This window comes from Rhineura floridana, chromosome 8, assembly GCF_030035675.1.
Source record: "Rhineura floridana isolate rRhiFlo1 chromosome 8, rRhiFlo1.hap2, whole genome shotgun sequence".
NCBI lineage: Eukaryota > Metazoa > Chordata > Lepidosauria > Squamata > Rhineuridae > Rhineura > Rhineura floridana.
This window is the reverse complement of record NC_084487.1, coordinates 125,810,183-126,919,230: the sequence shown is the minus strand read 5'-3', so window position 1 is coordinate 126,919,230 and position 1,109,048 is coordinate 125,810,183. Positions and strand designations below refer to the sequence as shown.

The window sequence follows — 1,109,048 nt, the reverse complement described above, 5'->3', positions numbered from 1 at the left end:
GTACAGAGATTACTAGCATGGCACTCAAACACTGGAATTTCCTGGCTACATTTTGTTGTAAACTTTACCAACAGCATTAAGTAGTTCAGCCTCAAATGCAATCACTTCTTTATTCATATCTATAAAATGGATAGTTCCCCCCTACCCCAAACCCAAAGTATAACTGAGTAGCTGTTGTGGAATCCCTCTTGATGTCTAAGTCCTTGCTTCTTGTGATTGCATTCTGGCACTAATTAGAAGTAAGCAATGAACTACTTGATTTTGTATGCTGTAGCTGTGCCTGGCTGAACTACTGCAGGTGGGCCATTAAATGTTTACATTTTCTGTCATGTTTAGAAAACGATGATGACCAAAGCCTTTCCTGAACATATATAAAGCCAATGTGTTAGGGGCAGAAGGCTAATCAAGAAGAGCCTTTTTTCTGACTTATTCATTTAGTAAGTGCAAGGGCTTTATTAGATGAAGACATTCCATTCTCTGCCTGCTATCTGAAGTGGTATAGCTCAGAATCAAATAATCTGACAAAAGCTGCTATAAAATATACTAACAATCTTTATAGATTTTTTAATATAACCCCCCCCCCCCCCACACACACTCAAAACTGGAACATGCAACATGGTGGAATAAAGTATGCTTGCATGTTACAGCAGACAAGGAACTGTTACCAAAAATGGCCTCCCTGTGTTCTCATAACTGGTAGTTTCACATTCCCCTATTGTGCCCCATGTCCTGCATTTTCCTGCCCCTCATTGTAGGTGTTCAGCAATTGAAATGGCATGTTATGGGGCAGAGGAGAGAATAGAACATGGGAAATCTATCTTCAGTGGAGGATCTGCACCTTAAAACCCCTGCCAAATTGATAGTGCCCATTAATGTGAGGATAAAATAGTAGATCTACACTCATGTCCAAACTTCAAGTGCAATCCCTATATGCATCCTTCCTCTAAGGTCAGCCCAACTGTTCAATAGGGATTGATCCTATGTAAGTGTGAAGAAATAGCCTTAAGATATGTAGTTTGGAGGCAGCCTGTTGACTTTAATGCAGGTGCACAGCAAAAGGAATAAAACTCAAGCATTCTTAAAATTTTTTATTGAAGTCTAGATATTAATTTGATTAGTGTTCCTTATTAAACTGATCAGAGATGGCTATAATCTCATTTTAAGGCTGGCAATGTACATGTAAGTTTTCAGCAAGATGGACATTGGTAGTTTTTATTATGCACCCTTTAAAATTTAAATCACCAAAATATTAAAAGGGGAAGAGTTGATGTTACTGTTAAGCTTAAATTTTCTGAATTTTGCAGATTACTGTCATGATTTCTGCTGGAAGAGCTTGGTTACTCTTCTGCCAGCCATTGTCGCTACCTACTACTTCAGGAAGTTAAGGCTTAACCATACACTGGTAAGACCTGCTTTAGTCCTCCTGTGCAAGACTATTTTGTAAGCAGCATAAATAGCTTGATACATAGAAATGTAAAGATACTACAATGTCTATGTAGTTCTACTTTCACTGAAACTAGTGTTCAAACTGTTTTGGGGTGCCCTGGCCTTCCTCAAAATGAGGATTAACAGTATGAATGGGCAACCTTCCCTGGAAGAGAGTCTTTCTCTGCAATACGCAAGTGGAGAACTTTAGCATGTCTTCTAAACCACATTCTCAGTTTATATAGGTGAATGGGGAGTGAAAAATGTTTGGCCAGTGTCCCTTGTGAACACATTTTTTCCAAATCCACAGTAACACCCAGGGCTTCTATGGTAGATACTTAGGCTGTCCAGTAGGACAGGCTCATGCAGTGGTGTGGGTGCTATAAAACAACCCTTTGATTTGAGCAGGGTTTGTCTTGGAAGTATAAATGTTGATAAAGTATTATTGGGCTGTTCTCAGCCTATTGATCCAAAGGCAGCTCTGTATGTAGAATCTGCATTTCAAATAGCTCTGCAACTATATTCAAACAATGTGTAGCTGTACCATAGCTGGGTTGAGGGAGGACTTTAATGTTGCAAAGATGCCCCCCCCATATACACCCTAGAGTTGTTACATTCAGTTGAGAAGTGTGCCTATGTGGGCTGAACTATGTTGTGCTAGGTTTTGAAGGACAGGCTTTGCCCTTGCTTGAAGCAGCTTCCCCACGTTCAATGCTTTACTTTTTTTTCTCTGTAAGAAAACCATTCACTTATTGGCAACAGCAGTGGGCTGGGGGCTAAACCTCTTTCCTATTACTGGTTTGTCTCTTCCCAGCATTAAGGACCATGCCACCTCCTATGAGCATAGCTACAGATGGAGCACTATTTTTTAAAATAATTATTCAGAATGCACATCAGCGTCTATTAGTAGTTCATTTGCAGTGCATACGGGTTCGATTCCCAATCATTTAACAAGAGCAAGTAAAAAAAAAATCTGCCATGGCTGGTCTTATGCTAATCCCTTTTTATTGCTTGTTATTGCATTTATTTGCCACTTTACATAAAAAGATGTCTCAGAGCACTTAACTACATGAAATATGAAACAGCTAAAAATCCATTAACCAGGTTAAAAAACCCCAAAGCCCTGCCCAACTTTAGAATTTTGTGTAAGAACCCCAGAACTGTGGTCACTCTGTTAAAGACTTGTACTCTTTCATGCAGGTTATCTGTGTGTATATAGGTCAGGGGTTGCTGGTGGAAACTGACTCTGCCTCCATTTATCAGGCTACAGTATTTAGGTGATTTTATATTTATTACATTCCTCCTTAGGAGCTCAAGCTGATGTACACAGTCTCCTTTCCCCACCGTGTCCTCACAAGAACCCTGAGAGGTAGGGTCACACTGCGCTTTACGGCTGAGTAATTTGAATCTGGTCTTCCAGGTGCTAGTTGAACACCACACTAGCTTTTTGATGGGAATACTATATACAGCAAGGCCGTGCTAGCATATGGTGGAACATTGGGAACTAGCTTCTCAGGGTCTTTGTACACAGATTCCCCTCTGGCTTCCTCCCCCCACCCCAGCTTTTTGTCTGAGACTAATTGTTGTTGCTGTTGTTAAACAACTCAAAGCCCAAACCCCATGGTGGTGGTACTAGTGGAAATCACCTGGAGATCTACCTTCTGCCCACCCAAGAGTGGGGTCATCCCTCCACTGTCCTGCATTTCTTTGTGTAACAGGGTTGGGCTCTGTGGTCAGGTTACAGCATATAAAATGCAGCGTCAGCTCTATTTTCACATTCTCAATATAAGCAAACAGACTAATTACAGCGCATATAATAGATTAAGATGAAAGTATTTTAGCAGGCAGCATGACCAAAGATTTATCAACAGTTTAGGCAGGTAGGCAAAGACCAAACCACCTGCACAGCTTCCTATTGGAATCACTTTTGCTCTGCAGTCTTATAAATGGAGTTTTACGGGGGAAGTGTAGTTGTAAAACAGGTGGGAAAACCGGCTTGTCCATTGTTGTTGAACTCCGTGGCCAGTAGTCAGGGATGATGGAAGCTACAGTCCAGAAACACCTGGGGGGTCAAAGGTTCCCCACTCCTGCTGCAAATATTGGCACAAAACATGGTTGTAAGCCCATCCTGTGGCTCCTGCTAAGTTTTGCCTAGTTTCTATCAAAATTAGCACTATTAAGGCCCTGTGTGATTCAAAGCTTGGCATTTTAGCCTTTACTTACACCCTTACCAGCAGACAGTGGTCTGCTTTTCTGTTAGATCAATTTTTATGGTCAATACCTTAAATGAATGGTTCATTTGCCACAGGGCCTTATTCATGCCTGTATGTTCTATACTTGCTATGTTTAGGAATATCAAGTGATGACTTGCATTTCTGATTGCAGATCTTCTACCACAACTAGTTTTACTATGCCCTCCTATAAGTAAAACTGCAGTGCTCTTTATTAACATTCACTCTTTAGAGCAACAGGGTCCATTTAAGCACTCTAGCTACACCTGTTGCTTAGCACCGTACTTGGTTTCCATATCTATTTATTTATTTATTTCTAGGAAAGAGAACCTTCAGCAGTTGGTAGGCAGGAAGAAAAAAACCAGGTAATAATGAAAGGTGCCAGAAACTTGTAACCCTGTTACTAGCAAAATGTTAAAGAGTTAGGAACAGAGTGTGTGCATGGGAGGGACTTATCCGTTCTAAGTCTCACTGAAATCCTTTAAAACGGCGATCTGTCAGTGAGGGCTAGGTTACCTTGTGTTAGAGATGGAAGATGGATGCTACCCTCAATTGAAAGTTTCCCCATACCTGTAGTGCTGTGGTTTTTGCCATTTACTGATACTGGAAAAGGGGTACACTGCACAGCACCATTTGGTGATGACAGCAACTTAGAACTAAGCCTACTCTGCTTTGTAGTCTACTTGTGGGATCTGTTTATTGATTTAAAATATGTGAATTCTCATCTTTTCCTGTATGGAAATCAACCTAATTGTATTTCTGGAGACACTCTTCTGTGGCCTCTTAATAGCAGGTAATTTAATTCATATAGGACAGCTTCACTGGTGTACTTCACTAAGTAGTCACAGTGAGATCTCAGTTATCCCTAAAGATTAATAAATAAGCATTCTTGATGGCTATCACATGGGATGGAAACAGTAGCCTTGATAAAGGTTATTTTTGGAAAGCTGCCATTGACAATGAACCAAGTTTTGTGCATGTCTCTGAACTCTACCTCATTTCAACTTCCTTTAGAAGCCCCGTCCCATGAGGGCTGGCCATCCAGCTTCAGGAAGGACAGGTTTCACTTTAACCACAAACATCACCTATCAGTGGATCCATTTTCTTATGTATGGATAGACGGCATTCATTTATGTGAAGATAAAAAGTACACAACGATTCCATGGAAATCAGGCAAATGTTCTTCCTTGGTCCAAGAGCCAAGGAAGAATTCCAGAATGCTAGGAATTTTTTTTTTTTTACACAGCGATATGTTCAAACTGCTAGTCAATATGGAAACACATTTTAATACATTGAACAGGATTAAGCTGAACATTTGCCAATTTTGTGCCTTTTCAAAAAAAGATTTCCAAGAAGATATTTGCTCCAAGAAGAGTTAATAATTAAAAACAAAAAATAACACCATTCAGGTACCGACAGTGAAAACCAGTGCAGACACAATAACCCATACAGCGGGCCAGTTCCAAAAACAATTTCTTAACATTCTTGGCAGTGCCAATCTAGACAGACATCTTAAGAGGTTTCTTAAAAATGTAGTCTGTTGCAATTGGTTCTTGCTTTCTCTTTCCCTATGCAGTTCTAAACATACACATACTAGAGAGAGAACACCATTGTACATAGTGGGAATTACTCCTGAGTAACTTGCATTAGATTGCACTATCAAATTACATTTCTAGAAGGAGTATACGCAACTGACATACTGCCCCACAGAGGCATGACGCCCAGCAACTCAGGACAAGGATGGGTCCACGACCCTCTAAAATTTTGTTGGATTCCCACTTGTCTGCCCCAGTCAGCATTGCCAATGATCAGAGATGGTGGAGTCCAACATCCGGAGGGCTGCTGTAGGAGTTTGCTGCCCAATGTGCGACTTTGAGTCCATAAGGTGCTACAACCACATGAGAACCAAATGTTAGCTTCTTTTATCAATGGAATGCAATCTAGAACTTTGCCACCAATGTCATAGGAACCATTTCCCCCATAGTACTGCCCACACTATTAAGACATTAGTAGCCCATAGTCAAAGCTCATTCACCTTTGAATTTACTACACTTAAAGGCAGCAGTATGCGCATCAGTGGATGAAAGTGAACAGCAGAGTGAAGCTGCTTATACTCGAACCCTTTAAATGATTTTTGTGCACTGGAATGTAATTACAGTGAAAGGCCAAGATAAAGAGACTAATATGACTACTGTGGTCCTCATGCTACACATTCATATGTATGTTCAGTATGATATACGTGTTGCATGGTTTCTGCCTCAGTCAGCTTTGTACTACTTTTTTTTACAGCTATGTAGCTGAACCCTCTGAGCAAGGAAAATGCCCCAAGAACACTTTTGTACACGAGGAAAAACAAAATAATCTTACATAAACCTATGATGAACAAACAGTAGATTCTACTGCCAATAAACGATTCTTTAAAATCTTGTGCTGGGTGCATGCTCATTTGAGAGAACTCACTAGTTCTTAATGTTGCCTTTTTAAAAGGTACAATATGAACCATAGATTCTACTGAAAGCAGTCTCTGCTGTTGACTAATCATAGACCAGCCTAGTATGGACATTATACATCTTGATAATGCTGGAACAACAAGCAATCGATTTTATTACTACATCCAAAGGAACAAAATCCCTGGAGCCAAAAAATTGTGTAACTAGCTCAGCATATACAAGAATTTTAGACTTTGCATTTCTTGACCAGACATCACAAGGCAAATATTTCAAAACTTAAGGGAGAGTTTCAAAAGCATGGGGGTTTGCTATTCAAAAGAAACAAGTAACTAGGCTTCTTGAGCTTTTGGGAGTGCCAAAGTCACTTTTTAGGTTCCAACTTCAAATGAGAGGAAAGCTGAAATGCCACACACGGCAAAGATGAACAACTCCCCAAATAGCAACTACTTCAGTTTACCAAGATTAATAATAAGTGAAGTAATATTTATGAGTTTAAAGAAAAGCAGACCAAGAATTTATTTCAAGGCAATTCAGAATCACGTCTGAAGTTATCAGATTATGGTATGAGCTATATGCACTGGATGCAACAACTTAACTTTCCGTTGTGTGCAGTCCCCAAAAGCCAGGGCCGTGGTAGACACACAGAGGTTTGGCCAAAGCCACCATGCACTTTCAGACTGGAGATCTTGGGTAGGAAGCACCTGCATGATATGGTCCCAACTGGTTGTTTCTCACAGACAATTTCTCTCTCTCTCTCTCTCTCTCTCTCTCTCTCTCTCTCTCTCTCTCTCTCTCTGTCAGAGCCATTTAATGTCCTGGATACAACTCCTATCATCCCTGACCACTGGCCATGCTGGTCAGGGATGATGGGAGTTGGAGTCCAAAATATTTTGGGGAAGACTGCCTTTGTTCCTGATAGAGCATATCAACCCTAGACTGCATGGCATTGGCCTTGTTTTTTGTTTCATGCAACATGAAATTCAGATGACAGGGAGCCCCACACAGCTGCTGTCATGTGGACACAACTATTTTAGACAAGGATATTGGAAGGACATTGCTAAAAAAAGTTAAGATTCTGAAACACACATAATGTTACTCAAGTTTAATGGCCCATTTTTTCCTGACCCCTGGAAATCACCAGATGTGAAATGGAGGGCTAGATAAGCTTCAATGGCCATTATCTAAACTTTTTCACATCTTCAGAGCCTTTAAGGGCAGAAACCTTTTTTTAAAGAATGAAAGCAGCGCATTAGACTGTTGAATTGCATTGCATAGTGTGAACCCCCATTGTAGCCATGCAACACCAGAATGTAGCAGATCACCACTGCACACTGTGGCTAGAGACATGGGGGCTTATCATTTCCCATTAGTAACATTAATATCTTGTAAGATGTATTAATTAAATCTATCTACCACTAAAGGGTGGTTTAACAATTCCACCATTTCTATCCCTCTATATTCCAAGCAATGTGTAAACCCCCCCCCCCCATCAAGAAATTACATTTGCCTTGAAAGGGTCTTACAAGCTGAAATACTTTGGTTACCGAAATGTTCACCACATTCCTCAATGTCAAGGCAACAACACACCTGAGCTTTCTGCAGCATTTTCTGCAAAGGAAGATAGCTAGACCTTTTAACCATCTAGGCCATCATTCAAATAGGAAACAAGTGCCCAAGAGGACTCTCCCAAGAACGCACATCCATTGAACTGCAATTTCCCACTGGCTACATCACTGCACCTCCAGAGGAATGCAAGCAGCCCCAGCCACACATAGCAGATCACATTACAGCTCTGCTCACAGCAGCATTAGCCCATTTCTCAAGTTATGTCACCGAGATACTTAACATACAAAGCTGCCTTTGACCAAGTCAGATCATACTCTACATTTAACTATTCAGACTGGTAGCTTCTAAGGCCTCAGACAGAGAGCTCTGCTATCCATTTTTTAAAAAAAATTGGACAGATGCTAGGGACTGAAAGTGGGTCTTTCTGCATGCAAAGCAGATCGTCTACTACCGATTTATGGCCCTTCTCTATTTGATGTTTAATCAGCTGTATTGGCCCTGCCATCTTTACCAACAAGTCAAAATGGACTGCCTTCAAGTCAATTCCAACTTATGGTGACCCTATGAATAGGGTTTTCATGGTAAGCTGTATTCAGAGGGGGTTTACCATTGCCTTCCTGAGGCTGAGAGGTAGTGACTAGCCCATGGTCACCCAGTGAGCTTCATGGCTGTGTGGGGATTCAAACCCTGGTCTCCCAGGTCGTAGTCCAACACCTTAACCACTACAACACACTGGCTCTCAACAAGTCAAGGCAGGTAGAATTGCAAACATATACAAAACAGAGTTAACATCTCCCATTTGTTTATTCACATTTCCATGGATTTTTGTACATTTCCTCAGAAAGCGCCACAGCTAGCAAATGACATGTGACCAATGCTACAAGGCAAGACCAATACTCATTAATCCTTTCAGATAGTGTCCAATGGGGGAGGGGGGAACAAACCAAAAGGTTGACAGTTAAGTGGAAAGAAAGGTTTGTGTTGATTGTTCAGACAGCTGTTCATTAAGCTTTTAATACATTATTTCCATGCACTGTGAAATATATCAAATGTTACATTTATGGTATACAGTTTAGCAACTTCTGCTAAAAATAAGGTGTTAGACAGAACAATCATCAGATGACATGATGTTGCAAAGGGAGTCAGAGCAAGACCCAATAGTTATTGCTCATTGTATGCAGCTACATATTTTCAGTTGACAAACTACTTGTTGCAGATTGAGCACAAGTAGACACATGTTCTGCCCGCCTCCTCTTCTACTTCATTAAAAAAAAACTATAAAGAATTTGGATGACAAACCTTTTGGAGAATTTGAAAAAGAGAGATAGTCCTTGCCCCAAGCAAGTTGAGGTTTGCCCTAGTTTTTACTGTGGTGGTAAACCTGCACCAGGGCTGAACTGCAAACAGAAACTCACATGAATGAATGCTCTTTTCCACAAAACAATTCCTTCCATGTAGAATACTAGATGTCATGGAAATGGCTAGCCTACATCCATTCTACCCAATATGCATTCAGTCATGCAAACCCCCACCTGCAGTCTAAAGTGATATAGGTCAGACACACTAGGTTACCACCTCAATGAGACCAGGCATTGAATCTTGCTATTCTGAGAAGACTGTGCACCTTCAAAAGAGCAATACCTAGTAAATCAGTAGATGAACCTCTTTAGGCTCTGTACTTCTGTCAAAATGCAAAAGTGATTTTGTAAGTTCAGTTGGAAATCTTGCAAACAGGCAACAGAACAGCAGTCACTTAATCCTACAGAATCCTACAGCAATACTGTCAGACTACAAACACTGTCTCTACAAGGTGACGTGATTAGACTGCAAAATTAAGACAATGCCCCTTCATTATGCAGCACAAATCAACAGACTTGTTTCAATTAAGATTTTTAAATATAATTATTTAAAGCTACATTTTTGTGCAAAAGAAAAATGATTGTCCAGTTTTGTACAGTCTTTTAAACCTGTTTTGAGATTCAGCAAAACCATCACCAAAATGAGATCCAACCTTTCAGCAGGGGTAACATCTGAACCCTATCAAAATGAAGCAGTGCCCTTCTGTCTTAGCAAGTCAGTTTTGATCCCCTTAGCAATTCAAATTGTGATTCCTATAATACTTTACTCAAAGTGATGGGCCAATTACTAAATTAAACTCTTATTTATGATTTAAAATCTACTAGTTTATACATTAAGTTTATATGTCTAAGACAGCCTTACTCAACCAGGCACCCTCCAGAAGTTCTGAACTACAATAAGCTCCATCCATCTTATACTGGCTGGGGCTGTTGGGGGGATGTAGTACAACAATCTGGACGGTACCAGGTTTGGGAAGGCTGATGTAGGTTTTTTTTCAAGGGTACGCATGAAGAAGAGGAGAGCTTGGTAGGCTTTTGATGCACCTTGTTGCAATTCACATAGGCTGGTCAAGGTGCACACAGCACAAAAGATTTTTCCAAAAGTGCAGAAAATCCCAATGAGTTTCTGGAATGCCTTCCTCAGAAGCAATGTAAAACAATCCTATCTTACGCTTGCTCCTAAAAAAAAGTAGCTGACCACTTTCTTGCTACTGCAACCACTTTCAAGCAACACCAGCTCTTGCAAACATTTAATGAGTGTTAAAACTACTAATTCATTCTGCTTTTAAGTTCAAAAAGCAACACGTGCATGCTGGATTTCTTACAGAAACAGCATCACATAAGACACAGCAAAATATACAAGAAAAAATTGCATGTCAATGAATTGCTACATGGTTTCTTATTCTATTTGGTAATTGGAAAATTGTTATACATAGTTGCGCTTTAGGAATCAGACTAGTGCGTAATACACAATATACCTGTAATATTAACAGTCTCTCAATGTAAAAAACATGTTAGAGAAGTGTGTGGGAACTGGCTATCTGCTTTCTAGAAAAAGAGCAGGCTATTTGTCCCCACAGGGTCCAGACACTTGGAGAAAACAGAACTCACTGAGAATTTTTAAGACACTATTTCTCAAAGACAAGAGCATATAGCGTTCCTGAAGCTCTTGGCCATTCAACCTGAGCCTCTAATAGTAAACTGGAATCAATATGCATGTTCTTATTTATAATACTAACATGCAAGTTAGCATTTCCTGAATGATGAAGGGCACAACTCTGTGAAATTTTCATTAGCACAAACTCCACTAATATAAATGGGAACTTATTTATTTCATCAGGACTTGTGTAGGATAACTTCTTACTGGATTGTACCCTAAGATATTTCAATGTCTGGTGGTAGGCTCTTGAAATAATCTTACACTGACTTTTTAGGAGGTTCAGCACTTACACCTGATGCAAAAAGGCACCAATTCAAATTGAAAATGGGTTCTTCTACAGCATCCCAGCTCCTTTCCAGTTTAAGATATTAATATACATTAAAGATTCAGTGTTTCAGAACTTGTGGCAATCAGTATTTTTGGACTGATTTTAGAAGATCCTACTACATTAGTAAGACACCTATTTAAATAGCATAGTATTCAACGTCTGACTGATGATCCCATTGAAAGGACACATGCACACACAAATAATACGGGCACAATTCACAGCTCTCTTGCACAAGCCCCCTTAATGAGGTCTGTACAGAATTTTCAAGCCTGAAAACAGGACTGTGGAAGAGAGCCTATTTAATTATCTGAACACAAGATGCTCAAGGTGTAACAGGATTGGGTTGGAAAAAATATAATCGCGCTACCTTCCTCATCAACTGTTTCTCAAGGGAATGAAGAAATAACAGTGTCAACTTTGGGATCTAAACCTCTCTCTCAGGAGACACAGCCGTATAACTGGCGTACAAGCACCATAAAGGGGCAGTTATTTTCAGAAGAACTCTGCAGATAACTTGCAAACAATTTTCCTGATAAACCCCACCCTCAAATGCGATCTTAAAATTCAGTGTACTCCAGCAGTGGTATTACTCAAAAACAAAATTATACAGTTTGGTTTGAAACACTTGTTCCTCCAACATACTCTGAGCAGCCGTTTCACCTTGAAGAGAGGGATTTATTTCAGTATGATCTTGGATGTAAGGTCAAATTTCTCAAATCTTTCTTCCTGCCACACAATATTCTCCCTACACCATTTCTGGTGTAGTACTTTACACCATTCAAGTGTACATCATTTTTGTTCTGTATAATAAAAATGTTTAATTTTTTGATATCCACGTTTTATTCAAATGTGGTTCATGAATTAGATATTTCAAATTAGAAGGGAGGAAAAATTGACTCTTGTGTTAAGTTAAAGCTTTTATTGGCCATCTTAGTTTCTTTCCCTCATCAAAACTCTTCAGAGTTCCTAAACAGTCCTTAGAATGTTAGAGAAGTGATTTTAAAAGTTACTATAAAGTCAACGGGGGAAATGAGCAGCAGCAGTTTTGCAAGTTTTCCCTGTAAATTTTAATGGGCCAGATTTTAAATCTCCTTCTTCTCCAGTAGGACTCTGTGCAATTCATCTGCATCTTCACTTGTTTTCACTCTTATCAACATAGGAACAGGGACTGTAGCATTCTTTTCATCAATGGGTGGATTTGGAACACAGACAATAAGCACATTGTTTTTCCCTGTTCTTGTGCATGGCATCTTAGGGGGCACCAAAATGTTCAGCAAGATGTTGCCTGCAACAGAATGGGGTTTGGGAAAACAGCAACATGAATACAAAATTTAAACATTTATAAGTATCATGGAGGATATCAAGATACCTTCTCAGAGTTAGATTACTGATCTACCTAGCCAACGACAGTCTATTCTACCTTGCAGTGATTCTGCAAGGTCTCAGGCACAGGGCATTCCCAGCCGTGCTACAAGATATTCTTTTATCTAGAGAGAGCTTGTGCTCTGCTACTGACTTAACCCCTCCCATATTATTCCCTCACTCATTCTATCATCACATAAGCTACCATTCTAAAGAGGGTAAGTCTCCAGTGAAAAGCATTACGTTCAGACTGTTTCCATTTAGCAATTTAAAAAAGAGATACGAATTCTTGAGATCCAGTGGCCAAGTACTACATGATGGAAAAACCAGATTGGCAAGAATGCCCATCAATGCTGGTTTGCATCAAGATTCCAAACATACATCATCTGAGAAGGGCATCCTACTTGGGACACAAATCACGACGACTAAAGAAAGACATGCATGTTGTTTACTTGTGCATAAAATTCTGGGGTGCTGTGAGAGTGGTTATACAACTGAAGGGGTGAAAGCAAAGAAGTATCATCATAAATATCTTCATTATGTGCAGGGATCCAGAAGTCTTCAACTTTGCAGTGACTTGGAAGTTTTCTGAAAACTTTACTAGTTCAAATAAAAAGTTAACATACCTAAATTTGTATCTGCCCGCACTAATAGTTGAATCTTCTGATTTCCTGCAGATTTTAAGTGTAGCGTTCCTACTCCTTTTTCTTTAAATTCACTATCTTTCTTGTAGAAAACTTTGCATCTGAAAAAATAAATATAGGATGCACGTAGAAAGGCTGAAGATATATTTCACACAACATGCATGTAAATGATAAGTTAATAAAAGCCTCCAAATAGCACACAAACAAACTAAACATTGAAACTTTTGTCGGTACTATCCAGACTAATACTCAGTGGTCCTTCCCAAAAAGAAAGTCATTTGACCATGATCAAATTATCTGTTAGAATGCTTTAAAAGCATACTGAAAGTAATGGCCAAGGGGACTTCAGATTTGTTTTGAGAAACAGCAGCCCCCAAGCTGAACAGAAAACTGCCTTTGACCTTTAAAGTCAGCCGTTGATAGAAAAAAAGATCACAGGCCATTAGGTTTGACTAAGCAGTTCTATGTTTCACTCCATTCAAAAATAAGGATCACGTACAATTTGTATCCTCTGGAATTGTCAGTCAAGATAGGAAACTTAGTAGTATGAAGAGGTACACAGTAGCTAAGGCAAGAGCTTTTATTGACTCTGTACTTGTATATACCACAAATTGTGGAAGAATTTTCACTTGCATATACAAGCGAAGAAAAAAACAAAACCCAACTCTTTAAAGTAAGAGCAAAATCACAGTAATATAATCGTATCAAAGAGCTCACTTCTTTGAGTAGAAGGCATCATCTTCCTTTATTTCATTAACTATTACTTTTGGTGGCTCCTCGTCCTCTTCTTCACCCCCTGTAGGAAGAATGCAAACCAGGGCTATGCATGTAGCAAGAAGCTTTACTCTCTCTTTTAATATACATTTCAGATACAAGAAAGATACTACAGTATATACATAACTTCCAACGTATAAAAAATGGGGATATTCAATGTCAGATATAGTGACCAGGTTCACATATGGTAAGCCAAATTATGTGTGAAACGTTTTGTAGGATTACTGCAGCGCTGAAACTTTGTTGAGATCTTGGTAGAAGTAGCTTTACATGCAAGTTTTATGTTTGGCTAAATGGACACATCTTGTGGCTGATTCAATAGTCATCAAATTGTCTTACTGCTAACCAAGACATCCCTGGTACACAAGGAGGAAAATCACGGCTGCTTTATTTATTTATGTTTGATTGATTTATATCTTGCCCTTTCTCCCGGCAGCAGCTCAGGATGGCATCTTCCCTTGCTACTGCCATGCTCCCAGGAGCTAAACCATGGTTTCGCTTAGTATTATGCATGAACCTGGGCTCTTACCCCAAACAATTGTGAGCTAAAACTAAGCTTTGTTCTTGGCTCACCACTTGTGGCTTGTTTGGGGAAAAACAAACCATGAGCCTGGTTTCAGAACCAACACCAAGCCAAGCCTTGGCTTAGTTCCTGGTAGTGTGGCAGCAGCAAGAGGGGGGGAGAAGCAAAGCAGCATGATTTTCTCCCTGTGCACCAGCACACTTGTACATTCACGGTATGCCACAGTTCGGCTTCTTATGATGTGTGAGAGAGGCTAATGTTTAAACAGTAGGTGGATTGTCAGTCTGACAATATTTGGTAGGAATATCGAATATGTTTTTCAATACTTTTCAAACAAGGCACTAGAGAGAAAGTAGTAAAGTTCTAGATGTTAGAATAAATTTTCATCTGCACTGATTAACACTAACGCATTTCCCACCCTAGTTCTACTGCAACTCCTACAATTTACAAGCCTTAAACATTTGTTTAAAATGGCTTATAAGCTTTCTACAACACAATTTTTACTTAATAAAGTCTCAGTACTTTTGATTACATTTATCTACTAGAAAATAACTGTAAAAACCTATCTTTTCTGTTTGCCATAATGTAAAGAACACAACAGATTTTTTAAAGACAGATATAAAGTGCCTTGCAAAAGTAATCAGACCCCTGACCAATGCTCTCATATTATTAAATTATAAATGGTACATCATAATTTTGTTCTGTATGATATTTTATTTTGAAACACTGAAACGTAAAATCAATTATTGTAAGGTGACATTGGTTTTATGATGGGAAATGTTTGTAAGAAACAAAAAACTGAAACATGTTGCTTGCTTAAGTATTCAACCCCTGCTGTAGAAGCTTCCAGTTTACACAGATGAAAGAAACTGCCCTATCGAGGACACAATTATGTTACCATTGGCCTCCACCTGTGAACTATTAAAGTTGCTGTCACATTGTCAGGATAAAACCCCCACTGTTGAAGGATCATTGGTCAGGCCGTGGATCTGAAGGAAAATGAAGGCCAAAGAGCATTCTACAGAAGTGTGAGATAATGTAATACAAATGCATAAATTAGGGAAAGGGTACAAAATAATATTCAAGTGTTTGGATATCCCAGTGAGCACAGGTGGATCAATAATCAGGAAGTGGAAGCTGCATCTCACCACCCAGGCACTGCCAAGAAAAGGCCATCCCTCAAAACTCAGCACTGAAACAAGAAGGAGACTTGTGAGAGAAGCCACAGAGAAGCCAACAATCACTTTGAAGGAGCTACAGAGTTCAGTGGCTGGGAGTGGAGTCATGGTGCACTAGTCAACAATATCAAGAGCTCTGCATAACACTGGCCATACAACTCCCTTGTTACAACAGCTCCACTGGCTGCCAGTCTGTTTCCAGTCACAACTCAAAGTGCTGGTTTTGACCTATAAAGCCCTATACGGCCCAGGTCCAGGCTAGTTGTCAGACTGTATCTCCCTGTATGAGCCTGCCCGGGCCCTGAGATCCTCAGGAGAGGCCCTTCTCTCAGTCCCAACACCCTCGCAAGCGCGATTGGTGGGGACGCGAGATAGGGCCTTTTCGGTGGCTGCTCCAAGGTTCTGGAACTCCCTTCCTAGGGAGGCACAAATAGCCCCCTTCTTGCCATCCTTCCGTCGGCAAGTAAAGACTTTTTTTTATTCCGACAGGCTTTTGAGATAGGTGTTTAGGATTGGGCTTTACAAGGCTTGTTTTATTGTTTTATATTATTATTTGTATTATTTTAAATTGTTTTTTAGTATTTTAAGTGCCTGTTCCATGGTTTTAAGGTTGCGTATAGTTTAATTGTACCTTAATTGTATATTTTTGTATGTTTTTAACTACATGTAGTTTTATTTGTAAGCCGCCCTGAGTTCCAGTCTGGAAAAAGGGCAGGGTAAAAATAAAGTTTCATTCATTCATTCATTCAAGCTGTTATTCAAAAAGTACCATCTGAAAGCACTTCTGGAGTTTGCCAGAAAGCATGAGAGTGCCCCAGCTGTGATGTGGGAAAAGGTTTTGTGGTCCGATGAGACCAAGCTAGAGCTTTTGGACTAAAGGTCAAAGTGCTATGCCTCAAGACACACCACCCCTACAGTGAAGCATGGTGGTGGCAGCATCATACTGTGGGGATGCTTCTCATCAGCAGGGACTGGGCATCTTGTTAAAAATTGAAGAATGGATGGAGCAAAATACAGGGAAATATTGCAAGATAACCTGCTTCAGCCCACTAAAAAACTGAAGCTTGGGAGGAAATTCACTTTTCAGTAGGACAATGTTCCCAAGCACAAGACCAAAGCAACATTGGAGTGGCTCAAGAACAAAAAGGTGCATGTCCTACAGTGGTCCAGTGCTGAGCATTGGTCAGGGGTCTGATTATTTTGCAAGGCACTGTGGACTCCACAATAGCTCTGGTCTCACACTGAGAAAAGGGGTATAATCATGTGATAGGGCAGAGGGGTGCCCTTGTCCCTCCCCCCCCCCGGATCTGTGGACAATAGCAAGATTGTTTAAATGCAAGAGAAACCACAGCAAGGCTTTTAATGATTTCACCTATAAAAAAACTTATGGAAGTTTCGAAGAAGAAAGCAGGGCAGCTTGCTGGTGAAGAGCCAAACTCTGTTCAAAGCCAGTCAGTGCTAAAACAGGAGTGCCTAAGTTTTAGCTAGCCCAGGTAGCCAGTTGTTCTTTGTAGTCATCATTGACACTCCACCCCCGAGTCCTCTGGCATGAGAAGACGATTCTGGCAATACAATCCAGCATAATATCAACAGGAACCTCACCAGATTTCGATGGAAATGTGGATTGAACCCCATTTCTCAACTTCTAAAACAATAAATGTTTACCTTTATCTTCATGGCCTCCACTTTCTGCCTGAGTATCTAACGCTTTGCTGGAAAATGAAGGAACAACCTTGCCCTGGTTTGGATCTTTTCCAAATAAACTTGCACTTCCAGGAGAGAATGAGAAACTAGGCAATGCACCAGAATTCAGACCAGAGCTGTCAACACTCTTGCTAAATGTAAATGAGACAGTTGACATAGACCCTAGTTTTGGTTCTGTTTTCTTTTCCAATTCTGGTTTCTTTCCTGATGTATCCTCAGATTTGTTGCTATTAAAGAAGAACGCTGAACTTTGCTGAAAATTGGGACTTCCAAATGCAGAGGCTGGTTGAGTTCCAGCTGCCTTATTACTGTCACTTTCAGAGCTGCTGTCACTACTGATTCCATGTTGTTCTATCTCAGCTAAATATTTCTCATAGTCTCGGAAGATCGGCGTCAGGTCACAGAGTGGATTGGCATTTACATGTTTTACTATCCAGTCACGCACTGAACAATTTAGAGCAGCTAACTGTTTATGATAAACATCAGGGCTGCATGCTTTGTTCTGAATGAATCCGGAGGACAATGGCTGCTGGCTCTCACCATTTGCTTCCACACTTACGGGCTTTTTCTCAATCACAGTATTATTCACTGCACCACTGGATACCACAGAACCTATCAGAAAGAAGAACATTCTATGAACTTAATCAAGAGCAGCACAGGTACAGACACATCCCCAACACTACAAAATTCCAATTCTTGCTCAAATTGCTTGTAGGCAGTGGAAAAAAACCTGGAACATAAAATTGAAATTATTGTGGAATGTTGTAGCCTTCTCTTACCCCAATTACTTATTTAAAAAGCCAATGAGATATTCGCTATATAATAACTTAACCATACTGACAATGACTGCATACATAAATCTGAACCTGATACTGGAATGCAGTACCTTCGCTCTATTCACTCACTGATATTTGGGGCCAGGTATTGACCTCCACAGTCACCACTGCTGAGGGAACCAGACTGGACAAAAATAGATTATAATAGCAAATACCTTTTAAAAATATATTTCTAAACCATAATAGCTCTCAACATTTCAGTACTGGCATTTCACAATCCTGCTGCCTAAGATCATTTAACTGGAAGTACTGGAGATTGATCCTGAATTACAAGGCATGTGCTTTGCCATGAGCTATGTATTTTATTTAATTTATATACCGCTTAACATGCAAAATCTCAAAGCTGTCTAGCTATGTAGTTTTCCCCTCAATGTAAGAATAGCCAAAGGCCCATCTAGTCCAGCACTCTGTTCTCACTGTGGCCAACCAGATGCCCATGGGAAGTACGCAAGCAGGATCTGAGTGCAACAGAATTCTCCCCACTTGTGATTCCCAGCAACTGGTATTCAAAGGTATACTGCTTACAACAGAACTTATTCTTATTTTCTATGAATCTGTCCAATTCTCTTTTAAAGCCATCCAAGTTGGTGACCATCATACACCTGTATCATGGCCCCTCTTATTTGCTTTCCCCCTAAACTAGAAAACCTCAAATACTGTACCTTTTCATCACAGAAGAGTTGCTCCATCCCCTTGATTGTTTTGATTGCACTTTTCTGAACTTTTTCCAGTTCTGCAATATCCTTTTTGAGGCGAGGTGACAGAACTGCACACAGTATGCCAAGTGTGGTTGCACCATAGATTTGTATAATGGAGTTATATTGGCAATTTTATTTCAAATCCTTTCCAAATGATCTCTAACATGGAATTCACCTTTTTCACAATTTCCACAGACTTGGTTGACATCTTCAATGATCTACTCACAGTGACTCTAAGGTCTCGTTCCTGGTCAGGCACAGCCAGTTCAGTCCCATGAGTGTATATAGGAAATTTGTATTTTTTGCCCCAATGTACATCACTTTACATTTCCTTACGTTGAATTTCATTGGCCATTTTACTGATTATTCCCTTTTGGAGCTCTTCAGTCGTTTTATGTTTTAACCACTCTGAACAATTTGGTATCACCAGCAAACTTGGCTACTTCCCTGCTCACCCCTAACCCTAAATCATTTATGAACAAGATAAAAAGCAGAGGTCCCAAAATTGATCCTTGGGGGACTCTCACTTTCTATATACCTCCACTGGGAGAAATGTCCATTTATTCCAACTCTCGGCTTCCTGATTCTTAACTAGTTACTGATCCACAAAAGGACCTTTCCTCTTATTTGCGACTGCTAAGATTACTCAGAAATCTTTGGTGAGGTACTTTGTCCAAAGCTTTTTTACAGTCTAAGTACACAATGTCAACTGGATTGCCACTATTTACATGCTTGTTGATGTGAGAGCTTCCTGTGACTCATACTTAAACAAGCATTTTGTCTCCCCTTTTCATAATTAAAGACATTTTTACAAGTATCAACTGAAGAGATTTGAAAACCATTTCTACCAAGTACAAATTTACTAGTGAACTTACTAAATGTAGTCTGTGTTTTAGCAGCTGTCTTTAAGTTGGCGAACGATGAACTATTTGAACTGCTACTGCTGCCATTGGATAGTCCTCCTAAAGACTTAGTTCCAGTGCCATTGCCGAAGCCAGAAAATCCACCTCCTCCAGAAGATAAAACGAAACCTTTAAAACCTTTAAAAGCTCCTCCGCTCTCAGACTGAAAGAGAATGTAAATAAGGCATCTCACTTTACAGCTCAGCGCATTCACAGAGTCCCATCTGCATGATTATGTTAATGTACATTCACACAAAATCTTTACCTCCCTTATCCAAGACATATCTTCTAGAGGACATATTATAAGCGGGCTCTCTTAGGACTAGTTTTCACACACATGTTCAGCAAGTGACTAAATGTATGTATGAATAAGACATCACTGGAAAAGTACTACATACTGAATGTTCCAATCACCCAACATCAACTTCAACTTTTCAGTTAAGATACTCCAGACATTTGATGCAGAGTCATTAACTCTTGGGTACGGAAGAAATATATATGTGAACCAGCCCACAGCATGTTGATCCATCAAGACATTAAGTTTCACAGAACACTATCTCAAGGTAAATGCCATCTTACAACTAAAACAAGGCTATGTGGACAAAAGCTGATGGCTCAGAATGCAGATTACTTATTCCTGAGCCAGATGAATGGTTTCCTCACCTCTCCATAGAGACCCATCAATAGTAACACACATAGTAACAAAGCAAAGTTTGGCTTGGTGTGTTGTCTGAACCTGAGTTCGAGTTTAAGCTCTCTCCTTGCTAACAATGAGCTGTAACCAAGGTTTTTCTTTGCTACAGCTTGTGGTTAGTGAGAAGGGAGCTCAACTACAAGTCCAGTTTTAGATGACACTCTAATCCAACATTAGTTTAGCTCAGTGTGGCAGTAAAAAGACCAGGGAGGAGCAAACCGGCTGCAAGCTCCTCTCCAGGAGCCCGTCAATTTGTGAGGTTCCCGTAAGTCAGTTTGGCTTACTGTAACATGAGAATGCTGCCATATGTAATGCACTCAATCAATAACATCACTTTTAAAGGACAAACAGGATGATTACAATATCTGTAACTGTATCAATAAGTGGCTTGTTACTTCTGGTTTTTCAATAAAATAGAATAAATTTGTGAAGATCTGCTTAGAAGACTATGACTCTGAGGTAAGTAAAAGCCGCAGACCGGCAAGTAGTTTAGCATTATTATTTTGTTATTGTTTTAAAAGGAAACCCAATTTTCAAAAAGATTGTGTTGTGTTTGAGCAGTGGAACAAAGCAGGGATGGAGAGATCAACAAACATTTACCAGGGATGCAAAATCCAAGCAAGCACTTAAAAAAATGGGGCATGGCAACCAGGTTGCTGCAGAAGACAAGGAGGAGGTCTGTCACCCTATCTGGCTCCTAGAAAAAAGATGATGAAAGAAATATGAAAAGTATCCCGTTGCTCTTGCCTTCCCCAAACTGTTTTAACATTCTGCTCTCCTTTGGGGCCATTTCAACACTGTGAATTTCCTAGGTGCAAGTCACTTCAAACAGGAAATGTTATCTTGGGTCAAACTACCTTGGCTATTTCAATTATATAGCTGGTTGAACTTCTCCATCCTTATTTATAGCATCTGTTATGTAAGCATTGAGTACCTGTGTATTTTTAGGCAATACAAGTAGTCTGACCAAGAATTAGAGTGCTTATTACAAAATTAGTACACTTATGTACCTCAAACCCCACATTTCTACGTTTTGCCTTCTTAATTGCTCTGTTCTTCAAAACCTCTTCGCTGGCCACTAAGAAAGTTCCCACCTGCAAAAAATGTTAGATTCTTAGAACAAGCAAGGTAAAAGTTTTCTTTTCTTTTTTTTAAGTATTTTGGACAAAACTCAAGTCTTATTATAGCCCTTCACTCCCCACCTAACATCCACCCTGGGAAAACTGTTCCTGAAGGCTCTAGGAATCCAGAACAGGATTCAACATAGTACAAAGGGGCTTTCCACTTGCACACAATCACGTTTCTGGATTCCATTTCATTACAAAGCTCTAATTTCAAAATACAATATGCATTCACTATTAAGGTTCAACATTCTATAGTAAGTAAACAGACAGTGCACATTCAATTTTAATAATTTTACAATAACTACTTCCGAACTGTTTGGGGATATAAGCTTCATCACTTCACTGTTTCAAAAATATTTAGAGTATGCATACACGGCTTTGTCAAGAAACATTTCTAAAGCAGTGCCGACCAACACGTAAAATATTTTTTGTAACAGAAATATTTATGTCAATCTACTTAACAGGTTTCTGTTTGAATATAACATTCAAACCACATTGTGTTTTTTTAATCTTTTTTTCATTTCAACTACTCTGGGCTATTGGGAAATTTTTGAGAAATAATATACCAAGTAAAAGTAGCATGAAACACTTCTTTGCAGTTTACAAAGCAAGTCAAAACATGCATCAAAAACTTTTTCTAGAAAACCCACACCACTGCCTAAGATAACTCACAGACAAAACAGAATGCATTCATGAAGTTATTATGTTACTAATATAACATATGATATAATCCATACCTAGTGAGTCCAAGGCAAAAACCTGCATTGGTTTCAATGGCACTAGATTACACCTATGGTCTCCGGGATGAAATTGAAAGTTTTCCAATCCAATAAAACTAGCAGCTGATCAGCAGGACTAGAAATGATTCTAGTTATTGACATTTTAAATAATTTCAAAAAGTATATTCAAATTGCAAAGTTCTGAAAAGGTTAAATGATGCTTAATCTATACAGCAAACTATTTTGGCTGATCAAATACTTAATTATAGCCATGAGAGAAGCCATTACTGAAAAGCCTAGAACCAGAAAGACCATTTATAATAATAATAATAAAATAAAATTTTATTTTTAGGCCGCCTATCTGGCTGAATAAACAGCCACTCTAGGCGGCATACATAATTAAATTTAAAATACACATATAAATACAATCATAACATATTCAATTTACCCACATCTGTACACTATAGAATTAAAATTAACTAGTGATTCTGTATGCCCGCTGAAACAGCCATGTTTTTAGTCCTTGGCGGAAGCCTACCAAGGAAGGGACATGGCGTAGGTCATATGGCAGAGAGTTCCAGAGGGTGGGGGCCACAACCGAGAATGCCCTCTCTCTGGTCCGCACCAGTCTAGCTGTTCTAAGTGGTGGGACCGAGAGAAGGTCTTGAGAGGCTGATCTCGTCAGGCGGCATACTTGGTGATGCTGGAGGCGCTCCTTTAGATACACTGGACCGAAACCGTGCAGGGCTTTAAAGGTTAACACCAACACCATGAATTGGGCTCGGTAAACAACTGGTAGCCAGTGCAGATCTTCAAGCACTGGGGTGATGTGATCCCGCCGACGGCTATTCTTAATCAACCGTGCCGCCGCATTCTGTACCAGTTGTAATTTCCGGACCGTCTTCAAGGGTAGCCCAGCGTAGAGCGCATTACAGTAGTCTAAGCGAGAGGAGACCAGGGTATGCACCACCCGCAGGAGCAGATGAACCGGAAGATAGGGTCGCAGCCTCTGTATCAGATGTAATTGATACCAAGCTGCCCGGCTCACTGCTGATACCTGAGCCTCCATGGACAGCTGGGAGTCAAGAATGACCCCGAGGCTGCGAACCTGGTCCTTCAGGGGCAAACTAACCCCATTCAGCACCAGGTCAATATCTCCTAATCTTCTCTTGTCTCCCACCAGCAGTACCTCGGTCTTGTCAGGGTTCAGTTTCAGCCTGTTACCTCCCATCCATTCACTTACGGACTCCACGCACTTGGAAATAGTCTCTACAGCCAACTCCGGTGAGGACTTAAATGAGAGATAGAGCTGAGTGTCATCCGCATATTGGTGGCACTGCAGCCCAAATCTCCTGATGATAGCCCCCAGCGGCTTTACATAGATGTTAAATAGCATGGGAGAGAGGATAGAGCCCTGTGGCACACCACAATTAAGAGGCCAAAGGTCTGAAACCTCCTCCCCCAATGCTACTCGTTGGTGCCTATCAGAGAGATAGGATCAGAACCACTTTAGCACAGTGCCCCCAATTCCCATTCTCTCCAGGCGATCCAAAAGGATACCGTGGTCGACGGTATCAAAAGCCGCAGAGAGATCCAGGAGGACGAGGAATGAGTATTCACCCCTATCCAACGCCCTCCTCAAATCATCCACTAGAGCGACCAAGGCTGTTTTAGTTCCATATCCAGTCCTGAAGCCCGATTGGAATGGATCTAAATAATCTGCTTCCTCCAAGTGTGTCTGTAGCTGTTTGGCCACCACGCGTTCGATCACCTTGCCCAAAAATGGTAAATTGGAGACTGGGTGGAAGTTATTCAAATCTTGGGGATCCAGGGAGGGCTTTTTTAAGATGGGCTTTATTACCGCCTCCTTGAGGGCAGATGGCAGTGCCCCCTCTTCCAAGGAGGCATTTACCACCGCCTTGATCCCTCAGTCTCTCTTTACAGCTCACAATGAGCCATGTGGGGCAAGGATCAAACAAACAGGTGGTCGGTCTCACAGTATTATTATTATTATTATTATTATTATTTATTAAATTTATATACCGCCCGACTAGCAATAGCTCTCTGGGCGGTGAACATAAAATAGCTTAAAAATACAATGAATAACAAAATAATACTAAAATACAATCAACAATCCAATACAATAAACATTTTTAAAATTAAATCAGTGTAACTTAAAATGCTTCAGAGAATAGGAAGGTTTTGACCTGGCGCCGGAAGGAGAGCAGAGTCGGCGCCAGGCGTACTTCCTCGGGGAGACTGTTCCATAGTTCGGGGGCCACCACTGAGAAGGCCCTAGATCTTGTCATCACCCTCCGGGCCTCCCTGTGAGTTGGAACCCGGAGGAGGGCCTTCGTAGCAGAACGTAGTGCACGGGCCGGTTCATATCGGAAGAGGCGTTCCGCAAGGTATTGTGGTCCCGCACCGTATAGTAGAGAGCACCTTGTCCATTTCCTCTGAGGGAAGAGGCTGAAACCGATCCCACCGGACCGGATCGCAACTGATCGTCTCTGGCCTGCTTCCTGTATCCACGCCGTACAGAATCGAACTCTTCAGATGATCGATTTTATCAGCAAAATGTTTCGCAAATGCGTCACAGGAGGCTTTAGAGTGCTCCAAGGGTTCCTGCGCAACTGGACCGACCAGGCTTCGGACCACCTGGAACAACATTCTGCAGATGCAATAGAGGCAGCAAAGAAACCCCTCTTTGCTGCCTTTGTTGCCACTTGGTAGGCCGCTATTGCTGCTCTAACCCGTGTCCGATCGTCTTCTGAGCGAGATTTCCGCCACCGGTGTTCTAGTCGTCTCACCTCCTGCCTCAAACCCCACAACTGTGGTGTATACCATGGCGCGGTTTGAGCTCTATTCAGCGGGAGAGGACGTTTCGGGGCCACCCGGTCCATTGCCCCGGAGATCTCCCTGTTCCACTCTGTCACCAGGGTTTCGACCGGGCGGTCTTCAGTCAGCTGCAAATCTCCCAGCGCACTCAGGAATCCTACTGGTTCCATCAGGCATCTGGGGTGGACCATCCTAATAGGTCCCTGTCCCCTGCGGAGGGTGTGCGGCAATAGGAGGTCCATTTTCACCAAATAGTGATCTGACCATGACACGGGGTCTGAAGAAATAATCCCCATTTTCAGAGCACTACCTCCCCCTCCCGAGACAAATACAAGGTCGAGAGCATGACCAGCTACATGGGTGGGCCCAAAATTACTAAGGTGCAGTTCCCAGGAAGTCATGGTTTCCATGAAATCCCGAGGGGCTTCAATGAGAGCCGCCTCGGCATGCAGGTTGAAATCCCCCAAAACCAGAAAAGATACCAAAAAAGGATACCAAACAGTCTTGATTTTCACTACAGAAAACTAAATCTTGACACTACAACTTCTACGCACAGGCAACACAGATGCTGCATATAAAAACTAAAGATACCAGCTATAGGAATGTAATTAATTGTTGCCCATGGATCTATGTGAGTTACAAGGGAGAACCAGCTGTGACCTGGTGTAACCTGTTAAGGCTTTTATATTTAGCCACCCATACATTACCAACATAGTAAAAAAATACAATAATTTATATTTCTGAGATCTTTCTATTGATTTTGTTTGCAACTACTTCAATTTTATTGCTAATAAAAACATCTAGCTTTCTTTACCTCCTCCGTTTCTTCTTCTTGATCCCAGTTCCTGTCAGTCAGCTCCTTCTCCGCCACTCTCTTAGCCATTTTACAGCACTACTGGGTTAAACAAACAAAACTGTAATTAGCTATGCTTCAGATCTTTTTCAAGCAACATACAAAAAGCAGTCTGTATTTACCAGATATTAGACAATAATCCAGTGACTTGTAATTGACAACGAAAGAATTTTTAAAAGCTAAGTTGTATTACCTGCTTTATTATGTCATGCCTTAGGGTCACAGTAAACTAGGTGGCAAAAGAGAGTAATCAGGCAAAAAAGAGTAATCAGATTCCTATAATTGTAAAACATTTAATCCATAAAAAATATATATTTTACGAATATAAAGGTATCATCCAGTTGTCTGTCTGTCTCTTTCTCTGTCAGGCCTACACAGCCACCAACACTTCAATAGAAGAGTCGTACAAGAAATGGCAACTAAATAGTTCATTAAGAGTTTCAGTGTAACTTTAAAATAAATTCAAAGATTCAGCCATTTGGTACTTTTGAAACTAAAGATGGCTGACCAATATGAAAATGAAAACTTCTCAATGTAGGCAAACCACCCACTTTCTGTAGGATTTTGAGGCTGCAGAAGGGATGAAAATAGTCTGGCCAACCTATGGTGCAGGGAGAGATTTGAATATTTTTCATTATTTTTAAAGACTGAATTCTTTATACACACCACATATTTACTTACATCTTCCCCGCTTACCAGATACGAAGGAAATGAAATACCAACTGCTACTAAGATTAAAACCTTCCCACTAAAACAAAGTTTCATAGCATCTTATTGTGGGACAATCTTTGGTGGATTTAAAAGCCCACTTCATCAGCTGCATAAAGATCTCTTACAGACTGCTATTTGAGATTTCATAAACCTTGTTTGTGAAGCCTCAAAAATTGTCCAAGTCTATCAAAGCTTAGGAATTCTATTTTTTTTTACTGGCCCTGCTCCTGGTGCCTCAAGAGCACCCTAACAGTAAGAAGTTGATCAGTTATAAGTTACAGCATATCCTCAGTTGATCAATATGGATATATGGGGGAAAGAATGTCATACAAATGGCTGCAATGGGACTTCCCCTGAATCCCCTTGTGCTCTCCCAATTGCTCTGAAGAGTCCCCCAATCCTCTGCAGAAGATTTTTGGGGAACATGGGGGTCTGAAGGGGGATGGAGAGGAAGCCCCAACTGTGCAAGCAGGAAGTCACAGCTGAGTATCACTATTAACAGTGGCAGGCCACGAAATATTAAATTCAAATATATATAACCATTCACCATTCAAAACAGCAGCAATTGATGGTAACAAAGCTGATTAAGTCTTAAAGAAATAGAATCTAATTTGCTGATTAACCGCTAGTTCAGCAATTTATCAGCAAGTTTGATTCTATTTCTTTAGAGCTTAATCAAGGCCAATATTTTATCTCCCAACACAGCAGCTATACTGGCATAGCAAATCAAGGAAGAATGTGTTATTAACAGTTGTGAATGATCACTGTACCATTTGAGTTCAGCACAGAAGTAGGACAGGCTGCACTTCTTGCATTTCAAGGCACACATGTATCACATCTCTCACTTGCTCTAACTCTCAGTGCCACAATAAATCTTTAAGGTGCCATAGTACTCATTATTTTTGTTGCAACATACTAACATGGCTAATAAGCTATTGACTTTAAAATTGTTGTTTATTACAGATGTTAGCCACTGTGGGAGCTATATACAGAAAGACAGGATATAAATTTAAAAATAAATAACCCACCCACTTACTGGAACTTTCCCCCTCCGTTCCATAGGAGGATGGTTACAAAGGAACCACAGTCATATACCCTGGCTTGATAATTTAGTCTGTACCACCCACTTTTCAAAACATTCAAGCAGCATGAATTCATGTTTACTTATAATAACTCATAATTATAATTCCCTCACTTGCTAAACTATCCCACCACAAACCAGTACTTCCTGATCTATGCCCTAGTCCTTTTGGAATGCCAGTCGATGAAGCTATGTTTGAAAGGAGGCAGGCTGCAGCTCCTCTGTGTAGCTGATGATGTCATAATGCAGCAGCAGCAAAGAGGACAGCATCCTCCAGGTTCTGGGACAGTAGTAAGAGCATATAGAGTTGCATTCACTGACTAAGTCCTATTCAGAGTAGAACCACTGAAATTAATAAACCTAACTTAGTTATGTCTCTTAACTTTAATAGGTCTACTCTGAGTAGGACTAGGGTTGAATACCACCTATAATCTGTTTCCCCAACACCCTTGTAAGATAGGCTGGTACAGAGAGAAAACTGAGAAAAAGCAACTTGCCCGATCCAACACTATAACCATGTCTGAAAAGGGATATGAATTCACGTCTCTAAGATGCAACCAAACATGCTAGCTTTTCCACTACTGTGGTGCACAAGACATAATTTAAACCAGAACTTATTTCCCAAGATCAGGGCTCACATCTGAACAGGTGAAACAGTAATAAAGAAAATAACATCTCTAAACAAGCACAAAGCATATTTTCCCACACTGCTAAGAAAATGTGCCCACTGCACATTCAGGATCAGGAACAAAAGCTCTGAAGTCTGATGGCTGACCGGTCAGCTAGCTTAACATCTAGGACTGTCACCTTTATTACTGGCCTTGCTTCTGTTGCCTCTAATAGCAGCCTAATTTACAGAAATGAAGCAGCTGAAGCATCTACTAGCAACCCTTGCTCTGACAATGTTACTTTTAAAAATCAAATTCCGGTCTTATCTGGAATTTATGAAAAGCAGTTATACTCTACCTACTTTTTAGCATTCTTTAAAAAAACAAGGCCCCACATCAAAATATCACATTCTGGCCTTTGTGACCAACCAAGCACACATACCTTTTAACTCAGGCATCACACATTCATAAGGCAAATTAAGCAGCTCTTATGCAGTACACATACAGATCTTCACATGGGAATGTGCTGTAGGCAGTAAATAAAAACAAACATCAAGACAGGAATACGGAGAGCTGCAAGGATCCACTGTTGTCAGTTTTGAACCGGTTATGCCCGCAGTTTTACCAGGTCTCCAACGCTCAGTTCAGCAGGATAAATTTTATCTGCCACTCAACTCCATTGACTGCTGTTTGTGTGCTTGTGTGTTTAGGTTGCTGGTAAAGGTATAGAAAGCAGTGCCAGACAAAACACATGGCGTCAATTCAAGCCCCGTTTCTTCTCTACGTGCCATAGTAAATAACCCCCGGGAGGCCCGAGTTGCCCCTTCACTTACTGCTCCCTCTTGCCCCCGCGTGCCCGGCTTCTCCTCACCCCCCTCTACATGACAATCGGGTCGAACAGACTCCCGATCTCCGCCACGCACACACACGCCAGCCCTCATGTTTCGTGCTCAGTCCCCGATTTGGATTCTCGCTCTTCTTGAGGCGAGGAAGGAGCGCGGAAACTAAGATGGAGCCGATGACGCTCCCTAGAGCGGCAGTCGGTCTAGGAATCCACACCGGCTCCGTCTTCAAACCGCTTCCTTTCAAACCCCCCAAACCGGAAGAAGCCGAGAGCGCCCGCTCAACGGCAGCAAAGCGGCCGAACTCCCCTCCCCCCATTGTCCCGCCCGCTGCTAGCAAGCACATTGGGCCCAAAGGGAACGGGGCGGGAGGGCCGCTGCCCGGTGCCGGCATTTTCCAGAGCGTGGAGACGGAGCCCTGGAAAAGCCGTCTCTCCCAGCCCCTTCCGCCGCCTGCCAGAGACGTCCCTTCTCCCGCGGATGATTTGCTAAGAGTTACCTGATGGATACAAGCACCTCTTAGTCGCGTCGTTTCCCTCGCGAAGAGGCAGGCAGGCAGACACGGCCGCGCGCGCGCGCTCACAGCGCCGCCACTTCCGCTTCCCGCTCCCTGCCCTCCTGAGGGGAGGCGGAGCTTTTGCCGCTGCCTTCGTTCAGCTGGTCCCGTGCCGCTTCCCTCCCTTCTCCCGCTGCTTCCCTGGCCGAGCGCTTCCCTCACGAATTGTTGCCAGAAAACTGTTGAAGCGGAGGAGCCTGTTCTCTTCCCTCCTTCGTTTAAATTTTAAGTCTTTTAAGAACGACATTCTTTTGGTATTAAAAACATTTTGCTGGGAGTTAAATAAAATAATTTTCAGACAACTATAATTAAAAGCCTTCCGCTTCGTGTTTACTGGGGCGTGTACTCGCAGCTTCTTGGTCAAGCGTGGCGCGGGCTGAAGACTTTTCCGCCCCCAAAAGTCAGCCGGACGTTGGGGGGTGATCGGGAGGGCTCGTCCTAGGGGGCTGAGCCGTCAAGCCGATAAAGAGCACCGCGTGGCGGATAAGCCGGTGAATGTGGAACGGGTTGCGCTACTCTGGAGTGTCCATGACTGAGATTTCCCCGTGTAGCAGAACGCTAAGGGGTTGGGACGGGCCGCATCACCTCACTCTGGAGGTGGGTGAGGGAAATCACTTTTATAATTTGGCCCAATGTTAAACAATAGGTGCAGATAGAAAACCACCGCAACGAGCAAGGGTCTGAGCTAGAACCTTTCTTGTGCTAGTTTTCTATTTAATAGGGCAGTGTTTTACACGGGAAAGCAGCCTCAACCGTGCCACGTCACATCACCTCATTTTGGTTCATGGACAGGGAGTAGCGTACAGTCAAATTCAGAAGTGCAGCGTCCCTTCATAATAGCCACGCTACGCCCCCTCACAGCCACGCCCCTTTCTAAGATTATACAGTAAAATGAGCTTAGTTTGGCTTTCTGTTGAGCTATGAATGCAGGATGACAGTAGGTCTTTTTGAGGTTCAGCTAGAAGAATACAATGGTAGCTTCCAGAAGACTCTTCTTAGTGGTTAGTGAAAACTGGAACTGCCACAGCCTGGGGCTAACTGAGCAGTTCCTGGCATGGCAAGCCTGGAGGGCCAATACACTACACCCCTCCCCCCTAGCTCTCATAGTCCTGAAGATACTTGGGATGAGCCCCCAGCATGGAGGGGTTGTTCTGGTAACAACTTTAATAACAGCACATCCAGCGGAGGGGTTTCATCAACCGCAGTAGAAGAGAGAGGAAGGTGGCTCAAAGCATCAGCATGGGCAATGCTCCTGCCAGGCCGATGTTGCAATGTGTAATCATACGCATTCAGGAAAATGGCCCACCGCAACGTGTGTGGACATAATATTTGAGGTGTCTGCTGGTTAGGGGCAAACAATCCCAATAACGGCTTGTGGTCAGTAGCAATAGTGAATGGTCGACCATAGACATAGTCATGGAATTTTTTTACGCTAGCCACAATAGCCAGGGCCTCCTTATCAATTTGGGCATAATTACGTTCTGTTGAAGACATTGTTCTGGAGTAGAAAGCGATAGGCACCTCACGAGAGTCCTCAAGTTGGTGGCTCAGGACAGCTCCAATACCATATGGAGATACATCGCATGTGAGAATCAAGGGCTTCCATTCATCAAAGTGCACCAAGGCACTGTCAGACGATAACAGATGTTTTACATCACGGAAAGCCTTATCATGTCGGGCTGTCCACTGCCATGCAGCATGCTTGTCAAGAAGGCGATGCAATGGTTCTGCCACTGTAGCCTTATGTTTCAAGAAGGCATGATAGAAATTCAAGAGTCCTAAGAAGGCTTGGAGTTCCTGTTTATTACGGGGCACTGGAGCTTCATGAATTACTTAAATTTTTTCCGGGGTAGACCGAATGCCAGCAGCATCAATCCTGTAGCCAAGGAATTCAATTTGGGAAACAGCAAATACACATTTCTCATGCTTGACCCAAAGACCAGAAACAGCAAAACGGTGCAGTACATCCCACACCCGTGAGGCAAGTTCAGCAATGGAGTTGCCGGCAACCAAGACATCATCAAAATATGGTATGGCACATGGTACTCCTTTGAGAATGTCCTCCATTAAGCTCTGAAAAATTCCAGGGGCCACTGAAACACCAAACTGGAGGCATTTTACTCTGAATGCTCCACGATGAGTGGTGATAGTCTGAGCATCGGCAGTAGCATCATCCACAGACAGTTGCTGATAGGCCTGGGCCAGGTCAAACTGCAAAAACTTTTCCTCATGAAAGTGATGCCAAAAGATGACTCACCACTGGGATTGGATATGGATGCTGATGCAGGGCTTTATTGATAGTGCACTTGTAGTTACCACAAATGCAGATGTCGGCATTTACCTCCAATGGAATGACAATGGATGTCTCCCATATAGGGTGTGTCACTGGCTCCAAGATGCCTTGCTCTATGAGGTGATCAAGTTCAGCATCAATCTTTGCTCACAGTGCAAACGGAACATGACGGGGTTTCATACAGATGGGGGCCACAGTAGGATCCAATAACAACGAAATAGGAGGCCCCTTATATTTCCCAATCATTTAGGATGCTGTCCCATAATGATTCACCAATCTGGTGGACCCCCATGAGAGCAATGCCCAATGGCTCAAACCAGTCTAAGCCAAGGAGACTGGAGCGATGCCCTTGAGCAACCAATAACTGTAAAGTTCCATGGAAAGTTTGATAATGCACCTCAACTTCACAGACACCCTTTATTGGAACCTGATTTTCTTGGTAATCAGTAAGTTTGGAGTGGAAAGGGACAATTTGTAGGCCCCCACAAGGAAATATTTGCTGGTAGGTTTCCGATGAGATGATAGTATAACCTGAGCACAAATCAACTTCCATGGTGCATGGTGCACCTTCCTCACATTGGCAGAGTACTGCAACCCTGGTTTGATGTGGTTAATCACCTCCTCTGGGTTGTCATATGTGGAAAACTTCTGTACAGTGTGTGTGGTACTGCTTTAATAATAATAATAATAATTTAATTTATATGCCGCCTATCTGGCCGATGGCCACTCTAGGCGATGTACAATTTAGTTGCAATAAATGCATCATAATAAAATACACATAAAATACATATAACAATAAAACTATGAAAAGCTTTGTGTCCTTGATGGTGTTTTCCTTTCCACCGCACTTCTGGGGGTGGCTGCTTCCACTTTGGCTTGGCATACTCACTCAATATGGCCAACCTTTTGACAATACCGACACTGTGCACCTCTGAAACGGCAGGCACGCTGTTCATGGTATCCGCCACAGCTATTAGATTTCACTGGACAAACTTGTCTGGATCTCTGAGGTCCTGCAGCACCTACTCTGGTTGATGAGCATTTGCACTGCAGCCTGTGGATCTCTAGAAGTTGTTGATTTGAATCTTTAACCAGCTTGGTTTCTGAACAGGGTGTTTCTTGCCAAGTGCACTTCTCGGGCGCTTGCTGCTGCTGCATCTGTAGCCAGAGCTTCCTCTAATGCAGTCTTGAACATGAGCTGTCCTTTTGCAAACAGACACTTTTACAGGCCCTCATGATGCAACTCACAGACCAGGCGACCATGCAGCATCTCAAGGTTTGGGAAATTGCAGTGTTTCACCATGCATCTAAGTTCAGCAACATATAATGACACACTCTCTGTTGGGCCCTGATTTCGTTTGTAGAAAGTATTATGTTGTGCTATTTCAGACAATTTTGGAGAGAAATGTCCTTGTAAAGCATTCAGCATATCTTCATAAGAAGTATTAGCAGGTTTTGCTGGTGCTATGAGGGCCTGGGCTAGGTCAAAGATGTCCATCCCACAGACACTGAGTAACACAGCACACTTCTTCTCTGACTCTGTAATACCATTTGCTGCCAAGTAAAACTCCAGCCTGGCTGCATAGCTTTACCACTTGCTGGGACATGCAGGGTTAAATTCTTCAAGATGCCCTTGGGTGGCCATATTCCACAAGATACACACTGACCTGGAGTGCTTTGCAATGGTTTCCACAAGGCCCAAGCTGATGTCCTAATCCAGTCTAAGGAGAAATGTTCTCTCCCTTTCAGCCTCGTTCTAATGCTTGAAGGAAACACTCTGTGTGCCTCAGAATCCCACCTTCGTCGCCAGTGAAAAGTATCATGAAGGAAGAGGCCACAGAGAGGATCTAATAATAACAAGAACTTTACTATAACTAATTATATACAGAGAACAAGACCCACAGCATGGTGCTGCTTGTAAGGCAGGCCTGGAAGTGGAACTGCCACAGCCTGGGGCTGACTCAGCAGCTCCTGGTATGGCAAGCCTGGAGGGCCAATACACTACAGCTAGCATGTTCCCTTTTCATGGTGATTGGTCCGTAGGACACTGGAGACACAGGGACCTGCTCCTAAAAAAGTAAGGGGACTATGATCCCCATCACCCCAAACTACTACAAGCAAGGAATTTTAGTTTATTCAGTACACATAGAATAAAGTTGTTGGTGGAAAGTGGTTTTCTTTCTTCATTACTTCAGAGAACATCACCGTGGCTCATTATCAATACGATCCCGCTATCTAGCCCCAACAAAGACTCCAGGAGGTGCATTTTGTACCAACTGAAGTTTGAAAGCCATCTTCATAGGCAGACCCTTGTAAAAAGCATTAGAAGTCAATATGTATATCCCCATGTTTCAGTGTCATACTGTCTCTGAGCATGGTCATTCCATATAGCTGTCATGACTGATAAATATTAATAACCTTATTCTCCCTCAATTTGTCTAATCCCTTTTTAAGGGAAGGCAATGGCCCTCACCACATCTTGTGATGGCAAGTTGCATAAATTAATAACATGAATGTCTATGGAAGATCCAACTTTGTTAGGAAGGGTCATGGCTCATAAATCAGCCAAAGGGGCAGCCCCCCTCACTGCTGATGCTACCTGCTCATCTAACAAGAATAGTGACTCAAGCACTACGCCCAAACTGCAAACCTTCTGATTTGTCTGGATCAAGTTTAAGCTTTTTCTGCCTCATCTTTTATCTGTCCTGACTGAGTATCCTGACAAACAATTTTATTAAATGACCCAGAGAGAAAGAGAGAGAGAGAACTTCAGTTTCTCCATATCATAATAATATTTTAAGCCTCTCGTGTCCCCACCTTGGTCACCTTCATCTAATAAACAAAAGAGCACATTTCCTGTTAGGGGTGTCAATCTAAATTTTTGATTTGTATGAGTCCAGGAGTGTATATTAATGCATGCCAGCAGGAAACTTTACAAATAAGCAACCATCTTTAGCTGTTGCTAGCTGTCATCTTCTGGCCCCTCCCAAGCATTAAAAGTTTTAGGAATGAAAAGTATGCAGTCCTACCATGGAGAGCAATAGGGATGAATGACAGATGCTCTTCTGCTTAAACCTGTCTTTTATAAAATAATGCAATTTTTTTGAAGGACAGTCTAAGAAAAGAAAACAAAGCCTCCAGTCTACATTGTGCTTGCTCTCACATGCAGCATAATCCAAGAGGACACTATTAAATATGTGGACAGTGTATATGCTGATGCTTTCATTTTCAACTGACATGCATTATTAAAGTGTCTCTGTCTGGTAAAGCCACATGATTCTTCTCTCTCTCTCCCCTCAGTTTGTTTGACTGTAAATTGGATGTGAGAAGAAATACATACTGGGTTTGAATGATGAAAGACCTGTATATCTGGTGAACTGTGTGAACAGAACATTGTGAGGCCCACTGCATGCAATTATATTAATATTCTTGCTGAGAAACAATATTTGGGAAAACTTGTAAATAATTTTTAGGTCAACGTTCTTTAAGATGTTCTTTGAGCAAAGGGTGGCACGCATCAGACAAGAACACATATAAACCTTTTGGGATGTAAAGTTATTTTTATCAACTGTGACTGAACATTTCTTTCGTTTGTCCACACCCTAAGCGACTTGACAAGGAGTGAGACTAAATGATCATCAGTAGTGTTCAATAAAGCATCTGACCTCACCTTTCTAATTCTACTTATATGAATATACTGAGAGTTGGGGTACTCATCTTGTCATCACTTTGTTTTGTATATGTTTGCTTATGTTAGCATGCTTTAGTAATTCTCTTCCCACAACATCTAATTACATCACAAGCCAAGCACTTGCACTTAAGCTTTGAATCGAATTGAACTGAATTGGAGCAGAGAATAAGCATGCTTTCAGAGGGGAGGCTTTGTATTGCAAATATGTAGCTCACTTCTGATTTTTCTGTGTGTGCCTTTGGCATGTTACCTTGCTAACTCCTTTTTTTCTCTGTTTGATATTAATAGCTATTTCACCACTTACCATCCACACCAGTGAACACTGCTTGGAGAAATGCATCTGGAGGTTTGGGTTTTTTAAATCTCTTCTCTCAATTATTTCTTACCCACCTTCCACAATCCTTTTCTTATTCTGAGCATGCGCACAGGCATTTTTGTACCTGTGAGCCTGCAACTTTTAAAACAAAACAAAACAAAAAAATCTCAGGAACGTAAGAGCAATATCCATGTCAATTTAATTTTGCTTGTTTTTTTAATACAGTGGTATTGAGCTAGAGTGATATTTACCATACTAAGGCTTGGAAAAGAGTGATAAAGAGGTCTTGAGCAAGACCTCTGTATTTGTTTTTATTTTATTTTTAAGTTTGATGTATTACAAGTTAATCTGAGTAGCTGCAGAGCCTGCTTATCTTTACAACAGAGACCAAACTAAAGCACAAAGTTTATAATGGTCCTAACAAGAAAGGCTAGAAAAGAACAGGGAGAGTCCTTACCCCTTGAGAGCCTCCCTAGCTCAGGAAGAACAGCTAAAAGGAAAGGAAGACCAGCTCAAATCTCTCCCCTTAATTCAAAGCCGGAGGAGCATTCAAAGCTTGATGGAGGCCAATTAAAAATTACACACTTTTTCCCTAACAGCTCACCAAAGCAGGCAAAAGTGGCCCCCATACAGACCTGCCCCACTCCCACTGACTGGTCCTTTTCTGCCAAGGACAATATACAATGGCTTGTGGAGGAAACCCCGGCTTTAAGCCTGGCTGCTGAGATAGCGCGGGCCATTGAGCAAGAAGTAAATGAGAACGCAAGTGCCTGCTGACTTTTATAAATCAGCTTCACCAGGAGTCCAGCAGTCTGTTATTAAGGCACGGTTGGAGGCCGCCCCAACCAGGGCTCCAAGTCAGGATATGCTCCTGGACCCGCGACCTCCCCCAGTGATGCTATTACCACTGGACTCCTTGGCCAATAAGACCGAGGCCACAACTGGACTGCCCAGTACCCCTATGGGATCCCCCAGCCTACCACTTCAACCAGGCCCCGATGAAGAGGTGCCACTACTGACAGGCTGGCTGCCTATGATGGCAATGGAGTTGGAGCACATAAAAAACTTTCTGACTGAAAGCAATCATCTACTGACAATTCTTGTGAAACTTCAGCAGAAGCCTGCCTACCCAGCCCCCCCAGCGGCCACACCTCAGGCGTTGAAACAACTTACTCCATCCTGACTTCCGGGAAGGGTGCCTTCGCTTGTGCCTGCTTTTGAGACGGGCTCCCACCTCAAAAGAAGCTTATTCAGATATAAATCAGTCAGAACATTTTTTTTTTGACTGATGAAATTTCTCCCGGGCAGGGAGAAACGTAGAGATCAACCTCAAAAGCCTGTTTTTGTTGGGAGGACTGGATTTCATTAATTTATGAGAAAAGGTCCAGCCAGCAATGCCGGACGGACTTCCGAACAAGCTCTATCTGATTAATGCGATACATTTATCTTTTCTTCAAAGAGAAAACGGACTAACAGGCAAGCACCCTTCTTTCTATTATTTTTTTTACTTGGTTTAAATTGTTGCAGCAAAAAGAGATTTGTCAAATGAATCAGCTTTAAAGAACTTCTGGGTGAGCTATAACTCTTCTCTGTTATTCACGAAATTAACAGCTTATCTCTGTTTCTATTGCAAAAAGCTGTCCTGGAAGTGCATTCTAAAGATATAAACAGAAGAGGGATTTCTATTCCGAGGAACATTATATTGTCTGGGACTATTCTCTTTTTGGTCTATTTTATTTTGACGAATCTGCTTCTTCACGACGCCACTAACTGTTTTGATGCTGGGAACTAAATTTGTTTTGTATTCTTGAACATAGAGAGATAAGGCAGGCTGCTCTGTTTATACTGTGATGTCATCAAGCCTGGAATATTAACCCAATTGTTGCTGAAATAAGAAGTGGTTCTTCTTTATTTTTGTTTTGTTTTGTTTTCGTGGTTTTAAAAATGGCAATCAAGAAAGTGGCTGAGAATCTGGAAGTAATTATGTTTCAGAAAATAATGGATGAGATTGAGATAACGAAACAAACCCTGCGACAGGGCAGTAAGGAGCTGAAAATTGAACTGAGCAAAATGACGCAGGAGCTTAAAGAAATAGGGGATCCTGTGAGAGAGGAGAATGAGATCAGAGATGAGAAAATAAAAAATAAAGGGAAGATATAAGCCCTGGAGATTGGAACAAATGTGGAATTGGAAAAAGATCTGGAGTTTATGGATATTAGAAATAAAATCTACTGTTTGGAATTTAACGTTATCTCTGAAGAAATTAATGAAGATATTAGAGATAAAGTTATCAATGGCTTGGATAATCTTCTGGACTGAAATGACGTGATGGAGCTTGATATAGAGAAAATCTATGGAATTAACTGCAGCCATGTGACAATGGAAAAACTCTCAAGAGATAAGCCAGTGCATTTTGTAAAAAAGAAGAACAGAGATATGACTTTACAACAATATTTCAGCAACTTATTCAGAATTGATGGCAAGAAAATATTTGGGATAGAGGAAATTCCCATCAGACTCTTATTATATGACTATGGCTATGACAGCAAGATTATTATGGAATACTGATAATGGAAGATTGAAATTACTGGACTTAACAGGACTATTGAAGATGGAAGATGGAATTAATATGGATAATGGAATAATGGCTATTGAAATTATTGGACCTAACAGATTTTGATGAGATGGATTAATCGATATGTTTATTTGGACTATGGTTATGACAATAAGATTATTATTATTATTAACGAGATGGATTAATCGACATGTTTATTTGGAGAAAAATTGATAGATATATTTCTTAAAGAATTGAAACCTCTCTTTGACTTTTTGTGGAAAGAATAAAGTAATGTTTATGAGATTTGATGATTAATTAAGATAACTACTGGAGGAAAGTGATTTTATAATATAATTTAAGAGACAGGATTGTTATATATTGTAGACCTATAACTGATTTGATCTGCGACAAATGGGAAGTCAACATTTTATTTTTTTGTTTAATCATTTTTGTTTTGTTTTGTTTTTTGTCTTTGAATGTTTTATGATTTTGTTTTGTATGTTTTATGAAAATTTGAATAAAAATTATTGAAACAACTTACTCCATCCTTAGCTACAGAAACCAAGCCGGCCACTTTGCAACCTAAGCCTGGCTGAGTAAGGAAAAGGCCAATTGTCATCAAAAAGAAGAGCAAAAATCTCAAAAACCAGAAACCAACACGGGAACAAAATGAATTTTCAGAAATTATTTGATTTGCTGGGTAAGGATCCGCCAGGGGACAGGGAGAAAAGCGAGCCATTGCCTCCCTGTGCTTTGAGAAAGAACGATGCACACATGCAGCGGGAACCACATTTAGATCATTGCCCTGTGGATCCCATTCTAATACCAACGCCTACTCCCCCATTAAGGCTGACGGACCCACAACCTCTTAAGCAAGATCCGTGGCAGGAGGTCTTATGGAAGGAAAATGCTATACAGAAGCCAGAGGCCAGCAATATAAATCTAAGCTGGAATCTAGTCCTGAATCATTGTAAACTAGCTTTTGTCAATTACCCCAAACCCAAGGGGATAGTAGAGCAATTAGCTAGAAAACAACATCTAGTGGAGACATTAAAGGACATCCTCTCGCCGCGACTAAAGATCCAGGATATAGGCTCAGGAGAGTACCTATATTATAATGGCATTAGAGCAAGAGCAGTGGCTACATTTTATTCACCCCAAGTAGTGACCCAAATATTGTCCCAAAAGGAAAAACTGGCTAAATTGGACATTGTTCCTGGGAGGTTCTTTGAAAATAAGGCAGCGCCAGAGTCTTTACTTCCTAATCTCCAGCCTTGCCCAAACTTCTATCAAGATAATAAATATGGATGGCTCATTGACCTGGAGGCACTGGAGGAAAGTCCTAAGAAGGAAAAGTCAGCACCCCAAAAAGAGAACACGATCTCTACATCGCAAACTACTCCCCAATCGGTTGGTGGATCCAGTATCCCATATGTGCAGGAAGAGCAGGCACTCTTACAATCGTTTGGAGCTCTTGCCCTAGAAGATCGCGTTGAAATATTACGCAGACTTGAGCAACTATCAGCACAGCTGACAAAGATCCACAGCCGCTGCCCGGACTTCCAGGGTGGCGAGACAGATACTGCAGAGGAGTGGGATGCGAAATGTGAGCCCACCCGACAATATGAACAACAAGGGAGAGTGCCACTAACTATTTCATCTACCTTGCGGTCTACCACAAACTCCCCGGCAGCGCCACACCGGGACGCCCCAGTTGGCTTTACATGCAATATAGAAGCTTCCCCTGCTTCCCTACTGGTACAGGCGAAGGTAAAGATCTCCAGGTCATGGAATTAGTTCCCTGAAGAGGTGGAGGAGCAGTTAAATCTCCCCACCCGCACACATAATCCATCGAGAGTTGATAGCCGCACTTTGGCCCCTTCCTTAAAGCATCCCCCTCCAAATTGTTGCATATGTTACACTGAGGAACTGGATGAAATTAGTGCTGATTGACAACTACCGCTTTTGTCCTGGAACATCATGGGCTGGCCCAATAAGTCCTTGGATACAGACTTTGATTCTTTTCTCCTCAAATTCAAGATTGTCTGTTTACAAGAGACGTGGCAAACCCAAGCAAACACTCAGCATATTAATGGGTTTAGATTCTTCTCCTCCTCAGCTATCAAGATAAACACCAAAGGTCGTGGCAGTGGGGGCCTTACTACTTTCATCTCCGTAGACCTCCCAGTTGAGATCCACCCCATTGACTTAACCAATGCCCAACACTTCCAGGCACTGAGATTAGAGGGGCCCTATACAGGGACACTCATTATCGTCAACATTCATTTACCTCCTAACCTTGCCAAATCGGTGTGCCCTGGCAGTGTATGGGACCTTCTCACTGACATCTTGTCGCAGTTAGAATGTCGATCCCCTCATGCCAGGTTTATTTTGTGTGGTGATTTCAACGCCAGACTGGGGAGTGTTGGGTTGGATATTGGGGCCTCTACAAACCATGGCCCCAGCCCTCTTGGCGATTGGAGTGATAGAGTGACTGCTGACCTAACAACAAACAAGCAAGGCACTAGACTACTAGAACTTCTCCAATTGTTTCACTTAGAATGTCTGCATGGTTCCCCTTTAGATGCATCCAAAGGGGCGTTCACATATCTAACCTCTAGGGGCGCCAGTGTTATTGATTACATCTTTGTATCTAATGCGTTATATCCAGAAATTACCAACTTCAATCTGATAAATAGAGTTGACAGCGACCACTTTCCCCTGTTAATGGTGTTAAAGTCTCAACATTCCATCCCCAAAGTAGCCCACTCCAGTTTAGAGGGAATTCTGGTAACAGAACGGAGAATTCGTTGGTCTACCTCCATTCAGTCTGTTGTCTCCCGTTTCCTTACTATTGAATTGCCCCACTTTATGAGTTGTGTGGCGGCAGACTCAAAGTCAGATGCATTGAAAGAGTACCAATTAATAGCATCCCTCTTTAAACCTATGGTGACTCAAAGTGGACAATTTGTGGCCTCGTGGCGCTCGAAAAACACCTGGCTTGATCGGGAATGCAAAAGCGCCAAAAAGCAGCTGTCAGACTATGCACGGCGTGCAATTAGAGACCCTGAAAACTTTGAGTGCACCCACTTGGTGGCCTTATGTTCCTCTTATAAGCTTTTGTTGAAAGGGAAAAAGGCCCAGTATGTCAGACACCAATGGCAGCAATTGGTGCATGCGGCCGCAGAGAAAAATGAGCACTTCTTTTGGGAAACAGTGGCTAAGGGGCTGCGCACGATAAGACCCCTCAGCAACAACCAGATTGACGCAGATCTTTGGCTTACCCATTTTAGTAAACTTTACGCATCCTCAAATGCACCTACCAAGGCCCTCCCTCACTCTCTGGAGCTCTCCCTACCTGAGTGGGCCCCAGTTACAGCCCATCAGATTAAAATACTCATATCCACTCTGAAGGCTGGCAAAGCCCCCGGAGAGGACATGCTGCCACCAGAACTCTTTAAAAGCTTCCCTGACTGGTGGGCTTCCATCTTAGCCAGGCTGTTCATGCAACTGAACAAAACTGGCATCTTTCCAGAGGGCTGGAAGCAAAGCATTGTGGTCCCTATATATAAGAAAGGGGACAGACAGGACCCAAACAATTACCGCCCTATCAGCCTCCTGGATATTGCTGCCAAATTATATTCTAAATATCTCCTAATGAAATTGGAAGACTGGGAAACTGCCAACAATGTCATCTTTCCAGAGCAAGCGGGTTTCCGTAAAGGGCAAAGTACTGTAGATCATTGCTTAACCCTTCATTGCAAGGCAATGTATATCAGGCCCTACAAAACACCTATATGCCGCATTTATAGACCTGGCAGCAGCATTCGATTCTATTGATAGGCCCAAGCTATGGGCCAAGCTAGCAAATACTAAAATCGATAGACGTCTCCTATTTCTCATTAGGCAATTATATACTGATAACAGTGTAAGAGTGAGGGTGGGCTCTACGGGCTCACTGACAGACCCCATTGTCTCTAACAAGGGAGTAAAGCAAGGATGCATGCTAGCTCCCTTCCTTTTCAACTTTTACCTAAATGACATAGTCACCGCATTGGAGGGCTCAGAATTTCCCCCCCAACAGTCGGGAATAGGAAAGTCTCGCTACTTCTGTATGCAGACGATATGCTGTTGCTTTCCATCATGCGCAATGGACTAAAGAGATTGCTTGCAAGATGCAGTGCCTTCTGCCAAAAAGAAAGCTTGCAGATCAATTACTCTAAAACCAAAGTTGTGGTTTTTGGCAGAAGGCACCGTAACTTTCTCTGGACAATAGATGGCCATCAAATCGAACAATGCCGCTCCTTCAAATACTTGGGCCTATTTTTTCAGGACACCCTCTCATGGAAAAAACATATTGAATACACTAAAGCGGTTGCCATGAGAACTTGTGGCGCCGTGTTGAGCTTTCATAGGTCAACAGGAGGCAATCTTATCCCCCCGGCCCTGAAAATTTATAACAACAAAGTTGTATTGCAGATCCTCTATGGTGCGCCGGTTTGGGGATGGGAGGGCCCTTTTCTCCATAATCTAGAGGTTGTCCAGAACAGTTTTCTCAAAAAACTATTGCATCTGCCGACAAATATCCCAGCGGCATTACTCCGTGCTGAGCTAGGTATCCTCCCCGTCAGCGCTCATATCCATTGTGCATTGTTAAATTTTTGGGAGCAAACTAAAAACTCCCAATCCAAGATCATTTTAAAATTATGCGAAGAGCTGGCCCGCAGAGATAGGCTCTGGGGAGACAGAGTCTACCCTAGCATAGTGACGGGTAATGGGAGGTATGGCGTTAGGAGGAGAACATGCCAGGTAAGGGGAACTCGCCCCAGACAAGTTGTGTCTGTGCCTTGTTCTGGTTCTCCTCAAGACCACAGAACTGCTGGTTGTTCTATCAGCCAGCCCTTAGATCTCCAGGTGCTGCTTTTGAATGCCAGGTCGGTATATAATAAAACCTCCCTTGTCCATGATTTAATTGTGGATGAGGGTGCCGACCTTGCGTGTATAACCGAGACCTGGGTGGGTGAGCAGGGAGGAATTGCCCTCTCTCAGCTTTGCCCACCTGGGTATACGGTGCAGCACTATGGCAGATCTGAGGGCCGGGGAGGCGGGGTTGCTGTGGTCTATAGGAGTATTTTCTCTCTCACTAGGCATCCTGTCCAGATGACGACTGGTCTAGAGTGCCTCCACCTTGTACTGGGCCAAGGAGACAGACTGGGAATCTTGTTGGTGTACCGCCCACCTTGCTGCCCAACAGCTTCCCTAGCTGAGCTGACAGAGATAGTCTCGGAGGTGTTGTTGAGGTCCCCCAAACTTGTGGTGTTGGGGGATATCAACGTTCATGCCGAGACTGTCTTATCTGGAGTGGCTCAGGACTTCATGGCCTCCATGACAACCATGGGGCTGTCTCAATTTGTTACTGGCCCAACGCATGTGTCGGGTCACACTCTTGATTTGATCTTCGCCACTGGTCATGGAGATGGTGATCTGGAGGTGGGGTATTTTTCATCTACTCCATTGTCATGGACAGATCACCGCCTGCTGAGTTTTAGACTTATGACGACTCTTTCCCTCTGCAAGGGTGGGGGACCTATTAAGTTGGTCCGCTCCCGGAGGCTTATGGATCCTATGGGTTTTCAGAGGGTTCTGGGAGTTTTTCCAGCTGATAGTACTGGCGCTCCTGTCGAGGCCTTGGTCGAACTGTGGAATACAGAGATGGCCCGGGCTATCGACACGATTGCTACCGCGCGCCCTCTTCGATGCAGAGCTCATACAGCTCCGTGGTATACCCCGGAGCTGAGAGTGATGAAGCAAGAGAGAAGGAGGCTGGAGTGCAGATGGAGACGAACTCCAGACAGATGCAATTATGCTTTGGTAAGTGCCTCTACTAAGTCGTACATAAAAGCGGTAAGAGCGGCGAAGAAGTCTTACTTCGCTGCCTCTATCAAGACATCTCTCTGCCGCCCAGCAGAGCTTTTTAGGGTTGTACAAGGACTCTTACATTCTGGTCCTCAAGATACCATTGAAACATCTGAAGCTCGCTGTAACGACATTGCAGGGCACTTCCAAAATAAAATCGCATGCATCCGTAGGGACCTAGACTCTGATGTTACGACAGATGAATCCATTGAAGTGTCCAGAACACGGTCTTGTCTTTCATTATTGGATGAGTTTCAGTTGGTGCAGCTTGAGGAAGTGGACAAGGCGCTTGGAATGGTGCGGGCGACCACGTCTGCTCTAGATCCTTGTCCATCTTGGCTGGTCAAGGCTAGCAGGACTGGTACCACCGGCTGGGCCAAGGAAGTGATAAATGCCTCCTTGAGTGAGGGAGTAGTCTCTAGTAGCCTCAAGGAGGCAGTAGTGAGACCTCTTTTGAAGAAATGCTACCGGTTCCACGCGCAGGACCAGCCAGACAGGCCCAGCTTCGCAGTCTCAATGCGTGGATGAGACGATGGTGTCGGGTGGAAGGGTTCGGATTTGTTAGGCACTGGGGAACATTTTGGGACAAGCCGGGCCTGTACAAAAGGGACGGGCTCCACTTGAACCAGAATGGAACCAGACTGCTGGCACTTAAAATTAAAAAGGTGGCAGAGCAGCTTTTAAACTGACTGAGGAGGGAAACCTGACAGGAGCTGAGAAAGGTCCGGTTCGGAATAAACCTCCCCCCTGGGATAAAAACCAAAGAAATGATGAAATTTTAAAAGGGGTAGGCCTAGAAGTAGGCATTGTGAGAGCAGGGGCACAGGATATACATTCAGAAGAGCAAAATTACCACAGGCCTAACCACAAGTGCCAAAGACACTTGAAGAGAGACAGTGCTTACAAGTGCCTGTACGCTAATGCTAGGAGGCTCCGAACCAAGATGGGAGAACTGGAGTGCTTGGTCTTAGAGGAGAGCATTGATATAGTGAGCATAACCGAGACCTGGTGGAATGGAGAAAACCAGTGGGATACGGTTATCCCTGGATATAAACTATATCGGAAGGACAGGGAAGGACGTATTGGTGGCGGAGTCGCTCTATACGTGAAAGAAGGCATTGAATCCAGCAAGCTCGAAACCCCAAAAGAGGCAGACACCTCCACAGAATCGTTGTGGGTGGTGATACCGTGCCCCAGGAGGGACTTAATACTGGGAACGATCTATCGTCCCCCTGATCAAAATGCTCAGGGAGACCTTGAGATGAGATATGAAATTGAGGAAGCATCCAAACTAGGAAATGTGGTAGTAAGGGGTGACTTCAACTACCCGGACATAGACTGGCTGCATATGTGTTCCAGTCATGACAAAGAAGCAAAGTTTCTAGATATTCTAAATGACTATTCCCTAGATCAGTTGGTCATGGAACCGACCAGAGGGACGGCAGCCCTGGACTTAATCCTTAGTGGGGACCGGGACCTGGTGCGAGATGTAAGTGTTGTTGAACCGATTGGGAGCAATGACCACAGTGCTATTAAATTAAACATACATGTAACTGGCCAATTGCCAAGAAAATCCAACACGGTCACATTTGACTTCAAAAGAGGAAACTTCACAAAAATGAGGGGATTGGTAAAAAGAAAGCTGAAAAACAAACTCCAGAGGGTCACATCACTCGAAAATGCTTGGAAGTTGTTTAAAAACACTATATTAGAAGCTCAACTGGAGTGCATACCGCAGATCAGAAAAGGTACCGCCAGGGCCAAGAAGATGCCAGCATGGTTAACGAGCAAAGTCAAGGAAGCTCTTAGAGGCAAAAAGTCTTCCTTCAGAAAATGGAAGTCTTGTCCGAATGAAGAAAATAAAAAAGAACACAAACTCTGGCGAAAGAAATGCAAGAAAACAATAAGGGATGCTAAAAAAGAATTTGAGGAGCACATTGCTAAGAACATAAAAACCAACAACAAAAAATTCTATAAATATATTCAAAGCAGGAGACCATCTAGGGAGACAATTGGACCCTTGGATGATAAGGGAGTCAAAGGTGTACTAAAGAACGATAAGGAGATTGCAGAGAAGCTAAATGAATTCTTTGCATCTGTCTTCACAGTGGAAGATATAGGGCAGATCCCTGAACCTGAACTAACATTTGCAGGAAGGGATTCTGAGGAACTAAGACAAATAGTGGTAACGAGAGAGGAAGTTCTAAGCTTAATGGACAATATAAAAACTGACAAATCACCGGGCCCGGATGGCATCCACCCGAGAGTTCTCAAAGAACTCAAAGGTGAAATTGCTGATCTGCTAACTAAAATATGTAACTTGTCCCTCGGGTCCTCCTCTGTGCCTGAGGACTGGAAAGTGGCAAATGTAACACCAATCTTCAAAAAGGGATCCAGAGGGGATCCCGGAAATTACAGGCCAGTTAGCTTAACTTCTGTCCCTGGAAAACTGGTGGAAAGTATTATTAAAGCTAGATTAACCAAGCACATAGAAGAACAAGCCTTGCTGAAGCAGAGCCAGCATGGCTTCTGCAAGGGAAAGTCCTGTCTCAGTAACCTATTAGAATTCTTTGAGAGTGTCAACAAGCATATAGATAGAGGTGATCCAGTGGACATAGTGTCCTTAGACTTTCAAAAAGCGTTTGACAAGGTACCTCACCAAAGGCTTCTGAGGAAGCTTAGCAGTCATGGAATAAGAGGAGAGGTCCTCTTGTGGATAAGGAATTGGTTAAGAAGCAGAAAGCAGAGAGTAGGAATCAACGGACAGTTCTCCCAATGGAGGGCTGTAGAAAGTGGAGTCCCTCAGGGATCGGTATTGGGACCTGTACTTTTCAACTTGTTCATTAATGACCTAGAATTAGGAGTGAGCAGTGAAGTGGCCAAGTTTGCTGACGACACTAAATTGTTCAGGGTTGTTAAAACAAAAAGGGATTGCGAAGAGCTCCAAAAAGACCTCTCCAAACTGAGTGAATGGGCAGAAAAATGGCAAATGCAATTCAATATAAACAAGTGTAAAATTATGCATATTGGAGCAAAAAATCTGAATTTCACATATACGCTCATGGGGTCTGAACTGGCGGTGACCGACCAGGAGAGAGACCTTGGGGTTGTAGTGGACAGCACGATGAAAATGTCGACCCAGTGTGCAGCAGCTGTGAAAAAGGCAAATTCCATGCTAGCAATAATTAGGAAAGGTATTGAAAATAAAACAGCCGATATCATAATGCCGTTGTATAAATCTATGGTGCGGCCGCATTTGGAATACTGTGTACATTTCTGGTCGCCTCATCTCAAAAAGGATATGATAGAGTTGGAAAAGGTTCAGAAGAGGGCAACCAGAATGATCAAGGGGATGGAGCGACTCCCTTACGAGGAAAGGTTGCAGCATTTGGGGCTTTTTAGTTTAGAGAAAAGGCGGGTCAGAGGAGACATGATAGAAGTGTATAAAATTATGCATGGCATTGAGAAAGTGGATAGAGAAAAGTTCTTTTCCCTCTCTCATAATACTAGAACTCGTGGACATTCAAAGAAGCTGAATGTTGGAAGATTCAGGACAGACAAAAGGAAGTACTTCTTTACTCAGCGCATAGTTAAACTATGGAATTTGCTCCCACAAGATGCAGTAATGGCCACCAGCTTGGATGGCTTTAAAAGAAGATTAGACAAATTCATGGAGGACAGGGCTATCAATGGCTACTAGCCATGATGGCTGTGCTCTGCCACCCTAGTCAGAGGCAGCATGCTTCTGAAAACCAGTTGCCGGAAGCCTCAGGAAGGGAGAGTGTTCTTGCACTCGGGTCCTGCTTGCGGGCTTCCCCCAGGCACCTGGTTAGCCACTGTGAGAACAGGATGCTGGACTAGATGGGCCACTGGCCTGATCCAGCAGGCTCTTCTTATGTTCTTAAGAAACCTTCCTTAGACCCAGATAACTTTAACAATTATAGACCGGTGGCAAATATCCCCTTTTTGGGCAAGGTTCTGGAGCGGGTGGTTGCCAATCAGCTCCAGGTGCTCTAGGATGAGACCGATTATCTGGATCTGTTTCAATCCGGTTTTAGGCCTGGTTTTGGCACTGAAACAGCCTTGGTCGCCCTGTACGATGACCTCTGTTGGGAGAGGGACAGAGGGAGTGTGACTCTGTTGATTCTCCTTGATCTCTCAGCGGCGTTTGATACCATCGACCATGGTATCCTTCTGGGGAGACTCACGGAGTTGGGAGTTGGAGGCACTGCTTGGCAGTGGTTCCGCTCCTACTTGGCGGATCGTCACCAGAAGGTAGTACTTGGGGAACATTGCTCGACACCTTGGACTCTCCATTGTGGAGTCCCTCAGGGGTCGATTTTGTCCCCCATGCTTTTTAACATCTACATGCAGCCTCTGGGTGCCGTCATCAGGAGTTTTGGAGTGCGTTGCCACCAGTACGCTGATGACACACAGCTCTATTTCTCCTTTTCATCTTCTACAGGTGAGTCTGTGGATGTGCTGAATCATTGCCTGACCGCGATAATGGACTGGATGAGAGCTAATAAACTGAGACTCAATCCAGACAAGACTGAGACACTGTTGGTGAGTGCCTCCCCTGCCCAGATGGTGGATGTTCACCCTGTTCTAGATGGAGTCACACTCCCCTTGAAGGAACAGGTTCGTAGTCTGGGAGTTCTTTTCGATTCTTCCTTGTCTCTTGAGGCGCAAGTGGCCTCGGTGGCAAGGAATGCGTTCTACCACCTTCGGTTGGTAGCCCAGCTACGCCCCTATCTGGACAGGGATGACCTCGCCTCAGTTGTTCATGCTCTGGTAACTTCTAGGCTGGATTACTGTAATGCGCTCTACGTAGGGCTGCCCTTGAAGACAGTTTGGAAGCTTCAGCTAGTGCAAAACGCAGCAGCCAGACTGCTGACGAGGACCAGCCGGTCAGCACATATAACACCTGTTCTGGCCCGTTTGCACTGGCTACCTATTTGTTTCCGAGCCAGATTCAAGGTGCTGGTTTTGACCTATAAAGCCTTACACGGCGTGGGACCGCAATATCTTGTGGAACGCCTCTCCCGCTATGAACCTACCCGGTCACTTCGCTCAGCACCTAAGGCCCTCCTCCGGGTACCAACCCATCGAGAAGCCCGGAGGATAGTTACTCGATCTAGGGCCTTTTCTGTAGTGGCCCCCGAACTGTGGAACAGCCTCCCTGAAGAAGTACGCCTGGCGCCTACGCTTCTATCTTTTCGGCGCCAGGTTAAGACCTGGCTATGCTCCCAGGCATTTTAAGCGTTTATGTTATAATTTAATTTTTTTATTTTTTATTTTTTTCTTTAGTTGCTGCTTGTGTTTATTGTTTGTTGTCTGATTTTATTGTTGATATTTTGTATTTTAACCTTTTTGTACACCGCCCAGAGAGCCACTCGCTATGGGCGGTCTATAAATGAAACAAATAAAAAATAAAAATAAAATAAGATCTCTGGCATATACCATTCATATCACATCTTACCACCTGCTTCAGCTCCGTATGATAGATCAGCCCTCAAAGATTCAATTTTCCTCCACTGTCAATGGTTAGACAGACTGACGATCATCAACTCCAAACCTTTTAGATGGTTTGGAGCTATAAAACAGGACCATCAAAGGGCAAACTATCTGGCCCACCCCATGGCACCCAAGCTTAGGCAAGCACTCACTGCACTACGGTTCCAGTCAATGCCAAATGCGGTCTTGGTGGGCCGGTACAACCAGACCCCGTGGAGCCAGCGTTTATGTATTTGCGGGACAGAGGCAGTGGAGGATCTCACCCACTATCTACTAGACTGTCCTCTATATGCTCATCCACGTGCCAAATTTCTGAGCGAACTGATGAGCTCGGGGAGGTCCGGAAGGTCTCGGCAGGAGCTGGTCGTTTCTCTTTTGGAGGATAAAGATCCGACAATTTCATATAGGGTAGCGCTCTTTGCCTGCGCAGCGCAAAAGATAAGGGCGGCACACATAGCTCAACTCCTGAGTGTAGTATAGCGGGTTTAAATTTTTTAATTATTATCTGTTTATTTTATTAAATCTTTTGCCATATGTTTGAATTTGTGCATACATACATGCATACATACATACATACATACATACATACATACATACATACATACAAGTTAATCTTACTCTGTGGAGATCTTGAGAGAACAGCTGCTCCTAACCAGGTTGTTAAAATTTGAACATGCATTCATCATGTGAAAATTGGTAAAGATAGGCACACTCACATCATTTGAGCTGCCAAATGGCTAGGTTGTGCTCAGGTCAGAAGCGGCATTCGTCACCACAATGTGACAAACCATTGTCCACCAATAAAATAAAATAAAATAAAATGCCTTAACAAGCTTCTACATCAGCAGTGTCTGCAGATATATAATGAATTATTTTCCCATGGTACAGGAAAATGCAAAGAAAATATGGGCTGGCATTTTTATTATGACGTTGTTGTGTAGAATCTGCAAAAAAGTGTGTGCAAGAGCAGCACTAATTGCACAATAGACTACCATCTGAAAGCACCAAGGACATTTTTTAAAAGTTATTTTTATAATTTTAGTTAAATGCACAGAGCAATCCTATAGGTATATGATGTGCGAGACATGCCACTGTGACGTCAGCAGAATGGCTACTTTATCCAATGCATAACAACCAGAAAATGCAGGAACCCCTTCCTCCCCAGCTTAACTAACAAACCCCTCAGATTGAAGTCAATGGGGAGGTAAATTTCTTGTATCAGGTTTGGGCAGGTTTAAAGTCTTACCAATGATGAGAGTGTGTGACCATGGACTGAATAAGTATGCTGCCCACATCCCACTGGTGTTCTATTGGTATCTCTGTCAAGCCGGTGGATGATCAAAAGTTCTACTGATGTAGCAGAGCTTCTGCCAATTCCTCAAGCAGTGCTCAAATACAGAATCGTGTATCCTTAAAAATAACCTAGTTGTAAATGATATTTTTAGTGTACAAGCCTATTAATCTCTTAAATCCATGACCCTCCATTAAATACATTGAGTTTAAACCCACTTTTCTATGTAAAAGCATGAACCAGGGACAAAAATATGTCACTTCCAGGAGGAAGGGAATGATATAAATAAATAAATAAAATTTGAGGTAAATGATTATAAATATGATATAACCAGTCAATGCATAACTATGCAAATTAGGGATATTTAGATTTAGTCAATGAACAGCATAGAAGTTCACTTTCTGTGATATGAAGAAACATAATTCTGCCCTGCCTTGCTATGCATGTTTACTTAATCTTCAAGTAGGTGGTCTTACTTAGTGTTCTTACATGGATATAATGTGAACTTAATAGAAATTATTAATTTAAGTATCGTTCTGGACAGATGTAAATTCTTTATTGTAAATGCATGTGGAGACTGAATTGCATCTCTAGTTGTATAAAGGTTCTGTTTAGTTGTAAATCAATTTTTCCTAATAGCAACCAATTAATTTGCTTGTTGAGGAAATATGTGTATTAGAAAGGCCTCTTTGATTGGTGATCTTTATATCATCTACCCCTGTCATTCACCTAAAAATCTCTTTGGAAATGTAGTGCAATCCTGCACTTGTTTTTCCAGACATAAGCCCTATTGAGTTCAGTAGGACTGACTTCTAAGTAACAGAGCAATCCAACTGCAAGGCAGCCAGTGGGGGGGGGGCGGAGGCAGAGGAGCTGGCAGAAAGCTCCATAGGATCCACCTACTGCTCAGGAGCTGCCGGCCTGGCTAAATGCCGGCTCTGTCGGGAGTAGGGTTGCCAGGTCAGAACCATTCAAAAACCTGAGAAAATGGGGGCGGGCCCTAGTGACGTCATGGGGCGGACCTTAGTGACGTCACGGGGCGGGCCCTAGTGAGGTCATTAAACGTGATACATTGTATCAACCACAGTTGCTACCATTCAAAAAAAATTCTCTGGAGATTAAAATAGAAATCTTACCTAAAATAGGGTGTTCCTAGGTCCATCTGAAGTGACAAGGTCATTCTTTCTCACAAGCTTAGGGTGATGCAAAATGGAAATGGACTGCCTTCAAGTTGATCCCAGATAGGGTCTTCATGGTAAGCAGTATTCAGACAGAGGTGGTTTACTATTGCCTTCCTCTGAGTCTGAGAGGCAGTGACTGGCCCAAGGTCACCCAGTGAGCTTCCTGGCTGTGTGGGGATTCAAACCCTGGTCTCCCAGGTCACAGTTCAACACGTTTAGGGAACATTTAATATAGCTTACTTGCTTCTGGCAAGAAGGGTTTACGTGCCCTCAGGCCAGGCCATTATTGGAAGAAAGGAGCTCAGTGTTGCAGAGATGTTAGATGGGAGCACAGATGGATGACCCTGAAGGCAGCAACTGTAAACATGCTTATTAAGGAACTAAGCCCCATAGAACTCAATAGGAGTTACTTCTGAGTAGATATGGTTGCAGCCGTGTTAAGGACAAGGGAGGGCATTCTAGGCAAAACAGACAAATAATTGGGTGTCAGAACAAATTAAACCAGAACTATCACTAGAAGCTAAAATGATGAAACTGAGGTTATCATACTTTGGACACATCATGAGAAGACGTGATTCACTAGAAAAGACCATAATGCTGGGAAAAACAGAAGGGAGTAGGAAAAGAGGAAGGCCAAACAAGAGATTGGTTGATTCCATAAAGGAAGCCACACACCTGAACTTGAAAGATCTGAACAGGGTGGCTCATGACAGATGCTCTTGGAGGTCGCTGATTCATAGGGTCGCCATAAGTTGAAATCGACTTGAACATAACAACAACTGAGTTACTCACAGAATAAAGAATAAAATGCAGAAGTTAAAAATATGGCAACACAATAGTTAAAAGTACAACAAACAATAAAATGCACCATAAATTTTCCTTCCTAATAGAGGAAAACAAAAACTACTTGCAGCTCAGATGACAGAATATTATACAAACACATAACAAACAATGAGAGTTATTTAAAAAGCCTGGGTGGGCCTCTCTGGGGAGGCTATTCCAAAACAGGGGTGCCACCATTAAGAAGGCCACTCCCTGCCTCACGTCACTTGGCAGGGGCTCAAGGAGCAGGGACTCTGATGGAGAGGCAAACCTGTGGGAGCCCTCCAGATGTCACTGAACTACAACTGGAGCTGATGGGAGTTAATTTTGGGTAAGTATATGGTGTGGTGTACAGAGCCAGTGTGGTGTAGGGGTTATGGTGTTGGGCTACAACCTGGGAGACCAGGGTTCAAATTCTCACACAGCCACAAAGCTCTCTGGGTGACCTTGAGCCAGTCACTGCCTCTCAGCCTCAGAGGGAGCCTCATAGGGGTGGTAAACCCCTATGAATGCCGCTTACCATGAACACCCAATTCATAGGGTAGCCATTAAGTCAAGAGCAACTTGAAGGTAGTCCATGTCCATTTCCATCTGGTGTGGCAGCTGGCCCATGAGGCCAAAGGGGGCCCTCCTCCCTCAGCCTCCCTGCCTGCCCCCTTACTTACAACCAATCAGGAGACAGCTCTGCCTGCCGGGTCTCTGGGTCCATCTACTGTTGATCTTCCTGCCTTCTCCCCTGACAAATCCAATGGGGGAACAGCACTTTATTTCGATTGATATTATATCCCACCCTTCCTCCAAAAGGAGCCACCTTTAAACTGGGACACACACACATCTTCCTTCTGTGCTGGCATGTGCCTCTGGTGCGGGGTGAGCTATCCAGGAAGATTTTGCAATGAAATGGAAGTGAATGAAGAAAACAGGAGAACTATTATGTGTTAGCTTTACAGTTGGGGGTGCAAAGCAGCTCTTGGTCACCCACCAGAAAGGGGCACAGGGTGGCACCTCAGCATGACAAGAGTCACTCACTCACTCTCTCTCTCTCTCACACACACAGAGAGTCAAACAAAAATCAATTTAATTCATACACACAGTGTTGTGCAAAAGGCTGAATGGGGTATATGGCGTGGGATTCGGGCTCCCTCCCTCCCCCCATAGCAGAAAGGCTTCATTTAGTTGCAAACAAATATGTCTAAATTGTTAGAGTAACCAAGTCACAGGCACTCTTACTCAGAGCTCCCCATACTCTCTCTCTCTTTATCTGCCCAAATTCTGGCTCTGGGTTTAAGGAGCTGTCCTGGTGCCCACTTTGTGGGCGTTGGAAGGGTGTGTGGTTTTTAGAAAGAAGAGAGTGGGTGGGTGGCAGTGAAGGATCACCTGCCCTTGCAACTTTCAAATGTGTCTTTTGGATCACAGGGAAATATCTTTCGTAAAACCAGTCTTTCAAAAAACCCTAGCCAGGACACCATCCAACCTCAGGCTCATGCATTCAGCTGGGCTTGCTATCAACCCCCCTTTTACCTAAAGTGAGACCCACTCTTTCTGGGCATTTCTTTCTTCCCATACTGGGAGGCTCCAGAAGGGGGGAGGGCGCTTGGCTCTCTCCAGCCTCTCTCTTTCTCTCTCTTTCTCCAGCATCTCTTTCTCTCTCCAGCCTCTCTCTTTCTCTCTCTCTCTCCAGCATCTCTCTCTTTCTCCAGCATCTCTCTCTTTCTCCAGCATCTCTCTCTTTCTCTCTTTCTCCAGCATCTCTCTCTTTCTCTCTTTCTCCAGCATCTCTCTCTTTCTCCAGCATCTCTCTCTTTCTCTCTTTCTCCAGCATCTCTCTCTCTCTCCAGCATCTTTCTCTCTCCAGCCTCTCTCTTTCTCTCTCTCTCTCCAGCATCTCTCTCTTTCTCCAGTATCTCTCTCTTTCTCCAGCATCTCTCTCTTTCTCCAGCATCTCTCTCTTTCTCCAGCATCTCTCTCTTTCTCCAGCATCTCTCTCTTTCTCTCTCTCTCTCCAGCATCTCTCTCCAGCATCTCTGTCTTTCTCCAGCATCTCTCTCTTTCTCTCTCTCTCTCCAGCATCTCTTTCTCTCTCCAGCATCTCTTTCTCTCTCCAGCCTCTCTCTCTTTCTCTCTCTCTCTCCAGCATCTCTCTCTTTCTCCAGCATCTCTCTCTTTCTCCAGCCTCTCTCTCTTTCTCTCTTTCTCTCCAGCATCTCTCTCCAGCATCTCTGTCTTTCTCCAGCATCTCTCTCTTTCTCTCTCTCCAGCATCTCTTTCTCTCTCCAGCCTCTCTCTCTTTCTCTCTCTCTCTCCAGCATCTCTCTCTTTCTCCAGCATCTCTCTCTTTCTCCAGCATCTCTCTCTTTCTCCAGCATCTCTCTCTTTCTCTCTCTCCAGCATCTCTTTCTCTTTTCAGCCTCTCTCTCTTTCTCTCTCTCTCCAGCATCTCCCTTTCTCCAGCATCTCTCTCTTTCTCCAGCATCTCTCTCTTTCTCCAGCATCTCTCCAGCATCTCTCTCTCTCCAGCATCTCTCTCTTTCTCTCTCTCTCTCCAGCATCTCTCTCTTTCTCTAGCATCTCTCTCTTTCTCCAGCATCTCTCTCTTTCTCTCTCTCTCTCTCCAGCATCTCTCTCTTTCTCCAGCATCTCTCTCTTTCTCCAGTATCTCTCTCTTTCTCCAGCCTCTCTCTTTTTCTCTCTCTCTCTCCAGCCTGCCACCCACAGCAGCAGTGGATGCCGGATGGGGCCAGCTCCTTCTTAGCCCCGAGGACACCCGGCCGCTTCACCCCTCCAGCTGTGGGCGCCACTGGGTGGCAGCGGCCACGATGGCCCCCCCAGCCAGAGATGCTGCGGCCGCCGCTGCGGCTGAGCTCCATCACGGCCACTCCCACCCAGCGGCGCTGACAGCAGGAGGGAGAATGACAGCGCCGCGCTTGCCCGACCGGCCTTTTAAGCAGCGCCCACCTCACACGCCCGGGGCCAGCCCCTCGTTGCCGCTCCCGCCCACCCCTGTCCAAGACAGGCTGCACCTCTGGCCTCGGCCGCAGGGCATCTCTGGGCGCGTGCAGAGTGTCCTGGCCTCGCCGCCTGGGAAGACAGAGCCTGGCCCCGGCGGCACCAGCTCTCCCTGCCTCAATGACAAAGGGCGGGAAGGCGGCCAGCCACACCTGTCACACATGCATGTCAATCACACATGCGTGGCTGAGGGGGCCAATGAAAAGCCGGAGATCATCCAGTTTAAACAAAGTATTGCCGGAGGCCGGAGACGGCCCCCTTTTGCCTGAGACTCCGGCAGAAAACCGGAGACCTGGCAACCCTAGTCGGGAGGCCTCCCGGGAAGTAAGACCTCCCTGTAGGCCTGAATGGGGAAAAAAAAGTTTTATTCCACTGGCTTTTTGGCTGGCTGAGTCTGAAGGGGGATTGGGACCCAGGGGGTAGGGGTCTGAACATGAGCACACGAGAATAATAACAATAACAACAACAACAACAACAACAATAATAATAATAATAATAATAAAACTGATGACATGATCTTCACTGCAGTAAAGTATTCAAACAAATGGTTCATTGACATGTTACAGAGTTTGTTACAGGTAATGAATAACCAGACATTCAGTTTCTCAAAAGCATAACATTTGATTCAATCTTTTTGAATAAGCTTAATTTTCAGTTCAGGCATTGTTTATGGTCCACCATGCATGTATAGTGGAACAACATAATAGAAACAGAAACTGGTTCCATGAAATATATAAAAATTACACTAGTAGATAACATAAAAACAGTCAAAAAGCAATACACTTAATACTGTATTAACCTCCAAAGCTATTCTTTAATTGGGGAAAACACTGCAACTTAGACAATACAATATTTTCACTTTCCTTTTGGCTGTAACATCTAAATATTTGCCTTTGTTGTTATTTTTCCTCCAAACCCTCTCACCAATAATGGGAGTTGTAATATAGTCCACATAAATATTTGTGATTCTGAATTCAGCTGTTATGATATCCCACAGATGTGTTCAAAGTATTTTATATTTTTAAAAATGCTTCAGAGACAGTTATAAACAGAGATAAACTTTGTCCAGCAGTCCTTATTCATCAAACAGTGCAAGCCTATTTCAAGGTATGGTTGATTTCCAAGAGGCTTCACCTCTTTTCTAAAAAGTGCACTCTGATACATAGTGTACGGTGATGCATGCCATAGGCAAACACATCTTGTTTCAGAATGTCTTCATAGGTCAGGAGTTTTAATCATTTCTCAAAGTGCTGGTTTAGCTTTATTTAGAGACCTGGAGTTGCATCCAGCACCATCTTCAGTCTAAATGGGGAATGTAAAGATTATAGCTTTGTCTCTGCAGGGAATCAAGAGGATATAAAGAGGAATAGAAAAGGTAATCCAGAGCTGACACTGGAAGGCACATTCTATTTACATTGAAAAGGTTACTACTCACACTATTTTCATCAGCTATCACACCAGGAGAGCAAAAAATCTTAGGTTACAATAGGTGTTCTCTGACTCAGGGTAAATTATTTCAGCTGCAGTTTTTCCTTGCACTAGTTCAGAAAATAAGAACCTCATTCCAAATAGCCACACTGAGATTTAATAAATGATTCACTAATATGCAAAAAAACCCTTGCGGTTTAAGAACTTATCTATAGCCAAAAGACATAAAACCCTAGATTTTATGACAACTCCTCAAAATGCAGCGTACAAACTTCAAAAGCAATGAATATATCACTTAATCAGTGAGAAAAATAACAATCACAGCATGATAAAATAATATAAGAGCCCTGCTGGATCAGACCAAAAGCCTATCTAGTCCTGGATCCTGTTCTCACAGTGGCCAACCAGATGCCCATGGAAAGCCCGCAAGCATGACATGAGCACAACAGCACTCTCCCCACTTGTGTTTTCTAGGAAAGTATATTCAGAGGCATATTGCCTTTGATCCTGGAGGTAGTATTTTGAAACACAAAAGGCTGCCTTCACCATCATATGACATTGACCAATAAAAAGACTTTGAAATTAATGAAAATAAATTTGACACAGATTTCTAGGATGAATAGTGAGAGAAATATACACTGTAGAAACAGTAGTTAAACAGAAAAGAAGCAAATTAAGAAGAAATCAATGAAAACACAAAAATGTAATTCTCCATCTTTGGGGATGGCAGGTGTTGCCACTACTCACTGCTCAGAGGCACATGTTACCAAATTCTTCCAAGCTACACAGAAAGTGGATTGGACTGTGAAAGACCTACCCAAATTGTGTTTGTATTTTTACAGATTTGTAGGGCAGTGCAATATCTCAGAGAGGAGGCCAGGTCTCCTCCTCCCCTGGTGTGTTCACAATAGCTGCCCAATTTCCCTGCTTTTTAAAGTTGGATAGAAATATCTGTTGGCTATAGGTATGTTCTTAAAGGGCAAGGTGTTTTTTTTGCCTATTAGTGAATTTCTCTCCTAGGAGGTAAGAAATGGGATCCTGTGCAAGTTTGCTGATAATGGATTGATCATTTGCATGCTTATTGAGTTCAACAGGATTTACTCCCCTGCAATCATGCTTAGGATAGGTGAAACTGGACAAGGGGGGATGGGGAGGGGAGGAGGAGAAAGGGGAGGAGGAAGGGCAGAGGGGAGGAGGGGGATGGGAGCAGGTCAGAGGGGAGGGGAGGAGGAGGGCAGGTTTGATCATTTGCATGCTTATTGAGTTCAGTGGGATTTACTCCAGTCCAGTCATGTTAGGATAGGTGAAACTGACCATGGGAGAGAAGGAGAAGAGGGAGAAAGGGAGGGCTGAAGTGGGCAGAGGAGGAGGAAGAAGGAAGAGGGGAGGGGAGGAAGAAGGGAAAAGGAAGGGAGAGGAGAGGGGAAGGAGAGAGGGGGAAGGGAAAGGCAAGTTTGATCATTTGCATGCTTATTGAGTTCAGTGGGATTTACTCCCATGCAATCATGCTTAGACTAGGTAAAAATGACTGAGGGGGAATGGGAGAGGACAGGAGAGGGAAGGAGGAAGGAGAGGGGAGGGGATTGGAAGGGGAAGGAGGGGGAGAGGAGGGCAGGTTTGATCATGTGCATGCTTTTTGAGTTCAATTTACTCCTGGACAATCATGCTCAGGAAAGATGAAACTGACCTGGGGCAGGGGCAGGGAGGGGGAGGATGGGGAAGGGGGAGAGAAGGGGAGGGAGGGGAGGGAGGGAGGGAGGGGAGGAGATTGGTTGGGTGGGCACTACCTTCCCTTTCCAAGAGGAAAACATTGTGAACAGTATCATTCTTTTTCAGGGTTTCCCCCACCTTTTTATTCTACAGCAGGCATGTGTAGTCTCCCACCCAAATTTAAACCAAAGTTGTTTTTATTTTGTACGCCGCCCAGAGTGGCTGGACAGCCAGCCAGATGAGTGACTAATAAATTTAATAAATAAATAAATAAAATAAAAAACCACATCAGACCTTTATTTCACTTTAGACATTCATGGCTTTCCCCCAAAGAATCTTGGGAAATGTATTTTGTGAAGAGTGCTGAGAGTTGCTAGGAGACACCCTATTCTCCTCACAGAGCTACAATCCCCAGAAGAGGGGCTGACTGTTAAACAACTCTGGCCACTGGAGCTCTCTCAGGGGAATAGGAATCTTCTAACAATTCTCAGCACCCTTCACAAGCTACACTTCCCAGGATTCTTTGGGGGAAGCCATGACTGTCTAAAGCAGTGTTCTTTGACCTTGGGTCCCCAGATGTTGCTGGACACTAACTCCCATCATCCCTAGCCACTTAGCCAATGGTCAGGGATGATGGGAGTTGTAGTCCAACAACATCTGGGGACCCAAGGTTGAAGAACACTGGTCTAAAGTGAAATAAAGGTCTGGTGTGGGTGTGGCCACCTGATTAGCTAATCCAAACAGCTGTGAGTCTGGCTTTTAGAAGACTGATAGTTGGTTCTTACTGAGCATGCTTGACGTTATAATAGACTTCAATGTTACATTTCTTAAATTAATTAAAAATCAGTTAAGCATTTTTTTAACTTTTAAACTGAAGAAAATGAAGGTCAGAGTGTGGGGCAAGGTCAGGATCACAGGTACTCTGTGAACATGGCTGATCTTTAATTAATTTCAACAAATTATGAGACCACTGACAGAAAAAAGCCCAACAGGTGTCTGGATTTGTTTCTCTTGTTTTACACTTTGAACACTTGATTCTGTCTGACTGTTTTGTGTATCGGCATGAAAATTTACAGGGTGGTTAAGCAAGCGTTTCTGAGTTCAGGACTATAAGTTTTGTAAGGTTTTGTTTTGCAGTGAACTTATGGGAAGCATCAGAATGGCATGGGGGTATTTTCAATTTAACATTGTGGAATGTGAAAAATCCATGCTGGCTATAGTACACAGCCACTCTTGGGAAAAAAATCTGATATATTTTGAGGGAAGTAGTGATTCAATACAGATTGTATTTTTCTGGAAGTGCTTTTTTAGAAAGCACTTTCCTGGTCAGCTCTTTGTATTGTCAAAATCACCTGCAGTCATAATTATGCTGATTGTCCAATTAAAGGTGAGGTTAAAGGTAAAGAAGGTGCCAAACTGGTTCTGTAGGTCTGAAGCCACTCCTACCACTATAGACTTCTCCACATACACCTACAAAGCAGCTGGCTGTCGGTTATGTCATTTTACCATGATCAACAATAGTTTCCTTAAGAGTTTCACTGAAAATAAGGGGCTAACATTAATGAACATGTGCCTGCAGAGCAGCCTGATGAGCATGAACACTGACCACACATGTGTAGACACTTGCTGTACATGTGAATGGGAAAATGACAGTTCCTAATACAGCTAAGTATAATGGGCTGCACAAATTTGTATTCTTTTCTGAGCGAACTATGTACTTTAGAGACAACTGTAGTCTAAGCTATAATAACAGTTTTTTTCTAGTGATACATTTTTAGACTTACTTCCATGTGGCCTCAGGCCTGGGCTTCACTCTGTAAACACTACTGTATTGTAGTCTAGTTCAAGATGACAAGCAATGTAATGTTTTACACATCTACTCAGAAGCCAGCGCATCTGACTTCAGTGTTCCTTACTTCACAAAGGGTGTATCAAAGATGGCTGCTTAATCTCTGAGCACCTCTCCCCCCCGGAGCGAAAAAACTCTCATTCTTAAAACCTAGCTACCAAACACCACAAATGTAGGTCCAGCTGGCTGCCAGGGGATGATAACTGCCTATCCCAGGACCAAAGAAGGAGCATTGGAAGGATTTTTCTGCCCAATTGAGCTGGATAGCTCTAACCCAACTAAGAGGCCTCTAGCAGACAACATGGCGCCCGGATACCCAAATCGGCGTGAATGTCACATGGAGACGGGGAACAAAGTAACTCCAACTTTAAAGAAGAATTGGCGTCAGAACTCAGAACACTGGAGAAAAAGTTAGAAGGAAGCTGGATGGTGGCAATAAGACCGATAGATGATAAACTGGAAACACTGAACTCCCAGCTGGGGGAAATTGCCACCACGGCCTCAGAAGCAATGGACATGGGTCTAACAAACGCAGAAGACATATTACTTCTAAAACATGAAAATAAAAACCTCAAAAACAGGCTGGAAGGTATGGAAAATCGCAGCCATAAATGGAACCTGAGATTTTGTGGGATTAAAGAAAACGAGGAAGAACATTCACCCTTGCATCTTTCTTTGTGGGATGGCTGGCCTCAACTGTACCAGACTCTGGAATAACAGTGGACAACCTAGAAAGTGCTCACCGTGTACTAGCTACAAAACCCAAAGACTCAGCCCCACCGCGAGACATAATTGTCTGCTTTGCAAGGTATGGAGAAACAGAAGAGCTCCTGGCAAAACTTAAAAAACTTAAAGGCTTACCTTTTGATGGAAAATCAGTGATGGTCCTTCAGCACTTATGTCCTGAAACATTGAGAAATTGTCAGGAACTTCTCCCTATCATGTTTCTGCTGCAAAAGGCAGGCATCTGCTACAGATGGGGCTTCCCATTTTGTTTGATTGTCCCACGGAACGGACAAATACTATCAGCATCCACAATGCAAGAAGTGCTGGCAATTTTACAAACCTGCAACATAGAAAGACCCAATGATCTGAATTTGACATTGGAAGGAGGAGGAGAGGAATATAGCAACCAACATAAAGAAGGAGAATGGCAAAGAAAATGATCAGGAAAAGCAACTTGCAAATGACTCAATGCAGTGGAAGTGAGAAATAATGGGCAAGAAACAGTTAGCACTCAGCAAAGCACATAGGAGCCTCTCAACTAACCCAACAAATTCATTCGCTACCTCAGAAAGAACACTCAATCTTAGAAACACTGATACATTTTCAAGGTGATATAAAATATGTTTGAAAAAGTGTGTGTGTATAGGCAAGAGGACTTAAAGCAATGAATGTATGTACACATACCTATATGTATTTAGGAGCGAATGGAATGGGGGGAAAATATATGTTGGGGGCATCGCCCTCAGTGGTTCTTTCTTCTCTTTTCTCTCATCCTCCCTGAAAATCGGAGACAATCCTCTCCGGGGGTGGGTGGGTAGGTAGCGAGAAGTGTTATTGTTAAAGCTCTCTAATTTAAATTTAAATTGCAATATTATATTCATTTGCGGTTTCGTCCGTAGGAGATAGTGTGATAACACACTGGGCAAAATCCAGAGTCCCACACCAGCTGGTATGGGCACAATCTTAGCAAATTTGCTGGACTGCATTGGGAAGAACCTATATTCATTAGTTAATATATAATTGTTTAGTTATGGTAAAGATAGCTAAGGGAAAAGTTGCGGAGGAAGGGGGTCAGAGGCAATGGCAATGTTTTATAGGAAAGAGAATTCCTTATATTTTAGTTTAAGCATTCATAAGATATCAGTTGTTAAAAGTTTCCTTTCTTTTTTATGGGAGAAAAAATGGGACAAACATAGTAACTTGAAATGTAAAAAATTAGGAAATATAATAAAGAGAAAAAGAATAACTTCTTATATTAGAAAAATGCACCCTGCTGTGACGCTCATACAGGAGGTACGCAAAATCAAAAATAGGGAATCTTCATTGAACCACAGATATGTTGGAGAGAGATATATAGCACCAGGTACTTAAAAAGCAAGAGGAGTGGCCATTATTTTCAAAGCAAACTTCCCCTTTGTCACATAAAAGGTTTGGAGAGACCTGGGGGGGAGGACGTGTTTCCTCTTTATTAAGGGGTTGTTTAATGGGACAAAATATTACACAATTGGTACAATCAATGCACCCAATAAGGGACAAACAAAATTTCTATCAACTCTTTTTAGTAAACTCAAGGTATTTCAAAAAGGACAATTGCTACGATTGAAATGCCTCCTGCCCTGTTTTAATATTGTTGTTCCAGCTGTATTGCTTTTATACTGTTTTTATATTGTATTACTGTAATTTATTATATTGTGTTTTAACGATTTTGTACGTCGCCTAGAGTGGCCATTGGCCAGATAGGCGACACAGAAATTAAATTTATTATTATTTATTATTATTATTATAATAGGAGATGATTTCAGAATTAATCTCAGAGGCATGACTTCCTTTGATCAAAAGAGTAAGAAAGTATCTGGGAAAAGAAACAGTAAACAATCCAGATCTTCTCAGAACAAACAAAATTTTGCAGCCACTCTTAAGAAGCTTAACTTAAAAGGTACCTGGGCTGAATTACACCCACAAGATTACAGTTTCACTTTTTCCCCCAACCACTTCCCAGTCTCACTCCAGCCTAGACAGTATCCTCATTACAGCAGACCTATTTCCATCCCTTATCAATGTAGAAATAGAAGCAATAAGAATCACAGACCATGCCCCAGTTTCAATAACCATTGATAGTATGCAAGCTACCAGGAACTCCTTTGATTGGAAACTGAGCCCCATGTTACTCACCATGTTAACAAGCAGGGAAGAGATTCAAAATGCTTTAAATAATTACTTCAAAGAAAATGACATAGGACGTGACTGGTGGTGCTGCCTAGCAGGGGGATCTAGTAAGATCTGTGCTAGAGCAGAGTGAGAAACCATATAAAGGACGGTCCGGACTGGTGGTATCCCTGGTGGTGCCTAGTGAAAGCCAGTAGCCACAAGCAGGTGGAAACCTGACAGGGAGAACCGGGGAAGGACGTCACAAAGGACTCATCTGGAAAATATAGAGATTCAAGGTATTATTTATTTATTTTTATTTATTTATTAACTTTATTTATACCCTGCCGTTTTTCCAAATTGGAACTCACAGCGGCTTCCAGATAAAAAACAGATACAATTAAAACCTACCAAAGTTAAAAGCATATAATACATAAATAAATAAATATAGACAGATATAATTAAAAAATGAACTCTAATTTAAAATAGCATTAAACTGTTTCTGATAATTAAAAACTATACTCATAAAATCAGAATAATTAAAAAATAAACAAGCAAGAACAATATAACCTCCTTTTGGGCCTATCCTTAGCCGCCTTCGGAATCAAAGGCTTGCTGAAATAAGAAAGTCTTTACCTGTCGACGAAAGGACTGCAGGGAAGAGGCCATTCTTATCTCCTTAGGGAGGGAATTCCAAAGCCTAGAGGCAGCCACCGAAAAGGCCCTATCTCATATCCTCACTAGTTGTACTTGTGCAGATGAAGGTATTGAAAGAAGGGCCTCTCCTGAGGATCTCAGGGCCCAGGCAGGCACATAGAGGGCGATGTGGTCTGACAAATAGCCTGGACCCAAGCCGTGTAGGTATCCCATTGGGAATGTGTCTCCTCACGTCTAAGGCAAATTAAAAAATAATGCAAGATAATAAGAATCCCTTCATAGCCACCCTCCTCAAGTTTTGGGGACAGTGGTCACAACGACTCATACCAAAACCCTCCTCCCTAATCCCTTTATTCTTCCATCAAGATTTTTTCAACAAAAATAGGTACCTATTGTGGCAACAGTGGTGGGAACAGGGGTTATTTCGCCTTAGGGACTATTACCCTAATAAAGTCCTAATAAGAGAAAGAAACTTTAGACAAACGGTAGGCCAAACAGGATTTCAATGGCTTTTTGGACCCAAATTCAAGACTTAAGCAACTTCAAATCTATCAATGTTTGAAAACATAATATTGGCAACACAAAACAGGGAAAGGGGATCTCTTCTAAACTCTATAACATATTTCTAGATACAGGACCAGACCAGTTAATTGGACTCAAACATCAATAGGAAGGAGATTGGTCAATGAAATTTGATGGGAGAGATTGGAAACAACTTTGGACTAAATGTTTGGTGCCTACTTCCTCCCACCAAGTCCTAGAAACAATGCTAAAAATTACACATTGATGGTATGTCACACCACGGCATTTATCATGAGTGAATTGCACCCTCTCCCCCAAGTGTTGGAGGGGATACGACTCAATTGGCACATACAACCATATGTGGTAGGCTTGTGAAAAAGTGAAAGCTTTTTGGGATGCTATATTCAAAGAGATCAAGCAAATAACTTGACATTAATCAAACACCGCAACTCGCCATTCTAAATTTATTTTTAGATGCAAACAAAGATATACAATGTAAGAACCTGATTAGTCTCACAATTGCTAAGCACTGGAAAGATTTAAAAGGTGCCTCAATACAATATTGGTCACAAAAAGTATGGCATATAGCACTTATGGAGAAATTAACTTATGGAGAAACTCCGACAAGCTAGGGGTGAGTTGAAGAAAGAATCCTTTGTAGATTCTTGGTACCCCTTTATATTGCATGTAAGCCAATCAACACAAGGTTGGGCCCCGCCAACACACTATGCAGCCAGTTGGAATGCCTAATCCTAAATTACTACTACAATAAAAAAAAATTATCATTAATTTTTATTCAAATTTTCAAAGACGAAAAAACAAAACAAAACAAAAACAATTAAACAATAAAATAAAATGTCGACTTCCGATTTGTCGCAGATCAGTTATAGGTCTAGAATATATAACAATCCTATCTCTAAAATTATATTATAAAATCACTTTCCTCCAGTAATTATCTTAATTAATCATCAAATCTCATAAACATTATTTTATTCTTTCCACACACAAAAAGTCAAAGAGAGGTTTCAATTTCTTGAAAGATATATCTTTCAATTTTTCTCCAAATAAACATGTCGCTTAATCCATCTAATTCAAATCTGTTAGGCCCAATAATTTCAATAGCCATTCTTCCATTATCTATATTAACTCCATCTTCCATCTTCAATAATCCTGTTAAGTCCAGTAATTTCAGTAGCCATTCTTCCATTATCAATATCCCATAATAATCTTGTTGTCATAGCCATAGTCCAAGTAAACATATCAATTAATCCATCTCGTCAAATCTGTTAAGTCCAATAATTTCCATAACCATTCTTCCATTATCAATATTAATTCCATCTTCCATCTTCAATAGTCCTGTTAAATCCAGTGGTTTCAGTATCCATTCATCCATTATCAGTATCCCATGATGATCTTGCTGTCATAGCCATAGTCATATGACAAGAGTCTGATGGGAATTTCCCCCATCACAAATACGTCTTTGCCATCAATTCTGAATATGTTGTTAAAATATTGTTGTAAAGTCACATCTCTGTTCTGGGTGCATCTCTGCTCTGTCACATATTTGTAGTTAATTCCATAAATTTTTTCCATGTCAGGCCCCATCACATCATTCCAGTCAAGAATTCTGAATATGTTGCTAAAATGTTGCTGCAAAGTCATATCTCTGTTCTTCTTTTTTACAAAATGCACTGGCTCATCTCTTAAGAGTTTCTCCACTGTCACATATCTGTAGCCAACTCCATAGATTTTTTCTATGTCAAACTCCATCACATCATTCCAGTCCAGAAAATTATCCAAGACATTGATAACTTTACCACCAAAATCTTCATTAATTTCTTCAGAGACAACGTTGAATTCCAAACAGTCAACTTTATTTCTAACATCCATAAAATCCAAATCTTTTTCAAATTTCACATTTGTTCCAATCTCCAGGGCTTGTAGCTTCCCTATCCCATCAAACTCCTCTCTCACAGAATCCACTATTTCTTTAAGCTCCTGCGTCATTTTGTTAAGTTCAATTTTCATCTCCTGTCTACCCTGTCTCAGGGTTTGTTTCGTTATCTCAATCTCACCCATTATTTTCTGAAACATAATTTCTTCCATGGTCTCATTCGCTTTCCTGGTTGTCATTCTTAAAACCACAGAGACAAAAATTATTTCAGCCACAATTGGGTTAATATTTCAGGCTTGCTTGTATCAGTGTAGACAATACAGCCTGCCTTATCTGTTCAGGAATACAAAACAAACTTAGTTCCCAACATCAAAACAATTAGTGGCGTCGTGAACAAGCAGATTCGTCAAAATGAAATAGACCAAAAAGAATTCCCCCCCCTCCTCGAAATAGAAATCCCTCTTCCGTTGATATCTTTAGAATGCACCTCCAGGACAGCTTTTTGCAATAAAAACAAAGATAAGCTTTTTTGATTTCTTTCCTCCTTAATTTCGTTAGTGAAAGAGAAAAGCCAAAACTCACCTAAGAGTTCTTCACAGCTGATTCATTGACAAATCTCTTTTTTGCTGCACCAATTTAAGCCAAGTAAAAAAAGAAGATTGAAAGAAGGATGCTTATCTGCCTGTTAGAGTCCGTTTTCTTTAAAGAAAAGATAAACGTGTCGCTATAATCAGCTAGAGCTTGATGAAAGTCCGTCCGGCATTGCAGTTTGAACTTTCTCTCATAAATAAATGAAATCCAGTCCTCCCCACAAAAACAGGCTTTGGGGTTGATCTCTACGTTTCTCCCTGCCCGGGAGAAAATCTTTATCAGTCAAAAAGAACGTTGTGACTGATTTTAGAGCTGAAAAAGCTTCTTCTGAGACGAGAGCTCGCTCAGAGGCAGCACAGGCAAAGCAACCCTTCCCGGAAGTCCTAATAAAAATAAAATTTTTGAATGCCCTATTACTTTTTCTTTCCCCTTAAAAATATCTTATGTAGGTTATTAAATTTTAACTAAAAAATTGTCATTGCTGGGGAGAAGGGAGGGATATGTTCTAGATATTGTTTTAATACTACCAAGCAAAATTAAGGTCCATTCTTACAATTGTATTGTACTGATATATTATTGTTGTTTTTGAGAAATATAAAACCTAATAAAAAGTTTTTTTTAAAAAACAACAACAAAAGGGGAGATGTTGCCCAGCATTATTTCTCGATAGCAGTTTTGCAGAGTTATCCCAGAAGCATAACTGGAGAGCAGCCAGATGTTGTATGGTAATTGCCATGCCCTTTTGTTTGCCCTTCTTCATATTGTCTTCCACTAAACAAGTCCATAATAACCCTTGAGGCAGAATGGTAGCAGCGATGGAAGCAGTGTGGTCAGTCAAGAGCTGTGACATTACAGAGGGTGGGTGGGCAAGCAGTTATAATGGCACAAGAGGTAGGAACCGTCCTCCTTGATTCCCTTGGACATTGTTTTCCTTTGCCATTCTGTCTCAGGATCTTAGGAGTGCTCTTGGGAGAAGCCCCTCCCCCTGGGCGGTACCATCAAGACCCATTTGAGCCTGTAACCAGTTCCTTAAGACAATCAAATGTCGCTCATTGTGGTGAATGTCCCCGATTCCTAGCCTTTTTTTAAAAAAGTGTCTACAAAACCTGTGAGGGATGGCACAAGGGATGCCTCTCTGCTATCTAAATTCTGGGGAGCAAGTTGAATTTGTGTGTACACAAGAAGAGCCTAGGAAGCTGCCTTATATCAAGTCAGACCCCTGGTCCATCTAGTGACTATCCAGCTAGATTCTAGTTCAGTACTGTGAACTGAACAACCAGCAGTGGCTCTCCAGAGTTTCAGTCAGGAGTCTTTCCTGCCCCACCTGCAAACACCTGGGAGCTTCTGTGTGTAACATTTGTGTTCTGTGTCTTATGTGCATTTGAGAAACGTTAGTTGGCAAGCCTGAAGAAACTTTTACGTTTATCATGAAGTAAGGCTAAATTGCGCTATACCTGTAATGTGAGTAGGAACTCAAGTGAATTAGAAGTAATTGTATGGGGGAATCAGTTGGGGGTGGGACCAATATAGGAAAACGAAAGTAGAGTTTTTGGTTATGCAACAACACACTGTGAAGTAAAGTTTGTTCCTTCTAACCAGCATTTGTGGTTCATTTCAAATCTTGCAAATATTACATTACCTATATGCATCTTATACAGGTATAGATAGAGAAACTCCAGCTATGACAATAGCCTGATCCACAACCTTGTTAAAATAACCTATACTGAAGTGATATTTTTACACCTCAGGATCCAGATGGCCGTGGCGTTTTCATAGTATGTGTCCTTCCTTTGATGGATAAAAATGAGATTTTGTTCCAAGCTCATAGTAATTTTGAAAAATCAAATTCCATCTGTTTCTAACTAAAGGAAAGCATTGGGAAACCAAAAAAAGAAACTGTTTCATAAATAACATCTGTTGCCACCTACAAACCAAGGATTATGTTCTTCATTTGCCTAAAATAAAAGTGAACAAAATGGTCAATCTGAGCTTGAAAAGCAAAAGCAACCTTTGATGTCTGCAGCTTTTCATTCAGGAGCAGCTGGAACATTTCAAATGGGAAGCAGGTAGAAACCAGGAGATTTCAAATTGCATCATTAGATTTCACTAAATGCTCATAGTCCATATAATTTTGTTACATTTTCCTGCTCAACCACAAATCCCTACGGGATATTTCACATCAGCAGAAAAGAATATAATTGAATATAAACTTTCACAGATGATTTAGTTATATGCTTGCATAGCAGATTCATGTTTTGGGATGTGTGAATGTAAGGATCCCTCGATCTCCCCTCCAGGGCCGGCTTCAGGCATGCAGGGGCCCTTGGGCATCAGCTTGCCCTGGTCCCCCAGTGGGTGGGTGGGTGTGCGCATGGGTGCGCGGCTCCCCCGTGCCCCCTACCTGTCTAGTCTTTACCATTGCCCTTAATGAAGATGGCGGCTGCATTTTCCCTAAGGGGAATGAAGCCTCAGCCGCCATCTTTGTTGATGGCACACATGCGTGCTACACGTGCACATCTCTGCCATCAACTAAGATGGCGGCAGTGGCTTCAGTACCTTAGGGAAGCTGCAGCCTCCATCTTCATTAAGGGCAATGCTGAAAAGCCAGCTGACAGGTAAGTGGAGGTGGCGTGGGGGGTGCAGATCGTGGAAGGGGAGTGGAGGGCCCCTCAGGGGCCCCTCAGGGGCTCCTGTAGCTCCGGGGCCCTCGGGCCAGTGCCCCACCTGGCCGCCCTTTAGAACTGGCCCTGCTCCCCCCCATTATTCCACTGGGACTTGAAGCCTGAAGGAGGGGGGATGCAAAACCACAACAAAAACTCTTATGCTTTTCCTCAGAATGAGGAATAAAATAGTTTTATAAAAATTGCTACAGTAACACTGCTGCAAAACTCCCGGATCCAAGATTCAAAATGTTTATTACATTACTCCTGCATGTGTCTAAACGAGCAGCACTCTTAGGACCAAACTTGGAGCCTGCCAAGCATATTGCTCCTGTCACATAGTGGAAAGGACTTTGTGCAACTAAGTCTGGGGGTACTCCTGGATCCATCTTTGTAGCCAGAGACCCAGGTGACCTCAGCGGCTAGAGGTCTTTAACCAGCTTCAACTGGTAAGACAGCTGTGACCATTTCTGGACCGGGATAGCCTGACCACAGTTGTCCAGACTGGACCTTCAGGCTGGATTACTGTAATGTGCTCCATGTGGGGCTGCCCTTGAGGTTGGTCTGGAAGCTGCAACTGGTGCAAAATGTGGCAATGCAACTGCTCACTAGGGCAGGGTATTACCAACATGTCACCCCACTGCTGAAAGAATTGCACTAGCTGCTCATTAGCTACTGGGCTATGTTCAAGGTGCTGGTTTGGGTATATAAAGCCCTATACAGCTTGGGACCAGGATACCTGAAATATTATCTTACCCTTATATATCCAATCAATCACTATGCTCTGCAGGTGAGGTGGAATTCACTCCCCTTAAACATTAGACAGGCACTGTCTGTTTTGTCTTTTCAGTACCTATTGAAGACCTTCCTCTTTCAACAAGTCTTTAAAGTAGAGACCTTATCCCAGTCTGCATCTGTTTTGGAATTGTTTTTCGGGTGTTGTAAAAGATGCTTTTTAAAGTAAAATTTGTTTTTCAGATATTTTATAGGTGTTTTTAGTGTTTTATCACTTGATTGCCACCCCAGGCTCCTTCTGGGAAGAAGGGCAGGATAGAAATTTAATAATAAATAAATAATAATGTCCCCACATGTCGGGGAGAGTGTCTGAAAGAAAAAAAGGGCCAAGTATATGTGTGTGTGACAGAGAGAAAGACAGTGAGTGAGTGAGTAAGAGAGGAGCATCACAAATAAGCTAAGTGGGGTGGGGGAGAATCTGTAAAGGACAATCTTGTAGTTTGGGCAACCTGAACTTGGTGTACTGGGAGAGTAGAAGGACATTTGAAGGGTTAATACAACAGAGGTTAAAAGGCAATCCTAGAGAATCTCCTGAACTTGGCCATTCACTCTATACCCATGTTAAGAAGATTTTCTAGGCGTGCCTTTTTATTTCTGTAGTATTAGCCCATTTAATACTATATTTACAGGTTTGGGATTTTTTTTCTAGCAGGCTAGGCTTTGCTCGCTGCCTCCCCACTTGGAACTTGGATCTATTGTATTATTCAGTTGGAGGGTGACAGAGAGAGAGAGAGAGAGAGAGAGAGAGTGCTGTATAAATGACTGCTGTGCTATGAGTAAAATCAATGCTTTTGAAGAGATTTTTTTTTAAAATGCGGTGGTGGGGAAAGCCGCTGATGTTCACATCAAACATGATTGCTCCACAAAGATAGTGAACATGTGGGCTATTGGAATATCTGGTGCCAAATCCAACTTCAGCAGACTTCTCCCCCATCCCTAGTGCCAATTGGAAGAAAAGATGTGAAGTGTAATCTGGATAACATTCATTGGTATTTTTCAGGATATTGCCTGCATTTACCCAGACAGGCATACTATCTGCTTGGTTATTTAGTTATTATGTTCCACATACACTTGCAGGCAGTGGTTGCTTTTCATGTGGCCAACTTCAGCCCATCCATCTGAAAATGAAAACTGCTACAAAATGCAAAAGTGGACATGCACAATGCTATTACTACTTTTGTGCATCAAGGGCATGTAAAAGGCATAATTTAAGTCAGTGGCAGCTGATGCCCCCTGGTCCTAGCAGGTCTGCTAGGAAGACACGAGGATATGGCCGATGAGGTCACAGGGGTGTAACCATTTGTTCTGGTTTTCTTCCCACACTCCTTCCTTTCAGAGATGCTGTGGACACTTGAGGATTGCAGTTGTACAAATATTAAGCACCTAGCGAAACTGAAAAGTGTCTTACTTTGGTTCAGAAGGGATGCCTGCTGTCACAGCTGCTTCTCTGCTGGGAGAAAGATTGTGTGGCCTCCACCTGTTTATATAGCCACGAAAGTGTACAGGAGTAAATCCCGTTGAACTCAAAAAGCATGCAAATGATCAAACCTGCCCTCCCCTCCTCCTCTTCCCTATCCCCCTACCTTTTGCCCCTTCCCTCCCCCTTCCTTCTCCCCTCCCTCCCCCTCTCAATCCCCTTCCAGTCCCCTCCCCCTCCTTCCCCCTCTCCCTCTCCCTCTTTCCCCTCTCTTCCTCCTTCCCTCTCCTGTCCCCTTCCCCTGCTCCTCCCCCATGGTCAGTTTCACCTATCCTAAGCATGATTGCACAGGAGTAAATCGCACTGAACTCAATAAGCATGCAAATGATCAAACCTGCCCTCCTTACCCCCTTCTCCTCCCACCTGCTCCTGTGAAGATAAAAAGACTAGAAAGCACTTTGGCCAATTTTAAATGCTATCACAAAATGTAGGATGATGCAGAAGATGATTCAGATGAGAACTCAGTGTGCAGAGCTTATATGTTGTATAGATGCATCTAAAGTAGAACACAGTGCAGTTTGAGCAAAATAGAAAGAATAGTACCAGCATCTTAAAGACTAACGAATTTATTATGGCATAAGCTTTTTTGGCCCATAGTCCACTTCATCAAGTGTGTCATTCCATATAATCCATGAACATTTATAGAATAGTACATTTGCAAGCTTTTAAAGGTACTTCACTATTGTTTCATTTCTGCTGAAAGCCATGGCTATTTATTTATTAAATTTATATCCCACCCTTCCTCCCAGCAGGAGCCCAGGGCGGCAAACAAAAACACTAAAAACACTCTAAAACATCATAAAAACAGAGTTTAAAATATATTAAAACAAAACATCTTTAAAAACATATTAAAACAAAACATCTTTAAAAACATATTTTTAAAGAAAAACGCTTTAAAAACATCTTAAAAACCAACTCCAACAGACGCAGACTGGGATAAGGTCTCAACTTAAAAGACATGTAGTGGCTGTGCCTTGTTCCGGTCCCTCTCATATCCGCAGGGTTGTTGGTTGTCCTCTCAGCCAACCCTCAGATCTCCAGTTGCTGCTTCTTAATGCCAGATCGGTACAAAATAAAACCTCCCTCATCCATGATTTGATTATGGATGAGGCAGCCGATCTGGCATGCATAACCGAGACCTGGGTAAGCGAGCAGGGTGGAGTTAGTCTCTCCCAGCTCTGCCCACCGGGGTATTTGGTTCAGCATCATGGGAGATCTGAGGGTCGGGAAGGTGGGGTTGCTGTGGTCTATAAGAGTTCCATCTCACTCACCAAGCACTATGTCCATGCAGTTACGGGTCTGGAGTGTTTGCACCTTGTGTTGGGCCAGAGGGACAGACTGGGAATTCTTTTGGTGTACCGCCCACCTTGCTGCCCAATGGCTTCCCTAACTGAGCTGACGGAAGTGGTCTCGGAGGTATTGTTGAGATCCCCCAGACTATTAGTACTGGGGGATGTCAACATCCATGCCGAGGCTTCTTTGTCTGGGGTGGCTCAGGACTTCATGGATGCCATGACAACCATGGGGCTGTCTCAACGTGTTAGTGGCCCAACACATACATCGGGGCATACTCTCGACCTTGTTTTTACTACTGGACATGGGGATAGTAATCTGGATGTGGGGAGTCTTACATCTCTCCCTTTGTCATGGTCAGATCACTGCTTGCTGAAGTTTAGACTTTCAGTGGCCTTTTCCCTCTGCAAGGGTGGGGGACCTATTAAAATGGTCCGCCCCCAGAGACTAATGAATCCTGATGCTTTTCAAAGGGCTCTGGGGGATTTTCCGGCTGATAGGACTGGCGCTCCTGTCGAAGCCCTGGCTAATCTGTGGAATGCAGAGATGACCCGGGCAGTGGACACGGTCGCTCCTGCGCGCCCTCTCCTTTGTAGAGCTCATACAGCTCCTTGGTATACTCCGGAGCTAAGAGCGATGAAGCAAGATACGTGCAACCACTTCGGTACTTGATCCTTGCCCCTCTTGGCTTATAAAAACTAGCAAGGATGGAACAGCTGGCTGGGCCAAGGAAGTGATAAATGCCTCTTTACGAGAGGGAGTGGTCCCTGGCTGTCTGAAAGAAGCGGCGGTGAGACCACTCCTGAAAAAACCTTCCTTGGACCCAGAGGACTTTAACAACTATAGACCAGTAGCGAATGTTCCATTCTTGGGCAAGGTCTTGGAACGAGTGGTTGCTGACCAGCTCCAGGTGCTATTGGATGAAACCGATTATCTAGATCCATTTCAGTCGGGTTTCAGACCTGGTTTTGGCACTGAGATGGCCTTGGTCGCCCTGTGTGATGACCTATATCGGGAGAGAGACAGAGGGAGTGTAACTCTGTTGATTCTCCTTGATCTCTCAGCGGCTTTTGATACCATCGACCATGGTATCCTTCTGGAGAGACTTGCGGAGTTGGGTGTTGGAGGCACTGCTTGGCAGTGGTTCCGCTCCTACTTGGCGGGCCGTCTCCAGAAGATAATACTTGGGGAACATTGCTCGACCCCGTGGGTTCTCCAATATGGGGTCCCGCAGGGTTCGGTCTTGTCTCCCATGCTCTTTAATATCTATATGAAGCCGTTGGGTGCAGTCATCCGGAGTTTTGGAGTGCGTTGTCATCAGTACGCTGATGACACGCAGCTCTACTTCTCCTTTTCATCTTCTTCAGGTGAGGCGGTCGATGTGCTGAACCGTTGTCTGGACGCAACAATGGACTGGATGAGAACTAATAAACTGAGACTCAATCCGGATAAGACTGAGATGCTGCTGGTGGATGGTTTCTCTGGTCAGACGGTGGATACATACCCTGTCCTGGACGGGGTTACACTCCCCCTAAAGGATCAGGTTCATAGTTTGGGAGTCGTTTTAGACTCTTCCCTATCACTCGAGGCCCATGTAGCCTCGGTGGCACGGAATGCATTTTACCAACTTCGGTTGGTAGCCCAGCTACGTCCCTATCTGAGTAAGGAGGACCTTACATCAGTGATTCATGCTCTGGTAACCTCACGTTTGGACTACTGCAACACGCTCTACGTAGGGCTACCTCTGAAGAAGGTTCGGAAGCTACAGCTAGTGCAAAATACGGCGGCCAGACTGCTAACAAGAACTAAGCGGTCTGAGCATATAACACCTGTTCTGGCTCGCCTGCACTGGCTTCCAATATGCTACCGGGCCAGATTCAAAGTGTTGGTATTAACCTATAAAGCCTTATACGGCGCGGGACCACGATACCTCCAGGAACGCCTCTCCCGTTATGAACCGGCTCGTACACTACGGTCTACTACGAAGGCCCTCCTCCGGGTCCCGACCCATAGGGAGGCCCGGAGGGTAGTAACATGATCTAGGGCCTTCTCAGTGGTGGCCCCCGAATTGTGGAATAGTCTCCCCGAGGAGGTACGCCTGGCGCCGACACTATTATCTTTTTGGCGCCAGGTTAAAACCTTTCTCTTCTCTGAGGCATTTTAATCTACGTTATTTATGTAAATGTTGTAATTGGTATTTTAGATGATGTACTTTTATATTTGTTATATTGATCTTGTAATTTTATTATTGTATATGTTTCTATGTTTGCCGCCCAGAGAGCTGTTTGCTAGTCGGGCGGGATATAAGCTGAATAAAATAAAATAAATAATAAATTGTTGAAAGAGGAAGGTTTTCAGTAGGCGCCAAAAAGATAACAGAGATGATGCCTGTTTAATATTTAAGAGAAGGGAATTCCAAAGGGTAGGTGCCACAACACTAAAGATCCGCTTCCTAAGTTGTGCAGAAAGGACCTCCTGATAAGATGGTATCTGCAGGAGGCCCTCACCTGTACAGTGTAGTGATTGACTGCATATATAAGGGGTATGATGATCTTTCAGGTATCTGGTCCCAAGCTGTCTAAGGCTTTGTACACCAAATCCAGACCTTGAACTTAGCTTGGTAGCTAGTGGGCATCCAGTGCAATTCTTTCAGTAGCAGGGTGACATGTTGGCAATACCCTGTCCCACTGAGCAGTCACACAGCCACATTTTGCACCAGCTGCAGCTTGTGGACTAACCTCAAAGGCAGCCCCACATAGATCGCATTACAGTAATCCAGGCTGGCTGTTACCAGTAACATAAACAATAGCGGTCAGGCTATCCCCGTCCAAAAATGGCCGCAGCTGTCTTACCAGCCAAAGCTGGTAAAAGGCACTCTTAGCCACTGAGGTCACCTGGGCCTCTAGCATCAAAGATGGATCCAGGAGCACCCCCAGCCTATGAACCTGCTCTTTCAGAGGGAGTACAACATGATCCAAAGCAGGCAATTAACCAATTGGGGAACCACCAACCCACAATGCCTCCATCTTGCTTGGATTCAGTTTATTGGCCCTCATCCAGCCCACCACTGAATCCAGGCACAGGTCCAGTACTTGCACGGCCTATCTCGATTCAGATGTTACAGAGAAATGGAGCTGGGTATCATCAGCGTACTGCTGACACCTCACCCCAAGTCTCCTGAAGACCACTCCCAAGGGTTTCATATAGATGTTAAACAGCATTGGGACAAGATGGTACCCTGCGGCACCCCATAGCACAGCTGCCAGGGAGCCAAAAGACAATTGCCCAATGGCATTCTCTGAAAATGACCCTGGAGATAGGATTGGAACCACTGTAAAACAGTGCCTCCAATACCCATCTCATCAAGTCGGCCCAGAAGTTTACCATTGACGGTGGTATCAAAAGCCATTGAGAGATCACATAAGAATAACAGGGTTGCACTCCCCCATCCTTCTTCCGATGAAGGTCATCCATCAGGGCAACCAAGGCTGAATCCAGATTGGAATGGTTCAGGATAATCTGTTTCATCCAAGAGTACTTGCAATTGCTGCGCCACAACCCTCTCAATCACCTTACCTAAAAAGGGGGTATTTGCGACCAAGTGGTAGTTGTCACAAACAAATGGATTTCTGGGCAGCTGGAACCACTCTCTCCCTCAATGACACATTGACCACACCCTGGATACACTCAGTCAATACCCCTTTGGCAAGGTTTATTAAGCCAAGAAGGGCAAGGGTCAAGAGGACACATTGCCGAACACATTGTCGCAAGCACCTTGTTCACGTCATCAGGCTGCATCAACTGAAACCAATCCCAAAAAGTTGCAGCAGATGTTGCACTGGACACCTCAAGGGGGACTACAGCAGATGTGGATGGGACATTAAGATTGCTATGGAGACAAGCAACTTTACCTTCGAAGTGCCTTGGAAACAATTCACAGTGGGCTTCCGAAGTGTCTAAAACTCTGTTTCCTGGAGCTGATGTCAACAGACCCCTGACAATAATGAAAAGCTCCACTGAATGGCTACTCCAGGATGCAGTTGAGGCAGAGAAGTAGGCCTTCGCCACCCTCACCGCCACACAGTAGGCACGGTTATGATGTTTTACTCATGCCTGATCAGCCTCATAGCACTTCTTTTGTCATTTGCGCTCTAGCCATTACCCAGCCTGTTTCATTGCCCTTAGTTCACTGGTGTATCAAGGTGCAAACAGGGCTCCACAATGCCAGAGAGGGCACTCAGGGGCAACCGAGTTAAGAGCCTCATACGTCTCATTCCACAGCATGACAAGGGCTTCAACACCGTCACCTGCTCTATCTACTGGGAACTCCCCCAGGGCATTCAGGAAGTGGATTACCTCTTTGACTGAAAGTATGCCAGAGTAATGTACCCAACACTACACAATGAGCCAGTAACAGAGAGGAGGGATTTTAACTTAGATATCCAGATCCTCCTGTGTGTTTGCTTAAAAAAAGAAGACTCTTGCCAATTGGCTTACTGAGAAGGAAAATATGCAGGCAATATTCTACCCAATCAACGCATGAGGCAGCCTAAGGGGTTAACCTGAGCAGGGGGAGACATGATTAAGAATTATAAGCCTCAGAAATAAATGGCCTTAGTATGTGCAGGGTGCACCTTCCTCCCAAAGGAGGAACCTGTTTTTATTTAATAAGATGATTCCACATCAACCTGAAATATAAACTTTTCCAGTCAGCCATGTTGCCAGTCAGCCATATGATACATGGAATCACTCCTATTATTTTACCAAAATGCCAAGAAAAGAAAAGAAAAAAACAGAAGCAAATGGCTCCAGCACCAACAGATAGTAATCACTACAAGGTTAAGGGAATCCAGTCAGTGTTTTATGTTTTCCACTTCAGCAGATCCTAGAGCAGTTCTAGTTCAGACTTTACAAACCAAAAACAAAGCAGGAGCCTAGGCCCTGTGGCAGTTGAAGAGAGAGATTTCTGGAGGGCCTTTCTCATGCTTAATGTGTGTTCTAAATACATTGGATGTCCTTTGTGTGAGGAGTACATCTTACAGTCACTACACACACAATATTGTTCTGCACTCAGTCTCCCCGCATCACATCTGGCAACAGCACTCAGTACACTTACACAATAAATAATTCCAGGTCAAATCAAGCTGTAAGCACCCACCCTTCTTTTTTATATAGTATGCCTGTTTCAGAGCTTTAGCTTTAAACTATCATTCTCAGGATGCATCAACAAGTTGCCAAGGCCTACATTGCTGGCAAAAAAGAAATAGATGTTCCAGCATGCCTTTGAATAAAGCTACTCTCTTCTTCACAATCATCTGTTAATTCCATCAGCTTTTAATGATGGTGAACTACTCCGAACTGGAAAACACATTTTAAAGAATAATGATTTTAAGCCCCCCCCCCCTTATTCCCATCCATTAAAAAGAAATGGTGAAAGTAAAAAATTATTTTACAAAGAAAAAACTAAAAGTGTTTTCAGTGGTGTTCACTTGTAGAAAGAGGCATGCCAATAAAACAAAAATAATAAAACAGTAAGGCTGACCAGGTAGCCAAAGCTTCAAAACATATGTTATGTGGGTGTGGTCTTCAAGGAAACAGCTCTGAGTATGCTCAGAACAGATGTATGATTCAGATAGGGTTGGAAGAGCCTTAGTCCTCCAAGTCAATGTAGATTCTCTGGATTGACTCATGACAACAGGGGGGAGTGCGAACCTGCACAGCTTGGGCTGAAAATCCGGCAGTAGCCATAATAGTCAAATTTCACATGTTTTTTCTGCCCAGACACACATGGGAGGGGCCTCTTTCCCATAGCTGTGCTTTTGGATTAGTATTGAGTGAGTGGTGCAGAGAGCTGATTGGCAGGAAATTGACAGAAATATCTGCTGGAGCCTCTGAAAGTTTGAATGGATCTATAACATATGTGTGGGATAGGAAATATGAGATTTGGGGGAGGTATGGACTTCCAACTGCACAAATTTCCTGGGGCAACTTCAGAACAGAGCTACTTGTGGAAAACCTGCAACTTTTATTTGAGTAGATGAGTGATCCCATTGGGGCCATGAGGCCAGTTATCTTGAACAAAGATTTCTAATCTTTATTAGGTCAGAGCAGAATCCTTCAAAAGATTAGAATATGGATGCATGCCACATGAAGATGTTTAAATGTCCCAGATGTGGGCAACCCCCTCCATTTCAGATCTGCAAACTGAATGTGATGGTTCTGTTAATAAAATACAAAACATTTTATGAAATATATACTTAATATATATTGGGTTGTTTCATGTGTGTATGCCTGCTCTCTTCCAGTAAAAAGGTCCCTCACTGTGTAATAAATCCAGAGAAGTTAGAAGAATCAGCTACCAATGGGTAAAGATATCAAATGTTGCAAACACCACAAATCTTTTGACTATTTATTTAAAATCTGAATCTGCAAACCTAAGGTATAGTTCATTGCTGGTATGTTCTGTGTGAACAATTTCTGAAGCAAATAAGGTGAGAGCACCCATCTCTTTGTTCTTTGACATGCTTGTTGAGAGGGAGGGTGGCAATGGAAAAGAGGAGTGGATTGTCCTAAGAATCTTCTTTGCCCGTAGCTTCTCAGAAGCTCACTGAATATATTGTTGCGCGCCTCCCCAATCTCTGAGCGGTGAGATTTCAGGGGTCCCTGCACTCATCCAGGGTTTGGTTTCCTTTGGGAAGAAGGTCAGCGGAGACTGTGGTGTCTTTATGAAATATGGTTTATTTATTTACACACATTCCAACCTGAGCTTAGGATGGAGGGGTTCAAGGCATCAGCAGTCCAATATCCAGCTTTCCCATCAGTGTTACAGGAGGCACCCCAAAGCCATGGTGCAGAGAGACAGCCTCTCTGCCTGCCTCCAGTTCCCAGCAATTCTTGCTCACAACTGAAAACACAAGCCACTCCTAGCAGCCAGGAGGGGGGGAAGGCTCTTCTGAAGAGTTTCAATGGCAAAAGGGTCTTCTTGGCCCATTCACCAGTTGCTGGGCAACTGATAGACCCATTATCCTACCTGGCCACTCTATTAACGTAACAAAAGAAACTCATCTGACCAGCAGAGTGAGTTCCTCATTTCAAGGCACAGGATTCCAAATCAGAGGCTGGAAGGGGACCCACAGGGATAATCCATTCCAACCCCCAAATTCATAACAATATTAAACACAGTAGGTTGGATCCAGACAGGAAGTTAAGTGCATTTTGGTTGCAATCCTAATCATGGCTACTCAGAAGTAGGAGTGGGGGAGACATTCAATTCAGTTCATATCGAAAGGAAACCCTACCAAATTCACACACTGTGAAAAATTATGCAAATTGAAACACAGCCACCCTTTGAAATTCATACTTCTCAGAATTTGCGAAACAGTTCTCCGACCAGTAATGTGTACAAAAATGCATATATTAGTGAAAATAACATCAAAAAATCTTTATATTAGGGAAAATTGCTTGCAAAAATTTATATATTAGTCAAACTGCATGTAAAAATGTGTTTATCAGGAGAAATTTGCACTAAAATGCTGAAGAATTTTCATGAGTTGCTTTTTATAAAAAAAAATTGCTACAGAAACGTGGAGAACTGAATGAGAGGACCAAAATGGACAGATTTGTCCATCTATGCTCAGAAATAAGGCTTCTTCCCAAGTAAGTGGCGTTAGGATTGTAGCCTTAGGTCCTGGTGAAATCAATGGGACAAGTCATAAATGAGACTTAAGTCAACTAACAGGCTACAGTCCTAACCCTTCATACCTGGGAGTAAACCCCATTGAATTTAATAGGACTTACTTCTGTGTAGACATGATTTGGATTGCACTGGATCCAACCCATTCTCTACCCCACCTAAAAAAAACCATGGCAACAGCATTGTTCTGCTTCTGCTTTGGTTGAGTAGCTGGTATAGCAGCAGTAACTTCTGCCACTGAACAGCCATTATTGTCGTCAATTGGACCTGATAATGTGGTGCAGTGAAAAAACTTTTTTCTTAAAAAGTTTTTAAGACAATGGGTTATGGATGACCTTCTGTTAGTTTTAAGGCTTAATATCTCCATAACAGATAGTGTGTTTTTTCCCTATGGTCTGTATCTCATGTTTGTGTCTTTCATATTAAATTACTTTACTCCTTAAATAGTAAACAAATAAAATACTTGATTGATTCACCCAGCTAGCTGCGAATAAAGTTAACAAATGAAACATTGTTTTCTTTTCATTCTGGAAAAAAATAGCTAAGAATGTACTCTTTTGTGGCCTTGGAAAGAATTAGTAAATAACTTCAAAGTTAAAATTTTGTGTAGTTTATAATTTTCTTCAAGATTTATATATTTTTGGTCCAGATATGATAGCACTAAATAGCATCCGTTACATCTATATCCTATGAGGACTACAAAACATGGCTTTAAAAATTCCCTTAATAAATGTTGACAACTTGAAATGAGCCATCAATTGGAGTATGTGGGTATGTCTGTGGAAGAGATAGAATAATGGCCATAAAGTGCAATGGGCTGCAGTTGACCACATGGAAAGTGAGAAGACAGACCGAAGTGAGGTACAGACAAAGATGTCCATAACTGAGGAAATTTAGCTCTGTCCAACTCTGTTTGGTCCTACTGCTATCATGTCACCTGAAGTTTAAATGACATCTTAAGCTTTGGAAACTGGCATGTACTGTCTGGAACCAGTGTCCCCAGGGATGAGTTTAGATCATGCTAATTTTGGTGGTTGTCCTGTTTTGGTCCTTTGCCATTGAGTGAGTTCATTGCACCCTATTAAGAAATATAGCTTGTTTTGTGATATTGGCAAGTTGCTATCCTCTTGGAGGAGAACCTTGAGTTTCCCCAAGGTCTTCTTGACTCTAGAAAGCTATGCAGTTCCTAGTGTACTGGCTAAAAATAGCTTTTCTGATGGACAAATTCTCAATCTGATACTTCACTTCAGTGGGAAACAAGAAGTACCTAGTTCACAGGAAGCTGCTTTACACCAAGTAATCTGTCTGACTCAGCATTGCCTACATGGACTGGCAGCCCTACGTGGAGATACTGGAATTCAGACCTGGAACTTTCTGCAAAGCAAAACATGTGCTCTACCACTGTTCAAACGTTGCCTCAGCTATAAATTCACTAGGTGTCCCAAGGCAAGCCCCTCTGTCACCCTTAGCTCCCTCTGCATCTGATATATTAACTCTGAGCATTCTAAAGCACTATATGTATCATCACTACTATAAACATGACAGGCTCATGACAATTCCATAGAGTGTGTGTGTGTGTGCATGTGCGCGTGTTCATGCACACATGCGCACACACCCACGTTCTGTCTTTCTCGCTCCCAAGCAAAGTATTAGTAGAAGAACATTAAAGTTACAAATCAAGCCTGAAAACATTTCCCCACATAGCATTAATGGTGCCCATGTGCCTGCATGGCCATTTTCCCCAGTAAGAAATAGCATTCATATTTAAAAAGACAGAATAGCCACTCCACACAATTTAGCACTGAGAACCAGGACTAAAACTGAATTTCCCAGCCTCCTAAGCTGCACTCCTCAGCAGATTTACTCAGGAATAAGCCCCATTGAACACAGTGGGACTTACTTCCAAGTGAACATGCACAGAATTGTGCTGTAAAATCTTTGCTCATTCCCTTTTGCGATAACTAGTCCAACACAGTTCACTTGCCAATAATGTTTAGTGTGTATTTTCCTTAAATAGAACTCCTATATTTTCAGCTCCAGTTGAGTTCTGTATATAGTAAGTACAGTTTAAAAGTGTCAGGAAGTGCAGAGTACTATTTAGAACTACACAAGAGATTTAAGGCAGAATGTAATTACCCAGGTTGGAACCTGGCCATGAGCTATATTTAATACATCTAGTCTTGCAAAAATACTGTGGGATCTTCAAGGAACAGAAAAGGTCAGGACTTTGGTGGCTGCTCTTATCTGAAGGACTACAGCTTCACAATGAATATTGGAATGTGACATAGCCCAGCCCCAGAAATAAATACCTGTTAATCAATTAAGGTTTCTTATGCCAACATTCACTTACTAAAATAGTATATTAAATACAGTGAGAAATCCAGAATATTGCTACAGGGTTTCTTTACCTTTTGATGAGAGACTACTTGATACATATGATGTCTTTGTGATGTTTGTTTCAAATATAAAAGGAGAACATAGTGGAAGCAAATTCTCAGCAGGCAGCACAACTTCCTTAGGGCCAAACTAAACATTCACTAGATATGTTGCTTGTAGCTACATATCTTGTTTGTTCTTTGGAAATTGCAGGCTCATGGGAGGATCCTTAGCGGAATACAGCATGGGTAAGGCTTTTCTCTTTCCCTAGCATGATCAGAACCACCCACCCCCTACAGCTAGGACCCTTACAAAAGAAGTCCCCATTGGCATCACTGGGGATTTCCCTTTAAAGCTTCTTGCTACATGTGGGTATGTTTGGTTCCGAGTGCACTGGAAAGATGCAAGCCGTCTGTTCTGGTCCCACAGGCCCAGGCAGGTCAGTTGTCACAGCACCATGGAGAGCTCCCAGTGAGCGACCAGCTCTGACAAGGATTGGGAGTAAACTGGGCCCTTTGGAACCTCTGCCTCCGTTCCACTTCTCCTAGGCTGTGTCACCTTTTGGAGACCTAGAATCTCTTAAAGGGCCAAGCCTCTGACCTGATGTTTGGCACTTATATGGTCCATGCCTCTCATCTGGTGCTTTTCCTGCACTGTTGGACTGGCAGTGTGCTGTGGGAGACACTTGGCTCTTCACTTTCAGTGGAAGTTGCCTGTGATGGTCCTAACTCCATATCTATAGACCCTGGTGCTGTGGCATCTTGTTCAGAGGGCTTCTGCCTGCCAGCCTCAGGTTTAGCAGTGCACTGATCATCAGCATCAGAACCAGTTTGGCTCCTTAGCTGGTAGCCTCTGACTCATTGTCCTTGTCATGGCTGCCCCCTGGGATCATGACACCTCACCCTGTGCACTGTGTTCCTAGTAAGGATTGCACACCTATAATTTATGAACAACAGCAACAACAAAAAAGATACATAGGTGCACATTACATATCTAGTACACGTCCAGTAAATATCACCAGTCATTAAAGAATATTAACATTTTATCACGTTGCTAACAATTGCCCAATGCTGTGTACAGCAATCAAGATGACAAACCCACAATAATAAGATCAAACATATGCTGTTAATGGTACTGTAACAATTCAGCATATTCAAAAAAAAGCACAGGGTGCTATTGTATTTGGACAGTGCCATTTCAGAATGCAGGCACTGAGGCTGAACGTTTGAATGTTTCCCTCATGCCAAACAACTCCTTATATATGAACACAAGAAGAGTCCTTGTTTTGCCTCTTCTATGACATACTGGTTTTCTATACGCAGCAAGCTGTTATGGGTGAGCATTCAAAAAGGAAATTCCCAAATGCTGCAACAATACAATCCCAGGAGGATTGTCTCATGTGCAGATAAACTAAGAAATTCAACAGTTCTCAAATTCACTGGTGGTCAGGTGATATATATGTGTGCATGTGTGAGAGTGGGCAAAAGCTTGTGTCATCTTTGCAAAGACTAAAAAATGATTAATTTTTAAGATGGCACCAGACTTGTTATTTTTGCTGCAACAGGCTAAACCAGTTTCCCCTCTGGAAATTGTATGAAAAAGGTGATGGTCTCTCAACTTCCTTTTCATCCCCCTCCTTTTGTTTACTGGTTTTAGAGGACCAGGGCCGGCTCTACCATTAGGTAGAGTGAGGCAGCCACCCTGGGCAGTGGATACTGGAGTGGGGGTAGAAGTGGTCTTGAGGTGTTGGAGAATAGAGCTGTGGATGCCACATGACCTGCTGGTGCCTCCAAAGGTAGGCTGCGGCCCTCAGGTGTGGTAGAGAATCATGTTCTATTGCCACTGTTGAAGTATGATTCAATTGCCAGTCTGGTTGGCTTCTCCCTGTGTGTGCGCACGTGCGTGGCATCTTGTCCTTTGCCTCAGGCAGCAAAATGTCTTGGGCTGTCCCTGTAAAGGGCACATATGGCAAATACAGTGCTGTTGCATTGAGTAAATTACCCAAAGTAACCTAAACAATTGCAAGATTGGAACTGAATATTTAGTTGCCGGATAGATGAAGTCAACATTTTCCTGAATATTTGCTTCTTAGTACCGTGAAAACCATACTTCCTTCTTTTGATATAATTCATTCAGTGTAATGTATCCTAAAAAGACTGAAGATGTCAGCCATACACTGAAATATAAATTTATAGATTGGGGTGACTAGGGAAACATAAACTCATAGATTATGGGAAATGTCAGTCTATTGCCATTTGTTTATATCAACAATATTTATACAGTCCATCATCTGATGGTCTTTTTATAGGGAACGCGTTTGTGTAAAACTTCATTGTATATGGTTATTTTACACTAGAGTTAAAGGTGTTCTCTTACAGTAGTGGTTAATTCAAAATATATGCCTCATTTAGGCAGACTGACTGTTTTTGTTGTTATAACCTGCCCTTTCACCCTAAAGTCCCAGGGTGAGTTACAACAATTTAAGACACAACATTCAAAACAGTTGAAAACAAATTACAATCACAAAAGTAGGGTGGGTCCCAAAAATGCACATCAAAGGCCAGGGTAAATAAGCATGTTTTCAGCATTCACTGAAAGCGATATAGTGAAGGTGCCAGACACACCTCTGTGTGGAGGGAGTTCTACAACTTAGGGGCTGCCACAGAGAAGGCCCTCTCCTGGGCACCATCCCACAAGCTTCTGAGGGTAGTGGAAATACCAAGATTCCCCATCTGCTGATCTTAGCACCCAAGAGGGTCTGTAGGGAAGGAGGCAAACTTTCAGATATTATATCTATATATTGTTGACTGTGCTCCCCCCCTTTTTAAAGTGTTTGGGTTTCGTTGTGAATATAGCCAATTCTATCATAATGATTCATTGTCAATCTACCTGGGTCAGTTGTCTTCTTGGATACATTGCTTTTTCCTGGATAGCATTTAAAGCATTTTACTAATAACCTCATTTTGTAGTTTGCATGATATGGTAAAAAGTAGGGGGTAATTTGAAATGGCTAGTATGTAGTTCTGAGTTGTGTTCTCAAGCTTGCCCCCAGACATCTACTGTTGGTGGGCCCCTCCACAAGAAACCCCATACCAGCTGACCTGAAGATAAGCAAGCAAATAGTTCAACTTTGTTAGAGAATCAAAGACTAGAGTCATAATTATGCTTAGACCAACACAGCCCCTATCTGTGCTAGTGGTGTTGCATTGATACCCTACCTCAGACAGTTGTGGAAGAATTGACTTTTTATTCGTAATTTCAAATATTAGGATAATCTCCTTAATGAAATTTGGTTGACCATTTGCAAGGCTAAAAGGTATTATATGTGTGCTAAGTAAAGGAACAGGTGGCCTGATGGTGTAGTGGGGCAGTAGCAGCACTCATCTGACCTTCCAACCGCTGAATCATTGCTGCTTACTGGGAGGGGTGAAGTGGTGGGGAGGTCGGCACAGTGTAAACATCAGCGGAACCAATTTGGCACTTCTGCCGATGTACTTCCACTGCACCAACCTCCGCACCACCTTTACCCCTCCCCTTTCCATTAAGCACCAGTGCCTTACCTATCAGGAGTGCCACCTCTGCACTGCAGTGCCCACTACTCTAGAGCAGCCTTCTTCAACCTTGACCCCCCCTATATTCTTAGAGCACAACTCTCAGAGATGACTGGCGCTGTAGTCCAAGAACATCAAGGGGACCCAAGGCTGAAGAAGACTACTCTAGAGGCATGCCAACCATAGCTACCTAGTAAAGTTTCTTCAAGAGAAGTAATGGATCCATAGCTTCTAAAGGAAGAAAATTAAAATGCAGGATGTAGAAAATAAGTAACCCAATAACAAGGCATAGAATACTTTGTTCTGGTATGGCAAGACCATAATATTTTGAATCAGCTGGAAAGTCCTCATGTAGAGTATGCTACAATAAGCTTATCCAGAGGTTATCAAGCCATTGATTCTATGAATTTTTTCTTGGAACTGAGTTGATACTGTAGGCTGACTTACGCAAATCTATCCCAAATATATCTTTGAGTAAAATGGAAAAATGTGTTGCCCTTCTGATCCTAAACATGGGTGCCAGCATCTGCAGGACTGGGCCATAAAAATGAATGAGAAGGAGAGCACTTATCTTTTAAAAATATTAAAAGGTAGTGTTTGCATTAAGATCCTCCGTTGCACAGAGTGGTAAGCGGCGGTAACACAGCCAAAAGCTCTGCTCACGGCCGGAGTTCGATTCCAACGGAAGGAGGAAGTCAAATCTCCGGTAAAAGGGGTCGAGGTCCACTCAGCCTTCCATCCATCCGTGGTGGGTAAAATGAGTACCCGGCATATGCTGGGGGGTAAAGAAAGGCCGGGGACAAAACTGGCAATCCCACCCCATATATATGGTCTACCTAGTAAATGTCGCAAGACGTCATCCTAAGAGTCGGAAACGACTTGCGCTACAAGTGCAGGGACACCTTTACCTTTAGTGTTTGCATTGTAAGTACGGTGTGAATATTCCAGTTCCAGAAAGGGGCAGTGGAGAGTGATAATTTTCCAAAAATAAAATATATATATTTAAAAATAGGCATTTTTGGTTTTAAAGAAAAGACGCATAGTAGATACTACAGAGTGCTCATACGTGTACTGATTTTGATTTTTTTTTAAAAAAAATGAAGGTTAATATTGCATGCAGGCAAAACTATCCATTGGTTATCCTTGTTATTTAGTTCAGGAAACCAGAAAGATTCCCTTATCAAGATAATGCCACCTCTCTGCATAAAGAAGATGTGTCCTTGAGAGGACTATAGTTTGGGAATTGCTGACTATCGTGTAGACAAGGATGTTTTCAGAATGAAAGCACGCACCGATCCATTTGTAAATCTTCTTGAATATATGAAAGGGTAATCAGGCTGACACAGACAGCTGAGCAATGGCACATCTCATTTGAATTCCCTCTTTCCCTTAGGCCTTGTCTACAAGAAATATGCATACCGTGAACTGTAAAAAAGCAGGAAACATGCTCGAGAACAATGCCCATCTCCATTGGAGTTCTGAATGCATTTGATTTTCTATCTCCTGCTTGTACTTCTAACACTAACTTTTTAATAGCCCCATTCATGAAGCTCTGATATATATCCCAGTTTCCCTTTGTATCATTTTCCTCATTGTTGTTCAGTGATGGTATTTTACACAATAGTAGCCCATATGCTTAATAAGTGAACAGCATAGGTTGGATCTTGCAAGCCTTACTTGCATGTAGTCCTTACTTTCAGTTACCGTATTGATTTTTTTGCCCTATGGTAATTTTCATATCAAATTTGGGGGTCTTATCTTATTAACGCTGGTGTGTTGTCATTTCCATTACCCTAGATCTTATGACAACTCTTCAAAATGCAGCTTACAAAATTCAAAAGCAATGAAAATATCACTCAGTCAGTGAGAACAATAATAATCACAGCATGATAAAATAATATGAGCCCTGCTGGATCAGACCAAAAGCCTATCTAGTCCTGGATCCTGTTCTCACAGTGGTCAACCAGATGCCCATGGAAAGTCCACATTCACAACATGAGCAGAACAGCACTCTCCCCACTTGTGTTTTCCAGGAACATATATTCAGAGGCATATTGCTTTTGATCCTGGAGGTAATATTCACTAATAGGCAAAAAAAATTGTAGTTTAAGAACATATCTATAGCCAACAGATATTTCTATTGAACTTTAAAAAGCAGGGAAATTGGGCAGCTATAGTGAATTCACCAGGGGAGCACGAGACCTGACCTCCTCTCTGAGATATTGTACTGCCCTACAAATTGTAAAAATGCAAACACCATTTGGGTTGGTCTTTCACAGTCCAATCCACTTCCTGTGTAGCTTGGAAGAATGTGGTAACGTGTGCCTTTGAGCTTATGGTGAGTGGTGGCAACACCTGCAATCAGCCCAAATAACAGAAACAAGACATTCACTGTGCTGATCTTGTTGGGAGATCTCTTAGCAAGTTTAATCATCCCCCCGCCCCAAATTGTCATTATTTGGTCTGGGAGAGTCCGAACAGAGAGGCCTGGAGAGTCATGTTTGGCTCTCCTGCCCCAGCCTTGATTAGTGGAAGGGCTAAAGCTTATGCTCCCAGTCCATTTTATAAGGAAGGAACTTTTCCACGGCGATCTAACTGTCCTGTAAATTGCTTGCCTTTCTCTTGAGCTAGCAGCCTGAGTTCAATTGCTCACATCATCCAGACAATTGGATGAACTGTTTGGAAACTACTAACATGCAGTCATTTTTAGTAGGGAGAAGTCAACAGGTCATGACTTCCCCTTTTATTATGCTGCGGTTATTTCCCCTCCATAAAGGTGCTCTTGTCTTTGCTTTTATTTCAACATTTATTAAATAAATCGTTTATTTTCTTTAAAAGCAATGCAAAATGCTACATATAAATTGGACAGTGTGTGTGTGTGTGTGGGCATATCAAACTTGCCTTTAGTCACTGCTGTCTGTAGTAAATAGATGCTTTTGGATGAGGGAGGAGAGAAGAATCTGACAAACCACTCAGGTTGGAGGAAATTCATTAATATATAAAGCTCAGGTTAAGCTTATAGTCAAAAACATGTTAAAAATTATGATGGTAAAGAAAATCAGTGATGAGAAAATCAATTTCCATGTGCCATTCTGCAAAGCCCTTCAGTCAGTTCTCTTCCCTGCACAGAAAGGTGCTGTGGCTAATTTCCAGTATAGTGTGGAACAATGAAAACATTCCCCGTGTTGTGTTGTTTTTCCAAGCATACCCATTCCTTAACTCAAGTGATGACTATGAAGACAAAGTGTTCTGAGACTGTTTACATTTCATTTCTCTTCAGAGGTTGATGGATCCTCTGGCTAACGTGCCAGAGTGAGTGCCCCCTCTGTGGCATATGTTCCCGCTCAGCAAAAATACACCTCCATGAGTTTTCTGCATGTTACCGAGAACTTGAAGAAAGAAGGGGTCTTAGTGTTAGGGGGAAGAGATCAATCCCACCCCTTAGGTGTGCAAATAATGTAGGAGAGGGCTGGTGTTGGTCTCTGCATGAGGAAGAGTGATATACCAGCCCTTCCCATGCTTCTCTGGGGGAGCAAAAGAGTCAGTGACTAGAAGCTAAGCCTAAATTTGTGGGCCAATTACTAAAGCTCAGGTCAAGCTTCCTCATACAAGGTTGTTTTGAAGATAGCATTGACTAGTCCCTCTTTATTACCACCCTCAGAGAAAAAGTAGGTTTAATCTGTAATAAATAAACTCTTTATACTGGTTACATGAGAGAAAGTATATTTAACAGAGTAGAGCACACCAGTTAGGTTGCACCAGTTACACACCACACTAATCAAGCCCAGCTTGTGATAGCCCAGTTGAATCCTAGCTTTCAGTACTATTGTAATTTTAACTTGTGTACAGTTCTAATCCTAAATTCACCTCAGCAAATGTTGCCAAAACTGCCATCTATGAAGTGGCACAGAAATACTTTGGATGTGCCCATCCTCGTATACTAAGTTAAAAAAAATAACGTGGCAACTGACAATGACGTTAGAGATGCATGCAGGAAGGCTATCACTATTTTTTAAAATTAAAGTGAGCAAAAAAGGTTAACATGACAAATCTTTAAGAAATTGCCTCTCTTTTTTCATTTCTGAGTTATTTGAACCCACAATTTTCTTTCACTGGAAATAGGCATTCAGTGAAACTCAAAGCTATTGTGCTACTCTTTTCCTTTCTTTTTTTTAAAAAGAAGCCTTTATGATTCAAATACAGAAAAATGTCAGAAAACGTTGATTTTCTTCCACTTTTTATTTTTGAAAAGCCAGGATCATGCCGTCCTCATTTCATAACTAGAAATACTTGAAATAATATGCACTTCAGAGGGTTGTGGACTGAGCAGCAGTTAAGCTATTATTGTTCACTAAGTTAAATAATAGGCTTTGATGAAAAGCCTCTTCTTTACTGTATTGCCCTTTATTGCTATGCCTACATCTGCCCTGTAGTGTTTCTCTAAGTATACACCATTACTGCTTTTCCCCTCCTGCCTTATGCTACTCCTTAATTAATGTTGCCTGTATGGAAAAAGAACCATCTTTATGCACATCAAGACTGAGTTGCTCGCTTCTTACTTGACCTCACATAACTGTATGCTATCTAGCACAAGAAAAACTAATAAAGAGTCTCTACATCTTTGCGAGTAACATCTAGTAAAAAATATATTTTTTTCCCTAGAGTAGCATTTATGATCCTGCTGGAACTTCCAATTCAGCAATCCACAGATCACCACCATTTTTGTAGCCAATGTACTGAGGCCATGAAAATGACATCCTCTCTTGAATAGGGTTTGCAAAAGATGCATCATCTTGGAAACGTGCAATGTTGGGGCTGCCAAGATAGGTTTATTTTTGATAACTCTCTCTCTGGCACGGCTTACTGAAAAGTCCAAGTGCATGCATGGAATATCAGTTCTCATTCTTAAATATGAGTACCTGTGTTGCCCATTGAGGCCCTCTGGGGCAGGAGTGGAGTTTTACAACCTGTTCTACATTTTGACCAGTTAAACAAAAAGCAAAACAAAAAACTAAAATAGTTGGGAAGAGAATGTAACAAATGTAACATGCAATCACTTTGAGAAGAACACATACCTGTACATAAGCATAATTCATGCATTCCATGACTATGACCCAATTTTGTTTCTTTCCTTAGCATTATTCTGAAATATTATGGACTAATAAGCATGCTTCTTTGCTTGAAAGAAGAGTCCAAAAGGATTATAAAACTGACGGCTTTCAGGGGGAAAAAATAAAGACTACTTGCCATTTTTTTGTAGTGAAGTGCATAAGATGTTTTAGAGCAGCTTGATGTTTTACGCTGAACATTTGTGTGGAAGGATTTGCTATAATATTCTTTCTGAAAGACTAATTCGCATGGCAACTCCTGCAGCAGAAGGTAAAGTACACTGTATGTGTGCTAATTTCTTGAATACAAAATACACTCTTCTTCAAGACCCCATATATTCATGTATGGAGGAGACTTTGGTTATCATTACAGCTGGATAAAGGAAATTAATACTTCTGGGGGAAAATGACACAATCTTGTCAGCTGTGGTAATATAACTGTGAGTTAGGCTTTCTAAGAGGGGAACAAAGCCCTGACCTAGTTGTCCAGGCAGCAGCAGCTCCAGGTTTGAGACGGCTCTAGACAAAGTGCCCTCGAGTTGGCTCCTCCTCCATTGGTAGGCCTGAGTGGCCTCATCTTGTCTGGCAGCAGCAATGGGCAGCAGTAGCGCTCTGTGCAGCATTGCTTCTGAGCAACAGCAGGTGGCCAGGTCTAGCTGCCACTTAATTTCTCTACCATGTCCCCAGCACAGCATCATTCTGGGGCATTGTGGGAAATTTAAATAGTGGCTAAACCCATCCACCCTGCTTGGAGCTCTAGGCTGGGAAGATCATTTTTTTAAAGGCCAGGGTAGGCATCAATAGTGAGCTCTAGTAGGCATGCTGGGTGCTGTCACCAACCCTGCTTCCAGACTGGTTTGTGTACATGCACTTTAGCTGGACCAGTTTGTAGAGTGCTTACACTTGCCAACCACTGCAGGAGAGATGATTGCGAAGGTTGGTAACCTCTTTTTCATATGTGCATGTTTACTTGCCCAAACCAGTCCAGTTTCTATTAATCCATATATACAACTTGCATTATGCCTCTGAGCCAAAAGCTATTCAGTACTATGGACAGCTCATCGGTATACATTCAGGCATTTCCCATGTGTAGTACAGGCATACCCCGCTTTAACATACGCAATGGGACTGGAGCGTGTATTTATTATTTATTTATTTAAAACATTTCTATGCCGCTCTATCTTCCTGGAAAGCTCAGAGCGGCGAACAACTCTATAATAAAAGAACATAGACAAAAATACCTTATAAAAACAAGACATACAACCATAAATACAGACTTATAAGATAAGGTTAAAATAGTAAAACTATATACAGTAAAATAAACAACATCATTACTCCATAGTCTGTCATGGTCAAGAGATTTCCTATTCCTCAGTCCAGGTTAAATGCGAGACGGAAAAGGAACGTCTTGACCTGGCGACGGAATGCCGGAAGCGAGGAGGCCAACCGGACCTCTATTGGCAAGGAATTCCAGAGTCTAGGGGCGATAACAGAGAACGCCCTGTCTCTGGTTCCTGAAAGATGAACTTGTGTGGATGAAGGTATCCTAAGGAACAAATTATCGGAGGACCTGAGAGAACGGGGGGGGGGTTCATAAGAAGACAACCGATCGGACAGATAGACAGGGCCCAGACCGTGAAGGGCTTTAAAGGCCAACACCAGCACCTTGAATTGAGTATGTAAAGTGAAAATGTACTTAAAGTGAAGCAATTATCTATGCATGTACTGCACTGCAATCGCCACTAGATGGCAGCGGCGTCATGTCATTAAGTGTCCGTTATTGCGAAGCACATGTATGTTAAGCGGGGTATGGTGTCGTATGGAGCATGCACGTTATAGCGAGGCGACGTTAATTGAAGTGACGTTAAGCGGGGTATGCCTGTACTGTGTATGCCTGCAGCGGAAAAGTGCTGGATACTATTAAGGGGAATGCTTCATTTTGTGAGAACTCCAGAATTTCACTATATTTTATTTTAAAAACTTTCTATCCAGTGGTTCACCCAAAACCTCCACACTGGTTCACAAATTAAAATAAGCAACTAAGAAAACCATCATTAAAATAATATCAACAAGTTAAAAATAGAGCCAAACAACTGAACAATGAAACAGCACTGCAATATAAAAGTAGCAACAGTACATTAGGGCACAGTGGTAGCTGGTCAAGATCTCAACTAGAAATTCCAAAGATTTTCTGGATTTTTAAAAAAGATAGCACAGGGAATTGGATTCTGGATCGCTCCTGAGAGGCAGTTCCAGAGCATTGTGGCTGTTTCCCATAAGGCCCTGTTCCCAGTGGAAGCCAATCTACCCACACCACAAGATGGAATTTGGAGGTGAGCCTCATCAGAAGATTCAAGGAGGGTTTGTACAGGAGGAACTTTTCCTGAGATAATCAAGTCCCAAGCCACATAGGGCTTTAAAGTCAAGAACAAGGGCCGAAACAAACTGCCAGTTAATGCAAATACATCAAAATAGTCCTCACTTGTTGAGAGGCAGGCCACTACATTATTCATTTGATAACATTACCAAGTACATAGACGACCAAGTCTTGCTGACGGGGAACCAAAATGGCTTCTGCAAGGGTAAGTCCTGTCTCACTAACCTATTACAGTTCTTTGACAGAGTCAACAAGCATATAGATAGAGGTGATCCAGTGGACATTGTGTACTTAGCCTTTAAAAAGTCAAAATACCTCACCAGAGGCTCCTGACTCCTGAGTAAGCTTAGCAGTTGTGGAATAAGAGGAGAGGTCCTCTTGCGGATCAGAAGTTGGTTATTTAACAAGAAAAAGAAGGCAGGAATAAATGTTTTCCCAATTGAGGAATGTAGAAACTGGAGTCCTCCAAGGATAGGTATTGGAAACTGGTTTCCCCCCAATTTCATAAATGAACTAGTGTTAGAGGTAAGCAGTGAGGTAGCCAAGTTTGCTGATGATACCAAATTGTTCAGGGTGGTTAAACATAAAAGGCCTGTGAAGAGTTCCAAATGGAGTGAATGGGAGGTTAAATGGCAAATGCAATTCAATGTAAACAAGTGTAAAGAGATGAAAATTGGGGCAAAAAAACTGGAGGTGACTGACCAGGACAACACCTTAGGTTTGTTATGGATAGCTCAATGAAGATGTCAACCCAGTGCGTGGCAGTTGTGAAAAAGGTGAATTCTATGCTAGGGATCATTAGGAAAGGAACTGAAATAAAATTGCCAATATCATAATGCCATTATACAACTCTTTGGTGCAACCACACTTGGAATTCTGTGTGTAGTTCTGGTCACCTTACCTCAGAAAGGATATTGTAGTTCAGAAAAGGACAACCAAAATGATCAAGGAGATGGAGTAACTCCCCTATAAGGAAAGGTTGCAGCATTTGGGGCTTTTTAGTTGAGAGAAAAGGTGAGCAAGAGGGGACATGATAGAAGTGTACAAAATAATGCATGGTGTGAAGAAAGTGGATAGAGAAAAGTTTTTCTCCTTCTCTCTTAATATTAAATCTTGGGGACATCCATTGAAGCTGATTTATTATTGTTGTTGTTATCAATTAGAGTTATATCATGCCCTTCCTCCCAGTAGGAGCCCAGGGCGGGTGATTCAGGACAGACAAACTGTGGAATTTGCTGCTACAAGAAGTAGTGATGGCCACCAACTTCAATGGCTTCAAAAGAAGGTTAGACAAATTTCTGAAATTGAAGGCTACGGGTACCAACCCTGATGGCTATGTTCTACCTCCAGCATGAATTACAGTGGTTGTGATCAGATCACTTATTCTGTTTTCTTTCCTTTGGAGAAATATATTTGTGGCCTGATGAAAACTAATATCCTCTAGATCAGCCTTTTCCAACCAGTGTGCCTCCAGATGTTGTTGGACCACAACTCCCATCAGCCTCAGCCAGCATTGCCAATGGTCAGGAAAGATAGGAATTGTGGTCCAACAACATCTGGAGGCACACTGGTTGGGAAAGGCTGCTCTAGATTATAGAGCAGCATAATTGTACTTGACCACAGATTCATGCCATGCAAACATATATGTATACATAACCCCAGGACAATATGTACTGTACTCAGAGCTTGGAAAAGTTACTTTTTTGAACTACAACTCCCACCAGCCCCAGCCAGCGCCATGCCAGAATTGTGGCACAACAATTGCAAGTACTCTTGCATTATCTTGACCCATTCCAATCTGGTTCAGGCTCGCTCCTGAAAAAGCCCACCTTGGACCCATTGGTTTGCAACAGCTACCGCCTGGTCGCAAATACCCCTCTTCATCCAAGAGTACTTGCAATTGCTGCTCCACAACCCTCTCAATCACCTTCCCTAAGAAGGGGGTATTTGCGATCAGGTGGTAGTTGTCACAAACCAATGGGTCCAGGATGGACTTTTTTAGGAGAGGTTGGATCACCGCCTCTTTCAGGATGGTTGGAACCACTCCCTCCTGCAGCGAAGCATTGACCACACCCTGGATCCACTTGGCTAATATGAGATGTGAGGAATGTGAGAGCTCTCCACAGTAAAGGTCTGGAATCTGCCAGTTACTGGCAAAAGCCTTGAATGAATTCTGGTGAGCAATGTGACAGTGTCAGTACAGGGGCCAATGGGTACACACAGGAGCTGAGGTGATGGGGTCTTGCTTTGTAGAGGCCTGAGGTTAATGGCCCCAGTTGCACCCCCCGAGGCGGCCATGCAGCTTTGCAGTGTTACCAAGTTGTATGGCTTGTGCAAGACTGCAAAACATCGCAGTGTACCAGGCCTTGCTATGCCCAGGCTTTTCCCCAAGGATGTCTTTGAAAAGGACCCAGAGCAAGCTGCCTCTTTTTGCTGCCCTGCTTTCAGTGCACTCCTGCTCCAGTTCTAGGATCCCAATGAACTCTCTCTGTCATCATCAAAGGATGACTGTCATGGAGTTGTAGGCCTGTATCCTTTATGATGTTCACCACGCAGACAAAATGGCTCCTGCTGCAAGCTCTCCCTGCAGAACTCCAACAGTCCCTCCTCAGCGATCACAAGTTTTACTTCTAATTTTTTTATAGCATTTCCTATCTTTTGGTAAGCATGTTTTATTTTAAAATATCTATTATTTTTATCTTTACAAATAATAAATAAAAGTTATAAATAAAAGAGGTATTCAGCTGGCCACTTACAGCTCATGGCTTATTTCTATTATTATTTATATAGTGTTTATAGTATTTGAAAAGCTAAGTGCTCAGTAATGTTACCTCAAAGTAAAGCTGCGTTCCACTGATTTTTGCCTAGTGCAAATGACATCAAAGTGGAAATTGGAAAAGAGACATACTTCCGTCTTCCGGGAAGGGTGACTTAGCCTGTGCCTGCTTTTGAGACGGGCTCCTGCCTCAAAAGAAGCTTATTCAGATATATCAGTCAGATTTTTTTTTTTTTTGACTGATTAAACTTCTCCCGGGTAGGGAGAAACGAAGAGATTAACCTCAAAGCCTATTTTTGTTGGGACGACCAGATCTCATTAATTTATGGGACGAGGTCCAGCCGACGAAGGTGGGACGGATTTTCAACAACAAGCTCTATCTGATAAAGCGAACGTTCATCTTATCTTCTAAGAGAGAACGCACTAACAGGCAAGCACCCTTCTTTCTATATTTTTCTTTTACTTGACTTAAATTGTTGCTGTTTAAAAGAGATTTGCCAGATTGATCGGTTTTTGACATCTCACTGGGGAGCCATAACTTCTCTCTGCTACTCACTAATTAATAGCTTATCTCTGTTTTTGTTGCAAAAAGCTGTCCTGGATTTGCATTCTAAAGATATATACAGAAGAGGGATTTCTATTCCAGATTTTTATTTTGAAGAATATTATATTGTCTGAGACTACTCTCTTTTTGGTCTATTTTATTTTGACGAATCTGTTTCCTGACGACCGCCATTAATTGTTTCGATCCTGGGAACTGCATTTTGTTTACTTAAGCATGGAGAGATAAGGCTGTCTGCTCTGTTTATACTGTGATGTCACCAAGTTTGGAGTATTAACCCAATTGTTGCTGAAATAAGAAGTGGTTTTCCTATATTTTTCTTTTAAAATGGCAATTAAGAAAGTGGCTGAGAATCTGGAAATAACTATGTTTCAGAAAATAATGGATGAGATTGAGATAACGAAACAAAACCTGCGACAGGGTTGTAAGGAGCTGAAAATTGAATTGAGTAAAATGACGCAGGAGATTAAAGATATAGGGGTCCCTGTGAGAGAGGTGACCCTGGAGATTGGAACAAACGTGGAACAGGAAAAAGATTTGGAGTCTATGGACTTTAGAAACAAAATCTATTGTTTGGAGACACAGGAGATTAAAGACATAGGGGTCCTTGTGAGAGAGGAGACCCTGGAGACTGGAACAGGGGTCCCTGTGAGAGAGGAGACCCTGGAGACTGGAACAGGGGTCCCTGTGAGAGAGGAGATCCCGGAGATTGGAACAAACGTGGAACAGGAACAAGATTTGGAGTCTATGGACTTTAGAAATAAAATCTATTGTTTGGAACTCAATGTTATCTCTGAAGAAATTAATGAAGATTCTAGAGATAAAGTTATCAATGGCATGGATAATCTTCTGGACTGGAATGATGTGATGGAGCCCAATATAGAGAAAATCTATGGAATTAACTGCAGCCATGTGACAATGGAAAAACTTTCAAGAGATGACCCAGTGTATTTTGAAAAAAAGAACAGAGATATGATTTTACAGCAGTATTTCAGCAACCTATTCAGAATGGATGGCAAGAAAATATTTGGGATAGAGGTAATTCCCATCAGACTCTTACTATATGACTATGGCTTTGACAGCAAGATTATTATGGAATACTGATAATGGAAGATTGGATACTGAAATTACTGGACTTAACAAGACTACTGAAGATGGAAGATGGAAAATGGAACTAATAGGGATAATAGAACAATGGCTACTGAAATTACTGAACCTAACAGATTCTGATGTGATGGATTAATTGAAATGTTTATTTTGACTATGGTTATGACAATAAGATTATCATAATTAGTAATGAGATGGATTAATCGATATGCTTATCTGGAAAAAAAAATTGATAGATATATTTCTTAAAGAATTGAAACCTCTCTTTGACTTTTTGTGGAAAGAATAAAGTAATGTTTATGAGATTTGATGATTAAGTAAGATAACTACTGGAGGAAAGTGATTTTATAATATGACTTAAGAGACAGGATTGTTATATATTATAGACTTATAACTGATTTGATCTTTGACAAATGGGAAGTCAATATTTTACTCTTTATTTTTTATTTTTGTTTTTTTTTCTTTTTTTCTTTTTGTTTAACTATTTTTGATTTTGTTTTTTGTCTTTGAATGTTTTATGATTTCGTCTTGTATGTTTTATGAAAATCTGAATAAAAATTATTGAAAAAAAAAAAAAGGAAAAGAGACATACTTTAAAGCTAATTGAAGGAAGATCATTTTTGTAGTTAGTACCCAACCTGTAGAACCTTGAAAAAAAAGGTTAAAGACGCTTGCTTTTTGCCACCCTAGCTCACTGCCGAGAGTACATTAAAAAAACACAGCCACTGACCTCAGCTTGGAACCCCTCTCAGCTCAGCTCTGTGCCTTGGGTGATCACCCAGCTCACCCACCCCCAAGGCCAGCCCTGGGTGTGAGCCAGTGTGGTGTATTAGTTTTATTTATTTATTTAAAATATTGCTAGGTTGTTTTTCTGGACAGTGTCTTTATATTCTTGTTTATACAACAATATAAAATGTATAAATTACTGGTTAGAGTGTTGAACAAGGAACAAGGAGACCCAGGCTCAAATCCTTGAAAACAATGCTCTGATTATTAGAAGCCAACATGGATTTATCAAGAACATATCCTGTCAGACTAATCTCATTTTTGATCGGGTAACCTCCCTGGTAGACTGTGGGAATGCTGTGGGCATAATATAACTTGACTTTAGCAAAGCTTTTGACAAAGTGCCCCATGATATTCTGATTAGTAAGATAAATGTAGGCTGGGGATGGGACAATTATCAGGTGGATCCACAGTTGGCTCCAGAATCATACTCAAAGAGTGCTTATCAATGGTTCCTTCTCAAATTGGGGGGAGGTAACCAGTGGGGTACCACAGGGCTCAGTCCTTCGCCCAGTGCTCTTCAACATTTTTATTAACGACCTGGATGAGGAGGTGCAGGGAATTCTTATCATATTTCCAAAATTGAGACGGATAGTTAATAGACTGGAAGACAGAAACAAAATTCAAAGTGATCTTGATAGGCTGGAGCACAGGGCTGAAAACAACAGAATGGAATTTAATTGGGATAAGTGCAAAGTTCTACACCTAGGAAAAAGAAAACAAGTGCACAGTTATAAGATTGGAAATACTTGGCTCAGCATTACTATATGCGAGAAGGATCTTGGAATTGTTTTTGATCACAAGCTGAATATGAGCCAACAGTGTGATATGCCTGAAAAGAAGGCAACTGCTGTTTTAGGCTGCATTAACAGAAATATAATTTCCAAATTGTGTGAAGTCCTAGTTCCCCTCTATTTGGCACTGGTTAGGCCTCATCTTTAGTACTGCATCCAGTTCTGGACACCACACTTTAAGAGGATGCAGACCAGAGGTATAGTTCTCCAAGGTCTCGGGGAATCTTGGACTAATTAATTTTTTGGGAGCAGGGTCCCAGCAGGGTCCCTATGTCTCCAGCATCCTACAAGCCAATCAGCATGAAAGGAGGGTGTTAGCTACTGAGAAGAGTAACCTAATATGCTTCCTTGTCCCTTCCTGCTGATTGGAGCCAATCAGAGTGACAGGAGGTGAGTCAGCCACTGAGAACCAGAGCTTGGAAGATTACTTTTAAAAATGAGTAAATTACAATTACTGTTACATGGCCCCCAAAAGGAATAAATTACTATTACAATTACGATTGTTCTGAAAGGAATTGATTACTTTACCGTTATTCAAAAGTAATCATTACAATTACACTTAGGTTACTTTAAAAAAACCTAGAGTGCCTACAAGGTGTAGGCTTTGGCTGCTGCACACTAAGTTGCCTAAAACATTAAAAATAAACATACACACAGAGAGGTAGTGGAAAAATTCTTTTTATCCATAAGATAGCAGTGGTGGAGACTATGGCCATACTACTCTGAACACGCCCGATTTCATCTGACCTCAGAAGCTAAGCAGGGTCAAGCCTGGTTAGTACTTGGATGGAAGACTGCCTGGGAGTACCAGGTGCCATAGGCTTAGAGGGAGGCAATGGCAAACCACCTCTGAATACCTCTTACCATGAAAACGCTATGAAGATATCCAAAAGATATCCAAAAGGCAGCGCTACCTACCCACCCTAAGGAGGGGCCCTTCAGGGAGAGGTTGGTGGTGCGTGTGTGTGTCGGGGCCTGGGGCAAGCTGGCGCCCAAGGGCCCCAGCATGCCTGCCGCTGACCCTGGCTCCTTGATCTCAGGAACCATCTTGCAGAATTTGGTTACGATATCTTAAGAGGTGTTCAAATGCATAGCAAACAAACAGTTTTCCAAAACATATAGCAGATTAGTTGGATCATGTTCAAGAGTTTGTTGAAGAGACACCACTGCAGAAATGTGTAATGTGAAGGGTTTTGTTTCGTTGCATTTTTTTTTAAAAAAAAACAAGAGCCTCACAATGTGGGAATACACTATAGGAAAAATAAATTTATACATGATTAGTTTTATTAATGTCACCTCAGAAAATATTCAACAACTTAATTTACAAAACTGAAATTATGTATTTTCTGGTGTTTCAGCCAATCTACATTGTGGATTTATTCCTCATTGATCTAAAATTTTTGAAGGCACTGTGTTGTTATTATGTTATGAAAATGTTCCATTTTAAAAAGCAAAAAAGAAATATTTCGATGGGTTCATGAAAAAAGATCCCAATGCATTTCAGCTTATCAGCTCTTCTTTGTCCAGGGTATATATTAAGCTTGCAAGATTGTACTCTTCTAACTGATTTAGGCTGCAATCCTACACCCACTTACCCTGGGACTAAACCTCATTGAACCAAATGGGACTAACTTTTGAGATGACCCATACAGCATTGCATTCTAATTCATGAAAATATTTTGAGCGAGTATTTATATTATTTAAATATATATTCCACCTCTCTGTAAAAGCCCCCAGGGCAGCTAAGAACAATAAAATATGCACCCCTAAAATACAATCTAAATACTACAAAATAAAAATAAATACATTGTACAGCAGTGATGCCTGGAACTGGCATAGCGATTAGGCCTGATTCACACCCCATGCCATTGCACAATGGCAGTGAAATCATCTCAGGATCCAACAGATCCTGAGCTACCTCAGCTGTTCCCGCTTTCTGCCCAAAGAATGCTGCAATTTGGAGTTTTTTGCTGGCTACCACCAGCAAGGATTCCACCAGCGGCTTGCCTGCCTGCATGTTTTTCATCTAGACGGATGCTGGCTTAGTGGGTGGAGGGAGAGCTTTGCTCATTCCAACACTCACCCACACCCAATGTAAGCAGAGGGGCTGAACTGTTCCGAGCATAGTAGAAACGAGTGCCACCTCACTCATGGGGAACAGCTTCTTCTGAAATGATGTCTGCTATGATAGGTGTGAGCATCATTTAAAAACAAACTATGCTTTCTCTTTGGAATGGTTTTATTTATTTATTTATTTATTTTATTTAATTTATATACCGCCCTAAGCCCGAAGGCTTACTCATATAATGCACGTTTCCTTATTTAATTTAAAGCATTTTTATTCTACTTCCCAGCCAGAAAAAGTGCCCAGAGTGGTACACAAATGTCAGTGATAAAACAGGTTCACAATTGAAAAGACACAAAGAAAAAGGGATTGGGAGGAAGGAGGAAGAATAAAAAAGCAGCTACTATTTCTTAATTGCAGAGTTCTTGTAATGACCAGCTGGAATGGAAAGATTGCAAAGAGAGGATGAGCCAAATGTTGCTGGTCTTTCAACAGAGTGTGCAGAGAGGCCCTGCAGCTTGATGGAATGGGTGATGAAGCTGAGAGATGAGGGAGAAGCCTGTTACAGAACAGAGGGAGAGTCCCTGAAGCCGCATATCAGTCCCTGTCCTATATCAATTTATAAATGTATATTAGCTTATACAGGCTTAATTGACTATCCTAAATATACCTACAAAGGAGTAAGCCCCATTGAGGTTTACTTCTGAGTAAATATTTATTTATTAATTTATTAAATTTATTAGTCGCCCATCTGGCTGGCTGTCCAGCCACTCTGGGTGACGTGCAAAATAAAAACATACAAATACATTAAAATATCAAAAAATCTCAACAATAATAGTAAAATCTAACCCACCCCAAAAGCCTGCCTGAAGAGCCAGGTCTTCAAGGCCCGGTGGAAGCTCATCATAGAGAGGGCATGGCGGAGATCATTTGGGAGGGAATTCCACAAACTGGGGGCCACAGTTGAAAAAGCCCTCAGTTATGCATATAACTGTGTGGTAAGTTTTCTTTAATCAGCTGACAGCCCTCCAGGATACATTCTAAGACAGGGGCAGCTAACCTGTGGAGAGCACCAGGCTGGTGAAAGCTTAGGCATATTTCTTCTGGTGCTATAGAATGAGTAAAACATTTTTTTTTTACCAACACGCCCTAGGCAAGTGTATGCAGACCACTGAACTAAGGCTGGACGAATCTGTCCATTTTTGGTCCCCTCAGTTTCTCACTTTTTCAGTCTTAAATTCAGTTCACCACATTTCTGTGTCACTTTGCTTTAAAAAAAAATCCTTATGAAAATTCATCAGCATTTTAGTGTGCATTTCTTCTACTACAAACATTTTTGTATGCAATTTTGCCTAATACACACATTGTCGAAAGCAAGTTTCCATAATAAAATGCATTTTGCATGTTTCCATTAATATGTGCATTTTATGCACACTTTCCTCTAGTACAAACATTTTTGTGCACACTTATTTTGGTTGAAGAAGTGCATTGCAAAATTTGGAGAACTGCAAATGTTAGTTTGCATATTGTTTCTGGACGTGTAAATTAGAGAAGTTTGCAAACCGAAATGCAAACCAAACCAGATTTCTCCACCATCCCTACACTGAGATTCAAAAGTCTATATGGATCTTATCTGAAGAACAGCTCTAAAATGTTCTTGTCTGAATTAGGCACATGTGCCTTGCCTAATTTTGTGGTGTACTCCTGGCCTCTGCCCTTGTAACAAATAACAAACACATTCTTTCTTCAATGGTGATGATTTCTATTTGGGAAGGACAAGATATGTGACACAACTCTGGTAATAAGGCTGTTCTTTTCTTTTTTAACACCATATTTGTACTGAGCAATTTTTAAATGGTCAATATAGCTATTCCAAAACCTGCCACTAGATGGCCTCATTGAAGCCAAGCTTCCCCCCCCATGATAGAAGCAGCCAATGTTTATTCATCTAACTGCTTGCTTTCTGTGCTGAGCTGTTACTGCCACCTGCTCATTTCAACTAATTAGGACAACCTCAGATAACCTGAAGTGCATAATGAGCTCGAATGGAATATATCATTCCCTTTTTATTACACAAAGCACACTCTGCATCTTTCTCCAGTACAAGTGACATAGATGAGATTTCAGTCCTGAGTGTGCTTATTTTTTTTTATTAGCTGAACAATGAGTTGGATTGAAAAGAGAGGAGATCTTGACATTGTGCTGCTCTTGACATGGCATTAATTAAAATCCAAAGAGCCAATTTTTTGGATATTCAGATAGGGTTACTGAGGTTGGGGATGAGGAAGGAATTCTCTGTATTGTCCGATACAGAAGGGAAATCTTGCTAAAATGCAAGCTCCCCTGAGGGAGCAGTGCTTTTGGGGAACAAATAACAAATAATTCAGCTGTGTCACTTTGATAAAAAAAACCCTGAGAAACTCTGTATTTTTAAAAATAAAGTGTGTGTGTGTGTGTGTGTGTGTGTGTGTGTGTGTGTGTGTGTGTGTGTGTGTGTGTGTGAGAGAGAGAGAGAGAGAGAGAGAGAGAGAGAGAGAGAGAGAGAGTGAGAGTGAGAGAGAGAGAGAGAATGAGTGAGAGTGAGTGAGTGAGTGAGTGAGAGAGAGAGAGAGAGAGAGAGTGAGAGAGTGAGAGTGAGTGAGAGAGAGAGAGAGAGAGAATGAGTGAGAGTGAGTGAGAGAGAGAGAGAGAGAGAGAGAATGAGTGTGTGTGTGAGAGAGAGAGAGTTGGTAAGTCAAATCAATTTATTTATTTATTTATTTCATTAAACTTATAGACCGCCCCATAGCTGAAGCTCTCTGGGCGGTTCACAAGACAAGAAACATCAAAAATACAAGAAACGTGTAACAATATAAACACATTAAAAGTTTAAAATGTTAAAAATTAAAACAATATCAGCGCATACAAACATGTTAAAAAGCCTGGGTGAAGAGATAAGTTTTAACCTGGCGCCGGAAAGATAGTAACGTTGGCTCCAGGCGTATCAAAATGATGCCTCCACCCACACCTCAACGCCAGTTGGTTGCTGAAAAGCAGGGATGGCTGAATCTGTCAGTTTTCCTGAGTTTTTCATTTTTCCAGTCTTAAATTTGGTTCTCCACACTTCTATATCAGTTTGCAATTTTTTTAAAAAAGTCCTCACAAAAATTCATCAACATTTCATTATACATTCCTCTCAATGTGCACATCTTTCAAGCAATTTCCCTCTCATATAATGCTTTTTGTGTGTTATTTTCATGAATATATACATTTTATGCACAATTTCCCTTAATTGACATACTTTTGTTCACATGTTCACTACTGTAGTCCCCAGTGAGGTGTCCAGTGCAACCTCTACTGCAACTTCTTGGGAACGGTTTCAGTTGATGCGGCCTGATGATGTGGACAAGGTGCTTGCGATGATGCGGCCAGCAACGTGTCCTCTCAACCCTTGCTCTTTTTGGCTTATTAAAGCTTGCCAAGGAGGTATGACTGAGTGGATCCAGGGTGTGGTCAACACATGGTTGTGGGAGGGAGTGCTTCCAATCACCCTGAAACACTGAGAAGAATTTTCTTAGGGCTAACACTCTCCTCTTTCATGCTTATTGGTTACTAGGCATTAAAAAGGATCTCCTTTTCAACCCATGGCTGTGACTAACATGAAGGGATCTTGCACTTCTGAATTTACCACTACACTACTGCATATAAGGCCTCTCCCTACAGGGCCTGAGTACAGTCTGTGGGTAGCTGCTGCCTGATCTGTTGCTTCAGCTGCTGCCTGGCCTAGCCAGATGCTACTAGCCACTGAGTGCCTGACTGGGCAGCAACCACTGTTTGCTTTGCTTTTTGAAGTGTGCTAGCTGCTGCATTTCGGTCAGAATGGAAAGTGACTCACCAGTGGTGCTCTGTGACCTGGCTGGCAGGGTGCTCATTGGCCATGGAGGCAAGTGCCAATAGCAGGAGGTTGAGAGCTGAGGCTCTCCATCTGGTGGTGTGGTGGGGAGTCAGGTGACACGGCAGTGGCTTGGACAGGTGGCACTCATGCCACAGCCCCTCTCCCTGTGCGACTTGGGGCAAGTGGCTCATGATGCGGCAATCGTGACATGGTCATCTGACATAAGAAGCATATTTTATGTGCTGTGGCACCTTGACTTTCTGGGAAAGATACAGATATTCCCAAGAGCAAACACAATTTTGCAGATGAGATCTTGCTACATATGAAAAATGAGGCCATGATCCTGCTGAAGTTGAGCACTCAGAGTCTCACTGATCTTACTGGAAGAGATGTAAATATGCAACTTTCCAATGAAGATCTATGTGGTACAAAATAACTTGGACTAGATCATTCCCCCAGTTTTTAGCCTTAATGGTTTCAGAGCAAACTATATAAACAGACTTAAGCCTAATGTAACCCCCCACAAGAATCTTAATGCAAAGTATGTTTCAGTTACAGGAGAGTGTCTGATTCTTGCCATTTGGGATGACTTGTGCAAGTAACCTACGTTAACTGAAACTTACTCTACAAATCACTCAGTAAATATGAATGCAATCATCTTATTTGCCTGTTCCGAATGTAACTTACTACTAATAACAATAAATTAACAGGTTCCCATGTAGGAATATGTAGGAAAAATGTAAGACCACCCTCTGTTAGACCATGTGCACAGTCCAAGTGTACATCACCAAAGCCACGCTTTCAGTCCTGGAGGTGGCTTGCAATTTATTTCAAATAAATTTATTTCAGCCCTTCCTTTATCAAGCAGATTTGCATGTTCATGGGCCAGGATGGTTAGGGGATATTTCCTCATGGAAGCTAAATGCTAGAAACTAGTTGATGGTCTCTTGAGGGTTTCGAAAAGAGCGTTGAGAGTGACTCCCCCCCAGTTAAGGGGAGAGGGGTAATATAAGAGTGTGGGGGCTTGCATGCCAAGGAGCAAAAGAAGCCATTTTGGATCAGCCAGGAACTGAGTTGAAGGCAATAAAAAAAGAGCTGAGGGCCGAACTTCACTGATGGGACCTCATGGGACACAGAGTGCCTCCCTCTGGGGATCTGATGTGAGGTAGCACACCTCCTGGCTCATAGGAATGCATATTGTTTGCAGAGCTTGGAAAAGTTACTTTTTTAAACTACAACTCCCATCAGCCCCAGCCAGCATGGCCACTGGATTGGGCTGATGGGAGTTGTAGTTCAAAAAAAGTAACTGTTCCAAGCTCTGATTGTTTGCCTTCACTTATGATCTCCTGTGTATTTATAAATTAAGCAAATATAATAAAACATCCCTTAAATCACTACTGTGCCCTGCCTCCTCCCAAAAAACCAAACCAGGTAGTGCTGTTCCTGAAATGTCTCACTGCTCCAGGAAGAAGGGACCACACACGTATACCATAAGATGAACCATCAGGATGCCAGACTCATGTGCAGGATGAGGCTTGCTCACCCAGTCTGTCACTGATGTCTCCTGAAACTTCTGGCTTCTGGTAACAGATACAAGAGGCATGTGTGTATGTGTACGTGCGTGTTTTACCGGACTTCCCCAAATCTTCAGATACTCCAGCTACCATTCTTTCTCATGCAGTTCTTGATCATTAGTGTTAAAACAGATCAAAACAAGGCACAAGTAGCTACTTACAACCAATTTTTGTGTATACCTTCTGTGTAGAGCTTTCCAGGGAAATGATAGTCATCATAGAATGACTGGGCTGGAAGACCCCTTGGAGGTCATCTAGTTATGTTTCAATCAAATGGTCAATGTTTCAAGCAAATTGATAAAGGTGTTGTAGTTAAGTTTTATTGGGTCAGCCTGTGGGCACTGCTTTGGGAATAGGATTCAGCACATTGGACAGTTCCTCGGAAGCTTAGACTAAGAACTCGGAGCAACATGCAGCCACCAGCCACTATAGTTGAATAAAAACATGCAAGTCCTGGATCCTACTGACATGTCCATTAAATGTAGGTGTCCAAGTGCAAGAACGAGATGGAATAAAAGTTGCCAAAGATTTAGGCCAGTTCCCCCATTCCCGATCCCACTTCTCTCTGACTCTCAGGAAAGGCTTTTCAGAGGAGGTTGTAGTGGGGAGGGGGACAGGAAACCTTCCTTCCTTCAATTTATTTAAGTTAACTTACCTTAGATAACAGCTGGTATAGCACAGTGGGGAGGAGAGCCTGGCTGGGAGTCCAGAGTCTGTGAGTTCAAGTCCCCACTCGTGTCTCCTGGGTGTCAAGGGCCAGCTAAAAATCACCCCCATAGTGAGTGGCTCAGGGGTTACGTGCCCTGCCACCTGTGCAGCCATGGGCAACCTGCACCCAAGGCGCCCAGTTGCTCCCCAGCTGGCAGTTGCAGAGAAGGAAGGGGCTGGCTTGTGCAGCTGTGGCAAGCTGAGCAGGCCCTAGCCAGCTGGGGAGGACTAGCCTCAGAAGGAGGCAATGGTAACCCCCCTCTGAATACTGCTTACCATGAAATCCCTATTCATAGGGTAGCCATAAGTCAGGATCAACTTGAAGGCAGTCCATTTCCATTTCAAAGTACCTTAGAATCAAAGCCCTAGAATTTACGGAATCATTTTTTCTATCATATATGGCATATTGCTTAAACCTTGTATCTGTGATGACCAATCACAACTTCCATGAATTCTGTGAGACATTAATTAATTTATTTAGAAGAATGTATAAACTACTTAACCAAATAATCCCTAAGTGGTGCACATCGTTATCAATATACAAAGAAAATCAGCAAAATTTGAAAACACATATACATAACTTGTTTACATGTCCAGATTAGTTTGTTGAAACAAAGACGTTTTTAGCAAGCATCTAAAATGAGGTTGGCTGCCTAATGTTAATGGAAACAGTGATCCAACCAACTCACTTATTGCTCATTACTTATAACAAACAATTTAGAAATCCACAAAAGATGGATTAATTGGAAAGCACTTTAGATGCCTAGCAATTCCTTTATTTTTCCATCAGCATTAGCAAATGTAGGACGAACTCTGAATATGTAGGTGGCAATTTGTGAATGTTTCTTTTTAATTCCATATAGAAGGATCTCAGGATGGAACTATAGCTTACAACCTGCCTCTCAAAGCACTCTTTGTCCTTTAACCCAAGCTATGATGTTATTACATTGCAGGTTTCCACATCGCCACAAGTAGCAGGCAATGACGTGGAATGAAGCACAGAATCATGCAGCACAATGATGTCACATCCCTTTTTTCACCTTCCTAGTCATTATGCAAGAGTGAGGAAGGGGGAAATGGGTCTGCTGTTTGTACTGTGTAGTTTTGGCTGAAATCAACCAGAATCATAAGGCAAATAGAATTCACTCTTGAAGGACCATTTGCACCCTGGTGGAAAAACAAAAGAGAGCTTAACAAACAATGCTTCTGCCAGTGGAAAGGAGCCAAGAGAAGCACCTGTTAAAATTCTTGTTAATTGCCTCCTAGCAGGAGCAGGTTCCACACAAGCTGATTGAGAAGACTGCAGCCAAAAAAGGTCATGCTGGAAAACGCTCAACGTTAATTAGGAGATCATCATCCAGACATGAAATGTAAACTTACTTGCAAACCTTCTAATAGCTGGGATCACTGTGCTGATCTTGTGCCTCAACGATGTTCTCACAAAATACATTGATGTGACAGGATTTATTGGCAGGTATTTTTCTATTGCAGATAATCCCCTACATAGTGACCTCTTTCAGAGAGGATTTACTAGTGATTGTGCAAATGACTGCATTTGTATTAAGGAAATACTGCTGTCTGTCTTTTAACCTGTCTCTGTCTTGTTGTTACTGACTCTAACCTGTTGCAACATGGTAAGCAGGAGACATCTGAAGTGTATTCTAGATGAAAGGCTGTAATAAATTAGCTCTGGTGAGAACTACTAATTAGAGAGATTCTGAATAGCCCTGCCCAACATTTTCACTTGAGGCTACAACTGATAACAACAAAAATGATTCTGTATGGCCAATGGATTTCATTCTTTCCACATACTTGGACTTCCAGACAACAACTGCTGCTGAAGTTGCCCTGAGCCTGGAAAGACTCTTGTTCAAAAGTTTTAGTCTGGCCCTCTCATTATTTCATTCTGGCAAGAGGTCTAGCAGCAAATTAGCTTTGTTCTTGATTCAAATCTCAGCTGGTTAGATTTAAACCTAATTTTAGAAAAGACAAAATCAACACGGGAGGTAACATGATGTCAAAAGCTAAGCATCTCACAGTCTTAACACTGGAAAGTATTGATCCAACCATGCATCAAAACATTGATAGAAGGGTTTTTTGACCAGCAGTCAAAGAACAAGCATCATGCTAGTACTAAGCAATATCTAATCTGAATTCTTAGAGGTCTTTGATTCCTGGTTTTTATTTCTGATTATTTTCTGGGGCTTGCCTCACCTTCACCTGAATTACTGTCATAATTACTTCCCAATCTTTTTCTTAGCCCCTTTGTGTTTAACAGCAGTGCAATGCACATAAATTTCACATGTGATGCTGGATTGTATCCAACTCACTTTTACTCAGAGTAAACCTATTCAAATTAATGTACTAAAATAGTCATGTCCATTAATTTTAATTCCCCTCTAGGATGCACACCTTAACGTGGTGAGGGGATTTGAGAGTGTTGAAGAAGCTGAGAGCAATGCTGTTGGGAGTCTAGACCAAGAGGCTTGATTCCTAGCAGAGGTACCCAAGGCAGAATGGTCAAAGCTGAGACACCAGACTAACATGCATCCAGACTCAGAGGAAGACAATGGTAAACCACTTCTGAATACCTTTTATCATGAGAACCCTATGAATAGAATATCCAAAATGCAACATGAGATAGTGCTGGAAGATGAGACCCCCAGGTCAGATGGCACTCAACAAGCTACTGGGGAAAAACAAAGGACAAGTACGAGTAGCGCTGTGACTAATGACGCAGCTGGGTCAAAACCAAAAGAAAGCCCAGAGGCTGATGTACACAGATGCAAAAGGAGAGTCTGGAGTTGTACAACACACACAACAGGAACATGGAATGTGAGAAGCATGAACTAGGGAAAGTTAGAAATTGCCAAGCAGGAAATGGAATGTATCAACATTATAATACTTGGTGTGAGTGAATTAAAAAGGACGGGAATGGGACATTTTCAATCATGCAACTACAATGTCATGGCCCCATCAGAGGACTCATCAGACGAGGATGACTCGGGAGTAACAGCAGCAGACCCAGAAGCAGCAGACCCAGAAGGAGAAATGGAGGAAACTCCTGAGAACGCAGCTTCTTCTCCCCCTCAGCTGCAGAGCACCCCAGACACAGCTGAAGCCCTTCAGCCAGATGCAGACAGTGAACAGGATACTCCCCTTCACCTGCAGAACGTAGACAACAGAAGGTCAGGCAGAAGAGGGGCAGGCCTGTCCACTTAAGGCCAAAACGCTGATGGCTCACACCTGCTGACAAACCTGCTCCTTAAAAGTAAAACCTTGGCTTCAGCTTGTTGCTGACTACAATGTCAGGCGTGACCACTGTGTGTCTTCCTATTCCCTGAACCTTGACTTGGACTGATCTCTCGGCAAACTAGACCCGGACCTTCACTGACATCTCTTCTGGATTTCTGGCTTGGCACGTAAGCTTTGAACGGCCTCTGCCCTTATCTTGCTTCCTCCTTGCTAGCCTGGCAGATTTATAGCCAAGCTGCCGGCTGAGGACTTACGGCCTGGCAATTACCAAGGAATCTCCAGCCCTGCCTGCACCCCCACCGACACTGCTGTCTCAGTGAAGAGCTGACATACAAAATATTTTATGCAGGAAATGAGAAATTAAGAAGAAACAGGGTTGCTTTAGTAGTGAGAAGTGATGTAGCAAAAGCAATTAAGAGCTATAACGCAAGGTCTGAGTGAGTGATATCAATGAGATTAAATGGGAAACCTATCAACATAACCATCATCCAAGTCTATCCTGCAATGGCAAATGCAGAACAAGAGGAATTGGAGAGATTTTATGCAGAAGTACAGGAATAAATTGATCACATACCAAAACAAGATGTGCTGATAATCATTGAGGACTGGAATGCAAAAGTAGGGAATAAAGAAGAACTAGGAACTGTGGGGAAATGGGGCTTAGGCAATAGAAATGAAACAGAAGACTTATTAAATTCTGTGAAGCCAATAATTTGTTTCTTGCAAACACCTTTTTTGAGCAACCAAAAAGATGACTCTACATGTGGACATCACCAAATGGTCAATATAGGAATCAAATTGATTATATAATTGGTAACAGAAGATGGAGAAGTTCCATACTTTCTGCAAAAACAAGAGCAGGAGCAGACTGAGGTACAGATCATGAACTGGTCATATCAAAAATCAGAGTAAAGCTAAAGAAGAAGAACAAAGCAATCATAATGCCAAAATACAATTTAAATTACATCCCCGAAGAATATAAAAATCAAAGGAACAGATTTGAGGCTTTAAACTTAGTTGACAGAGAGCCAGAAGAACTATGAACTGAAGTCAGAGACATTAGAATGCAAAAAGACAATACCTTTAGTTAAAAAGAGAGAAAAACTTCAATGATTCTTAAAATGGTTAAAGAGAGAAGGAAAGCAAAAGCAAAAAGAGAGAGAAACACGGTTAGAGCCCTAAATGCAACAATACAGCGCTTAGTACATAGGGACAAAGAGAACTATTACAATAGTTATTGTATAGAAATAGAAGACAACGAAAAGGGTAGAACAAGAGCCCTATTCCAAAAGATGAAAGGGAAATTTAAACCAAGGATAAGGACGTTGAATAATCAACAGGGGAACACACTGACTGACCGAGATGAAATAAAAGGAAGTTGGAAGCAATACACTGAAGAACTCTATAAAAGAGATGCAAGGATAACAGATTCAATCACGGAGGAACCATATGATGGAGAACCAGAATTTTTAGAATGTGAGATGAAAGCTGCTCTTAAAATACTTACAAGAAACAAATCACCAGGAACAGATGGCATACCAATAGAGTTGCTACAAGCTACTGAGACTGAATCTGTCCAAATTTTGACAAAAATCTGTCAAGAAATATGGAAAATTAAACAATGGCCTACAAACTGGAAGCGTTCAATATACATCCTAATTCCAAAGAATGGAGATCCCAGGGAATACAGTGATTATATCAAACTATTGCCATAATATCCAATACAAGTAAAGTAAAGCAATGCTCAAGATTCTACAACAAAGGCTCTTACCATATATGTAGTGAGAAATGCCAGATGTCCAACCTGGATTCAGAAAGCGAAGAGGCACCAGAGATCATATTGCAAACATATGCTGGATAATGGAATGGACCAAGGAATTTCAGACGGAAATCACCCTGTGCTTTATAGATTACAGCAAAACCTTTGATTGTGTAGATCATGAAAAGCTATGGAATGCTTGAAAAGAAATGGGGGTGCCACAACATCTGATTGTCCTGATGTGTAACCTATACTCTGGACAAGAAGCTACTGTAAGGACAGAATATGGAGAAGCCAATTGGTTCCCAATCGGAAAGGGTATGAGACAGGGGTGTATTTTATAACCCTGCTTGTTTAATCTATATGCAGAACGTATCATACGGAAAACAGGATTGGACCAAGATGGAGGTACAAAAATTGGAGGGAGAAATATATGCAGATAATACCATACTACTAACAGAAAAGGTAATGGTGTCCCCGCACTTATAGTGTGAGTCGTTTCCGACTCTTAGGGTGACGTCTTGCAATGTTTACTAGGCAGACCGTATATATGGGGTGGGATTGCCAGTTCCTTCCCCGGCCTTTCTTGACCCCCCAGCGTACGCCGGGTACTCATTTTACCGACCACGGATGGATGGAACGTGGAGTGGACCTCGACCCCTTTTACCGGAGATTCGACTTCCTCCTTCCATTGGAGTCAAACTCCGGCCGTGAGCAGAGCTTAACAGAAAGTCTACTAACAGAAACCAGTAATAATTTGAAACGAATTCTGATGAAAAGTTAAAGAGGAAATCACAAAAGCAGGACTACAGCTGAACATCAAGGAGACTAAAGTAATGACAACAGAAGATTTATGTAACTTTATAGTTGATAACAAGAACATTGAACTTGTCAAAGATTATCAGTACCTTGGCACAGTCATTAACCAAAATGGAGACAATAGTCAAGAAATCAGAAGAAGGCTAGGGAGGGCAGCTATGAGAAAACTAGAAAAGGTCCTCACATGCAAAGATGTATCACTGAACACTAAAGTCAGGATCATTCAGACAATGGTATTCCAGATCTCTATGTATGGATGTGAAAGTTGGACAGTGAAAAAAGCAGATAAGAGAAAAATCAACTCATTTGAAATGTGGTGTTGGAGGAGAGCTTGCGGACACCATGGACTGCAAAAAAGACAAATAATTGGGTGTTAGAACAATTAAACCAGAACTATCACTGGAAGCTAAAATGATGAAACTGAGGTTATCATACATTGGACACATCATGAGAAGACACGATTCACTAGAAAAGACAATAATGCTGGGAAAAACAGCAGGGAGTAGAAAAAGAGGAAGACCAAACAAGAGATGGATTGATTCCATAAAGGAAGTCACAAACCTGAACTTACAAGGTCTGAACAGGATGGCTCATGACAGATGCTATTGAAGGTTGCTGATTCATAGGGTCGCCATAAGTTGTAATTGACCTGAAGACACGTAACAACATTAATTTTAATACATGTACTAGAGTGTAACTAACGCTGGATGCAACCTGCTGTCTCCATTGTTTTACCTCTGTGTTGGAATAACATTCATCTGTGGTATTTCTGGGTGTCAGAATTGAACCAGTGAAAAGAAGAAAAAGTCAGCAATTCTATTGTGAAGAGAAATATGTGGGCAATTTCTATCATAGCTATCTCAATCAGCTTTTATCTAAGCTATCTCAATCTTCACCACTAAAGAGCCAATTTCAGTATAAAGGGTCTTTTTGGACTTACCATTTATAGTGGAATAGTTGCCGAGGCTTTTTGTTTTTTTGGGGTTTTTTTGCATTCTCCCACATGATGTCATCATTGTTCAGCTAGTATTCTGGAACAATAAACTCAAAAAACTTCTTTTTCTCCTACTACAAACAAATGTGACTTTTGTGAAAGATCAGGAATGGATTCTAAATATTTTCATTTGTGAGGCACGTGTACCAGCATCATCCCAGTTTTGGGGTTGGGGGTTGGTTAGTACATGTGGTTTTGGAACCTTCTGATTCATGCTACTTCCCTCTGGTGTACGCTGTCATTTTGTGAGCTCAGTCCAGCAGAGAAATATGGCAGATAGCAACAGGAGTTCAGGGACAAGCTATAGCGGCCATAGGCTTTCATAGTTCCTCTCTTCTAATGTTTTTTAATTTCCTTAATCCCACAAGATTAGAATTGCAGAATTCTAGGCATTTTACACACACACACATACACACATCATGAAAGGGCTATCCCTGTGTGCGGGCTGGAGGAACACGATGTAAGGGGTGTGACTACAGGCATGGAACTTTTCTCAATTTGGACACAACCCACCATTAGTGTGGATAGGAAAACCCTGCACTCACTCTCTAATAACAGCGACATGTGACTAAACATGCAAATTCTCTCATAAAAACTTGGATCAAAGAACAGTTATACTATTATAAGTGGTATGTGCAGAAAGGCCCAAAATTGCAAGACAAAATTCCTAACACAGAGGATATGGAAAGGAGTCCAATTCATGACGTCTTGCTGGAGTCCAACTCTTCCAGTACAAACTGAAGGATCTAAGAAATGGTGCTATTTAGGCAACTGAGCATGAGAGCTTATTCCAGAGATTGAACTCTACTTCAATCTAAAGATATTTTGAAAGTCAAACTGAAAGCTGGTGGATATATATTAATATCTAGAGCTTCAGGCACACTTAGATGGAAGAGCCTTTGGCACAAGGTAAGATCTATGGTTGCGAAGCAATTATTCTTGCACTCTCTAAACATGCCAGCACTGAGGTCACAACCCTTCACACTAATGCACATGTTTGTAATATATATAAGAGTCTCTGCTGGCTCAGGTTGGACTTCCATCTGAAGTGTGAAGCCATTAAAATGATGTAAGAATTTAAGCTGGAAAAGGACTGTGTACCATCTATCATAGTGATCATAGAGATTTGGGGTTAGGGGTTGGGGGCAAGAGTGTAAAATACCACATAATTAATTGTGGCAGAGAAAGTATAAGGACTCAAGAAATAAATACAAATATGTCTATCAAGAGCTCTCATCATTTGTTGGAGGGCACATGGCACATATTTCAAACTTTTATATTCTTTTGACCACTTTGTAAGTTGCCTTTCTGAGTACATGTTATGGAGAAATCCAAGAGAAGTAACATGGAGTGTCAAGAATGGCAATGGTGACACAATTGGATTTCTGGCTTGTCATGCTGCTAACAGAGCCTTGAAGCAGGAGAGGTCCTTGAGTGAGAAGTCAGTAGTGTTTCTTTGTCACTGGGAGTTGCTATGTGGTGTATTTGAAATCAATGTGCTTAAGGTCAGGTTTGTTATTTTGCCCCAATGGTGAGCAATGGAGTTTTTTTAAAAAATACACAGAAAAAAATTCAGTTAAATATATTATTGCTTCTATATTATTGGGGGGTGGAGTGGAGGGACTGTGTCAATCTTGTAGTGTAGCCAACAGGCAACAACTTGATGAGGAAGTACATCAGAAGATTCATTCAGCCAATTCAATGGTACTGAGATTAGGGTTGCCAGGCTCAGGGCCTGAGACTGATCCTGTATCTTTAGGAGAAGAGGAAGTCAGCCAAGTGCAGGTGTTCTTGCAACACTGTAATGGGAAAAACCGCAAGGTGGAATTCTCCCTTCCCCCTGCACAACTTTTAAAGATACAGAAGACCTCTTGGGTGCCAGGCCTTGGTTGCCAGGTTTCAGCAGGCATTTAAAAATCAGAATAGAAGGTGCCTGCTGAATCTCTATGGGCAGAGCATTCCACAGGACTGGGCTGATGACACTAAAGCCTTGAGTTCTTGTTGTTGTCAGATGAGCCTTGCCAACTCGGGGGATGACCAATGATATTCTGGCAGATTATCTCAGCTATTGAGCTGGGATATAAAGATTCAGGTGGTCCTGGTCCCTAAAGTACCTTGGACCTAAATTGTTCAGGTAAATTAATACAAGGACCTGCTTGGTAGTGGATAGGCAGCTAGTGCAGATGTTTTAACAATGGTGTCACATATTGTCGGCCATGTACCCCCCCATCAGCAGTCTACCTGCTGCATTCTGCACCAGCTGGAGCTTTTGAACCAAGTCCAATGGCAGCCCCACATAGAGCACACTGCAGTAACCCAACCTCAAGGTCACCAATGCATGGACTACAGTGGTCAGCCTATCCCTGTCCAGGACCGTCTGTAGCTGGTGAACCAGACAAAGCTGGTAAAAGGCACTCCTAGCCACAGAGGACATTTGAGCCTCTGTATCCAGAAGTACCCCCAAGCGACGCACCTACTCCTTCAGAGGGAATGCAGCCCCATCCAGAATGGGTAACTTGCCTGTTTCCTGGGCATGACAGCCACCCATCCAAAGAGCCTCCATTTTTCCAAGCACAGTTTATCTGCCTCATCCAGTCCATCGCTAGATTCAGACATTGATCCAGAGCTTTCACAACATATACAGCATTCCCTAAAAAGCATAGCCCAAATTGACGGTTCAGGGCAGCAAAGTGAGGATTTAAATGAAAGACAGAGCTGCGTGTCATCTGCATATTGGTGACACCGCAGCCCAAATCTTCTGATGATAGCCCCCAGTGGCTTTAGATAGATGTTAAACAGCATCGGGGCAAGAATAGAGCCCTGTGTCACCCCACAAGTGAGAGGCCAAGGGTCCGACATCTCATCCCACAATGCCACTCTCTGGTACCTGGCAGAGAGGAAAGAACGGAACCACTGCAATACAGTGCCCCCTATACCTAACCTCTCCAGGTGGTCCAGAAGGATATCATGATCAACTGTATCAAAGGCCGCTGAGAGATCAAGGAGGACAAGGAAGGTGCATTCGCCCCTATCCAACGCCCTCCTCATACCATCCACCAAGGCGACCAAGGCTGTTTTGGTCCCATGTCCAGGTCTAAAGCTTGATTGAAATGGATCTAAATAAGCCATTTCCTCCAAATGCGCTTGTAACTGCTTCGCCACCACTAGCTCAACCGCCTTGCCCAGGAATGGCAGATTCGAGACTGGGTGAAAGTTGTTCAGATCTAGGGGATCCAAAGAGAGCTTTTTAAAAATTGGTTTAATTACTGCCTCCTTGAGGGCTGAAGGCATTACTCCCTCTTCCAGGGATGTATTTACCACTGCCTTGATCCCCTCGCCCAGTCTATCCTTGCAGCTCATAATGAGCCACGACGGGCAGGGATCAAGTGAGCAAGTGGTTGGTTTTAAGGTTGAAAGCATCTTGTCCACCTCATTAGAAGGAAGAAGCTGGAACCGATCCCACATCACTAGGGCACCATTGGCCATCTCTTGCTCACTCACTGCGATAGTGTTACATGGAATGGCATTCTTGATACGATCGATTTTATATGCAAAGTGCTTCGCAAATTCATTACAGGAGGCCTTAACCTGTTCCATCGGTCCCAGAACAACCAGGCCGACCAAAATGTACTGGGTATATTGTACTTTCTAATAATTTCTATCCATTTAGTATGGAAGCTTGGTTCCCCCCCCCTCTTTTTCTTGGTTTCTAAAACCTTGGTGCCGCCCCTTCTTTTTCCTGCACATGCTAATTCAATCTTGCTGAAACTTTGTTTGACTGCTTCTTTTTTTGAACCACCTTTTGCGCCTTAATAGGCAGAGTTGCACAGAAATACTCCAGATATCCTTGCTCATGCAGAGAAACAAGGCATGCCTTTTCTCCAGATTTCATAGTGAAAGTTAAGAGGTGTAGGCATTTAAACAACATGACTAATGGACAGATCTACTTTCCTGGTGTAGAACTGTATACCCTTTGGTATCAGTCATTATTCTACCTGGCTTTAACTGCATATATAGATTGATATGTCCAAGATGGATGAAGCACTTAATTGCAACGAAGGAGGCAGTTAAGAAGACACCTTTTCCACCAATGAGTTTGATAGATAATTTAATTAATGTCATACTTAATGTGACCCCTGTTTCAAGACGGATGAGGAAGAAAAGAAGGCCACAGGTGTAAGAAAAATGATAATCTTTGAAAGTATAGCAAACCTTTTGCTCTGACTTCTATGGCAAGCAGAGCAGACCTGCTTGCCAAAACCAGCAAAAATAAATCAATGGAGTTGATTCCTGACAGACTAAGCCAGGGATAGCCAAGGTGGTGCCCTTCAGATGTAGCTGGCCTACAACGCACCATCATCCCTGGCAATTGGCTGAGGCTAATGATAGGTGGAGTCCAACAACATCTGGAGGGCACCATGTTGGCTACCCTTGGACTAAGCAATGCACTAAGAATTAACTCATATAAGCAATGGCCACGTAACTAGTGTTTTTCCATCTAAATCGACCTTGTCCTCAAATTCTGAATGTCAGTGAAGTGCTGATATTTTTATCTCTATAATGCACATTGTATATAGTGACTAACATATGGCTTGGGATCCAAAGAACACAAGCACCTAGCTCTGCATATGCAGGGAGGGAGGTTGGACTTGTGTTTTCCTAACGTTATCCAGTTCAAGATAATCTTGATTATGTGGTTCAAGATATCTGGAGAGTTGGTGTGGTGTGGTGGTTAGAGTGTTGGACTAGGACCTGGGAGACCAGGGTTCAAATTCCCATTCAGCCAAAAAGCTCACTGGATGGCCTTGGGCCAGTCACCTCTCAGCCTAGCCTACCTCACAGGATTGTTGTGAGGATAAACTGAGGAGGGGAAAAACCGTGTATAGACCATCTTGAGCTCCTTGAAGGAATGGTGGGATAAAATGTAAAACAAACTATATAAATGAAATTAACTCCCTCCTCTTCCCATCCTAGCTTGTAGACAACTTTTTTTTTAACTGAGAAGAGCTTCACAAGCAGATTGACATATAACATGGGAGTCCGCCATAATTCCTTTCAGTTTTAAAAGGGAAAAAAACCCCATGAAAAATAACATTCTCATTCTTCCCTCTTCAACAGTTTGTGTTGGGTGGGAATGAGGCAAGTCCGTAGCTCAGGGGTCGAGCATCTGCTTTGCAGGCACAAACTCCCAGGTTCGATCTCCAGCATCTTCAGGTAGGGCTGGGAATGTCCCCTGTTTGAATCCCTAGAGGGCTGCTAGGTGACAGTGGTGAGCTAGATGGGCCTCTGGTTTAACTCCTATATTCCCACTGTAACCCTGGTTATACCAGTATGAAATGGGCGGAGTGAGATGGCATCGCTGTGCCCGGCTCAGAGTGCACCTGGCTTAGTGCTTGTGTGTGTGAGACAAAGTCTGTGAAAAACTGGCCCAGGCGTTGGGAGGAGTCTACTACATTCTTATTTGTCCAGTTGGGTTTTGCTTCTCGTTTTGTTCTAATACATATTTTGTATTGATTACCACTCTGGGATTGTTTGGCAATAATGAGCAAGTAAGAATAAATAAACAAATTAAAGCCCTTTGCTGATGTGGCATGGCGGGAGGGGACGTCACTGTACAGTGCACAGTTAAACTGTGCTTTGCTGGTCATTGACCGAAATAAACTTAGTTAAACTGTGGGATTTACTTCAACAAGATGTAGAGATGACCACTAACTTGGGCAACTTTAAAACAGTGCTTGCCAAAAAATGCTCCCATCTCCCCTCCCACCCCCTGCCCCAGTAAATGAATGAGAAAATAAATTGCATTCAGAAATTATCAAAGAGGAGAGAAAATATTGGTGAAACCCTGGTGGGCGGGGTACAGGGTTTTTGTTATGCTTAACTTACTTTTGAGGTGGCCAAGGGGTGTTTGTGAGTGTTTTTTCTATCATTCTACAAATCATCTCCCCAGTGGTCTGCACTCTCCAGCCTTACTAGGTGTCTGTGCTTCAGTCAAAGCCCAATGGAAGACTTCATGAGTAGTAGGAGAGGGCTTGGTGGGGCAGAGATGCTTACCTGACCTCCCAGCAGGTGAGTCTCTGCTGCTTACTGGGAGGGAGAGAGGGAGGGGCAAAGTGGTAGGGAGGGTAGTGTAGTGCAAACACACTGACGGGGTTGCCAAATTGGCTCCACTGGTGCGTTTGCACCACACCAAACCCACTGCTGCCTTGCCCCCTCCCAGTAAGCAGCAGCAGGTAAGCATCTCTGCCTCACCATACTATCTGCTACTGATCACGAGGTAACTCCTCCCATGGGGCCTTTTCAAGTCAGGAAGCTTAGGCAATCAAGGAGGCTGCAAAGTGATGGAGAAATGTTTACTGGAAAGCAAAGCGAACAGATTATAAGCTCAAACCCCCTCACCCACAGAAATTATAAATAAATTATAGTGTGCCCTGAGAGAATGAGGAAGCAAAATCAAACCCTCTTTTGCAGCAGAAGAAAACTTTTGAGAAATTGAAGGACAAATTTTGGCACAGCACTATTGGAGATTACACAAATTCATGGACAATAAGGCTAAGAATGGCTGCTAGTCATGATGGCTGTATGCTGTGTTCAGGATCAGAGACAACATACTGGGGAACAACACTGGGAGAGGGCTGTTGTCCTCACGTCCTGTTTGTGAGCTTCCCAGGGACATCTGGTTGGCCATTGTGGTAAGCAGGATGCTGGATTAGAGAAGTGTTTGGGTTGATCTAGCAGGACTCCTCTTATGCTCTCACACACAGTGCTGTTCAGAAATTTCTTTGAATCCTGATATTTATAAATTATCTGAAGAAGTCTCAGCCACAATGAGAGCACTGGAAAGATGTACAACACGGATGCCACAATCAGCTAACATATAACGCACCATACCTTTCACGTTCACCTGTACTTGGAGCTCAGTTTGTTGCTCCCCCATGAAGAAAGAATAAATGGCACAGACGAAAAAGGTCCACCTCTGTGTCATTCTTCACAGAACTCTTGGTTACTTTTTGACTGTTATGTGTGGCCCCTGCACAAAAGCTCAGACGTGGCACTTTGTTTCAGAATAAAGCTGTTCCCATGTGTTGTGTGAAGCTGCGTTATCATTTATTTCTATGCTGCCCTTTGGCCAAAACGATCCTACAGATGGCACACAAAGGAAAATACAAATACAAAATTCAGACAACACAGTAAAGTGGAATTTACTACCAATTTAAAAACAGTGATATCCCAATGACATTTTTAAAACTGAAAGCATAAAGCCCAAACACATCCTTCCCCATGCCTAAAAGCAAAAACTAACCCCCCCCATGCCATAAGAGTGTTATTTAGTTCTGTAAAGGACTCTTGAGCAATGGACCAGGCCAGACAATAACTGGAGCAGAGGTGGCACAAATGTCACATTCTTGATGGGGGCAGCTGTCCAGCAGTGCTTTACAGGATAGTGAACAGCCTGGTTAAAAGGCCAGGGCCAGGCCAGGAAAATCAGAGCCTACAGTAGCCTGCTGTGACAAAGTAAAGCACTGAGAAAGCAAAATTGCTTGCATTCGCTCCAACCTTGAAACAACCATTGATGAATTAGAGTAGAGGCATCCAGAGCACCATTTACTCTTGGTTCTTTAGATCAGTTCCAGTTGCTGAGGCCTGTAGACAGGACACTTGCAGGGACCTAGTCTATCACATGATCTCTTAACCCTTGCCCATCATGGTTAATAAAAACTAGCCAAGAGATAGTGACTGAGTGGGTCCAAGAAGTGGTCAATGCCTTACTGAGAGAGGGGGGTAACACCTCCTTCCCTGAAGGCAGCAGTGGTGAAGCTCTTTCTCAAGGAGCCCTCCCTGGATCCTGAGGTTTAGGTTAACCACCAATCAGTTATAAATGTTCCATTTCTGGGCAAGGTGACTGAGAGGGTGATGCTCATGACCTTCATGAGCAGGGGGTTGGACTCGATGGCCTACAAGGCCCCTTCCAACTCTATGATTCTATGATTCAGGGGTACATGAAGGAAGTTGATTATCTAGACCTATTTCAATCTGGCTTCAGGCCTGGCTTTGGCACTGAAACAGCCTTGGCCCCTCTGATTGATTACCTTTATCAGGACAGGGACACGAGGAGTGCAAACCTCTTGGTTCATGGATCTCTCTATGGCTTTCAATAGCTTTGAGCATATCATTCTCCTGGAGCGACCCTGTGGCTTCGGAGTGGGCACCATATTATGGTGGTGAGTGACTGATACAGATGGTAATACTGGGAGACTTCTGCTCAGGCAATTGTGCTGTGAAGTTCCATCACGTGGCTCCATCTTGTCTCCAGATCACTGTCCGGAGGTGGTGATGGGCTGGTTGCGGAGTCCAATTTCCAGAGAAAATACCCCATCTTCAACGAGCAGGAAAGATGTTTCTGTCATACTGGTAAAACGTAGGATAATTTTCTTTCACTGACTGCAGCTCTAAAAAGTTTATTTATTGGACTTATTTATAGTCTATCCTATGGTCTAGGGTGCAAATATATATTATACATCATATAAGAATCATAAAACCGTAGAAAACACTATAATTTTTTTAAAAAGTTTTGATAATTAGCTGAAAAACAGAAATGTCATTCTGGATGGGATTTTGGATGCTGGATCAGTCATGATCAAATGTCCTTTATGTAGTTATATCGAAAAAGACACCCATAACAGTGTGGAATGAAAGAAATGTGCATGATTCAAACAACATTCTCAGCATATCTTGGTGCTATTCAATGTCACACTATATAAGTGACACAGACTTCCCCTTCCTCGTCTTCCTTCTGCAGCTCTGCCTCCCCTGGTCTGCCAAACCTTAAGAGTAGATGTTGGGAGCACGCAGGGGCTCCAGGAGGGAGGAAAAGAAGGGGAGGTCCTTTGCGCAAGACAGCTGATCATTGAGCAGATACCACTGGATGTCACCCATTATTTATGTATTAGAATAATTTATATCCAGCCTTTCCACTAATGAAAGAAGTGCTCAAGGCAGCTATCAAAATTCATCAAACCGCCATCAACGATTAAACAAAAGAATTAAAACTAAAAAATAAGAATAGCATGGCAGATAAATTAAAACATCACAGTCAGCTTAAAATACCAAGGTTAATTAAAAGCTCACCCGAACAAAATTGTCTCTTGGCAACAGCAGCTAAAAAGTGATTGGAGCAAATGAACCTCCCATGGAAAAAGAGTTCCACAACTGAGGTGTGGCTACAGTAAAGGCCTTCTTATGTGTTAGTGTGCATAGTGTCAACTGTTTTTCCAGAGGTTTCCATGAGTTTGAGATGTAGTTGCACAGCAACTTATTTCTCTCCATAACAGATCGGGGTGGGTGGGGTTATTTTTCATGCAAAATATTGAGTGGCTGCTCACCTGTAATTTAATTTATTATTTTCATGCTCTACACTTAATTTGAAGGGGCTCACTCCCTCTTGCACAATGCTTTTGGGAAAGCTAATAATGACTAGTTGGAAAGCAATATTCATTTACAGTATTTAGAGGTATTCATTTTGCTATCATTAACTTGGCTCTCAAGCCATGAAATGAGTAATTGGGCAGGTGACCCTGCAGAGATGTCTGCAGACCCCCGAATGCAATGTCTTCAGTTATATATGAGGTCAGGCTGTACTGGTGATCTTTGTGATATGGCAAATGTGACTGCCTTTCAGGGAGCAAGCATTCATTAATCTTTTAGTCCACACACTCTGCTTTTTACTCACCCTCGCAAAGTATAATTTTATTGGCTCAAAGTGGTAGAATTCCTTTCCAACTGAGATTAGACAGGCCCCCTTCTTGCCAAACTTCAGGCGCATGACAAAGTCACTCTGTTGGTCCAGCTGGAACTTTAAGGTAATGTTCAGGTTTCTGTTTGGTTTTATGATCGTTTTATTTTGTATGGCTTATTTTCTGCACACTGCCTAGAAATGCAAATGATTAAGTGGTATATAAATACCATAAATAAATAAATAAATGCTAGGACTGTATGAAACAATATTGCCTAACATGTCTTCTAGATACGTTGGCCTCCACTTCCCATCAGCCCCAGCCAGTGTGGTGGGTGACCCAACAGACGCTGCCAAGATGCATTTTGTACTAGCTGCAACTTCCAGATGGTCTTCAGGGTCAGCCCCAAAGAGTGCATTGCAATGAGAGGTTACTAGAGCACCGGACACAGTGGCAAGGCTCCCTGCCCAGGAACAGGTGCAGTTGATGAACCAGCCAGAGCAAAAGCATTCTTAATTGCTTGAATCTCACAGAGCTGCTGAATGAAATGGCTGTTTCGGTATCACCTCTTAATGTCTGTGTTCCAAGAAAACCTATACAGAGGGCACTGAGAACATGCTATATGAAGAGGATGCAAATACCTTTCTTTACTCTAGGACAAGGATGACAAACCTGTGGCCCTCCAGCTGTTCCTGACCTACACCTCCCATCAGTCTTAGGAAGCATGGCCAATGGCCAGGCATGATGAGAGCTGTAGTTCGGCAACAGCTGGAGGGGCAAAAGTTTTCCACCCATGCCTTAGAAGGTTAAGTTACATTCAGAGCCTCCTAGACAATACAAAGAGAGATGACATGGGGAAAGTTGCTAAGAAATTTTTTGGGCCCAACACAATATAAGCCTAATTAGGAAAAAGATTCTTTCACTATTTTATGGTTCCTTAATTTACAACTATAATCCCAGAACATTTTAGATTAACTAAATGGGATTTAAAACCATACTCACATACCCTGAACCTTTGTCATTCATGAGTAATGTAAGAAGGTTGTTAAGCACTGGTGGGTAAAAATGAGTAGTAGGTATTTGAATGTGCTGAACTGTTGGCTGAAAACACTTTTGGCTTTGTTTCTCAGTCACAATGTGCCTTTATCAGCAACGCTCAGAAGAACCACAGGCAGGAAGAACAGTCTGCTCCTTTCATGACTGCTTTCTTGTGCTCTAACCTGCAACCTTGGACACCACTGCTTACATTACATTTGGGGAGAGCAGTGTATGCATTTAAGAATGTAACATGCAATGCTAGAGACCAAGCATTAGTGAAACTGAATGATAATCACATTGCTCAGCTAAGTTGGTGCTCGTAGCTCTCAGAGAAATACCACATATGTTGGCACCCAGTGCTGGCCAGGAGAACAAGAACTAAGGATCAAAACTCTTATCGGATACAATACTCACTGGGCAGACCTGGGCAAGTTACTGACACCTGGCTGAACATACCTTACATTGTTGTAAAGCATAAATGCTGTTCTGTACTCCTTGGCAGAAGGGCTGGATTAAAATATAACAAATTATTTGTTCACAATGCTTGTAAATTAGTGACTATTGACCTGTTACAGTGTAGTGGCTAAAAGATTTAAACAGGAAGCAAGAAGTTCCCAGTTGAAACTTTATCATGAATTTACTTGAAGCCTGAGGCAAGCTATCATCTCATAGCCTTGGTCTCTCCTCTGCAACATGGGGATAAGAATTCTGAACCACTCTAATTCTGAACCAAACTACTCAGATGTTTGCGCAAAAGTGCTATATAAATGGGTGTAAAGTACATGAAAGACTTGATTTTGACTCAATTTTGGTGCTTTGGAAAGTGGTCCAAATTGACTTAGACTTCCTTGGTCATGACCTGCTCTGCCTTGAATGTTAATCTGAGCCTTACTACAGAAAAATCTGACCGTATGTCTCCACATTGACTTACATGGGAAAATGAACACACAGCCATAAAATTTTCACTTTTTGACAAATTGGATTAAATTTGCAGGACTAATAGCCCTTTCTGAGGTGCAGGGGTACTAGGCAGCTTTACAAGTTGACATTTTTTTAAAAAAAGGAGACACCTATAACTTTCATTTCTTGGCTGAATTATTATCATTTTATTATCAAATTTTCTCAATTGCTTTATATTCAAAATAATTTCAGAGGGTTCTACAGAAAATAGGAATCAAATATAACAGAACAGAATTTCAAAACATTGTACAAAGCAGTTTCAGTACCATACAAAGAATACCAAAACAATGTTCAAAATAGAAATAAAATACAATACCACCACCAACAACCCTCAAAACAACATACAATATAGAAATCAAATAAATACAGTATAAAGAAACCTCAAAACAATGTACAGAGCAGAGGTTAAATACAATTCGAAATAAAACAAAATAATGCATCAAACAGACCTCAAAGACAAGACAAAATAAATAAATAAATCTCAAATTGGTGTACAAAATAAAAATAAAATGCGGTGCAAAATATTAATAATCAAATAAAAACCTTTAATATAAAATTCTACTATTAAATCAGTAACACTTACAAAATCCCAACCAATCACTTTGTACAACAAAGACAACTGACCAGTTAACAATTCATACAGACTTGGAATTGAAGTAAAGATATAGTCACTCCCTCCCTGCCTCACACCTGGAATGGGGGGCAGCTCTGTGCCAATAAGACTCTCAGAATGGCAACTGCTGTCACCCCCAGCTATAAGCACCACTGCCCATCCGCCCATCAAATCAACTACTATACTATCCACACCTTCCAAAACAAATAGCAAACAGAGCAGGGAAGGAGTCGTTGGAGAAGAAGAGGAGAGAGAAGGAGAGAGAGAGAAAAAAGAAAAATCCTAGATAGAGAAGGGGAATAGGGAGAAAGTTTTTAAAAAAACACCTCAAAATTAAACTTCTACTGATATGGTGGGGGCAACAGCAGTACCCTTTAAATAAGTCTATGGGCAAGGATGCTTCAAATTGACCACAGTTGGTTTCAGTTCTTCCCCTCCAAGGTTGGCCAAGAAAAGGTAAGTGCCCAGGGCAGCAGGGCTACCAGGGGACGGGTGGGCAGATGGATCGGATAACCTCCCCCCTGCTCCTAAACTCCTCTCTGCCAGGTAGCAGTCCAGTCAGATCCAAGTAGTTGCCCAGAGCTTGGAAAAATTACTTTTTTGAACTACAACTCCCATCAGCCCAATCCAGTGGCCATGCTGGCTGGGGCTGATGGGAGTTGTAGTTCAAAAAAAGTAACTTTTCCAAGCTCTGTAGTTGCTCCTTCTGAAGGGATGAAGCCCTCCAGTTTTCAGACAGATAGGTGTAGGGGTTTGGGGGCAAGGCATTTAACGTTTGGGAGGTGGATTTATTTATCCTCCTGTGAGGTTTGGGGGAATATGCATGAAAATGGCATATGTCATAAAATCAAAAAAGCTGCAGATTTCAAAAAGGTAAGTTAGTAGTAGTAGTTAGGGAGTTGTGATGAATCAAACACAGTTTTGAGGCTTTATTTTTGTTTTCTGCTCAGTTTACCCCAATTGATATGTTTCTTCTACATCCCGACAGCACTGTGCTTGGAACTAAAAAGAATTGCTCTGGTAAAGTTATTCCCTGGCTGGGAGCTAGAGTGGTCAGTCATGGAACTACACCCCCTCCCTTGCTTGCCATTTTCCTTTTATAGAGAGCTTGGAGGGTAAATGAAACCACCCTCTGAAACTCCAAAGGAGATCTGAGGTTTCAGCAGCAGCTCACTTCGCTTTGAGCTGCTTCCTCAAGGAAGCTCTTTTTCGCCTTGGACAAAGCCTGAATCACTCCAAAGGAGCCTGCTTCAGTTCTGGTTTCAGGCTTTGTATGATGCGAATTCTTATTTCTGCTAATAAAATATTATCGTAATAAAATAAAAAAAGTTAACATGAAAATGGAGAAATAAGGTTCCCTGAATTATTTAATAAAAGTAGAACAATTATTAGATCATTCAGGCATATTTCTCCACTTTCATATTAACTTTTTATTTTATTAAAAAAGTAAAAAATAGAGAATAGATTACAAATAGAGAAAAACAAACACAATAATAGATCATCCATGCAGATATGCTTTATACATATTCTATTACCAAAGAAAAACCTACAAAACGCTACATAGATTAATTTTGATAACTTTTTAGAGTAAGAAGACAGATGATAAATGGGAAATTTCTGATAATTTTGCTTAAATATGACAATTTCCTCTGAGGGATATATATTTATAATTTTGCTAATAAGCCAGGAAATCATATGTGCAGCTGAGATTCAACACAGTCCAACAAGTGAAGATAAAATGTAAGGCTGGATGTTACATTAAAAAATTGTATATCCCAATGGTTTGTAAAAAGGCTCAACCTTTCTGTAAATTCATTAAGGGCTTGCCTTTCTCCTTTAGAGGACTTCCAGTTTGTAGCAGTAAAAAGTCTGGCTGCTGGCAAAAGAGCAGTCATCAATTCTAAGTCTTCATCATGAACAATCCCTTTAAATATCTGAACAATATCAACTCGAGTGTTTGGGGGATATTGTAACAGGTAATTTCTTTTTATAACATCTGCAGCTTTTTGCCCAATTGGGAATATGACCAGAATGTATGCAATATATTGACACATGATTCCTGACAACTGATCATCCTGAAGCCTGTGTATTGTCATGATAGCTTGTGCCCCCACTGAGCATGATCCAAAACAAATGAAAAGAAACCCTATAAGCACAAGCCACTCAGTGTGAAAGGGCCCATCCATACCTAACTGCAAAATCCATGTTTTCCATATTCAGTTGGTGGTCTCGAGATCCATAGTGTCCTGTTTGTGGTTGATTTATATTGTGAAAACCTGGTTTTCAAGCATCCATATGTGTGGGGTCTTTTTTGCTCTAAATTACTTTAGCATTGGCTACTCCCCTAAATCCACCCCTTTTCAGTGATTGGTCCATAACGGTTGTTTGCTTTTTGCACCCTTTTTTTGGAAGAGTTCAGAAACTTATATCTTTTTAGAATTCCGACACATGTGCAGGTTTGTGGATGTGCAAAAGAGCAAAATTAATAGATCCCCCCCCCAAGTGCAAGCAAAATAAAACCCTGGGTAGTTACATATAACAAAGTGCATACTAAGAATGGGAGCTGCTGGTTACTCTCAATTTCATTGAATTTGTTGAATTGAAAGGCAAATCCGTTTCCATGTTTGATTGTTTTCCACTATCTCCTGCTGTTACCATTTTGAAAGGGCTTTCCTTCTGCCCAGAGCACCCACCATGCCTCCTCCTCCCAAATTTTATTAGATCTTCCACTGCCAGCCACCCCCCCCTAGGATGCACGCCTTAATGTGGTGAGGGGGTTTGAGAGTGTTGAAGAAGCTGAGAGCAATCCTGTCAGAAGTCTAGACCAAGAGGCTAGACTCCTAGCAGGGGCACCCAAGGCAGAATGGTCAAAGCTGAGACACCAGACTAAGATGTGTCCAGACTCAGAGGAAGGGAATGGTAAACCACCTCTGAATAACTCTTACCATGAAAACAGTATGAACAGAGTATCCAAAATGCAACATGAGATAGTGCTGGAAGATGAGACCCCCAGGTCAGAAGGCACTCAGTGAGCTACCAGGGAAGAACAAAGGAAAGTACAAGTAGCGCTGTGAATAATGATGCAGCTGGGTCAAAGCCGAAAGGAAGCCCAGAGGCTGATGAGCACAGAAGTGAAAGGAGAGTCTGGAGTTGTATGATGCACACAATAGGAACATGGAATGTGAGAAGCATGAACCAGAGAAAGTTAGAAATTGTCAAGCAAGAAATGGAACATATCAACATTACAATACTTGGTGTGAGTGAATTAAATGGACAGGAATGGAACATTTTCAATCAGGCAACTACAAAATATTTTATGCAGGAAATGAGAAATTAAGAAGAAACGGGGTTGCTTTAATAGTGAGAAATGATGTAGCAAAAGCAATTAGGATCTATAAAGCAAGGTCTGAGCGAGTGATATCAATGAGATTAAACGGGAAACCTATTAACATAACCATCATCCAAGTCTATGCTTCAATGGCAAATGCAGAAGAAAAGGAATTGGAGAGATTTTACACAGAAGTACGGGAATAAATTGATCACACACCAAAACAAGATGTGCTGATAATCATGGGGGACTGGAATGCAAAAGTAGGGAATAGAGAAGTAGGAATTGTGGGAAAATGGGGCTTAGGAGATAGAAATGAAACAGGAGAAAGACTTATTGGATTCTGTGAAGCCTATAATTTGTTTCTTGCAAGCACATTTTTTGAGAAACTGAAAAGGTGACTGTACACGTGGACATCACCAAATGGTAAACATAGGAATCAAATTGATTATATAATTGGTAGCAGAAGATGAAGAAGTTCCATATTTCCTGCAAAAACAAGACCAGGAGCAGACTGCGGTACAGATCATGAACTGGTAATATTGAAAATCAAAGTAAAGCTAAAGAAGAACAAAGCAATCATAATGCCAAAATACAATTTAAACAACATTCCAGAAGAATATAAAGATCAAATAAGGAACAGGTTTGAGGCTTTAAACTTAGTTGACAGAGAACCAGAAGCACTATGGACTGAAGTCAGATACATTACCAGGGAAGAATGCAAAAAGACAATACCTTTAGTTAAAAAGAGAGAAAGACCTCAGTGGATGATGGAAGAAACTCTTAAAATGGTTAAAGAGAGAAGGAAAGGAAAAGGAAAAGGAAAGAGAAACAGGGCTAGAACCCTAAATGCAACAATACAGCGACTAGTACGTAGGGACAAAGAGAACTTTTACAATAGTTATTGTATAGAAATAGAAGAGGACAACAGAAAAGGTAGAACAAGAGCCCTATTCCAACAGATTAGAGAAATTAAAGGGAATTTAAACCACGAGTAGGGATGTTGAATAATCAACAGGGGAACACAATGACTGACCGAGATGAAATAAAAAGAAGATGGAAGCAATACACTGAAGAACTCTATAAAAGAGATGCCAGGATGACAGATTCATTCATGGAGGAACCGTATGATGAAGAACCAGAAATTTTAGAATGTGAGTTGAAAGTTGGTCTTAAAATACTTGGAAGAAATAAATCACCAGGAACAGATGGCATACCAGTAGAGTTGCTACAAGCTACTGAGACTGAATGTGTCCAAAAAGTTTACAAAAATTTGTCAACAAATATGGAAAACTAAACAATGGCCCACACACTGGAAGCGTTCAATATACATCCAATTCCAAATGAGGTTATCATACTTTGGACACATAATGAGAAGACATGATTCACTAGAAAAGACAATAATGCTGGGAAAAACAGAATGGAGTAGAAAACAAGGAATGCCAAACAAGAGATGGATTGATTCCATAAAGGAAGCCACAGACCTGAATTTACAAGATCTGAACTGGGTGGTTCACGACAGTTGCTCTTGGAGGTCACTGATTCATAGGGTCGCCATAAGTCGTAATCGACTTGAAGGCACATAACAACAACAACAAGAGAGAGCGAGAGATTGGGCTGCCAGGCTCTTTGGTAGGTTTGGCTCCTCCTCCCATCCCCATCAGGAAAAAAGAGGCATTGCCTGCTGCTGGATCGGCTGCAAGATCAATGCCACATTAAAGTACTAGAACTTGCTTCTCTCCCCCACCTTTCCTCTTATCAGCCCAAGGAAGCTCAGTTGAAAACCTCCTCCTTTTACACTCTGTGTTTTCAATGAATTGTTTGCGTAATATCGCAAAATAGCTTTTAAGTGGAAATACTATTCATTAAACATTTGATTTTATGTTTGATCACAAAATAGTGTTTTTTTAAAAAAGCAACAACAATGTGATACAGTTACAGAAGCCAGAAAGACAAAGTACCCCTGTTCAGTACCAGAAGCAGGAACGAACTATAAGAGGAAGGAGGAGGCGTGGACAGAGGGTGGATCCAACTTCAGTACTGAAAATGCAACTGGCTATTGGGGAGAAGGAGACAGGGGGCTTGGCATAACCATGGACCGCCTGTTGCAGGAAAGTCAGTGGCATTTTGTCCAAGGGCACAGACATTAATGCAACTGATTATCGATACAGGAAGGTATATCGGTTTTTCAGTGGTATTTCTAGCTTGCAATGTCATATGGATGATAGCAAATTAATGAGGACACAAAGCAATAACATTGCAGATTGAAACAGTCATATGGATAGCTCCAAATTTATTTTATTTTATTTTATTTATTTATTAAATTTATATACCGCCCGACTAGCAATAGCTCTCTGGGCGATGAACATAAAACAACATAAAAATACAATAAATAACAAAACAATACTAAAATACAAGCAACAATCCAACACAGTAAACATTTTTAAAATTAAATCAGTATAACTTAAAATGCTTCAGAGCCTTTGCTTTGCTTGTAGTACTCCCTCAACTGAGGCCACCATGATGGGATCTTCATGGAATGAAGTCATCCAGAGCCTACATAATTTAAACATAGAACTTGCAGAGTCAAATTCAGTGCTCAGTAACAAGTCCAGGAATATTTCTTCTGACTTCTCTGGATGGGCAAACTTGCCTCTCACATCAGGTGACTTCATTAGAAGTTCACTGATAACCTCCATGCTAAATGTCAGTGAGACTCATCATAGATGATCTAGTCAGTATACAGTTTTTGGTAACTACATGAGATCATTACTAAAGAATCAAAATGGTAGCAGGACTGTTATGGAAATGTGTCTTAAGTTTTTTCTCCTCCTTACCTCTACATATTTGGCTCTGAGCATTATAGGAACTTGTATAGAACTATGAGTTATTTTAACAGCAGAATTCGTGTGTGCTGGGCATCCATTGTCTCATCTTGAAAGACTGGCTGGTATGTTACATGTGAGGGATCTGAGGTTGAGAGATGGTGCCCTGTCTAAGGTCACCCAGTGAACTGATAACTGAGCAGCAGACATTTGAGCCTGGGATCTTTACAGTTCATAGAACCATCACTTAAAGCTACACTTATTCTCTGGTATGGGACAGAAATAAACTCCAAAATGCCCTTGAACAAACTGGAGTACCCATGACGAGCACTGTGTTGAGCTGCCACACAGAAACTGATAGAGCCCTGCACTCCCAGGGGCAGCAGAGGGGCTGCACCCGCACAGATAGCAATGTTAATTCCATCCCTTCCTTCTGCATCTCCAATAGGAGCATCACAAAGTTTGTTCTCTCCCACTCCCCCTGCACACAGGCTACTCTCAGGAGAGCTTCATATCATGGCCTGTGTGTCCTGTTCTCACCAGGCTTCTGAGGAAGCAAGAGGCTTCCCAGCAACAACACCAACATGGGCAATACCAAGGCAGTATCCAGGGCCAGTCCTAAGTCAAAGTCCAAACAAGCAGAGTCCACAACAAAGGAGCCAGGCAAGAAACAAAGTCACAACACTCCAACGGTCAGGGTTCAAGCAGTCCATGGGCAAAGCAGGGCAAGTCCACTGTAGTCTATGGCCAGATCTTGGGTCAACAGGAGATCAGCAAACAGGCCAGATACAGGACTGCCAAACAGATGTTGATCCAGTATCTCTTCTGGCCTAACACTGGGGGGTTTGAGCCAGAGCTGCTGGAGCCGCATCCCCAACCTCAGCTGACTTCTATTAACCACCTTCAGCCACACCTTTATTATGGAGGAGACATGTACTCTTGAAACCTTGCCTGCAGTCAGGCACTTCTCCAGATGGACCAGGTCTCCAGCTGCCATTTGAGGCAACACGTCTCTCTTGGGCTTGAGACCCATTCAGCCTCAGAGGCCAAAGTTGCCTGACCCTGGGCTGGGTCTAAGGCTGGAGCCTCTTGATCTTCCTCTGATGAGGACTCCCCTGATGAGAACTCCCTCGGCTGGGACCTGATGCCCCTTGGGGGAAGCCCTGGCTGTGATTCTGAGAGCATAGTATTAACTCTTCCAGCTTCTATAGGGTGGCTCCACATGTTACTCTGCACAGGCAATCTGTGCAGGATTGCACCCTTAAACTAGTTTAATAGTAACCCTCTCTTGCCAGGGAACCCAAAAAATATAATTGTGCATGGGATCTCTTAAAGTGAATTCTCAACTCTCGGCCAAACTACCATTCCCAGGATTCTTTGGGTAGGTCCCTGACTGTGAAACTGGGATAAAATAACTACCATAAAAGTTCATAATATAGATAGCTGTGTCATTTTCAAATTGTTCATCAGTTTATATGCCCTTCCGCTCTTGTTAACAGAACTGGGGTCAGATAGCATTCTGGAGAAGCTTGGTTTATTGGTTGCAAAAGTGCCAACACAAGCCAGCGTTGACTGTTTTTGGTACTCTGTGTTGTAAATCAGCCAAAAGAGAGAAAGCACTCACACATACACAAACATTTTTTGCTTCCATCTCTCAAAAATAGCATTCCAAGAAAGAAAAACAAGTGTTTCTATAAGAAGTGAGATGTTTTTCCTCATAAGTGATACATAACACGTATATTTGCTGTTTTTCCCACGTGAACAACAAATAAATGTATTTTGGGTTGTTGTTCTGGATTAGTCCAAAAAGCAGATGGTCAAACTATTCTGAACATTATAAAACTACAGCACAAGTTTAAAGTCTATATAATGCTGTATTTCCATTTATTTCAAAAATGAGTTTATCCAAAATTGCTACCTGAAATTCACCATGAAGTCCTTTAAGTAGAAACTGTATATTAACATATCTGTGTGGCACGTCACATGGCTGCATCACAGTCTTGATCAGGGGTCGGGAACCTTTGCCTCTCCAGATGTTGCTGAACTAATCATTTTAATGCTGTACTGCTTTTAATGGTTTTCAGAGCCGATGCCAGAAGGCCCCGGCAAAGGGCCCCTGCAGCCCAGAGGTGCCCCTGAGGGGCCCTCCTTAGTGTGGAAGGGTAGCGCTCCCGTTCCATGACCCATGGCAGCATTGGCTCCTGACCCTGCTGCAGATTGCAGAGATGGAGCTCCCAGGCACTGCCACCCTAATACAGTCAGTGCCAGTTTCCATAAGCATGCACGCATGCCCCAGCTATCTCTCCCGTCCCTGTGAATGACAAGCACACTGCATACACATGCCAACCATCAACCAACATGGCAGCAGGGGCTTCCCTAAGGGGCTGATGCCCCCACTGCCATCTTGGTTGATGGCAAGCATGTGACTGCAGCATGCAAGTCATTCACAGGGATGGGAGAGGTAGGTGGGACGTGCAGGTGGGCTTATTGAAGCCCACACTGACTGCCTGGGGGTGTTGGGCTATGGCACCATGAACCCAGGGCAGGCTGGTGCCCAAGGGCCCAGTCATGCCTGGTGCCGGCCCTGATTATTTTTGTATTGTTGTACACCTGAAATTTTATGAGACGGTGGTATATAAACACTTTTATAAATTATCTAACTATAGAAGCAAATCTCTGCAGCAATTTGCAAACCCAAACCTAAAAAAGCCCCCAAACACCCCCCCAAGCAGCCACACAAACCCAAACAATATACACACACACAAACAACCAGAAACAAAAAAGCAGACAAAACACACAAACCGCAAATAAAATATGAAAGCAAAAAATGCAGGCAACCCTAACCCCCAAACATCCCAAAAGGCAGATAAAACACCTGTACCCCAAATAAAATGATGATGATAATGAAGGCACTGCTCACACTAACAAACCAAACACACCCCAGTCACTCCCTCCTCCCCCACAAGTATTAGGCAGCAGCAGGGTCTATTCAGGGATGGAGAAGAAATTTGATTCAGTTTGCATTTCAAGCCGAATCTATCATATCTGCACTTTCCAAAACAATACAGGCATACCCCGCTTTAACGTTTGCAATGGGACTGGAGAGTATACTTAAAGCGAAAATAAACTTTAACTGAAGCAATTGTCTTCACTTGTACTGCACGCAATCACCACTAGATGGCAGCGGCGTCATGCCAATAAAGTGTACGTTATTGCGAAGCGCACAAACATTAAGCGGGGTATGGGGACGTATGGAGCATGTACGTTATAGCGAGGCGACATTAAGTGAAGCGACGTTAAGCGGGGTATGCCTGTATAAGAAGCTAAGCACAGTTTTCCTTTGAAATTTGCACTAATTTGAATTTTACAATGTAGTTCACTAACCAATGTTTAAAAAAATGCATGTGCTAGGTTAAAGTGTGCATAAAAATGAATATATGAGTGAAAACAACATAAAAATTCATTATAGGATCAGAAATTGCTTGCAAAATGTGTACATTAATCAAACCTGCCTGCAAAAATGTATTTATTAGGAGAAATGTGCACTAAAATGCTGGAGAATTTTCATGAGGATTTTTTAAAAAATATATCTTAAATTGCTGCAGAAAGATGGAGAACTGAATTTAAGATTGGGAAAATGAGAAACGGAGAAAAAGAAAGAAAATGGACTAGGGATGGAAAAATCTATTCAATTTCAGATAGATCTTTCCATCCCTAATCCAGTTTTTTTGAAGAGTTGTGGATGAAGGAGGGAAGGAAGGCCAGACATTGGCCTCCAGCTACTCTGCCGTCTTTCTTTCTTTTCCTATGAAGAACGCCCTCAGGGTCCAAATGGGGAATGGGAAGGAAGAGGGCTTGACAGCTGGAAGCCTGCACTCCTCTTTCCAGCCAGCCCAGTCAGTATAGAAGGTTAAACAGATGGAGGGAAACTTCCAAAAATCCATTAAAAAGTATGTGTGGGGGTTACCATGGGAGATGCCTGGGGGTACCATGGTCCCAGACCTAGCAAGACCTAGCAAGCCACTTGGATTCAACAGACATACATAAATAACATGGTTATGCTACATTCACTAATTTATACACGATTCGTTAGGTGTCACCCCTGAGCAATCAAAGCACCGTGGGAGAATCATAGAATCAATCATAGAATAGTAGAGTTGGAAGGGGCCTATAAGGCCATGACGTCCAAGCCCCTGCTCAATGCAATAAATAAGTGATGCAACCATTATTATTTTTTTAAAGGCTTTTAGGGAAATATTTTTTAAAATATACAAATCTGATGTTATCTAACAAAACAAATAGTATATGTATAATAAAAGCAGCAAAAAAACAACAGAACTAGCAAAGCTTTTATAAAGAAATGGTTTCTAACTGTCTAGAAGAAAAGGTATAATGGTGATGGTGCCTGGCAGCGTAGCCTAATGAGGCTCATCCATAAATGATTGTGCAGATCATTCTCAGAAGAACCTTTATAGCACATTCATAGGAGGAGAGAAGCAAAAAGTGTGGTGGAGAACTTTTGATGAGATTGGTGGAGGACACTTTTTATTTTTGTAGAAGTCAAGAGGTTTCCTGTTTCAAGGCTTCCCTTGTTCTCTCCCCCCCCCTTTATTTCTTGCTTTTAAAAGTTTCTACTGCTGCCTTCACAGTAGCAGCACTTGTCATTGGCAGGAGCCATTTTCTTATCCACCAATGCCTCTGAGGAAGGATGCTCACGAAGGTGTCTCAACAGAAAAAGGCCTGCTCTGTGCATAGGAGAAAATTAGCTGTGAGGCACATGGAGCACATGAAGATCTTAAGTAACAGGGAGATTCCTTTGGGAGACAATGCAACTGAAATTGTGTTAGGCCTTGGCCACTGATTTTCTTGTCCTCTGTCTTCCATCACTATCCAGAGATTGGCCAGAGGAGTACAACAGACACACCACAGCACAACCATTCCTCTGCTGTGGGTGTTAGAAGTGTACCCGAGCTGTGTTCTCCCAAAGGTTCGGGAATCATAAATCCAATCTGATAGTGCTAGTTATAGATGAAGTGTTTTCATAAAAATGAAAATTTGACATCTTCTCAGTTTTGTAAGTATTCTTTTTCATGACAGTTCATTATGTACTTTATTATTTTACATTTTGTGTAAATATATATATATGCTGAAATATATGCAATTTTGACAGTGCTGACTTTTTGACACTTTGTATTGGCAATGCCCCACTCGCAGCTGACAGGGCTACAATGAATTTTCCAAAGTGTCATTTTTAATTTTCAGACGGTTCTAGTGAAATGACACCGCTCTTTTTAGCTAGCGCTTGTTGGGATTAACTAGCACAGGGAGCCCAAATGGAGAACTGGATCTGTTCACATTATTGAATCCAAACCTGAGCAGCTTATGACAAACCAAGTCCAATGCATCTCTTGCGCCATGTCCACAAAGCTCTTCACAAATCTCGTTTTGCTGCCTGCCTGGGACTGCAATAACAGAGGGATTGGGAACTTTGTGTCAACCTATAGCTGATTGCTGACGGACCGCTTGAAGCTTGATAGGCCTAATCTATGAATTCTAGGCAATGGTCCACATCCGCATTTGCTATGGGCACAGCAAGCAAACGTTGCTTCAGAATTCTAAAAGGAACTTATACATGAATGAGCCAAACCATAGAAAGGTCAAGAGCCATTGCTAAAGTTCTCCATTTTAATTAAAACACAAGAGTTTACTCCAGTTCAGTACACAATAGTTTACTCCATAACTCTGCATCACTTCATAAAGAGGTATTCTTCCATAAGGCTGTTTTGTTGTAAAATACTGGCAACCATTGGCCCCCCAGCATAAGAAGAATATGGCAACCCATCTGTTGCATTTCACAGAAGGACCAGTGGGTGGTCCTGTGTTTGGGCCAGCATCTGCAGCATTAGTAGAGAGAGGGGGCAGCAGGGAGGCTCGGTTAGTGAGCTAAATGGGTCATCCTTGCCTCCTGGCTCCTCCTTTCTGCCAGCCCATGCACTGAGCAAAGGTCAGCTCTTACTACTGACCTCATGTAGAATCTTCATACGCTGGGAGGAGTGAGGTGTTTTGTGTCTGGTGGCTACTGAATGAACAGTGAATAGTATGCTTCCAGTTCTTCCCACTTGGCTTTGGAACCTCCTCACCCCCACAACAGATATAATCATATAATATTATAACCAATATCCCATGCCTTTTTCAGAAATTCAGTTGGGAGTTGTTCCAGATGCATGGACCTATTTTATTTACACCCTGCCTTAACAGTTTGGGATAAATCTGTTCAATTCCTACATAATCTGGTACCACTCTATTATTATTATCGTTATTGTCTTTATTTATACCCCGCCATCCTTCCAAAACTGGAACTCGCGGCGGCTTCCAGATAAAAAACACATATAATTAAAACATACAAAATCTAGATTAAAATAAAATTAAACTAATTCCAATATTAAAACGATTCATACTTATAGCTGCAAAATTATGTGGGGCTGTTGGGACTGTTTCCACTCTGAGGGAACAGCACACCTTTTAAACATTTGATTTGGGTCATTCATGCTCTGCTTAGCATTTTACAAGTTCAAACTACTAAAACACATATGGTTCCTTGCAAAATGAACAAGGAGTAAAAGGTGGTGCAGAGACAGAAAGAAAGAAGCAACCCCCTCCCAAAACTACTGGATGACACGTAGGGATAGGGGTAGTAGGAACAAATGGACAGTTCTCCTAGTGGAGGGCTGTAAAAAGTGGAGCCCCCAAGAATCAGTACTGGGACCTGTGCTTTTGAACTTGTTCATAAATGATCTGGAATTAGGGGTGAGCAGTGAGGTGGCCAAGTTTGCTGATGAGCCCCCAAAGGACCTCTCCAAATGGAGTGAATGGGTCGTAAAATGGGAAATGAAATTCGATGTAAACAAGTGTAAACTAAAGTTATGCATATTGGAAATCTTAATTTCATACATATGCTCATGGGGTCTGAACTGGTCGTGACTGACCACAAACGAGACCTTGGGTTAATAGTGGATAGCTCAACGAAGATGTCGATCCAATGTGTGGCAGCTGTGAAAAAGGCAAATTCCATGCTAGGGATCATTAGGAAAGGTATTGAAATCAAAACTGCCAATATCATAATGCCATTACACAGATCAATGGTGCAGCCACATTTGGAATACTGTGTACAGTTATGGTCACCTCACCTCAAAAAAGATATTGTAGAGTTAGAAAAGGTTCAGAAAAGAGCAACCAGAATGATCAAAGGGATGGAGCGGGTCCCCTACTAGGAAAAGTGCAGCAGTTGGGGCTTACTAGAAAAGGCTAGTAAGAGGTGACATGATTGAAGGGTATAAAATTGTGCACAGCATGGAGAAAGTGGATAGAGAAAAGTTTTTCTCTGTCTCTCATAACACTAGAACTCATGGACATCCAATGAAGCTGAATGTTGGAAGATTCAGGACAGACAAAAGAATGTACTTTTTCACATAGTGCATAGTTGGACTTTGGAGTTCACTCCCAAAAGAGGCAGTGATGGCCACCATCTTAGATGGCTTTTTGTTTCAAAAAACATTTACTGTTAGTGAAGAGTCTATAGAACTGATCTATTTATTTATACTGTCTCTCTCCTGCTCTAACTCCTTAGCGTGTCTGTTGAGTCACTTCCTGTCTGAGGGTGTGTCACTGGCTTTCTTCTCCTGTCTGATTTCCTGACTCTCTCACTTAGTTCCACATATTGTTATATCTTTCCTTTTAAAAATTTTAACAAGCAAATATAACTTTTTTTAAATAACTCCCATTTACACCCCCAAAGTTTAAACATAGTTTTTTAGGTGGTGTAGCCTCTGCACTAGGCAACCTGCCTAAGTTCTGACTTGTTTTGTTAAGGTAGGTGGTGTCCTTCTGGATGGTATCAGTGGTATCCATGGAATGTGGGGACAACTCAGTCAGTCTCCCATTCCCCTGGCAGGGATTCCAAATTGTCCCTCATTTGGAGGTCAAACTGCAAAGTGGCTACTTCCTCCTCCTAAAATTTCTGTTCTTTGAATTTAGTTCCTTATGTCTGCATGTGATGCAGGTTGTTTGCTTCTCAGCAAGTGTCTTTGATTTCTTCTGGAGATTTGATCCTCTGGGGTCACCACCTCACATGACCGTGGATCCACTTGACTTTGGACCTCTGCTTTCTGCCACTCCTTGTTCTGTTACCCTGTCAGTTGTACCCATACTTTCCTGATAATGTGTAAGTCAGGTAGGCATTTGGCTGAGTTACTGTAATAATGAGCTTATCTTGATTTTTGTTCTGCTATATATTTTCAGCTCATCTGTTGTGGCTTTCTAGCTGCACCAAATTCCCTTGCATTGGGAGTAAAGTATTTGTTCTTTGGCCCATAGACTCTGTGCTGGACTCCCATCCAAACACTGTGAACAGAGCTTGGAAGATTACTTTTAAAAAGTAATAAATTACAGTTGCAGTTATTTGGCCCCCCAAAAATAGTAATTACTGTTACAGTTACAATTGTTCTGAAAGTAACTGATTACTTCATTTTTACTCAAAAGTAATTGCTACAATTACATCTTAGTTACTTTTTTTTTTAATTGCCTACAAGGTGCTGGCCTTGGCTGCTGCACATCTAAGTAGCCTAAAACAACATTAAAAATAAGCACACACACACAGAGGGTAGTAGAATAATTTTTTTATCCATACGATTAACAGAATGGCATAATAGAACCTCACATCCCCTCACCCCATCCCCAGCAATGATGATACCCCAACACGCATATTTTTGTATATATATATTGCCTCCAGCTCTTTTCTCCTTCCACTCCTGTCAATTTTTAAACAATTGTTTTCTCCATGCCATCTCGCTCTCCACCTCCTCCCTCGTTGCCTCCTAAGCACCCATAGAGCATGAAGGAAGAACAACGCTGCACAGAAGCCCAATTTGAAGCACACAATTTTTATTCACAAATCAGAGGAGCAGAAGACTTCCCCTGCTCCCCCCCAAGTAATGCGCAAAAGTAATTCTGGAAACATTACAATTACTCCTCAAAAGTAATGAAGTTACTACTCATTCTATTACCAGCAAAATGTAATGAAGTTACCCACTCGTTACTCAAAAAAGTAATAAATTACAAGTAATTCGTTACTTGTAACTAGTTACTTCCAAGCTCTGACTGTGAAGGAGTGTTCCTGTGATCTTAGACAGTTAGATATGGATTTGTCCCAAAATATGCTTTGTAGTCTTGACAGCTGATTCAGCTTTCCCATTGTTTTGGAGATAGGTAGATGATGATGTCTGCTGATCAAATTCCCAGTGTGCCTAGAAGGTCCTAAGTTCTTCAGGCACAAACTCTGGTTAGTTATCTGAGGATAGCACACCAGCTATTCCATACCAGGCAAAGTGGTGTTTTAGCTTTCTGGTAATTGTCTGAGATCATCTATCTCCCAGAAACTGGAACAGTGATCCAGTTACAAGATAGTCCTTCTCTAGTAGGTTGAATAAGCTACCTTTTACTATGGCTGCCTCTTCTTTCTTTCTTTCCTTTCTTTCTTTCTTTCTTTCTTTCTTTCTTTCTTTCTTTCTTTCTTTCTTTCTTTCTTTCTTTCTTTCTTTCTTTCTTTCTTTCTTTCTTTCTTTCTTTCTTTCTTTCTTTCACCAATAGCTCTCAGGGTGCATTACAAAATCTAAAATACATGAATTAAGAAACATTTCCTTCTCAAGAATAGGGTGGGTTGAAAGCATACACCTCAGGAGCCAAAGCTGAAACCTATACAATGATGTTGCCAGATGCACCTCTGTCGAGAGGGAATTCCACAACCAAGGGGCTGCCACAGAAAAAGCTCTCTTCCCAGCCACCATCCCCTCAACTTCTGAGGGTGGTGGAACTACTGAGAAGCCCCCCTCTGCTCATCTGAACACCTGAGAGGGTCTGAAGGGAAGGAGATGATCTCTGAGATATGTGGGGCCTAAGTCATTTAGGGCTTTAAACATGAACGTGAGCAGCTTGACTTGGGCCCAGAAATGAACTGGGAACCAATGCAACTGCTTTAGAGCAGGGCTTATATGAGTTCTAAAAGGAACCCACGCAGTAATCTGGCTGCTGCATTTTGGATCAATTGAAGTTCCTGAGTCATCCTCAAGGGCAGCTCCATATAGAGCACATTGCAATAATTCAGTCAGGAAGTAACACAAGTACTGTTGCCAAGTCATCTCTTTCCAAAAGGGGTCACCAGCTGGAGCTAGAAAAAGGCACTCCTAGCCACCAAGGCCACCTGAGCCTCCAGTGATAATGCTGGATCAAGGAGTACGCCCAAGCTATGAACCTGCTCCTTCCAAGGGGATAGAATCCCATCCAGAACAGGCCATCTTCCCATCTTCTGCATTTGAGAATTGGGAACGCATAACACTCTGTCTTTTCAGGGTTTCACTTATGTGAGTGGAGTGTTTGTTTCTGCTGTTTGTCGCCTAGAGAGTTACAGATCTCACACTCTGCAATATAGTCTTTCAACTGAACATTCATGCCAGGCCAGCATATTAATTCTCTTGCTCTCCTCAGACGGCTCTTGATTCCCATGTATGACTAATGTATCCTTTTCATAATGACCAAGCACATTGTCTCAGGGATGATAGCTTTTTTCCTTTAAAGAGAATTCCATTTTGCACACTGAGCTCCTTCTTTATTGAGAAATAAAGAACTGGTAGCTGATGTTTGTCCTCTGGTCAACTGTCAAGGACAATGCATGTAACTACCTGCAAATCTGTTTCCGAGCTGGGTATTCCTATATTGCTTGTAGGCATGGCCATGAAATGGGTAGATATTGCAGCATATTTATTGATTCTATGCCCTTTTCTACTGAACTGTCTTAGCTCTGAGAGATATTCTCTGCTTCACGTGCCTGCCATTACTAGGTGCTTGCCTGGATGATACTGAATGCACACATCATACTTTTGAAGTCCCATCAACATCCTTTGAAGTCTCTTTGGGGCACTCAGCAATAGCTTCCATACAATGGTTTCCAGTGGCTCATGGTCGGATGGGACATGCACTGTCTTGTCCGTAAGTTGGGCACCTTTCTTTTTGATTTCCATGTTGTTTCCCACAGTATAATGCATTGTATCCTAGGCAGTCTTCCCTGAGTCTGCATGCCATGTTCATAGCAGAGACCTGACTGGCATTGGACCACGTGTGCCTGCACTTCTTGGGTGCCTTCTAGTGTCCTGAGCGGCTCTTTAGAAACTTCTGTGCCAATCTCCAAACAACAAGTCAATGTTAAATCTGGCTCTCACAATGGTATCTCACAGAGACACTGATCTGTGATCCCACTGGTAATTCTGTCTCTGATGAGGGAGTCTGTGATACCCCCAAAATTACAGGTTGCTGCCAAAGTCCTTAATACAGCAACATAAGTATCCAGCCTTTGTTCAGCACTCTGTTGCCTCATAAAGAAATGGTAGTGTTCCATTGTTCCATTTCGTTTAGGCACGCAGAGCTAATCCAGCCCTTTCGATAGCTGTTGCAGAGTGTAAGTAGTGCTAAGCCCAAGAGTTTTGCATCTCTCTTGCACCTTTTCTCCACTCTCTTAATATAATAGCTTTACATTTTGCTCTCCTTCCTCTTCTGTGAAGGCAAGATCTAGATACAGTTCAAATGCCTCTTTCCAGTGCCACCATGCCTGACCCAGATAAGGCACAGTGAAATCCAATGGTGCAGTGTTTTAAGCCTCATTCTGTGATGCAAAACCTCCAGTCCCTCTCTCTCTCTCTGCAACTTTAATACTGCTCCAAAGCAAGTCCTGCGGTTAAATGTCTGACACCATGTTTCAAAAAACATTTACTGTTAACTAAGAGTCTGCACTTATATAAAACTGAAGAATTTATTTATACAAAAGAAACATACTTTCTCCTGCCCTCCTTCTCTCCTGCCCTAACTCTTTGCACGCGTGTGTTGAGCCGCTTCCTGGTTGAGGAAGTGTTCCCTCGATCTGTGTCTTTCCTCTGGGTAACTGCCTTTCTCCTCCTGTCTGATTTCCTGACTCTCTCACTTAGTTCTACATATTGTGACAGCTTTAAAAGAGGATTAGGCAAACTAATGGAAGTTTAGTCTATCGACATCTACTAACCATCATGGCTATGCTCTGACTGCATAATATCACTTGCCAGTAGCCGCAGGAGGAGAGAGTGCTCTTGCACTCAGGTTGTGCTTGCGGGCTTCTCATGGGCATCTGGTCGGCCACTGTGAGAACATGATGCTGGACTAGATGGGCCACTGGCCTGATCCCGCAGCCTCTTCTTATGTGTTTTGTTTCCTTTCCTTTCTTGTGTTGGTGGGTGTTTTGCCTGCTTTTTATTTGGTTTTGTTTGTGTTGGGGATGACATTCCCTGCTTTTTGTTTGCATATGTATGCTCACATTGCCTGCTTTTAATTGCTTATTTTGGGGTATATATTTTTTCTTTTTCAGGGGATATTGTATTTTTGTTTTGCCTGTGTATTGTTTGATTTTGGGGGTTGGGTGGGTGTTTTACCAGTTGAAGCATCACCCATTTTTCTTCTTTTCTTAAATGTTTGTATGTTTTTGATTTGATGCCCATGACAATTTCTTAGATTTCCAAATGTGCACCTGGGCCCAGAGATGCTGGGGCACCCTGTTCTACAGGATTAATGTTGGAAGGATCCTATTTTAAGGTCAGAGGTTGAGCTAAGTGACTGGGTTTTCTTTCAGCAAATCTGCACCCCTGCACTGAAATGAGTGATGTTAATATGCCAACTGCCTACACATAATTTTTTACTTCTATTTCCTTGTCAGGGAGCATTCTTCACTCTGTACAACAGGAAAGAAATATGTCACTAACACATGTTATTATGGAATTGATCTAATCAACTCAGCTACATATGAAATCTAGCAACCCAAGCCACAGTGAAAAAGGGAGCTGTCTGTGCAATGCCAGGAAGCAGGTATTTCAAACAATTCCTCTACTTCAAAAGAGTAATGCCAATTTTTTGTTTCAGTGATTAAGTAAAGACCTGTACTCAAAGTTCTAAGAAATCAGATCATCATTAGAGCCAGATGCTAATGCCACAGTACAGAACTTTAGTATGATCATGACCCATATAGAGATAGATATAGAAATTTTGATGGCTCACTGGTTAGAGGCTTCAAGGTATTTCCTCTTTACTACATTCCCTCTACCCTTTTTGACTGCTGTAGTGGACATGACTTCCACGCAGTTCTAGGCTCTGCCCCACAATTACAATGGCTCAGGGCTGAAGATTCTTCTTGTGTATCTATACTAGGGAGGCATCAAGCAACTGTAACCTTGATACCAGAGCTGCAGGTGCAAAGATGTTCAAAACTCTTCCTTGCTGCTCAAAAGTCATGCCCTTCTTCAAGTATCTGGCTTAATTCCTTGGTCCTCACCATCAACTGAACTGAGGTCTAAGTACATGATGTAAATTACTTCTTCTCACATTGATGTCATTATCTGTTCTTCCCTTCCCCCCCACACCACTATCCAATTTTAGGATCTAAGCTTATCAGGGACTTGCCTTGTTATGTTTTTTTGCATGCCTACATATATACTAATAGTACTGTATGAATTTGTCATCGGCATCATTCTAAACTAGGAATACCCAACGTGGTGCTTTCCAAATCTTGTTGGATGACAATTCCGATTAGCTCCAACCAACATGTAAATGCTCAGGGATGATGAAGTTGTAGTTTGACAACATCTGGAAGGCACCACATTGGCTATTCCTGTTGTAATCCACTGTATAGGGATTATCATGTTTCTGCTTCCACATTGCCTCTGGCTCTCCACTCACAGAACCTGGGACCAAAAATACTGTATTGGGTAAATGATTCCTCAGTCACACACACCAAAGGAAATATTTTTATCTGAATATAAAAATGAAGCACATTTAATTTCAAACTTGGATGAACTATCAATAATTGCAAAAACAACAGCATTCATTCCAAACTGCAAAAACCAGTTACAGTCAAGGATGATTCACATTTCTGATTTTTAAACAAACATGTTACTGTTTTCTGAAATCACTGATCTTATTTTTTACAACAGTGATATAAACATACACAGTGATATTTTCTTGCCTGATTGTAAGAAATACTTTAAGGGTAGATATCTCAAATTATAGCTGGCATTGCTGAAAACTGCATTCATACTTATTGCAGTAAATTACTTCAGGTTTTTAAAGTGGCTGGACTATTTTTCATTTGTAAAAATATGTTGATGATGGGTTTCAAAAAGTAAACATTACAGATATGAAATAGGCATTTAAAACACCAATCTGTGTGACACAATCTGACATATTTAGCCAAACCATTGCTTAATTCAACAAATATAAAACTCAAGTAACAGCAATGATGATATAATCTCTCTCCCTCCCCCACTTGTCTCTATCTCTTATTTACAGGTAGCAGTAATGCAGGATAATTATGCAATCATAATCAAATGTGAAGCAGTTGTTTATTAACGTACTGTGGGAGGGGTGTGTCCAATTTGTGAAGTGGAAAATTGATCAGTCCCAAACCACTCAATTTATCGTAAGCAGGGTATCAAAAAGTTAGCTGAATTTTGCTCAATCAGCAGGACAACACAGGAATGATTTGCGCATCTCTAGAACTTTGTGGGATGTGACTGTTTATATGATTGCTTCCCACATAAACATAACTCTCTCCCAAAGTGTGATAAAAGTGTCAATGAATGACCATGTTTCTGCAACATAAAAGGATCTTTTCTCAATTTTTCTACGATGATGTAACTAGTTCACAGGTAGAACCATGTTTTGACAACATGAATGTAGCAAGTTTCAATAATTAGATCTGCTGAACTTGTGTTAGCAAATGGTCACATTCTGTGTGAGTTTCTCCTTCTCCACAGTTCTATGCAGATCTTTGCATGAACTGATTAAAACAAAACATTACACTGGATGGAAACCATTTAAGTTAATTAATCCTGAAATTATTTGGATGTGAAGGCTTTATTAAAGATTGACTTCCTCCTCTTTCTGATAGTCTACCTCATCTCCTTCCCTAGTTGTAAAATGTAAAATGCTTGAAAATAGCAATAATCAAAACTGTAAGGGGAGGGCATTCAGCCCCTAGTGGTATGTGGGCAAAACTTGAGAGAAAGAAAGAATCCTGAGACAAGTGGAGTCTTCTGCCCACCACTAGCCACGATATGGATGAGTGAAATACTTCTGAACAGAGGATGTTCATCCCAAGTTAATTTTACAAGCTACTGCGTTGTTTTAATGATATTTCCCTGCATGGATATTGCCAGAAATGCTGTCTTCTAATGCCACTGTTGGATCAGTGCTCCCCCCCCCCACAGATGCTTTCATGCAGCTGTAAGCACATAACGGTATCCAAGGATATTTGTACTCACCTGTGGAACAATTGGTCACTTGGGGTAGGGGGCAGAAGGTAGAATAAGTTGAGAACAGGGGCCCAGGACCGTAACGTTTGAGGAACAATGCTTTATAAGCCATGACATAAACACCCTGTTGGCATCTGGAAGGGAACACTTTTTAAATTACATTTTATAACTTATGAAAAATTTATGCAAACATGGTTAATCATAGCTCAGCGACACGGTTAATACATGAGCCAGTACAATGTCCAGTTTGTATGCAGTGGCGAAGTACTGACTTGCTGTGCGAAGGTGGACTTAGAAAGGAAGCATACTTGCTACACAGAGGATGTGCGCAAAGGAGCATGTGCACATGGAGGACAAAGTTAGCAGGGAACTGCAATGATGATTGTAGAGATGGACTCAACTGTTAGTTTTGGGGTCTCTTCATTTTTCATTCCTCACAAACATTAATGAGCGTTTTAATGCACATTTCTCCTAATATGCACATTTTTGCAAACAATGTTTCTTAATCTAATGCATTTTTGTGTGTCATTCTTACAAATGTATGGATTCTATGCACACTTTCCCTTAATATATTCCTTTTTTGTGCACATTTTTTGTTGGCAAACCAAATCGCCAAATTCAGAGAAGTGCAAATTTCAAAGGATCACTGTTTTGGTTTGCGTACTACTTTGGGCAGTGTGGATTAGGTAGGTGCTCATTAAAATACAAATGGAAGTAAATGTCTCCTGCATCCCTAGCGCTTGGGTCCAAGTGCTTGCATAATTACGTAAGAGGAAATAAATTTATAGATCAAAATAATTAATGTTCTGTGTATTTAATCTCCATTTTCTTCAGTGGTAGGTAGGCACACTTTATGAAGAGGCAGAAAATTATGACAGCAATGACAGTATGATCCAGAAACTGGTTGCCTTTAAGAGCCTATCAGAGATGCAATCTTATGGAAGCATACTTGGGATATGAATTCAGAAGCCCCCTTATTTCAGAGTCTGTGGCTGTTGATCCTCTTTTGTGGCACAGCTGGGTTGGCAGGCCATGCAGGGATTTATAGGCATGTTGATGGCTGGTCTTAGAAACAAGCCCTCGGAGAGACTGACAAACAAAGAGACAATGATTCTGCAACCACAGGTGCATGGTCCAGGAGCATCCGAGTTTAATATATGAGTGACATTCCCAGTGAACTGAGACGTAAAGTACAGTTTCAAACTATCAATATTTATACCATGCCAAAGAGCTATTACTCAACTGGCATTACAACTTTGCACTGTGCAGCACGAGTCAGGAAGAGGTAGTGCTTCTGAGGTATCTCTTCCTGCTTAAACAGGTAGATGTACCTTCTTCTGAGGAAAATAGTATTTGTTACTCATCCAAGAGGCCCAAGAGTCATTTGTGCATCTCTTGATTAACTGAAGTTTTTATGTGTTCATTATGACACAATGTTAATGGAAAGTTTCCTCTCTGAAAAATACTAGAGCTATTTTTCTATTAACAGCACAGTGGGTTACCCATAACATGATTTATAAAGTAGTCCTCGTGTGCATGTCTATTCAGAAGTAAACCCTATTGAGTTCAATGAGACATACTTCCAGGTAAGTGGGCATAAAATTGCAGCCCTAATCTTTATCTTTGAGTAAAGCAGTGGGGAAAAAGGGGGTGAAGAGACTTGCAGCATTCTATAGCAGGGGTTCATAATCTGTGGTCCATGGTTTCAGTAGGTCCATGAACTGGGTGCAAAAAAATTAAAATTTATTTATTTATGTATTTATTTATGGGGGTCCATAGCTTTCATCAGATTCTCAAAGGGGTCTGTGACCCAAAAAAAGTTAAGAATCACTAGCCTATAGGAAATAAATATGTAAACAGCCTTGGTAAATTAGCCAAAGTCAGAAGAGGAATACCCAATGTAACACAGGCAACTGAGTGAGAATGCATCAACAGTCATAAGCACAGCACTGTAATTTTTTTTATTTGTGTAGGTCTCTTGGAAATAAGAGTCTCTCCAGCTGAGACAAGCTGCCTTCTCTGCTGATAATTTTGTGTGTAGGTATTTAATTATATCATGAAAAGGAGCAGACTGATAAGCTCTGAGTGTTTAATTTCAAAATAGGAGCATCATGTGCCATGAGGACATCTCCTCACCTGATGTTTGAGACCTGATGTTTGAACCCCTGAGGCTGGAAAGAGGATGAGCCACTGCTTTTCTTTGGCATTATTATTGTTGTTTGTTTAGTTACTTTCTTCAGACAGTTGAACTATTTACGAATGTGTCAAACCCCATTTATTAATATGTCAGAGGTCACCTGGAAAAGGCTTGCTCCAGGTCCCATCTATGAGAGAGAGAGAGAGACAGAGAGAGAGACAGAGACAGACAGACAGACAGACAGACAGACAGAGAGGGAGAGATGTTCTGCCCTCCAGATGTTGCTCAACTGCAACTCCCATCATCGCTCTGACCACTGGCCATGGGTGCTGAAGCTGATGAGTTAGAGTCCATCAACATCTGGAGTGGAGCCAGTACATGTAATGGTTAGGGTTTTGGACTATGACCTGAGAGACCAGGGCTTGAGTCTCCACTTAGCCATGAACCTTACACTGGGTGACCTTGGGCCAGTCACTGTCTCTCAGCCTAACCTACCTCACAGGTTTGTTGTAAAGATAAATGGGGAGGGGAGAGAATCACGTACGTCACCTTGAGCTCAGTAGCGTAGTGGCAAATTGAAAAGTGCAGGATCCCTTCATGATAGTCACACCATGCCCCATCACAGCCATGCCCCCTTTTCCACTTTCTCTCAGCTCTCCCTGTCATCTTCTGAGTCCACATTCCACTACAACAAATGTCCCTAGGAGCCTATAAGCATGAAAGGGGAGGCTGTGTGTTAGTTACTGAGAAGAGTCTTCTCAGTGGCTGACTCATCTCCTTTCACTCTGATTGGCTGTAATCAGAATGAAAGGACAAGGACTCATCTCTTTTTAGTGGTTAACATGCTTCCTTTTCATGCTGATTGGGGCATACACAGGGACCTGGCTGGGGCCCTGCTCCAAAAAAGTTAATGGGTTTGTGACCTCCTGCGACTACACCCCTGCTTGAGCTCCATGGAGGAAAGGTAGAATATAAATGTAAGCAATTAATTAAATAAATCATACTGTCATGTGGGCCAGATGCCTCAGGACAGAAACTGAGTTTGTCACAGCTGTACATAAGGTTTTATAAGGTGATTGAGGGAAATACTCAGTCCTTAGACAGTTGTTAATATTCTATCTTTTCAGCAGACCCAGGTCTTCAAGGTGGTTTCCAATATTAAGCATTATTTATTTATTCATTTATTTATTTATTCATTTATTCATTCCCTGCCTTTTGGCCAAAGGCCCTCAAGGCAGCTTACAAAAACACAAATATAAAAATGCAATATAAAATACATCAATAAAACAATACAATTTACAAAATACAAAAGTACTGTTAACAGCAGTAACAGTTAAAATACTAAGATGACAATAATGCACTTAAACAGCAGTCACATCAAATCAAAAGGAGCAGCATAATAAAATAGACAACTCATTTTAAAAAACAAACAGATAAGGGTAACTGACGACAGGGCAATAGGTCACAAAGGGGGAGGTGTTTTCCTGGCTTTTTAAGTGTGGCCACATTGGGAACAGTTTAAGAAGCTCCATCTTTTCCCATCTTTTAAAGTGTCACTCTGGCGTGAGTTATGTAGAAAATCTTGCAGAGTATATTTAGATGCAAATTGTATTTAGTAATTCCTTTAAAGTCCTGAACCTGTGGGTTAAAAGGAGTTTCAAATGAACCACTTGGAGCTGCAACAACAATAACAACTATTAATTTGGTATGAAATGTTGCATATATTACAGGTTGCATGAACACATCTTGAGCAAAGCTGTTAGTTGACTAAAGGTCAGTGCTTCTACTAAAGGGGGCTGAGGTCTTTTGCGCAGAATGGAATGAAAACATAAAGATGCAAACAAAGAAGAGAACAGAGTCTTCTGAAGACTTATTTCGCAGTATTGACATCAGTTGAACTCAGGTTGAGATCTAAATCATGTAACAAAGTAAAATGTACAAGCTACTGCTGGGAGAGAAATTCGATTCAGTTCACATTTAAAGCCAAATTTATCAAATTCACACTTTCCGAAACAATATGAGAATGGAAATTCGCACTTAACTGTTTTTTGTGATGCTTATTAGCAACCTTGTCCTGGGTAGCGGTATGCTCAGATTGTTTCTTTCTCCATTGACATGTCTGCCAAACAGCCTGCTGGTTTCAATCCTCACTTGGCAGGAGGATGCGACATGCTTTCTTATTCCAGAATTGCATTCTGGCATGCTTGGCAGGTGAAACAGGGAGATTCATGCTGGTGGAACGCTGCTGGCACCACTCCACGGGTGGAGGCCAGCAGGGCTGCATGGAGGCACACCTCTCATCCACTCCAACCCCTCCACCCAAAAGGGAGTTTGGATTGCACCCTACCTCTGCCTATCTTTTCAACCTGAAGACTAATCTCAACTCACCAAGTGGTCTTAGGTATGGCACCTCTCTGAGCTTTATCTCCTCCCCACCTGCAATAAGGGGGATAATAAGACTGATTGATGTGAGGATTGCAAGTAGATATAATGCACATGAAGTGCTGTGAACACTTGAAAGCACTATACACAAAAGTATAAGGATTCTGACGTTTCTGATGTAGGCAATTGGTTTGCACATGGTCAGAACATCAGTCAGGTTTGGAATGGCACGTTGCCTTTATAACTAAATGGAAGAGAAATAAAAGATCTGCTACATGACAAAACTGCCTATTGCAAGCAGCTGTGAGGTGAGGGTTTTTACCTGCAGTAGCAAGAAGAGAGATGCCTCGGTAGTTCCCACAATCTGTTCTATCACCCTTCTTGAAAAGAGTGATAATTATGGCATTCCTAAAGTCTTCCAGGATCTCCTTCTTCATCCAGATTTTTTCGATGAGCTTATGCAATTGTTGTGTAAATTCAGGCCCACCTTCTTTAAAGACTTCAGCAGGAATCCCATCAGGTCCACTAGCTTTGTTATTTTTCATTTGATTAATGGCTTTACTGACTTCATCCAAATTAGGGGATACTGCAAGCTCATCTTGAATAGGACTTAGAAGCTGCTGGTTGCCACCACTTACCTCTTGGTGAATATTGGGAGGCAGGCACATAGTCAACCATTTTTGAAGCAGTTGGATTGGCTTTTCTTGGCTTTCGAAGGAAGCAGTGGCAATGGAATTGCCAAGCAAGCTGGCAACCTTGAACATGCCTTTAGAGTTGGTTATGGCCTAAAAGTGCTCCTGATCTGGCATATTCTCCATATGACTATCAGGTTATGTGACTCCATGGATGGATGTCCAATCTAGAAATAATAATAGTTGTTGTTGTTTTGCTATTATTATTATTAACATTTCTATCCCATCTTTCCTCCACGGAGCTCAAGGTGAAGTACATGGTTTTCCTTCTTTTCCATTTTATCCTCTCAACTACCTTGTGAGGTAGGTTAGGCTGAGATACTGTGACTGGCCCAAGGTCACCTGGAAACTTCGTGGCTGAGTGGGAATTTGAACCCTAGTTCAGCACTCTAACTACTACCCCATGCTCTCAAAAGTTTATTCAGGAACCCTGCGTCCTGCCTGTTTCAAGGAGAGTTCTTCATCAGAGGCAGAATCTACATAATCTTAAGGCCTCTCTCTCTCTCTCTTACATACCCCACCACAGTTGCTTCCTGGTGGTGCTATCCCAGGGTTCCTCCAGAATGTTACTATTTTGTGGGGAGGGATTCAAGTGCATACTGGAACTTTAGAACTGCTGAATGAAAGTGGATTACGTCACTCTGTCACTCTTGCACAACAAACATTTGTCTATTTGCAATTTGGAAAACGATAAGGAAATGCGTTGAACAGAGCGGGATGAACAAATGACTAACAGAAAGATGTATAAACACTCTACAAGCAAATCAGAATGAATGCTCATTGTCACATAAATGCCCCATAAACAAATCAGAAGGAATGCTCAGTAAAGATGGGATATAATCTAACTTCTATGTAAGCAAATCAGGATGAATGCTCAAAAAATAGGTTGTTTAGACTGGTTTAGACCCTCTGTGGCACAGAGTGGTAAGCGGTGGTAACGCAGCTGAAGCTCTGCTCATGGCCGGAGTTCGATTCCAACGGAAGGAGGAAGTCGAATCTCCGGTAAAAGGGGTTGAGGTCCACGCAGCCTTCCATCCATCCGTGGTCGGTAAAATGAGTACCCGGCATATGCTGGGGGGTAAAGAAAGGCCGGGGAAGGAACTGGCAATCCCACCCCATATATACGGTCTGCCATGTAAACGTCGCAAGACGTCACCCTAAGAGTCGGAAACGACTCGCACTATAAGTGCGGGGACACCTTTACCTTTAGACTGGAGGAGTCTTCAGTCAGATGTGGATGAGAATGACAAACTATTTTCCCCCTTCACCCATTTCCCTTTATCCATTTGTACTAATGGGGTACAACGATTATATGGGAAACATATTTTTGGTCCACCTATATAGTTGTGCAAAATTCAATATGCTTAGGGTATGTATACACACAGCCTCTGAAATGCATGTGGGTCATTTCTACCTAGAGTGCCTTTGTACATAGGGCTTTTGCAATTGTACACACCTTCCCGCCCTAATGTTTGTTAAAGCATGCTGCCCATGCCTCCTGTACACACCAGTGGGCTACTTTACCAACTAGAATGTATTGCTCTTCTCTACTTCCCTCCTCTCAATTAGTATTTACATACCCTCCGAGTGCTCCTGGAAATGACATAATGCTCAGCTGCAGCTGTGCATGTACATTTGCACCAACCTTTCTTTGGGTGAGGGTCTTTAGAAAGACAGAATATCAGAAAGAGAAGGGCTCGAAACTGGGGTATTGATATATTCATTTACTGATACACAGTTTGCTCCCTGCTTTTCCATCTCTCAAGCGATATCCTCTAATGTACCATAATTGCTGTAGCTGCTTCTAAGCTGTTCTTGAAGCTTTTCCTCCCACAAATATCAAGAAGATGGAGGATTTCTTGTGTTTTCCGTGTAATGCCTTTGCCCTTTCCATTTACCAATATACCATTGCCTTTCACTGAAAAGCAGCAACCCTCAGCTTTACTGAAAAGGAAAAGGTGCATGGGCATGGAAATGAGAGGGAGTGGCACAGCCCTGCGAAGTCAGGAGGTCTGGCCCAATAAGAGATCATCTGCAGAAGCGCTCTCGGTGTAAGCATTCAGGCAGCAAGTGCTTGAGGAGTGCATTCTTGGGACAAAATGGATTATAGCTGTTCCAGCAAAAAGTACTTTAGATCAATGAACAGGGTGGGACAGGCATGATGGGGGGATTACATTGTGTGTACAGCACCCCCAAGATACGCCTGCATCCTGCACTGAATGCACATTATCAAACAGTGTGTACACAGCCATAGTCTGCAGCTGCATGGGATGAGCACCAAAGGGGATGGGCTCCTGCACAGCCTACTGCTTTATGAAGGGGGCCGAAAGGACTATTCTGTAGTGGATCTTTGAGAGATCTTTGCATGAACAAGGGAATGTTCAGAGGTTGAGACAGCAGGAAGGACTTTAAGAGGGAAAGTTGTTCTCCCACCTTTTAATTCATTTACCCTGTGTCAAAATGAATAAAGTAGATGATCACACGGTACAGTGCTCAAGAACAATAAGGGATAAATAAGTCTGTACTTGAAATGCCTTCGCTTCTGATGGCAGTCAATACTTTCGTCTGTGTGCCTCTAACTCCTTTCTGATGTGTTAATGATAGGCTAGCTATTTCAGTCCTGTGCTTTGCACTTTTGTTCCCACTCACTCAATTTTATGTCCCTGCCATAGTATGATTATTTGTGAGAGGGCGGGGGAGCCCAGGGTGGGAGGAGGGGAGCATTCCAATATCTGTCTCCATTTATTGTCTTGATAATGACTCACTGTCAAATTAGCACTGCAAAAACATTTGACATGACACAGTGGAACAATTTTGGAACAACTCTGATGGGCTGTTTCCACCCAGAAGATTACTTTTATGGCACAATTCAACAATGAAGCCTCAGAGTTTCAGCTAAATGTGCTCTTTGGCATGATGCGGAGGCATTATGGATGCCTTAAATGTTTCATCAGTAGTAGTATTGTTAACATAAAATGCATGGGAAAGCATGTCTGGAGACATCACCAGCTGAAAGTGACAGTTGTGTACTGTAACTGAAGCTCCCTCTAGAAGAATTCTTTATATATCTAGAAGAACTCAAGCATAAAAATAACCTGAGAGAAAAAGAGGGACAGTTGGTTTAGTCGATACAACAAATGTTGCAGTACTGTACCTCCTACACACGGTTTATTAAATTATTTCTTTATCGTGACATTCATATCCTACGGAGCTCAAGGTAGCATACATGGTTCTTACCTTCCATGTTATCCTCACAACAATGCTGTGAGGTAGGTTAGAAGAGAGAGTGACTGACCCAAGGCCACCCAATAAGCTTCATGGATGAGTGGGGACTCCCTGCTCCATGTCCAACACTTTAATTACTATACCACAGGGGATCTACTACGTAATCCACTAAAACAAGATTAGTGTGACTACAATCTGGAGTGAATGAAAATTTGACTGACCTAATCTGATGTGCCATTGGCACACCTTTCTCAGCAGCATAGAATGTGGCCAGTTTAAACTGGATTGTACAAGCAAAATACTTATTTCCTTCATCAAGTAAATGAAACGACAACAACTGCTGTTTTCTCAGGTAAGCAAGTTTTCTCCATCAGTTTTGACTTAGATTGTCTCCTTTTTCTGGATACTGTAGCTCTCTTCTTGCTTCTCACAATCCAAAGCATCTAGACTGAATGCAGTGGTGCCCATTAGAACTGGTAAGGCAGAAGTCAGAGAAGTCAACAGTAGATGGCACCAGAGCCAGCGACAGGCAGAACCAAACAAGGCTGTGAGCACGCTAGTCGCCTACAGCAAAGCATTTCCACTGGCCACCCCTGGAGGGGCAATGGTTTGATCTGCCAATCAGTTGCGAAATCTATTTGAAGCTGAACTTTTAAAAAAAGCACTTGAGCTGATCCCAGCAGGTTTTACAATAAAAAGGGATTGACTAGCATTGTGTGGCCCCATTTTGAGAAGAGAGAGGTAGAGAAGCACTGGAACCAGGAGAACAGTAAGTGTGTCTCTATCCTAATTCTAGTTTTGCCCCCATCCTCCTCTCTGCAGGGTTCTACCATGGTGACACTAAAACTAAGGAAGAGGAAGCTGAGAGCCAGGGCTGCCGCCCCCTGATAAATAAGAAGGCAGACAGGTGGTGGCTGGCTGAAGGCAGGGTGAGGTTGGTAGGGCTGGGCAGTGCTCCATTCATCCTAGTGAACCATCCTTCACTGAATGTGTGTAGAGGAGAGCAGGGTGACAGGAGAAAGCCACAACTCTGCCATGCACATGCTTGCTGTCTGGTCTACAACGTGCCAACACGTGTACAAAGTATACGTGTGTAGGCTTGCATGTGTGGTCTGACCATGTGTATGAGCCTACATATGTATAATTTGCAGATGTGTAGGCATGTTGCAGAGATACAAACAAAAGCTGCCACGATCCTACTCCCCACTACTTGCAGCCTGCCCAATACATGTTGTCTCATGAGAAGAGAGTTTGTTTCAAGTGCTAGGGGGTCCCATATGGAAGACTCTACCTGTGGGACCACCCAAGCACATTAGTCTCTGTGCCACCATAGAAATATGCTGGAGGATGGGCCTGCAGAGATCAGGGCTGCTTTCACACATGGGACTTATTGCGTTAGTTTAACGGATTAAAAATATAGCACTTCTGTCCCGATTTCTAAAATCCCTTTCACACTGCAGTACCTCTTGTGTTAAGGAACAGCAGCTTTTCCAGCCGATATACCGGCATTTTGCACAACAGTCTTTCACACGGCTTGTTTTCGTCCCTCGCCCATGCACACTGTTCCTCACTGTGTAGGAGGTCTAAGATCTCATCCCGTCACCATGGAAGTCCTCTCCCTTTAGGATCTGACTTTTTAAATTGTTTTAGTTGTATCAAGACAGGTGTGTGGGGGGAAAATGTTGCTGCTGTCTGTGCCAATGCCGGAATACTGGTACAGCGTTCATCAGGCAAAAAACACACAACAACCCTGCTTGACTAAAGGGCGGGAACGCACTGCATGCTGGGATGCCTGTCATGTGAGCGGCTGCAGCTAAGTGAAAAACTCCAGCTTTCTTCCGGGTTCCCAGCCTAGCTAATGGATTATTTCTGGTACAATTTATCACGGAAATTTGCGCTAAACTTGCACTGCATTCCACTAGAATTCCGGAGCTAGCTTGTGCATCATGTGAAAGATCAAATATAATGTGCAAATTACCAGGTAAGAAATTGTCAGAATAACAGAATAAAGTGCAGTGTGAAAGCAGCCCAGGTGGCCAATAGGGTTTTTTTTTTTTACTTCTCCTGTCTCTTGCTGGGCAACAGAATGTTCAGGAATAAGCAAAGTTGCTGTTGGACTGTCCATCCCCTCTTGATTGCCTTGTTTGCCTCCAGATCACAAGGCCCGACATACTGCATGCTGAGGATGCAGGCAACTTCTTTCTGTCCCCTTTGCGTGGCAAGCACTAAAACACCCAGCTATAAACCCAGGCCTTTGCCAAGAGGTTATAGGGTTTGCAGACCCATGAAACTGTCTGGAAAGCTCTGCTGAGTAACTTTCCCTCATAAATGAATTTCAGATTAACCTAATTAATAGTTTAGCAACACATAAGGCTTCTCTACAGTAGGGATGGGCAAGAAATTAGATTCAGTTGGCATTTCAAGCCAAATGTATCGAATAAGCATTTCCCAAAACAATATGAAAACCACAACAGGACCATCCTTTGAAATGTGCACTTATCTGAATTTTGCAATGCAATTCACCAACCAAACAATGTTCAGGAAAATGCATGTGTTAGAGGAAAGTGTGCATAAAATGAATATATGAGTGAAATCAACATACAAAAATGCATTATATCACAAGAAATTCCTTGCCAAAAAATGTGTTAATTTAATCAATGCCTACAAAAATGTGTTTATTAGGAGAAATTCCCACTAACATTCTGGAGAATTTTTATGATTTTTGTTTTTAAATTGCAATTGCTGCAGAAATGTGGATTTAAGATTGGAAAAATGAGAAATGGAGAGAACTGAAATTGACCGATCTTTCCTCCCCTCCTTTGCAGTCAGCATTCCCACTAGGCCCAGTCCTAAATGAAACCATACTGAGGCCCATTCTGCTTCTTTTTAGAACAATAATGGTTCCTACCAGAGGGTTTCCTCAGCTAGAATTCTAACCCTAAATGTATGGAGAGCAGGCTTTTAAATACCAGCACTGAACACAGGCCTTCAACTCTTTAGTGACTGTTTTGTCGGCTTGACAGGAGAGAAAGGAGGCATCAGTCTGCTAATTGGTTCCATTTCCCATCACCTAGGTATATGTTCCCCAGTTGTTTGGAATGCCTACTGCCTCTGCTGTGCACATAGTTAACTACCTTTGTGTACATTTGGATTCAGGAAAAAGGACATATAAAACAATCCTGCTACAAGTAGGCTCCTCCAGGGAATAGCTGGTGTAGTAAGAAACTGTGGTCCACTATAGTGAAGGGAGAAGATTTTCCTCAGGAGGCAGAAGTTGCTGGGCATGTGGAAGAGAAACATGGAGACACCAGATGCAAAAGAGGGAAAAAGATCCTTTCTCAATAGAGAAGAACTGTGGCGACAAAAATGCACATGACAACATCAATCATGAAACAGAATTACCAGGTATGATAAAAAAATCCTTCATTACCTTGCTCTCCTCCTTTGCATTTGGAGAGAGAGGGAAGATGGGCATACAGGGTCAGATGTAGATTGTTAGTTGCACTTAGTCCTCATTGAATCAATGGGACTTAGTCACGATGGCTAACTTTTCACATTGATTTCAATGAGACCTATGATCAACCTATTTGGATTCAAGCCAAAGAGTCAAAAAAATAAAATAAAAATGAGTACCATGTGCAGGTCAAGGTTAAAGATTATCTTAGGCCTGAAAAGGTTGAAGAGTACTATTTTAGAAAATGGTGTTTCTGATCCAAACACTGACAAATAGTTAAAACTGCCAGAAGCAAGACATGTTCTTTCAACTGAAACACCTTCCTGTGGCCATAAGGTGGCAGTGGGCATGAAGAGAAATAGCCAAAATGAGGCACCTTTAGGACATTAAATCATAATAATTCCAGTGCAGAAACTGCAGGTAGCAGTCATTCTGATTCATTCCAGCAGAAAGTTCTTACTGTTTCTCTCTCTGTGTATATGTATAAACAGAATGCTGTACATTTTTGTTTTGTCTCTTTCCAGGAGCCCATTACGCAGACTACACTGCAATTGCAAAGCTGAGCAAATCAGGACTTCCCTGTGGATGTATAAATGAGTCAAATGACCTCCAAAATCACGCATCTTAATATAAGGTTGAACACAGTAGCAGATCTCTATGGTGATTAGTGGAGGGAACACTCTAGAACTACAGAAAGCATAGGAACAGGCAAGAGAGAAAAGCAGAAGCCTATTTATTCCAAATATAATTGCATCCAAAAGGCAGCAACAAGGATAAATCCAGACAGCTCCAATATATATATATATATATAAATTGAGGTCCAGATTAAATTCTCACCTTTGAGCCCACCCCATGGGCCAAAAGAGACACTTCTATAGGGAACTAAAATGGGACATGGATCAGATATGCACTTTGCTGTTATTTCACAAACACACACACTCAAAAGAGTTACTTTTCCTGGAATGAGATATTTTGAATGTATGTTTCAAAAGAGACCTTTTCCCAGCCTGTGTCTATGTTGGAATTGCTTTTTAATATGTTTTTAAACCTTCTTTTTTTTAAAAAATAGATGTTTTAAAAGCTTTAAAAATGTTTGTAAAGATGTTTTCTTTTAATATGTTTTTAATAGTTGTTTGGTTTTAATATATTTTAAAGTCTGTTTTATGATGTTAAAGTGTTTTTAGTGCTTTTGTTTGCCACCTTGGGCTTCTACTGGGAGAAAGGGTGGGATATAAATCAAATCAAATAAATAAGTGCCTATGATTTATGATGCCATGTTGACACAATCATCAGCATACTTCAACAAAACTTTGACACAGGAAATCTTAGTACTGAGCTATTTGTCACAGCATCAGTAAGAGTAATCCCATACATTACACACAGACAGAGAGAGAGTTGCAGGGAGTTTGCCTGGAGATGGTGTCTGCCCTTGTAAAAGTTCAGATGCACAGGACCTGAAGCTGCTGTTCCACTAGTGCCTTAACCATCCCCCCCATACACTGTGGCACACACGACTATCCCCTGACCCACCACACATGATCAAATCCTCTCATTGATTCCTTAGTTACTGTGCATGTGCTGTCTTGGCCATTTGTGGGGGGAAATGCTGGAGGTCTACTTTTGACAAAATCTTTCCCTTCATGCAAGGCTGTCCACCATCTTGGAAATGATGTCTTGATACTTTTGCATGTTCCATTTCAATGGAGCTCATGTAAAAGGCATTCTGGGGGGTAGTGCTCTTTTTTTTTTTTTAGTCTAGTAGTTATCTAATCAACTAATATGTTTGCACAAAAGAGAGTGATCATTTATTGTGAGATAATGTGTAAACGAACGGGGGTGGGTGTCTCAGTTTTAAAATGTTTCCTTATATGTCAATAATGTGTTTCATGCTTCATATTAAATTTAAGCTTTCCAGTTAATGTGATGCATTAAAACTCTTTCTAATTGGTATTGCCCTGGGCTTAAAAATAGGGTGTTTGGGAATCATCTTGTGTCTTACAATGGGGTGCATCTGTGTGGCCTGAATCTTCCCCAAATGTGCAATATGTTTTATGTTGTATTCATTTACAGTGCAATCCAATATGTATATATTAAGAAGTAAGCTCCACTGGGTTCAGTGGGACTTACACACTTACCATATCCAGTCCAGCAATCCAATACCCACTCACCTGGAAGTAAGTCCCATTGAACCCAATGGAGCTTACTTCTGAGTAGACATGAACTGGATGTGGTAGTCGTGGTGATGATGATGGTGTCAAATATGCAGTTAGTTGGAGAATATGGTGGTTTGGCCTGGATTGAACTTGGCAAATTTCTGTCTACTACCCTACATACAGAAATCAACCCTGGAATAGGTGGACTCCATTTCTGAATATGTGAAAATGTGCAACACTTTTTCTTTATTTTTTTAAGCCTTTGATGAACCCTCAGGAGTGCAGTTTATTAAGGGTCCTGAGATTGGTTAGGAGACTCCTCTTTCACTCTCAGAGCCACAGTTCTCTGAGTGGTTTAACAATCAATCCATCTTCTCAGGAAACTCTGGGAATTGGAGCTCTAGGAGAATAGGGTCCTCCTAACAACTTTCAGCACCTTTAACAAATGACAGTCCTCAGAATTCTCCGGGGGAAGTCATGACGGTTTAAGTGGTATCATAACGCTCTAAATGTAAAGGGCAGATATGGCCCTAGGGAGCAGTAAAAATAGATAAAATAAATAAATAATTTGTTGGCACGTGCTAAAGAGATAATGTGTAGCAGTGAATGGTATTAAATAAAAGAACTTAGCAAAGGGACCAGTGGTTTTGCTCTATAGTTTCCTCTCAGCTTCTGCTTTGTGCGCTGAGATCTAGAAGCTTGTTTTATAGCTGTAAATGCGATGCCCAATCAGTGTACTTTGCCAGCTCTCGACAGAACAGAATTAAAAGTAAACAAAACCCTAAAAGCCTAACATGATTGTAAGTTTGAAGTAAAAGCTTGATCCAGCACGTCAGTCTTGTCTTAAAGGTTGCACAGCTCTTCTTGAGGCCAGGGAACTAGTTTTTGTGCAGCGACAACTCATACAGCTAGGTGCTGGCTTTTGTGTCTGCTCTTGGTACAAATTAGATAACTCTGGCTCTGATCACTCATCCAGGTGATCAGAGGTGGTAGCTGATAAACGGTGTGTGACATCAATGGAATTAAGTTAAACTGCTGGAGACAAAAGAGCTCTGAAGCCCCTTCCTGGTTGGCAGATCAGAAGATTTAACAGCTTGCGCAGAAATTGCTTTGCTGAAAGAGATTCATTTGCAGTTACACTGATACACGCAGCAGAGAGCTAAAAGTGTCACTCCTTAAATATCCAGTGAGCCTTAATGACTCACTTTTCCATACCCTCAAATATTCCATTTGGTGAAAGAAAAATCCACTATACAGAGACTCCTTTGTATACCAACACTTTTGCATTCCACACAATTGTCATTGCAGACTGTAAGTCCAAACGGACTTATTTTGATTTGCTCCTCACAGCTGAGAAAGGTTAACTTTGTTTCTGACTTAAAGCTTATTTGCTTTTTTCCCCTTTCTGCCCTGCAACCCACACATCATGTACCTGAGAGGTACTTCAGAGCTATTTCTGTATTTCACTGGCAGCTGCTTTCAGCCTCTCACAGTAGAGAGATGATCTCCTTTTTGCAGAGACCTATATTTGGGATTGCTTGGAGGTGAGCCCAGTTACCATATGAAACATCCAAAACCCAAGTTTATGGGAATGGCTTTTCCAGGCATTTTTCGGGCAGTATTAATCCTAGCACCACCAGCAGCCTTTTAGCCGTGGCTGCTGCCGCCACATTGTTCATTTCAGCACAAACTGAATTACTTCAGTCTGCTACAGGTTGCAACTTGTAAGGTGTGGAATAGGCCAGACTCATGGTCTTTGTTTCTAGGAGGGTTGGGGGTGACAATTTGGGAGTGGTGGGGATGGGGGTGGTTAAAAGCCCAGCCACAATTCTATTCAGAGGGCATTTTTATTTTTTATTTTTTTTAAAAGTGTTCATGCTTCTCAGTTTAAAAGCAAATCCCTACGGTGGCTAATAACAACATGAAGAAAACACATTTTTAAATAAAAACAACAGAGTAAGAAATTAAATAGAACAGGATAGCAGATGGAAACAACAGCAACATTTATAAAAGCAGCACATACGACAGCACACAGTATTTGTCCAAAAGGGTTCAGCAAAATGGTTCACTATTCACTAAAAACGGAAAACTTTTAAAAGCTTGTGCAATTTTTTTTTAAAGAAAAGTCTTAACCGAGCATCTAAAACATAAGTTGCAAGGCAAACTTTTTCTGAGGCATGCTAGACTCCACGTTTGGAGGGGCCTTTGGCAAGGCATTCTCCGTGGGCCCCCCCTTGTGGAAGTCTTGTGCTTCACTCTGCTGTTGCAGCTTCTTCTTCCTCATTGCTACCACCTGCTTGCTCGCCAGGCAGACACCACTGAGGAAGCAGACCATGGCACTGACTTCTCCTCCTTTCTCTACTGCTCTGCTATTGTATGACCCAATAGGATTGCAGGTGAAGCGGAGGAGCAGGTCTAGGGGGCTCTTGCCAAAGGGGCTTCTGCTGGAATGTGGACCCTTTGCAGATGCCTGACCATGCCAACCCCAGAGGCCCTTCCCTAAATAGGCCACCACCACTTATAAGTCCCTCTTTCTGGTCACCATTAGGGATGTGCACTGGGGGGGATCACCCCCCTTTGGGACTTAAAATGATGTTTGTAATTTCTTTATTTCATAACAATTTAATTCATATTTTTTCTTTGTCTTTCAGTTTCAAAAACGGCTGGTGGAGGAAACCGCCCCTCCCAGCAGGGGATGGTTTCAGGTGTGTAGCCTTCCCCCATGCAAATCAATGGAGACCGTGAAAATGTGGACGGATGGGGGGGAGAGTTCAGCCCTGTCAAGGACCCTTGGGGCAACAGGATCCCTGCTGGGGGGGGTGGGCTTTCCTCTCCACAAGCCAGTTTTAGAGGTGCAGCTTCTCCCTCCCCTTGTAAGTCATGGGCTATGGGCCAAAGGTGGGTTTTGGAGAGACATTTTAAGGACATTGGAGGGGGAGTGGCATCGTGGATCCAGGTAGAGGGGGCAGTGTGGGAGAAGGAGCTGAGGCATTTGAGGGAGCAGGCTAAAAGGGCTGGAGGAAGTTCAGCTGGAGAAGTGAAGGTCATAAGCAGGGATGCATCGGGCTATAGGAGCAGAGAGGTCAAGACCACAGAGTAGCTTTCACTAACCTAGTGCCCTCCAATTGTTTTAGACTACAATTCCCATCAGACCTGGGCAGCACAGCACCAGATTGGCAAAGGCTGCCACAGAAAGGTTTGTGCTGAATCTGGGAGTGGACAGGAATCCAGTGTAGAGATTGAAGGAGGTGTGTCATGTGGTCAGAGCAACAAACCATGTGAAGTATTTTGGCAACAGAGTTCTGAAAAGAGATCAAGGTGAGACAATAGTAGTTCCAGAGAGGAAAAGGTTGTAGTAGTCAAGATGAGAGATCACCAGGGCATGAATCAGAGTTTTTGTGGATGAGGAAGAGAGAAAGGTTTGCATTTTTTTCAGTGTTGCAAAGGGAGAAATGATATATGCATGTAGACTGCAACATATACACAAAAGAAACCTCAGGGAGCACCTTTTGCCGTATGAACCATCTTGTACATTGAGATAATCAGAGGTCTTGACTGGAGTTCTTTATCTGAGGTTAGGTTGGTAGGAACAAGGGCTTTTTGATGGTGGGCCCCTCATTACAGGGGCCCTTATGGAATGCATGAGGCCTTATGACCTCTAAGAAAATGGTAATGGACTGCCCCGATGAATGTGTTTTTTAATTACAAAGTGTCTGTGTTGCTGTTCTATATACAATCCATGAGTTATACTTTTTAATTACCCCTTCAGTGATATTAATAGTTCTGATATTTTGTAAGCTTCCCCAAGGGCCCTATTAATCCAAGCTGGTAAGGCAGAATTTGCAAAAAGAAGAGTGCCATATTCCATATCCTATACATGGGGCATATGTGATTCTTGCCGAATTGGTCCATGCATGCATTTCCTAACATAGCACTGGCAGCTTAACACCAGACATTTGGAGGGGAACAGAGATACCAGGCCTCTACGACTGTGAGCCTCCCTCCAACAGTTGACTGACGCTGTCACCAGTGGCTACTATATGCTTGGAAGAGTACAAGGGATTACTGTTCCATGCAACAGCATTTGCCCAGGCCATTGCTGTGCGCAAGGATTCATAGATCAGAACACTGATGTATCACATTTACAGAAAGAAAGTGAGGGGCATAGCTTGATAGTAGGGTGAATATTTATTACCAGGTATAGATCCAACCTTCAATCCTTGGCAATTAAAAGGATCATAGACAACAGGGCTGGTCTGAGACTACAGCCAGCTGCTTCTAAGATAATTGATGGTATAAAGCAGCATCTTAAATATCTTAAAAGCACTAGTTCACAGATAATGTTGAATTGCTAAGATAGATCCCCTTTGGTATCAGGATAACCACTCGGAGATGACAAGAAATAGAGAATTCATCAGTGCACTTCATCTGGTGCTTTACATGCCACACAATGGAACTTATCTCTTAATGTCATCATCAATGAAGTAAAATCATAGTACAAAAGTGCTTGTTAGAAGACAAAATGAGTTCCTTTGGCATCTCCCTATAGCTTAGCATCTTATAAATATATACTTCAACTCAAAATAACTGCAGGAGAAAGGAGAAAGAACAGCTTTGTTTCCTGAAGCAGATATGAAGTGTTTGTATTTAATCACACAATATCTCTATTTCTTTTAACAGTGCACTAGCTGAGAAGAGGCTCCTTTGAAACAACTGGATTCTATAAGGGCATTTAAATTGTCAAGAAATGTACAAATGTCTTGATCTAATTGGCCAGTGTGGTACCTTCATAAGTGAAATAAAAGACAATCCACTAACAGGCAAAAAACCTTGCAGTTTAAGAACGTAGCTATAGCCAACAGATATTTCTATCAAAACTTTAAAAAGAAGGGAAGTTGGGCAGCTATAGCACCAGGGGAGCAGGAGACCTGACCTGCTCTCTGAGATATTGGACTGCCCTACAAATTGGTCAAAATGCAAACACCATCTTTCACAGTCCAATCCACGTCCTGTGTAGTTTGGAAGAATTTGGTAACATGTGCCTCTGAGCATATGGTGAGTGGTGACAACACCTGCAATCAGGACTGCAGCTCCAAAGATGGAGAATTACATTTTTTGTATGCTTGTTGGTGTTCCTCTTACTTTGCTTCTTTCCTGTGTTACTAATGTTTCTACAGAGAATCCAATCTAGAAAATTTTATTTCCCTCATTATTCATCCTAGAAATCTGTGTCAAATTTATTTTTATTCATTTCAAAGCCTTTTTATTGGTCAGTTACATATGATGGTGAAGACAGCCTTTTGTGTGTCAAACTGGAGGTTATGGTCTATTTCTATCTTGGGTACATTAAAAGTTGAATCTGAAACTGCAGTTTGAGGTAAAATCAGACTGATTACAATATGTTGCTACTTCAGCAATTACTCTAGCTGTTGGAAAAAAGAGGATGCATGTTTTCAGCCTGCTTCACCACTTCATTTAAGGCAAGGTGGGCACGGTCAATTAAAAACATAGAGCACACCTAGAAATTTGCTAGAATATATTTCACCTCCTGCTGTTTTATCTTGTGCAAACTGAGACACTCCTCATGTCCACTGGAGACTATTCTGCAGAATAGTCAGTGCCATTATTCCACAATTATTTTTGGAGGTTTTTTAGAGTCAATTTTGCAAAGCATTGATGTACTTCACATGTTCACAGAAATAGAAACAAAAGAAAATGATTTCCTATAGGAAACTACACTAAAATTGCAAAGTAAATCAGACATATTTAAAGTGACGATCTGAACTATATCAGCTGTCTTAATATTGCTTCCTCCCTGCTAAAACAAGATCAGCACAGCACACGTCTTCTTTCTATTATTTGGGCTGATTGCAGGTGTTGCCACCACTCACCATATGCTCAGAAGCACATGTTACCAAATTCTTCTAAGCTATACAGCTTATTGGACTGTAAAAGACTAACCCAAATTGTGTTTGCATTTTGACAAATTTGTAGGGCAGTATGATATCTCAGAGAGGAGGTCAGGTCTCCTGCTCCCCTGGTGCATTCACTATAGCTGCCCAATTTCCCTGCTTTTTAAAGTTTGATAGAAATAGCTGTGGGCTATAGGCACGTTCTAAAACTGCAAGGTTTTTTGCCTATTAGTGAATTTCTCTGCTTTTTAATCTGGAAGGTAAGAAATGGGATCCTGTCCAAGTTTGCTGAGAATGGATTGATCATTTGCATGCTTATTTTCAGTGGGATTTACTCCCCTGCAATCATGCTTAGGATAGGTAAAACTGACCACAGGGGATGGGGAGGGGAGGAGGGAGGGGAGAAAGGGCAGAGGGGAGGAGGGGGATGGGAGCAGGCAGGAGGGGGAGGGGAGGAGAAGGGCAGGTTTGATCATTTGCATGCTTATTTTCAGTGCGATTTACTCCCCTGCAATCATGCTTAGGATAGGTAAAACTGACCAGGGGAAGAGGGAAGGAGGGCTGAAATGGGCAGGGGAGGAGGAAGAAGGAAGAGAGTAGGGGAGGTGGAAGGGAGAGGAGAGGGGAAGGAGGGGAAAGGCAGGTCTGATCATTTGCATACTTATTGAGTTCAATGGGATTTACTCCTATGCAATCATGGGGAAGAGGGAAGGGGAAGGGGGAAGGAGTGGATTGGAGAAGGGCAAAGGAAGGGGAAGGGAGGGCAGGTTTGATAATTTGCATGCTTATAGAGTTCAATGGTATTTACTTCTGTGCAATCATGCTCAAGATAGGTAAAACTGACCATGGGGAGGAGGAAGAGGAGGAGAAAGGGGAAGGGGAAGGAGGGGATTGGAAGGGGATGCGGAGGGAGGGGCAAAGGAAGGGGGAGGGAAGGAGCAAGAGGGAGGGGATAGGAGGGAGGAGAAGGGAGGGTGGGTTGGATCATTTGCATACTTTTTGAGTTCAGTCGGATTTCTTTCTGTGCAATCATGTTTGAAAATGGAAATGGACTGCCTTCAACTCAATCCCGACTTATGGCGACCCTATGAATAGGGTTTTCATGGTAAGCGGTATTCAGAGGTGTTTTACCATTGCCTTCCTGTGAGGGTGAGAGGCAGTGACTGGCCCAAGGTCACCCAGTGAGCTTCATGGCTGTGTGGGATTTCGAACTCTGGTTTCTCAGGTCGTAGTCTAATGCTGACCCAGGGGAGGGGGGGAGATTGGGTGGGTGGGTACTGGGTACAGGGGAAGCTCCTTTCATTTCCAAAAAGAAAACATTGTGAACAATATCATTGCTTTTCAGCATTTCCCCCACCGTTTTATTCTACAGCAGGCACATGTAGCCTCCCACCCAAATTTAAACCAAAGCTGTCCCTGGCCACATCCACACCAGGCCTTTATTTCACTTTGGACAGTCATGGCTTGTCTCAAAGTACCCTGGGAAGTGTAGCTAGTGAAGGGTGCTGAGAGTTGCTAGGAGACACCCTGTTTCCCTCACAGACCTTCAGTCAGAGTGGCTGTTAAACCACTCTGGCCCCTGGAGCTCTGTCAGGGGAATAGGAGTCTCCTCTCAGCACCCTTCACAAACTACACTTCCCAGGATTCTTTGGGGGAAGCCATGACTGTCTCAAGTGAAATCAAAGTCTGGTGTGGGTGTGGCCCCCTGATTAGCCAAGTCAAACAGCTGTGGGTCTGGCTTTTAGAACTCTGACAGTTGGTTTTTCCTGAGCATGCCCAACACTATCATTTAGTTCAACGCAAATTTTCTTAAATTAATTAAAAATCAGCCAGGCTTTTTAAAAAACTTTTAAACTGCAGAAGATGAAGGTCAGATTATAGCACAAGGTCAGTAATAGAATTACAGGTATTCTGTGAACATGGCTGATTTTTAATGAATTTCAGCAGATTATGAGAACTCTGACAGACAAAAGTCCAAAGGGGCTCTGGGTTCCCCCCCACCTCTTTTTAAACTTTGAACTCTCTATTCTGTCTGACTGTTTTGTGTATCGCCATGAAAATTGAGAGGGTTGTTAAGCAAGCGTTTCTGAGTTCAGGACTATAAGTTTTGTAAGGTTTTGTTTTGAAATGAGTTTATGGGAAGCATCAGAATGGCATAGGGGATTATTTTTAATTTAACATTGCGCAATGTGAAAAATCCACGCTGGCTATAGTATACAGCCGCTCTCGTGGCTGTATAATGCAATGGTAGGATTCAGAGATCTACAAACCTGCTTAGATGAGCAATTTCAGGATATTTTGCATTGAACGATTGACAACTTATCCATGTGATCTGCAGTGCCATGCTGGTGAGTTGCACTTTGGCTATAGCGGCCCACTGAATAACAGAAGACAGCACAAAAATAGCACCAAGCTTGATATTAGAAAAGGCAGCATTAAGAAACTAGTGGGGGAACATTTCATTTCCCCAGAAGACTCCCACTACTGATTTCAAAGTTGTTATTCTCCTACAAAGGAATTTCAGCTTGCAGAATTTGAACTTAGGCTGTTTCATTTGATTCAGTTGGGGATGACTAATTGCCCCACTAGAGGTGTTAGTTCAGCAATGTTAAAAGGAAGGTGCATTAATCTTAGCATTCCTGAATTGTGAATGGCATGGTGCTTGTCCTGTAAACGTTTAAAGTTCAATTGAATTGTCACAGTCAATGCTTTTTGCATTTCGTGATTGTTAGCCCTGCTGTTTACTACTTTTTCTCTCTCTTCACCCATGTGATTACACAACTGGAATTACACTTCATGCACCTGATAAAGTGGGTCCTAGTCCATAAAAGAGCATGCTATAATAAATGTGTTAATGTTTATGGTGCTACAAGGTGTTTCTGTAACAGACTACTCAGAAGTATATCTTAACGCATTCACTGGGGCTTACTCCTAAGTAGGGATGACGGAGAAACTCAGTTTGGTTCTAGCTCCCCATTAATAGTCACCTCTCATTTCAAGACATTCAGGAGTTTCTATACAACAGACACACCAGATTAATTCAATGGCTATATTCTCTGAAGTCTGCTCACCCTTACCATAGACATCCCTATCCTATTTTATGGTTCACCTATTTCTCTTCCAAATTAATAGGATTAGACATCTGACCATTTAAATTCAATATTCTAGGGGATTATGATATACAAACACCCTCCAAAGTGTGGAATCATGCTAAGATTCAGGACTTCTTTTACCCCTTTTAATAATTATGATCATACATGTATGGATATATAACATTCCCCATTACTCCCTCCATACTTCATTGACAGAGACTCTCCTAGCAGCCAAGCAGGATGGACTGGTGAGTGGGTTTGGGAGAGAAATTCCACCAGTTCACATTTAAATCCAAATTTATGAAATTTGCACTTTCTGAAACAATATGAGACCCGCAATACACTCATCCTTTGAAATTTGTATTTTATCTGAATTTTGCGATGCAATTCTTCAACCAAGCAGTGCCTACAAAAATGCATTATATTAGGAGAACATTCTTGCAAGAAATGTGTACATTGGTCAAATCTGCATACAAAAATGTGTTTATTAGAGAAATTTGCACTAAAATGCTGAAGAATTTTCATGAGGATTTTTTAAAAAAAAACATACACACACAAATTGCTGCGGAACTGAATTTAAGATTGGAAAAATGAGAAACCGAGAGAACTGAAACTGACATATCTTTCCATCCCTATTCTTAGGTAAATGGGTTAGGGTTACAGTTTAACATGGCTCCCCTTCTTGAGATTTTACATTAGACTGATTAGATTACTGTGTCTCCATTCACATGGAGGGGAGAGAGAGAACATCATTCTGCTGATTTAAGAGGTACACTACAAATGGTACTTTGAACATGTCTCCTGCATCCCATGGCCCCATCAAAACTACAGGATCACAAGGGCAAAGATGTTCCTCGGATTTAGGGAAAACCTCAATTAAACAGAGAGAGTATGGCCATTGAACTAAACTGGTGTCTTTGCTAAGTAGAAACTGGTGAATTACTTGAAATGAGAGGCGACTATTAATGGGGAGCTACAACAAAGCAGTCTTGCCCAGTTGTATGGAGCTTTGGTTTAGTTACCCTTCTGAGGTTCAAGTGACAAGGCTAGATGATGGAATTAATTCAGTAGAAGGCCATCAGAACATATTACAATGCTGCCAAGGATTCCTCACAGCATTGATCTGTAAAGTAGTAAAAACAAGAGTGAAAAAGCACAGGGGGCAATAAAGCTCCTTAGCTTTTCTGTTCTGTTGGCTGCTTCACAGATTACAAAAAATCCATCATGGAAGCAATTTCTATGTAGAAAAACCATGCTAGTGCTGCTGGGTGTACATTATCTCATTTGACTCCCATGTAATATTTGCAGCAGTCCTATAGGAACAGATTGGCAGGATTCTGCTGGGTTCTTGATTTGTCAATGGAAGTGGTTGGTCAAAGGCAGAGACCTAACTTGGGGAGCTGCCTGGGATTGTCCCTGCTTAAGCTCAGGCCTCATTTCAGTTTCAGGCACCGAAAGGGGAACAGGGCATGCAATATTGACCCTGCAATTGGCAGGCAGTATGAAGTCTCTGGATTGGCCAGGCCTGAAATATTTGGCCTTTAGCTTGCATGCTCAGGAGAGCAGATGGCTTTAGGGGTGGCACACTAGGCAATCGCCCGGGCGCTCACACTTTAGGGGAGGGAAAATCTTGTGCAAAATCCTGTCTCAGTCTGTCTTGTCTTTAACTCAGCAGCATTGAAAGCAAGCAAGTCCTTCCTTACAAACACAGGCAGAAGGACTTTTCCCCTTAAATCAGGCTCATACATATGAGGAGTACACTAGTTCCTTGGCCAGGAGCTGTCCTTATGCCTTTTTTTCCTCCACATGCTCAGTTGCCCAGTTCACCCAGGACCTCAGGTGGAAGCAGCAGCCATTTTGTTTTTAGTAAGAGGGGAAAGGAGAAGGGATCCACAATTTCACAGGTATTGTTTGACAATAAATCTCACCAGAGTGGAGAGAAAATAGTTCTTCAGCTTTTTCTGCTGGTACTGACTAAAAGCTGAAGGAGGAGGAGATATTTTGTTAAAGTTGTTGACCAAAATAATACAGCCACAAGAGTATACTATAGGCAGCATGTATTTCTGCAACGTTAAATTGAAAATACCCCCATGCCATTCTGCTGCTTCCCATAAGCTCATTTCAAAACAAAACCTTACAAAACTTATAGTCCTGAACTCAGAAACACTTGCTTAACAACCCTCTTAAGTTTTCATGGTAACACACAAAACACTCATAGAGAATCGAGAGTTCAAGGTGTAAAACAAGAGAAAAACAATCCAGACCCTTGTTGGACTTTTTTCTCAGTGGTCTCATAATTTGTTGAAATTAATTAAAAATAAGCCATGTTCACAGAGTACCTGTAATCCTTTTACTGAACTTGCCTCATATTCTGACCTGCATTTTCTGCAGTTTAAAAGTTATAAAAATGCCTGGCTGATTTTTAATTAATTTAAGAAATTTAACACTGGAGTCAATGATAAGCATGGGCATGCTCAGTAAGAACCAACTGTCAGTGTTCTAAAAACCAGACTCACAGCTGTTTGACTTGGCCAATCAGGTGGCCATACCCATGGCACACCTTTATTTTACTTTAGACAGGCATGGCTTCCTCCAAAGAATCCTGGGAAGTGTAGTGTGTGAAGGGTGCTGAGAGTTGTTAGGAGACTCCTATTCCCCTGACAGAGCTCCAGTGGCCAGAGGGGTTTAACAGTCAGCAGCTCTTCTGAGGATTGTACCTCTGTGAGGGGAATAGGGCATCTCTAAAGTGTCTAAAGTGAAATAAAGGTCTGATGTGGATGTGGCCAGTGACAGCTTTGGTTTAAATTTGGCTGGGAGACTACATGTAGAATAAAAAGGTGGGGGAAACCCGAAAAACTTGATACTGTTCACAATGTTTTCCTTTTGGAAAGGAAAGGGGCTTTTCCTCTGCCCAGAGTCCACCCACCCAATCTCCTCCCCTCCCCCTTTCTCCTCCTCCCAAAGGTCAGTTTCACCTATTCTAAGCATGATTGTATAGGAATAAATCCCACTGAACTCAAAAAGCATGCAAATTATCAAACCTGCCCTCCCCTCCTCCTCCCTCCTATCCCCTCCCTTTTGCTCCTTCCTTCCCCCTTCCTTTGCCCCTCCCACCACTCCCCTTCCAATCTCCTCCCACCCCTCCATTCCTCCTTCCCTCTTCTCTCCCCCCCTTCTCCTTCCCCCCCATGGTCAGTTTTACTAAGCATGATTGCACTAGAGTAAATCCCACTGAACTCAGTAAGCATGCAAATAATAAGACCTGCCTTTCCCCCCTCTCCCCTCTCCTTTCCTTCTGCCTCTCCCCCTTCATTCTTCCTCCCCTCCCCTCTTCCTTCTTCTTCGTACCCTGCCCACTCCGGCCCTCTTTCCCTCTTCTCCTCCTCCCCATGTTCAGTTTCACCTATCCTAAGCATGATTACATGGCAATAAATCCCACTGAATTCAATAAGCATGCAAATGATCAATCTGCCCTCCCCCTATCCCCTGCTCCCATCCCCCTCCTCTCCTCTGTTCTTCGGTCACCCCTCCTCCCTCCTCCCCTATCCCCACCCTTCCTTTGCCTCCCCTCCCCATTGGTCAGCTTCACCTATCCTAGGCTTGATTGCAGGGGAGTAAATCCCATTGAACTCAATAAGTATGCAAATGATCAATCCATTCTCAGCAAACTTGGACAGGATCCCATTTCTTACCTCCCGGATTAAAAAGCAGGGAAATTCACTAATAGGCAAAAAAACCTTGTGGTTTAAGAACGTGCCTATAGCCCACAGATATTTCTATCAAACTTTAAAAAGCAGGGAAATTGGGCAGTAGGGAAATTGAATGCACCAGGGGAGCAGGAGACCTGACCTCCTCTCTGAGATATTGGACTGCCCTACAAATTTGTCAAAATGCAAACACAATTTGGGTTGGTTTTTCACAGTCCAATCAACTTCCTGTGTAGCTTGGAAGAATTTGGTAACATGTACCTCTGAGCAAATGGTGAGTGGTGGCAACGCAATCAGCCCAAATAACAGAAACAAGATATGTGTTGTGCTGATCTTATTTTAACAGGGAGGAAGCAACAATATTAAGACATTTGATATAGTTCAGATAGTCACTTTAAATACGTTTGATTTACTTTGCACTTTTAGTGAAGTTTCCTATAGGAAATAATTTTCTTCTGCTATGTGAAGTACAGCAACACTTTGTATAATTTACACTGAAAAAAACTCCAAAAACAATTGTGGAATAATGGCACTGACTGTTCTGCAGAATAGTCTCCAGTGGACATGAAGAGTGTCTCAGTTTGCACAAGATAAAACAGTGGGAGGTTTTTATTATGTTTTATAGCATTTTTAGTGTTTTTGTTTGCCGCTCTGGGCTGCTACTGGGAAGAAGGGCAGGATATAAATTTAATAATAATAAATAACAATAAAAAATAACAAGACAAGATATCAGCAATCCCAATTTATTCTTCTGTTAAATTAAACCACTCTTTTTCAGTTATTGCTTTAACATGCAGGCAGATTTTGCTTAATGCATAAAAGGAGTTAAACCACAAAGACGGTTAAAGCAATGAGATGTCAAGTCTTTAACTAATGGGATTATCCAGTAAAGGACCCTTGAAAAATGGTTTGGCATAAATGATCCACCTTCTGTAAAGATCTTATTGTGGGTCAGCAGTTTAGACAGTGACAATACCCCTTTTAAAAACATGGCACACTACAATTAAAAATTCAGCAAATTGAAAGAGCTTGATATTATAAACTGTTCTAATATATATTCATAAACTTTCCTAAGCCAGCTGTGTGCGATGTTCATTTGGCATGCTTGCAATACGTTTTTATAGATAGATGGACTTATATAGACATGTAATTTTTTAAAAAATCCTGCTTCTCTGTTTTATTTTTAATTAAAATGTGAAGAAATGAAAATATATTTTTTGCTTGCATAGGGAAAAGTTTTTACAATCACCACATTTCTTACAGTATGTAACCGTATAGACCTCTCTGCTAGTACAGGCAGGACCCGTATTGCCATAAAGCGTAACCCATTGAGTATAATGGGGCACATTGTGCGAAAATGCAGCGAAAACGCCACAAAATGCTGCAAAAGTGCAAAAACTGCTTTAAAATGGGGAACTTCCCCTAATTGAAAGCCGCCGCATTAGCGGAATGCCGGAATGTGAAGCGCCGGTAAGCGGGGCCCTACTGTACATCAATTTTTTAAAAAAGAAAAGAATAACAATGTGTTTAAAAAGTATGTATATGAAAAATACATTGGTCTGTGAATGAAAATATATCTCCTTTCCTTCCTCTCCAGTCTGGAAGACCTGTCAAAGTTTATGATGATGGAACTGTGGTTGGTAGTATCTAATCTGTGTTTGACAGTTAGGGTATTTTGTTTTGTTGTGACCTATCTCTGTTGCTGAATATGTACTATTATATTCTGATTGGAATGGTTTTATTTGTTTTTATAACTGTGTATTATATTATTATAACCTGCCCTGGGACTTCACAGTGAACAGCGGGTAAGAAATCATAAAAATAGTTACATATACATATATAGGTATGTACATACATAAAACAACCCAGAGAAAGTTAGTTGTACTTAGATATCAATGGGACTTAAGTTAGTCACAAGTAGGGATGGAAAAGGAATCCATTTTATTTATTTATTTATTTACAATATTTCTATCCCGCCCTTCTACCTTATAATAGGGTACTCAGGGCAGCTTACAAAAATAAATGGATTTATGCACCAGCGATGGGCGAGAATTTCAATTCAGTTTACATTTCAAGCCAAATCAATCACATTCGCAATTTCTGAAACAACATGAGAACCGAGACTCAGCCATCCTTCAACTTCCGCACTTATTCTATGCAGTTTGCCAACCAAGCAATGTTTACAAAAAAGCACATATTAGGGGAAAGTGTGCATAAAAATGGATACATCAGTGAAAACGTGCAAAAATTGATTATATGACAAGAAATGGCTTGCAAAATGTGCACATTAATCAAAACTGTCTACAAAAATGTGTTTATTGGGAGAAATTTGCACTAAAATGCTGGAGAATTTTCATGAGGTTTTTTTTTTAATCTGCAGATTGCTGAAGAAATGTGGATAACAGAATTTAAGACTGGAAAAATGAGAAACAGAGAAAACTGAAATTAACAGATCTTTCCATTCCAGTTTGGCAGTCTTAATGACCCAATTGAGCTTTGCTGGCATCAGACTGGCTCTTCTATTGAGCACTCACTTTTGTGTGAGCCAAATTCTGCATTTTTAAATGCCTGACTAATTAGTTGCAAAATATATGCAATATATATATATATATATATATATATATATATATATGTATAAAAGATTTAAGCTTAATACTGTACTATATTTCTGCAGTATAACATTATATTAATGCATATGTATTTTTATAGAATTATGTGTGTTGTTTTATGTATCTGTTTCTGTGCTGGTTACTTAAGGAAACCTGGAGTGAAATATGTATAACATTCCATATAATTGTTTATATGTTTAGCAGGACAGTGGGCAGGGGACTTTGTTTCTTACTGACATTAAGTAGAGAGACAGGAATTAGAAAAAAGTTGTGCAGATAAGCTTGAAATTTTCAGAAAATTTCATCCCTAATCACAAGTATAACCAGCTATCTTCAGAACAGTGCCTGTGGTCTTAGTGCCTTGTGATCTGCAATTTCAGGTGGATCGTTCCAGTGGTAGATACACCTTTTTCTGTCTTGTTGCTCATTTAAGCTCCCCCTCTTTTTTTTTAAGTGAAGGAGAACAGTGGAGGAGGGAGAGCAAAGAAGAAATATATGAACAGCAACTTCATGGCTGAAAGTTGGAGTTAAAGGTGGGTCTGGGTTTTTAAAACACTCGTAACAAGTGGGAAAAAACCTCCCCTTTCCCAGTCTTCTGATTTTGATTCCCCTTCCCCACGCTTGCTACTTAATAAATATGCATAGCCAAACTAGGCTTTTAATATAATATGTAGTTTGTTCTGATCTGTCAATGGCTCTTTAAGATTTTACCTGGGCTAGGCTTCCGTTTCAACAGATTTGGGTAACACCAGGTTTCAAATTACAGTTCACTAAGAACATTGATTTGGCCACTGAAAAACTCTGTGATCCATCAGATATCCAGCTCCTCTGTTTTCGCTGTAGAGATTTCTCAATAGTGTTATTTTTGATCCAACAATCTCTGCACATGGATTAGTGGGAATTAATCCGTGTGGAGACTGCATGATCAAGAATTAGCAAATATGTGCAAATATTTGAATAGACAGGGGGAAACCCTAGGAAGAATTCAAATTTGCAGTATTGTGAGCTTGCTTTCTTTATGAATAATTTTCCTTGAATATTCAGTGGAGGAAAGCATTAATATTATTCCAACAACAGAATCAATAAAATCTGTTCCTGATTAAATATATATATATATATATATCCTGGAAGTTTCTGTGTGCTTGTCTCACCTAGTACTTATCTTACTATAGAGGCAGACCATGTTTTTTCCAGGAGGTTGATGGTGATATGGTATCATTGGTTCTGGTGTGCATCCTCATTCCTGTCATTTCTCTATTGACCTTGTTCAACCTGGCAGGTTTGTTATGCACAACCTGCCAAAACAACACTGACATGAGTGTTCATACTGCTTTTCCATATGCCAGTGTGTGTGTGTGTGTAGGAGGAGAGCTCTAAGTCTCCTCAGGTGGACAGAACCAGTGCTCAAAGTAGGTTGGGATGGGGTGGGATGGCATTCCATGTCTCTCAGGTGGACATTATTGGTTCTGGCCTAACCATTTCCTTCCTTTCTCCCACTTTGAAACCATCCCACCTCCTCCTTCAAAACATTTCCACGTCCACCCCCTCATACACTTTGGGCACTGCACAGAGCTAACTATGTGATTCTTTGGATCCAAAGTCTGTGCCAATATAAGGCTGAATTCTGCATCCAGTGCCCCATATTCTGTGCTTTTCTACACTCAAGTGGAATTGTTGCTAATCACCCTTTTGCAGCAATCATCTTTTATATTTAAATACAAAATGAGAAACATTTCAATGGCTAACTATATTGTATTAAATTCAGTCTTTGTAATAGATGGAATAATTTGTTTCATTCATATTAGATGACAAGTCACTAGAGATATTTAATAATAATAATAATAATAATAATAATATAGCAATGTTTTTGATCTTATATAGCAACCAGAGGGAAGAAGATGTAGGAGAGAGCAAACAGAAGAAAATGTGTGTTCATATTTTTAAAAATTCAGGAATGTTGTAATAGAATTCCAAAAGAGAAGAAAAGTTGATAAGCAGTTTTAGCTCAAAACCATAATATTCAGTAATGTTTTAAATCTATTTATAAATGTTAAAAACTTTGGAATATATTGACCACAATGCTTTGGCATGAATTCTGTGATGGCTTATGCTACCCTGAGATCCTTCTGGATTAAGAGTGGTTATTATTTTTATTGTTATTATTTCATTTATGAATTGCTTCCTATGAAGTGGTTTCACAACACAATAAAACATATATAAAATCTCCATTTAGAAGGCTAGTTGTCTTCAACAGGCACCTTAAAAGCTACAGAGATGGCATTTGTCTGGTTTATAACAGGAGGTGGGTCCCACAGCGTAGGTGTCACCTCACTAAAGGCCTAATTCTGATATTGTGTGAAAGCACATTCTGATACGATGGTATCTGCAGGATGCCCTCTCCTGTAGAGGGCAGTGATCAGTTGGATATATAAGGGATGAGACTCTATTTTATATATCAGGGTTCCAAGTTGTACAGGGCTTTGTATACAAGTACCAGCATCTTGAATTTAGCCCGGTAGTTAATTGGGAGCCAGAGTAATTCTTTCAACAGCAGCATAGTGTATAGGGTCTATAGTGATCCAGGAACACCCCTAGACTATGCACCTGCTCTTCAGAGGGAGTATGACCCCATCCAAAGCAGGTAATTGACCAATTATCCAGGCTCCCTTATAGCACCTGTCTTGCCAGGATTCAGGCTCCGTTTTTTTGGCCTTCATTCAGATTACCACGAAATCCAGGCACCACCTGCTTGCATGGCCTCAGATGTTCAGAGAAATAGAGCTGGGTATGATCAGTGAACTGATAGCACTTTTCTCCAAATTTTGTAATGATGCTTCTAATGGCTTCATGTAGATCTTAAACGGCATTGGGAATAGGATAGTACTATGTGGCACCCCACAGCACAACTGCCAGGGGACTGAGAGATAATTACCCAATTCTATTCTCTGAAACTGACCCCAGAGATCGGACCAGAACCACTGTAAAACCATGCCCCATATGCCCATCTCATAGAGCTGGTTCAGGAGAATAAAACAGTCAGTGGCAATACAAGTAAGAACAACTGGGTCATACTCTTCCTGTCCTTCTCCCAATAAAAGCCATCCATTTGACCAAGACTGAATCAATCCAATAACCAGGCCTAAACCCAGATTGGAATGGGTCAAGATAATTGGTTTCAAGAGTACTTGCAACTGTTGCATCATAATCCTCTTGACCACCTTCCCCAAAGTGGATGTGACCGGGCGTTGTTGTCATAAGCCAGTGGTTCCAGGGTGGGCTTTTTCAGTAGTGGTCAAATCACCACTTCTTTCAAGATGGCCAGGAATGCTCCCTCTTGCAAGGATGTGTTGATCCCACCCTGGATCCACTCGGTCATACCCCTCCTGGCCTTTAATAAGACAAGATATGCAAGAGGCTAGGGAACATGTGGTTGGCCACATCATCACAAACGCCCTTGTCCATGTCCTCAAGCTGCATGAAACTGGTCCCATGATGTTGCGTAGACATTGCACTGGATATTTCACTGGAAACTGCAGTGTATGTAGATTAGGGCTGTTCACATACCCCCCAATCCAATTTGTGGCTCTGATTTGTAAATACAGATCAGACCCAATACAGTCTGGACAGATTTGGACCCAATCCAACCCAATCCAGATCTGAATCCGGATCACAATCTGGATATAACAAATCTCCAGAAATCCCACTGATTTATACTGCAAAACAGAAACAGCCATAATGTGTTTTGATCTAGAGACATGAAATTTGGAGGCATGGTAGCTGCTGTATAGGGGATTAAACCTGCCAATATAAAGGTGGATAGCTCTGAAGGTTTTCATGGTAGCCAACTTTAAAGTTTAAAATGTTTTAAAATTAAAGCATACATAATTGTTCACACAGGGACATGAAATTTGGTGACATTATATAATAATAATAATAATAATAATAATAATAATAATAAAAGTGTAACCACACAAGCTGGCTGCTTCTTATTCAGGTGGGTAGCTCCAGGAGTTTCATGCTAGCCACCTTTAAAGTTTTTTTTTTTAAGATTTTTTTTAAAACAAGACTGAGTGCTCAATCATGCCATACTCCTGTGTTTCCCCTGTACTTTCATTCAAGATTTCAAAAAAAATTGAGGGTTTTAAAAAATTAGGTTTGCAATACTAAATATGTGTAGGTAGCATCAGTCAGGCACGAGCTGGCAGCACCATGCAGATAATATGCACATAGGGACATGAAATTTGGGGACATGGTAGCGCCTATAGATGGGATTACCTTGGCAAATTTCAGGCGAGTAGCTGCAGGGGTTTTCATACCAGCCACCTTTAAAAGTTGCTTTTTCCAAGATAATTCTTCACTCTGAATGCTAGCTAACAATAACAACAACAAGTGCAACCACACAAGCTGGCTGCTTCTTATTGTTTGCAACTGGAAAATAAATAAATAATACTGAATTCAGAAAGCTGTATCTAAATATAGTTTAATAATAATTCTTAGTGATTAGAATCAAATAAAATAAAATAAAAAACACAAACAATAAACTTTTTAAAAAATGTAAGTAAGGATAGGATTGGGATTGATTTGGAAAGAACATGAAACATACACAAGCTGAACAAATGCCACCCATTTCCCACCAAACATTTCTAAGAGACTAGGGTTGCCATATTCCAGTTCCACAAATCCAGGCAGGCTAATTTGCATATTATGCAAATTATTTGCATACAATTTGCATATTGTGCAAATTAATTGTTGTAAACCAGAGAGCTTCGGCTATGAGGCAATATACAAATGTAATAAATAAATAATATATATTTCTTATATTGCCACTTGGTAAATGGCAATCTGTATCCATCCAAAGTCTATGCACAAGGAAAAAATGGACTGCCTTCAAGTCGATCCCGACTTATGGCTACCCTGCGAATAGTGCTTTCATGGTAAGCGGTATTCAGAGGGGGTTTCCCATTGCCTCCCTCTGAGGCTAGTCCTCCCCAGCTGGCTAGGGCCTGCTCAGCTTGCCACAGCTGCACAAGCCAGCCCCTTCCTTGTCCTCAACTGCCAGCTGGGGGGCAACTGGGCTCCTTGGGACTATGCAGCTTGCCCACGGCTGCACAGGTGGCAGGGCACGTAACCCCTGAGCCACTCACAAGGAAGTTAAAGGGATTTAACACAATCTGCATAATGCTGGACTAGTTTCTTCAAGGCCATGTCAACACCATGGCGAGACCACAGCTTTGAGGTGGTAGGAGGAAGCATTGACAGATATGTGATATTCTTAAATCCATTATGATAAAATATGGGATAACTGGAAACCAGATTCCAGAGGAGTAACCATTGTTAGTGTTTGTGAGCTCGAGCCCACTTCAGCAGATGCATGAAATGTTATCCTAAGTTAACAGGTATTACACATGGGTGAGTAGAGAAAAAATGTAAGCAATAAGGTCAGAAGGAAAGGAAAGGAAAACAATATAGGCTGTGGGTTGTATTCCATGTTAATCATATTCGGAGTAGACTGACTGAAATTCATGGGCATGATTAACTTAGGTCCATTAATTTCAATGGGCCTACCATGAATAGAACTTAGTTGCCTACAACCTTGTGATACTGTCTACCACAGTCTACATTTAGTTGGCCATCTAATGTTGCTGACCGTGTGCCAAAGTGGAAACAAACCATCTTGATTTCATCACGATTAGAATATTCAGCTTTTATAACGGCAGAACGTTGTTTGGCCTCTCCACCTTAACTATAAAGCCACAAGTGGATATTAACAACAAATCACTGGGTTCTATATTTCATTTCCAAAACTTAAAGCTTAATAAGACACAATCACGGATGCCCTTTACAGGATAGTGCTTGTGTTGGGTTGGCTTTTTTGAAGCTTGCATCCAAGCTTCAGTTTAGCTGAATTACAACTTCATACACAAAGAAGAGAGAGAGAGAGAAATACCAGAAAGAAACGGTGTCATCTAGCCAAGGGCAGAGGTGTTAGAAGAGTTATTGAAACATAATATCAGAACATTTTTCCTTAGTACCTAGTTCTTGGCATTGTAGCTGAATAAGTTTTGGTCTTTGAAGCTAAGTTACAGTGAAAATGTATGTCCTTCACCTGTTCTAAGCACCGTGTTAACAGCATTCCTCCCTATGCTGTTTTCTGAATAAATAGCCAAGGTTTGTGCAGAATTTCTGAGTATCCACAGAAAAAGTACACATGTTACTGGGTGCAAAATCCAGATTCTGAAGAATTCCAGCTTTCATTTAAAACAACAACATATCTAGCCCATCTGGCTAAAGCTCTATAGCCATGATGCGGAAACTGTTGCCTTCCAGATGTTGTTGGAATACAACTCCCATCACCCCTAACCATTGGCCAGGCTGGCTGGGGCTGATGGGAGCTGATATTCAAAAACATTGTGCCACAGTTTCCCCATCCCTGTGTACTTTAAAACATAAGATATGGCCACAAAGAACAGTTATTTTAAACAAGAGCTGTGAGGGATTCATTTCAGTGGAAGATGTTTGATATTCCAATCCCTGATCATTCAAAACATACACAAAGGTGGTCAGACCATGGTATTTCCGATCTCTATGTATGGATGTGAAAGTCAGACAGTGAAAAAAGCGGATAGAGAAAAATCAACTCATTTGAAGTGTGGTGTTGGAGAAGAGCTTTGCGGATACCATGGACTGCAAAAAAGACAAATAATTGGGTGTTAGAACAAATTAAACCAGAACTATCACTAGAAGCTAAAATGATGAAACTGAGGTTATCACACTTTGGACACATCATGAGAAGACATGATTCATTAGAAAAGATAATAATGCTGGGAAAAACAGAAGGGAATAGAAAAAGAGGAAGGCCAAACAAGAGATGGACTGATTCCATAAAGGAAGCCACAGACCTGAACTTACAAGATCTGAACAGGGTGGTTCATGAGAGATGCTCTTGGAGGTCACTGATTCATAGGGTTGCCATAAGTCGTAGTCAACTTGAAGGCACATAACAACAACAAAGGAAACCCACATCACACTTTCAGAATATTGAGTAATTGTACTAGCCAAAATAGAAGCAAATCATAAATAATAAGTACAGTTACAGCCCTTAATATCTTAATCTTGATTTCTCAAAAGTCCTGTTTACCTAGATTTGTGAATTTTTCTTGTGCATACGTAATGTCAAGCTCTGTTAAAAATGCTTGTTGTATACCTTTGACCTTCTGATGACACAAATGATTTGGATCTTCTAAATCATAACCACGCCAAATAGTAAGAGACCATCCTTTGGCGTATTCTTGTCCTTTGCCCTTCCTCAAAGAACTCAGGGCACCTTGTTTCCCATTTTGTCCTCATAAAAACCCTTGAGGAAGGCTAGGCTAGGAGAGTGTGACTTGACAAAGACTTTCCAGTGAGATTCAAGGCTGAACAGAGATTTGAACCCATCTCCCCAGTCCCCATCTCACACTCTATCCACTATATTTGTAGACTTCAAATGTGGAGTTCTCTGGATGGTTTCCATACTTTTCCTCCCCTCATCCAGATATTGCAGGTAAAAATGTAACAAAGAATCTAATTAAATCCATTCATGACACATATTCTCAAAATCATATTGGAAAGGAAGGCCTTTGTTATCCAAATGATAAGAATCTTCCTATGTGGCCTTTCTAATATTTTCACAAATGCTCCTCTTTAGGTTTGATTAACAGGTCAAGCCATAACTCTTTCGATTATGAATGAAGCTAAAGTGTCTGGATGGATATAAAATGGACTTTTTACTAAAGGTCTCTTGGTGAGCACTTCTCTGAGTTTTACTCCACTACACACAGGAATTCAGGTTTAAAAGAAGCAAAGAACCAACTGTTTCAAGAACTAAATATAGGATCAGAATTAAACAAATTTATAATTGATCCACAGGTACTTGTTATATTTAAAATGCTGCTGTATGTCTTGATAGCATTTGCTCCCTGAGCAGCAGAGTTTTAATTTACACAAAGCTGACCTGGGCCACTCTGATTTAATAACTCTGATTGCACTAGTGATATCGGACCTTCGTATCAAAATTGTATTTCTTCAAACTCACATTAGCACAATTAAATAGCACCACAAAGATGGAGGTTTTTTTAAAGAACGCTAACAGTAGTAGAAAAGCTGGTGGAGCACAGTAGCAAAGAGGCCCCTAGATTATAAGAAATCATGTAATTCCTTGCCTCTGGCATGAAACCAATAGATGGCCTTCAGCATGCCACTCTCGCTTGGCTTGGCCTTAGCCCTCCATCTATATAATACAGGGATGATAATATAACAAACACCATTAGGCTGCAATCTTATCTACCTCCCAGTGTTGATGGCTGGGGTGTGTGATTTATTTAAATATTTTTGTTAAATTTATATCCCACCCTGACTCCCAAAGGAGCCTGTGTTAGGATCATGCACAGGCCCATCTCCACCAGCCTCCACAGGTTGAGAAGAGTGCCACTCAAGGGGGGGGGGAAGGGGCTTTGCTGCCACAGAAGCCCAACCTTTGCCTGCCCTGGTGGTCCTCCCACTGGTGGTCCTCCCACTGGCAGTAGCTGGTTCAGGGCCCCAAGACAAGGCTTTCTAGAGATAGGGCATAGGTGGATTGGCCATGGATTCGCTGGATCCTATGCTGGTTAAGCCCCCACTCCAATCTAAGCCCACCCCACCTCCTGTCATGACTGACAGGAGCCAGCAGAACCTCAGATGCAACAACACTGCTGTGATCATCTTCAGGCCAGGTTAGGACTGCTCTGTTGTTATAACAAGATAATAAATATAATAATATTATAAATAATAAGATAGTGTGTGCGAACTGCTTCGAATGCTTAAAAGTGCTTTATATATAAATGTGGTGTATTATTTATCGCAGAAGCTATACAGACACCACCGTTGTAAACAGAGGTCTTTCTATTGGATCAAACTATGTACCATGCACAATGTTCTCATATGCCCTAATAGGAGTTCCACAAACAGAATAGAAAAGTTGGCCTATGAGTGTTCTTAGTATTTTTAGGGCCTTAACAATACATGGCACTAATTTAATTGCTTGCGATCACATTGTCATTTTTTGCTTATTTAATTACAAGCACAGGGTGATTTTTATCTAGATCACAGCATGCAGGGTGTGTGTGTTTTGTGCCTTCAAGTTGATTACGACTTATGGCAACCCTATGAATCAGCAACCTCTAATATCATTTGTTATAAACCACCCTGTACAAATCTTGTAAGTTCAGGTCTGTAGCTTCTAATGTTAGTTGTGGTTTAGTTTGTTCCAACATCCAATTATTTGTCTTTTTTGCAGACCATGGTATCCGCAAAGCTCTCCTCCAACACCACATTTCAAATGAGTTGATCTTTCTCTTATCCGCTTTTTTCACTGTCCAACTTTCACATTCATACATAGAGATTGGGAATACCATGGTCTGAATGGTTTCAAATAGTTACTACAGAAGGTACAAGCACATCAGACCACCTTTGTGTATGTTTTGAACAGTCAGAGATTGGAATATCAAACCTCTTCCGTTGAAATGAATCCCCCACAGCTCTTGTTTAAAATAACTGTTCTTTGTGGCCATATCTTCTGTTTTAAAGTACACAGGCATGGGGAAACTGTGGCACAATGTTTCTGAATATCAGCTCCCATCAGCCCCAGCTTTGGTGTTGAGGGGAGATTTAATCCTCCCCTCCCCTACTATGATCCTAGCAAAATCCCCCCATCCCCGCAGTTAGGCTGAGAAGAGGGGAAGGTCCCATGGCCACTGATGGCAGGTGGAGGGGATTTTCCTTGAGAGCATGGTGCGGAAGGGAAGGGTTAAGCACTGCTGTTATGAAAAGAAAAGTAAAAACAAGTGTCATGATGGCAAGTGATACAATTCACCTCACATTTTGTTAGGTTTGGTTGGTTGGTTAAATTTATATCCTGTCTTTCCTCCTAGAAGGAGCCCAGGGGAGGAATATCAGTAGCAGTAGCCAAGATTTTAACAGGAAAAGACAGACACACAATGGAGATGAGGGGTGTTGGAGTTTGCCAATTCACACACTTTTAAGATTGCTAGGATAGGGGAGAAGGAATTTCCATACGCAACTAGTGCCACTCTGAGATATTTTGCTACCTGAAGCAGAGCACAAATGGCAACCCCACCATGCATAGAGACAATACTTTCAAAAAGCCATGCTACTGTATTCAGACACCAGTTCCTGCCTTCATCTATCCCTTGCCCTTGTGATGCTGCTGGAAGCTGGTTCTTTTCATCATCTGCAGGATAATTATCAGTAAACCACGTTCAGAGCATCTCACAACATCAGAAGAGTTTACATAATAAGATGTCACTAACTTTTACACAACATAAAATTTTAATAGTTACATAAATATTAATAGGTTAATAAAACATCTCATATTAATATACAATAAAATTAAAGAATCCACTAATAATTCATAATAAGGCCTAACAATAGAAATACAATAACATATTCCAAATGGCAGCAAAAATAGTACATCTTCTCCAAAACTTATTATTATTATTATTATCATCATCATCATTATTATCATTATTATTATTATTATTGTCTTTATTTATACCCCGCCATTTTTCCAAAACTGGAACTCATGGCGGCTTCCAGATAAAAAATACATATAATTAAAAACATACAAAGTCTACATTAAAATAAGATTAAACTATTTCCAATATTAAAACCATACACACATATAGCTAAAAGAGTTCAAACTAGTTTAAAAATAATATAATAGACATTAGCAATGCAGCACCCTTCACGCCCTATCCTTAACAGCCTTCAATTCCAAAGGCTTGTTGGAATAGGAAGGTCTTTGCTTGTCGGCGGAAGGACTGCAAAGAGGGGGTCATTCTTATCTCCCTAGGAAGGGAATTCCAAAGCCTAGGGGCAGCCACCGAGAAGGCCCTCTCACACGTCCCCACTAGTTGTACTTGAGAAGATGTGGGTATTGAGAGAAGGGCCTCTCCTGAGGATCTCAGGGCCCGGGCAGGCTCATACAGGGAGATACGGTCTGATAAATAGCCTGGACCTAAGCCGTATAGGGCTTTATAGGTCAACACCAGCACTTTGAATTGTGTCCGGAAACAGATTGGCAACCAGTGGAGCTTTTTTAACAGGGGGGTAGTACGGTCCCTGTAACCAGCTCCAGTTAGCATTCTGGCTGCAGCATGTTGTACCAACTGAAGTTTCCGAACAGTCTTCAGAGGCAGCCCCACGTAGAGCACGTTACAGTAATCTAAACAGGATGTAACTAAGGCATGTGTCACCGTGGCCAGATCAGATGGCTCAAGGAACGGGTGCAGTTGGCGCACTAATCTTAACTGTGCAAAAGCACTCCTGGCCACTGCAGAAACCTGGGACTCCAAATTTAACGCTGAGTCCAGGAGCACACCCAAACTGCGAACCTGTGTCTTCAGGGGGAGTGTAACCCCATCCAGCACAGGCTGTATCCCTATTCCCTGATTCACCTTACTAAATGTGGCCCCAAGCAACAGCTTCTAAACAAGACTCCACCCTGATGGCCTCTAGACAACTTGAGCACCAGGAATGCCCCTGCAGCTGGAATCAGCCAGTCAGGGCCCTCTCCTCCCAGGACAGGTGGAAGTCAGCCAGACAGGGAGCAGGGAGCAGGTCCTACAAAAGTCACAGTTAAGTGGTTTCTTCTGCTGCATGACAAGATCAACCCTGCAGGCCAGCAGCCAGAGGTGGACAATCTGTGGCCCTTCAGATGTTGTTGGATTCCTGTTCCCATTAGCCCCAACTAGCATGACCAATGGTCAGGGTTGAGGGGAGTTGTAGTCCAACAACATCTGGAAGGCCATAGATTCCCCATCGCTGCTGTAGGCAGTCTAGAACTTTGCTATGCTTGTAGAATGCAGGTTGGACTTAATTTTGCATCAGAACCAAGAAAAAGCCACGGCAGTAGCAGCAACAGGGCACATATTTTATTCACAAGATGATTTAGCCTCTTTTTTTGCTGTTGTAGGGAGAGGGGGGGCTCTACAAGTTTGAAGAAAAAGCCCAGGTCATGGCAAAAGACTATATCCTTTAAACAAAGCTGTGTTCGTCACTGAAGGTTTGCTATGAAAGCCTTTTCTCCTTTGATGTTTGCGGAAAGGGTGAGGGAATAGGTAAGACTTGTAACAATGGAGAAAAAAATGTTTAAAACCAAGATTCTGTATAAAGAATCGGTGGTGAAAGGGCCTTTTTATCAGTGTGATATGTGACTGTTCTGGAAAAATAAATTGGAAAGATAGTTACTTTAAAAAAAACCTTTGGTGCTGGTTTTTGTCAAGCAGTGCTTCATCTGTATTTTTCACAAGCTATGAATCCAGCTTGCCGAACATGAAGTTAATTTTTGCGTATTTTAGCAGGTTTTATTGAATTAATATGTAACAGGACAAACACTGATCTTATTTACACTGGTGGAGTAATCCCATCGTAGTTCCATCAAAGTAATCAGATTTGTAGCCAATGAATGCCTGGAAATAGTTTGCTATCTCAGAGGGGATAAAAAGGGGAATCAAAAATCTATTTTATTTTCCATTTTGTCTTTTCAATTTATTATCTTGAGGGATCGCATATCACTCCGATAGAAGACTTTTTGAAAATTATCTCTTAAAGTCAATACAACACATTTCTGGGAGTAAGCAAATGGGAAGAAGCCTTGTGTTGGGCAGGGAGAGAGAAGAATCCTGGCCTCGTTAGAGTGGGGCATCACCCCCACCTTCTGTCTCACAACTGCGGTGCTCAAACTCCTGTTTTAATGGTCCTGTAGTAGGACCAAGTTCAGAGTAATAGTTTAGGTACATTGTCATCTCTAGAAGTAAACCGGGATAATTAAATTCTAAATGGTGAATTAATAGATGTACATTTTGGCAGAGGGTTTAAAAATATTTTATGAAGAATGACAAATGGTGTTACTTTTTGCAGTCAAAACTAGGAAAAAAATCTGTTTACATACAGACGGCCCCTAGTTCAATCCTTGGAATTTCCAGGTGGGGCTAGGCAAGATTCCGTGTCTGAAATGCTGGACAGCTCCTGCCGGTCAGTGTAGACAGTACTGAGTTAAATGGACTCAGTATAAGGCAGCTTTCAATGTTCTTATGACCCTACACCACCACTGTCAGTTTCAATGCATACATCAAATTTGACCTTTCATCTTCATTTCAGCTTACAGTATTTACTTGTCCCATAGAACTCAAAGGAAGTCATGCTGGTGGTTGGCTTTAGCATGTCTGTGTGCATATTTGTATACAGGCATACCCTGCTTAATGTTGCTTCACTTAACGTTGCCTCGCTATAACGTACATGCTCCATACATCCCCATACCCCGCTTAACGTTTGTGTGCTTCACAATAACGTACACTTTATTGGCATGACGCCGCTGCCATCTAGTGGTGATTGCGTGCAGTACAAGGAAGACAATTGCTTCACTTAAAGTAGATTTTCACTTAAAGTATACTCTCCGGTCCCATTGCGAATGTTAAAGCGGGGTATGCCTGTACACAGATAAATAAACCCTTGCATTAAGTGTGCTGTACAGTAATTAGTAATATGTAAGTAAGCTCTTTTCTGACAAATGTGTGTGTTTGATTTATTGTGCCATGAGTGAAAGAATGACATTGGGTCACGCTCAGAACATAAAAAAGGCTCCTGTACATTTTAAGAAAAGCATGGACAGCAGGATTTCATCAGATTACCCAGCACAATACTGAAGTGATCAGAGAAGTACCACCTGTGGGAAACTCCCATCAGAGCAGTTCTTAATGGCACTGAAGCCTTTGTACATCTGGACCTGGCAAATTGCCCTTATTGTAGTTACTTGGATGAGTTTCAATTGTTACAGCCTCAGGACGTGCATAAAGTCCTTGGGGTAGTGCTGTCTACCAGGCCAGGGGTTACCACTCTGTGATCCATGGACCACTGGTGGTCCACATGACTCATTCAGGTGTCTGTGGATTTGTGGTTGAAAATGGAAAATGACACATCCATCTCATTAAATATTCATAGTGATTTTAATTATATTTGTATTGCTTCTTTTATTCCTTATATTTTATTGTATTACAGTTTGAATTCTATGGAATTGCAACTGCTACAACAGGCAGAAAAATCATTAAGTGGTTCACCAAGACTCTCAGCAATTTTCAAGTGGTCCATGAAGAAAAAAGTTTGGAAACCACTGGTCTAAGCCTTTGCTCTCCTGACTAGTCTCAGCTTCTTCAGAGAAACTGGCCATTTCCATCCAGCCAATAATAAATGCCTCCTTAATGGCAGGAGAGAGAAGCCCATTTGAGGAGGCTGTGGTCAGACGTCTTTTGAAAAAGCCCACCCTTCATCTTGCAAATCCTATGATCAACCAGTCTCATATTTGGCATGCATGGATGAGGCTATAGAACACATAATAATGGTTCAGCTCCCAGGTCTTTTAGGTCAAATCAATTATCTAGGCCTGGCTTGAGGTCACATTTGCGTAGTGAAACTCTCTTGGTTGCACTGGTGGAAAATCTTCACCAGGAAAAGTTATTTTTTTTAATTCTCCTGTGCCTCTCAGCATAATTAAATGCCAGTATCTTTCTGGACTACTTAGTTCTCTCTTCTTTTCCAGGAGCTCCTGTGAATCAGTCCCTGAACGTCTCTCTGGAGCAAGTAGTGGCCTACTGTTTTGCCAGAGGCAAGGAAGTCCAGGAACTTCAAAGGCAATGAGTGAAGACACCAGTGGACAAGTAGCTTTATTTGAGATAGCAGCTAGTGTTTTATAGCAGGCAACGCAATAAACAAATAAAGCAACTAATGAGCACAAATCTCATATTCTCCTTTCAGTAATTGGGAGCCCCAGACAAGCAACAACGGAGAGATCTCAACTGGTCAGTACACAGCACCTCACCGGCCTGAGTCTATGTTGAAGCTTCCTCAAACCAAACCCAGGGAGCCTTATTTATACTCAAAGAGCCCCTCAACCTGGGTGCAGGTTTGCACCTGTGATTTTAACTAGCTATACCTGTGGGGATGTTTCTTTTTCATGGGTCTCATGCTTCCATCTTTGTTTATCAATCCTGTTGGTCAGTGTCCTTGGGCTTTGTAGTAGCCTTGAAGGCCAAGTTCCCAGGCTTTAGTAGTGTGAGAAAACATCTTCACTAATGAACAATTGGCATCCACTGTCTATTTTGGCCAATTAAGAGCCTCCTTACCTCATCTGTGTTATATAAACAAAGCTTATTCTACATAGAGTGAGAATGCATGCAAAAAGGCTCACCTGGATGGCATTCAGGGGCATGACATAGTAGCATGGGCAGGGGAATTGAGCATACCATCCTATATCTCCTCGTACATCGAGATGTCTTGAGGTCATTTTCCCATACACCTACATGACAACTAAGAAGCTGAAGCTCAGTCCAGTCAAGATTGAGTTGTTGAGTGCGGGCAGTACAGTTATCTGGAGATAGATGGTGGTTCTACCCCAGATGGGGTTATGCTTTGCCTAAAGGATTGGGTCAAAATTTTGGATTTTCTCCTGTTCCCAGCAATGGTACCTGATCTTAGGTGGAGCCTATGGTGAAGAGCACCTTTTTGCTTAGTTTATTTGGGCCCCCTCTTATTTATTTGGACAATTTATATACTGCTTATACTCAAACGAAACACCTTAGATAAAAAGCAAATATGAAAAATACCAGAGAATGTCCTCATTCTATAAAACACAATTAACAACTAAATAAAGCATCTTCTTGAGTATCAAAATAAAAAATCAGCTACAAAAATACAAAGAAAATTCATAATAAACATAGTAAACTAAAAAAAAATTCTCTAAATATCAGAAAATAAAATATTACCAATGACATGCCCTAGACAATAAAGACTTGGCTACCATGATGCATGCTGTAGTACTGTTGTATTGTAGTCTCTAAGTGGATCTGTTTTTGAATAAAGTAAATTTCAACTGCCAGTCTGCAAAAAACTGCACCCAGTGCAAAATGTGGCAGTTAATATTAAGGAGGACTGTGTAACACCAATCCTAAAGGCACCACACTATTTGCCTGTCAGAGTCCTGGCCCAATTCAAAGCATTTACATTTGATATTCAAAGCCCTAAATTGGTTTGCTGTTTAAATGGCCCAAATGTTATGGATCTGGACTTTTGAAGGCAGGGTCAGCCCAAGAAAATTTGCTGCCTGAGGCAGACGAGATGGCAGCCCTCCATTCTTCATAGTCTTACTTCAACAATTACATTTTACAATGGGTCGGTATCCTTCACTGCACCTGAATTTAGGTGGGTAGGCTCAGGTTGCAGAGCAGGCTGAATGGTACACACAGGTCTGTCCTTCAACATTTCACTGCTGCTCCCCATCCTCCCTCACATCTGCCATCTGAGGCAACCATGGCCACATTATTCTGTCTAATGGTAGGGTCAGCCCCGTTTGAAGGGTTGCCTCCTCTCATATGTTCCTCCATCCATACCCCAACTGGCAGAGGAGGTCTTGCTTGGAGAATCCTTGAGGCTACTTGTATTTTGGGACTTTTAAGTAGTGGTTCCATTGTCATGGATGCCCTACTAATGGGGAGGCCCATCTTCTGTCCTTCAGGAAATCTATAACATTTTGTTCCGCAGGAAAGCTTTTGTCTCCTGAACTGGTCATTGTTGTTGTTATTTGATATATGGATCAGACCTATATATTAATATTTGTTAGTGTTTCATATGTGGGAGGCTTCAGTTGTTTATTGATTTTATGTGCATTCTTTTGTATAATGTCTTTTATAACCTACTCTGAAAAGTTATCAGTTTAATCAGCAGTGCATTGAAATTTAAAAATAAATAAAAGAACATAGGGCAGCAGTAAAACAAAATGTTATTTTATAGCAATTTTGATATGCTGGAATTAGATTATGTTTTTCCTGAATAAATCTTTCTAATGCTTATTCATTCTTGGTTTGTCTGTAGATTAACAATCCAACACATGTCTACCCATAAATAAATATTACTGCATTCAGTGGTACTTACTTCTAAGTAAGTATGTGTAGGATTGAAACTTAAATGTACGTATTTCTGTAGGATTTTTTTCTTCCTGTGGATTTTTTGAAATGGACAACATCTCAGATAAATCAAATATATACTTCCTTTTTGCTGGTCTGCCACCTATCTTTTCTGCTGAGGCAGATTCAAGGCTATCTCTATAGGCAGAGAAGAGTGAGATAACATAAATGTCACAGCTTGTAGGAAACATGCCTGTACTGTGTATTAATTCTGCAGTTTATAAACCTTGCAATGGTTTCAACTCCTGTCTGGCCATGCCTGCTGTTCTTTGTCCTTGGATGTGTGCTCCGTGTCTCAGGATCCTCTGCTGTGGCTTTGAAATGCATCTATAATTCCTGAAATAAAACTAAAAAAAAAGTCTCCTCTATAAAGCAGCTTTCTTTAATAATCAGGGCAAACAGTTTGATTTAGAATTTCATAACATATAGTTTTCCCTGCAGAGGAGGTCCTAACAGGACTTTTATAAATGACTTATTGTCTGCAAGTAGATTTTCCCGAGAAGAATTGAGATGTCATTTCACCCTTGATAAAAGAAAAATTGTCCTATCTGATTTGAGGTGCAGATAAGCACATCTCTATTTACCACTGGAATACCCTGATTTTGGCAGTTTCTCCCAAACTGACGACAAACTAAGAAGAATTAAGTAATTTTAATTTCTTTCATTTATAAGTTTACCGTCAATGGAGAAGTAGGTCAGCAATAACCTAGAATGTTATTTCATGGATCTCTTGATCTGCTGGAAATCCCAGTGATTACCAGGATACAAAACCACCTGTCGGTATGTATGGAAGTCCCTTCCAATTGAGGTGAGACAGGCCCCCTCCCTGTTGAATATCCAGTGCCTGCTGAAGACTTTTTAATTATTATTTCAGCAGGCATTTAACTGAATTCTGAATTTATAGTTGTAACTCATTTTTACTTCCACAGCATTGAGTTTCTTCTATACTGCTTAGAGACTATTGTAATTAAGTGACATATAAATTGTAGAAATAATTAAAACTAGGGCTGCTTTCACACATGGGGCTGATTGCACTAGTTTACGGAATAAAGTGCAGTGTGAAAGCAGCCTAGATCTTGTTCCTCAAACACTAGCCTTCTTAAAGTGAGGGAACTTGCATAAAAGAAGTTTGCAATATGGTATGCAGACAAAGGAGGGGAAAGTAAAAAATCCCACTTGCTCTTTGATTCTTTGTCAGAGTGTTTTCCAGCATAAATATTTCTTGGTTTGCTTCTAGAAGTTTCAATTGCCACTTTAAAAAAACCTGTTTCCTTCTAAGGAGAGAATGCCAGAGACATAAACTGCAATCCTCTCCATACTTACCTGAAATTAAGCTCTATTGAACACAATGAGTGTTCTAATTAGGGTTGCCATGTTCAATCCCTGAGACTGAGCCTGTATCTTTAGGAGAAGAGAAAGTCAGCCAACTGCAGGTGTTCTTGCAACCCTGTAATGGGAAAAACCACAAGGTGGAATTCTTCCTTCCCCCTGCACAACTTTTAAAGATACAAAAGACCTCTTGGAGGCTGGGCCTTGCAACCAAGACGTCTTCTGTATCTTTCACAGTTGGGCAGGGGGAAGGGAGAATTCCACCTTGTGGTTTTTCCTATTACAGGGTTGCAAGAACACCTGCACTTGGCTGACTTTCTCTTCTCCTAAAGATACAGGATCTGTCTCAGGGATTGAACCTGGCAACCCTAGTTCTAATGTCTGTGTTAAAATGTTGTCACTCAACTGCTAGGGCATTTTTTGTAATCTCCATATATATAGATGAACATGGGAGGACAAGCAAATACAAAAACACTGGAATCCCTCAAGGCTGCTGCTTGTTAGTCAGCTGAAAAATTTAAGTTTTCATCTCCTTTGCTAATTACATGGTAACTGCCACACTTTTTTCCAGGTTCCAGAGGGGTGTGTGTGTGTGTGTGTGTGTGTAACAGCTAATCACTACATTCATAGTACTACCTTTGAGGCTGCATTCAAGATTAATATTGCATTATAGATACTATGAGTTATGAAATTGACAGAAAACAAACACAAGTGATCTTCTCATACGTTGATTTTTCACAATTTTATCCACATACACATCCAAAAATGGACCCTTGGAGCTTGCTAAATTGTGCCCCCTCAGATACTGAAGCCCCTTACTCTGTCAATACCTGAAATTGCCTGGTCAAACCTTAGCCCTGTAGGTGCATTTCTTACCCATTTCTTTGCCATGATGGTCTTGTCATGATGAAGCTGGCTCTGCTAAGGATTTTGCCTGTCCATTTGCACTCAGAATTTCACTGGAAAAAGAGGTCACTTGCCAGCAGGTGATCTCCCCACACCTGCCAAAGGGTGGGCCTCTCATGCCAAAAAAAAAAAAAAATCTGGACTCTTTTTTCTGGTTACGAATAATAGAAAATGATATAAATATCACATGACAATCAGGCATTGCTAATTAATATGTAATTTCCATTAGCTTTCTTTCAAAGTGTTCCATTATGCTGAGGAAAATAGCTACCCATTCAAACATTTTCATTTTGCATGAGGAAAAAGAAGAAAAAGCGGGGGGGGGGAGAGTGCAGAAGCAAAAGACTGACTAACTGAATTGTACAACAATGACGGTAATATTATTCGTCTAGGAGAACTGTATGAAGGTAACAAAGGGGCTTACAAATTGAGTGCATTGCAAAGATGCTTTTATGCCTGAAAAAGAGTGATGTCCTACAGAAAGGGAAAGCAGGAAGAGAAGGCTTTGAGATTTTTGTATAACTACCAAAGATCGTTTCTGTATTTGTTTTTTCTCTGCTGGATTCCACTAACTCACTCTTTACTCCTGCCCTTTAGCACTTTTTAAAAATATGCTGGCGCTTTAGCCTGAGAGGACAATGGAAAAGTGCCCTCAGAAGCCTTCACTTTGTGTACTTGTGTGGGATATTTCTCTCCTGCTTTTTGGCCAATCCTGTATCTGTAGCAACGACTTCATCTTCTTGCTAAACAAGATGAGGGGCAGGGCTGTAGCTCGGTGGGACAGCACGTGCTTTGTAGGCAAATGGTCCCAAGTTCAAACCCTGGTATCTCCATGTCGGAGTGGGAAAGATTCCTCTTTAAAATCCTGGAGAGGCCCTGCCAGTGGAGAGTGGCCCATTAGGGCAAACTTCCCTGTCACTCACACATTCATTGTGCTTTCATTTGAACTTAGAGGGGCTTCTGAAGACAAAGGAAGGAGGGGCAGGTCAGCTTCTCTGAGCTCAGTTTACAATGGAAGGAATTTAGGTAGAGAACAGCACAGGTAAAGGTAGGCAAGTCTAGCTGGCTGGAGGACCCTAACTCTATCTTTCTTCTGGAATACAACCAAAAGAATCCAAACAGGAGCTGATCTTGCCCCATTCCAACACCCATCTCAACGAATGTTTGGTTTCACTCACAAGGTTGATCTTGTCTCGCAGCTTGCAGTATCTGACTTCATCAGAGTGTCTGCGGTCATGTCTTCCATTGGACAATACTCTATCTTGAGTAGTCCTCTGTGGTAGATATTTCTAATGAAACGGTGCTTCATGTCTATGAGCTTGGTTCGTGAACTCACCCCTTCAGACTCCACGAGTCTGATGCATCCTCGGTTGTCTTCATGCATCACAACAGGCCCAGGTATAAAGACACCTAAATCTTTGAACAGTTCAAGTAGCCATGTCAACTGTCTGCTTGCTTCAGAAGCTGACATATACTCTGCTTCTGTGGAAGAGTGAGCTACAGTCTCTTGTTTCTTACTTGCCCAGCTGATCACTGAATCGCCATAGTATATGATGTTTCCATTGGTAGATTTTCAATCTGTAGTGTCTTCAGCCCAATCAGCATCTGCATATCCCACTAGTTTGGGATCTCGGGTAGCCGCTAAGTTTAGTTTCATGGTTGCAGTGCCCTTCAGATATCTCACCACTCTCTTGATTGCTTCCCAGTCCTCCTTGGTTGGCGAGCTGGTATTTCTGCATAGGTATCCTACTGCTGTTGCCACATCTGGCCTGGTAACAGTGCTGATATACAGAAGTTTTCCAGTGGCTTGTCTTGTATCTCTCAACTTTTCCTTTAGCATCTGACTTTTTCTTCCAGCTCTTCCTTGGCTGCCTGCCTCACCTCTCAGCTTCAGCTTTGGGTAAGGCTTCAATCATTTTCCAGGTCTCTGGCTCTGGAAGTTCATTTCTCATGAGGTAAGCAAGTTTGTCTGGTGGTACATCTTTGTTGGTGCATTCAGAGCATCTGGGTGCAGACACTTCGGCTGCCCCTTCTGGCTCTGATGATCTCTGGCATGGACAATTACATAATCCAGGAGATGCCAGTATTTTGACCAAAGGTGCTTCCATGATGTTTTAAATTTATCTTTCTGGCAAAAGAGTGTGTTTGTAATAAGATTATGCTCTGCACATTTAGTCAGAAGTAGAATTCCATTCAGGTTGCTATTGCCAACTCCTTCTTTCCCAATGGTTTCTGGCCATAAATTGAAATCACGCCCAACTCTTGCATTGAAATCGCCAAGGAGGATAATTTTATCCTCCTTAGGTATCTCTGATAAGATGGTGTCCAGCTGGGTATAAAAATTTTCCTTGATCTCTTCATCAGCATCTAATGTTGGTGCATAAGCACTTAGAATAGTTGCCTGTTGGTTTTGTGCGAGTTTTAATCAGAGAGTTGAGAGTCGTTTATTAATGCCAGTAGGAACTTTTGACAAAAGCGTCACAAGATCATTTTTAATAGCAAAGCATGTATTCATCGTTCTTGTTCAGGCAGTCCTTTCCAGAAGAAGGTGTAACCTCCTTTTTCTTCCTTCAATTGTCCCTCTCCTGCTCTTCGAGTTTCTTGGAGTGCTGCTATGTCCAGGAAGCAGAGGGCCTCGCGGGCGCAGAATCTGTACCTGGAAAGGGGCGGAGGGGTGTTGCGGGAGAAGAGGATTGACGCCCCTCCCCGCGACCCTGAGCCAACTGGGAGGGTAGTTCTCGACCAACATCCTTTCTCAAGTCTCACTTAGCAGAAAAAGAAAAACAGCTGCTGGGCTTTTCCAACGAGGACAGCCATGACGTCCGAGCTACAGACAGCAAGGCCCGGGCTCGGCCGGCGGCGCCCTCCGCGAAGAGCAGCGGCAGCAATGGCGGTGGTGGAGACCAAGATCATCTACCATCTGGACAACCAGGAGAAGCCGTACCTGGTGAAGCTGCTCATCCCGGCTGAGCGGGTGACACTGGGCGACTTCAAGGCGCTCCTCAACTGGCCCAACTACAAGTTCTACTTCAAGTCTACGGACGATGATTTCGGGCAAGAATCAGATGGTGTTGGTGAGCAAATCCTTTACAACAGCTGCTCAATGTTTGAGGACTAAAATTCCTGGAGTGGCAGTGCTACATCTTAAGGACAGATTATCTCCAGGCCTGTAAAGAACCTTGTTTTTTAAACAATGTTAATGTTTTGTTGTTTGAATTTCTGTGCACTGTATTCTTTTCTGATGTGTATTTTGTATTTGTGTTTATTTTATTTTATTGTGAGCCGCCTTGAGGGCCTTTGGCCAAAAGGCGGCATAGAAATAGAATGAATGAATGAATGAATGATGCCTCTTCTGGCTCAGATTCCTCATCTTCCTCTGCTGGTGTATTATTGTGATCCCTTCTGTTGTAGAAGAATAGCTCAGTTTCTTTTTCTATTTCACTGTCATCTCTTTGGTGTGTGCCCCTTCTGGTTGGTGTGCACACTTTTCTTCTTCAAAGTGGACAGCTCTGTATACTCCATCTTTGCCAGTTTTGGGATCTATGACTTGGTATCCCTTCTGTGTTGAAGAATATCTGATGAATATTACTTCCTTGGCAGTGTTGTCAAATGTTGACCTCTTTTGTTTCGGGATGCATACAAAGGCCTCGCAGCTGAATACACAAAGGTGAGACATGCTTGGTGTCCAATCAGGCCATAGCTCAAAAGGTGTTTTGTTGGTTGTAGCTGCTGGAAGTTGGTTCTGCAGATAGGTGGCAGTAACCACTGCTTCCCCCCAGTAGTTCTGTGGTAACTGTGCATCTTCCAACAAGGAACAAGTTATCTGTCCAAGAGTCTGGTCCATACTTTCTGTGACTCCATTTTGTTCTGGAGTATAAACAACAGTAGTCTAGTACTCCATGCTTTCCTCAAGTAGAAAATCTTGCATAGCCCTGGACACAAATTCTCTTCCATTGTCAGATCATATAATTTGTGGCTTTCTGCCAAATTTATTGGATACAATTCTAATATAGTCCCTCAATTTTTGAAGTACTTGACTTTTCTCTCTCAGTTGGTAAAAATGTAAATGTACTACCTTCAAGTCGATTCCGACTTATGGCGACCCTATGAATAGGGTTTTCATGAGGCTGAGAGGCAGTGACTGGCCCAAGTTCACCCAGTGAGCTTCATGGCTATGTGGGGATTTGAACCCTGGTCTCCCAGGTCATAGTCCAACACCTTAACCACTATGCCACACTGGCTCTCACCTCTTAGTAGGTACATTGTAGTATACCTCGAGTAATCATCTATGAAAGTAAGCATGTATAAATTTCCACCCTTTAAAATGGGTCCGCAAAGTCTGTGAGAATTAATCATAGAGGTTTTGTAGTTTTCCTTTCACTTTTCTTAGGAAATTTTGGTTTCACACCTTTTGTCTTTATACAACATTCACATTTTCTGTGAATTTACACTGTCCAATTACAATTACACTAGCCAAATTTTCCTTCTCTAGAGCACTGACTCTGGCTAAGCTGGCATGTCCCATTCTTTGATGCCAAACATGTAAACATCCAGAATCACAGGTTTCTTTGGCTGTATTTGCATACATAGTTTCAAAATATTCCAAATGCAAAAGTCCATTTTTCAATTTTGCAGTACAACATATTTCTCCATCTAAAATATGACAAATTTTGTCATATAAACGCAGTTCATCCCCAAGATCCATTATTTTTATGGCTCTTATTAAATTATCTTTAAATGCTGGAACAAATAGGCAATTTTTCAGTTCAAGCTCTCTGGTGCCGTCTGGCATGTTGCAAAGTAGTTCCACCTAGCCTATTCCTTGAGAACAGAAAATGTCTCCTGATGCAGCGATTACATTCTGTGTATGAGGGGTTAAGTTCTTAAACAAATTTTTATCATTTATTAAATGTGCGGTACAACCAATGTCGATTAAAAATCTGGTTTTATAATCATTCTTTCCATCAGATACATGGTAACTGGAATGCTTCACTTTAGTTTGGCTATTTGTTTTTCTTTCAGCTTGCTTCTGTTTAAAATCAACTCTTTCTCCTGTCTCCCTTCCAGGACAATCTCTTTGAAAGCGATTAGGAGATTTGCATATGAAACAATTCTTCCTTTGTTTGTCTGTACCCTGCTGTGGCTCTGGGGCATGACTCATCTCTCTATCTTGCCTTTGGTTGCTGTTTCTGTCCAGGTAAAATTTGCTTTTTCAGACAGAGCTTGTTCTTGTCTCTATTTATAGTCCTGATATTTCAAATATGACATAATCTGATCCATATTCTGATCTGTCTGTTCTGGTATGCAAGCAGTCACTCAATGATGCTCATTTAGAGAGGCCAGCAAAATAAGTTTTTGTAAATCTTCATTCAATGATCTCCCACATCTTTCTAATTCTCAGAACAGACTTGTAGATCTCTCTAGATGTGTATTCAGATTTGTGCTAGACTGGTTCAGCATGTACGGTGACTTATTATAGAGACATATCACATGATTTTTAGATTTTCTCTGACACACTTTGTCAAGCTTTCCCCATATTTCCTTCATATTCCTACAGCCCATGCAAACATTTAGTGCCTCATCTGATAAAGCAGAAATAAGAAGAGACTTCACTTTGGCATGCTCACACTTCCAGGATGCAGTGGCTGCTTCATCTGCTGCTGAGGGTTCAGGATCAGTCAGGACTCCATGCAGATTCTCCCCTTCCAAAAGTGCAGTCATGTGAAGACTCCAAATCACATAATGGTCCTTCTCCAGCCTTGAGATGCTTGTCTTAAGTGTGGAGTCTTCAGCCATGGTTTGCTATCTTTTGTTCTGCTTTTCTTTGTCTAACCTACGTCGCCTAGAGTGGCCATTGGCCAGATAGGCGACACATAAATTAAATTATTATTATTATTATTAACCTAAAGTCTTCTTTTTGATCTCTTTGTAAACCACACACAGTACTTAGCTTTTTTTAGCTTTCAGGCACAACTCGCAATTCAATTTAGTTTACTGGCTCACATAACCCTTTGTTATGGAAATATATATATGCAGAGATCCTCACCGGTCTCAGCTGCATGTGTGCCAGCATGTGTATATACCTAAGTAGCAGGCTCTTACCTTTCATTTAGATCACTGAGATTTAAGACTTGGTAAAATAAGAAAAGCTACTTTATATATAGAAATACATAGTAGATAGGAAAGGCCTTTAGGATGCACACCGTAACATGGTGAGGGGGTTTGAGAGTGCTGAAGAAGCTGAGAGCAATGCCATCAGGAGTCTAGACCTAGAGGCTAGAGTCCTAGCAGGGGCACCCAAGATGGAATGGTCAAAGCTGAGACACCAGACTAAGATGCATCCAAACTCAGAGGAAGGCAATGGTAAACCACCCCTGAATACCTCTTACCATGAAAACCCTATGAACAGAGTATCCAAAATGCAACAAAATGCTCCTTCCAGGAGCCCAGGGTGGCATACAAAGAAAAATACTTGTTTCTTTTTACACAAATTGTTCTCTGTCTCCATATTCAACTCTAAAAAGACACCCCTCGGGTTCACATGATACAAAAGCAAGGACTTCTGATAAAGACAAATGATCTCCTATAGTCTTTGACATATACTAATATTTGTGAGGCTTTTAATATACCATCATTCTGGTGGCACTATTTTTAGATGTGTGTGGAGTGATTTCATCAGGATGAATACAGATAAATGTTGACTGAAAAGAGTGTATTCAGTTTAATGACTTTGAAATGTCAAACAGCGAGCTTCTAGGAAACAAGCAGGTTTTAGCATCAAATATCAAATTCTGAAAACCACCTGGTTTAGATAAGCATGGGAATGCTCATGTGTTTGTTTTTCTGTTGTTTTAATGGTATCTCTACATATGCATAATTGTCAAATGCATCCTACTGTTTATTGTTTTGTTGTGTAAACTAGAGATGATAATTCTCCCAACCTTTGAGGGGCTTGTTAGGTAAAGAAGTTTGTTTTTAAGAACATAAGAAGAGCCTGCTGGATCAGACCAGTGACCCATCTAGTCCAGCATCCCGTTCTCACAGTGGCCAATCAGATGTCCATGGGAAGCCCACAAGCAGGACATGATTGCAAGAGCATTCTCCCTGTGGCTTCTTGTAACTGGTATTCAAAAGTATACTGCCTCTGACTATGGCGGCAGAGCACAGTGATCATAACTAGCAGCTACTGATAGCCATCTCCTCCATGAATTTGTCTAATCTTCTTTTAAAGCCATCCAAGTTGGTGGCCATCACTGGCTCTTGCGAGAGCGAAGTCCACAGTTTAACTATGTACTGCGTGAAGAATTACTTTCTTTTGTCAATCCTGAATCTTTCATGGATGTCCACGAGTTCAAGTGTTATGAGAGTGTGAGAAAAAAATTTCTCTAGTCACTTTCTCCATGCCATGCATAATTTTATACACTTCTATCATGTCACTTCTGACTCACCTTTTCTCTCAACTAAAAAGCCCCAAATGCTGCAACCTTTCCTCATAGGGAAGTCACTCCATCCCCTTGATCATTCTGGTTGCCCTTTTCTGAACCTTTTCCAGCTCTACAATATCCTTTTTGAGGTGAGGCGACCGGAACTGTACACAGTATTCCAAAAGTGTCCACGCCATAGATTTATACACTGGCATAATGATATCAGCAGTTTATTTTCAATACTTTCCTAATGATTCCTAGCATCGAACTTACCTTTTTCACAGCTGCTGCACACTGGGTTGACATCTTCATCAAGCTATCCACTACGATCCCAAGAACTCATTCCTGGTCAGTCACTGCCAGCTCAGACCCTATGAGAGTATAGGTGAAACTGAGATTTTTTGCTCCAGTATGCATAACTTTACACTTGTTTACATTTAATTGCATTTGCCATTTTACTGCCCATTCACTCAGTTTGGAGAGGTCCTTTTGGAGCTCTTTGCAATCCCTTTTTGTTTTAACAACCCTGAACAATTTAGTACAATCAGCAAACTTGGCTACCTCACTGCTCACCCCTTACTCTAGATCGTTTATGAACAACTTAAAAAGCACAGGAGAACTGTCCATTTATTCCTACTCTTTGCTTCCTGCTACTTAACCAATTCCTGATATACAAGAGGACCTCTCCTGATATTCCATGACTGCTAAGCTTACACAGGAGTCTTTGGTGAGATACCTTGTTAAAAGCTTTTTGAAAGTCTTAAGTATACTATGTCCACTGGATCACCTCTAACTATATGCTTTTTGACACTCTCAAAGAATTCTATAAGGTTAGTGAAACTTTCCCTTGCAGAAGCCATGCTGGCTCTGCTTCAGCAGGACTTCTTCTTCTATATGCTTGGTTAATTTGTCTTTAATAATACTTTCTACCAGTTTTCCCAGGACAGACATTAAGCTAACCAGCCTGTAATTTCCAGGATACCCCTGGATTCCTTTTTAAAGATTGATGTTACATTGGCCACTTTCCAGTCCTCAGGTATGGAAGCAGATCTGAAGGACAAGTTACATATTTTTGTTAGAAGATCACCTGAGAACTCTCAAGTGGGTGTCATCCAGACCCGGTTTGTTAGTTTTTATTTTATCTATTAAGCCTAGAACTTCATCTCTCATCACCACAATTTGCCTCAGTTCCTCAGATTCCCTTCTTGCAAAAGTTAGTTCAGGCACAGGGATCTGCCCCATATCCTCCACTGTGAAGACAGATGCAAAGAATTCATTTAGCTTCTCTGCCAGGGCTGGCACGTGGCCAAGGGGTCCCTGCCTAGGGTGGGTGGGTAGTACTCCCTTCCGCAATCTGTGGCAGTGTTGGCTCCTGATCTTGCCACGGATTGCAAGAGGGAGCTCCCAGGCACCCTCCATACTGCAATACAGGCCTGCGACTCCTGCCTGAATGTCCCACCTAACTCTCCCCTGACACAAATGCTGGTTGCGCAAGCCTGCCACCAACCATGATGGCGGCTGAGGCTTCCCTAATGGGCTGATGCCCCTGCCGCCATCTTGGTTGATGGCAGGGATACGCATATGTAGCATGCATGCATGCATGCCATCAACCAAGATGGCGGTGGAGGCATCAGCCCATTAGGGAAGCCTCAGCCGCCATTGTGGTTGATGGCAGGCAGGCATGAACAGCGCGGGCAGCATTAACCAAAGGAAAGGTAGGTAGGTGTGGTGTGTGTGTGCCGGGGCAGGCTAGTGCCCAAGGGTCCCAACGTGTCTTGCGCCGGCCCTGTTCTCTGCAATCTCCTAACCCTGCTTTAGCACACCTTTGACTCCCTTGTCATCCAAGGATCCAACTGCCTCCCTAGATGGTCTCGTGCTTTGAATGTATTTAAATATTTTTTTTGTTTATGTGCTGCAGTTAAGATACATTAGAACATACCGTATATCAGTACACCAGTTTCCAGCCCCTCTCTTTCCAATATCCTGTATTTTGAAAGAGCCACAAAATATAAATTTTTTAAAAGGTTGGTGGAACTGTGTATGCGCAGCTGCAGCAAGGCATTACGTCATTTCTGGCAGCACTCATGGGGTGTGGAAACACCAATTGAAGGAAGGGGAGCAGAGAAGACCAATATGCTCTAGTTGGTAAGCCAGCCTACAGTGTGTACTGATGGCATGGATAGCAGATGCCGCTTCAACAAGCATTATGGCAGGAAGATATGTACATTACAATTGCAAAGCACCATGTACAAAAGCACTCTAGGGAAAAACAACCCATGTGCATTTCAAAGGCTATGTGCGTGCACACTCTGAGACTGGCGTTGTGTTGCTACTGCACCATTACTGCCACAAACAACTGGGGGGAGGGGGCTAAGAAAAGGCTGAAGCCATCACTGCAAAAGACAAGGCCCAAAATTTCAGTGCATCCTTTCAAAAATTGGAGAAATGGCCCCCAAATTTGGTGGCAAATTAGGTCATGATATTCAGGGGACATATCAGCATAGCTCTAAGACAATCTTAGTGTACCACCAGACTACGTATTCCTATCGCCAGAATGCCTTAAAATTCTCTTATAAAAAGAACCTCAATATTATCTGGGTATCAAATTTGGAAATGTGTTAGAGTCGTGGTATGGAATAAGCTTATTCCATCAGGATTTACAGAAAGCTCTCCTCACCCATTGAAGGAGAGAGATGTGTTCAGAACAAGCAAATTATAGAAGAGTAGGCAAATATGTTTTTCAGAACTTACCCAAACAAAAAGGAAGTGCCTTCTTATCTTCAGGTGCTTCCAGATGGGAGCTTTTTGTGAAATTAGTGCTGCTTATCTACAGAAGTGTTTTGTACTGCCCACATAATGTTATCACCATCAAAATGCCAACCCAGGGTTTTTCTTTGTTTAATCCAGATTTATCCGTTCCACAGAAAATCCAATAACTAAAAATAACTTCTTATATTTTTAGTTATCGAATAACATGTTATACAGCTCATTAGCAGCACATTTGTTGGGATGGGTGGTTTGTCACTTGTGTGGTGATGTTTTAATGGGTGGCCTATAATGCCACACTCTCTGCTTCTGTTTGGTCCCCAGCTAAGCACAACCAAGCCATGTTATTTTAGGTGGCTCAGACAATATGAGTGTGCCTCTTTCTGTCATTTGCAACCTGCAGAAGGCAGATTTGAATTTCAACGACCCAGTGAGAAACAGCTGTTCTCGGAAGATCTCTACACAGTATGTGTGTCAGGGATTATCTCAAAGACTATTATTGCAGGACATACATTGGTTTCTTGTGCAAACCTAGTCAGGTTGGTAACATTTGGTTTTGCACTTTTGTACACTTCCTGTGATTTTTTTTAAGGTACACAAACACAAGTACAGAAATATCTGCGTGCATGCTGTGATGTCCTTATATGTTAAAAACTGTAAATATGGTAAGTGCAGGTTTATATAGGGATATATGGTAAGTGAATTGAGTAAGAGGGGGGAGTACATGGGCTAGAATGCGGGAGAATGTTGGATGATTATTGGCTGAGGGTTTGAATGGCTGAAGGTATAAATGAGAGGATGACAGTTGAGTGAGGGGGAGTTGAGAGGAGAGTGATTGGAAAGGAGTTGAAGTGGGAGGCGGTTGGGATTGAGTTGACAGAGTTCTGAGGGAGGTTTGGATTCTATTAGGCTGATATTTGGAGAGAATATATATAACTGGAAACATAAGAGTGACACAATAGGAAACCATACGCTTGTTAAACATTCCTAAAGTAATCTTGTTATTTCCTAGTGTTATCAAATAAATACTTTTATTGGTTTACCAAAAGCCTGATCCTTGGCTGGGGATATACAGACCAGAAGGGAGGGCAGGGTAATTACCAAGGCTGGAGGGAAACTGTATCATATGGTGGCAGCGGTGAAGGGAGATATTGTAACAACGTCAAGTATCCAGAGCAACCCAGGATTGTATGCTTTATAGACAAAGATACAGGGGGGTTGTGGACAGCAAGGGCACACAGACACAAAGTAACAAGCCATAGGGAGACTAAGGCAAAGTCTCTAGCAGTATTGTTTACAAGGAATGGCTGGTGGTGCTGCCTAGCAGTGGGATCTTGAGAGATCTGTGCTAGAGCGGAGTGAGAAAAAATAAAAACGACGATCCTGACTGGTGGTGTCCTGAGGTGGTGCCTAGTGAAAGGCGGTAGCCACAAGCAGGTGGGAACCTGACAGGTGGAGCCAAAGGTGGGATCGTCACACATGCCTATAAAGGAAAAGCATCGTGGAGGGCAGGGAAGAAGTAATTGAGGAGAAGGACAAAAACACATACCCTCCAAATACATTTTGTCAAGCTCTGTCCACTAGTGTGGACAGCAAGTGATGGAGCAACATGAATATTGTGACTGGAGTATATGCATGCTCAAGTGCCAATTGTACACACAGAAAAACTGGATCTGAATAACCCAATTGTGAGATAACACACTGCTTGGAAGCACTCTATCAAACAGTAATCCATCTTTGACTCCGTATGTGAGTCATGCTTTCTACACACAAAACTGAACATACACCTATGCTGTTTGCCTAAACACAAGCCTAGACATACCTGTATATCTATAGCCATATGTACATGTTACTTATGTGTAGGGCATATGTGAGCACAGAATGCTGTGGTGTTGCACTTTTACCATCAGCCCCCTGACATGAGGTCTTTTTAACAATTGCACAACCAGAGGTCCCTATATGCAAGGAGCTCATGCATTGCCCTTTCTATACAGAAAACCACATGCAGTTATTAAAAAGAGAAGACCTGATTTGGGTTCTTGGGTATGCCCTATGCTTGAGGAATGTCTGCATAGGGTTACCTATATTTATACATAGGCTTAATAAATAAGGATTGTTCCACAGCTGTGACAAATTTGCTTCTAGAAATTCTCCTCCTGAAATTGTCTGAATTTCAGCAACCTTCCTTTTTTGGGAAAAGTCTTGGAGCAGAGCTTACTTTGAATTCCTCAAGATTATTAGTATTTTAAAGAAGGGATACAAGCACATACCACATAGGTTTATGTGGATTAAAGGGATCTGTCACAGTAGCACAACAAATTCACTTTAAAAAAGAATCAGACTTTTTGTGGTTGGAAAAGGGATAGGGAGATGTATTGAAAAGTGTGGAAGGAAGGAATGACTAACAAGATGATGTGTGAATTAAGGATGAATGCTCGTTGTCACGTAACCACCTCACAAACAAATCAGAACAAATGCTCAACAAAGACTAGATATAGCGCTTGTCCAAACTGACCTTGATAATCCATGTTTTCCATATGCGCTTTGTCATCTGACAGTCCCCACTAGCCTGTTCGCTCTTTGCCGATATAAAAACAACGCTTTTTTTGCGCCCGCACATGCAGTGGGGAGGTCCCATACTTCTTCTCACTTTTTCCCAGCTTCGCTCCTGATTGGTTCACTTTTCCCGGGCTTCTTCCCCCGGACAGTTGCACACATGCGCAAAAGTGATTGGACGGGAATGACGGAAGGGGTGTGGGGAAATGGCCAAGGGCCGCCCATGAACCGCCTACATCGCTAAAGTCTGGGGTATTGCATCCTAGCGCTATGTTGAAGCGGGTGATTCCTGGTTTAAAAAAAGGAAATTGCATTTTTTGCAATACTGCAGATGCGGATTTAAACGCTATTAACATCTGCGAAAACGGGCGACGTCGTATGGACCATGGAAAATTAATGAAGACACAAAGTGATCATATCGCTGATTAAACAGTCGTTTGGACGAGCCCATAATCTAATCTCTGTGTTAGCTTTGTGCAAGCAAACCAGGATGAAAGCTTGATAAACACGTCATTTGAAAGAGTTCTTTGAAATTTCAGGACTGACTACAGTTATGGGTATTACAACCCTGATTGTTGCATCCCTATAGCTATGTTCTTAAATTTTTAGACTTCAAAGTCTTGTGCGTGTAATTTTTTTCTTTCTTTTAAAACCTTTTTCTCTTTCCTTCAATAAAGTTTTCTTTTAAGAATATCAAGAGTGCATGCTCCTCTTACAAGGGAAATTAAGAGGACTGATGTCCTCATGTTCTCTTTGTGGGCCTCCTGGCGGACCACTGTGGGAACAGAATGCTGGGCTAGGGAGGCCTTTGGTCTGATGCAGCAGGTCTCATCTCATGTACATGTGTTCCTAAGCTAATGATGGTGAGGCAATGGAGACTTTTTTCGCTTGTGGTTGCAGCAAGACTGCTAAGAGCAGGCATTGGGCCCAGGGCAAGATGCAGAATCAGGCCCCTCCCCCTAAATCTTCCTGCAAATCAAGTGCTACTACTTTCTTTAAACATGTTTTTAAATGACTTAGGTTTAACTTCGGGTGAGAACATTTGAAAATAAATGAAAGAAATTTATCAGAACGGGACAGTTAATATGTTTATTAAAAATAGCACTGTATATTATATTATTTATTAGATTTATATCACGCCCTTCCTCCCAGTAGGTTCACAAACCCAAGTGAAAATAACTAAACTTCACATTTTCAGTACTACTGCATGGCTAAACTACTTAATTAGTAACAGAGCTCAGTGAACTGTGAACTGGGGCCTACTACTAATAGTTATGGTCTCAACATATATGTTGCACTTTGCCATATCTGAATCATATTAATAACTATTGGTGCTGTTTGTTTTATTTATTTTTTAAAAAGTATATACCGCTTGATTGTAAAAAAAACTACTTAAGTGGTTTATAGAAAAACATTTAAATTGCTGATAAAACAGTTAAGAACAAGAAAACATTTTAAAACAGTTAAAATAGCAAGACTAAAAAGATTAAGCACATCAGCATCTATGTGTCTGGATAGGCTTGCCTAAACAAAATAATAATAATAATAATAATTACTCCCTACTCAGGAGCAAGCCCCACTGACTTACCCAGTGTATGTAGATAGGATTGCAGCCTTAACCACAGCACGCTTCCTATTGTCCAATTTTATACTATAAGCTTCAAAGTAGCAGGGGTCTGCCTTACTTACTTACATTACTATAAAATGTGGCGTACACTGGTAGTTCTATAGACAACTTGACAGCTTGTTTGGAAAGAAAGGGGAGCCTGACTCTATACTCCTTCCCAGTTTGGTGGGATTTTAACTTTTAAAAAAGGGATCCCCTCAGTTGGATTAGGGTGAGAAATGGCACACATGTCATTTGTCTGGGTAGTTTCCTATCCAGTTAGGAATATATGCATGGAAGGAAGCCACTTTCCATGTATATAAGATCACTAGCTTAGGGTTGCCATGTTGCCATGTTAGCCAGGTTTTACTTGGATTCTAGCCATGCTACATGGTGCCTGCTTAGCCCATTGGGTGATCCGGATTCAGAGCTTTCATTTGTTTAAAAAAGCCAGTATTTAGCCTTTGTGGATCCAGAGATACAAGGCAAAATGTGCAGGCAGTTTTCTGACCATTTTGTGAGAAATCAGCCTATTCCTGCCTTCCGTTGTTGTTAGCCAATGAGGGACACCATAGTTGTCCTGGGGAAATCAAGAATTTTAGCCTGCCTGCCTGCTGCATACACAGAATTTAGCAGTTGAGAAAACTGCACATGCTCGCTTGATCAACACATGCAGCTCCACCCCTTACCGATAGACTTTCTGGTTGTGTCAGCAAAGAGAAGCAGCCTCCATCTCAATTGCCTCTGTGTCTCAGGGTATGTGTCTTAAGTGATGGATGCAATGGGAGGGTCTGCTTGCCATTGTGCAGAATGTAATAAAAGGGTATGAATCCACCAAATGCTCCCTCCCCTGAACAAACACAAAATATAAAAGCAAATCTCTCTGAAGAAAGGGCGGTTGAATTAGAATTTGCATTTTTTGGACCTGCCCCCACCCATTAAATGGTAATGCTGGTAATAGTGTTGAAATCTATAAAATGGGTGTAATAACTACAGGGTTGAGTGATATGGATTGTAAAGCACTTTGCGTGTGAAATGTGGTCTGTCTGTGAGCTCTGATTAATTATTTAATAAATAAAGGTTGTAGTTGATTAATCTATAAAGGCCAATTTGAATAAGCGGAACTGAGACAAACACTTTATGTTTTTAGCCAGTTTTTGCTCTTATTGTAGTGAGCAAAGCAAGGGGGCAGGCGAATTTCACTCCCATCCCCTCCACACACTATTTCTTGCTCTGTTTTGTTATATTTGTATTACATTCCACAACTGCTTTATAGCCAAACTGGGAAACGTGCATTTTGCATCCCTCACTACAGTTATCTTCAAGTTTACCATAATACACACATTTATTTAAATATATGAATCAAATCAATCAATAAGTTAATTGTAATCATATAGTTATGAATTAATTTATTGATTGATTTGATTTCATACATTTAAATAAATGTGTGCATTGATAACTATATGATTACAATATGAGAGCCAGTGTGGTGTAGTGGTTAAGGTGTTGGACTATGACCTGGGAGACCAGGGTTTGAATCCCCACATAGCCATGAAGCTCACTGGGTGACCTTGGGCCAGTCACTGCCTCTCAGCCTCATGAAAACCCTATTCATAGGGTCGCCATAAGTCGGAATCGACTTGAAGGTAGTACATTTAAATTTACATGATTACAATACCAGTGAATTCAGGTGGTACAATTAAAGCTGATTTAGCATTCTTGCCCAATAAACACATTACCCCCCCAAAAAAACATTTTTCAAAAAAAAAAGAAGATGGCAAAGTGGGATAACAATTGCTTGACTCCATGTTGTATAACCTCCCTGAAAATAAATCAGAATGAATATTCAACAAACAAACATTATCTAACATACCCACAAACTGTGTGCAAACAAATCAGGATGAATGCACAGTAAACAGGTCATATGAACATAACCTTAATGCAAAAGGTCTGCTTTGGGTTTTTTTAAGAGTGGATTTTGTTGGGCAAGAGCACTCTCATCATCTTATGCCGCTGCTATTGGCCTCAGTATACGCACTGTAATTGCAGTGCGTGATGCAGGTGCACTCGTATCACCAAGGACATATCCCAGCATCTATCAGATGTGCAAAAGCGCGGCAGTCTGGAAGTGACCTGCCTGAAAGAGATGCTCATTGACTGCTACAACCTCCCATTGATCTGTGTTCTTTATTCAAAAGCAGAAACAGCTTCTTCTCCATAGTTTAACACCTATTTTTCAAAAATAGGAAGCCACCATGCGGACATCACTCTTGTTAGTTTCAGAGATTTGTTTAAAGACAACCACACAGCAGCTGCGGAGCAGCCCTCCAGGACTGGCAGTGCAACAGAGCCAACCAATCAAGGCCCTTCTAGAGTGAAAGCAGGCCAGGAGAGGAAAGGGAAATATCATTCCGAAGGACGGTAGCGGGGGGGAGGCGGGGGAGCAAGTGGAACCTTCTTTTATTTACCATTTAGATGACCATACACTCCAGACTGCCTTGACCCGGCGCCATGCGCTTGATGGCGACGCTCCTACGTCAAGGGGATGATTAAGTTCCTGCGCACACTTTTTCACCGTCTTCAAAAAGCTCTTGTGTTTTCAGAACAAAGCCTTTCCCCCGAAGCTCTCTTGCCTTGTCAGTTACCAACACCGGGGAGGCAACCCATCCTAGGAAGGGGTTCTTCCCCCATGAGGGGACTGACAGCCAAACAGAACGGGAGAGGGGGCACAACCGCAAGCTCACCGTGCCCGCAGTGCTCCCGCACCAGGCGACGTAACCCCGGAGAGCGCTGCTGCTCTTGAAACGGAGCCTTTTAAACAAGAAAGCCGCCCTAACATCGGGGGACGGGGAAAACAGGTTGGGCACGGAAGGGCGGGGAGTTTAAGAGTTTCGCCGCTGAGTCCTGAAATGAGAAGAAGTAGCAGCAGAGCGAGCGAGCGAGGAACGGCGTCGTCAGAAACGGGGTCTTCGAGATTAACGCCCAGGGTGAGACGACGGGGCGGGCGCGATGAGGATGTTGACAATGAAGTCATTTACAGAGAACAGACGTCGAGAGAGATGGAGATCCTGCGCTGTTGCCACTGAAAACGTACGAACCGGAGAAAGAAACTTCAACATTGCTTTCTCCCTACGCATCAGCCGGCCGAAAGGCACAAATAAATAAATATCCCTGTAATCCCGTCCCTCTTTAAAAGCGCGATGCTGCTGAGCCACTGTTATTCGCGCGCCCGCGCGCGTTTAACAACCCCCAGGACAGCTTCGAACATTTACATGTTTATACCCCGCCCGCCCGGCCCGGTTGATCGCCTTGAGGTTTCAAAGCAAGGCTCTGACTTCAGGTTATAGAAACACGCAGGGGTGGGGAATGGGGATGCCCGCCTTGTTTTATTATCCTGCTAAGCAAGGACAGGTTCGAGGTAAATTGAGCACAAGGGCTGTAAAATAAAACGTATCTCTTTGGGCGGGGAACTTATCAAGAGTAGTTTGGAGCTGAAAATTATTGCTGCTTGTCCACCTTCTAATAACCTTTTTCCGTGATAGTTTCAAATGCATTTAAAATCCCCCCCCCAAAATAAATATTCGATGCAGGATGAAAGAGCAGCGATTACAGCTTATTATATCACTTGAAGTTGCATACATTGTTGGTCTGAAGCGTTTATAGAAAGCTTTTCCCCAACAAACCACAGCAAAATAAAAATAAAAATAAAACAAGCTTATCATCACAGCAGTTGCTAGAAACACACTTTTCTCCGTGTTTTTTTTTTAAATCTTTTTTGTAAGTTTCATAGAGCACAACAACGGCGCACATTTCCTATTCTGAAAGGTGCTTTACGCAAGAGAGGCTCACGGCAACTCCTGCCTTTTGTTCCAAGGCTGCTTCTGCGTGGACTACATTTCCCGGCAAGCTAGCGGGCCGGGTGGAAGAAAGACTATGTTAGGCATAAAAAGGTGTACAGAAACCTATTACGCTGAGCAATGAAGGTACATTTATGTAAAATACATCCCTGTTAGAGTAACTAGATTCTTTGCATTGTTTCTTAGAAACGAGATAGTGGCAGGAAACTACACTTGGTTGGTTGTTTTTACTGGGAAAATGGAATTGTGCTATCGATAAAGACGAAGGTAGAAGCTTGGTTTTTGTTTGTTTGTTTGTTAAAAGCATAGCTTTGCCGCTTGTTGAAGTGCTCGCGGAGCAAGAATGAGTGGGCAATTTTGCTTTTCTGTTTCTAGCATTTAGGCATACTTACGCATTTAATTTTCCTGCTAGATTATACTTTGTAGTTTACATCTTTTCGTTTTTCTCCACTATGGCTAGAACGTTCCTTTTTCTTTGCAGGTTGCATTTTTTATTTAAGAAATGATAATCTGACTTTGCTATTACAAAGTCCCCTCCCCCCGCAAGTCTAGGAGGATATTTCATCCTGATTGGGGTCTAGAAGGTGAGTGACACCAGCCTCCTCCCCAATAAGCCACCACCTGCCATGATTTTGGGTAGTACTCAATGCTAGTCCTACCCAGAATCGATCCATTGTAGTTAATAGACATGTAGTTAATAAAACCTAACTTCTTAGGTTAGACATTGTAGTTAATTGAACCTAACTTAGGTTCATTAACTTCACTGGGTGTACTCTGAGTAGGATTTAGTTTAACATAACCTTATGATCTTGGGGTGCTGGTTAGGGAGTGCAGGATACATTCATCCCTGCTGCTGAGTTTCAAACCACATGAGATTATTCCTCGGGGTCAGAAGTATCTATATTGTTGGTCATTACATTGGTTTTGCATAGGGCTGCCATGTCTCAGGGTTTGAACTGGAGTTTAGCAGTTTAGCCTCCTTTTCAGGGTCTCTGTGAGTCTCAGGGTTCAAATCCCCACACAGCCATGAAGCTCACTGGGTGACCTTGGGCCAGTCACTTTCCTCAGCCTCTGAATACCCCTTACCATGAAAACCCCTATTCATAGGGTAGCCATAAGTCGGAATTGACTTGAAAGCAGTTCATTTCCATTTTCAGAATCTCTAGGAGAAAAATCTTGGTGAGGGGCTAGAGAACCAAAAGGGGGAAAGCTCTTTTGGGTGTAGCTTGATAAGAAATTCAGCTTCCCTGTTTTCTGTTAGCTCATCCAGGGCTTCCCATGGGCATCTGGCTGGCCACTGTGAGAACAGAATGCTGGACTAGAACGGCCTTTTTGGCCTGATCCAGCAGGCCCTTCTTAAGTTCTTATATTGCCAGAGGCACCAGGCACACCCTTCCTCTGTCCCTTCACCTCAAGGTACCATCGCTTGCATCCATCAAGTGCTCCTGACCTCTACACATAACCTTGCTAGTTTCTTTCCACCCTGATCTGCCAGGCACTCCCCATGTCTCTCTGAGTCTGAGGCGACCATGGAAGTATTTTTTTTCTTAACTTAAACACTACAGCCTTTCCTCCAGCCCATGATAATCTTAGTTGCCATTTCTGGCAACTAAGGGCTCATTCACACTGGAGTTGAACTCCGTTTTAAAGATGAAGCTTTTCCCATCACAATGGGAGTTTAAAGATTACACTTCCTACCTTGCAATCGCTGTTTTCTGTTCATACTGAAGGGAAAGAGTCAATCACGCAGCTTCCTAATGACCGCGCCCTCTTAAGGTCAAACGATCACTTCCTCTGGTTACCTTGGCAACCGCGCATGCTCAGTTTGTTCCAGAGTAAGTTTCATAAAAAAAGAAAAAATCCTCAAGTTTGATTATTTGTATTTTCAGAATCCAGCAGAAATACAAATATAAGTTTGAACAATGTTATGCTTTTTTGTACAAGTTGGGGGGAAAGAAAAAACAACCACCGTTTGCAGAATGGGAGCCAGCAGGAAATGACATAACAAAGGGAGGAGCAGGGAGTGGGAGTGGACTCATAAAAGCATCGGAGCTAAGCGTCTAAAAGCCCCTACAGATACAAAGTACAGATGGTTTTTCCCTCCCTTTTTGGATTAAACTTGGATTTATTTGCTGCGGATTAAAAGCTGAAAGCACCAGGATGCCTTCCCTTTGCCTTCTATGTCATGTGATTGCTGCTAATTAAACGGGCATGCAAATAGAACCCATCTCACATTAAATTGCCATGTGAACCGGCCCTTGGATTATCATGGGCTAGAGCAACTCCCATATGACTTACATTTTTGAGGTGTAGTGATGATAACTGTACACAGTATTCCATCTGTGATCACACCATAGATTTGTAAAGGCATTATATTGATTATTGTTATTATTTGTAATGTTATTGTATTACTGCTTAGAGGACTTTTGTTCTAGTAAGTGGCATATACTGTAAATTGTGTTCCTTTTTTATTTATGAATCACCTTTCACATAAGTCTCAAGATGATTTATAAAATATAATAAAAGCAACTAAATATATGTTTATTTTATATTGTTTAACACTGTCAGGCAGAGACCTTTTCATCCAGTAAAGCTTGTTGAAACAAAAACGCCTGCAGTTGTTCCTGGAAATTACAAATAGTGGGCACCTGTCATATCTCAACAGGGATGTTGTCCCAAAAAAACCAAAAAAACCCCAAAAAAACAAAAAAACAAAGAAATGATGAAATTTTAAAAGGGGTAGGCCTAGAAGTAGGCATTGTGAGAGCAGGGGCACAGGATATAAATTCAGAAGAGCAAAATTACCACAGGCCTAACCACAAGTGCCAAAGACACTTGAAGAGAGACACTGCTTACAAGTGCCTGTACGCTAATGCTAGGAGCCTGCGAACCAAGATGGGAGAACTGGAGTGCTTGGTCTTAGAGGAGAGCATTGATATAGTGAGCATAACCGAGACCTGGTGGAATGGAGAAAACCAGTGGGATACGGTTATCCCTGGATATAAACTATATCGGAAGGACAGGGAAGGACGTATTGGTGGCGGAGTCGCTCTATACGTGAAAGAAGGCATTGAATCCAGCAAGCTCGAAACCCCAAAAGAGGCAGACTCCACAGAATCGTTGTGGGTGGTGATACCATGCCCCAGGAGGGACTTAATACTGGGAACGATCTATCATCCCCCTGATCAAAATGCTCAGGGAGACCTTGAGATGAGATATGAAATTGAGGAAGCATCCAAACTAGGAAATGTGGTAGTAATGGGTGACTTCAACTACCCGGACATAGACTGGCTGCATATGTGTTCCAGTCATGACAAAGAAGCAAAGTTTCTAGATATTCTAAATGACTATTCCCTAGACCAGTTGGTCATGGAACCGACCAGAGGGATGGCAACCCTGGACTTAATCCTCAGTGGGGACCGGGACCTGGTGCGAGATGTAAGTGTTGTTGAACCGATTGGGAGCAGTGACCACAGTGCTATTAAATTAAACATACATGTAACTGGCCAATTGCCAAGAAAATCCAACACGGTCACATTTGACTTCAAAAGAGGAAACTTCACAAAAATGAGGGGATTGGTAAAAAGAAAGCTGAAAAACAAACTCCAGAGGGTCACATCACTCAAAAATGCTTGGAAGTTGTTTTAAAACACTATATTAGAAGCTCAACTGGAGTGCATACCGCAGATCAGAAAAGGTACCGCCAGGGCCAAGAAGACGCCAGCATGGTTAACGAGCAAAGTCAAGGAAGCTCTTAGAGGCAAAAAGTCTTCCTTCAGAAAATGGAAGTCTTGTCCGAATGAAGAAAATAAAAAAGAACACAAACTCTGGCAAAAGAAATGCAAGAAGACAATAAGGGATGCTAAAAAAGAATTTGAGGAGCACATTGCTAAGAACATAAAAACCAACAACAAAAAATTCTATAAATACATTCAAAGCAGGAGACCATCTAGGGAGACGATTGGACCCTTGGATGATAAGGGAGTCAAAGGTGTACTAAAGAACGATAAGGAGATTGCAGAGAAGCTAAATGAATTCTTTGCATCTGTCTTCACAGTGGAAGATATAGGGCAGATCCCTGAACCTGAACTAACATTTGCAGGAAGGGATTCTGAGGAACTGAGACAAATAGTGGTAACGAGAGAGGAAGTTCTAAGCTTAATGGACAATATAAAAACTGACAAATCACCGGGCCCGGATGGCATCCACCCGAGAGTTCTCAAAGAACTCAAAGGTGAAATTGCTGATCTGCTAACTAAAATATGTAACTTGTCCCTTGGGTCCTCCTCCGTGCCTGAGGACTGGAAAGTGGCAAATGTAATGCCAATCTTCAAAAAGGGATCCAGAGGGGATCCCGGAAATTACAGGCCAGTTAGCTTAACTTCTGTCCCTGGAAAACTGGTAGAAAGTATTATTAAAGCTAGATTAACTAAGCACATAGAAGAACAAGCCTTGCTGAAGCAGAGCCAGCATGGCTTCTGCAAGGGAAAGTCCTGTCTCAGTAACCTATTAGAATTCTTTGAGAGTGTCAACAAGCATATAGATAGAGATGATCCAGTGGACATAGTGTACTTAGACTTTCAAAAAGCGTTTGACAAGGTACCTCACCAGAGGCTTCTGAGGAAGCTTAGCAGTCACGGAATAAGAGGAGAGGTCCTCTTGTGGATAAGGAATTGGTTAAGAAGCAGAAAGCAGAGAGTAGGAATAAACTGACAGTTCTCCCAATGGAGGGCTGTAGAAAGTGGAGTCCCTCAAGTATCGGTATTGGGACCTGTACTTTTCAACTTGTTCATTAATGACCTAGAATTAGGAGTGAGCAGTGAAGTGGCCAAGTTTGCTGAGGACACTAAATTGTTCAGGGTTGTTAAAACAAAAAGGGATTGCGAAGAGCTCCAAAAAGACCTCTCCAAACTGAGTGAATGGGCAGAAAAATGGCAAATGCAATTCAATATAAACAAGTGTAAAATTATGCATATTGGAGCAAAAAATCTGAATTTCACATATACGGTCATGGGGTCTGAACTGGCGGTGATCGACCAGGAGAGAGACCTCGGGGTTGTAGTGGACAGCACGATGAAAATGTCGACCCAGTGTGCGGCAGCTGTGAAAAAGGCAAATTCCATGCTAGCGATAATTAGGAAAGGTATTGAAAATAAAACAGCCGATATCATCATGCCGTTGTATAAATCTATGGTGCGGCCGCATTTGGAATACTGTGTACAGTTCTGGTCGCCTCATCTCAAAAAGGATATTATAGAGTTGGAAAAGGTTCAGAAGAGGGCAACCAGAATGATCAAGGGGATGGAGCGACTCCCTTACGAGGAAAGGTTGCAGCATTTGGGGCTTTTTAGTTTAGAGAAAAGGCGGGTCAGAGGAGCCATGATAGAAGTGTATAAAATTATGCATGGCATTGAGAAAGTGGATAGAGAAAAGTTCTTCTCCCTCTCTCATAATACTAGAACTCGTGGACATTCAAAGAAGCTGAATGTTGGAAGATTCAGGACAGACAAAAGGAAGTACTTCTTTACTCAGCGCATAGTTAAACTATGGAATTTGCTCCCACAAGATGCAGTAATGGCCACCAGCTTGGATGGCTTTAAAAGAAGATTAGACAAATTCATGGAGGACGGGGCTATCAATGGCTACTAGCCATGATGGCTGTGCTCTGCCACCCTAGTCAGAGGCAGCATGCTTCTGAAAACCAGTTGCCGGAAGCCTCAGGAGGGGAGAGTGTTCTTGCACTCGGGTCCTCTTGCGGGCTTCCCCCAGGCACCTGGTTGGCCACTGTGAGAACAGGATGCTGGACTAGATGGGCCACTGGCCTGATCCAGCAGGCTCTTCTTATGTTCTTATGTTCTTATGTAACCGAACAGCAGCAGACACACTGAAAGAGATGTACCCATTGAAAGTCTGGTTTTGAGTTGTTGTGGGATAGGCTTGATATTTCCTGTTCCTTTCCAAACCATCTCCAACATGGAATTCACCTTTTTCACAGCTGCTACACACTGGGCTGACATTTTCATTGAGCTACTTACCATAGCCCCAAGATCCCTTTCCTGGTCAGTCACTGCTAGCTCAGACCCCATCAGCATATCTGTGGTGAATTTTTTTTTGTTCCAATGTGCATTGCTTTACATTTGCTTACATTGAAGCATATATGCCATTTTAATGCCCATTCCTCCAATCCAGAGAGCTGTTTTTGGAGGTCTTTGCTGTCCCTTTTTGGTTTTACCACCCTAAATAATTTGGTGTCATCAGCAACCTTGGCCTCCTAACTCCAGATCATTTACAAACAACTTAAAAAGCACTGATTCCAGTACATATCCTTGTAAACTTCACTCCTTGAAATGCCTTTATTATAAGAATTGTCCATTATCCCATGACCACTAAACTTACTCAGGGGTCTTCAGTCAGGGACTTTCTCAAAAGCTTTTAGAAAGTTCAAGTAAACTATATTGTTATGGGATTTGGGGGATGAGATGGATGATTTATCTGAATCCCTTTTCCAGCCTCTGATTTGGGATCTGCAAAGGAAGAAACCTGCTCTACTGGTCAGATGAGTTCCATTCACAAGTTAATGGATTCAGCCAAGTCTGTCAAGTGCCCCCTCCCCCAAACAAGCATAAGAACTCTTGCAGGAGAAAGGCCTCCCCCTCCCAACAAGGAAGTGGTTTGTGTGTCTATGTGAGAGTTAGTCTGTAGACCTTGGGGACTAGGAAGACATACCGAGAGGCCTGCTCTCTGTACCATGGCTTTGGAGTACCTCCCTACAAGCCTGATGGAGAAACAAGATCTATTGGACTGTTAATGTTGTGACCCCGTCCATCTTAAGCTCAGGTTGCGAATATATGTAAATAAAAAACATATATCCTATAAGATACCATCATTTCCGCTGACATTCCAAGGTAACCAAAGCCTGGATAAGCGCAGGTACCCCTGGAAGTCTCACACTGCTCAGAGATTGGGGTGGTATGCAACAATATTTTATCTGTATTTCATCAATTTGCTTTGTAAACTGCCCTGGGATTCAGTTCAATGAATATTGTTCAATAAATAGATAATAAAACAAATGTGCTTAATCACAAGCTGGGCTTACATGTATACACTGTGCTTATGGGGTTTTGTAAGAAAAATGGACAGGTCCCCGCACCCAAGGACCTTGAAATTTTAATTTCTACAGAGGGGAAGGCAAAAGGTGAAGGGAAAGAGAGGCAAAGGCAAGACATGGCTAGAAAGGAATACATGTAAGGAAATGCAGCTCTATGTATGTTTTCTTGGAAGTAAGTCCCACAGTGCCCCATAGGCTTTACTCCCTAGTATTCATGTTTTGAACTGTAACCTTAGGATTTCTTTCATCTGTGTTGTGGCCAGTGTGGCATAGTTGTTAGAGAGTTGCATTGGGGCCTGGGAGACCAGGGTTCAAATCCCCGCTTGTCCATGAAGCTCATTGGGTGACCGTGGGCCAGTCACTGTCTCTCAGCCTAAACTACCTCACAGGGTTGTTCTGAGGATAAAATTAAGAAGGGGAGAACCATGTTGGTGTGCCACCTTGAGCTCCTTGGAGGAAAGGTGGGATATAAATGTAACAATAAATAAATAAATACATTGGTGGAGAGGATTCGACCTTAGGCTAAATGGAAACAGTGGGTTTTGAGGAAGTGTTCCTTCAAATGGCCTTTCTCAGGCCATGGTTCCCCTCTTACCTTGAGCTGTTGCTGTTACACTCCTGCCTGCATTTTATATGCACTCTTCTAATTTCATTTGGGGGAAATGGTTGTTTAATTTGGAGCTTGGAGCTTGCATCTTATGATGCTGTTAGAAACTACCTACTATCACATGTAAAGTGCTTTACAATCCATATCCTTTTAATCCACACTTAAAATCTGTGCTAATTATTATTCCCACTTTGCAAATAAGAAGTGAAGGAAAGACGTAACATCTTGCCCAAAGCCGCTGGTAAGCGCCAATTCAAATATACATAGCTAGCTTCAGGGAGACAGATGAGGTATTGCATTTGAGTACTTTCCCATGCTAATCCGCCATGTACATGAACAGTCAGCAAATTAAAGAGATTGCTCTGCTAAAACCTTTCTCCCTGGCATACTAGCTTTCTGTGTGCAAAGGGCTTTGACATGGGGAAGTATTGACACCTGCATTTCTCACCTCCACCCTTCACACTGAAGTGGCGCAGTCCAGAAAGAACATGACTGTACTGCAAGATACAAAAAAGAGATGTAACTGAAGTTGAAATATTACTTTAACTATTAATGCAAAGATAAACTATTAGCTCGACATGATTTCCCTGTGAACACTTTATCCTTAATTATGCCATCAATTTCAGTCAAGTGACATTTGCAAATGAAATAAGAACTCACAAAGGTAGTGTTGGCCCCAGGGAAGAGGAAATAATGAAACAGGAGGCAGGGCTTCATATACATCACAATTCTTAGGGGTGCAAAAATGGTACAGAATGGGCCAGAGGCTGAAGAATTTAGCTAGAATTCCTAAGAATTTCTTTCTTTTTTTTAATCCCTCATGGTTGTGAAGATTAAAGTATGTGGGCAATATCTGGTGAAATTTCAGAAGCCAGAGGAATTGCTGAGTCATCAGCAGGAAGGGCTTCCGTGCCTACATAGTTTCTCAACCCTTGTCAGGACTAGCAGGAGCAGAACAATTATGGTAAACAGTAAAAATCGGAGAGTAAATCAACCAAAGAAAGAAAAATTGTGAAAATATATTTAATTAGCATAATTAATATTCAGCTTTTGTCATAACATCTGGATAACCTTGGTGCTGTAAATTGGAGTATTTTTTAAAGGATCAGATTAGTACACATAGCCTTAGAAACTGGAAATATGATGCCTTGTATTGGAACAACTTTTGCTGAAGCAGGAGTGTGTACAGTTTTGGTTTACACAATGCTTCCTCAGATGGAATGGAGAGGTCCATGCATATTCTCTTGTATTTTTAAAACTAGTTGGCTGTATGATTAATTACTTAAAGAAGCACAGTTAATCAGCTAGTAATATTAAACTTATGATGGCTCTAACTGTGAGCTGAATGATGTTCTCTAAAATCTTCACACTGATAATTATTTTGCAGTGCTTTTAAAAATGCTCCAAAAAGCGTATTTGTAGATAAAGTTAAAGTTGGGAGAAATCAATAGAAGCTATGAAAATAAGAATTCATCACTAAGATCAGTATGCTTTTCTTTTCTTGCTATATTGACAAAATTAAGAATGGACTGTTTTAAGGCCTTTGAGACTACTAGCAGTCTTAATATAACTTTGATATCCATGTATTGTGAATATAAGCCATTGCACCTAATTAAGCTAACAAAAATAATAATTTAAAACCATTATACCAATAAGACAGGTATTTGAACGTTTGCCATCTTCATTGGGATCTCTTTCCAAATGTATGGAAATTAATAGAAGATCTAAAATTAATGTCCTGAGAGGTAGTGATCCGTGCACATAGAAATCTGTTGGAATAGGTTATCCGCAAACTCATAGGCAAGAAGCAATGTGAATGTATGAGCTGTTTCACACAGTCTTGTTGACTGTTGACTGTGCTTTGTTTGCCGCCCTGGGCTCCTGCTGGGAGGAAGGGCAGGATACAAATTAAATAATAAATAAATAAATAAATAATCTGCATGTGTAAATAAACCATTGCAGATGAATCATTGGAAACAGAACTTTAATAGCACCTAATGTCAATTCAGGCCAAATTAATACATTATCAGAGTGGCACAATGAGATCTCAGGGAAGGGTTAGTAGGTTCCTGTAGCAAGTTCCTGCATCAATGCTATTGACCCTAACTGGGAGAACAGTGTCATGGGAATGTCCCACATGATCTGTCCCTCCCACATGTGTTCATCATTTCATGTGTTTCTGGAGCAGAGTGTGATGAAGCACCCATACGTATAGAGTAAAATAACGGGACATATGAACTGGGCCTTAAACCAATGCTTTTCAGCTGGGATAGTTCGGTGTTCAGATGAGAGTCATCAAATACTGAGTAATCAAGTGATAAGAGATCAAGTGATGCAGAAGTGTCATTGGCTGCAGAATTCTATACATGGCTACATAGAAATAAGTGGGTGTAGCACTGCAACCAGACTGAGGGGGGCAATCATGCCCCCCTCCGAATTTCAGACTACACATTAGGATCATCTGTATCTGCAGTCTGCTCACTGATCCTGCACACTGCCTAACTATTAGTATAAATAAAAACAATTAATTGAACTTTATATTACCCTGTACTGCTAATATATATTGTGAAGTATAAAAAATAACCACAACTGCTTTTAAAATACACTGCCTTTTTTGCAAATTAGCCGGCATAGATTTTTCACATTGGACCATTTTAAATTGAAAATACCCCCATGCCGTTCTGTTGTTGCCCATAAGCTCATTTCAATACAAAATCTTACAAAGCTTATAGTCCTGAACTCAGAAATGTTGCTTAACAACCCTCTAAATTTTCATGGTGATACACAAAACAGACAGAATCGAGAGTTCAAAGCGTAAAATGGAGGGGGAGGAAATCCAGACCCCTGCTATACTTTTCTCTGTCAGTGGTCTCATAATTTGTTGAAATTAATTAAAAATCAGCCATGTTCACAGAGTACTTTTAATCCTATTGCTGACTTTGCCCTATACTCTAACCTTCATCTTCTGCAGTTTAAAAATTAAAAAAATACATAGCTGATTTTTAATTAATGTAAGAAATTTAACATTGGAGTCCATGATAGCACAGACATGCTCAGTAAGAGCCAACTGTCAGTGTTCTAAAAGTCAGACTAACAGCTGCTTTGTTTGGCTAATCAGGGGGCCACACCCATGCCAGACATTTTCCCACTTTAAACAGTCATGTTTTCCCCCAAAGAATCCTGGGAGGTGTAGTATGTGAAGGGTGCTGAGAGTTAGGAGACTCTTATTCCCCTGATAGAGCTCCAATGGCCAGAGTGGTTTAACAGTCAGCCCTTCTTCTGAGGATTGTAGCTCTGTGAGGGGAATAGGGTGTCTCCCAGGATCCTTTGAGGGTGGATGTGGCCAGGGACAGCTTTGGTTTAAATTTGGGAGACTATTCATGTCTGCTGTAGAATAAAAAGGTGGGGGGAACCCTGAAACATAATACTTATTAACAATGTTTTCCTTTTGGAAAGCAAAGGGGTTTCCCACTGCCCAGAGCCCACCACCCAATCTCCTCCCTTCCCTCCCCCTCTTCCCACCCCCTTCCTCCCTATCCCTATTCTTCCTCTCTTTCCTCCTCCTTCCCCTCCTCCCTTTCCCTCCCCCTCCCCCTCCCCCAGGTCACTTTTCCTAAGCATGATTGCACAGGAGTAAATCCCACTGAATAAGCATGCAAATGATCAAACCCCCACTCCCCTCCTTCTCCCCTATAATCTCCCCTTTCCTTCCCCCTCCCCCTCCTCCTTCCTCCCTCCTCCTCCTCCTCCCCTCTTGGTCAGTTTCATCTACGCTAAACATGATTGCACAGAAGTAAATCCCACTGAACCAATAAGCATGCAAATGATCAGACCTGTCTTTCCCCTCCCTCTCCTGTCCCCTCCTCATCCCTTCTTCCTGCTCTTTCTTTTTCCTCCTCCCCTGCCCACTCCAGCCCTTCGCCTTCCCCATTACCCTTCTCCTCCCTCATGGTCAGTTCCACCTATCCTAAATTGCACAGGAGTAAATCCCACTGAACTCAATAATCATGGAAATGATCAAACCTGCTCTCCCCCTCCCACCTGCTCCCCTCCCCCTCCTCCCCTCTGCCCTTCCTCATCCCCTCCCTCCATCTTTCCTCCCCCTCCCTCCTTCTCCCCCATGGTCATTTTCCCCTAAGCATGATTGCAGGGGAGTAAATCCTATTGAACTCAATACTCATGCAAATGATCAATCTATTCTTAGCAAACTTGCACAGAATCTCATTTTTTACCTCCTTCTCTTCTTAAAAAGCAAATAAATTCACTAACAGGCAAAAAATCCTTGCAGTTTAAGAATATACCTATATAGCCAACAGATATTTCTATCAAACTTTAAAAAGCAGGGATATTGGGCAGCTTTAGTGAATGCACCTGGAGAGCAGGAAACCTGACCTTCTCTCTGAAATATTATACTGCTCTACAAATTTGTCAAAATGCAAACACAATTTGGGTTGGTCTTTCACAGTCCAATCCTCTTCCTGTATAGCTTGGAAGAATCTGATAACATGTGCCTCTGAGCATATGGTGAGTGGTGGCGACACCTGCAATTGGGACTGCATCTCCAAAGACAGAGAATTACATTTTTTGTATGTTTGTTGGTGTTCTTACTTTGGTTCTTTCCTGTGTTACTAATGTTTCTACAGAGAATCTAACCTAGAAAATTGTATTTATCTCATTATTCATCCTAGAAATCTGTGCCAAATTTATTTTTATTCATTTCAAAGCCTTTTTATTGGTCAATGTTATATGATGGTGAAGACAGCCTTTTTTGTTTCAAACTGGAGGTTATATTCTGTTAATATTTTGGGTGCATTGAATCTAAAACTACAGTTTGTTGTAAAATCAACTGATTACGTTGCTGCCTAAGCAATTAATCTTTGTTGTTATGTGCCTTAAAGTAGATTACGACAGCGATCAGCTATAGTGTGTGAGCTCCCCGTGCTCCAGCTGATCACGTGCTACAACTGATCGCTGTCAGCTGGAGAGTGGCGGCTAGAGCGCCCCATGCTCCAGCTGATCTCACGCTAATATGGCAGTGCCAGCGGGATGCTGAAAAGTGGGGCCCTACTGTACATGTCATGTTACATCACGCATCAGATGTTATGGAGGGAATATATGGATGGTTCTCCTGCTTTCTTCAACCCCCGCACCACTCTAGCAGAGCTGAGGGGGCCCAGAGTGCTATGAAACCTGGCTTTTTATACACTGTCTCTTCTATGGGAAGGCGTGTTCCCATGGTCTTTTCTCATGATTTTATTCCCACAGATTTGTCATACACATTCTCATGAGACAGTCTTACAAACACCTTTCTGTTGCCATAGATTTCTGTATTATAAACATAGATGTTCTCCGAGATTAATGTCAATTCATAGATGAACTGGCCAGGTTACTGCTGGCCATTTAGAAAATCTTACACAGGTCTTTCCTGTTTCTTCATTGTATATGTTCTAATGCAGACTTAGTTATTTTGAATCTACTATCTTGGCTGTACACCCAGGCTTCCTGGAGGTACAGAAATGCTTGTCTTTTTAAAATATTTTTTCTCCAACTCTGAAGGGGGGCAATTTAAAACTGCTCCTGTTTTACTGTTGGCTCTTGTGCCTATAGCAAATGTTATACATTTGTTCAATAAGTCTTAAGCAACTTCTAAGCAAATTGAAGCATGTGTAAATGATTTCAGCACATCATATGCAAATTTTAAGCCATTATCTGGATCTTTCCATTACAACTGTTTTCACTGTGTTGGAAGTGGGGCAAGAGCAACTTCTGTTTTGTTCTTTTGTTTATGTTCCAGAAGGGAGATAGAGCTAGGGTCCTCCAGATGGATAGGCTTGATTACCTTTACCTGTGATGCTCTGACTGACTTCCTTCCGTTGTTAGACTGGTACGTCTTAAGGAAAGCTTATCTGCCCCACCTCCTTCCACCCTTTCCACTCTTCTCCAACTGTCCGGGAGAGAGGACACACGTTTGTCTTTGCTGTCTCTCTCCTAGCCATGAGGGCACTTCCCATGCCTGGGTATTGCGCCTCCAACTTAGTTAGTTAGTTAGAACTAGGTATGCCTTTCTATCTACTATGTGTTTCTATAAATAAAGTAGCTTTTCTTATTTTACTAAGTCTTAAGTCTCAGTGACCCTGATGCAATGTAAAAGCCTGCTTTCTTAGGTAAACGCACGCACACACTGGCACACTCACATTTCAGACCGCTGTTACTGTCTGCTTAACAAATTTAAACACAACACCACACTGTTTCTAAGCTGTTTGTCTGTGAAAATCTAGAGTGTAATGGAGGAGGACATTAACAAGTACAAGTGGGATCTGTAATACAGCATTGCAATGTGTCCCCGCTTTTTGAGTGCTCCAGTTTAGGTCTTCAGTTAGCCTGGAACATGAGTCTTGCAATCCTGTCCAGACCTGAAGAGAGGGAGCTTCAGCAGTGGGGAAGGGGAAAAGGACACATTTTTATCTCCACACTTGCATCTGCTTTTTGGAATCATGGCTGGCTGATATATTGAACAGGAACAACTGTTAGAGGCCGAGCGTACAGTGCAATGCTTTCTTACAGGGACTACTTGCTCTGTTTAATAGCAAACTCAGGTGTTGGGGACTGAATCCAGGACCTTTTGCATGGAAAACATGTGTTTTACCACTAAACTATGGCCCTTCCACAACAAATATCTCCAGGGCTGACTTTAATCACAAGCAAGTTGGGAGATTGCATGCTGGGATAATACAAGAAAGATGTTGACACCCATGATCCCTAGCAAAGGAGACAGTGGCAGCATTTATTTATTTCTTATATTTATATCCTACCTTTCTTTTACTATAGAACTGAAGGCAGCACACATATGGTTCTCAGGCAGACACCCATCCAGGCACTTCTCAGATCCAGACCTGCTTAGCTTCAGCAAGTTTGTGGACTTGTGTGCCTTTGGAGCATACCCTGAATTAAATCAAGATGGACTACAAATAACATCTCTGATTTTAATCTTCCCTCCGCCATGAACTTTGGGCAAGCCATTTCCTCAGCTTTAGCCCCTTCTCTATCTGCAATATGGGAGATAATAATACTGACCTATAGGTTGTTGTAAGGAGTAGAAAAAGTGAAGTGCTTTGAAGCATGATATACATGCAGTTATTAAAATTGCAGAGGATGCTGTTTATTTAGAGCATGTATGAGCTGCCCTGTAACAAATGTTATTAGGCTGGCTTACAAAATAAAATAAGATCACTGGTCTTAAGCATGCCTGGCCTGGATCTAGGTCAGTAGTAATAACAATGTCTATATTAGAATAAAACTGAAAAAGGGGAGAATAAAAAGTATTACATAAAGGACTTTAAAGATCAAAACCAGAATTTTAACTGGAATCAGAAACAGCCTAGAAGCTTATGGAAATGGCAAAGCACTGGCATTATGTGTTTTTATTCCTTGGATAAGACATCATGCCAGGTCAGGGGCTGTGAGATCCTGGAGGCAGACTCCTCCTGAATATCCCTTTGCTTCAGAATCACCACCTGAAGCATCTGGGGACCGAGGCATTATAGAGCAGACTTGTTTTCTGTTGCTCTAGAGCAGGATAGGAATTTGTAGCCCTCTAGATGTTGTTGGATTACAGCTCCCATCATCCCTGACCGTTGATCATGCTGGCTGGGGCTGATGGGAGTTGGGAGTCCAACAGCGTTTAGAGGACCACAGATTCTGTATCTTTGCTCTAGGGAATAGGATTGGAACAAATGAGTTGTATCTGACTAAGTCACAGACAGACATGACTAAATTAAGTCCATTTATTTCAATAGGTCTACTCTGAGTATGGTTTATTTGGATAAAACTCAATGGGTGGAAACAGCAAGGAAGGAGATCACAGCTAAACATTAGGAGAACATCCCTAATGGTAAGAGCTGTGCAGCTGTGAAACAAACTACTTTGGGAAGTGGGAGAAGGTGGTGGAAGTGCTGAAGCAGAAGCTGGATGGCAATGCGTCCACATCCTGGATCCTTCATCAAGCAGGAAGTTGGAGTAAGTGACCTTTGAGATCTCTTCCAACTCCATGATTCTAGGATTTTACTGTTCTATGGTACAGGTCCTGCAAGAACAACACGTTATATGTATTTAAAAATAATACTTTTAAGCTGGCTTGAAAGCTTATTGCTTTAAGACACCATCACCACTCCAGTGAGCAATTAATTGTGGTGGAGAGCAGCTTTGACAAGGAAGCTATAGATTGTGGGCCAAGGCCCTAATCCCAATCCCCAAATTGTTTGTTGTCAAGTGCCATGGCTGCAACTGTCACTCACTATATATCCTTCCTTCACCTCTGGGTTGGCAATGGTGGGGACTGGCATCACCCCTCAAGCAGCTGGATTTAGCTCAGGGGCTACCTGTTATACCCCACCACTTGAAGCCACATCTGTATGTATTACTATACTGGCTCCAGTGATACTTATGATTTGAAGGAAACATAGCAGTATGAAAATATTTCCAAATTACTTCCTGGATCCAAACTCATTGAGCAAATGTTACTTCGATATTCATCACAGCATATAAAAGAAGCCCAATTTGCCTTTCAAACTTTATTTGTAAGGTAGGGCTGAGCTAAAACTACCCACAGGTTACTATAAATATTTTTGACAGTGTCAAAACTATCCTTTTTGCTGATTGTTTGAAAGTCCTTAAGAAATGTTTGCATTTAATTTATGTTGAACAGTGGTTTGCTCTCTCTGTGTTACCTGCCCTCAGCTATTACATAGCCAAATCTGACTCAATATAGTATTGCTGCTCTGGGGTCCTTTGGGAGGAAGTGCAGGATATACATTTAATTAATTAATTAATTAATTAGAGATCTCATTCTATTCACTATGCAACCCCTGGCTGATTGGGGTCACCCATATGACTGAGCCAAGAACGATTACCCTTACTCTCAATTGTCCTCAGTGATGTCAAATCTGATTGGCTATATAGCTTCATGATATCGTGTTTATGACCCCTGACTGACTCGGAAAAGAGAAACAAGCAAATTCTTGGGAGAGGGATTGTACTGATGCAGCAAGGGGGAGACTATCAATAGCTACTGATCATAATGGCTCTATACCTATGCTGAGGATCACGAGCAGGAGAGTGCTCTTGCACTCATGTCCTGGTTGTAGGCTTCCCATAGAGGGACATTTGGTTGGTCATTGTGGGAAACAGGTTGCTGGATTTGATAGACCTTTGGTTTAATCCAGCAGGACTTTTCTTATGTTCTTATGACTTTTTAAAAAGTGAATATTGGCACAAACTATCCCCCCCCCGGATATATTTCTACTTCATTGAAATCAGTGTTTTTGACCTGGACATTGAAATTGGGGGATATGTGTTGCAACATATGTTTCTGTTCTTAGATCAGTAATTTTGACATGCTTTTTAATTATGCAGTTATTTGGTAAGTAAATCCATATAAATAAAAAATACTAAAGTAATACAAGCCAACAATTTGGTGTTGCAAAAATCACATTAGAAATCTGTGTAATTAAAACCCATTTGAAGTTCAAGCTCCACAACCAATACAAATTGATTTAGTTTTCAGGAGTCATGACTAAGTTCTCTGCTAAAGGAGTTCAATATACTTTCTACCCTAGGGCTCCATTCAGTGGAAATGCTATAAAGGCCTTTTTGTGTGTGCTGAAGCCTGCTGGAAACTGTGGAGCAGATTTCATCTTTTTCATCCTGTTCAGCAAAAATTTGCTTATCCCATGAAACTCTTTATCATGACTGCTGGAGCCTTTCACACAGAGCCAAAAGGTGGCAAAGGCTTCATTATATAATCATTATCACTTTCTCTTTTCAGCATGAACAAAAATATCTTCTTCTACCTTAACGTTTGTTTGAGCTAAAATAGCTCTGAGGTTTTGCTTGATCTAAAACATATGGGGATATTCTTGTGGAGGGCAAAGTTTTATAAGGGAGCACTTGACATGAGGCAACTCAAGTCTTCTTACGGAGAACTACTATAAATGTAGCAGACAAGTAAGTGGGTGGTGACTTGGCAAGTCTCTGGTCAAAATCTCACCATTCCCTATGACAGCCCTTTAAGGAAATATCAAAACTACCTAACGTAGATTCCTTTACCCTCACTGACTCTAACCCTAATCTCAAGATAACCAGAACTCAGCTCTGGATGTCATTTTTAAAAATTGTTTTGGTTGTTTCTATTTTCCTTTGCAAGTATTACAAGTATTGATATTGCTCTGATCTTCCCATTAAATGTTCATTTTGGTCCATTTATGCTAGAAGCCTTGTAATCAGTTTCTTGTGGGACAAAGAAATCCTGTTTTTCTTGCCTCCATTAAATAGAATTCTTCAGAAGGTAAAATATTTATGATTTAATGTTATTTCCCGCTTATTTTCCACCCTGTCTTTTATATTGTTTGGGACTAAAGTTCTCATTTCAAGGTATTACACAATGGATAGTACCCAATAAAGTCATTCTGTTAGTGCAAGATTTTCCATTTGTGCAACAGAACTTCCTCTCCATTTCCTCTCTCTGTGCACTCCCCCCATGCCTTCTGCAGATCTGCTCCTGAGAACAGGTTTAGGGGGCATGCGGGGTGGGGGGGTGGGGGGGGCGGGAAAGTCCTGTTGTGCAGTCAGAAGTCCTTGTGCTTATGCAGTAACCTTGTTGGATACCACCTAATATGTTAGCAATTGGCCAAGATTTTATTTATTTTATTTAGTATATATGTATGCCACTTTTCATCACCAGGTGACCTTGAAGTGGCTTCCATATCCAGAATAAAACAATATAATAAAAACAATTCAGAACATCAAATTCTAAACAAATATACAGTAGAGCCCCATCATTATATGACCGTCCATGTCTCCAAGAGGAGAAAGTAACACCACTGGGGCACCATTATAGAGAAGACCCTTCTCTGGAGAGAGTGATGTAGCCACCCATCTGGTGTTGGAGGAGTTCTCTCAGGTATTGTAATGAGCACACAACAGCAGCCATCTTGCTTCATAGTGGCCACCCCGACAAACCTACTTATAAGCTTAAGTCCTTACTGACACTGAATGGGCAGTGCCCAAGGCCACTGCCTTGGATTTCTACAGTTAAAGATCTTGCTGGGCCACACCTCTGAAAGCTGCAGGTGGAGACAATTCTGCTGGCAAGCAGGCAAAGAAACAACAGGTAGGTGCTCACAGGGTGCAGCAGATGGTTCCCAGAGTCCCTCTCAAAACCCGATGCCAAATGTTTAACAGAAGTGAAGGAGAATTTTCTGTGATGCTTTGTTGTGTTTTAAAAAATCGTTGTTTGTTCATACTGGTAATTTCCAAACTCTGTCAGGGCACACTATTGTACCATGAGAAATAATTATTGGTGAGCCCCAATATCCATCCACTCAAGGCTGCCTGCTACCTTTCTGCACCTCACTGCTCTAAAGGGTGGCCAAACACGCATCATCAAAAAAAGAGGAATGAAAAGGGTGTGGATTTGCATAAAACCTGCATATGCTAATTTATGCATATAGAAGCGCATTTAGAAAGAATTATGATCATTTAAATAGAAATATAATACATCTCACTATAGTAAGGAAGGCAGCAACTGGATGTCCAGGTGTTAACGGCAACTTCAAGCTCCCTGTTGTCCTTTCTTAAGATTCTTTGCCTTTAAACTTGGTTTGGTCAAGACAACCCTTGCCTCCTCCTGGTCAGGTGGCATCCTCAGAAAGTGACACAGTTGAAGGTGGGCTCCTCTGAGGATGAATCATTCTTGCTCTTACACACTGTGGCTGATGTCCAGTGTTAGCAGATTCATTTTCTAGTGGTAAGACTGAAGCATTCTTCATTCAATTTTCATTGAGTTAAAAATGTGCCTCTACCAGGAGCTTAGAAATGCTGGCTCATATCCTTGGTGAACATTGTACACAGCACTTGTAGGGAGCCACCAAACCTTCCCAGATAAGGAGATACTTGTAATCTGGGTGGGGACCTTTTTCACATACTATAATGCAGAGAGAGCTGAAGAATCATTTCTCCTTTGTTCCTAGGAGCCCTTTAAAGAGAGTTAGGTCAACAGGAACCAGGGTGATTTGCTAAACAAACTGCTTCTGGTGCAAGGAATGACACTTTAGTTTACAGGCTATCATTTTGTTTCGTGCAATTATGAAACAGCTTCCTTCCTGAGTCAATTCTCTGCTGCACTAATGTGGTTAATTATTTGCACTCAGGGGTTATTCTACTCTGTGCTAAAACCCTCTGAATTATGTGCCAATGCAAATATATTCATAACTATAGTAGACACATTTTAAGTAATGCTCAGCTAAAGTAAGACCATTGTACATCATATTTTATTGGTGTCACAGTAAACAATTGCATCGAGAGGTGAAGACCATTAAGGTTTCTATTCTTGAATGATGTGATTATGGTTTTATTTTGTTGTTGTCATGATCTGAACAATAAAGCTTATACATCTGCATCCCAGTCCAGCTCTAGTTGTGTATAGTTTGGTGTAACTAATTGTATGGGGATGTGTATCTGTATGTATGTGCAATTGAACATCCCACTGAAAGCCACATAGAACAGATGGCTGGTGTCTATATTCAGATACATTTTGATTTACACCCACAGTTACCAATTGAAAGGACACAAAATATATGTATGTATGGTTTAGGGTTGCCATGTCAGAAGCATCTTAAACCCTGAGAGTTCAGGGGTGGACCCTAGTGATGTCATTAAGCATGATACATTAAGCATTAACCACAGTTGCTTGGAGCATACCATTCAAACAAAAAAATTTCTCTGATTAGAAATTAAGATAGAAATCGTAGCTAAAAGAGGGTGTTCACAGGTCCAGCTGAAGTGACGGAATCATTCCTTCTCACCTACTTAAGAACCCTGGATATTTAATCTAGCCATTTGCTCCTGGCAAAAAGGGTTTAAGTGCCCTCAGGCCAGGCCAGGCCAGACCAGACACCAGAAGGCCACTGTAGGAAGAAGGAAACCTGATGTTGTGGAGATATTAGATGGGAGCACTCAGGAGTAAAGAGGGATGCCTCCGAAGACTGCATTTCTAAACACATTTACTAAGTCCATAAGTCCCATAGTACTCAATAGATAAGTAGAAAATGGTTAGGATTGTGCTGTTGGTAAGGCTTGACTAGGGATCCTCTCCAAAGATATACATATCAAAGCGGGGTTGATAAACCCCTGCCTGGAATGCCTTGCCCCTGCCTTTTAACATGGCTGCTCCAAACTTCTTTACAGACTTGACCCTTCATTTCAGAAAGAGGTTTGAGAAATGAGTAAAAGTAAGAAGATTCTCTACCATTTCCTGCCTACCCTGTGGGCTGCTATAAACTCACTTTGACAGCCAACCTAATTCCAGTGAATAAAAACTGACAGAGAGAAAACACATGTGGTTTAGTTTACCTTCACAGGCAGTAGATTGGAGACAACATCAACTCCAGTCACACTTCCCAGTATGTGAATTCTCTTTTACCACTACTGGGCAAGAAACAAACCATCAAGCAACTAATAAAGTGCATCATCCGTGGGTTTAAAGAAATTGAGCTGAGCACATGGAACCACTGTTCTATGGATGTAAGGGAGTGAGGTCAGAGGTAAATAGAAAAAGAAAAAGAAAAGACAGTGATGACTCCCTAAATGCAATACCATACCAACCACAATGATTCCTATGAGAAAACTCCTAAGAGAGAAAACTCAGCATCCTGCAACCAGTCAGGGTTCCTAACCAAAAACCAAAACTAAAAGAATCCTGGCAACCAGAAGCCAAGGTCACAGAAATTCCCATACAGCACAACCTGACCCAGGGGTTGCCGTTAGTGCAGAATGCTGTGGTACGATTGCTGACATAAGTGAGACCCTATCAGCACATAACAGCTCTGCTCTGAAATCTGCACTGATTGCTGATTTTCAACCAGACAAGTTCAAGGTGTGCTTTCTATGTTATGGGTGCCATATAATACTTGTTCTGCTCTTGCAAGAAATCAGTCCTTTAGTGTGGCAGCACCTTCACTTCAGCACTCCCTGCCTACTGACATTAGGCAGGCGCCTTCATTGTACTCTTTTCAGCACCTGCTAAAATTGTTTTCTCTAGGCAAGCCTAATCAGGCATGTAGAAGCTTTTTATCTGTTTTTAACTCATTGTTGGTTTTATTATTTTGAATGTTTTTAAATACCTATTTTTAACTCTTTTTTATTGTTTTAATTGTTTTAATTCCTTCTGTAAACCACTTTGAGATTTTTTACAATAAAGTGGTACACAAATGTTGTAAATAAAATTCATAAATAAATTTTGGAGCCACTGTGGTCCCTGGGTCTTTTCCCTCTTTTAGGAACAAAGGAATCTGTTTTATACCGACTCAGGCCATTTGGTACCATCTAGTTCAGTATGGATGACATGGGCTAAGCCTTGGCTCTCCAGGACCCCAGGAAACAGACTTTTCCAGAGATTGGATACTGGACCTTTGCGTGCAAAGCATGTGCCCTGCCACTGAGCTACAACCCTTTCCTGTTTAAAAATTACCTTTTAAAATTGTTCTTTTCAATTCACTGATGAATGCACAGCATACCTAGGGCACATCCATGTCATTCATTTAAAGCTCATCCAACACACACTTAAATATTAGGCAGGCGCCATCTCTGCTATCTTTTCAGCACCTTTTGAAGACTTTCCTCTTCCAACAAGCCTTTTAAGTTGAGACCTATCCCAGTTTGCATCTGTGTTAGAATTGCTTTTAATATGTCTTTTAATATCTTTAACCTTTTTTTAAAAAAAGGTGTTTTAAAAGTTTTTTTAATGTTTTTAACGTTGTTTTGTTTTAATGTATTTTAAGGTCTTTTATGATGTTTTAAAGTGTTTTTAGTGTTTCTGTTTGCTGTCCTGGGCTCCTGCTGGAAGGAAGGGCGGGGTATAAATAAAATAACAAATAAATAAATAAATAAAATAATAAACAAATAAATAAAATTTGAAGCACATGAATCCCACCACAGAATCATGGGAGCTGTAGTCTGTTAAGGGTGATGGGAAGTATAACTGTGAGGGAAAACTACACTTCCCAGGATTCTTTGGGGGAAGTCATGTGCTTTAAATGCAAGTTGGATGTGCTTTAAATGTATTGTGTGGATCTGCATTGCTTCATATACTTTGCCTGCATATAAATCGTTTTAATTAATTTTTAAAAATGGAAATCAGCTGCAAATTTTACTGGGTGACCATGGGCTAATCACCATCTCTCAGCCTAATTTGCCCCTCAGGGTGAAAACAACAGAAAGGGACCAAGGAAGAAGGGCTTACTGACAGTGTAGAGGAAATTATAATGTACAACCATAGTGTGAAATCAGATATGTATCGGGACATAGCATGAAGAAATATTTATATAAGCATGACTGTCAAAGATGTTTATTATTTACACATTCTGTAAAGATATTTATAGTGCAATCCTATGCATGTTTACTCAGAAGCAAGTCCCAATGGATTCAGTGGGGCTTACTCAAACAGGGAAGTGTACACAGGACTGCAACCTCAAGTGACAAGGAACTTCACTCACCCAACCCAAAATTAATAAACATATCACTTTAAGCTGTTTTGCAACTGTTTTATACTTGTTTTTATGGGTATTGGATTTTAAATGGATTTATTTCTGGTTGTGAGCTGCCTTGGTTTCCAACTAGCAACACTATCTCACAGGGTTGTGGGAAAGACTCCATATATACACACACACTGGAGATGTAAAAATACATACACCCCAGGTAATCGTTTATTGTCAAAGCCAGTTGGTCATTCCAAAACATATTTTTTTAAAAATCAGTATTCGTTTCCTACCAAATAATCACAGTGACTCTTAATAAACCCTGCCTAATTGCTTAAAAAAGGATTTGAGGGGGAGAAAAAGATTTACAACATAATCCTATGCTGTTCATTCAAAAGTCCCATTGATTTATAGCACAAACCTAACCATGTCTACTCAAAAGTAAATCCTATTGAACTCAATGGGGTTTACTCTCAAGTATGTTGGATTAGCATTGTAGCTTTACTCCCAGAAAACTGAGTATAAGATTAAAGCTTCATATTGGGAAGGTTTTCAAAAGAGCCTATGAATTAGACAAATAAACTGCCCTCTTCAACAGCCCAGGAAAATTTAAACTTGTTTGACTCCTTATAATTAGAAAAGTATAATGCATTGTAATGGCATCATAAGATGTATGACACTTTTTAAATTTTCTGTTCAAAAATTATTTGAAAGATAAAAGTATAATATGCTATTTTTACAAGTAATTTAAAAACCCTGAGTACACATTTATTATAATCCTGAAATTGTTTACTGTGAATGCCTACCAAGATCCTCCTGTGATCTTCTGTTCTAAATCTCCTGCTTGATTATTGTGCAGTGTATGCACACAGAGAATAAGGCACCCTTGCTCCTGCTGAAAGCTATAAACTTATTCAACTCTTGATGTGCAGATAAACAGGAAAAGGAAACTATTTTCAGGACTTGCAATGGGTTCTAGTTACTGCCTGGAGGTCAACAAATCCCTCGTCAATCACAACCCTGACTTCACTTATTGGCTAAAAACCTGAAAGGTGGAAATTCGAGCAGCTGGCTATTAGCTCATTTAACAGTTGCAGGGGGTAGGGCAGCTGATGTTTTAGTGTATATCTCTTGAACCAGACCAGCTTGGGACTTAATTTTTTAAAAATGAAAGCTAAGAGTTTGGAGATTGGGGTGACTCACCCAGAGACCCAGAGAGTACCCCAAAAAACTGGAAACTCTGGGTGAAAACCGGAGACCTGGCAACCCTAGTATAGTTCTTCTCTGGACTGGGGAATCAAAGTAAAGAGTATACATAGTATAGCTCTTACAACAGTAACTATACCTCCCCCTGCCCCTAAAAAAATGTTTCTCTTGAGCTCTCAAAGTTCTTACTAAGGAAGTCCAAACTCTGTGCCAAGGCTAAGAAACAAACTGCCAAATAAGGTATATTCAGCTACTTTTTGCGTATATATTTTCAGCTTGCATGTAATAATCTGATCCAGCTCTAATCATGTGTAACTAGTCACATGCAGCAAGGAGTGGCTCTTGTGGGACAGAGATGCACATTCTCAGTTCTGTCAAAGGACATCATTTATATAGGCCTGATAGTAACTCCTTTATCCATGAGACATAGATATTATGGATTATTGATGAGAACACCTATGATAATGTCCTATGATCTCTTTAATTTGTTTTAGGTTCAGAATATTTGGATTGTCCTTTCCTAACTCTGTAGGGCAGCTGCAGTAGAACAAAATCTCCTGTTTGAAAGGTATGAGGTTTAGCACCAGTCTCTTTATACAATTTGTTTTTTGGTTGCTTTTCCCTCACACAATTGCAAATATCCTCATCCTTAGGTTTAGATTGGATGAAGTAGCCCAAGAGATCTTTCCATTTTGTAAGTTTAGCATTAGCTTTGCGTCCTCTCAACAATTCAAAATGTGATATTCCTATAGTAGAATGAAGAGTAGTTCTGTAAGCAAATAGGGATTCCTGAATTGCTTCCTTCCAAGGTCATCATAAACTGGCTAATTGCAAACTCTTCTTCACTAGTCCATTTATTCTTTCCACCACCCCATTTCCTCGTGGATAATCTACTGGAGTTAATGAAAGACCTTCTGGGATTGATCACTTGTAGCACAAGCCATGCAATGCCGAATGAGTTCCTCAACTTGTTTGTCCATTCGTGGCCACCAAAAACTTTGTCTGAGCTGCCGTTCAGTCAAACTCATTCCCAGGTGACCTTCACGGGCTAAGTGAATCAATTTTATTTGTAGTGATGTTGGCACAACCAACCAATCTGTCCTCATTATCAATGAGATACAATTCACTTGTCTGTAATGACAAAGATGTTTCAGTGTCTTTTTCACACATGGACATCCTTTCAGTATATAAGCTTTGAGATCAGTAAGTGTTGGGTCGGCCCTTATGGATGCCCTCCATACAGAATGAATGATTGCACCTTGGGTAGATGAGGCTATTTGTGCAATAACCATTTCTCCATCATCATCATCATCAACCATTCTTGGCTTGGGATTGGAAGATGTGACAAGCAATCAGCAGTGGTATTCCAAGCACCTGGTAACTATTCCATTTGGAAATCAAAATCCATCAGTTTTGCAATCCACTTAGCAATTCTTGGGGTTGCTCGGCCAGATCCTCGAGTGGTGAACAAAGCAGACAAAAGTTTATGATCTGAATGCAAAATAAACTTTCTGTCCCACAAATATATACTGAAGTGCTACGCACCCTAAAAACACGCCAAAGCTTCTTTTTCAATGACAGAAAACCTTTTTCTGATTCACTAAATGCTCTAGAAGCAAATACAATCATAACTTCTCTTATGTTTTTAAATGGGCTTAAGAGTGCACCCAAACCATACTCAGATGTATCTGTGGTGTGAATTGTTTCTTTGTTGGTATCAGAGGAAATATGTGTAGGACACTCTGATATAGCAAGTTTGATTTCCTGAAAACTGTCTCTGTAAGTTTCATTCCATTGAAAGACTATATCCTTTTTTAAGAGATGACATAAGGGAGCAACTTTCATGGCAAATTGTTTCACAAGCTTGGAGTAATACTCACAAAGTCCTAAGAAGCACCGAAACAAGTCTTTACTGTTGGGTTCTGATGCTTCTTTTATTGCTTCCGCTAAGTCCAACTTAGGTTGTATACCTTTCTGAGATATGTGTGTCCCAAATATGTCACTGAGTTGGTACAAAATAGGCACTTTTGTGCATTGACCGTAAGATTATGTTGTCAAAGTTTTCTCAACGCAGCTTTCAAAATAACATTACATTCTACAACTCTCTTGTCATATGCTAAAATATCATCCTGGAAGTATGTAACACCTGACAAATTGCCAAATATTGCATGTATCATTCTCTGAAACACTGAAGCTGCAGAGACTAATCCAAATGACCTTTTTAAAAACTGAAACAGTCCTTCTGGAGTTATGAATGCTGTGTATTTGTGAGAACTTATAAGCAAAGGAATCTGATGGTATGCCAAAGATATCCAGAGTTTTAAAGTCTGAAGCCTCCTTCAAGGTAAACAGCATCTCACTGATGTTGGGGTAAGGGGTGGCAGACTGCTACAATATTAGAGTCTACATCTCTCAGATCTATGTACATGCAAAATGATCCATTCTGTTTCTGTATCAAGACAATGGGAGAAACCCATTCAGATGAATCAACAGGCTTTATGATGTTAACTTCGCACAACTTCAATATCTCTTCCGTTAGTGGTTGCTGCAATGCTATAGGACATCCCTCACTTTATGTTGCAAAGGTACCACATTAGCTGTCAACTGAATTTTATGTTTGAAATGCTTGCAATACCCAGATAATCACAAAAAACATCTGAAAATCAGTTATCATGTCTGTGTATAGCTCATTATTCATTTGTAATATAGGACCCCAATTAGAATCCAAAACCGTGTGAAGATCTCATTGATGATTCCATCCTATTATGGATACTCCTTTCTTTGCAACATACACTTTACCTTCTGTAGTGCAGCCCTTGTATTCCAGAGTAGCTTTGAAATATCCACTGATGACAATTGATGACAATAGGGGATCCTCCATAACCCTTGGGTTTATATCTGGAGCTTCCAAGGTAAAATTTGTCTAGGAAAATTGTACCTGGTATAGCTGAGCAGGAATTATGGTGTAACTAACTTCTTTAGTTCATGTCTGTTTATTTTCAGCTGACAGTACGGAGGTGTGTGATGGGCCATTGTCATACTTAAAATACTGTGTTTTTAAGTATTGTCATACTTAAAATTCTTCCTCCTTACCATCAGAGTACACTTCTGCCACAGCTGGTACAGCAGACTTGCATACTTCGGCAAAATGTGCTGTTTTGTGTCACTTATTGCAAGTCATCTTTTGAGCAGGACACCTTTGAAAATCAGCTTTTTGATTTGGATCCCCACAACGGCAACAAACATAACTTTATTTGCCCTGCACATGTTCCTTGTGAGACAAAACTGAAGCAAACATTTTTTTCTTGGAGATATAGTCTTGAACTCCTTGCACCTCCATGGCTTGAAGCCATATGAAGCTGAAGAGAGCAATCTGGCATGGTGAATAGCATTCTCAACCATTCTAGCTGTTTCAACTGCTGTAGTCAAAGTAAACTTCCCTTCCATTAAGAGTTTCTCTTGAAGTTTGAAAGAAGAGGTTTTCATACCAATCTGGTCTCTAATAATTTCCTCAGCTATGTTGCCAAACTCACAAGTAGCACTCACAAATTATGCAGTTGAGTTTCCCACATTTGGGGAAATCGCAGGGGTCAGCACACCCGCAGTGCAATGGATAAGCCTCACCCTGGGAAAACCACCTTCATGATCATGGTATCTCCCCTGCCAGGTAAGTATGGTAAGTGTGTTTGTTACCAGATTCAGCCTGACAAACGTGTTACTGACAATTTGTAATCTTTTGAATAATATCAATAACATCATCACTTTGAAGGAAGAATTTAAACAAACATGTGAGTAATGACAACATAATAATAGAAAAATGTTTGTACTCCCACCCCACCTTCCTTTTCCAACAAACTGAAACTGTAAGTTACAATTTTGAACGGAATGTTAAGTAATTTCAATATATATCTATTTCTTTCAGCCCCTGATGAAGGCTATATGTGATTAGCCGAAACGCATTGGGCCTTTTATACATTTTTAATTATAAAAACGGAATAAAATTGTGACTTTTTATCATATTGTTTTGTCATTCTGGGCAGCTCCCTCCAACTATTTGTTATATTGAATGACATCCACTTTTTTCCACCTTTATTATTTATCACACCTACACACTGTTATGAATGCATCGACTTAGTTGAAATTATGAAGATTTTTTTTAAATGGTGCTTATTACAGCTGCAGCCCATCACAAAAAATCCATGCCGATTGCAGCCACAGCCCACAACCAGATATCACCGCCAGTGCAAAAACATAGCGGACTGCCGAATTCTGTCGGAATCTGGTCCTAAGTTCAATTTAGCAGATATTCTTCCCCATCCCTAGAAATGAGTAAGAGTCAAGAAGATTCTCTGCCCTTTCCTGTCTACTTTGTAGGGTGCTATAAACTCTCTGACAGCCAACTCAATTCCAGTGAGTAATAGGTGACAGAGAAAACACACATATGGATTAGTCTACCTTCACAATCAGTAAGAAATTCCTCCTTTAGTGTGGCAGCACCTACACTTTGGAACTCCTTGCCTATTGACATTAGGCAGGTGCCTTCATTTTACTCTTTTTGGTATCTGCTAAAAACATTTTTTGTTTAGACAAGCCCACCAAGTCATGTAGAAGCTATTATGTTTTTTATCTGTTTTTAACTCGTTCTTGGTTTTATTATTTTGACTGTTTTTGACTGTTTTTGCAAGTAATTTTATTGTTTTAATTCCTTTTGCAAACCACTCTGAAGTTTTTTTTTTTACAATAAAGCAGTATATAAATGTTGTAAGTAAATACATAGATGAATTTCAGAGTCACTGTGACCCCCAGGCCTCTTTCCTCTTCTAGGAACAAAAAATCTACCGTATATCAACTCAGACCATTTGGTACCATCTAGTTCAGTCCTGATGATATGGACTAGCCTTGCTCTCCAGGATCCCAAGAAATAAGTCTTTTCCAGAGATTGGAATTTGGAATTGCATGCAAAGCATGTGTGCTTCCACTGAGCTATAGTCCTTCCCATTGAAAAATTATCTTTACAAATTGCTCTTTTCAATTCACTAATGAATACCTAGGGCGGATCCACACCATGCATTTAAAGCACATTCAACACATATTTGAAGGACATGAATCCCACCACAGAATCATGGGAACTGTAGTTTGTTAAGGGTGGTGGGAACTATAACTGCGAGGGGGAAACTACATTTCCTAGGATTCTTTGCCTGCATATCGATCATTTTAATTAATTTTAAAAATGGAAATCAACTACGAAGTTTACAGGGTGATCATGGGCTACTCACCATCTCTTAGCCTAATCTGCCCCTCAGGGTCAAAACAACAGAGGGGGACAATGATCACCTCAAGGAAGAAGGGCACACTTAACATGTAGAGGAAACAATAATGTACCATAGTGTGAAATCAGATACATATCAAGACATAGTATAAAGAAATATCTATATAAGCATGAACAGGCCAGGTGCTAGCACATGGCCAGGTTGGGCACTGGGCTAAGGGCCCAGGATCTCACACAGGGCCCCAGGGGGCCCTCCCAGGATAAGCGCAGGCCGGCAGCACAGGAGGAAATCAGCGGGTGCCACCGCAGGCAAACCCCAGCTCCACTTTAACAGAGTCTGTCCTGCTCAGCTGTGCCAGCCAAAGAGAAGTGACAGGCTGGTTGCTAAAGAGCTGCCTGTCCTGTCCTGAGTTTCAGGCATAAGAGGAGGGGCAAAGCTTACTGGACTATAGCATCAGAAGTGAGGCAATGCTGAGGGGAGGAAGTGGCTGAAAAAGAGTCTAACTACATTTGTTCTAATGTCTGCTCCAAAGTAAGCCCTGTTGAATTCAGAAGGGCTTCCTCCTAGGTAAATTTAGTTAGAATTGCAGCCAAGAGCTTGGAAGGAAGGTAAGAAGGCTCTCCTGGTTTTCTTAGGCTGCAATCCAATTATCTACTCAGAAGTAAGCTCCATTGAATGCAATGGGACTTACTCCCAGGTAAGTGTGCATTGAACTTCAGCCTTAATTACATAATTATGGCCTCCCCACCCTCTCATTCCCTTTGCCCCACTGATCTGCTAGTGTGTGTGAGAGAGTGTGAATAAGACCTTCTCTCTCATTTTTCTGGCAAGCTTCCATTGTTCAGGTCTGTCCTGGGGGTTTTGTATATAAATTCCCTCTCTTCCCCACCCCTCACCTCCCCACCACCCCAGTTGTAGCTTGGAAGCTCCTATTACAATTTTCATTTATATCTTGCTTTTTCTATAAGGAGCTCAAAGATGGTTCTTCTCCCATTTTATCCTCTCAACATCCCTATGAGGTAGGTTAGACTGAGAGACAGTTACTGGCCCAAGGTCACCCAGCCAGCTTCATGGCTGAGCTGGGATGTGAAACCAGGTCTGGCAGGAAGTCCTAGTTATCATGTGTCTCTTTTTCTTGGAAACTTGTACATTTATAATGCCTGGTGGTAACACAGCATGTTCAGAGACTAATAGTTTGTCCCTAGAAAGGCCCTTTTTTCAGTCCTTCGTACAAAGCCCTATATCAGTAGTACTAATAGCATCAAATCTCCACCAGTGCTGGGTGTTTATTCTGCACTAGACATCAAAGGTGATTCCTCTTATTAGACATTTTTATGAGGGTTTCTGATGGAGTGAGGCATGCTGGAATATTGTGTTGCATTTGTGTTTATATGGGTCTACAGTATCTGAAGGCTTCTCTGCATGTGTCCTGTGATGTGGAGGGATCCTTTAGTAGCATTTCTGTACACTATACACACTTCTTAACATATAGGTGAATTGTAGCCAAATTATTGTGAATGCCCTTTTTTTTTGAGAAATGGAATTTTAACTTTTAAAACAAAGTATTTGCTTAAGAGGGCAGCCTTTAATCTACTTTTCTGTCCTTGGCTTGACCTGGTGCTCTGATCTAACAGTGCCATATGGCAATAAGGAGTTCTAAGATTAATTCTAGAATGCCTCCTAGTATCTCAGCACAGTTTAGTAAGTTGTGATGGCAGGGAAAGGGCCATTGCCACATCTGCCTTGCATGCCGAAGGTCCCTCAGGTTCAGTACCCACTGGTGTCTCCAGGTAGGAGAGATGCCATCAGGGACTGAACCTGAGAGACCTTCTGGGAGACACTCCTGCCTGAGAACTGCTGCCAGTCAGTGTAGACAGTACTGGGCTAGATGGACCAAGGATCTGACTCAGTATAAGGCAGCTTCCTATGTGGGTAGACAATCCTAGTGGAGAATTGAAATATTTATTGTACTGCTTTTTTTCAAATATCTTTGCAAATGACAGGAAAGGATGGATTCAACCACCCATACACATACACTTTTTTGTCTGTGAAAACATTAGAAAAGCCAACAGAAACAGTGAAAAATGAGAATTATTTCTAGTACATTTTGTGGAAGATCCCAGGCTCTGATACTATTCATATAATCTGCCTATCATTAATATGGTGAACCAGAATATATTAGGAAATGAGGCCTACAAAATAGGTAAATTTACCCCAACAAATTAAAATAAATCAAAATTTTGTATTTTTATTTTTTAAGAGGGGTTGCAATATTGGTGAAGATTTGTTTTCTTTAAAAGGAGGCCACAATGGTGGAGGAATCTGGTTTGAGGAGGAAAAGGAGGAGACCCTATGCCCTATGCCTGAGGAACCCCAGAAATCTGGAGCAGCCCTGAGCATGAATGTCAAAGATGTTTATTATTTACACAACCTGTAAAGATATTTATAGTGCAATCCTATGCATGTTTACTCAGAAGCAAGTCCCAATGTATAGAGTAGGGCTTCCTCAAAAAGGGAAGCATGCACAGGACTGCAACCTCAAGTGATAAGTAACTTAATTCCCCCAGCCCAAAATTCAGAATCATGTCACTTTAAGCTGTTTGCAACTGTTTTATACTTGTTTGATAGTTATTGGATTTTAAATGAATTTATTTCTTGTTATGAGCTGCCTTGGTTTCCAACCCTACCTCACAGGGTTGTTGGAAAGATTCCATATATACACATAATAGAGATGTAAAAATACACACACCTCATATAATAGTTTATTGTCAAAACCAGTTGGTCATTGCAGAACATTCTTTTAAAAAAATCAGTATTAGTTTTCTACCAAAAAATCACAGTGACTCTTAAGTAAGCCCTGCCTAACTGCTTAAAAAAGGATTTGAGGGGGAAAGAAAGATTTACAACATAGTCCTTTGCTGTGTTCACTAAAAAGTCCCATAGATTTATAGCACTATCCTAACCACGTCTACTCAAAAGTAAGTCCTACTGAATTCAATGGGGTTTACTCCCAAGTATATGGGATTAGCATTGTAGCTTTCCTTCTAGAAAAGTGAGTATAGGGTTAAAGCTTCAGTTGGGAAGGTTTTCAAAACAGGCTATGAATTAGACAAATAAATTGCCCTCCTCAACAGCCCAGGGAAATTAAACTTGTTTGACTCTTTATAATTAGAAAAGAATAACACATTGTAATGGCATCATAAGCTGCAGCATGTACACTATTTCAGATTTCTGTTCAAGAATTATATGAAAGATAAAATGTATAATGTGCTATTTTTGCAAGTAATTAAAAAACCCTGCATGTATACATTTATTATAATCATAACTGAAATTGTTTACTGTGAATGCCTACCAAGATCCTGCTGTGATCTTCAGTTCTAGATTTCCTGCTATATTATTGTAGAAAGGCAATTTTACTGCTGAAAGTTATACACTCACTCAACTTTTGATGTGCAGACAAGCAGGAAAAGGAAACTGTTTTCAGGATTTGCAATGGGTTTTAGCTATTGCCTGGTGGTCAGCAAATCTCTCGTTAATCACAACCTTGACTTCACTTATTGGCTAAAAACCTGAAAGGGCAGGGAATAGAGCCTCCGACTTCTAACAGAAGTTGTGAGGGAGTTGACATTTTGGTATGTATCTCTTGAATCAGACCACCTAGAAACTTAATTTTTTAAAAAAATGAAAGGTAGGAGTCCGGAGATTGGGGTTACTCATGCAGAGTCTCTGGGTGAAAACCGGAGATCTGGCAACCCTAGATAGGATATGCAGTCATGCAAGGACTAGAAACTCCACCCTCTGAACAGTGGCCTTTGTTATTGTTTGTTTGTTTATTGTCCTTATAGCCAGCCCTTCACCAAATGGTCCCAGTGTGGGTTACCAAAATATCACAATAAAGGTAAGTACAATGTACAATCAAAATAATAAAGTAAAAATAGTCCCAGGCTATGGTCTGAAGGCACATGAGGCCAGCACCCTGGGTTAGGTCTGGTCAGTGCCTGGACGGGAGACCGCCTGGGAACCAGATGTAAGCTGCCTTGGGTTTCATGAAAAAAGAAAGGCAGGGTATAAATGTAATAAATAAATAAATAAATAACAAAAGGAGGGAAGATGGCCACCACTTGACCAACAGCCTGTGGAGAGAGGTGCTTCTTGACAAATCATCAAAAAGTATAGTGATGGTACAAGATGCACCTCTTACAATATTTATTTACACTATTTTTAAAATATATTTCTAGCTTATCCTTCAATATGTGATCCCAATATTGGTTAACCTACAACATAACAAAAACAATTCACAACAGTTAAGAGCAGGTAAAAATAGAACTTTGAAAGTTCAGTCATAAAAACACCCAGTAATGCTGCAGTAGCTAACATCCCATAAATGCCCAGGCAAAAAGATAAGGTAGGCCTTGGCTTCAGAATGAGTCAGGTTCGTCTAGCCCTATCTTGTCTACTGTGGAGTGCCTCTCAAATCTGATGCAGAGACATTTCCTAGCCGTGCTGTTTTTAAACTGGGAAGTTTGTTATGGGTTCTTCAGTGAAAAGATCGGTAATGGAAGAGAGATCTGGACTCTGCAGTTTTCCTGCTTCAAGCACTGGGGAAGACATGAGATAATTCCTCCCATGAGTCTTTTGGATCAGGAAATATAGAACGAAACACACACACACACCACTCTTGGCTACCTAACAATGATAACGTAAGTTCAAAACCGTACCTATAGAAATTGTAAAAAAAAAAACCTCTCTAGTGCCCTGAGAATGAGGCAGAAAAAACTTGCAAGGGAAAGCAACTTTCAAGAAGTTGGAGGACTGATTTTGTCACAGTGCTAAATTACATTTAGAAGTCTGTGTCCGAAGACTTCCCCACCTCAGGATATTAATACTAACATGTGGATGGCAGGGGAGTGAGGATGCACACATCACCGAAGGTTGCACCAAAGGTGCAGCCTCACAACACTTCTGTATACACTTTGCCTCTTCAGACGAGTGAAAGGAGCTAAAGTTATGGCCACTTACTCAGGACCAGTTCACCCATGCACATTCATTGTTAAATTGAAACTTCAGGGTATAACTTGCATACCTGAATGAGCCATCGTAAATGCAACATTGCAAGACTAACTTTCATTGCCCACTGACATCTTAAGTGTGTGGCTTTTAAAGTGAGTTATCAAGAACAGAGTAAGATAAATTCAAGCCATGCAGGTTTCTGCAAGCCCACATCTGGAGGGTAAGTCAACATTGACATTACAAAATGTGGAGCTGAGTAAAAAGGAAAGATATCTATCATTAGAACAGTAATTCCAAAACTGGCAGGTCACAATAGTGTATCATGAGAAATAATTAAATCAAATACTTTAAAAGAATTCTGTGAGGATAATGCACCCTAGGGAACTGAGTAACGTGTCTCTGTATGATTTAACTGTTCTGGCCCTGCCTCCTTCCAGCTAGCTGCCACTTGTGCAGATAATTCTGCTATGTCTGTGCATTAAGTATGATTGAATCTCTCAGTCACTCCCAATACAGAATTTCAGCAGAATTACCTTCCCACTCCACCTCACAGAGGAGGCTGCCCATTGGTTCTCTGCTGGAGTTACTGCTCTGGACTTGTCTCCTTCCAGTTAGGACACTCAGAACAATGACTTACGCAGAAAAAGGAGCACTTCTTGCTCTTTCACACTCTGATAGTAAACTACTTGGATGTACAACTGAAATGCACCTCCAGTTCAGAGCTTGGAAAAGTTACTTTTTTGAACTACAACTCCCATCAGCCCCAGACAGCATGGCCACTGGATTGGGCTGATGGGAGTTGTAGTTCAAAAAAGTAACTTTTCCAAGCTCTGCTCCAGTGTATACTATATCCAGTGTGGATTTTTCACATTCCGCAATGTTAAATTGAAAACACCCCCGTGCCATTCTGCTGCTTCCCATAATCTCATTTCAAAACAAAACCTTATAAAATGTATAGACCTGAATTCAGAAACTCTTACTTAACAACCCTCTAAGTTTTCATGGCCATACAAAAAACACTCAGAGAAAATCGAGAGTTCAATGTGTAAAATGGGGGGGGGGGGAACCAGACCTCTGTTGGACATTTTTCTGTGAGTGGTCTCATAATTTGTTGAAATTAATTAAAAATCAGCCATGTTCACAGAGTACCTGTAATCCTATTACTGACCTTGCCCCAAACTCTAATCTTCATCTTCTGCAGTTAAAAAATGCATGGCTGATTTTTAATTAATTAATTGAAGAAATTTAACATTGAAGCCTATTTGAACACTATTATAGTATCGGGCATGCTCAATAAGGACCATCAGTGTTCTAAAAGCCAGACTCACAGCTGTTTGGCTTGGCTAATTAGGGGGCCACACCCATACCAGATATTTGTCTCAGTTTAGATAATTATGGCTTCCTCAAAGAATCCTGGGAAGTGTAGTTTGTGAAAGGTGCTAAGAGTAGTTAGGTCACTCCTATTCCCCTGACAGAACTCCAATGGCCAGAGTGGTTTAACAGTCAGCCCCTCTTCTGGGGATTGTAGCTCTGTGAGGGGAATAGGGTGTCTCCTAGCAACTCTTAACATCCTTCACAAAATACGCTTTCCAGGATTATTAGGGGGAAGCCATGATTGTCCAAAGTGAAATAAAGGTCTGGTGTGGATGTGCCAAGTGACACTTTGTTTTAAATTTGGGTGGGAGACTACATGTGCCTGCTGTAGAATAAAAAGGTGGGGGAAACCCTGAAAAACAATGATACTGCTCACAATCCTTTCCTTTTGGAAAGGAAAGGGGCTTCCCCTCTGCTCAGTGCCTGCCCAACAAATCTCCTCCCCTCCTCCCCCTCCCCTCCCTTTCCCACCCTTCCCCTCCCCCTTCCTCTCCCCTCTCCCAGGCCAGTTTAACCTATCCTAAGCATGATTGTACAGGAGTAGATACCATTGAACTAAGAAAGCGTGCAAATTATCAAACCTGTCCTCCCCTTCTCCCTTCTATGCCCCTTCCCTCCCCCTTCCTTCCCTCCCGCCCCTTCCCCTTCTAATCCCCTTCCCCCCCCTCCATGGTCAGTTTTACCTATTCTAAGCATGATTGCAGGGGAGGGATCAAACCTGCATTTCCCTTCCCCCCTCTCCTCTCCTTCAGCCTCTCTCTTTCCCTTCCCCTCCTTCCCCTCTCCTCTCCCTTCCTCCCCTACCCACTCCAGCCCTCTTTCCCTCCCTCTTCTCCTCCTCCCTCACGGTCAGTTTCACCTGTCCTAAGCTTGATTGCAGGGGAGTAAATCCCATTGAACTCAATAAGCATGCAAATGATCAATCCATTCTCAGCAAACTTGCACAGGATCCCATTTCTTACCTTCTGGATTGAAAAGTAGAGAAATTCACTAATAGGCAAAAAAACAAAACAAAAAAAGCCTTGTGGTTTAAGAACATACCTATAGCCAACAGATATTTCTATCAAACTTTAAAAAGCAAGGAAACTGGGCAGCTATAGTGAATGCCCCAGGGGAGCAGGAGACCTGACCTCCTCTCTGAGATATTGGACTGTCCTCCAAATCTGTAAAAATGCAAACACAATTTGGGTTGGTCTTCCACAGTCCAATCTACTTCATGTGTAGCTTGGAATAATTTTGGTCAGGAATTTGGCTATAGGTATGTTCTTAAACCTCAAGGTTTTTTGTTTTTGTTTTGCCTATTAGTGAATTTCTTTAAAAAGTCTGCCAGTGTACAGTATTCTTTTTCTTACATGTATATCCCAGGGGAAAAATAAAACCAGTTGCAGGCTCAGCCTTCATCCCTCCCAAAGGCTCTACAGAACAGGATGGTTTTCAAAAGTCTCTGGAACACCATCAGGGAGGGAAGAGTGGGCTACTTGGGATAGGGTGTGCCAGAGCTTGGGGGCCACAACTGAAAAGTCTCTCTTCCACGTGCCTGTCAGTCCGACATCTTTCATTCCAGGCACACATAGGAGACCTGAGGCAACTGATCTTAAATCTTAAAATGTAGTGGTCACCACTAGTTAAGTTATAAATGACTGAATCATTACTTATTTTTCAGAAATGGATAAAAGAACTTCAATCACTTGCCATGGTCAATCACAACAGGATAGAAATATATTGTTTATTTTATTTGGCTTGAGATGTGTGCTAAGTTTCTAACTGTCTCCATTTCTTCTATTGAATGCAGTATGATCACACCACTGCTGAGACTTGCCAGTGCACCAAGAATCAATGCAATTTCCCTCTCCCCTTTTCCCTCTATGCCCTTTGTCTTTCCAAAGCCTTTTTACCTGTGGGCACAGTGACTTAGCAGAAATGCTGAGCAACTTTCCAAGGGGATAGAAAAAAATATAATAAAAGTGTAAAAAAAACCACAACCTCAAAACCAAGCATCAGCTTCTGATTTATAGTGTAGTTCAACCCAGCTACAGTTGTCTTATTCATTGAGCAATGTTGTTTTGTATTTGATGGCAATCTCGCCCTTGGATGTGCCTGCATAGCTGCTTCTAATATCAATGGCAATTTAGAAGTTCATTCTAATCAGAAGTCTTGTCATGCATTTGGAAAGGAGTTTGCTGGAAGAGGAAAAGTTAGAAGCAGGATGAAAGGCTGGTTGGGATACTGGGATAGCTTACTAGCACAATGGGAGCATATTACAGCACAGTGAAAGGCATGCTTCGATTTGACAATGGAAGCAGGCTATTTGATTGCTAACAATGTATTTGATCTTGCCAGATAAAGGATGCTTCCTGTCAGTGTCAGAGTGCCCTCAATTTCCACTGAAGTTCTGAACTGTGACCAGGTGTGTTTGAACCTTGACAGTATGACCTGTATACCCAGTGGTGGCTCTGGCATTTTGAATCCTTTTGAGCATTACTGCCAGATTTTGGAGAACTCACTGAAAATACACCTTGAGCATCCTTGACAGAAAAAAGCATATACGGGACTTAGATTTGAAGTCATTATTTAAGCAAACCTGTGGTGAAGACTGTGGTTTACCTATATGCAGCAAGAAAATCAACCAGGAATGCTGTTATTATCAAATGTGGAATATGGATGTGTGAAACTGGCCCAAGAGTGGGTGCCATAACATAAATATTGAATGTTGCAGTTTTTTACTGATCTAATATTTGGTTTTTGAAAACATTTTCTTTGCCAGCTACCAGCCAAAAATCAGAATCACCCCAATGTTCCCCATAGTCCAGAAACCTGTAAGGACTTTATTTGTAGCCAGGTACAGGGCTGTTTTCCTATTCACAAGTTCCTGTATTCCATTTTCTTGTTACCAATACTCCGGTCCCTTCAGATGTACCTTTTGTAGAACTATAGCTCCTGGTTTTTTCCCTGCATGCTTCCACATGCTTTTGTTATCGTTCCATTATTCTTCTGGAATACTGAAGTCACCAAACCACTATTCCTTCTATCTCAAGAATTCTGACATGTGTGAAAGATCTGGAATGGTTCTGCAATATTTGCATTGTGTGAAAGATGCTCTGTGCAATTTCCCACTGTTAGGTGTGGTAGTGGTGCTTTGAGCAACTTATGTTTCATACCTTTTCCCTGCATTTTTTGATAGGAGGCCTGTCACTGCTGTGTCTAAAATGGCAAATAGTTCACAGTGAACTCAAGTAGTTCCTGCCATCTATTCTCCTAATGTCCCAGAGTCAGAATTCCAGAATAGCCTGTGTTATGTATTTCCCCCTCCCACATGAAAGGGCTATCAGTAATCTGTGTGCATGCTCATAATTTTTGACATTTACTGGTTGGTGGAATGAGGGAACAGAACAGGTTTGACTACAGGCACAGAACATTTCTCAGTCTGAACATATTCTGTCAGTTTGCTTCCTCTCCATTCTCTCAACATTCCGTGCAATCGAGTCCCTATGAGGCTGCTCTTGGGTCTCCCTTAGGTTTTCTTTCTGCAGATTTTTTTGGTATTTTGCAAATGTCACACACACACCCCTTGTGTGTGTCTGTGTGCCGCCAACTTGGTTACAAAACGGTGGGCACCCTCCCCTGAGGTTCAGCATCAGAATGTAAGAAATTAACATCTGAGTACATATAACACATTATTGAGTCTTTATAGCAGATCCCTAAATCAGTCAGAAAAGGCAATGCAAAGAAAGAATGCAACAAGTCTACCATGAACATGATGGATATAAATCCCAGAAAAAGCTATGAAAGGGTTTTCACAATCACCTTCCCTGAAGTTACATCATCCACATACAGAGAAGGAAATAATATATAGCTCATTTCACTGTTTGGTCTGAGTTAGTAACAATGTTTAGAATCAACTGTAGGATTGGACTAGGTCCCCTGCAGGTACATTCCAGCTAGAACTATTGGAGACATAGAGATTGTTCCAGTGCTCCAGAGATGGCCCCCAGTTCTTCTTGTTCAGTTTTTAAAAAAAACCTTACCTTTCTACCCACACCCTTACACAGGCAGAGGGTATCCCTAGGATTTTAGACATATTTGTAAAAAATGTCCTCACACACATTCTGGAAAAAACAGTTCAATGGTCATTTCAGCTGTCACTCAAACTTGAACACATTCAGCCCTCTCCACCCTTTTAGATAGAACTTTATGTAAATTGGCCTTACACAGTTTAGTTCCCAACCTCAAGTACTTGTTGGATTGTCTTTGCCTACCCAATTGCCAATGCCATCATTTGAGGTTCTCCTCTACTCAACCCTCCACTTGCTGAGGTAAGGCGAGTGGTAACCAGGAGGGAGAGCTTTTCTGCTTCTGGCATCCTGCCTCTGGAATATCTTCCCAAGGGCATCTTGCCTGGTGCCTGGCTGAAAAAATGAAAGGCTGAGAAAACTGAAACTGACAGATCTTTCAATCCCTAGATATAGTTCAGAGGAGAAGGGGCCTCCCACCAGGCTAGATGACCTACAGCTGGCTCCCTGTTTTCTCCTCCAGGAAAGGAAAATGATGTGGAAGGTGATTGATGATGGCAAGTCCTCTTCCCCAGCCTCCGGGAAGTTCCAACTGCTAGTGCAAGTCTTATTGCACTCCACTATTGTTGTCCTCACAACAATTCTGTAAAGCAGGTCAGTATTACTATTCCCTGAAGGAGTGGTGTACAGACTAGCCTTGGGCTATCTAGCGAATTCATAACACAGAGGCAAGATCTGACTGGAGATTTCCCACCTTGCACTCCCATGAGCCTTTTTCATGCTGTTGCTGTTCACTTCTTTTTGCTGTTTTATTTATTTAATTAATTCTATTTGTTAATCACTTCCTATGAAATAACTCAAAGCAATTTCACAGAAAAAAACATCAACAATAAAAAGTTAAAAACAATTCCATATATTCAAACAATGTAATGTGTACAAACAATTCCACACATAAAAACAATTATATATGTAAAAACACTTATAAATCTAATATAGATAGAGTGGCATAAAGATCTCCACTGAAAGAGCTTGCTGAAAAACTAAAGTATTCAAAAACAATAGGGATGGTGCATGCCTGATATGTAACAGATGGGTACTCCAAAGGGCAGGTGTCACGTTAAAGGCCCGACCTCTACAGTAAATCGTATGGAATGGACCTACTGATGAGATGGTATCTGCAGGAGGCCCTTTCTTACAGAATGCAGTGATTGATTGGGAATATAGGGGGCGAGACAATCTTCAAGGTATTCCTGTTTCAAGTTGTATGGGGCTTTGTACATCAGCTTGAACTTTACCTTGGTATACAGAAGAGAAAGCAGAGAAGAAATGAGCATTTGGACTGTGTCACAAACTCTGCTTACATAAAATGGAGGTTGTCATTAGAAGCAGCCTGTCTTATCTGTGGAGAGTTAAACTAAGATGCTGCAGAATTCATAAACATGATATGCAATGCAATCCTAAGCATGTTTACTCAGCTGTGAGCTCAGTGGGTCTTACTCCCATGAGGAATACAGCCTTACACTATTTTTTTGTGATTTGAAAAAAGCTTGTCTGGGTCTCTACCACACAAAGAAACTGTCACCCATTTGGTGCTATCTATTTATTTAAATTTTCCCACCCTTATTCATAGGTCAGAATGGCATACATAACCCCCTCTCTATTTTATCCTCCCAGTAACCTGCTTGGATTAGACTGTGAAAAAAAAGTGACTGGTTCAAGGTCCTCGTAAGCTTTGGTGCCCCAGTTGGAGTCTACATGCAGTCTAACATCCCACTACACCAGATTGGTGTATTTTGTGACTCCTCCATGACAGCATGACGGCAACAATTTTGGATAACAATGGCTCTCAAAGTGATCCATTCAAAGTGGGATCAGGTGTCAAACAGGGATGGGTCACTGCTCCAAGCTTATTTGCTATTTTCATTGCCATGATTCTACACCTTGTTGAGGGGAAACTTCCCACTGGCGTGGAAATCAAATACCGAACAGATGGAAAGCTTTTTAATCTCAGTAGGCTGAAAGCAAAAAGTAAGGTAATTACAACCTCTGTCGTAGAACTTCAATATGCTGATGATAATGTAGTCTCCGCACATTCAGAGAAAGATCGTCAAACTATCCTAAATGTCTTTGCAGAAGCATATGAAAAGCTTGGCCTCTCGCTTAACATCAAAAAACCAAAGTGCTTCATCAGCAAGTGCGAACCAATCCCTCTGTAGCACCATCAATCCAGCTTAATGGTGCGACACTGGAGAATGTCGATCACTTTTCTTATTTTGGCAGCCATGTCTCTGTTAAAGCTGACATCGACAATGAAATTCAGCATCGTCTGAGCACTGCGAGTGCCGCATTCTCCCGAATGAAACATAGAGTGTTCGAGGATTGGGATATTCACAGGGAGACCAAAATGCTTATTTGCAAAGCCATTGTACTACCGACCTTACTGTACACTTGTGAAACATGGACCAACTACAAACGCCACTCCCAACTTCTTGAAAGATTCCACAAACGCTGCCTCTGGAAAATTCTGCAAATCACTTGGGAAGATAGGCAGACTAATGTTAGCGTATTGAAAGAAGCAAAGACCACCAGTGTTGAAACAATGATCCTCCAACATCACCTTTGCTGGACCAACCATGTTGTTCGAATGCCTGATCACCGTCTGCCAAACCAGCTACTTTACTCCCAACTTAAGGATGGAAAATGGAATATCGGTGGACAGCAAAAGAGGTTTAAAGATGTTCTCAAAACTAATCTTAAAAAGTGTAACATGAGCATCGAGAACTGGGAAGCCTTGGCCCATGCACATTCCAATTGAAGGCAGGCCATTATCAAAGGTGCTATGGACTTTGAAGAAGCATGAGTATAGGGCGAAAGGGACAAGTGAGCTAAGCGGAAGGCATGTCAAGCAAATCCTCATTGTGACCATCTTCCATCTGGAAACCTATGTCCTCACTGTGGGAGGCTGTGTGGCTCCAGAATTGGCCTCCACAGTCACTTATGGACCCACTGTTAAAGACCTTACCCTGGAAGACAATCTTACTCGGCCACGAGTGATCACCAATAAATGAATGAATGACATGCAGTCTAACATCCCACTACACAACTGGTTGTCTTCACTACACTACTCCAGCTCCCAAGACTATGCTGCTTAGAACTGATCACTTAATTGTTCCACCTGAATTAGACCATGGTGAGGGCAGGCAAGGTCCCTGAATTGTTTGTCATGAGCCCAAGCTGAGAAGCCACCTCTCCCCCTACACCCTACCTTTGTCACTTAGATGTGTGGATGAAGATTTGTTGATGTTTCTAGATGCTCCTGTGATAAATACTCTAGCACCTGCTTTTCGCATTTGGGCACTAGGTCTTAGAAATTCTCTTCCCTTATGTTGGAATGAGAGGTAACACTTGTTGTTAGTTACCTGAACCAGTGAGGGCTGCTAGACAGAAAGAGTAATGTTTGTGTTCTTGCTTGATTTTTGAGCCTCTCTTTCTCCTCCTTCTCAGACCACGGCCCTCCTTTGTTCTCTCCATGTTGTGAGGCTGTGCCATCCTGAGCTCTCACTTAGAGAAATGGCAATGTATGATAGAGAAGTAAATAAACTTTAATTTTTCTTTCCTACCTGTACCAGTGGTCTTAACATACTGATCAGTTGCAACTGCTGTGTAACTCTGCTGACTTCAAATACCTTAGAAGCGAGTCCCAATATTATGTTTTTAATGTTTGTTAAAAACTTCATTTCTCCTAGGCCTCCCCAAATTAGCCTATTTTATTTCTGCAGTTTTTAATTGTCGGTGGTGTTTATGCCTTAATGCTGTTTTTATCACCTGTAAAGTATTTTATGTTTTGTTCCTGTTCTCCACTTTTCACGCTGCTTTATTATTTAGTTGTACTGTATCTTGTATTTCTATATTTGTCAGGTGTTGTTTTTTTATTGGAGATTGTAAGGTGCTTTGAGAAAGAAGTTCCTCAAAAAGTGGAGTATACAGTTTTAAAACAAATGAATAAATAACTGATGATTTTGCATACACCGCTATATACCCTCAAAATCAGATGGCATGCAAAACTTTGGTTTGGTAAACAATCCAAGGTTGCCTTGGATATTACATTTCTCTACTCATCATTTAAAGAGGCTGCACATGAATGCCTCATAATGTGAAACACATGGAATGGGGGAAAAATGAAACAGCTCTGATAACCCCTTAGTCAAAACATTGACTGACCAAATGGCAACACATTCCCAGGAACACTTTTTTAAAGTCTTACTGTGCTATTTAGGTAACATTTCCTACCTTTATCTATTCCCCTTTCATGGTCCCACTTGAAGCAGGTCACGTCAACTGCACAACCACATAAGAATAGTCTAATTCAGGCAAAGAAATGTACTTGGTTACTCACAGTTGTGTAACTTGGCCTTGATGTGCCAAGTACAGCAGCAGAGAAAAATGAAAAGGGGCAACAGATACGTGGAAGGAGCAGAGTAAAGAGTAAGAGATAGGGAAGGAAAAGCTGTGACTTGTAGGGGGCTAGATGTCGCCACACTTGGTGGTTGGCAGCTGAGTCTGACTATGTAAACTCCCAGTCTGTTGAAAAACACTGCACTGGAATTTGTGTGAAATGACATGTGGGTGCTCTCAGAGGCCTTATCTCTGTAATGAGGCCATTCATACACATGCACAGAGGCCATCGTTTGGTGTTGCAGCAGTCAAATAAGGAAACTGCACGCGTGTGCCACCAGAACCTCATTTCTCTGCAGCCCTTTCAGATTTGTAAAGAAAAGTGTGTGTGTGTGTGTGTGTTTCAGAGGGAGCAAGAAGCTTTGCTGGGACCCAGGAGCTCAGGTCTGTTGTACACACTGTAAGAGAGCTGGGTCAGCACTTCCCTCTCCCCCAGGCCCACAAGCTGCCTACTGGTAGCATCGATTAAAATGCTTTTTTTTCCTGCTGGGTCTCTCTCCTTTCTTCTTAGTCTCTCTGTGGGCCCGAATGATCTTGTTTTGGCTCCTGTTCTCCCCTTCCTTTTCACTTTTTAACTTCCCACGTTGCTGCTGCTATTGGAGACTTTGCGCTTCTCTCCATCACTCCGTTGTTCTCCCTTGGTCCGCTGTTGTAGCGCAAACGCGCATGCTCCAACTTTTCCCTTTCCCCGTCTCTCCTCCTCCTCCCCCCCCCCGCCCTTGCTCCATCCGGGGAACTCCGAATTAGCATTGACAGCCGTGGCACAACTTTTCCCGAGGCAAAGTGAAATCAAGGCGCGCACTCTGAGAAAATATAGTCCCTCCCGTTTTTAAGTCTTCTTGGTCCCCATTGGAGGGGCGACTGAGCTGCACGAGGCGATTAATCGGGTCCTGGGCGGAGCAGGGGGCCGTCTAGGGGCCCATGGGGATTGTTGGCTAGGGAGCGGGGGGGAGCCTTTCCCCCCTAGTTTGGCGGAAAGTGAGTGATTTGTCTGTGTCCCTAGCAAAGAGGCAAAGAACTTGCTTTGCAGCCTGAGTAGTTGTTTCTTTCGATTGTTGTTACCGCTGTTTTAAAGGAAAAAAATCTCTGTTTTTTGGTTGTTGTTTTGATTTGTTACGGTGTTCTGTTGTTGTTGTTGTTACAAAGAAAAAAAAATTCACCAAACTTCACTGGGATTCGAAAGTGGGAGAAAAGTGTCTAGCAAGTTGAAAGAATGGAGCTGCACAGCTTGCAAGAGGCGTTAAAAGTGGAAATCCAATGTCATCAGGTAAAAGAGAGAAAAAGACCGACAGAGAAATACTCTTACATTCCTTGCGTTAGGGCGAGAAAGATAATCTGAAAGAATCCAACACTGTGTGCTTACTAAGTAGCTGTGGGTTGTTGTCGCAGGGTCTATCGATCGGGGGAGGGGGAGAGAGAGAGAGTCAAAGGGGGGAGGGCTGGTGGTAAGAGTCGCGGGAGGGGGGAGAGAGAGAGACTCTTTAGGAGCCTCCCTCATCTTCCTCTACAAGCTTACTTACAGTGTGGACCACGTTACAAAAGTAGTTTTAGAGATTGTTTGGCTGAGTTTAGGCGTGAGTGTCTATGTTGTTGAGATCCGGAGTTAACATTGCGGTTGGTACTTGTGTGTGTGTGTGTGTGTGTGTGTGTGTGTGTGTGTGGAGAGATTAGGACGAGACTTGAATATTTATGAGCTTTGCTTGAAACTGACTCGCTGTGTTTACTTGCCTCTTTGTTCCATACCCCCTCCCTCCCCCTTACACACACACACATACACACACACTTTAAAAAATCCATCACACGTGAACCACTTTCTAATTCCTTCTTTTTCGGGGTAATTTTTTTTTAGAAACTAGTTGCACAGATGAAGCAAGATCCACAGGTAAATGCAGATCTCGTGTGTGTGTGTTTGTGTGTGTGTGTGTGTTTTAAAAATCCCATCCTCTTCAGTATTTTAGCTATCCTGTAATGAGTGTAGTTCTGCTGGGACAGCAGGATGAGAAACTTTATCAGTAAGAGATCTCATTTTGAAGACCGGGCTGAGCTTTGTTACTTAAGGGGGTTATTATAATCTTCCCCTCCTTATTGTGCATGCTTTCGGTTGGGCTTTTGCCCCTGAACAATTCCTAGACGCAAGTTTACTCTTAACTAGCTTTAGTTTACAATTGGTCTTTAATCTGCATTTTATTGCCATTTTTACAGAACGGTGATCTTAAGAAACAAATCCATGAGAGGCAATCGAGAATAGCAGCTCTTAATGAAAAACAAGTAAGAATGAATCGATTCAGTTTATGTGTCTGGGGACTGGGTTTCGTCGTTTCTAGTCTTTCTTTTCTTTTACAATGCACTTCCTAAACATTCTAAAAGAATCGGCGTTAGCTGGAAAAATACCACACCAGTGAATAAAAAACTCACATTTATTAAAGATAGCCTAAAGTGTGAAAAGGTTTTAAAGATGAGAGATCCAGTTTTCTTTTGCCTTGCGTGGAACTGTGTTTATATTAATAACCATAATACACAAAAGGAGATAAGCAGTAGTTACACGTTCACACACACACACACACACACACACACACACACACACACACACACACACACACACACACTATCCGAGGCGTCCATTTTGAGTTGGTCGACATGTTTTAGGAATAGGGGAGATTATTTGGTCTTCTCCTTAGTTGGTTTTCACTTCCTTGCAATGTGAACAAGCAGAGTTGGGAATAAGGGAACCGAGCCCACTTTTGAAGCCTTAATAGGAGGTTTCGATTGGAAAGCTGATGTTGTTTTCATATAGATATCTGTATCTCCCCCCTCCCACCCTCCACACACTTGGCGTGTTCCCTTTCTTCGTGCTAGCTTTGGAATCGAGTTCATGTAGATACTTTTGGCGCACATATACACACATATATCCCCATACCCCCTCATTGCTTCGTCTACTTAGGCAAATCTGAGGAGAAAAAAGAAAGACAATATAGAAACAGATGTTTTCTCTTCAAACAAACTTTTTTTGTGTGTGTTATTTCTGTAAGGATGTCTTTTATTTTGCAGCGAGTGACCCTGGTGTGCACGGGGTGCAATTACTGATTCCACTTCCACCCCCTTCAGCTACCCTCATTCCCTTTCCAAGCTGAAAGAAAGTTGTCTTGCATTGTGAGTTTGTTTTGTGAAGATCAGCTGATGGCGAGGGGCTGAATTTGTTCGGTTTCAGCACCACGAACAGATGCCATGGAACGCTCAGCAGCTCCGCTTGCATCTCTCGAGCTTTAAAACGACACACACACATACATACGCTCGCACGCACGCACATGCACACGCTCATACATGCACAATGACCCCCTTTTCTTCTCTTCTCTTCCCACCCCCTTCCACTTCCACTACTTCTAATGCATAAATCGCGCGTCAGCAGCTTAGAAAGCAAGTCTGTGATCTTCCGAATTGTTCCTTTTCCTTCCACCCCCCCAAATAAAAGCGAACTTTCACCACACTTCCCCTCCTCCCACCCCTCTGCACTCCTCCTCCCTTGCTCATGCAGCTTTCCAAAAGCTCCTTTGGCGAAGAGATTGAGCCTCCCTCCTTTCCCTTTCCTCCGGCTGAATCGATCGCGATTTCCTTCGGAATGCAGTAGCCCTTTCAGCACCAAAACTTGGAACAGCGCCCTTAATCATATTCCTCCCCCCCTAAAAACAACTATCTTTTCAGCCTATCAAAGAGTCTTCACCATACGTACCAGGGAAAGGGAGGGAGAAAGGGGGGGGGGACGGAAAGAGAAAAGGACTGTTTTCTCCCGATATAGTTGTGGTTGAAGTTGAAAACGAAGCCGTGCACATATTTCATCCTTCCCCGTTGAATATATGGCACAAGACGACGGTGATTATATATGTGTGTGTATGTGCGCGCGCACATTTCCATTGCCACCACTCCTTCCCCATCCCGATTGATCGCAGCCCAGAATTTGTCAGCTCTCTCGGTTTGGTAGTGGAAGCTTCCATTTTGTGAGGAAGGGGTGATGGTTTCTTCCTAACATGGAGAAAAGTCTGCAGAGTTTGAAGGTGGGGGATGGGCCCCCATTCATGCTTAACATTACCATTTTGATTGCTTTGATGCCATTTTTGAGAGGGGGGAGGGGACAGAATACCATACTCAGCAGAGCACAAAGATGTTTAATCACTGTGTAGAATCAAATCAGTTCTTTCCTTTTTTTCCTCAAAGAAAAGAAACTACAGCGGTACGTGTAGTTTAGAGGGGTTAGTCCTTTTTTTCTTGCTGGGTAAAACAGCCTGTTATATTGATTCTGGGGCTACACTGAGTACAGAATTTATTTGAAACAAGGTAACAGCCTCACACTGCCAGCAAAGCATTTTTATGTTTTCCTTTCTTTGAGACAGAGATAGTTTTTTTACGGCATTAAAGTGGACATTCCAATGGTATATTTGATAAACCCTTTCTATTATAGTAACTATTTCAAGGCTATTTAAATTTTTATGATGAGAGTAAATGCGGAGCTATTTATGTGTCACGCTGGAATTTAGATAAGGCAAAGAAACACTTTAAAAATAAGAATTTGATGCAGCTGTTGGGTGCAGGATGACATTTCTAATCTCATGCAACACTTTGTAAACTAAACAGTCAGCAGTGGCTGTGTGTTACTCACATTAAAAGAAAATCCTCAGTTACTAATTATGCAATGAACAAACTGGTCCTTGGATCTATCTGCTATTTATATGCCACTGTCCTGCTTCCTCTGCCTGTTTTATGCAACAAGAGCTTATACAATGGTATACGGCTACATACTGATGCAGTGTTTTCATATATTGCACACTGTTACCTCTGGAGGCCAGATAGGAAATCTCCCTTTGCACAGAGGAAATAATGATATGAGTTTTAAAGCCTCAGCTTAAATACAGATCACAAAGTTACTAAAGTCAGATTGTGGTACAATTAATATTATTTCTTCAAGGAAAAGGTCCAAAGTGATTTTTTTCATGCCCTGTGTGGAAGAAGACTGCTGTATATGAGCTTGGATTTGAAGTTTTTAGTCAAACTCCATTCCCAAAAACGTGGAGTTCATTGTGGAACATTTCAATAGACGCCTAGGAAGTAGAATTAGGAATAATGGTTTCAACCAGGCACTTTATTGAAGTTCCTTTTTTTGTCTATCAGATGACATTTTTTTGTTTTTACATTCTACTGATATGGAACTCATTAATGTATACATGTGACTGGATGAAAATTATATAGAACTTCTGGATGCAGTCCACAACCCAGTGAGCTTAACAGGGCTGATTTGGAATAAATGAGAAGGTAGACTGTCCATCCTAGACACCCACTGTTTATAGATGTTTTGTATATATTTTTAATTGAAAGAGAAAATAAATATATGTGTAACTATACTAGCCACATATATTGGCCATAATCCAGCAGAGATTTAGCAGACACTTATGCCTATTGAGTTGGATTCAAACTTGGATTCAGACTAACTTAGTTGCATAAGAAGAGCCCTGTTGTATCAGACCAAAGGTCCATCTTGTTCTCACAGTGGCCAACCAGATCCCTTTGGGACACAGGACATGAGCGCAACAGCATTCTAAACTTCCCTTGTATGAGGAACATGCACTACTGCAATTCTTTCAAAGAAGTGCGCAACTACATTTCCTCATATCATTGGTGCCAAAATGCACCAGCACTGCTGACATATCCCCATCTCTGCTGGACACAGTGTTTTGTTAACTTAATTGGACGTACCTGTGAACAAATGTGTGTGGCATTCCAATGTCAGAGAGCAACCCAAACTCCTGATGGGCAGCAATGGAGCTTCATAGAGTGCTGGCCTCCACATTCCGAGGTCCACCACTTGCACCAGCCAGGCTGGAAAGTGAGCCGGAGGAGAAATCCTGTTTCTTTGCTGTGCCAACTCTAGGCTGGTGCAGGAGAAATGCCTGAAGTGGGCCTACTGCAGGTAGCTGGAATAGTTTAGGGTCACATGGATCCACGGCTTACCCAGCTGCACTCCTCCCCATCCTCAAAATGCCCTGCTCTGGGGACATACACTGGCCATTGCCAGTGGGAATACCACCAGTATTAGCTTCTGCCCACTTGCAGTTTAGATGGGTACAGTCTGAAGCTCCATTTTAGCAGATCCCTCCCACAGCAGAGCCTCCCCCCCCCCAGCAGAGCCTGGCACAGTCAGACAGAGCTGAACTGAGGGCCGTCTCCTCCACTTCCAAATCCCTTCCAGTGTAGTGGATTGGGGGTTTCGATTGCTCTGCCTATTAGTTGCACGTAATTCCCAAGTATTTCAGCGGAAGTTAAGTACAGGATAAACAACACAAGTGCATCTAACTTTAAAAGAGCATTTAAAATAATCTAACTCAATTATGGATTGTTGCCACTAGATGTTTAGCAAAGCTTGGTGAAATCCTTCTCTGCTCCATTCACCAGCTTCCTATATTGACCACAGGACTGTAGCCTGACTTAATAGGCTTTACTCCAAATGAGAATAAATTCAAGATTTCCAAGAACAAAAGTGTTTTGAGGGTGGTATCAATTTAAAAATTAGATTTATATAGAGAAATCAGACTGTCATTTGCAACTGAACTGGAGTAATTTAATTTAATTTAATTTCTCCTGTGAACTTAAATACTTTCTGCAATATTTTCAAGGATGGATTGCAAAGATTCAAATGCATCTTGAATCAATACTTCATTTTGTGTTTTGTCTCAAAAGTCAAAGCCAGAGGCTTTTTGTGAATGTTAGTATACCTGCATATTTTACCCTTCTTGCTAGAGCTTTGATGAATTGTAATACCATTTGAGAATGGGTTTACCTCTTCTTTAACAAGATATGATGTGTGAAAACTCCATTAGTTGGTCCAGTGGTTTTACACCTTGAATCCACATTACCTACAGAGCAGCTGTAACATTTTTATCTATATTGTCAAGAAACAAGTGTGTATATGTAAATAAAAGGGCTTCCCTGAAAAACAGAGTTGTCCTTTTAACAGCATATCTGAAGCTCTCTGCTGCATTTTTGCCTGTGCTTACTAGGCGTCCTTAACTCCTTTTACTGCTTTCTCAAACTTTCTACTTAATAATTGCACAGTTAAACTCTAACCTGACATATTGGCTGATAAAACAGATCTTAAAAATCAACAGCAAGCATGTGGAAGACTTGCTGTGTTTTCATTGCTGATGAACCCTGGACTTAGACAAGCCTATCCTGGAGCACAGCAATAAAAATATGTCTTCCTGAAAGGCATTATGTATATGCCATTCACTTGGGCACTGCTTCATTTCTTTGCTATAATTTACTATACATGGAAATCAACATTAGTCTCTGACAGACTCTTTCAACGTAGTGTTATTGCTGGTTTTGCCTTTTGAGGGTAGCAAATCTGGAATTAAATTGTTGGCTGTCATTTGGTGTTTATGATCTGACTGGAAGTAGGTTCTTGGGATGCATTAGACTTCTTGGAATTAAGGTGCTGTTCTTAAGCACTGGGAACATGTAGGCCAATTATATTTTTGATGTAGCATATTATCTGTTCCAAGGGGTTACTTTGTTGGGCTTCTCAAATCAAAGCTGGCTAGGCGATGCCTTGAAATGGCAACAGTGTCTGCACACGGTTCAGGAGAAATTAATGACTTTTGCTGGAGCTCAGTGCTTCATATGGTTAGGCTTGATTTAAAGTAGGGAATATCAATAAAAATAGAAAATGATAGAAAAAAATAGAAAATAGAAAATGATCCAGGATCCTGTGTGTGATTAGGAACTCTCAGGATCATGGCCACAACTTCACTTGCAAATGGAGTATCATCAAGAGATTTGTCCATTACATTTGCTTCAAAAAGATTCACTTAATTTAGAGAGGATTTGGATGCTTGTATTTCAGGACAATATTAGAGCATACAGGCTATATTTAATGCCTAAATGACAGAAATCGATAGAGACACTTCAGCTTCCTTTGACAAGCCTTGGGACTGGTACTATGTCAGCAATCTGTGAAGCAGAAAGTCCTTAGTCCAAATATTGCCTCTGTCGTGGGTGTATTCGTTTTTTTAAAAACATTCTAATGTTTCAGAGTCTCCATCTTCTGCAATATGTAGATAATAATACTGACATATCTTTTGGGTTGTTGTATGGATTACTCAGATAATGTATTTGGCCCAGTTTGAACACAGTAGAAGAATAAGTATGATTAAATAGTTTTACATATTCATGCTCTTGGAGTTTTTAAATATATACTTGACAAGCATGTAAACAATGGAGATGCTAGTTCTGTATATATGATTACACTAGTAAATGTATTTATGTTTGGAGTCTTAATGTAGGCCTGCTTTTTTGTAGTCTTCTTGAAGATCTTGGGTAGATACCCCATTGACATTCTTGAAATTATGTGCAGTAACCAACTCCAAGGATCAAGAGTCTTTTAAAGGTCTAAAAAAAAAAGATCAATGATTTAGTGGAATGCAGTCTTTCTATCATCTTCCTTATATTTGATTGGTTGCATTGTTCTTTTGATTTTCCCCGTTAGCTCCTGGAAGAACTCATGAATGCATTTTTTACATTTGCACCTAAGCACTTTCTTTATTTTTTATAGTTGTGGCAAGGTTTTGCATCTCATTGGGAGAAATAAAGTTTTGTACACTCTTTCTGCCAAAACTGAAATCAGATCATTAAACTTTTGGAATTCAACTAATGATAAAAATTTGTTCTTCTATAAACTCCTGAAGCAATTGAACCTCAGGCCATCCATTGCAGTGATATATATTTTGACCAGTTTTTGTTCTATAGAATCCTAAATGGCAGAAGAAAGATTGCTTAGAAAAAAAAGCAAACAACCTACAATTGTAGTGCTTCAGCTGGAAGAGCCAGAGGTTGAAAAGTGAATGTAATGTTTGTTGTCACTGCTTTAAAGAGTCCACTTTGATATTTTAGCCACTTAAAACACCTGCTGTCAGAACAGTACAATTGATTTCAATTAACTTTGAATTTCTTCAATAAGACGACTCTTATAATAACTCCAGTAATCCCATGATGCCTCATTAGAAGAACTGACTATGATGATTATCTCTGTGATTTAGTAATGTTTTCCTTGCAATGCCTTTGTCTATTCAGAAAAAGGAATTCTAGCAACATTGCCATTTAGCATTTACTCTTGTTTAATGCTTAAAGATATTTGTTACCTGTTATATGTTGAGGACACCAAATCTGCAGTGAGTTGATACTTAATAGCTGATGCTTTGATAGCATGTGCACCAGTGAAACTTTTGTTGTGTGCACTGGATTTTGTAGGTACCTAGTCTTAGATCATGTGCCATTTAATAATTACTGTTTTTCTACATTTTCAGGCTTACACAGAGCAAGGCTTAATTTCTAGCTTAATTCTCTGCACAGAACTCTTGATAAATCCATCATTAATGTGGCATTCATGACCAGATTTTAGGGTTGCTGCATGTTCCATTATTTTGAAGGATTGTCACTTGAACAAAGACAGCTTCACAGAACATCAGGTCCAGTGTTAAAGGGACAATCCTTTTTTTCAGGATGCTAAAATAACCCAAGAAGAAGGATGTCACTGAATTCTACATTTCCTGATCTTGGAACTCTAGCTGAAGAGTAGTAACACAGGGTGACAGTGGGATGCTCCCAGTTTGAAGGATCTTTCATTGGTTTTAAGAATTTGATTCATACAGGGCATCATCCAGTTGAAGACTGTCAAAGATATGCTCTAGTAGGTACACTTCTTGCTTTAAGAAATGGAAGCACATTGGTAGTTTGGGCAAAAAGAGAAGAAATAAGAAGTTACATGTTGCTGTATATGATAGTGTAGATTTGTAAAATGAGATTATATTCATGTATGAAGTAGCAAAAGGTGCCTGGGAATTTATTTATTTATTTATTTGCAACAGTATAACTGGAATTGAAAGAACTCATGGACCCAAGAGTTTTGGTTTGAATAAAAGTATGTGCTAAAATGTCTCCCACTAAAGTCATGGGGCTGCTTGTGTCCAGCTTTGTTTAGATAAGGTTTGGAGCAGACAAGAACATTTCATTGCCTCATTTATCACTGTATCAATCTTATGAGATAAGTCACTCTTGCTTCCATTAAGCTGAGAAATAGTGAGGTACCCAAAGCCTCAGCATTGCTAACAAATACAGCATTTTCTTTATTAGACCAAGTCCAGTACAACTGCTACTGCATTGAATGGATGTCCCCTATCCCTCTCTTCTATGATACCAAACTCTAGAGTTTGTAAAATGTTAATATATCAATATGATTGCAGTAGGGGGGAGAGCATTGACTGGTTTTCTTAGGTCAGGTAATTGACGTGGCACCATCTCACTGTAAATACCTTTTGATTAGGGCTGTCCCTCAGTTAAGAAATCTTAGACCCACTGATTTCAGTGAGAGACTTAAGCACTTGCTTAAACAATTTCCCAGTGAGAATTATAAGTCCTTAGCCTTGGCTGAACTATGTACACGATTGTAACTGAGATAAAGAGTGGCAAGTTGTATGGCTCCATCATGTTAAATAAGGACATTTTGTATATGTGCATGATAAACTGATGCTGTAATCTTATGCACATACATTTGGGAGGTAGTCCCATAAACTTGGTTAGACTAACTTTCAAGTAACTGTACAGTCCACACTGGAAGTTTAAGATGTGAAAAGGAAAAGAACAGCAAAAGAACTGAACAGCAAATTGGAGTGTGTGTTGTCAAATTATACCAAGTAGCTATTTAACTTTAGTGTACATAGCTTGCACCTTCCTGGTTAAATCACTATGTACATATTTTCCTTACACATTTAATATTTAAAGATATCTCTCTTGCTTAAGGTATACCAAGATATGATTAGAAATGGCTTCAGTAAATATATTCTTCCTGATGCTTCCTTTCTCCCCCTTTGTTTCTTTTTGAATCAGCTACTTATTGTTATATAGTAGCAATTTCCAAAGTGTCCTGTGTGAAATTGCTGATGTGGCTTAGTTCTAGCTACAACCTCTGCCTGTCCATAGTAAGCATCTATTGAAATCTAATATACATCATGCTTTTGCACAGCACATGCAGCCCCTTATGGTTAATATAACAAAGGAAACCCTGTGCAAAATAATACCCTTTAACCCCTAGAAGAATTAAACCTGAAACTCAAGGTTAGGATGGAAAAGAAAATGGGTTTTCACTGGCAGAAAGTAAAACAGAAAAGCTCTGAGTAAGATCGCTCTAAGAATATGAAACTCTCTAGTGGAAGCTTAGTGCCTGTGCAGGAATCATCTGCTGTGTTGATTTGAGTATTACAGAAATTGCATTACTTTTTTCTGGAGCTGAGATTTGCTCCAGGGATTTTAAACATAGCAGTTGTGGCTAGAGAACGTTTGATGTAAAATTTGGCTGATTGCTTCCATCTAATCAACAGCAGTATGTCATTGGGCTTGTAAGAGAAACTTTGAATCATTACTTTAGGATTTTCTTTCCAGAGTTACCTATGTTAACAGTGGCTTATGTCCTCTGTGAGAGATGCAATACTTTTATTTGTGATGTGGTTTATTTTTCAAATGAGTGTGGAGAGGATTTGCTTTTCAAGGCAATAGAACTATTGATAATGGACCCTAAAAAGGGGTTGCCAATAGTTTTTCTTTTAAAGAAGAAGTGCATTACAGTTTGAGTCACAGAAGTGAAATAACATTGATAAATTTGACAGCTGTGCAGCTTAAGCTGCATTTTCTGTAATTTCCACTTCCTGGGGCTCCTTGAATGAACAGAGGTTGCTTAAAGATTCATTGGTGAATTGAAACTTTTCTTCATAAAAAAAGATGAGAAGGGATGACTGATTTAGAAATGAAAAGAATCAGGACTCCCTCCTCGTGTATAATTCTCCTGATCTCACATAAGTTAGTCTGAAAGGTTTAATTAAAATATGCATAATATTTACTGGTGACCACAGTATAGGACAAGCTGCTTTTAACTTGGCAGGTAATGTTTCCCACTGTGAGATAGGTATCCCTTCAGGGCAATACGCAAAGCTATGTGTAAAATGACAGTTCTGCACCCAGGCAATCCAAATTCCTCTTGAAGGAAAGTTTCATTCAGTGACATGTATACATTATGCAAAACAGCCAATTTGTATGATTTCTCTTACTTTGCACAACATGCACTTTCAGCCATATCTTCATAGACATAAGGACTAGAATCCTTATTTTTAAAAGAAAATAGAAAATGAAGCTCTCAGGAAGCTGAATCTTGTGCCTAACCCCACACTCTGTGCTTTTTCTGTATTCTGGCAGAATCGCATCATGCATACAACTTTGCTTATAATTTTATCTAAACTGAAGACCCCTAAAAGAAAACATAAGAATTAAGAGGAAAAAAACATTTTTTAAAAAAAGTAAATGCTGCTGAGACTGCTGTTTCATTCTTTTCCCCTTCCACCCCCCTCCAAATCACAGTTTCTAAAGATCTTGGTTGATATCCAATGATAGTCATATGCAGAGTAGACCCATTGAAATAAATGGACCTAAGTTACTCTGAGCGAGAGCCAGTGTGCTGTAATGGTTAGAATGTTGGACTATGACCTGGGAGACCAGGGTTTGAAACCCCACACAGCCATGAAGCTCACTGGATGACCTTGGACCAGTCACTGCTTCTCAGCCTCAGAGGAAGACAATGATAAACCCCCTCTGAATACCGCTTACCATGAAAACCCTGTTCATAGGGTTGCCCCAAGTCAGAATCAACTTGAAGGCAGTCCATTCTCAAGTTACTCTATGAATAACTGGATATCACCCCCCTAAGTATTGTGTTGATCAGCTAAAAGCATCCCTGACAATATACTTTTGCTTTAAAAAATGGTTCAAATGGCCCATGGCATTAATGCATTAAGATTGAGAAGCATTTCAGAATTGGTGATAAATGTGCAGGACTCAGTCAAAGGGTGGGTGGAGGAGAGGAGAACTAGTAAGAAAAAGTACAAATAATATTGACACTGATTTCAGCATCTACGCGATGTAATATGGTTTTAGGCATGAACTCTATCTAGCACAGAACATTGATGGTGTTGCCAGACACAAACCTTATTACATGAAAGTCCAGTTAACTGTATCCAAGTTTTGTTTTTTTAAAAGGTTAGGGCACAATATATGATAGTAAGATACTATTGGTAAAAACCTAACATAGGAGAACTATGAAGTTCTATGCACCTTTGCAGAAATATATTTCTGTTGTATTTTATATTTTTCTCAAAAGTGGAACCCTAAATGTTACTCTTACTCTGCCACCTGCTAAACATCCACATCCTGCCCCATAATTCACATTCATACTTATACACGCACACACACAATAATATATGTGCCTTATTTACATGGGTTTATTAACATTCTTTGCTGAGTAGGCTTGAATGAAGTGCAATCCTCATATAGATGATCTAATTATAATCATAAGGGACAGAACAAAATAAGCAGTCTTTAAAGGGAAAAGAGTCTGGCGGCTTTGTTTAAAGTGTCCTTTAATGAACTTCTTTAGTAGCTTGTATCTTAGCAACACATTTTATTACATACCAGTGCGGGAGAAGCAGTTTGCAGATGGAGTTGCACACAGTAATTTATTTTCACCCTTTTCCCCGCCCCCCCCACTTTCTTCTCTGTGGTGACTCAACTGGAATATGCAGACTAGCTTCCTAACACTGATAGCTCACTCAAAACCCCTGATTGGTTCATTTGTATGTGCTCTGCCTTGTTAGCTGATGAAAACAGCATTTACTATTTTAAAGACTCGATGCTTTGCTTGTGTTAGGAGGAGCAGAGGCAGGACTGAGTATTCTGAATGAGAACTGGGTTTAAAATGAAAAGGATTGCTTGTGTTCATTCTTCGTTTGAACATCCTCCTCCCTTCCTCCTTCCCAGCATTGGCTTATATTCATGGGGCACATCACTTTCTGGGTTCTTTGATTATTTATTATCAACTCCTAGTGGGTTTATTTTAATCCCTTTCTTCTGTGCTAAAACTGATTTGAATACAACATCTGGGATGTTTTATAATCTTTCTCCTTTCACTGCAAGTACCCTATGATTTAAAATGTAAGTGTATTTTCCAGTTGTAGATTCTGCATGTGGGTGCACACATTTGTAAAACTGACAGTCTTCAGCTCTTTTGAAACACAGTTGATTTGGATCTATTTATGGTTCAGGAGCCCAGCTTCAGAGCCTCAAATCTAGCAGCCAACTCCATGATTTCAGTGGGACTAATCAAGTAGCAAAGCGTTACTCAGCATGACTAAGGTTGTCCAAATCTCGCCTTCTGAGAGCTTTTGTTCAAAAATGGAAAGAGGAGAAATTCGTTTGATTGAATCAGACTAATGTGGAACATGGACACTAGGTCATATTTCCCCCCAAACTTAGTAATATTTGGAACTGACACAGGCATTACAATGATAAGACTGTCACCCTAATGGAAGAGACTGGGGAAAAATTATATCTAATTAAAATTATACCTCCCCTTTTGAAGGGCATATAGGCTAGTAAACAAAACATATGGAAAAACTTTATGGATATGTACATCAGACCCAACATATATAATGAGAGGTGTAAAAATTATCAAGTGCATCCCAGGTCACTTTCAGATATGACAGATTGTTTAGTGTTTCCCTTAGTATTTGCTTATGTGCAAATAACTTTCAAATTCCAAGAATGCTTGTGTGAGCTGAGACCCTTGATGTAAATATATAACTGTATGTTAAAATAAACTTCTGCATATACATTTTGATTCCATTTGTCTCTGCCTGATGGTTTACTGATAATTCTTTCTCTCTCAAAGCCTCTGTGCATGTGAGAAAACCTAGTTGGTTGATTTGGTTGCTTGTATTCAGGGAGGGGGGTAGAGGTGGGAGGGCAACCACACATTTTAGCTGCCAAATACAAGAATTTCACTAAACACAGACCCCTTTCTTTCTTAACCCCCAGGATGCTGCTTCAATATTTGAACCTCAATAGTGGGGTGTCCTTTGAAACTCGAAGAGATTAAGTTGCCATGTGATTCACTTATTCTTCTCTTTTACAATTCATCCCACCATTTTATTAACTTACAATTGATTGCCAACATAATTTAAGGTGTGGAATGTATCAAGATCAAGTACCACTATATGTGAACTGTTCAAATGCAATACCATCATGAAGTTCACAGTCTGGCTAGCTAAAAAGCAGTTACCTTCCATCACAGATTGGTACCATATTAACCATTTAAAAATATACCACAGAGGCCTCATCGGCACAATGGGTGATATTTATTGCTAGTCCTACTCAGAGTAGACTCATTAAAGTTAATGAATATGATGTAGGCTCATTAATTTCAGTTGGTCTCCTCTAAGTAGGACTAGCGTGGAATACAACCCTGTACATTTAAAGCAGTATTATACCACTTTAAACACTCATGACTGTCCCCAAGCAATCCTGTGAACTGCCATTTGTTAAGGGTGCTAAGAGTAGTTAGGAGTCCCTTATCCCTCTCACAGAGCTACAGTTCTCAGAGTGGTTTAGCAATCAATCCCTCTTCCTAGGGAGCTTTGCAGTTCAAGCGTCACTATGGCCAACAAGGCTAACCTTGCTGTGATTTTACTCCTCCAATGAAATCTATTTGTCCCAACCCCCACCCGCTCATCAGAACCTTGCTGCAACTTTGAAAGAAACAATTAGAAACTTGGGTGGCCCATCTCTGCAAAGTTCAAATGTATATTGTGTTTCTGATCCAAAAAAGACATGGAAGGAACATTCTCCCAGAAGCACAAATGCTTCCAGATATGTATGTTACTCTCTGTACATTAAATCAAGTTGTTGCTAATAAGAATCTCTTTTGTTGGGATGGAGGAAGGTTCCAGTCCTGGGCAAAGCAAAGACTCATTTATAAACAATGAGAGAGAGAGCAGGAACAATGGGAAACTAAGTACAGCCTGCATGAATAATATAACCAAGGCGGGTGAAAAGACGATGATTTTAGTATGCCAAACTGAGTGTAGGAGGTGCAGCATTTCACTTTTTAAAAGTCACTCAGTATTCGTCTCTCCACCTTGCTCTCCCACATGTACGCACAGACATATGCATGCAGAGGGTTAAGTACATGAATTACCAACTGAAGTTATGAGCAACAACAGTGTAATGTTGTAAAGGAGCACATTTGAAACAAAACGTTTTGAGATGAATATGAAAGGATGATTGTTACTCATACATTAGCTATCCTGTGCTTTTTTTTAAAAAAAAATATAGAATGTGAAATCTGAATAGAGGGCATGTATACAAGTTCTCACTGAATCTAAATATATGGATATAAAGCGATGCATGTGTGATATTAAGGTCTGTGCTCCTATGCATCTCTATACTACTCAGAAGATAAAGGGAGAAAGATTGTGGTGGGTGAAGCAGAGGCAGTGATGAGGGAAAGTACAAGGGAAGGATAACTATTCTTAACTAGGGTTGCCATATTGCCTAGTTAGCTGGGTTTTACCCAGATTCTAGCCATGCTACACAGTGCCTACTTAGCCCAGGTGGCCGGATTCCCATTTAAAAAAAAGAAAGCAAGTCTCTAGCCCTTGTGGATCCAGAGATACAAGGCAAAATGTGGAGGCAGTATTCTGCCCATTTTGTGAGAAATCAGTCTATTCCTGACTTCCATTGTTGTTAGCCAATGAGAGATACCATAGCTACCCTGGAAAAATCAAGAATTTTAGCCTGTCTGCCTGCTGCATATGCAGAATCTAGCAGTTGAGATTCTGCATATGCAGCAGGCAGACAGGCTAAAATTCTTGATATTTCCAGGGTAGCTATGGTATCTCCCATTGGCTAACAACAATGGAAGGTGGGAATGAGACCCCCTCTAGGATGCACACCTTAACGTGGTGAGGGGGTTTGAGAGTGTTGAAGAAGCTGAGAGCAAAGCCGTCAGGAGTCTAGACCAAGAGGCTAGACTCCTAGCAGGGGCACCCATGGCAGAATGGTCAAAGCTGAGACACCAGACTAAGATGCATCCAAATTCAGAGGAAGGCAATGGTAAACCACCTCTGAATACCTCTTACCATGAAAACCCTATGAACAGAGTATCCAAAGTGCAACACGAGATAGTGCTGGAAGATGAGACCCCCAGGTCAGAAGGCACTCAACGAGCTACTGGGGAAGAACAAAGGACAAATACGAGTAGCGCTGTGACTAATGACGCAGCTGGATCAAAGCCGAAAGGAAGCCCAGAGGCTGATGCGAACAGATGCGAAAGGAGAGTCCGGAGTTGTACAACACACACAATAGGAACATGGAATGTGAGAAGCATGAACCAGGGAAAGTTAGAAATTATCAAGCAAGAAATGGAACGTATCAACATTGCAATACTTGGTGTGAGTGAATTAAAATGGACTGGAATGGGACATTTTCAATCGGGCAACTACAAAATATTTTGTGCAGGAAATGAGAAATCAAGAAGAAACGGGGTTGCTTTAATAGTGAGAAGTGATGTAGCTAAAGCAATTAGGAGCTACAACGCAAGGTCTGAGCGAGTGATATCAATGAGATTAAATGGGAAACCTATTAACATGACCATCATCCAAGTCTACTGTCCAATGTCAAATGCAGAAGAAGAATTGGAGAGATTTTACACAGAAGTGCAGGAGGATATTGATCACACACCAAAACAAGATATGATGATAATCAGGGGGGATTGGAACGCAAAGGTAGGGAACAGAGAAGAACTAGGAATTGTGGGAAAATGGAACTTAGGAGACAGAAATGAAGCAGGAGAAAGACTTATTGAATTCTGTGAAGCCAATAATTTGTTTCTTGCAAACACATTTTTTGAGCAACTGAAAAGACGACTGTACACGTGGACATCACCAAATGGTCAGTATAGGAATCAAATTGATTATATAATTGGCAACAGAAGATGGAGAAGTTCCATACTTTGTACTAAAACAAGACCAGGAGCAGACTGCGGTACAGATCATGAACTGGTCGTATCGAAAATCAGAGTAAAGCTAAAGAAGAACAGCAAAGCAATCATAATGCCAAAATACAATTTAAATAACATCCCAGAAGAATATAAAGATCAAATAAGGAACAGATTTGAGGCTTTAAACTTAGTTAACAGAGAACCAGAAGAACTGTGGACTGAAGTCAGGGACGTGATCAGGGAAGAATGCAGATACCTCTAGTTAAAAGGAGCGAAAGACCTCAATGGATGACTGAAGAAACTCTTAAAATGGTTAAAGAGGGAAGGAAAACAAAAGCAAAAGGAGATAGAAACACAGTCAGAACCCTAAATGCAACATTGCAGCGACTAGTATGTAGAGACAAAGAAAACTATTACAATAGTTATTGCATAGAAATAGAAGAGGACAACAAAAAGGGAAGAACAAGAGCTCTATTCCAAAAGATTACAAAAATGAAAGGGGAATTTAAACCAAGAGTAGGGGTGTTGAATAATCAACAGGGGAACACACTGACTGACCGAGATGAAATAAAAGGAAGATGGAAGCAATACACTGAAGAACTCTATAAAAGAGATGCAGGGATGACAGATTCATTCACAGAGGAACCATATGATGAAGAACCAGACATTTTAGAATGTGAGGTAAAAGCTGCTCTTAAAATTCTTGGAAGAAACAAATCACCAGGAACAGATGGCATACCAATAGAATTGCTACAAGCTACTGAGACTGAATCTGTCCAAATTTTGACAAAAATCTGTCAACAAATATGGAAAACTAAACAATGGCCCACAGACTGGAAGCGTTCAATATATATCCCAATTCCAAAGAAAGGAGATCCCAGGGAATGCAGTAATTATCAAACTATTGCCTTAATTTCCCATGCAAGTAAAGTAATGCTCAAGATTCTACAACAAAGGCTCTTACCATATATGGAGAGACAAATGCCAGACGTCCAAGCTGGATTCAGAAAGGGAAGAGGCACCAGTGATCATATCGCAAACATACGTTGGATAATGGAACGGACCAAGGAATTTCAGAAGAAAATCACCCTGTGCTTTATAGAATACAGCAAAGCCTTTGACTGTGTAGATCAGCCTTTCCCAACCAGTGTGCTTCCAGATGTTGTTGGACCACAACTCCCATCTTTCTGACCATTGGCAATGCTGGCTGAGGCTGATGGGAGTTGTGGTCCAACAACATCTGGAGGCACACTGGTTGGGAAAGGCTGGTGTAGATCATGAAAAACCATGGAATGCTTTAAAAGAAATGGGGGTGGCACATCATCATTGTCCTGATGCGCAACCTATACTCTGGACAAGAGGCTACTGTAAGGACAGAATATGGAGAAACCGATTGGTTCCCAATCAGAAAGGGTGTATTTTATCACCCTATTTGTTTAATCTATATGCAGAATATATCATACAGAAAGCAGGATTGGACCAAGATGGTGTGAAAATTGGAGGGAGAAATATCAATAATTTAAGATATGCAGATGATACCATACTACTAGCAGAAACCAGTAGTGATTTGAAACGAATGCTAATGAAAGTTAAAGAGGAAAGCACAAAAGCAGGACTACAGCTGAACGTCAAGAAGACTAAAGTAATGACAACAGAAGATTTATATAACTTTAAAGTTGACAACAAGGACGTTGAACTTGTCAGGGATTACCAATACCTTGGCACAATCATTAACCAAAATGGAGACAATAGTCAAGAAATCAGAAGGCTAGGACTGGGGAGGGCAGCTATGAGAACTAGAAAAGGTCCTCAAATGTAAAGATGTATCACTGAACACCAACGTCAGGATCATTCAGACCATGGTATTCCTGATTTTTATATATGGATGTGAAAGTTGGACAGTGAAAAAAGCGGATAAGAGAAAAATAAACTCGTTTGAAATGTGGTGTTGGAGGAGAGCTTTGCGCCTATCATGGACTGCAAAACAGACCAATAATTGGGTGTTAGAACAAATTAAACCAGAACTGTCACTAGAAGCTAAAATGATGAAACTGAGATTATCATACTTTGGACACATAATGAGAAGACATGATTCACTAGAAAAGACAATAATGCTGAGAAAAACAGAAGGGAGTAGAAAAAGAGGAAGGCCAAAGAAGAGATGGATTGATTCCATAAAGGAAGCCACAGACCTGAACTTACAAGATCTGAACAGGGTGGTTCATGACAGATGCTCTTGGAGGTCACTGATTCATAGGGTCACCATAAGTCGTAATCAACTTGAAGGCACATAACAACAACAACAACAACAAGCAGTTGAGAAAACTGCACATGCTCACTTGATCAACACATGCAGCTCCACCCTTTACCCACAGACTTTCTGGTTGTGTCAGCAAGGAGAAGCAGCCTTCACCTCAATTGTCTCTGTGTCTCAGGGTATGTGTCTTAAGTGATGAACGAAATGGGAGGGTCTGCCTGCCATCGTGGAGGATGGGATAAATGGGTTTCAATCCACCAAATGCTCCCTCCCTGAACAAATACAAATATAAAAGCAAGCCTCGCTGTGGGAAAGGCTGAGGTATCAGCATCTGCATTTTTTGGCCCTGCCCCCAGCCTGTTTATTGGTGCTTACTCCCAAGTAATGTTGTGTTGGAACGCAGTCTCATTCACCCTGTTGCCTGGCAGAGCCTCCGTTCAGCAGTTCAGAAAAGGCTAAAAAGTATTCTTTAATACATTTCCTTCTTCATAATGACTGGCAGGCATCTCCCCACCAAAGATCACCCTACTTCATTTCTTCCCCAGGGATGGATGTGTGTGTGCATGCATCCGTGTGTGTATGTACACATACAGATTCTATATATATTCAGTGTAGTGGAGGATGCAACCTTCCCCCCCTTAACACCAATAGGAGTGGAACAATCCACCCCACACTCACCAGTTTGAGGAAAGTTATTTGCTTACTATGTGATACGTTTTGCTCTTGGTGCTACATGTCTGCCCCCTGGCAGTGGCTGAAATCCCTTATTCCTAATACCAAATTAATAGAGTCAAGCTTAAAATTTAGTGCTGTAAAATGCACTCAGCACATATTTAGAGGATCCATTTTCTTTATTGCTATTTTACATATTCAAACCCAATTCTTGTTTTTGTAAGGACTGGGGAGAATTTCCTTTATTTAAAATCTGAAATGAAAATGATTGGTTTGTAGCTATCTTCTTTTATACAGCCAAATTTCAAACATTTTTCCTATGGAACTTTTTGGGGAACTTTATGTTGAAAAGCAGTATATAAATATTTTTACTATTACTACTATTTTTGGCAGGACTCCATATACATTGGATACTCAAAGTAGTCTGAAGTTCAGGCACACCTTGCTGCATACCAAGGTCCTGTTCTTTCTAGTGGCATATTAAATTCTCTAAAGATAAGATACATCATTCCTATTTACTTGCTGATCTTCAGTTTACTGCTCAGGATAAGCATAAGCGTGGGTGTCTTCAGCTACTTCAAACTCGTGCAGGAGTATAATCTGGTGTTGGAGAGGATTATATGACAGCACTGCTTACTTTGAAGCTAATTAGATAAGATTATTGACTGAACTGATAATACTAAAATCTTGATTTCTATCTGCATTACAGGTTGTAGTGTTCATTTCACATTTCCTAATTGTTGCTAAGACAACTTCTCGGCCACAATATTGCTTTTAATTGACTGATTGTGTATTTTTATTGTTTTTGTAAGCTCCCATGAGGGCAGGATATAAATCCTTTAAGTAAATAAATATTCCGAAGTGTTGGAATGAGAGTCTAGGCATTTAAGGCTGAAAATGTAAGTTTTTAAAGAAAGATTCCTCATATCCTCCCAGTTTTTGGTGGTAATTTGACACAAAAACAAAACAACTGGAAAATGCAACCATTAATATGCTTAATTTGCATAATTAGCACATAATTGGCATAATATGCAATAAGCCTGCCCGAATTTGTGGAACTGGAACCCTACTCTTTCCCAAGCCAAGTTCACATAGCAGAGGAGCTGGGGGACCGAGGAAAGAGACACACTGTTGTGTCGGTTCCAGTGCATCTCCACCTCTGTTTTCTGAAAATGGGGGCACACAACTCTAGTCAAACTATGCCTCTTTTTACTGTAAAACCAGGTTGGTTTAGCTCCAGAGCAGTTTTTTTTAAAACTCAGCTTCAGACATATTTCACAACTGATTGGTAGATCAACCCATTGCCCCTCAATGTATCCCTAATGGAAACACTCGGTTGTAGGTTCAGGCAGAGACAGTGATTGACCCAACACTTTGCTGTGGATGGTCCTGAAGGATCTGAAGTCAGCAGTGGGAAAGGGCAGAGTTCAGTGTCCAGCTGAGGGCAGAGTTACTTCAGAACACAGCCAGAAAAACCATTCTCGCTGCTTTTGAAACGACTAGTGTGCCCACAGCTTGAGTTACAAATCAGGAGGGTCCCAGTTCTCACCTCTCTACCTCCATAAACTCAGTAAGTGACTTTAAACCAGCGATTTCCAACTTGGGCGGTAGCGCCCCCCTGGGGGGCGTTACAGCCTTTCAGGGGGGCGTTGGTGTGACTACAAACTTTAGGGGGGCGTTTGGGTTCATTAGGGGGGTGTTGACATTTGGCGGTCTGATGCGACAGTTGAAGCATTTAAGTTTAATTTTATTTAATACACAAATCATTAATTTTTAAACTGTTTTGTCCCCAGTTAGAATGTATTTAATAGTCTCAATTCATGGAAATAACACTATAAATAGTGTGTGCTCTTTAGTAAAGAAATTCTGAATAGCGGCCAGTGTCATATCAAGGAATGGGGATATTAGCCACGCCCCGGCACTAGGTAATGTTCCGATGCTGTCTTGAGGGATGTTGGAACCAATCACGAGAGAGTGTTTGATAAGCTGGGTGTATTGGTGGAGGGCGCATTCTTCCAACGGATGAGTGCCGTGTGCAAACAGGTGACGCCGACAGTCAGTTATTTGCTGGTTTTCTTCAGGAATGGGACACACTCGCTACCCGTTGTTTCTGTGATGTTTAAATGAACTTGTTTAACAAAACAATGCCAGTAAACTGAATGAGTTTGTTGTTAAGTAACACAGTGTATTCTATTGGTTCATACTGTGTGGACTTAATTAGTTAGGATTTAGTGCAGTGAATCGCATACTAGTGAAGAATCGAAACCGTTTGGATATTGTTAGTCGTGGTGACTTAAGACTATTACTATCCAAGTATACTCCAGATATTGTGAAGGTAGCCAAAATTCATCAAGCTCAAGGATCACACTAGTATTTTATAATAAATCTCATTTTATTTACTTTTCTATAACTATGTATGTATATTAATAAATCATACTAAGAATTCAATGTGTAATCTAAGTGCAATAAAAAGTCATGATAAAAACGATCAGTAATAATCATTGAAAATACCTTTTATGCATTACTCATATTTTAAGGGAAGAATAGGAAGCATTAGCATATATTTAATCTGAGGGGGGCATTGGGCACAAAAAGAGTTTGCAAAGGGGTGTTGAGTCGAAAAAGGTTGGGTAACGCTGCTTTAAACAATGTAATATCTCTCAGTGTTAGTTCTCTTTTCTCAACTTAGGTATAATAGCACTAGCCTATCTTACAGGGTTGTTGTAAGGATTACATCAAGGTAATTTATGTGAGTCATACTTGAACATTCAAGGGGAGCAGGCACCCAGGTCACAGTCTTCATCACTATGGTGAGATGTTATTATTTTTAAATTTGCATCTGCACAAAATTGTTTTGAAATTTGCATCTAGACATATTGTCCTCTTATTTTTGTGGGTTTATTTCCTCTATTTTGGTGAGCATAAGTGGCGCTTCCATACCAGTTTGTGTGCTTCCCAGAAGCATCTGGCTGCCCACTATTGGAAACAGGATAGTAAACTAGATGGGCCATTGCTCTGATTCAGCAGCAGTCTTCTTATGCTCATTTTCACACATAGCACTACAACGTGGTAGAGGGAAGCAGGGAAAGTTCATGCACAAAAATGTGTGTGTATGATCTTGTGGCCAGTGGTAGCTGATGGTTTCATGTTAGTGAGGCAGTAGAATCTGCTCTGGGTTTTAATCCAAGCTGTCATGGAGCTGCCCAAGGGCCTTCATCACTTTGAAAGTTCAGACTGAAGCCCAGAGCGGATTCCACTGCCCCACTGATGTGGAGCTACCAGCCTCCACTGCCTGTGGCCTGCTCTAAGTCTCAAAACTGGATTTCAGCATGAAGCGTAAACCAGACTTTAAGGTGTTCTGAATGTGAAGCTTTCTTGTGCAGAAATCTAGAGCCACCGTTCCTACAGTGTGAAGATATTAACAGCTTTTTCATAAGTAACACTTGTCAAATCCCACAGAAATGTACCATGGGAAAGGAAACTTTGAAACATCGTAACAATTCTTCATTATAATAAATCATTGAAGTTTAAAAATGACCTTCTAAATTTTAAGGCTTTTTTCCTCTGCTTTGATCAAGCAGCAGTTTCTAGAAGAGATTGTTTATCTCTCACCTGAAGTTATTTTGTTCTTGATCAGGTCATGACATATTGCTATATATAATTGCTTGAGATCTACCCCTCTGGTTTATCTTCAAAATATGAAGCTGAAAAGATCCTTTGACTGCATTTGCACATCACATTAAACCATAGTTTAGAATGACATGGATGAGCCTAGGTGAACCTCAGGCTCACATGTTCCTCCCCGCTCCTCATTTGTCACAGATATGAGGAGTTTAGAACATTCATTCCCATTTTTTTCTTAATTGCAGTTTGTCATGTTGTCTGAATTAGCAAACTGTAGTTAATGTTAACTGTAGTTAATGTTAAGCCAAATTTAAAACAAAACAGTTTACCTTAAATCATAGTTTTTCAGCTTAGTGTGATGTCCAGATGTGATCCGTGAAACAAAAAAGGCACTTCTGAAGTGCTTTGAGGCTGCAATTCTATGCACATTTACCTGGCAGTAAGTCGCCTTGTCCTCTTTATTTCTGAGGAGATATGTAGGGCATAAGTTACTTTGCAATCCATCCCTCTAATTATTCACAGTGGCTTTGAAAGATCTAATACAAAGAATTCATGTGGTTGTTTAGTCATCTGATTGTTGGCAATGGTTCAGGCGCTATAATATATTTTCACAGTTGTAAAATTGTGTTGTTCTTTTTAAAATAACACAACAGATTGGGTAAAAAAAAATACACAACCTGAGATTTGTTGAAATGCAGATCCTTAACAAGATAGATCACAAAGCCGTTATAATATGTAGGGCCAAGTGTATGATATTACATTCACACACTTCTTGTATCCTTAGGGAGCAATCAAAACCCAAAATCTACTGGGATGGGGGGTGGAGTAGGCAGATGTCTGCTAAGTTAGCTGAGCCTGGGCTCAGCCAGAGCTAGAGCAGCTGACATCCCCCCATCCTGACTCAGCCAGAGATACTGTGGTGTTAGTCCTCCAATCCATCTTACCCAGAGCTCAGCCAAAGCCGGCTCAGCCAAGGCTGGCATAAGTTCCAGAAAAGGGGCATTCTGGGTGTGTGGCCGGGGCATGGTGGGGCAGGGTAGGAGAGACTTACCCCTATTCCGAAATCCTTTCAGCTCAGTCACGTGACTTAGCAACCCAGTTACACTGGCACAAAGGATGATGTAAGTCAAACTCAATTTTAAAGGCTTGTTTTCCCTCTGTCAGCCGAAAGGGGCAGCTCAGCCAGCAGTAGCCCTGCTCCTGAAAGGAGTTTGGAATAGGGGGTAACTTACTCTGGCTTAATTTAGCCTGTCGTTAATCATTCTGGCTTCCTATAGTTTGCATTGCTCTGCCAGTTGGCAAGAGCTCCTTCACAGCCATTATGTTCCTATCTGTGTGGATTTAATTGGAATGAGCACTAGGTTTAAGTCTGCACTATAAATATTTGTGGGTTTTTAGTTGAGTTTTAACAGCAGGTGCAGTGACTGGCTTTTTAAAGGAATCATGTGTCTGTGTCACTTGCCCCTCATTTCTTCAAATGGAGCACACCCTCCATTTTTGCATGACTGGCATTCAAAATTCTTTATGATGCTAGCTCTCTTTTGACATAAGTCATCAAAAATAATAATTCAGCACTCAATAGGAAAAAAATATGGTATATGGATAATGATTTCTCAATGATGCAATAAATGCAAAATTATCCAATCACTTTCAGGTGACTTTTTGCACCTCTTTTCCTAGACCAATTCTACAGAATTGCTAAGTTTAGTAACGTGAAACTCTTACATTGACTCCCTGGCCCTGTGTCTTTGACTTCTCTAGTTCTATCACTCTGCTCTGAAGCTGCCCAAAGATGTTCTGCTTTTTTTAAATTACTCTGTCATTTCTCTCTTTCTCCTCCATGTAATGCTTCCCCTCTCTCTTCCCATCCCTGCTCAAACCGCACCTTTTCCATTAATTACAGTGTAGATTCTTCCTCTTATTATTCTTGCCACTCTCTTCCTCTCCTCCCACTGTGACCTTCTGAGACACGTTCTGGAGACTGTGACTTACTTGGGTAGGGACCATTTTTTGTTGTTTATCCGTACAGTACCAGGCACATTAACGGAGGTAACAACAACTATTGATTGATAAAAAAAATACTCTTATGCAATTTAAACTGCAAGAAGTCAGATATATTTCCTTATTTACTATCCTTGTATCCCACACTTCCTTTAGAAAGCTCAGAGTGACTTATATCAAGCTCCCAGTTGTCTTCTATCATTTTCTGTGACTTGATGGCTGATCTTTGTTAGCATTTTCAGACTGCTCTGCAAGTTACAGGATTTGTGGGTATACTGCATGTACCTGCGCATCCCTGTAATGCTGGATATGAACCTTTCTCCCTATTACATATGCACATTGTGCTCCATACAGTATATATGTATGTTGAAAAGGCACATATTTGCCTTATGCATTATGGTGTATCTGCAGTATCCCCACTTTGGAATTCTTTCCCATTAAATATTAGACAGGCACCATTTCTGTTGTCTTTTTCTCACCTACAGAAAAACATCCTTTTCCAATAAGAACTTGAGGAGAGAGCTTTCCCAGTCTGAATTGTTTTAAAGATCCTTTTAATGTGTTTTAATTGTCTTATTACTTGTTGTTTGCTGCCATGGCCTCCTTTGGGAGGACGGCCGGATATAAATGTAATAAATAAATAAATTGTACCATGTGAAGTCACCCTTAGGATGAGAATAGACCCTTCAGAAAGTGAGAATGCGCTGAATATTCTTGTTACTGCATGCTCATTCCCAAATTTATTCCCATGCTGTACTAGTAGCAAAATGTTCTGGGGCTGGCCCTGAATACAGATCACAGTATGACATCACATGGCTGATATAGGTCTGACCAAACCAGAGTACTGAATAGAGAAGTTAACTTGATCAAAAAGTCACAGCTTTGAGGTTTAATTTGAGCCAGAGTTCTTTTCAATATCATGGCTCAGTTATAGAAAACACAAAAAGATTGCCTTTAAGCGTGTGCAGACTACATTTCCCTCAGCATTAAATACTTGCTTCCAAGGCCAATAAGATACTTTCATGTTTCCACTGTGGCCCATAAGATACTGCACATAGGGTGCAACATTAATGCTTGATTAAATGTACTTTAGGCCTCCTCAAGGCGTTAGGCCTTGAGCAGCTTGTCAGCCAAGCAGATATCTAGGACTGGGGCAATGGCTTCCCAATCCGAGGATATATATTCCAAGAAGGCGCCTTTCTCATTTTTTAAAAAAATTAAACACTGTTACTTCATAGTGTTTTGTTGCACAGTACTAAAGCAGAGACTGATGGCCTTTGCTCTAGGATTCAGTTTTTTCCCCATTAATTTTAATGCAAAGTTACTCTAGACAACTCCAACCACATCATAAATATAAATTATCTGGAGTGGAGTTTTAAGGCAACTTAACTAGTACCTTGGCTACAGTCAAAAGATACTTCATTTTTGGTTTTTAATTATTAGCTGTGACTAGGGTTGCCAGGTCGGAACCATCCAAAAACCTGAGAAAATGGGGGCGGGCCCTAGTGATGTCGTGGGGCAGGCCCTAGTGATGTCGTGGGGCGGGCCCTAGTGACATCATTAAACGTGATACATTGTATCAACCACAGTTGCTTGGAGCATACCATTCAAAAAAAAAATTCTCTGATTGGAGATTAAAATAGAAATCTTACCTAAAATAGGGTGTTCCTAGGTCCATCTGAAGTGACAAGGTCATTTTTTCTCACAAGCTTAGGGTGATGCAAAATGGAAATGGACTGCCTTCAAGTTGATCCCAGATAGGGTCTTCATGGTAAGCAGTATTCAGACAGAGGTGGTTTACTATTGCCTTCCTCTGAGTCTGAGAGACAGTGACTGGCCCAAGGTCACCCAGTGAGCTTCATGGCTGTGTGGGGATTCAAACTCTGGTCTGCCAGGTCACAGTTCAACGCCTTTAGGGAACATTTAATCTAGCTTACTTGCTTCTGGCAAGAAGGGTTTACGTGCCTTCAGGCCAGGCCATTACTGGAAGAAAGGAGCTCGGTGTTGCAGAGATGTTAGATGGGAGCACAGATGGATGACCCTGAAGGCAGCAACTGTAAGCATGCTTATTAAGGAACTAAGCCCCATAGAACTCAATAGGACTTACTTCTGAGTAGATATGGTTGCAGCCATGTTAAGGACAAGGGAGGGCATTCTAGGCAAAACAGACAAATAATTGGGTGTCAGAACAAATTAAACCAGAACTATCACTAGAAGCTAAAATGATGAAACTGAGGTTATCATACTTTGGACACATCATGAGAAGACATGATTCACTAGAAAAGACCATAATGCTGGGAAAAACAGAAGGGAGTAGAAAAAGAGGAAGGCCAAAGAAAAGATGGATTGATTCCATAAAGGAGGCCACAGACCTGAACTTACAAGATCTGAACAGGGTGGCTCATGAGAGATGCTGTTGGAGGTCACTGATGCATAGGGTTGCCATGAGTCGTGGTCGACTTGGAGGCACATAACAACAACAACAACTCTATGAAGAGCAGTTTGCATGCAAGCCTGTGATTGTCACATGCAATCTGACACTCAATTCTAGGGATCTTGTGATGTTGAGACCTGGATGCAGTCCAGAGTTTGACACCCCAAGAGTTAAGACACAAAGGTAAAGCAAAGGAAATTTATTATTTCTAAAAGGGGAATTGCCTTATTTCCCAAAAGGGAATAAGCACATTTATTAAATATATTAAACAAAAGCAATAAACAGCACACTGATACTAGGCTGAATTTAAAACCAATGCAAACGTTATTCTGAAAGCATGCCTGGGAATACTTAGGAAAACTAAGATGTGGTCAGTGAAAAGAGGAGTGGCGGGCAGGGATGTTGGATGAGGGTAGCACCAGAAGGGGAGAGGAATAAGGGAGGTTTCAGGAGTGATTTGGTGGAAGGTTTTAAGGCAAGAATGAAAAGAAAGAAATTAGAGTTTGGGGGTATGATGAAGTAAAGAGCAGGAGAGAAATTAAGGGGCTTGAAACTGGAAGACGGAAGGGGAAAGAGAAATTGAGGTTGGCCAGTTGATGTGCTTGTGAGAGAGTTTAATACCTTTCCTTATTTGCAAGGCTGGGGTTTGATGGTGGAAGTAAGGTTACCTCTTCAGCAACAAAATTGATAGCGAGAAGGTGAGGAGCAGGGGAGTGTCCAGGAAAGTTCCTGGGCAGAGAGGTGAGGTCCCTTGAGTATCCAAAGATTCCTGTTGCAGAGGTGAAAAGCATCACCTCTTATGCTTGAGTTGGGCTTGGAAATTAACAAAACAAAGACACTAAATCCCATCTTCTAGACAGTAAATGAGTGTTAAATATCTTAAGATGGTGCCAGCCTGCCAAGAAGAGTTTAAAATGGCTTCTAGGGAAATCTTCTGTTGTCTTGGTGAGATGGGGAAAATAGATTAATGCATCCTTTGGGCTCTGCTGGCAAGAGCCTTCAGGCTACTGTAAACTATTTGCTTAGCAGTTATGAGGAGGGGGAAAGGAAGGAGTGATATTTAGGTGATCATATCTTGGCTAAACACAGAAGTATGTCTATTTACCAGTTTACCAAATTTACCTCAACTTGTCTGGAACATGCATAGCTGGTTTCCTGTAATGGAGTCTCTCTTGAGGCCTCTCCAGGCTTAAATCAAAACTTCCTTCTGAGATGCAGGCTATCATAGCACAAGCTGCATATTTTAGGGGTGCTTTCTTACAGGGCTCTGGGTTGTATTATGTGTTAGGTTCTTGCACTAGCTCAGTTCATGCACCTTTCCACCTTGTGCCACTTAAAGGTAGCACACTGGTGATACACAGTTCAACAGCAATTCACCCCACAAATCCTAGCAATCATGGCTACAAAACATTATTTAACTGTTCTTAATAAGATGGGTATGCTCTTAGACACCTTGTCCCTCTGCCCTAGCTAAATTCCCCATGTTCCTTTTGTGAATGCCCACACAATATCTGAAACACACCTCCCAACTATTAAAACTACAGCAAGCTAGTCTAATGGGCATTCAACAAGTCTAGCTTGATTCCTTCCAACTATCACAATGGCTGAGACAGCAGAACTTTCACCCACCCCTTCTAATCTCCAGCAAACTACAGCTGCAGAAAGGGAATCCACCACCACGGTGCTATTAGGAGAATAGAGAGAAAAAGAAAAAAAACAGGGAGATGCATGGAATAGAACTGGAAAGGACAAGGGTGTGCCACTGGCTAGCAGGCAGAAAGGCTCCACTTTTAGGAAGAGGCCCATTTTATGTGCTGGAGCAGAGAGACTGCAACTATCAGAGCAAAATTGATTCAACCACCTATTGCAAACTTTCTGTGTTCAAGTCCTTGGTGTGAACTTGAAACATTGATGGATTTCTGCTTATTTATACTATGCCAATATGTAAGTTTGATTCAAAGAACAACCTTATCCTACTTTAACACTATATCTATCTATCTATATGGCTGCTCCTTATCAGGCTTTCCTTAGGGAGGATATCAAGGCTCAAATACTGCGTGGGTGGGCAACAGAATGAGGCCAGCAAAGTACAGTGACAAAGAACATGGAGACCAAGCAGAGGTGATGTCTGGTATCTTCAGTCATCTAAGGAAGGAAGGGCTCAAAGGTTTTTTCTACCTTTGTTCAGCAAGGAACTGAGATGGGAAGGGGGGTATTGCTGGGCAGCTGCCATAACACAGTAAATGACACCATTCTCATCAGATTTCCATTTCATTTCCAAACCTGCTTTTTCTGTGGAAAGTGCAAAGTAGCAAACAAAAACAAACTCAGCAACACAGTACAAGTTAAATAAACCTACTATGCTCATGTCTATAGCCAATGTTGTTTCACACATACCTGGGGGGGGGCTTCCTTTCTTGCGGCTTCATGCTCAGGAAGCAGCTCAGTTTTAAGGACCCAGAGAACAGAAACTGAGCTTCTCCCTTTTGTTTCATTTGAGACTACCTTGCTTTCATACGTGAACTTTCCTCCAGCTTAAAACCACTGCTTGTGTTCTCTGGAGTAGATATGACTTACGGACAGCAAAGAGACGTACAGTGAGGCAATGTATGCACCATTTTAATTGTACTCATGTAATAAGTAGAGCTAAAAGACATTCACTCCTTCATAGCATTACCTGAGAATAAATCCTATCAGCAGGATAAATGTTCTATGAGAACTGATATTTGTAATACTGAATCGCAAAGTGTTACCCCACAGAGAAGCCTTTTCGATTCTACCAGCTCAAGCCAGTTCCAGAAGATGAGGTCCTTCTGCTTTCTAGACAGCATATGGGCAGAGTGGTCCCACTGAAGACGCCAAGTCCCAGTTATGGTTATTGCTAGTGCAATGTCGCACTCCTGAAGGCAGTGAAAACAATACTGTGCTTCTGAAAAGAGGTTTGTCAAGAGGGTTCCATCTCCCTGCAGCTCTGATCCTCTGCTTAGACGATGGCAGTGACTATCAGGCAGATACCAGAGACTGCTGAGCCCCATCGCGGCTGCTGCTGCCCAGCGGCGCCCACAGCAGGAAGGGTGAAGAGGCTGGCCATCCTTTCCGGAGCAGGGGAACTGGCTCCGGGCCGGGGCTAAGAAGGAGCCAGCCTAGCCTGGCCTCCACTGCCACCACCTCTTCACGCCTCCTGCTCAGGCTGCCAGGCCGCGTGGGCCCCGTCTCGGCAGCGGTTGCTAGGAGACGGCGTCCAAGCAGCCTGCCAGCCTCAGCAGGAGTGGGGGCCAGCCAGGGCTGGCTCCTTCTTAGCCCTGGCCCGGAGCCGGTTCCCCTGCTCCGGAAAGGATGGCCGGCCGCTTCACCCCTCCTGCTGTGGGCGCCACTGGGCGGCAGCGGCCATGATGGGCCCCCCCAGCCAGAGACTGCTGAGCCCCATTGCGGCCGCTCCCACCCAGCGGCACCCACAGCAGGAGGGGTGAAGCGGCCGGCCGTCCTTTCCGGAGCAGGGGAACTGGCTCCGGGCCAGGGCTAAGAAGGAGCCGGCCCAGCCTGGCCTCCACTGCCTCCGCCTCTTCACGCCTCCTGCTGAGGCTGCCAGGCCGCTCGGATGCTGTCTTCTAGCAACTGCTCCCACGGGGGCTGCTGCTGGGGGGGGTCCCTGCAGGGGCAGCGGCTGGATGAAGGCACCCACGTTGTGGCAGATGCAGGCCAGGAGGCTGCCCTCGCTCGGCCAGGCGGCTGCGGGCTCCATGTCCAGCACCCTCACCTGCGGTTGTGTGGGTGGTGGGGCTGCTGCTGCAGCTGCGGCTGTGTGCCACTTGCCAGCGGGCAGGGGCTGCTGCTGGGGGGTCCCTGCAGGGGCAGCGGCTAGACGTGCTGGGCCTCGCTCAAGCACAGTCCCTGCCTGACTGAGAAAGGGCGGGAAGGCGGCCAGCCACAGCCCAGCGTATGCGTGTGTCAATCACACATGCGTGGCTGAGGGGGCCGCTGAAAAGCCGGAGATTCACCTGTTTAACATAAGTATGGCCGGAGACTGGAGACGCCCCCCTTTTGCCGGAGACTCCGGCAGAAAACCGGAGATCTGGCAACCCTAGCTGTGACATTAGATATGATTGATGTTTTTCAAGGTTTTTTTTAGTATGTAGTTGGACACAAAATATGCAGTTGGAAACATTTTTGTGCAGTTGGAAAGTGGTTAATGTGCAGTTGGAAAAGTGGGGGGGATAGTCACATTAGACATATGTCTTTATTAAGCACTTAAATGACAATGTCAGGTATTGCATGTACACAAAATATACAAGGGTACAATATGCTCAGTGTCCATATTGAAAACAAACTGGCCAAACCATATTAAAACACCTTATTCTTTTTGGGCAGCACTTTCTTCTCTGCTCCTTCATCTTTGGGCAGATTTACTTTGCGGCCTTGTAAATACCCCTAAAGTACTACTTTTTTTGTGCCTGTTAGTTACTGAGCCCCTCCGTGGCACAGAGCGGTAAGCGGCGGTAATGCAGCCGAAAGCTCTGCTCACGGCCGGAGTTCGATTCCAACGGAAGGAGGAAGTTGAATCTCCGGTAAAAGGGGTCGAGGTCCACTCAGCCTTCCATCCATCCGTGGCTGGTAAATGGGGGTAAAGAAAGGCCAGGGAAGGAACTGGCAATCCCACCCCATATATAAGGTCTGCCTAGTAAACGTCGCAAGACGTCACCCTAAGAGTTGGAAACGACTCGCACTACAAGTGTGGGGACACCTTTACCTTTAGTTACTGAGCTAAGGCATATTCATAAATGAATGGTTGCTGTATACTAGATAAGAACTACTGACTCCTGTGGAGAAACCACCACCAATACAGGGTACAAGCAAGGAGCAAAGCACACTTTGTGTTTGCTTGGCTTTTTTCTTTTTCTTTTTTGGTGTGGTGTGTCTGGTGCAGAATTTGTGCAGTTGGAAAATCTGCTTGAAAAAACACCCTGATTTTCTTTATTGAAATTTCATTTACTGGATTTTCCATGGTCAAATTTTAAAATGTTCACTTCATCAACTTGAAATAAGCATTCTCACCTTGGCTAGAGTAATTTAAGACCACAGTGCTCAGGTTTAGTCTCTACCTTCCCATAGCACAAACTTTCTCTTCCCAGGACAAATAGCATCTTTGGGGGGAGGTTGTTGGAATCATGGGGTGGGGCAACAAGTTTAATCCCCCTTCAGGTGCCATTCTGCATACAGAGCTGCCATTGTTAAAGGGAAAAAGCAGACAACTTAAATGCACAAATAATATGTCTGATTTGCCCCTTAGGATGGAGACAGGCATGATATAAAAAAGAGAGCTCAAAGCATGTCGGATGCACTCTGAGTCTGTTTTCAAACTAGACCACATGTACCAGTAACTGGAAAGCTTCAGCCTTGCCATCTCATGGTGGATTTACTGCTGCCTCCTTCTCTACCACTTCTGACAAGAAAGTGCCCTGGAGGGAGAGGAGGCAGTAGTAGCAAGCAACTGAGCCAGTGAGGAGAGGCAAGACTGAAGGACCTCAGTCAGCAGCACTCAGGTGGCTGGAACATCTGACAGTTAAGGCTGAAGAACTAACTTCTAGGATGCCTTTTTATTTCACATGTATCTTCAGCCTAAGACAAATGTGCAAGAAAAATAGTACATTGCCCATTGATTGGGGGGTGGGTGGAAAAGCAGGGCTGTTGCTTCTTCTGCCTTGTTGGATCAAATCCAAGGACTATCCACTGATGATGTTACCTTTTGTCCATGTGTGGCACTGTTACTGCTAGTACCACCACCACCCATAAACTGAAGGCACATTATGAAAAGTTGTATATCGCCGCTTTTATATATTCATTGCCTTCATATATTTTTTGAAAGTGTGGATTATAAATATGTAAATAAATAAATAAGAGATTTTTTTTAAATGGCCCACATTCTCTGAGGGGTTCACTTTCTAATGAAGCATCTATGGGGGAGGGGGAAGCTGGGGGTAATTCCTCTCAATCAAGGGATCTCTTCCTTTGCAGAATCCAATGTTCCCTCCTAGTTGCTCCATTACAATGAGGTGGGATGAGATGAACAAGTAAGGAAGAAGTGTCTTGTGTAACATATATACAAAGAAACTTGCAGGGCAGGCATTGCAAGCAACTTTCACGTTCAGAGCATGTGCACGTCACCCTCTGCAGAGTTCAGATTAAAGCTGGGATGAAGTATTCAGGCTAAACATTTTCATTGGCTTTGGGGATGTGGGGGTAAACACTCCCCAATTGTTATAATCTTTGGAACTTGGAAAGTTTCCTCTGTGAGGAAATCTGTAATTTTTTGTTGAAGAGGGAGCTATTTGTCAGCTTCCCTCCCCTTTTTTAAAAACAAGAAAAAAGGCAGTCAGAGCAGCCCCCTGGTGTTTCCACTTGCCCTGCTACAAGGATACTACATCATCATGTATCATTATTCCAAGGATATTCTTGGGGTGAAAGATGGCAGCCCTACTGGGGTATTCCTATTGGACCATTCTGTAGCAAATGAGAATGCCACTATTCTGCTCTGACTGCAGCTTCTGAGTGCCACTTAGGAGCAAAGCTCTCCATCCTGTTTAAGAAAGGGGAAAAAAGTGTGTGTGTATGTGAGAACAAAACCTGCTGCCTCATCTTAAGGGATTGCCAACAATGTCCCTGTAGGTGCCATGACACCATGAAGGCTTTCCTAGTTGCCCATGGGCACCATGGTGTCAATGAGCACTGGGTTGGTGACCCTTTTGTATTTTTTAAAATTGGGGTGGGGTGCCCACCTTGTATATTTTTCCTGATACTGAGGATTGCTCTCTGTTATTATTGGACAACAACAGGATCATTGTGTGTGTGTGTGCATGTGTCTATGGTGAATCAATATTGGGTACTTGCCTCAGTCAAGACCAGCAGGACATAGCTGACTTCATAGCAATGACTGTAGTCTCTCTAATTTTGTGTTATACCATTGTGTGACTGCTGGCCATAGCAGTTTCTCAAAATTCAAAATGTGCCTGTTGGTTCAAAACGTTTGGTGACCACAAGGCCCCTGGTAAAAATTAATGGGTCTCTGTCAGCCCTCAGAAAGTTCTGGGAAATCCTCTCGCTCCCTTTCACGTGGCACAAACAGCCCTGCAAAAACGTGTTAGTGTGTGTGTGTAATATTCTGCCCCACTCTGGTTCAAATAATAGGTACATTTAACACTTTTCTCATCATGTCATGATCCTCAGACTCTATGGGCTTATCCATATGAGAGTATAACTTCATGCTAAAGGCGCTGCTTTTACCTCTGTTTTCTGTTTGTGCCATCTACAGTAAGGGCTCAATGCCAGCTGCAAACATGGTGTTTTCTAGTCACACTTGAGGGGAAGCATCAATCACGCAGTTTCCTAAAGACCATGCTGCCTCTAATTTAACATTTCCACTCCCTTTGTTTACCTGGCAACCGAGCATACTCTGTTTGTTCTACCAGTAAGTTTCATTTAAAAAAACAACAACCCGGAAGTGCAATTATTTGTATTTTCACTGGTACAATACAGATGAAATACAAATCTTTGTTTGAGCAGTGTTATGTTTTTGTGCACAAGTTACAAGGGGAAAGAAAATAAAGGCACCGTGTGCAGCAACATAAAAGAAGCTTGCAGAATGGGAGAGAGAAGTGGAAGTTTCTCTTCAGCCCACAGGAAATGAAATGAAAGAAGGATGGACGAGGGAGTGGGCGTGGAGAGGGGAACAATTGACACACCCACCTAAAAGCATCGGATCAAAGAGTCTGCAAGCCCTAGAGGTATGGAGTGAAGACTTTTTTGCTTCTCTTTTTGGATTATCAGAGGATTGGGTTAGTACGGATTTACAGGGGGGAAACGGTGTGATAGCTTCTGTTTGCCAGTAATGTCATGTGAACAATGCGAATTAAAAGGGGATGCAAGTAGCACCAGACACACAGTAAAACCCTGTGTAGATGAGCCCTATATTAAAAGGTCTCTTGTTAGCACTGTGGCACACTTTTATTACTCTGTTTTCCATCAGTGAAAGATGTAACTTAGATAATTAATAAAGACTATTTTTCAGAGAGTGGATGGGTCACTTGCTCAAAAACTATAACCTCTGGTTTCATTAAAAATGAGGTGCTAAAGGCATCTACTTTGCATGTCATAGAATACAGTAATACCTCGCATTAACGTACTCAATGGGACCAGAGCGAGTACGTAAACTGAAAATGTCCTTAAAGTGAAGCACTACCTTTTAAAACTTTTTTTATCTCTCCTTCATGCGGAGCCTCAAATCCCACGCTAAAGCCTCTGCTGCTGCACTGCCGCGCCTCCCAGCTGATCGTGATCGCGCCACCCAGCTGATTTGCGGTGGCGCGATTGCGTCTATTTCCACCCCCTCGCTCTAAAGCCTCTGCTGCTGCGCTGCCGCGCCTCCCAGCTCATCGCAATTGCGCCTCCCAGCTGATTTGTGGTGGCGCGATCGCATCTATTTCCACCCCCACACACTAAAGCCTCTGCTGCTGCACTGCGTTTCTGGAGAAATACAGGCATATGGAGCATGTACGTTATAGCGAGGTGACATTAAGTGAAGCGGCGTTAAGCAGGGTATGCCTGTACCAGATGGGCAGAAAGAGGTAAGTGCTAAAAATGAGAACTAACTGGCCTTTCAGTGAATAGACTACACCAGGGATTGAAGAAAGTCAGCAGTATACTATTTTCTTACATAAGTAGCATTCTTCTTGTGTAGAAGTAGCATAAATAGCATTTCTACTTATGAAGGCACAAAAGTCTAAGTGGTAATCAAGGAAGTACAACCAGTATAGTTGTTTATTTACTAAGCATGGTGTAAGTGTAGTCTGTTTAAGTTGGTTTCAGACCAGTGTGTGCGTGCGCATCTGTGGATTATAATGTCTAATTTCAGAGGCCCTGCCTTTCTGGTGTGTTTGAATTTTGGGAGCTACCACAGATTCTGTCATAGGGTGGACTTTTCATTGCACCATTTTATAGAATGTATAATTTGCAAAGCACTTAATCCATCTTCTGTTCAGTCTCGCAATTGTCTATTGCATGGGTTGGCAATTTTTTTGGGCTTATGGGCACATGTGGAAATTTGAAAAACCATTGTGAGCACCATCACAAAATTGCTGCTATGTGCCATGGCTAGTTACAAAATGGCTGCTGTGGGGACCTGGCTAGTCGGAAAGGGCAAGTAACTTACCCAAGAAACAAGGCGGAGTTGGCGTCTGAGTCTCTGAACACAAATCCAGTTTATTTATTTTTATTGTAATCTGGTGGATATGGGAACAGGTAGACTCGTAGGCATCATGGAGCCCCTCTGGTCATACCCAGGTGCCTATGGGCACTCTGTTGACAATCTAAGGTCTAATGACACAGGTCCCTATCATGCCTAATTTACAAAGTTGCTGCATTCCTGCACTGGAATGCCCTTGCTTCTGCCATATGTGAAGCATCATCCACCAGTTGCTTCAGACATCTTGTAACAACATATTTTTTTACTCAGGCTTTTCCTGCCCATAAGATTGGCCCCTGTTATTACTTGATTTCTGTTTTTATCTCTTTTTATAATACTGTTTTATTGTTTTTCATATTCGTATCTCTGTTTATTGCACTGTGTTATTGTCTATGTTGTATTTTTGTATTCTGCTAGGAAATTTTTACACATTAAGCAGTTTATAAAAGCTTTTAAACCAGTAAAATAAAACAAAAATGGGGAACTGATGCTGAGATCTGTTATATGGCCTTAGATCTGATGCTGAATACATGGCAGAAGTGGGACTTGAAATGAGATAAGAATATGTGAAAAGCCCTGAAGCTGGATCAGATCAAAAATCCATGTAGTCTACCTAGCATCCTGTTTCCAACAGTGCCCTGCTAGATGCGTCTGGAGGAAAAGAAGGGCAACAGTGCTTTTGCCCTGCCCTCCGGCAACTGGCATTCAGAGGCCTCTGGTACTGGAAGTTCCAGTGACCTATCATAGCTAATAACAACTTGATACCGCTCTCCTTCATTAATTGGTATGATTTGCTTATGGAGCCATTGAAACCAGTGGGATGCAGAGCAATCCTATGTTGGTCTACTGAACCTAAGTTCCAAATGGGACTCACACCACATAAGTGTGCATAGGATTGCAACCTTACACCATTTGCTCTATCTATATAGCTGCCTTGGCTCCCCAAATAAGGGAACTTCGCATTGCTGAGAAGAGTTGGATAGATTCTTTCTTTCTTTCTTTCTTTCTTTCTTTCTTTCTTTCTTTCTTTCTTTCTTTCTTTCTTTCTTTCTTTCTTTCTTTCTTTCTTTCTTTCTTTCTTTCTTTTACAAAGTTACAAAGACATTCTTTTTTAATAATAATAATAATAAATAATAATAATAAATTTAATTTATGTGTCGCCTATCTGGCTGATGGCCACTCTAGGCGATGTACATATGGCAAGTAGAATAAAATACAATACAACAAAATACAATATAACAATAAAAATTATGATAAAAACATTGCAGGGTAGGAGGCATTACAATAAAAAAAAAAGTCAGCCCTCCCCAAAAGTCCCAAAAGCCTGTTGAAAGAACTAGGTCTTTAAGGCCTTGCGGAATATATTCAGGGAAGAGGCAAGCCGGAGATCTTGTGGGAGGGAGTTCCAGAGGGTGGGGGCCGCCACTGAGAAGGCTCTCTCTCTGGTTCCCGCCAACCTAGCTGATTTAGTTGGCGGGACTGAGAGAAGGCCCTGTGTGGCTGATCTTGTCAGGCGGCATAATTGGTGGCGTTGAAGGTGCTGCTTTAGATAAACTGGGCCGAGACCGTGTAGGGATTTAAAGGTTAATACCAACACCTTGAATTGGGCCTGGAAAACAACTGGGAACCAGTGTAGATCGAACAACACTGGTGTGATGTGGTCCCGGCGGCGACTATTTGTAAGTAGTCGAGCCGCCGCATTTTGTATAAGTTGTAGTTTCCGGACCGTTTTCAAGGGTAACCCCATGTAGAGCGCATTACAGTAATCTAATCGAGAGGTGACCTACAAGTGGGAGCTGATGAACAGGAAGGTAGGGTTGCAGCCTACGTATAAGGTGAAGTTGATACCAAGCTGCCCGGCTCACTGCCGAAATCTGAGCCTCCATGGACAGCTTGGAATCAAGCACAACCCTGAGGCTGTGGACCTGGTCCTTAAGGGGTAGATTCACCCCATTGAACTTCAGGTCAACATTCCCCAACCTTCTCTTGTCCCCCACAAGCAGTACCTCGGTCTTGTCGGGGTTCAGTTTCAGCCTATTCCTTCCCATCCATCCACTCACAGACTCCAGGCACTTGGACAAGGTCTCCACAGCCAACTCTGGTGAAGATTTAAACGAGAGATAGAGCTGAGTGTCATCTGCATATTGGTGACACTGCAGCCCAAATCTCCTAATGATTGTCCCCAGCGGCTTCATATAGATGTTAAATAGCATGGGAGAGAGGATAGAACCCTGTGGCACACCACAGTTAAGAGGCCAAGGGTCTGAAACCTCCTCCCCCAGTGCCACCTGTTGGTGCCTATCAGAGAGAAAGGAATGGAACCACTGTAATACAGTGCTCCTATTCCCAATCCCTCCAGGTGATGTAAAAGGATACTGTGGTCAACAGTATCAAAAGCCGCTGAAAGATCGAGGAGGACAAGAAAGGTGAATTCTCCCCTATCTAATGCCCTCCTCATATCGTCCACCAGAGCAACCAAGGCTGTTTCAGTTTCGTGACCAGTCCTGAAGCCCGATTGGTATGGATCCAAGTAATCCGTTTCATCCAAGTGTGTCGACAACTGATTGGCCACCACTCGCTCAAAAAAAATAACATTTAGTATCAAACCTTATACTAAATATTGCTAATATATTTCTTAAAATAAATATCATAAATACCTTCAACCTATCTTAAATATTTTAAATACCACATGAAAATAAAAAATCCTTATCAATAAATATGTATAAAACAGCTCAGTAATAGGAAAAATACTTAATACAGATCTTTATAGCAGCATACAAATTAGAATAGGGGTATGGCAAAGTGTGGAGTTAAACCATGAACAATAAAGGATGTTGATCTACTTACTGGTCTATGGCACTTTCAAATGTTTTTATTCTATGCTGCCATGGAATTGTAGCATACATAGCCCCAACTGATGTCTTTGCTATGCCTGGACCTCAGCTGAACTCAGGAAAATGTCAGGAATAGGGCATGTGTCAGCAACCAGAAACACAAAACTTTAGCACTTCTGGGCATCATTCAAAACAGGCCAGATTTTAAATTTTAGAAACATGACAGATGCCTTTTCAATTCCAAACAATGGGGAGCACATATTGACTGCTCCACGCAAAGTCTGAAAAAAATTAGTTATACCTGTTGAGATGCAACATGGAAGGAGGAAATTCATATTTTTATAATGAGAATATACCCACCTTACATTTATTGTCCCATGGCTCTGCAATCAGCGTTGACACAGTCACAAAATTCTGGATCATTGTTGAATAGTGGGGTATTTTTGTTTGCTTGCTTGAAATACAATGAAATACAAATGCCGCTCCCATGTTAGTTTGGTAATGGGCATTTGGTCCAAAACAAGGACTTGGAGATGTATAATGAGCTGGGAGGCTGCAGCTGATTTGCTTATTTTATGCTTGCATAATTTTCATGGATAGGGTGTATGCCAGGCTGTGGCGGATGGACATGTTGCGCTTCATCTGTAATGCCACATGGACCTTGGAGCTTTGTACTGGTGCTTTTTTATGGTGATGCATTGTAAAGAAACTCCTCTCAGAACATGTCACAAGTCTATCTCTTTGGGTGGTACATCTCAAAGTGTATGCTGCAAGAGATGTTTATATGTGCTGCGAGGACTATATTCAAGACTCTAGTTTTATCCCACAAAAGAAAAGGGAGATAGTTTGGGTGGCTATCTGCCCCAGCTGAAATTCCCTCTTCTACATAACTGTTAAATGTGCAGGAGAACTGTTCTCTTTTTCACCAGGCTACCAGAGAGAGAGAGAGCGACAGAGCGCGCAAGGGGACCAGTGAAAGAGCAGGCCAGAAGTCCCAGTGGCTGCTTATTCTGCTGCTAGAGCCCTAACCCTATGTATATTTTCTCAGAAGTAAGTTCCATAGGGCTTACTCCCAGGGCCCGATCAAGTCATTTTGCTGCCTGAGGCAGAGAACAAGATGGTGCTTCCCCCATTCTAGATACGGAAGCAGACCAGACTGACAGATGAATCTTACTTTAGGACTAATGAAAGGATAGTATCTTCCACTGCACCTGAGGGGAGCAAGTTAGCTTAGGAGATTTAGAATAAGCTGCATGGTACACAGAGCTCTGGCCACATCCACCCTATACATTTAAAGTACTATGATACCACTCCTAACAGTCATGGCTTCCTCCCCAAGAATCCTTGGAACTGTAGTTTGTTAAGGGTGCTGAAAGTTCTTAGAAAACCCATATTCCCCTCACAGAGCTACAACTCTCAGAGTGGTTTAACAATCCCAGGGAACTCTGAGAATTGTAGCTCTGTGAGGCGAATATGGGTCTCCTAACAGCTCTCGGCATCCTTAAATACGGTTCCCAGGATTTTTGGGGGGAAGCCATAATGGTTAAAATGGTGGTATAGTGCTTTAAATGTATGGTGTGGATGTGGCCTCTGCCCACTCCTTGCCCCTCAGCATCTGCCACCTGAAGTGGCTGCCTCATGGTAGGGCCAGCCCTGATTATAAAGTCACAACAGTGGCTGTATACTATAGCCAGCATGGATTTTTCACATTCTGCAATGTTAAATTGAAAATACCCCATGTCATTCTGTTGCTTCCCATAAGCTTATTTCAGAACAAAATCTTATAAAACTTATAGCCCTGAACTCAGAAACACTTGCTTAACAGCCTTCTGAGTTTTCATGACAATACACAAAACACTCAGAGAGAATCCAGAATTCAAAGGAAATGGATTGCACTTCCAACCAATCCAAATTGTGTTTGCATTTTTACAAATTTGCAGGGCAGTACAATATCTCAGGGAGGAGGTCAGGTCTCCTGCTCCCCTGGTGCATTCACTATAGCTGCCCAATTTCCCTGCTTTTTGAAGCTTGTTAGAAATATCTGTTGGCTATTGGTATGTTCTTAAACCGCAAGGTTTTGTTTTTTTGCCTATTAGTCAATTACTCTTAAACATCTCCACCCAGCAATCTGCAACCCTCTGCAGTCCCCAAGGAATGTGAAGTTTACTGGTTGTCACTAGCTCTTGGATTATAGGGTAAAAAGTAGAAGACCTTTAATGAAATCCACAAGCCCAACTCCCGTCACTTCTAGTCAAATCATACCCTTTTTTAGGCTTCTTAAAACAGTAATGTGTGTGTGTGTGGGGGGGTCCATCTCTGTTTCCCATGTAACTTGAGCACTGCCTGCCTCATATAAATATGGCTTTTTCTGGTGTCACAGAAACTACTGTTCACCTTGTGACAGCTGAAACTGATTCGCAGGATCAGTATGGGTGACCTCAGCACGGGGCATTGCTAACTTCCCACACTCAAAATCTCATATCAGCTCTTCAAAACTTGATGAACTTTGAGGGGAAAATACCCAAGAACCATGCAACTACTTCTGCATATGCAATGGAGCTTTGAAATTGTGTTTCTTAGATAGCACCATGTGGTATGGCAAATTAGTCTTAAAACTCCAGAGACTTTCAAAAACTAGTTATGATACATAAGAGAGTTGCTGTTTGAGAGAAAAAAGAAAGTAAAAAATCCCACTGTTCCTGCCTAAAGTCATTCTTTAGAAGTTTAGATGCTAGCCAATATATCTTAGAAGGTTAGAGTGTTGGACTTGAGACCTAGATTCAAATCCCCACTCCCAGTAACAGATCTCCACCTACAAAGCATAAGGGCAGGATACGTATGAGTATAAGGATGATAATGATGATGATCGGAGATTATTTGATATGATCTTTGACTTCCAAGTCTTATAGACAAACATGTGGTCTAGAAGCTTGCCTCTAAATAAAAAAAAGAACATCTGAAAGGGTTCTAACAGAAACTGCACAGAACCCCAGCTATTTGTGCTGCAGCCACTCTCTTTTTTCCCTCAGATATTATTTATGTACCTATGACTATCACTGTATACATTCATGAAAAAAGCTTATTCCTATATTTTGTTGTACTCAAGATCTTTTGTTTCACACATCAACTGCTTGATAACATGTTCCTCCAGGAGCAAAGATGTTTCCAAGGCGCTTGTCCATACTTTTGACAGTTTATGTTGGCTCACAGTATAGTCTGAGGTGATTTCTTGTTTCTGGCTGCTTTGCTTGCTTCTTGATTGTACTTTCAGCACTGAAAATGCCCCAGATTTTCTGCACATGGATTAGCAAACTGCATTCGTGAATAACCAACAGTGCATGGAGTGAGGGAATGGCAACAGTTTCAGTTCTGTCTGACACTTGTATTTCTTTTCTTGCTGCCAGGAAGCACCAGAAGATGGCATGGTTTATACAGATGTGTGCTTGATCAAGAGCAAGAGACACAGAGTTTGTGGAGATGCTATTAATAATATTGAGGTGCTGTTTAAACACTTCACTATAAAGAAGAGAAGAGACAAGCAATATTTTAAGCCTTATCTCTTTTCTTTATACTGGCAAAGCACAGCAGCACTGCCCATTTGTCTTCTTTTTCCCTGGGTTTGGTTGTCATAGGAAGAGAGGAAGCGGAGGTCTAAGGTAATGAAGGTCCAACATGAATATGAAGGTCAGGTGGCTGACAGAAAGGGTACCTGAGGGTAACTAGAGGAGATAGCACTTCCTCTCAAGAATTTTGACATGAGACTCGTGTATCACTTTAGAGATTTTGACACCTCTCTCTTAAAGATACCGATCTCTCCCTCAGCCCTCTTCAAAAAGAGAAAAGAAAAGAAGTTGTTGAGAGTGAAATGAAATATTTTACTTCAAATGTTTGTGAAGTGAAAAAACACCATGTCACTGTTTCTTAGGTCAAGGGCAAGATTCTGGCATCTGCTTTTCAGGCCTGAGCTTTATTTAGTTTCTTTTCATAAGATCCTCAAGGTGAAAGCAAACAAGTGTTTTAAGGACCAGATTATATCCTGGTTCTACAACAAAACTATCAGAGGACATATCTGTATTATAATACGCATGACTAAGGGATTTTGTGGCACTGTGGTTCTGTTATTTTATATGTTTATTTAACAAAATTTATATATCACTTGATTGTAATCAAATTTCTAAGAGTTTTACAAGAAACGCCTCTCCCGATACGAACCCACCCGTACACTACGTTCAAGATCAAAGGCCCTCCTCCGGGTGCCTACTCCAAGGGAAGCTTGGAGAATGGCAACAAGGGAGAGGGCCTTCTCAATGGTGGTCCCCAAATTATGGAATGATCTGCCTGACAAGGTGCACCTGGCGCCAACACTGTTATCTTTTCGGTGCCAGGTCAAGACTTTCCTCTTCTCCCAGGCATTTTAGCATGTGTTTTATATTGTTTTAAATTTTTAAATTGTGTTTTAAATTGTTTTTTAAAAGATGTATTTTAAATTGTATTTGTTTTTAGTTACTGTAAACTGCCCAGAAAGCTTCGGCTATGGGGCGGTATACAAGTATAATATATAAATAAATAAATATTAAAATTATTCATAAATCAGTTTAAAACAATTAAAAGATTTAAAAGATAACAGTAGACTAAAGAGATATATGAAAACACATCAGCATCTACATGTCTGAATAGATCAGCCTATACAAAAATGTTATAAGCAGCCGCCGTGAAAAGAACACTAAAAAGGCGCCTGCCTGATGTCACTAGGAAGGGAGTTCCAAAGTGTAGGTGCTGCCACACTAAAAGAATGATTTCTTGCAAGTGTGGAATGAGCATTATGTGGCACCTGTAACTTAATAATGCTGAACTTAATAATGTCTGAATATGCTTTGACATTCACATTTTCTGTTTGCTGTGAAAAATACCAATATAACACATGTAACACTGGTGTGTCTCTTGCAGATGTGCAGAACTACTCTTAGTTAATTGCATGTTGCAGGTCTGAAAATAAGATTGTCGGGCCCACTCCTAACCAAGCACCCAGAAAAAAAATGCCTGGACTCAGTTTCATGAATTTTCATGAAAACCCTCTACATCAGCGGAATTGGATTTGCTCCCTCAGTGAGATTAAAATGAAATTAAAATAATAAATTTGAAGTCAAATGTGCTATATTAATGTAATGCTGTAGAATAAAAAAAAAGCAGAGGAACAAATGGGATAAATTTTCTAAAGCAGGGTGATCTTGGCTGTGTTGCAAATCTAGTATATTTTATTGCCTTCTATAGATTAAAAACATAGAAATATTTGAGTGCATTCCTGCTCAGGAAAATGAAAGCATGTCTCTAAAAACAATTTTTTATTCTGAAGAATAAGCCACTCTTGTCTTTACTTGAGAATTCTCAAGTTAAATTCTTATCTTCTGAGATAATTTTAGATGAATAACTTTTGATTAGCTGGCTTTGGACTTTGGTGTGACAAAAAAGCAGGGTTTCAAAATGGTAGGCCATCATTAAAGAGATGGCAGCACTTCATTAGACTCCATTAAAATTAAAATGGTAGCAGCTTAAGAATATTGGAGCTACAATACTTGACCATATGCCATTCGTTGTTTATGCTTGTTAGCCTCTGCTTTCTAATATAGACTTGGACTTGATGCTTCAGAGGACACATGTGAAAAACATGGTGATTATACCTGGACTCATTATTCTTTGACATCTTTCATACTCTGCACACATCTCCCAGGACCACTTCAGAGATATATCTACTAACATGGTGCATAAATGGCTTTTGAATATCATATGATGATGAATGCAATAGGCTAATTGTGTTCTTTCACTGGCTGGGTTCCCATGACTTGGTAAGTCATAATCTAGTTTGCTCCTCCCTGCTAGCACTGGGGAGAAACAAACCACGATCCCTGCCTTGGAATTATTTCTGAACCAGGGATTGTGCTTCATTTTGTTCCCAACAAAACATGGTCTGTAGCCAAGGTGTGTTTTTGGCCTACTGATCATGGTTTTTTGGAGTGAACCAATCCCTTGTTTGAATGTAACACTAAACCAGAGGTTGTGGTTTGTTTCCTCATTGTACTAATGGGGAGAAGCAAAACAGCCCAGGCAGGCTTGTTTTATAGTAAATCATTTAACTATCATTTACATTGACATGTGAATTGGGCCGCTGGTGGTTATAGATATAGAAGCAGACATTTACACTAGTAAAAGAAGCCCACAGGGTGCTGGCAAAGGGGAATTAAGGATCTGAACCTCACAAAAGCACCATTTTGGCCACATAATATTGGGAGACGCAAGGCCTACTGAAAGGATTCTCTTGGATCTAGTGCACTATTTCTGTTTTGACTCTCCCTCCTTTTCCTCTGGCCATATGCATGCGTACCAGGTACAGATGCAGAGTTCTTCAAGATCTAGGAAACCTGTTATATGGTGGGAATTTTCTATGGCTCCATGGAAATTATAGTCCTTCATCTACAGTTTGCCTTGATTTGAAAAGGCACTGCATGCCCCATCAAGTTTCCACCACTGCTGATGCATAAAAGAGCATAGGAAACTGTCTTATACCAAATCAGAACCATTAGTTTATCAAGCTCAGTATTCTTTATGGTGACTCATAGTAGCTCTCCAAGGTGTCAGGCAGAGCTTTTTTCCAGATCTGCTGTACAGCATCATTTTAACCATAGATGCCAGCAACTGGGCATCCTTTGCTCTAAGCATGTGCTCTGCCAATGAACTGTGGTCCTGCCCTAATAATAAACATGGAAGAAACATAACCTTTTGATCTCCTTATCTGGCTAGGAGGAGAAAAGGCTGGTAATGCAACGAATGATTCTCAGCCCCCCTGCAGTGGATTAACTTATACCCTTCCCCTCCAAAAAAAGACAACTGCATGTGTTCCCAGTTGCATTTAAATTGGTTCCCAAATGCATGTCAAGACATTTTCTTTATCAAGGGAAATTTCTTACAGTCCTTCCTGGGGCAGGGGGGGCTCCTTAAGACTTCCCTTCCAGCTCACTTATGCAGAAATACAGGAAACCACTTGTACAGTTGGCTTTTTCATTTCCCCTTTCTACAGCTGTTGTTGTTCCCCTCTATTGTACACCGCATTGTCTACAGTCTTGGCATGGACAGCTATTAGTGCATAAACACTTTGTGGATATTACTGAACCTGCAGTAAGTCTGTGTTCCCTCATGCTGGCACTAGGAGGTTTATTGCATCCTAAATCAGCCTTTCCCAACTAGTGGGCCACCAGATGTTGTTGGACCACAATTCCCATCTTTCCTGACCATTGGCAATGCTGGCTGAGGCTGATGGGAGTTGTGGTCCAACAACATCTGGAGGCCCACTAGTTGGGAAAGGCTGTCCAAAATGTAGATCAAAAATAAATTAAGTTCCATTTAGTTTCTCCACAGCTAGATTCTCTATTCCTGATCCTGTGAGCTGTTCCTTCAGTACAACTCATGTTATCCAACTACAGTAGGGCCCCACTCATATGGCGGGTTATGTTCTGGACCCCCGCTGAAAAGCAAAAACCGCTGAAAAGTGGAACTCATTGAATAGAATGGTGTGTGATGCCCGAAGACTGCCGTAAAAGCGGAACAAGCGTCGTATGAGTGGGGCTTTAGTCTAATTCCATCTAAATGAGATTGCCGCATTAGCGAAGCGCCGTAAAGCGGGTCCCTACTGTATTATGAAATAAAGGTTTAGAATGAATTTTTTGGCATGTATTTGATGTCTGATCCTTTATTTATTTCAAAGAGCAGAGGGTAGCCAGTATATAAATAGTAATATAAAGTGGACATTGAGTTATTTTTGATTAATTCCATAGGGGAAGCAGTTTGGGAGAAATTTTTAAGGAAAAAAAGCCATAAGCTAGATCTGTCATTTTGTTAATATGTAACAGTTGCATTAAGATAAATTATTTTGTTTCACAGTTCTATATTTATAATATAAAATATGCAATACTGCTTTTCTATTTATGGTTAAGATGATTATTTATGGTTTGGAAATATATATGCATTTACAGATTCTGTTTCTGTATTCTTATTCTCACTACCCAGTGCAAAACAGATGTTTGTCAAGCAATAGAAACACATCACAAAACGCAGCCATAGGTCAAATCTCAGGTGGTAACAACAGAGCCTTTTCTGTGGTGGGACCCTTCACTCGAGTTCCCTTTCTAAAGAACTTAGGATAGCCCTTCTGGGCATTTTCTGTCAGGAACTTCACTCAGCCCTTTTTTCCCAGGCATTTGGTGAAGTTTGACAGAGATGCTGTTGATTTGTATACTTCTATTTTTCCTGATATTTTAAAGGGGGTGTTTTTTTTGGTTTTACACCCCTTTTTTTGTACATTGCTTTGAGCACCACATTGGGCTGGACAGGCAAATAAAGATGGTCTAAATACATATGTGAGTAAACAGATAAATAAACAAAATGTTTCACTAACATCCATGAAAGACAAGGAAGAGCTCTATAGCTCCATGCGTGTGTGCCTTGAACATTTTGATATGTGAATCAATGCTATATGCCTGTAAACTGCTACAGCTGAAAAATCGTGCAGCATGAGTTCTGCATCACCAGTATGCTTGTAAGATGCTGTGCGATGCTTCCCACTGGCCCCTTTCATGTTTTACATAAGGTATTTCCATTTCGTTGCATTCTTTCACACTTGATGTCCCTGCCACACTCCACTGGAGTAAAAGGCATTTGCAACATGTAATAGTAACTGAAAATTCAGTCGTAATATGGATTTTTACATGAGGAATGCTATGAAATATTGAAACCAAGAATGTAATCCCTTGTATCTTTCCCCCAAATAAAAATGGTCATGTATGTATGGGTAAGAGTAATCCATCAACACATTAAATAACTATGTCCCACAGGCTTGCACTGAGACAAACAATTCTACATGATATTTCTAGGTGTTACATTTTTCACTTGACAGGTATCCAGTGAGAAAATCCACATGCAACAATATAATTTTGTGTTTTTAAAGATGTTTTGTTGTAATATGTTTTTAAAGATGATTTGTTTTAATATGTTTTAAAATCCTTTGTTTTTCATATGTTTTAAAGTGCGTTTTGTGTTTTTGTCTGCCTCCATAGGCTCCTTCTGGGAGGAAGGGCGGGATATATATTTAATAGATAGATACATTTGGGTATCCACCAGACCTGTTACCTGAATCAACCCTAATTCAGGCCTATTGAGGTCTTGCCTGAAGCTCTACTATAATGAATTCAGATTTTAAGAATCTCAGTCGAAAGGGGAAAGGAAGACATATACTTAATTAATTGATTTAATAAAACATGCCTATAGTACATTGCAGTTGTTCAAAGCACTTTGTATACATTACCTCAGTAACCCTAGCAGGCCTGTAATATTTTTCCCATTGTCCAGATTGGTGGCTGGGGCTGAAAGAATAGTAACTTATCTAAACCCACCTAGAGAGTTTGTGGCTGAGCTGAAATTTGAACTGGGGATTTCCTAGTTTACCCTCCTAGCATCTACAGCAGCCTTTCCCAACCAGTGTGCCTCCAGATGTTGTTGGACCACAACTCCCATCAGCCTCAGCCAGCATTGCCAATTGTAAGGAAAGATGGGAATTGTGGTCCAACAACATCTAGAGGCACACTGGTTGGGAAAGGCTGCTCTACAGTATACCAATTCTCATTTGTCTTATTTTTTATATTTTCATTTTTGTTGACAAATGTTTTTCACGTATGTGTTTTTAACTACAGTATAGTAGAATATGAATCCATTCTCTTATGTAAGACAAAAGGTACATGGTAATTCAGGATATTTAGGCTGCAATCCTATATCCACTTATTTATAAGTAAGTTCCATGGAACTCAGTGGGACTTATTTTTGAGTAGACATATATAGAATTGCACTATGAGTCTACCAGCAACTTAAGCTCTATCATAATTAAAATTGTTATGATAAACATGAAAAAACCCTGATGAAACCCAAAAGCTGTTTCTTCATTGTACATCCTATGTGTGTGGACTCTTTTGAAAAACCAAACTACAAATTTAGAAAAACCACATGGTTCAGCACTTTCTGAACTGTATCATGTAAGACTGCAGGTAGGGCATCCATCCAAACCTCTGTGGAAAGCTAACATATCGGGGGGAAAGGTCATAGCCAAGGCTGGCACATGATATTGCACCACCCGAGTTGTCACTGCACCCACTCCTCTCTCTCTCTGCTCCCTGCTACACACTTGGTTTTTTCTTTTCTTTTGCCAATATGTTAGCAGGGGCAGCACTAGTTCTCCCCCTCCTCCCTGCGTCACTCTAGGAAGGGCAAAGGGGGTCCTTCCTCGGAGTGAGACATTTTGGGCAGAGTGGCCAGGACAGGTCCTGTGCCAGTGCTGCTGTTTAAGCTTGGGACGGGGGGAGAGTTTGAAAGAGCATTTCTCGCTGCTGCTGTTTGTGCCCTCCCAGCCTTGTCACTCAGATTGCCTTATTCTGAGGAAGGACCCTCTTGCGCCTTACTAGAGCAAGGCAGGGAGGAGCTGGCAGGGTGGCACAGTTTGTTGGGTGGGTGAGTGTGGGCAGTCAGAAGGTGGCAACAGCATCTGGACCTGGCTGGCCAGACAATGAGGCAAACAAGCAGGGGGCTGGGGGAAGGGCACTCAGTCACTGCTCCTCCACATCGCCACCTGCAATAGTTGCCCCATTTTGCTATGAAAGGCTCAATCCTGGTTATAGTTTAGTATTGCCCCTGATGTGATAATTTGTTAATCACTGCCCTGGTCTCCTACTGGGAGAAAGGGTGGGATGATGATGATGATGATGATAATAATAATAATAATAATATAATAATAATAATATACCTTTCATTGCTCTGAAGCATTTGGACATGTAATTTGTTGTCTGAAGTGATTCAGCTCAGGAAGGACCACATGATATTTCTACACATATATAGCTCTAATGGTACAGCTATAAGGTCTCTACAGCATCTACAATGGTTACTTGCAACTTTTTGGACTGTCTGAGAAGGGATGGGGGTTACCATCTTGAGATTGCTCTGGTCCTGTCTGGGAGGCAGGTTCCAGAAGCTGGTGCTAGGAGGAGATTGATGCTCCACCCAGTGGCATTTGGACTATGGGGTACCACAAGGGTCCATCTTGCTTTTTTACAAGGATAATCCACCAGGTCCCATCATGCTTTTCAACATCTTCATAAATTGCTGGAGCTTTGAGCTAGAATGTCATCATAGACAGATAACACACAGCTCTATTCTCATTTCCATTTCCCAATCTCAGGAAGGCAGGAGAAGTGCTGATTGGTGTCTGGTTGTAGTTTTGGTTTGGATGAGGGTAAACAAGGTAAATCCAGACAAGATGGAAATGCAGCTGGTTGGGAGCTCTGATGATGCTAGATTAGTTGTTTATCCTGTTTAGATGTGGTTGTACTTCCTCTGAAACACCAGGTCCACCTATTAGGGAGAACCTTTGGATTGTTTTAGTTTTTAAATTGTATTTTGTATTTTGTTTCTCGTATTATACTGTTTTTTAAGGTACGTGTAGTTTGGTAAAGAGATGGGATACAAAACAGTGTCTAGGATACTAGAACATAAGAACACAAGAGCATGGCTGGCTGGTCAGACCAAAACTACAATTTTTTGAGCATTTTAGTATCCCACAACCAGTCAGGGTTCTAACAAAAAACCAAAGCTAAAAAAAACTGGCAGTCAGTCAGCCAAGGTCACAGAAATCCCCATGCAGCACAACCTGACCCGGGGGCTGCAGTATGTGCAGAATGCTGTGGCATGATTGCTGACATGAGTGAGACCCTATCACCACGTAATACCTCTGCTCTGAAATCTGTACTGGTTGCTGATTTGCTACCAGGCCAAGTTCAAGATGTACTTTCCATGTTACGGGTGCCACATAGTACTTGTTCTGCTCTTGTAAAAAATCAATCCTTTAATGGGGCAACACCTACACTTGGAACTCCCTGCCTATTGATATTAGGCAGGCGCATTCATTGTATGCTTTTCGGCACCTGCTAAAAACATTTTTTGTTTAGGTAAGCCTACCCAGGCATGTAGAAACTATTATGCTTTTTATCTGTTTTTAACTCATTGCTGGTTTTATTATTTTGAAATTTTTTAAATACCTGACTTTAACTCTTTTTGCCAATAATTTTATTGTTTTAATTCCTTATGTAAACCGCTTTGAGGTTTTTTACAATAAAATGCTATATAAATGATGCAAGGAAAATACATAAATAAATTTCAGAGTCACTGTGGCCCTTGGGTCTCTAAGGAATCTGCCTTATACTGATTTTGATACTATCTAGCTCAGTACGATAATATGGATTGGCACTGGCTCTCCAGGATTCCAGGCAATAGTGTTTTCCAGAGATTTAATTTTTGACCTTTGTATGGAAAGCATGTGCCCTTCTCCTGTTTAAAAAGTATCTTAAAATTGTTCTTTTCAATTCACTAATGAATAAACAGCATACCAGGGCAGATCCACACCATGCATTTAAAGCACATAAAGCATACATTTGAAACACATGATTCCCACCACAGACTCATGAGAACTATAACTGTGAGTGGGAAACTACACTTCCCAGGATTCCTTGGGGGAGGTCATGTGCTTTAAATGCAAGTTGGATGTGCTCTAAATGTATTATGTGGAGCTGCATTACTTCATAAACTTTGCTTGCACATAAATCATTTTAATTAAATTTTAAAATGGAAATAAGTTACAAAGGTTACAAGGTGACCATGAGCTACTCACCATCACTCAGCCTAATCTGTCCCTCAGGGTGGAAACAACAGAGGGTAACCATGATCACTCCAAAGAAGGGCAGACTTAAAAAGTAGAGGAAATAATAATGTACAACCATAGTGTGAATCAGATACATATCAAGACATAGTATGAATATATATATATATATATATGAATGTCAAAGATGTTTAATATGTACACAACCTGTAAATATAGTTCAATCCTATGGTTACTCGGAAACAAGCCCCAATGTATTCATTGGGGCTTACTCAAATAGGTGAGAGTTCACAGGACTGCAGTTCAGTGATAAAGCACTTCACTCACCCAACCCAAACTTCAGAATCATGCCACTTTAAGTTGTTTTGCAACTGTTTTATACTTGTTTTATGGTTAATGGCTTTATTTCTTGTTGTGAGCTGCCTTTGTTGCCAACTCTACCTCACAAGGTTGTTGGAAATATTCCACACACACATGCACACACTGGAGATGTAAAAATACATACATCCCATATAATAGTTTATTGTCAAAACCAGTTGGTCATTGCAGAACATTTTTTTAAAAAAAATCACTATTAGTTTCCTACAAAATAAAAGCAGTGACACCTAAGTAAGCCCTGCCTAATTGCTTAAAAAGGATTTGAGGGGGAAAGAAAGATTTACAGCACAATCCTTTGCTATGTTCACTCAAAATTTCTATTGATTTATAGCACAATCCCAGCCATGTCTACTCAAATGTAAGTCCTGCTGAATTCAATGTGGTTTACTCCCAGGTATATGAAATTGGCATTGCCACTTTACTCCCAGAAAAGTGAGTGTAGGATTAAAGCTTCATATTGGGAAAGTTTTCAAAACACATAAACTGCCCTCTTCAATAGCTCAGAATAATTTAAACTTGTTTGACTCCTTATAATTAGAATAGTATTACACATTATAATGGCATCATAAGCTACAGCATGTACACTTTTTAAAATATCTGTTCAAAAATTACTTGAAAGATAAAATGTTCTATATATGCTATTTTTTGCAAATTAAAAAAACCCTGCGTGCATACTTTTATTATAATCATAACTGAAATTGTTTGCTATGCATGTTGCCTACCACACTCCTGCTGTGATATTCTGTTCTAGTGCAATCCTATGCAGCTTACTCAGAAGCAAGTCCCAATGTATTTAGATCTCTTTGTGGTGCTGAAAGCTATAAATTTGCTGAATTCCTGATATGCAGACAAGCAGGAAAAGGAAACTGTTTTCAGAACTTGCAGTGGGGTTTAGCTATTGCCTGGAGATCACAACCCTGACTTCTCTTATTGGCAAAAAAACCTGAAAGGGCAGGGTTTAGAACAGCTGGTACTAACAGAAGTAGTGGAGGGGGGGGGTTTACATTTTAGTGTATCTCTTGAACCAGACCACCTAGAAAGTTAATTTTAAAAAAATGAAAGCTAAGAGTCTGGAGATTAGGGTGCCTCACCTGGAGACCCAAAAAGGACCCCCCAAAACTGGAGTCTCTGGGCAAAAACTGCAGACCTGGCAACCCTAATAAAGCACCTTCCTATGTTCCTATCACCACACCACTTGAGAGGTGGTGGTGGGGGTATATGTGAGCTGGGGAACCCCTGCTTCCGATCCCATAGAATTATTGGGGTGGGGAAGTAGTTTTAGGTTTCAGTGAATGTTGCAAGACTCTTAGCATTCTTCCTAGAAGCCTCACAGTGAATGAAGAGAAGAGCTTGCCTTGGCATTTGTCCATGGTATCTCGTATTTAGAGGTAGACTGCCTCTGGAGAAGGAAATTCTATTTAGCTATCATTTATTTATTTACCTATCTATCATGGCTAATAGATACTGAAAACTCTTAAAATAAACATGTAAGCTAGTAGGCATTACTATGTCTAGAATTAGTAAATTCCAAACGTTTATTAGGCATCGTGTGAAAAATTTCTTGCTTTTGTCTGTTTGAAGCCTACTGCCCATCCATTTCATTGGGTGTTTCATGTTCTACTCTTAATCAGATATGGAGTTTTTTCTCTCTCTCTCTCTCCAACCTATTCACACCATTCAGAATGTTTAGTACTAAAGTGTGCAGCTGTTTGCTTTCCTTCTGAAATTAAAGCATTTGGGAATCTAACGGGACCTCCAGTGACATTTTCTACAACTTCTGTCACTGTGTGAAATAAACAGAGAAAGCATGTGACCTCTCCTAGACAGCAGTAACAAAAAATGAGAATAAAGCATGCTTTTTAAAGCCTTGCTGAAAAGTTTATTTGAAAGCAGTGCGGCAAGGTGAGATGGTTTGATTTGATTAGCAAGTCTAAATGTATTAGCAGCAAGACAGAAACTGTATTACAATTAGTGGTAATTAGTTGCACTGATTACTGCAGACCACAATATCATTTGACAGATGTTGTTCTGAGGCCTGGTATTAAAATAACAGGGTTCTTTACCCTTGTAACGTGTCTTAGTTTCCTGTGTAGCAAGACCTTCCTCCCACCCACCTCATCATCATTCAGTTACTGATTTTCAGTTACTGCAGCAGTGGGACTAGATTCATTGTAATAAAGTCCCTAATACCCATTTTAAAAAGGAATAGCAGGGCAATTTCGAGCAAAGAAGCAACGGGGGGGGGGGAGAGAAGAGGGATGCTTAACCCTTTTGTCACATACAATTTTTCTGCTGTAGCTCCTGTGTCCGGGTTGCTCCTACAGGAATCCCAATCATGTGAAAAGCAGCTGTGGGATGGGAAGTTGCAGCTGAAAATGGCATGTGGGGAAAAAATTAAGCACCTCACTCCTACCACTTTGCTGCTCAAAATTGCTCCCTTCTAAATCCATTCTGGGGTTTTTTAATTGCTGGGGGGGGTGTTGCATACATTTGTAAGTAATGTATGTGTAGCCGTTGAAAAATGTGTCTTAGCAGACATGCCATTATACTATGTGATTGACAGTTAGCTCCAGGGCAGCCATTTTGTGGAGGCTGAAGACACAATTAGAATGAATGGAAGCTGTGCAAGAATGCACAAAGCTCAGAAGAAGCTCCTGAAGGATTGAAACCTGTCATATGCTCTGACCGGAAGCCCACAGAACTGGAAGTCAACTGGAGTCTTTCTGTTTACTTCAGACAGTTAAGGGGTGGGGATTAGATCCCTGGAGTAAAAAAAGAATCTCTTTCCTTTGTGTGTTCCAGTACTTGACCCCTGTAAAATGCTACAGGTATAACTTGAGTCATCTGGATTAGTAGCAGGAATACAGCCAGGGGGTAAGATTAACTGACATAAGAATTTACAATGAGGGATAGTGGGAAATGATTACTCATGTTGACCCACTGAATCAAGCAGCTACTCCAAGCCTAACAGTACAAAGAAATGTTTAGGCAAAATTTAAAGCCAAGACCATTTTAGGACAAAAAAAGGTGAAAATGGGAAAGAGAAGCCACAACATAATTATACATATTGATCCTCAGTAATTACTATGCAAAGTACAAGTGTGCTAAATGCCATGTCCTCCAACATTTCACCGGTCAGTACAGGGGACAGTTTTGTGAGTGCTTGTAATAACCCCAGGGCTGCAAACATTTTTGCATAGATTGAGAGACAGGAAGATTTTCTAGGAGCCAAACTGGAGAAAGAGAAAATTGGAGAGCTGAACCCACCATTGAGAAGAGGGATCCTATTATTGATGAAGCTTTCCAGTCTGTTGCCTGTCTATTTAGGCAGTGCTTAATTGAGACACCCCAGGGATCAAGCTGGAAGTCCTAGCCTTCAGTAACTCAGGTGCCAAGTGCCATGCCCATTGGTTTAGGTGCCAGTCGCACACGGATTAATGCACTCCCGAACAACCTCAGTCTTTTGTCAAAGACAGAGGTCTGCCACTTTCCCCTTCCCATGGATGGATGGACGCTGTATGGAAAAAAGATGGCTGCCCCCACAAGGGAAGCCATTTTTTTTGGTGTACAGAGATTTGTACATATCCTATCACTTCCAGGGGCCATTTGTAGCCTAGCAGTCTCTGCCTGCTTTCAAGCAGCTCCAAGTGGCAACTATTTGTTGAAAGATTTTATTTTGAAGGTAGCCCCGTTGCTTACATCACTTCAGAAGTATTTCACTGGGGCCATAGATTCTGAAGCAGGACTTGGTTCTCCTCTGCTCATTAGTCCAAGAGGTGCCGATCAGTTGAATCTGCTTCAGGGTCTGGATTCAATGAATTCATCCCCTATCCTTATCACCACCCCACGCTATTTCTTTTTCTCTCTAGTGTAGGTGGCGATGATTTTAAGAGAGATCTGCTACTGCTAGACAACAGAGTTCCAGGGTTGTCCATACTTCTATAATGTAAAGCCTTTATGTCTCCATTAATTCCCCCTTGTCCATATGATGTTTTCCAGTCACTGCCCTGCCACATTTTCCCCTCCCTTCATACACATTTTCTCATACCTGGTATGCTCCTTAAAGGAGTGATTACAATATGTTGCTAAGGAGGGTGCCCAGTTGCTTTGACCTGCTGTTTCCCATGGTTCTAACTCCATCTCCTTCCATGCCTCCTGCTCCTGTTGGGTTCCCACTGGCTCCCCTCTCCCCCTTCTCCCTCTGTTACCTGAGCCAAAACACAATGAGATAGGGGAAAGCAGTATCTCGGGCTAGTTTCTCGCATTTCCCCCCCACCATTTTTGCCAATGTGTGTGGTGGTCAGCTCTGTGTTGGGAGGGGAGGACAGAGAGAGGGGGGTTTGTAAACAAGCCAAAATGCATGTGGGGAACTCATGGAAGCAGGGGTGGGGGGGGAGAGGCGGGCAATCAGCAAAAGAGCAAAGTAAACAGAAAAAGGCACGCCTACAAGTAGATCCTCCGTGGCGCAGAGTGGTAAGCGGCGGTAACGCAGCCAAAGCTCTGCTCACGGCCGGAGTTCGATTCCAACGGAAGGAGGAAGTCGAATCTCCGGTAAAAGGGGTCGAGGTCCACTTAGCCTTCCATCCATCCATGGTAGGTAAAATGAGTACCCGGCATATGCTGGGGGGTAAAGTAAGGCCGGGGAAGAAACTGGCAATCCCACCCCATATATACGGTCTGCCTAGTAAATGTCGCAAGACGTCACCCTAAGAGTCGGAAATGACTCGCACTACAAGTGCAGGGACACCTTTACCTTTACAAGTATGGATGGAGGGAAAATTTAATCTGAGTATGAAAGATCAAGTGTCTTGATCAAGGATCAAGAAGGATCTATCAGGAGACAATACCAAATAAGGAGACGTGGATTTCTAGCAATTTTATGTGACCGTATGGATGAGCCTCCAGTGATTTGCCAGACACATGCATTTATTTATTTATATACCGCCTTCTCGCACAACATCAGCAATATAAAAACATTTAAAAGCAGTACTAAACAATCATTAAAATGACTGGCTATGTTCAAAATCTTTAACATTTTAAATAGCTGCATAGGCCTGTCAGCACAAAAAAGTCTTCAAGAGGTGCCTGAAAGTCAACAGCAAGGATGTATAAGAACATTGTCTTCTGGAAATCTATTGAGGACTTTGTATCTTTCTGATATATTAAATCCTGGGTACATTTCTCATGCCACTCTCATAGTTTTCATGCCCAAAGAGTGAATCTCTTCTGGTTTGTAATCAAAACTATAAACATATTAAGGATTTGGGAAGACAGAAAAAATGTATTTTGAAATTACACTGTTTTTCAAGAATAAAATGACTTTGACTATCTGTGTTTGGTTTGTGAAAAACAATCTTATTATCAGCCTTTCAGAATAAGCTGAATTGATGTGTATTAATATAGACCTGTCTGCTGTCTGAACTGTCTAGGGATAGCTATGTCGATTGCCTGAATTATACACACAAGACATGTTTGGAGGTTTCTTCAAAATGTGCAGTATATGATTTGACATATATGCTTCACTTATTTGTTCACAAATAAAACAGAGTCCCTTAAAAATATAATTAATAATAAGTTAAAATCCTGAAAATTCAAAAGTAGTTCCTATTGAAATCTGAATAAACTTGTTTGGGATCAAGGGTTGATTTCAACAAGGGCAGATGGTCTAAGGTAAGGGCTTATTGTTTTAAATAAGTTTGCACCAAAAAAATATTTTTTGACCATTAATTGAGTGGGTGGAGGTTGAACAAATCCTGCCCAAAAGATTATGAACCAGGGGTGGGCGTGGGTATTAGAAATATTTTTTCCAAATATTGTGGGAGGGAATTGCAGTGTACCTTACTTAACCTTATGAGCTGGCCAAGGGTTTTATGCCTCCCCTTGCTTATTTAACTTGGGGGGGGACAAAAAGCAAGCTCTGCAGCAGTTACAGCAAGGCAAGACTCTCTCTGCACCTTTCTACCAACTACGCTTTCTGGAATGACTTGGGAATTATGCCATGTTACGTTGCATTGTGTCACTTCCAAATCTCTACATAGCTTCTTGCCAGCATCACTTCCTGATGAGACCATGTTTGCAGGAATTGCCAATGTGGTGCCCTCAGATGTTCCTGACTACAGCTCCTATAATCTCTGACTGTGGCCATGCTGGCTGATGGGAGTTTGAATCCAACAACATCTGCAGGGCACCACGTTGGCTACTCCTGCAGTAAGTTACGTGGCAGCCTCCTGCTGAGATTATCTCTCTTCGAAAGCAGCAGAAAATTTGCCCGTTTTTGCAGGGGGATAATATTTGGGGAGCCTAGGAGGGATGATTGCAGCCTAACCTTACGGCAGATCTTCTCTTCCAAAATAATAACTGTGAGAGCCTTTCCTCTTAGGTTTCTTCCCCATTCTTTGAGATCAGTAGTGGTGTTCTTGTCCTGTGCCCTTCTCTTACTGGAATGAAATCAAGTAGGTCCAGCTCTTTAGGCCTCTCTCTTTTTTTCAGACTTTGGGAGAATGTTAGGAGGGTGGCTTTAGTCATATTTTTAATGTATGTACACATACACTGAGGTGGCTATCTTTGATTTTTTTTTCCAGGCCTCACAGGAAGTGATGTCACTGAGAGGGAAATAAATGCACACACATTCATGTGAATAGCATGTACATGAACACTAAGTCGCAATTTTGTACACAAACTACCATTTCATGTGATGCAGCTTCTGAAATTCATTTTGGAAAATGACATTGATAACTTATATAAGAGAACTAGTTGTGTGCATGTATTGTAGCATATATTTTTTTCTTTTTTATTACATGACCAGACCCAGATCCATTCTTTCCTGGGTGTCTAATCACAAAACACTTCCCTGATCTTCTCTGCGTAACCACCTATCAAGAGTCTAAATATCGCCAAGTGTTTAAAATATATATTGCTGGGTGTGTTTTGAGCTTCAGCAGCTCTTGAGTAAATAAAACCATGTCCATTGTGAAATTAAATATTCATGCATTTTTTTAAAAACCCTCCTGCTTCTACAAGCTGGTGTAGAATAGCCTATTGAAGAGTAAATGAGCACAGTGTACAGCAGGCAGAGAAGAGCCCCCAGAAGCAGTTAACTGCAGCGAGGGAGGTGCTGGTGGTGAGTGCAAGGAGCCACATGTTCACAGGAGTGTTCCTATTTTTCTCTGAAATGTTGCATGGTTTTGAGCAGAGGTGGAGAACCTGTCATACTCCAGATGTAGTTAAGACTCCAATTCCCATCAACCCCAGTTGTATGGTCAGTAGTCAGGCATGATGGAAGTTGTAGTCCGGCAACATTTGAAGGGCCAAACCCCCTGGAATAGGGCTTTCTCTTTGGAATTCTTTTCTCAGGGAGGCCTGCCTGCCAACCCCTCTGCATTTCTTCTGCCAGTCATTTGTATATCAAACTGCCTTCTCAAGGTATTGACTGTCTATGTGCTGCTATTTTAGTCTTTTTGGCTTGTCATTTTATATTGTAATTGTGTCAGTCTTACTGCTTTTGCTTTTAGTCTTTGCTTTGAGTTGTGGTGTTCTTATATAGTAACAACCAAATTGCCCACCTTTTGTACAGCAGATCTTATTTATTCCAAGGTCCCTGGGAATATGCAGTACATCTCTGTGCAAATCAAGAACATTTTGCACTCTCTTGAGAGGTCGTGGTTAGTGAGCTCCCAATCAGGAATGGATGGCAGGTTTTGCCCTCACTGCAACAGTGTCCTTAAGAGCAGCATGATTTTCCCTGGTAGGATGAATAGCAGCTGCTCACTTATAAGTAAAGGAGGGCATTCAAAAACATCATTTGGATAGGGGCTAGAAATGGTTCCTTTACCCCAGTGAACTCAGTTAGCTTCCAAGTATTATTATTTTTGTACCAAAATAGAGCAGGAATGGGGAACCTCTTTCTGGCTAAGTGTCACATTTCGTCTTGGGTAACCTTACAGAAGCCACATGTCATTGGTGGGCAGGCCAGAGGCAAAAGTGGACAGCAATGTGTGCGGCTCTTATCTATTTGCATAGGGTACATTTCATCTGCACAAAAGCCAGAGGTTTCTGTACGCACCTCTCCATCATCCATCCAGACATGCAAGAAGCATTATCACAGGTCACAGTTCAGAAGCAAAAAGCGCTTGAGAAGAACATGGAGCAGAATCAGTGAGGCTTGTGGCTTGGAAAGTCCTGAGAGCCAGATACAAAAGTCTGGAGGACCACATTCAGTCCCCAGGCCCAAGGTTCCTACCACTGCACTGGAACATGGCATAATGTTGAGAACTGGCTTTTGTATATATTGATATTAATATATGTTCATTATTAAAAGAATTTGCCTTATCACATGCAAATTATATTGTTGTTCACAGTCTTGTGACTGCGTGAAGTTGTTTCTCTTGGAGTTCTCTCTTTCTCTCTTTTACTGATCTCTGATGAAGTTTAACTGACACAAATCATTCTGTGCTGGACCACAGTGAGTGCTGTTGCATCAGAAGGAAAAGGCATCCTCTGATGTAACCAGATGCAATAATCATATATATGAATATGTTAATTAATTGAGTTCAAGCCTTAAAAGGAGATAAAACACACCATCTAGTTTTACACCTAGAAGACTAAGAATGTTCAGTCTTGCAGCAAAAACAAATGTTTTGTGGTGCCTTTAGGACTCTAAGATTGCAATCCTACATGTACAGTTACTTGGGAGTGAGCCCCCTTTGAACCTAGTAGGCTTACGTGTATAATATTGGACTACATAGGAAACTGCTCTACATGGAGTTAGAACATTGGCCCATCTAGCCCAATATTGTCTCACATACACTGATTGGCAGATACTCTTTAGGATTTCAAACTGGAGTTTTCCCCAGCTCTACCTGGGGACTGATCTTGAGATGTTTTACATGCAAAGCACGCACTCTACCACAGAGCTGTGACCCTTTACTGTATGCCAAATGTTTCATGGAAAAGGGGATGGATTTGAAGGAAAACACTGGCCTCCTTTTACTGTTTATAACCTGTCCACCAAGTAGGCCCAAGGTTCATGGTAGGGCCACAAAGATTCTGGAAATAGCTTTGGGGGCTGACATAGTGCCATATTCTAATGCCTACAGAATTTAATGGGATAGTTGGTTGAATTAATTGATGAAAACATTTTGATCAACTAAAAAGATATCTGCAATAATTGGGACAACAGATTTGAACAACAACAGTGAAGTGCAGGGCCAGCCTTACCATTAGGCAGAGTGAGGCAGCTGCGTGAGGTGGCAGATGCTGAGGGCCAGGTAGCAGTGGGAAGGGGTTGGAGGACAGGGCAATACCATTCCCGCCATCAACATGTGAGTGGTTTGTCTGAATGGCAGACATTCTAAAGTGTGGTAGCAATAGTTTGAACACACAGTCATTGCGAGATATTTCTTTCCAAGGCAGACCACTTCTACCACATTTAAAATGGGTACGTGTCTTAAGTCAACCTAACAGTTGCTGTCTGAAGAGGTATTTCTGAGTTTGGTCAAACGTTTATTATGCACCGCAAGAAGCATCTTGCACACTAAAGCAACATGCCAGTCTTTTTTCCTTGTCGGCGTTATGCAAATCCCCAGCACTGATGTTAATGCCAGTTTGGTTTTTATAGCATGGTGACAGCAACAGCCTGCAATATTAAATACAAAATATATGAATGCAGTTACAGTAGTGATTACTGTAGATGTTCAGCTAGTCATAATATTTGTGCATGAAGTGATAAGGCACTCTGAATGATAATAGCGCTGTAGTAGGAGCTTGTTAAAGAGGCAGTAACCCCATGTCATCATTACTGAGTTGGGCACCTCTGGTTCTACTCATGCTTCTCTTTCTTTCTCTTTATTTGTTTTGTGTATGTAACATTTTGAAGGTGCACTCGGGTCTCTCTTCCTGTGAAAGATGGAAGCTAACATTTTGGCAGCTTAACTTTACTACCCTTATTGAACAACATTAAACTTGGCACGTTTTAGGAAAACTTATTGACTTTTTGTCATGAAAAGAGGAAAATATGTTATCTGCTTCAATTTTCTCACCTGTTTTATACAGGAGGTGAGAGGCTGGATTCATTCATTAGTAGTGGTGGTAGAGCTGCTGTGACCTCTACTAGACCCCTCTGGTAATGTTTGAAGGAAGCACATCCTGTAAATAGTGGTCTGGTTACTCTCTATTTCAGCATCACCACATCATGGGAGCCTTGGAAAGTAAGCATGTCTCATATATATATAGAACACAGAATCAAAAACAGGTTACTGTAGCCTAAGAATAAAATCAATAGTAGAGAAAACAGTAGTATCCAAGGTATGAAACATGCTTTCAAAAGTGAAAGATCTGGAGAAATAACAAAAAGGTCTTCAGCTAGCACTGGAAAGACCAGTGTAGGGCATCTGACAACTTCTCTGGGGGAGGTATTCCACAACTGGTGCACCACCACATTAATTGCCCACTCTCTGTAACAGCTACTTGCCTCATTTGCTGGGAGCATTCAGAGAAAAACCTCTGAAGATGATCTTAGGGTCTAGCCAGGTATATATGCAGAGATAATCCTTCTTGTAACCTGATCCTAAGTCTTTTAGGGTTTTAAAGGTTAATACCAGCATTTTGATGCCAATTCAGATGGCAAAGCATTGATGTAATATGATTGTATTGGCTAGTCTTGTTAAAAATTATGTTGCCCTGTTCAGGACCAGCTGAAGTTTCCAGACCATTTTCAAAGGCAGCCCCACATCTAACACACTGCGGTCCTCTAAATGAGAGGTTACCGGAGCATGGATAACAATAACAGTATCAAGGCTAACTCTGTCTAGATAGTATCATAGTTGGAATTTCAGCCTAAGTAGATTAAAGGTGCTCTGAGCCACCAAGAGCAGCTGTGCCTCCAGAGACAGTACTAGATCCAAGAGTACACTCAAACTATGAACCTGATCCTTATGGGAAAATGCAGCCTCCTCCAAAATTATTCAGTTGGATAGACAAACCACCTATTAACAGCATCGCTATCATGTCTGGATTGAGACATCCTGGCCCTTATCCAGTTCTTTATCTCATATAGGCACTGATTCAGAACACCCACTATGTCATCTGGATTTAATGAAAAGCATAGAGCTGGATGTAATCTGCATATTGGTGACACCTCAGTCTCCATCTTTGGATGACCTCTCCCAGTGGTTTCATGGAGATGTTAAACAAGATGGGGAATAAAACAGAGCCCTGTGGAACACTATAGTGTAAATGGTAAAGGGTAGAGAAGTAATTCACAACATTCTGGAATTCCAAAATGTTGTAAAACACAACATTCTGGAACTGGCCATCTAAGTAGGAGTAGAGCCAGTGCAACCCAGGAAGTGTTACCAAAGCAGCATGACAGCAGCTGCCATGACCCTTCTGGCAACATAAGAATTGGCCATCATGGTGGGGTAGAGAGGCTTTTGTGCAAACAAGCCACTTCTGTGCAGCTGGATAGCTGGCAAGCTCTAGTAAAAACTTTAAGAGACATGAATTAATCCTGTGCAAATTTATCTAGAAGTTCCACTATTTTCAGTGAAGCTTATTCTGAGGAAAATGTGCAAAGGATTGCAGCCTTAATTGCATATAATTCCCCAGCACATATAAATCATATGTTTGTAAATCGAGATAACACAGTCCTATATATTTTTCAACCTGTCTCTGCAAATCTGATATTCAAATACTGTCATTTTCAGAATTTCAAATCTCAGAATACAAACACGTAAACTTCACTGAAATCCATGTGACTTTCTAGTTTAGACAGAAGAATTCAGGTGGTCCTGGACTACCTAGTTAGCTCAAATGGTGGGCCCAGCCTACTAGCCTTGTCATGTCAGTATTTAACCTTTTACTTTTGTTAGGTATCGGGTGTGGGGGGAGAAATAGTGAGAAAAGCAATTTTTAGATTATTTTTTATTTTATTTTACTCACACTGTTAAATAAAACAGAGGCTCCCAAATGCCTCTTTTTTTTGTCATTTGTTGGTTTGACTTAGCTTGTGGCCAGAGTGCTTCATGGTCAGTGAGGAGACACAATTTGATGTAATATGTAGGATGTTTCAGATAATTTGTGGAGGTTATGGCTAGTTGTGGTGGGCTTCTCTATTCCTTGAATTAAAATTCCATCCCTGGGTGCACATGTGTATGTTCATCACGCAGTAGTTGCAACATCAAGTGACGCCCACAAATGTGAACAAACCATCATAGATCTAATAGCATGGAGAAGATAACTTTTATAACACCCAATACCAGTTCACATTTTCTGCTGCTGGTCACAAAATGTTGAATAATAACATGTTGAGAAAATAAGTGTTATTCTGAATGTCTGACTCATTGGCCCCATTGATTTAAGCAAAAATTACGTAGCACCGGAGTTCCTTCCCTGTGCCCCACCCCCACCCCCAATAGATTATGCCCAGGTGCTTGCAAAGATGTTGGTTTGGTGCCAAAGCAGTAAAGCTGGTATTGTAGAAGTCAAATAATAGGTATTTGATTTAATGTAGATGCTAGTTTAACATCAGGAATTGTAATACGTGGTGAGAAAATAAATACTATGGTTATTAAACATGGGCAGAGGGAGAGGAAAGGATTTTAGTTTGGGTCCTTTTGGAAAACAGGCCTCCTTTCTCAGAGTTAATATTTCAACATAACTTTTGTTTCCTGTGTGTTTGATAGCAGTGCTGCCAGAAACCTCTTTTAGGAAGTGTCATGACAACACCTCCTCAGAAGGGAACACTGAGAACTGGACTCATTGGTGAGATGAGAGCAGGGCGCACTTTGTCCTTTGGTTCTTATTTGAATTCTAAAAGGACAGCTATACAAACTGAAAAGCAAAGGCAGCAGCCCTGAACCCCTCCCTCCCTTCTCTTTCCAAGTGCAGCCAACTCTGAAATACAATTCGTACGATCACTTTAGGGTCATTGTACCGGGTCCCTAAAGACCAACTGCACCGTCATGTAAAATTGGTCAGAGAAATATGTGGAGCACATTTTCTCTTCCTGTAAATGAGCTGGGAGCAACTCTTTCAAATTTGATGAATAAACATGATGGGAATGTCCTTTGTAAAAGAACTCCTGAGAAGTCATTGATTGGTATTATCTGCAGCCAAGATTTCAAGTTATTTTTCCATATCTTTTTTTAAACAGATGCATAGACAATTATGGGCATCAGTCGCCAGTCATAACATTGCCAGTGATTTATTATTACCTCTTTTGTAGGATTCAGTAATTTGACGGACCAAGGCTCAGTTGGCAACCTGGGAATTCAAAAATTAGATAATTTTAATAGGCTTGAAAAGGTGGAGGGAGAGCCTTTTAAAGCATGGTTTAAACTGCTTTGTTATTTTTCATCTTTTTGATCCTGCACAAGGTAACTGTCATCAGTATGGCAGCTATTAATTTGGAGGTGTTGCATGCATAAGGGACAGGAGGTGGCACCAGACAGGTTTTTCCAAATTCTATAATCTTATGAAATGTGGTATGACATATTTTCATGTGAAAAATTAGGGGGTTTCCCCAAGTGTAAATTAAACTTACATCACACTATCTGTTCTCTATGGTAGATATTTTCCAGTTTCAATTTTAATTAGAAATTATCAGTTTCCTTAGGCTATTCCCCCCCTTAATTTGTGCCCCCTTCGCCCAATTGGTTATGCTTCTACACAGTTCTTTCCTTCAGGTGCATGTTTCTTCATCCTTTCAGGATTAGGTTTACAGATGATCTCACCTGATCGAAGCTATACAGCAAATGGGAACATGTTCCTGCTTTTTGTGACCGCACAGGGAAATACAGAGGCAAGACACAAAAGGTTGGGTGAACTGGGCCACGTTTACTTATTCAACTATTTATTAAACCCCAAACAGATCTCCACAGGGGAAACAAGGTACGGGATCTAACTATAACCAAGCTGTGGGCAACCCAACCCTATCACGGGCCAGGAGTACCCTTCCTCCATCCCCTCCTTTTAGCCCCACCATTTCAGGTGAGTAGGGAGGCCTCCCTGCTCCACTTTCTCCTGGGGCCACACAACTCCAGGCAGGTGTTACAGGCTGGCCCCGAAGGTGCTTCCTAACCATGCCAGCAAGTCCCACAGCCCTTGAAGGTGGGTCTCGGGTCTACACCCTTCCCCTTAGAAGGTGCCTAAAGGTGCTCACCAAATCTTAATAACCTCATAACATCCTGCACATACCTGCCACAGAAGGTGAAAAGCCTCAGTTTAGTCAACTCTACCCCCCGAATGAATCACCTCAAGGAGACCCTTCTGTAAGTCTGACAAAAATATGTCATGACCTAAATCAGAAAGGTGTATTCCATAGGCCCTGTACAGTTCACCCAGGGCATGATGTATTTGAAGATGAGGAATAACTGCCCCCAAAGGTCCAGACAGAGCAATTCCAATTTTTCTATTACCTTATTTACAAGCCTTATCCAGACATTGAGAATACCCTCTCCCCGATAACCATGCCTAGAGAGAATGCATGACCAAACAATGATCACCCCAGGCCACCACTGCCTGATGACACCAAAGTCCATGCAGTATAATAAATGCCTTGCCCTTAAGCAAGTCCAAATCTTTCCATCCAGGTGTATAAGTGAAATCAGATTTGGCTGTGTAACCATCTCACTGTGGCAATTATGAGTGACTCAAAATAAAGCCAATGCAGATGATTGAATTGACATTTTTTGGAAGGAATACCATGTAATCACTAACAAGGGAGACATTTTTGCAACAATGAGCAATTTTGGCTCAGCTCTACCAAAAATGCATTCCCCAAAGTGCCTTCATTTCCTTTTCTTTTTCCTTTCCCTTCCTTTCCCTTTCCTTCCCTCCTTCCTTTGAAAGAATTAGAAACACATCTCCAAAAGGCAAAGTCAGTCTGGACTGGAGCAAATCTATCCCCTTTTGCTATGTGTAAAGTCTAGTGAATCACTTGGGTCAAGGAGGGGGATGAATTACTCGAGCAGCTGGTGTTCTTTGTGTTAGGCATAGAACAACTTGGAAGCCATGGCTATCTGGCTACATCCTCTTTGCATTCTTTGAAAGTCCTTTTTGATAAGGATTTTGTGATCTCATGTAGTTCTCAACCCTAAGTCACTATCCCTTTAAAGTTCCTGGCATTGTTTGGTGTATGCTTTAAAATACCAGTTCGACCGTCATGGGGTCTGTAGTTTGGTGTAGGAGAATTCTGCTAGAGATCCCCATAGGACTGAATGGAAGGAGAAAGCAAGCCTACTTCCTGCCCCTTGTGAGTCCAGACAGCATGCCTGTTTGTGTGTATGTTTTCTGCTTCCTGGTCCTGCTAGAGGTCAGAGCATGACAGAACATGTTTTTTATATATAGATATATTATGTTTGCCTATGCTCATTTCTTAGCCTTTTGCATAAAGTACAGATTATTTTTAATAGTAGGAGACAATTATTTTTGATAAGATTAGCCACTTCTCATCCTCTGGTGATGTCATGTAATCCAACCTTTCCATTCCATAATAAAACTTCCTTGCTACTCCATCTTCTTACTTGAGCATTGTGATGTGAAAATTGCTCCATCTCCTGGTACTTTGCAAATTAAATCTACGAAATATGCAAAATACATTCTTAAATTACAGGACTAGACTAGACAATGCCTTAAATGCTTGATTGCTGCCCAAAACAGCAACCATGTGTTTAGCTCGCCCATCTGTAATATCTAAAAAAAAAAAAAGTATACGTTGCATCTTAAGGTCATGGTGCTCTGCATTACTCTTCCCTCATTCTGCATCATTGGCTGCAGCCACGGGTGTAGTCGTCCAGGGGTGTGGGGGGTTGTAGATCCCTTACTTTTTTGGGAGCAGGGTCCCAGCAGGGTCCCAATTTCTCCAGCATCCTACAGACCAATCAACATGAAAGGGGAGCCTGTTAGCTATTGAGAAGAGTCTTCGGGATCTATCGTATTTTTCTTGCTGAACCTCAAAAAGAAATACTCTCATCCTGCATTCATAGCTCAACAGAACTCCAAACAAAGTAAGAGACTGAAAGCGCATTTACTGTATAATCTTAGCAGGGGGGTGGCTGTGAGGGGGCCATGGTGTGACTATCATGAAGGGATCCTGCACTTCTGAATTTGCCACTACACTACTGGCTGCAGCAGTTAGAATGGGGGAGAGAAACATGGAACACTGTGACGTGAGAGCATGGCAAACAGGGGGATATTAAATACGTTGCATCAACATTTAACGTAACATCCGGTTTGGCCCACAGACAATGAGATTAATCAAGATTATTCATCAGTAGATGTGCAGTGTAAAAATATGTTTTTATATGCCCCTACAAATCGATATAAAGCAAGAGATATAATGATTTTGAACAAATGAAAACATCCATAATGGAAAGCACTAAGTACAAAACCATGAACTGACATCTATAAACATTCAGTGCATCAAACATACTGAACATTTTTGAAAACTCTATATTAATTTATCCAGTGACTCAAATAATCACCATCAATCATGATGTATTTGAAAGGGCAACAGAGCTGATCATTTGCTCCCCTATAACATTAGCTTATCCAACCAGTTACACAATAACGGGCTCCTATTTCCAACCGGTGAGCACACTTAGCTTTCTTCTTCTCGCTGTGAAGCATGCATTGCTTGAATGTGTATGAGTTTTAGCTATCCTATGCATGTAAAAACACTTTCCAAAGTAGTTCTTGTGGTCAAATTGGCCTTCAATTAATAGTTTTTAATGTGGTGCGCTCCAGAATGACACTATTCTAGTGTAAAAAGCATGAATTATGTTAAGAATGATTACGTCTCTGCTGAGATGCTGTTTGAGTCTGGAGTGACCTCCTCATTGATAGTTTGTTTGGAGTCTTATAACCTCCTGATACTTTACTCACATTTGTTTTCCTTGAATTCCAAATTCCCAGGTAGTATGATTAAAAAAATAAAAAGCTATGGTTGCCACATGATTTAATAAACCTTAATTTATTAATTGTATATATTTGAATTGATTGACCAATTAAACTATATATGTTTACATATAACGAGAACAACAGTGCTGCAGAGAAAAATCATTATTTGTTTTTAGAGGATGCATGCATGTAGGCAGATTCCATCTCAGAAGAGGCATTTCCTCCTGAAAGAGAGACAATTGCCTCTTCTAAGAAAGGCCCTTCTGCTTACTATGAATTTGTAAGTACTTACATTAAAAAGATTAAACAAACAAACAAACAAACAAACCTTTGGTCCAAGATTAATCAGAAGGACCTTTTTAATTGACCAAAAAATTGTAATCACATAATCTAATTGATTAATTGACCACTGTTTGCAGCCTTCCTAACTTATCTTAAGTGCTTTTATCAATATAAAGTTGTTCTTATGCTGTTAAATGGATACTTTCATTACTCCTCAATACCTTGAATATGCAGTTTTTCATTTTTCCCACTTCCTTGAATTGGAGTCAAATTGACCCTAGCACCACTTTATTGAAATCCACACATTATTTAAACACACACATGCACAGATACAACACACAAAATAATGAGTGGCTCCTTTAGGGTTGCCAAGTCAGAAGCATCCCAAACCCTGAGATTTCAGGGGCAGACCTTAGTGATGTCACAGGGGTGGGCCCTAGTCGTTAAGCATGATACATAAAGCATCAACCACAATTGCTTGAAGCATACCATTCACACAAAAATTTCTCTGATTAGAGATAGAAATCTTAGCTAAAACAGGGTGTTCCCAGGTTCAGCTGACGTGACAGGATCATTCCTTCTCACCGCCCAGGTAGGGGACATTTAATCTAGCTACTTGCTTCTGGCAAGAAGGGTTTAAGTGCCATCAGGCCAGTCCAGTCACCAGAAGGCCATTGTAGGAAGAAAGGAGCCTAGTGTTGTGGAGATGTTAGATGAGAGCACTCGGGTGGAAAGATGGATGCCCCTGAAGGCTGCAGTTCTAAACACACCTACTAAGGGACTAAGTCCTGTAGAACTCAGTAGGACTTACTTCTGAGTAAATATGTTGGTAAGGTTTCACTAGGGATCCTCTGCAAAAATATCCATATCAAAGCAAGGTTAGCAATCCCTGCCTGGAATGCCCTGCCCCTGACTTTTAATATGGCTGCTCCAAACCTCTTTACAGACTTCAGATTTCACTGAAGAGGTTTGAGAAATGAGTAAAAACATTCTCTACCTTTTCCTGTCTACCCTGTGGGTGCCATAAACTCACTTTGATAGCCAACCCAATTACAGTGAGTAATAATTGAAAGAGAGAAAACATACATGGTTTGGTTTCCCATCACAGGCAGTAACTTGAGAACAACAGTAATTGAAGCCACACTTCCCAGTATGTGAATTCTCATTTGCTATTGGGCAAGAAACAAAACATCATGCAAATAATAAGGTGTATCATCAGTGGGTTTAAGGGGGTTGAGCTGAGCGCATGGAACCATTGTTGCTTCTATGGATGTAAGGGAGTGAGGTCAGAGGTAAATAAAATGCAAATAGAAAAAGAAAAGACAGTGATGGATTCCTAAACGCAATACCATACCAACCACAAGATGTTTCCTGTGAGTAAGACAGAAAACTTAGCATCCCACAACCCATCAGGGTTCTTAACCAAAAATCAAAACTAAAAGAATCCTGGCAGCCAGTCAGCCAAGGTCACAGAAATCCCCATGCAGCACAACCTGACTCGGGGGCTGCAGATAGTGCAGAATGCTGCAATACAATTGCTGACAAGTGAGACCCTATTAGCACATAATACCTCTGCTTTGAAATCTGCACTAGTTGCCAATTTGTTACCAGGCCAGGTTCAAGATGTGATTTCCATGTTATGGATGCCACGTAGTACTTGTTCTGCTGTTGTAAGAAATCAGTCCTTTAGTGTGGCAGCACTTACACTTTGGAACTCCCTGCCTATTGACATTAGGCAGGCGTCTTCATTGTACTCTTTTTGGCACCTTTTTTGGCACCTTTTTTGTTTAGGCAAGCCTACCAAGAAATGTAGAAGCTATTTTATATAGAAGTTTTTTATCTGTTTTTAACTCATTGTTGGTTTTATTATTCTGAATGCTTTTAAAACTTTTTAAAACCTTTAACTGTTTTTGCCAATAATTTTATTGTTTTAATTCCTTCTGTAACTGCTTTGAGGTATTTAACAATAAAGCAGTATATAAATGTAAATAAATACATAAATAAATTTTGGAGTCACTGTGGCCCTTGGGTCTCTTTCCTGTTTTAGGAAGAAAGGAATCTGCCTTATGCCAACTCAGGCCATTTGGTACCACACTGATGGCATCGACTAGCACTGGGGAATCTCCAGGATTCCAGGCAATAGGCTTTTCCAGAGATTGGATTTTGGGCCTTTGCATGTAAAGTATATGCCCTACCACTGAGGTATAGCCCTTCCTGTTTAAAAATTATCTTTTAAAATTTATCTTTTCAATTCACTGATGAATGCACAGCATACTTAGGACAGATCCACACTATGCATTTAAAGCACACTCAACACACATTTGAAGCACATGAATCCCACCACAGAATCATGGCAACTGTAGTTTGTTAAGGGTGGTGGGAACTGTAACTGTGAGGGGGAAACTACATTCCCAGGATTATTTGGGGGAATTAATGCACTTTAAATGTGAGTTGGGTGTGCTTTAAATGTATTGTGTGGATCTGCATTATTTCATAAGCTTTGCCTGCATATAAATCATTTAAATTTGTTTAAATGGAAATCAGCTACAAAGTTTATTGGGTGACCATGGGCTACTCACCATCTCTCAGCCTAATCTGCCCCTAAGGATGAAATCAACAGAGTGGGGCCACTACCACTCCAAGGAAGAAGGGCACACTTAAAATGTAGAGAAAATAATAATGTACAGCCATAGTATGAAATCAGATACTATTTAAGACACAGTATGAAGAAATGTTTATATAAGCATGACTGTCAAATATGTCTATTATTTACACAACCTGTAAAGATATTTATAGTGCAATCCTTGCATGTTTACTCAGAAGCAAGTCCCAATGGATTCAGTGGGGCTTACTCAAACAGGGAAACGTGCACAGGACTGCAACCTCAAGTGATAAGGAACTTCACGCACTTAACCCAAAATTCAGAATCATGCCACTTTAAGCTGTTTTGCAACTATTTTATACCTGTTTTTATGGTTAGTGGATTTTAAATTGATTTATTTTTTCTTGTGAGCTGCCTTGGTTTCCAATCCTATCTCACAGAGTTGTTGGAAATATTCCATATACACACACACACTGGAGATGTAAAAATACTAACATCCCATATAATAGTTTTTGCTTGAACAGAATGAAAAATGCGGCCCAATTTTCAGTGAGATGGTAAACCTACGTTTGGGATATACCACTCTGGACTCATGTGACTGAATGCGTCACTGTACAAAAACCCCTTCCCAGCACATTTAAAATGAGTATGTCAGGGAGAAAGGTTCTACCCTAACCTTTTATCTGACATTTAGATTTCTAGGTGCAGGGGTTTTTTTTTAATGATGAAAATTCAATCATATGAGCCTCTCTCTGCAGTCAGTGCAGCTCAGGCACAAGTTTACCACCTCACTGACAACTAAGAATTACAGGTAACAGCTTAAAAAAAATACTGCAGTGGCCTATCAGCTGCTGTATAACCCTGAATGGACTGAACTGCCTACAAAAGCTTCTGAGCTACATTTACTCTTTGTACTCACAAACAGACTGCAAGGCATTTTGGGAGACTGAAACGAAAATATGAATAGAATATCTGGGATTATTTTTATTCTTCAAGCAGCTGGGGATATTTTGCTGAAGTTTGACCGAAGGTCAGTTTCTTCATAATGGAACCATCTTTGGATCTAAGAAGCTGTTTGATTCTTTCCCCCTTCCCTAGTAAACTTCTTCTATATCTTAAGAGTTCTTTTTATCCCCCTTCTTTCTATTTTGCCTGAATCTGAAGCATCACATGCCACAGAGGGCTTTCCATTGCATTTTGTGTGGAAGAAGAAAGACTTCCTTTGACCTGGATTTGGATGCATCTGTGATGGCCCACTTCACTGATGCCAGCTGAGCATCATGCATTTAATTGATGAAATAATAATGATGAACCGTGCCTGAACTTGCTCTGACGACCACCTGAAGCAGAAGAAGTGGTAAATTATGCTGTGGCTGCTCCCTGGCGTTAACTGGCTTCCCTTTTGCTTGGTCTACTCAAGTGTTGCTGGAGCTCTGGGTTCCTGAAAAATGCATGCACAGGCCAGCCTATTCTTTCATTTTAAAACTCCCCAGCCCTGTTACTTTGCGAAGCTAAGAACATAAGAAGAGCCTGCTGGATCAGGCCAGTGGTCCATCTAGTCCAGCATCCTGTTCTCACAGTGGCCAACCAGGTGCCTGGGGGAGAGAAGCTGTGTGAGAAAGGAGCCCCATGCTCACTTTATAGGAAAGCCCTTCCTCTGTGGAAGCTGAATTAATTTGATTAAGTGGGAAAGCTTATTCTTTCTAACTACTGAGAGGAAAGGTCCAGGTTAAACAGCTGTTACAGATGCAACAGCAATGGTGGGCAGTAGTTCTTGAGCTTGATCAGCAGTGCTGCAACCATTTGCAGGGTTGCTGCAGCAGCCCTTCAGTTGTGCATAGTCATTGTCACTATTCTTTGACATTGTGCCCTCTCTCATAATGCTAGAACTTGGGACCATCCAATGGAATTGAATATTGGAAGATTCAGGACAGACAAAAGGAGATGGTACTTCATACAGCACATAGTTAAAGTATGGAATTTGCTCCCATGAGAGGCAGTGGTGGCCACCAATGTGGATGGCTTTAAAGCATGATTAGATAAAATCATGCAGGGTAGGGCTACCAGTGGCACTTAGCCATGATGGCTGCCTTCTTGCCAGCTATGTTGACTCCTGGGATGTTACAAGCCCAGTTACAGCATCTCAACTGTTGTAGCAAAAATGCTACAAGTTCTCCCAGGTAGAGAATAATAACACACACGCAGGTAAAATCGAGTTCAAGGCTCCTTATTTATTTACTACAGTAAAGGCAAACGATACACTTCAGACAAGATGGTGGCTTAGGCAGAGGAGCTTGCGTTTGAAGCTCCTGCCGTTTATCTTTTTTAACACCTTTAACACCTCTAATATCTTAATACCATCCGCGCTTATGTGGGAGTAAGTGAATGGGTAAATGTTTTGGTGCTACCCTCTTCTCCTTGCCATGAGAACGGCAGAACAGTGGAACAGCGTTTATACTATCGATGCTGTGGACGGCTAGACTTGAAGGGGAGAGGTAAAATTGAAGCCGGGGCGAGTCGGGACGAGAAAGGCCTCCTACCTCTGGCTGGGCCGTGCGGCGCCGTGCAGCGCTCCCTGCTGTTGCCACCGCTGGTTTTTGTTGCGGCTTGTGTGGGTTCTGCCTGCGGTTGTCTGGCGGTGTCTCTTGCTCTGTTTCCTCCGGCGCTGTGCTCTCTCCTGCAATCTTTGTTTCTGCCGTCGTGGCGCTTTTTGTTGGCCTCGCTGTCGCTGTGCTTCTGGCGCTGTCTTCGTCGCGCTGCTGTGACCTCGCTGTGTCTGCCGCTCCGCCTTCTGCTTGGCGTGGATTGGGTCGCCTGCTGCTTGCGGGGGTCGTGGCCGGCTGTCGTCGGGACGGGGTTTTCCTTCCCGCGGTCGTTGTCGCGGCTTGTGCTTCCATTGTGGGCGTGGTCATGCCCTCTACCGCTGCTGCTGCTGCGCCTCTTTCCTATTGAGGCTTATGTTTCATCTAGCTGTGGCTGGCACTCTCCTGCTGCTGGCATGTCTTCCGTCTCTGCCGCTGCGGGTTGCGCTTTGCCTAAGCGACCCTCGCCTCTACCTCATTGTTATCATCTGGACTTTCGAAGGTGGCGTTCTTTGCGGGAAGAAGAACGGTTTTAGAGCTGGCGTTTGGGCGCACAGAGTGCGGGACTGTGTCTACTGTGTGGGTTTGAAGTGGATGAGTGGGTGTTTATATGAGTGTATGTCTGGATGAGTGAGTGGTTTGTATGTATGAGGGTGTGATTGTGTACAGATTGTGAGTTTTGTTGTTTTTATTTTTCATTTCATTTCATTTTTATTATGTGCCTGGGCGGGAGGATAGGGTATTGGGAGGGAGGACCAGAGGGGGCCCCTGTTAGCGTAGTGACAGGTAATGGGAGGTATGGTGTTGTGAGGAGGACATGCCAGTTGAGGGGAACTCGGCCCAGACAACTGGTGGCTGTGCCGTGTTCCGGTCCTCCCCACATCCACAGGATTGGTGGTAGTTCTATCAGCCAACTCTCGGATCTCCAGTTGCTGCTTCTTAATGCCAGATCGGTAAATAATAAAGCTTCCCTCATCCATGATTTAATTGTGGATGAGGCGGCCGATCTGGCGTTTATTACCGAGACCTGGGTGAGCGATCTGGGAGGCATTAATCTCTCCCAGCTGTGCCCACCTGGGTACTCGGTTCAGCATCTGGGTAGATCCGAGGGTCGGGGAGGGGGAATCGCTGTGGTCTATAGAAGTTCTATCCCTCTTGTTAGGCATCCTATCCAGGTGGCTAATGGTCTGGAGTGCCTTCACATTGCGTTGGGTCAGCGAGACAGACTGGGAATACTGTTGGTGTACCATCCACCCTGCTGCCCAACAGCCTCCCTAACTGAGCTGACGGAGGTGGTCGCGGGGTTGGTGTTGCGATCCCCCAAATTTTTGGTATTGGGGGATCTCAACATTCATGCCGAGACCGCTTTGTCTGGGGCGGCTCAGGACTTCATGGCCTCCATGACAGCCATGGGGCTGTCTCAATTTGTTACTGGCCCTACGCATATTTCGGGGCACACTCTAGACTTGATTTTTGCCACTGGATTAGGGGATGGTGATCTAGGAGTGAGGGATTTTACATCTATTCCTTTGTCATGGACAGATCATCGCCTATTGAGGTTTAGACTCACAATGTTTTCTCCCCTCTGCAAGGGTGGAGGACCAATTAAGATGGTCCGTCCCCGGAGACTAATGGTTTTCAGAAGGCTCTGGGGAGTTTTCCGGCTGATAAAACTGACGCTCCTGTCGAAACCCTGGTCAATCTGTGGAATACGGAAATGACCCGGGCAGTTGACACGATCGCCCCGGTGCGCCCTCTCCTGTGCAGAGCTCAAGTGGCTCCTTGGTTTACCCTGGAGCTAAGAGTGATGAAGCAAGAAAGGAGACGGCTTGAGTGCAAATGGAGGCGAACTCCCAACGGCTGTAATCTTGCACTTGTGAAGGTCTCTACTAAGCTCTATGTGAAGGCGGTGAGGGCAGCAAAGGAGTACTTTGCTGCCTCTATTCAGTCATCTTCTAACCGCCCAGCGGAAGTTTATAAAGTTGTTCGGGGACTTTTACACTCTGGTCCTCAGAACGCAATATCACCATCAACAGCCCGCTGTAATGAGTTTGCGAGACACTTCCAAGATAAGATCACGAACATCCGCCGGGACCTTGACTCCAACATTGTAGCAGTTGAACCTAATGAGGTGTCTGGAGCACAGTCCTGTCCTGTTTTATTGGATGAATTTCAGTTGGTACAGCTCAAGGAGGTGGACAAGGTGCTTGGACAGGTGCAGGCGACCACTTCTGCTCTGGATCCTTGCCCCTCGTGGCTAATAAAAGCTAGCAGGAACGGAACAGCCAGATGGGCCAAGGAGGTGATCAATGCCTCTTTACGAGAGGGAGTGGTACCACCCTGCCTGAAACTGGCGGTGGTGAGACCGCTCCTAAAAAAACCCTCCTTGGACCCTGAAAACCTTGACAACTATAGACCAGTAGCAAATGTTCCATTCCTGGGCAAGGTTCTAGAGCGTGTGGTCGCTAGCCAGCTCCAGGCTCTCTTGGATGAAACTGATTATCTGGACCCATTTCAATCGGGCTTTCGGCCGGGGTTTGGTACAGAAACAGCCTTGGTCGCCCTGTATGATGACCTCTGTCGGGAGAAAGACAGAGGGAGTGTAACTCTGTTGGTTCTCCTTGATCTCTCAGCGGCTTTTGATACCATCGACCATGGTATCCTTCTGGGGCAACTTGCAGATTTAGGAGTTGGAGGCACTGCTTGGCGGTGGCTGTGCTCCTACCTCGAGAATCGTCTCCAGAAGTTGATGCTTGGGGAGCATTACTCGAGTCCCTGGGTACTCCAATATGGGGTCCCGCAGGGTTCAGTTCTGTCCCCCATGCTCTTTAATATCTATATGAAGCCGCTGGGTGGGGTCATTAGGAGATTTGGAGTGCGTTTCCAGCAATATGCTGATGATACGCAGCTCTACTTCTCCTTTTCATCTTCTTCAGGTGAGGCTGTTAATGTACTAGACCGCTGCCTGGCCGCGATAATGGACTGGATGAGAGCTAATAAACTGAGACTCAATCCTGACAAGACTGAGATGCTGTTGGTGGAGGGGCTCTCTGCCCAGATGGTTGATGTCCGACCTGCCCTAGATGGGGTAACACTCCCCCTAAAGGAGCAGGTCCGTAGTTTGGGGGTCTTATTAGATCCGCTCCTGTCACTGGAGGCGCAAGTAGCCTTGGTGGCACGGAATGCGTTCTACCAGCTTCGGCTGGTAGCCCAACTACGACCCTATCTGGACAGGGAGAACCTCGCCACAGTTATCCATGCTCTGGTAACCTCTAGATTGCACTACTGTAATGCACTCTATGTAGGGCTACCTTTGAAGACGGTTTGGAAACTTCAGCTGGTGCAGAATGCTGCAGCCAGAGTTCTTACTTGGTCTAAAAAATCTGACCATATAACACCTGTCCTGGCCCAGCTGCTCTGGCTACCAATATGTTTCCGGGCCAGATTCAAAGTGTTGGTTCTTACCTATAAAGCCCTTAACGGCATCGGACCGCAATATCTGATGGAACGCCTCTCCCGCTATGTACCTACCCGGTCGCTGCGCTCGACGTCGAAGGACCTTCTCCGGGTTCCAACGCATAGGGAGGCCCGGAGAGCAATAACTAGAGCTAGGGCCTTCTAAGTGGTGGCCCCCGAATTATGGAATGCCCTCCCTGACGAGATACGCCTGGCGCCTTCCTTATTATCTTTTCGGCGCCAGGTAAAGACCTACCTCTTTGCCCAGGCATTTTAAATGTTAAATTTTAAATTCTAAATTTAATCTATTTTAATTTTAATTTTTTGTCTTAATTTTGTTTTTAAATATGTTTTCATATTGTATTGTACCCACACCTGTATTTTAATCTGTTTTTATCTTGTTGTACACCGCCCTGAGAGCTTGTCGCTAAAGGGCGGTCTAAAAGTGCAATAAATAAAATAAATAAATAAAATAAGGGGTGAGGCATGAGAGAGCCTCGAGCCCCCCAAAACAGGGATTTTTATACCCTTTACAAAACAAGCTGGTTAATTTTACACCCATCGTTTATTATACTCTGCTTAATCAATAGGATAGTTACTCTTTCCTAAGGTCAAACGGTTAATCCTTACTTTTGCAAGCCTATGTTAAACAGTGGGTCACAGTCCACTGAACATGCTTATTTCTAAATGCGAGCCTTAAGCTTTTAAGCAAACAGACAGATACAAGCAGTATTTAGGCAAATAGGCAATACTGTGACCTTTAGATTTTTCAAACTTCACATCAACTTAGTAGAGCTGTTCAGAAGCTACTTGCCATGCTTATGGAGGCATGTGAATGGTGTGCTAATGTTTCTATTTATTATGGTTTAATTTTATGTTCTCTACTTTGTATTTTGTATGTTATTTTTCTGTAAGCTGCTTTGAGACATACAGTGGAAAATCCTTAGATAAATAACTAAACAAAATGTGGACCTCCAGCATTCTATCAGGTGGGATAAAGAAGCAGTCTTCGTGTAATGTTTGCTTCAGTCCAACCTGGGTTAGGGCTGCCTCTTGAAACATGATTAGCCAAAGTCCCCATCTCTCTTCTTATAGAAGATTGTAGTAGGAGGTAAATAAATATATACTAGTAGGGGGTAGGGGCTTGGTTCATATCCAGCCAGCTCCCCAACAGGACAGACTTGAGACTCCTTTCCTCTGTTCCTCCCTAGTCAGTAACTGCTCAGTTGAGTACATGTGTTTTATAGATAGGAACTGCTTCCCAGGAGAAACCTGGCAGGCACTGTCCCTGCAGAGTTTTAGATGTCATGTCGAACCGGTTTTATATGAGGAGGCCTTTAACCATGAAAGCTGCTCTAATGTTCTTGTTTTCTGAAGTTTTAATCTGTGTTTTAATTTTTGTGCATTCCATTTTTTTCCTTGTAAGCTGCCTTAAGACACATGTGACAAGTAGGGTATACATTTAAAAGTAAATAAATAAATAAATAAATAAACCTGTGTTATTTGTCAGCCTGGTGAGGTTTTGGGAGGAGGTTTTACGTTTAAGGAAACACACTTATTTTAGGACATCAAGAACCTATGCTAACTTGAGATGTTGTAACTATATCTGTAACATCCCAGGAAGTTCCCTTGCTTTGAGTCAGCCCAGTTGGTGAGGTCCGAAACAGGAGATAGATCAGATTCACCACCTTTTTCACAACCTGCACAAGTTTGTCTTGCAGTTATTTTGGTCAGACAGTTGTACTTGCAGCTTGTAAAGCTGTTTATGGCCATCTTGGTATATTGGCCATGATGCTGCACAACCTGGGATTCGTTTTTTCCAATATGTAATTATTCCTTTGTCTTGGATTTAACGGAGCTTTTAAAGTCATCTGTCAAATAAAAACAAGCCCTTTGAATCTGAGTATTTCAGAATTCCCATGTGTTCCAATATATGGTATAACTTTACTAAACTGTTAGTGTAAATTTGAACACTGGTTCATGGAAACAAATCCGTGATTAAACAGGGCACAATCCAGACCAAATTTGTTTACCCCACTGATGTCAATGGAAGAAAGTTTAACATGTTCTTCAATTTCCCTTTTATATCAATGACATATAAAATTTAAGCACTTTTATATTCCATTGATTTTATTGGGAAATTTGAGCACATGCTGAACATTTCCCCACTGAAATCAATGGGACTTTAAAGGGTTTAATGTTGGCTAGATCATGCCCATTTTTTTTTTACAGTATGGATATGTAACTTAGGGTGTAACCTTCTGCACATGTATTTGGCAGTATACCTCACTGAATTGAGTGGGGTTCACTCCCGACTGCAATCCTAACCCCGCTTACTGGGAATAAGCGCCATTTAAGTCAGCAAGACTTACTTCTGAGTTATGATTGCACTGTTAATCTGTTTATTTAGCTCAAAGCACCTGAGTAAATATAGGTCATTCTGTTTAAGCTTGAAGAAAAAGGCCAAGAACTGATTTGTACACCTATCCAGATTAAACACCCTGTTCCTGTGGCGGAGGAGGAGCCATGCTGTCCACACACAGCAGTTCATGTATGCAGGGATTCATGTAGAGTGCTACATAATGTGATATGTGATGCCAGCAGTCTATATGACTACCAAGAATTCTGAATTTTGGAATCCCCCCTCCCCACTGAAAGGAAGAAAGATCACCCTCTGCATGTATGACCATTTTGTTGAGCATGTGTATCATATATTGCATTATCATGGGGAGGGGGGCTGCATCTGCCTTCTTCTCCACCATGCAATATAAAATTTGGCCCAGGGAAGCATCTGAACTACATTTAAGTTGAGTACCGAAGTGCTGTCCTTTAAGTACTGTGAGGGGGAAAATGGCACATATGTCATACATGACAATCCTCCTGTTGGCAGTTTGAGAGGTTTTCATACATTTCTCTGTGGGGAGCTCAGTAGCAAATACAGTTACATTCTCATTCAGCCTGGAGCAACTTCGTCATCCTAAACTAGGTGGCTGTAAACACAATCCCATAAGACAAAACTTGCATTTCTTACATTACTTGTGACTTGCCAAGACAAATTGCAGCCCTCCAGTGCTTTACGCCCTCTAGTGCTTTACAGCTTCCTGGCTTTTGCAGCCCTAAGCAAAAGTGGTTCATTGCACTCCTGACAGGCTGCCATACATGGCTGGAGGGCTGGGATTGGCTTGGTTGGTCACATGGTTTGCATGCCAGTTGTAAACTGTACCTGAACAGCAATGAATTGCCAATATTGGTTGGAACAATTCAGTTCCAAAAATGCAAGAGTGTTGTTTGGGCTGCATAGGAGTAGGGACAGGGATAGGCCAAGACATTTTGCTGTCTGAGGCAAAGGACAAGATGCCCTCCTCATTCCATGTACATAAGCTGACTGGACTGGCAGTTCAAACTTATTTCAACACCAGCAATGGAATAGAGTTCTCCATTATTCCTGAGGGTATCAGGCCTATGACACACATAGCTCTAGTATCCAACAGAGAGAAATGGCCAGAGGGCTCAAGAGGACTACTGCTGCTGTCCTCCCCACAGCATCTGTCACCTGAGGTGATTGCCTCACTATGCCCAATAGTAGGGCTGGTCCTTGCTCGGGAGGAGTCACTGGGAGGACATTATAGAATGCTGGACTATTATGAGGCCAAATGTGACATATGCACATAGACAGCTACACGGAGAAATGTTTTACACAAAATAGTGCTTGCATTTCAAACCAGCAATTTTTGAATGGAAAGTGTTTAGGCGAGCATGGAATATTGCCCTCTATTTAGCATCTCTGCTGTTATGTGGAGGCCTGGCAAACCTTTGAAAACAATCTTGTGCCACTGTACACTCATGCCTTGTGGAGGGTGTATTCTGGAGAAGGGGGAATTAGAGTCAGACTTTTAGAACTGGTTCAGAAGCAGTAACAAACTATGGCTGGTTATTGTGAACATGGGTCAAACTATGGCTGGTTATTGTGAACTTTGGATTTGTGCACTAGGCTTGCCAGGTCAGAAGCATCCCAAACCCTCAGATTGCAGAGGCAAGCCCTAGTGATGTCACAGGGCAGGTCATAGTGATGTCATGGGGTGGGCCGTAGTGATGTCAAAGGGGCAGGCCTGAGTGATCCAAAGGGGCAAGCCTTAGAGATGTCACAGAGGCGGGTGCTAATAATGTCATTAAGCATAATACATTAAGCATCAACTACAGTTGCTTGAAGCATACAATTCAAACAAAAACATTTTTCTGATTGGAAATTAAGATAGAAATCTTAGCTAAAAGATGGAGCCTGGGGTAGGGAACATTTAATCTAGCCAACTTGCTTCTGGCAAGAAGGGTTTAACTGCCCTCAGGCCAGGCCAATCATCAGAAGGCCATTGTAGGAAGAAAGGAGCCTAGTGTTGCAGAGATGTTAGATAGGAGCACTCAGGAGTAAAGATGGATGCCCCTGGAGGCTGAAATTCTAAACATACTTACTAAGCCCCATAGAACTCAATAGGACTTGCTTCTGAGTAGATATGGTTTGGTTTGTACTGTTGGTAAAGCTTGACTAGGGATCCTCTGAAAAGATATCCATATCCAAGCAGGGTTGGCAACCCCTGGCTGGAATGCCTTGCCCCCTACCTTTTAACATGGCTGCCCCAAACCTCTTTACAAATTTGACCCTTCACTTCAGAAAGCTTTTGAGAAATGAGTAAGAGTAAGAAGATTCTCTACCCTTTTCTGTCTACCCTTTGGGCTGCTATGAACTCACTTGGACAGTCAACCCAAATTCCAGTGAGTAATAATTGACAGAGAGAAAGCACACATGGTTTGATCTACCTTCATAGGCAGCAGCTTGGGAACAACAACAATTGCAGCCACACTTCCCAGTATGTGAATTCTCTTTTACCACTATTGGGCAAGAAAAAAAAACATAATGCAACCAACAAGGTGCATCATCAGTGGGTTTAAGAAGGTTGCGCGGAGTGCATGGAACCACTGTTGTTGCTTCTATGGATGAAAGGGAGTAAGGTCAGAGGTAAATGAAATGCAAATAGAAAAACAGAAACAAACGACAGTGATGATTCCCTAAATGCAATACCATACTAACCACAACAAGATTCCTATGAGTAAGGCAGAAAACTCAGCAACCCACAGCCAGTCATGTTCCTAACCATGAGAGTTGCTAGATGCCCTGTTCTCCTCACAGAGCTGTATAATCTCGTGGCTGTATAATTTCACAAAAGTTTCGGGGGGTGTATATCTTCTGAACCAGACCACCTAGAAACTTTTTTTAAAAAATGAATGCTGGGAGTCCAAAGATTAAGGTGACTCCCCCAGAGACCCAGAGAGGACCGCAAAAATCCAGAGTCTCCGGGCAAAAACTGGAGAGCTGGCAACCCTATCGTGTACTCATTCTTCCTCCTTTATGCACAAGAGTAAAAATTTCTGCTTCTGCTTTTGAATAACTTCCATTACATCAACACTCAGGAAACTGTGGTTTGTTCTGTGATTAGCTAACAAATCAGAATATTCAAACATGTTTTGATCTAGGTTTGCTTTAACTAATAACAATTACAATAAATCACAGATTCCCTATTCAGATATAATGGGTAACTGCAGTTTATTTGAAGCCAAATCAGAATTTGCAGTCTGCTCCTCTCATTCACAAAGGAGAAAGAGGGAAGGGGAAGATACAAGCCCACTTTTGTAACAACAAAACATGGTTTGTTATGTCTGAATTGGTTCAGTATTAGGCAGCTTCATATTACACAACTTCTCCATTAATTTAAACATTCTCAGTTGATTTAAAATGTTCTGCTGAATTTTTAAACTATTGTTGCACTCTGTTTTATATTGTCATACAGTCTTATTGGTCTGAATTAGGATTGATTTTTATGCTGCTGCCTTTAGTATAAACATTTAATTGTTTTATAAATTAAGTTGGGCTTCTACTGGGAGGAAGGACAGGATATAAATCAAATAAATAAATAAATGTGTTACAAAAGAAACAAATGCTTTTATGATAGTGATTGTGAACTGCATCAGGAAAACTCTTGCTTTGAAAAGTGGCATACAGATCCTTAAATAAATAAAACTTAGCTCGTCATAGTACATAGAAAGCTCTAGTACAGCCTTCCACAGTCTGGTGCCCTCCAGATAATTGGACTACAACTCCCATAGGTCTTAGCCAGCATGGCTGTGTTGGGGAAGACTGCTCTACTATATCCTTCTCTCTCACATGCCATTTTACTGTGTGTAGGAAATTGTTTCACATAGCATTCAGTCACAGGATCCCATACTTGTAGTTTGAGATCCCAGACACACATTTACCACTTTCATACAAAACAGGCCGCTATTGTTAGAATTATTCCACGATATATGTGTATAGACTGCAAATTTAGAAATGTCTTGGCTCATTATGGACTGCATTCTGGATCTCTTCAAAAATAGTGCCACATTTTGAAATTGGGTTTGGACTCAGGGCTGTAGACCTTCTCAGAATGGACCCACTGAAATCAAAGGCCTTCAGTTACTAATTTCTATTAATTTCAGTGGGTCTGTATGGAATAAGACTCACATTGGATACAACCCAGAGCCTTGATGAAGGTGTGAACACTTGGTATGGACACACTAGGGATGGGTGAGAATTTTGATTCAGTTCACATTTAAATCTGAATACATCAAATTTGCAATTTCCAAAACAATATGGGAACCAAAACACAGCTGTCCTTCAAAATCAGTTCTTATTTTGCAATGCAGTTTGCCAACCAGTGTTTACAAAAATGCATATATTAGGGGAAAGTGTGCATAAAAATGAATACATCAGTGAAAATAACATGCAAAATACATTATATGACAGGAAATTGCTTGCATAAAATGTGTACATTGGTCAAAACTGCCTACATCAAAGTGTTTATTAGGGGAAAGTTTCAGTACACTGCTAGAAAATTTTCATGAGAATTAAAAAAAATTGTTTTGCAAATTGCCGCAGAAATGTGGAGAACTGAATTTAAGATTGGAAAAATGAGGAAATGAGAGAACTGAAACAGACAGATCTTTCCATTCCTGGGACATGCCCTAGAGTGAAAAGGGCCAACTGAGTGGCTAATCTGCATATTTCTCTGTTGTGACAGAAATTATTGGGCAGAAACCCCCCAACATTTTAGCAAAAAAATTGAAGCTTTACAATATAAATATCTGAAGATGACACACTAACAGTGTTTTCATATTCCCCAAAAGAGCAAAACTTGGAAGAGTTGATACTATTAAGTCATCATTTCAGTATTTCCATTTTTTTAATGAGGGGGAAAATACCATATTAACAGCAAAATAAAAAATATATTAACAGGAATGCCAAGTATCATAACTATACATTCCACACTGACACAGCACCACAAATAGAAATTCCAGCGTGTACATGCAAACATATGGTTAACTAAGCAGATTGTTATTCAGATTCATCCTTAAGCAGATTGCTAACTGGGTTACTTAAGAGAAAGCAAATGTATTTACTGAAACCAGCTCTACCTAGCAGTTGGTTGCTGTGGTAATGCAATATTTTTATGGGGCTGAATATATACTGTTGATGTGGAACACAAGGAGAGTTCTCAGGATGGAGTCAAATGTTTGTTTCCTCACTGTAAGGTGAGATGTATTTTGTGGTTCAAGGGATAAAGATTTGGCTTCAAACTGCCAAAAAAAGGCTCAGTTCATAGTATTTTTTTTTCAAAATTACATTTATATCCCACCTTCTGTTATGGAACCAAAAGGGTGTGCATGTAGTTCCCAGGCTCACCCATCTAGGCACTGACCAGACAGGCCTGCTTAGTGGAGTGGTGACCGCATTTGCACCCTGGAGTATATGGTCTACTACACATAGTGGTTGTTATTTACTTATATAGGACCATAAATGTGTATGTCACTTTAAAAATAGGAAGAGATGTGCATAGTCCTAGGAGGTTATTATTATCTTAGAACAACCACCAGCATGATCTGTGTGTATTGGGGTGTTTTGGTGTGCCTGCAGAAGCTTCAGGCTTCTTCCCCCACCCCAAATGTTTAGCATGAATACCTCTGGAACATGTATTACTGTATGAGTATGCTGCACCCACATGATCTCTCACAGGTGAATTGTTGGGGGACAAGTTCTTTACAGAGCATCAGTTCACACAGATGGATAGATGTCAGTTTCGGTTCTCTCAGATTCTCATTTTTCCAATCTTAAATTCAGTTCTCCACATTTCTTCAGTGATTTGCATTTTTTTTAAAAAAAAAAATCCTCATGAAAATTCTTCAGCATTGTAGTGTGAATTTTTCCTAATAAACACATTTTTGCGTGCAGAGGTTTTACTAAAGTACACATTTTTTCAAACAAATTCTCATAAAATGCATTTTGTATGTTATTTTCATTAATACATTCAGTTTTATGCATATTTTCCCCTTATATATTCATTTTTGTAAACATTGGTTAGTTGGAGAACTGCCTCGGAAAAATTGGACTAGGGTGAATTTCAAAGGGTAGCCGTGTTTCGCTTCTCATATTGTTTTGGAAAGTGTAAATTTGACAGATTTGGCTTTAAATGTGAACTGAATCAAGTTTCTTCCCCATCCCTAGTTCACAGGGGAGGGAAATGTTCATATGGGTGGCAGAGGGTATGTGAGCTCTTGGCGCATGGTCCTTAGGGTTTAAAACTGTCACCTCTATTACTAATGCATGTGGGCATGGGCAAGTCCCTGCCTCTCTGCCTCATCCCCCCCTAAAAAAAAAGTGGCCTACATTGCTTTTGTAGTAGAGGAGCAGCTTTACATTCATGGCCAGCCTAACTGCACAAGCAGCCCAACCTGTCACTTGGGGCATCACAAGGCAGTAAAGGAAGGAAGCAGCATGCAGTCTGAGAGATGCATACCAACAATCCTTGTGTTGTCACAGAAAGGGAGGGATACAACTCTTAGATCACACAGTGGATCAGTGTGGGTTAACAACATGTTTTTAACTTTTCTATGTTTTCTCTCTACTGCTGTGCCTTGAACGAACATGTACATTTTTTAGCAAGAGCTTTGTAGGATTCATAGCAAACTTGTTATGGACCAGTCTTGGGCTGGGAGAGGCAAGTGCTAATTAAACAATATTTTTTAAATGCCAGTAAAGGTCCAGTATCAGGCTATGTCTGTATTGTTACAGACTCTTGATTTTTCTTAAAAGCTTTACCAATGAACATTTTCAACATAATCATTCAAAGAAAGAAAATAGTGTTTTTTTAAGTGTGAAAATGTTACAAATGTCTGTCCCCACTTGATTAACTCTTAAGTGGTCAAAAGGTCAACAATGAAAGTCATAGATACTCTTTCTGGTAGAACTCTTCCCCTACTGTGTCTAATGGCTTTTTCTTTAACTAAGCCCGGGAGGTCAAAAGAGCAGACAGATATTAACCCGGAAAGCCTTGAGCTCTTTTCCTGAGACACCAGGGCCTCTCTAAATTGAAATTAGGTGTGTGCAACATAAAAAATGCAAGCTTGGAAAACTATTGCAACAGTCTTTAGCATACTCCGGTGGTTTCTTTTCTTCCCATTTGTCTCTTTTATAGCTGCAGTCCTGCACAAAGGATTGTGCTATTCTGCTTAAGTCCCACTGAGGTCATTCAGTCCAGCACTAAGGGGCATACGGACGCACAAGGAAGCTTCTCCGTGTTTGTATCCTTAGTGGGGTGAGAAATCTCACATGAAATCAGATACTCTGCTTGTGATTCCCCATCCCAATCCAGCAGCGAGGGTTGTGCATGCATAGCCCTATCAGATAATCAATAATGATGCCAATGGGCTGTTCAGGAAGGCAGGGGGCTGAATTTAAAGTCCCTTCCTGCCCTTTCCTGACATAAAACTGATCAGGACACTCACTATTTATCTGACAACATTGTGCAATGGGTCAATGGGAATGATCTAGTCAGGATTACAATTTGAACTTTAAAGCAAATACCTGAAGAGTGGCATCTATGCTTACATTGTCCAGGCACCTTACAAAAGAAAGGAATGCCACCTTTTATCTTAGCCCATAAAAAATGATAAATAACAATATTTCTGCCATTTAAAAATATCATAAGCTAAATCGCCACCTACAATGCGTATTCATTGACTGTTAGATTTAATTTGAAGCAATCATGCAGGAGCCATAATGGTACAAAAGACAACTATTTAATCTTGGCTGTCATCCCTGTTAAGTGTTGAATAATGAGAAAAATATGCACTTGACAGACTAAGCAAGTTGACTTCATCTCCGGTTTCTGTGTCAGGAGGGCTAGAGAACTTCATAAAGCTGTTGGGAACAGCTGCTGAAGAAGCACTCTCAGCTTTTCAATATACAGATGAGGTTGGATAATATGAATGCTCTTTCTTGGACATCCTCCACTTGATTCAATTTCCACAGTAATTGTTTGCATTGGTCTAGCTAGCCACAGGCTGCATCTTCCCTTTCTGGCTGGACACACTTCCCATAAGGTACATCAGTAAGCTTGAGAGTAAATCAATCCCTGCGTTTATGACTAGTAATAAGAACTTAAGAATGGCCTTGCTGGATCAGGCCAAGACTCAGCTAGTCCAGCATTCAATTTCTAAGAGCAGCTTCTGAGAAGCCTCCTGATTCTCATAAGCAGCAGGGCAGGACATGAGGCCTTCCTCTGCTGTTTGGTCCCAGCATCTGGTAGTCAGGGGTATACTGCCTCTGAACATGTCAAATTCTCCATGAATTTCTCCAATCATTTTTGAAAGCTGTTCAAGGCATCAGTAGAAAAAGTCACACATAGAGTGAAGAAATTGGTTATACAGGACTCTTTTTAATTCTACCTTTAACATTTTATTGGTATGCTTTTAGTACTTGTGTGAATCAAAACTGACCTGATAAGCAGCCACCTCCTCTGCATCAATTTCTCTAGAAAGATCACAATATGTTGGATTAAGTTGGACAGCTTTCCTTGTGTGTTTATTGCATGCAATGGCACTCTTTTATATATATGTTTTTGGGAGAGCATTGACCATTTCGTTATGGTTTGTTAAAATGTGTGTGTGTGTGTTCTTTTTTCTGTCTTTATTACCACTATATAAAGACTTATGGTCAATAAACTGAATTCTCCATTGAATTCTATCAAGCAGCAGCAACAACAACAAAAACCTAGTCTGTGCACAGTTGACCATGAGTCCAAACCTGCTTCCACCCCAGATACTAGGGTCATAATTGGCAGGGAGCTTGTTTAGCCCCCATCCCACTGGTACATTCAAGAATAGCCCTTTACTTTTTCCTATATAGCGGAGTGGTTACCACTCACTCCTACTGTTACAAAGTAAAATGCAGCACTTGGAGGATACCGCTGTGTTGAAGGTGGCCTGGCTTCTGCCAAGAGGCAAGGGGAATGAAATGCACCACTGTGCATAGTGACATGGTAAGCCTCTGCCCTGTGGAAGCCCTTCTTCCACACAAACTCGGGTCATTATATTGATAGACACTTTCCTAGACAAAATTATTTACCCCACAAAACTGATGTGGTAAAGTTACCTTGGGATGATAAATAAAAACTAAGCTGAAAACAGATTTTTTACAAAATGATATGTACTCTGGTGTACAAGTAGTATTATCTAATTTAGGGTCCCTGATTTGTTTTTACTTTTTTTTTTTTTAACAGACTGGGCAATAGTTAATAAGCAACTTGAATTGCTTCTTTCATGTAGAGTTTGTCTGGCAGAACTGTAGCCTTTTTGTTTTTGTGCTTAAAAAAATCCTTTCACACACCTTTACCTAATTTAGTCCTTGAAACTATAAAGAAGCTGATGCTGTTACTTGCATAACAATCAAATTACTGTCTTTGATGTTTTGCTTTCTTGGCAAAATAAGTTTTCTGTCTTTTGTTGGCATGAAACCAGTCACTTCTCTGTGGGAGAATTGCCACCTTTACTGTGTGTGATATAAAATGTGTACTGCAATGATTACATTTTTTAAAAAGCAGCTGTCACCTACACTTAAAACACAAAAATGCCATGAAAACAATTCTGTTTATCTTGAAGGTCTTCAGGGTTTTCAAATGCCCCAGCATTATTGCTCAGCTAATTAATGTCTTGTTGGCTGGATTTTTATTCAAACATCTATACCATCACACTCTTTGGGTAGGAATGGAGGAGACACTCAACATGAAGCTGCTACTGAAAATAGCAGCCCCACACTGAGTTCTCCCTCCCTCAAAATAATTCCCCCCTTTCTTAGCACCAGCCAATGATGAGAAACAGGGAAATGTCCCACACATAATGCTACTTCATGGAAAAGTCCACCTAAACATTATTGAGGAGAGAGCAGCAGAAATTGGCCCAAGGGAAGTATTTAATCATGGATCTGCCCAGTCTTGTAGAAAGCAGGTAGGGTCCAGTTTAACAGCAAACGGGTGCATGGATGAACAGTATTGAAGCCCTCCCTCTTCTCAGTCTGTTTCCTCCAAGGCTTTTTCTCCTCAGCTAAGCCCTGATTATGGAAGTGTGATAGTTCAGAGAAACTTGAAGAGAGGGGAGGAGGCTTTGGGAAAATATAGAAAAGGCAGGGGGAAGTTCTTAACTCCTTACCCATGGGCCCTTTTCGCTGTTAAAAATGGCCCCAGGAGTGAAGATGATCCATTTTCAAATACATAGCTTTGCTCGCATCACAGATTGTTTGCCTTCAGTGATGCTTTTTTAGCGCTGTAACTTTTCAAGGTAGGCTCGGTTAAATGAAAGTTACTGTACTTGCTTAAGATCTACCCCTGAACTTTATCGGAGAGTGGGTATTTCACTGTGGTTTTTCTACTTCCATGCCCAACACTCTTGCTGCACTAGGCTCCTTCATCAGGAAGGGTGGAATATAACAACAAGAACAATAACAACATACCACACTGCCATTCTTGATGAGCCCTATGCAGGTGTTGCACCTGAATAGGAAATATTATCACAAGTAGGAAGCATGGGGCCACACATATGCCATCCATAACCCCAACATTCCCATCCCTGCCCATTCAGTCCTTAACCTTACCATGTTGAACAGGACAGTCTGAAGAGGACTATCTCCCTGCGTTTTCTTGAATGTGAGTAAAAGCCTCTGTATGATTGGGAGCTCTGCTTTATCAAGGTTTCTGATCACTTGGGGGTCCTACACACACTCTTTTGTTTAAGTAGGTAGATAGCCCTCTTCAGTCCTTCCCCAGTCTACATGGACAGGTCTGGAACAGAGATGGTGGGATCAGCGCATATGGGGACATTGGGGGCAGAGTTGGCACATGCAGCCGCATGCCTTCTAACGTGTTAATACCCTCTTCAGGCATGGTACCTAAATAGGAGTTTCATGCAAGTGTGTGTTATTTTTATTATAAGCCACCTAGAATTCTTAGAAATTACATGGAGTTTTTTAAAAAGAAATTTGATAAAGTAAATTCTTTCCCCAGGTGTCACAGCAGAGATTCCGAGTAGATGGCTTCCACTATGAGGTGTCCCCTTACATCTGCGTCAGGAATTTACAAAAGAATTTTACTTTCGTGTGCCACTGGCAGTTAGCAAACAGAATCTCTCCGACAGTTGTTTAGGAAAAGTCTGAAGAATTAAATAACCTGCAGGATATTCACAACAGTTGGCAGCACTGAGACTCATTTCATTATAGCTGTGAGAAAGGTGGAAAGTCTACAATTGGTATAGCAAAGAAATCCCCGCCGCCCCCTCAAGTATAGAATGCACATCTACTATACTATCTATCTAGCCATTCAGTACCATTGTTTCCCCTGGCAGTAGCTGCTTCAGTGTCTTGTTCCTGTGCTGTGGTTGTTAATTCCTTCTTCCTAAATTAGTCACATAGGTGATCCCAATCAATCATACCATGGCCTAGTTCAGACGTAATTATAAACTGTAGTTTAATGTTACATGCATCAGCTTTGGGCTAACATGCTCCCTTCTTTTCTGGTGAGGCCTTGGTGATTAAAAAAAAAGCTAACTATAGCATTTACAGGGTTAATACTGCAGAGATTAAAAGAGAAGCCTAGAAAATCACCTTATTGTGAGTGAGATTCCCTAGGCTTGCATTTTAAACTCTGTAGACTTGGTTCACTCCCTCCATAATCTGGTGTCAGATTGCCACTGAAGTTCAGGGCAAAGCAATTCACTCTGCAAAAGTAGGGATTAGGCACTCTTTTAAAATTCTATGCTGAATCCAAATTCAACGGTATGCCAGCTCATCCCTAGTTTCAATACTACATATCCAGTCAAAGTTGACTTTCTGGTGACATGGCTGAGGGCAAATGAGGGCCATTGAGGACAATATAATGAATAACTCAACTTTTTTTCACAAGTGCTCAAAAATAGCTGAAGGCATTTATTGGCATGCTGCAAATGTTTGCAAAAACTGACTACTTTCTCAGCAGCTTTGCTTTTAATCCATTGAATGGCAGTAGTGTTGGAATAATATCGGAGGCTAGTCTGGTCCTCTCACTTCAAAATTACCATACCAATTTAAGTGTCAGTTTCAAATGTCTTCTGATAAATTCAGCCTGATGTGTAAAAAAACTAAGCAGCGCTTTGCAAAATTGTTAAATGGTGGTTGCCCTTTTCAGCTGAATTAGTAGCAAATATTATCTACCGAAGCAGCATCTTAAGATATTGAGAACCATGGGAATGTATCCCCAGGTTGTATCCTCTGAATTTATTTTAATATACTTTGGAAATAGATACAAGGGATTGGGATGAAGCATAGGGAATTTACTAATTAAATGGATTATATATGCAAAGGTAAGTACTAGGGACGATGGTTATTACTTGAATAAAACTCAAAGTCCCTATTAAAGGAGTAAAACATGAAGCAAGAATTATTGTGGATATAAGAGTTCAAGATAATGATTTTATATGTTTCAGGCATGACTGAATGGGTATGGAGTTAAGTGAAAATCCTTTGATTTCATCAGTGGGAGTTGAATAAAGGCAGACTTTTCATGAAACCTCAACCTTTACTTAAAATCAGAACAAATTCCAGCTTTTTTAGAGTGCTGAACACACCTTTAAAGCCCCCAATTCCAGGCAATATAATCTGCACATTATGCTAATTGTACTAGTATTTGCTAGGTTAGCATACTTAATTTGTACAATTTCCAGCAGGTGTTTCACCTTTGCTCCTGTTCCGAAGGCAGCAAGCAATATTTGATTTCTAAAAAAAGAGGTGAATTGGGACTTACACCTGCCTGGAAGTCCAGGCCCTAATGCCATGCATCATATTGTCCAGATTGTTGTGGCTGCTCAGTAGTGAACTACAACAGTTAAAAGGAGTCATAGATCAACAGTGGAACCCATGTCTTGTATTCTTGAGGCCCCAGGTTCACTTACAGGTATCTCTGCTTAAAAGGATTTATAGAAGCAACACAAGGAAAATATGATCTCATGTGTTCAGCCTAATGATACAATCCTAATGGCATGCATTTGGAAGTAAACTCCATCCTGTTAAATCATTAGTGAAGGGACAGAATGCTCTGTACATGCTCAGAAGCACTTATCACTTGAGCAATTGATGTATTCTAGGGCTTGACTTTCATAAGGGACCGCACAGTTTTAGAGCAAAATCCTGGAAAGACAAGTGCAAGTATTTGGCTGCCTTTTGGCAAAGGGAGTTCTCATACTTGCTCTGTTCCTACTTCTCTTTCCCCAAAGGACAGAACTGCATGCTGCCTGTATATGATCCCACAATCACTATTTACCAAGAACAATCCAGATTCTTCTGTTACTAATCCTTGGTAAGGTCATTGTCCTTACTTTGCTCTTTGACAGATTTGATGGCACTTTTTAACCTTTTTGTCACTGTGCACACATATTTGCAAATATTCAGGCTTTATCTCTGGAGATGGGATCTCAGGGTGCATCTTGTCACTAGGGCACATCTATGTAAATGCACATATATAAATGCTGTTCTGAAGTGCACCACCTGCCTTCTCATCTACTGCAGCTAATGAGGTTCACTGTGAACTATCACATGATATATATCAGAGGACAATTGTGTTGTTTTCTAGTAAATGTTTGCCCCAAAGGATTAACACATTCATTCTTAAATCATGGGTCCAGACCCAGGCTGTGGCCATTGACGCTTCTTTGGTTGCATTCTCATCTATGGAATTTTGCAGAGAATGAGTGATGAGGATGAAGCAGACAGTTCTATATTTCACCCATTTCTTCATATTCTTAAATAGTGCCCTATCAGATCACAGGAAAGTAATAATTTTTGATTCAGGGGAGATTTGAAGCTTTAACAGTATAGTATAAAGTATAGTATAAAGAAAATACAGTATAGTATAAAGAAACAAGTTTGAGGGTGAACAACTGCCACTAACAGGAATATCATGAGAGAGCATTCTCAGCTTTGATTTTAATAATAATAATAATAATAATATTTAATTTGTGTGTCGCCTATCTGGCAGATAGCCACTCTAGGCGACGTACATTAAAATGGGATTTTAAGAACATTTAAGAACATTTTAACATTTAAGAACATTTTAAGAACATTTTACTCTATGGTAGTACAACCCAGCCAAGATGGTGCTGTTCTGAAGTAAGTGGTATTATACAGCCACAAGAGTGGCTGTATACTATAGTCAGCAGGGATTTTTCACATTCCGCAATGTTAAGATACCCCCATGCCATTCTGATGCTTCCCATAAGCTCATTTCAAAACAAAACCTTACAAAACCTTATAAAACTTATAGTCCTGAACTCAGAAACACTGCTTAACAACCCTCTAAATTTTCATGGCAATACACAAAACAGTCAGAGAGGATCAAGAGTTCAAGGTGTAAAGAGAGAAAACCCCAGACCACTTTTGGACTTCTTTCTGTCAAAGTTCTCATAATCTGTTGAAATTCATTAAAAATCAGCCATTTTCACAGAGTACCTGTAATCCTATTACTGACCTTGCCCCATACTGTGACCTTCACCTTCTGCTGTTTAAAGTAAAAAAAAAATGCCTGGCTGGTTTTTAATTAATTTAAGAAATTTAGCATTGAACTCAATGATAAGGCTGGACATGCTCAGTAAGAACCAACAGTCAATGTTCTAAAAGCCAGACTCACAGCTGCTGGGCTTGCCTAATCAGGTGGCCACACCCACACCAGACATTTATTTCACTTTAGACAGTCATGGCTTCCCCCAAAGAATCTTGAGAAGTGTAGTTTGTAAGGGTGCTGAGAGGAGACTCCTATTCCTCTAACAGAGCCCCAGTGGTCAGAGAGGTTTAACACTCCGATTGAATCTCTGTGAGTGGAACAGGGCATCTCCTAGCAACTCTCAGCACTGTTCAGTAACTATACTTCCCAGGATTCTTTGGGAGAAGCCAGGCCTGTCTGAAGTGAAATAAAGGTCTGGTGTGGATGTGGCCAGTGACAGCTTTGGTTTAAATTTGGGTGGGAGGCTACATGTGCCTGGTGTAGAATACAAAGGTGGGGGAAACCCTGAAAAAGAATGATACTGTTCACAATGTTTTCCTTTTGGAAAGGCAAGGGGCTTCCCCTCTACTCAGTGCCCACCCATCCGATCTCCAAATTCTTCCAAGCTACACAGGAAGTGGATTAGACTGTGAAAGACCAACCCAAATTGTATTTGCATTTTTACCCATTTGTAGGGCAGTACAATATCTCAGAAAGGAGGTCAAGTCTCCTGCTCCCCTGGTGCATTCACTGTAGCTGCACCCAATTTCCCTGCTTTTTAAACTTTGATAGAAATATCTGTTGCCTATAGGTACGTTCTTAAACTGCAAGGTTTTTTGCCTATTAGTGAATGGAATTATAATTAAATTAATTGTGCCAGGAGAGCATCCTTTAAAACGGATGTGTTGATCACAGCATAAACCAACCCAGCTGTAAGCAATGGGGAATTCTGATAATTCTGTCAGCAATACACATTTTCCTGCATAAACATATATCTTTAAAAAATGCTTGTTTTTACTACTTTGGCTAAATATAATACCTTCTTAGCACAGGTGCGATATGACTCTGGGCCAGACACCTGATTACACCATAATAAAGACCCCCTAAATGAATTTTGCCATGATGTAGTTAAAGTCTCTTCCCATGGCTCACTATAATCTGGAAGTTGAGCAGTCATCATGACTGATAGTCACTGATAGACTTCTCCTGCATGCATTTGTCTAATTCTCTTTTAAAGCCATCTAAGTTACTGGTCATCATCACATTTTCTGGCAGGAAAGTAATTAGGATCAGAAACTGGGCGTATGATAGGGATAGGGAAGAAAGTCTATTCAGTTCACATTTAAAGCTGAACCTATCAAATCCACATTTTCCAAAACAATATGAGAACCAAAATATAGCATTCCTCCATAATTTGCACATATCTAAACTTTGCTATGCAGTTCTCCAGTGAAACAATGCTTACAAAAATGCATATATTAGGCCAAATATGTCCATAAAAATCAACGTAATAATGAAAACATACAAAAATGCATTATAGCAGAAAATGCTTCCCAAAATGTGTATGTTAGTTAAAACAGCATGCAGAAATGTGTTAGGAAAAAGTTGCACTAACACGCTGAAGAATTTTTATGAGGATTTTTTTTTTTAAAAAATGGCCAATTGTTGCAGAAATGTGGAGAACTGAATTTCAGATGGGAAAAATGAAAAACAGACAGAACAAAAATCAACATCTGTCCATCCTTGTGAACTGATTCTCTATAAGAAACTTGTCCCACAACAATTCACCTGTGAGAGATCATGTGGGTGCAGCAAACTACTATTGACAGATTCTTCTGTCCCTTGTGTACGATTGGGGCAGGACCAGTTTATGCAGCAGCCCTCATTATGGAAGACTATGGCTTTGGTCTTATACACCCTTATCTGGGAGTAAGTCCCACTGATCTCAGTGGAACTTGCTTCAGAGTAGACATCATTGACTTGCAGTGTTTACTGAGAAGTCTCATTGAGTGCAGTGCTGTGGTAAATGGCCATAGGTTTGCACCCTAAGACTTTTGTTTAAATAGTATTGTTTAGTCTTATTCTAATTAGTCTTGCTCTAATTAATCAAGCAATTACCTGTTATTGGTATCAACAATGCCTGCAATACTTGGGTAATTTTTACTTACGTTGTACATGGTATACATGCCATGTTGAAGATGCATAATGAATATAATTCAAGTTCAGAGCTGTGTTAGTCTGTGATTGTGATCAAGGTTGCAGTCCTGTGTTCATGTATCTGGGAGTAACTCTCCCAGGGTTTACTTCTGAGTAGACATGTATAGGCTTACACTCAAAGCTTGGAAGTAATTCATTACAAGTACTTGTAATTCATGACTTTTTGAGGAATGAGTGGGTAATTCCTTTACATTTTGATTGCGATAGAACTGGGAGTAACTTTATTACTTTTGTGGAGTAATTGTAATGTTTCCAGCATTATTTTGGGGCATTACTTGGGGGGGGGCAGGGGAAGTTTTCTGCTTCTCTGATTTGTGGATGAAAATCATGTGCCTCAAACTGGGCTTCTGTGCAGCATCTCTCTTCCTTCAGGCTCTGTGGGTGGGTAGGAGGCGATGAGGGAAGAGGTGGAGAGCGAGACAGGGTGGAGTGGAGAAAAAATTGTTTAAAAAAATGGATAGTGGTGGTGAAGAATGGAGTGGAGGGAAAAAGGAGCTGGAGGGCAAGAACATGGATAAAGGAGAAGGAGGCAGCAGCAGAATGGAGATAAAGAACTGTGGAGGCGAAAGATGAGAATGTGTGTGTGTGTGTGTGTGTGTGTGTGTGTGTGTGTGTGTGTGTGAATACTGTGTTTGCACTTGGCACACAAAGTGGCCTCCACCACCCTCTCTGGCTACTGTGCTGCATTTGCAGTATTTTAACTTTTTTGCATCTCAGGGGGAAATGTTTGCTTGGGTGTCCCTTAGTTGGTGGCAGGGTCCGGGAGGTGGTTAAGTGAGAGAGATTTTGCTTGCTGACTGAGGGGTGTGTGTGCACTTGGTTTAACGTGCAAAGATCTGAGTAGTGGCCTCTGCCTCCCTCCCCACCTCCCTTATCAGCGGAGGGACCACCATTGCTATCTTATGGATAAAAAGAATTAGTCTACCACCTCTGTATGTGTGTGTTTATTTTTAAAGTTGTTTTAGGCTACTTAGATGTGCAGCAGCCAAGGCCAGCACCTTGCAGGCACTTTTTTTAAAAAAGTAACTGAAATGTAATTGTAGTGATTACTTTTGAGAAAAAGTAAAGTAATCAGTTACTTTCACAGCAATTGCAATTGCAACAGTAATTACTACTTTTTTGGGCGATGTGATTGTAACTGTAATTTATTACTTTTTAAAAGTAATCTTCTAAGCTCTGCTTACACTTTTAAGTCTTATTTGTTTAAATAAGTTAATCCTAACTACACTGTACATTGTTTGTGAAATAACCTTAAGTATCTCATTGATTTATTTTTAAAAAATATACCCTCCTTCTCACCATCTAGGTCTCACAGTAGCTTACAATGACAAAAATATACAATAAACACAATTTAAAACATAAATTAGACCTCAACAATTTAAAACCTCTTAAAATCTCAAAAAAATAAACAAAAAACATCAGAACATTTAAAACATCAGAGAAGCATTATTGATGTAAAGGCCTCCCAAATGAAAACAGTTTTAACCGGGCATCTGAAACTCAACAGGGATGGTGCCTGTCTAACTTCTAGTGGGAGGGAATTTCATAGAGTTGAGGCCACAACACTGAAGGCTTGACTCTGTGTTGACATCTGGCCCATGGGGTACCACTAATAGTGCTCCCCCAGATGATCTCAATGATTGATTTGGGATGTACAGGGTAAGGCAGTCCTAAAGGTATCCTAAGTTATTTGGGACTTTGTACACTAGTGCAAGAACCTTGAACCTGTCCCAATAGCAGATAGGATGTCAGTGCAGGCCTTTTAATGTGGGTGCCATGTATTGGTGGTAGTCTGTTGCCATCACCAGTCTAGCTGCAGCTTTCTGCACTAGCTGAAGCTTCCAGACCAGACGCAAGGGCAGCCCCACGTACAACATGTTGCAGTAATCCAGTCTTGAGGTTACCAATGCATGAGCTATAGTGCCCAGGTTATCGCTATCCAGGAACAGCCATTTGGTTCCTAGGGCCAAAATAAGACATGGACAACAGCTGCTGAGTTAAAATAATGGGCCACTTTTATTAAACCAAATTTGATTAGAATAATGAACCTGCAGAGGGGAACTTAAGTGTGGGAGCATCCTGATGACCCAGGCAAAGCCTGCATGCAGCTATAGGGTGACCAACCCCTACTGGAGCAAGGATCTGCCAATTTGCCATACCCCTGCCCCAGCCACACCCTGAAGGTGCATAAGGGGCCAACTCATGTCACCATCCCTCAGTGCCCTGAAACCCGAGCAGATGAGGCACGTTGGCCCCAAAAGCGGTCCATATTCTGCCCCCAGGCCATATAGCCCTGAGCTGCAGGCCTCCGGAGCTGCCTATCTCCCCCAAAGGTGCCTAAAGGTGTCACCTAGCTGCCCTTCCCCTTTTAACCTTTTCCCCGCACTTCTTTGCCACAAAAGGGGGACAAGCCTCAGCTTAGTCTCCCTTTACCCCACAGCTGAGAAGAATCTCATGTAAGCCCCTCTGTAGGTCTGCTAGCAGGATGTCATTACCTATGTCGGTCAGGTGAACACCGTCTGGCTGGAATAGCTCCAACTTATCTCTGGATGATGAATAACAAAACCACCAGAGTTCCACAGAGACTTCTATATTTGCCCATTAACTTTTTTGCAGGCCCTATTTATCCCCCTGGGGTCCCCAGTGCAATTCCATTTCCTACTTGGTAAGATGTCAGATCACACTAAGTGCACTCTCGTCCAGTGCCACCCAATGGTCTGGAAGTCACTACAAGCCTGCCAGAGAAGGGCCTTGCCCTTCAACAAACCCAGGTTGTTACTCCCAAGGTGAATGACAAGAAACTGGGGCACAGCCTGATCCGAAGCCTGCTGGAACAATGTGAGGAGGAGCCTATTCCAGCTCATCCCTTGGCAGCCGAGCCACTGCACTGAGGCCCATTGACTAAGCCCCAGCTGTGTACCAAAATGAGGCTTTGCCGCCCTGCGGCCTGCCCAAAATACCATACTGTGGCCGCAGAGGAGGCTGTGCGCCCGCTCCACTCCCTTCCAGCAGCCTGTCAAAAACACCAGCTTAGCGCAAGCACAATAACAATTCAACAGTTGGCTTTCTGGATCCCAGTAAGTGGTCTAATATAAGCTTTGTAGGTGTCAGAATGCCATCTGCCAACTGCACGCAGCCTCTCTTGCGAGAAAGCCACACCTATCTGGAAGGAGTGCACCCCAAATTTATTGGGGTCCACGCCCAAGTTGCTAAGCGCGTCCTTGGCCACAGCCCAGAACTGGTATTTGGTGAGGGGCTGGCCCTCTCTGTGTGTACATAGGTACCCGGTCTGCATCTCCTGAACTGCCATGAAGTGCCGTAGGGCTGTTACTGGGCAGAGTTCTTCCTATTGGAAGGGGGATAGTACAATCAAGCGTTTCTTATGATGTTGGGGTCTCTTGGACCAATGCAGTTGCAGGTGTGCCTGTTCCTCCCTCCAGATGAGGTCAGAATCCAATGGAATGGTCCGTTTTAGACCCTGCCACCATCTCCCCGATCCAGAAGGCCCCCCAAAACAAGGTGAGGGTGGCTGTGTGATATAGCAGCACCTCAAAGGGGGAAGAACATAGGTCCTTCCACTGTCTCTGTAGCCCAAGCAATAGTTCTTGGGGAAAGGGTAGGCGAGCATCTGGGGGGCCTGGGTGTTTGCGAGTCCAACCCTCCAACATTCGTCAAACTCGAAAGTCGCCCGAATAATCCTGGAAGCCTTGTGCCTTGGCTAGAAAGGCCTTTGCATATGCTCTATGACCACTGGATTGGGGAGACTGCAAGATGGTTGCTTGGTGGGTTTTTCTTTTAACCGATCAATTTGTGGTGAAATTCTTTCCCAAGCAATAGCTCTTTGTTAAAATCTGATTCACTTGTTTGGCCTCCCAGTAATGAATTGATTTCCCCAATTAATTGATTAATGTGCACCTCTTGACTGTAGTTATAATGTAACCATTCAGCTGGTCTTTCCATTGATATAGGGGATGAACACTTTATCAAAAACACATTTCCAGTGGTGCATTGACTCTCCCTGCTTTAAGCATACACACAAGCTCACCACCCTGCTCACGTGATTGGTCTCATGTGAGAGCTGTTCCTCTTCTGTGAACTGGAAAATTAAAAGTTTAAATTTCTGAGCTTTTGAAGAAAGAAAGTGTATTGAGGCAGTCACTGCAATTTTACATTCCTCCCATGAGAAGATCACTCACATGAGCCTTGGGGTCTGGGGTAAGCTGACCACTGTTACAGCATTGGAACTGACTCTGAGAATTTATTTTCTACATAAATTAATAACTTGGCTTGATTAAATCAATCAATGAGAAATTCAAATGTGTCTTCAGGGAGCTCATTTGAGTGACTCCAGTGAATGTTTTCCTGGGAATTGGTTTCATGAGAAGTAGGGTTATAAGCATTTGGGTCATTCACACTTTAATTTCACTAGAAGATAGCTTGGCATATATACTTTTGAGGAGTCTTAACTGGAGAGAGATTAAAATGTCATAAAAAACATCAATGAGCAAGTACTGACAGCCACTGAGGATACATGGCTTTAAATTGTGAGGTGATTCCCCAAAGAAAGACTTCAGTATTGCCTACATGCTCCCTGTAGAAAACCTTCATTGTTGTTAATTACATTAAATGAAATAGTATGGTTGGATTATATTATAGTATATTATGGGACAGCTAATTGGTTAATATATTAGATTGAGACAATGTGAAAAAGAATTTTTTTATAAAGCAGTGAAAATTGAAATCATCATGCAGTTTAAAATTAAATGTAATTCACTTACTGAAGAGAAAGATGTGCAGGGTCAGTATTAGCTTTAAAACGATATTAACATACAACTGTTTCACAGCAGTGTAATGGTTGTTCACTTGTCTCAGAGTCTAGCCAAATGTAAAGGGAGTATCTGCAATTGTTCGTTCGTGTGTCTACTCTGTTCACATATAAAGTGAGGGGTGGGAGAACCTAAATTTAACCTGTCTCCCCACCTTACCTTCCTGTGCGCCATCAATTTTTTCTCCAGCCTGGCTCCTATACTAGATGAAATCCAGAATCAGAGAAAAGAAACTGAATGGTGCGTGTGGAGAGGCACAAAATGTACCACTACACTGCTGCAGGCCAGAGCAGTGTTTATAGCTTCACAGACACAGAATCAACACTGCTGCTTGCATTTTTGGATTCTCCTTGAGGGCATGAATAATAGCCATTATTATTATTATTATTATTACTACTACTACTACTACTACTACTATTGCTGCTGCTGCTGCTGCTGCTGCTACTGCTACTGCTACTGCTACTGCTACTGCTACTGCAATTTATATATACCCTTCATCCAAAGATTCCAGGGCAGGTTACAGCAGTTTTAAAATACACAATTAGAAACAGTTAAAAACAGCCTAAAATCACAAAAATTTGTATGGGTCCTAAAAATACACATCTCAGGTATGCATCTCAGGGTGCATCTTGAGCATTCATTAAAAAAACCTGTACAGTGGACTTGCTAGATACACCTCTGTCAGGAGGGGGTTCCACAACTTAGGGGCTGCTACAGAGAATGTTGCCCTCTCCTGGGTCACCCCTCCCTTGGGTTTCTGATGGTGGTGAAACTACCAAAATGGCCCTCTCTGCTGATCTCAACACTCAAGATGGTCTGTAGGGAAACAGGCAGTCTGAAAGTTACCAGAACATGGAGTACTGTGGCCAAGTCATCTCTGTCCAAAAGGGGCCAAATCTGGTGAACCAGCCAGAGCAGGAAAAGGGCACTCCTGGCTACTGAGGCCATCTGAGCCTCCAGTGACAATGTTGGATCCAGGAGAACTCCCAAGCTGTGGACCTGCTGCTTTGTGCAACTCCATCCAGAACAAGCTATCTCCTGGACATGAAAACTCTGGACTTGTAACTTCTGTCTTTTCAGGATTCAGGTTCAATTTATTGGGCCATATTCAACCCATCACTACCTCCAAGTACTGGTCTAACACCTCAGCTGCCTCTTCTGATTTAGATGGAACAAAGAAACAGAGTTGGGTGTCATCTGCATATTGATGGCACCTCATTCCAAATCTCCTGATGACAGCTCACAGTGGCTTCATATAGATATTAAATCACATCGGGAACAAGATGGATCATGGAACCCTGCATAATACCACAGGACAGTTCTCATGATGCCAAACAATAGCCTTCCATAACTACCTTTTGGAAGTGGCCCTGGAGGTATGAGCGGAACCACTGAAGCACAGAGCTCCCAACCTCTACCTCCCTGAGAAACTCCAGAAGGATACTGTGGTCAACAGTATCAAAAGCTGCTGAGAGATCAAAGAGAATGAGTGGGGTCACATTCCCATATCTCTCTCCCAACAGATGTTATCAATGCCAGGCCTGAAGCCAGACTGGAATGGATCCAAGTAATGAGTTTCCTCCAAGCTTGCTTGAAGCTGGACCACCACCACCTTCTCATGCAGCTTGCCCTATAGGGGCTGTCATGGTGAGTTCCTTAACTGCAGGCCAGAGCAGTGTTTATAGCTTGACGTCATCAAATATCCTTCTGAACACTTTCCCCTTCTGGAACAAAATTTCCTACCTTTAACATTGCTGAACGAGTTTTATTTAATGACTGGGGTAACCCTTGCCATAAAATAACTGCTGAGCACTCATACTCATCGCTCTTGTAGAAGTAACTCCCAATCTGCAGTGACGGTCCATTGTTATTGTGTGGGAATGGGAAGGAAAGAGAAAAGATGCATAATGCGTTATGACTAGAGAGGAGCCTTCACTCAGAATATATTTCAGAGCCATTTGTACAGGAAGTACACTGAAACAAACAAATGCAGACAACAGCCTGCTTGCTGTATCCTCAGGAATGTATTTCATCTCAAAGAAAACTCCTTTCTTTTGTTTCTAGCTCCGTGTACACTGGTGCTAGAGTCAGAAGTCTATAGCATTAAATGGAAACAACTGGTTCCTCTTGAGTAGAAATTACTACTACTACTACTACTACTATTTATTTTATTTATTTAGACTATTTCTATACCGCTTAATATATAAAAAGATCTCTAAGCAGTGTACAGAAAAGTAAAACAAGTATGTATTATAAAAAATGCACAATAAAACCATAATACAAAACATACACACATAATACAAATTATTAATAAATACCGACACAAATTCCTTCACACTTTCCCACTCAACATTTCTCAACCTCCTGGGTCCCATGCAGGACTACATCTGTCCACCCTGGCTCTCACCAAGGGCCCAAACAAACACAAAACTCCCCAAAGACTCACCAGAAAAGTAGGTTCCCATGGGATCCCAAAGATGGCACTTAGGACCCACATTTTATAAGCCTGGGAACTATCTTGAATGCTGGATCTTCTCTGCCGCACATGAATTCTTTGCTGAATGCTCGGAACCAGAGCCTGGGGTTGTTGCAGTCAGCCAGGACCTATGCTCTTCCTCTCCACCAGCGAGTTGGCCTTCTCCATTGATATCCTGTTGGCTAGTATCTTGTGTTCAGGCTACTGGTCCGCATCTTGCAGCTTGCGCCTCTGCAGCATTGTGCCATCCTCTAGAAAATGCCGCTGCTGCCTCCTCCTCCGGCTTCTTCTCCCTCCTCTGGCTTTACAGATGGCAAACCTGGAATCACTCCTGTGTTATCTCAGACTGGAGGAAGTAGCTCTGCTTTCAGAAGTCTTCAGGGTGTGTTACTACTAGTAGTAGTAGTTTATTGTTACTGTTATTATTGTTATTATCATCATTTATTACACACCCTTCATCCAAAGGTCCCTGGGTGGGTTACAACAATTTTAAAATATGACATTAAAAACAATTTAAAAACAACCTAAAATCCAAAATAGGGTGGCTCCTAAAAATACATGTCTCAGGTGTCAAAGGCCAGGGTAAAGAGGTGCATCTTCAGCATTCTCCCAAAACTGTACAGCCAAGTTGCCAGATGTCCCTCAGTGAGGAGACAGTTCAACAACTTAGGGGCTGCCACAAATACTGCCCTCTCCTGGGCCATCCACCCCCTGAATTCTGAGGGTCTATAGGGCAGGAGGCGGTCTTTCAGATCTCTGGGACCTAAGCTGCTTAGGGTTTTAAACACTAGTGTGAGCACTTGACTTTGGGCCTGGGAACAAAGTGGCAACCAATGGTGTGCCCTCACCTTGGATCAATCCAGAAACAAATTTCCTGAGTCAATCCAAGGCCCATAATTCCTTGCCCAATCTTTATTTATTTATTTGCGGGTGGTGGAGAAGGAAAAGCAAATTTACATGATATTATATACAATTCTTTCCTCTTTCAACAAGTCTTATAAGTTGAGACCTATCCCAGTCTGCGTCTGTGTTAGAATTGCTTGTTAATATGTTTTTCTCAATAATATGTTTTTAACCATTTTTTAAAAGATGTTTTTAAAACTTTTTTTAAAAATGTTTTTAACGTATTGTTTTAATGTATTTTAAGGTTTGTTTTTATGATGTTTTAAAGTATTTTTAGCGTTTCTGTTTGCTGCCCTGGACTCCTGCTGGGAGAAAGGGTGGGATATAAATCAAATAATAAATAAATAAATAAATGATACAATGATTTCAAGTTAAGTAATTAAATAAAATCCAAACGGTCACATATATTTATACATCTTTTCTAACCTTATGTTTCAAAAAAGAAAAAAAAAGAACACAGGGCGGCAACATGGAGGTTCTACATAGTTGTCATCAGGGCCGACACCTTTGGGCACCAGCCTGCCCCAGGCTCAGGCCTTAACTCTAAACCCCCACCTGATACAGGTGGTGTGGGGCTAATAAGCCCATCTGTGTATCCCACCTATTTCTTACATCACATTCCTTAGGAAAGCCCCTGCTGCCATCCTGGTGATTGCAAGCATGCTTACACAGTGCGCACAATGTTCACACTGATGGGAGTGGTAGGTGGGGCATACATGCAGGCATCTTGAAGCCTGTGCTCTTTATATGGGGGGGTGCCTCAGAGCTTCCTCTCTGCGATCCACAGCAGTGTTGGGTTGCAGGACCCAATGCTGCCGTGGATTGTAGAACAGGAGCACCACCCTCCCATCCTAAGCAGGGGCCCACCTGGGCCACATGAGCCCTCAACCAGGGCCCAACCTGGCCTTCCTCTGGTGCTGGGCCTGGCTGTCATGGCTAATGGGCAAGAGAGCTATCCTCTATGGACATGTATAATTATTTTAAAAATCCATTTAGGCTAATGGCCATCAGTAGTGAATTCTATAATATGTCAATCAAGTGTTGTGTGAGGTATTCATTTATTATTATTTTAAATATTTCTATGACAACCTTCAAACAGCAGTACCCAGGGAGGTTCAGAATTAAATAATTATATCAAATGAAAACAGTTCAGTAGACATCAAACAGTAAAACCAAGTGCTACCTTTAGCTAGTTTAATCCCAATCAGCTTCGTTAGTGAACCAAGTTCCAGCATCACTCACTCCACATAATTCTTTATTTTATAAACTGTGAGGTTCCGTAACCGTATGGATGTGATGTTAGGAGCCTTACCTGTGCCATACACAAATAGTTAAGTTGATGGGAGGAGAGAGAGAGAGAGAACAGGAGCAAGGACTCCAGTGAGCACAGAATCACAGAATATTAGAATTGGAAGGGGCCTATAAGGCCATCGAGTCCAATCAGGGCCGGATTAAGCTGAGGAGGGCCCCTAGGCTGATTGGTGTTTGGGGCCCTCTTCTCCCTACCTTTCTGCTTTTTTTCATGCAGGTTTGCCATCAATCAAGATGGCGGCAGAGGTTTCCCTAAGGGGTTGAAGCCTCTGCCGCTATCTTGGTTGATGGCAGCAATGCACACGTGTAGCACGCATGTGCAAACCACAAAAAACAGTGGAGAAAAAGGTAAGTGAAGAGGGGGGATGGCAGGCGGTTCGGAAGCTCTTGTCCCGCGATAATTTGTTTTAGCTTTTGCACATAATAATAATAATAATAATAATTTAATTTTTAGGCCGCCTGTCTGGCCGAAGCCACTCTAGGCGGCGTACATATTAAATTCAATAAAATACAAAATACAGTAAATACAATAAATACAATAAAATACAAATAATCATCAGTGACAGAATAGCAGCAATTGTAATACATAGCAGCGGGGATTGAGTATATAATTAGCCCATCCCGATAGTCTCAAAGGCCTGACCAAACAGCCAAGTTTTTAATGCTCGGCGGAAGGTATCTAGGGAAGGGGCATGTCGAAGATCGAACAGGAGGGAATTCCAGAGAGTGGGGGCTGCCACCGAAAAAGCCCTCTCTCTAGTCCCCACCAACCTAACTACTTTTGTTGGTGGGATTGAGAGAAGGCCCTGCGTGGTGGATCTTGTCGGGCGGCATAGTTGGTGACGCTGGAGGTGCTCCTTCAGATAAACCAGGCCGAAACCATATAGGGATTTAAAGGTTAACACCAACACCTTGAATTGGGCCCGGAAAACTACTGGAAGCCAGTGTAGATTAAATAATACTGGTGTAATATGATCATGGCGACGGCTGTTTGTAAGTAAACGAGCCGCCGCATTCTGTACCAGTTGAAGTTTCCGGACCGTTTTCAAGGGTAACCCCACGTAGAGCGCATTGCAGTAGTCTAATCGAGAGGTGACCAGGGCATGTACTACCAGTGGGAGCTGATGAACAGGGAGGTAGGGTTGCAGCCTGCGTATGAGGTGTAGTTGGTACCAGGCTGCCCGGCTCACTGCCGAAATCTGAGCCTCCATGGACAGCCTGGAATCAAGAACAACCCCCAGGCTGCAGACCTGGTCCTTCAGGGGCAATTGTACCCCATTAAACCTCAGGTCAACAGAACCCAGCCTACCCGTCTCCCACAAGCAGTACCTCGGTCTTGTCAGGATTTAGCTTCAGCCTGTTCCTTCCCATCTATCCACTCACGGATTCCAGGCACTTGGACATGGTCTCCACAGCCAACTCTGGTGAAGACTTAAACGAGAGATAGAGCTGTGTGTCATCCGCATATTGGTGACACCGCAGCCCAAATCTCCTGATGATAGATCCCAGCGGCTTCATGTAGATGTTAAATAGCATGGGAGAGAGGATAGAACCCTGTGGCACTCCACAAGTGAGGGGCCAAGGGTCTGAAACCTCATCTCCCAATGCTACCTGTTGGTGCCTGTCAGAGAGAAAGGAACGGAACCACTGTAAAACAGTGCCTCCAATTCCCAGTCCTTCCAGGCGATCCATCAGGATACCGTGGTCAACGGTATCAAAAGCCGCTGAAAGATCTAGGAGGACAAGAAAGGTGAATTCTCCCCTATCTAATGCCCTCCTCATATCATCCACCAGAGCGACCAAGGCTGTTTCAGTTCCATGTCCAGTCCTGAAACCCGATTGGTATGGATCCAGATAATCCGTTTCATCCAAGTGTGCTGACAATTGGTTAGCCACCACTCGCTCAATGATCTTGCCCAAAAATGGTAAATTCGAAACAGGGCGGAAGTTGTTCAGAACTTGGGGATCCAAGGAGGACTTCTTTAAGATAGGTTTTATAATTGCCTCCTTGAGGGCCAGTGGCATCACACCCTCCACTAAGGATGCGTTTACCACCGCCCTAATCCCTTCGCCCAGTTTCTCCTTGCAATTCACAAGGAGCCATGATGGGCATGGATCAATCAGACAAGTGGTAGGCTTCACAGATGAAAGCACCTTGTCCACTTCCTCAGAAGGGAGAGGCCGAAACCAATCCCACTGGACCGGATTGCAAATGGTCAACTCTGGTTCATTCACTGCATCCACGGAGTACAGAATCGAGCTCCTTAGGTGTTCGATTTTATCAGCAAAGTGTTTTGCCAATTTGTCACAGGAGGTCTTAGAATGTTCCAGGGGTACCTGAGCAACTGGACCGACCAGGCTTCGGACCACCTGGAACAACCTCCTGGGACAACACTCTTTGCCGCCTTCACTGCCACCTGGTAGGCAGCTACTGCTGCTCTGACCTGTGTCCGAGCACCTTCGGAGCGAGATTTCCGCCACCGGCGTTCTAGTCGTCTCACCTCCCACCTCAGATTGTGCAACCGTGGTGTATACCATGGCGCTATCTGAGTTCTGTTCAAGGGGAGAGGACGTTTCGGAGCCACTCAGTCTAACGCCCCAGCGATCCCCTCATTCCACTCCATCACCAGGGTTTCGACCGAGCGACCTTCAGCAGGTTCCAATTCCCCAAGCGCAGTCAGGAACCCATCAGGATCCATCAAGTGCCTGGGGCAGACCATTCTAATAGGTCCTTTGCCCCTGCGGAGGGCGTGTGGCAACAAGAAATCTATATTCACCAGATAGTGATCTGACCATGACACAGGGGTATAAGAAATAGCCCCCACTTTCAGAACACTTCCCTCCTCTCCCAGGACAAATACAAGGTCGAGAGCATGACCGGCTACGTGGGTGGGCTCAGTATTATTAAGGTGCAGTTCCCAGGAAGCCATGGTTTCCAGGAAATCCCGAGGGGCTCCAACGAGAGTGGTCTCAGCATGCACGTTGAAGTCCCCGAGAATCAATAGCTCTGGGGACAACACTCGTACATCCGAGATCACCTCGAGCACCTCGGCCAGGGAGTCTGCTGTGTTGCGGGGCGGGCGGTAAACAAGAAGAATCCCTAAACTGCTCTTCAGGCCCAACCTCCAATACATGCAATCAACAAACTTGGTCCTCGGGAGGGGAGGTCTGGTAAAAACCAAAGATTCCCGATAGATGACTGCCACTCCCCCTCCCCGCCTTCCCACCCTCGGCTGCTGGGCGTAGCGGAAACCCGGCGGACACATGGCCTCAAGAATGGGGGCTGAGGCCTCGTCCAGCCAAGTTTCCGTAATGCACACCAGGTCTGTGCATTCATCCAAAATCATATCATGGATGATAGATGTTTTTTGTGACACAGACCTGGCATTACACAACAACAGTCGAAGGTCGGTAGGAATCCTGCGTCTCCCAGTTGTCTTCTGGATTTGGGCAGACCCGGAACAAGGGATGGATATTATACATCTATCTCTTGTTCCTCTAGACTGACATGGTCTGCCCCCAGCATCAACCCAGCATCTGCACAGACCCCCAAGAGCTCCGGGCCCCTAGGTTTCAGCCTACCAAGCCTAATGGATAATCCGGCCCTGAGTCCAATCCCCTGCTCAATGCAGGTATGGATTGATTTAGTCACAGTAGCCATTCAACATGAGTGATTAAGTAGCACTGCATGTAGGATAGGATACTGGTAAAAGAATAGAACCCAAAGGTCAAAGGTGCAGGATTCTCTTCTTTTTGTTTTGAGTGATGTGGTTACAAAATCAGTGGCACTGTTTTTTCTTTTTAAACTATGCTTGTGCACAGAGCTGTTTTCATGATAAATGATGCCTCGGGGCAGAAATGCAAATAAAGTAAATCTTTGATATTGCCAGTAGCCCGTGGTGTATTATTATGCAGAGCTTCCTTCACACTGATATTATGCTAGTATAACACCATAAAAACATCATAAGATTTTTGGCAGCCTTAAATTAGTGTAAGAATTGGCCATACCCCATTAGATGAATTCTAAATTAAAGCCTCACATTCAGTAATCCAAGGTATCTTTGTTAGAATGAAAGCAGTAATTTTGCACCTTGTGTGAGTGGACCAGCGTGTGTATGTGTGGTGGCCTCTGACAAGCCTCTGCATTTTGTGGCAGGCTGATCCCTCTAAACCAGGGGTGGGGAAACCTTTTCAGGCCTAGGATGGTATTTCCTTCCAGATAGCCTTCCAGGGGCCACATGCCAGTGGTGGGCAGGGCCAGAGGCAAAAGAGGGCAGAGCAATGAATGCACATGTATCGTTTGTACTAGTTCCTACTCAAACACTCCTCTCTGTCATCTATTCAGACAAGCAAGAATCATTCAAGGACGCATTCCAGCCATGCAAAAACACTCGAGGAGGGTGTGAAACAAGGCTGAAGAGGGGTGTGTGGCCTGGGGACAGCTTCAGGGCTAGAGAGCAATAGGCCTGAAGGACTGTATTTGGCACTAGGGGCTGGAGTTCCTAACTCATGCTCTAAATAAAGGCCCTTCCATGCCTCACCTTAGGAGCCCTTTCTTGCATAGCTCTTCTGCTTCTAGTGGGATTGTGTAACCAGGGCCGGTTCTAAAGGGCGGCTAGGTGGGGCACTGGCCTGAGGGCCCCTGGAGCAGCACAGGGACCCTCAGTGGCCCCTCCGCTCCCCTTCTGTGATCTGCGGCACCAGCCGCGGATCGCAGGGCAGGAGCTTCCGCCTGCCTGCCATTCCCTCGCCCCACCTACCTGTCTCCTGCCTTTTAGCATTGCCCTTAATGACGATGGCAGCCGTGGTTTCCCTAAGGTACTGAAGCCCCTGCCGCCATCTTAGTTGATGGCAGAGATGCGCGCGTGTAGCACGCATGCGTGCCATCAACAAAGATGGTGGCAGAGGCTTCATCCCCTTAGGGAAACCGCGGCCACCATCTTGGTTAATGGCAATGCTAAAAGAGAGGAGACGGGTAGGTGGGGGGGCCGCGTGTGTGCACACGTGCGGGGGCTGCGTGTGTGCACGCATGCGCATGCACCGGGGCCCAGGGCAAGCTGATGCCCAAGGGCCCCGGCACGCCTGCAGCTGGCCCTGTGTGTAACACTGGCCTGGATAAGGAGTGGGCTGTTGGGTGGATGCCCTAAGATAAAGACCCAGAAGGCCTCTGGTTAGAAGCCTGGCCCTGCAAAGATGCAGCACACACTTGCACATGAAACTAACTATACTTTTAAAATCTATGCTTTCCTTTGTCAGGGTGATTACCCAGGAGTCCAGGATAGGCTTTTGGCGCTGTGGTAACAAGGGTATGGAACTCTCTCACAGGAGGCTGGATTATTCCATTTCGTGATGCCTTGTTTTTATGCTGTTAGTTCTTTCAGAGGTATTTTGAGACTCTTAACTATTTGGGAAATGTTGACTCTGGACTTGGCCGTTTTCCTCTGCTCATTTTGATTGTGTCTTGTTGTATTACTGTTTTGACTTGTATTTTAGATTTAGATGGGAAGCTGCTTTGTAGATCCATTGGGCCAAAAGGCACTGTTAAAAATACGTTAATGAATAAAAAAGCTATCATGGCTTCGTATATGAGGTCATTCTCTGTCTGATCATTCAAGGTGCAGGATTGCAGCCCAAGTATTCTCTGTTCTTATTCATGTTTCAGTGTGGTGAGGGCCTCCAGGATCAAAGTCTGACTGGAAGTAATGTGCAAAGTTTAGAATCATAGGATAGTAGAGTTGGAAGGGGCCTATAAAGCCATTAAGTCCAACCCCCTGCTCAATGCAGGAATCCAAGTTAAAGCATACCTGACAGATGGCTGTCCAGCTGCCTCTTGAATGCCTCCAGTGTTGGAGAGCCCACCATCTCCCTAGGTAATTGGTTCCATTGTTGTATCACTCTAATAGTTAGGAAGTTTTTTCTGATGTTCAGCTGAAATTTAGCTTCTTGTAACTTGAGCCCGTTATTCTGTGTCTTGTGCTCGGGGTTAATCCATCCTTTCATGTTTGCCTCCTCTTCCTCACCTCACAAGTAGCAGTTCCTAGAGTCACTCACATCATCTCTGCACCCCCACCCTTTCAGTCTTACTGAGAAGTCTGAGTTTTGTTTCTAAAGTGTCTGTTTCTAGCAGAGTCAGTGCAGATACCTTTATAGAAAAGGATGGCAGGGTGAGACCTTTCTTTTAAACCAAAATGATTGGTAGAAAACAATGTAACTGATATGATTCCACCTTTTTTTTTCTTGGCTGCTTTTAAGTATAAGGACTCACTTCCAATTATGTGAATTTCTACTGGGAATTATTCATGAAAAATGCAATTTACCCATCTGTACAAAAATCCTTGCTGAAGAAAATACAGTAGTAATAATTAAAACATGTGTGAAGTTAATAAAACGTGAATGACTACTACTTCAAAGAGAAAATATACTTCCTTCACACTGAGAATGTATGAAAGGAATTACCCTTACAAAAAAAACCCTTCCGCTATGAGAAGAGTATGTTTAATGTTGATGTAATTAAAGGCATTACTTTGCATAAATTAATTATGGAAAGCCTGTTGGCTGACTTCTTTCAGAGTTTTCTTTTCTTCTCCTACCTTCAGAAAAGAAATGTGATTTTGTAAATACAACTGACTTTGCAAGTCGTTAGAATTAGTGAAAAGAGATGTGCTCTGGTTTGTTAAATTATAGTACTAGCATGAATGTTTGCCAAATGCACACATTTGATTCTGTGCTATATACTTCAGCTATATACTGTGCTATATACTTCTGTGCTATATACTTCAGCTGATAGCCCATTTCTTGAACAGGTCAAAGATGGCTGCCATATACACTGTCAAAAGGAATGCTTACCACCTCCACCTGCCAAATCCTTATCCTCCCACTGTTTTCCTTTCAACTCCCTCCTAAAAGATAATAACCAGAGGAACAGCCAGTGAAAGGAACAGCTGGCAGGTTATACAAATGGTTTCAAGGAGGGGCCACCAAGGGAGCTGTATGCACCCTCAGAAAATGGGATCTTGCAAAGAGATTTACCAAATAAATTCTGGCAGATGGACGTTCTGCTCCCAACTACCACAGGCAGATGCAATTCTAAAGGCAACAGATTCACAAGTGTTTGCCATCCAGGAATTGTACTCTGGCTGTAATTGACTTGAAATGTCTTTTTTGGGAACTGTCTTCTTGGTAACCCATGCAGATGGAGGGCTGGAATTTCAGGTATGTTGCATAGAGCTGGCTATTGACATTTGCATTTAATAGTGCTGAATGTTCATTGCCTCCAAGGAATGAATCAGTTTCTGCCCCAAGTAGACCATAATCCTTTTCTCTTAGTATCCACTTGCCCTTGAATTTACTAAGGTATTTTTATTAGAAATTTAAATTTAAGTAGCTCAGATGAAAATGTTTGGGGGAGTGGATTTTTATTATAAAGACTAAGAAAATAGTTAAACTAGAGTGCACTTGCTCGTCGATCCCTGCCATTACATAATTCAGAAATAAAGATACTAAAAAAAAAAAATCTCTTGATAAAACTATTGGGTTAAGTAGGCTGTACAATAGGGACCCAGCCAAATTACAACTGCTGCTGCAAAGCAATTATCTAAATGCTTCTGCATGGACTGTACTGCTGCCTGTGCTGGGCTCTTTCACAGTTCCTATAGATCAATTCTTTAATATACACCAGAGAAATTATGGGGTCACTTTTGGTAACTGACTGCATTGCACCCGCATCCCATTTCCATTCTTGGACCATTTAGTGAAATCTTTTTTATATATAGCTTTTAAAATCCTTTGACTCTGCATTCCCTTGCTTTTTAACTCCAGTGTGAAAACATTTATCTCAACCTTTTCTTTCTAAATTGTGGTGAATGTTAGCAAAGGTGCCCTTGTGTCTAGGATCTGGAACATACAGTAATATCTCAGAACAAATCCTGCAGGAAAAGAAGCTTCTTTTAATAGTCTTTTTGGGGTGGGGTGAGGTGCACACTCTGACATAGTCAGAATGTGGCTCCTTGTCTAATGCAGGCAGCTGTCTCACGTGTGGCTGGAATGGCACTCCTTGCCAGATTGGGCAGACGCCTCCACAGTAAACAGTGCTTCGGATGCCTTGGAAGCACTGTTTACTGCAGACACATCTGATCAAGTGTAGGGGAGGACGGCAGACACAGAGAGAGAGAGAGACTGACCAGGCACAGGGTGGTGGCAATCCCTTGCCTACCTATGGAGAGGAGAACTGTGCTCAAAGCTTTAGATTGCTACAGCGTGATGCTACATGAAAAAAAGGCAAGGCAGGCATCCCTGGATGCATTTTGGAAGAAACCTTCAAGTAGTCTGTATGCAAGGCTTACCTGACTGAGTTGTTTCATTTAAGGCATGCGTTTTGAATAAAAATTTTGCTGAAATATGTTGAACTGCTCTTCTTTTTTATGGTGTAGGAACCTATTCTTATTCTTTCCATGATATGCCTATTTCTGGTACCAAAGTTTCTGTTGAAAGAAGTAATGTCCAGGAATGCATGTACTTTGTTAACTGAGGTATTACTGTAATCTGGGAACCTCATGGCCTTAGGCTGAAGACTACCCTAGCAATTTACGTGAGTTTGTGGGCCTGAAGCCCTCTCCAGACAAAGAAAGCAATAATAGTGTGCAACTTTAGACCCTGAGATTGACAGGCAGTTCAAAGCTCTGGATTAGCTAGGCCTGACAAAAACATTAGGAACGTGTCATTCTGTCCTTGTTCTATAGAAAATATGCCTTCTGCTGCTGTTAAGGGGCAATCTTCCAGTTTCATAAAGTGACCCAGAGATTCTGGGCTGGAAAACATAATCTCCCGGTCTTGATTTTGGTTATGGCTATTTCAGCCTTGTTCTGATACCTGTCCTTTGCAATAGTACTTTCTTAGGAGCTAACAGGATTCCGTAAAAGCTATTGCTGCAGAAATTAAGATTATAGTTTGTGCTTAGCCATTTTCATTGTTGTTCACCTCAGACTTCAACAATGAAATGGACTCAACTAGGCAGTGACCCAAGGTTTTGGCTGTTTAGACCTTTTTTGGTCTTTTGGAGGTGGTGGTGATAAGGAAACCTGCATTCCCCCCTTCCCCAGCACTCACACTGAAGTTTTTTGGGCCATTCTACACACTATGTGACAGCAAACTTGGATTATACTGTTGATAGGGAATTGCAACCAGTGTTAGCTCTTTGCTGAGTATACTTGAATGATGCATGTTTTCAAACATATGTTTGTTTCAGTCACATATTTTAGTGTACACTTAAAAAAAATTGGGGCCAAATTAGATGTGATGTCAACAGGCCCATGTGTTAGAGCTGGGGTTGCCAACCTGGCACCTGCACCTTAGATCCATGTTTTTCTGATGTAAGCATTAATTTTGTGGGTTTTTTGTGGGGTGCTCTGTGTAAAATCATGCAAATTCATGAGGATCCAGTTTAATTCTACTGGACCCAATTTTTACTCAGATTCCATGGAAAAGTAAATACTGTGTGTGCACATGTGCCTGTGAGCACACACTTTCTCTTTTTCTATTCGTTTGGGAGAGGAGGAAGAAACCTGGGGAAAGAGAGGGAGTAGCAGCCAGAGGGGGCAGTGCCCACAGCACTTTCTCAAACTTCCAAATACGCCCACAGGCCTTAAAATGTTGGCTACCTCTGTGCTAGGGAATTGGTTCTGCTGCCAAATACGTATACAGTTATGTCCCAACAAGCTCAGAGTTGACTCACAAGGATAAAATTACGGATTAACTCTGAGCGACGGCAGGAACTGAAATCTTATACTTTTCCTTCCCCGCCCTAGCCTTTTTCCTCTCAGTAGGGCTTTGAGATGGGAAGTAACTTCCCGCAGAAGAAAAATGTGAAGAAGTACATTTGGGATAGGAAGCAACAAGGATGGGAAAGGCATCAGCCGTCTCTCTCCTTCCACCTGTTTGCACTTTAAATTTCCCCCACTCCATTGCATAGGAAATTGGCTCATGCCACTGTCCTGTCTCATCTAGCCCTGAGGTGTGAACTCTGCAACACAAGAAAGTATTCTGCTTTTCACCTGGCTTGGATTTCCATTTTGCTTATGTGAAGAGGAAACAATTGCCTGAATACCACAAATGTTTATGGAATGATGCTAGTGGCATTATTAGTGACAAGCAACACAAATAATCTCCTGTATAATACCTGTGCTATTTGGTAATTGCTTTACCAAAAAAAATAATAATTTCATATTTTAAAAACTTTTAAAGGAGCTGAGTGTGGTAGCTTCCCCAGGAAGGAATGTAGCACTCAAGGAAGGGATTGTTTATGTATATAACACTGAAAGGAAGGTAAACACTCCTTTTGTACAATCCCTTACATTTTGTTAAGCATGCATGTAGTATTTGTATTTTGTATTTACAATTGCTGTTTCAGATCATGCTCCAATTTCTCTCGTTATGCAGCTGCCTTATTTTGTTAAATCTGGTGCATGGTGTTTGAATGTTTCACTTTTGAATGATAATTTCAAAATGCAGATGGGCTCTAAACTTCAGGAATATTTTGAAAATCATAAAGGTTCATGCTTTGTCCTGTGCTATTGAATGGGAGGCTTGCAAAGCCTACATAAGGGGAAGGATCATAGCATATTATACAGCCATGAGAGTGGCTGTATACTATAGCCAGTGTGGATTTTTCACATTCTGCAATGTTAAATTGAAAATACCCCCCATGCCATTCTGATGCTTCCCATAAGCTCATTTCAAAACAAAACCTTACAAAACGTATAGTCCTGAACTCAGAAACGCTTGCTTAACAACCCTCTCAATTTTCATGGCGATACACAAAACAGTCAGAGAGAATAGAGAGTTCAAAGTCTAAAAAGAGAGAGAAAAAACGTCAGAACCCTTTTGGACTTTTTTCTGTCAGTTCTCATAATCTGTTAAAATTCATTAAAAATCAGCCATGTTCACAGACTATCTGGAATCCTATTACTGACATTGTCCCGTACCCTGACCTTCATCTTCTGCAGTTTAAAATTTTTCTTAAAAAAAAGGCCTGGCTGGTTTTTTATTAATTTAAGAAATTCTGCATTGAACTCAATGATGAGGCTGGGCATCTCAGTAAGAACCAACTGTCAATGTTCAAAAAGCGAGACTCACAGCTGCTGGGCTTGCCTAATCAGGGGGCCACACCCACACCAGACTTTGATTTCATGTGAGACAGTCATAGCTTCCCCCAAAGAATCCTGGGAAGTGTAGTTTGTAAAGGGGGCTGAGAGGAGACTCCTATTCCACTGACAGAGCTCCAGTGGCCAGAGTGGTTTAACAGTTGGCCACTCTGATTGATCTGGGCTCCTGCTGGGAGGAAGGGCGGGATATAAATCAAATAATAAATAAATAAAATAAATAAAAAATAAAGGTCTGTGAGGGGAACAGGGCTTCTCCTAGCAACTCTGAGCACCCTTCATTAACTACATTTCCCAAGATTCTTTGAGAGAAGCCATGACTGTCCAAAGTGAAATAAAGGCCTGATGTGGATGTCGCCAGGGACAGCTTTGGTTTAAATTTGTGTGGGAGGCTACATGTGCCTGCTGTAGAATAAAAAGGTGGGGGAAACACTGAAAAGCAATGATACTATTCACAATGTTTTCCTTTTGGAAAAGAAAGGGGCTTCCCCTCTGCCCAGTGTCCACCCATTCAATCTCCTCCTCTCCTCCCTCCCTGCCCCTTTCCTAGGTCACTGTTGGTCTATGACCTAGGAGACCAGGGTTTGAATCCCCACACAGCCATGAAGCTCACTGGGTGACCTTGGGCCAGTCACTGCCTCTCAGCCTCAGAGAAGGGCAATGGTAAAAACCACCTCATAGGGTCGCCATAAGTTGGGATTGACTTGAAGGCAGTCCATTTCCATTTTCAAACATGACTACACAGAAATAAATCCCACTGAATGCAAAAGTATGCAAATGATCGAACCCACCCTCCTTTCTCCTCCCTCCTATCCCCTCCACTTGCCCCTCCCCTCCCCTCCCCCTTCCTTTGCCCCTCCCTCTCTCCACATCCCCATCCCCTTCCAATCCCCCCTCCCCCTCCCCTTACTCCTCCCCCCTCCCCTTCCTCCTTCCCATGGTCATTTTTATCTATCTTAAGCATGATTGCGTGGGAGTAAATACCATTGAACTCTATAAGCATGCAAATGATCAAACCTGTCCTCCCCCCTTCCTTTGCCCCCCTCCAATCTGCACCTTTCCCTTCCCCCTCCCCCTCCTCCCCCATGGTCAGTTTTACCTATCCTAACCATGACTGCATAGGAGTAAATCCCATTGAACTCAATAAGCATGCAAACGATCAGACCTGCCTTTCCCCTCCTTTCCATCTCTTCTTCCTTCCTCCCCCCTCCCCTTTCCTCTTCCTTCTTCCTCCTCTCCTGCCCACTCTATCCCTCCCTCCCTCTCCCTCCGGTCAGTTTTACTTATCCTAACATGATGGCACAGGAGTAAATCCCACTGAACTCAATAAACATGCAAATGATCAAATCTGTCCTTCTCCTCCCCTCCCTCTTCTGCCTGCTCCCATTGCCCTCCTCCCCTCTGCCCTTCCTCCCCTCCCCATCCTCTGTGGTCAGTTTCACCTATTCTAAGCATGAGTGCAGGGGAGTAAATCCCACTGAACTCAATAAGCATGCAAATGAACAATTCATTCTCAGCAAACTTGCACAAGATCCCATTTCTTACCTCCTGGATTAAAAAGCAAAGAAATGCACTAATAGGCAAAAAACCTTGCGGTTTAAGAACGTACCTATAGCCCAGAGATATTTCTATCAAACTTTAAAAAGCAAGGAAATTGGGCTGCTATAGTGAATGCACCAGGGAAGCAGGAGACCTGACCTCCACTCTGAGATATTGTACTGCCCTACAAAGTTGTCAAAATGCAAACACAATTTGGGTTGGTCTTTCACAGTCCAATCCATTTCCTATGTATCTTGGAAAAATTTGGTAACGTGCCTCTGAGCATATGGTGAGTGGTGGCAACACCTGCAATCAGCCCAAATAATAGAAAGAAGACATGTGCTGTGCTGATCTTGTTTTAGCATTATTAAGACAGTTGATATAGTTCAGATAATCACTTTAAATATGTCTGATTTACTCTGCAATTTTAGTGACGTTTCCTATAGGAAATCATTTTCTTTTGTTTCTATTTCTGTGAATATGTGAAGTACTGCAACACTTTGCAAAATTTACACTAACCCCCCCCCCCCAAATAATTGTGGGATAATGGCACTGACTATTCTGCAGAATAGTCTCCAACGGACATCAGGAGTGTCTCAGTTTGCAGAAGATAAAACAGTGGAAGGTGAAATATATTCTAGCAAAATTCTAGATGTGCTTTATGTTTTTAATTGACCGTGCCCACCTTGCCTTAAATGAAGTGGTTGAAACATAGCAGGCTGAAAACACGCATCCTGTTTTTTCCAACAGCTAAGAGTCATTGTTGAAGTAGCAACATACTGTAATCAGTCTGATTTTACATCAAAGTGCAGTTTCAGAATCAACTGTTATTGCACCCAAAATAGAAATTTGAAACACAAAAGGCTGTCATCACCATCATATGACACTGAGCAATAAAAAGGTTTTGAAATGAATAAAAATAAATTTGACACAGATTTCTAGGATGAATAATGAGAGAAATAAAATTTTCTAGATTAGATTCTCTGTAGAAACCTTAGTAACACAGGAAAGAAGCAAAGTAAGAAGAACACCAACAAACATACAAAAATATAATTCTCCATCTTTGGAGATGGCAGGTGTTTGTTGCCACCACTCACCATATACTCAGAGGCACATGTTATCAAATTCTTCCAAGCTACACAGGAAGTGGATTGGACTGTGAAAGACCAACCCAAATTGTGTTTACGTTTTGGCAAATTTGTAGGGCAGTCCAATATCTCAAACAAGAAGTCAGGTCTCCTGCTCCCCTGGTGCATTCACTATAGCTGCCCAATTTCCCTGCTTTTTAAAGTTTGATAGAAATATTTCTGGGCTATAGGTACGTTCTGAAACCACAGGTTTTTTGCCTATTAGTGAATACATCTTATAAGTAGCGGAGGGCTTCACAAAAGGAGAATTTGGATACAATTTGCAGCATACCCTTCCCCAGACCTGTATTTTGTATTTAGTTTAGTTATTGAGCTTATTTAGTTATTTGCTGCCAACAAAGTAAACAATGCCCAGATGAACAGAGAGAAGGAATAAGTTTAACAGAGTTTTCCAACCTGGACACCAGATTATACCTGGAAATCTGCTGATGCTGTGGAGGCGGGGCTTCTCCTGCCAATAAATCTTGTAAAACTCCAGGATTGCCAAATGGTAGGAACATATGAAACTGCCTAGGACCATTGGTCTTTTTAACCCAGGGCTGGGAAACTTGCAGCCCTTCAGGTGCTATTGGACTCTAGCTCCCATCAGTCCTGGCCCATTATCAAGGATAATAGGAGTATCTGGAGGGCCACAGGTTCCCCATCCCTAATCTAACCCAGTATTTTTACTGTGTTTGGCAGTGGCTCTCCAGCGTCTTAAGCAGAGGCCTCTCTCAGTACCTGCTGTTTGATTTCCTTTAGCTGGAGATGCTATAGACTGGACTTGACATCTTCTGCATACAAAGCAGATGCTCTGCCACTCAGCTATGGCCATTCCTTGCTCCACAGAGCCTTGAAGTTGCATCATCATTACATACACCTCTATTGCCTTATGGTATGTACCACACACTGACCTTTGGAAAGAGATGACAAGCCCAGGTAGAGAACGGTCGTGTGTACTTGGAACTATTACCCTCTAGCACAGTAATAGTTTAGATGGCTGTAATGGAGCTATCTGATGAGTTATTCCAAAATAGTTTTTCAGTGCTTTAGCGCAGTTCAGACATTCTGTACCTTTATTACTATGTTGTCCTGGAGGGGTAAATTTTGTAATTCACACTGGGATTGAGGTAATCTAGGTAAGCACTTTTAGCAATTGGAGGGAGACTCTCTGTGATTTAGAGTCTTATGTCCCTAACAGCTGAAAATACTATGACTTTACAGATGTTCCAAACTTGTGTTATGCACTATGATACTCACAATCAAGGGACCTTCAGAATTATAATTCTGTAGAGCAGCCTTTTTCAACCAGTGTGCCTCCAGATATTGTTGGACCACAACTCCCATCAGCCTCAGCCAACATTGCCAATGGTCAGGAAAGATGGGAGTTGTGGTCCAACAACATCTGGAGGCACACTGGTTGGGAAAGGCTGCTGTAGAGAGACTCAGACCTGTGCTGGGGATCATGAGTTCACCACTGTTCTTCAACCTTGGGTCTCCAGATGTTGTTGGACTACAACTCTCATCAGCCCCTTCCAGCTTAGCCCGCAGCCAAGGAGAAAAAGGTTTTGTTCTTGTATGGCTTCAAGTTGATTACAACTTATGGCAACCCTATGAATCAGCAACCTCCAATAGCATCTGCTATAAACCACCCTGTTCAGATCTTGTAAGTTCAGGTCTGTGGCTTCCTTTATGGAATCAATCCATCTATTTTTTGGTCTGCCTCTTTTTCTACTCCTGTCTGTTTTTCCCAGCATTATTGTCTTTTCTATTTTATTTATTTATTTATTATTTGATTTATATCCCGCCCTTCCTCTCAGCAGGAACCCAGGGTGAATCGTGTCTTCTCATTATATGTCCAAAGTATGATAACCTTAGCTTAATCATTTTAGTTTCTAATGATAGTTCTGGTTTAATTTGTTCTAACACCTAATTATTTGTCTTTTTCGCAGTCCATGGTATGCACAAAGCTCTCCTCCAACACCACATTTCAAATGAGTTGAATTTTCTCTTATCCGCTTTTTTCACTGTTCAGCTTTCACATCCATACATAGAGATCAGGAATACCATGGTCTGAATGATCCTGATTTTAATGTTCAATGATTACCTCATGACCAAGGGGGTAGTGAATGGGAGGGGGAGGCTTAGAGGGTACCAGGAGAAGGCTGCAAAGGTGTCATTGAGTCCAGAGGTGTTACATTGGCAATTCCTGCTTTCTGCCATTTAAAAGATAATAATCCATGTTCCTAAGTTCCGAGAGCAAGGAGGTGACATTATCTAAATCATTCAGAATTTCACCTGCAATTATATTTCAGGCATCACCATTTCAACAGGGACTTGACAAAGAGATCTCATAGAAGTTCCAGGAGCCATATCTTTGAAGTTGCACAAAAGTAATTTACTCTTCAAGGAGGAATGGAAAAGAGTAGGAAGTACTAAGAGTTTTCTCTGGAACATTTAGGCAGGAAGTAGCTCCCTCAGCAGCCTATTGTGCAAACCCTGCTGCGTTACTGCCATACTTACAGCCTCCAATCATGTCCCTGTGGGTTTCAGCATGCAGAAACGTTCACTGGAGGTAGAACAAAGGATGACATAAATGAGGGAATACATTGGATGGTGACTATGCCATTTAAATGTTGAATTGTTGAATCAGACAGTGCAGAGAATGCAACTGGCAAGGTGAAATCTGATGTCCATATAATACAATTTGCAATCAAGGTGTCCTCGGGACAGTAATTATTTCTGGAGAGTAGTTTTACCTTCTAGTATTAAGATCCTTACAATTGCAGTTTTATTACTGCAATCCAAAACATACTTAACTAGAAGTAAATTTCATAAAAATCAATGGAACACACTTCCGCATAAACATGGCTAGGATCAGGCTGATAATCATATTCTATTTCCTTTCTTTGCACTCCTTTTCTTTGTGAGGAAGGGCTGAAGAACATGCATGATTATTTTTGCTTGTCTCTGTTGTGAATATTCTAACATCTACAAAAATGATGAGGGATTCAAAAACACTGGTCTTACTTTTTGGATGAGAATTTACTAAGGCCTGATTGTTCATCAAAGAAGATGCAGCAACTGCTATGTAATTTTCTACACTTCTCTACAATATATTTTGATTTGAAAACTTGTGCCAAATATCTTTATATGAAAAACAGGGCTGAAATGTAGCCCAGGGGTCCCTTTTCATTGAAGAATTTACATAGAAGTAGACCTATAGTGGTCTTCCTAGGATATTGTCACCTGCACAGTATTAAACAATGTCCCCAAATTTCAGCCACTTGCCATTTTTGTTCTGTTAACTACCAAAAAAACACCTGAAGCAAAACAAGAAGCACCCATCTCCAACTGAAGTGTGTTTTTTTAAAAATACCAGGCAATGTTAATGTATGGGGGAGGTGGGAGAATGCCCTATTAAGTTTTTCAAGCAAAAACCAATCCAGAAAACAGACAAGTGTCATTCTTCTGACATACGATACATGGCTTTATGCTGGTATAGCATAGTGGGGAGGAGATCCTGGCTGGAACTCCAGAGTCTGTGAGTTCAAATCCCCGCTCGTGTCTCCTGGGTGTCCAGGGCCAGCTAAAGATCACCACCACAATGAGTGGCTCAGGAGTTAAGTGCCCTGCCACCTGTGCAGCCATGGGCAAGCTGCATAGTCCCAAGGAGCCCAGTTGCCCCCCAGCTGGCAGTTGTGGACAAGGAAGGGACTGGCTTGTGCAGCTGTGGCAAGTTGAGCAGGCCCTAGCCAGCTGGGGAGGACTGTGATGTTCCTGTATGTGAATGTAATATAAATATGGTAAGTGCAGGTTTATTATAGGAAAGATGGTAAGTGGAGTGAGTGAGAAGGGGGAGTACATGGGCTGTAGAATGCTGGATGATGATTGGCTGTGTTTGAATGGCTGAAGGTATAAATGAGAGGAGGACAGTTGAGTCGTGTGGGTGTTGGACGGTGGGTGTTAGACGGTGGGTGTTGGACAGGGTGGTTGTGGACAAGGAGGTTGATGTGGAGAGTAATAGGTGGCTGTTGAGAGATTGGATTGGGAGTTCTGAGGCAAATAGTAGAAATTAGGAACATAAGAGAAACATATATGAAACCATATGCTTGTCAATGAAATCTATAAGTAATCTTGTTATTCTTAGTGTTATCAATAAATATTTTCTTGGTTTACTTAAAGCCTGATTCCTCAGCTGGAGTGCACAGACCAGGGGGGAGGCAGAGTAACCAAGGCTGAAGAAGAAATAGTATCGAATGGTGGCAGTGGTGAAGGAAGAGATATGGTATCAACATCCAATACCACAGAGCAACCCAGAGCTGTGAGAGGGGTTGGGAATTACCTATACACACAGACACAAGGTATCAAAATAACCAGGAAGAGACTAAGGCACAGTCTAGAGGTTATATTGGATACACAGAGTGTTGGGTAGTGTGGCGTAGCAGGGGGATCTTTTAAGATCTGTGCTAGAGCGGAGAGAGGTAAAAATAAACATGACGATCCTGACTGCTAGTAGCCACGAGTGAGAGCGACACAGGTGGTGTCAGGGAAGGACGTCACAAGGACTAGCCTCAGAGGGAGGCAATGGTAAACCCCCTCTGAATACCGCTTACCATGAAAACCCTATTCATAGGGTCGCCATAGGTCGGGATCGACTTGAAGGCAGTCCATCTCCATTTTTTCACCACTCTGAGACAGTAGATCTTGAGGTACGAAAAATAGCTCCTAAAACTGTCTGTGTCACTTTCTTACAGTGCAATTCTAACATATCTAATGTAAGCTCTACTGAATTCAATGGGGCTTACTTCCTGGAAAGTGGGGTTAGGACTGCAGCTTTAATTTCTACTTAAGAATCAGCATATTGAGTTAGAAAAGTCCCACGTCATTTTTAAAGCAAAAACTGATCCAAGGAAGCAGATTGAAGTACTCTTCTCCTGACACAACACATGTGGGTTTGTTTGGGGCATACTGTTGCCTTACCCCAAGATGCAAATTTCATCCACTTATGTAAAAAGGAAACAAAGTTATAGTTATTGTTTAATTCCTCATATTAGTCAATTGGGGGGAGGTGAAACAGAGAATTAGATTTAACATCACATTTAGACTTGAATAACTAGTTGAAATGGAACAACGCAGAGCGGATCCAAAACAGTTTGAGCCACTTCCAAATGATACAGATGCAAAGTGAATTCTGTGGTTGCTGCACATTCCTGCTATGTATATGTTCTTATAAACTGGATTCCCTTTTTGCTTAATTTCTGCTTACATGACCTCTCATTTGTACTCCCATTACCAGCATAACAGAACTGAAAATTCTTGTTACCTGCTTTTGGTTTCCCATCATAGTAATTTATTAATATCTGAGGGCCAAGAAAAAAGGCAGTATGAATTACAGAGGATCTGGTAATGTGATGGCTTGGATGCAAACACAGCAAGCATAGCTTCTGAAGATTAGAAATGAAAATACTTCTAATTAGAAATTCTGAAGCCACTGTTCTCTAGGAAATCACAAATGGAGTTTAAGTACAGATTAATCTATAAGGTGAGAAAATTATTCAGTTGAGCCAAGTGTTTTACCACAAGACTGTCTTTGGTATCAGGCCATGAGATCAATCCTCATTTTGAATTCTAGAGGGACAGCCAGAGAATCACAAAGTCCTCAGTACCACAGCAGGGAGCCTTGCATTTTAGCTTTCCAGTACTTTAAAATGTTCAAAGTACTTTACATACATTTTGTCATCTTGTAGTTTTAAAACAGGCCTGTGAGATAGGCCAGTATTATCACCCCATTTTGCAGGTGGGGGTGAAACTAATAAACAGTAGCTTGCCACCTAGTGAGATAAACAATGGAGTCAAGATTTGAATTGAAACTTCCTGGTTCAGAATTTAGGCTGCAGTCCTAACCCAGGAGTATAAATCCCATTGAATTCAGTAAGATTTACTTCTGAGTACCCATGGTTAGGATTGTGCTCTTAGTCTTTTACAGGGTACACTCTGTACCCTCTTTGGTAAGCGGTCCTGAAACTAGGCACCAGTGTCCCACTGGAAGTACTACCTGGAGGCAGGAACAAGCTACATTTTATAATAAGGATAAGTAAAAAAGAGTTATGCGAGTCCAAACCTGTCAAGAAGTCATGCTACCTGTCCTAGAAGGCCTGGTCCTTGATTTGACTGTGGGAAAACATGATCTGTAAATACAGTGAAACACTGTATAAGTATCAAATATTGTATTTTATAGACGCTGTACAAAAATTAAAAAATGCATAGGCACTGCCTCAGATTTATAATCTAGTAGACAAAGTACATAAGAAGAAGGGACAAGGAGGACAGAAAAAAACATGAAAATACAGGTACCAATTTTTCATAAAGTACATAAATGTTGTAACAACTGGTGGAATGACCACTAGGGGGACAGTTCTGAAAATGAGGAGAGCCAAAGCACAGTTATACCAGTAGAGCCAATGGAGTGGGCGGTGCTGTCTCACATCTCTGTCTGATGCAGCCAGATGGAATGGCTGCTAGTGGATGACTGTTCTGTGAGAGGAGGGGTCAAATGCCAATTGGTTCCAATTGAGCTGATAAATTGGGCCTTACAGTCTCATCTGTCCCTCTGATGCAGCCAGATGGAATGTTTATCAGTTCAGATATCCAATATTTCACTTCTTGAAGATATTCAGATATGCCTAGTGTGAGCCCCTCAGGAGGGGGGGCATATTGAAAGCCCCTTGATCCATGGGAGATTAGGCCCAACTGTGAGTCCCAATAACCACCACAACCACCAGGAGCGTAGTAAAGTAAAGGTGTCCCCACACATATAGTGCGAGTCGTTTCTGACTCTTAGGATGACGTCTTGCGACATTTACTAGGCAGACCGTATATATGGGGTGGGATTGCCAGTTCCTTCCCCGGCCTTTCTTTACCCCCCAGCGTATGCCGGGTACTCATTTTACCGACCACGGATGGATGGAAGGCTGAGTGGACCTCGACCCCTTTTACCGGAGATTCGACTTCCTCCTTCTGTTGGAATCGAACTCCGGCCGTGAGCAGAGCTTTCGGCTGCGTTACCGCCGCTTACCACTCTGCACCACCGAGGCTTTATTGAAGTTTTTTCCTGAGGCTACCCCTGTAGAAGCCCCACGTTCCACTGTTTTCCCATGTCCTTGGTAGGGTGGGGCTAGGTTTTGATTCCCTTCAGAGTCCTATGGCTTTCCGGTAGCCCCTTTCTCTAGGGAATGGGGCTTCTGAAGTGACAGGTCCCGAGATCCTCTGACTGGCCCCTTTGCAGGATACTGTAGGACTACCCTCAGTGGGTCATTTCCACAGTATTCTTGCCTCAGAAGGTTTGGGTGGTCAAGGAAGCCTCTTCAAGCCCCTGGTACCTCCCAATTGGTAGAAGTTCCAGGAGATCCGTGGTGTTGGTGTTCCTGCTAGCTCAGGGCTATTTATATTCAGCAGCTGCAGGAGACCTTCATCAGCCCCAGGCATTAGCAGCTGCTCCCTGCCCTACCCATCTCCTGGCTTGGCTGGTGGAGAGGCTGCCCTGCCCTACGCAGAAGTGGCTTGGGGCCTTCTTTAAGGGGCCATGCTGGTAAGAGCCCTTTGTCCCAAGGCAATCCCCTACGGACCTTCACACCAAGACTCGACTCCTAGGTTAGCACAAAGCAATGTCCAGGGCACACATTATTCTTGCTCAGAGGATGCAGTCCAAAGTGGCTTCTCCATGCCAGCTGATGGCCCTGTTCATACTTCAAATACAGGAACATATTTATGGTGTGGAAAGAGGAAAGAACAATAACAGGATCTTCAGGTTTTTTCCTGAACTAGGAGTGCAGTTCAGGCCTGCCTGTTTCAGTCAGGCTGGGAATGTGGTGTTTACTTCTGCTACACGGCCATATGACAGATGAAGAGGCAATTCTTCCTTCTATACACTCTGTCCACCTAAACTAGCCAATCAGGGTTGCCTTGGAAACGGAAAAAGCCTCTTGTACTAGGGTTTCATGGCTAATCCAGAAGACTTCAAGCTTTTGCCAAGTGGGTTGACACAGATGTTATCAACATGTCACAGTATGGGGATGCCAACTTACTAAAAAAATGGGATGACCTGCTCATGTGCCTTTAATATAAACTTGATCAAAAGAAAGTAGTAGGGTTTGCAGTAGTAAGTTTTGAAAGACAGCACTTTGATATAAACTTCAGTAACAAATTCACGCTGAGATATATGTTCAGTTGCTAGAAATGCATCCTTTTACGTTTCAGACAGTTACCGCAAAAGGAAAAATCAAAGCTTTTGCCTTAATAGCAAGAGGTTTTCAAGGGATTATTCCTTTCTCTCTCTTAAACACTTTAAAATACCATAGTGTAAAATAGAATTTGTAAATTTTGTGGTAGTAGTGGATTGGCTCAGCTGCATGCCAATGGGACTAGTCAGAATGGCCTCTGGTGCCCCTACCTGTTCTGCTCAGATCTTATAGGGGAGGGGCAGGGCAAAGAGAAAAGCCCCTAGACAAATAGAGGAGCTTAGGAAGAATGACTGGAACTTGGAATGGTTCAGAAGAATGAGGGGAAGAAGGTCTGGGTGTGGAAGGAATGCAAAGAGGGGAGATGTATTACATGGTCAGGAGCTGCTTAGGTGAGATCAAGTGAAATTCACATTTTGATTACAGGGTGCGGGGAGGAAACCCAATCAAATTCTTATCTACAGACCTCTAAGATAGTGTAAAACCTTTGGAGTAGAAGAATATGTCAGACTTTTAGCAGTGGTTAAAATGCGTAGAGGAACTTAGCTCACTAACATTGACGTTCATGATAAATATATGTGTGTGTTTTATTTGCATAAGTATCTTTTCTGTATATTAGCTTGTGTTAGTTTTCTTTTAATGGTACAATTGGCATCATTAGAAATACTGATTTTAGGTTTCAAATGGAACAAGTTAACTGGAAGAGTGCCAACAAGTGAAAAGAAGAATCAATCCAAAATTGGTTGTCTCAGCATGGATATATCTGTGAAATCATTCTAGAGGGAACATGATAGAGGCATATGCAATTATGAATTTTGTTGGGGACACAGGGGTGGGGGAGAAGATTTCCCCCCCTAAATCTCTTATAACATTAGAATTCTTGGTCACATAATAACATTGCTTAGTAGTAGATCTAAGAAAAGAACAGATGTTGGGATGGCCATTGGCTTAGATGCCATTAACAATGCAATCCTATGCATCTACTCAAAAGTGAGAATATAGGATTACAAACTGGATTGCTTTAAAGAAATCTCAGACAAATTCATGGAAGAAAGGTATATACACGTGTCAGCATTTATTAGTATTAATATTATGTATTGTTGTTAACCATGATAGCTGAATGAAACTTCCATGTTCAGAGGCACTGTGTCTTTGAATATTTGTTGCGGGGGAGAAACAGTGGGAAAGCATCTGTCAGGGCGCTACTAGAAATAGGATTTTGGCTTAGATGGATCCTTGGTCTGATACTCATCTTAAGTTTGCATGTTCTTAATTATACCCTTTACCTTCCTGTCCTAACCTATATAACTTCTGTTAGATTGTTGTGACGGGTCCTCATCAAGAGAGAAATATTTTGATGAACAAATGCTCCTGCCTTTGACAAATCTGTTAGTGTAACTGAACAATAGAGCATTGTGACCCCTTTTAGCTGGAAACAGAAGTTAGATGGATGGTGCTCTATATCTGAAATGAGACACGGAATCTAATAGTCATCTCCTATTATTAGAGTGTATGTTGTGTAGGAACATGTACATTATTGGAGCCCTGCATGAGCATAACTCTTTCATTCTGTCTGTAACATCCAAAGAAAAGTAACGGTAGATCTCTACAACAGAATGAATGGCCTTGAGTCTTTTTCACGGGCTTCTTTTTTAAGAGCTGCTCAACACGAGGTCTGTTAATTAACACATTGATTACTAAATTCTTCTTTTATAGCTGAAGCACAGCAATACGCTTCTTGCACATAATGCCTTTGAAAAGTTCGCTTGATGGCAGTTCTCTGTAATACTTACAAAGAAAGGGAGGGAGGGAGGGAAAAGCCCAATGTTGCCCCACTTCTCCCTGGAGAGGTGCCCAATCAATTCATTCCAGTGCTTAGGAAGGGGGGGGAAACCCACAAAACCCGTATAGTTTCTTTCAGTGTTGCTAAAATTACAAGAGACATTTTAAATGTATTTAGCAGCACCCCAGGGTTGCATTTGACTAAAAAAAACCCAAGCTGTGTATGTGTTTCTCTCCAACATGTTACGCGCTTCTAGTAAAAAAAAAAGTGCTGTTCCATTTTTAAAATATGGAAGGGAACAGAACATTTAGTGCCACTTAACACTGACTGTCTGTGTGCAGCAGCATGAATGCCATTCTGGAGTGGCTGCTAAGGTCTGAAATAACAACAAAGATTGAATTAAACCTGAACAAAAGTTGAATGACAGCTATTGCCATGGTTTGTACTATATATTCTGTTGGCAGAGCTGTTAGTGCACACAGGTTAACATTCTTCTATATCAGAAACAGCCAAATCTTACATTCAAAGGAAGCCACTGTAGACTGTTACGCAGGGGCCAGAAATGTACTGGACTCATGAGTCAGATTCCGTCATAAAGTTGGCATCATCCAGCACTAAGGGCTTCAACAGATGTGGTGTGTACATGCTAGGCATAGTATTGCATATAACCTGCAAAATCAAAAGAAACAAAAAAGAGAGTGACATTAACATGTAATGGAGTATCACTTCTTTCTTCCAGTTTGAAATTATTTTCCGGAGGAAGGTCAGCCTTTTTAACCAAAACTTAATTAAAATTGGGTAGGCTTGCCAGAGGCAAGATAAGCTTGCATCAGATTACTGTCTCGTTTCAGGGGTTTGGTTCTTCCCTAGGGAGATATGGGAATGTTTCAGCTTCAGCCATTGTTGTGGGTACTTACATCTCACTGCCTTTTAAATGGAACAATCTACTTACACAGAGACAAATGCAATAGACTGGTTTTTGAAATGTGTTATCAGGAGAAGAAGAAAAACACCATACATTCACAACCTTTCTTGAGTCACGACATATCTAAAGATTAGTACTACTACAGCCTGATGCACACATTTGATGTTTGAGCAAAATCCATGCATGGTGTTTTTCCATTTGTATGGAAGAGTCGTCATGTCACAGAAAATGCTTTACACAAGTGTCCGTGTGAGATTACCTCTATGTGAAGGCTTAAAATCCCTTTAAAAACGTGCCTGAATTAAAAAGTTAACTTTCATAACAACCTAATATAAGGATGGCCAACTCCCAGCCTTTGGCTAGTTTAGGCCCCCAAGAGAATCTTATTTGGCCCTTGGAAACCCTACCTTTTTTTTTAAAGCCCTACCAAATTTTAATCATGCTGAGGTTAATAGAAATCACTCAAATCAAACGAAAAATCATTTTAAATTGTAGGGAACAGAGAGACTGCACATTTTAAAGGCACATGTCTTTTTGGATTTTGTATGTAATAAGTAACTATGCATATTTGTAAGCAGTGCTTTGCTGAGCACATGCCCTGAACGAATATGAAGCTCTCAGATGGCACCAGCTTTGTTATGGAGCCTGACTACTTATGAAGGTCAGTTTCTGCAGCAGTGTTCACTTCTGGCCCTAGGACCATTGCTTTAAGGAGAGAGCAGCCACAGAATGCAGGAACTAGCTCTCACTAGGCTGAAGCAAAGAACAAGAAACAAACAGGAAGAGGTATTTTTTTTAAAAAAATTGTTCTCCCTCTCTTATTCGTATATATAAATAAAGGCTAAATTTGAATAGCTTGTATCTAGAGTTATTCCTGGAATTTGGGTTGAATATTGCATTGTCCCACTTGTGAATGCTGATCAAAAACTTCAGGAAGCTATTCTAAAATGTGTTCTTTCAGACAGGCCCTCCCTTAGCATGTGCGGGGCCCGGGGCAAAAGCATAGTTGGGGGGCCCCCACATTTGCTCCGGGTCACCGTCTTGGTCTTGGCCGAGTCACCGTAGGTGCGCAGGCACCAGTCCTGGAACTGCCGGCCCAGCTCGCTGTCCCTGGGGCAGCTACCGCTCACTGACCGCAGCAGGAGCGGCAGCGGCTTCGGCATGGCGGGCGGGCAGGCAGGCGAGCGAGCCCCTGTCCCAGGCAGAGAGAAAGAGAGTGAGCAAGTGCTGTGCCCTGCCTGGCGTGGCGAAGGCGAGCAGGCAGGGAGGGAGGAGCCGGCTGGTGAGCAGATTGCCAAGCGCGGGGGCCCCCCAAAGCACAGGGCCCGGGGCAACTGCCTCACTTCCCTGTGCTTAGGGGCGGCTCTGCTTTCAGATGTACAGTATCTGCTTCTTAGTCAGGCTTACATGAATGCACATATGTACTCTTCTGATATTTGCATTTTCATATTTTAAACATTTTGTTCCGAACCATTTGCATTCTTATAATTTAACCTGTTTGCACTAAACCATCTTCGTTATTGTGAGCAAAACAAATGTGCATGGAGATAACTTAATTGTTGCTTCAGCTTTAAAACCACAAACCCTATGGTTCAGTGCAACAGTGAGCAAAATGTTCATGCTTGAAAATATACAGGACCTTTAATCAAATAGAAAATGCCAGCAGAAATGGAATAAATGAATGGCTCAAATAAGCAGATGGATTTTTTGTGTACATCTGGTTGACAGTCTGAAAATTTAATTTCCAGTGGAATTTCTCCTGCATGTTTCACGCATAGCAAGTTGCATCTGAATTTCATTTTTTTTTCAGTGAGGGGGATTTGAATTAGCAGGTTTTATTTGGGCATACAAATAAAACTACTTCATTCCCATACTAAATGCACAAGAAGTAAAGAAATGTTGTGTGGCCTTTCATATGAGCATCAGCTGAGTCTGAAATATTTTAGGTCCACTGGCATGCTTTACCGCCATTATCATAACTAAGAGATATTAGTAATGCCCTTTGGATAATCATATGGAACACAGAACAGTCCTGATTCTCCAGCAGTTAATAACAAAAATTGGAATTCACTGAGATAAGGATGCTACCCTTGGAGAGAACATGAGGCCAATGGAAGACTTTAATTGCCTGTAACCACAGAGTTCGGCGGAAGTCCATCATTTCCATTTTTCCTTCAAATGAGTTTAATTTGTCTAAGTAGTAGAGAGAATATTGGCATTTTAACAGGCTGGCATTGTACCAGAGTAAATAGAATGCAGAGAGCGCAACAGAGAATTTTGGGAAAAAATATCACAAATGGAAAATGTGGCTCGTTCATGAATGCATTGGGACTTGCTTCTGAGTAAACATGCATAGGATTGCACTATAAATATCTTTACAGGTTGTGTAAATAATAAACATCTTTGACATTCATGCTTATATAAATATTTCTTATACTACGTCTTGATATGTATCTGATTTCACACCATGGTTGCAAGATTATTATTTACAAATTATTATTTCCTCTACATTTGAGTGTGCCCTTCTTCCTTGGGGTGGTCATGGTCTCCCTCTGTTGTTTTCACCCTTAGGCTGAGAGGTCGTGAGCAGCCCGTGGTCACCCAGTAAACTTTGTAGCTGATTTCCATTTTAAAAAATTAATTAAAATGGTTTACATTCAGGCAAAGTTTATGAAATAGATCCATACAATACATTTAAAGCACATCCAACTCATATTTAAAGTGCATGACTTCGCCCAAAGAATCCTGGGAAGTGTAGTTTCCCCTCACCACCCTTAACAAACTACACTTCCCAGGATTCTTTGGTGCGATTCATGCACTTCAAATGTATGTTGAACATGCTTTAAATGTATGGTGTGGATCTGCCCTAGGTATGCTGTGCATTCATTAGTGAATTGAAAAGTAGTTCAGTAGTAGGGCACATACTTTGCATGCAAAGGTCCAATATTCAATCTCTGGAATTTTGCCTGGAATACTGGAAAGCTAATGCTAGTCCATGTCATCAGTACTGAGCTGAGGTATCAAATGGAGAGCCAAGGGCCACAGTGACTCAGAAATTTATTTATGTATTTTATTTACAACATTTATATAGCACTTTATTGTAAAAAAAACCCTCAAAGCAGTTTATAGAAGGAATTAAAACAGTAAAATTATGGGCATAAACAGTTAACGACAGGTATTTAAAAACTTTCAAAATAATAAAACCAACAATGAGTTTAAAACAGATAAAAAACACACCTTCTACATGTCTAAACAAAAATGTTTTTAGCAGGTGCCAAAACGAGTACAATGAAGGCCTGCATAATGTAAATAGGCAGAGAGTTCCAAAGTGTAGGTACCGCCATACTAAAGGATTGATTTCTTACAAGAGCTGAACAAGTACTATGTGAAACCCATAACATGGAAAGCAGAGCTTGGAAAAGTTACTTTTTTGAACTATAACTCCCATGAGCCCAATCCAGTGGTGATGCTGGCTGGGGCTGATGGGAATTGTAGTTTAAAAAAGTAACTTTTCCAAGCTCTGATGGAAAGCACATCTTGAACTTGGCCTGGTAGCAAATCGGCAACCCGTGCAGATTTCAAAGTACAGGTATACTATATATAGGATCTCACTCATATCAGCAATCGTGCCGCAGCATTCTGCACTAATTGCAGCCCATGGGTCAGGTTGTGCTGCATGGGGATTTCTGTGACCTTGGCTGACTAGCTGCCAAGATTCTTTTAGTTTTGGTTAGGAACATGCCTGGCTGTGGGTTGCTGAGTTTTCTGCCTTTCTCATAGGAATCTTGTTGTGGTTAGTATGGTATTGCATTTAGGGAATCATCACTGTCTTTTGTTTTTCTTTTTCTATTTGAATTTCATTTACCTCTGACTCCCTTACATCCATAGAAGCAACAACAGTGGTTCCATGAGGTCAGCTCAACCCCCTTAACCCACTGATGATGCATCTTGTTATTTGCATGATGGTTTGTTTCTTGCCCAATAGTGTAAAAGAGAATTCACATACTGGGAAGTGTGGTTTCAATTGCTGTTGTTCCCAATCTACTGCCTGTGAAGGTAGACCAAACCATGTGTGTTTCCTCTCTGTCAATTATTACTCACTGGAATTGGGTTGGCTGTCAAAGTGGGTTTATAGCAGCCCACAGAGTAGGCAGGAAAGAGTAGAGAATCTTCTTACTCATTTCTCTTCTTACTCATTACTCTTACTCATTTCTCAAACCTGTCTGTAGTGAAAGGTCAAGTTTGTAAAGAAATTTGGAACAGCCACATTAAAAGGCAGGCAGGGTAGTCTAGGCAGGTCATTGCCAACCCTGCTTTCCTATGGAAATAATTGCAGAGGATCCCTAGTCAAGCCTTACCAACAGCACAATCCTAACAATATCTACTCAGAAGTAAGTCCTGATGCGTTCTATGGGCCTTAGGTCCTTAGTAAGTATGCTTAGAATTGCAGCCTTCAGGGGCATCTATCTTTACTCCCCAAGGAAGAAGGGCACACTTAAAATGTCGATAAAATTAAAAGTACAACCATAGTGTAAAAACAGGTGCTTATTTGGACACAGTATGAAGAAATGTTTATATAAACATGACTTTATCATGTTTATCATTTACACAATCTGTAAAGACATTTACAGTGCAATCCTATGCATGTTTACTCAGAAGCAATTTCCAATGTATTCAATGGGGCTTACTCAAACAGGGAAGCATGCACAGGACTGCAACCTCAAGTGATAAGGAATTTCACTCACCCAACCCAAAATTCGGAATCATGTCACTTTGTTTTCCAACTGTTTTATACTTGTTTTATGGTCATTGGATTTTTAATGGATTTATTTCTTGTTGTGACTGCCTTGGTTTCCAGTCGGCAACCCTACCTCACAGTGTTGTTGGAAAAACTCCACATACACACACACTGGAAATGTAAATATACATACACCCCATATTATAGTTTATTGTCAAAACTACTTGCTCTGTGCAGAACATTTTAAAAAAAATTAAATCAGTATTAGTTTCCTACAAAATAAAAGCAGTGACATCTATGTAAGACTAATTCCTTAAAAAATAGAATTGGAGCGGGAAAGAAAGATATACAACCCAATTGTTTCCTATACCTACACAAAGTCCCATTGATTCACAGTACAATCCTAACCATGCCTACTCAAAAGTAAGTCCTACTGAATTCAATGGGGTTTACTCCTGGTATGTGGGATTAGCATTGCAGCTTTACTCACAGAAAAGCAAATATAGGATTAAAGCTTCAGATTAGGAAGGTTTTCAAAACAGGCTATGAATTAGACAAATAAAGTGCCCTCTTCAACATCCCAGGAAAATTTAAACTTGTTTGACTCCTCATAATTTGAAAAGTATAACAAAAATTATTTGAAAAATAAAATGTATAATATGCTATTTTTGCAAGTAATTTATAAAACCTTATATGTGAACTTGTTTATAGTAAACAATTGCCTACCAAGATACTGCTGTGATTTTTTGTTCTACATCTCCTGCACAAAGAGAGAAAGGGATTTTTACTGCTGCTGAAAGCTATAAACTTACTCGGTGTATGAGATTTTCAGACAAGCAGGAAAAGACAACAGTTTTGTAGCCTTGCAATGGGTTCTAGCTGTCACCTGGTCAACAAATTCCTTGTCAATCACAACCCTGACTTCACTTATTGGCCACAATCCTGAAAGGGTGGGGTTAGAGCAGCCAGCCATGAGCTCATTTAACAGAAGTTGCGGGGGGGGCTGATGTTTTGGTGTATATCTCTTGAACCACGCCACCTAGAAACATAATTATTTTTAAAAATTAAAGCTGGGACTCTGGAGATTGGGGTGACTTACCCAGAGACCCAGAGAAGACTCCAAAAATCTGGAGTCTCCAGGTGAAAACTGGAGACCTGGCAACCCTAACCCATAGTCTGCTGGGTTCCAACATAGCAACACAGCAACACTTTCTCCCACCGGGTTTTGTCATGACTTTACCTCATGGCTCCTCAGGTTCTGCTGTGGCATTATACTTCCTTGTAGTTCTGCATTAATACAGAATAGCCTTGGTTGGGGGAAAAAGCGAAAGTGTAAACTGCTGTTGTGTGTCCTACAAACGTTATTATATTTGGCACCAAAAGTATGCTAGACTATACGCATAATGTAGAAGTGGCACAGGTGCCCTTCAAATGTACCTGCATGCATATGGGAGTAGCTTTTCTCTGAGCGGATCTCATGTGGCTGGGGAAAATGTCTACATGGTGCAACCTTGTGGACAGGTCTAATCTAAGAGGATGGCTCTTTAAGAACATAGGAAGCTGCCTTATACTGAGTCAGACCACTGGTCCATCTAGCTCAGAATTGTCGACACTAGCTGGCAGCAGTTCTCCAGGGCTTCAGACTGGAGTTCTCCCAGCTCTGTCTGGAGATGCCGGGCATTGAACCTGGATGCATTGCATGCAAAGCAGATGCTCTGCCACTGAGCTATAGCCCTTCCCTAATTATAGTTATTTCTCGTGGAATTGGCAGCCTGGTAGAAAAGATCCATGCAATCTGCCCTGTACTCATTCAGACATAGCCCAACAGCTGAAAACACAATAGTGTAAAATGTCACACAATAACTTAAAACTAGTCAGTTGCTCATCATAGTGTAATTTTAATTTTAATTTTCGTTAATGTATTGTAATGTCTGAAACTTGATTCTGAGCCTTTGCTGTTTTAGACTGTGATATTTGATTTTAGACTGTGATGTTTTTTGTATTATATTGTATTTTATTGTATCTATGTTCACCGCCCAGAGAGCTATTGCTAGTCGGGCGGTATATAAGTTTTAAATAAATAAATAAATAAATAAATAAATAAATTCTAAAAATAATATAACACAATTTATAGTAACTAGTAAAGGATTAAATAAATAAGAAAGATTAAGGAAAAAGGTAAATCTTCCACCTGAAGTCTTCAACAGAATATGCCTAACAGATCTCGCTTGAGAGGGACATCCACACAGGTGTCACTACTGAAAAAGCCTTGTTATTGGGGTAGGATCTCTTCAGCTGTTAGTGACTTCTGGAGTACTGTCTCACCGATAGGGTTGGGTGGTTCCAGTCCATGCTACTTTGGCATGTCTTCACCCATGAGTTTGTTCTATCCCATTTCTGCCCTAATCTGCAATTTTTTAATCTACATGAAAATTGGAATTTTTATCTACATTAAAATGTTCATTCTCTCAAAGTAGCATTTTAAAATGTATTCTCAGCCAATAATATTTGGTGTGTGTGAAAAATGGTGGATAGCTAAGTTCTGATTCACACTTTAGCCCTGAGGGTTAGTTTGTATCAGTTCACATTAGAATGCATAAAGACTGAATTTCTCACCTTAAGCATCACTACTTCACCAGTTGGTCCCCTCTGCATCCCTCTTTTTGCCTCTTGACTTCATCCCTTATATGGGAATCTTTGGTGTGTGCAGAGAATGATCCCCTCAGTGCAACACTCCAAATCTAGTCAATATCAGAGAGGATGCATTCTATTTAAATTAAGTTGAAATTTGTGGTTGTTATGTGCCTTCAAGTCAACTACAACTTATGGCAACCCTATGAATCAACGATCTCCACCAGCATCTGTCGTGAACCACCCTGTTCAGATCTTGTAAGTTCAGGTCTGTGGTTTCCTTTATGGAATCAATCCATCTCTTGTTTTGTCTTCATCTTTTTCTACTCCCTTCTGTTTTTCTCAGCATTATTGTCTTTTCTAGTGAATCATGTCTTCTCATTATGTGTCCAAAGTATGATAGCCTCAGTTTCATCATTTTAACTTCTAGTGACAGTTCTGGTTTAATTTGTTCTAACACCTAATTATTTGTCTTTTTCGCAGTCCATGGTATGCGCAATGCTCTCCTCCAACACCACATCTCGAATGAGTTGATTTTTCTCTTATCCACTTTTTTCACTGTCCAACTTTCACCTGACAGATTTGTGGAGAATAGGCTTGTCAATGGCTATTTGTCATGATGGCTAAATGGTACCTCTATGTATAGAAGCAGTATATTTCCAAATGATAGATTTTGAGGAGAACAGGGATAGTCCATTAGCTTCGTGTCCTGCTTGTGAGTTCCTAGAGGCATCTAGTCACCTGCTGCTAGATACAGGATGCTGGGCTAGATGGAATTTGGCTGCATCCAGCAAGGCAATTCTTGTGGCCTTATCAAAAGGATCGCATGCATTACAACTGGGGAATTCAGTTTCTGTGAGTTCCAATGCAAACTGACCTGATCCACAGAATTATGTTCCAATCTGAGACTAATGTGCTGATCTGACCATGACCACCCTCCAGATTTTGTGCTTCTCCAAATTTTGCATTATAGTTCTTGGCTCAAAAAAGTATCAAGAAGATTTTTTTAAGTACCAAAATATATTTTAAAATGTTATTTTGCGGTAAAAAATGTTTAGGAATGTATATATTGAGATTTAAATATGAATTTTAATGTGGATTCCTTTCTTTTTTTAAAAAAACACAGATTGGGTTTTGTGGAAATGGAACAGAATGGATTCATGAAAGATCACATGCGAAATTAACATAGAACAGAAATAGATCTAAGCTGACGTTCTTTAATTACAACAGCTTTCAAAGCACTAGGTACAGACTGGTTCCACTGGACTAAAATTTAATTGATTTCAACAGGAGCAGAAACAGACTATTTTATTCTTTGCTACCTTCCTTGTGAATTTGGTTAGAATGTATTTTTATTGGGAGCTGAAAAGTGGTTAGGGGACGGACATGTTTTTGTCCCAACCTACAATGTGGATTGGATTCTTTTTCACATCAAAGCTTTTACCAAATCTCCTTATGATTGGTTGTCAATAGGGTGGAAACACACTTGTGCTTAAAAGGTTTTCCACATATTTTCAACTCTGTATTTTGAAAACGGGAGCACACAACATTATTTATTTTATTTATTATTTATTTATTATTTCATTTATATCCCGCTCTTCCTTCCAGCAGGAGCCCAGGGCGGCAAACAAAAGCACTAAAATCACTTTAAAACATCATAAAAACAGACTTTAAAATACATTAAAACAAAACAACTTTAAAAACATTTTTTTAAAAAGCTTTGAAGACATCTTAAAAAAAAAGGATAATAATAAATAATAAATAATAAAATTTTATTTGTTAGTCGCCCATCTGTCCGAATTAACGGACACTCTGGGCGACGTACAACAATACAAAATACAATATAAAACAATATACAGTCAACAAATCACAACATCAACATCAATTCATCTAAAACCATCTTTCAATTAATACACTATAAAAACTAGTCCGCCCCAGAAATCCCATAGGCCTGCCTGAATAGCCAGGTCTTTAAGGCTCGGCGAAAAACCATCAGGGAGGAGGCATGTCGGAGGTCAAAAGGAAGCAAGTTCCAGAGGGTGGGGGCCATGATCGAAAATGCCCTCTCTCTGGTCCGCACCAGCCTAGCTGTTTTCACTGGTGGGACCGAGAGAAGGTCTTGTGAGGCTGATCTTGTTTGGTGGCATAATTGGTGATACTGGAGGCGTTCCTTCAGATAAACTGGGCCGAAACCGTATAGGGTTTTAAAGGTCAGTACCAACACCTTGAATTGGGCCCGGTAGACAACTGGTAAAATATTAAATATTAAATATTAATAAAAAAATATTAAAAAGCAATTCCAACACAGAAGCAGACTGGGATAAGGTCTCAATTTAAAAGGCTTGTTGAAAGAGGAAGGTCTTCAGTAGGCACTGAAAAGATAACCGAAATGGCCCCTGTGTAATATTTAAGAGTAGGGATTTCCACAGGGTAGGTGCTGCCACACTAAAGGTCCGTTAGTCAACCCCACCCATTTTTAATCCATAATCTGTGGGCTTTGGGTTTTTGATGCATATTTTCTTTGTTTCACAACAATTTCAAAATTGTTGGCTGCATTAATCCGTCATAGTCTGTTGTGCGTCTAGTAGAAACGCTTTGTTGTGGGCAGTGCACAATGTTCTGACACCAGCAGTTGGGCAGTATGTACTGCAGCTTCTAACCTGCAGAAACCTGTTTGCCTTCTTCATTTCATTTTTGCTCCTCTAGCTGCTTCTTTCCAGTTTTCTATATTACCTCTCTCCACTCTCACCACCTTCCTTGGACAAGTAGATGCAGTAGCAGAGCAAAATTTTCTGTGCTGCTGGTGCCCAAGGTTTTCTGAATTTTTAAATATATTTTGCACATGTATTGCGCATTAGTGTACTTCCAGAGTATTCAATATTTTGAGAGCGCATTCCTAAAGTCTTTAATATTTCGAGAGTGTATCAGCAGTACACTCTCTGGGGGGGAAAGACAGTGGAGTTTGTTTGCAATGTTACTAGCCTATCCACAGAACAGGAACAGAGTAGACGCTCTGTGGGTGAAAGAACAGCAATATTATGTAATGTAGAAATAGCAGACATGAATGTTACTCTGCTTGTGTGTTTGTATGAAAATGCAAAATGGTTTCACAAATAAACACATTTTCACAAGCATAAAATGGAAGAAAATTGGCAAAACAAACTCTTCAAGGGCTTCTCCTCCCCCGATATTTTAAAGAAAGCAAAGATAAAAAAAATTTTTTTTTTTTAAAAAACCAGCTCCTTCTTGATAAGTGGGCAATAGTCTGGGGTCGGATAAGGAGACAATTGACTGGGGTTTTTTTTAAGTGATCCCTGTGAAAGTACCTCCCCCTTCTTCTCCATCTGTTGGACAGTGCCTTGCTGGCATGTCCCAAGGAGTGAAATCAAAAAAGTCATGATTCCTAGTCACATGCCTCATTATTTTCATCCTATTAACTTATCGTCCTGTTGACTTATTCAAGGTTGGCAACCTTGGCTGCCTTGCCCTGTAAAGCAACAACCTCATTGTGATACCTCTTCCCCCTTTCCAGGGCCATCACAGCCACCACTGCCACGTTTTCCTAGCAAAGGTGGGAGGGCAGTGGGAGAAGGAATGAAAAACTACAAGGAGTAGGAGGTGGACATAATACAGCCAGGGAGGAAGAAACTGTGGTATGTGGTGGCACCAGCGCAAACAGGCATAGGAAGGAAGAGGAGGGAAGAGAATCACCCTCCCCTTTTCTTTCATGTCTCTGCTGCCCCCTGCCCCTGCTGCAATCACCTTCCTCCAGGAGAACAGCATGATGAAAGTACATGCTTAATGGAAAATGAACCCAGTCACAACTGATAAATATGTGTGCAGATTGGGAATTAAATACAGGTTGATGAGGGAAGTAAAGCTTCCTCATGAGCATTAAATCACCCCTCCAAAAAAGTAAAAAGGGAAAAAAGGGTGAAATAAAAGGGACATGTGGGTGGGTAGAAAATACCTGCATGCATATGCAACAGTTGAGAAATTGATGATGTCATTAAAGGCGGGGCAACAATCAGTAAGGAATGTGCATTGAAGTACAGCATAATCATTTCTACCCATTAGAATCCAAAGAGAATCAAAGAGAAATTTTACAGGTGTGTACATCAGGGGAGATTCGTTTTGAATTGCACAGAGAAAAAATGGACTGTCAACTGCTGGAAACGCAGCCGGTGTGTTTCCACCCAAAGTGTCTCCCTCCTGTTCATTTGCCCTGAGTTCTTATTCATCATATCAAAAGGTGCAAAGACAAATTTAGGAATGAGAGGTTGAGAGGTGCAAAGCCAGGTTGTCAAAGGACAAATACTTCTTTCTGAATGCTTGATTTAATGCCACAGGCGTGTTTCCCTTCTGACTCAGCTCTTTGTTATGACTAACTGTTCACTGGATATAGCTTTTGTGTAACTGGGAAGAAGTCTTCCTGTGTACACCGTTAGTTAATGTAATGAGTTAATTTTACACCAAAGTGGAAAAGTGTGGAAAGAGTGTGAGTCCAAGTGTGCCGGTACATTAGAAATACACCCACTTCCGTCAGCGTGGGTTTGCTGATTAACAGAGAACAGAATTAGAGACAAGTCACATTTTTTTCCAGAGCTTGGAAAAGTTACTTTTTTGAACTACAACTCCCATCAGCCCAAGCCAGCAAGGCCACTAGATTGGGCTGATGGGAGTTGTAGTTCAAAAAACGTAACTTTTCCACGGTCTGATTTTTTCAACTAAGATATAAAAAGTACCAGACTTTAACTAGTATCCTGTACATTTAAACGTGGAAGCAGCAACCAGAGGAAAAATGTATTGATGGAAACCCAGACATTTAAATGCACATTAACCATTCACAATTGATAGTTGTGTGAATTTATGTTGTTGTTTCCGTGCATGTGCATTTTTCTTTCATACCGTTCCCAAAGTGGTGTTCAACAAATTTAAAACAATGAAATAAGCGTTCTGAGTCTACAATATTAGGAAATTCTATCAAACATATAGGTAAGCATATTAGTGCCTGTACACTGAGAGGCTCTTTTCCTTACTGCTGTTCTTTGAGAGATGGGGCCGTGGGAGGCCCTTTGTGCAAATTCGTTAGCATAGTCCAGAGAGCTTCAGCTATGGGGCGGTATACAAGTTTAATAAAAAAATAAAATAGTCCTCTCCCTCTCACCATTCTGATAATCTTTCCCCTGCCCATACTAAAGAAGCCTTTCAGAAGGCAGAGGTGGACAGGCTTACCTGTTTGTAGACCTCTGTCTACACCTCTGGAACATTATATATAGCTATCATTATGCCTGAGAATCAGCTGTTCTTTTTCTGCCTGATGAACTCAAAACTCTTTGTATTCCTGTACCATGGTGAAGAACCTCTGGCCTGTAGACTTCATTAGGCCTGCCAGGCCTCCCTATTTGGCCCATCAGGCTGATTGGGCTAAGTATGCTCTCCTGCCCTTCTATAAGACATCAGGCACAGGACAAGTAAATCTGGAACTTCAAACAGGTGCTCTCTGTTTGAGTGTGCTCTCAGATTTTCCTTTGCATTTGCAGCTTGAATTCAGTCTTGGACTATGAAAGAAGAATTGGAAGCTAAATGGACTCCCAAATCTTCCTTTGAAGTTTCAGTCATCCAACATTATAGTGTCAGGTGATTGACTGTTGGGCAGCCCCACCCACCTGTCAAAGTGGTGTGCAGAAGGTTTGCCACTTTTGCCCTCTGGCTAGATCTAATTCCCTACCACTGGTCTATACTAACAAAGCTTGATTCAATATAACATTTCAGCCTGATCCACCTAAATTTAATCATGACTAAGGCCTATTAAAAACAATGAGAGTTAAACTCATTGCAACAAATTTGTTCATTTGATTTCATTGAGTTCCTGTTTCTGCTGGTTCAGCCTCTCCTGCACTGAACATGCCCTGTTGTATGTGCCAACATTTCATTGGATGCCCAGTTTGGACACCCACCCTCCCATTCTGAACCGACTTCATACAGCCCAATACAGCTTCATATACCACCAGCTATGTCAAAAGTTTCATGTTATATTTTTTTGTTTGGTATATGAATCACTGTGTTTTCATTTTATGTACATTGTTTAGAGGTTTATTGCTCAATTATATTACTTAAAATGTGGATTATCGTTGTCATTATTAGCAGCTGTATTGAATGTAGAATATATTTTGATTTTTGTTGAAATGTAAACCACTTTGAGATTTTTTGAAACATAAAGTGGTATACAAGTTAAATAAATAAATAATAATAATTTACACCTAGTAATAATTACATTTGGTTGGTGCCATCATCTTGGGTGTGGGTGGGTGTGCTTTGGTTGGAATGGGACCATCACCTTTTGTGTCTTGTTATTATATAATGGGTTTAGGCTTACAAACACCCATTATAATAAAATTCTGAAGTATTTGAATTCACCCCATTTAGTCCCTGTGATACATATGAAATATATTTAGATACTGAATTGTAAACAGCATCAAAAGGAAATAATGAGGAAATCTGTGAAAGGGATGACCCTATACATATTGCCATCAATTGACTTTTTCAGGGCCCAATCTAATTGTGTCTCCATTTTGAATTGAAGACACTTTCTGGGATCCAAGTGTGTGAGTTGAGAGCTGCTCACCCCCTTTGTCCCTACTTCACCCCCCCCCCAAGTTGGAAGACTCTCCAGAAAAGCATGGAATGGGGTTTGAGGCTGCAATGGGAGGGGGAATCAACACACATTGGCAAGGGCATCTTATGCAAGTCCATTTCCCCCTCCCATTGTGACCCCATGCCCTTGTCCTGACGCTGTTCCAGAGAGTTTTTCCCAAACAGAAGTAGCATTTTAGGGAGGCCGCAGTGGGGAGGGAAGGGAGCGGAGGGGAGGGGAGAGGTAAGGAAAGCACTTGTGCAAGCAGAAATATAGATCCAAGCCACTAAATTTGTAGATAGGTGTTATTATAACACTGGACAGATGTATTTTTTTAAGAATAAATTCTGCCTACTTCTCCATGTACAAATTGAAAATATACTAACTAATACCAGCCTCCATGGGAGATGAGCAGTTCTGTCCTGTCTCTGCATCATTCAGTCACTTGGACCATTCAATTGCTTCCAGTGATAAATTGTCTGCCCTCTGAGAAGATGGTCTGTTGGTATTTTTATATGGGTCCTGCTCTGGGTTTGTTTCCTTCCAAGAAGCAGGCATGCTCAGAAGAATGGCTCATTCAGAAACAGAGCAAGTGGCACCCTCTGACTGTCAGTCATTCATATTCCTTACACCAGCCTTCCCCAACATGGCTGTGCTAGGTGGGGCTGATGGGAGTTGTAGTCCAAAACATTTGGAGGGCACCAGTAAAAATTAATCTTTGGATGTAAAAGTAAAGCATGCCTTTGATTTTTGTTTGGAAAGAAAATGTGCCTTGGCTCTCAGAAGCTTGGGAAGCACTGGGCTAACTATTAATAAATCTTTGATACTGATGCTGATATTGTCCTTTACAGCCTTTGTTTATGTATGCTCCTAAAGCATTCTTTACTTGGTTTTTGTTTCGTTTCTAGTATTTTTTTTAATTGCCAATGTATCATTTCATAGCTATAGCTAGTTATTTCTATACCAGCCACCACTGTCACATCCAAGGGCTTTCTAAGATAAATGAAAAAGCAGACTCCCCAAGAAAACTCTTAATTCCCACCTCTGCCCATTCAGATACATATCAGCATCTCAGGCTGGGTTTCAGGGTTTTCCAGGATTATTTTATCTATCTTTACAATGCTATTCTCCATTACTGTCCTTGGAAAGAGAACCGCTTAGTGTCCTTGCACACTGCTTAGCCTTTGTGTTGATGTTCCCATTGTTGTCTTGAAGTGGGCCATTCTTTTCCCCCTCTGTCTCCTACATTCCATATTTATTTACTACCATTGACATGGCCTGCATTATTTACTGCCCATCCCCTCTCTCTCTCTATTTTTTTTGCCGCCATTACAATGGCTTTCTAGAGCTTCAGTTCCACATGGCCCTCCATTAGTCACCTCCTTTATTCGTTGATAATGTCTTTTTCCTCAATGCTAATAGTGTTTCCTTTGCTGTTAAAAACCCTTGGTTTTGCTTATTATTCTTGTATTTCTATGTTTGTTATTTTATAAAAACAAGAATACTCACTTTAATATCCTTATCATCCTTACAAATTTCAGGTTGCCATGGAAGTATAATCCTGAATAAGTCCTTCTGTCACTTGATCATGGGGCTGATATTTCCATAGATTCTACATCCTCAATTCTTACAATAATTCCTTTACATTTTGAGTATTTTGGGGTATGCTTGTGTCATCTTTAGGGATTTATTTTATTTATTTATTTTGTTCCATTTCTATACCGCCCCTAGCCAATGGCTCTCTGGGCGGTTCACAGCAAGGAATACAATACAATACAATAAAATAGACATCAGATAAATCCCTAAAAAAGACAGCTTAAGCATTTAACAACTTGATATAAAATTAACTTAACATTAAGCAATTAAAATGCCTGGGAGAATAAAAAGGTTTTAACTTGGCGCCGAAAAGATAGAAGAGTAGGCGCCAGGCGCACCTCATCGGGAGGACTGTTCCATAATTCGGGGGCCACTACTGAAAAGGCCCTGGATCTAGTAACAGCCCTCCGAGCTTCCCTATGGGACGGGACTCGGAGGAGGGCCTTAGATGTTGAACGTAGTGAGCGGGTAGGTTCATAGCGGGAGAGGCGTTCCGCAAGGTATAGTGGTCCCGCACCGTGTAAGGCTTTATAAGTCAAAACTAGCACTTTGAATCTGGCCCGGAAACAAATAGGTAGCCAGTGCAAATGCGCCAGAACAGGTGTTATATGTGCGGACCGTCTGGTCCTCGTCAGCAGTCTGGCTGCTGTGTTTTGCACTAGCTGTAGTTTCCAAATTGTCTTCAAAGGCAGCCCCACGTAGAGTGCATTGCAGTAGTCCAATCTCGAGGTTACCAGAGCATGGACGACTGAGGCGAGGTCATCATTATCCAGATGGGGGCGCAGCTGGGCTACCAACCGAAGATGGTAGAATGCATTCCGTGCCACCAAGGCCACTTGAGCCTCAAGAGACAGGAATGGATCGAAAAGGACCCCCAAGCTACGAACCTGTTCCTTCAGGGGGAGTGTAACCCCATCCAGAACAGGTTGAACATCCACCACCTGGGTCGAGAAGGCACCCACCAACAGCGTCTCAGTCTTGTCAGGATTGAGCTTCAGTTTGTTAGCTCTCATCCAGTCCATTATCGCGGCTAGGCAACAGTTCAGCACGTTAACAGCCTCACCTGAAGAAGATGAAAAGGAGAAATAGAGTTGCGTGTCATCAGCATACTGGTGACAACGCACTCCAAAGCTCCTGATGACCGCTTCCAGCGGCTTCATGTAGATGTTGAAGAGCATAGGGGACAGGACCGATCCCTGTGGGACTCCACAATGGAGAGTCCAGGGCATCGAGTAATGTTCCCCAAGCCCTACCTTCTGGAGACGATCCACCAAGTAGGAGCGGAGCCACCGCCAAGCGGTACCTCCAACTCCCAATTCTGTGAGTCTCTCTAGAAGGATACCATGGTCGATGGTATCAAAAGCAGCTGAGAGGTCAAGCAGAATCAACAGGGTTACACTCCCCCCATCTCTCTCCCGACATAGGTCATCATACAGGGCGACCAAGGCTGTTTCGGTGCCGAAACCGAGTCTAAAACTGGATTGAAATGGATCCAGATAATCGGTTTCATCCAAGAGTACCTGGAGCTGGTTGGCAACCACACGCTCTAGAACCTTGCCCAAAAATGGGATGTTCACGACCGGTCTATAGTTGTTCAGATTATCTGGGTCCAGGGAAGACTTCTTCAGGAGTGGTCTCACCACCGCCTCTTTCAGACAGCAGGGGACCATTCCCTCTCTCAAGGAGGCGTTTATGACTTCCCTGGCCCAGCTGGCTGTTCCAACCCTGGCAGCTTTCACTAGCCAAGAGGGGCAAGGATCCAGTACGGAAGTGGTTGCATGCACCAGTCCAAGTACCTTGTCAACGTCCTCAAGCTGTACCAACTGAAATTCATCCAATAAATGAGGACAAGACCGTGCTCCGGATACCTCATTAGGTTCAACTGCCATGATATTGGAGTCTAAGTCCTGGCGGATGCGTGAGATTTTATCTTGGAAGTGCCCAGCAAACTCATTGCAGCGGGTTTGAGATGGTTCTAAGATATCCAGAGGGCTAGAGTGAAAAAGCCCTCGGACAACTTTAAAAAGCTCCGCTGGGCGGTTGAGAGATGATTTAATAGTGGCAGCAAAATATCTCTTTTTTGCTGCCTTCACCGCTTCTATATACCGTTTAGTGGAAGCACTTACCAAGGCATGATTGCATCCATCGGGAGTCCGCCTCCATCTGCACTCAAGCCTCCTCGTCTCTTGCTTCATCACTCTCAGCTCCGGGGTATACCACGGAGCTGCATGAGCTCTGCAAGAGAGAGGGCGCGCAGGAGCGATCGTGTCCACGGCTTGGGTCATTTTGGTGTTCCATAGTTCGACCAGGGCTTCGACAGGAGCGCCAGTCTTATCAGCCGGAAAGACCCCCAGAGCCCTCTGGAAACCCTGTGGATCCATTAGTCTCCGGGGTTGGACCAACTTAATAGGTCCCCCACCCTTGCAGAGGCAAAGGGGCGCTGTAAGCCTAAACTTCAGCAAGCAGTGATCTGTCCATGACAATGGGGTTATTGAAAGACTCCCCACCTCCAGATCACTATCTCCATGTCCAGTGGCGAAGATCAAATCAAGAGTGTGCCCTGACACATGTGTTGGGCCTGTAACAAATTGAGACAGCCCCATGGTTGCCATGGAGGCCATGAAGACCTGAGCTGCCCCTGTTAGAGCAGTCCTGGCGTGAATGTTGAAGTCTCCCAGTACCAAAAGTCTGGGAGACCTCAACAATACCTCCAAGACTACCTCAGTCAGCTCAGTTAGGGAAGCTGTTGGGCAGCAGGGTGGGCGGTACACCAACAGAATTCCCAGTCTGTCTCCTTGACCCAGCACAAGGTGAAGACACTCCAGACCAGTCGTCAACTGGACAGGGTGCTTGATGAGCGAGAGAGAACTCCTGTAGGCCACAGCTACCCCACCTCCCCGACCCTCGGATCTACCACAGTGTTGAACCGTATAGCCAGGTGGGATGGGGGAGAATATCCACCAAATTGGACTTGGCACTGGATTCCAGCTGAATTCGATAGTTTGCCATCTCTTCGGACCGGCACCTATTTCTTGCTGTGGGCCGCAGCTGTAATTTGTACAGATTTTGCGGCTGCGGCTACAAATTGGCAAGAATTTATTCTTTTGAACTTTCCCCCCTATTTTACGTTGAGTTGTTTTCGTAACACTCTGTAAATGGCGCTTTTCCATTAAGAAGCCAGTTTTTCATTTATTTATTTATATTTATTTATTATTTGATTTATATCCTGCCCTTCCTTGCAGCAGAAGCTCAGGGCGGCAAACAGAGGCACTAAAAACACTTTAAAATATCATAAAAACAGACCTTAAAATACATTAAAACAAAACAACGTTAAAAAGTATTTTTTTAAAAAAAGCTTTAAAAACATCTTTAAAAAAGGGTTAAAAACTATTTAAAAAACATATTAACAAGCAATTCTAACACAGATGCAGACTGGGATAGGTCTCAACTTAAAAGGCTTGTTGAAAGAGGAAAGTCTTCAAAAGGCGCTGAAAAGATAGCAGATGCCCTTGGGACCTCCGTCACTTGTCAGTCAACCACTCGCCAAGCCCCGGGCATTGCTAACAAGGAAAAGCAACTTCAATTAGCCAGTTTTAAACTGCGTTTCATCATACTTGCAAATACCTGTGCCGTGAAGCCTCCTGGGTTTGTTCTGTAGCTCTTCTCTGCTCTCACACTCCCTCACTTCCCCAAATTTTAAGAACCGTAGTATTTTATAGAAATGTTCCCAATGATGCCAATTTTGAATCTAGATCGCCCTAAGGGTAAAGGGTAATCCGTTCATAAGCCTGACACCATTTGGCTCCAGTCAGGTAACTTCAGAGGCTTTTGCCTTGGAATCCAAAAAGCACTTGTTGCAGGAGGAATGGGAAACTGTTCCTCTCTTCCCAGAGGGTCCTTCGGAATCTGTCCTTCTTTGGTAAAGAATAAATGAACAAACAACACATACGCAGACATTTAACATACATTATAATACCTTGAGACCTCCTGATGGCTCCTGATGTTGATAATTACGCAAATTTGGCCACCAAAAAAAAAGAAATAAACTGTGGATCGAATCACCCAAAAATGCGCACAGCAGATCAAACTGACGCGTGCGAGAGCAAGGAGGAAAAAAAAAAATAGGCAGATGGGGATTAAACAACGGACTATCAGAATGCAAGCGGATAGGAACCATGCAGCGAAACCCATCCCTAGTCATCTTCTAAAAACTATTTTAGCTGTTGCCAAAATGCTTAATTTTAAAAGTGCTGCAAAATCAATGTGGGATTTAGTTGGACATACTCTTGATTTGATCTTCGCCACTGGACATGGAGATGGTGATCTGCAGGTGGGATGTTTTTCATCTACCCCATTGTCATGGACAGATCACCGCCTGCTGAGATTTAGGCTTACGGCGTCCCTTTCCCTCTGCAAAGGTGGGGGACCTATTAAGTTGGTCCGCTCCCGGAGACTAATGGATCCTCTGGGTTTTCAGAAGGCTCTGGGAGACTTTCCGGCTGATAAGACTAGTGCTCCTGTCGAGGCCCTGGTTGAACTGTGGAATACGGAAATGACCCGGGCTGTTGACACGATCGCTCCTGCGCGCCCCCTTCGATGTAGAGCTCATACAGCTCCGTGGTATACCTCGGAGCTGAGAGTGATGAAACAAGAGAGGAGGAGGCTTGAGTGCAGATGGAGGCGAACTCCTGACGGATGCAATTATGCCTTGGTAAGTGCCTCCACTAAGTTGTATGTAGAAGCGGTAAGGGCAGCAAAAATGTGTTATTTTGCTGCCACTATTAGATCATCTTTATGCCGCCCAGCGGAGCTTTTTAAGATAGTACGAGGGCTTTTACACTCTGGCCCTCAGGATATCTGAGTCATCTGAAGCCCGCTGCAACGACTTTGCGGGGCACTTCCAAAATAAAATCGCATGCATCCGTAGGGATCTCGACTCTAATGTTAGGACAGTTGAATCCATTGAGGTACCTAGATCACGGTCTTGTCCTCAATTATTGGATGAGTTTCAGTTGGTGCAGCTTGAGGAAGTTGACAAGATGCTTGGACTGGTGTGTGCAACCACGTCGGTACTGGACCCTTGCCCCTCTTGGCTAGTAAAAGCTAGCCAGGCTGGAACTGCCGGCTGGGCCAAGGAAGTGGTTAACGCCTCCTTGAGGGAGGGAGTAGTCCCTGGTAGCCTCAAGGAGGCAGTAGTGAGACCTCTTTTAAAGAAACCCTCCTTGGACCCAGATAATCTGAATAACTATAGAACGGTAGCGAATGTTCCATTTCTGGGCAAGGTCTTGGAACGGGTGGTTGCCAGCCAGCTCCAGGCGCTCTTGGATGAAACTGATTATCTAGATCCGTTTCAATCCGGTTTTAGGCCCGGTTTTGGCACAGAAACAGCCTTGGTCGCCCTGTATGATGACCTTTGTCGGGAGAGGGACAGGGGGAGTGTAACTCTGTTGATTCTCCTTGATCTCTCAGCTGCTTTTGATACCATCGACCATGGTATCCTTCTGGAGAGACTCGCGGAGTTGGGAGTTGGGAGTACTGCTTGGCAGTGGCTCCGCTCCTACTTGGCGGATCGTCTCCAGAAGGTAGTGCTTGGGGAGCATTGCTCGATACCCTGGACTCTCCATTGTGGAGTCCCTCAGGGATCGGTTCTGTCCCCCATGCTTTTCAACATCTACATGAAGCCTCTGGGTGTGGTCATCCGGAGTTTTGGAGTGCGTTGCCATCAGTATGCTGATGACACGCAGCTCTATTACTCCTTTTCATCTTCTTCAGGTGAGTCTGTTGATGTGCTGAACCGTTGCCTGACCGCGATAATGGACTGGATGGGACCTAATAAACTGAAACTAAATCCAGACAAGACTGAGATGCTGTTGGTGAATCCCTTTTCCGCACAGATGGTGGATGTTCATCCTGTTCTGGATGGGGTTACACTCCCCCTGAAGAAACAGGTTCGTAGTTTGGGGGTTCTTTTCGATCCTTCCTTGTCACTTGAGGCTCAGGTAGCCTCGGTGGCTCGGAATGCGTTCTACCATCTTCGATTGGTAGCCCAACTACGCCCCTATCTCTGCGGTGACGACCTCGCCTCAGTTGTTCATGCTCTAGTGACCTCTAGATTGGATTACTGTAATGCACTCTACGTGGGGCTGCCCTTGAAGACGGTTCAGAAACTCCAACTAGTGCAAAACGCAGCAGCCAGACTGTTGACGAGGACCAACCGGTCCTCACATATTACACCTGTTCTGGCCCGTTTGCACTGGTTGCCGATTTGTTTCTGGGCCAGATTCAAGGTGCTGGTATTGACCTATAAAGCCTTACATGGTGTGGGCCCGCAATACCTGATGGAACGCCTCTCCCGCTATGAACCTACCCGTGCACTTCGTTCGACATCTAAGGCCCTCCTCCGAGTACCGACTCATCGAGAAGCTCGGAGGGTAATGACAAGATCTAGGGCCTTTTCGGTGGTGGCCCCCGAATTATGGAATAGTCTCCCCGAGGAGGTACGCCTGGTGCCTACGTTGTTATCCTTTCGGCACCAGGCCAAAACCTTCCTATTCTCCCAGGCATTTTAATTCATTTGTGTGTATTTTGATGTTTTAATTACCTTAACATTAGGACTCTATTATGTATCTGTATCTTATCTCTTGCGATTTTTGTTGATTATTGTTATTATTGTATGTTGTACACCGCCCAGGGAGCCATTGGCTAAGGGCGGTTTATAAATGAAATTAAATAAATAAATAAATAAATAAATAATACTCTGTTTCTTACACATTTCCTTCAGTTTTTCCAATATTTTTCAAACCCTTATATGTGGTTTGAGACAGCATTGCCCATTCCACATTTGTAAACACTTACAAATATGCCCTTATGTATGTTGTTCAGTTTACCAAGGATTAAAAGCTATTGATAAATACATATCGAGCTTTGCTTAAGACTTAAATTCATGTATTATATTTTCCATTAAGTAGGATAAAAGTGTGTCCTCCACCTCTCTCTCTCTCTCTCTCTCTCTCTCTCTCTCTCTCTCTCTCTCTCTCGTCCTTAAAATATCCAAGGTTTTTCAGCACTGATTAATATTAACATAAAAGGAATAGATTTTAAATGGAGAAGCTGAAGGCCACAAATAATTGCTAGAAACTATATATTCGCCACCAGGATCAGTGCTTAGACTAAAGTCCTGTTCAAGCATTCATTCTCAAAAGAGGCCAATGGAAGGAAACATAATACATGGCCATGGCTGCTTTCACACTGCACTTTATTCCAGTATTTCACTGATTTCTTACCTGGTAAGTTGCACATTTTAATCAATCTTTCACATGATGTAAAAGCTAGTTTTGGAAATGTAGTGGAATATAGTGAAAGTTTAATGCTCATTTCCGTGATAAATGATTCTGGAAACAATCTATTAGCAAGCTTGAGAATTCGGAAAATTGCAAGAGTTTTGTGCTAGCTGCAGCTGCTCATGTGACAGGCATCCCAGCATGCAATGCATTCATGCCATTATTTTTTTTGGCCTGACAAAATTTGTACCAGTATGTCAGCATAGGCTTGGGGAACAGCTTCCCCTTCCTCCTTTCCCCACACACATACCTGTGTCCAGACACTCCACAAAAATAATGTCACATGCTAAAGGGAGAGGGGTCACATGGCAACAGGGTGAGAGCCTAGACCTCTTGCACATATGGGGTGAGGAAAAAAATGCAGCTTCAGTTAAGGATCAGTCACAGAAATGTTGGTATATTTGAAGACATTTCAAAAGAAATGATAAAAAGGGGCCATAGCAGGTCTGCTCATGACTGCAGACTGCTAACTCATGCAATGAATTATGGGGGAATTACAGTGTGCATGTGTATAATGGGTGAGGGAGGAAAACAAGACCTTTTTCATTGCAGCAGCGTGAAAGACATCTGTGCAAAATGCCGGTATATAGACTGAAAAAGCCACGGTTCCTTAACGCAACAGGTCTTGCAGTGTGAAAGGAATTTTAGAAATTGAGACAGAAGTGCTACCATTTTAATACGCAGAACTGTTACAATAAGCCCCATGTGTGAAAGTACTTATATGTACTAACCTACCCAGCTGCTCCATGATCACAGTCGATCTGAAGGGGGTCACTTCTACAGGCATATCCTCCACAGGGAAAGAGACTCTGGTCAGTCAGGGTTCCTGTCCCATGGAAAAAACCTTGCATGCGTAGACTGATCCCCTTCAGACTGAGGCAGATCACACATTGGTTTGGGGGACACACGACTTGTCTGTGCATCATCATGAAAGGGGTGGGGCTAGTCCCACATATTCCCACTGTCCTTTTCAGGCATTTGGTACCCAGCAATGCCAAACACCTGAATAGGGCTTCAGTTTTCTGTCCTTGAAGAAGACAGAAGAGAAGCAGTTGATTCTGCTTTCCCATGGAAAAATATCCTCTTTTCTCCCCATTTCCATATAACAACATATATTATTATTTAATAATAATAATAATAACAATAACAACATTTGTATACTGCCCCATAGCCAAAGCTCTATGGGTGGTTTACAACAATTAAAAACATTAAAAACAAATATACAAATTTAAAAACACTTAAAAAAAAAACAATTTAAAAACACATGCCTGGGAGAAGAGGAAATATTTATATATTTATGTTATATTTCCCATGTAACATCTAGTTTGACCCTCAAAATACTGCATTATGTTCATGGGGGGGTTGACACAGTGGTTCGAACTCCATGATGGTCCCATCCAGGGACTGGAAGTAAACATTGCTTGGTGGGAGCGATGTCATGCCACTGAAGCTTCTGTCTAAAAACCAACACAGGAAGTATAAAGACTAAAGGACCAGAGATGGTGGGGAGTGGTGAAGGAGAAAGCATAAGGGCAGTTTAGGAATCTTAAGGAACAAAGTGAGATAGCTACTTACCAAAAGAATACTCATATAGCCAAAGGCAGCAAGAAGAGAGCAGGAAAGGGGTTTTCTTGACCCAGTTGCCATCAAGTAACGGAAGGCAATTGCTGGATTGCAGTTGTGCCTTCTGGGTAGTAGGAACAGGGTTTCTGCTGAAGTATGTATTGCATTGTCTTCCAAAGCAATGTAATATCAGAAAGCAGGATAATGTGTAGTGTCACTGCACCTGTGTAGAACAGGTCATCTGTTTGAGTCACGTCACATAAGACATTGTTGACCTTAATGAGGTATGAACTGGTGTAGGAAAAATTGTTTACAAGTGTCAAGATAATTGCAGTGCTATTCGGTAAGAGATTTCTAATTTGGCAATAGATTTCTAATGAGAGTACGCATGGCAAAAAATGAGGCATATCTTTATACATGACACTATACACAATTCCATCACCACCAGTGAAAACACACAAAGGTGACCTTAATCTTTGTCTAATTCTGGAACCTAGGAATTCCTTTTCTGATTTTAATACACTGTGTGCCATAATTTCCAGTTAGTCTAGAAAGCACTCACTGAGCTTGAAATGGCTTTGTTCATTGCCAATTCCCATTCAACTCTGTAAGCGGATCCACACCATACCTTTAAAGCACAATTAAGAACCTAAGAAGCGGCCAGTGCCCCATCTAGTCCAGCACCCTGCTTTCACAGTGGTCAGCCAGATGCCTAGGGGAAGCCTGCAAGCAGAACTTGGTCACAACAGCACTCCCATTTCCTGAGGTTTTCCGCAACTTGTATTCAGAAGCATGCTGTCTCTGACTGTAGGGTCAGAGCACAACCATCATGGCCAATAGCCACTGATGACCTTATCCTTCATATATTTGTCTAACCCTCTTTTAAAGCCATCCAAGTTGGTGGCCATCTCTGCCTCCTGTAGGAGCAAATTCTGTAGTTTAACTGTGGCACTGCATGAAGAAGTACTTTCTTTTGTCTGTCCTGAACCTTCTAACATTCAACTTCATTGGATGTCTCTGACTTCTAGTGTCGTGAGCGACAAAGAAAAACCCACTTTCTCCATGCTATGCATAATTTTATACACTTCTATCATGTCAACGAGAACCAGCGTGGTGTAGTGGTTAAGGTGTTGGGCTACAATCTGGGAGACTTGGGTTCGAATCCCCACACAGGCATGAAGCTCACTGGGTGACCTTGGGCCAGTCACTGCCTCTCAGCCTCAGAAGAAGGCAATGGTAACCCCCCTCTGAATACCGATATTGCTTACCATGAAAACCCTATTCATAGGGTCGCCATAAGTTGGAATTGACTTGAAGGCAGTCCATTTCCATTTTTTCATCATGTCAACTCTTACTTACTTTTTCTCTGAATTGAAAAGCCCCAAACGTTGCAGCCTTTTCTCATGGGGAAGTTGCTCCATCCCCTTGATCGTTTTGGTTGCTGTTTCCTGAACCTTTTTCAAAGCTTAATCTTTTTTGAGGTGAGGCAACCAGAACTGCACACAGTATTCCAAATGTAGTTGCACTACATGTGGATAATTGCTTTATGATATCAGCAGGTTTATTTTCAATTCCTTTGATCCCTAGCATAGAATTTGCGTTTTTCACACCTGCCGCACACTGGGTTGTCATCTTCATTGAGCTATCCACTACGACCCCAAGGTCTTGTTCCTGCTCAGTCACTGCCAGTTCAGACCCCATGAGAGTATATGTGGAAATAAGATTTTTTGCCCTGACATGCATTGTTTACATTGAATTGCATTTACCATTTTACTGCCCATTCACTCCATTTGGAGACAGGCCTGGCACCAGTGGGTGGCCAGGTCAGGCACTGGCTGAGGGCCTCACCTGCCCAGAAAGGCCCATGATGGGCCCCTCAAACTGGGAGGGCGGAGTTCCCACTCTGCAATCTGCACCAGTGTCAGGTCACAGATTGTGGAGTGGGAGCTGTATCCTCCCAGGAAAACACTCCTCCTGATGCAGGTGGTGTGGGCTTAAATAGGCCTGCCTGCCCCACCTACCTCCCACATTGCTGCATCAACATGTGCATGCCTGCTGTCACCCAAGATAGAGCCAGGGTATATCTCAGGGGTTGACATCCCCACTGCCATCTTGCATGGCAGACTGTATGAGCATAGTGTGCTGAAGGGGTGACAAAGGAGGTAGGTGGGGCAGATGGGCCTATTTAAACCCACGCTGCCTGAAACAAGAGGGGGTTTGGGGACCATGATGACATGGGCCTGGTAAGAGCCCAGTTTGGAGAGGTTCTTTTGGAGCTCTGTGCAATCCCTTTTCATTTAACAGCCCTGAACAATTTAGTATCATCAGCAAATTTAGCCACCTTACTGCTCACTGCTAACTCTAGATAGTTTATGAACAAGTTAAAAAGCACAGGTACCAATACCAGCTATTGGGAGACTCCACTTTCTGCACCATTCCATTGGGAAAACTGTACATTTATTCGTACTGTCTGATTCCTGTTACTTAACCAATTCCTGATCTGTTTTTGCCTCCTCAGTTCCCAGATTCTTGATATTATATGAGTAAAAGTCCAAGGGAAAGAGTGAGAAGAGTATGAATGAATGTCTTGAGTGTGAGAGGTAAAATATGTGGGTAGATAAGTGAGTGAGTACGGGCAATGTTCTGTGGGAAGTCTTTATCTAATCATGCATCTCAAAGCTTTACTCCCCAATACTTCAAGAAGCTGTGCAAGTGGGGCTGTCCTGGCTTCCCAACACCACACATCACTGCTGGTTTGGTCAAGGCAGCAGGAACCTTGGCATGGTACGGATGCAGCATTGGGAGCGTTGGCTTGGCTCTGCCGCTGCACCATGCCATGCTGAGCTCCCCACTGCCTTGTCCCTTCCCCTCTTGGTAACTGGCAGCATTGTGTGGTGTTGGGAAGCCAGGAGGGTAGCATAGCCCAGCCTGTGCAGTCCCGCCGGTGCTAGAGAAAGTATCAAAGCATTTCTTAGAGGAATTCTTCACACAACTATGGCTGTGCTTTCCCTTCAGGGAAACGCAACCATTTAATTTCTTTTTTCTATATAGATCCACCATGAAGCTGGTTGGCATCCATTCAGCACTACATTTGTCCATTTCAGAAAGATCCTGTCTTGGTTGAAAACAGAGTTTGCTTGGTTTATTGTGCTGTCAAACCCCTGCACTCACTATCAGTGTAGATATGCATTTGCAAATTTAATTTTAGGGGGAGAAAGGGAGTGCGGGAGCATGATCAAGTCTTGGGGGTGGGGGGAAGAATCGGCGGATAGCATGTCTGAAATTAGATTTTCAAAATTACTGTTTATTTTTTAAAAGGTTTCAGGGTCTTAAGGGGGGATGTTGATCAGCAGGGAGAGCACTTGAAATTAGATTTCATAAATTACAGTATTTTTAAAAATTGCATGTAGAAAGGCATATCTCTTCTTGTACCACTCAATAAAAGAGGGTAGCACACTTGGAAGCAGAAAATATATAAGCCCCCAAGTTCACGTTAGGGTTGGAAACATATTAAAATGTAAACTTTAATGGCATTCATGTGGAGGTGAAAAATGATTCAAGGAGGCAATGAGTGTGTGCCTTCAGAAAAAACGGAGGGAGGAATATTAAGAAACAAGGGCTTCAGTACCGTTAAGAAGGACTACTGTGATTTATCGAAACCTGATGAGATGCACCTCTCAAAAATGCAAATGCCTGGTCTGGAGCTGTGTAATGAATGAGCCCTTGCACAATAAAACATTTGACTTGTTCGGAGGACACTTACTGAGTCTCCATATGCTCTGCTTCACGCTCCTTGCCCTTTTATCATGATGCCTTTTTTGGTTTTCCCCAAACTTACATTAGAAGCATGTGGATGTTTTAAAATCCATATAGACTTTTTAAGCGTATGGTTAAGAAAACTAAACAAATGCAGAAATTCTGTGAGTGTATAGGGACATGGCAACATCGCTGAAAGCAGTGAAGTTTGAAACAGCAAATGCATGTAAATTTCAGGAGCTGCTAATCACATGTAAGACTACAGCTTTAGATTGTGAAGGCTCATTGTTGCCCAGCGGGGAACAATTTAAATACCACACAGTCTATCAAGAGAGAACGGCCCGCACAGTCTTGCAGTTTTTATTAAACATGCCAAGCTAAAAGTTGGCTCCTCTTCCCCCCCTTTTTTTGGTAAGTTAACTGTTTTTCCACAGATTTGCAGGCTTGTTTGCAGAGTCCCTCACCCCTTCAAGACTAAGGCCCATGGCACCCATGAAGTGGTGCTGAAAGAATGTCAGTAGACTTCAGAGGGTTTTCAATCAACCCTCAACTTATTAAGATCTGTTTACTGAACACTTATTCCTAAGATGAAGGAACAGCAGAGCAATCTATTAATCAAATGTTATTTGCACCTGGCCAATGTTGTTCAGGGATTCCTTTTCTCACATAAGGCTTGCATGTACATATACAGACATTCAAACACCCCTAGATGCAAACTGGGTGCCTGTTTGGCCTGCATTGCAGTTCATAAAGGATGCCTCTCTCTCTCTCCAGAAAAAGCCAGCTTATTAAGAGGAGCAGCTTGTAGATTTTCTTACCCTGCAGAAAGAGCTTTTTCCACCCCCATCAGATTCCTCTTTCTTGATCTGATGTAACAAGAGCAGAGAGTCAGCTGTGAATCAAGTTCCTTGTTCTCATTTCCTTGATCACTGACATGGTTTCAGGGGGAGGGGGAGGGGGAGCAGGATGACAAGGAGGCTGCTGTGAGGGTTTCATTTTAAAAGTTACCCTCCCCCCTCTGTCTGCAAGATACATAGATGTTTCTAGAACATTTCATACTATGAGTTTGACTTTTCCCATTAAATCCCATTCTCTTTTCTCCTTGTCTCCTTATTCGTTAAAATGCTGATTACAAGTCAGTAAGCACATAATTCAGCTCTTTGATGAGTGCATTGCCAGTTAGCAATACAGGGGGAAATGCTAATTTTTTTTAACCCAGCAAGCTGTTTAACGGCTTCAGAAATTAAAGGATAATTGCACATGAGTGAATTTTTGTTTTTTCAAGTCCACTGTTGGCATTTTGAAAATAACTGCAATTTCCCCCCCCAAAAAAATAATAATCACACTTTATATCAATTTGCTAATTCTTTGTTGTTGTTTTTGTCTAGAGAAAGAGATATATTTTAAACTTCAATCTTGAGCAGATTTATTTGGAAACTAGTTTGGCGGGGATTTCAATGAGATATACTTCCCCACAAGGGCAAGTTCACCTGCGCCTCACTGGGGAAGGGTTGTAGCTCAGCAGTAGATCATCTGCTTTGCGTGCAGAAGGCCCCAGGTTCAACTCCCAACATCTCCAGGGAGGGCTGGGAGAGATTCCTGACTGAACTGTTGGAGAGCCACTGTCAGTCAGAGTAGAAAATGCTGGGCTAGGGGGAACAATCGTCTGACTCTGTGTGAGGCAGCTTCCAGACCTCCAGTGATTTTCCATTCATTGATCGGTCAATTTTAGTTTCTCTCCGTTTCTCATTTTTCCCGTCTTGAGTTCACTTCTCCACATTTCTATGTCACGTTTTAAAAAAACAAGTCCTCATAAAAATGCAGCATTTTAGTGTGAATTTCTCCTAACATACACATTTTTGTATGCTGTTTTCACTAACAGATGTAGGTGTTTTTCAATAAAATTTTATTAGATTTTTTTTTTTTACTATAACAGCATGACCTTGTAAACCTCTTTGACAAAAGGGTCAAAAAACTAAAATTAACAATAAACAGTAAAGGAGTACATTAAATCCCATTGTACATCACACTGAAGACAACATACTTGTTTCATCGTCCGATACCTTGCCTTGAAGAAAAAGAGTAGATACAAATACATACAAAAACGTTCATAAAGAAACATTATCTTGAGAACCAACACAACCTCTCCATGGGGAGATATGCCTTACTGGAGGTAGTACAGCATTTGAATAACAATGTAGATCAAAAAAGGGAACCAGACTGTATCAAATTTGTCCATTTTGGATTGTCCACATGCTACCCTACTGCATTGTGTAAGATGCTTTGAAAGTGCAATTTCCCAAATCTTGGACATCCAATTATCAGTTGAAAGATCTATACCTGTCTTTCATTTAGCTGAGATTTCCAGTCAGGCTGTTGATAAGAAAAATCCAATCAGTTCTTTGTGGATTACATTAGGATTGCAATCATTCTCCAATGATAACAGAGCCAACACCGGGTCAGGTATCAAAGTCTGACCTGCAGTCTTGGAAATTATTTCAAATACAGATTTCCAGAAATTTTGGATGGGACCACAGTCCTACAACATGTATGACCCTAGGGCATCACAGCCCCTCCAGCATTTAGAAGAATGCAGCTTAATAAAGGTAGTTTTATGTACGCTTTACACTAATGTAAGTATTTTTGTACACATTATTTGTCTGGAGAACTGCATTGAAAAATTTGGAGATGTGCGAATTTCAAAGAATGTGTTTCAGTTGACATACTGTTTCAGAAAGTATTAATTAGGTAGGTTCACCTTTATTTTATTTATTTATTTATTTATTTATTATTTTATTTATACCCCGCCCTTCCTCCCAGCAGAAGCCCACGGCGGCAAACAGAAATGCTAAAAACACTTTAAAACATCATAAAAAGACCTTAAAATACATTAAAACAAAACGTTAAAAACATTTTTTTAAAAAAGCTTTAAAAACATCTTTTAAAAGGGTTAAAAACATTATTAAAGAAAACATATTAAAAGCAATTCTAACACAGACACAGACTGAGATAGCTCTCAACTTTTAAAAGGCTTGTTGAAAGAGGAAAGTCTTCAAAAGGCGCCGAAAAGATAGCAAAGATGGTGCCTGCCTAATATTTAAGGGGAGGGAATTCTACAGGGTAGGTGCCGCCACACTAAAGGTCCATTTCCTATATTGTGCAGAATGAACCTCCTGATAAGATGGTATCTGCAGGAGGCCCTCACCTGCAGAGCTCAGTGATCGACTGGGTATATAAGGGATAAGACGGTCTTTCAGGTATCCTGGTCCCGAGCTGTGTAGGGCTTTGTACACCAAAACTAGAATCTTGAACTTGGCCCAGTAGCAAATGGTCACCTTTAAATGCAAACTGAATCAAATTACTCCCCCATCCCTATTGGTCAACACTGAATATGGGAACTAACTTCCCTAACAAACAGTGTGTTTGAGGAGTTCTGCAAGTTCTGTTCAGGGTGCTTGACCATTCACACATACAAGCAATGAGCATTTGTATTTGAAGCAATGCTACAAGTGTCCTTAGGTTCACAGTATTTATGCATAATGAGCACTAGTTTCAGTACTGTCTTTAACTATTACTCATAGTGATGACTTTCACCTTAAATGCCAAATTTTAACATTTAAATGGGATTCCACCCAACCCAGACATTGGTGTTCTCACTGTGTTCATGCTGGATAGGCCTTGAGACAATACAGTTCCTCATAATACAGTTCTTTTTATCATTCTGATCCAAAAATTGAAATAAGTCCACTGAAATCTGTGGGAGACCCACATTGGCTGCTTTCACACTGCACTTTATTCCATTATTCTGACGATTTCTTACCTGGTAATTTGTGCATTATATTTGATCTTTCACCCAACGCACAAGCTAGCTCCAGAATTCTAGTGGAATGTAGTGGAAGTTTAGTGCTAATTTCGGTGGAAAATGATACTAGAAATAATCCGTTAGCAAGGCTGGGAACCCGGAAGATTGCAGGAGTTTTTCACTAGCTGCAGCCACTCACGTGACAGGAATCCCAGCATGCAGTGCGTTCCCACCCTTTAGTCACGTGGGGGTTTTTTTTGCCTGACAAACATTGTACCGGTATTCCGGCATCGGTGCAGATAGAAGCAGCATTTCCCACACACACCTCTGCTTTGATGCAAGTAAAACAATTTTAAAACTCAGATCCCAAAGGGAGAGGGCTTGCATGGTGATGGGATGAAATCTTAGATCTCCTACACAGTGGGGAACAGTGTGCATGGGTGAGAGATGAAAACAAGACGTGTGAAAGACAGTTGTGTGAAATGTCACTATAGCAGCTAAAAAAGTTGCTGTTCCTTTTTTTCATATATTTTATTTTTTTAAAAGAAAATAAAAGACAAATAAAATACAAAAATAAATAAAAAATTGCAAAAACAGATGACTTCTGATCTATCTTTGATCAGCTGTAACAGATACATATAAAGATACCTTGTTCACTAATAAATTACATAATCTCCTTTTTTCTCCATTAAATAATCTAGTTAATCGTCAAATCCCAATGTCACCAATTCATTTTCTGTGTCTCGCAAAAAACTCAAAAAGGAATCCCAATCCTTGAGAAATGTGACTATTGTTTTTTCTCTCAATAGACACGTCAGCTTATCCATTTCTGCCAGGTCCATTAGTTTTAGTAGCCATTCTTCAATTGTTGGCAATGTTGTATCCTTCCATCTTTGTACATATAATAATCTCGCTGCAGTAACCATATATTGAATCACTCTTCCATGATTCCTTTCCAATTGTACGTCCATCAAACCCAAGAAAAAGAGTTCTGGTTTAAATTGACTATTAACCTTAGGATTCTCTGCATTAATTTATATATTTGACTCCAAAACGTTTTTGCTTGTTTACATGTCCACCACATATGGTAGAAAGTCCCTTCCTGTTGCTTACATTTCCAGCACTCATTATGAACAGTTTTGTATATTCTTGACAATTTCTCTGGGGTCATATTCCAATGATACATCATTTTATAAAAATTTTCTTTGAGATTATAGCACAATGTAAATTTCAACCCTTTTGCCCACATATTTTCCCATTGATCCGTTTGTATGTTATATCAAAAATTCTTAGCCCATTTTACCATACAGTCTTTTACTTTTTCTTCTTCCATTTCAATTTTTAACAAAAGTTTGTACATCTTGGCAATTACATGTCTGTCGTTTGAACACAAACTCATTTCAAACTCAGATTTACCTTGTTCAAAATCAAAAAATCTTTTATCAATTATAAATCTTTAACCAATAAAAACTATAACCCTCTGCTGCCAGCTGTTCCCTCGATTTCATTTTGTATTCACCTTGTTCCTTTTCCAAAAGATCTTGATAAGTTAGCCATCTTTCTTTTCCTAAAATTTCCTTTCTCAACAGGATCCATTCCTTCGCTCAAACTAAACAGGCAGCAAAATACAATTTCAAATTTGGCAATCCCAATCCCCCTCTTTCTTTTACATCTTGTAGTAATTTTAATTTAATTCTTGGTTTTTTCCTTTGCCATACAAACTTAGAAATATCTTTTTGCCTCTGTTTGAAGGGTAAATCATTTGCTATCACAGGTATTGTTTGAAATAGAAACATCATTCTAGGCAATACATTCATTTTTATCACAGAGGTTCTTCCCAATAATGACAACTGTAGTTTATTCCATCTCGTCATATCTTTCTTAATTTCTGTCCATATCTTAACATAGTTGTTTTGGAATAACATACGGTTCGTATTTGTAATAGTAACACCCAGGTATCTCACCTTTTTCTCCACTGTAAAACCAGTTTTTTCCATTACTGCAATTTGGTCTTGTATACCCATATTTTTTGTTAACATCTTCGTTTTTAAGTTATTAATCTTAAAGCCCGCCAATAACCCAAAATCCTTTATTTTTTCCATTAATCCTTCCAGAGGTTTTTCCAAAATTATCACCAAATCATCAGCGAAAGCTCTCAATTTGTGTATTTCTTTTTTAATTTTTACACCCCTAATTCTATCATCTTGTCTTATATCTCTGAGCAACACCTCAAGGACCAATATAAACAAAAGTGGAGACAGTGGACATCCTTGTCTCATTCCCTATTGTATTTCACAGGCCTTTGTTAGTTCACCATTCACAATTATTTGTGCCTTCTGTAATGTATAAATTGATCCAATCCATTTAATAAAATTACCTCCAAAATTCATCTTTTCCAAAACTTTAAACATAAAGTTCCAATTCAAATTATCAAAAGCCTTCTCTGCGTCTAAAAAAAACAATGCTACTTGTTTGTCACTATGTTGTTCCAGATATTCCAATACGTCCAACACACTTCTAACATTCTTTTGCAAGTGTCTTTTAGGTAAGAAACCACATTGGTCCTCATGGATAACTTTCTGCAAAATTAATTTCATTCTTTGTAAAATCGTTGTAAATAACTTGTAATCATTATTTAATAAAGATATTGGCCAATAATTTTTTGTTAGTCAAATCTTGATCCTCTTTAGGAATTAAAACAATACTAGCTTCTTTCCAGCTATCAGGTATCTTTCCATTCTGTAGAACAGAATTCATTGTTTGCTGTAAAGGTAACAAGAGCTCCTCCTCCAAACGTTTATAATAACATGCTGATAGACCATCTGGCCCTGGTGCTTTTCCTAATTTAACCTTTTTAATAACTTCGGACATCTCTCTTACTGTTATAGGTCCATTAATAGTGTGTCTCTGATCATCTGTAATTTTTGGTAACTTCTGCCTAATCAAATACTCATCTATTTTTTCAGACATGGTTCTTATATAAAGATGAATAATACTGGTAAAAAGCCTTTTGGATATTTACATTGTCTGTCAGTACCTCATTCCCTTCTTGGATTTTTAATATCAAATTTTTCTTTCTCTCTTTTCTTAATTTATATGCCAACCACTTTCCTGGTTTATTTGCAAAGTCAAAATTTCTTTGTTTGACATAGTTCATCTTCATCTCAATTTCCCTCACTGTCAACATTGATAACTGTTTTTTAACATCTTAATTTGGTTTATAATAGATATCTTCGCAGGAGTTTTCGTTAATTCATCTTCATTCCTTTTTATCTCATCCAAAATTAATTGTGTTTGCTCTTGTTTTTTCTTTTTTAATACAGTTATACTGAATAAAGTATCCCCTCATAAAAGCTTTACAAGCATCCCAAACCACTGTAATATCCGTTCCTTTATTCAAATTATTTTTAAAAAATGCTTTTAAATTCTTTTTACAATCTGCAATCACCTTTTCTTTCTGCATTAAAGTTTCATTCAGCCTCCATCGAAATGTACCTCTTTTTTAAAAAAAATTAAAATCACAGGAATATGGTCCAAAAAAGTCTCTACCTTAGAAACATTAGTCACTACAGATTTTGACAACCAAATTATATCAATTCTTGAGAAAGTTCTGTGTCTCTCAGAGAAATACGTATACAGTAGGGCCCCGCTTTACAGCGCTTCGCTTTACAGCATTCCGCTAATACAGTGGTTGTGAATTGTAGAAAGGTCCTGCTTTACAGCGCTTGTTCCACTTTTACGGCGGTTTTTTGCCACCGGGCACCATTTTGGTCAATGTAAGTCAATGGGATCCACTTTACAGCGGTTTTCACTTTACAGCGGGGGTCCGGAGCGTAACCCGCTGTATGAGCGGGGCCCTACTGTATTCTTTTGAATCACCATTGATGTGTCTCCATGCATCCAATAGCTCTAAGTTGTCCAGCAAATCAAAACAGATCTTTGGCAACTTACCCTGTGCCCATAATGAGATATGGACAAAATGAATACAGACTTAAGAAAACAAATGAAACAGGATATAACTACAATTATGAAAAAAGAAGTTAATGAGATTAAAGAAACAATAGAACAACTGGTGGGGGAAGTAAAATAAGTTACTGAGAAAATGGGGATTTTAGAGAGCAAAACTTAAGTTTTAACTAGGGAAATGGAAAGAGATTTAGATAATGTGGCATTGTTAGAACTCAGAGAAAAAGAACATTGAGATTGAGGGCGATTCCTGAGGACTCGGATGATGATATTAGAGAAAAAGTGGTCAAGGTGATAGCAAACTTTTTGAAATGGGAGGGGAAAAGTTGCTGTTCCTTAACGCAACAGGTAGTGCAGTGTGAAAGGGATTTTAGAAATCGGGACAGAAGCGCTACCTTTTTAATCCGTTAAACTAACGCAATCAGCCCCATGTGTGAAAGCAGCCATAATGACTATAATCCAAATGCTGGATGTTTGTTTACTAAGAAGTCAGGAGGGAATGATGGTCACATGCATGTGAACTACTTTACTCCTTTGTTGCTGAAAGAAAATTAATGCACAGCACACATCCTTGATCCCCTTCTGCCCTACTGATTGGATCCCTATGCTGATTAACTATTTCACACCAGTTAGAGGAAGGTAATTCAGCATATGCATGACCTGCGCAAGAACCCACTTTCAGGCTTAACTCAAACACCCCAATTTCTGGCAGTTCAGATTGGAATAAGTCTCTGTATTTAAATCCTAAAGTCTTTCTGCGGTGAAGCCTCATTAACTGAGGGTCATGAGGGGAGGGGAAATGAATGCATTACATTGCAACTGTTACTCCAAGTAAGTAGCATCTTGTGAAAACAAAGCTTGATCAACACAGAAGTATGACTGTATTGGTTCTTTATTTCATTAAGATGTCCTCAAGGACTGCTTCTTTAGCAGAGCTTTTCCTGAACTGCCTTCGCCTCACCTTGCCAGCACTGAGCACTGCCAACTGAGGGCCTATTCAGAACAACCCCAAGATGGTTTTGTTTTATGTTAGCCTCCTTAGCCCTGAGGCACTAGGGTCAGCTCATGACCTGTCAGATTTTGCCAGGCTCTGCCCACTAGTCTGCTCAGCTCTGCTCATGACTGTATAGGTTTCTGGTTGGCTCTGTCCTCTCATTTGCAAAGAGGTCTGTCTGTGTTTTTTTTAAAGGTCAATCATATTATTCATGCAAAGGAGAGATGATGCCTTGAGAGGAGAACCATAATGTTGTTCCCCTGTAGAAAGTTGTCATTGAATGAAAGACACTTTACAAGGACTTCTGTTTCTTTATTAATAATCCAGCCTTCAACCCAAATGTTCCTAGAACAGTACACAAAATATATTTATTTATAAATTGCCTGCAGCCCAAAGGTTCCCAAAGGTTCACCCCTCCTAGGATTTTTGGGGGGGGCATTTGTTTTCTTTTTAATTTGTGACATGGCAAACAAAGACAACCTCCATTTAAAGAATGACAGCTTGTTTTAAGAACAGGAACAATTTAAGACTAGGACCATCTGAAAAATTCAGTGAATAGGGCAGGTTGAGTGCACAACAAAAACCTCATCTGGAAGATCTCCCCAAAATTTGCTTACTCAAGACTTTCCCTGACTGAGGGTGAATTTTTCATGATCATAATCATTCTGTAATTACTTAAGAGATCCTGAAGAAAACAGCCTGTATAGTAACATGACCCTTGAAGAGTTAAATATTAGAACTTTGTATTATGTGCTATAATTAGACTCCACCCCTTGGACTTTCCTTTGCTCTGCTTTTCAGCTTTAGTTGTGCTATCTACCCAGTCAGCAATAAAGAAACATGTGTGTTTGCCTGCAGGAAGAAGTAAGAGTTTGTTTATTCTGCAGTTATTATAAGGAGTAGAGCAGGATTGGGTGTTTATTGCCAAAGGATGAAATAAGAGATAATTTAAAGTGATCTGAAAAAATAGCTCCCTTTACTCTTTTAAAGCACTCACTATACTCACAATCATAGCGGCTATTTGTTCCCCTTCTTTTTCTTGATTACTTGATGGCAAAGAAAGAAAACAGCCCTAGAAGAATCGAAATATTGCTATGTACACTACAGCTAGCTAGCTAGCTGGCTGTCTGCACACATAGGCTGGACACTCAGGCCTAATTTCTGATTTTCCCAATATGTGCAGCTCAACATGAGGCCTTTTCAGGGTTTCTGGACAGAAAAAAGTCCAGCAACCAGTAAAAAAAATCCAATTGCTTTCCACAATTAGTTTCCAATTGCTTAGTTTGTCCTTTATGTAGCAACCAGTTAAAACATTTCCCCTTGATTGTCTAACAGGAAGGAAAATCTAAAGGCCAAGAACAAGACTAGAAGGGGGGACTCACAAGGAGGAGTTAACAAAACATCATCAGTCGTTTATTACGGTCATCAACCCATCCAAGAAAGTAAAATTACAAAAAGTTACATTCAAGTTAAAATTAACACTAAAACTGGTAGAAGTAATAATAATAAAAGGTTACATTATGTGATTAGTAGTAAATAGGAGTCTTTTACGCTGGGCTATATAAAAATATTTAGCAACTGGGATCAGATGGGAGCTATTGTTACCGGAAAGAAGCCTTAATATCCACTGTTCTGGGGATCTGTTGGAATGTTTTCGTATAAGGGGTGCAATGTATATATCCCTTTCCTCAGCGTATAATGTGCAGGCAAACAGGACATGGGGAAGTGTTTCTAAGTGTCCTTCCCTGCACAAACATAAACGTTGCGGTAAGGGTATGCACTTGAATCTGCCCTCCAGGAGCGCAGACTCTAGGCAATTAAAACGAGCCTTAGTAAAGGCTAGTCGATACTTAGGATTCGTTAGGGCCTCTAAATATGGGGCATACTTTGGAAAGTGAAAATCCAGGTTATGCTGGGAGGGGGAACAACTTTAGCTGCCGCTTGAATTGAAGTTTGTCTATCAATATCTAGGAGCCTAGTCCTAATAATCTGCCTGGCTTTACTGAGATCTTGGGAGGAAAGGTATTCTATTGAGAGGCCTAAATAAGGTAGCTTGTCTAAGAAACATTTCATCCAAGTGGATAGGTGCCCTTCTGCCCCGAGAAATGTTAAATAACCTGGCGGGCATGCATAGTTAATTTTAGTCCAAAAATTAAAAGCAAGGGTCCATGCTTGGCATTCAACTGAGCATGATCCCGCTTCCATTCTTAGAACAGCATTAGAAACACAATTTTGGACTCCGAAGATACGGCGTAAGAAAATAGACAATACTGACTCAACTGTAGGCTTGAAAGCATGAATCCAGATCTGGACACCATACAGAAGTTGGGGTAGTATTTTAGCTCTGAACACCTGTAAAGCTGCCGGGATGTATTGCCCCCCGTTGTTATAGTAATAGCGCACAATGCTCTTCATCGCTGTTTGGGCCATCGCAACTGCCGCACGGATGTGTGGCACCCAGGAAAGAGAGGAGTGGAATAAGATACCTAGATATTTATATGCTCTAACTTGCTCAATAGTATGGCCGTTAATTTTCCATATGGGAGTTAGTGAGGATTTTGCGAACGCTAGAATTTTAGTTTTTGAGAAATTGATTGTTAGTGCATTCTCTAAACAGTATTTCATAAAAATTCTTATCAGACATGTGAGGCCAACTTTAGAAAAAGAGAGCAAGGCCGCATCATCCGTGTAAAGCAAGATGGGACAGCTCTTTCCTTTAATTTTAGGCGAATGGAGGTCGGATGAAAAACAATTGGGGGCCAGATCATTGAGGAAAAGATTAAAAAGGAGCGGGGCCAACACACAGCCTTGTCTGACCCCTCTTGACGTGATGATTGAGTTGGAGAGATCTCCAGTTTGGCCACAGCGAACACGGAGAGAAGTGTTCAGGTGCAGCTTATATATCAAGAACAACAATCTCTTATCCATCGTAGTTTTAGCCAATTTTACCCATAGCATATCCCGTGAAATAGAATCGAACGCCGCCTTCAGGTCAATGAACGCAATGTATAAACCACTCCCTACCTGATATCTATATTTTTCCGCAAGATGATTTAGAAGGAGGCAGTGGTCCATGACCGATCTGCCACTCCTGAAGCCTGCCTGTTCCGCACCCAATATATTTTCTTCCTCCATCCAGGTGGCCAATTTGTTCTTTAAATAATTAGCATATAGCTTCCCAATCACTGAAAGTAAGCTGATTGGTCTACAACTGGCGGGGTCAGACCTGGAACCTTTCTTATAGATTGGCATGACTGTGGAAAGTAGCCCTTATTATTAATCAAAGTAAATAGATTGGCCAAAATAGGCGCCCACCATTCTGGATGTGATTTTAAAAGCTCAGGGGGCAGATTGTCGCCACCTGGGGCTTTGGCCGATTTTAAGTTTTTAATCAGATCAAGTATTTCTGGCTGTGTTACTGGGGGCCAAATAGGGAGCGTTTCATGCTCAGCTATAAAAGGGATCTTTGAGGAAGAGTGATGGAAATCCTTTTGGAAATCCACGAAATGTTGTTCCCAGACACTTGGGAGAATGTTGCAAGGGGCGAGATTAAAGGGTTTAATGGAGCCATTAACCAATGACCAAAACTTTTTGGAGTTTTTATCTTTGGCAGCCAGCCTTAAGGACTCCCACCCCATCTGTAATGCTTGTCTTTTTTTATTAACTATAAGGGCTTTATAGTTCCTTTTAGTTTTGTAATAGACCTCAGGCAGGACTTTAGCATTTGAGTTAACAAACACACCCTATAGTATTTATTTTCTCTCTGCCCTTCCCTAAACTTGTAGTATGGACAAATTTGTTTTCCAGGTGGAATCTAAAACTGAGATACCTAAGTGAAGCATCAAAGCCAAGCTCAGGTACTCATTGTCTTTACCAAAGCAGTTCAGTTCATGAAGAATCAGTACACAGGGACAGACCACAGGTGAAAGGGGACTGTAGCTATAGGCAAACTCAAGTTTTTGAGTCTGGTATTCCTGGGGATCTCTCAAAAAAGGGTGAGACAATTAAACAGATTAAACTTCATTCATGTATGTTCCAACACTCTCCGGATGAAGGAGTAGTGATGGGGAAGATTATTGCCTTTCCCTTCCCCTGGCCTGGCCCTCATATCCTTTCCAGGAGTGGGGGAGATTGGTTGGCGCTTTGCACCTCTCCTCCCCAAATGCCCCACCTAGAAATGTGGCTGCTCCACCTAACAAAGAAGGATAGAGGCTGGTTCCCAGGATGGTACACAAGCAATCCCTTAAAATGATTGGACAAAGATTAATTTTTCAGTAGTACTTTCAGGTCTTTTCTATATTATTCTAACAACCACTTTAGCAGAAAAGCCTGCCCATTCTAGCTCCGAGATCATGGCCCTTCTTCTGACTCTCTCCTAATTCTTGCTGTCCACTTTGTGGCAAACAACATTGTTTATCTGTCCAAAGCCAACGATGCGACACTTCTATGTTATAGCACCTGCCATGTTTCAAGTACTGAGCATTTTACTTGCTCTTGAACACAACATTTTTGTTTGCAAGCACTCATATATTGGGATTCTGCAAAGAGCAGTACTTATTTGATCAAGGGATTATCTATCTTTCAAACAGAATGCACAATGAATTAAGATTGGGAGGGGGATTGCTGCCAGTTAGCTTGCCTAGCCTTTAAGCATTGATCCAGGTAATAAGCCAGTTGTGACCCTTGCTATCAGAATAGGACCCTGCAGTAGTTGTCAGTGCTTTGGTGACCCTCTATTTTGGTTACTGTGATGTGTTATACACATAGGGGAATGCCTTTGAAGATGATTTGGAAGCTACAGCTAGTAGAGAATTCTGAGGCCTGTCTTTGAACTTGAATGGGTTGCAGGGAACATATTACACCTTTTCTTGCTGATGTACACTGGCTGCCAATTGGCCTCTGGGCCCAGTTCAAGGTGCTGCTTATTACCTGTAAAGCCCAACACAGCCTTGTCCCTGCATATTTGAAGGAATGCCCTTTGTGTTCATCACATGACCTCAGGGGCCAGTATCTCCTTGTCTTTGGAAGTGAGATTGATAGTGAGTTGGAGTAGGGACTTTTCAGTAATTGCACTGAATTCTTGCTTAGGGAAGCCTTACCTACAGCGCCTTGGTTTTTATTTTATTATTTATTTATGTGCTGTTTAAACTTTTAATTTAATTAAATGTGAGAAGTAGTGTTTCCTGAGATTGGTTAGCTGGTTTTGTTTCTACTCAGCTGCTACTGAGTTATAATGTGTGTGTTGTGGGGAAAGGGGAGTATATTTGAATTGCTCGTTTTATTTTCTACATTGTTTTCATTTGCATTGATTGTGCAATACTTTGTGTGCAGATTCAAAATTCAATTTAATGCATTTTCATACTCTGTGTGATAATTCCAGGCTGCCACTCTGTGCTGTTTGTTACATGGGAGAAAGCCCTACTGAACAAAGTGGGACAAAAATCTGAGTAAGCAACAAGCACAGTCAGGTTCAACAACTTTTATTTCTGATTTCACTGGTTCTCAATAGTTGCCAAGGTTTCTCTTTTCTTAGTAAACTGGACGAAAAGTATACATTAGCAGCCATGCAGTTCCCTTACATAGTCTAACTTCACTCCGTATCATTTGGTCTGTATAATGTTGGGGAACAGAGATGGGGGCTTGGTGAGATTTCTCCCAAACAGTTTAGTCCTAATCACAATGTGTTTGAAAAGGCTTTGAGTAGCCCTTGCTCTATAGAACAGTGTACAAAGAGGGTGGTTTCCTCCTTCATCAGCACTAGTGTGCTGAAGGACCCTTGTTACAATTGCACCATCATTTTTAACTGAAGGTTCATTTAATTGTGTGTCTCTGAGAGTGTCTATTGTCAGTTTGCAACATGCCCTTTCTCCCTCACTTTCCCCTCTCCCACTCCCTCACCACCCTTCCTGCCAAATTACATGTGTCAGGCCAAGGATGACTTATTCTTAAGGCTCGATAGAACAATTCCCCTTCTAAGCCTTTTCAGAGTGAATAAATGCTTTGGCGTCCTGCTTTTTTAATATCAACATTAATATATATATAGCTTCTTTGGGCCAAAGCTCCATCTCAGCTAAGTATCAGCAGAGTATGAAAGCAAAAGCTGTCTTCTGTTGTTTGTCCCCAGCTTCTTGTATTCAGAAGTATATTGCCTGTGAACATGGAGGATCCATCTAACTATCTAGGATAACAGCAACTCATAAATCCACCATCTGTAATTTGTCTACTTGTAATTCATAGTGGCCATTGCCATATCTTATGGCAATGATTTCCATAGAGCCAACTCTCTGTCTTATACCACAGTTAAATAGCAACTGTGCATGCTGCAGAACAGGCGAAGATAATTATGTGTGAATGCTGTTTTTTGTTAATGGGTGTCTTTGTGAGATACATGCAAGGAGTGAGAGAAGGAAATGTGACAGATTCATATGCTCATCTTCTGCAAATGGGGAGGGTGCCATGTTGGCTAGCCCTATCTGACTATGTGGAGGTGGGGCTTCTAACTCCTCTTGGCAAGTCCAGATCAAGAAATAATTAAAAACATAAGAGCTTTAGATTTATTCTCCCAAGGCTGGAGGGTTTAGAAAACAGGATCTTCAGAAATATCTTAAGATCATAATAAGTAGATTAATATCCACATGGTTTAGCACGTGGGGATGATTTCAGTGAGAGAGTCTAGAGCAATCCCTTTTTAAACCAAGCCTATTGCTAATCGATAAGAAGTTTATTAGGGAAAAAGGGAAGAAAAAAAGGGAAGGCAAAACATTATTACCAGAGACTTTCACATAAATTCCAGAAGTCAGTCTAACTTACTAGTTAGATTTTACCTGTCTGAGTAGAATTTTGGGATTCAGAGTATGTGCAAAGTTCCTTACAGAAAAGATGGTCTGAGAAAATGTAAGTCCCTTGCAGAGGATCTCTTGTCATTTGTTTCTCATTAGGGATGGGGAAGAACATCTGCCAAATTGGACCTGGCACTGGATTCCAGCTGAATTCGATAGTTCACCATCCTTTCGGACCAGCACATATTTCTTGCTGTGGGCCACAGCTGTGATCGGCACAGATTTTGTGGCCATGGCTGCAAATCGGCAAGAATTTATTCTTTTGAACTTTCCCCCCTATTTTACGTTGAGTTATTTTCATAATACTCTGTAAACGGCGTATTTCCATTAAGCCAGCATTTCATGTTCTTGGGACCTCCATCCGTTGTCAATCAACCTATCGCCAAGCCCTGGGTGTTGCTAACAAGGAAAAGCAGCTTTAATGAGCCAAATTAAAACCACATTCTATCATACTTACAAATACCCATGCCACGAACCCCCATTTTTCTCTGCTCTCATGCTCCCTCACTTTCCCAAATTTTAGGGACCTTAGTATTTTACAGAAATGTTCCCAATGAAGCCAATTTTGAATCTAGATCATGCTAAGGGTAAAGGGTAATCTGTTCATAAGCCTGACACCATTTTGCTCCTATCGGGTAACCTCTGAGGCTTTTGTCTTGGAATCCAGAAAGCACTTGTTACAGGAGGAATGGGAAACTGTTCCTCTCTTCCCAGAGGGTTCTTTGGGATCCACTCTTCTTTGGTAGAAAATAGATGAACAAACAATACACATTTAACATATATTATACCTTGAGATCTCCATGGCTCCTGACGCTGATAACTACATGGCCACCAAAAAAAACATAAAAATAAACCATGGATCAAATCACCCAAAAATGTGCACAGCAGATCGAATCAGTAAGTGCGAGAGCAAGTGGGAACAAAAAATTGGTGGATCGGGATTAGGCGACGGACTATTGGAATGGTAGCAGATCGGAACCATACAGGAAACCCCCATCTCTAACTATCATAGGTCCAAAGAAGACAAAGGGACTGGGATGAGACCTCGCATGTTTATGGGAATCTGAGACTAGTAAAACCCAGCCTCCTTCCCTAGGTAAAGCAGAGTGAAACAATGACAAAAAGAAGCTCAAACTTTGATGTAAGTGGTCAAGGTTGCTATTCAGAAATTTACCTGGAGGATGATTTCACCTTTCTAATGGATTTGAAATTCTATTAAAAAAGAGCTGTTCAGTTCATACCAGTTGGGCTATTGTAAAAAAAGAGATTAAACTGGGTAAGGATTGTAAATACAACCCAAAATATTGCTATTAGTTTTATACATGCGTAAATATTTGCATACATATAGAGAGAAGCCTGGCTCATATAGGAATGAAGCTTTACAAAAGATTACACTGTAGCTGGCAAGTCACTATTCATCTAAGTTCCAAACTCTGTGATTTTTAAAAAACTGAACTGAAAATATGCTTGTGGTTCATTTCCGTTAAAGTACAAAGATGATTAAAGTGTGTTTACCATGAATGAGTGGAGAGTAAATTAACAAAGGTCAAGACCCGGCCTTGTTGAAGAAATCGCTGTTCAGCTCTCTCAAAATGCTGAATTATTAATTGGTAGGCTTCTGCTCAAACACGATTGCCACTCAATCGTAAGCCTGTCGAACTCTCTGAGTTTCATGGAATATTTTTCTCTAGAGTAGAGTGTTCTGCTACACAGAAGGAAAGGAAAAAAGGAACAGATGTTGCTGTGAAGAAGATTTGTGGGGGGTTTTATTGCATCAAAACCTTAGCGTCAGGGAAGTATCATTCTGGGAGGATTAATAGAACCAAAAGTATGTCTGAGGCGTTTTAGAGTTGTAACATGGACAGTGATGGACAGTGAATTCTAAATCTCACTCAAACAGATTACTTCCCTCCACCACCCCCATCCCCGAGCCAGAAAGGGATGTTGACAGTCTCACATCAATGTAAAGTCACCACCACAGGAGGAAAACAAGTATCAGAAAATAAAAGCATTTACAGTGGGATCACACTCTTATTTAATTGTTCCTATACATGCACAATCTTATGATCTTGCTCCAATGAAGCTGTTTAGGAAGGATGATGATTTAGAAGTCTAAAATCTGTGGAGCTGAATATCTTTCAAAGCATAATATAAGCATAAGTGTAAGCATGGGAAAGAAAAGAGGAGTACCTAAAATGCTGAGGGAAACATATTTGAGCATAAAAATGTAAATAACTCTCCTGGAATGTGAATATACAACACAGAGCCGTTTGTATTTATTATTTTATTTATTTATTTATTTATTTATTACATTTATATCCCACCTTTCCTCTAAGGAGCTCAAGGTGGCACATATGGTTCTCCTCCCTCTCCATTTTATCCTCACAACAACCCTGTAAGGTAGGTTAGGCTGAGAGGCTGTGACTAGCCCAAGGTCACCCAGCAGGCTTCATGGTGGAGTGGGGATTTGAACCCTGATCTCCCAGACCCTAGTCCAGCACTCTGACCACTTGTAAAGACAAGAACTTACAAATGATAATAAAGAGTTGTTAATGTCAGTAATAAATATGATACAAATTCAGTTCTTGCTCTGTCACAATCAGGACTCAAAGAGTGATAGCCAATTAACAATGCAATTCTAACAATTTCTACTCAGAAGTCCTATTGAATTCAATGAGGATTACTCCCAGGTAAGTGGAGGTAGGATTGTATCCTAAGTCATACTCTGAGTAGACCCATTGAAATCAGTGAACTTAGTTACTTAGGGCCATTGATTTCAATGGGTTTACTTGAAGGATGACTAACACTGGATATGAGCCAAAATCTTTTACAAATAAGGTTAGTCCTTGCTATCCAAAGGCCTAGTACCTCCTTTTAGTGGTAGTTGTTTCAGCCATAAAAATCAGTGCTGTAGTTGACAGCGATTTAAGCCCTGTGTAGACTAGCCTGATTTTCACATACTTTTCTCCATTTATTAATCTAAGATATGCGCAAACCTTCTGCCCCATCCTTCCTCCTTTCTCAGCATGCTGCAATTCAATATTCCCTGCATTAATTAACCATTGTTTTGCATTACATCTGAACCAGAAAACTATGGTTAGCAGAATCAGAACAAGCTAGAATTTTCAACCACTTCAAAGAATGGTTTATTAGGCCAAGATATTTATATATGTACGTGTACTTTAACATATTCTGGTTTAAATGAATGAATGAATGAATGAATTTATTCTTATGGTCAGAGACCAGTACAAAACATCAGAATACAAAATTGATACAAGACAAATTAAAACAGCAAGCATTTGCTAAACAAGGGCCAGGAGTAGCTAAAAGACCAATGCTCGAGACTGTGCAGACGGTTGGGCTAGCAATGCTCCATGATGGGTAATTGCTGCGGCACAGAATCTCGTGACCCTGTTTGTAATTTGGGGGTTTTGGTCTGATAAAAGGTAGCTGGCATAAAATGCGGGATCCCTACCCGGAATTGTTTGGATAATCGGGGTTATGGTTAAAAGACGAAGATCATGATAAAAAGGACATGGGCAACGGTGTCCATTATGCCCGCACTGCAAGGGCATAGGCGCTCAGCAAAAGGAATCTTGTGGTATCTGCCATCTAGGAGAGCTGACGGAAGTACATTAAGCTTCACCAGTGTGAATGCCTTTCTGAGCCTAGCAGTGGAGAGAGAGCTTAGATAGCGCGCAGAGGCAAAAGCCCCAGTGGTGAGAATAGGCCCAGGGTCGGTCGCTTCGAAGGAGAGGTGGTTTTGGAATTCTACATCTAGGATTCGTTGGTGGATAGCCTGCCTCGCTTTGGAGAGGCCTAACTGGGAGATGGCAGGGAGGGAGAAGCCTAGACTTGAGAATTTCCTAATTAGTGTTTTATGCCAGTTAGATTGATATCGATCAGAGAGTACAAGGGGGGGCAGTCCCACAGGGGAAGACCACAGTTTTAACCAAAACCTAGCCTTGAGCATCCATATATGAGCCTCTATTGAAGGTAGTCCTACTTCAAGACGCAAGGTATTGTTGGGAACGCATTGTGGAATACCCAATATGGATCTCAAGAATTTAGTTTGAACAGGTTCAAAGGAAGAGGATTTGGAGTAGACCATTGCCTGGGAGCCATATAACATTTGGGAGATGATCTTCGACACAAAGACTTGTATAGCGGAAGGAATGTGTTGCCCTCCCTTGGTATAGAAGAACGACAGGAGGGCCTTCGAGTTCCTCTGGGCGTTGGTGATGGCGCTCTTGGCATGAAGGTGCCATGCTCCAGAAGAGTGGAAGGTCACTCCCAGGTACCGATACAAGGAAACCTGTTCAATTGGTAGTCCGTTGAGGTACCAACGGTGCTTCACCTTTTTCCTGGTGAACACTAGTACCTTCGTCTTGGCCTGGTTGATAACTAGTAGTTCCTTAGAGCAGTGATCTGCAAGTGCCTGCAGCAGTCGTCACAGGCCAGGTTTAAATGGGAAATTTGTACTCTCTATTTGTGCAGGGTACAGTTCATATATCATATGTATAGACTCCTGTGTAGAAGGTACAATCGATATGGGTAGGTTGGAATTCAGGCCAGCAGGTGCAGTCCCCTTCTCTATGTAAATATCTTGACTGTGTGCTGAGGCTTTTGTGGAATTGTTTTCTAATGGTGAGAGCCATGGTGGTGCAATAGGTAGTGTGCTGTACTTTAACACCAAGGAGACCCAGACCCAAATCCTAGCTCACTGGGAGGAAGTTTGCCAGATTCAGGGCCTGAGAATGATTCTGTATCTTTAAGAGAAGAGAAAATTCAGCCAAGTGCAGGTTTTCTTGCAACTCTGTAATGGGAAAAACCACAAGGTGAAACTCTCCCTTCCCCCTGCACAACTTTTAAAGATACAGAAGACCTCTTGGTTGCCAGGCCCGGCCTCCAAAAGGTCTTCTGTATGATGATAATGAAAGTTAAAGAGGAAAGCACAAAAGCAGGATTACAGCTGAACATCAAGAAGACTAAAATAATGACAACAGAAGATTTATGTAACTTTACAGTTGACAATGAGGACATTGTACTTGTCAAGGATTATCAATACCTCGGCACAGTCATTAACCAAAATGGACACCATAGTCAAGAAATCAGAAGATGGCTAGGACTGGGGAGGGCAGCTATGAGAGAACTAGAAAACATCCTCAAATGCAAAGATGTATCACTGAACACTAAAGTTAGGATCATTCAGACCATGGTATTCCCAATCTCTATGTATGGATGTGAGAGTTGGACAGTGAAAAAGGCGGATAAGAGAAAAATCAACTCATTTGAAATGTGGTGTTGGAGCAGAGCCATGGACTGCGAAAAACACAAATAATTGGGTGTTAGAACAAATTAAACCAGAACTGTCACTACGGTTGCCAGGTTCAAGGCCTGAGACTGATCCTGTATCTTTAGGAGAAGAGAAAATCAGCCAAGTGCAGGTGTTCTTGCAACCCTGTAATAGGAAAAAACACAAGGTGGAATTCTCCCTTCCACCTGCACAACTTTTAAAGATACAGAAGACCTCTTGGTTGCCAGGCCCAGCCTCCAAAAGGTTTTCTGTATCTTTAAAAGCTGTGCAGGGGGAAGGGAGAATTCCACCTTGTGGTTTTTCCCATTACAGTGTTGCAAGAAAACCTGCACTTGGCTGAATTTTCTCTTCTCTTAAAGATACAGAATAATTCTCAGGCCCTGAGCCTGGCAACCCTAACTGGGAGACTTTTCCCCAGCCTAACCTGTCTCACAGGGTTGTTCAGAGGAGACAAGAAACCATGTGTTTTACTGTGGTTTATATTATTTTGTTTTCATGTAAGTGATCTTGTATACAGCTCGTAAATGGTGAGAGGGAAGGAAGGAAGACATTGAGCTCCGTAGAGGGGGAGTGACTACAACTGTAATAAATATGTACACTTTGAGGGTCTGAAAGTCAGGTATTATGAATACATAGAAATAGCTTCCATAAAGAGGCACTATTTATACAAAATGCTCAGATTTTGCAAACATGCTACAAATTTTAATTTTCCTTCTACTTTCATCATCTACTCTCACACCTTTTAAAAACTAATGCATTGTTTAATACTTGTGCAGTATGAGTGTTTAAATAATATGGTGCTTGTTATTCTCTGTTGAGGATAGTTTTTTGTGTTCGTTTTTCTTTTCAACTAGCCTAAACACCATCGCTGCTAGCAGAGACCTCTGAGATGGAGTACCTTTTGCATTTTGAAAGTACACAGGCAGTAGCAAAGCTATTCTGATGGAGAGAAATACATTGGCTCTGCTTTTAGATTTATGAACAGGACTCCGCCGTGTAGAATACTGGAAATCACAAACAAGCAGCTGCTTTTCCAACACATTGAAGTGTGTTTGCATGTGACTGGCATACATATTTCAAACTCCAGTTTGCCTGTGGCATCCTGCCGTGAAAATGAAAGTTGTGTTCCCATTGAAAGGCGCTGCTTCAAAAATGTATTGGTGTATTGTGGGGAATGTTATGCTGTAGATGAGAGGCAGGGAGCTGCTTCCCAGCATTTAGAGCCAATATTTTCTTTGATTGGCTCTTCTTTCATGACATTATGTTTTCAAATACAATGCCCAAAGCAAGCTGAAGAGAGCCTTATTACTCATTGTTACAAAAAGAGCCGGAGAATACATTCTGCTGACTGATTCCCAAAATGGAGATTTCTTCTCTTTTAAATGAGGATATTATTTTTAATTAAATTTGGCAGAAATATAACATGGCAGATGTAGCTTTTGTTTGAGGATTTTTTTCACCTCTCATATCATAATCTTTGTTGTTTCTGCCAACACCTCTTTATCGGGCTCTCCACAGGGTATAAAGTCAAAACGAAAGAAGTTCATTAAAGAAGAAAACCAAACTGTTTCTCCTGGCAAGAGAATCTAATTAAGAAAAATGTTCTGCTATGTTTGATCAATGCTTTTTTTTTCATGGAATCATTCAAGTCAGCCACAGTGGTAGTCTCAGGACTTTTATGTTGCAGGAGGTTTGCCAGCAATCAAAGTTTGACCCAAAGTTTCAGGATTTTAACCTTTTTTTCAGGGTCTCCCATTGATATTACCAAGAGCACTATAAGGACTGCTGGCCTCCCTGATTTCAACTCCCCCCCTCAAAAGAAAATCCTCACAAACCTTGTCCCCACCCCCATCATGAGTCACCACACACCTGCTTCCTTTCCCCCAAAACTTACCTGGCAACAGCAGTGATGACAGGAAGTCCTTACAACAGGGAAGTCTCCACTCTTAGTTATTTATTATTTTCTCATTTCCATTTCTAGCCTGCCCTTCATTGCCTCATAGGCAAAAACTGGGTAACCATTGTTATGATACTCTTAGACTGCTACTCCCATTACCCCTGATCATTGGACATGATCACTGGAGCTGATAGAAGTTGAAGTGCAAAGGCAGCTGGAGGGCACTACACTGGCTATCCCTGGCATAAAATACAAAGAATAAAACCACCACAACAAAATAAAAAGAACAGCTAAAACAGCAATTAACATGCAATAGTCCCTCATGCAATGTGCTGAGTGAAAGCATCTAGCAGTAGTTCAGATGGCTCCTGCAGTGCATTCTAGGACATTATAAACCATGGTTGTCACAGATTGTTATGTCTGAAACAAGAGTCTTTTGTTCAAAAGTCTTATGGAGGCTTCACGGTGAGGCCTTTCTGTTGTTGCTGCCACCATCGCCATGGCCACTAGGTAAATTTGAATGGAAAAGGGAAGGAGCTGTGGAAAGGGGCTGTGTTGGCATTGGGAGGGATAACTTACTGTATGCCTGGGCCAAGTCTAACATTCAGAGGTGGGTAGAATTGCCAGGTCAGAAACATCTCAAACCCTGAGATTTCTGGGGTGGGCCCGAGTGATGTCACAGGGGCAGGCCCAAGTGATGTCATTAAGCATGATACATTAAGCATCAGCCACAGTTGCTTGGAGCATACAATTCAAACAAATATATTTTTTTCTGATTGGAAATTGAGATGGAAATCTTAGTTAAAAAAATGGAGCCTGGGTAGATATCATTTAATCTAGCCAACTCGCTTCTAGCAAAAAGGGTTTAAGTGCCCTCAGTCACAAGGCCAGTCACCAGAAGGCCATTGCAGGAAGAAAGGAGCTTGACTAGGGATCCTCTGCAAAGATATCCATATCCAAAGATATCCATATCCAAGCAGGGTTGGCAACCTCTTGCCTGGAATGCCCTGCCCCTGTCTTTTAACATGGCTGCTCCAAACTTCTTCACAGATGTGACCCTTCACTTCAGAAAGAGGTCTGAGAAATGAGTAAGAGTAAGAAGATTCTCTACTCTTTTCTGTCTCCCCTGTGGGCTGCTATAAACTCACTTTGACAGCCAACCCAATTCCAGTGAATAATAATTGCTGTGTGATGACATGAGATGACATGAGAACCAGTGTGGCATAGTGGTTAGAGTGTTGGACTATGAACTGGGAGAGCAGGGTTTGAATCCCCACACAGACATGAAGCTCACTGGGTAACCTGGGCCAGTCATTGCCTCTCAGCCTCAGAGGAAGGCAATGGTAAACCACCTCTGAATACCATTTACCATGAAAACCCTATTCATAGGGGTCGCCATAAGTCAAAATGGATTTGAAGGCAGTCCATTTCCATTTTCACTGATGACATGGACTAGCATTGGCTCTCCAGGATTCCAGGCAATAGCCTTTTCCAGAAACTGAAGTTTGGAGCTTTGCATGTAAACCATATGCCCTACCACTGAGCTACAACCCTTCCCCTGTTTAAAAAAGTATTTTTTTAAAATTGTTCTTTTCAATTCACTAATGAATGCACATGATACCTAGGGCAGATCCACAGCATTCATTTAAGGCACATTCAACACACATTTGAAGAACATGAATCCCACCATAGATTCATGGGAACTCTAGTTTGTTAAGGGTGGTGAGAACTATAACTGTGAGGGGAAAACCACACTACCCAGGATTCTTTAGGGGAAGTCATGCGCTAAAATTAAATTAATTTTTCAACATGGAAATGAGCTATAAAGTTTACTCGGTGGCCATGGGCTACTCACTATCTCTCAGCCTATCTGTCCCTCAGGATGAAAACAACGGAGGGGAACCATGACCACCCCAAGGAAGAAGAGCACACTTAAAATGTAGAGGAAATAATAATCTACAACCATAGTGTGAAATCACATACATATTGGGATATACTATGAAGAAATATTTATATAAGCATGACTGTCAAAGATGTTTATTATTTACACATCTGTAAAGATATTTATAGTGTAATCCTATGCATGTTTACTCAGAAGCAAGTCCCAATGTATTCAATGGGGTTTACTCAAATAGGGAAGCGTGCAGAGAACTGCAACCTCAAGTAATAAGGAACTTCATTCACTCAACCCAAAATTCAGGATTGTGCCATTTTAAGCTGTTTTGCAACTGTTTATACTTGGGTTTTTTTGGTTATTGGATTTTGAAGGGATTTATTTCTTATTGTGAGCTGCCTTAGTTTCCAATTATCAACCCTACCTCACAGGGCTGTTGGAAAGACTCCATATACATAAACACACTGCAGATGTAAAAATACATACACCCCAAATAATAACCAGTTGGTCATTGCAGAACATTTTTTAAAAAAATCAGTATTAGTTTCCTACATAATAAAAACCTAAGTATGCCCTGCCTAATTGCTTTAAAATAGGATTGGAGAGGAAGATTTACAACACAAACACAATCCTTTGCTATGTTCACTCAAAAGTCCCATTAATTTATACAATCCCAACTATGTCTACTCAAAAGTAAGTCCTATTGAATTCAATGGGGTTTACTCTGGGTGTGTGGGATTAGCATTGCTTTGCAGCTTTGCAGCTTTACTCCCAGAAAAGCGAGTATTGGATTAAAGCTTCATATTGGGAAGGTTTTCAAAGCCCTGCCCTCTTCAGTAGCCCAGGAAAATGTAAACTTGTTTGACTTATGCACATAAGAGAAAAAAAACCTGAAAGTAATGTACTTACTCAATTTATAAGATTTTCAGATAAACAGAAAAAACCCCAACCATTTCCTGGCATTGCAATGGGGTCTAGGCACTGCCTGGAGGCCAACAAATCCTGACTTCACTTTTTGGCTACAATAAGGGCAATAAGAGAGTCTGAAAATTAAGTGACTCACCCAGAGAGAACCCCAAAAATCTGGAGTTTCTGGGCAAAAACTGGACACCTGGCAACCCTAGAGGTGGGTTTAGGCTCCCCTTACAATGGACTCAGGGATTTCAAATTGAGAAGGACACTTCTGAACCTCCCCATTTTGACCTTTAATGCTATTAATAGTTGTTTTTATTTGTTTCTTGTGTAGGAGCAGACTATTAAAAATGCAGCCTTCTTCCTGCAGTCTGAAGTGATACAGCCCAAGAACTCCACTACCTTTCCATAAATTTCCATATTGACCTTTTGAACTTAGTGAAAATATATTTTATTAGTCTGTGTAGGTAGTAGAATTAAAATTCCTTGTATGCACATGGTTAGAAAAACTCTTTTCTCGTTTGTTTGACCTTTCTTAGGCTTAATGTAGAATAAATGTTATAAGCCATGATCTAAGTAAAACATGTTGTGCACATACTTTCGTTTCTTGGTTTACGGATTTGGGAATCACATTGTGCAGTAAGCATTTGAGGCCTACTTCTCACTGGGCCATACTAGTTTAGGGTTGCCATATTGCCCGGTTAGCCAGGTTTTACCTGGATTCTGTGCATGCCACCCGGCGCCCATTTAGCCCATTAGGTGGCCCGGATTCTCAGCTTTAATTTTTTTAAAAAAGTAATTTTCTAGGTGGTCCGGTTCTCGAGATATGCATAAAAACGTCAGCTGCCCCCGACTGTTAAATCTTTCTTTAAACAGTACTTTACAGCACTTCGTAGCTTTAACCCCGCCCATTCAGGATTGCAGCCAATTAGCCAACTGGACAATCCAAATATCAACATGCAAATAATTTGCATAATATGCAAATAATTCACAAATAATTTGCATAATATGCAGATTAGCCTGTCTGGATTTGTGGAACTGGAATATGGCAACCCTATACTAGTTCAGACTACCAGTGTGTGCTGACATGATGACATGCTCATCCACGGAAATAAAATAGCTGCATATAGAAGACTGGTTGTCAGGGAGAAGGGTTCTGGCCTAGCCTTCTCTCTGACATGCTGTTTTTAAAATAATAATAATATGGAGGAGCATTCCATCATGTGTGTCCACACTTCCAGTTTGGACTGGTACAGCCCAGACAGGTTTAACACAAAGACTCCCTGATGCTTGTCCTGTGCCCATCTCTGTTGACAGATATAAAATGGAAGAGAGTGGGCTGTTTTTAGAGGGCTGACAGCTCAATCATACGATTGTCTAATTAGAAGCAAGTCTCCATGTTTTCTGTAGGATCTTAGTGAGCTAATGCAAACATTTTAAGTCTTATCACAATTCTTCAGAAAAAAATGAATAGGGGCTACACAAACTTCAGGGGGCTTATAGACTGTTGTCAGGAGACCCACTGCTTAAGCAATGTAGCAGAATGCCGGTATCACGTTTTTACCCCAAAGATTCTTTTTTAAGACTAAGATGAAGAGATGACAAGTAAAATTATGATGTTAATTTATTAAACTTTTTTGCCTTTCTATGAAAGATACATAATAACAGCAATTTACAAACCACAAAATAAACAATTAACATAATAAAGTTAGACAGTATACGATGCAAAACTATATCTTAAATAAAATAGAGAATATAGATATGATCACATTCAAAGTGTTTGGGCCATAAATCAGGGGTTCTTAACCTTTTTTGTGCCATAGACCCCTTTGCAGTCTGGTGAAGTCTATGGACCCTTCTCAGAATAATGTTTTTAAATGCATAAAATAAAATACATAACATTACAAAGAAAACCAATTATATTGAAATACATTTATCAAAATATTAAAAAACAAATTTGTGATATAGTAATATATGTGCCTCTTTATTAATGCATTAAATAACAAGACAATACATTTAAAATATAAGCAAGTTAAAGTTAACTTTTATTTTTTAAAGACATAGTGTGAAGGCTGTTGTTGCTTAGCTTGAATAAGAACATTAAACTGTGGGGTGGTCTTTGACAAGGCAACACACATGGCATGTTGGACATCCAATCAATTTTGATTTTTTGTGTTGATAGTTACAAGTATTGAAAATCCCGATTTGCAAAGATATATTGTTGCAAATGGAATTAAAGTTTCCATAGCTCGTTTTACAAGGCGAGGATAGGCTTCTCTCAAGGAACACCAGAATTCTCCAAGGCTTTTTGAGTTAAACTCCAATCATAGTAAGTTTTTTGTCCTAAGAGCAATGAGTTCATCTTTGGCTAGGTCAACATCTTCGATACAGTTTACATCAGAAAGAAAAGGATTGCGAACCCATGGTTCAACTTTAATGCCATCAAGATAGAAATAACTTTTGAAAAAGTTCTGAAGTGTTTTCAGGTGTTTGCAGATTTCTCTTTTCAAAGAAATTGACAGAGAATTTTGTATCTCAGCTCCATCTTGGTAAAGCACTTCCTCCAGCATTTGAAAGTTTGCAAGGATGTCTGCCTCTACTCTCTTCTTCCATATTGGTAGGGTTGCCATATTCCAGTTCCACAAATCCAGGCAGGTTAATTTGCATATTATGCAAATATTTGCATATTAATATTTGGATTGTCCAGTTTTATTTTTGTGTCTAGGAATTACCACCAAAAACTGGGGAAAGATGTGAGAAATCTTTTTTTTAAAAGCAACATTTTCAGCCTTAAATGCCTAGACTCTAGTTTCCAACACTATGGAGTATTTATTGATTGATTAAGAGAATTTATATCCTGCCCTTCTGCTGTTAAAAACAGAGTTCAGGACAGCTTACAAATATAATAAAAACAATAAAAATACACAATCAATACAAAAACATAATAAAAACACAAAATAGCAACAAACATAAAGTAAGTCAGGGCAGCAGCACGGTTAACCATTACATATACAATATATTTCAGAGATGTGGTGGGTGGAGAAAAACAAGCCAAAATGTTAGGAAAAGGAGTCTTTCACACCACATGCTCAGTTCTAAATACTGTTGCAGCAAGTTTTACAAGTTCCTCCAGTATTCCACTGGTGCAGGCACTCAGAATTCAAAGTATCTGTATGTTTCTTAGGTTTTATAAAAGCAGAGCTTTGCTTAACTCAAAATTTCTCAACCACATCTACACAGGTTCCACCTCCATACTCAAAATGAAACTGGGCCTGGAAGTGTGCAACAACCCCACACATACCTTGCTAATTAGATTACCAATGCCAGGATGCCTGTCTTATCGACTACTCTCCTGCTCCCCCACACACACCGGGCATCATGAAAGACCCAGTCCTGGGCTCAGAAAGAAAATAAATATCTGGTCCTCTTCAAAGTATTGATAAGCCTCTTGTTTTAATTGAAATAATAATTATAAATTCTTGTTCTTATCACTAATGGGAGTTAATTATCTTGCATATGCTGCTGTTGCTTCTATGGCTGTAACGGAGTGAGGTTAAAGATAAGTGAAATGCAAATAGGAAAAAAAAACACAGAAGGCAGTAACACTTTCCTAAATGTAATACCATACCAACCACAACAAGATTCCTATGAGTAAGGCAAAAAACTAAGCATCTCACAACCAGTCAGGATTCCTAACCAAAAACATGATAAATGAAGAAATATGTATATAAGCATGACTATCAAATATATTTATTATTTACACAAACTGTAAAGATATTTATAGTGCAATCCTAAGTTTATTTATTCAGAAGCAAGTCCCAGCATATTCAGTGGGGCTTACTCAAACAGGGACAGAAATGCAACCTCAAGTGATGAGCAACTTCATTCACACAGCCCAAAATTCCGAATCATGCCACTTTACGCTGTTTTGCAACTGTTTATATTTGTTTTATGGTTATTGGATTTTAAATGGCTTTATTTCTTGTTGTGAGCTGCCTTGGTTTCCAACCCTACCTCACAGGGGTGTTGGAAAGACTCCATACACGCACACGCACACACTGCAGATGTATAAATACATACAGCCCATATAATAGTTTATTGTCAAACCAGTTGGTCATTGCAGAAAACTCAGTATTAGTTTTTAAAAAATCAGTATTACTTTCCTACAGAATAAAAACTGTAATACCTAAGTAAGCCCTGCCTACTTGCTTTAAAATAGGACTGGAGACAGAAAGAGTTAGAACACAAACATAATTCTTTTTTACATTCACTCCAAAGTCCCATTGATTTTCAGCACATTCATAACCATGTCAACTCAAAGTAAATCCTATTGAATTAAATGGGATTTACTTTGGGCATACGGGATTAGCATTGCTTTTACAAAAACCAAGTATTGGGAAGGTTTTCAAAACACTGCCCAAGCTCTGACTCCTGCACACAAGAGGAAAAAAAACTGAAATGTATATACTTACCCAATTTATGAGATTTTCAGATAAACGGGGGGTGAAACCACCATTTTGTTTTCTAGACACTGCCTCAGGTCAATGAAACTGAAACACAATCCCTGATTGGCCCACAATCCATTGGCTGGCAGCAGTAGCTGGGAGGAACCAGCCACACATATAAAGTCAGAGCACCCTAGCGAGGGAGCCTGCTCCACGAGCTAGAGGGAGCCCCAGCTGACGAAGCGTCAAGGCGAGTTAAGCAGCAGAGCGAGTTCGGCAGCAGGGCAAGGAGGCCAGGGCCCCCCACTCTGCCCGTCTGTTCCCTGACCTCAACTAAACCGCAGTCTCCAACCCATTAACGTAATAAACCTTAAACAAAACTATGCAGGTAAGAAGCCAGCAGGGGTGTGGGGGCTTTCCAGTGTTTTGCACCGCCTGCAGCATGTACGACTATCTGCCTGTTGGACAGAAGTCGTGGGTGTGCTCTCGGTGCAATGAGCTCCTGGCTCTCCGGGAACGACTTCATTTCCTTGAGGCCAAGGTGGCGGACCTGGAAAAGCTGAGAGAGGCAGAGAGGTGTGTGGAGGAGGCCTTCAGGGACGTTATAGCTGTGTCCCACTCCAACGATGATAGCTCTCCTGCTATCATGGAGAACGATGGTCTCGGGGAAGGAGAGCATCCAGCTGAGGAAGAGGGAAACGATCCCTTAGAAGGGACCCATTCCTTGGGGGATGAGCAGCTATCCTCTCGTGCCGAGGATATATCTCCAGGGGGTGGAGGGATCCTTGTAGTGGGTGATTCGATCATTAGGAACATAGACAGTGGGGTGTGTGATGGGCGTGTAGACCGCAAGGTGTTTTGCCTGCCTGGTGCGAAGGTTGCGGATATCGCCCGTCGTTTAGATAGTTTGGTAGACAGTGCTGGGAAGGAGTCAGTGGTCGTGGTGCACGTTGGCACCAATGACATGGGGAAATGCAGCCGTGAGGTCCTGGAAGCAAAATTTAGGTTGCTAGGTAGGATGCTGAAAGCCAGGACCTCCAAGGTGGCTTTCTCTGAAATGCTACCAGTTCCACACGCAGGACCAGCCAGACAGGCCCAGCTTCACAGTTTCAATGCGTGGATGAGACGATGGTGTCGGGTGGAAGGGTTTGGATCTGTTAGGCACTGGGGAACATTTTGGGACAAGCCGGGCCTGTACAAAAGGGACGGGCTCCACTTGAACCAGAATGGAACCAGACTGCTGGCACTTAAAATTAAAAAGGTAGCAGAGCAGCTTTTAAACTGACTGAGGGGGGAAACCCGACAGGAGCTGAGAAAGGTCCGGTTCGGAATAAACCTCCCCCCTGGGATAAAAACCAAAGAAATGATGAAATTTTAAAAGGGGTAGGCCTACAAGTAGGCATTGTGAGAGCAGGGGCACAAGATATAAATTCAGAAGAGCAAAATTACCACAGGCTTAACCACAAGTGCCAAAGACACTTGAAGAGAGACACTGCTTACAAGTGCCTGTACGCTAATGCTAGGAGCCTGCGAACCAAGATGGGAGAACTGGAGTGCTTGATCTTAGAGGAGAGCATTGATATAGTGAGCATAACGGAGACCTGGTGGAATGGAGAAAACCAGTGGGATACGGTTATCCCTGGATATAAACTATATCGGAAGGACAGGGAAGGACGTATTGGTGGCGGAGTCGCTCTATACGTGAAAGAAGGCATTGGATCCAGCAAGCTCAAAACCCCAAAAGAGGCAGACTCCTCCACAGAATCGTTGTGGGTGGTGATACCATGCCCCAGGAGGGACTTAATACTGGGAACGATCTATCGTCCCCCTGATCAAAATGCTTAGGGAGACCTTGAGATGAGATATGAAATTGAGGAAGCATCCAAACTAGGAAATGTGGTAGTAATGGGTGACTTCAACTACCCGGACATAGACTGGCTGCATATGTGTTCCAGTCATGACAAAGAAGCAAAGTTTCTAGATATTCTAAATGACTATTCCCTAGACCAGTTGGTCATGGAACCGACCAGAGGGACGGCAACCCTGGACTTAATCCTCAGTGGGGACCGGGACCTGGTGCAAGATGTAAGTGTTGTTGAACCGATTGGGAGCAGTGACCACAGTGCTATTAATTAAACATACATGTAACTGGCCAATTGCCAAGAAAATCCAACACGGTCACATTTGACTTCAAAAGAGGAAACTTCACAAAAATGAGGGGATTGGTAAAAAGAAAGCTGAAAAACAAACTCCAGAGGGTCACATCACTCGAAAATGCTTGGAAGTTGTTTAAAAACACTATATTAGAAGCTCAACTGGAGTGCATACCGCAGATCAGAAAAGGTACCGCCAGGGCCAAGAAGATGCCAGCATGGTTAACGAGCAAAGTCAAGGAAGCTCTTAGAGGCAAAAAGTCTTCCTTCAAAAAATGGAAGTCTTGTCCGAATGAAGAAAATAAAAAAGAACACAAACTCTGGCAAAAGAAATGCAAGAAGACAATAAGGGATGCTAAAAAAGAATTTGAGGAGCACATTGCTAAGAACATAAAAACCAACAACAAAAAATTCTATAAATACATTCAAAGCAGGAGACCATCTAGGGAGACGATTGGACCCTTGGATGATAAGGGAGTCAAAGGTGTACTAAAGAACGATAAGGAGATTGCAGAGAAGCTAAATGAATTCTTTGCATCTGTCTTCACAGTGGAAGATATAGGGCAGATCCCTGAACCTGAACTAACATTTGCAGGAAGGGATTCTGAGGAACTGAGACAAATAGTGGTAACGAGAGAGGAAGTTCTAAGCTTAATGGACAATATAAAAACTGAGAAATGACCGGGCCCGGATGGCATCCACCCGAGAGTTCTCAAAGAACTCAAAGGTGAAATTGCTGATCTGCTAACTAAAATATGTAACTTGTCCCTTGGGTCCTCCTCCGTGCCTGAGGACTGGAAAGTGGCCAATGTAACGCCAATCTTCAAAAAGGGATCCAGAGGGGATCCCGGAAATTACAGGCCAGTTAGCTTAACTTCTGTCCCTGGAAAACTGGTAGAAAGTATTATTAAAGCTAGATTAACTAAGCACATAGAAGAACAAGCCTTGCTGAAGCAGAGCCAGCATGGCTTCTGCAAGGGAAAGTCCTGTCTCAGTAACCTATTAGAATTCTTTGAGAGTGTCAACAAGCATATAGATAGTGGACATAGTGTCCTTAGACTTTCAAAAAGCGTTTGACAAGGTACCTCACCAAAGGCTTCTGAGGAAGCTTAGCAGTCATGGAATAAGAGGAGAGGTCCTCTTGTGGATAAGGAATTGGTTAAGAAGCAGAAAGCAGAGAGTAGGAATAAACGGACAGTTCTCCCAATGGAGGGCTGTAGAAAGTGGAGTCCCTCAAGGATCGGTATTGGGACCTGTACTTTTCAACTTGTTCATTAATGACCTAGAATTAGGAGTGAGCAGTGAAGTGGCCAAGTTTGCTGAGGACACTAAATTGTTCAGGGTTGTTAAAACAAAAAGGGATTGCGAAGAGCTCCAAAAAGACCTCTCCAAACTGAGTGAATGGGCAGAAAAATGGCAAATGCAATTCAATATAAACAAGTGTAAAATTATGCATATTGGAGCAAAAAATCTTAATTTCACATATACGCTCATGGGGTCTGAACTGGCGGTGACCGACCAGGAGAGAGACCTCGGGGTTGTAGTGGACAGCACGATGAAAATGTCGACCCAGTGTGCGGCAGCTGTGAAAAAGGCAAATTCCATGCTAGCAATAATTAGGAAAGGTATTGAAAATAAAACAGCCGATATCATAATGCCGTTGTATAAATCTATGGTGCTGCCGCATTTGGAATACTGTGTACAGTTCTGGTCGCCTCATCTCAAAAAGGATATTATAGAGTTGGAAAAGGTTCAGAAGAGGGCAACCAGAATGATCAAGGGGATGGAGCGACTCACGAGGAAAGGTTGCAGCATTTGGGGCTTTTTAGTTTAGAGAAAAGGCGGGTCAGAGGAGACATGATAGAAGTGTATAAAATTATGCATGGCATTGAGAAAGTGGATAGAGAAAAGTTCTTCTCCCTCTCTCATAATACTAGAACTCGTGGACATTCAAAGAAGCTGAATGTTGGAAGATTCAGGACAGACAAAAGGAAGTACTTCTTTACTCAGCGCATAGTTAAACTATGGAATTTGCTCCCACAAGATGCAGTAATGGCCACCAGCTTGGATGGCTTTAAAAGAAGATTAGACAAATTCATGGAGGACAGGGCTATCAATGGCTACTAGCCATGATGGCTGTGCTCTGCCACCCTAGTCAGAGGCAGCATGCTTCTGAAACCAGTTGCCGGAAGCCTCAGGAGGGGAGAGTGTTCTTGCACTCGGGTCCTGCTTGTGGGCTTCCCCCAGGCACCTGGTTGGCCACTGTGAGAACAGGATGCTGGACTAGATGGGCCACTGGCCTGATCCAGCAGGCTCTTCTTATGTTCTTATGTTCTTATTGGCTGCAATGCTGAATGGGCGGGGTTAAAGCTACAAAGTGCTATAGTACAGTACTGTTTAAAGAAAGATTTAACAGTCAAGGGGGGTGGCTGACGTTTTTATGTATATCTTGAGAACCGGACCACCTAGAAACTTAATTCTTTTTTTAAATTAAAGCTGAGAATCCGAGCCACGTAAGGGGCTAGCCGGGCGCCGGGTGGCATGCATAGAATCCGGGTAAAACCTGGCTATCCGGGCAATATGGCAACCCTACATATCGGCAGCTTACCCAAGAAAGCTTGTAATTTTTCAGTAGCATCCATAATGGTGATGTCAGGACCTTGAATTGAAAGATTTATCTCATTCATATGGTTAAAAATATCTGCCAGGTAAGCCAACCCATGGATAGAATCGTTTCTTTCAAAATGTTCCAAGAGTGGGGGTTTTTTTTCTTTCAGAAAAAGTGAAACTTCTGCCCTTAGTTCGAACAAGCACTTCAAGACTCGTTCTCTTGAAAGCCAGCAAACTTCTGTGTGGTAGAGAACTACTTCATATTCTGCTCCCATTTCTTGACAAAATCTTTTAAAAATGAGATGATTCAGAGACCTGCTTCTGATAAAGTTGATGACTTTTATGGCTGTTGACAAAACTTCTTTCAGGGTTGTTTTTGTTGCCAGTGCATGTCTGTGTAAAAAGCAATAAGTGACGACAACGTGAGGAGCTTCCTTTTTCACTGAAGTAGCAAAACCAGATGTATTAGCAAACATCGCAGGAGCTCCATCTGTGCAAAGTGTATGAAGCTTTTCTTTCCAGTCAAAGTTTTGTTTAGCAAAAAACTTTTTACCATTTCCAAAACGTCAACGGCCTTTGTAGTCTCCAAAAGGGACTTGTTGTGGAAAACCTTCCACTGACTCGGTTCTTTGTTCAGGAACGAAGTGGACAACTTGTTGAAAGTTTAAAATACAGCTGTTTTATTTACTTACGATTGTAAGGAGCTATGTGGATGGTACAAAATGGCTCCCGTCCCCCTTGCATCACAGCCTTTTATACTCTTTTTGAAAATTTGTTCACATGATTAGAATCAGCCCATCAGAGAATTCTAAGCTACGACATGCCCAGACTTGTTAGAACAGATCACTGGTATTTTTCCATTATGCCACATTTTCTCCTGACTCTCTCACCTCCCTCTGCCCTTCCTTATCTTTATATGTACAGTTTTGTTTCTTATCAATGGGGCTGGGTGTGTTTTTCCACATCAGACTCACAACATAAGAATTCTCATTTGAACTGTCCAGTTTTGCAAAACTTTAACAAACAATGAAAACAACTCACCCCCTTCCACATATTGATCAACAAACAATTGTAGATAGGGAATACTGGAAGCAACATAGACAATGATGTGAGAACATGCCAATGTGAGAACATGCGACTTCACCGTTTGGTGGTTGAATGACTACTAGATGCAGAGTTGCCCGATAGTTGGCCGGCTACATCGCATGAGCATCTGTAGACAGGAAGACTGTGATCACGTGCAATCTAGAGGTGGGTCTAATAACTACTGTAATTTCAAAGTAGTGATGAGCGTAAATGATATTTTGAGATATCTGCAACAACTGTAATGTGATATGAAAATATCTGATTTCTGTTGGTGACAAAGTCACACATACTGCTGATACTACTGTTGTACGTTGCTTGTGTTCATAATTAAAGGAAATACTAAATTTCAGTTAGAGGTTAGTGAAAAGATGTAATTTTTTCTCCATCCAAGTTCACGGACCCCCTGAAATCTATACACAGACCCCTTGGGGGTCCATGGAGCTCAGGTTAAGAATCCCTGCCATAAATGGATGAACAGCAGGGGCTTTCATATCTTAAAAATTGCCATAATAGAGGGAAGGTGATATATTTTTCAGAATATAGATAGCACATTATACAGTGTCTCATTATACAGCTACGAGAGTTGCTATATACTATAGGCAGCATGAATTTTTCGCATTCTGCAATGTTAAATTGAAAATACCCTCCCATGCCATTCTGATGCTTCCCATAAGCTCATTTCAAAGCAAAACCTTACAATACTTATAGTCTTGAACTCAGAAATATTTGCTTAACAACCCTCTAAACTTTCATGGCGATACACACAACAGTCAGAATCGAGAGTTCAAAGTGTAAAACAAGAGGAAAAATACTTTTCTGTCAGAGTTCTCATAGTCTGTTGAAATTCATTAAAAATCAGCCATGTTCACAGAGTACCTGTAATCCTATTACTGACCTTGCCCCATACTCTGACCTTCATCTTCTACAGTTTAAAAGTTAAACAAAAATGCCTGGCTCATTTTAATTGATCTAACAAATTTAACATTGAACTGAATGATAATGTTGGGCATGCTCAATAAGAATCAACTGTCAGTGTTCCAAAAGCCAAACTCACAGCTGCTCGGCTTGCCTAATCAGGGGGCCACACCCACACTAGACCTTTATTTCACTTTAGACAGTCATGGCTTTCCCCCAAAGAATCCCGGGAAGTGTACTTTGTGAAGGATGCTGACGGAAGACTCCTATTCCACTGACAGAGCTCCAGTGGCCAGACTGGTTTAACAGTCAGCCGCTCTGATTGAAGCTCTGTGAGGGGAACAGGGCGTCTCCTAGCAACTCTCAGCACCCTTCATTAACTACATTTCCCAGGATTCTTTGGGAGAAGCCATGACTGTCTAAAGTGAAATAAAGGTCTGCTGTGGATGTGACCAGGGACAGGTTTGGTTTAAATTTGGGTGGCAGGCTACACGTGCCTGTTGTAGAATAAAAAGGTGGGGGAAATCCTGAAAAAGAGTGATACTGTTCACAATGTTTTCCTTCCCCTCTGCCTAGTGGGTTTCCAAAGGGCTCTGGGGGATTTTCCGACTGAAAAGACTGGCGCTCCTGTCGAAGCCCTGGTTGGATTGTGGAATACGGAGATGACCCGGGCGGTTGACACGATCGCTCCCATGCGCCCCCTCCCATGTAGAGCTCATACAGCTCCATGGTATACCGTGGAGCTGAGAGTGATGAAGCAAGAGAGGAGGAGGCTTGAGTGCAGATGGAGGCGAACTCCTGACGAATGCAATTATGCTTTGGTAAGTGCCTCTTCTAAGCGGTATATAGTAGCGGTGAGGGCAGCAAAAAAGAGATATTTTGCTGCCACAATTAAGGCATCTCTCTCCTGCCTGGCGGAGCTCTTTAAAATTGTACGAGGGCTTTTACATTCTGGCCCTCGGGATATTATGGATTCATCTGTAGCCCGCTGTGATGAGTTCGCGAGGCACTTCCAGGATAAGATCGCATGCATTCGCCGGGACTTAGACTCCAATGTTATGACAGTGAGATCTAATGAAGCATCCAGAACACGGTCTTGTCCTTATTTATTGGATGAGTTTCAGTCTGTACAGCTTGAGGATGTTGACAAGATCCTTGGACTGGTGCGGGCGACCACATCTGTTCTGGACCCTTGCCCCTCTTGGCTGGTGAAAGCTGGCAGGACCGGAACCGCCGGCTGGGCCAAGGAGATAATAAATGCCTCTTTGAGAGAGGGAGTGGTCCCTGACTGCCTAAAAGAGGCGGTAGTGAGACCGCTCCTGAAGAAACCCTCCTTGGACCCAGATAACCTGAACAACTATAGACCTGTGGCGAATGTTCCGTTCTTGGGCAAGGTACTGGAACGGGTGGTTGCCGGCCAGCTCCAGGGGCTCTTGGATGACACTGATTATCTTGATCCATTTCAATCCGGTTTTAGGCCCGGTTTTGGCACCGAAACAGCCTTGGTCGCCCTGTATGATGACCTTTGTCGGGAGAGGGACAGGGGGAGTGTGACTCTGTTGATTCTCCTTGATCTCTCAGCTGCTTTTGATACCATCGACCATGGTATCCTTCTGGGAAGACTCACGGAGTTGGGAGTTGGGGGTACTGCTTGGCAGTGGCTCCGCTCCTACTTGGTGGGTCGTCACCAGAAGGTAGCGCTTGGGGAACATTGCTCGACACCCTGGACTCTCCATTGTGGAGTCCCGCAGGGATCGGTACTGTCCCCCATGCTTTTTAACATCTACATGAAGCCGCTGGGTGCGGTCATCAGGAGTTTTGGGGTGTGTTGTCATCAGTACACTGATGACATGCAGCTCTATTTCTCCTTTTCATCCTCTTCAGGTGAGGCTGTTAACGTACTAAACTGTTGCCTGGCCGCGATAATGGACTGGATGGGAGCTAACAGACTGAAGCTCAATCCAGACAAGACCGAGACGCTGTTGGTGAGTGCCTTCTCTGCTCAGATGGTGGATGTTAATCCTGTTCTTGATGGGGTTACACTCCCCTTGAAGGAACAGGTTCGTAGCTTGGGAGTTCTTTTCGATCCTTCCTTGTCTCTTGAGGCCCAGGTGGCCTCGGTGGCACAGAACGCTTTTTACCATCTTCGATTGGTAGCCCAGCTACGTCCCTATCTGGACAGTGATGACCTCGCCTCAGTTGTTCATGCTCTGGTAACTTCTAGATTGGACTACTGCAACGCGCTCTATGTTGGGCTGCCCTTGAAGACTGTTCGGAAACTACAGCTAGTCCAGAATGCAGCGGCCAGATTGTTGACGCGGACCAGAAGGTCCGCTCATATAACACCTGTTCTGGCCCGCCTGCACTGGCTTCCTATTTGTTTCCGGGCTAAATTCAAAGTGCAGGTTTTGACCTATAAAGCCCTACACGGCATGGGACCGCAATACCTGGTGGAATGCCTCTCCCAATATGAACCTACCCGTACACTGCGCTCAACATCTAAGGCCCTCCTCCGAGTACCATCCCATTGAGAAGCTCGGAGGGTGGTGACTAAAACTAGGGCCTTTTCAGTGGTGGCCCCCGAACTGTGGAACGATCTTCCCGATGAGGTGCGCCTGGCGCCGACGCTGCTGTCTTTTAGGCGCCAGGTGAAAACCTTTTTATACTCCCAGGCATTTTAAAGTGTATTTTAACAGCATTTCTGTATTTTGGATGTTGTTTGGTTCTTTTGTTGTTTGTTTGTTTTGTTTCTTGATTTATTGTATTTATTGTATTTATATATTGTGCTGGTTTTTATCTTTTTGTACACCGCCCAGAGAGCCTCCGGGCTTAGGGCGGTATATAAATTAAATTAAATAAATAAAATAAAAAAATTAAAAAAATAGTGCCCACCCACCCAATCTCCTCTCCTCTCCCTTCCTTTCTGTCTACTCTGACTGACTACCTTCCCTAACTAGCCTACCTAAACAGTCTCTGCAGCATGTGGGGAGAGTTGACACACACTAGAGCCTGGGTGGGCACCTGCTTAAATAGGGAAGGTCTTCTCACGTAAATGATGGCTCCTCCGAAGTTCTACCCTCTGAAAGTCTCTCTTCTCGCACAGGGCAAGGGGACAAACCTCCAAAGGCCCACCTGACAGCGGGGCTTTGCTAGGTGATGGCGCAACCTCAGGGAGCGGGAAGCTGGTTGACGGGGAAGCGTTTGAAGGCCAGAAAAAACTTCCTAACTGTTAGAGCCATATGACAATGGAACCAATTACCTAGAGAGGTAGTGGGCTCTCTGACACTGGAGGCATTCAAGAGGCAGCTGGACAGCCATCTGTCGGGAATGCTTTGATTTGGATTCCTGCATTGAGCAGGGGGTTGGACTCGATGGCCTTGTAGGCCCCTTCCAACTCTACTATTCTATGATTCTATGATATTTCTCCCTCCAATTTTCACACCTCCATCTTGGTCCAATCCCGCTTTCCATATGATATGTTCTGTGTATAGATTAAACAAATAGGGTGATAAAATATACCTGTCTCACACCCTTTCCGATTGGGAACCAATCAGTTTCTCCATATTCTGTCCTTACAGTAGCCTCTTGTCCATAGAATAGGTTGTGCATCAGGACAATCAGATGCTGTGGCACCCCCATTTCCTTTAAAGCATTCCATAGTTTTTCATGATCCACACAGTCAGAGGCTTTGCTGTAATCTATAAAGCACAGGGTGATTTCCTTCTGAAATTCCTTGGTCCATTCCATTATCCAACATATGTTTGCAATATGACGACTGAATTCATTTATAAATGGAAGGACTCTTAGGCTCACTATTTGTATACTTTGATACACTGTCAAATGTATCTATCATATGCAGAGATGAAACCTTTTTTGGAGGACAATATCCTGTATACTCGGAGATCCGCTGTTCAAATGCAACACCTGAAATCTGGTGTAGATTTTGGTATCCTGAGAGTACTGTCTTCTGGAAGTTTTATAGTTACTGAAGGTTAAAAAAAAAACCCACCTTACATCGCAGTCTCCATTCTCTTCTGTTGCTCTGTTTGTGATGGTGATGGGAAACCAAATATTTTGAAAACCTGAAAGATAGAAGAATATAATGAAACACAGGTAGTTTATTAAACACAATTACTTATATGCTTTTGCTTGTGTTGAATAATAAATTCTAATTGCAGAAAATGCGGGCTTTGTGGCATTGAATAAATCAGTTATGACAGATTAGTGCGTATAGACAAAGGTGCAGGCATTTTTTTTCTGTTCCTGCAGGTTGCTCTGCAATTCCATCAGGTGCTGTAGCTTGACTTTAACAGCACCTATTACTAGAATTTATTAAAAAGGATCTTAGTAAGCTGGAGCATTCTGCTGTTTGAAAACCAGAAGATGGTAGTATTTAGAAAGTATTTCTTTCAAGGTATCTAATGAATATGTGCTATATTATCTAATACTTGATTTTGTCAAGCTAGTGCTGGGTCAAAGAGAATGACTAGAGGCTAGGATTGCCAGGTCTCTGGATTTTTCCCAGATATTCTGGATGTTTGGGGTTCTCTCTGTGTCTTTGGGTGAGTCACCCCAATTTCTAGACTCTTAGCTTTCATTAAAAAAAATAAAGTTCCTAGGTGGTCTGGTTCAAGAAATATACACCAAAATATCAGCTGCCACCCCCTGCAACTTCTGTGAAATGAACTCGTAGCTGGCTGTTCTAACCCTGCCTTTTCAGGTTTGTGGCTGATCAGTGAAGTCAGGGTTGTGATTGACAAGGGATTTGTTGACCTCCAGGCAATAGCTAGAACCCATTGCAAGACCAGAAAACTTGTTTTTTCATGCTTGTCTGGAAATCTCACACACTAAGTGTATAGCTTTCAGCAATAGCAAAAGTCTCTCTCTTATCTGTAGAACTAAATGCTATTACAAGTGTTATGCTTTTCTAATTATGAGGAGTCAGACAAGTTTAAATTTTCCTGGGCTGTTGAAGAGGGCAGTTCATATGTCTGATGCATAGCCTGTTTTGAAAACCTCACTTTTCTGGGAGTAAAGCTGCAATGCTAATCCCACATACTGAGAGTAAACTCTATTGAATTCAGTAGGACTTGCTTTTGAGTAGACATGGTTAGGATTGTAATGTAAATTAATGGGACTTTTGAGTGAACATAGCAAAGGATTGTGTTTGTGTTGTAAATCTTTCCCCTCCAATCCTATTGTTAAAGCAATTAGGCAGGGCTTAATTAGGTGTCACTGCTTTTATTATGTAGGAAACTAATACTGATTTTTTTTAAAAAAATGTTCTGCAATCACCAACTGGTTTTGACAATAAACTATTATATGGGGTAAATGTATGTTACATCTCCAGTGTGTGTGTATCGAGTCTTTCCAACATCCATGGATGAATGAAGTTTCTTATCACTTGAGGTTGAGGTTCTCTGCACACTTCCTGTTTGAGTAAGCTCCATTGAATACATTGGGACTTGCTTCTGAGTAAACATGCATAGGATTGCACTATAAACATCAATCTCTAGAAAAGACTATTGCCTGGAACCCTGGAGAGCCAATGTTAGTCCATGTCATCAGTAGTACCAACTGGCCTGAGTTGCTATAAGGTAGATTGCTTTGTTCCTAAAAGTGGAAAGAGACCCCAGGGCCAAACTGACTCCAAAATGTATTTATGTATTTTATTTACAACACATAACAACAACAATATACCACTTTATTGTGAAATACCTCAAAGTGGTTTACAGAAGGAATTAAAACAATAAAATTATTGGGGAAAACAGACAGGTATTTTAAAAACATTCAAAATAATAAAACCAACAATGAGTTAAAAACAGATTAAAGACATAATAGCTTCTACATGCCTGGGTAGGCTTGCCTAAACAAAAATGTTTTTAGCAGGTCCTGAAAAGCATACAATGAAGGTGTCTGCCTAATATCAATAGGCAGGGGGTTCCAAAGTGTAAGTGCTGCCACACTAAAGGATTGATTTCTTTCAAGAGCAGAATAAGTACTATGTGGCACCTTGAACTTGGCCTGCTAGCAAACTTTGCCAACTTGAACTTGGCCTTGTATCAAATCAGCAACCAGTGCAGATTTCAGAGCAGAGGTATTATGTGCTCAAAGGTCTCATTCATGTCAGCAATCATGCCACTGCATTCTGCACTAACTGCAGCCCCCAGGTCAGGCTATGCTGCATGGAGATTTCTGTGACCTTGACTGTCCGGCTGCCAGGATTTTTTTTGTTTTGTTTTTTGGTTAGGAATCCTGACTTGTTCTGGGATGCTGCCTTACTCACAGGAATCCTGTTGTGTTTGGTATGGTATTGCATTTAAGAAATCATCACTGTCTTTGTCTTTTTCTATTTGCATTTCATTTACCTGTAACCTCACTTCCTTACATCCATGAAAGCATCAACAGTGGTTCCATGTGCTCAACCCCCTTAAACCCATTGATGGTGAACCTTGTTGTTTCCATGATAGTTTGTTTCTTGCCCAATAGTGGTAAAAGAGAATTCACATACTGGGAAGTGTGGCTGCAATTGCTGTTGTTCCCAAGCTATTGCCCTTTTCTCTCTATCAGTTATTACTCACTGGAATTGGGTTGGCTGTTAAAGTGAGTTTATAGCGGCCCACAGGGATTGGCAGAAAAGGGTAAAGAATCTTCTTAAATCTTCCTCATTTCTCAAACGTCTTTCTGAAGTGAAGGGTCACATCTGTAAAGAAGTTTGGAGCAGCCATGTTAAAAGGCAGGGGCAGGGCATTCCAGGCAGGGGGTTGCCAACACTGCTTGGATATGGGTATTTTTGCAGAGGATCCCTAGCTAAGCTTTACTAACAGCACAATCCAAACCACATCTACTCAGAAGTAAGTCCTGTTGAATTCTATGGGGCTTAGTCCCTTCGTAAGTATGTTTATAATTGCAGCCTTCAGGGGCGTCCATCCTTACTCCTGAGTGTGCCATCTAACATCTCCATAACACTAGCCTCCTTTCTTCCTACGATGGCCTTCTGATGACTGGCCTGGCCTGAGGGCACTTAAACCTTTCTTGCTAGAAGCAAGTAGGCTAGATTAAATGTTTCCTACCCAGGCTGCCTGAGCAGGTGAGAAGGAATGATTCTGTCACTTCAGCTGGACCTGGGAACACCATCTTTTAGCTAAGATTTCTATCTTAATTTCCAATCAAATAAATGTTTGTTTGACTTGTATGCTCCAAGCAACTGTAAATGTAAATGTACTGCCTTCAAGTCAATTCCAACTTATGGCGACCCTATGAATAGGGTTTTCATGAGGCTGAGAGGCAGTGACTGGCCCAAGGTCACCCAGTGAGCTTCATGGCTATGTGGGGATTTGAACCCTGGTATCCCAGGTCGTACAGCCCACCCCTGAAATCTCAGGATTTGGCAATACTTCTGACCTGGCCAACCCTATTAGAGGCTTATTTGCAAGGAATTCCCTGAAGTTTAATCTATACATGGTTGTGTATTATGGTGTCCAACTTTCTTCAGTCCACTTTGTCGTTGTATGAACCGTGAACTCTAAATAGAAAGCTATTGTATTGAATATGCTAGTAATTCCAATCTGTGCTCCTGAAGTGGGGAATCCTCAGATGCTTATTCAGATCCTCGGTGAGATCATTTATTTATTTATTTAGTTAATTAGTTATTATTTGATTTATATCCCGCCTTTCCTCCTAGCAGGAGCCCAGGGCGGGATACAAAAGCATTAAAAACATTTTAAAACATCATAAAAACAGACATTAAAATATATTAAAACAAGACAACTTTAAACACATTTTTTTAAAGCTTGGAGGACAATTTTTAAAAGGTTAAATCATTAATGATGGACAAACTTCTCTAAAATACAGTTTGCCTGCTGCTTTTATGCTGACAGGCCTATGTTACATATTCATGTTGTGAGCCACCTTGAGCATAGATTACTTTGGAAAGGTAGCATACAAATAACCATGACCTTGATGATGATGATGAAGGAACATTTTCTTGATTAACCAGTCATTTTAATGATTATTGTTATTGTTTTTGTGGTGTTCTATGGTTTATGGAATATATTGTACACCAGCTTGATATTTTTCATGAGTTGGTAGTATATACTCAAATAAATACTGTTTATCTTCTCCTGTAGTGTGTAGATACAGCAGAGTACTGAGTATGTTAGGACACACACACTCAGTTCACATAGGGCAACAGTGAGGCATACAGACCAGGCCAGTGGCTCATGTGAACTGAGTTTGGCCCAAGAATAAGTTGCGAAGCCTCTGTAATATACAGGGGGCCCAACTTCAATGATGGACATTCAAGGGCTCCTCAGCAGACAAGCCAACATGGAAAGGATTCCCTTATGTTTGAAAACACTGGGTTTGCCATTAAAACAGGCAATTTTCCTCTTGCTTCCATTTCCCATTAACTTTTGAACATGTACAAAACATGTACATGCCACTACTCTGTTAACAACCATATGTGTTGGGGGTTATATTGGAAGTTTTTTTGTCTCCCTGCTGTATTGTGACAAGTTCCATCATGGTTTTTAAGTGGTCCAAGTAATATTAGTCTACCAGCTATGAAGAAATATTTCTCTTTTGCAAAGATTGTTATTTCTGTTGATTAACTTGCAATTGTTTTCTGTGGAGTGTCCATCATTGCCCCTGTCCATCTACAGGGGTTTAAATTTTGTTTTAATTTTGTTTTAATTTTGTTTCATATTTTTCTTTTAAAATGGATACATTTGTAGCAGTGCATTATATAGGTTTAGAGGCACCTGCTCTTCTAAATCAAGTATCAAAAGTTACTTTAACAAACACTTGAAAATAGTTGAGATGCTTGAGTTAAGTCTTTACCAATAAAGGTCCCAGATGTAGATTTGATTGTGGCTGTTTCTCTCAGCACCTCTGTTCTGGCTAGACAAAACAGTCTTTGTAGTTGTGTAGAATGTGCTCTTTTCTTATTGCATACCCTCCAACATTTCATAGATAAAAATAGGGGCAATATTTTATACTAGCTGTAACACCCCTATTCTCCCATTGAAAGTTGTTGCCTGAGCTTCCACCTTCAATTACACATTGCCAGATTGTTCTTCGTGTTATACGTTGTGTTATTTTAGTTTGTAATTAAAAAGCCTATCCTGTACTAGCTTCTGAGAGGTGAGTTAAGCTGTTTAAAATGCTAAATTCCAACATGGATTTGATAGTGCACATTATAGAATAGTTTCATCTCAAATATATATAGCAACATTTGCTGAATACATAGGCTGAACCCAGCCTAATATGACTTCAGTAGAATTTAATTTTATTATTGTATCTATAACATTAACACAACATATATTTTTAAAGGTTCCATATTGGTAGATCTTACTTGTATTTATTATTATTTATTGAACTTATATCCCACACTTCCTTCAGCAGGAGCCCAGGGCGGCAAGTCAATTGTAGTACACGACTAAAGATCAAATATAAGTTGTTTTTATGTTATTTCTGTGAGTCACTATTACAGAATCTTTCTGCCCTGACAGGCAGGATTGAAATGTTGAAATACTAGGGACTCTGCCCCTGAGCGCTTTGCACACCAACCCACTACCTAACCCCAGGAACTGAAACTTGAGACACCCACCATGCCAAGCTGCCCAGTGGCTCCAAGCATTGCTATGCAGCCACCGCCACCTCATTTGCCTGACACTGCCCCCTCCCCCAGGTTGCAAAGGCATCTCCCCCCGATCTTCTCCTGTGAAGAAGGTAAGCAGAGGAGGGAGGTGGGCAGCAGAGGCGAGCCACACAAGGACAGATGAAACAGGCCTGGGCAGCTGCATCACAACAGCTCTCCTACTTCTCTCTTCCTCGCCCTCCATTGGTGAGGTAGGTGGCAGTGGCAGCAGCAAAGCAGGATGCTCACCCAGGCCACCACCCGCTGCTGTTTGCTCATTCTCCCACTCTTCACCTGGCCTTGCCTTGCCTCCCTCTTCACTTGGTTGCCACCCTTAGCATCTTTGCCCAGTCTCAGCAGCAGCAGCAATACAGAACACTTGCTGAGGAAATGCCCTGGCCTGTCACTCTATGCCTCACTTAGGCCACCACCCACTTGCTCTGGCACTCTCCTCTCTCTTCACTTGATCGCTGGCCTCAGCAGCAGCCGCCACTATGTTCCCACAGCAGTTAGAATGCTGTCATGTGATTACAGCATGACACCTTACAGAAATATTATCTAGGAAGAAATAAATAGAACTATCACTTGAAAACTGAAAAATGATTCTGTTGGGTTGTGTTCAACTAAGCCTTACTAAGAGTAGACCCTGTAAATTAATGACCCTATGTTAGTTATGCCTGTTAATTTCAGTGGTCTACTCTGAGTAGGATTAGCATTGAATACAGTAGCATCCATCCAGTAGCATTCATATGTGGTGCAAGGTGATGGCCTTTTTATTTTCTTAAAACCTATATAAGAACAAATTCAGGAATTGTATCTATATCCAGTACCTTTTGCAACATAAAAAGCAATTGATCTGCTAACAGGTCTGGTAAAAGTAGTAATAAACTGAAGCCAGAACAAATTGGATTTCTATTAAATTATAATAGTGTTAAGATGTGTTTCAAATGCAGTTTTCACAAAAATGTATTGTTTTTATTCAAACATACCTTATCTCAAAGCACTTGCGGTATGCTTGCACAAAAAAGATGCCTATTCCATTTAACCTGAAATAACTGGGATGTATTATCTTTGACTGGAATTAAACTGACCCAGTTAACATCCAGGTATGTCAAATTAACCAGTAAGTCACTGCATTTATATCTCATTGCAAGAAGTGACACAAATACATTTAACAGGTCACTGAAATCAATGCTAAACCTCCCCTTAATGGATTCATATTGCTCTCTAATATCTTGATTCTAAATATATTTAGATGGAACATTGTGAATGAAGCTTTCTTACAAAAAAAGCAACTTTGGATGTGCAGTCAGTGCATTTTTTGTATTCATAGTCTACATCAGTGGTTCCCAAACTGCACCACCTGGACTTCCTGAAAATTGCTGCGGGTGTTGGTGGACCACTTAATTATTTTTCTGCCTGTTGTTTAGCGGTTGTAATGTGCTACGCTAGATTCTAAAGTATTTTTAAAATTATATGGAATTCAAATTTTAATAAAATAAAATACAGTAAGAAATAAAAGAAGCAATAAAATTCAATTAAAAATCAATGCAAATATTTTAATACAATAGAAGTGCCTGTTGTGTTAAACAAAGTTCTTCTGTTTTTTGTGACTGAGTCACTCTTTTTTTCTCTTGCATGTGTGTTCTCAGCTTCTCCTCTGCTTTCTTTCTGCATCTTCATTCCCATGTACTGATGCTCCACTCCTTTCAAGTGCCTTGTCAGCCCTTTTTCTCCCCTTAGGACCTTCCCCCATCTTGCCACCAGCTGTGGCTTTATTCCTCTGAGGAAGGCAGAGCCAAAGAAGAGCCTGTTGGATCAGGCCAGTGGCCCATCTAGTCCAGCATCCTGTTCTCACAGGGGCCAACGAGATGCCCATGGAAAGCCCAAAAGCAGGACCTGAGTACAAGAGCACTCTTCCCGCTGTAGTTTCCCGCAACTGGTATTCAGAATCATATTATCTCCAAACGTGGAGGCACAGCACAGCTAGCATGGCTAATAGTCACTGATAGCCTTATCGCTTGGTCACTTCCGATCTATCCTGTTCACCTTTGGGACGGACAGTTGGGTTTTAAGAGCAACAGAGCAGCCACCATGCTTGCCATTCTACACACACACAGACATGTAGCTACACTGCTCCCCAGAGCTGCTGCTGCAGTCCATCTGGATAGAGCCCATGGACGACTGGTGGTCTGTAGACCACTCTTTGAAAACCCCAGGTCTACATCATTTTAACTCAGAAACATTTAAAAAGCACCTCTTGAATACAAATGCACAACTGAAGTATGTGTTTCTAGTCAATTACAGTAATACACTTTATGACTACATATTGTTGAACGCACCCCAATCTCTGTGTGGTGAGAATTCCAGGGGTTCTAGCACCTACCCATGGTTCAGTTCCTTTGGAATGAAAGTCAGCAGAGACTGGTATCATTAGGATATATGGTTTTGTTTACACATTTATACACCCTGAGCACAAGTTGGAAGGCTTCTCAGCATTAACACTCCAATAGATCTTGCTTCCCTATTAGCCTTCTAGGGGAGTCCTCAAAACCATAGGTTGGGGTTCAGCACCCAGAGCAACCCACTCTGTGTCTTCCCAGCTCCACATCAGACTAACACAAGATATGTCTCCTGCCCCAGCCAGGGGAGTGGGGGAAGGCTACTCCTGCAACACATTTTCTCTTGGCCAAGTCTTTAAACATGTTAATGGGGGCACTTGGCAGACTTGGCTGGACTATTAGCTTAACAAAGAAACTGGCTTGACCAGAACTATTAACTTATAAAAGGAGTGGTTTGACCAGTTCAGCAACTCTCTCCAGTACAAACTGCATCCTCACAGTTAACAAAATCACAGGCTGAAGGGGACCAACTGACATCATCCAAACGAACCCCCAATTCCTATGACAATATGAGAGAAAAGTAGTGATCTGTTGGCATACAAAAACTGAGGGCTTCCCCTCTTGATTAACCCAGGGATTGAACGCAGACTCTGCCAAACATCATGCCAATCCTAAATGGATCTATTTCAGATCACAGTCCCAACTATCCTTTCTGCTCCCCAAATTTAACTTTATGATGGGGTGACAGAAAAGCTCCAGAGCTCCATTGTCACAGGGCCTAAGCATCTAGGCTGCCAAATGCATCTAGAGTAGCATATTGGTGCATCAGGAGACATGGGAAATGCACTTCCTATGGTCTTCAGCATCCCTGTATCCTGCTGTGAGCATATGAGGCAGGATCAAGTGACATTATGAACTTACTATATTTCACAGGATTGCAGTATCTCTAAACACCTCTCTGCATGCTTACAGGTGCACTTATGGGCACTAGGAACTGTGGGGATTACATTTCTCATGGATTCAATCATCTTTCGATGCCCCCTTACATACCCCTGGCAAAGTATATTGTCTAACCCTAGAGCCCCTACTATATTGTCTTCCATAGTCCCTTCCTGCACCTGAGTCCTAGTAAGCCAGAGAAAAAGTATCAGAGAATCATCATGTTGGGGCAGTCCACATCAGACCCAATTTTATGCCTGCATGAATTCCATGAGTTGGGAAAGCCAGAATTCTGAAGTGCATTGTCATCAGGATAGGTGTGGTGAATGTGCTGCACTGATGTCAGCCCATGGTAATGAGAGCCAATAAACTGAAGCTCGATCTAGACAAGAGAGACACTACTACTAGGGGGTTTCTTTGTCTGAGTGTTCAGCTGGTTCTGGATGAGGTAACACTCCCTCTGAAGCATCAGATGCACAGCTTGAGGGTACCCTTTGATCCATTACTGTCACAAGAGGCACCTCTGCTGCAGAGTGCCTTTTATAAGCTTTGGCAAGTAGCCCAAGTGTAGCCCTATCTGGATGGGGACATTCTGGCTTCAGCAATCTATGTCCTGGTAACCTCAAGACTGAATAAGTGCTATGCATTGCCTGCCCTTGAAGATTATTTGGAAAGTGCGGGTGGTGCCGAATTCAGCAACCAGATTATTAACAGGGAGCAAGCAAAGTGAACATGTAACACCAGCTACAATTCATTTCTGGGCCTAATTCAACATGCAGGTGTTATCCCATGAAGCCTTCCTTAGCTTGAGACCCTCAATACCTTAAGGAGTGTCTTTTCCCCATATTAGTCTGTCCAGACCCTAAAGTTATCACCAAAGCCCATTTTCTATGTGTCCTCTCTGGCGGTAGTCCAAACGGTGGCTCACTGCTTATGCTGTCTTCAGAGAGGCTTGCCTGGTGCTGCTGTTGGCATCTCTCTGGTGCCAGGCGTTTGCATGTTAATTTCTGCAGCAGTTGATGGGTCTGACAAAAGAGTTTTATACTGTTTAAAACATTGGTGTATTGTATATTGGAATTTTATTTTTGTAAATAACTTTCAGACTTCCTGTGGAACATGACAGATAAACATTAAAACATGATTTCTCTCTTCAGTTTTATAAACTTTTAAAATGTGGGCCATAGTTTCTTTCCAAATTTCATTGGAAGACTCAAGTACATACTTAATTCCTTTAAATGTTTAAAGTGCTTGTGCCCACTATTGTACAAAGTGTGTACACTGATCCTATCAGCAATGGAATCAATAAAATGTATAAAGCTTTATTTTACTGTTAAGAAAACAAAGGTTGAATAAACAAGTCTGTCATTAGATACTTCAGATCTGAGCTTTATGTATGAGCTGTTCATATCTTCAGTAATCCCATTAATGTCAAAGGAAGAATCACCTACATAATAAACAATAGATTGTCAAATATTTTCTATGAGAAAACTACATGTCTCAAATAAATTTTCTTAATAAGAGCCAGTTGGGTGATACGACTGAAGAACAATCCTTACACTGGAGATTCCTCACTCAGTGAGCTTACTCGGTGATCTCTCAGTCTTGTCTACCACACAGTGGTGTTATGAGGCTAAAATGGGAGGCACATACCATGCATACCACCCTCCAACCTACATGGGGAGTGGGACAAGAATAATATGAAATAACATCAAAACAAGATGTTTGTCACCATCCTTGTACAAAGATTTCTATATGCATAAATGTGCAAAAGTATAAATTTCATATTTCTGTAGTATTTTCTTCCCTGAATGTATGGATAGATCAAGATTTTTTTGAGGGGGAATAACTGTTCACACAAACGTTTTTTTTTTTACAAAACAAAATTCTTATAGCTATTATAATTTTACAGTCCAAAAATATTTATTTTTAATGCATTTTTGTGTTATATTAAGCAAGCTTAGCGGGGTAGTAAAATTAGACATCTTATGGATTAAAAAAGCACCTGCACTGCATATTGAGCGTTGCTACTGCTGCTGTTATTAAAATTCATTACTGGCCCTTCACCCAGAGGTTTCAGGGTGGGTTACAACAACAGAAAAATTAAAACAACCTAAAATCACATCATCACAAAAAATATCGTGGGTTCCAAAAATATACACTGCCAGGGTAAGGAGGTGTAGAGTAAGAAAACACCAGACTTAATCATGTGGATTTAGATAAAAAAAAGTCCATAGCAGAAAGGAAGGGCTAGGACTGAAGACTCATTCAAAAGAATTAAAAAATATAACACGTTCTAAAAAGCAGAACGTCTGAATGGATATTTTCCCCAAAGAACTGGGATGGTGAGGGAGACACAGTATATGTGCTGGTTAGAATTTAAAGTACCTGTTATCAAGGAGTGCACAAATCTTTGGGCTGCATAGTTCCTGCTGCTTCAGACAGAAGGCAAAGTTTTGTAGTGACTTGTTCATGACAGGTTTGATGTCTCCTAATATATTACTGACAAAAGCTGTAGCCCTGTCCCTATGCACATGTATTTGGGAGTAAGCTCCACAGTAAGACTTACTCCAGAATAAGTAAATGTGAAAAGGATCGGCTTGCAGTGGCATAATCCACCTTGAAGTTCTTCTACACAAGTCTAATGGAAATGAATAGGAGCTACACAACATCACCTATTTCTCAGCTCCCATTGATTTCAGAGGGACATGCGTAGACCGTCCTAACAGATAAAACTATTGCTTTTGTCAGGCTGGATTCACTTTGACACTATCGTTAAAGTAATACTTTTCAAAAAGCACTAGTGCAGTTGTTGCATTTCAGCGGGAGTAGTGGGGGGGGTCGACTCTTTTACTCGAGTCTCTGCGGTTCACCATGGTGTGCTAAATGTACGAAAAGCGAGAATGCATGATCGGGATCGATAAACAATTAAGGCACAGGCAACGTGAGTTAAGTGATCCCAAGATGCTCCCTCGCCTACGCCTATTTGTGTGTGCGGCTTGCCGATTCAAATCAAGGTCCGCTTAACCGTGCGTTTCTTGTGAGCCTCCAGCAGGCACGAGGTGGAAAAATTTGCCAGCAGCCTCCCCAGCGGACCACTCTCTGCCCATCTCAGCTGTGAGTGGACCGCGAAAAGTGTTTCCCCCAAATGAAAGGAGCAATGCCGGCTTCGCACGCCTTTCCACGCGGGGATAAGCGATCGCCTCTCCTCTGCAGCGGGGGCGAGAAGCAGGCTCGAAACGGCAGAGCCCACGCCAGACGCCAAAATCGCGGCCGTTAGCGAGCCGAAGGCAGCCTCCTAGCCGTCCGTAAGCTTTGGGACTGCTCCGTGGCGCATAATCCCGGCTGTTCCGGGGCTGTGTGGAGCCGAGCAGGCGTGTGGAGAAGCAGGAGGGCTCTCCGGTTGTTCCTCCAGGCGGGTGCCTTCTTCTCGGCAGCCTGCCTTGGTGTTCTGGAGCCCTGGCGGTGTCGCGTGCCGCGCTCATGCCCGCACGCGCCTTTCACTCCCTCGGAGGGTGGGCGGGGGACGCTTTAAAAAGGCGGGAAGCCTGACCGCCCCTCTCCTTTTCCTTTTTCTCTTGCAGAAGCTGGCGGTGCGGAGCTGCTCCGCCGCGGTGCTGGTGGGAAGCGCAGGAGGGAATAGCAGCGGCGGGGCCAGCGGCAGCAGCGGGGGCAGCTTCAGCGGCACAAAGCAACCCGCGCTGCCGGCGCTCCTCAAAGCGTCCGGAGGCGGCGGCGGCCAAAGCTCTGGCCCTCAGAGCCTGGCTCTCTCAGTGCTTCCATCCAAGGGTCCCGTCGCCATGGTGACCGCGCACCTCAATGGCGGCCTGGGCTGCAGCGCCGAGCCCCCGCAAAGCGCGCCCATCAACCTGCAGACCAAGCTGGGTTGCAGCGCCCGCCGCGCGCCCGCCGAGCCAGGACCCCATTCCCAGGTGAGCAGCGGAGGGGGAAGGAGGCGGGAGCTGGGGGGGGGCTGTGGCGCGCGCAGGGGAGGAGGATCTGCTCTCCTCAAATTAAGGAAAAGGGTGCAAATGGACGAAGCCATCGCCCCAGGTGTGGGATGTGTTTGTGGGACAACTGGAGTCCGAAATAGGGTGAATGTTCTCGACTTTCCTGGTGGTCGTTCGTCGTCGAATTACTTTTCTGAAAGTTTCCAGATAATTTGTGCCTGTTGTTTTGTGCTCGATAGTCCTGGAATACTTAAACTTCGGTCATTTGCTCAAGTATGGCTGTTATCAGTCAGTAATTGATTTACGATTCAGTCTTTTGTGGAAGGAAGAGAGGAGAGAGAGTGGGTGTGGGAGGGGGTAGCCTATAAGATCAGGATCTGAGGGGCGAGATAGGGGATGGGTTTGCCAAGTACAGTAATCTTTTTAAAATGCTCTGCTGCTTTGGGTCTACTCAGACTGAGGGTCTCTGCAGAGTCTCAGGCAAGGCTCCCTCCCACCCCAGCTCCCTTAGATCATTTTAAACCGGAGACCCCAGGATTTGAGCCTGGAGCTTTCTGTATGCAGAGTGTGTGAGGTACTGCTCCTTCCCATGTGCAACGTGGTGAAGCAAACCTTTTCCTGTTGGGTGGGTGGATGTTGGATGCAAGACACAGTGTGTGGCCAGCATATGCAGAGTGCCTTTTGTCTCAGATGGAAAGAGAGAGGAGGGGGGGGGAGGTAAATTGTAGCCCGTGTAGCACAGCTTGGAGGAAGTGGTATTGATTGGCCAGGAAGTGATATTGATTGGCCGTATTCATATTCTGACATTTTTTCCAAGGAGCATAGAGGTGGCTTGCAATGAAGTTGGACTATTTTGTCCTCCTGAAAAGTACTGTAGGGTGGGAATGGGGATTTTGTTACAGGCATGGGATATGGCAAAGGTGAGGAGACTAGAGGGGAAAGGTGATAACTGGAGCTAATAGAGATCATGAATAGTGTGGTTACCACTGAGGGACTAGGAAGGATTACGTTAAGCACGAACTGTGTCCGAAGGAGACTGATGGCAATAAGGGTTGCGTGACTGAAAGAGCAGCAGGGAACAAAAGGTTTTGCATCAGGTAGGGGCTATAGTTGGGATATGAGGGAACAGTGGGGCCTGCTTGCAGAAAGAAGTAATGTGAAATCCGTGGATTTTCCAGGAAATTTTGAATAGGAATTTCTTTTCCTACGAGTAATTTGCATTGGAAATTTTTCCAATGCCCTTGAGAATGATCTAATTCAGCATGTTTATTTTACTTTTATTTAGTAAACAAAGCTGTAAAACTGCCACACTTGCCTAATATTTATTTGCAGTTGGTATTCATTCATTGTTACTCATGAACTTATGAAACAGAAAATGGGGGGGAGTTTTCCATCCCATATCACTTGTGCGGAGTATGTTGGTTCAGGCAGATTAGAAGACAGGCTAATCCGTGGGGGATAGGAGGGTGGGAATGGGTATGTATGTAAGAGGGTAGCTTGGTAACTACAATGGGAGCTGCAGTGGTGAGGGAGAAGCAGTAAAAGCATGAAACCCAATGGGGATGAAAGAGCAATATGATTCCATTCATAGACGTGGAGGAGGACAAGTCTGTAAATGGTTGCTGAGTGGGGGCATTGAGGTATGGGCACTTTGGTGGAAGGACTGTGGTGAATAATACAGATGAGGAAGTAAAGCAATGCTTTTACACCTTTGTAATGAAATTTATCAAGGTAATTGTTAGTACAACTATTGTGCAAATTAACTTTTTAAAGTATAAAACATTTATCTTCTAGGGTTTTTTAAGCCAACTGTTCTCTCCATAATTCCCTATAATAGCTTTATGTCCTTCTCGGGTTGGCATGGAGCCTTGTGGCACTGACTGAGCCTTTTCTGTTGTGGCACTGACTATGTGAAACTTTGTGACACAGCAAACTCTTCCGTACTATTAAGTTCCACTTACAGGTGAAATGTCTTCATTATAAATGGAAATAGACTGCCTTCAAGTCGATTCTGACATGGCGACCCTATGAATAGGGTTTTCATGGTAAGCGGTATTCAGATGGGGTTTACCATTGCCTCCCTCTACGGACCTTTTAAATTATGCTGTTGATTATTCAGAGCTGGGGCTACTTCTGCTGATTTTATTCATTTTAGTATGTTTTTCATTTTGCTTTTATTATAGAGAAGCAATTGATACATTTATAAATAGCGTTTTAATGGTTGTGGGTGTCAGATTCTGATAGGTTTGGCATCACTCTTCCCTCCTAAGCAGGTAGAGGGTGGAGGGAAGAGTAGTGTTATTGAGGCTGTGTGTAATCCTGGTCTTGAATAGTCACACACACCTGCAGAGTGTGATAATTGGGTGCAGAAGTCAGGATTCCTGAGAACCTACCGACCGCCAACAAGTCTGTTTGTGTGCCGGCTTCAAAGTGCACCAGTAATATTTAGTAAAATCTCACAAAGTGGCTGAATAAGATTTCCAGGGCTGCTGGTGGTGGTGTGATCTTCAGTCAGTACCTTGCATACTTCCTATATCGCTTCATAACTTGTATAGGCTGTATAAATTATGCAAAATAAAACATGGAAATAATTGATATACATAATTTATACAGTTAAGAGAATGCAGTTAATCTTGGCACAGAATTTGGGTTTTTGTTTTGTTTGGGGTTTTTGTTTTTAAGCCCAGAATACATACCAGCCTAGCTGGAATAAACTGTTTAGTCTTCTGAGTCCATTTACTCCTTTGGTTCCTGTCTAAGACAGAAAAGAGAATATAGATCACATAAAAATGAAATAAATACAAATAAAATAAAGTTATGTTCTACCACGCTCCCAGAGCCATTTGTGAAAATCATTTTAGGAATGTGAAAATCCATTTAGACGTATGGCTAACTTTAGACATTTTGCAATACAGCTGTTTATATCAGTTAACACCTATGGGCCCTTTTAAATGCCTTTTGGTTAGGCATTTGCCTAAAGCCTATTATTTAGTTTTCTTATTCTAGATATTCTTCTTGCAACATAATGAAATGCTGTTTGTATAATCCCAGAGAGGGAGTAGTTAACCTAAGAAACTACATCTGTATAATATTTGGAAACAGTAAGTCTCCAAACTACAGCACAAGTGTCCGCGGTGGCGGTGGAGTTGTGGAAGCGCCACTGAGGAGTGACCCAAGGAGTGAGGCCGCCGAGGAGGAGCAGCCCAGCGGCGACGGCGGTGGCGGCGACGAGAAAACGCCGCCGAGGAGTGGCCTAGTGAGCCGGTGTGCTCGACTGGAGCGCCTGGTGGAACGGAGTTGGGAAGGGAGGGGTTAATAACAGTTGTAGAATTCTGTGTGGGCCGTTAGGGCTAGGTGATTCTGTTGAGGCCCGGACGGGAGGGGGCTATGTGCATAGCAGAGAGAGTTCCGGTGGGGAGGGTGGGAGGCCACGACATTCAGAGGCTAGGCGGCAGATGCCGGAAAGGTGCTAGGGGCAGGCCAGGCCAGTTTCGGGGAACAAGAGATAGATGCATAATATCCATCCCCTGTACCAGGCCTGCTCATGACCCGGAGATAACTGGGGGATGTACAGCTCCAACCAATCTTCGACTGCTGTTGTGTAATGCCAGGTCTGTGGTACAGAAAACATCTCTCATCCATGACATGATCATGGATGAGAACGCAGACCTGATATGCATTACGGAGACATGGCTGGACGAGGCCTCAGCTCCTATACTTGGGGCCATGTGTCCAGCCGGTTTCCAGTACGCGCAGCAGCCGAGGATTGGTAGGCGGGGAGGGGGAGTGGCAGTTATCTATCGGGGGTCCTTGATTTTTGCCAGACCCCCTCTCCATGAGACCAAGTTTGTTGATTGCATGTACTGGAGGTTGGGCCCTAAGGGCAGTTTAGGGATTCTTCTTGTGTACCGCCCACCCCACTGCACAGCTGACTCCCTGACCGAGGTGCTGGAGGTTATCTCGGCTGTGCGGGTTCTCTCCCCCAACCTTTTGGTTCTGGGGGATTTTAACCTGCATGCCGAGACGGATCTCATAGGAGCCCCTCGGGATTTCATGGAAACCATGACTTCCTGGGAACTGCACCTTAGTAATTGTGGGCCCACCCATGTAGCTCGTCACACTCTCGACCTTGTATTTGTCTCTGGAGGGGGTGGTAGTGCTCTGAAAATGGGGGCTATTTCTTCAAACCCCGTGTCATGGTCAGATCACTATCTGGTGAAAATGGACCTCTTATTGCCACACACCCTCCGCAGGGGACAGGGACTGATTCGGATGGTCCGCCCCAGACGCCTGATGGAGCCAACTGATGGAGCTGTCTGAAGGCCGCCCGGTCGAAACCTTGGTGACAGAGTGGAATAGGGAGCTCACCGGGGCAATAGACCGGGTGGCTCCGAAACGTCCTCTCCCCCTGAATAGAACTCAGACCGCACCATGGTATACACCACGGTTGCGGGGTTTGAGGCAGGAGGTGAGACGGCTAGAACACCGGTGGCGGAAGTCTCGCTCCGAGGACGATTGGTCACTGGTTAGAGCAGCAATAGCAGCCTACCAAGTGGCAACAAAGGCAGCAAAGAAGGGCTTCTTTGCTGCCTCTATTGCATCCGCAGAATGTTGTCCCAGGAGGTAGTTCCAAGTGGTCCGAAGCCTGGTCGGTCCAGCTGCCCAGGAACCCATGGAGCACTCTAAAGCCTCCTGTGACTCATTTGCAAAACATTTTGCTGATAAAATTGATCGCCTGAAGAGCGTAATTCCGCACACCGTGGACACAGGAAGCGGGCCAGAGGCAATCAGTTGCGATCCGGTCCGGTGGGATCGGTTTCAACCTCTTCCCTCTGAGGAAGTGGACAAGGTGCTCTCTACTGTGAGACCGACCACTTGTTTGTTTGACCCTTGCCCCACATGGCTCATTGTGGGCTGCAAAGAGAGACTGAGCGAAGGGATCATGGCGGTGGTAAATGCTTCCTTGGAAGAGGGTGCATTGCCATCCGCCCTCAAGGAGGCGGTAATAAAGCCCATCTTGAAAAACCCCTCCTTGGATCCCCAAGATTTAAACAACTTTCGCCCAGTCTCCAATTTACCATTCTTGGGCAAGGTGATCGAACGTGTGGTGGCCAAACAGCTACAGACACACTTGGAGGAAACAGATTACTTAGATCCATTCCAGTTGGGCTTCAGGACTGGATATGGAACTGAAACAGCCTTGGTCGCTCTGGTGGATGATTTAAGGAGGGCGTTGGATAGGGAGAACACTCCTTCCTCGTCCTCCTGGATCTCTCAGCGGCTTTTGATACCGTTGACCACGGTATCCTCCTGGATCGCCTGCAGGGAATGGGAATTGGGGGCACTGTTCTACGGTGGTTCCGTTCCTATCTCTCTGACAGGCACCAGAGGGTGGCATTGGGAGAGGAGGTTTCAGACCCTTGGCCTCCCAATTGTGGTGTGGCACAGGGTTCTATTCTCTCTCCCATGCTGTTTAACATCTATGTAAAGCCGCTGGGAGCTATCATCAGGAGATTTGGGTTGCAGTGTCACCAATATGTGGATGACACTCAGCTCTATCTCTCATTTAAGTTCTCACCAGAGTTGGCTGTGGAGACTATTGCCAAGTGCCTGGAGTCTGTAAGTGAATGGATGGGAGGAAACAGGCTGAAACTGAACCCTGACAAGACCGAGCTACTGCTTGTGGGAGACAAGAGAAGATTGGGAGATATTGGCCTGACGCTGAACGGGGTTAGATTGCCCCTGAAGGACCAGGTTCGCAGCCTCGGGGTCATTCTTGACTCTCAGCTGTCCATGGAGGCTCAGGTGTCAGCGGTGAGCCGGGCAGCTTGGTATCAATTATGTCTGATACAGAGGCTGCGACCCTACCTTCCAGTCCATCTGCTCCCATGGCTGATGCATGCCCTGGTCTCCTCTCGCTTAGACTACTGTAATGCGCTCTACGTGGGGCTACCCTTGAAGACGGTCCGGAAATTACAACTGGTACAGAATGCGGCGGCACGGTTGATTAAAAACAGCCGCCGCCGGGATCATATCACCCCAGTGCTGGAAGATCTGCACTGGCTACCAGTTGTGTACCGAGCCCAATTCAAGGTGTTGGTGTTAACCTTTAAAGCCCTATACGGTGTCGGTCCAGTTTATCTAAAGGAGCGCCTCCAGCATCACCAAATATGCCGCCTGATGAGATCTGCCTCACAAGGCCTTCTCTCGGTCCCACCAGTTAAGACAGCTAGGCTGGTGCGGACCAGAGAGAGGGCATTCTCAGTTGTGGCCCCCACCCTCTGGAACTCTTTGCCATACGACCTTCGTTCGCCATGTCCCCTCCCTGGCAGGTTTCTGCCAAGGATTGAAAACTTGGTTGTTTCAGCGGGCATACATGTCTCCTAGATAATTTTAGTTTACAGTGTATAGATGTAGGTTGGTGGATTATAATTGTTTTATATGTTAAAACTGTATTATATGTTGTATTTTTAATTATGTACGCCGCCTAGAGTGGCCGTTCATTCGGCCAGATAGGCGGCCTAAAAATAAAATTTTATTATTATTTATTATTAAGTTATCAGCAGCAGAATCTCTATCTGTATCATCTGAGTCAGGAAAGGCTGTGTGGGGTTCTCAAGTGAGTGCAGGATGAGGGCAAAGAAACTGAGGTTCAAACCTGACAAGATGGACACACTATGAATGGATGACTCCTGGCTCCAAGAACTGGATGGAGTCACACACACACTCAAGAAGCTCCTGGGGTGCTCCTAGATCATTCGCTGTCTTTGGAGGCACAAGTGACCATCATGATAAGAGCACTTTTGGGCAACTTCAGTTGTTGTGCCAGTTGTTGCTGTTCCTGGACAAAGATAGTGTGGCCACAGTGATTCATGTACTGGTATCACAAAGGTTGGACACTGCAGCAGGTGCAGAATGCTGCAACCTGAATATTGTCTGGGACAGCCTGCTGAGCATATGCTACACCAGTGCTGAAAAAACTACGCTGACTGCCTATATGTTTGAGCCCAGTTCAAGATGCTTGTATTGACATACAAAACTGTATACTACAGGAGTGGAGTGGCCCTCCAGATGTTGTTGGAGTCGTAACTCCCATCATGGCCCAGCCAGCATGGTCAGCATTTGCAGATTAGGGGAGCTGTAGTCCACCAACATATGGAGGACCACAGTCCTCATCCCTGCTGCGCAGTTTAGGACCTAGATACTTGTCATTGTGCCTGTTCCCATATTGATCAGCTGAGGATGCCTCTTGATGGTCCCATACGTCAGTCAGTCAACTTCATTGCTTGAGACATAAAAAAAGGTAAAGGTGTCCCCACACTTGCAGTGCGAGTCGTTTCCGACTCTTAGGGTGACGTCTTGTGACCTTTACTAGGCAGACCGTAGATATGGGGTGGGATTGCCAGTTCCTTCCCCACCTTTCTTTACCCTTTCTTTTACATATGCCGGGTCCTCATTTTACCGACCACAGATGGATGGAAGGCTGAGTGGACCTCAACCCCTTTTATGGGAGATTCGACTTTCTCCTTCCGTTGGAATCGAACTCCGGCCGTGAGCAGAGCTTTCGGCTGCGTTACCACCGCTTACCACTCTATGCCACGGAGGATCTTGCTTGAGACATAGGCCATTGTAAATACAGTAATACCTCAGTAGATGCATTCCTGGATATAACTTCTTTAACAGAACCTTTGGAAGCAGAGGTAAGAATTACATGGAAAGAACAGAGATAGGTTCCTACACCCACCTAAGATTGATGGAAGCAACTTCAACAGGGCTTTAAAGGGTGTCTAACTGGCACCCACCCACTTCATCCTCTCCTCCTCCTCCTCTGATTTTTATTGGATCCTTCCCTCCCCAGCCCTAGGAGAAAGCAAGTGATCTCTTTAATGCAAAGTGCACACACTTGCTCGTCAGTTTCACCTTAAAGCAAAGACACAGGCTTGAAAGTTTATCCATAGCAAATCAAAGCTGATCAGTGTCACCTGAAAAAAAGCCTTCCTTAAAAGGAGCTTGTTCCTGGAAGGAACTGAGGTATTACTGTACAGAACAAAACTGAAGAATAAGAGTATACAGCCACAGGAGTGGCTGTATACTATAGCCAGCGTGGATTTTTCACATTCCGCAATGTTAAATTGAAAATACCCCCCATGCCATTCTGATGCTTCCCATAAGCTCATTTACAAAACCTTACAAAACTTATAGTCCTGAACCCAGAAACGCTTGCTTAACAACCCTCTCAATTTTCATGGTGATACACAATACAGTGAGAGAGAGTTCAAAGTCTAAAAAAAGCGGGGGGAAATCCAGAGCCCTTTCGGACTTTTTTCCTCTGAGTTCTCCTAATCTGTTGAAATTCATTAAAAATCAGCCATGTTCACAGAGTACCTGTAGTCCTAATACTGACCTTGCCCCATACTCTGACCTTCATCTTCTGGAGTTTAAAAGTTAAAAAAAATGCCTGGTTGATTTTTAATTAATTTAAGAAATTTTGGCTGGAACCCAATTATAACATCGGGCATGCTCAGTAAGAACCAACTGTCAGTGTTCTAAAAGCCTCACAGCTGCTGGGCTTGACTAATCAGCGGGCCACACCCACACCAGACACTGATTTCACTTGAGACAGTCATGGCTTCCCTCAGAGAATCCTGGGAAGTGTAGTTTGTGAAGCCACGACTGTCCAAAGTGAAATAAAGGCCTGGTGTGGATGTGGCCAGGGACATAGGAGTAAATCCTATTGAACTCAAGAAGCATGCAAATGATCAGACCTGCTTTTTCCCTCTTTTCCCTCTCCTCTCCCTTCCTCCTCCCCTCCCCTCCCCTCTTCCTTCTTCCTCCCTCCTCCCCCTGGTCAGTATTTCCTATCCTAAGCATGATTGCACGGGAGTAAATCGCACTGAACTCTATAATCATGCAAATGATCAAACCTGTCCTTCTCCTCCCCTCCCCCTCCTGCCTGCTCCCATCCCAGTCCTCCCCTCTGCCTTTCCTCCCCCCTCTCCCCCCATCCCCTGTAGTCAGTTTCACCTATCCTAAGCATGATTGCAGGGGAGTAAATCCCACTGAACTCAATAAGCATGCAAATGATTATTCTCAGCAAACTTGGACAGACTTCCACTTCTTACCTCCCAGATTAAAAAGCAGGGAAATTCACTAATAGGCAAAAAAACCCTTGCAGTTTAAGAATGTACCTATAGCCCACAGATATTTCTATCAAACTTTAAAAAGCAGGGAAATTGGGCAGCTATGGTGAATGCACCAGGGGAGCAGGAGACCAGACCTCCTCTCTGAGATATTGGACTGCCCTATAAATTGGTCAAAATGCAAACACAATTTGGGTTGGTTTTTCACAGTCCAATCAACTTCCTGTGTAGCTTGGAAGAATTTGGTAACATGTGCCTCTGAGCATATTTTAATAGTATTTGATCATTTTATGTTTGTACGCTGCTCAGATAACAATGCTATTGAGCAGCCTTACATAAAGATGATGGTAATAATAAAAATAATATATTACATTTGTGTCCTAACTAATATAGGTATATTACTAAATGCAACAACTCTAGTTTCCTTGCCTATTAAATTGGGATATGTCTTCCTTTCACTTAATGGTCATAGTTCAATAAATATGAACACAGACTAAGGCCTTTTAATTGCACCTTTTTATTCTGTCTCAAAAGGTAATTCTTCTTGGTATGATCATGAATGCAAATTAGCTGAGTATGTTGCAACAAGCAGCTAAGCATAATGTGTTAATTCCTTTTCTTCTGTAAAAATTCTTCTTCAAACAAACAAGAGTCCTAGGTCCTTTTGAAAAAGAATTAGCTTAATTCCATGCATCCCCCTTAGGTGTTCTTTCATTAAGTGGATTATGCATTATTCTAAATAAATAATAATAATAAATTTCCAAAGATATATTTGGTACTCCTTGGAGACTCCAGTTAAAATCAAGGACAATGAAAAGTTTTTGAAAATTGTGGAGCTATAGCATGAGAGACCATAAGAATAGTCTATAGAGGAACCTATAGAGGAGCAAAAGTTTTTTAAATTTTTTAATAAGGACTTATCTGACTTAGATGTTGCAGTCTACCACTAATTTATAGGGATGGGCACAACAGTTTTGTTCCATTATTGTTTGGGATTCCAACATCCGGCAAATTCCACTCCTGCTGAATTTTGGACAGAATTCAGGATTCCAGAATCTCCAAATAGAATAGTCTGGCACAACCCAAGGGAGTTGTACTGGCTCCTTGTATTAGGGACTTCCCCAGTTGCATGGGGCTATTTTTCAGCCTGGACATTGTGGGTTGCATAAGAATAGTATCCTTTGCAAAAAAAAAAAAAAGTCCTGTGCAAATCAGGGTAGTAAATGGCAACATTCTTGGTGGGAGGAAAGATGCACGACCCCAACAATGGCCACCTGGAGCAATAGTCTTCAGATTCTCCCTCACACAAGCAGGATTTGAGGCTGCAATCTTTTTGAACCCTGCTATGAAATCCTATAGAGGTCTGTGTCTTCAGTGAATTGCTTAGGAGAATTTAAAAAGGCTACAGCCCCAAAACTGCTAGTGAAGGAAAGACGCAATCTCCCCACTGAAACCCTCCCGTCTCCTGGGGGGGGTCTTCAGGAGGAGGGTTGTTTTTTCTCTTCATGGTGCTTTTTTGGCTGCAGCTCCTTTATGTCCCCCCTATGCAATTCAATGAGGGAGTCAATGAGGCTGTAGTCCAGAGGGTAGTTGGGTATTCCAGATGGTTACATTCCAATCTAGAAAACATTTCCAGGAATACAAAACCTGGAAGTCTGGGGTGGGATCCAGTAAAGCTGGATTCCTTTAAGCATCATTATTGAATTGCACGATTTTGAACCATAGTTGTCTACAAATGGCTCAAATATACAGATATCTACAAATGGCTCAAATTTAGAAAACATAACTATGCAACTGTATAGGGAAAAGACACTATGAGGATGGGATCTCCAGAGGGGTAAATAAAAACAATTTAACATGGTGGGTGCTGATTCAATTCAACAGATACTCCAGAATCTATTGAATGTCAGTTGCTGTAGGGAATGGTTGTGAAGAGGGAATTGGCAGTTTATACTAAGTATTTTGGGCCTGGGACATACAATCCATGTGGTTAAAAAAACTCTCTCCCTTGCACTGTGCCGTGATGTTTCAGATGGAGTAAACAAATGAAAAAGTTTTCCCTTTCCCATTGTCCAGACCCCCATCCCCACCCCAGTTATACAGCAATAAGTATCAGAATGGGCAGTCAGCCCCAAACCCAAGCCCTTATCATTTTCTGGCACAACAGGAGAGGGGGGGAAATGTGCCCCTTTCCTAATATTGCCCCTCCCTGGAAACTCCAAACAATGCTGAAGCCCTGAACAGGAATATTAGGAGCTGAAAATACACTGCAACATTTTGCTATGGGGCCCTACTTGTAGGACCTCTTATTCAAATTATTTTCAATATAAAATGCTAAGAATTGTTCTATGGATCCTAAAATGTACATTTTCTGTTATTCTAAGAACGAAACAAGGATACCCTTGGCTGAGGACTCATTATCAGTCTTCAATAACTGGCTTAAACTAATCAATATGCCCCAAGAAACACTTCCAAAATTATGTTTCCTTGAGCAAATTTACTCTGAAGTATCTAATCTGATTTCTTGGCAGCAGAATGTTGTTCACTTGGTGCATTCATATTGCTTTTCAGAAGTCTATTTCAATCAAACTAGGATAAAATTGCTTGCAAGGAATTTAAAACTAGACTTGAAAATGTATACTCCCAGTTCAACTAGACATCCATGAATAGAATCCAGATTTTTCCTTGGGTAAAGCAAGATCAATTACAAACACAAACTGAAAGATTACTACATCAAAATGGATACATTCCCCTTGAGCAGAGTCTTTGTTATATTTAAATTTCAGTTAATGACTACTTCTAGATTGGAAGGTAGATACCAAAATGTTCCATATAAGTTGTAGTTTTCTGTCTGTAGAGGCAAATTGAGGATTTATTATTCTGTTGCATCGAGACTCAATGTATAAGAAAGTATTTTTCCCCCTAAAAAATTAAAATAATTGTGGACACTGATGACATCTAGGAAATACATGTTTATTTCTTGCCAATAGAAGTAGGGCATCTATTCTCTGACATCTACTTTGATTAAAGGCTGTGCACACATTGTTATATCTTGCACTTTGAACTGTACACCAAACCAATACATATTTTACAGCACAGTCCTATGTCTTCTCAAAAATCCAAGTGAATTAAATGGGAGTTACTCCCAGGAAGGCAGATACTGGATTGCAGCTTTAATTTGTCAAGGGCTTGAACACAATATGAGAGCCAGTGTGGTGTAGTGGTTAAGCTGTTGGACTACGACCTGGGAGACCAGGGTTCGAATCCCCACACAGCCATGAAGCTCACTGGGTGACCTTGGGCCAGTCACTGCCTCTCAGCCTCAGAGGAAGGCAATGGTAAACCCCCTCTGAATACCGCTTACCATAAAAACCCTATTCATAGGGTCGCCATAAGTCGGAATCGACTTGAAGGCAGTCACATTCCATTTTTAAACACAATATAGAGCATAGGTGGGGAATTTTAGCACAGAGGACAAATGTGCCTGTCCAGATCTCTCTGTTAACCCATCAGGACTGTCCCCTGGCTATACCCATCACTACCCCCGCTGTGCACCCTCATTGAGTGTTTTTGCCTGGCTGGAAGGCAATTTTGAACTGTGATAACTCTTGTCTGGATGGAGAGTGGTGTGTGTGCGTGCATGTGCACGCTGTGAGCTTTGCATGGCTGGAATGCAAGCTACTGTACAAATGTTAAGAGTAACATCTATTGCACCTTGGCCAAAAGGTGCCCATGAAGGAATGTGGCCCTCAGGCTGTTCCCCACCCCTGCTATAGAGGACTTTTTAAAATTAATGGCCAAAACAAATACACTGAAACTGAACTAAGATGTTTGCTGCTAAACAGAATTGATTTGCTCACATACATGATGTTATAAATGCCTTACTTAACCCTGACTGATTTTTCAGAAGCCTTGCCTAGGGTCTCTCTCATCACCTTGTGCCCAATACCAAAGTGTTTTTCTCAATTAAACAGTGGGACATGTGTCCTAGAAAATTCCCATTTGCAGATTCAGCATTTAGCAAATTTGGCTGTGATGGGACAAAGAATTCTGATTTTTAGCTAGATTTTTTCACTATTGTTTGCATGCCACTGGATACTGATGACCTAAAAGAAACCTATTGTCCTATTTTGCTAAATTACTATGTTTGTGGGTGTAAACCATACATGCTCACTAGCGCAGCAAACTATGAAAGAAAGCTTCTAATACCTCTCTACACACAGAGAGAAAGCAGGAATGGAGGAAAGGAGCATGCAAGATCAAAGGTGCTTGCAGCTGTAACAGTAAACCATGCTTTGCCATTACGTCTGAAAAACAGGTGTGTTTACTAACCTCCTTCCCCAGATCCCATAGATTGTTTCCATATATAATAATAATAATAGATAATAATAATAATTGATAATAATAATAGTAACTGATAATAATGGAATTAATTCCTTGCCACCACCAAATGTCTCTAGACTCTTGGGGATGCCTAAATTTATCTTCTAGAAAACCTTATAATAACAGTTTGCTAGTGGTATGAACTTAAGTAAGCCACTAAACAACAGCAGACAAAGAATTTACATCCACAAACACGTAGAACCAAATCATAGTTTGGCATTACCTTTGAACCATTCCCCCACCCCCTTTTTAAAGGATAGGTTTCTTTACAAAAGATGCTTCTTCATCTACTGGTTCTCACTATAAAAACTTAACTAACCACATTAATCTGGTTTCCTTCTAGTCCTTTGACTAGTCCTTGCAAAATTTTAGCAGCTGGTATTATTAACACAGCTGAAAATTTGGTGAATAGTTTATTTAAAGATATGAAAGAAAGATTTTTATCAATCTAGTTTTACATTTTTATACATAGTGTATTAGAACAGCAGCAATCTGGGGATACATGTTAACTATGTGTTTCTTTTCTCCATGGCTGAGTATGCTTGTAATCTTAGTTTAATTGTGGAACACCTGGATTTATTTCTGCGTGGATATTAATGTAAAAATAAATACATTAACAAAAATGGGGAGGATGACTATATGTGCCAGAAATGTCATTTTGGTTTCCTTTACTCCTTTAAATAATACAAATTAATTTAGGTCTGTGTAGCTGCTGAATTATACTGAAGCATCTGAAAGATAATTAATCTATTTCTGTCTGTAAAGAATCATACAAGGAACTGAGCAAGGACGCCTGGTATGTTTTTCCATCTCTAAGAAAACAATTGTTGATGATAATTTGATTTTACTAATGGCAATTTAGCAAGAAATTTTAAAAAATCTTTATGAATTCCAAAGTGTAGGTTTCAGGATACTATCCCACCAAATATGCATTGTACTTGGTGTATAAATATGCTTTAATAAGGCTACCAATATCAATTCAAAGACATCATTCTTTGTCTAGGTCATGGAAGGAGATGGGAACATTCAGGCAGTGCAGAAATTTAACCTGTCATTTTAATTATTGTTTTTGGATATAATCTTAACAGATTTAGTGCTGTTAGCTATCCTGGGTCACTCTTTGGGGGGGATGGCAGGATATTTAATTAAATAATTCTACTGTAATCTCAACTACTACACCAGAGATGAGGAACTGCACTCCCTCCATGTCTCTCTGTCAAGCCATTTGGACTTTTCCAAAGCCAGCCCACTTCCCCAGCCCACATCCCTTCTCTCCCTGGCACAGCCCTCCCCAGCCCTGCTCCATGCCCTCCTTGAGTGCTTTTACATGGCTGGAGTGTGCCATTGAATTGTGAGAAGGTCTCTTACTTGTCTGGACGGAGGGGTGTCTCTGTGTGTGTAAACCTCACTTGTTTTGTGGCTGGAATGTAGCCTACTGTACAAAGGTTAAGAGGCACATCCATTGCCCCACCTACCTTTACCTCTGGCCTGCCCACCACTGGCATATTACTCCCCACCCCATAGGTTCTCCATGAGGGAATGTAGTCCTTGGGCTGAAAAACATTCACCATCCCTGCACTATACCAAAGCTCCTACCTGCACTCTAGATATTTTGCCTATTAGGTTTACTTCAGCATCATCTACTCAGGGAAGCTGTTTTATTGCAAAACTTCTAAGAAGGGAGAGTTTAGCTTACATATGTAATTTCTGTCTCTATTTACTCAACAAAATACAACAGCTGAACAATCATCATGTGGCTTAAGGTAACATCAGAGTTGTGCTGCTCCCACAAACACTATAAGCAAATCTGAAATTATGTAACATCTATGAGGCTGCTGTCATTCAAACATTACCAAGTGCATACGGAGATTCATCTATGCTTTTGTCCATTCATGCTATAAATATATTATTTATTTAAAATATTTCTCGTCCCTTCTTCATTACTAAAAGTAATCCCAGAGCAGATTACAGGAAAAAACAAGCCAGTGTGGCTTCAGTACTGAAAATGCCACAGTACATAAAAAACATTCCTCTTCTTTTTATTACTTATTTAGCACCATGAGCATATTTATTTATTTATTTAATGTTAAAATAGATTCACAGAGCAATTGTATAATGTATTCTACAAGTTTTCCCCAACTTTGTGCCCTCCAAATGTATAGCATACATGCATTAAGTAGTTTTATGTTGACAATTCACTAATAGGCAAATAACTTTGCGATTTAAGAATGTACCTATAGCCCACAGATATTTCTATCAAACTTTAAAAAGCAGGGAAATTGGGCAGCTATAGTGAATGCACCAGGGGAGCAGGAGACCTGACCTCCTCTCTGAGATATTGGACTGCCCTACAAATTGGTCAAAATGCAAACACCATTTGGGTTGGTCTTTCACAGTCCAATCCACTTGCTGTGTAGCTTGGAAGAATTTGGTAACATGTGCCTCTGAGCATATGGTGAGTGGTGGCAACACCTGCCATCTCCAAAGATGGAGAATTATATTTTTGTATGTTTGTTGGTGTTCTTCTTACTTTGCTTCTTTCCTGTGTTACTAATGTTTCTACAGAGAATCTAATCTAGAACATTTTATTTCCCTCATTATTCATCCTAGAAATCTGTGTCAAATTTATTTTTTATTAATTTCAAAGCCTTTTTATTGGTCAGTGTCATATGATGGTGAAGACAGCCTTTTGTGTTTCAAAATAGAGGCAATTTACGGAGGGAGGGGAGGCCAAGTTCGGGGTTGGAAAAGAACGCGAATGGGGAATGTTGGTTGTCCTGATAAGGGGGTGATGGTGGAGGGAATAAGGATGAGGAATTTTTGGGAGGAGGTCTTTGACCTGGAAAGGGGTTATTGGAGGGAGGAACATGCCTTGAGGGGAATTAATACTCTGTTGATTCTCCTTGATCTCTCAGCGGCGTTTGATACCATCGACCATGGTATCCTTCTGAGGAGACTCGCGGAGTTGGGTGTCGGGGGCACTGCTTGGCAGTGGTTCCGCTCCTACTTCGCGGATCGTCACCAGAAGGTAGTGCTTGGGGAACATCACTCGACACCATGGACTCTCCATTGTGGAGTCCCTCAGGGGTCGTTTTTGTCCCCCATGCTTTTCAACATTTACATGCAGCCGCTGGGTGCAGTCATCAGGAGTTTTGGAGTGCGTTGCCATCAGTATGCTGATGACACGCAGCTCTATTTCTCCTTTTCATCTTCTTCAGGTGAGTCTGTTGATGTGCTGAACCGTTGCCTGACAGTGATAATGGACTGGATGAGAGCTAATAAACTGAGACTCAATCCAGACAAGACCGAGACATTGTTGGTGAATGCCTTCCCTGCTCAGATGGTGGATGTTAACCCTGTTCTGGATGGGGTTACACTCCCCCTGAAGGAACAGGTACGTAGTTTGGGGGTTCTTCTCAACTCTTCCCTGTCTCTCGAGGCCCAAGTGGCCTCGGTGGCACGGAATGTGTTTTACCATCTTTGTCTGGTAGCCCAACTACGCCCCTATCTGGTCAGGGACGACCTCGCCTCCGTTGTTCACGCTCTGGTAACTTCAAGATTGGATTACTGTAATGCGCTCTACATAGGGCTGCCCTTGAAGACAATTCGGAAGCTTCAGCTGGTGCAGAACGCAGCTGCCAGACTACTGACGAGGACCAGTCGGTCTTCGCGTATAACACCTGTCTTGGCGCATCTGCACTGGCTTCCTATTTGCTTCCGGGCGAGATTCAAGGTGCTGGTTCTTACCTATAAAGCCTTACACGGCGTGGGACCTCAATACCTTGTGGAACACCTCTCTCGATACGAACCTACCCGTTCACTTCGTTCAGAATCTAAGGCCCTCCTCCGGGTACCAACCCATCGGGAAGCCCGGAGGGTGGTTACTAGATCTAGGGCCTTTTCTGTGGTGGCCCCTGAGTTGTGGAACAGCCTCCCCGAAGAGGTACGCCTGGCGCCTACACTTCTATCTTTTCGGCGCCAGGTAAAGACCTTTTTATGCTCCCAGGCATTTTAATTTTCTTAACCATTTTAATCTTTTAATCCGTATTTTTTAATTTTTGTCGTATTGTGTTTTTGTAGTGTTTTTTTGTTGTTTGTTTGTATATGTTTTTATGATTTTTATTATGATATATTGTATTTTATCTGTTTGTTCACCGCCCTGAGAGCTATTCTGCTAAGGGCGGTATATAAATTGAAATAATAAATAAAAATAAAATAAATAAAATAATATGGTGGGGTGGGGAAACTATGACTGGAAGCTGAATGGAGACCAGGGATGGGATTCCTAAGAGGGATATTTGGGGTGGGGGTGTTTTTTGAACAGGAAAGGGGAGGGGAGTTGTCCTGAGAGGAATAATTAAGGGGAATTAATACAGTGGTCGTTAGTGGGTTTATCACTGGAAGCTGGAAGAGGAATCTTTTTTTGAGCGGGGAGATGTTCTGAGGAGATTAATGAAGGCTGTCATGAGACAAGTATTGGGGGATGTCATTGTTTTTATTGATGTATATTTATATTTGTGTTTATTTTTTGTAAGCCGCCTTGAGGGCCTTTTGGCCAAAAGGTGGGGTAGAAACAAATAACAACAACAGCAACAACAACAACAATAATAATAATAATGTTGTGTTTCTATTTTTAGTGCATTAACAGTTGAATCTGAAACTGCAGTTTGATGTAAAATCAGACTGATTACAATATGTTTTGTGGTGTTGGAGAAGAGCTTTGCGGATACCATGGACTGCAAAAAAGACAAATAATTGGGTGTTAGAACAAATTAATCCAGAACTATCGCTAGAAGCTAAAATGATGAAACTGAGGTTATCATACTTTGGACACATAATGAGAAGACATGATTCATTAGAAAATATAATAATGCTGGGGGGAAAAGGAAGTAGAAAAAGAGGAAGGCCAAACAAGAAATGGATTGATTCCATAAAGGAAGCCACAGACCTGAACTTACAAGATCTGAACAGGGTGGTTCATGACAGATGCTCTTGGAGGTCACTGATTCATAGGGTCGCCATAAGTCGCAGTCGACTTGGAGGCACATAACAACAACACAATATGTTGCTACTTCAGCAATGACTCTAGCTGTTGGAAAAAAGAGGATGCATGTTTTCAGCCTGCTATGTTTAAACCACTTCATTTAAGGCAAGGTGGGCACGGTCAATTAAAAACATACAGCACATCTAGAATTTTGCTAGAATTTATTTCACCTCCCACTGTTTTATCTTGTGCAAATTGAGACACTCCTGAGGTCCACTGGAGACTATTCTGCAGATGTCAGTGCCATTATCCCACAATTATGCTTGGTGTCTTTTAGTGTAAATTTTGCCAAGTGTTGCTGTATTTCACATATTCACAGAAATAGAAACAAAAGAAAATGATTTCCTATAGGAAACGTCACAAAAATTGCAAATTAAATCAAACATATTTAAAGTGACCATCTGAACTATATCAACTGTCTTAATAATGTTGCTTCGTCCCTGCTAAAACAAGATCAGCACAGCACATGTCTTGTATCTATTATTTGGGCTGATTGCAGGCGTTGCCACCACTCACCATATGCTCAGAGGCACGTGTTACCAAATTCCTCCAAGCTACACAGCAAGTGGATTGGACTGTGAAAGACCAACCCAAATTGTGTTTGCATTTTGACCAATTTGTAGGGCAGTCCAATATCTCAGAGAGGAGGTCAGGTCTCCTGTTCCTCTGGTGCATTCACTATAGCTGTCCAATTTCCCTGCTTTTTAAAGTCTGATAGAAATATCTGTGGGCTATAGGTACATTCTTAAACTGCAAGGTTTTTTTTGCCTATTAGTTAATTTCTCTGCTTTTTAATCCGGGGGGTAAGAAATGGGATCCTGTGCAAACTTGCTGAGAATGGATTGATCATTTGCATGCTTATTGAGTTCAGTGGGATTTACCCCCCTGCAATCATGCTTAGGATAGGTGAAACTGACCACAGGGGATGGGGAGAGGAGGAGGAGGAGGAGGGAGGGGAGGAAAGGCAGAGGGGAGGACTGGGATGGGAGCAGGCAGGAGGGGGAGGGGAGGAGGAGGACAGGTTTGATCATTTGCATGTTCATTGAGTTCAGTGCGATTTACTCCTGTGCAATCATGCTTAGGATAGGAAAAACTGATCAGGGGGAGGAGGGAGGGAGGGCTGGAGTGGGCAGGGGAGGAGGAAGAAGGAAGAGGGAGGGGAGGAGGAAGGGAGAGGAGAGGAAAAGGAGGGGAAAAGCAGGTCTGATCATTTGAATGCTTCTTGAGTTCAATGGGATTTACTCCTATGGAATCATGGTTAGGATAGGAAAAACTGACCATGGGGGAGGGGGAGGGGGAAAGGGGAGGAGCATATTGGAGGGGAAGGAGGGGGTTGGAAGGGGATGGGGAGGGAGGGGCAAAGGAAGGGGGAGGGAAGGGGCAAGAGGGAGGGGATAGGAGGGAGAAGGGAGGGTGGGTTTGATCTAGGGTTGCCAGGCTCAGGGCCTGAGAATGATTCTGTGCTTATAAGAGGAGAGAAAATTCAGCCAAGTACAGGTTTTCTTGCAACACTGTAATGGGAAAAACCACAAGATGAAATTCTTCCTTCCCCCTGCACAACTTTTAAAGATATAGAAGACCTCTTGGAGGCTGGGCCTGGCAACCCTAGTTTGATCAGTTGCATACTTTTTGAGTTCAATGGGATTTATTTCTGTGCAATCATGTTTGAAAATGGAAATGGACTGGCTTCAAGTTGACCGAACTTATGGCGACCCTTTAAATAGGGTTTTCATGGTAAATGGTATTCAGAGGTGGTTTTACCATTGCCTTCCTCTGAGGCTGAGAGGCAGTGACTGGCCCATGGTCACCCAATGAGCTTCATGGCTGTGTGGGGATTCGAACCCTAGTCTCCCAGGTCATAGTCCAACACTGACCCGGGGGAGGGGCGGGGACGGGAGGAGATTGGGTGGGTGGGCACTGGGCAGAGGGGAAGCCCCTTTCTTTTCCAAAAGGAAAATATTGTGAACAGTATCATTGCTTTTCAGTGTTTCTCTCACCTTTTAATTCTACAGCAGGCACATGCAGCCTTCCACCCAAATTTAAAGCTGTCCCTGGCCACATCCACACCAGGCCTTTATTTCACTTTGGACAGTAATGGCTTCTCTGAAAGATTCCTGGGAAGTGTAGTTAGTGAAGTGTGACGAGACTTGCTAGGTGACACCCTGTTCCCCTCACAGACCTTCAATCAGAGTCGCTGACTGTTAAACCAGTCTGGCCGCTGGAGCTCTGTCAGTGGAACAGGAGTCTCCTCTCAGCACCCTTCACAAACTACACTTCCCAGGATTCTCTGAGGGAAGCCATGACTGTTTCAAGTGAAATCAAAGTCTGGTGTGGGTGTGGCCTCCTGATTAGTCAAGCCCAGCAGCTGTGAGTCTGGCTTTTAGAACTCTGACAGTTGGTTCTTACTGAGCATGCCCGACGTTATAATTGGGTTCCAGCCAAAATTTCTTAAATTAATTAAAAATCATCCAGGCATTTTTTTAACTTTTAAAATGCAGAAGATCAAGGTCAGAATATGGGGCAAGGTCAGTATTAAGATTACAGGTACTCTGTGAACATGGCTGATTTTTAATGAATTTCAACAGATTATGAGAACTCTCAGAGAAAAAAGTCCAAAAGGGCTCTGGGTTTTTCCCTTCTCTTTTTAGACTTTGAACTCTTGATTCTCTCTGACTGTTTTATGTATCGCCATGAAAATTGAGAGTGTTGTTAAGCAAGCGTTTCTGAGTTCAGAAGATTTGTAAGGTTTTGTTTTGAAATGAGCTATGGGAAGCATCAGAATGGCATGGGGGGCATTTTCAATTTAACATTGCAGAATGTGAAAAATCCACGCTGGCCATAGTATGCAGCCACTCTCGAGGCTGTATAATACAGTAAGATAAAATACAATATGATTACACTGGCTTCTAAATCCTAAGTAAGTTCATCATTGGCATCCAAAGTGCCCTTGCCATTCATTGTTACTTTACATGACATTTCCAGAAACGAAATAGCCACATTTACAAAAGAATCTTTAGATTTTATAAGTGAAAAAGGGAGTTCATCATCTTCAAGTTCCAGCAAAACTGCTATCCTTCAAGTGTTGCTGCCTATATGAACACTGAAGTCACCAGCCTTTGCTATAAAAGAATCAGGGTCTCCTTAAGTCTTCCAGACATGAGAGATCACTCCAGAGCAATGGTATAATAATTGGATTTTTTGGTAGAAGATATAAATGAATTTGCAGCATAGAAAAAGTAAATGTGGCCCAAGCCCTGATAACTAGAGCATTAACTTTAGTTGGCAAAGCTATTTGCTCAGTATTATCATTCAACGTACTACTAATAACTATGCAACAGCTCCTATGAGCTGCCCTTCTGCCTTTTTAATTGCAGGGAAGGTCCCGACATTGTAAACAGGCAATAGCATTTCATCAGTGCCTGACTTGTATGACCCAAGTTTCATGGATAAACTGTATATTTTTGTAAAAAAAAAACCCAACCAGGATGTTTTTTCCCTAACTGTGAGAATTTCAGACTGCTATATTTCCTGACAAAATGGAGATGATGCCTCTCCTGTGTTTGAAAAGTATTGTATGAGTGCAGAAGTTTCAGAAGAATGAAAGATGATCACTGTCTGAGATTTAATTTCTTGTGTGTTAAAATAACCAAGTTTCTGAATAGCAGAATGATGAAGTTTTTTCAACCATGGTTTAGCTGTAGAAGAAACTGAAATTAAATGTGGATTATTACTATATTCACCATTGCCTGTGTTCTTACATATGTTCTTCACTGTCCGCCCAAGGACATATGGAGTGGGATTGTCATTGCCAGAATGCTTCTGCCTGTGGTATTTATTAAATCATACAGGAAATGTTTTTATCAAAATGATCTATGCCCTTTGATTCTTAGGAAGAAGATATTCCAGTTAGTGATATCCAAGTTCAAAAATAATGCATTCTGAATATGAACTTTCCCATCTTGTGATGGTAAGATATATTTCAAGGAGAGATCCCTTGCCCTGAAATTGATAGCTTCTAATTTAAGCTGAGACTATTATATGGTTATGTGCTGATTTTGCACCTGCACCATGCCTGAATTCATCATAGTCGATGGTCAAAGCAAGGAGCCATTGCTGGTGCATGTTCATGAGTAACATCCTAATCTTTATTTATTATTTTATTTATTTATTATTTGATTTATATCCCACCCTTCCTCCCAGCAGGAGCCCAGGTGATGAAATTGTCTAGTCCTGACAAGAATGACCGACAAGAAGCAGGTCTAGCAATGGTCTGCAGTAGATAGAAAGAGCTGCAGACCTATAGGCAAGATTGTGTATCAAGTGTTCCTTTGCAGTTGTGACTTTCCTTGCCCACAACTGGCATATATTTATTTATTATTTATTTCAAGTAATTGTATACTGCTTAATATTCAGAATTTCTAAATGGTGTACATAATTTTTTTTTTTAAGGTGGGTGTAGCTTGGGGAGTGCAGTCACTTTTCTGCCACCCTTGTAGGTGGCTGGGGAGGGTTCCACTGTGATGGATGCCCAAGCTGTGCTCAAGTAGTCTGCAGAAAGCCCTAACACAGGACATTATAGGAGTTGGGCATTGGGGATTTCAGATCTACCTGCTCCATTGTGGATCCTCCAAAGGGTGCAATTCTCAGGTGCAGTGGTGGCTCTGCTGTCCAATCTTCCCTGGCCCCAGTTAGGATTCCTCTGTAAATTCCTGCTGTGGTCCAGTATCCAGTTCTCTGCATTGCAAAAACTCTCTATTAACGTCAGATGAATTTTGACATATAATTTTTTTAAAAATTGACTCACAGCTAACTATACACACACACACACACACACACACACACAGAGCATCAAAACTAATTTCAGTGATGTCCCTTAAAATTCATTTGGCACAGCATCAGATCAAAATAAATTGGCTTTCTTAATTCAAAAGGACAGCCAAAAGAAACTGATTTGTGAAGGGAAATTGCATATGCTTTCATGTACCATGTTGGAATAATCTGGTAATCTTTATATTGCCAGCTGTTTTAAACCACAGCATTTGAATTAACAGTTACAGAAATGAAAGAGTGGTGATTGAGTTTGGTGTTTTCGCCAGGATGTATTTGATACTAAAAATTGAAAACAGAACACAAATCTAAAAGGGAGCCCCATAACCAGAAAGTTAAGAGTCTTCTGCTCAAAAGAATCCGAGGAATAGCTCTGCATTGTTTTGGTGCCAATCAAAATAACCCCCAGGGAGAGGTTTGATTCACTTCCGAAAATAAAAGAACACTCTTTAAAATGTTAATGCATTGCAGCTGTTTCATTGTACTTGAAGGTTTTCTTATGCCTCATGTACATTGCTAGGCTAGCATTCATGAAAATGTCAATGTTTTAAAAAGTTAGTTCTGTTTACAACTCTGGAGGCAAGGACAGAAGGGGAATAAATCAATTATATGAAGACTGATTCTGGATGGCTGGAGTCTGTAATAATGCTAATATGATCAGGTTTTTTTATGGTGGAGGGGTGGGGGATGTCTTGCATGTAATCCAGTCATACACATGCACTGCAGTCCTATTTCAGAAGTAAATCGAATCCATTCAGTGTGGTGGGGCTTACTTCCAGATAAATGTGCATAGGATTACAGCCTTATTGATTTCAGTGAGAAAATTAATCACATGTTTACATCTCTTCCATTGAAATTAATGGTATTTAAAACTGCCTTACTTTGTTGGATCAACACTCTTTCCACCTTTTCTTGGGAGTAACAGATTTGGGATATTCTTATTCTCTACTACATACTTTAATTAAAAAAGCAACATATCAGAAAAGAATAGTTTTGGAACTCAACCAGTTTTCTTAATTTTATTTACCACCACAAAGAAATAGAGCAACATATGCTACTATAATAGGTTGTAAAGCATTTGAATTATTCATAACTGGAATATTGAACCCTGGGTGCATTTTATTGGACAACAAACAATTCTACTAACTTTCTTTTCTAGGCATAGTATTTATATTGAAAATGTATTGATAAGAAAACAATTGTCCTGATTCAGCTTCGGTGTATTAAGTCTTGGAAATAGGTTTAGCTATGAAGCTCTAAATAGGAAAAACATATTTAAGTTAATTGGACACTTGTAATGGAAAACTGGCTCTGGGGCCCTTTTGAGAGTTGAAAGGAAGTATATAAATTATTTTATAAATAAATATAAATAACAGTTTTCTGTTGCATTTTTTACACATTAGTGGTAGAAAAGAACATCAAACTAGACATTACATTAGAATTGCATGTTACAATCCTCCATGTTTTCTGTGTTTTTTAAATCAAACTACCAATCTGAGCAGAAGGAGGGCAGGTGTGGAAAGTGCTCCTTCCAGTTAATTTTTACCTGAAAATTTGCCTCCACAATTTCCCTCTCTCTGTCAAAAGATATGGAGATCCAGCACCTTATCCTTTCTCTCATTGTCTTCCTTGCACATTTTCCCTTCTTTCCAAGCTTAGAAGGGTGGCTTTAAGCAAACAAATGGCAGTGTGAAAGGATTGAGCATCTTCCTGCTTCTCCATTCTCTCTGAGCAAGTGTGGTGTAGTGGTTAAGGTGTTGGACTACTACCTGGGAGACCAGGGTTCGAATCCCCACACAGGCATGAAGCTCACTGGGTGACCTTGGGCCACTGGGCACTGGGTGACCTTGGGCCAGTCACTGCCTCTCAGCCTCAGAGGGAAATGGCAATGGCCTGCCTTCACATCGATCCCGACTTATGGCGACCCTATGCATAAGGATTTCATGGTAAGCGGTATTCAGAGGGTTTTTACCATTGCCTCCCTCTGAGGCTAGTCCTCCCCAGCTGGCTAGGGCGTGCTCAGCTTGCTACAGCTGCACAAGCCAGCCCCTTCCTTGTCTGCAACTGCCAGCTGGGGGGCAACTGGGCTGCTTGGGACTATGCAGCTTGCCCACAGCTGCACAGGTGGCAGGGCACGTAACCCCTGAGCCACTCCCTGTGGGGGTGATCTTTAGCTGGCCCTTGAACCCAGGAGACATGAGCGGGGATTTGAACTCACAGACTCTGGACTCCCAGCCAGGCTCTCCTCCCCACTGCTATACCAGCCTCGTAGCCTCAGAGGGAGACAATGGTAAACCCCCTCTGAATACCACTTACCATGAAATTCACAGGGTCGCCATAAGTTGGAATCTTTTTGAAGGCAATCCATGTAGTCTGTGAGGCTGCTTTTCAGTTTAAACAAAGCATCATCTGAATGAGAACAGGCAGGCATAGTACTTCTGACCTGCATGTTTTCATTCAGATGGTGCTTTGTGGGGGGAGGAGGGAGGTGAGAGAATGGAGTGGACAGATTCCCTTCTGAGAAGAAGGCAGTAGATTCTGGAGCTGGAAGTGGACCCTGGGGAGAGGAGGCAGGCCCAAGACAGTGGCAGCTGCAGCACAGGTAGCAACAACATTCCTCCAACCCAACCAAAAGATGGAGGCAGCAGCTGCCTTGTGACTGGGAAGAGATGTTAGTGAGCATACTCCTTTGATGTAGTGGGCTGCTACGTCTCACCCTTCAGCAGCTTGCCCAAAGGAGTGATAGAGCTGTGCAGAGCTGGCACCAGCAGAGCAACAGATCAGGTTGACCTTGGTCAGTGATTAGGTGAGCCCTTCTTTAACACTCATCACATAGACACAGGGAGGATGCCAGGGAATCGTGGCTGTTGCAGCACTCAAAGAGTCCACTTTCTAAGAAGAAAAAAACTCGCCTCCTCAGACTTTCTTTATATTATTATTATTATTATTATTATTATTATTATTATTATTATTATTATTATTATTATTGTCTTTATTTATACCCTGCCATTTTTTCAAAACTGGAACTCATGGCGGCTTCCAGATAAAAAATACATATAATTAAAAACATACAAAGTCTACATTAAAATAAGATTAAACTATTTCCAGTATTAAAACTATACACACATATAGCTAAAAGAGTTCAAACTAGTTTAAAAATAATATAATAGACATTAGCAATGCAGCACCCTTCACGCCCTATCCTTAGCCTTCAATTCCAAAGGCTTGTTGGAATAAGAAGGTCTTTGCTTGTCAGCGGAAGGACTGCAAGGAGGAGGTCATTCTTACCTCCCTAGGAAGGGAATTCCAAAGCCTAGGGGCAGCCACTGAGAAGGCCCTCTCACGCGTTCCCACTAGTCGTACTTGAGAAGATGTGGGTATTGAGAGAAGGGCCTCTCCTGAGGATCTTATACTACACTTGTGACACTCCCCCCAACCATGCCTCATTTGATTTAGTTGATGAGATCATAATACTATGTATGATGTTGCAGTCACAAGCATCCAATAAAAATCAGAAGTAATTTAATCAACCTAATCAAATGTTTCCCATATTTATTTTTCCGGATTGTACATTTTTTTGGGGGGGGGGGAAACATGAACCAGTCCTATCACTTCTGCTACTTGTGGCAAGTAGCACATGAAAGCAGTGTTTACATTACTCTGGTGATGTGACAGTTCCTGCAGCATCACTGCTTCCTATGCTCCTACATAAAGTGAAAAGGCCTGAATCATGTGGGAAGAGCCTATGCTGTGGTACTTTCACATGTCATTGCTTCCTCTGTTACCAGAGTACTGACCTTGGCATAGGAAGGAGCTATGGTGTGGGTATCTCATGTTATTGTCTGGCATGAGAAGGAGTAGAGCTGCAGTGCTGATTAATCTAAGGATTAATCTAAGGACCTAGCCTGAGTTATGGTATCCATGCTGACATCCCGTCCTTGGGCAGCCCTGCTCACATGCAAGAGCCAGTGTGGTGTAGTGGTTAGAGAGTTGGACTAGGACCTAAGAGTCCAGAATTCAAATCCCCAGGGGTGTAGCAAGACAATTTTCATTGGGGGGGGGCAGAAGGGTTGGGGCATTGGTCACTATAAAAGAGGTTTCTGGAGGGAAAGCTTTCATTGTAAACCGCCCAGAGAGCTTTGGCTATGGGGCGGTATGTAAATACAATAAATAAATAAATAAATAAATAATAGGTAATGATAAAAAACCAAACCCCAATTTATTCATTTTAATTAGGAACTATGGCTAATGAAGTTTACAGAAAAGCAAATCAATTTAAATATAATATTTTCCACATGCAAAATAGTTGTGTAAACTAAACAGTGACTAGGAAGTAAATGTATATCGTGCAAGTCATCCTACCATAATGATCTGAACTATTAATAAAGTCTAATGAGCTGTGATTTCTCTGCAAATTTGCAGAGAAACTGTTCACTTGAAATTCCTTCAAATATGTTACTTTCAACAGCCAAGATTACTGAGTTTGCTTTTTTCTGATGCATCATGGAACACTTGTATGGTGTCAACAAGTGTCAAAGGTGAGAATGAATTTTCACACACAGCTGTAACATATAAAGTGTACAGGCTTGGAAAGGCTTCCTTGTACAGGTACAATGTTTTAGTAAGCTCGCAAATGAGTTCAGTTCTCCTGAAGCAGCTACTTCCTGGAACTAACAACCCTGGTCTCCTTTGCTGTGCCAGGAAAGCAATTAACAGAAGTTTCACTTTGAAAATTAATACCTATTAACATAACTTTTCATAAGAAAATGCTTAACAGCATGTCACATAGGAACTATACGTCTCTCCGAACTGCAAGTGCTAGAATTAACTGTACAAGCACACCATTTCTGTTCTATAGAAAGGCCCTGGGCCAGCCAGCTAACACTCTTCTGATGGCTCTACCAGCAAATGTCACACGCCCTATTTTGATATTACATAAGTTCACATGAGAAAAGGTGAATTATTTATAATGAGTTGCATAGCTGGGTGGTGGTCTAAAACTGTTGCAACTAAGGCTCTAGCAACATCATACTCTTCAAACCCATTTTGAAATGGAACCTGCTTGAAAGGATATCTTTCAACTTTTTAAAAACATTAGGGAAGAAATGCACCCCAGTCATGTGCACGCAAACAATATTCCAGCTCCCCATTGCCTGGGTTAAATTAGGTCTCATTGGGGTTCCTGGGCCTCAGAGAGCCAGCTCACTCATCTCTCTGCTTCTTCTCAGGTGCTGCCCCAGACTAGGCCCCAAAGCCTAGGCACACCCACCAGATGCACTAATAGCACCCACCATTTACAGAGGCTGCCTGAGCACTACAGGGGAGGGGAATATCAGTGTTGCCAACAAGAAATTTTTCTCACCAGACCCATGCCCCAAATCCCCCAAAATCTTACCTTAATCCACTAGACACCATGCTTAATAACATTGTTGTGTTATTGTGAAACATTGTTATGAGGAATTGCTTAACAAGGTGGATAATAGAATTTAAAAGTACTAGCAACCATTGGTGTGTTGTATTTAAGTTTCGAACTGCAGATATAAATATCCGTGTATGTCTTTTAGATCTGAGAGAAGTGTGGAGGTTTTGCATTCCTGGGTTTTTTAGGTTTAAAAAAATGCTGTTTGTGTTTGTGTGTTTGGTTGGCCATTCTGAGAACAGGATGCTGGACTAGATGGGCCTTTGCCTGATCAAGCAGGCTCTTCCTGTGATGATTGTAGGATGTACTATTTATACAAATGATATGGGTTGTGGAGTCACCTTATTAAATACAAAGATAGGTTCCACATTGGTGAGGCAGGTGCACTCTGTGCATGCTCAGGCCATTTATTTCCGAGGCTTATAGTTCCTAATCATCCAGTCTCCTTTGGTGGTTCTTAGGCTGCTTCGCATTTGGATTGGGTAAAATATTGCCTGTATATTTACCTTCTCAGTCAGTCAATTGGCAAGAACCTCCTTGTCTTTATACCTTTAAAAAACAAGCACACCAGAGGATCTAGAGACTTGACTTAAAAATCCTTCTCTCTGTCACTGGCTCGTTGTGTTGGGTACATTACTCTGGTATGCTTTCAATCAAAAGGGTAGCCAACTAGCCATGGCAAAATGAAACAATAGTCAAGTAATAATAGAGACTGTTCATAGGCACAGAAATGCAAACAATCCAAAATACAAGAAAATATCTTTTTTAAAAAAGGCTAGATTTTGGCTAGACAGTTTCATGCAATACATAATAGTGTCTGTGTGTGGGGGGGATGATATTGAAGTATTTGTAAAAACCACCAGATTCTGACCATAAAATGTTTGACATCCACTTGGTTTCCCACTAGCCACTAAACAGGAAGATTCACCACCAGACATGCGTCTAAAAACACTAGATTTTAGCAGGAAAATCATCAAATTGGCAACAATGGGGGAGACACTCTGCAGTGCATAATAACACTGTCCTTTCTGCCTTGCCTTCCTCCAGTTGCAAACGCTTAGGTTTGCCAACTCCCTCCCCCATCCATCAAGATTTTCGTTCCTTCATTCACACTTTAAACCCTTATATTTGCTATGTTTGGTATCTACCCCCTTTTATCCATGAGACAAAGGTACTGTGGATTCTTGAGGAGAACTTTATGGGTCACATCCAGTCCCTTTCTTGGCCTAATCCCTCTGACCCCTTTTTCCTCTCCTCCCATCTCCTCCCCTCAACTACTGGCCCTGCTGGAGGCAAATTTCTTAAACACAAACTTATTCTTAACAGAATACAACACTGTGTTCGCATTCCCTTGGTAACTTTGCCCTGCCTCTCTCTTTGGATGCCCAAACTGTATTTCTAAAAGCTAAATTGAATTTTCAAGTTACTGCAGTGCTAGAAATTTGGGGACTGAGGGAAAATTTCATTTGGGGGGAGAGCAGAATTATCATTTGGGGGGGCAATGCCCTCATTTGCCCCCTCTGTCGCTAAAACCCTGCAAGTTCCTACTCGACCCTGAAGGTCATTGGGTTGACCTTGGGCAAGTAATAAACTCTTACCTAATTTACCTCACAGGTTTGTTTCATGACAATATAAAAAGAGACTAAAAAGAGCCTGAAGGAGGGTGATCCGACCGCTCCTGAAAAAGCCCACCCTGGACCCATTATTCTGCAACAATTACCGACTGGCTGCAAATACCCCCTTCTTAGGGAAGGTGATTCAGAGAGTTTGGGCGCAGCAAGTACTCTTGGATGAAACAGATTATCTTGACCCATTCCAGTCTGGGTTCAGGCCTGGTTCTGGAACTAAATCAGCCTTGGTTGTCCTGATGGATTACCTTTATCGGGAGAACAGGGGGAGTGCAACCCTGTTATTCTTACTTGATCTCTTGACAGCTTTTGATACTGTTGACCATGGTATTATTCTGGGCTGACTTGGTGAGATGGGTATTGCAAGCACTGTTTTACAGTGGTTCCAATGCTATCTCCAAGGTCGTTTTCAGAGAATAGCATTGGGTGATTGTCTTTCGGGCCACTGGCAGTTGTGCTGTGGGTTGCCTCAGGATACCATGTTGTCCCCCATGCTATTTAACATCTATATGAAGCCCCTGAGAGTGGTCATCAGGAGATATGGGGCAAGGTGTCAACAGTACGCTGATGATACCCAGCTCTATTTCTCCAAAACATCTGAATTGGGAGAGGCTGTGCAAGCCCTGGACCGCTGCCTGGACTCGGTGGTGAGCTGGATGAGGGCCGATAAACTGAGTCTGAATCCTAGCAAGACAGAGGCGCTGTGGGTTGATGGTTCCTAAGTTCAGATAATTGGTCAGTTGCCTGCTTTGGATGGGGTTGTATGCCCTCTGAAAGAGCAGGTCCATAGTGTGGGGGTACTCCTGGATCCATCTTTGTCGCTAGAGGCCCAGGTGACCTCAGTGGCTAGGAGTGCCTTTTACCAGCTTTGGCTGGTAAGACAGCTGCAGCCATTTCTGGACCAGGATAGCCTGACCATTGTTGTCCGTGCACTGGTAATCTCTAGGCTTGATTACTGTAATGCAGGGCTGCCCTTGAGGTTGGTCCGGAAGCTGCAGCTGGTGCAAAATGCAGTGGCGAGACTGCTCACTGGGGCAGGGTATCACCGACATGTTACTCCGCTGCTGAAACAACTGGCTGCCCATTTGCTACTGGGCCAAGTTCAAGGTCCTAGTTTTGGTGTACAAAGCCGTATACAGCTTGGGAGCAGGATACCTGAAAGACTGCCTTATCCCTTATATACCCAGTCGATTACTGCGCTCTCTTATCTCTGTTATCTTTCTGGCGCCTATTGAAGACCTTCCTCTTTCAATAAGCCTTTCAAGTTGAGACCTTATCCTGGTCTGCATCTGTGTTGGAATTGATTTTTAATATGTTTTTTAACTTTTTTAAAAAAACAATGTGTTTTTAAACTTTTTTTAAAAAAACAATGTTTTAAAACTTTTTTAAAAAAACAATGTTTTTAACAGTTTTTTTAAAAAAGATGTCTTGAGAGCTTTTCTAAAAATGTTTTTAAAGATGTTTTGTTTTAATGTATTTTAAAGTCTGTTTTTATTATGTTTTAAAGTGTTTTTAGTGCTTTTGTGTGCCACTCTGGGCTCCTGCTGGGAGGAAGGGTGGGATATAAATAAAATAATAAATAAATAAATAAAAATATAGAGAAAGAACAGCCCTGCACACCACCTTGAGCTACTTGGAGGAAATGTGGGATATAAATCCAATAAAAGAAATAAAATTGTGTCCCTACCCTTTTTTGAGGGAGAAAAATCAAGGTGGCAGGGCTTCCCTAGGACTGGATGTTGGCATGGATGTCCTGCTCATACATTATTTCTCTTACCTGGTTGTTTGAATTGGAGACTACTTGGGGGCTGGGGGCTGTTTAAATTGTGAAAGAGTCCATAGCATGAGCAGGGAAGATAGAGCTACATGTGGAGCTGAGTGAAAACCCAGTCATAGTAGTATTCACTTAAATCCAAGACATTCAAAGAATGTTGTGATAAGAAGGCAGGCACCTGAGGATAGTATTAGCCAGCCCACCTGCTTGGTAGACATTGTAACACTCTGGAGAGAAAATCTGAGAGAAAGAACAGCTGGAGGCAGTATTCCTACTGTCTTTAGCCATTGACCTCCATTTGTGGCTGTTAACTCATTCCATTGTGGTTGATGAACTGGTTTGGGTGCCCAGAATTCCTCAGGAAGTTCCTCAAGTGGTTTGTGAGGTACCCACACCTATTTATTCCTTAAGCCTAAATTGCTCTCTGATGCTAACATGCATAGCAAGAACTTAGCAGGTTACATCCATTTGAAATGACTAGGGCTGTGAAGTCGGAGTCGTGGAGTCGGCAGCAATTTTAGGTGGAGTCAGAGTCGGTAGAAATGTTCTGACCCCAGTTCCGATTCCGACTCCAACTCTGACTCCTTCATAAATGGCAAATGTATATTAACTAGTAATAACAAATTTACTGTAGTAAAATGGTAGCACAAGGCATTTCATCACCACCACGTGAATCCAGAGCTTGGAAAGGTTACTTCTTTAAACTACAACTCCCATCAGCCCCAGGGATTGGGCTTGTAGAGGAGTCGGAGTCGAAGGTCTGGCGTACCGACTCCACAGCCTGGAAATAACCCTATAATGTGCTAACAGTGAATAGAATCGCATGTGAAAATGTGCAAAAAGAGCTGAATGGCATAACTGGAAACATCTTTCATTTTACATGCAGACTCGCTGATTAGAGATGGAACAGGTGATATGGAAGCAAAGGTCAATCTTATTACCTAAGTATTCTAATAGCAGAGAAACACTGCCTTTGAGAAGGGATGTACTCATGGGGAAGGGAAGAGGGTGATTGAGGAGAACACTGGTCTTGATTTGGAGGAATTTGAGAGGGTTTTTTTTCAGTTCTACACTGTCAAAATGATTTCAACATTCAAATAGCCCAACTAAACTCAAGCTCTGTGAAACCCACTTAATCAATGTGATCTATTACTTGCCTTTCAGTACATCCACTATACAGAATGAAAATAGTTTATCTTGGCTTTGTTTAAAGAAACCTGTTTTAGCACAATAGTTTTGAGAAGGCTACAGAAGTTTGGAAGAAATACTTAAGGGCATGAGTTCAAAATGCAGTGGTCATAATTGGTTGGAGAATACCACTTAGATTTTTTTACAGTCAAGCAGTATATAAATAAATACCCTATTAGGTTTATATTATTCTGGTCAAAGGCATGGTCCCTAATCCATTATGTAACAATCTATTGCGTTTTCCCCATCTGTTCAAAATATATAATATTGAAAGTCGAGCATATCTTTTTCATGTAAAGTGTAATAAAATATTTCAGAATTTGTTAGCCATTGGCAGGAGATCAAAAACTGCATTTGTTGGTTTGGCTTTTTAAAAATACTTCTGAATATATGGCAAACTATATTTTGCCCCACTTTAATCTTGTTATACGTGATGTCTTTCTAAAGACAAAGGAGGAAATATAATAGCTTGGGCTTTATTCTTGAAGCTTGAGGAAGATGAGATCGTCTTAGATTGGAGTTCAATAATTTGGTCTGACTTGAAAAGTTATTTTGTTGACTGGGATCATCCAGCTCAATAATTCTTTCTAGAGTTAAAGAGTTGTAAGGAATCTCAAAGGACTTCTCGTCCAACTCCTTGCTGATACAGGAAATCCACTACTATAGTATCCCTGATAGGTGGCCACCCTCTGCTTAAAACCACTAATGAAGGAAAGCCCCCCCTTCCAATGCAGTCTGTTTCACTGTTGAATGGCTCACACTATTAGGAAGTACTTCCTTATGTTTAATCTAATTTGAACCTATTGGTTCAAGTCCTACCCTCTGGAGCAACAGAAAACCAATTTCCCCCCATCATCTGTGTGGCAGCCCTTCTTAATATTCATGTCTGGGGTAAAAATTCAAATTCTGAGCATGGGGTAGCTTGGGGAAGGGATTTGTCAAAAGTCCTAGATTCCATTGGCTCCATGGTATTATGCTGCGTCTTAAAGAAAAAGCAGAACTTGGAACATTACTTTTAAAAAGTAATAAATTACAATTACTGTTGCATGGCCCAAAAAGTAGTAATTACCATTACAATTACAATTGCACTGAAAGTAACTGATTACTTTACTCTTTCTCAAAAATAATCACTACAATTACATATAAGTTACTTTTAAAAATTGCCTACAGGGTGTTGGCCTTGGCTGCTGCACATCTGAGTAGCCTAAAGCAACATTAAAAATAAACATACACATACACACACAGGGTAGTAGAATAAAAAATTCTATCCATACGATTAACAATGGCATAGCAGAATCTCACATCCCCCACCCCCAGCAATGATGATACCCCAACACATATATAATTCACTTGAAATCAAATTTTACACTTGAAATGCTGCTTTTACAATACATTTCTGTAATGTCTCAAAAAACAAGATCCTCAAAGAGCATGTCAGACAAGGAATGTCTTTTTACAGTCATTACGTTGCCTATCCTACTAGCTCACAAGGTTGTTGTGAAAATAAAATGAAGGCGGGGGAGAGGCATGTACAATGAATTAAGGTAGAATTTGAAGATGATGATGATAATAAATGTAGTGTATTGGCCCTCCAGGCTTGCCATACCAGGAACTGCACAGTCGGCCCCAGACAGTGGCAGTTCCAGTTCCAGGCCTGCCTTACAAGCAGCACCATGCTGTGGGCCTTGTTTTCTGTACAGGAAAACCCCGCTATACGTACCTTCACTTTACGGACACTCGCGAGTACGGACATACAGTAGCACCATTCCCCTGTTTACGTACTTCGCTTCGCAAGAACGGACACTTAACCTTTGGTTGTGGCCTGTTCTTTTGGTGGGGGGTGGAAAGAGACACAACCGTGAGACTGCGAATCAGCTGAGAGGCGTAGCAGCGCAGCAGCAGAGGCTTTAGCGCGGGGCTTTGAGGCTCCACGTGAAGGAGAGGTGGCACAGTGGCAGCACAAGTGAAAAAAGGTAGTGCTTCACTTTAAGTACATTTTCGGTTTACGTACTTGCTCTGGACCCATTGCGTACATTAATGCGGGGTATTCCTGTATATAATTAGTTATAGTAATGATCTTGTTATTTTTAGATCCCTTGTGTGGCCTCTTCCTTCATGATACTTTTCAATAAATATGCAGCATTTCAAATTCTGTATGAGAAGCATTCCATGCCAGCTTGGAACACCAAGGAGGAGGTATAAAATATAGGCAAAAATACTTTTGACACAATGCCACTTATTCTTTATATATATAGATAGATAAATATGTATATATAATTAGTAATAAAACTAAATGATGTATGTAAAGCAATTTTTCTCTTTCCGTTTTCTTTTTTATTATTTAGTACTACTTTGTATTTTTCTTTTTCTTAATAAACATTATTTTAAAAATATTAATAATGATGATAATTAATTAATTCTGCACAAGCCTCTATGCACTATTACAAAATTGCCTATAGTGGGGGGGCATGGATGGTTTGAAACGGGTTTGCTTTGGAAGGAAGGAACTATATGGAACAAACTTCCCCTGCCCAAGGGGGGAGGGGAGGGAGACAGAGGCCACCACGCATAGCTTTGCATGCCATACCGAATGCAACCCCCTCACTCTCTCAGCCAGAAAGCATCGTCTCCCACATGTGCCCAAGCAAACATTTTCCCTGCGATGCAAAATGTTTAAGCATTTCAAATGGAGCAAAGTAGCCAGGAAGGGCAGCAGAAGCTTCTTCCTGTGCTCAGTGCAAGCACAGAATTAACACACACACACACTCTCAGCCAGCAAGCATCGTTTCTCTCACAATTCAACCAGATTCTGGCCTATCACCAATTAAGGCACATGCGCCCAAGTTAAGTGAAAGTATTCACACACACACACACACACACACACACATCATTGTCTCTCACCTCCACAGTTCTTCATCTCCATTCTGCTGCTGCCTCCTTCTCCTCTTTCATCTACGTCCTTGCCCTCCGGTTTTCTCCCTCCAGTCCATTCTTCTCCACCCCATTTTGCTCTCCACCTCCTCCCTCGTTGCCTCCTAACACCCACAGAGCATGAGGGAAGAGTGATGCTGCACAGAAGCCCATTATGACACACATGACTTTCGTCCATGAATCAGAGGAGCAGAAGACTTCCCCTACTCCCCCCCCCCCCAGTAATGCCCAAAAGTAATGCTGGAAACTTTACAGCTCAAAAGTAATGAAATTACTCCTCATTCTGTTACAAGCAAAATGTAACAAGATTACCCACTCATTCCTCAAAAACGTAATGAATTGCAAGTAATCTGTTACATCTCTCCCCCTACCCCCATTTGCTTCCACAAGTCTGTTTAAGTTTCTGGGCTCCAAGGGCTCTTCATCGTGGCTGAGTAGCTGCAGCTGATGAGGCAGGAAGTTTGTGATCAACTTGTGATCAAGTTAAAAAGAACAGATCCTTGGGGATCTCACTTCTTATACGTTAGATCTGGGTATTTAGTCCTACTCCCTGCTTCCTAATCTTTAACTAATTACTGATCCGGAAGAGCACCTGTCCTCTTATCCCATGCCTACCAAATTTCCTTGAGGAACTTTATCAAAAGCCTTTTGAAAGCCCCAATATACAATGTCTATTGGATCATCCCTAACCACATGCTTATTGACACTAGCAAATACCTCTAAAAGGTTAGTTGGACAGAGCTTACCTCTGCAGAAGCCATGCTGGCCCTGTTCAGCAAAACTTCTTAATTCTATATGCTTTGGAATGTTGGGTTGTATCCAAACCTGCACGAATGCCACCTACGCAACAGGGCTTCTCCTTGCTCTTCTTTTCTGCCTATATGCCTCCAAAATCTGTTTCAGAGGGCTCCCAAACCACCAGGAGCAGATTTTGAGGGCGTTCAGGGGACTGCAGAGGGGAGGAGATGATAGGGAAGTTCCATTGCAGAAGTGGAGATATGTTGCACAGGTGGAACAGCAGTGTCGGATGCAACCTTGTATCTTTCACAATGCTTTCCTCCAGCTTGACTGGAACAGATGTTAAGATGCTGCATGGATTCCCCCCCATTTAAAAAACAACAACTGTGTTATATTGGTCACTTTCCGGTCCTTGGGTATGGAGGCCCATCTTAGGGACAAATTACATATTTTTCTTAGAAGACCAGCAATTTCACACTGAAATATTTAAAATCAAGTGCATTTCTTTCTGGCCAGTTTATTCACAGAACAAACTACCTGTTCCCTGCATGAGGAAAAAAGTACATGAACAAAATAATATACAAACCAGTATGGTGTCACAGACGAAAACACAGAACTGAGATGCTGGTTGATTAATAGTTCAGAGATATGTTGCCTAATTGAAATTTGATGGTGGCATTAAATCAGTCACAGAGAGATCCCAATAATCACAATGAACACTACAACCCATTGCAAATTAAGTTTATGGAAAAACTGTGTTCATTGAGGTGTAGCGTCAGAGAATTTGACAGTCCATTTATGGAAACTGGTTAAGACTATAAAATTATTGACAACAGGGTTTTTGCAGAAAAAGAAAGGATCTGTACAACTCTTTTGTTGAGGTATTTGTTAACAAGAACTACCTCATTTGAACCACAGGGCGAAAACTGCATCTGTATGCCAAGAAGAATGGTGATAAAAATGCTAACTGAAGACAAATGTTCAACTATTTTCAAGGCTTCTCATGATCTATCTGAATCATGACATGGAGTGGTATTTAGTGCTAGTCCTATTCAGAGTATACCCATTGAAGTTAATAAACATGACTAACTTAGATTCATTAATTTCACTGGATCTACTCTGAATAGGACTGAGCTGAATACAACGTGCAGATATTAATTAAATGATTTTTCAAATATATAATAATAATAATAATAATAATAATAATAATAATAATAATAATAATAATATTTTATTTCTAGGCCGCCTATCTGGCCGAATTAATGGCCACTCTAGGCGGCGTACATAGACTAAAATATAACATAGAGTAAAATATAACATATAATACAAAACAACAATAGGTATACTCAATCCAAACCTACCCACATCATACAAAGTTTAAACTAAATTAGACAGAGGTCTCGAATGCCTGCCTAAAAAGCCATGTTTTCAGTCCTCTGAGGAAGCCTGTCAGGGACGGGGCATGGCGGAGATCATAAGGCAGAGAGTTCCAGAGGGCGGGGGCCACAATTGAAAATGCCCTCTCTCTGGTCCGCACCAGCTTAGCTGTTTTGACTGGTGGGACCGAGAGAAGGTCTTGGGAGGCTGATCTCGTTTGGCGGCCTATCTGGTGATGCTGAAGGCGTTCCTTTAGATAAACTGGACCAAAACCGTGTAGGGCTTTAAAGGTTAAAACCAACACCTTGAATTGGGCCCGGTAAACAACTGGTAGCCAGTGCAGATCTTTAAGTACTTTAAGTATGAGAACTGGCTCTTTCTGTGCTCTCCAGCTACAGTAATGTACATCTGGGGAAGAAGTAGTTGGTGTCATTTTTAGCATGGACAAAGATTAAAATCAGCATATCTTCTGAAGTAACTGAGATGCCACTGTATACAATGGAGTAACATTTAGTAGTATTTTAAGCCACACACATTGTAGTCATCCAGGGACTATTATTCTGACACTTTCCAGCTTTACATCTGCAAAAACAACATGGAAGCATCTCCTTGACAAGTTGACCACACTATCTCCATCTACTCCAAGGAGATTTCCTTGCCCATATTTTCAGACACTGTCAATTCTACTCAAAAGCTCCCATAGTTCTGGGGTTCCACCCTGTCCTAAAGACAGTAACGCCAGTCCCACAAGTTAGCTATATGTAATATTAATTTTAAGAATAAGCACGCTAAAATAGTTTTTTGCCTGATGCAAATTGCTATTCGATTTAGCAAACTTCTTTGAAATATTTGAAAACACGTGTGTGTTAAATGGCGTTGGCCCCATCTTTTCAGAAATGGGATCTAAATGTGGATAACTGGTGATTTCTTTAAGAAGATGATGTCTTACTCTCAAGGGAGTACTCTTATTTAGACATATGTTACTTAGGACTTGGAAATCATATTTACAACATGGTTTGAAAAAATGCACTGGTGATAAAAAGAGAATGGAAATGCCTTTCCACATGAAATGATATGCTCTTCTTTTTTTCCTGTGGTATATAAAAATAGTTGTTGTTACAATGTGTGTAGAGAAGAAAGCTTTAGAAACAAAGGGAGATCACTGAGTTCAATTCCTCAAGTTTTTAAAAGTCAGATTACGTTTAAAGGTTGCATTTAATACTTGGCATTTATATAAAGCAATCTTAAGGTTGAATTCTGTGTTCATCGTAAAATGAATGTAGAGTGAGTTTTTTTAAAAACAAAAACAAAAAACCAAACACCCTGCAATTACTTCAGTGAATATCCATTCAGGTTAAGAATTTTCATCTTGCTGTTGCCATAGTAATCTGTTCCCCTGTCACTACCACATTAAAAATCCATTCTGTTTCCAATATTGAACATGTAACAGACAAAAACATTTCTTTAAAATAGCTTTAGGTGTCTTATTTGCAGCAGGAAGCAGTATTTGCTTTTAGATATGTATACATACTTTTAGGAAAGGGTTAGTGGCTCCTACTACACCATTTTTTTTTTCTGCAGAGATAGTAATTCTAAAATGGTATGAACACAGTATTATAGTTTTATGAAAGATAATTCTAACCATTTTATTTTATTTTTATTGCAGGGTAACACCTTCAGAGGAAGCAGATTCAAATGTATTCTCCGTAATGCGCTCATAATGAAAAACTTTGGGAATAACCCATTAACCTTTTAGCAGTGAAATGGGCAAACTGTTTTCTTACACCATTGCCAATTATCATTTGGTGCAATCTTATGAGTACTGTTCTGGCACACCAATTTTTCCTTGAAATGGATTAGGTTTGAGTAAAAGAGGCATACTAAAATTTATCTCCTGTTGCCTTCAGCCATAATTTAGAATTTCCTTCTTGTAACTGTAGAGAATACATAATCAGTACTAGTAAGTTATCATGTACTTTGCACCTGATACTAAATTCTCAAATTGCTGTTAAAGTAACTGGAAACCTTAAGGAGGAAGGGGAGGGATTTTTCTTCCTTGTATTCTGAGATTGGTCTTTTTCATATTTCTTTGTGCATTTTTGTATTTGCTAAATTTTAATATTAACTAAGCAATATTCAAGTACTTGTGATTTTTAAATGGCTCTGAACAAGTAAACATGCTATTAAAAATAAGTGGTCATGGAAATAGTAAAAGTTAATCATCTGTCTCCCTTGTCTGTTCTTTTGTTAGTCAGCCCTTCTGTTCTAGAGTTACCCATGTATTCTACTCAAACTGCAGTACTCTTATAGAAACTCTCAAGCACATATTACCCTTTCACATACCAGTTTCAGTTCACTTCAGCTTTGTTATACAGTATAAAAACTTTTTTTATATTTCCTTTATTTATATATTTTGAAGTTTTAGCTATAGTTGCTGTCACTTTATTGTTTTTATTGATTAAGGCTGTTCATTTACCTGAGAATCAACTCTGTTGAACTCATTGGAACTTACTTCTGAAAACCCATGTGTAGGATCATATTGTATTGTAGTGTTTTTATGTTTTGTTAGCTGCCCTGGGAGATCTGTGTGCTAAAGGTGTGTAGTGTAATGTAATAAATAGTGGTTTTTTTTAAGTTATTCACAAAACTACTTGAAAATCAACAGCATGGTAAATATGACTGGGTCTCCTGCAGTAGTATCCTGCCATTTGTGAAGCTTTTGCTTCTTCTCTTTTCGTGCTATTTGGAGGATTCCTTTGATAGTCTCAGTCTACCCTCTATTACCATTCCCCATCCTATCTTTAAAGTGCACAGCAATGTAGACATTTCCAGGGGTCATCATTGACTGCATGTAGACTGCAGATAAAGAAGAGATTTGAAGTTATCTTTTGACTTATATAGTCCTTTTTTATTAAAATGCTTAGCACCATAAATGTAGTAATAAGAAGCTCATTTATCTTGACAAAAGTGCTGCTATAAACTATTCTGCACTCATAAAATAACCTTTTAAATTATTGTTTCTGCTGGTATCAATAAATTCATACAAAGTGCTTAAAGGTCAGGCTTTGCCAGAAAAATGTCTTTTCAGCTTGTTAATTAAAGGGTCATAAGAATGTGCACCAGTTTGCTCCTCTGACAAATGTAAAGGAGAGAAAAATGTGCCTATTCTCAGAAATGGAAAGCAGAGGAAGAATGGCAGCAAACAGTGACAAAAAAGCCACAGCTGATATGGCTGACAAGTGGGAAATACCTATATCATTCAGATAGCAAGGTGAGGGTAGGGAATGAAAATGTGCATACTTGTCATTTGCAGCAAGACAATGGGCCAGCCTTTCCCAACCGGTGTGCCTCCTGATGTCGTTGGACCACAACTCCCATCAGCCTCAGCCAGCATTGCCAATGGCTGAGGCTGATGGGAGTTGTGGTCCAACAACTTCTGGAGGTACACTGGTTGGGAAAGGCTGCAATGAGCGATACAGTCTTCATACCGTTCTGAGGATGGAACATCAGTTGGCATTTTCTTTGATTGCATTCAAATATTGTTAAATGTTCTGTGAATTTAAGAATGCCTTAAGGCAGCCTTTCCCAACTGATGTGCCTCCAGAAGTTGTTGGACCACAACTCCCATCAGCCTCAGCCATTGGCAATGCTGGCTGAGGCTGATGGGAGTTGTGGTCCAACAACATCAGGAGGCACACTGGTTGGGAAAGGCTGCCTTAAGGTGTCATGTTCCAGACTCCAGACACCTTGTGCAGTGATTTCTATGGAAATGGGTCAGCAGGACCTTGCCTCAGGATAGTCTGAGATCCAATCAGAACAAGGGCAGTCTGCAGACCACCTGAGGAAGAGGATCTGACACCAGGCTGAGACTGGAGACTCAGACTTCTCAAATAGTGGAGCAGTCTCATAGTGTTAGGCTAAGTGTTGTAGTATGGTACTTTGGTATATGTATCCAGAGAATTGTTGGGACCAGTAATTGTGTAGAGTGATGGAGAGTGTTTGTGTGGGTGTAAGTGTGGGTGATTGTATGCAGGTGTAGGTTGACTGAATTAGAGGTGTGTAGGGTATAGCCAGTGTAGTGCCCTCCAGATGTTGGCAGATTTCAACTCCCATAATTCCTGACCTCTGACCATGCTAGATATGACTAATGGGAGTTGTAGTCCAACAACATCTGGAGGGCACCAGCTTGGCTATATTTGTGTTAGTGGGTGTGCAATTTGTGTAGAATCCTATTTTATGGATTTTATATGTCTATTTTATATACTGTATTTTAATTTTTTATTTGATTTCCTTGTAAACCACTTTGTTATATTTTTATTTTATTGTATGAAAAAGTATATAAATATTTTAAATAAAAAATTAGAAACCAGAATTCACAGCACCATCATGTGAAGGATATATAGCTCAGTGGGTAGTGTATCTGCTCTACATGTAATTCCCAGCAACTTCAGAGAGGGCTGGGAGAGACCCCTGCCTGAAACCCTGCAGAACTGCTGCCAGTCAGTGTAGACAGTGCTGAGCTAGATGGACCAATGGTCTGACTCAGTATAAGGCAGCTTCCTATGCTCCTATCATTCCTTTAATTGTTCTTCATTTCATGTAAGCTTCTAGCAGAGAAATGGGACGGCGTGGTGGAAGTGCAGCAGGAAACCACCCAGAAACATCATAGTGCCAGGTTCCAAGCTATAGCTCTTCCCAGTTTAGACAGATCTTGTTCCACACCTTACACACTTGCAGCTTAGCTTTGTCAGAACAGGACAATGGCTGCCTGTTTTCATTATGATTGGCCTGTGTAACTTGTGGCCCACAAAGCCAAGTAGAATGGTATCATATGACAGCAAAGGGATGAGTACGATCTTCCCACCACCCCGCCCTGTAAAAACACTATCCTCCAGAAATCATGCGTGCATGTGCCATGCTCTTGTCATTTAGGAACAAGTACCCTACCCTGTACCTCTCTCCAGAACGCTTCTGCCCTGCCCCCATTAAGTCACATGGGACTGTAGGGCTTATTTTTTTTAACATGCCATACAGTTTTGAAAGAAACAAGTAACGCTAGTGTTCTTGAGAGTGTTGCGCAACTCGGTCAAAGAGAGAGTTACCTACACAGTAACTTCAGTAGTAAAGATACCAGGAAGACGAATCAAACAACTTCCTGTGAACCAAATACCTTTCTGAAAAGTGTCTACACTGCATTGGAACACTATCAGAGAGGCAGGCCTCCCTCCAGGGAGAATTCTGCAGCTAGATGCAGCCATTGTTTTTCTTCTTTGCTGTTATTTTAGGTTTTATTGGGATATTACTGGTTTTTAATGTATTGGTGTTCTGCCCAGAGTGCAAGACATGAGACGGAGGCGAGGTTGGAATTAATTCTTGTTTTATTAGAGTAACGGTTACATCAAAGACAGTGCGCTTCATAGACTTAACTATGCTAACTCACTACTGACCCAAACTAGGCTTTCTAGGCATACTCCGCAGCGAGTGAAGAAAGTTGACTCAGCACCCCAATTAGGGGGGGTGCCGCCTTAAGTAGGGAAGGTCTTTGCCCGTAATCTCTGACTCCTCTGAAGTTCCATCTTCTGACTGACCCGCTTCTCGCGGCATCTCGCATGGGGCGAGGGGGGACAAGCCTCCGCTGGCTCATCTGATAGTACAGGCTCGATAGGTGCTGGCTTGGTTTCAGGAGGCAGGGAAGCATTTGAAGTGCCAGACGGGGAGTCCTGAGAAGGTGGAGTTGGCGCACGCGCCAGTCCATCCCCCAATGGCTCTGTTGGGGCATCTGTAGGTTGGAACTAGGTTGGCTTCGGCTGGAGAACCATCCGTGGGAATTCGCAGACTGTCAACTACACCCTCTCCATTGTCTTCGAAGGGCTCTACACCCCCTCCCTCATTGTCCTCGAAAGCCTCATCTGCCTCTGATTCCTCTCCCTGCTCTAACTGGGGAAGCTGGGCACGACTGCCTCCCCTCCCTGATCCTCCTGGGAGAGCTGGGGCTCAACAATTGGCTGCTTTGGGCATTGCTTATGGAAAGATGGGGTACAATTTTTTAAAATAATAAATAAGGGGGGACTGGAGGGCTTCAGTCACACCCACACCCATCCAAAAAAGTACACACGCACAAACTCAGGGTACTCACCTTCTCTCACCAGGCTACCATCTCCCCACATGTTTGTCCTTTTAGGCTGCTTTTTTGCTGCTTCTCTGTTCCTTCGAAGAGCTTTTGTGTCTGCTTTGAGCAAATGTGGTAGTATAGCACTAAAAATGGGGAGGTAGGGAGAATTAACTAGAGTAGAGGTATGAAAGAAGGATGGTCTGGACTGTGCAGTCATAGGGTTGTATTCAACTAAGTTCTACACAAAGCAGACCCATTGAATGAACCTAAGGTAGTTGTATCCATTAATTTCAGTGGGTCTACTCTGAGTAGGACTAGCATTGAATACCACTCATACTACACAGAAAAATGTTTCACATTGTTTTACCAGCAGAATTATGCTGTTTTCCTGACTCTGTAGAGGTAAAGTGCAAAGAAATCCATATTTCCAAGCATCACCACTCAAAAAGTGACCCTGCTGGAGCTGGGATGAAGAGCAGTCTAGGTCTCACAACTTTATAATAGTTCTTCCAGACTGTTCTCTTCTGGCTTAACACATCCATTCTTTCCCAATGTTTCATGAATTCAATCTCTTATTCCTTAATTGAAAAGATTGTACCCCAAATTAAATCATGTAGCTTCAGGATATATTTTCAGAATGTTGCAGTATAAAAATTGTGGCATCTCATCCCAGAATTTTAGTTTTTACTACTGTTGCATTCTGGACAAACACATTCAATACAATGTGGTAGTTCTGGCCTGTTCTTTTAACCTGTGTATTGAACCTTCATTGTTTCCTGAGTAAAATAAAGTGAGTTAAGCTAACATGTTGCAACAAAAGTGCTTTGAAATTCTTATGGGAAACTGTGTATCTGCACTCCTTGTTCTTCATGTTAATAATTTATTTAGTGCTGCCAGAATGCTGACAAATGATTTATTTTGAAAGAAATATGAAAAACTAAATTCCACCACACAATCTAAATCCAGCTGGTCCAGAAAGTGGCAGCACAGCTTTTCTCTGGTACTAACCTTATGGAACATATTACACCAATATTATGAGAGCTCCATTGGGTATCAGTTGGGTTCTGTGAAACATTTAAAGTGCTGGTTTAAACCATAAAAATTGACCCTAGACAGCCTTGGTCTGAAATACCCTAGGAAACGCCTACTTTTCACTTAGTCCCCCTTCCCTGACTTGAGATCTCTAAGTGGGCTGCAGTTGCCATCTAAAGTAAGATTGGCTGATACTAGAAACAGAGCATGTTTTGAGTGGATCCCCTTTATGAAAATCCCTGCTGTGGGAAGAATACCAAGTCTGCTCTAGTGGAATTTTCAGAAAACCAATAAAGCATTATCTTCTGCCAAGTTTTTGAGTTAGGAACCACTTTAAGATGTTGATCTAACCTCTCTGTGTTTAATTTATTCCATTAAGGGTTAAGTCTGAACATGTTGGAGTTGGGGGGGTGTTCCCAGACACAAGGTTTCATTGGTTCATCCCCAGATACTCTTAGGAATGGACTCGGGCTATAACTCCAGTCAAATCCTGAAGGGGTCAGTTTTGGCCATACACTCCATGGTCTCCACATCACCTCCTACCTTTTCTCACATTTAACTTAGTGGGAAAGCATTCATTTCATTGGCGATCACTTGTGGCCGAGTAAGTTTGTCTTCCAGGGTAAGGTCTTTAACAATGGGTCCATAAGTGACTGGAGGCCAATTCTGGACCCACACAGCCTCCCACAGTGAGGACATAGGTTTCCAGATGGAAGATGGTCACGATGAGGATTTGCTTGACGTGCCTTCCACTTAGCTCATTTGTCCCTTTCGCCCTTTACTCGTGCTTCTTCAAAGTCCATTGCACCTTTGATAATGGCCAACCTCCAATTGGGACGCTCATGGGCCAAAGCTTCACAGTTCTCGATGCTCATGTTACATTTTTTTAGATTAGCTTTAAGAACATCTTTAAACCTCTTTTGCTGTCCACCAATATTCCGTTTTCCATCCTTAAGTTGGGAGTAAAGTAGCTGGTTTGGAAGATGGTGATCAGGCATTTGAACAACGTGGCCGGTTTGGCAAAATTGTTGTTGGAGGATCATTGTTTCAACACTGGTGGTCTTTGCTTCTTCCAATATGCTAACATTAGTCTGCCTATCTTCCCAAGTAATTTGCAGAATTTTCCGGAGGCAGTGTTGGGGGAATATTTCAAGAAGTTGGGAGTGGCGTTTACAGATGGTCCATATTTCACAGGCGTACAGTAAGGTCGGTAGTACAATGGCTTTATAAATAAGCATTTTGGTCTCCCTGCGAATATCCCGATCCTCGAACAATCTACGCTTCATTCGGGAGAATGCGGCACTCGCAGAGCTCAGACGATGCTGAATTTCAGCGTCGATGTCAGCTTTTACAGAGAGATGGCTGCCAAGATAAGAAAAGTGATCGACATTCTCCAGTGTCGCACCATTAAGCTGGATTGATGGTGCTACAGAGGGATTGGTTCGCACCTGCTGATGAAACACTTTGGTTTTTTTGATGTTAAGCATGAGGCCAAGCTTTTTATATGCTTCTGCAAAGACATTTTGGATAGTTTGAAGATCTTCATCTGAATGTGTGGAGACTACATTATCATCAGCGTATTGAAGTTCTACAACAGAGGTTGTAATTACCTTTTTGCTTTCAGCCTACTGAGATTAAAAAGCTTTCCATCTGTTTGATATGTGATTTCCACGCCAGTGGGAAGTTTCCCCTCAACAAGGTGTAGAATCATGGCAATGAAAGTAGCAAATAAGGTCGAAGCAATGATACATCCCTGTTTGACACCTGATCCCACTTTGAATGGATCACTTTGAGACCCATTGTTATCCAAAATTGTCGCTGTCATGTTGTTATGGAGGAGTAGCAAAATATTCACAAATTTATCAGGGCATCCAAATTTCAGAAGGATGGTCCAGAGAGCAGTTTGATTTACAGTGTCAAAGGCCTTAGTCAGATCAATAAACGTCACATATAGAGGTCGGTTTTGCTCCCTGCATTTTTCTTGAAGCTGTCGTGCAGTGAAGATCATGTCCACTATCCCCCTGGAAGGGCAGAAACCATTTTGGGATTCAGGGAGAATGTCTTCTGAGATAGGTAGAAGGCGATTTGCAAGGATCCTTGCAAGGATTTTACCTGCGGTAGCTAGAAGATAGATGCCTCGGTAGTTCCCACGATCTGTTCTATCACCCTTCTTGAAAAGAGTGATAATTATGGCATCCCTAAAGTCTTCCGGGATCTCCTCCCTCATCCAGATTTTTTTGATGAGCTTATGCAATTGTTGTGTAAATTCAGGCCCACCTTCTTTAAAGACTTCAGCAGGAATCCCATCAGGTCCACTAGCTTTGTTATTCTTCATTTGATTAATGGTTTTACTGACTTCATCCAAATTAGGGGATACTGCAAGCTCGACTAATTTGTTGTTGTGGGATTTGCGAGAAGACCTCACCAGCCACATAACAATTACGATTAAGGAGGTTGTGGTAATGCTCTTTCCAATGTAGTGCAATAGACTATCCTTTAGAAGTTTGGTACCATCGATTGAACGTAAGGGATTTGTACCATAATTTGTTAGTCCGTAGATGGCCTTTTTGGCATTAAAAAAGCCCTGTGCATCATGAGCATCTGAGCATCTGCAAAATTCTGGATTTCTTGAGCTTTCTTTATCCACCAGGCATTCTTAAGTTCTCTAGTTCTTCTTTGGACCTCAGCCTTTGCACTGGCATAGATTTTTTTTTCTTAGCAGCACAGTTAATGTCTTTTTGCCATATCTGGAAGGCTTTCCTTTTCTTGTCAATGATATGTTCAATCTCACTGTCATTCTCATCAAACCAGTCCTGATGTTTCTTCCAATAGTTTGTTCACATGCTGCAATAATAGATGTCTTCAGTTTAATCCAGTGTTCCTTGACGTTTTCAGGGAGTTCTGTAGGTAGATGTTTCTTGAGAGTTGTTTGAAAGCAAGCTCACTTAATAGGATCTTGAAGGGTGTGGATGTTCATTTTACGCCTTGGTTTTCTTCCTTGGAGCCTATGTTGAGGAACAATATTAATGGCCAGAGTGGATTGAATTAATCGGTGATCTGTCCAGCAGTCATCGGCATTCGTTGTGGCCCTAGTGAGGAGTACATCACGATCTCTGGCACAGACAATTACATAATCCAGGAGATGCCAGTATTTTGACCAAAGGTGCTTCCATGATGTTTTAAATTTATCTTTCTGGCAAAAGAGTGTGTTTGTAATAAGATTATGCTCTGCACATTTAGTCAGAAGTAGAATTCCATTCAGGTTGCTATTGCCAACTCCTTCTTTCCCAATGGTTTCTGGCCATAAATTGAAATCACGCCCAACTCTTGCATTGAAATCGCCAAGGAGGATAATTTTATCCTCCTTAGGTATCTCTGATAAGATGGTGTCCAGCTGCGTATAAAAATTTTCCTTGATCTCTTCATCAGCATCTAATGTTGGTGCATAAGCACTTAGAATAGTTGCCTGTTGGTTTTGTGCGAGTTTTAATCGGAGAGTTGAGAGTCGTTTATTAATGCCAGTAGGAACTTTTGACAAAAGCGTCACAAGATCATTTTTAATAGCAAAGCATGTATTCATCGTTCTTGTTCAGGCAGTCCTTTCCAGAAGAAGGTGTAACCTCCTTTTTCTTCCTTCAATTGTCCCTCTCCTGCTCTTCGAGTTTCTTGGAGTGCTGCTATGTCCAGGAAGCAGAGGGCCTCGTGGGCGCGGAACCTGTACCTGGAAAGGGGCGACCCTGAGCCAACTGGGAGGGTAGTTCTCGACCAACATCCTTTCTCAAGTCTCAGCAGAAAAAGAAAAACAGCTGCTGGGCTTTTCCAACGAGGACAGCCATGACGTCCGAGCTACAGACAGCAAGGCCCGGGCTCGGCCGGCGGTGCCCTCCGCGAAGAGCAGCGGCAGCAATGGCGGTGGTGGAGACCAAGATCATCTACCATCTGGACAACCAGGAGAAGCCGTACCTGGTGAAGCTGCTCATCCCGGCTGAGCGGGTGACACTGGGCGACTTCAAGGCGCTCCTCAACCGGCCCAACTACAAGTTCTACTTCAAGTCTACGGACGATGATTTCGGGCAAGAATCAGATGGTGTTGGTGAGCAAATCCTTTACAACAGCTGCTCAATGTTTGAGGACTAAAATTCCTGGAGTGGCAGTGCTACATTTTAAGGACAGATTATCTCCAGGCCTGTAAAGAACCTTGTTTTTTAAACAATGTTAATGTTTTGTTGTTTGAATTTCTGTGCACTGTATTCTTTTCTGATGTGTATTTTGTATTTGTGTTTATTTTATTTTTTTGTGAGCTGCCTTGAGGGCCTTTGGCCAAAAGGCGGCATAGAAATAGAATGAATGAATGAATGAATGATTAAAACGTCTCAACTCCCTCGCAATGATGGCAGTCCTGCGTTCAGGACATTCACTATCTGTATTGTCCAGCAATGTCTGTATATTCCATGTTCCAAAATTGAAATTTCTTTTGTGACTGCTAAGTGGTGACCCCACTGGATGCGGTGATCCAGTCAGGGAGAGAGATGAGGCAGACTATGTTTAGGGCACCTTTTCTAGCCCCCTCCCCATACGGGGAGCAGAGTGGATCCTGAATAGGACTGCTCAGTCATGGATATAGCTGCCAAACTACTCAACTGCCTTGGTCCTTGAGCCAGGACAACTGAGTCTGTATCCACTGCCCATGTGCCAGTCCATGACTAGGGGCTTCTGGATTTCACAGTCCTGCCCCCGTTGCCATTTGCTGATCGCCATGGGGCTTTTGGTTTGGTTTGGTTGGAAGACCCCTGTGCATGAATTTGTTTTATGTGGGGAGATTGGTGCACCACGATCAACACACAATCTTGACAGAAAAAGGCTTTGACCCAATGGCATGGATACCACGACGATTGAAAGTCTTTTATCTGCTGCAGCCTTCATCCGCCTTCACAGCCGTTGTAACATACACATTGTTATCCTCCGACAGTTCTGCCGTTGAGGACTTTCTTGGATCATTCTTTGTCTGGTTCCTCTCTCTTGACCTTACCGCCATAGGTGACCCTGCTGGGAGTACATGACTCCCGACGGCATCGCTCATAGGGTTCATTGGAACACACAAGCCTACTCACCACTTCAAGGTGACGATCCAGCGAGGGGAGTGGGAAAGCAAACTAGTAAGGGCTACAGAGTTTATTAAGGTCTGAGGATTTAGTATGTGTGATAGCATCTAGGCCCAATGGGAGCAATAATAAATGTTGCTCCCATTAATCTAAATGTAGTCTGTAGGAATTATGGTTCCTCAAGGCCCTGGCCATTCTCCCAAATGCTACATATTGAGGCTCTGATACCAGGATGGAGTTCTGGAGGTCTCCCAGCCATCAGTGGGTGGCATGGGGGGCTGTGTTGCTCACCTGACCTCCCCCTGGCTGTATCACTGCTGCATACTGCCAAAGAATAGGGGAGGGATGAGTCTGCAGCAAGATTGGCACAGTGCAAACACTGCAGCAGGATGCCAGATTGGCTGTGCTGGCACATGTATACTGCACTGGCCTTGCTGCCACCTCTCCTCTCTGCCCCAGTATGCAGCAACGATGCAGCTGGAGGGAGGTCAGGTAAGTGGCAGAATCCCAGCAAGCTGGTATTGCTCCCAGCACTCATCTTGAGATGCTGCCACACATGATCATGGTAGCATTCGGAGCCTAGCGGAGGTTTTGCTACTGCATCCTGGTGTGTGAAGTAAAATGAGGCTCTGGGAAGAGATCGTGTTTGTTGCAGTAGCAGCCTAAACCACAGGGGACTCAAAACTGGAAATGAGTTATTTTGCTGAATGTCTGGAGGGCATTCAGCAAAAAAAATCCAGATTCCAAAATTTATTTTCAGTGGAGGGGGTCCATCACTTGTGGTTAAAAAGTAGAAGTGCAATCTGTTTGTCTATGTTTTGTTATTTTATTTAAAAGCATTTATAACCCACTTAACATTTTTAAACATCTCTACGTGGTAGGATTTGCCCTGTTGGTGTAATGTCCTGAATGGCTTTTAATTTTATTTTTTGTTATAAATTCTCCATTTTAATCATTTGCTAATTATTAGCACCTGTGCTTTATTCTGTGTCTATTCTAGCCACTCATGCCCAGAACTGATAAGTGAAGTCAACAAACTACAAACACCCACAGAGAGACACAAACCAACTGACCAATTCAAAAATGTAATTCTACGTATAGAATCTAGATACTAGAGCCAGATTCAGGGAAATAACAATAAAAAATAAAGAAGATTCAGGATTTTCCACCCCTTCATTGTGTCATTTTTTAAAAACCTGGGCTTGCATTCCCTTTTAAAAATTTAAACCAAGAAGTTTCAATATTAAGCGGCTGGAAAACATTAAGCATGTATAGTTTGGCACTAAAAATTTCATAACTGAAGAATACCATAATTTGTTTTCATTCTCCTGAGGGGCAGCTACAGTACTCTGAACTTCTGCAGGGAAATAAATCGACAGTGCTTTCTGAGAGCATAGGTGACAGGACTAATGATAGCTTCATTGGGAAACACAGCCAGAACTCCCTAGTCCACAGATACTAAGAGAAATGAACTTAACAGTTCAAGGAAGCTGTCTGGCTATTCCCATTCCGCTCTCTCTCTCTCTCGCTCTCTGTTTTTTTAAAACTGTTTCTGTTTTATAGATTAAACCCATGGCTGCAACTGATGATAAAACAGTTTCCCAGGTTGGGAGTTATCTTGTGTCAGATAAATGCAACATGGTATTGGGAAAAGAAGACAACTGGAGAATAGAAAGTTGAGATGTGATACATGTTCTGCTTTTTATTAATGTTTATTATAACTGTAAAATATTTGTCATTATTTCTGATCAGATATGAAACAAGAAGGGGTGTATCTCTTAGGGCTGCTGCACAGAAAACATTTCCTATATGGATACCACTGCTGTGTTGAGCATTGCATCTATGCCACTGCATGTGACGAATGCAACATAAATCTGTTACATTGTATTTACATGTCACAGACACCCACCAAAAATCTGGGTTTCTTGCCATACACACAGTGAATCAGACATATGTGGTGGTGTTCTTATGTGTGGAGCACACATAATTTTTGATATGGAAATAATACACACAAATTAATACTGTGTGAAGTAGACCTAAAAAGGATTAAGAATTCAAAATGTAGCATTCCAGTGAAATTTTTTAATGTTTTTAAACTGCAGAGGGAGAACTAGGTGTTCCACCTTGAGCTCATTGGATGAAGAGGTGGGATATCAATGCAATAAATAAATAAAGTTTCTGTTGGAAGTGCACTTCAGAAAACCATAAAATTCACATCCAGCTTATTTCATCTGAATCCTGCACTTCTAGGGAGCTTATGGTGGCAGATACATGGGGTTTATTCTGCTCTTGCTGTTCCATCACCAACTGAAGCCTGAGAAGCTAGGGTCTTCTCAGTGGTTGCACTCCAGCTGTGCAATATCCTTGCCTTTCAGGTGCAAATGGAGATAACCTTGATTAGTTTTCAGAGCCACCTAAAAACCTTCCTCTTCCTCCATGCCTTAGGGAATGGACAGTGATTTAAGTAGCTGCCTGGTTGTCTTGGGAAAGAACAGATTAAGTGAATTGTGCATTATCATGCTGGTTTTAAGTTTTTTATTGACTTTATGGCAGGGGTTGCTAACCTCATGCCTTCAGACACCATGGTGCCTGCAGAGGCCTTTAGTTGCACCCTCAGCAGGTGCCTCAAACACTGAGCTTTCATTTTTTAAAATAAATTAAGTCTCTAGCCCTCCTAGAAAGAAAGTTACGAAGCAAAATGTGCAGAGATCCTTCTAGCAATTAGCATGAAATGAGCCAACCTGGCTGCTCCCTTTCAGTGTTTTTAGCCAATGAGTGAAGTCAAAGGTATGGTTGGTAAGTGAGCTGTTTGGACACCTGGCAGTAGGAAGCCCTGGGGTCCTAAAGAACTGCTGATTTCTCCTCACTTTTAGTGCTTCTGGTCCCACCCCCCCCGTTCTTGGAATGCACATAGTGTGCCCTTCCTTTCCCCCTAGCAAATACAATGGAACTTTTTTATGGTGGATTCACCTGAGATCAGGACCACATTCACCCCATACATTTATTTCATTATTATTCCACCTTTAACAATCATGTTTTCCCCCAAAGAATCCTGGGAAGTGTAGTTTGTGAAGGGTGCTGAGAGTTGTTAGGAGGCTCCTATTCTGCTCACAGAGCTACCGTTTCCAAAGTGGTTTAACAGTCAGTCCCTCATCTTAGAGAACTCTGAGAATTGTTGCTCTGTGAGGGGAATGGGGGGTCTCCTAACAGCTCCCAGCACCTTCCACAAACTACACTCCCCAGGATTCTTTGTGGGAAGCCATGACTGTTTAAAGTGGAATAATAGTGGAATAAATGTATGGGGTGAATGTGGCCCAGGTAGTGCCTAGGAGCTATTTTCTGCAAATACCATTACAAAATAAGTGTGGTTAAATGTCAAATAATTTCCTTCCTTTCTAAAAAAATCCGCAAATGGGAAAACAACAAGGCTTTGGCATGTCTTCTGCTTTGCCAGAAGACCAGGCACTCTTTAAGAATTAATTATATAGTTAATCTACAGTACAATGGTATATATGTCTACTCAGAAGTAACTCTCTTTGTGTTTGATAGTGCTTATTTCCAGTAAGTGGGTCCAGGATGGCAGCCTAGTCTTTGGTTTAGGGGTGGCATTGGTGGAAAATAGGGTTCTTGCATCTTTAGCAGCTATACAGCAGGCAGAAGTAACTAGTCCAAAGCTACGATGAGCTTAAGATCAGAGTGAGGATTTGGGTCATGACAAATTTTTCTGATCAAGTATGCCATGCTGAAGCATTGGTGTTAAAGAACTGGTGTGAGAGATCAGGTGGCTGAGAGAGATTTAATCTTTAAGGAGTCCTCCAAGATGACACCATTTCAAATCCTGGAAATGTTTTTCTTCTGGCAGGCTTTGGGAACCATTGCAGCTGTACCGATTAAAGTTCCTCAGGTGAGCTCCTTGCAGAGGTTGGCAGGACAAAGACCAGCAGTGCTACCTCAGGTAAGAATACTGTTTTCATTTATTGCATGTTTTTATTAACTGGTTGAGCATTCTGATATTCAGAGAGTAAACCATTTCTTTAGATGCTAGGAAGTCATCCTGATTAATCATTCTGGTTTAACTAGCACTCATACACTCAAAGAAGCAGGCTTCTGTACGCATGTCCCTAGCTGGATGAGGAACTGCAAATGCAAACAAATTGCCCAGCCCAATCTTGCATTTGCATAATCACTGATAGTGTTGATTTTGTTGTTCGGGGGGGGGTGGATTTATGTGAGTGTGTGTGTGTCCCAGAAAGAAACCTGGTGATTGGTACAATTGTCAATTATCTGACAGACCAAAATGCATGCAAATGTGCCTGCTATATTTGTTCATAGGTAGACTAGGGTCAGTAAAGTATTTTGGTAAATCACTGATTCTTGGTCAGCAGGGGAATGGAGCATACAGGTATGGGTTAACTCGTCCTGGAGGCAGAGTCAAAAAGCATTTTTGGGGGGGGGAGGGAACTCCAGTAACGAGCTGAAAGAGGAGGAATCTTCCATCAACTTCCAGTCTGTAACAAGTCTGTACCAACAAGAGGGGAGCCACTTGTGACTTGCTTACTTTATAACTTGTAAAACTTGCTAACTTTTAACCAGAGAACAGTAAAAAAAGGAAAAAAAACAGGAAAGAACAACATAGGAGTCGTGGGAGGGCCTCTCTACCCTGGCCAAGTTATTACATGAATGTGAATTGCTGGGAGAGCTCCCAGAAGATATCCCTCCCCCAATTAGGTTCAATTGAAAGGACAGAGCTGTATGCACTATCCTCTGTTGACCAGAAGGACACTTCATGGTAAGGTTCACTTTCCATTCTCAGTCAGGGAGTGGAGCATACAGGAACATGATGTACCAAAGGAATGACCACTCCCATCTAGATGGGCATTGAGAACCTAAGTCACTATCCTTTGGAGCACCCTCCTGCTGAAGGCGGGCTCAGTAGAGACATTTGTCCATCTTGTAGTGCCTGATGAAGGTGGATGGCTGGGCCCAGGTGGTCACCCAGCAGATCTCTTCCAGGGGATACTCTCATGAAGGGCCGTGTCGGCTGCTGCTGCTGCTCCCCAAATGGAGTGGGCTGTGATCCCAGGTGGAGGGGTTTTTCGCTTGGCACAGTAAGCCTTGATTAGGCATTCTTGGTGATTCTGGGTACCTGTTGCCCCCAACTTGAAGAAGATAAAGAGGGATTCTGACCTCCTGATGGTTTGGGTGCAGTCTATGTAAACCTGGAGGGTGTGATTGATGTCCAGTTTGTGCCATCTCTTCTCCCTGTAGTGGACCGGGTTGGGGCAGAAGTTGGTGAGTACAATGTTTTGGGCTCTGTGGAAGGCCGAGTTAACCTTAGGGAGAAAGTTGGGGTTGCATCACCAGACTACCTTTTTGGGATGGAACGTGCACAGCACCTCCCTGAATGAGAGAGCCCCCAGTTCCTCCACCGCCTGGCCAATGTGACTGCCACCAGGAAGACAGTGTGAGAGTGAAGTCCCTGATGGTAATGGATCTGACTGGCTCAAAACGTGGGGCCATGAGGGCTCTGGGTGCCAGGATGAAGTCCCATAAGGGATTTGGGCCTTTCCGATCTCAAGCTAGGCTTCCATCCCATCATTTTAAAAAGGCAAGCTGCTGCCCTGGGTAGTGTTCTAGAGCCCCCATGGGGGTTTCCTCTGTCTTATCACCCTCAATTTTTCAAAGGTGTGACACTCTTTGTTCCATCTGCTATCCACTGGTTCCCACTGTGCAAGTTCCATGCGGCGCTCATTTGAATCAATCCATACTACATCACTGAAGTTTCTGACCTTCAGGTTCTGATTCTTGGTTGTGGTGAATTTGGCTCAAAGAATCTCTGCCTTGTCTCTTTGACTGGGTCTCTGCATTTTCATAACAATAAAGTGATTCTCCAGACCATCACTTGTGCTGAAGGTTAATTCGGTGTTTCAGTGAGCCCAAGAATTGTATCTTCTTTCTGTCCAAATCATCAATATACTTAGGAGGAGAAGTGGTACATCCTGGACCTGCATGAGCACTCTGAAATTATATCAGATTCACATCAGAATTCATGCATTCCAGACCAAGCTAGATGCAGTGACATTAACAGAAACATACAATAATAGAGTTGGAAGGGGCTTATAAAGCCATTGAGTCCAACACCCTGCTCAATACATACTATTAGCAATTGTGTGAATGGCTTTTAAAAAGTGAATTGCGTATGCAGGGTCCTGATCTGGACTGGGACCCTGCTGTGAGGTGTAGGAGGACTTGAGCACGTTGTTTGCTGCTGTGGCCCTGCTCTACATCTGCATTTCACATGGGGGGGGAAGTTATCATGGAAGAGAATCTGGTGCACAGCTGGGGATTATATTTTTCTTTTCTGTTGCACATTTCCTATTTCCCAGAAGACAGAGCTTATGACCAGTTGGTTGTGGCATCACTAGCACAATATCGGGAATGCTACTGATAGTTAAGGGACAGTTGCTCATGGACATTAAACATTTTGGCTATTCCTTCCAAAGATACTTACTGGTAAGACTGGTGACTTACTATTTCTACCTGCTCTGATGACTTTGATATGGAAAAATCATTTGAGTTACCTATAAGCATTTGTAGAAATTTGAATGTTTGGTGAAGCATTTGTAGAAATTTGAATGTTTGGTGAAGCATTTGTAGAAATTTGAATCAAATAACTTATTTCACTATTTGAGCTTTTCCAACATTTCTTAAACTTGAATGAAATTATCCGTCCATACCAGTGGAGCAGCAACTCTTGAGCATAGAACTGTTACCTGTACTTTTAATTATTGGACAACATGGAAAAGCTGTTAGAGGCCTTTATTTTACATTATGTCTTCTGATTTAAGACAGTTCCCTATTTGTGGAACCTCAACGTTTCATAGAATGTAATATGTTTCCCTTAATTTCAGAAAAACTGCAACTGTATACAACCCTGTAAAACATAATTTACAGTGCTGCCATGTATCCTAATGTCTCAATTTTTGATCTATCCTACTGTGGATTATAAAGCATTAAAGAGATGTTCCAGGTTCTTTTGAAGGTTGCTTCTGATAATATACTGAAGAATAGTCTGTTATTTCTCAAAAACAATCCTGGAGCTTTTGTGTATTTTTCCACCTTTTCTGGTATTTTACTGACCATTTCTGTGTGTATAGTTCCATGGTTACTGCCACCCTTAATGTCTCATTGGCCACTTTTGAAGCAATACAGTACACTGGACGTTCTGCATCGAAACAGCTTATAAAGATAGTCCCTCCCACTCCTGCCATCATAAATGAAATAGTGCCTTAGTTAGCAGTAGCAAGAATTGTTAGAAGAAAATACTGGTCTAATTAAGGTTCAGTTTTTAGAGGAGGCTGTAAGATTTTATGTAAACAATTTGTTTTGGGTCATACGGACTGTTTGCACAATGATGAACAATGATTTCACAAGATGTGAAGGGAAATATTTTGAATATTTTTCAGACTCAGTTTAAGGTGGCTTTAAAGCCCTATGGTCTGTTTGCAGAAAGCTTTTCCCACATGGACCTTCCAGAAGGTTGAGACAAGTTCTGTTATCATCTGGGGGATAGCAAGAAGCAATATCTTTGTGCAAGTTGTGGTGCATTTCCTATGGACCTCCCTGCTTAGAAAACTTTTGAATATGTATGTGTGTTACGTGCCTTCAAGTCGATTACAACTTATGGCAACCCTATGAATCAGTGACCTCCAGTAGCATCTGTTGTAAACCACCCTGTTCAGATCTTGTAAGTTCAGGTCTGTGGCTTCCTTTATGGAATCAATCCATCTTCTGATTGGTCCTCTTTTTTTGTTCCCTTCTGTTTTTCCCAGCATTGTCTTTTTTAGTGAATCATGTCTTCTCATTATGTGTCCAAAGTATGGTAATCTTAATTTCATCATTTTAGCTTCTAGTGATAGTTCTGATTTAATTTGTTCTAACACCCAATTATTTGTCTTTTTCGCAGTCCATGGTATGCGCAAAACTCTCCTCCAACACAAAATGAATTAATTTTTCTCTTATCGATATTTTTCACAGTCCAACTTTCACATCCATACATAGAGATTGGGAATACCGTGGTCTGAATGATCCTGACTTTGGTGTTCAGTGATACATCTTTGCATTTGAGGATCTTCTCTAGCCTCTCATAGCTGCCCTCCAGAGTTCTAGCCTTCTTCTGATTCCTTGACTATTGTCTCCATTTTGGTTAATGACTGTGCCAAGGTATTGCTAATCCTGGACAAATTCAATGTCCTCATTATGAACTTTGAAATTACATAAATCTTCTGTTATTACTTTAGTCTTCTTGACATTCAGCTGTAGTCCTGCTTTTGTGCTTTCCTCTTTAACTTTCATCAGCATTTGTTTCAGATCATTACTGGCTTCTGCTAGTAGTATGGTATTGTGTGCACATCTTAAATTATTGATATTTCTCCCTCCTGAATACCTGGTGAAATACCTGTTATTCCCTTTGAATACCTGGTGAAAATCTCTTTAGAAGAGTCGTTTATATCTTTAAGGACTGTTAATGGCACTGATAATGGCTTTTTGGCTCTTACCCATTTGAATAGGTTTGCTGTTTGGCTCTAATGTGTAGATTTTATGACAAACATTTTCACCCCCATGAGAATTCATAATAGGTTGATTTTGGAATGATAGACATTTTAATGTAAATAAATGTGTCCTAAGATTTAGGAGATATGCAGTCATTGCTGTAAATTGAAGAAATGTTGAGGTACAGAGAAAGAATGAATTCTAGCTATGGAGAAGAATACGTTCTTATTGAGAATCTGATGGTGATGGCTGTTGCAAGATCATTTGTTTACACAACTATATGAGGGAGATTCCCTAGGCCAGCACATGAGACTGGTGTAGGGTTGCCAGGTTCATGGCCTGAGACTGATCCTGTATCTTTAGGAGAAGAAAAAGTCAGCCAAGTGCAGGTGTTCTTGCAACAGTGTAATGAGAAAAACCACAAGGTGGAATTCTTCCTGCCCCCTGCACAACTTTTAAAGATACAGAAGACCTCTTGGAGGCCTGGCCTGGCAACCAAGAGGTCTTCTGTATCTTTAAAAGTTGTGCATTGGGTGACAGAATGCCATGTTTGAAACTGTTATATGCATACACTCGAGAGGTTTGACATCTGTCATATACTAAGAAAATGATACCTTGCTTTCTCCAGAAAAGCAAAACCCACCCTAACTGCATTATATTCACCAGTTGTAAGAACACTTGTACATTTTATTTTTTTACTCCCCGCCCCCTCCCAATCCTTATGATGCCCTCCTGCAGTATCTTTGTAGCCACCTAATTTGTGTTACATATAGGGCTTGTTTATATAGTTCAGGAATCAGAGATAATTGTTATCTCTGCCTTGTTTTTGAAAATCTGTACAGTGCCATATACATAGAAGGCTCTCTCTCTCTCTCTCTCTCTCTCTAAGTAAAATCAGCCCGACTGAAAAAAGAATTCCACAGTTTGCCTTATCCTTTGTTGAATGTCTACCCTGAGCCATTCCCAGGGTGTTAAACAATTCTCTATCAAGTTCTGCATGCCAGTGTGTTATATGCTGCTGTTCACATTTTCACTCAACTATCCTGCAAAGCAAGAGGTGAAAAAGTGCCCAGGATATGTTAATTGTCCACTCACTTCAGCCTCTGACTTGTCTCTTAAATATTTATGCAAGGTGGAGGTTTAACTGAATTTAGGGATCCTTATCCCAGGAACTGCTTAAGGATGGGCAGCCCTTCAACACTGAGGCTAATGAGCTCTTTTAATTTGCGGAATCTACACTGCAGATAAAGGGATCTTACTAAGTTCAGCTAGTCATACCATGGAGCTTCAAGGATCTGAAAAGATCAGCTTCAAAGATCTGAAAAATTCAGCATATTCAATCTACACAATCTGCCCAAAGGCATTTCAAATAATAGTTGTATGCCCAAATGGAGCTACTGAAACACTGAATAGCCGAGGTATGAGATTTTAGTAAATTGAATAGAAACGGTACAACATAGGGACACATTACACAATAATTCTTAGGGTTCTTACAAACTACCAGTCTTTCTGAAAAAAATGTCTTGACAAAATCTTCCTGTACACTGTGATCTTCACTGTATATGCATCCTTTTTTATAAGGATTTTGCTACAGTGCGGTATGGATCATAAACAGCAATTTTTAGTTTCAATTTGCTTTTTAATTCATGTATTTGCTGATGGTGGGTGTGCAGGCTAGTAAGAATTCTGCTAGGCTAGTAAGTTGTGTAAATGCATTTGCAAGGCTATATTCACGCCCTGTTTTTTCCTCCCATTTGAACTACTTTTGCCTCAATCCAAATGTCAGGGCTTGTACATGGTAGAGAGACTTTCCCTTGCAAGCTATTTGAATTGAAAAATTGACGTTATTAACAATTCCTTTAAAATTCCCTGAGGAGTCCTCTTGTTGACAAGATAGTCCAATGTGAAGGAAGAAGTGACCATGTTCTGGGCACCACAGTTTAAGGTAAACATTGAGAAATTGGAATGCATCCAGAGGAAGGTGACAAAGATGGCACAGGGCCTGCAGCCCAAGTCATTTGTGGAAAGGTTGAAGCAACTGGGTGTGTTTAGCCTGGAAAAGAGATAATTAAGAGCCTTTTAATAGAGCTGTCATGTAGGTGATGGACCAAATTTGTTTACTTTTACTCCAGAAGGTAAGGCCTGATCCTGATGGGCACAAAGTGCAAGAAAGGGGCTTTAGATTAAACATTAGGAAGAACTTATTCATGGCATGAATTGCTTGACTGTGGAACAGACTTCTTCAGAAGATGGTGAGCTCTCCTTTGTTTGAGGTTTTTATATATTAGGGGAAAGTGTGCATAAAAATGAATATATCAGTGAAACTAACATGGAAACATACATTATATGACAAGAAATGGCTTGTAAAAATGTGCAAAAACGTTACATGAGTCAAAACTACAAAGTGCTTATTAGGAGCAATTTGTATTAAAATGCTGGAGAATTTTCATGAAGATTTAAAAAAAAAAATCTATCACAGATTGATGTAGAAATGTGGAGAACTGAATTTGAGACTGGAAAAATGAGTCTGAGAGAACCGAAACGGACAGATCTTTCAATCCCTAACATCAATGCATGATAACAAACTACAAGGCCTGATCAGTTGTTAACAGATCTAGAGGGGAAATTAAAGCAGTTCTAAATGCAGAGGCTAGGGGACAATATAAGCAGTGCTTTTTTGTGATGGTACTCACTGGTACAGAGTATTGGCACCTTTTGTGCTGGCACACACAGCACTTTTATAGAGATATGTGTACCAGCATCTCATTCCCCCCCCAAAAAGAGCACAATAGAAGAAATAATGCAATGCCCAGTATGGGCAGAACAGGAGCCCTGTATTTGAGTGCCTAGAATGGCAGAGTTGCAAAAGTCAAGATGTTGGGGAGCAGTATGGGATGGGCAAATATGCTGTGAGAACTAGAAAGGTAAAGGCGGCACATCATACCAAACCATGGTTATGTGAACAGTCCTTGGGTTTCTGCTCTCTCCCCTCCCCTTCTGACATCCTATTGTGCCTTCTCTGATTTCTGATTTTGCAGCAAACTATTACACCCAAAGCAGGCAAACTATGGATTCTACGTTTGTTTTGCAGGTAAATTATCACTTGCTGTGAAATTAGAAGCTAGGATAGAATCAGTGTGTTCAAGGGGAAGAAATGTGCCTAGTGCATAGTTAAACCATTAAATTTGCCTCTACAAGACGTAGTGATGGCCACCAACTTGGATGGCTTTAAAAGAGGATTAGACAAATTCATGAAGGAAAAGGCTATTAATGGCTACTAGCCATGACAGCTATGCTGTGCCTCCATAGTCAGGGGGCAGTATGCTTCTGAATACCAGTTGCTGGAAACTGCCGGAGTGGGGGGGGGGGAGTATTCTTGCACTTGGTTCTGCTTGCAGGCTTCCCATGGACATCTGGTTGGCCATTGTGAGAACAGAATGTTGGACTAGATGGGACCCTGGCCTGATCCAGCAGGCTCGGATTCTTATGATCTTTAAGCCTAAAAGTTGGTTCATATAATGCCAAACTATGATTTGGCGTTACATTGAAACAGTCTACAAATTAATAGAAAAAAGTATTAACAATAGGTGGGGTCACTATATAACAGAAATTTATCTAGGAATGAAATTTTGATGGGAGCACCAACTTTGTTATCAAAGTGTTTTGTACTACAGAATGTAAGTGATAAACTCTGCTGTCTTGTGCATCTTGCTATAGATCCTATCTGAAGTACAAGTTCTCTGGCAATTATCATTGCCAATAATTTGTTTCAGTAATGGCAATGGTTGCTGCCACGCACTTGACCTGTACTTTATATTTTCTCTGTATTTATATTTTTTATCATCTAACAAATTTTTACAGTACATACTGCTTAAGTATTTCTTCTGCATTTATTTTTTAGCTCTAATCCTTTAATTGTCTGTTTTAATGCTTTACTTAATGTTTTGCTGGAGAATGTGGATCGTGGGGATTAAAGCAGTATGTTGGAGAGTGGATTCTTGTTTTATGTTCCGTAGAGGGTTCATTTGTCTTGGCCTCTGGAGGTAGGCAACTGTTTAATTGTTACTTTAACTTGTGTCAGGGGCACAGTTATAATGGCAGTGTTATTTATTATTTGTAAAAATGAATTAACTTTCACATTAAGTTTGGGAATCAGTAGGGCATATGAAGGCTATGTAATTCTGCTGAGTTATCACAAGGGGGCAGAAAATATGTAATGTTGATTTAGCCTAGTCCTTCATTTTGAATAAGAGCACTTTGTTTGGCATTGTTTAATACTGGTATGAAATTATACATAGCGTAATGCTGAGCATTAAAACGTGCTACAACAAAAGTAACTTTAAGCCAAACCTAATCATTGCACTCATGATTTTGCTATAAATACGACTTAATGCAAAATTAATTGTTTTATAATCTCTAATGGAATTTTAAGTTCATGCTTTACTTCACCGAGGCAAAGAAGCCAAAGGTGAAGGCTACCATGTTGACTACTGAGGGCAGGATTTGATTGTTTTGTACATTCTTGATATGCATATAAATTGTACTGTGTTTTTTGCTCTGCACTCAGCTGAGCTTTCTGCCATCGATTATTATTATTTATGTAGCACCATCAATATACATGGCTCTTTAGAGAGTTTCACAAGCAGAAAAAATACCCTTGTCTCCAGGGAGCTTAAAATCTAAATGTCTGCAGTGGGGAAGACAACCAAGGGAGGGAAGGGAGAAAGAAACAAGGGGCAAATGCATTCATCCTTACTGATTACAATTGAAAGTAAGGATTAAGGGCTTCAGAGAAAAGGTAAATGCTAAGAAGAGATGTGAAGAAGGAGAGAGGTGGTGCACTGTGTAAAGCAAGGGTAACTGTCCATGTAACCCTCCATATGCTGTTGGGCTCCAACTTGCATCAGCCTCAGCCAGCATGGCTAGTGGTCAGGGATAATGGGAGCTGTAGCCCAGCAACCTCTGGAGGGCCACAGGATAGCCGTCTCTGATGCAGAGTTTCAGGCATATGGTTGGGCACTGTGAGAACAGGATGCTGGACTAGATGGGCCATTGTCCTTATCCAGCAGGCTCTTCTTATGTTCCTGTGAGGGAGTTTTAGTCATAAAAGAGGCAACAAGGCAGAATAAGTCATTTAAGGGAGGATACTTTCAGGCAATTTAGAACAGCAGAATTGCAGGAGTCAAAGTTGAGGGCAGTGACATATAGGGAGATAAGGGCAGCAACGTAATTAGGCAAACCTATGGAGAAAGCTTTGATGGTAAGGATAAGAACATAGGAACATAAGAAGAGCCTGCTGGATCAGGCCAGTGGCCCATCTAGTCCAGCATCCTGTTCTCACAGTGGCCAACCAGGTGCCTGGGGGAAGCCCGCAAGCAGGACCCGAGTGCAAGAACACTCTCCCCTCCTGAGGCTTCTGGCAACTGGTTTTCAGAAGCATGCTGCCTCTGACTAGGGTGGCAGAGCACAGCCATCATGGCTAGTAGCCATTGATAGCCCTGTCCTCCATGAATTTGTCTAATCTTCTTTTAAAGCCATCCAAGCTGGTGGCCATTACTGCATCTTGTGGGAGCAAATTCCATAGTTTAACTATGCGCTGAGTAAAGAAGTACTTCCTTTTGTCTGTCCTGAATCTTCCAACATTCAGCTTCTTTGAATGTCCACGAGTTCTAGTATTATGAGAGAGGGAGAAGAACTTTTCTCTATCCACTTTCTCAATGCCATGCATAATTTTATACACTTCTATCATGTCTCCTCTGACCCGCCTTTTCTCTAAACTAAAAAGCCCCAAATGCTGCAACCTTTCCTCGTAAGGGAGTCGCTCCATCCCCTTGATCACTCTGGTTGCCCTCTTCTGAACCTTTTCCAACTCTATAATATCCTTTTTGAGATGAGGCGACCAGAACTGTACACAGTATTCCAAATGCGGCCGCACCATAGATTTATACAATGGCATTATGATATCGGCTGTTTTATTTTCAATACCTTTCCTAATTATTGCTAGCATGGAATTTGCCTTTTTCACAGCTGCCGCACACTGGGTCGACATTTTCATCGTGCTGTCCACTACAACCCCGAGGTCTCTCTCCTGGTCGGTCACCGCCAGTTCAGACCCCATGAGCGTATATGTGAAATTAAGATTTTTTGCTCCAATATGCATAATTTTACACTTGTTTATATTGAATTGCATTTGCCATTTTTCCACCCATTCACTCAGTTTGGAGAGGTCTTTTTGGAGCTCTTCGCAATCCCTTTTTGTTTTAACAACCCTGAACAATTTAGTGTCCTCAGCAAACTTGGCCACTTCACTAAAAGTAACTAAAAGTAAATGTAAACATGATAGCCCGTGGATTTCACCGTCTTTATTTTTAGCATTTCACCATGCTGAAACTGTTTGGGGGGTTGGCTACTAGTACCCCCTGGCTACTATTGCACTGGGCCACTGAAAAATATCATTAAGCTGCATATGGGATGTATGTATGCTGGGCTGCAACACATCTTTGTTTTTGCTTATTTTCTTCATGCTTTTCAGCACTTTAAAGCTGCTTTTGCTTACTGAAATGCAAAGCCTATGGGGTGATGACACAGACAGCTGCTTTCAATACCAGATTATTTGGAAATGACAGGCCTGAGAGCTTTATTCCCAAAGAATGGGAGTGCAGGAACTGACAAGTGCAATATGGCAGCTTGAATGGAAGGATAGAAGTTGAGCTAACGATGTAACCCATTAAATTATTTAAGCTTAATCTTGAGGCAGTGCTTAACACATTGTTAATTTACAACCATGTTGACGGGATGGCATTAATTACACCAGTGGAAGGCATCATCTCATCAGAATACAATCTTTGGAGACCTTATTTTAATGTCTCATTTCTACAGTGCAGCCGCTGCTTGACACTTTCTCCAATTTTGGCAAAGTCATCTTTTTCTTCTATTCTGGAAAGCCATTTTGTATTAAAGACTCATAACTCCAGCAGTCTCAAAGGTAGCTTGTAACAAATAAAATGTGAAATCTAGCACCCATTTGCTGAACTTTCAAGCAAAGCACTATACGTTTTGTTATTAGCACATAACATGCATAAAGGAAATATCTTTGCTTATTCATCCTTTAAGGCTCCGGACTTCTGGTTTTAAGGGATGTGAGTACTGGAGTGAAGGAATCTTAGGGTCAGTTTATACGTTCACTAGGATCAAGTTATAAAGCTCGTCTTGGACCATTTAACTTTAAATTGCAGAGTGAGATCTGATGCTTCTCCATGTGGAAAATACCTCTCCATGTATTTACAGAACTTGGTGTCAGGAAGATGAATGTAGTCCTCTCTAAGATCTGCTGGTTTTCTATGGACAAGGAAGATCCTCCTCCCCAGTGTGGTTACACTCAGGCTGTGAACACACTAGTCGCCTACAGCAAAGCATTTCCATTAGCCACACCTGGAGAGGGAATGGGCTGATCTGCCAATCAGCTGCAGAATCTCTTTGAAACGGATTTTTTTTTAAAAAAAAATGCAGTCAAGCTGATCCCACCAAGTTTTACAGTAAAAAGGGGTGGGGTTTGACTGATATAGTGTGCCCCCGTTTTCAGAAGAGAGAGGTGGAGACACACTAGAATCAGCAGAATATTGAGTGTGTCTCTCTACCCTCAGACTTGGTTCTGAAATGATACAGTCAAGGAACAGCCTCACTGTCCCTTAAGTGAGCAAAAATCTTGATGTAGGTAGTTGAATAGGTTTGCAGCTATTTCGTTAATTGAATAACTTCAATATCCTTTTAACATCCAAATTGCTTGTTGGCCAGTTTTTCACTTGTTAAATGTAGAAGCAGATTTACTGCTTTAGTTAGCGATTGGGTAGAATATTGCCTGTATCTTGTCTCTAAAAGCCAGACTAAATGTTGACAGAGGAGGAAATCCATGATCACAGTTGTTTTATTTTCTCCAAAAAAGGTATATGGGACTACTGTTAGATCAGGGAATCAGCAGCATTGCAGAAGATTATCTGTAAATTCATTTATTTATTAATTTATATTCTTTCTTATACAAAAAAAGCTTTTTAAAAAAATATAGGCTTGTTGTTTTCAGTAATAAATACAGAAAAAATTAACATATTGACAAGAAAGAACAGACAACAATCAAATAAGTATGGAAGCTTTTACGTTAATTTGTGTGGTTAAATATATCATATTTATTTTAAACTTTAAAACTTCATTTTAGATTGCATTTTATCTTGTTTTTAGATCGTATATTTGTCTTACTCAATGTGTACATTCTGTGTAAGCCACTTGTGTACTTCTGTAGAAAGATGGGCTATAGAATAATTAGAATCATAGAATAGTAGAGTTGGAAGGGGCCTATAAGGCCATTGAGTCCAACCCCCTGCTCAATGCAGGAATCCAAGTTAAAGCATACCCAACAGATGGTTGTCCAGCTGCCTCTTGAATGCCTCCAGTGTTGGAGAATCCACCACCACCCTAGGTAATTGGTTCCACTGGCACACTGCTCTAACATTTTCTGAAGTTTTTCCTGATGTTCAGCTGAAATCTGGCTTCCTGTAATTTGAGCCCATTATTCTGTGTCCTGCCTTCTGAGATGATCGAGAAGAGATTGTGGCCATCCTCTGTGTGACAACCTTTCAAGTACTGGAAGGGTGCTATTATATCTCCCCTCAGGCTTCTTTGAACAAGGCTAAACATGCCCAGTTCTTTCAGTCTCTCCTCATAGGGCTTTGTTTCCAGTCCCCTGATCATCCTTGTTGCCCTCCTGAATCAGTTCCAGTTTGTCTGCATCCTTCTTGAAGTGCGGTGTGCAGAACTGGATGCAGTACTCAAGATGAGGCCTAACCAGAGCTGAGTAGAGGGGAATTAGTACTTCACATGATTTGGAAACTATATTCCTCTTAATACAGCCTAAAATAGCATTAGCCTTTTTTGCAGCTGCATCGCATTGTTGGCTCATATTCAGTTTGTGATCAACAACAGTTCCAAGATCCTTATCTCAAGTATCCCCCATCTTAGAACTGTGGATTTTGTTTCTTTTTCCTAGGTGTAGAACGTTGCAGTTATCCCTGTTAAATTTCATTCTGTTTTTTTCAGCCCAGAGCTCCAGCCTATCAGTATCATTTTGAATTTTGTTTCTGTCCTCCAGGATATTAGCTATCCCTCCCAATTTTGCAACATCTGCAAATTTGATAAGCATTCCCTGTACTTCCTCATCCAAGTGATTAATAAAAATGTTGAAGAGCACTGGGCCCAGGACTGAGCCCTGCAGTACCCCACTCATTACCTCCCCCCAGTTTGAGAAGGAACTATTGATAAGCACTCTTTGAGTACGATTCTGTAGATCCATCTGATAGTTCTGCTATCCAGTCCACATTTAGCCAGCTTGCTAATCAGAATATCATGGGCACTGTCAGAAGCTTTGCTGAAGTTGAGATATATTATGTCCACAGCATTCCCACAGTCTACCAAGGAAGTTACCTGATTAAAATGAGATAAGATTAGACTGGCAGGATTTGTTCTTGACAAATCCATGTAGGCTTCTAGTAATCACTATGTTGTTTTTAAGGTGCTTACAGATTGACTGCTTTATAACCTGCTCCAGAATTTTCCCAGGGATTGATATCAGGCTGACTGGTCTGTAGTTCCCAGGTTCCTACTTTTTGCAGATAGGGACAACATTAGCCCTCCTCCAGTCATCTAACACATCCATCCTACCTTTTGCAAAGATAATAGACAGAGGTTCCGAGAGTTCTTCAGCCAGACCCTTCAATACTCTATGATGCAGTTCATCAGGCCTTAGAGACTTGAACTCATTCAGAGTAATTAGGTATTCCTTGATCATTTGTCTGTCAGTCTCAAGCTGCAATCCTGCCCCTTCGACTTGTACTTCATGTTTGCCAGAAGGGTCATAGACCCTCTTTTGAGAGAAGACTGAGCCAAAGTAGAAATTGAGCACTTCTGCATTCTCTTTGTCATCTGTTATCATTTTGCCATCCTCATTGAGTAGCTGTACCACTATTTTTTCTCTCATTCTTTTACTATGGATGTACCTGAAGAAAGCTTTTTTGTTCCTTTTAGCAACCCACACTAACCTCAGCTCATTCTCTGCTTCAGCCTTCCTGACACCATCCCTGCAATTCTGTGCTGCCTGTCGGTATTCTTCCTTTGTGGCCTGCCCTTCCTTCCACTTCCTATATGTGTCCTTTTTTTGTTTTCAGGTCATCTTCCAGCTTTTTGTGAAGCCATATTGTTTCTTCTGCTGTCTTCCCCCTTTTTTCTTCTTAGAATTGTTTGTAATTGTGCCTTTAAAATTTGCTTTTTTACAAACTTCCACCCATCTTATACTCTTTTTTATTAGAGCTGTTTGCCATGAAACCTTACTTACCATTGTTTCTTAAAATCAGCTTTCCTGAAATCCAGGTCTTTCTGGTCTTTCTTTGCTATTGTTTAGATTGGTGTTGAATATCATCTTCTTTTCTTTCCTACAGGTTAGGCCAAAGACCCTGATTCCAGATAGCCTCCCTGTTTCTCCATGCAGAGACCAACCTTCCAAACAACCTTCGACGTTCCAAAAGGCAACTGTAGTCAGCATCAAAAACCCTACGCCTGCCCTTCCTACTGCCAATAATACCGTCAGCCATGTACAGACACCCAACAGCCAAACACAAAGTGTCACAGAGTCTACAACTGTCTCATCACCCCTGAGCAGTGGTGGTGTTGCCTATGCCATCATCTCTACATCCCCTAACAATGCAACTCCTATCAATACCAGTGCTGCTGTCTCAGTGGTTAATGACGGCATTAAAGTGCAGCCACTCCTCATCAGTGCTGACAACAAGGTAAGTTTTATTATTGAACTGCAGTTGTTATTGGAAGTTTAGTAACTGTATGAAGAGCATTCGTGAACTGTATGGATTTTGTTCCCTCTAGTGAAAATTCAGAAAGCCATGAGAAGTCTTCAGGAAACACACTGAAAATAATAGCTATTTAGAAGAAATGTTATGTGGGAATCTTCCATTGTCATGGGAATATTTGGGGTAGATTATAAAAATACTAGAGACAAGCTAGAAGCCTACAGCTATAGACTTGGCTAATTAGTTCAAATGTATCGGACTCTCTACTGCCTTTTGAGTATTGTTGCCCCATTAGGCTTGCCAGTTCCTAATGCTGAGAGATGTTATGGCACATCTGACAGTATTCTCCTGTCACAATGTAGACTCTAATCCTAGCCATTGGGATCTTCTCCATCATCCCTAGTACTTCTCACTTTATGTTGCATATGTCCCGTTATGACCTTAACTACTACAAAGTTTCTTCAGAGCTCACTGTCTGATTAGTTCCTTTTTTGTGTCAGTTCTCCATCTCAAATGCACTTTTCTCAAGCCTTATTTTTCACTTCTTTTATAGTTCTCTTTCTCATTCGATTCCCTGCTCTTCACTCTTCCTTCAGCCATGTTGCCTATAGACTCCCTATTACCCAGCATTCTTAAATCCTGGTCTCAGGTTTCAGTCCTTACCTGTCTCTTTGTAAGGTTTTAATTTCACTCAGTCTGACTGCTTTCCTTTTCCTCACTAGATTGCAAAGTATTTAGTTCTCTGAGCAACAGAATATTCATACCATCACACCAGTTCATCCAATCGGTCACAATATAGATTTCTTGTTGATTAAATTAGATATAGTAGCAGCATCTCCTTACACAAATTTCCATTAGGCTGTTAATCTAGAAAGTCAAACTTTTAAAACCAAACCGTTAATTAATTTCTTCACTGCAGATTTTCAACTTCATAGTTCATAATTTGGACCCTGGGTGCGCTTTTCATTGTATAATTTACACATAAGTAGACCAACAGGGTTGTCCTTCTAGGACATTGTCACAAATTTTACCCTGTGCAATGTCTCTGAATTTCACCCAGTTTACCACTTACCGTTTTCCTTCTGGAAACAAAAAACCACTGGGGTCCAAATGTAGCCCAGGAAAAGGCCCCGGGACAAATTTCTGCTCCTGGCGCACTTTTCTAGTGTAATTTATACATGAGTAGACCTACTGGGTTGTTCTTCTAGGACAATGTCACACTGTCACCTTTACAGTATCCCAAAGTTCAGCCTGTTACCACTTACTGTTTTCATTCTGGAAACAAAAAACCACTGGGGTCCAAATATACCCCAGGAAAAAGCCCTGGGGACAAATTGTGTTGTTTATTCAATATGCATGGGGAAGGGGGCCAGCTCAGAAAAATGCTACCTCTTCTGAATAAGTGTTTTTTTAGCTCAAAGTGCTAAAAAACAGACAAAAATGGTCTCTGGGCGACTAAGATACCTCACCCTTCTATTGGAAATCTTGGGCTACAAATATACCCCAAAGATGGTCAGTGTGATTTTTTTGCTGGGTATTAAAGCAGTGTCAAGTACCAGTTTAAAACAATAAATTAATGAAACAATAAAAACCTTAGACTGCATTTAGAAATCAACAGCACAAAAGATTTAAAGCCCTGGCAGAATAAAAATGGATTTACTTCTCTTTAAAGACGTTCTGGGTTTGCCCCTGACCAGGAATAATGGTTGGTTCCCAATGAGTGACAGTCTTGCATTACTCAGCGGTGGGACCCATAATTAGGCCTCATCGATTTAATTTTCTGACAGGATCATATGGGGAAAGGTGTTCACTCATGTATATATGAGGGCATTTAACAAGCAACTAGAATTTGACCTAAAAACAAAGTGGAAGCCAGCAGAACTCTCACCATAGTCTATATTAATTGAATTTTCTGAATTGTTTCTGAGGGCAAGCCCATGAAGTATGCATTACAGTAGTTGAGTCAAGAAGTTAACAGAGCAGCAGGGTTCTTCTCGTCAAGGAGGGGATGCAGCTGGAATACTGGCCAAAGCTGGTCAAACATACTCCTGGTCATAGCTACTACCTGACATCCAGAAATAAGTATGAAAAAAGAGGCACTCCTAAGCTGTGAACCTTGGGTGGCATGCAATGATGTCAACCCACCTGTACAATGGAAATATGGTCATGCAATGGAACTTCCAGTTTCTGTCCTCCCCCATCCCTCAATCCCCCTGAGCAGCTTTCCAAGGCACATACAGGGTGCTGGCCAGGGTAGGAGAGCTCTCTTGTGTGAACAGACACCCACTCATGCTACATTGGAACTTTCCCCTTGTTTTTCATGGGGAATATGACTTCATGTAGAAGCAACATATCCAGCATTTCCAGGGCTCCTCAGAGTTCCATTGTAAGCTGCTCCATTTTGCTGGACTGAGTTTTTTGTATTTTTTTTCACTGTCATCTAGTCCATTACTGACTCCAGGCAGGTCTGATGAAAAGGAAAAATAGGGTGGAGTGTCATCTACATGTTTATAACACTTAACTCTAGATGACCTCTCCTAGCAGTTTTTTTCATACTTGTTATAGAAAGTGCTATTAATCCTTGGTAAGAAATTGTCTGCTTGAAACATTGAAATAAAATTTGCAGTCCCATGTGCTCTTACCTGTGAATTAGCTCTACTGAACTCAGTGAAACCTATTTCTAAGTAATCAGGCAAAGGATAAGCCTGAAATTATATTATTGTGGACCATTCTAACAAGACATGGTCCATAGACTAGATAAATATATGAGAAAAATAGGGGGCAGAGATAAATTGAGCAACTATATTTTAAAAATAATTTGACCATTTCATTTTGGAAAATTAAAAATCAAGCTGGAGATCCCATTTTTTTGGCAATATCCATGTTTCAGGGATGACATGTGGATCAATTCTAAGACATGCCAAATGATTTAACTGAAGTTACAATTCGGTGTAATAAGTGAACAATCTCTGAGAATAATGCCTCTTCTATTTATAATATTTATAAAGATTCTGACAAGAAGGCATCCAGTTCTTAGTGTGTCAGCTGTATGATTATATTGTCTCTGCAAGAAAGTAGTTGACAAAGCAGCCCTTTTTTAAAAAAAAAAATCAAGTTCCTCTGTTTGGAAAAAAAAATACCTTTCAGAGTATGACAATCTTCTTTTCATTCACCCATTTCTTTTGCAGGTCATCATAATTCAGCCTCAAGTTCAAACCCAGACAGAGAGTAAAGTGGAGATAAAGAAACCTCCTGAAGAGTCAGCTCAGGGACCCCCTGCTACCAAAAAGAAAAAGGAGGAAAGTCCAGAGGTTAACAAAATTTTATTTTCTTTATAAATGCAGTATTAGATATATATGGAGACACTCTCAAAGGGCATCCTTAGTGCAAAGGTGAAGTTGCCGCTTGAGTGTTTACACTCGTTTATTTGCTGGGAGTGGAAGGAACTTGCTAGTTACTTTACATTAGTTTTATTTATACCTTTATAGCTCAGCTTGGACATATTCTATTCATTATTCAGAACATAAGAACAGCCTGCTGGATCAGGCCAGTGGCCCATGTATTCCAGTATCCTGTTCTCACAGTGGCTAGTCAGATGCCCATGGGAAGCTCCAGCAAGCAGCACAAGAGCGCTCCACCCCTCACGCTTTCCAGCAAGTGGTATTCAGAAGCATACTGCCTCCAATTGTGGAGGCAGAGCATAGCCATCATGGCTAGTAACCTTTGATACTGCTATCCTCCATGAATTTGTCTAACCCTCTTTTAAAGCTGTCCAAGTTTGGTGGCCATGACTACCTTCTCTGGGAACAAGTTCCATAGCTTAATTATGTGCTGTGTGAAGAAGTACTTTCTTTTGTCTATCCTGAATCTTCCAGCATTCAGCTTCACTGGATGTCCATACATTCTAGTGTTATGAGAAAGGGAGAAAAACGTCCCTCTAGCCACACTCTCCATGCCATGCATAATTTTATAAACTTCTCTTACTCACCTTTTCTCTAAACTAAAAAGTCTCAAATGCTGCAACCTTTCCTCCTAGGGAAGTCACTCCATCCCCTTGATAATCTCGGTTGCCCTTTTTCCAAGTCTACAATATCCTTTTTGAGGAGAGGCGACCAGAACTGTACACAGTATTCCAAATGGGGTTGCACCATAGATTTGTAACAGCATTATAATATAAGCAATTTCATTTTCAATTCCTTTCCTATTGATCCCTAGCATGGAATTTACCTTTTTTACAGTTGCCACACACTGGGTCGACATCGTCATCAAGCTCTCCACTACAACCCCAAGGTCTCGTCCCTGGTCAGTTGCCGCCAGTTCAGACTCCATAAGCATATATGTGAAATTAAGAAATTTTGGCCTGGCATGCATCACTTTACACTTGCTCACATTAAGTTGCATTTGCCATTTTACCGACCATTCACTCAGTTGGAGAAGTCCTTTTTGGAGTGCTTCATGATCTCTTTTTGTTTTAACAACCCTGAACAATGTAGTATCATCAACAAACTTGGCCACCTCCCTGTGTGTGTGTGTGTACTGCCTTCAAGTCGATTCCGACTAATGGCGACCCTATGAATAGGGTTTTCATGAGGCTGAGAGGCAGTGACTGGCCCAAGGTCACCCAGTGAGCTTCGTGGCTATGTGGGGATTCGAACCCTGGTCTCCCAGGTCATAGTCCAACACCTTAACCACTACACCACACTGGCTCTTGGCCACCTCCCTACTCGCCCCTAATTCTAGACTGTTTATGAACAAGTTCAAAAGCACAGGTCCCAATAACGATTCTTTGGGACTCCACTTTCTATATATTTCCATTGGGAGAATTGTCCGTTTATTCCCACCCTCTGCTTCCTGCTGCTTAATCAGTTTCCCAAGAAGACCTATCCTCTTATTTCATAACTACTAAGCTTACTCAGGGGTCTTTGGTGAGGTACCTTGTTGGAATCTCTTTGAAAGTCCCAGTTTGCTGTGTCAACTATATGCTTGTTGACACTCCCAAAAAACTCCAATAGGTTGGTGAGACAAGACTTATCCTTGCAGAAACCATGCTGCCTCTGCAAGGCTTGTTCTTCTATACTTGGTAACTTTATCTTTAATAATACTTCCTACCAGTTTTCCCAGGACAGACATTAAGCTAATTGGCCTGTAATTTCTGGGATCCCCCTTGAATCTCTTTTTAAAGATTGGTGTTACATTGGCCACTTTCCAGTCCTCAGGTATGGAGGCAGATCTGAGGGGCAGGTTACATATTTTGTTAGAAGATCAGCTATCTTACATTTGAGTGCTTTGAGTACCCTTGGGTGGATGCATTCCAGACCTGGCAATTTGTCAGTTTTTATTTTGTCTTATTAAGCCTAGGATTTCATCTCTTGTCACCACTATCTGTCTCAGCTCCTAAGACTCCTTCCCTGCAAAGGTTAGTTCAGGCACATGGATCTGCTCTGTACCCTCCACTGTGAAGGCAGATGCAAATAATTCATTTAGCTTCTCTGCAATCTCTTTTGACTCACTTGTCATCCAAGGAACCAATTGCCTCCCTAGATGATCTCCTGCTTTTGAATGTATTTAAAGAATTTTTGCTGTTGGTGGTTTTTCTGTTTTTAGAAATATGCTCCTCAAATTCATTTTTAGCATCCTTTATTGTTGTTTTGCATTTCTTTTGCCAGAGTTTGTGTTCCTATCTATTTTCCTCATTTGGATAAGACTTCCATTTTTTTTGAAGAAGCCTCTAATAGCTTCTTTGACTCAACTTGTTAATCATGCTGGCATCCTCTTGGCCCTGAAGGTTGGTGTTGTTGTTATGTGCCTTTGGTTCGATTACAATTTATGGCAATCTTGTGAATCAGCGACCTCCAATAGCATCTGTCGTGAACCACCCTCTTCAGATCTTGTAAGTTCAGGTCTGTGGCTTCCTTTATGGAATCAATCCATCTCTTGTTTGGCCTTCCTCTTTTTCTACTCCCTTCTGTTTTTCCCAGCATTACTGTCTTTTCTAGTGAATCATGTCTTCTCATTATGTGTCCAAAGTATGATAACCTCAGTTTCATCATTTTAGCTTCTAGTGATAGTTCTGGATTAATTTGTTCTAACACCCAATCATCTGTCTTTTTTGCAGTCCATGGTATCCACAAAGCTCTCCTCCAACACTTTTGTCACCATCCAACTTTCACATCCATACATAGAGATCGTGAACACCATAGTCTTAATGATCCTGACTTTAGTGTTCAGTGATACATCTTTGCATTTGAGGACCTTTTCTAGTTCTCTCATAGCTGCCCTCCCCAGTCCTAGCCTTCTTCTGATTTCTTGACTATTGTCTCCATTGTGGTTAATGACAGTGCTAAGGTATTGATAATCCTTGGCAAGTTCAATATCCTCATTGTCAACTTTAAAGCTACGTAAATCTTCTGTTGTCATTACTTTAGTCTTCTTGACATTCAGCTGTAGTCCTGCTTTTGTACTTTCCTCTTTAACTTTCATCAGCATTTGTTTCAGATCATTACTAGTTTCTGCTAGTAGTATGGTATCGTCTGCATAACTTAAATTATTGCTATTTCTCCCTCCAATTTTCACCCCTCCTTCATCTTGGTCCAATCCCGCTTTCCGTATAATATGTTCTGCATATAGATTTAATAAATAGGGTGATAAAATACACCCTTGTCTCACACCCTTTCCAATTGGGAACCAATCGGTTTCTCCATATTCTGTTCTTAAAGTAGCCTCTTGTCCATAGAATAGGTTGTGTATCAGGACAATCAGATGCTGTGGCACCCCCATTTCTTTTAAAGCATTCCATAGTTTTTCATGATCTACACAGTCAAAGGCTTTGCTGTAATCTATAAAACACAGGGTGATTTTCTTCTGAAATGCCTTGGTCCTTTCCATTATTCAACGTATGCTTGCAATATGATCTCTGGTGCCAATTTCCTTTTTAAATCCAGCTTGGACATCTGGCATTTCTTGCTCCATATATGGTAAGAGCCTTTGTTGTAGAATCTTGAGCATTACTTTACTTGCATGGGATATTAAGGCAATAGTTGGATAATTACTGTATTTCCTGGGATCCCCTTTCTTTGGAATTGGGGTATATATTGAACGCTTCCAGTCTGTGGGCCATTGTTTAGTTTTTCATATTTGTTGACAAATGTTTGTCAAAATTTGGACAGATTCAGTCTCAGTAGCTTGTAGCAACTCTATTGAAACACCATCTGTTCCTGGTGATTTGTTTCTTCCAAACATTTTAAGAGCAACTTTCACCTCACATTCTAAAATTTCTAGTTCTTCATCATACGTTTCCTCCATGAATGAATCTGTCATCCTTGCCTCTCTTTTATAGAGTTCTTCAGTATATTGCTTCCATTTTCCTTTTATTTCAGCTCGGTCAGTCAGTGTGTTCCTCTGTTGATTATTCAACATCCCTACTCGTGGTTTAAATTTCCCTTCATTTCTCTAATCTTTTGGAATAGGACTCTTGTTCTACCCTTTTTGTTGTCCTGTTTCTATACAATAACCATTGTAATAGTTCTTTTTGTCCTTCTATAGTAGTTGTATTGTTACATTTAGGATTCTAACCATGTTTTTATTTGCTTTTGCTTTCCTTCTCTCTTTAACCATTTTAAGAGTTTCTTCAGTCATCCATTGAGGTCTTTCTTTTTAACTAGAGGTATTGTCTTTTTGCATTCTTCACTGATAATGTCTCTGACTTCAGTCCATAGTTCTTCTGGTTCTCTGTCAACTAAGTTTAAAGCCTCAAATCTGTTCCTTATTAGATCTTTATATTCTTCTGGGATGTTATTTAAATTGTATTTTGGCATTATGATTGCATTATTCTTCTTTAGCTTTACCCGATTTTCGCTATTACCAGTTTATGATCTGTACCACAGTCTGCTCCTGGTCTTGTTCTTGCAGAAAGTATGGAACTTCTCCATCTTCTGCTACCAATTATATAATCAATTTGATTCCTGTGTTGACCATTTGGTGATGTCCATGTGTATAGTCATCTTTTCATTTCTATCTCCTAAGCCCCATTTTCCCACAATTCTTAGTTATTCTCTATTCCCTACTTTTGCATTCCAGTCCCCTATGATTATCAGCACATCTTGTTTTGGTGTGTGTTCAATTTCTTCTTGTTCCTCTGCGTAAAATCTCTCCCTTTTCATCTGCATTTGCTGTTGGAGCGTAGACTTGGATGATGGTTATGTTAATAGGTTTCCCATTAAATCTCATTGATATCACTCACTCAAACCTTGCGTTATAGCTCTTAATTGCTTTTGCTACATGACTTCTCACTATTAAAGCAACCCAGTTTCTTCTTAATTTCTCATTTCCTGTATAAAATATTTTGTAGTTGCCTGATTGAAAATGTCCCATTCCCGTCCATTTTAATTCACTCACGCCAAGTATTGTAATGTTGATACATTCCATTTTTTGCTTGACAATTTCTAACTTTCCCTGGTTCATGCTTCTCATATTCCATGTTCCTATTGTGTGTGTTGTACAACTCTGGACTCTCCTTTCGCATCTGTGTGCATCAGCCTCTGGGCTTCCTTTCGGCTTTGATCCAGCTGCGTCATTAGTCACAGCACTACTCGTACTTGTTCTTTATTCTTCCCCAGTAGCTCACTGAGTGCCTTCTGACCTGGGAGTCTCATCTTCCAGCACTATCTCGTGTTGCATTTTGGATACTCTGTTCTTAGGGTTTTCGTGGTAAGAGGTATTCAGAGGTGGTTTACCATTGCCTTCCTCTGAGTTTGGATGCATCATAGTCTGTCTCAGACTAAGTGTCTCAGTTTTGCCTCTTCCCCCCTCGGTGCCTCTGCTAGGAGTCTATCCTCTTGGTCTATTTATATTTATTTATTTGTTTCATTTATAGACCGCCCATAGCGAGTGGCTCTCTGGGCGGTGTACAAAAAAGTTAAAATACAAAATGTCAACAATAAAATCAGACAACAAACAATAAACACAAGCAGCAACAAAAGAAAAAAGAAAAAAGAAAAAAGAAAAATATAAAATTATAACATAAACGCTTAAAATGCCTGGGAGCATAGCCAGGTCTTAATCTGGCGCTGAAAAGATAGAAGCGTAGGCGCCAGGCGTACTTCTTCGGGGAGGCTGTTCCACAGTTCGGGGGCCACTACAGAAAAGGCCCTAGATCGAGTAACTGTCCTCCGGGCTTCTCAATGGGTTGGTACCCGGAGGAGGGCCTTAGATGCTGAGCGAAGTGACCGGGTAGGTTCATAGCGGGAGAGGCGTTCCACAAGATATTGCGGTCCCACGCCGTCTAGAGTCCTGACGGCATTGCTCTTAGCTTCTTCAACACTCTAAAACTCCCTCACCATGTTAAGGTGTGTATCCTGGGGGGGGGCGGCGCTGGAGGTACCTTTCCTGATCTGCAGTATACAGTCCAGTTGAGCTTCTAATATTTTATTTTTAAAGAACTCCCAAGAATTTTGGAGTGATTTGACCTCTTGACTCTGCCTTTCAACTTTCTTTTTACCAATCCACGCATTTTTCTGAAGTTTTCTCCTTTGAAGTCAAATGTGACATTTTTGAATTTTCTTGGCACTTGTCTATTTGCATGTATGTTTAATTTAATAGCACTACAGTTGCTGCTCCCAACCTATTTGATAACACTTACATCTCACACTAGGCAATAGGTACCACTTAAGATTATGTCCGGAGTTTCCATCCCTCTGGTCAGTTCCATGACCAGCTGTTCTAGAGCACAGTCATTTAGGATGTCTAGAAATTTTACTTCTTTGTTGTGACTGGAACAGCCACTCTGTGTCAGGGTACTTGAAGTCACCCAATTACTACAATGCTTCCTAGTTTGGATGTTTCCTCAATTTCATTTTTTATCTCAAGATATCCCTGAGTGTTTTGATCAAGGGGTCGGTAGAATGTCCCCGGTATTAAATTACTCTTAGGGCCTGGTATCGCCGCCCACAATGGTTCTGTGAAGGAGTCTGAGTCTTTTGGGCTTTCTGGCTTGCTGTATTCAGTGTCCCCTTTCACACATAGAGCAACACCACCTCCAATGCTTAGCCATTTCTCCGGGATCTTTCCAATATAGTTTATATCCAAGGATAACTGTGTCGCAGTGGTTTTCCCCATTCCACCTGGTTTCAATTATGACCACCATATCAATGCTGTCCTCTAAGACCAAGCACTCTAGTTCTCCCATCCTGGCATTAGCGTATAATCACGTGTGCACTGTGTCTCTCTTCAAGTGTCTTTGGCATTTTGGGTTTGGCCTGTGGCAGTTTTTCCTCTCTGGATTGCCATCCTGTGACCCTGCACTCACAGTGCCTAGTTCTGGGCCATCCTATTTATGTTTTCATTATTCTTCCCCCCACCCCCCACAGGGGGCAGATTTGTTCCAAACAAGACCCTTCTCAGCTCCTGTCAGCTTTCCCCTCTCCATCGGTTTAAAAGCTGTTCTGCCACTTTTTTGATTTTACGTGCCAGCAGTCTGGTTCCATCCCTGTTCAAGTGGAACTCCTCCCTTTTGTACAGCCCAGCTTGTCCCAAAATGTTCCCCGGTGCCTAACAAATCCATACCCCTCCTCCTGACACTACTGTCTCATACACGCATTGAGACTACAAAGGTACGCCTGTCTATCTGGCCCTGCATGTGGAACCATTTGCATTTTAGAGAAAACTACTTTGAAGGTCCTAATTTTCAGCATCCTACCTAGCCACCTAAATTTTGCTTCCAGGATCTTACAAATGCATTTCCCTATAACATTGGTACCAATGTGCACCACAACCACTGACTCCTCCCAAGCACTAAGCAGAACAGTGAGGTGCGTCAGGCTCTTGACACGGTTGCCCCCCAAGCACCCTCTCCGGCATTGTGAAGCCCGGTTTGCACCTTGGTACACCAGTGAGCTAAGGGCAATGAAACAGGCTAGGCGATGGCTAGACCGCAAGTGGCGAAAGACGTGCTGTGAGGCTGATCAGCACAAGTAAAACATCATAACCGTGCCTACTGTGTGGCGGTGAGGGCAGCGAAGAAGGCCCATTTCTCTGCCTCCATCGCATCCTCAAGTAGCTGTCCAGTGGAGTTTTTCCATACTGTCAGGAGTCTGTTGACATCAACTCCAGGAAATGGCGTTTTAGACCCTTCGGAGGCCCACTGTGAATTGTTTGCAAGGCACTTTCAGGGTAAAGTTGCTCGCCTCTACAGCAGTCTTGATGCCCCAGCCACACTTACTGTAGTCCCCAATGAGGTGTCCAGTGCAATGTCTGCTGCAATGTCTTGGGAACAGTTTCAGTTGATGCGGCGTGATGACATAGACAAGGTGCTTCCGTTGATGCGGCCAGTAACGTGTCCTCTTGACCCTTGCCCTTCTTGCCTTATTAAAGCTTGCCAAGGGGGTTTGACCGAGTGGATCCAGGGTGTGGTCAAAGCATCATTGCGGGGGGGGAGTGGTTCCAGCTGCCTTGAAAGAGTCGGTGATCTGACCACTCCTGAAAAAGCCCACCCTGGACACATTGCTTTGTGACAACTACCGACCGGTTACAAATACCCCCTTTCTTAGGGAAGGTGATTGAAAGGGTTGTGGCGCAGCAATTGCAATTACTCTTGGATGAAACAGATTATCTTGACCCATCCCAGTCTGGGTTCAGGCCTGTTATGGGACTGAATCAGCCTTGGCCACCCTGATGGATGACCTTTATCAGGAGAAGGACAGGGGGAGTGAAACCCTGTTATTCTTACTTGATTTCTCAGCGGCTTTTGATACCATTGACCATGGTATCCTTCTGGGCTGACTTGGTGAGGTGGGTATTGGAGGCACTGTTTTACAGTGGTTCCAATCCTATCTCCAAGGTAGTTCTCAGAGAATAGCATTGGGTGACTGTCTTTCATCACCCTGGCAGTTGCGCTATGTGGTGCCGCAGGGTACCATCTTGTCCCCCATGCTGTTTAACATCTAGATGAAGCCCTTGGGAGCGGTCATCAGGAGATTTGGGGCGAGGTGTCAGCAGTATGCTGACGATACCCAGCTCTATTTCTCCATAACATCTGAATTGGGAGAGGCCATGCAAGCCCTGGACCTCTGCCTGGACTCGATGGTGGGCTGGATGAGGGCTAATAAACTGAGTTTGACTCCTAGCAAGATGGAGGCGCTGTGGTTTGGTGGTTCCCGAGTTCAGATAATTGGTCAGTTGCCTGCTTTGGATGGGGTCGTACTCCCTCTGAAAGAGCAGGTCCGTAGGCTGGGGGTGCCCCTGGATCCATCTTTGTCGCTAGAGGCCCAGGTGACCTCAGTGGCTAGGAGTGCCTTTTACCAGCTTTGGCTTAAGACAGCTGCAGCCATTTCTGGACCAGGATAGCCTGACCACTGTTGTCCACGCACTGGTAACCTCCAGGATGGATTACTGGAATGCACTCTATGTGGGTCTGCCCTTGAGGTTGGTCTGGAAGTTGCAGCTGGTGCAAAATGCAGTGGCGAGACTGCTCACTGGGGCAGGGTATCGCCAACATGTCACCCCGCTGCTGAAAGAATTGCACTGGCTGCCCATTTGCTACTGGGCCAAGTTCCAGGTTCTAGTTTTGGTGTACAAAGCCCTATACAGCTTGGGACCAGGATACCTGAAAGACAGTCTTGTCCCTTATATACCCAGAGAATTACTGCGCTGTGCAGGTGAGGGCCTCCTGCAGATACTATCTTATCAGGAGGTCCATTCTGCACAACATAGGAAACAGACCTTTAGTGTGGTGGCACCTACCCGGTGGAATTCCGTCCCCTTAAATACAGGCATATCCCGCTTTAACGTTTGCAATGGGACCGGAGAGTATACTTTAAGTGAAAATAAACTTAAAGTGAAGCAATTATTTTCACTTGTACTGCATGCAATCACCACTAAATTGCAGCGGCGTCATGCCAATAAGGTGTACGTTATTGCGAAGCGCACGAACATTAAGCGGGGTATGGGGATGGAAGGAGCATGTACGTTATAGCAAGGCTACGTTAAGTGAAGCGGTTTTAAGTGGAGTATGCCTGTATTAGACAGTCACCATCTCTGTTATCTTTTCGGTGCCTGTTGAAGACTTTTCTCTTTACCTAGACCACAGGCAAAATCACCATGCTTGCATGCCCATTATACCCCCACTATCTATATTCCTAATGATCAAAATCAACCCACTACACGGAGCTCTCTGTCATGGCCCCGTCAGAGGACTCATCAGACGAGGATGACTCGGGAGTAACAGCAGCAGACCCAGAAGCAGCAGACCCAGAAGGAGAAACGGAGGAAACTCCTGAGAACCCAGCTCCTTCTCCCCCTCAGCTGCAGAGCACCCCAGACACAGCTGAAGCCCTTCAGCCAGACGCAGACAGTGAACAGGATACTCCCCCCTCACCTGCAGAACGTAGACAACAGAAGGTCAGGCAGAAGAGGGGCAGGCCTGTCCACTTAAGGCCAAAACGCTGATGGCTCACACCTGCTGACAAACCTGCTCCTTAAAAGTCAAACCTTGGGTTCAGCTTGTTGCTGACTACAACGTCAGGCGTGAGCACTGTGTGTCTTCCTATCCCCTGAACCTTGACTTAGACTGATCTCTCGGCAAACTAGACCCGGACCTTCACTGATGTCTCTTCTGGATTTCTGGCTTGGCACGTAAGCTTCGAACAGCCTCTGCCCTTATCTTGCTTCCTCCTTGCTAGCCTGGCAGATTTATAGCCAAGCTGCCGGCTGAGGACTTACGGCCTGGCAATTACCAAGGAATCTCCAGCCCTGCCTGCACCCCCACCGACACTGCTGTCTCAGTGAAGAGCTGACACCCTCCAACCCCCAGAAAAGCATCCTCAGACAGGATATCTGCTAGTTCCCCAAGGAATGGGCCCCTTCTAAGGGATTGTTTCCCTCTTCCTCAGAGTGACATTCTTCTTCAAGGCCATCATTCTCATGATAGCAGGAGAGCTATCATCCTGGGAGTTCCCAAAGGCCTCATCCACAAACCTCTCTGCTTCTGTCTGTGTCTCTCAGCTTCTCCAGGTCAGCCACCCTGGCCCTCAAGGAAATGAACTTGTTCCCCTAGAATCAGGAGCTCATTGCACTGAGGGCACACCAATGACTTCTGTCCAACAGGCAGATAGTTTTATGTGTTACATAAGAACATAAGAAGAGCCTGCTGGATAGTTTGTGTATTAATATGGCTGCTTCTTTGGGCAGTTGCCACGGAGAAAGCACTAGTATATTTTCAAGCATTTGAATTTGAACATAAGAACATAAGAAGAGCCTGCTAGATCAGGCCAGTGGCCCATCTAGTCCAGCATCCTGTTCTCACAGTGCCCAACCAGGTGCCTGGGGGAAGCCCGCAAGCAGGACCCGAGTGCAAGAACACTCTCCCCTCCTGAGGCTTCTGGCAACTGGTTTTCAGAAGCATGCTGCCTCTGACTAAGGTGGCAGAGCACAGCCATCATGGCTAGTAGCCATTGATAGCCCTGTCCTCCATGAATTTGTCTAATCTTCTTTTAAAGCCGTCCAAGCTGGTGGCCATTACTGCATCTTGTGGGAGCAAATTCCATAGTTTAACTATGCGCTGAGTAAAGAAGTACTTCCTTTTGTCTGTCCTGAATCTTCCAACATTCAGCTTCTTTGAATGTCCACGAGTTCTAGTATTATGAGAGAGGGAGAAGAACTTTTCTCTATCCACTTTCTCAATGCCATGCATAATTTTATACACTTCTATCATGTCTCCTCTGACCCGCCTTTTCTCTAAACTAAAAAGCCCCAAATGCTGCAACCTTTCCTCGTAAGGGAGTCGCTCCATCCCCTTGATCATTCTGGTTGCCCTCTTCTGAACCTTTTCCAACAGCTAGAAACACTGAAAAGCCCCCATACCCCTGCTGGCTTTCTATCTGCATAATTATTTTTGTAGTTTATTGAGTTAATATATTATTCTATTGACTTAAAATATGCTATTTCGTTTCCCCACTGTCTCTGGTTTATCAGACGCTATTTGATTCTTTTATGTCTACCTGGAAAAGAATGCTAATCAGTAAAATGAGTACTATCGGCTTTGTCCCCTTCTTACCTAATGTCCTTGGCACATGCTATCAAATTCTTCCAAGCTACACAGGAAGTGGATTGGACTGTGAAAGACCAACCCAAATTGTGTTTGCATTTTGACAAACTTGTAGGGCAGTACAATATCTCAGAGACGAGGTCAGGTCTCCTGCTCCCCTGGTGCATTCACTATAACTGCCCAGTTTCCCTGCTTTTTAAAGTTTGATAGAAATATCTGTTGGCTATAGGTATGTTCTTAAACCGCAAGGTTTTTTGTCTGTTAGTGAATAATACTTATTGTGTAAGCAGACTAGTGGGCCACAGGTTAGCCATCCAATCTCATGGATTTTAAACTCTCAGAGCTTGGAAAAGTTACTTTTTTTGAACTACAACTCCCATCAGCCCCAGCCAGCATGGCCAGTGGATTGGGCTGATGGGAGTTGTAGTTCAAAAAAAGTAACTTTTCCAAGCTCTGCTTTTAATATTAATAATAATACTTAATTTTGTGAGCAGACTTCTGTTGATACAACAGGATTTTCCCCTTCCCAAATCTGCTTTAGAGGGTCCCTCGACCTCCTGGAATAGTTTTGTAGGGCATGTTGAGGCTGCAGGGGAGAGAAGAGGAAAGAGAAGTCTTGTTGCACTGGCAGGTGTTCAAAATACTTCATTTATATAGTCCAGTATTCCTTACGGCAGCCATTCTTCAGAATGTAGTGTGCCTTTCTAACATGCACCGTTTGGTTAATTTTGCAATTTCAACATTTCTTCCAGTTTTACACAGCAGTTCCTTGATAGGATTTCTGTAGACTTATGCCTCTTCTCAGCTGCCAACATTGTTGCTGTTTTGAATGGCCAGGTCATGGGTCCTTTCTTAGCCACTCCACTCAAATTCCCAAATAAAATATTCGTTTGATGAATAGTTATCAAATTTAAATGAATATATAAAAGGACCACCTTTAAAAAAAAAAAACACTCTTTTTATTTTAGAGCAATTCAATCTCCAGTAATTATCTTGCATATTATCTAATATTTCCCCTTAAGTTGATGTCAAACTCTATTCACTTCTGTATTTCAAAATGTCCTGTCGCTTGATATGTTATATTACATGGTTACTTATCTGATAATTAAACATTCATACATCTGAAGCTTTTTTCCTGTTTTGTAAACAAAACCATTGATGTAGTGAGTTATGCGGCTGTTATCTTGGAACAAGTGCTCACGTTACAGCTACAAGTTATTCAGTGTATGAGACTAGATGATTTGCCGGGTAATTATGCAATAATGGTGTAATGCCACTATATGGCTCTAAAGAAACGCAGTCAGCCTACCCATCTCATACTGTCGTAACAGCGCTCACTTCAATTCAGCTTTGTGATAGTCAGTCCCTTCATTGTAGTTTAAATAAGGAAACAATTTTCCTCATATTTTTCTTTATGTTTTTGATTCCTAGACCCTTTCAGTTCATTCATTCACATCAGGTATGAGATGTATTTCCCCTTACAAATCATTTTCTTATATGGATCACCAATCTGTGTTGATTTAATGGTCATTTTAAAATGTACCTATTTTCTGGCCTGGCATGAAATAGCATTCCAAAGTATGATTGGAAGATACAATCAGAGATTAAGAAGTTATTTTAATGTCTCAGTTTTATTTTCAAAATAGGTTTCTCTGCCTTCCTGCTTATTAGAGTAGAACTGATGACTTAACAGGAACAGTTCTGTTAGAAGAACCATATGGTTTTCATGCAGTGGGCACTTTCCACATAAACATGAGATCTGCTTCTGTCTCTTTCTTTGTGTACTAAAGAAACAAGTATGTATTATAGCCTTGCCACTGAGTACATAGGCGTTGGGTTAATTTATTTTGTTCTTTGAGTAAGCCTTAGTTGATTAACATGCATTTATGTAATTAGTGTAATTAGAACTAACTGTGTAATTAGTGTAAATGCATGTAACGACACTAGAACATGTAATTACAACCTGATTTTTTTTTAAAAAAATCCTTATTAAACTATCCAAAGAGATGTATTGCAGATTTCTTAAGGCAAAAGCAAAACAAAGAGGCGAGCTAGTTCGTAAACAGAAAAGCAAGTAACATAGGAGTTTGAATTGGGTTTACAGGAAGACATTGGATCCAATGGTCTCTGGGATGCCATCCTAGGATTACAGCCAAAGTATTAGATGATTCATTAATTATTGTAATAAATGGCATGTTTTAATTATACGGTTAAGCCTTTCTTACTCTGTGGTAGATCTTAGACGATCCTTTACCACTTGAGTGGGGAACCCCAGATGGCAGAGTAGGATCCTGCCTTGATCCACATCAGGAAAGACCAAGTATGCCAGGAGCATTGGCTGCTGCTTTCTGAAAGACCTTAATTGTGCATTCTCCCCTCCATCCAGCAAAGAAAGCCAACAAGTCTGTGTTGCCCCTTGTGAGCTCTGCGCTGGAGGGGGATGGTGGAGGTTGTTCCTTTTGTCCCTGACTTGCAGCATGTAGGAACAAAACCCTCATCACAAAAGAGGGAGAGAGAGAAAGAGGAAGACAGTGAATAAGAGAGAGAAGCTGTACCGACTGTCAGCTCTACCCCCATTTGGCTTTTTCCTTAAACCAATGACCTTCCATAGAAAAAAGCTTCCCTATCTGTGCTTTAGTTTCACTTTATTAAAGGTATGTTTACTTGATGCAGTCAATATGGGGATGAATATCTTTGGGTAATGTATACCAGTAGAATTAGATTTTTCCAGGCCATTGGCATAAATTTGGTTCAAGACAATCAGTGCTCAGATATTGCCATGGCTGTCACACTGTTCTGAGTCTTTTAATTTTAACAAAAAGCCACAGATCTTCACACATTACTCCATGCTCCACATCCATTGGATATGCTCCACTGAGCAACTAAGTGGAGTGCAGATAACATAGCATATATTTCAGCTATTGTACTCTTATGTTACTAGAAGGCAGTGCCTGTAACACAGCAGGAGAGATACAGACCAGGTCAATGTGCCTTCTTTCACTTTTGCATCTTGTTTTATGGTTTCACCAGCGTGCCAACAAAATTTTGTGGCTCACTCACAAAAGAGGACACATAAAATTGCATATGCTTTCTGTCGTATGCATATATGTCATCTTTTGCAGGTGTAGTAGGTTGTTCAAAAAATAAATCAGTAACCACACATGGAATAAAATGTCTGACAGACAGAATATGAACAGGTCAAGCTTTTCCAATAATTATATTTCCATACTAGAAAATGCTTGACTTGTTCAATTTCTGCCTGCCATACAGCTTTTAAAGGCACAAGAATCTTATTTTTCCCCCTGTGGGTAACCATAAACCAAAGTCTGGGCTGCCATCTTGTACCCACTTACCTGGAAGTAAGCCTCATTAACACAAAGAGACTTACTTCTGAGTAGATATGTATACCATTGTACTGTAAATTAATTATTTAGTGAATGCTTAATGGGTGTCTGGTCTTTTGCTCCTGCATAGAGGAGACACAACTAAGCCTTTTTGCAAAGTGTTCTCATTTTGCAATTGCCATTTGGGGGTGGGGGGGGTTTCTTTAACACTGACCCACACTTATGGTGTAGTAGAATTTACATAAAACAACTTGCTTGATCTCAGATGAACCCAACCCACCACAGGAAAGATACATCCTGGTGGCTAGGATAAAAGGAAGGCAATCTACAGAGATTCCAAGTACTAGAAAATAAACAGAAGGAGGGAAAGTGCACTAAAGGGAGGGGGAAACAGCAGCACTTTGGGCCCCTAGAGATTCCTCTTGCCTGGTGTCCAAACATCTCACACCAATCACAGCTCTGACTCCACTTATTGTCAAAAACCACTCACAAGCAGGAGCAGCGAGGCAGGTTCATTTCACAGAAATTGCTTAGAAGGTTCTTTGTACATTTTGCTTCATCACTTTCTTTCTAGGAAGGCAAGAAACTTACTTTTTTAAGAAATGAAAGGTCAGATTGCTGAGGGCAGCACTGAAGGCCTTTGCAGGGGTGTCTGTGGGTGCCAGGTTGGTGAGCCCTGCTTTATAAATAAGAAAAACTTAAAACCAGCATGACAGTGTACAATTCACTTAATCTGTTCTTTTCCAAGACAAGCCAGGTGGCTACAGATGGCTACATAATTTACCCTCCATCCCCTGGAGTAGCCCGGCTGATTCATCTCACAGACATCATTTAGAAGAGTGCCTGCACATTTTCCTTCATACCTTTCATTCTAGAAGGACTAGAGTTTTACTTTAAAAAAGGGAAGAAAGCAATCTCAGAATCTGTTGGCTGCAGGCCAAATACATTAGTACCCATCTCTCAGTGGCCCTGGCCATCACCCTCTTTTTCCTCACTGACAACATTGTGGCAGAATAGCAGCATGTTTATCTTATGTAGTCTGGACACAGAGCAGATTCCATTTGGTATGCCTTTATATGGGAAGTGAGCTATAATCTCCAAAGACACTGAGTGAACCTTTCTGAGAAGGCTTGTGAATTATCTAGTGGTGGATCTTGTTGTCTAGACTCAAATTTTCATATTAAGTTTTACAATGGCCAATATTTAAAATGGGGGGGGGAGGTAATATTTTTGAATGCTACCTTACATAAAAAGCTGTCTGCAAGAAGAAAACTAATTCAGCAGGGAGCAGGTTGCATGTCAGCTTTTCTCCTTGATATGCTAATCTTTTGTGATTCTTTGTTTTTAACTTTCATTGATTTTTAAAGTGGAAAAGCATTCAGAATTGTCACACACACGCCACATCCAGTTTGAAGACATATAGTACATTCTATTCTACTGCCTCGTTATCTGGATCCATTTCAGTCTGGTTTCAGGCCTGGTTACGGGACAGAGACAGCTTTGGTCACCTTGGTGGATGACCTTCGCAGAGATCTGGACAGGGGGAGTGTGTCTCTGCTGGTTCTACTGGACCTCTCAGCGGCTTTTGATACCATCAACCATGGTATCCTTCTGGACCACCTTGCTGGGATGGGACTTGGGGGCACTGTGTTACGATGGCTCCATTCCTTTCTGGAGGGACGAACTCAGAAGGTGGTGCTGGGGGACTCCTGTTCGACTCCTTGGCCGTTGACCTATGGGGTCCCTCAGGGTTCAGTTTTGTCCCCCATGTTATTTAACATCTATATGAAACTGCTGGGAGAGGTTGTCTGGGGGTTTGCAGTTCGGTGCCATCAGTATGCGGATGACACCCAACTCTATTTCTCCTTTCCACCTAAAGCCAAGGAAGCTGTCCTGGTCCTGAACCAGTGCCTGGCTTCCGTGATTAAATGGATGAGGGCGAACAAATTGAAACTAAATCCAGACAAGACAGAGGTGCTCCTGGTCAGTCGAAGGGCAGATCAGGGAAAAGGGATTCAGCCTGTGCTCGATGGGGTTACACTCCCCCGAAGACACAGGTTCGCAGTTTGGGTGTGCTCCTGGACTCAGCTCTGAACTTGGAGGCCCAGGTCTCGGCCGTGGCCAGGAGTGCCTTTGCCCAGTTAAGATTAGTGCGCCAGCTACGCCCGTTCCTGGAAATGCCTGATTTGATTATGGTGACGCATGCCTTAGTTACATCCCATTTAGACTACTATAATGCGCTCTACATGGGGCTGCCTTTGAAGACTGTTCGAAACTTAAACTGGTACAAAGAGCTGCAGCCAGAGTATTAACAGGGGCTGGTTACAGGGACCATACAACTCCCTTGTTACAACAGCTCCACTGGCTGCCAGTTTGTTTCCAGTCACAATTCAAAGTGCTGGTTTTGACCTTTAAAGCCCTATATGGCCCAGGTCCAGGCTATTTGTCAGACTGTATCTCCCTATACGAGCCTGCCCAGGCCCTGAGATCTTCAGGAGAGGCCCTTCTCTCAGTCCCAACACCCTCGCAAGTGCGATTGTTGGGGATGCGAGATAGGGCCTTCTCAGTGGCTGCTCCTAGGTTCTGGAACTCCCTTCCTAGGGAGGCACGAATGGCCCCCTCCTTGCCATCCTTCCGTCGGCAAGTAAAGACTTTTTTATTCCGACAGGCTTTTGGGATAGAAGATGTTTAGGATTGGGCTTTACAAGGCTTGTTTTATTGTTTTATATTATTATTTGTATTATTTTAAATTATTTTTAGATTTTTAAGTGCCTTTTACGGTTTTAAGGTTGTGCATAGTTTAACTGTATTTTAATTGTATGTTTTTCTATGATTTTAACTACATGTAGTACTATTTGTAAGCCGCCCTGAGTTCCAGTTTGGAAAAAGGGCAGGGTAAAAATAGAGTTTCAATTCAATTCAATTCATTCTGTTGCATGTGTCATCCCAGACTGTTGTCCCATGAACTCAGTACTTCCAAATGAACATACATAGGATCAGAACAATTTATTTTACATGCTGCTCTCTTAAATGTTGAAACAGGAAACCAGGAAGTAGCATGCACAAATCAAACTTTTGCAGAAACAAAACCCAAGCCTATTTGTGTGCATACCACTCTGTTTTTGAGGAATTCATTTGAATACAGATATTGGTCGTCTCTGTCATCATAGAGGGTTGAAGAAGCATGGTCTTCAGTTATGAAGAAGCTCATGCTGTCAGTCTTCTTTTAGTTTTTAGTTTTTAGTAGTAATCAAAGAATATAGAATTCTTTTTTTATTTCTTCTCTAGAAAATTGCCTTTATGGTAGCATTAGGCCTGGTTACGACGGAATACTTGGAAGGTAAGAATGATTTCATTACTACAAAAATATTTTCTATTTTGAGAACAAAAAAATGCAGACCATACAAAGGTAGATTTGAAATGTTAAAAGTGTTGGGGTTCCTCATAAAGTAAAGTATTGTGAATTTTTTTTGTCGGCTGAAGATCTTGCTCCGGTGTTGGGTAGTGAAATTTATGCCAAGTACTATGACTGGAGTGTCCAGAGTATATTATAGAGCAGAGGTGGGAAATCTTTTTGACCTGCGGGCCAACTTCGACAGGTGGGGAGAAAGAAGTCTGCATTTTGCAAGCATCGGAAGTGAGTGGGACTTGACGGGGAAGGAGAAAAGAAGTGCTTTGTCAGCCCTATGCTCAGGGCTTCTCAAAGTGCCTAGCATAGAGCTGGCAAAGCCTTCTTTCTCCCCTTCCCATCAGGTGATGGGGGAGGGAGAAAGAAACCTGTAGTTTGCAAGCATTGGCTGTGCGTGGGAGAACTCCCTCTCACAGCTGATGCCTGTAAAAAAAACTGGAGCTGCTTGCCTTAGTTGTGCATGCCTATTCCCAGTAGGGGACAGGTGCATGCAGCCTATCTGAGCAGCTGACCAGGAGAGGGTTAAATCATGTTTTGGCTATGTGTACCAGTTCCCTGCTAGAACCACCAAGGCAGAATTGAACCCTGTCCTCCTGACCACAAGTCATGTCAGCTGACTGACAGGTGGGCATGGGCCAATTGTATCCCCTGGGGGAGTCAAGATTAGCCCATAGCTGGAGGTTTCTCACCCATGATGTAAATCCAAGATTGCACTGAATGTGTCTGATGGTTTTGTTTTTTTAAAGCTCTGTGTGTGTGTGTGTGTGTGTGTGTGTGTGTGTGTGTGTGTGTGTGTGTGTGTGTGTGTGTGAGAGAGAGAGAGAGAGAGAGAGGGGGGGGAGGGGGATCAGGACTGTGGTGTGGGGGGGACTCCTGTGAGGGGGTCTTAATCCTTTTCCCCCATGCCATGATCCCAATGACATTCATTCTTCAAAGCTTCTGTTTAGCTTCAACAGGAATGCGACACTGTGATTTTAATCGAGACCATAGCACAACAGAAAGGGTTAAAAATAACCAACCTGATCCCATTCTCCCTGCTGTTTGCTGCTGTTAAACATAAAATACCATCCAGCATATTATGTAGGTTTGCCCTGTTTTAAAAGGTCACTTCAGTTTTCTGGAATGTGAAGAACATGGGATAACGTAGTATTTCAGAAAGCAATCATATGCAGTATGGGGTTTTTCCCCATTGGCTTTGCTGCTTGTTTGCTTCCCTGTTAAAAGTTTTGAATTTTATAGCTTCATTTTGGAACATCATTTCATGCCTTGAAGAATGAAAATCTAAAAGCAGTTTAAGGAAAGTTTAAGTCACCAACATTTCTAATCCTTTAATGGCAAGAGATCAAAATGGAAATTACAGAGGCACTATTTTACGGAGAAGCTTGCATAATACAAAGAGTGGAGAAGATAATCTCACAAATGGCTTGTTTATTTTTTTTATTGTCAAGAAAATTAAAGTTCTAATTGAAGGCATGAGCAGCCCTGAATAATACCACTGAATATGACTACACTGAAAATACCAGCAAGCACCCAGTACTATTTTTCTCTCCTATCAGTTTATTAAGATGCTTCATTATCAATAACAATCAATAGGAATAGAAAAGAATTGTAACTAACATTAGAGCAAAAGTGCTTTTTAAAAAATGTATTGCCTTTTTAGGTGCTACAAAACTACCAGAAATACAAGAGACTTCTGAGTCCCTGTTACAGAGGTTGTTTTTATGTTTTAGCTGGGGAAGATTATCAGGTTACCACAGCTATAGCCAGAAAGTTCTAGAAAGGCATTTTATATGCCATTAAATTTGTGCATGATCTTCCTATATTGAGATATGAGATATATATCACTTATTCTCATATGTCACTTGGTCTCAAGATGCAGCTACCCAGTCATTAATATCAGGTGAAGAATGGGATTTCCAAGCTCTTAAAGCCAGTTCACTTAATCCAAGCTGCATCAAAATTATTTAGGGCCTATAGGGCTGCACTGTAAACGAAACCAAGGACCAAGTGAACTAAGGTGAATGCACAAACTAGAATTCACCAAGTTCTACTATTTAGAGTCAGAAAGCATAGAAATGCTCCAATTCTCAAAACCATTGGGAAGATTCAGGGAAACAAGAGGGAATTGCTATTTGGGCAAGTCTTTTGAGACTCCACTTGACCCTGTGAAACCCTTGCATTCTAAAGTCCAAATACTGTAGAATCTGTTCAGGGCAAACTACATACTATGAGGGGAACATAATGTATTTTCCTCATAAGGCAAATGCAGGGGAGAATTAGCAAGCAAGAGGGAGCGTCTAACCTTTTGCCCACTCACTGATTCTCTTCTGCAAATGTTCTACCTCTTTAATATTTTTTTCCTCCAGCCAAGCTTTGAAACCAAAAGTAAGCCCAGCTAAGCGGAAAATGTCTTTTGGGTGTATGACATTTGCACTTAAGCATGCAACTGGCAGGCATGGGAGGTGTTAAGCACCTGCCTCTACTGCCAGTTCTCCCTTACAAATGTCTCCTTCATCCCTGCACTTGCATTACCTTGGCAAATTAGAGTTTGAAATGCACTCTTAACAAGGTAAGGTGTCCCGCCCCCTTCACAAATACCAGTAGTTTCATTTCTTCAGCAATATGTGACCTTGGGATGTCTCTTAGCCTAATATACCTCACAGGGTTGTTGTGAGGATAAAATGGAGGGGGAGGACCATGTTTGTACATCACCTTGAGATCCTTGAAGGAAAGGTGGGATATAAATGTAATAAATAAATAAATAAAATAATATTTTAAAAGATTCTAAGCCTTTGCCCTGACATTTCAGTGCTCCATCTTGTTTCCTGTTGGTATACCTGCCAGGCAAAGTTGCTGGCCATTATACACTCTGGTATATTCCGTGTATTTTCCAGCTGGCACATATTTGTTACAACTGATGCAAACTGGGTTATAAAGTCTTCACAGTTCAGGATGCTCTGCATAAGTCTAGACTTTCTTGCAAGTCTTTTCAAATATATGAATGCAACTTTTGGAAGATGAATAGCCAATACTACACATAGCAATCAGAAGTCTTTATGCAGTTTTAGAAGTAGAATATGCAAACGTGCCAGCTTAAAATGTGAGTACTCCCCTACACAATGCTTCGAATAAATAGGTAAAGCAGCTTTGAGAAGTTAGCCAATGTTAATATTATACTTTAATGATATAATTTAGGGGCATAAATCGGGATTTCTTTTACTCATTCTAAATGAGGTTTCAGACCAAACATGTCTACAGTTTCATTTTTGACGTTCATAGACTTTCTTTTCCCTTCTCCATGAACGACAAAGAAAACTGCAGTGCCTTTTCCAACAACCAAGATACAAAACTGTGATAAGGAGGTTAATGGGCATAGTTATATTTCAAGGCATGAATGTTAATGAAGTTTTTTATTCTGACTTTGTTGTCCAAAGCTAAAATAAGCATATAACTTGTTTAAGAGCACTGACTGCTATATAGCTTTTGTCTATATGCCCCTTAATAGGATACTAATAGGAATTTTAACATAATTTGTCATCAGGAATTTCTTTTTAAAAAACCAAATCTTTATAGGAATGCAAACTGCTATGACTCTGCGAATGTAAGAATTGTCTTGCTGGATTAAAACAACAGTGGTCAACCAGATGCTCAAGAACTATGTGTCATATCCCCCTTGCTATCATTCAGCTTTTAGTAGGAAGGGATACAATTTACCACACACTATACAGTCAAGCAATACCTCAACTTCTTGCTGTTCAGGCACTAGGAAAGCCTTAACCCCCTTGTGTATCTTTTATGTCCTTAAAAGACCACTGCTATGAGTTGCTCCCTTAACCTGTCACTGTATCTCTCTGAGGTAAACTCCTCTGCCAACACTTGTTACTGTTTCAAACCTTTGTTTATAATTTGCCAACGCATATACACTTTGTGATAGCTGGCCAAGAACCAGGCGTGTTTTTAAGCCAAACAGATTTATTTAACAGAAGAATAAAAAAGAATACTTTAAACCCAGTTTCTCAAGCATGTGGTTACAGATTGTAGGTCTGAGTAGAACGCAAGCCAAAGTCATCTGGCTAATAAGTTATATCTGAAAAAAATATTTTCATACGATCACATGGATAAAAATAAAATGTTTCTTAAACTGATTACAGAAATCCAGAGCAAGCGTCAGGAAAGAAAACGAAGAAGCACAGCGAATCCAGCCTACAGTGGCCTCCTGGAAACAGAGGTACGTCTCATGTCTGATTGCTTTTGCATCCAGCGTTGCTGTAGTCCTTGCAAGTTTAATGCTTATTCACATGACACTAGAGTGTGTAACACTGGAGTAGCTCCCTATTACATAATAAAGCCACATCCCTGTTATAAATATAGCATAATTCCCAGGTCTGAAGGCACCTGAGGCCAGCTCCCTGCTGAAGCTAAGCAGGGTCAGGTCTGGTCAGTGCCTGGATGGGAGACCGCCTGGGAACCAGATGGAAGCCGCCTTGGGTTTCTATCATGAAAAGAAAGGCGGGGTAGAAATGTAATAAATAAATAAAATAATTGTCATGGTTTCCTGAAAAGAGCCTTGCACATTTATGAAGGTGTTGAGATCTCCCTGATAAAGAACACATTTTCATTTGGAAGAAGCCATGACAATTTAATCAGATTCATACTGGTTTAAATGTACAGTATACACATGAATTTCTAAACTAAATGGCATCTAACATTAGCACTTTATCATTATTATTATTATCACTTACTATCTAAAAATCAAGCTTATTTCATGTTGTGGAAATAAGAGAGGGAAGGGATAAATCTTTCTTACCATCTGCTGTTTATTAATAGTGAAATTTAGTGAGTGGAGAAACTTGATTGATTTGATGAGCATACTTGCCCAGGATTAGTTCAAACCGGGATTGGCAACTAGAAGCAAAAACAGGAAACACTTTAAAAAGTGCCCCTCCCTCGCCCCCAGCACTTTCTGACTCATTGTTGCTGACCTCAGTCCTTGCAACAGCAGGCAGGGGCATCCTTCTTCCCCCCCCCCAAACACGCTTTGGTGTCTATAAAATAGTTACAGTACCTAAGTGTCAGAAGATCTAGGACATAATTTTCCCAGGGTGCCTGAATGCTGCATGTCTCAGGGCTCTGTAGTATGACATGGCAGCAGGAATGGAGGGGGAAGAGAGAGACCTCCCTCCTTTCCTCTCGGTCATAGCTGCCAGGGAGCAACAGCAAGAATGGGGGGGGGGAGAGCGAGAGAGCACTTCACTGGCAGCAATGGGGAGTAGGGACAAAGGAGCCAAGCATGTCCCCACAGCAGCAAGAGCTCTGTATGGGGAGTAGGAGGCAGGAAAACTTATCTGACCCAGAGAAAAACTTTGTGGGTGACCATAATGCTTATGACTGTATTGAAGATGTTGCAAGTTCAAAAAAGCAACATCAATAATTTTTTGTTGTGATGCTGGTTTTATCCATCTCTGTTACAGCTGATAAACTAGTGTGTGATCTTTTATTTAGTACTTCTAATGTATATATAATGTGGAACTGACATAAATTTTCACCTTGGCAGTTTTGGGGAAGTGGAAATACAATTATGTACATTTCCTCTCCTCACTCTTAACATATGGAGAAATATCTTGTGGATTTAAACATGAAATGTTTCAAAAAATTCACATTATCTAACACATTATGCTAGAAACTTGGGAAGACGACAAGAGACTGCTTCTTTAGGCTATCTAAAGCTGACATTAGTTTCCTTGCAAAATGTTTGTTTATAAACATGTATCCTACCTTTTCTTTTGTAAAAGTCACTGATTCTTACCATCATATCATTTATTTCTATATATATGCCTACCCAGTGAGGCTACTACTTAATGCATGTGATGAAAAGGGCTTATGTCTTAAGTAATTTGTTAGTTTTAAGGTGCCAAAAGACCTGTGGCTACTATTCTGGAATTTATTTCTGGAATTCATTTCTTAACTGTAACTGATTTGGATACTTTAAAATGGGAGATGGGGTGGAGGAAGTATACCAAAAAGCAAAACAAAACATCACACACACCCCAAAACCCTGGCAGGAATTATTTCTGCAGCTCATAATCTCTTTCCTCAGTTGGAAATGCTATTGGCCCTGAGAAATAAAATGGAGGCAGACTGTTTACCTTCTAAACAGTTAGCTTATTTGATTCACTGCCAATCAATAGTTTGGGAGAGATTCTGACATTTCAAGCGTTTTGATGCCGTTTAACTTACAATTGATTTAGTAACTGAAATTTAATTCATGATCACTTAAATTAAAGTTGCATAGAAATTACACTTTATTTGCTGACTAGCTGAAAGGAACTGTTATTTGGTTGTATTGTGCTGTTAACATCAGTGGTTCCATTGTCATTTAAAGAGAGCTTCTGATCCCTTTTTTCTCTCTGAAGTTGTTCTGTTAAGAATTTGGATAACAGAGAGCAGGAGGCTTGATAAGCATGAAGCAAAAATAAGAAAAAAGCAGGGTGTAAGTAATATGTTGACAAGGCACTCCTCTGTATAGCAAATGTTACTAAAGGTTCGTTTTGAGTTAGATGCTGTTGTAGCCCAGGATCTCTGCTGACATAAAGCCCCCTTTGGAATGTTACACTCCCAGCATGATAGCCACTGTAGCATCTTTTCCACTGTACTGGGGTAAAGTAAGAACCCTTGGCCATATCAGAGGACCTCATACTACATGGTGTTACCCCAGTTAAAACTTGCAGGCATGGTAAGGAATATAGCCTGTGCTTCTCTGTTATTTTGGCAGCATGAGAAGGAGCCCACGGCAGTGATTCCTACTTCACCAGTGCAGCATAAGAAAATATAAGTTGTGGTCTGTGGGCTATAAAAGGCTGTACGATGCATTAGCAAGTTACTGGACCTGATAAGATGCTATTTCTCCCTCTGAAGCTGCTCACATGGCAAGACCAGGACGGATTTCTGGTTCATATTCTCCTAGCCCAGCCCTTATGGCTGTTCCTCACTATGCACAGAATACAACAACTGCACCAGGAAATCCCATTTTAATTATGGAATCTCCTTAGCACTCTGATACAGAATCCCCCTTTTCACAGACATGCACGTATTATTAGTTCACATACGTGTTGCCTTCTGATCCTCACCTCTCAGTTGGTCTTGAATATTGGTAGAAGAAATGTCTTAATCAATGCTATTCTTGTAATCTTTTGCAGCGGAAACGCCTTGCTTCAAATTATTTGAACAATCCTCTGTTCCTGTCCACAAGAGGTAAGCTCTCCTAATTATTGGAATGAAGATATAAGTTAGTACTCCACACTCTTAGATGACATAAATATATAATAAACCAGAGTCAATTGTTGTATATGCAAAACGGCAAAAGTGGAAGAATTAGAGGAAACAGCAGTTTATACGACACACACACACACACACACACACACACAAATGTTACAAAGTCCTTTCATTCAAAAACCTGAGGCGGCTCCCCCCCTCCCCCCAAATTATTGAAATGTTTTAACAAACAGTAAGCAGCAACAATCACTTGGATCAAATCTGAGAGCAGTATGCCACAAAAAGTTGTTAATCTTTGTTGTTAATCTTTAAGGGGCCACAGAACTGCTTCTTGAAAAACTTGTTATTCTTGCTTCAGAATAAACATTGCATATAAAAATTAACTACAAAAGTACAAGAAAAAATTGTAATAAACATAGTGAACAACTGGACATCAAGAAATAAAATTACTAAAAAAATCAAGTAAAAAATGCAATTCATCCTTAGTGTGAAAATTAGTACCTCGTTGAGGTGGTACTAATGTTCTTGGAAATAGGCTGGGCAAATGTTTATATAGCCCTTCTCTGTCACCTTTTTCATTTGATTGGAAAGAGACTGCATATAGCCACTGATTTATAAAGGCATACCCCGCTTAACATCGCTTCACTTAACGTTGCCTCGCTGTAACGTACATGCTCCATACGTCCCCATACCCCACTTAACGTTCGCGCGCTTCGCAATAACATACACTTTATCGGCGTGACGCCACTGCCATCTAGTGGTGATTGTGTGCAGTACAAGTGAAGACAATTGCTTCACTTAAAGTAGATTTTCACTTAAAGTATACTCTCCGGTCCCATTGCGAACGTTAAAGCAGGGTATGCCTGTATTGATAAATCTCTAATTTCTTTTGCTAAGCTCTTTCAGGGAGAGTGTTATGTCTAATCTTCCACATTGGCTATGTGACAGTCCTGCACACATCACATCAGTTATTACTGTGGCTATAGACACATGATTGCAATTACACATGGCCAATGTAAACAAGGAGAAAAAGCACCACAATCCTAAGAAGAGGAAGCATACAGGAAAAAGCAACGCATTAAGATTAGTATAAGGATAAACTAAAATGGAGGAAATGCCAGTAGGGTCACTTGGATACACAAACCCTAACCTTCCATAGAGTTGTTGTTGGGTTTTTTTGGTCACAGTCTGGCTAAAATCCCATCAAACTGGGAATCTAAACTCACTGCTACTAACCTTGTGCTCTGCCCTTTTTTCATAATGCTAGCCAATGAGGATCCATGTTGGAAGGTATGTTCACCAAACCTTGTCTGTTGTGAGGATATTTGGTCTTTTTAATATTTTTTTTATTTTAATTGTTTTGTTGTTTGCCGCCCTGGTTTGGGAGGAAGGGTGGGATAAAAATCTCAATATCAACAACAATAATATTACTGCTGCCTCTTTAATAATTGCATACGATTGTGCCTTTGTATGTACTGCTGTCATAAGTGCAAAACCACAAGGTTCTTCACTTACTGGATCTGTTCAGTGTAAGAATACAGGCAATGCAGTGATCGTAGGAACCAATCTCAGGTTCACATATCTTCTGCCCTCCACAAAGAACAACATATAGAAGCATCAACTACTCTAACTGTGACACCTACAGACTTTTCCAAATGTCTTAATATTTGTTCTATAACAGCGATCTACAAGGTGCCACACTGAAGTGTTCCACTACCTGCCCAAAATAGGCACACAGTCTAAAGTAAGGTGGATGGGATAACTAAAAGGATAGGGCAGTTTTGATAAATGGGTAATAAAGACCAAGGAGTCAAGGGAATAGCAAAGAGAACAGAAGAGGGTAGGTTCAGGGATATCATGCAGGAGCTTTGAAGGAGAAAAGGAAAACATTGCAGCATACTGGGAAAATGTACTTAAAGCCGAGATAACTGTGTAGCCAAGGAAACAAAGGAGCCTAAATTCTGAAAATAAAGCCACTATTCAATACGCGTAGTTGGGACATAATATTACAACAGGATAAAATGTCACTTTAGAATTAGATCAGATCTGCACAACATGCAACCCACCAATCTGAATGCAGGCCAAGACATGTATTGTGTTTCAGTGAATGTTCTGTTTTTGTAGCCCCAGACAGGCAGCAAAATAGGGGCTTGTAGGACCCCTAGTAGCCTGTTTTACATGAGTGGATGGGCTGTGTTTTGCTTGATGTGGGTCATACATTGTGCAGGCCACCCATTAACTGAGGTCCACTTGGGAGGCCCTGCTGGGAGTTCCAGCATTAAGTGACATCTGGAGATCAGCTGCCTATCAGAGAGTCTTCTTGGCAATAGCACCCCAGGTGTGAAACACTCTCTGGAGGTTAGGCTGGCACTAACATTGTACTATTTTGGGTGGCAACTGAAAACCTGCTTATACAATTTGTTGGTAGTTATATTATGGCTTAACATACTGCTGAGATGAGTTTAAGATTTTAAATTTTATGTGGTGATTTTAATTTGCATTTATACTTATTGTAACCTGCCCTAGGATCTTGGGATGGAAGGCGGGATATAAGTCTGAAAAATATATACATAAAAATATATGATAAATCCAACAGCAAAATCAGGTAAATTCTGATAGTGATGGAAAGATATCTTTTATAGTGTGAAACATTCCATATTTTTTATCTTTCTGCAAAAACCATCAGGAGAACAGTTATTGTGAATTACAAAGCCTGTTAACTTAAAGAGTATTGGACACTTCTTTATTAAAAGACCTTTAATTCTCCAAAGAGTAATTAACATTGCCACTGGATTAGCATAACTGTCACATGTAATATGGATGAGACTTTCTTTTTTCTATATATTGCTGCAGCCCAGATACAAATCAGAGGTTTCTTGCAATGACTTTAATGCAAAAGCCATCATTAGTGAAATAAAAGTCAAACAAAGGGAGGTTCTCTTAGCATACCTGAGAGTCTGTTTTGCAGCAGCTTCTTATTTTCCATAGATGTTATTTCTGAATATACACCTTGATAGCTTGTGTATATTCAGCTTAACAAATTCTTCATTTTAATTTTTGGGTTTGGAAAGTAATAAGATATCCCCTTGATAGTAGTGGAAAGTGTGTTGGAGCTACCCTCCGCTGCTACCTGAACAGGACTGGGGGGGGGCAGTGAGGTTGGGGTCATGTGAGTGTACCAGCTGGAGCAGCAGAGGTGATGTGATGTCAACAACCATCACACCATGTAGGCAAGTCACCATGCTGACAATCTGTCTAGCACAAAGAGGCATCAAAGACATATTCTTGGTAAAATACTATATTAATTCATAACCAAAGAAATGGGCCTCTTCTAAGAGATTGTTTCCCTTCTGTTTAAAATGATGGTCTCCTTCCTTCATGCTCAGTGACAGTGTGTAGTAGTTAGGATTGCTGCTTGAGCACCATCAACCCTGGTGTGAAACAGGAGTGTTACAAATAACCCAAGTCTCCCTATTTTCATCTATGAAATGCTGTAGACTATGATATGTTTAATTAGGTTTGTTTGGCAAAGTGGTGGTTTTAAAATGCCAAGAGCTTCTGTGAGGAGCTCCTTCAGTAGAACAACTGAACTTGCTGTATCTTTGGGCTTTTCTCTTTTTCAGAATGAGATCAACCATGACGAATACTGTTCAGCATGTAAGCGTGGTGCCAATTTGCAACCCTGTGGAACATGCCCCAGAGCCTACCACCTCAACTGCTTGGACCCTCCCTTGAAGACTGTCCCCAAAGGGGTCTGGGTCTGCCCTAAGTGCCAAGAAAAGGTAAGATACACCTTTATACTGTAACAGCCCAAAAAAGATATGGGAGCTGAGCTGCATACAGATATAAATTTGATGAGATATAAAAAGATTGATGTGTACTTGTCCATATTTTCCATAGTATTAATAGCCTGTCTCGCAACCCCAATCCAGCTGAAGATCAGCTCCAGCCCCCCCTCCAGCTGATCATCCCGCTGGCACCGTGATCTTGTAACCACAGTGGGACAAATTTAAGTCTCCATTGGTAGAAACATTTACTGTTATCTGTCCAGTTTTGAAATCAAAAGTATGCAAGACAGACACAAACATAAACACACACACACACACACACACACACCTGGGGGATGATATTAAGGATGTCTCCACTTGCAAGTGAAAAGAATGCCTTCACTGAAAACCTTTTTTTTTAAGTTATACAATATAGTTGCAAAAGGGCCATGGAGAAAAACGTTTGTGAACCACAATCTACACACATGGAACTGAAAGCCATTTGGTAATCATGGATGCTAAAGAAAGTGCATCTGCAATCACAGAAATACCCTATATGTACTGACCAGTTCATGCTACCTTCTGGTCATATGGTTTTATCACTGCATATGTGATTATGTGAAGGAATTCAACAGTGTCAACCAGTCTGAGTGGATTACAGATGACATTTGCTAGCTAGACTTTCCTTGACAGAGGATTTATTCTCTCTTCATGGGAAGGCAAAATACAATTTCTAAATGTGTTTCCATGCTTTTCATTTTGCAAACCAACAAACCAGCCACTCTTACCGCAACTATTACATACTTCTGATATCATCAACTTCTGAGCAACTGGAGGGCCGGGGTTCTGAGGGATTGTATGCATTATGACTTAGGTGTATCCTTGAATAATGCAAATTTGTTATTTCCTGAAACTAGGTGTCAAAGAAAGATGAAAATGTGCCATGGACTGGAACTCTGGCTATCGTTCAGTCCTATGTTACTCATAAAACAGGTATGAACTGTAGTGATTGATTGTAAGAAATGGTTTTGTAACCGTCAGCAACTTCAAAATGGAGTCACCTCGGGGTGGATTGCAAGCATCTCGGAAATAAAGCATCATCAGAACACATCAGTGCCTGTCTGACTGAAGGGTTCGCCCATTACTGTTCTAACACATTATCTGAATTGAGAGTTCACATACTTAGATGTGGATCTAATACACATTTCTTATAGGAGGCAAATATCATTTTTCATGTGTGGGGCAGACAGGGGGAAAAAATCCCAGTAGAACATTTGAGAGAATGTTGCAGATGAATAGAGGCAGTCTGTTAACCCATTCACATGGTGACATTCTGATTATGTGAGACTTTCTGCTTATTGATTACTATGTTCTTTGCCCTCACATGGTTTGCCATAACCTGAATAGCTACTCTTTTTTATTAATTTTTATTAATTTTTAAACAATAACATAACACGTACAGTGTCACATCTTCAAGAAAGTACACCGCTAAATTTAGTACATCATGTGAATAAACAGCCCCCTTTACAGAACATCCTCTTATCAGGGAGTTGGATCTGCACTGAATGAGTCTTGCCAAAAGGAGAACTGAACCACTGGTAGGCGAATATTCTTATCTATGATGCTAACATACTTTATAAATTGGAACCACACAGCAGAAAACTTGTCATTTTTAATTGCTCCCCTAGCCTTCCTGCATTCATGTGTCAGCTTCTCATTCAGTGCCAACTGCCAGACTCTCATATACTACTTGGTAACTGACAATGAATTTAGCTCCTTCCAACATGCAGCAATTTCAAGTCTGGCAGGAATTAACAACCTCAAAATCAGATCTCAGTCATCAGTGACTGTCTCTGTGAATATGGATAGCAGTGCTAGTGCTGGATCTACTGGCACAACCTGCTGCGTGATTTGACTAATCACTTCAAAAATTGTTACCCAGAACATTTTCACACGATCAAATGACTACCAAAGGTGAAACAGCATACCCTTCACAGGTTGAGGTGAAAGCAAGTCCTCCTCCACAGTCCCTGACATTGGAGTCACCAGTGTTAGAAACAGGTTGTGTCTGCAAAAGCAGTACTGTATTTTCTCATTGCAGAGTCTTAATTTTATGAAAAACTAAGTGGGTTACAGTTATTGAGCACAGGAACAAAATGTACCATTGGTCTCACCTGAAAGGTGATTTTCATAGGAGTGGGCCATCACTGCGGGTAATAGTTCCACCTATCGTGCGAAGGCAAGAATGTTTTTGAAGTCCAGACTAGGGGTGTCAGGCCCCTCCCACTCTCCAGTTCATTCGTAGCGAGTCTAAAAAGAGATATCTAAAAATACAAGAACCAGGCTAACAGGCCCGCCAGGAAAATAACATAATAGTCACATGCATAACAACATGACTCTAACATAACAACATAACAGAACTAAAAGTCTTGACTTCACTCTTACATTTAAATATAATACCGTAACAATAACATGTAACCCATTTATAAAATCTCTAGTCATCCTCCAACTGGGAGGGTCGTGATGGCCCACTCCTATGAAAATCACCTTTCAGGTGAGACCAATGGTACATTTTCCATAGGAGGTGGGCCATCACTGCAGGATGTACCAAAGCAGCCCATACAGGGAGCGACCACCCACATGTTAATCCTCATTAAGAACCTGTTGCAACACTCGTCTGCCAAAGGCGGCAACGGCAGAGGCATAACGATCAATTTTATAATGCCTTATGAACGAGTGTGGGGTAGACCAGACTGCAGCCCTACAAATATCGGCAACAGGGGCATTAGTGGCAAAAGCAGCCGAAGTGGCAGCTGACCTGGTAGAATGAGCCGTTATACTAGCTGGAACTGACAGCTTCAGGGACTCATATGCTAAAGTAATGAATGCCCTTAACCAACGGGATAAGGTAGAATTGGATACTTTATGCCCTATAGACCTTGGATGAAAGGATACAAACAGAGACTCCGTTCGTCGAATCTCTTGGGTCCTAGACAGGTAGGTCTTGAGAGCCCTCCGGACATCTAACGAATGCCAAGCCTTCTCGAGAAGATGGGTAGGATTCGGGCAAAAGGAAGGCAAAACGATGTCCTGGTTGCAATGAAAAACTGAATCGACCTTGGGACGGAAGGAAGGATCAGTCTTCAGCACAACAGAGTCCTTATGGAAGACGCAGAGGTGTCGAGCAGAAGTCAATGCGCCCAACTCCGAAACGCGTCTGGCAGATGTGATTGCGATCAGAAACAAGACCTTGAAGGACAGCATACGTAGGGGCACAGTCCTGATGGGTTCAAACGGAGGGCGTTGCAAAGCCTGCAGAACTTTCGGCAAACTCCATGAGGGGAATCGATGGACAACAGCCAGAGAGCGTAGGGCGACTCCCCTCAAAAAACGTTTGATGAACGGATGTGAGGAAATATGATCACCAGGAGAGGACACTGAAAGAATGGACGACAGAGTGGACGCATGTCAACGTAGAGTGTTGGGTCGAAGTCCCATCATAAAGCCGCTATGGAGAAATTGCAGCACCTGATGCACAGTGGCCTGGGATGGATCATGGTGGTGGGACTGACACCACTTGGAGAAAGCCACCCAGGTATGTTGATAAATATGAGTGGTAGATGGTCTTCTCGAGGCCAAAATAATATCAATCACAGCGTCAGAATGTCCAGCTGACTTCAAATGTCCCCGTTCAAACGCCACGCTGTTAGCTTGAGCCAAGTAGGGTCCTGGTGCAGTACTGGACCCTGGGATAGGAGGTCTGGCCTGACTGGAAGTGTCCAAGGATCCATCATTGACATTGCCAGAAGATCTGAGAACCACGGTCGGCGTGGCCAAAATGGTGCTATCAGAACCAGCTGTGCCTTCTTGGTTCGCGCCTTCCTCAAAGTTTTGGCTAACAATGGTATGGGAGGAAAGGCGTACAATAGACCGTCTGGCCACGGTGTTGTCAGAGCATCCACTGCTTCTGCTGTTGAGTCCAGGTATCGGGCAAAGTACCTGGGAAGCTGGCAATTGCGACTGGAAGCAAACAGGTCGATTGAGAGGACGCCGAACCGACACTGGAGACGATGGAAAATGGCTGGATGAAGTTTCCATTCTCCCGGAAAGACCTGTTGTCTGCTGAGCCAGTCTGCTGTCACATTCCAAATCCCTCTGAGATGTTCTGCTTTCAGGGATTGTAGATGTTGTTCTGCCCAGACAAAGATGAGGGAGGCTAAGTCCTGCAGAGGACGAGACCTGGTGCCCCCCTGTCTGTTCAAATGTGATTTTACACACGTGTTGTCTGTTCGAATGAGCACATGGTCCAAAGGGAACAGAGACTGAAAATGACGTAGAGCTAAGTGGACAGCCTTTAGCTCCAGCCAGTTGATGCTTTGAGTTTGCTCTGCGGTGGACCAAACCCCCTGAACGTACTGGGAGTTGCAGTGGGCTCCCCAACCGATGAGGCTGCCATCTGTGGTTACAACGGTTCTGCGGGGTTCTCTGAACGATGTGCCCTTGGAGAGGTTTTGAACCTTGGTCCACCAGCGGAAGGAGAGGCGCAGTGCGGGGCTCAAACGAACTTTGCGATGGTTGGAGCTGGCAATGTCCTGTTGAAATGGCAACAGAGTCCATTGAAGGTGTCGAGTGTGGGCTCGAGCCCATGGCACAATGTGGACTGTAGAGATGAACATCCCGAGTGGTCTGGCGAGAAGCATGACGTCTGCGGATGTTTGTTGCATCAGGGACCTTGCGATGCTTGTGATGGCAGTGATGCGATCTGGAGCCAAGAAGACCATTGCCTGCAGGGTGTCCAACATTGCCCCTAGATGTAGAAGGCGTTGGGTTGGTTGGAGATGGCTTTTGTCGAAGTTGACAAGCCAGCCGTAGGCCTGCAAAACATTGAGGGTGATCGTTAAATGATGATGAGCCAGCTCCTCAGACTTGGCCCGTATTAGCAGATCATCCAGATATGGGTAGAGATGAACCCCTTGGGTCCGGAGATAAGCCACTAGGATGAGTAGCACTTTGGTAAACACTCTTGGAGCAGAAAAGAGGCCGAATAGCATCGCTCTATATTGAAAGTGCTGGTGGCCAAAAGCAAGCCGAAGAAACTTTCTGCGGGCTATGCAAATGGGCACATGGAGATACGCTTCCTTAAGGTCGATAGAAGCCAGGAAGTCTCCTTCATGCAGACTCTCCGTAATGGAGTGGAGTGATTCCATTTTGAACCTGCGATATGTTACAAAATGGTTGGCAAACGTGAGGTCCAATACCGCCCTCCATGATAAATCTCGTTTTGGCACAGCAAATAGGAGGGAGTACACCCCTTCCGACCTCTCAGTTGTGGGGACTGGCTCTATTGCCGCTATGTCCAAGAGGTGTTGTATAGCTGTCTGCATGATTCTGTGCCTGGCTCGTACCCTTGGGCAAGGGGACGGATGGAATCTGTCTGATGGGATTGCCCAAAATTCTATGGCATAGCCATGACTGAAAAGCTCCCTGATCCAGGAGACCGTAGTGAGGCGCAGCCAACGGTCTCCAAAATGAAGTAATCTGCCACCTATGGGCAGTGTGTTAATACTGTTTGCGTTGGCGAGGACCTCCCCTATATGAGGACGATGAGTTGCCCCTGCGCCCTTGATACTGACCTCTGCTCTGGAAGCGTCGGTTCCAGGAGCCCCTGAATGAAGTGGGGTAATAGGATCTGAAGTCGCGGCCTCGTCCTCCTGGCCGCGTTCCTCGAAAGGGCTGGTTAGAACGGAAGGAAGGAAATCGCCTGAAAGGCCTGTGGTCGATGTTCTTGACAGTGGCCAGAACCGGTTTGTGGGCGTCCTTTGGATCAACCAGCACTGCCTTTAGAGCTTCCTCGCCGAAGAGTAGAGATCCGGAGTAAGGAGCCCTGGACAGATTCATTCTGGCCGCTGAATCAGCTTGCCAGTGGCGAAGCCAGAGGGTGCGTCGAGAGACTATTTGAGCCGTCATGGCTCGTGCCCCTAATTGAGTGGCATCCAAAGTGGCATCGGCCACAAAAGCTGCTGTCTTACGCAACTTCAATAGTGCTCTTCTGAGGGCGACAGGATCAGGGTTAGTGTCCTCTAGAAGATCATCCAGCCACATCATAGATGCTCTGGAGAAAATGGAGGCTGAAGCAGAGGCACACATGGAGAGGGCAGTGGCCTCGTGATTCTTGTGGAGGGTGAAGTCTATTCGTCGCTCAGTAGTGTCCTTTAGTTGGGATTCCCCTTCCCTGGGCAAAAGAGATCGTGAAACGAGGCGAGCGATTGGTTCATCTATGCCAGGGACGTCTAACTTGGTGGCAAAGTCCGGAGCTAGTGCGTAAAGCCTGTCAGCCAGGTTCTTGAAGCGTCGAGCTTCGAATGGATGAGCCCATTCTTCAGAGGCCAATTTGGCAATTGGGTCCGGCACCGGGATGTAGTGTTCAGTAGGTGCAGGGCATTTGAGGACCTTGGCCCCTTTGATAGCTGGGGCGGAAGAAGTTGAAGGCGCAGTCTGGAGACCAAGAGTATTAACTACCCTGCGTGCTAGCAGCTGATAGTCTGAGGCATTAAACAAACGATACGATGTATCCTCCTCATGATCTGAATAGTCGCTCCAGTCGTCTCCTTCAACATGGTCAGTGAAGGTTGACTCCTCTGCATACGAGGCTTCGTCAATACATCTGCCTCTGGCTACGTCAAAGGGATCTGGTGAACAGGAAGGATGAGCTTCATGACACGCACGTTGGTCCATGTTGAGTTGAGGTATGGCAGGAACTTGTGGTAGTGACTGCATTTGGGTGAAAAATGCCAGCATGGCTTGAAGTTGGGAGAGGAAATCAGGACACAGCTGCAGCCCGGATGTGGCAGATGTTTGTGCCTGAGGAGCTATTGGAACAGATGTTTGAGGCGGTAAAACGGAGGGAGGTTCGTTAGGCGAACACTGAGCGGGAAAGCCAGCAAATTCTTCCTCGTCAGAGGAAGCAGCAGGGGAATGAAGTATATCGCTTATGTGTGCCTGAGGTGCTGTGGTGGTGGTTGGCACAGAGACATAATGTGGGCGCTTTGGTTTGCTATGGCTGGAAAGATGTTTTGTCTTAGCCAGTGCTTTAACATGTCTGGTCTTAGTCGCCTTAGAATGTTGTGGCTTGGCTGTTTGTGACATGCCTGGCTGATCTGGCATCATATTGGATGATTGCGACATGCCTGGCTGTTCTGCCATCTTATATTAACTTGGGTGCAGTACACGGCCACAGAGGGGGCAGGATGTAAAGACCCGAACTGGCACAGCGTACGACCACGGAGGGGGTAGGATACACTGGCAGATGGCTAAGTGCACTGCCACAGAGGGGGCAGGATGCACTAAGGTATCAGCGTTAATATGATATAGGCTGTATTTTAGACTTGGTACACTCAGATTAGTGTTGTAGGCTGGATTTCAGGCGTGGTACACGGCCACAGAGGGGGCAGGATATAGCAATATAAATCAAATTTAGTACAAGTGGTACATGGCCACAGAGGGGGCAGGATATACCAATATAATCAGATTTAGTACAAGTCAGCCACTAAGATTAAAGCTCCAGCCTTGATAATACAATCCAGCCACTAGGATTAAAGCTCCAGCCTTGATAATACAATCACAGTAGATTTGTGTGAGTCAGCCACAGAAATTAAAGCTTCAGACTTGGTGATACAGCCACAGTAAATTTGTGTGTAAGTCAGCCCTGTGTAAGTCTGTCTGCAACACGCATACAACACACATACAGATAGATAGCCTGCAGGGAAGGTATCCATTGGTTAATAAAGGGTAACAAAAAAGGCGGGAAATTTGAATTCAAAAAATGGCGCCCGGAAAAAAGAGCGGGAAAAAATGAACAAAAATGGCAGAGAAGGAGCAATGGCGGCCGTCTGGAAACGAACTGGGAGAAGGGCTGCCCAGCACAGTCTCGCCGGAGGAGCCGCAGGGCCGATAGCCGTACTAGCGGCTCTAAAAAACCCCAAGGAGGAAACAGGCAGAAGGGGAAAGGCAGCCGCCGCCGCCGTCTGCAAACCTCTTCGCGGTGGGAAAATTAAAGGCACGGAGCGAAGGTGAGCTCAAGTAAAAGCGCTAATGAGAGATCCGCAGCCGCCGGCTTCAGGGGGCGAGGCCAGACCCGGGCAGGCTAAAAAAGGTGACGGGGTAACGCCGGGAGCCGCAGCCGCAAGCTCCCGCTGAGATCAGAAGAACCGCAGCCGCGGTTTTTCTGAGAGCGTCACGGAGCGCGGCTAAAGGCAGCCCAGCAAGGCAAGCCGCTAGCAGCCGCAAGCTCCCGAGGAAAGCGGCAGAGCCCAGGAGAAGAAAAGCTTTAAAAAAGGGGCGAAAGGACGAAGAGAATCCGCAGCCGCGGTCTCTCTAAGAGCTGGGGAGTAATCCAACAGAGGAAATAAACTGCCCGGGCAAGGGAAAAAGTTCCCCAAGAAAAGTCCCCAGAAATTGGATAAGCAGTTAAACGCAGTTAAACACAAGACGGAGGGGAGGAGGACACTTGGAAGACACACAAGAAACAATACCTCCGCACCCTGTCAAACAAACACACAAACAAACACCAAAAAGAACTTAGCTAAATGCTACGCTATATAGATCTCAATCTTGTTCGTACGAAGGCAAGAATGAACTGGAGAGTGGGAGGGGCCTGACGCCACTAGTCTTGACTTCAAAAACATTCTTGCCTTCGCACGATAGGTGGAACTATTACCCGCAGTGATGGCCCACCTCCTATGGAAAACTTGCCTCTCCATCTCTGATACTGGGCTACAGCAGCAGCAGCAGCCTGACTTTGACCGAGGAAGATCGTGCTGGGGTGGTGATTATGATGGTGAGGGTGGTAAAATCACAGAGGATCCAGAAAGACATTTAGCTTCTTCAGCCCAGTGCAATATACACAACCCCAGTACCACCTATGATGGATCTTTCCTTTGTCTCCTGTATTATACAGCCACAAAAGTGGCTTTGTACTATAGTCAGCATGGATTTTTTGCATTCCGCAGTGTTAAATTGAAAATGCCCCCATACCATTCTGATGCTTCCCATAAGCTCGTTGCAAAACAAAACCTTACAAAACTTATAGTCCTGAACTCAGAAACACTTGCTTAACAACCCTTTAAATTTTCATGGCGATACACAAAACAGTCAGAGAGAATTAAGAGTCCAATGTGTAAAAAGAGAGAAAAACCAGACCCCTTTTGGATTTTTTTTCTGTCCGTTCTCATCATTTGTTGAAATTAATTAAAAATCAGCAGTGTTCCCAGAATACCTGTAATCTTATTACTGAACTTGCACTGTAATCTGACCTTCATCTTCTGCAATCTAAAAGTTAAAAAAAGCTTAGCTGATTTTTCATTAATTTAAGAAATTTAGCATTGAACTCAATGATAAGAATGGGCATGCTCAGTAAGAACCAACTATATGTGTTCTAAAAGCCAGACTCGCAGCTGCTGGGCTTGGCTAATCAGGGGGCCACACCCACACCAGACCTTTAATTCACTTAAGACAGTCATGGCTTCCCCCCAAAGAATCCTGGGAAGTGTAGTTTGTGAATGGTGCTGAGAGGAGACTCTTATTCCCCTGACAGAGCTCCTGTGGCCAGAGTAATTTAACAGTCAGCTGCTCTGATTAAAGCTCTGTGAAGGGAACAGGGCATCTCCTAGCAACTCTCAGCACCCTTCACTAACTACATTTCGTAGGATTTTTTGGGAGAAGCAATGACTGTCTAAAGTGAAATAAAGGTCTGGTGTGGATGTGGCCAGTGACAGCTTAGGTTTAAATTTGGGTGGGAGGCTACATGTGCCTACTGTAGAATTAAAAGGTGGGGGAAACCCTGAAAAAGAATGATACTGTACACGTTTTCCTTTTGGAAAGGAAAGGGCTTCCCCTCTGCCAATGCCCACCCATCCAGTCCCCTCCCCTTCCCCTTGCTCCCTCCCCCATGTCAGTTTAAACTCTCCTAAGCATGATTGCACAGGAGTAAATCCCACTGAACTCAAAAAGCATGCAAATGATCGAACCTGCCCTCCTCCTCTACTCCTCCCTATCCCCTCCCTCTTACCCCTTCCCTCTCCTTCCTTCACCCCACTTGCCCTCCCCATCGCCTTCCAATCCCCTTCTTCCCCCTCCTCCTCCCCATCCCCCATGGTCAGTTTTACCTATCCTAAGTATAATTGCATGGGAGTAAATCCCACTGAACTCAGTAAGCATGTAAATGATCAAACCTGCCCTCCCCTCCTCCTCCCTCCCATCACCTCCCTTTTGCTACTTCCCTCCCCCTTCCTTCAACCCTCCCCTTCCAATCCCCTCCTTCAGACATTGAATTTGTCAAGGATTAGCAATACCTTGGCACAGCCCTTAACCAAAATGGAGACAATAGTCAAGAAATCAGAAGAAGGCTAGGACTGGGGAGGGCAGCTATGAGAGAACTAGAAAAGGTCCTCAAATGCAAAGATGTATCACTGAACACTAACGTCAGGATCATTCAGACCATGTTATTCCCAATCTCTATGTATGGATGTGAAAGTTGGATATTGAAAAAAGTGGATAAGAGAAAAATCAACTCATTTGAAATGTGGTGTTGAACGAGAGCTTTGCGGATACCATGGACTGCAAAAAAGACAAATAATTGGGTGTTAGAACAAATTAAATCAGAACTATCACTAGAAGCTAAAATGATGAAACTGAGGTTATCATACTTCGGACATATAATGAGAAGACATGATTCACTAGAGAAGACAATAATTCTGGGAGAAGCAAGAGGGAGTAGAAAAAAAAGAAGACCAAACAAGAGATGCATTGATTCCATAAAGGAAACAACAGACCTGAACTTATAAGATCTGAACGGGGTGGTTTATGACATACGCTATTGGAGGTCGCTGATTCATAGAGTTGCCATAAGTCATAATTGTCTTGAAGGCCTATGGCAACAACAAGCCATGATTGCATGGGAGTAAATCCCACTGAACTCAATAAGCATGCAAATAATCACATCTGCCTTCCCCTCTCCTCTCTATTCCTCCTCTCCTCCCCTCTTCCTTTTTCCTCCTCCTCTGCCTACTCCAGGCCTCCCTCCCCATCGTTAGTTTTATCTATTCTAAGCATGATTGCACAGGAGTAAATCCCACTGAACTCATGCAAATGATCAAACCTGTCCTTCTCCTCCCCTCCCCCTCCTTCCTACTCCCATCCCCCTCCTCCCCTCTGCCCTCCCTTCCTCCTCCCTTCCACATCCCCTGTGGTCAGTTTCACCTATTGTAAGCATGATTGTAGGGGTGTACATCACACTGAACGCAATAAGCATGCAAACAATCAATCCATTTTCAGCAAACTTGCACAGGATCCCATTTCTTACCTCCCGGATTAAAAAGCAGAGAAATTCACTAATAGACAGAAAGCCTTATAGTTTAATAACATACCTATAGCTAACAGATATTTCTATCAAACTTTAAAAAGCAGAGAAATTGAGCAGCTATAGTGAATGCACCAGGGGAGCAGGAGACCTGACCTCCTCTCTGAGATATTGGACTGCCCTACAAATTTGTAAAAATGCAAACACAATTTGGGTTGGTCTTTCACAGTCCAATCCACTTCCTGTGTAGCTTGGAAGAATTTGGTAACGTATGCCTCTGAACATATGGTGAGTGGTGGCAACACCTGCAATTAGCGCAAATAACAGAAACAAGACATGTGCTGTGCTGATCTTGTTTTAGCAGTTAGGAAGCAACTATATTAAGACAGTTGATAGAGTTCAGATAGTCACATTAAATATGTTTGATTTACTATGCAATTGTAGTGAAGTTTGCTATAGTAAATCATTTTCTTTTGCTTCTTTTTCTGTGAATATGTGAAGTACAGCAACACTCAAAACAAGCTCCAAAAACAATTGTGGGTAATGGCACTGACTGTTCTGCAGAATAGTCTCCAATGGACATGAGGAATGTCTCAGTTTGTGCAAGATAAAACAGTGGGAGGTGAAATATATTCTAGCAAAATTCTAGGTGTGTTCTGGGTTTTAATTGACCATGCCCACCTTTCCCTAGGTAGAGTGGTTTAAGCATAGCAGGCTAAAAACATGCATCTTGGGCAGGCAAAGTTTGTTTTTTCCAACAGCTAGAGTCATTCCTGAAGTAGCAACATATTGTAATCACTCTGATTTTACATCAAATTGCAGTTGCAGAATCAATTGTTAATGCTCCCAAAATAGAAATAGAGAATAACTTCCAGTTTGAAACACAAAAGGCTGTCTTCACCATCATATGACTTTGACCAATAAAAAGGCTTTGAAATTAATAAAAATAAATTTGACAAAGATTTCTAAGATGAATAATGAGAGAAATATAATTTTCTAGGTTAGATTCGCTGTAGAAACAGTAGTAACACAGGAAAGAAGCCAAGTGAGAAGAACACCAACAAACATACAAAAATGTAATTCTCCATCTTTGGAGATGGCAGGAGATGGCACATTACCAAATTATTCCAAGCTACACAGGAAGTGGATTGGACTGTGAAAGATCAACCCAAATTGTCTTTGCATTTTTGCCTATTTGTAGGGCAATCCAATATCTTCAGAGAGGAGGTCAGCTCTCCATCTCCCCTGGTGCATTCACTATAGCTGTCCAATTTCCCTGCAATATCTGTTGGCTATAGGTATGTTCTTAAACAGCAAGCTTTTTTGCCTATTAGTGAATACGTTTTACTATGCTTCCTTCAGACTGAATTAATACTGTGTGTACTTGTTTATTTACTTTATGTATTCAACGGTAATACCAAATGTCTGTTCACTAGGTGGGCTGAAAGAAACAGAAGGGAAAGGGGCAGGGCATCACTTACCCTTTTGTGTACTATTTTCCATCATAATAGCCATTAATCACCTGCTTTCTTGCCTTTGTTCCACAGTCAAAGAAGAGGAGAAGAGGAAATTATTAAAGAGAAGCAATGAATTGAGGGGAGAACACAGGCAGCTAGAGGAGAAAGAACACCTTCTCAATAATGCAATGAAGGTATAGTTCTGGCTCATGGGTTATCCTGAAAAACTGCCCAGACACGTGTTTTCTTTGAAATCAAGAGAAATTACTGCTGTTACTTATCTTACTTATTACAAATGTACAAATGTGAATGTTTGTTTAAGTTTCAGAATGACATCTAAGAAGAGCATGGCAGCAAGAGGCTCTACCGCAAGTGTAGAGAACTGCATCTGGCCCGAGGGCTGGATCCGTACCTCTAGACATCTTTGCAGGCCAGGTTTGACAGATAGTCAGGGCCTCCCACCTGTCAGTCGCCTGATGTCACAATGATGTCAGGTGACCTGTTCTTTGCCTGTGCGGTTTGAACTCAAACCATGCAGGCAAAGTGTGTGTACAGCACCTTCCAACTGCTGACAATCAGCCGACGTGTAGTTGCCTGAAAAGCCCCTTTTGTTCAAGTTCCACCTTTACCTGACTCACAACTGACTTCATATATGGCATGGGTGTGGCTTGGTCGAAATGGGCTCTGGGCCAGATGGAGAGGCCTGGAGGGCCTAGTTAGGCCTATGGGCCAGGGGTGCCCCCATCCCTGCTCTACAGGCACTTGTAAGAAAGGAAAGGAAATGTTGCAATCAAGCACAGTTAGCTGTTAGTTAGATTCCAGTGGGCTTACATCGGTTGAGCTCCTCCTTTCATGTAGAAGGGCCCAGGTTCAATCCCTGGAATCTCCAGGTAGAGCTGGGAGAGACTTCTGCCTGAAAGCCTGGAGAGCGGCTGCCAGTCAGTGTAGACGGTACTGGCACATGGACCAGTAGTCTGACTCAGTATAAGGCAGCTTTGTATGCCTACCACTGTGCTGGATTGTGGCCATTCCTCACAATTCAGACCATAACAGACCAACCATAATTATAAAAATAGTTCTTTCTTTTTATGAGTAAGCGAGGCACAGGTAACTGATCGGCTTTTAGGAAAGAGAGAGGAAGTACAGCAGCTGTGCTGGTCCACCATTAAAGTAGTGCAGCATAACAACAGCATCATTTGCAGATTCTCTGATCTTAAACTTTTGCATCCTGGTGACTTTCAATGAAACGTCAACTTCTGCTAGTTTACAGCCTACGGCTGCAACCCTATGCATACTTGCTTCCAAGCGCTAAGTTTGCCTGGAAAGGCAAAGCAATTTGCAAAATAAAAAAGCCAAGTAATGTTACAAAGGGAGCTTCAGCATTTCAAATTCTTGCAGAGCATTAATAACACTGATTAGGATAATCAGTGCTCAATTTATACAGCAAAGGCAAACAAGGTAAGCGTTCAAATAGATCAGCTCTAAAAGTGGGTTTTTTCTTCCTGCTCAAAATGAGAGAGTTTGAAAGGCTACATTTATAGTATGGATGTCTACCTGCATCCCACACTTCAAAAGACCAGTTAACAATGTATAAAGTTTGTTCATCTGGTGTGTTCTCTCTATGTTAAATTTATTTTGAAAATTAGAAGTGGCGTCTGCATCAGTAGCTGGTCACATTTTGTTCAACTGCTGCTTTCATTCAGGAGGGACATCATCAATTTTTCATGACATTTAAGAGAAAATGGAAGGAAAAGTAATAATTTATTTAAAAGTACCCTAGTGTGGTGTGTTCCTTTTTAACTGTGCAGACTTGCTAATATGACTATGCACATGCATGCATGAGGCATAGGTTGAAGACTCAATAGACTGAAACTGAACTTGTATTTGCTTGTGCACCTCCAAGTGAAATAAGTGGAATTGCATTCCTCTACACGTGTGACTATGTTATGTTAGATAGAGAGTAGAATTAGAAAATAAAAAGGATGCATACTTGTTCAAATAGACGTTTTGGCTGTTGACTGCAGAAATACAATTCCATATAAAGACCTAAACTGATGAGAGCAATCAAAAATATTATGCTACAAAATGGCTTGGTTCCTGAGGTTTTCATTAAATTAAAATGGAGCAATTGAGAGTCTAGATTCAATAAAATGGAGAACTGAAGTAAAAAGCAATTGAATTAAGTGGGACACATAGATACTGAGGAGTAATGGGCCCTGCATGTTACAGTGTGAAGTATTACATGACAAAGTGTTATATTAAAGTATAAAATGAAAAATAACTTATTAAAGGAAGCTTGTGGGATATTATGCCTGCATATTTGCATCTGCATTAAGAGGGGATGCCTGTTTTATATTTAAGGCGAATGCATACAAAAAAATCAGTGGCCTTTTATTTAAATAGAGTATTTCACATAATCCACACACTTCGGCATGAATATTTGTTGACCCTTATTGGAGAAGAGAAACTTATTTTCTTTTGGCACATAAAAGGGACATTACTAGCCCATATTGACACACACGTTTGTAATTAATATTCACAAACAAGCAAAAAACCTTGTGGTTTCAGAACGTACCTATAGCCAACAGATATTTCTATCAAACTTTAAAAAGCAGGGAAATAGGGCGGCTATAGTGAATGCACCAGGGGAGCAGGAGACCTGACCTCCTCTCTGAGGTTGTACTGCCCTACAAAGGTGTAAAAATGCCAACACAATTTCGGTGGATCTTTCACAATCCAATCCACTTGCTGTGTAGCTTGGAAAAATTTGGTAACGTGCCTCTGAGCATATGGTGAGTGGTGGCAACACCTGCAATCTCCAAAGATGGAGAATTACATGTTTGTATGTTTGTTGGTGTTCTTACTTTGCTTCTTTCCTGTGTTACTACTGTTCCTACAGAGAATCTAACCTAGAAAATTATATTTCTCTCATTCGTCCTAGAAATGTGTCAAATTTATTTTTATTAATTTCAAATCCTTTTTATTAGTCAAAGTCATAAGATGGTGAAGACAGCCTTTTGCGTTTCAAACTGGAAGTTATTCTCTATTTCTATTTTGGGAGCATTAACAATTGAATCTGAAACTGCAGTTGTAAAATCAGAGTGATTACAATATGTTGCTACTTCAGGAATGACTCTAGCTGTTGGAAAAAACAAACTTTGCCTGCCCAAGATGCATGTTTTCAGCCCGCTATGTTTAACCCACTTCATTTAAGGCAAGGTGGGCACGGTCAATTAAAAACATAAAGCACACCTAGAATTTTGCTAGAATATATTTCACCTCCCACTGTTTTATCTTGTCCAAACTGAGACATTCCTCATGTCCATTGGAGACTATTCTGCAGAACAGTCAGAGCTATTATTTACAATTGTTTTCCGCGCTTTTTATTTTAGTGTTGCATAGTGTTGCTGTAGTTCACATATTCACAGAAACAGAAGCAAAGAAAATGATTTACTATAGGAAACTTCACTACAATTGCAAAGTAAAGCAAACTTATTTAAAGTGACTATCTGAACTCTATCAACTGTCTTAATATAGTTGCTTCCTAACTGCTAAAACAAAATCAGCACAGCACATGTCTTGTTTCTGTTATTTGTGCTGATTGCAGGTGTTGCCACCACTCACCATATGTTCAGAGGCACATGTTACCAAATTCTTCCAAGCTACACAGGAAGTGGATTGGACTGTGAAAGACCAACCCAAATTGTGTTTGCATTTTTACAAATTTGTAGGGCAGTCCAAAATCTCAGAGAAGAGGTCAGGTCTCCTGCTCCCCTGGTGCATTCACTATAGCTGCTCAATTTCTCTGCTTTTTAAAGTTTGACAGAAATATCTGTTGGCTATAGGTACGTTCTTAAACTGCAAGGTTTTTTGCCTGTTGGTGAATTTCTCTGCTTTTTAATCCAGGAGGTAAGAAATGGGATCCTATGCAAGTTTGCTGAAAATGGATTGATCATTTGCATGCTTATTGAGTTCAGTGGGATTTACTCCCCTGCAATCATGCTTATGATAAGTGAAACTGACCACAGGGGATGGAGAAGGGAGGAGGGAGATGGGAGCAGGCAAGAAGGGGAGGAGGCGGGCAGGTTTGTTCATTTGCATGTTTATTGAGTTCAGTGGGATTTACTCCCATGCAATCATGCTTAGGATAGGTAAAACTGAGCATGGGGAGGGAGGCCTGGAATGGGTAGTGGAGGAAGGAAGAGGAGAGGGGAAGGAGGGGAAAGGTAGGTCTGATCATTTGCATGCTTACTGAGTTCAGTGGAATTTACTCCCATGCAATCATGGCCAGAATAGGTAAAACTGACCATGGGGAGGAGGGTAGGGGAGGAGAGGAGAGGTAAGGAGGAAGGGGGAGAGGGGAGTGGGGAGCAGATGGAGGGGGAGGGGGAAGGAGGAGTAAGAAGGGGAGGGGGAGGGCTGAAGGAAGGGGAAGGGAAGGGGCAAAAGAGATGATGGGAGGGAGGGCAGGGCAGATTTGATCATTTGCATCCTTTTTGAGTTCAATGGGATTTACTCCTGTGCAATCATGCTTAGGGTAAGTAAAACTGAAAATGGGGGGGAGGAGGGGGGAGGAAAAGGAGGAGATTGGTAGGGGAAGGGAGGGGTGAAGGAAGGGGGAGGGGCAGGGAGGGCAAGTTTGATCATTGGCATGCTTTCTGAGTTCAGTGGGATTTATTCCTGTGCAATCATGCTTAGGATAGGTGAAAAAGCTGGGGGAGGGGAGGAGGAGGGCAGGAATAGGAGGGGAGGAAATTGGATGGGTAGGCACTGGCAGAGGGGAAGCCCCTTTCCTTTCCAAAAGGAAAACATTGTGAACATACTTTTCAGGGTTTCCCCCACCTTTTTATTCTATAGCAGGCACATGTAGCCTCCCACCCAAATTTAAACCAAAGCTGTCCCTGGCAACATCCACACAAACACCAGACCTTTATTTCACTTTAGACATTCATAACTTCTCCCAAAGAATCGTGGGAACTGTAGTTCGTGAAGGGTGCTGGGAGTTGCTAGGAGATGCCCTGTTCCCCTCACAGAGCTTCAATCAGAGCGGCTGACTGTTAAACCACTCTGGCCACTGGAGCGCTGTCAGGGGAATAAGCGTCTCCTCTCAGCACCATTCACAAACTACACTCCCCAGGATTCTTTGGGGGGAAGCCATGACTGCCTTAAGTGAAATAAAGATCTGGTGTGGGTGTGGCCCCCTGATTAGCCAAGCCCAGCAGCTGGGAGTCTGGCTTTTAGAACACGGACAGTTGGTTCTTACTGAGCATGCCTGGCCTTATCATTGAGTTCAGTACTAAATTTCTTAAATAAATTAAAAATCCACCGGGCATTTTTTTAACTTTTAAACTGCAGAAGGTGAAGGTCAGTAATAGGATTACAGGTACTCTGTGAACATGGCTGATTTGTAATTAATTTCAACAGATTATGAGAACTCTGACAGAAAAAAGTCCAAAAGGGCTCTGTTTTTTCTCTCTCTTTTTACACTTTGAACTCTCGGTTTATGTATCACCATGAAAATTTAGAGGGTTGTTAAGCAAGCATTTCTGAGTTCAGGACTATAAGTTTTGTAAGGTTTTGTTTTGCAATGAGCTTATGGGAAGCATCAGAATGGCATGGGGGGTATTTTCAATTTAACATTGCAGAATGCGAAAAATTAATGCTGACTATAGTATACAGTCACACTTGTGGCTGTATAATACATATTTCTGCTGTCTTATTAGGAGCCAAACCAAAATATTCTCTGTAAACTTAATTTAGTTTAATATTGGTTACAGTGTGTCTGCACTCGGTTGCATCAACAGATTTTTTTCCTTTATACCACATTCACATATAACATATAATATACTAACGGGCACAAAAGCTATGGTATCAGTGAAAATATTGCCTATTTTCTAAAGCCAGGCCTCTCTCCCTCTCTCCCTCCCTCCCTCTCCCTCTCCCTCTCTCTTTCTCTCTCGCTCCCTCTCCCCCTCCCTCTCCCTCTCTCTCCCTCCCTCTCCCTCTCTCTCTCTGCTTTCACTGGGTACCTAGAGTCTGCTCACACCTTCAGTCTGGCTAGACTGAACAAAAGATGTGGGTTCATGACAATAGGCTTTGTTCCTTTCCTACACACATTTCTTCTTCTGTCTAAACAGAAATTACACAGCTACAAACCTGACATGTATAGGTCTATACACATAGGAATTCTGTAAAAAGCAAAATTCTCAATCATATTGACTTACATTTCTATAAATTGTGCATGCATTGGCTGTATTCAGACAGCCATGCATGTAGGGAGGGACAAGGTCTGCTAATGTGATCTGTCCCACACATCACGTCTACTAAGACTGACGGTGCAAACACACTTCAGGTCATTCGGACTTGGCATTGTTCAGGATGGTACAAGCACACGTGTCATGTACATAAAATTATGCATGTCTTATATACCACTAATAATACCACTGGATGTCCAAACGGCTGATTTAGGCACACACTACCAATGGCTTAGATATGCCATTGTTATTTGTTATTTAATTTAATTCTTGTAAATTGTATTGCTTTTATTGTATTTTTATATTGTGTTTTTATACCTGTGTTTATTTTTCTTTGTAAGCCACCTTGAGGGGCTTTGGCTGAAAGGCGGGATATAATAATAATAATAATAATAATAATAATAATATGCCAACTAGCACCTCCCCTCCCCACTTTGAACGATAAGTCCCCATGTTGTATCACAAACTGCCTTGGAAAGTCCCTTCATTTTCAGAAGTGATTTGCCATCCAGTATTTTTTTGGGGGGGGAGGCAGGAAAAGCTGCCTTTTATTTATTTTATTATTATTTATTATTTGATTTATATCCCGCCCTTCCTCGCAGCAGGAGCAGGAAAAATCCCTTTGAATATATAGAATTAATAGTGCAGTTCTTTGGATTCCAGCCAGTGGAAACAAATAAAACCATAAATCTATGCAGATGGTGCATTCATTCAGTTTAGAAAGTGGTCTTGACTAGAATCCGCTCTTCAGTCAACATAATCATGCATTCAAGTAGGGATGGGGTGGGAAAAATCTATCCTTAAGCTCTAACCTTCAACCACCTGCTTGTGATTCCAACAGGATGCTTAAAGGGTGTTATGGTGTAAGTAATTTATCTGAGCATGCTCACACAAAAGCATGTTTGCAGGGAGAGTATTTTGACACCCAGCAGAATGCATTCTCACTCTTTCTTTCCACCTCTTATTTGACAGAAGTGCTTAGAGCGAAAAAACAGCCTTTTGGCCCAGCAGAAAGGGGTTCAATCATCGTTGGAGCGCCTCAAAACTCTCATTAGACTGATACAGAATGAACAGATGATTCAGGTTACCATGACAACCACCACCACCTCCTCCCTGCTAACTGTCCCCTGGATCAAACCGTCTTCTGCCTCAGCTGCTGCCGTACACAAAGCCTTGCAGCCAACACAGGGTAACAACTGACAGGGGCTGCCTGAAAATCTAGTTTTTTCTTTTAATAAAGAAAACAGAAAATGAACTTTAGATATCCACAAACATATTTGCAACATGAAAATACTGCAACTGAATCAAGAAGGAAACTTGAGGGGGTGGTTCAGACGATGTTGTCTGTTTTTATTACACCAGGACATTGGGAAAACCATCCAGCCCACTCAGTCGGTGTCATGGCAACTTTCTACAGAGCAGATCCTGCTGCAGTTTTCTATTGCTGAGATCTTCAATGTTTAGGATGTCGTTTGTTTTGGTTGCATTGGCCTTAATGTATTTAATGAATAAGGAAAATGGAACAGCATATGTTGGCCAATTGGGGGAGTGTGGTGGTGGAATGGAATGGAGTACCCTTTGGGGAGGGCAGATGGATTTTTAGAAGTTCTCCTTTTGAAGGAAAAATAGTTTTAAATACAAAGATTTAGTTAGGTAGTAATGCAGGTAGTTGGTAGAGGGTGCGAAGTAATGAGAAATTGGTGACATAAAAAAATAGCTTGGAACTCAACATGGATTCCTGATTTTTAACAATGAACAAGGTCTACCACGTTGATTCAGGTTGAACTGGACATGGGGTTATTTGAGAAGAATTACATTTGTGGGACACTCACAGAGCCTTCAAAATCAAATCATTTTTTTCAGTATTATAGTTGAGAATTACATATATTTAAATAAAAATGTATGAATTAGCATTTCTAGTGAAATATTGAAGTATTTTCATGCTGATGCTTCTTGTACATGCGTTCTGGAGTACTTAAAGAGGTATGCCTGTAAAACCCCTTAATTTTGCAGGTCCTTTCAACTTATTTTGCTATTGATGTATTTTTCTCATGGAGTTTTTTGTGCAAGGTTTAGCATAAACCATAATAGTGACAAATACCTTCAGCAGGTTGGATCTTCATTATTGTTTTTTGGGGGGATCAGAATTTTTTTAAAGAAAGAAAGCAAATAATCTTTGTTGCTGCTGCTTTTTTCCGTCAAGACAGTACAAATGATATGCCAAAAAACTTTACACTTTTGTACTGCATTTTTATTGTAAAATAGGGGATGTGAAAAATGATTATTCTTTATTTTATTTTTATTTTGCTTGCAGAAGTATCTGCTAAATAGTACAGGAAATAAACTGCCTCAAGGTGTTTCTTTTATTGGATATATCAGGAGCTTTGGGGGAGGGATAGGCTGTTACATTCTAAGTATTGGTTGTTCTTTGGAAAATTAATTTCTTTTTATAATTTCATTAATTTTAGTACATGTAAACATTTAGCATTAGCCTGAGAAAATGCTAGAGAATCTGCTTTATTCCCCCCTCCCCCACTAGCTAGTCTTCCTGATTCAGCAAGGGTCAGTCTGGCCCCATCATAGGCTAAGAGGCCTATGCTGGAACCCTGAGGCCTACCTCAGAAGTTAGTGATGGGCAAACCAGTTTCTCTTCAGCATAATTTTTCCATTCTATGATACTATTTTCTTTTTCAGGATAAGAGGAGCATCATTTCAGATTCCAGGGGTTGGAGGGGAAGGTTAATATGAGGTTTAAAGACTCACTCTTGGATATATTTGAAATGCAATCCTACATGTATATACTCAAAAGTTGGTTCTATTGCATTCAATGGGACTTTCTCTGAGGTAGGTTTACATAGGAGGGGCTAACCTCCAGTTTGGGAGCCTAATACAGCCTCCAGGCCAATCTTTGCCCTCCAAAGATTTCACCAATGTTGGCAGCAGTGACAAAAACATTTTAAAATAAATAGATCCAGTGCTGGGGTGGGCAGAGCTCAATGTCGTGGTTGGGATGCAAATTGCCCCCACCCTGGTAATCAGATCAATCAATAAATCATTTGTTGAGCAGAGAGAGGGCAATAACCTTTCCTCAGCTGATCTGCATGGATCAGCTGAGGAGGGAGGGGTGTGTGTATGTGTGGGAGTGTGTGTGTGTGTGAGAGAGAGAGAAGAATGTGGAGTTGGCCACACTGACTGCTGGCATGTGGCCCCAGGAGGATTAGCCAATGGTAAATGCAACCATCAGACCAAAAAAGGTTAGCTATCCCTGGTGTATAGAACTACAAGCCTAAATTGCAAAGTAGAAGTGTATTTTAACAGCATTTGTTAAGATTACTTTTAGAAATTCACAATTATAACAACTTATCAATACTAACACAGCCTTGTTTTAAAAAGAAAAGAAAAAACAAAGGGATTTGTGCCTTTGGCATGTATACCTAAGACACAGACCCATTTTTTAACATAACAATAGTAAGTCAGCCTGTAGAACCAACAAGTTGGCCAGAAATATTAAGTGCTCCTGAGAAATAATTTACATGAGGATAAAAAGCAAGGAAGGCCATCAGGTACTATGTACACCTGCCATCTGTAAATGTTGCCCCTGTGTTTAAGTACGTCAAAAGCAAGAATCTATTTCTGCATGCCACAGGTGAAGCATCTCACACAAGCTTATCACATGGTGCCGAAAAATCAAGGGATTTGGCTTTTTATTCATTGATTGGGGGTTGCCCATCACTAGGCAGCACATGGTCCCTTCAACCATTTTCACAACTCCGGGAGAAACTGTGCAGTACTATACAAATCTATTTTAATACACTTAACACTCTGTTGAACAAGATTTTTATATTCTTTTATTGACAAACAAAAGTGAACTAAGTAAAACACGGTTGTGATACATTGGTTAATGTATGCCAATTTATGCATTTGAACGTGGCTTGCAATGTAAATGTTTTCAGGTTTAATGGTTCTTTTTCTCCTAAGATGAATTTTTTAAAAAAGGGGAAACCACAGAAAGTTGATTTAATGAGAAGACTTTCTGAAGAAGTGTTTTTCTGGGACTGTTAAAAAGTAGTTATTTTGGAAAAGGGACTGTCCCGTGGATAGTGTGCATAGGAAAAAAAGTGTTTGTCTTAAATATACCAATGTAGTTTACTTCTTTATGATGAATTAAACTTGACTGACAGATTTAATACTGGTGTGGTCACTGGAATGTACCTGCTGCTTCCAAACACAGCCTATGTCACCTGGAGCAAGACAGAATTATGTTCTGTGCTTTCTCTTTTCCCGCTTAAGAACAATCCCTCCCTCCAGTCCTCATGGGAACTCCACCCTGCACTTTGCATCTATCCACACTGCAAGTGCTGGCCATGGGATGACTGCACAAGGTGTTCACAAAAGGAGCTTCATTACAAGCTCACAAATTTAGTTTAACAGCCAAAAGTAATCATTGCTTTAATGGAAAAGCCATCTTCAGTATTTGGTATCTCTACTTCCACACCAGGCTCAAAATAGTCTCAGAGATAAACAAGTGTGCCGTAATTTGGAACATCACACAATAAAGTCAGCCTTCACCAATTAAGAGTTTTGGGGCATTAGTGCTATGGTTCTTTTTGTAAGTGATCACACTGAAACACATACATTATCTGCTGGCCTGAGCAGCTTTGGGAGGAAGGGCAGGATATAAATTCAAACCATCATCATCTTGCAGGAAATTTGTAAGGGTAGTATTATTTTCACGTTACAGATAGTTGGAGCACCAAGGACTAGGAGCATATTGACATGCCTAAAGCCACTCAGTGAGTTTGACGGAAAGCTGAGATTTACATAAAGGAATTTCAATTGATACTTCAGGCTCTACTCAACAATATGTTCACCTCCTGAGAACTGTCTGGATTCTTTGCCACATCCAAACTGCACAAGACATATTTGGTTGTTATAAGGGAAAAGTTACGTTTGTTGAAACTAATGATCTAGCCATTTACAGCTGCCTTAATGCCGAATCTGTTTATATAAAATGTTGTTACCCAACTATTCAGCTAAAAAGTCTCCTAGAGCAGGTTACATACGCTCAATAAAAACAAGACAGTCCCTGTTCACAGGCTTACAAGCTGAATGACAATACAACAGCAGAGCCGATGGCATGGCCCTACTTACATCTCTCCTCCTGATAAAATTATATGGAATGGTAGCTGCCGGGTAAGAGTTGATGGAAAGAACAACTCAAAGGAGCCGTTTTTTTTTCAGCAGGCTGCCTACTCTGGCTAGGGATAGCGGGTAGGGAGGGATCTTGTGCAGACGTAATGAGGTGCTTGGCATTTAACGTGGAATTTTCTATGTGCACAACAGCTATTCTACCCCATCAACCTTGTACATCTTTAAAACAAAACAAAAAACAACAAGCTGGGAGTCCAAACAGCTTTCATGTTTGTTATGGATTCAGGTTCAGCAGGTAAGACACCCACATACCATCTGTGACTCAGAGTTGAAACTATAGCCTCATAGGCTGAGGTCAGGATCTAACCTTATGTGCCACTTGGGTATAGGGTTGCCAGGTCAGAAGCATCCCAAACCCTGAGATTTTGGGGGCGGGCCCAAGTGATGTCATGGGGTGGATCCAAGTGATGTCATGGGGTGGATCCAAGTGATGTCATGGGGCAGGTCCAAGTGACATCATAGGGCAGGTCCAAGTGATGTCACAGGGTGGGTCCAATTGACATCATGGGGCAAGTCCAAGTGATGTCATTAAGCATGATACATTAAGCATCAACCACAGTTGATTGGTGCATACAATTCATACAAAAACATTTATCTGATTGGAAATTAAGATAGAAATCTTAGCTAAAAGATGGAGCCTGGGTAGGGAACATTTAATCTAGCCTACTTGCTTTCAGCAAGAAGGGTTTAAGTGCCTTCAGGCCATGCCAGTCACCAGAAAGCCACTGTAGGAAGAAAGGAGCCTAGTGTTGTGGAGATTAGATGGGAGCACTCAGGAGTAAAGGTGGATGCCCCCGAAGAGCTGCAATTCTAAACACACTTACTAAAGGAATAAGCCCCATAGACCTCAATAGGACTTACTTCTCAGTAGATATGGTTTAGATTGTGTTGTTGGTAAAGCTTGACAAGGGATCCTCTGCAAAGATATCCATATCCAAGTAGGGTTGGCAACCCCCTGCATGGAATGCCCTACCCCTACCTTTTAACATCCAAATTTCTTTACAGATTTGACCCTTCACTTCAGAAAGAGGTCTAATGAGTAAGAAGATTCTCTACCCTTTTCTGTCTCCCTGTGGCCTGCTATAAACTCACTTTATGAGCCAACCCAATTCCAGTGAATATAATTGACAGAGAGAAAGCACACATGATTTGGTCTACCTTCATAGGCAGTAGGTTAGGAACAACAATAATTGCAGCCACGGTGCCCAGTATGTGAATTCACTTTTACCACTATTGGACAAGAAACAAACAACAAGGTGAATCATCAGTGGGTTTAAGAAGGTTGAGCGGAGTGCATGGAACCACTGTTGTAACTTCTATGGATGAAAGGGAGTCAGGATAAAGGTAAATGCAATGAAAATAGAAAAAGAACAAAAGACGGTGATGATTTCTTAAATGCAATACCATACCAACCACAACAAGATTCCTATGAGTAAGGCAGCAAACTAAGCATCTCACAACCAGTCAGGATTCCTAACCAATAACCAAAAATATGATAAATGAAGAAACATTTGTATAAGCATGATTATCAAACATATTTATTATTTACACAACCTGTAAAGATATTTATAGTGCAATCCTACGTTTTTTTATTCAGAAGCAAGTCCCAGTGTATTCAGTGGGGCTTACTCAAACAGGGACAAAACTGCAACCTCAAGTTATAAGCAACTTCATTCACGCAACCCAAAATTCAGAATCATGCCACTTTTGCAACTGTTTATACTTGTTTTTATGGTTATTGGATTTTAAAGGGATTTATTTCTTATTGTGAGCTGCCTTGGTTTCCAGACTGCAACGGTTTACAACAATTAAAAACATTAAAAACAAGTATACAAATTTAAACCATTAAAACCCATAAAAACAGATAAGTAAATTAAAAACACATGTTATTCAAATGCTGTTAAAATGTCTGGGAGAAGAGAAAAGAGGGTTAAAGCATCAATTTGGGAAGTTTGCAAAACACTGCCCTCTGCAACATTTAAGTCTGTCTGACTCCTACACACAGGAGAGAAAAAGACTGAAAGCTTACTTATTCAATCTGTGAGATGTTCAGAAAAGCAGGAGAAAGCACGTTTTTGAGCCTTGGACCAGTCACTGCCTCTGAGCCTCAGAGGGAGGCAATGGTAAACCCCCTCTGAATACCTCTTACCATGAAAACGCTGTTCATAGGGTCGCCATAAGTCAGAATTGACTTGAAGGCAGACAATTTAATTTGACTCTACATTTTTGTCTTTATCATTCCTTGTCAATCATAACCCTGATTTCTTATTGGCTAAAAACCTGAAAGGGCAGGGATTAGAGCAGAACTTAGAACAACCAAGAAGTAGTGGGGGTGGCGGCTGATGTTTTGGTATGTATCTCTGGAACCAGACCACCTAGAAACTTTTTTTTTAATTGAAAGCTGAAAGTCCAGAGATTAAGGTGAGTCAGCCAGAGAGCCAGAGGGGACCCCCCAAAACTGGAATCTCAGGCTGAAAAATGGAGATCTGGCAACCCTATTGCTTATTGATTTTACTGTTGACATTGGCCCCAGTCCAACAGAGTGTGCTTTCAGAAGTCAGGGTTGCATGCAAGTTGCTCGAATTCTGCCAATGTGGTGGGAAAGTGGAAAGCCCCAAGCAGATTATTGGTGAAATTCTAACTCTACATAGATCCAATCCAAGCTACTATGTCAGGCTGGTGAGCTGCAAATATTTGACCATGCAGTTCCTCAACCGGGCAAGGATATGTGCACAGAAGCCTGTTTATCCCTCCTAGCTGGACTGGGGTGATAGTGTGTATTGCAAATGTTGGTTTTTAAATGGTCTTGATCACCTACAGGCAGACATGCAGAGAGTAAAATAGGATAAATGAAATTTTATTTATTTATTTTATAAATTTTATTTATTTATTTACCACTTGATTGTAATAAAACCTCAAAGTGGTTTTACCAGTACAATTCTTGGGAAGCTCCTGAATGCGTTTAATTCTCCAATTTGTCAACACAATCAAGAGATTGGCGCATTTGTGTTCAAGCAATGACATGATGTGTGAATAATCAACCATTTTTAGCCACTGAAAGACCAATTCAAAGATGACAGAATTTCTCCATTATCAGATACTAATTTTACACTTGCAACCACCCAACATGTCAAGAGCTTCATTGCTTTTTCTATCTGTAGAATAATTCTTTCCTAACTATAACAGCACGTGGTTAAAAAAAAGTCTGCTTAACTTTCTGCTGTTTCATCTGCAAACAGGATGTTTACAAAGAGGGGCATTTTGTGAAATGAAGCAGCAACAGTCACATCAGATGGCATGGGATTTGCTTTAATCAATTTTTATCCACCATGGCTGCTTTCGCTTACAAAATGAAGCCCAGGCTCTGCAAGAGACTGATTGGCATAAACAGAAACCACTAGACTGCTTCTCAAGCGACTTTTAACTTAAACAGGCCAAATATCATTAAAGCCTGAGTTGCTTACATTAAAATTGTCATGATGGAAAAGTACTGCAAGACTTCGAAGGCACATACAAACCCCAGCAAAAAAAATGTAAAATTGCTAGTGCTGGGTTTTTTAGAGTATAGAAATACACAGGGGCTTTGATCACTGGTATTCATCATAAAGATTTTACAGCTTGTGTTTTCATTCACTTTTACCATTTCATCTATGTAATTTAGACAAAACTTTCATCTCCTTTTCAGGCTTTGACACAGAGAAGATATATTGGTATTGATAGTATACAAAGTAGCCTCCTGCTGTTATACTGCATATCCTAAATGCTGCTGTGCCAGTGATTTATACTCCTAATGCATAGCACCATCCCAACAAGTGTTCAAATTTTCACTTGAGGAAATATAGTGGTTCTTGATCTTTCTTTGATTATGCTTATAAAAATTTTTTGAAGGGTGTATTGTTTAGATACAAGAAAGCTATTCTTAAAAGCTCACACAATTAGAGCTGTGGAACATGTTATGTATGTTATATATCAAATAAAAAACAGTAGAATTACAGTGAAGTTGGGTGGAAGCCAAAGCATAAAATAATTTCAGTGATCTATCATGGTATTAATAAGTAGAATCATAGAATAGTAGAGTTGAAAGGGGCCTATAAGGCCATCAAGTCCAACCCCGTGCTCAATGCAGGAATCCAAATCAAAGCATTCCCGACAGATGGCTGTCCAGCTGCCCCTTGAATGCCTCCAGTGTCAGAGAGCCTACTACCTCTCTAGGTTATTGGTTCCATTGTCATATGGCTCTAACAGTTAGGAAGTTTTTTCTGATATCCAGTCGAAATCTGGCTTCCTGCAACTTGAGCCCATTATTCCATGTCCTGCACTCTGGGACGATCGAGAAGAAATCCCAGCCCTCCAGTGTGACAACCTTTCATGTACTTGAAGAGGGCTATCGTATCTCCCCTCAGTCTTCTCTTCTCCAGGCTAAACATGCCCAGTTCTTTCAGTCCCTCCTCATAGGGTTTGGTTTCTAGTTACCTGATTGTTGCCCTCCTCTGAACCTGTTCCAGTTTGTCTGCATCCTACTTGAAGTGTGGAGACCAGAACTGGATGCAGTACTCAAGATGAGGCCTAACCAGTGCTGAATAGAGGGGAACTAATACTTCACCCGATTTGGAAACTATGCTTCTGTTAATGCAGCCTAATATAGCATTTGCTGTTTTTGCAGCCCCATCACACTGTTGACTCATATTCAGCTTGTGATCAACAACAATTCCAAGATCCTTCTCACAAGTGGTATGGCTGAGCCAAAGTATCCCCCATCTTATAACTATGCATTTGGTTTCTTTTTCCTAAGTGTAGAACTTTGCATTTATCCCTGTTGAATTTCATTCTGTTGTTTTCAGCCCAATGCTCCAGCCTGTCAAGGTCCCTTTGAATTTTGTCTCTGTCTTCCACGGTATTAGCTATGCCCCCCAATTTTGTATCATCTGCAAATTTGATAAGCATGTTCTGTACCTCCTCATCTAAGTCGTTAATAAAAATGTTGAAAAGCACTGGGCCCAGGACCGAGCCCTGCGGTACCCCACTCGTTACTTCTGCCCAGTTTGAGAAGGAACCATTGATAAGCCCTCTCTGAGTACGATTCTGGAGCCAGTTGTGGATCCACCTGATAGTTGTTCCATCCAGCCCACATTTAGCTAGTTTGCTAATCAGAATATCATGGGGCACTTTGTCAAAAGCTTTGCTGAAGTCAAGATATATTATGTCCACAGCATTCCCACAGTCAACAAGTGAGGTTACCCGATCAAAAAATGAGATAAGATTAGTTTGGCAGGATTTGTTCTTCAAAAAATCCATGTTGGCTCCTAGTAATCACTGCATTGTTTTCAAGGTGCTTACGGATTGACTGCTTTATAATCTGCTCCAGAGTTTTTCCAGGGATTTATGTTAGGCTGACTGGTCTGTAGTTCCCCGGTTCCTCCTTTTTGCCCTTTTTGAAGATAGGGACAACATTAGCTCTCCTCCAGTCATCTGGCACTTCACCATTCATCCACAATTTCACAAAGATAATAGACAGCGGTTCTGAGAGTTCTTCAGCCAGTTCCGTCAATACTCTAGGATGCAGTTTATTGGGCCCTGCCGATTTGAACTCATTCAAAGTGATTAGGTAATTCCTTGACCATTTGTCTGTCAAGCTCAAGCTCCAATCCTGCCCCTTCTACTTCATGTTTCCTGGAAGGGAAGACCCTTTTTTGGGAGAAGACTGAGCCAAAGTAGGAATTGAGCACTTCTGCCTTTTCTTTGTCATCATTTTGCCTTCCTCATTGAGTAGCTGTGCCACCATTTCTTTTCTTTGTCTTTTACTATGGATGTATCTGAAGAAAGCTTTTTTGTTGCTGTTAGCATCCCTCGCTAACCTCAGCTCATTCTCAGCTTTAGCCTTCCTGATGCCATCCCTGCAATTCCGTGATACCTGCCTGTAATCTTCCTTTGTGGCCTGGCCTTGTTTCCACTTCCTGTATATGTATTTTGTTTTCAGGTCATCTCTAAGCTTTGTGTGAAGCCACATTGGCTTCTTCTGCTGTTTCCCCCCTTTTTTTCTTGTTGGAATTGCTTGCCATTGCACTTTTAGAATTTCCTTTTTTAGAAACTCCCACCCATCTTGGACTCCTTTTCTCATTTTTTTTTTCTCATTAGGGTTGCTTGCCATGGAACTGTACTTACAATTGTTCTGAGTTTATTGAAACCAGCTTTTCTGAAGTCCAGGGTGTGCGTATGTCTATTCTCAGCTTTTGCTTCTGTTAAAATCAAGACTTCAAGTATGTTGTGGTCACTTTCCCCCAGAGTTCCCATAACTGCCACTTCATCCACCAAATCATCTCTATTGATCCAGGATAGCTGATCCTCTGGTTGCTTCCTCCACTTTCTGTAGGAGAAAGTTATATCCAACACAAGTCAGAAATTTCTTGGAGGGGCTGTGTTTGGCAGAATTTGTCTCCCAACAGATATCGGGATAATTGAAGTCCCCAATTACTACTACATCATGACACCTCGAAACATTGGAAATTTGCTTTTCAAAAGTTACATTCTCATCTTCTCCTTGATTGGGTGGTCGGTAGTAGACTCCAAGCACCACATTCCTTTTATTACTTGCCCCATTAATTTTAATCCAGATACTCTCGGTGGAGCTACCAAGCTCATCTTCCTGAATTTCTGTGCAGGGATATATATTTTTAACATATAGCGCGACTCCACCTCCCTTTTATTCCTTCTGTTCTTTTTGAACAACTTATATCCTTCAATTGCTGTATTCCAATCATGGGAGTCATCCCATCAAGTTTCGTTATACCTGTTTGTATTATTTGGTTAAAATCCCTGAATCTAAACTTCATAACTTTATTCCATAAGTAGCCTAAGCATTATTGTGTTTGACATCAAACTGAAGCTCCTTCTGGCCCAAGAACATTTGTGATTGTGGCACAAATCATGATAAGGATAAGGCTGAAGAAATAATAGCAAAGAAAGCATTACTGCTCAGCCATTTAGGGCAGGGCTGTGTTATTTCAGACAATAGTGCCACCTGCTGATGGCTTAGAAAATAGCTGCCTAATGCTGTACAGTAGGGCCCCACTCATACGGCAGGTTAGAGACCAGGCCCCCGCCAAAAAGCGAAAACCGCCAAAAAGTGAAACATCGATCAGCTGTAGTGTGGGCAGCTCCAGCTGACAGCGCTTGGCTCCTGAAGCTCCCCAGGCTACAGCTGATCAATGTTCCACTTTTCTGTGCATCGCCCTCTCTCACCATCGTTACGGTGGGGGAGTAGTGCTCCCCTTCCGCGGGATCGCAGGGAGGGACCTGCCCACCCTCCCATGCCTGATCACTTGCCCTCCACTGGCTCCTTCACTCGTCCTCTCCCTCACCCGCTCGCCCACCCCCCTGCCTGCTCACTCACTTGCTCGCCCTCCACCAGCTCCCTTGCTCATCATCCCCCGTGGCTGCTTGCCCTCCCCCTGCCTGCTTGCTTGCTCACTCGCCTCCACCAGCTCCCTCACTCATCACCCACTCATCCTCCGCCTGCCTGCTCGCTCCCTCGCTTGCCCTCTGCTGGGTCCCTGGCTTGTCACCCCCTCGCTCGCTCACCCTCCACCCTGCCTGCTCACTCCCTCGCTTGCCCTCCGCCAGCTCCCTCAATCATCACCCCCTCACCCACTCGTCCTCCGCCTGCCTGCTGGCTCCCTCGCTCATCACCCCCCTCGCCCACTCGCTCATGTGGTGCACACACATTGCTTAACTTAAAATCTTTGAGTGTTGCCTGCAGTGCTTCTATCTTCGCCGGGTCTCCTGGCACAGTGTTGAGGAGCAGGTTGGGGCTGATGCAGGTGTTATTCTTGCACACGCAAAGGTGATCAGCCTCTGGGCAGAGAAGTGCTTGGCATTGTCCGCCCTTTCATCCTTTAGGACTGCGAGGCTGGCTGGTTCTCCGTTGCATGGCGAGCCTTCGCTGCTGCCCCTGGAGCTGGCGCATTTTCATCATCTGACTCCAAATCATCCAAGTCTTCATCATCTGACTCATCAACGAATCTTATTTGTTTTGATGGCGGACACTTGGATGAAGTTGACATTGAAGGTTTTTCAAGGCTAGCTGTAGCTGTTGCTGTCGAAGGTTGCGATGGTACTTTCATAAAGTAGGAAAGCAATGAACTTTGCCTGATGAATTCCTGTCTCCTTTCCCTTAGAATTTCTTTATAGCATGCAATATCATTTAGAAAGCTTGCATTCACTTTAGAATTTATTTCAAAATATGGATCAATCCTCTCAAAAGCTGCCATCCCCGTTTCTATACAGTTGATAGCTTCTTCCAATTCCTTGGTTGTCATTTCTCTAGGCACAGCAGGACTATCATCAGGATGGGACTCCTCTTTGCGAAACATCCTTCTTTGCTCTTCAATTAGAAGAAGATCTTCATCTGTTAGGGTCTCGTCATAAAAGACAAGCAATTCTGCCACATCCTCAGGCTCGACTTCCAATTCTAATTCCCTTGCCATTTCCACAACATTTGTAGTGACTTCCTCCACTGGATTCTCCAAGCCTTCACAATCATCCACAAGTGTGGGAATTAGCTTCTTCCAAACACCTTTCAATGTTGTTTCTTTAACTTCCTGCCATGCATCTCTAATAGTTTTTATACCATCCAAAATTGTGAAGCCTTTCCAAAATGCTTTTAATTTATTTTCACTTTGCCCAGCTACTGTATCGCTGTCCAAGGCATTTATAGCCTTAGCAAAAGTTCTTCTTAGGTAATAGAATTTAAACGTTGCAATTATACCTTGGTCCATAGGCTGCAGCAATAAAGTTGTATTTGCAGGTAGAAAAATAACATTTATCTCCTTGTACATATCTCCTAGAGCTCTAGGATGGCCAGGGGCATTGTCTGTAAGAGTAAAATCTTAAAAGGAATGGATTATTGCAATGCACTCTATATGGGGCTTCCCTTGCACTTGACCCAGAAAATGCAGTTAGTGCAGAATGCTGCAGCACAGTTATTAACAGGAGTGAGACCTCTGCATATAACACCTTTGCTCAGAGATCTGCACTGGTTGCCGATTTGTTACCTGACCAAGTTCAAGGTACATATAGCCTTTAACAGCTAGGGACCAGTTTACTTGCATGATTGCCTTACTCCATACGTGCCATTCGACCATTTCAATCTGCATAACTGGCACTGTTGCAGGTGGCACATGATACATTCCGCACTTGTAATAAATTTTTTTTTTAGTGTGGCAGCACCTACACTTTGGAGCTCCCCGCCTATTGACAACAAGCAGACACCTTCACTATTTTGATGTTGATGTGTTTTAATCTCTTTTTAGTTTACTGCTGTTTTTTATTTGTTTTTAAAATGTTTTTATTGATAATTTTAATCTTTCTTGTAAACCTCTTAAAGGTGGAGTTTTTTTTTTTTAATAAGCAAGCAGTATATCAATTTTGTTAAATAGATAAAATGAAAATGAAGACATCTTGGTTCACAAGCCTACATTTTCTGCTTTAATTAATGTTGCATATAGAATGGCTTCTTTATTAGCTGGGTTGTATGGAATATTGAGCTCATTAATTTTCTTCTTGCATATGAGAATTTGCTCATTCTACAGATTCACCTGAAGAAGCCCTTGTTGTAATAGAAAGTACAAACAACAGTGCCTGGGTTAAGCATGGGATACGAGAATAACTGAAGAGAAAGTACTTGACATGAAATCACCAGCTTGACTCTCATGGAAAATTCCAAATGTACATTTTTGTGGCTTACACTTGATTGGGAGAAGAGAAGAAACTATCTCAGCACTTCCCAAATAATGTTTCCATTTTTAAAAAAATGCTAAGACACCATCAAAATTCTTACTTACCTCACCCTCTGAAAAAAATCAACTGGGAAGAAAAGAACTCGAATTCTAAAAGAACCTCTGCCCCGGCAGATCAATTGGCATAGTTGGCAGAATTTGGGGAGGCAGTGCCACTGTGGAGAAAGGCAGACAGTGAGGTGGGACAGAGCCACATCCTCAGGTGGGCTCCTGTGGAAGCATGGGCACCCATGGCTCAAATTGTGAATCGCAGAGCTCCCCCAATGGTGTGGCACTCTGAGCGGTATTTATGGGGGACACTCCAGTAGGAGGAGCAGCAAACCTGACTATGCTGGGAGTCCCTGAAGGGGGGCAGGAGGGAGTGCAGAGCCTAGGACAGAATGTAGGGAAAATGGAAAACAGCTCAGAGAGAAGTGCAGGATCAGAGGGATGAATATCAACTGGAAAGGAACAAACCCATGCGCTTATTGCTTTGCCTGAATCCTAAAAGAACCTCTGCCCCTGGCAGAACAGTACTGAACAGTTGTCAGCTTATACAATTTAACATTTGATGCTTTCCCATTCCCTACAAAGAGGGAAGATGCCAACAAGTCTGAATGATGTTGAGTATGAATTTTGAAATATAACTTCACATCCAAAATGCGAATATACTTTTGAATTTGAACTCTCTCATTCAAAATATGAGTATTTGTGGATATTTGTTCCAGCCCGAATTACAAAGAGAACGGATAATATAAGCACACCCAGCTAGGCTGTCAGTACAAAATAATGTGTGAATTTTAATGCCATTGGCAGAGGGAGGCATATGCTAATTAATAAAGTCACAGAATTCTCACATCATTCAAGTCAACGGTTCCTGCTTCTATAGTTCAGAGGTTGATTCCCAGATGTGTTATTTTGTCAATCATTATTTGAAAGATATGCCAGAGTTCACCGGGTTAACACTGGCCTATCCAAGGTGACTGCAGCCCTCTGGACCTTGTGGACCCAATAGTCTATAATGACTTTCAAATGCTTTTTTAGCTCTTGTGGAGCAAACCTGAGCAACCTGTTTTTTAAAAATATTAATTCTACAGTGAAAGGAAAGCAGGTATGCTCCTGGAGGTAGTACTGGGATGGATGAGGGTGAACAAGCTGAGATTTAATCCAGACAAGATGGAAGTGCTGTGGACAAGGAAACCAGCGTCTCTGGATGGAGGATTATAACTGGTCTTGGAAGCATCAATTTCTCCTGCAAGACCAAGTTAATAGTTTGGGAGCTGGCACTAATTGGGGAGGCTCAGGTGATGGCAGTGTCCAGGGGCACTTTCTATCACCTTTGGCTGCTTTGCCAGCTCTGACCCTGTCTGGAAAGAACAGTCTCACCTCAGTTATCCATGCACTGGTGATATCCAGACTAGACTACTGTAACATACTCTTCATGGGCTGCCTTTAAAGATGGCAGCTGGTACAAAATATGGTTACTTGTTTGTTGGAGCCAAGTGGTCAGAACATTTATTTCTTTATTTTATTTAAAATATTTCTATCCCGCCCTTCTATCCTATAATAGGGCACACAGGGTGGCTTACAAAAATAATATTAAACTTATATTGTAGCCACTGAACTAGTTGCTAGTGCAGTCCTGGGCCTAAGGGTCCTTCAACAGGACCAGGTTTTTTGGGGGGTTGAGGTGGTTGAGGGGGGAGGAGAGGAAGGGGAAACCCCACTGCCTGAGCAGAAGTCCACCCTGCTCAAACATGGACAACAATAGATGTTACTCTTTGTTTTTAAACTATCACAGATTTCTAGCTTTGCCTAGTTGCTGGTAGATTCTGTTTTCTCCAACAATGAAACATTATTCAATTCTGTTTAAAAAAGCAGAACAATATACATATACATTTGTCACCTATATTATTGTTATTGTTATTGTTATTGTTATTATTGTTGTTGTTGTTGATATTGTTATTAATATTAATAATCATAACCATAACCATAATCATAATCAGAACCATAACCATAACTATAATCATAATCATAATCATAATCATAACCATAACAATCTATTATTGCTTTTATTAATCATAATCATAATACTTTCATTTGTTGATCATCTCATACAGTGACTTTGGGTGACTTACAAAAAATTCACAAAACAGATTTTAAAACACAAATTTAAAAACTAACAATATAAACACTTAAAACCAACATGAGAGAAGCCAAGACAGCACAGCTCAAGGGCCAAAGGCCTGAGTGAAGATGAAGGCCTTTGCCTAGCACCACGCCACCACTGAAAGGTACCATGCCACCACAGAAAAGGCCCACTGTCGTGTTGCCACCCTCTGACCTTCCTGTGGTGGGGGCACATGAAAAAGTGCTTCTGATGATAAGCACAGGGTCTGGCTTGGTTCATAGAGGGAGAGGCAGACCTTGAGATATTGAGGTCCTGAGCCACATAAGGCTTTATAGGTCAAAACCAGCACTTTGAACTGAGCCCAGAAACTAATTCAGCCTTTCCCAACCAGTGTGCCTCCAGATGTTGTTGAACCACAACTCCCATCAACCTCAGCCAGCATTGCCAATGGTCAGGAAAGATGGGAATTGTGGTCCAACAACATCTGGAGGCACACTGGTTGGGAAAGGCTGAACTAATTGGTAATCCGTGCAGCCCTGCCAGAATTGGTGTTATACGCACTGACCTCTAACCTAAAGGTTACCAGAGCACAGACAACTGAAGTTAGGCTTTCTCTGTCCAAATAGTGCCACAGCAGGGCCACAAGTCAAAGCTGATGGAAGGCACTCCATGCAGCCAAAGTGACTTGAACCTCAACTGACAGTAATAGGTCCAGGAGTACCCCCAAGCTACGCACCTGCTCCTTCAGAGGGAGTGTAACCCCATCCAGAATGGGCCACAACCCATCCATTTAGTCTAGAGAACCACCCACTAACAATGCCTCAGTCTTATCTGGATGAAGCTTCAATTTATTGGCTCTCATTCTGTGAAAATCAAATATGTAAACACTGAAATAAAAATATAGTTACCAAAGCTGGGGAGATTGTCAGAAAGGCACAAGAACTAAAATCCATGTAAAACATTAAGAATTCATTTAAAATTTGCCATTTCACTATTCACATCTTGAATGGAAAAATTTGAGTTTAACTTTGAATGCAAGTAATCTCCCAATATAAAGAGTGTTTTAAGAATGCTGCTATTTTTGCTTCATTTTTAAACATTTCAGTAGGCTAAGGAGTAAGCTACCATTTTCCAGCACTTCTTTAATACTGAACTACCAGAAGATACTGTATAGCCTTAAGAGCACATTCAGCTGTAATTGTTGCACTCGGGTCCTGTTTGCGGGCTTCCCATACGCATCTGGTTGGCCACTGTGAGGACAGGATGCTGGACTAGAGGGATCTCTGGCCTGATCCAGTCAGCTGTTCTTATGTAATTCCAGCAGCAAATTGGTGAGAAAATGCCAGTGTGAATGAATATACGGAAAACACTCATATTGTTGTGTTACAGCTTTTGTTGTTATTGCTATCTTTTAGGAGAGCAGGTGCCTTGTATTACACCCCAGTCAAAAGAAATTCCTCTGCACAAGACCCTGGAGAATCCCTAGCAGTCAGAACAGACTATATTGGGCTCAGTGGATTCAAGCAAACCCTATAAGTTGCTATGACCTGTAACTAAATCAACTTACAAGTTCGCCCAATTTAAAAGAGCACTTGGTGTTTTGTTGCTGGGTTTCTCTGTTTCCTCTTTTTTTTCCCCTCAGCGAAAATTTATTCAGGTAAGGTGAAATGATCAGAAGCAGCGAGGGGTCATTAGGGGATCTGGAGTGACACATCACCAGTGTGTTCTATACCAACTAACTCAGGTGAGGCTGTGCAGGCCTTGGACAGGTGCTTGGATGCAGTAATGGGCTGGGTGAGGGCCAATAAGTTGAAACTGAATCCTGACAAGACAGAGGCTCTGTAGGTAGGTAGTTCCCAGGCCTAAGACCTGGGCATGTTGCCTGTTCTGGACAGGGTTGCACTCCCTCTGAAGGGACAGGTGCATAGGCTGGGGATGCTCCTAGAGCCATCATTGTCATACTGGAGTCTCAAGCAGTCTCCATGGCAAGGAGTGTATTTTACCAGCTCTGGTGGATTCACCAGCTATTCCTGGATAGGGAGAGCCTTGCCACAGTGATCCATGCACTGGTACCCTTAAGACTGAGCTTCTGTAACCTGCTCTATTTGGGGCTGACCTTTTAATAGGTTTGGAGGCAGCGGCTAGTACAGAATGCAACAATGAGACTTCTCTCTGGGGTGGCCTTCAATAAATGAACAACATCACACCTGAAAGAATGAGTGTGGCTGTCTATATTCTATTGAACCCATTTCTAGGTTTTTATATTGCCTTACAAAGACCTATACAATTTGAGGCTACCTGGGAGGTCACTTTCTCCTGAACAGACTTGCCTGTTTTCTAAGATCTGTCAGAAAGGCGCTTCTAGCTGTGCCATCGTTAGCTGAGGGCAAATATGTTGCTTTTCAGTGGTGGAGCTCCAGCCCTGGCCTTCTCTCCCTTCCTCCTACAGCTGCTGTGTCTTAAACTTTTGCCATCAGCTGCTTATTTACTCAAGACTTTGGTTAGAATTTAGTGACAGAGCTGTTAGTTGTCTAGTTGTAATTTATTTACCTTGCTGGGGATTTGTGGATTTAAAACAAAGGTGGATTGGTTTTAAAATGATAACCTGCTTTAGACCTGCATCTGCAATGAAGAGAGGGTAAGAAATGTTTTAAATAATAATAAATGTATTAATGTGAGCCAGGTAGTCCATGTGAATAGCTAGATTACGTGCTTTTCTCCCTTGATGAAGGATGATGGATGGAATCATGTGACCTGGATCTACATGCAGTTGGGTATCTGTGTGGATCACTGGGCTTATCCACAACTTAGAGGAGCTCGGAAAAGTGAGTTTGCTCATCCAACACACGAGGAGCAGTGGAGGCCTTGAGAGAATGTATGAATGCATGACACTTAGAGGAGAAGAAAAACAGAAATTGTGTGAAAGTATCAATTTATGTCAGAATATTTTTAATGGGCCTGCTGTAATGGGGAGCTAAACTCGTATGTTGCTATTCCAACTATAGGTGGCGCTGTCCACACTGAGGTAGTCTGCCAGGCTAGAGCGTTGTCTGCACACACACATGCACACACAAACTTGTTTTGTTAGACATCCATTTAGATGTTCTGTTAGACAGCCTCTTCTCCTTAATAACCTGACCGCTACACTAAAGTGTTGTTTATTGAAAGCCATTCTGAGAAAAGTGAGGAAAAATCCTTAGAACGAAAAAGATTTTGCTAGACTTCAGAATAACAGCAGGAGTCGAATCCAAATACTGTTACTGTTGTTGCATGTTTTACTTGCTTTACTGCACATTAGAATAAAAATGACAATCCTAATGCAGCTTCCTTTCTATCTTGAAGAAAAAAAATTCCTGAATCAACTGTAACTGAAATATACATTAATAATCAATGTGGTATGTTTTCCAAGAACCAGACCCCTTTGAAGTCCGTAACAGAGAGAGTGAGGAAGAAGTTCCACTTTTCACACTCATCATAACAGTTCTGGGATTCTATTACAATAAAAAAAGTGTAACCTATTTCTCAGAATCACAACCAGCTATCTATTTCAGGCATGGTGGAAATGTGTTCTGGGGCAATTTCATACTCTCAAACACTGTGACAGAAAATTTCCTGATGGAATCAAAACCCTTGAGGTTTTGGGTTCAATTTATGATATGATTGGGGTGGAAGTGGGAGAGGGAGCCTAAGTGAGGCCTGCTCTCTCTCATCCAAGGACATCGCAGCACATTAAATGAGCGACAACATGAAGGGAAAGGAAAGTTACTGTTAAATCAATAAATGTTTGTTCATAAGGAGGCTTCATGAACACTCAAGAAATACCATGGAGTGCAAAGATGGAGATACCCAAAGGCCTATTCATACAACATACAATAAATTGCACACGCTGAATGAAGGGTAGGACAGTGGGCTCCCTTTGGGAGGAAGGGCGGGATATAGATTTAATAATAAAAAATTAAAAGTGTGCACATTAGCCCTGCCTTACATGTACTATTCTCCATTTTACACATTTGTCATGGCACTACTGAATGTGTGTTATGACTCCATGGAAGAGCATGGTGTTTTTCAAAGCTCTGTCTATGGTATTCGATACCCAAGTTATCATTTGTTGATGCAATTATAATAACATCTTTCGACTTTTAATATCTAGGCTTGTTGATTGGAGGACGGGATAGGGGCATGTGTAAACCAGGGGGGGAGGAAGGGGGGAGGGTTGGGGGCCAAAACATAATGAGATTGGGTGGCAGGCGCTGGAATGGTGCTGGGGGCAGACCACGTCAATCTAGAGGAACAAGGAATAGATACATAATATCCATCCCTTGTTCCAGGTCTGTCCAGAACCAGAAGGAAGCTGGGGGACGCAGGATTCCTACCGACCTCCGGCTGCTGATGTGTAATGCCAGGTCTGTAGTACAAAAAACATCTGCCATCCGTGATGTGATCTTGGATGAATGTGCAGACCTGGCATGTATTACGGAGACCTGGTTGGATGAAGCCTCAGCTCCTATTCTTGAGGCCATGTGCCCACCAGGTTTCCGCTATGCACAGCAGCCGAGGGTGGGAAGGCAGGGAGGGGAAGTGGCAGTTATTTATCGAGAGTCGTTGATCTTTGCCAGACCTCCCCTTCGTGGGACTAACTTTGTTGATTGTATGTACTGGAGGTTGGGCTCGAAGGGCAGTTTAGGGATCCTGCTCGTGTACCGCCCACCCCGCTGCACGGCAGACTCCCTGGCCGAGGTGCTGGAGGTGATCTCGGATGTGCAAATGTTGTCCCCGGAGCTGTTAGTTCTGGGTGACTTTAACATACACGCCAAGACCACTCTCATCGGACCCCCTCGGGATTTCCTGGAAACCATGGCTTCCTGGGAACTGCGCCTTAGTAATATTGAGCCCACCCATGTAGCCGGTCATACTCTTGACCTTATATTTGTCCCGGGGGGAGGGTAGTGTGCTGAAATTAGGGGTTATTTCTTCTACCCCCATGTCATGGTCAGACCACTATCTGGTAAAGATGGATCTCTCGATGCCACACGCCCTCCGCAGGGGTAAAGGTCCTATTAGAATGGTCCGCCCCAGGCGCCTGATGGATCCAGATGGTTTCCTGATGGTGCTTGGGGAATTGGAACCTGCTGAAGGTCGCCCGGTCGAAGCCCTGGTGATGGAGTGGAACGAGAGGATCGCCGGGGCGTTAGACTGAGTGGCTCCGAAACGTCCTCTCCCCCTGAACAGAACTCAAGTAGCACCATGGTACACACCACGGTTGCGTACTTTGAGACAGGAGGTGAGACGACTAGAGCGCCGGTGGCAGAAGTCGCGCTCCGAAGATGCTCGGACACAGGTTAGAGCAGCAATAGCTGCCTACCAGGTGGCGGTAAGGGCAGCAAAGAGCGAATTCTTTGCTGCCTCTATTGCATCAGCAGAGTGCTGTCCCAGGAGGTTGTTCCAGGTGGTCCGAAGCCTGGTCGGTCCAGTTGCTCAGGAACCCTTGGAACAGTCCAAGGCCTCCTGTGTCAATTTGGCAAAGCACTTTGCTGATAAAATTGAGCACCTGAGGAGCTCGATTCCGTGCGCTGTGGATACAGTGAGTGAGCTAGAGTTGGCCACTTGCAAACCGGTCAAATGGGATCGATTTCGGCCTTTTCCTTCTGAGGATGTGGACAAGGTGCTCTCATCTGTAAGGCCTACCACTTGTCTACTTGATCCTTGCCCGTCGTGGCTCCTCATGAGTTGCAAAGAGAGATTGGGCGAGGGGATCAAGGCAATGGTCAATGCATCCTGGCCATCTTAAAGAAGTCCTCCTTGGATCCCCAAATATTAAACAACTTTCGCCCAATTTCGAATCTACCATTCTTGGGCAAGGTCATTGACCGAGTGGTGGCTAATCAGCTGCAGACACACTTGGATGAAACGGATTATCTAGATCCATACCAATCGGGTTTCAGGACTGGACATGGAACTGAAACAGCCTTGGTCGCTCTGGCAGATAATATGAGGAGGGCATTGGATAGGGGAGAATTCACCTTCCTTGTCCTCCTAGATCTCTTGGTATCTTTTGATACTGTCGACCACGGTATCCTTTTAGATCGCCTGGAGAGTTTGGGATTGGGAGGCACGGTTTTACGGTGGTTCCATTCCTTTCTCTCTGATAGGCGTCAACAGGTAGCATTGGGTGATGAGGTTTCAGACCCTTGGCCTCTCAATTGTGGTGTTCCACAGGGTTCTATCCTCTCTCCCATGCTATTTAACATCTATGTAAAGCCGCTGGGAGCGATCATCAGGAGATTTGGGCTGCAGTGCCACCAATATGCGGATGACACTCAGCTCTATCTCTCATTCAAATCTTCACTGGAGAGGGCTGTGGAGACCGTATCCAAGTGCCTGGAATCCGTGAGTGGATGGATGGGCAGGAACAGGCTGAAGCTGAACCCTGACAAGACCGAGGTACTACTTGTGGGAGACAAGGGAAGGTTGGGAGATGTTGACCTGGTGTTTGGCGGGATGAGGCTGCCCCTACAGGACCAGGTCCGTAGCCTTGGGGTCATTCTTGATTCCAAGCTGTCCATGGAGGCTCAGATTTCGGCTGTGAGCCGGGCAGCTTGGTATCAGTTACACCTTATACGTAGGCTACAACCCTACCTCCCTGTTCAACAGCTCCCACTCGTAATACATGCCCTGGTCACCTCTCGATTGGACTACTGTAATGCGCTCTACGTGGGGTTACCCTTGAAAACGACCCAGAAATTGCAACTTATACAGAATGCAGTGGCGCGCTTACTTACCAACAGCCGCCGCCGTGATCACATTACGCTGGTGTTATTTGATCTACACTGGCTGCCGGTTGTTTTCCGGGCCCGATTCAAGGTGTTGGTATTAGCCTTTAAAACCCTGTACGGTTTCGGCCCAGTTTACCTGAAAGAGCGCCTCCACCGCCACCAATTATGCCGCCCGACCAGATCAGCCACGCAAGGCCTTCTCTCAATCCCACCAACCAAAACAGCTAGGTTGGTGGGTACTAGGGAGAGGGCTTTTTCTGTGGTGGCCCCCAATCTCTGGAACTCCCGTTTGATCTCCGACATGCCCCTTCCCTGGATGTATTCCGCAAGGCCCTGAAGACGTGGCTATTTCAACAGGCCTTTGAGATCTTTGGGATGGGTTAATCTCCATGATTTTGTCATCTATTATATGCTGTATATGTAAATGTTTTTATAAATGTACTGATGACTGTCCAGTATTTTATTTATTGAGATTAATGAGACTGCATTTGATACTATTGTATTTTATCCCATTTTAATGTACGTCGCCTAGAGTGGCTATCTGCCAGATAGGCGACACACAAATTAAATATTATTATTATTATTATTATTATCATCAAGCAATAAGCATGTATATGACAGATTAGGCAAGTTTGCATAGGGTGATTTGCATAGGAAAATTTCCTGAGGTCTTAGAAAGTGATCTAATTTGGCATGTTTGACTTGCATTTAGTAAACCATGCTAAAAATTCTGAAATCACCAAACTTGCCTGAACATTGTATTTGCAGTTGGCATCCATTCACAAAACAGAAAATTTTCCACAGAAAAATAAAACACTGGAAAATGTTCCACTCTATATCATTGATGGCAATGGGCCCCCAATTGTGTGAATGCACAGACATTCTAATGCACACAGGCTGAATATGTGCAATCATGAACCTCCCTAGTTTTCAGTTTAAAAAGCAGGGAAATTGGGCAGCTATAGTGAGTGCACTGGGGAGCAGGAGACCTGACCTCCTCTCTGAGGTTGTACTTTAAAGGTCTTTTTATGATGTCTTAAAGTGTTTTTAGCGTTTCTGTATGCCACCCTGGGTTCCTGTTGGGAGGAAGGGCGGGATATAAATCAAATAATAAATAAATCAAATAAATAAATAATATACATTTGCCATTTATGAAGGAGTTGGAGTCTGACAGTAGAAAAATAGAGGAGTCAGAGCCGAAGGTTTGACGTACCGACTCCACAGCCCTGGTTGCCACCACTCACCATATGCTCAGAGTCGCGTTACCAAATTCTTCCAAGCTACACAGGAAGTCAAGCCTCAAGCTTTGGCACAGGGCGCTAATTGTGGGGTGGAGCATTCCCCAGGCAGCGACAGGAGGGAGGAGTTAGTATGCTCCCATCCATGGCCCAGCTCTCACGAGGTCACCCACAATCCTGGGCAGTCTCACGAAAGCAGCGAAAGGGCAGAGCCAGGCCTGGCCTTAAAGGCCCCAGTCTGCTGAGAGCCAGTCTTTTTCTTCATGCGCCGACTTTCCCATGCACCCTCCCTCGGTCTTAGGGCATCACTGAGCGGTTTAACTGGGTCGCTGGTTGACAGGGCCAGATAGGAATTTTTCCTTACAATGAATCTGGCCCCATTGTTGAGCACGTTTTTTCGCCTATCCCTCAGTGGTTCGCTATGCAATTGTTAGGCATTCATTCACCTCTGTCACACCTTTAGGTGGAAATGGCATTGGGCAGGATCAATCATAAGGGGGACTCCCCTAAGGAGTCCAGTGGGGTACACAATGGCCTCGCCTCTAGCTCGGGAGGGCGCAGCCTCATCCAGCTCACAACCCCTTCCACTGGTTGGTCAGCGGGACCACAGGTGTCTTGGGTTCACACCTCACTTGGGTCTAAAGTGGGCCAACTCCCAAGGGTAGTTCCCAACTGCTTGTTGGTTGACTCAGCATTCCTCCAGCATGGGCTGTCAGAATGAAGCAGATCCTGGCCCTACTGCCATGCCAACCCCACTTTACTTGCTCTAATCAATAAAGTTGTAGCCCTACTTCACCCCAAAACCTCTGTATGGCTGTGTGATTCCTGTTGCTAAAGGGGGCTATATGCTCCTACCACACAGGTGGATTGGACTGTGAAAGACCAACCCAAATTGTGTTTGCATTTTTACAAATTTGTAGGGCAGTACAATATCTCAGAGAGGAGTTCAGGTCTCCTGCTCCCCTGGTGCCTTCACCATAGCTGCCCAATTTCCCTGCTTTTTAAAGTTTGATAGAAATATCTGTTAGCTATAGATACGTTCTTAAACCGGAAGGTTTCTTTGTCTGTTAGTGAATTTCTCTGCTTTTTAATCCAGGAGGTAAGAAATGGGATCCTGTGCAAGTTTGCTGAGAATGGATTGATCATTTGCATGCTTATTGAGTTCAGTGGGATTTACTCCCTTGCAATCATGGTTAGAATAGGTAAAACTGACCATGGGAAAGGAGAAGGGGAAGGGGAAGGAGCAGATTGGAGGGGGGCAAAGGAAGGGGGAGGGGAGTCATTTGCATGCTTATAGAGTTCAATGCTTTTTACTCCCATGCAATCATGCTTAAGATAGGTAAAACTGACCACGGGGAGGAGGAAGGGGAGGAGGAAGGGGAGGAGGGGGAAGGGAAAGGAGGAGATTGGAAGGGGAGGAGGATGGGGAGGGAGGAGCAAAGGAAGGGGGAGGGAAGAGGCAAGAGGGAGGGAACAGGAGGGAGAAGAACAGAGGGTGGATTTGATCAGTTGTATACTTTTTGAGTTCAGTGAGATTCATTTCTGTGCAGTCATGTTTGAAAATGGAAATGGACTGGCTTCAATTCGATCCCGACTTATGGCGACCCTACGAATAGAGTTTTCATGGTAAATCGTATTCAGAGGTGGTTTTACCATTGTCTAACTCTGAGGCTGAGAGGCAGTGACTGGCCCAAGGTCACCCAAGTGAGCTTCATGGCTGTGTGGGGATTCGAACCCTCATCTCCCAGGTCATAGTCCAACACTGACCCGGGGAAGGGGCAGGAAGGAGGAGGGGAGGAGATTGGGTGGGTCAGCCCCTTTCCTTTCCAAAAGGAAAACATTGTGAACAGTATCATTGCTTGCAGGGTTTCCCCCACCTCTTTATTCTACAGCAGCCACATGTTGCCTCTGACCCAAATTCAAACCAAAGCTGTCCCTGGCCACATCCACACTAAGCCATTATTTCACTTTGGACAGTCATAGCTTCTCTCAAAGAATCCTGGGAAGTGTAGTTAATGAAGGGTGCTGAGAGTTGCTAGGAGAAGCCCTGTTCCCCTCACAGAGCTTCAATCAGAGTGGCTGACTTTGTTAAGTGGAGCTCTGTCAGTGGAATAGGAGTCTCCTCTCAGCACCCTTCACAAACTACACTTCCCAAGATTCTTTGGGGGAAGCCATGACTGTCTCATGTGAAATCAAAGTCTGGTGTGGGTGTGGCCCTCTGATTAGGCAAGCCCAGCTGCCATGAGTCTGGCTTTTAGAACACTGACAGTTGGTTCTTACTGAGCATGCCCAGCCTTATCATTGAGTTCAATGCAAAATATTTTAAATTAATTAAAAATCAGCCAGACATTTTTTTTAACTTTTAAACTGCAGAAGATTAAGGTCAGAGTATGGGGCAAGGTCAGTATTAGGATTTCAGGTACTCTGTGAACATGGCTGATTCTTAATGAATTTCAACAGATTATGAGAACTCTGACAGAAAATAGACCAAAAGGGCTCTGGATTCCCCCCCCCTTTTTAGACTTTGAATTCTTTATTCTCTCTGACTGTTTTGTGTATCACCATGAAAATTTAGAGGGTTGTTAAGCAAGTGTTTCTGAGTTCAGGACTATAAGTATTGTAAGGTTTTGTTTTGAAATGAGCTTATGAGAAGCATCACTGGAGACAATATGCATTGGGTGTGCTTTAAATGTACAGCATGGTCTACCTTGTATAAACAGTAGGGCCCCGCTTTACGGCGTTCCGCTTTAAGGCATTCTGCTGATGCGGTGGCTTTCATTTTCAATTGTAAAGGTATTTTTTGCTCTTTTGCGACGTTTTGCGACGTTTTCGCGCGACACGTCCCATTATAGTGAATGGGGTTCCGCTTTACGGCAGAGGTCCGGAACAGAACCCACCGTATAAGCGGGGCCCACCTGTATAGGACATAAGGCTGAATAACTATAAAAGTCTGTGTGTCCCCCTGCTGGTGTAGGACAGTTGTTGCAGTGTTGGGCATGGCTGTGGCAGATCCACAACTTCATACTCGGCCATAGAGCTCACATGATCATATGCCACATTAATCACACACCACCACAAATCATGCCTTCTGTTAATGAAATGACTTTTTACATACATACATACATACTTTTAGTCCACCACAAAGGGCAAAAGCTCTCACAAGGTGGATTATAAGATTTAAAAAATCAACATAATTACCTCAAACAAATTACTTAACATTTCACTATTTAAAATGTTTACAATCTTTCTCTCATTTGGAGTGGGTTCCTACTGGATTTGAGTGCCGTGTTTTGGACTCAAGGTGTTCCTGTGATAAGAGAAAGGATAAGGAGTAGTGGAATACTCAATAAATTTATGCAGGCCTCTACAGTAGCTGGCCTGTAGTGTTTAGCTGGTGTTTTCAGTTTATTTTTTACTGAATGTATGTTGATATACTTGTCTCTTGTATTAAATTTATGTATATACATAAGATCCGAACAAATATGTATTAAAAAAGCCAGTCAAAAGAAAAAGAAAAAGCACTCTGCCGGCTCAAAACAAATAGCTCATATGAAGACTAAAAATAATCCACAATGCCATAATTATGGCATAAAACACTGAATAAGAAATATATCCTAAGCTGACATCCATATTAATGCTTTGGAAGAACAAAAAGCAATGGAGAAACCAGCAAATATTTAAATGCATTACATTCTACATATAACAGAAGCTGCACAGCATAGCTTGCAGATTTGGAAAGAGGAATCAGACATTTGACATTCATTATGCTGATTCCTCCAAGCCAAAATGGAGCTCTTCCTTGTACAAAGCAATGCACCCCGAGCTTTAACAGCAACAGGATTGTTGCCAAAATGGGGTTCTCTACCACAGGATACTAAATACATATTTACAAATCATTTTTGTTAAATACTTACTTGGACACTCAAGTCTTTTCTAGCACTTAATTCAGGAATTCATTGTTGGCATCCTTGTGTTTTCAGATGCATTTTATTCATATTATTCTGTTCCTATTGTTTTATCTGAGAGCCAGTGCGGCGTAGTGGTTAGAGTGTTGGACTACGGCCTGGGAGACCAGGGTTCGAATCCCCACACAGCCATGAAGCTCACTGGGTGACCTGGGCCAGTTACTCTCTCTCAGCCACACAGGAAGGCAATGGTAAAACCACCTCTGAATACCATTTACCATGAAAACCCTATTCATAGGGTCTCTATAAATCCAGTTGACTTGAAGGCAGTCCATTTTCATTTTCCATTTACTGTTTTATCATTTTTATTTTTCATCACCTTGAGAGAGTAGGCAGAATATAAATACTTTTATAAACAAACGAATACACATATGCATCAGGAACTTCACTGTGGGGAAAGCAACTTACAGGAGCATGGTGAGAGAGGCTGACGAGTGTTCAGCACTCCCTCCTGCTCAGAATTTCAGCTTCCTCATCCAGCTTTTTATTAAAAAGGAATGCTTCATTACACACATTTATGGTTAGTTTCCCTCAGAGTTTAGTAATTACTGTGTGTGAAGTGAGGATCACCACCAGCTACTTTATACGGATGTAACTTTTGAATGAGAATGATGCATGTGCGCATGTACCACATATAAGAAGCACACTTCTTGTCAGTTTCATTGTATATACACATGCTACGAACGCCTGAGTGGAAGCAGCCTCCCACAATGTGTACACACAGAACCAAATTGTGTGTTTGTGGGGATGGAATGGTCTCATTTTTCTAATCTTAAATTCAGTTTCCCACATTTCTACAAAAATTATTTTTAAAAAAAACTTCATGAAAATTCTTCAACATTATACTGCAAATTTCTCCTAAAAAATACATTTTAATTTTGACTAACGTACACACTTTTGCCAACTTAGAAGCTTCCACACTCCCTGCTGTGTGCTGGCAAGGTGGTTCCCGCGGCTCTCCCTGTCCCCTTCCTGCCTGACAGGAGCTGTGGGGAAAGCAGGGGCTCCTCCAGCCCCAATCTCATCCATCCATCCATCCATCCATCCATTTATTAATTATTTGATTTATATCCCACCCTTCCTCCTGGCAGGAGCCCACCTCCCACCTTTTTCTTTCCTCAGCGCCTGAAGGAAGCTCCCACCTCCAGCCAAACACTTTTGATATCTGTATGAAGCTGTCTTAAAGAGAAAAATGAATCTCATCTCTAAAATCCCAGACGTTGAGTAAAAGGGGGCGGAGTTTGATGGATGTCACATGTCCCTGGATTCACAATTCAGTGCTTGGAGACACACCGAAATCAGCACAACTGCAAGTGTGTCTCTCTGCCCCAAGTTTGTGACATGGGGGAAGATGAGAAACACAGGACTAGTAAGAACTGCCTTTGGCATTTTGAAAGCTTAGTATCAGGGGTGCCATATGGTGAAGCAATGATTTTACCCAGTCCAATCATGGCAGAAATGTTTAAGATCAGGCATTCAAGATGATGCAATATGGTAGATTTTACTGCTTCTGTTTATTGCCCCATTAATTAACAGGATAATGTTTGCAGGAGGGAAATAAGAGGCAATAAACTGTTTTTGTGGGTGATTAAACATTCAAATGAAACTAAGACATTTGATAGTTTATTGAAAAGGACATTTCATCTCTGGGAAAACATTCCACTTATTAAACAAAGACCAGATATTAAAGAGGGAGGCATACATCAAAGCAGATAAGTGTGAGGCCAAATTCTGAATTACATACAGATTTAACTTTGTCTGGGTACGCAATAAGTGAACAGATTATTTTATATTTGAGTTTACCATCAAATATAATTTTGGCACATTCTGTTAAGGGGAAACTGGAAGAATCATCGAGGATGCCTCTAGCCTGTCACTATTTTGTGGGAGGGATTCAAACACATATGGGAACTTTAATCCACTTTAATCTTAAGTGCTCTGTAACCCTAGCAGAACAAACCCACTTTTTTTGGTATAATTTTTGTTAACATTTTTTGTTTTCCAGAGGAGCAGCATATGACATTACAAGGAAACTAGAGAAAGAGAGAAAAAGGCTGGCCCTCCCGGCGTGTGAGACAGGAGGGGGAGTAGATGGGCCCTGTGTGAAAAAGTTTGAATGGGAATGACTATTCTCGCAGAGGCCTTCTGGGATAATTCGCTCCGGCAGGCTTTGTTGGTGGGCTCGTGTTGGGTCCATATCAGGTGTTTAGGAGGAGTCTTATTATGGAGGAACGTGGGTGATGCCACCCCAATTTCAGTGATCACGGGGAGAGGGAAATATAGCCATGGGGATGTGGTGAATTACCATAGAAGACAAGGGCAAGGCTATCTGTGCCTTGTTCCCTGCTGCCACTCCTCTTATGGATGGGTTCCTCATTGCTCATCTGCTGTGCCCACTGGCCTGTGTGTGTTGTTGTTTAACGCCAGATCGGTACACAATAAGACCACTCTCATTCACGATTTGATTGTGGATGAAGGTGTTGGTTTGGCTTGCTGAGACCTGGGTGGGTGAGCTGGAAGGAGTTGATCTGACCCAGCTTTGCCCACCTGGATACGTGGTGCAACACCAGCACAGGCTGCAGGGATGGGGGGAGGAGTTGCTGTGGTCTACAGAACTTCCATCTCGGTCACCAGGAAACCACTCTGTCTTGGAGCTGGCTGTGAGGGCCTGCACCTGGTGTCAGGCCGAGGAGACAATAAACTAGGATTGCTACTGGTGTACCATCTAACCTGCTGCCCGGCAGCTTCTCTGACTGAGCTGGCTGTGGTGTTGGAGGAGCCTGGAACAATAGTCCTGGGTGACTTCAATGTCCATGCTGAGGCTGCCTCCAGTGTTCCGGCTCAGGATTTCATGGCCTCCATGACGACCATGGGGTTGACTCAAGTTGTCACTGGCCCAACGCATAGGGCAGGGCACACACTCGACTTGGATTTTGCTCCAGATGGAGGAAGGGGTGGTCTGGTGATAGGGAGGTGGATGTCACCCCATTGTCATGGTCAGACCACTTCCTGGTGAAGTTTAGACTTATGACTCCTATCCCTCCCTGCAGGGGTGGTGGTCAGATTAAGATGGTTCACCCCCAGAGCCTAATGGAATCCACTGGATTCCTGAATGCACTGGGAGAGTTCCCAGTAGAGTGAACAGGTGACCCTGTTGAAGCCCTTGTCATGCTGTGGAACAGCAAGGTGAGTTGGGCTCTTGACACGGTTGCCCCTGAGCCCCCTCTCCAGCACTGTGAAGCCCGGTTTGCACCTTGGTACACCAGTGAGCTAAAGGCAATGAAACAGGCTGGATGACGGCTAGAGCGCAAGTGGCGAAAGACGTGCTGTGAGGCTGATCGGGCACAAGTAAAACATCATAACCGTGCCTACTGTGTGGTGGTGAGGGTGGCGAAGAAGGCCCACTTCTCTGCCTCCATCACATCCTCAAGCAGCCATCCAGTGGAGCTTTTCCATATTGTTAGGAGTCATCAACTTGACATCACCTCCAAGAAATTGAGTTTTAGACCCTTCGGAGGCCCACTGTGAATTGTTTGCAAGGCACTTTCAGGGTAAAGTTGCTCACCTCCGTAGCAGTCTTGATGCCCCCTCCACATCTACTGTAGTCCCCAATGAGGTGTCCAGTGCAACGTCTGCTGCAACGTCTTGGGAACAGTTTCAGTTGATGCGGCCTGATGATGTAGACAAGGTGCTTGCAATGATGCGACCAGCTAAGTGTCCTCTTGACCCTTGCCCTTCTTGGCTTATTAAAGCTTGCCAAGGGGGTTTGACCAAGTGGATCCAATGTGTGGTCAATGCATCATTGCGGGGGGGAGTGGTTCCAGCCGCCTTGAAAGAGGTGGTGATCTGACCACTCCTGAAAAAGCCCACCCTGGACACATTGGTTTGTGACAACTACCGACCAGTTGCAAATAGCCCCTTTTTAGGGAACTTGATTGAGAGGCTTGTGGCGCAGCAATTGCACGTACTCTTGGATGAAACAGATTATCTTGACCCATCCCAGTCTGAGTTCAGGCCTGGTTATGGGACTGAATCGGCCTTGGTTGCCCTGATGGATGACCTTTATCGGGAGGATAGGGGGAGTGCGACCCTGTTATTCTTACTTGATCTCTCAGCGGCTTTTGATACCATTGACCATGGTATCCTTCTGGGCCAACTTGATGAGATGGGTATTGGAGGAACTGTTTTACAGTGGTTCCAATCCTATCTCCAAGGTTGCCCTCAGAGAATAGCATTGTGGTGCTGTGGGGTGCCTCAGGGTACCCATGCTGTTTAACTTCTATATGAAGCCATTGGGAGTGGTCATCAGGAGCTTTGGGGCAAGGTGTCAGCACTACACTGACAATACCCAGCTCTATTTCTCTATAACATCTGAATTGGGAGAGGCCGTGCAAGCCCTGGACCGGTGCCTGGACTCAGTGGTGGGCTGGGTGAGGGCCAATAAACTGAGTCTGAATCCTAGAAAGACAGAGGCACTGTGGATTGGTGGTTCCCAAGATCAGATGATTGGTCAGCTGCCTGCTTTGGATGGGGCCATACAGTAGGGCCCCACTCATACGGTGGGCTACGTTCCAGACCCCCGTCGAAAAGCAAAACCCGCCAAAAAGCAGAACTCTGTCAATAAAATTGCACCTGACGCCCGAAAAATGCCGTAAAAGTGGAACAAGCGCTGTATGGTTGGGGCCTTACTCTAACTGAAAGCCGCCGTATTAGCAGAACGCCAAAAAGTGGGCCACTGAAAAGCGGGGCCCTACTATACTCCCTCTGAAAGAGCAGGCTCATAGTCTGGGAGTGCTCCTGGATCCATCTTTGTCACTAGAGGCCCAGGTGACCTCTGTGGCTAGGAGTGCCTTTTACCAGCTTCAGCTGATAAGACAGCTGCGGCCGTTTCTGGACCAGGATAGCCTGACCACTGTTGTCCATGGACTGGTAATCTCCAGGCTGGATTACTGTAATGTGCTCTATGTGAGGCTGCCCCTGAGGTTGGTCTGGAAGTTGCAGCTGGTGCAAGATGTGGCGGCAAGACTGTTCACTGGGGCAAGGTATCGCCAACGTGACACCCCACTGCTGCCCATTTGCTACCAGGCCAAGTTCAAGGTTCTAGTTCTGGTGTACAAAGCCCTATACAGCTTGGGACCAGGATACCTGAAAGACCATCTTACCTCTTATATACCCAGTCGATCACTACACTCTGCAGGTGAGGGCCTCCTGCAGATACCATCTTATCAGGAGGTCCGTTCTGCACAACATAGGAAACAGACCTTTAGTGTGGCGGCACCTACCTTGTGGAATTCCCTCCCCTTAAATATTAGGCAGGTTATCTCTTCTTATCTTATCTCTGTTATCTCTTCGGCGCCTATTGAAGACTTTCCTCTTTCAACAAGCCTTTTAAGTTAAGACCTATTCCAGTCTGCGTCTGTGTTGGAATTGCTTTTAATATGATTTTTTTAAAAAACATTTTTTTCTAAACAATATGTTTTTAACCCTTTTTATTTAAGATGTTTCTAAAGCTTTTTAAAAAAATGTTTTTAAAGTTGTTTTGTTTTAATGTATTTTACGGTCTGTTTTTATTATGTTTTAAAGTGTTTTTACTGCTTTTGTTTGCTGCCCTGGTCTCCTGTTGGGAGGAAGGGCAGGATATAAATTAAATAATAAATAAATAAAACCAACAGAGACCCGTTACATATATATATCACATACTGGTAATAATTGTTGTTCTAATCATGTTTAATGTCCAAATCCCAAAATGCATAGTCCCTTTCAGTTCTGTATCTCAACATGAAAACAAAATTTGAAAAAACTAATGCACTAAAACTTAGGAAGCCTCATAGATAAGTATTCAGGTAAGTAGTGGAAGCTTTAGCTGTGTGTTAACTAATCATAATGTGACATATCAGGAAGCTGGCCCGTTATATAATTCAAATAGTTAACTATATTGAAATAAATATACCATCTCACCTAATATACGATGTCTTCTGTACATCACAGGGGATTAGGTCTGTTTATATCAAGCTGTCTATATGTTCTTAGGATTCTTTGGGGAAGCCATGACTGTTTAAAGTGAAATAAAGGTCAGGTGTGGGTGTGGCCCCTTGATTGGGCAAGCCCAGAAGCTGTGAGTATGGCTTTTAGAGCACTGACAGTTGTTTCTTACTGAGTATGCTCGGCCTTATGATTGAGTTCAATGCTAAATTTCTTAAATTAATTAAAAATCAGCCAAGCATTTTTTAAACTTCTAAACTGCAGAAGATGACGGTCAGAGTATGGGTCAAGGTCAGTAAAATAATTATAGGTATTCCGTGAACATTGCTGATTGTTAATTAATTTCAACAAATTATGAGAACTCTGACAGAAAAAATCCAAAAGAGATCTGTTTTCTCTCTCTCTTTCTACTCTTTGAACGCTCGATTCTCTCTGACTGTTCTGTGTATCACCACGAAAATTTAGAGGGTTGTTAAGGAAGCGTTTCTGAGTTTAGGACTATATGTTTTGTAAGGTTTTGTTTTTGAAATGAGCTTATGGGAAGCATCAGAATGGCATGGGGGTATTTTCAATTTAACATTCCGGAATGCGAAAAATCCATGCTGACTATAGTACAGAGCCATTCTCATGGCTGTATAATCTTATGGGTTTGTCCACCTATCTCCACTTCCTCTAGAGCATGATTGTCCTTAAGGCAAATTGCAAATGGCTCCATTATAAGTAAGAAAAGGAGTGGGTATAGGTGACAGCCTTGTTTTGTTCCCATTTCAGTAATGATTGGATGGGAGTCCAATCCATTTATGTTAATTACAGTTTGGGAAGGAGTGTACAGTGCATTAATAATTTGATTAAATAATTCATTGTTAATTACGATTTTTAAAAAAAATCCAAGAAATACAATGGAAGGCTTTAAAAATATCCACAAAAAATCAAGGCAAGGGGGAATGTGATCTCTTACTAAAACGAATTATATTTAAAACTCTCCTAATGTGGTTCACAATTTGGCAGTTAGGAATAAAGCCCCTTTTGTCTGGATGTAACAATTTTGAGAGGAGTAGATTTGTTTCGCTAACAGGGTGGTAAAATTTTTGATTCAGTAAAGAGATTGGCCTGTAAGAATCTATTTTATTGGGGTCTTTAAAGGGTTAGGATAAGACTATCAATCTTGTTTCCAAGGAGGAGAAATTGGAGTGCCATCTAATAATTAATTAAAAAGTGTTGACATTGGTGAGATGAGGTCAGGTTTAACAAATCCACTCTAAAAACCAACAATGAACTTATTTCTCTACCAACCTATCTTAAAAGAGCAGGGCTGTGTACAATGTTAAAACATAAAACACCATTAAAAATGCAAACAATTATTGAAGTGAATAGCCAATAAAAAAATTGAACAGTTGCAAAGTCCTGTCAGCATAAAAAAGACTTTGGGACACCTGAAATTCAAAAGCAAGGATGCCTGCTGAATCCATGCAGGAAGAATGTTCTACATAATGGGACCAGCAATACTAAATGCCATTTTTTTGTTATTTGGAGAATGATGGGGAAACATCTGAAAATGTGGGATGAATGAATGATTAATAACAAAGCATGTAAACACCCTGCAAAGAACTCAGGATGGATGCTCAATTGTCATATAACCAAAAACAGATCAGAGCTAATGTTTAATATAGATTTTATTAAAGCTTTGCATAGAAGCTTTGTGCAAGCTAATCAGGATGAATATGCAATAAAAAAGTTCTGGAGGAGCCCAAAAGATAAGGAAAAACCACAGTGACACAATTTAGAACTTGCAGAACTAAACTGAAAGCTCTGTAGGGGTGTTGCTCTAGCTCTGAAAATCTCTAGTCAATTACATTTATCAACACTAGCGATTATAGTTGCAACCAGAATTAAACTTCTAAAAGAAAAGGTGCAATCTCTCAAATCATCCTGGTTTGAAAGGCATCTCCCTAATCCAGGAAGTATGTTGGGGCCAGCTATGGCTCTACAGTGGTGAAGACAGAATTCTGCATATGCTTAAGACACTTTCATCGTCATTTTTACTCCACACATTCTGGAGTAGATTAGTGGGAGTGGGCATGGGAAAACCATGCTCTCACTTACCATTATAGTCCAGGTATGTCAAACAAATATGGCAACCAGCCTCGCATGATGCTGTTGCTAGACTGTACGACTTTAGACTATATGATGTGGAGCAAATGCTTGAATGCTCCACCATGTAACAAGCTCCTGCACATTCAAAACTAGCACATCAGAAGACAGGCTATGCTAGAACCTGTCTCCCTGGCACACTAACTTTCAATAGTGAGGGAGGTTTTTCAGGGCAGCATTCAAAAATGTCATCCACTAGTAAGACAGGAACTTCCCCAAGGTCACCCAGTGAGACTGTGATGCCTGAGTGGGGAATTGATCTGAAGTTAAGGCTGGTCCAGAGTTCTCTCATCAAACACCATCTCTGTCCATGCTTTTGCTGTAACATGTAGCCAGAGCTGAGAGTACACTATGGTTGTATGGGAATTCATAACACCTGCAGAATGTGGCACTGGTCACAGACTCAGCTTTTATTGTTATTATTTTTTAAAAAGCAAGATTCTAGTCCTTGTAGCTGAAAAGGTGTGCTGTGGGCAATAATTTCAACAATAAGTAAGGAGGGGTTTCAATGCTTTGCACAGCTCAGTGCTTCAGAAAAAAGATGCCATATATGACTTCACAGATGCCAGTAAAGGTCTAATGAAAATAAATGCATCAGTCCTTGCGAAAATAAGAGACTTGGTCCAGAAATATAATTGTAAACCACTTGTTTGCATGGATGCAGGAGCAAAGAACGGAGCTGAAATCAACCTGATGAAGAGGAACCAAAAACGTTGACTGCTCTGAAAAATCATCTGGATGTCATACTCCACTATTAATTCCACAGAGTTTGGCCTTTCACAATATGGTCTCCCAAGTACTTCAGGGACAATGCATATGTGACCTCCACAACTATAATTCTGAGGCGTATATGATTCTGAAGAGCCAAGAGTGTGTGATTCAGGGTGTTCACCCAAAGTATCTGTATCCACAGGAATAACATACCTTTGGATGATAAAGTCATGAGTTTAAAGGAGGACCAAACAATCTCCCTACTTCTTTTTTTTTAACCCTTATAATATGACAGAACACATAAATTCATCAAAATGATATTTTTAGATATGTCCAACATTGTAAATTGACACCAGTATTATACAAAGATATAATTCATATAAATACTTATCCAGAGGGCCTACACAAGCATAGATAATAATTATTTTCAACTATAGCTATACAATTCCAGTTACTTCAATAATTACTACAGTCATCTATTTTTATGAATAACATAATTTATTTCCTATATTACTTCCAATATTTATTTTCCAGTGTTTTACATTGAACTTGATTATTTCAGTATAGAATTTATTCATGCTAACATTTCAAACAATATTTTATGCAAGATATCTTTTCACCATTCTCCTAAATGTAGAATTTGCTGTTTCCCCCAATATGTAGCTACCAATATCTATGCAGCTGTCAATATATTCCCTAACAGTTCCCTCTAATTATTTGGAAGTAGTGACTTAAGTCTTCCTAATAGCATAGCTATGGAATTGATCACTAATTTATATCCTATTACCTTACCAAATTTTAATAATCACCTCAATTTGAAACTTTTTTGCAATCTCACCAAATATGTCTAAAATGTGTGTGATCTTGTCCATTGGGAAAGGACATCCCAATTCCAAAGAAAGGGGATTCCGGGGAATGCAGTAATTATCGAACTATTGCCTTAATATCCCATGCAAGTAAAATAATACGATTCTACAACAAAGGCTCTTACCATATATGGAGCAAGAAATGTCAGACGTCCAAGCTGGATTTAGAAAGGGAAGAGGCACCAGAGATCATGTTGCAAACATACGTTGGATAATGGAACGGAGCAAGGAATTTCAGAAGAAAATCACTCTGTGCTTTATAGATTACAGCAAAGCCTTTGACTGTGTAGATCATGAAAAACTATGGAATGCTTTAAAAGAAATGGGGGTGACACAGCATCTGATTGTCCTGATGCACAACCTATACTCTGGACAAGAGGCTACTGTAAGGACAGAATATGGAGAAACTGATTGGTTCCCAATTGGAAAGGGTGTGAGACAGGGGTGTATTTTATCACCCTATTTGTTTAATCAATATGCAGAACATATCACATGGAAAGCAGGATTGGACCAAGATGAAGGAGATGTGAAAATTGGAGGGAGAAATATCAATAATTTAAGATATGCAAATGATACCATACTGCTAGCAGAAACCAGTAATGATTTGACACAAATGCTGATGAAAGTTAAAGAGGAAAGTACAAAAGCAGGACTACAGCTGAACATCAAGACTACAGTAATGACAACAGAAGATTTATGTAACTTTAAAGTTGGCAACAAGAACATTGAACTTGTCAAGGATTATCAATACCTTGGCACAGTCATTAACCAAAATGCAGACAATAGTCAAGAAATCAGAAGAAGGCTAGGACTGGGGAGGGCAGCTATGAGAGAATTAGAAAAGGTCCTCAAATGCAAAGATGTATCACTGAACACTAAAGTCAGGATAATTCAGACCATGATATTCCCGATCTCTATGTATGGATGTGAAAGTTGGACGGTGAAAAAAGCGGATAAGAGAAAAATCAACTCATTTGAAATGTGGTGGAGGAGAGCTTTGCGAATACCATGGACTGCGAAAAAGACAAATACTTGGGTGTTAGAACAAATTAAACCAGAACTGTCACTGGAAGCTAAAATGATGAAACTGAGGTTATCACACTTTGGGCACATAACGAGAAGACATGATTCACTAGAAAAGACAATAACGTTGGGAAAAACAGAAGGGAGTAGAGTAGAAAAAGAGGAAGACCAAACAAGAGATGGATTGATTCCATAAAGGAGGCCATAGACCTGAACTTACAAGATCTGAACAGGGTAGTTTACAACAGATGCTGTTGGAGATCGCTGATTCGTAGGGTCGCTATAAGTTGTAATTGACTTGAAGGCACACGATACACATACACATTCAACAGGCTCCAAAGAAATGCCTACATGACGTTTTCTAAGCAGGGAGGTCCATAGGAAATGCACCACAACTTGCACAAAGGTCTTGCTTCTTACGTAATCAACTTGAAGGCATATAACAACAACAAATCTTGTCCACATTACCAACCCAATGCAATCAAGAACCATCTTCCTTAATGATTCAAAAAACATCAGTCAAGCTAATAAAGGGGAATGGATCAGTAGTGGTCTTGATATCGTGAAAGAACCTGGCTACATCAAGGCACTCTCTGCAAAACAAATGGTGTGATGATGATTATATGGCTTCACCTCCTACCTCTAAGCGTTGCACACCTGGATTGAAACTTCCCTGCACAAACAGCACCATTTTACTAAAATCTCCAAAGACCAATCAATTGGATGCATCTAATCATACTCTTACTATACAGTAGGGATGGAAACATCTGCCAATTTCAGTTCCCCCAGCTTCTCATTTTTCCAATCTTAAATTCAGTTCTCCAGATCTTTGAAGCAATTTGTGGTTTCTTTTTAAAAAAAATCCTCATGAAAATTCTCCAGCATTTTAGTGTGAATTCCTCCTAATAAACACAGTTTTGTAGGCAGTTTTGACGAAAGTACACATTTTTGCAAGCCATTTCTTCTCACCCTAAGAGTCCGAAATGACTCTCACTACAAGTGTGGGGACACCTTTACCTTTTTTTTAATGCATTGTGTATGTCATTTTCACTCATATATTCATTTTTATGCACACTTTCCCCTAACAAGCAGTTTTGCAAACATTGGTTGGTGAACTGCATTGCAAAATCCAAACAACTGTGAATTTCAAAGGATGGCTGTGCTTTGGGTCTCATATTGTTTCCGAAAGTGCAAATTTGATAGATTCAGCTTCAAATGTGAACTGAATCAAATTTCTCCCCATCCCTATTACAGACACACATTTTGTAAAGACTGCCTTTGTTTTTCTTTAGAGAGTGAGAACAGTAAAAGTGTGCCCTTTTTTTATTCTTGCTAGAGGCATCTGAGGATCAGACAAATCGTACAAACAATCTAAAAGCTCTAGCAGTTCAACTAAACTGCAATATTTACCCCATTTTATTCATTGCCTATCACCAACATTACAGGCAAAGCTTTGATTCTGCATTTTATGATTCCATATTTTGTCTTAAGCCCAGCTGCAGCATATGTGTTTCCAGCAGATTATCTCTTGTAATCACTTTCTTTTCTGCAATGGAAATGATCTGAAAATTGCTCTTTGATAACTGGGGATAGGTTCACTGAGGCCACACTGCACAAAAGCTAGAATTGTGCAATTATCATTTGTAAAGAGAAACTGTTATCAAAGTAACTGCAGGGGACATCTCCAGGACTTCTCTCAGAGTTGGGGAAATTTGAAACATATTTCTCACACAGGACTTTCGTTGTAAACTCTTGTGAATAATTCATGAGATTTGATTTAACTTCACAGTTAATTCTGGCATTTGCAGCCAGAAGATAGTACTGTTAGGGTATATCAGTTTGGAGGCAGGGGAGAGGAGGAGGGAGCAGCACAGAACTCAAATCTTTATACAGAGTTGTGGCAGAATTCCAAGCACTTTGATAAAAAGATGGCTTTTGTTGGTAAGAACCTTCCTTAATTAAGTACAATAACCAGCTGCTCACATAATGGAGGCAGCAGAAGTGAATGATGCACCCTCAAACCTGGGTTTACCACTGACTGTACACTCAACATGGTACTCTCTGACTAGTGACTCTGCAGGATAAACGCATGTCAAATCCACATATTTTTAAAAGCGACTAATGACACTTGAAAAGACAATATGACAATATTGTCAATATGACAGTAAAAGACTAATGACACTTGAAAAGACAACTAGAAAAGACAATAATGCTGGGAAAAACAGAAGGGAGTAGAAAAAGAGGAAGGCCAAACAAGAGATGGATTGATTGATTCCATAAAGGAAGCCACAGACCTGAACTTACAAGATCTGAACAGGGTGGTTCACGACAGATGCTCTTAGAGGTCACTGATTCATAGGGTCACCATAAGTTGTAGTCGACTTGAAGGCACATAACAGCAACAACGACTCTTGGAAAAGTGTGACATAGATGCAATGTCCAAAGCACGTATACTATCACAAGGAAGAGTCTTGTGATACCTCCAAGAGGAACTGATTTATTATGCCACAAGAGTTGACACTTATATTAACACAGTAGTTCCAGAAAACAGACCTTTAAGTTAGCCCAGTATTAATGTAGATTAGGGTCTGAAAAAGAGTGGTGCATGCTCTTGCAAAGAGACTTGCCCTGGCTTCATCTCCCTTCCTCTCTCCATGCCCCGTCCCATATGCTCTAGAAGGTTGGGGGCCCCAGCAATGCAGATTTGGAAGAAGACATGGCAGGTGAGAGGAGAGGAAGCAGAAGTTCGATTCTTCTGTTCATGCAACTTTGTATATCATCCATTAATACGACTTTCTGCCACCTTGCTGTAATGGTGCTGTTTTGATGAAGCTGAATATAATTTATTCACATTTTGATGCTGATGTATTCTTTTGCTGATTTGTATGGATTACATAGCCAAAGCTTTGTTAGCTAGCTAACTGTGAATATTATTCATTGTAATGTGAATATTGTTCATTATAATCATTCTTAATTTATGAAAAGAATTGCTTTTTTATATTTTTAGAGAAAACTTAATAATAAAGCTTGTTAGCAAGCTAATTTGGATACAAATACTACAGTTATGAAATATGTTTTAGTATATACATTATCATTTTTGCTGCATCGATATGTTCATTTGTTTTACTCTTTCCATAAGCCGCTTTGAGCATATTTATAGAAAAGTGGCAAATAAAGACATTAATAAAATTGATAATAAATGTGTATCTCATTCCTGCATTGCTTTGCTAATGTCAGCAGCTCCAGGCCACATGGGAGGAGTCGATGCTGCAGTTCTTCCTATGCCAGCATTACTCAGTTCCTAAGAGGGGGGCGACACTTGCATGGGCATAAGCCCACAATCTGAGCTTTTCACCTTACTCATCTAACATGATGGCTTTCGATACCGTCGACCACGGTATCCTTTTAGACCGCCTGGAGGAATTAGGAACAGGGGGCACTGTTTTACGGTGGCTCCGTTCCTATCTTTCAGACAGGCACCAATGGGTGGCATTGGGAGATGTGGTTTCAGACCCTTGGCCTCTCAATTGTGGAGTGCCACAGGGTTCTATCCTCTCCCCCATGCTATTCAACATCTATGTAAAGCCGCTGGGGGCCATCATCCGGAGATTTGGGCTGCAGTGTCACCAATATACGGATGATACTCAGCTCTATCTCTCGTTTAAGTCCTCACCAGAGTTGGCTGTGGATACCATGTCCAAGTGCCTGGAATCCGTAAGTGGATGGATGGGAAGGAATAGGCTGAAACTAAATCCCGACAAGACCGAGGTGTTGCTCGTGGGAGATAAGAGAAGGTTGGGAGATATAGACCTGGTATTTAATGGGGTAAGATTACCCCTGAAGGACCAGGTCCGCAGCCTGGGGGTCGTTCTTGACTCCCAGCTGTCCATGGAGGCTCAAGTTTCAGCAGTGAGCCGGGCAGCCTGGTATCAACTCCATCTGATACGGAAGCTGCAACCCTACCTTCCTGCCCATCTTCTCCCACGGGTGATACATGCCCTAGTCTCCTCTCGTTTAGACTACTGTAATGCGCTCTACGTGGGGTTGCCCTTGAAAACAGTCCAGAAATTACAGCTGATACAGAACGCGGCGGCACGTTTGATTAAGAACAGCCGTCACCGTGATCATATCACTCCGGTGTTAGTGGATCTACACTGGTTACCAGTTGTTTACCGGGCCCAATTCAAGGTGCTGGTGTTGACCTTTAAAGCCCTATATGATTTCGGCCCAGTTTATCTGAAGGAGCACCTCCAGCATCACCAGTCATGCCGCCTGACAAGATCAGCCACACAAGACCTTCTCTCGGTCCCACCAGTTAAAACAGCTAGACTGGTGAGGACCAGAGAGAGGGCATTTTCGATTGTGGCCCCCACCCTCTGGAATTCCCTTCCTTTCGATCTTCGCCATGCCCCATCCTTGACAGATTTCCGCCGAGCCTTGAAGACCTGGCTGTTCAGGCAGGCCTACGGGAGCTCTGGGGTGGGTTAGCTTTTAATGTTGTTGATTAAATATAAGAGTGGTGGTTGGTTTAATTATTGAGTGTGTTGTATTGGTTTTATATTGTATTTTATCCTGTTGGTGTACGTCGCCTAGAGTGGCCGTTAATTTGGCCAGATAGGCGACTCAAAAATAAAATTTTATTATTATTATTATTATTATTATAAGAAACCACATTGCAAATTGCAGTTTCTTCCCTACAAACATAACGTGAACAACAGGCCTCAGAGTACATCGAAACATGTAATGTGTGAAGTGGCCCTGAAGTTACAGCTGATGCAATAAAAGGATGCAATCCATCTTACTGACAAGTAATTCTATTTATTACAGTTCCCACCTCCCAAGCAGGATCAAATTGGAACAATTCCTAGAGAACATGTGATACCTTTTTGTAAAAGAATTAGAAATGGTAGGAAGAGGTTATTATATACATGATGTTATTCTGGTTTCAATATACAATAGAAAGACAACATCACTGAATCTGCAAAGACAAATGCAAAACCTCACTAGATCAGTATGTGGCAAATGTATAAGCCACTTTTAAGTGTCTAGTGGCAGCTAATATAGCATGAACAGTGTATGTAGCATACACTTCTTGCTAGGCACCAGTCAGTAGGCTGTAAACTAGTCAGCAATCAGTTTCTGAGCCACGTGATGAGCAATCAACCAAATACACTGGATTTAGACCAAATCCATCTTTCTAAAAAAGGTTTCGCATAGGAACACATAGGAATCTACCTTGTACTGAGTAAGACCATTGGTCCAACTAGTTCAATATTATCTGTACTGACTAGCAGTGGTCCTTTGGGATTTCTGAGGAGGGTATATTCCAGCCCTACCGGGACATGCCAAGGATTGAACATGGAACTCTGCACGCAAGAAATATGCTCTAGCACTAACTATGGGTCTTCCCCATTTCTCCTTCATGTGTTCATGAACCTGGGGAAGATTTCACCTGCTGGTCATGTCCCCAGCATGCCTGTCTACCATACCTTCCTGCTTGTTGCACATTCACTGCCAGTGGTAAAGAGTTGTGCATACAACCATAGGGCCACTTCACAACATGGACACCAAATGACGCAACTCCACTCCTCCACAAGTTGTTAAGGGTGTCTGGAATAAAGACCAGTACAAAATATTGTTCACTTTTCCTCTAGGGCACAGATGGGGAACCTGCAGCCCTCTAGATGTTGGACATCAACTCCCATCATGCTCATTCCTACTCTAGAGTAGAAGTCATCACTTCTTCTGGGAACCAGTTCCTTTTTTTTTACCAATTATTTGTATGGTGGCAGTGATGCTGTTGTGACCCACCTTAGATCAGGCTGTGTGTTCCATTAGTGGATTCCAACCCACTAGTTAAGATCAATGCTCTAGAGTGAATGAGATAGTACCATTAACAGACTATAGCTTTACTTCCAGTGTACTGTAATTACTGCACAATGAGTACATGCCTGTTATTCTCTCCGAGTGAGACAGACAAGGACTACTGAAATATACAACCAGGCTCATAATAAACAAAAACTGGCTTGATTGCCTGTAGCAAGTAAGAACTGCCTCCAGGTGATGAGATAGGAAAGCTTTACAAACATTTCTTTGAGGCCACAAATATATCTATGTGTAAGGATAGAAGGAAGTAAGAATGTACGTGGGCTAGGAACTTCTGTGAACTTATTTGCAAAACAGAGTAAGGTGTTTTTTTTAAATGATCTTTATCTTGTTGCTATTTAATGTTTATGTAATGGTAACTGGAGTTTAAATGATCTTTTTTGTATTCTGCTGTTCTGCAAAATGCACCTAATGTGGTAACAACCACTAGTGTGGTGTAATGGATAGGGTGTTGAATTTGGACTGGGAAGAACTGGACTAAAGTCCCTGCACTACTATAGAACCCAAAGGGTGACCTCGGACCAGTCACTATTTATATCTAAGCTATCTCACAGCAGAAGTAAGGATAAGATGGGACCATGGATGCAACCCTAAGCTTCCTGGAGGAAAGATAATTGTCAGTTCTTATCTCCATTTCTGGTCCCAGGAGTCCTCAGAACCCCAGGGGGCCCCTTGTGCTCAGAGCACCTCCTAGTGGGGAACTTACTGAAAGAGTTCTGTTGTCACCTTTTATCATCAGACTCCACTGTGTTAATTTTGTTCTCTATATGCTGTGTCCTGTCCTGTCTCTTCACTCTTCTCCCTCTTTCTCACCCACCACTAGGGATGACAACCATAGACACTTCTGTCCTATCACTCTTCTTCTTCCTCCTCTTCTTCATACGCTTTGCTGAGGCAGCCCAAATTCCTCTTGTAGCCCATCTTTTACCTCCCCCTCCCCCTTTCCTTATTAATCTCTGCTGGCTCTCAAAAATCCTGGTTTCTTTTCAGTGTTTCTCTGCTGTAGCTCCAGACCCACTCCTCCTTCTCCATTCTGGGACTCTCCCCACCCCCTTCTCAGATGCTGACCTTTTATCTCTTGAAGAAAGCTTTCAGAGTCCTTATCTACCAATACTTCCAGCTCTCACTCAGCTGTGTGTTGGCTCAGCTGTTAAATTAAATGGGGAGTACCAGTATCTATTGAAGTCTTTTCACAATAACAAATAATCACCATCATTAAAAGAACAAAACAACTAATGACAGAAGCACAACTTCCTCTAGTATATCCAAACTGCTTTGAAATAGAAGTTTTACTAGCTTCCTAAAAACGTAAACTAGGCAAGGACCAAAGCTATGGCACCATCATTGAAACATTAATCAATTTAACCTCTGACAGCAGCGGTATCCACAGGAAGTGCTAATATAAGGAACTAAATCATGTGTCCCTAAATCTGGCCCAAACAATGACAGCTGTTCAAAAGGAGAAGTCAGGAGAAAATACTACATATGTACAGGTAGCATTTCCCAGCCTTTTGTATGTGATCCCTAAAACTAACGTTTGAACTCACTTTAAAAAGGTAAAGGTGTCCCCGCACTTATAGTGCGAGTCGTTTCCGACTCTTAGGGTGACATCTTGCGACGTTTACTAGGCAGACCGTATATATGGGGTGGGATTGCCAGTTCCTTCCCCGGCCTTTCTTTACCCCCCAGCATATGCCGGGTACTCATTTTACCGACCACGGATGGATGGAAGGCCCGGCCGTGAGCAGAGCTTCGGCTGCATTACCACCACTTACCACTCTGCGCCACGGAGGGTCTTTGAGCTCACTTTAAAGAGCAGTAAAAGGCATAAGAAGAGCCCTGCTATGTCAAACTAAAGGCATATCAAATCCAGCTCCACTTCCAACAGGTGGGAATGGGAAGCCCAAAAGCAGGAGGTTTGAGGGGCAATATCTGGAAGACAATCCAGGGGAGGGAGGAAGAAGCACATGCAATAGAATGCATGTGCACATATCCTTTGGATCCTGACCTTAGTGTAAGTATATTTGAAGTATGTCCTGAAAATGATTTTTTAAAAATGGTATATGCAAGTTCAATGGACAACTCAGATGTTATATAAAAATACCTAAGTTGTCATGGCACTTGCCTCTATAGTATCTGGAAAACTACAAGGCTTAAATGAATATACACTAAATGTTGAATATCTAAAATCCATGTACACAGTTAATACAGCACTGTATTCACACATGTACAAATGTATAAAGTGTTAACAGCTAGGCTGGTGCGGACCAGAGAGAGGGCCTTCTCGGTCGTGGCCCCCACCCTCTGGAACTTGCTTCCTTTTGACCTTCGACATGCGTCCTCCCTGATGGCTTTTCGCCGAGCCTTAAAGACCTTGTTATTCAGGCAGGCCTACGGGATTTCTGGGGTGGGTTAGGCTATTATGTTGTATTACTAACGGGTGGTTTAGATGTATTGTTGTTTAATATGGTGACCGTTGTATGAATATGTTTTAAATTGTATTTTATATTGTGTAAGTCGCCCAGAGTGTCTGTTAAGTCAGACAGATGGGCGACTAACAAATAAAATTTTATTATTATTATTATTATTCCTGCTAAAACTTAACAAAAAGTAATTTAAAGTGGTTCGTAACTGAAATGTTTTATAAAGCAGGCATTATTACAGGAATGACAGCTGAATCAATTATTACACCCTGCCTCCTCAAATTACTTTTTATTTTGGATTGATAGATTTGTAGATGCTACACAGATGTATGCTTTGAAAAACAGAAGAGACATTTGATGAGGAAGGTGCCACAGCTCAATGAAAGAATGCATTGCCTTGCATGCTGGAGGTCCCAGATCCAATCTCTAGCATTAACAAAGGGAATTCAGTGAGCAGAGCTGGGAAAAACCCTATAAACCTCCTTGGCATAAGGCTGCTTCATGTAAAGTGAGCCATTTTTGTATGCATTGAAAATGTGATTCAGTGAAGTCTTGCATGGAATGATGGAAGATGGTCCTTCCTAGTGGTATATTTCAGTTTCCTTTCTTTTTATTTTCAAGGTAATTGTTCGCCAGGTACACTTCGAGAACTGAAGATTGTGGGATAGAAATCTATCAGTAACCCAACAAAAAGATTTATAGGCACTAGAGTGCTGAAAGAAGGAGTGCCTTGGGATGACCAGATTAAATTCAGGCCAAAGACACAAGCAAGGTTGGAACCAGTCATTTTGTTGAAAATGCTTTCCTGCGACACCTGGAAAGGGAAATACATGCAGATCACTAAACACAAAGTGTACAGAAGGCCAAAACTGGTGGCACAGCTGCAGAATTTAGAACAATATTATTTCATTTTACCCCCTGCTTTCTTGCCAAAAAGTCCCCCACACACCCCTGAAGTGGCTTACAAGAAAATAAGATAAAATACTTACACACACAAAATAACAATATGGGATAATAATAATAATAATAAAAAGAACATTTGATGCAATAAAACAGCAGCACAAAACATGAGACCAGTCAGACCCAGTAAAACAGCCTGATCATAAACGCATCCCTGAAAAGGAACAGGGGCTCAGTGAGGCTCCTGAACACAAGGAAGAAGGAAGGAACCAAATGTGGCACCATTTTGCATGCCGAGTTATACCTAATGCATTGTATATTCTTTAAACAGTAAAGCAAATTCCAGCCTGACAAGAAAATAAAAATTATATATCTTTCAATTTCCCCACAAATTTCTTTTTTTCAGGGGGAGGGGAAAACACCCACAGTTTCAGTTCTGAGAAAATTTCCATTTCAATTTGTGCAACGGAGACAAATGGAAATGTAGCATTTCTGGAAATCATCAACTGCATTGATTAGCACACAAAAGTGTCCGCTTTGCTGTATTTATGAAAAAAATTCAAAGCGTAATTTAGCTTAATTCAAATAATTGCAAATCTACCCAGACTTAGGGATGGAGCAGTAGGCTACTTCACACAAAAGCATCTATGAACTCTGTATTGACTCTCCCCCCACCGACCCCCCCCACCGGTACATCCCCCCAGTCCAGAGATGGTGAATGGGCGTGTGATTGTTGATTTTCCCTGGAGGTGGGGTCCCAAGCTGGCTGGCTGATTGGGATGGGTACTTAGTGGCAACAGCTCCTTTGAAAACAGGGAGGGCCCCCCCTCTCTCTTCACCTCTGTCCCTCTGGCATTTTAAATTGAAGCCCCTGGGGTTGGGGTTCATACTCCAGCTCCCTTGGCTTTAATTTAAAATGCTGTATGGGGCAGAGGAAAGAGGACAAGAAACTGCCAGCTACCCTCATGTGTGGCAGCATCTGAAAGTTTTTTTTAAAAACCCTTTTGCTGCTGCTAAGGTAAACAGCCCCTCTAATCTACAAAAAGAAGACAAGTGTTGGAATAGTACTATTATTATTATTTTCCACCTGATGGTGTGGGAGTTGCCTAGTTCTGGGCCTTAGATAGTTATCTGTTGCCCTAATCTCCCAGCTGCACATTATATATTATATAATATAATAATAAATTTTATTTCTAAGCCGCCTATCTGGCCGCACAAGTGGTGCTTGATGGTGCTAGGGTGTCTCTGGTGGGCAGGTAGCAGGGAGTTGTGAAGATGCTGCCCAAATCTCAGTAAGGGTGGGCAGGGGAACGTATAATAAGAGCGGAAGGGCTGAACACCCTCGGGGTGGAGGCCCAGTCCTGTTTCAGGCCTCCTATGCCTCTAGAAGTTACTGGTAGCTTATCCATTGAGCTCTCTGGTCTGATGGTTTTTGAGTGTCAGTACAGTTCATAGTAAAACCATGTTCATCCATGACTTGATTGTGGATGAAGGGGCTGACTTGGCATATATTAGTGAGACTTGGATGGGTGAGCTTGGTGGGCCTGACCTAACTCAGCTGTGCCCATCTGGATACTCAGTACTGCACTAGGGTAGACTAGGGGGTTGACAGGGGTGGTGGTGATCTGCTATTGTCCATAGAAGCACCGTCACCTTCACCAGGAAACCTCTTGATCTTGGGATAGGCTTAGAGGGTCTGTACCTAGGGTTGGGTCAGAGAGACAGACTGGGGATGCTACTGATCTACCAACCACCCTGTTGCCTAGCGGCATCCCTGACTAAGCTGGCTGAAGTTATCTCTGGTGTGGTGTTGGTGCAGGACAATAGTTCTGGGTGACTTTCACATCCACACAGAGGCTGCTGTTGGGCCAGCCTGGCTCCTTGGTATTCTGGGGAGCTTTGGGCTATGAAGCAAGCCAGACAAAGACAAGAGAACAAGTGGTGCAAGTTTCGCTCTGAAGCCAACTGAACACACAATCATGCCTACCATGTGGCAGTGCAGGCTGCAAAGAAGGCTCACTTTGCAGCTTGCACTACCTGCTCTAGCAGCTGGCCAGCACAGCTATTTCGAACAGTTCTCAGGTTACTGACTCCCACTGTGGAGGAGAGGCCTCTGCAACATTTGAGGGCCTGCTGTGACCAACTGGCTACAGACTTTGAGGATAAAGTCACTCAACTTCAGAGTGACCTTGACTCTGCTGTTCTTGCAGTTTCAGATGAAGTATCCAATGCTGGGGTTGATGATGTGCTGTGGGATCAGTTTCAGCTTATTCAGTCAGCTGATATGTGGTGCTGGTGGCCACATGTCTGGCCATGTGTCCGCTTGACCCCTGTCCCTCTTGTCTTATTAAATCTAGAAGAGAGGGCCTGACTCATTGGGTCTACAGTGTGGTTAATGCTTCACTGCATGAGGGGGTGGTCCCTGCAGCCTTCAAAGAGGCGATGGTGAGACCACTGCTAAAGAACCAGCCCTGGATCCCTTGGATTGAAATAACTATTGACCAGTTGTAAATGCACCCTTCTTGAAGCATGGTGGAGAGAGTAGTGGCGAGGCAACTGCCCTGCCACTACTCCACATTCTTGGATGACACGGATTATCTAGACCCGTTCCAATCTGGGTTCAGGCCGGGCCATGGGAATGAGTCAGCCTTGGTTGCCCTGATGGAGAGTGGAACAGGGGGAGTGCGATTTTGCTTCTGCTTCTCAATTTCTTGGTAGCTTTCGATACCATTGACCATGGTAGCCTCCTGGACCAGCTCCGTGGAATGGGAATTGGGGGCACTGTGTTAGGGTGGTTCCAGTCCTACCTATAGGACAGAGTCCGGAGAGTAGTGTTGTGCGATCGTTTTTCAGCCTCCTGGCTGTTGTACTATTGGGTGTCACAGGAAACCATTTTATCCCCAATAAATAGTATTGGGGATAAAATGGTTTCCTGTGACACACTAATGTGACACACTGGGAATGGTCATTAGGAGTTTCGGGGCAAGATGTCATCAGTATGCTGATGACACTCAGCTCTACTTTTCCATAACATCCACATCTGGAGAGGCTGTGTGGTCCGTGGAACTGTGTCTGGACTCAGTGGTGAGACGGATGAAGGAAAATAAGATGAGCTTGAATCCTGGCAAGATGTAGGCACTGTGGGTGAGTGGTTCTTATGTCCGAGAAACTGGTCAACTGCCTACCCTGGAAAGGGTTGCATTTCCCCTGAAGGGGCAGGTACACAGTCTGGGGGTGCTTCTGGATCCAGGTCTCTCACTGAGTAGTCTCTCACAGGTAGTCTCAGTGACTAGAAGTGTTTTTATCAGCTCACCTAGGAAGACAACTACGACCACACCTAGACCGGGAAAGCTTGGCCACAGTAGTTCAAGCACTGGTGCCTTCAAGACTGGATTACTGCAATGTATGTGGGGCTTCCCTTGCTTTTGACCCGGAAACTGCAATTAGTGCAGAATTCTGCAGCTGGATTGCTGACAGGAGTGAGACCTTGTCAGCCTATAACACCTATGCTCAGAGATCTGCACTGGTTGCCAATTTGTTACTGGGCCAAGTTCAAGGAGTTACTACTGATACATAAAGCCCTTAACAGCTTGGGGCCAGAGTACTTGCAAGATCACCTTAACCCATATGTGCCCACTTGAGCATTTTGATCTGTAGTACAGGCCCTGTTACAGGTGCCACATAATACTTGTTCCACACTTGTAAGAAATGTTCTTTTATTGTGGCAGCACATGCTCTTTGGAGCTCCCTGGCCTTTGCCAGCACCTACGCTGTATTCTTTCTGGCACCGACTTAAAACTTTTTTTTTAGGCAAGTCTTTTCAGACACATAGATGTTTATGTGTTTTAATTTTTTTGGTCTATTGCCGTTTTGAAAAATGGAAATGGACTGCCTTCAAGTCGATTCCGACTTATGGCAACCCTACGAATAGGGTTTTCATGGTAAGCGGTGTTCAGAGGAGGTTTACCATTGCCTCCCTCTGAGGCTGAGAGGCAGTGACTGGCCCAAGGGCACCCAGTGAGCTTCATGGCTGTGTGGGGATTCGAACCCTGGTCTCCCAGGTAGTAGTCCAACACCTTAACCACTACACCACACTGGCTCTCATTGCTGTTTTAATTGTTTTTTAAATGTTTTAAATCACTTGTTTTTAACTGCTATATTGATAATTTTAATTTTTTTGGTAAACTGCTTAGAGGCTTTTTTTACAATCAAACACTACATAATTTTTGTTAAATAAATAATAAAAATACACACAAAATCCCCTCTGCGCTCTGTTTCAGGAATGAGCCTCAAAACTGGGGGGGGGGATTTTAGGCCCAAAAGCGTAACTTAATTTGTCAGTTGGGAAAAGAGGAGGGAAGGGAATAAAATAATTGAACATAGCATTCATCCACATTCTAATAAGCTAAAGAAAATGTTATTAACCTCTCCTTAGTGTCAACATTATCCAGAAACACTATTAAAAAATCTGCACCATTTGTTTACTAGAGGCTAGAGTGGGATGAGTATACATAACTCAAGCAGTTATCTTACTGCCACCTTGAAACTGCTTCCAACTCTCTGAATAAAAAAGTCTAGTGGCTGCCTCCAGTCTAATTCAGTCCTGAATATGCAGTGGAACTTTAGAAAAGCACTGAACTTTTAAAATAGTATTATTACTATCATACACAGTACTTTTCATAGAAACTCTGGACATGAAATCCATGTCATTTAAACAGTAATATATTCTTTAAAAAATACCTTCATCTCAAGTTTCTTTCTCCAATCACAATCAATTTCTGAAATATCAATTAACTTCTGACTTATTCATTTACATCGGCATGTACTTCAGAGAACTGAAGGTTTGTACAAATTGAAACCGGCTTTCACATGATAGCTTATTTTCTTAATTTGGAGTGTGTGTTTCCAAATGTAAATTCATTTCCTTGACATGCTGCAGAAGGTGGAAAAATGTGAAGCAGCTGGAAGGATTTGGGAGTTATACATGTTTACAGGGATGATGATTGCAGTCTGGTAACAGAATATATTATCTTACAAAGTTATCAGAAGTCATTTTGAGAAAATAAAGGGCAAGTAGAATAACATTTTAAAACCTTTAATTAAAAAGTGTCCTCTGAGTTTAGAGAGTTATTTTTCCTCTGGAAAAAATGAAAAAAATTCCCCTCCTTTCCTGTCATTCTTTCCCCCTGGGCCTTCTCTCAGCAGACTCGCCCCATTACAACTCTCCCAAACAAAGGATGATACAATTGCTCAACCTGTATTAAAACTGATTTCGTACATCTTTTTCTTTTGAGATAGTGAAACCTTATATGAGGCATAGGCAGAGTGTTTAGGCATGGAAATTAATGGGCCTTGTGAGCAGTTAACATTGCTTGTTACCGGAGTCATCTGATTAAAAAAACAACAACAACCTTACCCAGGAGTTTTGGTCATTTTCTCTCTGTCACTTTGCTTATTTCATAGTTAGTCTCTCTTATTATTATTTTTATTGCGTTGCAATGAACTGCAAAATACAGATCAGCTGCAGCACTGGGGGCTCGAGAAGACCTGCCCTAGGATTGAGCATTTAGGAGCTTGCTTGCTGCTCGCTCCTCTGGGCTGCTGTCTATTGAGACAGCTGAAGTCCCTGGTAAGTACTGCAAGGACTGGGACCCCCTGCCTGACGCTGACTCCAGAGAGAGGTTGCAGTCAATCTTGCAGCCTCTTGCATCAGCTCCTGGCTGGGTCAGGGGGCATAAATCCCGGCTGCCCTTTGGTGGTGGGTCTGCTGCTGGTGGGGTCACCACCGAAGGGGCAACACCAAAGGGAGCACCCCTTGGGAAGTCCTGAGGGAGATGTCACTACCTCCTTCTATTAAAAAAAAAAACAATTAAGAGGAAATTGGTAGTGGGGAGGGCATATGGCGCATGAGTAGTTCCTGAGCAAGGTGAGAGCCTGTGCAGTGAACTGAACAATAGGAGAAAGTCGGCAGATGCCTTCAGAGTGAGAGTCTGTAACTGGCAGGAGGCTGGACCTCCCTGGGTGTAAGACGGGGAGGAGCAGATGCGCCCTGTGTGAAAGATATTGAGTGGGTTTGACTGTTCCCAGTTCTCTCAGAGGCCTACTGGGATAATTGGTTCAGGTAGGTTTTGTTGGCGGGCTCTTGTTGGATCCATATCAGGTGTTTAACAGGAGTCTTAGTAAGGAGGAACCTGGGTGATATACCCCAATTTCAGTGATCATGGGTAGAGGGAGGTGGTGAACTACCATAGAAGACGAGGGCAAGGCTATCTACACTTTGTTCCTTGCACACACTCCTCTCATGGACGGGTTCCTCGTTGCTCATCTGCTGTATCCACTGGCCTGTGTGTGCTATTGTTTAATGCCAGATCGGTAAATAATAAGACCACACTCATCCATGATTTGATCGTGGATGAAGGTGCCTGTTTGGTCTGCATTACCGAGACCTGGATGGGTGAGCTGGGATGAGGCTCACTTCTGGGGGTGCTCCTGGCTTCATCTTTGCCACTAGAGACCCATGTGACCTCAGTGGCTAAGGAGTGCTTTTACCAACTTCGGCTGGTAAAACAGCTGTGGCCATTTCTGGACCGGGATAGCCTGACCACTGTTGTGCATGCACTGGTAACCTCCAGGCTGGATTACTGTAATGCTACCCTTGAAGATGGTCCAGAAGCTGCAGCTGGTGCAAAATGCAGCGGCGAGACTGCTCATTGGGGCAGGGTATTGCCAACATGTCACCCCGCTACTGAAAGAATTGGACTGGCTGCCCATTTGCTACTGGGCCAAGTTCAAGGTTCTAGTTTTGGTATACAAAGCCCTATACAGCTTGGGACCAGGATACCTAAAAGACCGTCTTATCCCTTATATATTTATTTATTTTATTTTATTTAAGAAGTTTATATCCTGCTTCAGTTCCAAAGAATTCTAAGCGGCAAAAACAATAACATGATATAAGCACCTTATACAATATACAGTATATAAAATCAATTATCTCTCACATTATAAATTAAACGCTAACCGAAATAAAAAGGTCTTAACTTGGCGGCGAAAACTAGTCAAAGAAGGGGAAAAACGAATTTCCTGCGGAAGAGAATTCCAAAGGGTTGGAGCTACCACTGAAAAAGATTTGTTCCTAATGCCAATCCGATGAATTTGTGAGAAAGGAGGAATATTAAGGCCGGGGTCTAATGAAGATCTTAGAGGACGAGTAGGCTCATAAAACGAAATACAATTAGATAGATAGATAGGGCCTGAACCAGATAACGCTCTAAACGTTAACATCAAAATCTTAAACTGGACTCGATAAGGGATTGGGAGCCAGTGTAGCTGTTTTAGAAGCGGAGTGGCGTGGACTCGCCAACCCGCTCCTGTTAGCATCCTGGCGGCTGCTCTTTGGACTAATTTTAATTGACGGAGTGTTTCGAAAGGAAGTCCTGTGTAAAGCAAATTACAATAGTCCAGCTTAGATGTAACCAAGGCATGGGTAACCGTGGTTAGGTCAGAAAGCTCCAGAAAAAGGCGCAATTGGCGGACAAGTTTTAGACGGGCCAAGGCGCTTCTGGACGTTGCTAAGACATGGGCCTCCAAAGTCAAAGCCGAATCCAGGAGGACACCCAGACTATGGACCTGGGTCTTTAAAGGGAGTAAAGTTCCATCTAATAACGGTACATTCCCTATTTCCAATTTGGTTCGGTCCCCAATCACCAGTACCTCTGTTTTATCTGGGTTCAGTTTCAGTTTGTTCTGCGTCATCCAGATCTTAACTGCTGTTAGACATTTATTTAAAGGGAGAATGGCATCTCTCATATCCGGAGGGAAGGAAAAGTAAAGCTGGGTGTCATCAGCATATTGGTGAAATCGAATTCCAAAACTCCGGATAATCCCACCCAGCGGCTTCATGTAAATATTAAACAGTATCGGTGAAAGCACCGAGCCTTGTGGTACTCCGCATGACAACGGCCAGGGGTTAGAGCTAAAGTCCCCAAACAGTACTCTCTGTGATCTGCCCTCCAAGAAAGAGGCGAGCCACTGAAAAACAGCGCCTCGTAAACCCATTTCAGAGAGGCGTCCCAAGAGAATATCATGGTCAATCGTGTCAAACGCTGCGGAAAGATCAAGAAGGACTATATACCCAGTCAATCATTGCACTCTGCAGGTGGGGGCCTCCTGCAGACACCATCTAATCAGGAGGTCTGTTCTGCACAACATAGGAAACGTACCTTGTAGTGGCACCTACCCTGTGGAATTACCTCCCCTTAAATATTAGACAGGCACCGTCTCTGTTAACTTTTCGGTGCCTACTGAAGACCCTCCTCTTTCAACAAGCCTTTTAAGTGGAGACCTTATCCCAGTTTGTATCTGTGTTGGAATTGCTTTTGAATATGCTTTTAAACCTTTTTTTAAAAAGCTTTGTAAAAATGTTTTAAAAGATATTTTGTTTTAATATGTTTTAATTGTTGTTTTGTTTTAATATATTTTAAAGTCTGTTTTTATGATGCGCTAAAGTGTTTTTTGGTGCTCTGTTTGCCACCCTGAGTGCCTACTGGGAGAAAGGGTGTGATATAAATCTAATAAATAAACAAATAAAGAAAATACCTTATGCTGGTTATGTTTTTATGCTGCTTGCTAAATTTTAGTAAAATGTGTGTACACATGTGTATGTGAGAATATTGGCTGTACTGAGCTTTCGGTGTATGCCTGTCAGTAAGAGATATTTTTTACTAGCCAGAAATGGATGTATTTATCTCATCTGCAGCCATACTTGCACTGGCTTCAGAACTTTTGTGGGCGAGGGCAATGGGGCAAGGCACCCTTCAGTAGGTGGAATTCTTTCACTGAACTGAGATAGTATCTAACCTTTCCATCACACACAGTGGGGACATTCAACTTCCCCCCAACCTGAGTATACTGCAAGCAACTTGATGGAGTACAGCTTTTCATTTCAAAGAGGATGCCCCCAAAAGTCAGAAGCAGTGCAAGAGAGACTCCCACAGTCTCAAGCCTTTGCAGAGGAACCATGTGAATGTTGCGACAGGGTACCTCTGGCCTGCCTCAGACTTCCCCAAGAGTCCTGCTGAAGATGAGAATGCCGACACTGACAGTGTCATGGCCCCTTTACCAGTTCTTTTGCCCCAAATGCCTAATGGTGCCAGCCATCAGCTGAAGCACATAAAGCTGCCCTTGTTTACGCCAAATGGAACTCTTCAGCTTCTATCCCAAGATATTTCACACTGCCTTGACCTTTCCAAATGTAAAACACTTCCTTAGATATTGAAAATGAAAAGACAGCGATCAGCAAAAACTGCATATTTGAGCACCAAAATCAACTCAAGTCTGCACTTTACATAATAAGGGACACTCAAAAATAATTCTATGTTCTGTTACCTAATTACAGGAGACATCACAGAGTATTTCTGCACACCTCATTAACACCTTGAGTGTTAAGAAGTGTGTTGAAATGGCATGTCTATTACTGGAACAAAAAGTCACTTAGATCCATAATGCTGAGGAGGGATATTTGTAGGTAAAATAATGGCAAATGAGGTGAGGATTTTCATAATAGCTTGTGGAGATTATATTAAGCAATGACAGATGAAGGCATCTAACACATCCAGCAGTACTATGTAAAGCAGAAGTTCTATTATGAGGAAAAGTGAGGCAGAATGTAAGAACTGCCTTGCTGAATTACAGGAGAGGGTCATCTGACATCCTATCTCCAAAAGAGTCCAGACAGATAAACGTAATTTTCTTTAAAAAGTACAGCCTCTCTTGCTCACCAAAAGCAGTGGCTGTTACATAATTTGGGCTATCATTCAAGATCATGAAGGATCTGTGAGTGCCAGCAAGTCAGTTGCCTCAGAAGGTGGATATTAGTTGTCATTATGGGCAACAAAATGCGTGACAGATTTTTTTGATCTATGGGCCCAATCCACCAAGAAGTTTTCCTGAGAACCTAACATTTGAAATGAATGATGCCTCTATTCAAAGAGAATTGCACAGGAGAAATTCCAGGTGGATTGTGTTCCAGTTTATTAGCCACTCTTCACCGCTCAACCCAAAACAACACAACTCAGAGGCAAAGTCTGAGTATAGTTCTTCTGCCCTCAAGGAAAACACTTTTGATTCTGGGTGCTTTTTAATGAAACATAATATTATCAGCACCTTGGGGTTTGTGCATGTGTGCGATATTTGGACAATTGCTTTGCTTCATGGCAGTGACTCTATGTTGCGTTGTAGGGCTCTGTTTTGATGTTCAACATGTATGAGAAATTGCCATCAGCAGATCTGACATCTATTTGTCCTTTTTATGAAATTCAGGTGAAGCTGTGGAGATGTAATGGATGAATGATGGTTTATAAACTGAAACTCAATCCAGACAAGGTTGAGGCACTGCTGGTGGGTGGTTATGATGATTTGGGAGGTGGTGCCCTCCCTGTCATGGATGGGGTTGCATTACTTCTGAAGAATCAGGTTTTCAGTTTGAGGAAGCTACTATATCCAGCAACATCACTGGAGGCTTAAGTGACCTCTGTGACACACAATTATTTCCACCAGCCTATGCTGGTTTGCCAATTATAGCTCCTAATAGGCCTGCTCTAACCACAGTGAACCCTGATAATCTCCTCTTTGGGCTACTGCAATGCATTGTACTTAGGACTGTTTTTCAAGCCAATTTGGAAACACCTTTTGGTTCAAAATAGGACAGCAGCACTATTGACTATTGGAATGCATCTCACCAGTCTTAAAAAAGCTGCACAGGCTCCCAGTCCATTTCAAAGCACAATTCAAGCACTGAAAGCCCTAAACAGGCTCAGAACCTGAGTATGTCAAGAAATTGCCTCCTATCACATGAACCTGCCTGGATTTAGTGATCATCTTCAGAAGCCCCTCTCTGTCTCCTCCTATAATCAGTGGTGAGGTAGGTGGCGGTATAAAGTCTTTCTTTGTTACGGTGCCCCAACTCTGGAGCTCTCTCCTTAGACAAGTTTACCTGGCATGGACCCTGTTTTTCCTTTTGCTGACAGGTGAAAATCATTTTTGCCCAGGCCTTTTAGATTTTTGGTTTGTGGCTGGGATGTTTAGGCTACTCAGCTTTTCATGTTTTGTGGCTATTTTATTGCATGCTGCTCTGGAAGTCTTTGGGCTGAAGAGGAGAACAATAAATGTTATAAATAAGTGACAATTGTACACAAAAATATTTTGTTCAACCACAAGCCAAGATTGGCTTCAGCTTAGTTGTGCATATTCCATGAGCACATGCAGCTGAATAAATGTGTATACAAATGGTGTACTTGCTCTAGGCAATGGTGGCAAACTGCAGTTTTGCAACAAGATTGTCCCTTGCAACGATCAGCATGTGGATGTCATTCTTTTTTGTACATAGAAAGAATTCCCATATTGGAAAAGTGGAATATTGCAGTAGATTTTTAAAAAATGTTTTTAACGCTGTTTTGTCTTAATGTATTTTAAGATTTGTTTTTATGATGTTTTAAAGCGTTTTCAGTGGCTTGTTTGCCGCCCTGGGCTCCTGCTGGGAGGAAGGGCAGGATACAAATTAAATAAATAAACAAATATATATAGACTGGCGTACTTCAGTGAACACACGTGCTTCAAATTGCAATCTGCTCACTTGGTTAGTGTAAAGAAAGGGAGCTCATTTTATATACTTATTGTTTTTAAATACCACTTTTCAGGCGGACCTCGCGAATCAGTTTATAGAAGATTACTACAACAATAAACATAGGGAGCTGGGAAGTGGGTGAGTGGAGAAGTTACAATAAAATAGAACAAGATATAATTGCTGTTTCTTGGCTCCCCTCAGGGCAAGATGGTTGTGCAGAAGCCCCTGTGGTGATAGCCGGCGGAGAGAGAAGTCCACCACTGGGAGTCCAACGGTGGCACTCACCAGGCTCTTGTTATTTTGTTATTTAGAGAATGGTTTTAATGCTGGATTACATGTTACAATGGTCACAAGGAAACTGCCAAAAATGATAGCCACAAGGTAAGTTCTCCACCCACAGCTACAGAATAATTTACGATACAGCTGGCCACCACCACATGGGAAGACTCAACACCCCCTCTGCCATGCACAGCTTGGGAGTGGAGATCTTGCCATAGAGACACTTTTCTTTGTGGTATCCTTGTAGAGATTGAAACATGCAGTCTAGATCTCAGTTCCCTAACTTTTTGAACATTTCCCCCGTACAGACAACACAGCAGAGAGTAGGATAAAGCAGGTAAAGGTGCACATGACCACAATTTACATTGTGTACCTTTAGTCTGAGCTATCCTTTGATCCAGCATGACAAAGAGTTTATAGTTTTGTTTTAAAAATTACTGCACAAAAAATATTTATATCCACTCTTTTAAGGATGGAGCCTACAAATCAAGGGAAAGCTTTAAAAAGTAAATAAGAGGGGCTTGTAAATGCTCCTTTTAAGCACTTTAGTGGATTATTTGATTTATAAAAGGGGGCTATACCAAAGTTATCACTGGGGTCATTAGTCTGCTCTGACTTTTATTATTGTTGGAGACAGCAGCAGTTTGTAACTGCTGTTTTGACAATTAACGTTCCACAGCCTCATTGCAATGTTTAGAGTGAAAGCCAGTTGTTGCGAGACAGCTTCAGAATTAAACAGCCACAATCATGAGGGTTTAATTCCTACTCACCACATGGAGGAAGCAGATCAGAAACTTCAGAACAGCATAATTTTGCTCAGGAAGTCCATGCACAATTTCCTTGCAGCTGCTCACCCGTAAGCTGCTTTCTACACCTATAAGAACAGACAATTTATGACAGCTGGTACCGATAGTCCAAGAGGTCCACTGCCAGAGAACAACAGTGTGCCTTCATTTGGGTCCCCACAGTGCCACCTTGTCTGTTTGACCTTTTCTCTGGACTATTAGTTGGTTCAGGGTAATGCAGGAGGATGAAATGCATTTGCAGTTCCTAGTTTACACCCTCTGCTGAAATTGTCTTGAAAACCCTTTGGAAAAACCAAATTTCTGTTTCCAAATCCAATCAAGTCAACACTTTACCACCTACTGATTGGCTAGTGAGAGCCTGAGTTCTTGTGTGATCTTCCCATTTGTACTGAAACATGCAGACACCCTAAAGTCAAGCATCTCCTTTTTTCATGAAAGACAGACACTCATTTTTCCCTTTGGCTCACCTTAAAATCTTCCTTTCAATTGCCATCCTAGTTTGTAACTGATTTTGCAGCCCTTAACTCAAGTTATCTGGTTCACTTGTAATGCTAAGTCAAACCATGTTTTAGCATGAATGAGCATGCGTGGGCTTTTAGAGCGGAGGTAACAGCTCTGTTGTTCTGCTGCTTTGCAGTACTAAGCGATGGTTTGGTTTAGTTTGTTCTCTGAACCCAGTCTCTCTTCAGACAAACCATGAGCTGTAACCAAGCTTTGTCCTATGCTTTACAGCTCATGGTTTGTGTAGAAGAGACAAACCATTAAGGCAACACACTAAGTCAAACCATGGTTTACCTAAGTGCAGCCCAGCAGCAGAACAACAGAAGGAGGAGCAAAGTGGCCAAGATCTCCTCTCCAGGAGCCCACGTTTGCTCATTTGTGCTAAGCCATGGTTTGGTTTAGCATTACACGTGAATGAGATCAGGAGAACAATCTTGCTGGCATTTAGTCAGCCTGACTGACTCTTGGAATGTCAGGCTTTAGGTATCCATCTGTGTATCCCTGCATTCAGCAAGCCTTGCCTGGTAAAGCCTTGGTATAACCAGGGAATGCCTGTTCTTCCTGCTTCCTTCTGGATTCATCCCGACCATGAGGACTATTGTTCTCCCTCCCTTTGTTGAATTTTCAGACAGATCATAAGGAAGATAAGGAAGAGGTAACCTCCAGGCTGGATTACTGTAATGCACTCTGTGCGGGGCTGCCCTTGGGGTTGGTCTGGAAGTTGCAGCTGGTGCAAAATGCAGCAGTGAGACTGCTAACTGGGGCAGGGTATTGTCAACATGTCACCCCGCTGCTGAAAGAATTGCACTGGCTGCCCATTTGCTACCAGGCCAAGTTCAAGGTTCTAGTTTTGGTGTACAAAGCCCTATACAGCTTGGAACCAGGATACCTGAAGGACCGTCTTATCCCTTATATACCCAGACAATCACTACGCTCCACAGGTGAGGGCCTCCTGCAGATACTATCTTACCAGGAGGTTCGTTCTGCACAACATAGGAAATGGATCTTTAGTGTGGCAACACCTACCCTGTGGAATTCCCTCCCCTTAAATATTATACAGTCACCATCTCTGTTATATTTTTGGCGCCTATTGAAGACCTTCTTCTTTCAACAAGCCTTTTAAGTTGAGAATTGTCCCAGTCTGCGTCAGTGTTGGAATTGCTTTTTAATATGTTCTTACACCTTCTTTTTCGAAATGTTTTTAATCTTAGATGATGTTTTGAAAGCTTTTTTTTAAGAAACATTTTTAAAGATGTTTTGTTTTAAACTTTGTTTTTATGATGTTTTAAAGTTTTTCCTACTTCTGTTTGCTGCCCTGAGCTGCTACTGGGAGGAAGGGTGGGATATAAATCAAATAATAAATAAATAAATAAGTACACCACTGCAATATTTCACCCATCCTCCATATTCTTTCTGGGTTTTTTTTAGCTTCCACCACTTCCACTCTTCCTACCCCCCACCCCCATAATCTAAAGCATCACTGTCCAGCTGCTTTTTACTTGCAGTTCCCCATTCTTTCTCGTTTTCTCTCCCCTCCATATTGATCTCTGCCCCAACCTCCTTCTGGGACAAAACTTCAGTAATTTGCCCTTTTAAATTTTACTCAAACCTTGCAATTTGTCTTTAATTTTACTCTATCAGTAAACTCTCATTTTTTTCTGGAAAGGCTTTGACCTTGCCCCTTCCAGGTACCTTCTAAAGGTGCTCTGCTACCTAGACTAAAGATAAGCATGCTGTGTATTTGGTAAATGTTCTACGTTGCCTGGCCAGCTCTACTAGATTGACAGCAGACTGTCTTCTGGCAGAAGAGAACCAGGGGAAAAGGCTCTCCTAGCACTAGAGCTAAATTTTCCAGTCATTTGTGTCCCACAAGGGCGTATTCCCTTAGCACTGAAAAATAGGTTTCAGACATGTATAAAAGACGTGTGGTTTGCATCAGTGCATATGTAATAATGAAACCATAGTGATCGCCAGGAACGGAAGGAAAGGAAGATATTATTCTGGTTGCTGGAAGAGGGAAAATGAGTGAACAGGTGTCCATAAGGCTGGCACCTATCTCACATACCTGTTTATGGATAGTCTAACAATCCTGGTTAATAGCTTTTGATGCTCATGTCTTTCATTAATTTCTCTAGTTCTGCCTTTGCCAATCATCAGCCCCAGCCAGCCTTCAGGGCGTCTCAAGGGCACCATGTTGGGGAAGGCTGCCCTAGTTCCTTTAAAAGTTTGTTTTGTTCAAGTCAAAGCAATTTTGCATACTATTTTGTTTTTGGCAATTATATGGGAACACTTAACCCTGGTCATGCATCACATTTAAGATGTACATAAAATCTGTCAAGAGTGACAAATGATCAGGTGGGTTCTTTATCCCAACCTGTAACTAAACTGTAGCCAAAACTATTATTCCAGGAGCCAGAACATTTTTATCAAAGTTTATTTGGGGGAGAGTAAGCTACAGACACGGGCCTACAGATACACTTTTCAGGTCACTGTTTGTGACCACGAATCACATTTCAATCCAACAGACATTCTAGTTCTCTGTGCATTGCAGAAGAACCACAGGGGGAGGGGTTCTCTCACTTCATGCCAAGCAAGAAAGACAAACCCCATCCCTTCCTTGAATCCTTTGGCAGATGCAGAGGACTTGAGGCTAGGAAGGGATCAGCTTCTAATTTGTATTTATTTATTTAATTTAACAAAATGTATACACCACTTGAATGTAAAGACCTCTAAGCAGTTTACAGAAAACATTAAAATTATCAATAAAACAGCTGAAAATAAATAATTAAAATCATATTTAAAACAATTAAAACAGTTAACTAAAAAGATTAAAGCAGATCTGTGTGGCTGGAAAGGATTGCCTAAACAGAAAGCTTCTAAGCAGGCACTGAAAGGAATACAGCAAAAGTCCCTGCCTGATGTCAATAGGCAGGGAGTTCCAAAGAGTAAGTGCTGCCACACTAAAGGAACAATTTCTTACAAGTGCAGAACAAGTATTATGTGGCATCTGTAACAGGGCCTGTTCTGCAGAGCAAAGTGCTCAAGTGGGCACATATGGGGTAAGGCGGTCTTGCAAGTACATTTTGAAACACAAGTGTTTAGTTCTGCAATGTTTTTTTTTTTTGTGGACAGTAAAAATTATAGATGAATCAGAGCCACACTATGGAATGTTCACATTATGGAATGTCCAGAAAGTATGGATGGCAGATACTACAGATAAATCAGAACTACATGTTTATGATTGTTATGATTATTTTAAATACTCACTGGTAATTCCAATGATTTGATCATAGGTTGCAAAGGTCAATAAAGGCTCAGGGAGTTCTCTGAGTAAAGTCTTAAGGATGACTGCAGGAATATGGATATCTTCATATTCATCAAAATTAACAGATTTTCCTATGTAAAAAAATGTTGCCGAATGAACAATACATAGGCTACTACAAACTATTTACACTTCCCTAGTATTAGGGATGAAACCATAAACATCCATCTAAAACCATGGGCAGATGCAGCTCTGGCTTTTCCCAGCTTGTATGTATGCCCAAGCTTCACCCGTCTACATTTCATAAACTCAGCAGATACCTACAATTGCTGTGGCAATTTTCTTTGTCATAATAATGGAAAACAGCACTCAAGGCAAAATGACAAGATGATGCCTTACTGGGTAATTTTTAACTATCTGAAGTAACCTGAGGAGCACAGAAGGCAACATTAGTGTTTACGGAAAACCAGGCTATATTGCACTCAAACTTCGTTATTCATTATTGCTGCAATTTTTATAAGGTTCCTTGCATGACATCAGGCATTGAATAATTACTCAAACCATTTCAAATGGCTACTGTTATTTTGCAGGTTGTTGCTTATCTTAGTGTTAGGATGACAAGTTTTCATCAGTTTAACTAGTAGTTTAGTCAACTACAGCCTGGATCTATAGAACAGCTCTTCCCAAGTGCCCAAAGGGTCTTTGGGAGCAAAAGCAGCCCCCGTGTCACATGGTAAAGCACTTTAGAAACAGAAAACTTCCAAATGGGTTTGTGACATGGGATATACCTTTTGTCATTTAAAGGCAGGGGGAGTCAAAATATGGAAATGCCTTATAGCCAGACCATTGATCCATTTAGGACAATAATGTCTACTCCAGGGGTAGCCAGCATATTGTTTGAGTACATATTGTTGAGCCTGCTCCACGAGCTAGAGGAAGCCCCAGCTGACGAAGCATCAAGGCCCCAGCTGACAAAGCATCAAGGCGAGTTAAGCAGCAGAGCGAAAAGAGGGTAAGTAGCTCCCATTTATTCCATTATTTAAATTGAAGTAAAACAGCTCAGAGAAATAACTAATAAGGGCAGCCCAAGGTCACCCTGAGCTAGGAGCCAAATCCTGAAAGAACCTATATCTTAGGAGACAGATCCTAGGAGAAGGAAGCATATAGAAAGCTAGTTTTCAACACCACCCTAGCAGGAAAGCTTCAGGGGACACTGTAAACAAGGCTAAATTCCAGTCGGAGAGAAGGGGGAAAAGGAAACTCCACCGATACATACAGGGAGAGAGTCAGCTCAGTCCTTGCTAAAAAGGGCAGCTTCAGCCTTCCTGAAACACAACCACAAGCTCTGTTTCCCTAGGTTAAAGAAAGGTCAGGCTGTTCTAGGTGGGAAAACAACAAACACAAAAGACTTGCCTGGAAGGCGCAGCCCCTTGCTGAGATTAAAAGCAGCCAAAAGCTTAAACAGCCCCGCCCCTCGCTCAGGAAGGAAGCCTGAGAGAATACTAAAGAGTTAAGCCCCAGCTGATAGCCATCAGCCTCAAGTAACACATCACTGGCTGGCAGTAGTAGCTGGGAGGAAACAGCCACACATATAAAGTCAGAGCACCCTAGCGAGGGAGCCTGCTCCACGAACTAGAGGGAGCCCCAGCTGACAAAGCGTCAAGGCGAGTTAAGCAGCAGAGCGAGTTCGGCAGCAGGGCGAGGAGGCCAGGGCCCCCCACTCTGCCCGTCTGTTCCCTGACCTCAACTAAACCGCAGTCTCCAACCCATTGACGTAATAAACCTTAAACAAAACTATGCAGGTAAGAAGCCAGCAGGGGTGTGGGGGCTTTCCAGTGTTTTGCACCGCCTGCAGCATGTACGACTATCTGCCTGTTGGACAGAAGTCGTGGGTGTGCTCTCAGTGCAATGAGCTCCTGGCTCTCCGGGAACGACTTCATTTCCTTGAGGCCAAGGTGGTGGACCTGGAAAAGCTGAGAGAGGCAGAGAGGTGTGTGGAGGAGGCCTTCAGGGACGTTATAGCTGTGTTCCACTCCAACGATGATAGCTCTCCTGCTATCATGGACAACGATGGTCTCGGGGAAGGAGAGCATCCAGCTGAGGAAGAGGGAAACGATCCCTTAGAAGGGACCCATTCCTTGGGGGATGAGCAGCTATCCTCTCGTGCCAAGGATATATCTCCAGGGGCTGGAGGGATCCTTGTAGTGGGTGATTCGATCATTAGGAACATAGACAGTGGGGTATGTGATGGGCGTGTAGACCGCAAGGTGTTTTGCCTGCCTGGTGCAAAGGTTGCGGATATCGCCCGTCGTTTAGATAATTTGGTAGACAGTGCTGGGAAGGAGTCAGTGGTCGTGGTGCACGTTGGCACCAACGACATGGGGAAATGCAGCCGTGAGGTCCTGGAAGCAAAATTTAGGTTGCTAGGTAGGATGCTGAAAGCCAGGACCTCCAAGCTGGCTTTCTCTGAAATGCTACCGGTTCCACGCGCAGGACCAGCCAGACAGGCCCAGCTTCGCAGTCTCAATGCGTGGATGAGACGATGGTGTCGGGTGGAAGGGTTTGGATTTGTTAGGCACTGGGGAACATTTTGGGACAAGCCGGGCCTGTACAAAAGGGACGGGCTCCACTTGAACCAGAATGGAACCAGACTGCTGGCACTTAAAATTAAAAAGGTGGCAGAGCAGCTTTTAAACTGACTGAGGGGGGAAACCCGACAGGAGCTGAGAAAGGTCCGGTTCGGAATAAACCTCCCCCCTGGGATAAAAACCAAAGAAAGGATGAAATTTTAAAAGGGGTAGGCCTAGAAGTAGGCATTGTGAGAGCAGGGGCACAGGATATACATTCAGAAGAGCAAAATTACCACAGGCCTAACCACAAGTGCCAAAGACACTTGAAGAGAGACACTGCTTACAAGTGCCTGTACGCTAATGCTAGGAGCCTGCGAACCAAGATGGGAGAACTGGAGTGCTTGGTCTTAGAGGAGAGCATTGATATAGTGAGCATAACGGAGACCTGGTGGAATGGAGAAAACCAGTGGGATACGGTTATCCCTGGATATAAACTATATCGGAAGGACAGGGAAGGATGTATTGGTGGTGGAGTCGCTCTATACGTGAAAGAAGGCATTGAATCCAGCAAGCTCGAAACCCCAAAAGAGGCAGACTCCTCCACAGAATCGTTGTGGGTGGTGATACCATGCCCAGGAGGGACTTAATACTGGGAACGATCTATCGTCCCCCTGATCAAAATGCTCAGGGAGACCTTGAGATGAGATATGAAATTGAGGAAGCATCCAAACTAGGAAATGTGGTAGTAATGGGTGACTTCAACTACCTGGACATAGACTGGCTGCATATGTGTTCCAGTCATGACAAAGAAGCAAAGTTTCTAGATATTCTAAATGACTATTCCCTAGACCAGTTGGTCATGGAACCGACCAGAGGGATGGCAACCCTGGACTTAATCCTCAGTGGGGACCGGGACCTAGTGCGAGATGTAAGTGTTGTTGAACCGATTGGGAGCAGTGACCACAGTGCTATTAAATTAAACATACATGTAACTGGCCAATTGCCAAGAAAATCCAACACGGTCACATTTGACTTCAAAAGAGGAAACTTCACAAAAATGAGGGGATTGGTAAAAAGAAAGCTGAAAAACAAAGTCCAGAGGGTCACATCACTCAAAAATGCTTGGAAGTTGTTTAAAAACACTATATTAGAAGCTCAACTGGAGTGCATACCGCAGATCAGAAAAGGTACCGCCAGGGCCAAGAAGATGCCAGCATGATTAACGAGCAAAGTCAAGGAAGCTCTTAGAGGCAAAAAGTCTTCCTTCAAAAAATGGAAGTCTTGTCCAAATGAAGAAAATAAAAAAGAACACAAACTCTGGCAAAAGAAATGCAAGAAGACAATAAGGGATGCTAAAAAAGAATTTGAGGAGCACATTGCTAAGAACATAAAAACCAACAACAAAAAATTCTATAAATACATTCAAAGCAGGAGACCATCTAGGGAGACAATTGGACCCTTGGATGATAAGGGAGTCAAAGGTGTACTAAAGAACGATAAGGAGATTGCAGAGAAGCTAAATGAATTCTTTGCATCTGTCTTCACAGTGGAAGATATAGGGCAGATCCCTGAACCTGAACAAACATTTGCAGGAAGGGATTCTGAGGAACTGAGACAAATAGTAGTAACGAGAGAGGAAGTTCTAAGCTTAATGGACAATATAAAAACTGACAAATCACCGGGCCCGGATGGCATCCACCCGAGAGTTCTCAAAGAACTCAAAGGTGAAATTGCTGATCTGCTAACTAAAATATGTAACTTGTCCCTTGGGTCCTCCTCCGTGCCTGAGGACTGGAAAGTGGCAAATGTAACGCCAATCTTCAAAAAGGGATCCAGAGGGGATCCCGGAAATTACAGGCCAGTTAGCTTAACTTCTGTCCCTGGAAAACTGGTAGAAAGTATTATTAAAGCTAGATTAACTAAGCACATAAAAGAACAAGCCTTGCTGAAGCAGAGCCAGCATGGCTTCTGCAAGGGAAAGTCCTGTCTCAGTAACCTATTAGAATTCTTTGAGAGTGTCAACAAGCATATAGAGGTGATCCAGTGGACATAGTGTACTTAGACTTTCAAAAAGCGTTTGACAAGGTACGTCACCAAAGGCTTCTGAGGAAGCTTAGCAGTCATGGAATAAGAGGAGAGGTCCTCTTGTGGATAAGAAATTGGTTAAGAAGCAGAAAGCAGAGAGTAGGAATAAACGGACAGTTCTCCCAATGGAGGGCTGTAGAAAGTGGAGTCCCTCAAGGATCGGTATTGGGACCTGTACTTTTCAACTTGTTCATTAATGACCTAGAATTAGGAGTGAGCAGTGAAGTAGCCAAGTTTGCTGATGACACTAAATTGTTCAGGGTTGTTAAAACAAAAAGGGATTGCGAAGAGCTCCAAAAAGACCTCTCCAAACTGAGTGAATGGGCAGAAAAATGGCAAATGCAATTCAATATAAACAAGTGTAAAATTATGCATATTGGAGCAAAAAATCTTAATTTCACATATACGCTCATGGGGTCTGAACTGGCGGTGACCGACCAGGAGAGAGACCTCGGGGTTGTAGTGGACAGCACGATGAAAATGTCGACCCAGTGTGCGGCAGCTGTGAAAAAGGCAAATTCCATGCTAGTGATAATTAGGAAAGGTATTGAAAATAAAACAGCCGATATCATAATGCCATTGTATAAATCTATGGTGCGGCCGCATTTGGAATACTGTGTACAGTTCTGGTCGCCTCATCTCAAAAAGGATATTATAGAGTTGGAAAAGGTTCAGAAGAGGGCAACCAGAATGATCAAGGGGATGGTGCGACTCCCTTACGAGGAAAGGTTGCAGCATTTGGGGCTTTTTAGTTTAGAGAAAAGGCGGGTCAGAGGAGACATGATAGAAGTGTATAAAATTATGCATGGCATTGAGAAAGTGGATAGAGAAAAGTTCTTCTCCCTCTGTCATAATACTAGAACTCGTGGACATTCAAAGAAGCTGAATGTTGGAAGATTCAGGACAGACAAAAGGAAGTACTTCTTTACTCAGCGCATAGTTAAACTATGGAATTTGCTCCCACAAGATGCAGTAATGGCCACCAGCTTGGACGGCTTTAAAAGAAGATTAGACAAATTCATGGAGGCTACTAGCCATGATGGCTGTGCTCTGCCACCTTAGTCAGAGGCAGCATGCTTCTGAAAACCAGTTGCCAGAAGCCTCAGGAGGGGAGAGTGTTCTTGCACTCGGGTCCTGCTTGCGGGCTTCCCCCAGGCACCTGGTTGGCCACTGTGAGAACAGGATGCTGGACTAGATGGGCCACTGGCCTGATCCAGCAGGCTCTTCTTATGTTCTTATGTTCTTACACAACTCCCATCATCCCTGACCATTTGCCATGTTGGCTGAGAGTGATGGGTGTCAAGAAAGCCTGGTTTTTAAAATGGTTCTGAGGCAAAGAATTGTGGAGGGAACATCTTGCTCAAAGTGGAGCCTGTGAGAGGTATGACTTTGCAGTTTTCACAGCTGAAGCAGGTTAATTAGGCTGCAAGTGAGAACACCTGCTTATCAGTGGAGGCTGGTACTTCAAGGCTACAGGCATGGGAAGGTTTGGGGAGTACATGACAGTTAGGTGCAAAATCACCCCCCCTGATTGTCTAATTAATTCCTGGCTGTTGCTGGGCATTTCCCCATAAGTATAGGATTCAAACCTTAGCCTTTGCTCCCCTTGGTTCCATCATGCCTATTGGTTCCATCATGCCTACCTGTGTAGGGTTCTGTTTTCCATCTGCTATCTAGGCTATGCATCTCTGGAGAGATGTGGAACCATGAAGTTATTCTACCATTTACCTCTTTGTAAGCATAAAATAGGTTAGATAGTTTTGTTGTTTTGTCTGTGACTGTAACTCTCTGTATTTTACCTGGCCCTCCAGGGTGTGGGTTTTAAGGAACAATTTTGCTGCTACTTTTGTGCACTTACACTTTATTTAATAAAGGGGTGGTGGCAGTCTACCTATCTTGCAGGGTTGGTGTTGGTTTACACCTGTCTTGCCAAGATCAAACGCCCTGGATTTGGGAATTGAGTCCTGGGACTGAACCAGACAGCGGTTCATGACAATGGGAGCTATAGTCCAACATCTGGAGGGTGTAACATTGTCTACCCTGGTCTATTCTGACTGGGAATGGCTCTCTAAAGCCTCAAGCAAAGATCTTTCCTAGTCTTGCTACTTGGGATTCTCTTAAGTGATTCTAAGGCATGAGCCTAGGACCTCATGAGTACAAAGCATATGCTCTAGGAGTGGCTGCCCGAATCCCAATTAGTACACCTAAAGTAGTTCATTGGATTCTGTCCAAAAGTTTCAGTCGACTAATTGCCATGGATCAATTTTATTGGTAGTGCTAAAAATTAAGATTCCGCTTGCTTGCTTGCTTATTTATTTATTGTTTTGGCAGGTTACTGTAATTACGGAATAAAAAAAGGATGGCCTTTCCTCACAACACTGAGTGATAATTTACCATTAACTACACAAACATAATCTCAAACTTCTTTCAATATCCCCCAAGACATCCATATCAAGACTTTAGTAATATGTGCTTCTATTTAAATGTCATCAATTAAAAGGCAAATGATTAATCAACTAATAATTCTTTAATCAGTGAAGATAGCCTCACATAATATGCCATTTCAGGCTACAAACTGAGCTTATCAGTAACCAATAGTGTAATAAAGGTGGCAATATATGCTCACCCACATCAGCATTATTTAAAAAGTATTAATTTTTTATGATAGCAGAGTGACAACTTACCCTGATTATAAAGTTTCTGTATCTCTTTAATACTTTGCATGCTAGCTGACCGCCTAAACAGTCCTTCCACTTTGAGTCCTATAAGGGGGAAGGGAAGGGAAATCATTAATATGATTCCTCATAAAATTGCCATTCACCAATATCTTTGTGCTGATTGAGGTCTCAAATGGAAAGACTAACAATGTCTGAGTATTCCATATGCTCAAATATACAGGTACTGCACCCTAGTGGTATTCACATGAGCAGAAATGTATCTTTTTCAGCTGTTCTGCCCGATGGAAAGTGTCCCATTCCCATCCATTTTAATTCACTCATGCCAAGTATTGTAATATTGCTATGTTCCATTGTTTGCTTGACAATTTCTAACTTCCCTGGTTCATGCTTCTCACATTCCATGTTCCTATTGTGTACATTGTACAATTCCGGACTCTCTTTTCGCATCTGTGTGCAACAGTCTCCGGGCTTCATTTTGGCTTTGACCCAGCTGCGTCATTAGTCACAGCGCTACTCATACTTGTCCTTTGTTCTTCCCCAGTAGCTCGATGAGTGCCTTCTGACCTTGGGGTTCTCATCTTCCAGCATTATCTCATGTTGCATTTTGGATAGTCTATTCATAGAGTTTTCATGGTAAAAGATATTCAGAGGTGGTTTACCATTGCCTTCCTCTGAGTCTGGATGCATCCTAGTCTAGTGTCTCAGCTTTGACCATTCTGCCTTGGGTGACCCTGCTAGGAGTCTAGCCTCTTGGTCTAGACTTCTGAACGGCATTGGTCTCAGCTTTTTCGACATTCTCAAACTCCCTCAAAATGGACGGGAATTGGGCACTTTCAATCAGGCAACTACAAAATATTTTATGCAGGAAATGATGTTAAGAAGAAATGGGGTTGCTCTAATAGTGAGAAGTGATGTAGCAAAAGCAGTTAGAAGCTATAACACAAGGTCTGAATGAGTGATATCAATGAGACTTAACAAGAAACCTATCAACATAACCATCGTACAAGTCTATGCTCCAATGGCAAACACAGAAGAGGAGGAAATTGAGAGATTTTATGAAAAAGTACAGGAAGAAATATATCACACACCAAAATAGGATGCTCTGATAATCATGGGGGGCTGGAATGCAAAAGTAGGGAACACAGAAGAACTAGAAAGTGTGGGGAAATGGGTCTTAAGAGATAGAAATGAAGCAGGAGAAAGACTTATTGAATTCTGTGAAGTCAATAATTTGTTTCTTGCGAACACATTTTTTGAGCAACCGAAAAGATAACTATACACGTGGACATCACTGAATGGTCAATATAGGAATCAAATCGATTATATAATTGGAAGCAGAAGATGGAGAAACTCCATACTGGCTGCGAAAACAAGACCAGGAGCAAACCGCAGTACAGATCATGAACTGTTAATATCGAAAATCAGAGTAAAGCTAAAGAAGAACAATAAAGCAATCATAATGCCAAAATACAATCCAAATAACATCCCGAAAGAATATAAAGATCAAATAAGAAACAGATTTGAGGCTTTAAACCTAGCTAACAGAGAACCAGAAAAACTATGGAGTGAAGTCAGAGATATTATTAGGAAAGAATGCAAAAAGACAATACCTCTAATTAAAAAGAGAGAAAGACCTCAACAGATGACTGACAAAACTCTTAAAATGGTTAAAGAGAGAAGGAAAGCAAAAGCAAAAGGAGAGAGAAACACGGTTAGAACCTTAAATGCAATAATACAGCGACTAGTACGTAGGGACAAACAGAACTAGTACAAGAATTCTTGTACAGAAATAATAAATGGAAATGGAAATGGACAGCGTTCAAGTCGATTCCGACTTATGGCGACCCTATGAATAGGGTTTCCATGGTAAGCGGTATTCAGAGGGGGTTTACCATTGCCTTCCTCTGAGGCTGAGAGGCACTGACTGGCCCAAGGTCACCCAGTGAGCTTCATGGCTGTGTGGGGATTTGAACCCGGGTCTCTCAGGTTGCAGTCCAAAGGTAGAACAAGAGCCTTATTCCAAATGATTAAAGAAATCAAAGGGAAATTTAAACCAAGAGTAGGGATGTTGAATAATCAGCAGGGGAACACACTGGCTGACCAACATGAAATAAAAGGAAGATGGACGCAATACACTGAAGAATTACATAAAAGAGATGCAAGAATGACAGATTCATTCATGGGGGAATCGTATGAAGAAGAACCAGAAATTTTAGAATGTGAGGTGAAAGCTGCTCTTAAAATACTTGGTAGAAACAAATAACCAGGAATAGATGACATACCAATAGAGTTGCTACAAGTTACTGAGAAGCAATCTGCCCAAATTTTGACAAATTTGTCAACAAATATGGAAAAGAAAACAATGGCCCACAGACTGGAAGAGTTCAATATATATCCCAATTCCAAAGAAAGGGGATCCCAGGGAATGCAGTAATTATCCAACTATTGCCTTAATATCCCATCCAAGTAAAGTAATGCTCAAGATTCTACAACAAAGGCTCTTGCCATATAAGGAGCGAGAAGTGCCAGATATCCAAGCTGGATTTAGAAAGGGAAGAGGTACCAGAGATCATGTCGCAAATATATGTTGGATAATGGAACGGACTAAGGAATGTCAGAAGAAAATCACCATGTGTCTTATAGATTACAGCAAAGCCTTTCATTGTGTAGATCACGAAAAACTATGGAATGCTTTAAAAGAAATGAGGGTGCCACAGCATCTGATTGTCCTGATGCACAACCTATACTCTGGACAAGAGGCTACTGTAAGGACAGAATATGGAGAAACTGATTGGTTCCCCATCGGGAAGGGTGTGAGACAGGGGTGTATTTTATCACTGTATTTGTTTAATCAAAAATCAGAACATATATGGAAAACAGGTTTGGATCAAGATGAAGGAGGTATGAATATTGGAGGGAGAAATATCAATAATTTAAGATATGCAGACGATACCATAGTATTTGCAGAAACTGGTAATGATTTGAAATGAATGCTGATGAAAGTTAAAGAGGAAAGCACAAAAGTAGGACTACAGCTGAACGTCAAGACTAAAGTAATGACAACAGAACATTTATGTAGCTTTAAAGTTGACAATGAGGACATTGAACTAGTCAAGGATTATCAATACCTTGGCACAGTCATTAACCGCAATGGAAATAGTCAAGAAAGAAGAAGAAGTCTAGGACTGGGGAGGGCAGCTATGAGAGAACCAGAAAAGATATTCAAATGCGATGATGTATCACTGAACACTAAAGTCAGGATCATTCCTGGTATTCCCGATCTCTATGTGAAAGTTCGACGGTGAAAAACATGGATAAGAATCAATTCATTTGAAATGTGGTATTGGAGGAGAGTTTTGCGGATGCCATGGACTGCGAAAAAGACAAATAATTGGGTGTTAGAACAAATTAAACCAGAACTGTCACTGGAAGCTAAAATGATGAAACTGAGGTTATCATACGTTGGGCACATAATGAGAAGACATGATTCACTAGAAAACACAATAATGCTGGGAAAAACAGAAGGGAGTAGAGTAGTAAAAGAGGAAGGCCAAAACAAGAGATGGATTGATTCCATAAAGGAAGCCATAGACCTGAACTTACAAGATCTGAACAGGGTGGTTTACAACAGATGCTATTAGAGGTCGCTGATTCATAGGAATGCCATAAGTCATAATTGACTTGAAGGCACAGAACACACACAGCATTATAAAATTACTGAAATGTAGACTGGCTTTTTAAGGCTCTTCTAAAGGCCAAAAATAAGAAGCCATACATATTTCCCTAGGGATGTGGGGCTGCCACAGAAAAGGCCCTATCCCTGACACTCACTTTTCTGACAGCTCTCAATGGTAGATCAGACAGCAGGGCCTCAATACTAATCTTAGAACTTTGGCAGGTTCATACATGTGCATGTGGTTATTTAGATAGCCTGGCCCAAACTTTAGGGCTTTCAGAGGATAATACTGGCATCTTAAATTGAGCCTGGAATTGGATCAGATGTAACTGGGAAATGGCTGAATCAGAAGTCACTGTCTCCACATTGTTGGATCTCTGAGGGTGTTTAGGATACTGTAAATAGAGCGATTTACAGGTATCTGAACTGACCCATAAATGCATGAGTTCCTAGAGATTGACAGTCAGTTTTGATTATCATAAGAAGGTTCAATTCCATGAAGAAGCCACTCCCACAAGTAATCTATTCATGTGAGGAGTCTAACATTAGGACCATGAACTTAGCAATCTTCTGGCTGTTTTCCCATGAATTACAAAAGTAAAAATGAGAAGAGATTCTGTCACTTCAATACACAGATTATAAGTATGCTGCTTCCATATGTAATTTTTTTGTACAAATGAGCTGGCTTTCAGATTCTCTTGCTCAGGTTCCAGCCTTCTCTAGTTGCCAAACTATTTGGAAATTTAATAAAATGTGATCTATACCCATTCCAGCCCCATGTGACAGCTCTCATTCTCCATTCCCAATATCACTGTGGGCACAATAGTTCATCCTTATTTCCTATGGCTTAGAAGAAGTTACACTTTAGATAGATTTCCCAGCAGTTAATCCTTTGGTTCATGGGAGTTTATTTAACAGTTAATGCTCTCATCTGTTGAGGATCTCCTTGGGTAAAATGCTGCATAATAAATGTTTCCTTTTAACAGGCTTGGTTTTTGTTTTGTTTTTCCTGGTATGCTTTAGTTTAAAGTGACTTGCAGCAAGCCTTAATTGAATACATTAATCTGAATTACAGACAGCAGCTGTGCTTGTCTAGAACTATTGTTTGATACTCACATCTTTCTTATTCTAGCAATGCCATAACATCAAACCTTTGGTGGATAGGCTGCCTGCCATTCTTGAGGATAGTACAGTATTTAACTGCAGTGTGGAAGTATGAAATAATGGTATGACCTGTTTTTAATATCAGAGATCCCATTTATCAGACAACCTGACATGTAAGTAAGGTCCCTTGGGTTGCTGGGTTTTAAAAAAAAAAAGTACACAGGTTGCTTCAGTGGTTATCCATGCATGAGGAAACACACAAAAGACAGGAAGAATCAAATGATGTAAATAAAAAAGAGAAATATATCTCAAAGATGCTAGAAAAGGTGAATGTTTGTTTAAAACTAGCTTGATGTGTTTCGACTCAAGTGCCTTCTTCAAGGGCTTATCTGCAAAAAAAATAGAACACTTGCTAAGCTACACATTAAAACCCCTTTAAAATGCTTCTAAAATACAATTATTATAAAACCCCATTTTCATTTCAATTTAACAGAATTCTCTTTTTCGTTCAGATCTGTGCACGAGCCATTCTGGGTGTGGATTTGTGGATCAAGATCTGTGCCCAAATTCCTAGTTAGCCATTCAGAATAGCCTCAGGCAATTCACTCTTCTGCCCTAATGTTATATGTATTCCAAATCACTTTAGTAGAATCTACTTTCCAAAAAAGATGCCTACAAACACAGCCTAACAGTGCAATCCTATGCATGTCTACTCAGAAGTAAGTCCCACTGAGTTCAGTGGAACTTACTCACAGCTATGGAAACAATGCTAACTATGGAAAGCTCGCATAGAGTATACCAGATCCAAATCCTGTTCAGAAGCAAGGGCAGGTAAGCCGGCCCAAGCCTAGCAGGGGGAAAACAAGCCTTTAAAATAGGGTTTGGCTTACACCACTTGGTGTAAGTTCCACCAGGTTCCCAGGTTACATGACTGAGCTGAACACCATTAGGATCCAGTATAAGTCCCCCACCCTGCCTGGTCCCATGCCATGGAATGCCCCTTTTGGGAGGACTTAGACTGGGCCAGCCTGACATGGCTTTGGCTGAGCCAGGATGAGGGACTTATGCCAGTGAACTTCTGGCTGAGCCAGGGTTCAGCTGGCTGAGCCAGAGATCTGTCAGGTCCTGACTTGCTCATCCCAGCATATCTTGGGTTTGGATTGCCCACTAAGCGTGTAAGATAGCAGTCATAACTCATTATTTATTTATTTATTTATTTATTAAATTTATATACCGCCCGACTAGCAATAGCTCTCTGGGTGGTGAACATAAAATAGCATAAAAATACAATGAATAACAAAATAATACTAAAATACAATCATCAATCCAATACAATAAACATTTTAAAAAGTAAATCAGTGTAACTTAAAATGCTTCAGAGAATAGGAAGGTTTTGACCTGGCGCCGGAAGGAGAGCAGAGTCGGCGCCAGGCGTACTTCCTCGGGGAGACTGTTCCATAGTTCGGGGGCCACCACTGAGAAGGCCCTAGATCTTGTCATCACCCTCCGGGCCTCCCTGTGAGTTGGAACCCGGAGGAGGGCCTTCGTAGCAGAACGTAGTGCACGGGCCGGTTCATATCGAAAGAGGCGTTCCGCAAGGTATCGTGGTCCCGCACCGTATAAGGCTTTATAGGTTAATACCAACACTTTGAATCTAGCCCGGAAACATATTGGCAACCAGTGCAAGCTGGCCAGAACAGGTGTTATATGCTCGGACCGCTTGGTCCTTGTCAGCAATCTGGCCGCCGCATTTTGCACTAGTTGTAGCTTCCGAACTGTCTTCAAAGGTAGCCCTACGTAAAGCGCATTACAGTAGTCCAAACGTGAGGTTATCAGAGCATATACCACTGATGTAAGGTCCTCTTTACTCAAATAGGGACGTAGCTGGGCTACCAACCGAAGTTGGTAAAACGCATTCCTAACCACCGAGGCTACTTGAGCCTCAAGTGAGAGGGAAGAGTCTAAAAAGACTCCCAGACTATGAACCCGGTCCTTTAGGGGGAGTGTAACCCCATCCAGGACAGGGTATATATCCACCATCCGATCAGAGAACCCGTCCACCAACAGCATCTCAGTCTTGTCTGGATTGAGCTTCAGTTTGTTTTCATTCATGTATATATGGGCAGAATATTGACATAAGTCAAATAAATTTTAAAATGTACATTAAATACTTAAGAATGTAATTTCAAATGTTTTCCTCCCCTCCAAATCTTTGCCTCATAAAAGTAAAATAAATAAAGATGTACATGCAATCCAAATTCAGCCTACCACTGCAACTGGACTTGGAGCAGAGGAGCCTAGGCTTGAATACCCATTCTGGCAGAAAGCTCTGCTCAACCATTCTCTCTCAGCCTACTTAATAGGGGTGTTGTGAGGATAAAATAAAATAAGCCCATGTTTGTCACTATGAGAGTCTGTGATTGATACATAACTTCAGTTCCATTAAAAAAATAAAAATTATCTGAAACAAAGTTGTCAGTCAGCCTAACAAATGAGAACTCACTTCCTCCTGAATTATATTTCAATTTCTTGGTGGAGGAAGGCCAACAACATAATGGGAGCAATCTAATACCTGCTTCACATATATTGCTTTTCCTATACAGGCATATGTCAATTTAGGGAAAACCCACATTCACCTTTTGCCACCACACCAAAGAAGACTCGTCACATCACAAAGGAATGTTATATTTATTAAAATATAACAAATATTAAACTTCAGCCAATTACATCCAAATGTCCAAATTGAACTTACTTTGGGCAGTTGAGGATAAACCTGACTGAAAGGGAGTATTCCCTCCAGTCCCCTGAGCATGTCAGTCTCAAAGGACTGTGACTCCCCTGCCAAGGATGTGGGAAAACTTGTCCCTCCTTGCTAGGAGAGCCAAGTATGTGTTTCCAACCTCCGCAGCCTGGCCCTGCCGTACGGGTGTTCACCATTCTGCACAAGCTGGTCCCACAAGGACACGCCCAGATCCCCACCAGTCATTCAGCACTGGTAGTTCCCTAGGGAGTGCCCTTGAACAACATGCCTCCTTCTCCTACTTTGTCCCCACCTTCCTCACCTGCCCGAATTCCATGCCAGCCATTAGCTAGACATCCACACACCCCCCCAAAAGCCAATCGAATCAACCCAGCAGTACCAAAGGGATTCTGAAATCAAAATCCCTAAAAAAAAAATCCTACTCAGCCCCAACTGGCAACTAGCGAAGCCCATACTGACAAGGGGGGGGTGCCGCAAGGCAAAAAGAGGCAAGGTTTTGAGGCAGGAGTGGGCTTTTAAACCCACTCCTGCCTCACATCTCATTGGTCAGGAAACCCCAGCTGACCATCTTTGGAAACCACACATACACAAAAGGTTCCCGAGACTTTTAGAAGTCAGGTGGCGGCAAACACGCCCCAGCTTAAGGCGGGAACGCCATTCTTTTCTTTTTTGCCATGTCTACACAAATTATGTGAACCTATTCTAAGTTGCACCTGTAGCAGGACTTTGTTGACTGAGTTGCCAACAAATGTACTAAACAAACAAACAAATTCCAGTTTGTACATCTGAAATTCAGCAAATGACATTGCATGTGAATGTTGACAACCCCAGATGAATTTTGTGGCTATCCAAATACTTAAAAGAGGTACCAGTCAACACTGATAGTCACTTAACTTGTCGATGTATGTTCAACAAATAAAGACAAAAACCAGTAAATGCTAATATTCACAAAACTTGCCTCAGACTGTCAATATTCAGATATGAATGTTGATATTTGCCACATTTTGGACACTCATAACACAGAATGGTAAGGCTGCACCCTAATACACACAAGAGCTGGGTGGATCAGGCCAGTGGCCCATCTAGTCCAACATCCTGTTCTCACAGTGGCCAACCAGATGCCTATGGAAAGCCTGCAATCAGGACGTGAGTGCAACAGTACTCTCCTCTATGGCGGTTTCCAGCAACTGGTATTCAGAAGCATGCTGCCTTCACCAGAGAGGGAGGGGAACTGCTGGGCTGGCTGATTCTCTGGACTTCCACCTTGATAACAAAGGCAGGATTCATTAAGAGCTGGCACAAGGTTGAGTGAAACCACTGAGCTACTTGAAAGTTGTTATTTAACTTTTGTAAATTGTGTTTTGTAAATCGTATTACTTTATTGTTTTAGTGATGTATTCTTATATTGTATTTTGATATTTGTGTCTTCTGTAAGCCGCCTTGAGGGCCTTGGGCTGAAAGGCGGGGTATAATCATCATCATCATAAGAGGAAGAAGGCAGGGTACTCAAAAGTATAAATGGTAGCTAAGAAACAATGGCCATCCTGGCTCTGAGAAAGAAGGCCAAGGAGGAGACAAAGCCCTTCCTGAATAAGCAATGAGGATTACTGGGTGTGGTAAGCCCCCTCCTTTCTAAGGCAAATCTCATGGCTTGGTTGGAAGGACCAAGGGAAGGAAGAAAAGTACACTATGTACAGTACATAAGCAGAAACTAATCTGATTCCTAATGAATGCAGAGTAACCCATCAATATTGTGCTTAATCAGCAATATGCACATGAAAAACTCATGCACTTATTTTAAAATATTGCATTGATAAACTAGCCGCTAACTATAACCCTAAACCAGAAAGGCAAGAATGTACATGTGAATGTTTTACTTAGTGCAGGGGGAGGGGGGGCTGGTGCCACCCATTTCTATTTTGGAAGCAGAGTTCCTAATTGATTTTTACTGGAAGTTCTACTTCATAATCAATGGAACAATTTAATCCAAGAAGTGAAGAGAGCTTCACTTGCCATTTTCTGACCTTAAAAGCAAAAAGTCACCATGCTGTATGCATAAAAGTGTAATAAAAATATTCAGTCTATTGTAAACAGAGGTCCTTTATTCAAGGAAGCACTGAAGCTAGATGCTTAAAATACGTATGTATTTTGGCTCTTTCAAATTGAATTCTCCCTTCATTTTACCTTGTACCAGATCATGAAGTTTCTGAGAGCCGTTTTTTTTTACCCCTTCCATGTGGTTCTATGATCTAATCCGCTCAATTCCCACAGCATTTCCTAGCTGCTTTTTGGCATGCAGTCTTATTGCTGGAATTCCCTCCCTGCCCCAAATATTCATCACCTTGAAAAACATAAAATGCAACCATTTATGACCTGCAGTGTTCTTGCACTTTATGCTGTGTTTAGTCTGCTAGTTGTTAATGTTTTTTAATATTTTGAAAACCTTCTCCTTCTTGGAGAGGAAGAGTGGGGTATTAATTTTTGTTGGTGATATAAAGTTATACTCAGAATAGACCCATTGATTTCAATGGGTTTACTCTGAGTGTAACTTAGTTGGAGAACAATATGGATATCTGTATGAATGAATGAATAAATAAATAAAACAAAAAAACGTATTTTCAGATGTTGGTTTGCACCTTCCTCTCCCATTTTCAGTCTCCATAACTGATGCTTTGTACTCATCAACAGGAAGAAGTAGATGTTACACAATGCCATTTTTGGCAACAGTTCCCTTTTCTTCACTCATCTGATTCCACCCTTAGACTATAAGCCTGTGAGAAAGGACTCCATTTACTTTATTTTTCTATGCACTGTTCAAAGGTGATTAGCAGCCACCCCTGATCTTTCAGGGGCAATACAAATGTTCAAAGCAGTCTCAGTCTTGCATAGAACTGTACCCTCTCAGAAGACACACGCAGGGCCACTTGAAAGCAACACTATCACATCTGGCCAGGCACAGCTAACAGATCAGAGAGTAGGCATCTAGTCCAGACTTCTTTCTAACATGCTAATACGTGTGTTCAAATGTGTGATACTTCACACACCTTCTGATGGAGCACAGTCCTATAAAGAGTGGGCCAATATTTTTGGCTCAGTCATATTTGGGAGGGGGAGGCAGGACAAAAAGGGCAAAACAAAATCACCCTGAAAGTTGGATTTCAGTGGGTAAAATTTCTATGAAATTTTGCGGGTGGGATTGGAGAGTTTGGTGCTTATATCACCATGTCCTCCCCATGGTGTTCCAGGAAGTGAGCTGACCAGGACTGCTGCCTCCAAAGTGCTCATCACTGTCAATTCCAGCACTCTAAAAACAGCCTCCTTGGCCAGCTCACATCTTGGGATACCATGGGAGGACATCATAAGAACATAAGAAGAGCCTGCTGGATCAGGCCAGTGGCCCATCTAGTCCAGCATCCTGTTCTCACAGTGGCCAACCAGGTGCCTGGGGGAAGCCCGCAAGCAGGACCCGAGTGCAAGAACACTCTCTCCTCCTGAGGCTTCCGGCAACTGGTTTTCAGAAGCATGGCCTCTGACTAGGGTGGCAGAGCACAGCCATCATGGCTAGTAGCCATTGATAGCCCTGTCCTCCATGAATTTGTCTAATCTTCTTTTAAAGCCGTCCAAGCTGGTGGCCATTACTGCATCTTGTGGGAGCAAATTCCATAGTTTAACTATGCGCTGAGTAAAGAAGTACTTCCTTTTGTCTGTCCTGAATCTTCCAACATTCAGCTTCTTTGAATGTCCATGCGTTCTAGTATTATGAGAGAGGGAGAAGAACTTTTCTCTATCCACTTTCTCAATGCCATGCATAATTTTATACACTTCTATCATGTCTCCTCTGACCCGCCTTTTCTCTAAACTAAAAAGCCCCAAATGCTGCAACCTTTCCTCGTAAGGGAGTCGCTCCATCCCCTTGATCATTCTGGTTGCCCTCTTCTGAACCTTTTCCAACTCTATAATATCCTTTTTGAGATGAGGCGACCAGAACTGTACACAGTATTCCAAATGCGGCCGCACCATAGATTTATACAATGGCATTATGATATCGGCTGTTTTATTTTCAATACCTTTCCTAATTATCGCTAGCATGGAATTTGCCTTTTTCACAGCTGCCGCACACTGGGTCGACATTTTCATTGTGCTGTCCACTACAACCCCGAGGTCTCTCTCCTGGTCGGTCACCGCCAGTTCAGACCCCATGAGCGTATATGTGAAATTAAGATTTTTTGCTCCAATATGCATAATTTTACACTTGTTTATATTGAGTTGCATTTGCCATTTTTCTGCCCATTCACTCAGTTTGGAGAGGTCTTTTTGGAGCTCTTCGCAATCCCTTTTTGTTTTAACAACCCTGAACAATTTAGTGTCATCAGCAAACTTGGCCACTTCACTGCTCACTCCTAATTCTAGGTCATTAATGAACAAGTTGAAAAGTACAGGTCCCAATACCGATTCTTGAGGGACTCCACTTTCTACAGCCCTCCATTGGGAGAACTGTCCGTTTATTCCTACTCTCTGCTTTCTGCTTCATGACACAATGTTCTCCTATGGGTATTCCAGGGAATCAGGAATCTTGCTGCTGGAGTCAGAACCTGCAGAGTTCATTGCATTGCTGTGGTTGCCAAAAGAATGTTTTTTAAAGGTTTAAATTGAAGAATAAAAACCATCTGCCACTTCTTACAGTTATTATGTAAGATAAGCACCAAATCCCCCAACTTACCAACAACATTTCTTAGAAATTCTCCCCATCACCATAAGAACAGCAGAAAAGGCAAGGTCATTTTTGACACAGCACTAGACCCATATAGAACTGGTTCCAAATGTTTGCCATGGATCACAGAAAGCCTAACACTCCAAAGCTGCTGGTATTAATCCTGCATGCTCCTCAAAAGGTATGAGGAACCTATTAAACTCTTCATTGCACTTCCTTCAACTATCGCTAGAGTCTCTTCCCTCTCTTATCACCCATTGTATCCTTTCTTTGACCCCTGCTCTTTATGAGTAGCAGAACAGGCAAAACAGTACAGCTAAGTAAGGACAAGCCTTTTTCAGAGAGTGTTGTGGGAAGTGTTGCTGCTAATCCCATGCTCCGGGTAAGCCTAGGCAGCTATCTACAGTTACCTGGTAAGGAAAGGCAGGTCCTCTGCTTATGGACCATTGCAGTCACTGGTTTCATAATTGTACCCAAACATGCAAACTAAAACTGTAATTTCACATGAAAAATTATTTTTGTCTAAAACGAAAGTAAATTCTTACCTTTTCTTTTCAAATAAACTACTGTGTGCTTCATTACTGGTGGGATTAATTCACCTTTGTTTTTAGCTTTGAGGCTATTTGGAGAAAGAATAACAGATTTTAACAAGAATAGGGATAGCACATTATACAATTTTCTTCTAGGGCCAGCTCATATTTGAACATACATCAACTCCTGCAGCATTGTGTCCAATATAAATGAGCCATTACAAATAAATCACAAATGAACGAAAGTTTACAGCACTTCCAAGAACCATGCTTTTCAGTGGAATCTGTTCCCGTGTGCAACTGTGATTGAACAAGTGGTGAGTAATCAAATTGTAACCCACCTCATTGAACTGTACCTGATCCCATATGTTGTATCCAGATACCACATCTCTGTTGTGAACTAATCCTATATTCTATAGAGGCCCATATTTTGCCAAGAAAGCAAATCTTTACCCCAATGAGTGTGATCCTGAAGTTTGCATTGCCTAACAACTGCAAACGTCTTCCTACCATCCTGTGGTACAAAAGTGAATAGGAAGGGAAAAGCTTAATCCAAGTAGTCACATGTCTGCAGAAACACTGCAGTTGCCTTAAATGGAGGCAGATGTCAGTTCTGATCTTCCTCCTCCCATTAGTGATTTATTTCTGCAAGACTGAATCTGTCTCCTGGCTCATTCAGTTTGGCCTCATAAATGTTATCATAGTAAAAATACTTTTGGTTCTCTATAAGAATGATTTTTGAACCATGTTGGGGTTCCTTGGAAGCTTATGGAAGGTTCCTTAATAGGAAGATCAGTAATGATCTTGTAATGTATAACCACAAGAGAGTGCCGAGTTTGTTCAAAGTCACACATCCAGTTCCGGGCCACAAAGTGAGTGTGTGACATATAGCATACCACAAAAACCTCTGGTAGATGCTCAGGAGCTTCTCAGAAGGTAGGCCCATGTGGAAAGGATTTCCTGAGGACAAAATTTTGAAGCTGCATGCACTATAACCGCGAGTCTGTACCTCTTCACTATCAAATGCTGCATTTAAATTATGAAATGATCATGCTAGCAATTTTAGGTGGATTTTATTCCTTTACCTTGGCAATCCATGCCAGGGCTCCTGTTAGTAACTATGTGCGATATGGAACTTGGCCTATATCATGAGCTGATGGGTGTTAGGGTTAGAGTCAGGAAAAGGAAGGGTTAAGACTTCTGCATGACAGGATGCTCAGGTTGATGTACTTTTTATCATCTGTCTCCCTTAAAGCCACAATGAATGTATAATTACAAGGAGACTGTATTTTATATTTTTCCGAAACGCTTGCAAAGTCAAACATTAAACCTATTCATATATAATAATTTCTCATTAGATTCTATTTCTACTTTCATCACTTTTGGAAGTATTGCAAATTTGGTTGCTATTTTAAAGCCTTGTATCGCACATCCAAAAAGAAAAAAAAATGGATACTATACATTCATAGACTTGGAAGGGGCACTGTGGATACTCACATGAGCATCATAATATGCAAACCCTTCATTCTGTCAGTATAGCACAATATCCTGTAGCCTTCCTTCGCTTCCCTTCACCTACTTTGCTATTGTGGCATTACTATAACAATGCCAGCAAGAATTTCCAGAGAAGTAGTCAAATTATTCTGTTGCAGCAAAAACAACAAAGAGTCTTGAGGCATTTTACAAACTAACACACTTTGCTATGGCATAAACATTTGTGGATTAGAGTCCACTACATCAGATTTATGAAGCGTAATCACCAGCACACATCAAGGTGGATTGCTCACAAAGGCCTCTTTGGACCATGCTACATCACTTTTATCATCAGCTTCTAGGGGGCTGTATTTGCCTAGAAAGCATGGAGTGGGTGGGATGTTGGGCTCTTTCTTTTTGTAGCAACAATTAATATGATAAATATTCCTAATTTTATTTTTAAATGTTTTTGGCAGTAATTTATATGAATTACTTGTTCACCCTGGTTCTCTGAATAGTTAGAAATAGGTGTTAGTGAGAGCACCCTTAAGCCTGCTAGATGGGGTACGTTTTTCTCATTCTCTGGGTAGGCTTTTAGCCCCTAAGTATTTGGGATGTACAGATGATGAAAGCTTGCTTTGGTTTATAGCGTTTCATTGTACTCTACTGTATATTTTATTTTAATATGTTGTTCACCACTTTGGGAGCCCTTGAGCCAAAAAGTGGTTTATAATACACTGTAATAAATTAATCATCATCATCCCCAGTTGTAGGTATATATACACATGGGGAGGTGACTATAGGCAGTGGGGTTAGAGGGGATTAGGAAAGCAAAAAAGTGTAGATAGTGACAATTCAATTAGAGCTAGAACGCATCTAAAATAGAGTGACCCTTTACATCAGCAGTAATAAAAATCAGCTTTTCAATGCTGGGTTAATTAACATCTGTAATGGGAAAGGAAACCATTGACTCAATTTGGATCCAAATGAATAGAGTTGAACTTCTTGAGCAAAGAAATGTCAAAGAGAGGCAGCAGAATGAAACTGCTAAATGACAAATCAACAAGAGGTTCATTGTTACCATTATCTGAAATGTTTCATCATCTGAAATGGATATGAATTGGACCCTTTGATGTCTTTAGGATATGGCATACATCATCAAAGCCAGGCACCCAATCCAAAATCAGTCTGAAATCCAGTTATGCCAGATTAGATTTAAAGTCAATCAGGTTTGGTCCACATATAATTAACAAAATGTATTTCTCATTCTGTAGATTACATTATATAGATTACTGAATAATTCCATTCACTGTGTAATAATTTCATAATACTTAAGTCTCATCACATCCTATATCAGTGACAGGCAAAAAAAAAATTGCAGATAGCAAGGGTCACACTTAAAATATTTGTCCATGACTGCATGCAGAATCAGTGACTGGTACAAGAACAGATTGCCTTATTCTGCCTTTCAGTAGTCTCAATAGTAAGTCTGTCTCTAAGAAACAGAACATGGATGCTGTGAATTCTCTGTAGTAGTGTAGGCACTTTGAGCAACAAGTGGTTAAAAACTGGAGTAGTTTTGAGCACTGTGAGAAAGACAAGAAAGAAACACATGACAACTCCTCCAGACTTGGAACTGCTAGTATTATGGAAAGATACCCTTTTTTCAGCAAGATATAAAAGAAACGACATGGCTTACTATTGGAGGCTAACCCCAAATTGCTGAGTTGGGAGAGGTGGTCTTGGTGGAGGGATCTTCACTGGAGTGGGTGGCTTTTTCTTTTGTTTAGTCCGAAGATTTTCATCATGTCTGGTGGAGAAAAATAGGCTGGATATTCAAGAATAATGTTGGATTCATTCATGTTTCTCAAGACAAACAAAGAAACAGCAGTTCTAGGAGTTTCAGTTGTGTTAGTACCTTACTTCCAGACTGTAATCTCCCATAGAATATTAAAAAATAAAATATTAACAAAATGTACTACTTGCTATTCTTAATTTTTCTGCTTGCTAAATTATATCTCATTTTATCTAATAGCTAACAATCTTGTATTCTTTTGTATTTCACCAATATATATCATAAAATCACTAATTTTAAAAATTTGTGGGAGCTCCACTTGTTTGTAGTTTATCTTCATGTTGTTAGCTTTTAAAACATAATTTAATGGATATATGTGTGACAGCCCTTAGAGGACATTTATTTCCTTATAAAAAGTATTTCTATACCACCCTCTCACAAAACATCAGGGTGGTGTACAACAACAGAAAACGTTTAAAAGCACTATAAAAGATTGGCCACCTTGAATGGAATGGAATGGAAACCACTTCTCTTTCGTTGAGCAAGGGGTACCCCTTCCTCCCATCAGTTGATGGGTTGTAGGAGTGTGCCTTATTCTAGCAATGGAGGTGCTGAGCTAGCAGTAGGGGGTGAAAAGAAGAGGAGAAAGAATTCTTCCCTTTACCCTGCCACTGCAGCTGTTGTTATTGTGTTAAGCAAGAGAAGTAAGCCTGCATTTTAAATTTTTTCTCTCCTGTGGGGACACACACACATGAAGAATTATTTCTCCCCTTTGCCCCCTGCCCGTCAATCCACCTGTCAATCATCTGATGTCATAATGACATCATGTGATTAACAGATGAAAGGCCCCACCCACCTGTCAAATTTGGCTCATGAAGCCGATCCTCCTGGCCCATGAAGCCAAAAAGGTTCCCCACCCGTTCTAGTCCCTGCAGATACTAATTTACTTTTTGATTGATTGATTGATTGAAACTTTATTTTTACCCCACCCTTTTTCCAAACTGGAACTCAGGGCAGCTTACAAATAAAACTACATGTAGTTAAAAACATAGAAAAGCATACAATTAAAATACAATTAAACTATGCACAACCTAAAAACCTTAAAAGGCACTTAAAAATCTAAAAACAATTTAAAATAATACAAATAATAATTTTCTGTGGTTAAGCATTCAGTGTTACTTAGACATCATTTCTTATAACAATGCACCTTGTAGGATACAATGTAGCCAAGAATAAATCAGGTGTATCAACATTTTAAGAACTTTGATGTAGTCCTCTGAAAAAAGAAAACATTTACATATTATAGCACTAGGAAAGAACCACTTGCAAGGACTGTTGTGAATGTATCACATACCGAATAACTTCTTGAGGAATGTTGAGCTGATCATATTTGAGATGGTCTCTCAGGTCAGTTAAGTAATTCAGATAGATTACCTTTTTTCCAAATTTGTGACTAGGAACATAAGAAAAATTATACAAATAAATACAGAAATCAGGAATATTTCCTGAAAGGGTTACTGTATATTACAAAATCCTGGTGTCAATATCAGTGTCAAAAATTTCAAAATTGGACTATGATTCAGGCAACCATGACATAATATGCTTTAATTTTCATGTGAACAAACATATACACACCATGCTTGAGTTCAATCTGAATAAAAATGACTGTGTTCCATCTGAATGTAACTGCTATTTGCATAGATATAGAAACCAGTGCTTTGAGAAATACACAAAAATCATTATTTTAATGCAGCATTAAAAAAAAAGAATGTGTTCCATTAAAACTTTCTATGTCAATAGTTAAAGTAAAAAAACCCTGATGTTATTGCTGGCAAAGCAATGCTCCCTTCCTTTATATAGAAAGATTAAATCACATGATAGCAGTTTTCATAGATCCAATTCATCACTACCATGATAGAATGGAAACTGCTTTTCTGCTGTCTTGTCCCTTTCTACTCTGGTAGTGTCTGGATGCAGGAATCACATGCATATAGAGATGTAAGAGGCATCAATATCTGTTGTGTCCCATATTTCTCGCGTGAGGTGCTGTTTCCATTCTGCTGCAGTTCAGCTTCTGACAAAAACTACATTATTCATCTCACTGTCTACTGTGGTAGAATTTTACGTAACTAATGACATTATCATTATGTTCTATATTTGGTTCTATATCAGTAGCATTGGCTCTCACTGACCCAATGATCAAATGATCAATGTCCCAAATTCTCATGCTTCGTCCTCCACAGTTGTCCCTTCCTTCTGCTTATGCAGAAGGAACTCTGGGGCTGGTTGTCCATTGGGGCCAGCAGTTTGTGCAAGAACATGGAGCATAGGAAGTACAAATCTCTCTGCCTCTCAAAGTACAAGTCCTAGTCTAACTGCATACTCTGTCTGTTCTAGAGAAAGACCTATACCAGCACCTCAGTGTTCAGAATGTTGCTTGTTCTGCTCTAACCCTGCTTCTGATTGGCTCCAGCACATCTCACAAAGATCCGAACAATAGGTACATACATTTCCATATATATCATCAAGCCTGATCTACAATTCAGTCTTTAGGTAATAGGGTTGGAGCATCAGAACTCTGGGCCTAAGCAAATATACCTTTCCACCTCCTCCTTGCTTGGGCCTTGCAAATAGACACATATTAGGCTAAAAATACTTTAAATATTATTCCCCTTTCTGTAAATTATTCTTCACTTTAAATCTAAAAGAGGGACCTTCTTGTATTATTCAGAACAGCATGAAAAGCTTATGTGTGTGCACAGGCACCCTCTAGTGGAAGAAAGCAGAAATTAAATAAGGTTCGACCTTTAATTAGAAGGAATTAATTAATCAAAAGGGTTGGTTCCTGCTAGAAAGGAAGTGCTTTAACAAAATTAATACACTTGATCCTCAGTGTGTACAAACCTATTGAGTCCTTCCAGCATGCTCTTCCGTGATAAATTAGGCATTTATGCCAACCAATTAGCTAATTCCAAAAGAAAACACACAGAAACACACAACCAAAAATTGATTGTATTACACACTGCAGCAGTGCCTTAGAGAACTTGCTTAATCTTATTAACGTTTTACATTATAGCTAATTTGCTCTTCACCTCAGGAGGGCATTCTGTTCTGCAAAAATCTGCTGTCTTGACATTAATGACATTAATGCATATGGAATATATAAGATATTTTTATGGTTTCACTTTTTTATTGGCATGAAACACAGAACTTTGCCTCTCTCCTTGAGTGGCCCAAGTGACTTAAAGGCTGGGGTGGCTATGAACCAGAGTTTTTAAATAGCTACTTCTGCAAAAGGCATTCAAATTCTCCCTACTTTTCCACAAATCTCTAACCTATTCTGAAACTCCTCCCAGCCCTCCACTTATGTAAAAAAGAATAAAAGAAAACAGTTTTGTTTTAGACCACCTAGTCAGTTCTTCGGTTTTGAAAACTTCTTGGACATTATGAAGAGTAGTAGAATTGGATCCAGAAGAAAAGCCTGTGAAAGGAGGCTGAGGAAAGCTGACTTTCTGATCCTCTCGTCTCCCCAATAGTTCCCCCACCCCTACCCCAGCCCTCCCACAGAATCTCTACTGAGAGCCAGGGAGACCCTGATGAACAGGATGGGCTGTGGTTTAGGAGATTTGTTTATTTATTATTTATTTATTTATTACATTTCTACCCCGCCTTTCTTTCGATAGAAACCCAAGGCGGCTTACATATGGTTCCCAGGTGGTGTCCCATCCAGGCACTGACCAGACCTGACCCTGCTTAGCTTCAGCAGGGAGCTGGCCTCATGTGCCTTCAGACCATCACCTGGGACCTGAGATGAGAGGGAATCCCTGAAAATCAGGCAGATATAACTTTGAGAAGTGAGCACCTTCTTGTGGAAGGTGCCTCCACCCAGTTTTCACAGATCCCCTCCTTTCCTGATCAGCCCCCCCACATCATAGCCCATCCTACTCAGTAGGGCCTGCAAACCTTTAGGAGAGGCTTTGGGCCATGGTCAGGAGGAGGAGGGATGAGGAAATCGCAGGACTCGGCCTCCAGCAGTTTGTATAGAGTGTTCAAAGCACCTCGCATTCCTTGTCTCCATAGTCCTTACAACAATTCTGTATGATTAGTATGATTATCCTCATGCGACAGATGCATGTGCAGATGCAGTGAGAACAGCAGATTGCCTAGTGCCACCCAGTGAACCAGGAACCTCCTGGTCCACATCTTAGTTTCTCAGCTACAGTAGGTATCAGGATACAGGTGTGGTCCCCTGCGTAGAGGACTTATCTGTGGCTGAATTTCTAAGAACAATCCCTAGGACGTTAAATCTTATGAACTCATTGAGATTTAATTCCAAGAAAACATGTTTAGGATCAGGCAGTAAATAATAGAAGAGAAAGTGTCTGACTTCAGCATAGTAACCACAATAGAATAGAGTGGAATAAGCAAGCACTTAGGACACAGCAGAAAACAAGATCAGGAGGAAAAGTAAAACAAAATAATTTAACACACTCATGCCTAGTCTTCACCATCAGTAATATATTTCATTGACAGGCTCCCCAAGTGTTTTTATTTTGTGTTTTTCTATAACACAGATGTTTCTAGAAATCCACTTAACAATGTTAAAAAAAAAATCAAACTAACCTTCAGCTAAACACAGAATTATCTTCAGCAAACCAATATGTACCTGATCAGAGGTTTAAAAATGTTCCAAATAATTTTTATGAAATTGGTTGGATGTACAATGTAGAGTGCTTTCAGATTTTTCTTATACCTGTAGAAAAGAAAATTAAATCGTTAGGGGACTTCTGAACATTACATGCTGTAATGCAGAGGAGCCACAATTGAATGAAAAAAAAGGGGTTTATTACTGGAACATTATACAGTATTTCTTTCAAGCAGATCTAATTCAGAGGAAATTGAATGTAAAATGAAAAGAGAAAATGGTCAGTCCTGATGGAACTGAAGTAGGCTAAGATTATATAGCTATTACATTACAAACCAGTATCTGAATTGTTTTCTGGGTATAATAATGATGGGGAAAATCTCTCTAAATGATAAAAAAGTGTCTGGGGAATGGAGAAAGGAAAAAACAGAGGGGAAAAGAGGAGATCTTAAGAAATTCAATAAAAGGAAACCATTATTTGATTCTAATTTCTGCTATTGTTTGATTAAAAAAAGAAAGTTTCACACTGGAATATATATCCAGCTTATTAGATTTCTTTAAGTATTTGTTTCTGACAGATTTTGGTGTGCAATCCTAAAGATACATGGAAGAGAACTTTGACCAAAATGATGTATTATCAGCATTGCTGCAAGCAGAAGAAGTTCAATTCTTTTATAAACCTTCTTTTATAAACCAATGAGGCATCCCCTATTCGAAATAAAACTGTGACATTTTGGAGGCAGTCATAGGATAACTCATTAGGATGCACACACACCGCACACATCTAGATGAGCAGAAGGAGCACAAGCAAGTTCACAAAGTGTCCTTCCTCTTCCGTCCTGCCATATTTTTAAAACAAAGTTCACAACAGCTACGGGGTTGCTGGGTAAGCTAGGTGCAATCCCACCTTTCAATGACCTGTGAACACCTCTCCTGGGTAGACCATTCACTTCTGAGCTAAAGCAAGGTGCACTGATAGTTGAGCTGGTGGGGATGGGGAGGAAAAGATGGCTGTGTATAAAAAGCTTCTTATGTCACAGTCTGACACTGCAGGAACAACACTCATAAGGACCAGCTGCTTTTCAGTAAGCCTGACTGAAGAAGTCTGCCATCCAGCTTCTTCTTAATAATATTTAGTATCTATCAGAGCATGAAAGTAATTTGTTACAAGTAACGAATTACTAGTAATTCATTACTTTTTTGAGGAACGAGTGGGTAATTCCTTTACATTCCTTTACATTTTGATTGTAATAGAACTAGGAGTAATTTTATTACTTTTGTGGAGTAATTGTAATGTTTCGAGCATTACTTTGGGGCATTACTGGGGGGGGAAGCAGGGGAAGTCTTCTGCTCCACTGGTTTGTGGATGAAAATCATGTGCCTCAAACTGTGCAGTGTCGCTCTTCCCTCATGCTCTGTGGGTGGGTAGGAGGCAATGAGGGAAGAGGTGGATGAGAAGGGGTGTAGTGGAGAAAACAATTATTTTAAAAAATGGATGGTGGTGGTAAAGAATGGAGTGGAGGGGAAAAGGAGCTGGAGGGCAAGAACATGGATAAAGGAGGAGAAGGAGGCAGCAGCAGAATGGAGATAAAGAACTGTGGAGATGAAAGATGACGTGTGTGTGTGTGTGTGTGTGTGTGTGTGTGTGTGTCTGTCTGTCTGTCTGTCTGTCTATCTATAAATAAATACTGTGTTTGCACTTGGCACACAAAGTGGCCTCCACCACCCTCTCTGGCTACTGTGCTGCATTTGTAGTATTTTAACTTTTTTGCATCTCAGGGGAAAATTTTTGCTTGGGTGAGTGTCCCTTAGTTGGTGGCAGGGCAGGGTCTGGGAGGTGGTTAAGGGAGAGAGATTATCTTGCTGGCTGGTTGCACTTGGTTTGATGTGCAAAGATCTGAGTAGTGGCCTCTGCCTCCCTCCCCGTCTCCCTTACCAGCGGAGAGTCCACCATTGCTATCTTATGGATAAAAAGAATTATTCTGCTACCTCTGTATGTGTGTGTTTATTTTTAATGTTGTTTTAGGCTACTTAGATGTGCAGCAGCCAAGGCCAGCACCTTGTAGGTGTTTGTTAAAAAAGTAACTGAAATGCAATTGTAGTGATTACTTCTGATAAAAAGTAAAGTAATCAATTCCTTTCAGAGCAATTGTTATTGTAACAGTAATTACTACTTTTTGGGCCATGTAATTGTAACTGTAATTTATTACTTTTTTAAAAGTAATCCTCCAAGCTCTGGTATCTATGTATCTATTTAGTAAAAGGAATGGTAAATTGTGCACATTGCCCAGGCTGCATGGAGAATGTGCACATAATTATACAGCTACAAGAGCGGCTGTATATTATGGTCAGCATGGATTTTTCACATTCCACAATATTAAACTGAAAATACCCCATGCCATTCTGATGCTTCCCATAAACTCATTGCAAAACAAAACCTTACAAAACGTATAGTCCTGAACCCAGAAATGTTTCCTTAACAACCCTCTAAATTTTCATGGTGATACACAAAACAGTCAGAGAGAATTGAGAGTTCAAAGTGTACAAAGAGAGAGAGAGAAAAAACAGACCCCTTTTGGACTTTTTTCTCCGAGAGTTCTCATGTTGAAATTCATTACAAATCAGCCATGTTCACAGAGTACCTGTAATCCTATTACTGATTTAGCCCCATACTCTGACCTTCATCTTCTGCAGTTTAAAAGTTTAAAAAATGCTTGGCTGATTTTTAATTAATTTAAGAAATTTAGCATTGAACTCAATGATAAGGCTGGGCATGCTCAGTAAGGGCCAATTGTATGTGTTCTAAAAGCCAGACTCACAACTGCTGGGCTTGGCTAATCAGGGGACCACACCCACACCAGACCTTTATTTCACTTTAGACCAGTGTTTCCCAATCTTTTTTTATTTTTTTTGTTGCTGGACTACAGTTCCCATAATTCCTGACCATTGGCCATGCTGGCTGGGGCTGATGGGAGTTGTAGTCCAGCAACAAAAAAATAAAAAGAGGTTGGGAAACGCTGCTTTAGACAGTCATGGCTTCCCCCAAAGAATCCTGGGAAGTGTAGTTTGTGAAGGGTGCTGAGAGGAGACTCCTATTTCCCTGACAGAGCTCCAGTGGCCAGAGTGGCTAAACAGTCAGTCACTTTATTTGAAGCTCTGTGAGGGGAACAGGGCATCTCCTAGCAACTCTCAGCACCCTTCAGTTTTTGAACATAGTAAGTTGCCTTATACAGAGTTAGACCAATGGTCCATCTAGCTCAATGTTGTCTACACTGACTGGCAGCAACTGCCCAAAGTTTCCGGCAGGGGTTGTATCCCAGCCCTACATGGAGATGCCAAGGACTGAACTGGGCCGTTCTGCATGTAACGCAGATGCTCTCGCACTGAGCCATAGCCCCTTCTCATGTATAAGATTGGTTGGTGAGTAGGTATCCTGGCATTAAAAATTCTTTGGCACTTGTAGCATGCTATCCTAGGCACCACATAGAATTTGGAATGGAAGTAGTATTTTAAATTGTATTTTAAATTGTATTTTATAGTGTATTTTATCAGTATTTTCATTATTGTTGTATTTTGACGTTGTTGGTTCTTTGTTATTGTTTGTTTTGATCTTTGATTTTGTTATACTTATTGTATTTATATATTGTGCTTGTTTTATCTCTTATGTACACCGCCCAGAGAGCCTTTCTGGCTTAGGGCGGTATATAAATTAAATTAATTAAATAAATAAATAAAATAAACCCTGCTCAGCAATTAGCTTTGTGGAAGGGCTATCATGAAAAGGGAGTTACTTATCAGAAATATATTGAATTTACAATCACTGCATGAGTAGAAATAGCAGTGTGGAAATTTTTAAACTGTACATTCCTTGTAGAGACAGACTAGAACTATTTTTAAAATTATACAGGATCTCCCTTAATGGCTTCTGTATTTATGGTTTGTTTATTTTTCTAGTAATTCTTGGGGCACAAGCTGGCCAAAGTTATTTACATTTTAAGTCACACTGATTTAAATGCATAGCTGGTGGGTTGTTGTACATTTGATAATTCACAAATTGTGCAGATGTGCACTTGAAATGCAAGGGGGATCTGGGTTCAGATCCTTCCTTACAGATGAAATGCACTGGGTGATCTTTGAACAATCAATTTCTGTCCTCTCCTCCTCCTCAACAAGTTTATTGTACTAGTCCAGCCTTTCCCAACTAGTGGGCCACCAGATGTTGTTGGACCACAATTCCCATCTTTCCTTACAACTGGCAATGCTGGCTGAGGCTGATGGGAGTTGTGGTCCAACAACATCTGGTGGCCCACTAGTTGGGAAAGGCTGGACTAGTCACTGGCCTTGATAAGGTTGTTGTGATGATAAAAATGGGGCAGCCAAATATCTGCTACCCTGTGCCCTAAAGAAAGGGGGGATACAAATGTGATCTATTTTTAATTAAAAGTACGCAAAATTTGGTAGAATTATGGTTTTCAGAATTTAGAATGGTGGTGTGTGGTTTTTTAAAAGAATAATTTAGAAAACATACTTCCTGTCAAATTCTTTGTAGGCACTTTGTAACCAGCTCAAGGAGGGTTTATTCTTACTGTTCAGTCCATAGTGAAAGTAGACAACTGTGTAGTCATTTTCCACATACTGGTCCAATGTATACTTTAAATATCTAGAAGAGAAGCAGCATATAATACACTAATACATATTTTCCTTGTGGTTTAGGACAACATTTTTAAAAAACATAAGGAATACAGATGCCCAATAACCTAAGTATAATGTATACCATTTTCATGGTATGTGAAAATTTAAGCCCAAGACCAAATGCCAAACAGATACTTGGCATGGCTCACTCCCGTGTAGGATTCACTAGTGTTACAAGCTCATTGAATTCAAATATGAAGAAAGAACATAAGGCAGACAAGGTGGCAGTGATGAAGTGAGCAATGCTTGATTTTATCGCTAAGGATTGGAAAACTTGGATCACATAACCCAGATCTCACTGGGGTCCCCCCATCCCCCACTCCACACACACACCCCGCCGCCCTCCATGCCTATTAACACATGAATGAATAGACGAAAAAAGGCTCACTCTAATAATCGACTGTGATTAAGCTGGTAGGAAGGGGGCAAATGGCAGCAACTGAAAACAATCACTTTTCTCCCCAAATTATCATCACCTGGTAAACCAAAAAGAGTTTCGTTATCTGGGTGATAATTTCAGTTTATATGCACAGAAGACATGTTTTAAATGCAAAACCTGAATATGAAGTCATACATTTTGGAAGGGAAAAGTAGTTCTAATCATGAAGGTTACAAATTCAACTCCACATGTACATTTCTGTTTACATAGATACTCATGCAGTGCTCTGCAGTAAGGGTAATATATAATAATAGATATATTTGCCTCTTCCTCCTACCTCAAGGGTAGAAATGCTTTCTATAATTTAATATCCATAACATGTAAAAACCAGATGGAAAAGAAAAAATCATACTATATACTTTAAGCCTGACAGAATTCTTAAATCCTCAAAAAATGACACTTTAATTTGAAATGTTATGTGAAAGCCTTTTTAAAATCATCTTTATTTGCACACACACACAGATCAATCAGTCTGTAAGAAAGGAAATGGTGGTGGTTATTTAGAAAGGAACACCCATGCAGAACAAACAGTATATCAAGAATACTTAATCAATATAAATAAAACAAAGTATGCAGCCAATATGGCTACAAATCACTGTAACTCTGCCACTGTTTATAACAAATGCTGTAACTTCAGTTTTTGTCAACTATATTATTTAACTGGAATGAAAGAAATTGGCTATAGTTAAAATATACTAAAAACGCATTTTTAAAAATTTGTCAACAGAGAAATTAAATCTATTTTTTTTTGCACAAAAATTATTCTCAATATACATCCATTTTGTTGGTAGATAACTGGACACCTTTTATTATATACTGGAATGAACACTAATTTTATATCATTGGACAGAACCTCATTCCTCTAAATGTTTGGTATCATCCCCTCTACTTCCAATGTTCAGTTGTGCATGCCGTTGCTTATGTAGTCAAAACAGCACCATCTACATACAAGAGGGAGGTATCAACAGGCTTGTTTTGTTGTTATGTGCCTTCAAGTCGATCACAATTTATGGTAACCTTATGAATCAGCGACCTCCAACAGCATCTGTCGTGAACCACCCTGTTCAGATCTTGTAAGTTCAGGTCTGTGGCTTCCATTATGGAATCAATCCATCTCTTGTTTGGCCTTCCCTTTTTTCTACTCCACTCTGTTTTTCCTGGCATTATTCTCTTTTCTAGTGAATCATGTCTTCTCATGATGTGTCCAAAGTATGATAACCTCGGTTTCATCATTTTAGCTTCTACTGACAGTTCTGGTTTAATTTGTTCTAACACCCAATTATTTGTCTTTTTCGCAGACCAATTTTTGCAGAAATTCAAAATCAATAAGGAAAAAAACCTGGAGAGGGCAGCAAAAACAGGCTGAGCATGCTCATGGCCATGGAACACTGACTGGTTTTTTTTTTGTGGGGAGGGGGAACAGGTGGGAAGAGCAATGGATTGGAGTATTGTTAAAGGAGGTATGGTTGGCTGGAATAATGAACCAGAGTATTCTGTACTACAACATTTTGTTATAGGCCTCAATAATAATAATAATAAATATTATTGAAAAAATATTATTATTATTATTATTATTATTATTAAAAAAAGCTCAGCAGGTTGGCTGAGGCTTGGGTCCACATACTACAGCTGAAATGAAATGTATTTATTTAATTAATTATTATTGCATTTATATTCCACCTTTCCTCCAAGTTGCACATGGTCCTCCCCCCTCCATTTTATCCTAACACCAACCCTGTGAGATAGGTCAGGCTGACAGACTGTGTCTGGCCCAAGGTCACCCAGTGGGCTTCATGGCTGGGTGGGGATTTGAACCTGGTTCTTAGTCCAACACTATAACCCACTGGTGTTGGGAGACAGGACTGCACATCTTCAGACTGTGTGGGGGTGGAGGGGGATACCAATTTGATGAACCTTTGCATTAAGAAAAGAAAGCAACACCTCCCTGTCTGCAGAGAGCTTTCAATGCAAAAGGATATTTGCAGATGTGATTTTTTCACTTAACAGACGCTAAAATTATAATTAGTGTGGAGGGGTCATGAAATTTTTTGAGATTATAAAGGGGGTCCTGTACTCATAAAGGTGGGGAACCACTGCTGTACTGCTTTACTAAGTAATTACAAAAACTGAATTTAAATTTTACTTTGCCAAGGGAAGATAAGAGAAGGCAAGATAAAGTGAGAGCAGATTAACAATTATATTTTTAAAAAATAAAAGCAAACCCCAGCCAAACTGAAGTACTTAAGCCTCACTGATTTCATTGAGAGATACTACAAAAGAAATGCCAGACTTTTGAAATTAGTGTTCCAGCACGCATCCTACAACCTATAAATCTGATTTTTTAACAGGAACCACATCAGAATATCTCAGCAAGGATCTGTAAGATTGCTACTTCACATACATGAAAGCCGAGAAACATGCAAAGAGCTCTTTAGCGCACTCCTCCCTGTGTGAGCAACATGAGAGGCTTTGGCAGAACCCATGCCTTACCCATCTCTGCTGTTCACTTGCCTGCATGAGTCAACACACACACACACAAACACAAATAGCTGAACTGCAAAACAACGGGATGGCTCTGCCAAAGCTTCTATCAATACTCTCACTGGAGGAAAGAAGAGCCCTTTGTCTGCGCCTTATCACACATACAAGAAAACTGCATAAAGTGGGAAGATCCTTGAATTGGAAGCAAGATGCCAGAGATCAGTTTTGGAAGAGTCCAAGTGTCAGCCTGATTTAGGATTGTATTCAACAAAGTCCTACTCAGAATAGACCCACTGAAATTAATGAACCGTAATTAATGAAGTTAGTCATGTCTATTAGCTTCATTGGGTCTACTCTGAGTACGACTAGCATTGAATATCACCCGTAGTCTTCAGGCAGCCCACAAGTTTGCTTTTCCTTTTATATGCAGACTTCCACTAATCCCAAGAGTTTGATATTTTCACTAAAGCCTATGATTAATTTATTAAGATGCAAAACCATTATATGGAATAATAATGTGAAGCAGGAGAATAAAGTGATTTGCGAACACAAAGAAAATGCGAACAGGTTTTCAGCAAACATACCTACAAAGTGAATGATATTGTGTCTTGCCACATCATAATATGGGTGACTCATGCTTATTTCAGCATCTCCATTTGACACAGTTGCAAACGAGCCCTTGCTCTCTTCAGTATCTGCATTTTCTGCCTCATCTTTCCTTAATTCTGAAGCAAAGCACAAATTTAGGTACATTTAACAAAAAATATCAAATAACTCAGGATCAAATAAATAAAAAGACATTGTTCAAATAACTAAAGTGTATTAATTAAGAATACTAAGAGTTGTATTCAACAAAGTCCTACTCAGAGTCAGGGCCAGCACTGGCCTGCCCCGGGCCCATGGAAGAAATCTAGTGGGACATTTAGAGTAATAATTTCCAAACCCTCTTCCTGGAGTTCCTTAGAAACTCATCAGGGATTTCTTCTCAATGAGAAGATCAGTAACATCTTCACAGTGCAGTCGCAGGAGAGAAATGGGTATACCCAAGAGTTCAGTTTCAGTCCATGTGAGACAATAATGAAGCGAGTTGGTCTGGCCAGCAGTCCGTGTAAATGGATCCTACACACTCCAGAATCTCTTAGATCATTCCTCTTCCACAGTAGGGTTCCCAGAGCTCCTAAGGTTCAGGCTCTGAGAGGCGATGGTGCCTGCAGGACCTGGGAGAAGAGCTGGGTAGAATTTGGGGGTGCTTTTGTTTTGTTATTAAAAGTGACCTCAAGACTATGATTGTCTTTCATGCCAGGGTTATTGCCTTCTTTCCTATGTGACATATTTCAATAAGCATGCAATGAAAAGCAGCCAGATGGAGAGTCATGAGTTATTAAGAACCACCAGTGCCACAAAATCTCCCACATTTTTCTAAGATGTTACGTCGTCATGCTGCCATGCCATCACACAGTGTGACGTGGGCATAGTGGCAAAGCACCTTATTAGAAAAAAAAATTAGGCCCAAACCTCGGTGGTGGTAGGAAACCCGGAGTGCGGTGGTGGTAACGGCAATAACAGAAGCAGGCCTGGAGCGCAGCAGCTGTGGCAGTGGAAGGCCTGGAGGGTGGTGGTGGTAGCAGCAGAAGGCCCAGAGGGCAGCAACAGCCAATGGTAGGAGCGCGGCAGCAGAAGGCCCAGAGCATGGCAGCAGGCCCACCTGCATGAGAAGACCTAAAGCACTGTGGGTCTGTGTGATGTTCCTATATATTAGTGTATATATGGTAAGTGCTGGTTGTTTAGAGTATACATGGTAAGTAGTGAAAGAGGAGGGGGACTGAATGGGCAATAGAATGCTTGATGATTGGCTGAATGTTTAAAATGGCTGACAGTATAAATGAAAGGATGACAGGTAAATCTGGGTGAATGTGAGGTGGTGAATTGTGGAATCAGGGGGGAGAAGAGAAAGAGTGGATTGCTTGGTGGGGTTTAGAGAGTTGTTTACCAGGAGGGAGGTGAAGTTCGGATTAGTATTGAGTAAAACCATATGCTTATGTGCCTTAAGAAGAAATCTTGTTAATCTTGTTAGCTCTGTTATCTGTAATAAATACTTAATTTGGTTTACCAAAGGCCTGATCCTTGGCTGGGGTTTCACAGACCAGAAGGGAGGATAAGGTAATGACCAAGGCTGAAGGGGAACTGTAACAAATGGTGGCAGCGGTGAAGAGAATAACAATACCAGTATTCAGAGTCTCTGGGAATACTAGTATTGGGACGTTACTGGTGGTTGCCTAGCAGGGGGATCTGTTGAGATCTGTGCTAGAGCGGGGAGAGAAATCATAAGAGAGAGTGGTCCGGACTGGTGGAGTCCCTGGTGGTGCCTAGAGACAGGCAGTAACCACGAGCAGGTAGGAACCTGACAGGGAGAGCCAGGGAAGGATGCCTCACATGTGGTGTCAGTAGCGGTGGGATACGAACAACAGAGAATCCAGATACGAACCAAAGAGAGTCCCAAAGACACGTGGTGACAAAGGAGACTACGTCACAGGTGTTGGCTGTAGCAGTGAGATACGAATACTAGACAATCCCTAATAGTTGTGTGGCAAACAGAAATAACAAAACAAGATTTCTTTTGAGAGTGACTGGCAAAGAGTGTGTGGCAAAGAGTGAGTGAACTCAAACACCATGGCTGAATACATAAAAATGAAAAGAGAGGAGCTGGTGGAGAAGTGCATAACATTAAATTTACCTCATGAGGGTAAAGGGGTAGATGAATTGAGGGTAGCACTTATAGGATTTGCAACTGCCCAGCAAAAACAACCTGTCAGAGAAGAGACCCCAGAAGGATATTTAAGCAATCCCGCTTATATAGAGTACTTGAGAGAGAAGTTGAGGATGGAAGGTGCAGAGAAGGAAAAACAGAGAGAGTTGGAAGCCGAGAAATTGAGGATGGAGGCTGAGGAAAAAGACAAGCAGAGAGAGTTGGAAGCTGAGAGATTGAGGATGGAGGCTGAGGAAAAAGATAAACAGCGGGAGTTGGAAGCTGAGAGATTGAGGATGGAAGGTGCAGAGAAGGAAAAACAGAGGGAGTTGGAAATTGAGAGAATGAGATTGGGGTTTGAGGAGAGGGAGAAGCAACGAGCATTGGATGCTGAATTACAAGTAGAAAAGTTAAAATTTGATAGAGAGAAATTTCACTCTGAGACAAGGAAAGAGAGAGATGGAGCAAAAATAAAAATTACTCCAAAGGACTTTGCTGTCTATGAACCTGGTCAAGATCCTCAAATTTACCTCAGCACCTCTGAAAAAGCAGCTCAGTTGTGGGGGCTACCTGAAGATAAATACATGCAGTATTTATCAAACCTGATTAAAGGGGAATTGGCTGAGGTATACCAATATTTCCCCTCAGACAGGCCCGTCACCTATGCTGAATTCAAAGAAGCAGTGTTTAAAAGATTCAGAATGGGGCCTGATTGTTTTAGAAAGCTTTTCAGAAACTGCCAGATACAGACAGGGAGGTCTTTTGTGGAACTGGGAGCAAAGTTGATGGATATATTTGGAAAGTGGATGAGTAGTGCCAAAGCTCAGTCAGTGGAAGAGGTGAAAAGCCTCATGATACTGGATCAATTATACCATCAGTTACCACCAGAAATAAGGCTCCTGGTCAAAGACCGTTCCCCTACATCTGTGCAGGAGGCCGCAGAGATGGCGGATCACTTCGCCTCCAATAGAACTGGCTGGGTGGGGAAAACATCAAGAGAGTTTAAACCCAGACCATATAGTGCTGGCAGAAGGGATGTGGTACCACAGCGAGTGAGTCCTCCAGTAAAATCTGAAGGGCACAGGACACCCCAGAGTGGATCTGTGTACCCTAAAAGTGAGGAGAAATTATGCTACAAATGTGGTAGGGCACCTACGTTTTCAGTGTGAGGTTGCCAACCCCATTAGTAATCCTGCTCAGACAAGGGCAGTGAAAACAGAGCCCAAGGCTTTAGAAACAGCGAAAAAGGTTCAGTTCTGCCAGATAAACTGGACAGAAGTAACAGACCTTGATTCAAGTCTGAGAGAGGAAGTGAGTGTACAAGGGGCAACTTATTGGGCATTGCTTGATACTGGTGCCGCTCAGACATTACTGAGGCCAGATTTAATAAAATCTGAGGTAATATTACCTCAGGAAACTGTGACTATCTAAGGAGTGAGAGGTCAACCAGAAAGTTTGCCTGTGGCCCTGGTGGATATGACTTGGAGAGGCCGAGAGGGCCGATATAAAGTAGGCATTAATGCCCAGCAACAAGAACCAGTAATACTGGGAAGGGATGTAATGGGCGCCCAAGGAAAGATCTATGTAGTGACCAGACAGCAAATTGGCAGAGAAAAAGAAGCCATATTAAGGGGGGCTGAAACAAACAGGGTGGAATCTGTTAACCAGCCTCAGGTCACCATAGCAACCACCACTAGCAGGCCTGCTGAAGGAGACAAATTGTATCAAGTGGTCTCTGGGGAAGAAGCAGAGCAATTCAGGGAAGAGCTGCATAAAGATATCAGTTTGAAGCAGGTAAAGGAACAAGCCCTGACCCAACAGATTCCTTTCACTGACAAACTGAGGAATCAAGTTGTGTGTGAGAATGGGATTTTATATAGACTGTGGATGCCTGCTGAGAGAAAGGATGAATGTGAACCAGTGAAACAAATGATGGAAGTGGTGAAAGAGAATTTGAGTCAAGCTCAGCAGAAGCAAAGTTACTGGTATGACAGAACAGCCAGAGAATGTGTGTATAATGTGGGAGATATGGTTATGGCGTTCATACCCAGGAAACATGACAAATTACAGGCTAACTGGGAAGGACCATATACCATCAGAGAAAGGCTTGACACAGTGACATATGTAATCACCACAGACCAATTAAACAAAAGCAAAGTGGTTCATGTAAATATGTTGAAGCCTTACCATACCAGGGATGCACAGGTGTTGCAAGTTACCTTATTCCCTGAGGGAAGTGGGCCTGAACTTCCAGATTTGGTACAGGAAAGCAAAGACAAAGGAGGGGTAGATCAAGTGGAATGGTCAGAGGAGGTAGAGGAGGAAGTAAAAGAAGAGATTCTGAGAGTTTTGAAAACCTATAGGAATCTCTTTAGCAACAAACCTGGCCGAACCAGTATAGTTATACATTCCATTGATACTGGAGATCATGCCCCAATCAGATCTGTTCCGTACCGTGCGAATGGGAAAGTTTTGAATGAGATCAAAAAGGAGGTGGAAGAGATGCTGGAATTAGGAGTGATCAGGGAATCCATCAGTCCCTGGGCCTCAAGTATTGTCCTGGTTCCGAAAAAAGATGGAACGACAAGGTTTTGCATTGATTATCGGCTAATCAATAAAATTACTGTCCCAGATGCGTATCCTATGCCTAGGGTAGACGCTATGTTAGAGTTATTGGGGGCAGCAACAATTATCTCTACACTAGATCTCTGTAAAGGATTTTGGCAAATGGAACTAGACGAGCAATCCAGAGCCAAAACTGCCTTCAGTACACCAGATGGGTTATATGAGTTTGTGACCTTACCCATGGGACTAAGGAACTCACCAAGTTCATTTCAGAGGCTAATCAATACTGTGTTGCGAGGCATGTCAGATTTTGCAGTGGCCTATATCGATGACGTGGCCATTTTTAGCAAGTCGGTGCCTGAGCATGTCCAACACCTGACAACAGTATTGGTGGCCTTAAGAAAAGCAGGCCTCACAATAAAAGCTAAGAAATGCCAGTTTGGACTAAAGGAAGTAATCCATTTAGGACATAAGGTGGGGAGTGGGAAAATCACCCCCTTATGGAGCAAGGTGGAGGCAATACAAGCGTGGCCGATCCCCTTAACCAAAAAACAAGTAAGGGCATTTCTGGGTGTGGCTGGATTTTATAGGAAGTTTGTGAGAAATTTTGGGGAAATAGCAACCCCCTTGCATGAATTAACAAAGAAGAAGTGTTCTGAGCGTGTGGTATGGACGGATGAATGTCAGAAGGCTTTTGATCTACTGAAGCAAGCCTTGTGCCAAGGACCCATATTAATAGCACCAGACTATGAGAAACCATTCATTGTGGCTACAGATGCGTCAGACCTCGCGCTGGGAGTCGTCTTGCTGCAGGAGAGAGAAGGCACCAGACATCCAGTGGCGTATCTGAGTCGCAAGCTGACGCCGAGGGAGAAAAACTATTCGTCGGTCCAGAAGGAGTGCCTAGCGGTCGTGTGGGGACTGAACAAGTTGCGCCCATACGTGTGGGGACGAAGATTCACAGTGACTACGGATCATCGGGCCTTGTTATGGTTGCAGACTATGAAAAACCATAACACTATGCTGCAGAGGTGGTCCTGGGCCCTACAGGACTATCAAGTGGACTTCCAGTTCATCAAAGGCAAGGACAATGTACTGGCCGATGGACTTTCCAGGCAAGTGGCTGGGACTGCAGTGACGTGACCAGACAGAGGAACAAAGAAAGACATTTTCCCCATAGAGACTTTTATTTGTTAACGCGACGTATAAATCCTGGAACAGGAATAATACTCTGCAGTTGTTTAAGGGGGGGGAAATGTGGTGTTCCTATATATTAGTGTATATATGGTAAGTGCTGGTTGTTTAGAGTATACATGGTAAGTAGTGAAAGAGGAGGGGGACTGAATGGGCAATAGAATGCTTGATGATTGGCTGAATGTTTAAAATGGCTGACAGTATAAATGAAAGGATGACAGGTAAATCTGGGTGAATGTGAGGTGGTGAATTGTGGAATCAGGGGGGAGAAGAGAAAGAGTGGATTGCTTGGTGGGGTTTAGAGAGTTGTTTACCAGGAGGGAGGTGGAGTTCGGATTAGTATTGAGTAAAACCATATGCTTATGTGCCTTAAGAAGAAATCTTGTTAATCTTGTTAGCTTTGTTATCTGTAATAAATACTTAATTTGGTTTACCAAAGGCCTGATCCTTGGCTGGGGTTTCACAGACCAGAAGGGAGGGTAAGGTAATGACCAAGGCTGAAGGGGAACTGTAACAAATGGTGGCAGCGGTGAAGAGAATAACAATACCAGTATTCAGAGTCTCTGGGAATACTAGTATTGGGACGTTACTGGTGGTTGCCTAGCAGGGGGATCTGTTGAGATCTGTGCTAGAGCGGGGAGAGAAATCATAAGAGAGAGCGGTCCGGACTGGTGGAGTCCCTGGTGGTGCCTAGAGACAGGCAGTAACCACGAGCAGGTAGGAACCTGACAGGGAGAGCCAGGGAAGGACGCCTCACAGTCTGCCCACGCAAGAAGGCCTACAGTGTTGTGGGCCTGCCAACCGTGATAGTTGTTTGGGGGGGGTGGAGAAAACAGGAGGCAAGCTCTGGCAACAGCTAGGGTGGTTGCTGGAGGAATAGGGAAAATGGAGGAGGGGAGCTCTGGCAACCCCTGGGGTGGTTGTGGGGGGATGGATAAAAGGGGAGAACTCTGGTGATCCCTGGGATGGTTGTGGTGAAAGGGGAGGGGAGCTCTGGAAACCCTGGGGGTATGGTGAACTGTGGGGGGGAGGGAGCTACAGTGAAACATGAGGGAAGTGGGGCTTCGGTGACCCAGGGGGAGTTTTGCAATGGTAGGCGGGGTTGGGAGCAATGTTAACAGGAGCAGAGCCCCTAGTTATATTATTAGAGATTAGCCAGATATTCTGTTTGGAAACAAATGATAGAAGGGCAATTTGTTTAGAACTGGGGAGGAGGCTCAAGGTACACCTTTGGGGCAGTACCTCCCACCATCTCTCCCTAACTCAGTTTCTGGCTTGTCACACTGAGATGTTGCTCTTTCTTCTGGAGCCCCTGAGAAGGATGCAAAAACCTTCAAATAAAACACTGAGATTTGGGAGCTCTAACAAACAGTTCCACAGCAGACATGTTGTTACTGCAAGGATGCCCTGAATGTCTACAGCTTAAAAATTGTTGAATTTAGGTGAGCCCCAAGCCTTAAGAAAATATATCCAATTCACGCTACTCACATAGTTTCTTCCTACACCAGCAATAGCAAGATTGGGAAGGCAAAGCTGATGTGAAGGGCTAATAAGTGATTGTAGCCTGTCTGGATCTTTTGAATGTTTCCATGGTGATGAGAGAATGAACCACAAGAAAGTGGGTGTGACTGGAAAGCCGTGTTGGTTGATCATAAATCTACCCTGTTCATGTGCAAAACCTGATGGGGGTCTACTTTTTCAATAAAAAGTGCACATGGTTGAAAGGAGCTAAATCACCTAAGCTCTCTATGTTCCTTCACTTCAAGCTCTTTCCTTACCAGCAAGGCTCACTCTAGTGTTAGATACATATTGTGATAAAAGGGCCTGCACTGATGGAGCACAGGCATATAAGGTGTGTTGGGGTGGGCTCAGTTGCCTTCATCCCATGTGCCCCTTTTATTGTGGCAAGTAGACCCACCACATACACACACACACCCCTTCTGTAGATGTGCATGAGGTAGGCCCCTGAACCAACATGGCTGACTGTGTCACATTTAATTTAAGAACATATGGAGGAGCCCTGATGGCTGAGACCCAAGGCCAACCAGATGCCTATGGAAAGGCTGCAAGCAGGACATGAGTACAACAGCTCTTTCCCCACTCACGTTCCCCATAAAGTGGTATACTGAGGCATAGTGTTTATTATCCTGGAGGTAATACACAGCCATGATACCTAGTAGCCATTGATAGCCTTATCCGCCATGAATTTGTCTAAATATCCTTTAAAGCCATTCAAACTGGTGGCCATCAAATTGTATGTCTCATATTTTATTATCGTATTCAGCTTCATTGGATGATCCCTGGTTCTAATATTATGACACAGAAAAATGTATCTCTGTTCACTTTCTTCACACTGTGCATTGTTTTATACACCTCTACCATGGCCATCAAAGCAACTCAGCTATTATAAAGTTCTAACATGGCCAAGACAAAAGTGGGCACAGCCACAGTGGGTGTGGTCACCCCAAAATCGCACACACCTCTTCAAATATGCTGAACAGTTGGCTGACCAGCAGAATGTGTGTGGGGAGGAGGGTAGATTGCCAGGAGGGGATTTTGAAAGTCCTCTCCCATAACCCCTGCCTCCCCCCAGATGATACAACTGAGCAGCAGTGAAGAGGCTCCTTTAAGCAGCAGGAAAGAAAGGGACTCTCCTTTCAAGGTGCTCCAGGTGCCTTGAGACAACAGCTTCCAACATAGCCAGCTTCCCTTGATTCTCCAGACGGGGGAAGCCCTCCTGGCAAGAGAAGCCATTGGAAACTGCTACTTCAACATAACATTTTAACAAGAATACGTACAAATGAAAGGAAAATATGGGTGTCACAGCTGTTACAAAGAAGATTTTCTGCATATCTGGTGAATATGTCCTCTAATAATTTTTGGAAGTGGATTATCATCATTAGCAGCAATATAGCTGTTAACACATTGCGTTTCAATGCATGTGTTATCCTGCTGGAATGTTCAAACGACAGTGTACAGATACTGGATAACAAATTAATTATTATTCTTTGAGTAGCAACCATGTAATTAATACCACAACATTTAAACATAGTAATGTGAATTTGCATGTTGCATAAAGTAAAAGGAATTGCACATATGTTAAAAGGGACATATTTTAACAGCAAGGAAGAAACAGTTCTATGCAGACACTAAGATTTTATTACTATTTCATAAAGTTTTAATGGAGAAATTTAGGTAGGTATTAACTGTAATGAAAATATATTTGTATTAAACATTGGCTCATGCTGTCATTTATTAAAGGGAATACACAATGCTTACTTAACTGACTGGCAAACTGAACTATGTTATGAACATAAGAACTGTCTTTCTGGATCATATCAAGGGTCCATCTAGTCCAGCAGCCAGCCATATGCTCCTGGAAGTTGATCAGAAGCGCATGAAGGTGATGGCAACCTGCTGTTATTTGTTTCAAGCATCCAGCTGTCAAATGTATACTACCTTTAACTACAGAGGGTTGTCATCACATAGAATGATTTGTATGCATCCTATGTCTAAATCTTTTCATTTATGTATACGTGATGAGGTGCAATTTATGTTTTCTGTATAAACTGGGTTTTTAAAAGTCAAATTCTATATTATTATGTGTTAGAATTGATTTTTTTTTGCAAAACGATGCACCTTGAGATGAGTTGGCCATATGTTCACTGGAACATGTTCAAAAGATAACACGCAAACAGGCAGTCTCTAGCTCATTCAATACTTGTCTGTTTAGAGTAATGACTCCCATTTGTGCCACAATATGTGATGACAACAATATTGCAATAGCCTAGAATTTCACTGGGACCACATACCAATAATTCATATAAACGGTATTAAACTAACTTTCAGCCTTAATAGCTTTTGATAATAAGGTACATGCCAGTTTGGTGATTGTAACTCAAAAATATTACACTGTCCTGGCAAAAGTCTTTCACTTAGGGAAGAATCTCTTCTAAATCATCCATATATGTATAGAAGATATCACTTGATGGGCAGTAGCATATCTATAATTTACCTATTTCAGCTAACTTTTCAAAATCAATTTCAGACATGTTTGCAGTATGCAAAACTAGTCAGTGCAGTCAATGATGTCCACTAGTTGCTGGACCAACTGTTCTTTAGTCCTTGATCAACCCTAAAAAACAAAACAAAGAGTATTAGAATCCTGTTGCAGCTGTGCTAGGAGTGTAGATACAGGCATTCACCATGGCACAACCTTTCGCCAAGTTCTGATAGTTAAAAACAGGAACGTACATGCTTTATATGCTTATTTATTTTAAAATTCTGCTGCTGAGGAAGGGCAGGATATAAATCAAATAATTAATAAATAAATAAAATTCATCAGATACCGTACCAAGATCATGTACAGGGATGGGCAGACGTTACATCGGGATCTACTGATAGATGTCCAAGCAATTTGCAGCAGATCAGCAACTACTTCCAGTTCCTAATGCTTTTTCTCTCCTAAATTAGGCTGCTAAAAATAAAGCTTAGGGTGGGGAAGAGGAAGGGAGAAGAGCTCTGGTAGTGAAAGCAAATTCCTGGGTTGAACACGTGCTCAGAGACATCTTGTTTCTCCATTCTGTGGCCTGATCTACTATTTTGCACCTGCCACCACTTGATGTATCTCAGAGTTCTAGTGGAAAAACAAAGTCGATTCTGCAAGCCTATAGTCTGCCCACTACTGATGTACATTTAAAATGCCATTAAAATAATACAAAATCCAAAGCAGCAGCAAAACCACAGTAATCATATACACATCTTATAGCAGAAAAATCAAATATCCAGCTCACACTCAGCTGCATGCACACCATACTGTTCATTTAAATAACACTGCTTTCACCAAAGAATTCTGGGAACTGTAGTATACCCCAGCACCTTCAGCAAACCACAGTTTCCAGGATTCTTGGGGAAAATCCATGTGCTTTAAAGGTATGGTGTGTTCATACCCTAAAACAGAAATGTTCATGTTTGTCTCCTTGCAGCGGAACGGCCAAAGACAGGCAAAGGGAAGAGACAGGGCTGAATTATCCATGACCATCAGGCACAACAGGCATAGTTACTAGCGCCTATGAAACTCCCAAAAGCTTATGAAAAAGTTTGGGGCCTAAAATAATTCAATTCAATTAAAGCAAATCATGGCTTGATTTAATAGTATATTCAGTCTACTCAACAAGCAACATACAGGTACAGTAGGGCCCCACTTATATGGTGGGTTCCGTTCTGGACCCCTGCCATAAAGCGGAATTCACCGTAAGGTGGAACCGCATTGACTTTAATGACGTGTGCTGCGCGAAAATGCCGCAAAAGCGGCAAAATTGGCTTTTAAAGAGGTGAGGAAAGCCGGCGCATTAGCGGAACGCCAGGAAGCGGAGTGCCGGTAAGCGGGGCCCTACTGTATATGTCTTAAGTAAATGTAAATTAAATATTAACTTTGTAGCTCTTTTTGTTAGTAAAAACACAGGCTACATCTTCAAATTTCATTTTTTTGCAGAAGCTCATTCTCACTTGAGAGTAGTGCAAGTGAAGATAGTTGAGTTGGCCTAAGACAATTCTTTATACATTTCAAATTTGAAAAAGAGCGCTCTCCTTCACAACTTGTTCCAAAAATTGCAGGATGTATTCTAAAAACAATATTGACATTTGGAAAAATTGTCACCAACCTGTTAGTTGTGTAATGTTCAATTAAACCATAGATATCCTGTCTGGGAAATTCATTTGTAAATGTACGTTCAAGATCTGACATATATGTGTCTATCAATGCCCTAGTTCTAGAGGCCACTTCATCACTGGACATGGACTTATCTACAAGAAAACTAAGCCTTTCATTCAGTGTGTCGTAGGCTAGCCATCTGCCTTTCTCAAAGAGATTTATCCATTACAGGATAGAAGAACTGTGTGCAGAATTTGGCACTGGCACTGAAACCTGAGTCAGTATTATCCATACCAACTTCATTAAAAAGGGGGGGGGTCAGCCATTTGTGGTGTGTAGTCACAAACTCAGAAGAAGGCAATGGTAAACCACCTCTGAATATCTCTTACCAGGAAAACCCTATGAAAACCAAAATGCAACACGAGATAGTGCTGGAAGATGAGACCTCCCAGGTCAGAAGGGACTCACTGAGTTACTGGGGAAGAACAAAGGACAAGTCCAAGTAGCACTGTGACTAATGATGCAGCTGGGTCACAGCAGAAAGGAAGCCCAGAGTCTGATGCACACAGATGCGAAAGGAGAGTCCGGAGTTGTACGACACACAATAGGAACATGGAATGTGAGAAGCATGAACCAGGGAAAGTAGAAATTGTCAAGCAAGAAATAGAACATATCAACATTATAATAGTTGGCGTGGGTGAATTAAAATGGACGGGAATGGGACATTTTTAGTTGGGCAACTACAAAATATTTTATGCAGGAAATGAGAAATTAAGAAGAAATGGGGTTGCTTTAATAGTGAGAAGTGATGTAGCAAAAGCAATTAGGAGCTACAACGCAAGGTCTGAGCGAGTGGTATCAATGAGATTAAACGGGAAACCTATTAACATAACCATCATCCAAGTCTATGCTCCAACAGCAAAAGCAGAAGAGGAATTGGAGAGATATTACGCAGAAGTACAGAAAGAAATTGATCACACACCAAAACAAGATGTGCTGATAATCATGGGGGACTGGAATGCAAAAGCAGGGAACAGAGAAGAACTAGCAATTGTGGGGAAATGGGGCTAAGGAGACAGAAATGAAGCAGGAGAAAGACTTACTGAATTCTGTGAAGCCAATAATTTCTTTCTTGTGAACACATTTTTTGATCAACCGAAAAGATAACTGTACTGGTGGACCTCACCAAATGGTCAATATAGGAATAAAATTGATTATATAATTGGTAGCAGAAGATGAAGTTCCATACTTTCTGCAAAAACAAGACCAGGAGCAGACTACAGTACAGATCATGAACTAGTCGTATCGAAAATCAGAGTAAAGCTAAAGAACAACGAAGCAATCATAATGCCAAAATACAATTTAAATAACATTCCAGAATAATATAAAGATCAAATAAGGAACAGGTTTGAGGCTTTAAACTTAGCTGAGCGAGAACCAGAAGAACTATGGACTGAAGTCAGAGACATTATCAGGAAAGAATGCAAAAATACAATGTTGTTGAAAGAGAAAGACCTCAATGGATGACTGAAGAAGCTCTTAAAATGGTTAAAGAGAGAAGAAAAGCAAAAGCAAAAGGAGACAGAAACACGGACAGAACCCTAAATGCAACAATACAGCGACTAGTACATAGGGACAAAGAGAACTATTACAATAGTTATTGTATAGAAATAGAAGAGGACAACAAAAAGGGAAGAACAAGAGCCCTATTCCAAAAGATTAGAGAAATAAAAGAGAAGTTTAAACCAAGAGTTGGGATGTTGAATAATCAACAGGGGAACAGACTGACTAACTGACATGAAATAAAAGGAAATAATAAATGGAAATGGAAATGGACAGCGTTCATTGTGTGTTGTGGACCTCCTCCTTCTGGCCTCAGGTTTAATATTTGAAAGAGGATTAGAGAAGAGAGCTCTTTTTGCCAGAGCTTCCCTGCTGCTGCAACCAATTACAGTAGGGCCCCGCTTTACAGCATTCCGCTTTACAGCGTTCCGCTGATACGGTGGCTTTCAATCGGGATATTCACCGTTTTAAAGCCAATTTTGCCATTTTGTGACATTTTGCGACGCTTTCGCGTCATTTTCGTGCAACGCAGCCCATTATAGTCTATGGGGTTCCACTTTACGGCGATTTCCGCTTTACAGCGGGGGCCTGGTCCCTAACTCGCAGTATTAGCGGGCCCCTACTGTAACAAGAAATAAATGCTAACACCCAAAGGTAAATGGAATGCCTTCAAGTCGATCCTGAGTTATGGGCGACCCTATGAATAGGGTTTTCATGGTAAGCGGTATTCAGAGGGGGTTTACCATTGCCTTCCTCTGAGGCTGAGAGGCACTGACTGGCGCAAGGTCACCCAGTGAGCTTCATGGCTGTGTGGGGATTCGAACCCTGGTCTCCCAGGTCGCAGTCCAAAGGTAGAACAACAGCCCTATTCCAAAAGATTAAAGAAATCAAAGGGAAATTTAAACCAAGAGTAGGGATGTTGAATAATCAACAGGGGAACACACTGACTGACCAACATGAAATAAAAGGAAGATGGACGCAATACACTGAAGAATTATATAAAAGAGATGCCAGGATGACAGGTTTATTCACAAAGGAACCATATGAAGAAGAACCAGAAATTTTAGAATGTGAGGTGAAAGCTGCTCTGAAAATACTTGGAAGAAACAAATCACCAGGAACAGATGGCATACCAACAGAGTTGCTACAAGCTACTGAGACTGAATCTGTGCAAATTTTGACAAAAATCTGTCAAGAAATATGGAAAACATCAATGGCCCACAATCTGGAAGTGTTCCATATACATCCCAATTCCAAAGAAAGGGGATCCCAGAGCACACAGTAATTATCAAACTATTGCCTTAATATCCCATGCAAGTAAAGTAGTCCTCAAGATTCTACAACAAAGGCCATATATGGAGCGAGAAATGCCAGATGTCCAAGCTGGATTTAAAAAGAACAGAGGCACCAGGGATCATATCATAAACATATGGTGAATAATGGAAAGGACCAAGGAATTCCAGAAGAAAATCACCATGTGTTTTATAGATTACAGCAAAGCCTTTGACTGTGTAGATCATGAAAAACTATGGAATGCTTTAAAAGAAATGAAAGAAATGAGGATGCCACAGCATCTGATTGTCCTGATGCACAATCTATTCTATGGACAAGAGGCTACTGTAAGGACAGAATATGGAGAAACTGGTTGGTTCCCAATTGGAAAGGGTGTGAGACATGGGTATATTTTATCACCCTACTTATTTAATTGTCATGGCCCCTTCAGAGGACTCGTCAGACGAGGACGACTCAGGAGTAACAGCCACAGACCCAGAAGGGGAAACAGAGGAAACTCCTCAAAATGCAGCTTCTACTCCCCCTCAGCTGGAGACCGTCCAAGATACAGCTGAAGCTCTTCAGCCTGAATCAGACAGAGACCAGGAGGCTCCCCTCCCACCTGCAGAGCGGAGGCGACACAAAGTCAGGGAGCAGAGGGGCCGGCCTGTCCGTTTAAGGCCGGCACGCTTGCAGAAGCCAGAGGGGTGATTGTTCCCACCTGTCTGCAGAGGTGTTCTTTAAAAGACAGACCCTGGCTTCAGTGTGTTGCTGACTACAACGTCGGGCATGACCTCCACATGAAATGTAGTTCGCAGACTCCAGACCCTTCAGACTGAACCCCTGGCTTTCTGAACCTAGCTTCCCCACCTCGATGACGCTTACCGACACTGCTACTGGTACAGTTGCTAGAAGCATTCCTTTCTCCAGCCGGCTCCTGTTACCTGCTGGCCTTGGCAGATTTATGACCTAGCTAGCTGCCGGCTGCTTAGTTACAGCCCAGTCCCAGCCCCGAAACTGACATTAATCTATATGCAGAACATATCATACGGAAAGTGGGATTGGAGCAAGATGAAGGAGGGGTGAAAATTGGAGGGAGAAATAGCAATAATTTAAGATATGCAGACGATACCATATTACTAGCAGAAACCAGTAATGATTTAAAACGAATGCTGATGAAAGTTAAAGAGGAAAGCACAGAAGCAGGACTACAGCTGAACGCTAAGAAGACTAAAGTAATAACAGAAGATTTATGTAACTTTAAATTTGACAATGGGGACATTGAACTTGTCTAGGATTATCAATACCTCAGCACAGTCATTAACCAAAATGGAGACAATAGTCAAGAAATCAGAAGAAGGCTAGGACTGGGGAGGGCAGCTGTGAGAGAACTAGAAAAGGTCCTCAAATGCAAAGATGTATCACTGAACACTAAAGTCAGGATCATTCAGACCATGGTATTCCCGATCTCTATGTATGGATGTGAAAGTGAAAAAAGCAGATAAGAGAAAAATCAACTAATATGAAATGTGGTGTTGGAGGAGAGCTTTGTGGATACCACGGACTGTGAGAAAGACAAATAATTGGGTGTTAGAACAAATTAAAATGTGCAGGCCTATGATTATGAGAATGCCCAGGACCTAACAAAGATTTTAATCTGGCCCTGGGCAGGGATGGTTGGTCTTGCCTGCCCACATGGAAATGGACTCAAGAGGAGTCAGGAGATGAACCCTGACCTCAGCTCCAAACTGACCACTCATAAACAGGAAGATCATTGGGCAGGCTGAGGCTCCAAGAAGGCACAGACTCCTTTTTTTACTAACTCCCACCAAAGATATCAGTGTAAGCATATTTCCCAGATTTTCTAAACATTACCAAAATGCCCCTACAAAAAACTCAGAAACTCAGGGGAAGTGGGATAATGAAAAGAAAACATCTGTCCAGTTTTCAGTGTATTGTTCCCAAGGGGCTCCAATTAAAAAGTTTCCAGTTACAAGAAAAATTTACTGTAGCACCCTAGGAAATTAATTTACCCCTAACCATAGCACTCTCTGTTCCTAAGAGATAACATAATCTCCTTAATAGCATTTGACGCCAAGTATTACTGTTTATAGCAGACTGCCAGAATTAACTCTCTTCCTCACTACCTAACCAAGGGAAAATGTTTCACAATAAGCATTTGGAAGCCTTCTACAATAAAGCCCAGTTTGCGTTCATGAGTACTATCTCCTGACAGCCTGGAAAGATACTACCTTACATGTATTAAAAAAAGGAAAATAAATGAAACCGCAAATACAACAGTTTTAAACAACAGCAGCAATAAAAAACAAGGAACCAGAATCAATGGATAGATGGAACAAACTCTTTGATGCTTCCTCTTTGTTCCACTAGCTGTCACCTATACCTCTTATTTAAATTTAAAACAGAAAGCTATTGATCTAGACCTTTAAAGGGGGGGAGGCAATCCCTATCTCCACGTATGCCTGCCCTTCACCAATAATTCTTTGTTTCTTCTAGGAGATGCAACACAAAGTATCTGGTTACTTTAATATGGAAAATACATTTTGCATTCCTTAACATCTTAACAGAAGCTAAAGCACAAACAAGCTTCAGAGAATTATTAATCTTTAAAAATCAATATTAAATTAAACTTGCATGCTTACTACTGCATGCAAACAAAAGTAAAATAAAGCCTGCAAAGCTTTGGGAGACAACAAAAGAATTCATGTTCCGTTTTTATGAATTATCTAGTTAATGTCTACTTTTTTGGCTGCAATCCAAGGGCCCCTAAGGGTCACAGCACATTTCAGATCTCCCACCTGAAGGACGGATAGAGAGGTCCATACCAGTAAGATCCCACCCTGCCCTGTGGAAACCTCTGTGGTCCTTGCTTCACTGGCATCAGAGCTCTGACTTCAATAGTCCGTAGAGAAAAATTGGGAGCGACAGAGAAGTGCCAGAGATGCACTGGAGGAAGGCACAGGTGCAACGGCTCCACAGCCTGCCAAGGGGACATGTCAGGGACAGATCAAGGTGTAGCCTTCCCAGTCCCTGGACATGCCCCTACTCTAAATGGGGAGAATTTACAACAGCCCTGAAGGCAGCATATGTGTGCATTGGAAATGATGAGAGGGACAATGTTTAAAGAAAATAAAAGCTCAGAAAGAAAACAAAACCAGCAAAACGCTGCTCGATGATCACTTCCCCCTTGCTAGCACAAGCTGAGCAGGCCATTGGAAATGGCAGAGCATTCACCTTTTGTTCTCCCTCCCTCTCTCTTTAGGATAAGAACATAAGAAGAACCTGTTGGATCAGGCCAACTGGCCAGCTAGACTAGCATCCTGTTCTCACAGCAGCCAACCAGACGCCTGTGGGAAACCCACAAGCAAGACCTGAGTGCAAGAGCACTCTCCCCTCCTGCAGTTTCCGGCAGGTGGTATTCAGAAGCATACTGCCTCCATCTGTGGAGGCAGAGCATAGCCATCACGGCCAGTAGCCTTTGATACCTTTGTCCTCCATGAATTTGTCTAATCCTCTTTTAAAGCTGTCCACGTTGGTGGCCATCACTGCCGTGAAAAAGTACTTTCTTTTATCTGTCCTGAATCTTCTGACATTCAGCTTCATTGGATGTCCACGAGCTCAAGTGTTATGCGAAAGGGAGAAAAAGTTCTCTCTATCCACTCTCTCCATGCCATGCATAATTTTATTCACTTCTATCATGTCACCTCTTACATGCCTTTTCTCTAAACTAAAAAGCCTCAAATGCTGTAACCTTTCCTCACAGGCAAGTCGCTCCATTGCAGTGATCATCTTGGTTGCTCTTTTTGGAACTTTATTTTACTCTTTTTGAGGTGAGGCAATCAGAACTGTACAGAGTTTTCCACATGCAGTCGCATCACATATTTGTATAACAGCATTATGATATCAGCAGTTGTATTTTCAGTACTTTTCCTAATGATCCCTAGGATGGAATTTGCCTTTTCACAGCTGCCGCACACTGGGTCGCCATCTTCATCAAGCTGTCCACTATGACCCCAAGGATTTTATTTACCATTCATTGGTTATATATAATTGTCACTTTGTAAATTGTTCACATATATTTAGCTATCCATATATTTAACTGTTAAAATGAAAATGTTGCCATTAGAAATCTATGCTTTCTGGTGTTCATTACCACAATGGTTTCATAGCACAGTGAGACCTAGAAAAGTGGAAGTGGACTGTCTTCAAGTCGATTCTGACTTATGGCAACCCTATGAATAGGGTTTTTATGGTAAGTGGTATTCAGAGCTCCTGGTTAAAATCTCACATTTGCCAGTCACCAGGGGTGCTTCTAGACTGCTGCTGTTTTGGGGTAGGATTCAATCACATATCAACAAATTTAGGTTGCACAATTAAAGTTGATTCGGATGTCTTGTGGAACAAACATGCTTCTCCCACAAAATCAGACTTTTGCAATAAGGAAGGTGATGGTAAAGTGGACTGGAAAGTGTGGGATAACAATTTCTTGATGCAAAGTCATATACCTCCCCCCAAACAAATCAGGTTTTATTATTATTGGTTGAGATTTTAATATTTTAATGTAACTATATGTTTTAATTTTGTACGTCGCCCAGAGTGGCTGGATTGCCAGCCAGATGGGCGACTAATAAATTTAATAAATAAATTAATAAATAAAAATAAATAGTCAATGCTATCTAACATCCCCATAAACTTTGTTCAAACAAATCAGGATGAATGGTCAATGAAGAAGCTATCTGGAAGCGACCTAGCTGACCAAATGTAAGCCACTATTTTCTCAACAACCCCCTCTACCAATACACGCAGACAATATCAGTATCAATAGCGGCCTACTTCACAGGATTGTTGTAAGAATTATTAAGATAATGTACATGAAGCACCCTGACCTTGGGTTGTCAACCAGCCAGTATTTTATTTGTCTGTCAAGTAAAAGTGTGTTCTGTCAGCAACCAGTATTGGGCTCACAAAATCCTTGACTACAGGTTTTGCCAGACTCTGTCTACGAGTTGTCACAACTCTGCTCTTGAACTGCTAGTTTCCACTAGTTGCCACCGTTAATTCCTCAGATCCTGCATTGCCTCTAACAACTCTAACCTGCAAGAATTTTCCAGGCCCTGCTCCAGATTTCTGTATTCTTGAAAGTTAGCAACCTTTCTTTGACATTTGCTTTATATGTCAGCCTTCACCAACTTGGTTCCCTCCCTCCAATGTTGTTAGCTGGGGCTGATGGGAAATGTAGTTAACTTCTGGAGGGCACTAGTTTGCAAAGGCTGAATGCTAATTGCTTTGAAGTCCTATTGATTTAAATGAGAGTTAAGCACATAAATTTCTTCTGAAATCAGTAGGACTTAAAATGCTTAACTTTGACTTTTGAGGGTGCAGTATTATTATTTTAAAAGCAGAAATTTCACATTAGAGCAGAGAAAGAGATAACAGGTTTCTTTTTTATATATTTTATGTACTTTAAAAGCTTCTTAATAGATGTTTTATGCATTCTAAACTTTGGCTTTCTGTAATAAGATATAGGATGGAGAGGGGCACACAGAAAGCTTAATTTCTGAGATAGATTGAGATGCAGCCTTGGGAAAGTCAGGATGAAAGCAAGACAGACGAGCTTTTGTGTGCTATCATTCCAATTTACACACTGATCAGACAGAGCAGATATTTTGGAAAGCAATTTTCTCCCAGTCTCATTCATTCAACATTATTTTATTTGCAAGAAATATATACTATCCACAGCCAAGAAAGAAATCTTGCTTGGAGGCTGTTATTTCACAGTTTAAACTCAGGCAGGTACAGACATCATCCCTGATACATGTTTGAATTATTCTGGGCTGCAGCACAGAGTTTCTAAAAGTTACATTAATATCCCTCCAGGTTGGTGTGCACCTAGAGACCCATTTTCCTTAATGCCGGAGAAAAAAGGCACGTATTATAACAGTGTGAGGGGACTGCACCAAAATATCACAGTGCAAGGGAAGATTAAGGCACACCCTAAGGTCATATCATACCAGCATTCATTAAGTAAGCAGGACCACATGCGGAAGGTATTGGGCTCAGACATCTTCCATTCCCCATAATGCAGCCGTTCAAAGTCAGATACATGACTTCAGGCATCAAGTACTTGTGTGCTGGCAAGGTCCAGTTACAATTGCTGGAAAGACTGCAGATAGCTAGAAGCAGAGCAGGCAGGTTAGAGTAGGCTTTATAGCCCACACAGGTAACTCAGGTCAGTCAAGTGCTGTTATTGAAGAACGTAAGAGGATGCAGTCCTTATCATCATTTTTAGAAACTGAACGGGTTGCCTCTTCAATTGCCAGAGACAACAGACATCCCAGTACTGCCTAAACCTAAAACAATCTAAGCCTGTACTATTTAATTATTAAAAAATGCCACGAAAAGCTATTTTTTTTTGAGATGGAGGAATCCCATGAATTATTTTGCATTTTAAAAACTGTCAACGTTGAGACATCAGACTATTGTTCAGTACCTTGCCAGTTTCATTCAATGAATGATACAATTATTTTTGCAGCATTTATTCCATCTCTGTAGTGTAAAGGCCATCATAGTGATGAAGGTCAGTGTGATGTAGCAGTTAGAGCCAGTGTGGTATAATGGTTAGAGTGTTGGACTAGGACCTGAGAGACCAGGGTTCAAACCCATGAAGCTTGTTGGGTGACCTTGGGCCAGTCACAGTCTCTCAACCTAACCTACCTCACAGAATTGTTGTGGGGATAAAATGGAGAGGGGGGAGAACCATGTATGACACTTTGAGCTCCTTATGAGAAAGGTGGGATATAAATGCAACAAATAAATAAAGTCTACCTTCCAGACGTATGGCAGAAGTCAATAAAAAAAGTTTTTAAAACAACAAATGGACAAATGGGGGGGGGAGGCTTTGAAGGGCCACAAAAAACCTTTTGATATCATAATATCACAATGGGGGACCTGTGGGAGTAGTCAGTAAAAATAAATTGCAATTTTTAAAAAAATTAAAAATGGAGAAATGGGGAGGGCACAAAAACCCTTTTAGCATCCATGGTATCACAGCAAGGGATTCACAAGAGCAGACATTTTTTTAAAAATGTGACAAATTTGGAGGGGCAAATGTGGCTTACGGGCTAGCCACTCCTTGTCCTGATTTGTTTTTATGATATTGTATTATTCTTGCAACGGAAGCCGCTTTGAGCTTACCTGGTGATGAAAAGTGACCTACAAATATACTAAATAATAATAACAACAACAACAACAACAATAAAGCAGAAGAGAACAAAGGAGAGTAAATTTTTCTAGAATAGCAGCATCCCATACAGAGAGATCCAATTTATCTAAAGTTTTCAATTTCTGAGTGATAAGCAGCCATGCAGCAAACAATAAATATACTGCCAAGTCTTTAAAAATATATATTTACATTAGAACCATCAAAAATTGAGAGAAGAGCCAATTAGGGTACCATCTGAATGTGGAATTTAACAATTTAACAAAGACTGTTGACCAGGACCAGAATGACTGGACCTGAGGGCAGCCCCACCAAAGGTGGAAATAGGTACCTTGGTTTCCACATCCAGAGATACACCTAGTATTATTCATGAGAGCTGCACTGAGGTCCTATACTATCTATGATATGTCTTTAAGGAAGCCTCTCTGATTTGTGCTGAAATCAATTTAATTGGTTTCCAAATCCACAAGTTTGACCATTGTACACTGTCTAACTGAATGCCCATATCCTCCCCACAGAGCCTTCAACCCTTTCAGTGATCCTGTGGTCAGATGCACCAATTCTTTACATAGTTCAGCAACCAATCCTTTCCCTGATCCCAAATTCAAAAAAATATGTTCCACCCTCGTAAGGGACCTTGTGGTTTGTGCACAAACATTTGGATCTGGCATGTGTAATTTGTCTAACATACAACCAATTTACATTCAAACCCTGCAAGTCCACCTGTAATTGCTGTTGTGTGTCTGGATTATTATTTGTGGAGAGGTCCTGTAACCTAAAGTACCCCTTAGTTTCCCAGTGAGCTATCCAGAATTTCATTGCATGATTGTATGGGGCTTAAGGGTGACTGTACTGAAGACATTCAGGTTTGCCAACATTTACATAACATCCTTCATTGCAATTGATGATGATGCCAGTAATGAAAAATGACAAAACTAGTTTTGAAAATAATCCACCTGTTTCATAAATTTTAATGAGTCAACAAGAAAAGGTGCATCTTTGAAGTGTGGAGGTGGTCAATGTACTAATTCTGAGTGGAAATTGATTACTTAATCATTCATGTTTTAGTACATCTGTAGGGCAGTGCCTCTTGGCCTGTAGAAGATGTTCACAGGGACTAACAATGAATATCAGGATAAACAATTGAGCTCAGAAACTTTAGCCCACTCTTACCTTGGATCAGTGGTGTTTATTGGTAAAAAAATGAGGAGCCGGTACTCTTATATTGATAAAAGTGGGTGGGTGGGTGCCAGCACAAAATGTCTGCCATTGGCAGCAGAAAAAGAGGTGCCGGTACTCCATACTGGTGAGTGCTGTCACAGAAAAAGCCCTGCAGAGAAAGTTGTGTGCCTTTTAAATTGTTTTATCATTTTACACATATGAAAAACACTGCAGGTAAGTAAACATAGATAATAATAATATAAATCCTTCTCCACCCCCTCCCATCCCTCAACCTGAACCATCCCGCCTCCCCCAATCCTTTGCCAGTTACCTGCATTAATTCCTATTCTATTTTTTACAGTGAACTTGTAAGTATGCAACCTATATTACGGTATATTATGTTAACCATAGAGTTTTGAATGGTGAGGGTACTTCACTACTTCCATTGTTCGTTGTTGAGGCTTGAATAAATGGACACCATTCTGCCTCAAAAGTATCATTTTTTTCTTTTTCCTCTGGCCAGTTTGTTTTTGCAACAGTTTCTCTAACAACTAATTTCCCATAACTTGCAGTGCCACTTCTCCAAAGTCAGACCATCCAGCGTTTCCCACTATCTAGCTATCACGAATCTGGCAGCTTTGCAGCTAACATGAATCCAATCAGTATTTTGAATTGTAAGTCCAAATTCCTTCCAGTGAAGATGTTTAATAAAGCAAGCTCAGGTGTAAAGTGCATTTGTTGATTCGGTAATCTTTGTATTTCCGTATGAACCAAGGTACAGAACCCTGCTACTTTATTACAATCCCACCACACGTACCTACATGAACCCTGGTCCCCACAGCTATGCCAGCAGCCTTGGGAACCAGTTCTGAGGAGACGTGCCATGTAGAGTGAGGTCAGATACCGTTTTTGAATTGTTTTTAAGGCTACTTTCCTGTAAGAGGCAGTTACTGCTTTGTATGGGAATTTCACCCACATGTTCTTCCAGATGTCACCATCTATTTGATAGTCCAAGTCTGTCTCCCAGAACTGTTTTAATGTGAGATCTAGCATAACCCAATCCAGTAGAAATCTGTATAGATTAGAGACCAGACCTTTCTCTGTACTCCCCATATTTAATATCAGCTTTTCTCCCAATGATAACTGCTGTGTATCCCAGGCAATAACATTTTTTCCCCTGGAAACACAAACTGAGTTGATACCAGGATAACCAGGGTAGCATAAGCTCTCTAAGTTTAGTCTGCCATGGTTGTAAGCAATTTTTATTGCTTATATCATATGCAGACATATTACCTCACCTATTTCTTTGTATGTTGCTCAAAGACCATCCATTTTAAGGGACATTACAGGGCAAAGCTCCTACAGAATTTGCAGCCAAACTCAGGTATCTTCACTATGGAGGGAGGGAGGGAGGGAGAGAGAGGGAGGGGAGGGAGAGAGAGAGAGAGAGAGAGAGAGAGACCCAAATAGGAATCATCAAATTCCCAACTAAATGTAAATGTACTGCCTTCAAGTTGATTCCAACTTATGGCGACCCTATGAATAGGGTTTTCATGTTAAGCGGTATTCAGAGGTTGTTTACCAAGCCTTCCTCTGAGGCTGAGAGACAGTGACTGGCCCAAGGTCACCAAGTGAGTTTCATGACTATTTGGGGATTTGAACCCTGGTCTCCCAGGTCATAGTCCAACAACTTAACCACTGCATCACACTGGCTTGGTGTATTATGGGAATATTTCTAGAAAGCACATTTCTATCCAGTAGAAACTGAATTCTTTTCACTTATCTATGCAGTTTTACTACTCTACCCAATTAGCATGAGAAACAGGACAATACCTAAAAAGGTAAAAAATCGTTCTTCATTTAGACCTTGAGGGGCCATAGTTTTCAGCTTCAAAATCCACTGCATTTCTTTCCTGAACAGGATTGTTTTCATTTGCCTGATAAACTTTCTCCACTGCCCAGAATTGAAAATCTGTTTTTGCATGATTATTCTCTAAAAAATGACCCACTAGAGGAGTACCAGTCTTTTAGTTCCTTTTGTTACCAAGATGCTTCCCTGTTCTTCAATAATGTATATTACATTGTTGATATAACATGTAGTGAATGATGTTAGATAATATTAAAATGATCTTTAAAATCTGTCATTTTCATAGTATATCACTGATATACACAATGACAACGTGGGTGATGACCTGTCAGTTTGGTGACTTCTAGTAGGACTTGTTGATGTATATCCCTCATGCATACAGGATCCAATGGACTTTATAAATAAGATTAAGCCAATAGAAGTAGGTGAGAGTGACATCTTAGTTACAATGGATGACAGCCTAGCATAACAATAAACATTAATCCTTTCTAGCATCTCTGAGATACATTTTTTTGTTTACATGATTGGATGCTTCATGTTTTTTTGTGTTTCCTACACATTATGTAAGGCAGACCCAGGTTTTCCACCAAGTGTACACTCAACAGGCTATGGTCTGAAGGCATGTGAGGCGAGCTCCCTGCTGAAGCTAAGCAGGGTCAGGTCTGGTCAGTGCCTGGATGGGGGACTGCCTGGGAACCAGATGTAAGCCACCTGGGGTTTCTATCATGAAAAGAAAGGCAGGGTATAAATATAATAAATAATAATAAGGGGCTACAGCCAATCACAGCTCCCTGACAAGTGCATGTGTTCACATTCATCCTTTAAACTTTTAGGAACAGGAACAAGGATTGGGGCTGGGATGTTAAGTTAATTTTATATCAAGTTGTTAAATGCTTAAGCTGTCTGTTTTAGGGATTTTATCTGATTTCTTTTTACTGTATTGTATTTTATTCCTTGCTGTGAACCGCCCAGAGAGCCATAGGCTAGGGGCGGTATAGAAATGGAAATAAATAAATAAATACCTGAAAGATCACCTTCTCCCATATGTACTTACACACATCTTAAGATCCTCTTCAGAGGTGCTGCTTCATGTGTCCTGACCAAGGAACATGAGGTGGGTGGTCATTAGGGAAAAGGCCTTCTCAGTATGGCCCCCCTCTAATAGTCCCCACCTCCTGAAAGGTGTGCCTGACACTTTTCTTATGGTCATTTCAGCACCAGGTGAAGACTTTTTAAAAATTCTCCCAGGCCTTTTAAAAAATGGTGATTTCCCCCCCCCCAGAAATACTTCACCAGAAATACTTTTTTGTGGGGTCCCAACAACAGGCCCCACTTGGCACTGCAGGTCCCAGTGGCAAAGGGTTGAATTGAATTGAAATTGCTTTAACCTTCCAGACCTACAAGTACACTATAACAAATACCTAATCGCACAAGTTAGATACTGCAGCAAGAAGTAGACTATGCAATCCCATAGTGGCACAGATAGAACTGGACAGCCTAGTCCCACTGCAGAGTAGGGCAGCACTGGGCTCTAAGCACCTGAGACTCCCTGCAACATACACTTCCACCATAGTTGCTGCCAGACAGGCCTAGGTGAAAACAGCAGACCAGCTGCACTTTGACCCATTTGCATATGCAGACCTCACCATCTGGGGCAACCCACACATAACAATAACCAGTAATCCATCTTTATGGAAAACATGGGCAGAGAGGGGTATCCTGGACCTCACACAGGTCATCATACAGAGCAATGAATTTAAAACATTTGGGACCTTTAAGGAAGAATTCGATCTCTCCCCGAAGGTGCCTGGCAATTCTTACAACTCAAGCACATCATAGCAGCAAAATTTGGCCCAGATGCACTGAGTGCAACAGACACACCAGATCTCTTGCAAACAGTACTCATCTTCATCTTCTTAAGAAAACTTAATAAGTGTCAGTACTCATCAGTATGTAACACACTAAGCCCTGATCTAGACCCAGTTAAGCATAAGTGGAGCAAAGAATACAGCCTTTCCCAAGCTTTGAGTTCCCAGCTGTTGCTGGACTATAATTCCCATCATTCCTGACCATTGGCCATGCTGGCTAGGACTGATGGGAGTTGTAGTACAACAACATCTGGGGACCCAAAACTTGGGAAAGGCTGGCAGAAGCTCACTTACCACCTGCACAATGGGAATAAAGCCCTATGCAGTATTAAACTAGCCACCCATGACATTAGGCTGAGGGTAACCCAACAGAAAATACACTTCCAAGCCTATTGGACATCAGCATGCTTTAACTTGCAGGGCCATTATACCCACAGATGATTGCTGGAGATGCAAACAGCCACAAGCAGATCTACTATGCGAACAGCCACAAGCAGACCTACTATGGAACTGCCCAGTAATCAAACCCTTCTGGAAGTAAATACAAGCTAGAATTGACTTGGTTCTGGACAAATCCCTACTAATAGGAGACACCAACACAGCAAACAGCTACATTCCTGCCAGGTGGGGGCTATCAAAAGGATAGGAAGAATGGTTTCACCAAGCCATGCTAACAGCAAAACGAATTGTCCTTCAACTTTAGAAAGCCTGGGCCACATTGAGCACAGAAAACTGGATACAAGACCTTCAGTAACAAGCAACACATGAGGAAATTCTGCTCTATAAAATACACAAAAAAATCACTCTTCCAAGAGATTCGGCGTGCATTTTTGGAACTCTTCTCCAAGTAAAACCTAAAACTATAAGAAGTGATAGGCACAATGCAATGTAGGAGCAAAAACCTCTCCAACTCAACATTTATTAAACTGGGACTCCAGCAGAACATTGACACTCATCTATCTTAACCCTCGTTCTGAGCATATGAACCTGAGCACTGCATAACATGTCAAACAACTGAACATCAGAAATGAAAATTTATGTAAAGAAAAAGAAAAGGGCATGAGGGCAAAGGGAGGTAGGGGAGATGGGAAGGGGGGGTAAGAGGAGGGAGTAAGGGATCATACCATTTTATTGTAATAATGTGTGAAAACCCTAATAAACTATACATTTTAAAACCCAGTGATTTTAAATAACAAGCTATTTTCATGTTTTTATCCACTATTTTATAAGCTATATACTTTTGAATTATCTGTTTTTATCCATCCTTTCTGCTGAGATAAAGTATAATACACTTTGATTTTCTAATACTGGATTACACGGGCCACTCAGAAAACAAAGTTACTGGGCAGTCTTCTGTATAGTAAATAAATGATAAAATAAATAAATTAGGTGTACATCTTTAAAAATGGAACGTGTGAAGTGATCCTCAGGGACCAAAGACAACAGTATGAAAACTTTTCAGGGAGACCAAGGAAATGGCACTAACCCTCTTGATGGCTCCTGGAAGCATCATACTAATAGTGGTGTACATAAACCTTTCAAGGTTGAAAGGGATAGGGAAAGAGGGTGTAGAGACTCATTCTATCAACCCAGATAGGAAATAGCCTTTCCCCTAACTGTTCTCTTCAGATTTAGGATGCCAACCCACCCTGGAGACTCCTCATACTTTACACTCCCAGCCCCTTTGGTGCACTTTTAGAGGGACAGAACCACTAACACGCCTCTAATATTTCAGTCACTCTGTCATGTTCAATCCAACTCACAAATGTTTCCAGCATACTAATCATTTGTGGTACACTGAAAGGGGAAAAATAACCACTCTTGGAGATTACAAAAGCACTTCTGCCTGATCACCTAGTTGCAATTTTACTTGTCAAAGGCAACCAGGCTAGTAGTAATTTTCTAATCTATTTTGAGTCTGCAGTATTGTGGATAAAAATAGTTACCTCTTCACACTTCTGAAAGTTGATCTGCACACCACAAGACAGAGCATCAGGGACTACCACTACTACTACTACTAATAATAATATTTATTTATTTATTAGTCACATGAAACGACTTGTTAACATGTCCAAATGGGGGCTGAATTGCAGCCACAGCCTGTTTTACACCAAGCTGCAACATCTTATGTTTGCTTGAAGCAGTAAAGTGTTTATTGGATAAGGATGATTAGCTGTTAATCACAATAAACACTAATAATCAATCGTTTATGAAATCTGCTTTCTAGTAAATTAACTAACTGTAAAAGGAAGTAACAACAAAGATTTATGCTAGGCTAAATTCACACTCAAGCAGAGATTATTTCCCAAGAGCAAAATGCTTTGGATCTGAGACTGAAATATATTTTAAGATGGCAGTTTTAATTGAATTAATCTGGCAAGCTGGTGGACAACAGTCTGGTGCACACATTTTAAACAGCAAAACGATCCACAGGGGATCATTCAGCTCAAACAAATTAGCTCTTTATAAAGAATGTTAATGTATTAAATAATACAGTATTGAATTTCTTAATAGCATTAACACACAATAATAGCAAAGAAATACAGATCAAATAAGACAACAGACACAGTCCAGCTATGGCAGTTAGCATATGGAGCCAATTTGGATGCCCATATCAACATGTAGATCAAAAGGTTCACCCGGTTCCCAATGAACCTGATTAGATGAATTACATGTGGGTGGAAATAGGTATCCCGATCCAAGGCTACAAACTGCCTACAACAAAGTATGTTTAGATCAACACCCAGTGGAGGCTGGTGGCTCCAGTGTCAGTGGGGCAGTGAATCCACTCTGGGATTTATCAAAGCCACCAGCCTCCACCATCAACACTTTTATTTCAATCAACCACTATTTAAAATGGTAAAATATTTCTAAAACTGTGAAAGGATTCTTATGCAGCTTGGGTGTTCAGGAAAAGAAGATGCTGTGTGAGGTCACCATGTTTAGTCCAGTTTTCCCAAGGCCTTTGCCAAGCTATGCTTATAGAAATAAGCACCAACATAGAAGATGTGAGCCAAAGCAGACAGAGACACAGAACCCAGCCCTGTCCAAGAAGGCCAGTTGATTTTAACAGGACTTCAAGTATGTGTAGGATTGCAACCTTAATTAGATAACAAACACAATTAAATTGCAATAGGTTGTTTAAGGGGAAAAACAGGACATGAAAAATATGTCTGTTTTGTCAGCACTGTTCAGTCTTCACAAAAGTACTACATAGCAAAGAACAGGGAAAAAATACAAGTCAAGTGTAGTCACTGTATTAGTTGAACTGAAGATGAAATTAAAAGCACACGAGGTGCAGAGTATGGGACTCATGCTTTCCCCCTAAGAATGATTAGAAGGCAGGAGGTTCCCTGTCACCCAAATCTCCTCTGTAGCATCCCCTACTCCTGGCCATTTTTAACCTGTTTTCTCCCAGCTAGGTTTCAAGACTGCGGGCTGGGGGGGAGCGAGAATTTACTGTAGAGAATCAGCAGTCATGACTCAGGGTCAAGCACCCCCCTTGCATATAAATTTTCCTATGCAAATACCCCCAACCCCTGCAATAGCCAGATGCACAATACACACCTCCCACCATCAATTCCTCCCTCCCAATGCTCCCTCCCTTTTACATTACTGCGTAGATCAAGGTCTGAGAACACCTCATTTGCTCAGGTTGCATAATAATAAGAGCCTGCTGGATCAGGCCAGTGGCTCCGTTACCCCAGCATCCTGTTCTCACAGTGGTCAAGTAGATGCCAATAGGAAACTTGCAAGAAGGACTTGAATGCAGCAGCATTCCCCACACTTTTGATTCATAGCAACTGGCATTCAGAGGCATACTGCCCGATAGTGGAGGTAGAACATAGCCATCAGAGTTAGTAGCCATTGACAGCCTTATCCTCCATGAATTTGTCTAATCCTCATTTAAAGCCATCTAAGCTGATGGCCATCACTACTTCTTGTGGAATAAATTCCATAGTTTAAAAACGCACAATGTGAAGAAGTACTTTCTTTTGACTGTCCTGAACCTTCTACCATTTTGCTTCATTGGATGTCTATGAGTTGTAGCGGAAAAGTTTTCTCTGTCCACTTTCTCCACACCATGCATAATTCTATACATTACTATCATGTCGCTTTTACTTGCTTTTTCTCTAAACTAAAAAGCCAGAAATGTTGTACCCTCTCTCATAGGGGAGTCACTCCATCTCCTTGATCATTTTGGTCATCCTTTTCTGAACCTTTTCCAACTCCATAACATACTTTTTGAGGTGAGATGACCAGAACTGTGTGTTTTCAAAGTGTAACTGCACCATAGATTTGTATACTGGCATTATATTGGCAGTTTATTTTTCAGTTCCATTATTATTATCATCATCATCATCATCACCCCCACCCTTCACCCAAAGGTTCCAGGGCAAGTTACAACAATTTTAAAACACATAATTGAAACAGTTAAAAACAACCTAAATAACATCACAGAAAATAGAGTAGGCCCTAAAAATATACATCTCAGGTGCTGAAGGCCAAGGTAATGACGTACGTCTTCAGCATTCACTGAAAGTGGTACAATAAAGTTGCCACACGCACCTCGGTGGAGAGGGAGTTCCACCATCTAAGGGCTGCCAGAGAATGCTCTCTCCCAGGCCACCACCACCCCAAGCTTCCGAGGGCAGTGGAAGTACCAAAAACACCCCCTCTACTGATCTCAGCACTCAAGAGGGTTTGAAGGGAAGGAGTCGGTCTTTCAGATATTCGCTTAGGGCTTGAAACACTAACATGAGCACCCTGAATTGGGTCCAGAAAAGAACTGGCAACCAATGCAGCTGTTTTAATACAGGGGTTAGATGAGTTCTAAAAGGAACCCCCACCAGTAATCTGGCTGCTACATTTTGGGCCAGTTGAAATTTCTGAGTCATCTTCAAGGGCAGCCCCACATACAGCACACTGCAATGATCCAGTCTGGAAGTTACCAGAGCATGGAAAACTGTGGCCAAGTCTTCTCTGTCTAAAAGGGGACAAAACCAGAGCTGGAAAAAGGCACCCCTAGCCACTGAGGCCATGTGAACCTTCAGTGACAATGTTGGATCATGTAGTACTCCCTGGCTGCAGACCCGCTTCTTCAAGGACAGAGTAACCCCGTCCAGAACAGGCTGTCTTCCCACCTCCAAGACATGAGAACTCTGGACACATAACACCTTGTCCTTTCAGGATTCAGCTTCAATTCACTGGCCCACATCCAGTCCATCACTGCCTCCATGCACTGGTTCAACACCTTAACTGCCTCTCCCAATTCAGATGGAATAGAGAGCTAGAGCTGGGCATTATCTGCATATTGATGGCATCTCACTCCAAATCTCCTGATGACAATTCCCAGTGGCTTCATATAGATGGTAAATAGCATGGGGGACAAGATAGAACCCTGCGGAACACCACAGGATAATTCCCATGGTGCTGAACAGTAGTCTCCCATAACTACTTTTTGGAAGGGGCTCTGGATGTATGAGTGGAACCACTGAAGCACAGTGCTCACAACCCCCACCTCCTTGAGATGTTCCAGAAAATACTGTGGTCAACAGTATCAAAAGCCACTGAGAGATCAAGGAGAATGAGCAGGGTCATATTCCCCCTATCTATCTCTTGGCAGATGTCATCATCCAGGGCAATCAAGGTAGTTTCAGTGTTATGGCCAGGCCTGAAGCCAGACTGGAATGGATCCAAGTACTCATTTTCCTCCAAGCATGCTTGAAGTTGGACCACCACCACCTTCTCAAGAACTTTGCTCAAAAAAGGGATATTTGCCACTAGGCAGCAGCTGTTTAACACTTCTCAGTCCAGGGAGAGCTGTTTAAGGAGGGGACACATTAAGCATTAATTACTTCCTGGACCCACCCAGTAAGTTCCCTATGGCTAGTTCTCAACAGCTAAGATGAGCAAAAGTCAAGGGGGCAGGTGGTGGACTCCACTTCTTCAAGCAGCTTGTCCACATCCTCAGGCAGCAATAATTGAAACTGATCCAATACAGGTGAAACAGACAGTGCTCTGGACACCTCCACTGGACTTGCTCTAACTGTTGCATACTAGTCTGTCTGAATCTGATCAATTTTATCCCTAAAGTGCCTTGTAAAGTTGTTACAGCAGGCCTCCAAGGGTGTCAGAGCAGTGCTCTCCTGGCCAGATGGCCTATTCACCACTCGAAAAATCTCTGCTGGGCAGCTACTTGTGCACACAATGGTGGCAGAGAAGAAAGATTTCTTCACCACCACCACCGCCACATGGTAGGCACAATAATACAGCCTTACCCGTGTTTGGTCAGGTTTGGACTGAGATGTGCGCCACCTGCGCTCCAGTCACTGACTCACCTGTTTCATCGCACTCAGATCACTGGAATACAAAGGTGCTCCACAGTGACAGCAGAGACACTCAGGAGTGATCATGTCGATGGCTCTATGCATCTCACCATTCCACAGTGAGACAAGAGCCTCGACAGGAGCATCAGCAGGGAATTTGGCTTTTTCACAGCTGCTGCATCCTGGGTCAACATCTTCATTGAGCTATCCACTACAACCCCAAGGTCTAGTTCCTGATCAGTCACCACCAGTTCAGACCCCTGAACATGTATGTGAAATTAAGTTTTTTTGCCCAATGTGTGTCACTTTGCACTTGTTTGTATTGAATTGCATTTGCCATTTTACTGTCCATTCACTCAGTTTGGAGAGATCCTTTTGGAGCTCTTTGCAATCCCCTTTTGTTTTAACCACTTTGATCAATTTAGTATCATCAGCAAACTTGGCTACCTCACTGCTCACTCCTAACTCTAGACCGTTCATGAACAAGTTAAAAAGCACAGGTCCCAATACTATTCTTGGGTGGACTCCACTTTCTCCACTGGGATAACTGTCCATTTATTCTCTGCTTCCTGTTTCCTAGCCAGTTCCTGATCCACAAAAGGACCTCTCCTCTTATTTCAAGACTAGAGCTTTGTCAAAAGCTTTTTGAAAATCCAAGTGTATGATGTCAACTGGTTCACCTCTGTCTATATGCTTGTTGACATATATGTCCTCTCTCAGTGCTGAAATAAAAATGTGTGTATGTATTCAGTGTGTCTTGTTTTTACCTTAAAAACAGTAGCTTGGGCACAATCAAGATTGGGTCCATGGCATGCAGGGAGGAAGTGTTTAATCCTCTCCCTGCATCACAGTAAAATGACCCGAGCTGCTATTTTTCCTGGGAGGGAAGCTGTTACCGGGCACAAGGAAATGTTTTTAACTACCTCCCCACCCCAGGCAATATTCAGCTCTCAGCTGAAGCTAAATGGAACAGCATTAAGTGTTTATAGGCCTTGATGATGTGGCATGAGGACAAAGTCTCATCTCTCAAAAGGACAACACTTCCTTCTTCCTCTTATTCTAGAAATCTTTTTGCCCACCTAGAATCTTCCGTGTCATGTACTCCAGTTAGTGCTTCACGGTTCTCCCAAGCCATTCCAAATACGAGAAAGCTTCCACATATGAGGCTCCTGTGGTGCCTTGTTTACCATAACACACAGGCAGCACCTGACTTCTTGGGAGGTGTGTCACTTGTGTAATAAAGTAAACATGGCATCAGGGAACCACATGGTCAGAAGCCTTTCCATGCACTGGATTGATATGGAAGCAACCATTGAGGTGGTAACAATCACAGTGGTCTGGGCATGGATAACAGGGAAGAGAGAATGATGACAGGCTTTTGTACACTTAACATAAGCGGTAAGAGACAATTTCAGCAGGCATCATTCTTCATGGAGGGTTGACAAAACCTGTATCTTTAGAAATTCTCTCATTTACCCTAAAGCAGACACAAATCTGATTGTCAACGAATCCAACTTCTAAGTGTGCATAAGTTTGCAACTTTAAAGCTCAAACTCAACGCATTTAGGCAGAAATCTTATTGATTACAATGGGACTTACTTTTAAATGTGTGTAGAAACAAGTTCTATAGAACTCAGTAGGACTTGCTAAAGACAATTTCAAACACTGTGAGCAATGAAGCTGTGCAGCCTAATCCTACACATGGTTACTTGGTAGTTTACCACATCTAAAGTACAATATATTTGCAGTCTTATAGCCCTGATTCTAACCATGTTTACCTGGATGTGCCATTAACTTCAATACAACTTTACTTGTATCGTTAGGACTGCAAGCCAAAGCTATACCAGCTTACTCAAAAGTAGTTCCATACCAGTTCAACAGGGCAAATTCTGAAGTAAGTATCCACAGGATTGTAGCCTAACATCCTAGTCACATAAAAGTTTTCTAAGCGGTAAGTCCTGTTGACTTTATTGGAGTTTCTCCCACTCAGAACTTGAAGGCCACTTTATCCAAAAGCCAATTCCTGAGGGACAGAAGCATTAGTCAACAACAAAAAATCAAGCATCTGTAGCACTGCAATGACTAATAAATTTGTTTCCTTCTGGGTTGCTCCCAAACTTAGTCATATTTAAAGCAGACCCACTGAAATAAATCGGACTTAAGTCAGTCATGACTAACTTTTAACTCCATTTGATTTTAGTGGTCCTACTCTAGGTATCTAGATCCAAGTCTCTGTGGGCAGAGAGCACTTTATCAGATACAATGTGTCAAGTAAACATATCTTTGGTTTCAGTCATGCACTTGACTGATATGCAAAGAAAGCCCTGTTAGTTTCAGTAGGATTTACTCCTCAAGCAGGGCTTAATTCCTGCTTTGGCTCAGCCTGTCATATTATCAACGCCAAGACTCAACGCAAGATCACATGAAGTAACAATATAGGAGAGTGCCTAAATAAGGACAGAGTTAATTTCCTTCTCAGAGGAAGGCACCTCAGAAAACCACCTCAGAACACCGCTTACCATGAAAACCCTATTCGTATGGTTGCCATAAGTCGAGATGGACTTGAAGGCAGTCCATTTCCATTTTTCATTGATTTCCTTCCCTTCTGAGCAACCTCTGAAAATTTCCCGTGGCTATCAGGGGTTCAGTGAAAGGCGTCCTGATCAAAGGGTGACATTTCCAAGCAGATTTGAGCTCAGACATATTTTTTTCTTCTTCAAAATTATAACATTGTTCCCAAGAGCATATGCACAGTGGGAAAGAAAGATGATCAGCAGGACCCACATCAACTGGCCTCAACTCACCCCACCCCTCTTGGGACTGTGCGCACACCATACATTTAAAGTGTGTCATTTCGCCTAAAGAATTCTGGAAACTATGGTTTGTTGAGCTAGGAAATGTAGCTCTGTGAGGGGTAAACTACTGTTCCCAGGTTTCTTGAGGAAAATAATGTGCTTTCAGTGTAGGGTGTGTACACAGCCTGCTTAAGGAAACCTAGTTTAAATGACAAAGTCCACTATGGACGCCTACAGGGAGGTAAGCCCAATGCATTCACCAGAGCTTACTTCCCAGGCAAGATTCCTTTTACTCGAGAGAGTATTTCTCCAGTGGACAAAAAGGCGGCTGCGTTGGAGGTGTTTAGTTGTTGTTGTTATGTGCCGCTCACCTATATTCAGTTCTCCTCAGCAGAGGAGGAACAGAGAAAACAACAAAAACGGCTGGGAATCTTTTTGCTCTTTTCCCGCTTCGCCCCACCCACTTCACGCCGGAGTGAAGGGGTGAGGTCCCCAAGGCCACAACGGTGCTGGAGCTGAAAGAGGGAGTTCGGCAGGCGGCTCTTCACTTACCTGACTCGCACCTCCTGGCTGCGGTGTGTTGCCCGATTGCCCTTCCCTAGGGACCCCACACACGCACAGCTCGTCCTTCTCTCCCAAATCTTTTCAGCCTGGCCCGCGTCTGTCTGCCTGCCTCTCTCCTGGGGCTGCTGGGACCGAGGAAAGACAGGAACTAGGTGGGACTTAACATTCCTCGGGGAACGAGGAAGCGAGCTTCGCTGTTTACTTACCGAAGCACGCACGCCCTCCGTTTCGCTCGTTGCAGGAAATCTGGTTCGGCGGCTGGGCAAACAGGCGCGCGAAACCGTAGCTTGGCCAGCAGGCCCGAACTGAGCATGGGAAAGCAGTGGCTGCTGCTATACCTCGTCTAATTATTACTGCTACTGATGAGTAACAGTAAAACACAGGAGTCTTGTAACAAGAACCATTGCTGTTTCTGCTACAAAAGGCTGACACAGCTACTTCTCTGAAAAGGGCTCGTCCTAGGGAGGTTGCAGTTTAAAAGGCAACGGAGGGGAAGCAAAGATGTTGTTGCATTTCCCCTTATATGTTGGGGGGCTTTGCCTGCATTTCTAAACTTCGTCGCTCAACTGTTTGGTGAAGCCAGTGTCCCTGGGGAGCAGAGGAGCACTATAATAAAAGATGGATCTGCCGCTATGAAGTGGTCCCAGGAGTGTGGGAACCATCAAGGGGGGGGGAAATGAGTGGTCTTGGGATCATCCGGACCCTCCCTGTGAGGACAAAAATTTCTGGGAGTTGGTGGTATTTGGATTGGAGAGAGGCTACCTTCTTTGGGCTGTGACTCTGGTGACAGCTTTGTTTGTGGCGTCGGGGGTTGATTGTTCACCATCTAAACTAGATATGGCAATGGCCACATTATTCGTGTATATTATTATTTATTAATTAATAATAAACAAGAGGGAGATCTAACAAAACGTCGTGGTATATCCCCACCCCTAAGATAAATGCTCTGGCCAGCCTCGTGCAAGAGCCTTGCAGTTGGATTTAGGCTCCTGGAATGGGTGACAGGGGAAAGGGAAAATACATATTTTTCTTTAAAAAAACATGGTGCTATATTGTGTTAGAAGGCTTAGGTTTAGGGCTGGCTGCCAGTCCCAAACCTGAGCATTTTATAGGTGGATTTCTGGAGAAGGGGCAACTTCCTTCCCCCCGAAACTTTCTTGCCTTATGTGGACGTTCAGCTCACAGAATGCTTCCGCTCTGCCCTTGTTATTGTTGCTGTTGTTATGTGCCTTCAAGTCGATTATGACTTATGGCGACCCTATGAATCAGTGAACTCCAAGAGTATCTGTCATGAGCCACCCTGCTCAGATCTTGTAAGTTCAGGTCTGTGGCTTTCTTTATGGAATCAATCCATCTCTTGTTTGGTCTTCCTCTTTTTCTGCTCCCTTCTGTTTTTCCCAGCATTATGGTCTTTTCTAGTGAATCATGTCTTCTCATGATGTGTCCAAAGTATGATAACCTCAGTTTCATCATTTTAGCTTCTAGTGACAGTTCTGGTTTAATTTGTTCTAACACCCAATTATTTGTCTTTTTCACAGTCCATGGTATGCACAAAGCTCTCCTCCAACACCACGTTTCAATCCGTTGATTTTTCTCTTATCTGCTTTTTTCACTGTCTAACTTTCACATCCATACATAGAGATCTTGAATACCATGGTCTGAATGATCCTGACTTTAGTGTTCAGTGATACATCTTTGCATTTGAGGACCTTTTCTAGTTCTCTCATAGCTGCCCTCCCCAGTGCTAGCCTTCTTCTGATTTCTTGACTGTGGTCTCAATTTTGGTTAATGACTGTGCCGAGGTATTGATAATCCTTGACAAGTTCAATGTCCTCATTGTCAGCTTTAAAGTTACATAAATCTTCTGTTATCATTACTTTAGTCTCTTTGACGCTGAGCTGTAGTCCTGCTTTTGTGCTTTCCTCTTTAACTTTCATCAGCATTCTTTTCAAATTGTCACTGGTTTCTGCTAATAGTATGGTATCGTCTGCATATTTTCCATTATTGATGTTTCTCCCTCCAATTTTCACACCTCCTTCATCTTGGTCCAATTCCACTTTCTGTATGATATGTTCTGCATACAGATTAAACAAATAGGGTGATAAAATACACCCCTGTCTCGCACCCTTTCCGATGGGGAACCAATCGGTTTCTCCATATTCTGTCCTTACAGTAGCCTCTTGTCCAGAGTATAGGTTGCGCATCGGGACAATCAGATGCTGTTAAGATGTTACTGGCCTGAGCCACTTCCCTCTTCTCTCTTCCCCCAATATTCTTTATGTCCTCTATGTTCATTAGTCCTTGTCAGCTTAACAAAACTTATGAACTAATATACTGCTGTGTACATAGTAGGAAGTCCTCTTAAGTAGAAACCGCTACCTTAATTTTAGGTGGCCTTGTTTTGATTCCAAACTGACAGGTACTCAGTCACCTCCACTCACTATTGCGCCTTTCTAAAAAGTCAGTTTCTTATTCCTATATGCATCTCTCTGTGTGTTTTGTTTTGGAAAGTTATTACATATGACATTGGAGGTGGGACTGATGAATTACAGTTAAGAGGGGCAGTACATATGATTAGCATGTCCTTAATATCAAAATGATGTTTCCCACAGGTACAGTAGCTGCTTCATGTTCTGTAGGTTGATGCCCTCATGGGAAGAGACTTATTTAACAGGAAAAAAGGCTCCTGCTGAATGCAAAATTGCATCTGTACAGTCACATTCACACCAGCTTCCCAGCCAAGTGTGGTGTAGTGGTTAAGGTGTTGGACTATGACCTGGAAGACCAGGGTTTGAATCCCTACATATAGCCATGAAGCTCGCTGGGTGACCTTGGGCCAGTCACTGCCTCTCAGCCTCATGAAAACCCTATTCATAGGGTCGCCATAAGTCGGAATCGACTTGAAGGCAGTACATTTACATTTTCCCCATCCTGTTCATTCACAGCATCAAAGAACCAGGCTTGGAGCAAAGTTTCAGCCTTGGGACCTATAAGAATTGTAGAGTGTAATTTACTCTGTTAAGGACTGCAAAGAGGGAAAGTATGGCATTTCCCAAGAGGGAGATTTTTCCCCCAGAGGTGTCTTAAAACAGAATAAATCAAATAAGCTGTGACATCTTTTAGAACTTACTCTATTGGCTTTTTCAGCTAAGAAAAGATTCTGGTTAAAGGGTGTACAGGGGTAAGAATTTGCTTTATTTAATTCACCATTTTGAAAATGATTTTCCAAGCTGTGTGTATGATAACAAAACACTATATATAACACATGGAATTTTCATGCTTTGTCATAGCCAACTCTCCAAGTAGCTAAAAGAAGTGTTAATGAGGGAGTGTTCAAGCAAGCAATCCCCATCACCACCTACCAGTAGAATCAAGTTTTCCTGGACTGTACCTCTTAAGGTGGTGGTACTAGGAATCTTGCTTGTTTGAATTTTCCCTCCAGAACATCCTTGCATACCTCCAGGAGCAATTACCCATTCCGGAGATCATTCAGGGCATTGACAGAACTGCCTTTAGTTTTTACTATTGTAGCTACAACAATGAATTCTGGCACTGACATTCTTTATAATCAGAAATTCAGTTTACATATTTAATTTAATATACTAAATTGCATTATCCCAAATGCTTTTGCAGGACGACCCAGCTTTTGAACAAGCTTCTTTGTTCATGGATTGTCCCCCAACTGATCCAATTCAGAGGCCTGGCACAGTATTTAATTAGATTTTAAAACCCTAATTAAACATGCAGTTGGGGGGGGGCAGAAGAAGGCTGCCTGCCTACTGCCACCCCTTTAACTGCTGCAGATTGCTCTGGGTGTACCTGATCTAACCGCGGCTGCCTCAGCCTGCTCCAGCAGAATCCCAGGATGACCCAAATCACCCTGATTCAGCCAGAGCCAATGCACAGCCCTATTAAATATTCTCTGATGGAGCTCATACCAGGTCAACAACCTTTCGATTTGCTATTTTATCAATCCCATTTTGCCCCGGTTGGTTAGGATCATTCCATGAGTGTACACTTGACAGGGAGCCCCGGCAAAATACACGTTTGTCCCATTCATACTTTATTTTAGTTGTTTATTTAAGACCTTTTAATACTTTTATTCATAATATATATCCCAAGGAAGTTTACATTGCCACTTTAAAGTGATGTGTAAAATAAAGCAGAAACAACTGCAAACATAAATAACTAAAAACCTTTGAAAATGACGCGGCTAAATTACAATAAATAAAATTTGACTTTAAAATATCAAAAGTAAGCTATACTATGATTGAAATAGTGTTTTAAATATATATATACCTTGGCACAGTCATTAACCAAAATGGAGACAATAGTCAAGAAATCAGAAGAAGGCTAGGACTGGGGAGGGCAGCTATGAGAGAACTAGAAAAGGTCCTCAAATGCAAAGATGTATCACTGAATACTAAAGTCAGGATCATTCAGATCATGGTATTCCCGATCTCTATGTATGGATGTGAAAGTTGGACAGTGAAAAAAGCAGATAAGAGAAAAATCAACTCATTTGAAATGTGGTGTTGGAGGAGAGCTTTGTGCATACCATGGACTGTGAAAAAGACAAAATTGGGTGTTAGAACAAATTAAACCAAAACTATCACTAGAAGCTAAAATGATGAAACTGAGGTTATCATATTCTGGACACATCATGAGAAGACATGATTCACTGGAAGAGACAATACTGGGAAAAACAGAAGGGAGTAGAAAAAGAGGAAGACCAAACAAGAGATGGATTGATTCCATAAAGGAAGCCATAGACCTGAACTTACAAGATCTGAGCAGGGTGGTTCATGACAGATGCTCTTGGAGGTCACTGATTCATAGGGTTACCATAAGTCGTAATTGACTTGAAGGCACATAACAACAATTTAAAAGCCTGGGAGAATTTTAAAAAAGTTTTTATCGGGCCTCTAAAAGATAACAGGGTAGGGTCAGGGGTGGGGTGGGAGTTCCATTGTCAGGAGGCCACAGCTGGAAAATTCTTCTTCTTTGACACCATCTACTTTATATTTGATGGTGGGGGCTCTGTGATTTAAGGACTTGGTAGAAGTGCTTAACTTATAGACAGGATTATGTAGGAGTAGATGTTACTACTTTTCTAGGAGTCCAATGAAAGCGTCTGCGGTGTATACCTATAAAAGAGATCTAATGTGGTGCAGTGGTTAAGAGTGTCAGTCTAAGACCTGGAAGACCAGCTTTCAAATCTCCACTCAGCCATAGGTGACACTGGGCCAGTCAATGTCTCTCAGCTTAACCTCCCTCACAAGGTTGTTGTGAGATTAAAATAGGGAGGCCACTTTGAGCTCCTTGGTGAAAAGGTGGGATATAAAATATAAACTAAATACATAAAAATATATTTGTGAAAAGGCTTTCTTTTCAATTGCTGTGCAGCAAATGCTTATGAAGTTTCATTTCAGTAGATTTACTCAAGAAGAAAATTCCACAGTAGTTAAACAAGCTCCTCTAAAACTTTGCAGCTTCATTTACCTTAATTCCCCCATATTATCGCTTATCAGAAGATAAATCTACGTTGTGTACTTAAAATAGGTTTTATAGAAAAGACTATGGAAAGCAGTAATTAGTATCATAATAGTAATCTGCATTTAATCTATGCTGAGGGATATAGCTGGTACATCTTCTATAACACCCTGCCACTCTAAATAATATAAAATAAAAATCCTGCTGCCTAAGGCAAGGCCTTCAATTTATCTCAGGATCAGCCCAGGTCAGCAACAGACTACATCCCATCTCTGGATCGCTGCTGGGCCTAGTTCATCGGACATATGCATGAAAGTGCCAATGGCATTTAATTAGCTTTGTCTCAGATCTCATTCTTTTCCCACAGTGACACTACAGATAAAAACTGGTCTTTCTTTGGTGATCATGTAAAATCTTTATCACATCATGTAAATGAGCAAAGGTTCTAGTCCAGCAGGTTGGGAAAATGGCAAGGATCCAAGAATGCCTGCAAGGCACGATAAAAGAAACTGATTGCAACCATCAAATACAATAATGTTCATCTTTCCTGCTGGCCTATCAAAGAGTATCCTTTCTGAAGGAAAAGATAAACAAAGAATGCTCATATTTTCCTTTCCCTAAATAGACTTTAGTACTCACACATGCACACACGCATCCTAGCATCCTGGCACATGTTGATGTTTGAAGATTCCCAAATCAGGGGCCTTTTCCCAATTTGAACAAAGGCAGCTGGTGAACTATAGAAAATATATTAAAACTTTTCACCAAAAGGGCTTAATCCACAATCTGAAATTCACAGAAGCATTAAGTCATTATTCAAATGAAAAGCTGCATTTGCCCATTAACATATTTTCATCAACCCAAAAGCAAGATACTGATACGAGGGATGATCTATGCATTCCTATTTATATGGTAATTGACTGGTTAGGGAGTTTTCTCTGTTATTTTCCTAGGATGAGCTACGTGTCAATTAAAACAATGTTTTTAGCTACTGTGTTAATGAAACCAGTCATCGTTAAGAAATCATTTCTTATGTGTAAGCACTGATAGAGAAAAAGGGGCATCTAAAGTGAAGCATTTCATGCAACCTTCATAATTATTAGCTTTTGCTTTACTATGGAAGAAAAGAGGCTAATTATTATTTTTCCCTTGTAAAGTGCCCCGTAAATGTTTTCTGCCTATCAAAATGGCTGTAAATAGGAATAAGAATGTTGCTTCTCTTCCTATGCATTTGCATACTGAGAGCATTTATGTAATTGAAGTAAAAAAAACAACCACAACCCCCACCCCCACAAAACCTTCAAATCCAAGTTGTAATAGTTCAGTGGCTTGAGTTCCTTTGCTGTTGTCAGGCAGGCTTCATTTCAAGAGGGAAAATGTCTTTCGAGAGAAGATTTGCAAGTGAAATTCCATCGTCCAAAGCTTTGCTTTAACTCATCATTGTGCAAAATGTGAAAAATTGCATTCAACCTTAATTAAATGGGCAGTTTTATCAGTGTCATAGTTGGGAGGAATGTGGCTAAAGCACAGTGGCTAAGTGGGGGTGGGGGGTGGCTCAAGCCAAGGAGAACTCACGATGCTGCTTCTCTGGAGTACCCAGCCACGAATTCTTCAGAAAAGAGAGAGATGGGGCACTTATCCCCTGCCAGACGCTCCCTGCCGAGCCTCTGGAAACCACAGTCTTGACCTTCTCCTCACTGCATATGTGGCTACTTGTTTCCCACCTATTTTACCTTTATTTGGTTTTTAAATAAACAGATATTATAATAAGACACTCCATAGTTCTGGTACATTCTCCTCCTAAAAAAGTTAGAATAAAGTTCTCTTACCTTCACTTAATGAGGCAGATTTTCGTTGTAACTTTTTGTAATGAGGACTAGGTTTTTATAGCTCATTCTGAAATATTTGCTTCATGTGTGGGTCAAAAAGCAGATTTGCAATGTCACACAATTTTTCACCTTGCTTCCAAAAGACTATGGCCTGATTCACACACATACGTACATCACTTGGTTTCTCTACATTTGATAACTGGCAGCTGCCTGCACGAACTGACTTCACTGAAAAGCATTGGGTGAGGTGAGGTCAAAAGAATGTGCTGCCCCTGATGGCCCATTCATACATGCAAATCCCCCCCTCGCTGGATCGTCACCTTGTAGCGGTGAGTGGGCTTGCATGTTCCAGTGAACCCTATGAGCAATGCCGTCGGGAGTCATGTACTCCCAGCAGAGTCACCCATGGCGGTAACGTCAAGGGAGAGGAACCAGACAAAGAACGATCCAAGAATGTCCTCAATGGCAGAACAGGCGGAGGATAACAATGTGTATGTTACAACAGCAGTGAAGGCGGATGAAGGCTGCAGCAGATATAGAACTTCCAGTCGTCGTGGTACCCATGCCATTGGATCAAAGCCTTTTTCTGTCAAGATTGTGTGTTGATCGTGGTGCACCGATCTCCCCACATAAAACAAATTCATGCACAGGCGTCTTCCATAACGAAAGTCCCATGGCGATCAGCAAATGACGACGGGGGCAGGACTGTGAAATCCAGAAGCCCCTAGTCATGAACTGGTACATCGGCAGTGGATACAGATTCAGATGGATCCTTTGTTAAAGAGTTTATTTTGGAAGACAATCTTACTCGGTCACGAGTGATTGCCAAGACATGCAAATCGCCATAAATGCTGGTCATCCAGTTGTGAACCAGCTGAAAGTGATTTGGGACTTGCTAACATACAATGATCAATCAGTTAAAAGTAAAATTGTTCATCTTTGTATGCAATGCAAACAAGTCTAGTCACTTCTGGCATACAGACATTTTTGATAGACACAGAATTTTAACCTCATGTTAGATTATGTTTATAATGTCTCGACATGGATTCTGTCAAATTCCAAGGTGTACTTTGAAATCAAAATACTTTCACTGCTTACGGAATTTAGACTCCATTCTACAGTCCAGTTTTCACTGTTGTCGAAGTGATGAATGCTGAGCAGAAAAACCAACATACACATGAAAAGGCCAACACAACACAGGTGTCAGTGAAAGCAAGCTGGTAATTGATGGGCTGATATACACTCTAGTAGTCTAGGGCTGTTAATAGGAAATGCAATCACAACAAATTGGCTTTGTGACCAGCCAAAAATAATCTGCTAGTCTCAGCAATGTAAGCTCATTGAATTTCCCTCTGCATGCTCAGGAACTCATGCCAAACACAAGGGTACGCACACCAAGAATAGCGGGTGGTTCTTAAAGAAACTGTTCAGTGCTGTAAACCTCACACTCTTGTGCTGAAATTATGCCTACTGTGAAGGTTGTCACCTTTTGTTTCTGGCAGGCCTTGTGCCCTAAAGAGCTGCACATTTGGCAGAAATTCAATAGCGTTGCTGGGAAAAGCTTTATTTGTTGAGTTTCTGCCTGTCGTGCAACTGCTGGAAAACACACACTGCCCTGCCAGAAGGAAAGGTGGTATTGTACCAAGCAGAACAAGTACTTCTTGTACAGGTATAACACCAGTGGTGCAGTTAAAAAAAGGGTCTGGAAATAGAAAGGCCAGGGATTGGCAAACAGTCTGTGTAGATGTTGGAAAAGTTCAAGAGGGATGTAAGTGCTGTGCCACGGTGGACAGGAAATTGGGAGTTGTTCTTGGAAAACCTTGAATCCCTCCTCTGCTATTGACTCACTGGGGGGCCTTAGGCAAGGCATTTATTTCTCATCCTCAGCTTCCTGTCTGTAACATGGGAATAGAAGTAACCTGCCTCATGAAATATTGTCAAGGCAAGGAAGATAAAAGGAGCAATACATCCCTTCCTGCAGGGGCACAACTGGGTAAGCATGAAAGGATACCCACAAGGCACCAGAGAGCCCTTCTCTGGTGGAGGTGGTATTTTAAATAAACTTGGCCAAGCCTCCATAGGGATTTATTGGTCACCTTCACCATATATTAAAAACAAAACTTTTTGTTGTTGTGCATGAGAATGTCTCCGTATATTCAACTGTGAAACAGATAACTGGTGCTGGCTTAGGAGGGCCACACGGTAGACCAAGAGCAAGTAGACCCAAGTTCAAAATGTTTGAGGAACACCATATTAGGGAGCAGAGGAGTGGTATTATACCAGAAGTGTAGGTGCTGCACTCCTGACACAGTTACTCCATCATAATGTGGCTTGTTTAATAGGTCTGCAGAGGAATGTCTTGTAATACACTTGTTGCAGAGCAAGGCTTAAAATGGAAGTTGCAGTTGAGGGGCGAAATAAAACACAGAGACATCAGCTTGGGTTGAACAAGGGCCACTTTATTAAATTACAGAAAACAAAACCCAATTTAAAGTGACCTGCAGAAGGAAACCTAGGTGCGGGAACTATCTATAAGCAAGTATCTTGCCATACAGCTCTTGGGTGACCAGCCCCTGCTGGGGCAAGGGCAAGCCCATGTGCTTACCCCTTACCCTGGCCACACCTTGTAGGTGAGTAGGGGGGCCTTCCCACGTCATCCCCACCCGGGGCTGGATAACCCTTGGGTAGATGAGATAAGTTGGCCCCAGAGGCAGCCCATATCCTGCCCTCGAGCCGGAAAAGCTCTGACAGACAGGCCTCCGGAACCGCCAATCACCTCCAAAGGTGCCTAAGGGGGCTACCTAGCTGTCCTTACCTATTTCCTTTCCCACACCTTCCCGCCACAAAAGGGGGACAAATCTCTATTTAGTCCCCCTTTACCCCACTGCCGAGAAGCACCTCTCACAGACACCTCTGCAGGTCCCCCAAAAATATGTCATTATCTGTATATGACTTCAGGTAAATGATATCAGAAATGTTGTTGTAAAATCATCAAGAAAGAACGAAGAGTCTGCCTGAATCTTAAAAGGCAGCTTCCGTGTCACAATAGTCTAAGATCCTGTCAAGGCCACCCCCTGTTTTAGTAAGATCTAAAATCCTAGAAATGAGGATAAGAGCCTAATACGTAGCCTGTCTTTCCTCTTTATTCCTATCCACCCATCCTATCCACCCATTATCATCTGCTAGACCTTCAATTCCCTGCAGAAGTTTACATATTCCTCTTTGAATATAACAAATGCCATATGCTTTGTTGTTGATACGAGACCAAATTCAAATAACTGCAACTTCTGTCTTAGAGTTAACAAGGAATGTGTAACTGACCATGTGGAAAAGGATCACTGTCATCTAAGTTATGGTGATGTAGACGTTTTCTAGCAAACCCTGTCATCTCTGCACACCATTAGTATCCAAATCTGAAGACCGAAAGGCCCAAAAGGCTCACCCGGCCCTACAAAGGCCACATGTAATATAATAATAATAGAATTAACTACCTCAACCTAATATATTCCTGGGCCTAGCAGGAAGTCAGAAGTCTAACCAAAGAGCACTCCCCAAAGCAGTCACCATGTAATAAAATTAATAGAATAAAGTGCCTTGAACTTAATATAGGCCCGAGTCATGCAAAGGCCGTAAGCCTAACCAAAGAACCCTGCACAATGGCCAAGAGAGGCTGCCAATGTGTCAACCACATCCTTCACCGTCTTGCGCCCCCTACCTAGGCTGAACTCACACCCAGCCTTGGCAACCAAAGGGGGGGAAATAGGGCCTGTTGAGGCTCGAAAGGATTGTGCAGCCTCCTCTCCCATAATTAGTGCTAAGCCTGCAGCCCACGGCTGTTGGGAAGATTTGAACCCTGATCTCCCGGGTCGCAGTCCAAACCTCAACCACTACACCAAAACCTATCCCAGGCGTATGGGTGGGGTGATTTAAAAATGCCCAAAGGTCTGCATTTTATGAGGGGACCTTTCACACACACACCATTTCCTTTCTTGGGTGGCATTATTGCTTTAAATCCACCCCGACTTATTATTATTATTATTATTATTATTATTATTATTATTATTATTATTATTATTATTATTATTATTATTATTATTATTATTATTATTATTATTATTATTATCATTAATATTATACCCAAAGACTGTATGTGTGATTCCCTTATTCCCAGACATTGGCTTATAATTATAATTATGAATATAATTATATAATAATAATTATTAGAAATGCTGTGTGATGAAATTAATCTATTGCAGTTCTTAGCTCACAACAATAAATACACAAACAGTATCAGTGTCAAACAATGCAATACCAATATTATTATTAAACTAAAGACACTGCTTAATGTATAAAACCCCTAATAATAAGCCATGCAGCACCTATAATTTATTTATATTCAATAGAATCTAATCGTGTAATTCAGATTATAATTGTGTTGAGTTCTTTTTTAAGAACTTCAGCCTTGAGGCGGTGCTGCTGGAGAGTACAGGCATCTCCCTCCCCCACCAGCCATGTGTGTGTATGCCAGCCACGTTTGGCTGAGTAGGCCCCTTTAACAAGGCCCACGCCAGAGCTTGGAAAAGTTACTTTTTTGAACTACAACTCCCATCAGCCCCAGACAGCATGGCCACTGGATTGGGCTGATGGGAGTTATAGTTCAAAAAAGTAACTTTTCCAAGCTCTGCCCGCAGCCGCTCCTCCAGGCACGCGACCACCCTGCCTGCAGCCCACACCCCTAATGGGGAAATAAGGAGGCCAAAATCGGCCCGCAAAAGGCTCCTTGCACCACAAAAAGCCGCTGTTCTGCAGCTCCATCTCCGAGCTGCTCTGTCCCTAGCCGTCCACGTCGCACAAGCAAAGAGGAAGGTAGGAGGGGTGGCTGGGCTTAAATAGGCCCATAAGCTCCTCCCCTCCATGCTGCACATCACACGTGCGTAATAGTCGTGACACGTGACATTGCCCCATTGAAAGATGGAGGCAGCAGCTTCGCCCCCATCCGCAACTATGCCTCGCTCGTCAGCTGCGCAGCAAGCGAGGCGTCATATCTGTCCAGCTTGTCCCTAAGAATGTCTCCTTGGAAGTAAGTTCAATAGGACCTTCTCCAAAGTTAGTGGACAAAGGCCAGTTACAGTAAAGAAATAGAGCAGGACACACTGCATGAAACTAGGTCCTGTTCTGGTCTATGAAAGATATCAGTCCACAAGCATAAGCCATGCCATAAATCAGGGTTCCCCAACCATCTGTCATCTGGTGTCCCTCATGTTTTGGATGACAACTTCCAGCTAGCATTGCCAATGACTAGGGATGATGGACGTTATAGTCCAAAGCATCTGGAGGGCATCAGGTTAGGGAAGGCTGTAAATGGCATCCACATTCTCTTTGCCAGAGCCTCACACAAGTTTTGTGGTTTGTCTAAACAACAAATACTAGTCACCAAATATCCAGTGGGGAATGGCAAACTGTTTTCCTCAGACTTTCCCACTGAAAGGAGAAACAAGCATAAGTGAGAAAGAAAAGCAGGTTATGACCAAGCCAAGTTTGGACTAAAAGCTGGAGCGGATTCCACTGTCCCACTGTCATGGAGCCACCAGCCACCATTGGTTATGACCTCAGAATTATCTTTGCTGCCAGCTCTACTTTGTGATGCCATTCTAGCTGCTTCTTGATTAAGAGCAGTTTCCTCATTAATCACCAGTAAAGTGCTGTACACCCTGTTGAGAAGTAACTTGTGCTGTTTAAACAATAATGCAAATATAGACAAGAACTACTTATCAAACCAAAATAATGGCTTAGTTGAGTCCATGGGAGTTTAATATTCATCACACAACTCCATTGATGATTCTGTCTTTTTGAAATTATTGATGTTCATCATAAACCTGGAGTCAACAGCTTGAGAAATCTGGACTAAGTTAGGCACTTTCAGGAGCATCACCTGGCCTCTTGGTTGCCAATGTAGTGACAAGAGAGGGAGTGGTGACTGCAGCAACAGGGCTTGCATCTGCTCAGGACATAGGTGGGACCATGACTTACCATTCTCCATTCCTTCCTCAAAGCGGCCATGATCTAAAACTAGATGCAGATGAATGCCCTAAACTAGGGGCAGCTAATGTGTGGTCCTCCAGATATTGTTGGACTACAGGTCCCACCACCCTTGACCATTGTCATTATTGGCTGGCCCTGATGGCAGTTGGAATCCAACAACTTATGGAGGGACACAAATTAGCCCCCTATGTCCTAAACTGAAGTGTGACCAGCATAGGGAGAGTGTGCACTGGGGTAGTGAAGGAAATCTTTTAAGCCCTGTTCAAGACATGAGGCAGATTGCTCCAGGTTCACATCCAGGGTTAGGATAAGATTTGTGGGTCTGCAGCCATGGAAACAAGGGGATAGACCTTCTATGTGACCTATAATTTGGCCCACAGTTTGAAATTCAGTGTCGTAAAGGACTAAGTGGACCTTGGTCTGATTAAGGAAGGCACGTCTTATGTTCTTGAATATAAAAGCATACTTGGGATCTTTAACAGAGGGTAATCATGGCTTTACTGTTAAATCCTGATTATGCACTCTTGCCTTGTAAATTCAAAACACAACATTGGAACACAGCAGAATTCTAGTGAGTCCCAAAGCCAAAAAAGTAGACCACATAAAAGTAAAGCCAGTCCATTTCTGACTTAACACACCAATAGAAATATCTTTTGATGGTACTAAGCATAATAATTACACAACCTATTGTTTTCACTGACAGTTATTTCCAGCTATGGGAGAATGAACTGGCTTTCAATATGAACTTCCTGGGCCAGCCCAAACTATAGCAGAGCAGGAGTGTTGCCTGTTAAACGACAGTTACTTTGTCTGCACTATCCTTGTGCTGTAGATAAAATAGCTCAGTCTCCAGGGAGTCTTCAATTTTGATACTTCTCTAGCTTTACATTCCCTCTAAGAAAGAGAGAAAGCAAAATACTATATATCCTTTCTTCCCCTGAGATCACCTCCTGCCTGTGCACTCCTTGATGCTTTTTTGCTAATAAAATGCTTAGACAATCATTCTCTCCCAGACCATTGTTGAGCCTTGCTTTGATATTCACTCCTTTAATCTAAACAGAGCATGTGCACAACATGTATAATGCGACAATCACACATACTTTGCTGTATAACGATGGAAGAAAGGACACAAAAATCTGTGCAATCTCATCTCACCTCACTTTCTGCATTGTTCCATCTTCACAAGATGGTTGTGTTCCCCCCACCTCTCTAAGTAGTGAGAAATTCCAGGGGTGCAGCTTTTACCTGGGTTTGATTTCCTCTGGAAGAAAGTCACTGGAGGCTTATGACATTTTGTAAAATCTGACCATTTAGGCAAGCCAACAGACAGCCAAATCTCCTGTCCCACTTCAGATTTCAGGGAGAGCTACTCCTAATGCTGTGAGCTTATACCTTACATACCCTCATCTCTCTTTCTCTCCAAAGTGCAGCCTGCACTTCTAGTCACACATACCTAGACTGCATCATATTTAACTGGGGGCAGGGAAAGGTCTGTTTTTGCCTCATACAGAAGATGTAATGAAGACCAGGCTATCAAAAGCGATCATCTAATGATAAGCTCCATGGAAACACATCACCTGAATATCCTGGACTATTTCTTGGTAAGTGCACGAATCTGGCCAGGTTTTGTCCTATAGCAACCAACAATGATAATCCTACTCACAGAAATGTGACAGTAAAACCCATTACAATATAATATCACCTACTTAGGTACTCCTTAGTCAAAATGACCACCAGACTGCTTCTCCTGAGATAATAAAAGAGCACTTCAATGTACCTAATTTAGCATACTTGCTGCACCAAAAATGTTGGATCAGTCTCCTTTTGTATGCTGATATAATTTATACAACCAGTAGAAGCCAATGTTTTCTTGGAAGGTACCACTTTGGTAGTCCCACACACATAAAAAAAACTCTTGTTTATAGAAAACCAACTTGCTGGAGAGAAGGTTACGCTAAATTTCCTTCCCTGACATTTTTTTTTTAAATGTGCAGGGATTTTTTTTTAATAGGAGAGCATTCAAACATGCAGCATCCCTGCTCCTGCAGCTGAGAGTGGTACAGTCCAGAAAAAGCCTCACTTCTTGATTCTGCTGATTCTATAAACTGGTTCTATGAGTTGCTTTTAGGTAGCCAATTCTACATGAGCGAGTCTCAGACATTTCTGCTGCTGCCTTCTGCTTTGTTTGGAGCTATGGTGCATTCCAGTGGCCAGTATGGTTAGCAGCAGTGGGCTGCCTCTTGTGGAGCATAAAGACACTTACAATCACAGTATTCTTGTTGACGGTTTATGAGCAAGTCTAATGAAGGCACGATTCCAAGATAAGCTGAATGAAGGAGCAATGCAGAAGATCATTAGACACTGATAGCCCAAGCACAGGGAAAGGGCAACCAGTAATTGAAATCAATACTTATTAGCATTTGAAAAGCCTTAATTTCACAGTGCTTCAATTAGCTGAAACTGAAACAAGAAAGAAAACAGATTGGTTCAATCCATCGAAACAGTGCATTGAAGAGTGAATAAGCAGAGTTGTGAAGAATATGACAGTACAGGTTCATTTATCACAATCAACAAAGAGGAATCACATACTCAAAAGAGAACATTTGTCAGAGTCTTAAAAGTCAGATTCTCTGGGGTGGGAAGACAAGTTCGGTTGACTCAAAATGCGAGTTCTCTGGAGAAATTGATTATAGATTCAAGACAGACAAAAGAAAGTACTTGTTCATAGAATCCATATTTAATGTATGGAATTTGCAGCCACAACATGAGTTGATGGGCAGTAACCTAGACAGCTTTAAAATGGATTAGTCAAATTAACAGTGCTATTGAATCACCACAGCATTCATGATCATAACTATGAAAAACCTCCATGTTTATTATGGGCACTGTACCTATGAATATCAAATGCTGGGGACGAGTAACATGCCTGTCTTGCCCACATGCTTTGCTTGCAGACTTTCCAGAGGCGAGTGTGCATCTGAGCATGTGTACTGTATTTTTTTATAGCCAGCACCTTTGCACCTCTCCCCCCTTTTCCTGATCACCAGCACAGCACCACCACCACCACCTGCAGAAACATAGGGTTCTATCCCAATATTATTATACTGAACAGAAATCAGTATAAATTGCACACACAAGATCAGTGGTACTGGATTGACTCTTTGGACACCTATGTCTTTAATAACCAATTTTACTCGCAGCACTGAGCATAGTGTTGACTTGTAGCAGTACTTTCTCCAGGTACACATGCAAGGGAAAATGGTAAGTAGCATCTTCAAATATACCACCCTGTTGGAAGAATAAGCATATTGGAAGAATATGCATTTAAATCAGGCCAGGGCTTATCTCCAGAACCTGTTTTCTAAAACAGAACTCAGTCTTGAATATGTGATGTAAAGAAAAGTGCCTTTCCTTCATCTCTGAGCAAATAATTTGCCTCCACAGCAAATGACAGGGTATCCAAGACTTCTCTGAATGAACAGGTTTAACTGTAGTCATCTTTGCAATCCCAGTGAAGCCTGCACATCTAAGTAAATGGCCAGGATCAGAAGACCCTTGCCTATGCAGGTTGGGGGAGTGAGAACATGCCTTTCTACCTCATTTCTGGGCATGCCTGACCCGCCAATGAGACCACAGCATATCTACATGGGGGCATTACATTTCAATAGAGCAGGGGTTTACAAATTGTGGTCCATTGACCACCAGTGGTCCTTGAGCTTTATTCAGGTGGTCCACAGCATGTCAGGATTAAATATTCACATTTTTATTAATTCTTTTATTTCTTATAATGTATTTTATTGTACTATATTGTATTTGAATTCTATGGAATGCATGTTGTAATACAATAAAACTTAAGAAATCAAAGAAGCAATCATACCATTAAAAACCATACAGCATCTAACACATGGCAATAGCTACAACAGGCAGAAAACTCATTAAGTGGTCTGCCAAGTCCACCAGCGATTTTCAAAGTTTGAGGGGAAAGTTTGGGAACCAATGGAATAGAGTGTTCATGCTTAAAATCCAAGGACCAGATTCCCATCTTGTAGTTGGGATGCTCATTTATTTTGCTTAAACCATTGTACACCTGTTCAAATGTTCTACCCATTGGATATTAAGACATGGAGGGTGGGTGAGTGGGACAGGGAATGGTACAGGTCGGGCAATGGTCTTCAACTGGTGGGTTGAGACCCCCCTGGTCATGGCTTGGTCTAAGGTGAGCCACAACAGGAGGACTGAGGCTCACAGGGGGCTGACGGTGGTCACAACAGCACGTTTTCAGGCATGTACCTACTTACAGATGCTCATTTAAAAAATAACAACTTTAAAATATATACTATCCTTTTCTAGCACAAAATGTTACTTATTCATACATTAATGGGATTAGCATCAGGGAAGTGGAAGCAAACTCCATTTTATCCCTGTTGTCACGATGGTGCTATGATTTGAGTGAGTTTAAAGTGCAAAATTGCACCATGCACAGAGTACTTCTTTTTATTTCCTTTTTAATCAGAGTTGGCAAAGTGTTTTTTTGCTCTAACATATCAGGAATGTAGATGCAGTTGTAAAGCAAGGAATGGTCATGGGCTGGGTGGTGGTTGTGGTCGTGGTTGTGAGAGAAATGTTAATTGCTTGCTTCAGAACTGGAGTAATATGCATGGCCGCTTAAAGGAGGTTCCCCATAAGACCATTAAGTCCAGGGTCTAAAAATAACCTAGCTGCACTGCTGAGGAGGTGACAATCGTAATCCTGAGATTCATTTTGGGAAAGGCACTGTCCAAGCCAGGCAGAGCTTGGAAGTAACTAGTTACAAGTAACGAATTACTTGTAATTTATTACTTTTTGAGTAACGAGTGGGTAACTTCATTACATTTTGCTGGCAATAGAACGAGTAGTAACTTCATTACTTTTGAGGAGTAATTGTAATGTTTCCAGCATTACTTTTGTGCATTACTTGGGGTGAAGCGGGGGAAGTCTTCTGCTCCTCTGATTTGTGAATAAAAATCGTGTGCTTCAAATTGGGCTTCTGTGCAGCGTTGTTCTTCCTTCATGCTCTATGGGTGCTTAGGAGGCAACGAGGGAGGAGGTGGAGAGCGAGACGGCGTGGAAAAAACAATTGTTTAAAAATTGACAGGAGTGGAAGGAGAAAAGAGCTGGAGGCTATCTATGTATACAAAAAAGATGTGTGTTGGGGTATCATCATTGCTGGGGGTGGAGTGAGGGGATGTGATATTCTATTATGCCATTCTGTTAATCTTATGGATAAAAAAAATTATTCTACTACCCTCTCTCTGTGTGTGCTTATTTCTAATGTTGTTTTAGGCTACTTAGATGTGCAGCAGCCAAGGCCAGCACCTTGTAGGCAATTTTGTTTTTAAAAACTAACTAAAATGTAATTGTAGCAATTACTTTTGAGTAAAAGTAAAGTAATCAGCTACTTTTGGAGCAATTGTAATTGTAACAGTAATTACTACTTTTTGGGGGCCATGTAACTGTAACTGTAATTTATTACTTTTTAAAAGTAATCTTCCAAGCTCTGAATCCAGGTCCCTATCTCTGACACACTTCTCAAAACTGGTGCTCTTCTGCGACTTAGTTTCCACTAAACAACTCCTTCCATTTGTGTCTTTAGATTACTAGCTTCAGATTCAAGCCTTTTTCTGCCACCTGATTCTTCACTCTCCCTGGACCTTGGCCTTTGGAAGGCAACTCACATTTGTTAACAAGGTGCTCTGCCCTGCTGTCATCCTTGGTGTGCCCCTGCTGCCTCATTCTGCATGTTGCTGGGCAGAGTGGAAGTGAACAGTGGGGTATTCCAGCTGTCCTCTTCTATTGGAATTTTGCTTACCCTCATTGCCCGTGAGGTGTAGGGATTACGGATGTATGCAAATGCGTTACTTTTTTTTGCACAGAGCCACTCTCCTCTTATATGGTCATTCAATAAACCTGATCAGAGCAAGAGCACTTTCCCCAAAAGCACTGTCTCAGCTGGTAAATCAAACAATAGTCATATACATTAGTAAACATTAGGACCCCCACACCCAGGTCTGTATACTAAACCCCTTTTGCACCCAACATGTTTGCATGAGGCACTCATGGTGAAGATCAATCAGACCTTAGCCTTCCTATTCACTTTTGCATATGGTACCCATAGTTTCATTCTTATGCAGTGCCAGTGCCTGTGATGTGTGCCCCTAGAGAGTATCCTAAATGCCCTGTGGTGGGAAAATATCTGTGTGAGTGTGTGTTTGGAAGGACTCTGGGTGCAGCTGCAGCTGTTGCCACTTGCCTACTCTGCCTCCATTATTTTTGTCTTCTGCTCCAGGTATATGAAGGAGAAGAGCTGCCTGAGGCAGCGCCTCAGTGTTGTGTCGCACTTGGACTCATCTTGGGGTTGTCTTGGAGAAAGAAGACAATGGAATAAATGTTTATAGTGCCATCGGTAACAGAAGATGGGGTTAGGTGGGGAGAAGCAGAATGGGACATTGGAGAATAGTTTTAGATAGTTTTATAACTTATGTTCGGTTTATTTATTTTGTCATGTTATGTACATTGTTGAGATTTATTGTTTAGTTATGTTTATTTAAAACGTGATGTATTTTTCCTTTTAATTGTACTGAATATGAATTGTATATTATATATTGTATTTGTTTTTATGTTGTAAACTGCCCAGAGAGCTTCGGCTATGGGGCGGTATAGAAATTTAATCAATCAATCAATCAATCAATCAATAAACCAATAAATCAATCTTCCCCCACTTATTAAAGATCACTCACGTTTTGTTCTAGGTCAGCCCTCTTTCTCAGGAAGCAGAACTATAAGAGTTCTTCCCCAAGAGACAATGTCATTCAGTCTTATAGGTCCCCTCCTCACTTGAGTGTCTCAGGTTGGATTTCTCCTAGTATAGATTGTTCCAACTCCAGCTAGTTGCCATCTCCTTTACCCTTGTTCCTCCTCTCCATGTTTGTTGTTTTCTTTTGCCTTAGTTTGGAACCTAATTCGGATGGTTTAAAAGAGGATTAGATAAATTCATGGAGGATAAGGCTATCAGTGGCTACTAGCCATGATGTCTATGCTCTGCTTCTGTGGTTGGAGGCAGTATGCTTCCAAATACCAGTTTCTGGAAATCCCAGGAGGGCAGAGTGGTCTTGTGCTCAGGGCTGAAGGGTTTCCCACAAGCATCTGGGTGGCCACTGGGAGAACAGGATGCTGGACTAGATGAACCATTGGCTTGATGCAGCAGGCTCGTCTTACATTCTTAAAGGAAACACAAAGCCTTGTGGTCACCCTTTCAAGACATTTCCTGTTTTTTCACCATTTGGGAGGTTTCAAGGATAACCCAGGTTGCTTGTTTGGGAACTGCACCTTGAGTACCTTCCCATGGCATTCTAGGCTCAAGTTCTTTGGAAATATCCTTCTAGTGATGACCTACTTACATATATATTTGCATATAATGTGTAATTGGGGATATAAAGTATATTAACACATTCCAGTCCTGATATACTGATAATAACCAGTAGGTTAGGGTGTTGGACTACGACCTGGGATACCAGGGTTCGAATCCCCACACAGCCATGAAGCTCACTGGGTGACCTTGGGCCAGTCACTGCCTCTCACCCTCAGAGGAAGGCAATGGTAAACCCCCTCTGAATACTGCTTACCATGAGAACCCTATTCATAGGGTCGCCCATAACTCAGGATCAAATTGAAGGCATTCCATTTACCTTTGGGTGTTAGCATTTATTTCTTGTTACAGTAGGGGCCCGCTAATACTGCGAGTTAGGGACCAGGCCCCCGCTGTAAAGCGGAAATCGCCGTAAAGTGGAACCCCATAGACTATAATGGGCTGCGTTGCACGAAAATGACGCGAAAGCGTCGCAAAATGTCACAAAATGGCAAAATTGGCTTTAAAACGGTGAATATCCCGATTGAAAGCCACCGTATCAGCGGAACGCTGTAAAGCGGAATGCTGTAAAGCGGGGCCCTACTGTAATTGGTTGCAGCAGCAGGGAAGCTCTGGCAAAAAGAGCTCTCTTCTCTAATCCTCTTTCAAATATTAAACCTGAGGCCAGAAGGAGGAGGTCCACAACACACACATTTGTGATGACACTTCCAGCCAGCCAGCAGCATTGGGAAAGAGCATCTGTCTTCTTGTTGCTGCTGCCATCTCTGAGAGGCACCAAACTTTTTTTAAAAAAATGTGAAAAATAAATATATATAAAGGAAATCCCTTAGTAAGGCCTAATATCTGCCACCTAAGCATTCCTCCTTCCCACTTCACCATGCCTCATGAGGTCATCTCTGTATATATGGATTCCTCTCTACTAGCTTTCCCCCCCCCCCATGTGATGGGCAAAGGCAGGTTGGGTGGTTGGTTTTTCCCAAGACAAGTGTCAGAGTAGGATGCGGCGATGGGCAGCTTCTGCGTTTCCAGGGCAACTCTGTTCTCCAGATAAGAGTGGAAGTGTAATTAGGTTTTGTAATTAAGTTGGTGCCATCTAGCAGTGAACACTTCCCACTTATGAAGCACATGTGCATAGGCACAGCTTGGGCATTGCTTAGAAAATCCCCCAAAGACACAGAACATTAAGTAGAGTATCTCTAGTGCTTCCAACGTGATAACACTACTTCCTTTCCTTAAAATTAACATTGTAGGGACTTTTGTAGTTCACTCTGGTGAAAATTAGATAAGGTTGCTGGGGGCCAAACCAAATTGTCATTTAAGTAGAGGGGGTGTGCAGTTCTGACTGATCAAGGGCCACACTGATCTAATGTGTGCTCTTCAATTTTTCCCTCATATGAATATGGTCCACCCCATTCTTCTGCCAGTCAGTAGCTCTCCAGGGTGTCAGGCAGAGGCCTTTCCCAGCCTTACTACAATCAAGTGGAAATGCTGGGGCTTGAACCTCAGATCAGCTATCAAGGTGTGGCCTTTGGGCTTTTCCCTGCAACCTCTTGCTACTCCCCATGTCTCTTAAGACCCAATTTCCTAAGCTATGCAATATTATTCAGCAGTACTGTTTTTAGGTTTGCCAGGGCTCCTCTTCAGTCAGAAACATAAATGGTGCATTAAATTTTGATATGCAATAAAGATTCAGTTAACCTTAAAATTATTCCACAAAGTTATGCTACATGAATTTATTGTCTAGCATTGTCTATGTATATCACCTTAAGACTTATGTGGCATTTTCAGTTCCTAGGAAGGGGGTTGGGAAGAGAGAGTGGAAAGTCAAGCAGAGAATTACATCTTGGTAGTACTTCAGGGTTTAACCCAAAGAACTCTGAGGGTGAATCATGTTTTCAGTGAAGCTCTACAGGTGTTCCTGAACTTGGATAAATGAAGTTATGTCCTAGAACAGTTGCACTGAAAAGCCATTTCCCCAAACCATGCCTACCTGTCCATCAGCTGATGTTGCTCAGTAATGGCAGTTTACAGGTATGGGTGGGTGGTTCAATCCTGCTGGGTGCCATTTCACTATCATGTTCCCTGCAAGTAATGTGATGGTGGACTCCTGCAGCCAGCAGGCTTGAACCCTCTGCTCATCAGCTGGTAAGTGGAACGTTCAATCCTGCTGGGGCTGCAGGGAATGTGCTAGTGAAGCAGACCCTCCATTCTCATGGACCAACTTTGACAGGTGAGTGGGACAAACCATCTATCAGTCATCTGATATCAGATGACTGACAGATGGGTTGCCCTGCCCACCTGTCAAAGTGGGCCCTCAAGAGTTGAAGACTGGTATGAAATGAAGACAGGGAAAATGTTTGTTTCCTTCACATTTTCATATGAATCTACCTAATTCACATTTCCTGGGCCAGTAAATGCACTGAAACACAGCTTTTGAAATTCACACTTCTCTGTATTTTGTGATGCAGCTCTCCAACCAAAAGGTGGGCTCAAAAATGCATATACTAGTGAAAATAATGTACAAAACTACATTAGGGAAAATTGCTTGCAAAAATGTATGTTAGGCAAATTGGTGTTCAAAAAGCATTAGGAGAAATACACACAGACTTTTTGCAAGAAAAACCCAGAAATTGATGTTGAAATTTCTGGACTGGGATAGCCTGACCACTGTTGTGCATGCACTGGTAACCTCCAGGCTGGATTACTGTAATGCACTCTATGTGGGGCTGCCTTTGAGGTTGGTCCGGAAGCTGCAGCTGGTGCAAACTGAGGCAGCGAGGCTGCTCACTGGGGCAGGGTATCACCAACATGTCACCCCGCTACTGAAAGAATTGGACTGGCTGCCCATTTGCTACTGGGCCAAGTTCAAGGTTCTAGTTTTGGTGTACAAAGCCCTACACAGCTCGGGACCAGGATACCTGAAAGACCGTCTTATCCCTTAAAGACCCTGTCGATCACTGTGCTGTGCAGATGAGGGCCTCCTGCAGATGCCATCTTATCTGGAGGTCAGTTCCGCACAACACAGGAAACGGACCTTTAGTGTGGCGGCACCTACCCTGTGGAATTCCCTCCCCTTAAATATTAGGCAGGCATCATCTCTGTTATCTTTTCAGAGCCTTTTGAAGACTTTCCTCTTTCAACAAGCCTTTTAAGTTGAGACCTATCCCAGTCTGCGTCTGTTGGAATTGCTTTTTAATATGTTTTTTGTACAAAACAATGTTTTTGAACCCTTTTTAAAAGATGTTTTAAAAGTTAAAAAAATGTTTTTAAAGTTGTTTTGTTTTGGTGTATTTCAGCGTGTTTAGATGTGTTTTTCGCGTTTCTGTTTGCCGCCCTGGGCTCCTGCTGGGAGGAAGGGCGGGATATAAATCAAATAATAAACACAGAAACAAATAAATGGGGTGAAGTGAATTTAAGGTTGGAAAAATGAAAAGAACAGATGGAAATTGAAATTGACAGATTCGTCTGTCTCAGTCTGACACTCCCCCCAGTGTGCCTGCACCATGCTAACCTCCCTCCCTCACCCTTCGCAGAAGGCAGCAGTAATAGACCTGCAGAGAAGCTAGCACTGGTGCTCCACTTCACTTCTAGCTCTCTGAAACAGAAGAGCTGCATATAATCGAATTCGTACCCTGACTTATATTAGGCCAGTATCCAGAACATTCAGGAGACTTAGAGATGCAATCACAAACATGGTTACCCACCACTGCCACTAATGGAGGGCCAAAGGGAGAGATGAGTGACTTTTCATAAAGCCCAGTTTTCCAATTTGAGTAACTGGAGTGCACATGGTATATACAAAGCAGGAATGGGATGGATTTCTATGTATAGATCTGGAGCAAGGCTTTCACTAGCACAAGCAAAATGCCTTTTTGGCTGTGTTTCACAAGTAATTGGATATTATTTTAAAGACCATGCTCATACAATTATTTCATGTGGCTTTTGTACAAAACACTCAGGAAACAGGCTCTCAACAATACTATTTATATAGCACACTATTTATTTCAATTCTGTTTAGACTTTTCAGTCACTGATCGGTAAAGGGAGCGCTGACGTATTGAGAAAAATAAAAAAGGTCATTATAAATCATCAGATTCTATTAGCCAGCACAATCTCTTTATAATAAAAACAAATGTTTCTTACTTCTGAATCCCAAAGAAATCTTAACTTTCAAAGAGCCTGGTTTTTGCTTTTATGTTTGGAAGTGATAAAATGTGAGGGGGGCTATTGCCATTCAAGAGACTTCAGTAGCATGGTGGGAAATGTGTACTTAACAACAGTGTTTGACAAAGGAAACAGTTTCCTGTTTGGGAATATACAAAGATAGTAAGATGTCTAAGGGCATTTTCAGGGGTGTGTGTGTGTGTGTGTTGCAGGCTGGTTCACACATGCATGCTCTCTACAGGATGACTGCAACATTAAATGATGACTTCTAAAGTATGAATGGGTCATCACAGATCAAGTACCATAGATAGAACTTTCATATCACTCAAATTTAATGGCCCCAACCCCAATTGAAGTGAGTGGCTAAGTCCCAATTAAAACAAATGAGGCTTAAGTTAATTGTGACTAACTTGGCACAGCTTTTTAAGGGGGTCAGTTCAAACAGTCATCTACATGCCATTGGGTGTCAGTAATCCAGTGGTAAATCAAACTGTGTGCATGAGCACATTAACCTGCCCCTTGATTTGCTCTTTCAGTGCATCTGATTCACAGTGTTCTCCCCACACTGGTTTCCTGCTTGTTTGCACTACCATTGAGGACTCATTCTCCCCGATTCCTCAATAATCCTGCTTCTTCTGAAATTTCTTCCTTCAGTTTTAGGTTAAAGCATTGCATTGGAAACCCAGGAGATTCTCACACAGACACATCCTCCAGCCCAATTCATATGCTTTCCTTTAGGAGTGAGAACCAATCCATCTGTTTAGGTCCCACCAAACCACACTGATAACATCTGTCAGCAGGAACCACGTGGGCTAGGTGAATGATGTTACTATTTTCCAAACAAGTAATCACATTTGCGAGTTGCACATGATTCCTGTTCACTGATGTTACTGGGACACAACCCATTCCATGTAGGTAATCTACACATCAGTCCTAAGAGGTAGAAGAATGGGAAGGGAATAAAACACGTGGCCAAACCTTTTGGAAAATGTGCCACAAGTCAAGTCCAGAGAATGAGTGCAAGTCTAGTGTGCACTACAGTACACACGCAGCTGTCCACTCCACAATGCTAGGTAGTTTATTGTAGTTTGCCTCCAGTCTGTTGATCCAGGGAATAGGCAGCAGTGTTAACAGAGCAGAGGCAGGCTGGAGACCCCAGGTCCATGCTCCCTTGCCTGTTCCCCATGTAGCACCTGTGCCCCAGGCTGGCCACTTGTGGAACCGAGTGTTGCTTTTATGGGCTTGGCCTGTGGCTGATGTGGCCTGTCAAAGCTCCTCAGAAATCTGTGGAACAGGGACACTTTCCAACAACTAAGGTTCAGTGTTTATTACCATTGTCTAAACCATGATCATCCGCTTTTTCTGTATGTCCCTCTCATGTCCCAATGGTCTGAGAAGCACCCTTTTTATCTGAATTTTCTGACTATTCAGTATTTTCTGATTACCTTCTAACACCATCCAGATAAAAGAGGCTTTCCTGTATTCCTAAGCACAAACTAGGATTCTTATCTAGAATCCTTCAGAGAATACTCTGCCTGCTCACATCCACATTGTACCCTGATGAACTTGAGCAGCTTTGGCTGAAATCAATGAAAATCCCATCAGAATCTGAGTCGACAGACTCCAAAATTTGGTCCACTATATTCTCAGGGCTGGCTGTAGGGGCTATGGCAATCAAGTCTGAGTCCCTGGCCAGCTCAAATGCCCTGTTTTGGTCATCTCTTGGGTAAAAGAGTCCTTTTTGTTGTTCAGGTGCATTCAGGTTGCTAGGGCACTGCATCGAGCTGGCAGAAAGCCTTTCTGACTCTCCTGGCTGCGAATTCTTCATGGTGACCATGGAGCTCTTTGAGCCATTGTCTGTGATGGTTGTGAGATTGGAGTAGCCCTGCATCTCTGTGCAGGACGTCATTTCAGAAACAGAGTGTCTTCGGATGCCAGTGCCATTGGGGGCTGCACCCTCGGTTTCGTACTCAGCTACTGGGGTCAGCAAAGGATTGTTGTAACTTTTGGATCTCACCACAGGGTTCTTGGCAAGGATGTCCCCCGATTTAGATCGTCGGAAGAAACGTTTTTCTGATAAAAAGCATAGAGACCAATTAAAATCTTTACACTGCACTGCATTTTTCTTGTTGTTATTACTACCATTATTATAATCACCACTATCACAATAGAGCTGTGGCCAAATAGTGGGCTGATTATGTTAAATCAATACAGAAACATCAGGCTTCCTCACCTGTTTCACGTGTACCTATCCTTCCATTCTCCCCTAGCTTTCCCTACATATTCAGACTCCTCTCCTGGCTTTCTCCTCTTTCCTGCTCCCCGTTCCATCCCTCCTTTCCTAAACTAGCCTGACCCATACAAGAGGAACTGCAGGTTCAGGCATTTGGTGTGTGTGATTGGCTGTATGTGCTTGGACAGTTGCCATGCCAGGACCCTGCCTTCTTGCCCTCTGCTTCTTCGACTGTTTCTCCTCAAGTTCTTCTGCTTGCCCCTGTTGGACATAAGCAGCAGCAGCACCCTCTAAGCAGAACAACCTTCTCTCTACCCTGTTCCCCTGCAACATTATGGCTGCATTCAGACATGGGGCTTATTGTGTTAGTTCTACAGATTATAATGGTAGTGCTTCTGTCTCTATTTCTAAGATTCCTTTCACACTGCAGAACCAGGAATCACGGCTTGTTGACCAATACACCGCCATGTTGCGCTAAATGTCTTTCACACTGCTGCAACGAACAACTTGTTTCTATCACTCACCCATTATACACATGCACACTGTAGTTTCCCTATAATTCACTGCACAAGTGTATCTTGACATATCTCCATGCAACCCCTCTTTCACTTCTGACATTTTTGTGGGGTGTGTGTGGAGAACTCCTACCCACGCCTAAGTTGGAATATTGGCAGTTTTTGTGAAGTAAAAAAAAGGGGGGGGAGCGGAAGCAAATTGCATGCTGGGATACTGCACTCAATCTGATCACGTGAGCAACAATAGCAAGACTGCGGGAAAATAACAGCACAAAACTCCCACAATTTACCAGAATTTGGGGTGTGCAAATAGAATTATTTCTGGAATCATTTATCATGGAAACAAGCACTAAACTTTCACTATATTTTGTTATATTTCTGGAACTGGCTTCTACATTGTGTGAAAGACAAAAAAAAAAAAGGTGAAAATTATGAGGTAAGGAACTGTCAGGGAAACAGATTAAGTTGCTATGCCAGCTCTGAGTAGAAGCTTTGTGACCAATGCCAGCACCAACTACCACAACATCCCACAGTGCTTTACAATATCGATTATCTGGACTGAGAGATTACAGATTTTAATCCAATCCATATTATTATGCACAACTTGTTTAACCTTATGATGCATCCATGCCTATAAACATTTATCCACCACATATACAAATGTATACCACTACAAATACATGCTACAGGATAGATTTAAAATGTATATAATTTGGTTTAAAATGTGCAGTTCTAAAGTTCTTGTTTTACAAAGGCATTCATAAATTGCATTCTGTGCTATCAAATAGCAACAGGGTGTACAAAGTAAAACAAAATATTTCCATGAAATAAATATTTCCAGGATAAGCAGAAGTGTGCGCGCTGCCCATATAAAATCAACACTCAAAGGAGCCCTGAAAAAAACATAGGACTGCTTTGGAAATGCAAATAAATGGCTTTATCATCTCTGTCACTTGATTGTCAACACTTGATGACCCTCATGAACTCTCAATTGAAAAGTATCAGAACTGACATTAAGTGAGCTGAAAGGTCTGCCTGCAGTGATTAATCTGTGACGGTGGATTCACACATGCAGACTGTCACTTGATCATACAAACAATGAGGAATGAACATACATGTGTGAATCGACATGATAAAAGTATTCTATTGTACAAGAGTAGCTGGGTATCACTGTGCATTAACTCCTGTCTCTCCAGCACTCCTTCCAAGAGAATCAGGCACATCTTAAAAAGTTAGACTCCTTGATAGTTTTAATTGTAAAGTTACATTTTAGCAAAGTTTATTTTTTTTAGAACCAGGAATATAATTATATCTTTCCCCATAGGAAACAAAAACTTAATGCTCCATTCTGATGGACCATGAAGATTCTGCTAGCTGCTAAAAAAAGTTTATTAAGGTAGTCTTTTCAACAAGCTTACCAACTCAGGATCACCTAACACAGATTAATTAAGCTTAAACTGTTAGGAGAAATGGGTATGTTATCATTTTATAAACTTAACATACATCAGGGGACTATGCGGACTGTTATTAAAAGAAACAAAAAAAGGAGACCTTGCCACACTGAGGTCAGCCTATCTTTTCATCTGTGCTAGGGGATTTTCTGACTTCTATTATCAGCTTCAACTTTAAAAAATAAATACTTATGAGCTCATTCATATTCTTCTATCCTCTTCATCCTTGAAGTAACTTAGATGGGACTGCAGTGGTCTCCTGCCAAGAAATTTATCTTATTCACATCTTTTAAGCTTCAAAGTGCTTGCTAGACTGTTTGGCTGAATGCTGTTTCAGACTGGCCACAAGGTGGCACATTCCAGTTATTTCTCTTTAGGAGGTGGGAGGGTTTTCAAAAAGGATGTAATAATAGAGTAACCAGCAACTTTTCCATAGCCAGGATCCACCTTTACATTTAAGAGTTAACATAATAGCATTAAAAAGGCCTTTTTTTTAAACTTCCTTATGCTTCCTACCTTATGCAGCCTAGCCAGAATGTTGGCTTGATTGTTTTTTGTAAACCACATTGGAATCTATCTTAAGTTCTCCCTCCCTTTCTCTGCTGCGCATGGCTTTTTCTTTTCACCCCATATCCCCTGTCAATCTGTGGCACAGAAGATGGGAAAAATGCAGCAGCACTGCTGGTTTGCAATGTCAGACGTCAGATTGTTAGCCACTTGTAAGTCACAGCCCCAAAATTAAAGACTGCTGTGACAAAGAGATGGGGATAAATAATTTTATATTAATAAAACAGCTTCCCACACTTCTGACTGGGTGCTGTAGGGCACCCAAGCTGAGATCAGGGGAAGCATCTTGGGGAAAGAAAGGTACATATCCTCCAGGATATCCCTGCTTCTCTCTCGCAGCCAACTGGTCTTGCTCTTTATAAGCTGGAAGCATTCTGCATGTTGGTTTTCACATGCTTGTACCAGACAAAACCTGTGTCAGAGGCTCTTTCCTGACATCTATTGAATGTTAGGTCTTGTTTGATATGACGTTCTCCAGCCTCACCTACCACCTCTACAATGTTCCCAGTAAACTGGGAAGGTGACTGGCAAGAAGTTGGTAAACCTCACAGCCTCAGCCTTGGTTCTGGACTAAGTTCACCAAGTGAGATTTACCAAATGCATCTTTTGCTTACCACAGATTAGCTTCATAGTTTCCCAGGAAAGCAGTCACGTGGCATGTAGCTCAGTTTGTCATCCAAGTGAAATCTCCTGGATAAGGTGGTTAAGGAGGGCATTTTAAACAGATGTCTAACTTTAACTTTAGTGGAGTTGTGTAATCCCAGCTAGAATACGTGCATGTTTTATAAACAATACCGGTGTAGTGGTTAAGGTGTTGGACTACGACCTGGAAGACCAGGGTTCGAATCCCCACACAGCAATGAAGCTTACTGGGTGCCCTTGAGCCAGCCACTGCCTCTCAGCCTCATGAAAACCCTGTTCATAGGGTCGCCATAAGTCAGAATCAACTTGAAAGCAGTACATTTACATTTACCACATTTTTAGGGTGCAGAAGACTTTGCTGAACCTACTGTTGTGTAGGGATGGGGTTAGGTAGCTGGATCCTATCTGTTTGAGTTTTAACAGTCTGGCCTTCAGTACCGATCAGTCATTTTTGTTTGTTCCCGCTTGTTTGTGCAATTGCCGCAAAGAAATTGCTAATGAAAATGCTTATGCTGTAGGTACTTGTTCTACTGAATTAAGAATGCATCAGCTTAGAAGAAAGCTGATTGCGAAGATAATAACGTAAAATTTGGAGTGGATTTTTTTATATATTTAATGTGCCGATAATAGCCAAGAAATCAGTGCTGGTCTGAAAACAATGTCGACTGTCAGATTATGTCAAAATCCGGTCATAAATCGGATTTAGCGATTATTTCTCCCCATCCCTACCGTTGTGTCACATAAATGTATTTTAGAAGATCATATCAGTGTTACCTAAAATGCATGAAGAGTGTGTGATAGGCCCATCGCTGGAGTACAAGCCATATGTACCCAAGTAAGGTGAAACAACCTTCTGTAACAAAGCTTCCAGTTTTAAATAGTCTTCAGTCACTCCTTTTGATTCATGGACACTCTGAAAAACACGTGGGTGAAAAAAACATTAATATTAATGCTCCACATTTGTTATTCATCAATGTAAAACAAAGTTGGCATACTTGTCTATGAAATGTAACTGTTGGGCTGACATGCATTGTTTAATTACAGCGTGTGTGTCACATGCTGCAAAGATCAAAGAAGGAACCCTATGAATTATGTTCTGGTTGCCTGTGCTTTTGGGGCAGCTGGAAGGAAGAAGGAAATGCAAACAACTAAAGCTTGGACATACACACAACAGCCCAGAATCAGCCTGGCTTGTGGATACCAGTGAGCCAGTCCCATGTTCTGTGTTATATACAGCTGCACTCCCTACTGGTCTGGGCATCTCTAGCCAAGGTGGTGTGGCAGCATTACAGTGTTGGACAAGGTTGTAAATCTCTGGTCACTTTCTCTCAGCCTAACTTACCTCGCAAGATTGTTGCGAGGGTAAAAAGGGGGAAAGTACCATGTATGCCACTCTGAGCTCCTTGGAGGAAAGGTGGGATATGAATGTATTAAACAAAGAAATGCACAAGAGAGGCCACCACGTTGTAGATAAGCCCTGGTTCCAGCCCTATATTCTCCACTGTGTAGCAGACAGCCCCACATTCAAAACTCTTCCCGCAGTTTGTTCAGAATGCAATGCCCCATTGTGACTCCCACGCATTTATGCGGAATAGGCCAGTCATAGACATACTGCTCTACTGCCATGGACCACAAGGTGTCAGTGCAATACAAGGATTGTCTTTGTGCTGTTTAGGACAAAGTTATAACCTCAGCAATCTTGTTTGCAATCATCAGCAGCTAGAGGAAAGTTTGTTACTGAGTTTCCTTTATTTACGTGGTAACCTATACAAGATGTCCATGCCCAACTATTATGGGTGTCCTTGTGTGAAGGAAGTTGAGAAACAAACTCTTCTAATAAACTAAACAGTTATTTTCCCTGAACTCTACTATTTCATTAACAGGGTTGCAAGCTTTTTACCAGTCCTATTCCTGTGCCTTTGACATGCAGAAATTAAGCTGGCAAACCTTTTCCTGGTCCAGAAATAAGAGGACGGGAAAAGGTTTGTCTGTGTGGGGTCTAACCAGATGAGATGCCCCAAAATCTGTGATTGCATCTCTTGTGTTTTTGTTTTTTTTACAGTTAAAGCAGCTGCAGGGAAGAGGCCCTCAATTTAAATTGGGACTGTTATAGCTGGTATAGCACAGTGGGGAGGAGAGCCTGGCTGGGAGTCTAGTCTGTGAGTTCAAACCCCCGCTCGCGTCTCCTGGGTGTAAAAGGCCAGCTAAAGATCATCCCCACAGTGAGTGGCTCGGGGGTTACATGCCCTGCCACCTGTGCAGCCATGGGCAAGCTACATAGTCCCAAGGAGCCCAGTTGCCCCCCAGCTGGCAGTTGCGGCAAGGAAGGGGCTGGCTTGTGCAGCTGTGGCAAGTTGAGCAGGCCCCAGCCAGCTGCGGAGGACTAGCCTCAGAGGGAGGCAATGGTAAACCCCCTCTGAGTACCGCTTACCATGGAAACCCTATTCATAGGAAAGCCATAAGTCGGGATTGATTTGAAGGTAGTCCATTCCATTCCATTCCAACTCTGGCAGGGTGACTTTAACCCTTTCCCCTGTCCTTTCTTCTTTATTAACCCTCTTCCACCCCCAACTCAGAAGTTGCAATTTGCCCCTGAAGGGAAAACATACAGATGCCATACTGGGTATTTGCACATTTCATGCTGCAGGAGGAATGCCTGTTCCAGCTGGAGGGGGTTGATTGTGATGGGGCAAAGGGCTAACCCTTCCCCTAAAGCACAGCCCAGATCCTACCTCTGCCTCTGCAACTTTTAACTGAAAAATAAACTGCAGGTTGCCCAATTATGGATCTCATGCCATCTCATCTAGCTGTGCCCTTCGGTTCATGTATCAACTTATTATTTAAGGTATAGAAGCAGCGGCAGAACACGTAAAAAAGTGCCAACCTTCTTCATTAACGTATCAGGCAATTTCAGCCACTTGGACCTTGTCCTTGCATTTTTATGCCAGTGAAAGAAGTACAACTATTTAGCCCAAATTCTTGTTCAAAGTCTAACTAAAATCAATCTTTCATTGCCGTTGAAATTTTCTAAATATCCACAATGAAGCTTGTATTCATTTATTTCTTTTCCCATACTGATAGGCTTGTGGGTCCTCTGGACTACCTGGCTCTTGAACTGGCTATTTATTTCCCTTACTTTACTCGGCACTGTCAGTTGTGGGCAATAAATTTGTTCATATTTATGAACCTGTCAGTCTAACAATGTTTCTGAGCAAACTTCAGCCCACGTGTGGCTTGCAAACCAGCTAGTTCCTCCCTTATGTGGCTCTCATTGCATGTTATTGGTTCTGCCTTTTGAGTGGGTGGCATATTTTACCATGGAAAATGGTGCTAGAGTTACTGGGTTTTGTCTGTAGCTAAGCAGCCATCCGCTGTGATGGGACACTTTTTCAGCATATAGAGGCAGAAGCTTGTTATTCCTTTAGTTTTCATAAGAGCCATGACGTCTCTTGTCTTGGCACAATCTACTGCCACAACCACCTGCACAATCTTTCCTGACCAACTATTGTCATAGATCTTCCAGAATTTCCTGGGAAGGGATTGTTCCTTTTGATTTTAAATATGGAAAATATATAGCATAGTTTGTGTATATACATACATAACCACTCCTTGCAAATTATTTTAGAATGCCATTTTATGCTGGCCAATGATGAATATTTCAGTCTAGATTGTAGCAATTCTCAATTAATTATTGCATAACACTGGAGTGCACTGCCACTAAATGAACACTGATTTCTAGTGAATTTCTGTTATCCACTGATGTACAAGTGAGTTAACTATGCATGCACAGAAGGTAGACTGTGGAGCTCCTACCACTGCAGTCAATTATAACCCTCTCCTTCCTTGTCCAGTGGGTTATATGCATCACTGCTATTTCAAGTTGGCACCATAAGTCAATTGGAAGTCTGTTCTCACCTCCTAGGAACATCCAGCTGCATGGGAAGAATGAGCTTCAGGATGCTTCTAGAGTCATTATAGGCAAGTCTTCCACTGACACAAATTCCCTGTCTACTTTGGGGAATGGCTGACATACATGGTGCAGAGGCAGCTTGAGAGAGGAGGATTAGAAATACACCTCTCTCTTTGAGAGCAGCTCTGTGTTCTGAGAAGCAGAATGCAAGATTACAGCCCAGTTCCTTAATTAGTGTGACGGTATTTTTCATTTCCCACTTAAAACAAAATTCCAATAAATTCCATTGAACCATGAACTAGTCCTCTGTACAATTCACGCACTGTGTTGGAATTTATCAGACCAAAACATAAAATAGTGTACATTTGTGATAACAATGATGTTTTGTATTGTGTCTGTCAAAGAAATTCACAGTAACCCTGTGTTTAGTGAGGTGTTTTTCACTCCTCAGTTCGTCCTCGCTGAGTTAGAATTATACACAGATGGGAACTCTTTATCTGCTCTCCTGTCATTGGCTGAGTGTTCCAGTAAAAGGAAGCAGCTGAAATCTGCTAGTAGACTGGTCTAGTGCTTTTGCCTGGAACTCTCTGGCTCTGCCTCACACTAAGCCAGGGCCAGGCAGAAGCTGGTTTAAAGCCCACCGGTGGACCGCTAGTCAATGTCTGGTAGACACCTACCATCTGCTGATTGCTGGGATTCTTGTAAAGTATGCTAAAGAATGCTGGACCTTGATCTGATCCAAGGCAGAAAATGCATATTCATGACCACTTAATGCAGTTTAGTAATGCCTTAATCGTGAAGAGTACCTGGCTATATGTTCTTGCTTTGTACTATTACCTGATGCTGGGGTTCCATCTTTCTAGTGTTATCCAGGCTATACATCTCTAGGGGAGATGCGAAACCATGAAGTTACTTTGCCTGTCTTCCTACAGCAGACTGGGCAGATTTCAGTTACTTTAATCATCAGGTAGTGCAACAGCAGAACCATAACATCTATGTCTGTGGAGGTGTCTACAGCTAAGTCATAAGTCCCCTAATTTGGATGCAGTCAGTAAAGCTTCATTAATCAAATAAAGAATAACAAAGCTAGTAGACCTGATGGGATTCCTGCTGAAGTCTTTAAAGAAGGTGGGCCTGAATTTACATAACTTCATAAGCTCATCGAAAAATCTGGATGAGGGAGGAGATCCCGGAAGACTTTAGGGATGCCATAATTATCACTCTTTTCAAGAAGGGTGATAGAACAGATTGTGGGAACTATTGAGGCATCTTTTTTCTTGCTACTGCAGGTAAAATCCTAACAAGGATCCTTGCAAATTGCCTCCTACCTATCTCAGAAGATATCCTCCCCAAATCCCAAAATGGTTTCCACCCTTCCAGGGGGACAGTGGACATGATCTTCACTGCACGACAGTTTCAAGAAAAATGCCAGGAGCAGAATCGATTTTTATATATGGCATTTATTGATCTGACTAAGGCCTTTGATACTGTGAATCGAACCTCTCTCTCGACCATCCTTCTGAAAACTGGATGCCCTGATAAATTTGTGAATATTTTGTGACTCCTTCATGACAACATGACAGCGACAATTTTGGATAACGATGGCTTTCAGATCGATCCATCCAGAGTTGGATCAGCCATAAAACAGGGATGTTTTAAAACAGGATCGTTCTGACCTTATTTGCTATCTTCATTGCTATGATTCTACACCTTATTGAGGGGAAACGTCTTACTGGTGTGGAAATCATATATCGAACAGAAGGAAAGCTTTTTAATCTCAGTAGGCTGAAAGCAAAAAGTAAGGTAATTACAACCTCTGTCGTAGAACTTCAATATGCCATTGATAATGTAGTCTCTATACATTCAGAGAAAGATCTTCAAACTATCCTAAATGTCTTTGCAGAAGCATATGAAAAGCTTGGGCTCTCTCTTAATATAAAAAGAACCCAAAGAGCTTCATCAACAGGTGCGAACTAGTCCTTCTGTAGCATCATCAATCCAGCTTAATGATGCAATGTTGGAGAACGTTGATCACTTTTCTTATCTTGACAGCCATCTCTCTGTAAAAGCTGACATCAATGCTGAAATCCAACATCGTCTGAGCTCTGTGAGTGCGACATTCTCCTGAATGAAGCGCAGTGTATTGGAGGATCAGGATATTCACAGGGAGACCAAAATGCTTATTTGCAAAGCCATTGTACTACCGACCTTACTGTATGCCTGTGAAACATGGACCATTTATAAACACCACTCCCAACTTCTTGAAAGAGTCCACCAACACTGCCTCCGGAAAATTCTGCAAATTACTTGGGAAGACAGATGGACTAATGTTAGCATTTTGGAAGAAGCAAAGACTACCACCCTAACAAAGATCCTTCAACATCAACTTCGCTGGACTGGCCATGTTGTTCGAATGCCTGATCACCATCTTCCAAAGCAGCTACTTTACTCCCAACTTAAGGATGGAAAACAGAGTATTGGTGGACAGCAAAAGAGGTTTAAAGATGTTCTTAAAGATAATTACCTAAATGTAACATAAGCATCAAGACCTGGGAAGTTTTGGCCCATGAGCGTCCCAATTGGAGGTCAGCTATTATCAAAGGTGCTATGGACTTTGAAGAAGCATGAGTACAGGGCGAAAGGGACAAAAGAGATAAGCGGAAGGCACGACAAGCAAATCCTCATCGCAACTGTCTTCCATCTGGAAACCTATGTCCTCACTGTAGGAGGCTGTGTGGATCTAGAATTGGCCTCCACAGTCACTTACGGACCCACCATTAAAGACCTTATCTTGGAAGACAATCCTACTCAGCCATGAGTGATCGCCAATGAACCTCTTTCCTCACAAGCATGAAAGATCTATCTTGTGTCAGTTCCTCATGGATTCTCTTCTAGATGATCATCCTTCATTGGGTCAGTGAAGCCACCAGCATAGACTTTATCTATGTGCCAACCTTTTCAAGTGACAGTGGCACAGAGAATATCTCATTCACTAGGACATCAAACAACTGTGTCATTTGACTGGCACCTGCAGCGTAAAGCTCTCTCTGTATGAAGTTCCCATCAATCTTGCACATTATTGCTAGGTGGTAACATAGGCTCCTAAGATTAATCACACAGTTATTTTATTATCTATTGATATTTGACAATGTTTTATTGATGGATTCTCTGTTTTTACTGACATATTTCTGTGTATAATGTTGTATGTATATTCTTTTTTATGACATTATGGTATTTTATGTAAACCACATAGGATTTTGCATACTGAGCGATATATAAATATTATTAATGATAATGAATGAATGAATGATATATCTCCCATTGGTAGACAATGAGGATTCTAGTTAGTCACCTCACCCCTGCATTAAGCTTTGCAATCTTAAACCTATGTATTTCTTGTCCTTGTTTCTCTGAGTGTCATCTGTGCCCAGTGTTCCTTCCTGTTTGACTGGTCTTCCTGCTTATGCATATACATTCTGTTAACGCCTGCCTCACCAGTCCTGACATAACTAATGTTACTCAAGTTCTGGTGAGTTTTTTTACACTTTCTAAGAAACTCTTAGGCTTTGTTTGCACTGAGGAAGTAAATCTATTATCTGGCCTCTTCAGACTACAGGTGAGGATGTATGTAACTACTACACGTGGGTTCCTCTACCTGCAACATGAAGTGGCACAGTCCACCAGCAATGCATTCATAATGTGAATCTGCTAATCATACAGCTTTGCTCTAAAACAACTTCCTAGCCTTCTTCAACTTGACTTTCAACATCTGAGCTTGATTGCTAACTACCAGGAAGCCATGCAGAAAGTAAGAGAAAGCTGAAAGCATCTTTAGTAACCCCGTGGGTGTTTTCACAATTCTTGCTCCAATTGGTTTGCAATGCAAAATCTAAATTGGTCAGAAAGTGCATTCACATTCCAAATGCTTCTTTCTCTTCTACATAAATAATGGTCCAATGTTCACATAAATAGTGGAGACAGGCTCAAAGGCAATTACAAATGCCCAGTGTTTTTCATTTGCTCTTTGATGAAGGCCTAACTCTGAAGCTACGTGGAAAGCTTACTTTGAAGGACAAAAGCAAGACTGCATCAAACTTGATCTTCCTCGAGAAAATTGCATATGCCTATCTAATTTCTCTCAAGGTTTCTTACACAAGATATTTCTCAAGTTTTTTGGGGAAAACCCTAATTGTATATATATAGAGAAGAGCATACATGGAAGGCCTGCAAAAAAGTATAACCCGTCTCATGAAGAGTGGAGCACAATGAACTAAAATCTGAAATGAAGTATTCATGGTGATGGAGCGGAAATGCTCCCAAGGATTGTTTGAGCTTTGATGATGGTGGAGAATTGCAAGACCTTTTGTGGGATGGTGATTTTACCTTTTCACACATGCAAGCCATGTGTCATCAAGGCATTAAGATGCATATGTGAACTATCCTATTGATTTTAGACATCTGCATGCAAAGCAGATGCTCTGCTGCTATTACCAGATGTCATAATAATTCACTAATGGGTGTGTATGGATGCAGACATCAGGAATTCTGTTTTCCAAATTGCAATTTTCTGCTGAAGATGGTGTCTTGTGAGTTGTGATCTAAACATGTAGGGAGGCATGAAACTGTACAATCTCCAGAATGCCCAAGGATAATTGCTGGTTTTAAAGTGTCCTTGTTTCAAATCTCAGTGCATGGGGTAACACAGCACATAAGGGAAATAGCTAGTTTTTTTCTACCCAGGGTGGAAGAATCTGAAGTAGAGGACATAAGCTCCTGAGATAATGGTTAGTAATGGTGCATGGTTCCCTGCATCTCTGGACCTGCTCCTGCTCTCCAAAGTTTCCCTGAACAGAAAACAACCACGCATCTTGTGGCACTTTAAAGACTACCACATTTATCGTGGCATAAGCTTTCATGGGCTGCAGTCCACTTCTTCACATGCATGAAGGGTAATCCTGACTTGTAGGAACCTATATAAATGATAACTCAGGATAGCACCTCATGCATCTGTTGTTCTTGCGGGAAGAGACTAGCATAGCTATATTTCCTGGATGAGGGCGGGAGCCTTGTAGTGTGTGTTCACATACTCATGCGGTGGCATGGCGAGAAGTAGCAGTAGAACCTGCCTTTTATCAATGATGATTTTAATGGATACCTGTTACATCACCTATCCATTAAATTCACGCACAAGTAGCAGGAATTGAGGGATTAGATCAGGTTTGTAAATAGCAACTTGCCTGGTTGAATGTGGCAAGTAAGAATCACCTCCAAGTGAGCAGAGGGGAAAGTTGTAGCTACACAAGCGCAATCAAGAACACATCTGTATCTTCAGTAACTGAAGTGTTGTGTGAGTGAGACTGCCCTCACATCCCAGAAAAATGTCTGTACGAAGCCTTAGGGATGCCTGCAGAGATTGTTTTAAAAGTGACAGTTTGGTCCACCTTACTTCAGCAAATATTTTCCCGCTTTAATGTTTATTGATTGCTTCACACAATGTGGCAACAGACTTGTGGGTGATAAGGAGCTGTAACAAGAGCTTTAAATGTGCAATGAAAACACTGACATACTGTTTATAACCTTTCAGAATGATGATTCATTTACTGACGCTCCATTTTTTAAAATAACACAACATAACATTGCTGTGGCATAGAGGAATGATAAAAAAAGTCTTGTTATTGACTATGGCATTGAATGATCTTTCTGATGAGGTGCACCTGGTGCCAACACTCTTATCTTTTTGGCACCAGGTCAAGACTTTCCTCTTTTACCAGGTATTTTAGCATGTGTTTTAAATTGTTTTTAAAAGATGTGTTTTTAAATTTGTATATTGGTTTTAATATTTTTAGTTACTGTAAACCGCCCAGAGAGCTTCGGCTATGGGGCGGTATATAAGTACAATAAATAAAATAAATATACACCCGTCTCCCCAAAATATATAAGCTGATGTTTTGCCAGAGTTAGCACTTGCCAGGGCTCAGATTTTAACTAGAAATCTGTGGATTTTAGCAGTTTCATGCTCAGGGTCTCAAGGGTGAGAAGGAGTTAAATCATTATTCCAAAATTGAAAGTGCTGACTCACGAAGTCATTGGAAGTGCAGGCCTTTGCTAGAGACAGTTCTATGATCTGATCAGCTCTGAGGTGGGAGGCTTGGCAACTATAGAAGGCAGGGCTCACCTGTTTGTGCTATCTGCAGCCAATTGCTCTGCAATTTGCTTTATTAGTAGGGAAGTAGGGATGGGACCTATTGTCCTGTGCCAGTTTGAAAACATTCTATCCAAGTTCATCTGTTAGCTGCACCTTTACTGATCCATGTGTTTTTTTGGCTCAAAAAATGTAGTATTAATATCTATATTTTAAAGGAAATATCAATAAATTATCAAACTTTATATTTCAGTGGCACTTTTTTTAAAAAAAAAAGTCCATTTCCAAAATTAGCCACAGAGATTTGCTACAGTAAAATCTGATCCTCAATTATAGAGAATAAGCAAATTAATGGAAAATTTGGTACCAAATCTGAATGGGTGGCATTAGCACATCCCTATAGGGCAGTCAATGACATTTTGGTGCCTGAGACAAAAAATCTAACTGACACCTCTACAGACATACTAATATATGAAAATATAAACCATTTATTACCAGATCAGCCCATTAGTCCATTTAGCTCAGGACTGCTTCTTCTGATAAGCAGTAGCTCTTTGTTTTGTTAAAGACCATTTGTATTTTGCCTTCACATACACACACATAGAGAGCCAGTGTGGTGGTAGTGGTTAGAGTGTTGGACTACGACCTGGGAGAGCAGGGTCCAAATCCCCACACAGCCATGAAGCTCACTCGGTGACCTTGGGCCATTCACTGCCTCTCAGCCTCAGAGGAAGGCAATGGTAAAACCACCTCTGAATACCACTTACCATGGCAACCCTAATCAGAGGGTCGCCGTAAGTCGGGATCGACTTGAAGGTCGTCCATTTTTTTACACACACATGGTGGCTTACATAAAAGTATAACAGCATGAAAGTGAGTGGGACAGATTTTTAAAAAAGAGAGTCAAGATAAAACCTTTAGAGGCTAATGGAAAGTTCATCTAAAACAAAATGTCTCAGGATGAAGATTTTGCCAACCCTTTCTGTCAAAGACTCTTAGCTGGGATGCCAGGGACTGAGCCTAGGACCTTCTGCACACAAGCCATGTGCCCTGCCATTGATCTATGGCTCTTTCTGTAGAAGTTGCTTTACACCAAGTCAGACCACTGGGCTACATAACCCAGGACAATCTTCTTTACACCTGAGCTTAGGCCCTCCTCTATTAACATGGGGCACAATCTTGGAAGTTCTCTTGTGCAAGTTCCACTAAAACAGAAGTGTGCAAAAGATCTTCCTGATAGCTTGCTGTGCCCCATCGGGCCGTATCTACCTGTGCCCTACTCAGAAGTCTTTTATTGTATCTTGAGGTAACTCCATTATCTGGTCTCATAGTAGGATCATGCCTATTTATTAGTTCTTATTTGTGACATACCTATGATCTGGATTGTATATGGCTGGAACTGCTTGGTGGCAGGGAGACTGTAAGAATGTCCATGAGTGGTACATCTTAGGTGAACGATGAGATCTGAAGTACCCAACTCTACTCCCTAACCAAGCCTTAACAGCCATGACATCCTCATTAAGAATAAACAAAGCTATGTTAGAAGGCATGAACCTTAGAAAGCACATTTTGTTTAATTCACAAGCTTATATACTTCTGCATATCTAGCGAGTCCCTCAAGTATGCAGAGGACATTCCCTTATTTTTGGGTGGGTTCATTTTACTTACATACTAAAAAGCGCTTAGCCACCTGTGTTTGCTGTTTAGAAAGAACTATTTTTATGCAACTATATTTAAATCTTGAATGTTACTATGATCAAGATGTAAGTAGGAGGGGGAGGGATTGGTGAGAAGTCTACATTAAACAGTTAAAGTTGGTTTATTTATGTTTCTTTGAAGACATCCTAGGCAGTACTTTTGAATATCTGCTGACTTGACTACTGTCGAGCACTTGTGAGGATAAAACCCACACGCATACCCAGACCGCCTTTCACACCTATGTTTCCTCACTAAAACATTAATGAACTTTTTGTTTTGATGGATTTCAGTTTTCAAAGACCTTCCACAGCCTTATCCTCTGTGAAGAACTAATTCAGGTTTTTCATGCTTTTGAAGCATGATTAAATAAATTGATAGGAGACTTCTATAAGGCTATAAAGAGCAACTTTTTTGCCATCTTAATAATTAGGCCAGTGCCTTTGAAGTTAATACTATCAGTTTTTATTATGAATTTAATGACATTTGCTAAAGGTAAACTCTCATATATCACACAGAAGTCAGAGTGCTTTTTAACACAGGGGTTCCCAAACTGTGGCCCATGGACCACCAGTGGTCGACGAGCTTCATGCAGATGGTCTGTGGCACATCTGCATTAAATATTCATATTAATTTTTATTGTATTTTATTGCTTCTTTTATTTCTTATATTGTATGACAATTTGAATTCTATCAAAATACGGTTAAAAATCATACTGCACCTAGCACAGCACAGCACAATTGCTACAACAGGAAGAAAAAGAATTAAGTGGTCCACCAAGACACCCAGTAATTTGCAAGTGGTCTGTGGGGGGGGGGAAGGTTGGACCCAGTAAATATATATGATACAAGTATTATTGTACACTTCCATTATTATACATTTCCATTGTGAAGAGTCTGAAAATACACCTTGACATATTCATCTTTAGTTTGTGGCTTCACAGGAAAGCTCCATTTTGGAACCATGAGAGAGGAAACAACTGCCTTGAGAAGTTGTCAACTCGGTACTCATAGTTACAAACTCAACCCTATTTTCTAGAAATGAGTTCAGGATTAGAATATTAAATAGTTTTTCTTATCATACAGCTGGCACTCTCCACCCTCTTTCTTTAAAGCCACAAAACTGCCTGTGCTGTCAGGGGACGTCCATGGTTGACTAGAGCTGGAAGTTGCCCTTGGAAGTGGAATCCCTTCCAGCTTGACCTTGTCCTATCCTGAGCTGTACCTGGCTCACTTCCAGGCATTCATAATGCAGGATTCTTTCATTTTGTTACAATGCAAATAGAGCTTCTAGTGTTGTCCAAGCGCATTATCTATAATCAGGCTCTACTGTAATTAGCTTTTGCCACTCTACCTCTGTGAAGCTTCAGTGATGACAGCATTACTGAAAGGATTTTCAACCCTCATTGGCCTAATGGGGAAGAAATTTAGCTTGAGTGTTCTGCCTTCATTCATGCCGAGTTACACAAACAGCCTTTGCTACTTAATACGACGCAGTTTACATAGGAGAGCATTAAAAGAAAAAGAACTCCAATGTACAGCCTGAAATGGCACAAAACATTTGACTACTTCAGCAGTCAACCCCACCTCATTCTGTTGCACATGTAGACCAGAACACCCTTTCACAAAAAGGTTATTATTATTGTAAGTCTCCGGAAACTTTGGCTAAGATAGAATTGTGAACCTAAATTTTATTTTCATTAGGATTTACAGAAGAGCTAAGAGTCACTAAGGTGGTTTTCTTCATTCTTGCACCTTATAGCACAGCATGGAACATGGTTGTGGCAGCTGCTGACATGACAATTCCCCCTCAAAGTCATATAAAACTTTTGATGTGGTTTCCTTTCTATTGCAGCTTTCAAAGTATTCAAACTAGCCACCCACATCTGTTTTTAAAGTACAAACCTACTGTACAAACAACTGCAGAGCCTAATGTTGGTTGTAATTAAATTCTCCTCTCACCAGGCAAGATGATAGCAGATGACTAGCTCAGTTACTGGATATACATGCCATTATGGTAAGTCACCTGTACCACTTTTTTTTTTAAACTAAAGGCAAATGAAGTGAAGAAACAAAAGATCATGGCCTTCCTATAACCAGCTGGTGTCCTTTAATCTAGGGGCCCTGAATGGTCAGTTTCTATATTCCAGGGGGTCTCTGAATTCTCCAGAAAGTGGTTTGTAAGACAAGTGTATTTTGCTGCACAAACTACCTCCCCCACCCCACTGATTGGTCTGCTTCTACAATAATGTAGTAAGGGATTCACAATTATTAAGCCCATTCACTTGAGTACTGACCAAAGCATTATATAAATAAGCCCAGGGATGTAAGATGAAGGTGCGGAATCTTTGTATTTTTCCTTAAATTGAATTATTATCACATCTTGTTTAAACATTTGGTAGATTAAATTGCTCCAGGGGTGCTGGATCTAGCTGTACAAGCTCAACATTTTGTAAAACAGTTTTTTGGTTTCACCTTGTGCTTTTGTAAGATTATAAAGTCACTTTGATAAAAAGCCTTCATCCTCACTAACTGCCTCTCTTAGCCTTAGAGAGGACAAGCTGGACAATCAGGAGATAATATGTATCAGTCTATAAGAAAACAAATGCCTTCAAGCCACAGAGTTCTCTTTAAAATACGTGTGGCATTTTAGTCCCAAGAAGCAGTGGTTGTTTTGTTCTAGTGCAAATCACTCACTTCTTTACTAGGTGGCTGGAGGCAAGTTAGCATTAGGAATATTCCAAAAATGAGTGCATTCTAAAGATATAAACAGAACAGGGATTTCTATTCCGAGGAACATTATATTGTCTGGGACTATTCTCTTTTTGGTCTATTTTATTTTGACGAATCTGCTTCTTCACGACGTCACTAACTGTTTTGATGCTGGGAACTAAATTTGTTTTGTATTCTTGAACATAGAGAGATAAGGCAGGCTGCTCTGTTTATACTGTGATGTCATCAAGCCTGGAATATTAACCCAATTGTTGCTGAAATAAGAAGTGGTTCTTCTTTATTTTTGTTTTGTTTTGTTTTCGTGGTTTTAAAAATGGCAATCAAGAAAGTGGCTGAGAATCTGGAAGTAATTATGTTTCAGAAAATAATGGATGAGATTGAGATAACGAAACAAACCCTGCGACAGGGCAGTAAGGAGCTGAAAATTGAACTGAGCAAAATGACGCAGGAGCTTAAAGAAATAGGGGATCCTGTGAGAGAGGAGAATGAGATCAGAGATGAGAAAAGAAAAAATAAAGGGAAGATACAAGCCCTGGAGATTGGAATAAATGTGGAATTGGAAAAAGATCTGGAGTTTATGGATATTAGAAATAAAATCTACTGTTTGGAATTTAACGTTATCTCTGAAGAAATTAATGAAGATATTAGAGATAAAGTTATCAATGGCTTGGATAATCTTCTGGACTGGAATGACGTGATGGAGCTTGATACAGAGAAAATATATGGAATTAACTGCAGCCATGTGACAATGGAAAAACTCTCAAGAGATGAGCCAGTGCATTTTGTAAAAAAGAAGAACAGAGATACGACTTTACAACAATATTTCAGCAACTTATTCAGAATTGATGGCAAGAAAATATTTGGGATAGAGGAAATTCCCATCAGACTCTTATTATATGACTATGGTTATGACAGCAAGATTATTATGGAATACTGATAATGGAAGATTGGACACTGAAATTACTGGACTTAACAGGACTATTGAAGATGGAAGATGGAATTAATATGGATAATGGAATAATGGCTATTGAAATTATTGGACCTAACAGATTTTGATGAGATGGATTAATCGATATGTTTATTTGGACTATGGTTATGACAATAAGATTATTATTATTATTAACGAGATGGATTAATCGACATGTTTATTAGGAGAAAAATTGATAGATATATTTCTTAAAGAATTGAAACCTCTCTTTGACTTTTTGTGGAAAGAATAAAGTAATGTTTATGAGATTTGATGATTAATTAAGATAACTACTGGAGGAAAGTGATTTTATAATATAATTTAAGAGACAGGATTGTTATATATTGTAGACCTATAACTGATTTGATCTGCGACAAATGGGAACTCAACATTTTATTTTTTTGTTTAATCATTTTTGTTTTGTTTTGTTTTTTGTCTTTGAATGTTTTATGATTTTGTTTTGTATGTTTTATGAAAATTTGAATAAAAATTATTGTAAAAAAAAAAAAAAAGGAATATTCCAAAAATGCAGTGTGTAAATGAAACACAAACATGCATGTTTGGAACGAAGCGTATCACACAAATTCACACATCAGAAAACCAGGGTTGCCTGCAGCCCCTCTCAAGTGCACACTTGGTTGTAAAACCCAGCCTTGTTGCCAAGTAGTGTGTGGAAAGGTCCTTTGCCTCAGAAATACTTGCACTTTGGGGATAACAATAATAATGGCACATCTCAGTAAAAACAGTTATGTGAAGCAGTGTATTAATTATTATTATTTATTATAATTTTTACTGTCTGCTGTGGCCTCAACCTCTCCTGCTTTGTGTAAATACTGTAGTTACACACACAATTTGGAATTACGTTTTCACTTGCCAGTGCCACTTCACTAAACAAGATTTAAAGAATCTGTCTGAGAAAAAGGTGGATTTGGCAGTGAGTATGCCGTTAAAATGCCTGTTTCCTTTACTCATTAGAACTCATTGTGCTCAGAAAGGGGCTCACCTGAAAGAATGGCCATGATCCAGCCAAAGCAAAGCACCCTCAAATCTCATTAATTTAACTGGAAGAGTTAAGGATGGGCTTCACTCTCTGCCATTAACTCAAAAGGACACCAAAGTGCTTATCTGGCTGGATTGCACCTACTTTAAACAGTAGTTGTTTTCAGTTTACTGAAATGTTCCAAAAATAGCAGCTATCCAGTTTTACAAATAAATAAATGAAGTGAGAATGATGAAGCAATGAGGTACAGTGAAAGGTAGTCTTGATCACAAAAGTATACTATAGTAATCTTGACCATAAAAGCCATTAGCTCAATTCTGCACACATACTTAAGTATGTAATTTATAGCATAGGGCATCCCAAGAAGAACCCCCCCAACCAACTTTTTCTGTTTACAAAACCTTTCCTTCTCTGATCGCCTAACAGTAATTCTAACTCACCACAGACAACCAAATAAATTGATATTGACAATGTCGTGCTTCAGAGAGTCATAATTACACTTTGTCCTGAGAAACAACATATATAGAGAGTAAAAATGCAGGAACGTTCCTAGTCTGCATGACATTCTTTTACATGAATGGTTATGTTGCTACATGGAGAGTCAGCAAATGCCTTCAAGTGGTATCAATCAACCTACAGCCTCCAACATGAGTAATTGCTTTTGAATGGCACATCATGCCAAAGTCGTGCACTGATACAGATTTATGTATCCAGAAAAATCCATACCTGTAGGATAAGCAACATCTGAATAATGGAAGGAGGAACCCTTGCTCGGGAACGGGATAAAGCATCTTCCAATTTAATATTGAGAGTTATAATATTCCTGAAGTGTAACAGAGATAGTTGGCGGACAGAGGGTTCCTTTCCCTAAACAAAGAAACACAGATTTTAAACCATTATTTGCTTTCAGTTAAGCATGCTCAAATCCCACTGATTTAAATAGAAGATCGTTAAATGCATGCTTAATCCCAATGAAATCAGTAGGATTCAAAATTGGTTAACCCTAAGTAGTCCATACCCCCAGCTCTGTTTTTCTGCTGCAGATTGTATGTGTTTGGACTAGGGCTTTCCTTTTATTAGATGCATTTGCTAGCATTTTATTTACTGTCCATTTGTTAACATCTCAAATCTTTATAAGGTGGGATAGCCAAAACAGGATATAGTATAACATCCTGAATGCAGTGTAACAATCTTTTAAACCATAAGTCGCAACATTTAATCTGATTTACATCCCAACTCATTTTACATTAAATTTAAGAAACAGAAGAGTTTTTCAAATGGTATTTGTAGTGTAACAATTTTGAACCCCCTAAAATCAGTCTCAGCATTATGGAACAAAAGGTTCCTGTAAAATCAAGACAAAATGGAGCTTCATAAGCTGAAGAAAAACAAACAGAATTTGTCTCGATGATACCCAAATAAATGTCAAAAAATTATGTTACTTTGGTATTTACTTTGGTTGAAAATAATTTTGGTTCAAATGGTTTATTTCTGCATATATGTTTTACAATGTGAAAATTAATGCAAATGAGATTTAAAATAGGAATATCGGTGATATTTATTCTATTTATACTTTGCACTTTTTTGGGGAGGTGTTTCATATGAATAATGCAGCAAATCTCCCCCTTCTTTGAGATAAACCACATAATCTGAAATCTGAATATACTGCATAGTTAAGGGAAATCATGACTTGTTCCTAATTCCTTAATAGTTAGCAAGTCAAGTTGCCAGCTACATATTTTGTTAGTAAAATTAGCCATTTTGATAAAAGGGATACCTTTCTGTTCATTGCCCCGTCCCAAGCTGAAGCAAGCATGACCTATGTCTCTGAGAGAAGCTGTAATTTTGATTAGGGGCAGAGAAAGAAACAGAGAGCTCACTCTGAGCTCTGGAAAGTACCTTATTTGCAGTGTGTATGCCTCTCTGGCAATCTGTTGTGAGGGAGTAGATTTTGCCACTGCAGTGTCTGAGCTGTTTGCCTTCAATTATGATCAACCTTTATATTTAAATAAACCCAAATATTATAAAATGTCCTGTGTTCCCAGTGACCTTTTCATTCAAAGGAAACCAAACTGGATAATCTAAACATATACTCGCAGTGCCTTCTTCCATATGTTTGTCCCCATAAGATAATTGGGAGAAGGCTCTATTGCAGGTACTTCCTCAACCTCACCGACTGAAACACTGACCTGACTCAGGGTCTTTTTGGTAATAGCCCCCTCCTTAAGAAACTTCCTTCCAAGAAGATCAGACTTCCTGCATGCATTTAGGACACAGGTGAGAGACCTTTGGCACAAGGGCTGAATGTGGTCTTCCAGGTATATCTGTCCAGCCCTTGGAGCTCTTCATAGGCCACATCCCTCCCCCAGGACACAGCCCTTATGAACTAAGCTCTACACCCCATCTTGAGTGCTTTTGCCTAACTAGAATGTGTAAGTAAGTAAGATCTTTACTACGGTCCAAGACCAGCAATAACTGGAATGTGTTATGCTGTGATAATGTCTCTTGCCTATCTGAAGAGGTGCATGTGTTTAGAAACCTCTGGTTTTAGTATAGCTGGAATGTCACCTACATCTGTTGCTCTGTCCACTTTGCTTCTGATCTTCCAACTTTTTTCTGGTTCAACCACCAGGTGGCTGAAAATGGTTCCCCATCTGATTCAGCAGATAAAAAACCTTCTTTTTAAAAGAAGAACAAGGAGAAGGGTGAGGGTATTTTCTGATTAATTTCAGTATATAAGGTGGTCTGCAACTATTTATTGTTGGGTTTGTTCTGTGGTTTTGCTATTTTGTTGCTATTGTCTTCAACTGCATCTTCCAGGTTGCTGTATTTTAAACAGTGGTTTTATTCTTGTTTATTTTTGTAATAACAAAAGCCATTTTGGGAACTAGTTCTGTTAAGAATATAAAAAATAAATAAATATAGTATAAATTATATAAGAATATAAATCATAATAAATATTTGTTTTTCAGTGGAATGTGGTGAGGCTATTGGAAGTACAACAGAAGTATTTTGGAGCCCACCCAAACAGAGAAAATCTAAATTAGTGTTCTGGCTGAGGAATCACTGAACAATCCTTAGTAATTGATTTTCTGGCAGAGTTCTGTAGCAAGCATAGAATTTTTCTGCCATTGTAGTGTTCTGGCTCTTTTTATATGGAGATAGAGGCTTATCAAAATATTAATCTCAGTAGTGACGTTAACCCGCATTTCTTAGAACATTGTTTTTATGTATTTTTTTTGTTCTCAAACCTTTATATAGTCGCAAACTTCTTTGAAACCGCTCTCAGTTTCAAAAGCGGCTTGTCATAGCCATGTGGCTGCTGAATGGTGGTGTAGAAAGCTAATCTTGAAAACTCACAACTCCAAATAGCTCTTGTAAATGCAAAATAAACTGTTATGATTCTTTGTATCCTGGCCAGTATTTGAAGGTACTGAACACATCTAGGCAGGGACAATGGTGGGATATTTTGAAAGTCAAAGCTATAATTTCTACTGACAAATGTTAGCACCATGCTATGAAGAGAGACACAGCTACACAGGCAATTCTCTGTAATGAAAATTTCCCCCACTATGTGTTTTGCTGAAGTACTTCCTCATCTGAGGAAGCATATGCTGGTCCCGCTGGGATATCTGACAATTGTGGCTCTTGGCTGATCAACCTGCAGAGTTGCTTCTTCTGGTTTTTCTGGATTCTAAAGTAACAGAGTAGTATTTTACCTGCACAGGGTAGAATATAGCCTGAAGCATGGGCAGGACATCACTGAAAAAGAAATCCCATGTTTCAGCCAAGGAATCCAAAAGTTTCTGTCCTGCAAGTTGGAAAAAAAAGTTTAGTCCAAGAGTACAGACTGAAGAAAATTTCAAACGAAAGTATTGCGTACAAAAGGGGGAAGGCAAACTGCCAAATACATGCATCACATGCTACATTTGAACTGTGCAAGGACGTATTTCTACCTCCTTATCTCTTTAAAGTACACACAACTGATGGGATTGTTTTCCAGTTGCCCTATACATATAATTTAAAGACAAATAGCTAAAAGCGCAGATGAGCACAGTGTGGAGTATCTGTTTAGTACATGTGTGTCATAGCTAGGTACATGTGGTGGTATATTCACTGTGAAGTCTTGTGTTTAAACCTATGGAATCCCATTCAAACATTACAGGAAAGTTCATGCGGAGATACAGAAAGTTTATTTATTGGGTAAACTATGAATCAGGCTTAATAAGAGCAAACTCTGCTTCCTGAATTGGGCTGTGTTTGTTTAAGTTGAATCTGGTGAGGCTCGAAACATTTTGTCCCAGTTTAACAAAATGTGCATGCATCAGACTGTTTGTGTGCATCCCTTTTTTTTAAAAAACCCGAATGCGGCTAATGAGGATCTGCTCCTAAATCAGCAGGATTCCAACTTTCTTTTTTGGGGGGTGGGGGGGGGGAGGGGGAAGGACTATTGTATGTGCAGCCCAAGCTCCAGGATCAGGCTAGGCAGTTGTGCACAATACCTTTTCCCCTACGTAACTTAAGAATCCACACATGTAGAAGCAAGCTTCCACAGGCATATAATCCCTAAATGTTTGTCTTTTAATTTGGGGTTGCTTGCTAAGTCAAAAGTTGAGATCCCCTGCCTTAAAATTCCAGAAAATGGCCTGAAGGCACATAATGGAGTCCCACTGCGGAAGCTGAGCAGATCTGGCCCTCAGCACTGCCTGGTAGAAGACTGCCAGAGAACCATATGTAAACTGCTATGAGCTCTTTGGAAGAAGAGTAGTCTCCAAGTGACAACATTTTCAGTGAATTGGCTTCTGCAGTTTTTCACCAACATTCACATGTCTATTTAATCATAAAGAGGTTTATAATTTGAGGAAAAAGGTAAACGGCCACCCTGGAGGCTGCTGTTTGCTCAGCTGATGTGCCAGACAAATTTCATTTCCTTGTTCAGCAGGCTGGAACATTAAATGACTGCTGAAGCAGAACTAGGCTGTTATTATGGGTTCTGGTCTGAAGCCAGTTGAAGAAAAGAGTTTTGATTCTGATGTGTTTTTGGAGGAGGCTCAGCGGGCATAATTGATGCCTCAATTACCTTCATAAAACCGGATCTTGTCCCTCAGGATCACCATGCCTTTTGTAAGCAGCTGGTTCTGTAAATACAACGTAAAATAACTTTTTATTTCTTTTACCCTGCTACCCTGAATCCATTACAGATTATTATTCTCGTATTTTAACCATGACGTACTTTTTTAAAAAAATTGCAGTTCATTAGAAAAGGATTGCTCATAGCTTCCAGTTATCTGTTGGGATATCTGGATAGCAATTGTAGTGTATAGGACTTCCCATCTTAATGTTCATGACTTTGTGAAAGCAAGATGATTAAACCTTCAAACAGGCAATATGAAGACAGACTAGAATTATGTAGTGTAGCTCTTACTGGGCTGTACAACTTGCAGATAGAAGAGGGGGACCAGAACTTGTTTTTCTTCCACCCCTCATATACCTCACTTGCAAACCCTATGCACGCTCATCTGCTAGTGAGTGGGGCTTACTTTTAAGTAGACATGTATAGGATTACATTCTCAGTGACTTTCAGACTATTTACAGAGAACCCTTCGCTTACTGACTTGTCTGCCTGTCAGAGAATTCTGAGGCATATTTTAGGGTTTACATTCAACTTTCAAAGGGCACTGCTGTTGCCCCACATTCACAGAGAGTGCAACTTAATGCCCTCCCAACACTTCAACAGTTTGGATTGCAGGGGGAGACCAACAGTCATGGCAAACTCTTTAGGGGAAGCTTGTTCACTATCGGTGATGTTTTACTGATGAACCTTGAATGTATTTCTAAGAAAACCCAAGGGTTCCCTGAAGGCAATTTTAAAAACTTTGTGCTAACCGACATGACTAAGCTGACTTAGAAATCATATATTAATATTTTTGTTGCTTTCCGATTTTCAAGCTTATAGAAAAGAATTTGTCACACATTCTCACACTTATGAGGTGCAGCATTAGATGCCGCCCAACACTGACACAGCTTCCCTGGTAGAGTCTGCTGAAGCCAGCAGCCACAGAGCTGGAGACACAGTTTCTAAAGCAATAGGGAGGCATCTCCCAAGTGTGTAAGCACCAGATGTATTATGAAACAGGGGTGGGGTGAGAAGATGAAATCTATAAAGGCACACTTTATGTTAGTTGCATGGCTAACAGCCATATCAGGCTTTTTAAAAATTCTTAACCTTAGATGTGAGGGTCCCCAGTTTTTATGGCAACAATAGTGAATGGGGACTCTTCTGGCTTCAGCTGTGATCCCCACAAAAAGTGTCCCCATATTAATAGTTCAATGTTATGTTATTAATCTTTCAATGTTATGTTATGTGGCAATCTTTCTATCACTATTTTGAAAGTATTCTAGATTTTTGATGTGTTTAATATATTACTTGAACAGATAAAATAAAACAGATTTACAACGAAACTATTTACATGACAATTAAGAAGTAAAGGTGCAATTTTATCCCATTTCCAATGTTGATGCGGGGGGGGGTTTAGAATACCATGTAATTCTCTCTGTGCCAGCTGATAGAGAGGCATGCCACTGATTTTTGGGGGGTGGGCGGCTCTTCTTCGGCATACCTCAGCTTTTCGCAAGCAGGCAGGAAGCTACCACCAGATGGAGAATGCAAAGCCTAAAACAGGGCATTTTGGGGCAGCAACACTGATGACTGTGGATCCCTGCAGGGGCCTAATCTTCAGGCCCCACAGCTATGCCAGACTGGAACTGGTGCAGCAAAAAATGACAAAGCCCCACACATATCTTCTGCCCTGGCCAATGTGAGCTAGCAGGGCTTCAGTTAAGGTGCTCCATGGCTCCAATTTGGATTGCTCTGTAAGTCCTATTAAATTCAGTGAAACTTACTCCTTGGAGAATATATATGGGATTGCAGCCTTGGCTGCTTCCGCAGTTACTTTGACATGGAGCCACATTTTTACTAGATTAATGCTAGATCTTTTTTTCTTAGTGGGAGGACTATTCAATCACGTGAGCTCCCAGCTTCTGTCTGAAGTGGTACAGTCTAGACACAGGTTTACCATCTTTGTGAGACCTAGGCCTTGGGCCTTGCTGCCTATATAATCCAAAGAAAGTCCCTCAGTATTCTTTCTGAAAACACAACAGTGAAATGTCTTAAGATCAAGCCCAGTGTCAACAATAATTTTCATACTTAAACCTGTTAGGATGGAAATGTCCGCTGTCAATAGGTTGTTCAGCAGAATGCTTCAGTTAACAATTTGAGAAAAAGTAAAAGATGTAAAAGCAAATTGTACGAACCTGTAAATATTCAGTAAAAAAGGATCCCAACTCAGTTTTCAGTAGCTGTCTGTGACAAAGAAAATAAAAATCCATGTAACCACCACATTGCTCTGTACACGTATTGTAGTTTACAGTTCTTGCCAGTGAAAGTTCATGCAATAGTAAACTTCTTCGTCTTTAAGGCGACACAATATCTTACTATACCATAAATGAGTGCATGACCTTATGGATCATTTTTATTGGCAATGGTTATCTGTAAAATAAAATGTATACATAAAAGTCAGTGTTCAACATTCTGGTTTGTACTTAGAGCATTGATTTCAGTAGATCTACTCTGAGTAGCACTTTGAAGGGTGTCTCCAATTTTAATTCAGAATGTTTTTTTACTTAGGAAAATATAGCTGAGCTATCTGAAGTTTGGGAAACTGACACATGCAAATACTAAGCCCTTGTGAAAGAGGTAAGAGAAATCTTTGTATTAGGTAACAGACACAGCAGCAGTTAGCAAAGCAACTCTGGAATGTACTTTGATTGTTACCAGCATCTGGATGCAGCTAAAAATACCTCAAAGCTTGAGTCACTGATATCCTGCTTTATCACAATTTCCCCTCTGTTCTTGTGTTCTTCAATTTTTAAGCAGTTTTTTTTACTTTGTTTTCCAACTCCACACTTCTTCCACCCTCTGTACTCCACATAATGCCCTTGCTAAGATCACAGGTGGTTTCCTTGCTGCCAAACCAAAAGCCTCTAGAATCATAGAATCATAGAGTTGGAAGGGGCCTTGCAGGCCATCGAGTCCAACCCCCTGCTCACAGCAGGAAATCCACAGCTAGAGCATCTCCTGCAGATAGCTGTCCAGCCTCTGCTTGAAGACATCCAGCGAAGGGGATCCCACCACCTCCCTAGGCAGTCGGTTCCATTGCCGAACTGCCCTTACTGTCAAAAAGTTCCTTCTAATGTCCAATCTGAATCTACGCTCCTGCAACTTAAAACCATTAGACCTAGTCCTACCCTCTGGGGCAGCAGAGAACAAATCTGTACCCTCCTCTATGTCACAGCCCTTCAGGTACTTAAAGAGTGCAATCATGTCACCCCTCAGCCTTCTCTTCACCAGACTGAACATGCCAAGTTCCTTCAACCTTTCCTCATAAGACTTGTTCTCCATACCGGCTATCATCCTCGTCGTCCTCTTCTGAACCCGCTCTAACTTGTCTATATCTTTCTTAAAATGAGGCGCCCAGAACTGAACGCAGTATTCCAGATGAGGCCTGACCAATGCAGAATATAGTGGGACTATTACTTCCCTCGACCTGGAAACTATAGCTCTGTTTATGCAGCCCAAAACCGCGTTTGCCTTTTTTGCCGCAGCATCACACTGCTGGGTCATGTTCAACTTGCGATCCACTACAATTCCAAGGTCCTTCTCACATGCACTACTGCTAAGCCGGGTATTTCCCATCCTGTACCCGTGCATTTTGTTTTTGTGGCCTAAATGCAGAATCCTGCATTTGTCTTTATTGAATGTCATTTTATTAATTTCAGCCCAATTTCCTAGTCTATCCAGGTCCCTTTGGATTTTATTCCTGTCCTCCATTGTGTTAGCTATCCCTCCCAGTTTTGTATCATCCGCAAACTTCATAAGGCTTCCCTCCACCCCATCATCTAAGTCATTGATAAAAATGTTGAAGAGTATCAGCCCCAGGACAGAGCCCTGTGGCACTCCACTCGAAACCTCCTTCCAGTCCGAAGCAGAGCCACCAACGACCACTCTTTGAGTACGGTTTTCCAACCAGTTGTGAATCCACCTGACAGTATTTCCATGTAGTCCGCATTTGACGAGTTTGCTAATCAAAAGGTCGTGGGGGACTTTGTCAAACGCTTTGCTGAAATCTAGATAGATGACATCTACAGCATTTCCACCATCTACTAGGCTAGTGACCCGATCAAAAAAAGAGATGAGATTAGTTTGACAGGATTTTTTCTTGACAAACCCATGCTGGCTCCTACTAATCACAGCATTGTCATCTAGATAGTTGCCAATGGACTCTTTTATTATCCGTTCTAATATCTTTCCCGGTATTGAAGTCAGACTGACCGGCCTGTAATTCCCCGGATCTTCTTTTTTACCCTTTTTAAAGAGTGGGACGACGTTTGCCCGTCTCCAATGCTCCGGCACCTCTTCCGTTCTCCAGGATTTCTCAAAGATGATGGCAAGAGGTTCCAAGAGTACATCCGCAAGTTCCTTCAATACTCTGGGATGCAGTTCATCAGGCCCTGGAGATTTGAACTCATTTAGGTTAACTAGGCATTTCCTGACTATCTCCTTATCAATCTCGAACTCAATCCCGACCCCTTACTGAGATTGCTACCAATGCAAAGTTGCACACTGTTCCCTTTTTGGGAGAAAACGGAGGCAAAATAGGTGTTGAGCAGTTCTGCCTTTTACTTGTTATCTGTCAACATTTCGCCATCCTCATTGAGCAGCAGTCCCACCATTTCCTTGGTCTTTCTCTTGCTTCGAACATATCTGAAAAACCCCTTTTTGTTGTTCCTCGCTTCCCTCGCCAGCCTCAGCTCATTCTGGGTTTTAGCTTTCCTTATGCTATTCCTGCAAGCCCGAGCCGCTCGTCGGTACTCTTCCTTGGTGATGCATCCTTCCTTCCATTCTTTATACATGCTCTTTTTTACTTTTACCTCCTCCACCAGTCTTCCGTGTAGCCACATTGGCTTTTTCCGATGTCTTCCATTTTTCTTCCTCTTTGGAATTGTTTGCGATTGCGCTTTTTGTAATACGTTCTTCATGAACTCCCACGCTTTTTGGGCTCCTTTTTTCTTTAGTCTATCTAGCCACGGGATCCTACCCATCATTTCCCTGAGCTTGCTAAAGTCGGCTTTCCTGAAATCCAAGGTCCATGTTTGACGATATTCTTCTTTGGCTTTCCCCAGAATCACGAATTCCAGCATTATGTGGTCACTTTCCCCCAAGGTACCGACCGCTTTAATTCCTGTGACCAATTCGTCCATGTTAGTTAAGATCAGGTCCAGGATTGCAGATCCCCTTGTTCCTTCTTCTACTTTTTGAAAGAGGAAATTATCAGCAAGGCCCATCAGGAATTTGTTGGAGGCTTTGTGCTTTGCAGAGTTTGTCTCCCAGCAGATATCCGGGTAGTTGAAGTCCCCCATCACTACTACTTCTTGCCTCCTTGAGATTTCAGAGATTTGTTTGAGAAAGGCCTCGTCTACCACCTCTTCTTGGCCAGGGGGTCTGTAGTAGACATCTCTACTCTCTCTTTGTTATCCTTCACCTCTCAGTTGCCTTTGACACACCAAATCACCCTCTCATGTTCAACCCCCTATCCAGCCTTTCCTAACCTTTGGGTCCCCAGATGTTGCTGGACTACAATTCCTATCATTCCTGATCATTGACCATGCGGCTGGGGCTGATGGGAATTGTAGTCCAACATTATTTGGGGATTGAAAGGCTGGGAAAAGCTGCAAATTTATGTCTTAGATTGTCACCACTCTGATAGCTAGTTTTTCTATCCGTCAACTCATTCATGTAACAATTCCATTGAGGGAAGGCTCCTATGCTGCTTTACCTCCTTCTGTTGGGCTCCCTCAGAATTCTCTTCTGGGCCTCTCTATACTTTTGTCTCTCTATTCTCCACCTATATGTTGATGGCACAGTCATTAACCAAAATGGAGACAATAGTCAAGAAATCAGAAGAAGGCTAGGACTGGGTAGGGCAGCTGTGAGAGAACTAGAAAAGGTCCTCAAATGCAAAGATGTATCACTGAACACCAAAGTCAGGATCATTTAGACCATGGTTTTCCCAAACTCTATGTATGGATGTGAAAGTTGGACAGTGAAAAAAGCAGATAAGAGAAAAATCAACTCATTTGAAGTGTGGTGCTGGAGGAGAGCTTTGCGCATACCATGGACTGCGAAAAAGACAAATAATTGGATGTTAGAACAAATTAAACCAGAACTATCACTAGAAGCTAAAATGATGAAACTGAGGTTATCATTCTTTGGACACGTCATGAGAAGACCTGATTCACTAGAAAAGACAATAATGCTGGGAAAAACAGAAGGGAGTAGAAAAAGAGGAAGGCCAAACAAGGGATGGATTGATTCCATAAAGGAAGCCCCAGACCTGAACTTACAAGATCTGAACAGAGTGGGTCATGACAGATGCTCTTGGAGGTCGCTGATTCATAGGGTTACCATAAGTCGTAATCGACTTGAAGGCACATAACAACAACAACAATAAAGCTGTACCTCTCTGCTTCAGACCTCTGGGCCACCCAGTCCTGAACCTCCACCTGGATGTATCATCATCATCTCCAAGATCTAGCTACTAATCTTTTCTCTCAAGCCTTCCTCTCCTCAGCCTCTCTCGATTCGCTCTGTTGATCAAGTATTGCAAAACTGGTTTCCTCTTTGATTGTTCTCTCTTTTGTTTGTTTGCTCCCCATATTTAATCAACTGCCTAGCTGTGCTACTTTCACCCATTCACTTTGCCCCCTAGGTTAAAATTCTGGTTCATGGGCTAGTCATCTCCCATCTTGACTACTGCCATCATGCCCTCTCTGGTCTTCCTCTATTATACCTTAGTATGCTCCCACCTTACCCTCATCTAAAACTCCACTAACAAAATTACTCCTCCCCTGCTCCTTGGACTATTTCCTCAGATCCCTTCACTGCTTCTCCATCCTTTTCCTTATCCACCACACATTCCCTGTTCTTAAAGATATCCCCAGACTTGCCCCACCTTATCTTTTGGCTTTTCTTCCACATCATATTATAATACCCAGTAGAACCTTGCTATAATGAGGGGGGAGGGGGACAAAGGATGTGCCTCCGTTATTGGGTTTCCATGTTATAAAGAAAGCCACATTCTATAAATAGTATTTTACTCGGGGGACACCGCCATATCCGCGCTATATCTGAATCCATGTTTCAGCGAGCTGCGTTATAGCAAGGCTCTACTGTATTTTATTTCACATTATAATATATTACAGAGCCAGTGTGGCGAAGTGGTTAGAGTGTGGGACTATGACCTGGGGGTTCAAATCTCCACTTGGCTATGAAGTTCACTGGGTCTTGGGCCAGTCACTGCCTCTCAGCCTAACCTACCTCACAGAGTTGTTGTGAGGATAAAATAGAGAGGGGAAGAACTATGCACACCACACCTCGAGCTCCCTGGAGAAAAGGCAGGAGATAAATGCAATAATAAATAAATAAAACAAATAAATTATATCCCTCACTTGGCCTCTGTTTCTCCTGCCCAACCACTTCCTGCCAATTGGAGGTCTCTTGCTCCTTTATATACCTCTGCCATTTCTCCTGCTGTCCCTATGCATGCCTCCCTGGTGCCACCTCCCACCTCAGAACCTATTTCCACATGACCTTTGCCTTTGGAGTGAGGACCTTTCTATGCTACCTAAGTAGCTATGCAAAACGTGGATTATTTGCAATTTTTAATTGCATAAATAAAATTATGTGAAAATCCACAGTGTGTTGTAGTCAACATCTAAGGAAGACTAAAATCTGAGATACTCTACATCACAGATATTATAAAATATTCTAGTAAACTATTTAGGATAAATAATATTAGGCAGTCCAATTTTGGAAAACACACACACACAAAACCCTGCACAATTTAACAGCTAAAAAGAATGAAGTAAATAAAGGAGACAATCCAGTCTCTTGCCTTCTTAAGTGGGATTTTTTCTGCCACTGATCTCTCTCCCCTGTGCCGAGATCTATGCACATTCATTGCTACATGGAGGGCACAAAACGGATTTTGTCCTATATTAAAAGTGCATTAGTCATCAAATCAAACTGTTAATACAGGATCTCTAGAATTCTCTTCAACACAATCAGTGTAGTATGGAACAAAAGTCAACTCCCAAATATAGAGGAAGTCTGGCACAGAACAAACAAGTCCATGAAGTCCTTTGAAAATACAGCATAGACCTTCAACAGGACAGGCTTGTTTCACCTCTCACAGTCATGAAGAGTTTTTCACGGCCTTTTGTTAGCCCTCAAAAGATATTAGCCTGCAAAAAAAAATTATTAATGTTTTTTACTCAGAAGAGGGTCTGGTAGAGGTCTGTACTTCTTTTTCAGCCCCTCTTTAAAGTAATAAAGAAATAAATATTACAGCCTAGAAATACAGCAACATCGTGAAGGAGGCATGGCACAATCTGCACCTTCTCTGCCAGCCGTCTGGATTCTATGAATGTGCAGGGGGCCTTTCTCCCTTCATATCCAGCATATCGACACAGCAGGCTGACAGCAGGGAAACAGATTGCTCTGTCCTGCCCCTGCCAAACCACTGTGCTTCTATGCCAGACACGGTGAAAACGTGTCTGCTGTGCATCTAGCATAGAAAAACAGTGGGCTTGCGGTGAAGGAAAGGAGCACTCCTTCCCTCTGCTGCCAGCCCTCTTGGTTTTTATGCTGGCTTCGCAGGAGGACACGCACTGTTTCTCATGAGAAATTCAGGGGTCTGAGAGAGGAGCTATGCAGCACTCCCGGCCTTTGTCTCAAACCTGCTTGGTTTTGATACTGGGTGGGGAGGAGGCACATCTTCCTCTTCCAGTCCACCCCAGCATAGAAACGAAGCAGGTTGCTGCAGGAGGGGCCTCCTGCAGCAACCTGCTTCGTTTCTATGCTGGGGTGGACTGGAAGAGGAAGATGTGCCCCTCCTGCAGAACACTAGCATGGGTGGGCTGCAGGACGACAATCAACAAATGTGTTGATACCTATGGCGACCAGGAGATGAGTTAAAAACAAGTCTCCGTGACCGAGAGCAGGACTGAATTATTTGCCCTGTTCTTTTTTGTTAGCAAAGTCACTTAAACAATGCAGTCAGAGTCCAGAGAGAAAAGTCCTGATAACACTTTATTGAACAAACAGTTTATAATTTGAGGGGAAAGGAAAAGAGAGGTTTTGTCATTCTTAGTTCAGGTCTTGTAGATAGCAGGGAGGCATTCAACTAAACATACAGAGGAAAAACCCCTCAGAACTACACAGCCAATCAGAGCATGTGCTATCTCCCTTAAGAGTGCCACTCTGCCTGGTTGCTAAGCAACACCTCCACCCACTCTCCTCTTGGCTTTAACACTAACAGAATTATCCCTTGAGTTACACACTGAATGATCCCTGCCGTTGCATTCCCAACACTTTTTTTGGCAGCTTGGGCAGGGGGGAGGTTGTAGGGTGCCCTTATGTGAAAAGGGAAAGTGTAGGCTTGCTTCACTTTTGAGGGTGGGGGAGGAAAACCCTAATAATTTTCATTTGGAGTAGGGGGTTTACCATTAAGAAACTGCAGCAGAGGGCTGAAGTTCTTTCTCTTTTACACGAAAAGCTTTGTTGTCGCTTGAAGCAGCGATAGAGTTGCAATGAGCAGCCTATCAGTGTTCTTCATTCTTCCAAAATGCCCTAATGGGAACAACACTACACCATGAGGCAGTGAGACCTGCAGGCAGATTTGAATTTTTGAGCAGGTACCACAGGTAACAACCCCTCTAGTTACTTCTCTTCCAGTTCCCCTAGATCAGCCCCCCACTTCCGAGAGGAAGACACAGACACGCTTCTCTTTTCCAAGAGGTCTGAATAAAAGTCAGATCCAGTAGAATTGCTCCTAGCCTTGAAAAGCACATAGAGATGAAAGAAGACGTGGGAAAGAGTGCTGTCACTCTTAAAACTTCTGCCTTCACCTCTGTGATTTTTTCAGGGGCGAAAAAGACAGCCACCCTCACTACCTCATGACCAAGGGGATCGTGAGGGGTCTCAGTTGCTTTGTGGGGAAGATTTCAAGGGTGCCATTGTGCCCATGGGATCACATGTGCAATGCCATTTCCACTGGGCATTTTACAGGAATGAAAAAATGCCAACAGGCTGCTCATTGCATCTCTGCCATCACTTCAGGTGGCAGCTTTTTTTTGGTAAAGTTAAAACCAAAAACAAAAAAGAGAGAACACTTCAGCCCTCTAGCTCCTTGTCTGCAACAAAAATTACTAGAATTCAGTGCCAGAATTCCCCCCAGAGGTTCTGAAAACCCCTTTCACTGTTCTGCGGGAGATGAACAGTGAAAGAGAGTGGGGATTTGGGGCCCAGGTTTAGTTTTACTTGTAACTCTGCATCTGAAACCATCTGGATCCCTTCACTTTTAACATCCTAATCCTAGACGATGTTTCCCAAATCGTGACATTAATGCAGGGATGGGGAACCTTTTTCAGACCAAGGGTCACATACTCCATCTGGGCAACCTTTCAGGAACCATATGCCAGTGGTGAGCAAGGCCAGAGGCAAAAGTGGCTGGAGCAATGAAAAATGTACCTCAGTACAGAAGGCTATTATCCACATGCACTCTCTATCTTCCATCCATGCAACCAAGAGGCATTACCAGCAGAGCTTGGAAAAGTTACTTTTTTGAACTACAACTCCCATCAGCCCCAGCCAGCATGGCCACTGGATTGGGCTGATGGGAGTTGTAGTTCAAAAAAGTAACTTTTCCAAGCTCTGATTACCAGAGTATGACATATTCCAGCAAGACAAAAACACTCAAGGAAGGTATATAGTGGGGCTGGTGAGAGGAGGAGCATGGTCTGGGCAAAGGGGATGTGTCTCAAGGGATGTGGCCTGGAGGCAAGTTTTGAGGACCAGACAGAGAGGCACGGAGGGCTGCATTTGGCTCCCAAACCTAAAGTTCCCTGCCCCGACATTAATGCAAAAAGACATGCTGCCACATGAACACACAGAGACTATGAACAGCTTTCAAAAGCTATTCAAGACATTTTACAAACAAGTGCTTTGGAAAACAGACAAGCAAGTTCCCTGTTACAGACAGTATTGTTATTTAAAACAAAGGTACAAGTTATTTTCAGTTGTTTATTGTTCCTTTTTAACCTGAGTGCATCATACTATTAACCTGATGTCAAAACAACTGACCTAGAAAGATCAACCTTGCATGACAAATTCTGACCCTGAGGACCAGGACACATTTGACAGTTGCCATGGGGATTTTTCCCATTGGAGAATGAAACCAACACCAGTGGTAACGTTTACAAGGACTCACCACGCTGCGTTGTGGACTTCCATAGCCTTGTTTCACATTCCCAACAGTCACATGATGAGGGGATTTAATTCTCAACATGAGACTAGAGTGGTGCTAACATGTTAAATATCCATGAAATCTGAGCAACAGATGAGATTGGTCCTTGCAAACACAACCACTGTAAAATGAAGCCCACCCATGTGCAAGTGAGTTTTGAACAGCTACTATCTTGTCTATATTAATTCATTGCGGAGGGCCCTGCCTCCCCCATGCCATGCTTATGCTGCTGTGCACACTGTCATTTACACCAATTGCACTATATAAATAGTAAAAAATAAAATAAAATGTAGAGATCACTTATGAAACAAGAACTTGCAATGATGAATATGTTTTGGAATAATTGTATAATCTGATGGTGTATAATCTTCACTCACCTGACTCCTTCATTCAGATTGTAAAGCTCGTGTTCTGCAAGCCCTTTTCGCTGGAACACTGCTATTACTCCATTATGGATACTGCAAGAAAGAGACACATTCATGATGAGCTGCACAGCACATAGCTTTTAAATTCAGATTTCACAACTTTTACTTTTTAGGCATTCCCAGTGCCTACTTTCAAATACAGAAAGCAGGGGATAACCCACAGATGTGTTGGTGAAGATACAACAGGCTGAAATCAGGTAGGGAGAAGGATGGAGAGATTCAAACATCTATTTCTGTTTGGTAAAGCATGTGATGGATAGAACATTTGATTAGGTACGGAAAAACCTGGGTTAAAATCCCTATCCAACAATGACAAAACTAAGTGACAGTTAGAAAATCACTCTGGCTCTGTGCAGACTTAATCCTTAACCATAATTTGCTTCCCTTAACCATTATTTAAATATTACATCCAGGGCTGTGGAGTCGGTATGCCAAACCTTCGACTCCGACTCCTCTATTTTTCTACTGTCCAACTCCGACTCCACCCAAAATTGTTTCTTGTCAATCAAAATTTATTTGGAAGTCAGAGTCGGTACATTTCTACCGACTCTGACTCCACCCAAAATTGCTCCCGACTCCGACTCCACCCAAAATTGCTCCCGACTCCGACTCCACCCAAAATTGCTCCCGACTCCGACTCTGACTCCACGACTCCGACTCCACAGCCCTGATTACATCTGAATACCTAAACTATAATTAACAATGAGTGCTACACCCACACCAAGCAAACCATAGCTGAAGTTGAACCATTAGATCAATGCAGTAAATAAGGTGTACCCTCCCCCACATCTTTTTCTCTGTCCGGCATGAGCCATCAGGGCTTTGGAAGTGGCAGTAAATCTGTCACTTTGCACTCTACTCACTTAAGCTTGCACTCATCCAGTTTCTCAGAAAGCACAGCATGTCACTGCATCTGAACTGGCAAAGTATGCTGTGCATAATCACTCCAAACAAGGATTGAAGTGGCTTAATATCCTGGTTTGGACGGTTATGTTAGTTTGGACATAACAGCAAACTATTCTTTCTGAGAAGTTAAAAAATAACTGATATTAAAACAAGTAAGTGATTAATACTAAATATTAGAGGGAAGAAGGGAGCACATGATCACAAGGCTATTATATCACAAAAAGAGAAGAGTGTCATGGGTGACCTCTACGTCATTTTACCAATTTCTAGATACCATTTTCCTGAAAACACAGGGAGGTAACTATGTTTCATCCACTTTCTAAAATCCTCTTGAGGTTCATTATTATGGCTCCATTTTATAAAAGAGGCAGTGCATTATTCAAAAGCCACAGTTAGGATTTGAGGCCAGGCCTGCCAAGGTCATCCTCAACATCCTACTCCAAACTCTGAGTCTTCTGTTGTCCAATATCCTTGATTGGCAATTAATTCACTCTCAGCTGGGGTCATCTTTTGTCCTGTCCACAGGCTGAGGGGAGCAATAACTTTGGTTTTGCCTGCTAACTGTGCGAAGGATTCTTTAATTGCCTCTCCTCACTGTGAACAGAATACAGTTGTAGCCACAGCTCTCCCCTTATGCACTTTGGCTCACAGACATGGTCACATGGAAGACAGCAGGTGAAATGATGACAATGGGAGGGCCCTATTCAAGCCTCTAATTGATCTCAGTGGGAAGGGATGAGGAGCCAAAGAAGTTTTCCCCTTAATTTCTACTTGCACAGGAGAAAGAACCCGAGATGCATTTAGGGAATAGAAGACATAGGATCACAGGCTAGACAGGAAGCTGGACTAAGTCCCTGGATCGACTGTCAGCAGCTTCTCCTATTGTATACGTTAACAGAAAATAGACTGCAGAACATTTAGTCTGTTATGCTATTGTAGTGCAATTTATATATTGCTCAGTAGGAAAAAATCAAGCTCTATAATCAGCATTTAAATCATACTGCACACCTTAAAAGGTAAACGTTCCAACGAGCAGAGAGAAATGGTGGTAATTCTTTGCTTCAATAATTACTGTGTGGCTGAACCTTTGCAACAGTCAAAGCAGCTCATCCCCAAAACATGCTTCCAGTTTCACAGTACAGACACAGAGACATAGTTGAGCAGGAAAGGATCTGACAGCAAGAAAGCTTGACCTCACCATAGCAGTTACAGGAAACTAAAACTTGCAGGCTGGGGCAATGAGGCCACTGCCTAGCCAAGCAGAAATGCATGAACTGACCAAAATAGAAAACATTGCTTGGTTTTCCTGTTTTTCTTCTCTCTCTCCCTCCCCCCCCACCCCCCAATTCTTCTTTCAGTTGATAAGAGTCTCAAGCTGGCTAAACAGCTCTATGTCTGACCTCCTCTCTCAGAGAGATACACAATGGCAGCACAGTTCAGCGGGTTTGGGCAAGCATGAAGATACATTTGAAAGATTTGTGCCTAAATGTCTCTGCACACAGGAATGCAACTCAGGTGCAGTTCAGATTGTGAAAAAGACAAAATATTTGCTGCCGTCATCTTGCAAGCATTTATAATTTTTACTGGATCTTTTCAGAAGATTTGTTTGAAGAGAAACAGTGATTTACTGGTTCATTTTAACAATATTGGCTAGCGTATCACAAACAAAACTGACGAGGTATGTGATATAGGCCACCATGTTGACCGTCTCTGTGCTTACCAAAATGTAAAATTAAAATTCTGTGTCCTGCCCTGTTCCAAATTATTCTGTGCCGTGTCCTGTTCCAAATTACTGAAACTGAATTTGTTTAATTTTGTTACCTTATATAATTTATACTGCTATTTTGCCTGAATGGATGAAGGGGAAAAATAAGGATCAAACTCTACCATCAGTCTCTAGGGCAGGTGTGGGGAACCACTGACCCTTCAGTTGTTGTTGAACTACAACTACTATCAGCCCCAGCAAGCATGATCAACAGTTAGGGATGACGGGAGGTGTAGTTCAGCAACATCTGGAGGGCCAAAGGTTCCCCACACCTGCTCTACAGACCTTATTCAACCACCTCACTGAGATTTCAGCAAAGTGAACTCACACTTTCTAGCATGTCACTGCCCATCAGGACTAGAAACTTGCTGGAAAAAAGAGTTGAGATTATCAGGAAGCTGATTTCCACTCAATTCTCCTCAATGCATTTGTACTCCTGCCAATCCATGCCATACACATCCCTCTGGACAGAATGAGATGAAACATTATTGTTGTCCTTTCCTTTTCTGCAACATATTTATCGAGGAATATCTTGAAAAGGAAAAGAGTAGTCCTCCTGAACATACTATTTTTATTCACAAGTGTTAATTTGTCTTTTTCTATAATCATTTTTCAAAACAAGGATTTGTTTCCACAAACAGAGCTAAATTAGGGCATCTGGGGCACCAAATTAGCCAAACTAATCCTAAATTGCACCACTGCATTACATCCTTTGTGCAAAGAATTCATTTCAGAAGTGATCACAGTGCAGTCTGAAAAGCTGCTGCTGCTGGGAAAAAAAACTTGACATATTCCACTGCATATGTGCAAACTCTTTGCACTGAGGATATATGATCAGGGTCTGTGCCATTGTTGTACAAACTCTATATCCTTTTTTTATTACCACCAGCAGCAAAATGTCCATCTTCATAGAGGGTGGGTTGTATGCTTACTAGGGAAGCTTGCATACTGTAGAGAGCCCTGCAACATGTTACTGTGTGCTCTGTGTACAAAGACACATCGCATCTCTGTCAGTGAGGGTAGGTCAGCCAGTGTTAGGGGCAGGGGTCACATTGCCCCCTAATTGCAGCACTGTCCCCAAATATGGGGCATTAAGTTTTCCCACATAAATGTAACAGCAGCCGTGTACTTCTTTTTGCCCTGGTAATGTCAGTTGTTAAGGATCAAACCGGATCCCATTTACATAGCTCTATCCTGCTTTCTGTTTCTTGCTTCATGCTGGAGTATGATGGAATATATATATGCATATAAATACATGCATGCACTTGTATATTCACTGACATTAGCTAAAACATATATTGTGTGAGAAGACCAGTATTCTGGTATTTAAATTAGCACTCAGTGCCAGCAAAAAAAGGTAAAGCTGTCCCCGCACTTATAGTGCGAGTCGTTTCCGACTCTTAGGGTGACGTCTTGCGACGTTTACTAGGCAGACCGTATATATGGGGTGGGATTGCCAGTTCCTTCCCTGGCCTTACTTTACCCCCCAGCATATGCCGGGTACTCATTTTACCGACCACGGATGGATGGAAGGCTGAGTGGACCTCAACCCCTTTTACCGGAGATTCGACTTCCTCTTTCCATTGGAATCGAACTGCGGCCGTGAGCAGAGCTTTGGCTGCGTTACCACCGCTTACCTCTCTGCGCCACGGAGGGTCTTTGTGGAGGGTGCCAGCAGGAGTCAGCAATTCCTGAATGCCATCATGTACTTAAAGAAGATGATGATATAATTACTGTAAAGTGTCATATAAAACGCTAGTCATGCCATCAGAATTATCAATTCCTAATACAATGACAGGGAGCAAAACCTCAGAGTGCACAAAGGGGTCTCAGCATAATTTGTCCCTCACTTGTTCCGCATGATTAAGCAAGACCTTAAATGGCTCACAGTATGAGACACTTCAGAGCAGGATTTCTCCCTCTACTGAAAACTCTGATTGAGCCACAGTCCCTTCTTGACCTGGACAAGTCACCACATCTCCTTGGCTCTCCCCCACCCCACCTCCGTGCAGATGATATTGGGCAAGATGAACCAGGCAGTAGCCTACAAAGAGTATTGGTGGGGAGTGGACTGAAGGGGGAAGGCAGGCGCATTGTTGACTACCATATGGCACAGCATGTAGCTGACAGTGGAAACACCCATTAGCTGTACTTTGATACAGTGGGGGGGGTGGCAAAAAAATTGCTAAAAGGAGTAAGAGAGCAAGAACCCCAAAATTAATTGCATTCTTCAGCTTTCATACAACAGCTATTTATTCATATTTGATCAGAACTATTTTAAGAGTAAGAGGCTGTTTGACACTTGACATGTTGTCAAGAAATGATACACTAATTATGTTAATGCCAAGATACTGAAGCAAATCAGCCCCCAGCTCATTTATATACATAAGACTTGTGTTTAACATAATTTGCAAATCTTTTCTATTGTGAACCACACTGAATAACTTGCAGTCAATTTTAAACCTAACTTCTAACCTAGGTGTGCTTAGAAGTGATATGTGTGTGTGTGTGTGTACACAAACACGCACACACACAAAATTAAAAATGGCTACTGCTACAACATGAAATGCTGACAAGGATTCCTTCTGGTCTCTGCTTACAGTTTTACATTAAGACAAACTCTTCCATAAATGAAATGAATGAAATAAGGGTGGGGGAACTAATCTAAGAGTATAGACAGATTCTTATATTGCCATTGCAGGATGGGGTACTGTTGTGTGGTTGGCTGCCACACCACATTGGCAATGCCTGTAGTCAGACATGACATAAAGATTGGGCAGATGACATGGCTACTTCCTATGGCACCAGGAAAGCATAACACTAACACTAGCATGTGTTTTTTAAATTGTTTTAAATTGTTTTAAATTATTTTTTAAATTGTTTTTAAAGGATCTGTTTTAAATTTCTATATTTGTTTTTAATGTTTTTAGTTACTGTAAACTGCCCAGACAACTTCGGCTATGGGGCGGTATACAAATACAATAAATGAAATAAGTAACTAGTATGGAAAAACAGCAGTCATCCACCAGTCCCACATGGTTCCTGGTCACAGAGATTCACCAACACAGCATGGGGCTCAGTCATGCAGAAGTTGATGCCACAGTATAAAGATAACAGTAAGAACCAGCTCTAACACAAAATGCTGCCAGCTCTCAAACTTCCTTATCTTGTTGCTACCTACAGCCTAACTGGCCCCAAGCTCAAGAAACATCATAACCTTCAATCTAGGGGAAAATGCAAACAAATGTCCTCTGTTGATCATAGTGCCTGTGTGAGATCAAGATGTTTTCATATATTTAATCAGAAGAGGCAGTGGTATGCGAACTGTCTGACACAGACAGAGCTTTTCTTCCTAATTTCTTCTCATTCAAGATATGAGTAAATTTGCACTTGCTTGCAAGTGAGTGATCAGCATCATAGTGGAGGCAAAGGATCCTTTTAGGCTGGAGTGCAAGTGGCGAAAGAGTACTGTGAAATCGACTAAGGGCTCATCCAGAGGACTGCAAAATGTGTGACACGTGTGCTATATGTGCTTATTATTTTTCGGTCATCCAAATGACGTCGCGCAGTGTCAAAAATGCGATTTGCTGTTTGAAATCGGGAATTTCATTGGGACATTTTTTTCCATTGGGAAACAACGGACAAAAAGGCGAAAAGTGAGGACTATCAGCTGACAAACCAGATATGGAAACAGTGGATTATCCCGCTCCATTTGGATAAGCCCTAAGCCTGAACGAAACAACAGAACTATGCCTATTGCATGGTGGTGAGGGCGGCAAAGAAAGCCCACTTCTATGCCATTATCACATCCTCAAGTAGCCGTCCGGTGGCACTTTTTTGTATTATATGGAGTCTGTAAACATCTACTCCAATGAATGGGGTTTTAGACCCTTTGAAAGCCATTGTGAATTGTTTGTAAGGTACTTCCAGGGTAAAGGTGGTTGCCTTCATAGAAATCTTGACACCACCTCCACTTTCACTGCCGGTACACCATATTGTGGAGTATCATCACAAAAAAGCACTGCTTCCAGTTAAGTGGGTACAGGATGGCAGGCTAGGCTTTGGTTTAGGGTTGGCATTGGGGAAAACCAAGGTTTTTGTGCCTTTAACACCTGTATGGCATGCAGAAATTCATCAAGCCATTTGTAGCGTGGAAATACAATGATGGGGAAAACTTCATTATGCATACTCTCTAATTTTGTGTTATGCCATGCCCTGATGGCAGCCATTTTGTGACTGGTGCCCTAGGGTTCTCTCAAAATTTGAAATGTGCCCTCTGGTCCAGAAAGGCTGGCAACCCCTGCGGTAAGAAGTATTCAGGAATATGGTTAAGGTAGGGGCTTAACCTTCTCCAAGCCTTTGGGTGACCCCAGCAACTAAGAACCAAGCCTGCTTCTATATGCATAGCCCCAGCCTCGGTTGTACTTCTTACTGACTGAAGCATGAAGGAATGTAAGGATCTGACTTTTCTATACAATATGGAAAATGGAAATGGACTGCCTTCAAGTTGATCCTGACTTATGGCAACCCTATGAATAGGGTTTTCATGGTAAGCAGTATTCAGAGGTGGTTTTACCATTGCCTTCCTCTGAGGCTGAGAGGCAGTGACTGGCCCAAGGTCACCTAGTGAGTTTCATGGCTGTGTGGGGATTCGAACCCTGAACTCCCAGGTCGTAGTTAACCCTCTAACCACTACGCCACACTGGCTCTCTCTATACAATATATTTATATGCAAAAGATTAAAATCTCACATAAAAGTAACATCACATAGCTTTCTTGTGTTTTGAAGGCACTAGCAGAAAAACTCACTGATTTTACCTTTGATGATCCAGACCTTGTTTTGTTTGACATGGCTCATGTACTATGCTCCATACTTCTAATGTACGTCTTTGTGTTTTATGTTGTCTTCTGCTCCAGTTTGTGTTCAAATTGCAGATTATTTTGTTCCCTTGAAATGTAAGCAAATAATTAGGCTAAGGACTTCACCATGCGTAGGGGTCTGCTGTTCTGATCCCACAAATAGGGACAGAACAGAGCCCTTTTAGTTGTGGTACCCAGTTAAGGAAAAGCCATTTAAGCCTTTGCAGGCTTTTGCATTGCAGACCTTTTAAGAACGCAAAGATTATTTTCTGATTTTATGATACTGTTTTATATACTTCTTATGAATCCCAGAAAAGCAGGTCATCATATATAAACGAACACCCTAAGTATCTTGGTCACATTTGGGTATCCAGGACAGGGGTCCTGATTGCCCTGGGGGAAGGGAGGAAACTGGTGTTCAGGGAGCAGGGGAATAGGGTGGAAGAAATGTCAGCCTTAATCCTGCTCTCCTAACCGCCAGCAACCTGCCCTAAAATGCAATCTGTGGGAAACGCTTGGGAAATATAGGATTTTGGCCTCAGTGGTATGCTGTGCCAGGAGGTAGCATGGTTAGGCCGGATATTGGTAGCAGATACTTCAATCAGATACTGTTCTGCACATGCATTTTAAGGGAGAGGCAAAACTTTGGCCTACACTGTGAATATAATGTATGGTTACTTGCACTGCTGTTCAGTTTCACCTCTTTAACACACTTGTCTTTATCAAAGATTATATTTTCCATCTTTCTATATTATTGCCTCTCCCTCTCCCAACCCTCCAGCACTACAGATTAATTTTGCCAATTGCCACTGTTTTCTAAGTGGCACAAAAAGCAAAAAGATGTATTGTTTTTGCCCTTGTTTTATGCGAAGAGAGTTAGGATCCCTTTGGCCTTAGAAATTAGGCCAAAGGTCAGAAATCCTTTGAAATCTGTGCCATTGTTTTATGGCCGGTTTCCAGCCCTCTGAGCTTATTCCAGTCCTGCCACACCTCAACAAGCAGCTAAAGACTCTACAAATAAAGAAAAGAATCTAGGTTATTTCACTTCTATGCAAATATTGAGTGATTAAATGAAATTGGTAGATAATTTAATTTATGCTGATGTTTGCAGTTAGGTTGGTTATCATGTGTTGGCTGTGAAATTGGCAATGTAAGCTGTTTGGGGGGTTCATGGGAAAGCTGAAGAGGCCATGAAATTATAAAGTATAAATTTACATAGAAGAAACTTGGCAGAAGACTTGCCTTGATCTGACAGTTTCACTTTAGCTTTGGAAACACTATTTGCCCCAGATATAAAGGCTGCCCAGATATTTTATTTGCCCATTTTTGTTTTGAGTTCAGTCTTAAGTATGTTGTTGAAAAACCCAGAAATTTTGAGTCTGGGGCTTACTAATTTATGCTTACATTGATCCCATAACCCTGATCCTCTAGGTCTACCCACTAACACAGGTGTGGGGAACCTGGCTAGCTCCAGAAGTGAATTCAAACCATGGCCGCAAAAGAAGACTTGGGAGTTCACTTAAAAGTGTTATGTATGATGATAGGTGGCTGTTCTTTGCTGGAAGTGGCCTGGTGGGCCTAATTAAGCCTGTGGGGTGGAGGTTCCCCACCATTGCACTAATACATCAAAAACCTCCACCAAAAACCCACAAATTCCGAACCTTAATCTGTCAAAAGGTGTCACTGGTTCTGCTCACTGACCAGATATTTTCAAAGTCACAGCTGGCATCTCCAATTGCAACCCAGCCAGAGAGTACCTCTGTTCTTTAAAGATTTCTGAAAAGAAGTGGGGAGTTGAAGCAGTTGCAAAACAATATCCACTGCTAAGGGGATTTTTTATTCTAAACGTTTTCAGTTTACATTTTTATAATTTGCAATTCTGAAAACTGATATACGTATTTTAATTTACTCTTGGGCTGTGTGTATTTGTGTGTTTACAATTTATATTGAAATGGCCATTGGCTAAAACCAATAAAAATCTAACTGACTGAAGCAGTTGCAGCTCCTCCCCATTTTAACCTTTATTCTTTTGTCTCCCCCTAGGGTGGCCAGTTTCTAAAGAGGCCAGGGGTACCTTTCCACACCATACATTTAAAGCACATCCTGCAGATATTTAAAACACAAAGAAGCCTGGGAACTGTAGAACCAACAGAGCTACAATTCCCAGAGTTTCCTGGGAAGAGGAATTGAATACAGTTCCCAGGATTCTTTACGGGAAGCCATGACTGTTTGAAGTAGTATGATACTTGTGAGCAGTGAAGTGGCCAAGTTTGCTGATGATACTAAATTGTTCAGCGTTGTTAAAACAAAAAGGGATTGCGAAGAGCTCCACAAAGACCTCTCCAAACTGAGTGAATGGGTGGAAAAATGGCAAATGCAATTCAATATAAACAAGTGTAAAATTATGCATATTGGAGCAAAAAATCTTAATTTCACATATACGCTCATGGGGTCTGAACTGGTGGTGACCGACCAGGAGAGAGACCTCGGGGTTGTAGTGGACAGCACGATGAAAATGTCGACCCAGTGTGCGGCAGCTGTGAAAAAGGCAAATTCCATGCTAGCAATAATTAGTAAAGGAATTGAAAATAAAACAGCCGATATCATAATGCCGTTGTATAAATCTATGGTGCGGCCGCATTTGGAATACTGTGTACAGTTCTGGTTGCCTCATCTCAAAAAGGTTATTATAGAGTTGGAAAAGGTTCAGAAGAGGGCAACCAGAATGATCAAGGGGATGGAGCGACTCCCTTACGAGGAAAGGTTGCAGCATTTGGGGCTTTTTAGTTTAGAGAAAAGGCGGGTCAGAGGAGACATGATAGAAGTGTATAAAATTATGCATGGCATTGAGAAAGTGGATAGAGAAAAGTTCTTCTCCCTCTCTCATAATACTAGAACGCATGGACATTCAAAGAAGCTGAATGTTGGAAGATTCAGGACAGACAAAAGGAAGTACTTCTTTACTCAGCACATAGTTAAACTATGGAATTTGCTCCCACAAGATGCAGTAATGGCCACCAGCTTGGATGGCTTTAAAAGAAGATTAGACAAATTCATGGAGGACAGGGCTATCAATGGCTACTAGCCGTGATGGCTGTGCTCTGCCACCCTAGTCAGAGGCAGTATGCTTCTGAAAACCAGTTGCCGGAAGCCTCAGGAGGGGAGTGTTCTTGCACTCGAGTCCTGCTTGCGGGCTTCCCCCAGGCACCTGGTTGGCCACTGTGAGAACAGGATGCTGGACTAGATGGGCCACTGGCCTGATCCAGCAGGCTGTTCTTATGTTCTTATGATATTGCTTTAAATGTATAGTGCAGATGGGGCCTTAGTTAATGAAGCTTTCCCCCCATCATTTATTTATGAGGAAAGGTGTCACCTGCAAATTATGTGTATCAGGTAGCTTTAAAGACACAGGAGCTATGCTAGAAAAAAAGCTGGCAACTCTACTTGCATCTATGTTACAGCTGAATCAGCTTTAATGAACTCTTTGGCCACAGCTTACACCCAGCAATGAATGAGTGGCTTCATGAATGTTAAACTAGTTTTAGTCTGCAGTACGGATATGCTTGAGTGGCTTTGTTCAATGATTCACCTGTACAAAAGTAGCAGATACTTCAGGGAAATGAGATTTTGAGTCTGAACTAAGGCCTAATTATCTCTGAGGTGGCAAACCTGTGTCTGGGTGGTAATTTAGATTGAAGGTATAACTAGACTCATATAACTAAATATGTCTCATTTTTTAAAAATGCCTTTCATATAGGAAAGTAACATGTCTGGGAGAAAGCTAAGCTAGAACTTTTTCTGAAGTCTTAAGTTTTCTAAGGGATTGGGGGGGGTGAGGGAAAGGAGAATCCATGTGAGTCCTCACTTGCATTTGAAGTGATACAGTCCTGACACATGTTTTACACCTTGGTGAAAAATACACTTTTGTGAAAAGACTAAATTCTGGCTGCTTGTTTTCCAGTGGGTACAGCCTCTACTTCACTGATACCCTGTTCCTTCAAAGGATTGTACTTCATGCCTTCCTTCATCAACAGTGCTGAACTTGGCTCAGTTCCTTTTGTTTGAAACCAAGACATACAAACTCACTCTCACCCATGCGCTTAACACAGTCACACCCACCACACCTGTGCAGAGCCACTAAAATTAACCAGGAGAGTATCTGTTTATGCTTGAAACATAACACTACAACCAGCTGTGGTTAGTTTCTTCTGGAACACCTTCATTTTCCTTCAAATCCTGCCTCAAAACCTACTTTTTTTTTAGCCTTTTGCACAGCCACTATAAGCCTTCATTTCTTACTGAAACTAAACCCAAGTTGAGTAACAAAAGACAAAATGCATATTCTTTTTCTATTTACTCTGGCCTCCCTCTTCATCGCCTCCCTCTATGGCTTCCCTGTTGCACTGAATTTTAAATTTTAAGTTAACTGGGACAGAGATCTTTTTGTTGTTATATTGTGAAGTACCACGCAGAATTACAGCATAATACTAGTAATAGTAATCATCATCATCATAGAAGAGCACACATTTTTTATAACAATGAAAATCTTGCAGAGTAATAAAGAAGAGCACTGGCTAAAGATTGCCTTCAGGGCCAGTGCCAGGCTTGACTGGGCCCTTGGGCATCAACTTGCCCAGGCCCATGGTGCTGTAGCCCAACACCCCCACCTATAAGCACTGTGGGGCTAATAAGCCTGCCTGTGTGCCCCACCCACCTCTTGTGTTGTGGGAAGTGCCCGCTGCCATCTTGGGTGATGGCAAGCATGCGTGCATGGCATTCACACTGATGGGAGAGGTATGTGGGACATGCATGCATGTGGCTTATTGAAGCCTGCACTGTCTGTACTGAGGGGGGTGCCTGGGATATCCCTCTCCGCAGTCTGCAGCAGGGTAGGGCTGCAGGACCCCATGCTGCCATGGATCCCAGAATGGGAGCATCACCCTCCCACCCTAACGAGGAGCCCTTCAGGGGTCCCTCTGGGCTGCTGGAGCCCTTGGCCAGGGTCCAACCAGGCTGCCTTCTGCCTCTGGCCCTGCTTACCCCACACTCCAAACTTCTTTATTTAAAATCTGAGATCTGATCAGAAGACTGAAGCAATCACAACTCTTTTAACAATTGCAAAAATATACACTGCAAAAAGATGGAAAGTTGAAGTTGAAGAAGGAATGGCTAGAAAAAGATGTTGCAAGTGATAACTTCAATGAAATTGACATATATAGGAAGCGAAGCCTTTAACCAACTAGAGAACAAGTTTATAGAACACTAGGCTTTATTCCTGACCTATTGGAACAAGAAAGTCAAGGATTATATACATCTGTACAACTTATTTACAGTGATTTGAATAAAAAGCTCCTCAATCACTCTTTTTTCCTTTCTCTCTCTCTCTCGAAAGCTATTTTATTATATATTTTTTTTCTTCTTTCTTCTTTTACATCTTCTTCCCCTCCCCTTTTCCTTTTCTCTCTCTTTTAGAAAATATAATGGCAATTTTGATTAATGAAATGTCATAGTATAATCAGTTTTGTTTTTAATCATCTTCTGTCCCCCTTTCTCCCATTTATTTTGTGTTTGCTATATGACATGAAAATGGAGGTGGACTGCCTTCAAGTCGATCCCGACTTATGGTGACCCTATGAACAGAGCTTTCATGGTAAGTGGTATTCAGAGGGGGTTTACCATTGCCTTCCTCTGAGGCTGAGAGGCAGTGACTGGTCCAAGGTCACCCAGTGAGCTTCATGGCTGTGTGGGGATTCGAACCCTGGTCTCCCAGGTCCTAGTCCAACACCTTAACCATACCACCACACTGGCTCTCTATATAGATATATTTAAAAAAGAAAACAAAAATATACCAATGATGAGGTAACACTGAACTATCTGAATCATAACATAATATACTGGCACTCTCTGAACTATAAAAAAGGGAAAAAAAGAAAATCTTGCAGAGCCTTGTATTAATCTGTTGAAGCAGAAACAAGGGAGTCACGTGGTACATTAAAGACTTAACACAGGGGTCGTCGACCCATACCCACAGGTGCCATGCTGCCCACAAAGAACCCAGGCTCTGAGTTTTCAGTTTTTTAAAAAAGCAAGTCCCTAGCCCTCCTAGAAATAAAGTTATGAAGCAAAATGTACAGGTACCCCCCTAAGTGATTTCTGTGAAATGAGCCAGCCTTTCAATGTTTTTAGCCAATGAGTGAAGTCAGAGCTGTGATTAATAAGGAATATTATTATGAATAGGAATCTCTGGGGTCCTAAAGAGCTGCTGATTTCCCCTCCCCTTTAGTGCACTTCCCTGCTTCTTTATTTTCTACTAGTCGTTGGAAACTCTCTAGTTTGTCCTTCATTTTTACTAGCAATCAGGTTGCATCTGTCCTGTGGTGGGTTCATCTGAGTTCAGGTACTCCCTGGAAGCTATTTTCTGCAAACACTACTACAAAGTAAGTGTGGGTAGATTCCTCAATTACCAAATGGCAAATGCAAAATGTGAAAACTTTGCAAAGAGGCACAGGCATATCTTCTGCTGTGCAGGAGCTGATGTCCTGGCATTCATTATGAATTCACTGTATAGTTAACTTGCAGTACAGTGATATATATATCTCCTTCAGAAGTAATTCTCTTTGTGTATAATGAGGCATACTCACAGGTAAGTGCATACAAGATGGCACCCTAGGCTTTGGTTTAGGATTAGCAATGGGGAAAATAGGATTCTTCTGACCTTAACAGCTGTATCCATGATCAGGACCACAGCTGACTTCCCATGGTAAGCATGAGGTTGTCGGGGGTGGGGGGTGGGAGAAAGAAGCAGCAATATCTGTTCTCTCTCACTCTCACTAATTTTATGTCATGCCATACCCCAATGGCAGCCATTTTGTGCCATGCCATACCCCCATGGCAGCTATTTTGTGATTGGTTCCCTCAATACTCCCTGAAAATCTGAAATGTGCACCCTGGTCAAAAAGGTTGGCGACCCCTGTCTTAACAAATTTTTAAAAGTGGAACAAATTCAGTTAGAGATAAACCGCCTAATATCTGTAAGAGAAGAATGTTGGAGGCAAAAAAAAAGCACCCTTGCAGTGGTATACAGGATTTTTAATAGCCAATGACATCCATATTGTTTTGGGATAACAAGGTTGAGTTTGGAATGTTCTTGTTTTTAGCGCTGATAAGCATAGAACTTTCAAGTTCATGGAGTTTGTTTGTAGGTGGTGTCAGAGGCCATGATATTCTGTTATGCCAAGTGAAGAGTTAGCCCTATCTTTCTAGGTTCTTGTAGCCTGGTTGTTGTTGATGAAGTCACTAGCCTAGTGGGTCAATTAATTATAATTTTTTATAATTAAAATTATAATTTTTATTATTACAAATCCAAAATCATACATTACACTCTCCTGTTAACTGCCATTACCACAACATTCAATATAGAAAGAACTAAAAAAACTCTTCAATTAACTTGAATTTGTAATTACAAAATACTCTGAATCAAAACACTCTGCTCTTGAAACATTGCTTTTCTTGCTTTAAGTTTTGAAAATTCAGTCGCTACTTCTTTTAGATCCAGTTTTCCAGCTATTTCATGTTCTAAGAGCTATGGAAAATGGCAAAGTTACAGCAATCTGTAAAGCTATAAAAATGTTTGGAAAACTGTGTGTTTATTTTCACAAACTAACTTCATTACATCTTTAGGAGTGGATTTTTTCTTAAGTTGTCTTGACTTTGTGGACACTTGCCATAGGCAAGGCAGGACCAGTCACAAAATGGCTGCCATGGGGGTGTGAACAATCCCAATATTTACTACTGTCTGAATACAGAAGGCCTAAAGACAAGTAACTTGCCCAAGAACCTTAGTAAAAGGCTGAGGTGGAGCATATGAGCCCCCAAACATAAAGACACTCCTTTGAATCCTCAGTCTTCTGCTCCCATATAACACCTGTTTCACAAAAGGCAAGTCAGTTCCCCCAGTCACCTATAAATAAAATGCACCATCCATACCCACATGCATACCCTTTCCCTCCCACACAAGCCCTGGGTCTTCCATTTTTTCTTTCTCTCCCAGCCCCTGGCCCAGATCCTCCATTTTTTTCCTCTCCCCCCCCCCGTAACTACCTTTCCTTCTTCCACGGAGGCACAGGTACAGCTGCTCACTTGCTGCCTCCACTCCTCTTCTCTCCTTGGAATCCACATGCTCTCCTGCTGCTGAGAGTGTCCCATTAGAACTATTCTCTCCTCTATGCTAGTGTTGTCCAAACAGAACTGTTCCCTCAGTTCTAATTAGTATTCTCATTGGAGAAGAAAGGGAACAGTTTCAACTGGTCTCTCTTCTTCTGCTGGTAGTTTCCATCTCTGATTTTGTAGCCCATTATAATGGTAGAGGGGCTACGAAAACTGTGTCGGTAAGAGTTAAGAAAAGCTGGTTATTTTAATTTATAATTGTGCAATGAAGGGAGCAGAGACCCTGGAGGACTCTCTGGTAGGTCTCTGTCAGCACACACATGCCTTTAGACTTTGAATTGAGGACCCCGAGCCTGTAGTGTATGTGGGGTCGGTGTGGTGTAGTGGTTAGACTGTTGGAATGAAGCTCATTGGGTGACTTTGGGCCAGTCACCATCCCTCAGCCTAACCTAGCTCACAGGACAAAATGGAGGATAAAATGGAGAGGAGGATTGTGTAAGCTGCCTTGGGTTCCTTGGAGTAAACAGGAGAAATATAAATAGAATAATTTTTAAAAGTCTGATTATGGTTGGGCTGGGTTGCCACTATTAGCCCTGCCTGTGGCTGAAATCATCTTGCTCATGCTGTCAAATTCAAATTCAAATTTTATTATGCGGTCACAGACCCAATATACAAATTGATTAGACAGACACTCTAAAAGACATATAGGCTATGCAATAAAATATAATTAACAGCATGGCTTTAAAATAAATAATGGCTTCTTACGTATACTTTGGATTGAATTAAGAAACTTGGCTACTATCTCTGTGATTGACTTATCTGTATCGGCCAGCAGGTATTTCAAATACCAATCCGCAGACCTACCAGGGAAGCTTTCCATGATAGGGTGTAAAAATCTGGATCGACATTGTAAAAGTTACAGACAAAGAAAACATGGGCCAGTGATTCAACATCAGCATTCCTACAGGGACATAAACAATTTTCGTAGGGAACATTTTGGTAGCTACCTTCTAGTACTGCGGAGGAAAGGCAGTTAAATCTAGCTCTGGAAAAAGCGTGGCGATATTTTGGAATGGTCAAGATCTCCAGATATGCAGCATGGTTAGGAAATGCAAATCTCAGGTCTAAGTGCATGGGTGAACAAGATTTACATGCATTTGACATGGAATTTTAAAGGTCGATATCTTTGATCCGTTTCCCAATAATCTGTTTTGCTGTCTCGGACTCTAGTGTGGGGAGAAAATCCAATGAAAAACCTAGCACATTCAGTTTATCGAGAAATGTTTTTGACCATGAACTAGTAAAAGCATCTTTCCAGAGAAGATTTAAATATCCTAGGGAGGGGCCTGCATAAGCCACTTTAATCCAGTATCTAAAGGCTAGGGACCAATCAAGGCATTCAGTCGATGTAAGGCTGGCCTCAAGACGGAGGCCTGCTGTCATGACAAAAAGACACTACCACCAGTAGAGTTTGTTTTGTGATTCTTTTCATTAGGTTTATGGTGCTAAAGTTAATGGGATTCTGAAAGAGTTGGGAATAATGCAGCAATGCCAGTGTTCATGTGGACCCCTCCATGTGTGAAGCCCCCCTCATATATGAGCCCAGTGCAATTTCCCTTGGTGCCCCCCCTTAAAAAGGGCTGGTTAACACTGTTACTTTTCTTTTATGGACCATCTTATTTATTATAATTCATATTCTTTCTGTGTGCACATGGGAATTTAAATAATGATAGATTCAACTACCCAACCTGCTAGCAGAAGCCACTGCAAGGATTCCGAGTAGTAGAACACGGCTTCCTCCTCTCCCCCCCCCAAGTTCGCCCCACAGAACATGACGGGTGGAGAGGGGAGATTGCTCTGTCAGGCAAGCAGAAATGTTTGTAATGACAGAGCGATCTCATTAGTGCTATACAGAATTGAAATAATGACATCTTCATTATTCTATTGGTATTTTTTAAATTTGTATTTTTCCCCTTAACTTGGCACCCTAGGCAATTGCCCCATGGCTTAGATGACTGTTATAAAAAATATTGACACCCGCCAAAGAAACCCCTATACATATTTATTAGGACTACAATATTTAGGCAATCAGATTGATTAATCAATTTTAAAAGTCTCATTGATCAATCAGGCAAGTTTGGTTTCTTTTTTAACCTATTTATAATAGATGTAGGTACACAAATTTTAAGAGGCAGGCACCATCTAAGAGCTGGTCTTGCCTCATCTCCGTTGCACGAGCAAGAATGCCTCTTTTAAGATGATACTTGCTATGGCATGTGTATGCACTGGTTAAAAGCAAAGTATGCTGCCCAACTTCAGAACTCATATGCAAATCAATTAATTAATTAGTATTACTTTTGCTGTAACAAAGTTTGCGTTTTAAGTCCTACCAGTTTCATCATACTAGCTCAGTTCTTGGGCACACATAAGCCAGTGTTCACCTGGATAAAAAATAAGTGAGCAACGATCTTGCATCTCATAAATCAGCATCGCTTTAGTGGCTTTTTGGAACAGCTAAAGCAGCAACATATATTAGGGGGCTATATTGGAGCAGCTTATCTACAAGGGAAGGGAAAAATAGACCCTGTGGTCAAAAAAGGAAAGGCTGGCCACTAAGATCATAAGGCAATAAAGAGATTACCAGTTTAAAAACTATATGATGTGTATACTGTGTATAGAGTGGCTGTATACTATAGCTAGCATGGATCTTTCACATTCTGCCATGTTAAATTGAAAATACCCCCACACCATTCTGATGCTTCCCATAAGCTCATTTCAAAACAAAATCTTACAAAACTTATAGTCCTGAAATCAGAAAAGCTTGCTTAATAACCCTCTACGTTTTCAAGGCGATACACAAAACAGAGAGAATCTAGAGTTCAAAGTGTAAAACAAGTGGAAAAAAATCCAGACCCCTGTCGGACTTTCTTCTGTCAAGAGTTCTCATAATTTGTTGAAATTAATTAAAAATCTGCCATGTTCACACAGTACCTGTAATCCTATTACTGACCTTGCCCCATACTCTGACCTTCATCTTCTGCAGTTTAAAAGTTAAAAGAAATGCATGGCTGATTTAGCAACTGGCAGTAATCGGAGTGGCCATCGTACTAATTATTATTTCTGATAATAATATTCAAGTAATAATGTTGAAGTAGCAACTCTCTGCACCTGGTTTCCAATTCATTCTTCTTTTTTCCCATTTGTTTTTTTAAAATTTGCTTTGAAATCATTGATAATGTGAGTGATACTTTTATCACTCTACTTTCTATGTGAGCTCTTCAAATGTGTATTCCCTTTCACTGATGTCAATGAGGTGTTGATTGTAACTGACAGACAGAAAGCAGCAAGGGGGGATTTATTTATTTATTATTAAATTTATATACTGCACTTCCTCCCAGAAGGAGCCCAGGTCATCAAACAAAACACTAAAAACACTCTAAAACATCTTAAAAACAGACTTTAAAATATATTAAGACAAAACATTTTTAAAAACAACTTCAAACTGGACTCCTATTCCAGTGGCCAGAGTGGTTTCAGCCAGCCCCTCTTCTGGGGATTGTAGCTCTGTGAGGGGAATAGGGTGCCTCCCAACAACTCTCAGCACTCTTCACAAACAGAATTCTTTGGGGGAAGCCATGACTGTCTAAAGTGAAATAAAGGTCTGGTGTGGATGTGGCCAGGGCCAGCTTTGGTTTAAATTTGGGTGGAAGACTACATGTGTCTGCTGTAGAATAAAAAGGTGGGGGAAACCCCCATAACTGATACTGTTGACAATGTTTTCCTTTTTGAAAAGAGGCTTTCCCTTTGCCCAGTGCCCACCCACCCATGTGCTCAGAGGCAGACACTACCAAATTCTTCCAAGCTACACAGGAAGTGGATTGGACTGTGAAAGACCAACCCAAATTGTGTTTGCATTTTTACAAATTTGTAGGGCAGTCCAATATCTCAGAGAGCAGGTCAGGTCTCCTGCTCCCCTGGTGCATTCACTATAGCTGCCCAATTTCCCTGCTTTTTAAAGTTAGATAGATACATCTGTGGGCTATAGGTCTGTTCTTAAACCGCTTTTTGCCTATTATTGAATCATATAATGAATCTAGGAGCAGTCCTAGAGCAGCTCCAGGTAAAAATCTAGTCCCCTTTCAGTAGCAGTACCTTCCTGCCCCCACCGAGAGAGCAAAAGGTTATGGAAAGAAGAATTAGCCATTGTTCATGCTTATCCCTGACCATGCAATGTTCCATCTTGTCAGTCTGGCACTGGGCCAGCCATGCTACAGTGTCCTACATTGTCCCCACCCCCCTTTTGCTATCTAGCATCTATGTGAAACCACTGGGAGAAGGTTGGAGTTAGATGCCAGTAGTCAGGTAACACTCATCTCTCTTGCATACAGTATGTTCCAGATGTAGTCACAGATACCCTATGCAGGTGCCTACACCAAGCAAAGGGCTGGAGGAGGGCTAACAAACTCTGTTGGTATTATCAGAAGTGGTATTCCTTATGGCAGGGGTCACAAACCTTTTTGGACCATTGTGAAGTCTGAGAGGGTGCTGAGGACGCCAGTCACAAAACAGCCATGGGGGTTAGCATAACACAACACAGCTGCCATGGGAGGCATAGCATTACACAAAATTAGAGAGAATACAGTCGCTGCTGCTCCCCCCCCCCGAACAACCCCATGTTTACCATGGGAAGTCAGCTATGTCCTACCAGTCCTGATTGTGGTGATACAGCTGTTAAAAGCACAAGAGCCCTGTTTTCCCAAATGCCAATCCTAAACCCATTACTCATTTCTGACGTAGAAATTTATACCATTGTATTGTAAATACTCTAATACAGTAAATCCGTAATGAGTGCCTGGACATCAGTTCCTGCACAGCAGGAGACAAGTGTAAGCCTCTTTGCAAAGTTTTCATGTTTGCCATTTGCCATTTGGGGAGGGGATTCTTTAACATCCACCCACAGCACTCACTCAGAATTTGAAATACATCCACTGGTCTAGGGAGTACCAGATCCCAGGCAAACCCAGCACAAGAAATATGTATCCTGGTTGCTAGGAAAAAGACAAACTATGGAGATTCCAAGGACTACTAGAAAATAGCACAGAAACAGGAGAAGTGCACAAAAGGGGAGGAGAAAACAAAAGCTCCTTAGGACCCCAGGGATTCCTATTCACTGGTGTCCAAACAACTCATTTACCGATTACAGCTCTGACTTCACACACTGGCTAAAAACAGTGACGGGCAGGAACAGCCAGGCTGGCTCATTTCTCAGAAGTCACTTAGAAGTGATCTGCACATTTTGCTTCATTACTTTCTTCCTAGGATGGCTAGAGACTTACTTTTTTAAAAAAATGAAAGCTCAAAGTCCCCTTTGCTGGGGGTGCCAATGAAGGCCTTCACAGGCGACATGGCGCCTGCAGCCACTTGGTTCGTAACTCCAGCCATACGGCAATAATTCCCTCTCAAAGGCTAGGTGCATAGCTTACTGCTTGATCCAGTGCTGCTGACTGCCTAGGTGGATTCATTGGTTTCCATTAGTCCCAGCTGGTACATCAGTCCCTTCTTGGAAAGGGATAGCTGGTCACAGTTGTCCATGCAACAGTAACATCCACATTGTAATATGTTGTATGAGGTGCTGTTGGTTCAAAATGTGGCAACCAGACTACTAACCAGGACTTGCCTATGATCATATTATGCCAGTATTGAAAGAAAACCACAGTCTACCTCCAATTCATCTACAAGCGGAATCCAAGGTGCTGGTTTTGCCCTCCAAAGCCTTAAACATCATGGGATCTGAATATCTGAAGGACAGTATTCTTCCACACAGACATGCCGAACAATTAAGATCTTCCTTGGAGGCCCTTCTCCTGATGGCCCTGTCTTCTGACGTTAGGAGTGTGGCTGTCCTTTTAAGTGGATTTCTCCAGATTACAGAGCTCCCTCCCTTGCCTAGTGCTATTGTTACTATCTGTTAGATGCCAAGCAATGTGCTATTCTCCCGATCTTTAAACAGAATCTGATTTGCTTTTTATGGCATTTGTCCTCCCTTTTATTTTTTTTATAGAAAAGCAAAGTTGGAATAAATAAACTGACTAAACTATTTGAAGGAAATACCTGATAATTTCAATGGAACCTGGGGGAGATTTGTATTTTACAGCACCCATATGTGGAGGCTGAAATAAACAGTGTTCCATGTACCAGAGGCAGCTTTTAAATGCCTCTTCCCTGGTTTGTTGGCTGAGACATGTGCAATCTCTCCACACTAGCCAAGCCACATCCAGGCTTTTAAATGTCATGCCTGGTGCATGGAGAGCTCCGGTGGAGAACTGCTTTTTAGTAGCATCTACAAGGCAACTGTAGCTTAAAATCATCTCCAAAATGATTTCAGATGTTACACTGTGCCAGGAGAGGGGGGAAGGGGAGAGGAAGTCACCTACAGTGTGCAATCGTGCCTCCTGCCCTGCATCTTGTAACATCCAAAGCTAGTTTAGGTATCATTCAGATTATAGCCATGCAACCTGGTCCAACGCATATTCATTTGGAAATAAGTCCCACTAAATTCAAGGGGCTTGTTCTAAGTAAGAGCCGAATTACATTTTAAATGAAAGTGCACACATGCAATGAAACCCATTTTTAAGAGAGAAGCCATCCTTTGGGGAAGGGGGATTTAGAGCATTGAAACTGCAGGAAAGAACAGATTCATCATACCTTCCCCACTACTTCTGTGCTTTCAACGGCCACTTCCCACAGCAGTTTTTCTAATACAAAAGTCAAAAAAGCCTAATGAGGTTTCACTACATGCACTTGCACATGTATGTACCATTTAGTAAGCTCAGAGCATCCAAAGGATTATAGCCTAACTCAGTCTGCTTGTCGCTTTTTCTTCTTCAAATGCCTACATCAATCACAGTCAACCTTAGGGTGGTATTCAATGCTAATCTTACTCTGAGTAGACACACTGAAGTTAATAGACATGACTAGCTTATGTTCATTAATTTAAATGGATCTATTTGGAGTACAACCTCTAGAGACAATATAGGAAACTCCAGCAAAACTTTTTTTTAATGGCACAGTTCCTTCAGGAAATCTCTTTTTCTCTAGCAACTATGATTTTCCCCCCGGCTACAAATATATTTCATAATTCACTTCAAGTGTATTTATCAACACACATGCAATTTTACTGTGGGAGAGTAGAATCTACACCTACACACAAAGAACAAAGCAACCAGGAAACACAATAGTCAGCAAGATTAAATGGGTTCCACAGATCTTCTTAAAGTCATTGCCAGCCAGAATGAAACGAGTACAAGAGAAAATCATGTATTTCATGCCAGCACTAACAGACTAGGTAAAAGAATGAAATACCTGGAAGGTATTTTCCAAACAAAATCAAATAAAAAATTCAAACTGTGCCGTGCTTTGTTGTTGTTTTTTAAAAAGAAACATCTGAGTCAGGAGTAATTATTCACAGTGTTAGTTATGTTGGCTCTATTTTGAAAAAATCCTTGGTTCATGCGTGTGAGAGATATGCAAGATCCTACCTGTTCCAGGTGGCGTTGGAGCAGGCCCGTCGCTGCTGGGTCCCCCGCTCATCCAAGGATGCCGGCTCTCTCTTGCCCAGATCACTGAGGCTGGGCGAACTCATGAACTTCAACCTGCGAAGAGTCCTCATGGTCAAATGTGTTGTTTTGTGCGTGGCAGCTAGAGAAACACCATCCTTTTTACAACACACACAAACGCAGCTGGAGCAGCAGCACCAACGCGAGCAGTTCTCCGTTCGCTGTTCAAAAATGAAACTTAAAAAAAAAAAAAAAAAAAAAGAGAGAACCAGTCTCTACAGAACACACCTCCGCCAGCAAGAAAACAAACCTTTAATCAGATCAACTCTTGACGTCATAAATTGTGGTTAATAATTTTTCCAGGCTTCTTTTTTTTAAGCTGAACTTCTCACTAATGTTCTTTACATATTAAGGGGCCCTTTAAAACAGAAAGTTGTGCAATGGTTTCTGTTATCAGTGTCATTAAAAAACAAAGAATCTCATTCATCATGTATGCTCCACCTGCCATAGTAAAAGCTTCACTAAATTCTCCAGAGGGCTTTCCCCCCCCCTTCTCTTGTAACTGGAGCCAATAAGGGAGGGGAAATCTACCCACTAAATGTGATATATATGGAGATTTTACAATAAAGTTTTATAATGATAAATGCTTAGGCACAATACAACACACACAAACACACACACACACACTTCCCCCCCATCTTTCATCATTGCAAATGACAAATCTTGCTTCTTGCCTAAGAAGTTGTTTAAGCAGAAAGCACGAGATTAGCCACATGAACAAAACTGGCCTTTTAAAAGAAATGGGTAATTTGAAAGTATTTCAGATATGTCCTGCAGCATTGATTGTTGAAGGGGCTTTCTTCCCCCCCCCCACCAGCTTCAGAGGCACAGCTTTTCAATGAGGGACATATTTAGTCTGTAAAATGCGGGGGGCGGGGCGGCTGGAGATGACTCAGCTTGAAATAATACAGGCTGAGGGGTGGGGGAAACACACCACTGCATGACAAAGCAAAGCAATTTGCAGTTGCAATATCTTAACCAGAGTCTGAGTTGTTACTCCAAGGCAAACCATGCATTTTCTAAGCATTCAACTGGAGCTGTGCAAATCTGGAATTTAAGTATATTAGGCATTGATTATGGTATTGAGAGACTTTCCATTCTCTTGAAAAAATATTCTCCAATATTCTGGTGCACTTAAAGCTGTTGGAAACCTGTAGGCAGTTAACTGGTAACCACTTTTTTTCCTAATCACAAAAGAAGAGCATGGCATTATGAACATTATCCCCCCTGTGACTGCTCATGCAAACAGATCTCTTGCAAGAACAATTTATTTTGGTAGGTAAGCTGTAACAATATTTGCTCCTGTCTCTCAGCACTGATTTCCACATTACAGATTAGCAAACACATTGTATGTCAACCATGTGCTTTTGTGCGAAACTCCAGTACTTTTATTTGCAAGAAAACCTGCATGTGGGGTTTGTTTCTTTCAACTCAATTTACTCAGGCATACCCCGCTTTAACATACGCAATGGGACGAGAGCATGTATGTAAAGTGAAAATGTACTTAAAGTGAAGCTATTATCTATGCATGTACTGCACTGCAATCGACACTAGATGGCAGTGGCATCATGCCATTAAGCGTCTGTAATTGCGAAGTGCGTGTACGTTAAGCGGGGTATGGTGCAGAGCTTGGAAAAGTTACTTTTTTGAACTACAACTCCCATCAGCCCAATCCAGTGGCCATGCTGTCTGGGGCTAATGGGAGTTGTAGTTCAAAAAAGTAACTTTTCCAAGCTCGGTGGTGTATGGAGCATGTACATGATAGCGAGGCGATGTTAAGTGAAGCGACGTTAAGTGGGGTATGCCTGTAATGTCTAGTGTTTATAACTAATGGTATTATTCATTAAGAACAACCACCCCATAACATGGAAAGAAGCTGCAAGGATTTGTTTCAGAGCCAAACACACACACAACACACACACACACACACACATGAGAGAGAGAGAGAGAGAGCAAAAACGAAGACATGATGTGGAGAGTTGTAACAGGGCCAGGCTTTCCATGGAGGTTTCACTAGAGAGAGACTGGATGCAAAAGAGAACAGGGTTCATGCACCTTTACTGCAAGCTACACTCACTAAAATTCTTTTGTTTGCACAACAATTAAGGGTGCAGGAACTCTGTCTGCCTCATTTTGCTACCTTTGAAAAGTGACACAAAGGAGCTGCTCCTGTTGCTAAACATCTGAACTGGGATTTAAGCTGCAATCCTAAAAGAAATTTACAAGGGGGAAGCACTATTGAATTTTGAGGGGGGGTACTTCTGAGTAAACATGTATAGCGTCATCATTAGCACCAAGGATGTCTGCCAAATCTCCACTGGAAGAAGATTCCACAGCATGGGACCAGAGACACTGAATGCCTGACTTCTAGTTGAAGCCTGTCAGTCTTCTGAAAAATAGGTGACAAACTAACAGCACTTCTCCAAATGAGCTGGGATATAACGGTTCGGGCACTTCTTAAGGCATCCTGGACTCAAATTGCTCAGGACAAGAATTTAAAACCCGGTCCAGTAGCATATGGGCACCCAGTGCAGCTGTTTTAGCAAAGGTGGCACATGCTGTCAGCCACCTGATCCCATCAGAAAGCTAACTGCTCCATTCTGTACCACCGGAGCTTCTGGACTAGATCCAAGGACAGCCCTCACATAGAGTGCACTGCGGTAGTCCAGTCTTCAATGCACGAACAATAGCCAGGCTATCCTGATTCTGATACAGCCACAGCTGTTATACCAGACAAAGCTAATAAAAGGCACTCTTGGCCACAAAGGTCACTTGGGTTTCTAATGACAAAGAAGTATCCAGGAGTACCCCCAAGCGACCGACCTGATTCTTGAGGAGTGGGACCCTGTGCACAACAGGCAATTAGCCTTTATTCCAGACATGGGAACCACCTACTCAGAAAGCTTCAGTCTTCCCAAGATTCAAATTCAATCCTACTAGCCATGATCCAGTCCACTGCTACATTCAGGCACAGGCCCAGGCCACTACTGATGCAGATGTTAGGGAGAAACAGAGCTGCATGTCATCACTATACTGATGATACCTTGCTCCAAAACTCTCAGTGACCACTCCCATATGACACAAAGAGAGACAAACAAACAGAACAATATAGCACCATGTTCTAGTTATGGCTTTTCTAGTTATAGCTCTAAGAGCTGCTTCAGTCGCATACAAATCTGGACCCAAACTAGAAACAACAGACTTCTATTTTTACAAAAAAGAAAAAAAAAGTTTGCCGCTCCTCCGGGAGGAAAGGTAGGATATAAAATTTATTTATTTATTATCATCATCATCAGCAACAACAGATACAAGCCTTGGAAATGAAACTTTGCTTGTCTATTGGGTGCGATATGTAAAGGATTTTATGTACATTCTCAGTAAATCCTAGAACACCTCTGTGAGACAGACCAGTATTATACACTTTGCAGATGTGGTGGGATGAAGCTGAGTGGGCATAACTTGTGGTCCATTAAACCAAGGCTGTTCACTAGCCACATGTGCAAGCATGTCAGAGCATTACATGTCTGATTTTATACTTGCCAGGAACTGCAAATGCAGGAGGGCTGCCAAGCACTTCACAGGAGACACTTTAGCTGTGAACCGTAAGGTAGGAACTAGAAGAAATGATATAGAGTCACCACCAAGCCTTCTCTGTCTCCTGTGTAACATCAAGTTTTTTACACAATGTGTAACATGGCATAATGATGTTGTGCATTGCACTGACCCTGCTCCATGTCTCTCAGAATATCTAATTTGCCACTACTTTACTCCAGCTCCCTGATACTGGTGCTATCGAGAAGCACTAGCAGATCTTAATCTCATTCCATCACGTTGTAGTTTCCAACCACTATGGACAGTCAAATTGTCCCCTTTGCTGTGACCAACTTTCTAATGTGTCGAAAGGCGAGTCACTTTGTCTTGGGCCTGCCTTTGCCAGATGTGACCAAGGTGGTCTACCTGATCTAGCATTCTCTTTCCACCTACAGCCAATCAAATGCCTCTAGAAAGTCACAAGTGGGACAAGAAAAAATAATACATGATAAACTCCACCACAAATAACCTAGCCTTGTCCAGATGTGCATCACCTTCATTCACTGAAGTGTACAGAAGCAGCTGCATGCTTCTTCCCCTCCAAAATTTCTGTCAAGGGGCCTGGCTAATGGCTGATACACAGCAAAGACATTTTTCTCTACGCACAAGTACTTCCTTTGCACAAACAATATAACATGTGAGGAAGACCATAATGAATACAAGTGGCAGTGATTGTCATGATCATGGGTTGCTGGGAAAATGTCAATGACCACAGAAATTTCTCCTTGATACCTTACTTCGTTTTGACCCACTGGTGTAGTGACTAGCTGGACAGTCCATAATTTGCCCATTAGAATGTGATAGCCCTATTCACAGGATAACGATATGGAAAAGAGGAGGGGGCTCCTGTAACTTTGTATAAAAGGAAATTCTGGTCCCTCCTCCCTTTGTATGTGGTCATCCTTTCCTACCCTGTCACCTCCTTTCCAGCAGTCTAGGGCTCTCCTTACTTCCTTTTCAGTGTTAGTCACTTGACTGCATGCAGAGAAGTATGCTTTGCTCCAGGAGCATCTCCTGGTGGCCATAGACAACAACTACAGCTTTATTCAGGAAACACTGCTCTTATGGAGTTCAAGTGGGATGCTGTATTGTATCCACACACTCTAACCCAGGGGGTAGCCAATGTGGTGACCTCCAGATGTTTTGGCACAACTCCTCCCATAGTTCATGACCATTGGCCAATATCTTCAGGGTACCACACTGGTTATTCCTGCCCTAACTAGAGTGCTTTTGTTCAGGGTTAGGAATATTGATGTCAGGAGCTGCTAGTATCTGTGGACAGCTGCACCATGAGATGAGCCACTAAACTGTAGGTGGCAGCTTCTCTGTGAAGGACCCTCAGGGCCCCAGAATGGACTGGCCACTGGATCCTCCTGAAAAAGGAGAACAAGAGACATTCCATTTCGTAACTCTTCTTGAGCTCTCAATTGTTCCTAGTAGAAGGAAGCATTGGTGTGTGTGCTCACCTGGCCTCTTGTTGGTTGCATCACTGCTGCTTACCAGGAAGTAGAGGGGCAAGGTGGCAAGCACACTAGCTGAGTCAATCCAGCATTCATTCATGCTGGGGTGATTCAATCACACTGACCTCACCCCCCCTTCTCCATCTCTTGGCAAACAGCAGCAATGTGACCGACCAGAGGTGAAGTGAGAGCCACTGCCTCACACTGGCACCCACTACTGCATATTCTTGTGTTCTTGGTCATTTTTTTTGTTCCTGATTTCTGGCTTGCACTCCCATCCTGGTTTGTCCTTTGGTTATGGACTTACTCTTCACTCCTGACTACTGGACTTGTCCCATGGCTCCTGATTCCTGGCTCATCTCAGACTGCTGTCCACAGCCCAGCCATGACACCTATAAGCAGTAAAAGATTGAAGCAGGTCAATTTCCACTTTCGTCTCCATTCCCCCCTCCCCAAGACACAACATTCCACAGCTCTTGAAGGTGACTAAACCTACTCACTTCTCATTTGGTTATTTGAGGGGGTTCCCCTCCCCCGTGGTCTTCTTAAATGTGTGGTACTTTTACATATCTCAGGGTCCACCCACATATGTCCTCTTTTCTCAGTGATTCCATTTTGGCTTCATTTCTGTCAGAACTCGACCACCTGAGTTTGTTATTAGAGAGAATGATGTTCCGAGTGCGTTCCCAAAACTAAAGCAGCCACCTTTTTATTTCTGCCAAGGCTCGTCTTCAAAATGGTCAGAGACCTTAAAAACTTACCACATCCTAGATAGTGGATTCATGTGTGTGTGTGTGTGAGCGCATACACACACAAACATACACACACACAGCAAGACACATATCCTCTGACCTTAAGCTGTCAGGCCAATTCCTCGCCCTCTGTCTCTTTCTTCTGCCTAACAGACACCTTCAGCATCCCATGCACCCTGGAGTGCAATGTGCATGCTCGGTTCTCTCCGAGCTGTTTTTTCTTTATCAATCTATGAACTATGATATTTTTCTGCATACCTACAGTCATCCAAGTATGCAGAAACTCCTATCTGGTCTGAACCTGTTTCGCTGTCTTGATGACTAGCACAGGACCATCAACTTTGCTATCAGAAGAGTTGGTGATGGTGATGGGGTGATTTAACACTTCAGAAACTCTGTTCAATGTGCAGATATGTTTAAAGTGACACATAAGATCAGGGAAAGTTTATCTAATACCAAATGAGAAAGAAACAGTTGAAACTCCCTGCTCACCTCAATGCAGCTTAAGTTGTTCTTTAAGTTGCTCACCTTGCCAAATGTTAATTGGCGCTCTGAACATGGTGACCTTGAAGTATCAACCAGAGTATCTGTCTCCTTTAGTTATACATGGTGCAATGTTTTCTAAAGCCTGGCAAATCAGAGGTGTAGGTTGTGCAGAACTTTACTTTCTTACAGCCCAATTTTCTAATGCAGATTCTTCCACTTAACTGTCTTGTTTAAAAAACCACACAAACTTACATACAGCAAGATAAGCTGAATTTGACGATTCAGTAATATTACTCAGTATGTATAAGTGAAGAATTGTGAATACTCTAACGCAGGCTTGTAAATGGTTGTGTGTGGCAAATAAGTATTACCTCTAGCGACTATACAAGGAAGCTTAACTGAAGTTAACTCTCTTCCTTTTAGAAGATAAATGACCAACATCAGTATTTGTGGGTGGGTGGGGAAACTAGAATACATTTTTGAGGCTAGGAACTTGGAGGGACTTGTTTGCAAGACTAAATTGCTGTTGTGGGCTCCTTCAGGAGGAAAGGTAGGATATTTATTTTAATAACATAAATAATGTAATATAAGGATTATTCTGCTATTAAGCCAGACTTCTGCATATTATGTGCTAAATTATGCACATTTGCATATATTTACTTCCTTTGAATAAATAATTTGTTCTTTTTCATTATGGGGAGGGATGAAGTAATGAGTTATGACTGGCACTTTGTGCTCTGACCCCTAGATATCCTGCCAGACTTTCCTCCAGCTTTCACGTCATTGCCCTCACACACTCAAGTCTATTTTTACAGCCATAAAGGCAGTAGTTGTTTAACTTCCTCAGTCTTGATGTTAACAACCCAAGATAATGAAATATTCAGAAACATTTGCATTGGCTTGGATCCTAACTAGACTTTCATGAATGGAAAGAGCTCTTTGGAATCGAGATTCAGGGAAGACCCTGCAGGTGAAAGCAGACTAGCCAATTCCTGCTCATTCCCTCTTACCTCAGTGCCACCTCTCGTGCTGCTCTGGAGGATTATTGAAGCCTCTAAAACAGATTTTGGGAAGGAGACAAGAGGCTGCAGGAGGAAGGGGGAAATTGGTGAAAGTTGCCTCACCCACTCACCCCACTTTTGCCAGTGGGAGTGCCACATAAGTGGAACTTTGCTCAGGGGATGGCTCCACTAGTAATAGCAAACTCAGGAGCCCAATCATTATTACATTTGCCAGCATGGCATGTTACATCAGATGTGGGTTTAGAGTGGGGACACTCAGGTTTAAATCTTTACTCCACCAGTTCACTTGCTGGTTTGGGGCTAGTCATTATCTCTCTGGCTGACCTACTCCAAAGGGCTGTTGCAAGAATTAAATGCCAGTGATATAGGAGCTATGTATGCTGTCCTAAACTCTTTGGAGGAAGGGTAGGATAAAAATATAATTTTAAAATTGCCGATCGTATTTTGAATGCAAAATTTCAAGTTCAGATTTGCACAGAGAATTATAATTGTTTCCATCTCCTGAATGTTTGACCAAACATCAAATGTGATATCACAAATGCCAAACACTAATGCCATTGTATCAAGCAGTGTCAGATTCTAATTACCATTACATTTCAACTACCATATTATACTAAATACTTTTGCATGTCATCTAGCCAATACTGAAATCCAGTATCATTATATTTGAAGTACTAAATATTCACTAGACACTTGATATTTGTAAATATTTGAGAATTCAGGAAATACTCAACATCAAAATTTGCCAAGGAGAAACAACTGGGACCAAATCTGTTCCAGCTCTAGCCAAGCATACGTGTAGGGTTGCCAATGTCTCCCAAGGCCCAGATTCTGATGCTCAACAGATGACTGGCAAACCAGTGGAGAGAGTCTGGTAAGACCCGGGAGATCAAAGGAGAGGTCTAGCTGTACCTGCTGCCTGAAGGGTGGAGAAGTGAATCGGAGATGCTCTCTAAAAAGTTACAATATAGCTAACCCCATTCATTCTTGGCTTTGTTATTTGAGTTCTTTTACACAGAGACTCTGGGAAGAATGCTTTTTCTGTTTCACAGGGTTTGGGATATATCTGCCTTAGTTTTCCCTGCCTGTAAAGGCCTGATATGCTGTTTTGATTCCTAATACTATTCAATGTTCCTAGATTTGGGTTGTCATTCATTTTGTAATTTCAGTTTTTAAGGATGTTTATTGCCAACCATGCTGAGGATAGCATAGCTTTCACAAATGGAAAGGACTCTAACATAAGAATGGCAGGAGGATATGCATTTGAAAATAAATATAAATAAATGGGTAAGCTGCAGCTGCCATGATGCCTCATCATTCCACATTAACATAGGAAAGTGAAACAACATGTTTTTATTGTTTTACCACTTGTTGTTTGTCAGCCTGGGTTCCTTTTGGGAGGGCGGGATATAAATAAATAACAACTAGATTTGACTGTGTATTTCAAAGATTTGACTGTGTATTTCAAATCAACAGTGTCTTGGAGCATGTTAAAGACTAACTAATTTTATTATGGCATAGACTAGAGTTCACTTCATCAGATGCATGAGGTGTAATCTTCTGTTGCAGGTATACATACACATGAGGGCAGAGATCGTAAGCAGTGAGGGCAGAGGAAATCGAAAAGCAAAAGGTACAAATAGTGACAATTCACACAAAACTAGAAAGCATGCAAAATAAGCACTGTGAACTGTTTATAACAGCAGAGATGGGTGACAAAGCAAACAACTTGGCAATGCTGAGTTAATTAATATCTGTAATAGGAAAGGAAAGCATTGTCTCCATTCTGACCCAAATGAACAGAGTTGCGCTTTTTGATGAATTTGTAATTCAACAGTTCCATGCCAGATATTCCCTTTGAAATTCCTTTGTTCAAGTATCTCAGCCTTAATCTCAGTGGCAGAGAATACTGTTCTCCTGCTGGTTAATTAATATTGCCAATTCTGATGTTAGATTTGTGCCCATTGTGTCTCCTGAGCAGGCACTGGCCTGTTTGACCTATGCAGGGCATGGCTGGCAGATGGTGGCATATATTACATTGGAAAATGAGCAGATGAATGAACCACGGATGATGTAGCTGACATCAGATCCTGCAACAGCACTGCAAGAGAAGATGTGGGGAGAAGACTTGTTAAAAAGCCTAGTATTTCAAATCAGTATGTGAACTTTGGCCTTTCTCACTCTTGCAGCTCCTGGCTGCCTCTCCTTTCAGCCCATTCAGTAAAACTATCATGTTCAAGAATGCCCAGCAGTTTCTTGAGTTAACTGAAGATAAAAAAGCAGCTACACGCAGTGTTACCCTTTTATCCTTTGAGCCTTCTCATTTTCAGCAATCTCTACTATTATGCAAGATCCCGACAGCTATATGGATGTGGTCTTCAGCACATGAAGTGAACAGAACACCTATACACATACTTGAAACTGGTATTTCTTTCTTGGCACATTCTGTCCTTTTTCTTTCAGGAAAAATGCTCCCTTATTTTGTTTTCAAGGATGAGCAATCTGGGCCTCTTACATACTTACTACTCTGATATCATTAACATGAATGAACTCCAGATATCAAATTTAGTTTCCTTGTTGAAAATGTCTCCCTCTACTGGAAGGATGGCTGTGAAGCAACTGAGAGCCACTGAAAAATGCACATCTTTAAACATTAGTAATGAGAAATTATGTACGTTTGATTGTTATAGGCTCTCAGCGTTGAGATACAAGTATTATTAAGTGTAGGTTTTTAATGTATGAATTCAGTAGTTTATAATATCTGAGCCTTCCATAATACATTATTTATTTTATATGTAAAGGTATATTTTATTTTACATAGAATCATAGAGTTGGAAGGGGCCTTGTAGGCCATCGAGTCCAACCCCCTGCTCACAGCAGGAAATCCACAGCTAGAGCATCTCCCGCAGATAGCTGTCCAGCCTCTGCTTGAAGACATCCACCAAAGGGGATCCCACCACCTCCCTAGGCAGTCGGTTCCATTGCCGAACTGCCCTTACTGTCAAGAAGTTCCTTCTAATTTCCAATCTGAATCTACGTTCCTGCAACTTAAAACCATTAGACCTAGTCCTACCCTCTGGGGCAGCAGAGAACAAATCTGTACCCTCCTCTATGTAACAGCCCTTCAGGTACTTAAAGAGTGTAATCATGTCACCCCTCAGCCTTCTCTTCACCAGACTGAACATGCCAAGTTCCTTCAACCTTTCCTCATAAGACTTGTTCTCCATACCGGCTATCATCCTTGTCGCCCTCTTCTGAACCCACTCTAACTTGTCTATATCTTTCTTAAAATGAGGCGCCCAGAACTGAACGCAGTACATGTAAATATATAGGCCTATTTTCCTACTACACAGCCTTCAAAGCAGCTTCCAACACAAAACTTAAGGACATCATAAATACAAAATGACACAGCATTGTAGCTACAAGCTACAGCAGCCTTTCCCAACCGGTGTGCCTCCGGATGTTGTTGGACCACAACTCCCATCAGCCTCAGCCATTGGCAATGCTGGCTGAGGCTGATGAGAGTTGTGGTCCAACAACATCTGGAGGCACACCGGTTGGGAAAGGCTGAGCTACAGTTTAGAAAACAAAATCCACTACTGAGATCTCAAAAAGGGCTGATGGAACAGATAGATCTCTTGAGGGAATTCCAAATTGCATGTGTCACCAATGAAGAAGTCCTATTTCTCTTAGATGGCTGGTGGCAGCCAAAACATATCTGTGGGACTAGGTGCTCCCTATGGAAAAAGACCCAGGCCATCTGGGCTCCAAACATCAAAACAAATGCACTGTGTATTGTTAATTTAAATTAATGATTATTCATCTCAAATTAAATATAATTTAGTTTGTCCCCCACCCCACTTATTTCCCTCCTACTGGGCATCTTTATTTAAATAAACACTTTATTAAGTGAGCGAAAGACTTGATTTGCAGACTGATCCTCATGCCATTAAGTTGGACACTCCCTTTCGTTGATGCCTCATGAAAGCGCTATGAAGTTCATCCACTGCATGTGTTATGCTTCCCTATTTGTAGCAGATCACTGGAATACAGAGACAGTCATATTAACCCTTTCACATGTTTTAGGGCTCCTCTACACGTTTAATAAATACAAGTATGGAGGAGGAAGGTTTACATCCCTGCCAAATATAAGGTAAGAACATAAGAACATAAGAAGAGCCTGCTGGATCAGGCCAGTGGCCCATGTAGTCCAGCATCCTGTTCTCACAGTGGCCAACCAGGTGCCTGGGGGAAGCCTGCAAGCAGGACCCGAGTGCAAGAACACTCTCCCCTCCTGAGGCTTCCGGCAACTGGTTTTCAGAAGCATGCTGCCTCTGACTAGGGTGGCAGAGCACAGCCATCATGGCTAGTAGCCATTGATAGCCCTGTCCTCCATGAATTTGTCTAATCTTCTTTTAAAGCCATCCAAGCTGGTGGCCATTACACATCTCCAATGTGCCCACACACATGTCCAATGTCCAATGATCCTTCACACGTCTCCAATGTGCCCACACACATACAAGCAGGGCTGTGGAGTCAGAGTCGTGGAGTCGGGAGCAATTTTGGGTGGAGTCGGTAGAAATATACCGACTCCAACTCCTTCATAAATGGCAAATGTATATTAACTAGTAATAACAAATTGACTGTAGTAAAATGGTAGCACAAGGCATTTCATCACCACCACGAGCCCAATCCCTGGGGCTGATGTGAGCTGTAGTTTAAAAAAGTAACTTTTCCAAGCTCTGGATTCACGTGGTGGTGATGAAATGCCTTGTGCTACCATTTTACTACAGTAAATCTGTTATTACTAGTTAATATACGTTTGCCATTTATGAAGGAGTCGGAGTCGGACAGTAGAAAAATAGAGGAGTCGGAGTCGAAGGTCTGGCATACCGACTCCACAGACCTGCATACAAGTGTATCGTCCTCTAACCACCTTTCATTGAATTCATACAGGAGCCCAATAACATCTGCAAGGCAGCTCTCACCATCATCTGCCGGTGTGTGCAATATTCCAAAAACCCTTCAGGGACAGAACAAGACATGTGGACTGCATTTAGACATGGGACTTGCTGTGCTAGTTTAACAGATTAAAATGGCAGTGCTTCTGTCCCAATTTCTAAAAGTCCCTTCACTCTGCAGTACCTGTTATGTTAAGGATCTATAGCTTTTTCAGCTGATATACTGGCAATTCACGCAACTGGCTTTCACACAGCTGCAACAAACAGCGCCTTGTTTTTTTCCTCACCTGTTATACACACCCACATTGTAGTTCCACCAAAATTCACTACGTGAGTTAGTGTCTGGTCACAAGAGTGTGTGTGGGAAAAGGAAGAAGGGAATGCTGCTACCTGTGCTTATGCTGGAATATTGGTATAATTTCTGACGGGGAAAAAATGTGCATGCTGGGATACCTGTCACATGAGTGTCTGCAGCTAGCGCAAAGCTCCCATAATCTTCCAGGTTCCCAGGCTTGCAAACGGATTATTTCTGGCGTTATTTATCACAAAAATTAGAGCTAAACTTCGACTGTATTCCACTATATTTCCGGAACTAGCTTTTCCGTTATGTGAAAGGTCATATCTAATGCACAAATTAGCAAGTCAGAAATCAATGGAATAACGAAATAAAGTGCAGTGTGGGCAAGAAATTTGATTCAGTTTGCATTTCAAGCAGAATCTATCAAATCCACACTTTCCAAAACAGTCTGAGAAACAAAATGCAACTATCATTGGAAATTCGCACTTACGCAAATTTTGCGATGCAGTTTGCCAACCAAAGAATGTTTACAAAAATGCATACATTATGGGAAAATGTACATAAAAATGAATATATGAGTGAAAATATTGCAAAAATGCATTATATGATGAAAAATGGTTTGCAAAAATGTGTACATTAGTTAAAACTGCCTAAAAAAGTGCTTATTAGGAAAATTTGCACTAATATGCCAGAGAATTTTCATGAGGATTTTAAAAGAAAAAAAAATAGCAAATTGCTGCAGAAACGTGAAGAACTGAATTTAAGATTGGAAAATGAAACTCAGAGAATGTAATAATAATAATAATAATAATAATTTAATTTTTAGGCCTCCTATCTGGCCGAAGCCACTCTAGGCAGCGTACATATTAAACTCAATAAAATACAAAATACAGTAAATACAATAAATACAATAAAATACAAATAATCATGTGACAGAATAGCAGCAATTGTAATACATAGCAGCGGGGATTGAGTATATAATTAGCCCATCCCGATAGTCTCAAAGGCCTGACCAAACAGCCAAGTTTTTAATGCTCGGCGGAAGGTATCTAGGGAAGGGGCATGTCGAAGATCGAACGGGAGGGAATTCCAGAGAGTGGGGGCTGCCACCGAAAAAGCCCTCTCTCTAGTCCCCACCAACCTAACTACTTTTGTTGGTGGGATTGAGAGAAGGCCCTGTGTGGCGGATCTTGTCGGGCGACATAGTTGGTGACGCTGGAGGTGCTCCTTCAGATAGACCGGGCCGAAACCATATAGGGATTTAAAGGTTAACACCAACACCTTGAATTGGGCCCGGAAAACTACTGGAAGCCAGTGTAGATTAAATAATACTGGTGTAATATGATCACGGCGACGGCTGTTTGTAAGTAAACGAGCCGCCACATTCTGTACCAGTTGAAGTTTCCGGACCGTTTTCAAGGGTAACCCCACGTAGAGCGCATTGCAGTAGTCTAATCGAGAGGTAACCAGGGCATGTACTACCAGTGGGAGCTGATGAACAGGGAGGTAGGGTTGCAGCCTGCGTATGAGGTGTAGTTGGTACCAGGCTGCCCGGCTCACTGCCGAAATCTGAGTCTCCATGGACAACCTGGAATCAAGAACAACCCCCAGGCTGCGGACCTGGTCCTTCAGGGGCAATTGTACCCCATTAAACCTCAGGTCAACAGAACCCAGCCTACCCCTGTCTCCCACAAGCAGTACCTCAGTCTTGTCAGGATTTAGCTTCAGCCTGTTCCTTCCCATCCATCCACTCACGGATTCCAGGCACTTGGACATGGTCTCCACAGCCAACTCTGGTGAAGACTTAAACAAGAGATAGAGCTGTGTGTCATCTGCATATTGGTGACACCGCAGCCCAAATCTCCTGATGATAGATCCCAGCGGCTTCATGTAGATGTTAAATAGCATGGGAGAGAGGATAGAACCCTGTGGCACTCCACAAGTGAGGGGCCAAGGGTCTGAAACCTCATCTCCCAATGCTACCTGTTGGTGCCTGTCAGAGAGAAAGGAACGGAACCACTGTAAAACAGTGCTTCCAATTCCCAGTCCTTCCAGGCGATCCATCAGGATACCGTGGTCAACGGTATCAAAAGCCGCTGAAAGATCTAGGAGGACAAGAAAGGTGAATTCTCCCCTATCTAATGCCCTCCTCATATCATCCACCAGAGCGACCAAGGCTGTTTCAGTTCCATGTCCAGTCCTGAAACCCGATTGGTATGGATCCAGATAATCCGTTTCATCCAAGTGTGCTGACAATTGGTTAGCCACCACTCGCTCAATGATCTTGCCCAAAAATGGTAAATTCGAAACAGGGCGGAAGTTGTTCAGAACTTGGGGATCCAAGGAGGACTTCTTTAAGATAGGTTTTATAATTGCCTCCTTGAGGGCCAGTGGCATCACACCCTCCACTAAGGATGCGTTTACCACCGCCCTAATCCCTTCGCCCAGTTTCTCCTTGCAATTCACAAGGAGCCATGATGGGCATGGATCAATCAGACAAGTGGTAGGCTTCACAGATGAAAGCACCTTGTCCACTTCCTCAGAAGGGAGAGGCCGAAACCGATCCCACTGGACCGGATTGCAAATGGTCAACTCTGGTTCATTCACTGCATCCACGGCATATGGAATCGAGCTCCTTAGGTGTTCGATTTTATCAGCAAAGTGTTTTGCCAATTTGTCACAGGAGGTCTTAGAATGTTCCAGGGGTACCTGAGCAACTGGACCGACCAGGCTTCGGACCACCTGGAACAACCTCCTGGGACAACACTCTGCGGATGCAATAGAGGCAGCAAAGAATCCTTCTTTGCCGCCTTCACTGCCACCTGGTAGGCAGCTACTGCTGCTCTGACCTGTGTCCGAGCACCTTCGGAGCGAGATTTCCGCCACCGGCGTTCTAGTCGTCTCACCTCCCGCCTCAGATTGCACAACCGTGGTGTATACCATGGTGCTATCTGAGTTCTGTTCAGGGGGAGAGGACGTTTCGGGGCAACTCGGTCCAATGCCCTGGTGATCCCCTCATTCCACTCCATCACCAGGGCATTGTAAACTGACAGATCTTTCCATTCCTAGTGTGCAAGCAGCGCCAGTCTGATCTTCGAGCTTCTATCTCCTCCCTGCCTCGTGTCTCTCCACTCCCATACAAGCTCCTCACCTAAGGACATGCACAACTGTCTCGCCTTCTCCCTCACCCCAGGCTGACCACGTTACTGCCTGACAGAAATGCAGGAAGAGCCATTCCCCACTCCTCTGCTTTCCAGAGTACTGAAAGAGCTATCTTGCTATCTGACAGAAAATGCAAATGTTTCTTGTATCTCTTGCCATTGAGCCTCATTAGAAAAAGCATTAAGAAATTTAATGGTGCCTATTGTGGGAGGCAGGGTGAAAAAAAGAAATAAAATCAAGGGACTTGGCAAGCAATCCAAATAACTCCTCACTACCCACCCACCCCGAATGGCAAAAAGAAAGCCCCAGGGCTGGCAGAGCAAGTACCAGAAGACTGGCAAGTCTCATGTTGCCTAGGTAACCAGAGCTACAAAATGGCAGAGATTGTCATGGCTGCAAACAATCAATAGAGAAACAAACTTAAAGTATATTGGGCCAATTTTCTCCCCTGCAAAATCTCAGTTCAGTGTGAATTTTCTCTTGGATGATACTTCAGACAAGCCCTAATAGATACATGCATACTGCATCAGTTGTGGAGAGCACAAGTGTATATATAGGTACTAGTTTTCTTTTTCTTTTTTTTAGGGACAGAGTACCTATTTACACACATGTGCCCTTCACAAGTCTCCATAATACACAGAAGAGACAAATGGGGTCCCCATGCCTATGTATTTTAGAAGACAGCAATTTGTACACAGATATACCTCACACATGTATTTTAGAGCGTCACTACTTCAGCATTATTCTCCACATGACTGTCATCACGTGGAGGGAGACATCAGGGCCACAGCCTCTGCCCCTCTGCAAGCCCTGTTTCCTGCTATTCACGCATTGTGGGAAGGTCTCTGTGCACATAGTCCCTCAGGATTTCAAACCTTAACTAAGTCAAGGCCATTTATCTTTTGCTATTTTAGGGTAAAAGTTTTCCACCTTTGGAAGCTTATGGAAGTTTCTTAATTAAAATATTGGTAACAGCAGACGAGACTCTCATAAAAACCACACCCCAACAACTACCAATTTTCCTCTGTAATCCGCAGCAGCAGGAGCATGTTGGGCTGCGCACTGAGAACGTTAGATGGCACACTTAGTTCACTCAAGGAAATGGAGAGGCCCAACAGGCCCCAGAATCCTCTGTGATGACCACAAGGGTTGTGGAAGATGTGCAGAAACTCTTTAGCAGATAAGTCAAAGTGGAAAGGGTTCTCTGAAACTATTAAGTTTGAAAACCATTGTTTTAGACTAAATTTAAATGATCAAAAATCTATGCAGGTTTGATTCCCTTCTCTGTCTTGTCACCTCAGGGTTGAAATTTGGGGACAGAGATCTGATGAGGCAAATTTTGGAGAAATCTAGTCTCTTCTGCCTCATCCCCCTCCTTGTACCTTGGATGGAGAAGAGGGAGGATTTACCTTTTGTGCAACTTTCCTAGAATAGCTTATTTATATCAGAGCACTACTATAGACCAGTTACTCTAGAAAAGCCAACATGCGGTGGGTACACTTAGTCCCATCTTGCAGGCATTCTGCCACTGAAGGAAGAGGAGGGGAATCCGATTGGGAAGGCTGAGCAGAGTGCGGAAGCAGGCAGCTAAACAGACTGGTAGGGTGGCAATTTAGTCTTTTCAACTTAGGTATTAATAAAACTAAGGTACACATGACATATGGGTTTTGATTATTTGAAATGAGACCCACATGGCTGAAAAACTCTCATGTCACACTTTAGAGGACTCTCTCCCATATTCTTTCATCTTTCCTGCTAGAAATTATCTGGGTTTGTTACCTGTTCGTAGGAATACAATGAAACAGGAGGCTCATCCCATGGACCTGAGCTGCTCTGCCACCTAGGCTTCTATGTCTCAGGATATGACTTGCAGTTTCAGTGTTTTAACAAAGGCTAGGACAAATATCCCTCCTCCACATTCATAGAACCACCTGTCCCTCGTGAAAGTGTTGGGGATGGTGGACAACTTTCAGGGTAGTGAGTGAATTGTAAGAACTTTTAGGGCAGGAGAAGAGACAGGTTTATCTTTAAAGGTGAGGTGGCTGAGACTTTTCTTTTCAACAGAAAAAAAAAAGCTTTGCTACTGCTTCAGGCGGCAGCTTGGTTGCCCTCAGCAGCCTGGTGGAGTTTCCTTTGTGATTTGGGATACATGACTGTAGCATCATTCCCAGGGGGCATTGTGTCCCAAATGAGAAAGCAAAAGTGCAGTCATCCAGGCTCTCAGGGGGTCTTAGATCCCTCATGTTTTTGGAAGCCAATCAGCAGAAAAGGGGAGTGTGTTAGCCACTGGGAAGAATCTTCTAACTTGCTTCCTTATCGTTTCCTGCTAATCGGAGCCAATCAGAATGAAAGGAGTTCCTACTTCAAAAAATCAAGATGTGGAGAGTTAGAATTCTGTAATTGCAGAAGAAGAGACAGTGAATCCTGATGACAGCATGCCATCCCCATCATCAAGCAGTTGGCTTTTGCAGCAGATAAAAGTGCAGACATTGAATTCATTAATTCAAGCAATATTTCTTGACAGTGAGAAAGGACAGTCAAATGAACAGTGATAGAGAAGAAGAAAGCAGTATTCAAGGCTGGCCAGATCATTCTATAATCCTAGAAGGTTGTATAATCTTAGAAGGGTACGCGGCTGTGACTATTATGAAGGGACCCTGTACTTCTACGTTTGCCACTACAGTCCTGTGAGAAAGGGAAAACCACTGGGCTGCTGAGAGCAGTCAAGCTGTCTCCTGAAGGGGTAGCAAAGCTTTCTGTTAAAAAGGAAAAAAGGTGGGGGTGGGGTGCTGCTCCACCCATTCAAAGTGCTGAAGGAAGTCTGAGCTGAAACCTTTATCTACCAGTAGGTTTAACGTCTTTCTTTGGGTCACCAGATTAAAAGTAATATCACAGAGCAACAATCAGAACCAAGCAGCCAAAATATTTTCTATTAGCTCCACCCCACCATGCGGCCATCAGGCTCCAACCTGAGCAACGAGGCATGGTCAGGCTTTGCCTGCACCAGGTACCACAGGGTTTCACACCAACCCCACCAGACTCCCAGGGTCTAGAAATCTGGTCCTCCTCTCCACCTCAAAGAACAAATAAAGGAGCAGTTTTTGTTAAACAAAGGAACAGGGACATTATTGGAAATGATCATATGAAGGACTCTGAGAATATCTGACTGTGTGGCAAGCACAGGGTGTCACAGAATGTCACAGTATAAAAATGGAATAGAAAATGGAGTCTTAGATAACAGCACATATTTCTGTCTCACTCTGCTCAATGCATGCTAGTAGTGATGGGCTTCATTTCCGCAGTAGTCAGATTTGCCATTGGATTATCCAATACTTCTGATATTCTCTATCTTTGTGAAGAAGATTTAGAAGTCGCAACTCTCCATACCTGTTTTCTGATTTTTTAATTATTTTTTTAAAAAATTCCCTTTGAAATATTGATAGTGTGAGCGTTAATTACATCAGCTAATTTAAAATAAGCAAGCCTCATTTAATTGCGGGGTAAGGGTTTTTAGATGAATATCTTAGGAATGACAGAAAGCAAGCAGGAAGGAGGATGGGCAATTATCTGCTTCACTTGCACTTGAAAAGGAATGTAAAAAGACAATCATTACAGAGTTCAGAATAAAGATTGATACTGGTGGAGGAGACTCATTAATAAATAGCTATTATAATATACATAATTCTCTGCAAAACAAAAAAAAATTATTTGAGGAGATCAGAAAAAGGGTAAGATATCGGAGGAAAAAGGAATCGGATCTTTAACAACCACTAGGGGGCCACACTTAAAAATGAAACATAAAAAAGGAGAGGATTCCATCCCTAATGCATGCGCGCATACACACAATCATGAAGGAGACTAACATAAAGTAACTTTTGAAAATAACAACTAAGCCCAGCCCCTTTGCACTGTTTGTAAAAACTAAGAGAAATATGGATCTGGTTTCAGGACCAACAGCCCTTCAGACAACAAGTTAATCTCTATGCTGTTCCTTAGATTATGAAGATTTCATTTTCTCAAATAATCTATTTACTACTACTTTTACATTAGTTCTACTCTGCCAGTCAAGGTATTCATGCTGTAGGTGAGAGGAAATGGCCTCCCAAAATTATCCATTCTATTTGTTGTCAGCAAAACTGAGGGTGTCATGTTGCTGAATGTTCTCTTGGCTGGGGGGGGGGAGAAGATATTCTCTAGCAGTTTTTGAGGGGTGGCGATGTTTAGCAACAGGGTTTAGGTTTAGAATGTGGGAGTATTCCTTTTTTCCTAAACTTGTTTTTGTTGCTGCTGTAAACCATAGAGGCAGCAACTATGTTTGCAGCTGACCATTGTGCATGTCCCACATTCTAAACCTAGCATCATTCTGGGGCATTGGGGGGGGCAGAAATGATGTCCACCACACACAAAAAATGGTGAAGAATATTCAGAGAATCTACAAAATGACCTTTTTCATGGGAAGGGCACAGAAAATTCTCCAAAGTTTTATTATGAGAAATTGTGGCATAGCTCCATTCATGATGATAGTAAATGTTTATACCAGGATTGGCTAGGATATGCAGGGGCGACAACCCACACAAAAATTACTACAGAAATGTATTCTGTCATGCCCTAATGCAGGTTTGCCCAGCGTGTGACCCATCAAGACAAATGCAGCCCACTAGTCATTTATGGTGGCTTGCCATCATCCATTCATGCAATTTCAGGAAAGGAGCCAAAACAGGTTTACAGAGCCTCATACATCTATCTGGTCAGTATGATGAGTCACAAGTTGTGCAGGTGCGTCCTATCAGCTCAAAAACAGAAGTTATAGAGTTGAGGCATTTTTTTAAAGTTATGCCACAACCTGGATCTCATTTCAACAGTACCGGCTGGCTCCTGCTATCTTGCTGCCGTAGGAAACAATGCATTTAACCATTCTATTTCTGTCTTGGGAGAGAGAAAGAAAAATGGTGCTTCCTCCAGGGTTCTCCTGACGGCAGCTCATTTTCCTATTTTGAAGGGAAGAACTTTTACTTTGCTGCTCATTTTATGTTGCCCTTAGATTTTATGACTACAGGTTCTATTCTATTTTATTTTGAATGGGACTGTTTGTCTTTTATTGTAATCCACCCAGAGAACGTGTTGTTATTGGATGGGATACAAATGCAGCAAGTAAGTAAAAAAATAAATATTCATCTGCTTTCAGGAGAGGTTGTAATTAGGACAAAAGGGGTAACTACTGTCTGAACACCTCAGACCATGCGTTCCAAAGGGTTTAGGGGAAGGTGGAGAATGGTGCCCCCTAGAGGGTGATCATTATCTTGGAGGCCCCAGGACAGAAGTCTGCAGTCCAGGCAACTGCTTGTCCAGCCTATTGGGTTGTGCCGTCCCTGCACAAATACCAAACTCTCTGCCAAGAGCATTACAACTGAATAAACAGTGTCAGAACTTTGAGGAGTAACTTACCTGCTGAAGGATTCACAGAAAAGCACTGAAATGAAGTGGTCAAAAACTGCACTATTTCACTACATCCCAGTGCCACAACTGGAGATTTCTGGCAGTCTACAGAAGCTGCATGAAGCAAGGTAGTTCTGCAAGAGAAGATTTAACATGTCACGCTGGATGAAATTAGCTTGCCTTTTCAGAACCACTTTGTTCCCCTACCCTATTCTGTAACTAAGCTTAAGCACCTGCAACCAAAACAACTGCCCAGTGCTTCTTTGCATACCCTGCCTCTATTTTACTCTCTTCCTCTACAGTTTCTCCTGTGACTATTTTTAGATTGCAAGCTCCTTAGGGCAGAGACCTGTCCTCTTGTACTCTGTAAAGTACAATGCATTATTAATTTACTTGAATTATTTGTTGCATGATACAAAACATCTCTAGGCAACTTACATACACAATTAAAAAACAACCATTAGTTTGAACAATTTGGGAAAATTTCCTTCAAGTTCATTAGTAACAATGAATGGATGCCAACTGTAAATACAATATTAGACAAGCTTGCCGATTTCAAAAGTTTTGAGCTTTGTTTACTAAATACAAGTAAAATAAACACGCTAAACTAGATCATTCTCTAAGGTATCAGAAAATGTTCCTATGCGAATTACTCTAATTTGCATAGGAAATTTTTCCAATGCAAAATTTTCCAGAAAACCCACATCATTGGAATTTAAAAAAATGAAAGAGGAGATTTCTAGAAAGCACTAGTGTGTATGTATTTCATTCTGTTTGTGTGGTAAAGCGTGCACATACAACATTCTGGCAACAGCCAGCCACTATTTATTTATTATATTTTTATCACTGGGTGGCACCACTTTATTCTGCATCTGACACCACGACAAAACTGCCTTTGCTCTTCCAAGCGATATGTAAACTATGTCTCTTTATTTCCACAGAGCTTTGTGCTTCCCCCTTCCACATTTTTGGATAGCCACATGATGTGTTGTCGCCAACATCCTTGCTTTTCCAAACAACCTCTCTGATGTAGGGCTCTTGAGTTCCCTCTCCCTGAAAACACAGGTGCACAAACTGATGCACGATAGTAGGGTGGCACATGCACATTTACTAGCCATGCCCATTCTGGATAGGCATGTACAAATGCATATCCCATTGAAAGTAATGCAGTACTCAAACATCTGGTTTTGTAAGCACATCCTGATGTGCCATCTAGCCTCTATTTATTGTCCGTCTACACCTATCTTGCATAAAAGCATACACACCGAACCAGAACCTACACACACACACACACACAGAAAGGAGAAAGTGAAATCAGATAATATTGGACACAGTGAAGATTGTCTGCACCAGCACTGACTCCTCTTTACTTTCTGCTTGGCGAAAAAGGACCCTAAAACACAAAAGGCCACAATCACTAAGATGCTGTCTCATTCCCACAGGACACTGTGGGCAATATCACAAATAATTCATAATTGTGATGGCCATCGCAGTCTCTCAAGTCTTCTTTCCCCACAATCATTGTAATTTCTGGGACATTATCATTCCTTATAATTGACCTGAAGGCACATAACACACACATATAGTAGTAAAGTACATACAGCGTGCGAACAAGCAGGGCGCAAAGATAGGCACCAGAAGAGGGCAGGAAGGGAATCCTCCATACTGGGAGAACCTCTCAAGTTTGCAGGAAAAAAGGACAAGGGCTGTGCATATGCATTGTTCTCTTACTAACTGGCTTACTTTATTTATTTTCTCAGTTATATTCCACCTGTCTTCTGTGGCTGCGGAGGCATACATTTAATTACCAGAAGGTCTCCATAGCAATAAAACAGCAGTGCTAGGTGGAAAACAGCAATTGGGCACTGACTTGAAGAGAAACGAGTGACCTGCCTCTGGCATGCATCTCCCATCCCAACTGCCATCCCACACAAAAGATCATGGAAACTGCAATGGACCCCATCCTTTTCAGTTTAAGGAACTGTAAAGAGAGGCAGAAATGACCTTGAGGAACACACTTTCCTTGAAGCCAGTTCCCTCCCACTATATATAAATTTGGCAGCATCTAAGCTTCTAAGGAGGGGATACTGAATTCGATCCAGTAGAGCAAGCATGGGAGCTGAACTACAACTCCCATCATCCCTGGCCATTAGCCATGTTTGCTACTGCTGATGTGAATTATAGCTCAGCAACATCTGGAGGGACAAAGGTTCCCCACTCCTGTAGTTGAGCATCTACACAAGACTATCATTAACTGAACAGCTGCACAGTTATTTTATGAAGCACCTGGTGTGAAACTTCAATAATCTGTCTCCCCCAAATGCTACTTGAACATAAGATGTGCACGAAAGAGCTAATTAAATTATTTTCCTAAATCTTGAGGATTAACAGCAGCAGTTGTCATGAACCTGTAATGGTCATGAGTTATTAGAAATCTGATGACAACACTTTGGTTCCAGTAAGGGACTCTGGGAGATGGTTATAGTCAGAAAGGACAGGCCTTGCCACTTTGCAAAGTTAAGTTTCATTTTCCCAGCTGAAGACGGTTAGAAGAAGCCTTAACAAGCTGCACCTGTTTATCTTTGTTGATTAGCCAGTGCCTGGCACCCAAGGTCATCCTTGGCCTATGCAGTTGGAAAACACCGTTGGGAGGGGGGCCTGAAGGCGCGAAAATGTGAGAAACATCGAGAAGAAAGTTACATCAGTTAATTCCTGATTGGTCAATTAATCTTGGACCGTTAGGATCTTTTTCCCTTAAGTATAGGGCTAGGGACCCACAGCCTTTGTTCTCTGTTCTCTGCCTATGCTGACTGGCACCAGAGTTCCAAACCTTTTCTGCCTTATGGTTCCTGGGGTTGCTTATGGGAAGGCAACCTATGTCTGGTTCCATTGCTTTATGTTGAACATCCATCTCTCTTAGGAGAGGTGCCACGCAACCAACTACCTCGTATGTAAGTAGTTAGGTGAGCTAGTTTATTATTTTCTTGTTGTGTGTATGAATTCTCTTGTAAGAACCTAAACCCCTGTTGGGTGAATGGTCTTAAAGGATTACTTGCTGCTATATGATATGTGCACTTATATATTTTAATAAAGCTACTTCTATTTAACCTGGTGTGTTCATTTGAGAGAAGGGGTGGTTCTAAATTCAGTGTTTTGACCCAACCTCAGTCACTCACTACCAAAGAGGGTTAAGAAGTTAAAAGCTTGGATTTTAAGTGTTAAACCAGAGGTGCCTGGCAAGGAGTGTAACTGTGACTCTTGCCTTTTAGGACCTTGGTTTTATATACCTTCTGGGCTCAGAGATCCCCTGGCTCTGAGTGGACCAGTTTACAGGGGTGGTGGCAGCCTACCTTCTACCTTGCAGGGTTGTTGTGAGCGTACACAGCCTTGGCAAGGGTGAAGTAAGAGCTTTTCGGTTCCAGTCTCATTTCCCTAAGGGTGGGGGTCTGAGCCTGATGCATGTTCCCGGGACCCTGAGGGTCGGGCGGGCATGACAGCAGTAACAACAACTGGTCTCTAGGAAGGCTGAAGGTGATTTACAATTACACAGCTGTTTGGGTGTTGGCAAGCCTGCCAAATTTGTGACAAGCAGGTTGTAGCACCTTGGATGCTCAACCAAAACACCAGTGAAACACACTGAGGAGGAAGTAGCAACTGAATATTATCAGCTGACTCCCAAGTAATCGGATGAAAGAGAGATGATAATCTTAGACCCACTGCTAATTGACATGTTTTTATATTTAACAAATACCAGTCCCCAACATCCTGTCACATTTCAGTAAGCTCAAGAAATAAAACCCAGAGTAAGGATTTGCAGCTGAATAGGCAAGGGTATGAAGTCAGAAAGAAGTCTGATTCTCACACTGGGGTCCCCACAGGGCTAAGGGAAAAAGTTAGCCTCCATTGCAATTGTGCCCCAGCTTACTTCTGCTTATATAAGTGAATGGGTGACATGCGCTCATTGAGGACAAGTAAAAATGCATTTGGGGATAGCTTTGTAGTGGGTACTTCCACTGTAGTGCCAGTAGCCTGGCCTTCACTGGCAGATCTGCAAAGAGAACCCCATTTTTTTATTTGTAGGCATGGGGCTACTATTTTCGACATTCACTGTCACATGTGTCTGATGGCTGGTTACATCTCCTGCGCAGGAGAATCTCATGACTGTTAAGGACATGGGAGGGGGAGTCTGAACTGAAGGAAGAAAAGAAGGATAACTACACATAAGCAAATATTAACTGGAACAGTTGCCAATAAACTAAAGAGGCATCGAGGACTTTCACAATAATCTCAGGATGGTGGACTATAAATCACAGCCATGGCCATGAGTGTTTGTTTGCATGCAGCAGCTTCAAAGCAAATGAAGAAAGCCAAACAAGAAAAGCAGGTTATTTGAGCCTATATTCCAGCAGCAGGGACCCTCTGGCCTGCAGGCCTCCCCATTTAACTGCAGGACTGTTCAGCCAAACCACGTCCATCTGCCCTATACCTGACATCATAAATGATGCCAGGTGTGAAGGCAGGTAAAGATGCAGCTCCCTGACTAAAGTGGGGTTTGCAGGCATCATCAATCAGTGGCACATGCAAAGCCCTGCTATACCTTTGCCCACATGGTTTCAAGCCATGTGGGTAAAGGAAATGGGCAAAGGGAGATTGTCCACCTGCCAAAGCTGGCCCATGAGGGTGAGGAAGATAAGGATCCGGATATGGTATATTCAATGGAAGTGTGGGCAAAATGAACTTGCAACTTTATGAAAGTGTGTGGGTATGAGAGCAAGAGTGTGTTTCATAAGAAGGCAAGAGAAAATATTAACAGTAATGAAAGGGACAGCACATTAAAACTTCTATTATTTCATGCAAAAACCACCGTAAGCATGAGTAATGCATCATTTTATATGTTTTTAGTTCACCTGTTATTAATATACAGTGGAAACATTTAATTAGATGATGTTTCTTAAATAATTCTTCAGTAAGTAATCATTATAATTTAATGTGCCACACATTCCAAGGCTTGAAGTATGAACCGCTGCAGCTCAGCTGACAACGGCTCTCTGTTTCTTCCTGTGCAAGGAGTTGAACCACTTAGCTGGATATATTCCTCTGTATCTTTTTGCACAAGTTGTGGCCTAAATGTTTCATTCCTGCATGCACCCCTGCCCCAAGAAGGAAACAGAACTGACAAAAGGAATGCAACCATTTACCTTAACTGAGGACAGTTCCATTTCTATGAATTGGATCAGATACGGTGAGGAACAGGGGCGGATAACCTTTTTGGCTCCACAGGCCAAATTCTGATCAAGATTGGCCTTGTGGGCCACATTAGACAGTAGCTGGGGCTACCCATCTGTCAATTACATGATGTCACTATGACCTCACATAACTGACAGGTAGACTGTCCTGCCCGTCTGTCTAAATCCCTTGAATGGGGTTCACAGTGGTCCAACAGCCTACTGTTTGTCGGGCACTTGGGAACCCAAAGTGCAAAGGGCGCTGCTCTGGGAAGCATGAAAAAGAAGCCTACATTTTAAAATATATGCTTCTTTCTTGTGCAAGGGGGGGGGAGGCAAAAGGGAGAAAGAAGCTACTTCCTCCCCTAACCTCCCCCCTTGGAAGCATGAGAAAAAAGCCTGCATTTTACAGGATCTCTTTGGCTGCATGGGCCTGTTCCCTGAGCGGAATTTAACCCCTGCTTGTCAGCTGACAAGCAGGAGTTAAATCCTTCTGTGTTGGCTGCATATGCCTGTCCCCTCCTGGGAACGGGCACTCACACAGCCAACACAGAATTGAACTCTGCCCTCCTGCTGATCAGCTGGCATGATAAGTGACATCAGCTGACTGACAAGCGGGCGTGGTTTGGGGAAAACGGCATTATAGGCCTGGCAGGCAAAGAGGGTCCCACCTTTGTGGTATAGAGTTTGATTTCACCTGCTTGTTGCACCTAATGAGCCCCAGCAAAGATGGGATGGAAACCAAGAAGGAATTTTAGCAATTTAAGCGACATTCCCTTGTGGGCCAAACAATCTACTGACCTTTTCAAGAAATGTTATAAATGCAAAGACCACATTTGTGACAGGATTACTTTCCATCAGCTACTAGAAAAAGTCTGAGGGAGTATCCACTCCAGATATCATCCTCCCACATAGTTTCCACTTCTCAAAATGTTGACGAATTTTCACCACCCAGGTGTGAACTTGATCAGTATACATACGAAATTAGGATTTTTTTGCCCCAATGTGTACAGGGTGGTATTCACTGCTAATCTTACTCAAAGTAGACCAATTGGAAGTGATAGACATGATGGGCAGAGCAATCCAACTGCCAGGAAGCAGGGGGATGGAGGGACTGGCGGAAAGATCTGAGGGATCTTCCTCCTACTTGGGAGCTGCCGCCCCAGCTGAACACTGGCTCCATCTGGAGCTGCGCACACAAGCTGGCCGGGAAGCGCCATCTCAGACAAACAGGCCTCCCAGGGAGTAAGTGCTCCCTGTAGGCCACAATGGGAAATAAAGAAAATTATTTTACTGTGCTGGTCTTTTAGCTGTCAAGAGTTTGCAGGGGTATCAGGACTTGGGGGAGGGATCAGAATGTGAGCAGGATCTCGCATAAGTCCCCCCCATGGCTCTTCTTCCGCCATGCCCCAGAACACCCCATTCTCAGGGCTTCCACCTGCCCTCCGTCTGCCAGGCTAGCTGTTCCCAGCAGACCCCTGCAATGCCAGCAGGCTCTTGGGAGCACCACAGCTCAGCCGCAGCAGAAGGCTTCTGCCCACAGAGCGTGGCGCAGCCCATACCCCACAGCATCCAACTCACCCCAGCCTGGTGGAAAGGTGAGTTGGACTGCGCACTGACTTAGGTTCATTAATTTCAACAGGTCTGCTCTGAGCAGGACTCAGATGAATAGAACCCAGTATAGTTAAATAATCATTTTAAACTGTCAACCATTTTACTTATGTTATTTTTAACAACACTTCTTGCATATTTTTCAGTATCCATATAATTCTGAAAAAGACTTTCTGAGATGTTCTGCAATAAAGAGGAATGGGGGAGAGTCCGTAAGGTAAAAGGCATCTTAGCCACCTTAATCAAGAAGTATCAACACTACAAAGTGAAAAGCCACAGCTACACATACAGGAAAAGATTAGTCAATGCTCTCTTATCTTTGCAGAGGATCTATTTACCTTTACAAATGTTATCTTTGCTGATTTCCACTGAGGTGCAAACGCTACCAGTACTTTCATAACACATTAAAGAACAATGGGAAATTGTCAAGTTAGTTACCACAAGGGCATATTTAAAAACAATCATGCATGCTGGGCAGTTTTCTCTACTGAGAAAGAAACAATCTGCAACATTTGCAGAGGTAAAACTGCAGCTGCAATTAATGGAAACCTACCTTCATAAGATGAGAAAATAAAATATGGAGGAAAGAATTAGATCTTGTAGAAATGTGGTCCTGAATTTATACTCCTTTGCTGTATTTTTTGCCATACAACCTTTGTCATATAACTTCTTATCTTTAATCTCACCTAAAACCACACATTGCTAGTTTTGCTTATTGAAAAACTTACATGATGTTGGCATTTCTGTCAAGAGCACAAGGTATGGAGATGAAATCTGTAAAGAGAGATTATCCTAAGGCTTCAAAAAAAAGCAAACACTGTTGTTCTAGCTACAGGTATCAAAACTACTGGCTGAGAAACTGAACTGCCTGTAGGAAAGATATTTCTCTCAACTTTTGAACTGCAGTTGAATGCAAAGATGGTTCGTCAACATGGGATATGCTTCTGCAGAGTATTAGCTAATCTTTGTTTTCTGAGTTCTTTTTGCTTCTTACAAGCTCATGTATGTAATATTTAATATGTAACATGAAAACCAATTCATGTACTCCAAACCAGGATATACGTTTGTGACAGAAACCTTTAAAAGTATGCATTGCTTTTCCTATAATGTACCCCTCTGAATAAACATGACCAAACTTTAACTGTCCTCTATACCATATAAAATCACAATTTGTGCACTTGCCATTTATAAAGAGGGAAACTTGTGGCTGTTATCAGATTGGGACATGGTCCAATCCTTTTCCTGACAGTCCCTATGTAGTGAAACGATGCTAAATTCGATTTCCAATAAATATCCTTCTCTTCTAGTTACCAAGCAGGGAAGCTTTTGTAAACTAGAACAGGGCTTATGTTTATTTTTTGTTTTCAGTTCTTCCATGAGCCACAATCACTAACATGAAAGCAGGCTGTTCTTATTACAGAACCCTGTTTACCTTAGCATAGGTTTGTTTTTTAAACAAGCAAACAAAGTACCTAGATACAAAACCTGTGTATTGGCAACAGGACTCATTTGCAAGGCTTGATCTAGACCTCCCCTAACATAGATGATACGATGATAGTTGGATTAGAGTTCGGGGTAAACTACCATACCTTTCTAAAAGAATTTCATTAACATGAAATTCTAATGCTAGCTCAGGTCTGATGATCTGTCATAAGGAGTAGTACTAGCACAAGGTAAAGACAACACAATGATGGAGTTAGCAGCAAAGCTATTTTTAAATTTTGTTCATCCCAGACAGACTCAAAGAGGAAAGAGTAGCACGCACTAAACAGTTAGGCCAAGCTCATATATAAAGGGAAGCTACTACTCCAGGTTTACTGGTAGGATCACAACCTAACAGTACTTGCACAGAAGTGCTATTCATGTGACACTGTCATCATCACATGGGAGCTTCCACTGTATATTAACCAGACCATTAACTGAAGCCCTGAAGATGTATATACATCTATTTGTATATATAGACAAAGAAATGCAGACCCAGTAACAACAGCATTTGCTATGTGTAAAAACAAGAAAGATCAATGGACACAAGGATCTAAAGAGCTGTCAAATAGTCCCATACACTGGGGTGGGAGAGGGTAACAGATCAAGTTTGTTTCATTCTAGTCTCTCATGCTGCGGGGTAAATCACATCTGAAACTGAAGGGACTTTAAAACAACAGCACAGATTGTGATATGGCATAGGTGGGGGGGGGATCTGTTCTTCAAAGTCAAAAATCCACCTGAGCACGCCCAAGCCCTGAGTAAGCATAAGATCCTGGCCAGTGCAACTGGGACTATGAAACATATCCATTACAAGTCACCCGAAGGTGCTCTTTTGATTTTGAACAGAAACCCCTGGAATTGCAAAACTATGTTAACACATTGCAGCATGTAAACCCAATCTCTCTGCAGCTCACTTAGCAATGTGAATGGGTACAAAAGGCCCATGCATAGGCTACGCACATATGGGAGTCACACCAGTTTCTATTAATACTGTCTGCAGGGCAACCCATTCCCTGACAGTGAAGCGGAGATGGAACATAACCTAAAAAACCCAACGCATGCTACAGGGATGATGCCACGATGGGCAGGATTCCTTGGGATAGGTTCAAAGTATACATTTTTCTAATGTTTAAAAAAGATGCATTTCGCACATACTGATGGAAGAATGATACTGTTGGATGGGATAGAACAAAAGTCTCTAATCTCCCCTCCCAATATCTTTCAGTCAAGCTGTGTACATGCTTCACAACTTTGCCAAACATCAGCAAGATATTTTTCCAAAAATGCTAATATCTGGTGGTATTTGCAAAGCATTGCTTTTAGCTTTTAAGAGTATAAGCGAGATTCAATTTTTATTTCATGGAAAAAACAGGGTCTCATGATGGATGCCTGAAATGTCACCTGAGCACAGCCTCAAATAAATTCCTTCTCAGTTTCACTTTTTAATAGGACTGGAAGCTTCATGTTTATTTACAATAATTTATAAACTGCTAGTACAAAAAGTTTCCAAGCGGAGTATATTACATGAAAAACAGGACAAAGTATAAGATAACAAAGATATAATTCACAAATCTGAAGGACCTACAAAATGCGAATGCTATACCCTGAGTGCTCGCCTGAAAGAGTTTTTAACATGTGCCCAAAACAACCAACAGTCAGTGCACATGATGTATCAGATGGGAGCGTGATCTGTAAAGTGGGTGCCATCTAAGAACATAGGAAGAACCCTGCTGGAGCAGGCCAGTGGCCCATCCAGTCCAGCATCCTATTTTACAGTGGCCAACCAGATGCCCATGGGAAACCTGCAAGCACGATCTGAGTGCAAGAGTCATAGAATCATAGAATAGTAGAGTTGGAAGGGGCCTATAAGGCCATCAAGTCCAACCCCTTGCTCAATGCAGGAATCCAAATCAAAGCATTCCCAACACATGGCTGTCCAGCTACCTCTTGAATGCCTCCAGTGTCGGAGAGCCCACTACCTCTCTAGGTAATTGGTTCCATTGTCATATGGCTCTAACAGTTAGGATGTTTTTCCTGATGTCCAGTCAAAATCTGGCTTCCTGCAACTTGAGCCCATTATTCCGTGTGCTGCACTCTGGGACGATCGAGAAGAGATCCCAGCCCTCCTCTGTGTGACAACCTTTCATGTACTTGAAGAGTGCTATCATATCTCCCCTCAGTCTTCTCTTCTCCAGGCTAAACATGCCCAGTTCTTTCAGTCCCTCCTCATAGGGTTTGGTTTCTAGTCCCCTGATCATCCTTGTTGCCCTCCTCTGAACCTGTTCCAGTTTGTCTGCATCCTTCTTGAAGTGCAGAGACCAGAACTGGACGCAGTACTCAAGGTGAGGCCTAACCAGTGCTGAATAGAGGGGAGCTAATAGTTCACGCGATTTGGAAACTATACTTTTGTTAATGCAGCCTAATATAGCATCTGCCTTTTTTGCAGCCACATCGCACTGTTGACTCATATTCAGCTTGTGATCAACGACAATTCCTTTTTTTTTTTTTTTTTTTTTTTCCAATAATTTTTATTCAAATTTTCATAAAACATACAAGACAAAATCATAAAACATTCAAAGACAAAAAACAAAATCAAAAATAGTTAAACAAAAAGAAAAAAAATAAAATAAAAAATAAAGAGTAAAATATTGACTTCCCATTTGTCAAAGATCAAATCAGTTATAAGTCTATAATATATAGCAATCCTGTCTCTTAAGTCATATTATAAAATCACTTTCCTCCAGTAGTTATCTTACTTAATCATCAAATCTCATAAACATTACTTTATTCTTTCCACAAAAAGTCAAAGAGAGATTTCAATTCTTTAAGAAATATATCTATCAATTTTTTTTTTCCAGATAAGCATATCGATTAATCCATCTCATTACTAATTATGATAATCTTATTGTCATAACCATAGTCAAAATAAACATTTCAATTAATCCATCACATCAGAATCTGTTAGGTTCAGTAATTTCAGTAGCCATTGTTCTATTATCTCTATTAGTTCCATTTTCCATCTTCCATCTTCAGTAGTCTTGTTAAGTCCAGTAATTTCAATATCCAATCTTCCATTATCAGTATTCCATAATAATCTTGCTGTCAAAGCCATAGTCATATAGTAAGAGTCTGATGGGAATTACCTCTATCCCAAATATTTTCTTGCCATCCATTCTGAATAGGTTGCTGAAATACTGCTGTAAAATCATATCTCTGTTCTTTTTTTCAAAATACACTGGGTCATCTCTTAAAAGTTTTTCCATTGTCACATGGCTGCAGTTACTTCCATAGATTTTCTCTATATTGGGCTCCATCACATCATTCCAGTCCAGAAGATAATCCATGCCATTGATAACTTTATCTCTAGAATCTTCATTAATTTCTTCAGAGATAACATTGAGTTCCAAACAATAGATTTTATTTCTAAAGTCCATAGACTCCAAATCTTGTTCCTGTTCCACGTTTGTTCCAATCTCCGGGATCTCCTCTCTCACAGGGACCCCTATTCCAGTCTCCAGGGTCTCCTCTCTCACAGGGACCCCTGTTCCAATCTCCGGGGTCTCCTCTCTCACAGGGACCCCTTCCAGGGTCACCTCTCTCACAGGGACCCTTATATCTTTAATCTCCTGCTTCATTTTACTCAATTCAATTTTCGTTATCTCAATCTCATCCATTATTTTCTGAAACATAGTTATTTCCAGATTCTCAGCCACTTTCTTAATTGCCATTTTAAAAGAAAAATATAGGAAGACCACTTCTTATTTCAGCAACAATTGGGTTAATACTCCAAACTTGGTGACATCACAGTATAAACAGAGCAGACAGCCTTATCTCTCCAATAGTTAAGTAAACAAAATGCAATTCCCAGGATCGAAACAATTAATGGCAATCGTCAAGAAACAGATTCGTCAAAATAAAATAGACCAAAAAGAGAGTAGTCTCAAAACAGTATAATATTTTTCAAAATAAAAATCTGGAATAGAAATCCCTCTTCTGTGTGTATCTTTAGAATGCAAATCCAGGACAGCTTTTTGCAACAAAAACAGAGATAAGCTATTAATTAGTGCGTAGCAGAGAGAAGTTACGGCTCCCCAGTGAGATGTCAAAAACCGATCAATCTGGCAAATCTCTTTTAAACAGCAACAATTTAAGTCAAGTAAAAGAAAAATATAGAAAGAAGGGTGCTTGCCTGTTAATGCGTTCTCTCTTAGAAGATAAGATGAACGTTCGCTTTAACAGATAGAGCTTGCTGTTAAAAATCCGTCCCACCTTCGTCGGCTGGACCTCGTCCCATAAATTAATGAGATCTGGTCGTCCCAACAAAAATAGGCTTTGAGGTTAATCTCTTCGTTTCTCCCTACCCGGGAGAAGTTTAATCAGTCAAAAAAAAAGAAAAAACTGACTGATATATCTGAATAAGCTTCTTTTGAGGCAGGAGCCCGTCTCAAAAGCAGGCACAGGCTAAGTCACCCTTCCCGGAAGTCCGATCAACGACAATTCCAAGATCCTTCTCACATGTCATATGGCTGAGCCAAGTATCCCCCATCTTATAACTATGCATTTGGTTTCTTTTTCCTAAGTGTAGAACTTTGCATTTATCCCTGTTGAATTTCATTCTGTTGTTTTCAGCCCAACGCTCCAGCCTATCAAGGTCCCTTTGAATTTTGTTTCTGTCTTCCACGGTATTAGCTGTGCCCCCAATTTTGTATTATCTGCAAATTTGATAAGCATGCTCTGTACCTCCTCATCCAAGTTGTTAATAAAAATGTTGAAAAGCACTGGATCCAGGACCGAGCCCTGTGGTACCCCACTCATTACTTCCACCCAGTTTGAGAAGAAACCATTGATAAGCACTCTTTGAGTACGATTCTGGAGCCAACTGGGATCCACCTGATAGTTGTTCCATCCAGCCCACATTTAGCTAGCTTGCTAATCAGAATATCATGGGGCACTTTGTCAAAAGCTTTGCTGAAGTCAAGATATATTATGTCCACAGCATTCCCACAGTCTACAAGGGAGGTTACCCAATCAAAAAATGAGATAAGATTACTTTGGCAGGATTTGTTGATTTCCAGCAACTGTATTCAGAAGCATACTGTCTCTGACTGTGGAGGCAAAGATAACCACCATGAGTAGTAGCCACTGATAGCCTTATCCTCCATGAATTTGTCTAACCCTCTTTCAAAGTCTTCCACGCTGTGGCCATCACTGTCTCCTAACTGGATGTCCTCTTCTAAATAGTTGTCAAACAAACCTCAAGGCTACCTGACACCACCAGGAGGGCTGCTTCTGGTTACCTCAATGACTGAACAGGGCAGGATGGGAGACGGCCATTTGTAAATGGTTTAGGCCCCTATCCTAAAAGAAAAACCTTGAACTTGGGACCGGTAGCAAATTAGCAGCCAATGCAGAACCTCCAACAGGGATGTTGCATGCTGATTATAAGGTGCCTCACTCGGTAGCCTAGTAACTCAGTAACCATTTAAGGTTTAATTTGTTCAGTTGCTCAAGTAGTAAAACAAACTTTAGTTGACTGGTAAGGACCAATTTTAATTGTTGCGGGCACAATTTAATCAGTGGTCCTGAAAGTATCATCATACCTTGTTTACTTCTGAAGGAATTTTAAATCTCGTGTGTTAGGAAAAGAGGAATGTTAAAAGAGTTTTGTTGTAATTTAAATGGCAAGTTCTTATACTTCTTTCTGTATCACAGGTCTGGTGTATACATGCAGCAGAATGAGGAAGCAGAATCCTGACATAAGATTAGGCTCTACCACTTAAGGTAGCTGGTGTGGGTGGGGGCAGGAAATGGTTTTGACCGTTCCCTTATGTTAAACTCCCTGCATAAAGAAAACTATCATAGTCAATGAGTAATATAGGCTACTCTACAGCCACTGACCCAAGAGAGAAAAGAAAGCTTCAGTGCCTTCTTTGCTTGAGGGCTTTGGGAGGGAATGCAGGATATAAATTTAATAACTATATAAGAAAGTACATGTAACGTTGATGGTTTCTTCTGCTTTTATTATTTTTTGCCAGTTCCTCATAAACTGCCCAAACCAAAGAGATGCTAGGTTCCTTGCAGTTCAGCAGATTGTAGCTCAATTTATAACACAATTTTTAACAATTTAAAAGAGTAATTTCAATTTGTTGTTTCTGTCTTAATAAATTGTAGTTTTAATGAAGCAAACATGATTTTTATGGACAAACCAAGTTATATATAGTACATTTAAGTTCCTAAAGTAACGAAATGACTTTCAATCTGTAAAGGGTGCTAAAAATAAGTATTGGGCATTTTTCAGTTTTCCCAAAATTTCTTCCAGAAAAAAAAAAGGGAAAAAAATGCTGTTTTTCCCCATGGCTTCAAAATTTCCAGAAATTTAACATCTCTACACAAATGCGAACCACCTATTTAGATTTTCTTGAAATCACAATATTTGCATATTACTCTAGCAACCATTTTGCATAATGGTAACACAGAGACAGGAGAGCCAGTGTGGTGTAGTGGTTCAGGTGTTGGACTACGACCTGGGAGACCAGGGTTCGAATCCCCACACAGCCATGCAGCTCTCTGGGTGACCTTGGGCCAGTCACTGCTTCTTAGCCTCAGAGGGAGGCAATGGTAAACCTCCTCTGAATACCGCTTACCATGAAAACCCTATTCGTAGGGTCACCATAAGTCGGAATCGACTTGAAGGCAGTCCATTTCCATTTTCAACACCAAGACAATTTATTTCAGTGCAAGCTTTACCAGTCAACTAAGTGATGAGACCCCATCCAGTTGTTCAAGATGTTTGCAATCCCTCCACAGCTAAGTGTGTACAGACCCAAAATGAACAGCACAGCAATTAAGGAATTCACTGTGCATCAGGTATCTACCCATCATGAAAAGGCAATGTAGGAGACATGATAGAGACAGAATGGTATCACAGGGCAAAGACAAAATAACAGTGGAGAAAGCAAACTTTTTTGGTTAGGTACTTAATCAAGAACATTATTGTGGAGATAAATAATGCTGATCTCTTCAGTTCACGGGAATGAGAATTACTACTTCCATTTGACAGAGAATTTTCTCTATATTTGCAAATCTGAACTGAGAGATGATAGTCAAGGAGCTTATATCATATTTACTGAGCTGAGGTCATTTAGAGCTTGGAAAAGTTACTTTTTTGAACTACAACTCCCATCAGCCCCAGCCAGTATGGCCACTGGAGTGGGCTGATGGGAGCTGTAGTTCAAAAAAGTAACTTTTCCAAGCTCTGCTGATTTGACACAATGAGAACAGCTTAATATTTAAAATATTTTTGTGACTATCAGCCCAACACCATGCATACGTAATTCTTATTGGGTTTAACAGGGCTTACTTCAAAGTAAATGTGCACAGGTTTGGAGATGTAAGCTGGAGAAATACAATGCTTTCAGAATTGCAATGATATGATAGAACAGCCTTTCCCAATCAGTGCCTCCAGATGTTGTTGGACCACAACTCCCATCAGCCTCAGCCAGCATTGCCAATGGTCAGGAAAGATGGGAGTTGTGGTCCAACAACATCTGGAGGCACACTGGTTGGGAAAGGCTGTGATAGAGCCATTGTTACTCAGAATGTGTACATTATTTCCCCCTGCCTAATGCAAGCCCTATGCATGTATTCTTCACGTGATCACCATGAGATGGGAGACCTGAGACATACTCTCCAACCCATCCCCTCTCTCTAGGGCCGGTTCTAAAGGGCGGCTAGGTTGGGCACTGGCCCAAGGGCCCCGGAGCTACAGGAGCCCCTGCGGGGCCCTCCGTGCACATGTACGCACACCCATCCACCCACCCACCGGGGGGCCAGGGCAAGCTGATGCCCAAGGGCCCCCGCATGCCTGGAGCCGGCCCTGTCTGTCTCGCATCACTTTCACCACTACCACAGCCCTCCATGTGTTGGGGGCACAACTTCTGCAGTAGGGAGCCTGCTCTACTCATGTAGGCTCTCTGTGTGATTTAGAACCCTGAAAAATCAGGGCCCTAAATGTTGTGGGGAACCTACGCAAAAAGAAAAGGGCCCCCAGGTTCACAAATTCAATATTGTGGAAAGCAACCTGTGTCCCTAGCACACTCATCCCTACTCTCTCTCTCCTGTTGTGTGGGATTAGAACACCAGAGTCGGGATCTTCTCTCTGGTCAAAACAAGTTTTGCAGTTTTCTGTAGTGCTCCAAACTCATTTTACCAAAGACAGTTTTGAGCCTGAAAAAATTAATGTACAACAGCGGTACAGATTGCTACTCTGTGAAATAACTACTATAGTCTATCTCCAGCCCCTTAATACACAAAAGCCTCTTGAAAACGTGGTGCTGGTTTTACATGTTGTTCGTTAAAGAGACTTTATGTGATTTTGTGAAAAGTTACCCAATTACTTAGTGCCAGAGATTATCTCAGAAGAAAGTCATTAATTTGCTATAGCCTTCAGATCATGCAGAGAGACCAAAAGGGAAGTTCTTCCACACAGTTTTCCTTACACAAGAATTCCTACAAACCCTTTTTGGCAATTCAAGCACCTGCATCATATAAAAACTGCTGGAGATGGATAACCCCAAAAGATGGCCAGATTTTATCCACACTATAATACAGTGCCCAAATGCAGGACATTCTTTTCCCCCAGATGATATCCTTGGTTGAAAGTAGAGGGGTGCACTCATGGAACCAACAGGTAAAAGTTAAACCTATCCCTTACTTTTTGGTATCACCGGGTGCAGTGGTGACCGAGGTCCATGTCAGAATTTCTTCCTTTCAACTGAGACTCAGTTTGCAGCTTATTTACTTTGTCCCACTGAACTCTGCTGGAGTCACTGAGAAGTGATCCTGCCCCTTCCTGCACATCCCCACCTCTTCCTTTGGACATCTCCTCTCTGGGTTCCATTTCTTTGTCTCCAGTCCTTAGTTTTATCAGCCTAGACAGACGGAAAAGCTGATCACAAGTGGCAAAAGCGTTAATAGCAAAAGGACTAGTTTTCCACCATATGAACCTGCCTTACCTAAGATCATCACTGGAGGCTCTGCTCCAGATGCCTGTCTCTGAAGGTTAGATGGGTGGCAACTGGAAACAGGGCTTTTTGAATGAGGATACATCAGATTTAGAATACTCTACGTAGTCACCACCATTTCCACTGAGCTTTAGGCACCAGGCTTTTTAATGTGTCCAAGCTTTTATGGAACAGGAATTGTGAGTTTAAAGGCTACTACTTGTCTTAATTTGCTGTTTCTTTTATTGCCATTTTATTATTAAGTTGAAGTATTGTTTGTTTGTTTAATTTATGCCCCACCTTTCCTCCCAGAAGGAATGTCATCATTAGGTATTTCATTGTGAGCTGCCACTGCAGAGACTTTTAAAATTCTAAATAATAATAATAATAATAATAGGGGGTTATAATAAAAAAACTGTCAGTAGCAGAAGTCATTCAAAAAAAAATTACCCTCGCCCTTTAATCATAGGTATATTTATGCCAAGCAAAGACTAGTAGGAGGGGAGGAGAAGAATCAGCCTAGCGATTCTAGCAGGGGAAGGCCCTGGATCCCTATGTAAGACATTCTTTCATTTAGATGTCAGGGTGCATTTAGCATTCAGTACTGGTCCTAGACATTTGGCTTGCCTGAAAATGGAAATGCAAATTAATTTGAATTGGTGGTTTAGAAGGAGCAGTGAAAGATAATTATAACCACAATTCTGTCTTTCAAACCTCTACTCCCACAAACACATCCACCTACAAAGCAAAAACCAACTGAACAAGGACAAAATGATTTTAAAACAAGCCAGCCCTTATTTACAATTGGAATCTGCACTGGCCTTCAGCAGGCTCTTTTGCTCTCAAAAGACAGCTTAAATAGAATTGCATCTGTCCTTAAAACAAAATGCAGATGAATTTCCTGATTTGTCCAGGTTTTCACAAGTGACACTAAAGCACTCTCTGAGTTTCTCCAATTAATTCCTGGATACGTAACACCTACATGAGAAATCATGTCATACACAATGTCTGTCTAAGGGTATCTGTGATTTCCAAACAACTTATTCTGCAGCACCTACCCAGAGGCACAGGGAAACAAAATTGGCATGTGGCTAGAGTCACAATTGTTTTTTCATTTTGAAGCAAGCCTGGGCTCCCGGTAAAAATATTGTTTAAAAACCTTAGTTTAATTCCCAGAAGGAGTAATGACCTCATGGTTCCCAAGCTTGATCTCCAATGGGCACTGCATTGGGGAAGGTAGTGCCAGCAAGCCCTAAGCAATGGGGTGACTCACAGTCCAGAATGTGTGATCACTGTTAACATAGGAGAGAAAATCAGGAGAGAAAATAATGGGAAGGTGAGAAAAGAGTATTACTTACTTAGGCTGCAATCCAATACACACTTTTCTGGGAGTAAGCCCCATTGAACCCAATGGTGCTTAATTCTGAGTAGACGTACTGGATTGCAGCCTTAGTCATTTATGTACTTTTCAGTTTTGAATAGTAGGATAATAAGATGTGTGAAGTAAAATGCCATATGTTTGGCCTAAAAAACTATACTCTTTTTTTCTTTCTGCTTGTTAAAACTACTTTATGACGTTTAAAAATTTGTGAACCTGTAAGACAAACCTGACTTTATGTGGCAAGTATTTTCAAAATTATTTATGACCCCACTACACTTGTGTTTGTTACTGTAGTTTTATTTTTCTTTATTTATGTATTTATCTATTTTACTCTCGTTTCTTTTTCTCTTTTGTATTTTTTCAGTTAATATCTCATTTTAAGATAAAACGGTTTACTAAAGAAAGAATTATGTCTGGTCCATTTGCACTTCTCTATAATTGGCTTCAAGGTTTTAGGTGTTTTTAATGTAATCATAATCATACTGCAGTCTGCTGTGTTGAAGTGTTGAAGAAGTAACTAAAATAATAATCAGCCCATTTTAAACCAAAAGTATATTCTGGTAGTACGTGTTTTTCAGCAGTTGCCCTAAACAGAAAACAAGACAAAACGAAAGACTGTCTGAGCTTCACTTCCTAAGTCAGCAGGAATTTGGGCACTGATTTAATTCAGGAAAGAAAGGGAGGAAGACTCCAGATACAAAGAATGATGTTTATTGAACCCAACACATTAACCTATTTATTAGCTTGCGACAAAGTTGGAGACTAATTTTTTTTTGCCTAAGAGTGCTCCTGAGGAAGGATTTACATTTGAAATGGTTTGAGCCCAATAAATGTACAGTATTTCTGTGTATCTGGAAGCTTCCACCATTTCTTTTCTGCATTTGATACCTTCTTCTCTCTCTCTCTTTACTGATTTATGTAAGGAAAATATGTTAGCTTATTTCTGTCCTGAACTTTAAGCAGCAACAGTCAAGGCAGAGGGGAAATGCCCCCAGTTTCCTTGATGAACATGATTGTTTTGTTGGTAATAGTAATATGGCCCTTTGGACTTTTGCCCAAGCATTAGCTTAATAATGCTCACTGCAAACTTCCTGCTATTTTCTAATATAATACTTCATAAGGTTGGCACACAGGTAAGCCAGGAATCTCTTAACCACAGCTAATAGATCAGGAGCAGACTGAAGTATTGTGTGACCTGCTCCTCCCTCTCCAGAGGGCATTCACCCCCATCTACCTTAATTGTGGCTAAAGCTTAATACTAATTGGCTAATAGGGAACCCATGATACCATTAACTGTGATTAACGTTAGAGTTCAAATGCAGAGAGACAAGTGCACAAGCCACTGTAAAAGTCAGAATTGTTCATTTTGTGATAAAGGTACGACATTAAAGATAGGGAGGCATTCTAAATAATATCAAAATGTTGGCGATTTTATAATTAGTTGGGGGTAGCTATAAATACTGTGACACTTTAGGTTCTAACAAGAAAAAGATAGTAACTTTGCTCACAGTGAGTCCCCCTGAATCTGGAAGCAAATTCCCCTTCCCAAAAAAATCCGAGAAACTGCCCCCTGTTTTGGGGGCCTGAATTTCACTGCATCTAGTTGGGGTTGAGACAAAGCACTGTGCTGAAATGGTCAATGTTAAACTGTTTGGGGTTCTATACAGTGTCAGAAATGCAAAACCCATTTTTAAAGCCAATTCTATGGCTTATAACTTATGACAGAGAATTCTGTTTTAAACACCCTATTATTTCTGTTAACAGCTGGTATAGCACAGTAGGGAGGAGAGCCTGGCTGGGAGTCCAGAGTCTGTGAGTTCAAATCCCCACTCGTGTCTCCTGGGTTCAAGGGCCAGCTAAAGATCACCTACACAGGGAGTGGCTCAGGGGTTACGTGCCCTGCCACCTGTGCAGCCATGGGCAAGCTGCATAGTCCCAAGGAGCCCAGTTGCTCCCCAGCTGGCAGTTGCAGACAAGGAAGGGGCTGGCTTGTGCAGCTGTGGCAAGCTGAGCTGGCCCTAGCCAGCTGGGGAGGACTAGCCTCAGAGGGAGGCAATGGTAAACCCCCTCTGAATACTGCTTACCATGAAAACCCTATTCATAGGGTCGCCATAAGTCGGAATCGACTTGAAGGCAGTCAATTTCTGTTACAGAATTCTGTTACAATTATTTCTGTTACAGTGATGCTACACATTTCCAGTTAAGTAAAAAGGCTGCAGTTATCTTAATTAGTAACTGCAGATAAATTACAGCATGGTTAGCATACTTTATACTCATTCTTCCCTAATTTAAGCTTCGTTGGATACCCTTTGTATGTATCATGCTTTAATCCCCAAGTACACATTTTTTAAGTCACTGTACTATTAGAATTAGATTTCTCTCATATGAATATGTTGAGCTTTCTTATTTAGGTGTAGATTGCAATGACCTATTGCATGACATTTTAACATGGTCATAACAATGCACCAGTCCTTCAAAATGTGTGGCCAGTGCCAACCTAGTGAAATCTCAGAAGCCACAAATGTGAATAGGGCTTTTAGTAGTTTATAATGCCTTGTATTATTACTTCCCTGTGATTAGAAAAATTAGGAAAACAACTTCTATTGGCATGCTTTATACAGGTCACAGAATTTAGCTTTTCTTGATGCAGAATTTGGATTCTGTGGGCACAGAATTTTAGGCTTTTAGCGTGGAGTACACACAGCTCTGCTTGAAGCCTTTACAAACCTAAAATAGAGACTTTCCCATATATTTGTCTTTCAGTTTCAATGCTGAACATATCTTAAGGGTTTAGTCAACGTTTTAACAATATTTTCCTATTCATTCAAATCACAGTTTGTTAATCCTGTAAATTTTCCACATTAAGTCATTAGAGGTAATTTAGACTTCTTTCATAGGAATATTTGACTTCTGCAATGTTGCTAAGTGAAAAGAAGAATAGAAAACCATGCTGTCAGGATGTAAGTAAAAAGAGCCAAGTATTAATTGTGGGTTTAAGTTTCCAGACAGGATTATAATCAGATTTTCAAATACATACCGCTTCAAATTGTGCTAATAATTTCTAAGCCTGTATTGCCCACTTGAGGATGTAAATATCTGAAAGATTTATAAGAATGCTCTGCTCACACAAATATGCCCATCCACCTCCTGGCTACTTGGGAGGGGATCCATAGATCTCTTCTGCTCTCCTACAGAACTAGGAATTCATGCAATGGCACACAGATCAACAGAATGCACTACTTGTAACAACGCATGTACAGTTATCTATATTCAGTGGTGCAGGGCAGAATATTTTGCATTTCTAAGACTGTAGCCCCTAGACACACTTACTTGGGAGTAGTGATGGTCTAGAAATTCAATTCAGTTCCCATTTCAAGCTGAATCTATCAAATTTGCACTTTTCAAAATAATATGAGAACTGAAATACAGTCATCCTTCGAAATTCAAAGTTATCTGAATTTTGCTATGCAGTTTGCCAACCAATCAACATTTACAAAAATGAACATGATATAGGAAAGTTTGCATAAAAATGAATATATGAAAATAACATACAAAAATGCATTATATTGGGACAAATTGCTTGCAAAACTGTGTATAGTAAAAAAAACCACCTTCAAAATGCATTTATTATGGAGAAATTCAAAGTAAAATGCTGGAGAATTTTCATGAGGATTTAAAAAAAAAATTGCTTCAGAAATGAAGAGAACTGAATTTAAGAGGAAAAATGAGAAACTGAGAGAATCAAAATTGACAGATCTTTTCATCTCTACTTGGGAGTACGCCCTACTGTATTCTGTGGGACATAACTTCCATGTAAACTGCCAAGCTTATGCAGACAATTAATAAAACATCTGTAATATTTACCTGACGATCTGTGATTTTAAATTTTTACATGGTTTTATTGTGTTTGTGTATAAATAAAACTGTTGTAAATCACTTTGATTTTTTTAATGAAATTGTGGTATACAAGTATTTTTTATAAACAAACAAGGAAGGTTAGGATCAGGCTACACATATGTACTGTTACATAAAATTAATTATGAACATAAACCAGTACTCTCTCTTGCATTAGGCCTTGATCTGCAATATGGGGATAGTACTGACATACTTTATAAAGTTGTTGACAGGACTGCTCAGATGATACTAGGCGAACCATTTTGAACATGCTATAAAGCATTTTTTTTATAATGCAGGAGGATTATCCACACAACTTAGAATGTGGGTTCCATTAACAATGGAGCACAGGAATGAGCCTCTCATCCCATGGAGAACATCACATATGACCTATGTATCAGTGATTATATGCATTTGTCTGCTACAAAAAAAAGGGGATTGCATAGATAGCTTGTACATATTTATATCCCATGTCAGACTGAAGTATGAACTGACCCATTCTTTGTGTTTCATTGAAAGCAATGGGATTCAGTTCCAAGTAAATCTGCTTAGCATTGTAGATCAGACTGCAATTCTGCACACTTGTCCCACTGGATAAAACTGGAACTGAAGCCCAGTTTATCCACTAGTGGAACCTCTCCTGAATGTGCTCCTTTAAGTTGTCCACCTGCTCATGCATGTCCATCAGGATAGCCACATGTCGACTGAAATTCAAAAAGTGCTTACTGGAATCACAGAATTAAGGCAATTCTGCCATGAGTAGAAAAGTACATAATAGTGTCAAGTTTCCACAAGATTACCTACATGTGGTCACAGGCATACACAAACCTGCACAGTGAAGAGTTTGGATGCTCTACTAGATTATCCTTCTTTTTCAGTTCACATTCCTGCTTTTGCTGACATTGCCAGTTCTCACGATAAGACTTATAAAATTTGTTATTTATTGGTTACTGAATACACATTATATAGTTAAAGCATATGACTTCCCCCCAAGAATCCTGGCAACTATACTTTGTTAAGGGTGCTGGGAATTGTAGCTCGGTGAGGGGTAAACTACAGTTTTCAGGACTTTTGGGAGGAAGCCATGTGCTTTAGATGTATGGTATGTATGCTGCCTTAAACTTTATTCAGACCTTTGCTTTTTCTCAATTATTTTAACACATCATTCATGGTTCTTCTTGTCTGTCATCTTAAAACTATTTTCTCTGTTAAACACTCCTGTTTCTTTAATTTTTCTTTCTTTATGCTTTAATCACATGGGGATTCAGATGCCCCCCCCACGGATTAAGAGTACACGTGAAGAAGTTGTGGGGCTGTGTAGGTTAACCCTGCCCCTCCATACTAACCAGTCACATGAAATGACTATACATGTGTATACAGATGTACACCCCTGGACGCTCCTTCATGGTAGAGAAGCCCTGCGTGTACAACTGTAAGGCCACTTTACATACCTGGCACATGCAGGGACATGCTCAGTAGATACGGCAGCTGCAGCAGGGCTAGCTCACTTGGCCTGAAAGCGCTCTCACATGTGCTGCTAGCATGTGAGGGCATTCATCGGAACCCCTCTCATGTTACACCTCTCTGTAGTTCCCTTCACTGGCTTCCTTGTTATTTTGTATGAAGCGTAAACTTCTTCACTTAACCTTTAAGTCTCTTCGTGGTATTGGCGGTTGCCTATCTTTGTTGTTCTTTCCTTTGGCCCCTCTGTTCATCAAACACTAATCCTATCAAAGCTCCCCTTTCTTGTGCTATTTCTTGCCTCTGTGCCTTCTCTCTTGTGGCCCCTTCTTACATGTGAAACTCTCCCCTCTGAATATGTGGCTGGCCTCTTTTTCAATCTTACTTTTAAGAACTTATTAAAAACCCCACTTTTCTCTCTTGCATTTCCATCTTGATGTTCTATTATTATTTCCAACTCCTATTTGCTCTTCTGTGCAAGCCCTGGACCACTGCCTGGACTCTGCACAGTGCAGAGATCAGTTTGAAATATAAGGGTTGAAAGAGATAATCCTTTAGGTATTCATTCACAGGTCCCAAAGCAGGTTATATAAACTAAAAATACAATCACAAAATAATAACTGTCAGTAAACCATAATACAGCAACAATAAAAGCATAAAACATCTCCATAACATCTGAATCAGGAGAGGCCATGCAAGCCCTAGACCGCTCCCTGGACTCGGTGAGGGCTGGATGACGGCCAATAAACTGACTCTGAATTCTAGCAAGACGGGTTGGTGGTTCCTGAGTTCGGATAATTGGTCAGTTGCCTGCTTTGGATGGGGTCATACTCCCTCTGAAAGAGCAGGTCTGTAATCTGGGGGTGCTCCTGGATCCATCTTTGTCACTAGATGCCCAGGTGACCTCCGTGGCTAGGAGTGCCTTTTACCAGCTTTGGCTGGTAAGACAGCTGCAGCCATTTCTGGACCGGGACAGCTTGACTACTGTTGTCCATGCACAAGTAACCTCCAGGCTGGATTACTGTAATGCACTCTATGTGGGGCTACCCTTGAGGTTGGTCTGGAAACTGCAGCTGGTGCAAAATGCGTGGCAAGACTGCTCACTGAGGCAGATTATCACCATGTTGCTCCACTACTGAAATATATAGATCTAATAAATAATAATAATAATAATAATAATAAACTCATTTAATTAACTCTTTTTTTCTTTTTACACTCAGTTAATGTAAAGTTTTCCCTTTCACTCCAATCTCCCTCTCGTGTCTCATATCTTTGTCATCATATCTTCTTTAGATTGGTATCTTGTGTGCAAAGATTTTTCAAACTTTTTGTACAGCATCTAACACACACTGGAGGTGCCAATAAATACTCAATAATGGGGATGATAAAGATGAAGGTGAACACAAGGAGAAAATATGCAGATCACTCCTTAGATCCAGTGAGTGCTTTACTGCAACATTACATACCCAAATAGTATTTCTCGAGTGAAGCGCATACAATCACACAATCCAGAGCCTTGCACACACCGTGCAGAGTTCCTGGGATGAAGGCTGCCTCATTCACTTCACCTAAAGAGCCAACTCTATGGATATACAAGTGGAATTGCCTGCTTTACTGAAATGAACAGAGGGACTTGTGGGCTTGAGAGTCCATGCAAGCATTGCCAACATTTTTGGACCAGGGGCACATTTTGAGTGAGTGCTGAGGGCAACAGTCACAAAATGGCTATCATGGTGGGTGTGGCATAACACAAAATTAGAGACAATACAGTCATTGCTGCTGCTTCCCCAGCCCCCGGGACACCTTCATGTTTACCATGGGAAGTCAACTATGTCCTGCTGGTCCTCACTGTAGAGATACAGCAGTTAAAGGCACAAGAATCTTGTTTTCCCAAATGCCAACTGTAAACCAAAGCCTAGGCTGTCATCCTGTATCCACTTACCTGGAAGTAAGCCCCATTAAATTCAAGGAGACTTACTTCTGAAGTAGGTAAGTATATCATTGTACTGTAAATTAACTACACAGTTAATTCTTAATGAATGCCTCGACATCAGTTCCTGCACAGCAGGAGACAAGCGTAAGCCTCTTTGCAAAGTTTTTACATTTTGCATTTGCTATTTGGGGATGGAATTCTTTAACATCCGCCCACACTGATTGTGTAGTAGTACTTGCAGAAAAACACATATAGGAAGTACCTGATGTTAGACAAACTCACCACAGGAAACATGCACTCTCGCTGCTAGGTGAAAAGGAAGGGAGATTATAGAGATTCCAAGGACTACTAAAAAATAAGACAGAAGTAGAAAAAGTGCACTAAAGGAGAGATGGAAATGGAAGCTCTTTAGGGCCCTAAGGATTCCTACTGCCTGATGTCCAAACAAATCAACCACTGCTCCGACTTCATTCAATGGCTAAAATCACTGAGAGGCAGTAGTAGCAGCCACCGCCGCCAGGCTGGTTCATTTCACAGAAAACGTTTAGAAGGGTACCTGCACATTTTGCTTCATAATTTTCTTTCTATGAGGACTACAGACTTTTTTTTTTTTTTTTTTAATGGAAAGCTCAGTCTGGGGTCCCTTTCAGGCGGCACCAATAAAGGCCTTTGTGGGCGCTGGCTTGGTGAACCCCTGACTAGAATCTTATCAGATTCATGTGGTGTAAACTCATAGGTATATTTCACGTTAATTTGGGGATAAATTCAAAAAGGTGAATGGTAAAAATGTGGCCATCTAGAGAAGGGATTTTCAACATAACCAGTTGCTAACAAGGCCCAAAGTGTCGCAAGGGACCAAGTGTCACCAGACCTGAAAACACTTCAGTGAGCTACTAGGCTCAAGTCAAGGAGTTAGTACTAGTACAGCTTGTAACTAAAAGAGTGCCTTCCACAAGAGAAGCCATCTCAGGCCCTACAATTGGCAGGGGATGACCTGTTGGTGCTGCTGCTGCTGGGTGCTACATAGCTGGAGATGACCCATGACGGGGCCTTTTTGGTAGCAGTTTCCCATTTGTGGAATGCTCTCCCTAGTAAGGTGTGTTCAGCTTCCTCATTAACAACATTGAGGAGGAGGGTAAAAACATGCGTCAAGATGGGCCATTGGTCTGATCCCGCAGGCTCTTGTGTTCCCGTTCCTGTTTCTTTTGGACTTCATAAAAATTTGTATCTTTATATTATCATTTTGTGTCTTTATATTATTATTATTGAGTTCAATACAAAATCTTTTGTATACTGTGGGTCTTTATTGTTCTTTTTTGTATTTCATGTTTACCCAGGCCTTTGACTGCTGAAAGATTCTTGACAACCTTGAAATTATCAGCCGTGAGAATATTTGACTGTTCTTAAAATTTTCCGTGGCGCAGAGTGGTAAGCGGCGGTATCGCAGCCGAAGCTCTGCTCACGGCCGGAGTTCGATTCCAACAGAAGGAGGAAGTCGAATCTCCGGTAAAAGGGGTCGAGGTCCACTCAGCCTTCCATCCATCCGTGGTCGGTAAAATGAGTACCCGGCATATGCTGGGGGGTAAAGAAAGGCCGGGGAAGGAACTGGCAATCCCACCCCATATATACGGTCTGCCTTGTAAACGTCGCAAGACGTCACCCTAAGAGTCGGAAACGATTCACACTACAAGTGCGGGGACACCTTTACCTTTATTGTTTTTTATACACACACACACACACGTGCGTGTAATTGTCATTAACAAAACAGAGGTTTTTATTGTTCTACCAAAACGTTTTGGCTTCCGCCTTCATCAGTTGCTAACATACAATTTATATATATATAAATAAAATAAAAATGTAAGTGTCATGAATATAATAAAAATGTAAGTGTCATGCTGTGCAGGCCGCCATGCCACAGATAGGTGGTACTGTGAACTGCAGTATGAACGCTTCTGCCTCCCCACCTGAACTCCACTCGCATCACCCACCTCGGCAAGCAGGCAAGGTGGCAGTGGGAGCCTTGGCACATGAGTGGTCTAGGTGTGGTGGCGGCAGCTTGGGTGGGTGTGCACAGGCAGAAGGCCAGTGTGCGACTGGTGGTGGCAGCGGCAGCCTGGGCAGTGGGTGTGAGGCTAGTGTTCAGCCTAGCCGCACTGCATGGTGGCAGGGATTGTCGGAGAAGCTGCAGGGCAGCAGTGGCGTGGGGCAGTGGCAGCTGAGGAACAGATGAGGCAAGTGGGTTGGTGAGAGGAGTGGGGGCGCCTGAGAGGGTAAGAGGTGGTGAAGGGAGTGGGGTTGCCTGGGGAGCCGGTGGGGGGTTCGGGTATGGTGGGGGGTGAGCGACTAGAACAAGCAGGGGCAGAGCACATAACTTAAAAAGAGCCTACTGGAACAGGCCAATGGCCCATCTAATCCAGCATCCTGTTCTCACAGTGGCCAACCACAAGCCCACTGGCACGATCTGAGCACAAGAGCGCTCCCCTCTTATGGTTTCCAGCAACTGGTGTTCCAAAGCATACTGCCTCCAACAGTGGAGGTAGAGCACAGCCACTATGGTTAGTAGCTATTTAGTTGTTGTATTGTTTGCGGCTTTTATTGTTTGCCCCCCTGGGCTCCTTTGGAAGGAAGGGCAGCTTAGAAATTTAATAAATAATAAACACACCATTCCCATAAACGTACCATATAATTCAGCCAAAGTTAAATGTGGTTAACATTCCATTAAAATCAATGAGTTACTGACTTTGGTTGGATTGCAGCCATATAAGCAAAGTCTAAAGGACTTATTCACATGGCCATTCTCTGCATGGCTAACCACTTTCATCTAGGCTTTAATTGCATCCAGCTCATAGCAAATAGGTCACTCATAAGTCCATCTGTGGCAAACAAAGATTTCCTCAAGCCAATCGGCAGGACAGCGGGTGCAAGTGAGAAGCAAGTTGGCTGCTTCTTTTTAGACCATCACAAAATATGCCAGTCTAATGACTGAGGCTGGAACAAATGGTAGTTATTTTGCTGTCTCCATCCTTCCCAGTTTTTGATTCTGGTATGCAGGTTTTTGGGTTGAGTAGCGCTAACACTGAGTCACAAAGCCAGCTCTTAGTTGGGCATAGTAGTGCTTTCCTATGATCCCAGGGGATTCTGAAGCTAGAGCATCACCTGAACTGGGCTGTTCTGAGCTTGTTCAGCAAGTGTCCAAACCCAGCTTCCCCTTAGGCAAAGGTTGTTTCAGATCCCACTACTTGAGATCCCCTTATCACGCACACCAAACATGAATGTCATACTTGCCTGCATTCAGCTGTATTTTAAATATAGTAAAAGGCACCTTTTATGCGTTTGACCCCATTTTGCTTGCACACAATGAATGAGAGGTGCCACCTAGGTGAAAACAACGGCACTGATTGAAATTGAAAAGTACTTAGATAAGTACTGAAAAAGTAGCACACAAGCTAGCTTTACGTAAGTCCACAAAAATTACTGCCTCACAAAGACACTAAGAGGAAAAGCTGAAGCCACTTCACCTTTCTCATGCCCAACAACGCATATTTAAAACTTCAGCAAAAGGAACAGACAATGCAGTTAATAAAAATATACAGTTTGGTCCTAATTTGGCCCACAAGGCTGTTCCACCCCCTCCCCCAATAATGATAAAATTAATGTTTTTCTTTGTCCTGGCCTGAGGGCTAGTGCATATTCTTGCCCAGTGAGGGCAAGAGAGTGGCCTAGGTGTGGTGTAGAAACATCAAGGACGCCTACCTTGCCCTTGAGGTTGATATAAAACATCCTTACAGTAATTAAAGAGAATAATTATGTTACTGTCTCCCACTATCAAGCCACAGAACTCACTAGCTAGAGCTACCCTTGGGCGAGTCACTCTCTCAGCTTCAGTTCCTCAGGTGTGCCACCCTGAGCTCCTGGGAAGCAAGGTAGGACACAAATAGAACAAATGAGTTGCTCCACTAGGGATGCTATGGGGAGGCCGGCCAGCCAGACTCCTGCGGGAAGCCTGCAAGCAGGACTTGAGCGCACCAGCCAGCCAAGCTCTTTTCCCTCCTTTAACGTGCATGTCAGCAGAAGAAAACCGAGCACAGCTAGACGCAGTTGCTTGTGAACTCCCTGGAGGAGGAATTGTATGCCTCCAGCACAACCCCAAATCCACATTCAGTTCCAGGCTGCTCCCATTTAATTAGGCTTCCTCCACAGAAATTCTCCCCCGTAAAGGCGTGGCCACCTCACCTTTGTAAGACTGCTGCAGTTTTAGACACGGGACGCGGGGCGAGAAATTCGAGAGCCGATTGCCTTAAACCACACGAAGCCTCCAGCTTGCCAGGGAAGCGCGGCTGACGATTCCATCTTTGCTAATACAGCAGTCTTGTTTAGGGTTTAACGCCGCCAACGCCGCCGCCACCCGCGGTTCAGTGGGGGGGAAACAACGCCTAGAACCAACGACGAAAATCAGCCAAGGAGATCCCCCTCCTGGAAGAGAGCAGCTCTCTCGCGGAGAAGAAGCTGTCAGGCTCTCGCAGGAATGCCCCACCGCCCAAAATGACAAATGGCCCGGGGGAAATGAAACGATCGCAGAGGCGAGACAAGCAGACAGACATCCAAGCGCAGCCACGCAATGTATAAACTGCTCGCTTCACTCACAGTGCCTTTTGGACGATGGCGAGAAGCACTGGGAGGGAGCCTCGCTTAAGGGCACGCGGGCGGAGGTGGAAGGTGGGGAGCCTTGGCGGCTATCCGATCAGACGCTGCGCAAGTTGGGTCTTGCGCCGAGGCGGTGTCTGCCGCTGCTGCCTTTCGCTGCCATTTTAGCCTCCCCAGAGCTGCCTCGCCTTGCGGGGTTCGCTGATTGCCTGCCCTCTTTGGGGGTTCCGTCCGGCTGCCTGGCTTGGCTGCTGAGAGCAAAGCGACGGCGCAGAGCGATCTCCACCAGTGGAGATGCGCTATGCCGGCTGGTAAAGAGAGAGAGGAAGGGGGCGGTGGCTGTCGTCCGCGGTGGGAGATCAGCCAGACGTAGGGGGGCGGGGGCGACGAGTAGGGGGAGGTGGGAAGCCACTGCCTCTCCTTCGTACAAAGCCGAAGGGACTGAGGCAGGAGGTGTGGAAAGCGAAAGCAAAAGGGAAAAGCCCAGAGTTCTGGAGTGGTTGGAGATGGGCAGCTTCTCAAAACTTCTCTCTTTCCTTCCTGGGTGTTTTCAAGCTCTTGGGCTTAAGGCTCTGGAACGTGCATTGGAACTGCTTAGCGTCTGAGCATGTGCCGAAGTCCTCCAGTGGGGAGAAAAGTTTGACATGAAGAGTGTCGGCAGAGTGCTTTTTCTTTGCGAAAGGAACTGCTTCTTGCCTCTCTGGCTCCCGCGTCTTCTGTGTAATACAATATCTTCCTTACTCTTTCTGTAGCCGAGGGTGATCCCACAGATGGTAGGCGGAGATGGGGGGCTCATTCTGTGATCTGGGCTAAATCCACACATCTGGGATGGGAGAGGGAGGTGTTTCTAGCAAATGACGTTCCAGGATAAGGAGCAAACCATATTTCATACCTTCCCCCCCATACCAATTTATGCATTTTCAAAAACTTTGAATGCACATAGCACCTGCAGGCACCTACACCTGATTCATTTAAACCAGGGATGGGAAACTTATGACCCTCCAGATGTTGTTGAACTCCAACTCCCATCAGCCAAGCCAACAGGGAGTTGCAGTTCACCATCTGGAGGCTGCAGGTTCCCCATCTCTCCAGTTTGCACAGACTGCAACTACAGGCCCAGTTAGGATAAACTGGTACAGGCCCATAGTTGGAGGACTGGAGTGGAGGGCTGCCCCCCCATTTTTTCTGGGTCCCACTAATTTTTTCAAATAAAAAATAACTAAATGCATTACTAGAAATAATTCAACCCCCCCTTTTTTTGCAACCCCTCCGAACATTAAGGCTGGCTACCTGTTCCTATACTATGCATACTGATCCTCACCTTTGTGAGAGTAGGCACCATCCCTCAGGCCAGGACGAGGAAAAATATTTCATGATTTTTTAAAGAAAAAAATCCCACCTATTTCAGTCTAGGTCACTTAGCATTTGTGGTTATACAGAAAATAGCTTCTCCTGCATCTTCAGGTGTCTCCAGAGAGAACTAGGAAAGATGCCTGTCTGAAATCCCGGAGAACTGTGTTGGATGGGCCAATGCCCTGACTCTGTGTAAGGCAGCTTCCTATGTCGCTGCAAGACCTTTAGAACTGACTGCCCATGTTTTTAGAAGAGTTTTGGCTCTGAACCATCCTCCTCCCCATCTGTACTCCGACTCTGGAAGGATCTCAGGAGAAACTTCCTTGCCTACCTCTCCATTCTTTTGACTCCTTAGATGCCATTTTGCAAACAGCACCCCATTTCCTGTTCCACCACCCCTTCATACTTCACCCTCAAGCAGGCTTTTACAAGGTCTGTCCTTGAGTGGGAGAGCATTGGGACCATGGCACTGGTAAGCAATCTTCTCCCCTCTAGGGGTGTTGATTGGTATTTAAAATATGGGAGATCTTTTATTTTATTAAAATAGAGAGAATGTAAGGCAGGCCAACTAATTTCCCATCCAAATCATGCCAGATAAATTCTTCAGTTAATTTGCATCCATCCCAGATCATCTTCAGTTCATTACCCCCAATTAATTTCCCAACAGCTCATGCTCTAAAAATCAGTTCAGTTCCCCTTTGGTTTCCCCCATTCATGTCTAGATAGTTACCTTAAATTAATTTATCCCCTCAAATTAATAGGCCACCCAGTAGTGCAGATCACCAAATCAGTTTCTCCTGAATTCATTACCCACCCAGGAATGCTTGGGGCACTTAGAAAAAGATTCAGGGGCTGTGCCATAAAGGCCCATCCCAGCAACACTCTTGTTCCCCTCCTATCAGATCAGCTGCCATGAAGATGCTGCCTCCTCTACAGCTGGCAGTTTCATACTACCAGATCTTCACCCAAAGATCTTCACTCAACTCAGTCTTTTGATTATGTGGCACTGCCTAGATCAGCCTTTCCCATCCAGTGTGCCTCCTGATGTTGTTGGACCACAACTCCCATCAGACTCAGCCAGCATTGCCAATTGTAAGGCAAGATGGGAATTGTGGTCCAACAACATCTGGAGGCACACTGGTTGGGAAAGGCTGGCCTAGATTGTAAAGACCACCTTGGCAAGTTTTCAGGATTGCAAGATCCTCGCGCCATCTTTTAGACCCATGTCTGAATGCAAAGCCTTTTCTGGTTCATGACTCAAGGGTCACAATCTCTGCCCATATCACGGTACCTTTAGGGTCTAGGTAAATGAACACAGCTGTCCTGGAAGGTGCAGTTCTCTCCCAAGAAATGTTGTCTTCCTTTAATCTGATGCTTTGCCTAAAACAAAGTCCTCTTTATAGCCATCAGCCATTGGAACTTGATTTTTCTCACTCTGGCAACCTTGCAAAAAGATTCACTCATTCATACAAGTTGATTACATTAAAAATACTAATACTATAAAGATTTATTAAAATTATATTCAGTCCTTCCTCCCAGAAGGAGCCTAGGGTGATAAACAAAAACACTAAAAGCACTTTAAATATTTTTTTAAAAAGACTTTAAAACATTAAAACAAAACATCATTAAAAAAACAGCTTTAAAAATATTTTAAAAAGCAATTCCAGCACAGATGCAGACTGGGATAAGGTCTGTACTTAAGACTTGTTAAAAGAGGAAGGGCTTCAGTAGGCAGCAAAAAGATAACAGAGATGGTGCCTGTCTAATATTTAAGGGGAGGGAATTCCAACGTGTCGGTGCCACAACACTAAAGGTCCATTTCCTATGGTGTGCAGAATGGACCTCCTGATAAGATGGTATCTGCAGGAGGCCCTCACCTGCAGAGCGCAGTGATCAACTGGGCATATTAGGGGTAAGATGAACTTTCAGGCATCCTGGTCCCAAGTGGTATAGTACACAGTAATAGCATGCATGAGTATATTCCAGACTCATTTTGCAAAACAATATCTGACAATATCGTATACTCTCTCACCTTCCATGCCCAATTCGGATTCCTCTAAAGCAGGGATGACTAACCTGTGGCCCCCTAGCTGCTGTTGGACTATAACTCCCATCATCCCTGTCCATTTGCTATGCTGACTGGGGCTGATGGGAGCTAGAGTCCAACAACATCTGGAGGGCCATTGTGATTGATGTTTAAATGTATGCTGTTTGTGGTAAGTAGTGTTTGGTTGAGTCAGGGAGGGAGAATTTGCATATGAATAGTAATTGGTTGAGAGAGGGGAGGAGAAGTGTGATATATATAGAGAGAGAGTATGTACTTGAAGATTCAGAGTAGAGACACAACTACTGTTCTGCTGGTTCCAGTGGGTCTCCACCTCTCTTTTCTGAAAACAGGGCACACAGCACTAGTCAAACATCACCCTCTTTATTGTAAACAAATAAATATTGTGGTGGGATTGATTTGAGTGCATTTAAAAAAAAAAATCCAGCTTCAAAGAGATTTTGCAACTGATTGATAGATCAGCCCATTGCGCCTCCAGGTGTGGCCAATGGAAACATTTTGCTGTCGGTGACTAGTGTGTCCACAGCCTCAGATCAGGGTGCTGGTTTTGAGCCTGATAGGGAATAGTTCTGAAGAGTGATAGTGTTTGATGGGATAGGGAGTGATAGGGTTGAGTGACAGTTAGAGTCTGACAGACAGACAGAGTTAGTATAAGATTAGTGTCAAGAATAGCTAACTTTGGTCAAGCTGAAATGGGTCAACCAGAGAGAATTCTGGGAGCCTGTGGTTCCCTAGGACTCCCTACTGGGGGAGATCTGAGGCTCAGTGTCAGACAGACAATTTGCGACCTTGCAAGAGGATGCAACTGAACCTTAGCTGCTATCCCTTATCGTCTTCCTGAGATTAAAAGTCAGGAAGAGGGAGTGTTGTAGATCAGGACCCCTGGGTGAGGCTATCTAGCCCCCTTATTTTTAAAGGCTTCAAAAGAGTGGATCACGGCAGGGGCGGAATATGGCGTTTTGCCCCCCCTCCTTGTTGACCGATAAACTCCATAAAAATGAAGGATGCTCTTTCAGCCTTTGTTCCCTATTTCCATCTGCCTCGACTCGCCTGAAGTTTGACAAAGAAAAGCTGTTTGGGAACCAGGCTATTCTGCTGGGAGAATAGGATCTATTCTACAGTGAGTATAGGATCTTACCTTAGAAAGTTCTTTGCTGTTTTGCATGCTCTGTATTGAACCTCTCACCTTTGTTATGCCAATGTACCCCGTGTAGCCCGTCTGAGGGTGATTAGCTTTAAGGAAACAAACTGCTACTCTCTCTTTTGTATTATGCCATTCTATTTACTTTTAAATAAACTAAAGGTAAAGGTGTCCCCGCACTTATAGTGCAAGTCGTTTCCGACTCTTAGGGTGACGTCTTGCGACGTTTTCAAGGCAGTCCGTATGTATGGGGTGGGATTGCCAGTTCCTTCCCCGGCCTTTCTTTATCCCCCAGCGTATGCCGGGTACTCATTTTACCGACCACGGATGGATGGAAGGAACCAGGAAGAAGGGCGGTGGCAGAACTACAGAGTAATTACTCCTGAAGGAGGGAGAGTTGTTGCCTGAGAAGCAGAGACCCAAAGGAGTTGGGACTGTTCTCAGAAGCAAAGAACCCCCCCTTGGAGTGCTGAGGGCAAGGGACCCCAGGGGGACAATTCTTTGACAATTAGGTTCAGTTAAAATTGTGACTTTTTATTGTGTTATATTTATCAAATGTATAAATAAATACAGGCATACCCCGCTTTAATGTTCGCAATGCGACCGGAGAGTATACTTTAAGTGAAAATCTACTTTAACTGAAGCAATTGTCTTCACTTGTACTGCATGCAATCACCACTAGATGGCAGTGGCGTCATGCCAATAAAGTGTATGTTATTGCGAAGTGCGCGAACGTTAAGCGGGGTATGGGGACGGAAGGAGCATGTACGTTATAGTGAGGCAACGTTAAGTGAAGCAACGTTAAGCGGGGTATGCCTGTATCTTTTTGTTTTCATCATCCCATGCCTAATTCTGGGTTACTGAACAGAGGGAGAGTAACACAGTATCATATTGATATTATAATATTACAGCCACAGGAAATTCAAACTTTTGCACTCTTATGCGCCTTATTGTGCTTCGTTGCAAAGGGGGAGAGGAGCATACGTCATCTTTTGCGGACCAATCGGCTGATAGGGGGGAGTGTTATGGGCGAAGTTGGGAAAAAATGAGAAGAAGTACGAATCCTCCCACTGCGGGTGCGGGTGCAAAAAAAGCATTTTTTTTAATCAGGAAAGAGCGAACAAACAGGCACAGTGAGGACTGTCAGATGACAAACCAGACATGGAAAACATGGGTTATCCCACTCCGTTTGGATGAGCCCATAGTTAAACAGCAACTGTCAGTCTTATCCCTCACTATCCACCTGCTGCCATTTCCTCCTCCAGCCAAGTGTCTGCAGCCCAGTATCTGAGGCAGGAAGAGGCTGTGTTGCTTCTTCCTCTCTTGCTTTGCAGCCCCTATATGAAATGAAAGGGTTGCCTACAGTAGACTGGAGGGGAGGGGAAGGGAAGAGCCTGATCCTCTCCCTTCCTCTAAAGCAGGGAGGACAGGGCACTGCTTTCTGGTGCCTTAGACACCTAGCTGTGCAACTGTTTTTAAAACTTTGCCCAGCCAGGGTATGGATGGGAGATAAATTTTGATCCATTTACATGCAAACTTACCTAATTTGCACTTCCTGAAACGATACATGAATCCCCAAAACAATTTGAGAACAAAAATGCAGCTATCCTTCAAAATCCACAGTTCTCTGAATTTTATGGTGTAATTCGTGAACTAAAAGATGTGTAAAGAAATGTGTATGTTAGGGAAATGTGTGTATAAAAATGTGTATATTAGTGAAAACAACATTTAAAAGCTTTATATTAGGGGAAATTGCTTTCAAAAATTTGGAAAAATTGCATTTCAACTATATCAGGAGAAATGCCCTAAAAATCTGATGCATTTTCATGAAGACTTTTAAAAAAATCACAGACTAATGTGGAAATGTGGCAAACTGAACTTAAGGTTGGAAAAATGAGAAAAGGGAGAAACTAAAAGTGACAGACTCCATTCTTAGCCAGAGGAAAAACAGGCCGCAGGTGAACGGAGAGTTGCATAACTAGTATGGCAGAGCCACTACATGATTTGCTAACATGCACGTCAATCTTTTTAAAATACAAAACCAGGAAGAATATACAAATCTAAAAATTAAAAAACCCACTTAATACAATAAAAATCTCCAAGCAGTTTACATAAAAACAATGAAAACCAACATTTCCTTAAAATGATTTCTTAAAAACTAGATAAAAAGATAAAACAGAGCAAAACTGTATATCAAAAATAAGCAGTAGTGTACAAAACAAAATAAAAATTAAGAGAGTTCAGGAAAGCAGGTCATTTTTTTTAAAGCAGGTCATTATTGTCTCCACTTCATGAATTACTGAGGGAAGGCAATCCAGAGAGTGGATTTTCAGCCATTAAATCCAGGGACATCTACTTTGCATAATTAACTTGGCTGTTAAGTACTCAGAGGCTGGGGAGTGCACCTACCTTCTGTGATGGTTCCTGAAGCCCCTGTTGTTAGAAGGCCTTCCTAAGTTCCGTTGCCTGCATCCCCATCTGGCCTTCTTCAATTCCATCATAGTCACACACTAGGTTCCTGTCAATGCTTGCATATACATACAGTTGTTACACTTCACATTGGGGTTGTCTTATCTGTAACCCACCCCCTTGCATTTGCCTCAGAATGCCAGGCTGCTCTTGCTTCAGACTAGACCTGATGAGCTCTTTGTCTTCAGAACTGAGGAGCCCAGTTCATCATAGGACCCTCCTACAGACTTTTCCTCCTTCCTTCTCCTAGACAACACAGGCAGAGCTGCTGATTCTTTCCTCACCGCAGTAACCTTCCCTTTAGCTCCCTAGAGAAGTTTAGCCCTTTTCTTATGCTGTCCCATCACATGTCGAATAGATGCTGGCTGGCCCCATCCTCCAAATTCCAGGCACTGGTTGGAATGGGTGTGAGGAGACACCTGTAATCAACTTCCTGGAAATGCAGTCACATGAGCTGATGACAGGTGCCTCCTCACACCCATTCCAACCAGTGCCTGGTTCAGTGTGGGCGGGTGGACACAGGGGGAGTGGGCAAGCAAGTGCAGGGAGCCTGGGGAGGTGGGAGGCCAGTAAGCTGCCTAAATGGCAGCAAGTATGTGTGTGTGGCCTTCTTGGGAGTGGCCTGGAGATGGGCAGGACCTTTTGGGGAGTGGTCTGGCTATGTGTGTGTATGTGTTTAGAGATGGCTGGGGGTCTCTCTCTCTCTCTCTCTCTCCTCTGTGTGTGTGTGTGTGTGTTTGGGAATCCTTGTTCAGGAAAGTTGGCACACAAAGTATGCAGGGGCAAAGCCCTAATAATCATCATATGAACAGAGCTTGGAAGTAACTCATTACAAATAACAAGTTACTTGTAATTTATTACCTTTTTTAGTAATGAGTGGTAACTTCGTTATATTTTACTAGTAATAGAACGAATAGTCATTTCCTTACTTTTGAGCAGCAACTGTAATGTTTCCAGCGTTACTTTTGGACGTTACTTGGGGGGGGAGCAGGGGAAGTCTTTTGCTCCTCTGATTGGTGGATGAAAGACATGTGCCTCACACTGGGCTTCTGTGCAGAGTTGTTCTTCCCTCGTGCTCTGTATTAGGAGGCCATGAGGGAGGAGGTGGAGAGAGAAAAAAAATATTCAAAAATGGAAGGCAGTGGAGAAGAAAGGAGTGGAGGGAGAAAGCCGGAGGGCAAGGATGAAGGAGGAAAAGGAGGCAGCAGAGGAATGGAGGTGAAGAGCTATGAACGTGAGTGACGATGATATGTGTGTGTGTGTGAAGTAGGGTTACCCTTTCTGGCTTTCAGGGGTGATCTCTGGAGTGCCAGATGGTGGATCTCCATGTGCTCACCCTACTGCCCTCCCCCTGCACCCGCCTGCAAGCCTGCTAGCTCACTTCCTCACTTGCCCGACCACCCGGAACTTTCACCCCTCCACTCACTCACTCGCCTTATCACCCCCACCCCCGTTCTCTCACCCCCGCTTGCTCACTCACTCGCCTTACCGCCCCCACCCCCACTCTCTCACCCCTCCACTTGCCTTACCACCCCCACCTCTGCTCTGTCACCCCCTGCTTGCTCTCTATTTGCCTTACTGCCCCCCAACCCCTCTCTCGCCCCCACTCACTCACTCGCTTTATCACCCCCACCGCCGATCTCTCACCCCCGCTTGCTCACTCACTCGTCTTACTGCCCGCACCCCCACTCTCTCACCCCTCCACTTGCCTTACCACCCCCACCTCTGCTCTGTCACCCCCTGCTTGCTCTCTATTTGCCTTACTGCCCCCCAACCCCTCTCTCGCCCCCACTCACTCACTCGCTTTATCACCCCCACCGCCGATCTCTCACCCCCGCTTGCTCACTCACTCGCCTTACTGCCCCCATCCCTGCTGTCTTGCCCCCTGCTCGCTCACTCACCTTACCGCCCACCCCCACTCTCTTGCCCCCACTTGCTTACTCACCTTACTGCACCACTCTCTCACCCCTCCACTTGCTCACTCACCTTACAGCCCCACCCCCACTCTCTCACCCCTGCTCGCTCACTTGCTTTACCACCCCACCCCTGCTCACTCACTCCCTTGCTCACCCTACTGCCCCCCAACCCCTGCTTTCTCACCCCGCCACTCGCTCACTTGCCCTACCGCCCCCATCCCCGCTCTCTCACCCCTCCTGCTCACTAACTTCTCCTACTGCCCCCCCCACCCCTGCTCTATCATCCCCATTCACCCCTCTGGCTCACTCCCTCACTCACCACTTCTCACAGGTTTTTTTAAAAAATAAATGTTTTTGTCTCACTTTTAATCCTCCCCAAGACGGCTCATGATAGAGTCAAGAAAACTTTTTTTAAAAAAGATCTTGTCCCAATAAATCTTCCCACCTGAAATAAAATACTATGTCAAAGAAAAAACACTTGTCATGAATATAGAACCTACTACACCCGTACAGGTGCTGAACTCATCCAATGTCATTTCACATGTTACACCAGGGGATAGAGGATCTGGCCTTTCAGATGCTGTTGGACTACAAACCCCATCATCCAGGTCCATTGGCCATCCTGGCTGGAGTTGATGGGACTTGGTCCAGCAACATCTGGAGCACCACCAGTTCTGCATTCCTGTCTCTCCCAGACACAAATGTAGGTTTGTCACCAATTATGTTCAGAAGAGACCTGTTGCCAATCCCAGCTCTCTGAAGGATGTACCAGTTTCAAGCATATCAAACATCCATTCATCACATTCATCCTTAAAAAAAAAAAAAAAAGCTCAGGTGCACAGCTTGAAAAACATGGTGTAAGAGGATGCCCTCAAGGGCACATGTTACCAAATTCTTCCAAGCTACACAGCAAGTGGATTGGACTGTGAAAGACCAACCCAAATGGTGTTTGCATTTTGACAAATTTGTAGGGCAGTACAATATCTCAGAGAGGAGGTCAGGTCTCCTGCTCCCCTGGTGCATTCACTATAGCTGCCCAATTTCCCTGCTTTTTAAAGTTTGATAGAAATATCTATAGGTACATTCTTAAATTGCAAGGTTTTTTGCCTATTGGTGAATTAATATTAAAGTGTGTGGTGTGGCAATTGGTTCTTTCCTGTCATAATGCTCAATTACTATTTATTATGTGGCACTGAGTGTTCAAAGCACTGAAGACTCACAAAATTGAAGGGGAGACTTGCAGGTCTAGTACAGCCTCTACTTGATGCAAGAAAGCCAGAGAGAATATTCCCAACAGATGGCTGACCTATTTATTTATTTATTTTTATTTATTTATTATTTGATTTATATCCCACTCTTCCTCCCAGCAGGAGCCCAGGGCGGCAAACAAAAGGACTAATAACACATCAAAACATCATAAAAACAGACCTTAAAATACATTAAAACAAAACAACTTTAAAAACATTAAAAAAGCTTTACAAACATCTTTTTAAAAGTGTTTTAAAAAAACATATTAAAAGCAATTCCAACACAGACGCAGACTGTGATAGGTCTCAACTTAAAGGCTTGTTGAAAGAGGAAAGTCTTCAAAAGGCACCGAAAAGATAACAGAGATGGTGCCTGCCTAATATTTAAGGGGAGGGAATTCCACAGGGTAGGTGCCGCAACACTAAAGGTCCATTTCCTATGTTGTGCAGAATGGACCTCCTGATAAGATGGTATCTGCAGGAGGCCCTCACCTGCAGAGCGCAGTGATTGACTGGGTATATAAGGGATAAGATGGTCTTTCAGGTATCCTGGTCCCAAGCTGTATAGGGCTTTGTACACCAAAACTAGAACCTTGAGCTTGGCTCAGTAGCAAATGGGGAGCCAGTGCAATTCTTTTAGCAGTGGGGTGACATGTTGGTGATACCCTGCCCCTGTGAGCAGTCTCGCCACTGAATTTTGCACCAGCTGCACCTTCCGGAGCAACCTCAAGGGCAGCCCCACACAGAGCGCATTACAGTAATCCAGCCTGGAGGTTACCAGTGTGTGGACAACAGTGGTCAGGCTATCCTGGTCCAGAAACGACTGCAGCTGTTTAACCAGCCAAAGCTGGTAAAAGGCACTCCTAGCCACTGAGGTCACCTGGGCCTCTAGCAACAAAGATGGATCCAGGAGCACCACCAGATTATGGACCTGCTCTTTCAGAGGGAGTACGACCCCATCCAAAGCAGGCAACTGACCTCCAGGAAAGGGGAGGGGAGCTGACCTTGGGTACATGGTCCAACTGTTAAGCTGCTCTTATCTTTTTGGGACATTTTCTCCTGAACTAAAATCTTCCCTCCTGTAACTTAAGCCCATTAGATTCAGTCCTAGCCCAGAGGTCTTTGTACTCTTCTTTGTGGCAACCCTGGAGTTACTTGAAGACTACCGTCATGTACCCCCACTCAAGCCTTTTCCAGAATAAACCTTTCATCATAGAACTTGTTTTCCAACCCCCTGATGATCTCCATTGTTGTCCTCTGAACCCACTCCAATTTGTCTAGATCAGCACCCAGAACTGGATGCAATGCTCCAACTGAGGCCCGTCTAGTGCAGAATGATGTGAACATTTACTTCTTATGACTTGCAAACTCCAGTTCTAATGAATGCAGCCTAAAATTGGTTTTGCCTTTGTGCTCCCACTGGGGTGAGTGGGAGCTTCCTCCCAAGCAAGCTACAGGGGCAGGAATGATGCAGTTCAAAGGGCTAAATGCCTCCACTACTGCACCAGGGTCCCGATCCATGTCAGACCCCCCCCCACTTGCTATTTCTGAAAGAGAAAAAGTGCACTCAAGGACAAACCATACGATTAATGTCATGTGTAGATTAAATTGGCCCTCAGTGACTCTTTCTACCTGCTTGTCATGGCCCTTGTTGGCCCTGTGTGTGTGTCCGTGCTTATTTTTAATGTTGTTTTGGGCTACTTAGATGTGCAGCAGCCAAGGCCAGCACCTTGTAGGCAATTATTTTTTTAAAAAGTAACTAAAATGTAACTGTAGTGATCACTTTCGAGAAAAAGTAAAGTAATCAGTTACTTTCAGAGCAATTGTAATTGTAACGGTATTTACTACTTTTGGGGGCCATGTAGCTGTAATTTATTACTTTCAAAAAGTAATCTTCCAAGCTCTGCATATGAATGTTGCCCACTGCAACATGGACAATGAGAATCCATCCTCAGGTTGTCTCCAAAGTTGCCCCTACCCTGTTGCTACACAATAACATGAGCATTTTGAGACACTGTTCCACTAACGCGTTTCCTTACAAGAATCCTTGCTCAGTAATGTTAACAGTACAATTTCAGCAGGAAAAGATAGCACTTTTTTAAAAAAAAACAACAACAAACAGGTCTAGCCAGTGCCCTGTGCAAACTGAGAAGAATGTCCTTGAATATGCAACAGTCGTGATAATCAGCAGGTGTGCAAGGGTTCCTTGACAGGCAAACTGATGTTGCAAGGGTCCCCTGGGGCTGCAAAAGCCTCAACAAAGCATTGGAAACTTATACCAGCTGTACAACACAGACCTTGTATGCCAAGTTTAGGAAACTACAGGCATTCTGGGAACAGATGTGCACCAAAAGAAGAAATGCTCACTTGGGATCCATGTTTCACCCCTCCGCTTATGACTTGGTGAATTTATGTCAATTTAATGTATCCTGATAACACTACTTTGCAAATTATTTTTAGCTGGCTGGACATTATCTTTCCTTGGCCTGTCACATTGTGCTCTTTCATTTTTATAGGTTGTAGTTTAAAGCACAGCCTTTTTTTCCTGGTCCTTCTATTTAAATACTTTTGTCATTGCTGTAGATAATTCTGCGTCAGTCAGCCACAGAAGGCGCATCTATTCTCAGAAGCAATGATGAGTGGCAAAGAAGGGGGGTTGGTCTTTTATGTAAGGCGAGTGTAATGAGTTTGTCACTTGTATCTCTCAGCTCTTATTGGTTTGCTGGCCCTGTTGAGAGTGCTCCACTGCAGGAGAAGTATTTGTTATGTAACAACAGAATATGGCATTTGCATAAAGTTTGTTCACTGATCTACACTGTGGGGAGCAGGCTCAGCCCAGCAGGGAGTATGAGAGATGGGAGGGAGCCAAGAAGAGGTAGGTGTCTGTGCCACTGGCACACATAAGCAGAAGGGGATGATGGCAAATGGAGCGTGTGGACACTTTCTGGGGAAGCTACAGTTACTTGTGAGTAAGGAAAGGGAAGCCGTAGGGAAGGCTGCGGAGCTGCTGGTAAGAAACAGAGGAACTTAGGAGCAACCCTCACTCTCTGCCCTGAATTGAACCGAACAGTGAAGGGCAACTCCATTCTCTCTGCATTATTAAATAAATAAGTAAGTAAAGTTCTGCACCCAGCAAGTCAAAATTATATGCAACCTATTGCAACCTGCACCCAATATGAGCATTTATTTGCATATTTTGTTTTGGTTTTTCTGACCAGGGGAAGGAACAAGGAACTATGCAAAACCATTGAAGCCCCACTGTCAGTCATCGCTCTTATCTGGGCACCTCTCTGCATTCTGATTAATTGAACTGAACAGTAAAGGACAACCCCATTCTCTCTGCATTATTAAATAAATAAAGTTCTGCATCCAGGAAGTCAAAATTATATGCAATCTATTGCAACCTTCATACTATATGAACATTTATTTGCATATTTTGTTTTGGTTTTTCTGATCATGGGAAGGAACAAGGCGCTATGCAAAACCATCACTACTCTTATCTTGGCACCCCTCTGGTTTCTGATTAGCAGGCATTTCAGCCCTATAGCCAGCCTTCCTTGTTAGGTGGGGCAACCACATTTCTAGGTGTGGTATTTGGTGGGGGAGGCATATAGAACCAGCCATTCCCCCTCCCCCTGCTCATTAGTGGAGAGGATGTGAGGGCCGGACCAGGCCAGAGGAAGGAAAACAGTGACCTTCCCGCTTACTCCTCCATGCAAATAATGTGTTCACTTTCTATGAGCTATGTAAAGGAATTAAATGACTAGCATATTTTTTGTTTCATAAGAAAAAATAGCGTTAATGATACAGTGAAGAAGGGAATACCAAAGGATGTAAAACAAACAAATTAGTTTATGCTATAACTAAGAAGTTAAAAATTAGTGGAGCTTGTTTTTTCAAAGAAAAAGAAGAATAAATAGCCACTACGACTGTGAATATAGTGAGTGCTTTAAAAAGAGTAAAGGGTAACTTAGGGTAGATTTTTTTTCATATAATCTTAAATTATCTTGTTATTTCATCCTTTAGCAATAAGCACCCAATCCTGTTCTACTCATCGTAATAACTGCAGAATAAACAAACTTCTTACTGCAGGCAAACAAATGTGCTTCTTTATTGCTGCCTGAGTAGAGATTTTAGAGAACACAACTGAAAGTGAAACTGAAAAGCAAAGCAAAGTCCAAGGGATGGAGTCTTAACTTTAGCCTGTAATACAAAGTTTTAATATTTTTCTAGGGTCATGTTACTGTACAGGCTGTATAGTAATTATAGGATGATTGTGAGCATGAACAATCTTCCGTATGTCAGGTAAAGTCTTGAGTGAGCAGACTTTGGGGAATCTTCCAGATGAGGCTTTAGTTGTGCACTCACCCTGCCTTATTCACTGGTTTTTTCAGAGGGTCCTATTCTTAAATTACTCCTGTTCTTAAGCTGCTATTCTTTAAATGGAGACTGTCATTGTCAGTCATGTCACAAACTAAAAAAAAAGTCCCCCAAAAATCTGGGAGGGGGGGCAAAGTACAGCTCGGGGGGGAGTGCACCCATTTGCCGCACCCTGGCTACAGGCCATTGCCCACAGTAACCCTTTAAAGTATATATTTTTGTTAAGTGGCGGGGGTGGAGGAATGTGATATGCAAGAAGTGGGATTCTATATCTAGTGTCACATTTTCCCCTTTTCTTGAGTTGACACAGAATTATGGCATGCGTAAGTCATCTTTCCAACAAAAATTGCCCGAGGCAGAACGCAGAATGACAAACCGGTCACAATATTAAAGCAACAATAAACATTGTGTTAAAAGTACAGCATTGACATAAAGAAGTCACTTAAAAGTAGTAGAAGTCTTGGTAAATCATGGCTTTCATTTTTAATTATCCGAGCAGTGGAAGATGGATGATGAAGGGCTTCCCTGGCAAGACTGCCCCATTGATCATCATGGCCAAGGCTCTGATTCACATCTCAGCATATCTTACTTCATGGACAGAGGGGACAGAAAACTTCACCTCTCCAGATGTCCTGGGGGAATGGGAAGAATTTGGTGAAAAGGGCTATAGATGCCCACTATGTCAGTAGTTAAGATAACATTAGAATTGCTTGGCTGGCTCAAACCAAGGGCATCTAATCCAATACTCTGGTTCCAGCAATGACTAGCAGCAAGAAGAAATCTCCAGAAGAATCTCAGAGGGCATGTGGGTCATGGCCATTGCCTACCGTTTGTCCCTGTCATTTAGGATTCAGAAGTATATGGCTTAGGTCCAGGCTATTTGTCAGACCGTATCTCCCTATATGAAACTGCCTGGGCCCTGAGATCTTCAGGAGAGACCCTTCTCACGATCCCAACGCCTTCACAAGTGCGACTGGTGGGGACACGAGATAGGGCCTTTTCGGTGGCTGCCCCTAGGCTCTGGAACTCCCTCCCTAGGGAGGCAAGAATGGCCTCCTCTGTGCAGTCCTTCCACCGACAGCTAAAGACTTTTTTCTTCTGGCAGGCCTTTGGAACTGAAGGTTTTAAGGATAGTGACTGAAGAGGATGCTGTATGTTATTGTTTTACTTGTATGCTCCTAAACTGGGTTGCAGTATTTTAAGTGTATATCTAATTGGTTTTAACATCTTAATAGTTTGATCCTGTTTTAATGCTGATTTTATATGTTTATATGTTTTATATTTTTATAGGTTCTTAATGATATGTACTTATTTTTATCTGGAAGCCGCCTTGAGTTTCAGTTTGGAAAAAGGGCGGGGTATAAATAAAGATATAATAATAATAATAATAATAATAATAATATGCTGCCTCTGAACATGGAGATCCCAACTTCCTGCTCCTCTCACTAATCCCCAGATAGATAGTCAAGACTATCACTGATGATCTGGCTGGAGGGATCAGGAACCACTTTATGTGCAGCACTATACATGCTCAGTAGTTCCTCATCCAGCCAGGCACACACCCTCACATGTGAAAGCATATGTCCATGTGCATATAACTGGAATCTGTGTCTGGATGTGAGCAACAGGATGTAAGAAAGGGAAAGCTCTGTCAAAATCACTGTTGGTGTTGATCTGGGAGAGGTTAAAGAGCCTGGGTTTGGTATGATTGAGTAAGTGGGTGGTGCTAGTGTTTCTGGCCCATTAGCCTTTGTTTATAACAGGGGTAGGGCAACCTTGGGTCCTCCACCTATAGTGGACTACAGCTCCCATAATCCTTGACCATTGGCTGTTCTGACTGGGGTTGATGGGAGCTAGGAATTTGACAATGTCTGAAGGGCCACAGATTCCTCACTTTGGCCTAAAATACGCCTCCTGTTAAAAATTACTTGGCAACTGGGGTGCCTATTCCCCTTTGAAAACAACTGTGGGTGTTGTGCCTAAAACTATTAATAATGTTGATCCCAGAGAAACATACTTCCTTTGTCTCCATCTGTTGCCTTAACATAAACATTATAGGAGCCAATGATAGTGATGCAGAAATATATGCAAAATCTGTGCCGGGTGTTCTCCCACCTCTGCCATTTACTTTTGAGATTCAAAAACAAAAGTTTATTTTCTGATGGGGGAACTGAATCCATCGGTTATGTGTAAGCAACGGGAGAGAAGTGGGGTGGTCTGGTAAAAAGGTCATTCAAGCCCATAAGGGGACAACTGGAATAGCTGTTCATGCCAAAAAGGAGAAAAAATATCAGTTTTTCCAGATGAGCAGGAATTGTGCTACCTGCTCAAGAACTTAGGGCTTCTGTACATGGCGTGAGGCCATTTGTATCAACTATGAAAATGTTGGAATATGGCAGCTGTGCTGTTCCTCCCAGGCACTTTCCTGAGTTACAGTGCAATCCTAACCATGTCTACTCCGAGGTAAGTCCTATTGAATTCAATTGGATTTACTACTAGGTAAGTGGGATTAGGATGAGGCTGCTGTGGGGGAAAAAGAGGTTGGAGTGGGCTCCATATCTGAATAACAACCTAGAAGTTTGAGGATCTGGGATAATGATGCAAGGCAACCTGGAAATCCTGAATAGCATCATTTTATAGTTGTATTTTGAGTTTTGGCCAATGAAAGCTTCTGGCATAATAAATTTGTCATCTTCAGGATGCCGCAGGATCCTTTGTTGTTATTTTTAAAGGTGACAGTTATTCAGTTTAATGTACATTCAGGACAGAATCCATTTTGGAAAGAAATGACATGATGATTGTTGCTGCCCTGCTTCAGAACCTTAAAGTGATTGAGAACCTGAGTTTGGATTGCTTTAGTGTGGGAGCTTTGTGATAATGCCACAAATATTTACCAGATGATAATTTTGAAACATATGAAATAGCCCTTATTGTGCCCTCTATCTGTGCACTCGAGGCTTCACGTAGTACACAGCAGTGTTTACTTGCAATTAATTTGTCTCAGGCTCTTTGTGGATATGAACTGCAGCGGCTGAATGTTCTTGGAGAGGAAGAAGGATAGATTGTCCAAATTCCTCCAGATGGAAAAGGACAGAGAGTATTTTGAATACACCCTAATTGTGTGTGGGAAACCTTTGCATATTATAGTTTTCTAGTACGTGGTAGGCTGGTTTAGTCACAGGAACCAGCGCTGGGCTTGTGCTTTCCTTCTTCAGCCCTCTTCCCCTTGTGTGCCAGATTTGGGAGGTTTAAACAAGCCAGGGTTTCTGTGCCAAAGCTGGTGTGTGAAGGAAGGGGACGCGAAACCTGAATCTGGAAGATTTTATATTAATGAGCAAAGACCTGCAGCCAAAGATGTGGCTATTTATTTATGGTATTTGTATGCTGCTTTATTACCAAAGTCTCTAAGCAGTGTACATAACAGTTATAAACAGCATGCAGTGGATAAAACTGATTAAAAGTAATCATAAAATTGTGCACAAAAACAACATGGGAGCTTAGGCTTTCCTTATGCCAGTACCTACCCACCATGCACCTTTTCGCTTTTGCCAGCGTCCTTCTCTTTCCAAGCTCCTTCTTCTGGCCTTCTCCTCTTTCCTAATTCATCTTCACCACCTTGCTGTCACCCTCTTTTCTTAAATCCAACCTTTTTGGGCCTCCTATCTTGACTTCCGCTTTTCTAAGCCCTTCAGAGGAGTTCAACCAATAGCAGCCAGAGGTGCTTCTTTCAGTTCAATCCCTCTGTTACAAGGGCGACTCCAGCCAATTGCTACCATAGATTTCACCACCACCACAAGTTTCTTAGGGCAACACAGATAGATAAAGGGACTGGAACAACAGGAACTTTTCTATGTCCTAAGAATATCCACAATACATTCTTTATTTCCTCCGAAGTCACCTTCAAGCATCGGGAGAGGAGAGGCAGCTGGCAGTTAGAAAACTAGAACCAAACAGGGGTACAGGAGAGTAGCATGGAGCCTCCGTACAGGACTTCCTCCTACTGAGAGGAAGGGAATGTGTCTGCCAGTTGTCCGAAAACAGCTGTCATGGAAGCTTGTGTAAGAGCTAAAGAAGTACTATAACAAACAATTCAAAAAATCTATTGAGGGAGGCACAGGAATTCTCCAATGGTCAGGCAGCCAGCCTGTTGTTGAATGTAAGTAAAACCCAAATGAGAAATGGGGCAGGGGGTAGGAAAGGGGAGATTTCCGTTTCTCTCTGTTTCTATTTTTTTTCAGTCTTAAATTCAGTCCTCGCAGTTCCACCTCAGTTTGCATTTTTTTTAAAAAAAGTCTTTATGAAAATTCATCAGCATTTTGATTTGAATTTCTGCTAATATACTATTTTTATGCAATTTTGCCTAATATACACAATTTTGCAAAGCACTTTTCCCTGATAGAATGCATTTTCATATGATTTTCACTAATATATGTGTTTCCACGCACAGTTTACCCTAGTGCAACCTTTCCCAACTTGGGGCCCCAAGATGTTGCTGGAGTACAACTCCCATCAGCCTCAGCCAGCATGGCCAATGGTCAGGAATTATTTATTTTATTTTTTTTTATTATTAGATTTCTAAACCGCCCTATAGCTTTCTAGAATTATGGGAACTGTTAGTCCAGCATCATATGGGGATCCAATGGTTGGGAAAGGCTGCCCTAGAATAAACATTTTTGTACACATTACTGGGCAGGAGGACTGCATTGCAAAATTCAGAGACTTGTGAATTTCAAAGAATGGGTGTTTTGCTTTGCACATTGTTTCGGAAAGTTCAAGTTTAGGCAAGTTTGCCTTTAAATGCAAACTGAATTGATTTTTTCCCTCCATCCCTAGCAGGGGTCAGTTAAACCACTGTGTGCTGACTTTCTCTTTGTCCTTAACTTTACCAAGCCTTCCTTCCTCTGAGATTAATTTCACATGATCAACAAGGATGGCTGGAAACAGAAATCACAACATGAACCTATCCCTGTTGAGGGTGTTTAGAGTAACCATCACTGTTCTGGCATGACTGTATAGTGCTACCAATTCTGGTAGTCCATGTGGTGTGCAACAGTAACTGGAATGGAGATTGCTTCTGAACATTTGATTACTACGGCAGTTTGTATGGAAGCATTCAAAACAATAAACATGGCACACCCTTCAGTGATTCAGTGATTGCTTTCCATATATGATGAAGGGGGCAGGGTGCCAACTACTTAAATCAAACATTCTCATATTGGGGTACAGCCTGAGGCTGTGCAGGGGGTGGAATCCACAGGGGTTCAGTGGGTGAAGCCCAGTTACTTTTGCCTACTCTAGAAGCAAGAGCCCAGTGATTTCATCTTTCTCTGGGTCCCTTCTTGGAGGGGGGCTGAAATGATCAGGGGTGGTGTTCCCAGTTCCCAGCACCCCTCTAAAGACTGGGCGGGACCACTCCATCTACCCCTGCTCTCTTTCTGTGAATGTCCTGCATGCTGGGCACACAGGTCGCTGCCATCAACCAAGATGGCAGCAGAGGTTTCTCTAAGGGGCTGCTACCCCTGCCGCCATCTTTGTTGATGGCACACATGCACGCTATGCTGTGTGTGCACAGATGCCTGCCATCAATCAAGATGGCAGTAGGGGCACCAGACCCTTAGAAAAGCCTCTGTTGCCATCTTGGTTGATGGCAGCTGTGTGACAGCACACAGGGCATTCAGTGAAAGGGGGAGAAGTAGGTGGAGCGGGCAGGCACCAGGGGGGCTGGGAGCTCCATCTTTGTGATCTGCAGCAGGGTTGGAAGTCGACTCTGCCAAGGATCGTGGAAGGGGAGCACTACTCCCACACCCTAAGGAGGGGCCCTCGGCCAGGGCCCAACCTGGCTGCCCTTGGCCACTGGCCCTGCAGATGATGGTGACAAGAGAAAGGCCATCTGTGAAATGCTCTCCCCAGTGAGGTCCACCTGGTGCCTTTGCTGACATCTTTTCAGCGCCAGACATCTTTCCCCCCCGGCTTTTGCTGGACTAGGATGATGATGGTGGTGGTGATGGTGATGGATCGCATGGTGGACATGATTGAATACTTCATAATACAAAGAAGTTGTACATATAGAAAACTAGCATGTCAGCTCCCTCCACTGCTAAAATTTTGTTTTCCTTGTGAAGGCTTTGTTTTTGTTTTGTATGGAGGAGCATGCAGTAATGTAATCTGAAGTGCTACAGTCCAGATGCAGGTTTAGGTCTTACAGTCAAACCAGATGTGATTGATTGCATGTTTCTCTGCAAAATGTCTAGCTTTGCATGAATGAAGACATAAACAAAAATCCAGCTCTGAGGCGCTCTTGCCAAACAATTTCTAGCTCTGATTTGGCATAGTTGAAGTAGTCTGGCCTAATTAAAATAATAACAATTATAATCTAATCTAATAATAATAATTTATGCATGAAGTTCATGACTTGCAGATACTGGAACATGTGGAATTAGCTCAAATCCCCCTCCCCACATTTCCTGTCCTGCAGAAATTTGCAAGTCCAAAGGACAAGCTCATTACTCATCGGGCAGACAGAGTGCCAACTAGAATTGACTCAATTTCCACCATCTGTTTTAACGAAAGATTTATGTCTGATGTCTGTTCCACTGTGAAAAACTTGTTCAACAGGTTAATGCAGTTTCCTCACCTTAAAAAAATAAAATAAAATAGCCCAGCTGTTTATGTTTAATACTAGGCAGTTATTCCTTCATAGCAGGTCTTAATCAGTTTGCACAATTTGCATGAAAGAGGACAAGTGCAAATTTCATTTTCCAAGTACTTGATGGTGGTCAAATACTGGGGAATCTAATTGGGTTACTGACTGATCAGGAAAACATTCCAGTCTGGCCTGCTCTTGGCCCTATAACAGCAGTTTTGTGTGTAGAAAGTCTTTTTCACAGCATGGAGGGAAGTATTATAATTATTACTTCTTCTGTATCAGGCTACAGCTTATACCCTTATACCCGAAAGAAGACTTGAGACATGATATATTATTTATTGAATTTATATCCCACCCTTCCTGTTGAAGGGACCCAGGGCAGAAAACATAAACAAAACCATTTAACAAAAAGAAGAAAAACATATTAAACAGAGTTAAATGCATTCCAAAGCACAATTATAATTAAAAACATTCTGAAATACAGTTAAAATATTATAAAACACAGGTAAAAACATTCACTTATCAGTTATCTCTAGGTTGCCTTAATGGGAAAGGTTATATTTATTCAAATATAACAATTGGAAGATCTCCAATAATGAGCCAATCATATTAGTGCAGGCAGGCAGAACTAGATGTCTGTCTGTCATTTTGAGGTACCCATTCCCCCCCCCACACCCTGAGTAAACAAAACATTGTTTGCCTCTCCACACATAAACTCAAGAGCTCAAAAAGAGCTCTTTGTAAATCTTCCAGAAAATCATCCGACCCTTCTATTGAAAATGGACTGTATCCTCTTGATAAAGTACAGGTATATCATGCCTAATCCTTGAGTGGGAAATGTAAGCCCAGCCAGAGGCCAGGAGAAATTTCCTGACTCAGTGATTAACCCCTCTGCAAGCCCTGTCAATTCTATTATGACAGAGAACCCCTCTCCAGCACCAGTGTTCCAATAGCTCAGACCAGATGACAATCAACTCTGGGGCCTATACATGTATCCAATGTAGGTCCTCAATGATGCTTTTACTGTTAGAATAAGCAAGCTTGCATGTTCTCTTTAAGGGATATTTGGGAGATATCCTATGTACCTTTTTACCAGTGATGTAACTTCCTAAAGGGTAGGGTTACCTGGCTTCCTCTTCCTCCTCCTTTGTCTGGGACTTTTGCATATTCTCCATTAAGCCTGAGGAGAGTGAAGCATGCACATGCTCCTCTCCAAGATGACCATCACCATGGACTGAGACTTCTACTTTTCTTTCATCTAAGCTAGAGCCTATGTTTCCTGAACATATGAAAGGTCATGAGTAAACATTATCTTTTACTTAAGAAGATTGTGTCTGCTATTATTTGTGTCTGAGGGAAAGGGTGGACTGGTTGATTCTCATCCCACTGCTTGCATTTATATCTCTGCTAAGAAATAGGACCACTGAGCTATTCCTATTTCACACATATTTTTAAAATACCAAACATTTACTAAAGTCCAACCCATCCAATGGGTGAGATCATTTCCCCCAATATGGATCACAAATAAGTGTGGCGAGGTGCCTATTGCACAGAGAGTGCAGAGGTTGGAAAGAAGCTCATTCCACAGCATCCTCCTTCTTCCTTTCCGCTGGCAAACAGCATTGCAAGATAACTGCGACTGAGTTCCAAACGCAGAGGTACTGGCCCTCTTATAAGCCCAAAAGAGGATGGAAGAAGGACCCAACTCAAACCTGTAATAAAAAAAGACTATATGAGAATCACAGCAGCATAACTCGCTTGAGGGCAGGGACTGGAGCAGCCGGCTAGCTCATTTCACAGAAATCGTGGGAGGAGGCAGCTCACAGTTTGGTCTATAACTTCTTTCCCAGAGAAGCTTACCTTTTTTTTAAATGAAAGCTAAGAGTCTGGGGCCCCTGCTGGCCCTGGGCCCCAGTTACCCTCCAGCTCATGGAGGATGACAGGGATGGCAAAGCAGGGCGGAGCTGTCATGGTCTTCCTGCAGACTCCTCCTTATATTTTGAGATTTCAATCATGCCCAAAGAGGGCATCTCCCCCCGTCTCTCCCCCCATCCATTTAGGAAATATTCCTAGACACTAATTCCCATTGAGAAAATGTGAAGCAATTAGCCCTGTTAGAAAGCAAGCAAGCAATTAATTTAATGAAGAACTGGCCTCTTCTTTGACACACCAGAATAGCATTCTCTTTACACCTAGAAAGTTTTGATTCTGCTCCAGTCTAAAATAATGATATCCTGTAATCGGTAGTTCTGGGAAATGTAAAGTAAGTGTTTCGGACTGAGAGCTTTTCATACATTTAAGAGCTAGATTTAAGACAGTTCATAAGTCACTTGATACAATCAAAGCTTTACTAGATCCAATGATGACTCCATTCTTTAATGGGTTCCTGGATGATGAACTAAAATATTTTGTTGACCTACAAAAGATATCGGAAGCAATAAGTAGCTGGGAGTAGCAGGCAGAATGAGGTTGGCATTTTTACAGCTTGCAAGTTTCAGAATGGATGCGAAGCTTACCACAGAGTGCCATTTGTCCTATTTTTAAATTCCTAAGATGCTGTTCTTAGCATGTAGGAAAACCCTATATACAAGTCCTATTGTCTGTTTTGCCTCCACATGTTATCAGGAATATGGTGGAGGGCTTAAAAAAGAGACCAGGGAAGAATTCGACAACTGCTTACACCCCAGTTAGCATCTATGGAACTACTGTTAGTTCTGCATATACCTCTTGGAGTGTACCGACAGATATGGGAGAAATTAATTAATTGTCGTAGATCACTTGATTTTTCATCACTCAGTTACTGAACATTGATAACTGGAAGGAGCCAAAGTCCAGTCAACAATTGCCCCAGATGTTTGAAAAACTGGCCCTGGCCTGCTGAAAAAGGCAGGAAGCTGGCTTCATGTCCCCAGTACTGGATGCCATTGTGGGATGTTGTGCAGCCCCAGACAGCAATGGGTGAGGGAGATTCCTCTTCCTGCCCAAGCTCTGGATCTTGTGGGACCACTCATAATCCCGGACAGTCCCATGAGAGCTCCAAACAGGACAAAGACAGGCCCAGGTCTATAACAGGCCTCAGCCTGCCTGCTGCCAGCTTCTTTCCTCGTGCGCCGGCTTTGCGTGAAAAGGCCAGATAGGGATTTTTCTTCTCAATCAAATCAAATCAGTTGAGAAGAGTTTTTTTGCCTATCCCTCAGTGATTGCTGCATAGTTGTTAGGCATTCAGTTGCTTCTGTCACAACTTAGGCAGAAATGGCATTGAACAGGTCTAAACATAAGGGGGATCCAGTGAGGGGTCTAGTGGGGAACTCGCTGGCCACATCCCTAGCTTGGGAGGACCCTCATATCATGCAGCTTGCAACCACCCCTCACGGGTTGGCCAACAGGATCTCAGGTGGTTGGGAGCATGTCTCATCTGGATCTAATGCTGGCCAACTCCCAAGTGTGATTCCCAACTGCTTGTAGGGCCGTCTCAACATTCCCTCAGTGAGGGCTGCCAGAATAGAAGCAGATCCTTGCCCTACTGCCATGCCAAACCCACTTGCTTGCTTTAATCAATAAAGTTGTGGCCTGTTTTCACCCAGAAAACATTGATGGCTGTCTTATTCATGTTGTTGATGGTGGGGGGAACACATCTTTCACCTGCCTCTCAAACAAACACTGCAGATCAGGGCCGGCGCCAAAGGGCGGCCGGGTTGGGCCCTAGCTGAGGGTCCCTGGGGCCCAAGGAGCTCCTCGATAGGGTGGGGGAGGAGTAGTGCTCCCCTTCTACGATCCACTCAGGGAGGGAGCTTCCATGCTGCCCGCCCATTTGCTGGCTCCACCTACCTGTCTCTTGTCTTTTGCATCTGCGTGCACTGTGTGTGCAGGGCTACCATTAACCAAGATGGCAGCTGAGGTTTCCTTAAGGTGCTGATGCCCCTGCTACCATCTTGGCTGATGGCAGGGATGCACGCACGCAGCACACATGCATGCCATCAACCAAGATGGCGGCAGAGGCTTCAGCCCCTTAGGGAAACCTCAGCTGCCATCTTGATTAATGGCAGCCCTGCCTGCACAACATGTGCAGCTGCAAAAGACAGGAGAAACAGGCAGGTGGGGTGTGCGTGCGTGCTTGCACGTGCCGGGGCCTGGGGCAGGCTGGTGTCCAAGGGCCCTGGCATGCCTGATGCCAGCCCTGCTGCAAATTTCTCTTTTTCCCATGTATAGTGATCTTTGTCATGTCCTTCACTTAGTTTCAGTCTGCAACTTGCTTCCCCTCACTGGAGGAAGAACTCAAAACAGAGCCTATGATTTTCAGAAAGGGTTGAACTTGAGCCCTGGCAATTCCACTGAACACTGTTTGGAAGAAGTGGGCAGGAGGGGAAGAGGAAGGGAGCCCAGAACAAGAAAATGCTATTTTCACTCACTGGACATCTTCATCTCTCCTTCCTTCCAAGCTGGCTCTTTAAAATGTGATTGTTCCAAAGCAGGCCCAGCATCAGCACCCATCATGGTGGGACAAATGCTGGGCTCCCTTTGATTTGTTGTAAAAAAAAGTTTAACTTTTTTGAAAAAACATGTTTAGGGCCTATCATTCTGAAGAGAAGCTCTTGGTGAGGTGGCTCCAGCTGTTGCCATCTTCATTTCTTCAGAGTCCTTGATGTGGGGTCCGGCCCCAGAGGTATTCTGGGTAAATTTAGATGGTGGTTGCAGCTGCTTTGCCAAGTACTGCTCTTCTGACCATCCTCCATCCATATTGGAGGGTCAGTAACTTTGTCTTTTTTCTCTCACTGAGTGTTAATAAAGAAGTTTTGGAACACTTAAACAACCGTTGACTTGGCACTATAGTGATACAGTCAAAACAGATAATGTCTCTTTGATATAACAGTGGTGTAGAAATAGTTTTACAAGGATATGAAAGAGGAAGAGCTAACCCAGTTTTATGCTGGTAAGAGAAAGAGTGTTAGTTAATTTTGAGGATATGATCCCCCCCCCTCGCATAAAGCCGTTACTGAATGAAATAATGATTATTAGATTCATGTGCTGAAGCCTCGTGGCAGAAAGAATTTGTAGTGCTATAGCAGCCTTTCCCAACCAGTGTGCCTCCAGATGTTGTTGGACCACAATTCCCATCTTTCCTGACCATTGGCCATGCTGGCTGAGGCTGATGGGAGTTGTGGTCCAACAACATCCGGAGGCACACTGGTTGGGAAAGGCTGTGCTATAGCATTTGAGGGTGAGGAAGCAGCTACTTTTGCATGTAGAAGGTCCCAGGTTCAACAGTGGGCTTCTTCTGTTAAAAGCAGCAGTACTGGGGGGGAGGGACACTTGTGGCCCTTCCGATGTTGTAGGACTCCAGCTCCAGTCATGCTTAATTATTGGCCATACTGGCTGGGGCTGATAGGAGCTGGAGTCCAACAACAGTTGGAGGGCCACAGATTTCTGATTCCTGGGGTGGGATTTGAGCTAGCCGCCATGGGAAAGGCCTCTGCTTGAGACTATGGACAGTTACAGGAGACAGTACTGGACGAAATGGACCATTCAGGATAAAGCAGCTTCTCATGATGATAGCAGTTGTTTCCACCATTCTGGAAAATGCACAATCCAGTTTCTAATATATGCATTCCCCATACCCAGTGCTAATGATATGAGCCGAGGCTATTTGAGTTACTTGAATTGGTTTACTGCAAAACACTTTTGCCCAAAGTGTTTGCCTGATGAGATTCAGGGACTGAAAAAAACAAAAACAAATTAACAGTTTTTATTGATGATGAATGTTTTCCCTGAATAGGCAATTTACCTGCTGAGAAGGAAGACTGGAATCTATGATCTCCAGCTGTATGTGTGAGAGAGAAACAGCCAATTTGAAGTTTGAATTGATAGACAAGACAGAGAGTACAGGGAGAGTTGTGAGTTAGCTGCAGCTGAAGCGTCCTTGGGGTACAGTTGCTGTCTTTGAAGACCTGCTGTAATATTAGCAGCTGTGCTGTCTGTTTATAGGAGCGTATATACCTCCACCATGCTCTACTTGTATAAATGTAGTAGACAAATCATTCAAATATTACAAAAACACCAAACAGTCTCTTGTGCTTTTTCATCTGAAGGAAAGTGAACTCCACAGTCTGACCCACAGAAAGTGTAATTACTCAGAAGTGGAAATCTCATAACAATATTTTATTTTCATGTTTACAGGTGAAACCACTTGAGTTGCTTCATCCAGTTTCAACAAGAGAATTCATGACCCTACCCTGTAGTTTGGCTAGCCTTTGAGAATTAACCTGCGCAACTAATTTATGGAAGATGCAACCGTTCTAGCCTTAGGTCTAAGCTCTTACATTATTAGGCAAATGTCAGATTGACATGAACAGGATTTTATTTTTTGCATGATATGTTTAGAATAAGGGTATTATTTTCCAAAATTACAGCATGGTTGTAGATGTGGCATTTTTCCAGTCCATTCTTACAACTAACATCTGGTACATTAAGCTTAGAGACAGGGACTGACCCAAGGCTTTCTTTAGAAATGCAGATTCATCTTCAATTAAATCTTTGGGCTTAGTTTGCATGTGATTGCAAAATAATCTTCACAGATAGTAGCAACTGCTTGGTATATGCTGTGTTGGCTTAAAATACTCTGGAGGCACCTTTCTGATTTATTGTGTCTGCAGGGAGCCGTACAGCGGAGCTGTTTCGAGTGGTCAGAGGCCTTTTACATCTTGGCCCCCGTAGGGATAATATAGACTATTCAACAGACCACTGCCAAGAATTTACATGGCACTTTGCAGATAAAATCACTCAGATTCGTTCCGACTTGGATGCTATAGTTGATACAGTCTCAGTGGATGTAACTTTGGCTCCTGCCTGTCCAATAATAATGGATTCTTTTCAATTTGTACAGCCTGAGGATGTGGACAGGATCCTTGGAGAGGTGAGAGCCACCACATGTCTTCTAGACCCCTGCCCTTCCTGGCTCATTAAATGTGCCAGAGAGGGACTGGCTGAGCGGGTGAAGGGAGTGATCAATGCTTCCTTACAACAAGGCAGAATTCCAGTGTGCCTAAAGGAGGCAGTTGTAAGGCCTTTGTTGAAAAGGCCCTCCCTGGATCCCTCCATAGTGGACAATTATCGGCCAGTGTCCAATATCCCATTTTTGGGCAAGGTAATAGAGCGTGTGGTGGCCTCCCAGCTCCAGGGATTCCTGGATGAAATGGAGTATCTAGATCCATTTCAGTCTGGTTTCAGGCCTGGTTATGGGACGGAGATGATAATGATAAATTGATAAATTTTATTTAGTTAGTCGCCTATCTGTCTGAGCCAACGGACACTCTAGGCGAATTACAACAACCAGGATAAAATACAACATACAATCAAAAAGTACAAAAATAATCCAAACATCAATTTCTACATTATAAAAGCTCATCCACCCCGAGGATTCTGTAGGCCTGCCTGAACAGCCAGGTTTTTAAGGCTCGGCAAAAACCCATCAGGGAGGAGGCATGTCGGAGACCGAGAGGGAGAGAGTTCCAGAGAGTGGGGGCCACAACCGAGAATGCCCTCTCTCTGGTCCGCACCAGCCTAGCTGTTTTGACTGGTGGGACCGAGAGAAGGTCCTGTGTGGCTGATCTTGTTTGGCGGCATGATTGATGATGCTGGAGGCGTTCCTTCAGATAAACTGGGCCGGAACCGTATAGGGTTTTAAAGGTCAAAACCAACACCTTGAATTGGGCCTGGTACACAACTGGTAACCAGTGCAGATCTCTTAGCACCAGGGTAATATGCTCCCGGCGGTGACAATGTGTAATCAAACATGCCGCCGCATTCTGTACCAGCTGCAATTTCCGGACCGTTTTCAAGGGTAACCCCACGTAGAGCACATTGCAGTAGTCTAAGCGAGAGGAGACCAGGGCATGTATCACTCGTGGGAGCTGATGTACAGGAAGGTAGGGTTGCAGCCTCCATATCAGATGTAATTGATACCAAGCTGCCCGGCTCACTGCCGAAATCTGAGCCTCCATGGACAGCTGGGAGTCAAGAATGACTCCAAGGCTGCGGACCCGGTCCTTCAGGGGTAATCTTACCCCATTGAGCACCAAGTCGATGCCTTGGTGGATGACCTATGCAGAGAACTGGACAGGGGGAGTGTGTCCTTGTTGATTCTGCTGGACCTCTCAGCGGCTTTCGATACCATCGACCATGGTATCCTTCTGGGCCGCCTTGGTGGGATTGGACTTGGGGGCACTGTTTTACAGTGGCTCCGTTCCTTCCTGGAGGGACGAACCCAGAAAGTGGTGCTGGGGGATTCCTGTTCGACTCCTTGGCCGTTGGCCTGTGGGGTCCCTCAGGGTTCAGTTTTGTCCCCCATGTTATTTAATATTTACATGAAACCGCTGGGAGAGGTTGTCCAGGGGTTTGGGGTTTGGTGCCATCAGTATGCTGATGACACCCAACTCTACTTCTCCTTTCCACCTAACTCCAAGGAAGCTGTCTTGGTTTTAAACCGGTGTCTGTCATCAGTGGTGGACTGGATGAGGGCGAACAAATTGAGGCTTAATCCAGACAAGACAGAGGTACTCCTGGTCAGTCGAAAGGCAAATCAGGGAATAGGGATTCAGCCTGTGCTGGATGGGGTTACACTCCCCCTGAAGACGCAGGTTCGCAGTTTGGGTGTGCTCCTGGACTCAGCTTTAAATTTGGAGGCCCAGGTTTCTGCAGTGGCCAGGAGTGCTTTTGCACAATTAAGATTAGTGCGCCAACTGCGCCCGTTCCTTGAGCCGTCTGATCTGGCCACGGTGACACATGCCTTAGTTACATCCCGCTTAGATTACTGTAATGGGCTCTACGTGGGGCTGCCTCTGAAGACTGTTCGGAAACTTCAGTTGGTGCAACGTGCTGCAGCCAAAATGTTAACTGGGTCTGGTTACAGGGACCATACGACTCCCCTGTTACAAAAGCTTCACTGGTTGCCACTCTGTTTCCGGACACAATTCAAAGTGCTGGTGATGACCTATAAAGCCCTATATGGCTTAGGTCCAGGCTATCTGTCGGACCGTTTCTCCCTAGATGAGCCTGCCCGGGCCCTGAGATCCTCAGGAGAGGCCCTTCTCTCGATACCTACATCCTCACAAGCACGACTAGTGGGGACACGAGATAGGGCCTTTTCGGTGGCTGCCCTGAGGCTTTGGAACTCCCTTTCTAGGGAAGCAAGAACCCCGCTTCACACCCGGGACTTACCGGGTTGCAGGGCGTGTTTGCGGCCTGGGTGAATCCGGAGCCTCCATGCCTGGAGAGGGCAAGCGCGCCGGACTGGTGTGACACAGTCACGGCGCGCTTCTAGAGGGGGCGGGGCATACGAGCTTATTTAAGCTCGCGCTGTCCACCCCCTCTCCCTCTTCATAATTGTGGCAGCGGAGTACCTGCGCTCCTGGAGTGGCCTGCGGCGACATTTCGCAGAGCGGGAGACAGGAGACGGCGCCATTTTGAAGAGCATTAGACCGCCGGAGCTTCGGCCTTAAATTGGTGGTGACATCGGCGGCTTGACGGCTGCCGCGGCTTGGCGGCTTGACAGCTCGCCCTCCCCTTCCCTTGCAGTCTCGGCGGCGGCGGGGGAGGCGTTCGGAGCAGCTGATACCAGCTGCTTGGCGGCTTGACAGCTCGCCCAGCTGATTGGCGGCTTGCCGCAGCTTGGCGGCTTGACAGCTCGCCCCCCCTCTTCCCTGGCAGTCTCAGCGGCGGCTGGGGAAACGTTTTTTGTGCGGCTGCAATACCAGCTGCTTGGCGGTTTTTTCACAACTTGGCGGCTTGACAGTTCGCCCCCCCCTCTCTCTTCCCTCACGGCCTCAGCTCTAGGGCTTCTGGGAAGGAAAGGGTGGATACAACCCCCCCCTCCACCTATTCTGAGGCTTTAGCCTTCAGGGAGTGGGCCCACGGTAGGAAGCCTCTGGTTATACAAACGCATACATATAATAATAATAATAATAATAATAATAATAATAATAATATAAAGAAAGAAAGAAAGAATTATTTTGCTGGGAATCTGAGGTCTTTCACCTTCCCCTGACCATGGCGCCTAAAAAGGGTCAAGGTGGGCCTAAAGGAAAAGGAAGGGCCCCTAGAACAAATATGGGGCCTCCCCCACAGGGGGTATCTGGGGTGGGGGTTGGCGAGCCACCATGGGCGGCTGTCCTGGCCCGTCTCGTAGCTCTGGAGGGAGCTTCCTCTCTCCAATCTCAATCTCAACCTGTCCAGCAAACTGCCATTACGGCAAGTACCCCCCAAGCGAAACGCACCAGGGGGCAGACTAATAAGACATCCAGTGCAGCTCAAACATCATCCGGGGTTAGTCAGTCCAACGTGGCTATGAGATTGCTTTCACCAGTTTCTAACCAACCTACGTTGGAATCAATTCTAGCTTGTCTGGATGCCCTTGAGGCGGGTCCCAGCGGATCCATGAGAGAGGCTCCCATACAAGAACGGCGCGCTACTACTGCTGAGCAGTCGGCTATGGAGGCGGTGTTGGATGGAAAATCAGGTGAGTACGCAGTGGCGGGCTCCCCAGGGATGGCCCCTGCGTGGGGCTGGCCCCCATGGGGATACCCATATTGGGGGCCTGGCCAGGTTTTGCCTTTCTCTCTCCCACATAACACTGAGTCTGACACCCCGGCTGCTCTTCCAACGGCCCAGACAGGTGACACACAGTCACTACCCCCCTCTTCGTTAGAGGCCTGTGAGCATGTCTGGGCATCTTCTCGAGCAGGTGCCGTGGCTGAAACAGCCATCTCCCCCCAGCCCACAGTTTCGTTGGATGTTTCCGTGGTCCCTCAGGGCTCTAGTGACCCACTGGGGCATATTAAAGAGGGCGCCATCCCTTTCAGCGAGACTTCTGCCCCTCTGGGTTTTCATTTACTCCCAGCCACAAAAGATAAAATCTGGAACGGTGAATACATTGACCTGTTTTCCCTGTTATACAGAGAGTCAATTAAGAGAGACAAAGAAAAAAGTGATGAGAAGGAGGTAGAGCGGCCCAAGAGGTGCCAGATTGAGCGCACTTGGGCTAATTGGCTTCCTGCTTACCTTACATACATAGGAGTTATCATACAAAAGCAGCCACAGCGCGGTTTGGTCCTGATTAAGTACCTAGACATTATCTATAGGGCCTACACAGAGTTCATGGGGTTTGCGTGGCTCTCTTACGATGAGGTGTTTCGTATGAGAGTGGCATATGACACCTCCTTGCCATGGGATAGGAAGGAGGCTGAACTGTGGTTACAGTTCATGTCTCATTCACGTTCGGTTGCTGGAGACAGGACTGATAGTGGCCACCTTGTAGCTAGGCAATTGACTCAAGTTCCTTCCCGCGGGCCAGCGGGGCAGGGGGTTCAACCCCACCTGCTCTGCTGGGAGTTTAGCTCCCGTGGCTTCTGTAGTAGGAACCCTTGCTGGTACAGGCATGAGTGTACACTCTGCGGGGGACAACACACACCCGCTGCCTGCCCCAGGAACCGACCTTACCGAGGTGGCAATAGAGACTTCCAGGGGCAGCGTAGGCAGGGACCTCCTGGTGCAACTCAGGGAAAAGGGACCCAGCCCAATTAAGTTATCAGTTTTACAACACTTATTGAGCATTTACTCTTTAGCTCAAGAAGCTCGTTGCCTCTTAGAGGGTTTTTCAAATGGTTTTCGGATCCCTTATTTAGGGCCCCGGACTGCCTTCCGGTCTAGGAACCTGAGGTCGGTCTTAGGCATGGAACAGGTTGTTCTGGATAAGATTAATAAAGAAAGGGAAGTGGGCTGAGTTTTGGGCCCCTTCCCTTCCCCTCCTGTTCCGTCTCTTAGGGTTTCTCCACTGGGCATTGTGCCTAAAAAGACGCCTGGAGAGTTCCGCCTCATTCACCACCTCTCCTATCCGCATGGGCAGTCAGTTAACGATTTTATTCCACCTCACTTATGTTCGGTACGCTACACCTCTTTCGACTGTGCAGTGAGCATGGTGAGGAAGTGTGGTGTGGGTGCCCTCATGGGGAAGTGTGACATAAAGTCTGCATTCCGCCTCCTTCCCATCCATCCAGGAGACTTTGATCTATTGGGTTTTGCTTTTGCAGATCATTATTACGTGGATCGCGCACTGCCCATGGGCTGTTCGATCTCGTGCGCAGTATTCAAGCTTTTTAGCTCTTTCCTGGAGTGGGCAGCAAGGAGGCGGTCTGGATCATGTTCTGTTGTCCACTATTTAGATGATTTTTTATTTGCTGGACGTGCACACACGGGTGAGTGCAAAGATCTTATGGATCAATTTATGGAGCTGTCTAGGGATCTTGGAGTCCCACTGGCAGTGGAAAAAACGGAGGGTCCGGCCCAGATTATCACATTCCTGGGGATCGAGATAGATACCTTGGCCCAGGCCTGTAGGCTCCCACTGGGTAAATTACAGCTGCTACGTGAAAAGTTATCACAGGTTCGGACATCCAGGAGCGTAACACTGCGCACCCTTCAGGAGCTGGCGGGTTCACTGAACTTCGCCTGCAGGGTGGTGGTGCCGGGGCGGGCTTTCCTCAGACGAGTATATGACGCCATGTCAGGTTTGTCCTGTCCTCATCATCACATTAGGCTCTCAGGTGCACTCAAAGATGATCTGTCGGTCTGGGCTAAGTTCTTACAGGACTTCAATGGGATTTCTTTTTGGAGGCAGGACCGCCTCCTGGAGGCTGAACTCCAGGTGCACTCCGACGCCTCGGGGGCATTTGGTTTCGGTGTCATCCTTAATGACTCTTGGAGCCATGGCAGCTGGCCACAGACCTGGGTTCAGGAGGGCTGGACTAGAGACTTAACTCTCCTGGAATTTTTTCCCATTGTGGCGGCAGCGCATCTCTGGCCGGACAGGCTACGTGATTCCACAGTCCACTTCTGGTGTGACAACCTGTCCACGGTGCATGTTATTAACTCCTTGTCATCAAAGAACCCTAGAGTTATGCACCTAGTGCGCGCATTTGTTTTACAATGTCTCCACTTTAATATTCTGTTCCTGGCGCACCACGTACCGGGTATTGATAACAGTATTGCTGATGCTCTGTCACGGAACCAGATGAAGAGGTTTCGCCACCTGGCGCCATGGGCCAAGGCTCAGCCGGACGTGGTCCCGCCAGATCTGTGGGAGATTGGCAACTTGAGTTGGAGAGAGCGATAAGCCTGTCCATTGCGCCCAGTACTATGGCCAGCTACCAGAGAGCAGGTAGGGAGCTATTGGCTTTCAGGGTAGAAAGAGGTTACGTACAGCAGTGGCCCATCCCAGTGGAACACCTCATAGAGTTTTGCGTGGAAGGCAGGAGGAAGGGCCTTTCTGTTAAGACTATTCGAGGTAAGCTCTCTGGCCTATCCTTTTTGGCCAAGTCCCGAGGTTTGCGGGACTTTTCTGATGACTTCCGACTTCGTAAGATGTTGGAAGGCTGGGCAAGGGAACACCCCGCCACTTCTGATCCTCGCTTCCCTATTCACCCAGAACTTTTGCTAGGGCTCTTGTCCCAATTTGAATGTTTATGTTCATCGTCGTTTCAGGCCCTGCTTTTTCAAGCGGCCGCACTTACACTGTTCTTCGGAGCTTTTCGGATCAGTGAGGTGCTGGCGGGGTCCAGGACTGACCTATCCTCCCGTGCCCTTTTGCTTTCTGACTTTAGTTGGAGGGAGGGACAGGCTACCCTCCAGCTGCGCTGGTCAAAGACTGATCAGCGCAAGAGGGGACGTATGGTGGTTCTTTCCCCCTCACAGCGGCACGAAATTTGCCCTGTAGCCGCTTTGGCTAAGTTTTTAACAGTCCGTGGACAACAGCCAGGATACTTATTTGTACACAAGGATGGCCTCCCCCTTTCTAGATTTCAGTTTTGGGCAGTTACTAGGTTAGCCCTTGGGCATATGGGACTCGATCCCAACACGTTTGGGACACATTCTTTCCGTATTGGCGCAGCGTCTATGGCTGCCTGCTTGGGTTTTTCCCAAGGCCAGTTACAGTCCCTGGGCAGATGGCATTCCACAGCCTATAGGTCTTTTCGAGGGGTTCCAAAAACCAGTTTGTGACTTGTTTCTGTCACTGTTATTAGTTTCCATTGTTTGTTTTGACAGGCCGCTGGAAGGGAGACGAAAGAGTGCGCATCCTCCTCTGTGGCCATAGTATGGTCTTTGGGGCAGGTCGCAGGGCGGCGAAGTCACGTTTTGGCACACAGCTTGGGCTTAGCCAGTGGGCTAACGTGCAATGGTTGGGCCGCCGTGGGATGTGTTGGGACGGGCTCCTTCCAGCGCTTTTCCAGTCGGCAGTGGTCCGGGATGAGCCACAATTTTTGGTCATTCACCTGGGGGGGAATGACCTTGATATGTTGAAGGGCAGAGCCCTTATTGAGCAGACGTGTGCTGACTTCCGGGCCATCAAGCAGAGGTGGCCGGGGGTGCACTTGATTTGGTCCGATATTTTACCCCGTAGACAATGGAATTGTATGGGTGACCCTAGGGGGATAAATAGGACCCGCAAAAAAGTAAATAGGCAGCTCCGTCGTGCTCTATTGGACTCTGGTGGTTTTGTCATTCACCATCCAGAGATAAGGTGCAGTAAGGTTGAGCTATATCGGTCAGATGGCGTTCATATGACCGATGTAGGTAGTGATACCCTTTTAGTGGACCTGCAGAGGGGCTTGAAGGACATCCTGTCTGAATGTGGGGTAAAGGGTGACTAAACAGAGGTTTGTCCCCTTTTTGTGGCGAGGAAGTGCGGGAAAGGTTGAAGGTGAAGGGCAGCTAGGTGACACCTTTAGGCACCTTTGGAGGTGATAGGCGTTTCTGGAGGCCTGCAGCTCCAGGTTTTACGGCCCGAGGGCAGGATACGGGTCGCCTTTGGGGCCAACAGGTCTCATCCACCCGGAGTTTCAGGGCACCGGGGGGCGGTGACGCAGGTTGGCTTCCCTACGCACAATTGGAGTGTGGTCAGGGCAAGGGGTTGACAGATTGCACCCCTTTGCCCGACAGGGGTTTGGGTCACCCAAATAGCTGTAAGCAGGCTTTGCCTGACTCACCAGTTGAATCCCGCACTTATGTTCCCCTTTGCAGGTTCATTGTCATAATATGAATTTGGTTTAATAAAGTGGCCCGTTGTTTAACCCATCATATTGTGTCTGCGTCTTATTTCACCCCTGGGTCGCAATGGCCCCCTCCTTGCAGTCCTTCCGTCGCCAAGCAAATTTTTTTTTATTTCAACAAGCCTTTGGAACGGAAAGCTGTTAAGGACAGGTCTTGAAGGGTGCTGCACTGCTGTTGCCTAATTGTATTATTTAAAACTGAGTTTGAATTATTTTAACTGTATGTATGAATGGTTTTAATACTGTACATTGTTTACTTTGATTTTAATCTAGACTTTTGTGTGTTTTTAATTATATGCGTGCTTTTATCTGGAAGCCGCCGTGAGTTCCAGTTTTGGGAAAAGGGCGGGGTAAAAACAATGATAATAAGTAAATAAATAAAATAAAAGAACTTGCATAGGAACATAAGAAGAGCTTGCTGGATCAGGCCAATGGAGATTCAAGACACACTGCTTTGAAGTCTAGTGTCAGCTGTTTGTATATTTTGATACAAAAAGATGTTACATTAATCCCATAAGACTCTTAATGCTCTGTTATAAAGAAGAGAATTGACCCTGTAAAAGGTTACCCCATTAAATTTCCTACTACTCAGTGAAGTAGATACTGAGGAACAATATGCTTTAACTATACATTAAACTCTATTCAATCCTGAAGCTTCCTCCTCCATCTTACTACGGCCCGTTTTCAACTTTTCATCTAGTCCAGGGGTCAAGCAATGAGGCCACATCCAGAGGTGACCATGTCAGATCCATGAGTGATATCTTAAGTCCGTTGATCTCAATGACTTGACTCTGAGTATGACTAATGTTGGATAAAATATAGTGTCTTTAAAGTGCACGCTACCTATATGTTTGTATCGGTGGGGGTGTAATTTAATAAAGGGTAAATAATAAAGACAAATCCTTCTGGCAGATTTTCCTTCTTCAACTCCTTCTTAAGTAATTTTTTCTCAGGCAGCTAACTTCCAAAATCAGGGCCTAGCTGGTACCTCAAGAAACTGTGTGTGTGGCATGTATGTGTGTGAGTGAGTGAGTGAATGATTAGTAACTCTCCCTCCTTGCATGCCCCTTTAAATCATACCTCCATCCTGCCCTCCACATAAAGATGCAGCTTGTGTTGCTGTCATATATTGTTTGGTCCTAAGTGCAACCCTTACGGTCATGCTGTGCAGCTTAATTAATCCATCCATGTAAACCGCTTTGAGCAAATTATTATCAACTACTACATGCTGATCAGTTCTCCTGTGAGCAGAATTAGAACGAAAGCCCCTTTTTCTTCAAAGGAGATGCCTTGTGGCATTTAGAGTCGGAAAGAGTTGCAAAGCCGACACTGTTTGAAGTAGAGAAAACATGTATTCAGTAGATTTTTGATAAGTAGCAAATCTTACTATTGGGTCAGGCTATGAAGCTTTCACATAGATGCATATTATTTTCTTCATGGAGGAGAGGTCTAACTGAATAGAATGTGCATATTCAGCCTACCTCTGAATATCAGTCACAGGGACAAATCACAGGGGACGGCTTTGCATGTGCAGTTCCCAGCAGCGTCTCGATGGCCACCACCACTGGAAACAGGATTCTGGACTAGATCTTACGTTTTTTTCTTCCTTAGATACTCTAATAACCTAGTCTCACCGATTCTAGGTACGGGTAACAGAAAGTGCAAAAAGCAAGCTTACGCTCCCTGCTTTCCCAGAAAGTGAGAAGACAAGGAAAGAAGTTGGGGTAGTTAGCTGTTATTAGCACAACACTGGGTTGGCACAAGTGCAGCAGTAATGTTGGTGTTTGCTTCAGCAAAGCTGTCTCAACTGAACCTGGGAGTCAGCCTCCAGCCCAAGCCATACACTACACTTATTGAAGTGTACACCTAAGACTAGAACTGCATGTGAAGTTAAATTTATGGCTGCCAGTGAAAAGAAACAGCAACCATATGTTTAATTCCCTCCTTCCTCTCAGTAATGTCTAGGCGAACTTAGCCATGTCATGAAGCTGGGCATTTTCCCAAACTGCACCCGACACCATTGGCTGCCCCTGGCAGAGTTGGGGAAAATGATTGGGACACAGATAAGCTGTCCTAGGAATTACAGGTGGGGAGCAAGGAATTAAATGCATGGTTGCTGTTTTCAGCGTAACCATGTATTTAACTTAATGTATACTTAGTTTCAGCCTAAGACGTTTTAAATGCACAATTGAAAATGTAAAACGTGAGGACAAGCTGGGGTTATTATTACACATGCTCTCATCAGGGAGCCAGGATTAGCTGTGGCTTCTAGTCGAGCATCCTCTCAGCAACAAACATGGGGTTGCTGCTGCGTAACGTGCACCCAGATGCCAGACCTGGCCATGGTGATCTCTCATTTGGATTACTGTAATGTGCTCTATGTGGGGCTGCCTTTGAAGAGTGTTCGGAAAGTTCAGCTGGTTCAGAATACTGCACCCAGGCCATTGACTGGAGGTGGTTAGAGGGAGCATGTGACTCTCATGTTACAACAGCTTCAGTGGCAACCAATCCAGACTGCTGGGCATGATTCAAAGTGCTGGTTATGACCTGTAAAGCCCACATGACTTGGGACATTGTGATATGAAAGACCATGTTCTCCCATATGAGGCTGTCTGGGTTTTTATGATCTTCAGCAGAGGCCCTTCTTTCTGTCCCCATAGCATCTCAGATGTGTTTGACGGGAACTTGAAAGAGGGTCTGATGGTGACTGCTCCCAAGCACTAGAACTCCTTGACAGGAGAAGCCCATATAGCCTTTTCTATGATCACCTTCTGCTGATAGACAAAGTCACTTTTATTGAGATAAACTTTTAGCCTCATTAACTAACTTGTTATGGCTGCAGTAAGTGTGCAGTTTGGCTCTACTGATGTTTTACCTACCTGCTTTTATGTTTTGATCTTGACTTTTCTTATTGTTAGCTGCCTTGAGTGCCCTTTGGTGGAAAGGTGGGATTTTGGATACAAATTTAACGAACAAACTATTTCTGAAAAGGCCTCCAGATTGCCATGTCTGGGTGCAAACTGGTAACTGAGGACACCAGTTTGCTGCAGCTTCTGTGCCTTCACGGTAGCCTTATATGCTGAAAACAGGTGAAGACTTTCTTTTCTAGGAAAAACATTCCCTGCTTATTTCCAGGGGTTTTGAAAGCAGATTTTCTAACTGCACAAATGCCCCATTGGACACCCGGCACTAAAAAAAAAGGGGGAAAGGAGGAGAGAGCCAAACAGACACAAAGCATGCTTTGCTCCTTGTTTAATCATCCTGTATCAGTAGCCATTTCTCCACAGGAGTCAGCGGTTCTTATACACTATACAGTGACGATTCATTTATGAATCTGCCTTAGCTCAGTAACTAAAAGGACAATCCAATGGCTCTTGCACTGATGTAAATCCCAGCTCAGTGATATTTACACCAGTGCAAAGGCCACTGGGCCATCCTGAAAGTTCTCTGTTCCTGCTGCCCCATCAGACTTGTGCGGCCAAAATTGGTACCTCTCAAACACCGGGCTTCTCCTGTCTTCATCAAGGTTGCCTGATAGGCACAACTGACACTATAAGGTATTATTGTTTGGGTATTTGTGGGTTCAGGGGGGAGGGGCATACATATGGGTTAAAAAAAGAAAGAAATCAGGATAACTACTCTCCCCCCCCCCTTTTCCTGGGTAAAACATCTCTATACAGAGTCAGATACAGACCTTGGCTTGTGCTTGTCTAGCCAGGAAGGAATTCAAAAACTGTCTCCAGCTGCTACAGTTACAGTTCTCTTCTGTCCTTGGGTGTCTTCTTCCTCAACCCTTCAGCAGAACTTAATCATGGTTCTACTAAATTCTTATAGTAATCATTCATAGAATAGTAGAGTTGGAAGGGGCCTCTAAGGCTATCAAGTCCAACCCCCTGCTCAATGCAGGATCACTGTTGATTCTCTCAGTTTAGAAAAAAATACCACAGGACAGCCCCCAATTTTTGTCTTCAGGGCCTGCAGGTTTCTCATCCTTCTCTCAAACCCTTCTTCTCGTTCATGGCAGTGGCAGCCACGCAAGCTCAGAGAGACTCCCCAGCTGACAGCAATTGGGCCCAACAGACTGAACTTGGTAGGCTGGGGCATCACACAAGCCCTCCAGACAAACTGGATACATGGAAAATACCTTTGGATGAGACAGATCGACTGATATTTGGACTAATGTGATTTTTTCAAAAAAAATTCCACAACAAAGGAGCAATAAACTGCACACATTGCTCCTTCAGCCTGGCAACTCAGTGATGTCCAAGCAGAGCCAGAGTCAGATTGGCAGCTGTGTTCAGTGTGTACTCCGCAGTCGGCATGACGGTCTGTTCAGTTCCCTCTGCCAGAGTATTTTGTATTGCCTGCAGAATCAAGCTGTTGCCAAGCAATTATGCTTTTTCAGAGCGTTTCTAGATGGTCTAGCTCAGACTCACTCCAGGCCTATAACTGGTTTGGTTTGGGCAGTTTGTTTTTAGTATGGACACTGACTGCATTCTACCCTTGTATAATTTGTATACATGCTGTCCCTGCCATTGCCGGTCATTTAAGTGCTTAATAAATGCATACACCTAATGTGTCTAGCTTCCTTCTCATTTTTTTCATTGCACACATTTTTTCCAGCTGCATATTTTATGTCCAACTTCACGCTAACATCTCCCCTCCTCGCTGCTTATTTCTGCACAAAAGGCTGCATGTTAAAAGGCAGAGGAGCAGTCTGACAGTACCTGGGCATTGGACAAGTGGCACATGTGTGCAGGGCCAGTACCAGGCATGCCGCAGTCCCTGGACACCAGCCTGCCCCGGCACACGTACATACGCATGTGCGCACACTGGACTTACCCACCTTTCCCTTGGTAAATGCTGCCCGCGCTATCTGCGCATGCCTGCCATCAACCAAGATGGCAGCCGAGGCTTCCTTAAGGGGCTGATGCCTCCACTGCCATCTTGGTTGGTGGCACGCATGCATGCTATGCACACTCATCCCTGCCATCAACCAAGGTGGTGGCAGGAGCATCAGCCCCTTAGGGAAACCTAGGCCACCATCTTGGTTGATGGCAGGCTTGCGCCCACAGCACAACCAGCATTTACGTCAAGGGACAGGTAGGTGGGGCCTGCAGGCGGGCGTCGCAAGCCTGAGCAGAAGTAGGGGAAGTGCCTGGGAGCTCCCTCTTGTGATCTGTGGCAGGGTTGGGAGCCAACACTGCTGCAGCTCACAGAAGAGAGCACTACCCACCCATCCTAAGGGGGGCCCCTTGGGACCTAGGGGCCCTTGGCCAGGGCCCAACTTCGTTGCCCTCTCACACCAGCCCTACATGTGTGGCTCAGGTAATGGTTTGCCCTTGAGGTCCATCCCTGAAGTCAACTGCTACTCAAGCCATGCAGGAGGCAGGTTGCAAGCCTGATGGAAACTCTTGTGCAATGTCCAAGATCTCCTTGCAAAGCTACACATGTTTCCCTTGGGCCAAATTCTAGTGGCACGAGTGGGGCTAATTTCTGAGTAAACCTTTCATTAAAGTACTTACTAAGGTATTTCTAAACTGCCTTTCATCAAAGACATAAGGGCAGCAATAAATAAATATAACAAAAAATGATCATGCTGCTATAAAATAGCATTAAAAGGCAGTAAGGATCTGTTAGGGCAAACTGTCCAAGGCTGTGTACACACTTGTGTTCACTCTGCATCTGGTGTACTCCCACCATTGGTTTGGGAAGTGGTGCTCACACGATGTTAGCCCCAATAAGGGCTGTTTTTGTGGTGGAACTGAGTTCCTGCACCTCTTGTTTTTCTGCTGCACTGCCACACAGGCAAGGGACTGGAACAGCATGGACACAAATTATATAAGGGTAGAATGCACTCAGTTTTTCCGTACTGTAAACTATACCAACTGTGACCAAACTATACCGATAATAGGCCTCGACTGAGTCTTAGCTAGACCATCTAGAAACCCTCTGAAAAAGCTTCTTTGGTTAGTAATAATGTGATTCTGCAGACAATACAAAATACTCTGGTACAGGGAACTGAGCAGACCATCATGCTGATTGCAGAGTAACACTGAACACTACTGCCAATGTGACTCTGGCTCTGCTTTGACTCCACTGAGTTGCCTGCCCGAAGAAGCAACTTGTGCAGAGTTGTGCAGGCCAAACAGTAGATTTCTTTTATTCAAAGGTATTTTTCAGGCAATCGGTGGATCAGCACATATTTCAGTAGATCTGTTGAGATTGTAGTAGCCCTGGCAATATCAGAATAGGTTCAGGGTACAAACTTATACCTCTCTGACATTCATTTGTCCGGAGGCCTTGTGTGCTGCCTCGCCCTAGTGTAGGGTTGCCAGGTCAGAAGCATCTCAGGATTGGCCCCTAATGATGTCACAGGGGCAGGTCATACTGATGTCACAGAGTGGACCGTAGAGATGTTTTTTTTTTTTAATAATTTGTATTCAAATTTTTCAAAAGACAAACAAAACAAAGTCAAAAAACATAACAATACAACAACAACAAAAAAATAAAATAGTTGACTTCCAATTTGTCACAGATCAGCTATAAGTATATAATATACATCAAACCTGTCCCTTAATATATACATACAGGATCACTTTTCTCCATAGGCTATCTTAGTTAATCGTCAAATCCCAATATCATCATTTTATTTTGATCTTTCAACAAAAAGTCTAAGAGAGGCTTCCATTCCTTAAGAAATGTGTCTGTCGATTTTTCTCTAAGTAGACATGTCAATTTATCCATCTCTACTAAGTCCATTAATTTCAATAGCCATTCTTCCGTTGTTGGTGTTGATTCCATTTTCCACTTTTGTGCATATAATAATCTTGCTGCCGTAATCGTATATAATATTATTCTTCCATATTTCTTTTCTATTTGTTTATCCATAAAACCCAATAAAAAAAATTCTGGTTTTGACTGAATATTTATCTTTAGAATTTTTTGCATCATCCTACCTATCTGTGCCCAAAATGATTTTGCCTTTTTACAGAGCCACCACATATGATAAAATGATCCTTCTTGTTGTTTACATTTCCAACAAACATTAGAAACATTACTATACATTTTTGACAACTTTTCTGGAGTCATGTACCAACGGTACATCATTTTATAGAAATTTTCTTTAAGATTATAGCATAATGTAAATCTCAAGCCTTTTTTCCACATATTTTCCCATTGATCCATTTGTATGTTATAACCAAATTTTTTTGCCCACTTTACCATACACTCTTTTACTTGTTCTTCCTCCATATCCATTTTCAGTAAGAGTTTATACATTTTCGCAATTATATTTTCATCATTTGTACACAAACCTATTTCAAAATCAGATTTACTTATTTCAAACCCATACATTTTCTTGTCCATTTTATATCTTTCTAACAATTGTAAATAGGCAAACCATTGAGAACTATATCCTTCCTTTATCAGTTGTTCTCTCTCTTTCATTATATATTCTCCATGTACATTTTCTAATAGTTCTTGATAAGTTAACCATTTCTCTTTTCCAGCCATTTCTCTTCTGTAAAACGCTTCTTGACTTGAGACACATAATGGTATTTTCGAATAGAACCTTGGTTTATATCTATTCCATATTTTCAACAGAGGACGTCTTATAAAATGATTATTAAAGTCTACATTTACTTTTACTTTGTCATACCATAGATATCCATGCCATCCCCACTTCAGGTTATGGCCCTCCAAATCCAATAGTCTTTTATTCCTCAATAAAATCCATTCCTTTATCCAGACTAAACAGCAGGCAGCAAAATAAAGTCTCAGATTTGGTAATCCCAGTCCTCCTCTTTCTTTGGCGTCTTGTAGTAATTTAAATTTAACTCTTGGTTTTTTTCCTTGCCATACAAATTTAGAGATACCTTTTTGCCATTGTTTAAAAGGTAAATCAGAGGATATGACAGGTATTGTTTGAAACAAAAACATCATTCTCGGTAATACATTCATTTTTATCACAGATATTCTACCCATTAATGACAGTTGTAGTTTATCCCATTTTAGCAGATCTTTCTTAATCTCTGTCCATAATTTTTCATAATTATTATGAAACAACTTTGAATTTTTATTTGTCATAATGATACCTAAATATTTCAACTTTTTCTCTATTGTAAAATCTGTCTTGTCCATTAACTCTTTCTGTTCCCTTAAAGTTAAATTTTTCACCAACATCTTTGTTTTTTGATTGTTGATCTTAAATCCTGCTAACGGTCCAAATTCTTTTAATTTGTCCATCAATACATTAATTCCTTCCAAAGGGTTTTCTAATACAATTATCAAATCATCAACAATGCTCTCAGTTTATATTCTTCTTTTTTTATCTTTAAACCCGAAATCCTTTTATCTTGCCTTATATCTCTAAGCAGCACTTCTAAGACCAGAATAAATAGAAGGGGAGATAATGGACATTCCTGTCTTGTACCCTTTTGTATTTCACATGAATCCATTAAATCTCCATTAACAATTATCTGAGCCTTCTGAGATGTATAAATCGATCTAATCCATTTTATAAAATTGTCTCCAAAATCCATTTGCTCCAAAACCTGAAACATAAATTTCCAATTCAAATTATCAAATGCTTTCTCAGCATCTAAGAAAATCAAAGCTGCTTGTTTATCATTTCGTTGTTCTAAATATTCCAACACATTCAAGACATTCCTGACGTTGTCACGTAATTGTCTTTTAGGTAAAAACCCCGATTGATCTTCCTGGATAAATTGTTGCAGTATTATTTTCATTCTTTCTGCCAAGATCATTGTAAAAATTTTATAGTCATTATTCAATAGAGATATCGGCCGATAATTTTTTGTTTTAGTTAAATCTTGCTCCTCTTTAGGTATTAATGTTATGTTAGCATTTTTCCAACTATCCGGTATCTTCCCCTCTTGCAAAATAGAATTCATTGTATACTGTAAAGGTAGCAAGAGTTCTTCCTCCAAACATTTATAGTACATTGCAGATAACCCATCTGGTCCTGGCGCCTTTCCTGATTTAATTTTGTTTATAGCTTCAGATATCTCTCTTGACGTGATAGAGCCATTAATAGCTTGTCTCTGAAAGTCTGTAATTTTAGGCAAATTCTGTTTAGATATATACTCTTCTATTTTTTCAGATGGGATTTCCTGACACTTGTACAATGTTGAATAATATTGATGAAAAATCTTTTTGATTTTTACATTATCTGTCAGCATCTCATCTCCTTCTTGTATCTTTAAAATAATATTTTTTTGACGTTCTTTTCTTAATTTATATGCTAACCATTTCCCCGGTTTATTTGCAAATTCAAAAGTCCTTTGTTTAGCAAAATTTAGTTTCCTTTCAATTTCTCTAACTGTCAGCATTGATACTTGATTCTGTAACATTTTAATTTGATTTACAATAGAAACTTTAGTTGGATTCTTTTTCAATTCTTCCTCTTTTTGTTTTATTTCTTCCAAAATTAATTGCATTTTCTGTTGTTTCTTTTTTTTAATTCAGTTACATTTAATAAAATATCCCCCATAAATGCCTTACTTGTATCCCAAACAATATTTTCATTTGTTCCTTCATGTAAATTATATTCAAAACACTCTTTTAATTTCTTCTTACATTCTTGTACTACTTTGTCATTCTGTAATAAAGATTCATTTAGTCTCCATCTAAATCCAAGATTTACATTAACCCACAATTGCTTCCTAAATTGATATTACTGGATGATAGTGGTAGATTTGTGGGGGTTGAAATTACTTTACAGGGCATAAAAATTTTGATAGTGGGTATTTATGTCCCCAATGAAGATAAAACAAGGTTTTACACAGGACTTATGGAAAAATTGTCAGAGTTTTCATATGATCATTGGTGCATCATGGGTGATTGGAATGGGGTAATCTCACCAAAAATTGATAGACTTTCTGAAAAAAATATTAAAGAGACACAGGGTAAATTACCGAAGATTTGCTTTGAACTGTTGGAAAATTTAGAATTGGTGGATACCTGGAGATATATAAATGATAACGCAAAGGAATTTACTTATTTTTCAGAAAGACATAAAACATTCTCGAGGATTGATATGATTTGGATGTCTAAAAATCTAGTGAAAGATATTTTTAAAATGGATATATTACCAAAAACTTTTTCGGACCACAATCCTGTGATATTAACTTTTTAAAAAAAATCTTGGATTTAGGTGGGCCGTAGTGATGTTATAGGGGCTGGCCCAAGTGATGTCACAGGGGCAGGCCCTTGTGATGTCATTAAGCATGATACCTTAAGCATCAACCACAGTTGCTTGGAGCATATAATTCAAACAAAAAGATTTCTTTGATTGGAAATTAAGATAGAAATCTTAGCTAAAAGATGGAGCCAGGGTAGGGAACATTTAATCTAGCCTACTTGATTCTTGCAGGAAGGGTTTAAGTGCCCTCAGGCCAGCCCAGTCACCAGAAAGCCATTGTAGGAAGAAAGGAGCCTAGTGTTGTGGAGATGTTAGATAGGAGCACCGAGGAGTAAAGATGGATGCCCCTGAAGGCTGCAATTCTAAACACACTTAGCAAGCGCCATAGAACTCAATAGGACTTACTTCTGAGTAGATATGGTTTCAATTGTGCTGTTGGTAAAGCTTGACTAGGGATTCTCTGCAGAGATGTCCATATCCAAGCAGGGTTGGCAACCCCCTGACTGGAATGCCCTGCCGCTACCTTTTAACATGGCTGCTCCAAACTTCTTTACAGTTTTGACCCTTCACTTCAGGAAGAGGTCTGAGAAATGAATAAGAGTAAGAAGATTCTCTACTCTTTTCTGTCTCCCCTGTGGGCTGCTATAAACTCACTTTGACAGCCAACCCAAATCCAGTGAGTAATAATTGACAGAGAGGAAACACACATGGTTTGGTTTATCTTCACGAGCAGCAGCTTGGGAACAACAATTGCAGCTACACTTCCCAGTATGTGAATTCTCTTTTACCATGATTGGGCAAGAAACAAACCGGCATGCAACCAGCAAGGTGTATCATCAGTGGGTTTAAGGGGGTTGAGCTGACCACATGGAACCACTATTGTTGCTTCTATGGCTGTAAGGGAGTGAGGTAAATGAAATGCAAACAGAAAAACAAAAACAAAAGGCAGTGATGATTTCCTAAATGTAATACCATACCAACCACAACAAAATTGCTATGAGTAAGGCAGAAAACTCAGCATCCCACAACCAGTCAGGATTCCTAACCAAAATCCTAAACTAAAAAACTCCTAGCAGCCAGTCAGCCAAGGTCACAGAAATCCCCATGCAATACAACCTGACCCAGGCGTGGCAGTTAGTGCAGAATGGTGAGCACAATTGCTGACAAGAGTGAGACCCTATCAGCACATAACGCCTCTGCTCTGAAATCTGCACTCTTTGTTGATTTGCTACCAGGCCAAGTTCAAAGTGTGCTTTCCATGTTATGGGTGACACATAGTGCTTGTTCTGCTGTTGTAAGAAATCAGTCCTTTAGTGTGGCAGCACCTATGCTTTGGAACTCCCTGCCTATTGACATTAGGCAGACACCTTCATTGTACTATTTTCAGCACTTGCAAAAAACATTTTTGTTTAGGCAAGCCTACCCAGGCAGGTAGAAGCTATTGTGGTTTTTATCTGTTTTTAACTCATTTCTGGTTTTATTATTTTGAATGTTTTTAAATACTTGTTTTTGCCAATAATTTTATTGTTTTAATTCCTTCTGCAAACCACTTAGAGATTTTTTACAATAAAGCAGTATATAAATCTTGTAAATAAATACTGTACATAAATAAATTTTGGAGTCACTGTGGCCCTTTGGTCTCTTTCCACTTATGAACAAAGGAATCTACCTTATACGGATTCAGGCCATTTGGTACCATCTAGCTCAGTACTGATGACATGGTCTAGCATTGGCTCTCCAGGATTCCAGGCAATAGTCTTTTCCAGAAATTGAATTTTGGACCTTTGCATGCAAAGCATATGCGCTGCCACTGAGCTACAGCCCTTTTCCTCTTTAAAAAAGTATCTTTTAAAATTGTTCTATTCAATTCACTGATGAACACACAGCATACGTAGAGCAGATCAACATCATTCACTTAAAGCACATTAAGCACACATTTGAAGCACATGAATCCCACAACAGAATCATGGGAACTGTAGTTTGTTAAGGGTAGTCACAACAATAACTGTGAGGGGGAAACCATACTTCCCAGGATTCTAGGGGAATCTTTAAATGCAAGTTGGATGTGCTTTACATGTATTGTGTGGATCTACTTAATAAACTTTGCCTGCATGTAAATTGTTTTAATTATTATTTTTTAAATGGAAATGAGCTATAAAGTTTACTGGGTGACCGTGGACTACTCACCATCTCTCAGCCTAATCTGCCCATGACCACCCAAGAAGAAGGGCACGCTTAAAATGTAGAGGAAATAATAATTTACAACTATAGTGTGTAATCAAATACTTAACGGGACAAAGTATGAAGAAATATTTATACAAGCATGACTGTCAAAGATGTTTATTATTTACACAATGTGCAAAGATATATGTAGTGCAATCCTACAATTGTTTACTCAGAAGCAAGTACCAATATATTCAATCGGACTTACTCAAACAGGGAAATGTGCACAGAACTGCAACCTCAAGCAATAAGGAACACTCACCCAACCCAAAATTATTTATTTATTTATTTATTTTATTTATTTAAAATATTTATACCCCGCCCTTTCTCAAAAGACTCAGGGCGGCTTACAATTAAAACATAATTAGACTAAAAACCAAAACAATTAAATCAAACAAAAATACACTTAAACAGTTAAAAGTACATTAAGTCTTAAATAGATTAAAAAATGATAAACATTCAGAATCATGCTGCTTTAAGCTGTTTTGCAACTGTTTATACTTTTTATGGTTATTGGATTTCAACTGGATTATTTCTTGTTGTGAGCTGCCTTGGTTTCCAATCGGCAATCCTACTTCACAGGGTTGTTGGGAAGACTCCACACACACACATGCATACACACATGCACACACACACACGCGCACGCACACACAACACAGAGGAGATGTAAAAATACATAGACCCCATATAATAGTTTATTATCAAAACCAGTTGGTCATTGCAGAACATTTTTTTAAAAAATAACATCAGTATTAGTTCCCTACATAATAAAAGTAGTGATACCTATGTAAGCCCTCCCTAATTGCTTCAAAAAATAGGATTGGAGAGGTAAAGAAAGATTTACAGCACAAGCCTCTGCATGATGCTGAAGTTGGTTCCTAGTTCCTTATTTGCTTGAAAGTTCAAAACACTAAAAAAGAAGAAAAGTTCACAGCTACAGCAACTCCAAAGGAAAGTTAACATGTCTCTGAACCGCAAAATATTTGTTGTGGTACCCCATATCATATATCTCTGTGATCTGGGGACTCTCCCCTTCAACAATAACAATGGATTCATTCAATAAAATTTATCAGGCTTCTGAAATGCTCATAAATGCATAATGATGTCATAAAATCATAAAAAATAAGTAACTGAGGGTGCCCACCCCAAAATCTGCTCTGGGCCGGGACAAGTCATACACTCCAGGAAAGAGGAGGGTGTCTTCTATGAGATGCCACTGCTTCCTGTATGACCTAGAGCTTCTACTGGGCACAGGGCACAGATAAGGGCATCTACACAAAACCAAAATAGACAAATGCATGCAGAAAAAAAATAAGTAACTGGGACAGCCCACCCCAAAATCTCTTCTCTAGGACAGGACAAATCATACACCCTAGGAAACAGGAGGGTGTCCTCTACGAGATTCCACTGCTTCCCACCTGCTCCAGAACTTCTGCTGAGTGCAGGGCATGGATAATGGCATCTATGTACAACCTAAATGGACAAAAAGATGCAGAAAATAGTAGTTGAGGGTACCCACCCCAAAATCTCCTCTGGGCCAGGACAAATCATACACCCCAGGAAAGGGGAAGCTGTCCTCTTTGAGAAGCCAGTGTGTCTCATCTGGCCCAGAGCATCTGCTGGGCGCAGGGCACAAATACAGCTATCAATGCATAACTGAAAGAGACAAAAGGTATAGAAAAAAATTAACTGGGGGTGCCCAACTCAAAATCTGCCCTGGCCCAGGACTAATCATACACCCCAGGAAAGGGGAGGGTGTCCTGTATGAGATGCCTGTGCTTCCCACCTGGTCCAGAGCTTCTGCTGGGCGCAAGCTATGAATAAGTGCATCTATGCACAACCAAAATGGACAAAAACATGCATAAACAAATAAGTAACAGTGGGTACCCATCCCAAAATCTGCTGTGGGCCAGGATAAATCATACACCCCAGGAAAGGGAAGGGTATCCTCTATGAAATTCCAATGTTTCCCTCCTGGCCTAGAGCTTCTGCTGAATGCAGGGCATGATAAGTCCATCTATGATCAACCAAAATAGACAAAAATGTGTAGACAAAAGAAGTAACTGAAGGACCCCACCCTATACTGTGCTCTGGGCCAGGACAAATCATACACCGCAGGAAAGGGGAGGGTGTCCTCTACAAGATGCCTGTGCTTCCTGCCTGGCCCAGAGCTTCTCTCGGGGGCAGGGCATATATAAGAGCATCTATGCACAACCAAAACAGACAAAAAGCAAAGAAAAAATAAGTATCTGGGGTGTTCACCACAAAATCTTCTCTGGGCCAAAAGAAATCAAACACCCCAGAAAATGATAGGGTGTCCTCTGTCACACTCCAGTGCTTACAGCCAGTGCTTATGATCTGTGTGGAATTTTGTAATGTTTAATGTTTGTATTGGTCTTCCCCGTTACTTAACTTGTTATGGCTCAATTATTATCATTTTTAAAAGCCATCGATGTTGGTGACAGAAGGACTCGTGGCCGGTTCAACAAATAATGATTTCTTGAAGAAGATGTAATTTAATAGGTGACACTCTAAAGTATGCATGGATGGCTTCTCATAGAACACACTCTCCCAGATGCATGGAAGTATGATAAGTGGTGCCCCAAATAATCTTTTAGGATGGGCACCCCAGTTTCTTATTTTCTTTCCGCTACATATTCACTATTTTTCTAATACATATATGGCCTTGTCTGTACCATACATACAAAAGCAGCTCTGAACTGTGGGGAACTCTCTCCCACATGCATAGATGTATGACTTGTAATTCCCAAAGCATGTTTGGGGGTGGGAACCTGCAGCTCCTTACGTAAGTTCTACATTGCTTGTTGTGCATAGATGCAGATATCCATTTCGTGTTTCCACAAGAAAATCCATTCCAGGCAGGATGCAGTGGCATCTTGTTGAGGACACTCTCCCCTTTGCTCAGGTGAATTATGTTTCATGGTCCACAGCAGATTTTGAAGTGGTCACCTCAAATTACATATATTTCTCTACTTACTCTTCATTATTTTAGTTCTGTATAGATGTCCTTGCGAGGACCCTGCACTGAGCAGAAACTACGGGCCAGGTAGGAAGTACTGCCATCTTGTAGAGGACACCCTCCCGCTTCCTGGGATGTATGATTTGTCCTGGCCCAGTGCAGATTTTTGGGTGGGTACCCCCAGTTACTTATTTGTTTATGCATGTTTTTGTCTATTTTGGTTGTGCATAGATGTACTTATCCATGCCCTGCGCCAAGCAGAAGCTCTGGGCCAGATGGGAAGCACAGGCATCTTGTAGAGGACACTCTACTCTTTCCTGGAGTGTATGATTTGTCCTGGACCACGGCAGATTCTGAGTTGGTGCATGTTTTAGTCTATTTTGGTTCAGTGTTGATACATTTATCTGTGCCCTGCACCCAGCAGAAGCGCTGGGCCAGGAAGCACTGGCATCTCATGGAGGTCACTTCCCCTTTCATAAGGTGTGTGATTTGTCATGGCCCAACACAGATTTTGGGGTGCGCAACCCGAGTTACTTATTTTGTTACACATTTTTGTCTATTTTGTTTGTGCATAGATGTCCTTATATATGCCCTGTACCCAAGAGAAGCTTTGGGCCAGGCGGGAAGCAATGGCATTTCAAAGAGGACATCCCCCCTTTCCTTGGGTGTATGATTTCTTCTGGCCCACAGCAGACCTTGGGGTGGGCACCCCAAGTTACTTATTTTTTATGATTTTATGACACCATTATGCATTTATGAGCATTTCAACAGGCTGATAATTTTGATTGAATACATTTATTGTTATTGTTGAAGGGGAGAGTCCCCAGATTTCTCTAAGCAGGTGAGAAGGAATGATCCCATCACTTCAGCCGGACCTGGAAACACCCTCATTTAACTAAGATTTCTACCTTAATTTCCAATTAGAGAATTTTTTTTTTTGAGTGGTGTGCTCCAAGCAACTGTGGTTAATGCTTAATGTATCATACTTAATGACATCACTAGGCCCCACCCCTTAAATGTCAGGGTTTGGGATGCTTCTGACCTGGCAACGTTGTACTAGATATATATTACTCTGGTTCACTTTCAAACAAAGGAGTAGCCAGCTAGCCGTGGCTTACAGCAGAAACAAAACAATAGTTCAGTGGCACTTTAAAGGCTAGCAAATGTATTATTACATACGCTTGTATGTATTACAAAGAATGATAAAGTAGGGTGTATTATTATCATAGTCTGCTAAAATTGCACTATAATCTACTTTACGGATTGTTATGAAGCTAAACTGAGCATTAAAACACTTTGGCACCTCTAAAATGCTATTGCAAGTGAAGAAGATGGAGAGACCCTGTGACCTCATTGCCCATACCTCTATGACTTCCTAGCAGCCTCACCAGGTCCAATGACTGTCAACCACCGCCAGGGGAGATGGGAGAGGCATTTTATAACTTATCAAGATATGAGTTCCAGCACCTCATTTTTTACACAAAAAGCATTGGCCCAAATCCATATCTATCTTACGTCTGTCCTGTTGTTTCTTATGAAATACTGCATTTTGATGCGTTTTTCCTCAAACCCACTTTGATCTGAATTGAGATAAAGAAGAAACTAAGGCTGCTTTCACATGTGGGTCTCATTGTGCCAGTTTTCCAGATTAAAATGGTAGTGATTCTGTCCCAATTTCTAAAATTCCTTTCACACTACTGTACCTAGTAAGGAACTGTGGCATTTTGGGCCAATATATTGGCATTTCACGAAAGTGTCTTTCACACTGCTGCAATGAACGTCTTGCTTTCATCCCTCCTGTTATACACATGTGCACTGTAGTTCCCCTACTGTGTGAGTTAGCAGTCTGCAGTTATGAGCAGACCTATTATGGCCCCTTTTTATCATTTCTTTGGAAAAGTCTTCAAATATACCAACATTTCTGTGACTGATCCTTAACTGAAGCTGCATTTTTTTCCTCACCCCGTATGTGCAAGAGGTCTAGGTTCTCACCCTGTTGCCATGTGACCCCTCTCCCTTTAGAATGGGACATTGTTGTGGGGTGTCTGGACATAGGGGTGTGTGTGGGAAGAAGGAGTAAGGGGAAATCTGCTACCTGTGCCTACACCAAAATACCGGTACAATTTTTGTCAGGCAAAAAATAATAATAATACATGCCTAAAGGGTGGAAACACATTGCATGCTGGGATGCCTGGCTTGTGAGCGGCTGCAGCTAATGCACAACTGCAATTTTCCAAGGTCCCAAGCTTGTGAATGGATTCCTCCTGAAATCATTTATCATGGAAATTAGTGCTACATTTGCACTAGATTTCCGGAACTAGCTTTTATGTCGTATGAAAGATCAAATAAAATGTACACGTTGCCAGGTAAGAAATCATTGCAATAACAGAATAAAGTGCAGTGTGAAAGCAGCCTAACTGTGTTTTAAACTGGTAATGTGTACATAGCCCAAGTGAAAATGCCTGGACAAACTAAAAAATTTTGACCTGGCATCAAAAGCATTGCAAGGTGGGTGCCAGTGTCACACATATTTCTATGGGGAGGACTATTTCACAGCTGGGGTATCATAACAGAGAAGGCTCTTTCCTTAGTAATCACACAACAATGTGGAAGGTACTTTGAGAAAAGTCTCCCCTGCATTGTACTACTGTATTTTGCCTGTTTTTTATACGAACTGCTTTGAGCGCAGAAGTGTTTTTTTGTGTATATAGATGTGGTTTATAAATAAATTGACTTTGACTATTTTTGTAAGTTAAACTGCTTCTAAAGCAAAGAACAGGCCAGCCTGGTTTGTTTATTTGGTTGGCAACTCTCTTTTGGGGTGGGGGTGTATCTGTGCATATCAGCAGTTAGGATGTGCATAGCTAATTGTATCCCTGTGTCTTTATACACCCTCTTCATGCTATTTTCTGAAGGAAATAGCCTCTGAATTTGATTAGGGCTGTTGATCCACTGTATGCAAAATAAGCACTTAACATTATGCAACAGAACCTATATGCATTCAAGGACACATACCCAATGCCCACATGCCCTGGAGGCATGATCTGTACTCTATTTTTTCAGGGTACAGATTGTGCATAGAAAGCCTATCTGTATTTCCATCTACTTATGGGGGTAAGCAACGTACGTGCTCACCCCCATATGCAGATTGGGCTTCTGGGCACGGAAAATAAACACAGGTGATTGGAAAGCTCCATTCATTCCTAATATCCAACTATTTTCTTTTGCAGCTGTACAAGAAACTTCCCATTCCTCAGTAATATAACTGAGTCACAACTGCCTCTACTTACTGCAGAATGTTACACCACTAATAATAATTTATATTTCATGATATTGTACTCAAGGGAATGACGAGTAAAAGGGGAGCCTGGAAATAGTTAAGCATCTGCCTGCTATAGTTCAAAGATCCTTAGGGATCTAGCAAATAGCATCAACTGAAGACTTAGCATTCTGCCGTCATTTGTACATGGAATCAAAGAGTAGACAAACACACATAATGTGCGACCCTCTAAGCCAAACATAGTTCACCAGCCATATATTGTAAGCTCAATAAACAGCCTGTTTTTGCTGCGATCTTGGGAATGCAAAAGCAGGGGCGGGTGTTGTCAAACACCTGGCAGCCGACAATACGTGTCTGGTGGGTTGTGTTCAGATTGTGGACCTGAATTTGACAGAGAAGAGTAAAGCACAGCTGTGTTACATCCTCTACTGCCTTGTTCCTTTGCATTTAACAATAGTCTTATACACAGTAATTAAGCTGGTGAATTTTATCCCATCATTTTCTTTCTATGCTTGGTCCAAAAGCTTAATCTGCAGAAATTCTGTTTAAAGGTACAAGAGCAGAACTGGATAGAAAAGCAGCAACCTGTTTGCCAAAGTGAATGGAAAGCAGCTACTGTTGCCAGTGTTTACTGGGTCTTGCTCCTTTGCAGCTTGATCTGCAGACATCAACAGGTGGCCATGCTTATCTCCATGCCATGAAAAGCCCCACCTGCTCTTTTTTGCATATCAAGCTGCTGTTAAGGACATAAGAGTGACCAGCTGGATTTTTTCTACTGCTGTGTCAAAATTTCTCCCACATCATTTGACCATTTCCATCAATTAATGAGAAAAGAAACTTCATTCAAAAATTATTGAAGGGGTGATAAAAATTCAGTGAAATCTTCATTGGTGGAGTGCAGGGTTTCTGTTGTGCTTATCTTAATTTTGAGGTGGCTGAGGGGTACTTGTGAATGCCCTTTCTTTCATTCCACAAACCATATCACCTTTTCCTTCTTTTAACAGTGATATTTGCAGTAGTAACCAGGATATCACATTTGTGGAAAAATTGAGGGATGGGGGGACTTTGTTAATTTTTTTAAAGTAAACTGACACATTTGCTTACCAAAATCTCTCTCAGCCACTTTTCCTCAAGGAAAATCCTCTCTCTCTCTCACACACACATACTGCTCTCAGCTACTCACTGCTACTGACAAAGTTGCCATCTGCTGGTGTGAGACACTGTGGCTGAGGTTGCCCAGGGAGCACCTGGGTAGAGACAAACTCTCTGTTGTGCTGGTTCCAGTGCATCTCCAACTCTCTTTTCTGAAAATGGAAACACACGGCAACACTAATCAAATTCTATCCTTTTTTACTTTAAAACCTGGTCAGATCAACTCCAGTAGTTTTTCTCAATTCAGCTTCTGACAGATTTTGCAACTGATTGGTAGATCAACACGTTTGTCTTCCAGGTGTGGCCAATTGAATGCTTTGGGGGTCCTTGGTTTCCACCAGACCCCCTCTCCGCGAGACCAAGTTTGTTGATTGTATGTACTGGAGGTTGGGCCCAAAGGGCAGTCTAGGGATTCTGCTTGTGTACCGCCCACCCTGCTGCACGGCAGACTTCTTGACCGAGGTGGTCTCGGATGTGCGGTTGCTCTCCCCCAACCTGTTGGTTTTGGGGGACTTCAACGTGCACGCTGAGACCACTCTCACGGGAGCTCCTCCGGATTTCATTGAAACCATGACTTCTTGGGAACTGCACCTGAGTAATACAGGGCCAACCCATGTAGCCGGTCATGCTATTGACCTTGTGTTTGTCTCGGGAGGGGAGGGAAGTGTTCTGAAAATGGGGGCTGTCTCTTCTAACCCCATGTCATGGTCAGATCACTACCTGGTGAATATGGACCTCTCAATGCCGCACACCCTCCGCAGAGGACAAGGACCTATTAGGATGGTCCGCCCCAGACGCCTGATGGAGCCTAAGGGATTCCTGAATGCGCTGGGTGATTTGGAGCTGACTGAAGGACGCCCGGTCGAAACCCTGGTGGTGGAGTGGAACAGGGAGCTCACTAGGGCGATAGACCGGGTGGCTCCGAAACGTCCTCTCCCCCTGAATAGAACTCAGACAGCACCCTGGTATACACCACGGTTGCGGGGTCTGAGACAGGAGGTGAGACGACTAGAACGCCGGTGGCAGAAATCTCGCGCCGAAGACGATCGGACACTGGTTAGAGTGGCAATAGCGGCCTACCAAGTGGCAACAAAGGCAGCCAAGAGGCAATTCTTTGCTGCCTCTATTGCGTCAGCAGAGTGCTGTCCCAGGAGGTTGTTCCAAGTGGTCTGAAGCCTGGTCGGTCCAGTTGCTCAGGAACCCTTGGAACAGTCCAAGGCCTCCTGTGACAATTTGGCAAAGCACTTTGCTGATAAAATCAAGCACCTGAGGAGCATGATTCCATACGCCGTGGATACAGGCAGTGGGCCAGAGTCGGCCAGTTGCATTCCGGTCTGGTGGGATCGGTTTCAGCCTCTTCCCTCTGAGGAAGTGGACAAGGTGCTCTCTACGGTGAAGCCAACCACTTGTTTGTTTGATCCTTGCCCTTCGTGGCTCATTATGAGCTGCAAAGAGAGACTGGGCGAAGGGGTCAAGGCAGTGGTAAATGCATCCTTGGAAGAGGGTGCAATGCCATTAGCCCTCAAGGAGGCAGTGATTAAGCCCATCTTGAAAAAGCCCTCCTTGGATCCCCAAGAGTTGAATAACTTTCGCCCGGTCTCTAATTTACCATTCTTGGGCAAGGTGATTGAACGAGTGGTGGCCAAACAGTTACAGACACACTTGGATGAAACGGATTACTTAGATCCTTTCCAATCGGGCTTCAGGACTGGACATGGAACTGAAACAGCCTTGGTCGCTCTGGTAGATGATATGAGGAGGGCGTTGGATAGGGGAGAATATACATTCCTCGTCCTCCTGGATCTCTCAGCTTTCGATACCGTTGACCACGGTATCCTTTTAAACCGCCTAGAGGGACTGGGAATAGGGGGCACTGTTTTACGGTGGTTCCATTCCTATCTCTCAGACAGGCATCAACGGGTGGCATTGGGGAATGAGGTTTCAGACCCTTGGCCTCTCAATTGTGGAGTGGCACAGGGTTCTATCCTCTCCCCCATGCTATTCAACATCTATGTAAAACCGCTGGGAGCCATCATCAGGAGTTTTGGGCTGCAGTGTCACCAATATGCGGATGACACTCAGCTCTATCTCTCATTTAAGTCCTCACCAGAGTTGGCTGTGAATACCTTGTCCAAGTGCCTGGAGTCCGTAAGTGGATGGATGGGAGAGAACAGGCTGAAGCTGAACCCCGACAAGACCGAGGTGTTGCTTGTGGGTGACAAGGAAAGGTTGGGAGATTTAGACTTGGTGCTTAATGGGGTAAGATTACCCCTAAAGGACCAGGTCCGCAGCCTAGGGGTCATTCTTGACTCCCAGCTGTCCATAGAGGCTCAGGTCTCGACAGTGAGCCGGGCAGCTTGGTATCAATTACATCTGATACAGAGGCTGCAACCCTACCTTCCTGTACATCTGCTCCCACGAGTGATACATGCCCTGGTCTCCTCTCGCTTAGACTACTGCAATGCGCTCTACGTGGGGTTACCCTTGAAAATGGTCCAGAAATTGCAGCTGGTACAGAATGCGGTGGCACGCTTGATAAAGCATAGCCGTCACCGAGATCATATCACTCCAGTGTTGGTAGACCTACACTGGTTACCAGTTGTTTACCGGGCCCAATTCAAGGTGTTGGTGTTGACCTTTAAAACCCTACACGGTTTCGGCCCAGTTTATCTAAAGGAACGTCTCCAGTATCACCAATTATGCTGCCAGACAAGATCAGCCTCAAAAGACTGGATTTCTGGGGTGGATTAGTTTTTATGTTGTATTAATTGAAGGATGGTTTTAGATTAATTGATGATTGTGGTTTTTGATTTGTATATTGTATTTTATATTATTGTACGTCGCCTAGAGTGTCCGTCAGTTTGGACAGATAGGCAACTAACAAATAAAATTGTATTATTATTATTATTATTTGCTGCAGGCTCAGGCAGAGACAGTGATTGGCCCAACACTTTGTTGTAAATAGTCCTGCAAGGTCTGAATTCCACAGTGGGAAAGGGAGGTGTGGTCAGCAGAGGGCACAATCGCTTCAACATGCAGCCAGAAAAACCATTCTGGCTGCTTTTCAAGCAGCTAGCACGCCCGCAGCTTGGCTGCTTGCCGCAATAGTGGCAAATTACTTTTGTAAAAAGTGGTGGCACAGACACTCTCTGGGTGACCTTGCCCCCAATGAGGAAAGGAGCAATTACACTGGTTGCTTTGTTAACAGTGACTGAGTGGCCAGGAGCAAGATCATCATTTCCACCACCACCAGCACTGGGTGAGCAGGGGACATTCTGAGGGGAGGGGAGGAGAATAAGTAGCTGAGCAATCAGACAGAGGAAGCAAGCAGATGTGCAGGGAAGAAGAAGAAATGGCAACAGGAAGAAATGACAGTAAGTGGAAAAGGTGGCATAGTCTGACTGACTTTGGAAGCTAGTTTGTTGGAGACTTATGGTATTTCTGAGGTTTTATTTATAAACAGGCTGAGCATAAGAGCTCACAGCTGTAATACTCTAATAGATACTGCTCTCACATTAGGTGCTTTTTTGGGGGGGAAATAGTTTGAATATCAGTATCTTGTTTTGGAATTCCTGAATACTTTGCTATTTCTGAAGAAAGAAACATTGTGTACAGCTGCTTTCAAGCTGTCAGGCCCTTTATTGGTATAGAATGGGAACCTCTAGTGTGGGAGGCAGCAGGATTGGAAACTTGCGCAAACGAAAGTTATGTTTCCAGTGGCAACGCTAGCAGAGAGGGTGGGAAACTGGATAGGAGATTGTCTGGGAACCCTATGTATGTCATCCCGAGTTCCCTGGAAGAAAAGCAGTATAGACAATTTAAATTGGGAACTTAGTAATTGGTATTCTGGCTAAGCACTTTTGGGGAGACTGTTCTGTACATATAACCTTTGTGGGTTAGTGAGGGAATTCATTGCCCTCAGTGCTTTAAGTGGTATTGGGGCCTGTGCTGATTGGTACAATGTTTCACCACTGTTTGCATTTTTGTTTTCTGTTTGTAGGTAATTGTTATGTTAAACCCATATGGTCATTTTCAAATTATTTCGAACGAAATTAGAAACTGTTCTTGAAGCATTTTAAAAGTGAATCATGCGGTCTCTAATCAACCAGTTTGGAGGGAAATGGTCATCTCCGTAATTCGTTCACTCCATGATGAATGCTTAATTCCCTTTCTTAAATATGCTTGTAAGGCATTTAATTATTTGGCACCCAGATCATAATGGAGATTACTTGGAAGTTAAAGCCAATTCACACTTTACTTGTGAAGCATGGGTGCAAAAAGTAACTGAGTTAAAATGGCAAAATATGAGCAGGGGAAGAGGAATGGTACATAAGTATTCAAATGACCTGATTTCCCATAATAAAAAAAGAAACAAGGGCTCATTCCTTTTATTGTCTCTGCTTCCAATTTCTACTGTGTTTAATTTTTGTAAAAGGTAAATGTAAAGGTGTCCCCGCACTTGCAGAGCGAGTCATTTCCAACTCTTAGGGTGATGTCTTGCGATGTTTACAAGGCAGACCGTATATATGGGGTGGGATTGCCAGTTCCTTCCCCGGCCTTTCTTTACCCCCCAGCATATGCCGGGTACTCATTTTACCAACCACGGATGGATGGAAGGCTGAGTGGACCTTGACCCCTTTTACCAGAGATTTGACTTCCTCCTTCCGTTGGAATCGAACTCCGGCCGTGAGCGGAGGTTCAGCTGCGTTACCGCTGCTTACCACTCTGCACCACGGAGGATCTTACTTAATTTTTTTGTACCCATATATAGAAAAGTGTGAATTGATTCCCATTCACATTGATTTTGTTGGAGCACAGTAGGTATGCTTATGTAGTTAATCAAAAAAAACCCCAAGACTATTCCCTACCCAGAAAATAATTGTGTATGCCAAATATTGATGAATTTTCTTTCAGTCCTCTGAGAGGCTTTTTATGTCTGTTTTAAACAGAAATATGTGCTTCTGTCTACATATCTTGTATTAGCATGGCAAATCCATCACTAGATGGCAGTAAAGCAGCAGAATGAAGAAAGCCCTCAAGAATTTGGTTCAGATTCTGCCCTTGAAAGGTGCACTTGCCTGGTCTCAGGGTTGGACTCAAATTTCAGCTTCCTTCTCAGGGTCTCCAAGGTCTCAGGGTGAAGAGCCAGAAACGAGGAGGGAAGCTATTTTCCCCAGGGCCTTATTCCACACTCCTTTATTCATCCACCTTTCCACCACGTTTGTCCACTTTCAGTGCTTTCTTTTTTGTGGGAAAAAGTGATAGTGAGGCAGTCACAAATAATATGTACTGAAAATATAATGGAAAATGCTTAGTCTTGCACTGGAGGTCACTAGAAGCTGAAAGGGAGGGTTTAGATCACTTTAACAAAACAAAAGTCACTTCTGTCCCTCTTGAAATGTCTTCTCAGAATCTGGATCTTTTGCCACCACACCAAAGAAGACTCGTGACACATATATGGTGAAATGTTATATTTATTAAAATATAACACATAATCAATCAAATTCGAATCAGCCAATTAATGAATATCAAATACTTCAGGCAGGTGAGGCTCAACCTATCTATGAGGGTATAGACCCTCCAAACCAGGAGGCAAGTCAGTCACATCGTACTGCAACTCCCCAGTGAAGGATGTGGGAAAACTTATCCCTCCTTGCAATTGGAGTCAGGTATGTGGTTCCAACCTCCACATCCTGGCCCCACCGTACAGGCGTTCACCATGATGCGCAAGCCGGTCCCATGTGGACACTCCCCAGATCCACACCAGACATTATGCCTTGATGTTTCACCAGGGGGTGCCCTTTACCAAAATGCCTCATCCACCTCAATTTTAACCCCAATTACCTCACCTGCCCGAATTCGACGCCACAAGAGGGGATCAGCTGAAGCTTGGTCCCCTCAACCTAAAGAAAACAGAGCCCCCAAACGCAACCTATAATCCTCCAATAGTAAATCACACCCACTCTCCGAGAGATGGACACCATCATCCCGAAACAAATGCGGAGAATGAAAACGGATCCTGTCATACAGGATGTAAGCCCCACCTAATGACAAAACCAAATTCCTAACCTTCTTATTCACCCACTTTCTGGATCTATCGATTCTGTTAGGGTGCTGTGCACCCCTCCAAACACGCCTCACCAGCACTATAACCAGGTCCGGGTATGACTGGATTGAAATCCCGCGTGATCTTGAGCAGCAGATCCATACCTGGCTGCTGCACCAAGTCATTTTCGCCCAAATGTTCCACCAGCACATGGGGCCGATTAGTTGATGACATAATGCGACACACCAAAGGCATTAACGCATCCCAAAGCATGCCCCTCTGAGCCTCCCAGCCAACCGTTGCTCTAGCAGAAAGCATATCCTCGCTATGAGTCGGGGTTTTCTTAATTGTGTCATAATTAGCATGACCCAATCTTCTGTGCCACTGATGCACACAGCTTTCGTGCAACAGCTTATTGGCACTTAATACAGCACATTCTGGCTTAGCGTGAGCGCTTTGCAATGTGAACAGTGAATCTTGCAGACACCCCTGCATGCATATCTCATTCCCTCGTTTAACAACACATTTCCCTTTCTCAAAGATTACAGAATAACCCATATCTGTAAGTTTCTTTACAGACAAAATATTACTTGCCAATTGCGGTACTAACAATACATCTGTCAAAATAGTCTGGAGCTTACTCAGTTTCAATGTTCCACATGCCAGGACATCACTTTTGGATCCGTCAGCCAACAAAACAGTTTCCTGCACTGGTTTCAATGAGTGAAATAGGCTTGCATTATTTATGAGGCAATGAGAAGCTCCACTATCAATTACCCAGTGAGAGTTAATTGTTTTATGCTGCTCTGTACTAACAAAGTTCACGCTAGATTGCTTCCAGCCTCTGTCTCTTTGCTTGGCTGCACAGTTTCGCTGTATATGTCCCCTTGCTCCACAAATATAATAGGATTTTAGTCCATGCTGCTCTTTGAAGGTAAACTGCTTAGTTTTGACTGCTTCTTTCGGCTCAGTCCCGTTAATCTCTTGTCTTCTTTGCCATTCTTGATTGAGTTTTTCTTCCACAAAATCCAGACTCAATCCTCCATCGGGCATCGCCTCCATTGACGTCACGAGATTGTTCCATTTCTCGTCCAGTGAAGACAAAATGATGCACACCTTTTGTAGATTGCTATGCTCGACTCCTCTGTTCTCCAGTTCTGCAAACAGATGTCGAAATTCCGTCAAATGCTCAGTCATGCTGCTCTCTTCAGTTAGACGCATCCGATATAACTTCCTTGCCAAACAAAGTTTGCTCCCCGCGGTTTGTTGCACATGTACATTATTCAAAACAGTCCACATGCGTTTTGCTGTGGGTTCATCTCTCACATACAGCAATTGAGAGTCGGACAGTGCTAATGTGATAAAAGCCTTCGCCTTTTCATCCTTACGTGTCCATGCCGCTTGAGGGGCTGCCGGTGGGGTGGTGTCAATTACTTCAAACAAATCCTCTTTGATCAGAAAAGCTCTCATCCGTAGCTTCCAGCTGGTGTAGTTTGTTTCAGTGAGCCGTTCCATTGGTATTCCAGCAGACATATTTATCGCCATCCTCAGTGATCTGCTTTCCGCTCACCTCTTTCTCACACGGTTTCCAAGCAAGCTTGCGTCTCAGCTCTGAGGTTTCGGACCAGAACTAACTCTAGCGCTGTAAATTGGACCAGAAATCTGGGCCCATTACCCTTAATACTGCCACGGCCCTTTTGATCAGTCTTAGAGACTCGAAGGGAAAGCCTAACTATGTCAGCACCTAATGTGCAATCGCCAAAGCAGAAGGCTCGGTAGGACACATCACGCTTTGAGGAAGCCAATACTTCACTAGGGCGAAAGGCACCATAAAACTTCATCAGTGTTACTGCGGCGAACAGGTGCGACTCATACGGTGATGAGCACATAGACCTAAATAATGGCAGGATCTGAAGGAGAACATCGGGCGTGATTGGCCTCCTTCGGTCAGCGGGCCTGTGGGCGGAACGCGACCAACCCTGAAGGACCTTTCTGACCCTAAAATCTACAGAATGATCCTGCAATCCTCTTGCCTTAGAAATGAAGGCCAGCGCAGAGAGGTGTCCGGCGATGGTAGAAACAGAATTATTTTGCCCTTTTAAATATAACATAAACTGCAGCAAATGTGATACAGGAATAGGCCATACAGAAGGCAAAGCACTACTGGCACGAAAAGCCTGGAATGTTCAAAGAGCACGCTGATACGCTCTCTGAGTGTTGGGAGCAAGGGCAGAGGCTATGGCGGCCCCAACTTCTAATTCCCAAGGCTCCACAGGAAGAAAGGGACCGGGACCAAATCCTGAGCTGCTCCTGGTGCCAGTTCCCGGAAATGTGCCATCTGTAAGTGGTAGAGAGCATCAGCAACACAATTCTGTAATCCCGGAATGTGGCGAGCTACAAATAATATATTAAAACGCAAGCATTGCAATACAAAGGCCCGCACCAGGTGCATCACCTGAGGCAATTTTGAAGTCTGGGTATTGACCACACACACTGTGGACAAATTATCACACCAGAAACGCACAGTGCGATTTTGGAATGCCAAAGGCCAAATATAGACTGCCACCACAATTGGGAAGAATTCCAAAAAGGTCATGTTTGAAGTAAGCCCAGAAGCTAGCCACTCCGAAGGCCATCTCTCAACGCACCACTGAGATCTAAAAATTACACCAAAACCAATGCCACCTGCAGCATCGGAATGTACTTGCAGCTCAGCTTCCAGTAATAAGTCCTCACGCCAGAAGGAGAGGCCATTGTAATTATCCAAGAAAGTAAGCCACATTTTGAAATCCTCTCTCATTCCCAACGTGACCCTAATAAGATGAAAACGAGAACGAACTCCCTTCATAGCGTCACAGAGATGACGAAGGAATGCCCTACCTGGCGAAATGACTTTAGAAGCAAAAACTAAATGACCCAGAAGCTCTTGCAACTGAGCAAGTGTGACCTTTTTCAAAGTCAAAACTGAGCGCAATCTCTGCCTCAATGTGAGCAACTTATCCTGAGGCAGACTGGGAGACTGGGACTGCGTATCCAAAAGAATCCCCAAATATGAAAGGGAAGTAGAAGGGCCCTCAGACTTTTCGGGAGCTAAAGGGACACCCAATTCCATAGTTAACTCCTCAAAAGTTCGCATCAAATGCAGACAATGAGAAGTGCCTGCAGGGCCAATGAACAAAAAATCGTCCAAATAATGAGCAGACAAGGAAGAACCAGCCCTTGTCCTTAAGGCCCACTCGAGGAATGTGCTAAAAGTCTCAAATGCAGCACAGGACATGGAGCATCCCATAGGCATTGCCCTATCTACATAATATTGGCCTTGAAAATGAAAACCTAATAAATCAACATCGCCAGGGTGCACTGGGAGCAATCGAAATGCAGACTTTATGTCACACTTCGCCATCAAAGCGCCCTTTCCAGCCTTCCTGACTACCTTAACAGCCTCATCAAAGGAAGTATATCGAACGGACGTATATAATGATGAAATACCATCATTAACAGAGGCACCTTTTGGGAAAGACAAATTATGAATAAGGCGATATTCACCTGGCTGTTTCTTGGGAACTATACCGATAGGAGAAATCCTCAAATTCGACAAGGAAGGGTAAGTAAAAGGGCCAGAAATCCTATCAGCAGCTATTCCTTTCTTTATTTTTTTGAGAACTACAGGAGCCGGAGCCAGAGCCAAAACAGAAGGCTGGTTGGCAGGGAAAGTGGGAACCATCGGGCCTTCGAAAGGAATACGAAAACCCTCTGAAAAACCATACCAAAGGCATCTAGCCGCAGATCTATTGGGATAGCTATTCAATAATCTCGCTAGGGGAAGCAACCTAATAGGGCTACTGGCCTTGCGATGTACTGCCGCTGTTGCCAGATCCACGTTTAGGTTGTTGTTGTTGCCCTGATCCCCGGCGAGCCGGACAGGCTCTCTGGCAAGTGGAACTGGGGTGAGTGCCACCGCAGAGTCCACATGCATGCCTAAACCGACACGGGTGCCTGTAACAGCGTCCAGTACTGTTGAAGGTCCAACAGACCTGAGGGGGTTGAACCCGCTGCCAGCCCTGGCTGGAACTGGAGGCTGAAGTCTGCGCACACACCAAAAGATGCCCACTATCGGCTCTGTCTCCCAATGAGGGTCTGGCTGAAGTCATAGAACGCAGCCAAAGACCAGGATGTTCAATATCCCAGCGAAGCATGGGGTCCAAGGCCGCCCTTTGCCTAAAATTCTCATTGTACCGCAACCAAGCGGTCCCAGAGAATATCCTAAAGGCCCTATGAATGATGTCCTGATATTTAATCAGGGACATGGCCCTGGATGGATAAACCTGAGTCATCACACCCATATACACAGTAAACGCATTAAGCTAATTAAGCCATATGCAATCAACTTTCTTTCTTATCGCTACCTCACGCTCATTTGGATCCGAACCCTCTTTGGGCTTTATTTCAGATTCCCGAAAAAGAAGTGTGAATATATTGATATATTCACCACGCCAAATCTTTTCCTTAGTGGAAGATAGTAAGTGATCACCCAATGGTAGGGAAGTATCCCCCTGTGGATATACACCAGAAGGAAGAGGCAGCGGAAGGGCAGATGTACTAGCTGAAGCCACGGACGGCTGCCAGGGCATTACTGCCACAGTGGGCCAAGGAAGTGCAGGCTGCTGTGGAACTAAAACACCTCCCATATAAAGTAATGATTGCTGTGCTCCACCTAGCGCTTGAGGAGCTGCAGAATACTGCTGTGTCTGCTGGACCTGTGTAGCAGAAGAATGTGATGGTACGCATCACTCACCCGCATAGGCAGCTGGAGACGCAACCACTGCTGTTGTGGCTACCCCGGAAGGAACCGTAGAAGGAGCTTGAATGCCAGGTTGTAGCGGATGCAATTGTTCTTGGGGAAGACCAGCGCCAGTGGAGACTGGAAATTGGGAAGAAGCGGATGCCAAAGGTGCCACCGATGTGCAGACTGGTACAGCCAGAACGGTGGAATCATCTCCAGGCGCTGCCGCTTCAAGAACACCGATTCTGGCAACCAAATCAGAAAGAATGCCTGATTTAGTTGCCTTAGCCACCAAGCGGGCCGACTTCTTACCTGGAGGTGCGGTGCTAGGCCCCGCCCCTGGCTCTGAAGGACGCCTGTGCTCTCCCTCAAGGGCCTCCACCCTAGCGACCAAAGCACGAATCATCCCCGTATCCTCTTCTTCATCTGAGGACAGGCACTCCTGCCGCGATGGGGGGCGCTTAGTCGCCTGCTTCACCACTCGAACCCCTCTCTTTTGTTGAGCCTTCTTCGGTGGCATGATGAATTCCAGCGAAACTTAACAATATTAACAACAACAACAAGAACAACAACAATTATCAGCGATATGCAATGCAGACAAAACACCTTTACAAAATTACCCAGAACTGAGTCAACAACAACCTTATGAGGCGAAGAAAGAATCACAGACACCACCCAAGTGGCCAAATCAATTAATGCACAAGGAACTTAAAATGGGGGGGGGGTAATTTAAAGGTTGAATCAATTCAAATATTTGTAGTAGTTATATATATATATCTAAATTAAATTTATTTATATACAGAAACAATATCACTAAATTGTAATTAATTATTTATATAGCTTAACTAATGAAATTAAATAAAAGAGAAGAGAACTATGGATTATTTTAACTTAAATTAATTTCCCTTGTTTTTTTTATTATTATAATTATAATTATATATGTGTGTGTGTGTGTGTAATTAATGAAAATTACCAATCAATTATAAGAATCAATTTTCTTTCTTTCTTTTTATTTTTATTTATTTGTATATTTATTATTATTATTTTATTTTTATTTTTTAATGTTTTTATATATCTCAATCAAATGGGTAGATGGGTAACTTAATAATTAAGTAAAACAACAGGAGCAATTCAATCCCAGCCTCACCCAAACTTGCCTGCTCCCGGCTGAGTCAGGAACGCAGGACAATGCTACCGAGAGGCGGGAAATTCAAACAATGATATCGAGGCAGACAGACGCTGTGCCCTTATGGGCAGTGGACCGACTCGAAAAGCCTCCCGCGCCCGCCTCACAGCTGATCCACGGGAAAGGAGGGAAAATAAAAATGACCTGGTGGCGATCTGGGCGCCGAGCAGTGCCTCAGAAGCGCCAAAAACAACACACACCGGGGCCGCAAATCAACGCAGCGCCAGGAGGTCCGGCGGCGCGACACGACTATCACGGGAGCGGACGGAGAGGAAAAGCTGCCCCGCATTCGATACCCGGCAGAGACACAAACGTAGCACAAGCTGCCGCAATCAATCGTGGCACTGGCCTGCAAGTAGTCTACGTGAACCGAAAAGACGGCCCTACCCCTCACTTCACAGCTCCCGCGGTAAGGATACCACACTGTATATATTATACGTTGGAGGGCAGGGAGAACGCCACCTGCCCCTGATCCCAGCTAATGCGTGGGGACTGCCGATGAAGGAGGGGGGAGGGGGTGAAAGGGGTGGGGTTGGCGTTAAAGGAAACTCCCCCACCCAATACAGCCCACCAAACAGTTAGAGAGGACTAAGGACAAAAAAAAAAGAAACCAGAAAAACAGAAAGTAGATACAATCATCAGCGACAACTCAGGAGCAAGGGTAAAACAATGAGCTGAAAGATCTAGGTCACAAGCCTTTTCACAGCGTGCCGCAAGGCAAAAAAGGCGCGTTCCTAGGGAGGAGCAGGCTATTTATAGCTGCTCAAACCCTTTCCCAATTGGTCAACCAATTACACCTGACCAATTACAAATTTTTCTCGAACCTTCCTGAGTCTTCCCAGAAGTAGGGTGGCGGCAAACTCGCCCCTTGCAAAAATGTAGGAACGTTATTCTGTAAAGACTTTGGCTTGATGTTATACCCTTCTTCACTGCCAAAATGAAGCCTAAGTAGGTGTGATTGCATCCGCTCATATTCACCTTGTGTTTCTGCTGCCTTCCACAGTACTCCTTTCTGCTTCTGTGGCTTATTAAATCATCTTTATTCTGGTTGCCTCTCCCTTTCTTACTGCTCAACAAACGTACCTATTAACCCACAAAGACCAGGAAAAAAGCAGAGTGCATATCCCATAGCAACAAAGTCACATTGCAACATACAATCTAGTGAAGTTCATGTGACCTTCCTATACACACCAAAAGAATGCATGAGGGGAGGGCTGCATTGGTTTGCCTGACCATACCACATACCATGGTTATGCCCCTGCCAGAGCTTGGGAAAATTACTTTTTTTGAACTACAACTCCCATCAGCCCCAGCCAGCATGGCCACTGGATTGGGCTGATGGGAGTTGTAGTTCAAAAAAGTAACTTTTCCAAGCTCTGCTCTGCTCCATCAATGCATTTGGCTGATGTGTTGAAGGGGCTCTACACACACTGAACCAGGATTTCCCCCCACAAACAGAAACTCTGTATGTGTACATTAGTACATGCATATAGCTCCTCCATGTGCTGATCAAATGCATAAATGTTGGTGGGTGTGGCATGGCTGCATGCGGAGGATGGGAATTGGCTTCTTTTAATATGTGGAGAAGTCCACTGAGCTATTCTTCTGCGTATGGAGCACACATGAGTCGCATGTAATGAGGTGTACAAGTGTACTTCCAAGGGCTTATATATGATGTCCCTGCATGCTTTTGCCCATCAAAGGCAACTACGTCATGGTGTCACACCCCTTCCTATGTAATGGTATAGAGAAAAAGATGGCTGCCCCACATACAGGAAGGGGTGGCATGTCATACTACAGTGCCGATTCCAGGGGCTTCTTAGTCAACAGTTTTCAGCAAGTATGGTAAGCCGCACCACCCTTTCCAAGCAACTAGAAATTTTTTTTAAGAAAGAAAAAAGAGAGCCAGGGAAGCCCTTGAATCATCTCATTAAAAAATAAGTAAGTTGGAGCAAACCATGCTTAGAAAATGTTCATAGACATGTCGCATGGGGTCTAATCTGCATCTCTGTGTTCTCATCCAAGCATCATCTGTCAGATGTGGACTAGGGAGTTTTGCTCCAGCCCTGCTCTCAGCTCTTCTGTTGCTCCTCAGAATCACCTCACAAAGGATTCTCCTCAGAATAAGGCAGCCCCTCAGGATCAAGAAGAGTTATGTGCCTCCAGGCTTCCTTTAGAAAGCAGTACTTTATGGAATCCTTAAAGCACTACAGACTATTCCATCAGTTCGTGCTATTGGAGTTTGGTATATATTGTGGTGTAGTGGTTAAGGTGTTGGACTACGACCTGGGAGACGAGGGTTCGAATCCCCACACAGCCACGAAGCTCACTGGGTGACCTTGGGCCAGTCACTGCCTCTCGGCCTCTTGAAAACCCTATTCATAGGGTCGCCATAAGTCAGAATCGACTTGAGGGCAATACATATACATCTGTATGTTGAAGCAGAGTGCAGAAATAAATAGTCTGGTAGTTGAACTAATAAAGTATATAAGGTTTATTACTACTGGGAAATAAAGTCATTCTGACCGCAGGCATGTATGTGGGCATTGTAGAGCTTTGAGGTTCTCATTCAACGGGCATAATCTCTGACTGACTTGAAAGGAAGTAGAAGGAAGGCAGGAAAGCCTGAAAAAAAAAGTAGTTACTAAAGAAGGAATCAGGAAGTTTGCCCGCTGATTCATTACTTGTTACAAGTTTTGGTGCTTTACTCCCAGGGTAGACAACTATAGCCCTGTTCAGGCTTTACAAAGAGGAAAATGTAAACATGTGAGGGGGCAGCGGGGTTAAGTGTGCTAGCTCCACACCCTCCATTACCATTTGTCTAAAGGTGGTTCCATTTGTCTGAAGGCAGTTCCATTTCTACCACTTCAGTCTGAAGCAGTGAACCTTTTGTACCCATTGAGGCTCCCTGCTTCACATGGGATTAGAAGGAGATGAAAAGGTGATGGAGGGGGTGGAGCTAGTACACCTGTCCCTCTTGCCTCTCACGTTTGTAGCCTGAAAAGGGCCTGATTCTTACCACCATCTGAACATGTACATACCATGTGAACGCACATTCAATGGAATGTGTCCTAAGATATGTTCCTGTTTCCCCCCCCCCAGCAAATTCCGCAGCAGCCCTTGCGCATGTGTGAATGAGTTTGGAAATTCAGTATGCACAGTAGAGTGTGGGGGCACACAAACCAGGACTGTATGCAGAAACAGGACGCGACATGTGAACTGGGCATAGGTAAGTGTCCTGTATGTGCACCCCAATTTCCACGATATTTCTATCTAAAAAAGAAAGAAAGAAATATGTGATATATATGGGGTGAGGGAATCATGAGAAGTCTGGGTTTCCCTTACACAGCTGTAAGCAAGTAAAGTTGTGGGCGTTGGTTTCACTCATCATTTCCTACACATGCTAATCTGCACCCTACAGCACATAGAGAGTGTCTTCAGTCACAAGTGTCTGAACTGGCCTTCTTTCATCCCAGCTGGCACAGCAGATATATAGTAATACAAAGTAGATGTGGTCCTGGAAATTACGTCTTTAGCAGAAATTTGGGTACCAGAGGAAGTAATAACATGGAAAGGATAGGGATAAGTTCCTATACTCGCTCATAGATGGTGGGGGCAGATTCAACAGGGGCTTTAAAGGGTGCCTTCCTGGCACCCACCCACTACCCCTCCTTCTTCTCCTCTGAATCATATTGGATTCTTCCCTCCCCAGCCCTGGAAGAAAGCAAGAGATCTTTTTAATGCAAAGCAAACACACAGGCATGTCCAATACGCCCTAGCAAAGCAAAGGCACAGGCTTGAAAGTTTATCCATAGTAAAGCAGACACATGTTGGTCAGTTTCACCCCAAAGCAAAGGCAAAGACTTGTCAGTTTATTGATAGCGAAGGATAGACACAGCCTGGTCAGCTTCGCCTTTAAGTAAAGGCACAGGCTATATAGCAAAGCCAAGCTAATCAGTTTCACTTTAAAAAACGCCTCCTTAAAAGGAGCTTCTTCCTGGAGGATTCCTTAACTGAGGTATTACTGTACTGTGGAATAGAGGGAGATAAACCTAAACCCTGAGTTGACAGTCATCCAGTGTAGAAATAAACTAGTGGAGGAAGAGAATATGCACAATTTATAGCCTCCATTTTTGCAGGGTATGGATCTTACGTACAGCGTCTCTGTGTGTAGGATCTTCTGCAAAAGGGATTTTGGACACGGAGGTTGGGACTACTGGACACAATCGCAATTTCTTCCTCCATACCATGCATTCATTTTTACATGGCATGTGTGGAGGGCAGGGGAGAGGGGAACATATTTACTTTTACCACAAGGTGGCAGTGACAGACTGAAAATAAAGGAGTACATAGCCAAAATCTTGGTAAAAATATGACTCCTTGGATTGAGGATATTAGTTATTTGGAGAAGAAACCTATTTGGTGAAAATCTCAGTAACTTTTATATGTTCTTTGACTTGTTTTCTGTGTGATGACAAAGAGATACACGTGAAACCTTCGGCTGTAGGACTACGATGGCCTTCATGCCCCTGTAAGTTTTTTGTCCAAAGAACAAGTGTGACTAAAAGGTCATTGCAGTTTCAGAACTGGGCCCCTGACAGTTCAATGTGATCTGCACCCTCCATTTCCAAAGGAATAAAGTAGGGATAGGGAAGAGATTCATTCAGTTCACATTTTAATGCAAACCTACCTAATTTGCACTTTCCAAACCAATACAAAAGTTGAACAAGCCGTGATGGCTGTGCTCTGCCACCCTAGTCAGAGGCAGCATGCTTCTGAAAACCAGTTGCCGGAAGCCTCAGGAGGGGAGAGTGTTCTTGCACTTGGGTCCTGCTTGCGGGCTTCCCCCAGGCACCTGGTTGGCCACTGTGAGAACAGGATGCTGGACTAGATGGGCCACTGGCCTGATCCAGCAGGCTCTTCTTATGTTCTTAAATTCAGCTATCCTTTGAAATTTGCACTTCTAACATTTTTGAGATGAAGTTCTCCAACAGAAACCTTTGCCATGCTGGAGAGGGTGTGGGGAGACAGGTACCTACTTCCATATGTGGTGGACATGCCCAGTCATCCAGAGTTTTTGGAACAAAGTATTCAATGAAATTGGACTCATCACAAAACAAATAACAACATGAGCCACTCGCAGCTCTCCTTTCAATATTCCAGGGAGACAGCAAGGCCTTGCACTTCAGAAAGTGACTGCTCTCCTTTCTCATAGCAGCTTGCATCATTGTGGTCCACCGCTGGAAACAGGTTGACCATGACTTAATGAAAGAATGGTACCAACAAATTTGGGCAACAGCCCGTGTGGAGAAACTCATGCAACAACAAAGAAAGCAACACAACTTACCACAGGAAGATACATTTCACACAAAATGGTACATGTTTATTAGCCATATTGCAACAAAGGAACACAATGGAGATCCCTCTCCACCCACAACTCTCTATGGAGAGATATTGGTTGAAAAATCCTAGAATCATATTTTATTTATTTAATTATTAGATTTATATCCCGCCTTTCCAGTAGGAGCCCAGGGTGGCAGTATCAACCCACATCAACCATCACCACTCTGTATCTCACCCTAACATTCCTTATGCCTCTTCTTATTGTCATTTATATGTCATGTATATATATAAGTTGAAAATGGAAATGGACGGCCTTCAAAACAGTTCCGACTTATGGCGACCCTATGAATAGGGTTTTCATGGTAAGCGGTATTCAGAGGTGGTTTACCATTGCCTTCCTCTGAGGCTGAGAGGCAGTGACTGGCCCAAGGTCACCCAGGGAGCTTCATGGCTGTGTGGGGATTCGAACACTGGTCTCCTAAGTTGTAGTCCAACACTCTCCACTATGCCATACTGGCATATATAAATAATTTGGATGTTGTTCATATATCCCTCCTTCTCCTTTTGTTGTTGTTATATGCCTTCAAGTCGATTATGACCAGAGCTTGGAAAAGTTACTTTTTTGAACTACAACTCCCATCAGCCCCAGCCAGCATGGCCACTCACTGGATTGGGCTGATGGGAGTTGTAGTTCAAAAAAGTAACTTTTCCAAGCTCTGATTATGACTTATGGCGACCCTATGAATTTTTTTTGGATATATTCATAGGGTTTTCATGGTAAGAGGTATTCAGAGGTGGTTTACCATTGCCTCCCTCTAAGCCTATGGCACCTGGTATTCCCAGGCAGTCTCCCATCCAAGTAGTAACCAGGCCTGACCCTACTTAGCTTCTGAGATCAGACAAGATCAGGTGTGTTCAGGGTAGTATGGCCATTCCTTCTCCTGAGCAATGCTTTATTCTGATCTTTCTCTTCATTCTCCAACTTCTCTTCTATTCCTCCCTCTCATCTTTCTCTCTCTTTCCTCGCTTCCCCTCTTTCTTTTTTCCTCTCTCCCTCCTCCCTCTCCTCTCTCTCTTCTTCCCTACTTACTACCCACCCTCTCCCTTTAGTATTGTCATTATATTTATTTTCTAATTGTATTGAAATTGTCTCTTCTGAATGTTGGAGATCATGTCCGCTTATTCATACTGAAAACCTTTACAATAAACAATTTGTTAAAAAATGTGTATACTGGAGAAAAATAATAGTTCAAATATACATTATACTACGGGAGATTGGTTGTAAAAATGCATATAGTAGGAGAAATGCATGCAAACATGCTTATAATGTGTATAATGTTCATGCAGATGTAAAAAGTTCATAACCTGATGTGGAAATGGAGTGCACTGAATTTCAGATTGGAAAAATAAGAAATTCAGAGAAACTGTAATTGACAAATTCACCCAAATTTTATAGTGGCCAATTGGGTGGGGACAGCAGGCATAGTGCCCCCCCATTGCAAGTTAACTGGGCTCATTAATTAAGGAAACAAACATTCAAGTGGTGGATTGCCAGGCATGCTATTCAAAGCTCTTTTAAAGAGCAAGGTCTGGTGGTGTGTCTTTTATTACAATATACTAGAATTTCTGATGAGTTTCTGGAAAAGATGATGTATGGAAGCAATTTCCACAGAAATATTTTAAAATGTTAAGCAGTTGGAATAAGTTTAGGACTGTAATAAACCCTCCTGCCCCCTCACAGCAGCTCTAAATAAAACTGTAGGTGACTTTTTAAAACAGTTTAGATTGTCAGTAATTAGATACTATTTTTTTTGTTTAAAAAACTTGATATCTAATTACCAACAACCCAATCGGTTTAGAAAAGGCACCCATATGTGACTAACATTGTTAATCTACAACATCTCAACAGATGAACCCCCTCCACCCCGCTTGCAATCATTTACAAAGCAGTGTAGTGCATCAAAACCAAATTTTTGGGAAGGCAAGATTGAAAGAATCACAACAATCCATAATATTTTAATAGGAATTAAATATTGGAAGCTATGTAACAATAGGAGAAAGAGGCAGTCTATTTAATTAATCTTAAATGCTGGAATAAGAGCTGGCATCATGGTTTCATTTTCTCATCCTGCATTAGATTAGAGAATCTTTTCTATGAAATAATCTCCAGATGATGGTATGCTTCATGGAGACAGTGTTGGAAAAAACGTGCTGAGAAAGGAACATGTATTATGGTGATGGTGGTGGTGGAGGAGATGGACTGTTCTTAAATAAAATCCTTGGAAAAAAGTGTTACCCAATGATGTAATAACAGGATTTAAACTCCTGGAAAATCTATGTGCTGCTTTATTTGGGTATTATTTATTATTATTTATTGACTAACAAAGCTATGTGTGGCACAATTTTGGAAGGTTAGTAAGATCTCTTGGTTAAAGAAATGCCACTTTGCTTGTTTTAAACATTTGGTACCTGCTCTTCATTGTTGCAAACAGTCTCACCCACAGTCATATGAATACATTTCCAGTCACTGAGACTCTTCCTAAATTCTTCTACCCATCTCCTCTCTCTCCTAGCCACCAGTCGTAATCACTACCAACAGGGTCCTACCCTTGTCTCCTGGGATGGAAACAGTTAAAAAAAACCCAAGCAACTCACCCACACAGAAAATACTCTAACAGGGCAGGAGGTAGAAACCGGCTGTCCACTTCTCTCTTCCCCCTTCTGTTCTCTTAGTAGCAAATGGACACAAGCCACAAAAACTAACAGAGGGTAGGGTGGGCCTATGGGTGCCCCCCCCCCATCAATCAGAACTATGCATTCTTCCTGTGTGTGCTACTGAGTCTGCATAGATCATTCTGTGCAGGAAGTGGGGTGGGATAGTTTTTTTTCTGGCTCACTTTTCACAGATCAGATAATCACTCATGAGTCAAACAAACAATACCTTACAGCTTGGGATACCATAAAAGAGGTATCCAATCAAGAGAACCAGTGCCATAAAAGAATTACAGGACCAATTTGCTGCTGCTCAAGCAGCAAGTCTCCTGTCCCCTGAGCAGCCCCCTATTGGTTGAGAGATGGCACTAGTAGCTTTTGCCTCTAGTCTGCCCCTATGGATGAAAGAGATATTGACTCTTTTATTCTGACTCCTATGGCTCCATCCCTGGGACAAACATCCCTTTCCTTCCAAGAATCCACCATGTGGTCACAGCTTGTAAGGTTTCGAGTGCATTCTGCATCTAACAGTATTGACATTACGAAGTATTCAAATCTGAGTGACTTGGACAAGAAGAAAATTTAAAAAACTGCTGAAAGATGCTCAACAAACAGCTCAGCAGAAAGTAACCCTTTTCACCTGCACTGATGTGGCCTCTGCAGCACCTAAGCCAAAATCAGACTCAAAACCAGCAGTTCCACCTCATATTTCTCCAGAACCTACTTCACGAAAAAAAAATGCTGCAATTTCTTGTGATCTATTGCCATAGGCTAAAGCGTTATCTGTAATGGTTCAATGTAAGGAGTTGATCTGTTCTGAATCTACTAAAACCAGTCCTAAGTCTCAGTCAACTGTTGCTGCACATGCATATGCTAATGCTGCGATCCATACAGAAACGAGAAAATGAGTTTGTTTCACTGAATGGCATAGGAATTACTGCTTATGATCCATGTCCTGCTGTAGCTGAATTTATATGAAAAAAACCCCAAAGATTCAGAGAAGAAGACAACACAGTGTACAGGAAGAGAGATTTTGTTTCTTGGAAAGACTGGTGGTTTGTAAGAACCCTACAAATTATTGTGCAATGTGCCCCTATGCTTTAGGGTTTCTATTCAATTTCACTAAAATGACATACCTCTAGTCCAATGTTCTTCAACCTTAAGTCTGCTGATGTTGCTGGGCTACAACTTCTATAACTTCTATACTTAGTAAATGGTCAGGGATGATGGGAGTTTATTTATTTATTTATTTAATTAAGCTTATATACTGCCCGACTAGCAACAGCTCTCTGGGCGGTGAACATTAAAAATACAATAAAAATAACACAATACAGTATATCACAATACAAAACTGTACAAAAAACTGTACAGTCTAAAATCAAATTATAATAATTTAAAATTAACAGGAATTAAAATGCCTCAGAGAAGAGAAAGGTTTTAACCTGGCGCCGAAAAGATGATAGTGTCGGTGCCAGGTGCACCTCCTCGGGGAGGCCATTCCATAGTTCGGGGGCCACCACTGAGAAGGCCCTAGATCTTGTGGTCCAACAACATCTGGGGACTGAAGGTTGACTGCTCTAGTCAGCGTTTCAGTGGCTTCTGGTCTGAATTTGTGTTCCTGGTTCACTGATTAAATTGTATGTGTCCATTTGTGTCCACTGAGTGTGCAAAAGCTAGGACAACTATTCCTTTAAAAATGCCGCGCTATAGTGGGGTTTAATCCTGGGAGCTTCTACATGGAAAACGTGCTCTGTGACCCTTCCCATTCATTCACTGGCATGATTGCTTTTTGTTGACCACTGTCTTAATTCTGCTAGATTCATTGTAGGTGACTTTAATTGGGATAAACTTTGTTGTTGTTGTTGTTGTTTGTTTGTTACATTTATACCCAGCCTTTCTTTCACCATGGAACCCAATGCGGCATACATGTGGTTCCCAGATGGTCTCCCCTCCAGGCACTGATTCAAAACTGACCAGACCCAGGCCTGCTTAGTTTCAGCAAAGCGGTAGCCTTGAAAATTGAAAATCCTCCTAAATCTGTATCACTAGCCTTCTGGGGTTGATAGCTAATCAATATGTTTATAAAATTGTGTTCTCTTTCATATGCATCTAAATTGGAGCCCTTTTGTGCATTGTGCAGGGATGATGGTTTCATGGACCCCATTCACAAATTCACCTGTCAGGATCTGTTGAATTGTGCTGTGGAGTTAAACCTTCATCACTCTCTTACAATTCCACTTGCAGGAATTTTTACTTCTTGGCAAATAACTTACAGTAACCCTCTGATGGGTTCTGCAGAAAGCCCCCAGTTTGCCTATGTCTCTTTCATGGAAGCGGGTTGATTATGGCCTTGGCCCACTCACATTTGATGGCCATTCTGAGCTCTGCTTTTGAGTCCACAGTGCCCAGTCTAATACCTACTTGACTCTAGAAATGTGTGGACATTTGAATGTCAAATTTGCGGGGGGGGGCACAGTTGTACACAAACATTTCTGGATCAAAATGTTGTTTGCTAACCTGGGCTCCTTTGGGCGGAAAGGTGGAATACAAAGTAAATACATAAATAATGCCTGCTGTTTATAGTAGTTGTGCAGGAAGTGTAATGCAGACATACAGTGCACTCCCTACACATGTATCCTCAGAAGTATGCCCTATTGAGTCCAGTGGAACTTACTCCCAGGTGAGGGTAGGACTGCAGCCTTAATTAGGCTATATTGTTCTGGGTGCAAGACAGATTTCAGGTTGTAACATGAACTACCAAAGCAAAGAAACAGTTCCTGTTCCTCTGAAAATATAAGTCAGCAGTTGTTCAGAACTGTCTCCACCAGCACCAGGTAGAATACTTGGGTTATTTCCTTGTAAAGTAAAGTAGTAAAGTAAAGTAGAAGTAAAGAAAAACACGATAATCCTTCGATTAGCAAAGCTGGGGAATTATTTGTGCCAGGAGCCTTATTGAAACCTGAAATCTGTCTTGCATTCAGCATAGCCTAACCTAATGAAGTCTGCTCTGTGTGGCACTTTCTGTACTTCATATTAAGACTCTGAATGAACTGCAGCCTTGGGGCTTCAGCTTCTCCCTTAAGCTGAAGAAAAGGTCTTGGACCCTCAAACGTTTGTTTGCCGCTTTGTGACATAGTTGCTGTTCCTAATAAAGGTATTACCTTTCTGCATTTTTGAACGTGGCATCATGGTGACTGGGATTTTCCCCTGTCTGAAGCTGCTGTTGTGTGAATGCTATTGCATTGCTGTCTCGACGGAAGAGACAACTGTAGCTAAGAGCCAGATTAGGTGATATGTTAGCTCTGTAGAGGTGCCCTTAAGTGCAGGTTTTTTTAAAAAACACAAATTGACAGTGTGGGGGCCTGATCCAGATCATGTCCCTTGTGTGTGCATAGGAGGCTTTAACCCCTTGCCACCTATTACGGCCCTTATCAGAATGGGTGGATGGGCACACCAGCAATTTGCATAGGGAAAAAAACTCCCAGATGGAGTTGAAGCAGATGACAGGGTTTCCCCTATATGCAAACTGCTGTGTTGTGGTGTGTGTGTTTGTGTGTGTGTGTAGGCCAAATTGGGTGTAACCAAAGAAAGAGGCAAAGGGTTAAAGCCCTCTACCCCCCCCCTCTAGGGTCCTGATCAAGAACAACCCCGCCTCTCCCCTGCCAATTTGTGTATAAAAAAACCCTGCACTTAAAGGGATACATACGAAGCTAATGTATCATCTAGTTTGACCTTGAATTATTATGTACTTTTTAGCTAAAGGGCTTTAGGGGAAACTGATATTCTTTTACAGATTAGCATTATCTATTTGGATGCCACGCTGGATGTCAACCAGAGCTTGGAAGTAATTCATTTCAAGTAACGAATTACTTGTAGTTCATTATTTTTTTGAGGAATGAGTGGGTAATTCCTTTACATTTTGATTGTAATATAACTAGGAGTAATTTTATTACTTTTGTGGAGTAATAGTAATGTTTCCAGCATTACTTTGGGGCATTACTTGGGGGGGGGAAGCAAAGGAAGTCTTCTGCTCCTCTGATTTGTGGACGAAAATCATGTGCCTCAAACTGGGCTTCTGTGCAGTGTCGCTCTTCCCTCGTGCTCTGTGGATGGGTAGGAGGCAACGAGGGAGGAGGTGGAGAGTGAGATGAGGTGGAGTGGAGAAAACAATTGTTTTAAAAAATGGATGGTGGTGGTGAAGAATGGAGTGGAGGGAAAAAGGAGCCGGAGGAGGGCAATAACATGGATAAAGGAGGAGAAGGAGGCAGCAGCAGAATGGAGATAAAGAACTGTGGAGGTGAAAGATGACAACGTGTGTGTGTGTGTGTGTGTGTGTGAATACTGTGTTTGCACTTGGCCCACAAAGTGGCCTCCACCACCCTTTCTGGGTACTGTGCTACATTTGCAGTATTTTAACTTTTTTGCATCTCAGGGGAAAATGTTTGCTTGGGTGAGTGTTCCTTAGTTGGTGGCAGGGCAAGGTCCGGGAGGTGGTTAAGTGAGAGAGATTATGCTTGCTGGCTGAGTGGGGGTGTTGCACTTGGTTTGACGTGCAAAGATCTGAGTAGTGGCCTCTGCCTCCCTCCCCGCCTCCCTTACCAGAAAATAGGCCACCACTGCTATCTTATGGATAAAAAGAATTATTCTACTACCTCTGTATGTGTGTGTTTATTTTTAATGTTGTTTTAGGCTACTTAGATGTGCAGCAGCCAAGGCCAGCACCTTGTAGTAATTTTTTTTAAAAGTAACTGAAATGTAATTGTGGTGATTACTTTTGAGACAAAGTAATCAGTTCCTTTCAGAGCAATTGCAATTGTAATGGTAATTACTATTTTTTGGGGCCATGTAACTGTAATTTATTACTTTTTAAAAGTAATCTTCCAAGCTCTGATGTCAACCATGCTATATTACAAGGAAAGGCAAAAGGTGATATTCAACTAAGTCCTATTTAGAGCAGACCCATTGAAATCAATGAGCCTAAGTTAGTCATGTCCTTTAACTTCAGTGGGTCTACTTTGAGTAGGACTAGCATTGAATACCACACCAATAATGCCAGGAAATGAATAGTATAGAGTGCTATGACTGTTTATTTTCTACCCATAAATACAGCAAGAATGAAACACATTTCAGTACAACACACAATTCTTATGATACAGGAATTTTTGATAGTAAACCCATAATTTCTCATTTGTTAATAGTACTGTATGTCCTATAGTCCTGACCTTTATAGAATTCCCATCTCTCCTCTCCTCCCACGCTTCTTTTATTTTCACTAAAATAAATAATTGAAACATCAATTGCTCTTAGCACATTATATCCCTTGTGATTTGCTTTGTCCTTGCTGGCCAAATTCTGCATCACATGATGTTGTTATCTGTCAGTAGCTGACTTTTACCAATATTATCTCATCCCATGTTTTCCACAGAATGCTACTGTTAGTTGTGACATTTCTGGGATAAATATATTCTTTAAATCAGTAAACTGCAAAACGTCCTCAAACTGTACAAAAGCGTGTTCAGTTAGACCGCTGACCAGAATCATAAGAGACTGTTGGCACTGAAAGGACTGGAGGGTCGTTGTTACCCTAGAAAACTGTGAAAAGCTAGGCTTTCAACCTTATTTTAAAACCTCTCCTTTGTATGAGAAAAGGTCAGATGGATGAACAACTGAGGACTTGAAGTCTGTTCAGGTGACAGGACATGATCCTTCACATGGAGTAGCGGAAGCATCTCTTCTCAGGGAGAAGGATGCCCCCAAATGAGGCAGTTGAAAAATGGTCACATGAATGCCATTGGGAGGCAGCATCTGCTGAATTGTAGCATGGGGGATTTTTACCAAGAATGAGGCCAGGGTGAGGGAAGGATTAAACTTTTCCTTCTTGTATACTGCAGTGCTGATGACAATCAGCTTTGCCACCATGCCTCTTATCTGACATTGAATTTTTAAAACTCATAATGTTACTTGGTAGATATACATATTTTGCAATTCAGGTGTTGATTTCAAACATTGACATGTGAATTAAATGTCTTGGGCCTCAAAACTGAAGGAGCACCTCCTCCCTTATGCAGCAGGCCAGGTACTAAGATTAGCAGAAGAGAACCTGTAAGATATACCTGTTCACCCTGGCCTTTGAAAGTGAAATATGAAATGCTACTATTAATTTGTTACCTGTTTTATTTATTCATTTATTTGATATATATCCCGCCCTTCCTCCCAGCAGAAGCCCAGAGCGGCAAACAAAAGCACTAAAAACACTTTAAAACATCATAAAAACAGACCTGAAAATACATTGAAACAAAACAATGTTAAAAACATTTTTTAAAAAGCTTTAAAAATATATTTTAAAAAGGGTTAAAAACATTTAAAAAACATATTAACAAGCAATTCTAACACAGACACAGACTGGGATAGGTCTCAACTTAAACCGCTTGTTGAAAGAGGAAAGTCTTCAAAAGGCGCTGAAAACATAGCAGAGATGGTGCCTGCCTAATATTTAAGGGGAATTCCACAGGGTAGGTGCCGCCACACTAAAGGTCCATTTCCAATATTGTCCAGAACGAACCTCCTGATAAGATGGTATCTGCAGGAGGCCCTCACCTGTAGAGTGCAGTGATCGGCTGGGTATATAAGGGACAAGATGGTCTTTCAGGTATCCTGGTCCTGAGCTGTATAGGGCTTTGTACACGAAGACTAGAACCTTGAACTTGGCCTGGTAGCTAATGGGCAGCCAGTGCAATTCTTTCAGCAGTGGGGTGACATGCTGGTGATACCCTGCTCCAGTGAGCAGTCTCGCTGCCGCATTTTGCACCAGCTGCACCTTCCGGAGCAACCTCAAGGGCAGCCCCACATAGAGTGCATTACAGTAATCCAGCCTGGAGGTTACCAGTGCATGGACAACAGTGGTCAGGCTATCCTGGTCCAGAAACTGCTGCAGCTGTCTTACCAGCCAAAGCTGGTAAAAGGCACTCCTAGCCACGGAGGTCACCTGGGCCTCTAGTGACAAAGATGGATCCAGGAGCACCCCCAGATTACAGACCTGCTCTTTCAGAGGGAGTATGACCCCATCCAAAGCAGGCAACTGACCAATTATCCGAACTCAGGAACCACCAACCCACAGTGCCTCCGTCTTGCTAGAATTCAGAGTCAGTTTATTGGCCGTCATCCAGCCCTCACCGAGTCCAGGGAGCGGTCTAGGGTTTGCATGGCCTCTCCTGATTCAGATGTTATGGAGATGTTTTATGCTTTTATTGTTGCTGTATTATGGTTTACTGACAGTTATTATTTTGTGATTGTATTTTTAGTTTATATAACCTGCTTTGGGACCTGTGAATGAATACCTAAAGGATTATCTCTTTCAACCCTTATATTTCAAACTGATCTCTGCACTGAGCAGGGGAGGGCCTTATATAGATCCTGTCTCATCAGGACATCCATTTCACACAATGTCAGAATCATATCTTTTGCGTGGAAGCATTTACCTTTTAGAATAGGCACCATCTGTATATTCTTTGTGATGCTTATGAAAGATCTTCATTTTTCAAGAAGTCTTTCAAGTGGAGATTTTTATTCCGATCTACATCTGTAACTTGAAATTGTTTTCATAAATGTTTAATTATTGATGTTTTTAGTTATAAATTGCTTTTAGATGTTTTATGGAAAGCAATTCATAAATGAAAATAAATGAATGCATATTAGAATTTTGGAATCAAAATTTAACTTTCACATTTGGCTAATTTTAAACAATGTTAAGGGGATATTGTTGAATAGATTAAACTGCTGCAGCTGAATTCTGTTCCTATCAAAAACACTGGAGAGTCCTGTAGCTCCTTACATTTTTGTAGGGTTATGTCACAAAAAGATTAGTCTTTTCGATATCTCAAACTACATATGCCAAATCTTTGCTTCTGGAACCGAAGAAGCAAAATCCCAGATTATAATATTCTTTTTGACTTGCTGACCCTGTTTCCAGTTTCAGGAACCACTGTATTTCCTCTTATCTTTGTTTCTGCTCCCTTTGCTCAAAAGTCTGTTATGTGCCTTCAAGTCGATTACGACTTATGGCGACCCTATGAATCAGTGACTGCCAATAGCATCTGTCATGAACCGCCCTGTTCAGATCTTGTTTTGCATACATTCTTTTACAAATTTTGAATACAGTAAAACTTAGGTTTGGTTGTTGCTGTCATTTCTGGAAAGGCCCCTGGAAGAAATTAATCCATGGAAGGATTTCTAATCACTACATATGCATACTATGAAAAGCCTCCTCTGCTGAATATTTGCTTATCACACAGCTGTTGAAGGCACAGAGACCTTGGCAGAAAAATAGCTAGCATTCCTTGGACAACTTCCTCTCCTCTTCCTACCTGGGTATGGACACATAGCGTATCTGCTACTCAAAGGAAAAAAGAAAATGATTATATGTCTAAGAAAATCCATAAGGTTGGCAAATTAAACTTCCTCTTTTTTAAATTAGTCTGTAATTCATAAGAATAGATTTTAAAATTGCCTTTTTATTGCATTTTGTGATTAATGCAGTTAGTGTTCCCACATGGATAGCACATTTATCATGCACTCTATGTTTCTGGTGTAGAAGGGATAAGCTATTAGTGTTGGTATTTATGTTATAATTGCTATTATAGTTTTAATGTGTTTTCAGTAAGGGTGATGATGACATTCCAGCACTTTTGCAGACTGCCACTTTGGAGCACCCTGGCATCCTGGTACTTCCTCATCATGCAATTTCTGGTTTACATTTCTCAGTATGCTGAGAGAGCACAACACAGTCAATGGACAAATTAAATCAGACAGACCCAATGAACCAGGCAAACAAGAAGAAGAAAGAACAGAAGGAAGAAAACAGCAACTAGGCCAGGAAGCAAAAGGCAAGTAAACCAGGACTCCATGTCTAGCCCAGTTCTTGTCCACAAGAAGGGCATTCCCTCAGTTTTCAGCTCTGGGCACTTATTCACATTCTGTTTAAAATTAACGTAATGGAATTCAATCCCATAAGATGTGGTGATGGCTCCTAGCACAGAAGGTTTTTTAAAAAAGAACCAGACCATAAGTCTATCAATGACTACTTAAGCAAGTGACGCTTTCCATATCTCCATTCTGCCAGACAGGATACCAAAAATAGTAAGTGAGACTCCACCTCTGAATCTGCTGGCATCTTGGTTTTTTTTTTTTTTGTATGAATTTTGGTGTATTGCCGATGCCAAATGTGCAGTATACAAGAGGTGGGAACAGGGGGCACTGCTGTCTTACACCTCTCTTTAACACCATCAAGTCAGATCTCATGCTGTTTCTGCCTACCCTGACTTTAAGTGGGAGCCTTCCATGTCATCCTGAACTAATCTGCAAGGAATAATGGATTTGTCAATAATCAGAACTGGATATGTTCAACTGTTCCTTTCAAATGTTTTCTGGGGGTTCATTGAGATTTTTTCTTTAACATCCCTCTGCAGCTGTGGCTGGGAAATGGCCCTTACCTTCAGTGACTAATGCCTGCTTAATTTTAGCATTTTATAAAATGATAAAACCATATGTACTCTGGTGTCTAATGTTAATGGAGAAAAGTTTTATTCATGTTACTGTTGAATGCAATTGTTTAGCGTGAAGGATGGCTTTTAAAATAGTGGTTGTAGTTGTATATAGTTACAATTTTATTAATGTTCACTAGTGCTCAGCCGTGAGGGCTATGTCTTAATGACATATAGCCCTGGTCCACATACTAAATCACGTCCATATGTTGACCTGAGCAAAGATTAAAGGGCCAGCACCATTTACTCTGCCCCATTGGCTCACTGAGACAACGATATAGTGTTCATTTAGCCCGTCTCTATCTCAGACACAGGCTTTGGCAAAATTATGCCTTATGAACCTCAGATGTGCATTTCTTTTTATTTGTGTTTTGACTCTTGCACAGGATTAAATTGCAATATAATAAGGGAGATCTCCACAAAGCTCTGGTTACTATTTAGGGCAGGCAGGAGGTCATAAATGAAACCTTTTCCCATGCTGAGTTTGTATGGGAAAAATCAGCTAAAGTATATAATGAGATGTGGGGTCCTTAGCACTGAACCCCTGAAACTGCAGACCCCTCCTTAATTCCCCAAAGCAGATTTCACTGGACAGAAATAGAATAACGGTTCTTTTTTTAAAAGGCCATTGTGTACCTTCCCCAAGGCCTGTTTGGGATTATGCATAATGGCCAGAGAATATCCAAAATCCAGTTGAGATATGCACATTCTCCAAGGCCTGTTGGGGATTTTGACTGGAGAATGTACAAAATTCAGGAGAAATATGCAAATTTCCCAATGCCTGTTGGAGATTATGTATATTGACTGGGGAATGTGTACAATTCCTTCTTCATGGATAGATTATGTGCATGTTGTCTATGAGGCCTGGCGAATGTGCACAACAGCTGGTTATTATACACATTAACTGTTCAATTTACATTTCCCTTAATATATACATATAACCATTCCTACTAATTGAAAGCTTCCTTTTTCATCAGTTAAAATTCCATTCCAATAGTTTTCTATGTATAGTTCAGTTCTAAAATGTAGGGACTTTTCCTAATATTTACAGTATAATCCTATATGTGCCTACTCAATGGATAGGGTATAGGATTGCAGCCTTAATTGTCTTCTGAAATACTGCTGCTCTTTGCTTGTGGCACATTCATGGCCTGAACTATGGAGGTTGACATTTGGTTGCTTGGTAAACAGACAGCTCTACCTTTGGAATATAGTGGAATAGAATAGTTACAAACCTAGGACACTGCTTATATTGAGCCAGTCCATTGGGCTATGTCAGGCAGTACTGTCTATTACGTCTCGCAGCATCTCTTTAGGACATCTTTCCCAGTCCTATTATGTGAGATCCTTGAATTGGAGATGCCATGAATTAAACACTGGGCATCATCATGCATGCAAAATAATAATAATAATAATAATAATAATAATAATAAATTTAATTTCTTCGTCGCCTATCTGGCCAATGGCCACTCTAGGCGTCTTACAAAATTGTTAGAATACAATTGATAAAATACAGTAATACAATATAAAAACAATACATCTGCAGCAACAATATTAAAACTGGGCAGGAGGCATTTCAGTTATAACAATTAACCCTCCCCGGATACCCCGAAGGCCTGCTGAAAGAGCCAGGTCTTTAAGGCTTTCCGAAACACATTTAGGGAAGAGGCGTGCCGGAGATCTTGTGGGAGGGAGTTCCAAAGAGTGGGGGCCGCCACTGAGAATGCCCTCTCTCTAGTACCCGCCAATCTGGCTGTTTTTGTTGGTGGGATTGAGAGAAGGCCCTGTGTGGCCGATCTTGTCGGGCGGCATAATTGGTGGCGTTGAAGGCGCTCCGTGAGATAAACTGGGCCGAAACCGTGTAGGGATTTAAAGGTCAATACCAACACCTTGAATTGGGCTCGGAAAACAACTGGTAACCAGTGTAGGTTGAACAACACTGGTGTGATGTGATCTCGGTGGCGACTATTCGTAAGTAGTCGAGCCGCCGCATTTTGTATCAGTTGTAATTTCCGGACCGTTTTCAAGGGTAACCCCACGTAGAGCGCATTACAGTAGTCCAAACGAGAGGTGACCAGGGCGTGTACCACTAGTGGGAGCTGGTGAACAGGAAGGTAGGGTTGCAGCCTTCGTATGAGGTGTAGTTGGTACCATATGTGCTGAGCAACTGAGCATGGCCCTTCCCCAAACTGGATCAAGTCCAGATTTTATTCCATGCTTCATTTATATTTGTGTCTATAACCCCTCCCATTCAGCTTTCCAGAAGGCTCCCCTAAGATAATTTACAATTAAAGCAAAATAAATAAATAAATAAATAAACATTAAATACAGAATTGCAACATAATTTAAGAGCATTAAGTTAAGGTTTGCAGATAGGGTTGCCAGGTCAGAAGCCTCCCAAACCCTGAGATTCCAGGGGTAGGCCCTAGTGATGTCACGGGGATGGGCCTGAGTAATGTCATGGGGTGGGCCCAAGTGATGTCATTAAGTGTGATACATTCAGAATCAACCACAGTCGCTTGGAGCATACAATTCAAACAAAAACATTTATCTGATTGGAAATTAAGATATAAAACTTAGCTAAAAGATGGAGGCTGGGTAGGGAACATTTAATCTAGCCTACTTGATTCTGGCAAAAAGGGTTTAAGCACCCTCAGGCCAGGCCTGTCATTAGAAGGCCATTGTAGGAAGAAAGGAGCCTAGTGTTGTGGAGATGTTAGATGGGAGCACTCGGGAGTAAAGATGGATGCCCCTGAAGGCTGCAATTCTAAGCACACTTACTAAGGGACTAAGCCCCATAGAAATCAATAAGACTTACTTCTGAGTAGATATAGTTTGGATTATGCTGTTGGTAAGCTTGACTAGGGATCCTCTGCAAAGACATCCATATCTAAGCAGGGTTGGCAAACCCCCTGCCTGGAATGCCCTGCCCTTATCTTTTAATGTGGCTGCTCCAAATGTCTTTATAGATTTGACCCTTCACTTCAGAAAGAGGTTTGAGAAATGAGTAAGAGGAAGAAGATTCTCCATCCTTTTCTGTTTACCCTGTGGGCTGCTATAAAGTCACTTTGACAGCCAACCCAATTTTGGTGAGTAATAACTGACAGAGGGAAAACATATATGGTTTGATCTACCTTCACAGGCACCCGCTTGGGAACAACAATTGCAGCCACACCTTCAAATATGTGAATTCTCTTTTACCACTATTGGACAAGAAACAAACCATCATGTAAATAACAAGGTTCATCATCAGTGGGTTTAAGGGGATTGAGCTGAGTGCATGGAACCACTGTTGCTGCTTCTATGGCTGTAAGGGAGTGAGGTTTAAGGTAAATAAAATGCAAATAGAAAAGAAGAACAAAAGACATTGATGATTTCCTAAATGCAATACCATACCAACCACAACAAGATTCCTATGAGTAAGGCAGAAAACTCAGCATCCCACAACCAAAAGCCAAAACTAAAAAACTCCTGGCAGCCAGTCAGCCAAGGTCACAGAAATCCCCATGCAGTACAACCTGACCCAGGGGCTGCAGTTAGTGCAGAATGCTGTGGCACAATTGCTGACATGAGTGAGACTGTATCAGCACATAATAGCTCTGCTCTGAAATCTGCAGTGGTTGTTGATTTGCTACCAGGCCAAGTTCAAGGTATGCTTTCCATGTCAAGATTTCTACATAGTATTTGTTCTGCTCTTGTAAGAAATCAGGCCTTTAGTGTGGCAGGCCATTTGGTACCATCTAGCTCAGTACTGATGATATGACTAGCATTGGCTCTCCTGGATTCCAGGCAATAGTCTTTTCCAGAAATTGAATTTTCGTTCTTTCCATGCAAAGCATATGCCCCACCACTGATCCACAACCCTTCCCATTTTTAAAAAAGTATCTTTTAGAATTGTTCTTTTCAATTCACTAATGAATGTACATCATGCCTAGGGCAGATCCTCACCATTCATTTAAAGCACATTCAACACACAATTGAAGCACATGAATCCCAGCACAGAATAATGGGAACTGTAGTTTGTTAAAGGTGGTGAGAACAATAACTGTGAGGGAAAAACTACTCTTCCCAGGATTCTTTAGGGAAAGTAATGCACTTTTGGATATGCTTAAAATGTATTGTGTAGATCTACTTCATAAATATTGCCTGCATATAAATTGTTTTAATTAATTTCAAAATGGAAATGAGCTATAAAGTGTATTGAGTGACCATGGGCTACGCACCATCTCTCAGTCTATTTGCTGCTCAGGATGAAAACAACAGAAGGGAACCATGACCAGCCCATGGAAGAAGGGCATGCTTAAAATGTAGAAGAAATAATAATTTAGAACCATCGTGTGAAATCAAATACTTATTGGGACACAATATGAACAAATATTTACAGAAGCACGACTGTCAAAGATGTTTGTTATTTACACAACCTGTAAAGATATTTATAGTGCAATCCTATGTTTGTTTACTCAGAAGCAAGTCCCAATGTATTCAATGGGGCTTACTCAAACAGGGAAGCGTACAGAGAACTGCAACCTCAAGTGATAAGGAACTTTATTCACCCAACCCAAAATTCAGAATCATGCCATTTCATTTTTAAGCTGTTATGCAACTGTTTATACTTGTTTTTATGGTTATTGGATTTTAAAGGGATTCATTTCTTATTATGAGCTGCTTTAGTTTCCAACCCTACCTCACAGGGTTGTTTGAAAGACCCCCCCACACACACACACCTCTCCCCCACCCCCACACCCCTCTCTCTCTCTGCAGATGTAAAAATACATACACCCCATATAAGGTTTTTCATGGTAAGCTGTATTCAGAGGAAGTTTACCATTGCGTTCCTCTGAGGCTGAGAGGCACTGACTGGCCCAAGGTCACCTAGTGAGCTTCATGGCTGTGTGGGGATTCGAACCCTGGTCTCCCAGGTCATAGTCCAACACTGTATCCACTACACCACACTGTCTCTCAACCCCTGCATAATTGCTTTAAAAATAGGATTGGAGGAGGAGAGAAAGATTAACAACACAAAAACAATTCTTTGATATGTTCACTCAAAAGTCCCATTAATGTACAGCACAATCCTAACCACATCTACTCAAAAGTAAGTCCTATTGAATTCAATGGGGTTTACTCCAGGTATGTAGGATTAGCATTGCAGTTTTACTCACAGAAATGTGAGTATTGGATTAAAGCTTCATATTGGGGTTTTCAAAACAGTGCCGTCTTCAACAGCTCAGGAAAATTTAAACTTGTTTGACTCCTGCACCCAAGAGAGAAAAAAACTGAAATCTATATACTTAATTTATGAGATTTTCCAATAAGCAGGAAAAAACAACCATTTTTTGGCATTGCAATTGGGTCTAGGCACTGCCTGGAGACCAACAAATCACAACCCTGACTTCACTTATTGGCCACAAACCTGAAAGGGCGGGGTTGGAGCAGCCAGCTATGAGCTCATTTAACAGAAGTTGCGTGGGGGGGTATGACGTTTTGGTGTATAGGTCGTGAACCAGACCACCTAGATTTTTTTTTTTAAATTAAAGCTGAAAGTCCGGAGATTAAGGTGACTCATCTGGAGATGACCCCCAAAATCTGGAGTCTCTGGGCAAAAACTGGGCAACCCTATATGCAGATATTGCAGACCTGCCATTGTTCATGTTTAAACATTTTTGCTTTTTGCATCCCATGGTGGTGTCTGCTTTTACAAGGGGATCATATTGTTTCAAGCTGAACTCAGGAAGAGCCAAATTAGATCAAATTAGATAAAGGTAAAGCACTGAAAAGCATGACAATGATATTAAGCATATATACATCTTAGTGTGACAGCCAATTGGCTATTGGATAGTGCCCATTAGATGGCATGATTGAAATGGGATACCCATTAGATAGTGCCTCAGATGAGTAACATTTATTTCTTTGGCCTGAAAAAATATTTGGAATATATATGGGAACAGATATTTAAATCTTTCTTTAAAATGAACTGAAATAAAATGTTCTTAGTATATGAAATGATGGGTGCATATCTCATATAATCTGGGGGGGGGAAGCAAGTAAGGGAACCATTTGCTTTAGGAGTCAAACTGAGTTAAACCATAAGCTGCTTGTGATGTTGTCTAGTCAGCTTCTCACCATTCATTTGTATGGGGCTAGGACATCACCAAATGGTCAATATAGGAATCAAATTGATTATATAATTGCTAGCAGAAGATGGAGAAGTTCCATACTTTCTGCGAAAACAAGACCAGGAGCAGACTGCAGTACAGATCATGAACTGGTAATATCGAAAATCAGAGTAAAGATAAAGAAGAAAAACAAAGCAATCATAACACCAAAATACAATTTAAATAACATCCCAGAAGAATATAAAGAGCAAATAAGGAACAGATTTAAACTTAGTTGATAGAGAACCAGAAGAACTATGAATTGAAGCCAGAGACATTATCAGGGAAAAAGCAAAAAGACAATACTCCTAGTTAAAAAGAGAGAAAGACCTTAATGGATTATTGAAGAAACTCTTAAGAACATAAGAACATAAGAAGAGCCTGCTGGATCAGGCCAGTGGCCCATCTAGTCCAGCATCCTGTTCTCACAGTGGCCAACCAGGTGCCTGGGGGAAGCCCACAAGCAGGACCCGAGTGCAAGAACACTCTCCCCTCCTGAGGCTTCCGGCAACTGGTTTTCAGAAGCATGCTGCCTCTGACTAGGGTGGCAGAGCACAGCCATCATGGCTAGTAGCCATTGATAGCCCTGTCCTCCATGAATTTGTCTAATCTTCTTTTAAAGCCGTCCAAGCTGGTGGCCATTACTGCATCTTGTGGGAGCAAATTCCATAGTTTAACTATGCACTGAGTAAAGAAGTACTTCCTTTTGTCTGTCCTGAATCTTCCAACATTCAGCTTCTTTGAATGTCCACGAGTTCTAGTATTATGAGAGAGAGAGAAGAACTTTTCTCTATCCACTTTCTCAATGCCATGCATAATTTTATACACTTCTATCATGTCTCCTCTGACCCGCCTTTTCTCTAAACTGAAAAGCCCCAAATGCTGCAACCTTTCCTCGTAAGGGAGTCGCTCCATCCCCTTGATCATTCTGGTTGCCCTCTTCTGAACCTTTTCCAACTCTATAATATCCTTTTTGAGATGAGGCAACCAGAACTGTACACAGTATTCCAAATGCGGCCGCACCATAGATTTATACAATGGCATTATGATATCGGCTGTTTTATTTTCAATACCTTTCCTAATTATTGCTAGCATGGAATTTGCCTTTTTCACAGCTGCCGCACACTGGGTCGACATTTTCATCGTGCTGTCCACTACAACCCCGAGGTCTCTCTCCTGGTCGGTCACTGCCAGTTCAGACTCCATGAGCGTATATGTGAAATTAAGATTTTTTGCTCCAATATGCATAATTTTACACTTGTTTATATTGAATTGCATTTGCCATTTTTCTGCCCATTCACTCAGTTTGGAGAGGTCTTTTTGGAGCTCTTCGCAATCCCTTTTTGTTTTAACAACCCTGAACAATTTAGTGTCATCAGCAAACTTGGCCACTTCACTGCTCACTCCTAATTCTAGGTCATTAATGAACAAGTTGAAAAGTACAGGTCCCAATACCGATCCTTGAGGGACTCCACTTTCTACAGCCCTCCATTGGGAGAACTGTCCGTTTATTCCTACTCTCTGCTTTCTGCTTCTTAACCAATTTCTTATCCACAAAAGGACCTCTCCTCTTATTCCATGACTGCTAAGCTTCCTCAGAAGCCTTTGGTGAGGTACCTTGTCAAACACTTTTTGAAAGTCTAAGTACACTATGTCCACTGGATCACCTCTATCTATATGCTTGTTGACACTCTCAAAGAATTCTAATAGGTTACTGAGACAGGACTTTCCCTTGCAGAAGCCATGCTGGCTCTGCTTCAGCAAGGCTTGTTCTTCTATGTGCTTAGTTAATCTAGCTTTAATCATACTTTCTACCAGTTTTCCAGGGACAGAAGTTAAGCTAACTGGCCTGTAATTTCCGGGATCCCCTCTGGATCCCTTTTTGAAAATTGGCGTTACATTTGCCACTTTCCAGTCCTCAGGCACGGAGGAGGACCCAAGGGACAAGTTACATATTTTAGTTAGCAGATCAGCAATTTCACATTTGAGTTCTTTGAGAATTCTCGGGTGGATGCCATCCGGGCCCGGTGATTTCTCAGTTTTTATATTGTCCATTAAGCTTAGAACTTCCTCTCTCGTTACCACTATTTGTCTCAGTTCCTCAGAATCCCTTCCTGCAAATGTTAGTTCAGGTTCAGGGATCTGCCCTATATCTTCCACTGTGAAGACAGATGCAAAGAATTCATTTAGCTTCTCTGCAATCTTAAAATGGTTAAAGATGGAAGGAAAGCAAAAGGAGACAGAAACACAGTCAGAACCCCAAATGCAATAATACAGTGACTAGTACATAGGGACAAAGAGAACTCTTACAGTAGTTATTGTATAGAAACAGAAGAGGACAACAAAAAGGGAAGAACAAGAGCCCTATTCCAACAGATTAGAGAAATTAAAGGGAAATTTAAACCAAGAGTAGGGATGTTGAATAATCAACAGGGGAACACACTGACTGACCGAGATGAAATAAAAGGAAGATGGAAGCAATACACTGAAGAACTCTATAAAAGAGATGACAGGATGACAGATTCATTCCAGGAGCAACCATATGAGGAAGAACCAGAAATTTTAGAATGTGAGGTGAAAGCTGCTCTTAAAATACTTGAAAGAAACAAATCACCAGGAACAGATGGTGTTCCAATAGAGTTGCTACAAGCTACTGAGACTGAATCTGTCCAAATTTTGACAAAAAGTTGTCAACAAATGTGGAAAATAAAACAATGGCCCACAGACTGGAAGCATTCCATATACATCCCAATTCCAAAGAAAGGGGATCCCAGGGAATGCAGTAATTATCGAACTATTGCCTTAATATCCCATGCAAGAAAAGTAATGCTCAAGATTCTACAACAAAGGCTCTTTCCATATATGAAGCGAGAAATGCCAGATGTCCAAGCTGGATTTAGAAAAGGAAGAGGCACCAGAGATCATATCGAAAACATATATTGGATAATAAAATGGACCAAGGAATTTCAGAAGGAAATCATCCTGTGCTTTTTAGATTACAGCAAAGCCTTTGATTGTGTAGACCATGAAAAACTATGGAATGCTTTAAAAGAAATGGGGGCGCCACAACATCTAATTGTCCTGATGCACAACCTATACTCTGGGCAAGAGGCTACTGTAAGGACAGAATATGGAGAAACCAATTGGTTCCACATCGGAAAGGGTGTGGGACAGGGGTGTATTATTATTATTATTAGTAGTAGTAGTAGTAGTAGTAGTAGTAGTAGTTATATACTGCATTTTCCACAAATACATATGTGCTCAAAGCGGTTCACACAAATGAACAACCCAAATGCTGTAACATAATACATAACAAAAAATATAATCACTACAACATTGAAAAAACATATATACATCAAAGTATAAATGAGCATAAAGCTCAACAATAAAGCTTATCACCCTATTTATTTAAACTGTACACAGAACATATCGTACAGAAAGTGGGATTGGACCAAGATGGAGGTATGAAAATTATAGGGAGAAATATCAATAATTTAAGATATGCAGACGATACCATACTCTTAGCAGAAGCCGGTAACAATTTGAAACAAATGCTGATGAAAGGAAAGCACAAAAGCAGGACTACAGCTGAACGTCAAGAAGACTAAAGTAATGACAACATAAGATTTATGTAACTTTACAGTTGACAACGAGGACATTGATCTTGTCAAGGATTATCAATACCTCGGCACAGTCATTAACCAAAATGGAGACAATAGTCAAGAAATCAGAAGAAGGCTAGGACTGGGGAGGGCAGCTGTGAGAGAACTAGAAAAGGTCCTCAAATGCAAAGATGTATCACTGAACACTAAAGTCAGGATCGTTCAGACCATGGTATTCCTGTTCTCTATGTATGGATATGAAAGTTGGACAGTGAAAAAAACAGATAAGAGAAAAATCAACTCATTTGAAATGTGGTGTTGGAAGAGAGCTTTGAGGATACCATGGACTGCGAAAAAGACAAATAATTGGGTGTTAGAACAAATTAAGCCAGAACTCTCACTAGAAGCTAAAATGATGAAACTGAGGTTATCATACTTTGGACACATAATGAGAAGACCTAATTCACTAGAAAAGACAATAATGCAAGGAAAAACAGAAGGGAGTAGAAAAAGAGGGAAGGCCAAACAAGAGATGGATTGATTCCATAAAGGAAGCCACAGACCTGAACTTACAAGTGGTTTATAACAGATGCTATTGGATGTCGCTGATTCATAGGGTCGCCATCAGTCAACATTGACTTGAAGGTACATAACAACAACAAAAGGGGAAGAGCTGGAATTATGACTACCTTTGGAACAACCTTTCATTCCCAGTGGAAGGGATGCTTGCCAGATTCTTCACCTTGGGGAGCTAGATACCTTCGACACATCACACATGGGAGGCTGGGATATTATGACTTCCTGGTAGAAGCCTGTTCCTCCCCATGAGCAGCATAGCTATTGCTGCTCTAAAGTAAGATCCTTTCAGTCTATCATATTGATGTACAGCAAAAGGAATGCCCTAGATCTTATTGTCATCTTTCTAAGACTTTCAGCTCTGGTAGTTTAACTTGATTGCCACGCCAATTATTTTTCCATAGATTTTTGTCAATTCTGATAACATTCCAATAAAAGCCAATTTAAAAGATTTCATTTCTACCTGCAAATTCTATTTTAAACCATAGGGATTGCAGTGTAATTCTTTGCAATTTCAAGTCCTACGATTTCTGATTAACTACTTGTTCCAAATGAGGCCAGGGAAATGAAATGTACATCACCTACCACTACTGCAAAAGTGTTCCATTTGAAACCGGAAACAACAGGTAGCAGAGATCAAATTTAATGCAAGTTGGTGAAGCTTAGCTAAAATCCAGTAAGTCCAGAATGGGGTAATAAAAGTCTCATTTAAACACAGCAGCCTGTTTGACTTTTGTGCCTTCATTTCACAAATATATTAGTTCTTTCAGACCTTCAATTGAGCTGGACATGATTCAACATGCATTTGCTTTGTCATATTCTCAGTATGTTTAATAAATGCAAAATGAAATAAATGGCTGAACACTCATTTCAACATGACAGAGTACATGGCTGTCACACACCCTGTTCAGATTTAGGGAAAGTGTCCCGTGTGGAACAGGCCCCATTCTGATGTTACTTGAAGTACACGACTGAGCATGTTTATCCCTGAGGGTATCATTGCAAATAGCATTGGTGCATCTCTTGGTTCAGGCAATCTGTCTGACTCTTGAATCATCTCCCCACTCCCCAAATGAGGGATTTGTCTGTGTTATTTAATCAGGTTTGGTCAAATATTTATCCAGAAGTATTAAGAAAAAAAGAGGCTTGAGATTAGATAATGGAGAAATTAGAAGTGCCAATTAGGAACCATCTGGCAATGAAGGAAGTTTCCTATGTTGCTGGGATCTTTGCTTACTTGTCCCAGAAATGTGCATAATTCCCCACTTATTTTGTGCATGGATAATTTTGCCTTGCCAGGCATCGGCATCTCATATTGAAATGCAGTTTTTTTATGATGGTGGGATTTTCTGCTTTGTTAGTTCACATCCTAGCATAAGAGTGTGCATATTTCTTATTGAAGGTGGTGACTTGCTTGTGATTGCACATGGTACTCGGGTTTTGCTTAAAAGCCTGGTGTATTGTGCTTCCTTCCCCATTTTTTCCATAGTCCTGTGGTAACTGTTGGGGAATCTGCTCCTTACTTCCGCAGTCATTCATTGTGATTCATAAATCTTCATTGATTTATGATAACTTTTCAAAAACTTGTTGCTCTATTTTGGACATTTATTTGCAGCTACAAATGTGTGGTTTTCACTCTGGAAACTAAAAAACATGGATATTTGTTGTATTCTTAATTTTAACAATAGCAGCTGCTATAAAATGATGCAATGTCCATTCATTCTCTTATATTACCCCGACGCCTAAGAATATCTGCCTGGGGTATCTTACATATTCAGTACATTTGACTCTTGCACGCCATGTGATAGGTAGATTTTTTTCCCCCTGTGAGAATAGTCTGATAGTTAAAGGGTTTACAATTAATAGGATTTGTCTCAAGAGTTGATGATGTGAGTAACTTCAGCTAAAGGTTGAAGGGCTTGATTGACCTCTTCTGTGATTAGAGTTTATCTGCGCACACTTTGAGTGATAGCAAGAAAGCTCATTATGTTGGGTAATTTCCTAACTAGACAATACTAGACAAAGGTTCATGATTACTGATCATGTGATAACTGATTATAGCAATTTTGTACATTCATGAAATCAAGTGGCAACTGCAGATACAATATGAATAAAATGCATAGCTGCATTCACATAATTGATAAGACTTTTGCAAGAACACTTACACATATGAGTGTTCATGGAGGGCAAGGATGCCATCAGCATGGAAATATATTGCTATTTCAGATCTTTGATGGAAATTTGATTTAAACATTCAATCATTAGCACATTTATTTTAAAGTGAAATCAATGGAACAATTCCATATTATGTGGGTTTAGAATAGTAAATCTTGTAAGTGAATGTTTTCAGTCCCAATACTGTTATGGAACACGCTATGCTGTTGTGTAAAAATAAGCGGTCACCATCTTTAGATTTTTATATGGTTTCACAGCTCAAGGTGTTTGCTTAATAGTCAATAATGATCAATTGATATTCATAGAACTTAGAATGCAGGCCACACCATCCTGTTCATTTGTTTATTTATTTGAGCAATTTATATATCTCTCAATCACTGGAATTTTTAAACAGCGTACATAAACATTTAAAAAAGATATAATGGACAAAAACAATTAAAATTACTCCCAAAAGCCTACAATGGCTATACTCAGTTAACATTAACCATAAAAACAGAGAACCTCCTTAAAATGCCTGCTGGAATAGTAAAGTCTTTGTCAAATGCTTGAAGTTCAACAGGGAGAGGACCCGTTTAATCTCGGCTGGGAGGGAGTTCCATATATTCAGGCTCACAATGCTGAATACATGGCTTCTAGAGCTTGGAAGATTACTTTTAAAAAGTAACAAATTACAGTTACAATTACATGGCCCCAAAAAGTAGTAATTAGTGTTACAATTACAATTGCTCTGGAAGTAACTGATTACTTTACTTTTTCTTAAAAGTGATCACTGTAATTACATTTCAGTTACTTTTTAAAAAACTGCCTACAAGGTGCTGGCCTTGGCTGCTGCACATCTAAGTAGGCTAAACCAACATTAAAAATAAACATACACACAGAGAGGGTACTAGAATATTTTTTTTTTATCCATAAGGTTAACAGAATGGCATAACAGAATCTCACCCCCACCCCCAGCAATGATGATACCCAACACTTGAAATCAAATTTTACACTTGAAATGCTGCTTTTACAATACATTTCTATTATGTCTCAAAGGAACAAGATGCTCAAAGAGCACGTCAGACAAGAAATGTCTTTTTACAGTCATTACGTTACCACCAGTACTGAACAGGCATTTTCCTGCGGTGCTTGTATGCCTGTGTTGTGCTACAAAAAACACTGCAACACTCGTGGAAAGCCATAGAGTGATGACACCTCTCTTCTGGGAGACCTCAGGTACCTCAACAATTCCTCATCAGCAGTGTCCACTGCTGACTTCTTGCCCTGGGGCTGAATGTTAAAGAAGTCATTTTCCAAATCATCTCCTTCCCGGTCTTTGTCTGAAGACTGATCACTGTCCTCATTAAGTGCACCCATCTTTATTTCAGCTTTCAACAAGGCTTCCATTGTGTATCTAAGAAAGAGAGAGGATATGTTAACACATATGTGTTAGGAAACCACCATCTGCTCTTGATTTCCTGATGCCTGTCATATCCCCTGGTTCAGGCTGCATTGCAATAATTAAGTCCTGAGGTTTGACTCACCAAGATCAGGTTATCCCTGTCCAAGAATGGATGTGGCAGCCATACAGATAGTGAAAGGACCTCCTAGGCGCGGAGGCTACCTGAGTCTCAAGTGACAGCAATGGATCCACAAGCATCCCTAAACTTGTTCTTTCAGAGGCAGTGCAACCCTATCCAGAGCAAACCATTGGACACAGTAACTGCCCCTACACAGTGCCTTTATCTTTCCAGGGTTCAAGCTCTTTATTGGCTCTCATCTGGTCCACCACTGTGCCTAGACGATCGAGATCATGCACAACCTCCCCTGTTTCAAATCTTATGGATAAATGGAGCTGCGTTTGTCCCCAAACTCTGAATGACTGCTCCTTACAGCTTCATACAGATGTTGAACAGCATTGGTGATAAGATTACGCCTTGTGGCACACCATGGCACAAGGACTATGGGACTGAGACTCAACCCCCCAGTGCTTTTCTCTGGACATGGCCCTGCAGCTAGGAACGAAACCACTGTAAAACAGTGCCCCCCCCAAGCCAGTCCAGGATGATACCATGTTCAGTGGTATCAAAAGATGCAGACAGATCAAGAAACAGGGTCAGGGTCACACTCCCCATGTCCCACTTACAATACTGGGTATCCATCAAGGCAATCCAGGTTGTTGCAGGAAGTTGTGGCAAGAAGGACTAAATGAAAGTTTTGCAGATTTCGGGGTGGCCAGAAAGAAAGAGAAGCTCTCTGAATCTCTAGAGCTTGTTGGCAAGAAACAGCCTGGGGAGTTGCAAGGATATGTGGCAATTTGCAAGCCTTCCTTTTTATGTCCATGGTTTGCCTTTTTGTAAAATAACACTAGGACGCTTATTTGCAAAAAAATAAAAAATAAAAAAGCATTTGAAATGTTCATGAAGGCATGATTTCAGTGATTTCATGTTAGTGTAGAAACTAGCATTATTGTGAACTCTTCCCATTTTAAAGGCAGAGAGTCTAAGCCTGAATGTGGATTGTTTCTGCTTCGAAAGTGAATGGATACCCTTGCGTTACGTGGCTTGCTATATTGTCCAGAGTGCAGAGTTCTCATGTAGGTCCCCATGAAAAGCACTGACTGCCTTGCAAATCCTCAGCAAACCAGAGGCTATTGTGTAACTCTCCCTGTTTAGTGAAAAAGGCCTCATTATGCAGCCTTGTCACTTTTTAAAATATGTGATAACTGTATGGCAAGCTGTTTCTATATTCAGGACACTTTTCCATGGCTGCGAATGTGAATACCTTTCCTCTAGAAAGCTAAAATCATGGACACTAATGGTATCCCTAAGGGTATGCTGTTGATTCCATATTCTAGAGGCCAATCTTTCACACTCTAATGCAACTGGTGCCGTTCCACTGTTTCATCTGCAGAGACAGCAGAAGGCTAAGACTTGAGCCCACTGTTGTGGCTGAGTGAATATGGCTTAAAACAAATAATGTCAGCCCTCCTCCATCTAGTACATGTAATACACTAGTGCAGTAACTTCAAGGGATCTGAGTGACACTAATGAGCTCTGTTTGTATACCTCCAGGAAGCCTGTTGGTGTGCTTTGAAAACACAGTAATTGGAGAATTACATATTGAATGTGAGCACTGTCATGGCTCTTGTCAAAGCTGACAAGCTTCTTTTGGGCAACATGCCGTGCAATCCCGTGAACGACTACTCAGCAGTAAACCCGGTTGACTGCCACTGCTGACTTCCAGGGAAGTGTGTATTGGGCTGCAGCCTTATTGCTTTATTTGTCTCGGTGAAATTAGGTTTCCTCTTATCCCACTTGTTTTGCACTGAAGATATAATGCAGGTTGTTGAGTTGACAAAGGGATGTGAATTAAGAGGGAGAGCCTACTTATCACCTGTTACCAGCACCTCTGCAAAAGTCTGCTGTGACATGCCAGCAGCAGCTCCAATGATGATTAGAAGTTTGCCTCTAAAGCTTCCTGCAAAAGCTACAGAAAATTGGCCACGTGCCTGACATTGCAGGCTGATGGAAGAGCGAGGTCATGCCTGGTCCTGTCCTGGTCTTCTCTTGTCCTGCATTAGCCCAGGTCTTGTAGTGGGAAATCAATCATCTACAAGTGCAGGACATGGACATGGTCTCCTCCTACTTGCTCTGGATCCTTATCAACAGAGGCTCTGCTGGCAGAATAGGCTCCCTAACATGACACGACTTGTCCTGTCCATTCAACCAACATTGCCTCCCCCATGACCAAGGCACAGAGGGCAGCAGCACAATTTTGTGTGTTTGTAACAAAGATCCCCCCCCCAAAAAACCTTGTATGGACTGCAGGTTTTCCCATTGTTGACATGCAGATAAAAGCAGCTTTTGCTAGGCTCACTTCATCCTCTCTGTTGTGGAGACTGGCAAATTCTGGGCACAGATTTCGGACACATGCGAAACATGGGCCAATTGGCTACACTTATTTATAGAGATGAAAATAATATTCAAAATTTACCAATTTTACCTTTTAAATTTAATGTTGACATTTCAAATATAAAATTTAACCTAAAAATTCATGACCTTTAGACTTGTTGATATTTCTTGATTGCTTTTGATTTTGGCAGTAATCAAATCTGAAATCTCATAAACTGGAGAATACCATTGAATGTCAGTGCTCCAATACTGTGAAATACTAATACAAATAATTATATGGCATCTATTCAATATAGATATCTAATGCTGACATAAAATATACTGTAGCTATTCAAATATTCTGAAAACATCTGGATCAAAACTTGGAGAGGAGCAGGGAGAATTCCTGGGAGCAAAACTGCTTCAGCTCTACTCATATGGCACATCTGATTCTTCCATGCAGATGTATGTGGATATTCAGTGTGGTGGCTATGTAGTGGGAATGTCTGGAGCGCATGCAAGAAATTAGGTATCCTGTTGTACACTTGTTTTTCTAGGGTGATTGGTTTGCTGTTGATTTTCATTTATTCCCTGGTTCTTAGCCAAGATTTGCTCCCCAATGGCTTACAATAAAAGACACACAAAGGAATAATCCTAAAAATGATACGTGGGCATATGTGTGGCATATGTGTGGCAGAGTCACCAGCAAAGGAAAGGCATCTTAACTGCAGATTGCTAAACTCCTGTTAGACACAAATTTACAAATGATGTGAATGAAACGGAAGTGGAGCCACTGTCCTCATTGGTTATGGCAGCCAACCTATGCAGGTTGCATTGCAAAGAGATGCACATAGTGCAGACCCCAAACTTGTTAGCTGGTGGCAGCCTTAAGGATCTTAAGCTCTGGAGTCAAGCCTTTATTCTCTTGCAATGCTGTGGTGGGGTCTGGCTAGGGGCCTCTTGGTGGCTGCAGTGTTTGAAGGCAGCTACGACAGTCACCAGCTTCAATTCAAGCAGCCAATGTGGCTTCATTCCTTCCTCTTTGGCGGGGGGGGGCTCTTCTGCAGTCACTTCTGGGGAATCCTGCCTCTGGCAGCCCCCTACCATTACTTCAAGAGCAATAACCAGACCAGCTACAAAATGTGACATAAATCTAGGGCAGGTTAATCCAAGGCAGAAAGTCCAAGGGACTTGAGTGCTGCTCAGTGAAGAAGTAAAAAGCATTTTATTTTTAGCCCACTCATCTTCTAAAGAGCTCTGGCTGGTATATGTGGGAGGGGAGGGAGTTCTTATGCTCACAACAACCCTGAGAGATAGATTAGACTGAGAGAGCACGACTGGACCAAGGTCCCTCAGTGAGCTTTGTGGCCGAATGGGGTTTGTGGCTGAGTCTCCCTGGCTAAAGTCCAGCATCCTGTCTGTTAAGCTATGGATCTCTGCTACTACAACCCCCCTCCACAACATCTCATCTCTTCTGTTTAACTACTGCATCACTAGCTGCAGCTCCTCCCTCCCTCCCTCTGCAATTTGCTTTCAGTGGCTCTTGGTCAGGCAATGTGCTAGGAGGGCAAGGCTAAGTGTCACACAGAATGTTTTGCTGTGCTTGCACTGTGCTGTCAGAGCAGTGCTTTCAGCTTCTCTGTCCAGGTGCCAGCTCCTGGCTTTTCAGCGCTTGCCACACCTATTGTCTTGCATTTGATCGCAGGTGTTGCGGCAATATAAAAGAAAGCAACCTTCCCATTTTCATTTTTCCCCCTATTAACATTGCTTCCCTTGGGTTGCAGCTTGGTCCTTTTCTAAATCTGGCACGTTTCCTAAATCTAGCTGCCTCCTAGGAGCAGAAGAGAAACGGTTTGCCAGTTCGAATCTGAGCAGTCTCAGAGAAAGAAGCTGGAGTTTTGCCTGTCTCCAAGTAGGAGTTTTGGGGCACTCTGAAGGCATGCTCATTGGTTGGCGGAAATGGATGTTGATTGAAAGGTTTCTGCAGTCTGTCTGGATGAGTGACTGATCAATGTGTTTATCTGTAAATAAACACACACAGCATTTTGGGGGCTAAGTCTCCAATAAGTCTCCAAATGAATGGACCCTGTCAAAGGCTGTGCTAGGACATCCTCCCGCTAACAGAAATGAGAGAATGCAAAACAATGTTTTGCCATACCAAGCAGCAGAGAGCTGCATTCCACAATATTTTGCCATGTCACAGTATATGCTGGGACACCGTCTATCCAGCCCTTAAAACTATTGGCATCCCAAGCAATGGCTGGCCAGACTGCAATGTGTGTGCAGTCTAGCTAGGCATAGATTGGTGCAGCATGTGGGCAGGATGGCTCTTCCTAGACACAAAGTGCTAGGCTGAGGTCAAATGCTGAAAAAGAAAGATGATATTGAGGAGCCATCTTGCTTCTACAAAGACACCAGTGTGGTATTGTGTTAGACTATGAGCTGGGAAACCAAGGTTCAAATCCCTGCTTAGCCATAAAACTCACTGGGTGACCTTGGGCCAGTCACAGTCTCTCCATCTAATCTATCTCACAGGGTTGGAGTCAGGATAACCATTGGGGGGGGGGCAGAACCAAGCAGAAAAGGTAGATTAGAAATCTAATTAAAAAAATAGGAAGCTGAATGAGGTTTCTAAATGAACATAATACCTCTCTACAAACTCATCCAGGCCTGCAGTTGTCAAAATGTACAGCTGTTCTGATTTTAGCTATGTTTTGCTGCTCTTGTCGCCCATGTTGACAGTGATGGGGAGAATGGTTGTAAGGTAGGGAACCAGTGGCACTGTCAAATGTGAGTTCTGGAAATCCTAGTCTCCTCTTTGCTCCATACCCCCAAATTGTAATGGGAGCAGCTGTTGCCTAGTTCAGAGTCTTCTGTGAGCAAGGAGTCAGCTTTGACCTCTCACCAATAAACAAATAAAGGAAAAGCTGCTTCAGTGGATAGAAACAGTTTTGTATCCAGGTAACCATGTCCTTTCCTCACTGATCACTATGGTAACCTGGCTCCCTCCTCCTGCTCCTTCGAAATGAGTCAAGCATGTTTCACAGATAATAGAGATGGAAGAATCTTTGATTTTGCTAGTCCTTTCCTTGACTCCTCAGCAGTGAAGGGTCAAGCTCTGTTTCTAAGAAGGGGTTTGAACTGAAATTACTTCAAAACAAACAACGCACCACATGGTTTAGCTGGGGAAAAAAATCAAAGCTGCACTTCAAAGCGACTGGAAATGTTGTTTGGTGGCTGTGTGTTAGGTCTGGCACACGTACATCAATATCATTCATTTGCTGTCCGCTTGATGACAAGCTTCTAAATGTGTGAAGTAGCTCCATTCCCCCCCCCCCAAAAAGCATTGTGTCTGAAGTAAAGAGAAAGTTCTGTCTCTGGTGTGTGATCTCCGTTGGCACAGTCATGCATGCAGGCCTGTCCCTTGCAGTCAGCATCACCATAGAGGAGGAGTCATATGTGCACAAGCTCAGATCTCTTGAAAAGCTGACTGTGAACTAGGGATGGGTGAATCTGTCAGTTTTGGCTTTTCTCTGTTCTCAGTTTTCTTAACCTTCGTTCTCCACATTTCCACATCAGTTTGTGAATCTGCTTTTTAAAAAGTCCTCATACAACTTCATTGTCATTTTAGTGCAATTTTTTTTCTGCAAAGCAACTTCCCCTAATATAGTGCATTTTTGTATGTTATTTTCTCTATTATATACACTTATGTGCACGCTTTACCCTACTATATGCATTTTTCTATACAGAACTGAATTGCAAAATTTCGATAAGTGTGAATTTCAAACGACGATTGTGTTTCACCCCATGTATTGTTTTGGCAAGTGCAGATTAGGTAAGTTCACCTATAATATGAACTGAATTGAATTTCTCCCCCATCCCTAGAGTGTACTATAACTAAGCTTACATGATTAACAGAATCATGTGGTCACCCAATAAATTAGTTGTGGATCTGCTGCCACTCAAACACAAGAGAAAATCTATTGTCAGATGGCTTTTTAAAAGGTAGGCAAATTAATGGAGGTCTATCTATGGCAGTTAGGAGCCAGTGTGGTATAGTTGTTAAGGTGTTGGACTACGACCTGGGAGACCAGGGTTCGAATCCCTACATAGCCATGAAGCTCACTGGGTGACCTTGGGCCAGTCACTGCCTCTCAGCCTCAGAGGAAGGCAAGGGTAAACCCCCTCTGAATACCCCTTGAAAACCATATTCATAGGGTCACCATAAGTCGGGATTGACTTGAAGGCAGTCCATTTTTCATCTATGGCAGTTAGTCATCATGATGGGTAAATGGAACCTCCGCATTCAGAGGCAGTATGTTCCTAAATACCAGATGCTGGGGGACAAATACCAGATTGTCAGATGCAAGTGAGAGATTGTTTTATAAGGGGAACCTTTAAACATGCAATCTAAGGGAGAAGGCTAGGCTGGAACCCAACTGCCTTGACTTGTGTGCACTGTACATTACCTTGACATCTACAAAAGAAAAGCAGGCTATAGATGTAACAGGAAAGCATGTGTTCGTTCCTTCCTTCCCTGTGTTAGGTTGCTGCCTGCTCTTGGCTTGGTAGAGTCAAGGCAAAAGTTACCCTGATCTTTGAGGTTCGGTTGCATGTGGCACTTTCTCTTACTTTGGGCTTAACTTGTGATTCACTTCTAATAAATAAAGAAATGATGGCTTCCAATGACATCTGCAAGCATGGGACTTTACTTCTGAATAAACATGTATAGGTTTCTCTGTTAATCTATTTGATAGATGGTTACTCCCTTCAAGTAATGGAACAAGCACTGTTTCATGCTACAACTGTAAGGAGGAATCCGAGATCAATGTTCATTTCCCAGTCAACAGAACCATCTGGGCTATGAATTCAATAGTACATTCATTCAAACCTTTCTCTTGTGACATTGGCAGCAATGGAGTTAAATGTGTGCAAACCTCCCTTAGAATTAAAAATATTGTATACCCTAAAGCAAGGGACATTATATAGGAACCACAATGAATATAGTTGTAAACAGAAACACAGGAACCTTAAATGTGATGTGTGTGTGTGTGTGTGTGTGTGTACATGCATGTGCGTACTTGAGTAGGGGAATAGTTTAACAATATCTTCTATCATATACCAGAAGGTGGCACCTTTGAGTTGAGCTCTGACTCAACAAGGAATTGAGAACTTGATGCAAAGAAGGATATATATATATATATATATACACACACACACACACACACACGCACATCTTTGTGAGAGTAAAGTTGTGCTGTGTTTTCAGCTGACAAGTCTTTGACCAGAAAGTGAATGACACAGTGGTTACTCCTGTAGTTGGCACACTGGTTTTCACAGAGCAAGTGACAGAATACCTAAATTTGGCCTAGTTAGTGTTTCAAATGCATGTTGCAAGTTTTTTCACATTACAAGACTCTTTCTTACGTTGAAACAAACATAGCGAAAAACCAGGGGCACGATACAGCCAAGTTAAGTTGTTTTACATCCATTGATGCATACTTAAACTGTAACCTAGTGAAGTTAATAGGACTTACACTTGTTCAGCTTTGGCTGGATTGTGCCCTAGATATTTGTGTGTCAGGCTATGAAGATTTATTCAGGTGTCATATGTCAGGAGGCATGTTCATTCTTGGGAGGAAGTGAGAAGTGGGAATGAACACTTCTGTCTGATATGAAACATGTTTTCTTGAAAGTCTCACTGAATACAATGAGACAACATCCTTGTTGCAGCCCTTACTAGATTTGAAGTAGTATGTGCTGATAATTTGACATACCCAACAGTGGTGTCACTACGGGGGTGCGGGGGGTGCGGACCACACCAGGTGACACCATCAGAGGGGGGTGATTCTCAGCTTTAATTTTTAAAAAAATTAAGTTTCTAGGTGGTCCGGTTCTCGAGATATACATAAAAACATCAGCTGTCCCTGTTAAATCTTTTTTTAAACTACTGTATAGCACTTCGTAGTTTTAACCCCGCCCGTTCAGGATTGCAGCCAATCAGTGAAGTGTTTGTTTGACCTGTGGCAGTGTCTAGTAAACCTCATTGCAAGGCCAGAAAATGGTGGTTTCCCCCCGTTTATCTGAAAATCTCATAAATTGGGTAAGTATATACATTTCAGTTTTTCCCCCTCTTGTGTGTAGAAGTCTGCCTTAGCAAGAATTCCTCATGGAAGCCCCACATAAAGGCCATCAAACTAGTGGGAGCGAGATCCTTAGTACAACTTCAAAGATTTTTTTATGCTAGAGGGGGGCAAATGGTTCCCCCAATGCTTAAGGTCTTTGTTGCCAAAACAGTTGCCACCATACTGTACGGGGCCAAACTCTGGGGGGCCGCGGCTAAGCAACAAACAGAAACTTTACAAAACCAGTTTATGAGGAAAATTCTAGGATTCCTGCCAGGAACCCCTGCTGCACATCTCAGAGCGGAACTTGGGCTTCCCTCTCTTGCAGCCAGAATAGACCTAGCCCACCTCAGATATTGGAGGAGAATATATCAAATGGACGACAATTCCCTCACCAAACTTTGCTGGTCCGAACAGCTGTCGAAGGGGGGGGCATACCAGCCAGGCACTGCTGGAGCAATATAACCTCCCCACGGGTGAGCTATTGAACCTTAGCCCCCCAAGCCCTTAGGAATTGGGTATTCAATCATGCAGCAAGGAAAGATCGGGTAGACATTTTAATAGCCCCCTTCTCTATTTGGTATTCCCAACTCAAACTCAATCATGCTAGATCATCGTATTTTGAGATACTCACCCATCCCTCTCTTCGTAAAGCATTCCTGGAACTTAGGTACCAATTAATGCCCTCGGCCTACCTGGAAGGGAGGTATAAGGGAATCCCTATCGAGGAACAGAAATGTATTTTTGGGTGTAATATTGTGGAGGACATTATCCCTTACCTGTTATATTGCCCACTGTACGCCGACCCCAGACAGAAATTTTTAGCCCATTTCATCCATTCTCCTTTGGTTAAATGCCCTAAGGAGCTAGTAGTAGAGCTCCTAAATGATAATTTTAAACACGTGACTATCGCCGTAGCTAACTTTGCCTTGGCAGCTAAAAAGTTACGCACGATTTATATTCAAAATCAGAAATTTTAAAATGTTTTATTTCTACTCACCAGGCTCAACATGGGTCTTATGGTGGCTGACTTTATTTTATTTTATCGCATTTTGTGGCATTTGTTGTATTTGTGATGTATGTTGTATTTGCAATGGCCTTTGGCTAAATGCAAGATAAATAAATAGAAATAGAGTCAGATCCTGGGCAGTGTTTTGAAAACCTTCCCAATACTTGCTTTTGTGAGGGTAAAAGCATTGCTAATCCCATATCTCCAGAGTAAATCCCATTGAATTCAATAGAATTTACTTTTGAGTAGACATGGTTATGAATGTGCTGAAAATCAATGGGACTTTGGAGTGAAGAATTGTGTTTGTGTTCTCTTTCTGTCCCCCCCCCCAGTCCTATTTTAAAACAAGTAGGCAGGGCTTACTTAGGTATTGCAGTTTTTATTCTGTAGGAAACTAATACTGATTTTTAAAAAACTAATACTGATTTTTCTGCAATGACCAACTGGTTTGACAATAAACTATTATATGGGCTGTATGTATTTATACATCTGCAGTGTGTGTGTGTAGTCTTTCCAACAACCCTGTGAGGTAGGGTTGGAAACCAAGGCAGCTCACAACAAGCAATAAAGCCGTTTAAAATCCAATAACCATAAAGCAAGAATAAACATTTGGAAAACAGCCTAAAGAGGCATGATTTTGAATTTTGGGTTGGGTGAATGAAGTTTATTTATTTATTATTTGATTTATATCCCGCCCTTCATCCCAGTAGGAGCCCAGGGCGGCAAACAAAAGCACTAAAAGCACTTTAAAACATCATAAAAACAGACTTTAAAATATATTAAAACATCTTTGAAAATATTTTTTAAAAGCTTTAAAAAAACTTTTTTTTAAAAAAAAAAAGAAAAGGCTTAAAAACATATTCTTATGTTCCTTATCACTTGAGGCTGTAGTTCTCTGCACACTTCCCAGTTTGAGTAAGCCCCATTGAATACATTGGGACTTGCTTCTGAGTAAACAAACATTGGATTGCACTATAAATATATTTACAAATTGTGTAATTCATAATATTTGAGAGTCATGTTTATATAAATATTTCTTCATACTGTGTCCCAATAAGTATTGGATTTCACACTATGGTTGTAGATGATTTTTTCCTCTACATTTTAAGTGTGCCCTTCTTCCTGGGGGTGGTCATGGTTCTCCATTGTTTTCATCCTGAGGGGAGGATAGGCTGAGAGATGGTGAGTAGCACATTTAAGGTCTCTTCACCTCCCCCCCCTTTTTAAATTTGTATTTATTTTATATTTCTCCAATATCTTCCCCTGGCTGTTTTTATGTATTTTAAATATTTTTAGATTAAATAAATAGGAAATCATAATTGCAATTTATCTATCCTTATGTTTGGCAAAGTGATGGTGTGAAGGCATGCTGGTAGAACAAGAGACCATGTTTGAGGCATGTTATAAGATGTGTGAGGACTTTGTCACACATTACTTTTTGAGACCTGTAGATTCATGTTGGAAAGAACACGTGCACGTATTGAATGGTGGCTTGGGTGCTGTTTTTTCAGTCTACGCTGCATGTGTAGGGAAGGTGATACTTCATCTAGCAGCTAGCTTCATAACGTGAGAATGAAAAACATTCGGATCACCATTCACTTGTTTACTTTTCTCGCTATTGAGACCACTTCATATATTACTTTTTCATACACAGAAATTTAATCTTTGTATAGGAAAAAGTATTTTGTAAAATGTGAAGGACAGTGGCTGCCCAGTCAGTATAACCACTGTACAAGATCTACTCAGCCACTGTAATTACCTTTTTGTTTTGAGTGCCCTTTTGTCTGGGTCTTGGTTCAGGTGTGTATCCAACTTTGATGTGCTTATGGAAGGGGTGTGCAAGTAGTGCCCACCCCAAGTGTGGAGGCTTGGACAAACATTGTGTTATGGAAAACCAAAGTCTGTGTGAAAGTACATATTTGGGAATGCCATCAGTGTAATCCTAAACACACTTAATAAATAATATCAAACTTACACGTCACAAAATATATTACGGTCATGTCCATAAGCACCAGGAGGGTAGTCACCCAGGGGATCTTAGTCCCTCTGCTTTTTTGGGAGCAGGGTCCCTATGTCTCCAAGCATCCTACAGTCAGCATGAAAAGGGAGTGTGTTAGTCACTGAGAAGAGTCTTCTAATAGGCTTCCTTGCCTTTCCTGCTGATTGGAGCCAATCAGAGTGAAAGGAGGTGAGTCAGCCACTGAGAAGACTCTTCTCAGTTGCTAACGCTCTCCACTTACATGCTGATTGGCTCCTAGAGATGTTTGTTATTGTGAGAGAATGCATTAACAAAGATCTCATTCTTAATCCAGGAGCAAAGAAGGGTGTATGTGGCTGCAACTATCATGAAGGGACTCTGCACTTCTGAATTTTCTACTAAACAACTGATAAATACCTATGTAACTTTGTGTCTGGAGACTTATTATTAAGAATCACTTTCCATAATTGTAAGGAGGTGTGTCCACACTCATGCATCCCAGGCACCTAAATGAGAGCAGCATAGGGACATAAGCAGATGTCTTATACCAGGGGTTCCCAAACTTTTCTTCTACATAGACCACTTGAAAATTGCTGAGGGTCTGAAAGTATCTGAAAATTTACTATGGGCATATGCAAAATAATTAACTCCCATTAGTGATAAGAGCAAGAATTTGGGCTGTGCATATGATATTGTAATTTAAAGGTGTAATTTTAATTTTGCTAGTTGTTTATGTCACTACTATTGCCATTACATTCAGTGATACACGGGAATTACGATTTACGAGTAACATTAGTACAAAAAACATTACTAAGGATTCTATATGGTCTGGTACGGGGCGAGGTCCATGGGGGTGACACCATGAGTTACCACACCAGGTGACACCAACCCTAGTGACGCCACTGATACCCAAAGCCACCATGAGAAAAGCTTAACATGAAATATATATGGTGTCCCTGGAAATATAAAAATCTGTAGTAAAGCATGACTATGATTACTACCACTAGAGTTGCAAGAGACTCAGGGCACAACTTTATGGAAATTTAATGTGTATTTGCTTCTACTCATGTGTACAAGTTTTCCCCGATGTCCACATGATATCCTCCTCATCCAAATGGCAGCCTTCACTTTCCCTCCATTAGACTTAGATTTACTTATTCCCCAGATAATCCATGAGAACACTGATTTACAGCAGCATTCTTCACATAACCCCATCACAATGGCACCAAGTCTCGTGGAGCCCAGTAGAATGGAATCCCATGTAAATGTGTCCAAAAAATTTTCTCTAAACTTCCCTCAAAATTCTTCTTTGTGGGTTTTGATGTTGAATAATCACTTGAAATTCAAATACTTGCTGATAAATTTGAGGTAAAATACAAATCAATATTTGTCAACAGAGAAGAGAATTGCAGAGAGATAAGGGAAGAGAATGGGCAATTGCACACAAAGAGGGAGCCAACATAACACAGGAGTAAAATAATCATAATCAGGAGCAGAACAGAATAGGTGAGTTGAAAAAAAAATCAAGACAGAGATTAGAAGAAAGGGACAGGAAGATCAAGCAACAGCGTGTGACATTCAGTGCAAGGAATGCTAAAGTAAACAATGCCACAGCTCTTTTCTCTTCCTTCTTCCTCTCCCTCTGTTCTCAAAACTTGCCCAGAAACAGGACCATCACCAGGCATGACTGGGCCCTTGGGCACCAGCCTGCCCTGGGCCCACAACATCATACACCAACACCCCCTTCTGATGCAAACAGTGTGGGGCTTAAATAAGCCCGTACACCCCACCTAATTCCTGCATCAGTGTACACACCGTGTGTGCTGTGCACACATGCCTACCACCTCCCAAGATGGTGGGGTGTGTGTCAACCCCTTAGAAACACCCCCACTACCTTCTTAGATGATGGCAGGCATGCGTGTGCAGTGTGCAGAGCATGCACACTGATGTGGGAGAGAGGTGGGGGCTTATTTAAGCCCGCACTGCCTGTATTGGGGGGGGATGTGTTGACTGGCAGCTCCTGTTCTGTGATCTGTGGCAGCGTCAGTTTGCTGGATCCTGCAACCTGACATGCAGATTGTGGAGTGGGAGCTATACTCTCCAAGCCTAAGGGTGGGCATTTCAGGAGCCTTCTGGGCCACAGGGGCCCTCAGCCAGGGCCCTACCTGGCCACCTGCTGGCACCGGGCCTTCCCAGAAACATTGAGATCTTGGTTATCTTTTCATCAGTTTGGAGTTTAAGGAAAGGGGAGAACTCCTACAAAGCAGCATTAATTTAGGGCAAGAGATTGTGTGCCTCTCAGTCTCTCACTTAGGGATGGGAAATATACCAGTTTCTCATTTTTCCAGCCTTAAGTTCTGTTCTCCATATTTACACATCAGTTTACTTTTTAAAAAGTTGATCAGCATTTTAGTTCAAATGTGTCCTAATATACTGTTGCACACACCCCAGTCTCGAAGTGCTGCAAGATTTCCAGGGATTCATGCACTTTCCTAGGGTTTGGTTTCCTTGGAATGGAGGTCAGCGGAGACTGTGGTGTCTTATAGGATATATGTTTTTTATTTACACATATATACAGCCTGAACTTAAGATGAAGCATTAACAGCCCATTACCTCTTGCTCCCTCAAGCCCAGTTTAAGGGGTTCAGACACAGACAGCAAGCAAGCCTCTCTGTCCGTTTTCAGCTCCCAGCCATTCCTCAGACTAGCACAGACACACAAACTACTGTATTTTAAATATTGTGGTTTTATCATGTTGTACACCGCCCTGGGAGCTGCTAGCTATAGGGCGGTTTAGAAATGCAAATTTAAAAAATGAAATTAAATTAAACTACGTCCTGAAAGAGTTCTTATGGCCCACATCTCTTTCTTGGCCAGTCCTTACAGATAACAAGGGCCTTTGACTGACTTGGCTGAATCCATTAACTTATGAATGGAACTAGTGTGACCAGTAGAGCAGGTTTCTTTTTTTTGCAGATCCCAAATCAGAGGCTGCAAAGGGGATTCATAGAAATCATACATCTATACATGTGCATTTTTGTACACATTTCTTGGCCGGAGACCTGCACTGTAAATTTCAGAGAAGTGTGAGTTTCCAAGGATGGCTGTGTTTTGGTTCGAGTATTATTTCAGAAAGTATGAACTGGGCGAGTTTGCCTTTACATGTGAACTGAACCAAATTTCTCCCCCGTTCCTACTCTCAGGGAGGAAAGAGGTTAAAGACCTGTCATCTCTGCCACTCCTCTCTACATCAACCCAATGTTGGCAATCACAGTTATCTTTTTAATAATAGTTAATAGTTTTTAATAATCTTTTTTAATAGTTATCTATTTACTGTTTGTGCTGTTGCCAGCCACCTTTGGGGGATGAGCTGCTGCTGGACAAACGTGCAAATAACTACTTGATAGTAGTAGAGCCATACGACAATGGAACCAATTACCTAGAGAGGTAGTGGGCTCTCCGACACTGGAGGCATTCAAGAGGCAGCTGGACAGCCATCTGTCGGGAATGCTTTGATTTGGATTCCTGCATTGTGCAGGGGGTTGGACTCGATGGCCTTATAGGCCCCTTCCAACTCTACTATTCTATGATTCTATGATTCTAAGTTTTCCACTCAGCAGTGGTGACCTGGAGGAAAAAAAGGTAGCTCGGTAGGTCGCCAAGCAGTCTGCTTGGATGACAAATTATTCAAACTGAGGAGCCAGACCACAGTTCAGCAGCTTATAGACATCATCATCATCATCATTTAATGCCCACCTTTCATGCAAAGGTCCCAGGGTGGGTTACAACAATTTAAAAATATGACATTAAAAACAATTTAGAAACAACCTAAAATCCCCCAATAGGATGGGTCCTAAACATGCATGTCTCAGGTTTCAAAGGACAGGGTAAAGAGGTGCATCTCCAACATTGTACAGCAAAGTTGCCAGACCCACCTTGGTGAGGAGGGAGTTCCACAACTTAGGTGGACAGAGAATGCCCTCTCCTGGGACACCCCCAAGTGCCTGGGGGTGGCGGAACTACCAAAAGGGCCCCCACTACTGATCTCAACACCCAAGAGGGTCTGTAGGGAAGGAGGCAGTCTTTCAGATATTTGGGACCTGAGTCATTTAGGGCTTGAAACACTAGTGTCAGCACCTTAAGTTGAGCACAGAAACAAACTGGCAACCAATGCAGCTGTTTTAAAACAGGGGTTATATGAGTTCTAAAGGGAACCCCTGCCAGCAATCTGGCTGCTGCATTTTGGACTAGTTGACATTTCCGAGTTGTCTTCAAGAGCAGCCCCACATACAGCGCATTGTATATAGGGTTCTGTGAAGTCCTATTGGTCCTTATGCCACTTCGTTCCGCTGGACCAAGAATTGCAAACACACAAAAGCCACTTGCAGTGTAGCACAGCAGCCAACAGGACAGCAGTTCCCTCTACTTGCAACCTGGAAGTGGATGCCACTAGCGTGATGGCTGCAGCAACGAGTGCCTCAGAGCAAGGAAGTAACACATTGATTTAGAATCATCATCATCATCAGCTGAGGACGCGCAAACTGCTTAATGTACATTATGTCAGCAATCCTTGCAACAGCCTGGCTTGATGAGTATTATTTCCATCTGAAAAATGGCCGGAGGGGTGGGGGTTGAGACATCTTGCCTAAGGCATAGCACTCTTTAGAGTTGTATACATAAAATATTGCTGAGATAGGATGGCCAATTATGCATCACTCAAAAAGAGAACAAAATATGACACCAATTTGCAAAACATTTGCCTATTGTAATGAGCAGACTCACAATTAGAATCAATTATTATAACTTAAATAGAAATACCATACATCTCAAGATAGTGGAGGAGACACTAGGTGACCTGTGTGCCTGCTCAGACTGCTGACCAGATGCTACTAACTGTTGATGGACAACTTCAAGGCTCCTGCCCTCCCTTTCTATGGCCCCTTATTCTTACACCAGACTTGGACTGGACAGCCCTCAAACAGAGGGCACCTTCAAATGGCGCACTGTTCTCTGACAGACCTTCAAAATGGAGGACTGTCTTATGTAAAGCAGGACACAAGGCCACCCCATGCTGATGTCTTGGGGCAAATCTGTGGTACAGACTTAAATTGGTTTAACAAATGTGTAAGGAATCCTGGACATTGTAGTTGTCTTGTGAGGCTAGGAGGAGATATAGTGATCTTTTACAGAAGTCTCAGTAATCTACAGTATCCCAAATCTACAAGTATAGGAATAACAATACCAAACTAAAATTCTAGGGAGACTTTGGAGGATGTCAGGAAACGGGTGTAAATCCCAAATAATTTGGAGGTCTGCTAGTCTTAAAAAAATGAGACATATTTTATGGACAACCTCTAACTTCCTAGTAAGCATGCTTGAGTTTGCAGCTTTAAATCTGCTTTGAGGAATTGGCTTTGCCGAAGAGTGACACAGCATGGTGCTTCTAGCTTTCAAACCACCTTTTAAATAAGGCAAAGCAGTGATTTGCATTTTAGAATAAAACAAGGAGCCCATATTCTTTATGGCCAGTTTATTGCTTCTGTAGAGTATCGATCTCTCACAAGGGATGGCAAATGTTTCAGCAGCAGAGGTGGAGTTATTATTGAGCTGTTTTACAGTTGTTAAAGGAGGTGCCGTTAAGATGAGCGTAAGAAAATAGGAACATGGGGACATTTTAAACAGAAATAATAAAGCTCCTTAATGCCTCCAGTGCAACTCTAAAGAAAACATGAAGTGATGAGCTCTGCAGTCAATGAATAAAACTGTTTGCAATCTGTGCAAGGCTACTGGCTGTGGAACATCATTGAAAGCATTAATATGGAAAATAACAGCATAGCATACAGCAATCAAATCCACAGCTGCTGTAAAGTTTAACTGAGATCAGTGGAGTGATGCTGATGTGCTAGAGCTATATAATTTCACTTCCCCCCTTTCATGGGCCACAGTCAGGACCAGTTGAATCACAGATGCCTGGTCAACCAATAGTTCTGCTGGAGGGTGCTGGGCCAGGCCCTCACTATCAGTTCCACCAGTAGACTGACATAAGCCTATAGCTACAGCAATTGCTCTCCATATACATATATTGTCAATGGTCACTTGCCTTCACCTATGGTGAGAAAAACATGTCTACAGGCAGGAAGGTTTCTTTTAAAAATAAAAATAAAATGCTGTGGATATGCCATCCAGATGGGCTAGTTAAATATTTGGTGGGGCAATATTTTATTATCATTGATTTATTACTGCATTTATACCTGATCTTTCCTCTAAGGAGATGAAGTAGTTCTCCCCCTTCTCATTTTATTCTGACAACAACTCTGTAAGGTAGGTTAGGCTGAGAAAGTGTGTGACTAGCACAAGTCACTCAATGAGCTTCATGGCTGAGTAGGATTTGAACCCTGGTCTCCCAGGTCCTAGTCTGACATTCTAATGGTTCGGGTCTAACCACTACACTAAACACTTATTTGCAAAGCTGCTATATAGTATTGCAGGAACAATTTGGGCCAGCACCATCAGTTACCAGTGGAGGCTGGTCCATTACGGCTACTTGGGCGCAGCCCTCCCAATGAGAATGTCAAGCAATTTTAATACCCCCTTTCAAATCTCAAAACCACAAACTTTTTCTCCACACAAATTTTATATTTCTATTTGAACTTGAGAGTAGCTCTACAAACATTTTTGTCAAGCTACTGCTGTCTGGGTCAATCAGCTCCCTACACCACTCAGCCAATCCCAAACTATGGCAAAGAGGTCCCTCCCCTTGGTCTGCTTGCTTGTCAGCCCTCTTAAAAGGCTTCTATTCTATCTATTAAGTGGCCCATCTAACACAGCCTATAGCAAATGCACTAATAGGCAAAAAAATCCTTGTGGTTTAAGTATGTACTAATAGCCAACAGATATTTCTATCAAACTAAAAAGCAGGGAAGTTGGGCAGCTATAGTGAATGCAGGGGAGCAGGAGCAGGAGGCTTGACCTCCTCTCTGAGATATTGGACTGTCCTACAAATTTGTCAAAATGCAAATACATACAATTTGGGTTGGTCTTTCACAGTCCAATCCACTTCCTGTGTAGTTTGGAAGAATTTGGTAACATGTGCCTCTGAGCATATGGTGAGTGGTGGCAACACCTGCAATCAGGACTGCAGCTCCAAAGATGAAGAATTACATTTTTTGTATGCTTGTTGGTGTTCCTCTTACTTTGCTTCTTTCCTGTGTTACTACTGTTTCTAAGAGAATCTAATGAAGAAAATTATATTGCTCTCATTAATCATCCTAGAAATCTGTGTCAAATGTATTTTTATTAATCTCAAAGCCTTTTTATTGGTCAATGTCATCTAATGGTAAAGACAGCTTTTTGTGTTTCGAACTGGAGGTTATGTTCTATTTCTATTTGGGATGCATTAACATTTGAATCTGAAACTACAGTTTGATGTAAAATCAGACTGATTACAATATGTTGCTTCTTAAGCAATGAATCTTGTTTTTGTTATGTGCCTTCAAGTCAATTACAACTTATGGCGACCCTATGAATCAGCAACCTTCAGTAGCATCTGTTGTGAACCACCCTGTTCAGATCTTGTAAGTTCAGGTCTGTGGCTTCCTTTATGGAATCAATCCATCTCTTGTTTGGCCTTCCTCTTTTTCTACTCCCTTCTGTTTTTCCCTGCATTATTGTCTTTTCTAGTGAATCATGTCTTCTCATTATGTGTCCAAAGTATGATAACCTCAGTTTCATCATTTTAGCTTCTAGTGATAGTTCTGGTTTAATTTGTTCTAACACCTAATTATTTGTCTTTTTCGCAGTCCATGGTATCCGCAAAGCTCTCCTCCAACACTACATTTCAAATGAGTTGATTTTTCTCTTACCTGCTTTTTTCACTGTCCAACTTTGACATCCATCCATAGAGATTGGGAATACCATGGTCTGAATGATCCTAACTTTAGTGTTTAGTGATACATTTTTGCATTTGAGGACCTTTTCTAGTTCCCTCAGAGCTGCCCTCCCCAGTCCTAGCCTTCTTCTGATTTCTTGACTATTGTCTCCATTTTGGTTAATGACTGTGCCAAGGTATATAATCCTTGACAAGTTCAATGTCCCCATTGTCAACTTTAAAGTTACATAAATCTTCTGTTGTCATTACTTTAGTCTTCTTGACATTCAGCTGTAGTCCTGCTTTTGTACTTTCCTCTTTAACTTTCATCAGCATTCATTTCAAATCATTACTGGTTTCTGCTAGTAGTATGGTATCGTCTGCATATCTTAAATTATTGCTATTTCTCCCTCCAGTTTTCATACCTCCTTCATCTTGGTCCAATCCAGCTTTCCATATGATATATTCTGCGTATAGTTTAAACAAGTAGGGTGATAAAATACACCCCTGTCTCATGTCCTTTCCTATTGGGAACCAAGTTCTGATCATTTGCATACTTATTGAGTTCAGTTGGATTTCCTTTTGCGCTGTCATGCTTAGGATAGGTAAAACTGACCATAGGGGAGGAGGAGAAGGGGAGGGGAAAAGGATGATGGAAGGGGGGGCAAGGGGAGGGGAAAGGGGAGAAAGGGGAGGGGAAGGAGGGGGAGGGGATTGGAAGGGGAGGGAAAAGGGAAAAGGAAGGGGGAGGGAAGGGACAAGAAGGAGGGGATAAGAGGGAGGAGGAGGGTAGGGTAGGTTTGACCATTTGCATGCTTGTTTAGTTCAGTGGGACTTACTCCTCACTCATGCTTAGGATAGGTGAAGCTGACTAGGGGGTGGGACAGGGGGAAGGGGAGGGACAGGAGGCGGAGGGACGGGAGGGAGGAGAGGAGATTGGGTGGGTGGGCACTGGGCAGAGGGAAAGCACACTTCCTTTCCAAAGGGGAAATACTGTGAACCATATCATTGTTTTCAGGGTTTCCCTCATATTTTTATTCTACAGTGGGCACATGTAGTCTGCCACCCAAATTTAAACCAAAGCTGTCACGGACCACATCCACACCAGATCTTTATTCCACATTAGACAGTCATAGTTTCCCCCAAATAATCCTAGGAAGTTTAGTTTGTGAAAGGTGCTGAAAGTTGCTAAGACACACCCTATTCCCCTCACAGAACTACAGTCCCCAGAAGAGGGACTGACTGTTCAACCACTCTGGCCACTGGAGCTCTGTCAGGTGAATAGGAGTCTCCTAATAACTCTCAGTATCTTTCACAAATGACACTTCCCAGGATTCTTTGGGGGAAGCCATGACTGTTTAAAGTGGAAAAAATGTCTGGCATGGGTGTGGCCCCTTGACTAACCAAGCCAGGCAGCTGTGAGTCTGGCTTTTAGAACACCGACAGTTGGTTCTTACTGAGCATGCCCTGCACTATTATTATAGAGTCCAATGTTAAATGTCTTAAATTAATTAAAAATCAGCCAGGCATTTTTTAAACTTTTAAACTGCAGAAGATGAAGGTCAGAGTATAGGGCAAGGTCGGTAATAGGATTACAGGTACTCTGTGAACATGGCTGATTTTTAATTAATTTCAATAAATTAGGAGACCACTGACAGAAAAAAGTCCAACAGGGGTCTGGATTTGTTTCTCTTGTTTTAGACTTTGAACTCTCGATTCTCTCTGAGTATTTTGTGTAATGCCATGAAAACTGAGAGGGTTGCTAAGCAAGCATTTCTGAGTTCAGGACTATAAGTTTTTTAAGGTTTTGTTTTGAAATGAGCTTATGGGAATCATCAGAATGGCATGGGGGTTATTTTCAATTTAACATTGCGAAATGCGAAACGTCCATGCTGGCTATAGTATACGGCCACTCTTGTGCTTCAAGAGTAGCCTACTTGGTAGTCTTAGCCTATATCAGAATCACACATTGGTTCAGCAAACTCAGATAGAGACATATCAGTGAGAAGAGTGGTGGTAAACTACACTAACCTCAGTTTTGGTTTCTTCATAGGCCGGATTGGGCCCTATTTATTGTAGGGGGTTGGGAAGGGAGAGGAGATTCTCCTTGGTAGTAAACTGCCCCTAAAAATGTTTGGCTGGCATTACAAGGGGCGGGCTGGGGAAATCTGGTTTCTTCATGGGCCAAACTAGACCTTTTTATGGTCAGGGTGGGGGAAAGAGGAGATTCTTGGTAGCAAACTGCCCTCAAAATGTTTGGCTGGAATAATAAGAGAGAGTGAGTGAGTGAGTGTGTGCGCGTGCATGCATGGAGAGAATATTTTTCCCAAGAGCTGGACCTGAACTGGACCTTTTTTATTGTCAGGGTGGGAGAGAGAAGAGACTGTCCCAAGAACAGACTGGACTGACTGGACCTTGTTATTATTTTTATTTATTTAAAGTATCTGAAAATTTGATATGGGCTCATGCACGATAATATCCCATAGGGATAAGAGCCAGAACTTATTATAATTATGTTAATTAAAACCAAAAGCTTAGGAGTACTTTGAAGAAGACCAGATGTTTATTTTCTTTCTCAACCCAGGACTGTGTCTTTCATGATGGGGGCTGGGGGAGAAAAGAGCAGGAGAGGAATTGGTAAGACAGATATCCTGGCCTTGGTAATCCAGTTTAGTAGGGCATGCAAGTGGTTCTTGCACATTTCCAGCCCCAATGTCACTTTGAGCGGGGAAGTGGAACAGTATAAATGCGGTTGATCAAAAGGAGAAGGAATTTTGAGTTAAGCAAATCCTTGCTTTTAAAAAAACCAAGAGCCTTAAATATACTTTGTGTGAATGTCTGAGTCCCCACACCAGTGGAATACTGGAGGAACTTATGGAATGTCCTGCTATAGAAAGACTCCTTTTTCTAACAATTTGGCTTCTTGTTTTCCTGCACCTGCCATATCTTTTTTTCTGAGTGATAGGAACTTAACAGTTTACAGGATTGGTTTTATTTTTTAAAAAAGAAACTCTAAAGATCTTTAGGCAATATCTGTTATGCATGATACTGCTGTGACAGCAGCTAGAATTCCTTCTGAATCAAAGTAAGACACTTTACAGTTTAGTTAGGTGCTATATGCAAAACTGGAATGCTTAAGTACCCACAATATGTTTGCAAGGGAGGAAGATGGGGAGAAACCTAAAACTTGGCCACTCCCCCCTGACCTCGTTGGCCACACTCCCATAGTAGCCCTACCAGGTCTAGTGGGCACCAGCCACCACAGTCAGTTACTAATCCCACTGTAGCACATACATTAGTGTGAATAGCCGTTAACTTTTGATGCCTCTGAATTACCCCCATGGTTCTTTGCTTTCTGTTTCCTTTTTGCTTGATCATACATAGGCACCTCCAAAGACGATGTGTTAGCCAGAATAATTCAACTTTCCTCATCCAGTATTAGAATCGCCATGGAAACCTCTTAGCAACAACACGGAGGAATAACATGGATCCAAAAGATAACCACAATAAGCTCAAATGTTAATGCCTGGAGAAGGAAAAATGAAATGTTACTTATACAATCCAGGCCTGGGATAACAAAAATAGCGATTACATCCCCCAAAATCATTTCTTGACTTTGTGACAGAATTTCAAATTTCATATAATCCTCCTGCAACTTTTGTATTTGTAGTAGTAAGAGTGAATGACAGCCTCATTGCTAATTATTGCTAATTTCATTTTTCTGACAAAGCACTATGTGCTCCTGTGTCTGATATTCAGCAGGGTACCACACACCCAAATACTCTCTTGGTAGTTATGCCTTTTTTATTTCAAAAGTTCTGGTAGCTGGGCAGGACCAGAAGATGGAGACTGATATTGGACCAGAGCTTGGAAAAGTTACTTTTTTGAACTACAGTTCCCATCAGCCCCAGCCAGCATGGCCACTGGATTGGGCTGATGGGAGTTGTAGTTCAAAAAAAGTAACTTTTCCAAGCTCTGTATTGGACGGATAGTGGAGTCTGTGGCAGACTCAGGCTGGCCAGAAGAAAAGCTTATAAGAACATCTCTGTTCCTGTGACCGATGCTAGCCGGAAGCTTGGGTTGGGTTTCGGTTGGGCCTGGGCTTGGGGAGTGGTGGTGGGACTGATGGTGGTACAGCAGCTGTTACTCCCACATAGGAACCCACCACCACCTCCTTTTCTTTCCAGCCAAGGGAGATCCTGCTTTGCTCTATGAGGGGATGCAATGAAGGGACTTCAGGCGTAGGAGTTGCACATGTAACGGAGTGTGAAATGGTTCACCAGTTTAAACCCAGTGACTTGGTCCAATAGCATACATGTGTGGGCCACACAGTTCAAGGAGGTCCACTAAATGAAAATGTAGATGTTGATTTATTAAAAACAAATCCTGCAACCAACTCAAATTTCTAGGTTTTATACAGACACACAAAAATCTAACAAGTGCCCAGGGATAAAAATTTTCATCTAATAAAACGTGTGCTGGGTGTTTTGATATGTGAGTTTAAAGAGTACATACTTCAGTGCATTTCACAGAGGGGAATGGGAAGGAAAGTGTTTTATTTTTAACCTGCTAAGAACCCTGCAGATTTTAATCCCACTTTTAAATAGTTTACACAAGAATCTTAAAGTCTTTGATTCTACATTTGTATTGGTAATTAGATAAACAATAAAGGAGCCAGTTCACGCATGCATGTTCATCGCTTGCTGACTGAACTGTCAAGTAATGCCTTGTATGTGGACTGAGCTGTTACAGATAGAATGTACCTGTTGCTTCATCTTACCTCAACAAAATATTTTTCTGGAGTCAGCTTCCAGTCCACTTGTGTATATGAACCAGTCAGAAATGTGGTTCTAGTTTGCTTATCATGAGAAGTTATTGATATCTAGATAGTCTAGATTAGAAGTGGCTAGCTTGTGCCCCTTCAGATGTAGCTGAACAATAGCACCCATCATCCTTGACCATACTGCCTGAAGCTGATGGGGGTTGGAGTCCAACAATATCTGGAGGGCCACAGTCTAGCCACCCCTGTTCTAGATATTAGTACCCAGTATTATTGATGCAATACATGCGTTTATTCCTTACTGTTATTCTGGGTTATTCTCTCCATGCATGCACGTGCACACTCACACACACACTCACACACACACTCACACTCTCTCTCTCTCTTATGATTCCAGCCAAACCTTTTGGGGGTAGTATGGTGTAGTGGTTAAGGTGTTGGACTACGACCTGGGAGACCAGGGTTCTAATCCCCACACAGCCATGAAGCTCACTGGGTGACCTTGGGCCAGTCACTTCCTCTCAGCCTCATGAACACCCTATTCATAGGGTCACCATAAGTCGGAATCGACTTGAAGGCAGTACATTTACATTTATTGCTACCAAGAATCTCCTTACTGTTCTGACTGAGACATATACTTAAATATATGTAATATGTGAATCAGGCAATAATAGATATAAGCCGAGTTGCATGACCATGATCATGACCATTGTTCTTGACTATAGACATGATCATCCAATTCATATGTTACACTTTTTGGCAGAAGTCCTTAACATTCATGAATCTGCTTTTAATTGTAAAATGTTTTCATTTTAAAAGCACACAGAAAAGAGCAATTCACTGTGTGGACTAAACTTTACAGAATACTTTTATTTCAAAACATCTGTACCACAGGAAAATGTACATAATGAAGAACCCCCCATCTGTCTCTTTCAGTACACTCCATTTATAAAGCATTGGTTGATCTGTATGCATTATTAGTTCTCACTTCATCATGTCTTTTAGAGTAGGATTTTATAGACATTTAAGGTAACTGAATTCAGTCTCTCTTCAAACAATTATACTGAACAGATGCATATATGGATAGGTGGCGGCAGGCTGACTTCTTATGGGTGGAAATAAGTTAGAAATGGAACTGAAATTCAGGAATGCTTTATGTTAGTGCTAGTTGGCTCTTCCCCATCTGTTCCATTCTGGCTGGGTTTCCCCATGGTTTCCTAGACTTCATTGCCAGTTTAGGAAGTTAGTAGAAAGCTGATCAAAAATCCCAGTCTGCCAGGAGTGCGATTTTGCCAACTCCAACAATGAATAATCCAGAAGGATACTATAGTTGTTCTTGATTGTTATTAAATGCTGTTGAGAGATCAGAACTAGTTGCACAATTGTCTAGTTACAGTTTCGGTTAGGATAGTATAGACGTTTAGTGGCTTTTCAGTCCCCTGATCCTGGCTACCTGCCAGAACAGAGGTTTACTGGCCAGATCAATGAAATAATGGCCAGTTAGATGATGACATGTCCTAATCCCCAGATGCTTTGGGTAGTGACTCTGGGGCAAAACGGGCTCCTGCAGGAGTCTGCAGACGCCCCCACCCGGAGGCCACCCAGCAACATTTGGCATCCAGGGCTTCAAGCCAAGGCTCTGTCCCTGCTTGGGAGTCTTCAGCTGAGGGTTGTGACTTGGGCTCTCAGTAGACTTCCTCTACTATTTGGGTGCTCAGGCTGAAACTAGCCATGAGGTGGCATTGCTTATGCTGGATTCCTACAAAGTGTGGGTGGAGGGAGAGATTCAAAGTGCAATGTGGGCAGATAGGCAGGGGAGGTCAGCCCTTCCCCTAACCTGCTACTGGTCATAGAAATCCCCACTGTGAGAAAATCAACAGGGGAGGAGAGCAATTTCAGGGGGAATGTGGAGAGAAAAGGGCTCAGCTCCCCCTGGGGGCCTGCCTGCGCTGCATGTTAAAAGCTCCCTTGTCCATTTCCTCTGTGCTTTGTAGGGATTCGGCAGTGACCAAGTCCTGCCTCAGGAATCTGTTGCTGTCAGGTTTACGAAGTTTGGCCCCTGACTACTAAAGCAACTCTTCTCTTTTGGGGGAGATCTCCCAGGTCCTGCAGAGTCTCCCAGGAGCAGGTGCAGAGCCGTCTTTGCTCAGCAGCCTGTGTTGTAGTCCTTCAGTAGCTGTCGTCGTTGAAAGGTTGGAGCCAGTTTCCCTCCTCTGACAATTGCACCTCTGCTGCCTTTGTAGAATGTAAGCCAGTGTGGGTTTCAGTCTCTGGATAGTTCTCTCCTCTTTTTCCTGACAATAATGGACAGCATTGTCTGCTACATGGGAACAGAATACGTGGTACAGGTTGTGACTGATAACAAGAACTGTACCACTAATGATCATGAAACTGACGAAAGAAGAGGCCAGGTTTTTTCTTTTTCTAATGTGAAGCAGAAGAGCAATAAAAGCAAGGCATATTGCTCAATAATAGAAAACTGGTATTGGCCACCCCGAAGCAAGCTGTCACACATCCAATCAAAGACAGCAGATGTCACTGAAATATATGTCACTTATGTGCCAGACATCTTTGTGCCGGGGAGATTTATCAAATAAAGCTGACAGCAGTACAAAGCAGACTATATGGCAGATCATAAATAGCTTCTTTTGTGACAACAGGTTCCTGAAGCAGAGATGGGGGGGAGCATATTGTACAATAAATCAGCTTGCATTGTGTTTGTCTCATTCTAATTAACAGCCTTGTCCTACGGCAAAAGGAACCTCCAGCCAATGAGCCTAGAAATCCTGTTCTAGTTTTTTCCTCATTGCTACTTCATTCTTAACAGAGGAGATGGTTCCACTCTTCCATAAGACAGATCAAATAAACCAGTACCATCTAAACATTATCAGCTCAGGCAAGCTCCAACGATTCCACCAAAATGGTATATGATTTTTCATTGGTGGGCACTTTTCTTTAGTTATGTAAAGACTTGACGCAGGTCTTCCTAAAGAGTATAAAACACTGAAGGGAACTAGTAATGGGTAATGAAAAACAGGGGCACCTTCAGCTGCGTATTTGTGTGTGCATGCACACGGAAGGAAGAGAATTCAGGAGAGAAAGAAGACCCCAAGTTTCAAAAGCCCATTCCAGAGGCGCCTGTAGGGTGGACACCATTATCATGATAAAATCATTGCCCATAAAACCACAGGGAGGAAATCAAATCCATTTTACTTCTGCCCTTTCCTCCAGATCAATGTTAAAGGTGCCTAGCACAATCCCATGGCTCTATTTGTCTGTAATTTGGCAGGTTTCTAACCTGGGGTATCTCTCTCATGTATGCTATTTTAATAAAAATTGCACATAAAACAATAGGGGAGATTAAGTGAATTCTTTTTAACCACAACAAAACTGTAAAGGCAGCCCTTGCAGGAAAAAAAATGCTGCTGCTCTCTTTATGAAATTTGACAGGTTTCATCTCCTCAGAAGGGACTACTGTGCCTACAAATTTTATCCAGTTCAAGTGGTTCCATTATCTGAGTAACAAAGCTGAACAGGCTTTTTCTCTTGTGCCCACGTGCTATACCTCAGGCGGCAAGGGAAGTTTGAGGAGGGCCTCCATAGTGGAACTGAATTCCTAGGGAGATTCATATGGGTGGAGACCATTTTGAAGATTCCTTTGCTAGCCCTAAGGCATTTAGGGCATTAAAGGTCAGAGCCAGCACCTTGAATAGAGCCCAGATCATATGGGTAACCAATGGATTTGGTGAGAAGTATCATGCTACAATCTCCTAGTCCCTGTCTGAAATCTAGAGCTGTATTCCGGACCAATCTGTTTCTAGACTGTCTTCAAGGATAGCCCCACTGAGGGTACATTGTAGTAATCCAACCTGGAAGTGTCTAGGCCTGACTCTACCAAGAAAGGGTCTAGCTAGAATACGAGATGGAGTTGGTAAAGGTGCTCCTGGACACTACTCTTCCTTTGCATCCTGGAAGAACAGTGTCCAGGTTATGAACCTGTTGCTTCATGGAAGTGCATCCCATCTAAAACATGTTGTACAACCGCAATGATCCCTTATAAAGGGAAAGTCTTGAATCCATTAAGATAAAAAATATGATAGCCAAAAAAATATGATTCCAATATGAAAGGGACAAGAAGACTGAGACATCTTTATAGAAGGGAACAGAAAATTCTGGAGTTAGCATGTCATTACTCACACAACACCTGAGGGAAATTGATCCAGATCACTGGTGTACAGACTTCACCTGGCTGGGCTTACTGTGTGTGTGTATCAGTTATATTGCATCCAAGAGAGTAAGTAGGTCCCTGGTCAGAAACTAATTTTCCTGGTAGAACATTTTCAATGAGGAGTGATGGTGTAAGTTTTGACCCCCTGGCAAATTCTGTTACTATAGCCACCACTTTCTCCGCTCTGTCTTTTCCCTAAGTTGACAACTAGGTAAGCAGCATTTTGCAACAGGTCAGATTTGGTCTAGGCACTTGCATTCACTGACTAGTAGCGTAGTTGTTGCAGCTTCTCATTGTCCCTGTGACTTCTGTCCAACACAGCAAAGTATATTCAGCCAGTAAAGACTGCGGGAGTGGGGAAGGAAAGGCATGCGACATTTGATAGCATCAGCTTACAAATTGTTTGTGCAAGAGTTTCTGATAAAAAAAACAATACTCTTAAAGGTCCACAGACGTTCATATCTTTGCCTGGTGCTAGTTCTGTGTGTGTGTGAGTGAGTGAGTGAGTGGGGGGGGGGGAAACACAGTATTAGAAACCTGCCTGGGCATAGAAATGGCTATTTGATGGCACTGTATTAAGCTATAAGAATGTAACATACCTTTTCCACTAGAGAGTGCCAAGAGAAGCATTAATAATGCTTTGTGGCCAGGTGTTTTGCTGTAGTCTGAAGCTGGGAAGAAAATGATTTGTACTGCTGGACTGAATTTCTTCGAGCTTTTATTCCCCTCCAAAAGAGGTGTCTGCTTTATCCCTCATTTGCAGGCCCCATTAGAATTCTGTTCTGGTTTTGGTGGGTGCAGGGTTCAGCTTACCTTATTGTTGTGAGATGGAGGACGGTGGTGTGTGTGTGTTTTTCTTTCCATAAAACATTCCTCCAGTACTCTACAGCCTCCCCATCTGCCCACCCTCCCTGATCTGAAAAAAACTTGCGGGAGGAGTTCTTATGATGTTTTTTCCTGGGTTTTAATTGAAACACAGAAAGCTGGAGAGGTTGGTGTACTCACTGATTTTGTTTTTAAAAGACGTTTTACAATAAACTGCTGTCACGTGCTAAGCAGGCAGCTCCCCGCCCCAGCTTCCTGTGCTTACAGGAAAGGCTAACCATGGATGTCATGAGTTTTTCAAAAAGTAGGGTCACCTAGGAAGACTGCAGACCACAGAAGAGATGATTTGTAGAATGAAAGGCCACTCACAATCCCCTTGGCCACCTTGAAAGTAAGAGAAGTGCAACGTAAAGCCTGCAACAATCCCCCCCCCAGAAGGATTTCATTAAAAATGCCTTCCCCTTTGGTAATTTCCAAATGCAATTTCTTTTCTCATTAATGGGTGGTGAATGGTTGGAAAAAACACAGGAGAACTTTTCAGCGCGGCATTAATGGTTTGTCTTGTCAGCAAAGTCTCAGTGAGCAGGCAAGATAAGATAAGATATAATCACTTTCCCATCTAAAATATGAGGCACACTTTAATCAAAGTGGTAAACATCTCACCAGTCATCCTTTAAAGTTTCCCAAATAAATTCCAGCAGACAGCTAATTAGTCACTAAGTATATTTACTGCCTTACTCTCCAAATAATTAGGTAACATTTTATCTAGCTAAAACAACTGTGGAATTTTGAGCCCTGCTTCATTAGTTAAATTGCAGTATAACTATTTATGGAAGATGAAATTGTAATCCATTCTCTTCTCACTTTTATTACTAATTGTATTAAAACTACAAAAGGTCTAGTATGTTCTCATAACTACATTGTTAAGTAGGCCAATAATTATTATAGTAGTTTTTACAGTTGAGGCGTTGAGACGAAGAGAATAATTTGCCCCCAAATGACTGATGAGACTTTCTAATAGTAAACTTGAATTCTGGTTTTCCTAAAGCTAAGTTTAGAGGTATTGGAATGCTAATAAATATGAAACAATTAAGAGAATCTCAATGGGATAGGCAGGATAAGAATGGTGAAAGCTTGTCTATTGCAAGGATCTCTGGAGGTGGAATGTGAAACCTCTTCCTCCTGTTAGGTGATCAGTTTGAATGAGGTCAACCCCACCCTATGTTGAGGGGGGAGTTTTACACCCATTGCAATAGTGCTTTTCCTCATTGAAATAAATGGCAACCATTCCCTCATATGGAATGATGGAAACAGGTGCACTCAGGAGTACCATAATGGTGAAAGTTTAACCTGATTTCTCCCTTTGGTGACACCAGCCACTTAGAGCACTTCCAGATGACCTGTTTATTGCACATTCATCCTGATTTGTTTGCAGGGAGATTAGACGATACTATTTAATGATAATTTATTCTAATTAGTTTATGGGGAGATTAGATGATGTTGTATCAAAGCAAGCATTATTCCACATTTTCAGTCATTTTCCTGTCACTTTCCTTATAGCAAAAAGTCTTATCTTTTGGGGAAGTAGGTTTATTGCTCAAGACAATAGATGATGTGCTTTAATTTTTTGTCTGTTGCTGTTTTAATTGTTTTAAGAATGTTTTTAATTACTTGTTTTTGTTTTATCAATAATTTTAATGTGCTTTGTAGACTGCCTACAGGTTTTTTACAATCAAGCTTTATATGAATTTTGTTAAACAAACAAACAAACAAATAAATAAATAAGACCTCTCAATCAACTATAATTATACAACCTCAGTATGCCGGTATGTGATTGAAATCTTCCCCCAAATAATCAAATCTGTTCCTGTCTGTCTGCACTGCCACTAGGCCTTAGCCTGAATGTTTTTGACACTGGTGAAAAGTGATCTCTTTTAGCAATTTTTCAGCGATGACATCTAAGGTGGGTGGATATGAAATATTGTCTATTCAGAATGGAGCCAATGCAGTGCAGGAAATATTCTCTTGAGTCTCAGTTGGCTTTGTGTGCACCACAGTGACAACACATAGCTGAATCAGATTGGACGGTACTGTAACATCATGTTTGCTATATGATCCCTGATTGGTTGGAATCACTCAAGGATGGGGAAAGCAGAGGGGGAAATTATGCCAAAATGGCAACATGGAGAGGAAACCAATGACTGCAGAAACTACACACAACTGTGGAAAAAGGTACAGTTAAGCAGTTTGGGGAAAGCAGCTCCCCCTCCCCCCCAGAACATTACTTCTTCTCTGAAAAACAGATGGACATTTTGGTGCAACTTAGTCATATGCTGAATTTTGTTATTTGAGCTGTGACAGAATGTCAGGACATTGGGATGAGATGTTATAAATTTCTCTCTCTCTCTCAGAACCACATATACTATATATTTACACACACACACACACACCATGTTTAATATGCCATGTCAGGCCAAGAACCCAAAAAATCAAATCCATGCTAACAACTGAGATAAAGACCAATGTAGCATTTTAAGCAGTAGCAGCTCCACCGCCATGCACTGCATTGCCCCAACCTCCCCATGCCTCCCCCCTCCCCCTCTTGGTTTGCAGAAGTGACAGCAGTGCTGGGAAGCTGGGAGAGCAACTCCTGGGTAGAACTGTTTAGAAATCATCTGAGGATGCACGGAAGGGTGCGATTTCTAAAATATGTAGGAAGGAGGCTGCCTGAGGGAGCAGATTTTGGGTTCTTCTAAAGTAGGGGTAGCTAATAAGGCTGTGCATGCCACCCCACTGACTGCTACTGATTTTAAGTGTGATCACAGTGAGTTCTTCATCCAAGGTATGAAACTAGCTTCATAGTCAGTGAACATAAGAACCTGCTGATTCAGACCAATGGCTCATCTAGACCAGCATCCTGTTCTCACAATGGCCAACAGATATAACAGCAGGTCAAATGCTGGATTTATGAGTTTAATTGTATGTTCAGAGAGTGGGGAATCATAGATGGAGAGAGGCAGGCACTGATGATGTCACGGGTGCTAACCAATATGTACCTACCAGAGCTGATTTTTCCCATCTGACATCTGTGTCTGGAATTAATTATAATATATTGTTTTCTCTCCCACTCCTAAAACAGTTGTTGGGGTTGGAGTGTTTGAACTTAAACTTGATAATTATGCTGCAAACATACACACCACATTTCAATGTGATATCTTAATGCTCAAGGGCAATATTGTATTGCAGTTTATTTTACATCTTTCCTGGCCCTCTTGAAAATGGATGTGGGGATACAGTTCAAGAATGAACATGAAACAGAGAACTGTTTTCTAAATATGCATATCAGCTTTCATTCTGATACCTCAGCCTCTAAGGCAGATCTTGTATTACCGTGTGGTTTGCATTTTTCTCTCCCCATTTTGAAAATAGGTCCAGAGGACTGAGCAGTTTTTTGAAATGTGCAAATCACATTTTATTCTGATATCTGAATGTTCAATAAAGCTTTCATATTACAGACAAACAGATGGAATGCCAAATTAGCTAAGAAGAGTTAACCCAAAGGCCTCACTCCATTCAGCCAGTAAATATACCAACCCTCTAAATCTTCTCAGATATAACCGAAAATTGTAATTCTTTAAGCCAGTAAGCCTCTCAGACTCAGAAACTACTTGATCAATGTTTATGTTGCTTCTTATAAAATACATTTAGTTTCAATAAAACACAGTGACTGCTCTATATAAAATGTGAGCAGCCTAAAACAGTTGCAGACGGATGCTCAAGGATGTGAGAATATTCTGCAGCTTATTCTGCCAGCTGCTAAAATGATTTTGTTTCACAGTGCCTTTTCTCAATGCTTAGCATACTGCTGCTCTTTCACTTACAAGCAGAAGGATTCTTGGGTGTGATTTGCTAATAAAAAACACTCTTGACATTTTATGATGCTGGCTTTTGTATTTTTGTATTGTACTTTAGGGTGAGCAAAGGCAAAAGCAACAAAGAGAATATGATACATGTTTGGTGTTCCAATAGTGAAATATCAGTGAATATTATTCATGTATATTTATGAACTGCTTGATCTTCCAGATAGGCTGAAATAGCTTATCTCCCCCCCCCCCGGTTATTTTCTGTTGGTCATGCAAATGTGATGTTGCAGCATGACAGGATCTTGGTAGTTTTATATATACCACCTCTCATGTCTGTGGGTTGTATCCAATGAAGCACTAATTTAAACAGAATTCATGTTGGGTCATCTTACACAAGGAGATCTTTTTGCAGAAGATGTTCCACAAGCAGACTGCTAACATTTGTACATACAAGCTCCTGCGAAATGGTCCTGACAGTGGACCTGTTGTGTTGGATTATGCTGTTGCGCAACACTGAGAAACAGACCCTTGCGCTGGTGGACTGATAGCACTGGATACAACTCTATCTTTGTACAATTAAGGAAGGCTAGCCAGGTTTTAGAAAAGTGTTGGGTGTAGATGCATTTTTTCGTTTGAAGTGGGAAGTAAAATATTGACCCCATCCCCTGTTCTGAAGATATTTTTGAACAGCAAGCTACCGAGAAAAGGTTTCTAAACATGTCCAGAGTTTATATGTGGAAAGTGCCATATTTACTGCAGTTTCCAGTAAGGTGCCCAGAGCAATATGTGCGATGACATAATGGGATCGGTTTCAGTTGATGCTGCCTGATGATGTGGATGATGTCTTTGCAGTTATGTTCCCTTGCCCCTCTTGTTTTATAAAAAGCATGCCAAGGGGGCATGGCTGGGTGGATCAAGAGTGTGGTCAATGCATCATTGCAGGAGGGACTGATGCTGGCTGTCCTGAAAGAGGTGGAGATTCAACAACTCCTGAAAAGTCCATCCTGAACTGGGGATGGGAGAGAAATTTGATGCAGTTCACATTTAAGGCTTAATCTATTAAACTCGCACTTTCTGAAACAATCTGAGAACTGAAACACAGCCATCCTTTGAAATTCACTTATCCAAATTTTGTGATGCAGTTGTCCAACTGATGTTTACAAGAATGGATATATTAGGGGAAAGTGTGCATAAAATGAATATATTAATAAAAATAACATACAAAATGCATTTTAATAGGAGAAATTGCTTGCAAAAATTTGCTGCAGCCAGAATGTTAACTGGGGCTGGTTACAGGGACCATACAACTCCCCTGTTAAAAAAGCTCCACTGGTTGCCAGTCTGTTTCTGGACACAATTCAAAGTGCTGGTGTTGACCTATAAAGCCCTATACGGCTTAGGTCCAGGCTATTTATCAGACCGTATCTCCCTGTATGAGCCTGCCCGGGCCCTGAGATCCTCAGGAGAGGCCCTTCTCTCAATACCCACATCTTCTCAAGTACAACTAGTGGGGACGCGTGAGAGGACCTTCTCGGTGGCTGCCCCTAGGCTTTGGAATTCCCTTCCTAGGGAGATAAGAATGACCCCCTCTTTGCAGTCCTTCCGCCGACAAGCAAAGACCTTCCTATTCCAACAAGCCTTTGGAATTGAAGGCTGTTAAGGATAGGGCGTGAAAGGTGCTGCATTGCTAATGTCTATTATATTATTTTTAAACTAGTTTGAACTCTTTTAGCTATATGTGTGTATGGTTTTAATATTGGAAATAGTTTAATCTTATTTTAATGTAGATTTTGTATGTTTTTAATTATATGTATTTTTTATCTGGAAGCTGCCATGAGTTCCAGTTTTGAAAAAATGGCGGGATATAAATAAAGATAATAATAATAATAATAATAATAATAACAATAATAATAATAATAATGTGTACAGTAGCCAAAACTACATTCAAATATGTGTTTATTAGGAGAAATTTGCACTGATGCGCAAGAATTTTCATGAGGATTTCTTTTTTCAAAAAATTGCAAATTGCTGCTAAAATGTGGAGAACTGAATTTAAGATTGGAAAAATGAAAAACCCAAAAACCCAAAATTGACAAATCTTTCCATACCTACCCTTGACCCATTGATTTGTGACAACTACTGCCCAATCACAAATTACCCCCCTTTTGGAGAAAGGTGTTTGAGAAAATTATGGAGGCACACTTGCAAACACTTCCTGATAGCATGGCAGAACTGATGCATTTTAGTTAGTTTTGATTTTCAGCTGAATGTGTATAGTCAGGGATGTGTTTTCCTACTGTGACCCCAGTCTCCCCTTTGTGTGTCCAGTCAAGAGTGTCCACAGTAATATTTCTAGGGGGAGGGTAAGGTCTATGAATTGTTACTACTGCAGATCACTGGCAACCCATTCCACTCATCATTACTTTTAGAATTCGGGGGGGAGTGCCCCTTTGCCCCCAGGGTACCCATGTGAATATGTGAAGAGGTTGAGAAAGAGAGAGTCTGAAAGCAGGAAAATGGAATCTGCTGCATGTAGCAACCGCTTCATTAAAAAGAGTGGCTGTGCTTTGGTGTCCTCTCCAAAGAGTCCTTCCAGCATTGCCAAAGAAAACATAATCCAGCTTCATTTTAGCAACACTACATCAGGTGCTCTGGGGCATGATGGGATGATGGGTGGTTTTCCATACCCAGTAGCTGCCCCCACATAAGTGCATAGTGAGAGGAATGTGTGGTGGGCAGAGGGGCCAAAGCAGGAATAAGTGCCAGGGGCCCTGCAAGTGCTGAAGCACTAGCTAGCAGGGATAAAAGAACATAAGCATCCTTGTTTCTCAGGAATTATGTACAGAGGCAAAGCTTTGGAGGCAGCTGTTGGTACTGATTAAATACTTCTGCCGTTAACTCTGATCATTTGCAAAGTAGCCTAATCAAAGTCCCAAATTTTCAAATAAATATGATTTGAAAGCTCAGTGCTAGTAATTATAAAAATGAATAATCACACAATAAATATTAATCTAAGCCTCAGTAATCACAGCCTGCAGCCTGTTGTATATTGTTTTGCTTTGTACAAGAACAGGCAAGCAGTGTATTATAGACAAAAGGAATCAGTATCCTGTTAGGTTACTGTCATGATTTCTGTGCGGACCTGCTGCTTCTTTTTCAGAACGGTTATAATATATGGTTTTAATATACATTTGCTTTGCTTTGTGTGAAAATAGAATTGCCTTTTGCCACTGATTAAAAGGCTATGTGCACATATGTGCATGTACATCTCTTCATCGCTCAATCCTAACAGCTGATGTGTGAACTAACTCAATTTTAAAAACACTGTTGGAAAAGATGAAAATTCTCATGTCACATCAGAATTTGAAGGAGTTTGTCTAAAAGTGTGTTTCATCCCAATTGCTCTATATGCAACAGATCACTGTTAGTAAATTCACAGCAAATCAAATGGTGTGAGGTGATATGAAAACTCTATCTGTGCTCTGGTGGTTTATGCTTAAAGGAACATTTACACCCACGTCACCATATAATAAATAGGCAAACATGCCAGGTGTGTGACCAAGCCCCTGGTTTGAAATTCAGTTAGAATATTAGGAGTGAATTTAGTATCTTTTCACATTGTAATCATGTGCATTGATTACATGTTCAGTATATATGGTTGTATATAGAATATACATACAGGTATGTAGAAATGTAGTAATTGACTATTTGGGGCAGTGATGGCAATGCATATCATTCAAACAGATTGTCAGAGTCTTCCATTGTAGGTTTTTAGCAGTACTTTAGTGTGGATGAAATAAACCAGAGCAGATCAATGCCTCGAGGCTATTCCAGAGGTTCCAAGAAATATTGAATTCTGTTATAAATAAATTTCTTGATAGGTGAGGCAGTTATATTTCTAGGTGGGGCATTTTGAGGGGAAGGCACATATTGCCAGGCAATTCCCCCCCCCACTCATTAGTGGAGAGGATGTGAGGGCCAAGGGAAGGAAAAGACAATGACCTCCCCCCCCCTTCTCCTCCACGTAGAGAGTGTGATAAGGTTATGTGAAAGTCAGGATAACAGAATATTTAATATGAGCACCAGGAATTAAATGACTGGCATATTTTTTGTGTCATAACAAAAAAGAGTGTTAAGGATATAGTGAACAAGAGGATGCCAAAAAGGTGTAAAACAAAACAGTTTTTGCTATAACTAAGAAGTTAAAAACTAGTGTGAAGCTTGTTTTCTCAAAAAAATCTGTTTTAATCTTGTATCACAACTCCACCAATACAACCTCCTCAGGTTTAAAAATGAGTAAGAGCAGATCTGGGGCCAGTGGGTGGTCATGTCAGGCATTGGCCGAGGGCCAATTGTAAAACAAAACAGTTTTTGCTATAACTAAGAAGTTAAAAACTAGGGTGAAGCTTGTTTTCTCAAAAAAATCTGTTTTAATCTTGTATCACAACTCCACCAATACAACCTCCTCAGGTTTAAAAATGAGTAAGAGCAGATCTGGGGCCAGTGGGTGGTCATGTCAGGCATTGGCCGAGGGCCCCTGTGGTGGATGAGGGCCCTGCAGCTGGGAGAGTGAAGCTCCCGCTCCATGATCCCCAACAGCATCAAATTGTAAGGCACTATCAGATGGTGGCACAGATTGTGGAGCAGAACTCCACTCTCCCAGGCGACATTATCCCCACACACACGTGCGCTTAAATATGCCCAATCAGACCACCACTTGCATCATCGCATGCCTGCCATCACCCAAGATGGTGGCAGGGGTGTGTTGATATCCCTGCCGCCATCTTGGGTGATGGCAGGCATGCGCGCTGATGTGGTGACACAAGACCTAGTGCAACTGGGTGTATTAAAGTGTGCATGCATGGGGGGGGCACGGCAGTGTGGTGCCGGCTTTGAATAAGAGCACATTACAATACGACCGTAGTCAAGCATTTAGGGAGAGGGGTGCTGAGAACACTATGCATAACTTTCTTGTTGAAGTCAATAAGATTGAGTCCTTAACTTTGTAAAATATTTTCTGTAAACTTATAAAATACTTCTTTTTCTAAACGTATAAAATGTTGGATAAACATGCAAGAAAGCTTTCTGAAAGGTTCACAATACTCTTTTTCAAAGAGAAAACAAATACTTTAGAGTGTGTTTATCAACTCCTTGAGGGTCCCTCCTTCTAGTCTTGCTCCTGACCTTTAGATTTTCCTTCCTGTTTGACAATCAAAGGAAAACTTTTTAACTGATTGCTATAGAAAGGGCTAACTAAGCCAGGGACTGCTGACCTTTTTGGACTACAGAGTACATTTCAAATTTTGAGAGTGCTGGGGGCACCAGTCACAAAATGGCTGCCATAGGGGTATGGCATAAATAAAAGTAGGGAGTAGCCATGCTGAAGCTTTTCCTGTAATTGTATTTCCATACCAGGAAAGGCTTGACCTGTTGAATTTCTGCTTGACAGACAGGTGTTAAAAGCATAAGCATCCAATTTTCCCCAATACCAACTCTAAACCAAAGCCTAAGCTGCCATCTTGTACCCACATCCCTGGAAGTAACCCTGATTAAACCCGAAGAGACTTGCTTCTGAGTACACCTGTATATGATTGGCCTATGTTTATACAGTGAATTCTTAATGAGTCCCTGCACTTTAGCTCCTGCAAAGCAGAAGACATGCCTAAACCTCTTCCACATTTGTTTTCACATTTGAATGTTTTTTACATTCACCCACATATATTGTGTAATGGTATTTTCAGAAAGCAATTTTTAGGCACTGCCTGATCTCAGGTGAACACAGCACAGGAAAGATGGATCCTGGCTGTTAGGAAAAATGGAAGGGCAAATTACAGAGTTCTGAAGGACTAGAAAATGAGACAGAAGTAAGAAAAGTGCACTGAAAAGGAGGAGAAAACAGTAGCTCTTCAGGACCCCAGGGATTCCTATTGCCTGGTGTCCAAACAACTCACTCATCAATCACAACTCTGACTTCACTCATTAATTAAAAACACCAAAAGGCAGGAGCAGACAGGCTGACTCATCTCACAGAATCATTTTGAAGGGTACTTGCACATTTTGCTTTATAACTTTATTTCTAGGAGGGCTAGAGGCTTACATTTTCTTTAAAAAAGAAAGAAAGCTCAGATTCTGGGCTACCTGCTAGGTGTTCCACTTGAAGGTCTTCATGTACATTATGGCATGAATGGAATAATGAATTAATAGAAAATTTGGTACCAAATTTGAATTGGGCAGAATTCTAGCCCATCCCTAATTGATATTCCACCTTTCTTCCAAGGAGCTCAAGGAGGCTTACACAGTGTTCTCCCTCTCCTCAATTCATCCTCACAAGCTGGTTAGGCTAACAGAGATGGCGACTGGCCTAAGGCCATTCAATGAGCTTTGTGGCTGAGTGCAGATATGAACACTGGTTTCCCAGGTCCTATTCTGACACTTGGACCACTACACCACACTGGTTCACATAAAAAGACAAAATTGAATCCAACCTGGAAAACTGAATAGGCACCTCATTTTTATCTGAATGTTCAGTAAAATATATGATTTTTATCCGTGATGTGTGCCTTGATGCTGTTATATAATTTTGATTCAATAGTTGTATTAATGCTCTGATCTGTTCCTAGGGGTCAAACTAGATGTGAGATTTGTGATGTACTTTGCCCTCATCTCTCTCTCTTTTCAGAATTGCCCATCCTATCCTGAACTATAGCTGAACCAAAGCATGGGGGACTTTAAGCCTAGATCTGCACTGCACTTGCTATGTGTGATGGGAAGAAAACTCCCATGGTGAATAGCAGCCACGGGAGGGGGGCATTTTGATTGGGACACCATGGGTTGGGGGAAAACAGTTAAAGCCCCCTCCCCTGTGTCATAGTTCCAAACCAGCTTGGGGTTCTGTGCTGGCTATTTGTTAAAGAGCAATAAAGTACACAAGGGCAAACTTGCAATGTGACAACTATCCCATTGAATTTGGCTCTAAGTACATATAACTAATCCCCATAATGACATTAAAAAACCCTGATATTGAATGGAAACACTGTTTATTAATTATAAGTACATTTTAATTATCCTAGATAATATTCTTGTATTCTAAACTTCATCATCAATTGGGAACAAGTGCCAGGAGTTAACAAATCATCTGTGTTGCATATGAATCAATGGAGCCTGAATTGTGATAGATAACCCAGCTACAGAGTTATGTTAAGAGCAAAAAACGGAATCCTGAGGGTAGTCATAATATTTATGAAAGCAATAGATTTATTGAAACCAGCTGGTTTCATAACAGAATCATTTGCAAGGCATTTCATTTACATTTCTCTTATATCCCCTGCCCAAGCTTTAATATTACAACTGAGTATATATTTGCCAGCTCAGAGTATTCATGAGTCTACTTAATTTCTCATTTGCAGTCAATTAGATTCCAGTTTACATCTTATGACTTCCTGACCTCCTGTTCCTGGTGCTATTCTTGGAGGTAGAAGGATGTGGGGAAAATATCAATTCCCCTCCATGCTGAAGAACCAAACAATATTTTCCCAACCTGTAAGATCTAGCATGTCAAAAAGCTGCAACCCCCAAGGGCTCGAGCAAGCAACTCTATCTTCAAGCTGTTGCAAAGAGAACAGTCTCAATTCAGGATATCTGAAGGACTGGCTGCTTCCTGTTCTGCTTTGGGTGTAAATATGGGTCCGAAATATGTTAAATAAAATTTAAAAAATACATTGCAAGTGATCCTGTTGGATTGCTTGTTTTGGACTTGGTGTCTCCCCCTGCCTTGTCCTGCCCCTGACACACACCCATCACTCTCTCCAGAATGCCACTTTTTCAGGACTTATCCTGGCTAAGCCAGCTGAGCCCTGGCATATTTCTGGCTGAGCTGGGATGAGAGACTCCAGCAGATATAGCCCCAGCTAAGCCCAGGTTCACTAGAAAAGACAATAATGCTGGGAAAAACAGAAGGAAGTAGAGAAAGAGGAAGGCCAAACAAGAGATGGATTGATTCCATAAAGGAAGACAAAGACCCGAACTTACAAGTTCTGAACAGGGTGGTTCATGACAGATGCTCTTGGAGGTCACTGATTCATAGGGTCGCCATAAGTTGTAGTCGACTTGAAGGCACATAACAAAGCCAAATTCAAATGATTAGAACACATCACATAAACTCCACTGAAGTTGGAGTTTTTGCCATAGAAAGGCAAAAAACACATACCCTATAATAGCCCAATAGACAATCAGAACTAATATAAAATCCTATCACTTCCCATTTTCAAATCTTGCAAAACCTAAGGTAACTCTAGATCATGTGAGTTCAGATGATGCAAACCTTTATCATTGCAGAGGTACCCCTCCCCCTGCACTAGGGGCAAATGATACGTTACATACTAATAGGTAACAGTGTTCCAATACCATTTTTTTAAAAAAGCAAAGCTGTTTGGGGAAAGAGGTTTTAGAATGGAAAAGTGTTTAGAGGATAGGTGTGATATTTAAACCTTTATCACCCTGACAAAGTAAAGAGACAGTCAAGCTACTTAGACCCACTGAGTGCTGTGATTTTCCACAAACAGCCCACAGCATCCTTTCGTTCTTTTTTTAAAAAAAGAAATACAGTCAGGAGATGCCACAGCTGCTCGTGTGCATAGTTATGGATGTTCATTTCATTATATTTACTTTAAGCATGTATTATCCTTTTCCCAACAAAGTGATGCTTATTCTCAAATAAATGTGTTTCACATCAGGCCAGCAGAAGCAAACCCCATTTTATTCCTGCAGTCATGACAGTACTATGCTTTTAAATGAGTTTAAAATATGAAACTGCTCAGAAAGTATTTATTTTTTGCCTCAGAGCGGGCAAATTGTTCTTTGTTTTGCTGTAACAAGCCAGGAATGCAGAAGTGGAGGTAAATAATAGTGTTGTGGTGACAAAAAGAGCGGGGCTGAGTGAGCAAGGGTGAGAGATTGGGGGGCGGTAGGATGAGTGAGGGAGGGAGTGAGCGGGGGGTGAGCGAGAGGGAGCAAGAGAATGGGGGGCATTAGGACGTGTGAGGGAGTGAGCAAGTGGGGGCGGTAGGGCAAGTGAGGGTGGGCAGGCAGGGAGAGTAAGCAGGAGTGGGGGGCAGCACAGCGAGTGAGCAAGCAGGGGACAGGTGGAGGGGAGAGCGGGGGTGGGGGCAACAGGATGAGTATGAGCGAGGGGGGAGTGAACAGGGGGCAATAGGGCTAGTGGGGTTGGGCAAGCAGGCTGGGGGTGGGCAAGCAGGCTGGGTTGAGATAGTGGGGGTGGGGGGTAGGGGGAGCGGGGGTTGACAGAGGGAGCAAGAGACCAGTGGGCAGTAGGGCAAGTGAGGGAGTGAGGAATTCAGGGGGCAGGTAGGCAGGTGGGGGCAAGGGAGGGTGAGCAGAATCCACCATCTGGATTGAGTCCAGAGATCACCCTTGCAAGTGAAAGGGTAACCCTAACACGCACATCCATCATTGTCACTCACCTCCACAGCTCTTCACCTCCATTCTGTTGCTGCCTTCTCCTTCATCCTTGCCCTAGGGCTTTCTCCCTCCACCATCCATTTTTCTCTCTCTCCACTCCATGACCGTCTGACTCTTCACCTCCTCCCTCGTGCCTCCTAACACAGAGCACGAGGAAAGAGCAACGCTGTGCAGAAGCCCAGTGTGAGGCACATGTCTTTCCTGCACCAGTCAGAGGAGCAGAAGACTTCCCCTGCTCCCCCCAAGTAATGCCCAAAAGTAACGAAACGTTACCGTTGCTGCTGAAAAGTAAGGAAATGACTAGTCCTTCTATTACTAGCAAAATGTAACGAAGTTACCCACTTGTTACTTTAAAAAGTAATAAATTACAACAGTAACTCGTTATTTGTAATTAGTTACTTCCAAGCTCTGGTACTTTGATCAGTGACCTGTATTAAAACACTGATCAGCCATGAAGCTCATACATGGCCTTGAGCCAATTGCAGTATCTCAACCTAACTTGCTTCTCAGGATTGTTTGGATAAAGTAGGATAACACTGTATAGATAAGCTTGTGCTCCTTGAAGGAAGCTTATTTATTTATTTAAGACGTTTATACCCCACTTTTCACCATATGTCTTAAAGAGGCTTACAGAAAAAATAAAACATACGATATTCAACATTTCAAACACAGATTAATACATCTGAGAATGGAACATTAATACAATATTCATGGTGCAAATATCTCCTGAAATAAAGCTGTTTTAATCTGAATGTCTGAAGTTCCAACTATGATAATAAGGCCCTCTTGGGGACATATTATCATTTCAAGCAAGGGCTACCATCTTAATATGGTTTTTCCTCCATCTTATCTGGAATCCAAAACCAGAAGGCTTTCTCCCAACAATGGTGGTGTAGTGAAAGCAGCAATAGCTAGTTAGAATTCACAGTACAGTTGTCAGAACTGACAATACCTTTTGAGGTCTTCTCATCACGTCATTAACCTGGGAATTTATGCAATGCCTCCAATTTTCATGCTATGTTTTCGTTATAAAGGCAAGAATAAATGCTAGGGCTATTCTCTTACCTTCTGTCATGTATCTCTTTATGTTTCTAAAACTGCCTGTGATACTTAGGAAGGACTGGCAAAATCAGGTCAGGTTAACAATTGATCTTGTGTCTTGAAATGTTAAGAGGATGCATGTCTCCTTAGGGGTGAGCAAAAATGACTTCCCAGAGGTTTCCACCCTATTAGTGAAAAAGGAGGGGGGGGGAGATATTTTCATCAAATATTCTGGAGAGGGAAAGCAGAATTGTCTAACCGTGGGGCAGGGGAACTGAAAAAGAACGTTTTTAGAAAATATGACAGAAAATTATCTTCTGAGAAATGTCAGTGTATTTAATATTGAATAAAACTATGGCCACATCTGCACCTTACATTTAATGTACTATTATACTATTTTAACAGTCATGCATTCCCCCCCAAAATTTCCAGAATATTTTAACAATCAATGCCTCATCCCAGGGAACTCTGGGAATTGTAGTTCTGTGAGGGTAAAATGAGCCTTCTAACAACTCTCAGCACCCTTAATGAGCTACAGTTTCCAGGATGCTTTGCAGGGGAAGATAATGAGTTTTAAAGTGGTATAATAGTGCTTTAAATGTATGGTGAAGATGTAGCCTATATTGTTGGTTTATGCTAGTGGATGAAGGGAGCAATAGTAAGAGAGGACTGAAAGGAAGAGGGCCAAACCCATATATTTCTTCAGTAATAATATAATCTGAAACATTATTAAAACTGGGCTCACAGTTGCGCTCATAATTCTCCATTCTATTTGCAGGTGGTGAAATGGGGTTTTTCATTTTATATGGGGGAATGTTTGGAATTCTCCGTCAGTTCATGGGGAGCCTGAACAAGAAAATTGGTCAGAAAAATACTTTCTGAGAAATTTTGGACAAGCTTTAGATCTGCACCTTAATGACTGGTTAGTAGTGCTGAACTCCATGTTCTCCAGGTTTATTTTTCAGACTGAACGTAGTGTTGGGAGGAACCCTAACCCCAAATCCTTAATTCCATTGTATATTATACCTGTTTCCTACAGTTCACAGCTACTTGTGCCCTTTTCTGCTACTTCAGTGGTCACTTTTCTCTGTTTCAGGTGCTCCTCCTCAAGTGTGGCCAGACAGCTGCAGAGCATAATTATGATCACATAATATCGAAGCATTATGTAGCAATTAGATTTGGCTATGTGCTGCTACTGCTAAGAGCAAATGAAGCCTATTTAGAGTGAAAGCAATATATAGATTATATGGGTCATCCTAGCCAATCAGAGATCACAAAGCAAACAGCTTTCACAGCTCTTATTTTTTTCACATGCACACAAACATAATTATGAAAGGGACTAGGGGCTCCTTTGATTATAACACAGATTTTCATGTACTGTACCCCTTCAGCTCAGCTTTACTAATTTCTGCCTAAGACCATGCAACGCAAACTAGTTTCAATTTGAAGGTGACTGCTAATATTAAGAACCCATCACTGAATTATCACCACTCTGAGTATAAACTATGAACAATTAAAATAACTGCTACTTACAATTGTGCAATGCAATCCTAACCTTCTTTACTCACAACTAAGTCTTCATGGGTTCTGTAAAACTAATGCCCTATAAAGGGTACATTAGCAGTTTTAAAAAAACTTGCTAAGGAGGTTGGTTACTGTTTCTCTAATTCTCCAGTAGAAGAGACTGAGAGACGTCTAAGACCACATGTTGAGTCTGTGTTAGAAGTAGGTTGAAGTAACGCTTAATGTCAGGAATCCCAGATCCAAGTCAAATTCCTAGATTATATTGGCTACTGTTAGAAAAACAGAAAAACTGATGAAATAGTGATCTCCCCCCTAATAATAAGGTATCGGAGAGTGGGGGAAGGAGGTGAGTTTTATATTGAGTTGGTCTATATAGCCCAGGGGCAGAGCTTGAAAAAGTTACTTTTTTGAACTACAACTCCTATCAGCCCCAGCCAGCATGGCCACTGGATTGGGCTGATGGGAGTTGTATTCAAAAAAGTAACTTTTCCAAGCTCTGCCCAGGGGTAACCAATGTGGTGACTTCCAGATGTTGTTGGACTCCAGCTCCCATAATTCCCAGACAACATGGTCAGGGATGACAGGAATCGGAATCCAACAACATCTGGGTGACATTGTGTTGGCTTCAGTTGAGGTTGCCTGATGCTGCCTATTCAGATTAGTAACAGCTCTTTGTGTTGACAGGTCCCAAGTAAGGTCTTTTTCACCTACTGTCTGAGATCTTTTAACTGGAAATACTAGTGATTAAAGCTTGGACTTTAACCTACTCATCCATCTGTCTATATCTGCATACACAAACCACTGTTAAGGTACATGAGGTTCATAAGCATAGAAGAGCGAGGAGCTTTTAAGCTAAGTTTATTTATTTATTTATTTATTTATTTATATCCTGCCCTTCCTCCTGGCAGGAGCCCAGGGTGGCAAACAAAAGCACGAAAAACTTTAAAACATCATAATAACAAGCATTAAAGCACATTAAAACAAAAACATCTTTAAAAATGTTTCTTAAAAAAGCTTTCAAAACATCTTCTAAGATTAAAAACATTTTAAAAAAGGTTTAAGAACATATTAAAAAGCAATTCCAACACAGATGCAGACTGGGATAGGTCTCAACTTAAAAGGCTTGTTGAAAGAGGAAGGTCTTCAATAGGCACCAAAAAGATAGAGATGGGGCCTGTCTAATATTCAAGAGGAGGGAATTCCACAGGGTAGGTGCTGCCATACTAAAGGTCCGTTTCCTATGTTGTGCAGAACAGACCTCCTGATAAGACGGTATCTTCAGGAGGCCCTCAGAAGTTTTGAAAGTGGAAAAATAATATATTTACACTTTCCTCTAACGTATCAATTTTCACTTTTTTGGGTTGGAGAACAGAATTGCAAAATTCAGAGAAGTGCAAATGTGAAAGCATAGCTGTGTTTTAGTTCACATATTGTTTCTGGAAGTGTAAATTAGTAGGTTTATATAAAATACAAACCAAAATTGCCCCCATTTCTAGTTGTAAGGGGTGGGGGTCTTGCATAGATCCCATACACAACTGCCTCCTAAAGGTTTCCAACCTTATATGGTGGTGTTTCTAACCTAACTCTTGCTGTACCCAAAAACTGAAGGAATGAGAGGCATGGAGAAAAAACCTAAGCCACCACCCTTTATTTCCAAATATGTGTGGAACCTTAAGTTTAAAGTAGAAAATTGGATTCAATTATCAGGAGACATTTGGTTGTTATGACAATTGTTAAAAAGGTATCCCATAGTTTTTTCTCCACTGGAAAAGGACAGGTCTGAACTTGATAGCTTACTAGCATGAAGGCTTCCTTTTTCAATAACACCTTCAGGTCTTAATTGGATCAAACTTTGTAATACAAGCTAGCACCACACTTATGCTCTAGGCAACCAAGACTCAATTTGTGACCCAATCAGTCACCATATACCACTCTTAAGCTTTTCCCAATCTAGTTCTCTCCAGTTATTTTGATATACAACTCCTATCAGCCCAGCCAGCATGATCCACATGACTGATGGGACCTGTAGTCCAAAATATTTGGAGGGCAACTGGTTTGGAAGGCTGCTCTAGATATTAATGTTAGTGTGACAGCCACCTGTTGCTTGTTTCTTTTGGGGCCAGTTTTCATTTGTCAAGTGTCTCATTTCATGTGCTGAAACCAAGTGGTCCTGATTCTGAATAATATCCAAACATATATATACCTAGGGTTGACATATTCCAGTTCCACAAATCCAGGGAGGCTAATTTGCATATTATCTCAGTAATTATCTAATTCTGCAAATTAAGCATATTAATGGTTGCATTGTCCAGTTGTTTTGTTTTTATGCCTAGTAATTACCACCAAAACCTGGGGGAGGATGCAAGGAATCTTTTTTTTAAAAAAAACACTTACATTTTCAGTTTTAAATGCCTAGACAAGTTTCCACCACTATGGAATATTTATTAATTTATGAAGAGGATTTATATCCTGCCGGCCCACTATTAAAACAGAGTTCAGGGCACCTTAAAAAACATAATAAAACAATAAAACTCAACACTCAACACTGTCTCTCCCTGCCACCTGATTGCAGGGAGGGAGTGCTCATCCTAAACCGGTGTGCGGAGGCTGCGAGGGGCTGGATGTGGGCTAACAAACTGAAACTTAATCCAGACAGGATAGAAGTGTTGCTGGTCAAGGGAAAAACTGTACCAGGGATAGGGTTGCAATTTATTCTGGATGGAGTTGCACTCCTCTTGAAGGAGCAGGTCCGCAGTTTGGGAGTCCTCCTGGATCCTGCCCTGCTGCTTGAATATCAGGTGGTTGCAGTAGCCAAGAGTGCATTTGGCCAGCTCAAACTGGTCTACCAGCTGTGTCTGTTCCTGAAAGCAGGAACTTGGCCACAGTGACACATACATTGGTGACAACGAGGCTTGATTACTGTAACACACTCTATGTGCGGCTGCCTTTGAAAATGGTTTGGAAATTACAGTTATACTGTATATATACTGCCAGGTTCAAAATGCAGCAGCCAGAAGGTTAACTGGAGCACGGCGCAGGGAGCATATCACCCCTGTGCTTTATCGACTCCACTGGCTCCCAATTTATTTTGGGGTCAATTCAAAGTGCTGGGTTCTGACCTTTAAAGCTCTGAGACCTTGGACCAATGTACCTGAGGGGCTGCTTATGCCAATACGGACCTGCCCGGGATTTAAGATCATCTGCCTCTAGTCTCCTCTGTGTGCCTGGAATGAAAAATGTTAGACTGACAGGCACACAGGAGACAGCCTTTTCAGCTGTGGCCCCCAAGCTTTGGAATACCCCAAGAAACCTGCTCTGCTCCCTCCCTGATGGTTTTCCGGAAACTTCTGAAAAAGATCTTGTTCCGGAGAGCCTTTGGGAGGGACTGAGGGTAGAGTCTGACACTGACTTTATGCCTTCTGTGTTAATTTTTACCTCTGTAGTCCTTCAGTACCACTCCCTATATATATGTATATATGTGTGTGTGTATGTGTGTGTGTGTGTATATATATACACACACATATATGTATTATAGTATTTTATGTACTTTAATTGCATTTTATGTATTTTCATTTACTTTAATGTTTTTGGGACCTGGTGCAAGATGTAAGTGTTGTTGAACCGATTGGGAGCAGTGACCACAGTGCTATTAAATTAAACATACATGTAACTGGCCAATTGCCAAGAAAATCCAACACGGTCACATTTCACTTCAAAAGAGAAAACTTCACAAAAATGAGGGGATTGGTAAAAAGAAAGCTGAAAAACAAAGTCCAGAGGGTCACATCACTCGAAAATGCTTGGAAGTTGTTTAAAAACACTATATTAGAAGCTCAACTGGAGTGCATACCGCAGATCAGAAAAGGTACCGCCAGGGCCAAGAAGATGCCAGCATGGTTAACGAGCAAAGTCAAGGAAGCTCTTAGGGGCAAAAAGTCTTCCTTCAAAAAATGGAAGTCTTGTCCAAATGAAGAAAATAAAAAAGAACACAAACTCTGGCAAAAGAAATGCAAGAAGACAATAAGGGATGCTAAAAAACAATTTGAGGAGCACATTGCTAAGAACATAAAAACCAACAACAACAAATTCTATAAATACATTCAAAGCAGGAGACCATCTAGGGAGACAATTGGACCCTTGGATGATAAGGGAGTCAAAGGTGTACTAAAGAACGATAAGGAGATTGCAGAGAAGCTAAATGAATTCTTTGCATCTGTCTTCACAGTGGAAGATATAGGGCAGATCCCTGAACCTGAACTAACATTTGCAGGAAGGGATTCTGAGGAACTGAGACAAATAGTGGTAACGAGAGAGGAAGTTCTAAGCTTAATGGACAATATAAAAACTGAGAAATCACCAGGCCCGGATGGCATCCACCCGAGAGTTCTCAAAGAACTCAAAGGTGAAATTGCTGATCTGCTAACTAAAATATGTAACTTGTCCCTTGGGTCCTCCTCCGTGCCTGAGGACTGGAAAGTGGCAAATGTAATGCCAATCTTCAAAAAGGGATCCAGAGGGGATCCCGGAAATTACAGGCCAGTTAGCTTAACTTCTGTCCCTGGAAAACTGGTAGAAAGTATGATTAAAGCTAGATTAACTAAGCACATAGAAGAACAAGCCTTGCTGAAGCAGAGCCAGCATGGCTTCTGCAAGGGAAAGTCCTGTCTCAGTAACCTATTAGAATTCTTTGAGAGTGTCAACAAGCATATAGATAGAGGTGATCCAGTGGACATAGTGTACTTAGACTTTCAAAAAGCGTTTGACAAGGTACGTCACCAAAGGCTTCTGAGGAAGCTTAGCAGTCATGGAATAAGAGGAGAGGTCCTCTTGTGGATAAGGAATTGGTTAAGAAGCAGAAAGCAGAGAGTAGGAATCAACGGACAGTTCTCCCAATGGAGGGCTGTAGAAAGTGGAGTCCCTCAAGGATCGGTATTGGGACCTGTACTTTTCAACTTGTTCATTAACGACCTAGAATTAGGAGTGAGCAGTGAAGTGGCCAAGTTTGCTGACGACACTAAATTGTTCAGGGTTGTTAAAACAAAAAGGGATTGCAAAGAGCTCCAAAAAGACCTCTCCAAACTGAGTGAATGGGCGGAAAAATGGCAAATGCAATTCAATATAAACAAGTGTAAAATTATGCATATTGGAGCAAAAAATCTGAATTTCACATATACGCTCATGGGGTCTGAACTGGCGGTGACCGACCAGGAGAGAGACCTCGGGGTTGTAGTGGACAGCACGATGAAAATGTCGACCCAGTGTGCGGCAGCTGTGAAAAAGGCAAATTCCATGCTAGCGATAATTAGGAAAGGTATTGAAAATAAAACAGCCGATATCATAATGCCGTTGTATAAATCTATGGTGCGGCCGCATTTGGAATACTGTGTACAGTTCTGGTCGCCTCATCTCAAAAAGGATATTATAGAGTTGGAAAAGGTTCAGAAGAGGGCAACCAGAATGATCAAGGGGATGGAGCGACTCCCTTACGAGGAAAGGTTGCAGCATTTGGGGCTTTTTAGTTTAGAGAAAAGGCGGGTCAGAGGAGACATGATAGAAGTGTATAAAATTATGCATGGCATTGAGAAAGTGGATAGAGAAAAGTTCTTCTCCCTCTCTCATAATGCTAGAACTCGTGGATATTCAAAGAAGCTGAATGTTGGAAGATTCAGGACAGACAAAAGGAAGTACTTCTTTACTCAGCGCATAGTTAAACTATGGAATTTGCTCCCACAAGATGCAGTAATGGCCACCAGCTTGGATAGCTTTAAAAGAAGATTAGACAAATTCATGGAGGACAGGGCTATCAATGGCTACTAGCCATGATGGCTGTGCTCTGCCACCCTAGTCAGAGGCAGCATGCTTCTGAAAACCAGTTGCCGGAAGCCTCAGGAGGGGAGAGTGTTCTTGCACTCAGGTCCTGCTTGCGGGCTTCCCCCAGGCACCTGGTTGGCCACTGTGAGAACAGGATGCTGGACTAGATGGGCCACTGGCCTGATCCTGCAGGCTCTTCTTATGTTCTTATGTTCTTATTGTGTACAATTTTTATTATGTACATATTCGATTTTATTGTAAGCCCTATTATAGGGTAGAAGGGTGGGATAGAAATATTTTAAATAAATAAATAAATAAAAATACACAATCAGTATAAAAATATAATAATAGCAAATAGAAACAAATATAAAACAAGTCAGGGGAGCAGTATAAATATTCAGCATGAAACAAAATGCCAGCAAAGTATCAATTAAATCAATATTGTGACTGAGAGTTGTATGTACCAACAATTAGAAAATGTAAAATGAACACACCACTACAACCTGTAATGCAGATACAAATCAAGATTTCAATATTATCAGTTCAGTCAAAAAATAATCTTATCTAATTAGCTTCAAAGCAAGCTGTGCTGTCATAGACTCCCTTCCAATACTGGACTATACTCCTGGCCTCCTCAAGTTTGACATACATGAAGATACACAAGCTTATCGTTATGCTGAGCAGTAAATTGGAGATCAGCAAGTAAATTGGGATGATGCATTCTGTTTTTAGAGTATTTAATATGCCACCAGAAAGAATCTTGATATGCAGCAAGGTTTGCCTGAACTTCAGAGTATTTTGAGCATACAGTGTTTATGGAGTCCTGCCAAAAGTAGTAGTAGTAACTAGCATTAGACCTGGCAGTATATAGTGAGAAAGGGAGATGTACCTTACTTACCCAGCCATTTTCTCCTTTTCATGAATAATGCTACTGCTCATGTCCCCTAAAGGAGCTAAAGCCCCAGCCTGCATTTCCCCCCAAGAACCTAGCATAGCAGTGGGAAAGGCAAAGATCTCAGCCACTGCCATGGGGCAGACATGTAGCACCAAGTGGAAGAAATACCATATGGTAAGCAAATATTTTTTTCCCAGGGTGGTGAGTGTGGGGTGGATTGTTCCATTCCTATTGATCTTAAGGGAGGGGGAAGGTTGCACCCCCTACTGCATTTTATGTGTGTGTGTGTAACCACATACACACATTCCTAGGGAGGAAATGAAGTAGGGTGATCTTTGGTGGGGAAATGCTTGCCATCATTTTGAAAAAGGATATGTATTAAAAATACTTTTTAGTCTTTTCTGAATTGCTGAACAGATGCTCTGTCACGCAACAGGGTGAGCAAGGCGGCATTCCAGGGCAATGTTACTCCATTTAACAGGGTGGGGGCAGGGCCAAAAATGCAAATGCTAATACCTCAGCCTTTTCTACAGAGAGGTGTGCTTTTATATCTTGTATTTGTTCAGAAGAAGAAGTGCTTGGTAGATTCAAACAACTTCATTCCATCCTCCATGATGGCAGGCAGACACTCCCATTGCAGTAACCACTGAAGACACATACCCTGATACATAGAGGCAATTGAAATGAAGGCTGTTTCTTCTTGACTCAACCAGACAGTGAGCTAGAGTCTCTGCTACAGGGCAGAGTTACACATGTTGATCAAGTGAGTATATGCAGTTTTCTAATTCTGCATATGCAGCAGGCAGGCTGGCAGACTAAAATACTTAATTTTCCCAGGACAGCTGTGGTGTCCCTCATTGGCTAAGAACAATGGAAGGCAGACGTAGGCTGATTTCTCACAAAATGATTGGGCAGAAAACTGCTTCCACATTTTGCCCTTGTATTTCTGGATCTATAAGGGCTAGAGCCTTTCCCCCTTTTTTTTAAAAAAAAGAAAGCTGGGAATCTGGGCCACATAATGATCTAAGTGGGCACTGGGTAGCATGGCTAGAATCCAGGTAAAATCCAGCTAACTGGGCAGTATGACAACCCTATATATACTAGCTTCAACTGATTGTAATAATCATTGCACTGCCCCACTGGGAACTCTTAGCCTGTGATCAGGGTTAGATATCTCCAACAGAGAATCCTTAGCACCAGCACAAAAACTACAACTCCCAGGATTCATTGGATTAAACCATGAAAGTTGGAGTACTATGAAACCAATATGAGTCTGTAGTATACCACATTGCCTATGATCTATAGCACTGATTTGCTATTACTTGAATTGCCTGCTCCAGAATAAATGGTTTCAGCAGCCTTACATGTGATAGAACTTAATTACATTTTTTCCAGCTCAGGACTTTCAAGGACACCACTAAGATGGAAAACAATTAAGCAATACTAATTATGGTTCTTTGCTTGTTCATGTAACCCATTCGTATATATCACTTTAACAAGGCTGCACATGCTTAGAGGGGAGAGTTGTGGCAGGAACTTATATAAGTTGTTGTAGGCTATGAACCCTGGGAAACAGGTTAGCAATGAAATTATTATAAATAGGTATTTATATTTAAAATGATTTGTGAGGTTCCTCAATATTATAAGTTTCTGCCTGGTCCTTTTAATGTTATAAGGGTCTGAAATTATTTTTCTGGTACCAATTTGAAGAAGATATTGGCGGAAACTGAGGAGGAAGAGAAGGAACCCTTTTTCTTCTGTAGCTAGATCCAGCAAGACCCAGGCTGAGAAGAGAGAGAGACTGCAGTCCAATACATGTCTGCTCAGAAGTAAGCTCCATTGGGTTGAATGGGACTTATTCCCATGTAAGTGCATATTGGATTGCAGCTGAGACTGTGTGGTGACAGCTAAGAAGGGGGGGCTGTGCTCATGCAGTTACTGTTTTTTCTTTCAGTTTTGTGACAGTGATGTAATTTTGGCTATGTGTGAAAATCCTTGTACATGTGATTTAGATAACACACTGTTAATGGTTTATGTTTAAGAATTTTATGTTATTTGTTTCTGTCACTGCCTTTGCTGTGAGCCCCTTCAGAAGATCTTTAGCACACAAAAGAACATTGATAATCATACCAAAATAGCTGCATTCAAATATTATGGCTTTATCCCCATGTAAAGGTTTTCTCCCTAGGCTCTTAAAACTGCTCTTAGCATTGGCTTTGCATTTGGCTTTTGGACTGGTGATTTGTTGACCTTGGGACTGAAATCATGGGCTTCCCTGTCTTTCTTGCTGGTTAGGAGAATGCTTCTTCTAACTTATCTTTGTATGAAGGTGAGGTGTTTAGCCAAGGAACAAAAGGGAACAGAATTCTCATATGTTTACTGGAGTAATTCCCAAACTTCTATGGCCTGTGCTAGGTTTTTTTTGGGGTGGTGGGGGTGGCATGACACCAGGTTGGATGCATGCTCTGCTTTATGCCTCTCAGCTAGGGCAGCATTGATTCTTCTCCTCTTTCTACCAGTATTGCAGCATTATCCAAAGTGGGGAAGTAGGGATATACCAGAATTTCCTGGTGCAGCTCACACTAGATAGACATAGTTGACAAGCACAGGAAAAACCCAGAAATATCACATTACTCAGATGGCATGATCCCATCTTGGAACCTTTTCATTAGGTGAAAAGGAGGGCAGGACATTGGGAGATAATACTAACTAGATGATTCTACAATTGCAAGGACGATGCCTGCCCATTATTTTAGAAACTGACTGGGGAAATATATATGTGTGTGTATATGTTGGAAATTTTACTTCAATCAATACATTGTCTTGCTGTGTGCTCTGCATCTGAATATTCACCATTAGGGGCAATAGATAGTCAGTTGAAAGGGCCCCTGCTTGAATTTTCTGCTTGCTACTTTCCTCAAGTTTAAGCATGCCTCTGATTGGTTAGACTGATATTCTCAGGGCTATCATCACTTCCAATTCCTTCTTCTTCTTCCCACAATCTCTCTCTCTCTACCTTTTGAATTCACCTAGTGTAGATGATTAAGCTTTCCCACCTTAAAGTGGTGAGGGGGTTTGAGAGTGTTGAAGAAGCAGAGAGCCATGCTGTTGGGAGTCTAGACCAAGAGGCTAGACTCCTAGAAGGGGCACCCAGGGCAGAATTGTCAAAGCTGAGACACCAGACTAAGATGCATCCAAACTCAGAGGAAGGCAATGGTAAACCACCTTTGAATACCTCTTACCACAAAACCCCTATGAACAGAGTATCCAAAATGCAACCCAAGATAGTGCTGGAAGATGAAATCCTCAGGTGAGAAGGCACTCACCGAGCTACTGGGGAAGAACAAAGGACAAGTACGAGTAGCACTAATGATGCAGCTGGGTCAAAGCTGAAAGGAAGCCCAGAGGCTGATGAGCACAGATGCGAAAGGAGAGTCTGGAGTTGTATGACATACACAAAAGGAACATGGAATATGAGAAGCATGAACCAGGGAAAGCTAGAAATTGTCAAGCAAGAAATGGAATGTATCAACATTACATTTTTTGGCATGAGTGAATTGAAATGGATGGGAATGGGACATTTTCAATCAGGCAACCACAAAATAATTTATGCAGGAAATGAGAAATTAAGAAGATATGGGCTTGCTTTAATAGTGAGAAGTGATGACTTCCGGGAAGGGTTGCTAGACTTCCGGGAAGGGTTGCTTTGCCTGTGCTGCCTCTGAGTCGTCTCTCGTCTCAGAAGAAGCTTTTTCAGCTCTAAAATCAGTGAAAACGTTCTTTTTGACTGGTAAAGATTTTCTCCCGGACAGGGAGAAACGTAGAGATTAACCATAAAGCCTGTTTTTGTGGGGAGGACTGGATTTCATTTATTTATGAGAGAAGGTTCAAACTGCAATGCCGGACGGACTTTCATCAAGCTCTAGCTGATTATAGCGACACGTTTATCTTTTCTTCAAAGAAAAACGAACTATAACAGGCAGATAAGCATCCTTCTTTCTATTTTCTTTTTTCACTTGGTTTAAATTGTTGCAGCAAAAAAGAGATTTGTCAATGAATCAGCTGTGAAGAACTTCTGGTGAGTTAAGGCTTTTCTCTTTCACTCACGAAATTAAGGAGGAAAGAAATCGAAAAAGCTTATATTTGTTTTTATTGCAAAAAGCTGTCCTGGAGGTGCATTCTAAAGATACCAACGGAAGAGGGATTTCTATTTCGAGGAGGGGAGGAAAAATTATTATTATTATTATTTGAGTCTATTTCATTTTGACAAATCTGCTTGTTCATGACGCCACTAATTGTTTTGATGTTGGGAACTAAGTTTGTTTTGTATTCCTGAACACATAAAAGATAAGGCAGGCTGTATTGTCTACACTGATGTCAGCAAGCCTGTAATATTAACCCAATTGTGGCTGAAATAATTTTTGTTTCTGTGGTTTTAAGAATGACAACCAGGAAAGCGAATGAGACCATGGAAGAAATTATGTTTCAGAAAATAATGGGTGAGATTGAGATAACGAAACAAACCCTGAGACAGGGTAGACAGGAGATGAAAATTGAATTTAACAAAATGACGCAGGAGCTTAAAGAAATAGGAGATTCTGTGAGAGATATATTTGATGAGATTAGAGATGAGAAAAGAAAAATTAAAGGGAAGCTACAAGCCCTGGAGATTGGAACAAATGTGAAATTGGAAAAAGATTTGGAGTTTATGGATGTTAGAAATAAAGTTTACTGTTTGGAATTCAACGTTGTATCTGAAGAAATTAATGAAGATTTTGGTGGTAAAGTTATCAATGTCTTGGATAATTTTCTGGATTGGAATGATGTGATGGAGCTTGACATAGAAAAAATCTATGGAGTTGGCTACAGATATGTGACAGTGGAGAAACTCTTAAGAGATGAGCCAGTGCATCTTGTAAAAAAGAAGAACAGAGATATGACTTTGCAGCAACATTTTAGCAACATATTCAGAATTCTTGACTGGAATGATGTGATGGGGCTTGACATAGAAAAAAATTATGGAATTAACTACAAATATGTGACAATGGAAAAACTTTTAAGAGATGAGCCAGTGCATTTTGTAAAAAAGAAGAGCAGAGATGTGACTTTACAACAATATTTCAGCAACATATTCAGAATTGATGGCAAGGACATATTTGTGATGGGGGAAATTCCCAAGAGACTCTTGTTATATGACTATGGCTATGACAGCAAGATCATCATGGGATACTGATAATGGATGAATGGATACTGAAACCACTGGATTTAACAGGACTATTGAAGATGGAAGATGGAATTAATATTGATAATGGAAGAATGGTTATGGAAATTATTGGACCTAACAGATTTGACGAGATGGATTAATCAATATGTTTATTTGGACTATGGCTATGACAACAAGATTATTATGGGATACTGATAATGGAAGAATGGCTACTGAAATTACTGGACTTAACAGGATTATTGAAGATGGAAGATGGAATTAATACAGATAATGGAAGAATGGCTATTGTAATTATTGGGCCTAACAGATTTGAATCAGATGGATTAAGCGATATGTTTACTTGGAGAAAAATTGAAAGATATATCTCTCAAGGAATTGAAACCTCTCTTTGACTTTTTGTGGAAAGAATAAAGTAATGTTTATGAGATTTGATGATTAATTAAGATAACTACTGGAGGAAAGTGATTTTATAATATAATTTTAGAGACAGGATTGTTATATATTGTAGACCTATAACTGATCTGCGACAAATCGGAAGTCAACATTTTATTTTATTGTTTAATTGTTTTTGTTTTGTTTTGTTTTTTGTCTTTGAAAATTTGAATAAAAATTAATGATAAAAAAAAGAAGTGATATAGGAAAAGCAATTAGGAGCTACAACGCAAGGTCTGAGCGAGTGATATCACTGAGATTAAACAGGAAACCTATTATCATAACCATCATCCAAATCTAAGTTCCAACAGCAAACACAGAAGAAGAGGAATTGGAGAGATTTTACACAGAAGTATAGGAAGAAATTGATCACACACCAAAACAAGATGTGCTGATAATCATGGGGGACTGGAATGCAAAAGTAGGGAACAGAGAAGAACTAGGAATTGTGGGAAAATGGGGCTTAGGAGACAGAAATGAAGCAGGAGTAAGACTTATTGAATTCTGTGAAGCCAATAATTTGTTTCTTGCGAACACATTTTTGAGCAACCGAAAAGACGACTGTACACGTGGACATCACGTGAGGCTTTAAATTTAGTTGACAGAGAACCAGAAGAACTATGGACTGAAGTCAGAGACATTATCAGGGAAGAATGCAAAAAGACAATACCTCTCATTAAAAAGAGAGAAAGACCTCAATGAATACTGAAGAAACTCTTAAAATGGTTAAAGAGAGAAGGAAAGCTAAAGCAAAAGGAGATAGAAATACGGTCAGAACCCGAAGTGCAACAATACAGCAACTAGTACGTAGGGACAAAGAGAACTATTATAATAGTTATTGTATAGAAATAGAAGAGGATAACAAAAAGGGAAGAACAAAAACGCTATTCCAAAAGATTATAGAAATGAAAGGGGAGTTTAAACCAAGAGTAGGGATGTTGAATAATCAACAGGGGAACACACTGACTGACCGAGATGAAATAAAAGGAAGATGGAAGCAATACACCGAAGAACTCTATAAAAGAGATGCAAGGATGACAGATTCATTCACAGAGGAACCGTATGATGAAGAACCAGAAATTCTAGAATGTGAGCAGAAAGCTGCTCTTAAAATACTTGGAGGAAACAAATCACCAGGAACAGATGACATACCAATAGAGTTGCTACAAGCTACTAAGACTGAATCTGTCCAAATTGTGACAAAAATCTGTCAAGAAATTTGGAAAACTAAACAATTGCCCACAGACTGGAAGCGTTCCATATACATCCCAATTCCAAAGAAAGGGGATCCCAGGGAATGCAGTAATTATCAAACTATTGCCTTAATATCCCATGCAAGTAAAGTAATGTTCAAGATACTACAACAAAGGCTCTTACCATATATGGAGCAAGAAATGCTAGATGTCCAAGCTGGATTTAGAAAGGGAAGAGGCACCAGAGATCATATTGCAAGCATACGTTGGATAATGGAACGGATCAACGAATTTCAGAAGAAAATCACCCTGTGCTTTATAGATTACAGCAAAGCCTTTGACTGTGTAGATCATGAACAACTATGGAATGCTTTAAAAGAAATGGGGGTGCCACAGCATCTGATTGTCCTGATGCTCAACCTATGCTGTGGACAAGAGGCTACTGTAAGGACAGAATATGGAGAAACCGATTGGTTCCCCATCAGAAAGGGTGTGAGACAGGTGTATATTTTATCACCTTATTTGTTTAATCTATATGCAGAACATATCATACGGAAAGTAGGATTGGACCAAGGTGAAGGAGGTGTGAAAACTGGAGGAAAAAATATCAATAACTTAAGATATGCAGACGATACCATACTCTTAGCAGAAACCAGTAATGATTTGAAACGAATGCTGATGAAAGTTAAGGAGGAAAGCACAAAAGCAGGACTACAGCTCAACGTCAAAAAGACTAAAGTAATGACAACAGAAGACTTATGTAACTTTAGTTGACGAGGACATTGAACTTGTCAAGGATTATCAATACCTTGGCATAGTCATTAACCAAAATGGAGACAATAATCAAGAAATCAGAAGAAGGCTAGGGCTGGGGAGGGCAGCTATGAGAGAACTAGAAAAGGTCCTCAAATGTAAACATATATCACTAAACACTAAGGTCAGGATCATTCAGACCATGGTATTCCCGATCTCTAGGTATGGATGTGAAAGCTGGACAGTGAAAAAAGGGGATAAGAGAAAAATCAACTCATTTGAAATGTGGTGTTGAAGGAGAGCTTTGCGGATACCATGGACTGCGAAAAAGACAAATAATTGGGTGTTAGAACAAATTAAACCAGAACTATCATTGGAAGCTAAAATGATGAAACTGAGGTTGTTAAACTTTGGACACATAATGAGAAAACATAATTCACTAGAAAAGACAATAATGCTGGGAAAAACAGAAGGGAGTAGAAAAAGAGGAAGGCCAAACAAGAGGTGGATTGACTCCAAAAGGAAGCCACAGACCTGAACTTACAAGATCTGAACAGGGTGGTTCATGACAGATGCTATTGGAGGATGCTGATTCATAGGGTCGCCATAAGGCGTAATCGACTTGAAGGAACATAACAACAACAATCCACGTGTACTTTCCTAATAAAATGAGTTTATTAAACACCACTCTCTTTCATATTATTTTGCATCTCCAATGAACTCTGTTGCATAAAGCAACAATATATACCTCTGAGTCTGGAATGAAGTGTCCTTCTGCTTTTAATTCAGAACTGTGCTCTGTCTATCAATCAACGCTTGGGAAACACCATTTTAATGAGTGTGAAGAAGAAGGAGTTTCAGCAAGTCCAGCTTTTCTTACCCGTACATTGCAAACTGCATCTGTCAACACTTTCTTTCCTACACAACTAGTAATAGTAATGAACCTTATGGCATGTGGCCAAAGACCTTTCAAAACCTCACATCCATTCATACCAGAAATTAATAACTTACAATATAAATGTACATTGACAGAATACATAAAAATAGACCATAAACAGAATCCTTACTGTATTTATTGAACAAATCAACTCGGCTAAAGCCATTAACAACATTCATTTAAAAGTGTGCACGTAACCTTTTGACTAAGATCCTCCGTGGCGCAGAGAGGTAAGTGGCAGTAACGCAGCCGAAAGCTCTGCTCACGGCCGGAGTTCGATTCCAACGGAAAGAGGAAGTCGAATCTCCGGTAAAAGGGGTTGAGGTCCACTCAGCCTTCCATCCTTCCGTGGTCGGTAAAATGAGTACCCGGCATACGCTGGGGGGTAAAGAAAGGCCAGGGAAGGAACTGGCTTTCCCACCCCATATATACGGTCTGCCTAGTAAACGTCACAAGATGTCACCCAAAGAGTCGGAAACGACTCGCACTACAAGTGCGGGGACACCTTTACCTTTTAACCTTTTGACAGGTGTGGCAAATAATGGCACCTTACAAACAACATAAAACTGGTGAATTAATAATAATTCTGTCATGATATCTTGAAGAGTTTTACCCTGATACTGTAAAAGAACTGATTTTTTAAAAAAAACTTAGGTCAGCAAATAGTGGACAGAATAATAATAGTGGATTCTATTTTCAATATATTTGCATCCGAAGACACATTTACATTCCTGCTGCCCCATCCCTTTTGATCCCTTCAAGATATGAGGATGGCATTACTTGGAACCTAAGTTCCATAATATCCCCCACATAATTGAGGGAAGGCCAATATTTGGAAATATTGTGCACGGATAAGATCTTTCTTGAGCTTAGCGTACACTGGGAGAAGCACTTCTGATTAATGGCTGCAGTCTTTCTGTGTCATCTGTAATGGTCTAGGGCCAAGAATCCTTCAATGGTTATGATTTGCCAACTAGTACAATGCATCATTAAGTCATGCTGACTGCAAAGTAAGCTCCATTGCATTCAGTGTAATTTTCTAGTAAGTGTGCTCAGAACTGCAGCCTTAAAGGTACAGTTACCCCATTGTTTTGGACACTGGACCTCCAAACTGTCCCTAGCATAACCCCTACTGAAATTAAGCAATTTTTGAATAGGCAGAACAGATTTCAGCCTTCTTTCTTCTGAAATTGAAATCTAGAGAATGCCCTGGTAAACAGGCTTTCCTCCAGCACACATGGAGTTACATGACTAGTGCCTCTTTATTAACATTGACATCACTTTATTTGAAGCATCATGAACCACAATCTGTTTTCAGGGAAAGCGGTTTGAATAAAACATGCAATCAGAAGTCAAAAGTAAATCTGTTTCTCTCTCTGAAACCTTTGGAGTATGATATGGCTGTCTTTGCAATGAAGCTCTCAGAATTTAAAAAAGCAATGTAGGTTCTATTTATTATACAGCCACAAGAGTGGCTGTATACTATAGTCAGCATGGATTTTTTTGCATTCTGCAATGTTAAATTGAGAATACCCCCTATGCCATTCTGATGCTTCCCATAAGCTCATTTCAAAACAAAACCTTACAAAACTTATAGTCCTGAACTCAGAAACGCTTGCTTAACAACCCTCTAAATTTTCATGGTGATACACAAAACAGAATCGAGAGTTTAACGTGTAAAAAGAGAGAGAGAGAGAAAAAACAGACCCCTTTTGGACTTTTTTTTTCTTGTAATCTGTTGAAATTAATTAAAAATCAGCCATGTTCACAGAGTACCTGTAATCCTATTACTGACCTTGCCCCATACGCTGACCTTCATCTTCTGTAGTTTAAAAGTTAAAAAAATGCCTGGCTGATTTTTAATTAATTTTAGAAAATTAACATTGAACTCAATGATAAGGCTGGGCATGCTCAGTAAGAACCAAATGTCAGTGTTCTAAAAGCCAGACTCCCAGCTGCTTGGCTTGCCTAATCAGGGGGCCACACCCATGCCAGACCTTTATTTCACTTGAGACAGTCATGGCTTCCTCCAAAGAATCCTGGGAAGTGTAGTTTGTGAAGGGTGCTGAGAGGAGACTCCTATTCCCCTGACAGACCTCCAGTGGCCAGAGTGGTTTAACAGTCAGCTGCTCTGATTGAAGCTCTGTGAGGGGAACAGGGCATCTCCTAGCAACTCACAGCACCCTTCACTAACTACACTTCCCAGGATTCTTTGGGGGAAGCCATGACTATCTAAAGTGAAATAAAGGTCTGGTGTGGATGTGGCCAGTGAAAGCTTTGGTTTAAATTTGGGTGGGAGGCTACACGTGCCTGCTGTAGAATAAAAAGGTGGGGGAAACCCTGAAAAAGAATGATACTGTTCACAATGTTTTCCCTTTGGAAAGGGGCTTTCCCTCTGCCCAGTGGCCACACATCTAATCTGCTCCCCTCCCCCTTCCTTCCTCCCCTCCCCTCCTCCTTCCTCCCTGCCCCTCCCCCAGGTCAGTTTCACCTATCCTAAGCATGATTGCACAGGAGTAAATCCCACTGAATTCAAAAAACATGCAAATGATCAAACCTGCCCTGCCCTCCCCCTCCCTCTTGCCCCTTCACCCCTCCCTTCCCCTCCCCATCCCCTTCCATCTCCTCCTCCTTCTCCTCTCCACCCTCCCCCTCCCCCATGGTCAGTTTTACCTATCCTAAGCACGATTTGCACTATGTTAGATTCTCTGTAGAAACAGTAATAACACAGGAAAGAAGCAAAGTAAGAAAAACACCAGCATGAAAAAATGTAATTCTCCATCTTTGGAGATGGCAGGTGTTGCTATCTGTCACCATACACTCACCATATGCTCAGAGGCACATGTTACCAATTTTTTCCAAGCTATACAGGAAGTGGATTGGACTGTGAAAGACCAACCCAAATTGTATTTGCATTTTGACAAATGTGTAGGGCAGTCCAATATCTCGGAGAGGTGGTCAGGTCTCCTGCTCCCCTGGTGCATTCACTATAGCTGCACAATTTCCCTGCTTTTTAAAGTTTGATAGAAATATCTGTTGGCTATAGGTACATTCTTAAACCGCAAGGTTTTTTGCCTGTTAGTTGATCAAGTTTGATAGAAATATCTGTTGGCTATAGGTACATTCTTAAACCGCAAGGTTTTTTGCCTGTTAGTGGATCAAGTCTAACAGAGAAATGCAAACTACGCTATAAAATTTGAATCCCTGAACTTGAAGCTGTTCAGCTGACCTAGTTTGTGTGTGTGTGTGTGTGTGTTTGTGTGTTTGCAAAGACTTTGGTTCTGTTTATGCTTCTCTTCTAGATGGAAAAAAACTCTGTTCATGAACTTCTCATTAGTTTTTAATTATGAGGACTCCAAGTAGTGTCTTAATTTGTCAATCTGGGCAGAATCCATAGCAGCATTTCCCAGTGCAGGTTTAGTTTGCTGCAGATTTATATCCTGCATGATTTAATTAGAACTTAGGCATTTGTTTTATTACCTTCACATTAAATTGGCAAGGTTAATGAGGGGCATGTAGAAATGATATGGCCGAGGAACGTTATCAAGTATATTTTGTGTTAGAAGTGGATGCTTTTATTTATGGCAAGGGTAGCTAGCCTGCGGTCCCAGATGCTATTAGACTCCAACTCTCATCAGCCCCAGCCAGCATGGCCATTAGTCGGAGATGATGGGAGTTGTAGTCCTGTCCATCAACATCTGGAGCCACCCCCTGATTTAGAGATTGTGTGGTGTAATGGAAGGAATCTCTGGCCATCTGCAGATGTTTTTGAGCCACAGCTCCCATGATCTGTGACCGTTAAGCTGATGGAAGTCCAACAACACCCAGAGGGCCACAGATTCTTTGTCCCTGAAACAGAGCGTTGGACCTGAGATGCAAGCTCAAACCATCTTCCGTCTATGAATCTCACTGTAGGTAACCCTGACTAGACACTCTCTTTCAGCTAATCCTACTTACAGGGTTGTTGTGAGGATAAATGGGAGAGAAACACATGCATGTCTCCTGGAGCAACTTAGAAGAATGGCTGTGTATACATATATTATTTATGCCGGTTGCAGAAGTGAGGTGAGGCGAGGTGCTGCTCTTGTGCCATTCTCCTGGCTGCTGAAGCAATTCTGTTCACCAGGATCAGGATGGGGTGAGGCTGCAAGGCAACAATGGCAGGGGAAGCATTGAGTTGGTGGCGGTGGCAGACACAAATGCAAGGGTGCCAACAGGATTTCCTGACCCTGGTACACTCTATGTAGATTGGGCCCCTTACATTCCCACCGACCTCCAAGCAATCTATTGAAAGAACTGCTGCTTATGTACATATATAACCAATATGAACAGTTGCCTTGAATCCACAGTCTATATCATTTAACAGATTTTAAACCTGTCTTTCAGAGATTCTGCCCTCACAAGGCATTATTTTCATATAATAATTAAGTAACATCTAAAATAACATTAAAATGATAGGAACAGTTAAAAAAAACTTGTGCAAGCTTGGCTGAACCAACCAGCCTAACCTACCTCACAGGATTGTTGCAAAGATAAAATGGGAAGGGAGGACAGGAAGAAAAACAAGGTGCAAATATATCATGCCATATGTAGGCAGCCCTGCACAAATGCCCATGCATCTGCCCCTGAGGGCATCCCACTGCTTCCCCGGCCATTGCCCCTCCCGCACCTCATTCTGGTCCAGCGAGCAGCAGCACTGTGGCAGCTGTGAAGGCAGTGCAGTGCAGCAGTAGTGCGTCACTTCATATGCCAGTCTGATTTATATTTCTCCAGGGCACACACCAAAACTGCTAGGGTTTTGTCATCTGATTAAAGAGATTTTAGGGTTTTTTTGTTTTTACAAGCAGAAAGAAACACCTGTTTTAAGATGGTGCATGGCACTTGCTGGTATTGAATGATGCTGCACGTGTCATACTGACATCATGGATAAGAGGCATTTACTGAGTTGTTTAGTACATTTATATCCCACTCAATCTACAAGGAGCTCAAGTGGCATGCATGGTTCTCCCACCACAGTTTATCATCACAACAACCCTGTAAGATAGGTTACGATGAAAGACAGTGACTAACCCAATATTACCCAGTTGCTGAATGTGGATTTGAACTCTATTCTCCCAGGTCCTAGTTTGATACACCTTACTGGCTTTCATGAGAAAATACACAATGCCACTTCTAATATGGCACATTTTCTTCATGGGAGAGAACACGGAATGTGGAATGTCATCTACAGACTTTAATAAGTTCTTGTTTTTTGTTTTTCTTTTTTTAAAAAAAACTGCTGTTCCAGTTAATCAGAGGAACCTTGTTATTTGAGCAGATGGGTTTTAGTTGATTAACCAATTAATCAATTAACATTACATCTCTAACTACCAGTACAGTGTCAGCAGGGCCGGCCCCAGACATGCCGGGGCCCTTGGGCACCAGCTTGCCCTGGGCCCTGGCACGCATGTGTGCACGCACACATACACGCGTGCGCGCGCCCAGGACCAGCCCCAGACATGCTGGAGCCCTTGGGCAAAAGCCTGCCCCAGGCCCCTTCTGCAACTCGTGCACGGTGAGAGCTTCAGGGCTCCGCCATTCCCTTCCTTAACTTACCTTGTTCTGTGGTTGCGCACGCAGTGGTGCCCTTAAGAAAGATGGCGGCTGAGGTTTCCCTAAGGAGCTGAAGCCTCTGCCGCCATCTTCGTTCATGGCAGGGATGTGAGTGCACAGCACGCATGTGTGTCATCAGCCAAGATGGCGGCAGAGGCTTCAGCCCTTAGGGAAACCTCAGCCACCATCTTTCTTAAGGGCACCGCTGCGTGTGCAACCGCAGAACAAGGTACGTTAAGGAAGGGAATGGCGGAGCCCCAAAGCTCTCACCCTGCGATCCACGGCAGCAATCCTACCGTGAATCACGGAAGGGGAGCAGAGGGGCCCCCCAGGGGCTCCTGTAGCCTCAGGGGCCCTCGGGCCAGTGCCCCACCTGGCTGCCCCTTGGAACGGGCCCTGGATAGCACTCTTCAAGTACTTGAAAGTTTGCCACACAGAGGAGGGCCATGATCTCTTCTCGATTATCTCAATCATCCCAGAGTGCAGGACACAGAATAACAGGCTCAAGTTGCAGGAAACCAGATTTCAACTGAACTTCAGGAAAAGAAACCTTATTAAATGTTAGAGCGGTATGACAATGGAACCAATTACCTAGGGAGGCGGTGGGTTCTTCAGCACTGAAAGCATTCAAGAAGCAGCTGGACAGCCACTTGTTGGGTATGCTTTAAGTTGGAATCCTGCATTGAGCAGGTGGTTGGACTTGATGTCCTCATAGGCCCAATCCAACTCTACTCTTCTATGATTCTAGGTAGTTTTGCTTTAACCTGTCTAGAGGTGAAAATGACTGGCCACAAGGTGCTTCCATAGGGATCTCATATTGTGATTGGTTGACCTGAGGGTGGTTTTCCTGCTGGCAAGCTTAAAATAGAAAGCAGTGGGATGTAAGCCTTTCATCTTAGCATTCACTTGCCCTGGCATTTTGCAGCTTCGGTCATTTTGCAGCAGCCATTTATTGTTATTGATCTATGTTCCCAGGTTGAGAAGTTGAATACAGCACTCCATTTCCTGTCTGGCTTACTCATCCGAGATGTCCAAGTGATTTCAACAGACTGTCTCAGACCATTTATTTTTATTTTAAGTCTCCCACTTAAATCCAAACACATCTCAGTGTAATCCCCACTATAAGTCTGTTAAACCCTAAGAAATAGTTCTTTGGAATCCAGAAGTCATATGACATTTTACGAAGGCCATCTAGAAATAGCATCCTCAGTTGCAATGGAATACTTTGTGTGTGTGTGTGTGCGCGCGCTTGCATGCAGGTTTCAAAGCACATCACCAGATACATTTATTTATTTATTTATTTATTAGTCGCCCATCTGGCTGGTTATCCAGCCACTCTGGGTGATGTACAAAATAGACATATAAATACATTAGACATTAAACATCTAAAAACAATGAGGATAAAATCTAGCCCACCCCAAAAGCCTGCCTGAAGAGCCAGGTCTTGAAGGCCCGGTGGAAGTTCAGCATAGAAGGGTCATTTAGTGAGAAATTGTCTACCTTACAAATTTAAAAACCAGTTCAATAGTAATGGCTCCCAATCCAGAGAAGGGAATTAAAATTCTGCGACTTTTGCATATATAAATGAATGCAGAGCAGTTGGGTTGCTAACTTACAATTGATAGAACCCACCTCTTTTTCACTCCCTTTGAAGGAAATGTTTTGCATTAGCTAGAAATATAAATCTTGTTTATGAGTTTGTTTGGGGATTATGGGGCTAACATGTTATACCTGACCTGTCCTGGACTCGGATTGGAATGTGTGAAATTCACTGAAGATGTGAAGGTTTGCACATAGGCATGTCTGCTGATTGGGGAAAAGACCCTAGCACATTCTTGAAGTTTTGTGGATTGGGAAGTACAGGAGTCACATAGCCCCAGGCTATATCTGCCAGGGACTTGCTTTGAGAGTGAGATCAAGGTGTGATCTCAGGGGAGAAAGGAAACATGCTGGATAGTGTATGATATGCCTAACTGAACATAAGTCATTAGCTTTAGGGTTTGTAACTAGAGAGGAGGAAGTGGCTTGCATTTGTCTCTTCATTTATTCATTCTTTGCTTCATTGGTGGGATTTGCTGGATTTCTGTGACTTTTCCTTTGCAAAACCCTTTTCCTAAGAACTACCTTTTGGGGGGGAGGGGTAAACTTTATTTTTGTTTCATTAAAACTTTGTGGCAATCTTTGGGGAAAATGGCCATTAAAGTCTGTATCAGTAAAAATAAAAGAAAATAGCATAAAGATACTACATAGATGGCATTACACACCTCTCAGTTGTAAAATAAATCTGAAATCAAACCCACTATGTTGGAGAGATTGCCAGCAACTGGGATCTTATTTTCATATGCGGTGAACCTGTGAGAAGGTTCAACAATTATGTAGTTTAACAATAGATGAAGTAAGTCTTATTATGGGTCAGGTGGTTCCTTGTGAGCCCAGGTTAACATAACTGAAGTTGTTTAGTGAAAATTTAAAGGACTTTTATGGTAGCTGCCGGACAGGTCTAAGCTCAAAATTTGAAGACAGCTGCTGATCTGATATTGGAGGCATGGTATGAGAAAATATGGACCATTACACTTATGGAAAAACTCTCTAAACAACATAAGACTCTAAAAACACATCAAACAAAGATGACTTTGAGGAAACATGATACATTTTTATTCAACATATTAGAGGCAATGTGTTTAGGACATTTCCGTCAACTCATGGCAATCTCTGGAGTAACCTCTGAGACAATGGACATGACATTAACTAATGTCACTGGCCTGTATGTGCTGTTGTTTAACGCCAGATCAGTACATGATCTTATCATGGATGAGGGTGCCAATTTGGTGTGCTTTACCAAGATGTGGGTGGGTGCAACACCAGCATAGGCTGCAGGGATGGGGGGAGGAGTTGCTGTGGTCTACAGAACTTCCATCTCTGTCACCAGGAAACCACTCTGTCTTAGTGCTGGTTGTGAGGGCCTGCGCCTGGAGTCAGTCCAAGGAGACAGTAAACTAGGGTTGCTGCTGGTGTACCATCCACCCTGCTACCTAGCAGCTTCTCTGACCAAGTTGACGGAGGCTGTCTTGGCTGTGGTATTGGAGGAGCCCAGAACAATAATCCTGGTTGATTTCAGTGTCCATGTTGAGGCTGCCTCTAGTGTTCTGGCTTGGGATTTCATGGCCTCCTTGACAACAATGGGGCTGTCTCAAGTTGGCATTGCCTGATGCATAGGGCAGAGCATACCCTCAACTTGGTTTTTGCTCAAGATAGAGGAAGGGGTGGTCTAGAGATAGGGGGGTAGATCTCAGATGGCCTCTCTCAATTCAGATGTTACAGAGAAATAGAGCTGCGTATCATCAGCATACTGCTGACACCTCGCCCCACATCTCCTGATGACTGCTCCTGAGGGCTTCATATAGATGTTAAACAGCATTATATTACATATAAATGTAATAAATAAGTAAATAATAATAATTGTGCCTCTAGAATTTCTTTTTTTTAGAAACTCCCACCCATCTTGGACTCCTTTTCTCATTAGGGTCACCTGCCATGGGACCTTACTTATCATTGTTCTGAATTTATTAAAATCAGCTTTCCTGAAGTTCAGGGTATGTGTATGGCTACTCTCAGCTTTTGCTGCCTTTGAAATCAAGAAATCAAGTATAAAATGGTCACTTTCTCCTAGAGTACCTGTAACTTCCACTTCATCCACTAAGTCATCTCTATTGGTTAGAACAGTCAGGGATAGCTGATCCTCTAGTTCCTTCTTCCACTTTCTGTAGGAGAAAATTATCAGCAACACAAGCCACGAATTTTTTGGAGGGGCCGTGTTTGGCAGAATTTGTATCGGGGTAATTGGAGTCCCCCATTACTACTACATCATGCCTCCTTGAAACATTGGCAGTTTGCTTTTCAAAAGTTTTATCCTCGTCTTCTCCTTGATTGGGTGGTCAGTAGTAGACTCCAACCACCATGTTCCTTTTATTCCTTGCCCTATTAATTTTAATCCAGATACACTCAGTGGGGCTACCAAGCTCATCCTCCTGTATTTCTGTGCAGGGATTTTTTTTAAAAAAAAATTTCTTCATAGACTCCAAAAATGTTTTACTGACAGTTGTACAAAGTTACAAATATTATTGCATGTACAAAATAGAACAAGGAGTAATTTATACCTGAGCTGTGTTACATCACACTTTCACAGAATAATTCTAAAAATAACTAACTTAAAATAAGTTTATAATATATTGTATTTTAAGTTTATATTATTTTAAGCAGGGATATATATATATTTAACATATATTGCACCTCCACCTTCTATTCCTTCTTTTTGAACAAGTTATATCCTTCAGCTGTTGTATTCCAGTCATGGGAGTCATCCCACCAGGTTTCAGTTATGCATATCAAGTCGTATTTACCGTCCTGTATTAAGAGTTCAAGTTCATCCTCTTTGTTTCCCATTCTCTGGGCATTAGTATACAGATATTGAAGACCATGTGATTTATTGTCTGGCTTCCTCCCTACATTTTTATGAAGACTATTATTGGGCCCCATTAGAGCCGTTCTCTCCGTTTCTGTTACTATGCATAAGCCTTTGTCAATTGTTACTTCCAAGTTTACGTCTTCCTCCCTCGTAGGATTCAGTGTTAAATAACATTATTACTAAAAGCCATAGAGAGTCTTAATGGATGATGCATTTTCATAATGCATTACAAAGTGAAGTATTCACTTTACTAACCAGTTGATCCACATTGTTCTTCAGGCATATCCACATCTTCATCCACATCATTTTCTCCCAATAAGCAGGTTTCATTATTGATGTTTCATCATTCTCACAACTAGGCCGTGCATCTCCTTCTTGTACTGTTTACACTTGCATGTTTTCCTTTTTTGCCTAGGGAACGAATTTCTTTAAAATATTCCCAAAGAGGGTCTCTCTTATGTCCAGAAGCCATGACTGTTCTTCTGTGGCAAAAGTAGGGGGTATATAGGAACTGGAAGCTGTGTCTGTACTATAATGTCTTCCCTTTTTTCTTTCCAGTCCTCTCCACTGTTCCTTTCTACTCTGCCTCCAGCTGTCTTTTTGTATATTGTCTCTGTCTTAATTCCTTTGCTTTGTTGGGCCCAGGTCCACCACCACAGAAGCTCAGAACAACGACAATCCCATTCCCATCCAGCCTGTGTCTTTGCACACACAACTTTAGTCAGAGAAACACAGTGAAAGCCCAGAACTTCCCAAGAAGCAAATGTTTGTAGTTAGGCTAGGCAGAGCCATGTTCATGAAATGAAAAACTGAAATGGATGCCCATGTTTGATTGGTAGGTAATTCAATGTGCGTAAATGCAATAGAGCCATTCATTAATTTTCATGAGACTGTAAGGGTAGGTTTTGCATGTTTGTAATAAGATAGAATTGAATGAGAGAGACATTTACTATTTCATAGAATAGTAGAGTTGGAAGGGGCCTATAAGGCCATCAAGTCAACCCCCCTGTTCAGTGCAGGAATCCAATATTTTATGAATGACTTTTGAAAAATAAAAAACTGTGATTTAAATAAAAATATCTGATTTAAATTTGTTTAAATCTTATTTTTAATATTTTTAAAAAAGAAAATCACTTGTTTTTATCCACCCTGACCTGTGGCATTCCAGATGTTGTTGGACTATTCCATCATCCCTGACTAGGGGCCGTGCTGGCGGAGACTGATGGGAGTTGGTCTTCAAGAACATCTGGGGAGCCACAGGTTAGCCATCCCTGACATATAGCATAAGAACTAATGGTGGCTTTCAGTTCAATACCAGAAATTTAGGCTGTGTGGGACTGACCAGCATTTTTCTGTCTCTGACACTCAGGGCCGGTTCCAAGGGGTGGCCAGGTGGGGCACTGGCCCGAGGGCCCCTGAGGCTACAGGAGCCCCTGGGGAGGCCCTCTGCTCCCCTTCCGTGATTTGCGGTAGGATTGCTGCCATCTTGGCTGATGACACACATGCGTGCTGTGCGCTCGCATCCCTGCCATGAACGAAGATGGAGGCAGAGGCTTCAGCTCCTTAGGGAAACCTCAGCCGCCATCTTTCTTAAGGGCACCGCTGCGTGCGCAACCGCAGAACAAGGTAAGTTAAGGAAGGGAATGGCGGAGCCCTGAAGCTCTCGCTGTGCACGAGTCGCAGAAGTGGAGCTCTGGGGCCTGGGGCAGGCTTTTGCCCAAGGGCTCCAGCATATCTGGGGCCAGCCCTGGTGCTATCATATCTCCCCTCAGTCTTCTCTTCTCAAGACTAAACATGCCCAGTTCTTTCAGTCTTTCCTCATAGGGCAACAATTCTATTCTTCAAGCACAACTGTCCAACAATGATCCAACAAATAACTTCTGTTTATAGGCTCTTAATAAGTGGTCTGTGTGCACTCACCTGTCTCCAGCAACAACACTTTCAGGAACTGTTTGGGAAGTGTGAATTGGGAAGTCCCTGCTTCAGCCATAAGTCAGATGCAAACTCACTAGGTGGCCTTCCTGTACTGTTCTTCAGCCTTCCACCCCAATGGTGGTTTTGCACAGCTGTTGTGTCCTGGGTCCAGACACAGTGCTTCTAGTCCTCTTTGAGGGTTTCTCCCTCACACAGTTTACAATAGCTGGAGGGAAAACAGGGCCTTATCTTTTTGCCTCACCTACACCATTGCATCCTAGATTTCTATACATGGGGTAGTGGTGGTAGGAAAGGAAAAGAGATTCAATTCAATTCACATTTAAAGGTGAATCTACCCAGTTGGTACTTTCCAAAACACTATGTGAACCGAGACACAGCTATTCTTCAAAATTCATACTTCTTGGAATTTTGCAATGCTGTCCTCCATCCAAGAAATCTATACAAAAATGCATATACTAAGGTAAAGTGTGCATACAAATGTGCATAAATATATATTACTGAAAATAGCATACAACAATGCATTATATTAGGGATAATATGCTTTGCAAAAATGTGTTATGTTAGGCAAAATTGCATAAAATATTATGTATATTAGGAGAAATTCATACTAAAATCCTGCTGAATTTTCATGAACGCTTAAAAAAACTCATAAACTGATATGGAAATGAGGAGAACTCAACTTAAAGAGTGGAAAATGAGAAACAGAGAGAAACCAAAACTGACAGATTCACCCTTCCCTAAGTGCGTGAAGCCTGCTCTAATCGTGTAGGCTCCCTTTGTGATTTAGAACCCTGATTGTCCAGGATTCTCAGTGACAGGGGAAGTCTACAGTTTGCATGATTGAAACTCTCCATGACAAAGGAAAAACCTTATACAAAGAAAACTAGCATGCTAGGAAGAAGTCTGGGCTGGAATCCTTCTTCCTGACATGCTAATTTTCCTGACACGTTAGTTTTCTTTGCGCATAGAGTTGGACAGATGCCCAGTCATGCAATCCTCCTCAGAACCCGCAGTGAACTGGTAGTCTGGGAACAGTTTTAACACATGATGAGCTCTTGCTGCAGACTTGGCCTAAATAAAGGATGTGCACTCCCCCCTTCATGCTTTACTGCTAGAAACATTGGTGCACCTGTAAGTACTGAACGAAGTTTAAAGCAGCTCTTAGACAGACCTCAACTGCAGTTTGATGGTATTGATGGTTCTATTGCTCATGCAAAGACTATGTCTTAGCTTGAATACTCAAAGGATAAGGTTTTCTTCATTATTTGTAGAGCAAAACTGTCCTATTTACCATACCGATCTTGTAACCATTGAACTACTAAATGAAGTATCAGCTGAAAATTGAATTACCCAAATGTATTATGATGACAAGGATCACTTTTCTCACCTGTCAGTTACAATCTGTTCCCCTGGCAGCAGCAGAGGAATTCACTGGCATAAAACAGTATTTCTGGCTGCTTATTTTGAACATATGGTTCAGGCGGATATAATTGATATGTGCATTAAGGAGGGGAGAAAAGAGCAGTCTGGCTTTAGATATGGATTGATGGTGCTTTGTTCTTGTGCTTTATTTCTACTGTGCCAAAGAACGGATACACTACCAAATGGAACTGTTTCAGTTTTTGTTTTGCTTGAGTCTCATGCATTTAACTTTCTCCTACAGAAAGTGGAGGAAGCAACCAGAGGATCAGCTATCCTGGACTTGGTTCTAACCAATAGAGATGAATTGGTGGATGAAGTGTCAGTTACGGGAACTCTGGGGGAAAGTGACCACACCATCCTTGAATTCTTGATTTTAACAGAAGCAAAGGCTGAGAGTAGCCATACAGCGCCCTGGACTTCAGGAAAGCTGATTTTAATAAACTCAGAACAATTGTAAGTACGGTTCCATGGCAAGTGACCCTAATGAGAAAAGGAGTCCAAGATGGGTGGGAGTTTCTAAAAAAGGAAATTCTAAAAGCGCAATGGCATGCAATTCCAACAAGGAAAAAAGGGGGGAAACAGCAGAAGAAGCCAATGTAGCTTCACAAAAAGCTTAGAGATGACCTGAAAACAAAAAAGGACACAAACAGGAAGTGGAAAGAAGGCCAGGCCACAAAGGAAGAGTACAGGCAGGTATCACGGAATTGACAGAATGGTGCAGGAAGGCTAAAGCTGAGAATGAGCCGAGGCTAGCGAGGGGTGCTAAAAGCAACAAAAAAGCTTTCTTCAGGTACGTCCATAGTAAAAGACAGAGAAAAGAAATAGTGGCACAGCTACTCAGTGAGGATGGCAAAATAATAACAGATGACAAAGAAAAGTCAGAAAACTTCCTAGCTGTTAGAGCCATACGACAATGGAACCAATTACCTAGAGAGGTAGTGGGCTCTCTGACAATGGAGGCATTCAAGAGGCAGCTGGACAGCCATCTGTCGGGAATGCTTTGATTTGGATTCCTGCATTGAGCAGGGGGTTGGACTCAATGGCCTTATAGGCCCCTTCCAACTCTACTATTCTATGATTCCATGAATTGTCTTGTTAAAATAAAATGATTTTAGGCACAAAAGGTGACACTTCCTATTTGATGAGGCTATCCCAGAACACCATAGTAGAAATCAATGATTACCAAATCTTAATGACATAATAAGAAACCTGCTGAATTAGGCAAAAGATCCATTTAGTTTATCATCCTGCTTTCCACAGTGGTCAATCAGATGGCTATGGGAAGCCCACAAGCAAGACATGAGTACAATTGCCCTTGTGTCTCCTGTCTTGTTAGTGGCCATCACTACATTTTATGGTAGTGAATTCCATTAACCAGTTATGCACTGTTTGAATAAGTACTTTTTTTTGTCTATCTACTGCCCATCAATTTCCTTGGACGACCCTGGTTCTAGTATCATAAGAAAGGGAGAAAAGCATCTCTCTGTCCAGTTTCCCACACCATATATAATTTTTCAGTCCTCTATAACATTTCCCAGTTAGTCTTGTATAGGAAGCATTGCAGCCCCCTGATAAATTCTGATTACCATCTTCCATTTCTAGGTCTATGATTTCCTTTTTGAGATAGGGTGAGCAGAACTATATACAATACTCCAAATGTGTCTGCACCAGAGATTTGCATAAAGGCACACCAATTTGCCCTTTTCATACCTGACCCACCCTGACTTGATGTTTTTATTGAGCTATTCACCCACAATATTTAGTGCATCCCTAATTTTAGATGTGAGTCTTTGTTTTGCAATGTGTGTGAGACATGGTCTTGGTGAAGGTATGGACAATCTTGTTCCTGGAGTATAGCTAACCTGGGTGACTGAAAGGAATACAAATTCCCAGTTTCCAGATAGTTGCCATTTTAAAACCTGTTCCTAGCAAAACTTTCCCTCACAACTTACAATGAATTTCTCAGGGGAAACAGCTGGACCCTGTTCCAACACAGGGCAGCTGAATATCTGAGCCAACTGGATTGTTCATTGTACTGCCAACTGGCATTGATTAACACTGACAGTTTGTGCTAATTATTTTGGCATCCAAGTTTTTCCCAGTCCTCACACAATGTCTCAAAGACGGGCACTTAGGAGCCCTTGCACAATCTGTAGGCAGCTCACAAAATGAAAAGGCATTTCTGGTTCCAGCTGCTCAGCAAGCAAGCAATGCAAAAATGTCCTTTTTCAAAGATTTGTGCCCACAGGTGTCACTATTAAAACATGCTTTTGACAGCTAAGTTGGTATTAGAGTTGTAAAAGAAATGGGCATATAGCACAATACACAGTTTGGGTCTGAGTTTAATCTATTTTTCTCCTTCCCTGGTTCAAGAAATATTTTTAAACACAAATTATGGCTTTAGGGTGCAAAAGGTAAAGTACTGGCAAGGCTTAATCAAAGCCAGAGATCAACAGTGGAACTGCTTGTCAGTGCCAGAGCTTATCCTGAAAGTATGTGAAGCAAAGATGTACAGACTGATTTTCTCCTTGGCTAAGGGTTTGCTCAGACATGAGGTTGCATTCACTAAGTGGGAACAGGCAAGCGGAGAACCGTGTGTGAAACAGCTGGCAGAAATCAAACGTCACAGATGCAGATTTCTCACCTGACATAATCCCATAGAGTAAGTTCACACATTGAGATGCAAGTTATTGAATGTGAAGTTTCCGAGGGCTACTTCACGCATGAATGCACACAATCTGATTTCACTACACTAGATTACTGCATTTGGGTCTTGTTCTTCCATACATATTCATCACTTGATAATGGTGACATCAACTAACGATTTGAATGTACGAATGGTCCATTACAGACATAATACAATGGGACAGAGCTTTGATATCGTCTCAACTGCAATCATTTTTACAGATTCATTTCACACATTCATAAAGTGCACGACAATAAAGTGTAGAGGATTCTAGTAACATATATGCTGGGGATGTATGTTGGCTCTGTCTGTATTCTGAATTAAGAGGAGAATCAGGGTGAGTCGAGGAAGGTCCTCCCATTTCTAAGTTGTATAGCAGCATTAACAAGGCATCTCTGGCTGGATTGGGGACTCCTTAAGCTTCTGAGTGGCTCTATGATCTCAGCTGTCCCAAAAATTGTGGCTTCCCACCACCATCACCAAACAAACAAAACCAAACTGACTAGGGAAACACCTCAAACTCAAGAGGGGACAGAGTGGAGAGGTGCACGGATGTTATGTTTTGATAGACAAGTGTAGCTTCAAATTGCAGTTAACTGTTTTCATAGGGCATTCCAATGACAGTGATTTGGGCCAGCGATTAAAAATGATGTTTGTCTTTCACATGGATTTATGACTTTTCCTATGCAAGTCAATGGAGAAATCTCGATTGTGTCCCCCAAAGTCCATGGGAGAGCAGAAACACACCACCAACTACCCTTATGGTAACAGAGTTCTTGCTGGAAAGGTGATATTTCTTCCATCCCAATCTACGCTCTCCCCTCTCCCCATCCTATGATTTCTATTGGTCACAGCCCAAAATGGTAAAGTCTGAGCTTGCATGAAAACCATTGCAGCTATCATTCTGTCATTTGACAGGTTTTATCCCCTCAGAAGGGGTGACTCTATCTGCAAATTGAATCGAATTCTGGTAGAAAGTCAAAAAGGTACAAACGTTTGATTCTTGCCCTCTGTGCCTGCCATTCACATTAGAAAAAAGAAGATATATTCATGCCAATGGGAGCCTCCCCAGCCCCTGAGCAAATAATCGGTGAGCTCCCCCAATCCAGATTAGGATATAAGTGGGGGGCCAACAAAATAAGCTCATCTAGACACCCCACTTTGCATCTGCTATTTGCTTTTAAAAGTTGTCCACACAATTTCTGATTTGTATGGATAGCACCTCATCTAGTTTGGTCCTTGAGTTTTGAGATGCTAGAGACCTAGCAGTCTGTTGCATGCTTGGCTGCAAGTCGTCTTGAGTTTTGTGGTGCATGCAAAAGAATGATCTGGAAGTATTATTATTATTAGAATTGAGGACTGCATTTTCATTATAGAACTGAAGGAAAGGCGTAGAGACAAATGTATTACGCTTAACATTTAAATGAAACTGATGAGGTATTCAAAAAGAGAGCCTGTGTTCATCTTCATATGCCCCAGAAATTATTTTTAATTACAAGTTTGGAGGAGCCCAACAACTTATGAGGCATGAAGGGAAGCTATTGCTGCTACATCTCAGAAATGAGGGAATTTCCAATTAAAATGTGATAGGGGATTGTCTGTAAAGCTTGGGATTTATGAAATTAGATATTAAATTTGTAGAATTAGGGAAACAAAAGGCCTTAAAACCTAGACTTTTCATAGGTGAAATGCCAAGAACCCACCTGAGTTTGATTGAGAGAATAACGCACAGATGCTTTTGGTCCTTCATGGTAGTTTTCTCTGTTTAGTGTAACACCTTGAAAACTTCCAGTGAAACTGCATCTTCAGTGTATATACTATATTAATGTTGGGCCATATATATAAATTGACTGACTGAGCAATTCAGTGATTCTTCGTAAACCTCTTCTGAACACTCTCAAGCCATGCCTGCTGTATGTATCTTTTGATAGCTTCCACTCTGTTCTGTCTCTCTGCACTTCGAATTTCCAAACTCTAAATTATTAATTTATCATTGTTTTTAGCTGGTAGCAAAGCTGTGCTGATGGAATGGCCCAACTGTAGGGGTAAATACATTCCAGAAGGCATCTCGATGTAACTGAGGAGGTTTAGTGTGGCATGCCCCATTCCCCCTATCCCATAATTCTTGTCTCATACCCCTGATTTATGGGGTGCTCATTGCTTGGGCAAACTGCCTGCCTAGTACTGAAGTCTGAAATGTTCTGTTTAGAGCAGTATGCTCACATTGCAGGCTGTCTGATGCTGTTTAAGAAAGCTCTGTGTAGAACAGTGCTGACTGAAGTTTTTCACTCTGCCTAAAAACAGACAGAAAGGATGTTTAATTAGTTAAAACAAGCAAGAAAAAGAAGGCTTTCGCACACTGAGAAGGAGGAAGAAAATCCTCCCAGCTGCATTCTCAGCTCTGGTGAGCACAACTCCAAGGTCGTTGTAAAATAAACAAACAGCAGAAGTACGAGTTCTAAAGACATGAACCCTGGGAAAGATAAAAATCTAACAGGCATAGGTGCCACCTGTGCCACCTCCCAGAGGGTCTTTGGCGTATAAATAAAGGACCCTTGATCTGGGCAGATAAGGCTCACCATCAGCTAGAAGCCTCGGCACCGGCCTGCAAGGAAGAGTGGTGCAGTGTAAATATAAACAGGGCCTTAAGAGATCTCACTGTCAGCTGTCTGGGGGCTTCCAGAGGGAGAAAACAGAGAATGTAAGATAAACTCTGTGTTCATTAATTGCTGTGAGTGTTTTAGGGCCTGCTTGTCACAACTAATGGTTTTTGCTTCAATAAAGCACTACATTATTCTTCTTCACAAGTGTGTTTCATGGTCATTCAGATCCTTGCCTCAGGGAAGGAAAAAACCTTTGGCGAAACACCAACATAGTAGGTGAAGTAATATTATTTGTTTGTTTTCCTCTGAATGTCGGATGGGATAAAGCTTATTGTGGATCCAAACAGGAGCACCTTGAACTGACATATGGCTAGTGATGGAAGAATCTGTCAGTTTTGGTTCTCTGAGTTTCTCATTTCTCCCAGTCTTAAATTCAGTTCATCACATTTCTGCAGCAATTTTCAGATTTAATTTTAAAAAATCCCCATGAAAATTCTCCAGCATTTTAGTGAGAAATTCTCCTGCTAAACACATTTTTGTAGGCAGTTTTGACTAATGTACACATTTTTACAAGCAGTTTCTCTTCATGTAACATAGTTTTATATGTTATTTTCATTAATATATTCATAATATGCACACTTTCCCCTAATATACACGCTTTTCAAACATTGCTTGGTTGGAGAACTGCATTGCAAAATTTGTATAAGTGCGAATTTCAAAGGACGGCTGTGGTTTGGCTCTCATGTTGTTTTGGAAAGTGCAAATTTGATAAATTTGGCTTTAAATGCGAGCTGAATTGAATTTCTCCCCCATGCCTATATATGCCAGTTGTACCCCTTTCTATTTAAAATGTTCAAGATCAAAGGTCCTCCTCCGGGTGCCTACTCCAATGGAAGCTCGGAGAGTGGCAACAAGGGAGAGGGCCTTCGCAGTGGTGGCCCCCAAATTATGGAATGATCTGGTTGACGAGGTGCACCTGGCGCCAACACTGTTATCTTTTCGGCGCCAGGTCAAGATTTTCCTCTTCTCCCAGACATTTTAGCATGTGTTTTAAATTGTTTTTATATTGTTTTAAATTTTAAAATTGTTTAAAATTGTTTTTAAAATATGTGTTTTAAATTGTATATTTGTTTTAATGTTTTTGATTGCTGTAAACCGCCCGGAGAGCTTCGGCTATGGGGCAGTATACAAGTGCAATAAATAAATAAATAAATAAATAAATAAATAGAACCAAACTCTCTGCAGGCAAGTGCTAGGCACCAAGCACCTGCATGTCAACAAGGACACCTGAATCTCCAAGGCAAAACTCAAGACTATTATTAAATATGGAAAAGGGTTTATGTGAGGGGACGGAATATAAAAACCAGGCAATTAAGAAAATAAGTACACAGAAATTGACATGCTGAGAAGTACATTCGCTTATCTTAGAAGCTGAAGTCCACTGAAGAGGGCATGCTGTCCTTCCATGACAATGCCTAAAGACCTACTTACTTCAATATTAGGTCAGGCTGGCAAAGTTGGTCTTTTTCATCGACATGGGAATTTTGCATCATCTTGGGCATGTAAATTCCTAAACATGAATACAGGACTAAAGCAGAACAGGCCCTCTGATGTTCTGGAGACAGTTACTTTGCAAACACATGTACTTTAGCATTAAACAAGCACTTACATCACATTTCCAACTAGACAGAATGTTAATGTTCAGTCACCATGAGCAGAAGGAAAATTCAGATGACTGGCCTTCACTAAGAAGACCAGGGTTGTGGGTTCTATGTACAACACACTGAACTAGCTCAGTCCTGCATACCAATGCAGGAAGTAGCAACTATGTGTTTTTCAACAAATATGGGTTTAGTTACTGAAAGCATGTAACTCAAGAGTCATACCAAAATTAATATATTTCTAAAAAAAGATACTTAACACAAGTACATAGGTTTGACATGACTGATTTGCTTTATACTACCCTTACTCCCTTGAGTTTACAAAATTCATTTTCTTTTTTTATAGTAAAGCTAGTCTCTGTTCCTTTCTTTCTTCATACAGAATGATATGAGGGGAAAGATGCATAAAGGATGAGAAGGGGTAGAGGGAAGGAGGTAAAGAAGATTTTTTCTAGGACTTGGGGAGGACCGAGAGGCTCCCAAGCTAGCAAAACCTTGTAAATAGTGTGAACATTTAGAAGGTAGAAGCCTTAGGAATATTTTTGCAAAGGGGTTGTATATGTTTGTGTGTGCATGCTAAAAGTTTCTAGTTTTAAAATAAAACCAGTTTCTAACGGACTAGCTTATGTTGACAAATTTTCATCTGCAAGCTACATAAGCACTACGGATGGCTAAATCTATTCATTTTGGTTTTCCATTTTTCCAATCTTAAATTTAGTTCTCCACATTTCTAAAGCAATTTGTGACTTTTTTTAAAAAAAAGCTCATTAAAATTCAACAGCATCTTAGTGCACCTTTTCCCTAATAAATACATTTTGTAAGTAGTTTTGACTAATGTATATACATTTTTGCAAGCAATTTTCTTTAATATATATTTATATGTTATTTTCACTAATATATGCATTATTATGCACATTTTCCACTAAAATACGCACTTGTGAACACATTGGTTGGTTGCAGAACCGCATTGCAAAATTCAGATAAGTGACAATTTTGAAGGATGATTGTGTTTCAGTTTGCACGTTAGTTCAAGAAGTGTGAATTATTTATTTATTATTTATATATTATTTGATTTATATCCCGCCCTTCCTCCCAGCAGGAGGTAGTTTCTTATTAAAATGCAAAAAAATTAAAATTCTCCCCCATCCCTAATGGGCAGTAATAGTATTTTCAAATAATGAGAAAGATATATGTATAATTAGATTACTTTTTTATATCACCTTGTACTCTAGCAGCAATCTTTGCTCTGTATGTAAACTCTTAAGCAAGTGACTGAACTATTCAGTTCTGTCAAGTAAGCCCTCTTGAGGTCAGTGACGCTTACTCCTGAATCAAGTGTATGTAGGCTTGTGTCTGGGGCAGCCCAAGATATTTTGGTCCCTGGGGCAGATGCTCTCCCCTCTCCAAGTCATAGTGCATAGTACCCAAGGTTGTTCAACTTATTTTGACACTCGAGACAGCAAATCCCTCAAACGTCTCTCTTCCTCCTTAGTGGTAAAAATATAATACATTAAATATCTAACAATGTGCAGTGAAACCCCAAATTAGCTGCCTGAAGCAGTTGCCTCACTCTGCCTAATGATAGGGCTGGCCCTGATTGTGATTTTTACACCACAAGTTTATTTTAGTTTAGTAAATTTATCAATCGCTTCCCACAATGGATGGAAGTCCTGAAGAGAGTTACAAAATGATAGATAGATAGATACAACACAATATAATTAAATAACAAATTAATACAATACAGAGCAAATATACTACCGTGTTCATCCAAACGTTGCCCCTATTATGTGGTACAGCATTCCTGTCAAGATATGATAGACACCCACTATCTGGACTTTCCAGAAACAATTTAAGACATTTTTGTTCCAGCAGGCTTTCCCAGATGAATGAATGGGTCTCTGACATAGATATCTGGGTTTTTTTAAAAAATACATCTGCTTGTTTTGTCTTTGTAGCTGTTTTTTATGGTACATTGCCTTGAGATAATTTTGTAGGTGGTGAGTAATAAATTAATAATGAAGATGGTGAAAATAAAAGATAATCTAAAATCATTTTTAAAAATCCACTATCACCAACCAGCCACAGAATAAATACTACCGACCTAAACCCCAGGCTACTAGCCAAAAGCCAGGTTGAAAATCTGACACATTTATTTAGAAATGAGTTCTCTTGCAACCAGTGGGACTTACAGCACAATCCTATGCATGTTTATTCAGAAGTAAATGTCACTATATTCAATGAATTATGTTTACTCCTTTGTAAATACTGTGTTTGCCATTGAAGGCTTCATTGAGGTTGCAACCCTAAATCTGGAAATTTATCTGCAAATAAATTCCACTGATGCCAAGAGGGGGCTGCTTCCAAGGAGAGATGAATGAGTCTTGAGAAAGCTGACTAATTTTAGCAAAAATCATTTGGGCTTCCATTGTAACTCCTCCAGTTTTTCAGCTGAAGAAACACATCCAATTCAAATGCTCTAGACAAAATCCGGTAACAAATCAGAGTCGTATGGAATCCCACTGAGAAATGTTGTGGGTCTCTCCATGAGACATCCTTGATTCCTTTGAATTCTTCAGATATTTTACCCAAGGAGACAATTCCAGCTTTGCTCCAAATGTTGCTTGAAGTGTTTCATTGCATTTCCCACTCTACTTCTGAGCAGTCTTACTTGGGATTAGGTTGTACATCTCTTTCGGCTAGGAGCCCAAGCTGGCTTGTGTTTAGGAGCCCAAGCTGGCTTGTGTTTATTTGTGAGTTATTTTTGAATAAGTTCATATCTCTGAGGTAGGTACATTTGAGAATTTCTCAATTAGGGCACAGGCCCATGCACAGGAATCAGACAGGTATTTAATTAAATAGTTTCTTACCTATCTGATTTCTGCACAGAGACCTGAAAAGTAAGAACACCCAACAAATGTTCAGATGTACTTACCTCAGAGCTGTTAAGCATTTGCTTGCATGAGCTATCTCTTACAGTAGCTGGTATCTGAGTAGATCTGCCCAGGATAGTATTAATATAGACTTGACCTTCATGTTTTACAAAGCTTTAAGGAATGGAGTTCAGCAAAACATTTTAGGGTCATGAAATGTCATCTTAAGAACAAACCAAGGGCTGGGGAAAAACCCTTTGTATATGTATATGTATATACATACACAGAGCTGTGCAGTAGCCTGTGACTCAGGCAATACGTGAAGTAATAAGTGCCAGTCAGTCATTGGTTTCATTAATGGACTATATTGTATTGTATTGTATTTGCGAGTGAAGGGGCGAAATAAGACAAGGACACATCAGCTTGGGTTGAACAAGGGCCACTTTATTAAACTATACAAAAACACCTTTTAAAGTGACCTGCCGAAGGAAACCTAGGTGCGGAACTATCTATAAGGAAGCATCTTGCCATACAGCTCACGGGCGACCAGCCCCTGCTGGGGACAAGGGCAAGCCCCATCTGCTTACCCTTTCTGCCAGCCACACCCAGTAGGTGAGTAGGGGGGCCTTCTCAGGTCACCACCTTCTGGGGCTGCACAACCCTTGGGTGGATGAGTTAAGTTGGCCCCAAAAGCAGCCCATATCCTGGCCTCAAGCCGCAAAGCTCTGACAGACAGGCCTCTGGAACCGCCAATCACCTCCAAAGGTGCCTAAGGGGGCCACCGAGCTGTCCTTACCTATTTCCCTTTCCGCACCTTCCCACACCAGTGCCCCAATTATGAACTGCCCTCCTAGGGCAATTAAACTTCGACCATAACAAAATAGCCAAATTAGCCAAATTCACCTATTAATCACAACGCCCCCTAACCCGATTCCATCCCACTCTCACAGTGTGGAGTAGGCAAAAAACCTGCCCACTAAACAAGGGTGGGCAGGGTAAAAATTCCTACTCAGTCCCGAAGCGACCATTGAACACACTATAAGAGAGGGAGGGCGGGGTGGGCGTTGCTCGCTGAAAGAGGAGGTAGGAGGGGCGGCCTGGCCTTAAATAGGCCCATGGCCCTGCCCCTTCCTGCCGCACGTCACGCACGCATAATGCTGTGACACACGACGTTGCCCTTAACGAAGATGGCTGCGCAGGTAAGTGGGGCTTCATTTCTTATCTGCAGTTTTCAGATTTTCTTTCATTTACTATACCAAGGTAGAGTTACAACTACAAGCCAGCTTAAAGTAAGTATGTTTCTCTGCTTACTTGGAAGGTTGCTGAGGAGCATGCCATTGTTCATGAGAATATGGGGTGACTGAACTATGTGGCAAGCCACATGATAGAAGTACTTCCCTGAGGGAGAGAATGGTCAAGACAGCAGTTTATGAACTATATAAATGCTGTGGAGAGGGGGACATTTCACCCCTCTCATAATGCTAGAACTCCAAGCCACCCAAGAAATCTGATTGGCAGCAGGCACAGGACAACAGGTAACATTTCTTCATACTATCAGTGAAGAACTGCAACGTGACAGAGAAAAAGCCTTTTTAGTGGCAGCATCCTGCTTCTGGAACTCCCTCCCAAGTGGCCCCCTCTTTGCTGCCGTTTCAGTGGGCACTCCACTAGGGTCGCCAGGTCTCTGGTTTTCGCCTAGAGATGCTGGTTTTTGGGGATCCTCTCTGGGTCTCTGGGTGAATCACCACAATCTCCAGAGTCTTAGCTTTCTTTTAAAAAAAAAAGTTCCTAGGTGGTCTGGTTCAAGAGATAGATAAAATGTCAACTGCCCACCCCTGCAACTTTTGTTAGTACAGGGCGCTCATCCCTTCCCTTTCAGGTTTTTAGCCAATAGGTCTAAAGTCTAGTCAGGGTTGTGATTGACAAGGAATTTGTTGACCTCCAGGCAACAGCTAAAACCCACTCCAAGTTCCAAAAATAGCTTCCTTTTCCTGCTTGTCTGCACATCAGGAATTCAGTAAATGTATAGCTACCAGCAGCATCAAGAGTACTTTCTCTGTGCAGGAGTTGTAGAACAAATATCACAGCAGGATGTTGGTAGTTTTTTTAAAATTACTTGTACAAAATAGCATATTATACATTTTGTCTTTCAAATCATTTTTGAACAGAAATTTAGAAAAGTGTACATGCTGCAGCTTCTGATGCCATTACAAAGTGTAATACTTTTCTAATTATATAGAACACCAGGCTTCCTTCTTCCTGCAATGGCCTTCTAGTGACTGGCATGGCCTGAGGGCATTTAAACCCTTCTTGCCAGAAACAAGTAGGCTAGATTAAATGTTCCCTACTCAGGCTCCCTAAGCAGGTAAGAAGAAATGATCTGGTCACTTCAGCTGGACCTGGGAACACCCTCATTTAGCTAAGATTTCTATCCTAATTTCCAGTCAGATATTTTTTTTTTGTTTGAGTTATATGGTCCAAGCAACTGTGGTTGATGCTTAATGTATCATGCTTAATGACATCACTAGGGCCCACTCCATGACATCACTAGGGTCCGGCCCTGAAATCTCATGGTTTGGGATGCTTGTGATCTGGCAACCCTAGTCCAGATATACTTGTTCTGCCAGGTTTTTGATGTGTTTGAATCTTGTCTAGTTGTAATTTGGCTTATCTCTTTTTGCTTTGATTTGAATGTTTCTTTTAATCTTTTGAGATCTTATTGTAAACCATCTTGTTTTGGAGCTGAAAGTTTGTGTACAAACTTTTTTTTGTTTTGTTTTTAAACATAAATACTTGGGAGTTGGATCTGTTTTTTAAAAATTAATTCCAAAACAAATGGACACTGTTGGCCATTCACCAGATTTTGAACGAGAAGTGCTTTAAAAATTGGTGCTCCCCAGCCCTGTAGCCAGGGTGGGGCAAATGGGTGCACTGCCCCCCCCCTGAACTGAAACTGTCATTTTAATTTGTGACATGACAGACAATGACAGTCTCAATTTAAAAAATGACAGCTTATTTTAAGAACAGGAGAAAATTAAGACTAAGCCCTCTGAAAAATTCACTGAACAAGGGAGGACCTCATCTGGAAGAGCTCCCAAAAATCTGCTCTCTTAAGACTTTCCTTGACGGTGGATTTTTCATTATCACAATCAACCTATAAGTATGTAAGTGATCTTGACATAACATGACCTTAAAGAGTTATATATTGGAGCTTTGTATTATGGGCTAGAGTTAGCCCACATCCCTTGGACTTTCCTTTGCTTTGCTTTCAGTTTCAGTTTCATTTGAGTTCTCTACCTAGCCAGCAAAAAGAAGCATGTTTTCTGGAGTAAGACGTAAGAGTTGTTTATTCTACACTTATTATAGTGGCTACAGCATGATTGGGTTTATTGCTAAAGGGTGAAATAAAGAGATAAAGTGATCTGAAAAAAGATCTACCGTAAGTTTCCCTTTACTCCTTTAAAGCACTCACTATACTCATAATCACAGTGGTTGTTTTTCTTCTTTTTATTGAGTACTAGATTCCAAAGAATGAAAACAGCCCTAGTGGAATAGAAACACTGCTGTACACACTACAGTTAGCTGGCTGGCTGGCCACCTAGGCTGTAATTCAGGCCTAATTTCTGATTTTATCCAATGTGTGCAGCTTAGGATGAAGGCTTTTCATAGTTTCTGAGCAGAAAAATCAACCCAGCAACCAGTAAAAAAAAAAAAATCAAATTGCTTTCCACAATTAGTCTCTAATCACTTAGTTTTTTAAAATGTTCCCCCAGATTCATTTCTGTTGTCCAACAGGAAGGAAAATCTAAAGGTCAGGAGCAAGACTAGAGGGAGGGACCCTCAAGGAGGAATTAACAAACACACCTTATTTTCGCTTTGAAAAGCTGTATTGGGAATCTACCATTCAGAAAGCTATTATGCAGTAGATATTTTATGAAGTTAAAGACTCAATCTCATTGACCAACAAGAAAGTTATGCAAATTGTTCTCAGCACCTCTCTCCCTAAATGCTTGACTATGGTTGCATTGTGATGTGCTCTTACTCTGTTTCTAAACCTTCTTTTTTTGTACTGGTGTTGTGATACAAGATTAAAATTCAATTTTTGAGAAAGAAAGCACCACACTGGTTTTTAACTTCTTAATTATAGCATAAATTATTTTCTTTGTTTACACATTTTGGTATCCCCGATCACTGTACCCTTAACATCCTTTTTACTTATGAGACAAAAAATATGCTATTCATGACTAGTGTTCCTACTAAATTTTCTGTTAACTTGACTTTTCATAGCTTATTATGCAGCTGAACACATGTTCTGCATGGAGGAGGAATGGGGTGGGAGGTCACTGCCTTTTCCTTCTCCTGGCCTGGCCTTCACATCCTCTCCACCAGTGAGTGGAGTGGTAATGGCTGGCACCTCCCTCCCAATACCCCACCTAGAAATGTGGGTGCCCCACCCCACAAGGAAGGCTGGCAACAGCGCTGCTCTGCAGTGATGTGGTACTGGTAGGTGTACTTAGGAGTGGGTAGTTGTTAAATACTGTAGGTTAATTGGCCACATTACAGGTAGGTATAGGAAGGTAAGAGGCAGGTAAGGTTTGGTGACCACTCTTAGACACCTTTATAGGAGAAGGGTGTGTTGAGTGTTGAGAAAATCCAGATAGTGTTATAATGTGCATAACGGAACTACAGTACAGCTACTTTGAAGGTCTCAGGGGACAGATTGCAATGTACTAAGATAAGAATAAAGAAACTAGCTGGATGTTCTGGTTTATCTTGTCTATGCGGATGTAATTGGCAGATACCCAAAAGGTGATGGCACATCTTTAAGTTTCGTTTTATTAAACTGCTTGATTGTAACTTTTTTTGCCATATAGCATCACTGAGATAAGGTATAAAACAAGGCCTGTTCAGTAATATGGCAGGCAGCTTACTTTTTGGCATGAGCATGTAAGTGTCTCTCTATTCTGCAGAATAAATTTGGGTTGAACCCTCGACTGACTCACTTCTCGTTCTTGGTGGTATATCAGAAAAAGGCCTACCAGGGGGAACGAACAGCAATATTTGCAACAGGTGTACCACCAAGACCAGCCTTCAGGGTTGTAGGATCTGCTAGCACGGTTAGGGAGCATTTTGGGGGCTAGCCTCTAACACCTGCCAGGAGTTGTGGGGCCTCAGGAGGTTGTGGAGCAGGAAGGCCTCCTTACATACCTGAAAGGGTAGGGCTTAAGGGAACGGGTAGAGATAGGGCTACCCCTGGCCCTTGGCAGGGTTGGTTCACCCACAGTTTGGTTATTAGTTTGATCCCACATCTTGGTTCCCCTATGCAAAATTTGGGTGAACCGGGCCATATTTATTTAATTAATAATAATTAAATAAATAAATATGGCCTGGTTCACCCAAATTTTTGTGTCTTCCCTCTTTATTTCCCTGGATTGCGCTGTAAGTTTGGATCTAAGCCACTATCTCCAAAGAAAGGGATAAACATTTTCTTGATCTTTTGAAAACATCATTATCAATATGAATAAAACTGTGAGAATATATGGACTACAAATCTTCCTAAACAAAGAGCCAGGAAGTACTGAGAAAACACTGCAGCTGGCTTGAAGGGACTCTTGGTAACTGGGGATGGGGCATCAAAAACAGAAAGCTACAAAGCCAACCATGGTTGTGTGCACCGCTGCACTCACCACACTTTTAGAAAATAGGCAGATTTAACTGTATACCTGTCTTAGTTATGACTGTCACTTCTTCCCCTTCCCCCAGCCGGGCCCTCACATTCTCTCTACCATGGGGCAGGGTTGGTTGGTGCTATGTGCCTCCCCACAAATGACCCACCTAGAAATGTGGCTGCCCCACCTAACAAGGAAGGCTGGCTGTAGGGCTGGTGCCCACTATAGCCACATCCTCATAATTATAATGTGCAGTCCAACAGAGTTTATAGCATCTATCTTGGAGTGAGAACTTTACCATTTCTGTTATGGACTATTAGAGATGTCAAGCAGGAAATAGCCTTAACTCAGTGGTAGACCAAATGTTTGCACGAAGAGGGTCCCAGGTTCAGCCTCCAGAACCTCCATGTGGAAACTCTGGAAAGTTGCTGCTAGTCAGTTGAGACAACTGAACTATAGACCAAATGGCCTGATATGGTATAAAGGCAGCTTCCTATGTTCCTAAGTCAGGATTCATACAAGGTACTAAAAGTGTAAAGGAAGCAGGAAAGGATTCTACCACAGGTTCTCCTGATCCATGGCTCTCCCAGGCTCTTGCCCACCCTCGTCTCACTCTTGCTTTTGAACAAACAGAGCTCCAGTTTGCCCTGTAGCAGGTACAGGAGTGCAGAAGAAAGGGCTAGGAACCAGGGGGAAGAGTCCACAACTTTGCTGCTTCCCGCTTCCTGGCAATCCTGATGATCACCTTTGGTTAAATGGGAAAGCATATGGTGAATAATAATGCCCTGCTTGTCGCGTAGCTGGCAGGCTGGGCACAATTGCAGATCGGGACGAAGCTGCTGCCTCCATCTTAAATGAGGGCAAAGTCGCGCGTCGCATCTATGACGCGAGCACGACGCAGCAGAGATTAGGGGCGGAGCTGCTGAGCTTATTTAAGCCCAGCAGCCCCTCCTACCTTCCTCTTGCAGCGCGACGCCCACCCTGCCCTCCCTCTTTTATGGTGTGCCTAGGGGTCACTTCGGGGCCGAGTAGGAATTTTTATCCTGCCCACCCTTGTTGATGGGCAGGTTTTTTGCCTGCTTCACACTATGGGAGTGGGAGCGAATCAGGTTAGGGGGCGTTGTTATTACTAGGTGGTTTTGGCTGATTGGCTACTTGACATTAAGAAAGGTTAATGCCCCTTTTAGGGCAGTTCGTTATAGCACTGGTAGCGGAAAGGTGCGGGAAGGGAATAGTTAAGGACAGCTAGGTGGCCCCCTTAGGCACCTTTGGAGGTGATTGGCAGTTCCGGAGGCCTGTCTGTCACGGCTATGCGGCTCGAGGACAGGATATGGGCTGCCTTTGGGACCAACTCATCTCATCTACCCAGAGGTTATTCGGCCCCAGGTGGGGACGACGTGGGAAGGCCCCCCTACTCACCTACAAGGTGTGGTCAGGGTAAGGGGTAAACAGATGGGCTTGCCCTTACCCCAACAGGGGCTGGTCGCCCGAGAGCTGTTTGGCAAGCTACTTGCTCATAGACAGTTCCCGCACCTAGGCTTCCCTCTGCAGGTCACTTTAAATTGGGTTTTTTCTTGCTGTAATTTAATAAAGTGGCCCTTGTTCAACCCAAGCTGATGTCTCTGTGTTTTATTTCATCCCTTAACTGCAATTGATCTTAAAAATTGTGAGTTAGATAATGTAAGGAAATGGTTTTTTAAAAAAACCCTCTCTTCACATGTGCATTGGTAGTAGGAATTAATGACCTGGAAATTATGATAACACTGAATAGTTCTGAAAATTTCTGGATCAGCACATTTCAAGTGCTCAAAATGCTTCATATATACTATTACAGAATTGCAAGGTGCACATGTTTTAGGGTATCCAGTGGAGGCTAAAAGAAACAATGGTTTGCTGAGGACGGCTTGGTAAGCTTATTATGGCTGAGCTGAGATGTGAATCAGGATGATTCTGTGTTTACTCAGAAATAAAATCCCACTGTGTTGAGTGCTGCCTACTCCCAAATATGTGTGCATAGAATTGCAGCACTGCTCACTTCACTATATGAGCTTCCAATTATCATTTGAGGACCAGCTGGAATCAAAAACAAATACGTAGACAGCCAAAGCAAATGCAGACAATATACAGACAACTTTTTTCTTTAATAAAAGGCACCTGAACTTCTCTTATGGAGAAGTGAATTTATTTTTTTTTCAGGTGTGGGTATATGTTTGAACATTTCTGTCTGCATACAATAGATGTCTTTTGTAAGTGGACCAAAAAGTACATTCACTTGGGCAGTCCATCACTTGTTATGTTAGAGAAAAGCTGAGGATTTCCTCAGAGTATGAATGAGCCCCTGAGCCTTTGATCAATCATTACATCCATTTGTCTTGTCTACAAAGGGTAAGAAATGAGATGCTGCACTGTTTTCAGAACACAACCCAAAGAGGGTGGGGGAAGATCCTATTTCTGTAAATTGAAATGAAGAAGCAAAGAACTCTTGACTCTTACTGAAGCAAGCACAGACCTCTCTATAATAACACATCAGTCAACATTTTATAAGAGACAGTATTGAACGTGTGGTGTCAGAATGTCAGCATCTCCGGAAAGTTTGAGTGTGCCTGCATATTTGCTAGGATATATGATCCTGTCAGAATGAAAAATGACTTCTTGATGGAAGAGCAAAAAAGAGCATGGAAGTTTATACAAGAGACAAAGAGAGAGGGGGAGCAAGGGAAAGACAAAACTACATAAGTGGCGAGACCTGTAAGCCTCATTTTCTGTGCAATGGCAGTAGCTGTGGCTGAAAAGGAAGTTTGCAGAAATTTGGTAGGAAAATTCTGAATTCTTACCTTGATGATTTGAATGTCAAAATAGTTTCAGATTTTCCTCTTGGAATTTGACCTTGAAGGATAATTTTAAAAACCTTTTGATGAACTATAAGCCAATAAGGATAAATATCAACCAAATTCAATATTTATACACCTTTTCCTCCTAAAAATCTCACAACCCAGTGATCACTATAATTAGAAACACTGAATACAAGTTCAATAAAATTTAATTTTCGCAAATTTGAGCTGAAATATATACTTGAGATCTGTCCCCTTAAATGAATTTAAACTTTACTGTAATAAATAAAACAACTTTATCTTACTTTCCTAGATTTTGTGGTAATTGGATGGCCTGTACTACTGCTGTGAAACGGGGGCTGTCAACTACAGAAAAGATTGGCAAAGACAGGGATGATGAATTTGTGATCCTTCAGATGTTGCTGGACTCCAGCTCCCACCAATCCTAGTGAGCGCAGCCAATGGCCAGAGATGATGGGACTTGGCATCCAGCAACATATGGAGGGTCACAGGTTACTATCCCTAGTCTAAGGGCAGCTTTAGACACAGGACCAATTCTGCTGAAAATGAAAGATGTGCAAGGGATTCAAGAGCTTGAACTTTGAACCTCAGAATCTGAAGCTGGAACGTTGCCCAGTGAGCTAACGTGACTGCATGTGTTGAGGCTTCAGTAGCCTCTTCAAATGCAGAAAGGAACAAGATGTGAAACTTCATATCCTGCAAATGGCAGGTCAACAAAGCAGTAAACTCTGCCTGCTATGCTCCTTCTTCCCATGTCAACCACTTTCATGGCCTAGATCTAGGGTTGCCATATTCCAGTTCCACAAATCCGGGCAGGTTAATTTGCATATGATGTAAAGTATTTGCATATTATGCAAATATCTGCATATTGTTAGCATGTTATGCAAAATATCTGCATATTAATATTTGGATTGTCCAGTTGTTTTGTTTTTGTGCCTAGGAATTACCACCAAAAGCTGGGGAAAGATGTGAGAAATCTTTTTTTTAAAAGCAACATTTTCAGCCTTAAATGCCTGGACTCTAGTTTCCAACACTATGGAGTATTTATTGATTGATTAAGAGAATTTATATCCTGCCCTTTTGCTGTTAAAAACAGAGCTCAGCACAGCTTACAAATATAATAAAAACAATAAAAATACACAATCAATATAAAAACATAATAAAAACACAAAATAGCAACAAACATAAAGTAAGTCAGGGCAGCAGTACGATATACGATATATTTCAAAGATGTGGTGGGTGGAGAAAAACAAGAAGCCAAAATGTTAGGAAAAGGAGTCTTTCACACCACATGCTCAGTTCTAAATACTGTTGCAGCAAGTTTTACAAGTTCCTCCAGTATTCCACTGGTGCAGGCACTCAGACATTCAAAGTATCTGTATGTTTCTTAGGTTTTATAAAAGCAGAGCTTTGCTTAACTTAAAATTTCTTCTCCCTTTGATCAACCACATCTACACAGGTTCCACCTCCATACTCAAAATGAAACTGGGCCTGGAAGTGTGCAACAACCCCACACATACCTTGCTAATTAAATTATCAATGCCAGGATGTCTGTCTTATCGACTACTCTCCTGCTCCCCCCCCCCCCGGACATCATGAAAGACCCAGTCCTGGGCTCAGAAAGAAAATAAATATCTGGTCCTCTTCAAAGTATTGATAAGCCTCTTGTTTTAATTGAAATAATAATTATAAATTCTTGTTCTTATCACTAATGGGAGTTAATTATCTTGCATATGCTGCTGTTGCTTCTATGGCTGTAACGGAGTGAGGTTAAAGATAAATGAAATGCAAACAGGAAAAAAAACACAGAAGGCAGTAACACTTTCCTAAATGTAATACCATACCAACCACAAGACGATTCCTATGAGTAAGGCAAAAAACTAAGCATCACACAACCAGTCAGGATTCCTAACCAAAAACCAAAAATATGATAAATGAAGAAGTATTTATATAAGCATGACTATCAAATATATTTATTATTTACACAAACTGTAAAGATATTTATAGTGCAATCCTAGGTTTATTTATTCAGAAGCAAGTCCCAGTGTATTCAGTGGGGCTTACTCAAACAGGGACAGAAATGCAACCTCAAGTGATAAGCAACTTCATTCACACAACCCAAAATTCCAAATCATGCCACTTCACGCTGTTTTGCAACTGTTTATATTTGTTTTTATGGTTATTGGATTTTAAATGGCTTTATTTCTTGTTGTGAGCTGCCTTGGTTTCCAACCCTACCTCACAGGGGTGTTGGAAAGACTCCATACACACACACGCACACACTGCAGATGTATAAATACATACAGCCCATATAATAGTTTATTGTCAAACCAGTTGGTCATTGCAGAAAACTCAGTATTAGTTTTAAAAAAATCAGTATTACTTTCCTACAGAATAAAAACTGTAATACCTAAGTAAGCCCTGCCTACTTGCTTTAAAATAGGACTGCAGAAGGGGGCAGAAAGAGTTAGAACACAAACACAATTCTTTTTTACATTCACTCCAAAGTCCCATTGATTTTGAGCACATTCATAACCATGTCTACTCAAAAGTAAGTCCTGTTGAATTCAATGGGATTTACTCTGGGCATATGGGATTAGCATTGCTCTTACAAAAAGCAAGCATTGGGAAGGTTTTCAAAACACTGCCCAAGATCTGACTCCTGCACACAAGAGGAAAAAAAACTGAAATGTATATACTTACCCAATTTATGAGATTTTCAGATAAACAGGGGGTGAAACCACCATTTTGTTTTCTAGACACTGCCTCAGATCAATGAAACTGAAACACAATCCAAGATTGGCTGCAATCCTGAACGGGCGGGGTTAAAGCTAGGAAGTGCATGCAGTACTGTTTAAAGAAAGATTTAACAGTCGGGGGCGGCTGACGTTTTTATGCATATCTCGAGAACCGGACCACCTAGAAACTTTTTTTTTTAAAATTAAAGCTGAGAATCCGGGCCACCTAAGGGGTTAGCCGGGCGCCGGGTGGCATGCATAGAATCCGGGCAAAACCCGGCTAACAGGGCAATATGGCAACCCTACCTAGATCAGAGTACAGCTGTCTTCACCTGGTCTGGTCTTCCCAACTGTGCCTTTCATAAGCAGGTCAAATTTATAGTCTAGTACTGAGCCCCTCAGTGGCGCAGAGTGGTAAGCGGCGGTAACACAGCCGAAGCTCTGCTCACGGCCAGAGTTCGATGCCAAAGGAAGGAGGAAGTCGAATCTCCGGTAAAAGGGGTTGAGGTCCGCTCAGCCTTCCATCCATCTGTGGTTGGTAAAATGAATACCCGGCATATGCTGGGGGGTAAAGAAAGGCCGGGGAAGGAACTGGCAATCCCACCCCATATATACAGTCTGCCTAGTAAACGTCGCAAGACGTCACCCTAAGAGTCGGAAACGACTCGTACTATAAGTGCGGGGACACTGTTACCTTTTTACTGAGATGGTAAACCTGTGACTAGTGAAGTGCCTAGATTGGATTATGGGTCCACTTGGAATTCACAATCCTGCAGATTCTTTTAGGAGGCGATCTGAGGGCTGCAGCACTGTCTCTGTTTTTCTGTCCATTAAACTCATAAAAATGTTTAATCCAACCACCCACAGCCAGAAGTAGCTTGTGTACGGGGCTTCTTGCCACCACATGCTTTGAATGCAATAGAGCAAGTCCCCCTTGGAGTGATGGGACTTATGATGTTCTGTTGCTTTCAGGGAGAATTGCAGTATGTGGGGATGGGGAATGACTGCTCCCATGTAAATACTGAAAGTAGCCATGTTTTCTTTCCATTCAGTTCTCCCTGAAAGCAATGGAACATGAAGCCCTGTTGCTTCCAGGGGGACTTGCTCTATTGCATTCCCTCACTCAAATGGCAGGGCTACCATTATCCCAGTCTATCCTCATTTAACAAAAAATGTGTGTGTGTTTATTGCATTTATTCAAAAACTATTCATTTAGTCCTTTCTGCATACTTCGTGCCAATGAAAGTAATACAGCATATGAAAAGATCTTTGTGAAACATTCTAGATCTATACTAAATAAGAACCACACAGGAAAGTGGCTTGTTCTAATAGCGTAGCTCAAGCAACAGAAGAGCTGCTTCTGATAATTACACAGCACAAACTATAACTTACTCTGATCTTTACTTGCTGGAAACATCTGTAAGAATTTCACTTGAAGAGGCTGTAAGAAAAGAACCTACTGTTAATTTTCACAGTATGAAGTTTGAGGCTTTGGCCAACTTTAGTAACAATCTATAATTAATTCTCTCACAACACACATACTGCTTAGAAATATATCTTCATTTGCTTATGCAGCAGGTGCTTCTGCCATGATTAATTGATTTCCACATAAGGACCAACTCTTGCCACTGGACACACACCAGGATAACCTTTAGAAACTGAAAGGGAATTCTGGGCAGCATCACCTGTCTTCTGTGGCATATCAATGGCCATTTTTTGTCCTAGTTTCTTGTACTGCTTGCAAAGTGGGCAATTATGGAGAAAGCACAGATAACCTCAACTGAGTTTTAAAAAGAAGTAGAAATAAAAGAAGTGGTAAATGAAAAAGAAGTGGGCTTTGTAGAGTGGACCCAATAGTTAGGCTACTTGGGAATGGTTGATGAGGAGATGTAAGGGTGAAGTTATACATTCAGCAAAATCATGTGGAAGAATTCTTCCATATCAATCTGCAAGTGAAGGACTGCATTTTTAATGCTCCCAATGGAGTCATAGTAATAATAATCTTTCAGCAGATAAAGCACGAATACATTTTGGGAAGACATTCTAAGCTAGCCCTCTCTCTGATGTGATGAGGTGGGGAATATTTATCTTGAATTCCACTTTTTGATTACCCAGTCCTTATATAACTGGAAGCACTAAAAAAAGTGATTATTCATATGCAGTTTGAAGCGGTACAGTCCTGGAAGTGGTATAGTCCTACCATATGATTTTGCTGAACATATAGGTTCCAATTTAGTTGGATATAATGTTTTGCCTTTCAGAATTATCAACTAGGAAGGATGGTATTAGATCTTTAGACCAAAGTGGAGAAATGGAGCAGATTTTAAATTCATTGGCAGGAAGAGACTCCAACTTCGGCAGATATTTGACATGATTCACTAGAAAAGACAACAATGCTGGGAAAAACAAAGGAGTAAAAAAAAGAGGAAGACCAAACAAGAGATGGATTGATTCCATAAAGGAAGCCACAGACCTGAACTTACAAGATCTGAACAGGGTGGTTTATAACAGATGCTATTGGAGGTTGCTGATTCATAGGGTCACTATAAGTCGAAATCAACTTGAAGGCACATAACAACAAACAAAATAGGTGATACATTAAAACTTGTATTTGTTTTGGGATTGTAAGAGAACTATTTATATGGGAAAATAACTATAGCTAAGGGACAGTCAATTTTGCTCTCTCTTTGGCCTACGTCAGAGTTTTGCTGACTCTTAATATTTTTGAAAAAATATCCTTTCTGTAGCTGTATCCTTCCTACAGATTAGTTCCTGTTTCCATATAGGCATATGCTTTCCTCACAGAAATGGTGAGTGCACCCTCAAATGTGGCCAGCACTCCCCTGTAGCTGAACGTTGCACAGTGCTGTAGGTAGCAAAATCTATGCGTAGGTAGACTCTTCTATGCCCTGCTCTTGAAGGGTCAGCACTACACATATTCTGAAAGATTGTCTTGCCTTCTGGGAATCTCTGTCTCCTGACAGTCTCTCCCTCTTGCACACAAGAGAGACATTTTGGCACTATCAGAGGAACCCTGATGTTTGCAGAAGTAAATCCATATGGGGAAAAACCTTCAGGAGATAACTCCCCTGAATCAACCCAATGAGAATTGAGTCTATAGGAATCAATGGAGAAATGCAAGACTTTAATCTAACCTTGTGTCCCCACAAAAAATCCATAACATTCCAATGGGCATGCTCAGTGGGCATGGAATTCTAACAGTTGGGGGAGCAGAAAATCAGGATGATGGGGGGGAATGGAATGGTGGAATGGTGGCTAGAACCCTGAACAGAACTACCCTGCATGACAACATTTTGTGCAAGACCACACTTGGATCATATAAGAGAGAATCATAAAAGACAAAACAACTCTACAAATCCACCCCTGTATAACAGATAAAGAAGTACAAAAGGCATTATCACTGAACTGTATTATTTGGGAAGAAACTGGTTAAGTTTGTGGTTAGCACTTGCATGACGTGGCACCACACAATTGCTGGGGAACAAGAGCTCACAACTAGTGTCGGGCATGCTGTCGGTCCTTCCTTTGGATATCCAAATGTTAGTGTGGTCAACTGTACTGTAGAAGACTATGTGTGAGCAGCTGCTTGTGAGTTGGTGTCTCAATCACACTGCTGTTCTGATTGTGGAGGCTTCTTTACTGCTGATGCCCATGGGGACAGCCAGAGGTGAGACCAGTAGTTCACTTAATGCTGGTGTCAGGGCCAGGAGCAAGGCACTGTTTCTCTGTAATCAAATGATGCTCCTTCATGCAGCTAATGCATGAAAGAGACAAAGACTGATTGTGTACTTTGGACAGAACTGCTGCAGAAATTCCTTGCTCCTTGCTCAGATCTACTGAGTATTTCTGCTCTACAGCAAGTCAGCTCAGTGGTGCAAAACAAAAAACAAAAACTGCTGGGTGTTGCCATTCAGCTAGTGGCAGCTGGACAGAATCACATGTCTTGAATGATCTGCAGCCTCAGTAGCACTATTCAATGGCTGACTGTTAGGCAGACCAAGGGCCAATGAGAAGTTGCAGGGATACTTCTGGAACTACTTCCTTCTCTAACTGTGCAATCCTATGGTTGTTTACCCCAAAGTAAGTTCCACTATATTCAATGGTAAGTGTGCATAGAACTAAAGTCTTAAGGTATCTGCTTAGCCACTGTTAGGAACAGAACATTGGACTAAATGGACTTTTTCTGATCTAGCAACATAATTGAGATGTTCTTGCTCTTACAGTGCAAATAGCTTTGAACTGGTAGGATAAATAGCCTCAGCCTAATAGCATTCAAGGGGCACATAGCAGAAGATCCCAGGTTCAATTAAGGCATCTCCAGGTAGGGACGAAAAATGTTTCTTTCTGAAACCCCAGAAAACAGCCAATCACTGAAGACAATTCTTCTGTCTGATCCATTGAGATGGGAGGGGTGTTCTCATGTTACTCTGTTCCTGGGTACAAGTTACCTGTACCTGTGTACAGCTGCTCGTGAGAAAGACTCTACAGGTTGCCAGGTTCAAGGCCTGAGACTGATCCTGTATCTTTAGGAGAAGAGAAAGTCAGCCAAGTGCAGGTGTTCTTTCAACACTGTAACAGGAAAAACCACAAGGTGGAATTCTCTCTTCCCCCTGCACAACTTTTAAAGATACAGAAGACCTCTTGGTTGCCAGCTTGGTTGTTATACTGCTCTAACAGTCAGGAAGTTTTTCCTGATGTTCAGTTAAAATCTGGTTTCCTGTAGCTTGAGCCCATTACTCCATGGCCTGTGCTCTGGGATGATCCAGAAGAAGATCCTGACCCTCCTCTGTGTGACAACCTTTCAAATACTTGAAGGGTGCTATCTTATCTCCCCTCATTCTTCTCTTCTCCAGGCTAAACATGCCCAGTTCTTTCAGTCTCTCCTCATAGGGCTTTGTTTCTAATCCCCTGATCATCCTTGTTGCCCTCCTCTGAACCTGTTCCAGCTTGTCTGCATCCTTCTTAAAGTGTGGTGTCCAGAACTGAATAGAGGGGAACGAGACAATTCGGAAACTATACTTTTGTTAATCCCGCCTAAAATAGCATTTGCCTTTTTTTTGCAGTCACATTGCACTGTTGGCTCATATTGAGCTTATCATCAACAATTCCAAGATCCTTCTTGCATGTTATATTGTTGAGCCAAGTATCCCCCATCTTATAACTATGCATTTGGTTTCTTTTTCCTTGGTGCAGTACTTTGCACTTATCCCTGTAAAATGTCATTCTGTTGTTTTCAGCCCAATGCTCCAACCTTTCAAACTCAGACAGTGGGTATCCCCTCTGCCCTCAGCACCACCACCTGTGGATGGTAAGTCTTTCAAAGAAGCTTATCTGCCACTTTTGATCTCAGTCAGAAACCCCTCATAAGCTACTGAGGAAAGCCCATATTCTACAGAAGGCAGTTTGAAAAGGACTGCTTCAGCACACCCTCAAATGAATTTCAGAGCTTGGAAAAGTTACTTTTTTAAACTACAATTCCCATCAGCCCCAGCCAGCATGACCACTGGATTGGACTGAAGGGAGTTGTAGTTCAAAAAAGTAACTTTTCCAAGCACTGCAAAATATTATATATTTTACTTGACTCTTGAAGTGAAAGAGTTTATTTTTTTCCTGCTGAGTGGCTAAAGCTTTTTAGTATATTAAGTGCTTCAATTTATTAAACTATATAACATTCCCAGGTCTGTATGCTATAAACTGCAAAGTTTAGGGTATCCAGAAAAGTGAAGCCATCAAGGCATATATAAATATTAGGAAATCAACACAAAACATTGTTTCAAAAAAAGTTTCTTTTTTCCTCTGAAGTAGAATCAGTATTATGTATAAAAGAAACAATACTTTGCTTTTCTCCTACAGGCAATAGAAAATGTCTTTCTTTGTCAGTTAATGAGATTTTATGGTGAGCAAGTTTATTAAAACTTTCCAAGGCCTAAGACTCGCATCAAAATTTGACAGCAAGTATAACTGGCAGCTCAACTAAATGAGTTTTTAAGGTAAGACTCAATGGAATATTTTCACATTCTAGAAACACCAAACATTTGACAATAAACTGAGGCTAATACTTCCTTCCTACTGCTTTCCTGTCATCCCACCCCCAATTATTTTCTATTAGAGACACGATGCCTAGCAAATGCTGGGAATGAGTATTGGTAGGCAAGTGCCAGTCCAAACTTCCCTTCCCTGTTCCCAGCTGGGTTTCCTGCATCTTTTTTTCCCTTGACTCCTCTGTCAGGCCCTCTCCTTCCTCCTTTTCCACATGCTTGTGTTTGTTCTCTTCCATCTGATCTCTTTCTCAAGGCCAGTGAAATCCCAACTGTTTCTCTTCCTCTCTGCTTCCTTCCCCTTTCCAAGATCCTCCTAGCTGGACCTGATCCTCCTTCCTTCATACTCCCTTTCCTAGGCCACCTCCCTTACCTATCTACTTTCTGGGCATAGTAAGCTTCCACACCTAAATATTTAATAAGGATGCTTTTAAATGCCATTCTTAATTTCATTGATGGGCAAGACATTCCCTTACTGCTTTAAGTCCCAGCAGATGTGAGATAATTAGAAGGAAACAGACTGAACTGATTATACAGTGTTGGAAGTTGGAATCATGCTAACTGGAATGAAATATGAAGTGATAGATCTGACTAGTGTATTGGCTAGTAATGTCACAAAAGCCCTACAGCCTGAATAGCCAACCAGCTTTCCTGCAGCTTTTGCCTCAGTGGTTCCTAAGGAGCAAAGGCACGTAGTAGAATCTCTTCATATGAAAGGTCACATGCATCATGATCCAAGAAGAGAAAGCAGACAAATGTGCTTTTTTGCTCACAGACATGTGGCATTACATTACATAGATAGGTGATAGAAAATCCTGCTAAGTGAAGAAGGGAGATGTAATTCTGTCAGTGCAAAACTAATTTGAATATATCCATGGAGTGACTAAAAAAAGACTAACTAGTTTCTTGTGGGAGAAAAACAATTGAGTGAATCTTGTTCTTAGTATCAAATCTTCACTGTGGTATATTTACTATATATGAATCATAATAAATGTCCTTAGATTCTGAGATATAATAATGGTGAGTTCATAGGAATGAATGCCTGCTTCACAGAGCTAGGAATGTCTGTTACAGTAAGGCCCCAGTTTTTGGTGGCCCGCTTTTCAGCTTTCCGCTAATATGGCGGTTTTCAATTAGAGTAAGGCCCCACTCATGCGGCGCTTGTTCCGCTTTTACGGCATTTTTTGGGTGTCGGGTGCCATTCTATTGATGGAGTTCCACTTTTCGGCGGGTTTTGCTTTTAGGCAGGGGTCTGGAACGTAACCCGCCATATGAGTGGGGCCCTACTGTATATGGAACAAGGTTGTTATTCATAAGGTGCCTTTTCCAGGGTGTGGCTTGCAATTTTTGAAAAGTGTCCATTGTACACTTGGTAGGCACTACCTGTGAGCAGCCTTCAGTCTGAAATGGCCAGTGTAAGGAGGCCCCCTGCCTTGCCCTCGACTCCCTCCTTCACACAGGCAATCTCAGGCGTCCTGCAACTCACTAGCTAAGTTAAACTGAACATATTATTTTTGTGTTTTCTATCTAATGTTTGTACATTACCTCGAGAATTCACTTGGAGACAATAATACAGAAACTGTCTACAGCACCCTCAACTCCAGTTTTACGTCTCCCCTCCCAGAGATGAAGAAAAGCTTCCAATTTCTTCTTCAGACCATTCTTGCTTCTCTCACCCTTTCTAGGTCCCACAGTACTGGCTAACTTAGCGTCTGTTAAGAAGCAGCCCTGTGAAACCTGGTCCATGGCCTATGGCTCCGAATGCCCTTCAGATTCCACCAGTGCCTATTCCCAGCCTCTCAAGAAGAGGTGTGTGTGTGTGTGTGTGTGTGTGTGTGTGTGTGTGTGTGTGAGAGAGAGAGAGAGAGAGAGAGAGAGAGAGAGAGAGAGAGAGAGAGAGAGAGAGGTGGGGTGGGGAAACAGAAAATATTCAGCTGCTGTCAATAAGCATCAATAGGAAAGCTTAGTGACAAATCAAAATGTTTACTTCATGGAAATACTTTCAAAATTGAGGTTTATAGAATGTTGCATCATTTAGAGAGCAATCTAAACCCAAAATCCACTTGGATGAATGGAGTCTGGAATAGGTGGATCTCTGTCTGAACCTGGGCTTGTTGTTGTTATGTGCCTTAAGTTGACTATGACTTATGGTGACCCTATGAATCAGCAACCTCCACAGCATCTGTCGTGAACCACCCTGTTCAGATCTTGTGAATTCAGGTCTGTGGCTTCCTTTATGGAATCAATCCATCTCTTGTTTGGTCTTCTTCTTTTTCTACTTCCTTCTGTTTTTCCCAGCATTATTGTCTTTTCTAGTGAACCTGGGCTTAGCTGCGGCTATATCTGCTGGAGTCTCTCATCCCAGCTCAGCCAGAAATATGCCAGGGCTCAGCCAGCTTAGCCAGGATAACTCCTGAAAAAGTGGCGTTCTGGAGAGAGTGATGGGTGTGTGTCAGGGGCAGGACAAGGCAGGGGGAGACTTACCCCTATTCCAAACTCTGTTCAGTTCAGTCACATGACATAGCATTCTCTGTGGCAGCCCCTAAGTTGTGGAGTTCCCTCCCCACAAAGGTGCATTTAGCATCTTCACTTCAGTGAATATTGAAGACGCATCTCTTTCCTTGGCCTTTGACACTTGAGATGTATGCTTTCAGGACCCACCCTATTCCTGTGATTGTAATCTGTTTTAATTGTTTTTAACATTGCATCTTAAATTGTTGTAACCTGTCCTGGGAGCTGCTGGTGAAGGGCAGCTCCCAGGACAAGGGTAATAAATGTAACAATAACAATAGTAATATTAGTGGCAACTCCAGTGGAAGTTACAATTGCAAAGAGGGTGGCATAAGTCAAAATCTATTTTACAAGGCTGTTTTTGTCAGGCCTGCTCAGCCACCAGTAGCCCCACTTCTGTACAGAGTCTGGGACAGGGGAAAATTACATCAAAATAATTTACTGTGGCCTGAATGATGCTGGCTTCCTACAGCTTTGCCCAGGTGAAACCCTTTAAAATACTATCCCTACAGCGGTTCTGTCTATTACAATTGGGTTTAAAATCAAAATAGATTGGCTGTATGGTTTTTTGTACAAATGTTATATTTTTCAGCAATAATATTCTTTTCTTTCTGGAAATCTTCATCCTTATTTCATAATGATTGTTTAGGTTTTTTATGTTTATTTGCCTCTTTCCCCCCCTTTTTTTGTTTGTTTTGCTCTTGGGCACTATGGGTTGTGTTTTCTCTTTTAAAGTTTATCTGTCTCTTCAGGAAAACATTCTTGAACACCTAATGGTATTTTGCTGAACTTTTTCCAGTGCCTTTTACCAGACTACTGAAACTGGTACACTTCCGACTCACCATATGAGTCCTCTGTAACCTTGCCAACCCTAAAGCTTACTCAATGCCTATTCATCCTGGCTGGGCCAAGTCATTTGTTTGAAAAAAAATAGATCTTAATTTTTCTCATCCTTACTCCCTAAAAAAAGAAAGTCACTTTGCAGAATTTTCTTCTATTTTTTTCACCTTTTTTGTGATGGCCACCATCCCTTCCCCACAATAATACCTTGGAATGGCACTAGGTCCAGGACATTGTGGAGGGTGCAAAATGGGGAGGAGGCTGCCGGCACAGTTGCCAATGTTGGAAAAAAAGAAAGAAACTGGTCTACTGCCACCGCCTGTCCCCATGAAGCTCCTCCCTGTGGATGAATATGGCAAAATGGTCCCCCCCACCATCTCTTTGTCCACAAATGGGGTGCAGAATTTCAACAGGCCATTTATGCAGAGCTCCAAATGAAACCACTTGTTGCACATGTGTTTCTTCCCTCTTATATATATTCCCTCTTATATAACTTGAGTGGATTGTCACCTTAGTTGTTAATTTATACTTCTCAGAAATCACCCCCTTATTGGTACCAAAGAGCAACACCAGCAACATCGGACCCTTTAAAGAAAAATGATGTAGGAAGCATGGGTAGAAGGACCCCACCACCCGTTTCCTAAGTGTCACCTCACCCACATGAAACTGATTGGCATTAGCTTCCAGGACAGACAAAAAAGAAGAGGAAAGCTTCATTGATGACTCATTGTTATGGGTCACCCTAAGAGAAGATGTGGTGATAGCCACTAGATTCAATGGCTTGGGGAAAGGATTAGACAAATTTGATGGCTTTGAAAACAATCCATTTGTCCACATCCCTCCCTGATATTTTTTCTGCAACCAGATTTTATGTTTGGAACCCCATTAAAGTTGCTAAAGGTGCAGTCCTAAGCACATTTACCTGGGAGCAAGTGACACCAAATTGAGTGAATGCGCAAGACATTCTGTATACATTAAATTAGGACTTTGGAAAGTCATTGCTAGATCAGAAGCTGAGAATAATACAGAGTATTAAGAGCTTTTCTCTCTTGTCTTTTTCTTTACTTTGCACAAATGAAAATGAATTGATAATTTGGGGGGGAACACTACACCTTCCTCTCAGTTGCACACTTCTTCAAGGTGTCTATGGGAGCAAAGGTGACTTTGTTTATGGCATTCATTCACTTCTTTGCATATTTTATAAATAAGGAATAAACAGCTTGTGCTGCATCTTTTTGACATTTTATAGAAAAACATAAGCACCTATTTTCCCCTCCTTTGCCCTGGAGACTTCATGTGACTTTGCTGTTAGAGCAGAACTGCTATAACAGGCTCACTGTCAGATGCCTGAAGGTCTGTTCATAAGGAGTGCAGTCCACTGAGAAATACTGTGGGAGGTAGACTACACTTAAAGCAGACTCCTGTGTTAAATTTGGGGTTCTTTTAGTGCATAATGGCACTAAAAAGGGGGGAGGAAAGCAGATTTACATACTGCACTGCACTGCACTGCACTGATTTTAGCAGATCTATTGAGCAGTCATCCAGGAAATGCTGTATTGTTTATACAGCCCTAAGACTGCAAGACCCATCATGCAGTTGATCTGTGAACAAAATACACATGTGCAAATTAATAGCTGCAGTAACGGACAAGCCAAAATCTAAGAATACATCTGCCTGGAACTGGGGAAATGAATAATTCCGAGACGTTTTGCACATTCCATTAAAGTATGGCATTTATGTGACCTCTGTTTTAAAAAAATGAAACATTTGTGCTCCTGTTGCAATACAGACATTCAAAGTTTCTCAGCATCTAAATCCCCACCGCTCGAGATGATACGCAGTCACTGATGCGTTTGTAGTTAGCTTGGTTACACCTTTCCACTCTTGATTTGTGACTGCTTAGCAGTCAGGTGTCCCTGCTCATTTTTCAGCTCATTTCCATTGGCTGCCATTCTACTATCTGCTGCCTGTGGATTTGCTTTGTAGCTACATAGCTCTGCCTCAAGCGCTCTCCAGTATTCATTATTCATTACATGCTCATTAGCATTAGTGTACTTGCAAGTTAGGTATTCAGGACTTCTGAAGTAACATATGCTGGTTTGCTCAGGTGGCATTTTAAAGGAACAACAATACCCTTGCCTTATCCCTACCCACATGCCACTCTGTGCCCTCCAAGCCGGTGGTTCACTTCGTTGCAGCACCCCACAGGACGAGGTAGGCAGGCAGACAGGCGGCAGCAGCAGTAGCATGCAGTTCCTTTGCCAGCAGGACTCTGGCTGCTGTGCACATTGTATCTTGAAAGACATTGTTTTGTTGGTATAGCAGAAAGCCTTTTCAAAAATCTGATCTGCTTTTTCAGCAAGGGCTTTCTTCATTTCTTTGCCTTCCCATTGCCTTCTTTCTGTTTACCTCTCAATTTTCTCCCTGCTCCTTGTCTTATTTTCTCCCCTCCTTTTGCCTTTTTGCTCCCCTTCCCTTCCACCCTATTGCTTTTAGCCTTTTTTCTTCCCTTTTATTTTTTATTCATGGCCCCAATTCTTAAGGGCTCTCCCCTATCCCCAGCAGGAATAGCTAGGTTAGTGTGTGTGTGTGTGTGTGTGTGTGTGTGTGTGCGTGTGTGTGTGTGTGTGAGAGAGAGAGAGAGAGAGAGACAGGGTTTATTGAGAAGTAAGTCTATTTAGTTCACTGTGACTTCCTCCCACATAAAGATGGAAAGATCTGTCACTTTCGGTTCTCTCCGTTTCTCATTTTTCCAATCTTAAAGTCAGGTCTGTAGCAATTTTTCTTTTTTAAAAACAAAAACAAAATCCTCATGAAAATTCTTCAGCATTTTAGTGTGAATTTCTCCTAATAACCACTTATTGTATGCAGTTTTCACTAAGGAGCATATTTTAGCAAGCAATTTCTCTTAATATAATACATTTTATGCTATTTTCACAAATATATTCATTTTTATGCACAATTTCCCCTAATATATGCACTTTTCTAAACATTGGCTGGTTGGAGAACTGCATTGCAAAGTTCAGGTAAGTGTGACTTTTGAAGGATAGTTGTGTTTTTGTTCTTGTACTGTTTTGGAACGTGCGAGTTTCACAGATTTGGCTTCAAATATGAACTGGATTGAATTTCTTCCCCATCCCTGCTCCCAGGCAAGTGTGCATAGGATTGCAGCAGAAGGAAGGAAGGAAATGGATGAAGTCAGGATTTGGGGTCTTAATGTTGCAACGAGCCTATTTTAAAAGGTTGCCCTAGCCCAAGGGAAGCATTTGAGCTTCACATTAGGTAGGTAGCAAAATGCATTGGGTGGGCAGCACTCTAGGTATAATTTCTATTTGCAGTTCTGAGCTTTATAATGGATATTTAAATAAGAGAGATACACAAATTAGAGACATAACTTGAAAAATCGTTGAGAACATAAGTCATTAAGAAATAAGTCATTATTTTGACACAGTCAGATTTGTATGGCTGATGCACTGGTATACGATAGATATAACAGGCCAATGAAAGAATGTTTGGTTAAGATGGACATTAGATGAATAAAAAAGACAGGAAACCTCTCTGTGGAGGAGTAACTTATGTAAGAGATATATGTTTAGAAATATGGGATCAATACAAACAGGTGTTATCACCTAAAACTTCTCCTTTAGCTTCTTTAATGGATGATGAAAGATTCAGCATGAAAGAACAATTAGGACACTTCTAGATTTGGAAGGAAACGAAGTTGGAGACCTTCTGAGATTGGAAAGATCTACAAACAATAGAACAAGTGAAAGCCAAATCTAAGTCAGAGCCCCCTAGATATCAATATTTACAAATTTGGGCTTTTGTGAATATACTGATTAGAAAACGAGAAACAAGTCTGAATCTGAAACATACTCAGAAGCCTGTGAGATTTTCGGAGATGTATCAAATTATTATAAAATATAGAACAAATGTGCATAGATACATCCTGTTTAGACTACTGTAACGTGCTCTACGTGGGGCTGCCTTTGAAGACTGTTCGGAAACTTAAACTGGTACAAAGAGCTGCAGCCAGAGTATTAACAGGGGCTGGTTACAGGGACCATACAACTCCCTTGTTACAACAGCTCCACTGGCTGCCAGTTTGTTTCCGGTCACAATTCAAAGTGCTGGTTTTGACCTTTAAAGCCCTATACGGCCCAGGTCCAGGCTATCTGTCAGACCGTATCTCCCTATACGAGCCTGCCCGGGCCCTGAGATCTTCAGGAGAGGCCCTTCTCTCAGTCCCAACACCCTTGCAAGTGCGATTGGTCGGGACGCAAGATAGGGCCTTCACGGTGGCTGCTGCTAAGTTCTGGAACTCCCTTCCTAGGGAGGCACGAATGGCCCCCTCCTTGCCATCCTTCCGTTGGCAAGTAAAGACTTTTTTATTCCGACAGGCTTTTGGGATAGAAGGTGTTTAGGATTGGGCTTTACAAGGCTTGTTTTAATGTTTTATATTATTATCTGTATTATTTTAAATTGTTTTTAGATTTTTAAGTGCCTTTTATGGTTTTAAGGTTGTGCATAGTTTAATTGCATTTTAATTGTATGTTTTTCTATGTTTTTAACTACACATAGTTTTATTTGTAAGCCGCCCAGAGTTCCAGTTTGGAAAAAGGGCGGGGTAAAAATAAAGTTTCAATTCAATTCAATTTCAATTCAATAAAGGCCTAAGCAGATAAATTCCCAGTGAGGAATGGCAGTTGCTTTTTCAAAACAGATCTAACTTTTCAGTAGCAACATCATATAAAGAAAACTGTATAAAGATGGCAGTTCAATAGCATTGGACTCCATGGAAAAATATGTAAATTAGGAGAAGAAAGGTGTTGGATCTCTCAGAAACCAAAGGGCAACTTTTTTCATATGTGGTGTAACTGTAGTAAAACTCATTGGGAAATTGTGGTAGATCTGTTTAAAGAAATGTTTAAGATTCAAATGGTAGCAGATCCATTGTTGTGCCTACTAAATTATACTCAGGGTCAGGAGAGTGTTTGTTGTTGTTGTTATGTGCCTTCAAGTCGATTACAACTTATGGCAACCCTATGAATCAGTGATCTCCAACAGCATCTGTCATGAACCACCCTGTTCAGATCTTGTAAGTTCAGGTCTGTGGCTTCCTTTATGGACTCAATCCATCTCTTGTTTGGCCTTCCTCTTTCTCTACTTCCTTCTGTTTTTCCCTGCATTATTGTCTTTTCTAGTGAATCATGTCTTCTCTTTATGTGTCCAAAGTACGATAACCTCAGTTTCATCATTTTAGCTGCTAGTGATAGTTCTGGTTTAATTTGTTCTAACACCCAATTATTTGTCTTTTTTGCGCCAAGGTCTCCTACAACACCCATTTCAAATGAGTGAATTTTTCTCCTATCTACTGTTTTCACTGTCCAACTCTCACATGCATACATAGAGATAGGGAATACCATGGTCTGAATGATCCTGACTTTAGTGTTCAGTGTTCATCTTTGCGTATGAGGACCTTTCCTAGTTCTCTCATAGCTGCCCTCCCCAGTCCTAGCCTTCTTCTGATTTCTTGACTATTGTCTCAATTTTGATTAATGATTGTGCCAAGGTATTGATAATCCTTGACAAGTTCAATGTAATCGTTGTCAACTTTAAAGTTACATAAATCTTCTATTGTCATTACTTTAGTCTTCAGGTAGTAAGGTATCGTCCTCATATCTTAAATTATTGATATTTCTCCCTCCAATTTTCACATCTCCATCTTGGTCCAATCCTGCTTTCCATATGATATGTTCTGCATATAGATTAAACAAACAGGGTGATAAAACACACCCGTCTTACACCCTTTCTGATTGAGAACCAATCGGTTTCTCCATATTCTGTCCTTACAGTAGCCTCTTGTCCAGAGTATAGGTTGTATATCAGAACTATTAGATACTGTGACACCCCCATTTCTTTTAAAGCATTCCATAGTTTTTTCATGATCTACACAATCAAAGGCTTTGCTGTAATTTATAAAGCACAGGGTGATTTTCTTCTGAAATTCCTTGGTCTGTTCCATTATCCAAGGTATGTTTGCAATATGATCTCTGGTGCCTCTTCCCTTTCTAAATCCAGCTTGGACGTCTGGCATTTCTCACTCCACATATGGTAAGAGTCTTTGTTGTCCACAGAAAATGGAATTAATCAGGAAAATCTGGAAACAACTGGAGGTTATAAAATTAACCATGATGCTGTGACCACATAAAATAACCAGAGAAGAAATTACCAATTGGGTTCTTTCAATAATGCTTATAAAAAAACAAACTGGGTTTAGCAGACATAGGAGTAAGCTGTATACTGCCATGACTTGAAGGATAGGTAAAAAGAAGAAACATATTTGCATATTTTTAATTATCATATTTAATCATTATGAAATTGAATGGATGTATAATCAGTTTTATTAGTGTATATTCATAGAATATGATGATATTTATTGGAGAATGAATTTAATAAAATGTTATTTAAAAGAAAAGAAAAACTTTTCAGAACATTTTTTTTTATATTTAGAAACGTGATATTCTGGTGGCTTTTCCCCTGTTGGACTCATGAATCAAGTGATAATCTGGCTCACAGTAAAGTGAAGCCAAACAGCATCTGGAAATGGCATGAAGACCTAGAAAGGGATCATGTAACGGATGGAGCAGCTGGTACAACAAGTGGGCAGTATTCAGGCTAATTAAATCCTTCTCTAATATATTTTGAACGGCAATCCAAATGGCAAGTCTACTTTTTGCCAGATAGGGAAATGTTCCCTCTGGGTCCAAACTGGGGCACAGATGCAATATCTTATAGTAAATATGATCAGTCTTGATTGCTTAGAGAAGCATTAGCTTAATAATTCTAACGAACTGAAGCAAAAAACCTACAGAATTGCAGTGTCGGAAGGGGTCATGTAGGTCAGCTATTCCAGCCCCTTGCTTATTGCAGGAAATCTGAGCTACAGCAGAAGGGTGTGCAATTTGTGCTCAAAGTCTTCCAGCAAGGGAGGTCCACTCCACCCCCTAGACAATTGTTTCCATTGTTGAACTGCTCTTACTATCATTCTATATCATTCTTCAGCAGGCACCCTCACTGTTGACTTTCTGGCATCTCTTGAAGACTGTTGTGCTGACAGGCCTATGCAGCTGTTCAAAATATTTTTTTTGAGTAGCCAGTCATTTTAATGATTGTTTTGTATTGCTTTTAAATGTTTTTGTGTTGCTGTACACTGCCCTGATGTTTTGCAAGAGGGCAGTATACAAATACTTTTATAAATAAAATAAAATCTAGGCGTTACTCCTAATGTTTATCTGAAATTTATCCTCCCGGTGTAGAGAGCTAGGGCTAGTACACAACATTTTGCTGCCTGAGGCAAAGGACAAGATAGCACCCCCACCAGTCTTGGCTCTTACTTCCACATTGACAGTGGGATAGCCTCCTCCAGTGCATGAGCACATAAGAGGTTGTGTGACACATACAGCTCTGACTCCAAACAGAGGAAAATGGCTGGCAGGGGCTACCACGGCTGCCTCTCAGTATTTGGTGCTTGAGACAGTTGCCTCACCCTGCCTCACAGCGGGGCCAGTCCTGGTCTTTTCTCTGTGACAGCCCATTTTTCCAATCAGGTCCTTCAACTTTTCTTCACAAAACTCGTTCTTCATACCTCTGACCGTATTCATTGTTCTGCTCTGAACCTGTCCCTGTTTGTCTACATCAGGGGTGGGGGGACAGGCACGCCTCCACGGGCTATTTTAGCAGGTGGGTGGTGCCAGGCACTTGTCAATCACGTTTCTTCAGCATGCTGTCAAGTGACCCAACAAGCTCCGCTTTCAGCAGCAAGCTTCCCTTTGGGAATTGTGCAGCCAATTGCTGTAAGCACTGGTGAGCTGCTCAGTGCTCATGGCAAGCCCCTAATGAGGAAGACCCTCTGCATCGCTGGTGTGAATTCAAGCTGGCATGAATTCAAGAAACATTTTTCCTCTACTGGAGTTTAATGAACAAAAAAGATAAAAATATATCAAGGATGCCAAAACAATGGAAAGTTTTATTGTAAATATGCCCAACATATTTTGGCATGATTGCCTTTCTTAAGGACTTATTTGTTTATTTCTTTACAAACTTGACCAAAAGCCTCTGTTTGAAAAGAACTTGCATGGCTAAAAACTCTCTGACTGGTGCTTATAGCAAGCACCTGCAGATGATGATCCTTTGCATTGCAGGCTTGAATTCAAGCTGGTGATTCAAAGGAAGAATTGTGAGTGCACTTAGCGTATGCTCCTGATTCTTCTTCACTGAAGGTTTCCTGTACCTGATGTCAAGGGTGGGAAATGTGGGTGTGGTTTATGTTAGCATAGGAGTTGCATAACATGCTAGAGTCTAGACACACTTTGTCCTGGATACAATGCCACTGAGACTCTGGCTTTAAGAAAATACCAAAGTAGCATTTATTAAAGGAAATACATATTTGATAGAAAAGATCCTAGTTCTAGCTAACTAAAGATGGAGATGCAAAGAACCAGGCTTGCTCTTTCATCTCTGTAGGAGAGACCAAAGGGAGGAAAAGTCTCTCCCAAGGTGGGACAAAGAATAAGGAAGGAAGGAAGGAAGGAAGGAAGGAAGGAAGGAAGGAAGGAAGGAAGGAAGGAAGGAAATGAGGTCAGCAGCCCTAAAAATATCACTCTAGCACCTGAAAGGACAGCACAGATTAGGTCAGAAAAACAGTCTAGGAAGCATGGCGGTTCCTCCCTTTACCTTTCCCCTTGTAAGCCTGTCAGCAAGCTGAATTGCAACCCAAAACTTCCAATAGTTTACCCAAACAACCTGCTAATCCACAGACCAGAGGTTCCCATCCTTGGTCTACATTCTTTTTAAAGTGTGGTACTTCAGACTGGACACGGTACTTCAAATGAGGCCAGAGTAGCGCAGAATAAAGTGGAACTAGTACTCTCTCAGATTTGGATACTATGGTTTTCTGAATACAGCCTAAATTGCCTCTTTTACAGACGCATCACACCTCATGGTCAGCTTGTGGTTGACTAAATCCTCAAATCCTTTTCATATGTATTACTCCTAACCATATCCTATAACTCCTCACTTGGTTGGGGTGGTGGGGGGCAGGGGGGCTGAAGACAGAGCACTGCATTAGCCTTTGCAGATATTCATTTTACAAACTTTGCCCCACTTTTCCATTCTATCAAGACACTTCAAATTCTATTGAGTATAGTTTTCTAACTAGCTCTGAATCCAAGCTAACCAAGCTAAAATTGGATCAGTGGGAATCTTCTTTTTGCAATCCACTGTCCACATGGCCAGCCAGAGTGGGTGGTTGCTTAGCAGCTAAGAAAGGATGCCTCCAGAATGGTTGGAGCACTGGGCATTCAGAGACTCTGCTTGGATGGTCAATTGCACAGCTGAGAGTGCGATGATGCTTTTGTGTCTGTGAAAGAGGGAAAGAGAGAGACTCCAAAGTCAAGCTACACATGGAATGCTGAATCCCAGAGAAGGTGGACAGCTTCCTTTCCATATACATATCTACAACTGGCTAGTCGTATATCAAATGAGACTGAATGTACTTACAATGCACTTGTTATACACTAATTTGAACCAGATCAACTGTGTGATCAAACATACTTCATTTTTAAGGAACAGAAACTACCTAAAGAATAAATGAATACAGCCTACTGCAATGAAAAATAAAGGAAGGCCTCCTTCAATCAGTGATCCTTGCTGTGTGAGAACAGGGGTATTATCATAACCACTCAAGAATGCCCCTGTCTTTATCTGGGGAACACTGAAGGATGTGAGGCTGTGCATTACAAGACACCCTGGTGGTCATGCATGTACATTTCTAGGCATGTGTACTAGAGACAAGATCTCCCTGCCTTCCTTCCCATTCCTAGATTTAATTTCTACAATATCAGGCAGGAGGCTGAAACCTGAGGAATGGCAACTGTAGCAACCCAGAGTAACACACTTCTAAATCAGGGATGGGGAACCTGAGGTCAGAAGTCAAGGCAGATGGGTGTTGTAGTCCAGAGACATCTGAAAGGCCACAAGTTCTCCATTCTTGTTCTAAGGCATTCCCCCAAGGTAAAACAGAAAGTAAGCCAAGACTGTGATTGAATGGGAAGGAACTGGAAAAGCAGGACTGTTGCTGGTGGTACATCGCACCCACTGGAGCAAGTGTGTGTGTTTGTCTTGTTGTGCTGTTTTCTTAATAGGAGAAGCCTTGGCAGCATTATCTGTTTTAATAAATAAAATAACAAATAACAGCACTGCTATTTGCCCCGCAACAAGAGACGTTAGACTGGAAGCTGATGTTCATCATTCTGAGAAATGGAAAGTGATCCTCAGAATTACGTCATTTCCCATGGCTGCCTGCCAATGATGCATTATCTGCCAGAGTGAGGGAAACACATTATTGCAGTGACAAACACTGTTGTTGCTATTGTTACTGGCTTGATAATGTGGCAACAGAAGCTGCATTGCTATACAAACACATTTTGCCCTTGAATTTAATGAGCATTTTCTGTGCCAGCTCACATTATTTTAACATTATCCCATAGCTGCTTCACTCAGGCTAAACAAGAAGGGTGTAAAACTAAGGTTCAGTATTGCCCAGGGAAGTTCAGGGATTGGTGCTCGCTGGGAAACATTTGAAGACTGATCTAGATATTCAGTTTCCCAGATTTTACTTATTATTGGAATTGGAAATGTGACCTCTGCCCCCCCTTTAATATTGAAATAGATCACAGAATGTCCTTACCAAATACATGAAATATTTATTTATTTATTTATTAAATATCTATCCCATCCTTTCTTCCCAAGGAGCCCAGAACGATACTTTCTCTTTAAGAATCAGAGAGGGATGTTGTAGTTGCACCAGTCCATAGAGCACAGCCTTCAGGAGGGAGCCCCCCTCCCCAGAAAAACAAGCTATATCTGCTGAACCAATAAAGGTGCAGGAGCCCTATTCTCTTTTGTATCTGACCATACCAACTCCTGCCCAGATGCCTCTTTTCCAAGTCCAGCATGCTTTTGTATATGTGGCGCTAACACTACATCCAGAAGGGTGACAATCACACAGAAGCCCACACCAGGGTTTTATTTTTTTTAAGTTTTGCATTCTTTATTTTTGCATTCTTCATTCAAACCACAAATTTTCTTGTTATCCTCCAGGATTTACCTCTCTCTCCAGGTTTTCTGTAAGTTAAATCTTTGAGTGGGGATGTGGGTGAAGATCGTTTCCAATGAATGTAAATTTATTATTGTTGTTTGTTGTTATTTGCTTACTACAATTTTTTGTCTAAAAGTGACTTACAATTTTTAAATTGTAAATGTGTGTGAACAAGCACTAAGGCATCATATTACCCCATGCTATAGCACGATGGGTCACACAATAAGGTACTTTTTAAACCATATAACATTCTGTTATCAACTGCATTGTATATAAACAAATGTAACCATTAGCAGGCAGAATAGCGCTTTCATCAATGCATGGGTAGCATGGGGGTTCTTTGGCAGTGATCAGGGCTGGCTCTAAAGGGTGGCAAGGTTGGGCCTTGGCCGAGGGCCCCATGGCCCAGAGGGGCCCCTGAAGGGAAACTTCGGCCACCATCTTGGTTAAGGGCAGTGCTGTGTGCGCAGCCGCAAAACACAAGACAGAAAGATAGGTGGAGCAAGGGAACAGGTGGGCGGTGCGATCTGTGGCAGCATGTGCCAGAGCCCAGGGCAAGCTGGAGCCCAAGGGCCTTGGCATGCCTGGAGCCGGCCCTGGCAGTGACCTTTGGTATTAGAATGAGAGTGTTGCAAACATGTTGCTGTTTGCACTATATGTTGGGGGATATACATGGCTTTTGGAGAGGTGATATTGAGCTGCAGATTTTTTAAACAGTATTTCAAATGGGGGGGAATTTTGTATTTTGCTTTGGGTATGTGTTTACCAGTAAACAGCCTGATAATCTGCATGTTTACTGAGAGGTAAGCCTCACTGTGGGCAGAATGGCTTATTGAAAGGTGAGTATGTGCAGGAGTTACACAAACTGAGGTTCCCACATGTGACAGTCGCATAGTATTTCATATCTCTCCTCTTTCTCCTTATGTTATGTGCTAGAGGAGTGGGAGGGAGACTTCTGACCAAAAAGCTTTCAGAAGCTATTCAGAGGCATTTGTGTGTGGTTTGAACAATAATTATAGTGATGCATCTCACCCGCTGAGGTGGAAGTGTGTGAAATAGAGCTCTTCGTATTCTTAACGTTAAACTGTATTATTTCCTATCTGAACACCTGCCTCAGAGCAGCAGGGGACAGGCTCAGAAAAGCACAAAGATTTTTTTTTTTGAATGCAAGTCTGTGGTAAACAATCAGCTTCTTAAAAAGGATCTCTTTAACCTAAAGCCATCTCTTTTCTGGCTTTGCTCGACAGTTGAAATTGGAAACTTCTTGAGCTCAGCTGTGACTTTAACCAGCATCCCCACCTTTATATTCTTCCTCATTCAGATGATGTCAAAGAGACTTCTGTTTCTTGGGAGGATGTGCTGCTCTGAAAATATGAAGTTCCCTTGTATTGTGAACTCCTTGATCCATCTGGCCCAGCACTGTCTACTCTCTGACCAGCCATGGTCCTCTAAAGTTCCAAGGAGAGGACTTCCCAGACCCACGTCTAAATCTGCAGATGGTGCGGATTGAATCTGAGCCCTGCTGCATACAAACCATATGCTCTGTCACTAAGCTGTGGGCGTAACCCCATGTAACCTGTAGTATCCGTACTTGTTTGATATCCTTTCTCAAAGCTAAGTCTTAACCAAGAGCACTAAATAGACCCCCCATGTTCCTAGGCTCCGTCATCATTGAAGTGATGGACGGGATATAAATCTAAATAATAAATAAAACACACACACACACATATAAAACAGTAGCAAGGGTGGCACCAGGCATGACTGACCCTTTGAGCACCAGACTGCCCTGGGCCCAGGTCATCATGCTCCCCATCACATCCTCCTGATGCAGGCATGGTCTTAAATAGGCCCATCTTATTAGGGATGCCCCCTCCATGCCCTTGGGTAATGGCAGGTGTGTGCACGCAGCGCACACATGCAACAATGTGGTAGGTAGGTGGGATGGTGAGGCTTATTTAAACCTGTGCCACCTGCATCAGGGGGGCATTGCCTAGGATGGTGGAGCTCCCACTCCACAATTTGCAGCAACATCGGGTCACTGGGCATGATTCTCCCAAAGACTTGTTGCAGGTGCAGATTGCACAGCGGGAGCTCCACACTCCCAACTTAAGGAGAGGCCCTTCTAGGCCACAGGGGCCCTTGGCCAGTGCCTGACTTGGCAGCCCATTGGTGCCAGGCCTGATCAATAGGTAGTATATGTTTTGAATACCAGGTACTGGGGGCAAATAGTAAGAACTGGGCATTGCTTTAGATTTTTAAGCCAGAGAGAAGAGAGTGTCTTGTTTTTGATATTTGAAAGCCAATCAGAAAAGCTATTTTTTTCTGGCTGAAAAGCCAGGTTTAAAATGCTTAAAAATAAACAAATTCATAGAGGCATTTAGTTAACAACTGTTGGAAGCAAATTGCTGGACCTTTTCTTATGTTCTCATGATATTGCCCTCTGCTTGTTGGAACTGAATATAATATAGACCTCAGCAGGCATGAATTAATTTTATTAGGACTCTAAAGCATGGAGAATCATATTAATATTCCATTAATAAAATAATTTCAAGCACACTGAGTCTATATTGCATGAAATTCTGCAGTGTACTTTAGATTCTTAGAATAGACAAATAGTGCAGGTATATGTGTATCTAAAATAAATACATTTAATGGATATTTATGCCTATCTATCTGCAAATATGAATATCTCCATAATGTGCATGTGCACTTATAACTGTGATTCCAAGATGTATGTAGCTCAGATAGTTCACTGTAAGTAGGCATGGAGAGAAAATTCACTTCACTTCACATTTAAAGCCAAATCCATCAAATTCACACTTTCCAAAACAACTTGAGAACCAAACTACAGCCAGACTTTGAAATTAGCACTTATTCAAATTTTGCAATGCAGTTCTCCAATGTTTACAAAAATGCATATATTAGGGGACAGCGTGCATAAAAATGAATATATGAGTAAAAATAAGATACTAAATACATTATGTTAGGGCAGTGGTTCCCAACCTTTATGAGTACAGGGCCCCCTTCGCGACCTCAACAATTTTTGTGACCCCACATGATAATTGTTGTAATTTTAGTTTCTGTTAATTGAAAAAACATATAATGAAGTGCTAATGTCACTTTTTATTCATCGCAACAACAAATATGATTATGATATTTATTACCTGTCCTTTATCGGAAGGTCCCAGGGCAGGTAACAGCAACATAAAAAACCTTTTTTTGAAAGAAATGAAAGGAAGGAGATAAAAGGCAAATGATAGCCAGACCTAGAAATCAAACCCAGGACGGTGCCGTGAAGGAGGTGTGGAGCTGCCTTGGTTCTCAGTGACTCCCATTAAAGTTCTGGGGAACAGATCCAAATTAAGGAAGCTGCAACTGAAGTGGAAAGGGAGCTGCTTCTTATTGCAAACATTGGGGCCAGCAGGGGCAGATAAAGGCTTGTTCAACATCCCAATTATACATGCCTTCACTTACTCCCCTATAATTGATGGTTGTCATTCACTTCTAGAGGGGAAAGTTAAACACTGCTGTAGTTGGGGAGAATGTTTCAGGAGGAACAAATCTGCTCACCATCTGACATTGAGGAGCTACTGCAAAGGACCGCATGGGGGGGAAAAAGAAATCTTGCAGATCCTCCCCCTCCTGAAGACAGCTACATTATTTCCCCAAATCTGGAGCTCTGTTCTAAAAGAGGAAAAAAGAAGGGCAAAGCACAGCATGTTATTTCCTTCCCCACTTCCCAAGACAAACATAACTTCAGGATGTTGAGGGGGAAACGTTCTTCATTCTCCTCCTCAGGACATATTTAAATATTTAACTAAATATTTAAATATTTAAAGCAGTATTATACCACTTTATCCTGGGAAAAACAGAAGGGAGTAGAAAAAGAGGAAGGTCACGCAAGAGATGAATTGATTCCATAAAGGAGGCCACAGAGCTGAACTTGTAAGATATGGACACGGTGGTTCATGACAGATGCTACTGGAGGTCACTGATTCATAGGGCGGCCATAAGTCTAATTGACTTGAAGGCACATAACAACAACAAAATACCACTTTAAACAGCCATGACTTATTTATTTATTAGATTTATATCCCACCCTTCCTCACAGGAAGAGCCCAGGGCGGCAAACAAAAGCACTAAAAACACTAGAAAACATCATAAAAACTGACTTTAAAATATATTAAAACAAAACATCTTTAAAAACATTTTTTAAAAGCTTTAAAAACATCTTTCTTAAATAAAAAGGTTTAAAACCTATTAGAAAGCAATTCCAACATAGATGGAGACTGGGATAAGCTCTCTACTTAAAAGGCTGTTGAAAGCGGGTCTTCAGTAGGCGCCGAAAAGATAACAGAGATGACACCTGTCTAATATTTAAGGGGAGGGAATTCCAAAGTGCTGGTGCCACTACACTAAAGGTCCATTTCTTATGTTGTACAGAGCAGACCTCCTGATAAGATGGTATCTGCAGGAGGCCCTCACCTGCAGAGCGCAGTGATCGACTGGGCATATAAGGGATAAGATGGTCTTTCAGGTATCCTGGTCCCAAGCTTTATAGGACTTTGTACACTAAAGCTAGAACCTTGAACTTAGTCAGGTAGCTAGTAGGTAGCCAATGCAATTCTTTCAGCAGCGGGGTGACATGTTGGTAATACCCTGCTATAGTGAACAGTCTCACCGCCACATTTTGCATTAGCTGCAGCTTCTGGACCAACCTCAAGGGCAGCCCCACATACAGCACATTACAGTAATCCAGCCTGGAGGTTACCAGTGCATAGACAACAGTAGTCAGGCTATCCTGGTCCAAAAACAGCCGCAGCTGTCTTACCAACTGAAGCTGGTAAAAGGCACTCCTAGTCACTGAGGTCACCTGGGCCTCTGGCAACAAAGATGGATCCAGGAGCACCCCCAGACTACAGACCTGCTCTTTCAAAGGGGGTATGACCCCATCCAAAGCAGGTAACTGACCAATTATCCAAACTTGGGAACCACCAACCCACAGCATCTCCGTCTTGCTAGGATTCAGAGTCAGTTTATTGGTCCTCATCCAGCCCACTACTGAGTCTAGGCAGTGGTCCAGGGCTTGCACGGCCTCTCTCAATTCAGATATTACAGAGAAATAGAGCTGGGTATCATCAGCGTACTGCTGACACCTCACCCCAAATCTCCTGAAGACTGCTCCCAAGGGCTTCATATAGATGTTAAAAACAGTGTGGGGGACAAGATGGTACCTTGCGGCACCCCACAACACAACTGTCAGGGGGCTGAAAGACAATCACCTAATACTATTCTCTGAAAATAATCCGAGAGATAGGATTGGAACAGTGCCTCCAATACCCATCTCACCAAGTTGGCCGAGAAAGATACCATGGTCAATGGTATCAAAAACTGCTGAGAGATCAAGTAAGAATAAGAGGGTTGCACTCCCCTTATCCTTCTCCCGATAAATGTCATCCATCAGGGCAACCAAGGCCGATTCAGTCCCATAACCAGGCCTGAACCCAGACTGGGATGGGTCAAGATAATCTGTTTCGTGCAAGAGTACCTGCAATTGCTGCACCACAACCCTCTCAATCACCTTCCCTAAGAAGGGGGTATTTGCGACCGAGCAGCAGTTGTCACAAACCAATGGGTCCAGGTTGGGCTTTTTCAGGAGTAGTCAAGTCACCACCTCTTTCAGGGTGGCTGGAACCACTCCAATGCATTGACCACACCCTGGATCCATTTGGTCAACCCCCCTTGGCAAGCTTTAATAAGCCAAGATGGGCAAAGGTTGGGAAGAAAAGTTGCTGGCTGCACCTTTTCTACATCATCAGGCCGCATCTACTGAAACTGTTCCAAGAAGTTGCGGCGGATGTTGCACTGGACACCTCAGTGGGGACTACAGTAGATGTGGATGGGGCATCAAGATCTTCCCCCAAAGAATCTTGGGAACTGTAGTTTATAAAGGATGTTGAGAGTTGTTGGAAGACCCCTATTCCCCTCAGAGAGCTACCACTCGCAGAATTGTTGGCAAGAGGGATTGAGTGTTAAACCACTTTGAGAATTATAGCTCTGTAAGGGGAATAGGGGTCCTCTAACAACTCTCGTCACCCTTTACAAACTTCAGTTCCCAGGATTCTTTGCAGATGGCTGTTTAAAGTGATATAATAGTGCTTTAAATGTATAACCCAGATGGGGCCAGAGTGTTTGGTTTTAGGCAGGAAAGGATTAAGGGCCAAATTTGGGAAAGAGAGTGTCACCCTGCCTCTTGATTACCTCTGCTGTGCACAGGAGACTGGGAAGGAGGGGAGCAGCAGCAACAACAAAAGCCAGGCAGTAAGATTATGGAAAGGGTTAGAACTCTCCCTCCTTTGTCTGTCTTGGCAACCCTTTAGCTAGCAGTTTAAAAATCCCAATCTCTTCTGACACTCCTCAAAGGCTACAAACAAACAAAAATCATTTTGGAATTCCATTTTATATCTTGTGGATCATAACGGTTTCCTTTCCACTGTGATGAGTCCTGTTTTTATTGGGCAACACAATTAATAATAAATAGCTTAAATTAATAAATGTTTCCAAGCACTTGTGTAATTAAGTCAAATGGCGCTAAATGCTATTCATTATGGAAAAGGCTAGCACAGAGGAATAGCTCATTTATAAACTGTTAGCTGGTGCATGCTGTGCTTTCATAATGGCTCCTTAAGAACATAAGAAGAGTCCTGCTGAATCAGATGAAAGGCCTGTCTAATCCAGCATCCTGTTCTCATAGTGGGCAACCAGATGCCTCTGGGAAGGCAGCAAGCAGAATGTGAACAATGGCACTCTCCCTGCTTGTGATGCTGTGGAACTGGTATTCAGAGACATACTGCCTCTGACAGTGGAGAGAGAACTTAGCCACCATGTATAGTAGGTAGCTCAAGTTGCAGGAAGCCAGATTTCAGCTGAACATCAGGAAAAAAATCCTAGCTGTTAGAGCGGTACAATGGAACCAATTACCTAGGGAGGTGGTGGGCTCTCCGACACTGGAGGCATTCAAGAGGCAGCTGGACAGCCATCTGTTGGGAATGCTTTGATATGGATTCCTGCATTGAGCTCGAATGGTTGGACTCGATGGCCTTGTAGGCTCCTTCCAACTCTACTATTCTATGATTCTGAGAATCATATGCAGTACTGGCCATCTCTGCAAATTAACTTATATATGTTCACTGGATGGCAAAAATCCCAGAATCTTCAAGGAGCTTTCATCAGTTAACCTTTTACTGCAACTAAAACTGGACAGAAGGAATTCTGAGGGTCTTTTCTTATGTTACTGTAGTGGAGAAGGACCAAGTTCCCTAAAACGTCTTCCTGTGCTGTTGTAGTAACATTTGAAACCCTCAAACGATGTGGGCAAGACCAATCACATGGATTCTTTCCATGGTTATTGTCTTCCTCCTAGCTGGGTAGTGGCTGGGTAGGAAGGAGTCACATGATTGGCCTTACCCAGTGGTTCCAGGCTTTGAAATATTACTGCACTGGTATTGGAAGGAGCCGTGTGAAAGTACCAAGGGATTCTTAGGAATGCTTGAACAGATAAAGGAGTCCAAGGATAGAGCTTTTTGATCACCTGTGGCTTGAACCAGGACAAAGGTTTGTCTTGACAATGCTAGGATATCTGGGTTATCAACTACTACTTCCTATCATCTTCCTATTTACAGAATAGCAACTTTTTAATGGCTCCTCAAATCTGTAATTATTTTGTGAAACTCCCAGATGAGGAGGAAAAAAAAGTTATTTCTTAATATTAGCAAGCAGGCAAATAAATAACTAGCTTTGCAAAACAGCTGGTTTCATCAGCACCACCATCTCATTTAGCTGGAGTGAGACAGCCTTCAGCAAGCTGAACTAATAAGATAGGTAACTAAACTGTGTACAGCCAATCTTTGGAAATGACTACAGAGTTAAAACCGCAATAGGATTAACTTATGTCTATGAATGCAACATATGAAGTAAGGTATACGTTGCTAGTAGCAGATGGGGACATGGCTTACAGTCCTATCCAAGGATTTTTTAAATTTTTATTTATTTATTACATTTACATCTCACCTTTCCTCCAAGGCTGTCAAGATGGTGTCCATGGTTCTTCCCTCCCCAGTTGATCCTCAAAACAAACCTGTGTGGTAGGTTAGGCTGAGAGGCAGTGACTGGCCCAAGGTCACCCAGTGAGCTTCATGGCTGATTGGGGATTCGAACCCTGGACTCCCAGGTCATAGTCCAACACCGCAACCACTACACCATGCTGGCTCTCATCATAACTTTGAATAGATTTCTTTTGCTCCAGCTACCAAGTTATAAAGTGAACATTTTCACTCAAATTATAAACCATTTTCCTCTGACCAGTTTCCTATGAACACTAATTTTTTGATTGCTGACAGCTGTACTTCTGGCACCAAAGCAACTTGGCACGAACTGCAAAATTTTTCACTCTTACACTCTGCTCTCACTCCATACCTGTTAATTAGTTTACCCTTAGTCTGACTTCTTTCTGCAAATCGCCTGCTACTTTGCCCAAGTACAATGATGAATTCTAGACTCTTATCATCTGCATAAAGCTATATCGATTTTCCATTTTGTCTGCCTTATGAGGCATAAAGCCAAATCTCTTTCGTACAACTTGCTTTTGTATTTCATCATTTCTAACACAACCTGAAACCAACTGGCATCAGTCCTTTATCACTTGTAGTATGCTACGGTGTGAAGATGAAATGCTTGCTTCTAATGCAATCAGCACAACCTTCAACAGATGCCTCTTTTCGTTGCTGGCTACCTTTGTTGCATACATTAGCAATAAGGGCAGAGCTTCCTAAACACGCTATGTGAAATCTTCACTATTTTCACTTATCTGAAAAGTGACATTGCAAGTTTGGAACTTTTAACTACAAATGCAGATCTTCATTTTTATGTTTACAAATGTGGGGTTTTCAAAATTGGTAGTCTGCATATGGGTCCAAAGCCTAACATTACTGCCCACTTAAAGGCACGGAGACTTGACTTAGTTGTTCATGGTTTCTGCTTTGGAGGTGAGTGGATAGCTTTGCACTGGCAGTTGCATAGGGCACATTGTTGTCCCTTTCAATTATTTTTCAACAGCTTCCTATTGCTGATCTTTGTTCCCCATATCAAGTGGTGATTGTGGTTTGCTAATTCACAGGGTGCTATCTGTGAAATATACAAGACAACATCTTGTCCCCAAGCATTGGGGATATACAATGATATATAATTTATTTAGGTCTGAGCAAAAATTGCATACCTTACTCTTGGTTTGTTTTCATGAGGATCAATCAATATTGGCTCATCTGGTGGGGCAGAACTGCCCTCCTGATACTGGCATTACTGCAGCTTACTTGGGCAGGGCAACAGTGAGCACAAGGCTGCATGGATGCACTGGCAGAGCCAAGCTGATTCACCACCTAGCCATGACCTTGCTGTTGCCCTGCCCTTGCCCTGTCCAGGTCACCTGCAGTGAACCCAATGTCAGGAGGTGGGAGGGCTCCATGGCTCTGCCTCATCATATCATCAGTAGGTTGCTACTGGTATCGATACATTTTCAGCTCTTCTTACAAATGCACCAAGGCTGCATTGCTGTTCTTCTCAGAACCATTTCTTTTCCTTTGCCCTCATAGTCCAGATCCTCAATTGCCCATGTTGCCTTTTAATTCTGTTGCATCCAGTAATTCCTATGATTTTGTCAATGATGTCATAACACTGCATCTGTCAGGATGACATCACAGACACCCATAGAACAAAATCAGGTGAGTAGCCATAGCCATGTGGATTAAATGGCAGTATCAGCAAATGAAGATGAGGACAGTGAAAGCAAGGAAGAAGGAGGAATATGGTGCCCAAAAGCAGAAGCCACAGCCAGGGAGACAAGAGTCCAAGTCACACTGAAACATCAAATGTTTGGTGAGATGTGTGTTTTTGTTTTTAATTTTTGGTAATTTGTCTGTGCTAAATGTACAGTTTTCAGAGTGAATACTGGATATTCAGCACAGCCGTGTTGTTTTTGTTGCTGCAAAAAATGTATGGGAGTTTACTCTTTCAGGAATCAGATATCAACTCCAGGCTAGGGATGGAAAGGTTCGTCAATCTCGGTTCTCTCAATTTCTCACTATTCCAATCTTAAATTCAGTTCCGCAGCAATTTGTGCTTTTTTTAAATCCTCATGGAAATTCTTCAGCATTTCAGTGTGAATTTCTCCTAATGAACACATTTTTTTGTAATGCAGCATTGACTAATGTGCACACTAGATACTGTGATCATTGTGATGAACCTGCATGTGTGAGCTTACAAGAAGCTTTGTTAAAAGAACATACCATAGCATACTTCCTAAGGGATTTTTGTATGTTATTTTCTCTAATATATTTCCCTCTAATATTTGCATTTTTGTAAACATTGTTCAGTTGGAGAACTGCATCACAAAATTCAGATAAGTGTGAATTTTAAAGGATGGCTGTATTTCAGTTTTCATATTGTTTTGGAAAATGCACATTTGATCAGTTCAGCTTTAAATGTGAACCGAACTGAATTTGTCCACCATCCCTACTCCAAGCCGGCTCACACTTGTAGGAATGGAATTCAGTTTATTACGCAACAGTCAACCAGGCATTTTGCATCCACACCAAAAGAGAGAAAAAAAGGACAAGAAATAAGTAATTCAGAAATATAAAAAATAACAATACTGCAGAAATTAATAATTAATAATAATCATTAAAATAGCTCTAACTCTAGATATTGTCATCCAAAGGAGTAAAAGCTTTTCTCCTCACTAAAGCTAATTTAACATACTTAGCAGCATGATATCACACATAGTAGTCAGTTTCTGCTAATAAAAACACTATTTTTATTTTTGTCAAAGTATCATTGCTAATCCCCCTCTAGGATGCACACCTTAACGTGGTCAGGGGGTTTGAGAATGTCGAAGAAGCTAAGAGCAATGCCATCAGGAGTCTAGACCAAGAGGCTAGACTCTTAGCAGGGGCACCCATGGCAGAATGGTCAAAGTGGAGACACCAGATTAAGATGCATCCAAACTCAGAGAAAGGCAATGGTAAACCACCTCTGAATACCTCTTGCCACAAAAACCCTATGAACAGAGTATCCAAAATGCAACGCGAGATAGTGCTGGAAGATGAGACCCCCAGGTCAGAAGGCACTCACCAAGCTACCGGGGAAGAACAAAGGACAAGTACGAGTAGCACTGTGGCTAATGAAGCAACTGGGTCAAAGCTGAAAGGAAGCCCAGAGGCTGATGCGCACAGATGCAAAAGGAGAGTCCGGAGTTGTACGACGTACAAAATAGGAACATGGAATGTAAGAAGCATGAACCAGGAAAAGTTAGAAATTGTCCAGCAAGAAATGGAACATATTAACATGACAATACTTGGCAAGAGTGAATTAAAATGGACAGGAATGGGACATTTTCATTCATGCAACTACAAAATATTTTATGCAGGAAATGAGAAATTAAGAAGAAACAGGGTTGCTTTAATAGTGAGAAATGATGTAGCAAAAGCAATTAGGAGCTACAACGCAAGGTCTGAGTGAGTTATATCAATGAGATTAAATGGGAAACCTATTAACATGACCATCATCCAAGTCTATGCTCCAACAGCAAACACAGAAGAAGAGGAATTGGAAAGATTTTACGCAGAAGTTCAGGAAGAAATTGATCACACACCAAAACAAGATGTGCTGATAATCATGGGGGACTGGAATGCAAAGGTAGGGAACAGAGAAGAACTAGGAATTGTGGGGAAATGGGGCTTAGGAGATAGAAATTAAGCAGGAGAAAGACTTACTGAATTCTGTGAAGCCAATAATTCATTTCTTGCAAACTCATTTTTGAGCAACCACATGGACATCACCAAATAGTCAATATAGGAATCAAACTGATTGTATAACTGGTAGCAAAAGATGAAGAAGCTCCATACTCTCTACAAAAACAAGACCAGGAGCAGACTGTGGTACAGATCATGAACTGGTCATATCGAAAATCAGAGTAAAGCTAAAGAACAACAAAGCAATCATAATGCCAACATACAATTTAAATAACATCGCAGAAGAATATAAAGATCAGATTTGAGACTTTAAACTAGTTGACAGAGAACTAGAAGAACTATGGATTGAAGTCAGAGACATTATCAGGGAAGAATGCAAAAAGACAATACCTCTAGTTAAACAGAGAGAAAGACCTCAATAGATGACTGATGAAAATATTAAAATGGGTCAAGAGAGAAGGAAAGCAAAAATAAAAGGAGACAGAAACATGGTCAGAACCCTAAATGCAACAATACAGCAACTAGTACGTAGGGACAAAGAGAACAATAGTTATTGTATAGAAATAGAAGAGGACAACAAAAAGGGTAGAAAAGAGCCCTATTCCAAAAGATTACAGAAATTAAAGGGAAATTTAAACCAAGGGTAGCGATGTTCAGTAATCAACAGGGGAACACACTGACTGACCGAGATGAAATAAAAGGAAGATGCAAGCACTGAAGAATTCTATAAAAGAGATGCAAGGATGACAGATTCATTCATGGAGGAACCGTAGAATGAAGAACCAGAAATTTTAAAATGTGAGGTGAAAGCTGCTCTTAAAATACTTGGAAGAAACAAATCACCAAGCACAGATGGCATACCAATAGAGTTGCTACAAGCTACTGAGACTGAATCTGTCCAAATTCTGACAAATTTGTCAAGAAATATGGAAAACTAAACAATGGCCCACAGACTAGAAGCATTCAATATACATCCCAATTCCAAATAATGCAGTAAAGTAAATGCAAGTAAAGTAATGCTCAAGATTCTACAACAAAGGCTCTTACCATATATGGAGCGAGAAGTGCCGGATGTCCAAGCTGGATTTAAAAAGGGAAGAGGCACCAGAGATCAAATCACAAACATACGTTGGATAATGGAATGGACCAAGGAATTTCAGAAGAAAATCACCCTGTGCTTTATAGATTACAGCAAAACCTTTGATTGTGTAGATCATGAAAAACTATGGAATGCTTTAAAAGAAATGGGAGTGCCACAGCATCTGATTTTTCTGATGCGCAACCTATACTCTGGACTACTGTAAGGACAGAATATGGAGAAACCAATTGGTTCCCAGTTGGAAAGGGTGTGAGACAGGGGTGTATTTTATTACCCTATTTGTTCAATCTATACACAGAACATATCATACAGAAAGCAGGACTGGACCAAGATGAAGGAGGTGTGAAAATTGGAGGGAGAAATATCAATAATTTAAGATATGCAGATGATACCATACTACTAGCAGAAACCAGTAGTGATTTAAAACGAATGCTGATGAAAGTTAAAGACGAAAGCACAAAAGCTGGAGTGCAGCTGAACATCAAGAAGACTAAAGTAATGACAACAGAAGACTTATGTAACTTTAGTTGACAATGAGAACATTGAACTTGTCAAGGATTATCAATACCTTGGCACAGTCATTAACCAAAATGGAGACAATAATCAAGAAATCAGAAGAAGGCTAGGACTGGGGAGGGCAGCTATGAGAGAACTAGAAAAGGTCCTCAAATGTAAAGATATATCACTAAACACTAAAGTCAGGATCATTCAGACCATGGTATTCCCAATCTCTAGGTATGGATGTGAAAGTTGGACAGTGAAAAAAGCAGATAAGAGAAAAATCAACTCATTCGAAATGTGGAGTTGAAGAGTGCTTTGCGCATACCATGGACTGGAAAAAGACAAATAATTGGGTGTTAGAACAAATTAAACCAGAACTATCACTAGAAGCTAAAATGATGAAACTGTTATCATACTTTGGACACATCATGAGAAGACATGATTCACTAGAAAAGACAATAATGCTGGAAAAACAGAAGGGAGTAGAAAAAAAGGAAGGCCAAACAATAGATGGATTGATTCCATAAAGGAAGCCATAGACCTGAACTTACAAGATCTGAATAGGGTGGTTCATGACAGATGCTATTGGAGGTCACTGATTCATAGGGTCACCATAAGTCGTGATTGATTTGAAGGCACACAATAACAACAAGGGCGTATGGGTGGGTGAAAGCTAAATATGGGAGCAATGTCCCAGTATGAATGGCAAAGTTTTTATATAATGTATTGGAGAGACAGTTGGACATTAATGGGGTGGTAGCCTAGAAATCCACATCAGCTAAGCACCTTGTGAGTTCCAAGCAGTTACTTCTATAATTCTTTGTCATCAAGTGACCCACAGAAAAAAAACAATTCAGAGATTATCCTATTAATTTTGGAAGCCCGTGATTCTGGCCCCATGTCCTCTAATGTCATTATGACAAGGGGAGAGATCTGTTGGGAAATTATCTTTAGCTGGTAGTAAATGGCAGTTTTCTAGGCTGAGATTTCACCGAACAGCAGGCTGACTCCATATGTATGAAAGCCTTAGAGGTAGATCTAGGGACACCCAGAGCTCTTGTTAGAAATGTATGTTGTTCCAATTCCAGAGCTGAGGTATTTGAATGTATCCACACAAGAGCCCCATAGAACAGTTGGAATACTAGCTTAGTCTTATAAAGCTCAAGAAGAGGTGTTACTTGTCTACCTCCTAATTTGGTGGCATACCAAAAGGTGGCATTGGCATTGCCTGTTAATATTGCAGCTTTAAAATGGGTGGACCAGAATCTAGAATTTTTAAATGTCACACCCAGGTATTTGTTATTTATAAGACTTAACTTGCTCCAGTCGCTAGTTGTCCAAATGCTATCTATAATTCCGTCTTCTCCTTTATTTTATTTATTTATCTATCTATTATTTAATTTATATCCCACCCTTCCTCCCAGCAGAAGCCCAAAAACCATTATTTTAGTTTTGGAATGGTTGACATTCAAAAGTTCCTTAACACATTATGCACCCAGAGCTCTCAGGAGTCTACACATTCCCACCCGTGTGTATGAAAGAAGGACAGCATAATCAGCATACGGTAAGATGGAAACATTCTTATCTCTAAAATGAGGAGGAAAAAATGCCAGTCCTGATAGTTAAGATCCAAATTCAGAGGGGTGGTAACAAGCATCTCTGGCATACTCCTTTCTTAATTGGGATAGGTTCCAAGAGGCAACTCCTGGCTGTTATTCTGGATTCTGTTTAGTAGTCTGCTGTCTGTATTCAAAAGGCCCAACTTGGGATACAGAATCAAAGGCTGCCTGGAAGTCTACAAAGGTAGTGTAAAGTGAGTGGCATGGATGATGTTCGTCTTTCGTAGGATGGAGGTGCAATCTATACATTATCCTGTCAGTATGTGATTGCTATTAAGACCTGGACCCATCTTGTGGGTCCCCAATCCATCAACGAATACCATAAATTCATTGTAACCCATCTGAGACTTTTATGAGGGAAAAGAATGGAGAAACTATATTTAAAGGTTCTTTTGTAAGGGTGCTTGCATTCTGTATGTTGCCTGCCTACTGGGCCACTTTCCAGTGTTTCTGCTTATGGAGAATGCCTTAGTAAACCTAATTCACATTTACGTATCTTGTTATGTACATCAGCAAGCTGTTCTAAACTATCAGCTCTGTAGGTGGCTTTCAAAACTAATAGTATCTTTTAGGAGTACTACATCATTAGTTATCTTCCATGTGCTGAGCTCTGGGACACATTCTACGTCTGTTTTGTGTCAAATCTGCAAGTCATCTTTCCCATTAAGCTGTGCGCGACTTAAATAGTAATGTGCATTAGGTGTGATTTGGCAAACGCTCTACTTAGATTTCATGGTAATATTTCAATTGCATCAGCTTCCACCCCATTTGTTTCTGATGGCAAGATTGTTGCAAGGAGAATTTGTCTAAGTGCAGATAATCCAAATGTAAAATTCAAAATACTTTTCTCTACCTTGGCTTAGGAGTCAATCCAATTGTACACACTACTGAATCATGAATATTTCCCATAACTGGCATCTTTAATAGGCTGTTGCATGTTGTTTTCTATTCTATTCTGTTCTGGGTTTATACATATATAAGAGGTTTGCATTGGTGTGCAAACGGGTGATTTCGAGTCAGATTTTGCCATTAACAAGGTGTCTTAAGGCTGAACAGGGACTTGCTAAGCTTCCAAGTGGCTCTGTGGCCTTGGCTGTCCAGATAACACATAGCTGTGCCCCCTCCTCTCTCCCTGGGAAAAGAGCCAGTAGCCTCAAAAAGCTATGTGTGTGTGGGGGGGAGACAGAAGCCTACTCCACAGTAACAACCCTTGGGGTAACAGGGTCCTTAAAGTGGGATTTTCCCCACCATCTTTCCTGGGGATCCATGCTGTTTTTCCCACCCTCTCCACCCACTGCTGTTCTATGATTCCTATTGTGCCCACCTCAAAACAGTAAAGTCTGCCCTTGTGAGAGAATAATTCTAGCATGTATGCATCTGGGCTGAATGCATTTTAAGCGAGGATTATGTAACCTATTCTATCCTATTCTATTCTATCCTATTCTAGTAGAGAATCTTGCTTCCATTTCTTTTTTCATTTTGGTATACAGGACAATAGCAGGAGGTAATTTCTGTTACCTACAGATATTGCTTGTCATCCAGGTTTCTTATTTCTAAAACCGTATTTCAAAACCCCACAATAAAATATTTAGCGTTCATCTTAGCTACATCAAATTCCGAAAAGAAAAAGAAACAAAACTAGTCTTATGTTTCTTTTAATGCATAGTGATTCTTGTGGCAACACCTATGAAAGTGGCTTGTTTTATTTCTGTAGAGGGAGGTTTCTGTCATGCTTCTGCCTAATACTGTCAAAAATCAAATGTACATTTTGAGGCAAGGTGGTGGCTCTTGGAACTCCCTCTCCAAACGTGTTCATCTGGCACTAACTTTGCTATCATTCAGTACCAGGTATTTGCCTAAGCATTTAGTGGTACTATGAGTTATGCTGAATCATGCTGGCATGCATTCCTTTACTATGCTGTTTTAATTTTTTGTTTGTTGTTATTTTCATACTGTTTTCAGTGGTGTTGTAAGTCGCCTAGGAAATGGTGATTGACAGGCAGGATTTAAATATGTTATGCGACACACTGCATTAAAATGCTGAGAGTCAGCACTGGGCATTTTATGCCCCCCTCATGCAACGTGGGTACATTGCACACCAGTTTCTGCTGTTTTCAACCTATGACTCTCAGAATTTTGGTAAAAGCACCTTTGGTAAAAGTTAGACATCTGGTGTGTATGTCAGTCGTTGTAGTATTCAGTTGTGCTCAGGAAACAGCAAATTTTCATAAGCCTGAGGAAATGAATGATTTACCTCTTAATGGAAGGTCCTTGTTTTAAAATAAAGGATTTTATTATGGTCGGTTTTTCCTCTACACTGTGAACCCTGTTTATTAATAAACCTATTGTTGTTGACATGGCTTGCATCATAGTTTCAATTTCATTTCTAAGTTTAAAAAAATAAAAGAAAAGGTTGAGTGGTCGACAACAGCTACTTGAGCAGAATGACTGGAGGTGGCAGTGAGGATTTTCAGGCTTTGTTCAGCTGACAAGTGTGTCTTCTTTAAGAGGGCCATTATGAAAGGGAGCATATTTTGTTCCTCTTTTAGAAACCATCTGTAAATCGGAGAGCAGAAAATGCATGCACCTGCTATCACTTATGGAAGCAGGGGAGGGCTTTTCCTTATCCTATTTCTCGATGTCACATTGTAAGATGGTAAACACCAAAGCCAGTCGCCATGGCAACAAAGCCATGGTCAGTGAAAAGCTTTCATGCCTGTTCTAAGGAAGTAGCAATTATGATCTTCAGGTAACAGCAAGTAGGACCTCATTATAGTCAACCCTTTTGCATTTAGCTTGAAGGGTGCAGAGCCAAAGAGCAAAGCTAAATAAGATAAGTATCGTGGAGATAGAAAAATAAGCCTCAATTTTGGTAATGTGAAAGACGGAAAAATAAAATGACAGGTTTTGACAAAAGTAACAACAATTCTTACATTCTATTTATATTAGTTTTGTTTTCAAATGTTGCCAAAAAAATTATCTCCCAGCTGAGCCTGTATATTTGGCCCACTGCTTTGGTAGGGTTGAAGCCCAAGGTATTTTGCTGCTTGAGGCCAAAATCAAGATGCCACCCTCTCCCATTTCCATGTACAAAAAGTGAGCAGACTAGCAAGTGAATCTTACTTCAACACTGGTGACGGGACACTGCCTTCCTCTGCATCTGAAGGAGGGAGGCTGGCTTAAGACAGGCCATCCGGCAGACACAACTCAGTCCTTACAGCATTGGGCTCTCTGCCCGCAGCATTTGCCACTTGAGGCAGCTGCTTCAAACTGTCTAATAGCAGGGCAGGCAATGACATGGAAAATGGCTCTTTAACTAGCCCATTTATAGACAGCCAACAGAAAAGCAAGCTATGTACAAAGAATTTTAGAGTAAATAAAAATGGTCAGTGCATAAGGTCACAACCACACAACCCA

The 1,109,048-nt window shown here is 41.9% G+C and overlaps 4 protein-coding genes, 2 long non-coding RNA genes and 3 pseudogenes across 26 annotated transcripts; 3 read left to right on the top strand and 6 right to left on the bottom strand.

The window, feature by feature from the left end:
- Window positions 1–8,457: 8,457 nt before the first annotated feature.
- Window positions 8,458–29,784, bottom strand: NUP50 (nucleoporin 50). 6 transcript variants are annotated; one of them, XM_061582404.1, is made up of 10 exons: window positions 29,609–29,784; window positions 28,710–28,793; window positions 26,061–26,096; window positions 25,829–25,909; window positions 21,344–21,427; window positions 19,613–19,802; window positions 17,165–17,815; window positions 13,742–13,820; window positions 13,007–13,125; window positions 8,458–12,303 (listed from the first exon to the last, which is right to left on the bottom strand). In XM_061582404.1, exons 4-10 carry the CDS (start codon window positions 25,895–25,897, stop codon window positions 12,101–12,103), a joined length of 1,395 nt encoding a protein of 464 aa, XP_061438388.1. In that variant the 5' UTR covers window positions 25,898–25,909; window positions 26,061–26,096; window positions 28,710–28,793; window positions 29,609–29,784; the 3' UTR covers window positions 8,458–12,100. The 6 variants fall into 6 exon arrangements, with proteins under 6 accessions (XP_061438388.1, XP_061438387.1, XP_061438386.1 ...); XM_061582403.1 differs by lacking the exon at window positions 26,061–26,096 and having other exon boundaries at window positions 25,829–25,906; window positions 29,609–29,783; XM_061582402.1 differs by lacking the exon at window positions 26,061–26,096 and having other exon boundaries at window positions 29,609–29,782.
- Window positions 29,785–101,836: 72,052 nt separating this feature from the next.
- LOC133363432 (5S ribosomal RNA) lies at window positions 101,837–101,955 on the top strand (annotated as a pseudogene).
- A 94,400-nt stretch (window positions 101,956–196,355) lies between these two features.
- On the bottom strand, window positions 196,356–217,381 carry LOC133390039 (uncharacterized). The gene is made up of 4 exons (XR_009764281.1): window positions 217,306–217,381; window positions 215,525–216,138; window positions 206,402–206,499; window positions 196,356–196,816 (listed from the first exon to the last, which is right to left on the bottom strand). It is a non-coding gene; the product is annotated as an uncharacterized LOC133390039 (long non-coding RNA).
- On the top strand, window positions 216,887–235,183 carry LOC133390038 (uncharacterized). Its single transcript, XR_009764280.1, has 3 exons — window positions 216,887–217,039; window positions 232,425–232,644; window positions 234,243–235,183. It is a non-coding gene; the product is annotated as an uncharacterized LOC133390038 (long non-coding RNA).
- A 9,705-nt stretch (window positions 235,184–244,888) lies between these two features.
- On the bottom strand, window positions 244,889–245,039 carry LOC133363515 (U1 spliceosomal RNA; annotated as a pseudogene).
- A 17,227-nt stretch (window positions 245,040–262,266) lies between these two features.
- Window positions 262,267–601,009, top strand: PHF21B (PHD finger protein 21B). Its single transcript, XM_061582401.1, has 15 exons — window positions 262,267–262,750; window positions 263,333–263,365; window positions 263,686–263,751; window positions 476,414–476,761; window positions 531,337–531,429; window positions 546,509–546,859; window positions 550,063–550,185; window positions 568,544–568,595; window positions 572,816–572,892; window positions 575,861–575,915; window positions 577,204–577,226; window positions 579,560–579,718; window positions 580,621–580,696; window positions 592,607–592,710; window positions 599,743–601,009. Exons 1-15 carry the CDS (start codon window positions 262,697–262,699, stop codon window positions 599,968–599,970), a joined length of 1,842 nt encoding a protein of 613 aa, XP_061438385.1. The 5' UTR covers window positions 262,267–262,696; the 3' UTR covers window positions 599,971–601,009.
- On the bottom strand, window positions 572,766–737,112 carry ARHGAP8 (Rho GTPase activating protein 8). Of its 9 annotated transcripts, none has more exons than XR_009757607.1 (14): window positions 736,717–736,927; window positions 710,432–710,551; window positions 700,496–700,636; window positions 697,380–697,467; window positions 696,828–696,959; window positions 692,321–692,407; window positions 689,009–689,107; window positions 687,559–687,669; window positions 684,402–684,475; window positions 671,611–671,688; window positions 664,277–664,405; window positions 660,473–660,576; window positions 575,792–575,925; window positions 572,766–573,156 (listed from the first exon to the last, which is right to left on the bottom strand). XR_009757607.1 is itself a non-coding variant. In XM_061582386.1 (14 exons), the coding sequence occupies exons 3-14, from the start codon at window positions 710,466–710,468 to the stop codon at window positions 647,520–647,522; spliced, it is 1,278 nt and encodes a 425-aa protein (XP_061438370.1). In that variant the 5' UTR covers window positions 710,469–710,551; window positions 723,318–723,474; window positions 736,935–737,112; the 3' UTR covers window positions 641,656–647,519. The 9 variants fall into 9 exon arrangements, 7 of the variants coding, with proteins under 7 accessions (XP_061438374.1, XP_061438375.1, XP_061438370.1 ...); XR_009757606.1 differs by lacking the exon at window positions 572,766–573,156 and adding an exon at window positions 573,475–573,569; XM_061582386.1 differs by lacking the exons at window positions 572,766–573,156; window positions 575,792–575,925; window positions 736,717–736,927 and adding exons at window positions 641,656–647,717; window positions 723,318–723,474; window positions 736,935–737,112.
- A 24,367-nt stretch (window positions 737,113–761,479) lies between these two features.
- PRR5 (proline rich 5) lies at window positions 761,480–875,821 on the bottom strand. Of its 8 annotated transcripts, none has more exons than XM_061582396.1 (11): window positions 875,071–875,821; window positions 844,855–844,979; window positions 829,036–829,120; window positions 823,600–823,713; window positions 800,317–800,397; window positions 790,830–790,878; window positions 788,596–788,653; window positions 787,235–787,326; window positions 784,242–784,382; window positions 767,844–767,982; window positions 761,480–763,734 (listed from the first exon to the last, which is right to left on the bottom strand). In XM_061582396.1, exons 4-11 carry the CDS (start codon window positions 823,701–823,703, stop codon window positions 763,181–763,183), a joined length of 1,218 nt encoding a protein of 405 aa, XP_061438380.1. In that variant the 5' UTR covers window positions 823,704–823,713; window positions 829,036–829,120; window positions 844,855–844,979; window positions 875,071–875,821; the 3' UTR covers window positions 761,480–763,180. The 8 variants fall into 8 exon arrangements, with proteins under 8 accessions (XP_061438380.1, XP_061438377.1, XP_061438379.1 ...); XM_061582393.1 differs by lacking the exon at window positions 829,036–829,120 and having other exon boundaries at window positions 823,600–823,854; window positions 875,071–875,270; window positions 875,482–875,820; XM_061582395.1 differs by lacking the exon at window positions 829,036–829,120.
- Window positions 875,822–949,769: 73,948 nt separating this feature from the next.
- Window positions 949,770–949,888, bottom strand: LOC133363439 (5S ribosomal RNA; annotated as a pseudogene).
- Window positions 949,889–1,109,048: the final 159,160 nt, after the last annotated feature.

Excerpts from the sequence above, each read along its gene's own strand:
- NUP50 (XM_061582404.1), bottom strand. The coding sequence starts at position 25,897 with ATGGCTAAGAGAGTGGCGGAGAAGGAGCTGACTGACAGGAACTGGGAT. Across the intron at positions 21,428-25,828 it reads AAGAAGAAGAAACGGAGGAG|GTGGGAACTTTCTTAGTGGC; the intron begins GTAAAGAAAGCT and ends CATTTTTTGCAG. Across the intron at positions 19,803-21,343 it reads GTAGAAATGTGGGGTTTGAG|TCTGAGAGCGGAGGAGCTTT; the intron begins GTACATAAGTGT and ends ATTCTCTTTCAG.
- PHF21B (XM_061582401.1), top strand. The coding sequence starts at position 262,697 with ATGGAGCTGCACAGCTTGCAAGAGGCGTTAAAAGTGGAAATCCAATGT. Across the intron at positions 262,751-263,332 it reads TGGAAATCCAATGTCATCAG|AAACTAGTTGCACAGATGAA; the intron begins GTAAAAGAGAGA and ends ATTTTTTTTTAG. Across the intron at positions 568,596-572,815 it reads TACGACGGAATACTTGGAAG|AAATCCAGAGCAAGCGTCAG; the intron begins GTAAGAATGATT and ends AACTGATTACAG.
- ARHGAP8 (XM_061582386.1), bottom strand. The coding sequence starts at position 710,468 with ATGTCTGAAATTGATTTTGAAAAGTTAGCTGAAATAG. Across the intron at positions 689,108-692,320 it reads ATTTTTAAACCTCTGATCAG|TCACAAATTTGGAAAAAAGG; the intron begins GTACATATTGGT and ends TTATGTTCCTAG. Across the intron at positions 671,689-684,401 it reads AGTTTATTTGAAAAGAAAAG|GACTCAAAGTGGAAGGACTG; the intron begins GTAAGAATTTAC and ends TCCCCCTTATAG.
- PRR5 (XM_061582392.1), bottom strand. The coding sequence starts at position 824,392 with ATGTGGCTAATCTCGTGCTTTCTGCTTAAACAACTTCTTAG. Across the intron at positions 823,714-824,351 it reads CTGCTTAAACAACTTCTTAG|GTTGAAGTTCATGAGTTCGC; the intron begins GCAAGAAGCAAG and ends GACTCTTCGCAG. Across the intron at positions 788,654-790,829 it reads TTTTTACTGAATATTTACAG|AACCAGCTGCTTACAAAAGG; the intron begins GTTCGTACAATT and ends TTGTATTTACAG.